This window comes from Lepidochelys kempii, chromosome 7 (genome assembly GCF_965140265.1).
Source record: "Lepidochelys kempii isolate rLepKem1 chromosome 7, rLepKem1.hap2, whole genome shotgun sequence".
NCBI classification, from domain to species: Eukaryota; Metazoa; Chordata; order Testudines; family Cheloniidae; genus Lepidochelys; species Lepidochelys kempii.
The window spans coordinates 64,556,608-65,563,954 of record NC_133262.1 but is presented as its reverse complement, the minus strand read 5'-3'; the positions used below and the strand labels follow the sequence as shown (position 1 = coordinate 65,563,954).

Below are 1,007,347 nucleotides of genomic sequence, written 5' to 3'. Positions count from 1 at the left end.
TTTGTCCCGGAGCAGATAAGCAGCCGGCTGTCAGACATGGAGCTTTGAAAGGGGATAGCCACATGCCTGCCGCCAAGTTCAAAACAATGAGGAGAGTGGCCACTTGACTTCAGGGGATTATGGGACATTTCCACAGGCCAGTCACAGAGCAGCAAGGCAACACGTTGTCCACACTGACACCCGGGCGTTTCAGCCAGGGCGCAGCAAGCTTTATGCTTCTCGTGGAGGTGGATTACCAGGAGTGCTCCAGCTGCAGAGTCCAGGCGCTCTAAGTGCCTTGCCAATGTGGACACCTCAGGAGTTAAGGCGCCCGGGGCTGATTTAATGCACTCTAACTTGCAAGTGTAGCCAAGCCCTTACTAAATCATCATCAATGAATCTAACCAAGTTTTCATGTTCTGCAGTAGGCCGTCACATGTCTACCAAATTAGTGATCCTTACCCAAGCTTGCACAGGATCTGTGTCCCTTCCTACTTGAAGAAAGGAAATTTTGGGGTGGCACATAAACATTCTTCAGCATAGTGAGTGTCCCAGTTCATACATTGGTAATTCTTCAGACATGTATAGCAAGGACAGCAAAACCATTTGGACTAATGTAAGCAAAAACAACAACATGCATCAGTCATCTGGGAATAAACCTAACACCATCCTCCTCGCAACACCTCATGCAAGACTTGGAATTCAGCTACTAGGTATGTTAAGAAATCCATGGAGAACAGGAATTAAGTAGTGTGGCCTGAGTGCAGAAGAAAATCTTCTTGCCTTGTGCATCCAACACATAAAACTTTGTACCTTCAAAGCCAAGTGAAAGGACACAAAGTGAACTTGATCAGCTGAATGAATGCCTTGGTTTTGTCTAGGTCTATTTTTAGCATTGTGCAGGCATCCATTGCGTGCAATGGCTTGGGACAGATTTATAGTGCAATTTTGTGGGACTTCTAGGTAATGCAGTTGACTTGAGGAATAAATTCTGGGTTTGTCCAAAGAAGCACTTTATCAGCATGAAAAATTCAGTACTGGTTCTGTATGGACAAAACTTTTAATTGCACTACAGATCAAGCTAACATTACTGCTATCATGGCTACTTGCCAGAGGGGGAAGTGTGAAAGGATGGCGCATGAGAATGTTCAACATCAGGTTGAGCCCCATCATGCAACTCTGTACCCCAGCTTTTACATTATAGCCAGACACAATCTACTCTGTTCACTGATTTGTCTGGAAGCTAAAAGGGTAGAGATCATATCTGAATATTCCTGCATCAGAAGTCACTTAATTTCTAAATGCCAGGCAGCCAACTTCAGCCTCCCACGCTCAGACTGCATGATGGGTAAGGCAATTCCTATCTGCATCCCTGTACTTTGAATACCTAATTATGACCCCTAGTCAGAATACAGGAATTTACATGATATTGTACAGTTCCTGAGGGGGAAAAAAAGTCCTATTATCAAGCAGGGAATTGTGTACGTGAGAAATAAATGAACTCTTGTGGGTCAGTAGAGCACACTATTCCTGTGCTCTGACTGTCAGAAAACCAAAATGGAAATCTTTGTCAGCTTTTTGGCTTAATTTGAGAGAGTCTTAGTGCCATACACAAAACTCCAAGGCTAGATTTGCCAGTAATTCCAGAAGAAATTATTTTGGCCCAGTGTTTACATAACACACAGGCCTATTTTAAAAACTGCAGTAGTTAGAAAGTGAGTTCTGAAAATCTTATGCCTGAGTGCACAGCTATAGGCCTGCAGTCAATCATACTGCACAGTAGTTTACTTAGTGACCTTTTCAAAATATTACCATATTTCAGACTGTTTTCTTAGCTGTTAGTACGATGTCCTTCTCAGATGGAGTGTACAAACCATTCCTTTTTGCCTTATCTGGTCATTTTTACTACTGCTTCATCATCAAGTTCTGGAAATAACCCTCTGATGCATGAAATGAACATGAATATTTTTGTATGATTTTTTTTAAAGTAAGATATGCAGCCTCTCTGCCCTCAAGTAGTTCGTAAAAATGGGGTTTTGAGTTATAGGCATTGTGCTCTTCATACATAACACTAAGAAAAGCAATTTTTATTTTTAAGAGAAGTGATTATTGTACCTTCACCAGTTTATCATTTTGAACTTGACAGTCTACACTAGAATTGAGAGAGAATTGTACTAAAGTGAATATTCCAAAAGAGTGTTTAAACTTTCACCCAGATTCCAAACTGCAAGTTGGTTTGGCATTGTTCACAACCCTTTGTTACTATGCCATTTGTGAACAAGTTTTTGACTGAGCTAATGTTTTGGGTAAGAACTTTTTCTTCATACAAGTGACCCTATTCACCTGGAGTCAGGAGATTGTTGCATGTGTGAGCAAAAGTATTTAATGTTCATTCTGTGTTCTAAAAATTCCACCCTACCAGAGCACAGAAGTAATCCCAAGTGATATAGTGGATAACCAATCACATTCCATCAACACAGTGACTAGCCAAGTCAAATTGTCTAGCCCATCTGGCAAATAGTTACAAATAACACGTTCACAGAAACTGGGATCAGTTTATCATGATTCATACATCAAAAACAGGGGTCTAAATTCCCCACCAACACTTCAACTAGCCCTTATTATAATTCACAATATAGTCAAGCATGATCTTTCTGATGCAGCTGCATATGGGAAAGAAAATTATGTGTAGTCTAATTCTCCTTAAACAACATCAAGTTTTTCCTAGAAAGGTTATGGATAATTAATTTGCACCATTACAAGTACCATATGCAAGTCTGGGTTGTGTGGACATGAAATTTCTAGGATGCAAATATGCTCTGCCTATACCAGAGTCAGACCTCTATATCTGTCATTTGCCATTGGGTGCAGTTCCTGCAGATGCTAGTGTTACTAGGTAAATGTTTGCAGAACACAGTTTTCTTGTATTAACTGTATACCCAAGTAATTTTACAGTGTATGGTATTTTCTTCTCTTGTTGATGTGATGCATATAGATCCAGCTGTCATAGGTTGTATCGTCTTCTGAGTAAAGACACTTGGACAAGACTTTACCACTAAACATCTGTTCTGCTGGAGTCCCCCCTAGAAAAGTGATGCCAAACAAGCATCAAGAGGCAGAAGGTCCCGACAGAAAGACATTAATTACCTTGCACCCTGGACAGTTTATATTTCTGTACGTGAGGCTCCCAGCTCCTTGCATGCTGGACAGCTATTAGCCATTGGTCCTGTAGAGCTCCTAGGCAAAGTTAATAGTGCTACAAACCAGATTATGTTTCCACACCCATTTCTGCTGACATTTCCTCTATTTTGGAAGAGAGGGAGTCCACCTTGATCAGACCCCTTCTAGTTGCTCCCTAACCAGTTTCCTCTGGAAAGTTGCAAAGTCACATGGAGTCAGTAGCAGAGCTAGGAAAAGAACCAGAATCCGGTGCTTTAATCATCATTCTGTACACACAGATTGGTTTGGGATGTACTGTATTTCATGCTCTTCCTTTCATAATCTTTATTCTCTGGGAATGACCAGTGCATGTTTTACCCTTGATAGGTCTGGGTTTCTTTTGTGGCTTAAAATAATTTCTTTACTTTTGTACTGGGGATGGCAACAAGTGGTACACGCCATTTTTCAAAGCTACTTACAGAAAACAAGGTTGCATTTTTCTTAAAGGGAAATTTATTTTGTTTGAAACATTTTCTAACTTAAAAGCAGCACCTACAATAACTATACCAAAAGTTTGGAGATGAGAAGTATTCCGGTTTTTCCCCTGTTTGTTTTCATGGTGAAGTTGGCAGCTGTTGGAGTTGAGTCAGTTTCTCAGTTCCCCCTTTCACACACAAAACGGTTGAGAAGGAGAACTTTTAAGTGTGATTGTAAAACCACAGAATTTGGTGGGAATCTGGGACAGGAGCAGCACCTGTGAAACTACGTTAAAAACATTGCCCCAAATTGACTAGATTTTAAACTGTCCCTTTCCTAATCCACTATCAATCCATTCACAAAACACTTGCTCCCTTGTACACTGTCCACATTGGCCTCAATTATGTGGCAAGTTCTCAGTGGAATCAAAATTTACTGTCCAGAGTGTCTGCCAGCCCTGCCACCTCAGACGAAGACCTCTTTTTGGTGTCTGGTGAGTGTGGCAGGTATTGTGGTACCATTAAAAGCAACTAAATATCAAGGCCCAAAAATTGAGACACCTCTCAGAATGCAACAGATATATTTCTAATTTTTTTTGTAATGATTCACAAACAAAACTGGACTTTGAATGTAAAAGGTCTTTGAAAACCCATGTTTAAATATGATAAATCTTGACACAAAAGGGTCATCCATGTTTCCATAACTCCCCCTCAAATAGGTTAAGGAGGTATGATCTATACATACTGAATGACACTGAAATATAAAAATGGAAAATTGTTAAATGGTAAGGGTAAAAACTTTGATAGCTATGTTTTATATATATTTATATACCCACATTATAGATAGTGAATGAGTTTAAATGAGGTAAGTTGTTAGGTCCAGGCCTTGCTGGCATAAGTGCGATTTCCCAATTCTTTTACATAGAATTATGATTAGTTTAAAATGATGTTATTGCTGACAGATCAAAGGTAACATGTTGTGCTAGAAGTTAAAGTAAAAACACAACAGCAAGAAGCCCTTTACTGGGAAAAGCCAGGGCCAGAGTGGCACAAAATGACATGACATAGAAACGTCAAACAAAAAATGCAGAAGCTGGGTAAAGTGAATCTTGCACATGTGTAATATACGGCTTACATAAAAAATAAATGGGTAATGTGCTAAAAGCTGAGTGGGCAAAGTTTAAGTAATACAAAATGTGGAAATGTATAAAAATTCAAGTGAACAGGGCCCTGGAGAAATGCTGAATAGAAACTGCAGGATGGGGCTGAAGGACCGGACCAGACCAGACGAGGCAACAACAATCATGGAAGGTGGAAGAACTTTCTGGAATGTGGTAATTTGGGCCCCCTATCAATTCAGTCTTGTCTTGCTATTGTCTGGCATACTTATGGGTTCCGACACTATGTGACAATTCTGACTGAAGGCAAAAATTGATTAAGGCTATATTGCATGGACTTCACTCAATTTCTCACTTTTAACCCCCAACAGCATGCAGTTTGATGTCTATCTCCACAATCCCTCTCAGTAGATGTAGCCAGCTATGCCAACAATTGCCCAAACCAGTCTTGGAGCAAACTTTGCTCGTAGCAGAAGTGAAGTCCCAAACTCCTGTGTATCTAGTCTCTCATGGTGCAAGTACAAGCTTGCAACCTTCCCATAAGAATTACATTTGAGGCTCCATGACAAGTTATAAAATCTACAAACACTATTCAAATCTCAAGGATCATCAACTGACACGTGGCCCTAACGTAGTGGAGATGCCCATGATTGGAAGGTGGGAGTACAGGTTATAATGTCATACAATTAAGGAGGCTGCTGTCAAAATTTAAGTACTTAGCAAGACAGACTTGTTTGTGACAGCTAGTAAAGATCCTCCACCCATAGGCAGAAGTTTAACAATGAAGGGAGTGTCGTTGGTATCTTTCTGCAAATTTCTTCTAGTTTGTGTTAAGAGGTTTGAGGGCGTTTTTTGAATAGCCCACATTTTATTTATGTTCTAAAGGGAATCCCAACCTTCATTCTACATTAAAATTATTTTGTTTAGAAAATGTTTGGGGATCCTTTAGGTGTTATATCAAGATACTGGTGTTGACAGCCAAGTTTTTAATCCTTTAAATGGAGCTGTTTTTCCTGCTGTATTCAAGGAAATTGTGATTATTTCATCAGGCAACTAAATGACTGAATCTGTAGACTATACTCATGTGGATATAAAATAGTTTCTGCTAATACAAGCTAGACACAGAATTATGTGAATCCAGAAAGCGAAGTGGATGGGGGAAATTTTACCGCTTTACTTGAATGAAGTTTGGAGTAACCAAAACAGGTGACTCCCTACGTAACTGAATGAGAATCATTGTCCATTGTGTAATCAGTTAATCACTGGGTCTGATCATACAAACCCTCATAGTAAGTAGGTAGCCCTTACGCAGGTGAGGATCCCACTATTCCATATTATTTAATTTACAAAAGAAATCACCTGCCATTGCCAATTCTGCCCTGAGGCTTCTCCGCTCTAGCAGCTGCTTGTGGGAACTAATCTAGTTTGTGCGGTGCTGAAAACTGCTGGCATGAGCACCCAGCCACATGATAGATCCCAGAATCATTAACATCATCAATGGCAGGACAAAAGATATTTATTTTACTGGGCCTGCTTTCCTGGGTACAGGTTTGTCACTAGTATTTCTATTACGAGACCATTCACTTAACGTAACTGTACATGAAAAATGTACAATGATCTGGGTGAAACATTCACACCATTTTCAGTATTGAAAACCTTTACTGTGGAAATTGGTTGCATTTCAAAAATAAGATGTGCTAGTGTCTTCCAATTTTTTGGTCTGGAAATTAGGGTGAGTGAAAACCTTGATTTTTTTTTTTCCAGTGGAAAAAAATGGACCATTTAAGTTTAAACTACATTTTCCAAAATTTAAAAATGCAAAATTTCAGATAAATCAATTCACACAAAACCCATGGTATTTTACAAGTTTTTTGCCGAAATATAATGAGGGACATCTCTGGGCTGTGAAATAGAATGGAGAACAGTGGCAATTCTTTAGAAATTTTGCACAGTATTATCATCAATCACTTTATATAGTATTTTGTGCCTTAATCTAATGCTGATAAAAATGTAATGAGAAGTGAAATTAACCCATAAATGTTCATGTTCAGAGGGATGCTGTCAATCTGCACCATCTTGAAAAATCTCACTCCTGAGCATTAAAAGGCGCCTACGGAGGATTTTGTAAATTGATTGAACTTGTGCTCCTTTTTGCTTAGACACAAACTAGAAATACGTTAGAGCTGGGGGCACTTTCTCTGCTGGAAAAGAAATATCAAGTATGGCCTTCCCTGTTTCTCCACCCTCCTGCCCCAAAAGAGCTTCTGGATGTTCAGAACGTGTATTGTGAGCTCTTGCACTTTATTGAAGGGACAGGAATGATGATTCTTCTTTGAGTAAAAAGAAAAGGAGGACTTGTGGCACCTTAGAGACTAACCAATTTATTTGAGCATAAACTTTCGTGAGCTACACCTCACTTCATCGGATGCACTTTGAGTAGTGTCCCTATGGGTGCTGCACTGTAGGTGTTCCGTTGAGCCCATGCATGTGCCCTCCCCCCCTCTTTGTCTGCCTCGAGGCTATTTAGCACTGCAGGGGCGAACCCCCCTCACTTCCTTCTCTACTGCCTTTGGCCTCAGACAGAACCAGCAGTTGTTCTTTCCTTATCTGTCATTAGCATAAGTAGTGTTTATTTTGTTACCTTTGTTCTCCTTAAAGTACTCTGTAGTAAAAGACTCCACTCCGAAATCCCAGCCTCCAGTGGTGGGTACTGCTTGAGAGTCACCTACGGTGGAGCACCCACAGGGACACTACTCAAAGAAGAGGAAGTTACTCACCTTGTGCAGTAAAGATGGTTCTTAGAGATGTGTCCCCCTATGGGTGCTCCACAACCCACCCTCCTCCCTTCCACTTCAGAGTTCTCTGTAGGGCTCTGTGGTAAAGGAGGAAGTGAGGGGGGCGGGGGTTGCTGGTGCAGTAATAAATAGTCTCGAGGCAGACCACAAGGGAGGGAGGGCACATGCGCGGGCTCAACAGGACAGTGCTACCAAAAATCTCTGATTAGAGGTGCAGGGGCACACATACACCTACAGCGCAGCACCCATAGGGACACACATCTCAAAGAACCATAGTTACTGCATGTCATAAATATAAAGGGAAGGGTAACCACCTTTCTGTATACAGAACTATAAAATCCCTCCTGGCTGGAGGCAAAACCCTTTCACCTGTAAAGGGTTAAGAAGCTAGGATAAGCTCGCTGGCACCTGATCAAAATGACCAATGAGGAGACCAGTTACTTTCAAAGCTGGGGCGGGGGGAAACAAAGGGTCTGTCTGTGTGATGCCTTTGCCTGGACCAGGTCAGGAATGCTCTTCAGAACTTCTGTTAATTTAGTAAGTAATCTAGCTAGAAATGCGTTAGATTTCCTTTTGTTTAAATGGCTGGTAAATAAGCTGTGCTGAATGGAATGTATATTCCTGTTTGTGTCCTTTTGTAACTTAAGGTTTTGCCTAGAGGGATTCTCTATGTTTTGAATCTGATTACCCTGTAAGATATTTACCATCCTGATTTTACAGAGGTGATTCTTTTACTTTTTCTTTAATTAGAATTCTTTTTAAGATCCTGATTGCTTTTTCATTGTTCTTAAGATCCAAGGGTTTGGGTCTGTGTTCACCTATGCAAACTGGTGAGGATTTTTATCAAGCCTTCCCCAGGAAAGGGGGTGTACACCAAGGGGGGGATATTTTTTGTGGGGGAAGATGACTCCAAGTGGGCTCTTTCCCTGTTCTTTGTTTAACACACTTGGTGGTGGCAGCATATAGGGTTCAAGGACAAGGCAAAGTTTGTACCTTGAGGAAGTTTTTAACCTAAGCTGGTAAGAATAAGCTTAGGGGGTCTTTCATGCAGGTCCCCACATCTGTACCTTAGAGTTCAGAGTGGGGCAGGAACCTTGACACTGCACAAGGTGAGTAACTTCCTCATATTTAACAATGAATTCCCTTCTCAAAAATGTTCTTCACTGAAGTCAAATAGGCATTGAACAAAATAAATAAAATGAAATTACCTGACTAAAAATTCCTTCTCTCAGTTGCTCAACTTTCACTTTGCATGGTCCAGTTTGCTACTTAAGGCATCTGTTGTAGCCAGACAAAACTTGAATTTCTAATGTTTCAAAGAAAACCCCCACAACAGCTTCATGTCACTGACTGTGCTCTTCAGTAAAAGTGGCCACTTTTGCAGCACATCTGCTTATTGCCTTTGCTTCAGGATTTATAACTGAATTATTTTTAACTTGCAAGGGTCTCCTCTGGTCAATTAAAAATCCTTCATCAGCTTCTTATTTACCCTCTTTCTAAATAGAAATGTATGCTCCTCTTAAGTAAAACCAGTTTAGTACCAAGGTTGAATTGCTCAGTTGACATTGAAAAGACAGTCAGGATTTTATGTGGATATGCCATTCTCATTTTCAGTTGGACAAAAGTAGTTTTGAAATGTTTGTTTTTTCTGATTTTACTTTCCATCACCATTTAAACCAAGACACCTTGATTTTTCTAATGCCAGCACCACACATATGGAACACAGAATCCAACACTAAAGTAAATCAATCATGTACTGGTCTTGGGGGGGGCGGGAAGGATACTATCAAGGAATTAAGTTTGATATGAACAACATTCACAGGAAAGCTCCACAACCCCTGTCACACACAACTAGGTACTTTAGAACATTATTTCAAGAGATTATGCTATGGTTTTAAGATAGAAGTTGTAGGTTCATGTCCGAGTCAGTCTTTGTATTTCAGTGCTATGGTCTGAGGTAGCTGGGTCTTGGTTACCACCATATTGGTAGCTAATATGTTTGTGATCCAAGAAGGACTAAGTATACCCACTTAGGAAATTACATTTATGGGTCCTGTTTCCAGGAAGGCGATGGGAGTTGCAAGTTCTCAGCACTTCTTAAGGTCAGTCCTATAGTTAAAAACGTGCATCACTCAAGTTTGGTGTCTTCCACTCTATTTGTCTTTACAGCTTCTCAAGAAGTCACTACAGAACTTTTCTTGCATCTGAATCATGCAGAGAACGCTCATATTTTATACTGACACCTACTGTGACAAAGAATTTGTCTTTAATAGCTGCAATTATGGGTGAGCTGGTAAGATGTGCTATGACTGAGATGCAGTTCAATTATTTATAATTCATTTCTCAGGAGTTGTACGTTTCATTTTGTAGCACTTGCTGATAAGTGATTGTCCTGCGGCTAGAAAGTAATTGCAGTGGAGCTGGTCTAGAATCTGTTTTTCTCTCCCCCCCGCCCCCTTTTGTGGTAGTGTAGTGAGGCGGAGTGGTGCCCCACCATCCTGCAGAGGGAAGAACCTCCCCAGATACCAAAGTGGGCAGAGTCAGTGGATCCTGCACCTGCCCACCAGAGGTCAAGGCACAGGACAGGAAGCATAAGAGCCCAACCCCAGAGCTCACTTGGGTGGCAGCCACCAGAGAGGCCAGACACCTGTGGCCTGGCTCCGGCTTGGGAGACCCTGGCAATCTGCAGCCAACCCGAGAACTGGCCGGACCAGCCAATGCCTAATGCTGACCGGTGCATGGAGGAGATGCCAAGCCTACCCCTCGCCAGCTACCCGGAGGAACCTGGAACCCTCTAAGAAACCATCCTGACCCAGGTACCCTAGGAGGGGGAGTCCGGAAGTAGCCCGGGGGCAGCCGACCCTAGTCTGGCTGCAACACTGCCAGAGCCAATGTCAGTGTGTTGCGGCCAGGATCCCCACTCACACAGCAGCGGGTCTTCTGCCGCTGCCAGGGCCCCAGGCTGGGACGCAGTGGAGTGGGCGGGCCTGCGTCCCCCCTGCCACCCACCTCGCAGGTGGCAGTCTCCCCCTCTCCCTGGTCACTCAAAGCCAGGAGTCTGGGGTTTGCCGTTGAACTATTTGCTCAGTCCCGGCCTGAGGGCCTGAGCTTCTGTTTGCTGCCCCACCCTGACACAGGGCTCGGGCTTATATTGAACTATTAGCTCAGTCCCTGTCTGAGGGCCTGAACCCGTGACTATTTGTTTGCTGCCCGCCCTGACCCAGGGCCTGGGCTTATATTGTACTGTTTGTGGGGCCCTGTCTGAAGGTCTGGGCCATAGACTGGGTATTCCCCAACCAAGCTGAGAGGGTGTAGCGAGGCAGTGTTGTGCCCCACCACCCCGCAGAGGGACGAGCCCCAGCGAGTCCTCCTACAGGTAGCATTTCTGCTCCGGGGCTAGAAGATTCTACCCAATGGCTTTGACCCCTCCCCAGTGCTGACACAGCATACTGGATACCAACAACCCTTACCAGATATTGACACAACTGGGGATGACCTGGATACATCCCCTGCACTGGCACCTGGGAGCAGGGATGACATAGGAGCCACACTGGCAAATCTGTAGCTCCCACTTTACCCTAGTTGCTTAAGCTCAATTCAAGGTTGCTTTGCATCAGAGAGAGAGAGAGAGAGAGAGAGAGAGAGAAACTGCTCTAATGTATTGGAGGATCTGGTCAACCTAACAGCAGTTCTCCAACTGTGGGTTGGGACCGCAAAGGGGGTTAGGACCCCATGTGCCGTCACCAGGGCCAGCATTAGACTTGCTCAGATCCAGGGTTGTGGGGCTCTGGCTCTGTCCCCCCACCTCCCAAGGTCATGTAACTTTTGTCAGAAGAGGGTAGGGTGGCCAAATTCCTAATCAGACAAAACTGAACACCCTAGCCCCGCCTCTTTCACAAGGCCCCTTCCATGAGGGTCCCCCTTCCCCCCCCCACATACAATACATTCCTGCTTCCTCGGTGGCTCGCTCACTCACTTTCACTGGGCTGGGGCAGGGGTGCAGAGGGGGTGAGGGCTCCAGGGTGGAGCAAGAAATGGGTTCAAGGTGTGGGAGGGGGCTCCAAGCTGGGACAGGGAGTTAGGGTGTGAGCTCCAGTTGAGGGTGCAGGCTCTGGGGTGGGGGTGAGAGGTCTGGCATGCAGGAGGGGGTTCCAGGCTGCGGGGTGGGGCCAAGGGATTTGGAGTCCAGGAGTGGGCAGCAGGGTGAGGCAGGGGGTTGGGGTACAGGATGGGGATGAGGGCTCCTGATGGAGATAGGGCCAGGATGAGGGGTTCAGGGTGTGGGAGGGAGCTCTGGGCTGAAGCAGGAGGTTGGCGTACAGGGAGGGATGACTGCTCCAGCTGCGGGTGCAGGCTCTGGGGTGTGATGGGATGAGGAGTTTGTGTGCAGGAGGCGGCTCTAGGTTTGGGGGGCACTGGGGCATGGGGTTGAGGCTTGAGGTTGGGGCACGGGCTTACCTTGGCAGCAGGGCTAAGGCAGACTAGTCCCTGCCTGTCCTAGCTACATGCTGCACCCCAGAAGCAGACAGCAGCAGGTCCAGCTCCTAGGCGGAGGTGGCGTGGGGGTAGGAGGCTCTGCGCACTGCTCTAACCCACAGGCAACCCTCCAGCTCCCATTGGCTGCGGTTCTTTCCCTCCCCCCCCCACCTAGGGGCCGGACCTGCTGGCCACTTCCGGGGTGCAGCGCGGAGCCAGAACAGGTAGGGACAAGTCTACCTTAGCACCACCAACCAGACTTTTAATGGCCCAGTCAGCAGTGCTGACCAGAGCTGCCAGGGTCCCTTTTCGACTGAGCGTTCCAGTTGAAAACCAGACACCTGGCAGCCCTAGAAGGAAGGGGGTCGTGGTGCAATGAAGTTTGAGAACCTAGCAGATTCTTACCAGTCTTCAGGTGCTCCAGCTGGAAGCTTAAAGCAAATTAAGACTCAGTGCCATTGATTCCAAAGCAATTCTAGGATGCAAAGATTTCTGTGGGAACAATTATTGCTGCTGTTTCCGTTACAATCACTACACTACTGGTATGTAGCTCATTGCTTTGCAAGTGCTTTAAGAACCTTTGCTTTGCATGTGAAAACTGTTCTATTTTAATGTATAAACTGTACTATGGGTCTATTGCAGACCTTCCCTCACTCTGATCCCTCTACTCAGCTACCATAGCACTGGTTTCTTCTGTCACATCACAGACACGTCACTATTAGCTTAAGAGCCTTCTTCAAAACAGCCTCTACACTTTAGACTAGCCTTCCTGGATCACGCCAACTCATTGATCTCTGCCTAGTTGTGCGTCTGTACTGGAAGAGATTTTCTTCCTTGCTTATGCAGTCTCATCTCCCCCTCTGCTGTTATTTAACACTAAAGTATTTTGGTCCTGTAGTAAAGATGTTATGCAAACCCAAGGAATATTGTTGATTTTGAAGCCTGAGGGAACCAATATAAATTAATGGTCCAGACATATACCATTGTGGAAGCTATTGTGTGAAATCCATTTTGTTCCATAAAATGGTCCATGTCGAACTGATTTTGATTTTCTATACTTGATATAACATTCACTCAGTCATTTTAGCGACTGATCCGTCTGAACAGCCAGCAGCCTAACAGTTAACTTTGTAAAGTGGACTCGTTTAAAGTGATGCCTTACTGAGTTTGCAGCACTAGCAAAAGAACCCAGCTGATAAACACAACTTAAGAAAATACACCTACCTGCCTCTGAAGGAACATGTGACCTATGCTGACTTTATATAGGCTGCCATGTTTGCATTTAATTTTGTTTTCTGCCTACACTACTCAGCTTACACAGCACCAGTATAGCCATGACTGACTCATTACTGTGACTGAAATTCAGAACTGGCATTTGCCCTGCACTGGAAATATAAGAGCTAGTTAGATTTTTAACCTTGTTTGTCCTGTTTAACCTGTGAACAATGGCTAAACCAGGAGTGTAACAAATCAGTTTGTGCAAGTACAGATGTGGACTGCTGAAGTCATCACAGCTAACCAACTCCCTCAATTCTTGTTTATTTCCCACACTGGTCTGGCATTATGTGCTTTGTATTCACTCTACCCGCTTCTGCATAGCTGGACAGTCTTGAAAACTCGAACAGTCTATGACTTACAGTACTCAAAAGGAAACAGAGTTTAAGCTGTTGATGAAACCTGTCATAAAAATAAAGGGAAGGGTAAACCCCTTTGAAATCCCTCCTGGCCAGGGGAAAGCTCCTCTCACCTGTAAAGGGTTAAGAAGCTAAAGGTAACCTCACTGGCACCTGACCAAAATGACCAATGAGGAGACAAGATACTTTCAAAAGCTGGGAGGAGGGAGAGAAACAAAGGGTCTATGTGTCTGTCTATATGCTGGTTTCTGCCAGGGATAGACCAGGAATGAAGTCTTAGAACTTTTAGTAAGTAATCTAGCTAGGTATGTGTTAGATTATGATTTCTTTAAATGGCTGAGAAAAGAATTGTGCTGAATAGAAAAACTATTTCTGTTTGTGTATCTTTTTTGTAACTTAAGGTTTTGCCTAGAGGGGTTCTCTATGTTTTTGAATCTAATTACCCTGTAAGATATCTACCATCCTGATTTTACAGGGGGGATTTCTTTATTTCTATTTACTTCTATTTTTATGAAAAGTCTTCTTGTAAGAAAACTGAATGCTTTTTCATTGTTCTCAGATCCAAGGGTTTGGGTCTGTGGTCACCTATGCAAATTGGTGAGGCTTTTTATCCAACATTTCCCAGGAAAGGGGGGGTGCAAGTGTTGGGAGGATTGTTCATTGTTCTTAAGATCCAAGGGTCTGGGTCTGTAGTCACCTAGGCAAATTGGTGAGGCTTTTTACCAAACCTTGTCCAGGAAGCGGGGTGCAAGGTTTTGGGAAGTATTTTGGGGGGAAAGACGCGTCCAAACAGCTCTTCCCCAGTAACCAGTATTAGTTTGGTGGTGGTAGCGGCCAATCCAAGGACAACGAGTGGAATATTTTGTACCTTGGGGAAGTTTTGACCTAAGCTGGTAAAGATAAGCTTAGGAGGTTTTTCATGCAGGTCCCCACATCTGTACCCTAGAGTTCAGAGTGGGGGAGGAACCTTGACAAAACCATATCTTAATTGTCAAGAGAGTAGAAATTTCCCATAGTTTATAAGTATTATTTACCCTTGCAGCTGAGTAGGGGAGATGGGAGTGCTGATTTCAGGACATAGAGCACCCCTTCAACTTTTGTTTTATAGTAAGGGAAGTGAAACATAATGTGACAAGAGTACAAAACAATTGCTTTCTCCTAATACTGGAGAAGGAAATCTATTAGAATAGTGAAGTTTCTGTTTACAAAGTATTTACTAGCCCTGCTATAGCCTAATCTTGTGTTTTAAAGATTGAGAGACTGTTTGTTATACTTTCTTTGAAGTCTTAAAGGAGTCCTTTTGTACTGGAGCCAACTTTCAAGTACACCAGAATTAAACTAAACCTGTCATGTAGAGCTCTGTGTAAGCTCGAAAACTCTTATCAACAGAAGTTGGTCCAATAAAATATATTACCTCACCTACTTGTCTCTATGTATTTAATGGTTTTTTGTTCCCCTTCTCCCACTTGTCAAAAACTTAATGTTTAAACAAAAGTTTGTTCCACCATAGTTCATCTGTTCCTCCTGCTTCATGTCATGAATTTGTAGTGTCACATTTATGCTACACTATAAGATCCTTCCACTGAGTCACAGAAGATAGAGATGGACGAGACCTGTTAGATCATAGTCTATCCAATGTGGGATTTCCCCTAGACTATATATTTTTGGGCTTCACCCAGTCTTATTGTAATTGACTCTAGAGATGGGGGTTCCCTGGGAGACTCTTCTACAACACTGCAGACCCCAGTCTTGCATACATAGTACTATGCAGAATACTTACTGGAATTCTCATCTACACACATAGCAAGGGGGAGAAAAGGGACGTGATAGTCAAACTAACCTCCTGATTCTATCAGTGTTCTCTGGTTTTGCAATTACCCTGGTGTTGGAGAGCTCCTCCTCAAGGGTCCAGTTTAAACAACTTAATAAGCAAAACTGTGGTGCTTCATTGCTCAGGGATCCTGCTCTTGGAGAATTTTTAGACACCACTCTTGTGCTCACATAAAGATATAAGGACCAAGAGATAACGAAGGACCAAATTTGATCCCCTCAGGTGAGCACATACAACTCCACTGGAACCATGCATGAATCCAGGGGCAGAATTTGGCTCTGAGTCTCTGGGCCTGATATTCTCCATCATTTATTTTACCCTGGTGTAACGCCACTGAGTTCAGTGGAGCTACTCCAGAGTGAAACTGGTATAACAAAGAAGAGAATCGGGGACCTAACCTTATTCTTCAGACTCTTATGTTGAGGTTTTTCTATGCCAATATTGGAAAGTTACTACTGGAAAGCCTGATCAAGCCACAACGTTCCCTACAAAACATGTCACAGGTTCCTTTAAGGGTGACTGAAGCTCAGCTGACGGTTAAGATACCAAATATCTCCTTCCCTCCCCTTTCCAGCTGAATTTTTGGGAAACAAATTCCTAGCATCTCTGTGGTGTCTTAAAACTGCTGCACTGATCAACAGTGTGAAATCTAAGTGGCTGAAATCTAGACATTCATTTAACCACTGCTAAAAATACCACAGTGGTGGCAACCTTGACTGACTGACATCTTTAACAGATCGCAGTCTTATTTGCTTCTTTTCCCCACAGCGTCTGATCATTCCTTTTGATAAAGGGAGGCAGTGGGAGAGAGACCACACAAATCAGATTGTATTTACTAGTGGCTGGATTTCTGTGTGGGACTATCCTATCTACCCTTCCCTCATTTATCTCCTTTTTTTCGTTCTAATCAGATTCTTCACCATAAATGTTAGAATGTTTCTCAAAAGGGACTAATAGAATTTGTCAAAAATTTTCATTAAAAAGACTCTGAACAAAAAAAAGTCCCTTTTTTCTTAATAGAATTTTTTTTCCAAATTTCAGTTTAACAGAAAGCAAAATTCACTGGAAAAAAATTGGTTTTCATTTTTTCCTCATGGCAAAACTGAAAACTTTTTTGGGGAAAAATGAAAATTTTTTCATCTTTCAATTTTGTGTGTGCGTGCCTGCATGCAGAAAGTGTTTTCCACCCAGGTCTAGTAACCATATTGAGTATCTCAACCTTAAAGGGGTTGGATATTTTGAGGGCAGGTGCTCAGCACTTTCTGAAAAACCCAGGTGTTGCAAGTCAGGTACTCAAATTTTTACAACCACTCGTTTGGCTTTGGTCTCAAGTGCAGACAAAGCTACATGAAAGCAGAGCTAGGGAAAAAATCATTCTGTTGCTGGGGGAGATAAATTTTGATCTTCAGCTTAATGTTAATATAGAAATAAAGGAAGCTGTTTCTGTGCATCAGGATGATATGGGAAACAGATGGGTATCACCCAAAGATTTATTAAGCTACCTTTTAAAATTTGACACTCTTGCCTCCATGCAAATTGATACATCAAATATTTAGTTCTGACATTGCTGTCTATTTCACACAGTTTACGAGGCTTCTCTTACCATCATTTTATGCTGTCTATGCCACTGGCTGTTTTTTCTTGTAGGATTAAGAGCAAAGACTTAAATTGTCATCCTCAAGGTCATAGGTCTGATAGAAAATAGTTCATTTGCTTTTGTAGCACATAAAGTACATAAATAAATGAGAGGCGATCCAGACACAGTCAAACTCAGACCTACTAAGGGAAAAAAGGGGTTAATTTTCTGTGTCAACATCTTTAAGATATAATATACCAGCAAACAAATCTTGGGAACTCTCAACCTCAGTAGAACTTGGGAACTCACAACTCTCACGCTCACAGAACCAATCAGCAAAACTACTGAAACCTCAGATATGTTCATTGCTGTCTATAAAAGCACAGTGCATTTGGGCTGTGGTGATGGTAAATCTAAAGGCCATAAGCATGTATAGAAACTTGAAGCTATCATTTTCTAGCACAGCAAGTCAATACCATACCAGTTATGAGCTTGTTCTGTAACAATGATCCTAAATTGACTAAGAAATAGGTTAAGACAAGCTAAACCTTATATGGCAATGAGCCTTTAGTTGAGACAGACAATAACTATCCAGCCTTTAAAGTATGCAGGAAGCATGAGGGATCACTGAGCTGACTGGCCTGGTGTCAAATTATACTCATAAAAGGTATGACTTTGAAAGGAAAACCTTTGTGGCAGACTCCTCTGACTGACTCAATAGGCACAGGCAACAGAGATTTATAGTCACGTCTCCATGAATACACATGCAGAAGAATTGGCACGGAGGCCCATTCAGCCACAGTAGGGAGTGGACCTGTCCTTTTGTTTAGCCAAATAAATATTTTCAGACATATTTAACTAGTTGTAATTTACGGTTCAACGTATGGTTACCGTACAAAGAACCAGATGATTGGTCTTCATGAGAGTGTTTTTCTCAGAAAATAACTTTGCCATCCTGAGTTTGCCCTCTTTGATTATTAGACCACATTTCCTCCCACGTACAGAGAAGGGACAGGCATACAAGATGTCTTTGGTTCTAAAGCCACCTCTACCACTGACTCAATGCAAAACTGTTCAACCTGCCTAAATATGGATTCTAATGTTAGGTCAAAACCAAAGTGCTCAGCATTTCCTGAAAAATCAGGCCATTTACAGAGGTGATTAAGTATGGATTTTAGACACCCACATTTGATAACTTGGGTTTCACTTCCCAATCCTGGATTCATTGAAGTCAATGGGAGTGTTGCCACTTGTGATAGGAGCAAGATTGGAGCCTTAACCTTTCTCTGGGTACATTACTAGCTACCTGCATAAGACCTTTAGTTAGGCCTGATTTAATGGGTGCATACAGGGGCAGCAGGAATAATAGGCCAGGGGAGGCTCAGCCACTGCCCATGGGTGTATAGCATGTTGAGACGGAAGCTACTTTTATAATAACAGTACTTTGTGGTTAGAACTCTAAAATCCCACTCTAGTCTGATAACAAACAGGCTTTTGCTCTAAGTTTTTAGACTGGATCCTGCTTTAACCTACAATCTATTTTCAACCTGAGACACTCACTTATAAGCATTCCTCCCCACACCCCAAAGTCAAAGTGTACTGCAAACATTATCTTGAAGTTGTATTGAAATGGTCTTTGGGAAAAGTAAACTTCTAATAATCATGAATGTTAAAGTACCAATATTCAGTTATATTGACTTTGTCTGAGAGCTATAAATATTAAAGGTCCAATATTCTGTGATATTGACTTGGTTTTTCTAAGAGTTATAAATAATGTGGCAGAGCTCTGACCTTGTCCCCGTGAGTCCCACGCTTCCAGGCGGTTTATGCTAGCTTCAGAGGCTCACTGCAACCCTCCACATAGCCCTTCTCTCTCTACGGCCAGGGATACAGGCTACTGAGCCTTTTTCACCATAAGCTAGCAAGGAGGTTGGTGAGAGAATTCCCACAGTCTCTGTTGCTCCTACAGCCTTATACCAAAAGGTGTTTAGCCTCCTGTCCTGACAGGGACCTGTTTTCCCCTCCCAGGAGGTATTTCTGTAGTGGCGGGTTGGGGAGGCAACCCAGGCCTGCACTCTACTCTGGGTTCTGGCCCAGGGACCCTAATGGTAGTAGCTGTTGGCAGCCAATCTTTCACTGCCAGAGTTGCTACATTTCCCTGGCCTACTTCCCCACCACTCTCCTGCTTCGCCCTTACCTTAGGGCTCCCTTACTAATGACTTGAGGGTGTCTTCATTAACCAGCCATGTTTCCTCTCCTCTGACTCCCTGGCTTTCATCTCCTTGACTGGAGTGAGCCCTTTTATTCACTTAATGACCTCACCTGACTCTTTGCAGGTTAATTGGAGTTGGTGTTCTTATTAGCCTGGAGCAGCCCCTGCTTTGGTTAGTCAGGGAACAGAAAACTGTTAATCCAGTGGCCAGTACAAGTTGCCTTCTGCTCCTCTGCTGAACCCAACTGGCTGGAGGGAGGAGAGAGACTGCTATTGGGCCTTGGGCTCTTGCTGCTGCTGCTCCCCTGGCTGGACCAGACACCACCCACCCCCCTTCTCTGCTACCTGATTGCTGGCTAGCTGCTGGACCCCCCCACCCTTGGGTGCTGCTACTACTCCAACTGCCGCCCCTTGGGGGAGGGCCTGCTTCCCAGAGGAAGGGAATGAGGGACCCCAGCTCTAGCCATTGCTACTGCTGTGGACACCATCACCACCACCACCTGTGAAGGGTCTTTTCTGCCTGCCTAGCCACCAGACTGCCATCTGGAGCTGCTGCTGCCCTTGCTGCCCAGGAGCTGCTGGACCCTAGAGGAGGAAGACGAAGAGGACTTGCTGCTATTGGGGAAGCGTGCAGAGATTCTACAGACCACAGTGGAGGGGGCCATGAAGAACTGAGTAACTTTCGAACTGTGCTCTTGTGGGGGGGTTTTGACTGTGTTTGTGGGGACACAGGGGGTGTGGTGTGGAGCTGCCCCCCCCCGATCCATCTGTGTCGCTCCCCCCCCCCCACCACCACTGGCTGTTTACCACCTGCCTCAGCTCCTGCCTCTGGACTCAGCTGCTTGCTTGGCTTGCCACGCCCTGTTTCCACCATTTGGGCCAGAAGCAGCAGCAAGCGCACATGGGCGCATGTGCCCTCCCCCCACCCTCGGACTTCCCACCCCACAGCTTTGCCCCTTGCTACCTGCCCATTTTCCCCTTGCAGCCTTTTGCCCTCTCCTTTGCCCTAGCCCCCTAACTAGCTTCGGTTTGTTTGCCTGCCGTGCCCCTTTCCCTGTGCAGCCTTGGTTTGTTTGGCCCGCCCCAGCCTCTGAAGCTAGCCCCTTGGTTTCCCTGTCCTAACTCCAGCCTGCTTATCCCCTCTCTGTGTGCCCATGGCCCCTCCCATGTGCTTGTGCCATTCCCCATTTTAGTTTGAACCCCCTTCATTGAATCCCCCCCAATGCTGTTGTATCTCCCCCCCCCCTCCCCTAGTGCAGCTAGAGGAGCCGGAATCTCACCCTGTGTCGGTGATTGACCCCTAGCCCCTGATTTGCCCCCGCCACTGTCCAGCCCACCCCTTTTGGCGCCCTCCTCCCCTGCCTGCAGCCTAGCGGGGAGGAGCGGTCGACCTGCTTCCCCTTTCCCCTCCTCTCTTTGGTGTTTTTTTCCCCTTCTGTCCAGGCTCATGATGGTGGAGGACAAGGCTGGTGGAACCCTCCGGCAGTCCCTGCCGCCCCTGCTGCCCCATTGCCCCCCTGAGCCTCTACCTCCGCTGTCGCAGCCGAACCACCTGCTACTGCCCCTGCTGGGGCACCGGCAGCGGTGGACACTGGGGTGACGTCTGCTGCTGCCACATCCCTTCCCCCCGCTGACTCCGGGGAAGCCCCCGCAGCTGGCAGAAAGGGCCAGGGTAAAAAGAAGGGGAAGGGCCATGCAAAAAAGATAAAGCCCTCCATGGCAGGGGCTGCCCCCACCGCGGCGTCCTTCCCTGCTGTTCCCCCCCCACCAGCTGCGCAGGTGCCCCTCCCCCAGCCCCCAAGGCGTATGCCTAGGTGGCGGCAGCCCCCTCCCCCGCCGCTACATCATCTCGCCTGCCCACCACCTCCCCAACCATCTGCAGTGGCTGGGCCCCCTTCCTGCCCTCGACCAGGAAGCACAGTGTCCATTGCCTCCTGGTACCCGCCTTGCCCCACGTAGAGAGCTACGTGCGGGCATGGCAAGGGTGGTGGGGCCCATGGCCATTGTAGTGGCCTCCAAAATGTACGGAAAGGTCGTCGTCTTTTTAGCATCAGAGGCCGCTGCCCAGGAGGCGGTGGAGAAGGGCAGTGCGGGGGGGGCGGTGTTCATCCCCCTAGAGCTGCTAGAGGACCTGGGCGTCCATCTGGTCTTGACCTCCATCCCTCCCTTCCTTCCCAATGCCGCCCTATTACCCACTCTCTCTACCCTGGGGAAACCCATCTCCATGGTCAGTCCTCTCCTGTTGGTCTGCAAAGACCCCTCCCTCCATCACGTCCTCTCGTTCCGCCGGGAGGTGCAGCTTCAACTGCCGCCGGTGGCATGTGACAGAGAGGCGCTCGAGGGGTCATTCCTGGTCCCATACCAGGGGGCCCATTACGGGTGCATTACTGTACGGGGGAGGCCTGGTGCTACCTCTGCCGGGCAATGGGGCACGGCCGGAGGGGCTGCCGCCTGGCCCGGCAAGGAGGGCATCCGGGACCCCCGAGTCCCGGCAGGGCACCGGCCCCGTCCTCACTGGCTTGCCTGGCTGCCCAGAGCCCAAAGCCACCCCTCCTCCTTCCCAGCCCACCACTGCTCCCCCTTGGGCCGAAGGGGCACCTCCCGCTCTATGCCCAGACGAGCGGGAGAGCCCCGCCTCTGCTGCATACAATCTGGCAGGGCCTGTGGAGGAGGGTGCAGCAGGGACGTTGCTGGGCATAGAAGAGGGCCTGCCCCAGGGGGAATCTTCCCTTCCTTATGTTGCCCCACCATTACCTCCCCGAGTCCCTAAGCCATCGTCCCTGACCCCTGACCTGATCTCTGTTAACCAGCCCCCAGATGATGCCATGGAAGGCTGGGCCCTAGTACCGGGGAAGCGGGGCAAGTGGGAGGCTTGAGCCCCACTCCTTCCATCAGATGTGGAGGCCCCCCGGAAGACCAGGAAGGGAGGCACCGATGCCAAGCCTTCTGCCTTGCCCACAGGTGCGTTCCATCCACCGGTGCCGACTGGGGAAGACGTGGCAGCACCAGAGGGTCATATTGCCCTCCACAGGAGTCCCTCCTTTCTGAGGCCCCCGATGGAGCCCCTCCTGCCCCGGTACCATCCGAAGCCCCTGTGAGCCCTGAGGCGACTGTCATATCAGGTGCCAGCGGGAAGAACCCTGGGGTGGTGGAAGGTGATCTCCCCTCCATATATGAGGAGATTGAGGCCCTGGGTCTGACCCTGGTCACCCAGGGGGAGGACGACCCTTTACCAGCGGGCCTCGATCTGGGTGACCTCACTCTGGCCCCCTTTTCCCCATGCTCCCTCCCCCTAACCATTGCCTCTGCTCCCGCCTTCGAGGAGCCCCTGGACTTTTTTCCATCAACCTGGCTGCAGAAGGCACCCCGCTGACGGCCGCCGAGCCTGTTGAGGCAACGGCCAGTGCCACATGACCGGGACCCGAGCCACCAGGGGCCCCCCTCGTTGGTGTAGAGCAATTGACTTCCTTCCTGGGTGGGGGCCCTATAGAAAACAGTCCACCTCCTGATGCTGTGGCTGCCAAACCCACCATAGAGCCTGCGCCCAGCATCGCTGAGAGCCTCCTCCCTGCCCCCTCAACCCTTGAGCCTGACCGGAAAGTGCCACCACCCCCAGTTGCTTGACTTCTGGAGCCCAGAATTTCACCTCTGCCCCTGCCGCTGACCCCGTCCCTGCCCCTGCTGCCAACTCTGTCCCTATCCCCTCCACCTCCCGTGATGTTATTGCTGCCCCTGGAGCTGTCTCCTTCCCCTTTCCAGCAGATGACCCCCAGGGAGCGGCCTTTGTGTTTCCCTGTCCTGACCCCCTAAGGGCTGTTATCTTCCCTCCGCCGCCCCCTATTGACCCAGCGTTTGAGGTGGGCCGTGTGGCGCCAGCCCATAGGGCGCCACGTTGGGGGTCCACTTCTTGTCTGTCCGTCTCAGTGGGCCACGGGGCTGTGTCAGGGACCCCACCAGAGGATGGTCAGGAGTCAGTAATCCCACCCCCGCCCGTGCGCTGCGAGAGGAGCTGCGGGAGTTTCTTGAAGACATCCACGGCTCCTGCAACAAGGGACAGCTTGCTCTCCAGCAATGTGGGGGACTTTCATCAGATCCTCCGGGCTGCAAGGGCCCTTAAGGAGGAGGATAAAAGGACTGGGAAGCAGGCCGCCGCAGCCTACCAGCGGGTCTGTGGCTTCCTTGACTCGTTACTCACCTATGGGGTAGGTCACGGTTTGCTGTGAGGCCCAACGGGGGCTGCGAGCGTCCCTGCTGGTGAGGATTCCCCCCCAGCCCTCCTCATGGCACCACTCATCATCGCAATGTTGAACACCCGGGGCTGTAGGATGGGTCTCTGCAGGTCCCACGTGCTCTCCTTCCTTCGGGTGGGGGTGTACTCTGTGGTTTTCCTGCAGGAGACCTATACGGATCCAGCTGTGGAAGACACTTGGCAGCTGAAATGGGGGGACAGGCTCTACTTTAGCTATCTCACAGTTCGTACGGCTGGAGTGGTGACCCTGTTCTCCCCCGACCTACGGCCCGAGGTGCTGGGGATCACCGAGGCTGTGCCGGGCCGTCTGCTGCACCTCCGGGTCTGTATGGAGGTGCTCGTGGTCAATCCTGTTAACATCTATGCCCCAAAATCGGGCCCAGAGTGGCTACGATTCTATCTTCAGGCGTCCGCCTTCCTCGGCACCTTGGATCCTCACGAGTGCCTGGTCCTGGGCAGGGACTTTAACACCACCCTCGAGAAGCAGGACTGCTTAGGGACTGAGCAGTGCCTGGCCACCGTGGACGTCCTCCGGGAGACAGTCGAACACAACTTTCTGGTGGACATCTGGCACGACCACCACCCGGACAACATTTCGACGTTCACCTTTGGCCGGGTGGAGGCCCATCAGTTGCGCCACTCCCGGTTGGACCGCATTTATTTATCACGTTTCCACCTTTCACGTATCGGAGGGTCCACTCCTCCAGCATCCAGCCAGCCCTGTTCTCTGATCATCATCTAGCCACAGTGATGGCCTCTCTCTACGTGGAGAGGCTGGGGCTGGCCTACTGGCATTTCAACAACAGCTTGTTGGAGGATGTGGGCTTCGTGGCACCCATCCGGGAGTTCTGGCTGGCCTGGTGAGGGCAGCGGCATGCCTTTCCCTCAGCACGGCAGTGGTGGGACCTGGGGAAGGTGCAAGCTTGGCTCTTCTGCCGTGACTATACCCGGGGCGCCAGCCGACGGAGGGATGTGGTGGTAGAGCAATTGGAATGGGAGGTCTTAGAGCTGGAGAGGCGTCTGGCCACCAGCCCCGAGGATCCATCCCTCTGCGGAATGTGCTGGGAGAAGTGGGAGGAGCTCTGGACCCTCAAAGATCATCGGGCCCAGGTTGCCTTTGTTCAATCCCGCATCTGTCTCCTTCGGGAGATGAATCACGGCTCCCACTTCTTCTATGCCTGGAGAAAAGGAGGGGGGCCAAGAAGCATGTCACCTGCCTTCTAGCAGAGGATGGCACCCCCCTCACAGATCCAGTGGAGATGTGCCGGAGGGCCAGGGACTTCTACGCAAGTCTTTTCTTCCCGGATCCGACCAATCCTAAGGCTTGCAGAGCGCTCTGGAAGGCGCTCCCTTCGGTCAGTGTGGGCGACCAAGACCGGCTAGAGCTGCCTCTCCCTCTGGCCAAGTTCTCGGAAGCCCTCCACCACATGCCCGCCAATAAATCTCCGGGCATGGACGGGCTGACCGTGGAGTTCTACCGCATTCTGGGATGTCCTCGGCCCAGACCTAGTCACCATCTGGGCCGAGTCTTTGCAGAGTGGGGTCCTCCCTCTTTCATGCAGGCGAGCCGTGCTTGCCTTATTGCTGAAGAAAGGGGACCTCTGCGATTTATGAAATTGGCGTCCCATCTCGCTCCTCAGCATGGACTACAAAGTCGTAGCAAAAGTCATCTCGCTGTGGCTCGGGTCTGTGCTGGTGGACGTGGTCCACTCAGACCAGACCTACACCGTCCCAGGCCGCACCATCCTTGACAACCTGTATCTGGTCCGGGACCTCTTGGAACTTGGGTGTAGGGATGGTCTGTCGTTCACCCTCCTGTCCTTGGATCAGGAGAAGACATTCGACAGGGTGGACCACAGGTAATTCCTGAGCACTCTGCAAGCGTTTGGCTTCGGACCCCAGTTTGTGGGTTCTCTCCGGGTGCTGTATGCCTCCGAAGAGTGTCTGGTCAGGCTCAACTGGACCCTGACCGAACCAGTCGGCTTCAGGCGAGGAGTATGGCGGGGGTGTCCCCTCTTGAGCCAGCTGTATGCTCTGGCGATCGAGCCCTTCCTCTGTCTCCTCCACAGGGGGTTGACGGGTTTGGTGCTGTGGGAGCCGGAGCTGCAGCTGGTCCTGTCGGCGTACGCTGATGACATGCTCCTCATGGTCCAGGACCCGGGTGACTTGGCATGGGTGGAGGCTTGCCGGGCCATCTATTCAGCAGCCTCCTCCGCCCAGGTCAACTGGGTCAAGAGCTCTGGCCTGGTGGCCGGGGATGGCTGGCAAGTGACCTCCCTTCCACCCATGCTTCAGGCCATCCGGTGGAGCGTGGGTCCGCTGCTCTATCTCAGCATTTACCTTTCTGCCACACATCCCTCTCCGCCGGAGAACTGGCACAGTTTAGAGGGCAGGGTGATAGAGCAGCTCCAAAAATGGACAGGACTACTCCGGTGTCTCTCCCTTCGGGGGAGAGCGCTGGAGCTTAATCAACTAGTCCTGTCCATGCTCTGGTACTGGCTCAACACCCTGGTCCCGGCCCCGGGTTTTCTGGTCAACCTCTGGACATCAATTCTGGAGTTCTTTTGGTCGAGGACTGCAGTGGGTCCCTGCAGGGGTTCTCCATCTACCTCTGGAGGAGGTAGGGAAGGGCCTGAAGTGTCTGCACACTCAGGTCCATGTCTTCCGCCTCCAGGGCCCTGCAGAGGCTCCTTTATGGTGCAGGTAGTCCGGCGTGGAGCACTCTGGTGCACGCCTTCCTGCGCTGCTTCCGAGGGCTCCGATACGACCGGCGGCTCCGATACAACCGGCAGCTCCTTTATCTCCATCTGAGAGGTCTTCCGCGAAACCTCTCCGGGCTGCCAGTCTTCTACCAGGACATCCTCCGGACCTGGAAACTGCTTTCAATGAGCAGGTCCACGGCAGCCACCGAGGGGGCAGATCTCCTCGCGGAGCCCCTGCTACACAACCCCCAGCTCCACGTGCAGGTGGCGGAGTTCCCCTCGGTGCGCCAGAGGTTGGTCCTGGCAGAAGTCACCAGAGTCGGAGACCTCCTGGACTACGACTGGGGAGACTGGCTGGATCCCCTGCCCCTCGCTCAGCACATGGGGCTCTCCAGACCTCATGCTCCCTGGTGCGTACTTCAGGAGGTGACGGCCGCTTTGCCGCCCGCTGCTCGGATTTACCTCGACCGGGTCCTACATGAGGGTGCACCCTGCCCACCCCCCACCCCAGGCCCGCCAGACCTTTTCATCGGGCCCCTGCCCCGTGGATCCAACCGACCCACCAGCCCCTTCACCATGAACCAGCTGCACGAGCTGCAGCTGGTCTGCTTCCAGACCATGCCAAGGAAATGTCTATACACGGTCGTGCTCCACACCCTTCACATCCTCACCCTCGCGTCCTGCCCCAATACGAAAGGGCGGGACCTCCTGCCACCTCTGGAGGGTGAGGAGCCCCGGTGGGCCAGCCTATACTCCACCTTGGTCCCGAGGCCCACCAGGGATATCAGTTGGCTGCTCCTTCATGGAGCATGGGCACATACTTGGCGTGGTTCACCCCTATCCCAGACACCTGCCCCTTTTGTGGTGTAAGGGAAACCCTGGCACACATATACTTGGAGTGTGCCAGGCTGCAGCCCCTATCCGGCTCCTCACGAATATTTTGTTGTGCTTTTGGTTACACTTTTCCCCTCAACTTTTTATTCATGCACTCCCTATCCGCAGCCCCACAAAGTCATGGGACCTCCTGGTCAACCTCCTCCTGGCCCTGGCTAAAATGGCCATCTATAAAACCAGGGTGAGGAGGTTGGCCGATGAAGTCTCCTGTGACTGTGGGGCTTATTTCCAGTCCTCTGTCCATTCATGCATCCGGGCAGAGTTCCTCTGGGCAGCGTCCACTGACTCCCTTGACACCTTTGAAGAGCAGTGGACACTGTCCGGGGTTCTCTGCTCAGTGTCCCTGTCTGGTTCCCTTCGTTTGACCCTTTGACCAAACTCCTGTCCCTGTTATTTCATTAGTTGTCCCCCGTAATCATTTGGTGTCCAGGTCCTGGGGATCCCCCTCTTAAGCTGGGGGGGATCCTTTAGCAGTGGGCACTTCCCGGATCCCAATAGGGCTACTCTGCTGTACCCAATTGTCTATCACAATATACATGTACCAATAATCAGAAATACTGACTTCAATTTTAATAAGTTCCTGTCACTTGAGCAAACTACAAACTGGCATCTTCCTTTTGTTTAAGTACCATGAACTTGACCCTTTTGTTCACTATGTCTACATCTGAATGGTGTTGAATTATTCTGTCAGGTATCGCTGCTGTATACACACTGTGCATATGTACCTAAATACATATGGTTAAAAGTTGTTATCCTCAGAGGTTTATTCTTTTGTGATCTATGTTCAGAGCCTCTACCTTGCAGTTATATCATTGATCAGTTGTATCACAGTAGCCCCATTGTGCCAGATGCTGTGGTGTGTTTGGCCTGTCCCCAGCTCTGGCCTCTGCCTAGGAGTTGGTCAAGCACTCCAATCCCTCTCTCTCTGGGTATGTTGGTGGGAATGGAACTGCTGCCCCAGGCCTTTGCTGGCTTAGATGTGCTTAGATTGCCAGTTTCTTGGGAGGAGTGGGGCTATGGCTCTGCTTCCTCTTTATCTCTCAGTGCCCCCGGGGGGGAGGTGGGGAGCACGAGTAACTTGTGCGCTCAGGGCTGCTGGAGGGTGTCCTTCCTGTGCTCTTCCCCCAGACTCAGGACTACTACAATGAGTAGTCCTTGTACATGGTCGTCTCCTTGATCCTTTGCCATTGCACACCAACACTCGGGCCAGGGACATAGAATCATAGAATTGTAGGACTGGAAAAGATCTCGAGAGGTTTTCTGCTCCAGTCCCCTACGTCATGGCTTCTACTGTAAAGCTTATTTACTTTGATTAACAGCTCTTCGGGGCAGGGACAGTTTTTTTGTTGTGTGTTTGTATGGTGCCTGGCACAGTGGGGGTCTGGTTCATGACTGGGGCTCCTACATGTTAGTGCAATGCAAAAAATAAAAGCATACAAGTGACACCTCTGAGGCCTGGGACTCTGTGCTAGCAGATCGGATTGCAAGATCAAGGCCTGACCATGCCTTCTCGGCTCGTTTCATGGCAGGAGGAATGCCCCCTAAACATTTAGTATCAGACAGAAATGTTTTTAGAATGAAAAATTATTAAAATTGACAAATGTGCCTTAAGTTTACACCTTTTCTAAGTATAATAATAATTCCTAGTGTATTCCACAGAGCACGGCATAAAAAGCCAGAGTTTCTTGGTGCTGCTGATTTCAGTGGTTCACTGGCAGCAAATGACTTTGCTCCGGAAAATGCCATCTGAGCATCTCACCCTCTTGTAATTAGCTGTTCTTTAGTTTACACCCCAAATCACTGTGTCTGTTGCCTCTGGACTCTTGTTAAGTGCATCCAGCTTCAAGAGCAACTTCTGCCAGTATCCATGGGCAGGGTCAGATTTACACCTTATGCGCTCTCCGTCACAGCATCTTCAGTGCTCCCCCTGCATACAGCTGACCTTTGTGTTTTCTGTAAAAAAATGAAACTAAAAGGCGGGCTGACTCGGACACTCACCTTACTTCAGCCCCACATGCTGGGTGGCCACCAACCTGCGCCAAGAGCCCAGACACTCATAGGGGAGCTGTATGTATTAACTTTTTAACTTTAAACCCACTTTTAGCTTTTAGGCGCCCCTAGAATGCTGGTTCCCCTACACACGTGCCTACTGTGTCTAATTGGAGATCTGTCCCTATCCCTGAGGATTCTCCTGCAGATTCAGGTCAGTGTACACTCCTACCTTTGTCGTGGTTTAACAGCAAGTAGATCGTCTAGCTTAGAGGAAAGAGCAGCAAAACAAACCGAGGAAAAACCTGGCGGTACATCTCCAGTTGTTTTAATATGTGGAGCTATTTATATGATCAGCTCACAATTCCCATGCTGCTTGAAGCAAGCATGGTTTCTGAGCCAGCCTGAAGATTGCAGTGGTCTGCTGCATAACATTAGAAATTACCATGGACTCCAGTTAGATCTGGAAATTACAACCAGAGAACTCAGCCTTCCTGCAATGAGATGTAGAGATGGGCATGAAAAATCAAGATACAAAGATTGTTTCCTTCTACTCTGCTTTTTCCTGGAGGAGTGCTAACATGGTTAATTAAAGTTCCTGAATGCCTGAGGGCTGGGCTGCATTAGTACCAGCAATACTAGTCATTTATAATCCTTTATGCTTATGTACCACCATTTCACTCAAGAAGGTTTCGAATCATCACAGGAGTGAAATTCTGGAACAGCCTTCCAAGGGAAGCAGTGGGGGCAAAAGACATATCTGGCTTCAAGATTAAACTCGATATGGATCTTTAATCTTATGGAGGAGAAAGTATGAGGGGATAACATGATTTTGGCAATTAATTGATCTTTAACTATTCATGGTAAATAGGCCCAATGGCCTGTGATGGGATGTTAGATGGGGTGGGATCTGAGTTACCTAGGAAAGAATTCTCTGTAGTATCTGGCTTGTGAATCTTGCCTGCATGCTCAGGGTTCAGCTGATCGCCATATTTGGGGTCAGGAAGGAATTTTCCTCCGGGGCAGATTGGAAGAGGCCCTGGGGGGGTTTCGCCTTCCTCTGCAGCATGGGGCACGGGTCACTTGCTGGAGGATTCTCTGCACCTTGAAGTCTTTAAACCATGATTTGAGGACTTCAATAGCTCAGACATCGGTGAGAGGTTTATTGCAGGAGTGGGTGGGTGAGATTCAGTGGCCTGCATTGTGCAGGAGGTCAGACTAGATGATCATAATGGTACCTTCTGACCTTTAATATCTATGAAAGTTCTACCTAAAGCCTCACGTCTATCCCTGTTTCCCAGTGGGGGAAACTGAGGCACAACAATTGATTTTTCAAAAATAGCTGAGCAGCCACAGATTCCCTGACCTTCCATTGGAACTGTAGGTGTTCAGCACCTTTGTGAAAGCAGGCAACATGGGATTTGCCTCAGGTCACAAAATAGTTGACTTGTTAGGAAGGGAGTCCTAATTCCTAGTTCCCTGCTCTAGCTAATAGACCTAAAACAGCCACAAATGAAGGTTTTGGTCCTGCAACAGTCTCTACACCTGAAGACCCCTGCAATCACAATAGGTGGCCAAAGTTTCTAATGAAGGGATGCCAGCAAAGTAGATTTTCCCCATCGCTGTTTTTGTTTCACTCCAGCTAGTCTGTTTTTCTTTAAATTTCTGGAAATTGTTTGATGTAAACCTGTTTGATTTTTTGGCAATGAAAAAAGCAGTCCAACTGGGCCTTTCTGACAAAGGGATCCCTCTCCAGTGTCTTCCCTATATGCATCCCACATCTTCAAAGGCTCCTGAGCAGGTGATGGGGTTACATAGAGTATCAGCTGTCCATCAATAAGCAAGGAAGGTGAATACTCCTCCCAGTCCTATCCCAACACCTGTACAACAACAAAGAATAAAAGATATGTGTGTGCTGGAGATGGGCCTGAGCTGCAGAGCTGGGATCCAAACCTTCAAAAGTGTTTGGAGCCAGGGTTTTTGTTCAGGCCCATCTGTAACATATTCGTGTACAATAAACAAAACTTGAAAGATTTACCAGGCAGCTACTAGCTAGATACTGATCTGACAGAGGGAGAATCCCACTAGTTAGGACCAAATCATTGGGTAGAAACCTAGAGCCACCTGTGGATCCTGCTCAATGGCTCTGTCCTTCATATTGGCTTCTGACGAAAAGGCCCTGACTGATCTGTAGCCCCGCTTCTCACAATTGTTTCTTGCAGCTAGAAGAATTCTCTTTTCCCCCACTCTTCCCTCCCTTGCCCCCACTACTATAATCCTCCTCCTGGGTGATACAAAAGACCTGTCTGCTCACTAATCCACTAGAGTCCTCTTCTCCATTGGATGCTCGGAGTTTAACTAACAGAGGGAAGCTGACATGAGCCTCACTGGTTTTATTCCTGCTGCCAAGGTTTTCAATAATTTAAAGCGAAACCTGAGAAAACTGTGCTTTATTTCCATGTTGCGGCAGCTTTGCACATTTGAGCAGTAGCAGAAGCACTGGAACAGTCTGTCTACAGACTCGGGTACACACCACTGCATTGATTCCCATGTGGTTCATATTCAGAAAAGATTAACTCCATGGCCATATGAGCTAAAACCTTAGCTAAAACTCTTATAAGTGAGAGCTTAGATTTTTCAGATACAAACAACCCTTTCATTTCTAAAGAGATATCTTTGCATAGCAGATTTCATCCTAACAGCCATTAAAACCCAAATAGAAATCACTTCATCTACTACTGAAATGTAGCAAAGCAACAATGTCCATTTATATGTATACTGAGAAAAAGAAGAGATATATTAGGACAAAAATTACAAAGGATATAAACCTTCATGTTTCAGAGCAAGATGGGGTGAAGGAGCCCAGAAAAACTTTTCCCTTACGGCAAGGCTATTTGATAACTACCCATTCTGGAATTCTTGTGCCTTCATCTGAAACTGGCGCCTGCTGAAGATGGCCTTGCTGAATCACTACTGTTATGCAACAGGGAAAGTAATTCCTGTGTTCCTTCACAAACAACTTGGTACAGGAAGTAGTAAAAAATATTGTATCAGTTGGAAGTGGCATTTAGGTAGGCAACTTAGAAGGAGGCCAGGATGCATGTAGTATTTCTCAGTGGGCACCATGGCAGAGTCTCATGAAGGGTTGGAAGAACTAACTCCTTGCTGTACTTGATGGATTCTCTTCATTCACAGATCTGATGCTGAAGTGATGAACTGGAAGCATTTCCCCAACAACTAACAACAGGCCATACTGAACTTGCATTTCAACTTACAACTCGAGGGCGGGGGCGAAGAGAAGAGGGTGTTTTTTAGCAAGAAAACCACCACCAAAGGAAGTAAGATTAAGTGGAAGGGGGCTGTTTTATTTTACACACTCCAAAACCCTCTTTTTGGTTGAAGTCTCCAGCAGGCCCACTCTGACCTGCTTCCTCCCCCTACAGTTGCCTTCAGCAGCTCCATCATGGCCCAGGAGGGGAAAACTGCATCTTGATTGCATTCCCTACACTGCTGGGGGAGGCGACAAGGGAAAGGGCTGCCCAATTCTTCGTCCTCCCACCTTTCCTATGAACTACATGCGCCTTGGTGGATTAGTATGCTCCCCAAAGGGTCATCTACCTGTCCCTGTAATGGGTTCACCCACAGCTGCCTGCTCAGTGAGCACAACAGCACCTCCTAACGTCCAGCTGGAGAAACTGCAGGCTGCTGAGCCCAAATTGCTAAAGGGCAGGCAGCCTTTAAAAATGGCCTAAATCTCCTTGTATATATAATATGGTGAGTGTTAGTAATCCCCTCTTTAGGTCAGGACAAAGCCACTGCCATTGTCATCTTCCGTATATGGGTGTCAGTGACACCTGGACAAAAGCTCAGTGTATTCCAAGGTCAAATGATTTAAATACGTAATCACAGCTGCTTATGCTTACCTATCAATTATTAAAGGTTTAGGTGCTGCATTCCTTGTGCAGATGCTTGCTTTTAATTAAAGGAGATGTGTGTGTGACGAGGACCCAGTGGAAATGGCTCCTGATTTTCATCTTTAACTCAATTTCTTAATGCCTTCCCTTTACACATGAACAGCAGCTCATTAATTTCCCACCCAAATGGGATGTGTGCATTTCCTGAATGTGCTGAACAATGCTCTTCTGCATTTGTACTTAATTAATGTCATTAGAGACTGGCCATGCCAGAGCGCAATGTTAGGCAGCCATCCCTGGCTTATCTTGTTTGCGTGTCTCTATTCAGGCTTTGGTACATATTTTTTCCCCCTTCTAACTTAGTTTTCTTAATGCCTGCCTCTCTCATATTTTAATAAATCTATGCAGCTTAACTCGCCTCATAGCAGGGAATGTGATGCTTGTAAGACTGATTTTCTCTGCCTAAAATAGTCCCCATTTTCATCGACAACCTGCTGTTGAATTCTCGAGCTTCGAAGAACAGCATCTGCACGCTCTCTGCCTGTGTTTTGTCACTGTCCATATTATTTTTTATTTGCTGTGGCATGTGTTTACTGTAGCAGCAACATCATTTCTTGACACAACGTTTTTTATGAGGTTCGTCAACGAGGCATTTGTGAGAAGAGTCTCATTGCATCTCTCTCGGTTTGCATTAATGTGCTGTCTTTCGGCAGCCTCCTTGTAAGATGTGTAAAATGAGACTCCCAGTTGAGAGCAGCTCAGAATAGCTCCTGCTGGCTTGGTCAGAGAGAAACTCACTGGGAAAGCAGATGCCTTTTTATTTTAATTTCATAAGCTTAAAAAAAAAGACTTGTGACGTATATGAAAAAGAACACCTGCAGCCACACTAGCTTCGGCGAAAGAGGACAACGGCTATGCATCCTTCTGCTTTGGGGCATACACTCACTCAAATGTTCTTTCCCATAACTATGCAATTGGCCAGGTGCATTCAGGGAAGGGGTTTTTCACCTTCTTCTGAAGCATTCGGCGAGGCTCACTGCCACAGAGCAGGATACAAGACTGCATGGACCAATGGAGTAGAAGAGAGTTGTTCCTTATCTATGCCTATTGGATGTACGGGGAGCACCCAGTTACCATGGTGCTGGCAGCCACAGAAATGAAGAAGGATGTTCTGATCTGGTGGTTAAGGCCCTGGACTGGGACTCAGGCAATCTGAGCCTTGTTGCTCTATCTCTCTCTGACTTCCAGCGTGACATTGGCTGTTACCTGGCCCAAGATTTTTAAAGGGGCTTAGGTGCTGCTGCGCTCTGTGTTACACCTAACTGATTTAGGAGCCAAAGTCTCATTGTCAAAAGGGATTTCAATAATGTGTTTAGTGAGAATTTTCAAACACTTACGCAATTACTTAACTTTCTCTCTGTGTGTCTACTCAATATTTTGCCTATAGAGAGAAATAGAATAATAGAATCATAGGACTGGAAGGGACCTCAAGAGGTCATCTAGTCCAGTCCCCTGCACTCAAGGCAGGACTAAGTATTATCTAGACAATCCCTGACAGTTGTTTGTCTAACCTGCTCTTAAAAATCCCCAATGATGGAGATGCCACAACCCCCCTAGGCAATTTATTCCAGTGCTTAACCACCCTGCCAGTTAGCAAGTTTTTCCTAATGTCCAACCTAAACCTCCCTTGCAGCAATTTAAGACCACTGCTTCTTGTCCTATCCTCAGAGGTTAAGAAAAACAACTTTTCCCCCTCCTCCTTGTAACAACCTTTTACATACTTGAAAACTATTATCATGTCCCCTCTCAGTCTTCTCTTTTCCAGACTAAACAAATCCAATTTTTTTCAATCTTCCCTCATAGGTCATGTTTTCCAGACCTTTAATCATTTTTGTCACTCTTCTCTGGACTCTCTCCAAATTGTCCAGATCCTGAAATGTGGTGCCCAGAACTGGACACAATACTCCAGATAAGGCCTAATCAGCGTGGAGTAGAGTGAAAGAATTACTTCTTGTGTCTTGCTTACAACACTTCTGCTAATACATCCCAGAATGATGTTCGCTCTTTTTTGCAACAGCATTACACTGTTGACTCATATTTAGCTTGTGGTCTACTATGACCCCCAGAACCCTTTCTGCAGTACTCCTTCCTAGGCAGTCATTTCCCATTTTGTATTTCATTGATTGTAGGGAAAGCATGTGCCATTTCAATCTCCTCCAATAAAGAAATAGAATTTTTCCAGGAGGCACAAAAAAGTTAGTCAGCTGTTAAGGAAAAGGATTACCCAAAGGCTAATATACCCCATCTTGGACATGACATGTTAATCTGACAAACTAAACAGGGTTTGACCAGAGTAGTACTTGGCAGGGGAGGTCTCCTCTAAAGAAAACTGCAGAGAGTAGAGTGGAGGGTTTCAGTAGATAGCACTTCTTCCCAATCATTACTGAACTAATCCACAATCATGGCATTAGTTACAAGTCCTGGGTGCTGGAGGTTCCTCCTTTAAGAGGACTACCTGCATTGATTACAGAGTCTTAGCAGATCTGTAAGAATTATATCGTACCCTGGCTAAATTCTAACTGTGATTACTACAGTCTGCCTAAATTCCCCGTATACTGAGAGACTCTTCGTTTCCTTTCCTAAACTGACCACTGTGCGTTTTCAAGCAATTTCCATATTTCACCCCAAATGTGGTTGTATCGCAGTGTTGAGTGAAGCAATACCTATCTTTACAGCTCATAAAGCACAGTGCAAGGCACTACATGTTGTATGTGTAGGACATTGTATAATAAATACTTAGCCTGTTCAAAACACTTGTGATTTTTAACTTGCCACGTAATAAGAGAACAGTGATTTGTAAAGACAAGCACTAGTGGATAACTTGCTGTAAAAATGCAGATCATTTTTCACAATAATTTAGGACGCTTTTTCTTGGAGTGTCAGAGAAATGCTAGTCTGAGGAGGTTATGGGCTTTTAGGATCAAAGAAAGGGTTGTGAATATGCTGAGTATTTGATGTAGGCTTCCTACATGCTGTAAAAGTTGGTCATTGGGGCAGCAGAATAATGTTATTAGCGCTATAGCAGCTATATGGGTGAAGAGAGCCATAGGACTTCCTTTGGAGCAAGTTTATTTTACTTGCTAGGTAGTATACCAAGATGGACAGTTCAATATCAAGTAAACTGCTGTTTGCTGTAAATTCATTTATTCTGCTCACACCTACTACTTCCTGGGTTAGGTTATTCAAGAATCTACTGACCATCTCCAAGAAAAATTCTCTAATCTCGAGCCTATACCTGACGCTTCTTAAATTCAAATCCTGTCCACAGATTTCCCTCCCCTCCCTTTCTAGGCACTTAGATAACATGGCAATAAGCATACTAGAAAAACCCTGATAATTTCTAGAGTCTGAATAAGATTGTCTATGGGTTCTTGTAAGGGTTTTTCAAGTATTTGTAAATGATGAGAGACCAAGACTTTGATCCAGTACCATAAAGTCCATGTGCTTATGTGACTCTTATCCAAATCGCGTTAGTCTTGAGAAGCAGAAATGGGTCCAAGACACAAAATTCCGATTTGGATTTTGAACTTCCCAGAAGCTGGGAGAGTTTGGATTCAAGATTTTGGTCTGATCTCCTCTCTAATAAGAAAAAATGATTTTGTGTACTACCTGCCTCTGGTTTACTAGAAATATTGCAACAACAGCCTTATTTGTAGTTGTTTAGCATTTCCACTCTCAGACCAGGCTAGAACCAGGCAGTGCATTGGGAAACAAACAATAACAAATTTTTTGGGCAGAGAAGCAAGAGGGAAGGTCAGGAGAAAAGTAAACAAATATTTTGAAATCATAGACTGCAAGGCCAGACTGTCATCATCTAGTCTGACTTTCTGTATAACACAGACCATAGATCTCCCCCAAAATAATTTCTTTTGAATTGATATCTTTCGGAAAAACATCCCATCTTGATTTTTAAATGGCCAGTGATGAGGTTAGCTGACTGAATGGCTGACTGAATGACCCTGGATTATTTAATCCAATGGTTAATTACCCTCACTATTAAAAATTTACATCTTATTTCCATCTAACTTTGTCTAGCTTCAGCTTCCAACCATTTGATCTTGTAAAACCTTTGTCTCCTAGATGGAAGAGCCCATTATTAAATATTTTTATTTCCCATGTAGGTACTTATAGACTATGATCAAGTCACCCAATAACCTTCTCTTTGTTAAGATAAATAGATTGAGCTTCTGGAGGCTATCGCTATAAGGTATGTTTTCTAATTCTGTAATCATTCTCATGACTCTTTTCTGAACCCTCTCCAACTTAACATCCTTCGTGAACTGTGGACACCAGAACTGGACACAGTATTCTAGCAGCAGTCACACCAGTGCCAAATACAGAGGTAAAATAACTTCTCTACTCCTATTTGAAATTCCTCTGTTTATACATCTACAGATTACATTAGCCCCTGTGGCCACAACATCAGATTGGGAACTAGTGTTCAGCTGATTATCTACCACAGCCCTCAAATCTTCTCAGAGTCACTGCTTCCCGGGATAGAGTCCCTGACACAGGGTGCACCAGGGTCAGAGGCTCACTGCTGGAGGCCTCGTGGTCTCACCACGCCCAGCCCAAGGAAAGAAAAGTACAGATGAGTTCTTCAGGCTGCCTAAAGCAGCTGTGAGAACAGCCAATCAAAGGCTCATATAAAAGGAGCTGCTGGACAGAACAGAGCAGTTGTTAGCTGGAGCCAGGGGAGCAAGGACAGTGCTCCTGGCTGGCTGCTGTGCTGGACAGAGCAATTGCTGGCAGGAACTGGGGGAGCAAGGAAGGAGCTCCTGCCTGGCTGCTGGAACTCAAAAAAGACTTTAGCCCTGGGGCAGCGGTGAAGGTACTGGGGCCATGGGGAAGTGGGCCAGAGAACAATAGCAGCAGAACACAGTGAAAAGGGAAGCAGCAAGCAGCTGCTATTTATAAGGTCCCTGGGTTGGGATCCGGAGTAGTGGGCAGGCCCGAGTTTCCCCCCCCATTAGCCACTAGGTAAGTGTCTTAAGCCCTGAGATTGGAGTAGTCCAGGAAAGGGGCTGAAGATGTGCAAGAGGGTCAGCCTTTGTGGGACTTTGATCTCCCCTGGAAGGGGAGAGACTAAAAGGAACTAGTGATTCAGCTGGAAAGCTGCGGTCAGGAAGGCTCGCTACAGAGCAAGAGTCTCCAGGGAGGAGGCCCTGGGGGCACTGCTCCAAACCAGAGCAGGGACTGTTTGAGAGAGAGAGCCCAGAAAGGCCTGAGAGACTGTTAGAAAGTTAGCCCAGGAGGGGCTATAACCCAGATACTGTGATAGGCCCTGTTGGACTGATTAAGGACTGAGCCCGCGGAGAGCTACAGGAAGAGATCAACTAAGGCTACTGTGATAGGCCTTGTTGGACTTGTATCCCGGAAGAGGTCTATTTTGTTTTGTTCACATATGAACTGTGTCTGACTTGGCTGGGGGGCGGAGTCACCAAGGATCCACCAGACGAGGGCGGTAGCTTGTGGAAAGCACCATGGGCAGCGCAAACTTGAAAAAAGAGAGCAGGCACATGCATACCCGATAAAGGGCACTCGTGGGTGCATGGATTTGGGGATACTTGGTACTGGAAGAGCTGGGGTCACCCTGCAAGGAGTAACTAGGTTGGTGGAAGCCAGGGTGAGATGTCACATTATTTTTGAGGGCTGGCTACTGGTGTCAGAGCTCTGAGCCACAGCAGCATAGCATTAGGCCCCCAGGTTACAGGGCAGGCAATGACAAAACCCCTAACTGGTCTGGGTGATTCTTGAAACGTCACTAGTCTCTCTGTGCCTCCATTCCTCATATGTGAAATGGGGACATTAGTAATTACCTACCTCACAGGAGAGTTGTGAGGCTCTGAATGCTGCAGACTACAACCATAATGAAGGCTATGATTTAGTCATGGGTATTTTTAGTAAAAGTCATGGACAGATCACGGGAAATAACCAAAAAGTTGCTGGCTTAGGGGTGGGGTGGGGGGCACTTCCGGGGATGCTTCTGCTCTCGGGGAGGGTTTCCGGGGGACACTGCTGATCCTGAGGGGGCACTCCAGGCCGCACTGCTGCTGGGGTGGGAGGGTAGCCCCGGGCCCCCCTACCACTGCTTCTGGGGAGGGAGTGCCCCCACCAGCACTACTGCTCTGGGTGGGGGACAGCAGCCCAGGGCCTCACTGCTGCTCCCAGATTGCTGCCCCAGGGCAGCACCCGGGACCAGCTGCCTGGGGCCGCCTGAGCAGCGGCCAGTGTGACTGATCCTGGGGCCATCCCGGCTGCTTGGGTGGCCCTGGGGTCAGCTGCACCATCTGCTGCAGAAGTCTCGGAAAGTCATGGAATCCATGACTTCCGGGACCTCCATGAAAGACTTGCAGCCTTAACCATAATATGTATTTATGAGTTAGCTGAAAAGATGTGCTAACATTATTGCAGCATAATCCATCACCTTTTGCTACTCTTTCAACAACTGGAGAGCCATAATATTTCTTCAACAAACTCAGGATCTTTACTTGTGCTTTTTTTCCCTTAAAGTGTCACTCTTTGATTACAGCATTGTAGCTGTGTTGGTGCCAGGATCTGAGAGAGACAAGGTAGGTGAATACTTTTCTCAGACATGAGGAAGAAGAGTTTTGTAGAGCTTGAAAGTTTGTCTGTTTGAGCCACAAAAGTTGGTCCAGTAAAAGCTCCTTTCCTCACCCACTCTTTGATTAGTCTATTGAATTATTATTCTATTGAGTGCAAATGGAAGCCTGAGCTGAAATTTATTTTGGTGTAGGCAAGAGGGCTGAATATACAAGGGAGTAAAGCCAGAGCTCAGGCAGTAAGGAAGGGGGCTTGGTGAGTCTGACATTTTCAGATGTATAGCTTTTTCCCAGCTCTTAGGCATGCCAGCATGGTCCTCTACTGCGGGGAAGGAAGCAAGACTAGAAGAGGGGATGCTGTTCCCAGCCACATCACAAGTATGTTTGTGTTTTTCCTCCTCTTTTGCACTGTGTGGATCCTTTTCAGGGTAGGTCAGCCCAGCTTGAGTATTTTATGGAGCTTTCACCATCACCATTTTATGGAGCCATCACCCCAGGAGATGGAATCTTTTGCCAGCTACCAACATTTAAAGCCATATTTTGAAGGAAACACTCCAAATAAGCCCAGGGCAGAGGAGTTGCTAAGCCCTTCTGCAAACTCATTTTAGGTTATTGTTAGTGATCAGATTCCTGTAGTCCAGCCCATATTTGAAGAGCCCCTTGCTCCATGGCTACTCCACTGACTGGAATGGGACTACCCATGGAGTATGGTCCTATTCTGTCACAATGAGGGTACCAGAATCTGTGTGTAGCACTTGACAGGGTCTCAGAACTGATGAAGCTGTCAACCTCTCTTTAAGGTCTGCTCTCCCACCAGTGGAAAACTTCATCAAAGGCCTTAAGGTTGCTAGGAGTCACACAATAGGTAGTGGTGTATTGTCATGATGATACAAGTTGGAAAAACACCTACAAAACACATCAGCATTACAGCAGATACTGAAACTAGGAATGGGAGAACCCCAAGACTTGGAGGAGCAGCCTAAACCTTAGATGTGCATCCAAAAACAGAGAGGCTCCCTTCTAGTACATAGAGGGGGCAGTAGGACTTCAGATTGATACCAGACAATTATTAGTCAGAGGCCAATTCATAGTAAAGCAGGATCCAGGGGCAGCACCTAGCTAGGTATCTTCCCAATAGGTCTATAGCCAGTCAAGCTCAAGTGCAGAGGCCCTGTGACTATGTGAGGCAGATGCTACAGTTTTTGAAAATCCAGAGGCAAGTTCCTGCATTTTAGAAGATTTTTCAAACATTACAAAACAAAAGAGTGCCAGAAAAACCGAAGGGCAGAGCTGCTACTTAACTGGAAATTTGTGTTAGGATAAACTAAATATGGGAAGTGTGGTTGGGTTGGAACACCAAAAGCCACAAGTCTCGTCTCAGACATTTTCCATCAGATGCATATAGAAACTATACAGATAATCAAAAAGCAAAATCACCACCATAAAACAACAACAAAACCCAGCATAGAAACACAGCAGTGTATTCCTTTCCCTGTATTTAGGAACCCTTTTGCTCTACTTCTCATTCACAGGCAGATCTGCCACCTCTACCCCCATACCCCACACTACCACCACTTTCATCCTAATGCTCCCTGTCTTCTGCCCTCTCAGTGATAGTTACAATCCCATGAAGACTAAGTGCATTGTTTAAATGTTATGGCACCCCCTTTATGAGACAATACAATTAGCTTACTGTCTATCATCACTTTCTTTACTCAGTGTTTCTCCTCCCATCACTACCTCTCTTCCTCCCGATCAACTCTACTTTTCTATCTTTCCCTTCCATCCAACCCTGTTGCTCCTATTCTTTCCTATGTTCATTGCCCCCTTTTCTTCCTTCTACTCACCCAGTACTCTCTCTTTTTCTCTCTATCCTAGGACCCCTCTTTCCTTCTTAGGCCTCCTCTTTCCCCATCCTTTCCTTCCACAGATCTGTCTCTCTTCTGCCTGGCTTTATCCAGAAGGTGGTTCTTCCTACACGGATCTGTTGGTAGTGTAATGTCACATTTAAGCACTGTGGATGGAACTGATCCCTGTTCTGGTGCAGGGATAAAGACCTCTTGAGCCTGATTCTGGAGGTGCTCTAATCCACACCTGGCTGCAGCATTGCAGCAGCCCTGGAATGTACAAATTCAGTAAACAGTGAGCTCACTCTTGACCTTCCATTCACACCAGCTGCTTGATGAGGGACCCAGCTGCCATGCCCAGCTGCCTAATGCCTCCCTCTTCCCTCATGTGCAGCACCCCCATGGAACTTTGGACTCATTCTGTGATGGCGTTTCAGAAGCTGTGGCAGAGCTGCCTGCACTGCATTGTGCTTTATGATTCAGACTAATTCCCTCATCTGCTTATGGAACATTAAACATCATCATGATATTGAAAACGAAGGCATTGCAAATTTGAAGGGGGAATCTGCTTAACTAAAAATAGCACTAAAACAAGTCCTGGCCCTCTGTGCTCAAGGGCTGGCTGGACAGCTTTCTACTGTCTTCAGAATCAGGCATAGAAACAGAAGGGAATGCTGTCCAGTGGTTAGGGCCAAGAGGAATCCGACTCGCCTGAGTATGTTCCCAGCTCTGCTGCTCCTTTGCTATGTGACCTTGGTCCAGTCACTTGGCTTGTCTGAGTCCCAGGTTATCCATCTGTAACATGGGTATAACATTGCTTACACACCTCGCAAGGTGCTGTGGGAAGGAATGAATTTACCTTTGTAAAGCACTTTAAGGTCTTGGCTGACAGTGCTACCCCTGAACAAAGGATTATTAACATAGTATTCAACTCTGTATTTGGAAAAGGGAAACTGAGTTTTCTCAACATCTTAGTGAGAAATAAAGTTCAAATAATTCCCTGTGAAGAATATTTCTGTGCCACGGAATGAAAGGTTAAGGCAGAGAGCTCTAATGCAGTGAGCACCAATAACAACTCACCCTCATTCCGAGTCCCCACCTTCCACATAGCCCTGCTAATGCTCATTTTATAATACTGATACATTCTTTATGGCCCTTGCAAAAAGCGACCCATGTGAGGATGTTTCATCTACTCACCAACATGAGGAACCACCAGTGAGGGTTCTGGTCTCATGTCTACTACCAGACTGGGTGACACTGGGCCATTCGCAGCCAGGTTTCCAAAGCAGTTGTTGATTTTGGATGTCTTCATTTCTCAGTGTACATAATCAATTTGAAAATTTTGGCCTACCAATCGCACATTGCCTTGGCTTCCTTATCTGTAGAAATTAAGATATAAATGCTGCTCAGAAGTGTTTTAAGGGTTAATTAATGTGTAATTAATAGATGCCTGGACAAAAGAGTGACAAGAGAGAAGCGCAAAGTATAGTTATTTATTATTCCATACTCTCTGGCACAATGTCTCTAAAGATACAGGTGAGATGCTCTGTACCTCGGAGGAATACCCTGCACCCCCATCCTTATGATTGTGTGGTATCTAATGCAAATTTTATCATGTTGGGTGTCTGCGGAAGGCTCATGATGCACTGAGCATTGTTGTTATAGTGATGTTATAGTAAAGTTATAGGTTGTAATTTCATGTACATAGTTATGAGGCTGAGAATGTGTCCTCATGGCTTAAAGCAAGCCCAGGCAAAAACTCTCCAAGAGCATAGGGGAAGTTTACACCTCATCAGGACATGTATGGGACAAACCCAGCCCAGCCTCACAGGAACAAAGGACACTGGCCTAGGCAACAACAAAGGATCTGTTGGACTCTCGAGTGAGTCACCCCACTTCCGTTGGTCAGATTGGGACTGCGATGAGGTAATGCTCACCTGATTCTGAAGGGGTGGGCAAAGCCAAGAGGGAAGAAAGAACATGATAAAAGGGACAGATGTTTGCTATCCTCTTCCTCGCTCTTCCACCTCTATCTACAGACATCACAACCAAGCAACTGAATCACTGATCAAGGGGAGAGTCTGGCTGAAGGGCAACCAGCCAGCCTGTGTTGAGAAGCATCTAAGTTTGTAAGGGCATTGAAAGTGTTAAGATCAGCTTAGAATGCATTTTGCTTTTATTTAATTTGACCAAATCTGACTTGTTAATCTTTGACTTATAATCACTTAAAATCTATCTTTCATAGTTAATAAATTTGTTTGTTTAGTCTACCTGAAGCAGTGTGTTTGGTTTGAAGCATTTCAGGGACTCCCTTGGGATAACAAGCCTGGTACATATCAATTTCTTTGTTAAATTGATGAACTCATACAAGCTTGCAGCATCCAGCGGGCGTAACGGGACACTGCAAGACAGAAGTTCCTAGGATTGTGTCTGGGACCAGAGATATTGGCTAGTGTCATTCGGTTGCAAGTAGCTGGGAGCAGTTTACATGCCATAGACTGTGCGTGAACAGCCAGGAGTGGGGGTTCTCCCATCAGAGCAGGGTAAGGCTGGCTCTCAGAGTCAAGGATTGACGTGACCTAGCAGATCACTGGTCCAGATAACACAAGGGGAACGTCACAACAGGTGTGTGGTAAGTGTGGGAACTGCATTGAGTGTTAGTGTTGCCATAGGTTCCAGCCCTGCAAGCCGTTACATGTGAGGAGACCTTGTCTACATTGGGGTTTTGCCCCAAATATAGCCATCGCAATCAGGAGCCAGTTTAGCAGTTCGTGCAAATCCTTGGCATACGTAGGCAAAGCTGCTATTTGCACTCATAGAATTTACCCTTGCTTGAAACCAGGATTAACTGCACAGATGCAAATCATGGCTGACAGCAATTTACCTTATCCACACTAGGGGTTTGCACTGGTACAGATATATCAGACATTGTACTACAGTGGCTGAAAATAAGACAAATCCCCACTGCAAATAAATCCTTTGGTGGCTATACCTCAGCAGAATAGGTCAAAACAAGTCTCAAAACAATATTTCAGAAATAACTGAATGTGTTTCAAAGCCTCCTTTTTATAGAAACTAAGCATGTATCATGATTGGTGGAACTAGAGTCAATGGTCCCAGGTTCCTTGGAGGGACTGTTACTGATGGGAACCAGTGAAACAGGAAACATGGGGATTTAGGCTGGAAGCAACCCAGCTACATGGACAGAGCAGTCCATAGTTCTTAATAAAATTCCACTTGTTTAACTTAACCTGCGTTCAGCTTCATGCTTTTGTGAATGAAACATGGTGGCAGCATCTGAGCGGTGAGTTCTCTGCAAGTACAGCAGCTAGCATCATGAGACATGGAACTTGGTCTTGAAGCCCTGGATTTTGCAGACACAAACCTAGCCCAGTGATGGACCCGGTGGAAGGAGGAGTTTGAGCTGTACTGTGACAAAGTTCCTCCTCTGCCTTTGTGGGTCTTATGCTTTTTTGGCGGATTTGCTTACCTCAGAGGATCATGGCAGCCCTCAGTTTGGCTGCTTCTGCTAGAGGCTCAAACCTGCCATTCAGTCAGCTAACCTCATCACTGGCCAGCATGGGGGAAATGGCAGACAATCTCCACAGTGTCTGTTGTTCCACCTAGTGGGTCGGGGACAGGCCAGATCCCTTTCCAAATTAGACCTTCCCTTCTGGTGTTGCTCTCAAACCAGGTCAACTCCTCCTGTATCCAGTCAGGAGATGAGGGGAACCCAGGCCCACCCTCTACGCTGGGTTCCAGCCCAGGGCCTTGTGGATAGCAGCTGTCTGTCTCCTGTATCAACTGCATGACAGCTACAGCTACAACTCCCTGGGCTACTTCCCCATGGCCTTCCCCCCGCAGCACCTTCTTTCCCCTCACCACAGGATCTTCCTCCTGAAGCCTGATCATGCTTGTATTCCTCAGTCCTCCAGCAGCACACCTTCTCACTCCCTGCTCCTTGCACACTCCCCACTAACTGATGGGAGGTCGTTTTTAAACCAGGTGTCCTGATTAGTCTGCCTGCCATAATTGATTCTAGTATGTTCTTAATTGGCTCCAGGTGTCTTAATTAGCTTGCCTGTCTTAATTGGTTCTAGCAGGTTCCTGATTGCTCTAGCGCAGCCCCTGCTCTGGTCACTCAGGGAACAGAAAACTATTCATCCAGTGGCCAGTATATTTGCCATCTACCAGACTCCTGTACCTCACTGGTCTGGGTCTGTCACAATACACAGACCTGACCATGCAGACAGATGACAACAGCAGGAAAGTAAAACTTTTACTTTACCTTTTTGGGGAACCAGGCAAAGAGATCTGCACAATGCTGATGCTCACCACTGCCTCAAGCCTCACAGGAGCCCCACGGACCTATTGCTCCCCAACACACAACAAATCTGTGGTGTGTCACAGGTTTTCCACTAGAGATCATAGATCCTTATGTTACTGCCTTATGGATTCTGGCTGCTATTTTGGGGACTCAGACTTCCAAATTCGGGACAAGAGAGTCTATGGCACTTGGGATCACCACCTGCTCTGAGAAGACACTCTCACATTAGGCGGAGAGAAAGGAAGAAAGCCCTAAGGGGCACAACGCTGCCATAAGTATATGTAGTGGGACACCAGCAAAGAAGAGCAGTTGCCCAGGGTTCCATTCCCATAGTGAGATTCATTTACTGTGGGAGGCAGCATGAATGGGTAAAGGAGAAGTGGTCCACACTAGGAAAGGCTTGCAAGGAATGTGGCAAGTTAACCCATTTTAGCAGTGTATGAAGGAGCAGTGGAAGGTCCCAGAAAGATTCGGTCAGATTTGAACAAGAGGGGGATGGCACATCAGACAGTGGTGATGACATCTTGACTCTTTCCTTGAGTCCTGGAGCATATCAGGTTCCGGCTGTCTGCACAAGAAGACAACAACGGACAATAGCAACCTCTGTACATTCAAAATGAGGGTTAGTAGGGAATGCTAATAGGAAAATGCCCTGTGTGATTTCAGCTGGATAGTGGGGCTGGGTGGACAGGACTGGAACATACCCATTACAAAAAGCGAGTGCAGTCTAGTCATTTACAATGAGATCATAATGCAGCCTGTATGAAAATGTGACCTCATAGCAACTAACCTGAAAAATAAGAGATGGCACCAACTGAAGTTTGTGCTGATGGATGGTAAGCCCCACAGACCCTTCTTGGGGAATACAGCCATACAAGCCATGGAGCTGATTAGAGTGCAGAATCACAATTTTACAGCTGCAGTGTAAGAAGAAAAAGGGGAGTCCCATGGACAATGGGACACAGTTTTAAAAAGCCTATGGGGATATTTTCAAAGGCAAGCTGCGATTGAAAGTAGGCTCCACAGTGGAACCTGTGTGCTAACCATGAAGGAAAATTCCAGTGGCACTATGTAACCCAGTAAGCAAGGAACTCACAAGTCTTCACCTGTAGGTGACAGTACAGCCTGGGTAAGCAGCGTGGTGGTGGTTAAGAAGCCATCAGGCGAATTACACATCTGCATAGACCCCAAGCCACTGAAAAGAAACCACTCTCCACTGCCCACAATTGATGACATCTTGCCAGAACTTTCCAAAGCCAGAATCATTACAGTTTGTAATGTGAGGAATGGCTTTTGGTGCACAAATCTGGGTAAACAGTTCCATATGCTGTGACAACCTTTGCAACACCATTTGGTCCCTACAGATGGCTGTGCTTGCCAATGGGCATAAGCCCAGCCCCTAAGGTGTTCCAGAGAAGTCTCAACCAAATGCAGGAAGGGGTGCCTGGGGTGAAAAAAATTGGAGATGATATCCTCGTTGTTCACTTTACCTACAATGTACAGCAACTCAGTGAGACCATGACAGACAATTACAATCTTTTCTACAGTGATGCAGAGACAAGAACATAAAACTCAATTTACAAAAAATGTGAGTGAAACAGCATGAGCTCAGCTCACAAAGCACGATGTTGAGTGGAACTGGACAGGTCCCCAACAGCAAGCATTTGATGCGCTGAAACAAATGACAGCTGATGCCCTTGTCCTGAAGTGCTATGAGCCACTAGCACTCCAGTGTGATGGACTGGAGGAAGAATTGAGTGTAGCTCTTTTGTAGCAGCAACTGGTCACTTATGCCAGCAGAGCCCTGTCAGAGACCAAACAGTGTATGTCTAAAGAGAAAAGGAGCTTCTGGTTGCAGCATTTGGAGTGGAGCAATTCTATCAGTATGCATCTGGCCACCCAATAATAGTGTCAAGAGACATTATATACACAGCAGTGTATTTTCGTCCCTTCTCTTTTATCTGTCCACATTTAGAGCTGGAATGGCCTTGTGTAAATGATTGGTTTTCTTTTTGCAATTGTCATTTGCAATGCACTTGCCGTTGCATTTTTATTGCTATAAAATTAAAATAGCTAAGAGGCCATGCTTCATTTTTTATTCCCTTTTGCTACTTGTTCTGTTATAGGTATTTCTAAGACATCTATCAATGCTGGCAAAGCCATAAAATAGAGAGAGAAAGAAAGGGGGAGGCAGACTACAGAAGAAAAATGTTTCCAAACTCAAGGAAATTAGGTTTTTTCCTAGCAGCTGACTAATACAACTCTCTCTCTAATTCACCCCTGATAATGAATCTGGGACTACATATGTACACTATACCACAGCTGTGAGCTGAATTGCACACAGGAAGCAGTGGGGATACAATCCATGATATTCTGCTTCAGAAAAACTGAGTTCTCTACCACTTGAGTTAAAGGAGAATCGCCATTAGCTAAACTAGTTTTAGGGGATATAACCTTTTTGCAGGCCAGCAACTAGAAAGGGAGACGGTACCATCTCTCTGTGTGTGTGCACATGCACACACACATACATGCAGCTCTGACTCCATCTACCAGAGGTTCACATACACAACATGAACTAGAACAGCATGAAAGACATGCACCTGGCCAATCTCAAACTCATTCAGGCAGAGTCCTGGGTAAAAAAAAGCCAGTCCACAGTTCAAACACACTGAAGTTATGGTAGCATGGGCTGAGTTCGCTTGCATGCTTGGGGAGCCACTTAACTTCCTTTGCCATAGCTACGCCCCCATGTCATGTGCCCCGAACAGCCGTTACCTCCCAACTTCAGCAAGACCAAGGGTGGGGGAGTTGGATGAGGCAGACTTTCTAGTTTCTGAAGAAAAGCCAGATTGGTCATTTAAAGTGAGAGTGGTGGAGGGAGAGGAGATATGGAGGTGTTCCCCTTGGATATCCAAATTCATATTAGTAATCTCCAAGTGAACCAGCAGTTCGTCTGCCTTCAACCTCATTTCCAAACTGAATCCTGCAGATGTTTGCACATCTCTAACCACTACCCCATCCTTTGTACACATATAAGTACTGATGAGAATTACACATGCATATAATGGGAAAATAATCCCTAACATGCTTCATTACTATACATAAAATCTATAGTCATCAATGTACTAAAATAATTGCTTGCTGCCTGATGTCAGCAGCCATGTCATTTTGATGATGACGTCAACGCTTTATCCTATTACAACATCAAAATCTTTGTATACTGTATGCAGTCATTAAAAGGCTTGCATTGGTAAAGCTGTGAACATCTTACCTAATGACAATAGCTTTTCTTAAGCGCCTCAGGCTTGTTGAGATTACTTATTCTAGCTGTCTGGGCACAGTGAGCACATACCTTATTAACGAGGTTGAATAAGAATAATGAATCTTTGTGATGTTCATGTTTTACAGCGTCGCTGAGTGTTTTTCCCCTTTTGGTTAATGTTACCTCTTGACATTTAGATAAATGGCATCATTACAAGGGATGGCCCATGTGCAGCGATGCTGTACAATGAAAAAGGACCACACAGGTTTAGCCTTTCATCATTTCCCAGTTATCTCTAAAAAGGATCAGCTCACAGGCCTCTGTGTTGGCCCAGACAATAAAAGAAGCTGAGGTGCAGGCACATGTAGGGTTTTGATGTTTAACACTGGAATCTTAGAATGGGGAAAATGGATTGCTTGGTTTGACAAGAGGGGCTTGACATAACTGGTGTCTTGGCGGGACACTAAAAACTAAAGAGTTCTGGTGGTTCTTGGGTACCAGGGTTATATGAAAGGACAGGTTAAATCACAGATAGTGTGTTCATATGGAGAAGGGAAAGAGGCAGGACAGAGTTTCATAGATTCATAGATACTAAGGTCAGAAGGGACCATTATGATCATCTAGTCTGACCTCCTGCACAACGCAGGCCACAGAATCTCACCCACCCACTCCTGCGGAAAACCTCTTACCTATGTCTGAGCTATTGAAGTCCTCAAATCGTGATTTAAAGACTTCAAGGAGCAGAGAATCCTCCAGCAAGTGACCCATGCCCCATGCTACAGAGGAAGGCGAAAAACCCCCAGGGCCTCTTCCAATCTGCCCCGGAGGAAAATTCCTTCCTGACCCCAAATATGGCGATCAGCTAAACCCTGAGCATATGGGCAAAATTCACCAGTCAGATACTACAGAGAATTCTTTCCTGGGTAACTCAGATCCCACCCCATCTAACATCCCATCACAGGCCATTAGGCCTATTTACCATTGTAGGGAGCCAAGGTGGCTTCCCTCCGAACCAGAGGGTAAAGAGCCACCCTCTCAGCCTGAGTGGGTGGGGCCAGACCAAGTTTACGCCAATCCCCGGAAGGGGAGGGGTGGGACAGGAAGTAGAAAGGGCGGGGCCCTTTGCCCAGTGAGGAGAGCACCAGGGAGGGAGACAGACACAGGCTGCTGGCTGCTCCCTCGCGATCCTGCTGCCAACCCAGGGCAGGCCCTGGGCCTGACCGGGAGGAAGGCCGGTGGCAACTGGGACTGCAAGCCGCGGAGTACCCGGAGAACCTGGAGGGGCCCGGCTGCAGCCCGGGCCAGCGTGAGTCCGACACAGAGGGGGAGCTGGAGCTGCCAGCAGTGGAATACCCGGACGAGCTGGAGGAACCGGAGAGACCCGCTTGAGAGACCGGGTAGGAAGTAGCCCAGGGGCAGAACTGCACTGGGGGGGTGGGGTGTTTGGTCAGTGGGTGTGGATGGCCCCCCGCTGACCGAGCGGCGGGACCTTCGGCTCCCGCCACTGTCAGGGCCCTGGGCTGGAACGCAGTGGAGTTGGGTGGGCCTGCGTTCCCCTACCCCGGCGCTCCCCTGCCTGAGGGGCGCGCTGCAGACTCCGGCCAGCACACCTTTTCCCGCTAATCCCCCCATGCCCGAAAGGTGTGACTAAGGCCCGCTGGTGGGACCATAGCTCTCCAATCGCCCTCTAGGGGCTCGGAGGACCGATTGAAACCTGTCACAACCATGAATATTTAAAGATCAATTAATTACCAAAATCATCTCCTCCATAAACTTATCAAGTTTAATCTTAAAGCCAGATAGATCTTTTGCCCCCACTGCTTCCCTTGGAAGGCTATTCCAAAACTTCACTCCTCTGATGGTTAGAAACCTTCATCTAATTTCAAGTCTAAACTTCCCAATGACCAGTTTATATCCATTTGTTCTTGTGTCCACATTGGTACTGAGCTTAAATAATTCCTCTCCCTCTCCAGTATTTATCCCTCTGATATATTTATAGAGAGCAATCATATTTCCCCTCAACCTTCTTTTTGTTAGGCTAAACAAGCCAAGCTCCTTCAGTCTCCTTTCATAAGACAAGTTTTCCATTCCTCGGATCATCCTAGTAGCCCTTCTCTGTACCTGTTCCAGTTTGAATTCATCCTTCTTAAACATGGGAGACCAGAACTGCACACAGTATTCCAGGTGAGGTCTCACCAGTGCCTTGTATAATGGTACTAAAACCTCCTTATCTCTACTTGAAATACCTCTCCTGATGCGTCCCAAGACCGCATTAGCTTTTTTCATGGCCATATCACATTGGTGGCGCATAGTCATCCTATGATCAACCAATACACCAAGGTCTTTCTCCTCCTCTGTTACTTCTAATTGATGCGTCCCTAGCTTATAACTAAAAAGAAAAGGAGTACTTGTGGCACCTTAGAGACTAACCAATTTATTTGAGCATAAGCTTTCGTGAGCTACAGCTCACTTCATCGGAGTTATTTGTGATATTTGTATTACTTTTTTGTGTTACTACTACAGACTATTTAGCAGTCCTGTAAATTTGTTTAATTGGCGGAGTGGAAAGACTTTGCCACTGAGTTTTGTGCCCCCTGTAACACTTCCATTCTGACCTGTGTTGTCTTGGAGTAGCAAAGCATAGCTGATGCCACAACACTCTGGCCTGTTGAGACTAACCAATTTATTTGAGCATAAGCTTTCGTGAGCTACAGCTCACTTCATCGGAGTGAGCTGTAGCTCACGAAAGCTTATGCTCAAATAAATTGGTTAGTCTCTAAGGTGCCACAAGTACTCCTTTTCTTTTTGCGAATACAGACTAACACGCTGTTACTCTGAAACCTAGCTTATAACTAAAATTCTTGTTGTTAATCCCTAAGTGCATCACCTTATACTTCTCACTATTAAATTTCATCCTATTACTATTACTCCATTTTACAAGGTCATCCAGATCCTCCCGTATGATATCCTGGTCCTTCTCTAAATTGGCAATACCTCCCAGCTTTGTATCATCCGCATACTTTATTAGCACACTCCCACTTTTTGTGCCGAGGTCAGTAATAAAAAGATTAAATAAGATTGGTCCCAAAACTGATCCTTGAGGAACTCCACTGTTTGTGTTTATAAATAAGGAAGGAAGCCATGGATACTACTAACAATTATTCCAGGGAAAAGATAAACAAAGGATGGGTTTTATTTGGTCATGGCCCTAGGTTTTACTAGGCAATAAGTGAAGTAAGATATGCAGGGCCTCAAGCTGAAATTTATGACCTACATAGCACATATGGGGGTGGAAGAATTCCACAAGTGGTTCTGTCAGGGATATTTATATCTCTAGGGCATGCAAAGAGGCTTTAGCAATTGGGAGACAGCAATAAAGGTGTTTTTCCATTGTGGGGAGGGCAGGAGAAAAAGGGGGATCAGAAAGGATTCATCAACTAGAAGGGGGAGAGGAGACGAGGAAGGGTTTTGGCAGTTGGGAAGGGAGTTTCCACTCCCACACTAGATCTTTCAGTGTGTGTGTGTGTGTGTGTGGATGGTAGCAGGGTTGTGATAGGCCTTTGGGTCTGAGAACACTTAACTCCATCTGTTACACTCCCAGGCCAGAGTGTTGTGGAATCAGCTATGCTTTGCTACTCCAGGACAACACAGGTCAGAATGGAAGTGTTACAGGGGGCACAAAACTCAGTGGCAAAGTCTTTCCACTCCGCCAATTAAACAAATTTACAGGACTGCTAAATAGTCTGTAGTAGTAACACAAAAAAGTAATACAAATATCACAAATAATCCATACATGTCTTTGGCACTATCCAGCTGCGGTGACTATAACTAGTTTAAAAACTACTCATTCTTAAGACATTGCATTTGTGTGCAGTAGCTTTTTGCTGAGGCAAAAAAACCTATCATTTTACAAATGCCTGGTGTGGTCTTATCATTTCTATGGTTGGTACTTAAACTATCACAACTCTAAATATAATCATCACAACAATGAAATATTAACAAAACGAGGACTGCAATACCTGCAAAGCAAAAGAAAGCCCAGCAGAGTATGGAAATGTTGCACAAAGCTCATCCCTTTGTTGTCAGACATCACCGGTGTGGTGCTCTGCTCTATCCAATGCTGATAACAGTCAACAGCGTAAGTGTGTTCTCCCGGTGTACTGTCTCAGCTCTGCACAGATAGCTGACACAGCAGATCTCGAGCGAACCGCCCAATGACCACAGACTCCGATAAGGTACGAAGGCACCCAGCCAGGTTTATTGCCAGATGAAACACAGTCTCTTGCTCCCCAGATCAGATGTCTACACTTCTGCTAGTACATATGTGCTCCCTGACAATGGACTGGCTCAGTTAGTGGCAGGATTTACCACTGTCCCCTAGGCCAGACCAAGACAACTCCTCAGGGGTAAATTCTTATACACAGGTACAAACAAGTTACACATCACTCCTGAAGTATTGAGGTGCAACCCCTCTGCCCCATATCTTGTACATGTTGGTTCAAACAAAACAACTCAATCCATCATATTACCTTTCTGCCGTCTTTAGGATGGGTCAGCCTGTTCCTTGTTATCTGTGTGGAATGTGCAAGCATCGGAGTGTTCTGGTACCTTTTAGGTATGTGTATTTTTGCAACATCAGACAGCTTCTGTAAGCAGGGCCTGCCTCTGGCTCACAGTTTAACTTTGCTTTATGTTAACAAAGTATTGACCACTACTTTAGTTCAGGCCTTTGGCCTCATACCAGGCCTCTGATACAAGGGTTTATGTTTCAGGGCCTCATCTTACCACATTCCCCCACTTTTTGTCTTTTTATGGGGTGGATGTTTACCCATCGCCCCGGAAAAGCATAATGAATGGACTAAAGATAACCCAGTGGGCTAAACACTGTTCTGTGGTTCCCTTATTTTACCATCCATACACTGCCCACCTGTCTTTAGTCTGCACATTCCTTCGTACGACTGATTAGATTTTATTATCCAATTATTTTTAGTTCCTTATGGTGAGACTGGGAATGGTAGGCCTGGGACCATGACTGAGGAATATAGTAGTATAATTGAGCCTTAAAGGCACTCCCAAATAATTAATTTATATGAATAATATGGATATGGCATATATATTTGTAGCGTATATGGGCATATATGTATAGTATGTAAGCGACACTACAAATGAGGCCTTTATATATAAATGTCTTGTAATTAGTTACTACACAGTACTGCCCATTTATGTTATAGGTTACAGTCACCTCTGGTAAGCTTTGCTGGGCAGGAAACAGGACCTGCTAGCTTCTCTGTTCCATGGATTGCATTGCTCTGTGATACACCAGTAGTTGGCATAGATCCAGTTGTTTTTTATGGATGCTGTCTTTCAGATAACCCACTGAATGGACACTAACCAATTTATCAAGTATTGCTGTGTTAGGATTTAGTATTGGTATCCAGACACTGATCAAGATTGTTTTGAATAACATGTGCCTCAGTTAGGTTGCAGTGTCACTCACACAAATTATGACTGGTACTAACAGGCAATTTGTTTACCCAATTTGTAGTTACAATGTAGCTTTTTTTTTTCTTACCACTTTGTTTTTTCCTTGCCTTCATGTTGTTTGCTGCCATTCATTTGTTAATTTTTACCTGTGTGGTGGTTAAACAGATTAGCAGTGTTATGTACATTGTAAATGATGTACAGCAATAACACAACAATATAGCACTAATAGAGGTGGTTTTACATAATAGCCAAGTTTAACTTACCAAACAGTGGTTTTTGGCTGATTGCCAACTTAATTGTCCATCTATGGTAGACTGAAGTGTATTTGACCAGTCTCTTATTTATAAAGCACTTTGTTTTTCTTTTCTTGTTGCTTGGGGGTTCCTTCACTGTATAATGGTATCTTCTAGTGTCTTTGTGGTGTGATACCTTCTGGTGTCTTTGGTCTGTGGAATGCAACCTTAAACAGCTTAAGTTAGTTAACATCATAAAGTTTTTGTTTGTTTTTACATTTCTCTTGTTTTTAGTAACCCAAATTTAATACACAGATTAATTTAGTGTGTTTACAATGTAATAGGGACCAAGTCTTTTATAACACAAGCTATACTTTTACAATTGTTGTGTAGACATTCATTTTCACTTGAGGTGCATTACTAATATTTTATACTAAATGTATAACGGCTACTATAGATGCTCACAATCTTCCATGAGAGGGTGTATTGCTTTCCCTTGCTGAACACTTTGTTTTAGAAACGAGTTAGTAACATAATTTTAACAAGCTTTTTAGAGTTAATTTGCTTGTGATACCAATTTCACTTTTGTTTAGAAGCACAAACATTAGCAACCACTTCTTTCCTTTAACATAACTTAAAAGAGAATAAAAATTTAAATTCATTTTGGTTTAAACACAGGATGAAGCAAATAATTTTAAGATATTAAAGTTTTCTGACACTTGGTTGTGTTTGGGAGACAAAGGTGGAAGCGTGCTGAAAAGGTGGAAACCTGTTGAAATTGTTTGGTTAGCTTTATGCATAAATTGTTGTTTAAACATTTTTGCTATGACATTTTTATCACTATATTTAAAAGTGCAAATAAGTTTATAAAAACCCAAACAAGAAATTAATATTTTGTTAATATTACCTTAACGTTAACGTTGAGGTTTTCCATTACATTTTTCTTTCTTTGAATAAAAAATAAAAATAAAAATGAAAAACAAAACTGTGATTAATACAAGGAAATTCTTTTTGTTTGCAATTGCATTATTTGTTGAGGCAGAGATATATGTACATATATTTATAACTGAGACCTTTTTGAACTTTTAAAAAAATGGTTGTAATATGATGGTTATACCCCAACCATAATCTTAAAATAGCGTGGTACCACTTATATAATTGATATAACTGAATTCAAGGGCTTAGTAGGATTTTAAAAGATATTTAGGCATATGTGGCTAATGAAAACATATGCAGTTACATTGGATAGGATAATTTTGTTTTAATAAGGGATATAAACCTTCATGCTCCATGCCATAAACCCTGGTATGTTATGGGCAAGAAAGAAACTCTCTTCTGGGTCCATAACTGTCCACTGGTGGGACTTTGTGCACCTTCATCTAAAGCAGCTAGTACTGTACTAGCCCTTGTCAGAGATTAAATACTTGACAAGAAGGACTGCCAGTCTGATACTGAATGGAAATTCCTATACCACCTCTGGCAGACCTATATAATCTCCATAGTACATTTGAGGGTGAGAGATTTGGCAGCTGGTCCTGTCAGGGCTGCTTTAAGCAGTAATATCTTTTTCAAATTTTCTTACTCCACGCATTTATTGCAAATATTTGCAACATGTGTTATTTTGCTTAACTGTGGTGATTGGATCAGCATGCAAGCATATCTAGTAAGGATGTGCCTTAGTGTCTGTCTACACATAATTTTGCTCATAAGTAACAAAAGATCTGGATTAAACCCAAGGTAGTTCCATGCAAGTCTATGTGTAACCATTGTTATTTTGGAATAAAGGTAGTAATGTTGAGTTAGCTTGTTATTGGCCTTAGCTAAAGATAACGTTACTACTTTTATTCCAAAGTAAGAGTAGTGTCACATCAGTTTCAGATTACACCATCATTATTTTGGTGTAAATCTGTGTATAGGTTAGCCCTTAGAAAGGAGAGAAAACACAACTGAAACCAAAGTGTGTTTATAATGCAGATGCAATCTAGTATAGCTTGCTAGCTGCGTGCATCAGAGGGGGAATCAAGCACTTTAAGAGTCTGGACACTTGCTAACAGCTGTTGATGTAGCAATGGAAAATACTATGGGTTCCAGAGATTACAGGGCTATAATTCAGCCTGCAATGAAAGTAAGCAGAAACGCTCACTAAAAGAGGCCAGATCCTGTTGCCATTGAAGTCAATGGGGATTTTGCCATTAACTATAACAGGAATAACCTTGGGCCTCTAATGCTTTTTGTGATCATTATTGTCTCAACAGTATTTTTTTTTTAAAGTTATATGCTCATAACAGCATATATACTGGCGAGAGTGTCAATATATTTCTTCATCCTGTTAGCATATTATCTAGTGAGTGAGAAATTTCTAATAGCATGTCTTAATTATACTGAGGATATATAAAAATGTTAATTATATTAAATAATATTTTTGTTTTGCAAATCAGTAGAAGCACCTTCTATTCAAAGATGTCGGTGCTTTACAAACTCCCATTAACATGTCCCACTGCTCCTTTGTGTATCGTATGTAAAACTGAGTCTTGTTAAGAGGCAAAAGTTTATTCAGAATGTGCTTAACCTTGCATCCATCAAGGTCCATGGCAAAACTCTCATTTGACTTCACTGCGCAGGATGAGACCCTATAGCTGAAGCATAACCAACAGCAGTAGTTAAGGTTTTCTGAGTTTTTCAAGGTATTTGAAGTCACCTGTAACTTTCTGAAACTTTGTGAAAATGATATTTCTTTAAGTTCAAACCAGTCCAGATGTTTTTGAATATAATAAAATATAATATAATATATATAGTATAGTAATATAATATACTAATATAGTATATAATACTATCATATATAATATAGTAAATATAAAATTTTGAGTTATAAAATCATTGCTGTGGCATTTTTTTGAACATCTCTGCAGACAAAACTGCTGGAGTTGGTCAGTTTTAATTTATCAGGAAACTAGCCCACACCTTTAAGAAGTACCTTTAAGAAGTACCTTTTCTGGGGAAAACAGGGTTGGATTTGGCTCAGTTTGGAGACTTTGAAAGTCAATTCCACACAAGTGTGCAGCAATTTTTTAAACAAAGATAGCCCTGTGTTTAGAAGGCAGGTAGGCTGGTGCATGCTGATTAACATGGCTGTGTATTATACAAGCACATCTCGTTAGATGGCTCCATCACAACCCTAATTCATTCAGTATGTTCTCTTGAGGTACACATTTCAGGAGGCTGTGCTTCGTGCATAATTACACCAGTTCAGAATGTGTTCAATGAGACTTCTCACATGCTTGAAATTAGGCACTTGCATATATACGTTGCGTAAACTGGGCCAATATGCAGGACTCACTTTCACAGCTCCTGTCAAACTGATCTTAATACCTTTTTTAATTCTAACAAGTGGAATCTGAATCACTAAAACAAATACTCAGGCATTAAGTTATTGTTCTGCTGGGGATTGGGTGAAACCTAATTGAGGCTGGTGGGTGTAGCAGCCGCCCTTCATTAAGGATAAATGAAAAAAAACCAATTTAATTCTAAGTTTATGGAAGAGACAGCTGAAACAATAGAAGCCACCACTCAAAACACAGAGAGAGGGGTTTTTACTGGGGTCTGAATGCAAATACAGGGGGCTAGGTATTGGGTGAGGGAGATATGTGTGAGTGACAGAAAGGAGGAGTGAGAAAGAGAGAAACTACAGAAGCACACAAAGAAGGCAGCAAGGAAGCCCCAGAGAAGCACTTATAGCATGACTGTGGGAAAAAAGTGAACAGGGAGCATGTTTGGACAGAGTGCTGGCTGGAAAGAGGCTTGGAACTGTGAGCAAAAAAACTGTCTCCTGCTGTTTGATTCATATTATGTTCAGAGAAACAGGACTATATGTAAATAAACAGGATTGCACCAAAGAAATACCTGGCTTCATTATTCATTATTCCTTCTCATGGAAACAACCTACAAGACTGGCTAACCATTTGGGTCAAAGGATGTAATGCTATTTGAGGCTACGTGTACACGAACAGCTAGGGGTGGAATTCCCCTGCTCATGTACACCTACTCGTGCTATCTCTCATCAAAACAGCCTGAGCATAAATAGCAGTGTAGTCGTGGTACCACTGAGAGCGGTAGAGGAGGCCTGGCTGAGCCATTCCGAGTATGTACCCACAGGTTTCAGATGGGTTTGTACTTGGTATGGCTCAGCCATGTCTCTGCTGATGCTATCCATGCTACCATGGCTACACTGCTGTTTATACCCCTGCTACCTCGGAGAGCAGCAGACTACACCCCTAGTTTGTAGAAGCCATAGGCTGGGGTGACAGCACTACCTATTAGTAAAGTTGCCTGGCACTTCCTATTATAAGATTCTGTTTTCAGTTGCTTATAGCTGATCAGGCTGAAATTTCTCAGGCTCAGTGTCTGCTGCAGGACTACCTTTGTCCATGTTGAAAAATTCTAGTGCCCCATCTGAGAAGCTCAAACATCCCCAGGATTTGGAGCAAGGTCTTGAAATTTGGCAGGGAGTTATAAGGGTTCAAGAGTTTTCATCAGCCCTCCAGTATGGATCCATGAAAAGTTTTTCACCATTGAGGACTGGGATTTGGCTCCACAAAACTACCGACACGTTGGTCCTTTCCTCATCACCCAGTAAATTAACCTGGTCACATTCCACCTCCAGCTTCTCTTCCCGTGAAGTGAGTACACCCTGTGTTCCATGTCTCCCTACTGAAAAAACACACCCCCAGCTCTGCGCTGGGATGAACGCAGGTCCCTTCTCCTCTAGTCATTGTGCAAGGTCAGGCAGCATACCTCGTGAATCAAATCCTCGATTCCAAGATCCTCGGAGGGAAGCTCCGATATCTTGTAGATTTGGAAGGTTATGGTTCAGAGGAGCCCTCATGGGAGCCAGCATGCAACATCTACGCCCCCGACTTGCTCTGTGAGTGTCACCAGTCCCATACCAACAAGTCTGGTCCACGGATGCCTGGGAGGCGCCTTGGAGAGCTAGGGGTGGAATTCCCCTGCTCATGTACACCTAGCGTGCTATCTCTCATCAGGACAGCCTGAGTATAAATAGCAGGTGGGTGGGGAGGTAATGTGAAGCAAATCCACAGCCAAACCAGGGCTGCTCGTTCTGCTACCAAAACAGGGGACCTCCGCTACCTTCAGAATTGGCACCCTGTCTTGCACCTCAGCATGGACTATCCGGCCATAGCAAAGGCCATCTCACTACAGCTGGGGTCCATGCTGGCGGATGTGGTCCATCTCAACCAGACCTATACGATCCTGGGCCATACCATCTTTGGGGGAAAAAAGCAGATGCTCCTTTATGGTGCAGTAGTTCAGCATGGAGTGATTTGGCACACAACCTTCTTCTGCTGCCTCCAAGAGCTCCAATACAACCAGCAACTCTTTTACCTCTATTCAAGGGGTGTTCAGTGAGACCTCTCCTAACTGCACGTCTTCTACCAGGACCTCCGCCAGACCTGGAAGCTGGTCTTGGTAACCAGTTCCATGTCTGGGGGAAGATCTCCTCACAGAGCCCCTGCTACACAACCCATAGCTCGGTGTGCAGGTGGTAGAGGCCCTCTCTGTGCACTGGAGGTTGGTCCTGGCAGGTTCCATAAAGATTGGAGACCTCCAGGACTAAGACTGGATGGACTGGATGAATCCCATGGTGCTTGGCCAGCGTATGGGACTCTCCACCCCCTTGTGTCCTCTAGCATATACTCCAGGGGATGAGGGCAGCCTTGCAGCCCATCTCTTGGGCCTTCCTTAAACAGGTCCTGTTGGAGGTGCTCCCCACTCACCCCGGCCCTCTGGACCTCACCATCAGGCCCCTACCCCACAAGCCCCTCTAGCCATCCGCTTCACAAAACCTGAGCTGGCTGTGCAACCTGCAGCAGTCCATTTCCGAACCACACCTAGGAAATAACAGCTGTACATGCTTGTGCTCCATACCCTTCATTTCCTCACCCCTGTGTCCTGCCACAGCTCCAAGTGGTGGGACCTCTGACCACCTGTGGAGAGTGAGGAGCTCCGGTGGGACAGTCTATATTCCACCTTGGTCCCCGGCCCACTGGGGATATTAGTTGGAGGCTCCTTCATGGCTTCCTGTTGAAGGTTACTTCCCTCCCGAACACTTGTCCCTTCTGTGGTGTGAGGGGGACCTTGGCACAGTTTTTGTGTGTATAATTTTTTTAATAAACTGTGCCTTTAACTCTCAAACTTCACAGCATATTGTGGATAGGATCCCATCAAAAAAAGATAGAACCATTCATTCCAACATTTGAATGGACTCGGAGGCCCAATCTTGCAAATTACTCTTTTCCAGGAAGGTTCATTGGCTCCTGTATGGAGTCCCATTAATCAGTGGGGCTCCAAAGGAGGAGAGCAATTTTCAGGACTGGGGTCTTAATTACTTACTATATGTGGGAAATTCAAGTAGAATGAAGCACGAAAGCCCCACTGCCTTTTTAACCAAAAGACATTATACAAAGAAATCCATGCACTGAATTTATGCGAAGCTGTATTCAATCATGTTTGAGTACCAAACTGTACCTGTCTAAAATGAATGTCACAGGTGTGACCCAGAAGGAAAACATCTGGACTGGAGCTCACTATTGTTCATTCAATAGGTTGCTACACCTCACTGGCAATGGTGTTTAGGTCTTTACTTCTGCTCTTGGAATTGCACCTTACAGCCAATTATTGCTAGCCCAGATGCCAGAAAAACCGTCAGATTTTTATACCACAATGTTAAAGTCCAAGTGGAAAGAAGTCTCCCTGCACCATGTTTTATGGTTTAAAGCTTTCATCTGGAAAGGAGACCAAGAAATGACTACAGAAATTGAGCAATGCTTTAAAATGTGCATATGCTATGGAATCATATAAAGTGAGATCTGTGGCGCTCAAAGACCAGAGACAAGATTCCTACAGGGCGGTGCCACAAAAGGAGGAACCAAGAAAATACCTAGAGAGCTGTTTATGCAATTGGAGCATGGCATCTTAACGTCACATGTTCATTCTAGTGGACTGGCAGATTATAATTGATCAAACCACAGTGCATCAAGTAGTTGTCCATTATTAAAAACCATTATTCTACCCATGACTGTAATGATATTAACACTAATTCATATGATGAAAGGAGTACTCTCAAGGTGATTTTCAGATTATGCTGTTAAGGGCAGAAAGGACCACCGGAGCATCTAGTCTAATTTCCTGTATATCACAGGCCACCAAACACCCATACACCAAACCCAGCCACCAATTTGTTACAGCCCACAGAAGACTAGACTATTATGTATCATAGGGAAGAAAAGAGGAGGGACTGACGTGCACCAATCGCAGGTAATTAAGTGAGATATATCCAGATAATCCTGGCAAGTGACCCACACCTCATGCTGCAGAGAAAGGTGAAAAACCCTCAAGGTCACTGTCAAACTGACTTTGGGGAAAGTCCTTCCCGACCCCACATATGGCAATCGATTATGAATGTTTATATCTGTGTTACACTGTGCTATATGAAAGGTAATCAAAAGATAGGAAAATTATAAACTGATCATTAGAAAGGCTCCACAGACAGCCAGAGAAGGAATGGTTTCATAACCATTTCTTTAAAACAGCTGTTTCTTCTTCTTCTATGTCCTCAGTTGATGCTTATTTTGTATCCTTCATATGAAACAAGATCTGGTGTCAGATCCCTGCAGCTGTCTTAAAGCTCTACAAGACATACACATTCTCTATCTCTCACACCAGCTAAGCATTAAGAAAATGGTTCTGCAATAAAGAAAGTTATGGCTACCAGATTTTCTTTATAAACAGAAATTCCTCCAAGTGGAGCACTGGCTTTCATTAGCAAAGCAAAGGACACAGACACAAGTATTTCTGTCCTGTCGAAACAGCATAGGGCAAAGCAGCACTAGACAGCAGCTCTTTGTTTCCCATGTTCACCCTTCCTGTATCTGCCTGAACCAGAGGTTTAGTACTTCTCAGCCACAGCAAGGATTAAGGCTAAAAATACAGCAAAGTTTTCAGCAGCAAGGCTCAAAGGGAAAGAAAAGGGACTAAAGCAGATGAGGAAGACTTTCATTTTTAAATGTCTTCTGTGCTTATTATCCTGCTATATTTCAGATCTCAAGATCACTCAACCTTCACACAGACATGATCTATCTCTGAGGGTGACATTGCAAATGCTAGTCTTTAGGTGGGATCTTTTGAAAACACATTACTCTAGGTCATAGGTATAGTTTGACTTCTATATTGGGTAGATGGAGGGGTGGCTCCAGTGGGGCTGTGTGTTTGTGTATGTGGGGCGGGGGGGAAGGGGGGGCAAATTCTATGCCTGCCCACAGGGGTGCCATTTCAGATGGGGGTGGGGGAGCCCACAACTTTAACCATGATTCCAGGGGCTACTTAGGCAATTGAAAACTCTAATGTTTTTGCAAATAATAATTGAGACATAGCTGACAGGAGCATTGTATCTAATTCCTATATCAAGAAAGAAAATAAATATTAGACCCACTCAGCTTTAATACTAATGTGTTCTGACATCTTGTGGCAAGTCACTTAAGGGGTGCTGGTTAGGTTTAACATTATAATGTATATTTTTAGATACTCTTATTAAAGTTGGAAGGGACCATCATGATCATCTAGTCTGACCTGCAGAGTGCAGACCACAGAATCTCACCCACTCACTCCTGTATTAGACTCCAACCTCTGGCTGAGTTACTGAAGCCCTCAAATCACCATTTAAAGACTTCAAGTTCCAGAGAATTCACCATTTACACTAGTTTAAACTTGCAAGTGACCCCATGACCCATATTGTAGGAGAAGTCAAAAAGCCCCCAGGGTCTTTGCCAATCTTACCCAGGGGACAATGCCTTCCTGACCCCAGATATGATGATCAGTTAGACTCTGAGCATGTGGGCAAGACCCACCAGTCAGATACCTGGGAAAGAATTCTCTGTAGTAACTCAGAGCCTTCCCACTCTAGTGTCCCATCTCCAGCCATTGGGGAGTTCTGCTACAGGCAGTCGCTGATGGATGACATGCCATTGTAGGTAGTCCTGTCATACCATCCCCTCCGTAAACTTATGAAGCTCAGTCTTGAAGCCAGTTAGGTTTTGGCCCCAACAGCTCCCCTAGGAAGGCTCTTCCAGAACTTCACTCCTCTGATGGTTAGAAAACTTTGACTAATTTCAACTAAACTCGTTGATGGCCAATTTATATGTATTTGTTCTGGGGTCCACATTGATGCTTAACTTAAATAACTCTTCTCCCTCCCTGGTATTTATCCCTTGGCTGTATTTATACAGAGCAATCATATATCCCCTCAAACAAGCCAAGCTCTTTGAGTCTCTTCTCAAAAGATAGGTTTCAGAGTAGAAGCCGTGTTAGTCTGTATTCGCAAAAAGAAAAGGAGTACTTGTGGCACCTTAGAGAATAACCAATTTATTTGAGCATAAGCTTTCGTGAGCTACAGCTCACGTCATCGGATGCATAGAGTGGAAAATGCAGTGAGGATGTTTTATACACACAGACCATGAAAAAATGGGTGTTTATCACTTCAAAAGGTTTTCTTTCCCCCCACCCGACTCTCCTGCTGGTAATAGCTTATCTAAAGTGATCACTCTCCTTACAATGTGTATGATAATCAAGGTGGGCCATTTCCAGCACAAATCCAGGGTTTAACAAGAACGCCTGAGGAACACTGGGGGGGGGGCAGGGAGGGGTAGGAAAATACAAGGGGAAATAGGTTACCTTGCATAATGACTTAGCCACTCCCAGTCTCTATTCAAGTCTAAGTTAATTGTATCCAATTTGCAAATGAATTCCAATTCAGCAGTCTCTCGCTGGAGTCTGGTTTTGAAGTTTTTCTGTTGTAATATCGCAACTTTCATGTCTGTAATCACGTGACCAGAGAGATTAAAGTGTTCTCCGACTGGTTTATGAATGCTATAATTCTTGACATCTGATTTGTGTCCATTTATTCTTTTACGTAGAGACTGTCCAGGTTGACCACTGTACATGGCAGAGGGGCATTGCTTGCACATGATGGCATATATCACATTGGTAGATGTGCAGGTGAACGAGCCTCTGATAGTGTGGCTGATGTTATTAGGCCCTGTGATGGTGTCCCCTGAATAGATATGTGGGCACAGTTGGCAACGGGCTTTGTTGCAAGGATAGGTTCCTGGGTTAGTGGTTCTGTTGTGTGGTATGCGATTGCTGGTGAGTATTTGCTTCAGGTTGGGGGGCTGTCTGTAGGCAAGGACTGGCCTGTCTCCCAAGATTTATGAGAGTGATGGGTCGTCCTTCAGGATAGGTTGTAGATCCTTGATAATGCGTTGGAGAGGTTTTAGTTGGGGCTGAAGGTGACGGCTAGTGGTGTTCTGTTATTTTCTTTGTTAGGCCTGTCTTGTAGTAGGTGACTTCTGGGTACTCTTCTGGCTCCGTCAATCTGTTTCTTCACTTCAGCAGGTGGGTATTGTAGTTGTAAGAATGCTTGATAGAGATCTTGTAGGTGTTTGTCTCTGTCTGAGGGGTTGGAGCAAATGCGGTTGTACCGTAGAGCTTGGCTGTACACAATGGACTGTGTGGCGTGGTCTGGGTGAAAGCTGGAGGCATGTAGGTAGGAATAGCGGTCAGTAGGTTTCCGCTATAGGGTGGTGTTTATGTGACCATTGCTTATTAGCACCGTAGTGTCCAGGAAGTGGATCTCTTGTGTAGACTGGTCCAGGCTGAGGTTGATGGTGGGATGGAAATTGTTGAAATCATGGTGGAATTCCTCAAGGGCTTCTTTGCCATGGGTCCAGATGATGAAGATGTCATCAATATAGCGCAAGTAGAGAAGGGGCATTAGTGGATGAGAGCTGAGGAAGCGTTGTTCTAAGTCAGCCATAAAAATGTTGGCATACTATGGGGCCATGCGGGTACCCATAGCAATGCCGCTATTTGAAGGTGTACATTGTCCCCAAATGTGAAATAGTTATGGGTGAGGACAAAGTCACAAAGTTCAGCCACCAGGTTTACTGTGACATTATCGGGGACAGTGTTCCTGACAGCTTGTAGTCCATCTTTGTGTGGAATGTTGGTGCAGAGGGCGTCTACATCCATAGTGGCCAGCATGGTATTTTCAGGAAGATCACCGATGGAGTGTAGTTTCCTTAGGAAGTCAGTGGTGTCTCAAAGATAGCTGGGAGTGCTGGTAGCGTAAGGCCTTAGGAGGGAGTCTGCATAGCCAGACAATCCTGCTGTCAGGGTGCCAATGCCTGAGATGATGGGGCGCCCAGGATTTCCAGGTTTATGGATCCATCCACAGCCTCAGAAACAACTCTGACATCATAATCAAAAAGGCTGACAAAGGAGGTGCTGTTGTCATCATGAATAGGTCGGAATATGAACAAGAGGCTACTCGGCAGCTCTCCAACACCACTTTCTACAAGCCATTACCCTCTGATCCCACTGAGGGTTACCAAAAGAAACTACAGAATTTGCTCAAGAAACTCCCTGAAAAAGCACAAGATCAAATCCGCACAGACGCACCCCTGGAACCCCGACCTGGGGTATTCTATCTACTACCCAAGATCCATAAACCTGGAATTCCACCATGATTTCAACAATTTCCATCCCACCATCAACCTCAGCCTGGACCAGTCCACACAAGAGATCCACTTCCTAGACACTACGGTGCTAAATAAGTGATGGTCACATAAACACCAACCCATACTGGAAACCTACTGACCGCTATTCCTACCTACATGCCTCCAGCTTTCGCCCAGACCATGCCACACAGTCCATTGTGTACAGCCAAGCTCTACAATACAACCGCATTTGCTCCAACCCCTCAGACAGAGACAAACACCTACAAGATCTCTATCAAGCATTCTTACAACTACAATACCCACCTGCTGAATTGAAGAAACAGATTGATGGAGCCAGAAGAGTACCCAGAAGTCACCTACTACAGGACAGGCCTAAAAAGAAAATAACAGAACGCCACTAGCCGTCACCTTCAGCCCGCAACTAAAACCTCTCCAACGCATTATCAAGGATCTACAACCTATCCTGAAGGACGACCCATCACTCTCACAGATCTTGGGAGACAGGCCAGTCCTTGCCTACAGACAGCCCCCCAACCTGAAGCAAATACTCACCAGCAACTACATACCACACAACAGAGCCACTAACCCAGGAACCTATCCTTGCAACAAAGCCCGTTGCCAACTGTGCCCACATATCTATTCAGGGGACACCATCACAGGGCCTAATAACATCAGCCACACTATCAGAGGCTCGTTCACCTGCACATCTACCAATGTGATATATGCCATCATGTGCAAGCAATGCCCCTCTGCCATGTACAGTGGTCAACCTGGACAGTCTCTACGTAAAAGAATAAATGGACACAAATCAGATGTCAAGAATTATAGCATTCATAAACCAGTCGGAGAACACTTTAATCTCTCTGGTCATGCGATTACAGACATGAAAGTTGCGATATTACAACAGACAAACTTCAAAACCAGACTCCAGCGAGAGACTGCTGAATTGAAATTCATTTGCAAATTGGATACAATTAACTTAGACTTGAATAGAGACTGGGAGTGGCTAAGTCATTATGCAAGGTAACCTATTTCCCCTTGTATTTTCCTACCCCTCCCTGCCCCCCCCCCCCAGTGTTCCTCAGGCGTTCTTGTTAAACCCTGGATTTGTGCTGGAAATGGCCCACCTTGATTATCATACACATTGTAAGGAGAGTGATCACTTTAGATAAGCTATTACCAGCAGGAGAGTGGGGTGGGGGGAGAGAAAACCTTTTGAAGTGATAAACACCCATTTTTTCATGGTCTGTGTGTATAAAACATCCTCACTGCATTTTCCACTTTATGCATCTGATGAAGTGAGCTGTAGCTCATGAAAGCTTATGCTCAAATAAATTGGTTAGTCTCTAAGGTGCCACAAGTACTCCTTTTCTCAAAAGATAGTTTTTCCATTCCTCATATCATCCTATTAGCCCTTCTCTGCACCTGTTCCAGTTTGAATTAATCTTTCTGAAACATTGGCGATCAGAATTGCACACAATACTCCAGATGACATCTCACCAGTGCCTTGTATAATGGCAATAACACTTCCCCATCTCTGTTAGAAATGCCTTGCCTGATGCTTCCTAGGATCACATCAACCTTTTTCACAGGCGCTTCACATTGATGGCTCGTACTGATCCTGTGATCAACCAATATACCCAGCTCTTTCTCCTCCACTGTCACTTCCAATTGGTAAGTCACCAGCATATAGCAAAAATTCATGCTGTTAATCCCAATGCATGACCTTGCACTTTGCACTATTAAATATCATCCTACTTCTATTACTCCAGTTTACAAGGACATCCAGATCTTCTTGTATGGTATTCTGGTTTTCCTCTGCATTGGCAATACTAACTTCGTCATCTGCAAATTTTATTAGCACATGCCCACTTTTTGTGCCAAGGTCAGCAACAAAAATGTTAAATAAGATTGGTCCCAAGACTGATCCCTGAAGATCTCCACTAGTAACCTCCCTCTAGCCTAAGAGTTCACCTTTCAGCATGACCTGTTGTAGTCTTCCCTTTAACCAGTTCCTTATCCACCTTTCAGTTCTCATATTAATCCCCATCTTCTCAAATTTAGCTAATAATTTCTCATGTGGAACTGTATCAAATGCCTTCCTGACATCCAGGTAGATTACATCTACTGCATTTCCTTTGTTTAAAAAATCATTTATCTCAAAGAAAGATATTAGTAACTTTGTTACCATCTCTTGAATACAACAATTATAGAAAAATCTACAATTACTTTCTATCGTTTAGGCTACTTTTACTTTTTGCAGTTAACCAAGCCTGGAACAGATCATTTAACTTTAGGAAACATCCCAGCAGCCCTTGCTTATCTCAATCACCTGTTAATCACTCTGTTTATAGACAAAATTCAGACTCCCTGCTTCAGGAGTGCAAACTGGGAATAGCAGGTCTCCTGTATCCTCTTCAGAACTCATTGCACTCTCAGGCTGCCTGCCTGAAGCTTGGGGGAGGGGTGCAATGCCCTCCTCTCCACCCCCAACCCCAAATTCCGTCTATACTCTAGGTTATGGCAAATATTCAGCATCATTCTACTCCCACCACAAACAAAACACAGCTCTTCTTCAAGCTCATCTCAAATGTTGTCTTTCACAGTGGAATAGACTAAACAGGACCTAACACTCAACTGTACTCAAGAAGACCTATAAAATCCATGTAATCCTAGAATCATAGAATCCTAGGACTGGAAGAGACCTCAAGAGGTCATCTGGTCCAGTCCCCTGCACTCATGGCAGGACTAAGTATTATCTAGACTATCCCTGACAAGTGTTTGTCTAACCTGCTCTTAAAAATCTCCAGTAATGGAGATTCCACAACTTCCCTAGGCAATTTATTCCCGTGCTTAACTATCTTGACAGGAAGCTTTCCTGGTGTCCAACCTGAACATCCCTTGCTGCAATTTAAGCCCATTGCTTCTTGTCCTATCCTCAGAGGTTAATGAGAAAAATTTATTCTCCTTATTATCTCCTAGGAGTTTGCAAATTGATTGCTTAATTATTTGCTCCATTATCTTTCCAAGTGCTAAAGTTAAACTGACTGGTCTGTAGTTCTCAGCCTTGTTCTTATTCCCCTTTTTATAGATTTGCACTATATTTCCCCTTTTCAAGTCCTTTGGAATATTTCCCTCAAATTCCATGACTTTTTGAAGATAATCGCTAGTGGCTCAGCCCCCTCAGTCAGTTCCCTCAGTATTCTAGGATGGATGTATTTCAGCAGGCCCTATCATAGAATCATAGAAATGTAGGTCTGATAGGGACTTCAAGAGGTCACCTATTGCAGTACTTAACAATTCTTATAGTTAGAAAGTTTTTCCTAATAGCTAACCTAAAGCTCCCTTTCTGCAGCTTAAACCCATGACTTTTTGTTCTACCTTCAGTGGACATATAGAACAATTGATCATCATCCTCTTTGTAACAGCCCTTAACATATTTGAAGACTGTTACCAAGTCCCCACTCAGTCTTCTTTTCTCTAGACTAAACATACCCAGGTTTTTTAACCTTTCCTCACAGGTCAGGTTTTCTGTATCTTTTATCATTTTTGCAGCTTTTCTCTGGACTCTCTTCAGTTTGTCCGCATCCTTCTTAAAGAGTGCGGCCCAAAACTAAATACAGCATTCCAGATGAGGTCTCAACAGTGCCTAGGAGAGCCAAACAATTAGTTCCCATGTCTTACATAAGATACACCTGTTAATCCATCTCAGACTATTAGCCTTTTATGCAACTGTAGGTAGCCTCTACGAGATGGGCCTCTGACCTTAATTGGGAGTGTTCCATTTTGGAAGATGCTGAGTTCTGCAGTGCAGCCTTGGAGATTACAACTCCCATGATGCCTTGGGGAAGAGAGAGACTTCCACTTCCAGGGATGCAGAGAGAACATGTGGTGGGATCTTTCTTCCAGGGAAGCGGAGATCCTGGTCAGGGGACAGTGGAGGCTGCTTTGTGGAGCTATGTCCAAGCCAGGAGCTGCTGCTAAACTGCTGGGGCTCTGACCAAGCACGGAGCATCAGAGGTGGTTGGTGGCTTCATTAGAACCAGGCAGACACTGATGCTGTGCCCAGAACTGACTGAGATTGGCCTGCAGTGAAGGTAACGTGAGTAAGCACTACCTTTGTTGTTTGGAAAAGTGCTTGCAAGGAAAGGGGGATAGCGAAGAGACTGTAAGAGCTTGCCTGAATCTGAGAAGAGGCGAAGTGGTCTTATTGTCTAATTAGAATCCAGCGTTACTGACCTCTGGTTAAAACAACTCCAATCTTGAGAGGGGTTGTACAGCTTGGAATGATCCCCAGTTAGAATTGCTCTGCCCCTTGTTGCCTTGGCTGAACTGTTTTACAGGACCAACAGCGTGCTGTCCCCAGCTTCAAGATCGTCAATCGCGCCCACACAAGCACGTGCCTAGAACTCTGAAATTCAGTGGCGTGCACACTCAGGGGAGGGGTAACTGGTGACAGTGTAAATGCAAGTTGGCTAAGTTCCATTTACTTCTGTAGACTGCATTTATTAACTAAAATGTCACAAACACTTAAATAAATCAGTTAATCTTAATCTGTTATATCATGTTTTTTTAAATTGTTAAGTAAAGGTGCATTAACTCTAACTGTAAACTGGTTGTATATTGTTTATAATTGGTATTTTGAGTTAGACCTATTGCATAGATTAGCTGAGGTTTATTCCTGGAGGCTCTCGAGGCACCCAGCAAGTGTGTACTGGGCCCAGCCAGGTGCAGGCACCACCAAGATTAATTTCCTTTACAAGTAAAAGGACTGCAGCAGAAGAGTGGATAGAGGATTCCCCTCTATCCAGCATCACCACTGGGATACTCAGAATCTCCTTTACTGTTGACATCAGGGGCCCAGGCACACAGCTGAGTGTTTGCTCCTGAGTAATACAAGGAGGAAAGTGGGGGGTTACACAACTGCATCACGTTGTTGGTTCATGCTCAATTTGTGATCCACTATAACCTCCAAATTCTTTTCTGCAGTATTGTTGCCGAGCCACTTATTCTCCATTTTGTAGTTGTGCCTTTGATTTTTCCTTCCATGTAGTACTTTGCACTTATCTTTATTGAATTTCATATTATTGATTTCAGACCAATTCTCCAATTTATCAAGGTCCTTTTGAATTCTAATCCTATCCTCCAAAGTGCTTGCAAGCTCTCCCAGCACAATATCATCTGCAAATTTTATAAGCATATTTTCCACTCCGTTATCCAAGTCATTAATGAAAATATTGAACCGTAATGGACCTGGGACAGATCCCCATGGGACCCCACTAGATATGTCCTCCCAGTTTGACAGTGAGCCATAGATAACTACTCTTTGAGTACAATTTTTCAGCTAGTTGTGCACCTACATTATAGTAATTTTCACCTAAACCACATTTCTGTAGTTTGCTTATGAGAATATCATGTGGGACTGCTTCAAGAGCATTACTAAAATTATTAAAAGATAAATCATGTCTACTTCTTCCCCCCCATCCACAAGGTCAGTAACCCTGTCAGAGAAGGAAATTGTGTTGATTTGGCGTGATTTTGTTCTTGGCAAATCCATGTCGGCTATTTCTTATTACCCTATTATCCTTTAGGTGCTTAATATGCATCCTTTCTGACGTCAAATAAGGTTTTCCCACATGCACAAACTTCAACAGAAGGTTGGATGAACTATTGAGACTAGGAAGAACACTTGCTTCAGTCATAGTTCTATGCAATTCAGTAAGACTTTAGTGGCCTGACAAGCAATCCAAATGTTGCCAAAGTGAAAAAATCCCACAGGTATTTGTCAGAGGTGGGTATGATCCACCCTGGATGGGGTACACACCATGTTTAAGGTTTGATTACTTATGTCCAATTGTCATTATTGTACATTCTTGATCTTGTAGCACACATTCCTATACACATAACATACAGAAATATTTAGGAAAAGATAGAAGACTTTTAGAGAGAGGAAGGATGGTCCAGTAGTTAGGGTGCTAGCTAGGAATGTAGGAGATGAGGGATCAATTCCCTGCTCTGTCACAGACATCCTGTCTGACCTTGGGCAAGTCATTTAGTCCCAGTCAGAGATATTAGATGTCTAATGTCTATTGATTTTAATAGAAGTGAAGCACCTAAATACCTTCCGTGGCTCAGTTCCCCATCTGTAAAATGGGAATAGCACTTCCCTACCTCATGGGTGGGTTGTGAGGATAAATACATTAAAGATTGTGAGGTGCTCAAATATTTTGTTAAGGGAGACCATATAAGAACCTAAAATGAACAGATAACTCAAGAAAGATGGAAGTTAACAAGTTTAGCTGAAGCACATATTGTTAACAGAACAGCAGATAATAGTTAGACTTGCCCTTCTGGATGACCCTTCAGGACTTCAGGCTTCTGGAGAAAAACTGTTTTATTAGAAGAACTCTTCCTTGAACTACTCAAGCTTTCGAACCGTCTCTTTTCTCCATGTTCCCTTACACTTTGACTTTGGTCTGCTGAAGTGTTTATCCTAGGAAAGGTTCTTTCTTTATACTGCACTGCAGTACTGTGTGATATATAGCAGAAATGAAAACTTAATACACTTCCTCCCATTGGTGTTGTAGTCCCTACCAGATCTGATGTGAAGCCAAAAGCTAGTTTTTAAAGATCCCAGATGCGTATTGTATGGCTGCTTTAATGGCACAGTGTTGCTTTATCTTAGCTCTACAGGGGAAAAGCAGGGGGAGAATTAAAATAGATTTGAGGGAGATACTGACTTTCACCTTAAGAAAACAAGTCAAGCATTATAAAAGTGCAGGAGGTTTTGGTTCTTTAGCTGAGCGGTTCTGCAAGTTCAATGAAACATCTTTATAAGACAACAGCAATGGAATATAGAGTACTCTATATGCCCCATTGTTTCTGAAGTGTCAGTTAATGGGGCCAAAACAAAAGGCATGAATGTATTAATGCAAGTTTTCCAAAAAATGCTGAGACATAATCACACTTAGAGAGACATTCAGCTCCTAAGTTAAAATTCCCCTTTTGGTTATTTCCAGCTCCCCAAAAGTTCAGTTTGTTTTCTTAAATGTAAATACAGTAAAAGCCGTGTTATCTGGCACTTTATCAACCAGAAAGCTCTATTAACCAGCATTTCTGATATCTCCCAGTACAAATCTTCAATCTAGTAACCAGGATTAGTATACTGCCTGGGAGGTTATGCAATTGCACATTCTGCACTCTACTTTTATGCAAAAGAGGCAGAAGACAAGTAAGCAAGCTGATCTCAGGGATTTATTCAAAAAGGGGGCTTCCAGGGTGTGTCATAGGGTCATTACAGATTCAGCCCAATCTTCTACACTTTCTACATCTACAATGATAATTGATGTTGATAATGATGACCCTGATGCACTGCAAGATCCTGAAGTGCCTTCTGAATCATCAAAGAAAGATTAAATTATGTTCAGTAAAGTTTTAGTGTTAAGTGTATTTTTAGTGATCTGGGTGTCCGCCATGCTCTGCCCATAGTGATATGTAGTATCGTAAGATAATCTACTGTACAGAAAACTTTACCTGTATACACCTAAGTGCTTCAAGAAACCAGCCACTCTGGAGTGCAGTAGTACTACTGGATTGGTATGTACTTGTGTACTATTTTATACTTCATTCATTTTATTGTATTCTAATTCTTTGAAAATTGTTATTCCATTGGTAAGTATAATTCTTGGTTAACCAGAATTTTTGACTGACTGACGCTCGCTGTTCCCCCAACATGCCAGATAACAAAGCTTTTGCTGTATGTAAGGCTATTAACAGCTTGGAAATATGTTGCAAGGTCACGTTTGCAAACTGTTGCAAGCTGGTGGGTCTGCCTTTGTCGCCTCATATCGGTACTTTCTCTTCAGGCTCTAGCTGAAATCAGGAATAATACTTTGCCACTCACATGTAAGGATTTTGAAGTATGCGTTTGAATTTCACAATATACCTCCTAGGTAGGTAAGGAGTATCAGATCCATTTTACAGGTGAGGGAATGGAGGCAAAAGAAAGTTAAGTGACTTCCACACATTTGCATGGCATGGTTCCGGCTCTTGGTTCTTACCACCAAACCGTACTTCTAGCCATGAGAGGTGGCTGGAAATAGAAAGATAAAAAGTCACCGGAACTTAGTTGAGTCTCAATACAGACTCAAATTGGGCAAAAGTTCAGGTCAATTCTAAACCTGTTCTTCTACCTTTAGGGCCAGATTCTGCCATCTTTACTCATATTATCTTATTCAGTATATAAGTTGGGGTGACAGAATCTGGTCCTTAAGTATTAGAAGAAATCCCAAATTCAGGGATACATTTTGGCTTGTCCTGTGCTGCGGCACTAGGGCCGGGTAGTGGAAGAGGGACCTTAGAGCACATAGATGCAGGACTTTAGGAAGCTCGGCAGGATACCAGCGCTAGTACACCCAAGCACAAGTAGAGTCAGCTGGTACACCTGGAGCTACTCCACAGCTCCCAAGGAGGAGTACCAGCCGCAATGGGGGAGTGAATCTTTTCCTATTAGCTGCTGGCAGCAGATATTGGGGAGGGAGCGTGGACGTCACACCTTTCATTAGGGGGTGTAAAAAGTGCTGTGTAGGACACTCCCCCAGTGCTTCCTGAGACTTTGCACCTGTGTCTGCCCTGTACAAATAGAATGCACTTCTGCTTTGTTACTGGTGCCAAGACAACTCCAATACATGCTCACTCTTAGAATTTCCCATTATCAGCATATGTCATAACCATAAGGGTAGCCTAAAATTCCTCCTTACCTGTAAGGGGTTAAGAAGCTCAAATAACCTGGTTGGCACCTGACCAAAGGAACCAGTGGGGACAAAAGATACTTTCAAATCGGGGGGGAGGAGAGGCTTTGTTTTGGGTTCTTTGTTTCCATGTTCGTTCGCTCTTGGGACTAAGAGGGACTGGACATCAATCCATGTCCTCCAGACCATTCTGAACCAGTCTCTCATATTACAGAAATTGTACATACAACCAGGCAAGGCATATTAGTTTATCTTTGTTTTCTCAACTTGTGACTTTTCCTTTTGCCGGAGGGAGGTTTATCCCTGTTTTGTTGTAACTTTGAAACTAAGGCTAGAGGGGGTTCCTCTGTGTTTTGTTCATCTTTTGTTACCCTGTAAAGTTATCTTCCAGCCTGATTTTACAGAGGGGATTTTTACCTTTTCTTTTTTTTTTTAAATAAAATTCTTCTTTTAAGAACTGATTGCTTTTTTTTTTAGTGTCCAAACATCCAGGGATTTGGGTCTGTGTTCACTTTGTAACCAATTGGTTAGGATATTATTCTCAAGCCTCCCCAGGAAAGGGGGTGTAAGGGCTTGGGGGGATATTTTTGGGGAACAGGAACTCCAAGTGGCCCTTTCCGTGATTCTCTGTCTAAATCACTTGGTGGTGGCAGCATACTGTTCAAGGCTAGACCATTGAGCAGCTGGGAGCACAAAAGGTGGAATTTGTGCCTTGGGAAAGTTTTTAACCTAAGTTGGTAAAAATAAGCTTAAGGGGTCTTGCATGCGGGTCCCCACATCTGTACCCCAGAGTTCAGAGTGGGGAAGGAACCCTGACAGCATAAAAGGATTTCCCAGATATAGTGTTCAAGCTGAATTGCTTGCAAAATGAAATATAAAGAGAATTCCCTTGCTGTTTTCCATACGTTATCAATGTAGTTGATATGGGGAAATTATTCCCCAATTACCACCACTGTAGTTCCGTAATAACCATCGCTGTCATGATGCTCATTGCCCTTTGGCTAATATACAAGGAAGAAAATTATGTGTATTTTCTCTGGTGTTTATTGAGTGAAAAAAGTGACAGGGTCTATTTTTGTATGCATACTTTCCATTACAAGAAATGTATATCCTCTAGGTTGCTCAGAAATCCATTATCTCTCTAACTGATTCCTTGGGAGTGACTTCTCTTCATCCAGCACAGTAATATGTTAGCTACCATCTTTGAAAAGTCTTTTAAATGAGCCAGACAAATTAATCAGATTTTGTTATTTTTGTGTTTTGTGTTTACATCATTCTTTCTTGGCACTGCACTTAGGTCACCTCTATGCAGGCAACTGTTACTGACACTGGTTCAAGACCAAAGATGTTAGCAAAGTGATACTCAAACTGAGGTTTGTGATCCACAAGTGGCTCTTCAATATGTCTCCTGTGGCTCTTTGTAGTACATGATATTAAAACACTGTGTGATTTAATTATTAACCAATCAGGATGCTTTTACTATATTATTAACCAATTGTAGTTGATAAAATTATATATATTATCTCACAGCAAAATGACTGACCCAGGGGTGTGTGTGTCTGTGTGTGTAATATATAAATAGTAAATGAAACAATTAATTCATGCTATGTGGCTCTTTCGGGTAATGTTGATCGCTAATTTGACTCCTGAACCCCTGAGGTCTGAGTATCACTGTGTTAGCAACTTTGGGAGCCCTAGTGTAGACAGGCCCCGACTGCTACTGCTACTTTAACCAATGCATCAATTAGCCCTACCCTGGGGGTCCTCTGATTCATTAACTTCTATTTGTTAATGGGTTTTTATGTTTAAAAGATTATTTTTCAATCAAGAAGCAGAAATCCTAGCAAGTGACTGAGTTGACTAATCACACACCATCAACAGTGAATAGCAAATAATCATACCATCCTAATTGTCATTTGCACTGAGCTTCCTGTGTACCACTCTGTAAAGGAGGCTGGAAAGTGGGCATAAACTAGAGGTGGTCAGGAAAAAATATCTTTGAAATTTTCCACTGAATATTGAGTTTTTGGTGAAAAATAAAAAACTGAAATATTTCAGCTGAAAACTGAACTACTTCTATACTGAAATGCCAAAGTGATGCCTCTATGCTTCCATTCTCCTCTATAATCCAGGCTCCTTGCTTAGACTACATCTTCTATGATGCACTGTTACCAGGGATTCTTTCAAGCCGAAGCTCTTGGTAACTTTACTTTGTGCGAGGTGGTGTCAGGAAATAAATCAATAGAGACACGGCTGTCCAACCGATAAGATGGCTAGCCCAAACAAGACAAAAAAAGAGTGCTCTCACTTAAAGCTATACTTTACTTAGTCTCAAACACTTACATGCATCTGCAACAGGTTAGTAACCCCAACCCCTTCCCCCAGATTCATATTTACCCACGGTCTTGAGGCATCTCAAGTGGATAACTGCATGTGTCCAGTGACCAGCCAGCCATCTGAAGGAGAACTTGAGAGGTGTCCAAGCATTCAAGCGTCTACCGAGCTCATATTTATTCCTCTTTTTATATCCAACTTGTTGGTTTTATATCCAACTTATATTACATAGCTTGTTCATTAACAAAACTGCTGAGGAGAAGCTAAGTTAAGGGTGGAGATTTCCAGCCTATCAGTTAGGCAGGGGAACTTTCCATCAATTAATCAGCTGTATAGCAATAGTATACTTTCCATCTTGCAAAACCTCATGCTTTGGAAAAACAACTCAACTCAAGAGGGCAGAGGGTCATGTTTACTCCCTGAGGTCACGCACTGCACCCTCCCCTCGTGGTCTGGTACTTGTGCTAAGGTTTCCGAAAAGCCTCCTTTTAGCTGTGTTCAGCAGTAAGCATGACAATGGGTATTCCAGCTGCTGGCAATGGTTTAAACATGTTACTGGGCTCTGGGCTATCAAAAATCTGCTCCTACAGCACCACAATCTTCCTCTCTTGGTGAAAGCAGGCTGTGCATCGTGGCAGTTGCATGGCCATGGTGTATCATGGGAGATGTAGTCTAGCAGGGATCCTGGTCCATTGAAGGGAACAAGACCATGTGGCACCTTAACTAGAACTCCTGTGAGGCACTAAGGCAGCATTGAAGAATCATAATATTTCAGTTTTCGGGTGTTCGTTTTTTTTGATGAAAAATCAAAATTTCCTGCAGAAAACAGACATTTCCGCCCCACTCAAAAAATTTGTTGAAATGAAACCCAATTTTCTGTCAAAAACAGTTTTGATGGAAAACTTTCAATCCGCCCTAGTGGAAGCCTGTTTACTCAGCCAGAACAGTGTAAAAGGGCCTTCGTGTAAATAAGAATAAGGCCAAAAATGAACATAGGCTAAAATTTGTTTACAAAAACTTTTTGGTGAATGGTAAATATAATAAATGCATTTGTGGCTGTAACTGGGTGGTCTGCCCCTTTAAGGCCAAGGAGGTCTGGGACTAGCCACCTCTGTTCACTTATCAGCTAGGAAGGGACCAAGTGATAATAAAAGCCAGCAAGTGGCTCAGTTGAAGAGAGCTGTAAGAAGGAAATTGGCCCCCCCTAAAGCTGACCTTGAGTGCGGGGGAGAAAGGTACAAGGGAAAAGGCTTCTGGCTCCCTGTGGCCTGTTTGGGACAGGGAAATAGCTTTGTTTTGGTCTACATTTGTGAGCCTTGTTATGTCTGAAGAATGAGACTGTACCCTGAAGGAAGTACCAGAACAAACTTTGGGTGTGATGTCCTTCCTGGCTGGGGAGTCAGGGGATCTGCCTACAGTGGAAAGCAGGATTGGTCTAAGACTGACTCGCAAACACATAAGAAGCCTATGCCTATATTGTCAATACTTTATTTGCAACAAATATTTCTCCCAGTGATTGCAGGGAGTCAAGGGTGGGAAAAAGAGATAAAGAAGCAGGTGGGAGCACAATGTGTCTTTCTACCCAAACCGCTCACCCTTCTTTGGCGATTGAGGTGTTGCAATGACAATTCACACCCTCTTCTTTGTGCCTCTGTAATTTTTACAAAGGCACAAATGGACACCAACATAATTGTCTAGTTTTCCAAATACATTCCCCTCTCAGTAATTTCAGAGGGATAGAAGGATGAAGGGCCATACAGTACAATGGCCAATTGAAGATTCTGCTTTCATATGAGCACAGCTTACACTGAAGTTCTCCTCTCATAGAAAAACCTACAGACATATTTGTGTAAAGTAACCAGCATTTAAGAAAGTTAATAAGAGGATCTTGGCAATAGATCCTGCAAGAATATGTTGTTATCTGTGGAGTTCCATCAGCCTATTTATGTTTCCTTCCAAGAAGAAATTCTTCAAAATTAACATATAGTATTTATAACTCATGCTCAGAGGTGCTATGTCACATGCTCTATAAAGCTCTTCATTTATATCTGATGTGAAATGTTTAAACTTCCATTAGGCTACAAAATGATCCCTTAACTGTGGTGATAAAGCATCACTCACACCCACACAAACTGTATTCAATAAATATGTAAGGGGAGTGTTCTTTTTTGCCAGTGAGTGGGGTGGCTGTAATAAATCTGTGTGTGACCAAAGCTAGACTAAATAGAGTTCTGAGAAGCCACAAGATTTTGCCCCCTCTTTGAACAGTCCCAAGATCTTCCTGGCAAGAAGACATTGATAAGATTTCCTAGATAACCTGTCAAACAGCACTTCCAGTTGCTACCAGCCACCAGGAGCAGATGCTGAACATCAAACTCCAACTGTGTGTGCTAGCTCAGAGAACTATTTGTAGGCAAAAAGAATATTTTTTATTTAAAGCAATTTTTCTCCGAGCTGAGTCCTTTAATTCCTACCGAATAGCTTTCTGGAAAAAGTAAAAGCCAGAGGCTATAGAATTGGCACTGCATGCTGATCTGTATTATTGTGGCTGATGCCTAAAACTAAAGATTAATATAATTACCACTTGTGGATATTATTAACATTTTTCTGTAGTGGTTAGTGTAAATAAAAAGAATTTGAAATCCACCTTTCCTCCTTCCCTCACACACCCTTTACTGACTTTCTCCTTCTTCTGCGTGACAAACAGGAGCTAGTGTAGGGTGACCAGACAGCAAGTATGAAAAATCGGGACAGGGGGTAGGGGGTAATAGGAGCCTATATAAGAGAGAGACCCAAAAATCGGGACTGTCCCTATAAAATTGGGACATCTGGTCACCCTATGCTGGGAAACTGTTAAATTAGAGTTCTGGTGTTTGGGTTTCCATTATTGCATATCACAATCAAATTTGTACATGGAGAGGTACAGGATTGCTTGTTGCACTTCTACTCATTTGTTAACTGGATGACAATTGGTTTAATGGGAAACTAAACATAAGCTTCAGAATTAACCTAAATGACAAAGCCTTTGCTGGATTTCCTGTTCCTGGTATTCTTGAATGCTGCGTGTTAAATGCATGCAAGTGATGCATGCAAGCCTTTTTCCTCCTGTGATAGAGGACTTCCCATGATATTAGCAGGCCCATCCTGCTGCATTTGAAAGGTATTGTAGTGATATATGTGGGACAAATCATGTTGTATTCAGGGAAACAGTCAATGCAGGCTGGAATCCATGGATATCAGCCAGAATCCATGGATATCAGCAGGACTCTCGTGGTATTTATAGTTCTTGTAAAAGCCTCAGCTCTGTACTTCTAGTGATCTTCATTGTAGACTCTTTGTTAGGCAAACAAAAGTGAGGTTTTGGGGAGACAATAAATACCTTGAAATGTGTGGAGGACCTGGGCTCTGGAAGATGTCCTGATGAATTGGTCTTGTCAATTAAGCTTGTCCTAATTAAGGGGGTTCATACTATGATCACTGTTATCAAAGCCTATAATATGTTGTTTTAATTTTACCTGCCAAGAAGGACACATGTTTGAACAGATCCCAACCATTCAGAAAATATCCTTTGTTTATCCTACTTGACCGTTAGTGGCTACTGAAAAGAATTCTCCCAGTTCAATGTAAAATGGTAAATGGTCTTGGTCAGCTCTCCAACCAGCAATTCTGCAATAACTCATTGGCATACACTGGCCTCAGCTGTTAAAAGTTACAAATAACAACTGTGAACTACAATAACCATCATAAAGCATTATGATAGACTTACAGATTGGCACAACGTTTGATTTACTCTGGCCTACCGGCAGACTACAATTCAGGAGTTCTGTATTTCTGTGCAGTACAAGGTAAGGTTCTCAGTTCATTTCTCAGAGAAGTTGTGGGGTTGTGAATTACAACAGCGACTCTTTATCTTGAAACTCCAGGCAAATGAATTAATCCTCAAAGCAGCTGTATTCCAGGGGAGTGGAAGAAAGGAGCATTATCATCGCCTGGTAGCATCACAAGTGGCTGGATGAGTTACCATAAAAATAGGTCATCTCTACTGGGAAAGCCAGAGGAAACCAATAAAAAGGAAAGGGATAAGAAAGTGAGAAATAAGAGCATGCAACTTGGAATGACACATGCCTTTAAGTATGGTAATAGCACTATGATGGGTAATGACATTGTCCTTATCAGATTTGCCCTATTACAAAGCAAGAGAGGATTTTTCTCAACAAACTCAGCCAGAGATTTGAGGACTAAGCTGTGTTCTTCCTGTCTCTTACAGAATAAAGATCTTGCTTGTGAGCTAGCTGACAGTTTGCTGAAGATGTGAGGCAGGCCAGAATCCAGTCTGCACTTGCCCTGCTGCATTGACTTTGAGGTGCTGACAGTAGTAAAACTTCCACTGGCTTCAGAGGTAAATTGCTAGAGTAAAGACCGAGTAAGGCTCTTAGGGTTTAGCCCTATCAGAGGACTCCATTCAACATTGGGCCTGATTCTCCAGCCTATGACACCACTTTTAGAAGCCTCTGGAATTACGAAGAAGACATTTAAGTCAATGCAGTTACACTGGTGTAAACAGAACAGTGAATGAGGCTCATGATGTATAACTAAATGAGATGCTTTGCTAAGTTTTCTTTGAAATGATAGCAGCTCTTTCAGATGTGCTTTGGTAGGACTTGATTGTGCAAGGTGCTGAGTGCCCAGACACCCAGTCAAATGAATGTGAGGGCGCTCACCTGCAGGATCTGCCACTGCATGAAACTTCCAGTTCTCTTCTCCCCTCCTGCAGGGGGCAGCACTGGAACTATGGAGTATTAGGTAATCTGTAGAGCTGCCCAAGTTAGCCATAGATAGTGCACTATGACACCTTTTATTGATCCTACAAATCCCAGGATTTGCTTCATATTGCACTCTGCTACATGTTCCTGAGTGCCATCTACTGGCACCTTTCTAGTAACTAACTAACTACGTATATACAGTGCACATGGAGGGCTACGTCAAACACTGAACTCACATCAGTGGATCATCTCCACAGCCTGAAGAGAAGGATTCCTTAACCTCCCCTTTGTCAACCTGTAGAGGTACCGAGTGGGCTACGCAGGCTGAATGCTGAATCTCTAGATACGGTGTTTAGTGTAAAGAGGCCCTGAGAGTGGTACTAAGTTAATTTTACTTCCTTTCTCTCTGACTTTTCTAACACATTTAATTCTTTTCAATGGGGAGAACGTCTTATTTACCCAGAAACACATCCCTTCTGGTGCCAGTTGTTTCCTAAATACACAACAGAGAGCAGGTCCATGAAAGTCCCTATTTGTAACTTCACTCTGTCTCAGTCAGAACTGGCTTTGTGGAGGGTTTTCTACTAGATATGCAGTAACAAAGATCTGCGTACTCCAACAGATTAGCAAAATGTGATGAATAAATGTTCTTCAACTGACATTGAAAACTCTAACCTGCTTAACCAACCCCAAAAAGACTGCCAGAGAGACAGAGTGCTATAGAGAGGGACAATATGGTCTTGTAGTGAAAGCAGGGTGGCTGAGACAGGACTCCTGGGTTCTATTTCCAGTTCTACCACTGACTTGTTGCATGACCTGATATTTCTGTGCCTTTAAGAATAATAATTGCCTATTTCATAGCTGTGCTTTATGGCTTAATTAATGTTTTTAAAGTGTTTAGAGAGATTTTAAGGGTGATATAAGTCTCTGCTTCCTAGTTTCTACCTATTGCAACATTTTTGTACAAGCAGTTTTCATTCTGCTGCATTTTCTTGCACACAATGTCAGAAAGAATTAAGTAAAATGAAAAATATCACCCAGAGCAGAGAAAAAACCCACGTATCCTATATAGATCAGTGGTTTATGGATTCATAGTACTACAGGGAGTGCTAGATTTTACATGTGGATCTTAAAGCAAAGCAAACGTCACATATAGCCAGACAGCGCCGTATTGACGATACATCTGTGGAGACTCAAGAGCTCTATTTATTACAGTAAGGACATAGAATAAATTATGGTGAAGAAAGTTAGTTGTGGATGGTAGAATATTTAAAGCTTGAGTGTTCAACCAAATCCTCCCCCTTTTGGCCCCACTGCACCTCAGGAGCGGGAAATCAGCAGTCAGAAATGAAACAATGACAGAAATCTACCAGTGAGGACATTCTGCACATTGCAAGGATGTAGGCTCCTCACAGGTATTTTGTTGTCTTCTAGAAAAATCTAGGTCTTCTTGGACAAAAGGTTCTAGTCTGGCAAATATGGTCCTTGCAATGTACAGCTGGAGTCAGACTGAAACAATAGCACTCAGGGTGAAATGCTCATTGAGCTAGACCAAGTCCCCAAGGCTAGAGAAATGGGAACCAAAAGTTTTCTCCATTGAGCCTCTCTCCTACTTTTCACCTGTGCAGAAGGTCTGAGTGGAGACTGAAAGCCTTGTTACAAGGGCAAGGTTACATCCACATCTGAGGGGAGTGAAGAGGCAGAACAATAGTAGCAGCTGCCCACTTTATCTCTTCTCCGCTTAGGTGGGGGAAGGTGTAGCCGAAACAATTGTTACAAAGATTATGTACTGGGCTGCCACATGCGCTTGTCACAGATAAGTTCTTCAGGCAGCTACTTACAATTAACAGAGAAGATGGAATTTAGTGAAACACACAGAGAAAAACTTTATTTAGTACAGACAACTATAAATGAAATCATAGGAAAGGATCAATATACCTAAATATAAGAATAAGATAAACACGGTAAGGTGGTTTCCTACATTGTGCATACTTACAACATATGGAGACTATTGGAAAGAAAGATGGAAGAGAAAGTAAGAGGTCCTAATTCAGTTTACACCATTTTGGGGACCCAATGAATCTGAAGCAATGGGAACTGAGTGTGGTATTTTATACCCTATATTAGTAGTATGGATATATACTATCTTGACCCTTTATCCTGATTATAATAAGGTCAATTCCTGCTCCTATCCATATGTTGCTGTTGGGGTGTCCATAATGAAGCATTAATATTCATGATTTATATCAATTATTTCTTAATTATTCTTATACAAAAATGTGATCTAACTGCTTAGACACTTCATAGCAATCTAATTGCTAAAGCCTCCCAAAACTCCCTTCTTTTGATGTTCTGTGGTGTACTGGACCCATTTGTGGTTATTTGTTTGTATCTCAGAATGAGAGTGCAATATATCTGACCTGAGGTTATGTCCTTAGGCCTATGCTATTCAGCTAAATCCCAGCTTTAGCATAACTACTCCCACAGGGCCTCATACTGATATAACAGGCCTTTAATCAAAGTAAGCCTGATAACCCAGTTACTTGTTCTCATACTTGCTGTTACAGCTCTCATAACTTCAACATGCTCAGCAAAGGAATTATATATTCCCTAAACCTATAAACCTTCCGACATCAGATAAAGGGTCAACAAAGAAGAATGGGAATATGAACAAAAGCTGGTGAGAGACTGTAGACCTGATTTTCAGAGTGGCTGAGCATTCCTGTCTCTCACTGACTCCACTTGTAGTTATAGGTGCCTGGTTCTGTTGAAAAATCAGGCCTTGTGCATCTGTGTAGGACAAAGAGGCTGAAGCTCTGAGGTGGCAGGTTAGACCCTATGGTCAGACCAGGCAAAGAGATGTTGGCCATCAACAAACTTAATGCTGCCCCATCATTTGCCTGAAGTGCAATTTACAGCAAATTCCATAGTACATGTCTCACAGAGATCCATGTGTATGGGATAGCAACACACTAGGTGAGTAAAGAGAACACAACTGGCTCTGGCTCTGCCCCTCTTCTTTCTCAGCATGTCTCCCATGTCCCTCCTTATTCTGAGATGGAAAAGAGTGCAGAGCTCTCAGTGTGGCTGCAAAGGAAGCACAGCATGCAACTGGCAGAAGTAAGCTCCGTGCAATCCTCTCTCTATAGGCTACCCACTATGAGATACAACAGAGGATACCAGCAGTACTGAGAACTGTTTATGCAGCATTCCAATACTAATTAAATATATTTTCGTTACACATAGCTAGAACCTAACCAGCAGTGACATCTCACTTTAGGGAGCTAATAACTTCTAATTGCCGTGTGCCACTTTTCACAGTTAAAATGACCAGTCTGTTTAATAAATCCAGCAAAAAAACAAACAAACAAGTATTATTAGCTCTTTCCCCACCCCCCCCCGATGAGCTAGATATTCTGAGAATTGCTTACTCTCCTTGTTTCATGAGCAATAAGTGATGCGACACACATGGAAGATCTTAATAGAGTATACAGGCAGGCCAATGTGATCAGCTGAGAGGTCTGTGTCTGATACCAGCCTCACATCCATTTTGCATCTCTGTGCTTCGGTGTCACACCAAACTAGGCCCTTCCTGGAAACTGTCTTGCTTTCCCCTAGTCTACTCATCTTCACCACCTACTCCTGTATGCTGGGTCAGGTTTCTATAGCCTCTTCAGCTCTCCCTGTATTTCCTTTACTCAGTACTGAAAAAATAAAATTAATACAAATGTGATGCACCTGGGTGCTGTTCTCCAGCCCCCCACCACCCCAGCCTTCTTAGAGAGTAAACCACCACAGGCATCCCCTTTTCTTAATAAGCCAGTGTTCCCTGGAGCAGGAATTTAGTCTGAAGTGGGACCTGGATTACAAGGTACAGTTTTTCTCCTCCCCCAGCTTAATATTCCCTCTTTAAATTACCACACAGAGTCTCCTTCAGCCTCATTGTATCTGAAATGCAAACTTGACTATGTTTGTCAGCTTCTCTTGAACAGCTGAGTCCCCTTTTCTCAGCCTGCGGGAAGAGTAAGGATTTGCAGGTAGTTGAGGGACTAACTTTGTGAAAAACAATAGGAAGCCATAGAGGGAAGGATGTTGGCTGGCTAGCCAGAGAAAAGTAACAGAAAGCAAAGCTTGAATAGTGAATTGTTTAGAAGCCAGGGTGCCCCTTGCTCCCGGTTTGTCTGGCCAGGCTTTTAGGGGAGGGCTGTAAGAGACTCTCACCCAACGCATACTAGTGTAAACCCCATAAACACAAACAGGGGAAAGGAAAGAAGGAATCCCACTTACCTCTATAGGGTTGTTTAATTGAGGAAAGCCAAAGAAATCTGGGTGTGGCTTAACTCCAAGGCACCAGTGACCCAGAGAGTGAATCTCTCCCTGTTTTGGTTTGCAGTTTGGCTGGGATGGAGAAAGAAATAAGGAATCTCTTGATTTGATCCTCCTCCCAACTTCCTTGTCCCTTATAATGTTGCATCTTAATGTATAGTAAGAGGAGGGACAAGGAGAATAGAAATAAAAAATCTAAAAATAAGTTGGATAGTCCCTGCAGGGTTTGGTCAAAGTTCCCCACAGATTGTTATATATTTTGTTATATTCAGAGATAACCAAACAATGTGATCACTGCTTGAATTCCAGCCTTACAGTTAGGCATTATTAATCTCTTTTACCTTCATGTAGAATAATTATTTTTAAAAATGTAAATCTTGTAAATTATTTCTCTCAATAAGTGAATGAAATGAAATGAAACAAACCTAAGGAGGACCTTAAACTAATGACTCAGGCTTTAAGGCCAGAAGGAGACCTCAACTAGTTTGACCTTCTGCACATCACAGGCCACAGAACCTCACCACCCACTTCTGAAATAGGCCCACAACCTCTGGCAGAGTTACTGAAGTCCTCAAATCTTGATTTAAAGATTTCAAGTTATTGAGAATCTGCCCTTTACGTTAGTTCACACCAGCAAGTGACCTGGGTCCTATGCTGCAGAGGAAAGCAAAAACCCCCTAAGGATCTCTGCTAGTCTGACTGGGGCGGGGGGGAATTCCTCCCTAAATATGGTGATCAGTTAGACCCTGGACAAGACCCACCCGCCAGACATCTGGGAAAAAATTCTCTGTAGTAACTCACAGCCCTGCCCCATAGTGTCCCAGCTCCGATCATAGGAAATATTTGCTAACAGCTATCATGGATATATAGCTCTCTATTAAGAATACAAAACTATTGGGGGTTTTCAATATTTTCCCCAAATACTACACAAATTTATGAATGGCTACGGCTTGTTGTTAGTATCAAAGCAGAGCCTACATGCCTAAACATAGACTGGTGCTTCATTGTGCTGTAGTACAAACACATAGGAAGGGTCTGTCCTTGCACTGAAGGGCTTACAGTCTAAATGGACAAAACAGATAAACATGAGAGGTACAGAGAGCGATAAGGTGGAGGTCCCACACCTAGTCAGAGGCAAGGCCAGGAATAGAACCTGGCTCTCTTGAATCCTATTATGATGCCATATCCTCTAAACTGCACTGTCTCTGTGGGCAGCCGCCATATAGCATGTGTCACTACATGTAACCCCTCTTCCTGCTACACATATTAAATTTCTCTGATCAGGATAGCAGAGTGAAATAATTTGATCTTTCTTAAAATTTTCCTTACAAATTTTATGTGCCTTCAAATCATTCCATTGTGTCCTTGCAGCTCAGTTTCCAAATTTATGACCCACGAATGACTAGTGATCTCTGGGTCACTGGTTGCTATTCCATGGATAGCTGGATGGTCACATGATACAGTACTTGCTCTTCTCTTTGTTTTCAAATGCAATAAAAGACGCTTGTAATGCAGAAATAACTTTCTGGTGTGCATTTTATGTAACCAATTGCCGTAGTTGTTACAGGGATGTTCCATGGTTGTGCATAGCAGGGGAGGTAGTCTGTGCAATTGTGAGTAGGGTTTATTGGAAAATGTCTATTTTCCTTGCAGTGTGAAACTTTAGAAATTTTTTGAGGAACATTTTGGTTTTTCAATGAAAACAAAAACTGGATTTATTTTTTGATTTAATGTAGTTTTTTTTTCTTCTGCTTCTTTCCGTTTGTCTTTTACCCCAGGTTTGCTACTCAAAAAGAAGGAGAAGGACGAGAGAGAGAGAAAAATGGCCATGAGTCTCTCTTGGTGTGGTCCACCCTGTGAGAGACCTACTTTAGCTAGCTTCTTTGTAAAAAGCCATTGTGATTAGGAGTTTCTGTAAAATTAACACTTTTCTACAATGACATAAAACAGCAGACTCTCCAGTAAACTTGATTTAATTATTTTGACATCATGCTTCCAGATTCAGCACATTTTTAAATATCTATTTTGTTTCAAAGGGTGAAGTACAACCTTTCCTTTGTTTTTGTTCTGTTGTTAATGGTGTTCCCATTGTTTGGAGTTTTTCCTAATAGAAACGAAACCTTTCAGTTAATAATAGATCACTCAGTGATTTGAGGCTTGTGAATCCCTTTAAACAGTCTTTCCTCATTCTTATATAAATATATGTAACTTATATATATATATAACTTCATTCTTAACAGTATGGTCTAGCAGGTGTTCCGAGGCTGAGATTTTGTTTTTTAAGATTGTCTGTGAACAGCGTCTGGAGAATCTGAATGATTTCAGCTTGCTCAACTGAAAGGAAAGCTAAGGGTGGTGATGCATCTTGGCATCCTTTGAAGGCTGTGTGTGCATTATGAGAGACATCTCTTCTTTAACATTGATAGGATGTGGCAGGAGATCTATTAAGGTTATCTCTAGCAGTGCAGCTGTACTGAATGAAAGAGTCTAATGAGGCCAAGTCCTCCATGTGATGGGGACCTAGGAATCAAATATCCAGTCTCCCACCCAAACACCCCCTGACATTTCACATAAAACTTGAGTCAGATTTAGAATCGTAGTGGAGGAAATATTAAATTTTAGAAGGGTGGAGAGTGTGCTATATGCCCTTGTAAAGATTAAAGGACACTTTCCTAACAGTGAGGACTATTTAAGAGTCTCCCCTAAGAAAAATGCTGGAATCCATATGCTTTAGGTCATTTAAAACTAGATTGGACAAAGCACTCAAAAGCATACTATAGAGAACAAAAAGAAAAGGAGTATTTGTGGCACCTTAGAGACTAACAAAGTTATCTGAGCATAACCTTTTGTGAGCTACAGCTCACTTCATCGGATGCATTCACTGGAAAATACAGTGGGGAGACATATATATATATATATATATATATACATAGAGAGAGAACATGAAACAATGGGTGTTACCATACACACTGTAACAAGAGTGATCAGGTAAGATGAGCTATTACCAGCAGGAGAGCTGGAAGGAAAAAACCTTTTGTAGTGATAATCAAGGTGGGCCATTTCCAGCTGTTGACAAGACCGTATGAGGAACAGTGGGGCGGCTGGGGGGAATAAACATGGGGAAATAGTTTTACTTTGTGTAATGACACATCCATTCCCAGTCTTTATTCAAGTCTAAGTTAATTGTATCCAGTTTGCAAATTAATTCCAGTTTAGCAGTCTCTCGTTGGAGTCTGTTTTTGAAGGTTTTTTTGTTGAAGAATTGCCACTTTTAGGTCTGTAATCGAATGACCAAAGAGATTGAAGTGTTCTCCGACTGGTTTTTGAATGTTATAATTCTTGACATCTGATTTGTGTCCATTTATTCCTTTATGTAGAGACTGTTTGGTTTGGCCAATGTACATGGCAGAGGGGCATTGCTGGCACATGATGGCATATATCACATTGGTAGATGTGCAGGTGAACAAGCCTCTGATAGTGTGGCTGATGTGATTAGGCCCTATGAGAGTGTCCCCTGAATAGATATGTGGACACAGTTGGCAACAGGCTTTGTTGCAAGGATAGGTTCCTGGGTTAGTATTTTTGTTGTGTGGTGTGTGGTTGCTGGTGAGTATTTGCTTCAGGTTGGGGGACTGTCTGTAAGCAAGGACTGGCCTGTCTCCCAAGATCTGTGAGAGTGATGAGTCGTCCTTCAGGATAGGTTGTAGATCCTTGATGATGCGTTGGAGAGGTTTTAATTGGGGGCTGAAGGTGATGGCTAGTGGCGTTCTGTTATTATCTCTGTTGGGCCTGTCCTCTAGTAGGTAACTTCTGCGTACTCTTCTGGCTCCGTCAATCTGTTTCTTCACTTCTGCAGGTGGGTATTGTAGTTGTAAGAATGCTTGATAGAGATCTTGTAGGTGTTTGCCTCTGAGGGGTTGGAGCAAATGCGGTTGTATTGTAAAGCTTGGCTGTAGACAATGGATCCTGTGGTGTGGTCTGGATGAAAGCTGGAGGCATGTAGGTAGGCATAGCGGCCAGTAGGTTTCTGGTATAGGGTGGTGTTTATGTGACCATCGCTTATTACATCCGCTTCCTGGACGCTACGGTGCTCTTGGGTGGACTGGTCCAGGCTGAGGTTGATGGTGGGATGGAAATTGTTGAAATCATGGTGGAATTCCTCAAGAGCTTCTTTTCCATGGGTCCAGATGATGAAGATGTCATCAATGTAGCGTAAGTGGAGTAGGGGCATTAGGGGATGAGAGCTGAGGAAGCGTTGTTCTAAGTGAGCCATAAAAATGTTGGCGTACTGTGGGGCCATGTGGGTACCCATAGCAGTGCCGCTGATTTGAAGGTATACATTGTCCCCAAATGTGAAATAGTTATGGGTAAGGACAAAGTCACAAAGGTCAGCCACCAGGTTTGCCGTGACATTATCGGGGATACTGTTCCTAATGGCTTGTAGTCCATCTTTCTGTGGAATGTTGGTGTAGAGGGCTTCTACATCCATAGTGGCCAGGATGGTGTTTTCTGGAAGATCATCGATGGATTGTAGTTTCCTCAGGAAGTCAGTGGTGTCTTGAAGATAGCTGGGAGTGCTGGTAGCGTAGGGCCTGAGGAGGGAGTCTACATAGCCAGACAATCCTGCTGTCAGGGTGCCAATGCCTGAGATGTTGGGGCGTCCAGGATTTCCAGGTTTATGGATCTTGGGTAGCAGATAGAATACTCCTGGTCGGGATTCTAGGGGTGTGTCCGTGCAGATTTGTTGTTGTGCTTTTTCAAGGAGTTTCTTGAGCAGATGGTGTAGTTTCTTTTGGTAACCCTCTAATCCCACTGAGGGTTAATGGCTAATAGAAAGTGGTGTTGGAGAGCTGCCTAGCAGCCTCTTGTTCATATTCTGACCTATTCATGATGATGACAGCACCTCCTTTGTCAGCCTTCTTGATTGTGATGTCAGAGTCGTTTCTGAGGCTGTGGATGGCATTGTGTTCTGCACGGCTGAGGTTATGGGGCAAGTGATGCTGCTTTTCCACAATTTCAGCCCATGCACATCGGTGGAAGCACTTTATGTAGAAATCCAGTCTGTTGTTTCGACCTTCAGGAGGAGTCCACCCAGAATCCTTCTTTCTGTAATCTTGGTAGAGAACAAAACTCTGGTGGTGGTGGGTTGAACAAGGTGACCTAACAGGTCTTTTCGAACTTTAATTTTTATGACATAAGCCCTGGAAAGAGAAATTGTTTAAGCTTTAGGGAAGCTGCGCAGTCTCAGAGAGGAAAAAGGTTGTAATTTCCAATCACAGATGATCCACTGATTCTGTGTGTGACCATTAGGAAGTTTTTTGACCTTTTGGCGCTTTAGTCAACCGAAAAGGATAATAGGATAGAAAGCAGAACCATCATGGAAGAATGGATGGTTCATCAGAGCTGAATTTTCCTAGGTTAAATATACTGGTTTTTTAAAAAAAAAAAAAAAAAAAAAAAAAGAGAGAATCCAGACCAGGTAAGTCTGCACACATTTCTGATGGAAACTTTCCAAAGCTACTTTCCTATGCTGTCACCTTGACATGAGTTGTATGTTTCATAGCTTTCTCAGGAAAGTGTAATGCTGGAAGTCTGTGTATATTCTTCGCAATGTTCTCTGTTAAGAAGAACCCATCTCTAATTCCTCTGGAAAGGGAGTGTCAATGAGCGGTCTTCATTCTTTGTTCGTACAGCAGATGGTTCATCTGATAAGCCTGGCATGGATGGCTCAGGGGCTTTGGTAATGGGGGGATGGCACCTGCCACTTCTAAGTCATTAGTTCAAATCTGCTCCACACATTATCATATGAGGTTACTCCTTTTGATTTATTTGTTAACCTTTGAAGGCTGTTTTGTTTGTGCCTTGCGAAATGACATGGTGGTCTTAGTTCATTTCCCAGTGGACAAGTATCTACATCACAATAATTATCAGCACTAATTGGCATCTTTGTTGCCAGTCTCAGAAGCAAGGCCAAGGTTGGAATGGGCTGGTAAACTGAACCACTCTCTTATATGTACAAGTTGTTGTTCCAGAGAGTGGACATCTTGAAATAAGAAAGCTTGTCTATCTGTGCAGTATCTCTCCAGTAGTTAAAGAAGAGATCTCAGCCTTGGCATAGATCAAATAAGTCAGCATGCATGGTGTTTATAATTCACTTTTAAAAATAAACTTGGTTGGAAATTCCATTGTGGATATTATGAGCTAGTACAATTTTTAGCTTGCTAAGGAAAACCAAAATATATTTTTTTAAAAAGTTCACCCCTATAATGCTAATAGATCAGAAGTAATATTAACAATAGCTGCATCCATGGACTGTCTCTAAACTAAACTAGTGAATTTTGGTATATGTGAAATCATCTCTTTTTGTCTCCTCTGTCTCTGGGATCTTTATTAAGTAGAGTGTGACTATCATGCAAGCGGCACAGTACTCTACCAATGAAAAATTCCAGCCCCTGACAACTAAGAGCTGATTATAAAATGGGGGTGTATGTGGTTGTACCAAAATCTTCAAACCTTTCCTGTAAAAGTTATGCAATTTGCTATGCCAAACTGAAGAAGTTCCAACATTATTGGTTCTCATCTATAGTGTGTTCCATAATTTACTGTAATATTCTGTGACCTATGGTGGGAATGCATAGTTTCTGCAAGTGAATGTGAGTGCCTCTGAATTATTAAAATTTGTAAAGTAGCAAACTAGAAATTTCTTTTAAAAAGCAAAATCACTTAAATCGAGAAATCAGAATTGAACTTGGCTCTAGTACATGAAAAGCCAGAGGTTTTAATTCACTCAGCCATCTAACTGTCAGTACCCAAGCTTTCTTATTAAACATGACAGTCATGAACACAGTCATCTCTAATAGATTACAGCTTTATGACTTGCAGCCAGATGCTCACATAAGCACTCAAGAAAAAAGTTTTACAAAGTGCGTTTTTTGATGAGTGAAGTGACACCTTTCTGTTTCCCATCTAGTCACATATTCCATCTTTTTAGGTCTAGTCATATTTTCCTCACTTTTGCTGTCTCAAAACAACTTTTCCTGACAGTCTGTCCTGCAAGTTAAAAAACAATTTGTCTGCCTCCGAGATCATTTCCAGGAATCTATTGCAAAACGAATGGAGGCAAGAGGAGGATTAATTCATACATTTTCTTAAAGAACCTAGGAAATGCTTTTATGCTTATGTTAGGGCTCTGCACTTCTAGTCACTGATTTAAAAAACCCTTTCAGTTTGTATTATAAACTGTCAGTACAAGCAGATACAACCATATTTTGTTTAACAATTTCACAGTGGTGTGCCTTGTCATTAGCTTGAGACTTGTTTTGTTTTGCAGTTCCTATAGTTTATGTTGTGCAACTGAAGACTTGATTAAACTTGGTACAAATTTTTTTCTGAAACTATCATGTTTTGAAGGTGATGCAATCGATATCTGGAAAGAAGTCATGTGGCTTAAATGCAGTACTTGCCTTGCTTAGTAAAGAAATTTGCTCTCTCCTCTTGGTTAGAGGGATGCAGGAAGAAGTAAACAGATTACAAAAGGAGAAAGCTAGAGAAACTTCATCAAAGACCACGTAGCCAGAGGCTAGATCTTACACTGGGAACTTGAGGTAATTCTGGCCAGGCTAAGCCAGAATGGAGCTACTATACAGTTCTATAAAACTTAAATGCTAGAGCTAGATAATCTTCCAAGTGCAGCAGTTGAGGAAAGAATAAATGATTAGGGTATATAAGAAGGCCTGATGCTTCCACTCACAGCCTTGCGAAGGTATATGTCCAGAGAACAAGTGGGGAGCAATGTATCAAAAGTTTCTGTGCTATCCTGGGGTCCTGTTAGTGAACATCAATGCTAATGTTGTGTGTTAACAGCCAATCTATCACACATGTGACACACTAGCACTAATAGTTTAGAAGCTTGAGCCCTAAAACTAGACAGTCTGAACTTTAGTTGTAAGCCAAGTATCATTCATAAAATGTTTGTTCTGTCTTGAGTGTGGAATGAGGCTGACTGATGAATTAGCGTAACACCTTTTTCCCAAAGCTATATGGTGTTAGGCTAGCATGTCTTCAAAGCCAGCAGAGGAATAGGACAGGATTTCCATTCTTATTAAAGAATCAGCATGAGACAAATGAAACCATGAGATACTTACAAGGAGCTGAAAATCGATAGGACAGGATCAGAAAATTATCGGCTAAAGTGGAGAAAAAATGATTTCATCTCTAAATAATTCCCAGTTGGTACAATGGGACTGGGTGCACAAAGCAGGAATCCTCAGGGATTCTGTTCTAGTCTGGGTGTTTTTACCCCTTATACTCTGCTCATTATTGTGCCTGATGGGTATTTCATTTGGTAGAAACTGTTTTTGCTCTGATGCATGGTTGCACAAAGACAATTAAAACTTTTAAGCATGCACAGTATTTTTTAGGGACTCTTCAACCCAAAACTAAATCAGGGTTAAAAGGTTGCAGGGAGGACAGCTTGCCACAGACATTTTTAAAGAGATACAAATGAATGAAGTCAAATTCTGACACCTCCCCACAACAGGGGAACACTGGGAACTGGAGCCCCTGTTCAACTGGCACTCTTTCCCCCTCACTGCAGCCCATCCACAGACAATGCTACCAGGGTTCATAGAATAGAATATCAGGGTTGGAAGGGACCTCAGGAGGTCATCTAGTCCAACCCCCTGCTCAAAGCAGGACCAGTCCCCAATTTTTGCCCCAGATCCCTAAATGGCCCCCTCAAGGATTGAACTCGCAATCCTGGGTTTAGCAGGCCAATGCTCAAACCACTGAGCTATCCCTCCCCTATCCTCAGTCCATAGTGGTGCCAAATCATAAATAGAAAGGCAGCCTGCAGTGTCCTGGTAAGGCTTTTTAGTGATTAGAGCAGACTGAAAGGGGGGGAGCTTTTGTCATACCAGCCATGAAGGCAGGGAAGGTGTCCTGCAGTGCTGCTTTTATAAGCAGGGAGTGTCTCTTTTACTCTCTATGGCAGATGCCTCAAAAGATAGATTTTTAGTGCAGGACTTTTGGTCTCTACCTCTACCCCTCTCTAAACCCTCAGAGATGGAAATCCAAGAGGACTCCCTGTAGAGGAGCCTCTGCAGAAATGGGTAGGTGTAAAAGAGCATTCTGCAGAGGGGTGACTCTCCTCTTTCTCACCCTGCCATCAGCCTGCCCTCTGCTGTTGAATGAGGAGATGAGAAAGGGGCCTTGCTTGTTAGAGAGAGACGGAACCCAAAGAGTGCTGCTTGGAGCAAGGCCTAGTCAACTTGGACAGGATTAGTGATGTTATCATGGGGATCTCCAATATTCATGTGAAGGGACTGAAACTACCAAAATTAAAAAAAAAAAAAATCCTCATGGTTGTTCAGAAAAAGCCAAACATTTATAATGATTTTGGTGAGAACATTCTCATTTTTCCACTCTTCTCTACAAGAAGAGGTGACATTCTTCATTTGGCAGTTCCCAACACAAAAGACCAAAACCTTACAAATACTACATGGTAATTGGAACAAGTGTTCTTGCTGGGGTCCTGCACTGGATCCACTGCCAGATGTCTCTTGGCACCAGGGGAGGAGGAGTTAGGACTTCTCCCTAAGTGAAGAATTTACTCCGGGGCCCAAAGCCTGGTCTGCGTATTCCCTCTAATTGAAAATGTTATTACATTCAAGAGGCAAGGGCACAGATAAATGAAGACGTAGGCCAAGATATTTAAAAGTTATTAGTGATTTTGGGTGCCTCCATTTTTGAGCACCCAACCTGACACTTTTACAACCCCTAATCCTCTTCAAATCATCTCAGTTGACCTCCAAAGACAGCAGGATTTTGATGTTTTAAAGTAGAAATTCTGTAATAATTTGATACAGCCTCTCAACACAATCCTAGAACTAAATGGGGCAACAAAACTTCACCATGTAAAAAATGTTACTGACTACGTCTTGCATTTAGGGTACCAGGCCTGGCAACTACGTCTCCTTCACTTATTATGTATTATGGGCCAAATAAAGATCCACTTGGAGATCCACTGAAACTCTGTTGCCACTATGTTGCCATGTAAGAGCTCTTTGGCATTTCTAAAACAGCAATTCCAAGTATCAGAGTCAAGGCTTGTCTCAGTTTGTCTTCCAGGTCAGTCATCTGGTGTTACAGCTGTCTCTTAAGTATCATAGAATAGAATCTGGAGATGAATCTTCACTATGGGAATTCTCCCCCAAAGTGTTCTGAGGCACTTAGCAGCTCATATGTTCTGAGCAATGCATACCAGGAATGTCACACTTGTAAGAAGCCAAAGAAGTCTTGACGTATGAAGTTGACTTGTTCCTGTAGCTGATGAAGAATAAATTGTCAATATTCCATATATCTAATAATCAGTAAAATATGCTAATGTAACTTATAGGGAGGCACAAAGTCTATTAGGCTAGAGTATGGAAGTGGGAATTGGTATTCCTAGGTATTTATCTTGGCTGTGATGGTGACTCACTCTGTGACTTGGGGCAAGTCACTTACCCTACATCAGTTTTTTCTCCAACCATAAGTGGGGAATAATAACATTTACCATACCTAATTATTGCCACGTTGTGAGGCATAATAAGTTAAGGCCTAATTTTTCAGAGGTGCTAAGTGTTCAGAGCTCCTATTCCATCCTCTCCCTTCTATTGAGTAGCTTCCTTTGCCCCTGCCCCGCCATCCCTACCCCCCCAGGAGCCTCCGATATAGCAACTTTTCTCTGTCATCTTCCTGGGAAGTTTGCTCCATCTTCAGTGAGAATCTTTTGGTCTGTCAGCTGTTCTGACTTCAACCGGAGTTTTGCCTGAAGGACGTGCAAGATCAGTCCCTAAATATGTGACTATTTTGTTTGAGTGAAAAAATTAGCAAATTGTAAAAGAACAAATTGGGTGAGCGAAATGACTGCTTAGCTCTTCTTCAATGACCATACCCAAAGTTCCAGAACTATGTTCTCCTTAAAGTATCCCAATCCAATAATTGTGGGGATGCTTCTTGTGCCTAGAAAACCATTAAAATTCATGGAATGTTAATAATCACAACTGAATTTTTAAGATCCCCAAAGCTGACATGCCTGGGTGCTATATATTTGAAATACAGTAATAATACAATTAAACATAATAAAACTGTATAAAAATCCAATAAAGGCAAAAAAAAGCATCAGCATAAAAATGTTTTCTGAAAAAATATGATCATCCCAATATAGTTCTGTAATCATCATGTGATACAACTTTCAAAATGCAGCAGTCCAATCAAAAGTTTTATTCAGGGAAAGCTTATTGTGAAACTAGTTAGAAAGTGAGATGGATGTTTTCACTATTATCATACAGGCTGAAAATCACCTCTGAGCAGAGGACGTCTAGGCAGCACACAAGACCAATTAAAACTCTGTTTTGGGGGCTTAAGTAGGACATAAGCCCTGTACTGGATCTGCACAGGTGTGAATTTGGGTAACCAGATAGCAAGTGTGAAAAATCGGGATGGGGGTAAGGGTGGCAATAGGGTCCTATATGAGAGACCGCCCTGAAATCTGGACCATGCAGATAGTATCAGATGTCTGGTCATCCTAGGTGAATTTCACTTGCATTGTATGAAAACCCAAACACTCTTATTTCAATGATGCCAACTGCCAGTTATTTATCTGGTGCACGTGTGGACAAATTCTGCGCCCTTCTCTGTGGGAGTGGTGAGCCCTCTCACCATTTAGCGCAAGCAGGCTTTAGGGAGCTTTAGTGGTGCTAACTGCATGGGCGGTGAGTAGCATAGGCAGGGGAAGGCTGTGCCTCCCCAAACAGCCTGGCATGGCCCCACCCATGCTCTGCCCCCAGGCCCCCTCCTTCCTGCTTCCAGTTCCCTTCCCACTCTTCTGTGGCTGAAAGCCTGGGGCCGGCAGGCTGGGGCCGCTGTGCAAAAGGCTTGGGGCTGGGTGGTGCTGGGGCCATGCTGCACCACCTAACTGCCCGGTGCTCGGACCACACTGCCGGTGGGGTCTTGGGCGGGTGGGGGCTAGTCTCCCCCAATGGGGCATTCACCCACTGCCCGTGGTGCTAAGCATGGCTCAGGAAGGGCTCTCTGAGTATTGCAAGGTGGGAGAGTCTGCAAAAGGGGAGACTCAGAGTGCATGAGCTGACATTGCCATTATTACGAAGGTCCTGCAGTCCTCCCTTCATCCACTTGCAGAGGGTTGTTAGGACTGCAGATGCTGCTCCAATCGTTAGGAGCAAAGAATGGCTGCAGAGTAACTCCATGGAATTTGACCAGTCTTCAACCCCCTTACTTGGCCGGGTGCTAGTGCGAGGATTTTGGCCTATCTACTCAGGCTAATTAACTTGGAACTTAATTAGGGCTAATCATCCTGTGAAGCAAGGGAGAGCAAAATAAATATGACATGTACATTTTACCATTTACAGTACAAGACATTTCTCTTGTTTTGGTGACGTCTATGCTATGGTGACTACACCAGCTTACCTATGTCACCATAGCTATGCCAGCATAACCCCATAGCTGCAGCCGACACAGACAGAAGGGGTTTTTCTTTCAGTGACCAAATAATGGTAGCTACATAGCTGCGTCTCTAATGGGAAGTAGGTCAGCAGAGTGACCTTGGTATGGGGTGTGGTTTTTTTTTTTTTCACTTATCTTTTAAGTGTAGACCAAGCCTTGGATTGAATTGTGCAGTTGATCTTATCCAAATGACTGCCACTAGTGCATGTGAATGTTTCTAAAGCCAATCAGTGCCTGAACAGCACAACTTTGAATGGTTATATTGTTACCAAGGATCATTCTTGGGCTCTCTTCCATCTCAGTCAGAAATTTTTCCATCCTTATTAATTAAATGACAACCTTCTCTAGCCAGCAATTGAATTATCCTCCAATAGCTGCTTAAATGGATTAAAATTAACTATTTTTAAATTGCTTCCCTTAGGATTTTGATAATGTAAAATGGAGGATCAGATTAATCAATGATTGTTAGGAAGGGGAAGGATCTACTTTCAATGATGTAACTTTAATTTTAAATGTAACTTTAATCTTAAAATGGATCCAATGAACATTAAAAAATAAATTGTGTGCTGAGCAGCATGAAAAACGGAGTGCCTGACACATGCGCTATAGAATGTATGACCTTAACTATGGCCAAGTTGGATTTGGCTTGGTTACAGGATATGAAAAGAAATGTAACTTGCTTTCAATAACTCTATCCTTGAAAGCTAAGCATTACAACTATGTTTGAAAGATGTCTTTATTACTAACAAGTAATGGGTGACCAAGGCCCAATAAAATAAAGATTGCCCATCCCTTCACTCCAATCTTGAGTAACACCATTTTTTGGCATCTGAAAAGGCAGGATTCACATTTTCCTCCCATATTTTTCGTGCACGTCTGCACTTGCTAGTTTTTTGGATAGAACCAGAAGTAGAAAACCTTTTGCAATACCAAAGAGGGGGTATTTGTGGATAGTTCTAATCTGGATGGAACACAGACTTCTCAAAAGTTTGCAGGAAAGTTTTTGCTCGTGACAATTTTCTAATGACTTCTAGACTAAGTAGGTTTAAATATATTCAGACAAGCATTGAAATGTATCCAGACCTACATGGGAGGAAGGCCTGTCAAAACTTGGGCAAGTCACTTAATTTCTGTGTAGCTCAGGCCTGATCTACACTACAGTTAGGTCAACATAAGCTGCCTTGTATCAACCTGGTTGTGCATGTGTCTGCACTTAAATTTTGTCTCCCACTGATGTAAGTGCCCTCTCCACCCACCCACCCACTTCCTGGAACCCAATAGGATCACTCTCCTGTAGCCATCTGGCCTGACCCTGTCACAGTGGATGCTGTGGACATATAGAGACCAGTGTCAGAAAAGAGACTACTCCAACTACTGCAGCAATGCAGTAACACCACCTTCCTGAGTGGCATTGAGCTACGGTTGATGTACTAAGGTCAACGCAGCACGAGAGTAGACACTGCGTTATTTATGTCAAACCTAACAGTCCGTCAGCAGCTGTCCCACAACGCCTGACACTGACTGCTCTGGTCACAATTGTGAACTCCACCACCCAGAGGTCACAGAGACTGGAAGGACCTCTCCCTTTTAAAGCCCCTCACATTTTTGAAATGTGTTTAGCTGATTGTCCAGCTTGGCGAGCACACCCAGTGGCTCCCCATTGTTATGTGCAACTTCCCAGCTGACCATGTGGGCTAGGTGCTCCAGATGTGGTCTGGCTTGGAGTAGATGGGAGATATTGGATCTCCTGGGCCTGTGGAGAGAAGAAGCTGTGCCACCATAGCTACAGACCAGACGCAGAAACACGGACATCTACAAGCAGATAGGGCATGACAGGGATCAGCAGAAGTGGTTCACGAAAGCAAAGGAACTGCATCAGGCATGTCAGAATGCCAGGGAGGCCAACAGTCAACCTGGTGCCGAGCTGCATGCCGTACTTGGCGGAGATCCATCACCACCCCACACACCACCATGGATGCTTCTGAGAAGCCCAAGTCAATGGCCCCTGGCCTGAATAGTGAGGAGATGGAGGAGGAGGATGGAGAACATGTGACCAAGGGGTCTAGCTATGCTCTGAGCCAGGATCTGTCTGAGACTCCACCACAGTCCAGTCGATCCTGGCTGTTGAGCACGGGCAAGTCCAGTGCAGGGGAAGGAATCTCAGGTATGTGTGTCAATGTCTTTTCCCATTACAATGATATACTGATGGCACCCTCTAACTTAACAGGTCATAGCTGTTCACTTTTCATTAATTTACTCATGCTAAAAGAGGTAGCAGTACAACAAAGAGAAGTAGTATTATCTGCTTTCCTCTCCCCTGTAGACTTAGGCAGAGGGAGCCATGCAGAGCAGTTTGTTTATGTATACAGGGATGTCTCTTGAATCCTCCTGAGAGATTTGGATGAAACTTACATGGAGGTACTCTGCATCCTGCTCTGAAGGCTTCTAGGGATGGCTGCCTTATTTCTTCCTCAGCAGTAGGACATTTTCCCCATGCTAGTCAGCAGTACACAGGCAAACAGCATACGGGCCCAGGTAGCTTTGGGATGCCAGAAACACCTATGCTCTCTGTGCTAGTGTTACCTTCAGGAATGAGAGATCCACTAACATCACCACCACCTGTGCAAAATGGTGCCAGTATTCAGTGCCAGGCCCTATACTCAGTTTCATGCAACTGAGCAATTCCCTCCTAATTTCCCTTACCCCTGGAAGCACATACTCACCATGGCCGGTGCTGTGAGTGGCACTGTGCACAAGCACTCCAAAGCGGAAGTGTCAGTAAGCATGTCTTGTTGAAAACTTTAGGCAAGCAAAGGAACAGAGTTCCGAATCTTAACTTTCACTTTCCATTGTGGCTGTGTTGACAAGGGTACCTCTGTGTATTTTATCTGTAACTGATACCATTGTGGCCTTGAGGGTCTCCCCCTCACACCTATGGAATGCCTGAGCCAGAGTTGAAGAAAGAAGAGGACTCAGAATGATATGTTCAATGAGATCCTGCAAGCTGGTGCTTCTGCATCAGACCATGAGCACAGGGCCTAGAGAGTGAATGTTTCAGACAGCCTAGAGAAGAAAGAGTGGACAGAAGAAAGGCCGAGGAGCCCCAGCAGGAAAAGAAGAGGGAGATGCATCAGGACATAATGGGTTTCTCTGACAGCAAACACAGATTCTGCAGACTCTTGTGGACCTACAGATTCAAAAATCAAGGGGCTTGCTTCCCTTTGCAGTCCCTGGAGAACTCATTACAACACCTCCCTATATGCCCCATCAACATTCCATGTGATATCAGGGGCCACATCCCTAACCCGTGCCACTCCACCCCAGAGGACAGTAAAGATAACCACAGCTTCATGTACACTGACCTGGGAAAGTCATGTTTGCTGTAGGTGTAGGTAAAATGGACATGAATGTTCTTTCCTCTTAAGTTCTGTTATGTTAATCTATTAAGTTTGTAATGTATTTGCTTTTAAATTGCACAGACTTTTCTTTGCACTGTTTTTTTCTGAATAAAATTCTATTTGGAAAATAATTAATCTTTATTAATATTTCAGAGTGCCTAGCAGATCTGAAAGTACCCGCTAACTAGTTACTATACAATGCGACACAGCTAATAGGATCAGAGACAGTGTAATAATCCTAAATGCACTGCAAAATTAATAGGTGCATTTACAGTGTTTATATTCAAAAATATACACCAAGCAACACACAATCGGTACCAGGGCCAAATAGAGCCCAGTACACCACAGTGCATTACTGTGGCTCACCATTAAAGTGCTTTTTCAAAGCCCACCCTGAACTGTATAGCTCCACATTGAGGTCTTCTAATAACCCTTGTATCTGGCTGGTCAAACTCAGCAGACAGCCCCTCCATCCTGGTGGCAACTTTTGTTTCACAGATATTAGGCAGGACACAGCAGGCAGCTGTAATCATTGGGATGTTTTTTCACTGAGATCCAATCTTGTGGGTAAACAACATCAGTGTCTCTTTAGTCTACCAAAAGTACATTTAACTGTCATTCTGCTCCTGCTGAACTGGTAGTTGAATCTTTCCTAGCTGCTGTTGAGGTGGTCGCTGTACAGCTTCATGAGCCAAGGAAACAAGGGGTAGGCTGGGTACTCCGGGATCACTTTTGGCATTTCAGCGTGGCTAATGGTAATCCACTGGTCTGGGGGAAAATGTCCCTGCTTGTAGCATTATGAACAGTCGTGTGGTCTTAAAGATGGGCGCATCATGCACCTTCCCTGACCAACCCACATTGATGTTGGTGAAGCATCCCAGATGATCCCCTGATTCTTGCATAACTATAGAAAAGTAACTCTTTCTGTTGGTGTGGTCTGGTGCCAAAATAGGGATATGTATGCTGCCTGTTGCTCTACAGCTGTTTAGGAGCCCTATTGCTGCTGAGAGTCACAGTCCTGCATAACAAGAGACAATTAATAGACCTTCACACTTGCATGACAACCACCCCCTGCAGTGGATTTTTTCCAACTCTAAAATGATTTCCCACTGACTGATAGCAGACCGGCATCACAAGTTTTCACAGTGCAACACCACTCGTTTCTCCACTGTCAGTGCAGCTCTCAGTTTCCTGTCCCTGTGTTAGAGGGCTGGGGTGAGTTTGGCAAATAAATCCTCACACATCTGAAAATTCTGAGGCCACTGCTCATCATCCCAGTATTGCATTACGATGTAATCTCACCAGTCAGTGCTTGTTTGTCAGTCCCAAAAGAAGTGCTCTGTCATCTGCAGCTGCTCCTTGAACACCACCAACAACTTTGAATTAGTTCTCTCTATGTCCTGCAGTAATCTGTCCGCCAAGAAATCATTGTTCCCCACCGATTTGGTTCAATACTTGTCCTCGCAATGCTTATGACAATAGTGCAGAGCTGGGCAGGCTCCATGCTTCTGTCAGAGATGGCAGATAGAGAGGAGGACTGTGCAGGTTTGTGGGATTTTTAAAAAAAGGCGCAAAAATTATGCGATGTAGATGACCTTATGGGATGGAGACAGTTGCATGCTGGGAAGTTGACCCCTTGCTCCCCGTCACCTGTGCACAACTGGTTTATGTCCTACCATGCAATGACAACGCTTTCCAAAAGACAGCACTCTGGATGGTGGCAAGTCGCATGGGGTGCGGCACAGATACCTACCCATAGTGCACTGCACTGCATTGATGCAAGCATTTCTGGTAAGTACACATGGTGCAGACGCAAGGAGTCAAATGTTCACATGAACAAGTGTGGTACTAATGGCAGTGGCTTTACATCTGCATGACCTGCATTGGCCAAAATTTGTACAATAGACATGGCCTTATTCTCCCACCTGTGAAATGGGTACGAGGATAATACTGCCTTACTTCACCAACATATTATGAGGCTAAAGTCATTGGACCTTAGTTCTCTAATACCCTGCACTTTGTGTCTCAGCACACCCTACCAAGTGAATGTACAATACTACCAAATCAGGATGATAGTAATTTATTTTTTTTTACAAGGCAATGGAGAATCAAGCCATTAATCTTTATGGAAAAACTCAGATATTAATTTTGAGCTCCATAGAGGATACTACAGATAAATAAAATCCTAACTACTGGATGTTTTTCAATTTAATCAGATTATCTGTCATTTATTTATAAAAAGAATAATTGCACTTTGAATACACAAGGACCTCCTAGCAAGAAATGGAGATACAATGTATAACTCTTTGGCATGGTGGCTGTTTCTTATTACATGACTGTATAGCACCCAGTACAGTGAGTCCCAGATCCTGATTAAGACCTCTGGGTGCCACCAGAATACAATTAAGCAGTGATGTGGCTGGAAGGAATGCAAGCCAAGGGGAAAGGAACACAAGCCAAAATAGGCAAATCTGGTTAAAGAATATTTAGATAAATTAGGTGTTCAAGTTGGCAGGGCCTGGTGAAATTCATTCTAAGGCCCCTAAGGAATTAGCTGAAGTAATCTTGGAATGGTTAGCAATTTTCTTCAAGAACGCATGGAGGACAGGTGAGGTCCAAGAGAACTGGAGAAAGAAAAACATAGTATCTATATTTAAAAAGAGGACCCAAGCAATTATAGACCAGTCCACTTTGAAGCTTGGAAAGAGGATAATAGGGTTAAGTGGAATAGCCAGAATGGATTTGTCAAGAATAAATCATGCCAAGTCAACCTAATTTGCTTCTTTGGCAAGGTAGTGCCTTTGTGGATGGGTGGGAGCATTACACTTAATGTGTCTTGATTTAGTAAGGCTTTTGACAAAGTTCCATATGACAGTCTCATTAGTAAACTAGGGAAATGCAGTCTAGATTAAATTACTATAAAATGGGTGCACAACAGGTTTAAAGACCATATTCAACCAGTAGTCATCAATGGTTCACTGTCAGCCTGGGAGGGTATATCTAGTGGGATCCCACAGAGGTCAGTCCTGGATCCAGTACTAGTCAATAATTTCATTAATGACTTGGATAATGAGTGGAGGATTTGCTTACTAAATTTATAGATTACATCAAAATAGAAAGAGTTGCAAGCACTTTGAAGGACAGGATTAGAATTCAAAATTACTGACAAATTGAAGAATTTGTCTGAAATCAACAAAATGAAATTCAGTAAAGACAAGTGCAAAGTACTACACTAGGAAGGAAAAAATCAGATGCACATCTACAAAATTGGAGACCACCTGGCTAGATGGTCATACTTCTGAAGAGGATCTGGGGGCTATAGTGGATCACAAAATGAATGAGTCAACAATTGATGCAGTTGTGAAAAAGGCTAATGTCATTCTGGAGTGTATTAACAGGAGTGTTATATGTAAGACATGGGAAGTAATTGTCCCACTCTACTTGGCACTGCTGAGGTCTTAGCTGGAGTATTATGTTCAGTTTTGGGCACCACACTTTAAGATGTGGACATGCTGGAGAGAGTCCTGAGGAGAGCAACAAAGATGATAAAATGTTTAGAAAACCTGACATACGAGGAAAAGTTAAAAACATATTGAGTGTTGAGAAAAGAAGAGTGAAGGTGGACCTGATAAATCTTCAAATATGTTAAGGGCTGCTATAAACAGGATGATTGTCAATTGTTCTCCATGCCCTTTGAAGCTAGGCCAAGAAGTAATGTGCTTAATCTGCAGCAAGGGAGATTAGGTTAGATGTTAGGAAAAGCTTTCAAACTATACGGGTCTGGAATAGGTGTCCAAAGGAGGTTGTGGACATAGGTGGTGAATGAATCTTCCATTTGGGGAGGTTTAAACGTGAGTGCCGGAAGCTCCCTAAAAATGGTGGTGGTGGGGGGCTACCAGTGCCAGAACTGTGGCCCCACTCCGACTTCACCTCTTCCCTGATGCCTCGCCCTAGCTCCACCTCTTCCTGCCCCTGCTCCCTCCTCCAAGCCCCCACCTGCTCCTCTCTGCCTCTTCCCCTGAGGTCCCTGCCCACCCACCTCTTGCTTGCTCACTCCTCTCTGTTGCTTCCCCTGAGGCCTCTGGAGAGGAGCAAGCAGTGGGTGCAGGAGGCCTCAAGGGAAGAGGTGGAGCAAGGACAGGGCCTCAGGGTGGAGTATGGGTGGGGCTACAGTCTGGGCGCCGGTGGCCCCCTACTTTTAGGGAGCTTTGCTTCTGGCACTCCAAAGGCAGCGTGTCTCCAAAGGGCGGTGACGCGCACCATATCTGTAACATTTGCCCTCCTGCTTGACCAGCCTTTTTTGGGGAGGCTTAACTTCCCCCAGCCTCTTGTACACCCTGCCTATGGTTGTGGAATCTCCGTCACTGGAGGTTTTTAAGAACTGGTTGGACAAAACCCTGTCAGGGATGCATCTGATGCAGTGAGCTGTAGCTCACAAAAGCTTATGCTCAGATGAATTTGTTAGTCTCTAAGGTGCCACAAGTACTCCTTTTCTTTTTGGGGATGATCTAGTTTATTTGGTCTTGCTTCAGCTCAGGGGGCTGGACTAGAGGACTTCTCAAGGTCCTTTTCAATCCTACATTTCTATGATTCTATGTACTACCAATGAATTTTTTAATAAAGAAGCTAACAAAAAATCCCCATCCCCAGATGGTGATTAAACCCCATACACCAGGGGTTCATAGACTTTAAGGTCAAAAGGGACCATCATAATCATCTAATCTGACTTCCTGCACATTGCAGGCCATAGAACCTAATCTACCCACTCCTGTAATAGACCCCTAACCTCTGGCTGAGTTACTGAAGTCCCCAAATCATGGTTTAAAGACTTAAAGTTACAGAGAATTCACCAGTTACACTAGTTTAAACCTGCAAGTGACCCATGCTCCATACTGCAAAGGAAGGCAAACCTACCCCCTCCCCTCCAGAGTCTCAGCAAGGATAATGAAAGATTAAGTAAAGCTTTTTTGAAAACTTTCCTGTTTTAAAGAAAAAAAACAACTTACCACCGTGACCAAGTAGGCAGGCAGCAACCCCATCTGACATGCAAGCTTAAATATATATTGAGTTTACTTGCTGGAAAGATTTAAAAATTTTATTCCTGAAAGCTATACTCAGAGTGTAGCACAGCATTCTTCTTAAGCAATTCTACCTGGAGGTAGATGGGATGAAGGCCAGGGATCCACGCGGGCCCTGGAAGAAAACAAAAATTAAGATCTCCTGTACTTCTTTGTGAATCTGCTCCTCTCCAAACTAAACTAAAATTCCACTTTTATAAGCCTGAGGGATGGTTTAGCAGGATCCAGAGAGAATTTGAGCTCTATTTAGAGAAAGAAATCACCCCAGCTTTTCCTTCAATTTGTTACAAGGGGCTCCCATGAGCTTACTCTGTCCTATCATCGTAAATAGGATAGAAGATATTTAGCAGTCATCTCTTTCAAATAGCCCGGACCCTTCCCAGATGGTTATTCAACAGCAGGCTTTTCAATTCACACTGCTGTCGTGCTGCAAATGATTTACCACACACTTCTTAACCCAGAACTGACATGTTCATATTTCATTGTTTGCGATAAAATATCTGATGCATTTGGAAATTTCTAAATGGTTGAAGGCTGTGTAATGTATACTTGTTTACATGGCATTATAATAATGCATATTTTTATTAAACAAAAAATGCTATTTTAGTTGGAGCAAGCAGCTACAGCATGTGTTGACCTGGAACTAACTGAAAGTTACCTATGTGAATGTATCTTCCTGAGAAGTACTACATGTACGTTTAAATAAGCGTAGTATATTTAAATGATAATAGCTTGGACAACTTGCAAAATAAATAAACCAAATTATTTCTTCTGTGCAGTTTCATATGCACATAACTGGAAAAAACTAGTCCTCCATATAGTGGATTCTAACATTATTAGTTCAGAAACAAAAAGAACTGAGTTGGATAAGACAGCAGGCAAGAAATGGTAAAGGAAATAATCGGTGTGCCTAATACATTTGGAGGAATTGCTCGAGAACATGTTGTCCTTATATACAGATTGCCCCTGTAATGCTGCCAGTGTCAGCAAGACTTTGGGTGCATCTGTCATGCAAGTGACTGAAGATGAGTTAAGCTTTTTTGGAAAGTTCTTGAAACTTTTTTGCTCTTGTGAATTTATTTCCTTTGTTTAACACATCAGATCGTATGGTGATGAGCATCCCAATTCAGGCCCAAAAACAAATGTGGCAGGAAGTTAGTTTTTATTGCTGATTAGTAAAAAAGTGTGGCTCTTCTATCTTCAGATCTGCTAGTATCTTATTGGAAAATAGGATTTCTATGCAAAGTCAGACTTGTCTGAAAAATATCAATATGATTTTTAATAGCATCTTGAAAGGAATAGAGGAAATAGAATGAAAGGGAGAATGAGTATCTGGAGACAGTGAAGTCTTTACTTTAAGCTGGATTAAAGGAGATAATGTAGCTATGACTTCTGCTTAGACTATTATGAAGATAACAGGAGACAAAATAGGAAAAGTAATCATTACTATAGGGAGGTTCATTGTCCAGAACTGAGAGATTAGAGGAAAAGACAGTGTTTCTGGGAGTGAGTTGCTAAATTGTTCAGGTCATAGATGAACAGCTGGAAAGCGGAATTCCATTATTTGATAACATTTTCTGAAATTGTTTCTGAATTAGTTGTGTGTGTTTCATGGCTAGTGTACTAGGGCTTATACTACTTGACAAGGTGTTGGAAGCTTTTGGGCTTATTTCTTATGCAGTCACACAAATAGGTAAGTTACATTTCTCCCTTTTTACTCTTGCTCGCTAACCCTGCTATCCTTCTATTGTTTCCTACACCCATGGCTCCTTGTGAAACACTTGCATGTATATTTCCAGATTTTAATCTCAACTACGTTTCTCACACAAAGCCTTAAATGTTCCTGAAATGAATAAAGAAATGGAAGGATTCTTCTCATTAACCTAACACAAGTGAAGACTACAGATGGTATTACATGTAAATTGCAAATACCCAGCAGAACAGAAATATAGTACCAAGAGAATTTTGGATTAGAAAACTGGACAGAAAATAAAATGTGATTCATATTGGAAAAATATGAGCTAATGTATCTATAGGGAGGAGAATAATCCAAATAACAAAATTAATGGGAGAGGGAAGCAATAATTCTGAATAAGAATTCGAAGTAGTAATAAATGTCAAATGGGATATGAGCTTGCAATATGATGTAAATCAAACACCACTACAGCGCAATACACAAAGGTGTCACATCACAGAGCAAGGAGGTTATAACCCCTTCTCTGTATGGCTTTTGGTGGTGTGGCACCTGAAATAGCATGCTTAGTTGTTGGCACCTCACCACCACAAAGACAAACTGCAGGGAATTCCGAACAGCTACAAAAATGAATGGGGAACTAGAGGAAGAGGTGCTTTATAATTATGTAGAACTTCTCTAAAACCACTATGGGGGGAATGTGGTAAGTCTGCAAATACTTAAAAGATGTAAACTGCAAGGGAGGGAGAGGAATTGAGATTAGTACCTGGGAATATAGCTAGGAGTAATATGAAGAAATTAAGGGTCTGATCTAAAGCCCACTGAAGTCAATGAGAGTCTTTCCTTTGACCTCAGTGGGTTTTGGACCAGGTCAAGTGAGAGGAAAATTTTAAGATGAATTTCAGGAAAGTCTTGCTGGCTATGACATCCTTTGGACTGTGACAGTCTGTTAAAGGAAGAGGTGGAAGCCTATCACTTGGGACATTTACAACCATCCTTGACATAATATTATAAAATATACAGCAGGGAACAACAATTCTGCAGGCAGGGAGATGGACTTGGTGACCTAATGGGTTTTTTTCCAATCCAACCTCTGTGATTTAATTAAAAGAAGATAAATAATCTTTCAGTGCAGTCCTATTTCTCAAACAGACATGCAGCTGCAGAAAAACACCTGGCCTCTTTTTAAGAGAAACTTAGAGCTGGGAAGAGCAACGTGGAAAGTTTTTTGTGATCAATGATATGTCATGAACAGTGTGCCTGGAGTACTAAGTGCTTGTATTCCAAAAGGGAATGGAGGAAAGCAGAGTGGTAAATGGGGGGGAGGGAGAGGGAAAAACCCACTGCAAACCCCCCTTTCCCCCCGCAACTGTAAATATTTCCAAAAAGGAAACTCTGAAACATGTTCTTTTAGAAAGATGGGAGTGTGCAATTCTAATCAGAAGTAAGTGTTGGGTGTGGTTATCCATAAACTTGGCTCCACATGTAACATTCTCTAATTCAGAAGGACTGGAGAGGGAGACTGACTGCTTCTGACCAGCAGACTCCATAGCTTTGGAAGGGTGCAAATAACAGAATCGTAAGTTACATGAACCACACAACCTCCAAGCCAAGTTGGTTCACTTCCAACCTCTGCAAACCTATTGTCCAATAGCAGCCTGGGGTGGGGGTGAAGGAGGGGAGAGAGGAGGAGCCCCTTTATGAACTAAACCATGAAATTTTTACATAGCCCACCTTGCCACAGATTGTGTCATTCAGTAAAACTACTGATATGCTGAATCAGCAGAGGTAGAGAAGAAACTGAATCTAAACATGGAATTAGGAGAATTTCTAACTAATAACTTGGGCTAGCCTCTGAGTCACCATCTCAAGAAGATGGCATATGCCCTTGGTTAGCCCTCTCAGTGACAAGGAACCCTCATATCTGGAACTTTCACCTCAAAAAAGGGAACTTTATTCAAATAGATGTCAGTTATTGAGATTGCTCAGTGCTATATTATCATAGGGTGGCATGTTAGGTCTGGCATTTGGTAAACCGGGACCGCATTCGTCAGTCAATTGACCATCCAGAATAGTCAAACAGGCTATGACTTGGCATTGTTTAAGATAGAGGAGGAAGAGGTTCTCATTTTTTACAACTGAAGATCAGATCCAGTAGGTGTCGAAATGACTTTGTGGATCCAGAGATAATCTTCACGGACTTATCCCAGCATACTGTACAAACTTTTTCCTCTTTCATTTCTTCCCTGCTTCATCTGGACACATAGCACCTGTATCTCTGTGCCTTACTGACTCTCCAACTGTTTTCATAATTTGTGTACAAAGTATATCTTTCTCCTCTGCTCATGGGCCTTAAAGCCTAAAACAGAGGGGAGGAAGGCATTAGGAATGATGCTTTAATTTATTCAGCATACAAAGCCTTTATACAAAGCCTTTCAGCCACTGCCTGTTGCATTTCTTCTCAGGCCAGTTCCCTTCCCTCTAGGGAAGTTTTCCCACTATTTTTGATGGCCCTCTCTCTGGTTCCAGTAAGCAGCCAGATCTTGTTCCACTTGCTTTTGCTGGTGATGCATCTTTAGCTCCACTGATGCCCATCTAGATTCTCTGCTGGTGAATATCATCCAGCTGCAGGGCCAGTACAGATCACTGTGTCAGTTTTTTAAAAAGAGATCTGAGTGTGTGTCTGGTTCTAGCTGGTCTTCCTCTGACTGACCTGTTCACGACATACTAGGCAATATGCTTCCCTCTCAAAATGTTCCCACACTAGAGAAAATCTTCCCCACAGATTAGCCATTATGTAATTTCCCCCCCCCCCTCACCTTACTCTTCTATAAATCCAAATTTAAAAGATGGCTACAAATTGTTGTAACTTTGCATGCCAGAAATGGACTTTTTAATTTTTCCAAATTGCAAAATGGAGGCTGGTGAGTCAGATATGCAAAGATGATGTGAAAATATACTAAACTTAATTAAAGAAACTTCTGTGTCTGCTGTCTGAGAAACATTTTGCCATGTCATTTGTATGAAAGACACTAAACCAAATAAATTTACTTAAAGCTGCATTGTATTTTTTTAAGAACTAAATTTTCCTCTTTCATCTAATCTCCATTGCATTTTCTGTGCTACGTTCTGTACACAGAGCATCCATAGCTCTCAGTGGGAATTCCACACACTGGATAAGGGTGGGAGATGACAATAAAGAACAGTCCTAAAGATAAGAAACTCATTGCAAAGTGGGGAGGAGAAGTTTGGAGTGTGCATAAAGATTCTCTTTTGTCCATCAAACCCAGTCGCAAGGTGGAACCTTTATCATGACGAATTTCCTCTGCATGAAAGTTTGTGTATATTGCTTAGGCTATTTTTAGCATATTGTGCATCTGTTCAGTGAATAGCCAATACAAGTTTATCATGCTAATAATAATTTCTGAAGGATTAGCCCACTTATGTAAAACTGTCATTTGGTACAGAATATTTGTTCTTCGCTGGTGGTCTGCAACAGCAATTTAATTAGTTCTGTATTTACTTGGTCCAAGTTAAACAGCATCTCAGTTTTATCTGTGTTGTATATGTTGACTACTTATAGCCTAATAGTGTCTACCTGCTTGTCCAGGAAAAGTTAAGATTTAGAATGTGCCCATGTCTGTCCTTAAAATACCTATATATTCAGGGCCAAATTGAGATGTTTTACAAGTGGGTGCAATTCCACTGCCTTAATGTTGCCATAGCTCTTTCAGTTAGAAAGTCTACATACTACACAACATTACATGATCAGCAAAGTCATAGTTGTCTAAACTTGAGTGTGAAAATCATTTGAGATAATTTCCTCTTGTAAATCTGTTTTCAGGTGAAACCATCCAAAAAAGGCAGCAGATTAACTATCTTTCCAAGTAATTTTTCTTCTCTAAAATTCAGTTAACTCTTTTTCTCCAGACTCTTTCTTTGCAGTGTACCCTTTCATGTTTGCATCCCAATTGGTATTCACACCCACAGTCTGACTGCAAAAGCTGTATATTCTCCTGGGAAATTTTTCTCCTATTTGTTTTACGTGTTCTGATCCAGCACTGAAAATTTCACTCTTTGATGCCCATTAAAGTCACCCTCTCACCCCAGTTCTGAATCTGTGCTTTATGATCCTGTAGGTATAAGGTATTAAAGTCTCAAACCTCAGCAATGTTCCATGAATTCCCAACTCAATCTTAACACGTACAATTTTAAATCGTGTTCATGTCACATCAGCAAATATCTCTAGGGTGATATTTATAACAGCCCCAGCCAAATTGAAGGTATCTTGTGCTCCAACAATATGTATGGTACTGTATGCAATTTAGGACTGACACTACAGCATCCCTGGAAAAGTCAAGGATTAGCTGATCTTTCCTACAGTGAATTGGGTTTCAGAGCGAGAACACTGCAATTCTGAAGGGCAGCTCCACTTTTGTAATATGTAGAAAAGTTACATCAACAAGTCAGCAACTTCTACATAAAAAGTCATGCAGTTATTCACTTATTGTAAGTCCCTGTTTGTCAACTACATTTTATTATCAAAATGAAAATCTTCAAGAGTTATTCCCCCCCCCCCCCCAAGGATTGAGCCCCTTTGCTATTTGTAGCTCATTATAATGCAATTCAATCTCTCACTGAATGTCACTTTGCTCATGGTTTCAGTGTAACAGAATATAGTGGCTCCCATCATTTCTTAATCTTGTACTGGTATTCAGGCCATTCTGAGAAGGTGACCTAGTATCATTCATCCAGGCATTCAGCTAATATGGTAGCAAAGAACTTTAAAGAGTACCTGCTTTAGGCTGCTTGATGGGAGAAGAACTTCAGCTTTGTAGAAATATGCATCCAGCAAAGGGATTTGTATCTGAGACTTAAACTGGAATGATATGTATATAATAATAAATACTTTGCGCTTCCATAGTGCCTTTCATCTGAGGCTCTTGAAGTGCTTTATAGACGTTAACCCACACAACATCCTTTAGGGAGAACTAAACAAGATGCACATGGTAGTCATGTGATTTGCCCAAGGTTACCAAGCAAAGTTTGTAGCAGACTCCTAGCTCTAGGACCTGCTCTAGTCAGTAGACCACAGTCCCAACCACTCAGAAAATAGAAACAAGGAAAAAACAAGTTTTCAGTCGTTTGTTATGATGGACTGAAAATGAGGCAATAGTTAAGAAAAAAATTACTAGCTGTCTGAGGTACTTGTGATTTCAAATGTGTAAAGTTGAAACTGACTTTAATTTTCTATGACTACTGTAACAAGAGTTAAATGAGATTGAACTTGAATGAATAACAAGCTCTAAATTGAGAAATGGTGTGATGATGTTTTCCAGAGTTCAATTAGCCAGCCATCTCTTACTTTTTTTTTTTTTTCCTGACAGTTACATTGCCTGGCTTAGAAGCGATTCAAGCCAATAATAAACCACTGTCTAATTTTAAAAAATTCATACACATTATACAAAAGATGACAGGCAATTTGAGGACAATAATGTGTATGTTAGGGCATCAGGGCATCTGAGTTTAGTATGAAGATAAATTTTGTATTCAAGCCATTGGAGCTGGACTAAATCTTCTGGATAAAATTTAACCTGCGACTGCACTGTTCTTCTCTCTTATAACTTTTGGTGTTGAGTACCCATGAATATTTCAAACACACCTATGTGGAGAAATTAATCTCTCACTGAACCTATTATCTTGTTAAGCATCTGTTTCCTGTAATTTGATACATTTTGGCTTGGTAAGGTAAAGCCTCTTTATAATTGCCCTCTCTTCCTTTTTAGAAGCACTCCAATGCAATGGCTCCTAATGAATAGTTTTATGGAGGGATTGGTTTGTTTGTTCAGATGAATTCTATACTCTATAGCTTAAGTCAATGAGCTGCACTGTTATGGTGAAGTAGGCTATAAGGTAACAAGCTAGAAGGATTTAACATGATGAGGGATTGGGAATCCTTCATTTTGCCTAGAGTGGGATGATAAAGGAAGGATTTTCTGTGCTGCTGAAGGGTATGTCTGAGCTTGGGATCAGAGAACATAGAAGTGATCAAGTTGGAGTGAGCCCTGCAGTGCAGGACTGATGAGACTATTCACGTAACAATTTTCTCTATCTGGCCTTAAAAGTTAAGAAGGAAATGAAATAAAAGTTTCAGATCAAATTTTATTTCACAAGAAATTCTGGGTTTGGACTTTCTCATCTAAGCTTCTTGGAATACTGAGAAAGTAAAAATTTGTGTCTCAAGATTGCAAATGGCAACTTTGAGGTTTTGGCAAAGGGGAAGAATGCTATTCCAAATTGTTAGAAGAAGGGAAGATGAGCCCCTGGGTGCAGAGTTATTTTTAGGCAATGTTCAGCAGCACTCATCCTAGCATATGGATAGAAAAGACAGCCAGAAACCCCTTTTCTTTAGTACATGCTCCCAACAGGTGCCACCTTGTGTTGGCATGGTAAACAAGTGGGCTAGCAAGACATAACCAAGAGGGAGGCTAGATAACTCAGGAGAGCGCTTATAGGGCAAACTCAATCTAGAACAGTAGTATTCAAAAGGCCCAAGGACTTACATTTGACGCTTTCCATTACAGAACGTCCCAAAGAGAGTTATAGGATACATATTGTGGCACTGAAATGCTACTACCTCTGGACAGGAAGCTTGCAACCAAATGGGGAAATTTTGGCCTAGCTAACCACTACTCTTGTGAAAAGTGCTATGGTATTTTTAATGTCAATGTAGATTACAACCCCATATACTAAATGGCATGAAACCCCTTCATCTGCAGCAGAAGAATGAAAAGCTGAGTAAACCCTATGTTTCCAGGGGGACAAAGGGCCTAATTCTCCTCGCTCACCTGCAGAAGTTTTACACTAGAATGATTCCAGTGGCCTCTATGCAGTTACTCAAACTTACACCAGAAACAGAATCATGTGCAAGGTTTTTCAAATCTGAATTCTACACATCGTGGCTTCTTAGTGGTCCATATGAAATGAGGTGGTTGCACTCTATACCTACTGGTGAGGTGTCCACATCTCTCTCTCTCAGGCACACGCACAGCCAACAGAGTTGACACTAACTGGCAACCGTTTTGGGTCATGGGTCTGAACACCCCTCTAACTCCTAGAAGTGGCCACTCCACATAGCCAAGGTAGTGTGGCAGCATAAGGAAAAATACACAGATGCTTTCCCTGCAGTACCTGTCCTGTGGACAAAGAGTGGACTAGCCTCAAGGGCTCCTAATCAAGCCTGACTTTTTTCCCAGAACAAAAGTTCACTTAACAAAATACTCTACAAGAGACTCTAAGGGTGGGGGGACAAGTGCAATTTCTTGAGAACTGGCCACTTGGTACTGGCCCAAGCAAGAACAATTTTCCTAGTCTTTTTCATTTCCTAACACATTTTGGATTAATAAGAGACTGGGGAAAGTTAGCACAAGAGACGAGCAATGCAACTGAGTCTTTGCAACTACCTTCCCTAGCAAAGATCTAGATATTGCTATTTAACTTACTGTGGTCCCAAGGGATACCAGAGGTAATGAAAAGCTTTGGCTCAGAATAAAATAGTATATTCTTGCTGTATGAATATATGCAGAAGTCTCCCACAGACTCTATATTGGAATCCAGCACTGAGGAATCTGAAAAACGGAGCAGGACTCTGGAGGGGGCAATAACAGAAAATGATGGTCAAAGCTGGATGAATATATGATGAGGGACAGAAGCTATCAAATAAACAGGTCTTCAGATTAATTTTAGGACCCAGCTGCATTCAAACTGAAAGCTTGAATACATTTTACACACAAAATTCCCAACTCAGAGTGATGACATGATAGTGGCTTTATATTATGGTGGCAGTCACCAGGTGGTGCTGTTCAAGTCCTTCAGGTTCTTTTTTCTTGGCATGTGAGTGCTGCTCAGTCTTTGAAGCAGTGCTTGAAGTATTAGTTTTGTTAAGATACATTTTCTTTTGGGGGAGCTGTGGCAAGAAGCAAGGGAGTTTGCTTTCTGCCTTAATCTTTCTAACTAGAGTCTGTGTTGCTCCCTGAGAACTGGGTATTGCAGTTTGGGCTAAGATTCCTAAAACAAGGGACTGCCTGCAGGCTGTTTTTTGACTATCTGTGTTAAAGGATCAGTGTAGATAGTGTACATTTAAAAAGTTGCACTAAAAAAACCCCACATTCCATATTACTGATTTCTTTTTTCTTCCAAAGGGAGGCTGAGTTGCCAGACCCCAACATCTGTTACTGCTTGGCAGATGAGTAACAATGTTCTCACAAGGCATCCTGGCCACTGCTACCTCTCCAACTCTGCCTGCTTACCATAGCCTATGTCATCACTCTGATGATAACTCTCTAACCCTAGTACTGCGTGATGTTGCAATACATAAATCAAATGTATTGAATGGATGGGCCATGTCATGCAGGGTTTAGAAGCATCCGACCTGGCTGACACTGATTTGCATAAAGGGGCACTGGACTGTTGAAGGAATAAACAAATTCCTAAGTAGATAACATTGTGTTGATCTTAATATTACATGGTCCTTGATAGGAGTTTATTGGTCCATATTTGTGATGTAGCATGCATTTAGTAAATATTAAACATGGTAGGGAGTTATTAATGGAACCAAAAGCCAGAATCACGTACCTTGAGCCAAATTCTAATCTGTTCCCTCTGTGTGAATCTGGGTTAATTTAGTTGATTCCTAAAGCTACTCCAGAATTACTTCAGGATAGCTGAAATAGGTGTCTGGCCTGATATTTCTATATGTTAAATCTAGCCATGACTTCAGGTATATCTATGTGGGGATAAAAAAAAACCCTGTGTCTGGCCCAGGTCAGCTGACTCGGGCTTTCGGGACTTGGGGTCTGGAGCTGTGTAGCAGTTCATGTTAGGGCTGAAGCCTGAGCTCTGGAACTCTGCAGGAGTCTACACAGTGATTTTTTTACCCCCACCCTGCAGCCCAAAGCCTGTGAGCCTGAGGCAACTGACCTGGGCCAGCAGTGACTCTGCTGCAAGGCTTTTTATTGCCATGTAGATATACCCTTAAAGACTTACTATTGTTTGAACACTGATTGCGTTTTAAATGTAGATTTATAAATCTTTCCCCAATTCTGCATTTCACTTATCCTCCCAGTCATGAACACACAAACTTGTAGAGTTTCTGCTGTGGAGAACATGTAGAGATGCAGCAACATTTCTGGTTTAAACACTTTTTACTACCAAAAGGCAGTATTCTGACCTACTGCATATATGAAAATTTGGTGTGGGGGGGAAATCTCATGATGTAAAGCTCAGAGATAACCTGTAACAGTAAAATAGAAGAGATATAACTTAATCATGTAAATGTAAATTAATGATGCAACAATTAAAAATATTGTAATACTAAATTTGCTCACTACCATGTGTGTTTAGAATTTCTCTACACTGAAGGAAGATAAACAGTAGTTAATGCCATCTGTATAACAACATAGTTTCTTGCTAAACCAGGAAGCACTGGGGAAATCTGGCATGTGAGATAAGGTAGCAAAAATACCAGATGTTGACGGAGACTTTGAATGAGACTTGAATGATATGATGAGAAGGTGGTAGGTTTGGGATGAGTATCTCCTGTTTTTCATGAAACTTAATATTTCCTTGCCCCAAAACCAAAGTAGAATTACTATTTTTGGAGGAAATTTGCTTACTAGATAGAGCATAGGACTGGGACTCGAGACCTGAGTTCTATTCTGGATTATGCCACTGGACTTCCGGGTGACCTTGGGAAAGTCATGGCCTTTCCTTGTGCCTCAGTTTCCCTTTGACATTGACTGATGAAAAGCTCTATATAAGAGCTAGTATTATAATTATTACTATCATTTTCATACTACCTACAGGATGTCTGTATTAACTTCATTTCATCAGAACATGCAGGAATGATGTCAAGTAATCACTGTCCCTATCATTCTTCCAAAAATCTACCTATTAAAAAAGTACGTCATGATACCAATATGCCACTGGCTAGCAAACTATGATAAAGATACTTATGAAAAATATATCTGCAATCTTTTAATTTTCTTTTTGAATAAAGAACATATAGTTCCAAATAGTAAAGGGTATCCTAAATGATATCAACTGTGGAACTGATTGTTGCCTCTCGGTACTCACTGGCACATAAAGTGTTATGTTGGATCATATTGGATCATAAAGAAGTTCTGTATTAAAATCACAAATGAGTTTGATTCCCCATAGTTTAAATTCCAGGGTATTCCTATTTAAGAGGTCTCTTGGTTTTTGGTCTCTTGTTTTTACGGTTTCTCTCCCTCTCTGTGTGAAACTTGCAAGCTGCTAATTGTGTCAGTACATCCTAAGACAGAATCTGTTCTCAAAGCAATACTTTGTAACAACTACTCACACAGAGACTCCCCACCCTTTTGTTGTATTTATCTCGCTTTGTTAACAATTGTGATTAAAATAGAGAAAGAGGACATGTGTGGATAATAAATGGATGATCAGGGAGGTACCAGCCTAAGAATCCAGTGTCCATCGGCCGAAGAAGGCTTCAAGTAGAAACAACCAGAGGACCCCCGGAGGGCAGACTGGAATCCACCCAACAGCCTCAAGGATGGGAGAACCGAAGAACAACACAGAGCCATCAGGAATATGCCATCTGCTGATTGATTCAGCAACAGCATGATGAAGCAATTCCCATAGACTGGCATAGGAATAAATTCCTATAAAAATGGACTCTAGAAACTGAACTTTGCAGTCTGATTCTGCAAACCCACTTCCAGGAGCGTCAGATGTGCATCAGACAAGGCCCTGCTTCCTCCTCATGTCCAGGCCACCTGGCCAGTGGCTTGGAACGAGCAACTCTAAGGTTGGTAACTATGATAACAACCTTGCGTGTGTGTGTATGAATGAATGTGTGAATACATATGAAATTGAATGGAATGTTATAGCTATAACTAACTGCTTACTATGATTCTTTCTGTATTCACAATAAATGTGGCATTTTGCCTTATTCCCTTTAATAAGATCCTGCTGGTTTTTATTTTATTGGTATAACAAAAGCACGGTGAAAATAAAAAGGTAGTTTGACTACTTGCAAGTCCCATGCTTGGTTTAAGTACAAGTAAAGTAAGCACCCAGTGAAAGCTGCAAATCCTGTGTCTATTCTGCAACTCATGAAGAACTCAGTTGTGGAAGTCCCTAAGCACTCTTCTCCCAGTCCAACAAAGCACTTAACTTTAAACATGTATAGTGCCATTGAAGTCAATGGGTTTACTCATGTGCTTAAAACTAAGCACATGCTTAAGTGCTCTGCTGGATCAGGCCACGAATGCACAGCACCTTGCAGGATTAAGAGCTAACTGGGCCTGAATCTTTTTTGGGAGCACAGTTAGATTTTCCCAGATGTCTATTCAAGCAGTGGGACAAAGGAACTTCTTGTCTCCCTTCTGACAGCGTGGAGCTGAAATGTATTTTTAAGCCACGGAGCAGTAGCTAGATGCAAAAGTTAAAATAGTCCCTCCCTTTATTTAACAAATTTTTAAAAAGTGCACTTGTATCTTTTGTTCCAAGGCTCCCAATTAGTCTTTGCCTGCTCATGTGGTCCAGAGAAGTAATCCAAAATCTTGCCCTTTCTGAAGATATGTTAAGACTAGTCTTCAAAATGAGCTCCAAGATATCTAGGTAGTAATGTATCCCAGGGAGAAAAAAATTATAGGCATCATAGTAAACTGCAAATAAATGGACTTGAAAGCAGATGGTTTCCCCTTTATATTCTGAGTATGTCTGATTGATTATAAAAGCTAAGCAGATTTACACCTGGTGGGTGGGAGAATAGCTGGCATTCCAGGTTTGTTACAATGGATGTTTTTAGTATATGTGTTTGTATGTGTGTGTATATATATATTTTTTTTCACAAGTTGTCATCCTTTTTTTTAAAAGATGTTTTTATAAAAAGCATATATGTAATGGAAGCATTCATATGGGAGACAGAGCTTTGATTCCTACTGCTGTTACTGGGGTTCTCAACTTAATCAGTTAAATTTGTAAATATTCAGTGTACACAACAGACTTTAGGACCCTATAGAATCCTTAGCCTGGCAGCTGACTTCAGAAATGCCTGGCAGTGTCCACTGCAGTGGATTCTGACAGCAGACCCTCTGTGTAATCGACATGCAGTAAAATTGACTGCTGGATTTGAAATGGGATTGACTAACAAACAGGTGTTTCTAAACATGTTGTTTTTGATGAAACTGCTTTTTCCTCCTACAATAAGTTACATTTTAGAAGAGCTGAAAGCCAAAGACAGGCATGCTGAACTGATGGTTTCCTAGAAGAAGGAGTTAGAGGTTATGACTCGACATGGTCTTAGAGTTTCTAGTGCACTGGTTTAAAAAAAAATTAAAAATTCCTGCAACATTTGAACAGATAGGACAATGTAATAATTCTACTCAGCCGTTCATTAACTTGGAACAAGTGATTTATTTTTAGGATCAGTGAGTTAAAAGAACATCAGTATTTTTCTTTATCATCACCATAAGGGTGCGTGAGTGAAGATTTTTGTACCCATTATTATTTGCATTATACTAGTGTCCAGATGCCCCAGTCAGGATTGGGGCCCCGTTGTGCTAGACGACTATACAAAAGACATGTGAAGACAGTTCCCTCCCCAATGTTTGCAAGATGGTTGCACACAGCTGTTTCAAAAAATTTTGTTTTACTCTTTCATGTTCTTTCATGGGCATGTCCACTCAGATATGAAGGAAGGATTAAAGCAGTGGTACATGACCCTGAAGATATCAAGGGTTCCTTCCTAAGGGTATGTCTGCACTATGAAATTAGGTCGATTTTATAGAAGTTGATTTTTAGAAATCGATTTTATACAGTCATTTGTGTATGTCCCCACTAAGCGCATTAAGTCGGTGGAGTGTGTCCTCAATACCATGGCTAGCATCGCCTTACAGAGCGGTGCACTGTGGGTAGCTATCCCCCAGTCTCCACTGCTCATTGGAATTCTGGGTTGAGCTCCCAGTGTCTGATGGGGCAAAAATGTTGTTGAGGGTGGTTTTGGGTACATGTCGACAGTTGCCCTTCCCTCTCTCCATGAAAGCAACGGCAGACAATCATTTTGTGCCTTTTTTCCTGGGTTACCTGTGCAGACGCCATACCACGGCAAGCATGGAGCCCGCTCAGCTCACTGCTGCTGTTGTGAGCATTGTAAACACCTTGCACGTTATCCTGGAGTATGTGCAGAACCGGGCTACGAGACGCCAGCACAAGGATGATTGTGATGAGGACATGGACACAGACGTTCCTGAAAGCACAGGCTGCGCCAATTGGGACATCATGGCGGCAGTGGGGCTGGTTGATACACTGGAACGCCAGTACTGGGCCCGGCAAACGTGCAGTCCCACCAGTCTGTGCTTAGTGTTGCAGGTATGGGATGATTCACAGTGGCAGCGAAACTTTGGCATGCATAAGGCCACTTTTCTTGAACTTTGTGAGTTGCTTTCCCCCACCCTGAAGCGCAGGAATACCAAGATGAGAGCTGCCCTGACAGTTGAGAAACGAGTGGCGATAGCCGCGTGGAAGCTTGCAACGCCTAACTGCTACCCGTCAGTCAGGAATCAATTTGGAGTGGGCAAGTCTACTCCTGGGACTGCTGTGATCCAAGTAGCCAATGCAATCACTGACATTCTGCTATCAAGGGTAGTGACTCTAGGAAATGTGCAGGTCACATTGGATGGCTTTGCTGCAATGGGGTTCCCTTACTGTGGGAACCCTCCTCTGTGTGGTGGGGTGATAGATGGAACACGATAGAGCTCGTTTGGGATTCTGTGCTGCTGAGCTCGCCACGCTGACCAAACAGGAAATTAAATTCAAAATTTTCCTGTGTACCTGGCTAGTGCATTGGAGTTCAAAGCGCTGTCCACAGCGGTCACATTGGAGCACTCTGGGATAACTCCCAGAGGCCAATACCGTCAAATTGCGTCTGCAGTACCCCAAATTCAACCCAGCAAGGTCGATTTTTAGTGCTACTCCCCTTGCCGGGAGGAGTACAGAAGTCAATTTTAAGAGTCCTTTAGGTCGACGAAACGGGGTTGGTTGTGTAGGCGCATTCATTTTAAAATCGACCTAACACTGCTAAATTCAACCTAACACCATAGTGTAGACCAGGGCATAGAGTAGAGTTTCAAAGTAACACAGGCTGAAGTCCTGACGCTGTTGTGTGCAGGTGATACTGTCATCCCATCTTGGTACAGCAGCACAATAAAAGCACCACAAAACAATGCTAGAACATCATACTATGATGATCCGGTGGCTCTTTACAAATGGGATGACATTCTCTCTCTCTCTCTCTCTTTCTCAGTCACTCCTGGGAGAGATGGGTCTGTTTCTCCTCCCTTCCCAGCAGCTGGGTGGGAAGGGTATCCCTTCTAAGTATGAAGGGACAGAATTTCAAAGGTATTTAGATAGGCACCTACTGGGATTTTCAGTACCTGCTTAGGTACTCTTGAATATCCCAGCAAGCATCCCAGCAAGCACCTTTGAAAATATGACCTTCAGGGCCTGCTTCAAAGCCCACTGGAGTTAGTAGAAAAACTGTCACTGCTGGGCTTTGGATCAAGCGACTATACTGTCCTCATTGCTGTAGTTTCTATATTCCTCACTCTCACTGTCTCTTACTGGCTGCAGACAGGAATAATAGCAGTTCCAATCTAATCATATGCAGGTCTTCAGAGGCATAGACAGAGCAAGAAACAAAACAGATCAATGCATGCCATGTGAGTTGCATCAAGGGTCTTGCTGAGCTTCGCACAGCTTTGCAGCCATATGCTGAGCTGCCTGAAGCAATCTATTATTTATTTATTTTATTTAATTTGTATTTCAGTAGCAACTAGAGACCAGATATTGTACAAGCATACCAAAGAAATGCTCCCTGCCCCAAAGGGGTTGCAATCCAAGTAAAAGACTATAGACAACAAACAGATGGGGGTTGGGAGCACAAGGAAACAATGAGACAATGCTAGTCACCATGATGAGCAGTGGTCACGCATGCCAGTTGCCTAATTTATTGATGAGTTTGAAGGTTTTTCTTTTGTTTTTGTGTATAGTCTTTCTGGTTTGTTAAGCTGTGTTGTTTCCTTGTTTAATTGCTTGTGTATTTGGCTTTCTCCCTGTGTTTTTCAATAGTGGCTGTTTTTATTTCTATCTTTGGTGTAATTGTTTACTTGTCTGACTTAAGAAATCATGGGGGCACCCCTAAGAGAGTTTGGGGCCTGTATACCAGTACTTTAGGGCCCTAACCTTCAGTATGCGATTCTTGCTCATATGCACAAGGTTGAACAGATTACCCCGTGTCTCCAAAAAGGGTAATCTTCCCCCAGGGAAAACTAACAGAGGCCTGAGGATTTTTCACCTTCTTTTGAAGCACTTACTAGTGGTCATCTGGTTGGTTTGCCCCATATGCTCTGCTTCCTGGAATGCAAGAATGGAAAATTGATGGACCCCAGCTCTTCCTGTTTTTATTCCCGTATTCTTTCCAGACATAGTGATCTTTCTTTTCCATACCACAGAAGCAGAAAGTCACAGAACTGAGTTGCATGGTAAGAGAGATCTAGCAGAATACCTGTCAGGCCCACAGAAGCCCTTCTACTTTCTTTGTCTGACAGTGGGCTTCCCAGGTCCATGCTGGAATGGAGACTTGCATTCACACTAATGGAAGGACTCTCTTCAGACCTGTGGTAGTTGCTGGACTTCCCAGAATCAGACATGCTTTTCTTAGGTGTGCAGCTTCATATTACTATTTTTTATTAAGTGCACAATATAAGACACCAGTCTGTACAAGGTGGCTAACTTAATGTTGCTGCTAAACCTTAATTTCGGCTGCTCTTGACATTTTCAGATTTTAATTGAATCCTCAATGCTACATCAATGCAGGGTTGTAGTTAGCAAATACTATATACATTTTCCACTGGGTGAGGGCTGATAGTTGTCTCTCACAGGTGAGAATTGGGACTCCTGAGTAATTCCACTGAATTGAACACAGCTAAACTGGTATTTTGTAAGAGGAACTCCAGGGTCTACTTATATCATTGTTAAAGGACACGTACAGTGTGTGATCAATACATGTAAGAAGACCCAATTGAAAAGGAAGGATGTAAGCAGAAGGCCGAGGGAGATACTCCACAGATGCAGACATGAATTTTTATTTAGTCTATATGGGTATTTTCTGGATTGACATGTACAGAGCCAGTTTTTTGTTAGATTGAGCTTGTAGGTTACAGCATCTTTGAAGATAGTTACCATGTGTGGTAGGAAACCTACTCAAACCATTCTGCTGAGATACACTGCTGTCCGGCTAACAAGATCCAGCCAGGGGGAGAACCAACACTTTCTGACAGATTCCAATACTAAAGTGTTGATGATATTCTTGCTTGTAAAGTGGGGATAATACTCACTTATTGTGTTTCACAGGGGTGTGATGAGGCTGAATTCTTTAATATTTGTCAACTCCTTTGATGGCTTTATAGGGAAGGCATTATAGAATTACAGTGTATTACCAGGCTAAATATTTATTTCATTCTCTGAACAGGGATTGGAGAAGTACACAATACAGTGGACTAACTCTTTAGATGATGTCAACTGGTATAGTGCCTCTGCAGTCTATAGAAGGAACTAATACTGGAGATAATTGTTCACTGGTTAAATACACTTTCTTCTTTCTCTCTCTCAAACTAGCTCTGCATACGGAAAAATATACCCCAATCACATAACTAATATTTTACACTTTCAAAGCTCTGAAATCCTCAGCTGGTGTGAAGTAGTGCAGCTCATCAAAGTCAGTGTTACACTGATTTACACCAGCTGAAGATCTGGCCTGTTTAAGAAAGCAAACATTTGACATGTTTAAGAGTTCTATCTGAGAATTATTGGAAGTTAGTTTTTCTGCTTCTGTAGCTGTCTACACTAAGCTTTTTCTTTCTTTCTTTGGAAAAATTTCTCACTGTTATTAACATCCGTGCAGTTCTCTTTGAATCGGGCGTAGGCTTTAAAATGTGGAATCAAGGTTCTGGCACTGGACCTTGTATTGCAATAAAAATCTCACTGAAGTTGATAGAGATTTTGCCTGCATAAAGATTAAAAGGTTGAGTGCTTTTTTGTGCATATCACAAGAACAAAACAGAAAGGTAGGAAGGCCAAAAAAAAATTTGAAGAACAGACAAAGACTCAAAAAGTAATAGCAACATTTTTTTTTAAGTCCATCAGAAGCAGGAAGCCTGCTAAACAACCAGTGGGGCCACTGGACAATCGAGATGCTAAAGGAGCACTCAAGGATGATAAGGCCATTGTGGAGAAACTAAATGAACTATTTGCATCGGTCTTCACAGTTGAGAATGTGAGGGAGATTGCCAAATCTGAGCCATTCTTTTTAGGTGACAAATCTGAGGAACTGTCCCAGATTGAGGTGTCATTAGAGGAGGTTTTGGAACAAATTGATAAACTAAATGGTAATAAGTCACCAGGACCAGATGGTATTCACCCAAGAGTTCTGAAGGAACTCAAATGTGAAATTGCAGAACTACTAACTGTACTCTGTAACCTATCATTTAAATCAGCTTTTGTACCAAATGACTGGAGGATAGCTAAGGTGATGCCAATTTTTAAAAAGGGCTCCAGAGGTGATCCTGGCAATTAGGGGCTGGTAAATCTGACTTCAGTACTGGGCAAACTTGTTGAAACTTGAGTAAAGAACAAAATTGTCAGACAAATAGATTAACATAATTTGTTGGGGAAGAGTCAACATGGTTTTTGTAAAGGGAAATCATGCCTCACCAATCTACTAGAATTATTTGAGAGGGTCAACAAGCATGTGGATAAGGGGAATCCAGTGGATGTAATGTACTTAGACTTTCAGAAAGCCTTTGACAAGGTCCCTTACCAAAGGCTCTTAAGCAAAGTAAGCTGTCATGGGATAAGAGGGAAGGTCCTCTCATGGATTGATAACTAGTTAAAAGATATAAAAAAAGGGTAGGTATAAATGGTCAGTTTTCAGAATGGGGAGACGTAAATAGTGGTGTCCCCGAAGGGTCTGTGCTGGGCTCAGTCCTATTCAACATATTCATAAATGATCTGGAAAAAGGGGTAAACAGTGAGGTGGCAAAATTTGCAGATGATACAAAACTACTCAAGATAGTTAAGTCCCTGGCAGACTGTGAAGAGCTACAAAATGACCTCTCAAAACTGAGCAACAAAATGCCAGATGAAATTCCATGTTAATAAATGCAAAGTAATGCACATTGGAAAACATATTTCCAACTATACATCTAAAATTATGGGGTCTAAATCAACTGTTACCACTCAAGATAGATCTTGGAGTCATTGTGGATAGTTCTCTGAAAACATTCATTCAATGTGCAGCAGCAGTCAAAAAAGCGAACAGAATACTGGGAATCATTAAGAAAGGGATAGATAAGACTGAAAATATGATATTGCCTCTATATAAATCCATGGTATGCCCACATCTTGAATACTGCATGCAGATGTAGATGCCCCATCTCAAAAAAGATATATTGGAATTGGAAAAGGTTCAGAAAAGGGCAACAAAAATGATTAGGGGTATGGAATGGCTGTCATATGAGGAGAGATTAACAAGACTGGGACTTTTCACCTCAGAAAGGAGACGACTAAGGAGGAATATGATAGAGGTCTATAAAATCATGACTGGTGGAGAGAAAGTAAATAAGGAACTGTTATATACTCCTCCTCATAACACAAGAACCAGGTGTCACCAAATGAAATGAATAGGCAGCAGGTTTAAAACAAACAAAAGGAAGTATTTTTTCCACACAATGCACAGTTAACCTGTGGAACTCCTTGCCAAAGGATGTTCTGAAGGCCAAGACTACAACAGGGTTCAAAAAAGAACTAGATAAATTCATGGAGGATGGGTCCATCAAGTGCTATTAGCCAAGATGGGCAGGAATGGTGTCCCTAGCCTCTATTTGCCAGAAGCTGGTAATGTGTGACAGGGGATGGATCGCTTGATGATTACCTGTTCTGTTCATTCCCTCTAGGTCACCTGGCATTGGCCACTGTTGGAAGACAGGATACTAGGCTAGATGGACCTTTGGTCTGACCCAGTATGGCTGTCCTTAAGGTAGCCATCATAGTAAAGGCAAAAAAATAACATTTAAAAATGGCCTCATTTACTAATGCAAGAAAGGGATGAGATTAATATAAAGTTAGCTTAATCACATGGGTGTGCATTTAGAACATGATCTATATCTTTTGAAGTCAAAGGCAAAGTTCACACTGACTGCAATAATAGCAGGTTAGACCTTAACCAGTGATATAGGCCTTTAACCAGTCAATATCATCAATATTCGTATAATTCCTTTCTTTAGTCTTTTGATTTTTGATCAGTTTTGTGTCACACACACAATATAAACCTTCAGCTTGTCCCACAATGACAGCAGAAATTCAAAGTGGGGAATTGGTCACAAATTACTCACTCACATGCGTGAAACCATGACTCGAGGTAAGAAAAGTGTATGCTGTAAGAAATCACACTGATGGTAACCCAACCCTTGCTGCTGCATCTGGACTCTGCATACCTAATGGTTGCATCACTGACATGTTTTATGTTGGAAAAATATTTATTTATAGAGTACCTGAGGTGCTTGGTCACTATTGCTATTGTACCCTTACTCTCATTTTAAATATAACCTTTTGGAAACTTCCATGAAGCAAACAGTTGTGGCATTTGTGGTTTCATAGGATGTCCTAAGAGCCCTTTGGCTTAAAGCACTCTCTTCATCTTCCCTGTGTGTGGTAAAATGAGACTGGTTCTACTCCCCCGCACTCCTGACTTCAAGTAGGCCAAAAGAGAGGCTGGCTGAAAAACAACAATTTCATTTTGTGAAAAATGTTACTGTTCTGACATTTGTTTTGGTCCAATGCATAACGAAAATGAGACCTTTCTAAATGTCGAGAGAGAGAGAGAGAGAGAGACTGCCCCACCCACCCTAGAACAGCCTGGTGGTCAGGATACTCATGTGGGATATCAGAAATCCACATTCAAGTCCCTGCTCTTCCTGATTTGGAGTGGGGTCTTGGCTCTCACTCTCCAGCATCCCAGGTGAGTGCCTGAACCATGGGGCTTTAGAGTCAGTCTCTCTCTAGCCCAGTGAATACTTTTAAAACAAAGTGGAACCTTACCCTTCCCTTGTCCTTTTTTGGCAGGAATCCCTGGGAATTAGCCAGTTTCCAAAGTGTTAAGGTGTGTAGTATTTTCTGTAATATAAACTTCTTTGTATTTACTGTGTTGTTTATTTTGTGTTAAATTATAATTACAGAACATTTTTCTACACTATTCACAATGTCCAGGTATTTTCCTATATGAAGATATAATGCTTTGCAGCTATATAGTACTTATGATATTGAGCATTTTGTGAACACTATTAATTAAGGCTCCCAGCATGTATGAGAGACAAGGAAGTATTATTCCAGTTTTACAGATTGGGAAACTGAAGCAGAGGGCCCCAGATCTATAAAAGGGACTAGACATTATGACACTGAGCAGCATGGCACCTAGACAATCACAGAAACAACGTTGCAATCCACGAAGCCTGAGTCAGGCACTTAGGCTTCCTGTACAATGAATGGGGAGAGATAGGTACCTTCGAATACGATCCACAAAGCCAACATGCTTGGTGGGGAGTTGCTTAAGCCAATGCCTAATGGAAGATGCCAACAAGAGGGCTGTGAACTAATCCCTGCCCTTCTCCTGAAGTTTGGTGATTATCTGTGCTATTGATTTATGAAGCTGGAGAAGAAAGGTGTTTGGCCACCTAAGTCGCATGCAGGACCCAATCCAGAGGCTGCTCACTGCTTCAGGCCCTGCACAAAAGTTCACACAAAATACCTGGGGGGCGGGGAGGAAGAAGGACCTCCCTCATTACCTTTAGCCCAGTGGTGGGAGCCCCTTGATTCAAGTCCCCCTCTGTCTGATGAGGAGAAGGGATTTTGAACAGGGATGTGATGGGGTGTCTACCCTGTCCTGGAAGGAGCAATGGAGGTGAGTCCTCCAAGCAGGTTGTGCTTCAGGCAACCTCTTTGGACTATCAGGGACGAGTTCCAGGGAGCAACCAATCCAGGCCCGGCAGGCTCTGCTAAAAAGGAGCTGCAGGGTACATATAAGAACGACCATTCTGGGTCAGACCAAAGGTCCATCTAGCCCAGTATCCTGTCTTCAATGGCAATGCCAGGTGCCCCAGAGGGAATGAACAGAATAGGTAATCATCAAGAGATCCATCCTGTGTTGCCCATTCCCAGCTTCTGGTAAATAGAGGCTAGGGACACAATCCCTGCCCGTCCTGGCTAATAGCCTTTGATGGACCTATCCTCCATGAATTTATCTAGTTTTTTTGAACCCTGTTATAGCCTTGGCCTTCAGAACATCCTATGGCAAGGAGTTCCACAGGTTAACTGTGCATTGTGTGAAAAAAATACTTCCTTTTGTTTGTTTTTAAACCTGCTGCCTATTAATTTCATTTTAATTCTCTAGTTATGAGAGGGAGACAGTATCTGGGACAGTTCCTCAGATTTGTCACCTAAAAAGAATGGCTCAGATTTGAGAATCTCCCTCACATCCTTAGCTGTGAAGACTGATGCAAGGAATTCATTTAGTTTCTTCACAATGGCCTTATCATCCTTGAGTGCTCCTTTAGCATCTCGATTGTTCAGTGGCCCCAATGGTTGTTTAGCAGGCTTCCTGATTCTGATGTACTTAAAAAAAACTGGGTAGAGTAGGATCAATTGCTGCTGGGAACCCAGGGAGTAAAGACTGTGCCCCTGCAGGGCTGAAAGAACTGTAAGCATCTTGGACATAGCAGGGGCTGACTCCAGGGACTGAGCAGCTAAGTGCCTTGAGGTGAGGATGAAGAAGGTGCTGGAGCCATGGGGAAATGGCCCAGGGATATAGAGCAGCATTGACAGAGGTTACAGAGGAGCAGCAGGAGGCTGCTATTTACAGGGTGTCTAGGTTGGGGTTCAGAATAGGGGTGGGCCTGGGTTCCCCCCACTTGCCACTGGGGAATTGGGGCTGGATTGTTGGACAGAGATTGCCCCTCCCCTCCCCAGGAGGGGGAAACGCAAATGACCTAGCCAGAGTACTCAGTTGGAAATAGGATGCTGTGGTTCTGGGAGCTGAAAGAGGAGCTTTGGTGGGAGTAGAGACAGAGTGCAAGTGTGCAGACCACAGACATGGGTGTTAGCCTTGAGCTAATCCCCAGCATGATTAGGAGGAGGTGCCATTCTGGTGGTGAGGACTGCACCCTGTGACAGGGGACTTGCTACCTCTCAGTGCCCTAACCACTAGGCTCTAGAGTCAGAAACGCTTCCCCAGGCCCAATCAATATTTAACTATTCAAGTATTTATTTACAGTGGAACAACTTTAATAGGAAAGACTGAGGGATACACATGTCAGAATATGCCATTGCCTAGTGGTTAGGGCACTCGCTTGAGAGGTGGCAGATCCCTGTTAAAATCCCTTCTTACCAGGCAAAGGGGAAACTTGAAGCAGGGTCTCTCCCATCCTGAGTTCCTAACTACTGGGCTAAAGGCTGTAAAGGAGGTCCATCCCCAGCCCCAGCTCTTTTGTGTGAACTCACCTGTGGAGCCTGATCTGCTGGGTGGGCTCCTGAGCACACCTACCAGATTGGGACCCACACATGACTTGGGTGCCTGAGCACCTATCTTTCCTAGTCTGTGAATAGCTCTGGAATTTAGGCAGGAGACAGCAAACAGATGCCTAGAGGGAGTCTGCAGTAGGCGTGTTCAGTGGCAGAAACATAGGCTCCTAGGGGACTTTTACTGCAAACATTTAGGCATCTAGTGAATTTAGAAGCCTACAGGATTAGGCAGCAGCCACGTGGGAGTTACATGGACCACAGTGGCTCCTAAAACCAGTATTTAGGTGCTTAAATACCTTTGTGGATCCCACCCAGGGAGACTAAATGACTTGCCTGATGTCATAATGTGGTATAGATGGGAATAGAAACTAGGGGAAGATCCACACTGAACATTTACAATGGTGTGGCTGTGAGAGAGCTCTCCCATCGGCTTAATAATTCCACCTCCGTGAGAGGTGCGAGCTATGCACTGACATAGAGCTGTCTACATGAGGGGTGGGGCATAAGGTTGGTATAACTACATCGCTTAGTGGTGTGGATTTTTCATAACCATGACCGATGTAGTTATATCAAAGTAAGGATGCAATGTAGACCAAGCCTAGGAGTCCTAGCCCCAGCTCCCATACTTCAATCTCTGATTAGGTAAAATTTGGTTCATATTTGGGTGGATAACAAATGTAAAGGGTCACACTTGCTTTCCCATTTACCTATTTCCTTGTTTTTTCCTAAACCTCTCTATATACAGTAAAAATTAAACTGTAGAGAGCAAAATATGACATTTAAAATTACCTTTCCTCTAGGTGTAAAGATTGTCTTCGGCAGGCCGTTGCCTCAATTTTATTATTTTATTTTATTTTAAATAACACCAGGCTTATTTAATCTCTGGCATAACTTCATGGACACCGATGGGAGTTATGCCAGGCATGAATTTGGTCTTTTTGGTATAGGGAGTTCCGCTTGTTCACTCCAGCTCAGTATTTGAGTCTGGGGGTGAGTGAGAAATCCACAGTCACATTCCAAATTCTTGTATCTATCATCTCTATTGTATATTTTTCCCCTTCTTTCTTTTGTTCCCGCCATTGCAATGTGAAAAAGCTTCTTTCCTATAAACATAAGACAAGAATGTTGTAATATATACCTATGCATGGCTACAGTCCTTCAGCTGTTTCTGGCTCTTGCTTGTGTTGATATTTGTTTTTCTAATTAGTTTAATAATTAATGATATATGAAGAAATATTTAAAAGCAATATTTCTACTAAAATAGGCTGGTTTGGTTTCCTCCACTCTTTCTCCTGATCCTATATACTTAAAGCCTAAGAAGAAGAATTGTCCTGTTTGCTGGGAACATCTCTAATTTGGATTTTGGCAGGTTAAAAAAAAAAACAAAACTCTAGCTTTTGAGGAATACTTTAAATACTTTCCATCTGAGATACTGTACACAGAATATCCACAAGAGGGAACTGTTTTACATAAAGAAGACTTGTTTTCTGGCTGCTACATTATTGCTTTCCAAAACCAGACCATCTTGATTTATATCACCCTGTCAGGATCATGTCCCAGATCTTATTACTTGGTAGCCGCAGACAGAGTAAAAAAAATACAGTATTCATTAGAGATGTTTACGTAACTGCTAGTGTTTTTAAACAAGTTTTTCAGGTCATCTTTGTTGAAATACTAAGTAAAGGAACTTATATATGGGTTTATGTTTACTCAGAATAGATGACTCCAGAAAATGTAGCCTTAAATACCTTGTTTGCTTTGAATACAACTTCAAGTGCAGTTGTTAACACAGTCAATTAAGCTTGCAGCTTCTGTACACTTTTTTTTTTCTAAACGGATTATATATTTTTAAATGTTTCAAAAGAAGTGGCTTTTCTTGATCTAAAACTGGACAGTCTGAATAATTCATTACAAATTTTATTTCTATGCATTCACAGATCCGTGAACTAACTGTAAAATTATCTGATTTATTTGTGGTTTGCAATACTCATAAGTTTCTTCATACCTAGTTCTTGTTCACAGATCACTTATGGAGAATTCAAAGCAAATATTCAAAATTAGCCATTTACTCTGTTAACTGATTACCTAAATCAAATCATTTGAAGTCAGCTGATTTACACAGAGGGTGAAGTTTAGCATGTGCATAAGTCTTTGCAGTATTGTGACCATATGTAACTAAACAGCAGGAAGGATTTCAACCTGGATATCAAGTATGAAATTACAACTTACAGTTCCCTATGCACTGTTCTGTTAGTTATGTTATATGAATATTTGACTAGCAGAAGCCTAAAATTAACTTTTCACAAGTATTCACAATGAACTGCGTCCTAGAATATTCATACAAAGAAGTTCAAAGGGAGTGTGAATAGCCTAAGGAAATTAATGTTTAAAAACCAACTTTAATTAGGGTTTAGTGCCTGTTAAGATCTATCCTGATCCCACTCTTTTAAAAAGAGGATTCTTTGTAGGTGTGGGAACTGCTGTTTAGAAAGACCAGGCCAGTCTGCACAGCACATTCCAGTGTTCAGGGACCTTCATTGGTAATCCTCTGACCCGTTTCCAAAGGTGTTGGTGACCTACAGTTTCCACTTACACTTCTGAAAAATCAAGTATGGAGGAGTAGCTGTGCACTGGTACGCAACCATCTCTGCTCTACTCCATAGGTAGTTGCTTTTTCCTGATGTGTATAGGGATTCCTATGTATGTATAACCCCTGTTAAAGGGAGCTCTCTTCTTCATCTCTAACCCAGATGCCTCTGCCAATTGAGTTATTATCACGGTTCTAGTCCTAGTTCAAGGGTGGGATTATCTAATAATTACATCATTGCAGCACCAGCTGTCCCCTCTGTGGTTTTTTAAACATCTGTGAGCAGTCAATAACTGGTAAGAAAGGGGGAAAGCCACTGTCACCACCATAATCTGGGGCTGTGTGTATCAGGGGAGAGCGCGTCACAACCTGACCCACTTTCCAGCCAGAAGAACGCCCCCTCTTCGTCCTTGTCACAGTAATCCTTGCTAATCCTCTAGTTCCCAGGTGTTAAATATCTGTCCATTAGCCAGTTTCCTAAGGGGCCAGGTGAGTAGTACTTCCTAACGACCTCTGAATTTATCGTGACGACCCCTCCTACATACAGAAGAAAGTTATCAGACTACCAGTGAGAAGAAGCCACCTCTCTGGTTGAATATGGGAGATGTACAGGAGCAAACTACAATAATACTTACCCCTCTGGGCCAAATTGCACTATGTATTTTAGTGGTCAGGTAGTGTGTTTTTCAAAAGCAACCCTGTAGAAAAGCTTAATGCAGTCTTCAAATGTGGTTATTTCGATTTTTAAAAAGTCTCCATGATAGATGCAGAAACGGACACCATTACGGTCAGAGGTTAAGTAATGATTATTTTATAATGGTGGCTCTATACACGACCAATAAACAGATCTGCTGGGGAAATGTCATGCATGCACAGACTTCGGTGTTTTAGCCTTGGAGAAATGACAGCAAAATCTGCCTAGCACGTTGTGTAGACAACAGGGTGAGCGGAGCATGTGTCGAAGGGGGATTAAAACCATTTTTTAAACCTTGAATTTCTTTGCAATGGGCAGACGAAAAGCGTCAGGGTCAGAGCAGATTTTGTTGTTTCTTTTCTATGAGTGGCGCTAGATTACATTCATGGAGGCACCTGGGCAATGCAGCCATTTACAATGTTTGTAACGCATGGGAAAGACCTCTCTCTCCCTCTCCCCAGTTTCCCCATGTTCAATTCACTGGGTTTTTTTTTCCAGCGAGCTTTGGAAACAGCAACTCCTCCTCATATCTTCTGGCACCTGCTGCTGCAACTCAACCAGCCCCTGGCGTTTGGAAGATCTGTTTCTCTCCCTTCTCTGCCCCTCCTCCTCACACATAACCCCTTCCGCCCCCCCCCCCAAACACCTCTTAGCTCCGGATTAAGATTCTGATTAGATTAAACAGGGCAGAAATCCTCGCTTCTACCCCCGCGCCCCCTAGCAGGATTAACGCCCCTACTCTCCCTCTTAGTCTTGCTGCGCCTGGTTAATTGCCCTGGCCTCGCTGCTTCCAGGGAGGGAGATGGAGGAATAAACAGGAGGAATGGCAGCTGAGCAAGCTAACAGCAGCTCCGCTGCCCAGTCCCATCTCTCTCTCGGTGTGTGTCTCTCTCTGCCCCCCATTTCGCATTCCAGTCACTACGATCTGCTGTACAGAGAGAGGATGGAAAACATCTGTATTGGAAATATATCGCATTAGCCGAATGGGGGGCGGGCGGGGGGAGCAAGACACAGAGACATGACAGGCACCGTGCGTTAGCCGGTACGTCACGGCAGTCACCAAACCAGCCAAGAGCACATTGGCTTTTAAGCGTGGGGGGGATTTTGTTTGCACCCTCCCCATGCTCCCCCTCCCTCCTTCTCTCCATCCGTCCATCCCCATCTTGGCTCAGGCGATCCGCGCCCCGGAGCTGGGGAGCGGGCAGCAATGGTCTCGGCTCGGCGAGCAGGACTTGTTGGGCGGGCAGGGCTCGGGCTGAGCGTGGCCCCGCCTCGCTGCTACCTGTAAATTGTGTCTCTCTCGCGCCTCATCCAGCCCAGTCGGCGGCTTCACCAAGGCGGGGGCGCCCGGGCCAAGCTGGAGAGCGGAGCGCGCGGGAGAAGGAAGCTCGGAGGGTGGAAAGCGCCGAGCCGCAGCCGCACCGCGACCACGGGGAAGCGGCAGCCGCAGCTCTCCTGAGCTCAGCATCCTCTGCTCCAGCCGCCGCCGAGTCCCGGGCGGGGGAAAGCCCCCCGGGGTCCCCTTCATGCGCTCGTCACCCCGCGGAGCCCGGGCCACACGCGTCGCAGCGGCTGCCGCCGACAGGTAGAAGAGGAGCCGAGAGGGAGGCGCAGACAAACCCGGCCGGGGCAGCGGGGGGCTGGTGCGTGGCCGCGTGCCGGGCGGAGCAGCAGCCGCCGCCTCAGCCCTGGAGGAGGACCCTGAAGGATGGGAGAGGAGGAGGCGGCAGCAGCAGCACGAGCGCAGATGGGCAAGTGGAGGATGAATTAGGATCCCCAGGAGGCTGCTGCCAGGAGAGAGTGGGGAGAGGCGCGGAAGGGGCTGGACTTGGAGGAGGAGGGTGTGTGCGGGGGAGGGGGTTGATTATTAATAATAAACAAGTTCAAGACTGCTACCGATAAACCACCGCCGCGGAGAGCCGAGGCAGAAGCTGGAAGAGACCCACTGGGGGAGGGGGAGTGCGGCTCTGGGTACCTTGGAGAAGGCGCGGGTGGCTCGCAGGCATTAGCCTGGTGGACGTGGGGGTTGCGATTTGGGGGGTGGGGTGGGGGCTGTGTATCTGGGAGGAAGAGGAGGCAGGGGGGCCGGGCATCTCCTCTCCACAGCAGCAGGAGGAGGGGGACATTTGGCATCGGCCCGGGGGCCCAGGGACTGCGCGGCATGGCTGGTGAGGGGTGTTTGGGGGGGCGCTGGCGGCGGGGGGAGCTCTCCGGAGCTCCCGCGCGCCCCGCTCGTTGTTAGCCATGGCAAATGGCAGCGGCGTCGCCAGCAGCAGCGGCAGCAGCGCCTCGGGAGGCAGCGGCGGCGTTAGAATGAGTAACAGCATCAGCGCCGGCAATCTCAACACGGACTCGTCCTCGTCCCCGGTCAGCGTGCCCAAGATGGATGCGCTCATCATCCCGGTGACCATGGAGGTGCCCTGCGATAGCCGCGGCCAGCGCATGTGGTGGGCTTTCCTCGCCTCGTCCATGGTCACGTTCTTTGGCGGGCTCTTTATCATCCTGCTCTGGAGGACCCTCAAGTACCTGTGGACCGTCTGCTGTCACTGCGGGGTCAAAAACAAGGTGAGCCCCCCTCCCCCTGGCGGTGGGGGGAGGGTGCCCCGTCTGTGGGGGCGATTTCAGGGGGTCTCCAAGGCGCTGGGGAGCTGGGAGCGAAGGCGAGGGTTGCTTGGTGTTTATTGTAGGGTTGCGCCCTGAAGCGTTGATCGAATGGCGGTGTTGTTGTAGGGTCGCCTTTTAGACTCCGTGAGAGGAGCAGCGGCTGAGTATTGTAGGGTGGCTCTGTTCCGTGTCACGTTAGGAAATGTTTCCACAGAGACGGCTCCATCTTCAGCGGCTGGTGACAGGAGAATTCCCCCCTGCTGTCTGCCGGCCAGGTCAATGCTGCCTTTTGACATAGCGGGACAGTTCCGCGGAGGTGGCCCCTAAGATGACTCTCCCCTCGACTAGAGAGACCTCTCAGGGGGAACGATAGTTTGGTGGTGCTGGTTGTTCTTTGCTGAATTAAGTTGTTTTCTTCCATGGCACCAAGAAGGAAAAACTTGGTAGAATTCATTTCTCTTGAGGCTAGGTCCATAGCACCAAGTGCCTCTCTTGGGCTTCTCTTTGGTGTGATAAATGTAGATGTATTTTGTGAATTTGTAAGTAACTGCACTGGATCAGATTTTCTTCTATAATTTCGCCAGGATGTAGCACTTAAAGGTGCATTGGAGTCCTGCCACCATTTACACCTTACCAAATGGGAAGTAGTGCAGTGAACACTTCAGCTTCTCTGAGGTCGTCTTCAAAACCCAAACTAGGATCCTGGCTAAACACAGATTATCCTGATCCCCCCCCCCTTTTTTTTTTATTTGAGAGAAATGGGACAGAAAGTGTTAAGGCTTTGAATTTGCTAAAGTGGATTTTGACAGGCAATTTAAGACCCCAAAATAGACTGGCAGCTGGAGTTTCTCCCCTTCCCTTTTCACATTTTTTGGATTACACATGGAATAATATCTGCTTTAGTTATTCCTGGCACACACATACTCACAAGAACACACACACCTTTTAATATATGGTTGCTAACTTGCTTTGACTAGTGTGCTGCCTGCCCTCCCACCCCCCATATGATCTGGCACAACCTGGCTGCACAAGAGGGTTTTTTGTCTTTTACTGGAAATTGGAAAAAATCATAAAGTAAGGTAATCATGTAACATCTTGGGAAATGTGATACAGTTCATTAATATCTTTCTTGGGGTGTTCAGGTAGTTTATGGTAAAGTTGCATAAAGAAGAATCTCTTAATTTCAGTTGGAAATAATTTGGGTTTATAATAATTGTGCTATCAGTGGAAAATGTGGCAATTAAATAGATGGGGTAAAATAAAACTTTTAACTCAGGTCTCACAGAAAAAATACCAGACAGCGGAGATACTTTTATTAAACAAGAAATCTACAAGGTAACTGAAATGTGAGCTTGTGGAAGAAGAGATTTGCCAGATGTGCTCATAGAGCTTAGTTGTATTTTATGACAATAAACATGTGTTTTGGAAAATACCGGTTCCTATGAAAGGAAAAACCAAATTCCCAAGAGAGGGGTATCTAGTTAGATTTGTCTGGAGTTTCCCCTCTATATTTTTAGTCTCCTTCTCTGCTTGTGGTGATGAGCCACAGAAGGCACAAAGGATACAGAAAATCCTAAGAGGTGATTGACTTCTTCACCCATGAGATTCAAAAGCTAGAGCAAGCCACCTTCTAGCAAATTGTTTATTATAGTGCATTCATAAATGTCCTTGAACCGACAATCTGTTTTTTGGAGATGGTCAGTTAAAGCAGCTCATGTATCTCTTAAGGAAAGTTAGGAAAGGCACATCTAAATTGTCTTCTAAACATCCATTTCAAACAGGCCAAATATGTTTATTGAGTTAAATAATTGTCTGTTACCACTGGTCTGAACCTTTTATGTTTGAGTTGTCTCAGGGCTTACTTACTTACTTGTGCAGGACAAATCCTCATCCAGTAGCAAGCCAGGAGCTTACACATCTTGGAGCTAAAATAGCCAGCTCTATGACGATCTGTCTGTGGAAGAGGTTAGGGAGGACAGTAGAGGACTCTGCAGGCAGGGGGAGATGTGCACCTTTTTTAGGATGCACCTATTAAATTTGTGCAGGTTTTCTAGTATTTGGTAAAGAATAATTAGCAGGGCCTCAGTCCTGCATTACTGGCACATTCAGTAGTCCTACTGATTTCATTGAGAGTTCTGAGTGCACAAAGAGTGTGTGATTGTACCGCAAATGCTAGAAAAGGAACCTGCAATAGATACCAACTGAAATGACAAATGAAACCCCCTTAAACTTCTGCACAAGCCATATGCCCCATGGCCACTTGGCAAAGGCTGTTGCAACAGACGTGTGCTTATGCACACATTCACATGTATATTATGTCCTCTACTTTGAACCCCTAGCAGAGGTACTGTTTGGCATGAGAAGCAACTGTGCTGAGACCTTTCCTTCCTAGTATGTCCTCTTTCTTTCTCCTCTGGTGCGGCAGAGTTAAAATATCCTACTCCTTGCATCTACAGAAGGAGTGGTCACAGTGTTCTAATAAATCTTTTTCATCTCTGACTTCTATGACTTATACCAAATAATTTGTTCATGTATTAAAAGTCACAGGGAGCAGAATTACTTTGTCAGCAGCTGATCAGTACATTAAGTTCATGCAGATTCCAGGAATTCCATCACCTGTTATTCCAATAGCAGCAAATGAGTTACCGTATGCTTTTCCTTAGAACCCCAGCTTAAAGCCGTGTACTTAATATTCCTGCAGGACTCTGTCAGATTCACTTTGTGGATCTAGCTCTTTTTAGCAGATGCATTGTATGGAGCTACAGTTCTTTTTCTTGCTTTTTAATTTTTAACTGCATTGTGGTTATACTTGTTTTTGGACTTTAAAAAAATATTGAATGCATTGTATTTAACCCTTTAGGTGATACAAAATGTGTTGCGGCTACATTTTACTTTTCTTAGGGATGGTACAACAAGAGAGAAGGGAATGATAATATCCAGTAGAATGCTTTTCAAAATTCAAAACTGTTGCATAGTAATATGAAATTAATACTCTTAATTTTTGCTAATAACTCGTGAAGTTACAATTTATTTTGGACTGTAACTTATTTTGAAAAATGGCAAAATTTATTTATTTCTTACTTTTTTTTCCAGTCTGCCAGAGAGCATGATGTAAATTCTGATCTGTGTTAATCAGTACTTCAGACAATCTTAAAGTCACTTGCAATTTCTGGCCACTATTTTTGTTTGTTTGTTCTGTATCTAACAAGTTACACATTTTTAATTTTAATTTTGCAACAATGCCTTTAGTCTTGTTTTTAGAGAGTTGTAAAATGCTGTTTGTTTCTCAGTGTCTTGTGTTTAGCGCTCCATCTTAAGTAGTAAGTAGCTGTTTTCTTATTAAGAATTAGGATTGGTTCTTGAGTATGGTTTGCTTTTTCTCTGTCTTCTTTGGCAAACCTGTTCAGTTCCTAAATTAGTATTTAAAATGGGAGAACATGAGATAGGAATAAGGTGGATTGGACTCTGGTCATTTTACTTGCTATTATGTATGGCAATACAATAAAAAGATTCTAATAAGAATTACATTTGTATTGTGTAGTTTACATAATTACATTTGGTGGGATTAAAAAAATAAGGGATATAATCCCTTGTGCTTCATGGCATAAAGTGATCACTACCCATCTGAGGTTAGGATGGAACCACCTCCTCCATGGACATAAGTGTCCATTACAGGTTTTCTTGGAACTTCTTTTGAAGCATCTGGTACTGGTCACTTGATAGATACTGGATTAGATGAACCTGCTACTGGCAATGCCTGTGTTCCTGAATGACACTACTCTACCTTCAGAGTGTTTGGTTATATACTAGTTAACTTACAAACAAGCTAATCAGACAGACTGGCTGGCCCTTGCACAGGTTTGCAATGGAAAGAGAGGACATGTAGAATGTCTTTCCCACAGGGATTGCATGGGTATGCAAGACAGTGAGTGGGCCCAATGGGAGTCCTTTTGTGGAGGTGGCCAGGCGCAGAGTGCCCTCTAGAAGGCTCCTTTTTCTGTGCTCCCTGGATCCCCAGAGGGCATTATTGCCTTAGTTATTATGTCTTCCAGAGCTCCTTCTGGTATGGCCCATCTTTGTGACAGCCGAGTCCTTAGCATTGATAGCTGTTTCTCTAAAAACAGATGTTTTGGGGAATTTGCTCCACCCACATATGACTACTATAAATAGCAAATCGCTGGGGCATCGATTGAAATTATTAACTAACCACTAACTATAAAACACCCCTTTGCAATTAACTTAGGCCACTTATTTCAGTAGATTTTTTAAAAATCACATAGTGTTAGTTTGAAAAAAATTCTGTCAACTGTTTTTGATGGGCAAACTGGATTTTCAGTGAAACTAACATTTTCATGAAGTATCTGTTTTCCTTAAAAATGTTAGAATGTTCATCCACAAACCAAACCTTAAACTGGAAAAAGTTTTCCAATGAAAAGTCAAAAATTTCTCTGGAAGGGGAAGCCCCATTTTTGGATCAGCTCTATGTAACATATAGACAGACATTTTAGCTTTTTAGGTAGTGACGTCTGAATCTGTAGACACCCCTCTAGAAAACCCAAATATCCAGATATATCAGTTGTATACCTTTCTGTCAGATATGCACATATCTGTAAGGTGGGAGCGTCCTTGGTTCAAAGCTGCCTATACAAAGCTTGTCTTGCCTCTCTTTTTAATATGCACTAAACAGAAGCAAATGAACAGAAGAGGATTGGATGGCTCATCAGATTAATAGTGAACTACAGAGCATTTTGCTTTTAGGTCAGAGGTCAAACCTGGCCAAAGTTGGTAGTGACTGAGACATTACCATCTTCTGGTTGACTGTATGAAACTACCTGGTGAGTCTGAGTTCTGTTTCTAGTGGGCAAGTTTCCAGTTGTGATGTGAAGATGTCATCAAAGAGGTCAAGGAGGGAAAGGGACTTGAAGGTAGAACTACCTTCAATCCTTTAGCAGTTCATTCCAGAATAGCAATTAGGCACCTGCATTGAGATGCTTACTGTTGCCCAGGCCATACATCTGCTGTGGAGAAAAATGTGCTTTCAGTCTCCATAGCTCCTAATTCATTACCAAATTCATTTCAATTTTAAAAATGTAAATGATAAAAATAGACACAAATCCAAAATATAAAAGATATGGATAGTGCTTTAAAAGGCAAACAAAAAGCCCTTTAGCGGGCCTTGAGTTAATCACTATTCTGACCGAGCACCATCCACCGGCTTTTGCAACAAATATGTTTGACAAAGAAAAAAATAAAAAGCAAAATCTAAAGTGACGTGCTCTAATATAACACTGGATTACCCCATCACATCACATACATGTAAGTGTTACTATGGAAACCATTAGACATCACACTTTTTCCCAGTGTAGCACAATTGAAGCAACAACTGTGATAAGGAGCTTTGTGCTGTTTAATATTGATCCACATACCCAAGGTTGATGCCTGTGGGATTCCTGCATGCAGTATATAACCCTAAATGTAGATTCCCCGTGAAAATTTAGAGATTTCACTAGGTCTAAACATAACCTCTCTCTAACAGTTGCATGTTGGTCTGCAATAGAGAAGGTGTGTGAGGCACTACTGTTAGTCCTCTTTAAGGACCTTTTAAATCAATCTAGCTTGTAACCTAAATTTTCTGAACAGGAAAGTCCTCTGTGGAATCCTACACTGAAAAACATAGACACTCTTGTAGCCTTTCAGTACAATCACAGGAAAGTGGATTATGAGTTTCTCTCATCAAAGCTCCTTATTTCAGAATATGGAGCACGGGGTGACCAACTTGCTAACTGTGGAACAACAGTCAACATTTAATGTCCTGATCCTGATCCTTGTGTCCCAAATGACTTCAGCGAGGTTCTGTGTGAGTTTAGAGTAACAGCCATGTTAGTCTGTATTCGCAAAAAGAAAAGGAGTACTTGTGGCACCTTAGAGACAAACCAATTTATTTGAGCATAAGCTTTCGTGAGCTACAGCTCACTTCATCGGATGCATACTGTGGAAAGTATAGAGGATCTTTTTGTACACACAAAGCATGAAAAAATACCTACTCCCACCCCACTCTCCTGCTGGTAATAGCTTATCTAAAGTGATCACTCTCCTTACAATGTGTATGATAATCAAGGTCGGCCATTTCCAGCACAAATCCAGGGTATAACAAGAACATCTGAGGAGGGGTAGAGGGGGTAGGAAAAAAACAAGGGGAAATAGGTTACTTTGCATAATGTCTTAGCCACTCCCAGTCTCTATTCAAGCCTAAGTTAATTGTATCCAATTTGCAAATGAATTCCAATTCAACAGTCTCTCGCTGGAGTCTGGTTTTGAAGTTTTTTTGTTGTAATATTGCAACTTTCATGTCTGTGATCGCGTGACCAGAAAGATTGAAGTGTTCTCCGACTGGTTTTTGAATGTTATAATTCTTGACATCTGATTTGTGTCCATTTATTCTTTTACGTATAGACTGTCCAGTTTGACCAATGTACATGGCAGAGCGGCATTGCTGGCACATGATGGCATATATCACATTGGAGGATGTGCAGGTGAACGAGCCTCTGATAGGGTGGCTGATGTTATTAGGCCCTGTGATGGTGTCCCCTGAATAGATATGTGGGCACAGTTGGCAACGGGCTTTGTTGCAAGGATAGGTTCTTGGGTTAGTGGTTCTGTTGTGTGGTATGTGGTTGCTGGTGAGCATTTGCTTCAGGTTGGGGGGCTGTCTGTAGGCAAGGACTGGCCTGTCTCCCAAGATTTGTGAGAGTGTTGGGTCATCCTTCAGGATAGGTTGTAGATCCTTAATAATGCGTTGGAGGGGTTTTAGTGGGGGGCTGAAGGTGACGGCTAGTGGCGTTCTGTTATTTTCTTTGTTAGGCCTGTCCTCTAGTAGGTGACTTCTGGGTACTCTTCTGGCTCTATCAATCTGTTTCTTCACTTCCGCAGGTGGGTATTGTAGTTGTAAGAATGCTTGATAGAGATCTTGTAGGTGTTTATCTCTGTCTGAGGGGTTGGAGCAAATGCGGTTGTATCACAGAGCTTGGCTGTAGACAATGGACTGTGTGGTGTGGTCTGGGTGAAAGCTGGAGGCATGTAGGTAGGAATAGCGGTCAGTAGGATTCCGGTATAGGGTGGTGGTTATGTGACCATCGTTTATTAGCACTGTAGTGTCCAGGAAGTGGATCTCTTGTGTGGACTGGTCCAGGCTGAAGTTGATGGTGGGATGGAAATTGTTGAAATCATGGTGGAATTCCTGAAGGGCTTCTTTTCCATGGGTCCAGATGATGAAGATGTCATCAATATAGCGCAAGTAGAGTAGGGGCGTTAGGGGATGAGAGCTGAGGAAGCGTTGTTCTAAGTCAGCCATAAAAATGTTGGCATACTGTGTTGCCATGCGTGTACCCATAGCAGTGCCGCTGAGTTGAAGGTATACATTGTCCCCAAATGTAAAATAGTTATGGGTAAGGACAAAGTCACGAAGTTCAGCTACCAGGTTAGCCGTGACATTATCGGGGATAGTATTCTTGATGGCTTGTAGTCCATCTTTGTGTGAAACGTTGGTGTAGAGGGCTTCTACATCCATAGTGGCCAGTATGGTGTTATCAGGAAGATCACCGATGGATTGCAGTTTCCGCAGGAAGTCAGTGGTGTCTCGAAGGTAGCTGGGAGTGCTGGTAGCATAGGGCCTGAGGAGGGAGTCTACATAGCCAGACAATCCTGCTGCCAGGGTGCCAATGCCTGAGATGATGGGGCGCCCAGGACTTCCAGGTTTATGGATCTTGGGTAGTAGACAGAATATCCCAGGTCGGGGTTCCAGGGGTGTGTCTGTGCGGATTTGATCTTGTGCTTTTTCAGGGAGTTTCTTGAGCAAATGCTGTAGTTTCTTTTGGTAACCCTCAGTGTGATCAGAGGGTAATGGTTTGTAGAAAGTGGTGTTGGAGAGCTGCCAAGCAGCCTCTTGTTCATATTCCGACCTATTCATGATGACAACAGCACCTTCTTTGTCAGCCTTTTTGATTACGATATCAGAGTTGTTTCTGAGGCTGTGGATGGTATTGTGTTCTGCACATCTGAGGTTGTGGGGCAAGTGATGCTGCTTTTCCACAATTTCAGCCCGTGCACGTCAGCGGAAGCACTTTGTGTAGAAGTCCAGTCTGCTGTCTCGACCTTCAGGAGGAGTCCACCTAGAATCCTTCTTTTTGTAGTGTTGGTAGGGAGGTCTCTGTGGATTAGTATGTTGTTCAGAGGTGTGTTGGAAATATTCCTTGAGTTGGAGATGTCGAAAATAGGATTCTAGGTCACCACAGAACTGTATCATGTTCGTGGGGGTGGAGAGGCCCCGAGATAGGACAGCTGCTTCTGCTGGGCTAAGAGTATAGTTGGATATGTTAACAATATTGCGGGGTGGGTTGAGGGAACCATTGCTGTGGCCCCTTGTGGCATGTAGTAGTTTAGAAAGTTTAGTGTCCTTTTTCTTTTGTAGAGAAGCAAAGTGTGTGTTGTAAATGGCTTGTCTAGTTTTAGTAAAGTCCAGCTATTACCAACAGGAGAGTGGGGTGTGGGGGGGGGAGAAAATCTGGATTTGTGCTAGAAATGGCCCAACTTGATTATCATACACATTGTAAGGAGAGTGATCACTTTAGATAAGCTATTACCAGCAGGAGAGTGGGGTGGGGGGAGAGAAACCTTTTGTAGTGGTAAACACCCATTTTTTCATGCTTTGTGTGTATAAAAAGATCTTCTATACTTTCCACAGTATGCATCCGATGAAGTGAGCTGTAGCTCACGAAAGCTTATGCTCAATAAATTGGTTAGTCTCTCAGGTGCCACAAGTACTCCTTTTCTTTTTGTGTGAGTTTAAGGGTTTGCCTGATCAGGCAGTAAACCAGCAATGATTACATATGCTAGCGTCCGAGGTTGTAGGATGGAAGTCCTAGAACCTACCTAGATCCAGGAATATGACAATATAGAGTATTCCAGCAGGACACTAAGGGCAAGAAGGAGAGGATCCTTTGAGCGTTGATGAAAAGTTGTCTGTCTGGAATTGTATGAAGATCCTGGAATTTCATGAAGCTGAATATTCAGGTTTTCAGATTCCCAATTGAAATTTGTCCAGGGAAAACTTAAAAAGCTGCACTCTGAACATGCATTTGGTGGAGTTTCTAGTCAGAGGAAATATAGTGTGTGTGTGTGTGTGTATTCTCCTGCATATTTGAATTCAGGAACTGAAAGGAAGGTGGGGACAAGAGATAATGTGTTGCAAGTAGAAGGGCATTTACAGAATTGATTGTTTCTCTTTTGAGTTCATACTCTGCTGAAGTATTTGAGATCAATTCTTCACTGCCTCATACCTTTTGTTCTCATTTACTCCAGTGCAATCTGGGTGCAAAACTCTACCGGATCAGAACAGTAACATTTTACACCTATTACGCCTGTCATTTGCACAGGGATAAATGATGACAAAAGGTGTAGGGCACTGGAGAATTGGGCCCTGTATGCTTGTGTGTTTGGGGGGTGGGGGGGGGGGAGGGGAGGGGCTAAACACAGAACCAGCCCAGCTGGTTTTGAGCAAAATGAAGACTGGAGGTACAGCAGAAGCATCAGTTAGTGCTTGTGTTTCTGAAGGGGGAGATTGGATTTGGGTGAATTTAAAAAAAAAATTAAATTTGTCAAATTATTCATGCATATATTAGTCAAATAATTATCCCAGCTCTATACCTGGGTGAATAAATTATATGCACACACATGGAATAATGTATTAATTCACCTTATTTGACCAACTCTAATGGAGTTGTATTGCTATGGAAGGGCCCATTTTGAAGTCTAGATATTAATAGTCCCAGATTATATGCCAGTTTCAGATCAATGAAAGGAACACTTTATTCCCATAGATAGCATATGTGATCCTGTTTGAATGAATGCAATGCTGTAGGGTTCAGTTTGGTTTGGCCATGTTGCTTTTTGATGATCTGTGATATGTATTTGTCAGTTTGGTCACTCCAGAAACTGAGAGCCTTAACCAAAACCTGTTGAATTTTATGGAAACAGTTCCACTGACTTCAGTGGGCTTTGGTCCGGACCCTGGATAAGTATTATGGACTTTAAAACATTTTAAAAGATCTTATCTGTTAACATTTTTGATGATTAAAACTGAATTTTTAAAAAATCGAATCCAGTTTTTATCATTCATGCCATTAATGTACTTTTTGTATTTTACTTATCTTGGACATATGCTAGCTTAGCCCTTTACTGTTATGTTTGGGTTTCTAAAGGAAAAAAGTTAAAAACTTGTGTGTGTGTATGTGGGGGGTGGGTCACATTAAGATTTTTAACTATTTCTTGGCCCCTTTGAAATGAAAATCTAGGTGCTGAAACTGTATTGACAGTACATCTACCATGGTCCATATCCTGCACAGTGATCATCATCGGTAAGCATCTGCGCTTTTGCGGAGCCACACTGAATTCAACGGAGCCATGCATGGACAAAGGTCTCCACTCACATGGATCAGTTTGCAGTACTAGGGCTTATGTTTGCAGCTAGGTCCCAAGCCTGCAAATCCTTGAGCATGCACCTCACTTTACTACTGTAAGCAGTTCTGTTGATTTAACTGGGACTTCTCCCACTAAGTAAGTTAAACTTATGTAAAAGTATTTGCAGGATTGGGGCCTTAGTTTGGTGCATTTGAAATACAGCATTTCACGTATCCTTGCCGATATTTTAATAAACATGGGTACTAGTTGTACATGTCACTTCTCTGTTCCTCAGTTTCTCCATCTGTAAAAACTAGTAATAATAAAACTTTTTTTTTTTTTTGTAAAATGCTTTGAGATTTATGGCTGAAAAGCATTATATAAAAGCTAGTATTGCATTTATTGTGCATAAAGTGGAATCCTTCTTCAGGCTTTTATGTCCTTTAATTGTGTGTATGTAATGGCATAAAATAAATTATACTCTGTCAAGTATACAGTATTCATGGAAAAACTGGAATTTATATGCAGAACTGAATATAAGATACATGGGCAAACAATATGACCTCACTATTAATATATAATGGGATAAACAAATACCCATTAATACCAGGTCATAATGCCACTGAGGAGCTATGGTAAAATTATAAACCAGAAGAATGGAGCTTGAATGGCTTGTCACTAAAACCATCAGATAAAATTCCACCATGTTACACATTTATTGTTTGGTTTATTAATGTACAGAGAAGTAAGTTTAGAATATATATATATTTCTCCTGGCCAAAAAAATGATGGCTAAATATTTGTCTTACCTTTTTCTGTGCACTTTGCCTTTCTACACACTATCTACTATGCATGAAATACTTTAATACTTAGATAACTCTTTGATAGCCGTTTTGTTAAACTCAAAGGGAGACACATTCAAAGGTTGCTATTGATGAGTTAAGAGCATCAGTGATGCTGTAGTTAATTTCCATTCTCTATATAAGGAAATATTATTGTGGTTCAGATACTCTGTAGTAACTATTTGTAAATGGTGGCCATTGTATTTCAAATAAAATGGTTCAAAGTATAGTGCTTTTCCTAAACATCTTAAGATTTTTTTTTATGAAGAGCGATGCTGATAAATTTATTTATTTTTGTGAATTTGCACAAGTATTTCATTGGGCATAAATGATTGAACTGTTTTACCAGTGGCTGGAGAGTTGTCTTATTTGGACTATGTGGGCCATGGGTTAAGATTTTGTCACAGTTATTTTTAGTAAAAGTCCCAGACAGGTTGCGGGCAATAAACAAAATTCATGGAAGCCTGTGACCTGTCTGTGACTTACTAAAAATAAGGAAGGGGGCTGGGTGGGGGTGGGGAGCGGAGAAACTAACAGCTCCAGCCCCTATCACCTGTAGGCGGCGGCTGAGAGGTGAGGTGCCCCCTGCCGCCATGGCACAGGGCTGAAGCTGAATGAGAAAATGTCACAGAAGTCTCTGAAAGTCGCAGAATCTGTGACTTTCATGACCTCTGTGACAAAATCTTATCCTTAGCCATGAGTGATACAAGTCTCTTGTCAGTTGTTCTCAATTGAGTCCATTGTCCACAAGTGATTGAAGTCACTTGAATTACAAAGCCTATTTGCTAATCATAAATATATGCTTCTACTGGGTTGTGGGGTTACAGTTTGTGGGTTATGATCCTGCAAACCTTTCTCATGTATATAATATCATTTAAATCATCTAGACTACTTATTCACAGTCCGTCTCCCCCATTACATAAGTGTCTGGCTCTTAGATTATATGTGATACAGACACTCACCTCCACTCCTTTTGACTAAGTGATGATTTCCTGCATTTCCTTAATTTTTGTATAAGTGAATATTTCTAACATTCTGTTAGATTATGCAATTGCACTAAACTGTTTTTATTATGTGGCACGGCCTTTAATTTTAGATTCTGGTTTCCCTGTATTCCATGTATACTTATATTTGTTAGTGTGCCAATTTGTATCAACAACAGAAACAACAGACTGCTATTAACCTTAGGTTATTTTCACATAATTTGAGGTTCCTTGCTATAATAGATATTTGTTTTTGTTTTGTTTGTTTTTTTTCATTTATAGGACTATAGTCCACACTTATTCTTTAATATTTTTGAGAGAGGTGTGAATTATATGTCCAAGTAGTGAAGTATTCCGGTAGGAATAGTCTGTCTTAAAAAAAAAAAAAAAAAAGACATTCCTAGCTTTGGTGCCTGTTATATTGACTAGATTTTGGGATCTGAAGGAGTCATTGGCTGATCCTAACTCCTGTTGATTCCAAGTGAAGTATGCCAGTGATGAAGTTAGTCCAATGGGCCTAAAATATGCAAAATACTTCAAATGAATGAAATCCTAACAGTTAAATTGTCTGAAAATTTTGTGTAGTGTGCCAGATTCTTAAACATTCCTCTGGGAAAAGTTACTTCATCTGTTAAGTTATAATAAGGCAAAATCCTCTTCCCCTTAATTGTGCAAGTAATGGCATTGGTTTTGTATAAGTAAAGGGAACAGGATGTTTACCCTATGTCTTACCCTCCTGAAAGATCACAAAGAACTTTACAAACTGTCTGCACAGAAATCACTTAGGATCAGATTTTTAAAGGTATTTAGGTTCCTAAAGAACCAGGTAGGTGTTAATTTGGATTTTCAAAAGCCCCATCTATATCTTTAGGTGCCTAAATACCTTTAAAAATCTGACCCTTAGTGCATTGCATGAAGAAGAATGGAACACTTAATTCCCCTGATATTTAAATTAGTAGTTGTAACAGTATTATACTTTGCACTAATATTATAGCACTCTTACATTAATTCTGCTAAAGTATGCATGATTTCTATGGGAAATTGTGCATCATGTACCACATGTGCTATTTTTGTTGACACATGGCACTTAGGCCACGACTTTCAAAAATAGATGCTTGAAGTTAGGCTCTTCAATTCATATTTAGGCACCTAAATAAGTGGTCTGATTTTTCAAAAGTGATGAGCACTCAGCAGCTTCATTTGACTTCAGTGGGAGGTGCTGGGTACTCAGCATTCTGAAAATTTGGTTGCTTATTGAGATACCTGAATATGAATCTAAGACCTGAAGTTTAGGCACCTTCTTTGAAAATGTTGATCTTGCAGTATTCTCTGAATTTCACTGATTTATGCATAAATTCAACATCCTCCCCCTGTCGTGCACACCTCTCTCTCTCTCTCTCTCTCTCTCTCTCTCAGGAGAGCTATGTGCTATTAGCTTATGTACAATTTTACAAATGCTTCAAGGCAATAAGCTCTGGTACATTAGCCTGCAGTATTTATACATGTCTAGCCCTAAATTTCTTCCAGCCTAAGAGGCTGAGGTATGGCTCCCACACAAACAAGGGTTTTGTTTAAAGCCGTTTGCTTTTCAAATAAGTTTAATAGTGTGTTACGTGAGGAACAATGCATTTGTTTGGTATTTTTTGGTACTTTCCATTTTCTTGAATGTGTGGGGATTATTCCAAACAGAATATGACATGGATGGCTACACTTATTCCCTATAGGGGCTGTAGGGGATTATTCATGCACAGGTGCTTTGTGCGTGTGGGTGTATACAGTCTTTCAGTGTTTCCTTTAAAGAAAAGCAATGGCTTAAATATAGAAGACCTACATTCAACTCCTATGCCATAAATAGAGAGGTTTTGTACAAAACTAGAATACATCTCTGGAACTGAATGTATAAAATGCCTGCAGAAATAAAGACACTTCACCATTAATATACGATAGGAAAAGAGACCTGTGTAATACCAGGTTATAAAAACATTGAGAAGTTCTGGTAACATTGTAAACTTCAAAAGTGGAACTTGCGTGGCTTGTTGCTAAAACCACAAGATCAAATTTCATGGGATTGCACGTTTATTATGTTCTTATGGATAAAGGAAAGTAAAATGTTTTATTTTTAAATGGCTAACATTAATTTTTGAAACAGGTCAAGGGTACTGCAAAAAAGTGGCAGACTCTAGTACATTGGGTATAGGAATGCAGGACTCTTGTTCAGTCACCACAGCTTACTTGTTAAAACCCTTCATTAAGATTCAGGGTGATTATTGCTTAATCATGCTAACGGATGGATCACATTATCTCCAGCCAGGACATATAGGGGTGGGAGTGTCCTTTCTGTCTAATGGGAATTAGTGCAGAGGGGTGGCCTATATCGGGCTGATTTTGAGTTAGTAATAAATCCAAACTCCAGGAAGTGTTTGTTAGCTCACATACCCTGAATTAGAATGCTGTGTTGAGGAGGGGTTAGGGACTCAGCCTATTCACAAGCACTAATAATATTTCTGATACTAGTAATGGATTGCCAACCCTCCAGGATTGTCCTGGAGTCTCCAGGAATTAAATGTTATTTTAAATTAAAGATTATGTCATGAGAGGAAATCTCCAGGAATATGTCCAACCAAAACTGGCAACCGTACAGTGTGACAGGGTGTCATGCATGGAGTGCTTCCAGGACTGGGGAGAAATTTCTGCCCATTGAGTGCCTATAGCAAGGGTGGGCAAACTATGGCCCCATGGGTCGGATCCGGCCCCTCGGGGCTTTGGATCCGGCCTGCAGGATTGTCAACCCCATGGTGCCATGGGCTCCACGCCGCTCCAGGATCATGTCCCTGTGGCCCTTGGGGATGGGGGGCAGAGGGCTCCACACTGCACTTGCCTGTGGGAACCTCCCATGAAGCTCCCATTGGCCAGGAACGGGGAACCGCGGCCACTGGGAGCTTTGGGGGAGGTACCCACAGGTGAGGGCAGCATGCGGAGTTCTCTGCCCCCTCTCCCCCAGGGGCTGCAGGGTCGTGGTGCCAGCTGCTTTCCGGTGCGGGGCCGGGGCAGGCAGGGAGCCTGCCCTGGTGTTCGCCACTGCCACCCCAGAGCTATTCCAGGTAAGTGGCGCCGGGCCAGAGCCTGAATCCCTCCTGCACTCTGCACCTCTCCTCCACCCCAACTCCCGGCTGCACCACACACCCTAACCCCCTGCTCTGAGCCCCCTGCTGCCCCCTATGCCGCATAACACGCAATCTATAGCCTATATTTATTAACATGTTCCTGTCCTGTCTAATAAGATATTTTGCACAGTGCTTGTCTAACCCAGAGATCTGGGATCCACTTTTCATGAGACATTCTCACTAGCAGAGAATCAACCCCATAACTGGTAACATCTTGGGCCCTTTCTCCCTCTGTTCCAGGGTCCCAGACATTTTGTCTCCTTTCAAAACCAGGGCATTTCATTAACTTCAGCTCAGCCCTGGAGGTCCTTTGGTTGGAATAGTTTCTTGGGATTCTCTTGTCTTTGTGAATGATTAGACCTGTGCCTGGTCCAGACTGTGAAAACAAGGCTGGGCCGGGTTGAAAGATGTTGAATGTTCTCACTCTTGATTGCGGTAGCCGAGACTCCCTCCACTCATCTCTGACAGTTTCAGAACATAATATTCTACATTTTACATATTACTTAAAATATTTCCTATACAAACAGCTTGTAATAACTAAGATGATCATCTAGTTCCTAGCAGAGAACAGACATGACCCCCTTCAGGGAAGTATCGTGAGGATGGTTGGACACAGGTATAATATACCTGTCTGGATACCTCTGTGTTACGCATATCCAAGTCCACCCAGCAAAGTCGAAATTTGAATGCAGATTCTCTCGCTCAGAGGCCACTGTAATATCAGCTAGACCCCTCTCTATCTGGATGGCAGGTTATTATCTTCATTTTACAAAGAACTACAAAGTGTTAAAATTCACCAGAATGTACATCCAAGCTCCCCTCATTCTCCACCCTGGTGGACTCCTTTCTTTTTACAAAAAACAAATCATCTGAGTGTTTTATATCTTAAAAAATTTATATCTCTAACCCTCCTCAAAATTCTCAGGAGAGCCCTAAGCACATGGGACAGGAGGTGGTTACAATGGAGTAAAAGATTCTGGACACCCAAAAATGCAAATCTAGGCAGAAGCCACGGGAAGTTCAGAGGGTGTAAGTAATGCAGAACTAAGCTGCTAGTGGAGTAACATCACCACCTGTTTGATACCAGCAAGTGCAATGTTGTACTGAAATTAGATACTGCTAATAAACCAAAAAGGCCTATAAAAATGACTAAACCATTAAAATTCCTATTTTTGGCATAAATTCAGGCTTTGGTTGCTGTAGGTTATGAGATTTAATCTATTTACTTACAAGGAGTCATGAGCTCCTCAATAGTTCTGAGTCATCTTTTATTTCATAAGAAGAGATTCTGTGTCACAAAGCCATGCATGTTGTACAGTATTTGCTGTCTATATATGTAAACATTCTTAGGATGTGCTTGGATGAGCACTGCTCTACTGCTGTAATAAAAAGACTATTCATATTGAAGAGAGTTCTTGAGCTGTCTTATATATACAGAGTATCTGCATAAATAGGTCATAACACCATGTAAAAGTATCTAACTTTTTCCCTCAATTGGTAAAGGTATTTTTTTTTCTTATAGAAAGTAAACTCTTTTTTTTCTTTTTCTATTTGTCAGATCTCTCAAAGGAGAGAGTTGATTCCTGTGTTGTGAAAAAGGTTTGATATAACGGTGTATAATATTCATTTCTTAAAGCACATGGACGTTTCCAAAAAAATAATGCTACTTCTAGAACTTGAGGATTTCCAGTTAAACATATGCTTGTTGATTATATTACTTTTAGTTCCTTCGAACAACACATGCTGTTCCCAGATATTACTTGTGAATGTAGTATTCTGTTCTTAAGAGGAAAATATCTCAGTGTCAAGGTTCCCTCTTTGTAACCAAGAAAGGAAATATTCAGGGTGCCTGTCAATGTTCTATTTCTTTGAAAGCCTGGGAGACCAGGCTAGAGATAACAATTAATAATACATGAATTGTATCTAAAATGTACCCATTTGACTTTTGAGCTGATGCTAACAATGATGGGGGAGGAGAACAGGTGAAATGATCTGAGCCAAAATAAACATGAAATACATTGTACACCCGTAATGTCATTGTGTGATATATGGCAGATGATAAACAACCTAGCTCAAAAATCAGTCTGCTTTTGTTCAGAGCAGAATTTATAAAGGCAAATGGACTTCATGTAATATTATGGTTTAACACTTGGCATTATTATTATAGTTTATTTTAAGAAAACTTGGGGAACTGTATCTTGTTTGTAGAATGGATTAAATACATTTAGTGTATTAATGATGCATTGGAAATAACAAAGTATCTTAGATAGTTCATAGCAAGTGTCCATCTGCATAGAATTTGAAAACTTGTTATTCAAGCGCAATCCTTTTGTAGTTTTGAATTGCCCATTTAGATTATTGTAAAAACATTTTCTATTGTTCTTAGGCTTTGTAAAAATAAATAAAAATCCTTTTTCATAATTTCTCTGGGCAAGATTATGGTGTTCTTAAAGAAACAGGCATCCCCAATCCCCAGTGCTTCAAAATTTGCGTTACAAACACTGCGAGGGAAAGAGATTGCTTTTGTCCCTATTGGGAGGGGTGCAAAAATTAAACAGCATACATACTGGAAAGTTGTAAAAAATGGTTATTTGTACCTACATAAAAGAATGGGGGTATTTCCAATACATTCTTTCTAATTTTGATGGTGTCCCGTAATATTTATTCTAGTTTTATTTTTTACAGATCAAAGTGTGGTTCATATATCGTTGCCTATAATATTCAGCATCTGCTAATACCAGGTTTCTTAGATACAAGCCAGCGGGTGATGTTGCTTCCTCATAGTTAGAGTGGGTGACTGGGAGTCAGAGATTTTTTCAAAGATGTTGCGGTAATTGAGCCACACCAGTTCCTGGTAAAATTAACAGGATTAAATTAATAGTGATTAAATCCCCTGATTACCTTGGGAAATGCTGACCCTGGTTTTTACTTCCAACTCTGCCAGTGACCTGTTGCTAAGTCACTTACCTTTTTATTTCAGAGTAGCAGCCGTGTTAGTCTGTATCCGCAAAAAGAAAAGGAGGACTTGTGGTTAGAGACTAACAAATTGTTTTGAGCATAAACTTTCGTGAGCTACAGCTCATTTCATCGGTTGCATCACAAAAAGCTTATGCTCAAATTAATTTGTTAGTCTCTAAGGTGCCACAAGTCCTCCTTTTCTTTTTACCTTTTTGTGTGTCTTTATTTCTCTCTGCCTCATTTTGCCTATCTATAAAATTAGGACAAAAAGAAAAGGAGGACTTGTGGCACCTTAGAGACTAACCAATTTATTTGAGCATAAGCTTTCATGAGCTACAGCTCACTTCATCGGTGCATCACGAAAGCTCATGCTCAAATAAATTGGTTAGTCTCTAATGTGCCACAAGTACTCCTTTTCTTTTTGCGAATACAGACTAACACGGCTGTTACTCTGAAACCATTCTTAACTCGGGTTAGCTTGGGTTAAAATGTCCATGAAGACACAGCAACTCTGCTTCTAACTCTGATTATTGGCTCGAGTTAAATTTTTATTAATCGATAATGTTGATAAAAATTTATTAATCGATAATGTTGATTATGGTGGAGTCTAAGGAGCAGCCAATAATGGAGTCCCAGCATGCTAGGCACTGCACAAAGACAAAGTAGTAGGTGGTCCCTGCCCCAAGGAGCTTGCAATCTAAATGGACAGACAGACCCAGGGTGCGGGAAGGCGTAGAAAACACAAGCAGAGTGAACAATGTGACTGCAGCAAATGTCACATTAGTTCCATGAAGGTTTTTTTTTCCTTTTTCTTTCTTTCTTTTTGGAGTGGGTTTAGTTCAAAGGGGATGAGCTAATGGGAAAGAAAAGTGAAGGGAGACGGGAGAGCGGGACAGAGCAGAGGAGAAGGGGGTGAAAAGGGCAGCTGTGCAGTGAAGGTGAGGTAAAGAGACTGTGGAGGGGTGGGAGCAAACAGCCAATTAGCACAGGGCAGAGAAAGTCCACTCAAAATTGTAGAAAGTTCCCTGAATCTCCAGATAAGAGGTCTCTGCTTTGGCTGCTTCTGCTCCTACTCTCTGGAGCAGTGGTTATCAACCTGTTTACCATTGTGGGATGCATATGCAATTCTCTATGTGTTATGTGGGCTGCATTCACACAATATATATACTACTTGTATGGCTCTGAGGATGTCATATGGGCCACAGCTGTATGCTGATTGGGCTGCAAGCAGGACATGGGTTGAGAACCACTGCTCTGGAGTCTGGCTAGCTCCTCACTGCAGTTTTCTCCCATAGGTTGTGGGAAGGTAAAGCCTAGGGTTGTACTTGAGCTGCTCAACATAGTTGCTGTGTCTTCACTGCTGTTTTAACCAGAGTTAGTTAACCTGAGTTAAGAACATGCTTTTTTTTTTTTCCTTCTTCTTCAGTGTGAACGTACCCTAAGTGACTGCAAAAGCTGAGCTCTGTATTCAGTATGTTGCCTTGGTTTTAATTAACAATCTTTCCATTTTCATAACTTTTAATTCTTTGTCAGGAATTTTCTGTGGCTTATTCGCTGAAGTGGCTGTTCTAGCATATGCATATGTAAGAAATCAGATCATAAGGAACTTAATTTTATTTGTCCAAATAACTTTATGGTTGTCCTAGGAGCTGGACTGTATTTTTATTTTTTGTATTCTGTTTGAAAGACAAAAGTAGTTTCTGTAACACTGCATATTAAATATGAAGGGCAACATGTTAATTGTTTTAGACATTTAAAATGTACCATAACTGCAGAAAAATGTATACTAGAACATTTTAGAACAGAAGCTTTGCAGTAACACCCTTTCTGACTAAGTTGGTTAAATTGGGGCTAATTGAATTGCTATAATACTTTTGACACACTGATAGAATCTGTGGAAAAGAATGAATAAAGAGCTAATGTTTGCTTTTAAAAATATGATTATTGGTGGAAATTGCTATTAGAAATTAACAGCGTAAAAGATATAGTACTTTTCAATTAAAAAAGCAGTGTAACTGAGGTTTGTTTAAAACTGTTCCTTGTGAGCTTGGTTAGAACAAGAAATACTGTATTTTACAAAATTTTACTACAGGTCCCTGATAACACGTGATGAATACAGATCATGAAATGGTAACTTGTCAGCTACCCTGGGTTCAGATGTCACTGTATGGAGTGTGCTTGGATTATGTCATTAGCCAGGAGGCTTTGCAAGCAACCAGGGGCTTTTTTTGCTTTCTAAATAAGAGGGCAATTGTTGTCTTTTATAGTTCTGAGCATGGGGTCAATTTGTGAGGGTGTTTTATTTCTATTAAATACTTTAGTCCGTATTCTGTCATCCATGTGTGGACAACCTCCATTTATGTCAGCCGGAATTATGTGTGAGGAATGTGTATGTACTCATAATTATGCAACTACGAAGAATAGGGAAGGATAGGGAAAAGATAATTTGATGCCAAGGGTCACCAAAAAAGCCCTCAAAATAATATAAAACAACTTCAGCTTCAAAGCAAATACCAATAACTGTAATTACCTTGTAGAAGCCTCCGAGGGGACCGTATTTTATTGGCACCATATGACAATGAGATTGAATGCTTCAGGTCAAAAGGGCAGATGCTCTGGGACACTGTGACAGGGAGATAAATTAATACAGTGAAAACTTCTTCTAGCAAATTCGGATACAGCAAAACTGTTCAGAGTGAAGTAGAATGAAAGTTCCTGTATGCCTCTTTGTGTATGATGTCTTATTTAGATTGCAAGTTCTTTGGGGCAGGGACTGTGTTTTAACATGTCTACTCAGAGTAACATTTTCAAAAGTGCCCAGATGATTTAAGGCTTGTGGTGAACTGGAGTGTAAATATGCCCTGCCATAGCCTGCCACTCATTAAATGTCCCTGTGGATCCCATTGACGTGCATTGAAAGTTCCATAGTGTGCTCTGATCTATTCCTGTTTTGAAATGGGACTAGCTCAAAACGCACAATGGAACTTTCAGCGTGGGCCACAGGATTCACATGGACACTTAGAGTGTGCAGGCTATTGCAGGGTAGATTTATACCACATCTTGCTGTAAACTAAGTGTTCGTGTAGACATAGCCTTGGGCTCCTACATCATTTAGCTTTTGAAAATGTTAACCACAATATCTAGAGAAATCTTGACTGGGGCCTCTTAGCCCTACCAAACAAACAGGACACGCACACCTACTCACCCACCCACCCATCATCGAGATTAATTTAGATATGTTAATATTATTTCATGCCTTTTTTCCCTTGTACTTTCCTCTAAATTATGGTACTATAAAGATCTGATACAGTGTATAAAGGATGCCTTATAAAAATAAATGGTATTGTATTGCTTCTGTATACCCCTCACTAACTGTTTTATTTTTCCTGTCTTAATGGCAAAACAATTCATTCTTTTTCTTAGTCTGATTCATTTTCCAATAAGATACTGATGTCATCCTAGACCTAAAAGCTCTGCAGTTTGTGCAGCCAAGCAGCAATTAGGTTACACATCCATTTCCCCTCATTTTTTCCCTCTTTCTTTTCACTAAGAAGAGCCATTCTTTGGCTTAATGAAAAGACTTGTTCTAGTGGTCCCGTTGTTGTGTGCCTTTTCACTAGGTTATGTTGAACTACCTACACACAAGCCAGAGTCGGTGCATTACAGCAATAATCCACTACAATGTGGCACTTAGGATCAGTTCCTAGATGTCTGAAAGACTCTCTGGGATTCAGCTAACAATGTTGGATTACCTCTCTCCTATCAAAATATTAAAAGGCAAAGGAATTTGCCTCCGTAAAAATGCCTCCGTAAACAAATGCCTAATATTTGTTCCAGTTTTAGTTGGAATTCTAGTGCTTTGAGAGACTAGAACCAAACAAAGGCAAAGCAGCTCAGGGTCAAATAAACATAGCAATGTTAGGAATAGTATGACAGTCTGTGCCTAGTGTAACAAACTGTATGATATACAGAAGACTGTAACATCCTATCTCTCCCTGCTCTCAGACTGAAATTAATTCCTGTGCAGAAGTCTTCAGTGAACCTTAAGTGGTGCACGGGGTCTCAGTGCATCTAAACCTATACATGTATTGCCTGCCTGTTGATGAACTGTACCAAGGCTAAATTTGGCAGTATGGTCCACTTCTGCCAGGTTCTGAGGTCCAATTCTGAGGTCCAATTCTGCCAGGTCCCTCAGCACTTCACAAGGTCTCACCCTTAGTGATTTAACTATACCCTCTGTTATGGTTGTTGGTAGAAATGGCCCAATACTCCAGACTTGGGATCCAGATTAGGAACCAAATTTCGGTTCAGCTCTAATTATTAGTGAGTGTGACTGATCACTGGCCAGAAATATGCCAGTACTCCAGCTCCAAAACCATCCATTGTCAGTGTTGTGTGATACAATGAGCTACCAGCATTTGAAAATCAGGTTTTTAGTTCATTAAGTGTTATGCGTCTCTTGGTAACAGCTGTGTAAGCTGGGGGAGAGGTAAGGAGTTTAATAACAAAGGAAGGCCTGGGACATTATGATTTCCCAAGTATACTGTTTCCATAGATAAGATTATACTTACAGGAAAGTGAATCTCAATTTTGCCACTGAAATTCATACTTAAAAGAAGAAAAAAATCCTAGCCTAGGCACTGAATTATGCCTTGCAGGGACTCGTATATTCTGTAGCACTAGAAATATTGTAACTCAGTGTTTTATTTTTTAGCAGCATAAGGTGCCCTGAGGGCAACAGGGGCATTATATGTTTTTGAATCTTATTTTTTGCTCAGGTTTTCAAATTGAACCCTGTTTGTTTTTATTTTTCCTTATTTGCCTCTAAAGTCATAGAAATGAGAAAATATTTCCCATATATACCAAGGCAAGGCAGCCTGAAAGGTAAGCTCATTTTGTAAAACTTTTTATTTTAGTTTGTACAGATTCCCCTCAACAGGTCTTTAAATTAAGAAGCCATAGAATTGTCACTTTCAAATTTCCCCTCTATGCTGATAATCAAAGGAAAATAATTTCCCCTGGATTTATGAATTTATTAATAATAGGCTACAGTACTTTTTAAATAGTGACTTTTATCCCAGTGGATCCCAGAGCACTCTTCAAATTGAATAATATATATAAACTGAATAATATATATAAACCTATATATAATAGTGAGAATATGATGTAGCAACCGCCAAAAAAGCCAATGGATTACACTGGAAAAGGGAGTTAATAGAAGAGCTGAGCGATAACAGAATTCAGAGAAAAGTAAGTGTGTGTGTGTGTGAAAGAGAAAGAAATTACTTGAATAACATTGAAGCACATCCACCATTGAGGTAGAATGCAGCATCTAATTAGCAGCACATGGAAACAGGTAGACAGGTCAGGTCACCAAAGTTAAAATCCTTACTCATATAATTAAATATAAATTGCACACATACACAGGCTCTCAGATCTTTGATAAACAAGAGATCAGAACCTCAGTTTTACATCTCCATGGAAGGATTTCCCTTGTAGCAGCACAGTGGTCCCTAGCATCACTGTGGGGGATTGATTTTAGTACTGAATCACCAACACCACTTCCTTCAACACTTGTGTGTTTGGAGATGCATCATCCTTGCACACTCTAGAACCAATGTTGCCTAGCTTTTCAGATGCCAATCTGAGATCAGATTACTGCATTCATCTGCTAGCAAATAATACTTTAACATTTAGCTGTGTATGCCCTAAATCCTGTGTATAATTACCCAAGCTAGGCCAGCATGACTTAATAACTGTTCAGAGCAAGAGCACAAGAGTTTCCCACCTGTCGTTCCCCATCATACCTATACTATCCTCTCCAGTACATACAATAAATGAACATTCCTATATACACAGACGTGGATAAGACTTAAAGGCCAGAGACCATGTGGCTAAACCAATGAGTGAAGACAAGGAATATGTAGAAAGCTCCTGACAAAGGAAGCTGGTAGGTGAGGCAGGAACATGACTGGGTTTAGGAGCAGAAAATACTGTCATGTTTACTACTTGGTTGGTGGAGAGACTTAGCAAATGGTGGAAGTGAGATAATTGTTTTTTGAAGGCAAAAGCAAGATTACTTTGTCTCTTAGCTTCCTGGCTGGAGGCTTTATAGGAAAGTGGTAATGCTAGCAGACTGTTGAGAGTGAGGCTGGAATAATAATAATAATAAAAAAATTGCATTTGTGATGGGAATGGGAAGAGCCTCCAAAATTTCACAGTGATGACTGTTTGCTATGCCACTCCTGCATATATCTGGTATCCTGCCTCTCTTCTGCACATCCCATAGGTTTTCCCCATTTAACTCACATTGTTGCTTCCTTTGTCTCCATCTCACACAAACATCTTCATCTTTTCTCATGCTATCCCTATGCCTGCAATATGTTCCCTGTGTCTGATGTAACTTCACAAGAGGAGAGGGACCATAGAAAATCTACCTATGGATAACAGCAAATGCATTGGCATATGCTTTCAAAGTAGAGCAATGACAGGCATCCAGGCAAAGGAAGTGGATGACAGAAGATGAAGGGGTAGATGCATCAGATGTGTAGGTTGTAAGTAATGCATGGAGTAATATCCTACTTTATCCCCATTATGTAGTAACACAAAGTACTGAATGGGCATCACAGAAAACTGCACAAAAATGTTGCGAGGTTTATTTGAACCTGGGAATATTAGGAATAGTATGACAGCCAGTGACCCACAAACTGTATGATATACAGAAGACTGCAACATCCTTTCTGCTTTCTGCAACTAGAAAAGGGCAAATCAAAATTTCAAAGAACAGTGAGAAAAGAATAGCTGCTTTTGAAACCTCATGTGATGGAAATTTTTCCTTGAAGCATTTTGTCCTAAAAGACTAGGAGCAGAGAAGGGGAAAAAACAGCTGGGCCCATATCATACAGTATGATTAACTGTGGCACAGAGGGAGGGGGATACTGGTTGACTGCTGGTAGCTAGTTGCTAAAGAACAGAATGTTTATTGATTTGCTTATTCAAAGTACCCCTTTCATCCAGTGTAAATAGGAAAAGATTGGATCACTATTACTACCAGCATATGGGCCAAATTCTAATTCAGTGGGAGACTTGCATATCTATCCAACAACAGAATTTATCTTGCTGGCATTTGAAAACTCTTTAACCCCTTAAATAAATGTACTGGCAATCTATTAAGGTATCTTGAAGACTAGTGGACTGCAGAAATAGCCTGTGAAAGTGCTTACCTTGATCTTTTTAAATAAAAGTTGAGATTCTCCCATAATCATATAACTTTGGGACCTGAAGAAAACACCAAAGATCATCAGAGTGGATGAAATTGTGAGGAAAGGAGGGGTTTTCGGTTGATGTGCTTGTTTGTTTTAAATCACTGGCTTTCTTAACCAAAAGGCTTGAATTAAACAAATGAACTCTTTTTGTTTCTGAACTTTGGGAAGAGAAGTTTAAGAGTGTAGTGAATTGCATTAGCTGAAGCACAGGAGGAGCCTGTAGAATGCCAGAGCGTAGAGATGTTTCTGGTTGTAGGTCTTTCACTTCTTGCATAGCTTTATTCAAGGTAAGGGAAACAAATAATCTTTATAGCCCACTAGTTGGTATGGTTGTAATCCCACTTTCCTACTTAAATGAAAAAAATATGATTCTCTCAGTGTCTTTTTCTACTGTTAGCCCATAAATGTTTGTGATTAAATTCTCAAATGAAATATCTCTCTTAAGCAGGGCTATCCTAAGAACATAAGAACTCCCTCACAAAACTCCCGTTAGCCGCTCCTGGTTGCTAGCTCCTCTGGTCTCTTAGGACCGGGCTTTTTAAAGCCCTGGTCTTCCTGAGTAGTCCCATCCCTGGTTAAGGGTTGATGAGTGCTAAAAGGTTTAAGGATCAAAGCCTCGTTAAGAAGCTCTCAGCCTTGCCTAGCAGGCTGTTAGGCTCAGAACACGGTCTCCCAAACAAACAGATCACACGGTATATTTCAGTCAAGCAGCAGTTACACCACACACACTGCAGACAACAAACTTACCCCAAAGGTCACATAATCGCTCCTCCTTCACCTGGAGAATTCCCTCGCAAAACTCCCCTGTGAGCTGCTCCTGTCCCACCCAGCCCCTGCACACAGTGCTTGCTGGCACTGACGCAGCCTGCTGAAATCCCTGCTGGACCAGCAGGGTTTGTGGTGCGCAGAGCAGTGCTGCAGCTAGGGAATGGCCGGGCTTCCTCCCTGCCTCAGAGCCACCCCGTTCCCCCGTCCCCAGCCAGCTCACGGGACAAGCTGGGGATGTAGCTGGGGTTTGCTTGCACTGTGATGCTGAGGGCTAAGGATGGGGGTCTGCATTCAGCTGGATGTTAACACGGCTGGTAGTTTACACCTCACCAGAGAAGGGGGGAAATGCTTGTCAAGATTACTAATCCCCAGAAGGCTGAGCAGCAGCAAAGTGACTGGGGCTATTCCCAGCGTGTGATCTTTGCCCACAGTCATGAACCATAGCTTGTCTGTTCTGCTGGGTGATTCAAATAATTTGCCCACTCTTTAGGTAACTGCCACAGAGATTGGCTAGATGATTTAATGTCCTTTCTATCTCAAACTTCTGGGATTCTGTGGTGCAGGTGTAGCATTCAGGAATTAAAATACTAAATAAAATCCCCAATCCTGCAAACACGTGCCCACCTAAGTATTTGCAGGAGCAGGGCCTAAGAGATTAAAAATAAATGATATATTTTAAATGAAACCATCGTGCTATGGATAAATCTTTGCTAAATAAAATGACCATTATACCACCCTCCCTCCTACCCCCAATCCCACTGCAGGGGACTGGTCCATGGTAGTTCTTGGGCTAGGAGGCGGGGACAATTCAAACACTGGAGCTCTAGATGATATGAGGTGTGTGAACCAGTTTGACCCCTTAAGAAAGAAATTTCCCTTCTCTCTGAATCTACCTACTGTGTCACTGGACATAAGACCCAGTTCATTTAGAGCTTTGAACAAGAAAACTAAAACTTTATGATCTTGGAGCTGTAAGTTCTTGGTATCTTTGGACATCAGGTGGTTCAACTCATGTTATTTTACCAGCGGGTGGCTGGTAAACAGAATCCCTATGCCCACCTTCAGCAACAACACATTTCAGCACGGTAACAACCAACTGTGTGATTGAGACCAAAAGCTATACAAATGTGAGCACTCTTAGCATACATAGCTCCAAGTGACAATCTGTTATCATGTGAAGAAAGGGTAGTCATGTGAAAACGCATGGCTCCATCATGTTCTTTCACATAGTACAGCATGTGACCATACAAAGAGAAAGTTAATGGCTGTAGCTTTTAGCAGTGGTATTTGATGATATAATAACGTATTAGATGTAAGAATAAAGATGCAACTGTCATATGTTGCCTGTATTGCACTCAATTTAAAATATACAGAAATTAGTTGCAACACCTATACAGTATACAAAAACTAATTTACACCATGTCACTTACTGAGTTATGGATTTGCCCCTTTGTTTATGCAGAGCAAGAATGTTCTTTTGTGTGATTTGCATAAATATGGGTATAACTGGATCACAGTGTTGTGACCTTGCTACATCAGAGTGGATGACTTGCAGCTTTACTACCCCGAAAGCAGCACTTTCCAGTGGAGGCTAGTGAGAAAGCAGGAAGACAATACAACATGTACAGCTGTGTTTGTTGCCAATATACAGCCAAGAGTAAAGCTCACTCTGCAATGTAACTGCTTCTACTAAGGAGCTTTGATTGGGATCTTCCAAATTTTCACATAAAAACTTGGTTTAAAAAGAAAATTTACAAAAAAGTCTCGCTTGGGGATTAGAGGAGAGACAAGTTGTAATGCAGGTGTAATGTAGCAGGAATGATGGTTCTTTCTAAGTTCCTATCAAAGGGAAGGCAAATACAGTATTATGCTATCAGCAATAGTGACAAATGGTAGAAGGAAGGGGAAAAGGTTTGAGCCAAATGTTGTTTGCATGTGCAAAGCTCTAACTGACTTAAAGAAAGAGGGGGCCCCTTGTTTTCAGCTATTATTTTATTTTAAAAGCAACCTAATATGGCATTGCATGACATAGTGAATGGTTGTGATCGACACTTAAGTCTCTGTCAAGAAGAATTTGCAGTCTAAACCTGCAAAGGGCATCCCTAGTCAGAATTATGCCTTGTAGTCCTCCCCCCATATTCTGTGCAGTAGCAGCAAATCTTTCTGATTTTGAGATAACTTCTTAGTATTAATTTAAATTCCATCAGTTCAACTGTTATGAGAATAGCAAGGGGCATCTTATGCTAAGGGGCAAGAGGGGCAGTTTCCCCCTCCCTCAACTTTCTCATAGCTGTACATGTTCCATGATGTCTTCCACTTTTAGCCCACTTTGTGTCTCCCACCAGACTTTGCAGGTTATAATATAATCACATATATTGTTCTATACACTGACACAACTTTGCCTTCTCTCCCCCCTACCCCCACACACATTTTTCTGAAATGACATCCCTTAGAATAGAATTCAATCTCAACAGAGAGGGGAAGTTTCATCAAAGGAGTAGAATAAATAACACAGCGGGAAAAAGCCAATCCCTTTGGGCTCCAAAGGTGGTCTGTCTGTGGTTAATTCAAGGAGGATGATTAATTAGCTTGTGGCAAACAGAAGTCCCAACTCAAGTTCCAGATGTCTCGTCTCACTGATCTCTCCAGATGTCTCGTGTCACTGATCTCAGTGTCTTTGTTTCAAGAATACAAATGGGATCAGATTCAGTTATACACCAGATTGGTCTAGTTAAATACATGTGTACTTAGAATAACGTATAGAATATGTACATCTACATAATATATGTAATAGTGTTGCCCCATCCCCTGCAACTGAATTATGACCTTTATCTTCTTGGTTTGAGGGAGATTTCATATGATTATACTCTGTTTGTAATGTTATAAACAGGGGATCTCAGCAAGGGCAGGCTGCTGTTTTATCAGGGACCAGCTCAAAGAGACCTGGAGGAGTGGAGAAAAGCTCAACCTTCTATCAGAGGGCCAGAATCTGCTCTCCTGACTCATGTTGAGTAGCACTTTACTCTGTAACTAGTTTCAGTGGGGCCTCCCAAGGAATAAGGGAGTAGAATCAGGCCCATAGTGTGTACGGGGTTGGATATCTCTCCACTTTTGAGAAGGAAGGAGGGAAGCGGAATCTGGCCAGTCCTCTCCCCCTTCTCTCTCCTGTGTTTTAACATGAGTACAGAGGGCTGGGTGCTCATGAGAAAGAAGCCAGGAAGCCATACACAGCTGTACTCAGAGCAAAAGAGCTTTGGGTTAAGTGTCTGGATCGTGTGTGTGTGTTCAAAGCCAATATATAATTATGGTTTCCTCAGAAATGAATCTGCTGTAGGCTGGTGAGCTCACTCAGACCACAGTGTACAGTGACTAATATTCATCATTGCAGGAAATTTCCACATCTTCAGAATCAATCTCTTAGCAATAAGTAATGCTGTCAGGAGAAACTTATTGTTGGATGCTACATTTTAACTTGGCCACATTCCAGCTTGGGTAATAACATTCTGCCTGTCATACCTGCATTGAAGTTGGCATTATAAACTTGCTATCCTAAACTATTAGGGTTGCAGTGCATTGTTATGTTTCTGTTGCATGCACCCCACAGGTGGCTGCACTTCAGCTTGCCAGAATGGTTCCTACAGTTATGGCTGTCCAGTCTGTTGATAAAACACTTTGGAATTCATTTGGATAAAAGTTGTTGCATAAATGGAAGCTCATTGTCCACTTTAATGATTTCACCTGGCCTGGCACGAATAATAGTGAAAATCGCACAGATTAATTCCTGCTTCTTAATATGCCTGGGCCTACACTATTAAAATCTGTTAGCCAATGACCTAAACTCAGCAAAGAGATTGTTTAAGGAACTGGAGAACACTTAAGAACATCTATCACATGTTCCAATAAATCTATTCACTTCTTACACTTAACCAATAAGCCTTTCATAGGTAATTTTGGCTATCAGTGATATTTATGCTCAAACAAAGACATTCTCTTTCAGTCCTCTTGTTCCTTTGTACTTGATCCTGCAATGAAATCATAATGCTGATGCTAAGGAAGAATGGTCTTGTTTTTCAAGCACAAGGCTGGGATTCAGAGTGTCTTGTTCCTTTTTCAAACATCCTGCCTTTGGATGTCTTTCTAAAAGATGTGCTGTAGTTCAGCTACAAGTTATTGGGCATAATGCAGTAATGATTGGCCTATCTCTGGCCTGTGCTATGCAGGTGGTCAGACCACATGATCAAAATGGTCCCTCTGGCCTTAAAATCTATTAATCTAAAGTACCCATTAGTATAGCATCTATATTTGGTGATCTTGGAGCTGTCCAGGCTAGAAGAGATACTGCTCATATCTCCAATTCCTTCTGTTTTAGGAGAAAATCCAAACAAAAGTCATGCAACTACTCAAACAATTACTATGCTTCACTGCTCAATTTCTCTGTCTGGGTCCCCTCAGTTTCCCTTTCTGTGTTTTTATGCTGTTGTGTAACTAGATTAAAAACACTTTAGAGCAGATACCTGGCCTTCTTAATGGTTTTTAAAGTGCATAACTCACTGTGGATGTATCCAAATATTCTCTTTTTACCTTGGCAGGCCTGGCTGCATGGGATGCCTTCTCTCTGGCCCTCCAGGAAGGGGACAAACTTAACCTTATGCAATCAGGGCTTTAAAATATATATTTTTTATACTGAAGGACATCAATTTCTGGTATTTTATTGGTATAGTTTTATTTATGTTTATGTTTAAACAAATTTTTGATTTGTTTAATTGGTGTCTTTATGTAAAGTGCCAAGAATTCCATGGCAGATAGGGGCTTAGTAAATAAAATGTATTATTAGGGTTATTTTTGTGGCTGCTCTTTAGGATGTCATAAACACAGGCTTTCATAAACATAAAGGGAAGGGTAAACACCTTTAAATCCCTCCTGGCCAGAGGAAAAACCCTTTCACCTGTAAAGGGTTAAGAAGCTAAGATAACCTTGCTGGCACCTGACCAAAATGACCAATGAGGAGACAAGATACTTTCAAAGCTGGAGGGTGGGGGGAACAAAGGGTTCTCTCTCTCTCTCTCTGTGATGCTTTTGCCGGGACTAGAGTAGGAATGCAGATCAGAACTCCTATAAAAAGTCAGTAAGCAATCTAGTTAGATATGTGTTAGATTCTGTTTTGTTTAAATGGCTGATAAAATAAGTTGTGCTGAATGGAATGTATATTCCTGTTTTTGTATCTTTTTGTAACTTAAGGTTTTGCCTAGAGGGATTCTCTATGTTTTGAATCTGATTACCCTATAAGGTATTTACCATCCTGATTTTACAGAAGTGATTCTTTTACTTTTTCTTTAATTAAAATTCTTCTTTTAAGAACCTGATTGCTTTTCATTGTTCTTAAGATCCAAGGGTTTGGGTCTGTGCTCACCTATACAAATTGGTGAGGATTTTTATCAAGCCTTCCCCAGGAAAGGGAGTGTAGTGCTTGGGGGGATTTTTTTGGGGGGGCAGACGTTTCCAAGTGGGCACTTCCCCTATTATTATTGTTAGAAACTTTGGTGGTGGCAGCATTTAACCTAAGCTGGTAAGAATAAGCTTAGGGGGTCTTTCATGCAGGTCCCCACATCTGTACCCTAGAGTTCAGAGTGGGGAAGGAACCTTGACACAGGCCTATGACTTTGTCTTCATGAGAAGAGCCAGGAAGAACTTTCTGTGCTTGGATTCCAACACACATTCTGTACCTTCAGTAGCTGGCCATGGGAGCAGAGAGGACTGTGTGGAAAGCTCATTGCCTTTTTAGTATAACAACATCTCTTGTTTTTCATGACTATTCCTAGGTGAAAAATCTCACCTGTCAACAAAATGTTTGAGACTTACAAATGTATCTCTGCTGTTAGAAACAAGATATATTTTTAGCTATTTAAGGATTAGATGAGTGTTTAACTTGTCTAATGAGTTTTGCTTTTTAAATGTGAAATGTTTGGATGGAAATGCAAACTTTCAGGCTCTGCTTCACAAGTTGTGTTGGCTGTTTACATGAGCCATCGGTTCATAGCCTAAAAAAAACATTCTTCCTTAGCATTTGATGTTAATGATTTGTACATGTTTGGAAAGTCACTCTAGCACTGGGAGAGTGCTCATACATTGAATCTTTTCTGAGTTTACTTGAAAAATAGAAGTTATTTCAGAAAGATCAAACACCCCTGTTTTCCTTTCTATTGAGTCACTATGAAAATATTTATAAGCACTCATACTTTTCAGAATTAATGTGCTACGTAGGGGTGATTTGTCTCTAACCTTGTTGAAACTGGGGCATCCAGGCTATGCAGCCCTGTCTACAATGTATCCTACTCAAACTCCATGTAAGGGTTTGTCCTTGCAGATAAATGTTTGCTATATTGTGTGATTTACTTGAGTAAACGGCAAAGGCCCCCCAGGGAAGATCTTTAGATGCATTCAAAATATACTAGGAGAAATGTAATGGATGACCCAGTTTAAGAATTGTTGTATATTCCATCAGAGAGAAACATTTTACATTGCAGCAGATACATATGACTGCAGAGACCTAGTCTACAGGAAAGGTGCATTAAACCATTTATGTTGCCCTGTGGGGCTGAAATTGCACACCGCTTTTCAGGATTGAGCATACTTAATCAGTCCAGTGTAATAATCAATATTGAACAATCAGCTTTGGTACTCTGGATGTCTTGATGGTCACATATTTTATTAAGTAATGTCAGAGGCAAACAAAACTATAAAATACAGCAAACAAGCAAGAGCAGTTTAAACAGTTATACAAATAAAACATAACCCTAATGGCATGCAGAAAAGTGTAGAACTAAATTTACAGTAGACCTAAAACTAAAATGGGATTGGACTTCAGGGAGCCTTCTAATATACTTTAAAAAAACCTTATTCCTGCAACATACAAAAGGGTCTTCACAGTCGTAGAACTCCTGACATTTGGGGGGGAGGGGGTACTAAAACGAAGCCAGCAGGAATAATTTTGACAAATAAATGGAAGTCTTCTCCCTTCCCCAAAGTGGGAACAGCTGATTCCAGGAGGTCTTGACCATCTTTTTAATAGGAAAATTGCAATGAAATTTTCTAATCACTTGGTCTAAGGTAAAATGTGGCTAAATCATTACTACTATATCTGTATAAACATCTGAATATGATATAGTTAAGCAGGAATCAGCCATGTTGTCAGCTAGATGTCTATCAAGAATCCAGGAATATAAGAGCTGCAGGCACAGACGCTGGGAACAGCAGGGTTTTTTGTTTGTTTGTTTTTGACAGACTTTCTCCACTTCTGCCTACTCCCCCACTTGAAATTTTGGTTTGTGTGTACATCTGTGTAGCACTTACACTCCTTCCGAGAGCCAGAACTCTGTGGGGAGTGTGTATCAGATCATCTCTGAAGACTCCTGGGGTGAAATTCTGGGCCTGTTGAAGTCAATCTCAAAACTCCCATAGACTTCACGCTTGCTGTTCTTTTGTTCTGATTCTCCGCTGCCTTGTACCTTATATAGTTATTTACATGGGTAAAGTACTATCAAATCCAAGATTTCCACCTACTGATATATTGGTGGTACCATTTCACATCCACTGTGAGGAGGTGTAAGTGACTACACACGGTACTAGCTATTTCCTGTTGGAATTACTAGGGGAATGGTAACCTCTAGATTTTACACAACGGCCTAGTGAATCAGTGGGAATTTTAAAATGCTGCTCTGAAATTGCCTTGTTTAGCGTATGTAATTATGATGAAGTAAATTTCTCTCTGTAGTCATCTGAAAAGGCAAGATTTAAAAAAAAATCACTGCAGGTTGCATTTTAAAATGATTACATTAGTATAATATGTTCCCCTTTCATAACCTTTGCTTAAAAAGATTTGGGGAATCGCTAGTTTATTTCTCTCTCTCTCCTTTTCTTTGAACTGGTCTGCAGTCCTTGCAAAATCCTTTCCATTCTCCTCGCCCATCGATGGAAATGCAGGATTTCATTCACTTCAGTGATGCACTAGACATGCTATTGGCACTCCCAGAACTCAAAATAAATGCTGTTATTACAGAGCCAGTTTGTGCATCTGGTGCTATAAGTAGCATTGCCAGCTCTTGCAATTTTATTTCAAGACTCACAAATTTTGGTGTGTTCCTTAATGCTGCTGGAGGCAAGTGATTAAGTAAAAAATATCTGTTGTACACTTTTCAAAGAAGGAAATAATGTCTGGAAGGAACTGTGAAGATGACAAACTGGAGAAGGATATGAATGGGACATTCAATGCCAGCAGCTTGGGAAGAGCGGTGGGAGAGAGAGGGAGAAAGGAGTATGGATTGGGGAGGAAGCATTGGGGAGCCATGCAGGGATTTTAAAAGTGGGATGAAGAAGTATGCACTTGTTGTGGAAAGTAAGAGGTAACACACAGGCGGAGGAATCTGAAGGAGGGTGTGAAGTAGTCAGAATGGTGGGAGAGGTAAATGGTTTTAGCATTTTATATAGATGACATGGGTAAGGGAGACTTGAAATGAGGAGGGTGCAGCAGTTGATCCAAAAGAGCTGTCATGGCCCCTGGATTTTAGGGTAAATATTGGTGAGATTTCAGAGGAAGAAGTGATGAGGTGGCTAGAGTTTGGATAAAGGGGAGGGGGAGAGACAGGAATTGAACTTATGGAAGGGATGATGACTCTGTGAACAAGGATGGGAAAGGGAGAGAGGAGAGAGTTTGGCTGCAAAGGTATAAAGGCCAGTTTTAGCCTTGCAGAGTTTACAAAGACAGTGGGACATCTGGGTGCATATACCAGAGAGGCAGCTAAGGATGTAGGGAGGAGAGGTCAGAGCTAGAGGATAGATTAGGCAGTTGTCACAAAAGGAGAGATGGCAGTTAAAGCTGTGTCAGTAAAGGAGTGGGTGTCATAGCCATAGGAAAGTGTGTAAAGAAAGAAGAGGAGGGGACAGCGGGATAGGAGAGGCAGCATCCCATGCTAAAAAGACAAGGGAAAGGAGCCAGATCAAGAGGGAGGAGATGGGACAGAACTACTGTCTGGGTCTCTTCCGACAAAGAACTAAAATCCTTTGGCTCTATTGATATTTGGGCCCTTGTTTTGGTTTTTATACACCAGAGAGAGAAATATTGGTGCTTGCCTGCAGCATTATTTGCTTATTTGTATAATTTTTAAATGCCAGTTGTGGTTTACATTCTTTTCACCTGATGCTGTTAGCTGCTTTTGTGCATGGAACTTCCATAAACTTCAGTGGGAGCGCTGTATGTAGAGTTGCTATGAATTTGATTCCTGAGGTCACAAATACCGTGCAGTGTAGACTGTGCTATGTCACATGTAGGGCATGATATTGCTTCTGCTGAAGGAGAGTCTCCTGTTGAGCAGAATCAGGCCCATAACGTTAGAACTTGGTCACTCAATAGAATTGTGCAATAAAATAAACCGGTCAAAAATTGTAAGCCCTAAATTCAGGAACATTACAACAACACTATGAGCACTTGCCTATAAATCCAGGAGAGCAGAGCTGGTATGTGCAAAGATAAAATGCAGGATGTGTTGGTTTTTGCCTTTGTGCTTCACACAATAGCTATTTCATGTCTTGACCTAGTTACTATGAGTAGCAGATTAAAAAGATATTAATGACCCAATACATGAGTATCTTGACAGTAACTAAATGAAGCCCTATTTAAACTATTCATTGGGTTCACCAAAGGATACAAAATCTGTATCTTGCTTTAAAAGAATGTCTGAATAAATGAATTTTGTTCATTGAAAAAAAAAATTGAAACTGGTGGTCAGAAAACAAATAGTTCTAGCCGTTGCTTTATTTCCATATCCACAGAAAACAGGCACATCAGAATAGAGCAGAGCTTTAGTTTATATACAATAGATTATTATTAGGACTACTCAGCTACTTTTGAATTTTAACAAATGAGAATACCATTAATTCAGAGATTTAATGTCATTAATGTTGTAACAATAATAATAAGGAAGCATATCTTTTAACATTTCAGCTGGGATTACATCAGGTCTAGCAGGCTAAATAAGGTTGTGGACAGTCAATACTTGGATGGGAGACCTCCAAAGGAAGAGCAGCATTGGTAAATCTGTAGGTTGCATTGTCCCCCCGGAGTCCGTACAAAGCCAGGCCAGCGCCAGAATCTATTTGCTTGTAGGGGGAAGTGTGCTTTTAGAGGTGCCATCATTAACATCCGAAATGGAATGGAGGTTCTGATCACTAGTGACCATTTAAAAATCATATGGCACGTCTTCACATGGCAAGTGGTGTGAGCTTCAGTGTTCCAAATTGGGGACTTATGATCTGCTTCAGCTTATCTAATCTGCTCCCTACCTCCCCATCTGCTTTTTTAGTTTCTGTTGGGTACACTATTTTTCTTAGCTTCCTGTTCTAAACTTTTTATAGTGTGTTGTGCCATATACTGAATCACATACTTTAAGTTCATGGTTAAGGCCCATTGAAATCAAAGGGACTTAAACATGTGTTTAAGAATTTTACTGAATCAGGGCCTTAGACACATGTTGTGACACACCCCAGTGGCTTACGTTTCCATGGTGGAAGAAATGATTCCTGTGTACTCTGTATGTAATTTGTAAAGTGCTGTGGGACTAAAAGAGCCATATTACGTTAATTGATTATGATTAAATCTGCATCTCTGTGTCAGTAGGAAGCTGTGGCTAGCTTTCATAATTACACTTTGATTTAAACCTTTTAACCATTCAAAATATTTTCAGGCTTTCTATTGGGAAGACCCTTTTAGACCTGCCTGCTTCCCCACACATACTGAGTGTCCCATCCTCAAAGGTCACACCACATGAGAAATCTGTGTAGGAGGGAGGGCTGTGTCAAACTTCTATTGAACCCCCAGAAACTCTTCTTTACATGCCAGGCGGTGTGGGTCATTTAAGAAGGATTAAAGATGCTCCATGTTCACTTTACAGTCGATCCAAGGAGCTCAAAACACAAGGCCTGAACTAAAGGCCATCCTTATGGGTCCTCTGAGTAAGACTATTTTAATAACAGAAATCCCTGTGAAAATGTTGCACACTTCATATGCTCAGCTTTTCATCCTAACTATAACAAACCCCATTCTGTCTCAACCAAATATTGTTTTTTCCTGCTCATCAGACAACCAATCCCTGACAGTAAGATTCTGTTATTTAGGCTCATATGCATTTTTTTCTAATCAAGTTACAGGCTGGTGAAGTGGGATATTTTAGTTTAACTCATAATGGAAAAAGTTGTTATATATTCAGTTGACAACGTGCTGAAGTTAAAATGAATGGGCACAGACTGGTGAATCACCAAGTACTCCACCAAAAGGCTGTGACTACATAAAAGGGTGTGTGCTGGTGAGTTACCAATTACTCCACCAAAAAACTGTTGTGCTGTTTAACTTCTGTGGAATAATGTGAACTGAATATTGATGGCCAGAGATGTAGCTGTTGTAAATTGATTGAAGTCAATAGATTTACAGGAACTTAGAATCTGGTCCAGTGTTTTTAGCTGTGGTTAAACTGCTCTGTCTAGCTACAGTGAAATATTCTTGCAACTTCAGGTTACTCTTCAGTTCCTAACACTGTTGTGTAGTGTTCCAGTGCAGTTCAAATAATGGCCACATTCCATTATGAAACCATTCCACCCCAGCGTTACTGCATTACAGGGGTGGGTGAAATGATAATATAGTTGAACATTTGTAAAGTAATTTGGGATCCTTTGGTGTGAAAAGTGCTATAGGAAATGTAAGATACTTTTTTGTTCTCCTTTACTTTTAGGCAGCAGCCAATTTTTTGGTTTCACCCAACCTAAGAAAAATTGCTATAGGAATACAGACTAGCATTTTAACAAAGGCTTCTCTTAAACGTGATGAATCCGAATGATGTATTTACTGGAACTATAAAGTAGTATGTTTAGAGACAATGGCAATCCTAGACCCTGCAGAAACCACCTTCACAACCAGGGGTGGTGAGTTATATGGACCTGTGGTGCCAGGGACTCTCCCCCGGCCCTGCCTGCTGCCCCACGTGCCTCCCCTGGAGTGTCCCCCAGCCCCACCTGCCGCCTCCGCACACCTCCCTTGAGCATCTCTGCCTGCCTTGAGCAGTGGGCGGCTGCCCCCTGCAGCTCCGCACTGCACTCCCTTGCCGGCCACTGCCAGCTACAAGGAAGCAGCACCGAGGGCAGGCTGAGGCGGCTGCTCTGCCTGTGGAGGGAGGAGGGGAGGAGGTGCATGGCAGGCCCCCACCGCTCCAGCAAGTGACTCTGTGGGGGGAGGGGCTTATTCTGGCTGGACCCCCTGAGCAGCAGCCTGGAGGGGGGGCTTGGGTGAGTGTGGTGTGTTGGGGGGGGTCGGGCCCTCCCCTGGAGCTCACTGCTGCTGGCGGGGAGAGGGCTGGGTGGAGTCCTCCTCTCTGGCCCCCAGCCCCGGGGCAGCCTGCCTGCTGTACCCCAAACTCCTAATTCCTGGTCCAGTCCCATGCCCTACAGCCCTCCTGCACTCCAACCCTCTGTCCCAGCCCAGAGCCCACACCCAGCACACAAACTCCCTCCCAGAGCCTGCACCCCTCCTGAAACCAAAGTCTCTCCCGGAGCCAGTAGCCCAACCCCCTCCTGCACCGAGCACCTCAAGCCCCCTCTTGGACCCCCTCCTGCATCCCAACCCTGTACCAGCCCAGAGCCTGCACCTAGCACAAAAATCCCTCCCAGAGCCCGCACCCCTCCTGCACCCAAACTCCCTCCTGCACCCAGCACCCCAAGCCCCCTCTCACATTCCCCCCTGCACTCCAACCCTGTCCCAGCCCAGAGCCTGCACCCAAACTCCATTCCAGAGCCTTCATCCTTCCCGCACCCAAACTTCCTCCCAGAGCCTGCACCCCAAATTCCCTCCCAGAGCCTTAAGCAGGTGTGTGTGGGGGGGGGACTTGGACCCCTTCTGGGCACCACCAAAATTATCCGAACTGTCACCCCTGTTCACAACTGGTACTAACTAGCTACATTTTTGATAGTCTCAGCAGACAGTCCAGGGCTTGAATGGGAATTAACTCTTTCTTCATCTTGAGAAGATGGTCTCTCCAGGTCCAGGGGGTGTTATGTTCTTGGCATGCAAACAGAATTTAGATAAAAACATAAAGTACTGTTGCTGAAAGTTTGCAGTATAACACTACTTTATTTCTTAAACTTCAGAATGATAACCCAAAACCAGAGATAGACAAAGCAGGCTGCTCCCTAAGGCAGAGAAAGGCAGAACTCAGCCCACCATTTTCTAGGCCGGATACTTCCAGACTGATCAAATGCTTCCCAATAGAGGTCCCTAGGCTGTAGACAGGACAAGGAAAGCCCCATAAAATTTAAAATGAGGACAATCTTAACAGCTTTCAGTACACCATAGGGTAAGGTACATTGATAGCTAAGTGGAGGGGAAGTTTATAATATCGCTGGCTTTGCCAAACCTGTTCTGTGGGTAGTGGGGAGACATCAGCAGCTTGTCAGTCTGGCACATTTTGCCACTAATTCTAATTATACCTAACAAAATAAAAATGGATTTTTTTATAAATTGCAACCATTGTGATGATACATGCTATAAACTGCAATTTAAATTTAGTAGCTAAAGTAGCTGTTATAAGCAGTGTTTCAAAGCAATTCACTTAATTACCTGTCAGCACAGACTGTACAGCCAGAATTAGATAGTAAAATAAAAAAAAGCTCTGCTATACAAATAATCAAAATCCTTCCCATCATTTCAGAAAACTGTGATATTTAACACTGTCTTTAAGCCTATACATTTACCCTCTGTCCTATGGTACATGTTGAAAACTTTGCAGAGCGGTTACTGAAGGCCTATGGAGGGATTAGGGGAGAGACTGACTTATTGGAGGCCAGGGGTGATGTGTACAAAGAGGCCAAATTTAGTGGGGATGCATAAGAGAGATTTGCTTAGACTCCACTAAGTGTCTAAGCTTCACCATTTTAGACTGTCTTATCAAGAAGAATAATATTAAAGTATGGGGGTGGCCTACTTTAACTTTTGCCAACTGTATCATCATAAGTTGCACAATGTTTGGTATTTTTCTTAAAGCTACCACTCCAGTGAATACGTTAGAAACTTAGTTTTTTAAGTTAAGTTACTTGCTCTCATGGTTATGGAGAAAAGCTTGAAAACATAAAATGCAAAGGCTCAAACCCTCGATAGCATACTTTTTATTATTGTGAAATCTTGTGATTTTTTTAAGCCAATCTTTCATAATTATTTTAGTCCTGACTAATGATTTTTGAATGTTTGGGGTTGGTAGGTTGGCCATAATGCTGTCTCCTGTTTGTCGCTTTCTTTGCTATACTGCTCTCTGCTGGCTTCAGGATGGGTGTTACACCAGTTTATACTCTGTCCGGGAATTGTCATAGAGTTAACAGAAAAGCAATTCTGGGTGTAAATCTGAGAGCCAAATGCACCAGGAGTCTACTGGGATGTGCTGAAATGAAGAGTCCGTCTGTCCCCACTCCAGCTCTCGTGTTGACTAATAAGAGTCTGGTTTTTGGTTGCAGTCTTACTTCATCCCCCATCCCTCTTGCCCTGGCAAGCAGCAGAAGGCGCATTCATGCAGGAGGGATGTAGGTACTTAATTTCATTCCCAAATCTGCATCCTTCTTCATGAGCCTCCCTCTCTTTGAGTCTCACTGTCCTCAAAGGAACAGAAGAAGGGATCCTGCTAACTGGTCCATGGCTAGCAGAGAAGAGCTCAATGGGAAGGGCTAAGACAGCACCTGATAGTGGGAGATTTCCCAGGCCCCAGCAGTAGGGCAGACTGAGGGAGTCAAAGAGTGGAGAATTCCACCTGCCAACCCAGTAGTTGATGCATGCCCCACAGAGAACCTAATGAGAGAAGTTGTGGTGGGAAGGACATGTGGAGACTCACTGAACCTTCCTTCTGGCTCTATTGAGAGAAGCGGCCAAGAGGAAGAGAAACCGGGAAGGTGGTGAGGTAGTTAGCAACTCTCAATCTCCCCTTCCCCACCACCAGACTCAACAAACTCCTGTTTTACAACAGATGCTGAATTCTGGTACTGATTTCCCCCCACCTCCATTTCAACCACAGCTTTGATTCCTTTAGACTCAGTGGGGCAAACGAAAAGTTGATATGTAAGGTGTGATTTACACTGTAGGAAGTGTGTGTATGGAAGGCTAGAAGGAATCTAACTTGGTGTGACCTACATGGTGAAGTGGATTAGAAGAAGGTGCAAGTTACACTAAATTAGACTCCCTCTTGACTCACTTAAACAACTTTTGAATCTGGGCCAATGTGTTCATTGTCAACCTTAGATGCATCAGTATCCTATGCAAAGATGAGTTTCGTGCTCCTCACACAACTCCCACAAACCCCGTATTTGTTTGCCCCTTCTTTCCACCCCACATAACAGCTTCCTAACTGTGTTTCCTCCTAGTCATGTACGGTGGACATCTTTAGTTCCCATATATATATTGCAGAAATCTTTGCACTGGCTTCAATAGTGCCATACAACACACAGGATTTTTGAGTACATCTGAGAGACACAAAGACATTCGCTGCACACAAATGAGCAGGGGATGGCAACACCTCTGCGATGGGCAGAAATTGGATGTCTGGACAGGAGTGGCCTCTTAATGAGTGGCCACAATGACAATGTACCCCTCTCCCTCAGGGGAGCATTCCTGTAGCATGTTAAATAGACAAAACGAGTTAGCTACCTTTAAAACCGAAAGACTGTCCTCTGATACCATAATAACAAAAACAAATTGCTGGGTTTTTCTCTATGGGGGGAAATAGTCTTGGACATATGAAACTTTAAGTATGTCCATTAACCAATGTTAAATTCTAGTGGCCCTCCTCTGGGGCTCTGTCTGCCATCCATATCCATAGAGAGAAATTCATGAGGAAAAGTGATATTACAATAAATTACAAATGTATCTCATGATGAGAAAATTAAATTGTCCCCGCAAAACAAAACAAAAAACTTCCAAACATGAAATATGAAATGAAGGATGAAATATGTTTATTTTTAGCCTAAGTGCTATACAGGAAGGCAAAATTCAGCACAATAACTTTCCTAATTTGGAAAAGCTGTTCGATGAATAAGAAAAAGTGGGCTAGGTCTGGCTTGTGTGTGTTATTTCTAGAGCCAGAATGACCCTGTAACTGGACGGGTAATGAGCTCCGTGTCAGGTAGGAGGGAGCATCTTACTTTGCTCTCAAAGACTGGTGTCCTGGCATGAGAATTCCCACGACACAGGGTCAATAGGGACGAGTAAAGGGGAGAAGGAATGCTATAGGGTTTCCTTTGTGAGTCCACATTCTTCCTCCCCCCCCCCCCCCGCAATCCCATTGTTTTAGTGGAGGGCAAGAGGTGTTGATAAGTGGTTTGTGTTACATTCAAAGAATTCTGACAATCAGGCTAATCCCAGGGGACTGTGTGTGGTAGATTACCATAGCCTACCTCACAGCATGAAAGGCTTTCAGCTGCTGCTGTTTTTAAATGAGAGCTGTCATGAGTGTTTATGTACAAGGCTATGAGAGATACAGCTGTGGGAAAGGAAGAAGATATACACTGAAGGGGTGCTGTATCTTGGCAAAAAAAATGTGGCGCACATGCTACCCCTTCCTCTCTCTCTAGCATAAATGAAGCCTATATCTTGATGATATAGTTGTGTTTCTCTCACATGCACGCTCACTTACCACCACCAAACAAGGCTCTGTGCAGATATATTTATCATTTAGATGAAAGCCTCCTTCAGCCTGGGAGAAACCTGTTTCTGTTCCTACAAATTAGTGCTCCCAGCTCCTACAGCACCTGTGGTCTTGTGTAAACTGATTCTAGTTTCAGACATGAAGCTAAAAAGAATTAGCAGAGAGCTTCTGGATCTTGTCACGTCTGGCAAGTGGATTACGATTTAGGACGCATTGACCTTTCCCTTCTGTCTTGATGTCCACGTGTATCAAAAGGAGGGGGTGGAGAAATGGCAGAATGATGAATATATTTCCTTAAGGTGATTCTTCAAGTACTGAGCTTTTGAACAAGCTGTTCTTAATGCTTGAGTAGTGACCCTTAAATAATTGCTTTTAGATAAAGACTGAGATGCTTAGTTTATTAAAATAATAATAATGTGTGTGGGTATCTCTTTTTAAAAAAACAAAAGGGTTCTCATTAGCATTTTTTCTTTCCTCTGGTTCTCTTCTGCCTCTCCCAACCCCAGTAGAGGATTTTGCTTTTCTTCTGCACTAAACATATATAGGATAGAGATGTAAGTTGTCATAAAATCTTTTTTGGCACAAAAGCCTCTCTTTTGTTTCTTGTCCCACTTTCCAGTAAACACATGTAAATATTAACCAAACCTTTTAAAAAATACTGGAAAAGCCTTTTCCAGTCAGTAGCACAGTAAATCTCCAGCACTTCATTTCATAATAAAGCATAAGTTACTAATGCCATAGGAAATACTTTTGTCTTGATACAGCCTTCTCTCACAGTGGTTTCTGAGGGCCTTAATGGTGTGTATGTTTGGGGGTGGGGGTGGGAAATGTCTTCTTAATAAAATTTCTATTGGAGAGGCAAATAACGGGAATGAAAGGGGTAAGAGTCATCTGTGTAAAACTCCATTGGGGGGCTTTCTGTGGAGCCTTAATCTTGTTCTGAAAAATATCTGCACAAGTAATTTGCAGCAATTTGGGGTTGCAGCATCAAGATTATTGGGCCTGATCCTGTGCCCATTGAAATCAATAGCGACGCTTCCATTGAATTCAGTGGTGCAGTGTCTGTCCCATAATGAGCAGTTGCAGAGTTCAAAGAAAAACTGCAGTTGCAGAAATTGAAGCATATTCCTAAAATACACATCCTAGAGATCAAATGAATGCCTGTTTTAAAGATGCTAATAGAAAGAGGGTAATAGAATCATAGAATATCAGGATTGGAAGGGACCTCAGGAGGTCATCTAGTCCAACCCCCTGCTCAAAGCAGGGCCAATCCCCAATTTTTGCCCCAGATCCCTAAATGGCCCCCTCAAGGATTGAACTCACAACCCTGGGTTTAGCAGGCCAATGCTCAAACCACTGAGCTATCCCATGTGCTTTCAGCAACCTTTGCCACATGATCATGCTTTGATTCCACATTGAAAAGTTCTGTGCAAATTTGAGTTGCTGTGTTGAATCCTCAAAGGAATTCTGCTGTTTCCTTTCCCTTTGTGGTTCTTGACATAGGTGCCAAATTGACAGATCAGGAGACCAGAAGCCCAAAACCACTGAGACAGCCAATTATTGCCTGTTGTGCTGGTCATGTGTACACTGTCCATGTGGGGGGACCACAGCGAAACTATTAATTCATTTCACATAGCCATGAGGCAGCAGATAACGTTCATCATTCACTCGGACTAGATTTGAACTGATGATTTAGTGATTAAAAGTGCTTTATCTTATTCCCTGATATATGAATCCTTGTAACTCTGGATTTTTTTGTAAAATATGAATGATGGGGGAAACCAGGTGGCTTCTTTGAATTTTAAAACAAAGCAAACAAATTGGTTTAAAAGCTCAAACTTAAATATCGACAAAAAAATTCAGACCTTGCTGAAATTCAGACCATACTAAGTTGGTATGACATTGTTTTCCAGTGCCTAAGCTCCATCAGGGTTGGATTTTTTTTTCTTTTCCACCCAGCTGTGTTCAGTTTTCCTGCTTTTAACCCTGGTATTTTAATTTAGCTTCACTCGAAGTGTAACTGTACTAATTATATCTCTGCTATCCTAGTTTAGGATTATATGAATAGGATGTTTGGCACTGGTGCAATTGCCATCTCCATTCTGTTCCACTCCACTAATTTGGCGCTTGAGGCTGCAGTGCAAGTTGGGGAGCAGAAGCTTTTTTATTAACCCTAATTATTTTTGGATTCCTACCTAGCAGTGGGAATTGGATGTACCCAGATTTTATTGGAGGTTCTAGGGCTAATGTTGTGCATTGGAACAGGAGTTAAGACCTTTCATTGTGGTCTGTTCTCCTCTACACAGGCATTAGGGGACATTCTCCTCTCCCTAAAGGAGTTTTTGGTTGCAGGATCTCTTCTCCTCTTGGTGTTGCAGAGCACAGGGTCACTTCTCTCTCTGGTGAGAGCACAGGTGTGGGGAGGAGTCTGTTAGCCCTTAGATGCCCTTGTACAACGGTGTTTGACATGAGTTGAAGTTTGTATATGCACCAAAGGGGAGAACTGCCCTCTGTCTCTCTGTTATGCTGTTGCATTGCTCAGAGTGCTGGTTGGCCTTGTGTTTAAAGCACTGGAGTGAAACTCAGAGATTTGGGCTTTGCTACAAGACTTCTTGTGTGATTTTAGGAAAATCAATCTCTCTGTGCCTCAGTTCCTATTTCTAAAATGGGCACAATAGTACTTTACAAGGGTGTTAAGAGACTAAATTGTTAAAGTTCATGAGGTGCTGAGATACCATGATGACAGGGGGTGGGGTGGGCGATGCTAGTATATAGTTTGAGTTGCTCTGTGGCTTGTATTTATGAGTTTAGGAGGAAGTTAAAAGATAACACCATTGCAGTGGTGGCGGTCACAGGGAATCTAGCCTGTTTCTCCCTCCACTGTGGCAACAAAGATTGCTTGCAGAAATACTTACTCTAAATAACCCTCCAGCATGTGATTTCTCATCAACTTAATAATAAACATTAGCATGGACTATACAGAATGAACGATCAGTGGCTTTACTTAAAAAAAACACCTAAACTCAAATCCTGTTGTCAATTATTTCACTGCTAGACCTATATCTTTGATGTGGGATTTGCCTTCATTAAGAGGGATTTGGGGAACAGCAGAATGGATCAGGTTCACTCAAAGAATGCACATTTGCTGATCATATGTTGTGTGTTCTGAGCATTAAAAAGTTAATCTGGCTGGCTAGCTGGGTTACATGCACTTGCTCCATATCTGTTGCAGTGTAAATTATGTGCTGCAGGTCCTATCCCTACTGTCATGAAGGAAAGTGAGCAAGTTACTGGCAGCCTAATAGACTAAAGTGAAAGACAGCCAGCCAAACACAAAAGTTACACCCAGGTTGCTTGTGAGCTGTGCCCTGCATGAGGAAAAGGTAGTATGTACATCCAAAATGGAGTCATGATCAGGATGCGTGTGATCCTCTCCAAAATCAGCATATAAATTTAAGTAAGAAGCAAGCAACTTAAAGCTGCTCTAGGCAATTATAAATTGATCCTTTTCCCCTCCTCACTTGTGACTGGGACCATTCTGAGGCTGTGGTAGGAGGGCACTGCTTCTGGAATGAGGAAACACTGCATATTTGGAAAATAGATCAGTGTCAAGTTGTGAGTGGATGGGACAGGTTTAGCGCACTTATAGCGTAAGCCGACATTGCTGTAGAGCCATCGATGATGGGCATGTATGCAGTTGGATTTGGTCCAGCTCTGTCACATCCAAATTGATCAGGAGAGGAGGATTGCTAATGGACTGTCATGCCCATCCAACACATTTCATTGTGTTATGAGAGTTAAAACCTCCATCACAATAATTGGTGTTTGCTATAAGAGCACTTTCTTGGAATAACTACCTGCCAGTCAGAGACCTCATTGGTAGCCATTCTCTTCCTTGCTTAGAATCAATTCAGAATGTTAACCGGGGTTATCAATCCACAATACAATGTGTGGGAGGAAAAAGGGATACACAGGTATTGGCCAGGTATTCCATAATGATAAAATTATGGAAATTTAGATATCAGAGAACGCACGGGGAATGGTAATATACCGGGGTGGGCTTATTTTCAACTAGCGCATTATATAACAAAATCAGAGGTATCTGAAGGAATTAGGTGAATCCGTATTGTCTAAAAATCCACCCAGCTTTCATCCAGCTGAAGCCCTGACATAGTAACATCACCTGCGCCACCTACAGCTGGCAATGGGTGAAACTTCCCACCACAAGAATACTTTTTATTCAGTCCTATTCCCTCGTCGTCTTTTTCAAGCCCCACCCATCTCCAACCCAGCCAGCAGGGGATGGGTAGCCAGCTATAATGTCAAATAGCATGTGGAAGCCTAAGTTTCAGGAGACTTTTAATGAGTCTAGAAGCACTAATTATGGCAAAGGCCATCTCAGAGATTATGCCATTATGTATGGTATTATGCATCGTTACTGGTAGAGCTAGGAGATAAGATTACCTTTATGGAAAATGGGAAAAAGGATCTAGAAACAGATATCACTTTGTCAATGGGAAATATCGGGAGGAAGGCCAAAACTATTTTATTTTTGTAATCCATTAAGGAAAATTACTATAACCTGCTTTTATCAATGGTAACTCTCTCCATTTGAGATCAGGATATTATATTAAAATGAAGTAATAAAAGCTGGAGAGGATGTGGAGGAATAAGGACTTTTCTGCATATATAGTGGGAATGCCCTAAGATGATGATTTGGAGGAAAATAACAACTAGAATTTTCAAGATAACTACAGGGAGGTTGTCTACAGAACCCATACTGGTTCTGCTAGATTGGAGTCCAAAGGAGATACCTCCCTTTTAGAAAAGGATGGGTCCCCCAACGTTAGTGCCATGATGGAATACATTTTTCAATGGGGAAAAAATGGCACACAACCTTAAATCAGAATCAGTTAGACCTATAATGTATGGTTACCATTTTAGAACTTTGAACATAACAAATACACAGATAATGGTATGGTGATTGACCAAACACAAATGGGCCTTTTAAAGGTAACAGATACATCTAAACAGCTGATGCTTTTCCATACTGAGAGTGTTGAGAGAGCACTCTGTCTTTTTTAAATGATTAGAAAAATCCTATTGACTCAGAGCAAATAAAACCTAGGCTGGATAAGTGAAATGTGATTGTTTATTGGCTGTTGGCTATGGACCAGCAATGGCATGGTGGTTCTGACCCAAGGCTGAGAATTGAAACCATGCAAATTGTTTGTTTCTTTGTAAATGGTTCTGAATAGCAAAAGAAATGGTGGTTCTCTCCCCTACCTGACTCCAGTGTCGAGCAGCTGCACCCCATACTGAACTCTGGGAAGTGTTTCTAGCTAATGCATATAGGTATTAAAAATACATATTATGACAACTCTATTTTCTTGTCATGCACTAAATCAAACTCTAGATCCTGGTTTTCCTTGGACAGGTCACCTAAAAATAGAATGATACCAGGCTGGCAAAAGACCATCATTTGTACAAAGATTTGAAGGAATAAAAACGCATTATCAGATACTTAGATAAGTGCTTAAACAATAGTGACAGCACTACATATCTGCCTTAACTTTTTATGTAGCACCTGTCTGTGTGCTATCTGTGCTGTGCAAAATTAAAAATAACAGCAACAAAAAGTTGCTTATCAGCCTTAGTTCCTCAGAGGTAGAGGAACATGACACTACGTGTATGTTGACTTCTTTTGGGTATCTTTCATTACAAATCACGATACCTGAACATATGCAAGGAGAGTCAATAGTGAATGTGCATTTGAGCCTGGTGATGGTCAACGTTCCATCCTAGTTTTTCAAGAAATAGCCTCCTCCTCCTCACCAACCCAAAAACCCAACAATCAAAAATATTTAATCACAACGGTGTACTTCAGAGAGTGTTCTTGCCAGTTTCAGCACCCTGCTGACTCTCAGTAAAGGAGCTGGCAGGGAGAGCAGAGCAAACAGCTCAGTGTATGTGCACATATCAAATCAAAGGTAGAATTATTAGTCACCTGGAATGAAGAGCTGGTTTTCCAACATTGTGCCAGCCCTTGTTTTGGCCAGACTGATAGATTTTATGTTTTTGGGGATGCAATATTGTGGAGGGCTGTTCATAATTGCTGGGTCCAAGGGGTGGCTGCATTACAATGGTAGGTGAAATGATTCCTTTGTGAGAGTGTCTCTCTCTAATCTGCCTATGGTATTAAATGTATAGGGTTATGTGTAAAGGTGGGTTAGGATCCTTTAGGATGAAAGGTACTTATAAATGTAAAGTCGTAGCCCTTTAAAACTGTTCCTATCCTGCAGGGAGGGAGTTTCTTCTTTTACTGGTTTTCAGTACTGTATAATGGCACTCACCCTGCAGACAAGAAATCCTCTGCAGAGAGGTGGAATTATTATTTATTTATTTATTTATTTATTTATTATTATTATTATTATTATTATTTTTAAAGGCCAGCACTACAGAAAATTACATTGTGGCTTTAAATAGAAGTCATAGGTAGAGACACAAGGAAAGAATCACAGAAGATTAGGGTTGGAAGAGACTTCAGGAGGTCATCTAGTCCAACCCCCAGTGTTGTAGAGAGTGTTCTTTGGGGTTGCAGGGTCCACTATTGGGTACCAAATCCACAGCTTGAAAGTAATTTTGTTTTCCTTGTGGATTTTGTCCTTTTCTATCTGCTCTCCCCCCCCCCCCTTGTGTTGTGAACTGAAATGAGCAACTGTGACCGCTTATTTACTCTGTAGGGTCTCATCGTGCCACAGCATTTTTTTTTCATACAGCAACATCTTTTGCTGTCAGTCAGCATAGCTCTGGAAATTCAGTAGGGCATTTTAAGGAAATAATCAGTTGCTTGCCAGCAGGGGGGTGAAGGGAGGGGGACACTCAACTTTGTGTTTCTGCAGGTGCTATGGAAATAGTGGTTATTCAGAAATATAAGCCTGTAATAACTCAAAGACTGATTGACTTCTTATGGTCTCAGCCACTGCGTAGGCATTTTGGACAGGGTGAGGAAACAGCATTTTTGCTTTTGGAAAGCTACCTGAGAGGAGTCAGTCCCAGCTCACTTCCTGCTGCTAGGATCCTTCTCCTCTCTCCCAAGCCTGCTTTCCTACTGTGCTCTTCCTTTCTCTGCTGCTGGTGCCTCTTGTGACTTTTCCCTCAGACCTGGGACCATCAGGGAGGAGGCAAGTCACTTTGGATACCAGTGCAGGGAAGAACATGCCTGGAGGCAGCAGTGAAGGAGATGAAAGGCAGGGCTGGTGGTGGAGGTGAGCAGTGTGAGGGTATCATCCTATTGGGTAAGGGATGTTCTGCCATTTGGAGAGGAAGGGTCTTAGTTTGGGGGAGTAGGAAGAAAAAGTAGAGTGGGAAGAGACCAGGAGCAGGGAGGGAAGCAGATAACACTGGGTGGCTTATTAGCATTGGTTTAAAAAAAAGTCAGTTGAAACATTTTCCTCTCAAAATATTTTTGTGGAAATGTTCATTTTCACTGGCATTTTGCAGGTTTTCGTTGAAACCAAAAAGAAAACCTCAGATGTAAATGTTTGGGGGTTTGTCAAGAATACTTCACGTTTTCTATTCAAACTTGAAAAATGTGGATGAAAACAGTTTTGTTTTAATGGAAGCTTTTCCAAGGGGCAGGGAAGGAGAGTAGTTTCCCAACCAGCTCTATTATTTAGTGCTTTAAGACATTCCTCATAGCACAACTCTTTAGGTCACGCCATGCCGCAAAACAGAAATCTCAATGTCTTTTAAAACATTTTTCATATAACTAGCTGCTGTTTTTTTGGAAAGCTTTTGTTGTAATTAAGCAGTCAAAAGATACTACGGGGTCTTTGAAATGCCACCTCCCACAGCCTAGATAGAAAAGGGAAGGTTTTAATCTACTTCTAAACGTTGCCATTTCACTACAACCTCTGTAGAGACATAGAGATGTTTTCCTTTACTCTTCTAACCCAGCTGGGAAAATGCCCTCCCATTACTCATTTAATTAAATTGTTCCTATAAATTAATCAGGATTAATTGTGTTTATATGTGCCAATAATTCCTCAAGGGACCATTAAATGCTGAATGGTTAAAATATATTTATTTAGAAATCAATGGCAGAGATTACAAGTTACCCACCAAGATGGATGTTGATGGCTGCAATACAGCACTTTCGGTCAGATTAATTGCAAATAGTTACAATAAACCAGTGTTGTATTACTAATCTTGTTTACAGTGATTAAAGAATAGCATCCATGTTAGAGGGTTGACAATCTAGCTCAGGCTATTATAAATCTTAGCACTCTGATTCTGAAGATCTCACGAAGTGCGTAAGTATCACATTCCTGCTTTGTAGGGGAGGAAGCTGAAGTTGTTTTATCCAAGATCACACCAGCAAATCAATGTCAGTTGGGATTAAAACACAAATCTTCTAACTCTTGGCTGCAGGCCTTGTCCACTAGACCAAGGCTTGGTCTACGCTACCAACTTCTGTTGGTATAACTACATCGCTCAGGAGTGTGGAAAATCATGCTGACCTAACCCCCATTGTAGACATTGTACACACCCCCATTGTAGACAGCATTCTGTTGATGGGAGGGCTTCTCCTGTCAACATAGCTACCTCCTCTCAGGCAAGTGGAGTACCTAGGCCGAGGGGAGAAGCTCTCTTATTGGCATAGGTAGCATCTTCACTAAGTGCTACAGTGACATAGCTGCAGTGCTGCAGCACTGTAAGTGTAAATCAGCCCCAAGTTGGCTCTGCTGTGCAAGAGCCCTGATTTGTTTTCCTGTTTGTACTTTGGCTTGTTTTGGGTCTTAAGGTAATGTAAGGTAAAAATAAGCGTGTAAGCAGTCACTTATTTTTGCCTTTACCAATTTTCCCTTTAATAACTTGAGGTGCATACCAAATTGATGTGTGGTGGTGGGAGGAGAGGTACAGGGAAGAATAACCCCCTGCTGAGGGGATCCTGGGGAGATTTTAATGATTCATAGATTCCAAGGCCAGAAGGGACCATTCTCATCATCTGGTCTGACCTCCTGTATAACATAGGCCATAGAATTTACCAAAAATATTTCCTAGAGCAGAGCTTTTAGAAAAACATCCAACCTTAATTTAAAAAATTGTCAGTGATAGAGAATTCACTGCAAGCCTTGGAAAATTGTTCCAATGGTTTACTCTAACCACTAAAAATGTATGCCTTATTTCCAGTCTGAATTTGTCTAGCTTCAACTTCCAGCCATTGGCTTATATTATACCTTTCCCTGATAGATTGAAGAGGCCATTATTAAATGTTTGTTCCCCATGTAGGTACTTATAGATTGTAATCAAGTCACCCCTTAACCATCTCTTTGTTAAGATAAATAGATTGAGCTCTTTGAGTCTACCACTATAAGGCATAGCTTCTAACCCTTTTAATCATTCTCATGCCTCTTCTCTGAACCCTCTCCAATTTATCAACATCTTTCTTGAATTGTGGACACCAGAACTAGACACAGTATTCCAGCAGAGGTTACATGAGTGCCAAATGTAGAGACAAAATAACCTCTTTATGGCTACTCGAGATCCCCCTGTTTATGCATCCAAGGATCGCATTAGCTTTTTTGTCCAGAGTTTCACATTGGAAGTTCATGTTCAGCTGATTATCCACCATGACCCCAAATCTTTTTCAGAGTCAGTCTTTGAGCATGTAAGCCTTGGCCACTGGAAACAGAAGTGGGCAAATTTAGTAAGTACTTTGGGTATCTCGTTTAATACCCAGCCTCACCCTAATTTGCATTACTGCTCCATCGTCTGATGATGTCATGAGGTTATGAGTTCTACAGAGTTTACTAGACCCATTCATCCTTTCCCCTCTGCTGATTGGCTTCTTGCTCCAATCTCCACCCATCTCCTTCACACAGACTCTTCACTTTGTGCTCACTCCATCGTCCCTTCCATTCCTCTTTACATCCTTTCCCTCAATGTCCCTCTTCCTTCCTTTGTTCTTTCCTTTAGCTAATCCTGTAGTCCTATAATTCACTCTGCCATTCAGTAAATGAAGTAAAATAAACTAAAACCCACCCAGCATTATTTTTAAAATGATGGAACTGACATGATGTCGCCACTATTCATTCTGCTTGTATTTTATATCCCTTTCTCTAGCCCTATGCCTGTTTCATCTTTTTAGGTTCTGATCTTGTGTCTAGTGAATAAAGCGGAGATCTGGGAGTTGGAATCATGGGTTCTTTTCTTGGCATAACCCTAGACTTCCTGTGTGACCTTGGACAAGATCCTTCTGTCCTTCTGCTTAACCATTTTGAAATGTGAATGTAGTTAATATTGATCTTGCTCACTTGAGTATTGTGAGGTCAGAGGTGAAAGTAAGCCGGTCCGGTCCAGAACGGCTCGCCAGCAAGAGCCAGTACGCCCTGCCGGACTGGACCGGCTTCCCCAGGCTGGCGCTTTAAAGGGCCCCAGGCTTCATGCAGTGGCCGGAGCCCTGGCCCTTTAAAACGCCACCCGAGCCCCACTGCTGGAGCCCCTGGGGTAGCGGTGGCAGGGCTCCAGCTGCGCTTTAAAGGGCCCTGGGCTCCAGCTGCTGCGGGGAGTCCCAGGCCTTTAAAGTGCCCCCCCCCCCCCCGAGCCCCACTGCCAGAGTCCCGGGGTAGCAGCAGCAGGGCTCCGGCCGCACTTTAAAGAGCCCAGGGCTCCGGCTGCTGCGGGGAGCCCCGGGCCCTTTAAAGCACCCCCCGAACCCCGCTGCTGGAGCCCCTGGGGCAGCAGGGCTCCGGCCGTGCTTTAAAGGGCCCGGGGCTCCAGCTGCTGCGGGGAGCTCCGAGCCCTTTAAAGCACCCCTGGGGCTCCCCACAGTGGCCAGAGACCCCGGGCCCTTTAAAGCTCTCCCTGAGCCCCGCTGCTGGAGCCCTGAGGTAGTGGCAGCAGGGCTTCGGAGCTGATTTAAAGGGCCAGGGGCTCTGGCCGCTGTGGGGAGCCCTGCGCCCTTTAAAGCACCCTGCCCCCAAACCCCCGGGGCTCCCCACAGCGGCCAGAGCCCCCGGGCCCTTTAAAGAGCCACCCGAGCCCCGCTGCCGGAGACTCGGGGTAGCAGCGGCAGGGCTCTGGTGGTGATTTAAAGGGCCCAGAGCTCCGTTGCGGTAGTGGCGGCCAGAGTCCGGGGCCCTTTAAATTTCCCCTGAGCCCTGGGATTCCCAGCTGCCTGTGCAGCTGGTAGCTCGGGGGGTGATTTAAATGCCTCAGGACTCCCAGCCGCAGCCGCAGCCCTGGGGCCTTTAAAGCTTGATTTAAAGGGCCCAGGTATTTAAATGCCCCACCTCTTCTGGTTGAGGCCACGCCCCCTGCTCAGGACTCCAGAGTACCTGTAAGTCCTTTAAGTTACTTTCACCTCTGTGTGAGGTTAAAATATATAAAGTATTCCGGGAAAATCAGACACAAGCCTACTATTATTTGGCATCGGGAAGGAATTTTCCTGCTCCTTGAAGTCTCTGCTCCTTGAAGTCTTTAAACCACGATTTGAGGACTTCAGTAGCTCAGACATAGGTGAGAGGTTTTTTGCAGGAGTGGTGGGTGAAATTCTGTGGCCTGCATTGTGCAGGAGGTCAGACTAGATGATCATAATGGTCCCTTCTGACCTAAATATCTATGAATCTATTAAAATAACGTTTTTAGGTAGGTTTAAACCCAAAATTCAGGCTTCATCCACAAAAATAAACATTCAAAAATCTAGTATTAATAAAAATATTTTTGCAACATTAAAAAAAACTGACAAAAACACCTATTGGCTTGGGTCTCACCCTGCAAACGTTTTTTGTTGGGCATATTGCTTAGTGTGTCTGGAATAATTCCAAGGACAGTCAATAGGACTAAATGTTATGCTCATTAGTGTTTGTAGGATTACGATCCTACTGCATGATCCAAAGCCCACTGAAATCAAAGGGAGTCTTTCCATTGACTTAAATGGGTTTTAGATCAGATGGATAGTTTGGATTTAAAGGTCTTCTTGCATTGTTTGCAAGCAGACATTATACTGCTGTATGAGAACTAGAAAATGCAACTGCTTACAAACAGAAGAGAAATGAGTGGTCTATTTTTATTGTTCGGGCTGAATGGTACACAAACCAAGCAAATGGTGACGAGAATTTTAAAAATCTAGTTACCTTAGATTATTAGAACTAAGTAATGAGCTATGAGGGTTTTTTTAAACTACAAGATTTTTAATCTGACTGCCATTTTAAGTACAAACTGTTATTTTAATTACTGTGTTTTATATATTAAAAATTAGAAAAGTTCAGAAAGTAATTAATATAAGAAAATGCTTCAAAGTCAGTGATGATGGTAGTATTTTAATTTACTACTTACCTTTGTCTATTCCCATCTCCCAAATCTTATCTGGAGGACAAAAATCCTATATTTAAGAATATAGTATTTTTTATTACTTATGACATTTCAAACATAAGCTTGATCAGAACAGAAATTGAAAATTAACATGGGGAGTCTGATTCTGATTTTGCTTACACGGGTTTGACACTGATCTAATTCCTTTGACTTCAGTGAGGATACTCCTGATTTTATACCAGTACAAGTGATCTCGGAATTAGGTCCATTTTACTGGAAATTTCTGCATATGTGTCTTTTTCCTTTGCTTATTTGTACTACTAACACACATAGATAAAAATAAAAAAGGATTGGCCCAAGTTAGCCAGACTTCTAAAAACAGCAGAATACATGACTATTGCCACTTCATTAGGCATTAAAACATGAATTAGAGCCGAGCTGTGCCCTCAGATGCACACACGTGGCTCACACTGAAATTGGTGGGAGGCACATGAATATATCTGAGGCCAGAATTTGGCTTTCTGCCCAAGTTTTTAGTAGATCAGTGTGTAGTAGGGTCTGGGAGCTAGAAGATCCATTCTTTATTTACAGTAGATAAATACAAGGAGAGAGTAATGTTTCATTCATGTATTGTCACATAAAACCTTTGGATAGATGAAAATATACAGAACATACAGATTACTGAGCAGTCTTAAAAAATAGAGATATTAAAAGAAAGCTGTGCCGATTTTATAAAGGATTTGAGGATCTTTTTAAGATGTTTTAAAACAGCATGAAAGCAGGATGGCAAGTTGTTTGCACAGTTAGACACTGGACTCCCACTCTATCAATGTCATAAATAGTCACTTTCCTCCAGCAAGATAGATGCTGCCAACACTAGGCTGCTCTAGAAATGCCAATTGTAACCAGAAACTTTATTTTCAAGTTAGATTTCACAGCTTCCTCGTGGTGAGAAGTGCGTCTCACCATGTGAACTTTTCAGATTGCTGGGCGGAGCAGAATGGCTGGCGTTTAACTGTTAGGTGAAATTGACTTAACTGATTTTTGAACAAGAGAGACCTATTCATATCAAATGGTTTAAGAATGCTGGAGTATGTTTTCCAGTCACTGCACATCTGTAACTCCCCTTAATGCGAAGTGGAGCTAGGTTCCCACCTCTAGGGGAGAATATAAACCTCTCTGTGTGGTTCATACATCACCTGGTCAGACACTAAAGATTTTCTTTTTCATCCCGTATATTGAAAAGAGGAGTTTCATTTTTTGTTTTTTTTTCCCAGTGCAGTGGATTTCATCATCCTTTCTCAAGCAACAAGGGAGTGTCACAAACAGAGAGCTGGAATTAAGTTGGGGGGTGAGGGAGGGGAAGAGGAAGGGGGGAAGAAGCACTATTTGCTGTTTTAGCATAGGATTCTCTCAATAACTATTTGTGAAGTCAGATGGTGATCAGTAAATCAAGCCACCAAATCCCTTACTGTTGTGTTGGATTGCCTCCTATTCTTTCTTGGTACAGTTTCTATTTGGATGGGGCCTGTCCTGCATCCTGCCAGGCAGACTTGCAAGGCACTAAAATTGCCTTGAATGACCTCTAGGAGGTGATGGATGCAACATTGCAGCCTGCAACAGCATGACCATGTTAAGATCCAGTGTGGTGGCACTTTGGCCGGTGTGATGGCTGCATCATTACATTTCATGCTGCTGCAGCTGCTGTTGTATTACAACACAATGATGCAGTGTCAGGAAGTGATACCATGCTAAATTAGTTGTACAAGACAGACTTGTATAGGCCACCTACTCCCAGGACTGTGTCTCTGTGGTTGAGTGAAGAGGAACACTGTGCAAGGATGTTAGTCTCATTACGGGCTTCAACAAGAAACAGATTTCATCCTGAATGGCATGAGTCTTCAGAGTTCTTAACTTCAGGAATTTTCCCACACATCTTAGTGCTGGATACAGCAATGCCCTAAAAATTAAAAATAGAAATAACATCTTAAAGACTGTCTGTTCTGTTCATTCCCTCTGGGGCACCTGGCACTGGCCACTGTCGGAAGACAGGATACCGGGCTAGATGGACCTTTGGTCTGACCCAGTAGGGCCATTCTTATGTCTGTCTGTCTGGCAGCAGCATGCATGATTTGTGTGCATGTCAGGGATGGTCTAGATAATACTTAGTCCTACCTTGAGTGCATGGGATAGATCACCTCTTGAGGTCCCTTCCAGTTCTATGATTCTATGTTTGGTGACAACTATTTTAATTCCAGGAGAATAAACCAGATAATAAGAACTATGACTTGGTCTTTCCCCATTATTTAAACATGTCCCTTCCCATTTATTTTTATTATTTCATTGCTCCCAGTATGATTTAATAATTAAATTTAGGTTTGATAGAATATCTGTCTGTGGAGCTGGTGACCTACTAGTCAGCTTCTCTGTAGCAGAACGTTGGCAGACTCTGCTGTTTGACCTCTGGGGAGGTGCCCTCCAACATCCCTGCTTTGACAGGATCCAGAAAATCCCTTTAAATAGTAGTCCCCTTCCATATTATTCTGTCAGCAAGGTGTCTTGGGAATCAAACCACCTGCGGTCATGTTAATTCCCTCACCCCAACTATCCTTTAATTCAACCACAAATAAATAGCGAAGGGGTATTTATCTTAGGTCTCTCATTGGTGGTTTCATCAGCTCTGGCTCAGCATGCTGAACAGAAGTTGCATGCCTGCTAAATGGCGGGGGTGGATTTATTTATTTATTATTTTATTTTGCATTAGAAACTTCATCCGTTCAAGGATTTAATACAGCACACTTTCCTTGTAGGGTTATTTTTAAAAAGTATAGAGCTGCAGAATGTAATTCTGTTCTTAGGAATTTAACCTGTCATTGGATGGGTAGTAAATATGTTTGCATCCTTATAATCAGGAATGTAAAAGTCTGTTCCTTGATAGGATTTACCATTCCTATAATCGCTGATTACTGTTGGACTCCCTACCCCAGAACTCATCTTCAAATGTAGGACTATTGACTGTAATCACATTTTACTGTTCCAGGGTCTCTGTTGCCTGGTACAGAATTCTTGACTGAGGTCATGCTCATGGAGCTGAGATGAACGTATGGATTGGAACAATATCCAAGTTCTTACATATTTATGACTTTAAAGTTCAATCATGATCCTGCTAAAGTAAATGAGAATTTTGCCAGTGATTTCGACTGGACCAGATTTAGTCCTTAATATGATTGTGCAAAAGGGCAACACCAGGAATAAATTCTTCTTAACATTCCTTCTTGATGTGTTAGCAACCTTTGTAGAAAAGTGGGAAACAACAACCTGGAAAGTATGTGAGCCTGTACGTGTGTATGTAAACAGCATATAAAATCTTGTATTATTTATTAATAAGCTTTGAAATGCTAATGTATTTTGTTTATAGTTAGCCAAGAATCAGCATGGGCTTTGCAACCATACCACACTCCTTTTACATTCAGCTCTCACTGGGGTGGAATACAATAGTATGTCAACAGTGTGTATCAACACTATACTGAAGTTTGTGGTGGGGAAGTGGTGAAGAATATCATCTTCAATTGAAGCTTCAGTGGGAATGTAGCCAGGTGGAATCGAACTATCCATATTGAAATTTGGCCAGGCTAGTTGCGAGGACGTTGTCATGTTAATATTTTTTTTTAAATGTTATTTTGTGGAACTAATGACATCTTAGATTTTTAAAACTGAAATTATTTTAAAAATCTGATTTCTTTTCCCTATATGTGTTGTCTATTTTTTTATTTCTTCTATCCCATTTCACTTTCAGGGTCTTATGCAGTAGCATACCACTTCAGCATTCCTTAGCAGAGGAAGAGGTTTTTTTTAATGCAAAAGTTTTCCTTGGAATTTTTTTTTAAAGGCATGGAAATATTTCTGTTGTTGTTAGGTTTTGTATATATTTGTTCTTATACAGAGCCTGCAGTTTGGGCACAAACTGAGCAGGAAGCATTTCTTGGAGATTTCTGCTCTCATAAAAAATGTTATGGAAACTTTAATAACCAAACCGTCTGATCTACATCTTTGCTGATTGAGGTGCAGATAGCAATGCTCCCTTCATGCTTGCAAGGGGAGGAGTGCCACCTACTGAATCTGTAACAATCTCAATGTCTCTGATGCAAGTACCAATCCAACCTAAACCACTTCTCCTAAGAACAAGATGATATAACTGCAGGTCGTGTTTTGTCTTCCTCGAAAGTATCAGGTTTTGGACTGTGGCTGGCAGCAAGATCTAGAACAGGAATTCTAAAGAAAGATACATGGTGAATTGCATGTAACTAGAAGCAACCAATTACCAAAATTAAAAGTTGGATATTGAAAACTATGCTGAAATTATTGTTGAGTGTCTGGAAGATTAGATTATCAGGCAGATGATTAATAAGGACAAGGGTCAGAATTTTATACCTCCATCTGGCACTTGACAGGGTAACACACAAACGGATTTTCTCCCCCACTCACCGCCACATAGGCTACATTTTATTATATCTGTACTAACAAAATATGGTTAAATTTTTAAACCAGATGTTGCCGTTCCTAATCATTTGATTTATTCATGTTCACATCTCTATCAACTTTAAATTTAGACCCCACCTCTTACATGTTGACTTCACTTATTTCTAAAGCAAAAAACAAAACAACCAGAATTCCGCAATTTCCAATGGGAATGTTTTGCATCTGAAGTTAATTTGTGAGAATTTAAACCACCAGCATAAAATGTAACTGTTCCTGATATCATGTTCATTGTATTACAGGAGTAACCAAATAGTTTACATTCAGAGATGGCATTGAATGTGTTAGTCTTACAGTGACTTCAGTTTATGAATGTACGGCATTTCTGTTCAAACAAACTGAGCCTTGTAAAATTGTAGCCTTGTAGCGGCTTTTCCACTTTCTGTCCCATTGATATTTTTACCTCCAACCAGAAAGATCCATCATCTATGATAATTAGGGAGAATTCAGTCTCCCCCTAGTCGATGCACTGTGTTATAGGCAGATCCCTAGAGTATCATTCAAAAGAGTATGTACTTTGTCATTTTCATGGTTATTTGGTCACTGTCTGTGGCTTATGACCCTTTTAATTTGTCTAAGCTCAATAAAATATATCTATTAAAGCATCCTGTCTCCTGCTAGCTGCAGAATAGTTTCCTTTGAGTAGTCTGCATGCTGAGCAGTTGATAAATGAAGTGGTTTAATACCATGGAGCATTGTCCACAACTACATTTATGTCCTCAGGGTTGGTTTAAACCGAGGTATACTGTTTGCTTTAAATTTACTATGGATATGTTTATAAAGTACAGCTGGAGAGGAATTATGCAAAAGTTTGCACGACCATATGATTTTTCAGTCTGCTCAGAGAACATGGTTCATAGCAGAAGCCCTTACTTCTGGAGGTTATGTAATAAGATATGTTAATTAGTAGTGATTCCATTTCCATTGCAGTATGATGGGATTCACCAAGGAAGTAAAGTCCAAAGTTGGTAATGTGTCTTCAGGATCCCAGGCTGAAAATTCAGACAGTTCTGTCACTTGTCCATATACACACATACATTGGTTTGGGATTCAGCAAGTCTAAAATCTCCCTGGATCATGGACCAGCAGTCTAAAAGGAAAGCTATTTACTGGAGTGAATTTGCTGTTATTGATTAATGAATGCCCCACATTTTGTAAGCTGTGTGCACATATGTTCATGTCTTCTGTCTTCAGTTCATGTTGAAAGATGGATGGATGGTATTCGTTTACTAATTGAGGCTTTTTTCCTGCTTCTTTTTATGTTTTAAGATTCTATTAAATGCTTAAGCAAGGCAATGTCCTGACAGCACAGGTGATTGAAGGAGACTGTCCACCAAACAAGTACATCAGTGGCAAATCGAATTTCCCCATGTGACTCTGTCAATTTGCCTCAACCTTTGTCCATGGAGATCACTTCTGTCAGCATGACAGGAGAGTGAAGTCTCCATGCTCATTCAGCCTCTTTTCTGAGGCCATCAGTTAGTTAGCTCTAACATTAAGGTAGACACCAGCTCACTGGCAACTAGACTATCAGGTCACTTCACATAGGTTAGCGAGATGGTAACAAACTTTGTTCCTTGCCGTTGGAGGCCAAATACCTCTCAGTCGTCCCACATTTTGAGGGATGTCCCCTGTTTTATTCCCAAAGTTATTTCCATTCCACACAAATTGGGCTTGATGCTATAAGGAGGTAGTTTTTGTATTTCATGCATGTGTATATTAGATGTGCACCTAGGATATATTTCAGAGTAACAGCCGTGTTAGTCTGTATTCGCAAAAAGAAAAGGAGTACTTGTGGCACCTTAGAGACTAACCAATTTATTTGAGCATAACCTTTCAAGCATAAGCTTATTAAGCATAAGCTTTCGTGAGCTACAGCTCACTTCATCCAATGCTTTTTCATCACGAAAGCTTATGCTCAAATAAATTGGTTAGTCTCAAAGGTGCCACAAGTACTCCTTCACCTAGGATATAGAGTGTTCAAAATGGGTTTTATATGCTCCTGACAAAGCTATTCCCAGTATCGTGCATCCACCCAATCTTCCCTGCTTGTAATGGAAATATTGCTTTCAGAAAATAAAAATTACTGTGGATGAAATTACAGTACTAGAAACTTCATTTCAGGTATATAATTCCTGGACATAGAAGACCACACTTTCAGAAATATGCCTGCATTTTTGCAATCAGTGCACACTAAAGACTTATGCATACAACCCCTGAATTTTGTGTGCATAAATGTATGCACAAGCTCGTGTTAGTGCTTGTACAGTACACTCTTGTATTCATACTTTAAGACCTGGCCTACCATCTACAGGAGTTGTTACTTGCATCTGATGAAGTGAGCTGTAGCTCAAGAAACAAAAGGAGGACTTGTGGCACCTTAGAGACTAACCAATTTATTTGAGCATGAGCTTTCGTGAGCTACAGCTCACTTCATCGGATGCATACTGTGGAAACTGCAGAAGACATTATATACACAGAGACCATGAAACAATACCTCCTCCCACTCAAGAAAGCTGATGCTCAAATAAATTTGTTAGTCTCTAAGGTGCCACAAGTACTCCTGTTCTTTTTACTTCAGGTAGTGACTGTAAGAAACAAGGTAGTGTCCCTGACAGTTAATTGCAAAATTACCAGCCTGCTAATGGGTTGGTGATGATACCTCCTGTTTAAAAGACTCTGACAACATGCTAGAGCAATGAAAAAACTTTCTGAAATAGAAATTCCACAGATGGGCTAGGTCTGTAAGTATGTAATGTACAGTATGTGTAATGCACCATTTCTTTCATCTGAAGGAATCTTTTAGCCAAAGAAGGATTTCCTTAGATAGGAGTTATATACCTACTCATTCACTTCAGCATGATGCCCTCACAGGTTTAATCATAGGACATATTTTGGGCTTGTGTCCAGTTACATTTATACAAAATTCCGGGAAGAGAATAAAAATCCATAATTGTCCAAAATATCTACTCTAAAGAACAGGATTTTCATCCTTTAGGAAAAAAATTAGAAAGCTGAATTTATAAGAATTAAAGATCTTACCTACCTGACATTGTGTGTTGATGATTAGTATAGAATTTCCTGCACAGTTGGATGATTTTGTTTGAGCAGGAAAAGAAGTAAAGGAAAGAAACATTCTTTTTCTCCAAAAAAAAAAAAAAAAAAAAAAAAAAGCCAAGTGGAGGATATTCCTATTTAACAGTGGATAAACCAATAATGTCACGCTAAATCTCCAAATTTAAGTAGCTATGCAATGCACCTTCAAACCTGAAGTTCATCCAGAATTGCTGTGTGTGTTTATTTCCACTAGAAGGCCAACCAACAGCATTCTGTCTTAGCCCAAATCTTCCAGGTCGTGTTTCGATTCTGGATCTGCCACGTGTGGTGATCCTTGTAATGCGGTGGATGAAATGCCAGTAATTACTAAAAGAACAGGAGTACTTTGTGGCACTTTAGAGACTAACAAATTTATTAGAGCATAAGCTTTCATGGGCTACAGCCCACTTCATCGGATGCATAGAATGGAACATATAGTAAGAAGATAGATAGATAGATAGTGGTAAGCCCAGGACAAACAGCTACAAAAGGGGGGTAGTAATTAGTTCCAGGGGTTTAAAAGACCCATCCCTATGCACTGAGGAGAGAGAACCAGGGGGCAAAAAGGTTCAGCTGGAAAAGGGGTTGTTAGGGAACCAATTAGGTTCAGCTGACTCCAACTACTTGGGACCTTTTTAAATCCTCCCCGGGTGGTAGGAGGGGGAGAGTGAGGGAGTGAGAGGAGCAGGGAAGTTGCCAGTAGGCTGTTTGCAGCAAGACACCATGCCTTTCCAGTAGGGAGGCTGCACTCGCTCCCCAGAGGGGAAGGAAAATAAGCATAAGGGACTGACTGAGGAGAGGAGTAGCAGGACCCTGTGCCACCTATAAGGATTCGCCTTGCCCCAAACCTGAGTCTCCAAGGCTAAAAAGGACTGAGCCTACTGAGGTGAACAAGGTATTGCCACACGAGATATATACACATACAGGTAAGTTGGAAGTTGCCATACAAACTGTGAGAGGCTAATTAGTTAAGATGAGCTATTATCAGCAGGAGAAAAAAACTTTTGTAGTGATAATCAAGATGGCCCATTTAGACAGTTGACAAGAAGGTGTGAGGATACTTAACATGGGGAAATAGATTCCATATGTGTAATCACCCAGCCACTTCCAGTGTCTATTCAAACCCAAGTTAATGGTATCTAGTTTGCATATTAATTCAAGCTCAGCAGTTTCTCATTAGAGTCTGTTTTTGAAGCTTTTTGGTGGCAAAATTGCCACCCTTAAATCTTTTACTGAGTGGCCAGGAAGGTTGAAGTGTTCTCGTACCAGTTTTTGAATGTTATGATTCCTGATGTCAGATTTGTGTCCATTTGTTCTTTTGCGTAGAGACTGTCCGGTTTGGCCAATGTACATGGCAGAGGGGCATTGCTGGCACATGATGGCCTATATCACGTTGGTAGATGTGCAGGTGAACGAGCCCCTGATGGCGTGGCAAATGCGATTAGGTCCTATGATGGTGTAACTTGAATAAATACGTGGACAGAGTTGGCATCGGGCTTTGTTGCAAGGATTGTTGTTTGCTTCTCTACAAAGGAAAAAGGATATTAAACTATCTAAACTGCTACATGCCACAAGGGGCCACAACAGTAGTTCCCTTAACCCACCCAACAATATTGTTGATCTTTCCGGCTATACTCTTAGCCTGGCAGAAGAGTCTGTACTATATCAGGGCCTCTCCTTTTGTCCCTCCAGGCCCACGAACATGATACAGTTCTGTGGTGACCTAGAATCCTACTTTCAATGTCTCCGACTCAAAGAATATTTCCAACACACCTCTGAACAACATACTAACCCACAGAATCCTTCCTACCAACACTACAAAAAGAAGGATTCTGCGTGGACTCCTCCTGACGGTCGAAACAACAGACTGGACTTCTACATAGATTGCTTCCATCGACGAGCACGGGCTGAAATTGTGGAAAAGCAGCATCACTTGCCCCATAACCTCAGCTGTGCTGCACACAACGCCATCAACAGCCTCAGGAACAACTCTGACATCATAATCAAAAAGGCTAACAAAGGAGGTGCTGTTGTCATCATGAATAAGTTGGAATATGAACAAGAGGCTACTAGGCAGCTCTCTAACTCCACATTCTACAGGCCATTATCCTCTGATCCCACGGAGGATTACCAAAAGAAACTACACCATTTGCTCAAGAAATTCCTTGAAAAAGCACAGAAACAGATCTCTTCAGTCACATGCCTAGAATACCCTGACCAGGGGTATTCTATCTGCTTCCCAAGATCCATAAACCTGGAAATCCTGGACGCCCCATCATCTCAGGCATTGGCACCCTGACAGCAGGATTGTCTGGCTATGTGGACTCCCTCCTCAGGCCCTACGCTACCAGCACTCCCAGCTTATCTTTGAGACACCACTGACTTCCTGATGAAACTACAGTCCATCGGAGATCTTCCAGAAAACACCATCCTGGCCACTATGGATGTAGAAGCCATTTATACCAACATTCCACACAAAGATGGACTACAAGCTATCAGGAACAGTATCCCCGATAATGTCACGGCAAACCTGGTGGCTGACCTTTGTGACTTTGTCCTCACCCACAACTATTTCACATTTGGGGACAATGTATACCTTTAAATCAGCGGTACTGCTATGGGTACCCGCATGGCCCCACAGTATGCCAACATTTTTATGGCTCACTTAGAACAACGCTTCCTCAGCTCTCATCCCCTAATGCCCCTACTCTACTTGCACTACATTGATGACATCTTCATCATCTGGACCCATGAGGAATTCCACCATGATTTCAACAATTTCCATCCCACCATCAACCTCAGCCTGGACCAGTCCACACAAGAGATCCACTGACCACTGTACTTACCTACATGCTTCCAGCTTCCATCCAGGACACACCACAAGATCCATTGTCTACAGCCAAGCTCTAGGTTACAACCGCATTTGCTCCAATCCCTCAGACAGAGACAAACACCTACAAGATTTCTATCAAGCATTCTTAAAACTACAGTACCCACCTGCTGAAGTGAAAAAACAGATTGACAGAGCCAGAAGAATACCCAGAAGTCACCTACTACAGGACAGGCCCAACAAAGAAAATAACAGAACACAACTAGCTGTCACCTTCAGCCCCCAACTAAAACCTCTTCAGCGCATCATCAAAGATTTACAACCTATCCTGAAAAATGATCCCTCACGCTCACAGATCTTGGGATTCAGACCAGTCCTCGCTTACAGACAGCCCCCCAACCTGAAGCAAATACTCTCCAGCAACCACACACCACACAACAAAAACACTAACCCAGAAACCTATCCTTGCAACAAAGCCCCATGACATATCTATTCAGGGGACATATCTATTCAGGGGACAGCATCATAGGACCTAATCACATTTGCCATGCCATCAGGGGCTCATTCACCTGCACATCTACCAATGTGATATACGCCATCATGTGCCAGCAATGCCCCTCTGCCATGTACATTGGCCAAACCGGACAGTCTCTACACAATCGCATTTGCCAGCCAAAAAGCTTCAAAAACAGACTCCAATGAGAAACTGCTGAGCTTGAATTAATATGCAAACTAGATACCATTAACTTGGGTTTGAATAGACACTGGAGTTGCTGGGTCATTACACAAATGGAATCTATTTCCCTAAGTTAAGTTTCAGAGTAGCAGCCGTGTTAGTCTGTAGTTGCAAAAAGAAAAGGAGTATTTGTGGCACCTTAGAGACTAACAAATTTATTTGAGCATAAGCTTTCGTGAGCTACAGCTCGCTTCATCAGATGCATTCATCCACTGAATGCGTTCGATGAAGTGAGCTGTAGCTCATGAAAGCTTATGCTCAAATAAATTTGTTAGTCTCTAAGGTGGCACAAATACGCCTTTTATTCAACTATGATAATTTTGAAGAATATAAGGTGGTTTATTTAGCTTCCAGGAGTAGTTTAAAGGAGTGGTTGTGTAATGTGACTTTGTGGTTACAGAAGTGGTTCAGAAATGTGGAAAGCGGGGGAAAAAAAGCTTGTACTGGCTTAATGCAGTTTGTCCCTCCAGGTCAGGGCTAAGGCATGTTGTTGCCTTAGCTTGTGCTGCTAGTATCTGTGCTGTACCTGTGAGGTGATTGGTCTCCAAGGCACCTTCCCCTATCTTCTGCAGCACAGTGCTCTACAGACCCCAGGAAAAAGCACAGCCCCTGCTATGAAGAACTCACAGTTTAATGAGACTGAGATGCAGTTGTAGGACAACAGTTCAGAACAGGGGTGGATATGAAGAAATCAACACTAAAGATACTAGTGTCAAAGTGAATCTGAAAAAGTGGGTTTTAATGAAGGCTGTGGGGAGTGTTTAAATGCTTGTTGGCCAAGAAGTGTGATATTGTTTCAAGCACATGGGTGAGCAGAAATGAATTTATTCCTAACTTGTGAATGAACCTTTGTTATCTCTTTTGACCTGTCTCTCATCATTCCGATATATTAATGTACCCAGGTATATAATATATAGTTTCTATATGTGTTTAATGCTGATAGTCAGCAATTTAAATGTTTTTTGAGATTTTTGTAAGGTTAAAGAATTTGAGAAGCTGTGGGTCACTGTCAATGAGACTGTAGTATTGAAGACTTCTCTCTCCAACTCTCTGCAAATTCATCCATGAAGTTTGTTTAGTTTCATTTATCTTTGGAAAAGCCCCCTCCTGTACTTCTCCCTGTTCTACAATTGCATCTCTTTCCTTTCCAAACACAATTATCTTGAGTTATTTATATTAACTTAAAAACATCCCCCTGGGCGGTGGGGAGGGGGAGAGAAACAGACTAAGTACAAGTAACTAGGATTTTAGTTTTTGCAATGGTTGTTTCCCATGTGTGTGTAAGGTCTCTGGAATATGATCTGCGGAGATAAGATATGCTTAATGTATCACTGGCTCTTTGTTACACTGTCAGCCATAACACAGGAACTGACTTTTTGGCCTTGGAAGCTTAGTTGAATAATAATTAACTTTTTTCATACTGCCATATGGTTACCTTTTTGATGTATCTCAGATGGGGGGAGAAATCACTAGTGGCTCTATGCCATTCTAATAAAGGTGGAACAGGAGGAATGGTTGAAATCCACTTAAATGACATAGGTGAGGCATGTACAGATCATAGGAAGGATAGACTAAAAGATAAAATTGCTAATTTGTTTTTTAAAGTTACCGAAGAGCTTTTGGCCGTAGTTTCTCTTCAGAGGTTCTGGAAATGCATCAACGAGATAAAATGTCAACTAGGAATATCTCTAAATCTGCCCTATTTAGATGTCCCTACCCTTAGGAGTCAGTTATTTGTGAATAAGAGGAACTGCTTAGTGGTACGTGTTCAGAACAGGGCATGGGAGATGAATAGACTTCAGTCCTGTGAATAAATGCCAGGATTTGTTAGTGTACCTTCCCTCACACGTGCGATAGGGAATGTTTTGTTAACTATTTCACTGATGCCTCTATAAAACAAGGTTACTTTCTGTATAAGGTACCGCTAACTTACACCCAAAGAGAACAATGATTTCAGAATGTGACAACTCAAAACTAAATGAGACTGTGTTTTAAGGGAATCCTGGCTTGTAAACCCAAGTGAGACACTGTGTGACCTCAGGCAAAGTTATTTGACCTCAATGGGCCTTAGTCGAGCCAGCTGGAAAATTAAAAGTGGGGAGGAATTGTGAACTAGGAATTGTAAACTAGGAAATAGGTCACCTATTGTTAGGGCCATTTGGGATCTGTCTTGTATTAGTGTCTATTTTTCATAGACTTTCTTGTTTCAATAAGTCATTTATGGAGGAAAAATTTTGCAAGGGCTTTTTTTCCACACTGCATTTCCACCATCCAAAAAGTGGAGTAGAGCTGTGAATATGTAGCTTCAAAATCAAAAACATACATACTGTGGAAAGGCTAGGTCTTTTGCAGTTTTGGCCACATGAAGAGTCATTTTAAAGGGCCCTTGGGAAATGCAACAAATGAATAGAAATACTGCAGTAGCTTGTAGGTTATGGTATGGTCTATTGGATGGCATGGCAGATATCCAAGATGTTTCATTTTATTATCCTCTCAGTCTTCACTGATTGGTTCACATCATCTTGGGCATGTGATAATAACCAGATACGCTCTCTGCCCACAGTGTGGGCTGAACTACTATGAGCAGAAGAAATGGAAGCAGAGTTGTTTTTTCCTCTGAGTTATTGGTGGGAGTGTGTGTGAAAATCCCTTCTTGGCCTTTTTAGTTTCAGACATCTTGCAAAGTATGATAGAAACATTTGCAGAATTATGTCAGATCCATGACAATAAACTAAAAAGTTCTATTTGTTTCTTTAAAAAACCCAAAAGCTAATCACAAAATATCTGAAGCCCTGAGATCTTTTGCAAATGAGGAGACAGCAGAACTGGAGCCCAGCTCATAATTTCGTGGAGTTTGTGATTGATTAGGTTGCAGTGGTTCTGCATTCTATCATGCAGTTCACATTACTTTGCAGTTGAGTTTGACCATCTAAGATGTATGCCTTATGGTGCTCTCAATAGGGTGGAAATGAGACTTGCTCATCTTCTGGTTGGTTTGTAATTATGTACTGTTTGAAGTCCTCCAAAAGACTATAAGAATATAAGCGCTCCTATGACTCTTGGAAAATTATCTCAGAGAGTTGATTGGAGCAGAAGGTTTTGTATGTGCTCCATTCCTCACACCCACATGTACAGTTTTATGGTTCACTGATGGTGTCAGTTATTCATCTTGCCACTACTTCAACTGGGTGCAAAGCCAGGAATTTCTCTTCCTATATGCAATAGGTATGGCTGTATAGTTTGGCTGTTTATTTAATGAATGGCTTACAGGGCAGAAAGGGGAAAACAACTATCCATTTTGCTTAGATCAACCATCTGAGAATGGAGCCTTTGATGTTCAAGTTCTCTAGCACATACTATGAAGACATTAGTGTTTGAATATTCGACATGGGTATGTGTCTATCTTGCCCAGATTAATTATTGAAGAATAAGGAAGACATTTTAATTGCTCTACTGTTTGTACTTTCTGGGTTATTCTACCCTTTGGTACATGGATGTGTACTGCCATTTAAACCATCTTTTAGAACCGCTGCTGTGCAAAATAGTTCACTTCAGGGATTTTTTTTTGAATATACTCATCAATACAGCCTTACACATCTTTTAAAGTTCAAGGGTATCATAGCAGACTGCAAAGAATTAAGTCTCATGATTCCCCTGTCAGGTAGGGGTTAGGGTTAGCGTCTCTCAACTCCCTGCTAGGGTAGGGGTTATAACTATACCCATTTACAGATTGACAAACTGAGGCACTAGAATGTAAGTGATCTGTGCAGTTCACGTAAAGATTCTATAGCAAAATTAGAAAAAAACCCAGAGAGTTGTGGCTCACAGTCTTATTCTTCTGGTCATTAGGCCATATTTCAGAGGGCAGGTTTGAATACTCACTTTTCAGATTGCCTCTGAGCTAGACATGTGTTCTCTCAAGAGCTTTATATTGAGTTTTCCTCTGAGGCTATTTTCATGGTCCCTGTGCCATAGAATATGTTTGAAGAAAATAAATTAAAAATGGCATTAGGCATTTCCTAATTTTCCTGATGTAATCATTTCCTAATGATGTAATGTTGTACATCATCATTAAGACAAGGATTGTGCCTAGAACACTGGGTTTTTGATAGTGATCTTAGTGAGAAAGCAAGAGGTAGAAATTGCACAATAGAAAGACAATGTATCCAACATCAACATGTTTTTATAACGATTTTATCTTTAGAAGCAAACTTTATTGCTTTCTGAAGATAAACTCTCAAAGCATTTTGCTAAGACCTGCATTTCATCAGACCCTGCCATAAAGTCCATGGACCCACCAACCCTATTTCTTGAATCCTATTAGCAGCCGGATGGTGGTGATTCCTACCCTGGGGCAAGAATCATACTGAAGTTGTCTCTGATGTTACCTAAGAAGTTATTCAAAGGGCTAGAAATGTGTATAACCCTATTCTACCTAGGTTTTGTTGTAGAGTGAAGGCTGTAAGCATGCATGTAGCTTCCCGTGGTGGAGTTCCTTTCTAAAAGGGCCAGATTAGCTAAACCTGTCATAATGCACGTGTTCAGCCAATGGGCCGTCTTCTGAGTCACAGAAGCAGACAAAAACTGGAACCTCGTGGAAGGGTGACTTTTGCTGGAAAGGGGACCGCAGGCCAGAGGAAGTTTAACATCAGACTGAGTTTGATTTTTTTTCTGGTAACTTTTGGTTTGGGGTTATTATTTTGTTTTGGTTGCTGCTGCTTCATGAGGAAAACAATTTTTTTCTCAGCCTGACTGGTCTGGAATGTCCTTGTTATAAACTAACCTAGCTGCTCCCATCTTCGTGACAGTTCCCCTTTGAAGTGTAGCTGGAGTAACTAGCTTTGTTCCATCTGTGAAGACAGTATGACCTGCTCCCAGGATCCCAAGATTGTACTGTAACTAACCAAAACGAAGCATTTGTAAGGTTTTTTTTTTTTTTTTTTTTGTGTTAATTCTCATGAGCATTTGACTGGGAGGCCTCCAAGGATCTGAGGTATTGCAAGACTTAGTGTTAGTTACTCGGTGGAAAGCATTTTTCCTTCTGTGACAGTACTAAACCTACTCTCTACTATTGTACTTGAGGGCACTATATCAACAGAGATGCAGACTTTAAGGTGAGATGCAAAACTGAAATCTTGACCACTTGCAGTCATTAAAGATCCCATGATGCTTTCCCCAAGAGTGAAGGCATTGAGGGATCCTGGATCTATTCAAGAGAGTACCCTTTCTCTCAAGACGCAGTGTATCATCTTTTGGGGAACCAAATTTGTCCTATAAACATGCTGAAAATGAAGAATAAACTTAGCAACTGAAGCCATCTGCAGGTATAATATGGAAAGGAAAAGTTATAGCTAACTGTAATCAATAACTGTTTGCGTTCCTGGGGTGGAGGTGTGGGGGTAAGGAAGAGGCCAAAGACCTGAAGGTTTTTTAGAATGTTTGTGTGAGCTTTATTTTTTCATTTTCTTTTAGTGCAGTTGCTGATCAGAAATGGATGCAGAGGCCCTGTCCTTGTAGGGAGATCAAAGTCCTCCTGTCTAAACCAGATGTTTGCAAGTTAGTGTTAGACTCTACAATCCGGGTCACTGACCCAGACTCATTCTTTCATTTTTCTTGTTTACAGAAGATTTTTAATGAAACAACTTTGTCAGAAAATGGATGGTGAATAAAAGGGATAGGTGTGACATACAGGGATTGCAGTTCTTTTGAGCACTTTTACTAGTGGAGAGACCCTTACTTTAACAGTCTCCTCTCCAGCACCAGAAAGTTTATTGCATTACTGGAAGACTTAGTTTCACTCCTGGGGACTCATTTCAGTTCAGCATCTGAGGAGGCACAAGGTTACTTACTTATGGATTGGAGTAGGTTTGAAACTGCCACCCCTATCGTATAAATAAGGATTATGAGCCAATTTCTCTCACCCTTAATCACATTGAATGGTAATTTACCCAAGTAGCCTCACTGGGATGGATGACTGCATTCAATGAGACTACTTGGGTACTATTCAGTGTGAGTAAGGAAGGCAGAATCTGGCCCTATATGTACAAGAAACATCTGTATCCAATTCATACCAGCTAGAAGATGGTAGAAATGAAGCACCTGGGTTAGTATTTTGTGGAATATGCTGAACGTGTGCTGGGAAGAAATGAAACATTGAGTGGGCTGCACGCAAAATAGAAATGCAAACAGCCGAGCTGTCGTATGTTAAATGATTATGGTTCCAGTTGTAAGGGATTTTTCCCCAGGCCTCTAAGTGTATTCTGTTTCCTAATCTAGTGTCTGTCTACTGCCAGGGGGAAGTGCTTTCTTTGTGGTAAATAGTACTTGGTTTGACTTCACATTTTTTTCAGAGAAATTCTGTACTCGGAAGAGTCTCCTTCCCAGATCTCTAAGAGAGACAACTGTGAAAATAAACCCATTAGTGTGGGGAATTTCAGAAGTGTTGCAGGAGGAACTGCTGGTGAATAATTCAATGGTAGTACCTCAGTGGACATAAGATGCATTTTATGTACATTATTCTTCAGGAGTTCAATTAACTACACTGTGAAGGCATAGTGTGGTGGATACCAGGTGACATGATTTTGGAAGTGTCACCAACTCCTGTCATTATTTAAAACCTGCAGGTGTGGTCCTGCATACTGTCCAGCCTTCGTAATCTATATTTCATAGTAACTCAGTGTCAAGCATGGTGAATATTACCAAAAATCAGTACTGAAAATAATCTTTTTTTACTGTAAAATCTTCCAGTTTTGTCCTAGAATCAGGACTCTTTTTCCTTATTAAATAATGTGAGCAAGTGGGTGGGGAGGAGGGGAAGTAGGAGACCCTGATTGAAATTAAAGGACAGCACATTTAAAATCAATAAAAAGAAATGCTTCTTTACACAACGTGTATTGGAGTTGTGGAATTCATTGTGATAGTAGGTCATCAAGGCAAACCGTAAAAGGACTACGGTTTGAATAGCTGGTAACAGCATTTATAGCTACGGTATGATATGGGTATTTATAACTCAAGCTACAGGAGGTGTGGATTTTGCCTGCAGGTGTCCAAAAAGAAGTTTTTCTTTTATGTTCAGCATTATGTAGTTGTACTGAGGTATGATGCAGTTGTACTGAGGCATGATGTGGTACTTCCTTATTATTTTTATTTCAGTAGTGCCTAGAGACCCCAATCAGGGTTCCACAATTTTAGGTGCTGTACAAACATATAGAAAGAGGCAATCCCCACCACTAAGAGCTTATAAAATAATTAAGAATGGAATGCAAAAGATGGATGTAATATGGGGGAGAGGGGAAGACCATGGTAACAGCACTCTCACCTTTCTTTGGATCATTGAGTAATTGGCCACGAATGGGGCCAGGATGGCAACTCCAATGTTCTCCCTTGGAGAAGGGTCCACCTGCATTCACTGGGGCTGTGTCTTGACCTATCATTTGTCTCCTTTTCACTTGTTTCCTCAATAAGTGGCCCAACTGCACCTGAACGGTCTTGTCACGAGAAGTGCAGATTTTTGTTTTTTGAGGCCTCCATGCATGCTGCCATGCATCAAATGTCAGCTTTAAAATACCCTGACATTAATGGAAGGTAGAGCAATTGTTAAACATAACATTGCTTCAGTTTACACTCCTTTCTTATTGTAGCTGCCCCTGCTGTAGATTTCCTTGGCCAATCTCTAATGGCATTCCCACTGGCACAAGAGAGTTTAGACTTGGTTCAAAGCTATTGTAATTTAACCTACTGCAGACTAATGACATTACTGCATTTTCCTTAGTGTTCAGGGGCGGCATGTTTGTATAATTTTTGGTGGTGCCCAGAAAGGGTCCAAGTCCTGCCCCCCAAACCCCGCACCCCCCCCCCGCCTTGTAAGCCGGTATATATTTTTTAAAATAATGTAAAAATGGACTGGAAACAGTAAGTGTTTAATAGTTTCCCTATATTGCACAATGTGTGTGCATGCTCTGGCTGTGAGTGAGGGCTTTGGGGTGGGGCCAGGGATGAAGAGTCTGGGGTGCAGGCAGGCTGCCCCAGGGCTGGGGCCAGAGAGGAGGACTCCCCACCGCCCTCTGCCCGCCGGCAGCAGTGAACTGCAGGGGAGGGTCCCCCCTCTCCCCTCCAGCAGCACACTCACCCCGCACCCCTGTCACTGCACGTGCTCCTAGGACCCCTCTCGGGTTCAGGAAGCCCCTTTGCCTCACCTGTGGTGGGTGCCAGGGCAGGCTGCCATCATGTGTGTGCCTCCTCCCTGTGCCGCAGCCTCAGCCTGCTGCCAGTGCCACTTTCTCTTGTAGCCAGCAGCGTCAGTGGCTGGTGAGGGAGTGCAGTGCGGAGCAGCAGGGCAGCCACCTGCTGCTCAGGGCGCAGGCAGGTATTCTCCGGGGGAGACGTGCAGGGGCAGCAGGCGGGGACGGGGAATGCTCCGGGGAGGCGTGCAGGGTGGCAGATGGGGATGGGGGAGAGACATGGCCCAAACATTGGTGGAGCTGGGCCCCAGGGCCCTAAATATTGCTGGAGCACGGGCCCCACGGGCCCATATAGCTCGCTGCCCCTGTTAGTGTTCACTATGCTGGAAGTCTGGAAAGTGCTAGCACTCTAGAGGTTAAATGCAGAAAACATAATGTACTCGATTCATTAAAACTTAGAGTCCCATGTTTGTTTTTGTTTTGATGCCCTATTGTGGCTGGCTAATAGCGTTTCAGCACTCTCAACAGGATGGCTCTGGCTTATGCTAATATTTTATTAGAATTTAGAGTACTCAATCTGACTTCTGGACAGCTGAGACTGCCATCCCTAGAATTGGAAGATTCTATTTCTGAAGGAGAATGGAGCAACATTTAGTGATTATTTCATATTTTCTTTTCAAATGGTTGTCCTGTAGGGAAGGCTGTTTTATTTTTGATGGAAGAACTGTTTAAGATCTCAACTCAGTAACAGAATGGGTGCTGACAAAGATGTAAATGGTGGGATTTTCAAAATCACTTTGCATTTGTCTTTCTTGCATCTCATTGAAGTCCATGGTTAAAATTCCATTGATTTCAACAGAAGCGAGGCCACTTAGGTCAATACCAAGTACCTTCGAAATTCCTACTGTATACTTAAAGTGTGCAACCAAGTATTTACAAATCACTTCCCTCCTTTATTTACTTGCACAGTTCCAAGCTCAGAATCCTTAGTTATTGTTGCAAAGTTAGACTATGTCACAAACTTACTGTAGATCAGAAAACTGCAAAGTACTTTTAGGAGGCAAAATATTTAAAAAAAACTAAAATTGAAGGCATTCTAATAACCTGTTCAGGATCCGACATCTGTCTGTCTTCATGGGAGGTAAGCCCTGACAGCAGCTCTCTGGAGGCTAATAGTACAGTTCCTTATATATTATGTTTTGTGTATGTAATTAAAGACCTTACAAAATTGTTAGGGTTCCCAGTCTCCCTCACTTCTATATATTGTGTTTAAATATACATATTATGGAGGCATCTATATTGGCTCCATGATTAATGATGCATCAGATTCCATCTTTGAAATTATTTAAAAAATTTGAAGGAATGAATTCTAGCAGCTGTATTTGCATGATGGCAATACAAATGCTCACATATTATATCAATCTTGCAGAATGGTCCTGAAAATTTGCTAGCCCATGTACAAAATCCACGTGTCTACTCTTCATGTCATCATGATGATTGATGAAAAAAATGATAATTATTCATCTGTAAAGAAAAAATACTTCCACCTAGGTAAATGGTAAGGTTGAATTCCACACACTGAACATACAACATTTGTTACCTAGGCCTTATACAGCTGATTTCTTACTTCTTCCCAATAAGGCATAATATGTGCATTGTTGGCACCATTTTGGGGTTCAGTGCGGTAGCCAATTGAAAATTTTTGGAAAGGACCTTGTCGTATAATGAAAGGTAGTGAGAAAGAAGAGATAAGGGAAGGGTGTAGTGTTAACAGTGACAAGAACCATTAAGAGAAGAGCCCACAGAATGGTGAGATACTTGTTCAGTCTGTATCAGGTTGGGTCCCTCAGTATATCTGAATGTTGCTGACTAGAGTTCCCATCTGGATTGATAACTTGTTATGTGTATGCCTTAAGACTCGGTGGATAAGAAGGTGCTACAAAACAGGAGGACTGGCCTTGATCGATGCAAATCAGGAGAATTTTGTAGTTAAAACATGAGTAGATGTTGGAATTCTTTAATGAGGAGGTGTGGCCCACAGAAAGACGAGGTTCCAGAATAAGAAGCTCCATGCTGATTAAACCAGAGGCTGTGGTGAAGTTAAGTGAGTGGCCCTAAGTTGCATAAGATCTGTGGTAGAGCTGGGAATTAAACCTACACACGTAGAACTCTCATTATGCCTTAACCAGAAGTAAATTTTTCTTCCTGGACTTTGCATTTCCTATCATCCCAAAGAGGAGACAAGGAAAACAGAAGTGAGAGTTTTTAAATTGCCAACTTGTTTTTGCTGTCCCATTGTATTTGTGGAACACTACAGAACCACTGTTTACACTCTACCAAACCTATATGTTCATCTCAGAATTTACTGCAAGAGCCTGATTTGAATGAGGGGACTTTAAGCAGTGGACTGCTCCCTCATTGGAGTTATTTCAGTAAAATGATTACCTGACCACTCCCCCATTCTCATCTTCACAAATGAAATTTATAAAGACAGCATCACAATGCAACCGTTATTGTCTATTTAAAAGTTTTCCCTAAGAGTTTTAAGTCTTTATTTTAGCAGTCCAAAACACAACAACAACAACAACAAAACAACCCCAAACATACTGATTTCTTATGTTCAAGAGTGTGTGTGCATATGCTATATATACCTACCTGCTTCTTACTGTGCTGTCTATATTCTGATCTTGATTGTTTAGAAGCCAACTTGCAAGGGGCACAGAGGGGGCATCTAGAGGTTACAGGAATCTCCTGAGTCTGGTAGGTATATTCTAGCTCACCAAAGAACGTCAGGCAATGTCTCAAATAAAAGCCGGTGTCACACTGATCAGATCAATGTAATTGTGAAATGTGTGTACGGATGTTGTGTAAGGAATTATGTATTGTGACAAACCAGGGTACAATCCAGACTAATGAGCAGCTCTGTCACCCCTGGGTTCCTTTCAATGCTTTGCGGAAGTAATTACCACCCAGGCCACTCACAAACAGTCTTCCAGCATGCAAGCAAAACCCTGAGTGTCTGTGTGTAACTGTAGCCTGCTAGCCACATTTGGGTTATACTCAGCTCTCATCAGCTTTGTTTATACTTCAGGGTGACCCCCAACACACCCCCAGTCATAGATTTCCCCCAGAAGTGTATGTCCTGTAGTTCCCAGGCCTCTCCTGAACAATACAAGTTATATCAAGTCTGTTATTTCTTTAAAAGAATACTATGCACACCACTTATTACCCCAAATGGAGTTTCCCAGACACTTAAATTAAAACACACTGGGTTAGATAAAACAATAAACAAGTTTATTAACTACGAAGAGATATAGTTTAAATGAGCTCAAGTAATGAGACATAAAAGTCAGAAATGGTTACAAGAAAAATAAAGATAAGATGTTTACTAATATCTAACTTAACAAACTATATCAGATTCAAACAAAGTTTCTCATCACATATTTTCGGCAGTCTTACCGGCCAAACCCTATCGGTCAGGAACCCTTCTCCTACAGTTCAAAGTAGGCTTTCTTTGTTGCTTCAGGTGCAGTGAATGCAATGGGCAGGGAGAGAAAGAGGGGTCTCCTTGGGTGTTAGTTCCTCCTTTTTATAGTGTGAGTCCCTCTGTTGAAGAACATTTCCAACTGGGCACCGGGAGACAAAAAGTCTATATGGAAGGATGTTCCCTGCCTCTTTTTTCTCTCATGTGTTTGAGCTTTCTTTGTTTTTCTCCATGCTTGATGACTGTTAACTGCTTAAATGAAAATCATGCAGAACACACATTCCTTTGTTTAGGACAGACATCTTTGTCAACTTCTGTTTGGGCAGGGCTGTGGGGTTGGGAACATGTGTTAATAACACCATATAGGGGTATCTTATAACTTCACATGCAATTTTGCCACACATATTTTACCAAAACAATAATGACCAGCAAATGATGAGTTTTCTAACGATACCTCACAAGGCAAACTTTGTACAAAAATTATTACAATTGTGTGTAGGGTGTGAATACAGAGGTATATTTTTGTCACGCGTATATACAGTGAAAATATGTTCTTAAAGTCTGTGTCGAGGTAGTGGTCACCAGCAAAGATGAAAAAACAGGTTTTCCGTAAGACAAATATGTTTATCCATCTATCTGTTTATTGTAATTTGAATTCACATATTCTTGTTCACAATGAGTCTTCTATCACTAGTCTGAATTGAATGCAAATGAAGGATAATGAGAACTTCAGAAAGAAACTAACAAAAAGAAAAGAACACTGTGTAGGGAGGAGCTGGGGGAGGGAGGAGAACCTTATCTTGAGGTGTACTTCACAGATTTGCTCCACTGTATTTGGGGGGCAAAGACAATACCCTAACATCCCTCATCTAGGACATAAATGTACAGCTAGTTTGCTTCATTAAAATGGGTTCTCAACCAGGATTGACTGAAAATGATGGAGAGAACTTTGGGTGAGATAAACTTCTTCAGACAGGAGCTTAAACTGTTAGTTTAGTTTCTAAAAAGCATGTTACGAATTTTGTTTTATATGTAACCATTTGTTTCCGGTATTCTTAGTTGCTATCACTTGAATCTCTATTCTTTTAAAATAAACTTATTCGTGTTTTCACTATAAGTAGATCTAAGTGCTGTGGTATTAAGCAAAGTGGTGATCCTGAGTTGAATGTTATAAGCTGGTGTTGCTGTTCCTTTTGGAACAGCAGACCTGGTAATGCTGTGAGTGTTTGCTGCATAAGAGGCTAGACCAGGGGTGGGCAAACTATGCCCTGTGGGCTGGATCCAGCCCACCAGCCATTTTAATCTGGCCCTCGAGCTCCCACTGGGGAGTGGGGTCTGGGGCTTGCCCCTCTCCAGAGCTCCAGCCAGGGAACAGGGTCGGGGGCCGCTCCGCACAACTCCCGGAAGCAGCGGCATGTCCTGCTTCCAGCTCCTATGTGTAGGGGCAGCCAGGGGGCTCTGCTCCAAATGCTGTCACCGCCCCAAGCGCCATCCCCACAGCTCCCATTGGCTGGGAACCATGGCCAATGGGAGCAGCAGGGGCAGCGACTGAGGACTGGGCAGCGTACAGCAGAGCCGCCTGGCCGTGCCTCCATGTAGGAGCCAGAGAGGGGACATGCCGCTGCTTTCAGCAGCCGCTTGAGGTAAGTGCTGCCCGCAGCTTGCACCCCTGAGCCACACCCCAACCCCCTGCCCCAGCCCTGATCCCCCTCCCGCCCTCCGAACCCCTTGGTTGCAGCCCAGAGCACATTCCTACACCCCAAACCCCTCAGCCCCAGCCCCACCCCAGAGCCCGCACCCCCAGGCGGAGCCCTCACCCCCCCCCCTGCACCCCATTCCCTCTACCCCAGTCCGGAGCCTCCGCCCGCACCCTGAATTCCTCATTTCTGGCCCCACCCCAGAGCCCACACCACCAGCCAGAGGCCTCACCCCCTACCACACTCCAACACCAATTTTGTGAGCATACAATCTCTATACTTAAATGTGGCCGTTGGGCTGAAAAGTTTACCCACCCCTGGGCTAGACACTGCAGGTAATGCTCCAAGTATTCTGTGTTTGTTGCGTGCACATCACTACCTGTACAGAGAGAGTGAGGCCCTGTGGAGGCCTGGAAGGCAGTGCTTGTGCTCCCAGATATTGATCGTTTCAGGGAGCTCATCCACGGCAGGTACAGACAAGACTGGTTCATGCCAAGGACAGGTAGGGGTAAGGTGCTTCACAACCCTGGGTATCCCTGGGGTGAGTCACACCTACATATCTGTTTAGTCATAATGTGTCAATCTTAGGGTACCTATCCTGATTACTTTAAACAATTTATGTATCACTTAGAGCAGAATAGGCCTGAATTTGAATTTTGTGTTAAGTCCTACAGCAGCAGATTTAGCACTGAAATGTAGATTTGTCCTGTATTTAATGCTTAGTGCTTCACTGTTACTCATGGATTCATTATTCATACATTTTAAGGACTAAAGGGACCATTTTGATCACCTAATCTACCCTCTGTATAATATACATTATAGAATGTCACTCAATAATTCTTCCACTAACCCCAGTAACCTGTAGTTTTGTGATTTCTGAGATGCTTATTAATTTTACTTATTGAAGGGTTAGCAAATCCAGAAAAAGTTAATGAATTTTACCAGAAAATGTATGGGTTTGCTATTTGTTGTTCACTTTTCATTATTTGTTGTTCTTTTTTAAAAGTTTCAGATAGACAATAAAGAAGTACAAACAACATCATGTGACATAAATGACTAATCACACATCACAAATAAAGAACAGGAAGTAGCCAAAATGCAGTTGTGAACATCCTTCATGCTGACTTACTTTTGTTCCCGTAAGCTGTTTGGTGAATACTTACAAATAACTAATATGTTAATAGAAATTGGGATTGGTTTGTGAACAGTTAATGAATAGGAAAGTATAGGATACCTTCCTGTTGCTAACAGAATTATATGGAGGTCAATGAGGTTGCACAGGTGTAACTAAAACCTTAACTTGGCCCAGTATGTATGTACATACATATGTATATATAGCTCTGTATGTGTGCGTAGTGTTCCTCAGGATGACAGAACAGGATTGACTTTGACACCTACATAGGTTAATACTGTCCCTTTAAGCCCTGCATTTTCTTTATGTAGTTCGTTCATGGCACAGTGCATTACCCTCGTAGCCTTCCTTTCTTCCAGGAGTGCCCTGAAACCATAGGGGTGTTTTATAGTGAGTGCAGATAAAATAAATGCTATGCATCTTCTGATGTGTCATGAAATACACTCATGCTAGTCTGTGAAAATTGATATTTATGATTCAGAGTGGTATTGTTCCAGATTTAATGGGATACTAAACTTAACTGAATGTTCCAGATGGAGGATGGTGTAAAGTAAAATAAAGCCAGTCTTGATCGTTTGGGGCTGGTTAGAGCAGCATGTCAATCTTGAGTAAGAGGCGGAAGGTGGGAGATACTTATCAACCATTTCAGGGGGGGGGGAGTTAAGGGGGAAGCAGGAGTGGAGACAGGTAGGAATTAAAATAGCCTCTCCAAAGAGTTGGGGGTTGTGGTTTAAATAATATATTCTAGTAGCACAGTAACATTTTACTATAATCCCTAATATTTAGGCCTTTATATGGTGGCTGTAAACATTTACTGGGACTTGAATCACATCTCCTTAAGTCCATTCTTAGCTCTGCCATTGATTTTCTATGTGAGCCTCTCTGATCTGTGCATGCCTCATTTTTTCCATCTGTAAAAAGGAGATAATGCTTGCCTGCCTTCAGTCTTTGGATCAAAGATGTAATAGAACAATGTGTTACACAAGCTTAATTTGCATTAAAGTAAAGGAAATTTTAAAGAAATATCCCCTGTAGAATAATTCTTGCATAATTGTCCGTTATGAGGGATTTACAGATATAACAAACACAGCTGAGCCACTCACAGTAGCCACAATATAATTAAGTTCAGCATCCTCAGGAGAAGAATCATATAATAAACTTAGCACTGTGACACTAACATTTAGAAAGGAGAATTTCAGAAAAAGGAAGACACTTGTTTTAAAAAGGCCCTAACTCCAGACGGAAGGAAGGAAGGAAGAAGACGTGCATACCCTTAAACAAAGCAAACAAAGGAAGCAGGAATGCAAAATAAAAACCCAGTGTGGTTACATGACCAGGTCAAGAGTTTGTTAAAGTCAACTAGTTTTTGTTCAGAAAATGGAAATCCAGCTCTCGTGAAGCCACAATAAAATATTTGTTGTTCTTCGAGTGATGATCCCTATCTGGATTCCAGACGTGGGTGCGCATGCACACCATGTGCCAGAGCTGGAACTGTTCAGTTGTGTCCATGGACCTGCACGTGCATCATGCGTCGGACACGTGGTGTGTCCGAGGTTTTAAGAGACTGTGCAGGTTGACACCATTGCTGTTCCCTCTTACTGCTGCATGGCCAGAGTCGGAACCCCTGTTCCTTGAGCCTCTTAGCTTGCTAAGAGACCTCTTGTCCGTTCCTTCTGTAAATATTTTTTCTAGTTATATATGGTAGTCTGCCAGTTTTTGGTCAGTTAGGGCTCCCCTGTTGGACTTTTTTTCCCTTTGCAGGGCACTCCTCCATTCTGGGGACTACTCCCTGAAAAGCTGGCTTCAAAAGCTGTGCTTTGTGCCTGTGCTTCTTCTCTGTAAGCAACAAGCACCAACGCTGTCTCTATTGTCTTGGCGAAGCCCACGTACCTGGCCCCAGACCCACCCCCAATTGTGACCCCAGCCCCTTTACCCTGTCCATGTTCCGCCCTCCCAGAGCATGGCCCCGCACCTGACCCAGGCTCTGGGGGGCAGGGGGGCATGGACAGGGAGAAGCAGGGTGCACAACCTCAAAAGTTTGGGGACCACTGTTTTAGTAGCACAGGCAAGTAGCACTGTAACATTTTCACTACACTCCCTAATATTTAGGCCTTTATATGGTGGCTGTAAGCACTTGCTGGGACTTAGGAAAGTTTTAAGGTTTAGAGGACTGTGAATCATGTCTTCTTGAGTCCGTTCTCAGCTCTGCCATTGATTTTCTGTGTGAACCACTCTGATCTGTTTGTGCCTCACTTTCTCCATCTGTAAAATGGAAATAATGCTTGCCTGACTTCAGTCTTTGGATCAAAGATGTAATAGAACAATGTGTTACACAGCACCAATGCTGTCTCTATAGTCTTAGTAAAGCCCATGTCGTTGCCCGCTGCTCCATCTGCCGCTCGTTCCTGCCTTGAACTTGGGAAACTAGGGAACTTCGCTTCTGCAGACCCCTGATAGAGAAGTCTATGTGCCCACATGTGCAATTGGATCCAGCATGGAAGGATTTGCTGGAGTGACGCCCCATCACCGACGGTGAATGCCTTCCAAACCCTTCCTGTACAGCATCAGAGGAATTGATGCAACACGGGCATGGGCATGGGCATAAGGGAGGCTCGCTGATGGGAAACCACCTCTACACACAGCATTGCTTTCCCAAGCTGCTCTAGGTCGCTCTGACAATGTGCTTATCCTGCTTTCCCTTCCCCTTCCCTCCAAGGACCATAGTCCGTACCAGGACATACTCGAATGCATAGGTGTGGCTCTCAGTCTGCCAGTGGAAGATGTTAAGGACCCACAGAACCAGTTCCTGGACATCTTGTAGCTTCTGGGACTTCCCGCATTTCCCTCCCTATCCACAAAGCCACCTTGCAACCAGCTCAAGCAGTCTGGCACACCCAAGCTTCCTGTGTCCCTACCCTGAAGTGGGTGGAACACCGCTACTTCATGCATCTAACAGTATGGACTACCCATTTACTCCCCTGCTTCCCAACTCATTTGTGGTTCGTGCAGCGACTGAGTGCGCCTGACACCTCAATGTCACCCATCCTGATTGGGTGGCGAAGAAGTTTGATTTGCTGGGGCGCAAGGTCTGTTCCTCTGTGGGCCTCCAGCTCCACACTGCCAAGTACCAGGCCATCCTGGCCAAGTATGGCTTCCTATCTTACTCCACTTCGGCAGAGTTCCAGGCCTTTCTCCTGACAGAGAAACAGCAGGATTTTCAGGCCACACCTTTTTCACTCGCTATGCCATTGCCCCTGCAGCACTGGTGGATGCGTCATACAGACTGTGACTTCTTGAGAGCCCTTTCACCTGTCTCCATGCTGAGCACTGTTCACTACTTTCCCATGTCTAGAATCCATATAGGGAGCATTATTTGAAGAAGAAGAGGTTACTTACTGTAACTGGATGTTTTTGAGATATGTGGTCCCTATTTGGATTCAAGTACCCTCTCTCCATCCCCTCTGTTGCGGGCTCCATTGCTTGCTGGTAAGAGGGACCTGGGATGGTGGTCGACCCATGTAGCCTCTTAAAGCCTCGGACGTACCATGTTGCCGACGCATGACGCATGTGCGGGTCAATGGACACTACTATGAACAGTTCCAGTTCCAGTGCATGGCACGCGTGCGTACCCACATCTGAATCCAATTAGGGACCACACATCTTGAAGAACCTCCAATTACAGTAAGTAACCTCCTCTTTCAAAACTTTCTGCAAGGAAACTGAAGTTTTTAATTGGATTGAGATTTTCCTGTGAAAAATTTTATTTTCAAAAAGTTGTGTTTTTCTGTGGGAAAACTTTCCATTTGAAAAATTTTGACCAGCTCTGCATATCTATTACATTACCTAGTAACAATAATGGAACAGCCCCTTACTCTCTACTACAGAGTTAATGTTGAACTGGAGCTTTATTGTAACTGTAGTATGAAAGAGAACCTACTTCTTGAAATCCAATATATAAATATGTTAATGTAAACTCTAAAGTACACAGATACACCCCCCCGCCCCCGTTTTCTAGGTACAGCTCCCTCACAGTGACAATTTTGAAAGGACTATCTTTGAACAAATTTCAGTTAAATAATCAACTAATTATTTTGAGAACTGCTGTCACTATTGATAATTTTAAAAATATTATGTTTATATTGAAATGCTTTATCTGTCTGCATTTTCAGTATTAAAAAAAAATAATCCCTATGAACTGCACAGGCAGCTACTGAAGTGGATGGGAGTAATAGCAACAGCACCAAGAGGTCTTTGGTGGATATTTCTTGACTCTTTTATCCTTCTTTTGAGCGTTAAGATCCAGAAACCTGCTACTAAATATATCTATATCTATATCTTAGGTGCTGGGAACTGAATGGAACACTGAGAAATAGTTTGGTTTAATGTATCTATTTTAGCCATTTAATTAATTGAAGCCTCACTGAGACTTAACACGCTCTTTTGGGAAATTGCAGGGTTAGCATAAGGAAGTAAACATTATGCCACTTTGTCCCCCCCTCCAGAAATTCCTGTGTGGGAACTCAACATCTTAAAATAAGTCTTGGGAGGTAAATACAAATTTTAAAAATTGGTGATGGTAGATGTGTGACAGAGAATAGAAATGGCTAGAATTTGGTCTAGAAAACTGAATTTGTAGCATCCAGCACAGTAAGGTCCACAAATAATCTTGAATTTATTTCCTGGAAGTATTTTTTTCCAGCCTCCCTAAAAAATAAGATACAGCTATGCTATCTAGCACAAACAAATCTTAAATACTGGCTGTCAAAGCGGCTTTAAATTTTCTTCTGCCTTTTTAATATTCAGTATATTTTAGTTTTTGCTTGTACTTAGGTGGCAGCAGTTGATTCTCTTTTAGAGGCTAGATGAACACTGTATCTGATTGTTCTACATTATAGGCATGTGATTGAAAGCATAATTCTCATCCGTGTGTGTGTTATGTGTTATATTATGTATGGTGTATATTTATCTGTATATACCCTAATGGAAAAAATCTGTACAAAGATAACTTTTCTCTAAGTTTTTAAGCCAGCCTAGAAGATTTAAAATTTTTTAATAGCTGAGCAACAAAATTATATAGGAAGAGTCTTGGTGGGGGGGGAAGAAAGAGAGGATTTCATTCATTTATATTATATAGGCTTCTAGAATAATTTCTACAAAACACTATTCAGTTTCCACAAGATCCTATAGGTCTCACCTGTCACCTTTTCACAAATGGGTTTTGTGTGTGTGTGTGTGTGTATGTAAAATATCTATTATATATAATTTTCTTTTCATCTACATGCACCCACATGGAACATATTCCAGGCTGAGTCTAAGCTGCACGTGGTACAAGAGTAGTCTGCATACCAAAAAGGCTTTAAATTGAGGGGGCTCTGTAGAAAATAAAATAAAATAAAATGGAGCCCCAGGCTGCATTATCCTTTCTGTGGATTCGCTGCCAGTTACATGGGGGGAGGATAAGACATGTATGACAGCCCCCAGCTCTGATCCTTACACTACCACAAAGTCAACATGTCACAAAGGGTTTTCATGGGGTCTCGTGATGGGGGGAGGTCCTGGGGAGTGGGTGTGATAGACTTCCCGCACAGACAGGAGAAAATCCTGCCAAGTGTTAGATATGCCCTGTAGGTACTCCTCCCGAATAGCAGCTTTGCTTCTCCCTGGCAGCCTCTCCTCCACTCTTGTTTTCCCCTACAACCAGTGGAGAATTGGGGGAAGAGAAGAAGATTGGAGTATTAGCTGGTGTAGTGACTCCCAGAGAGGCAGGTCAGAGCTGGAAAACTGTTAGGGTGGGGGCAGGAAATGGAGGGGATGGAAACTGAGGAGAAGGGAATTGGTAACAAACTGTTAGGGCCCTACCAAATTCAAGGCAGTGAAAAACATGTCACGGACCGTGAAATCTGGTCTCCCCCGTGAAATCTGCATAGTATAGGGTAAAAGTACACAAAAGACCAGATTTCACGCGGGAGAGCAGCATTTCTCAAACTGAGGGTCCCAACCATAGGTGCTGGAGCACCCACATCCACGGAGAAAAATTGGTGGGTGCTCTGCACCCACCGGCTTCTTCCCGCACTGCCCCCCTGCCCCAGCTCACCTCCGCCTCCTCCCCGAGCGCACCACATCCCCGCTTCTCCCTTAGCTCCCAGCACTTGGTGCCACCAAACTGCTGTTTCATGGTGGCAAGCGCTGGGAGGGAGGGGGGAGGAGGGGGAACGCAGCATGCTTCGGGAAGAGGCGGGGCCGGGGCGGGGATTTGAGGAAGGAGTCCAATGGGACAGGGAGGGGCGGAGTTGGGGCGGGGACTTTGGGGAAGGGGTTGGAATGGGGGCAGGGCAGGGGTGGAGTCGCGGTGGAGCTGGGGGCAGGCACCCACCAATGCCAGGAAAAGTTGGTGCCTATGGTCCCAACCCAAAAGGTGTCTGCGGGGTGGGGGGTTGCAGTCTTGCCACCTTTACTTCTGCACTGCCTTCAGAGCTGGGCGGCTGGAGAGCGGCGGCTGCTAGCCGAGATCTCAGCTCTGAGGGCAGCAGCACAGAAGTAAGAGTGGCAATACTGTGACACCTTCCCACCATACACACATGCAATAGCCTTCTGACACTCCTGCCCCCGCAACCCCCTTTTGGGTCAGGACTCCTACAGTTACAACACTATTACATTTTAGATTTAAATAGTTGAAATCAATGAAATTTACAATTTTTAAAATCCCATGACCATGAAATTGACCAAAATGGACCATAAATTTGGTAGCCTGTGCAAATTGGGGAGAAAAGCATTTTTGGATAGAGCATGACAAGGTGTGAGAGGGGAATGGTGCGGATTGGAGGGGAACCTTGAGAAAGGGAAAGAAGCAACATAACAATTCGGCCCTTCCCACCAGGAGGCATTCTGCCTTGCCCCTCAGCTCTGAATGAGTCAGAGCAGTGTCACTCCAGGAGATCCTCACAACTTGGCAGTGCACATGAAGTTAATGGAAACAATCGGTGCACAGGTGAAGACTATTTTTGTGAAGTATAATCATTTTGACCTGATGGTGTCCCTTTAAATTGTCTCATGCTCCCTCAGCACTGCACATCAGTTTGCAGAACTTTTTGTTCTTCTGAAGATGCCTCCTACTTTGGAGAGATTGCAATAAATAGAAAGCTATTTATAGTAGAGCTGTAGCAGACTCTCTGTATGTTACTTCAGACAAACTACAGAATTAGTGGGAAAGTAGGGGGGCGGGGAGGTTACCTTTGCAGATAATATATTGCAGTCAGTTCCCACGAGTATGAAAAAACTTTGCAAAGGTCCTTACTTTATGCCATATGGCTCATTGTAGGACTCAGTCCTTGAGGATTACTCAGATCAGTAAGGATCGCTGGATCAAGCTCATAATTTCTGGCTTCCTTTCTGTAGCTTTGTCTTGGTGATCACTACTGAATTATTAGCAATAAGTTAATTATAAGGAATAAGGGCTATTATTTTCAATAGGTCTTTTAAATTTGGTGCAGTAAGTGCCATCTCTATTTGTTGTTTGTCATCTTTTGTGCGTGATGACCACTTTTATTATGGACAACTACCAAAGGTCTATATTTACAGGAAACTAGAAAACTAGTCCAATTATAGTTACCAGCTCCATTTGTTATTTTTAAAGGACCACTTTTTCTTATAAATGAGAAATGCCATTTATTTTGACTCACTCCGCAGTGAATTCATGGGAGAATGGGTCTCTTAGTATGCTAAGCATCTATTATTTATGAAAATTTTTAGTTGGTGGTGAGAAAATCCTAATTTGGATTTGTACCGTGTCTGAACAGCTTTAGTTTACATTGATTTTTTTCCCCCCGAAGACAAAAGGTTATCATTGCAGATGTTGTTGGTGAGACATGATTTACGTGAACAGTATTACAATGGTGCCCTGCAAAATATAAAGGGTTTGGCAAATGCATCCAGTACTCTCTAGTATAAAAACTTGCCTCCCTTTTGCAAAACTAACTCTTGCATCTTTAACCTATCCTACTATTTGAATTCTCTGAGTCTTCTTTTTTTCTTGTTCTATTACCATTTGTTTTGGCTTCAAAGCAACAGTAACACAAAGGTATGCAATTTAGTAAGTAGTTAGGCAGTTAACCTTCAATATATGCTATGCAGATAACAATGTTAGCAGGAAGTAATACACAGGTATTAACAGTCCATTATTTCACTGGTAGTTGGAAGTCAAGCTGGGACTTGGTGAAATAAACCAATTTCTAACCAAGCAGTATGCAGACGTGAAGGCTTAAAATACAAAATATACACAATAATATTGATTTCTTAAGAATGGATTCAATAAAGAATAAGCGATAACTGAGGGCAAAAGAGTAAACATTGAAGTTCATAGGTCAGGGGAACATACACTAGGATGAAATTCAGCTGTGTGAACCGGAGGTATATGGGGGGAATGCGAGGATGGGAGAGAACAGAGCAGCTCTGCACATCTGTGTGGTGTGGAGAGGGTAGAGGTGTTAATGTAAATCCAGTGCCCCCCTTCCCCACCTCCCTATCCTCTGCTGTAACAGCAGGCTCAGAGTTGTAGGGAGCTGCTCAATAACCCCATAGGTTTAGGGTGGATTTGATTTTTTCATCCCCTCCATGCTCCTCCATTACAGAGCCTAGCTACTTGGGCTCTGTGTGGGCAGAGTGGATTTAACTACCAAAAAAGGATCAGCAACCACCAACCATAATCATTATAGGAGTAGGAAAAAAGTCTTTATCACAGACCCATTATTTGTTATGCACTGCAGCTTGCTATGGAAAACTGTATACTATTGCCTGCTGTCTTTCCCAGCACGAAGATCCGTCAAAATGCATGGGAGTTTTGTTGGTCGATAGATAGCAGGATACGGTCCTTTCCTAAGGTCACCCTCAGATCCATAAAAGTGTCCCTCATTGATTTCAGAGGGAGCACCACATGTAAAAAAAGCTGGCCTCTTGCCAGCCTCTCTGTTACAATAATTTTCCTGAATTATGCAGTTCTTTGTCAGTGCTCCCTTCTCAAAGGTTTGTTGTTAATTATTGTCACCAGTAATTATCCTGCAAAGGATTACTCACTGGAGTACTCCTTATTCACCTAAGCAATCTCATTTAATTTAATGGGACTAGAAACACAGGAACTGGAATACTGGTTCAGACCAGTTGTCCATCTAGTCCAGAATCCTGTCACCAACAGTGACTATTAGCAGCTTTGCAGAAGAATTGCAAGAAATCCTGCAGTGCAGTCATGGGGAACATGGCTCCTAGGAAAACTTCTTCTTAACCCCCAATAGCTATAAATTGGCTAAGCCCTGAAATATGAGGACTTTTAATTTTCCCCAAATCTTTTATTTTTAACATTTATTGTTCTAACTCTGGAAATTCTTGTCATCTATATAAAGGTCTAAACTCTTCATTTTATCTTGTGGCAAAGAGTTCCACAGGCTAATTGTGCATTGTGTGAAGAACAAGGACTGTTTGTGTTCATAAGGATAATTCACATTAGTGGGTTTTTAGGATCATGCCTGTAATTAATTATTATTTCTGTTTTAGTTATATTAAATTTAGATTAAAGTACTCTTATATTTTGTTTCCTTTAGGATCTAACCTAATCTTAAACCCCTCTAGGGATGGAGCCTTATCTCTTTCCCTTTAGGCAGATTATTCCATTGCTAAATTGCCTTTGCTATTAAAATTTTATATCTAATGTCTATCCCAAATATTTCCCTTAATTTTTTTAAAGTAACCAGCTATTGTACCTTCTTTTACAGTTCCCAGCCATTGTAATCTTTCCCTTCTCCTGTATATTGTTACCTCTCAAATATTTGTAGGCATGTTTATCAGATCTCCCTCATCTAACTTAAATTAGAAACACAACATCAGAGATACCCAGTTTTCTCGACTGTTTCTTGAGTAAGCTTCTTATTTCCACTTGGAATAGCTGTAAAAGCTGTAAAAAAAGATTCCTGGCAAGCTGGTTTATCATGTACTATTTCTTCCTAGGTTTCAGAGTAACAGCCATGTTAGTCTGTATTCGCAAAAAGAAAAGGAGTACTTGTGGCACCTTAGAGACTAACCAATTTATTTGAGCATAAGCTTTGTGAGCTACAGCTCACTTCATGCTGTAGCTCACGAAAGCTTATGCTCAAATAAATTGGTTAGTCTCTAAGGTGCCACAAGTACTTCTTTTCTTATTTCTTCCTAGTTTTTTTAAGAGCAAAATTCTTTAAGATCCACACAGCAGACCTCTACGCAGGTATTTTACAGTTCTTGTGTGTGAAGTGGAACACTGGGCTACATAGCTTCCATGTTGCTCAGAGACAAGAATTTTGTTCAGAATCTTTCTTTATTCAGGTTTATAGATGTTATTATTCCTTTCAATAGTAGCTCAAACACCGAACCCCATACAAAGCAATGCTTATACATTTAACAATTACACTAGGTACTCATAAGTAAAGTTGACCAGAGTGGTCACTCCACAGTGGTGTTTTGTGGCAACTTACATACTTTCAAAATTTTGTTTTTGTTCCACACTGGAACAAAACCAAAACTGTGTGTGCCTTGCCATCTACTGGGGGTTAGGGCACTGGCTTAGAATGTGGAAGATGCAGGTTGAAGTTCCTGCCTCTGCCTGATTCAGAACAGAGTTTTTCTTCGCAGATCACTCAGAATCAAGCAAAAGCAGGGACTTGAACTTGTGGGCCTTCTACATCTCAAATCAGTACCCTAATCAGTAGTTTATAGAGTGGGAAGGAGACTAGTGCTTTCTCCCCCTCTTCCTTTCTGACAAAAGTGAATGTGCCACATCTCACAAAACATTTTGATTTCCACTGAAATTCACTTAGCAGTGGATTCTTTGGCTTCTCCCCTGCATGTTATCTTGCATGGAGAAGGGAATGCGTAGAGAAGATATGTACCTCACAGGCAACCCTTCCATGCACCTCCAGTAGCCCTCTTCTGATGGCAAGGGTGGTTTTGCTGGCCTTATAGGAGAGTTTGGATTTTGCATCAGTGCAGCGATTCCTAATGAATGCATTTCTGGATCTCTAGACTTTGGAGAGAAAAGTAATTCTCATCAGTAATAGATGCTCAACATTCTGATAGATACAGACCTTGTCTGAAAGCTAGTTACAAGTTTATTATTTAATAAAACACTCACATCTATGGTTAAACAGAGAAAACCACTACAAACAATGTAATTAAAATGTATTAAGTTATACAAGAGCTGTCTAAATGGAGAACATTTTTTAATAGCTGGCTTTTTTGTTGTTAATCATCTAAAAATAACTTAGCACTTTTTCTGTTATTGAGAATAGGTGTTAGTTATGAGCTCTGTGTGAGATTTACAGACAGTGGCCCTGGATAGTAGTGTAATAAATATATCTCCATCTTGTTTGTTATGCCACCACGCTACAGACCTCTTGTTATCAAGTTGCTGCCTCCTTTTCCTTTTCTTGTTGTACCTCCTTTTCTCCCTTTCAGGACAAACTGCTAAATGGATATGCAGTGTGATATACTGTAAACACATCTGTTTTACCTTGTGCAATTAGATCATGGATAAAGGGATTTGAAAGGGGGAGCAAAGGGGAACCTGAGGTCATTGTTTGGCTCATTTGTAACTTTTAGGGTTCTTGACACACAAGCTGTGACATGCATGGTGGTCTGAACTAACATGTGTTGCTCTAATTATGGTGCTTTCCTAGTGGGACCCACAACATAGAATCTTCACTTGTTGTTTCATGTCTTAAGTTAGTGTTCCAAGTTTAACATCAAGGTCATTTTGTGTCTGGTGCTTTTGAAATGCTGTGTAACAAACTTACTGAAGAAAAACCACAAGAGAGCACCAAATAAGTAAATACCTTTTGTCCCATGTGGGTTTTACTAGCAGATTATGATTTACAGCTTGCCTTTGGGAACCCAAGAAAGGTCATGATGGAATCCAGTCGGGAGACTGAATGAAGCAGTAAGAGACTTTTGAGCTGAGGTCTATGAACGTAATGAGCAAGAGTTTCCTTTCCTGTTTGGAGTGAAAAGAACAGGAGTACTTGTGGCACCTTAGAGACTAACAAATTTATTTGAGCATAAGCTTTCGTGGGCTACAACCCACTTCATCGGATGCATGCAGTGGAAAAAACAGTAGGATGATTTTGTATACACAGAGAACATGAAACAATGGGTCTTACCATACACACTATAACGAGAGTGATCGGTTAAGGTGAGCTATTACCAGCAGGAGAGGGGGAAAAAAACACCTTTTGTAGTGATAATCAAGATGGGCCATTTCCAGCAGTTGACAAGAATGTGTGAGGAACAGTAAGGGGGAAAAATAAACCTGGGGAAATAGTTTTACTTTGTGTAATGACTCATCCACTCCCAGTCTTTATTCAAGCCCAATTTAATGGTGTCCAGTTTGCAAATTAATTCCAGTTCTGCAGTCTCTCGTTGTAGTCTGTTTTTGAAGTCTTTTTGTTGTAATATTGTGACTTTTAGGTCTGTAATCGAGTGACCAGAGAGATTGAAGTGTTCTCCGACTGGTTTATGAATGTTATAGTTCTTGACATCTGATTTGTGTCCATTTATTCTTTTACTTAGAGACTGTCCGGTTTGGCCAACGTACATGGCAGAGGGGCATTGCTGGCACATGATGGCATATATCACATTGGTAGATGTGCAGGTGAACGAGCCTCTGATAATGTGGCTGATGTGGTTAGGCCCTATGATGGTGTCCCCTGAATAGATATGTGGACATAGTTGCAATGGGCTTTGTTGCAAGGATAGGTTCTTGGGTTAGTATTTTTGTGGTGTGGTGTGTGGTTGCTGGTGAGTATTTGCTTCAGGTTGGGGGGCTGTCTATCAGCTTGGCCTGTCTCCCAAGATCTGTGAGAGTGATGGGTCATCCTTCAGGATAGGTTGTAGATCCTTGATGATGCGCTGGAGAGGTTTTAGTTGGGGGCTGAAGGTGACGGCTAGTGGTGTTCTGTTACTTTCTTTGTTGGGCCTGTCCTGTAGTAGGTGACTTCTGGGTACTCTTCTGGCTCCGTCAATCTGTGTCTTCACTTCAGCAGGTGGGTATTGTAGTTGTAAGAATGCTTGATAGAGATCTTGTAGGTGTTTGTCTCTGTCTGAGGGGTTGGAGCAAATGCGGTTGTAACCTAGAGCTTGGCTGTAGACAATAGAATGTGTGGTATGGTCTGGATGAAAGCTGGAGGCATGTAGGTAAGTATAGCGGTGAGTAGGTTTCTGGTATAGGGTGGTGTTTATGTGATCATTGCTTATTAGCACTGTAGTGTCCAGGAAGTGGATCTCTTGTGTGGACTGGTCCAGGCTGAGGGTGATGGTGGGATGGAAATTGTTGAAATCATGGTGGAATTCCTCAAGGGCTTCTTTTCCATGGGCCCAGATGATGAAGATGTCATCAATGTAGTGCAAGTAGAGTCGGGGCATTAGGGGACGAGAGCTGTGGAAGCGTTGTTCTAAGTCAGCCATAAAAATGTTGGCATACTGTGGGACCATGCAGGTACCCATGCAGTGCTGCTGATTTGAAGGTGTACATTGTTCCCAAATGTGAAATGGACACAAATCAGATGTCAAGAATTATAACATTCAAAAACCAGTCGGAGAATACTTCAATCTCTCTGGTCACTCAATTACAGACCTAAAAGTCACAATATTACAACAAAAAAACTTCAAAAACCAAGAGACTGCTGAATTGGAATTAATTTCAAACTGGACACCATTAAATTAGGCTTGAATAAAGGCTGGGAGTGGATGTGTCATTACACAAAGTAAAATTATTTCCCCATGTTTATTTTCCCCCCCCACTGTTCCTCACACATTCTTGTCAACTGCTGGAAATGGCCCATCTTGATTATCACTACAAAAGGTGTTTTTTTCCCTCTCTCCTGCTGGTAATAGCTCACCTTAACCGATCACTCTTGTTAATGGTAAGACGCATTGTTTCATGTCCTCTGTGTATATAAAATCATTCTACTGTATTTTCCACTGCATGCATCCGATGAAGTGGGCTTATGCTCAAATAAATTTGTTAGTCTCTAAGGTGCCACAAGTACTCCTGTTCTTTTTGCGGATACAGACTAACATGGCTGCTACTCTGAAACCTGTTTAGAGTGAGTAATTTTGAATTTTTGTGTCTGCAGTGTTGTCTAATCCATTATATTTAAGGGCAAAATACCCTAGAAACATTAAAAAAAACTGGAATATAATATAAAAATGATTCTAGAGTCTGTTCCTGTTCTCTTTGAAATTAACAGGAGCAAGGTCAAGCCCCTACTCTACATCAAATTGCATAGAAGAAAATGTCACTTTTTGAAAAGCGTATTAAATGTAATAAAAAGGGAAAAATAATGAAAATGAAACTGTCTCGACAGTTTCCAGGCATTGGGCAGTTCTGCAACTAGCAAAATTTCCACTGAAATCAATGAGACTTTGACTCACAGCTGGAGATGTGGGGAATGCAGCTTTCAGGCAGAAAACTTTCAAAGCCTTTCTGACATAGTTTCTATTTTTAAAATGTCTAATTTATAATAAATTCAAACCATGAAAATTAACCAACATTTTTTTTTCTAAAAGAGAATAGCGGTCACTTTGTGACTTAGTCTTCTGGTCCAGATTTTCAAAGTGCCTAGTGATTTTTGGATGACTCCATTTTTAGGTGACCAGTTTTGATATAAATTAAGGCAACTAGATTTTCAGAGGGCAGGTGTTCAGTACTTTTAATTAGACATCTTTGAGGTGTCTGAAATCAGGCAGCCAAGATCATAGCCAGTTAAAAATCTTGGTTCCTGCCTTTTTCATGCATTCAGTTACAGAACTGCATTTCCTGCATCTCCAACCACATCAGTAGACTGAATTTGAACTGTAAGAAATATAATAAAATGGCAGCTTTCACTACAAACCGACAACGCTTACATTTATGGTGAGACTGGAAGAGTGACATATACTTTATTTAATTAAAAAAATATAAGGTAAATAAGAACTGGGTTATGTCTGGACATAAACACTCCCTTGCTCACTTTGCTACCTAATAATGCAACACTGAGCTAGCTAGTGTACGAAAACCAGAAAGCAAAATTGTCTGATTCGTCTGTTTCAGTAATACAAGTTGAGTGAAATGCACAATAGCAAACCTAGCATAAATAGTGAAAAGTAAATTGCATTTTGAGATTTAAATGGAGAGCTCGAACAATGGAAGATGTTCTCAGTGATGCAGTTGTACACCACAGGTATTCAGCCCAAAGTTGCCAACTCTCACTGTGGTGTTGTGAATCTCACAATATCTGCTAGTGCTTCTTTTCCTTAAAGCCTCAGCTTCTGTAGTGATGGGATCACATGAAAATCTTTCTTTCTGTCTTTTGTAAATTTCTAGCTCTCATGGTTGTGAAGACGAGCTTGAGCACATGAACCCTAAATACTAAAAAAACCGAAGTTAAATAAATGGAACTCAAACTGTTATTAATATTAAAATCTCATGACTTTGAAGCCAATCTTTTGATTTTTGTGGGGGTTGACTCATGGTTTTTGAATGCTAGGGGCTGGCACTAATGTCTGCCTGTGGTCCACTGAGAGCCAGCTAATCACAGGGTCTTTCCTCTTTATTACCAGCTGCTACATTGCATTAAAAGGCACATTAATTGAATTAAAAAGCTAAAACACATTAGATACCTCCCAAACACTACTTTTCCATGAAGGCAACTGATGCAGTTGCCATAGGGAGGTTCTGCAGTCATGATTTTGAGTGGACAATCTCTGTTAATATGTAGTATGTGCTTTGGAAAATATGAGAACCCTCAGTATACATCTCTTCTAATCCTGCATAGAGACACCAATAACAAGTCCCATAGGAACACATACAGTAACTCCTCACTTAACATTGTAGTTATGTTCCTGAAAAATGCGACTTTAAGTGAAACGATGTTAGGCAAATCCAATTTCTCCGTAAGAATGAATGTAAATGGGGGGGGGGGAGGTTACGTTCCAGGGAAATTTTTTTTTGCCATACAGTACAGTACTATAGTTGAGAGGTGCCCCTGCCTTACCCCACACAGGCACAGCCCACTGGCACTGGAGACAATGAGGCAGGCAAGGAGGCTGAAGATGCTGTAAGCTAGGAGAAGCACATTGCACAGCAGCAGTGGCGGGGGCCTCGGCCCACCCACTCCACCCCTTTCCCCAAGCCCCCACACTTAACCTGCCTCTTCTTCCCCCCCTTTACTCTGCACGCCATGTCCTAGTTCCTCTCCCCTCTTTCCCCTCCCTCCTGCCCGCGGCAATCAGCTGGCTTGTGACGTTCAGGGGGCAGGAGGGTGGGGGGAGGAGCGAGGACTCGGTGTGCAGCCTCCCCCTTCCTTCCCTGCCTCCTGCCTGCAGCAATCAGCTGATTTGCAGTGTTTGGGAGGAAGGGGGAGCCTGTGCGCCGAGTCTTCGCTCCTCCCCCCTCCCTCCTGAATGCCGCAAGCCAGCTGATTGCTGCGGGCAGGCTAGGGGGAGGAGGAGGAAGGCGCTGATCTGCGGGATCTGCTGGTGAGCGGGAGATGCTCTGTGTGTGAGGGGGCGTAGGGGAGCTGATAAGGGGGCTGCCAGCTGTGCACAAAGCAGGCAGCCAAACGGTGTTATAGTGAAGCATTGCACAACTTTAAATGGAGCATGTTCTGTAATTGAGCAGGGACGCAAGATCAAGACAATGTTAAGCGAGAGAACGTTAAGTGGGGAGTTACTGTACTGTCTGAGATCTTATCTGAATTTTGCTACAGAAGCCCTACTTACCATCACTTGTCCATGAGCCTTATTGTAGTCACTGGATGTGTTCATGTTATTTTATTACCTTATTGACAATCCAGATTACATTGTTCAAAATAAGCAACACATTCAAGGAATCAGTATGGTAGTAGGTTTTGAAGGTCCAGCTTGTCAAATCCCTGGCTGGGATCATTTAGTTGGGGTTGGTCTTGCTTTGAGCAGTGGGTTGGACGAGATGACCTCCTGAGATCTTTTCCAACCCTGATCTTTGTGTGATAGTTTCTTACAGGAACATTTGTGTACAAAATAATGCTAAATGAAAATATCTTGTAATTTAGTGAAGCCTAAATACCATCTATTCAAATTATAAGAGAATGCAGAGTAAAAAAAAAAAAATCCAGTCTGCTCTAGACCGTATTTAAAAAAATGCTTGAGGTTCTTCACAGTAATGTAAATATAAGAAAATTGACATACATTTTTTTAACTGCTTTATAAATGATGATTTCTATCTTTACATATTCAATTTTTAGTCAGGATGTGTTGCCAGATTTTTAACCTCCTAATTCTGAACATCAATAACTATTGGAACACAGAAGAGGTGCAAATTGATAGCAGTGGTCATGGTTAGTTGCAGGTGAGTAGATGTAATAAATATTGTCAGTGTTGTGTAACTATTGTAAATCTTAAGGAATCCTTTTCCATTTGTTTCTAGTGGCAATAAGACAATAGTCAGAGTACTGACTCTCAAACTGCTGGTAGAAGAACTTCTTCCCACTTCATTCTCAGAAATGCAGAAAATTTCACTTAGGCCTGGTCTACACTGGGTGCGGGGGTGGGGGGGGGGGAGAATTGATCTAAGTTATGCAACTTCAGCTCTGTGAATAACGTAACTGAAGTTGACATACTTAGATCTACTCACTGCGGTGTCTTCACTTTGGTGAGTTGACTGCTGCCGCTCTCCCGTTGACTCTGCCTGTGCCTCTCACGGTAGTGGAGTACAGGAGTCGACGGGAGAGTGCTTGGGGGTCGATTTATCGTGTCTAGACTAGACTAGACGCAATAAATCGAGCCCCGCTGGATCGATCGCTGCCCGCCGATCAGGTCAATAGTATAGACATACCCTTACTAATGGCACGTCTACATGACGGGTGCTAGTAGCATCCTGCAGTGCTACAAGTGTGCTGCTGTAGGCGCCGACATTAACAGAAGGGATTTTTTCCCAGCTGTGTCCATGCCAGGGGTTAGGTCGGCTTATCTATGACGCTCAGGGGTGTAAATTTTTCATACCGTTGAGTGGTGTAGCTAGATCAGTCTAAATTTTAAATGTAGACCAGGGCTTAGTGATTTTTGGGGTAGAGGTGGGGAGAGGGAGTTTGCAGTCTGCCATTTATGTGGGTTGCTGAAGTAACCTCCAGTCATGCTTTTCTCTCTCCAGACTTAACCTCAGCAGATAAGCAGAGGATGAAGGTTTGGGGTAAATGGGATTAGGAGTCAATGTACTATGCAACTATATTTTGTAAAGATGAAGTGCATACACTTTGTTATCATGCCTTCTTTCCAAGCTGTGAGGCAACCCATTCAAATAATCTTCCTTACATAATCATTTTCATAGCTCAAGGACAGCCACAGTTCAGAACAATCTAATTTCTTCCTTATGCTCTGTATTACATATGATGCTCACTAACTGAGGCCCAGATTTTGGAGTCTTGACTCAGGCAAAGATAACTTTGGCCCAATGTACATAGTTCAGTGAGCTGATGATAGTTGTTGGTGCTGAAGAACAAAGCAGTAAAACACTGCTACAGATACCAAAGTTTATCAGCAGGCTGATGCAACCCAAGTAGTAGCTGAAGATGAACTGGCCCTGTATGAAGGATGGAAAGGAGTCTTTTCAAGCAAACATATTATTAGTTTTCCTTCATGGGAAGTTATGTGCTATTTTTCTGTGCCAAATCACAAATCTAGTGACCTTGCTAAGAACGACTTTAGATCTAAACATACTTTGATTTTCACAAGCAATCGCTTTCTTGGATTTGTATCTGCACTTTGATAATTCTGGATGAGGAACATAGTTACTGTGCTTTGGAAAAGACAGACAACTCAAGAAAATAACAGGCGGGACGACAGTGGTTTAGCTAAACCTGACTTTTTTGCAAGAGCACTGAACAGCTGGCAGCACCTACTAATTTTGTTTGTATTTTGTCAATGAAAACACCTGCATGTGACTATATTTGCTAGTCTTATCCCCTTGTTCCAGGCCACACTTGCACTTGCCAGCACTTAGTTAGATAAAGCCCTTTGTTCTTTGCATATGTCATGTTTTGTGCCGTCTGAAATATTGTGGTAACCTAATTCCTTCTGCTGATCAATACCGTATATCAGGGTTATTCACACTGATCTGGGTTAAGAGACCTAAGATGTTTAGCTGAGTAGGGTAATAGTTTTCAACAAGATTGGAAAGAAATGGAACCTTTTTTTTTTTTAGTTTTCTCTAAGTGCCACATTGAGAGAGAATTATTTTCAGTGGATTCCTTTGGAAACCTACTGTAGATCAAGAAAAGGGAACTTAAATGTGGGTAGTGGAATTATGCAATGTTACATTTAACAGAGTCAGCAAACAGACAAAAATGTTAAAAATGAATGGTGCTATTCCAGCATGATGTAAAATGCTTCTTAAACTTCAATACCTACAATATTTTATAACCTTTAAGCTATAATTGACACATGGATAATTAATTTGCAGTTACCTCTGGCCTGACTTCCAGCACTGGACAGAGTTCCCCATTCATTAGCAAGAACTTTTGTCTGTCTCTGACCAGTCTCTGAACTCCCTCTCTAAGACACAATCCCATATAATATTCATATTTCCCACATTTTCCACACCTATTGTGAGCACATTTCCCTTAGTCAGCTGACTTTCTTCTTATCTGTTAACTCCATAGTCTCCACCATCAGCTGTGCCTTCTGTTCCACACTTGACAATTCCTTATTCTCATGCTTGCACATAACTCCAGGGAAAGCCTAGGGACTGTACAGACTTCCATGCTCCAAAAGGTACCCTTGCTGAAATAGTTACATGATGGAAAACCTGGTGTATGGACTTGGGCTACATTGTGCTCTTTATCCATGCACAAAATTCCCCTTCATATCCATGGGAATTAGCTTGTAGCTCAAGGGGATAAATGACTCTGAATCTGGAGGATTTAAGGAACTTACTGCAATGTCAGGCCATGCATCTGGGGGAGGGGAGAGAGTTTATGGGGAGAGGAGGCAAAAGACTTTTCAGAAAAAAAAGTCAGGCATATACAGATAACCTAATGTCTGTGGCAAAATGGAGTTGAGTTGCTGAAGCAGTGGAGCTCCAGGAGGTGGGTAGTCTGCAGCTAATTGATTTTCCTGCCTGCAGAATGACTAAAGATAGGAATGGATAGAACTCCATTGGCACCATCTGTGATTCACAGCCATTTCAGAGCATGCTTGTTACAAACGTGGGAGTATACTCAAGTTGGCAATTTTGCATGTAAAAGTGGCTGTGATTTGAGGGCTAATGCAATAAATGTGAGTCAGTTCAGCTACATAACAACAAATGGCATACAGTTGCTGGTTTTATCAGAAAAGAGGCCAGAATTACTCTCTTCATTCTCTAATGACTACAGTTTACCAGATTATGCATTTTGTATGTTACTAGTCCAATTGAGACTAGAATAAATTAATTGTAAATACATCTTGTTGTCTCCATAAAGTCTTAGATATTCTAGGATGTTGTTAAGGGATTTTTATCTTAAAACATCCCTCTAGATTTAGCCTGATTCCTGTTGTCCATTTTGCTGGTCTTCAATTCCTGCATTTTTCAATCCTTAGTTTGGAGCAGTGCTCTTGGAATGGTGTAGCACTTCTGGCCCCAAAACTCTGCCAGGGCTGCTATGAGGCTGTAATAGTGCTGACGAGATCAGTTCCGTTAGAGATGCATTGTGGCACGTCCAAATTTCAGTAATTCCCAAAACATCGAATCAGAATATGCCTGGATTTTATTCTCACTAAATCCTACTCAAATATGATGAATAAACTTATCTTTCTGCAGGAAAGATACTAGAGTACTGAACCTTCAAGTTGACAAGAGGGTCATGAGCGTTCAAAACAAGAAGGGATGTAAAGTTCAATTAACTGGTTTGTGTTTATCGTGGATTTAGTGCAGGTGCAATATCCCAGATGGACAGCCCTAGAGAAGAGAGGACTTCTGTGCACACAGAAAAGAAGTAGCGCCAATGCAAAATTCCCAAGATGGTTCCGTCAGTGTTCTTCAGCCATATTCTCAAGCCCTGCTCTTGGTGTGTGAGGGCAATTCATTCTCTGTGCTTAGTCAGCGCTTGGCCTTTCTGCCAAAAAAGGTACCAGTTGTGATGGCGGGTAATTCTGAGTTGTGGTCATGAGTTCATTGTCCACTGTCTTAGTCTGATTAGCCAACAATCCGCACACTTCACTTTGGCCATTGAACAGTAATCAGCTGGTCACTTTGAAATCATGTGGTGCTAGATTTAAACAATGTAATGTTTTTCTGTACAAGATCTTATTAAAATCATTTTATTCTAGCTTTCTAATAAATGGATCATTATCTGCCGAGTAATATATTTAGAAATACTATTTCCATGTTTAGACTTTTCTCAGTTGTGTTTATGTTTTAAACTAAATGTAGAAGCACTGAGTCTATGATCCTCCACTAAAGATTTTTTTGGTCCTTCTGCATTTTGGATATTTAGGAGCAATTTTCCTGTTACCCAAGACAGAATATTCAAGTACTGACCAAAGAGTGGTGAAACTGCACAACCCATGGTTAAACCAGATTATTCTGAATAAACTAAGTGTCTGGCAGCAGCTATGGGTGTTAACTGCAGTGTAGGGGCTACTTAACCTACATAATAATCCAGAGTTATTCCTGTCACAGCTAGCCAGACAGTCATATTTTTCAATAAAACTACTGTAGTTCAGAGAAGTCCTGAAATATACAGAAGAAATGCAGGTGGAAAAATGTATCTATTTTTCACATAGAGGAAAATAAAATAAGACACAAAAAGTAATTAAGATAGTGGAGAAAAAATGTGGAAGGTGGTAGATGCTGCAGTTATTTCATATGTATTATAGTCAGGTAGAGATAAGTTAGTGACTCTATCTTCAGGTTGGGTTCAGTTTTTTATTTAAAGGAAAGACTGTGTTATATGAAGGATACAGCATATCTCCCCCAAATTTATAGCACATAATTTTGGGGTAAAGGTTGAGTTTTCTGAGAATTTTCAAATAAATAAATAACTTTTTGAGTTAAGAATGAATTTTAAAATGGTAGCGTTAAGACATTTTCAGTGTCTTATCCTTTTCTGTGACCTTGTTGCTAACACATGGCTTGTTTGCTATCACTCACACTTTCCCTATAGTTAAAACTCATGGTCCACAATCTTCAAATGTATATTTCAAGAAATGAGCTATTAACTATTATTTTGCTGTCTTTCCCATGACATTCACAATTTTCCTTTACTCAAAGTGGCTGCCAGTGGGACTGAAGCTACTCAGTGGGTTTAAAGCCAGTCATGACCTCAGTAATGCTATATTTACATTTTTTCATATTTATAATAACTGCCATTTCCCATAATTTACAATGTGATTGAAACTACCCATGACTCCATTACCACCTTCCTTCTTTGTTCTACAGTTAAGGGAAGACACTACACGTAACACATTTATCTCCTTAACAGTAATAAACACAAGTCCTAATTATAACCTCATGCTTCACCCCATAAACAATCCTAAATAATCACTGATGTTCCTGAGATTGTAATTAAGGTTTTGCATTATACTGTGAGGGACATTAAATTGTTAAGGGGCAGAGTCCATTACTGTAAAAATGTGCTATGTAGGCATTAGGTTCTGGTTTAGAGGTGTCCCATAGGTTGGCCTTTACATGAAACAGTTTCTCTAAAAAACATTAAAACAACCTTAACTTTTTTTTTTAAAAAGAAAGGTGTTTTTTGTGAAATAGTGTAGGGGCTAGTTTTACCCTGGCCAGTACTTCTGCTACTCTGTGTTGCAGTGATGACTGACCTTAACATTTTTGGATAATCATCCAAAATTCAAGTTTTTATGCAAGCCTCTCAGGTCTGCAAAACGGGTTTGAAAATCTTACTCCAAATCGTGATTACCATGCTTACATGAGAAGTCCAAGTGGGAACAGATTTTCTACCAATATTTTTAGTACTTCCTGCTTCCATGTAGACAACACATACCACTGGAGCAGATGTTTAATTTCAGAACTTCTCCTTCTAGATGAAACCAGGTGACGCAGAAGTATGGAAAAATGAAGGGAAAATAATTCATATCACTTGCTAAATGAGTTAAAACCAACCCCTTTATTATATAGATGAAGATTTAGCTGCAGCATTTATCTTGTTATAGGTTGGGCCTTCCCCCATGATATTGATTCTTATCCTTTTTCCCTCTTTTGTATGGTCCAAATATTGTGAGAAGATTCAGGTCAATTCTTATTTTTATCCAGTCCAATTCTGAACTGGTTTACTCATCCCTCATCAATTTATTCTGAAAGGAACAGTGTTCCTCCCCCATCTCTGCCCAAGTAGACGCGTGAGTACACAATTATATTGGTCTACTGGGTAGCAGAAATGTGCTATAAAGCATAAGGGTCTTTAATCTGGAGCAAAAATGAAAAAAAAGATTTGATAAAGTTAGAAATCCATTTAAAATGCCATTAATTTGCTTTAGTGGCTTGCTCAGTTTAATGACAGTGCCATCATTAAACCTGGGAACATTTAATGGGGAGGGGAGCAAGACCACTTCAAGGATGTTGATAATTGGGGGTGGGGGGAGGAAGAGAAAAAGATCTAGTAAGGGATACAATGTTATCTCAGTGGTTAGTTTTGTAATTCAGTATTGCAGTGACAGAGCTTTTGGGCCTGCTGCCTCTTGAGCAGGGACAATGTAAGCTTCTTGGCAAAATTTAAAGAACAAATTTGGTCCTAAAGTTAGTCTCATAAGCTCCTATTCAGGCACTTAAATATGTTGCCTGATTTTCAAAAGGGGTGGTCACCCTGCATTTCCCTTTAGGTCTGTAGGAATTTTCCAGGATTGCAGGATAGGTCTTGAAGTAACTATTGCTGTAATAAAACCAAGGGTCTCAGTACAGGCTGACATACCAAAGAAGGAACAAGGAGAGGGACTGTGCTTATGGGCCTCCCGCGACCCCACTCCCAGACACTTGAAGTACCCCAGTTCACTGGGGGAATGTGCAGACTTGTTCCCCAGGTGCACCCTGGCTTCTTCTGCTGCCTAGCATGGAGCTCGTGGTTCTGCTTCCTTCCCGCCATTTAGCATGCTTCGGACTCCTGTTGTCTGTGGCCTTGTGTGTGGTGCGGAAGGTAGGGGAAGCTCTTTTAGATAGACACAGCAAGGACCAGTGGAGCAATCTGTCTTTAAGACTGAAGGCACAAGTAACCTACCTTGAAATTAGTTTGACTACATTAATTTCCCTCTGTTTGGATAACACTGTGGTGATTAAGGATGGTTCCCTTCTCTCACCTCTTTCCCCACCCCCATTTTTTATTATACATTGGTGATAAAACTGGCACATTCTGTAAATAGTGAATTATAAGCCAGTCTTGAATATTAAAGATTTTGAAAATGAAAGAGTTTTGACATACTAATTACTTCTTCACAACTGGTCGTGGAACAGCCACTGGGGTAAAGTACATTTAGACCACAGCTCCTTCTGGTGTCTGGCTTCTTTGAGGATGCTGTCAATTCAGGCTTTCAGGAGTGAATGGCTTCAGTGAGCAGTTTAGGCTTTTATTGATGACATTATCATTTTCTATGCATAAGTGGGAAGTTTTAAGTGGGATCATTGTTAGATTTCCTCGCTGGCTCATGACCGGTTGTTGCTAAGAGATATTCACACGTATTAGCTGTGTGAAGGAGTTTATCTCTGCTTCTATGTGGATTTTGATAGCAGAATCCAGCAGAGATAAATATGTGAATGTTTGAGCAGTGCAGAGTGGGGAATGACATGGTACCAGAAAATCCTGCACAGTTCTTTTCTGTCAGTACCTGATTTCTGTCAATACAATGCAATATAAATGTATACTGTACATGAGGCTGTTCTCTTGTATGTGTTTCTTTTCTCCATCCAAACAAGTCTTTTCAAACAGTGGCATCAAAAGGGTCAGGGGGATGGCACATAATATAGAAGCCTTATGTCATCCTGAACTTGTGAGGAACTGAAATCCCAGAAGTCCAGGTGAAATTCCTGGCACTGAGGGTCTTCAGCACAGGTTTGGATCAGGACCTCCATGTTTAGCGTAGTGCCAAGGACTGTAAAAATGTAAACTGTATGGGTTTTGAGAGAAAGGGTCCAGAAGTTGGGTTTGACTAAGCACCCAAAAGTCTGAAATCTGCCACAGACAGCTCCTATCTTAATTCTGATTGGGCCAGAATTTCCACAAAAACAATTTTCCTGCTGGTATTTTGACATTTCTCCTTCTGCTTCCGGCCAGAACCAGGAACTGCAAAGACATGCAAAAATAAAAAGCAAGTTATCCAAACTCTTTTATTGAACCTCAAGAAATGTTTTAGTTCAAGATTTGGAAGAAGGTTCAGGTTAGTTCTTGCTTTATGTGGACCTTGTTCATCCATCCTGATCCAACTCCCATTGACTTCAGTGGGAGTTGGATCAGGCCCTTAATTAATAGGTACCATGCTGGGATCGGACTACATCCATCAGTGGAAGATAAAGAGTGCTGGAAGAAAAAACCCCATAAAATAGAGAACTGATACAAGTTCATGGTAATACTTGAATTGGGAGGTGGATCATACCCACTTCTCTCTCTTGCCAGTTGAAAACAAGTTGAGAAGAAAGTTGAAGCCACCATAATATTTTTAAGGGCATTTCTGGACCATGATTATCTTATCTCGAAGAGGGGTGATTGTATTTAGCTCTTTAGAGCTAATTATAAAATTGTTTGTTTGGACTGGAATGAGTTCCCTGCAGAACATGTCTTTGTAGCAAAAAAGCTAATTAGAGTGAACAGTTGTTTCATTTCCCTTATGACTATTGGGGCACGTAAATGCTGGTGTCAGAAGAATTTAAAGAGAGATGGTCAAGGTTTGTGGGTCCCAAATTAAACCTACCATTACCCTTCCCTCACCCACTGCTTGTGTTTGCTAAGTCTTTGTAATCCGTTTATGTGCTTCTTTTCTTCCTTCATTATAAATGCTTCAGTGCTGTTGTTTATCAGTATAAATAAATTCAATTCCACTAGCCTAATTCTCTGTAACAAACTAGTGTCTTTTTGTGTTTGTTTGAGATAGAGGAAATAACATTTCAGTGAGGAAACTGGTTTCAGTTTCAAGCTTGTAAGAACTTATGAACAGTACCAATATTTTTTTAATTATGAAAAATTACCTTGACAGTGTGTCCTTAATTATTCTCAGGATGTAAGACAGATAATGAACACTTCACTACTGGCACAAAAATAACTTTACATTTCTTTGGGTGACTTTGAAATATTCTGGAAGTACTTTGGTACTTCTGGAAATTGGCCAGTCGTGCTTTGACTACCGATACAAGCAATAGGGGTCACTGATGCCATAGCCAATGAGTGACCCACAATCATTTCAGAGGTAATGGGAAAAACAAGATGAATTATGGACCAAATGATTGATGTTGTTAGGCTAGAATAGAGCTTTAGGCTCTTTTAATGGACAGTCAGTGCTTTAAAAAGGGAAGGGTAATTAGTTCTACAGGACTAAATTAAGATAAAATCTCCAAGCTGAATTAGTTAAATTGTTTTTTTCCTAGTGAGAATTTACTTGTAAAGAGAACCATCCTTTCAGGCTGCTGAAAGGATGGCAGGCTGAGGGATCTTGCTGCTCTCCTGTATATTGTTGATTAATGGAAACTTTCCAATGGAGATACTAAACTCCATGACCCTGGTTCAGGAAAGTACTTAAGCGCATGCTTTTAGCCCCATTGACCTCAATAAGACTTAACACATGCTTAAGTGATATCCTGAATAAGGCTGGTTTCCTGTATCTGGGCATTAAATTGTACAACATAGTATTGCTTCCTGTTAATCTGAAGGACTAGGTTGTTTGGCCCTTGATGTTTGTTGTCTCAGACAAACATGAATATAATAGTGTAATAATTAATATATGAATCTCCTCAGACAGTGTGGCTGAACAGAAGAGCTTGACATTGTTCCCTAAAGATCCATAGGAGAAGTCAGTTTAAGAGTAGAGTGCCCTCCGCTGAAGAAGGGGAAGAGTGGGGGAGATTTTTAAAGGCGCAAATGGTGGTTAGGGGCCCAACAACCATCTGAGTCTTTTAAAATTTCTCCTTACGTTACTACTAGAAAAATCCTGACATCTGCACCTTGGTATATGTAGTAGATGTTGAGGGGAAATTGCCCTGAATATCTCTGTCAGGGTGGGCTGAACTCCAGAAGTGCCATGATGTCCAATTCAAACTCGTCTGTAGTGTCTTACATCACTGGAAAGTTAATATCACTAATAGAGATTGTCAAACAATTCCAAATTTTTAAATTTTTCAAGTGGGGGGCGGGGGAAAGGAAAATTTTTCATGAAAATGTTCACAGTCCTCCCTCCCCCAGTTTTATTAGCTTCTCTTAGTTGGCTTTATTCAACACGCTCTGCCTGTCGTTCATAAGGAACAAAATTGAGGCTGTCACAATGTGGTTTTGTTGCTGCATGGTCAGTGCCTAGCATTGGCTCCTGTTTGAGAGATGCCTGAGGCTTTACATATTTTCATTGTCTAGAAAATGAGTTCCACGAGACAGGTTTTTTCTTCATCTTAAGTTGCAAGTGACACATTTCTTTCTTTAGCTTCCTGCAAGAATTAGTATTGTTCAGCATTCTAGCCAAGGTTTATGAACAGAATTTGATGTCTGAGTAAAGAAAAAGCAAGGGCTGCTAATAATGCATTCTAAGTTGTTCAAGAGATCAAGTCAATTGGATGGGAAAATGTTCACTCTGAGATGCATCTAATTCATAAGAATATAATGCTTGCACATTTTAGCTTCTATCTCTGTCTGTACTCAGTATGGTATCTGCATAGCCTGCAGGACTAATTTAAAAAAAATATTTTAGTAAATGTAAGAAACATCTGATTTAAGGTTGAATGTTCAACCTTAGCTGTTGCATTTCCAAAGGTTTGAGTGCTTGACTAGGCACCCTTAACATAATTTTTGTATTTTATTGTCTATATCAGAAGGAATAAATAAAGTTCCCAGTTGTGTAATTAGAAAGTACTCACTGGTCAAAACCAGCCTGTGCCTGTCCCCATCAACAGTAATCATACATACATACTATACTTAACGGGAATCAGTTAGGCCAAAGTGTGTCTCATTGGTATTGCAGGCCTAATTTGTATCTTTATACCAGGGCTCACATATCTTATAAGTGCACAGTTTAAGAAATAGTTAAGGCAGATATGTACCTCCCAATGCCTTTCCCACCCACCACCGTCAGCCCTTCTGCCTTCCTGCTGTGCTCTCAAATTGTGTTTTTTCTTGTTTTTGTTTTGTCGTCCGTCCCGTCCCCCCACCATTTAAACAAATCTAAAGCATTAAAAGCTGGTTAAGGCTTAGGATAGGTTTAAGCTGTTTTAGCTGCTTCAATGCTGTAGCTAATTTTTTGTACTCCCTGCCACTGCAAAAAACAAAGAACACAATTTTTGGGGTGGACCCCAAGGTTAGCTGGCTAGTGGATGGGAAGCTTAAAGAATGGTCAAACAAAACCAAGTTGCTGATGCTGCTTAAACATATCCTTTCTAAGAAGTGTGTGCATCTATCTTTAACTGTACATTTTCCAGTCTAATGAAAAATATACTGAGTTGCATCCTATTGGCTAAAAATTGTTTTCTTTAATCAATTTTAAGTATGTGATTTAGCCATATCAAAGTGGTATTCCATCTTTTCAACTTTTTTAAAAAATATAATAATTGTAATAGTTTAAAGGAACTAGTAAATGCATACATTGAAAAAATATTCTGTGTTTGCTTAGTATATAATTTGTAAATTCTTCTCCATTTTAAAAGCCAAATAGTTCCCCTGCTCTCCTTCAAATTTCTGAGGGCTGTGTCGACTGGGAGATTGGGGGTAATAATCACAGATGTTTTTGCATGCCGTCCGGGTAATGAAGAACCAGACTTGGAACAGGTGAAGAGAGGGAAGGGGTCAAGATTGTACTAAAATGACAATCACTTGGTACTCTGTCTTGCAGCAAAAACATGAGGCTGTTGTTTTGGCATGTCCCCTATGTGAGGGCCACGATTGTCAGAGTATTCTAGTCTTTAAATTCGAAGCTGTTCTTTACAAGGATCTCTTAAGTTTCCCATGTCAAATCATTATAATGGAATATGACTTCTCTAGAAAATGAACAGATTCTGTGTAAAGCTTCAGAGAGCCCATTGCATTAATGGTGCTAAGCTGTTGCACAGCAGTTAAGCAGAAAAGGGCAGGAGCCAGTAGTGGCTTGGTGAGCTGTAGGGATGATATTTAGATTCTGTTCTACTCAAGAGACAAATCCACTTGAATAAGGTCATAACAGCAATTAACCTTAGGTTCCTGGATCAGATGGAGGACAGAGTCCGTGTACGTGAGGGGTGGAGAAGGATGTGGGGGACAAGGAACTTGTTGCTTAATTTCCCTCCAAGAAATATCAGGATGAAAGGAAGGGACAAGGAGTAAGAAGGCAGAGCTGGCATTTATTTTCAGATCACATGACTGGTATCCTTAAGAAAATGCTGTTTCCTCATTGCACTGTTTTCACCAGTGAACAAATTAAAGAATACTTAGCACTTATCCATTTATATCTTCAGAGCCTCCCATAAATATTGAGCCTGAGTCTGCTCCCAATGAATATTTTGTCACTGGAGTTCAATGGGAGCAGATTGGACTTGTTAACTACTACTAACACTTCTGTGAGGTAGGTGTGATTAATGTAACTATTACATTCTGAGACGTTTGTATTCTGTGTTCTGCACTTTTTAATATTAAGCCTATGCAGAGACGGCAGCCATTTTCTTCAGAGCTAATGTACCCTTATACTGAGGTCATACATGTGCATGTACACCCCTCACTTCCCCCACAGACTTTATTCTTTCATCAGAAATTAAAGTGAGTTTTTGCAAAAAACAAAACAGTAGGCAAATAAGCTGTATTAAACTTTAGTTTACAGTTGGGAAACTGAGGGGCAGAGATTTGCTCAAGGGGAGATAGCGAATTGGTGACTGAGACTGGATTAGAATTCAGGAATTTTTGACTTGTAGTCTCATGCTCATTCCTCCAGCCCACACTGCTTCTCAGATGAAGAGGTACTGCAGAGAAACAAAATATGAATGAGGGGGGGAAACCAGATGTGTCATACTTTTATATAAAGTAGCCATGCAACCTCTGACTCTGTTCTCTTAACCTAGACTGGATCAGTTTCTAAGGTGGAGATGTCATTCCAACAGACCTTTTCTACCTGTGACTAATATTCTAGTTTATAGTTGTTACAATTCTAGATTTTTTTTAAAGCCTCAGAATAAATTGCTTACGGGATTTTGGACTTAATTATCATCAGAGAGAACACAAAGAATGATCTGGTGCTGCAGGAAATGGGACAGTTAATTCTGTAGGTGATACTATTTTCTTTGAGTGAAAATCAACCCCCCTGTATTATATTGTACTCTAGGAGGCACACTGGCCACTTATAATTAAAAATCTCTGGGCATTAAACCCCAGTGTTATGCCTGGGAAATGACATAAGATGTTCTTCACTGTGTACAGTTATAGAGTGCTGCTGTGCTTTGGATAAAGGCTGCCACCTTCCAGCGTTGGAAATGTGTGCACTTCAGTGATGGATAAAATTATTTCTTGGTGGTACTATATACAGTACAGCTTGAAATGTTTGAATGATGTGAGATCCTTGGCTGAATGGTGCTATATAAATATTGCAGTTTTATTGTTTGTTTTTGTAAACAGTCATGTTTGCTTAATCAATTATCTCCATGCATACATAACAGGAGTTCCTGCCTGTGAATCTCTGATAGTTGGAATCACCTCTTCATTGGCATGTTTCTGTTTCTATTAGGTTGTCTCAAAGTTAGAGGGATTCTGCAGAATGTCAGAAATATTCTTTGTGCAAAATCAAAAATGTGCTGATTTGCTACAGTTGAACACCTCCAGTTTGTATTTTTATCATAAACAAATGAAAGACAATGAGACAAGATAAGTGCTTCAGAATATTAATTAAGACCGCTTATAATGTAATGCCTATAAGAATCAGGGACATATAGCAACATGTGTGAATGCTGAAATGTAGTCACTGAACTCTTAGTAAATTACTTTAAATTCTAATTATTACTAGCTCTTGTAGTTTAGTAGCCAATGAGAACTAAAGGTTCAAATAAGTCAACAATATTCATGTTGGTTGCGAAGCCTCCATAAGGGTTTCCATGGCTCCAATCCCATTTAGACTCATTGTAATTTGAAATCCATATGTTTTTGGGTTCTCCCAATAACAAAGTCATACTCAAAGGTTTGGCAGCCTCTCCCTTTTGCTACAGTGGAACATGAAACTACCTCCTACCTCTCCATCCTTTGGATGATGACTGGAGGGCTGATCTTAGACACAAGCAAAACAAATGACCACTTCAGTACCTGCTCTGTTCAGAATCCCTTCATTTTATGGTCCCATGAAATCTCTTCTTCCAGCAATGGTAACAGAGGGGAAGAAAATAACTCCCTTCCAGATTGCTTTCCTATAACAGCAGGACTGGAGGAGGAGGAGCAGCAACTCAGGCCTGATCCTTATCTCTAAAGACATAGGGCCCTCAGAGTGTAAAGCCAGCTTTCTGTGGCCTGCACTATGGCCACCAGTGATTCTGCTGAGCATGCTTAGAGGGAGTAACATGACATCCAGGCAAGAGAGCTTCCTGAGACAGACTAATGACCCCTCCTCTTCTCCCCATAAAGAATTTAATGTGCAAGTGCAGTCAGAGAAGATCTGTGTAAAAATAAGTGACTCTGTGGTGTTTAGGGGCGCCAGTTCTGGTTGGTCAAATTCCTGGAGGTTTCATCACATTACATAATTTTTAATTAAAGATTAATCTTTAATTCCTGGAAACACCAGAACAATCTTGGAGGGTTGGCTTAGTATTCCCCATGCTGCCTCACTGACTTCCTGGTCAAATTTGAAGCCCCACACCAGCTCTGCAAACTCCATCCACATTCTAGAAGTCAGATAAGATTCTTCTTGCCTATTACACACCATTACTACTAATAAAGACACTACAGTTAGGAATCAGCTGGCAATATGCTTGGAACACGAGGCAAAATAGAATCCAGGTTGCTCTCCTATTGCAGTGTTGACACTCTAGAGCTAACAAAAATAAAACAGAAAAGATTGCTTTTTATCTATCAAATAAATAGAACTGGCTTGTAGAAACACAGGGAACTGATGTTGCTAGTTTTCCTTTGGCTCAATCTTTTTTTTTTTTTTCCCTGACCATAATCTCACTTTAAGGAGAATTATAGTTTATGTCTGCCTGAATGCTTCTAAATTAGTATTTACAGACTTATTTTCATGTTAATAGCAGACCATTGTATCTCTTAATATATCTCAAACCATGTAGGGTTTGGACCACTTGGTCTACCCTATGTATTCTCTGCTACAGCTATGCCTACATATCAGAATAGAGCCATAAGCAGAACAAACTGGCATGAGGTCAGTATTCTGCCTTTGTGATACTGGTGATAGCACCACCTGCCAGGCTTCTGAGCACTAAAGGCTAATCTTTACCTGGTTGCTGCCGATCATGGCAAGAACTGCGGACATGAATACAACTGGATTCCCTGTTCAGTGGTTTAACTTGTCTCCTACAGGCCTTTTCTAACTTGCTATTGTCTGCAGGCAGCATTCCCCTGTTATGTGTACTCTGGTGACCCAAGGAATACAGATGGATTTCTTAGACTGTATACTTGCAGATGCCAATCTTGGTGACATCTAAAAGAGCCAATATAATCTACCTGAAAAAATGACCAATGGACTGTGTTTTCCTCACAGTACAGCTATCCTTTCATTCCCACCCAAGAGTGATACTAATGAGTTGTGCCTTTACAGAGAAGGGACCACACACTGAACAGATGGAATGTATACCATTGTGCAAACATTGTGCAAACTTTCCAGATTATGTTGGGCTATCCTCTCGCACTGAGGTTACCTCTCCAGGGCAGGGAACTCCAATCATTAGGAAAAGGCAGGTGTTGTTAGTAATGGGAGATTCAATCATTAGAAACATAGATAGCTGGGTTTGTGATGACCGGGAGAACCATATGGTGACTTGCCTGCCTGGTGCAAAGTTTGCGGCTCTCTCGAGGCATCTAGATAGACTTATGTGTAGTGCTGCGGGGGAGCCAGTGGTTGTGGTACATGTTGGTAGCAATGACGTAGGGAAGGGTAGGAGAGACGTCCTGGAGGCCAAATTTAGGCTGCCAGGAAAGAGACTGAAATCCAGGACCTCTATGGTGGCATTCTCAGAAATGCTTTCAGTTCCACATGCAGGGCCAGGTAGGCAGGCAGAGCTTCAGAGTCTCAATGCTTGGATGAAACGATGGATAGAGAGGAGGGGTTTAGATTTATTAGGAACTTTTGGGATAGGGGGAGCCTATACAGGAAGGATGGGCTCCACCTCAACCAAAGTGGATCTAGACTGCTGGCACTTAACATTAAAAAGGCTGCAGAGCAGTTTTTAAACTAAGAGATGGGGAAATCCGATTGCTGCAGAGGCACACGTGGATCGGACAGAGACTTCTGTTAGAGGAGAGTCTATTGATGGAGATTCGCTAGGTTTTAGTCGGGCGGAGAGGATGGAAGAGGATAAAGTATGGGCCAGATCAGATGAGAAACATTCACATAAAGAAGCTGACACATCAGAAAAGGGCAGACAAATAAACAGTGATAAGTTTTTAAAGTGCTTGTACACAAATGCTAGAAGTCTAAATAATAAGATGGGTGAACTAGAGTTGCCTCGTGTTAAAGGAGGATATTGATATAATAGGAATCACAGAAACCTGGTGGAGTGAGGAAAATCAATGGGACACAATCATTCTGGGGTACAAAATATATCGGAAGGACAGAACAGGTCATGCGGGGGTGGGGGGGAGTGGTATTATATGTGAAAGAAAATGTAGAATCAAATGAAATAAAAATCTTAAGTGAATCCACATGTTCCACTGAATCTCCATGGCTAGTAATTCCATGCTCTAATAAGAATATAACAGTAGGGATCTATTATCGACCACCTGACCAGGACAGTGATAGTGATGATGAAATGCTAAGGGAGATTAGAGAGGCTATCAAAATAAAGAACTCAATAATAGTGGGGGATTTCAATTATCCCCATATTAACTGGGTACATGTCACCTCAGGACGAAATGCAGAGACAAAATGTCTTGATACTTTAAATGACTGCTTCTTGGAGCAGCTGGTACAGGAACCCACAAGGGGAGAGGCAACTCTCAGTCTAGTCCTGAGTGGAGCGCAGAATCTGGTCCAAGAGGTAACTATAACAGGACCTCTTTGAAATAGTGACCATAATATAATAACATTTAACATTCCTGTGGTGGGAAGAATATCTCAACAGCCTAACACTGTGGCATTTAATTTCAGAAAGGGGAACTATGCAAAAATGAAGAGGTTAATTAAGCAGAAATTAAAAGGTACAGTGACTAGAGTGAAATCCCTGCAAGCTGCATGGACACTTTTCAAAGAGACCATAATAGAGGCTCAACTTAAATGTATACCCCAAATTAAAAAACACAGTAAAAGAACTAAAAAAGAGCCACTGTGGCTTGGCTTAACCATGTAAAAGAAGCAGTGAGAGATAAAAAGGCATCTTTTAAAAAGTGGAAGTCAAATCCTAGCGAGGTAAATAGAAAGGAGCATAAACACTGCCAAATTAAATGTAAAAATGTAATAAGAAAATCCAAAAAGGAGTTTGAAGAACAGCTAGCCAAAAACTCAAAAGGTAATAATAAAATGATTTTTAAGTACATCAGAAGCAGGAAGCCTGCTAAACAACCAGTGGGGCCCCTAGACGATCGAGATCCAAAAGGAGCACTTAAAGACGAGAAAGTCATTGCAGAGAAACTAAATGAATTCTTTGCTTCAGTCTTCACGGCTGAGGATGTTAGGGAGATTCCCAAACCTGAGCCGTCTTTTGTAGGTGACAAATCTGAGGAATTGTCACAGATTGAAGTGTCATTAGAGGAGGTTTTGGAATTAATTGAGAAACTTAACAGTAACAAGTCACCAGGACCAGATGGCATTCACCCAAGAGTTCTGAAAGAACTCAAATGTGAAATGGCGGAACTATTAACTGTGGTTTGTAACCTGTTCTTTAAATCAGCTACTGTACCCAATGACTGGAAGATAGCTAATGTAATGCCAATATTTAAGAAGGGCTCTAGAGGTGATCCTGGCAATTACAGACTGGTAAGTCTAATGTCAGTAGCGGGCACATTAGTTGAAACAATAGTAAAGAATAAAATTGTCAGACACCGAGAAGAACATAAATTGTTGCTCAAAAGTCAACATGGTTTCTGTAAAGGGAGATCATGTCTTACTAATCTATTAGAGTTCTTTGAGAGGGTCAACAAACATGTGGACAAGGGGGATCCAGTGGACAGAGTGTACGTAGATTTCCAGAAAGCCTTTGACAAGGTCCCTCACCAAAGGCTCTTACATAAATTAAGTTGTCATGGGATAAGAAGGAAGATCCTTTCATGGATTGAGAACTGGTTAAAAGACAGGGAATAAAGGGTAGGGATAAATGGTAAATTTTTAGAATGGAGAGGGGCAACTAGTGGTGTTCCCCAAGCGTCAGTCCTAGGACCAATCCTATTCAACTTATTCATAAATGATCTGGAGAAAGGGGTAAACAGTGAGGTGGCAAACTTTGCAGATGATACTAAACTGCTGAAGATAGTTAAGACCAAAGCAGACTGTGAAGAACTTCAAAAAGATCTCAAAAAACTAAGCGATTGGGCAACAAAATGACAAATGAAATTTAATGTGGATAAATATAAAGTAATGCACATTGGAAAAAATAACCCCAACTATACATACAATATGATCAGGGCTGGCTCCAGGCACCAGCATTCCAAGCAGGTGCTTGGGATGGCAATCTGCAAGGGGCGCTAGTCCGTGTGCCGTTAGAGTGTTTCCGCGGCAGCGGCAATTCTGCGGCAGCCTCTCTCTTCAGCCGCCCGTGGCGGCAAATCAGTGGCAGCTTCTATCTTGAGCCGCTTGTGGTGGCGGCAATTCGGCGCGCAGCTTGGGGCGGCAAAAATGGTAGAGCTGGCCCTGAATATGATGGAGACTAATTTAGCTACAACTAATCAGGAGAAAGATCTTGGAGTCATCATGAATAGTTCTCTGAAGACATCCACGCAGTGTGCCGCGACAGTCAAAAAAGCAAACCGGATGTTAGGAATCATTAAAAAAGGGATCGAGAATAAGATGGAGAATATCTTATTGCCCTTATATAAATCTATGGTATGCCCGCATCTTGAATACTGCATACAGCTGTGGTCCCCTCGTATCAAAAAAGATATACTGGCATTAGAAAAGGTTCAGAAAAGGGCAACTAAAATGATTAGGGGTTTGGAACGGGTCCCATATGAGGAGAGATTAAAGAGGCTAGGACTTTTCAGCTTGGAAAAAAGGAGACGGGGGGGGGGGTATGATAGAGGTCTATAAAATCATGAGTGTTGTGGAGAAAATGAATAAGAAAAAGTTACTTACTTGTTCCCATAATATCAGAACTAGGGGCCACCAAATGAAATGAATGGGTAGCAGGTTTAAAACAAATAAAAGGAAGTTCTTCTTCACTCAGAACACAGTCAACCTGTGGAACTCCTTGCCTGAGGAGGTTGTGAAGGCTAGGACTATAATAGGGTTTAAAAAAGAACTGGATAAATTCATGGAGGTTAAGTCCATTAATGGCTATTAGCCAGGATGGGTAAGGAATGGTGTCCCTAGCCTCTGTTTGTCAGAGAGTGGAGATGGATGGCAGGAGAGAGATCACTTGATCATTACCTGTTAGGTTCACTCCCTCTGGGGCACCTGGCATTGGCTACTGTCAGTAGACAGGACACTTGGCTGGATGGACCTTTGGTCTGATCCAGTATGGCTATTCTTATGTCTGTTTAACCTGATTATTCTTTAGCACTAAGGGTGAGAATCCAAACATTGTCTGAGTGGGCACTGTGTCCTCCAAACAGGTGAGCATGATACTAGACAATTAGTCATCAGTCCAGTCCTGGCACACACAATTACTTCTCTTTTAAACACTTTGGTATAGTAGCAGGAACTTGGCTGTTGTTGAAAGTGGTCTTGAGGTGGTGGTGGTTGTTGTGTTTTGTTTTTTTTTTCATTTTATCTGAGAGATGGGCCACGCAGCGGTAATTTGTTGCACATACCACCATTTTAGAAGTCAATTTCTCTGGCACATTTGGGAATCTGGTGAGCTGGGCACCTCATAAACACAGCTTGGTACTGTATTCTGGAGGTTTTGAAAGGGAGCTCCTGGCTGAAGCACTGATTTTTAATGCTTTCGTGTGATGACAACCCATTTATCAGATTCCTAAGAGACAGTTCTGCTACAAACATTTTTTTCTCCCATTTCACTTTCTTATTTTCTGTAGCAATTGGTCTGTACCTGGCAGCTTGGTTAGGGCACTGCTTTAAATGGGGACACTCCACCTGGTGGTCCTCCTATGCATGCCAATGACACTTGCAGCAAAAGCAGTTACAGATTTCTATCTGTGAGATACACTTCTACACTGGCTTCTTTATTCCATGGCTCAGTTTCAACCAAGATCCTGCTCCTGTTGGTGCATTTTCAGCATTGTTTACCATGTTGCTTTTTGCTGTTAAGGTGCTGAGAATACTAGGTCTTCTAGCAAGGAAAGCAATAGTGGTCTTACGAAATCACCATTCATTTGAATGAAGATTATCAACGTACCCCCTCCAGAGCCTGATTTCATTGTAACATTACATGAAAAAAATCCTGGAGAGAATTGATTGTACTTCAGCCACTTTTTTTATCTCACAGACCTCTCTCATATGCAGGGCATTAAAAATAACCTGGTGGCTAACAACAGCCTCCAAATAATGGTCAGGAAAGTATTAAGAAAAGATGAAATGGTAACTAAAATTAGATTTCTGGAGTTACTTGTTTATTGCTGATTTCCTTTACCCTCTGGAATGTTTTCTGCTTTATGTTTAGTAATCCATGTACATCGAAGTGTATTAGGTCTATTTTATCCAACTGTAATACAGTATTTATCAGGCTGGGCCTATATTTTTCATAGTGTTATATCTAGCTATCTGCAAAGAGATACTGTAGCTCTGCATTATGTTTATCATGTTGTAAAGTACTTTGGCCAAATTTTTCAAGCATTCCATATATTTTGGATACAGCCTTCAGCACATATCTTGTGGTAATTTGTGAGTGAGTGTCTTATTTCATGATTGTGTTTGCGTGGTAAGCATTTTAAGCTTTTGGTATGATCCAGTTTTATTCAGTGCCGATGCAAAATTGTCCCCAAATAAAATGGAAATCTGGATTGAAAATGGAGCAAACAGACTTTAAATGCTGTTTATTTAATATATTATTTTCCTATAAAGTGTATTTTTGTGTGAAAATATTAACATGAAAACCAAGATATATAAATTATTGGGAAAGTCATTTTATTTGTTGACAGGTACAATATTGACTGGAAAAAATATTTTTTTTTAAAGAAAATGTTATTTACCAAATTACTTAGTGAAATTAGCTTGAAAAATTGCTCTGAAAAAAAGCTAAGCACTATAACATCAGAAAATATTCTTCTATCCAAGAGACAAGACATACCGTACAAGTACTGTGAACACAAGAGAAATAGAGGAGTCTGTGGGAGGAAACACAGTGTTGACTTAAACTCTTATTGTTTCCCACGGTAGTGAAAAATAACCAAGCTTAAAGACATCTTGCAGTAATCACAGAACATACTCAAATGCTATCCAGCCCTTGGATGGAATCAAGATACCCCAGAAGGGAAATGGAGATGCCTTATTTTCCAGTTTCTCCCTCTCACACAGTCTCAGAGGCACCGTAGCAAAGTACATTTGAGGAATTTATTCACCCTGTGTTTTCTATTTACGAAGACCATTCACAGTCGTGGACTAGTGGTGTACAAAAGGCCAATTTACGACAGCTGCCTCTGAAATGGATGTATAGGCACAGAGTTAACTTTGGTAATAACAGAAGATAAGAGATGATACTGTTGTACGTGGTTCTGCATTTCTGTTTCTATATGAGCTAAGACACATTTTCAATAGTACATTTGTTTTCAGACAGCCTCTGATTCTCTAGGTGCACCTGCTGTTCACCTTTCTGATGGCAAAGGAAGTTTCCTGAGCATGGCCATGAGGTTTCTATCTGCAAAAGGAAAGGACAAAGAGAAAATGAGTCTAGTACACCAAAACAAGTACATTGCAAAAACATGTTTGCTCTATGGTGCAAATGACTTCTTGTTTCTGCCTCAAGATCCTTGTCCAGAAAAAGACTGACCTGATCTTAGGACTGTGTAGTAACTGAGTGAAAACCATAACTTTCAATTAATCATGGGACATAAAGAATGAAACTCAGTTAGCAATTTAAATATAATAGTATTTAATAACATGTAGTACAGATGACTTGTTGGTATGTGTAAATCTCAGGATGCTTTATAAAAGTGGGTCAGCATTATTATACCCAGTACATAGAAAGGGTAACTGAAGTCTGGAGAGATTAACTCATGGCTTGTCCAAGGTTATACAGCAAATCAGCTTCATAATCAGAATTAGAAATTAAGTCACCTGCCTATTATGTCATCTCTCTCTCTCTCCCCTAGAGAGACCATTCTGTCTTCATTTTCTCCTTGTCACTATCTGAACTTTATTAATTGTCTGAAAATTAGTGAGAGCTGAACCTCATTAACAAGGTGATGTGCACATATATTTCATGTCTGGGGCATATCATTTAAATCGACATAATGTAGATGTTTCATAGCTTTTTAGGGAAGGGGGGGAGAGGGAGGAGGAAGAATGATAATGATTAGAAAGAAATTTTCAGCAACTTTCTTCCTAGACTTTTCGTGGCTTGATGTTTCAGCGGTGCTGAACACTGAAGTCAGCTGGAACAGAGGGTGCTCAGATCTCTGAAAATGAGGTCATGGTTGTATTAAAGGCAAAAACTTATTGAACTCTGATGCCTTTCAGTTCCACTTGCTACCCTCTGATTTTCCTCATGAGTCACATGGCACCGTTATGCAGACCTGGCATTTAGCTGGCATTTTTGCATTTTGTTCTCAGAGAAGCATAAACTAACATTGTAAAGGGGGTAGAGGTAGAAATGGAGCCTGAATACTTCCTCTGTCAGCAATTGAAAATTGAAATGGACTCCTGGGCCAGGTAGTGGCTGACTATTGTTAGCACCATAACCTCTGCTGACAGTTCCCTTTGACTGTCTTATCTGTTGTGAGGCATTCAGACACCACATCTTTTGTTAGGAAGAAATCTAGAAATGGAATTGTCAACCCTTTTGAGTGATAATGTGATTAGTCTCCACCCATGTAACTCTTCTACTCTGCTTCCTGTCAGACAGCCCAACCATTCGGATTGATTAACAAGACATATGTAGGCAGTTGTTATTGATTGATGGTATCCATTACTTGATAAGTGCAAGCCGGCCCAGTCTACCAAGCTATGTCCATGTAGTACTTATGTTTAGAAAATTAAACATAATGTCATCAAATACCACTTATGCCTGTTGGGTTGCTTTCTGCTTGGTAACATGATGAAATAAATGGTTGCTGGTAGATAGCTTTCTAAAGGACATACTGCTTCCTCTCTAATTTGAAGGCACTTACAACAAGAGCTATTCCTGGTGAAAGGTACCTGACTGTTAGCACTGGAGGTTCATGTCTCCTGTTTAGCCACAACATTTTTATAGCACAGGCAATGGCAGCCACAAGCTGCACCCATAGTACTTTGCCAATGTGTCTCAAGCTATCACTGTAGAGACCTTTTCTGGGAGTGCAAGGTTCATTCAGATTCTGCGCCCATTCAGTACTTCAGCTGAGACTTACCGTAGAAACGTTGAATGTGTTTTTGTTTTTTTTCCCCTGTGGTGAGGACATATCTGCTAGGAAGCAGACTGGGTTTATCAAATATGTTAATAAGCCACCAATGAGCTGACCAATGGTAGCGACTCTAGATGAATACTGATCTGAGCTGGATTGAAACTAGCAACTGAGAGTTGAAAATCTCCATTGCCCAATACCAATTTCCTAAATTATCCAACTTTTCAACATGTCCTTCATCATGCCCTTCACATTGTAACCGTTGTGGAAGATAGCAGGGAATTCTATTCTAAAATTTAAAAAACATTCGAGTATGGAAGTTACTATATCCCCCTTCATTATAACACCAACTATTCTCTAAAGTCCTAGTTTTTAAAATGATATTCAAATCACATATGGCCTCTGTGTTATTTCAGTCTCTAACTTTACAAATCACCTAGCAGATAATATTAGAAGATATATTAGTTAACCTACTTTTCTGTTAACCAGATTGGCTTTTTTTTCTCCCATTTTTAACTGGCTGAGTTTTGAAATATGAAGTGGTACAAGGCTCATAAACTATCTTTCCAACCAAATGTTTCTTTTAATCACAGTTTCCATGAGCAAACTCAACAACCTACATGTAACCATTGCTTCCTGTTTGTAATGGACTGTATTCCATCTGCTTCAAGTCTGGGTTATAGGGAATTTAAATTTTATGAAGTTTCACCCTATGATAAAATCTCCCAGGTCTGGATTTCTTTCATGTTAGCTCAGGGAGTGCAACCATTCTGTTTGCTTTAGCTGCATCATCCCTGGCCCTAAACATGCTATTGATAAATACTGAATAATTAAATGGAATTATTCAATATTCCTGGATCTATTTTGACACTATCAAAGAGCCAGGGGAAAATGGGGATGCAGGTGCAGGGGGAAAGAAAGAAACCCTGTGTAAATATACTACATACCAACACTAGAATTGCCTGAGTGTCTCCTTAAAGTTGCTAAGCTAATAGTGCTCTTGATTTTAAGTTGGAGAGTGCATGTGTATCGCTGTCGGCGGGCAGGATCAAACCTGGGACCTCTGGAGCTTAGTGCGTGAGCCTCTACCACATGAGCTAAAAGCCAACTGGCTGTTAGCTAAGGCTGTAGATCAGACTCATTTTATCTCTCTCTCTAAGTGGTCTCCGTGCCACTAGATGCGACAGAACACCACGCTCAGAAGGTGTGTGGGTTACACATAAATGGAGATAAGATAACTCATCTCTGGCTTGAAAATCATCTTTGTAAAAGTATTAAATGATGCAGCTATAACAGTTACAATGCCTGTAAGTCATGACCTGATTTAAATAGCTTTAATCCCAAACAGGAGTTATAGCATTTTAGCTTAACAAATGAAAACTATGGATATTTTATCTGTGACGACTCCCAGCAAAATGGTCACATAGATACTTAATGTCATCACCTAAGTCTTTTTCTCCCATTGGAGTACTATAAAATACCTGGGCGTGTATGGCACAGCAGTGTCTTTACATTCGAGTGCTTCGTGGAGATTCTACAAAAAGCCAGGCATTTTACGTTCTATGACTTCTTACTATTGAGATTCTCAAGGTCTTAGCAGCCTCACCAATTATCACTCTTCAGGGCAATAATGTGCATCTCACAGGATGGAAATATGCCATCCCCTCACTCCACATCATGTAGCTGGAGTCAGTCACAAGTCAGCCTAATTGGGTATATACATAATTGTAGTTAAATGAATCTTAAAAAATAATGGGAAATATTTTGTTAATCTAAATTAATAATTTAAAGGAACTGCTGTCAAGATAAAGATGATAAATCATTATAAAGTCCTTACCTGTGTAGCTGGAGGACGTGGTTTAAGGGCTTGATATATTTCTGGAACTACAAGATGTTGTGGTGGTTGTTTATTTCTATTACTTAAGCATCTGAAAGCCCCAAACACGGAGTGGGGCCTCCATTATGCTAAGTGCTATACAAACAGAACAAAAAGATGGTCCCTGCCCCAAAGACCTTATAATCTAAGTATAAGACAAGAGGCAACAGATGGATATGGACAGATGGGGAGTATAAGGAAACAATGAGACACCATTGACTAAAAAGCTAAGACAGACACAGGGTGGGGGGAATCATAGAACTATAGGGTTAGGAGGGACCACAAGGGTTATCTAGTCTAACCCCCTGCCAAGATGCTGGATTTGTTGGGTTTAAACCACCCAAGACCGTGAAGGAGCTTCCATAAAAAGGCTAATGATATGTTAGGAATTACTAGGAAAGGGATAGAAAATAAGACAGAAAATATCATAATGCTATTATATAAATCCATGGAGCTCTCCCAAACCTTGAAACTGTGTCCAATTCTGGTTGTGATAGGCTCCCCTCCGCGGTGTCACCTGGAACTGGGGTAATACTGAGCCCTCTGACCCACCAGTCCGGGCTCCCTCTCACCCTGTACTGCTATGACAAGCTGCAAAGCCCTCCAGCCTGCATTTTCACCACCAGCATACATATAGGCAGTGGTGAGCTGGAGCCAGTTCGCTAGAACTGGTTGTTAAATTTAGAAGCCCTTTTAGAACTGGTTGTTCCGCAAGGGACAACCAGTTCTAAAAGGGCTTCTAAATTTAACCGGCCCAAAGTGGCGCCTTAGGTGCCGACTCCATGGGTGCTCCAGCCCTGGAGCACCCAAGGGGAAAATTTGGTGGGTGCAGAGCACCCACCGGTAGCTCCCCACCCCACCCCTGACCCCAGCTCACCTCACCTCCGCTCCGCCTCCTCCCCTGAACGCGCCGTCCCACTCTGCTTCTCCGCCCCACCCAGGCTTCCCGCGAAACAGCTGTTCACGCGGGAAGCCAGGGCAGGCTGAGAAGCAAGCGGCAGCTTCCTGCTCAGGCCCAGGGAGGCAGAGTGGAGGTGAGCTTGGGCGGGGGGGGGAGGCACAAGGAGGGCCGCCCGCGCCGCAGCAGGTAACCCGGGGGGAGGGGGGCGCAGGGGAACCGCTCCCCGCCCCAGCTCACCTCCACCACCCTTGGCCTGAGTGGGAAGCCGCAGCCTGCTTCTCAGCCCTCCCAGGCTTCCTACTGAACAGCTGATTTGTGGGAAGCGGGGGGGGGGTTCGGAGAAGCAGAGCGGGGCGGTGCATTCAGGGGCAGAGGTGGAGAGGAGGTGAGCTGGGGCTGGGTGCAGTGTGGGGAGCTGCTGCTGGTGGATGCTCTGCACCCACCAAATTTTCCCCGTGGGTGCTCCAGCCTCAGAGCACCCAGGGAGTCGGCGCCTAAGACACCACTTTTGATGTGATCAGTGAGGGGAGAGGCCGCTCCCCCTGCTCCCCCCAGCTACGCTCCCCCACCCGTAGGAGCCAGAGGGACCTGCCGGATGCTTCCTGGGAGCTGCCCTAGGTAAGCACTGCCAGGACTCCCCACCTCGCAGGTGCCTCTGGCTCTTAGGGGTAGGGTGGGCACCCACTACGGTGGCCCACGAGACCCTCCTGCCCGGTTCTGGGGGCAGTCAGGGGACAGGGGAGGAGGGTGGATGAGCAAAGGTCCTGGGGGGGGGTGTCAAGGAACGTGGGGGGGTTGGATGGGGCAGGAATCCCGGGGGGGCGGGGATGGGCAACGACCCCCTCGTGGCGTGAGGAGGGAACCCGTCAAGATTTTGGCAGCTCATCACTGCATATAGGTGGGGACACACCCAGATGCAGTTACATGCAGGCCCTCTGACCAGCCCCTGCATGGGAAGGCTACTCCCAGCTCCTCAGGCACGCATACCCTCTGGAGTATAAACCCAGAATTAGACCATCCACAAAACCGTACAGTTTAAGCTCATAAAATCTGCCCCCTCCCTCAATGTGGAGAGGAATATGCAACTACCTTTTGCCCCTGAGTTACGATTCCCACACACTTCACTGCAACTCACTGATTTAGATAAAGCAAAAACAAGTTTGTTAATTACAAGAGAGAGATTTTAAGTGATTATAAGTGATAGCAAACAGATCAAAGCAGATTATCTAGCAAATAAACAAAAATGCAAACGAAGCTTAATATACTCAATAGATTGGATAAGAATAGCAGATTCTCACCCTATGAGAGGACATAAGCAGACTGCAGATTCTTAAAGGGAAGGCTGCACTTCCTTTACAGGTTGGAATTCCCAGGTGTTTCATTCACAGGCTAAAAATCACTTTAGCCTGGATCCAGCACTTCCTTCAGTTCAATCTTTGTTCCTCAGGTGTTTCCAAGAGTCTAGAGACATGTGGTCACATCACATGTCCTTACAGAGCCATAGCAGCCATTACTTGGAAGCTGTCTGTAGCGTTCTCAGGAAGCCTCCCCAGGTGGGAGATAAGCTTCTCCTAAGGTCTATTGTTTTTTTTCCTAATGGCCCATTGCCCTGAATAGGCCTTTCCCCACCCACTATCTAGACTGAAAGCATCTTGTCTAGTGGGTGTTACCCAGATGTAACTACATTTGAAATACAGATACATAATTAATATTCATAACTTCAGATACACAAGGCCATCCCTAGGGAGATGCGGGACCCGGGGCGGAAGTGACGGATTCGTCTTCCGGCTCTGCAGATACAAAAATGATACATGCATACAAATAGGATAATCATATTAAGCAAGTCAAAACTTTTCCAATGACACCTCACATGACTTATCTTGCATAAAATACATTATAATTATGTCATAATCATATTATTTAATATTACTGCAAAGAATATGGGGTGCAGTGTCACACCGGATATAGTGGAACTGGAGGAAGTTCAAAGAAGGGCACCCAAGATGATCAAGAGTATGGAATGGCTTCTGTATGAGGAGACACTATAAGATTATGGTTGCTCATCTTAGAAAAGAGAAGACTAAGGGGGATATGACAGAGATCTATAAATCAGGAATGGTGTGGAAAAAGTGAATAGAAGAGTGTTGCTTACCCTTTTAAGCAATACAAAAACCAGGTATAACTTAATGAAATGAATAAGCAGTAGGTTTAATACAAACAAGAGGAAGAACGTTTTCACTCAATGAATAACTAACCTGTGGAACTCATTGCCATGGGATGTTGTGATCGCCAAGGTATAAGGTTCAAATGTGATCACCAAGGTTCAAAAAAGAACTGGATGATTTCCTGGAAGATAGGTCATTAGTCAGGGATGCTACACTGTGCTTTGGGTGCCACGAATGGAAGATGGGGAGATCACTTAATATTTGCCCTGTTCTGTACACTCCCCCTAAAACTCTGGTCTGGGTCACTGTCAGAGAAAGTATGCTGGGGAAGATGGACCATGGTCTGTGACCCAGTATGGCAGCTCCATTGTTCTTATGTTCTTTAACACTATCCCTCGTTTCTTTTCCCTTTACCTGGAGAGAGTCTAGGAAGGAACTTTAGAAGGAACTCATTAGAAGGAACTCTCCCCCTACCCTCGCTCGACAGTCTCTTAGATGAAATCATAGATGGTAAAATATATCCTTTTTGGGGAAAAGAGAAGAAGTTAGTTGATATGGTCTGGAACTGTGGTTATTGCTGTTGTTAAGGTCTAGTCCTGTTTCCTAAAAGGCAGAACAAGGCAAACATAGGGGAGAGCCAGTAACAGGAAAGATAGAAAATGTAGTTTCCGTCTCTGGTATTGACTCTCACTTATAACCTCATTGCTGGAAAAACGCAGGCACAGGTCATAGTCTTATCAGCCACTTTGAGACCTGTCAAACTTGTACCAGCATTGGGATGTTTAGGACATTGTGTTTTGTTGCCTCTCTGGTCACAGGCTCACAGCAGTGTTGCAAAATATACAGTCTTGGCCAGCTAAGCCATTCTTATTAGACAGAAGGCAAAAAGGAGGCCTGGTCTACACTGGGGGCAAGGCAGGGGGAAAAATTATCTAAGATATGCAACTTCAGCTACGAGAATAGCATAGCTGAAATCGACGTATCTTAGATCGACTTAGAATCACTTACTTCGTGTCCTCGCGGTGTGAGATCGATGGCCGCTGCTCCCCCGTCAACTCCGCTTCTGCCTCTCGCCCGGTGGAGTTCCGGAGTCAACAGCAGAGTGATCAGGGATCGATTTATCGCGTCTACACTCGACGTGATAAATCGATCCTTGATAGATCGATCACTACCTGCTGATCTGGCGGGTAGTGTAGACATGGCCGGAGAGAGATAAGAAAGAAAAGAAATAAGGTTGGGGAAGGAGAAGGACACACCGGGGGGAAGGTGTGCATGAGACAAAGTGGTATTCAGGATTTAGCCACTGCCAATAGAATTCTGGGTTCTTTTCTCTGGCCCAGTCTGGTCAGGGTATCTCTCAGGATCAGGATAATGAAGGCCTGGAGACAGTAGGGGTCAGCCATGGTGTTGAAACTCACTCCATTAGCCAGTTTTTCTCCCAACATCTCTTTCTTTAAGAACCCCAAAAAACAGTATTGGGTGGAATAACCCAACCCCTCGTTGTTTTGTCTAGCAGTTAGGCCTAATTTCTGGCACACCAGTTTTGGTTAATTGATTTCTGGTCTGACACTGGTCTTGTTTACCAAGCATGATCTTAACACAGTCCTTGAGTTATATCAGTTGGCCTTTTAGTTTGGACTAATACAGTCTTGTTTTGCTTTTGCACCTTTTCCCTTCAACATTTGTTGTTATAGGTTATTGTGACATTTTATGAACTCTCATAATCTCTTCCCATAATTGAGCTCACAGTTAGGATAGATTTGTAGGCCCAGTTATTACAGCAGTCTACACTAGGTGCCAGTTAATGTTTAAAACCAGTTCCCATTGTGGAAAAAACTGATGATCTGACCTTCAGTATACACTCACTTTTGGGTAGTTTATTGCAGCCTTACCTAGTGCTGCTGAACCAGTTTTAAAACCAGGTAGTGAGTTTTCTCAGTGTAGACATGCCTCTTGAGGATCCCCTCAGCTTTGTGAGCTTGTGCTGTAAGGCCTATCTGCCTGCTTGGGCTGGAAGGGAAGGGGCAGGGAAGAGGGAGGGGAGTTTTACTAGGAGCAGATTAGATCTTAGTTTTTATTTTGTCGTTTATTTGTATAACTATTGCACAACCCCAACTGAGATCCGGGCCCCATTGTGCTAGGCTCTGTACAAACATATTGAGGAGCGGTCCTTGCCTCTTGTATTTTTATTGTATGTAAAAGGCACCTTTTTTTGTATACATTGGTAGAAAATTCAATAAATAAATGGAGACCATGATTGCATTGTCTTCTTGAAGCATACTGATTACAGTGTCCTCCTCTTGGAGAGGTACTGGAGAAGAAACTCCCCTTTCCCCACCCACCCCAAAAGACTCTACCCTCTCATCAGCAAGAAAAGCACCAAAACAGGAAGCTGAAATGAATTCATAATTAATTGTTGCAAAACGGTGTGGGTTTTAAAGTTGGATAAGCAAAATTTGAATTGTCCCCTCGAAGGGCTTGTTTAATTAGATACCCAATTGGTAGTGTGGATGTTTGACTTATTACTGCCTGGAGAGGACTGAATGATGAATGGAAATCACTTTTAATGTAAATTAGCTTGTAATCTCACTAAATCAGGTTTTAACCAATACAGATGGTGCTTAACTGACTCTATGGATGGCACATGTTCATTTTCATTATAACAAGTCTCATGAGAGTGGTTCAGTAACCTGGGAAAGTTGCTGTAGGCAGGACATTTTTCACACCTTGCTTTCTAATGCCTCTAATCTGCAATAGCAATTATTCATCATGAGGAGCCTAATGACTCTTTTGTGTGTTAAAGTCATGAGATAAAAGATAGATTATGAGATTGGTCAGTGACACATATATAGCATTGATAAATACACATACTGACATGGGGTTAGTGTATTCTCTTTTCACTCTCTTGACTTTGAAAAAATAAACAAACTTTCATCAGAATTAGGCCTTGTATTCATGAAAAAAATTGTGTTCTTACTCAAATTAACAAACACAGGGTAAAATTCTAGTGATGACCAGGTAGTTCGTAGTTTTCACCTGAGTTAGCAGGTCAAACTAAACCCCAGAATGCCCCATTGTCTTTAACTTGACCTGCTAACTCAGGTAAAAACTACAAAGTGCCTTGTCTTCACTAGGATTTCACCTCATGTTCGTTGTCTTGAGTTAGTGGTCTCCAGTTAAGAACACACCCCTTTTCCTAGTGAAGATGCATCTTTAAAGAGAGGCCCAACTCACATCTTTCAGATACAGATCTGAGCTTCCTCAAAGTTTGGAAGTGTTTTGATGTAGGGTTTTGGTGTGGCTCATTATGAGCTCTGAAGTTCATATCGGGGTCTGAATACCCCGAAAATTCGAGGAAGTTCAGATTCATGGATTGGCTTCTTGTCTGTGCCTGGTCACAAGTGAAAATAAGATGGTATCTCAGTGTAGATCAAATCACTGCAGTTTGCTTCATGACTGGGAGTTTCTGCTCAAACTGCAGATCCTACATGAAGGGCGGAGGGGAAACTTGCACATAGAGCTGGTTGGAAATTTTCCAGTGAAACAGAGTTTCATCTGACAATGAAAATGCCAGTTCATCACACCTGAATTGTTTCATGAAAAAAGTCTGGGTTTGATGAATTTTCATTCGCAGAATCTGGTTCCCTGCCAGCTTGCCTGGCAGGCTGCAGGTAACCTCAGATTTCAGGGTCTGCAGCTCTAGGACATCCCTGCTTCATGGACTGCCTGGGGGCTAGAGACCCAGAACTTCCAGGGCTGCTGTGCAGCTAGGAGCCTGGAAGCTCTTGAAGTCCACCTGAAGCCATGGATCTAGTAGGCAAGAAAGCAGACTTAACAGCAGACTTGTTTAACTTAATGCACACTTTCTACAAACATGCACATCACATGTCATTTGAAAGTGTATTATGGCTACTTCAGGATAACATATGCTGTGGAGTGGTCAAGTGGTGCCATTACCACAGAAACAGGGACAAACAATAACACCATCAACATATTAAAATGACCACTTTGAAATATTTGCATTTGTTTGTTAGTTTAATGACTGGGTGTATTATTTCAACACATGAAGTTGGATTTCTTTGTGACCTCAAAACATCACAACAACAATCTAATAATAAATTTGTACAAGAATAATTTAAATGTAATAGCACTGGTGAGATTCCTAATCAACATCATCATTATCATTTTGATCTGTCGAGATTGCTTGGGTTACCGCAGTCTTTATTGCCTTGGTATGTACTCAGTTCAGTGCAGGGAAGATTGTTCTGACTAGAGGTACAGTTGATTGTGCAGTGACCCTTACTGGTACAGGCACAGATAAGGTCTTGTAGAAGGTTAAATGGTCTTGGGTCCTTGAAGAATACAGCAAATGATTTATCATCCCCATTTTTCCATTTATGTTGCAATGGTAATCTAATATCCAGTTTACCAAAGACATCCAAATCTTTGTTTGCCAAGATGCTCTTTTGACATATTCTTCAAAACTGTCCTCACATGATGGGAGTTTGGCCAATGACTTGTCCTTTTTGATGGCTAGATTGAGGCACAAACAATTAAGGTCTCTGTCTCCTTTTCTTTCTCTCTCTGGTCATACAGCACTGCTACCAACTTCCTTACTGCAGAAATTGTGGCTTGTCCCAATTTGGCAAGATCTCTGAAGCAGTAAACAACTTCTTTTAAACAACATTAAACACAGATTTTTTTCTCAATATCGAATAGGGATGACAGCAAGAACTTTGTTATAGAAGTGAGCGCATCTCAAATTGCATGCATAGGTATGAAGTGATGGTTGTCAGTTATGCTGTGCCTATTTCAATCCACAAATTATCTATGTGTTCCAGTTTTTGAAAGTAGTGAACAGCAAGGACCAAAACATCTGTATCAGCAAATGTCACTGGAAATTATAGAAAACTATTATAATCACTTGTGTGTGACTTTGACAATGAAGATTATGTCATGTGAAAATATGACCCTTTTGGAGAATTGCCACGTGTATACGGGTCTAGGCTTCTGGTACTGCAGCAGGAAGCCTGGAAGACTCTTCGGCCAGCTGGCTCCCCAGGCTGCCCAACTTTTGGGGCAGCTCTCTCCTGAAATTGAAGGAGTCAGCAGCCCAGGCATCCAGCTGGCCTGGCAGTTTGGGAGCCTTGACACAGATCATGTCAGTTCACTGAGCTGCTGCCGGAGATCCTGGGGACATATTTTGTTTTGAAAACATCATGTTTCCCTGCTTCCAAAATGAAATTTTTTTTAATGCTCCCTCTAAAGTGGGAACTTTAAAAATGTCAGAATTTCACATGAACCTGAAATGCTGAGTTTTTGGTATCTGCCTGCACTTTTCTTGGCTCAAGCCAGTGCTCTGCCTTTGATCTTTTCTTAAAAAATGAATTCAAAATTTGCTCAGTTTATTTCCTTTAAAAGTGCATCAAAGCTGTTAATATATTTATACCTCACTTACTCTTGTTTAGTGTTTAACATAAATGCTAGATATAGCTACATTGGATTGTACAGATAATTTTTTTCTACAGACGGTGCTGGAGGCCTCATTCATTTGTCTCATTTTGGAGTCTACTTAATAACTTCTTTATTAGTGTTATGGAAAGATAACAGTATAGATGGAGTCCTTTATTTAGGAAAACAAAAGGAGCAGGCACTCAGGTAGCATGTGCCACAGATCAGCAATTCTTACGATCACTAAGTATCACTAGATCCAAGGAGAAAATTCAGGTTTATGGTCTAGACTTATCCCTTGGATTCCCCTGGGTTGCAGGTCCCCAGTGGCAGACAGTCTATGAAGCACAATTTCAGGTAAATGTAAGCTTTATAGAAGCTGCATTTAAAGTGAGATCAAAACTGGAAATGGTTTGTATTTACCTGCTGAGACCTTGGTATCCAACAGCAGAGCTGTGTGAATAACTGAGTTATCAGTTCAGTGGCCAAACCGGCAGGAGTGGGACTTGGAGGGGATAGGGTTTGTTTCAGCTCAACCAAAATAAAAAAGTTTTGAATTTTCTGGTGAGTCAAAAAAGACAAATTTTGTTTTGTTTTGAGTTTAACTTTGTAAAATAAAATTCAAGTAAAAATCAGAACACAAGGTCATTTTGAAATGAAAAATTGACATGTTTTGAAAAATCTCAACAATTTTGAAAACCAAGAATCAAAAAAAACCAGAAAACATAAGACTTTGTTACTTTGCTCTGCAGGTTTGTGAAATAGGATTTTGTTCTTTACCCTCAGAATTTAGAGAGTTACCACTTCTCATGAGACACACCAATAAAAGTTGCAAGGTGGCCCCACTGTTCAGGGCATGGGCTCACCTTGTTATCATGATGCACTGAAGGTATGTAGCTTAGCTATCACACTCCATGCCAAATTTCTGTATTCTATAAATGAAAAAAATACGGATACCACATAGGTATTAAATTCTAGACATATCATTTAATTGGGATGCCCTTAATTAGGATTGCTGAATTATTGCACTGACTCTTAAGAAACCAGTGAATGCTTAATTATTGGGACAGTTTTAATATGAGTGGGGTTTAGCTAGTGCCAAGGGGTTAAGTGGAGCTTAACCAGATGTTAAATATTGTATGAATAATAGATGTGTGACAGTTACAGAGCTAGCTGCACCTTAGTCTCCTTTTCATTCTCTCTGTGTGTACGCCCCAGGTGTTAGGCCTCATGCCTTAACTTACCTTGAGGTGGAATTTGCAACCCTCCTACTCCTAAACCAGCGTCTGGTCTTCAGTATGCTGTGTATCAACCATATTTGCCCTGGAGATCCAACTGAGTTCAGGCACCTGTGGTTCTGTCCTTTGGGAATCTGTGACCACTAGTATGCAGTGGTTAGACAGCCTTCTTAAAAATAAAGTATTGTTTATGTAGCAGAAGGAAGGATCAATGCTTCTGGAGAGAAAAGGGATTTTAAAACAACAAATAGCCTAAACACTTCAATCTCACCTAGAAGCTCCCTGTGCCCTCATGATAATCTATGCAGTACTAATTTAGTCAAACACCACCAGCTGTTCCCTGTGTCTCCTCTGGTTCACCTGAATAACTACTGCCTCTCTCTGAGAGAATGTCCCTTTTCATCCTGCCAGAGTTCTTTTGTCCTTCCCTGTTTATGGGGCTTTTTCTATCCTGGTCCAAGCACGTTTAAGTTTGCTGGAGAGGAGGCAAAACTAGCAAAACTAATGGTTCTAGCATTGTCCCTTAACTGTTTGCTGAAAGGTGGCTGTTGTAAGCCATTCTTTTCCTTCTGGCTGTTTTTCCAGACTCCTGTTGTGTTAAACCAATAGTCATATAGAAAAACTCCTAGTAATCAGGCCAACCTGCAGTATTCATAAAATATGACAGTCCAAATCTCTCACAATGTGAAATTTTGAACCCTGGCTTTTCATAGAGAAGCTAGCAGATAAAGACAAAGACAAAGTTGAATGCATTTATTCTTGCATTTGATTTAGTACAGTATCTTATTTCATGTATACTTTTTTTCTTCAAATTGTTTAAAGGTACCCTGACTTAAGTAGGACGGCTGCTTAATTGGGCTAATAGGCCATCCACCACGGTGTCTCAATTAAGAAACTGTGTCAAGCTTGTAACATAATGGAACAGGTCTATAATGAACTTGGGATATGAGCAAATTCTCTTTATATTAGAGGTGGCTGTGAACCAGGAAATCTGATCCAAGCACTCCAAACTTTCGAAAAGTTTTGATCCATATCTGTGCATCATGACTGAGGCGTATTTCTTGTCTACAGTGAAGGAGTCATACACCTCAGTTCTTCAGTTTCAAATACAGTAATTGTGGAAAAATATGTGACCATGCCATGGGCAAAATTTTCAACTTGAAATCCTCAGTTGTGCATGTAGAATTGTATGTGCCTGTACTTTGCAGATACAAACATCTGTGCAAGTGCACAGAAGGTGTTAGAATCTGCACCTGCAAAATGGATTAGGCACCACTATGTTTTGCAGGCATGAATTCTGTCATGTGCATGTGAATTATTAAAGGCATGCCTAAGTTTGTGGGCACAAATATATGTATGTAAAAGGATGTGCTTGCACAAATGGGGGCTGGATAGGGGGCTGGCTGAAACCATATCCTTATAAAAGACTTCTGTAACTGTTACCTATATGTATTGAATTTTGCTGCTGGCACTGAAAGACACAGAGTAGCAGTATGTTGTATCAAATGGCTCCTGCAGAGGTACATTTTATTCATATAGCACACAGCATGTCATAGTTTTACTGTATTTTTTTAAAATATGAGATGTTATAGTGATGTAGAAATACATCTCTAGTGTAGTCTAGTCAGCATCCTGGGTTGGATTCATCCCTGCGGTAATTATCTCCCTTGAAGTGGGAGAGTTTGGTCAATTCTCTTTTCTGTTTGTAGTCTTTAGAATCATAGGATCCATTGATCCTGGTCCTGAACCTTCACTGGGGATCAGAGCAAAAGAGGGAAACAGACACCTAGCGCGATGAGGATACTGTGAGATACCTGCAGTTTAAATAGGAATTTACCATTAACAGCCCCAAGCCTATGATGAGAGACAGGCTGTCATTTTTCTATCTCTTAGTTGCTGAAATGGGCCCACAAGTTTATGAAGTGAAAAATTGAGTCCAGCTAAAGCCCCTCAGTAACTTAATGACTAATTGAGTCAGAATGAAAAAAGATTGAGTTAACTTGCCTACTAGCCACCCAGCAACGAATGTGTATTACAACTAAAAGAGCGATGAATAAAAAGAAAAGAATTGCGGCGGGGAGAGAGTGGTTTAAAAGACATTTTTGATGCATCATTATCAGTGCATCCAATTAAAAAGAAATTAAAGTGTAAATCTCTGCTGACTGCCTGAATTAAAAAAAGGTTCCTCTTTTGGCCTCTCTAAGCACTTGAGCAAATTAATTAGATATGTGCTGAAAGGGGTACCAGTGAAGTTCACCCATCTGAGAACATCAGACACCTACCTCTTCCTGCTGCCAGATGAATCTATTCTGGGACTGAAATGAATGCCACTTTCAGAGACCAGAAATAAGGCTAAGTCAGGAATTGCTTTAATTTTGGTAATTACATTCATTTCATCATTAGGTTTTAATTTGCACTGATAACATGGTGGATTGCCATATTTGTAGTGGACATAAGGGCTCTACATGTGTGGTTAGTGGAGGCATGGGTGTATGTCTGGGGGAACAGGTAAGAGAATATAACACCTGTAACTGCAATAAGTTGAAATAGAGTAAAAACTTGAGAGGGACATATTCCCCGCTGCCCTTAGTGATTCCACATATGTTATGCAGGAGACCTGGAGTCAGGACTCCTATATACTGATCTTGGCTCTGCCACTGACCTAGGGCAAGTCGGTTAACTGCTCTGTCCATCTGTTTTTTTGGGCAGGTCTACACTATGGGGTTAAGTGGACCAAAGTTACACAACTCCAGCTACATGAATAATGTAGCTAGAGTCGATGTAGTTTAGGTCAACTTATTGCAGTGTTTACACTGCGCTGGGTTGATGGGAGAAACTCTCCAGTTGACTTACCTTATGCTTCTCATTCTGGTGGAGTACCAGAGTTGATGGGAGAGTAATCTGTGGTCGATTTAGTGGGTCTTCACTAGACCCACTAAATCGACCCCTGGTTGATCGATCGCTGCACTATCAATCCATGGTAAGTGTAGACATACCTTAAGTCCACATAATGGGAACAAAAATGCTTCATGAGGTATTATGAAGCTTAACTAATGCTTGTAAAGCAGTTTGAGATGCTTGTCAAAAAGGTGTTACAGAATTTTTGTGTAGGCAGCCATTGTAAGTCCTAGAAAAGCAGCCCTCCTTATTGGACATTTGGGAGTATGTATATATAGTTGCTTGGTTTGCTGCTTTATTCTCATGCTGCTTACTACTCTCAGGTACTCAGCATTTGGAAGTAGCTGAATTTTCCTCTTATTATTTGGGGTTGACCTTTGATTCCAGCTGATAGTGTAGAAATGGGGAAGACACAGGAAGAGCTATTGCAGTTCATTATATTATAAAAAATTAAACCCCGGGTTATCAAATATTTAATTCATTCTGATGAATGGACTGTATAAAATCTATAATGAATTCTTTGCTTTGATTAAATAAAATTGAGGGACTTAAGTATTCATTCCAACACTCTGAAATAAATTGGTTTTGGATTGTCATAATAACCTCAGTGCACACAGTGGTTTTGGCCTAAGTCCACTGGCAGTGAACGTTTTGTGCGTATGCTTTAGACCAGAATTATCTGAATTAGAGCTGAACTGCTGACCCATTCATGGAGGTCATTATTGCTACCATAGTCTTGACTTTATTATTTACTATGGAATAATGTAGTCTACAAGAAATACAGAAAACACTAAACTCTGTTTGCAAAAAATGATATACAATTTATTCACATTATAGTGTTGGAGAATACACTGTTATTTTAATTCCTATTCTAACAAGCAGAGTGGGAAATAAAGGCCCCAATTATGTAGCCATTGGTGAGGATGTGCTTCCTCATGTGGATAGTTCCACTGAGTTAAACGGGACTACTTGCATCACTGTGTCCTCACCAGTAGTTATATGGGATGCATAATGCAGCCCATAAGGGTTAACATTTCTATGTTTAGATAAAGCTTAATGCTGATGAATTACAAACATGCATTGAAAAGATAATAGACCAGGTAATGAAATCAAACAGTTAAACATAGACATTTCAAGGGGATTGTTGTTCTGATATGGTGCCATCAGTCCATTTCCTAGTGCACGAGTTTCCATGTCACAAAACCACCACCACACCCAGCCCTCTTGCTGGCAGTCTCAGCAGAAAGGCTAAGGACTAAACTGGAATGAAATTGAAATATCTTGTCACTGTACCATGTGTTTTCCCCCTACATTAAAACATATTGGAGAGCTGGCAACAGGAAAGCCTGCATGTATCTCCCGGATTATGGGGTAACTTCTGAGGATAACTATAATACTATGACCCGATAGTGCAACACTGAACTCAGTGGGACTTTTGCTATTGATGTACAGGGGAGCAGGATGGAGATCTTGATGTCTCTCTGGCATATTTCACCAGCACTGAAATTCACTGGCATAGGAAAGTGAGAAAACAATCCTAAAAGAGTTCAAGACAGAGTAACATAAAAATAGCCTTCAAAGGAGACCACAAAGGGGCCCTAAGATGATGACCTTTTAAGGGCAGCTAACATAGGCCATTAAAGTGGCAAGTGTATGAACCCAACACTACTTATAACTTTGCCCATTGCCTGATCACAGCATTCTATTATCCTCATGTGAATTTGATCCCCACCGGAGGAACTTAGCTGTTAATTGCAATTGTGCGTTCTTTTCTTTCTTGCAGACTTTTACAAAAGAAAAAAGGGAAAAGAAATGTGGTGTAAGGCTTTATGAGACCATTTCCAATCCCCCCTATTTTGTCGTGTTAATAATGGTCACTAAGGAGTTTTGCAGCCATCCATAGTGTCTGGATGAAAGAAAAAAATCAAAAATTGTTCTTGCTAGACACACACACACACACACCCCTGATGAGATTAAATTATTTTTTGGCTTAGTGAGTTGGCCTCCCTAGGCAGAGACTAACTATTAAATCTCTATTTACTGAACACTGCAGTGTAAATCAATTGATGCTAACTATTTTAGTATCTTGAGTTATCCTTTTTAGCTCTATTATCCGTGCAAGTTTATTCTGTTGTCCAAAGTAGTAAATGATTTTCCCCAGATTGCTTTAGGAAACTGACATGCGGAAGTAATCTCAGTGTTAATATGCTACTGTGCTTGGGGGACAAAAAGGACTTAATCAATAACACATACTCCCGGTTCTCATCAGCGAAGTCTTTCATTTGATGGACTGTGTGACAGAGGGGAAGGCTCCAGGCAAGGACACTCTGACAGCAGAAGCGCTTAAGGCGGGATGTCAGGAAATTTGGAAAGCTCTCACACAAAGGTTCAACCACTACCTGGAAATCCAGAAGATACCATCCAGTTGGAAAGAGTCCAATTCCATCTTGCTGCATAAGAAAGGCGATCGAGAAAATCTAAAGGACTATGGCCCGATCTGCCTGCTTTTGCATATCTATAAGTTGTTTACTAAAAATATAACAAATAGACTGTCACAAAACCTGGATAAACAGCAACCTAGGGAGCAGGCTGGCTTTCGAAGGAATTACAGCATAATAGACCACATCTTCACTCTAAACCAACTACTAGAGAGTGTTCAAGGAAATAAAAGTTCCCTTTGTGCATTGCCTTCGTGGACTACGATAAGGCGTTCAACAGTGTAGAGACTAACGCCATTCTTGAAGCTCTTTCAGAGCAGGGCATCAGCATGAAATATGTCATATTACTAAAGGAAGCAAACTCTGGCTGCAGCATGGACATATTGCTGTTCAATACTCCCCTCCGAATCCCCATTGAGAAAGGTGTGAAACAAGGAGATAAAGTTTTACCAAAAATGACAGTTTGTCTTGAATTGGTTTTTCGACTAGCAGACTTGAAAGGCAGGATTAATATTAACGGTGAGTGGCTAAACCATCTCAGGTTCGCAGATGATATAGTGCCGATAGCCAAAAATACAGCCCAGCTTGAGAGAATGCTTAAGAACTGAACGCAAAAAGTAGTCAAGTCAGATTAAAAAATGAACTCATCTCATGTATTTCATTTTTGACCAGATGTTCTTCCAAGAACCCAAATAACTCTTGCGGGAGAGCAGATCCAAGAGGTTGATAAATATGTTTATTTGGGCCAGGAAGTCAACATGCACCACGATCAGAAAGGTGAACTGTCCCACAGTAAAAAAGCTGGATGGTGTGCATTCAATGACATCAAGAACATCCTCCAAGGAAAGATCAGCAAAACAACTTGTGCAAATCTTAACTCGACTGTGCTTCCAGTGATGTTATATGGCAGCGAAACATGGTCGCTGACAAAGATTGAAGAACAGCAATTGTCTGTCACGCAGAGGGTGATGGAACAAACATTTCTGGGCATTTTGCTCCATGATCACATCCCTAATGAAATAATTAGGCAGCAGTCTGGAGTGCGAGACGTTGTTGTTAAAAGCAGGCTCAGCAAAATGCAGTGGGTGGGACATGTGGCCCGACTCAGCGACAACAGGTGGACTGCAGTTATATCCGAGTGGTATCTGCGAGAACAGAAATGGCCACGCGGTCGGCCTCCAAAGAGGCCAAAAATGATTTCCTAGCCAGGAGATATGGACAAGCATGGCGAAGGATGGCCAGAGCGAGAGAAGATTGGAAGAAGCGTTGTGATCGGCTCAGTCTCAACTGATGGAGGACCACCAGTCTACAGTCTACATGCAAAGAGGAAATGCCAACTCCTGGGAAGTGGCATTGCTGGGGAATGACATGGGTCATATAGATGAATCAAAGAGCCTGGCGTTATTCCGAGGCAAAGGTCTGAACAGTATTATGGAGGAGACAGGAATGGGAAGTCTAATGAGTAAAATGTTCACTGTATGAAAAATGTTGCTGACAACAGCTGAGTTGAAAAATACCAGTTGAGTTGTTTTGGTTTTGAATTTACAATATGTATTACTTTTGTGTCTGCCCTTTTGACATGATATATATTAATAGCCCTTAAATGTATCAAGGGCTTCTAGTGTTTAGAATATAGAATAGCAGGCTCCCAGCAGTCCCTGTGAGGAGGTGTGCTTGACACAGAACAGCTTTTCTTTTGAATTCAGATTGAATTCAATTCTTGAATTCAAATTGAATTCTTTTGAATTCAAAACATTGGTTATAGGTGCTGTGACCTTTCTGGGGAAAGCCAAGACCATACGTCTTTTAAGACTAACATAACAAGAAGTCTCCATGGCTGTGAAATCCAAACATTTTACATAAGAGGAAGAGTTGTATATAGAAAGAGCAAGATCAAAACACAAAGTAGCTGACACAATATTCTGCTCTTTTAGTGATTTTACAGCCTGATCTTGAGATGATCACTGCCTGACCTTGACATCACACCCCCACCCCAACCCCAGCACTTTCCTTCAGAAGGGAGATAAGGTGATTTTTCTGCTTTGGTCCAAGTCCCTCTCCACAACCTTCCCTCTCCTCCCAGTGATCATTCTTCATTTTAGCTCCTTGCCTTTTAAGGACCCCATAATGGGGTTTCTACCCTTCTTTTTCTCTCAGGTAGTTCCAGCCTGACTAGTTTGTTGAAATTGTACAGGTGTCTAGGTTTCTCAGTCAAATGTGCTCAGGAGCACCTTACTATGAAAGAGCATGCACAGGTTAACACAAGTTGGCTGGCCTGAAGGATGGAGGCCTACACAGCCTGATAATAAAAACTACTTAAAGGTGACCTGCAAAGAGAGAGAAAAATGGAGTTTGCACCCCCCCACACTTTTTTTTTGATGCTATATTTTATAAGGTCTGGAAGTCCATGTTTTTTCTTTTCTGTTTTTATTTCTAATTTTTGTGATCTTTGAATTCGTGAATATCCCTTGGTTTGGTACAGGATGTAGAGTTTTTGAGGTCTATGGCTTTTACTTGAATGCTGAGGATATTGAATCTCTAACAAGACATATTTTCTTCCAAATGTTCCTCAAACATTTGAATTAAATGGGTGGGTTGGTTTTAATTTACTTCCTGAGTATTTCTGATGTTATCCTAACAGTTGTCTGGACAGATGTTAGGTTGGTTTCATGATTAGTCTGACTCCAAGAGCAATGTAACTTGACAATAAATATAGAGTTTTGAAAAAGTTAGCATCAGTTTTTATGGTGGAGAAATATCGGCCAACTTCCCTGTTAGCATGTACATTGTAATAGTTCCTATTTGCTAAAATTGATCTGTATGTGAAAGTGATATGGTTTCAGTAGCTACTAGTGGGAACTTTCCTTCCACCATTAAAAAGAAATAAGCACGTCTCTATTCACCCATCTTAAAAATAGGACATGTCGGTGAAAACTCAGGGCATAAATACTAGGACTCAGTGGTACAGCTAGCTAATTCAGTAGTTTCATGAAGATATGTTTTGTAACATGCACACAAGCAGAAGGAATACTGGACAGCGCAAGACAATATAATTTTGGGTTTATACTCCAGAGGGTGTGTGCAGCTGAGTGCTGGGTTATTCCCTAGCTGAAAGCCTTCCCATGCAGCACTGGTTTCAGTATTGGTGTCATTCTGCAGCTGGGTGTGTCCCTACCTCTGTGTATGTGTGTGCGCACGCACACGCACAGCAGGACAGGGTGAGGGAGCCAAGACTGGTGGAATGGGCAGGATCAGTGGAACCCCAGTGCATCACATGGCACCCCAGAAGGGGGGGTCCAACCCATCGCAGTATTAAGTTAATTTTTTAAGAGGGTTGGTTTAGCTTGTGTCTCATCTCTGATTCTGGCCCCACTAATGTTTCCAGCAAAAGTTCTTGTGGTGCGGGAATCTTTTTCCCCCTGCTCTGCCTGATCTATTCTAATTTATTTTAAATAGAGATAATTTACCTTGTTAAAGGATACATTCAAAAGTGAAGGTGACCCAGTTCTGGCGAAGGAAAATCTGAAAGTACCTGCAGGCTTTTAGGAGGGAAAAATCTCATCACTCTATGTAATGGCAGATAGCTAAGTACCAAAGATAGGCGGAAATTATTAATAGAATTTAACAGAGATTTGAGGTGAATTGGAAGCAGGAACTTACCATATGTTGGTTCTTTTCGTAATCTGTGACTTGATAATGTGAAAGAAAACCTGACCAAAGCCCCTTGTGTACTGTATCACCAGACTTTCATCTGGAAATCTCTTTAGAGGAATGCTGGAGCATTTAAAGTAAGATGTTAGCCTCCCCATAGATAGACTTGGGGATATAGCTTTATCTCTCAGGGATTTTTTTCTTTTAATTTAAGCCATTGATAAGAATTATCTGTATTTCTGCAAAGTGGCACTTTCCTGTCCTCCCTTCTTCTCTACCTGGCAGGCAGCTAAAGATAAGATTGGTGAGGAAGATAAAATTCTAACTGAAGGTCAATCAGTAGGATTGCTAGGACTGCCATAAATGAGATTTGAGAAAGGAGTGCCATGTTTTGAGGAGTTTGCTCTGTGTTTTCTGGAACTGGTCACAAGCTAAGCTTTTATCTTTAGAAAGCACTATGTTTCTAATTAACCTGTCACCAATGGAAGTGTGCTAAACAATTCATTTATTTGGCTAGTTTACCCTCTCTGCAAATTTGAATGTATTTGTCTTAAACAAGAGCCAGAAAAGATGTGTATTGGTGAAATTTCCAAGGCCAGATCCTTGCCAGCAGGTGACAACCACTGATCCAGCAGTATATTTTATCGTATTACAACTTACTCTAGAGTATTTTAGGTTAATATTAAAGAGCAAGAAAAAATGTCCTATATCAAAATGTAATGTAGTAAATTGCTTTCTTACTTTAGTACTGGCAGCTGCGGCTATATGGTTGCTATGTATTTTTAAAAAATTCTGCCGTTCTTCATTCAAGGTGTGTTTGAGATAACTGATGAGTTTGAGTAGAGATTTGTTATTACTACTAATGCATGGTTTTAACAAAGTACTTGAGGTCCTGGCTAATCTGGTACTGAGGTGACCCAGTAACTAGATAGGTTTCAGAGTAGCAGCCGTGTTAGTCTGTATTTGCAAAAAGAAAAAGGAGTACTTGTGACACCTTAGAGACTAACCAATTTATTTGAGCATAAGCTTTCGTGAGCTACAGCTCACTTCATCGCTGTAGCTCACAAAAACTTATGCTCAAATAAATTTTAGTTATAGTTAGTCTCTAAGGTGCCACAAGTACTCCTTTTCTTTCTAGTAACTAGATAGTTTCATGAAGTCCCTTTAAAGCAAACGGTGGAACTGCAAATCCAGTGCATTGTTCCAGAAAGCAATGACCAGCTGTATGGTATGTGATCATAAGCAAGAACGGCAATTTAGACAGCAGTAATGTGCATTCTCAGTAATTGGGGACCCTTCCAAAAAAAGTGTAGGGATTTCCAGTTGCTGTCAAAATATAACCACTGTCTGTAGAATATTTTGGTGGGCATATTTCTGCTTTCACCTTCAGTCCCCAACTAAAACCTCTCCAGCACATCAAGGATCTACAACCTATCTTGAAGGACTATCTCTCACTCACAGATTTTGGGAGATGGGCCAGTCCTTGCTTACAGACAGTCCCCCAACCTGAAGCAAATACTCACCAGCAACCACACAACAAAAACACTAACCCAGGAACCTATCCTTGCAACAAAGCCCGTTGCCAACTTGGTCCACATATCTATTCAGAGGACATCATAGGACCTAGTCACATCAGCCACACTATCAGAGGCTCGTTCACCTGCACATCTACCAATGTGATATATGGCATCATGTGCCAGCAATGCCCCTCTGCCATGTACATTGGCCAAACCGGACAGTCTCTATGTAAAAGAATAAATGGACACAAATCAGACGTCTAGATTTATAACATTCAAAAATTTTAACAGAACAGATGTACAGAGTACAACTCAGGCAGATGTAGTGCAAGTTGTTCAGCATTGATCTAGCTGCATACCATCCCTGAGATGGAGGAACAACCTCTCTGGGCTGTAGGGGCATTCAGCCTCTGCCAGTTCAATCATCTGTCTCTCTGTTGAGACAATAAGGAGAGTTCCAATTTGTGCTGACGTAGCTGCGAAGTTACAAGCTAACTGACTGATTGCAAAGCAGTTGTCCACTGGAACTCCCTGAACATGACCCTCATGTGGGACACACGAGCTGTGGATGAACTAAGGAGCTGGAGATGAGTAGCTGGTTACTAGCATGATTCAGGGTACTAGTCTGTGTGGTGTTCTGGGGAATGAAGCAGTATCCCCTTCCCATCCACATGCAAGAAGTATAGGAGCCTTGCAAGAGAGCCTGTTCTCATGAGACTTCTGGCCCAAGTCTGAAGACCCAAGCACTTAATGAAAGATTTGGATGTGTCTTCCCCTTGGGTGCTTATCCCAACCTCTGAGCCTCTTGATATTTACCCCAGCTTGCAATTTGATTTACCTGGTAGATTAAAACATTTAAAGTGTTGGATCTGATACTTTAAATCTCACCAATCGTGTGCAAAAATGTCACCTATGACCTTCTAATAGGATTAGACTGTTTCCAGTTTCAGTTCTTTCCTGGGTAAGGATTACACTGGCTGCCATTTCAGAATGTCAGTTTCCAACATTTTAAATACGTTTAATTAGGAGGAAGGTTCTGAGACACCTGTAAAAGGGAAAGGGCTTTGATCATGTCTCCCTTAAAATATTTATGTGAAAGGAAAACCTTTTTTTAAGAGAGATTGTGAATCACAGAAACCAAGATCTCAGTGGGTTGCCAATTATACCTCTCTTGAACTGCTTTCCTGTTTGCCATTTGGCCTTGTTTATGACAAGATAGACACACATGCTGCTTGGTGAATAAGCAGTGTTATTTTATTTATTGTGCAGCATACATAATTTGTTTTACATTAGAGTTATTGGGAGCAAGATAACCAGCAAATGAAATAGAATACTGTTTTGTGAATACACTGCTGAACTTGGAATACTAATATTCCAAGCCACTAATACTGACAGCAATTTAGACTTGTAGCATGTTGAGAGACTCTATAGTCCTGTGTAAATAACTGTGCTTAGAACTTCTGTAAGGCATTTCACCTGAGCATTGTACATATTTATCTACAGTGCTTTACAGGGGTGTTTGTGAGGCAGTCAGCTGTACAAATTGTCCAAAGATACACTTTTCTGTGGTGTAGTCAAGAATAAATTCAGAAACAAATTCAAAAACACTGTAGTATTTACTCTAATCACTGAGCCAATATGACACTTTCAAGAGCTGAATTAAAGTGTGTCATTTTCAATATAAAGGGTTTCCACCATCCCTTTATTCTGTATCAACACTTTGACCGACCAAAAGTGTTTAGTTAGCAGATAATTTTTTTTCTGGCCAATAAAAATGCATCGCTATCCATCTTTTATATCACTGGATTTACCAGTCTGGATGTTTGCAGACTCCTGCATTTCTCTGAGAGATTTAACGTTGATATTGTATAATGAGTGTTTTTTGGGAGTGCCACTGTGTCTCTCTTAGGTAGTTCATGAACTACTTAGCTGCATATGAAGAAAGGGGGAACCTCCAAGGAAAAAATATACTGGGGATTGCAATCTAGCTTGCTGGATTTGGCTCACCCAAGCCAAATTTCTTGTCATGTTTAGAAAGTCTCTTTGCTGTCCATCATATCTGTCAATTCAGGGTAAGTGCCTTGAGAGCAATTTGGTGAAGGCATAGGGAAAAGCAAGTGAGAAATTTGCTAATACATGATTACCTATATCACCTTTTATAAATTGCTATCCAAAGAAACCCTTCAGATGCCAAATAAAATCATACATCCCTAGAGAGTTGGATGGGGTGATCTAATAGGTCTTTTCCATCTCTGTAATCCTGGAAAAAAAAAAAGCAGGAATATCCCTTGCTCTACATTGCTGTCTGTCTGATCAGGTTTTAAACACCCCAAGAAGTTGGGTTTCCAAATTTTCCTAAGGAGACTGATCCATCACAGCCGATCTCACTGTCAGGAAGTCTGTCTTGATAGCCTACCAATTTTTTCCCCCACTTTCTTAGATTCACCCGATTACTTCTATTTATACCCCCATATGCCACATTAATTTACATCATCTGTCTCTTAGCGTTTACACACTTCAGCGACTGGTAGATTATCCTGCCTCCTTAGTCATCAGCAAAGCTGCACATATTTTGCTGCTTTAATCTTGCCTTAAGCAAATCCCTTCAACCCACTGATCATTTTTATTGTTCTTCTCTGAACTACCTCCATTTTTAATGTAGGGCAGGTGTTTGGCACTTCCTGAAAATCAGGACTTTAAGTGTCTCAGGGCGAGCATTCAAAAAAAAAATGGAGGAACTCAGAATTTCTAGTCACTTTTGAAAATCATGGTCAAAATTCTTGTTATGAAATAAACAAAGCTTACCTCTAAATCCTGAAAACTCTGAGAGTGACCTTCACTAGAAAAAAGGTGTATTCTTACTTTGTGTTAGCGATCATGGTAACTAACACAAGGTAAAACCTTAATGAAGACTGGGCATTTTGTTGTTTTCTAATGCATTAGCAGATTGAGCCTAGGGTTTACCTTGACCTGTGAAATCATATTAAAACTACAACTGCCTTGTCTGCACTAAGCTTTTATCTCATGTTAGTTACCACATGGTAGCTGACATGAGATAAGAACACACCTTTTTTCCTAGTGAAGTCTGGGCCTGGAGGTATCTGATTAACAACCAGGCCTGGAAAACTGTGTTTCAATATTTCAGGTTTTTTTGTGCTTTTTCAGGAGGAGGAAGGTCTGCAGTTTCATCTTCCTTCTCGTGGAGGTTGCCAGATCAGAACAGCAAGTGTTCTCTGCTGACTTCCTTGCAGAGGATTAAGCTCAGTACCTGCTGTATTGATGCTTGCAAGGAGAACTACTGCCAAAAGAAAATGTGTACTAAACTCAGTGGAACTCTGATGAAGTGCACCTTGAGTGCCTTCTTGCCGAAGGAAAAGGTTGTCAGCATATTAACTCATTGTGAAGAATTTTTCAGAAACCAATTTCACTAAGTATTGCAAGACCTACTTAACATGATTAGACTGTAATAAATGAATGCGGCTTTCATTTTGTAATCCATGAATGGTTGGTAACTTACAAATGGTATGTGAAATTATTTAATGGTTTTCCATTAAATATAGCATTTGTTTTATCACCGATTAAAGAAGCAGTAAATACTTTAAACATTGCTTGTGAAATAAGAATGTATAATGCCCTATGGGTCCGGTTCTTTTCAATATCTTAATCAGTGATTTAGATAATGGCAAAGAGAGTACATTTATAAAGTTTGTGGACGATACCAAGCTGGGAGGGGTTGCAAGTGCTTTGGAGGACAGGATTAAAATTCAAAATGATCTGGACGAACTGGAGAAATGGTCTAAAGTAAATAGGATGAAATTCAATAAGGACAAATGCAAAGTACTCCACTTAGGAAGGAAGAATCAGTTGCACACATTCAAAATGAGAAATGACTGCCTAGGAGGGAGTACTACAGAAGGGGATATGTGGGTTATAATAATGAGTTAACAGTGTAACACTGTTGACAAAAAAGCGAATATCATTCTGGGATGTATTAGCAGGAGTGTTGTAAGCAAGATACGAGAAGTAATTCTTCCACTCCACTCCGTGCTGATTAGGCCTCAACTGGAGTATTGTGTTCAATTCTGGGCACCACATTTCAGGAAGGCTGTGGACAAATTGGAGAAAGTCCAGAGAAGAGCAACAAAAATGATTAAAGGTCTAGAAAACATGACCTATGAGGGAAGATTGAAAAAATTGGGTTTGTTTAGTCTGGAAAAGAGAAGCAGGGGTGTGTGTGTGTGGGGGGAAACGAGACATGATAACAGTTTTCAAGTATGTAAAAGGTTGCTACAAGCAGGAGGGAGAAAATTTGTTTTTCTTAACCTCTGAGGATAGGACAAGGAGCAGTGGGCTTAAATTGCAGCATGAGAGACTTAGGCTGGGCATTAGGAAAAACTTCCTAACTGTTAGGGTGGTTAAGTACTGGAATAAATTGCCTAGGGAGGCTGTGGAATCTTGATCATTGGAGATTTTTAGGAGCAGGTAAGACAAACACCTGTCAGGGACAGTCTAGAGGATACTTAGTCCTGCCATGAGTGCAGAAGACTGGACTAGATGACCTCTCAAGGTCCCTTCCAGTCTTATGATTCTGTTTTCAAAAGGAATAGTATTTTTGAATCTGACTGAAGAATAAACACACACCTCTGAAGTGCTTTATAAAGTAAGTTGGACTCAGTTTCTCTGTCTATACTGGTGTTGTAATACCTTAAATTCATCCCATTAATTTCTTCAAAAACTTTCCTTTTCTAGACTTGTGCTGTTACCCGGCATTCTTTCTTATGGCCAAGAAAAGAAACTGTGATGGATGATGCCATCCAGTAATTACTTGAGCCTTTACTTTTATCAAATATAAGGCCAAATCCTGCAGTTTGTACTTGGGGACTGATTCTATAATACCTGCTTGCTTCGACTAGTACATTGTGTGCATATTGCTATTCAAATTGTGTTATACTCAATCTTTATTTCAAACTTTTGGTGAGCGTTTTGACTATCTAAAGACTTCAGAATTTGACTCCTTTGCTGCAGTATTTAATTCCACAAACATAGGAACCAAGGACCTGAATGGCTTGGCCCTGGGAGAGAGAAGGACTTTTGCAGTAACAGAGTTCCCCTGGGGATTGCAGTGAGCGGCCAAAGGGGCGGAGGAGTCTGCAGCTCGACCCTGGCAAAGAAGTGGTGACCTCGAGAAGGGCTGGCACACTAGGGGTTCTCCCTGGAAACTACGGGGAGCTGAGAGCACACAGGCCTGCGAGTCCACAGCAACTTGGGAACAGCAGAGTGATGGCCTATCACCATCTCCTTAAAAAGGACATTGTAACCGTGTGCAAAAAGAGAGGGTTGAGCATTGGAAAGTTCACCAAAGCACAGTTAATCGTGCAGCTGAAGGAGGATGACCGGTCTGAGGAACAGATTCCTGCCCAAATGGGGCTATAGCAGGATCTGGGAGCGGCTGGAGTGGTAGCCAGGCATCCCCAAGACTCCTGTCCCCGACCAGACAGGGGTCTTCATGATTGGGTTCCCCATCCGGGGATTGGAGATGGACGGGATTGGGGCCGAGTCCGAGAGAGCAAGAGGACAGAGAGACAGCAAGAGCCCGAGAAAGAGCTGCAGAAGCAGCAGCAGCATGAACTGGCGATGGTGGAGCGGAGAGGCATAGGGGACCTCCCAGAGGTGAGTGGGGATAGACCCCAGGGTGCCAGTTCCGCAGGGAACCTCAATACTAAATTGCTGCCCCTGGTTAAGGAGCGGGGGGATGTGGATGCCCACCTCACTGCCTTTGAGCAGGCTGGTGATCTGAACCAGGGGGACCCTGCGGAAAAGCCCTGGTGTCTAGCTCCCTTGCTGGGTCCCAAGGCCATAGACTCAGTCAGCCAGATGGGTGGGGAGGTGAACAGGCTCCCACTCCTGACCCCAACCTATATGTCTGCGTGGAGTTTCCTGGGATCAAGCCCCTCGGACCTCCAGTAAAGCTTCAGCTAAAGTCTCCCATTTAATTGTAACACACCATGATTATGTTTTTCTAGCTACTTTTATGCAGTTTTTGTGAGAACTCTAACAACTAAGATTTTTATGTCCCGTCCCCCCCATTCACAAACCTATATTGATCCTGTATATGTTTTTGGTTCTGTAGGGTTTAAATTGACTCATTCTTAAACCAATCATGTAGAGTCTGAAATATCAAACTCCACAGTCCTAATTTATTTTCTGAAGTAATGTTTCCTTGGGCTGAAGCCACTAAAGAATAAAAGCTGAATGGAGAGAGAAAAATGGAATTACATGAATGGAATTACATGACCTGACCTAGTTTTTATAGACTGCAGAGAGCTGAGTGGCTGGGGTAATTGTATTAAAAAGAAATCTCATTCTGATGTGTAGCTTATATTTAATTATTTAGTTTAAATATCTCAAAAAATCATTTAACAACCAGTCTTGTGTTTAGTTTATTTGTTTACTTATGGCCTCTTTAAATGTAGAGGTGATTCCTTTTAATATCCCAGATATACTCCCATGTGTGCTTCAATATAGACCTGGTGTTAAGAGACTATCCCCTTCCTGTGGTCTTTATTTTACTTCTGCATTATGGCCAGAACTGCAAAGCAATTACATTCCCTGAAACCATTGTTAATTTTTTAGTAACCCATCATATTTAAATGAAATAGGAGAGAATGAAATCATCATTTGATTGCTTGGTTGCATTGGAATGGAAAGAATCCCAGTGGGGGAATGAGAGAGAGAGAAAGAGAAAAAAAAATCAATGTATGTGTTATGCTATTATGTCTTATTGATATTGTGAGTTTTTTTTAAAAGAAAGAATGACTGGGATAAGTACAGCCGAGGCCAAAGAGGTTTGTAGGCCTGTCAGAACCAATTTTACCTGCTTGACCTCTTAAAACACGGGAAGTTGTTGCTGCTATCTTGTAGTATTTATATTTTATTTTTATACCTTCTGTAAGTATCCTCATCCTTTCCCCACTGAAACTGGTGCTTCTAGACATTTTATAAAAACCAAAGCTGGAGGAGTTGGAAATTATGGCAAGGTTTTGGTGAATAATTAGGCATTTGGGGGACAGTTCATCTTTGACTGATGGCGGTTGATGCAGAGAGAGAATTGTATTTAAGATGATAATACTTTGCAGTTATATTAATATTCAGAGTGTTGATGGTGCTGCTCATCTGAGGATTTCAAAGTAATTTATGCAAATTAACATGTAACCAGTCTGTGTCAGAGCCAGGAACAGAACCTAGAAGCCTTGACTAATTGTTAGACACATTGCTTCTTTGTGACAAAAGGTGTTTTAGCCATTACACACTTAAACATTCAGTCCAGCTGTCTAAAGGCTTGCTTAGGAAATATAGGGGATCTGCTGTCCAAAGAGAATGCAGGAGTAGTACCTTCTGTTCCACCATCCCAAAGCTCTGTTTGATAAGCAGAATAGAAAGCCAAACAGAGAGAGCCAAACAGCATGGCCTAGTGAATAGGGCAAAGGATTGTGAGTCAAGAGACCTGGATTATGCTCCCAGCTCTGCCACTGATTTACTGTGTGACCTTGGGTAAGTCACTTAAGGTGTATCTACATTGCATGCTTCTTTCGGTGGTGTGTCAAGTACATACATACATAGCCCCCTTATCATAGCTTAAATAACAGTGTAGCAGGTGAGGCATGGCTTAGGTGAGTAAATGCATGCCTAGAATATGTGGGTATGTATGCATGCAGGTACATACCCTAGATACTCTCTGCTAGCCCAAGCCATGCCTCCCCATCTAAACTGCTGTTTCAGCAGTGTTGTGTTCTGCTGCTCCCCCACTGCAGGAAAAGAATGCCTCAGTGGGGAAAGGCTCTGGCAGAGTGAAGGCAGTGGGGAAACTCCCCTTTGCTGGAGCCCTTTCCCATTGCAGGGAAAGACTCTGGCAGACTGGAAAGGCTCCACCAGTTCCCTGGCTTTTCCCTGCTTTCTCTGACATGTGTAGTTACACATCACAGTGTGGATGCAGCAGGTTTTTCACTGCAGCATGTAGCTATGATCACACCACTGGCAGCGGTGTGTGGGGTATAGTGTAGATGTAGCCTTTGTGTAGTAATTGCTGTGCTCTCCCTCAGAGGTGATGGCATATCAGGATTGGGAGAAGTGGTCCCTTACTTATCTCAGGGATGTGGTGAGGAATAAGTTATATTTGTAAGAGCTTTGAGCTCCTCTAATGAAAGCACAGTACAAGGCTACTTTTGTGACAAAAAGAAAAGGAGTACTTGTGGCACCTTAGAGACTAACCAATTTATTAGAGCATAAGCTTTCGTGAGCTACAGCTCACTTCCTCAGATGCATATCGTGGAAACTGCAGCAGGCTTTATATATACACAGAGAATATGAAACAATACCTCCTCCCACCCCACTGTCCTGCTGGTAATAGCTTATCTAAAGTGATCATCAGGTGGGCCATTTCCAGCACAAATCCAGGTTTTCTCACCCTCCACCCCCCCACACAAATTCACTCTCCTGCTGGTGATAGCCCATCCAAAGTGACAACTCTTTACACAATGTGCATGACAATCAAGTTGGGCTATTTCCTGCACAAATCCAGGTTTTCTCACATCCCCCCCACCCCCATACACACACAAACTCACTCTCCTGCTGGTAATAGCTCATCCAAACTAGTTTTAATAAAATCCAGCCACGAGGAAGCTTGTGTGGAAGGTTGGTTTTTTATGAGAGTATCCATTTTTGAGAGCTCATTGTATAAATGTAAGATTTGATAGATAACAATATGCCAGTACAACATTTAAGATGTATTTCCCCCTTTTCTCCACCATTATTTGCTCTTTAGCACTATTAGCAGATGCAGATCCCTGGCTGGTATTTCTAAAGGATTGTGTTCAGACATTCTAAAAAAAAGGTTTCAGAGTAGCAGCCGTGTTAGTCTATATCTGCAAAAGGAAAAGGAGGACTTTGTGGCACAAATAAATTTGTTAGTCTCTAAGGTGTCACAAAGTCATCCTTTTTTTTTTTTTTTTTGAGCCTAGTATCCTCCAGGGCACTTAGTATGCTAGAGGCTAAGCTTGCATTAATTTTTTGCTGGGAGTGTAATTATCTTTTACTTTGTCAAATTAACAAATGTGGTCCCTCAAAGTAAGACACTCCATGTTAACAATGATAATCCACTGTACCATAGCACTTCCTAATAAACCTAAGGGATTTCTTCCCCTCAGACACAAATTCCATTGCAGTATGTGAATTGCTCCTGGCAGTGACAGCCCACATTAAAGACACTGAAGTGAACACTAGTTTCTCCTCTGACTTGTGTTGGTTTTGTTCCAGTGTAAATCCAATGGCTTTCAGTGGAGTTACTCCAGATTTGCACAAAAAGGAAATCTGCAAAAGGGTGGAAACATGGTCAAACTGATAACAGCACAACCATGTAGGGAAAAAGTCAGAAAAGCTAAGGCACAAAATGAGTTACATCTGCAAGGGATATAAAAGGCAAGAAGAGGAGGTTCTTTAAAGACATAAAGAGGAAGAGAAAGATGAAGGAAAGTGTAGGTCCTCTACTTAACCAGGAAGGTGTGCTAATAACTGATGACATCAAGAAAGCTGAGGTGCTGAATGCCTGTTTTGCTTCAGACCTCACGAAAAAGGTTAATGATGACCAGATACTCAACCATGGGGAAGGAATGCAGGCCAAAATAGGGAAAGAACAGGTTAATTAATATTTAGATAAGTGAAATGTATTCAAGTCATCAGGGCCTGATGAAATTCATCCTAGGGTACTTAAGGATCTAGCTGAAGCAATCTCAGAACCATTAGCAATTGTCCTTGAGAACTCCTGGAAGACTGGAGAGGTTGCAGAATACTGGAGAAGGGCAAACATAGTACCTATCTGTAAAAGGGGAACAAAGAGGATCCTGAGAATTATAGACCAGTCAGTCTAACTCCAATACCTGGAAAGATACTGTAAAAATTAACAACCAACCAATTTAAAAGCATCTAGAGAATAATAGGGTGATAAGGAATAGTCAGCATGGATTTGTCAAGGACAAATCATTCCAAACCAACTTAATTTCCTTCTTTGATAGGATTACTGACCTAGTGGATGCGGTGGAAGCAGTAGACGTGATATATCTTGCTTTTAGTAAGGCTTCTGCTACAGTTCTGCTTGACATTCTCATAAACTAGGGAAATGTGGTATAGATGAAATTACTATAAAGTGGGTGCAGAACTGATTTGAAGACCACACTCAGAGTAGTTATCAATGGTTTTCTGTCAAATTGGGAGGGCGTATCTAGTGGGCTCCCACAGGGTCAGTCTTGGGTCTGACTATTCAATATTTCCATTAATAACTTGGATAATGGAGAAGAGAGCATGCAAGTTTTACAAGCAGATGACACCAAGCTGGGAGTGGTTACAAGCACTTTGGAGGACAGGTTTAAAATTCAAAATGACCTTGACAAATTGGAGAATTGTTCTGAGTTCAACATGATGAAATTCAAAAAAGGCAAGTGCAAAGTACTTCACTTAGCAAAGAAAAATCAAATGCACCACTACAAAATTGGGAATAACTATCTAGGTGAGAGTGCTGATGAAAAGGATCTGCAGGTTATAGTGGACCACAAACTGAATATGAATCAGTGTGATGCAGATTCAAAAAAAAAACAACAACCCCAAACAACCCCCCCCCCCCCGACTAATCTAATTCTGGGTTGCATTCACAGGAGTGTTGTACTTAAGACATAGGAGGTAACTGTCTTGCTGTACAAGGCACTGGTGAGGCCTCAGCTGGAGTACTGTGTCCAGTTCTGGGCACCATGATTTAGGAAAGGTGTGGTCACACTGGAGAGAGTCCAGAGAGAGCAACAATGATAAAAGGTTTAGAAAACCTGACCTATGATGAAAAGTTAACCAAAAAAAACTAGGCATGTTTAGTCTTGAGAGAAGAGGCGCCGGGAGGGCTGATAACAGCCTTCCAATATGTTAAGGGCTGTTATAAAGAGGACAGCGATCAATTGTTCTCCATGTCCACAGAAGGTAGGTCAAGAAGTAATGGGCTTAATCTGCAGCAAGGGAGATTTAGATTAGATATTAGAAAATACTTTCTAACTATAAGGGTAGTTAAGCACTGGAATAGGCTTCCAAAGGAAGTTGTGGAGTCCCCATCATTGGAAGCTTTTAATATCTAGTTGGACAAAGACCTGTCAAGCATACTCTAGGTTTACTTGGTCCTGATACAGCACAAGGGGCTGAACCTGATGACTTCTCTAAGTCCCTTCCAGTCCTACATTTCTATGAGTGTAGGCAAGTGCATAAGATGAAAAGGAGGAAAAGGCAAAAAGATTTGAATTTTTTTTTAAAAAAGTACTTTTCTATGCATCCTCTGCAAATCTCAGATTCAGCCCTGACTGAAGCTTTCTTTAGGATAAAACAAAGTTTCCTTGACACTTCTAAGGAAGAAATGTGCAGCCAGAGTATGTGGGAGAGATATGAGTGCCAACTGTCCCATGTTGGCTGGGCCTGGGACTGTCTCACATTTTAAATTCCATCATGTGAGCCTGCTTCTTGACTGCCTTGCATCACAAACAGTAATTTTACACCTGTGCAAAATGGATGAAAACGCTACCAAATCAGAGCACTTTGTTCACTGCCACTGGTGGTCTCATTTTACACCCAATTTGCATGCTGTACACAAAATGCAAGGTAGAAAAGAAGCAGGATTATTAACAATCCTGGGCAGCTGGCTGAGTTTAAATATAACTAAATAAATAAAGCTGGCTTATTGCCATTAGAGTGAGGAAAGGCTTTGATGAGAACCTGTTGAGGTCACTGAGAAAATGACCTCAGCAATGTTGCAATCCATCCTACTATTTGGAGTTTGTTTTAACAGTTAAAATGATGGCAGTGATATCTGGAAAATTGCTGATCACAAAGGTAATTTTTTTAACATCAAGAATCAGTCACAGAAGTGACAAGTAAGATGCAACAAGAAATAAACATGGTTCATTCTTCCATCTTCCTGTAGCTCCTTGTCCTCCACTATTCTCTAGTGAATACTTTTGTTTAAAGAATGCTCTGGGCTTTCCAAGAATCACCCATTAGCTATCACTGTTTTTTAAATATTAAAAGTTGCAAGTATAAAAATCTACCTTGAGTATGTAAATGGAGGTATATTTATAGTATCACTTTAAATCCAGCTTGGATTTGGAACAGACTATGTCTCCATATGTGCCATTTTAATGGCTTTGTCAGAATTTCAAATAAAAGGGCATTCTCAAACATTCAGAGCTTCATGATTCAGGTCTGATAAACTATAACTATACCAGGACTTGTTTAGGCTGATCATTTCTTGCTTCTATGTTATTTTTGAAAGCTACAACCTACGGCTCTAATTTGCTTCGTTTTGCTTTATATCTTTTTAAATAATTCAAAAACTAAATGGCACTACATGGATCTCTCATTCAGATTATGCAATTCATTCTCTAGAATTCAGTTTTGCCAACTGTTACTATTTTATCACAAGTCTTGCAATATTTTCTTGTGATTGCAGGGGACTCAGCTTTAATTTTAAACAAAAGTAAGTTTCTAGCTTTCATGATTGTGGAGCTTGAAAATATGAACACTCAAAGCTCAGCAACAAGAAGGCAAATAAAACAAAACCCTCAAATGTATTGTTTTAAAAATCTCATGATTTTGAAGTCCATCATGGTTTTTTGGGCCTGACTCAATACAAGGTTTAGCTGTAGAATCTCTCTGCTCCTTAGTTTCTTTATCTATACAATGAGACTGTCATAAACATACAGCTAAGGGTAACATAAAATCCCTCGTTTGCCAGTAAAGGGTTAAGAAGCTCAGATAGCCTGATTGGTACCTGACCAAAAGGACCAATAAGGGGAGAGGATACTTTCAAATCTGTGGGGGATGGTTTTTGCTGTGTGCTTTTGTTCTCTCCCGAGACAAAGACACCAAGCAAGTAATCCAGCTCCTACTGAGTAATACATCAAAAATTATAAAAATAGTAAGTAATAGCAAGGAAATTACGTTAGAGTATCTTTTGTTTTAGTTTGTGAATTTTCCCTATGCTAAGAGGAAGGTTTATTCCTGTTTTTTTTTATAAAGTTTTAAAACTTTAAAGTTTTGCCTAGAGGGGAATCCTCTGTGTTTTAAATCTTATTACCCTGTAAAATTATCTTCCATCCTGATTTTACAGAGGTGTTTCTTTTACTTTTCTTTTTTCTTTATAATAAAAGTTCTGTTTTTAAGAATCTAATTGGGGTTTTTAGTATCCTCACCTTGTTTACTCTCAAGCTCACCTTATTTACTCACCTTGTTTACTCTCAAGCCTCCCCAGGAAAGGGGGTGAATGGGCTTGGGGGGATATTTTGGGGAAACAGGAACTCCAAGTGGTCCTTTTCTTAAATCTTTGTCTAACTCATTTGGTGGTGACAGCGATACCGTTCCAAGGACAAGGAAGAATTTGTGCTTTGGGGAAGTTTTTAACCTAAGGTGGTAAAGATAAGCTTAGGGAGTCTTCATGTGGGTCCCCACATCTGTACCCTAAAGTTCAGAGTGGGGAGGGAACCCTGACAGAGACTAATAATACTAAAACTCCCAAAGGAGTTGTCAGGCTGAATTTGTGAATGTTTGTAAAGATGTGTGAGATCCTGAGATGGAAAATAGAAGTACAATGTACTGTAGAAGTACAATATATTGTTAGACCATCACCAAGCTGCCCCAAGCTCCTTTAATATGCATGGCCAACTCTTTCAAGAGCTTATCCCTACCTTGGCAACTTGCAGGGATTTTAGTTACATCCTTCTTGCAAAAATTTATCCAGTCTAGTCTCTTGTAGGCACAAGTAGGTTTCAACATCAGGCAAGCAGGTCTTAATATTCCCACCTGTTTTTTTTTAAATTCAACTCACATTCATTTATAGCTATTTTAAATGAAATTTCAGTGTCTGTTAATATGACTTTTCCTAGCCTCTTATAGATTCCCAGGGTAAATAATTCACATTCCTGTCTTAGTGAACTTCATGTCTGCCATGCAATACAGCAACATGTAATGCTTACTGTTCCTTGTCAACACAATCTCTTTTATGTCCTAGACTATAATACAGTAGCCCACAGAGGCCTCAACAAAGATCTGAGTCCAGTTATGGTAGGCACTATACAGACACTTAGTAAAAGACAAGTTCTTTCCCCACAGAGCTTACAATCTAAATAGACAAGAACTACAAAGTGTGGGAAGGAAAATAGGGACACAGAGATTAAGTGAATTGTCTAAGGTCACACAGCAAGTCAGTTGCAAAACAAGGAATAGAACCTACGTATCCTGAGTTCCACCCTAATTCCCTCTCCACAAAACCACACTGCTTCTCTACCTGCTATTTCAACTTCCATGGGAATCTTTTTTGGACTTGTACTTCTCCTTGCACTTTTCAATATAATCATTTTTCAAATATCTTAAGGCAGAATAAATGCAAAAATCCTTAAAAATAACATCACATTAAATTTGAGATTGTAATTACAAACATTCAGTATTAAGGTTCTTACAGTAACTTTACCCATAACTCTAACTCTCGTATATGTTCATTACAATGGGGTATTTAATGACACAATCATACAACATCCAGAAATGTGACATAGCGTTCAGTGGACAATACAATTTCTAACTAAAAAGAAACATTAAAATGGGATTACATTTGTAAAAATATAATGTGTAAGTTGGTCCTTTGGCACCCCTTAGAGCAGCCCTGGAGTCATGATGCGGCCCATGCCACTGGTAACCCTGGAAAGAGGAATAGCTATGATGTGAAGTGGCATGGGACCTTTGGGGTTAATTCCCCTAGTCCTATCTGCACTTGTGATAATCAAGTGAGCTTATCTAGTTTCAGCTGTAGAGCAGGGGTGAAAGTAACTTAAAGGACTTAACAGTAAACTGGATTCCTGGGCAGAAGGGCGGGGCCTCAACCGGAAGAGGCAGGCCCTTTAAATCGAGATTTAAAGGGCCCGGGGCGCTGGCTGCAGTAGTGGTGACTGGGAGCCCCGGGCCCTTTAAATCACTGCCAGAGCCCCGAGGCTCCCAGCCGACGCTGCTACCCCGGGGCTCTGGCAGTGGGGCTCTACCGGCAATTTAAAGGGCCTGGGGCTCTGGCTGCTTCTGGGAGCCCCAAGCCCCTTTCAATCACTGCCCTGGGGAAGCTGCCCCCTGCCGGTATGGTCGGCTGTGTACCAGTTCTTGCCAGTACACTGTACCGGACTATACCGGCTTGCTTTCACCTCTGGCTCAGAGCCTTAAGAAGTGGCTATGCTCCTTCCAAGGGATAGCCAGTTTGTGTTTTAACTCAAAGCCAGAGTGGGAGAGTGGGGAGCATGAGAGAGTGCGCTGCTGCTTTTTATTTTTGTTGGGTGCTTCTTCCAGCTTTGTTTAGCTTCAATGACAGAAATGTGAATAGAGATGTTGCTGGTTTGGTTGTAGCTGAATTAAAAAAACAACCTCCAAAGTGGGGTTTCTGCCAGCCATATAGAACTCCTGTGGGACTTAACTTCAGCTGTGTTCCCCCTGGCTTTTTTATGTTATTATTTAAGGCAGCTCCTCTGAAGAGAATGTCTGTTTTGTCCAGAAATACACAAAGTTTGCTTGTTAGCTCAAAGTGAAAGCTAAACTTAAACTGCAGAAACAAGAAACCAAATACAGAAATTCACAATGAAGGCTTCCCAAACACTGCTCTGTCCCTAACCAGCCCTTCGTCCTACATATCTTGCATGGCAGATGGCATCAACAAAATGTCTCCCATTTTGAAAACCTGTAGGTTTGGACATCTGAAATTGACTTGGTTTGCATAGGTTTTGCATATCATAGCCTATATATTGTGATAAAGCTCCAAACCTGTATTGGTGGGTCCTGCGCTTCCAGGCAGATTCAGTGGCCTCAGAAGCTCGCTAAGGCCCTCAACATGACCTCCCTTTCCCAGTATGGCAGCAAAGGTAACAGCTTATTAAGCTACTTTCATCACAGGCCAGTATGGGAGGTGGAATACACACAGTCTCTGTTGCTCCTTAGAGCTCAGTGGGCACAGTTTGCTTCCCCTCTCAAGGGGATCTCTGTAGAGCATGGGGGGAAAGGGGGAACCCGGGCCCGCCCTCTACTCTGGGATCCAGCCTAGGGACCCTAATGGTAGCAGCTGTTGGCGGCTTTTCCTTCACCACTGGTGCTACTTTGATTCCCTAGGCCACTTCCCTGTGGTCCCCTTTTCTAAGCTTCACCCTTACCTCAGGATTCCTCTACTCTAGCTCCTTGCACCTGGGCTGCTTTTGAGAGAACTGGAAAGGAGAGCTTTTAAGCAGTATGAATCATAGAATATCAGGGTTGGAAGGGACCTCAGCAGGTCATCTAGTCCAACCCCCTGCTCAAAGCAGGACCAATCCCCAATTTTTGCCCTCATTCCCTAAATGGCCCCCTCAAGGATTGAACTCACAATCCTGGGTTTAGCAGGCCAATACTCAAACCACTGAGCTATCCCTCCCCCAGGGAGGGATGAGTGGGGCCTTAATTAGTTCCAGCTGTCTCCATTAGCCTAACAGCCTTAACTGACCCTTTGTCAGTTAATTGAGGTCAGGTGCCAGCATTAGCCTAACCACCTTAACTGGGTAAATTGGTGTCAGGTGTCTTGATTGGCCTGGCGTTGCCTTTGTTTTGCTATCCAGGGAACAGGGACCTGCTCATTCTGAGGCTGATATACCAGCCTTCTACTGCTCTCTTAGATCCTACTGGTCTGTGTCCATCACAATATATAAGTGTGATCCATAACAAAGAGGACCCTACCAGTCTGTATTTCCCTTAAAAGGTTCACGGCCTCTAATACGGGAGCTACGCACCTATAAAGTCTCAGTATCTTAACAGTGGCAGCCCTATCTGTTTTCAAAGAGGTGTCCAAATGATTGTTCTGAATATGACTCTTAGGCCAGGTCTATACTACAGAGTTAGATCAACATAAGGCAGTTTATGTCTTCGACCTACCTCTGTAAGTGTCTACACTACAGCATTGCTCCTGCCGATGTAAGTTCCCCACTGCACTGAACTAATAACTCCACCTCCACGAGAGGTGTAGTGCTTAGCTTGATGTAATTAGGTTGGTGCAGTGTCTGTGTAGACACTGCATTACATACATTGCCTGTCAGCACTGTGCTGCCTGGTGCTCAGAGCCTGGACTTTCAGCTCTGTGCGGAGCTCCCAGCTGGGAGCCCAGGTACCCTGTACTGCCCACAGAGAGCTGACAGCCCGGGCTCTCATCACTGGGCAGTTGGGCTCCCAGTTAGGAGCTCCATACAGAGCTGACAGCCCCAACTCCCAGCCCTGCAGAGCTAACAGCTCGGGCTGTCAACCCCCCAGCACTGCCCCACTTAAGTTGGTGCAAGTATAGTTTTTCAGCTACTTGTGCACCCACTTTATAGTTATTTCATCAAGACCACATTTGTTTGGTTTGTTTATGAAAATGTCATGGGAGACTGACTGTGTCAAAAGATTTATTAAAATCAAGATCTATCATATCTGCTACTTTCTCCCTATCCACTAGGACATTAACACTGTCAAAGAAGAAAATTAGGTTGGTTTGACAGGATTTGTTCTTGGCAAATCCATATTAGCTATTACTTACCGCCCTTTATGTGTTTACAAATTGGTTGTTTAATAATTTGTTCCAGTATCTTTCCAGCTATTGAAGTTAGGCTGACTGTCCACCACTGCCCAAGTCTTCTTTGTTCCCCTTTTTAAATTTAGGACCCATGTTTGTTCTCTTCCAGGGTGAAACTCAATTGAAAGTGTTAAACATGCCATACAGTAACTGCACCCTGAGAGTCATGAAGGGTATTGTGTGGGCTAAAATTCTTTTGTCTAGCAGTTGAAGCTCCAGTGTTCCTTGATATTGTGGAACAGCTGCATAACAGGAGGAAAGTTCGCCTTTCCAGATCTTATGGTCTCCATGAGCAACCTTGGACTACGGGTTTCCCCGGTGTAAAATTCAGGGACTGGGGACAGAAAGAAGAGACTGGAAAGAGAGTGAAGCCAAGATAGCTGATTCTGGGTCAGGTCAGAACAGGGGCAGATTTAAGGGACAGAGCATGGACAGCAAACATTCACCATGGGACCAACTGAGCATGCCACCTTAGGCATTTTTAAATATAAAAAGTTAAAAATAAAACAAAAATCACAGGCCTACACAAAAGTGAAATCTCACCCAAATTGTGATGGCTTGCATATGTCCAGTGGCTGGAAGGTTGCACCACAGGAACACTTTTCCTCAGCAAATTGTTCTGTGGTGCTGTCCAGCTTCAGCCTCGCTATTGCATCTTTCTCAGTTGCAAGCAGAGAAAGATCACTCAGCTATGTCTGTGATAGTGTTGAAAGCATGTCGTTTTTGACACGTCTTAATTTGTTCATGGTGTGATCAGCACTAGCCACTCCAATTAGAGAGAGAAAAAGTTGACACAGTATTTCTATTTTTGATAAAACATCATCAAAAGAACTTGGCGTTCTGAAACTCAAATAGCTCTAGACTCCAAGTGACTAAATGAATACCACTGTGTTCTTTGTAAAATAATACAACTCAAAAGACATAATCTTGTGAGCCAAGTCTAAAGAAAATTATTAGTATTTTCCCATGAGTTTAAGAACTTTCTTCTTTAGTTCTTTTAAAGTTATATTTTGAAGTTGCCTGGGATGGAGGAAAACAAATAGAGTAGCTACCTCTTGAAATCTCTCATACTGTGATTTTAGTTCCCCAATCATATTGTCTAAAAAGACCATGAAATATTTCCTTTGATGGTTATCCTTTCCGTCTAACACAGAATCATACCTAAATTCATCATCCATGAGATGCAAATGTCCCACTGTGGCTTGGATAGTTTGCATTTTCTAAAACTTATTGCTTCCTATCTGTTCTGAGATTATTTTACAATTTCGTCATACTTTTCTTCATATCTGAATTTGCTGACCTCATTTACTGTGCTCTCAAATGTCTGGCGGACTTGGAACCGGTCAATTTTCTTTGACTGAAGGATTCCAGAGGCTGCAGCCATGATAACTAAGGTCCTATGCTACCATAACTGATTGAGTTAGAACATCCAAGCCATCCAAGAGAGGTTGCTTTTTGCTAGACATGCGTCCTCACTATTCCTTATTTGAGTGACAGTTTCATCTTCTAAGCATTTAATTATACTCTGAAAGTTTCCTATCATTGCCACAATAGCTTTCATTCGACCTGCCCATTTAGTCTTACAGATTGCCTTTAGGTGTAAAGGTCTCCTTCATTCTTCAAAAGCCTGATCAATTTCATCTGCTGCATCAATCCTGTCAACTTTTTCAGGGGCCTGAAATGCATCATCAAGTTTCCTTTCCCTTTACAAAACTATACTTCCTCAAGCAAGAGTTTCAAGATAAAGATCATTTTTAGATTTAATCATTAGCTTTTTCCATTGACAGAGTTTGTGAAAAATGTATATACTTCCTGCAAAGATGCAAAGAAGACCTTCATGACTGGATTGTACTTCCCTTCAACAGCATGCACCAAAGCTAGGTTAATTTGATGTGCTGTACGATGGATGTATGGTTCATACACTTTGTCTCCTTTGCCTGAAAGATATTCTCTCATTTTTACTTGCAATCTCCCACGAGCTCCAGCCATAGAATCATAGGACTGGAAGAGACCTCAAGAGATCTTCTAGTCCAGTCGCCTGCACTCATGGCAGGACTAAGTATTACCTAGATGATCCCTGATAGGTGTTTGTCTAACCTGCTCTTAAAAATCTCCAATGATGGAGATTCCACAACGTCCCAAGGCAATTTATTCCAGTGCTGAACTACCCTGACAGTTAGGAAGCTTTTCCTAATATCCAACCTAAACCGCCCCTGCTGCAACATAAGCCCATTGCTTCTTGTCCTATCCTCAGAGGTTAATGAGAACACATTTTCTCCCTCCTTCTTGTAACAACCTTTTATGTACTTGAAAACTGTTATGTCTCCCCTCAGTCTTCTCGATTAAACAAACCCATTTTTTTCAATCTTTCCTCAGGTCTTCTAGGCCTTTAATAAATTTTGTTGCTCTTCTCTGCATAATCACTGCAGAGTAGAGTGGAAGAATTACTTCTAGTGTCTTGGTTAGACCACTCCTGCTAATACATCACAGAATGTTGTTTTTTGTGTTTTTGTGCGCAACAGTGTGATACTGTTGACTCATATTTAGCTTGTGAGGCACTATGACCCCCAGATTCCTTTCTAGGGATCCCTTTACTCCTTTCTAGACAGTCATTTCCCATTTTGTCTGTGTGTGCAACTGATTGTTCCCTTCCTAAGTGGAGTACATTGCATTTTTCCTTATTTAATTTCATCATATTTACTTCAGACCATTTCTCCAGTTTGTCCAGATCATTTTGAATTTTAATCTTATCCTCCAAAGCACTTGCAACCCCTCCCAGGTTTGGTATCCTCTGCAAACTTTATAAGTTCATAAGGGGTGAGCAAACTTTTTGGCTCAAGGGCTACACTGGGGTGCAAAACTATATGGAGGGCCCAGTAGGGAAGGCTGTGCCTCCCCAAACACCTTGGCCCCCACTCCCTATCTGACTCCTCCCACTTCCCACCCCCTGACTGCCCCCCCCAGAATCCCCTCCTTGTCCCCTGACCGCCTCCTCCTGAGACCCCCGCCCCTAACCGCCTCCCCAGGACCCCACCCCCTATCTAACCTGGACTTTAGGGTTCCATTGACTTGAGAGAAAGGGAAACAAACCATACAGGAGCTCCATGCCTCATTTTTATATAGTCCAGTAATTTAATAGCTATATTGAGCATAGTTTGACTATAAGCCTGTTGAGAACTTTTTGGCTAGGTTCACAACACTGTAAATATCACATTAAACTATCATTAGCATCAGTAAAGCCCTAGGCTATATTAATAGCATCTGTAATTATAACCCTTTAAGCGTGGTTTGCCGTCAGACAGTTGAGATTTATAATACAGTGATACAGGGTACCTTTTATGCTTGATGTCAATAAGGGTGTCTTAAACTTGGACTTCCCCACTCAGCACCCTCCTACCTCCAAAAAACAAAACAAAACGAACCAACCAGCCACCCCAACAGCAAAACACCCAACACCGTCAACATATCTTTAACATTTGGCAATTTTAGCTGTGCAAACTATAGACCATTGCCTGAAACAGCTACAGAAGACTCTGAAAGTAAGGAATGTAACTTGACAAGAGTTAACTCTGTCTGTTCATAGAACTTCATGGTCTGTAGCAGTGAGGTTTGTACTAAAAGATATTTAACAGCTTCCTTTCTCAGCCCCTGTGTCCACTCACTCAGAACTTTCTGGAAACTTGCATCTTTCAAGATGAAATTGTCTGTGCTTGGCCTCTTCCCAAAGATGGTTTTATGTATTTAATTTATTTTTGAAAAGTTCAGCTATTGAACTTTGAGGGGAAAGAGAGAGTATGGGGCCAGGGAGAATTTTAAAAATGTTTGTAATGAAATAGCAATTTGGCAATGAAATAGCCCTCACTGCCAGGCAGTGCTCAGATTAGTTCCATAGGAAACTGGATTTGGCTTACCTACATTTATGGTATGATAAATCTGCATATTGTGTGAGCACAGGAAATATTTTATGCTATTATTAAGTATGCACCTGAAGAGTTTAAGTGTACATGAATCTTCTTAACTGTTGGCAGATTTTAACCCAGATCTTCATACTAAAAACCTGTTTATGCTGCAAACTTTAACCATTATAGCTCCTCTTCTCCCTGGCATCTTCCTGGAACACCCCAGCTTGCCTGGTTTCTTCTTGAATCCACTTGTCTACCACTCTTCATCTTTTAATGACCTTCTTAATTGCACAGAAAAAGAGCTTCCTCCTGTGAGCCTAATTTTCCATTAGGAAAAGAGGGAAAATTTGAAACCATGATATATAGCCATACCAAAAAAAAAAAACCAGTACATAAAACAAAACAATAAGATTGTTCACTTAAGCCCTCTGGAGCGAGGAAATAGAGACCAAAGTTGCACGTGTAACTTTAGCTCTTTCCCTTATTGTATTTTCACATAAGTCTCAAACAATACAATTTAACATGATATTAACCCCCATTTCCAGAATTTTAAATATACTTGTGAAGCATCTTGTGCAATAGTTGCTCCATTCTGAGCATGTCAGACAGTCCTTCAAAGTCCTGTTCTTGAAAATACAGAGTAAACAGTGACAACATACTGCAGATTAAGTGTAACAAAATAGTGAAAATAAGATGGTTCCTAGCTAAGTTATCATCATAGATAATCATCTCCTCTTTTGCACTGGGGCTCAGGAACACTGTACTGCTAAATGAAAATACTTAGTACATAGCTGCTGATTGAGGGCTGGATCCAACACTCAATGAGGTATCAGGGAAAGGGCTTCCACCACCTTTGTAAAGAGACTATTTCACAATCTAGAAAACCATTTGGAAAGGTTTCCTGATATGCAAATTGGTCTTCTCAGTTTTTGGTATAGAAAGGGGTTCGCCTGAATTAGGACCATCAGAATTTGGCCTGTTAAATTTATTTTTGCTCAGATTCATCCCATTTATTCCTGCTCTTATTTTCTCATCTCCCCCCATCCCAACCCTCCAGTTTGGTTTATTCTAATCATGGGATCCAGTAATACTTAGCTAGCCTTGATAGTCAGACAATTTATGTGCCCTCCACTTTCTGCTTTAAATTGGTGGTGTTGGGCATGCTGCTTTGGTATCAGTTTCTCCAAATTATTCAGACAGCAGCCACAGCTGTAATGTTTTCCGGGGTCCTCTCAGGAGTCCAGCACAGCCGTATCTTTATCACAGACAATCTTTAGTGCCAACTCCAAATGAATTGGAATAGCAGCACTTCCTGTTTCCAGTGGGATTCAGAATCTCAGTTTGAATTTATAATCTATGATATGCACTTGCAGTAGCTTTTTTCTGCAGGATTTGTTTATCCCACTGAAGAGAAGAGGGTTGCAATTCTCTTGAAGTTCCATTGGATGTATACTGCAACGTGTCAATCAGGGATTATTTGCAAAAAACAAAAAGACCCCCACCAAATAAACCAAGTATCCCAAAGCCAGTAACAAATATGTAGTGGAATAGTTCGTGCAATGAAAAGGATTAAGCCAGTAAATAAATACATTTTATGGTATATGCAGGGAACAAATGTAAGATTGTTTTGAGCATGATAAGAGGAAGAGCTAAAACAGGTGATGGTTTTAGACCACTTGAAACAGAAATAAGAATTTTGGGGGGTAGAATATCTTGCAAACGAGGTGGAATACATAATTAGCCTACTTGTATAGCGTACCATAGCTTCAGCTGTTGCTATAAAGAAGCAGTATTAGAGCGTGAAATTAGCAGTTAAACACATATGCCATAGCCAAAAGCTAAACAATTAGTTACATGGATCCACAGAGTTTATCTACTGATTCTGTTGCATTTTCAGCTCAAAACTTGTTTTTTTCACTTAATGAATAATAAAGGCAGTAAATAGAATCCATTTGCTGCAAAGTCAAAGTAGTATTTTTTTACCCTACAGCAGCAATAAAGCCCTGTAATTTTCAGTGGATTTTACTATGCTTTTGCATCTGTAGTGAGAGGTAAATACTAGAGAGAGAACATGCAGTGTTTTTGTTTGAGACATAAATACCTTAACTTCTGTTGAAATGAACAGAAATTTTACTTGCATAGAGACTGCAGGGTCAAGTCTCATTTCCAACATGAGCCTCTTAGTTTGTATATGCTTTACAGATGGACACTGATCACAAAATTTGAATCTGGAATTTGAGTCCAGAGTTCAGCATTGACACTTGTTCTATTTTAAACACATTGGAGAAAGAGAGAAAGATCCTAAATTGTTAAATTCTGAGCTCAGTTTAAATACTGCAGTCCTTTCTTGTGCAAAACTTCCATTGGATTCTAGAAAGTATTAAAATTTCTGTCAGTGGAAGCAACCCTTTTTCCTTTCCTAGCTTCTCTGCTGCACCTCCTCCCCCCAAACTTAAACAGTAGAATGAAAAGTAAAGAAAAAGCCGTGAAATCTGACGGAAGTGTTTATTTTGGACTGAAAAGAACTTCTGTTTGTTTTGAGTCATCACACATGTTATACAGAACCACTCACCAAAAATATATAAAATAATTGACTGCCTGTGATAGACAGATTTCCTGACGAGTCACTGTACTGTTCATAGTTTTTGCAAATTTTAAATAATGGGTAGGGAAATACAGTGTGCAAAGGTGTTGCACACAAAATATTTCAGCAAATATCCATTTACATTTTTAAATGAGTCCTCCTCAGCCATGTTTGCACTTCCTTTTGTTCTTGCTTTTCATGATTATTCACACAGCTGAGTTCTACTAGCACAGTTATATAGAGAAAGAAAATACTTGTGGAATAATTTCCATGAGCATCTGCAGCAGAAATTTGGTCCTAAGACTTGCAGTTACTGTCAGGGCACAGAAACAATCTAGTAATCACAGGTTCCTCACTATATGTATTGATCTCATCACAACAACATCCATATGACGATCAAGTCTAGCAATACATTTAGTCCTCGTAAGAGCCAAGTAAAGCTGGTTGGAAATTTTTCATCAACATTTGTGCAAGGAAAAAAAGGGGGAGGGGGGTGAATTTAGATGAAAATGTTCATGAGAAATGTTTCATGTTCTCCAACCAACTGTGAGGCCAAGAGCCCTCCACTAACACTATCTACTACTTCCGTTTGTTTACAGTACTCATGGAGCAGCTTGCTCTTAGTTAAGAGAGCTGACGCTGACCATCAAGGTCACATCTATTTTATTTTCTACAGCGCACCAGAAAAGTGGACTGCCTGCTACACTCTGCATCATGCCATGTTTTGTGTAATCTACACAAGATTATAGAATCATAGAAATATAGGGCTCGAAGGGACTTCAAGAGATCTAGTCCATCTCCTCCCCACCCCCTGCACCCCAACTTTCCCGTACACAGAGGCAGGATCAAGTTTACCTAGGTCATCCCTGTCAGGTGTTTGTCTAATCTGTTCTTAAACCTCCAAGGATGGGGATTCCACAGTCTCCCTTGTCAACCAATTCCAGTATTTAACCATCCTTATAGTTAGAAAGTTTTTCCCAATATCTAACTTAAATGTAGCTAGACATAGTCACCTCCACTAAAACAGATAAACAAACCTGCTCCTTTGTCAAATGGATTGCCATGCAAGAGAGAGTATGCTATAGCCATGTTGGTCTCAGGATATTAGGGAGACAAGGTGATGTCTTTTAGTGGAACAACCTCTCTTGGTGGGAGAGACAAGCTTTTGATTTTACACAACCCTGAGTGATGTAGCTATGCTGACCTAATCTCACTGTAGACAGAGCTATGTTAATGGAAGAATTCTTCTGTCAATCTAGCTACGGACTCTCAGGGAGGTGGATTAACTACAGTAATGGGAGAACCCCTCCCATCGCTGTTGTGAGGATCTCCACTGAAGCAGTACAGCGATGCAGCTCCAACAGTGCAGCTGTACTGCTGTAGCATTTTAAGTGTAGACAGCCCCTCTCATTTTATCTTTCATTTTCCCTTCTCTTTTTTACTCTACTGGTAAGTTAGCTAAGGTATGGCATGTGTTCATTGAGAGTCATTCAGCCAGATGATAATGCAAAATAACTTTGCCCTCGTCTCATTTCATGTTTAAATTAAAAGGTCCTGAAACTTATTTTACAACTAGTAACAGATGCCTTATGAGCAATGAGTCAGAGAGCTTTCTAGTTCTCCCCTCTGACATGGTGAAGCAGCAGCAATGGCTGGTATTCAGTGGCCTTTCTCAACCTTGAGATATTAGCATGATGATAAAGGCAGATGGTGAGAAGCCTGTTGATACAACTGTTTAGTGACTGAATTTCCTCTACTCCAAGAAGTTATTTCCTAAGGGCATATGAGAAGCTATATTGCTAGGTGTAAATTGTTCTTAACTTGCTCTCAACCCTCAGTTCAGATTTCAAGGCTGTGCATGTTTTTCTTCTGAACTCTATCATCAAAACTGCAGTCTGACCACTATGTTCCATGGGATGAGGAATGTATATTTAGGAACTTTGATTTCAGAAAAGAATCCTGTAAGATTTTAAGTTCATATCAACTTGGGTGTGGGGATAGTGAATGGGGAGGTGGTCTAAATGTTTCCGAAGTAGGAGTTATACTACCACATATTCTATTAAGAGATCTGTAGTATAATTGAATTATGGTAATACCAAGAGGCCCCAGCTGAGATCAGAACCCTCCTGTCTTGGCAGTGTGCAAATATAGTGAAAGACAGCTCCTTCCCTGAAGAGCTTACAATCTAAATAGACAAGTCAAACAAAGGGGAGGGAGGAGAAGCAGAAGTGCAGAGTGGTGAATTGACTTGCCAAGGTCACACAGCAGGTCAGTGATTGCAATCAAATCTGAATTGCTACAGTTCCTCTGCTTAGAAATGATCCGAGTTTTAGTTCTCTCAAACAAATTGATTACTGAAAAGATGCTTGGCCTTGCCTATCTATGCACAGTGTGTTGTAGGTCAGATTCTGGGATGGTCTAAATCAGTGCAGTTCTGAGGCCTGCCCAATATTAAAGAAAGCCCTGTGTTTGTAGTTTGAATTCACTTAGTACATGTCAGAGCATTTAGTCTTGGATTTTCCTACGATGAGCCTATAAGAGAGTGGTTGCTTAAAGAAATTGTCCTAGGGAAAAAGTAAGGGTATCCTTCTGGGTACCTGGCCTGCATGACTTGCTTCATGGCTTGAGTCCAGTTCATTTATCCATATTTATAAAAGAAAAAACCCTCTACCACATCTGGTTCTAATTGGCATCCTTGTTGGCAATTTCAGCAGAGAAGCTGGACAAAATTTGCCCTAAGAATAGGCAGAATTGATAAATACATGCACATAGTCTCCTGAAAGTGGTTTAAAATAGTTATAGACTGGATTCTGCCACCTTTCCTGAATAGTACTTTATTCTGAAGGCAGTCCTGATAGATCCCTATGATTTCAATGGGGTTACTTGCATAGTAAGATGCTGTGATGGGTTGGACCCCCGTTCTGGAATGCCACCTGATGTACTGGGATTTCACTGAGCCTCCCCTACTCAATCAGCCTGGGTTCCCTCTCCCTGCTTTGCTGAATTAGGCTCTCCAGCCTCTTGCAGCACACACATACACAGGTGGGGCCACACCCTGCTGCAGACACAGACTGAAGTCAGCTCCGTGTAAGAGGACTCTCCCCAGCACTCATGTGCACACCCCTTTCAGAGAGATAAACCGAAAAATATTGTCTTGAGCTGTATAGAAAAATCTGCACCGTGCAAGCTCATAAAAATCTACCCTCTTCCTCAATGTGAAGAGATGTGCACAGTTCTTGCCCCCCAGTTAGAAATTGCATAAACTGAGTATTATAAACAAGAAATAAGTTTATTTACTACCAACAGTGGATTTTAATTGAATAGAAGAGATGACAGAATAAAGCAGATTGCGAATTTGGTTTCATTTGATTAGTAAACTAAGCTAATTTCACTAAAGAAATTGGTTACAAATAGCATTTCTCACCCTAAATATTGTTGCAGGCAGATTACAGAAAGTCTTCAAAGGCAGCTACATTGGTCTCCCTCTTGAGACCTCAGGTATTACTCACAAGCTAGATGCCCTTCCAGCTTGGGTTCAACCTTTCTCCCCTTAGTTCAGTTTTTGCTTCCAATTTTGTTTTCCAGTGTCTCTTTGGGTGGGGAGGTGGAGGAGAACCATGCTGATGTCACTCCCCTGTCTTATATCGCTCTTGTGCAGTGGTGGGCAAGCGGCCTCTCAGGGTAATCCACTGGTGGGCCGTGAGACAGTGTTTACATTGACCTTCTGCAGGCATGGCCGCCCACAGCTCCCAGTGGCTGCAGTTTGCGGTTCCTGGCCTATGGGAGCTGTGGGAAGGGGCGTGGGCCGCAGGGACATGCTGGCTGCCACTTCCCGCAGCTCCCATGGGCCGGAAACAGTGAACTGCGGCCACTGGGAGCTGTGGGCAACCGTTCCTGCAGACAGTCAGTGTAAATACTGTCTTGCAGCCCACCAGTGGATTACCCTGATGGGCTTCAGGTTGCCCACCACTGCGCTTGTGTAAGTCAGAAACCCTGTGTCTTCTAGTGGAAAATCATTGGCCTTCCAAAAGGGGATGAGGGGTATCTAGTCCAGGGGACTCAGACCCATGTGTCTGCATGGCTGTGGCAGCCATTGCTCATAAGCGGTCTGCAGGGTCCACAGGAAAACTAAGCTCTTTCACAGTCCATTTTCTCTGCTAATGGTCCATTACCCCTGTCTGGCTTTTCCATTGTTGTACCTGAAGTGCTGGTTGGGGGTGACACTTGAAGTAACAAAGTTGAAATACAGATATATAGTTAATATTCCTAACTTCAGATACAGAAATGATACAGGCATACAAATGGGATAATCACATTCAGTAAATCATAACCTTTCCAATGATATCTCGCATAAGCCATCTTGCATAAAGTATATCTCAGTTATGTCAGTCATATCATAAACATCTTTTCATAAAGACAATGGAGTGAAACATCACAGGTGCTACTTAGCATAAGTAAGGGTGACAATTCATCCCTGTGTTAATAAAATAATGATAAGAAAAGTTCTGTATAATAAGGGTCCTCTGAACACAAGACTGAGAACTAGGAAATCCTGAGCTGTAATCTCATTTCCAAGACTAACTCCCTCTGTGACCTGAAGCAAGCCATTTAACTTCTCTGGGCCTCAGTTTCCCCATCTGTAAATGGAGTGTTGTGGTGATAAATTAATGTTTGCAATTAATGCATGTTGAAGGGACAAAGTCCTGTCACGCTGTCTCGAATGGCTCACTATTGTGAGAGACTATCTCACGGCAGACTGTCAGAAAACAAGGGCAGACATCCCAACCTGGTGGTATGTTCTATAATTAGATTTCACCAAGCCAGTAACAAATGTGAACTCCTGGATCAGTATATCAGTTTTACCATGAAGTCAGAGTCAGTCCTGTTAGCCTCTCCAATCTATCTTGCCACCCAGACAAACCAAACTTTGTGATAAACAGTCACTTGAAGCTAAAATCACACCACATCAGGTTTCTCCCAGTCCCAAAAGACCAGTCACTTACCCCAGATCAATTGATACTCCAGATCTTATACTTAAGACAACACTGGCAGCCAATTCTATAGTAAAGAAACTATAGGTTTATTAGCTAAGAAAAAAGAATGAGTTATTGAGAAGTTAAAGCAGATAAAATATATGCACTGGTGAGTTACAGCCTATAATTCCAAATGGTAGCAGTGATATAATAAACTGACAGTTTCCCAAAAGTCTCTCAGGGCTACCCAGAATAACTACCCAGAGCAACTTCTCGGGTCTCCAATTTCTAGTTCAGTTATTCTGCAGTGTTAGGGTATGTCTACACTACGGAATAAGGTTGAATTTATAGAAGTCGTTTTTTAGAAATCGGTTTTATATATTCGAGTGTGTGTGTCCCCACAGAAAATGCTCTAAGTGCATTAAGTGCATTAACTCGGCGGAGCGCTTCCACAGTACCGAGGCTAGAGTCGACTTCCGGAGCGTTGCACTGTGGGTAGCTATCCCACAGTTCCCGCAGTCTCCGCTGCCCATTGGAATTCTGGGTTGAGATCCCAATGACTGATGGGGCTAAAACATTGTTGCGGGTGGTTCTGGGTACATATCATCAGGCCCCCGTTCCCTCCCTCCCTCCGTGAAAGCAAGGGCAGACAATCATTTCGCGCCTTTTTTCCTGAGTTACCTGTGCAGACGCCATACCACTGCAAGCATGGAGCCCGCTCAGGTAACCGTCACCCTATGTCTCCTGGGTGCTGGCAGACGCGGTACGGCATTGCTACACAGTAGCAGCAACCCCTTGCCTTGTGGCAGCAGACGGTACAGTACGACTGGTAGCCGTCATCGTCATGTCCGAGGTGCTCCTGGTCGCCTCTGTGAGGTCGATCAGGAGCGCCTGGGCAGACATGGGCGCAGGGACTAAATTTGGAGTGACTTGACCAGGTCATTCTCTTTAGTCCTGCAGTCAGTCCTATTGAACCGTCTTATGGTGAGCGGGCAGGCGATACGGACTGCTAGCAGTCGTACTGTACCATCTTCTGCCAGGCAGGCAAGAGATGAGGATTGCTAGTAGTCGTATTGTACCATCTTCTGCCAGGCAGGCAAGAGATGAGGATGGCTAGCAGTCGTACTGTACCATCTTCTGCCGAGCAGCCATGAGATGTGGATGGCATGCAGTCCTTCTGAACCGTCTGCTGCCAGCCAAAGATGTAAAAGATAGATGGAGTGGGTCAAAACAAGAAATAGACCAGATTTGTTTTGTACTCATTTGCCTCCTCCCCTGTCTAGGGGACTCATTCCTCTAGGTCACACTGCAGTCACTCACAGAGAAGGTGCAGCGAGGTAAATCTTGCCATGTATCAATCAGAGGCCAGGCTAACCTCCTTGTTCCAATAAGAACGATAACTTAGGTGCACCATTTCTTATTGGAACCCTCCGTGAAGTCCTGCCTGAAATACTCCTTGATGTACAGCCACCCCCTTTGTTGATTTTAGCTCCCTGAAGCCAACCCTGTAAGCCGTGTCGTCAGTCGCCCCTCCCTCCGTCAGAGCAACGGCAGACAATCGTTCCGCGCCTTTTTTCTGTGCGGACGCCATACCAAGGCAAGCATGGAGGCCGCTCAGCTCACTTTGGCAATTAGGAGCACATTAAACACCACATGCATTATCCAGCAGTATATGCAGCACCAGAACCTGGCAAAGCGATACCGGGCGAGGAGGCGACGTCAGCGCAGTCACGTGAGTGATCAGAACATGGACACAGATTTCTCTGAAAGCATGGGCCCTGCCAATGCATGCATCATGGTGCTAATGGGGCAGGTTCATGCTGTGGAACGCCGATTCTGGGCTCGGGAAACAAGCACAGACTGGTGGGACCGCATAGTGTTGCAGGTCTGGGACGATTCCCAGTGGCTGCGAAACTTTTGCATGCGTAAGGGCACTTTCATGGAACTTTGTGACTTGCTTTCCCCTGCCCTGAGGCGCATGAATACCAAGACGAGAGCAGCCCTCACAGTTGAGAAGCGAGTGGCGATAGCTCTGTGGAAGCTTGCAACGCCAGACAGCTACCGGTCAGTTGGGAATCAATTTGGAGTGGGCAAATCTACTGTGGGGGCTGCTGTGATGCAAGTAGCCCACGCAATCAAAGATCTGCTGATATCAAGGGTAGTGACCCTGGGAAATGTGCAGGTCATAGTGGATGGCTTTGCTGCAATGGGATTCCCTAACTGTGGTGGGGCTATAGACGGAACCCATATCCCTATCTTGGCACCGGAGCACCAAGCCGCCGAGTACATAAACCGCAAGGGGTACTTTTCGATAGTGCTGCAAGCTCTGGTGGATCACAAGGGACGTTTCACCAACATCAACGTGGGATGGCCGGGAAAGGTGCATGATGCTCGCATCTTCAGGAACTCTGGTCTGTTTCAAAAGCTGCAGGAAGGGACTTTATTCCCAGACCAGAAAATAACTGTTGGGGATGTTGAAATGCCTATATGTATCCTTGGGGACCCAGCCTACCCCTTAATGCCATGGCTCATGAAGCCGTACACAGGCAGCCTGGACAGTAGTCAGGAGCTGTTCAACTACAGGCTGAGCAAGTGCAGAATGGTGGTAGAATGTGCATTTGGACGTTTACAGGCGCGCTGGCGCAGTTTACTGACTCGCTTAGACCTCAGCGAAACCAATATTCCCACTGTTATTACTGCTTGCTGTGTGCTCCACAATATCTGTGAGAGTAAGGGGGAGACGTTTATGGCGGGGTGGGAGGTTGAGGCAAATCGCCTGGCTGCTGGTTACGCGCAGCCAGACACCAGGGCGGTTAGAAGAGCACAGGAGGGCGCGGTACGCATCAGAGAAGCTTTGAAAACCAGTTTCATGACTGGCCAGGCTACGGTGTGAAAGTTCTGTTTGTTTCTCCTTGATGAAACCCCCCGCCCCTTGGTTCACTCTACTTCCCTGTAAGCTAACCACCCGCCCCTCCTCCCTTCAATCACCGCTTGCAGAGGCAATAAAGTCATTGTTGCTTCACATTCATGCATTCTTTATTCATTCATCACACAAATAGGGGGATGACTACCAAGGTAGCCCAGGAGGGGTGGTGGAGGAGGGAAGGAAAATGCCACACAGCACTTTAAGCACAGCACTTTAAAAGTTTACAACTTTAAAATTTATTGAATGACAGCCTTCTTTTTTTTGGGCAATCCTCTGTGGTGGAGTGGCTGGTTGGCCGGAGGCCCCCCCACCGCGTTCTTGGGCGTCTGGGTGTGGAGGCTATGGAACTTGGGGAGGAGGGCGGTTGGTTACAGAGGGGCAGCAGTGGCAGTCTGTGCTCCAGCTGCCTTTGCTGCAGCTCAACCATACACTGGAGCATACTGGTTTGGTCCTGCAGCAGCCTCAGCATTGAATCCTGCCTCCTCTCATCACACTGCCACCACATTTGAGCTTCAGCCCTGTCTTCAGCCCGCCACTTACTCTCTTCAGCCCGCCACCTCTCCTCCCGGTCATTTTGTGCTTTCCTGCACTCTGACATTATTTGCCTCCACACATTTGTCTGTGCTCTGTCAGTGTGGGAGGACAGCATGAGCTCGGAGAACATTTCATCGCGAGTGCGTTTTTTTTTCTTTCTAAGCTTCACTAGCCTCTGGGAAGGAGAAGATCCTGTGATCATTGAAACACATGCAGCTGGTGGAGAAAAAAAAAGGGACAGCGGTATTTAAAAAGACACATTTTATAAAACAGTGGCTACACTCTTTCAGGGTAAACCTTGCTGTTAACATTACATACATAGCACATGTGCTTTCGTTACAAGGTCGCATTTTGCCTCCTCCCACCGCGTGACTACCCCCTCAACCTTCCCCTCTCCCTGTCGCTAACAGCGGGGAACATTTCTGTTTAGCCACAGGCAAACAGCCCAGCAGGAATGGGCTCCTCTGAGTGTCCCCTGAAGAAAAGCACTCTATTTCAACCAGGTGACCATGAATTATATCTCACTCTCCTGAGGATAACACAGAGAGATAAAGAACGGATGTTGTTTGAATGCCAGCAAACATACACTGCAATGCTTTGTTCTACAATGATTCCCGAGTACGTGTTACTGGCCTGGAGTGGTAAAGTGTCCTACCATGAAGGACGCAATAAGGCTGCCCTCCCCAGAAACCTTTTGCAAAGGCTTTAGGACTACATCTAGGAGAACCGCAAATGCCAGGGCAAAGTAATCCTTTCACATGGTTGCTTTTAAACCATGTATAGTATTTTAAAAGGTACACTCACCAGAGGTCCCTTCTCCACCTGCTGGGTCCAGGAGGCAGCCTTGGGTGGGTTCGGGGGGTACTGGCTCTAGGTCTAGGGTGAGAAACAGTTCCTGGCTGTCGGGAAAACCGGTTTCTCCGCTTGCTTGCTGTGAGCTATCTACAACCTCCTCCTCATCATCATCTTCTTCGTCCCCAAAACCTGCTTCCGTATTGCCTCCATCTCCATTGAAGGAGTCAAACAACACGGCTGGGGTAGTGGTGGCTGAACCCCCTAAAATGGCATGCAGCTCATCATTGTTTGGGGCTCTGACCCAGAGCGGCTGTTCGCCTCTCTGGTTTTCTGGTAGGCTTGCCTCAGCTCCTTCAGTTTCACGCAGCACTGCTTCGGGTCCCTCTTATGGCCTCTGTCCTTCATGCCCTGGGAGATTTTCACAAAGGTTTTGGCATTTCGAAAACTGGAACGGAGTTCTGATAGCACGGATTCCTCTCCCCAAACAGCGATCAGATCCCGTACCTCCCGTTCGGTCCATGCTGGAGCTCTTTTGCGATTCTGGGACTCCATCATGGTCACCTGTGCTGATGAGCTCTGCATGGTCACCTGCAGCTTGCCACGCTGGCCAAACAGGAAATGAGATTCAAAAGTTCGGTTCTTTTCCTGTCTACCTGGCCAGTGCATCTGAGTTGAGAGTGCTGTCCAGAGCGGTCATAATGGAGCACTCTGGGATAGCTCCCGGAGGCCAATACCATCGAATTCTGTCCACAGTACCCCAAATTCGAGCCGGCAACGTCGATTTAAGCGCTAATCCACTTGTCAGGGGTGGAGTAAGGAAATCGATTTTAAGAGCCCTTTAAGTCGAAATAAAGGGCTTCATTGTGTGGACGGGTGCAGGTTTACATCGATTTAACGCTGCTAAATTCGACCTAAAGTCCTAGTGTAGACCCGGGCTAAGTGTACCATCAGTAACACAAATAAGTAACATGTATGTTTACACATACATTCTAATCTTATGGGGGTGATCCTGCCAACTTCTACTCATACAAGTTGTCTTTACTCACACAAATATTCCCATCAAAGTCACTAGGACCAATCGTGTGAGTAAAGACTATTCACATGAGAGTAAGTCTGTAGATCAAACCAATGGCAAAATCTTTTATAGTCACATAGTAACTTTCCTCAATGCTGAAGTTCAGTATAACCTGAAGTGAGATTTGCACATAGCAATTTACTGAAACAATTTGGGACTTTCACTCCAATTTACTGTAAATGGAGTTTTTATATAAAGGAGAAAAGAGGGATATATAATTGAGGGACAGGAATTTATCTTCCTAACAAACACCTTATGAGGCTACTACTCCATTACAGATGGGAAACTGAGGCACAGAGAGGCTAAGGTCCAGATTTTTTAAAGCATTTGGGTGCTCCTATGCTCAGCATTACAACTCCTAACTGATTTAGGAGTCTAAAACTTTTCAAAAAACAGAATTAGGGGCCTAAAGCCCATTGACTTTGAAACAGATTTTGGCTCCTAGGTGCCTAAATCCCTTTTGAAAATGAGATTAAACACCTAAATCAATTAGGCATTGCACTGCTGAGCACTGAAATGACTCAATATCTTTAAATCTGGGTCTAGGTGACTTCTCCAAGAACACAAAAGAAATCTGTGGCAGACCGGGGAATTGAACCCTGGTCCCGAGTGCGCTAATGACTAGACTGCCCTTCCTCTCCTTAGTACAATATAAGCAGGTTCTATTGCACAAGGTATTTATCTTGTGTTCCCACTGACTTCAGTGAGAGTTTGATCAAGCTCTTTGACAGTGTCCTTGTAAAATGACTTCACCGGATTGTGTGTTTGGTCGAGTGTGTATAAAATATATTGGTTTAATAGAAGTCCTGATCCTCTGACAATATACTCTTCTAATTGGTTTCCACTGTGCTATAAAGTGGAGGTTTTTCAGGGCTGTAAATTTAGCCCATGCCCTCATGTTTCCCCACCCCCTTTAAAAGAGAAAAGTTAATTCTAATAATAATGAAGTTAGTTGCTATCCAAGCTTTTTTAGTCTTTTTGTCAGAAGTGGTCTCATCAGAAGAAACCCCGCAGCAAAGTCTCTGCTTATTTAACTGATCACCGATTATTTGATTAATTCCTTCTCCCTACCACCACCAGCCTGATCCTTAAATATAATAAAAATGAAGGCAGACAGGCAGGACAGGAGTCCAGCCAGCAAATTTGTGTAGATCCCTGTTGATTATTCCAAACAGGAGGTTAGCTTTATCTGGCATCCTGCCTATATGTACTTCAGACATTTAGAATTACAAACTGAACTCAGAAACAGTGGGATTAGCCTGCAGGGAGACAGGTAACTAATCGGTTCTTGCCAATTCTTCTCTTTCTCATCTGAGTGCACCTTCTTCCACATGAACAACATCCCTCAGGAGAACAAACTGGAATCTCCAGAGTTATGGAAAATATGTTTCACCTCTTGGAATCTCTGATACAAAGCACTGAAAGGAATGGAAAAAACAAACTCAGCAGAGCGCCTAACTGGCTAAGGTAGAAGAAGGGCTCCCCTTTTGGTTCACCTGTAAGAACTGCTTTCTAGGCTGGTTCAAGCAAATCTGGGGCCGCCCTATGCAAAGTGGCCCAGGTCTGCAAAGCCCAAGACTATGTGTAACTTTCCATCTACTTCCTCCCAAATAACTATGCCATTGGTTGAGAGGGAGATGTGTTCACAGGGAAGTAGATGGAGAGAGTATAAATAATGCATCCAGAACACGTGTACATGTGTGTTCAGGAAGGGTGTTGGAGAATACCAGCTGCTTGTTTTCTATTAAAAAAGAAATATGGAGATCTGAGTTCTACCATGGTCCTGGAGGGGCCGTGGTCAGAAGGGGAGACTTCCTGATTTCCCATGGGGCTCAACTTATCACCCAAGAGCTGTGTCAATACAAAGTGGCTCACATTTCATATCACTAAGTACTAGTGCATGAACAGTGAACATCACAACAGCATAACCCAGATGGGCCCTGACAGCTGCATGTTTGGCAACATAATCTGAACCAGCCCTGACTGTTGTACACTTTCCGATCATAAGGGCCTGCTTTTTGCCTCAGCTGCACTAATATGCAGGAATCAAACACAGCAAGTCCAGCAACCAAATAGGGGATTCCTCCCACTGATTAAGCATAATATAGTGTGTGGTCATCAGGTAACAAATAGAACAATTTGTGTATACACCTAAACAACATAGAAGCAATCATTATTTCAACAACTCTAAGGCCAATGTTTAACTGTGGGAAACCTGGAAACCTACTTTGCCACCTTTAAAGCATACCTCCAGAATTTACAATTAACCAACACTTGGCAGTTGTTTAACAACTACTAAGTTTACCTTAACAAACGAAAGATCTGTGTAGATTTTTGCAAACAGTCCTTTGAGATCTATTCAAATAATATTTAACAATAAGCCTTTTGTCAGGTACATGTTCCTCACAATCAATGGTAGACATCATTGCTCATCATGGTAGCCCTAGTCACAACCCCTCCTCTTTCTCAAAAGAATTAGTAAATCATATCATGGATGAAAGTCACAAGAACTAAAATTTAGGGCTGTCGATTAATCGCAATTAACACACCTGATTAACTCAAAAAAAATTAACCGTGATTATTTACAGTTTTAATCATACTGTTAAACAGAATACCAAATGAAATTTATTACATATTTTTGGACATTTTCCCTACATTTTCAAATGTATTGATTTCAATTACAACACAGTATACAAAATGTGCAGTGCTCACTTTATATTGTTATTTTTATTACAAATATTTGCACTATAAAAATGGCAAACCAAAGAAATAGTATTTTTCAATTTACCTCATATAAGTACTATAGTGCAATCCCTTTACAAATGTATTTTTTTTTTGGTTACATAATGCATACAAAAACAAAACAATGTAAAACTTTAGAGCCTACAAGTCCACTCAGTCCTAATTCTTGATCAGACCATTGCTCAGAAAATAACTTTGTTTATATTTGCAGGAGATAATGCTGCCCACTTCTTGTTTACAAGATCACCTGAAAGTAAGAACAGGTATTGCATGACACTGTTGTAGTTGGCCTCACAAGATATTTATGTGCCAGATGCACTGAAGACTCATATGTCCCTTCATGCTTCAACCACCATTCCAAAGGACATGTGTCCATGCGGATAACAGGCTCTGCTCAATAACCATCCAAAGCAGTGCGGACCAACACATGTTCATTTTCATCATCTGAGTCAGATGCCATCCAGCAGAAAGGTTGATTTTCTTTTTTGGTAGTTCAGGTTCTACAGTCTGCATTGGAACGTCGCTCTTTTAAGACTTCTGAAAGCATGCTCTATACCTCGTCCCTCTCAGATTTTGGAAGGCACTTCAGATTCTTAAACCTTGGTTCGAGTGCTGTAGCTATCTTTAGAAATCTCACATTGGTACCTTCTTTGCATTTTGTTAAAATCTGCAGTGAAAGTGTTCTTAAAAGGAACAACATGTGCTGGGTCATCTGAGGCTGCTTTAACATGACATATATGGCAGAATGCAGATAAAACAGAGTAGGAGACATACAATTCTCCCCCAAGGAGTTCAGCCACAAATTTAATTAATGAATAACTTCTTTTAACGAACATCATCAGCATGGAAGCATGTCCTCTGGAATGGTGGCTGAAGTATGAAGGGGCATACAAATTTTTAGCATATCTGACACGAAAATACCTTGCAATGCTGGCTAAAAAAGTGCCATGCGAACACCTGTTCTCACTTTCAGGTGATGTAAATAAGCTGCCCCCATTATCTCCTGTAAATGTAAACAAACGTGTTTGTCTTAGCAACTGGCTGAACAAGAAGGACTGAGTGAACTTGTAGGCGCTAAAGTTTTACATTGTTTTATTTTTGAATGCAGTTATTTTTTGTACATAATTCTACATTTTTAAGTTCAAATTTCAGGATAAAGAGATTCCACTACAGTACTTGGATTAGGTGAATTTAAAAATACCATTACTTTTGTTTTTTTTACAGTACAAATATTTTAAATAAAAAATAAAGATAGAGTACTGCACTCTTAATATTCTGTGTTGTAACTGAAATCAATATTTTTGAAAATGTAGAAAATATCCAAAACTATTTAAATAAATTATATTCTAGTATTGTCGAACAGTGCAATTAATCACGTTTAATCACTTTTTTTATCTCACGATTAATCACAATTAATTTTAATACTAAAATTATATTCCAAAACTTCCCTGTAAAGAACAGAGATACAAAATAATGTCAGTTGGGGGTTAGATCAGTCTTTATTTATTCTCACATTCAAAGTACAGACTATTTTTTCCAGTGCCTAGATGAAACCAAGAAAAAAAAAATGTAGCCCTGTTAAACAAAACTACATTTGCTGAAGTCTGGTTCCTTGTAAACCCTACAGGTTAGAGGTTCAAAGCTTAGATTTCCTGTTGAAAATTAGGATGAATATTTTTATATTTGTAATGTTTGCACTCTATTAAAAATATGTTATAAGCTAGGATAGCTGGTAAATACACCATTGTTAGAACTCCTTTGATCTGCAAAGGGATGGAATAATCATTCTTGAAAAGTGCCTGCAGAACCTTTTCAGTGCATCTTTAAATGGTGGGGTGAGTGCATTCCTAGGCATTATCGTGCAAAATGGCTCAAGAGACCCCAAGCTTTGGGGAACCCTGCCACATCTTAATGACACAACCCATTAGGGATTCTGCTGTAACTGAAATTTACCGTAGCTTTCTCAAAATACATTTAATGAAATAAGACACGTAGTGGTAGAGAGTACTACTCAGTTACCTGACTTTGCTTGTTTTGGAGTGCTTTGGACTTTACATTAATTAGATATACCTGGAAAGAGTGTTTAGATCATACATAAAAGCATAGAATGAAGATCCTTGTGATAGGGATAAAATTACATTGCCTGAAATTGTTTAAAACTGGTTTAAATGGATGATGATGATAACTGATTCTACAGAGTTTTGAAGCACACCTCTAACAGAAATATAGTTACCTATTAATAAATTCCCTAGAATTTTTTAAAAAAAATAGAACTCTCAATTAAAAAGCATCCAGTTTTTAGAATAATTTCCATAGAAATAAATTCATATCATCCCTATTAAATTCTGCAAAATAACTCATAAAGTGCAGACTAGACCTGATAGTTCCATGTTTAAACAAAGTTAGCACAAATCTGTCTCTAACCAGGCTTAACGCTGGTTCAGGTAACTTGTTTTTTAGATCAAATGGATTAGGAGATAGAAGAAGATTTTTTGAAAGCAGAAAATTATGTACCACCAATCCTCAACAAACTAATTCCTCAAATTCTCTTCTTTCCTCATACATTGAATACTTCAGAATGTGAAACTTCACCTATCCAGTTCTTCTAGAGAATGTTTGGATTTAATGATAAAAATACTCAACATATGACAAAAAATTCTTCACACAGAGGGAACTTAAGAAATCCTTCTTGGATTCCATGAATACCAATATGCAACATACAGAACCTAGAACATGCCCTGTCACCAATGCAAGCATCCAGAAATTAAATCTTGTACATCCTGTCACTCATCAGAAAACTTATGTAGTGTTATCTTGATTACATTCTCCCACTCATTAAGCAAGTCAAATATCAACATATTGGAACCAAACGACACATCTATAAATATCAGAATAAAACAGTTATGTAGTTTCCCAAATTCTGCCCAGCATTTGCCTAAGCGATAAAGCAAGGTGCTAGTTTGCAGAATGTCAAATCCTCCCCCGCTAAGGACTGACTACTTATTTTGAGTTTGCCAGCAGCCACTGTTCTTAAAGTGCTTCAGCTGCTTCCTCTGCATGTATAGCCCCCCGGGAGAACACCGTGAACAGCAGCTTAATGTAATTGTTTCATTTGCCATAAATGACCAGCTAAATCTGAATTGCTACAATAGGAGAAAATCTGAACATAGTTATGCCCCCACTTAAAATGAAAACACATCCATGTGAACAGCTCCTACAATACAGGAATCCACATGTAGTCCCAGGGTTAAGCCAACACAAGCACGCACAAAAAAGCCTGCTGAGTGGACTTGAGCAAACAATTAATTTGCAGTTCAGACAGCAAACCAAATAATCTCGGGAAATATCCAGATTGGTTAAAAAAAAATGTTTGGAGTTTGTCTGTAAATTGAAAGGTTTCAGAGTAACAGCCGTGTTAGTCTGTATTCGCAAAAAGAAAAGGAGTACTTGTGGCACCTTAGAGACTAACCAATTTATTTGAGCATAAGCTTTCGTGAGCTACAGCTCACTTCATCGGATGCATACTGTGGTAAGTGTAGAAGATCTTTTTATACACAAAAAGCATGAAAAAATACCACCCCCCACCCCACTCTCCTGCTGGTAATAGCTTATCTAAAGTGATCACTCTCCTCACAATGTGTATGATAATCAAGGTGGGCCATTTCCAGCACAAATCCAGGGTTTAACAAGAATGTCTGGGGGCAGGGGGGGTAGGAAAAAACAAGAGGAAATAGGTTACCTTGCATAATGACTTAGCCACTCCCAGTCTCTATTCAAGCCTAAGTTAATTGTATCCAATTTGCAAATGAATTCCAATTCAACAGTCTCTCACTGGAGTCTGGTTTTGATGTTTTTTTGTTGTAATATCGCAACTTTCATGTCTGTAATCACGTGACCAGAGAGATTAAAGTGTTCTCCAACTGGTTTATGAATGTTATAATTCTTGACATCTGATTTGTGTCCATTTATTCTTTTACGTAGAGACTGTCCAAGTTGACCAATGTACATGGCAGAGGGGCATTGCTGGCACATGATGGCATATATCACATTAGTGGAGGTGCAGGTGAACGAGACTCTGATAGCGTGGCTGATGTTATTAGGCCCTGTGATGGTGTCCCCTGAATAGATATGTGGGCACCGTTGGCAACGGGCTTTGTTGCAAGGATAGGTTCTTGGGTTAGTGGTTCTGTTGTGTGGTATGTGGTTGCTGGTGAGTATTCGCTTCAGGTTGGGGGGCTGTCTGTAGGCAAGGACTGGCCTGTCTCCCAAGATTTGTGAGAGTGTTGGGTCATCCTTCAGGATAGGTTGTAGATCCTTAATAATGTATTGGAGGGATTTTAGTTGGGGGCTGAAGGTGACGGCTAGTGGCGTTCTGTTATTTTCTTTGTTAGGCCTGTCCTGTAGTTGGTGATTTCTGGGAACTCTTCTGGCTCTATCAGTCTGTTTCTTCACTTCTGCAGGTGGGTACTGTAGTTGTAAGAATGCTTGATAGAGATCTTGTAGGTGTTTGTCTCTGTCTGAGGGGTTGGAGCAAATGTGGTTGTATCGCAGAGCTTGGCTGTAGACGATGGATCGTGTGGTGTGGTCAGGGTGAAAGCTGGAGGCATGTAGGTAGGAATAGCGGTCAGTAGGTTTCCGGTATAGGGTGGTGTTTATGTGACCATCGTTTATTAGCATTGTAGTGTCCAGGAAGTGGATCTCTTGTGTGGACTGGACCAGGCTGAGGTTGATGGTGGGATGGGAATTGTTGAAATCATGGTGGAATTCCTCAAGGGCTTCTTTTCCATGGGTCCAGATGATGAAGATGTCATCAATATAGCGCAAGTAGAGTAGGGACGTTAGGGGACGAGAGCTGAGGAAGCGTTGTTCTAAGTCAGCCATAAAAATGTTGGCATACTGTGGGGCCATGCGGGTACCCATAGCAGTGCCGCTGATTTGAAGGTATACATTGTCCCCAAATGTAAAATAGTTATCAAAACCAGACTCCAGCGAGAGACCGTTGAATTCGAATTCATTTGCAGATTGGATACAATTAACTTAGGCTTGAATAGAGACTGGGAGTGGTTAAGTCATTTTGCAAGGTAACCTATTTCCCCTTGTTTTTTCCTCCCCCCGATGTTCTTGTTAAACCCTGGATTTGTGCTGGAAATGGCCCACCTTGATTATCATACACATTGTGAGGAGAGTGATCACTTTAGATAAGCTATTACCAGCAGGAGAGTGGGGTGGGGGGGAGGTATTTTTTCATGCTTTGTGTGTATAAAACGATCTTCTACACTTTCCACAGCATGCATCCGATGAAGTGAGCTGTAGCTCACAAAAGCTTATGCTCAAATAAATTGGTTAGTCTCTAAGGTGCCACAAGTACTCCTTTTCTTTTTGTAAATTGAAAGACTCCATTTCAGGCCAGCAGAGAGAGAGACATTTTACAAGTCTTTAGCCCAGTGGTTAGGACACATGACTGGCATAGGGGAGGGAGACCCAGGTTTGAATCCCCACTCTGGAGCAGAAACTTGAACCAAGATCTCTCCCCTCCTAGACACCCCCTCCTCCCCCCAAGTTATAAGCTATTCTAGCATGGGTTGCTCTCAGTCTCTCCTGTTGAAGCTGTTTCACTTTTGGCAAGTGAATATTTAAACAGAAAGAGAGAGAGAGAGAGAGAGACTGAAAATGACTCATCTTTTCTCTGCCTGATTCAGAAGAGGGATTTGAGTCTACAGCTCCTACCCCCCAGGTGAATTCCTTAATCACCAAACTGTAGAGACATTCTTACTACCTCTTCTTGGTCCAACAATTACTGTAGTTATACAGCATGGAACAGCTTCAACAGGAGATGCAACCCACCCCACCATAGCCTGGTAGGCAGGGTGCTCACCTGGGAGGCTATAACAGGGTGGACACCCACTCGGGCCCAGAGGGGTTTAAGATAGCCCTGGGAGAGGGCTGGGGCAGGGGAAGAGCTGGGCTGATTGGCAGAGCAGCCGCAGCTGGGGGCCATGCCCCAAACAGACCCAGTGGGCCTTATAAAAGCCAGGGAAGCCAGAAGCAGAAGAGACATTCTCTCTTGCTTCTGAGAGGGAGGTACCTGGCTGTAGGGACCCAAGTAGAGTACCCAGATTGGAGCAGAGCTGGGGAGCTCCAGCCAGGAAAGCCCCAGGCTGTGGCCTAACATTAGGCCTAACCGGTACTGGGGTTGCAGGGGACAGCCCAAGGTTAGACAGAGGTAGCAGGTCCAAACCCAACCTTGCCTGTGATGAGTGGCTCATACTGCAGTCTGCCCCAAGGCACAGGGGCTCGCTGGTGACTGGCAGGAGCCTACGACTGAGGTGAGGTAGAGATAGTGGGTGGGGGGTTCCCCTGGGAGAGGGAGACCCAGAACTGTGGGGTATTGCCAGTGGGCAGTACCCAGTGAAACATTTTACACTCTCCCATGGGAGAGCTGTGTCTTCCCTTCTAGCCTGTACCCACACCTTGCATTTTCAATTAACATGACCACTCTCAGAGAATTGAAGCCAGAAATCTTTTGTGCATCCACAGGGCATAACTCAAACACATTTTCAAAAACCTATGTATTTCTGAAATATTATTTTAGTTGGAGAACTTGAAAGCTGTATTTCACACACATCCAATCCTAGAGGGATGCACCTAGTTTTTGAAGTAGGGGGAAGGATTTATTTTGGTATTACATACATAGTTGTTGGATCATTAATACACCATGTATTTGTTTTCTGACATTTAAAATGACATCAAAATAATTTTCCTTGGAAATTATTACAAGGTCCACTTGCTTTTTTTCTTGAGTGAATATGGGGTCACATGGTCAACTATAAAGGCACAACTCTTGAAATGTGGCCTGGAAATGAAAAGCCAGCAATCGTGATTCAGAAGAATAAATAATCTAAAGCAGTGCTCTCTAAAAAGGGAAAGAGAATGATAAACTGGCTTGTTAATATCATTACATCTGCTGGCTCATAACCACTTGATGATTCTGCGTTATGAAATGTTGCCCCCCTTTGTGTTTATAATAATCATGCATTGCTCTGTATAATCAAGAGCTCTACATACACTGAAAAGGACTTTTTTAAGCCTCAATGAAGCTAGTGCAGATGAGAAATTTCATACATATGTGCAGTTATATTATTTTAAAGATTGTAAATCTTTAAGCACACAAACTTATTTTTATTAGTAAAATAAACTTGAACATAAGGTGCAGATCTACTGAATTAGAAGGTATCATTTTTACTAACTCAGTTTTCTGGCCATTTTCATCCTACAAAGACATACCAAGGCAATGCTCAATACATTCACAATATTTCCTTATTTCCCTGTTGGAAAAGTGGTTTGACCTTGAAAACTTGCAACATCTCTCAAACTGTAATCTTTTCTCTATTCCCTAAAGATCTGTTTTACTTCTAAGTATATAGAGGTTAAAGTAGATGTTTTTGGCAGTAGCTTTAGATTTTTTTATGCAGACAATTGATACAAAGTTCTCAATAGGAAAAGTTAGGATAATATGGATTTTCTTGTATTTGCTCCCCTAAATGCCATGCCCGTCATGGTCACATTGATATGGGTAACTCAGTCATGTGCTGCCAGTCAGAGTGTGCACTTAAGGTTTCATCCTGCACCACTGTAATCAATGGGAGTTTTGTCATTGACTTCAATGGGTACAGGTTTGATCCCTTTTAGGCACTGGAGTCAATTTGTTTGCTTTCTCTTTACCATAACCAAGGAAGGAGGCAGCATCACTTGGAAAACAAAAATTCACTGCAAATATTTACACTCAAACTCAGAAAAATATACTGAGTATATTGATATTAGACAATGGGGATAAGCAGGCAGGAAGACTGGATTTGGGGATCTTGATCGTTTCTTTTTTTGCTATTTTAAAACCAAAACAAATGAACAATTTTAAAATGTTCCTTGTGTTTTTCTGAGACCAACAGGTAAATTATATGTGAAAGGGATGGTTTTGCAGTATCCAGCAGGGATGGTGAATTCCATCAGAGGCAGACAAATTATCCCAGCTCTAGGTTATGCTGAGTGGTTCTACTTTAAAAAGGGTTCCTGTAAGCCGCATTACTGAAACAGCCGTAATACCTTCCAAGGAAGCCAAAAACAAGGCAGGATTGCAAACACATCACTGCAGTTCTCACAGTTTTATCACAGACTTCCTTGTGGTATAGTCAAATATTTGTTCTCGAGCGTATGCCAAGTGCAGACAGCCATGTATGCAGCAGTTGGCACGTGAAGAACTATTTCAGTAAACAAGTTTCATTTTGAAAAGCTACAGCCTATGAAATGCTTTGGGAGGGATTTTTAAAGTGCTCATAATTGAACCTAATGCCGTTCCCATTCAAGCCAATGGGAGTTTTATGCTTGATTTCAGTGGGAGCAGAGTTCTCCCAGAGTTCCTCAAATGCTGAACTGAAAAATCCCACCTTTTTATATTTAAATTGCAACCTAAACTCTTTCTTAAAGGATGTTGAAATTCTAGTCGCAGCCAAAACCATTCCTCTGATAGCAATCAAGTTTATCATTTGTTCATTTAAAAAAAATCCAAAACGTGCCGAGCATGATTGTATTTCAACATGTTGCTGTCTAACTGATGGCAATACAGCTGCAAATGTTTCAAAGCATATTTACTTCAGAAATATCTCAACCTCCTCCAGATACAGAATTCTCAGAAATTGTGTCAAAGAGGACATTGGTTAAAGGTTATAGTAAGAACCCCCATTTCAAATACTATAAGCTCAAATAACTATCACATTTGGGGTCTGAAAGCTTCCTACAACAATATGATACCGTGTGGGCATGTAACCTGACAGTAAACACACAGATACATTTATGAACAAAGAGGTCACTTTGTGTGTGTGTTTATATATTAAAAAAAAAAAGCATGTGTGTTAACAAATACTCCTTTTTTTTCGGTTACAAAGATTTAGTAAAATTAGTAAACGGCAGCAAAACTTGAAAGGCAGAGAAATAAATTCATTAGGCCAAATTATCAAGCACTTCCTTAGTTTTAACTCCCGTCCTCACTCAAGGAAACTCCTATCAAAATGGGAATTTTGCTTGAGTAAAGATCACAAGATTCAAGCCCATAGTTATCCAATTTTATTGATGTAAGATGTTTAGCAAACTAAAATTGGGCAAAAGCTAAGCTAATATAAGTTCTGACATAACTGAATACAAATACATATGTATAAAAGGGCAGATGGGAAGCAATTTCCTATTGTGTCTGAATATTCCCTTGTGGAACTGGTTTATGTAGTTAAAAATATTGATCTGAAAGCCTTAAATATTTCTGTATTACTGAAATAGCTACTGCATCTCTAGAGGCTGTATACAAAGACAAATTGAAATTTCTGTGCTCTCGTGTGGAAAAATTAATGCCTTTGTTCATCGTTGCATGTTATTATAAAATACAAGCTTTAAAAATTACCTTAAATTCCCTGATTTTTAGATTTTTGAATTAATAAGCATCTCACCAATTAACTTTGCCCTAAACTTTATCATAATGTTTGTAAAAAGAACAGGAGTACTTGAGAGTGGTCACTTTGGATGAGCTATTGCCAGCAGGAGAGTGAGTTTGTGTGTGTATGGGGGTGGAGGGGTGAGAAAACCTGGATTTGTGCTGGAAATGGCCCACCTTGATTATCATGCACATTGTAGGGAGAGTGGTCACTTTGGATGAGCTATTACCAGCAGGAGAGTGAGTTTGTGTGTGTATGGGGGTGGGAGGGGTGAGAAAACCTGTATTTGTGCTGGAAATGGCCCACCTTGATTATCATGCACATTGTAGGGAGAGTGGTCGCTTTGGATGAGCTATTACCAGCAGGAGAGTGAGTTTGTGTGTGTGGTTTTTGGAGGGGGGTGGGGGGGGTGAGAAAACCTGTATTTGTGCTGGAAATGGCCCGCCTTGATTATCATACACATTTTAAAGAGAGTGGTCACTTTGGATGGGCTATTACCAGCAGGAGAGTGAGTTGGGGGGGGGAGGGCGGAGGGTGAGAAAACCTGGATTTGTGCTGGAAATGGCCCAACTTGATGATCACTTTAGATAAGCTATTACCAGCAGGAGAGTGGGGTGGGAGGAGGTATTGTTTCATGGTCTCTGTGTATATAATGTCTTCTGCAGTTTCCACAGTATGCATCCGATGAAGTGAGCTGTAGCTCACGAAAGCTCATGCTCAAATAAATTGGTTAGTCTCTAAGGTGCCAAAAGTACTCCTTTTCTTTTTGTGGCACCTTAGAGACTAACCAATTTATTTGAGTATAAGCTTTCGTGAGCTACAGCTCACTTCATCGGATGCATTCAGTGGAAAATACAGTGGGGAGATTTATATACATAAAGAACATGAAACAATGGGTGTTACCATACACACTGTAACAAGAGTGATCAGGTAAGGTGAGCTATTACCAGCAGGAGAGTGGGGGGAGGGGGAAACCTTTTGTAGTTTGTGATACTGACAGATCAGCTCAGGCCAGAGCCATAGGCAAATTTAGTTGTGGGTGAATATCAAAGAATTGTTAAGTATATTAGCATGTATTCAAACTAATTCACTCATATGCTAATAGAGATCTAAAGAGATACTAATGTTATGTTCACTTATCTGTAACTGGTTGTCTGCTATTACATTACAATTACATTGCATATACCCCTGTAATTACATTTACATTATGGGTACCTCGGTAATTAAGTAACACTAGAGTAAAGTGTGTGCGAATATGAGAATGTATTCAGGTGTTCAATTCATGAAAACTAGTGAAATACTTTGTTTGCTATTACAAGCATTTGCATTTGTATATAACCCTCTAACTAAATTACTCATTAAAGAAATCTTGTGAAATGCTAATGAAGGACTTAGGGACTGTAACAGGAAATGATAATTGCAAAGTAAGTGACCATTGTTTGAGCAAAAACACTTATTGGATTGGTGTCTGGAGAAGAAGCTATAAGTACTGATTCAAAGGAAGATCCCCCTCTTCCCCCCATCCCCCGGACTGTTTGGATTCTAAGCCCTGGTCTACACTAGGACGTTAGGTCGAATTTAGCAGCGTTAAATCGATGTAAACCTGCACCCGTCCACACAATGAAGCCCTTTATTTCGACTTAAAGGGCTCTTAAAATCGATTTCCTTACTCCACCCCTGACAAGTGGATTAGCGCTTAAATCGACGTTGCCGGCTCGAATTTGGGGTACTGTGGACAGAATTCGATGGTATTGGCCTCCGGGAGCTATCCCAGAGTGCTCCATTATGACCGCTCTGGACAGCACTCTCAACTCAGATGCACTGGCCAGGTAGACAGGAAAAGAACCGAACTTTTGAATCTCATTTCCTGTTTGGCCAGCGTGGCAAGCTGCAGGTGACCATGCAGAGCTCATCAGCACAGGTGACCATGATGGAGTCCCAGAATCGCAAAAGAGCTCCAGCATGGACTGAACGGGAGGTACGGGATCTGATCGCTGTTTGGGGAGAGGAATCCGTGCTATCAGAACTCCGTTCCAGTTTTCGAAATGCCAAAACCTTTGTGAAAATCTCCCAGGGCATGAAGGACAGAGGCCATAAGAGGGACCCGAAGCAGTGCTGCGTGAAACTGAAGGAGCTGAGGCAAGCCTACCAGAAAACCAGAGAGGCGAACAGCCGCTCTGGGTCAGAGCCCCAAACAATGATGAGCTGCATGCCATTTTAGGGGGTTCAGCCACCACTACCCCAGCCGTGTTGTTTGACTCCTTCAATGGAGATGGAGGCAATACGGAAGCAGGTTTTGGGGACGAAGAAGATGATGATGAGGAGGAGGTTGTAGATAGCTCACAGCAAGCAAGCGGAGAAACCGGTTTTCCCGACAGCCAGGAACTGTTTCTCACCCTAGACCTAGAGCCAGTACCCCCCGAACCCACCCAAGGCTGCCTCCTGGACCCAGCAGGTGGAGAAGGGACCTCTGGTGAGTGTACCTTTTAAAATACTATACATGGTTTAAAAGCAACCATGTGAAAGGATTACTTTGCCCTGGCATTTGCGGTTCTCCTAGATGTAGTCCTAAAGCCTTTGCAAAAGGTTTCTGGGGAGGGCAGCCTTATTGCGTCCTTCATGGTAGGACACTTTACCACTCCAGGCCAGTAACACGTACTCGGGAATCATTGTAGAACAAAGCATTGCAGTGTATGTTTGCTGGCATTCAAACAACATCCGTTCTTTATCTCTCTGTGTTATCCTCAGGAGAGTGAGATATAATTCATGGTCACCTGGTTGAAATAGAGTGCTTTTCTTCAGGGGACACTCAGAGGAGCCCATTCCTGCTGGGCTGTTTGCCTGTGGCTAAACAGAAATGTTCCCCGCTGTTAGCGACAGGGAGAGGGGAAGGTTGAGGGGGTAGTCACGCGGTGGGAGGAGGCAAAATGCGACCTTGTAACGAAAGCACATGTGCTATGTATGTAATGTTAACAGCAAGGTTTACCCTGAAAGAGTGTAGCCACTGTTTTATAAAATGTGTCTTTTTAAATACCGCTGTCCCTTTTTTTTTCTCCACCAGCTGCATGTGTTTCAATGATCACAGGATCTTCTCCTTCCCAGAGGCTAGTGAAGCTTAGAAAGAAAAAAAAACGCACTCGCGATGAAATGTTCTCCGAGCTCATGCTGTCCTCCCACACTGACAGAGCACAGACAAATGTGTGGAGGCAAATAATGTCAGAGTGCAGGAAAGCACAAAATGACCGGGAGGAGAGGTGGCGGGCTGAAGAGAGTAAGTGGCGGGCTGAAGACAGGGCTGAAGCTCAAATGTGGTGGCAGTGTGATGAGAGGAGGCAGGATTCAATGCTGAGGCTGCTGCAGGACCAAACCAGTATGCTCCAGTGTATGGTTGAGCTGCAGCAAAGGCAGCTGGAGCACAGACTGCCACTGCTGCCCCTCTGTAACCAACCGCCCTCCTCCCCAAGTTCCATAGCCTCCACACCCAGACGCCCAAGAACGCGGTGGGGGGGCCTCCGGCCAACCAGCCACTCCACCACAGAGGATTGCCCAAAAAAAAGAAGGCTGTCATTCAATAAATTTTAAAGTTGTAAACTTTTAAAGTGCTGTGCTTAAAGTGCTGTGTGGCATTTTCCTTCCCTCCTCCACCACCCCTCCTGGGCTACCTTGGTAGTCATCCCCCTATTTGTGTGATGAATGAATAAAGAATGCATGAATGTGAAGCAACAATGACTTTATTGCCTCTGCAAGCGGTGATTGAAGGGAGGAGGGGCGGGTGGTTAGCTTACAGGGAAGTAGAGTGAACCAAGGGGCGGGGGGTTTCATCAAGGAGAAACAAACAGAACTTTCACACCGTAGCCTGGCCAGTCATGAAACTGGTTTTCAAAGCTTCTCTGATGCGTACCGCGCCCTCCTGTGCTCTTCTAACCGCCCTGGTGTCTGGCTGCGCGTAACCAGCAGCCAGGCGATTTGCCTCAACCTCCCACCCCGCCATAAACGTCTCCCCCTTACTCTCACAGATATTGTGGAGCACACAGCAAGCAGTAATAACAGTGGGAATATTGGTTTCGCTGAGGTCTAAGCGAGTCAGTAAACTGCGCCAGCGCGCCTGTAAACGTCCAAATGCACATTCTACCACCATTCTGCACTTGCTCAGCCTGTAGTTGAACAGCTCCTGACTACTGTCCAGGCTGCCTGTGTACGGCTTCATGAGCCATGGCATTAAGGGGTAGGCTGGGTCCCCAAGGATACATATAGGCATTTCAACATCCCCAACAGTTATTTTCTGGTCTGGGAATAAAGTCCCTTCCTGCAGCTTTTGAAACAGACCAGAGTTCCTGAAGATGCGAGCATCATGCACCTTTCCCGGCCATCCCACGTTGATGTTGGTGAAACGTCCCTTGTGATCCACCAGAGCTTGCAGCACTATCGAAAAGTACCCCTTGCGGTTTATGTACTCGGCGGCTTGGTGCTCCGGTGCCAAGATAGGGATATGGGTTCCGTCTATAGCCCCACCACAGTTAGGGAATCCCATTGCAGCAAAGCCATCCACTATGACCTGCACATTTCCCAGGGTCACTACCCTTGATATCAGCAGATCTTTGATTGCGTGGGCTACTTGCATCACAGCAGCCCCCACAGTAGATTTGCCCACTCCAAATTGATTCCCAACTGACCGGTAGCTGTCTGGCGTTGCAAGCTTCCACAGAGCTATCGCCACTCGCTTCTCAACTGTGAGGGCTGCTCTCGTCTTGGTATTCATGCGCCTCAGGGCAGGGGAAAGCAAGTCACAAAGTTCCATGAAAGTGCCCTTACGCATGCAAAAGTTTCGCAGCCACTGGGAATCGTCCCAGACCTGCAACACTATGCGGTCCCACCAGTCTGTGCTTGTTTCCCGAGCCCAGAATCGGCGTTCCACAGCATGAACCTGCCCCATTAGCACCATGATGCATGCATTGGCAGGGCCCATGCTTTCAGAGAAATCTGTGTCCATGTTCTGATCACTCACGTGACTGCGCTGACGTCGCCTCCTCGCCCGGTATCGCTTTGCCAGGTTCTGGTGCTGCATATACTGCTGGATAATGCATGTGGTGTTTAATGTGCTCCTAATTGCCAAAGTGAGCTGAGCGGCCTCCATGCTTGCCTTGGTATGGCGTCCGCACAGAAAAAAGGCGCGGAACGATTGTCTGCCGTTGCTCTGACGGAGGGAGGGGCGACTGACGACACGGCTTACAGGGTTGGCTTCAGGGAGCTAAAATCAACAAAGGGGGTGGCTGTACATCAAGGAGTATTTCAGGCAGGACTTCACGGAGGGTTCCAATAAGAAATGGTGCACCTAAGTTATCGTTCTTATTGGAACAAGGAGGTTAGCCTGGCCTCTGATTGATACATGGCAAGATTTACCTCGCTGCACCTTCTCTGTGAGTGACTGCAGTGTGACCTAGAGGAATGAGTCCCCTAGACAGGGGAGGAGGCAAATGAGTACAAAACAAATCTGGTCTATTTCTTGTTTTGACCCACTCCATCTATCTTTTACATCTTTGGCTGGCAGCAGACGGTTCAGAAGGACTGCATGCCATCCACATCTCATGGCTGCTCGGCAGAAGATGGTACAGTACGACTGCTAGCCATCCTCATCTCTTGCCTGCCTGGCAGAAGATGGTACAATACGACTACTAGCAATCCTCATCTCTTGCCTGCCTGGCAGAAGATGGTACAGTACGACTGCTAGCAGTCCGTATCGCCTGCCCGCTCACCATAAGACGGTTCAATAGGACTGACTGCAGGACTAAAGAGAATGACCTGGTCAAGTCACTCCAAATTTAGTCCCTGCGCCCATGTCTGCCCAGGCGCTCCTGATCGACCTCACAGAGGCGACCAGGAGCACCTCGGACATGACGATGACGGCTACCAGTCGTACTGTACCGTCTGCTGCCACAAGGCAAGGGGTTGCTGCTACTGTGTAGCAATGCCGTACCGCGTCTGCCAGCACCCAGGAGACATAGGGTGACGGTTACCTGAGCGGGCTCCATGCTTGCAGTGGTATGGCGTCTGCACAGGTAACTCAGGAAAAAAGGCGCGAAATGATTGTCTGCCCTTGCTTTCACGGAGGGAGGGAGGGAACGGGGGCCTGATGATATGTACCCAGAACCACCCGCAACAATGTTTTAGCCCCATCAGTCATTGGGATCTCAACCCAGAATTCCAATGGGCAGCGGAGACTGCGGGAACTGTGGGATAGCTACCCACAGTGCAACGCTCCGGAAGTCGACTCTAGCCTCGGTACTGTGGAAGCGCTCCGCCGAGTTAATGCACTTAATGCACTTAGAGCATTTTCTGTGGGGACACACACACTCGAATATATAAAACCGATTTCTAAAAAACGACTTCTATAAATTCGACCTTATTCCGTAGTGTAGACATACCCTTAGGATTCTGATCCTGCAAGACATTTCACGTGAGCTGAATCCCACTGATTCAGTGGTCCCTCCTGTTCAAGCATAGAAATCTGCCTATACAGAGCCGTTTGTAGGCCTGGGGTCTACAGTAGTGAAACTGAAATCATTTTTTTAAAGCCTGTTTTCTTCTTTCCATAAGTTATGTTTTTATGATTTGCATGTTGCTCACTATGTATAAGAAAATAACATAGTCAGTTTCATTATCTGTTCATAATCAGTTTCCCTACGCAGTTTTTCTGCATTAGCACCATTCTGTTTGGGTTTCCAGCATGTCACGTAAATGTTTGCACTTAAGAATGAAAATGTATTTTTATCAGAATTTTGTGACTATGTATGTGTATAAAAGTAAATTTAAGACCCAGACTAGTTCTTACTGTCCTTTTAAATATATGCCTTGTACAAAAACTATTCTACTAAAAACACTAGCTTTTTACAGAGAGGAGGGTGCCTTATGTGTTTTTCTCTAATTATATTTTGCATATATATGGCCACTTATGAAAATAAATTCTTGCCAACAGTTTAGTACCATCCTCCCATTCCATGTACTAAAAATAATCTAAAGTTACACGAGGAAATTATTTCTATAGCTTTATTTTGATTTTGATTTTGATTTTCCTGTGCCTCTGTTTGTATAAAAACTGAATAAATTCTATGAGCAGACAGAAAATAGAACAACACAGGATAAAATGAACTGTGGCAATAGGGCAAAGAAATTTGTCCCTACTTCTGTTACATGAATATATTTTCTGTATCCCAAACGCATTGATCCCATTCTTGTTGCTCATGAAACCAGAGGATTCTACTAAAAGATGAGACCTGTTTACCTTCTCAGATTTATGCAAAATATTGTATTACATATCAAAACAGTTTCAGCTTATTGGAAATGCTTTAAAACTCTCAACTTCTTGGCAGCTGCATTTGAATGTGGGTATCCTGAAAACACCACTTGTGTAGGCACTCTGAAATGAGGGCTGTTATTTCTCTATATGAAAGGAGCAAACAGATCCATGAGGACGCAGTATGTGATTCTTCCTGTCGTCAGTAATGAAAGCAAAGGTGGTTCCTGAATTTTGCACACAGAGGGTCTGATCCAAAGCCTGCTAAACCCAATGGAAAGGAGCCCATTGACCATCAATAGGCTGTGCATGGAACCCAAGGAGTATGCTTAGAGTTGAAGGTGCTATATACAAAAAACAAAAGGTTTAATAGCTACATTCACCATGATGGGGACTTCTGTGCTCTGATGTAATTTTCAGCACAAGTTCCTATGCATGCTTACACATTATGTACATTGCAAATCAATCGCAGTTTTCTGATGTTGCATGTTTGTTAATGGGAGCACTGATTTCTAGGTTGATGTGTGAGCATGTGGGAGGCAAAAAGTGGGATATTCCAGGGTCTCAGAACCTTGCTATATAAATTCAGCTTTTTGCTACTTTCCCAATGTTAAATATGATACTATAGTTCTCTGTGCACATTATATGAGGAAGGATCTAAAGCGAGGTGTGTTTTCAGTTTCTTTTTTAGCCTAATTTTCTCATTCTTTCTCGGTCAGATTTACACTAACACAATCTTAAAAATTAGTCATTTTTGACACTCCACTCCCCTTTAAGGGTTCATGGTTGAAGTAACAAACTGACAAACACCTGGGCCTGTCGATGTCTTTGGCAGCTCTTCTGCCATGTGTATCCTGCAGCCCCAGTAACTGGCTCACGGAAGGTTATGTAACCTACTCTACAACCGATCACTGTGTACTGAAAATCTCTTTAGAGTCCAAGGCCAGTACTAACATTGCTGGCTCTTCAATTCATTCTGGCTCCGACAGAAAGATATATCTGAATTTTTGTTTTTTTCTTCCCCCCCCCCCCGCCCCGGATTCTAAATAATTGACTGTAGTTTTCTATATTTCTTATTTCTCAGTCTATCTGCATGTCTTGGGATGTACAATATAACTGAACCCTTTTCTGGATGTCCTGATGTGATTACCAAGAACTGAGTTAATGAAAAATGATGGATCAGCTCAAACTTGCCTTTATAAGAAACAATACTGAAATGTCCTACAATAATTACCCTGAAACACCTGAAAACTATTGTAAGCAACAGTGTCTCTTGATTCATTATTTTAGTATTTTTGTAAAGTCATTTACTTTCAGCTGTGATGAGAATGAGAATTGGACATTAAGGTTTCCAATACAGACTTTTAAAGCTTTGGTTTTATGGGCCTTGGATAGAATGGCATGCCTATCCCTGGATTGCAGTGTTTCCTCAGAGCTAATGCATGCAAATAGCCTAAGATACCTAATTTCTGATATGAGCAGCCACATGTGGAAGTGTGCATCCTAATTTTGACCATTCTGATTCATATTTATACTTTGTATACTTCTTAGTTTTTAATTAGCTTTATTCAAAGAAAAACATACATATCAAAATAATGCTAAATATTGAGCATAAGGCTGATAGCTAATAAGTATGTCATAATGCCTGATTTATTTTATACACAGTACCATATACAGCTGCAATAATTGTGATGGCTACCAATAACACTTTCTAACAGATGCCACGGATATGTTCTGGTACAAAAGAAAGTGCAAGTGGGGAAAAAATGCAGTTAATCATTGTCATATATGAGTCAGCGTTCTGGTCACAGTTCAGTATCATTGGTTTTCTCTTCTTTTTGTCCTTGCATAGAGAGAATAAAACAGAGAGGGAGGTATGAAGATTTTTATGGTAGGTCGATATTTTGGTAACACAAGTGCTAATATAGTGCATATTTATCCATTTTATAATTGTGTATCAGTAGGTCATGTTACAAGACAAGATACATTGAGAAGACAGAGATTTAAACTGTGGTTTTAGTCTGAAAAATGACTTAAAGCAAAAAAAAAAAAAAAGCATTGTGATGTTCCATGTTTGTTTCTCACTGATTCCACATCAGATTTGCTCAGTTCTAAGTAAAGATTCTTTCCTACCTGTCAGCCTTAGAAACATATCTTGGGAACTTAGTCATGCATCGCCCACAAAAATTCTACAATTGAAACAGTCTGTTGGCACACTACCTAGGTTAGAATCCATTCTCTTTCAGAGTTGAATTGGTATGGAGTGCTAACTGAAATACAAAGGAGTAAAAACTTAATTCAGGTCCTGCTTCTGCAAATACTTGTCCTAGGAAGCACTTCTGATTCTCAGAAGGTGGGAGTGGACGACAGGTAATTGTCTATTCTGTTCATTCCCTCTGAAGTACCAGGCATCTGCCACTGTTGGCAGACAGGACACTGGGCTAGATGGACCATTGGTTTGACCCTTCTTAATCTCTTTGATTGAAATACAGTGGATATGAAACTTCTACCAAATTTTACCAAATTTAAATAGGTTAATTTTCCATGTCTTTACACTTACCATGACCAAAAAGAGAGACACATAGAGGAAGGACTGTCACAATTTTAAGCATAACACTGCTAATAACAGCCAGTAACATTTTCAGTGAAGCAAGATAATAGCATTAGTAATAGTTCACTAATTAGCTATTCATAGAGATGTTTTCTTATGTAAAACTGTATGCACAGATGAACTTTTCTAGATTATAATTCACTAGCAACCCTCTATTTTTATCTTCTAAAGGCAGCAATCATTCCCGTACCACCTTATCACCAGAATTGGCTTTTGCACATTGGATCTTTACTTATTGGTATTTATTTAATGATCTACAACTGTTTGAGACCCAAAGATTAATTTCTACCTGTTGTGCGAATTAACAATACACCCAGACATGCTCTAGGAATTTATTTGGGGAAGTTCTATAGCTTTCGTTATATGGGAGGTCAGACTAGATGATCATAAGTGTTCCTTCCGTCCTTAGAATCTATGAATTTGTACAGTAACATGCACAGACTGCCTGTCTTTCATTGTTGTAATGTAGTTGGAAAGTGGAAGGGGAGCACACATCAAAGCAGTCAAGTTGGATGGGGAGTCATGGGGATGGGGAGGGAAGAGGATGCTAATTCCCCAAGCTAGGGAGAAGAAGAGTATTTTTCTTCTGTTTTAGCAGAGGAGAGGAGAGTTGCATTCCTCCCCCATCTCTTTCTTGCTTTGACCCCTCTTGATATCTGTGTTGTACATCTTTATCTCTTAAGGAACATCCATGATGCATTAGCCGTACTGGAAAAATATACAGTAAAATAAAGCTATTCATCCTTTCCCACTCATAAACAGAAGATAATATGCAGGCAGAGAACAATGCTGTTGCTGGGAAATACAGAGCTAGTCATGAAATGTTGTTAGTGAACATGTTGTAATAATTCTAACCTACACTTAGCAGCAAAAACATCATGCAGATCAAAGCTGAAAATTCTTAACATGGTTTGTCTAATAGTCTCATTCAGAAGAAATATTGATGGGGGACTAAGAATGGGGGGGGGAAGACTGCATTAAAATTGTGGTAGAATGAGCAGGCTACTATGGATCAGAAAGTAACCTTGCATGTATTATAATTCCTGCTGTCATCCCAAAATGCATTAGAAATTGACTGCTATCCAAAATATATACAGGGTTCATTTAATCACCACTGAAACTGCAGCCATTTCTGGGATGAAACGCAACCCCACATACCCTGACCTCTTTTTAAGGCCGCGTTCAGCAAAGTACTGAAGCACAAGCCTAACTTGAGTGCATGTGTAGGCCCACTGACTTGAGGTTTAACACAGCAAACAAAATTACATATACATTGCTTCTAAAGTTATATCTACACTACCATTTCTGATGGTAAAACTTATGTCCCTCAGAGCTGTGAACTCTCTCTCCTCCCTCCTCCCCTCCCCCCCCCCAATGATGTAAGTTACACAGACATAAGCATCTATGTGGACAGTGCTATGTTGGAGGGAGAGCTTCTCCCACTGACATAGTTACTGCTGCTCATTGCAGATGGTTTAATTATGTCAACAGGAGAGCTCACTCCTATCGGCATAGAGCAACTACTCAAGAAATCTCACCAATGGCTGTGCTGCTGTAAACTCTCTAGTGTAGACATGGCCTAAATCAGTGAGTGAACACTTCCCTTTTCCTATTGCAATGGCTGAGTGAATATTGGTAGGCAAAATTTCAGAGTTGGAATTGGACCAGAGCACTAGAGCTAACACCCATACACTTGCAAAATCATGGGATCTTTAATAATTACAGAGAGTCAGGATTGATTTTTGTTTCATCTGAAAGACAGAACTCTGCTCAACAGGATTTACACACCATGGTGATGATTGTCTTAGAAATCCTAAGGTAAACAGCCGGTGTCTCTGAATGCCAAATTGCGACCTTGGCTCTGAAGGAGGACTGCTGGATGACCAGTACCAGTACTTGCAGCATCTAGGTATTCATGGGTCTTTCTCATCCCATAATAACCTGACACTTGTTAGCTCAGGAGACCTGGTAGGATTGCAAAACAAGGCATTAGGACTTCAAAAACCTACCCGCAGTATAAGTAAACTATTGCGTAAAGAAAAGGTATATTAAATGAACATTAAAGTTACAAAGCCAAGCACTTAGAAGCTTGGAAGTGCCAAAATTAAAGTTGCCTGTGCCCTTATTCCTGGAAATGACTGATTTTCTGTTTGTTGAAATGTTCCAAATCTAATTCAGCTCAGACAGAGACCTGCTATGGAAAACTGTGGCTCAAACGATTTAAGGGGCAAAGTTATCAGCAAGTGAAAGCACATCTTACAATGGAAAGTAGCAGGCAACCTTAACTATAGGTATCACTACTAGCACTGCTTATAATTGACTATGAACAGAACCAGCTCCACTCTTTCTCAGGGTAGATAATGGACTCCTTCATGAAGGATCTTGCAGCTGTCGCTCCTGTCCTGCAAAGGCGGGCTTCCTTGATTAAGAATAGCACAAAGATCAGCCAATGCTATTTGACTGGTTGTATACAGAACCAGGGCTTCCAACCCAAGTAATAGAAACTGGAAAAATAAACATTTACCCAAGCTTCTGTGAATCAGAACCACCTAGTTTTGCACAATTCTAATTATGGACCGAAACCTGCAAGTCACCCATGCACATGGATCTGAATGGGAATTCTGTAGATGGAAGGCTTGCCAGGCAGGCCAACTATTTCCACTCAAGTCACATGCCATTCTTGGATGTCTTCATAATGCTAAATATAAAGTAATCAAAGTCCTCATGATGTGAGAGGAGGGCTCTCCACCAAGAGTGAGAAATTTCCTCATACTTATTGGGGCCTTTTAAGAGGTCAGTTGCAATCTAAATTCGCAGCATGCAAAAAAGGGATATTGGCTTTTCCAAATTAATTCTCTGTGGGCCCAAACATAGCTAATGAGTAAAAAGTAATTTTGCCTAAGTTTGAACATCTAATTAGATCATGTCCTTAAGGAATCCTTTGAGGGCCAAGGCAGGTCACTGTCTAATAAGACTGTTCTTTTTCTTTTAAATGTTTTTTTAAAAATACTTATTAAAAGTGCTAGATTAACATCCCTGGAGGATGAAGTCCTCAGTTTGTTTCTAGAAGAGGTACTGCATAGACAGTGGCAGTGCTGTCTTTCCTGCTTTGCACTGCGAATTCAGTAGGTTCCAAGACTAACCTAGGAAGCCAGCTTCTTGGGAAAAGAAGACTGACCAGTCTTTGTCCATTCAGCCTCTCTGCTGAAACAGCCCATGGTGACAGTGGGTATAAAGTATAGACAGATGTACAGAGGGAACTGACGTGAAGCAGCTAACTCACTAGTTTTCCATATGCCACTGAGCACCTGTGGGATAGTTAAAACCGTTAGCTACTACTATTGGCTGAGCCAGACTGGAATCAGTAAGATTATTTTGAGCAGTGACAAAAAGTCACATTTGACTGAAAGTGCTTTTTAAAAATTCATAATCAACATTTTTAAATGAATGGCAGTTTTTACTTAATCTCCGACAGAAGCCCCAATTCTGGATAACTCTAAATTTTGGGAGGGTTCAGATTTGAATCCAAACTCTGTGGTCAAGTGTTTATGATGATTTCTGAAGAGCAAACACATTTCAGTAACTAGCTTGCCAAACCCTGTTTTCACAAGGACTCTCTATTTCCAGTCTGAGCACCCTAGCCATTATAAACTAGTATGTCCTAGTGCCACCAATCAGAAATATGTCTTATTTCTTATTGAGGGCAAATGGTAACATTTTTGTGTGTGTAAATACATTTAAATTCCTCTCATGTTCTGTTTCAGTAGTTCCAGACTGTACTTCTCTTGTCCCAGCTATAACAGGTCTTACAGCTGAATACATTTGATACGAAACTTATTATTATTATTATTATTTTATTATTAGGGTACACCCAGGCATGTTGGTGAGCTCAAAGCCTAATTTCCAGGATTTGATGGATTATCTAGGGGGGTCTTACTTGTTTCAGAACAATTCTTTCTCTGTGGCTGCATAAACTGAGTAAAACTTCTTTTTTCTGGCTGTCTTGTATTTTGCAAAGGGAATCTAATAATGTAAAAAACTTGGTAGCAAAGCAGAAAGTTTTCAGAAGATTTTTAGCAGAGAAGGAAAAACTTTTATTCAAATACTCAAGAACTACTTTTTTTTTCTTTCTTTCACTCTTGATATTGTATATCATTGTATAACAAGATAACTAACAAATCTTACACAGCAGTCGATTAGGGGTAATTAGGTGTAAATCTTGTCTCCTCACACTTCCCCATCACAGATGTTGTGCAGAGGGCCTTGCTTGTGGTGGAACCAGTGTGGCTCTGTGGAGTGGGGTAAGATGTGTTTATCAGAATACTTGAAAGCAAACCATATATAGGTTGAATGTCCTCCATGTTCTGTGGAACCCAGCTCTGCAGAGAGTGTTTCCTCAGTGGTGAAGAGGGCTGTTTGGAGGCAAGGTAAGTGGAGCTAGTGGATTTGCAATGACCTGCCTCTATGCTGTTCATCCCGCCCTCAGACCACAGCACAGGAGCTACTGCAAACTCAAGGCTACCCAAGTGGTCATAGAGTGACTCCAGTGTCTCTCCATGACCTTGGAGAATGGTTATTGCCTTTCTTCTGCAATAACCCTCCTGAGTTCAGTCTATTTATTCAGATTCTCCATGTGGGCAGGGTTTGCCTCTTATGGAGATAATTTCTTTTCTCCAGTCTGAAGCTTCCAGTTTGGCTTGGCAGAATTTGAGTTTTACCCTTTTATAATTTTGAGGCATAGTATTGATGTTTAGTTAAAGCATTTTTTCTATTTGCATAGATTTAAATGTTCACAATTGTAGAAAATTATGGGGAGGGGGATCAGGCAATAATTATTTGATGGCAGTAGACTTTGAGATTCAAAGTGTTAAAGCTTTTATAACCATTAAAACACAACCTGACAACGTCATACGTCAAAATGTACAGAGGAAATATTCCTAAATCAAACTCTAATCAATTCCCAAGCATCATTTTTCTTACTCTGCCTAGCTGTAAATTTTGATTATTATCAATGGAAATATTCTTGTTGGTTTGAGTGTGTATGGTGAAATCAACCGTTTACCAACATTTACAATAAAAATCTGATCCTTCCAAGCCTAAGTATGAGCAAGAATTAGCCCACCTCAAGAATTAAGTTTTTTGAAAGGTTTGCAGAAGCCGACCATGTACATTTTTCTACTTCCTAAACCAATAGTGAGCTACCCCCAACCCAATCTCCCCGCTTCCTTAGTTGCCCTACCCATGACCACTTCCTCACTAAAAACTTACCTTTCGTGTCCCCTCCTTAAACCTCCCCTAGGGTCCCTGTGTGATCTGTGTGCAAAAAATGTAAAAGGGTCTCTTCCAGTTCCAGTAGTTATTCATTTTTTATTTTGGCATTGGTGGTGATTCTCCATCCTGTGGAATGGAAATTAATATTGTGAAAGGAATTCCATGGCAGCTAGTGCATTTGGAAGGACATATTTATTTTCCATGGTGTGTTTGGGGGGGATGGAGTGAGCCAGGAGGCCATGAATGCATGCTAAGGAAGGGGAAATAAATGTGTACGCAGAGAAGTAAGGAAGTTGTGGGGCTAATGACACTTGACCCATGTCTTGGGTGCCCCTGCATGGTGTCTATTTTCACCCTTGAGAAATTTGCAAATTAATTGAATGTCACAATGCAAATTGTGTAGGGGTGTGGCATAATTATTAATTCAAGATGCGATGGGTGATTTAAATTTCATGTTTAGATATTACCATTAATTGTGTCAATTAAGAGTGGTTTTGGAGTATATTCAAAATACATAGTAAACTGAGAAATAACAGATGTTGATGAGACACAACATAGGCAAGCAAAATACTTAAGATAATTCATAGAGCCATATGGCAGTCTGTATCACCCTGTCCTGGAGGAAACACATCCTTATACTTATTAGGCCAGATCATTAACTGAGGCAAATCAATATAGTTCTATTGTCTACTTCATTGACTTTGGTCCTTTTCTGTGAACAACAACCCTTTGTTGTGCTAAATGACTGGGGGTGTTACATTGTATTTCCTAGTAATCAGGAGCTGTGCTGATGTCTCTAAGGGCATGTCTACGTTGCATGTTTACGCTGCAATTAGACATGCATGGCTGGCCTGTGCCAGCTGATTTGGGCTCCTGGGGCTCAGGCTGAAGCCTGAATCCAGAACGCACTGCAATGAAACAGCCCCATAGCCTGAGGCCCAAGAGCCCAAGTCAGTGACATGGGCCAGCCACGGGTTTTTATTTGTATTGTGGACATACCCAAAGACCACTTTCCTTAGAACTTCTGGAAGCCATCTGATCACAGTACTACTTTATCCAACCTTAAGGAAAGCAATGCTATTCCACTACGCCACCTGTTTGTTACTGACTCTTCTTCCAACATCTCCTTGTATCAATGACATCGCTGTGCTTGAGCAATGAGCAAGGTTTATGAGGAAGGGAGCCATTCAGAATTCTCCAGAGATGTGTCCAGGTTTTATAGGTGCCACGGGGTTATTTAGAGTTATTGAAGGCAATGTTGTATGCATGTCTGAGTTTATCTGGACAGTTGTTTGGGCACAAATAATAATGAAAGCATGAACAAACTCCTTTTTTGAAAATGATGGCTTTGTCACACCATGGATATTGATATAGCAATAAAGTTTTATTGGTTGCAGTTCTAATTGTCTGTGGGAAGCCTGCAGGGATCTTTATCACAACACAGTCCAGCTCTACTGCCTGGTGGATAAATAATGGGATTGATGACTCATGTTTCCAGAATAGTGGTTCTAAAACTCAAAGAAAATAGCCTGTGCCCAATACAGCTGTGTGCTGTGATCCCCTTAGCTTCCACAGACCAAGCAGGATAGGAGTTGCTATCCTGTCCTCTTGGATGAGAGTGCTTTGCAGAAGGTGCTGCAGCAGGCACTGTCAGTGATTCAGGAGGAATACTTTCTTTCTGAGACATTACAGAACTAGTACCCCATTATGGAGTTAAGGGTCACGTGTTGCCATTCAGAAGAGATGTATAGCTGAGGTCCCTTCCACTTGGGATTTTTAATGGGACTCACATGGCATTCTGTTTAGAACAGGGATGTTTTAATCCAGGTGGTTCAATGGGATGTAATGTTCTGTACGTTTCCCCCACATGTGTGTGCACATACACAGATTTTTCTTTCCTGTCCTAGGTGGCTACGTAGTGTTGCTCAGGCTAACCACAAGGTGGCTGTATTTCAGATGTTGATTAAAGTGATCTCTGAGCATAGTTCATATATCAGACATTTTTTAAATTTGTAAAGCATTTTAGAATTCTTCACAACGGAAGTGGCTGTATGAATGTATGATTAGACATTACTACCAAGGGTTAAAAATGGTTTCTTTTGAGCAACCTTGTTACATATCTGCATGGGACTTTGTTGCAAGTTGCAGCTGATTGTGTGTGTAAAAAAAAAACCCTTACTCTATATTCTAAAGATTCCCTTTATTTTGCAATTCTCTGCTGTTTTGCTCTAGCCACCACTACTGTTCCTTAACTACAGTCTGAGTCTGGCTTCCAAGGGAGCTGACATTCATATAATTGATCTGACTATGTGGATGAAAACATTTTTGTGCAGGAATTCTAGCAGAACCTGTTGATTTCAATGAGTGCAGAGCACAGCGGAAAATCATACATTTTTTAAACTGTGTCCTTTCTAGTGACTGAGCATCTTACTAAATATCATGATTGTAGGTCTGACTTATTAAGCTGTTTTCCTGAAGGTAGTTTTTGGAGTACACCAAGGTGGTGGTGTTATCATCAGGGTTTAGGTTTTCTGATGTCTCTCTAAATATTAGGAGAAACTGACTCCTGCCAGGGTCCTAGTAAGCTCTGAATGAAAAGTAGAAAGATGTATACATCCTCACTAAAACTTTCCCTTTGGATCATTATTGGTTTGTTCTGTGTACAGGCCTGGGAGCCAGAAACTTCAGACTTCTAATCATAGCTCTGACATTTACTCTCTGCATAACCTAGGGTGAGTCACGTAACCTCTCTATTTCAGCTTTTCCATCTGTGAAAAATGAGAATGATGATACTGCTCAGACATATTGTGAGGATTGATTAGTTCTGTCTATCTCGGCCCTTATATGGTCACAGTGTTTGTAGTATCTGAAATCCTAATGAATGTTCTGGTAGTTCTTTTGAAGATGAATGCTAAGTATTATTTTTAATGAAAAAACTATGGTACCTGAATTAACCATTAGGCTGTGCCACAAATTAAGAAGGAGAAACTCTTCCCAGCTAATGATCCAGGTCTGTCTTTAACTGTTGGAGTACAGTTTCTAACATAGTGACATAAATTGCCCCTATGACACATACAACAAGGTGAATGCTTATGGAAAGAATGCACATGATATACAAAAAGTCATTTCCTGGATCTCAGAATGAAGTCTTTATTCATGGGGACATAGTTTAGACACGCATATCTACAACTGCTCCCTTACACCTAAAGATTGCAGAAGAAATAGGGGAGGAGAATCCAAAGAAAGCTCAAACTGACAAGTTCAAATCTGAATCCTAACACGCTACCTTCAGAAACTCATTCTCTCCCACCCCCTCCCCCTTGTCCCTATAAGGTGTGTGTCAGTAAAGTGTGGTGTACCTCATCCCCTACACTCAGATTGTAACACTGAAGCTCAGGAATTTCCCAATGCCCCCACACTTCCAAATTATCAACCAAGGCAATAAAACATTCATATGTCACTAGGCATTTTCAGGTTACTATGTCAAGCAGCTTCTGTCATTCCAACAGCCCAGTTCTAGTAGCTTTGCCAGTCCCACTGAGAGTTCAGGTCCTGCTTAAATGGGACTTCTTTTTGTTGGTTTTGTTCTGGCAATCAGTACCTGTGTGTAACTTTTTGTTACCTAGGCATGTATCCTCCAACAGAGGTCTGGTGTGACTGGCTGTTGGGCCAGGACGTTGTTCCTGCTGTCAGACTTCCTTTCAATTTCTGGGCTCCTGCCCTGTGATAGTATTGGCTCTTAAGAGAGACGAGAAATAACAGAAACATCCGTTATCACCGTAGGAGGGTGGCTGGCTGGCTGCGTTTCAGCCACTAGGATGTGTTGCTGCTGTTGATAGTCGCTTTATCACTCAATGTCTCCACAATCAATGAGAATCACTGCAGAAGCTCAGGAAGACAGTGGGAGCAGTGAAACAAACTTGGAAACAACAAATGACCAAATACAATATTTTATTATATTAAAAAAAAAACCCAAGCAACTGGAAATTTATGCAGAAGAATGGAGAAGCCTTCCCATCTCTTCAGTAAATGTCTTGGAGTGGGAATCTTTCCTCCCTCTCCATTATGAATATCATTTCCCTTTTGCCTTTAGGCTTTTTCCGTTGAGCTGGTCAGAGGCTCATCCTGCACTAAGAATCTTAAAACTGTCAGAGCTGACAGAGCAGGGCAAGCTAGGCTTTCCAAAGGACTCCATTAGCGAGAAGGCTAGGAGATTAGTCCACAGGAAAAAACCATGAGCACTTTTGGTTTCCCTCTGCAAGGTAGCTGAACAGCATAGGATTTCTATAATAGTGCACTTGTAGCCAAAGTGCTATCACTCTTGTTCAGCTTAGTGGCATTAAATGGCTTTTAAATTCTGATCTGCATAACTGAATGTTTCTTCTTCCAGGCTGTGGTCTGTGGACCATTGATGGTATTCACAGTGCTGGCTCTGGCTTTTTTCCTTTGTCCTGTCTGCTGTCTCAAACTAAATAATGGCTAAGGAAACTCTACATACTTTTCTATTTAAACATTTGATGTAGCTGCTGCAGGAATGTGCATTAGGCCCATTCCTCATGGGAAATATGTCCAGAGGCACCTCTGCAGCCAGAGTGGAGGGCTGTGATGGGGTGCTGATAGGCATGAGATTGATCTCCCAGTTATACCCTCCCCTTTCTCTCCGTTCTTCAAGTAAATCTGCTTCCAAGACATTGGTGAGGGAGGGGGAGAAAACTGCTAGGCAGTGTGGCCGCAAAGGGGTCCCTTGAGTCTACAGAACAAGGAGTAGGAGAAGGGGGCACCTGGAGAGGGGAACCCATACAGGATTTTTCTTGGGTGTTGGGAGCACTGAGGCTTTATAGTCTCAGTTGCTCCAGGCAACAGACACAGGGCATCCTTTTCCTCCCCTGAGAATAGGGAGCACTTGAGAGTTGAGGTGGTCTAGAGGTGTTCCTTTACCTCATCTTTAGACTGTGTCCTATCCAGATACAGACTTCGTAGAGGAGTACTGAAGAGAGGTGACAACACCTGGTTCTGGTCAGCTTCCACTGGCAGGCTGCTGTGTGGGAGAAGTGCTGAGGTGCTCTTAACACCAGCCCTGGGATGGGTATTTGGAAGGAGCCAAACACTCAGGACACCATCTCCACTTTCTTCTACCAAGAGGCTGGGAGTTTTTGTTGGTGGAGCCTTCCCTGATTCCTGAGCTTTCTTCTCCTCCCAGTTTGATAATATATTAGGTGGAGGGATCCTCCCTGTCTTGATGAGGCACTAACTGTGTGTCATTGTGAATTGGTGCATGAATGTGACATTAGCAAAAAGGTTTTAGCAGCCAGTCAGAACTTGGCTTTGGACAGTCAGAGTCCCTATCCAGAACCCTAATGGTATTTGGTATCAATTTCTAGCCTTTTTGTTTCCCAATATTGGGACTAAATTCTGTTGCTTGTGCAAGACAGAATACTGCCCATATTAGACCTTGGGACTGAGTAAAGGGAATGTTACTCAGTTGTGGGGTTTTTTTTGTTTTTGTTTTTTTAAGAAAACAGCTCTTTGAAGAATCTCAGATGTTTGGAATGTTAGACATAGTTCTGGTTGAGATGGATTAGTGTCAGAGGACAGGTGAGGTCATCAAAGGGTGCATAAATTTGTCTCCTGGCTCTGCCATTTTAGTTGACTCTCAGATTTACCATCACAAAATATGGCATGTGGCTTGTTTATATATTGTCTGGGTTGTTAACCCTGAAGACTAAATTTATCCATGGAATAAGTTCAACACAGCTAGTGTTTGTGCCTGACTGCCCACCGACCTGGAGAAGCTACTTGTAGAGGTGAAAGGCTGTTCATCATTCATATACACTGAATTTAACTACTCTGCTGAGACTGTCAATAAAAATACCAAGTGTATCTGGACACCACTAGACACTGGATTGGAAACCACCAACCTCATTTCATGCATCCAAGACAGGTACCTTTTGATAATAACTGACAGTTACTACCATCCTAGAAATTTAAATCTCAAAAAAGAATTGGTAACCAGCAACATTCAGTGTGTCTGGCAATCAAGTGAGACATCCTCAGTGCAAAAGAAGGAGTTTTAAGTGATAAATCTGTGATAAACCTGCTGTTCTGTGACTGAAGGTCCTAAAACTCCAGTCTTGTTCTTTTCATTTCGCATGTAAATCGCTCTGAGAGAAGACGCTCCAACACTATAAATACCTGCAAATGTTCAAGTAAATATAAACTCTATTGCTACTGTCAGTCCGTTATGCTTTTCATTACTTCCAAGTTGTGTTTTTATGTGAGCTACATTTGCTTTAGACATTGGCTTCTTTCTCAGATTATTGAGCATCTCCTCATATGCCTTGCTCAAACTATGAGTACACTCTTCATAATTTACTTGTGAACTAGATTCATACGTCTGTCTATGTGAAGCTAAAAATATATACCTTTCTTACCCTCTCTGAGAAAGGGGCTTAAATTTGGACCAAAGGGAGGGAGCAGTGACTGAAAACATTAGTTATTCAGCTGTCCTACATTAATGAGCATTTATAATATATCCAGATGAGGAAGTAATCCTTATTATTAGGGAATGCATTTTAGAAGTTAAATTTAAACTAAGGGAGAATAATAATTTTTTGAAGACTAAAGCCACTGAAATAAAAAAAACATGTGGCACATGGGAGGATTACAGAAATTGCAGGACAATGGAAATTTATTGGGCTGTATTTTTTTAATTTTGAAGAATTAGTCCTTTTGTTGATTTTCTTGTAGGCACTACTTTTTCTCCTCATAATCTAAAACACTGGTTCTCAATCAGGGGTACATGTACCCTGGGGATAAGCAGAGGTCTTCCAGGGGATACATCAACTCATCTACATTTGCCTAGTTTTACAACAGGTTACATAAAAAGTAGGGCTGTCAAGTTATTAAAAAATTAATCGCTATTAATCGTGCTCTTAATAATAATACCATTTATTTAAATATTTTTGGATATTTTCTACTTTTTCAAATATATTGATTTCAATTACTACACAATGCAAAGTGTATGTACAGTGCTCACTTTATATTTTTGATTACAAATATTTGCACTATAAACAAATATTTTTCAATTCACCTCATACAAGTACTGTAGTGCAATTTCTTTATCATGAAAGTTGAAATTAAAACTGTAGAATTATGTACAAAAAAACCTGCATTCAAAAATAAAACGTTAGAGCCTACAAATCCACTCAATCCTACTTCAGCCAATTGCCCAGACAAACAAGTTTGGTTACAATTTGCAGGAGATAATTGTGACAGGTTCAGTCAGAGACCCCTTTGGGACTGTCACCTGATGTGCTGCGACTACCTCTGAGCCCATTTTCTCTGCCAGTTTGGGCCTCCAGAACCCTGCCTTGTTGATCCCTGCTGCAACACAGACCCAGGGTCTGAACCACGCTCCTAAAGCTGTAGACTTAACTTGAAAATGGCTTAGCAAGTGCTCCTGTCTCTAGCACCCAGAGACCCAGCTCCCAATGGGATCCAAACCCCATGTAAATCCGTTTTACTCTGTATAATGCTTACACAGGGTAAACTCATAAGTTTTCCACCCTCTATAACATTGATAGATATCCACAGCTGTTCACTCCCTCAGGTATTAATTACTTACTCTTGGTTAATAAAATCACTTTTGTTTATTTATTAAGTATAAAAAGTAGGATTTAAGTGGTTTCAAGTAATAACAGACAGAACAAAGTAAGTTAGCAAGCAAAATAAAACAAAACACGCAAGTCTAAGCCTAACACATTAAGAAACTGATTACAGGTGAAATCTCACCCTCAGAGATGTTCCAATAAGCTTCTTTCACAGACTAGACTTCTTCCTAGTCTGGGCCCAATCCTTTTCAGACCAACATTGTAGTTTATGGCCTGGGTCCCGCAATCACTCACACCCCTGTAGTTACTGTCCTTTATTTCTGTTTCTTTCAGGCATCTCTTTGGGGTGGAGGGGCCATCTCTTGAGCCAGCTGAAGACAAAATGGAGAGGCTTCCAGGGGCTCTTGTATTCTCTCTTGTGGGCAGAAACTCCTTTGTTCTTCTGTGCAAAATCACAGGAACAAGATGGAGTTTGTAGCCACCTGGGCAAGTCACATGTCCATGAATGATTCAGCTTTTTGCAGGCCAACAGCATTGTTTGTTAGTTTGAACGTTCCCAGAAAGTTCAGATGTGGATTGGCGTCTCCCAAAGTCCATTGTTGAGTGTAGGGATATCTGAAACAGTCCAGAATGAAATAATAATTGTCCTAAACTCAATCACACATCCATTTTCAGATTCAAAAACCTTAATTACCTTTTTAAAAAAAATGCATGTTTGCACTTCCTGGTTTGAGAATCAACACAAGAATGGTTAACAATATTGGCATTTAATTGAACATTATGAATAAATCATTATAGTAATGAGACTACTCAGCTATTGTACATCACTTATTCAGTGGGAAATGTACTGTACCTAGAGTAGGTCACCTAAGAGTCACATAGGAAATATTTGGGTTCAATTGAAAACTTTTCTCCTCTTAACTAATTCCATCTTCACAATCATCAGCACAGTACCGCAAGGTAATCATGATCTTATGATTGTGATGACATCATTGTTTCCATATCAATAGGATATGAATGATTTCATAGCTGCATGATTAAATGTCTGGATTTATCAAAAGATTTCTTACTATAGGCCCTTAGGGTAGATATTTAGTTTAATATAATATAAATTAATTATTAAAAATGGAAACAACATTACAACTAATACTGGATTGAACATTTTTGACAAGTATCCCTGTGTTTCTTCTTGCCAGTTCCCTCCCCTTCCTTCCCCTCCCAAACCCCACACTTCCTTTCCTGGTGAAGATAAAGATTTTCAAGCTTGGAACCAATATTAAAGTCTTTAAGTTCTGTGGTGAGAAATGAGTGCCCTTAAAAAAAATTAATTACTTATTTGCTCACTCAAACAGCTTTTCAAATATTTCTGTTTTTCACACTGGAACTTAATTTCCCAGGTCAACATAGAATCACACATGGATTTATCTGATTTGAAGGTTTGTCTTTAATTCATGATTTCCTTTATTTTTAAATTTTAAACACATAAAAAGATTATGCATTAACCTTGGTTGGAAAATGGAGAATGTGCTTTAAATGACATCATTTTCTTGACTACTTTGGCAGCAGCTGGAGTATCTCCAAAATTGTAATAATTATTGATGACTCCATTTAAAGCTAAGATAAATTAAAGGGACACTATCAAATAGTTTAGGTCCAAAATTTAGATTTGTATGTCTCTTTAAAAAATATTAAAAATACACTTCTAAAATAAAATTCCCACCTTGCCTTCCTCTTCTGTGTTTTCATTAATCTGTGGATATTTCAATACAGATGTCAGTGAAAATGAGAGGCATAGCAAAGAAGGGAAGTTCACTCATATATGTTGCTGCCCTGCCAGATACCCAAATATAGGAACATTGTGCTACTACTGAACGACAAACTGAAAGTGACTAGGCCCATTCTCCCCTATGCCCAAAAAGTCTACGTAAGAGAGAGGAAAAACCTACAAATTCCATCTCCTTGAGTTTCCTAGGAGTTCGTCCTTGGAGGGAGGCTCTTCATCCAGAGGGATGTTGTTTCTCTTGTGGAAGAATCAAGGGTGTTCAGTTCTCAGAATCTGCAGATCTTGGAGGAGCCAGTGGGGGCACAAAACCCTCCTACCTGTGCTTTTGCTCCAGTTCTGTGGTGCCCTTTCCCCCACTCTTCTCTGGCTACCAGGCAGTGCAGCTATTTTGGAACTTCCAGAGAACCACTGGACATAACTGCTCCTGGTTCCCCTTTCCTTTAAAGGCTCAAAGGCTCCATAATGCAAGGGAGCTAGTGAAAGCTAATACAGTTGGAGGGTATACTAAATAGTGCTCTTCTGTACTATAGGTTTTTGGGTGTGTGGCAGAACAATCTGTAGGAAACCAGCTGCCAGCACTTCTACTCATTCTTCCTCTGTGCTCTCTTCTAACTTGACAAGCTGGAACCCAATGTAGCCCTTCTGGAGTGACTTCTGTGGGGTTGAGGAAAAGGGGAGGGGGGGAGCACATTGTGCAGGGTGGAATCTCCACTTTCAGTGGGTGTAGGCTTCCCTCTATGGATGGGAATGAGAGACAGGAACAGGAGGCTTGAAGTGAACTGACCAGTCTGAGTTTGCTGTGCAGGCAAAATGAAGTGCAGAATGTTAAAATAATTAGTGGCAGTGATAGAGATGTTGAGCGTTTTTTCGGCTTTAATAATCTAAGGATCCCATTCAGGAAAGTGTTCCTACAAGGAATATCAGCAAATGCTTATAAGTGCATGCATAAAGTCAGACACACGCTTAAGTGCTTCCCTGAATGGGGCCCTGCAATATTAGAGTTACACAGCAAAGGACATTGTTGTTTGAAACATGATTTTTTATGTTTTAGTGTCCCTAACTTACCCCTGTACATTAGCATTAAATTATTATTGTTGACCAGCATTTTAGTGGAGGATTCCTGGCAAAGAGCAGAGTCCTGCAGGCTGCATTCTTGTTCCTGCATGTAACATCTAATCCCATTACTCCAATATTTTATTATGGTAACCACAGCATATTGATCAAAGGTAAAGGGCTTTATTCCCTCAAAGTCAAGGAATATCTAAGTTGTTTTTCTGTGTCTATCTAAGTTATTTATTCACTCTTTCACAGGGGTGAAAAACACCCAAGTACTGACTGAATAAATAGTGGGGTAGGTTTTGGGAGTCAGGCATGATTCCATGTTAACAAAATGTGTTCAGCATATTATTTTAAGAAACTACCCGTAATCCTCTATGGAATTCCTAACCATTTAAAATAAACGTTAGTGGATGGCTAATTCACTTTTTTTTATGAATTTGGAAATTTGACACTGTTAATACTTCACTACAAATTGCAATAATAAGAATTCATTGTGCAGAGTTATTGTTTTAAGAATAACTTCATTTTGGACTGTGGGTTATATTAATGGCTTATGCTCAAATAAATTGGTTAGTCTCTAAGGTGCCACAAGTACTCCTTTTCTTTTTATTAATGGCTTTGAACATGATAAAATTCATAAAAGGAATAGCCATATCAAACATGTATTTGAGCTGTATCTTGGGCAACTCGCTTCACCTCTTTGTGCCTTGGTTTCCCATCCCACCCTTTGTCTGCTGAGATTGTAAGTTCTTTGGGGCAAGTCCGTGGCAGAGCTGGGAACAGAATGCATGTCCCAGTCTCAAGCCCTATTCACAGAACCACACTGTATCTCACTCTTCCACTTCCCTTGTTTCATAGAGTCAGCTACATTTCTTTCTTGAGCACATTCAATATTTTTTAAAAAAAAAAGCCTCAGGAAATTTGGTGCTTATTGCAAGGTTTCTGCGTGACAGCTCTGAGAGGTTAAGTCCTCTGCTTTCTGCTTTTTTTTTTTAATTTACTGTTAGTATTTCAGTTATTTTAAAAATAAGTCTCTCCCAAACCATAGGTGGAGATGCACGTGGCAACAAATACGGCGTAGTGCAGGCAGCAGCAATGAATGTTTCATTGATGCTGCACTGCCAGCATGACTCACCCTGAGTTAGAGGGAGTACCTCTGCAGATAAGGGAATAGTCTGGCAACCTCTCTGCTGAAACTGCCAGAAAGATTAGTACTAAGTGCCAATTGTCATGCAGGTTTTTGATATTGAAACCAGAGTTTTTGTTAGGAATTAAACTGAGACCACCAGGTAAGCTTGGTTATCTACCTAGTGGTGAAAGAACATTCATTTTCTCTTCATTGCCAAGCGGGGTGGGAAGTGATTTCCCTCTCCTGTGACAATTTTTAATATTTTAGACATTTCCCCCTTCTGTATCAGTACATATCTGAGATTTTTTATTTATTTATTTATTTTGGCCAAAAAGTAGGGAGAAAAGAGATTAATTTAGTCAAAGCAGTGACTTTAACCTGGGTCTCCAACATCACAGAGGAGGGCCCTGACCACCAGACTATGCGGTATTCTGGGGTAGTGTGATGTCTCTGGCTTTGATCTGAAATTCCATCCTGGAACTGAGACATTTTCCCAACAAAAGTTTTTTTGTCTGAAGTGGTAAGTTTCCATGAAAAATTTCAGTTAGAAATCAGTACTTTGACAAAAGTTTAATTGAAGAATTTCCAGCCAACTCTACTTCCCTGAAACTCCTCTTGTATATGTTATACACTCTCTTTATATAAAAAAATTATCCTTCAAATTCTTAGTGTGTTAAGAAGGCTTTTTATAAAGAGTCATATTATATTAGAGGTAATAAGGTGAGGTTATTAAAGACAGAGATTAGCAGTAAGGGGAACTTTCTTTGACACACTGTGTAATCTTAGGCAGGTTACTTTAGATCTGTCTCTGTTTCTCCTACTTTAAAGGGGGTTAATAGTCCCCCCCGCTTTGTAAAGCACTTTGGATAAAAGTGACTGGAATATTGTCTTGATCATTATGTCAACTCCAAGTGTTAAGCATTACTAGGGTAAGTGCAACAATAAAAATATTTCTGACAATTATTTACCTTTATCATAATTTACCTTTATTAAAAGTTCCCCCATACATTCCCCCATATTTGTGATCTAGTATGATCTAGTATCCTCGTCCTGTGTGATATCACTTTAAGGACATTTACCTCTTTGGAAGGGTTGTTTTGCAGTGCAATATTTGAATCATAGAGCAGGTTCTCAAACACTAAACCACTGTCCTATGTAATAATTGTCTTATCTATTTAATGAACCTATTGCCACAGTGCATAGAGACCAAAGAATAATGATAGCATCCCCTTTGATTTAAATTCTGTGTCCCCATTAATCAAATGAAATGCCTGTTTTGCCCTTTTTGCTGCCACTTTATAATTGAATGGGAGCTTTGGGGAATCTCTTAATGTGCTAATGGTTCAGTCAGGAATGCTCGGACTAGTAAGGGAGAAGGATCCACAGATTTCTGTTTTTGGGCCAGAAACCAGACTCAAGATGTGTGAAATGTCTTCAGAGTAACAGCCGTGTTAGTCTGTATTCGCAAAAAGAAAAGGAGTACTTGTGGCACCTTAGAGACTAACCAATTTATTTGAGCATGAGCTTTCGTGAGCTACAGCTCACTTCATCGGATGCATACCGTGGAAACTGCAGCAGACTGTATATATACACAGAGAATATGAAACAATACCTCCTCCCACCCCACTGTCCTGCTGGTAATAGCTTATCTAAAGTGATCATCAGGTGGGCCATTTCCAGCACAAATCCAGGTTTTCTCACCCTCCACCCCCCACACAAATTCACTCTCCTGCTGGTGATAGCCCATCCAAAGTGACAACTCTTTACACAATGTGCATGATAATCAAGTCAGGCTATTTCCTGCACAAATCCAGGTTTTCTCACATCCCCCCCACCCCCATACACAAACTCACTCTCCTGCTGGTAATAGCTCATCCAAACTGACCACTCTCCAAGTTTAAATCCAAGTTAAACCAGAACATCTGGGGGTGGGGGTTGGAAAAAAAAGGGGGAAACAGGCTACCTTGCATAATGACTTAGCCACTCCCAGTCTCTATTTAAGCCTAAATTAATAGTATCCAATTTGCAAATGAATTCCAATTCAGCAGTTTCTTGCTGGAGTCTGGATTTGAAGTTTTTTTGTTTTAAGATAGCGACCTTCATGTCTGTGATTGCGTGACCAGAGAGATTGAAGTGTTCTCCGACTGGTTTATGAATGTTATAATTCTTGACATCTGATTCGTGTCCATTTATTCTTTTACGTAGAGACTGTCCAGTTTGACCAATGTACATGGCAGAGGGGCATTGCTGGCACATGATGGCATATATCACATTGGTGGATGTGCAGGTGAACGAGCCTCTGATAGTGTGGCTGATGTTATTAGGCCCCGTGATGGTGTCCCCTGAATAGATATGTGGGCACAATTGGCAACGGGCTTTGTTGCAAGGATAAGTTCCTGGGTTAGTGGTTCTGTTGTGTGGTATGTGGTTGTTGGTGAGTATTTGCTTCAGGTTGCGGGGCTGTCTGTAGGCAAGGACTGGCCTGTCTCCCAAGACTTGTGAGAGTGTTGGGTCATCCTTTAGGATAGGTTGTAGATCCTTAATAATGCGTTGGAGGGGTTTTAGTTGGGGGCTGAAGGTGACGGCTAGTGGCGTTCTGTTATTTTCTTTGTTAGGCCTGTCCTGTAGTAGGTAACTTCTGGGAACTCTTCTGGCTCTATCAATCTGTTTCTTTACTTCTGCAGGTGGGTATTGTAGTTGTAAGAAAGCTTGACAGAGATCTTGTAGGTGTTTGTCTCTGTCTGAGGGGTAAGCCTTCAGATCAGCGGCACTGCTATGGGTACCCGCATGGCCCCACAGTATGCCAACATTTTTATGGCTGATTTAGAACAACGCTTCCTCAGCTCTCGTCCCCTAAAGCCCCTACTCTACTTGCGCTATATTGATGACATCTTCATCATCTGGACCCATGGAAAAGAAGCCCTTGAGGAATTCCACCATGATTTCAACAATTTCCATCCCACCACCAACCTCAGCCTGGTCCAGTCCACACAAGAGATCCACTTCCTGGACACTACAGTGCTAATAAACAATGGTCACATAAACACCACCCTATACCGGAAACCTACTGACCGCTATTCCTACCTGCATGCCTCCAGCTTTCACCCTGACCACACCACATGATCCATCGTCTACAGCCAAGCTCTGCGATACAACCGCATTTGCTCCAACCCCTCAGACAGAGACAAACACCTACAAGATCTCTGTCAAGCTTTCTTACAACTACAGTACCCACCTGCAGAAGTAAAGAAACAGATTGATAGAGCCAGAAGAGTTCCCAGAAGTTACCTACTACAGGAGAGGCCTAACAAAGAAAATAACAGTCGGAGAACACTTCAATCTCTCTGGTCACGCAATCACAGACATGAAGGTCGCTATCTTAAAACAAAAAAACTTCAAATCCAGACTCCAGCGAGAAACTGCTGAATTGGAATTCATTTGCAAATTGGATTCTATTAATTTAGGCTTAAGTAGAGACTGGGAGTGGCTAAGTCATTATGCAAGGTAGCCTGTTTCCTCTTGTTTTTTCCTACCCCCCCCCCCCGATGTTCTGGTTTAACTTGGATTTAAACTTGGAGAGTGGTCAGTTTGGATGAGCTATTACCAGCAGGAGAGTGAGTTTGTGTATGGGGGTGTATGGGGGTGGGGGGGATGTGAGAAAACCTGGATTTGTGCAGGAAATAGCCCGACTTGATTATCATGCACATTGTGTAAAGAGTTGTCACTTTGGATGGGCTATCACCAGCAGGAGAGTGAATTTGTGTGGGGGGGTGGAGGGTGAGAAAACCTGGATTTGTGCTGGAAATGGCCCACCTGATGATCACTTTAGATAAGCTATTACCAGCAGGACAGTGGGGTGGGAAGAGGTATTTTTTCATATTCTCTGTGTATATATAAAGTCTGCTGCAGTTTCCACGGTATGCATCCGATGAAGTGAGCTGTAGCTCACGAAAGCTCATGCTCAAATAAATTGGTTAGTCTCTAAGGTGCCACAAGTACTCCTTTTCTTTTTGAAATGTCTTCGTAACCTCCACCCTACCCTGCCCATGCAATCCTAGCTTATGCTGGGTTTTGCCACAAACCACAACCTAACTCTAGGTTTGTTGAATGGTTCATTAATTGTTTCTCTCTTTTTAAGCAGACCTGGGCCAATTGATGATTTTATGTGGAAACCACACACAACAGAGTTAACCTGTGTGAATGGAAGGAAAATAATGTTGTTCATGCAGAAACCTGTGAACTGGCATAGCCAAGTTTTGCAGAGCTGTTTTCATAGAATGTTAACAATTAAAATGAGCACACATGTCTCAGGAAGATTCTCGTATCAGTAGCCTTACATACTCAAAGTAACACTCATCACAGAAAAGAATATGGTCATTGTATGATCCCTGCTGCAGGATGACATATATGGGAATGTGTTAGTTTGAACCAGACAGCAATGAGAAACCCCTCTCTGTTTTGTTATGCACTTTTTTTTTTTTTTTTTGGTGCCTAGTTGCCATTGCATAATTTGTGTCTGGAAGCATCATATTCACTTCCTATCCTACATTCTCATTCTTGACGTTTTTTGTTAGTCTCAAGGAGAAGAGAGATTAGACAATCCTGCAGTGTTCTTTTCTCCTCTCCACTATTTCTCTAACTTGGTCAGGCCCTATTTATCCTCAATTTTTAATTCCCCATTAACTTTCTTAGGAAAAATATGCTTTTTCCTTTCACCATTTGCTACAATGCTTGGAAATCCTTTTTGCTCATTACTTTACTTTTCTGTTCCTATAATTGTTTTACTAGGTTTAGCTATTTTGTGTAGTCTCTCTAATCCTCCTTTTCAGCAGATCACTTACACTGTGTCACACTTTATCACTATCCTTCACTTTTATCCTCAAATCTTCAAATCTTTCCTGAAAGCTTACTTCACGTGCCTCGTTTTTTATTGCTGATCAACTGTGACTGGCATTCTCCCATCCTAAAATTACCTAAACAGTATGCTTTAAATTACCATGAACGCTTCAACAGTTTCAAAATAATAATGTACCTTCTTTAGTTTTATCTTAATTCTAGTGCCTTCTTTCCTTATTTAAATCTTATTAAGGATAACAGGAGGTCAATGAAGGGAATCCCTCCAAATTCAGACTTCAGTTCTGCTATGAACTGGCAATATGATGCAAAAGAAATCTGAGAATAAACATGCAAATTAACATTCTACGTTGCTTCAGAATTCCCCTATTTTTACCCAGTCCAGTGGAGAAGCCAAGGAATTAACTACTGCCTGGAGCTGTCAGATGGCCAAAATCACCAACACAGCAAGCAGGACATTTTGTGAGGAGTTCATTCTGGAACTATCTATTTTCATGGTTTGTCACAGAGTACTAGAAAAGCCATAGTAAACAGTCCAGTCCAACACTTTTGGGACTCTTACTACAGTGGTAATAAACATTACACCCATGGCAGTGGTAACTCTAAATCATAGTTGAGGCAGGTAGGATAGGGTAGCTCATGCTGCCCTGTCCACAATTTAACGGTTTTGTGGGTATATAAGACTTCAGTCTCCACATCTGTCAATCCAGCCCTTTTCACCAGCATAAAATCCACTTGAAGGTGGGGTAATGGGGAAGAAAACATTTTTTCTTAATTTGTTTTCATGTAATGCTTTTTAAAAATATTTTTAGTGTATTTTTAAAGTCACTGGATTGATAACATCTATCCAAGGCAATCATCCTGACTTGATGGGAGAAAATCCCCCAATTTTTAGTGAGATATTTACCATTTTCCCAGTCCATCCCACCAAAAAGTTTCCCCATTCCTTTATATTTCACTGGCATTTAAAGAATAAGCCACATTTTTTTTCTCCTCAGATGTCCTTATTTATATTAGATTTCAAATGTTGTCTGCTATGCAGCATAGGAAATTGAAGCTATCTATCCAGCGAATATGTAGAGCATAGTGGTGGTATTAATTTTACTTTCTGTCAGCTATGTCACAGTCACTTATTATTCTATTATCCATGCTCTCTGAAGGGGTACATAATAAATTGGGTGTGTCTGGTTTGGCCCTGGTAGTTTGTGGTCTGTGGGGCCATATGCATAAAATCGTAGATTCCAAGGCCAGAAGGGACCATTATAATCATCTGTATAACACAGGCCATAGCACTTCCCCAAAATAATTCCTAGAGCAGATCTTTTAGAATCTGGGTTCAATTCCAACCTTTGGGAGTTGAAGTGCCCTCAAAAAGGAGGTGATAGGCAGAAGTCTGGGGCTTCATTAATGAATCTGTGTCATACTTTCATAACCAGTTACATCTGTTTCAGGGCAACATAATGGTTTCAGACTGGAGCTGGGCCCATGTATGCTAGAAACATTATCAAACTCAAAGATTTTATATTTGTCCCTCAAAATGGATTAAACTTGTTCAGTGTTTTTTTTTTAAACCCAAAACTGACAGAGGAACTCAGAGCATGAACTAACATAAGCCAGAATTGTTTATATGGTGAGCACTTTGGACCACAACTATGTTTATTATATGGACATACAGCACCTAGCACAATGGAACCCCATGCCTTGATCTGGGTTTGTAGGTGCTATCTTAACATAAATAATAAAAATAACTTCATCTGTGAAAAGATTTACTTGAAATGCTGCGAGCCAAAAGCACAGAATTCCACACAGTGCTGGTCAAAACACCAGGCCCTTTGTGTTATGATACAGATGCTGTACTCTGTGATGTCCATGCTCTGCTTCTTAACCAAGGTGGGAAGGAACAAGGATCTTCTAACATTCACAAATGACCCCTCTATTAAGATTTTTTGGGCTGTGTTCTTAGGCTGTGTTCTCCTCAGACCTTTGGCTGCTATAGACCTATGCCTCTGATATTGTCAGATAATCAGTTTACCTAGAGGCCATGAATGCCCACAGACCCATTCTGCCATAGGGTGGTTATTGGGATCCTCTTTTTCTCTTAACCAATCTTCACTTGCCTCTCAGGTCAACTTCTTAAATTTGTTTGCCTGCTTCTGCCACAGTCAAATCTCATGGCATGAAAGGGTGGTTGGAGGCACATATAATATGGTGGGGATTTTAGGGACATATTAGAGAAGCAAAAATCTGCGACAGTAAGTGGGTATGTGTAAGCTAAGGGAGGGAGCTAGTCGTAGGAGCAGAGAGAGTGGATTGTGCCCTGCACATCTTACTCTGTGTAAACGTAGGGACATTGTTACCTAAAGCTATCCCTTGGCTACAGGCATGGGCTTGATGCTGAGAATGTTAAATTAAGGACTCGGAGGGATCATCAGAATTCTAGCTGGATATAGAAGGAAACAAAGTAGTTAACTCCTAGCTGTATAGCTGAATTGCTCTTGAAATATTAAGACTGAAATCTATTTGGGGCTCAGGTTTTTTTAAGTTATCAAATTTGCAACAACACATTACATAGCTTGTGAATATTTTATAGAGGAAAAGCGTTTGTCTCTCGTCAGCCATGTTTTCCATGAGTCATCCTGTTTCTTTCTTCACTGGAAGGAATGTTTTTCTGTGCATCAATAATTAATGCTTTCAAACTAACTAAACCATAGGTACAGTATGATAGCTGATGTCAATGTAACTCAATAGTGACAGGACAAATTGAAAGAAGTGTGTGGATAGCCCAGTTTGTAGGGCAGCAGGAATACTTCTTAGAAGGCATTTAGTTACTTCAGCCTTTGCTTTCTTTTATCTTTAAGCTAAGGTTGACTCTCTTTTCAAAGTGTTTTGTAAATACCTTCACTGTTGTTTTCCCCCACTGCATCTTCTGCACTGATGCTGGCCATTAACATTTCCAGTCAAATCCATGTGCCTGATAAACTCCGCAGCAGAACAGGTGGTTTGTTTGTTTTTTAACCTGGGTGTACTGGTACCTGGCACATTCAGCAGCACAACAGGTGTTTCACCTGGATTTATCTGATAGAGAACATCTGCTATGCTGATGAATATCTTGCATGTACCTGGCACGTTTGGTAGCATGGCAGGTATTCCCGGTACTTTTGGCAGGTACTTTGTGTCTTGACATAGTTGGTACATTCACTAGCCGTTAAACAATTGTGTCATTTGAAACTAAGAGCTCTGTTCACAGCAATACTATTTAACTGGACCTGTCAATTTGTTGATGGAGTCAACCTTGGACCTCAGAAAGGAACTGCTCAAAAACTCCCAACCCAATATGTTAGCCTTCTGCTCCATTGTAAGAAGAGACAACATAATAAATGCAAGATACTGGCTCATCATTCTGTTTGGGACAGCATCTGATCGTGTTTTCAAGATAAGTCATTGCCTTGTAAGCAATGAAAGGGGGTAAAGAGAACTGCAGATACATCATCCCAGTTTAACAGAATGCAGGGGATGAAGAGACTGCTCTTCTGAAAGATTTTTAAATGAAATAGAAACACAGATGCATAATGAAAAACCCTTCAGAACGTAGAGTTCTCCCTTGGCTGTTAATAGAGACTAGACAAGCCACTTGCTTCGGATTCCAGTACAGTCCTGCCCTAACCTGACAAAAGGATTTGAATGAGCATGTTAAACATGTTAAAAGAGAATAGCGAATGTAAGTTGAAAATAAAAATAGACTGAGTCTGTGTTGCTGTTACATAAGAGAAATGTTGAACACATCTGGATGTGTAACATAGCTGTAGTGGTAGCTGGAGTTAAATTTTGCAAAAGTTTCCTTTCTAAGCTTCTATTTTAGTCACTCATGATTTTCTGGAACTTAGACCTTTCAGACTGAATTTTTCTAGGGCTTCAGTTTGCCAGAGGCTGACTTTTTAAGGTAACTTTAAAATTAGATGTAGTTGATTTTTTGCTTCAACAAAATGAGTTGTTCACTGTTTTTGTTGACTGCAGAGTACTGTATTTTGGGGTGATTACAAATCAAGTGTCTAAAATGCAGTTTGATTTTGTTTATCATGGAGAGAAGAATAGATATAATGGTTAATAAAATTTGCAAACTTCCTTGGTTTTACCTTTTCTTGCCTGATGGACCATCAGGCATGTGTGGGTTTTTTGTTGTTCTGAATTTTAAAAAAAAACAAAACATAAGAACTATCATACTGGGTCAGACCAATGTCCATGTAGCCCAGTATCCTGTCTTCCAACAGTGGCCAATGCCAGGTGCTTCAGAGGGAATGAACATAACTGGTAAACATCAAGTGATCCATCCCCTATCACCCATTCCTAGATTCTGGCATTTGCAGGTGTTTAACTTCTTCTGCTGTAAGTAATTTGGCAGAACCTGTCCGGTCATTCTTGCATAGGGTGCTAGACGGGGAGTCCGGACAGAACATGGTTCCATTCTGGTTCTGACAATGACTTGTCACATGATGTTGGGCTAGCCATTTCACCTCTGTCTCAGTTTGTCATCTGGAAAGTGGAGATAAATGTACTTGCTTTCCTTTGTAAAGCATGTTGTCATTAATTTAGCACTTCTATAGTGGTAGCACCTAAAAGCTGGAACCAGGTTGGGCTTCATTGTGCTAGGTACTGTAGAAACATATAATAAATGACAGTCCCTACCCCAAAGAGCTTACAGTTTGAAAGACGAGGTAGAACAGGTGGAGAAGACAACAAGCATGCTGGGTGGGATAAGGGAAACTGGGTAACATAAATAAAATAGGCTGTGTGCAGTGCTTAACCAATCAGTAGTGGTGATCACAACTTGCCAGCTGCCTAGCCATTGATTGGGTTGTAGTTTACTGTATGCTCTACAGAAGGGGAAATTAATTTAATGGGAATCAAGTTTTTGACGTTTACCAAAGAAAAATGCCAAATGAGAACTAAATATCAGTATGCATCTATTACTATTCTTAGGTCCGATACTACTTACCCCACCTGCAGTATACCAGTACGTCCCCTACTATCCTTAGCTAATGATGACCCAGTGGTGCTGCTGCCCTTCAGCTTTGCACCTGTAGAGTTAATAGATATATCAACTGCTGTTTCAGTATGCTGCTTCACAATATGAATAACTTTATTAAATCAGAGCTGTTCTCTTTTTTTTCAACCCAAGCAAAGGCACTAGCTCTTAATGAGCACTTGGTCCATGTCAAATTTAATCTTTCAAACACCAATCATTTATCTTTCAAATACCCTGACCAAAAATAGCATGGTTAGATTTCTTTTTAATCTTTGAATTGGAAAATGTAGATAGTTTCCACTCTCAATACTCAAAAAATCTGAATGGATTTTTTTGGACAAAACCTTTTCTCTTTTGGGCAGGAACAAAACCTGTGAAATTTCAGCCCAATAGTGGGACGTATCTGAAAGTTATGCGCTGTGACGATAGGGATAGAACATGGAATTCGGAATCGGACGTCCTTGATTCCATCCTCACTGCACTTACTTGAGTAGGTAAAATGAAATGCATGGTTGCACAGGAGCAATTTGTCTACCTCATAGACAGGTTGTTCCTATTAATTAATGTTTGCAAAATGCTCTGTGTCCCTCAGATGAAAGGTGATATATGCAAGTGCAAAACTATAAACAGTTCAGTTACTGTGAACAAACAGACTTGCAGGTCGTCATAGAAACTCTAGGTAAAACCTGCCTTCTGTTCCCATTTTTCCTTTCTAAGCAGACATATTGTACAGAGTTAGAGACATTTTAACATAGCATTGCTTCTTTTTAAAGGCAGCAAAGGTAAATGACATTTCCATCTCTACCTAGAGCTGAGGATTTGTTTAATGAAGTCTTAAATCTCCGGTGCAATGCCCTCTTTTTTTTTTTTTTTCTCCAGGTGGCCATTACTTTCAATCAGACCTCATGTTGTACAGCATACATTAACAAGGCCATTCACATACCTCACTGTGGATATCTGCTGGGTGTTCCAAGGTGCTCCAAGGGTGAAAGTAAATTCTTCCAATTAAACAGAAGCACATGCAGTGTGTGTTAGTTTGTGGGAAAATATTATTCCTAGTTTACATAGATTATCTGTCTGCCTCTGTAGAACACACAACATTTAAGTTTATATGAGATTAATTCCTTAACATTATGCAGTTTTCCTAACTGGGTATGTATATTCATGCTGTGTGACTTTATATGTATTTTAATTATTTTAGTGAAAAATAGGCTTATAACCTTCTTGGCAAGTACTGTAACTATTTTTTCTAAATATCTGTGGGATGGATTTGAGTCTGTGTTGCTATTACATAAGAGATGTCGAACACATCTGGATGTGTAATGCAGCTGTAGTGGTAGCTGGAGTTAAATTTTGCAAGAGTTGCCTTTCTAAGCTTCTATTTTAGTCACTCATAATTTTCTGGAACTTAGACCTTTCAGACTGAAATTTTCTAGGGCTTCAGTTTGGATTATAGGCCACTGAGCGACTTTAGACATGCGGTATTCCCCAGTACAGTAATAGCCATGGTGTCTGTAGAAGCTGGACTCTAGATTGTACCAGACCAGGGGACTGGCCTTTGGGACTCTTCACTTACCTGGCAAGGCAGTAGTGTTCCTATTTGCATGTTTCTCATTATATTCTTATTATATACCTGTTACAACCCATACCAGCACAGTATATTTTCAATCGATTATATTTTCAATCCGTACCAGCACAGTAACAAGAGCTGGTGGACAGGAGGAAATTGTATAACGTGGGTGACACAGCAAAAATCCATCATGAAGACATCACTGTGTGGAATTGTACTGTAGATTTTTCTCTCACATTTTCTTGAGGGATCTCCAGACTTTGCAAGACTAGTGATTATGCTGGCAGTTTGCCAGGAGCCTGCGGGACTGCACCTACTTTTAATATAAATGCATCACAGACTAAATGCACACAACCATAATATTTGTACTTGTATTTAGCGGAAGTGAGATTGCATATTGTTTCAGCATATTGTCAATAAAACCTTGCCTTTGCTTATCTTTCTCCTCTTAAAGGGAAGGAAGTAAATAGTGAGCTACACTTTAGGGCTCCATATGTCACACCTAGTCCTTAAACAGACCATAAGCTCAAGTAAGAGGAACTTTTTCCTAGCTAAAGCACAGGAGACCTGGGTATTTTTGTTCCCAGTTTTGCTACAGGCTCATTGTATGACCTTGGGCAAGTGACTTAGGCCCACGCTTTCCAAAATATTTTGAGTATTCAACGTGAAGCACCTGGGACCCTGATTCTGAGATTTGCTAAGAACCTCACAGTTTACATTGATTCAGCTGGAGTTGAGTGGCTTCTACCTCTGAAAATCAGATATGAGATGTATGAAGTTAAAATTAAAAATCACAGAGATCCCCACATAACAATAATGTGTTTAACCATTTTTATGGTAGGACACTACTCTGTCTTGCAGACGAAAGGAAAAGCCTTCTGGGTTGGCTAATGCACAGCATATTATTTCTGTACCAGTGCCCTGTGTGTACCAATAGAAACTACATCACCCATTCAGAAAAACATCTACAGACATTTTTCTTTCTTTTCCTGTTTTATAATACAAACGTTAACCTTGGCACAGGGCATTTCCTGAGGATTGACTGACCTATCTTGGTGATATCTTGGGTCATCTGTTCCACCTAGTCAGCCTTTAATCCTCAGGGAATGTCTTGTGCCTCAATAGTAATTTATTGCTTGAAACAATGAGCTCATTTCTGTGGGTTGTTTTATGCATTTGGAATTCAGTAATTTTTTTTCAGTGCTGATTGCAATGTCTGATTCATCATATCCATATTGATGAGTGAATGAGGTCCAAGTACTCAAAGGAAAGGAAGGTGACTTTTTTTTATCTTTCCTACAGATGTTTACAAAAATAGCAAGAAAGCAATGAGTACTGTTTTAACCACAATTGATTGATCTTTAGTTAATAACACTATAATTATTTGTCCAGTTACAAGAGACATCCCATAGCACTACTTAGGGCATGGGCAAAACTAAGGGAGCAATCTCCTTGGCTAACTGAGATCCAGAGCTGTGAGAGTCTGAGAGAACAATTGATCAGCTCCACACTACATTGTTAGAATTTCTCTAATACTTTTTGTTCACAAATTCGGTATGATTGTTGTATAAGTGCAATAATGTTCAGTCTCCAGGAAGTGCCTTTGGTTTTATACCTTACTACATGATCAAGGTCTTGCGGTTATCTTACAATTGTATATCTGTTCAGGTGTGGTTTCCTACTCATAACACCCTCATCAATGTCACATATGATCGATATGTTGGGATATTCCAAAAGGAACTGATAGCAGTTGATTTCAAGCATTGCTTGCTAGGCTAGTGTGTCCTATAGGCTTGATCTTGAAAGGTACTGAGCCCTCCTGGTAGGTGCTGAGTGCCTTCAACCCTCTTTGATATCAGTGGGAGTTGAGAGTGCTTAACAGTTTGCAGAATTGAGTTATGCTGTCTCTCCTAAGCATAGCTTGTGCAGCACAGTTCGTTGAATTATCAGGTAGTCATTAGTATTATGTTGGTCTGTCGTCACCCAAGACACACTCATGACCTATTATGATCTGTTGTATATCATATATATTTTTTAAAATAATGCAGTGTAATCCAGGCTGGTTTTGTCTTTCTCTTCCTTGATTCCTCTGTGGACTCCATGACTAGCATGTAGAAGCCAGTTGTAAGAATACAGCATCCTTGCTGCAGCATTTGCCCATGATGGATATGGATTCCAATGAATGTGACTCATCGGTCAGCTTACTTAGTGCTGCGGAGACTCCTTTTTAATGTCTATCTCTTGGCTCTATAATGGCCAGCAATTTACAGATAGAGGAGTTCCTCTGACGTATCAAATAACTCCACTGAAACAATGGCTCACTGACAGCACAGCGGCTCACTGAAGATTCTCAACTGCGTAATTTGTTTCCTTCTCTTGCGATAATGATTGTCTTATTACATTGGACTCCCCATTGTAGACTTACTTAGAAAACTAATTTGAGAGATTGCAAATGAAAATTTTACATAAATTATGCTCACATTTATTAAACATCTATATAAATTAAAAACCTCAGTGTATGCTCTGCATGTGTATGTTTATAATAAATAAATGAATAAGATGGCTGCATAATTACAAAAGTCATAGTTGCCAGTTACTCTGCACACAGTACTAGGGATGGAACTCTGATTCTTTGGTGTCAAAAATGCCTTTAAGACTTGAAGTAAAGGAGAAGCTCTATGAGGTAGTAACTAGTAGTTAGGCTTTTTATAGGGCTGCCACTAGAGAGGGACAGAATCACGACCATCTAACAAGGTAGTGGACAGAGAGCATGCTGTACTAGTTCTGTTCTAGGAACAGGCTTTTGAAGTGTGACTGTTGCCATGATAAACATTCTAAATCTTCTTTTTACTTTACAGGAGGCCCAGAAGATTAATGCTGGTGGGGAAACCCAGGCTGATGGGACCTGTAAACCTACAGATGAGAAAGAGGAGACTGTCGCAGCAGAAGTGGGCTGGATGACTTCTGTGAAAGACTGGGCAGGAGTGATGATATCTGCCCAGACTCTAACTGGCAGAGTCCTTGTGAGTTTTACCCAGTTTGCTCAAATCTTCTTTAAAAAGAGTAATTGTTAATGAGCTCTTCATCTTATTGTCTCAGGAGGGCTTGGTTTTGCTAATCAGCTCTATGCCACACCACTAATTCTCTCCCTTCACAATTTCTCTTGGAAATGAAAAAGGCAGACCTGCTCCCATTGCTGAGACAGTGAGTTATGAAAGTCCTTTTTTGTTGTAGATAGGGACTGATTTTTCTATCTACACCAATATTTTTGCAGGCATAATTTTGCACGCCTCCCCAGGCAATACATGGTTCCCATACTGTGGCAGACCTGGTGAATTTCCTACTAGTTCATTATTAGTGTAAAACTGTGAGCTTATTGACTAGTGAGCACAACGTTACACTTCAAAAGTGGAGGCCAGATTGAAAATCGGGCTCAATGAGAATGGGTTTTTTTAGCTGTTAGTAGGAATGGTAGAATAGTATTTGAATGAGATGTGCAATGTGGATTATCTTGGTTCCCACAAAGCTGTGATGATATATTTTTTTTTTATCTAATCAGAAAATCCAGATAAACAAATGGGGCTGTACATCAGAAATTGAAAAGACATAATTTTGTGGTCAAAAAGTGTACTAGAAAACCAGAAAGTTTTCACTCAGTTAAATCCAGTTAGGTAATTTTGCAGTCCTGTTAACTACTGCTGCATTTCTACTGGCCTGATCTGAAACCCGTTGAGGTCAAGGGAAAATCTTCTCTGTGCTTCAGATTAGGCCCGATGTCAATGGTTTTGTGCTTAATACAGAGAATGGTCATATAGCGTGGGTTGAATTCTGTGTGCCAATCCCAGGGAAACTAAGTGGGCCATCTGTGGTAATATGGATTTAACTGAAAGCAGATTTTTGTCTTTGATTTTTAATTTTGGGAAAAGAGTTTTTATTGCTCATAGGAAGCTTAAGAAAAGATGTTGCTGCTCTTGGGCTGATATTTTCCTTATTGTCTAAGCATCTTCTCTGTGAAATTTATTAGAATTCCTTAACACATGGGGCTTTTCAGGCTTTTAGGCTGACTCACAATGCAATGTTAAGGTGATACAGACTCTATTATTCATATTGTTCTGTATTGCTTTCCACAATAATTTATTTAGATTGTTTTTCTTAATAAAATTCTATTGCTGTCTTACTTTAAGTCCTAGCCCTAGACTATTGACAAATGTCTCTCCTCTTGTTCATGCTATCGATATCTGTGGTATGTTTTGCACTCATTCAACAGAGATCTGATCTGCAGGTGGATCTAAAAAGAAAATTTTATTTGGACTCTCCTCCCCACTTATTTTCTGCTTTCTGGCTTATTAACCTGTGCAGCCCATTTTACCTGACTACCTATTGGGATATTGCTTTTAGATTTAGGGCTTGTCTCCATTTAAAATGCTACAGAGGTGCAGCTGCGCTACTGTAGTGCTTCAGTGTAGACACTGCCTAATCCGATGGGAGAGGGTTTTCCATTGGCGTAGATAATCCACCTCCTCAAGAGATAGTAGCTAGGCTGGTAGAAGAGTTCTTCTGTCCGTCTAGTGGTGTCTACACAGGGACTTAGGTCATCTTAACAACGCTGCTTAGGTGGATTTTTCACACCCATGACCAATGTAGTTAAATAGACTTAATTTTCTAATGTGGACCAGGCCTTAGTTCTGACCTTCTCTGTGTGAGCCTGACATACCAGTCATCTTATGAAGAGTGGTGTACTGGTTTCCACATGATTTCTTGACATCTCCAGCATTAAAAGTGGAAAATCTTAATGATCTGACTCTTTCCTGTAAATGTGCTGATTTCTCATGTGCCGATGTATTCCTTTGCATGTGCTGATTTATTTATCAAGGATGAAATTCACCCCAGGATAGGAATCTTACATAAGCACTTATTCCCCACTTAAACCTTTAAGGGAGTTGTAGGAATTTATGCCTGTTCTCTGAGCTGGGGTGAATTTCACCACAAATTCAAAGTTAAGGGTAAAATCTGAACCATAAAAAATGGAGCAGTTTATCTTACTAGAGTTGCTTCCAGGCATTAAGAGAGCTTTTAAAGTTGTTGTTGTTTTTTTTTTTTTCCAGTTACACTAGTTAATCATTTCATTATTTTTTGTGTTTAAAATACACCATTTCTCCTGAAAGCAATTAGTTTATTCCCAATGTTTTATCTAGAGACAATGGACCTACTTCTGACCCTTGGTAAAATTCACTGTTTCCTTGAGTATTTCAGTTAGGCAGCATATTTGCTAGAATATTTGTGGAAATTGAACACTGCTGAATCTAGATTCGTATTTTTATCTGATTGACTATTTGTTGGAAAATATTTTGAGAGATTCACCCATGAATTCCTAATGAATTAACATAGCCCACTCCGGAAAGCTATTATGTTTTTATCCAAGTACAATGTAGAAATTTCTAAAGGTAATGGCTTTACAGTGTTATTGAGGATCACAATACGGCCAGATAGAGCTGTGGCTGAAGAAATTAAAGTACCTTTTCATACTGTAGGCCAGAGTTTAACTCAAAATCAATCTTTCACATTCACTATTAAATAACCTTTAGGAACTGGTCCCCTGAATGCTGACTTGAGAGAAAAGTTGTAATTGATTTTTAGTGCAGCAGGATTGCACGAAAGCTGTTATGTAACTGCTGTCTGGATTTATTTGCTAAGTGAAGGAGACAAGTTAGCAAAGTGTGGTGTAAACATCAGTTTAAAGTGGAACCTCATTAATGTTTTCTTCTCATCAAAAAAATCTCGCTTAATCATTCTTATCTGGGCAGTCATTTCCTTGGAAGTGACTTGCAGTGGGGTGACAAATTCTGTCTGTGAAACCTAAATTGAATGTTTGCAGGACCAATTTCTACTGAAGCTTCGTGTCAGCTCTAGTCAAGCTTTCAGTTCATCTTTGCAAACCTCATGAAGTGTTTTTCCTAACTTAACAAATTCTTGCACAAGTGCTTAGAGTGGGTGAGTGTGATAGCATACATTTACACTTACTGCAGCTGAGCTATATTTGCCCCTCAATCAGCTTAAACACTGTGCTTTTAGAATGTGCCATGGGTCTACTAAGATGACTACCTATATTTCAAGGAAATAAAGAGTATAGGTATGAAAAGTACAGGGCAAAGCTTATTTTTAAGGGACACCATCCCACAATGATATAAGATCCTACACTTTTGTAACAGTGTATGATCTTTTGCTCAATTATTTACAGAATTGTTGCTTTAAACCAAACATTTAAATTCTTAGATGCCTCTTATGGCATATTGGTCATGGGTCAATAGGCAGAAAATAAGGTTCCCTAAAAATACAGGGCAGAGGGCCTTCCTCAATCTCAGTTCTAGACCTGATCAGGAATTTTTAATGAAATATTTTTTTATCAGAAAATGCTGATTCCTCAAAATATAAGCTGTTGGTTGGGTTTGATAAATTTCTCATTTTGAGGAAAATAAAGAAAAAAAGCTTTTGAAATTGTTGAAATATCCTGTTTTGAGCTTTTGAAAATTTAAAGTTCTATTTTTCAAATTGTTTAAAAAGACAAGCTAATAATTGTAAAACAAACCAAAAAAAAAAAAAGAGATCAAAAATGAAATTAAGTTTTGATTGACCTGAAGTGATTTTTTTTCAGATTGTTGGTTTGTGAAAATTTTCAAGATTTTGACTATTTGTTCTGATTCAGGATGGGAAAACATTTTGAAATCTTGAAGACGTTTCCAACATGGGAAACCTCATTTCCTACCCAGCTCTATGCAGCTTATCTGGAAGAAACTTATATAACCTCTTCTTCTTCTAGCTGCCTGGTTTGCTGCATTTTCCATCAAATTTATCTTCTGTGCATCTTTCTATGTTTTCTTGTGGCCTTGAATGAGAAGATGCAAGTACTCAGCACTACGTAAAATAGAATGTCACCTTTGTTCAAGAGCATAAGCTAAGATACTGCTGTACGAAGCCTGCCATGATCAACAAAAAATGGAAATGTGAATAATTTGATTACCTCAGAAGTTTATCTTGTTCACTGTCACCTTGCTACTGCTGTTTGTATTATTTATTTTTGGTGTCCTCCTTAAAGAGGAGATAGACTTAGATTGTGAAATGTACCAAAACATGTTGGAAAAAATCTTGGATGATCATTAGGGGTGTGATTTTAATTAAAGGTGAATTAATGTGGCTTTGAAAAATAAATAAATTAAACATGTAAAGCTGCTGTAAGACTTAGAGGTGGAGTCTAAGAAACACACCCTGACTAGCTGGAGTACTGGGTGTCTGGTGTCACCCTTTTACCATTTTGTCTCATAAAATGTTACATAAAATGTTATAAAACCAAGGGGTTTATAGAAATAAAACAGACATGTAAAACGAATGGTGCCAAAACATACAGGTATAAATGAGAATGATATCCAAGAAAATTATGTCCCCATTGTAGAATTCTCTTGGGTTGTTTAAAAATTATAGACAAAGAAAATCCATTCCCATTAAATTTAATAGAACTTTTCTTTAAGGCGTACTTGTGGCACCTTAGAGACTAACCAATTTATTTGAGCATAAGCTTTCGTGAGCTACAGCTCAAATAAATTGGTTAGACTCTAAGGTGCCACAAGTACTCCTTTTCTTTTTGCAAATACAGACTAACACGGCTGTTACTCTGGAACTTTTCTTTAAGGGTACTTTTCTTCCCTGCATATAGTAACTTCAATTGTGTTTCATCTTAAAAATAGAATTAACTGTGACTTACACAAACCTGCTGTTGTCCCATGTTTGTTTATTGTCAATTAAATTATTTACATGAAAGATGCTGTTTCAGGAAACCAAGGTTATTTGTGGAAAAGCATGCAGGTTGTCACACTTCCACTTCAGCTGGTCCTTCTTATTTAAGCTCCAGTAGTATCCTTTGAACTGGTTCTCAGATTACTTCCTAGGAAATGCTGAAGGAGTGGTGTGGCAAGTGTTTTATGTGGTGCTCCTGGAAAGTAGCCAAGCAAATCTGTTTTGGCAGAAATGGGAATTAGGGTATTCCACTTGTTACTGCTTGTACCTTTTCCTGATCTAGTTTTCCTACATAATCCGTATGTCTACATTAACATTCAAGAACAGCCTTATACTTCAAAGTGAAATTCTGTTATGGGGATCCCTTGGAGCAGTTTTTATTTTGATTTGATTGTTAAAGCGGAAATTCCCATCTTGCAACTTGAGAAGCAAGAATTAGGCATGTAGTCATCAAATTATTAAATCATTTGGTCACCATTATTTTTATTGCTGTCATTTTACCATCCTCACTGTAATTTCTGTGCTTAGTGGAGGATTATACAATGTTGTGGTGAAAATACCAGAGTATGTGGAAGCCTGGCTTATAGTAGCCTTCCCACCATTACAGCTGCAACATGGTGGGACATTTTAGGGGAAAATAAACCAAGAAAGATAAACATGCAGGACTACATTTAATACGCCCAGGCTTTTAGTTTGTGAGTACAATTTTCAAAAGCAGCTAAATCTGGTTTAAAAATGTGCCTTAGGCACTTGAGAATTTAAGGGATTTTCTAATGGGGGGTTGGGGGTTAATCTGCAGTGAGTTGACACATTTAACTAACAGTACACAATCCACACTAATAGCGTGCTATAGGAGAGCTGTGCCCTCTTTCAGTTTACTTTATTGGATATGCATGGTGGGGGCTTGTTGTGCATTAAGCATATGTATTCTTGGAGGGCATCCCAGGGTCCTTTGCTTTGTTGCTGAGCAGTGTGCATTCTGCCGTTATTGCAGCTTAGTCTAAAATGGAGTTCTGCAATGGGACAAGACTCCTATTAAAAAGGAATAAAATGTTAAAATAACAGAGGAAAGCACAGTGTTACTACACCATACTGATATGCGGTAGTAATGGTGCAGAGTGTTTTTAGCAGAGAAACATCTAAAAGTCGGCCCAAACCTACATCTGTTGAACCAAACTGAAGTTCTGAGTGAAGCTTGAGAACAGCCTTCCAAGGGGAGTAGTGGAGGCAAAAAACCTAATTTGTTTTAAAACTGAGTCTAATAAGTTTATGGAGGGGTTAGTATGATTGCCTACAATGGCATATGTCCTGTCAGCGACTGCTACTTTCAGATTTCTCAAATGACTGGAGATAGGACGCTAGATGGGAAGGGCTCGGAGTTACTACAGATAATTCTTTTTCAGCTTTCAGACTGGTGCGTCTTGCCCACATGCTCAGGATCTAACTGAGTGCCATATTTGGGGTCAGGAAGGAATTGTCCCCCACTTCAGATTGGCAGAGACTTGGGGGGGGGGAAGGGTCACCTTCCTCTTCAGCAGGGGGCACAGTTTGAATTAGAGTAAATGGTGGATTCTCTGTAATTTCAAGTCTTTAAATCAAGACTTGAGGACTTCAGTAGCTCAGCTAGAGGTTATAGAACTATTGCAGGAGTGGGTGTGTGAGGTTCTGTGCAGGAGGTGAGACTAGATGATCATGATGATACTAAACTGGGAGGAGTGGTAGATATGCTGGAGGGGAGGGATAGGATACAGAAGAACCTAGACCAATTGGAGGATTGGGCCAAAAGAAATCTGATGAGGTTCAATAAGGATAAGTGCAGGGTCCTGCACTTAGGACGGAAGAACCCAATGCACAGCTACAGACTAGGGACCGAATGGCTAGGCAGCAGTTCTGCGGAAAAGGGCCTAGGGGTGACAGTGGACGAGAAGCTGGATATGAGTCAGCAGTGTGCCCTTGTTGCCAAGAAGGCCAATGGCATTTTGGGATGTATAAGTAGGGGCATAGCGAGCAGATCGAGGGACGTGATCGTTCCCCTCTATTCGACATTGGTGAGGCCTCATCTGGAGTACTGTGTCCAGTTTTGGGCCCCACACTTCAAGAAGGATGTGGATAAATTGGAGAGAGTCCAGCAAAGGGCAACAAAAATGATTAGGGGACTGGAACACATGAGTTATGAGGAGAGGCTGAGGGAGCTGGGATTGTTTAGCCTGCAGAAGAGAAGAATGAGGGGGGATTTGATAGCTGCTTTCAACTACCTGAAAGGGGGTTCCAAAGAGGATGGCTCTAGACTGTTCTCAATGGTAGCAGATGACAGAACGAGGAGTAATGGTCTCAAGTTGCAGTGGGGGAGGTTTAGATTGGATATTAGGAAAAACTTTTTCACTAAGAGGGTGGTGAAACACTGGAATGCGTTACCTAGGGAGGTGGTAGAATCTCCTTCCTTAGAGGTTTTTAAGGTCAGGCTTGACAAAGCCCTGGCTGGGATGATCTAACTGGGAATTGGTCCTGCTTCGAGCAGGGGGTTGGACTAGATGACCTTCTGGGGTCCCTTCCAACCCTGATATTCTATGATTCTATGATGGTCCCTGCTGGTCTTTAAGTCTATGAATTCATTGTTTTGGTTATGAATCTGCACACTCAGGCACAACTAATTTAGGGGACACAGCCAAGGAGAAGGTATCTTAGATTCTGCTGGAACCTTCTACCCAGGCCTAATATTTTCTTGTTTTTCTCTGCCACTTTTTGTGTCACGTGACGATGTGACACCAAATGTGTTCATGTAGACATCACTAACGGTGTGTCTTTTTTTCTGTCATCTATCTATATGTTGTCATACACAGCAGTATATTTCTGAGCACCTTCCAGGACTCTCATCAGGCTCTGCGAATTCACCCATCCATTTGTATCACACCTCAAACTTACAGCATTAATAGCTCAGCATTCTTTTAATCTCTTACTTGTCCTTCAGTTTTCAAAGGAACCCCTCCAGGTACCACTTCACAGCTCTTATCTATACCAATTTTCATTTGCCTGGAGATGTTGAAATTACAGTTTGGGAGATGGAAGCTAGATACTTATTGTTTGCAGCTAGAAGGGTTAGAAAGCACACAGATCTGTCTATTCACCTCCCTACCCCGCACCCCTACATAAAGAAGGAAGCAGGTGTTCTCACTTGCTTTCCCATGGCCACTTGTCCTCCCCCCCCCTTAACTAGGATATCCACAGTTTTTATGGAAACCGAGAAAAGTCAATTATAGGTTTAGTGAGGTTGTTTTGCTATATATGGCTGCTAATTGCCAGCTTGATTTAAATCCTTAAAAACAGGAAGTAGAGTATAATGGCTTCCTCTCCCTTTAAAGGGTGGTTCTGTCTCTCAACATGCATTTTAACTGATAGGGAACTATTATCTGTCAATGATTTACTAGGATTGTGTAATGGTCTTTTTAATCTTATTGTCCTCAGCTATCAATAGTTGTGTGGCATTTTCATGCAGGCTCTAATAATAATGGCCTGTGGTTTTTTATTATGATTGTTTTTATGGTACTTTGAAATAGAAATAAAATAAAATATAGAATAGAAAAATAAAATAGAAATATAAAAATAGAAAGCACTACATTAGTGATGTAATAACCAATGTTTTTGAATTTTGGATATGTATAATAACAGCTTTTCTTTGTCTTAATACCACATGTCTGTGTAATACCAAGGAGGCTACTTTTCCACTAGCTATTTTCTCAGACTGTTGACTTTTCTTTGAAAACTTGTGTTGAGGATTTGTTCAGAATGAGTGCTACAGGACAGCTAGATTTCACACAACTGGTTCCATTTGTTTGGGAATTGAATGCAATTGAATTTGATCTGCACCTTCCCCTTTACTTGCCCTACTTAATCTCTCAGGAGTTGGAACATCAAATCTGTGAAGAAAGTAGGTTACAGTTTCTTTTTTATTGAGTTTTTGAAGAAAATCCACCAAGAGAACTGTGGTTAGAGATGGATATAGAAATCCGCTGCGCTCCTTCTCACCTCTGCATTGTTCCATGAAGATGCTCCCCTGTATCATATTTATATGTGTTATATGTTGAAAGGAGCATGACACTGTAACAAGGACATAAGTGGCCATGATGGGGCTTAATCCTGTCACCTGTAAGACAAGGGGTTAAGAGCCCATTAGTGTACCTGTGACTGTTTGTTTGGTTTTTTTCCTCCTGGCCTGGTGGGGGGTAGAGTTAAGTAAGGATCATAACATATCTGGGCCTTCTAAGGAAGTTGAAGCAACTCAATATAAGAACATAAAAATGGCCCTACTGGGTCGGACCAAATGTCCATCTAGCCCAGTATCCTGTCTTCGGACAATGGACAGTGCCAGGTACCCCAAAGGGAATGAACAGAACAGGTACTCATCAAGTGATCCGTCCTCTGTCGCGCATTCCCAGCTTCTGGCAAACTGGCTAGGGACACCATTCCTGCCCATCCTGGCTAATAGCCATTGATGAACCTATCCTCCATGAATGTATCTAGTTCTTTTTTGAACCCTGTTATGGTCTTGGCCTTCACAACATCCTTTGGCAAGGAGTTCTACAGGTTGACTGTGCATTGTGTGAAGAAATACTTCCTTTTATTTGTTTTAAATCTGCTGCCTATTAATTTCATTTGGTGACCCCTAGTTCTTGTGTTAGTAAACAACACTTCCTTATCTACTTTCTGTACACCAGTCAGATTTTATACACCTCAATCATATCTCCCCTTAGCCATCTCTTTTCCAAGCTGAAAAGTCCCAATCTTATTAATCTCTCCTCATATGGAAGCTGTTCCATACCCCTAATCATTTTTGTTGCCCTTTTCTTAACCTTTTCAAATTCCAGTATATCTTTTTTGAGATGGGGTGGCCACATCTGCACACAGTGTTCAAGATATGGGCGTACCATGGATTTACACAGAGGCAATCTGATATTTTCTGTCCTGTTATCTATCCCTTTCTTAATTATTCCCAGCATTGTTTGCTTTTTGACTGCCACTGCACATTGAGTGGCTGTTTTCAGAGAACTATCCACAATGACTCCAAGATCTTTCTTGAGTGGTAGCAGCTCATTTAGACACCATTTTATATGTATAGTTGGGATTATGCTTTCCCATGTGCATTATTTTGCATTTATCAACATTAAATTTCATTTGCCATTTTGTTGCCCAATCACCCAGTTTTGAGAGATCATTTTGTAGTTCTTTGTAGTCTGCCTGGGTCTTAACTATCTGTTAGATGGGGTGGGATCTGAGTTACTACAGAGAATTCTTTCTTGGGTATCTGGCTGGTGAATCTTACCCATATGCTCAGGGTTTAGCTGATTGCCATATTTGGGGTTGGGAAGGAATTTTCCTCCAGGGCAGATTGGAAGAGGCCCTGGAGGTTTTTCGCCTTCCTCTGTAGCATAGGGCACGGGTCACTTGCTGGAGGATTCTCTGCTCATTGAAGTCTTTAAAACACAATTTGAGGACTTCAATAGCTCAGACATAGGTGGGAGGTTTTTCGCAGGAGTGGGTGGGTGAGATTCTGTGGCCTGCATTGTGCAGGAGATCAGACTAGATCATAATGGTCCCGTCTGACCTTAATATCTGTGAATCTTTAGTAATTTTGTATTATCTGCAAATTTTGCCAGCTCACTGTTTACCCCTTTTTCCAGATCATTCATGAATATGTTGAATAGGACTGGTCCCAGAACAGACCTCTGGGAGACACCTCTATTTACCTCTCTCCATTCTGAAAACTGACCATTTATATCTACACTTGTTTCCTATCTTTTAACCAGTTACCAATCCATTAGAGCACCTTCCCTCTTATCCTGTGGCAGCTTACTTTGCATAAGAGCTTTGGTGAGAGACCTTGTCAAAAGCTTTCTGAAAATCTAAGTATGCTATATCCACTGGGTCCACATGCTTGTTGATCCCCTCAAAGAATTCTAGTAGGTTGGTGAGGCATGATTTCCCTTTATTAAAACCATGTTGACTTTTCCTCAACAAACTATGTTCATCTATACATCTGAGAATATTGTTCTTTATTATAGTTTCAACCAGTTTGCCCACTACTGAAGTCAGGCTTACGGGCCTGTAATTGCTGGGATCACCTCTGGAGCCCTTTTTAAAAATTGATGTCACATTACCTATCCTCCAATCATCTGGAACAGAAGCTGATTTAAATGATAGGTTACAGACTATAGTTAGTAGTTCTGCAGTTTCTCATTTGAGTTCTTTCAGAACTCTTGGGTGAATACCATCTGGTCCTGGTGACTTATTGCTGTTTAATTTATCCAATTTGTTCCAAAACCTCCTCTAATGATACCTCAATCTGGGACAGTTCCTCAGATTTGTCACCTAAAAACTCAGGTTTGGGAATCTCCCTCACATCCTCAACTGTGAAGGCTGATGCAGAGAATTCATTTAGTTTCTCTGCAATAGCCTTATCATCCTTGAGTGCTCCTTTAGCACCTCAATTGTCCAGTGGCCCCACTGGCTGTTTAGCAGGCTTCCTGCTTCTGATGTACTTAAAAATTTTTTTGCTATTACTTTTTGAGTCTTTGGCTAACGGTTCCTCAAATTCTTTTTTGGCCTTCCTAATTGTATTTTTACACTTCGTTTACCAGTGTTTATGCTCCTTTCTGTTTTCCTCACTGGGATTTAACTTCCACTTTTTAAAGGATGCCTTTTTGGTCTTTCACTGCTTCTTTTATTTTGTTCAGCCATGGTGGTTCTTTTTTTGGTTCTCTTACTATGCTTTTTAATTTGGGGTATACATTTAAGTTGAACCTTTATTATGGTGTCTTTAAAAAGTTTCCATGTGGCTTGCAGAGATTTCGCTTTTGGCACTGTACCCTTTATTTTCTGTATAACTAACCTCCTCATTTTTGTGTAGTTCCCCTTGCTGAAATTAAATGCTACAGTGTTGGGCCGCTGTGGTGTTTTTCCTGCCACAGGGATATTAAATTTAATTATATTATGGTCACTATTACCAAGCAGTTCAGCTATATTCACCTCTTGGACCAGATCCTGTGCTCCACTTAAGACTAAATCAAGAATTGCCTCTCCTCTGGTGGGTACCAGGACCAGCTGCTCCAAGAAGCAGTCATTTAAGGTGTCAAGAAACTTTATCTCTGCATCCCATCCTGAGGTGACCTGTACCCAGACAATATGGGGATAATTGAAATCCCCCATGATTATTACTGAGTTTTTTATTTTAATAGCCTCTCTAATCTCCCTGAGCATTTCAGTCACTATCACCATCCTGGTCAGGTGGTCGGTAATATATCCCTACTGCTATATTCTTATTATGAGAGCATGGAATTTCTATCCATAGAGATTCTGTGGTACAGTTTGATTCATTTACGATTTTTACTTCATTTGATTCTGTGCTTTCTTTCACATATAGTGAGTGCCACTCCCCCACCAGCCCGACCTGTTCTGTCCTTCCGATATATTTTGTACACTGGTATTACTGTAGCCCAGTGATTATCCTCATTCCACCAAGTTTCTGTGATGCCTATTATATCAATATCCTCATTTAATATGAGGCACTCTAGTTCACCTATTTTATTATTTAGACTTCTAGCATTGGTATATAAGCACTTTTAGAACTTGTCTCCTTTTAGCTGTCTACCATTACATGATGTAATTATTGGGATTCTTTTTTATTTGACTGTTTCTGATCAGACCCTGACTGTATTTTATCATTTTCCATCCTCTCGTCCTCACTAGGACATAGATATTCTCTATTAATAGATCCTCCCCTGAGGGATGTCTGAACCATATGCTCCCCTGCACCTGTCAGCTTCCCCCCAGCCCTTAATTTAAAAACTGTTCTATGACCTTTTTAATATGAAGTGCCAGCAACCTGGTTCCATTTTTGGTTTAGGTGGAGAGGGAGATTATATATGTTTGTTTATTAAAAAGGAGACAGGAGTTTCCTGTGGAGAGAAGCCCACAGAAAGCAGGTTGGCCTGAGAGGTGGAAGAGCAGTTAGTTCAGCAGAGAAGGTAGAAGCCAAAGACCTGAGAACCAAAGGGAGGGCATGCTAAGCACAGGGGGCTTAGCATGGCCTGGGGAAACAGCAGGATGTCAGAAGAAGCAGAGCTAGCTGCTTAATACAGGGCCCCTGGAAACCTAGAGTTGAGAGTGGGCCTGCGTTTCCCTACCAGCCTGTGAGAAAGAGGAAGCGGCATACACACACAATGGAAACAATACTGAACCGAGGGTGGGGCTGAAGACTGACCCCAAAGGACAGGCTGAGGAACAGCCCAAGGGGATGGGAGTGAAGGCTTTCTTGAAAGTTCACAAAATTTCCCAACACAAGTTGGACCTTTTTGTTCCACCAAAAAGGGGACTGAACTTCATGTGTTTTGGCCAGAGGGCTGAGCCAAGGGAGAACTGTAGGGAGGCAAATGGCCTGCAGGAGGCAATGTAGACAGAGGCCCCTTGCAACTTTGCAGCTTGACACATGGGGATGTTGCAGGTAGTGAGTACACTGCCTTACAGTGGCATTTCAAAATGCAAAAGCTACAATTCATTCTTTGGGGAAATACTTAGTCTGCCTCTGAATGGTTGTTAAAGTACTGTCTTGGGACTGATTGTTTGTTACTCATAGTCTTGATTACTTATTTTAAATGGTCCTCTGCATTCTTTATACAGGAAACAATCACTATTTCTGCTTTTTTACTCTCTTATTTAGAGCCACTGAGTAAACTTATCGACCTGATTGGTCTTGCCCCAATCTACAGTAGGGCTAAATTTGGTCCCACATTTGTAGCTATAGATAAATCATTAAATCAACCTGTGAATCCATGTGCATGCACATTCTGTTATATGCCCCACACTCTTCGAATCTAATCTATTGATTTCAATGCTGTTGGTATTCAAACAGATAATTTAAAAGAAACAGATACGTTATCGCTGTTGAATAAAGAATCCCCACGCATCTCCAATCTCTCTCATGCTTTCTCTCTCTGTGAAAATGCAAGATGGGAAGAACTGTAGAAAGGTGCCAGTAGCTCAAAGGCTAACAGCAGGAGGCTATTACCTCTGCCATTACCTCTGTTAAGGAGCTGATCTTGCAAGATATGGAGCATCTCAACTCTCACTGAATTCCATGTGAATTGAGAGTACAGAGGGTAGTTAATTTTCTCTAGTGTGGTGAAGATTTGTCATGACTCCCCTCTCCCCACAACAGAAAACTTAGCTCTGATAATAGTTAAAAACCATTAATTCCTGTTAAAGAAGGGTCTGTAACCATATGTATGTGTTCAAATATGTCAGCGCTTTCTTTGATATTAAATTTGCATACCAGTGTATAAAAGTTTCAGTCCCAGCAAAGCAATCTATTGGTATGTTTTTTGCATGTCTGTATATAGTTATATTAGAATATAGCTATTTTACTCTATGTAGCACCACAGTTGGGTGTGAAAAGATCTACCTGAGTTATTTATTCATATTTCTGTTAGAAAAAAACAAAAATCAAACAATAACAGCAACAGCTTTGAAATGTTCTTCTATTAGCATTTCTGGGTGTGCCATTTTCCAAATGGCATTCACCACTGCACTGCTAATTGGATTGGGCGGGGGGAGGGGGTTTCCTTTCCAAATGAGTACTTACTTGGCTACTGGGTAATATACATTGTATTAAGGTAAGGCTCATAAAAATGGTAATAAACACAATGGGAAGACTCTGGAGCCATAGTAAAGGCAAGTGCTATTCATGATTTCCATCTCTTCCCTCACTCCATTTCTCCAGCCTGTTATCCTCACCGTGCAAGGCCTGAGGCAACCTTGGTATCCTAATCAATGGCTGCTGTACAACCTATTCCCCTCACAGGTAGAAGAACAGTAGTACCTTATTACCTTGTACTAATCCATTGCAGCACCTATAACTGGATGAATTTAGTACTATGCTGAAAAATCCAGATATTTCAGCTGAGATTTCTAAAAGATATTTGAAAAAGTTAGGTGCGTAAGTTCCATTGACTTCAGTGGGAGTTGAGTGCCTAACTCTCCTAGGCTTTAGAAAATCTAAGCATTCAGCTTTTCTAGCTTCTGAGGCCCACTAATAGGCTATATACATGCTGTAATGAACTGTAGCTGAATTTACACTACTCTTGCTGAAGCAAGCAAGCTGCCTTCTGTGTAGATCCATGTATCTTCCTAAAATAATATGTTGTATTTGTCTGTCAACATATCATAAGCAGGAGATTTATTAAAAATAATATCAAGTAAAAGCACCCAGGAGAGAAATGAGTGTAGATGAAGCAGTGTCATACAAAATACATTTTGTAGCTTTCTGAGTAAGCTCAGTGCCCTGAGAACTCATGGAGAGTTTGGCAAAAAAAAAAAATGCAAAGTTTAAAAAAAAATCAGTGAAGTATTAAAAATATTGTGTATAATTATAGTGAATTTTCGTGTGAACATTTTAGCGTGGCTGTATATAGTAGGTATTTTTGGTTTCTTCAGATTGTTTTGATTTCTTATTTTGAGTCTCTTGCTGGGCCATTGCTGAATTTTTAAGCTCATGATCTGGAGTTAATAAAAAAGTCCAGAATAAAGTATAGTTATGCAGTACCTATAGTGAAATACAGCAACCTAGAAATTAAGTGGGGCCATTTCCTAGTCCCATTGAAGTCATTGGACTTTGGTCATTGACTTGAATTAAAGCAGTATGTGGCCCTACAGTACAAAAACTTCTCTTCAATTTTGCAGTGGACTTCAAGGGTTGGCACTTATGTCATTTTTTGTCCTGTTGTTGTCAAGGTTGTCCATGTTCCTGCAAGCCTGGCATGCAGGATAGGAGGAGAATTTTCAGGAACAAAGCAACATCATAAGAACCCCAAAGATGGACAAGAAAGTGTCGCAAGTATGGCACTCTAAATCAGTGGCTAATCTCTCATAAATTTTGGCCCTCCTTTCTTGCTCTCTATGGGGAAATATCCCAGCGTAGGCAGCCTGTCAGAACCTTGTATCAGCTAGTTATAAAATGAGCACACAGTCTTTCCCCAATGCATTTGTAACCCACTTGTCAGTGTGCCTTATCCATCTGTACCTGATCCACAAAGGATAGGAGTCTATCACAGCTCTCTGCTAGAGACTCTGTGAGCGGGGGTGGGGGAGGAAGAGTTAACTCAGGTTGTAGAGTCTCATGCTTTTTTAGCTCTTGGGGTTCCCAGTTCAATTGTTGATGATGTCTTCGGAGCCAAGATGGTAGCTGTTGCCCATTGTCTTGGCCAGGGGTGGCCAACCTGTGGCTCCAGAGCCAGATGCGGCTCTTCAGAAGTTAATATGCAGCTCCTTGTATAGGCACCGACTCTGGGGCTGGAGCTACAGGTGCCAACTTTCCAATGTGCCGGGGGAGGGGGGTGCTCACTGCTCAATCTGGCTCTGCTACAGGCCCTACCCCCAAATCCACCCCTTCCCACCCCCTCCCATGAGCCTGTCATGCCCTTGTTCCTCCACCTCCCTGAGCCTCCTGCATGCCAGGAAACGGCTGATCAGGAGGTGGGGGGAGGGAGCTGGAGGCACTGATCGGCGGGACTGCTGGTGGGTGGGAGGTACTAAGGGAGGGGCGGAGGGGGGAGCTGATGAGGGCTGCTGGTGTATTACTGTGGCTCTTTGGCAATGTACACTGGTAAATTCTGGCTCCTTCTCAGGTTCAGTTCGGCCACCCATGGTCTAGGCCTTTTGGGTTTCTGCTGAGTTTAACATAATCTGCAAAATGCTTTGCCTCTTGCGTATTTTAAGAATTTATGGAATTTATCACGTGTATTGGGGCTCTCCACATAACCTAACTCTTTTTTTTAAAAAAAACAAACCAAATCAGATCACTACCAGACTTACTGGATGGCACATCAGCTCTGTATAGTCAATGTACTTTTCATGTGCCAAATGAAAATATATTTAACTGAACAGCAGGGTACTTCATGAATAAACTTGTAATACAAAGTTGAGGGCCAGAACTTTGAGATTGGCCATTGGATGGCTGGTACAGTACAGAGGAGTTCCCTTATGCAAAGGGAATTTTCAGTTGACCAGGTCAGCCTGCTTTAAGTCTGCTGTGCACCATTGGAGTGACAAAGTGCAGAGCTAACTTGGCTAGGGATCTGGTACAGAATGTTGGTGCAATAGTGCTTCACAGTCTACTTCACAGTCTTATCCTTTACAGTTACGGTGACCAGATGGCAAATGTGAAAAATTGGAACAGGGGGTGGGGGGTATTGGTGCCTATATAAGAAAAAGCCCCAAATATCAGGAGTATCCCTATAAAATCGGGACATCTGGTCACCCTAGTTACAGTAAATATTTGCACTCTTTAGAGTATAGCAGTCAAGTGACAATTATCACACAAACTTCATGGGGGGACACTATACATTCTAGAAAGCATATTTTGAAAAATCCAAATATATAATGTAGTTGCTTGGCTAGGCTGATTTGAACAGATAAAGCTCTGTGGGACAAAAATAAATAAATTCCCTCTTAATTTAAGGATCTTTTGAAATGGGCTCACAGTAATATAGTTTGCGGAAGACGTTGAATCTTAGTCACTTTGCCACGGGTTGGATATAGTTTTAGGTATTTTTACATAACTTAAAAGCCCATTTATATGAAAGATAATTTTGTGAACATTAATCAAATACTTTAAGCCACTTGAAGAGTGTTGCCTGCTCTTGTGGTCTGGAAGAAAGCTGAATTTATGATGCATTCTTCTTTGGTAATTATTTCTGCAAAAGCTGAAAAGGAACCAGCCTCTGTTTCAATAAAGACAGGTTTCAGAGTAACAGCCGTGTTAGTCTGTATTCGCAAAAAGAAAAGGAGTACTTGTGGCACCTTAGAGACTAACCAATTTATTTGAGCATGAGCTTTCGTGAGCTACAGCTCACTTCATCGGATGCATACCGTGGAAACACTAACCAATTTATTTGAGCATGAGCTTTCGTGAGCTACAGCTCACTTCATCGGATAAACAACGGAAACATAAATTTTAAAATGATAAACATACCCATAATATAAAGCACAGTGCCATTACTTTTAGGGGAAAAAGTCATAAGTATTATAAAATGTAACTGTATAGGTCACACTTCCCCCCCCCCCCACAAGTCTTAATCTATTCTCTTTTTTGCAGATGTACATAAGCTCCATTAATGTCAATGGAAGTTATGCATGCCATCAGGGTTCCTTCCCCACTCTGAACTCTGGGGTACAGATGTGGGGACCCACATGAAAGACCCCGTAATCTTATTTCTACCAGTTTATGTTAAAAACTTCCCCAAGGCACAAATTCTTCCTTGTACTTGGACGGTATTGCTGCCACCACCAAGTGAGCTAGACAAAGATTCAGGAAAAGGACCACTTGGAGTTCGTGCTTCCCCAATAAGCCTCTTCATCTCCTTTCCTGGGGAGGCTTGAGAATAATATATCAACCAAATAGGTAAACAAGGTGAGCACAGACCAGACCCTTGGGTTTTTAGGACACTAAAAACCCATCACGTTTTAAAAAGCAGAACTTTATTATAAAGAAAACAAAAGTAAAAGAAGCATCTCTGTAAAATCAGGATGGAAGGTAATTTTACAGGGTAATAAGATTTAAAACACAGAGGATTCCCCTCTAGGCAAAACTTCAAAGTTACAAAAAACAGGAATAAACCTTCCTCTTAGCATAGGGAAAATTCACAAGCTAAAACAATAGATAATCTAATGCACTCCTTGCTTTACTTAAAATTTTTGTAATCTTAGATGCTTATTTGAGGAGAGGTTTTTCCTGCCTGGTTCCTCTCTTTGTCCCAAGAGAGCACACACAAACAAAACCTCTTCCCACAGATTTGAAAGGATCTTCTTTCCTTATTGGTCCTTTTGGTCAGGTGCCAACCAGGTTATTTGAGCTTCTTAATCCCTTACAGATAAAGGAGGGATTTTATGCTACCCTTAGCTGTATGGTTATGACACATGTATACAAAGACATGAAACTATATATTTGTCTTTGGCAAGTAAATACATCCAGATTGCATGGCGAACATCAGATTCCACTGCAAGGGTTCATCCTATGTAAGTCTATAGGCACTCTAAAGTGTGGCAACATACATGCTGGGAAGAGAGTGATACAGAAGAAGGTATAAAGCCAACTTAGATTTCTTTTTCGTTGACTTAAGATCACCTTTGAATTTGGCCCAATAACTTGAATTTATCCTAAGTGTCAGAAGCACTTTCTAAGATTTATATAATGTACATCAAGATGAAAGTGATATCCTAGGCTTTAAAATATTGATGACAAACAATAAAAACAAAAAACAAATTGCCTGACTTTGTCAGAGAAAAGGTTTCTTTAATGATTTTTTTAATGATCCACCCCAAGAACACCAGACTGTTCATTCCAGTTTTGAAGCAGCTGGCAGAGCTGCAGCTGACATGGGCATATAATAGTGTTTTGGGGAAAGGGGGATTCCAGGACAAACTTGAAGTGAATTGTGAAGTAGAGGCTTACAGATCACCTCCCTCTGCTAAGCATGATTTGAGCCAGAGCTTTCATGTGTCCAAAAATTCAATTTAAATTTGAATTGGGGGGGAAAAAAACTGACCTTGATATGAAAATAAGGTCTTGGTTTGAAATAAAAGATATTGATTTCTATGATAATAGAAATGAATGATGTCTGGTTTAAAGTCTTTCATACTCAAGAACTTTCATACAGAACTTTACAAATATTAATTTGTCATTGATTCCAATCAGTGGCACACCCTCATCTTTGGATGGTAGAATCTTTTTTACTGTCTAGGTGTTGGTCATAACACCAAGGTTTTTCTTATCTGTTTAAGAAAGTCAGTGGAATCTGTAACTTCCTTCTAGACAGGCAGAAGAACCACAAATTCTCATTTCAGTCATAGCGTTTCCAGTCCTGAAGCTCCCCTCTAGTTCTACACTGCAATATCCATGTTAATTATGAAATCAAGTACTGGTGTTGGATTTGAGTCCATGACACTGTGTCCTAGAGGCACTGGGGGCTAACAGAGCCCAGTTGAACAAAAAAAAAAAAAAACACCCCAAAGCCCTGATGACTGCTTTTGGGAACTGTAGCATGTAGAATTAGGAAGGTTTTTGTGTTTGTTTTATAAAGATGATGTGCTGGACTTTAGGCAAAAGTGCCCAGGAATTATATGCTTCAGATCGAGATTGCTGACATTTTGGAAGTTATTCTACCAAAACATAAAAGGGCATATCTCACAGTGTCTGCAACCCAAATCACTTTGATCTCTGATCTTGACAGGTTTGTCAAGGCTAAAGCAGGTTTGGGCTGGGCAGTACTTGGATGGGTGTCTTCCAGGGTAAATCCTAAGAATCCAACACAAGTTTTATTGCTATGTTCCTTGAGGAAAAAGGCACTCTTCCCTCTGAGTTGGTACCAAACCATTGTCCTAGACTAGGTGCTCTTTATGGATGAGACGTGTAACTGAGGTGTTACTGGACCATCTATTGTCATTAGAATTCCTATGACACTTTAACAGGGGTAATAATTAGAGCTGTGTGTATAATTGATTTTTCAGTTCACTAGCAATTCTGGAAAGAAAATTGTTTTAAGTCAATTTGAAAACAAATTATTGTATATGTTGTTGAATCAAAAAGTCCAAAGAAATTTCATTTCCGGTTAAATGAAACATTTCATTCAGTCCAAAAGCTTTTTGTTTTGATTTAGAGCATTTTTAAAGTTTTGTTTTTCTAATAACTTTTCACTTTGAAATGTCCTTCAATTTTATTTCGAATTGGAATTTTATTTATTTATTTATTTGGAAAATGGCAAAACAAAACATTGACTTTTGAGGAATTTTTTTTTTACACTAACAATTCTGTGAAACCAACATGATTTTATAGATGTAAATGTTGCTGAATCTGCATTTTGTGCAAAAGAAAAGTTTCAAACAAATTTTGTTCAGCTCTAGTAGTAGTAGTAGTAATAATAATAATAATAGTAATTATTCATATTAAGCAATTTGTCTTTCTATAGCTTCTTCCCCCCAATGATCTCAAAGCATTATGCAGACATTGATGCATTAAACTTCACAATACCCTTCTGAAGTAGGAAACTATTTGTATTTTAGGGATGAGGAAACTAAGGAGTTGAATGATATTCTCGATGCACACAAGAGCTAAGTGGTATTTTCAAGGTCACCCAGCAAGTCTGTGACCAAGCCAGGAATAAAACCCCCAAAAGCTACCACATTCCACTAGCTACGTTTCTGTAGTTAAGATGTCAGTGTAGCTTGCTGCGTATATATAAAGAGAGTGAAATCAATCTCATTTATTCAATACTATATCTATGTATCAGAACCTGTGTTTAATATGCTTTTTGGATAGTTTGTGAGGGAAAGTAGTGTGTGTGCATTTTAAATGTTGTTATAATACTGTCTCTTTGTAGAAAACACCCTAAACAACAAGTAATTACACAGTAAGGACTGAGACTAATTCCTGAGTTAGGGCTTTTGTATTTGTAATGCTAACATGCAGAGCTGTTTAGAATGTGTAAAGCATTTTAGTGGGTTATGGTGTAACTCCCCTCTGTGCTGATCTGCGGTATTCCTAGTCTTTTTTTAAAAAAATAATAATCTGTGGAAGTCCTTGGTGGTACTAAGGATTGCACAATGCTGACTCTGACAGGTATATCCTAGATTGGTTTAATCTCCCAGGACAATAGTCTGGGCTATTTCCTAGGTTTCCATAGGGACAGGGACAATGCCTTCTCCACTGGAGTTCATCATCTGCCTGAATGATAATGGCACAGAGTACTGAGGAACTGAGTAAGTCAAGATTGTTTCTATGGTAACTGGAGCTAGCCTAAATTCAGCCTATGCATTTTCCTTTTTCATATTTTATTTCTGACCAACCCAGGTAGCATTTGCAGGGATTCCTTTTTGGATTGAAGACTGTGCTTACGCTTAGAGTACTGAGGGAGAGGAAGTTGCTTCAGCTTAAATAAATGTGTGTTTTAGTATTTTATTATTCTACACTTTGCAATGTCACTTTAGCTGTCACAATCAAATTGCCATTAGACCTGTAGGTGGACACCTGTTCAAATGTAATGAAGCTGGGTATATCTCACACCTTCCCAAGACTATAATTTTAAAAGTTTCAGACTGAATTTAATTCCTTTAAAAAAGGAGCAATAAAAATCCCCGAATCACAATATGACAGTGTCATCATGAAACCGTGTTGCGACATGATGCTGTTCAACTGCATCTAAGTGATGGTATAATGAAAGATTATTTGCCTTTTACTCTCTATGAATTCCATGCTCAAATTTCTTTCAAGATTGGGTTATGTCCTGCTGAAACTCTGAATCTCTGAGTTAAGGAGCACATAATCAGCGAAAAATGTCTTTGGATGAGCATGCAGAAGATTTACATGCCAAAATTGAACAAGAAAAAAGTGAACCATTCCAGGCCAAAGTACACCTCAATTAGCAGCATTTATAACATGTTCCATAATAAAATGGTAGTAGTAACCACCTTGAGACTTGGAGGGTAGCAGAGATGAAAGCATGAGTGTAATCCTTAAAACTGTTTCTTGCTTTTATTTTACATGTTGGGGGGGGGGGGGGGGGGAGGCAGAGGGAGACAGAAAACTGTGTTTGTGTGTGTGTGTGGAATTCATCCCAATGTTATAAACCTTTCCCTGTTCCTTCTCAGCTACCAATGCAACATCTTACTACTTCTATGGCACATGGCTTTCTGGAGAGCAGAGTGCAAAACAACTCTATTCCAAATAGAAAAGGAGGACTTGTGGCACCTTAGAGACTAACCAATTTATTTGAGCATAAGCTTTTGTGAGCTACAGCTCACTTCATCAGATGCATAAACTGGAAAATACAGTGAGGAGATTTATATACACACAGACCATGCAAAAATGGATGTTTACCATACACATTGTAAGGAGAGTGATCACTTAAGATGAGCTATTACCAGCAGAGTGAGGTGGGGGGAGAGAAAACCTTTTGAAGTGATAATCAAGGTGGGCCATTTCCAGCACATTTCCAGGATTTCCATTATGCTCAAATAAATTGGTTAGTCTCTAAGGTGCCACAAGTACTCCTTTTCTTTTTGCGAATACAGACTAACACGGCTGCTACTCTGAAACCTGTCTATTCCAAATACTGACTTAAAGTTTTACCTTTTGGGTGAAATGGCAAACTCTCCAACCCAAACTAATTTGATTCCTGGATTGACTCTCAGAGGACATTGAGAGGCTCATGAGCAGTCTTCCCTGGAGACTAGCTCCATACCACCAATCTGGTGGAGAATGGGTGATTTAGGCAGTGGTTGGGGAGAAATCTGTTGCGGTTCCATCAGTGGGAATGGTGGTAGAAATGCTTACGCTGGATTTATACCAATATGTCACCTAATTCTGCTAGATGATACTGGTAGAAACTGGCAAAACTACTAGTGGAGTTTCACCAGTGGTGATTTTCACCATAAATGCTAGTATAGATACAGTCTTAGTCTCTCTCTTTCTCTCTCTTTCTCTCTCTCTCTCTCTTTCCCCGGGGCTGGCTGTATCACTTCTCTGATACATTTTGAGCTCTCAGGCACTGGAACACAATTTTTCAAGACTTGCATAAGTATAGCAGGTCTAACCACCTATGGTATTTCTACACTGCAATTAAATACCTGTGTCTGGCCCATGTCAGCTGATTCGCGCGTGGGTATGTGCCTTCCCTGGCACTGCAGCTGACTCGCTGCCAAACTGGGCCGTGGTGACCCCACCCTTCCCCGAGACCCCCACCGCCTCCTCCATTCCACCCTCAAAGCTCAGCCTGGCACTGGGAGTGGGGGCATTAGGTCCCAGCGAGGCAGGCTGGGGTGGGCCGGCTGGGACTCCTCCAGTTGGGGGGGCCCTCCTTCAGGGCTTTACCTTTTATGGGGGGAAGGCTCCAGCATGGGGGACCGGAAGGGTCTGGGCCAGCAGGCTAGCCTCCCCAAAGTGTGGGTTCACCTGCTGCCCATGCTCGTAGGGCTTGGGCTAAGGGGCTGTTAATTTCTGGGTGGACATTCAGGCTTAAGCTACAGCCCAAGCTCTAGGACAAGTGGTGAGCGTCCCAGATCTCAGGCTCTAGCCCAAGTCTGAATGTCTGCGCTGCAATTAAACAGTCCCTTAGCCAAAGCCCCAGGAGCCCGAGTCACCTCACATAGGCCAACAGCAGGTTTTTATTTGCAGTGTCAATATGCCCTTAAATAGTGCACTCTAAATACCTAATATGGATGGATAGATTCAGGTCTTCCATCTGATAGACAACTGAGCCAGGGATTTAGATCGAGAATCTACAAACTTAATCTGCAAATTTCAAAAGCAAAAAGAAGTGGTTCTACTCACTGACAGTGGCCTGAATTCTATATGGATAAAGATTTATGAGAAAGGGAAATAAAGAAACCGAGATTTCCCCATAGTACAGAGTATTGCCTTTTAATCTAAAACACCAGTGAGTGTAGGGATTACAGCATCTGATTATCTAGGGTCAGGTACTGTCCCAAGATAACTGTAGAATACGGACAATTCATTTTAAAGTGAAGTTTCACTGTGGCTGGGTTGATAAATGCAGTATGTGTACACTTGAATTAATCACCTGTAAGGAGATCTTTTTAAAGACAAGTGCCTCAGGAGGATGCTCCTGGTAAGCAGTGGAAAATATAAATAAGTAGGAAAGCTTTTGCTTGGTGTTTCCTAAGCATTGGGAATATGTTTTTTAATCTAACTCAGGTATGAGTTTCACAAAAGCACAATTTAATGTGTGATCAATGGCAGTCTTTGCTATTCAGTTCCCTTCTTTCTTCCTTGGAGCCAATAGTCTCTTTTGTCAGGGGATTCACTGAATGAAATGTGTGGGTTTTGACTGTGCCTCTGTGTATGAGGACGGCTGAAAGGTGTCCATTTCTTTTTAAAGTAGGAAAATCTGAGATATAACAGTGGTGATGGCTTCCACTGAATTGTTATGTGCTGCTGAACTCATGAATTCACCATGCATCACTCTCTTCCCAAGCTGAGCACTGGATCAGTAGCTATGGTGATGTGTATTTTAAATGCTACCTGGATTAGATGAGAGAGAGACTGAAGTTTTTGTTTGTAGAGTGATAGCACAGCAGTGTGACAATAGTTAAAAGGGTGTGCAGAGCTCATGGGGGGGGAAAAACATTTGTCCTTTAGTCACAGTGAAGAGGGTACGTAAACAGGACAGCAAACACTTGTGGGTGTCAAGTATCAGGGGGTAGCTGTGTTAGTCTGTATCCACAAAAACAATAAGGAGTCCAGTGGCACTTTAAAGACTAACAAATTTATTTGGGCATAAGCTTTCGCAAACCCACAGAGAAGTGGGTTTTTTACCCACGAAAGCTTATACCCAAATCTGTTAGTCTTTAAGGTGCCACTGGTCTCCTTGTTGTAGTTGTGGGTGTGGGATCTAATGATGGCAATGCATTAGTCCCACAGGCGCACAGAAAGATGTAACATGGAAGTAAAAAGTCTGGGGATGTGTCCTCATCACCTTATCTTCCCCCCCCCCCTTCCTCCCCCCACCCCTCAAAAAAAGTTTAGGTTTGTTCTGAGGCTTAGCCAAAAGTTTGAGTCATTTCTTACTTTATCAAAACCATTGTGACTGTCCCAAAGACACATACTCTGTGTTTAGGATGGTCAGAGGTATTTGAATAGAGTAAGGCCTGCCTCAGACTTTTCCTTAAAACAAACTGGTTCTGCTTTTATTTTCTTTCTGAGAAAGTTTGGTCAAATGTGTGGTCTTGTTTTGGGCTTTTGTTTTGTTTTGTTTTTTGAGGGAGGCTGTTTTAGGGAAGTGGAGAGGCAGGACAGTTTCCAAGTACTTCTGCAATTTCTGTTTTTGGCATGGTGCAGAAGTGGAAAAATCACCATCACAATAGCACATATTCTTATCAGGCTGGCCCTTGCATGGAAAGGAACCTCCTTCTGGGAATCCCTGAGGCAGCGGCTGGATGCAGTTGCAGTCCTGTGCTAGCCTGAGTGCAAAGTCAAGACACACGTAAGCCTGTGATATTTCCAGCCCAGACAAAATCAGAAAGTACTGGAAATCCTGAAAGAATGAGAGTTTGATCTTATACCATTTGTATGCCAAGGAGGTTTGAAGAAACATCTAGATACTTTGAAGTCTAGCCAAATGGAACTTCCAAACTTTGTAAGATTAATTCATACAGGGTCTGGTCCCATTAAATGCAGACTGCTCTCAACTACTAGTGAAATCAGTGGGATTGGAGGACACTAGCATCTTGCAGGCTGTGCTCAGCACTTTGCAGGATAGGGCTCAGAATGCCTCAGTGAAATTCCATTTCTATGTAAGTTGTGTGTACTCCTGCTCCATGGTTTCATCTGAAGTACTTGTACTTCTACAAACACAATAGGAAGAATGATGATTTAATGTGTTCTGCTAAAGCAACATTGTCTCAAAATTTTTACTACTTTTAGAAACTGTACTTATATTTTCATGTGGTTTAAATTGTTCTGTATTTCTTCTCTTCTACATCCTAGAAGCCCTGTGTTAAAGTAAAAATAGGTTGTAATGATGCCAGCTCAGTATGGTAAACATGAGAAATGATAAAAGCTTTAGAAGTACCATAGCTCCTGAAACCTGGATTTGACTTAGCTCAGAGATTGTGGCCTAGACCTACAAGGACAGATTCTTTTCTTGGCTGAGGTTTAATCTGTCCTGTCTGCACTAGTATTAAATAGTGAGGAGGTAGGAGTGATCCTTTCAAGACTCTAATTGCGTGAATAAAAATAAATTAATGATGATCTCAAAACTTGGTGTGGGTTCAATTAATGGTTCACAAATTTTTCCAGTAAAGCTGCAGTCTGTTTTGAACAAACCAGAGCCAATTTGTGCATTCATGTCAAAGCTGTGTAAATCCATGAGCTGAAACCCAAGGAAAGGCATGGTCAAAGCCCTGCAAATTGAAACAGTTCCGTTATCTGACAGCTGTAAGAAACATACTCTATAGATCCCATTAAAATCTTGACGTTTACTTCTCCATGTTATTTACTTCACCCAGTGTACTTGGGGCATTCTATAATTAGAATGATGATTACCACACATACCATGGTGAATTTAAAACTGAGTGCTGGCAACCATGGTTATGCACATATGTAAAAATTCCTCTTTATGGACAAATGAAGACCATGGGGAGTCTTTTTTCTAATTGCTATTTAGAATGTACAGTAAGATAACAAAACTGACTAAGTAAAACTCCATTGTTGTGGGTATGTGGGCGTGGGGGGAGAGGGGGATGGAGAGGAGGAATGTTTGCTGTTTTAGAAGTTGTCTCAGGTCACTGAGAATTATTATGTATAGTATGTCACTAAACAAACGGCAAATACAAGTTGGAAAAATCTCCCCACTACTACATTGCTAAAATTCAGGTAATTATAATGCCCACAAACCCATAAATTTTCCTTTCTAGTGACTTTTTTGCAAAGATAATTTACATTTTACCTGCAGGCCACTGGCAATAATCTCACAGAACAAAAGGTATGGACACAACTGTTGTATCCTGTGTACAAATAAACATGTTTGCAAAGCTCACCAGTGGAGAAAGATGGCTTCCCCTCAAGGCATCTGCAGTACTCTCAAGCACAGGGCTTCTCCATGGTGCAGTTAGTAATACTATTCGTTTAATCTTTGCCTCCCTGCCTTTAGTATATTGTACATGCATTCAAAAACAAAACACTAATGCGATAATGAACACACTTAAAAGTAGTTCTGTTTGCGTCTGGGAAGCAAGCGTCTGTAATATCTGTTACTTATTGCTTTGTGTTGTGTGGTAAGTTGAATTGGCCAATCAGCTCTTCTCTTTAAGAAATCTGCAGCACTGTAAGGAGCAAAAGATTATCAGTTTGGGCCTATGCAAATAGGTGCTCTTTTGACTGTCAGTGGCTAGTGATGTGGACTGTTGGTGACCGAACCATGACAGTGGAAAACTTTCTAATGATAGTCTTACTAGCTGCTATATGTCAGCTCCAGCCATACACAGGATGCTCCATTCCACGTCTGTCTTTCTATGTTGATTTCCTCCTTCTTAAATATTCATTAGTGATGCTTCAAAACCGGCATAATAGCCTTTGCCTTCCCTATTTTGAATTACATACAGTTTTATTTATTTGTATATCTGATGCTGTAAATATAAAACATAGAATCTGAGATAAACTCTGTTCAGTTCTATGGTATAAAGGTTGGATTCTTACTCCAGCGAAAGATTTTTGGCTGTCTGAACAATTGATTTTTTTTATAATGATTTATAACCAGGCATCATATGTCTCCTTTATTAATATCTATCGTGATGGGAATTAGTGACCTAGAAATGCCACTTCTTACAAAGTACCATAAAAATCAAATGATATTCCCCATTGGATTGTAAGATAAAACATCCCTTTGATTGGATGTCAATAATAATTGTTACATAAGTATTTAAATTTACTGTTTCTATTTAAATATTAATTTTAAAACCTTTTACACTGTTTAAAATGGACAATATGAATGGTAAGGTTGTAAATAAACAAATCTACTCTCTGCAGACATGGAGGCAAGTCAGACTTAGAAGAGCATTTTTAAAAGGTGGTATTAACTCTGTCTTGTTTCCATTTAGTAAAATGTTACGGGCCATTTAATTTGAAATAGCTGAATAGTACCTGATACAACTGTGCATGATAGTTTGCTTTCATACTATGAAAGAAGCAAGGCAGATGTTACATATGACCAAACAGTAGGTTCTCACAGGTCAAGCTTTTGTTCCTCTGATCTCTTCACTGTTCTTTGTTTGTTTGTTACCTCTCATCTGTAAGTAATTAGCTCAAGATGAGGGTGTAGCCAGTTTCTTCATGGTCCTGTTGATATGCCCCTCAAAAACTTACCTGTGTGCAGTATCCAGTTCTGTGTGTTGTGATTTGGACCAGTGGTGAAGGCTGGTAATCTCTTGGAGTGGGTTTTGTCTAGGTCAGTGGTTCCCAAACTTTAACAGCCTGTGAAACCCTTTCACTAAATTGTGAAATCTTGTGAAATCCCTCCTAAAAATGAATATTTCCAGGGATTTAAGTTTTAAATTTCCTCCGCACTCTGTGAGACTCCTGCTGCTGGACCCCATTGACCATCCCGGTCAACTGAACTCCACTGAGCTTGGGCTGTAGGTACCACTGACCGCCAGGGCTCGGGCTGTAAGCCCCAACTGTCCGGCCCCACTCTCCCTGGGGCTCGGGCTGTCTGCCCTGCAACCAGGTCCCACCTGCTGCCTCCAATGCCCTGGGTCCTCTGGCCGCTGTGAGTGAAATTTTTCTGGCAAACCCCATGTAACGTTCTGCAAACCCCAGGGGTTTGCAAACCGCAGTTTGGGAACCACTGGTCTAGGGAGGGTTTCTTTATTACTTGTGGTGTTCCACTTTTAGTCTCACTCTAAAGTTTTGTGCAGACCACTGAGAAATATGGCTGGCACTACGTACCTTATCTTGGGTTATCTGGTTTGGATATGTTTCCAGAGAGCCCAAGATGGGGGGTACTGGTGGTGTTGTGTTCTTTATGCCCTGAAAGGAAATCATTATCCACCAGTTTATAAACCTCGAACACAATAAAATGAAACACCACAGGATTCTGTCACTGTGGTGAAGTGCACTAAATGGAACCCTAAAGCAGACAGAAAAATTTTACTTTTGAAAAATATGCAGGAGGAAATAAAATATCACATGAAATGTGACCTAGAAGCTGAAGTCTCATATGACTCTGCCAGATGTTTTTGGAGAGAAATAAATCCACTTTAAGATTATCTCCCTGTAGGGCGAGAGCTGGCGGCTACAGTATTCCCTCAGTTAAAAGGAAGGACAGAGCTCCCAGAAGCATTATGCCTGAGACAGCATCTCCAGGGGAGCATGGCTGTTTGCTACATTCCTTGAAGAAAAAATGCACCATATTTCTCCTCATGACAGGCCAGCACCACTGTTTGGTGCAGAGAAGGGATGGGTCTTTGCTCCCCCCGCCATCCCCTTTGGGGTTTCTAGTATTGTGAGTAGCATTGGAGACCCAGGTCCTTGCACTTTAAGCAACATCATAATTCATGGAATCACAGCCAGCTTTTAGCAGGAGGCATTTAACCAAGAGAACTACAGACACACACAAAGGCTTCCACCCAGCCTGAGATCCAGCTTTGTTTCTTGTTTATCTGGGGCTACATTGTCAGGAACTTGATACAACATACAAAAACGCTTAAGGGCTGAATAATATATGGCCAATATACAAACAATTACATGCAGAGGCATAAGGTGGGGAGGCTTCTTTTGTCTCCATCCATTCCCCCCTTCTGCATCCATACAAAACCAGGTACAATTTTCTGTTGCACATTTTCCCTTTGCCACTGAAATTAACTTTTCTGTGTATGCATCTGTATATGGGAATGGGAGGGAGGGAAATCCTTCCTTCTGAAACAAGGGCTCCAAAGAGTTTCTCCTTGACTTAGATCTTCCAGTCAAGGAAAGGTTTGTTTCCCTTTGCTCATGATCAGCATTACCAAGGAAGAACACCTGCTCCTGCTTTGTAGAAGTGCAACTGGTCATCTCTTGGATGATATGGGAGTGTCTGTGGTCAATGTGAGAGCAATCTGGAGAGCAAATATTCAGCCTAATGAGTAAGTGCATAGTTAGGAGGCCACAGGAAACACCCTATTCTATTAGAACATCTAATACTATTTGCATGTCAGCTGTTGCACGAACCGTCTTGAATAAAACTGCTGAGAACTGGCATTTGGAAAGGTGAGGAGGTGATGTAAACTGAAACTGCAAGCCAAGGGATGGAAAACAGGCATAGCTGTCTCAAACCTTAGGGGTTTTTCATAACAAGTTATGTGCAACACCCCATTACGCTGGACCCAGGACTAACCTTGGAGCTTGCTGCTTACCAACCTCAGCAGCTCTGCTTGGCTGCAGCAGTTCTACCTGGCAGCTTAAATGAGCTTCTGTGCTGCAGCTGCTTCAGCAGAGAGGATCCAAGTCTCCATCACAGTGTGTTGATTCTGCTGCAGTGCAGACAAGTTTGCCATTTACTGCTGAAAGAAAGACATGCCTTTAACCTGCAGGTTTATCTCCACCCTGTTGCTGGGAGAATAAGATATCTGTCATGGTGAAAGAGTCAAAATGTCAGCTGGTAGCATATAAGACTCAGGAATACACTGCCTAAGGAAAGAGCAGTTAGCTGAGAGCAGTGACTGGTATTCCCCCTACTGAATGGTGCTTCAAATTTGAGGCTTATCCTTTTTGCAGTGAGGGTTTGGAAGTATCTTTGCTCATCTTACAGTGATAACACCTAGTTGCCCTTCAAGCAAAAGAACAGACTCTACAGGCAACTGGGATAGCAAAGGGACAACATTGGTAGGCAGGGCATATGGGAGGATAGTGCCTTGAGACCTGCCTTCACCTGGGTTTCCCCTTTAAATTGCGGGTTTTCAGATCGTTCTGCAGGTCTACAATGATAACCCACCAGTGTAGGGGGAAACTTGCCATTCCCCATCTCCTTGGCACAAGACCAGTTGCACGTTGCAAGCAGTGCTCTCCAACAGATGTTTGAGGTTGGGCATGGGAGAAGGAAAAGGGAAACGCCAATACCGCTTTCACAAAAGAGGAGTGGGAAAGAAGGAGTGGAAGTTATCCAGAAGTTCAGAGTGGCTCTGCTCCCTCCTGCCTTTTCCCCTCTCATGAATAATGCATCAACTCCTCTCTGCTCTCCCCCAGCCCATCTTCTTCTCCCTGCAACACAGGCTTCTGGGAAGGAGAGTCAAGAGGCCCATGGTAAAGTTGCCAGGAGGCCACAGGTCTGGGAAGAAAGAGAAGAGTGGGTCGTGAAGAAGACTCTCCGGAGCTGCAGGGGCACCAGCTGGGAGGGGGCCCACCAAATTAATTGAGATTGGGCTGGCAGGATACAGAAGGAATGAATTGGTACTGGTGTGCTTGTGAGAAGCTGGAAGCCGCAGCACTGTTAGGGAACACTTTAATATAAATTTTCTAAATTTATATAAATTTAAAATCTACCATTTGTTTTATTGTCCCAGGAGTGAGCCTGGCTGCTATGCTCTCTCTCTGCATCCTCTCTCCTTCTCTGTCCCCTCAAAAGCCATTTCAGGCACAGCTTGACCCCTGGTATTTAAAAGCATGCTGCTATATGAGGAACACTAAATAAGCAGAACTGTTTTTCACAGATGGAGTATGCTTCACTGAGTGTAAACTGGAGTGAAACTAAAGACATGCACCTTTATCGGGGGGGTCCCTTCTCTCCTTCTGCATATGTGACTCATGTTGCCATAAAAGGGAACTTATCTGTCATGTCAAAGCCTTGCAAAAATGACTTCTTCAGAGGTAAGTCAACTTGAGTAGCCAGCCATTGGATTGCCCTCATACTAAATGTGATACTGTAGTGAACCAGACCACAAGCCAGATAGGAGCACAGTGGTTTACCTAGCTATTCATGGCTTATATTTGTTTGCTATTATCTATGGAAAAAAATGATTCTCTAGGGTCTGCCAGTTCATTTAAGACAGTCTTCTGAATTCTGGAGAGCGTGTCGTCATGCTTTCCCTCCTTCCCCATTTCAAACAGGAATGTTTGAAATATAAGGAAGTTGGAAGTATCTACATGTCTTTGCTAGCCACATGATACAATTTATATCTTTCATCCTTTTTGTTTTTTTAAAGGAAAAAATGCTCGTGTCATTACTGTTCTTTTGAGTCTAGCCAAGTGAAATCCTGTCAAGTAAAACCTTACTAACAGAATTCTGAACTGTATGAATCTGTTAAGCTTTTCCGGGGGAATGTATTCTGCTCTTTTAACAACAGCCTCACAGATGCTGGGCGAGTAAAGTTCTATTAATTGAAAAGATTGCTAACGTGGATGAAAGAAAGAAAGAAACATGTTGGGGGAGATTTAAATGTGCTTGCCACTTTCCAATTACCTTTACCTTAGAGTTGGACTTCAGGAGAAAAAGAGAATTGGGGGTAGCTGGGGGCTGGGAGAGGAAGCTCCTATTTACAGCTTCAAACTACCCGTTTTGATTACAGTTCAGCAACAAGCAGAGCCATCAGGTCAGTAGGGCTATATTTGTTATGGATGTCATTAGCATAGCAGAACATGTCTGAGTATTGCCATTTGTAATCTGTGCTGCAGTTTTAGCAACCACATGTAAACAGAACCTAGAATGGTTAGGTCATAAATATAAAGGGAAGGTTGACCACCTTTAAATCCCTCCTGGCCAGAGGAAAAACCCTTTCACCTGTAAAGGGTTAAGAAGCTAAGATAACCTCACTGGCACCTGACCAAAATGACCAATGAGGAGACAAGATACTTTCAAAGCTGGGTGTGCGGGGGCGGGGGGATGATGGGACAAAGGGTCCTCTCTCTGTCTGTGTGATGCTTTTGCCGGGACCAGAGCAAGAATGCAGGTCAGAACTCCTGTAAAGGGTTAATAAGCAATCTAGTTAGATATGCGTTAGATTCTGTTTTGTTTAAATGGCTGATAAAATAAGTTGTGCTGAATGGAATGTATATTCCTGTTTGTGTCTTTTTGTAACTTAAGGTTTTGCCTAGAGGGATTCTCTATGCTTTGAATCTGATTACCCTGTAAGGTATTTACAATCCTGATTTTTACAGAGGTGATTCTTTTTTACTTTTTTTCTTTAATTAAATTTTTTTGTTTAAGAACCTGATTGCTTTTTCATTGTTCTTAAGATCCAAGGGTTTGGATCTGTGTTCACCTATGCAAATTGGTGATGATCTTTATCAAGCCTTCCCCAGGAAAGGGGGTGTAATGCTTGGAGGGATATTTGGGGAAGGGGACATTTCCAAGTGGGCACTTCCCCTGTTATTTTTGTTACACTTTGGTGGTGGCAGCTTTTAACCTAAGCTGGTAAGAATAAGCTTAGGGGGTCTTTCATGCAGGTCCCCACATCTGTACCCTAGAGTTCAGAGTGGGGAAGGAACCTTGACATGGTGGCAGAGCGGTGGGATCATTTTGAACCAGAAGCAGATTTTAAAAGGATATATTGTTCCCTTTGGGCTGCTTGCAAACAGGTTTTAAGATGAAAGCAGTTAGTTTTTTGTCTCTGCCTGGGGGCCAGAGCAGAGACAAAAGGGAGCTTGCTTTTGTGAGCTGAAGTTTCTCTACCTAAAGGCAGGGTAGTTAACCTCCTGCAGGGAAATTCACAAGTTCTTCACAGACCTGAAGAGGTGGGGTTTCTTTAGTTAAGAGCAACTAGAGGGTTTTTCTGTCTATTTGCCTGGAGACAAAGGTGTTAGTTTTGTTTCTAGCTCACGAAAGCTTATGCTCTAATAAATTTGTTAGTCTCTAAGGTGCCACAAGTACTCCTTTTCTTTTTGCGAATACAGACTAACACGGCTGTTACTCTGAAACGAGTTTTGTTTTGTTTTTTAAAGGATTTTTCTGTAGGCTGACAATCACTATCAGAGAACCTAGGTATCCGGTTACAGCACAACCTATTTTTTTGGCAAGCTAAGTTTTTTTGTTTTTTGTTTTTATTTCTAACTCTCGGTTGTAAAGTTAGTTAAAAACAGAGAGGCAAACGTGACAGAGCCCAAGGCAGAAAAAAACAGAGGCTGCCCATGGGAGAGCTATGGAGGCAAGGGAAAAAGAAATGGAGGAGAAGGAAAAAGAGGAAGCATGAACTGGAGATGGAGAAGGCAAAGGCTGAGCGGAATCTACTGGATAACCCTAACCATCCTTCCCCAACAATCCACAAATGGGAGCGACTATGTCCACAGTATGATGATTCCAGTAATATTGCTGAATATTTTCTCACCTTTTGAGAGACTGTGCACTCTCCATAAAATTCCTGAAACACACAAGATGACCACACTGGTCGCAAAATTGACTGGAAGAGCTCTGGACATATTCAATAAGAAGCCTATTGATGAGGCTTCTGACTATAATAAGTTCAACGATTTGATTTTAAAGCAATTTCAAATTAAATCTGAAGCGTACAGAGTAAAATTTCGAACCCTTAATAGAGGGCCTGGACTAAATAATGTGGCTTATCTAAACCAGATGAAGGATCTGTTAGATAAATGGGCCAAGGAAGGGGTGTCACTAGCTTTGACGGAATGTGTGGTTTGATAGCTCAGGAGCAAGTCCTGAATATGTCCAAGGAGGAAATAAAACAGTGCTTATGGGATAAGGAAATGGACCCAGCAGAAAGTCTTGTTTCTTATGCTGATCGATACGAGCAGTTCCAGACCTCCAGAGAGGCGGGGCAAGCCAGAACAAAACGGGTGGAGGGAGGAGAGAGGAACAACCTTGGTCGCAGTTAGAGCGGATATCAGAAGGGACACCCTCAGACCACATCCTATTACCGAGGGCAGCCCAAGGCCCCAACTACACACCAAGGAATACTCCAGACAACTTATCGTCCTGCCACACCATTCTCCAGCAACCCACCTCGCCCCAGTGACCTGTCAGCTGGACGATATTTTAAATGTAATGAGCCGGGGCATGTAAAAGCCAACTGCCCCAAGAACCCCAACAGATTACAGTTCATTGCACCGGAATCACACCAGAGGTCTTCAGGCCCAGATACCTCCCAGATACCCTTGGAGCGGGGGGAAACTGTGAGTGTGGGCGGGAAGAAGGTCACTGCATGGAGGGACACCGGAGTACAACTGTCGGCTATCCTTGCTTCCTTAGTGGACCCCAGTTTAATCAACCCAGAGATCCAAGTGACAATTCAACCCTTCAAGTCCAACTCTTTTAATTTTCCTGCAGCCAAGTTGCCTGTCCAGTACAAGGGCTGGTCAGGAATGTGGACTTTTGCAGTCTATGATGATTATCCCATCCCCGTGCTGTTGGGGGAAGACTTGGCCAATCATGTGAAGCTAGCCAAGAGGGTGGGAATGGTCACTCACAGCCAGGCTAAGCAAGCTGTCACACCTAGCTCTATTCCAGAAACTTCTACCAGGAACCAGTCAGAGGTGATGGAACCGGACCCCAAGCCAACATCAGCAACAGCAGTAATGGATCCAGTCCCAGAGACCCAGACAGAGCCAGCCTCAGGACCAGCAGAACAACCAGCACCAGACCCATTGCCAGCACTGAATCCATTACTTACAACCCCAACACCAGAGAGCCCCACTGAACCTGAACCAGCAGCAGCTGATAACCCTACACAAGAGGCTCAGTCGGAGCCTGGACCCCAACATAGTGCACCAGCGGAGAGCGGTTCAAAGTCAACAGAAACAGCCCCATCCCCTACATCGCTTCCAGAGGGACCAAGCCTAGGTCCACAATCCCAATGAGGAACTGATGTCTTCAGAATCAAGGGAACAGTTCCAGACCAAACAAGAAGCAGATGAAAGCCTCCAGAGAGCTTGGATGGCAGCATGGAGCAACCCACCACCTCTCAGCTCTTCTAATCTATCCAGGTTTGTTGTAGAAAGGACTTTTTTATACAAGGAAACTTTCTGGTGGACACCAGGAAGACTGTCATCCTCAGAGACAGTTGGTAGTTCCAACTAAGTACTGTTTTTGTGTGGACTACCATAAGTTAAATGCTGTAACTCGCCCAGACAACTATCCAATGCCACGCACAGGTGAACTATTGGAGAAACTGGGACGGGCCCAGTTCATCTCTACCTTGGACTTAACCCCAAGGGGTATTGGGAGGTACCACTAGATGAATCCGCCAAGGAAAGGTGAGCCTTCATCACACATGTCGGGCTGTATGAATTTAATGTATTCCCTTTCGGGTTGCGGAATGCACCCGCAACCTTCCAAAGACTTGTAGATGGTCTCCTAGTGGGATTGGGAGAATATGCAGTCGCCTACCTTGACAATATGGCCGTATTTTTGGATTCCTGCACAGAACACCTGGAACGTCGACAAAAAGTCTTCGAGCGCATAAGGGAGGCAGGACCAACTGTTAAGGCTAAGAAGTGTCAAATAGGCCTAAACAGAGTGACTTACCTTGGACACCAGGTGGATCAAGGAACTATCAACCCCCTACAGGCCAAAGTGGATGCTATCCAAAAGTGGCCTGTCCCAAAGTCAAAGAAGCAGGTCCAATCCTTCTTAGGTTTGGCCGGATATTACAGGCGATTTGTACCGCAATACAGCCAAATCGCCGCCCCACTGACAGACCTAACTAAGAAGAAACAGCCCAATGCCGTTCAGTGGACCGAAGAGTGTCAGAAGGCCTTTAACAAGCTTAAAGAGACACTCATGTCTGACCCTGTGCTAAGGACCCCAGACTTTGACAAGCTGTTCCTAGTAACCACAGATCTGGGCATCCGGAGCATGGTGTGGGAGCAGTTTTAATGCAGGAAGGACCGGATCAAGAATTCCAATCTGTAGTGTTTCTTCGCAAGAAGCTGTCAGAGAGGAAAAGCAACAGGTCAGTCAGTGAAAAAGAATGTTATGTCATTGTTTATGCTCTGGACAAGCTCTGGAAAAGCTATGCCCATACGTTTTGGGGGCAGCGTTTCCACCTGCAAACAGACCATGCTGCGCTACAGTGGCTTCATACCACCACGGGAAATAACAAACTTATTTTGTGGAGTTTAGCTCTCCAGGATTTTGATTTCGACATCTAACACATCTCAGGAGCTTCTAACAAAGTGGCTGATGCACTCTCCCTTGAAAGTTTCCCAGAATCAACTGGTTACAGTAGTCCTTGAGATGTGGAAAATATTGTTAGTCTTTATATACTCGGTAGTATATTTAGAGGTACATGTGTCTTATTAACTCAGTTTTCTCCTAGAGCTCCAGGAAGAAATCACAGCCAGCGTTTCACCCTGTCTGTGATTTGGGGGGCATGTCATAAATATAAAGGGAAGGCTAACCACCTTTAAATTCCTCCTGGCCAGAGGAAAAACCCTTTCACCTGTAAAGGGTTAAGAAGCTAAGATAACCTCGCTGGCACCTGACCAAAATGACCAATGAGGAGACAAGATACTTTCAAAGCTGGAGGGGGGGAGAAACAAAGGGTCCTCTCTCTGTCCGTGTGATGCTTTTGCCAGGACCAGAGCAGGAATGCAGGTCAGAACTCCTGTAAAAAATCAGTAAGCAATCTAGTTAGATATGTGTTTAGATTTTGTTTTGTTTAAATGGCTGATAAAATAAGTTGTGCTGAATAGAATGTATATTCCTTTTTTTGTGTCTTTTTGTTACTTAAGGTTTTGCCTAGCGGGATTCTCTGTTTTGAATCTGATTACTCTGTAAGGTTTTTAGCATCCTGATTTTACAGAGGTGATTCTTTTACTTTTTCATTAATTAAAATTCTTTTAAGAACCTGATTGCTTTTTCATTGTTCTTAAGATCCAAAGGTTTGGGTCTGTGTTCACCTATGCAAATTGGTGATGATTTTTACCAAGCCTTCCCCAGGAAAGGGGGTGTAATGCTTGAGGGGATTATTTTGGGGGAGGGGGGGGAGACGTTTCCAAGTGGGCACTTCCCCTGTTATTTTTGTTAGACACTTTGGTGGTGGCAGCTTTCAACCTAAGCTGGTAAGAATAAGCTTAGGGGGTCTTTCATGCAGGTCCCCACATCTGTACCCTAGAGTTCAGCGTGGGGAAGGAACTTTGAAAGGTTAGTTCTGCTGCTCTAACCAAACTGTCTCCTATAAGTGATGTAGACAACTGAATTTTCAGTTTTTTCTTTTTAAACCAGTTTAATTTAAAAACTTAATCTAAAACAATGATTTGGAGTGCTTGAAAACAAGGAATAGGTACAGTAGGATGAATTCAGCACTAATTTTCTTAATACAATCATTTTGCTTATTTATTTCAAAAGTGCAGATTCAAATCTTTTATGATTCCATTATAGCTGTTGGGAATTTTATCACTGCTTCTCAGAGCCTGGACCTATATTCATTAATGCCATTTAGTTGCTTTATGTCAGAAGCTTGATTTCAAGGCCGGTTCAGCTGTACTTTTGAAAAACATGAAAGCCCCTTGAAGTAACAAACAGATTGTTTAGAGACAAATTGTACTTGCCAGGCTGATTCTTTCTTAAGCTGGAGAACTGTTTGAAAGTGGGATCTAGTGAGATTTCTGGAATACGAAACGGGGTTGTTGATTAATGCACTAACTTGACACCCCATGTGGAGCGTGTTCAAATCCTGCTAAAGGCCCCATGTGACTATGTTGTGAAATCAATCATTTTCATATTATAAAATCATCATGCAAATCAGCAAAAGACATTCTCTCTTTAAGACTGGCCCAGAAGTGGAAAAGTAAAAGGTTTGCACATTTACAGAGAGATGTTTGAGAATCTTGCTGAGCCCTTGTATGTATTCTAGTTGATGCTATCAATCCATCACAACGTATTTGGAGTGGGGAGGAAGCAAGATACATTTTATTGTGAGGCTATGCAAACTCTTTACTTCCTAAACTAACCTCTAGATAATCATTGAATTGTTGAGCAGTTCTCTATGGTTTATTGTTCATATTGACTTTTTTCTTTCGTTCACAGCACTGAACAATTGTTTTAGGTCTGTTGTAATAATGGGGTAGAAGACTGGCTCTTCCTTGAAGTATCAGATAGTGGTCACTTCTCAAGACAGGATACCAAACTGGATGGTCTAATCTTCTATGATCGTTCATGAATCCCTAGCTTTTTTTCCCTCACTATGCTACAACAAATTATTGTATTATGAAATTTTAATTTTATTCCATAAGGAGGCAGTGTGGTACAGTTGTAATGCCACAGGACTGGGAGTCGGAAATGATTTCTCACCCCTGCTACTGACTGTGGTGACCTGAGCAAGTCATTTAACTGTTGTCCCTCATTTCCCATATCTATAAAATAGGAATAAAAGAAATTTCCCTGATCTGTAAAACACTTTGAGATCTCTGAATGAAAAGTGCTATGTGTAATGGGTTCCCCCGGGGTGCCACCGGGACCTGGGGTACCACTGAGCCTTTGACCCACCAGCCTGGGCTCCCTCTCACACTGTACAGCTGTGATAAGTTGCAAAGCCCTCCAGACAACTCCCTATGCACTCACCCCCTCTGGATTATTAATCCAAAATTATACTATCTTCGCTGTACAGTGAACTGTACAGTGTAAGCTCATAAAGTTCGCCCTCTCCCTCAATGTGGAGAGGTATAGGTAACAACCTTTGTCCCTGAGTTATGATTCCCAGACACTTCATTTTAACTTAATGGTTTAGATAAAGCAAAAATGAGTTTAACTACAAAAGATGTATTAAGTGATAGCAAACAGGTCAAAGCAGATTACCTAGCAAATAAACAAAAAATGCAAACTAAACTTAATATATTAAATTGTCACCGTAAGAGATGATACAAGCAGGCTGCAGATTCTTAAGGGGCAAGCTTTACTTGCTTTGCAGCTTGGAATCTCCAAGTGTTTCATCCACTGGCTAAAAATCCCTTTAGCCTGGGTCCAGCACTTTCTCCAGTTCAATCTTTGGTCCTCGGGTGTTTCCAGGAGTCGTCTTATGTGGGAAGTGAAGAACCCCAGGTGATGTCACTCCCTGCCTTATATAGCTTTTGCATATGGTGGGAACCCTTTGTTCCAAAGCTTCGTTTCCCAGACGAGTCTGGAAAAATACTGACATCCCAAGATGGAATCCAGAGACATGTAGTCTGATCACATGTCGTTGTAGAGTCATAGCAGCCATTACTTAGAAGCTATCTGTAGTGTTCTCAGCAAGGCTCCCCAGGTGGGAGATAAGCTTCTCCTGAGGCCTATTGTTCTTTCTAATGGCTCATTGCCCTGAATAGGCCCTTCCCAACCAGCTATCTAGACTGAAAGCATCTTGTCTAGTGGGCGTTACCCAGGTGTAACTACATTTGAAATACAGATACATAGTCAATATTCATAACTTCAGATACAAAAATTATACATGCATACAACAATAACTGTATTCAGCAAATCATAACCTTTTCAATGACATCTCACATGACCCATCTTTCATAAAAGACATCCTATTTATATCGTAATCATATAATAATACCATTATGAATAATATGGGGAGCAGTGTCACACTATGTAAGTACTAAACAATAATACTACTAAAAGAAATCTCTCCACTATCTCATCAGAAATAATTTTTTTTTGGATCATAAAGGATTTGTCATACTCTCAGATTATTACTCAATTCCAATTAGAACTGTAAAATATGTCTAAAACGTTAGAATTATTTAATTTCCAGAACTAAGAATTGCAGAATGCTTGTTTCTATGTTCAAAAAATTCTACCTCTACCTCATTTCAAGCTCCTCTTCCTACTGTTTTTGTTGTGCACTTCTGCTTTTCATCTTCTGTCTGGGGCCAATACACACAGACAGATAAACAATCTGAATTTTTCCTTGCCATTCAATCCATTAGACTAATTTTGTACTCCCTTTTTGGAAAAAGCCTTGGGCATCAACACTAGTTGCTCATGGTGTCTTCATAACTGATGACTTGATATGATAGACCTATTTTTTAATGATGCAGTTCTTTTTCATATCCAAAAACACTTCTGTTCTATTTCCACAAGTGAATAACTCTGAGTGTAAGACTTTCTTTTCTTTCACTCATTTGTCTTGGGGTTTTCTTACAAATCAACTAGCTGAGAGTTACTCACATGAATAGTCCCATTTATAGTAGAATTACTTGAATTAGAATTGTAGATCTGGACCCCGATGTGTAGAAAAAGTGTAAACTTTATAAATTTAGATACTTCATGTGATGAAGATAACAAAACTGACTTGAAATATTGACACCTCATTGGGAAATGATCCAACTTTTTAAATCTTTTGCTAACTTTATAGGCCCAGAATGGGTGACCTAGCCTGAGAAAACAAATCTCCAGTACAACAGAGTTCTTAGAAGCAGTATTTTTCTCAAATCAGAGCTGAATTAAATTTTGGAACTCTCTCAAACTTGGATTTATTATATTGACATTTGATAGTGCAGCAGTAGATTATTCTATTACATTAGAAACCCATCTTTTGAGGGAGGTTAATATCTCATTCATGTCGGACCACATAAGGCATAAACTTGATAAATTGAGATGTCATTTGAAAAACTTTTATAGGTATTTTATGAAAACCTTATTTTTAAGTTCAGTAGCTGTTGATGCATCGAATGTGACAATTTGAGTGTCAGGGTTCAACATCAATAGCACAAGTTAGAAAATTCAAAGTTAAAAGCTTTGTAGCTGCCTCATGCAATTGGTGCTGAAGAGAGGCAGAAACACCCCCCCCCCCCCAGAATTGCCCAACTTTCCAGGTACATAGGATGTTCCATTCTGATTTCAGTGGAATTCTGTCATTCCCAAGGAACACCACCGTTTTCCAGACTAGCACAGAAACTACAGAATAACCGTCCGCAAAGCAGCTAGGTATTGCTCAAGCCCATATGCGGAGTGTTGAATCCAGATCTAGGGGATTTTGGACCCAATCCTGTAAACCAGTGGTTCTTAGCCTCTTCCATAAAATAAACCCCTGTTACAGCAGGAAAAAAAAGTGCTGCCCGGCCCAGCCATAATAAAAGGGAAGGCGGTTGAGAACCTGTGCTGTAACTGCTTCCAAGTGTGTTCTTGACTCAGTGGACTCTTCACTATAAAGCACTATGCTTGAAAGTGTTTGTTTGTAGCATGAAGAACGAGATGTACTTGTGGCACCGTAGAGACAAACACATTTATTTGAGCGTAAGCTTTCATGGGCTAAAGCCCACTTCATCAGATGCATGCAGTGGAAAATACAGTAGGAAGATATATACAAAACACAAAAAAATGGGGGTTGCCATACCAACTCTAGTCTGCCACTGACTTGAAGGTATACACTGTCCCCAAATGTGAAATAGTTATGGGTGAGGACAAAGTCACAAAGGTCAGCCACCACGTTTGCTGTGACATTATCGCGGATACTGTTCCTGATGGCTTGTAGTCCATCTTTGTGTGGAATGTTGGTGTAGAGGGCTTCTACAACCATAGTGGCCAGGATGGTGTTTTCTGGAAGATCACCAATGGATTGTAGTTTTCTCAGGAAATCAGTGGTGTCTCGAAGATAGCTGGGAGTGCTGGTAGCGTAGGTCCTGAGGAGAGAGTCCACATAGCCAGACAATCCTGCTGTAAGGTTGCCAATGCCTGAGATGATGGGGCGTCCAGGATTCCCAGGTTTATGGATCTTGGGTAGCAGATAGAATACCCCAAGTCGGAGTTCTAGGGGTGTATCTGTGCAGATTTGTTCTTGGCATTGTGTTCTGCACAGCTGAGGTTATGGTGCCACCTGGTGGCTGAACTTTATGACTTTGTTCCCACAGTATGCCAACATTTTTATGGCTGACTTAGCACAACGCTTCCTCAGCTCTCGTCTCCTAACGCCCCTACTCTACTTGCGCTACACTGATGACATCTTCATCTGGACCCATGGAAAAGAAGCCCTTGAGGAATTCCACCATGATTTTGACAATCTCCATCCCACCATCAACTTCAGCCTAGACCAGTCCACACAAGAGATCCACTTCCTGGACACTACAGTGCTAATAAGCGATGGTCACATGAACACCACCCTATACCAGAAACTTACTGACTGCTATGCTTACCTACATGCCTTTCATCCAGACCACGCCACACGATCCATTGTCTGCAGCCAAGCTCTACGATACAACCGCATTTGCTCCAACCCCTCAGACAGAGACAAACACCTACAAGATCTCTATCAAGCATTCTTCCAAATACAATATCCACCTGCTGAAGTGAAGAAACAGACTGACAGAGCCAGAAGGGTACCCAGAAGTCACCTACTACAGGACAGGCCCAACAAAGAAAATAACAGAACGCCACTAGCCATCACCTTCAGCTCCCAAATAAAACCTCTCCAGCGCATCATCAAGAATCTACAACCTCTCCTGAAGGACGATCCCTCACCCTCAGAGACCATGGGAGACAGGCCAGTCCTTGCTTACAGACAGCCCCCCAACCTGAAGCAAATACTCACCAGCAACCGTACAACAAAAACACTAACCCAGGAACCTATCCTTGCAACAAAGCCCATTGCCAACTCTGCCCACATATCTATTCAAGGGACACCATCATAGGACCTAATCACACAGCCACACCATCAGAAGCTCGTTCACCTGCACATCTACCAATGTAATATATGCCATCATGTGCCAGCAATGCCCCTCTGCCATGTACATTGGCCAAACCGGACAGTCCCTACGCAAAAGAATAAATGGACACAAATCAGATGTCAAGAATTAACACATTCAAAAACCAGTCTGAGAACACTTCAACCTTCCTGGACACTCAATTATAGACCTAAAAGTGGCAATTCTTCAACAAAAAACTTCAAAAACAGACTCCAGTGAGTAACTGCAGAACTGGAATTAATTTGCAAACTGGACACCATTAAATTAGGCTTGAATAAAGACTGGGAGTGGATGAGTCATTACACAAACTAAAAACTATTTCCCCATGTTAATTTTCCTCCTACTGTTACTCACACCTTCTTGTCAACTGTTTGAAATGGGCCACCCTGATTATCACTACAAAAGGGTTTTTTTTCTTCTTCTGCTAATAGCCCACCTTAATCGATTAGTCTTGTTAGTTGGTATGGCAACCCCCATTTTTTCATGTTCTCTCTCTGTGTGGCCCAACTTGATTATCATGCACATTGTGTAAAGAGTTGTCACTTTGGATGGGCTATCACCAGCAGGAGAGTGAATTTGTGTGGGGGGGGTGGAGGGTGAGAAAACCTGGATTTGTGCTGGAAATGGCCCAACCTGATGATCACTTTAGATAAGCTATTACCAGCAGGACAGTGGGGTGGGAGGAGGTATTGTTTCATATTCTCTGTGTATATATAAAGTCTGCTGCAGTTTCCACGGTATGCATCCGATGAAGTGAGCTGTAGCTCACGAAAGCTCATGCTCAAATAAATTGGTTAGTCTCTAAGGTGCCACAAGTACTCCTTTTCTTTGTGTGTGTGTGTGTGTGTGTATATATCTTCCTACTGTATTTTCCATTGCATGCATCTGATGAAATGGGCTTGAGCCCACAAAAGCTTATGCTCAAATAAATGTATTAGTCTCTAAGGTGACACAAGTACTCCTAGTTCTTTTTGCCGATACAAACTAACGTGGCTACCACTCTGAAACCTTTGTTGCATGAGTGACTGAGGAAGATAGGCTGAGTCAAAGACAGTGTAGCAGCCTGAATTTAATTGTAAGGGAGAGACTTCCACATCCACTAGCCATATAAAGCCCACTGAAGTCAACAGTCATGACATGCTCAAAGAATTGTACTAGATTGTAGAGAGACTACTTTCCTTTCCAGAAGCTGTTCCAGTATGTGTTTCTCATATTATGTTGATCTGGGTGTCTTATACTATAATCTTGAAGTAAGGCTTGCTGATTTGTAACACCTAGACTAACATGTAACGCCTTCAATAAAGTTAGATACACAGTCTCATACTGTCCAGTTCTCCAGTATGCTCTGTTTTTAATAAGATGTCATATTTTTAAAATTCCTGCAGTCCTCCTGACTCTTTGCTCTTGAAAGTGTTATTTTCCCCACCATCTCCTCCTCTTTTAATTGATCAGATCATAATTTTAAATGGAAAATTACAAATGGATCTATATGCACAAAAGTATCTCCCCATACAACAGAAATAAAACCATCCCCCTTCCATCCATTCCTACTCCAATCTTGTCTTTTTGTGGGGAAGGGGGACCTCGTTTGTGACTTTTTTTGAACATCTGGAGTTAACACTGAATCCCTGACATTATTACCACAGTCATTAATGCAGAAAATGTGTATTAAAAATATGTACAGCTTAAGTTGTAAGACACCATTAGGAGTATTTTGGGATTTATTTTAGTTTTGTGCTTCATTACTTTTCCAGCACAACTAAGCTTTAGTAGTCGGTGATTAAGACAGACTTCCTCAACAGCAAAGTTAGAGAGCAGGCTTAGAACTCACAATCCAGTCAGAGTGGTTTGTGGCAATCCTGAATTCATTCCCTTGGACAGGAGGACTAATGCTGCATGATTCACCCACCCACTTACTCCTCCTGTATTTCTGTATTTAGACTGTCACAGGAAGGAGAATAGGAAGTGGCACAGAGATAAATCAACAGCCATTGATCCGTACTGAACGAATGACACCTTCTCCCCATAGAATGTGTCCTAGTGCGGTTTGTATTTGACTACGAGGCAACAGAGCAATCTTAACTTCTTCACTGTTGGTCCTATATGCCAGCAACTGTGGAGCCACATTCTATCCACGTTGACATCACAATGGAAAACTTGAATCAAGCATGGTACAAACATCAGAGCTGGAGGTCCATATGCATTTTCCTCCTCATTTTGCTCATGTGTCTCTGACATACACTAGCAAAGCTTGTAAAGTTACTTACTTCCTGCCTTCAAGACATGCACCCAACTTCTGTTTCTCTCACTTGAGAGTTTTATATGCATAGTGGGGATGGGGCAAGACAGAGGGGGCAGTTAGACTCCTATTAGATGGTTGTGTAATTATCCAACCCTTTTTAATTGGTCTTTGCAGGTCCTTTCCCTGCAGTTCTGTAATGGACAGACATTCCTTGGGATAAAATGCAGCAATCTATTTTACTTATTCACACCTTCAGATTGTTGTGCTGCATTTGCTCTCATTCAGTTCTGATGTGATAGAATGCCCTTCATATGCCAATATAAGTAATGTCCTCCTTTTATACATTCAATGAAACGATAGCCAAGCAGCACACTAGTGGCCAACTGGCCCTCTTTATGGTCTCTCAAATTTAAATTCATTTCCACTCCACTGATTTTAAAAATGTGGATAATCTGGTTTAACATCTCCAGGCATAAATGTTTCCCTATTTTTGTGGGGGTTAGAAACTAATTTTGCCACTGGAACTTTTTAAAGCTGTTCTTGGCAGGTATAAGATTGTCCCTATTAAAGAAAATGTTTATTTTCCTGCAATAATATGAGTGAGGGCTATAAATACAATACAAGACACACACTTAAAAAAAAATCTCATTTGAGAAACCCAGATTATATGTTAACATATAATTAATAGTTCCACTTTTTTGAGGTATCTTGTAATAGGAGCAGAGCACTTTTTCCGTCCATCCATGTTCCTTTGCTTTTCTTTGAGCCTCCCTCACAAAGGTTTCTAAGCTGCCTTCTCAATGGAAGACAAACTTTCTTTTGCCTTCAGGTTCCACTTTGCACCCAAAGAAGATTTTGAAAATATAAAATACACATTATGCTGACCCAAATACAAATTTAACCCCCCCTTTGAAAAAAACCACAACTTTTGATGCTTCTTCATATAATAACTAACATGGCTTGTGCGGTTTTGTGTAAAGTAGTTAACAACGTAAAGAACTCAACAACAACAAAAAGGCAATATGCCTTCTTTTTTGCTTCTTTATAGTGTATATAGAGGGCCTGGGAAGCTTTTAGATCGTTCAGTTTCTACCTTGGAAATAGCAGCAATGTCAAATCTAGTCTTCCATGTTTTTGCTAGATTTCCCCAAGGGTCTTGATAGATTAGTGTAAAAACATCTTTTTTTTCCCTCTGTGGAAAATTTAGCTAACACATTTTAACTAATGTGTTTTAAAATCCTATGTTTTGTCTTTACTGTTTTTAAAAAAAGTGTTACATTGAGATGGCTAATGCAAGGGAGGTATCTTAATCTCTGTGTAAAAAAATTTAGTGGAGACTAGGCACATATAGTCTAACTTTGAGGAAGCTAGTTGAGGTCAACCCTTAAACCCCCCTGAGCTGGGGTTTACCTCCACTAGCTATTGACGCTGGCAAACCAGATGCCAGCTCTTGCCAAGACTGCGCACGTTAGCCAAGAACTATCAAACTCATAGCTGGAGACAAGACAATTTCACATGTATTTTAAGTGAACATACAGGTTAGGTGAACCCCATTTATCCAATCCAACTGGGACCGGAACCAGATGGGAAAATCAAAAATATGGATAATCTGGAGAATTGGAAAGTGCCAGGCTGCAGCGCCATCTAGCAGCCACAGGAGAGATTGCCCGCTTCTGGACTTGGGTGTGCTAGTTGTTCTGGAGAGCCGGTTAATGGAGGGTCAGATAAATGGGGTTCTACTGTATTAGTTTTATAAGAATGTATTTAGTGGGTAAACTCTATGAAATGAATGTAAATTGATGCATGCATTAATCTCATATGTAAGGCAGGATTATGTGGTATAGCGAAATATTTACATTTTGCTTTTCAAACTTTGAAAATTTTTGCTCTGAACTTGTGGGCACAGGAATCAATCCCCACCCATCCAGAAGGACTATCAAAATAAGATGGGCCATTAAGGAATACCATAACACAAAGGATTGGTTAATTGCCCTGTTGCACCTTGGAAGTATTATGTGCAAGGAAGCTTGTCTGTGAACTTGGAAGCTGAATGAAGGAAATAAAAACCATCACAGGAAAAATTTTCGATCTCTCTACTGTTTTGAATTCTAACAAGGACAAAGGCTCTAAAATGAGGCAGATATTTCCAGGGGTTACCCCTGGCTCCGTCCTGAAAGGCATTTTGAATTGACAGATCACTACAACACTGTCACTCTTTATATAACACATTTATGTGTATGTATGTTTGCTTGCTTTAAACTGTAAATAATTCTCTTATTTTTTCCTATTTAGTTTCCTAGTAAGATAGCTATTACAGGACTGGCTACAGGCATTGTGTTTGTTGTAAGATCTAGGGGTACCAATTGATCTGGGATAAGTGATTGGTCTCTTGGGACTGGAAGCAACCTGAATAGTTTGTGATTTTTGGTGTAAGTGACCATTTATCAGTAAGTTCTGTTTGTCCGTGTGGCAAGATAGACTAGAGGGTCTAAGGGGACTGTCTGACTCCATGGTAAGACTGCTATAGTGATCCAGGAGTTCACATTTCCTACCAAATTGGTGTGTTTTATAATTAGATTTTGCCACCATTTTGGGGTGTCTGCCCTGTTTTAGACAGCCTGCCCTCAAGCAGGTACTCATAGTCATGAGCCACTCCAGACAACATGACAATTTACCTCAACTAGCTATATCATAGTAAACTACAGAGCCTTGTCTTTGCTAGGGCTATGAATCACTGTGTAAAAAGTGAAGACATAGATGGAGTATAGTGTATTTCAACATGCCTGTAGAATTCACCCCAGGCAGCTAACATGTTAAAATGTAATTTGCCCGATTTACCCTAGAGTTAAATATGTTCATTAAAATATACTGTTCATCCTAGTCTAGGCAGGCCCAGGTGTTTTGGAGATATGTACTGTGAGTTCTGACATCTTAACTAAAGAGGAGAAGGTGTTTGACTGTTTAAGAAAGGGTTCCTCTGTTGAAAATGTTAATCAAATTGAAATTAAATAGGCTGAATAACAATCCCTTCTCTCAGTTGCTCAACTTTCACTCTCTTAAATCTTGCAATGTCATTATTTCATTAGTTCTCCACTTATTATAGTCTTCCAGCCCTCATAGAATCTAGATTTCCAGTGTAAAAAAAGTAACCGGAAAGTTTAAAAACAAAAAAATATTCTTTGATGTTTATATATTCCTATCATAAAGAAGCCAAAAAAGGTAATGAACCTTTATTTTCTGTTTTGTAGGTCACTATTAAAGATTTTAAATATCCTTCAATTTAGAAGATTTTTTTCCTTGTCGTATAAATGCCGTCTGACTTGCTCCAAGTTTGCCTTTCAAGGCTGTGTCTTAAAGTTCGTGCTATAAATTGCGATCTCTAGAGGAAAAAATGTCATCCCTATGAGATCTCTTCTGTGAGTGACAAATCTCATCAACAGGATCTGAATAGTTGAGCATCATTTTCTCTCTGTATTCATCTATTTATTTTGTCTTCATGGATTTGGTAGAGAAAACCACATGAGAAACTGTCTCTTTCTTGATGACAAAAGAGGATACAAAATAGATTTTAGGAAGTGTCGAAAAGGCTATCACAAGAGGTGTGACTCTAACCATTGAAAATAAATTATGCCATAGGATTAATTTAGGCCTTGTCTAAATAAGGAAATTGACCAGTATAGCTATTGCAGAATAGCTGTTCCAGAAAAGCTCCCTATGTGGACAAACTATTTTGGAATGAGTCACTTTTTTCCTGGAACAGTGTTTACATGCAGAACTATTGCAGAATAGCTATTCTGGTCAATTTCCCCAAGTAGACAGGGTCTTAGAACAGCGGTTAGCAAAAAAGCTGCATGTCAATCTGGCAATTAAATACCCCCAAATTGTTGGGTAAGGCTACATATTTATATTAGCCTATTGGCCCTCATCAGGACATCTTAAAAACATTCAAATTGACAGACTTTTTCTGTTCTAACATTAACTGAATAGAGGACCAATGGAGTAGCTAGAATATTTCTCGCAAGAGATATATAGATTGTAAATGATAGTTATAGTTAGCAGGATTCAAAATTTACTGGAAGTTTTATGAGGTTGAGAAAGCTTGTCAAGTTCTCTGAGAGACAAGTAATATGTAAATGATAAGGACATTTATAGTTTTTTCCCCAAGGTTAACACAGTCCAGGGAGGGAGCTGAGGAACACAAGCAAAGGAAAGCCATGTAAGGCTAAGAATAAGCAAGTGGGATCAGTTGCTTTTACTCTGACTTCTTACTCGCTTGTAAACTAATTTATTTCCACACATCTGCGACTGAAGTCACAGTGGTGTTTAGGGAATCTGATTAAAACACTCCACCAGAGCGGGAAACCAACATGACTGTTCTGTGAATAAACCTAATGCACTTCATGCCATCCTGAATTTGTTAAACTATCATCACCAAAATCCAACATCATCTTGGTGTTTTCATAAAAATTCAATTAATTATGTTCCTATTCATATTTAAGGTCATTCCTAAAGAAGGAAAATGCTTTCCCTTGTTGTTATTGATGTGCAGGATTGCTGCTCAGATATTTCCAGGTCTGTTCAGATTTTAATAATGCAATCACATATTGTGTGATATTAATGGTAGTGTAATGAATTGAGGTGGGATCTGGGGTGGATTTCTGCCCAATATGGATGTGTTCTGATGCTGCAAAGCAGCATGGTGGTGATGTGTCAAGTAAGTGTCATTTATATTGTGACATCTTGATACTACATTGTGCATTGCTGCCCTGTTTTGTGCAGCTCACTGTGTAACATTTAATGTGAATTTTATGGGCTGATTTGCATATATGCAAATTATGTGCAGATAATCATAAACTTCTGTTGAAATCCTTTTGTGGTGAAAACTGAGGTCTTGAGAGCCCTGCTGAGTTAAGCCTGTTTATCTACAGGGCAGTAGCAGAGCTACTTTCCTGCATTGCTTTTTACCTTCCACAGAGCAAAATTCCACATTGCCTTCCCACATTGCCTCACACTTGATGTTGGAGGGCAAATTTCTCTAGGAGTAAAAGTAATAATTCAAACTGAGTTACTGAACTATCAGCGACTGAGAATCTGCTTGTGACTATTTGTGACTATCTTCTTTTGCACTGATAGTCTATTTCAGTTGTGTCATGCACAAACCTAGCTAGACTGACAGACAGCTCATCTCTACATCAGCTGTGAGGGATTCCCTTCCCTTTCCCTATACTGTATTATGAACTCCGAGTTGGGTTTCTCTTATGTTGTCCGCTGCTTAATAAAGGCAACGGGCATAGTTTCAGGGTAAGCACAACAAAAGATATGCTCTTTAACCTAAACAATGAGAACTTATAGGGAAGGTTCTGATTCTCTTCTCTTTACCCCTCATCTAAGTGCCGGCTAGGTGGGCCTACATCATGCTACTTTGCAGTGTAAACATGACTTTAAGCATGTTCCTCTGAAATTTGCTAAAGCCACAGACATGTCAAATTAAATTATGTTGTACCCAGGTTAACTGCCATGGTTGTAATTCTAATGTAGGTCAGACATTACAGATAAGATGCCACCATTTAAGGAGGTGGAATTAATTAGAGCCTCCTCCATTCAGAAGAAAAAATTCCTAATTATTTACGAGTAGGGAAAAATAAAGGTGAACATTTATGTTCCCTAAGGCTATGGTGTACAATATCCATACATGAACTGCTTCTGAGCTTGAGTATTTAGTCAAAGATTGCTGTGCTAAATTTTGTGAATGCTCATGTTAGCCTTAACTTGGCTTTCTTATTTGGATGGAGTTTGCACTTCTTCCCTATTTACAGTTGCTCCCTAAATACTCTGTTTTTAGACAGATAACATTATGATGTATTTGCCTGATGATAGCTGTAGGAATATGAATGGGTCAACATGACCTGTTTAAAATGCCACTGAAAATAAAGGCAACTTCCAAGCAAATGGGAAGTCAGGGAGTCTGAAATGGAAAAAAGTAGGTTTGCAACATTCCTTACGTTTTTAGGTCCAGCTATTCTATATACTTCTAACTTAGGATGTTTCATCCATTGCTGTCATCAAAACTCCATCTGTTTACAAGATGCCAGTTTACAAGATGCCAGTTTGTTTTTACAGGCCCACACAATATATACAAAATCTTTGGGGTTTGTTTGTTTTTTATATTTTTTACCTAAAACCCATTGATCATGGTTACATGACCAAAGTTAGGCAAAATTATTGCTGTGGAAGTGGATAAAGGGAATTTGGATGCAGGCCTCTGAAATGAGCAGGAGTCAGGCTAACTCTAGCTTTAATGATGCGAGATTTGTAGAAGCGGGGACAGTGCGAAGCGAGTGGAAAAGAACTGTGAAAGAGGCTGTTGTGACCTTGTATGAGAAGAATAGAATGTAGACTATAAGAGAAATTGGTGAGGAAAATAAGATATCATGAAGGAATATGTATAAACAATATGCAGCTGTTGCTTATTATTCTCTGTAATAAAGGTTTAAAAGCTTGCTCTAATTGTTTATCTTTAGAGAGACCTGCCTAGGTGCAGGAAACCCTGTGTCCTAGTGCACACTCTCCCTCTGTGCAATTGCTTGAGATAATAAAGTGTATCTGACGTGCTGCACCCAACCTGAGAGTGAGAACTGTGTTTTTCTCCGACATTGCCTTCAGGTTGGACAGTAGAAAATACAATAGAGGACCTCCAGAATAATGACTGACATCTGATGCAAACACCTGGCAGAATCCAGCACTTGCACTCATAAAAAACCCTGTCCTGGACAACTAATGGCTGTCTTCAAACACACTGGACTTAAAATATTAATAAGTGCTATGGTAATACAAATAATATGTAATAATAAATTACACACTGGTTGCTTGAAAAAAGCAACAGCAGTTTTAAAGAGATGAAAAAAAGCCTTCAAGTGAAAAAAAAAAATTCTTTAGTTGATCATATTTCCCTGAGCCTCTGTTATGGGGCAATATGCCACAACTAATTTCCCCCCTTAGGCAATATTTTATTGCTGTTGTCTTTAGATCCAAGACTTTATTGTGCCTGAAAATATACTCGTAATTGTATTTTGTACAGTAGTAATCCTCACTATGTGTTGCAGTTGCAACAATGGTATTTATTGCACCACCAGCACTGTTTCTAGTTGGAATTTCTGGACTAAGTTCTCCACCTTAGGCAAATTGACTTCAGTGTGTTTGACAGGTTGTAACCGAGAGTAGAATTTGGCTCACTGCTTTGTATAGTTAATTACTTCAAACATTATTTTGCAATTGTTGGGCCAGATCCTGCCCTCAATGTGTAGATCAGGTGATTCCATTGAAGGCAGTGCAGTTATTTAAATTTACACTGGTTTTAATAAGAAGGAATTTGGCCTGTTGTTAATTTGGAAAACTTTCTTCCTCTTAGAGGGCCAAAAAATAGACTTGTCTTCTCACCAGCAGTTAAACAGCGAATGCCTGCACATTCATATTATTAAGCTAAAGATAAAGATGGGCTGTTTCTAAAACAAATAAATAAGATTACTGAGCTCTGGATACATAACAAAAATGCTTGTATGCTATAGTCCTATAAGGAATTCCCTGCATTGAAGGCCAAATTCCATTGAATAACTTTGAGTTTCATGTCAAACAGGCCCTTCCTCGCTCCAAGACTGGGGTGTTTTAAGAATTCCAGACCATATGTGTGGATGACATTTTTCTCCTGTTTCACTAACAGTTCCATCTCAGTAATGGTCCCATTTTCAACAACAAATTAGGTGATGAGAGTTGCCTCTTATGTATTTTAGGACAGTATATGTCTCATAGAATCATAGCAATGTAGGGCTGGAAGGAACCTTGAGAAGTCATCAAGTCCATCCCCCTGTGCTGGGGGAGATAGGAAATTAGGCAGTAAACCAAGACCATCCCTAACAGATGTTTGTCCAGTCTGTTCTTAAAAACCTCCAATGATGGGTACTCCACAACCTCCTTTGGAAGCCTATTCCAAAACTACCCTTATGGTTAGAAAGTTTTACCTAATATCTAACCTAAATCTCCCTTGCTGCAGATTAAGCCCATTCCTACTTGTCCTACATTCATTGGACATGGAGAACAATTTATTACAGTCCTCTTTATAACCTGCCCTTAACATATTTGAAGACTTTCTTCAGGTCCCCCTTCAGTTTTCTTTTCTCAAGTCTAAACATGCCCCTTTTTTTTTAAACCATTCCTCACAGATCAGGTTTTCTAAACTTCTTATAATTTTTGTTGCTCTCCCCTGGACTCTCTCCAATTTATCTACATCTTTCCTGAAGTGTGGTGCTCAGAATTGGACAAATTACTCCAGCTGAGGCCTCATTAAGGCAAAGGAGACAATTAACTCCTGTGTCTTACATACAGCTCTCCTAGAATACTAGTCTTTTAAAGCACTGTATCACATTGTTGACTCGTATTCAGTATGTAGTCCATTATGACCCCCCGATCCCTTTCAGGAGTACTACCACATAGCCAATTATTCCTCATTTTGAAATTGTGCATTTTACTATTCCTCTCGAAGTCTAGTACTTTGTACTTGTCTTCATTGAATTTCATCTTGTTGATTTCAAACTAATTCTCTAATTTGTCAAGGTCATCTTGAATTTTAATCCTGTCCTCCAAACTGCTTGCAGTCCCTCCCATCTTGGTGTCATCTATAAATTTATTATATTGCTTGTGCTATTATTTTGTACTCCTTAGTTGTTTGTCCATGTTTCCACTTTTTATAGGATTCCCCTTTTGATTTTCAGGCCATTAAAGAACTCCTCATGGGGCCATATTGGCCTCTTATTATTCTTATAATTCAAACTAATTGAATGGAACTTACTGTGTGTGCTGCAATCACAAGACAGAAAAGAGATGCTGGACGTCACAGTAGGAAATTTAAAGCAAATCCCCCAATTCTTTTTTTAGGTACGTTACTTCAGACACATCAGAGGACAGACCTTGTACCGCTCACTCCCCAGTTTTAATTATAAACTATGTTGGAAGCCATTTTAGTTTGTATCAAAATCCCTGAGGGAGGCATAGAATTGACTCTTTTCCAGGTTTCAGTAAGAATTCAGTGTAAGCCAATAAATAACAGTCAGAGAAGATTGTTTTGCATGACCTTAAAACACAGTTTTCCTGCTGTCTTTGGCTCCACTGTTGTATTAAAATCGTGTCTACATATATACTATATAGACACCAACATTGAAACTAGTAGATCAGTGTGAAAGATATTCTCAGAGACTCCAGGGTTCATGATAACTTCAGTAACAGTTACATTATAAAAAAAAAATAGAAGTGAACCCTGGTTTGGGGCCCAGTCTGTCTTCCATTGACTTCATGAGAGCAGGATTGAGTCCTAAAATTCAAAACCTGTAAAATATGTCGGCAGACTTAAAAGCTTAAATGTTAAGGGACAGTGCAGTGACTACTCCTGAAAGAGTGCTTACTCACCACAACCCCCCTAACTTTTATCTATAGCAAGGCATAGCTGGCTGGTGACTAGAGCACATCACTGAGTCTGTTGACCTGGTTTCTTTCCTCCACTCAAGCTCTGACTTCATGTGAGACCTTAGCAATTTCCTTCCATGCTTCCATCCCCTCAACTGTAATATGGAGGCTATGATACCTGCTCATTTCTGTAAAACACTCTCATGTTTGAGTTAAATATGCTATGTAAGTGTTAAGTATGAACAATAAAATATTGAACAACATATGGCTAAACATCCATTGGTGCATAGAGATTTATTTAGTTTTCTATGTAATGGGGTGCTCACATACAAAAATTTGCTGGCAAAATTGTAAGCATCATCACATTTTAAAACAAGGAGTTCCTCCTTAATTTAATCCAGGAGATCAAGGCAGTTTTGTTTTTCTGCTGGAGCTGTTGAAAACACCTAAAATCTGCCCAAGAACAGGTTTTTGGGTAGTTGTGATTATTCAAACTTACACTTAATGTATATGTCGCACAGTATATTTAAAACTGATAAGGGAAAATTTGAAGGGATAACATTCTTTTAGTTATTTTTCTGCTGTTTCACACATTTCCTTGTATCTCCACATTGAGTACTTCCTTGTAGTGGATAAATAGTAAATAGGTATGTTTTTTACTCTTGAAATTTGAAAGACAAGAGAGATTGTTATGTTTTTAGCCCTGTGACAAAACTAGCCCTGTCTTAGAAGTGCTGGAAAACTGGGATTTTTTAAATGCAATAACTTTGTCTCACGGCTAAACTCAGGACTTTAAGATGTGCCAGTTTAAACTGATTGATATTACCTGTTTTCCCAGTAATCCTCGTTGTTTGACACAACCATATAGAGGCATTTATACTACTCTCTAATAGTACAAAGCCAACTGCAGACTCTAATGGAAATTTAAACTTTGTTATTTCTTTCTTTTCTTCTTCCAAAGCATTCTTTTTAATGGTTTCAGTGGCAGGAGGTTTGAGAGTTGTTTAATGAAACATATTTTTTAGTATGATCATAACTGCAGTGAAGTCCCATAGTGCTCCACTATAAAGAGAAATCAACTAGAAATGCAAAGGCTTCTCTGAACTGAAAGCATACTTCATTAGTGGAAGCTGGCAAAACTGAACAAACTATGTTTTCACTGTTCATGGTCTTTGCTGGGTCATGTTCCACCAAATTTAACTAAGTTGGATTGCAGTCCTAGGGGGAAAAAATTATGGGAGGAAACATCTTTTATACCAATGGGGAAAAAATCCTTTACTAGCAATAGATTTGGTATTCTATTAATTAGAACAGTAAATTGGAAATGATTCCTTTGGAGATGAATTTTGGAATTGTAACATAAAAGGTCTATCAATCCACTGTTAATATTATGAAACCTCTTGACAGCATAATGATTTCAATTAACTGTGGATTGGAGATTCCAAAGTTATCATACTGTAAAATACCATCCAGCAGAGAGGGAGTAGCATAACTTAACTTTCTGAAAGGCGTATATGAACAGTATCACTTCTACTTTATGTACATCAGTCACAATCTTGAAAAAATAACTTCTAGGTGGAATCAACAGCAGTTATGTCCTTTCAAGTCCACATGCATTTACAATGTTCAATGTAACTAGTTCTTTGTGGAGGCCCATACAGTATTGAGCCATCAGCTGAGACAAAGCTTCATCACTGAACATCCAAGACCCTAGTACACAAAGTGTAGTGTGTTATGTAAGGCTAGATTTGCTCACTTTAAAGCACAGAAACAAGCTTGGATGGGAAAGTGAATTGTGTTCTCAGTAAAGTGGACAATGGCTTCTCTGTTTCAGAATTCAAGGTGGCTTTGTGCTACATAGTTACAGTTATCCCTCTAAGAACATGAGACTGGCCAAACGCTGAGTCTGAACTCCACATTCTCTTTAAATCATAAGTGAGAAAGATTGGATTTAAATCTCCAGATCCAAACCTACCCCTGCATTTTTGCGGCCGGGGAAGATTTGAAACTGGAGAGAACTTATTACTGGGTTTTGGTGTGGATGTGGCCCAACTCTCATTAAAAACAGCAAGATTTTAGCATGGTTTAAATTAATCTTGTCTATACTAATGCTTAAGTCGATGTAACTTACATCGCTCAGGGGTGTGAAAAAGCCACGCCTTTAGGTGACACAAGTAACATCGATCTAAGTGCTGTCCACACCAGCGCTAAATCGGCAGGAGATGCTCTCTCCCCAACCTAGCTTCCGCCTCTCATTGAAATGGAGTAATTATGCCAATGGGAGAGCACTCTCCTGTTGGCATAGTGAGTCTTCACCAGATGCGCTACAACAGTGCAGCTAGCCCTTAAACTTCATTTGCACTCACACCTGAATCCTCAACAAATCTAATCCAGATTAATATCAGAAAATTGTCTCCTTGCTCCATCTTTTCTGAAAATTGGGAAAAGGGGCAGTAGCACTACCTTTGTGTGCTCCTGAGTTCATTGAGTTAGTAGCAGCATGGTTAATTAAATTACTTCTTTAGTTCCAACTTTGGGCCCAGTAGTTCCCAGAATATCTGAGAAAGTTTTGCTCCAAATTCAGTGGCAACATATAGGTTTGATTTTTCTTTGGAGAAGGGTAAACTCTTTAAAATTTAATAATAATTAATAATAAAAATTCAAAATAATTTCTGTCTTTTCCCTGAAAGATGGAGATGGCTATTTAAGTATCATAGAATCATAGGGTTAGAAGGGACCACAAGGGTCATCTAGTCAATCCCCCTGCCAAGATACAGGATTTGATGTGTGTAAACCATCCAAGACAGATGGCTATCCAGTCTCCTTTTGAAAACCTCCATGAAGGTGCTTCCATGACTTCCGGAGGCACAGGAGAGTGGCTCATATATTTTTTTGGTTTTATACAAGGCAGAAAGGTCAGGCCAAAAAAAAATCTCTTTGGTTTGTTTAGCTGCCTAGTAAAACCTTTTTTACATAGCTCTAGTTTTGTATGTGCTCTGAATGGAATAGCTTATTTGGTGTAATAGCCTATTTCTGATGGGAAATGAATTCCTTTCTGGATTTATTGATCCATGTAGCCATGTTGAAGTCTGATGGTATTGTTAGGGAAAAAGGGTTCCCCTCCCGTCTAGGGTTAGGAGGGTAGCCTTCCCTGGACTTCTGTATTAGCCAAACAAAACACAGAGTCTTGGCTCTTTGATAAAGTGAGGCACTTTATTGCTAGCGAATACGACAGCTGAAGGGCTCACCAATTCCTTTTCAGAGGAAAATGGTGAAGCCCCGAACAAAGAACAGGGATGAGCTTTTATAGCTTGGTTCAACATACATTGTGATATCTCTTCCAGTTCGAACCGGTTAACCCAGTCTGTTTGAAGTTCTGGGGTAGGTAAGAGCATGGAGGCTTATCTGTATAAGGAATTCTCTCCCCAAAAGCAGGGAGTGCAGGTTACACACAGTTCGTATTCTTTCTATCCATAAACAAAGTAGAAAGGACAGATAAGCATAGAAAAAAGACAGCAGCGTAGCTTTACATGATTATAGGGTCGCTTTCTGGGTTTTTTTCCTATCAGTTCCCCCCTTTGAGCCTGAAGATAATTATCTTACATGGCTCATTATTCATTGTTTAACATGTTCATGTGTTTCTCATCTTGGTTAACACCACCCTTCTTTACATATAGTATCTTTGCTGGGCTCATGGTTTTGGTACATACCCGGTGGAAGAGAGCACAACAACTGGACGCACAGCAAAACAGCAGACCCACAATCATAAGGAATCCCACTCCATACACAAACAAGGTTTTTAGCCATCCAAAGTTAGGCAACCAGCTGGTGAGCCAGCCCCACAAGTCAAAGCCCACACTGGGAGAAATAGAGGCCTGCTTATGAAAGAAGGCTGACACGTTTGCAATTATGTTAGTATCTGTGACTATGCGTCCGCTTTGATTTACATAAAGGCAGCATGTGGCATTGAGAAATGTGCACACCCCTCCCTGTGCACTTAAAAGCTGATCCAGGGCCAACCTGTTTTGCATACTGTAGCGAGCTAGTGAGCTTATTTCTTCTTGCAAAGCTTGGATTGCATCTCGAGTGGCGTTAGTAAATATTTCCATTTCGGCTGACATATTTTTTAGCGCGTATTCAAGTTGGCCCACCCCCACCCACGGAAACAGAATACGGAAGGCGCGCATACCTGTACTGCCTTCCTCGACAATAGGATTATAACTGGTATCTCGACGGGTTCGTCGGGTTGTGTCTCTGATTTCTATTAAGTCTCTACGATGCATCCCTCCTGGCCAGGCAAAGGCCACCGTGCATCTTCCCAACCACCTTGGGGGCAAGGTCTTTCCTGCCCAAGTGCCACATACCCACCATAAGTGATGATCTCCTAATACTATGCTATAGTTGCCTTTATTGCCCCCTGAGTTCTGAGATACTTCCTGCAATCGTCCCACCAGGGATGCAGCATCATCAGGATTGGGTCCTATTCCCCCCCATTTCCATAATGTAAGGCCGGCAAATTGAGTCGCATTTTCTCTGAGAATGTACCCCACATAGCCTCCAGCACGGGCATAGTTGGCTACCTCAGTACCATTGGGATACAGCAAAAGAGTAGTACTTGCATTGTTTCCCAAAATTAGAATTTTCTCACAGTGGGTTTTCGGGTATTTTCCCAGAGTAGTTTTGCCTCGGGTGCGTAGCGACCTCTTTTCTATGCACAAGGGGGCCTTAACGAGCAAGTCTGGGCGATGGTTCGGGATCCAGGTCCTAAAATCTATGGGTCCCCTTCCCCTTTTTCCCTTTTGGCCGTACCACGCCAAACCATTTTGCCAAGAATTGAGGAGCGCTGGAACCGGCAAAATGGGGAACCCTTGCAGTGAATGGGAAGAGAAGTGGGAACACACCCAACAGTCACTAACATTCCATGCGTTGGTTAAATTTTGGGCTAATTGTAGAAACGTATTTTTATCCCAACCCCCCAGGGCAGAGGTCCAGGTTAACGCCCATAGCCATACATACATTATAAACACTACCAGCTACTAACAACTCTAAAAAAAAATAATATTAATACAATATTTGTAACAGTATACTAATACTCCAGAGTTCTGTAACTGCTTCTGATTCCGCTGATTGACCGGTACCCAGTTCATGTAGAAGCGGCGGTCGTGATGGGAGTCGTTGGGGATGTTGGAGCAGGAACCTTTTTACAGTGGCTGCAGTGCACCCATCTATCGATGCCCTCGACCTTCACTGCAGTTGGAGTAGTCAGAAGGACTTGGGCCGGGGCCGACCACCTTGGTTCCAGGCAATGCTTCCTTCGATGGATTTTAACACAGACAAAGTCTCCTGGAAAAAGAGAGTGCGCACAAGTATCAAGCGGTAAAGGTTGGGCATCTTTTACTCTGGCCCATGCATCACTCAAGGCATCTTGCAACATGCGACAATAACCCGCCAACTTATCTTGCCCAGCCATTAATGAAGTTTTTGCTGGGGCAAACCCGTCTACACTGGTTAGAGGAATCGGCAAGGGTCGGCCAAATAGAATTTCGAACGGTGTCAACGAATGCTTCCTATGGGGTGTATTACGAAGATTGGTTAACACTATGGGTAACACTTCAGGCCACTTTAATCCAGTCTGCTCGCATAGCTTTGCCAATTGGGTTTTTATCAGCCCATTCACCCTTTCTACTTTTCCTGAACTTTGTGGATGATAGGGGGTATGCAAGGCTTGTTTTATGCCGAGGGCCTTTGCTAAGTGTTGAATAATTTGGGAAGTGAAATGGGGGCCTTGGTCACTTTCCAAACGAGTCATTATCCCGAAGCGGGGCACTATCTCCTTGAGGAGACACTTCGCTACGGATACTGCATCTGCCCTTCGAGTGGGGAAAGCCTCAACCCACCCTGAAAAAAGATCAACCAGGACAAGCAAGTGTTTTAGTCCTGTCACTGGTGGTAAGTCCATGAAGTCCATCTGGACCACAGCAAATGGGTACTCAGGCAGTTTGCAATGTCCCATAGCTTGTGGTTTGACTGCTCCTTGGTGATTGTACCGTTGACACAATTCACACTGTGCAGTGACGGTCTTCGCAGCTGCATGGACCCCCGGAGCAAAAAACAACTTCTCCATTTGAGCCACTAATCCCCCCTTTCCCAGGTGCGAGGCCAGGTGGAGTGCCTGGGAAACCTGAGGGAGGAGTTGTCTTGGGAGAACCGGACGACCGTCCGGGCTGACGTAGAGGTTGTCCTCATTTAGGTGGCATCCAATGGATTTCCAACGGCGAACTTCGGCCGGGGGCGTCGTCTGCTGGGCAGAGAGCAAAACGGCTGGCGTCACTGGTTGCAGTAGCAGGGGTGCCAAAAAAGGAAAAGGGGCTGGAGCCCCACAGAGGGCAGCATGACGGGCCGCCGAATCGGCTGCAGCATTTCCCTTGGAAACCTCGTCCGAGGCGCGGGAGTGGCCCTTACAGTGTGTAACCGAAACAGCTGCAGGAAGTTGAATAGCCTCTAACAAGGCAGAAATCAAGGCAACATGGGAGATCTGAGAGCCGCTGGAGGTAAGGAACCCACGATGCTTCCAAAGTTGTCCAGTAGAGTGGCATACCGAAAAGGCATATTTGGAGTCAGTATAGATGGCCACAGTTTTGTTTTCAGCTAATTGACAGGCCCTAACAAGCGCCACAAGTTCTGCTGCTTGCGCTGACTTTTGTGTAGGTAAGGCATGCGCTTCAAGCGTTGCCATCAGGGTAACAATTGCATAGCCAACTCGCAAGGCCCCAAACTCGTCCCGACAGGCGGAACCATCACAAAATAATTGGAGGTCAGGATTCTGCAATGGAATATCAGAGAGGTCAGGACGAGGCGTGGAGATCAAATCCACCACGTGGAGGCAATTATGGGGTTCCCCATCCTCAGGCAGAGGCAAAAGGGTTGCAGGATTCAGGACTTCGCAGCGGCATAGGGTAACAGCCTGATTGGCGAGCAAGGCCAATTCGTACCTGGTCAGTCTGGCTGCTGTGAGGTGCTGCGTGGATCCACGATTAAGAAGTGCTGCAACGGCATGAGGCACTTGAACTAGAAGAGGGTGGCCCAAGGTAAGCCCCGAAGCTTTCTCGACCAACACGGCGGCAGCCGCAACAGCGCGGAGACAGGGCGGAAGACCCTGAGCCACTGGGTCAAGAAGGACCGAAAAATAAGCCACCGGTCGCTGGCCAGGCCCAAAGGGCTGAGTTAGCACACCAGACGCCGTGCCAGATTGTTCATGGCAAAATAAGGTGAAAGGCTTTGCGTAATCCGGTCTGCCCAGGGCTGGTGCAGAAGTTAATGCTTGTTTGAGGGCGGTAAGGGCGTTATTGTGTAGAGTCGTCCATGGTAAGGGTTCGGGAACGGAATCCAGCAGCAAATCGGTGAGGGGGTGCACTAACTCCGCATAAGCCGGAATCCAGGCTCTACAATAGCCACTTGCTCCCAGTAACTGGCGGAGTTGCTTTTTAGTGGTAGGCCTTGGCATACTCAGAACGCTTTCAATACTGTCCTGAGTAAGTGCAGTAGAACCATATGAAATACGATGCCCCAAATATTCCACCTCGGGTTGGGCAAACTGTAGCTTGGAGAGTGCCACCTTGTGACCTTTTTCGGCCAATGCAAAAAGAAGGATTCGAGTGTCCTGTACACAGGCAGCCTTGGCTGTAGAGCACAATAACAGATCATCAACGTATTGAATCAAAGAAGAACCCATAGTCAACGAAATAGAGTCCAGATCTCGCTTTAAATACTGGCTGAAGATGGTAGGGCTCTCCCTGTAGCCCTGAGGGAGGCGGGTCCATACGTATTGACATCCGTCAAAGGTAAAGGCAAATAGGAACTGTGAGTCTGGGTGCACAGGGATGCTGAAAAATGCTGAAGACAGATCAATCACAGTAAAATAAGTAGCCCCTGGGGGAATAGCAGTTAAAATAGTTGCTGGATTGGGAACAACCGGAGCTCTCGGGATCACAATAGCATTAATCAGTCGGAGGTCATGCACGAAACGGTAAACCGGTTTGCCATCGGGGCCAGGCTTGGGTTTCTTAACAGGAAGAATAGGTGTATTGCAAGGGCTGGTAGCCTCCTTAATGATTCCTTGAGTTAAAAGCTGTTGTAGGACTGGCCGAATGCCCTCTATGGCCTCTTTAGGCAATGGATATTGCATTTTTCGGGGCAGAGGGACATCTGTACGGTAATTGATATACACCGGTTCTGCTGACTTTAAAAGTCCAGTTTCAGTGGACGCCGAGGCCCACAATGCTTCAGGAATATCAGATAACTCAGCAGGGACAAAGGGGGCGGTGGGTGTAGTGGCTAACAATGCCATTACCGTAGCTTCAGGGACCGAAGTAGGGACTGAGAGATATAGCCCCTCCGGGCTGCAAGTTATAGTTGCTCGTAGTTTACATAACAGATCTCTACCTAATAAATTTGCAGGACAGGAAGTTGCAATTAAAAAGCTATGATCCTCTGATAACGGGCCAAGCTGGACCGTTTGCTCCGCAGTTAGAGGAAGGGCGCACACGGTGCCACCAACGCCTATAGCTTTTACGGTTGCAGAAGTGGTAGGAAGGGTGGGGTCCTGTAGAGTACTTCTATCTGCCCCGGTGTCGATTAACATTGAATAAGTTTTTCCTCCCACCACAACTGGAAGCTCCGGGTGGTTTGCATCCAACTGCACTGTCCAAGAAGCGGAGGGGGTTCCTGGCGAGGGGGACGAAGCATTGTGGGTGGCTAGCTTTCAATCAGTACTTCCTTTTTCTCCCCCCCTTTCCTGTACCCTCTGGTAGGCTTGCATAAGAGGGTCAGCTGGCTGGAGGGGGTAATTTGGGCACTGGGCAGCCCAGTGTCCTTTTTGTCGGCACCGCCGGCACTCATCTGGCCCTGCCCTCCCGGGCCGTGGCTGGAAGCTCTGACCTTGTGATCCCCATCCCTGGGTAGAGCTGCCTCCTCTTCCGCCTCGTCCCCGAAAGCCTCCCCTCCTGCGGCTTGCATCCCGTCCCCGAGAGCCGTCTTGGAAACCTTGCAACTGCAGATTAAGGAGCTTTTCGGACCTCCTAGTGTCTAATTCCTTCCTATTCCTCCAGGCATGGGCTGCTAACCCCACCACCTCCTCCAGCGTTTTGTTTTCATAAGCTGGTTGACTACACACATACTTCCGAGCGAATGGTAATAAATTTTTTACATACTGGCCGATCACTTGTGTTTTCGCTACAGGGGAGGTTGGATCTAAGCCGCCGTGGTTTTTCAAAACCTTACAAAGGCGGTGGAAGAATTCCCCTGGGTGCTCATCGTGCTTTTGAACACATGCATCTACTTTTCCCCAATCATACACAGGCTTAGACATATCCTCTAATGCTTCTAAGATTCGCTTTCTCATTTTATCCCACTCTTGAACGGTCTCTGGAACATCCCAATCCATTTCAGGTTTCTCTTGCGGATAAGCCGCCCTGCCTTGCACCGTCTCTCTAGCTTTCTTATACACCGTTTCCTTCTCACCCTCGCTTAGCACTTGATTTAAAATCATTTCCACATCGTCATAATTACAATTATACATTGTGAAAATACCCTTTAACTTTTTAATAAATTCTTCCGGACACTGTCGAAATGAGGGAAAAGTAGATGACCAATTCATTAGATCCGTGCTGGTAAAAGGGACATACACCATCTGTGTCCCGCCCCTACCGCTCGGCAGTTGTCGCATAGGCATTTGGACTGCACTAGCTATTGCAGCTCCAAGAACTTTTGCCTTAGGGGTGCCTAGAGAACCATGAGACCGGGTCTTTGCAGGGGTTGCATCACTGGGGTGTCGCGGATCAGGACGTGTCAACCCCCTGGTAGAGGTGCCAGCCTCCGGATCGCCCCCCCGCTCTGCGTTAATTGTGGGGGTATCGGTAGCTAGTGGGAGAGTGGGACCGCTCCTTTCCCCGGTTGGGGGAATGGGTGCATCAGGGTCAGGCTGCGGTACCCCACCCCATAGCCAGCTACATTCTTCCAATGGTATAGGATCCCCCGCTTCTTTCAATGGGAGTTGGGGATAAATAGACTTTGACGTTTTTAGCTTCTGGTCAGCATGACTAGATTCTGGATTGTATGGTGGGGGCCGCATGGCTTTAAGTTTTTCTACCTCAGCACGTAAACTAGTAGTTACACTGGCACTTTTGCGCCGTTCGGCCTCCCTTATCCATACATCAGAATACTTAAGTTGCCGCGGTTGTAAATCATACAATACTTTTCGTAATTGAACAATGTTATGTAACTCAAATGTTCCTTCCCCCGGCCAGCGATTTCCTGGTTCCGGGTCGTCTTGCGTCATTCCCACCCAGGGACCTTGACACAAAAATATAAACTTATACAAAGCTTTGTTGCCATCCGATTGTAAGGCCTTGATATCCCTATCATAATGTTTTAACATATAGCCCAGAGGCGTAGAAGGATCAACAGTTCTACTGGACCCCCCCCCATCTTTTCCCAAAGACGGGACCCCCGGCTGTTGTCTAGACAATCACAAAGGAAAAATTCAGAACTCACCAAGTTCCCACCGGCCGGTGTTCACCAATAGGTCCGGACCCTAGTGCCTTCGGGATGCCTTATTTCGCCGAAGCGGCGGGTGGAAGCGAGACGGGAAGCCTTCAGTGTTAAAGCAACCCGGGTGCCGGCAAGAAGGATTCAGAGTCCCGACCGTCCACCGGTCCGGAGAAGAGGCGATCCCGGACGAGCCCCCAAATTGTTAGGGAAAAAGGGTTCCCCTCCCGTCTAGGGTTAGGAGGGTAGCCTTCCCTGGACTTCTGTATTAGCCAAACAAAACACAGAGTCTTGGCTCTTTGATAAAGTGAGGCACTTTATTGCTAGCGAATACGACAGCTGAAGGGCTCACCAATTCCTTTTCAGAGGAAAATGGTGAAGCCCCGAACAAAGAACAGGGATGAGCTTTTATAGCTTGGTTCAACATACATTGTGATATCTCTTCCAGTTCGAACCGGTTAACCCAGTCTGTTTGAAGTTCTGGGGTAGGTAAGAGCATGGAGGCTTATCTGTATAAGGAATTCTCTCCCCAAAAGCAGGGAGTGCAGGTTACACACAGTTCGCATTCTTTCTATCCATAAACAAAGTAGAAAGGACAGATAAGCATAGGAAAAAGACAGCAGCGTAGCTTTACATGATTATAGGGTCGCTTTCTGGGTTTTTTTCCTATCAGTATGAGATTGTAGCAAATGGCGGATGTGGGTTCCAATTCTAATATTGAAGTAGAAAGCTTCATATGCAGGCTGGCGGCGGGGGGGACGACAAAATGTTAATTACATTAAGTCAACAGATTTAAACAAACATTTCATTAGTTTCTGAAATAGATGTAAGAAAGTGTTGTGTATTATTTGTATTACAGTATCCCTTAGAAGTTCCAACCTTAATTGGGATCCTGGTGTGCTAGGCATTGTGTATGTACATTGTTAGAAAGTCCCTGTCCCAAAGAGTTTTGAGAATCTAAATAGAAAAGAGGTGAAAGTGTAGTTCAGAGAGGTGAAGTGACTTGCTCAAGGTCACACAGCAAGTCAGTGCCAGGGCTGGAAATAAAACTCAGGCTTCCTGGTTCCCAGTCCAGTGCCTTATTCACTAGGCCAGGTTAAATTCTATGTATCTTTCTAGGTTCTTATGCCGTGCCCATCACATGGTATCTGAGCACCCAAAGACTCTGCCATTGACTCTAGTAGTAAGAGTCAGTTGATGTGAAAACTGCTCCAGGGAGCTGTGCTCTCAGTATGTAGGCCCTCACCATTTGGAAGAACTCTGTGCTCTCAGTGCTGGTGATTTCTGGTCTTTGAAGATAAAGTAGAGCAGTCCTGAAGGCATTCAGTTGGGTCATTGTAACAGGGTCGCATTCACCTCTTGCAAGCGCCCTCTGGCTGAGTGTGCGTGCCTGCACACTCTCTGTTTGTGGTGGGTCTTCAGTGACTCAGCCCTCTGGCCAAGTCATACTCAGTCTGTCTGTGAGATAAAAGCAAAGCAAACTCCTTTTGGGGTACAAGTCCAACAGGGGCCTCTCTCAGTGATGTCTCTGTTTGTCCCTGCTCCGGACTAGAGCAGTGCCCCAGAGCTCCTTGCCTGGAGGCAATGTCTTCACCCTCTCAGGGCCTTTCTAGTCCCAGCTCTTTAGCTGGACCACTACAGTTCAGGGTGCCTCAAAGTCTAGGCCACTTTCCCAGTAGCTGGGGGAAGGGGGAAACCTGTGCCCACCTTCTACTCTAGGACCCAGCCCAGGGACCCTGTAGATAGCAGCCATTCACAATGTCCCTTTAAATAAACTGTGTTGCTACTCTAATTCCCTGGGCCATTTTGCGGTTGCTCCGGAACATTCTTCAACCTTATCTCAGGGCCTTGTCCTGGTGGATTCCCAGCAGCTAACTCAGAGTATCATATATTCTCTTCCATCTTGAGCAAGGAACTTGAACTCTTCTTATACTGACCTGCTGGGCCCTGATTGGCTGCTTCCCACACAGCTGCTCTAGGCAGCTTGATGGACCTCTCTACTGCCCTTATCTGGGGTGGGGTGTGGCAGGGTCACAAGGCTCCCAGCAGGGTGCCTGAGGGCCTAGTCCACCCTATCACAGTCACGTTTCCCAAACTTTTGAAAATTGAGCCCCCACTTCAGGAAAATGAAACCAGTGAAGCCCTCTTCAACCTTGCCATGTTAGCAGAACAGCACAGGGAAAAATTGCAATGCCACTGTTCTTGCCCCCTCTGGCTGCACCCCACATGGCACTGATTCCTGAGCTGGTGAAAGCTTGGCAGGAGCAAGAGGCTGGCCACACTATTGTAACATTCTTTTTTCCTAGCCGAATTAAGAAGAGGTAAGGTGAGATATATGACAGTATGTGGTTATTTTTTGTTCTTGGTGGAACAAATCAATATGCAGACTTATTGAACTGAAATTTAAGTACTTATAACAGTTTTTTCTGCTGTGAAATGTAACCTTGAACTAGGACTGTGCATCTCTGAGTCCTCTTTCTAAAATAAATAAATAAATAAGTAAATAAAATAAAAATGCTGTAGAAAATAAGAGGTGTTGAAGCAATTAGATAGGAATATACTTCACAGGTGTCTCTTCTGCATCATCTTTCACTATGCTTTAAGAATTTCATTAGTTTCCATTCTCATCCAATGCTTGTTTACACAACAGCATGAAGTGAAATTATCTCTCTATGTAAATAATGTAACTATTTGAGGATTTTACATACTTGTCATTGTGACCTTTGGGAGGAGAAATTCCAAGGTCATCTTTAAAGCTCCTCAAAGCTATCATCTCAGAATTAAATATTTTAGTGGTGCCTCCTAAAAAACCAAGTACATGACAGGCAGGAGTTTTATATGGTGAATTTAGGTCCAGTGGTATGTTGATGCAAGTATGTGGAAGGGAGAATGAGGGATATATTATATTGTCTGTGCTTTGCAGAATGCTCTTTGCTGTCTCACTGGCTTTCATTATGCAGAAGTAGTTCTTTCTTTGACTTCTGTGGCTTTTCACTCAGCTAACTTTAATCCTAAATTAATCTGCATTGTAAAAGTGAAGAGAGAGCTGTCCCACATGTTCTATCAGGTATATATGGATATAATCAACTTGTGGAATTTGAATTCCAATTTGGAGCTGGAACTCTTCTTGCCCAGAGTACCAGAGGGGGACAGGATTTTGGATTAGATTTTCGAGTTTGATTTTACTGTAGAGAAAGGCCAAAGATACAATGTTCATGTATAGAACAGGATCACAACTATCAATCCCCCAACACTGAATATCTTGTGTTATGGTGTGGACCCATCTGTAGTACAGGTTGTACAGCCTTTTGAGGTGGAGGACAGTTGCATGCATAGTGTGGCTGACTATACAAGACACAAGTGCTTTTCCTATCACTTTGGATTTTCAGTCTTCATTACTGTTTCCACCTGGAGCCATGGTTTCTGGTTACAATGGGTTATTCAGCATACATGCTTCATTACAGAGGTATCAGCATTTGTGTGTCTCCTACTCCCCCAAGGAGGTGGTTACTAGGGAACTGTTACTAAATGAGATCAGGGTGACCGGGCCAGCTGCCACCCAAGCACACCCTCATGGCCAGGGGCACACCTCTCCTGTGCCCTGCCACTGTTTTCCCCTTCACGAGAGCTCCTTCAACAAACTCCACAGTCTCTTTCAGTCACAGCCCTTCTTACAGTTTGAGATTTTTATTAAATTAACAAAGTTCTCAAACAAGCACAAAAATAGTCTTCCACCCAGGCTTAAACTGGGCACAGCCCTCCGAGGGGGTGTCCCTTCCTCAGGAACCACTGTAGAAGACCCTTTTCCCCTGCAGCTTTACTCTATAATTCTCTCACTGCAGGAACCCCCTCCCTGCAGCTTCCTGCTGCCTTTTATCCTGGGATCACAGGATTCAACCCAGGTTTGACTTGCCCTGTAATCAGGGCTGGCTTAGCCCCAGGTGCTCCAGCCCATGAGCAAGCCATCCTGTTACTTCAGACTGAATCTAAAGCAGCAAACATCTTTGTAGTATTTCTAGATTCCAGGATAAATTAAGAATTTTATAGCCATTTGGATGCTTTCAATTATATCTTACGTAATGATTGGATTTTCTCATATATGCCTCCATCACCTCAATACTTTTCATGAACAAATTAAAACAACAACAAAAAAGGGTCCATTCTGAAATATGTGAAGTATGAATATTAACATTCTGAATATATTGATTTTTAAATTCTCCCACCCAATGTATTCCTATAATGATACAGAGCTCCCAGGTACCTCAAATATAACACTGGGTTATGGATACACACCTGAGCCTTTAACAATGAAGTGACATTCAGCTTGCATATCATATCCAAAGTGACGGTAGGAAGAAAAAAAATCATAATAAAGGGAAATGTATTTTGACAAAATTGTAGTTGAGATTAAAGCAGGGCATTGGGCATCAAGACCTAGAAGTTGCATTTCTTATGGTCTCACAGACATTCTACCCTCCTTACCGGGTCTCAGAGCTTGAGCTCCAGCCTGAGTGGGAACATCTACACTGCTATTTTTAGCCCTGGAGCACAAGCTTGAGTCTGTTGATCTGGGCTCTGAGACTCGCTGCTGTGGGTTTGGGTTTTTTTTGGCAGTGTAGATGTACCCTGTGCCCTTCAGCAACTCACTTAACTTTTTTGTCCCTCTGTTTACTTAACTGTGAAAGAATGATTTGAGACATAATGCATTAAATTGCTTTGAGAAAAGAACTATTTAAGTGATATTCATCACATATTAATATCCATTGTGCAAATTATTGTGTTTCATTTCAACATTCACGCATGAGACTTGTTTTTTTTCTGCAGCTTTTGTACGTCTGTTCTCTACACTTCTATCCATGCAGTTTGTAAAGGGTTAACAGGTCCTGCCTCTCACCGGGCTGTGAGGGTTGAAACATAAAAGGAAGGGAAGTTGGGACAAAGGAGAAGCTAACGTGAAGGGTGATTCCTCTCCCCTCCTCGCTGGTTAAAGCAGGAAAAAGACTATAAGAATAACCACCCAGTGTTTCAGTCGATTTGCTTATTTTTTTGTGGAAAAATAAGGGCCTTAAAAACTAATGCTCAAATCTGTTTTCGTTCCCTGGCTGGTGATGCTGCCCAACAAATTACTGTAATGTTTATGTATTATCCTTGTTCTCTAAATAACTCTGAATTTGAAAGTGGAATCCCTTCACTGCTTTTCTAACGTCTTTAGATATAGAACATTTGACATCTTAGTTTATACAGAATTGTTTTTTCATCTGTAATATTTGAGGGGACAATGGGGTGTTTCATGAAAAATATGGATGACAGTGTCTTAATTATTCCCCTGGAAGAAATCTGTGCCTTCTTGGAATCAGTTTCATGATAAATGATCTGCTTAGTAAATTTCTTCAATTAGTGTCTTTCCGCTTACCACTGAGAGAGCCTTTGTAGTGAATTCATTGTTAAAAGAAAATAAATTTGTTACTCTCTAAGGTGCCACAAGTATTCCTTTTCTTTTTATGGATACAGACTAACACGGCTGCTACTCTGAAACCGTTCATTGTTAAACTGGAGAGCTAAATGGTTTTGTTTAACAGTTTGTATTGTAGCAGAACACCGTTGTTTGGATGTATAATGCTTCATTTGTATCTTGATATGGCTTTAACCTCATGCAAGCTTCCAGCTTCTTGGTGTTTGCCACAGAGGGACTATGCTGTGCAAATTTAATTCTGCCAAGGAATTGTTAAACTTCCCTTCTGTGCATAAAAAAAACCCATTATTCTATAGGTATAGTTTTTACTTTTGAGAGCCTGTTATATCAATCTTATAGGAATACAGAGAATGTACAAAATTTAGTGGTGCACAAATTAATCAGAGAACCACACAAGTGAGACATGGGGGGTGGGGAATTCAGGTAATTTAGTTTATTCATCTGCCAGTGCTGATTTGTTCCCTACAATCTAGTGTTTTGTCTAGTCCAGTTTCAAATGACCCGTAAGATAGGACTTCCACCGCTTCCCCTGGGAAGTGATTCCATAGTTTTTAGAGAACTTTGTGGAGCACAGATCCTCTTGGCTAACTAAGAAATACTTTAATTATTTTAAGCCTCTTATTGTTATTTTTATTGTATTAATTTCGTAGGAGCACACAAATGAAGCATTTGTAATATGTGATATGCTGAACAGGTAGCAACACCTTTAGTTAAAGTTGCCTGATATTTTCCATTGCAACCATTTGATTATAACTTCATCAAACTTTAACTCTTTAGGGCTGAAATTTTCTGTGCTGGATGTCTGCCTGATTCACTATATATCTTCCAACTTTGGCAAAAAATGAGGCATGGATCCTACAAACAACAACCTTCTTCACTGCACAACCCTGATTCATCCCTGGAGCACCACCCATCCTATGAGCTGAATGAGGCAGGGAAAAATAGTATGTGATCATGTCCTATGCACAAGAGGGGCTCATTAAGGTTGCATAAGCAATCGTAATTCTGAAATTTCTTAACTTCTGAGTCCTTAACATTCTTTTACAATCTTAACATTCTTTTAATGTAGTTTTCTGGCTGTGATATAAATATTTATAGTACATTGTAGCTTTTTGGAAGGTGTAGGAAGAGCCAGGTTGATTTGTCACCTGAAGAAATCTTTAATAAGGTGTCTATTTTAAATAAGAAACAGCAGTCAGAAACGTCAAAGAAACTTGTCATTCTTGTCTTCATCCTGCATCAGTCTGCTGAGATCTCTTGAAGAAACCTGGCAAGCTCATTTAGAATTACCTGAAGAAACAGTGGGAACTCTTGTAATTTTAGGATAGAGTGAGGTCATGAAGTTCTTCAATATCCATCCTTTCACTTGCATCGATAACTGTACCTCACAATAGTTCTTTCCTCAAATATATTGGTGATGTGAGTATGTTTAGGCTTCCACCCATTGAGTCAGACTTCCATTGGTACATGCCCCACTAGCAGAAAATCTCCAACACCTGAAAAATTTTCATTTAAAAAAAACACCCCCACCTTTAGGTCATTTACAAAATGCAGTGAATTCATTCAACAAAGATAACATTCTAAAAATAATCAAATTAATTTACAGGCAAGTGTAACAGATGCCATACATCCTTCAGCACTAAGGCACAATACAGCATCCAATTAATTACTGTAGTTAGACTCTATACTAAGCCTAGGCAGAAGGGAGGGGAGATCCTTCCCTGCATACAGGCCATCAGACTGACCACACCCCTTCTCAGTGCCAGAACTGCCAATCCTGGAGACATGTACCCACAGCTGGGACCAACAAAGAAAATAAACCCAGCTATAAAATTGCAGAGAATAGAAAGGGAAAAGGAAGCAGAAATGTCTGGGATAGCCGAAGCTAAACAGCCCCATGCCAGGCTGCTTCTAAGAAATTGACAGAGACACAAAAGGAGACTGCAAGCCCTGGAGTTCAATGACTGATTGACTCAATTTAAGTTAAGTGGTTATAGACTGGTCTAATTGTAGATGAATTGAAGGAATCCAGTGAGGAGAAAGCTGGAACCCTCAGCGAGACTGCACCAAGAGCAGGTGACAGGATCTAATTCAGCATGTGCTTAATTTCAAGCATTTGAGACCATCCCTGTTCGGCAAAACACTTAAGCACACACTTAAGTCCAACCAAAGTAAAGGTAAAGTTAAGCATATGCTTAAATGCTTTATTAATGAGAGGGATGGACTTCACACTTAAGTTTAAGGATGAACGTCTGCCTAAGTGCTGTGCTTTGAACTAGGGTCATAATGTGTGTCATTTTTATGGGGCTTGGAGAAGACAGATTTCTCCTTGTTTTTCATGACATTTTGTAACCCCTGTGTATCTGCAGGATTGTGCTGTTGTCGCAGTGTTCGAATTAGCAAAATGTCCATTGAAATTAATGGAACCAAAGAGTATCTGCATAGTAAATCCTTTGCAATAGACAAGGAATTAATGGATGTGGCTAGTTCATTTGGCAGTATTAAATGGTTACTTCTTTACAATACATGCATTTAAGTGTGTTTCAGTAAACAGCAGTTACAGATAACTTAACTAGCAGCACAGTGATAAGAACTTGCATGGAAGCACCAGGTTATGTATATTAGTGCTGGAAAAGACTTTCTGAGTCATCTAGTCCTACCTCCTACATCAGCGCAACGCTGTCCTCTACACTAATCTATTTAATCTTCTCTCAAGTGTCTCCAGTGACAGTGCCTCGGTGACCCCCCTTGGCAGTTTTTTCCAGTATCTAATTGACCTTACTGTTAGAAATCTAATTTAAGTCTTCCACATTTTTAGTTTCAGGCTGTTCTTACTTGTTGTTTGCCCATTAAATGATTCATCACCCCTTCTTTACGTTATAGATCATAATCATATTCAGCCCTGCATCACCTTTTCTCCAAGCTGCATGCCTTAAGTTCCCAAATGCTTTTCCTGTAATAGGACATGTCTTTGAAGTCTTTCATCATTTCTGTTGCCTATTTGTTTTTATTCTCTAATGTATTTTTTTTGTTAATTACTGTTGCAGCAGGGAGCCTCTGAATTGTAATATGATGTGTGAAACTGCGTGCCTTAAAATCATATTGTGTGAACCCAAAATGCCCATTTTTATGCTAGAGAAGGACGCTCATGAAGGATTTTTCAGCCACTGGAGATAGGGCAGGCTGTAGAAATGATGTCCCTTATGTCCTGGAAGGATGGGGGCAAGAAGGAGGTGGAAAATGTTTTGCTCACATGAACAAAACATGTCTGAAAATGGAGTCACATTGCTAGGGTTACACATTGCTACAAGAATCATAGAAATGTAGGGCTGGAAGGGACCTCTGTAGGTCATCTAGTCCAGTCTCCTGCACTCAAGGCAGGACTAAGTAATAACTAGACCATTCCTGAAAGGTGTTTGTCTAACCTTTTCTTAAAAATCTCCAGTGATGGAGATTCCACAACCTCCCTAGCCAATTTGTCCAGTTCTTAACCACCCTGACAGTTAGGAATATTTTCCTAATGTCCAGGCAAAACCTCCATTGTTGCAATTTAAACCCATTGCTGCTTGTCCTATCCCCCCTGGTTAACAAGAACAATTTCTCACCCTCCTTCTTGTAACAACCTTTTATGTACTTCAAAACTGCTATGCCCCTCCCTCAGTTTTCTCTTCTCCAGACTAAAGAAACTCAATTTTTAAAATCTTTCCTCAGAAGTGATGTTTTCTAAACCTTTAATCATTTTTATTGCTCTCCTCTGGACTTTCTCCAATTTGTCCACATCTTTCCTGAAATTTGGCACCAGAGCTGGACACAATACTCCAGTTGAGGCCTTTTCAGCATGGAGTAAAGTAGAAGAATTACTTCTCATGTCTTAGCCCACGAAAGCTTATGCCCAAATAAATTTGTTAGTCTCTAAGGTGCCACAAGTACTCCTTGTTGTTTTTGCTGATACAGTACTCCTTGTTGTTTTTGCTAACATGGCTACCACTCTGAAACGCTCCTGCTGGTGCATCCCAGAACAATGTTTGGTTTTTTTGCTAGAGTGTTACACTGTTGATGCTTATTTAGCTTGTGATCCTCTATAACCCCCAGATCCATTTCCACATTACTCCTTCCTAGGCAGTCATTTCCCATTTCGTATGCAATTAATTGTTCCTTCCTAAATGGAGTACTTTGCATTTGTCCTTATTGAATTTCATCCTGTGTTTTTCAGACCACTTTCTCTAGTTCTCTGGTTGCAGAATAGGCTACATGCCCTGCTCAAAACCCCTGCAGATCTCAAAGGATCTGCTGGAGGCACTGGGCAAACTGCACAGTGGAAAATGGATTTATGAAGGTTTGGGGCTTGCTAGAAGAACATAAATGGGTGCAATTCTGTTCTGCTTGCACGCAAGTTGACTCTGTCAGAGCTAGGGTGTCTTGGAATCCTTAGTTTGCAGCTGCCCCTGAAATCCTCTAAGGGGGTTTCTCCTGTAAAACTAATTCAACTTCAGATATTGTGGGGAAAGGTAATTTTCAACATGCTTCACCCTCCACTCATTTGGCCCTTCATGAGGTCTGGTCTGGGTGGGAAAGATGTTGCTAATGCTCTCCGAGGAATCCTCTGCGGGAGAACGGAAGCCTGCCTGAAGAGAACCCTTCCCATTACTCTTATTGGGACTAAATTGAGGCTGTAAACAGTCTGTGATAGTCTTTTTTTATGCATCTGGGCTACTTTTTGAATGCCACATTCACACCATTCCTATTCTGTAAGCCGTTATGAATAACATGAAAATCTTTGATGAAATCAATACAAACACTTTTTTATTGTACATTAAGAGGAATATGCTTCCTGGGCATGAGGACATTGATAACAAATTTGGCATTTAGTTAGCTAATTTAATCATAATATAGAGTCTCTTTTCAAAATGATCCACGTTTACAAGGATACTTCTTTATTTTGCTGTGAAAATGCTCTCTTCTCTGTGCATTATGTCTATATGCTCAGTTCCCTGATGCCTGTTCACTGATGGCTCTCAGAGAGAACTCCCATTAAACAATCCTGTGATCACTCCAGAGCAGAAAACAGCTGAAGTGTTTCTCTCTAGCTGAAAGAACTAACCAAAGACCATGTAATCGAGCTGCTTTGGACTATGTCTCTGAGCCAAGCAAACTTGGAAGTTCTTGGTCCGGTTTGGTTTTGATTGTGACATCCCACTCCTCAGTTAATTCTGAAAAGTGCCTCTGAGTGGAGTTCCATATTTTTACTAAAGGTATAAACCAGGGTTGTACAGGTATCCTCAGTGCTGGAAGTCACTAACCGCAGTGCCATCTGAATAGAACATTTTAAAATAAATATAGTATTTCTTCTTTCACTTTTGAAGACTGCTCAATTGATAATATAAAAAGGGGAAAACCTCGTTTTTCATCTTGTCTTATTATGCACAGTGCTGCTTTTCCTGGCTGCCTCCTCTTCATCTTCTAGAAACACAGAACTGTTGTAAGACCGTGAACATAAAAACAAGATGATGATGATAAAAATGCACTATTTGGAGTCTTTGAAGTCTTGGTGTGTCTGTTTACCTTACTACAGATTTGGTTCAGTTAATACAACAGAATTGGAAACTTAAAATAATTCAGAGTTCCCAGGGGACTTGATTATAATATTAAAAATAAAAAGTAGGAGTTTGTTCTTCTGTAGAAAGCTGTGAGGCAAACGGCTGCAATCTCTGTTGGGAGTAAGTTTCATAGAAGAGCCTTTTAACAAGCAAAACTCTATAAGGTCACTCTTAGTGGGATGAAAGAGGGACACAGAGGGTTGGTTTTCAGATAAGAACTGAGAATATGGTTTATTTGAAGAGGTTTTTAAGTTGTTATAATTGCTGTGGTTGCTTAAATTCACATCATGGTCTAAATGGAATGTATTACTGAAGAATGCTCTAATACTAAGGTAAGCAATAAAACAAAGTAATGAGGCAATTGGTAACGCTCAGATGGTAACATTTCCTACATGTAGGTCATCTGTACTGTATTTAGAGAAAGCAGTTTTTTAATACGAAGGCATCAGTCTATGGAGAGTTGAAAACCTGCTCTTGCTCCCACTTAAATAAATATAAATCAGGATTGACCCCACTGATGTCAATGGAGCTACACTAGTATGAAACCAGGCTGATATCAGAATCTGTCTGTAAATATAAAGAATCAAAAACACATTGGTGGAGGCAGGTTGGATGTATAACACTAGAAGTATCTAATCTAACCTACGTGGCTGTATTTTTGATACAGGATTTGAACCAGGAGGTGAAGCTGTAAACAGACCTGGCAATGAGATTTGGAGGATGTGATGATTCCACTTTTGCTGATTCACATTTCCCTTTTTTTGCTTTAAGCCTTTTCCAAAGAAAGTAAATCAACAGGTTGAATTATAGTAGTCCTGACATATGAGGATGTGGTGCAGAAGCAGACTCCCTACAGTGGTATAATTTGAACACCAGGTGCTCAGTAGGTGACATGGTCAGCTCTCATCATGGACAGATGTGCAGAATTGCTCATAGAGTACCCTTATCAGCCAGTTTTGAGAGGAAAAAATTGCCAGAAATGTTGAAAGTTTCTCTTCACTTTGTAACCTGTTTGGAGTACTAGCACTAACGAGAATGAAGGTGTGAAGGATAACAATGCCATCCACAGTCTAGTGAAAAACCTACAACACAAGAATTCTTAGTCCTGACCTCATGTGCCCATATAATCTAGGAAGAGGATACTGGATTCTAATACACCTTGCAAATCCATACAAGAGATGAGACCACCCCTCCTGGCAGGACAAAGGGAGAGAAACTGTGCAAAGGGATTGCATCCTCCACAATGGTCACCGATAGTTTTAGAGAAACACGGCACTTTTTTCTTTACATCTCCTGCAGAAAGTGGAAGTACTATTTTAAACTGGCCAAAATAAAGGAGCATCCTAATCTTAATAAGCATGTTTGAGTGTGGTGTATTAACTAAAACCTGCACAGTTTCAGATAGACAGAAAACCGTAGGTCTGTGCTGGTGTATCTGAAAAGACTGCACTCCGGATAAGGAAGTGTGTGAGTGCAGTGGCCTCAGGATGCAGCTTTCTAGCCTTTCCATGGTCCTTGGAAAACATCACACCCTGTCCCACTCTGGCAGCTGGTGAATCGGGAAATGAATCAGACAGGGCAGCACTTCTCCCTGTGCTTTCAACACAGGAAGAAGTTTTATTGCTTTTTCGCAGGTCAGTGTTTGTTGCTTTTTTGCAGCCTGACTTTTTCAGGGAGCCTCAAAAAATGACCACTATGAGCTTTCTCAACTTTTCTAATGAAAGTTTGACTTGAGCATGATATACTTGCATGATAAATGCTCCTGTCTGTTAAACTGATACTGGAATACAAAATTCCCCACTGCTTCTTACATTTACAGGGTTTAATCCTAACACTTGAAATAGATTTTTGTAAGGCAAGTAAAAGATACTGTATTAATTTGTGGTAAATGTCGATTCCCCATCCCCTGTTAGAGAGATAAGAATAGATACAATGTGATGAATACAAAAGGTTTTTTGGATCCATTTAAGCTCTTAAACATCTTTCAGGGGTGCAACTGATATTTAAGAGTAACTAGATATATGCACAGTAAAAATACTTAAATTCTTTGCATCTATTTTCATCTCTGCACCTGTATAACGAGGGAAAGGGCATTGGCTGGGCATTATCAAAGACTGGAAGAGTGGTGATAGAAAAAGTGTATTTGTGGAATAATGGTATCTCCCAAGAAAGCAAATATTTTAACACCAACTATATTTTTGTAACCTGAAAATGAAGTACACACATTTAAACTGTATTATTGCCTAATTGCCTATTGAGTGTGATGCAATCCTTCCAGGGTTCAACATTGGAATTCCACTCCACTTCAGATGGATCAGAAAATCTCTGTAGAATTTTTGTTGAACACTTTGTGTAAGTCTGCAGAGGTTTTTTTGACAGGATGCTTTATGGACACAGAATCCCTTGGTCCCATAACATTGCCCCGAAGCAGTGACTCATGAGATGAGATGTTAGGTAATTCATGTTAACAGGCAGAATGGAGAGTAAGAGAACCAAGGTAGGAACAGCTGAAAGTATTAGACTTTTCAGTTTGTTCTTCTACTTGTGCTTTCTAGACCTTTATAACTGTTCAGGATGTAATTTATAAGAGGTATGTTACTGATACACATTAAGGCCCCAAGCCTGCAAAAGCATATGCACCTGCTTAACTTTATGCTATTGGACTACTCACATGTATAAAGTTAAGCACATGTTTAACCTTTTGGGATTGAGATCTAAATTTAAAGATAGTGATGACTGGAGAACGCCTACAGAACTAACCTTGTTAAAGAAAACTAATTTAAGTCTGTGTAAAGGAATCATTCCTTCTGCTTTAGAAGGGAATTTTTAAGCTGCTTAGTACTGTTTCCAGTAGCTCTGCTTCCCAATCTGGGAAAAGTTTATTGTCCCATAGTCGCTCCCAATCCAAGGTATATTAACATTCAGGCAATCAACACCATCCAATAAACTCATGAAAGTTTTCCCAAGTTAGCAGTTATGAGATACTGATGGAGTGGTATACCTGGGGTGGGTAGCTGGGTGAGTGAGGTGCTTGGGAGAGGGGGGCTTATATTGGAAAATGCTAGGGCAGCTAGATTCATGATGGGAAGGACATCTCAGGCACTGGGTAGCACCCATAGAAATTGTATCACTTCCTTATTGTATGTGTTATGTGCCCAGCTTTTGTTTCTCTTTGCCATTTTCCATAGATTAACAATAGATTTTTCTTTAAATATATAAAAATTGAGAGGTTAACTAATCCCCCCACCCCTTTTTAGGACCCTATTTTGCAAGGTGCTGAATTTAGTTTGTCAGTTATTTACTATTGTACATAGAACCATCAACTTTTTTTTGCTACCTATGCTTTTGCTCTGGGTTTTGTTTCCAGGACATTACTGGTAACTGGGGGGACAGATCCACTAGCTAGGGAAGGTGAAATCATGCACCAAATAATTGCACAGTTCCAGTTTCTTTGCCCAGGGCTTTTCTTTATTAACATACCAACAAAGATTCAAAGCAACACCAAGGTAACCCAAAACAGTCTCGCTTGTCCTTGGGGTCTTGTCTTCAGGGCTTTCTAGTCTGCCCCACCTCAGGCATTTCTGCAACCAGCTTCTGATCCCTACAAGTGTCTTTCTCAGGCCAGAAGGCCTGACTGGAGCAAAGAGCCCTCTTCCGTGTCCTTCCCTTATTCTGAGTTTCTCCTGTGTGCTCCCCTGACTAAGACGCAGCAAGCCTTATATATGATTTCCTGTTGGGCAAGTAACTAGGAGCAGCAAGTATCTTACCATTGCAGCTCCCAGTTTTAAAAGGCCCATGGCCATAATAAGAGCATTGGAATGCACATGTGCGCCCCAAGGCCCTGATACAATGACATTCACCCCTTCGTGAGCACCTGCAGAAAACAGCTGGAACTATTTTAGAGAAATGAACAATTAAAATGCTACTTACGTTGTTGTTTTTAAAAAGGGGTTTTATCTTTGTAAATTTTTCTGGATTTTTATACTATACCCATCACCATGAAATGGTATGAGAGTCCTCCTTAGGCTAACATTGATCTACCTTTGATAATGGTGTCTATTAGCATATCTTTTGGGTTCTGATCAAATTTTTCCACTGAATGTGGAAAAATACCTTTCATATGAAAGGGAGTATGACCGGACTCTTCACAAGCACCTTGTATTCCTTATTAGTTATAGCTAGTGCTGCGTCCTTGGCTGCAGATCTCTAGGATCTTTGCAAATTACCCATAAAACTCTCTTTTCTAATCAATGACCGGCTTGGAGTAGGAATTAGGAAAAGCGTTTTTAGATACATGAAAGTGTTCAAAAATAATTAAATACAATGAAAAGCAAGAATAGGCTTTGTTATAGATGGGAACTTTAATGGGCTAGAATTTGTGTGCTCTTTTTTGTGGGACTTTTTCTTCAGAAAATTTTATACCATAACCATCTAATCAAAAAGCTCTTTGTGACCAATATCAAATATTTGTAGAGGCTTTTCCCTCAATATAAATCCATGCAGAACTATGTATTATTTTTAAAGCCACTTATTGCAAGAGAATAGATTTCAGAAACAATTTGATTCTCCATTTATTATTATTTTGTGGGAAAGGGGGAACTGAGTTTAAAGGCATGCCAACAGTGTGATGCCCTTCAGTAGAAACTAAGGCCCTTATCTTGCAAGATTCTGAGTGCTTTCATGCCTGTTGACTTCAGCCTGGGGTTGTAAGCACTCATCACCTTGCGTAATTGGGTACTAGGTTGGCAGCAAACCATACTGATGCCTTCTGGCACATTAGGGGATATGAACCTTGCTTGTGCTCTGTCAGTCCCTCTGGTCCTCACTGAAGCGTACAAAGGAGGCAGTCCTGTTTCATATATACATAGAGTTGTCTTTTGTAAGAATTGTGTATGATTAGGAGAAGTAAATCTAAGTCTTGGTGTCAGTTTTCCCAGAAAATAAATACAACACTGCTTTAAGCTTTGCGTATAACTACATAGATCTGACCCTTTTAGAGATTTAGAAGCCAAAGGAACTATAGATAATTTTTAACTCTTTCTCTCTTTATGTTGAAGACAGGCTGTGAGATTAAGGGGATTGTGGCTGTTTGCAGGTCCCTCCCCAGCCCATCCTCAGGAACAAGACGTTTCATGTCAAGCAATGCTTTGTGGTGAAGTGGCTGAAAAGAGCTGAAGCACTGTACTCTGGAGCTAGGCCTTAAATTCTTTTTTTCCAACAACAGAATTTAGTCCAGGTAGGGTAAAGCACCAAAGAACACATGAGAATCCTCGGGGCAGGAGGAAAGACCCTGGTTCTTATCTGATCTCAAGTTTTGCTGTTTACCATCATCAATGTTAGCATTACATTGCTGGAGAAAATAAAGGGAGCTGATAGGCTGACCCTGGATTCAGAGGCACCGACTTTCTGGTTTCCCTAGGCATGCTTTACCTCCGTTCTGCCCCCACCTCGCCTCTTCTTGCCACTTTCCATCCCCTCCCCCAAGCATGCCCTGCCCCTGTTCCTCTCCCTGTTCACCAGTGGGAAGGAGGCACTGGGGGGTGAAGGGGAGGAGCTGATTGGCAGAGCCCACTGGCAGGCAGGAGGTGCTGGGGGTGGAGGGGAGGAACTGATTGGCAGGGTTGCAACTATTTTCTTCCCATGGTGCTCCAGCCCTGGAGCCCTCACAGAATCAGTACCTATGCTTGGATTCCTCCTGTCTTGCTTAAACCAGGAGCACCTGAAACTACCTAGAAGTGGGGAGGCCACTGACACCCAAACCACTTTTAAAAGTGATGGGGCCATGGCTCCTGGCCCTCCCGTGTGTTCTGGTGCCCCTGGCTTAGACCTTAATGCTCTAATTGGAACTCATTAGGATGTCCCTTTGGTAATTTGGGAGGACCAAAAAAAAATTAAAATAGCTGAGCAGTTATCAATGTAGATAATCAGCTATTCCCTTTCCAATCACATTCTTTTAATGGGAAGGTTTTATTTCTGATTTTGGTTTTCTGACATATGCTGTTTGGAGCCTGTCTGACAAGGTATGAACAGACCATGTCCAGAGACTGGCGATGAATGAGTTAAATCCTCTCCCTGAGTAGAAGGACCACTGTGTAAGAGTTTTCAGGTTAGTAGGGCTGGACCAGTGTGTGCTCATGCCCCACAAGCAATGCTCTGTGGTGAACTGGGGAGTACACACAAAGGGTTTGTGCTGTAGTGAGTTGGTTTCTGTGCTTCACACTGAGAGTCAGGGAGGAAGGAGCTCTGGGGAATGGGCTGGCGCTAAGAGGATGATGGGGGTGACTTGCTTTTTCCTCTCTGGAAGTTGGCTGACGTGAGCCACACTTTCAAACTTTAATTTGGACTTGACTAAGCTCTGTTTTTAGTCTCATAAGCATATTAATTTTTTTATAAATCCTCAGCTCCTGGAGTCATGTGATTACATGACTCTCAGCTTTCCACTTAGAAAGTAAGTTTCTCACCCTTGAGATTGTGAAGAATAGCTTGAAAGCATGAACCCAAGAGGCTCCAATACCAGAAGGCAAATAAAAAGAATCCCAAATATATTAGTTTTAAAATATTGACAGTTTTAAGCCAATGTAATCATTTTGGGGACCTTGCTAATTATTTTTGTGTTTGGTGTTGTATTAGTGATTTATGGGTGTTTGACATATAAATATGCAAGCTGTACTTTTATGCACTGCCCTGTTATACAGTAGAGCCCAGCACAAAAGGTTTTAAACTCCATTTCTGGGTATAGCATCCTTCTCTGCTTTGAGCAGCTTGTCAGAGCATGTGATTAAATAAAGATAAATATTTTTCAATGTGGATATCTGTATTATTATGAGGGCCCACTCCTTATGATGGATTAACTCAATTGCCTACCAGTTTGCTAAGCACTGAAATAATCTGTTAAACTTTCTCAAATTAAAAGTAGTCTGTCAATAATTACTCTTCCAGCAGCTCTCATTATATTTCCAGTGACTTTTTTTTCCTTTGCTGGCAGGACTACAATAAAAAGGAAATAGAACCACAAAAATACTCTCACTTAAAATATTAAGGGGCGTGCAAGCCCTTCGGTTCATAAATGAAGTTGCAAGCCAGCACTCTGCTGTTTGGTTGCAGGGGTGGGAGCCAGGGGGTATTTGCAGGGTGGGACATTCAAGTTCAGTGATGCCCTACAGCTGCTTCTCATACCCTATTACTTTAGATGTCATCAGGGGCTCCTGGGGCTGATAGAGAGGAGTGGTTGTCAGAAGATTCCAGGTTTCCCCACTATTGGAACGCTGTCTGCATGTCTGTCTGTTTCTCTCTTGCTGACGTCTTTTTCTCCGTCACTTTTTTTTCCTTGTTACTTTCTGGCAAATGGGAAAGATCACAATTGCATGCTGGCCACGTGCCTGAATTATCATTAATCCATTTCTTCAGCTGACTGGTGGTAAAAGATGTTCTCCCAGTCTAGTAGTTTCATTTTCCAGGTAATCCCTGTGGATGACCCTGCATGCTGATTGCAGGGGGTACGTGCACATGAACACACAAATTGAGACAGGCCAAGGAAAACAATAAGCTACTGAGCCTTATTTTTGAAAGAGTAGAAGCCTGATTGAGAAATGCTGATTGTAATCAACTTTCAGATGTAAAGGAAATAGTTGAAATAGGACATTAAGGAAAAGTTTATCTGTGTATGCTTAGGTAATTGGAATGCTTCTGTTTCTGCGACATATAAACACAACTGGTTTTGCATGAGTGAGCTTTAAATTGCTCAGAATGGCACAAACCAAACTGTGCTTTCATTGTGAAGTCCCTTACTGCAGAAAGTGTCCATTACCACCATCATTTCAAGGCTTTGTTGGCTCATATTAAGGATTGCTGTGGTTTCATGTCATATTTAATTCATTTTGATAAGTTAAAGCTGTAGCATTCTTTAGGTCCCTCATAGTCTTCCAATTGCTTTTTCTGTGCTAGAAAAGTATCTAACTTAATTGGCTGAAGTGGTGGTGCCTCTTAATGCCTGAGGAACTCCAGGCTTCTATTTTGAAGTATTTTGTAATGATTCAGTGAGATCCATCACACTTTTTAGATACAGCATTAAAGTATGACACACAGGGAAGCCAGAAGCCATGCTGATCTTTCATTAACAGCGCTCCACTATTTTAAAACAGACTGAGTTTTCTATCATTGCATATTAGTAGCAATGCCGTTTTTCAAGCATCACATTATTAGTCCTCTGGTAGTGATACTGACCCTGATGAACTAACCAAAGTGCTTATGAGATTGCTACACATCCTTTAACAGGACAGTTGAAAGTAGACACACGCAAGTTTTATTCCTTGTGCAATGTGTGCATTTTCACCTGTAAGTTATGTGACTTTGCAGTACAAGTCATATGCTTTTGCTTGTATTTTTAAAAGTTACAAAATCATTAACATTATTATTGTGTGTGGTTCCAACAGTATGCTAAACACTTTACAACAAGGGGTATTCAGGTCCATTGCCACGGCACGGTATATGTTCAGGCAGGCAGTGAAAGCAGCTGAACCCAGGATGAGATTCTCCCTATTAAAAAAAAAAAAAAAAAGGGCTAGGTGATCCTGGTACTGCTGCTCTCCCTAGGGGATTTAGCTGATAGAAGATTTTAAATTTTTATGAACACTGCTATGGAGGAGTCTTGCTAGGAGGTGATGCCCATTTTGGGCCTATGCTGGACAGCTCTAGGCACGCTGCTGGAGCAAGATTTGTGGGCACCTTGCACCACCACAGCCCACTCCCTCCATATGTTCATTCTGGTGGGCATTCTTCCACAGCTCTCTCCAGTGGTAGAAGTTAGTGTGGACCTTAGAAGACCAAGGCACTTGCACTGAAGAACTAACAATCCTAAATAGACCAGGGACAGATGGATGCAACAAAAAAGTGAAGTGAAGGTGAGACATGAAATTTAACACCCATTTTGTTAATTCAGCAGTTTTGTGCACATTTATTCACAATGAGCTGTACTCAAGTCACATACACCATTTTACTTACACCTGTGGAATGAACAAACCTCACATGAAAAATATGATCTCCACTGAGAGCAGTGAAGACCATGTGAACATCTGAAATGCACATGATCCCTGATGAGGATACGTAGAGTGCATCTACCTGGATACCTTGGTAAGTGAGAGCCTATGACAAAGGGGTGGGCTCCACCATAAGCAAACTGAAGCCAAGCAACTTTATGCCCTGACCTTGAATTCCATGTTCACCTATCAAAACCTCCTCTCAAAAGAGACATACCAGAAATAAGGGTCTGAAGATGGGAAACAAAAATGATTAGAGGCATGAGAAGACATCCTCAGTAGTATGAAATATTATCTGTTATGCTTCAGGACATTGTATACCACCTTGCACCATGGGGCCCTGGTTTGTGAGTAGGTCCTTTAGGCACTACGATAATGCAAATAATAAATTGACTGCTAACTGCCTAAAGTCAGGAAGAAACTTCTCCTAAGGGGAAGTTATTCCACAATTGTTCATTACAGGAATTCTCAGAACTTTCTCCAAACCATCTGGTACTGGCTATTTTTGGAGACAAGATAAAAGGACTAGATGGACCCCTGATATGATCCAGTTATGGGGATACCTATTTTCCTATCTGAAAGAGCTGTGGCTCTACTGGTCAGATAAATGAAAGAAACGTGCATTTGAATTAAATGAAGCATATGTAAAATTACAGAAGTGCTGTAAGAAAAATGGCCATGAAGACTTAACTATGATAGATTCTTATTGTAAATTTATGTGAACAAAAAATCAGCATGAGTAGGAAGACCACCATTTTGGGTAGAAGGTCATTGTCCTATTAATAGGGAATGAATTGGTTTTTCAAATGAATGGGTCTTATTTTCAAGTTGATGAGAGGTGAGGGTACCAGGGGAAGGAACTGAGGTTGAAAGGAAATTTAATCGCAGTATCAAGAACCTTTGTCACTGAAAACACAGTGAATAGATTAATTCATTTGCAAGCTGTAATGAATCCCTATTGAAAAATAATTACCTTGAAACTTAACTCTTAAACTGAAAACATATTTGAATCTAAGAATCAATCTTCCTTTTTTGTTACCATTCCAAAACAGATTCCTTTTTGGATTTTAGTACAGTAAGATGGAAGTTTGTCTTACCATTGTTCTCCAAAGTTCTCATATTTTTGACATACATAGAGTACAAGGATAATTTTCAAGATATTTAAACATCCTTGTGTGGAAACCTACCTAGGAAATTCTAGTGGGAGATTTTAGTGAAGTCAAGAGGGATGATTGACCAGAATTTTGCACTCTCTCTATATGTAAGTAAAATAGTGAATTAGGTGAGGGAGAAGCACAAAGGTTAGTTTCCCAAATGATTTGTAATGAAGTGTAAGAAACAGCACACATGTTAACCAACAACTCCATTGAATGAATTGAAGTCACAGAGTGATATGCCATAGTTTCTCATAATATATATGTGGTGTACCACATACATAACTTGAATGTTGTCTTTTTGGTCACTACTGTAAAAGGTATATAAGTATGGGTAACAAGCTCTGAGCTTTTTCTCTTGTGCCCTAGGCCTAGAAATGTTCTTGTTGGCCTTGCAAATATTATCTAAATCCAAGAAATGGCTCCGAATGAAATCCCCAAATCCAAACAGCCCTAAACTAGATCCAAAATTTGTTACTTAGTTCTATAATAGGCTGCATCAGAACCTACTTCTGAGCACCCTTAGCTTTGGTGAAGTTTGAATCTAGATTGTGATGGGAAATGTGGTGTTCCATCTCATTTATGTATACAGGTCAATAGACCCACAATTACACCTAGCAGTGACCTGTGATGTTAAACCATTGTCATGCCTCATGATCTGAGGTTCATCTTTAAAAACAAACCAAACATTTTATTTTTAAGTGAATTTAGTGCTTGCTGTCAGGTGCTGGGTTAATAACCTTGGAGATTTAAACCCTTCATTTATGCAGAGAACAAGTACACCCTGAGTGGATAGTGGGAGTGCAAACTTCTGACATTGTTCCATTAATTTGCCTCTTCCATCAATTGGAGGGACTATCTCCAGGGGTGAGAAAGTAGTAGTTCCCCTTGCCCATATAATTGACAGTTTCTCTGCTTGAGATTGCTAGCAAGAGTATCAGTTAGGGCCAGCATCCATATTTCTCTTGTGCAATAAGAGATCAGCCAGGATCATCAACTTATTTCACATTAGCCACCAACCAGGCATAGGTGCTAAAATTTTCCAGAAATTGCCAGTGTGTGGTGTCACGTGTTCAACCCACTTGGCTGTTAGTAGTGGTTCTGCATGGTAATATACTAATGAATTTTGTAAGTGATTTTTTTAAACCTATGAGATAAGGGGGTCCGGTGGGAATCTATCACTAAAACTCCAGTTAGGCTAAGCATTGAGGTGAGATGAATATATGGAAGGAAAAGAGCCAATGAGCGGATAACTCCAGGCTTAATGTGTTTCTCAGTAAATGGCACAGGAATGCTGAATCTGTGGAATTGTCCAACTCGGTGTAACCATTTCAACTGCTAGCTGATCATCCTCCACAGAACTTACTTTACATCTCATTAAATCTGTGAATGAGATGTGAAATTAATTCCTCTGTGCTCTCAGAATGTGAGTGAGGACTGGGTAGATTAACTTCCATTTAAAGTGAGGGAGGGGAGTTATAGGTAATGGAGCAGCTCGACTCTGAGAACCTTCAATTACGGCCCTCAAAAGATCTCTCTGAAAAACATATCCCATACTGAGAGAGAGACAAGAGAAAGGGAGAGGGGGATACTAAAGTGAAGGCAGGAAAAATTATGGTGGGAGGCATGCATGAAGTGTTTGGGGTGGAGGAGAATTCATAAAAGGAGGGAAGGCAGAGACTGGTCATGAGAAAAATATGTAGAGGGATAAACTTAATTGGCAGGGAAAGGACTGTTGCATGAATAGATTTACTTTTTAAAAGAATTCTTTAAATACAAGATTTAACTTTGGTAACTGAAGAGGTACATTATGCACTTGGATAAGACAATAAAATGTGCCTCTTACCTGGAATTTCTTATTTCCTGGCTCACAGGCTTGATCTGAAAGGTTAACTCAGCCTTCCTCTTAGAATGAGTCTGGCACCCCTGTTCTAACTTTCTTGTGGAATGCAAGGAAAGAGCTGCTGTTGTCAAGGTCTCAAGGAAATAACCTACTCACTTGGAAAAACAAACACTGACCATAATTTATTCTGATGAGTTCAGTTCATTCTTGACAAGAGGTCTCACAAAGGGCCTGGTACATCACCTTACTGTGAACTTCTACAGCTGCAGCTCATTTCAGGTCTAGTGGAAAACTGAGCAAGGCCTTGTAAAGGGATTGAAATAACCCTGTGTGACCACTTTAGATGTCTTGTCAAGATATTATACTGCAGGATTCGTCACTTGACAATATTATGTAAGTTAAAATATATGACCTTACCATCCAAAATGGGAAGGGGATCAGAGAGCCAACAGTTTTCAAATGTTTTCAGGCAGAAAACCAGAAACCACACTGTAGGCAGGTTTTTCTAAATAGAATAGTCTCCAAACATTTCCATTAGACATCAGCAGGTCTTTAAGAAATGAACCTTTATCATGTTGCTGTTCTAAGGCTGATGCCACTCAAGATGCTATGTATTTCACTAGGTCCACTAACAAACCCGCGGGATATTAGACAACTCCAACCTGCATTTTTGCATCCTTGATATGTTGAATTTATGTTGGCATTTTAGTGCTAAAAATATTACCACTTTCTTGGGCAATGACTGGAGAGTGAGGAGAGAAGAGCCTTTCATACCCAGTGCCTAAATAAATTACAGCAGTGGTATTCTCATGGGAAGAAGGGGCTGAGGTAATTTTGCTATTTAAATGTGAACTTGCCTCTTGCAGCTACCTACTCAAAGCTAGCAGTGAATAGTTGTAACTAGACTTTCAATCTATAACACCTACATCCAATGTACTTCTCCTCTGTGTCTCATCAGGGATTGAAAAATGTGGTAGGTCTGAAAACAGTTCAGGGGGGAGAGGGGCTTGTTAAATGAAAAGAAAGACCTGTGGACCATGTAGTGCTTGAATTTGTCAAGGTAACCCTACTTCTCTCCTTTCCATCCTACTTCCTTTTGTATGTTTCGCTTTGGTTATACATGGGTAAACTCCACTCAAGGAGCTGTTAGAAAATATCTGTAGATGCTTGTGGTTAAACAAGGATGAAATCACCTAATCAGAGAAAAATTTCCTTTAACTCTGAGCAGAAAGAAAAGTAGAGCAAGAAGCTGCTTATTTTCTTGTTTTGAAAATGTCATTTTGATCAAGAGACCACATCCACAGAGACAACTAAAATAGAATTAAATGAAAACATCCAATAACACTGGCCTTGTGATTTGATTATTCCCAAAAATTGGGAAATTGCAGGCTTGAAGCAAAGTTGAAGGCAATTAACCTGAACTTTTGGGTGTTTTCAAATGACACATCCCTCTGGAAGGTTTCTTCTGCTTGTAGAGCACTTCTAACCTGTGGGGAGGGAAGATATCACAGCAGTATAGTTCTGGTGACAAAGTGCCACAGGACTAACTCGCTGGCACTCATTGCGGAATCAAATCAGTGTGGTTATGGATTTGTTAGGAGATGGTGAGTGACTTTTTGGAAGTTGCCCTGGTGGAAGTATCTTGTGGCATGTATGCAGCAGTGCCTGATAAGTCATATACAATATAAGGGAGGCTGAATCTCACTAGTAAGACTCATTCATATACTGCAGCTGATTTAGGTTACAGAGGTATCATATTTTCACAGATGTACTTTATTTTTTATTTGAAGAAAACTATCAGCAGGGCCGGCCCACAACATTTTGGCACCTGAGGCAGGGAGCTCAAATGATGCCCCCAGGCCTCCTCGCTTGGGCCAAAACTTTGAAAGGTCTCAGTTCTACCTTCTTCCTGTTCTACACCTCTCATGGTACTGCTCTGCTACCTACCCCAATAAAGGAGAACTAACAACTTACAATGCCTTGTGCAAAAAATTTAAGTAACACATTTGCTGTTCAGGAGTTTGAAAGTTAACTTTTCTTGTCTGCATAGTAGACACTGGCATTTTTATCTGTTTGAATAATCAAAGTGGTGCTTTCCGTGCCTTCTTGGTTGCAAAGAGCTGAACTGCTTCCTGCTGAAGGTCCACAGTCTGGACCAGCTCATGCTCTACTGAGATCGTTGCAAGGCTGATCAGCCTCTCCTGTGTCATTGTGGAGCATAGATGTGTTTTTATTAACTTCAGCTTGGAGAAGCTGCGTTCTCTACTGGCAACTGTTACAGGAAGTGTTAGAAGTATGCGCAGAGCAACAAAAGCATTTGGAAAGAGGGTGGTCATCTTATTTGTGCACATATATTCCAGAACAGCCTTTGGAGTTGATTCTGCTGAAATGTATCTTGAAAGGGCTTTCAGTTCATCACCTAAATTACTTGCATCAATATCACACATGTCATCATGTGTCACTGTCTCTGGTGCCCTGCATTGCTGTTGTAAGTCTTCTTCAGGTATAGTGAGGAGTTTTGGAATATCATACAACATCCCAAATATACTCCTGTGTTTCTTGAGCTGCTTGAAACATTCTTCAGCTGACTGTATTGCACAATCTAGCACCTGGTTAAAGAATTCAACTTTGAATTGTTGTTTGGGGTTTCTTATGGGATTATCCCGGGCCTCGTAATCAAAATGTCGTGTTCTTTTGTGACTCTTGTATTCTTGAATGGGTGGGAAAATAGCTTCAGTGTGAAGTTCCTCTGCCAACTTCTGTGCACTCCTCAGAACGTTTTTGAAATCCCTCATCTGACCGGTAAGACTGTAGGTATGACTTTGCTTTGTCCAGTTGTCCATTGCTCCAGATATATCCAGGTCAACACCTTGGAGTCTCTTGCTTACAACATTTATTTCAAACAATATGTCATGCCACAACACTAAGCCACACAGAAATTTGAAGTTATGTATGTTTTTGGTGATTCCATTTCCCTCTGCCACTGTTCTCCCACGAACAGTTCCTGTCATAGCATTCTCCTCCATAATGGCAACTATGGCATCATCTATCTTCCCAATTTGGTGTTTGATAGGCTTTATCGCCTCCACCTGACTTTCCCATCATGTGGTTTCAGTGTCAGAGAGGATGTTCCTAGATGTTGCCTCAAAATTTGCCATTGATGAGTTGATGCAGAGAAAATTACAAAGATGCTTTGAATTACATTAAAAAATTCAGCAGCCTCACTAGAAGCTGATGCTACATCACTGACCACCAAGTTCAACGAATGAGAACTGCATGGGACACAAAAAGCTTGAGGGTTTAACTCTTGGATCTGTGTCTGCACTCCTCTGTTCTTTCCTTTCATGTTGGCACCATTATCTTAGCCCCGACATCCCATGTCAGCTAGCGCAATTCCCGTATCTTCCAGCTTTTTAAGAAGCACATTTGTCATACCAGCTCCTATAGTATCATCAATGTCAATAAAGTCTAGAAAATGCTCTCTGACAGTCACCATTGCAGGGACATTTTCACTGGGTTCTGTTGTTACGAAACGCACCATTAAAGTCATTTGTTTCGTGTGGTTGATGTCAAATGTGCAGTCCAGAATATGAGAGTAATATCTTGCTGACTTCAGATCTGCCACAATCTTCTTTGACTTTTGTTGCTGGTAACTGTGTGATCTCATTTTGAACGGTTTTTCCAAGGTAGTGGTTTGTGTACGTTTCTGGGTGGTGACTCTTAGATGCTCCTGGAGTACAGCATCAAACTCAGCCATCAGCTCCACAATTTTAAGGAAGCTTCCATTGTTTGGCACGTACAGCTGATCTGAAGTGCCATGCAGTGTTAGGTTTTGGGTACCAAGCATTCTCACAATGGCCATGAGCCTTTTCAGAACATTTTGCCAGTAAAGAGACTCTGTGCAATCTTCTCTTGATGCTGATAGTCTATGGTGGCCTTTAACCCTAGTCTCATCTCAAGCTCTTTTCACCTATGGAATGCTCTCTGGTGATTTGCTGCCTTCTCATGGCATGCCAGATTTCTAGCCAGATTTTTCCAGTCCTTTGTTCCTGTAGAACCCAATGTGGCTGGAACATTAGACTGGAAGAGTTTGCAACAAGAACTGTATGCCGTAATCCGGGTTTTTGAGTACATAAGCCATGGCATCTCCACTTTGTCACATTGGGGATTTCACGCGAGTAATGTGTTGGATGGAAACTTCTATTTTCATTGTTTTTGGGGAACATGAAGCTTTTCACTTACTGTGGCTCACGCAGTACAAGGAAGTCCCTCAGGCTACTGCTCAAGTGGGTCCACAATCCTGGATCATCTAGACTTAAGGAACTGAACTCAGCAGCAGCTGTTTCTTGCGCATCCACCACACTCTTCTCTGATATACACTTTTCTTCAGGAACGTGTATGGTTACATCCATTTGAGATGGAGATATGGATGCTGCAGTAGCTGCCAGGTCACCTGCACTCTGACTAACGGGAAGATCAGGCATCTCCTCACCACTCATATCCTCACTGGGGCCGAAAGGCTTACCGTGAACATTTGTGTCTATGTATCTCAGGAGAGCTCCTTCCTGCTTAGATAGAAAAGCTTCCTTTGCTTACTTTCTTTCTTTTTCTGAATGCTGCCCCAGTGGGGCATTTTCTTCTTTCACTCATGACTGCTGTTCTGTGCCAGCTATAGTGGCTCTCAACACTCAATTCAAGGAGACAAATAAGCAGGCTGGTATCAGGGCCTGAGTGAGGAAAGATATCGGCATCTTAAGCGCCTAACTGGCTCCTACTACTTCAGTTGACTGCCTGTTCTCCTCAAGTGCATTCAGGGAAGCAGCAGAAAACAGGAAGCTCCCTGAGAAGCTGGTGTTAATCAGTCCAGGCTCCTGGGGGTGCTAGAGAGGTACATAAGAGGCTCCTCCTCCTCCTCTCTCCCTGCAGCCCCTGATGCTTTCTGTTATTCCCTCTTACCTTTTCTCCTGCCTGCCTGTTATGACTCTTGTGCCCTCCTTCCACCATCACAGCACTCCACCTTCTCTGTGCATCTCAATCAGGGAGAATATATATGCACCAGTGGCTACCCCACAGATGCAATTTTCTACACTCTGGGTCCTAGTGGTGCCCCCCTGCCCCCCCCAGTCTGGCACCTGAAGCGGCTGCCTCAGTTCGCCTCATGGTAAGGCTAGCTCTGACCATCAGATTTGAGAGGAAACACATGACCTGCATAAAGCAGATTAAAAAAAGGTCTAAAATTACTTCAGAAATGTTTCTGCTTGTACTTGGATATCTCTGTGCTCACCTGACCTCCAAAGTCTGTTGCTGGTACACATTTGAGGTGTTTGGCCTTAGGCATAGTTGAAAACTCATGAGCCACATTACATTTTATATTTCTGAATTATAACTGGAAAGGATAAGGGTATTCATTTGGTAGAGCTGCCAAAAATTACCTCCAAATCTGGTTCTGTATTTTTGTGAACAAATAAGTTGTAATCAAGGAAGAAGAAAATACCTGGAGAGAATCACAGGAAGGTTTTAAAATGTTTGTTTATTTTGTATAAGCAAATAAGCATAACTTATTTGCATATTTGACTGTTTATTCCATTTTTATTCTTGCTATAGTATAGCAAGTATAGCATTATATGCTATCTATGTGTATATGTACTATATATATATTCTCTGTACATATATAGCATATAATGCTATACTTGTAATAGTAGAAACTCACTACTGATTCAGATTAAAACACCCTAAAAAGATTTCTAAACGTGCATATATGCGCATGATGCCAGAAGGCTGTACAAGGGTAAATTTAATGTCCTCCCATCCACCTCTCACACCCAAATTAGGATGAATAGGAAGAGGAAAATCGTATGTAAAATAAGCCTTTAGATTTTCAATCAATGGATTTCTATGCTCAAGTCCCATTGACTTTAATGGAAATATGTTCCCATGGCAGCTTTGAAAATCTCAGCGTTAAAGATTAAACTTAAACAAAACAACCCCCCACATCCTTCCCCTCCAAAAACCCCACCACCCTGCTTTTAATCTCTCCTCTAAACCTCACCTCTGCTGGAAGCTATCTGTAAATTATTTCATGATGAGCGGGCAGAGAGGGTGCCTGCTACACCAAATTAAATAATTTCACACTGCTCTTTGTCTCCACCCTGTTTCTTTCTGACTTCCTATTGTCAGAAATTTAGATTTTAATGTATATTGTATTTTATATATGTACAGTGCCCAGCAAAAAAGGGTCCGAATTCCTGATTGAGGTATCTAGGTGCTACCGTATTACAGACAACAATAAACCTTGAACTACTATATCTGTCGCCCAGCATGTCCTGGTATCTGGTGATACATACACATAAAGAGAGCAAGGGAGAGAGACCAGTTACTTCTCAGACTTGCCAAAGAAAATGTAAACTGCAGTTTAAAACCTAACACAATTTAATTCTATTTGATTATCAAAAGTACTAGAAACGGTTCTAAGGCCCAGTGTTTCTGTATTTGAAATGGACAATCTTTGGGGAAATTAGTGAATGTTTTAATGTAACTCTGATATACAAGTGTTTGCGCGCACTCCATCTCCAAACATTCAAAAATCATGACTTGCCCCCTGCCCCAATCACTACATTGACTTCAGAAAATTAAGGTTTTTTTGTTTTGTTATTTAATAATAAAAATAGTGCGTTTTCTGCTTTTCTTTTTGGTCCCTGAGCCTTGTGGTACACTTCCTGAACATGTTCAAGGTCTTCTCCACAACCATGAGCGCTAGAAACATAATTTAAAAACCTCAAACAGGTTCTCATGGAATCTCTTGATTCCAGCAACTGGGGCCTTAAGAAATACCAGCTATTGTGATAGCTGTGCTAAACATTGTGAAAACTGGCAACACTGATATGATATGTCAGCTTTGTAGAATTACGCTTTTTTTCTTTTAAATACAGTACCAGAAGAGAAGCCATGGCATTTGAGAATGTGTTTTTGTAGAATTTATTGGTTCAGTAAGTGTTCAGTATACTATAGTAGTGGCTGCTGCAATTGAAGGTTTAAAGGGCATTGCATTCTAATCCCCGCTTTTAGATGCTTAAATTGTGTGGTGGCTATTTTTTAATTTAACTCGAGAATGAAAATGTTCATGCTTTGATGTCAAATGGGTGAAAACACATTTTGCTCTAATATAGTTGTATAGATCTTTTCCGATTATGTTGTTGGGGAAATTAAACAGCCCTTTTCCACAAAGTTGAGTGACCTTATAAATACAGTGTAAAGTTATTCAGGTAGTGGCAATCTACCTGTTAATCAGCTGGGATTATATCTTCCTGGTGTAAAACTAGAATCTCAGGGCAGTCCTGGCATGCTATGTTGATGTCAGCTGGCATTTTATTGTTTCCTAAAACTTATAACTGGAGGGCTGATAGCAGCATTCACATTTCCATAAAAGATGATATTTTGTGGAAAGTGAAGCAGGAATGTGGATATAACGTTATTTTCAAATATTGAAGTACATAATCTAAAATGTGAGTGTCAAATCTGTGAGTGTGTGGTGTGTGTGTGTGTGGAGAGAGAGAGAGTCGGTGTGTATATTAAGGCTGTCAAGCGATAAAAAAATTAATTGTGATTAATTGTGTGATTAATCTAGCTGTTAAACAACAATAGAATACCATTTATTATTTTTGGATGTTTATTACATTTCAAATATATTAATTTCAATTACAACACAATTCAAAGTGAACAGTGCTCTCTATTTTTTTATTAGAAATATTTGCACTATAAAAAACAAATTGTATTTTTCAATTCACTTCATACAACTACTGTAGTGCAATCTCTTTATCATGAAAGTTGAACTTACAAATGTAGAATTATGTACAAAAAAACTGCACTCAAAAATAAAGTAAAGTAATCTAATACTTTAGAGCAGGGGTGAGCAACCTGAGCCTGAGAAGGAGCCAGAATTTACCAATGTACATTGCCAAAGAGCCACAGTAATACATCAGCAGCCCCCTCATCAGGTCCCACCACCCAAATTCCAGAGCCTCCCACCCACCGGCAGCCCCCCTAATCAGCCCCTCCTCCCTTCCCACACCTCCCAATCAGCTGTTTCATGAAATGCAGGAGGCTCTTGGGTGAAGGGGAGAGGAGCGAGGGCACTGCAGGCTCAGGGGATGGGGCAGGAAGGGCCTGTGGCAGAGCTAGGGGTTGAGCAGTGAGCACCCCATGGCACACAGGAAAGTTGGCGCCTGTAGCTCCACCCCTGGAGTCGGTGCCTATACAAGGAGCCACATATTTAACTTCTCAAGAACCACATGTGGCTCCGGATCCACAGGTTGGCCACCCCTGCTTTAGAACTTACAAGTCCACTCAGTCCTACTTCTTGGTCAGCCAATCAATCAGACAAACAAGGTTGGTAACAATTTGCAAGAGATAATGCTTCCTGCTTCTTGTTTACAGTGTCATATGAAAGCGAGAACAGGCATTTGCATGACACGGTTGTAGCTAGCATTGCAAGATATTTACATGCCAGATGCGCTAAAGATTCATATGTCCCTGTGTGCTTCAACCACCATTTCAGAGGACATGCTTCCATGCTGATGATGCTTGTTAAAAAAAATAATGCATCAATTAAATTTGTGACTATACTCCTTGGGGGGAGAACTGTATGTCTCCTGCTCTGTTTTACCCACATTTTGCCATGTATTTCATGTTATAGCAGTCTCGGAATATGACCCAGAACATGTTCGTTTTCAGAACACTTTCACAGCAGATTTGACAAAATGCATAGAAGGTACTGATGTGAGATTTCTAAAAAATAGCTACAGCACTCAACCCAAGGTTTAAGAATCTGAGGTGCCTTCCAAAATCTGAGAGGGATGAGGTGTGGAACATGCTTTCAGAAGTCTTAAAAGAGCAACACTCTGATGCAGAAACTACAGAACCCAAACCACCAAAAAAGTAAATCAACTTTCTGCTGGTGGCATCTGACTCAGATGATGAAAATGAACATGCGTCAGTCCACACTGCTTTGGATCTTTATCAAGCAGAACCCATCATCAGCATGTCCTCTTGAATGGTGGTTGAAGCATGAAAGGATGTATGAATCTTTAGTGCATCTGGCAGGTAAATATCTTGCAATGCCAGCTACAAAAGTTCCATGTGAAAGCCTGTTCTCACTTTCAGGTGACATTGTAAACAAGAAGCAGACAGCAGTATCTCCCGTCAATGTAAACAAACTTGTTTGTCTTAGCGATTGGCAGAATAAGAAGTAGGACTGAGTAGACTTGTAGGCTCTAAAATTTCACATTGTTTTGGTTTTGAGTGCAGTTATGTAACCAAAAAAAATCTGCATTTGTAGTTACACTTTCACATTAAAAAGATTGCACTTCACTACTTGTATGAGGTGAATTGAAAAATACTATTGCTTTTGTTTATCATTTTTACAATGCATATATTTGTAATAAAAATAATATAAAGTGAGCACTGTGCATTCTGGATTCTTTGTTGACATTGAAATCAACATTGAAAATGTAGAAAAACATCCAAAAATATTTAATAAATTTCAACTGGTATTCTATTGTTTATAAGTGTGATTAATCGCGATTAATCTTTTTAATCATGATTAATTTTTTGAGTTAATTGCGTGAGTTAACTGTGATGAATTGACAGCCCTTGTGTGTGGGGAGAGAGAGAGATTGAGATTTGCAAGAAGCACAACACTCAGTAGTGAGATTCTCTGGGTATCAACAAGTTGTGAAGAGAAACAGGCTGCCTTGAGGTGAAGACCTCAACTTCTTTTGTGATAAAGATAATAATAGAGCAAATTTTGTTCACCTTGATTGAGTGGGTATACTTGAGCTTTTGCTTAGGAATGATCAGTCTAAACATGGTCAGACTGTCCTACCAATGTGCATTGTCCACTGCACATTTAGATTCATTAAAAGGAAAACCCAAAGCCTAAATTTTCAAAAATAATGAGATTTTAGGTTTCAGAGTGGTAGCTGTATTAGTTTGTATCAGCAAAAACAATGAGGAATCCTTGTGGCACCTTAGAGACTCTCAAATTTATTTGGGCATAAGCTTTAGTGGGCTAAAACTATCATCAGATGCATGGAGTGAAAAATACAGTAAGGGGTAGAGGTGTGTGTGTGTGTGTGTGTGTGTGTACACACACATACATATTATATATATATATATATATATATATATAAAAACAGCACATGAAAAGATGGGAGTTGCCTTACCAAGTCGGGAGTCAGTGGTAACAAGGCCAATTCAATTAATTCACCTTAATTGATGCAGCCCCCCAAAATTAGACTATTTTCAGATTTTGTCCCAGACTCCTCCCTAATTTGAATCTCTACCCTGGAAACCTAACATGATTATTTTAAGGCTTCTATTGTCCATCTTGATCAAAGGATACCCTTGAGTGGCATCAAATGATTAAGTTATTAAGAAGCAAACAGAATTTATGAAGCCTGTCCAATAAGAGAGTTTACATATATTTTTAGGAGGATCACTTCTTTTCTTGCCCACTCATTAATCTCTCCCCCACCACCCCACCCCATACATTTCTGGCAGCAGAGCTATAAAGAAGGGAAATTATAGTTGCAATTGCTCTGAAGTCTGTGTAATCTGTCAAATGCCTTAAAATTGGTTGAGCTTAAAAATGACAGCTCTCTGAAATTTAGTAGAATTCCACGTTATTAAAATAGCATTCTAAATTTTAATCTTGTGCGTAGACTTCTTAATAGCTTCAACTTTCTCTGCAAATTGTGGGTAGTGCTCACAGAGATTCAATTTAAATACTGTCAAGCAAGACTGATTTCCAGTATTGCATGCAAGCTATTTTTCCCCAATAAGTAGAGAGTTAATTTTTTCAATACTTCAAATTTTAACAGGATTTTATAGGAAGCTAGATAGGAATTTCACTCCCTGCTGCTGTTTGTCCAGTTTCTTTTCTTCCATTTGTACAGAGGGCATTTAGTTTTTAGTACAACAATATAGCCCAGAAATTAATTTACTTTGTTTGGATATCTTTCATTCCTTTAGATGTAAGCTGCCATTCAGACTCTCTTCTAAACCATGCTGAGAAAAGATAATTCAGACATCACGATCATAAAAATGAGTTGTCTAATCATATCTCTGGTAAATGCCTAAAATGCTGTGTGGCATTTTGTTGTTACTCATAGTAATCAAAGTTAACTGACTTAGTGTTGCAATAGGCTTAAGAAAAAGCAGATTTTTTTTTTAATTTGAGTTAAAGCATACAGTTGTGTTTTGTGGAACTGGATGGCTCAGGCAGTTGGTAATGTGTGTTTTTCACCTCTAGGTCACCAGTTCACTGGCAGTCATTACGTATCTGATGGCTGTTTGGGTCCCTGTGAAATGAATTGGTAGCTTCAATTCAGTTTCCAAAGCACAGGTGTCCACATTAAGCAAATTACCATTACAATTTGTGTTACTTGGCAATCTTAGTCCTGAGGCTGGTGTTTGAAGGTGCATGAAGACTTGTCCCTGCATTCACCCATTGGCTCTATGCAGCTCGAGACTGAGGCATTTTACAGGATGCTTGCACATCTTGCATTTTCTGTCATGAGAGGCCTTCAGCACCTTCCTAAGCACTACATTCAGTTTTAAGGAGTCTCATGGTGAAACCCATTTTGGGTCTGAGGTAAGACAGAAATCCTAGCTTCTCTGTGATTGATTGTTGAATCACTGAGCTCTCCTAAAGGGAATAGACACTGGCTGCACACTACACATGTATGTGGGCCCAACACAGCCCACTGTTGTAGGGCCCCACCCCAGAGCAAGCCCCATGTATGCAGAAATGACTTACCAACCAATGTGCCCTTGTGGCTGGGTGTGGGGTTACTGGACCTTTCCCTGGCTTGCCTCCTTTTAGTCACTTCCATCTGGGTCTTTCGTGGCCTGGCCCTCTGGCCGTATCTCTTAAAAGTTCAATCCCCTTCTGTGGTATCTAGGTCCAGCTATGACTCCTCCAGCCCCAAGCTGGCTTTTCCCAGGTGCCTCTTCAGATTCCTTGTGCTTGTCTCCCCATTAGGTCAGTAGCATACCCCATCACACCCCCGATAAGTGGCATGGTCTGATACAAAGGGGTCTTTTTAAACTCTGACACCACCTAGTTCGGATCCTCCAGTGCTGACAGTGGCTGGAATAAAGACCAAGACAAGTGCAAAAGATACTGCACTCTTGTGATTGAAATATCTGATGGCACAGCTAAAAAGCTATGTGACAGAGTGTTACCAGCATGATCAACAACAGTGCTGCAGCCTGGAGAAAGCTTTGCCCAGCTGAGGGCAATTATACACATTCTGATGCAGGATTGTGAGCACCTGTGTAACAATCACTGGGTTAACAATGCAGTGGGGAGAAAATAGGAAGCAAAGTCAGCTCAGGAGGGCACTCAGAGTGAGCTTGGGTAGGGGAGCAAGGACTGTGGGGAAGCTTATCCTTGCTATAAGCCTGTGTTGCCTATTACTGTGATGTAAAAGGGAAACAGCCTGGTGTGTGTTTGTGACTGCAAGATCCTCTGAACTGGCCAGGTAATGAGCTTCACCAGATAGCATCAGAGATGCCCTGTGACAAGCTACAAGAGACATGATTATTTGCATACAGGTATAATTCTGCCCTCATACGTTTCATGTGATTTAAAAGGAAAATATGATGATGTTCTAGCCAATGCTGAGATATCATGGAGATAGATACAATAATCAAAATTATAAATATTGTTGACTATGCAGTTGGGATCCTTTTTTGAAATTGTATTGTGATGCTTAAACAGAACGTTTTTCTTTTTGTTACTATTTGAGAGAGCTATGCAGTACCCTAATAGAGCACATATATTATGCCACTGGAATGGTATATATTGTAAATATTTCACTATTGTGTGTGTAAGAGCAAAAAGGAAATAGGTTGAATGACTTTTCAATTGTTCCTTTGGTTTTTCATTGAAAGTTTCTGAACAGCTATACACCTGGATGTAAAACTGGGGGGAGGCAGTGAGAATTACTAGCAAAACAATTTGTTGCAAAACTTTTTCCAATTTTTTTGTTTGAAATTTCAATCATTCAAAATTATCCTTTCATCTCTAATGTGTAATGTTAAGTGTGGGTAGGCTTTTAAAGTATTTACTCTAGTGTAGGTAAAAAGGATGTTGGGGTTACAATGGAATTCATCTACCTTTATCTGACCCCAAATGTACTGTGCTCTGAAATTTAGTGTGCCTCATGGGGCTGTGGGGTTCTATTAGTGATCCAAATTTGGGGGCATTTGACCTAGGGATTCTTGAGATACAGCCACCCCCTCAAAAAAGGATTTCTTAAAGCTGAGAGATGTTTGGCAACCTTTTTTGTGTTCAGCTCATAGATAGAGATAAAACCAGGGTTCAGCTCATCACAGCAGGCCTTCAGTGCTTGAGGGTTACCCCAACAGAGGGTATGGACTGCCCAGAAGTGCATGAGCTCTGCTCCCTGCCCTTGTGTATGTTCCAGGATCTGGGAGCCTCTGCCCTTCTGTCGGGGTGTGATCCCCATCTCACATCAGGTTCTGGGGGAGCTTGCTTTTCTGGTGTAGTCAGAGCCCCACTCCCTACCTTCCTGTTGGTGGGGATATGGGGCTCTCTTGCGTGCCCCCCACACAAGTGATATCCCTGCCCTGTCATGATCTGGGACCTCATCCCATCTGCAACATGATGACTCTCTCCATCCCTCATATCAGCCAGGTTCTGGGGATTGTCTACTCTTCCTTGGTGGGATGGGATCTGAGCCCCTTTTGCTACCCACCTCTGTTTGCATGTGCTGGGATCTGGGAAGCCCTGCCTCTCTGGGTGGGGAGTTTAAAAGATCTAGAACAGGCATGTTGGGACCATGCACCAAGATTAAGAACACATTGCTGAGGCTTTGTGTACACTACACAGCTTTTAGTGACATGGCCGTGTCAACATAGCCGTGTTGCTAAAAGTCGGGCAGTGTAGCCGCTGTTTGTTGTCACTTTTGCCAACGAAATACTTCCACCCCCAATGAGCGGCATTCGCGTTGTTGACAGGAGAGCTGACATTTGCTATGGAAAAACTTTTTTCTTTTGGGGCGGGGTGGTGGGGGTTAGGACCTCTGAATGACAAAACTTTTGTCACTCAATTGCCAGCGTAGACATAGCCTACGACTGGAGTGAGAAGCTGAGAATGGGTAGGCTTGACACACCTCAAAATGTCTTCAGCTTTGTCTACATTCACAAGTGAAAGACAAAACTTTTGTCCTTCAGAGATGTTAAAAGAACACCCTCCCCCACCACCAAAAGACAAAACTTTTGTTGATGATGAGAGCTGGTGTGAACAGCACTTTATCAGCTGGAGCACTTTTTTGCCGACAATGCTAATGCCACTTGTTGGGGGTGGAAGTTTTTTGTCAGCAGGAGAGCTTGGACATGAGTATAGGACGGATTTCCTGTGCATCATAGTGGCTGCTGCACCTTTTCCTTTTTTCTTATTGGTATGTTTGTTAGGTACTTGTTGTTCCCTCAGCTTTGCTAAGATTCATATGTCTGACAGTTTAAAGGGACACTGCTGAGGATAACAAGCTGATACATGGAGATATAGGATCTTTTTTTGTTATACCTGTCTGCAAAGAATATGGGAATCTTCAAATTTTTCATAACAAACATTCTGTCTTACTAAATTTAGTGCAAAGAAGGGCACCAGAAATCCAGAATCCTGGAATGAACCTGTACTCAGAAACTATCTGCACACAACAGAGGAAGCAAATTCTGTAATGAAATAAAAGGAATAATTATATTTTGCACCTATACAGCAAATGTAAGTGACCTGCAAGGTCACACAGCCAGGCAGTGATATAACCAGGAATAGGATCTAGGAGTCCTAGTCCTTGTTCTATTCACCAGATTCTTCATACCTTTTTTAAAGTTAATATTTCCTCTCGTTTTAAGATGACATTAAAATTTTAAACTCTCCCACAACAGAAATTAGATGTAGGCCAGAAATAGAAACCCTGGCTGCCTGATTCCTGTGCTGGTGTTCTAACCACTTGACAACATTGCCTCCCTGTGTATGCCAATGTACTTTTCTGTATGGTAAGGGAGTTCAGTTTCAAATGTTCAGGTAGGTTATAATGACAATTGTGTTTAGAAATCAACTACATTTATGAAACAGGCTCCTCCATTGCCAGTTGTCAAACTCTTCTTACAATTACCAGTTGACAAATACAGTGCACAGGACAGAACATCTCTATTAGTGTATCACTGAGATTAATTGTTAATCTGGATACAGTCACTTGCCATTCTTGAAAACTGGTCTGCTTGTGCTTTGTAAGTGACATGATGGCCAAATAGGCTTTGTTGTCTTAAACCATTGCAAGCCTAACTGCTCTGGGACCCCATCTGTTGTGAGGCCCTTTCATTCATTGCTTCTAATCCTTAGTGCTTTGCACTACTTCTTTTTTTTTTTTTTTTTTTTTTTTTGCTATAAACCACTCCATCTGAGCTCTACCAGAGTCTGGGGCCACTGTGATTTGATTTTGCATCTGCCAGAACCCAAATCAACTTTCGATTTTGGGGCAAAGAACTTGAAGTCAAAGGGATTGAGACCTTGAGCAGTAAATTTTCTCTGCCACTATGTACAGTTTAATAAGCATCTACAGCACAGATTATTTTATTGAAGCAACATCTATTGCAAATACACTTCTCAGAGAATGGATGATGGCCCCATTGTGCAGACAACTAAGTTCTTAAAAATAGAAGATATTTATGTTTCCCCAAGGATCAGTGTTTTATTGACTTAAGTTCTTGCAATATACAATTGCATATTGTTTGCTTGATATGAATATTATGGGGGTAAAAGGTTTGTTTTCATTCCCAACTTTAGGTGCGTTATGCTACTTTAGCTAACTGTTGTCTCCAGTGTGACTGAGTGGCTGGGGAAGACCACACTGACAATGCCACACTCAGAGCAGATTGCAAGATATAGGGACAATACCCAAAAGTGGTGACTTTATAATTAGATTAATCAAACCACTAACAAAAGAGCTTCTGCAGTACCACACAGTTAACCAGAAGCCAAACACACTCCCCTTTAGGCACTCCAGCCCTTGGGTCGTATCCAGGCAACCCAGTTGAATAGAGTGAGTGGTTATTGAGAACCCATTTCACCATATTCTTTCCTGAAGGATCAGACACATACTGCCAGGTCAGTATAAATCTTAGATCTTACCCAAATATCATGCTGTCAACCAATCCTTAGTAAACTAATTAAAGGTTTATTAATAAAAGAAGAGTTATAAATGATTAATAGATCATATACATACCTAGTTGGCAGCCGGTGTCAAGTGGAGTGCCCCAGGGGTTGGTCCTGGGGCCGGTTTTGTTCAATATCTTCATAAATGATCTGGAGGATGGTGTGGATTGCACTCTCAGCAAATTTGCGGATGATACTAAACTGGGAGGAGTGGTAGATACGCTGGAGGGCAGGGATAGGATACAGAGGGACCTAGACAAATTGGAGGATTGGGCCAAAAGAAATCTGATGCGGTTCAATAAGGATAAGTGCAGGGTCCTGCACTTAGGACGGAAGAACCCAATGCACAGCTACAGACTAGGGACCGAATGGCTAGGCAGCAGTTCTGCGGAAAAGGACCTAGGGGTGACAGTGGACGAGAAGCTGGATATGAGCCAGCAGTGTGCCCTTGTTGCCAAGAAGGCCAATGGCATTTTGGGATGTATAAGTAGGGGCATAGCGAGCAGATCGAGGGACGTGATCGTCCCCCTCTATTCGACATTGGTGAGGCCTCATCTGGAGTACTGTGTCCAGTTTTGGGCCCCACACTACAAGAATGATACGGATAAATTGGAGAGAGCCCAGCGAAGGGCAACAAAAATGATTAGGGGTCTGGAACACATGAGTTATGAGGAGAGGCTGAGGGAACCGGGATTGTTTAGTCTGCAGAAGAGAAGAATGAGGGGGGATTTGATAGCTGCTTTCAACTACCTGAGAGGTAGTTCCAGAGAGGATGGTTCTAGACTATTCTCAGTGGTGGAAGAGGACAGAACGAGGAGTAATGGTCTCAAGTTGCAGTGGGAGAGGTTTAGGTTGGATATTAGGAAAAACTTTTTCACTAGGAGGGTGGTGAAACACTGGAATGCGTTGCCTAGGGAGGTGGTGGAATCTCCTTCCTTAGAAGTTTTTAAGGTCAGGCTTGACAAAGCCCTGGCTGGGATGATTTAATTGGGTATGGGTCCTGCTTTTGAGCAGGGGGTTGGACTAGATGACCTCCTGAGGTCCCTTCCAACCCTGATATTCTATGATTCTATGAAATGATTGCAAAATCAGGTTTGTAGCAGTGAGGGAATAGACTGCTGGTTGTAAAGTCTCTCTGGTAACTTCCATAAAATTGAAAGGTCCAGGCCATAGTGCAAGATGCACTATGTATGTGGAAAGTTACTGGGCCAAGATGGAGTCCAGGATCACATGAGCATATCTTATGCCGTTGCCTGTTTTGCTGAATGACAGAGGGTGGCCATTGACTCCTTGCTGTCTAAGGCATCCTCAGGAAGAGTTATCTGGACAGGAGTAGTTTCTTTAATTGTGAGAGTGGAGTGTCCTTTATTCTATAGGCCATCCACACATAGCTGTCTAGCCCTAAGGTAAATTCTATCTGGGGGGTGTCACCTAGGAATATAACCAGGTTTTAAGATACAAGTACACAGCCAGTATTCATAACCTCAGATACAAAGATAATACATGCATATGAACAGGATAATTCTACTTAGAAACATCATAACTTTTCCATTGGCACCTTCCATGACATGCTTTCTACAAGATTTGCTACAATTGTATAACTGTGGTAGCAATAATGATACAACTGGTCATCTTTAATCATACAGCATCACACTCAGTTTTCCTCATAGGCTTGATTCACCCCATGTAAACATTTGTACCCCATTGCATCCATGGTGTATTGGAAACTGTGTTGCAATGTGAAGTGATAGCTAAGACTACGTTTTAGTCATGGGTATTTTTAGTAAAAGTCATGGACAGGTCACGGACAGTAAACTAAAATTCATAGCTCGTGGCCTGTCCATGTCTTTTACTATATACCCCTAACTAAAACTTGGGCGGGGGACCCCAGGTGTGTGGGGTGAGGGGAGAGCGGAGGCGGCTGTCCGGGGGCTCCATAGGAGCTGGGGGAGGTGGCCTGGGACCCTGCTGGTGCTGAGGTGGGCAGCAGCACATGGCCTGGAACCCGCACTGGTGCTTGGGGGCAGGGAAGTGGGCAGCAGTGGGCAGCCCAAGATCCCCGCTGGGGGGAGGGGCAGGCAGGCCATAGCACGTGGCCTGGGGCCGGGACCCCTACTGGTGGTTGGGGGTCGCGGGTTGGGGGTCACAGTCTCCCTATTTGGCTCCGCGTGTCCCTGCAACTCCTAGGCAGCGGAGAGGCCAGGAGGCGCCACGCACTGCTCCCACCACAAACACAGGCTGTGAAGCTCCCATTGGCCAGGAACCACAACCAATGGGAGCTGCAGGGATAGGGCCTGTGAGTGCAGGCAGCATGCAGAGCCCTGTGGCTCCTCCACAGCCTAGGAGCCACAGAGCCGTGCCAGGGGGAGCCAGGGAGCTCCCCTACTCTGAGGTCAGAGTCCATCCCCAACCCTCTGCCCCTAGCCCTGAGCCCCCTCCCACACACCCAAACTACTGCTGCTGCAGAAGTCACAGAGGACCCAGAAAGTCACAGAATCCATGACTTCCATGACAGACTCACAGCCTTAGTGATAGCTTGTCATTTTAAATGGTTTCCAGGTCCTGCTTGTGGGCTAGGTGGGTCTGACAGAAGCCACATGATCTGGGTCCTCTGTGTGCAGTCGGCAAAGAACCAGCCTTGAGCAAGTTGGGTTGAGTTGTGGCTCTCTGCCTTAGGTAGCAGCCTGCTCTGTCTCTCTTCTGTGTTAGGGTTCTAGAATCTAAGAAATACAGTAGTGTTATACTGGACTTCCAGAAAGGGGGAAAAACCCTATAAAATACTCGTGTGTGTGTGCGCTGTTAACATAACCAGCACCCAAGTAGGGATTCACCACTAGAGGGTGTGGAGGAGGGGTAGGCAGCAATTTTGCTATCACACTTAGTAGGAGATGCAGCTTTGAATTCTAACTGGGGTTCCATATGAGTCCCATGGATAGAGGCTCGCTGGGGCATGCACTTCTAGCAGATTTTCTCTTGCTGGGGCAACCACACTCTAGCACCTCGTCTTTATTTTCCCCACTGAGTCTCTGTCTCACCAGCCATATTACTTTCTCAGCTCTGTCACTATGTGCTGCTATTCTTAATTCATTTTCTCTTTGGTCACCACTGTGTTTGTTTCAGTTTGCTGCTCATTCTAACATAGCTGATTTCAAGCTCTCCAGGAATACCAGTTGACCCCAATGGTAACTTCTGTCTATTGACTAATATAAACATCTAGTTTTGTCTTTCCATGTGCTGTGGCGTCCACTCTTATCTTCTCCTTGCTTAGCCAGAATGGTGTGTCATAAGTCTGCTTCTCTGAGTTTCACTCATGGAGGCAGACTTTGTGGGTGTCCTGAAAGACGTTTACTTAGCAAAAAAGTGAATATCTTCAGTGGATTGCAACAAGTTGCTGTGCAGTGAAAACTCTTGTTGCCTCCTGTTTTTTTTGTTTTTTGTCAGTGATGTTTTGATTCAAAACTCTGTTGGTTTGTGGTTAGATAAATGCATATCTTGAAGGCAAAGCATTGGCACCTCTATATAATTTAATATTCTTATGATTCAATGAATGTATTGGTATTGCAGCTGACCCTGAAGCCCCAGTATGCTAAGCCCTGTACAAACATATAGTGAGAGACAGTACTTGCCCCCAACAAGTTTACTGTCTAAATAGAGGAGACAGAGTGGGAGAGGAGACAGAAGGCAAAAGTGCTTTGCCAGACGACGTCAGATCAATGGCAGAATTGGGAATAGAAGGCTGGTCTGACTCCTAGTCCAGTGCCTTAGCCCTCTGACCACACGGTGCTCTGTATTATTGCTTGCCTTTCTCAACGTTCCAGTGTTCAGGGAAAGGTGAAAGGAGAAGTCTTCTGCAATGTTCCAGTCTCTGTTATCACTACAGGAAAATTCATAATGAATCAGTTTTGGTCTGTTGAGCCATCTGACTTCACTGGGCAAGTCAATGCTCTGTTTGGAGAAAATGCATATCTTTTCTCAAAGAGGAGCATAGTCCATTTCATCGCTTTGTTTAATCTCTAATGGGTCTCTGATTTGGCTAATTTCAGAAATATATATTTTATCATCTGGTGGCTTCATGGTAACGTATGTATAAGGCTACGTTTTTTTTCACGGAGGTTGCGGGAGTCACAGAATCTGTGACTTCCAGTGACCTCTGTGAATTCAGCCCTGTCACCTGGGAGCTCCAGGGTCTGCCTGCTGCAGACCACACAGCTCCCCATGGCCACGGGTCTCAGCCCCTCTTGGCCCCCCTCCCTCCCTCGAGAATTCGCAGCCGCCGCGTGTGGCGGGGCCTCAGCTCTGGGCCACTGCAGGCAGCAGGTGCCCTGCAGCTGTTAGCTGGGGAGATCCTGGAGCTCCAAGCCTTCACAGGTGATGGGGGTGGGGGGGGCCACAGAGCTTGGAATGGCCCCTGGAGCTGCCCAACCAATGCAGGCAGTGTGGGAACCCAACAGCTGGGCTCCCCATTTTATCAGGGATATTTTTAGTAAAAGTCACAGACAGGTCACAGGCAATGAAGAAAAATTCACAGAAGCCTGTGACCTGTCTGTGACTTTTACTAAAAATATCCCTGTCAAAATCGTAGGTTTATTATGTAATGACCCACTCAGTCTAAACTTCCTAGTGAGGTCACAACTCTCCCAGCTAACCTTGTTACCCATGAAAAAATCCCAGGTGATTCCCAGAGAATGAAGTACTGTCTAATGCAATAGAGGTGGGCCATAAGAGACTTTCCTTTCAATGGGAATATCACTAATGGGTGGTGATGACTCTTGCTTGTAAGGATAGGCTGGATTAACTTCCTTGTAATTGCATGTTAACCAGGAGTGTTACAGTGAGGGATACAAATGCTCTCCTCTGTGTGTCACTCCTCTCATTACCTGGGGTTAGAACTCTTTGGCTTTAAAATGAAGGGGCATATTTGAAGAGAGGGTAGAGCCAGAAAGCAGCTGCTGTTCGCATTATACTTCCTGGGCCAACCACAGATATCCGAGACAGAATCTCTTCTTCAGGGTAGTGTTCATTGATCACTTCTTCAGCAGAGAGGAAAGGTGGTCCAGTGGTTTGGGGTGCTAGTGGGATATGGAGGACTCCAGTTCAGGTCTCTACTTTGCCACAGACTCTGTGTGACCTCAGCAAAGGACACTAGTCTCTGTGCCTCCGTTCCCCATCTGTAAAATGATAATTGCACTGCCCTACCTCACAGGGGTGTTTTGTGAGGATAAATATGTTTAAGATTGTGAGCAACTCAGATACCATGGTAGTAGGGGCCAGATAAGTACCTAAGGGATCTAGGTAGGTAGAGACTGCTGCTTAGACCAACTGTAGAGGGAGGCAGTCAATGGTAATATGGACTTTAGGAGCCAGACTTTCAGGGAGAAGGGGAGGTTGGGTAGCTGAACGGTGAGGAGTATGTTGCATGGATGATGTGACCTCCAAGTCCCCTCCAATCTGCTTCTCTCAAGAGCCACAACCCATACCCCATCTGTCAAATTCCTGACCCAATTTAAACTCCAGATTTCTCTGCTGATTTTTTTTTTTAAATCCCTCTTTACCCATTGGCCCATGTTTAGGAAGCAGTCCACAAATACATGCATATTTCTAATGCTAAGATTATTATCCTCTGTTTTTTATATCATTCTAGACTTGTTTATCTCTCCATCATTACTTCCTCCTTCTGAAGGCTGCGAAGGTTACCTGTGTTATGATTACCTTGCCATAAAAGTATCCTAACACTAAATTAACTCATTCATTTTAAGATCTACTTCGTGTCTAGTCTGTGGTGTCAGATTTTACGTTCTGGTGCTTCTCTCTAGTATATTACTCTATTGAAGCATGTAGACTTGTGTGCTTTAAAAGAAGAAAAAGACCAGAACTTGGCATTCTATCATTTGTTAGTTTCATATTAATAACACCACCTCTGTAATACTGCTAATGTATCTGCTACACCAAATATGCAGGCACTTATTTATCTACAGGCTGAGGGAAAGGAAGATTGGTGCCACTTTAAAGATGTATAGAGTTGTAATTACTTGATGTATATTGGTTAGTTACTCATGTGGAGTAGGAATGCTGCAGAGGGTTAGCAGTCTTAATTGATGAGACTGCTTAGAGTTAGAATCTAATCAGCATTTTTATGTTGAGGTTAGTTTTACATAGTACTTACGGCATTTACTGATTAATGGACATTGGGCCCAATTTTGTAATTCTTACCCATAGCCTATGTTACCACAGGTTATTGAGCATGATGCAAGAAAAACTGGATGAAATTCCATGACTCCATGAAATTCCATGCAGCAGGTCAGTCTAGATGATCATAATAGTTTTTTGGCCTTAAAATCTATGAACATATGAAAAAGTAGTCTCTTTGACACTACAAGCTCCCATAAAGGTTGCAGGATAAGGTCTAATACTACTGTTTTGAACCCCCCTTTCCAAGCACCAATTTCACTCAGTGTCAGGAAAGCAATTAATTGTAAGCTAAATGAGGTGAATGAGAAGACCCTCTCATATTCTCTGTGTATATATAAAGTCTGCTGCAGTTTCCACGATATGCATCTGATGAAGTGAGCTGTAGCTCACGAAAGCTTATGCTCTAATAAATTGGTTAGTCTCTAAGGTGCCACAAGTACTCCTTTTCTTTTTGAGAAGACCCTGGTTTGTCCAAAATGTTAGCCCCATGGAGCTATACAGATTAACACTGCTGAGGATCTAGCCCATTGTCCCTGTCCTATGGAGCTTATGTGTAGTGCACTGTTAGATAAGAACAGTGTTTCTCAGAGGAATGAATTATACACAGTACCTATTGTGGAATGATAGTAGACACACAATGATGGTTGGATCTCTTTGCTTTGGAACACCAGTTTTGTATACAGCCAGCAGTATTTGAATCCATGTCATCTATTGGAATTGTATTAATTGGACGAAGCTTTTTGGCAAATATGCCTGGAATGTCCTCTACTCTTTTTCAAATAATGTTGTGCTACCATAATATACTAATGGATATCTGCAGGCGCTACTGGGTGCGTGGCAAAAGTTCATTAAGTCAGCACTTACGGTGCCCATAATGATCATGGAACCAAGTCCAAGACTGAAAACTGATAACCACCTCTAGGTCTAAGTGGTAAAAAAAAAAAATACCACCTTGCTGACTCACAAAATGCAGTTTTAAGTAGTTCTACTCATTTTCCTAAGCCTATCCTGTTGCAATGATAGCACCACCAAATGTCAAAGTATTTGTAAATCTTTATTATAATGCTACAGACTCTTCTGTACTGCTGAGAACTAGTTCTAAGGGTAAAGGATTAACCATCCCCCTTGCACATGACAGAGGATTTTGGCTGCATAAGGCTAATTAATAATGTATTGCTCTGTAAGCAACATTCATAAATGTTAATACTGTCAAATGTCATGGGATATTTCCTTTACTTGGGAAGGAGGGAGGAACATGCTTACTAGATTTTTTTTGCCTGTGCAATATTCAGAAATAACTCCAAGCTCACCTTGGTATGTACAGAATAGCTAAAAGGGCTTGATGTATTAAACAAATCAAAACACTAATCCTGACAATGTTACATATGCAGGCAAAAAGAGCAGGGTGTTTCTTCTTTTATTATTTTTACAATTTTGTTTCATTAGATGCTACAATGATGGGCACTACAGAAAACCCTAAGGGAAGTAGGCATGTTCCAGAATATAGATCAGGATCTGAACTGTTTCAATATCTGTCAAGCAGGTGGAGAAGAAATCTATCCAATACTACTGTATTTCACTTTCCACTCTTCTATTAGATGTGTGACTGTCATGCTGTGTGGAGTGGCTCATGACTGAGTGCCTACCTCAGGGCAAACTGTCAGAAAACACCTCGAACAGGTGGTATGTTCTATAACTAGATTTCACCAAGCCAATAAAAGTGAACTCCTGGATCGCTGTACCATTCTTATCATGGAATCACAGACCATCCCCTTGGTCATTCCAATCTATCTGGCCACCCAAACAAATGACTTTGTGATAAAAGGTCACTTAAACCCCAAATCATACCACATAAGGCTTTTCCCGGTCCCAAGAGACCAGTCACTTACCCCAGATCAATTGCTACTCTAGATCTTACACCAAAGACAATGCTGGCAGCCAATTCTGTAGTAAACTAAGTAAAGATTTATTAGCTTTAAAAAAGAATCAGAATTATTGAGAGGTTAAAGCAGGTAAAATATATGTGCAGGTGAATCACAGTTTGTAATTCCAAATGGTGACAGGCAGTGATGTAATAAACTGCCTGTTTCCCAAAAGCCTTTTCAAGATACCCAGATTGTCTCTGGAGATCACCGCTTTATATCTGGTGCACTTCCCTGTAAAAGTCCAAACAGTTCAGAGTTAAAGTATCTTTCCATGAATTCAATTCATAGCTTCTTCTCACAGAAACCAAGCTGACAGCATCATTGCCCACATGCACTTTTCCTTTGAGGATGAGTGAGGAATGCACTTAGTCTTTTGACCTCTGACCATCATACATCATAGCCACTTGCTTTGAAATTAGCATTTCTGTTAGTCTTTCATTAGCTAAAAGACTTTAACAGCAATGCTACATGATACTAAACTGCTCAAGATAGTTAAGACTAAAGCAGACTGTGAAGAATTTCAAAAAGATCTCACAAAACTAAGTGATTGGGCAACAAAATGGCAAATGAAATTTCATGTGGATAAATGTAAAGTAATGCACATTGGAAAAAATAACCCCAACTATACATATAATATGATGGGGGGCTAATTTAGCTACAACTAATCAGGAGAAAGATCTTGGAGTCATTGTGGATAGTTCTCTGAAGACATCCGCGCAGTGTGCAGCAGCAGTCAAAAAAGCAAACGGGATGTTAGGAATCCTTAAAGGGATAGAGAATAAGATGGAGAATAGCTTGTTGCCCTTATATAAATTCATGGTATGCCCACATCTTCAATACTGCATACAGATGTGGTCCCTTCATATCAAAAGATATACTGGCATTTGAAAAGGGCAACTAAAATTATTAAGGGTTTGGAACGGTCCCGTATGAGGAGAGATTAAAGAGGCTAGGACTTTTCAGCTCGGAAAAGAGGAAACTAAGGGGGATATGATAGAGGTATATAAAATCATGAATGGTGTGGAGAAAGTGAATAAGGAACAGTTGTTTATTTGTTCCCATAATATGAGAACTAGGGGCCACTAAATGAAATTAATGGGCAGCAGGTTTAAAACAAATAAAAGGAAGTTCTTCACTCAGTGCACAGTCAACCTGTGGAACTCCTTGCCTGAGGAGGTTGTGAAGGCTAGGACTATAATAGGGTTTAAAAGAGAACTGGATAAATTCATGGAGGTTAAGTCCATTAATGGCTATTAGCCAGGATGGGCAAGAAATGGTGTCCCTAACCTCTGTTTGTCAGAGGGTGGAGATGGATGACAGGAGAGAGATCACTAGATCATTACCTGTTAGGTTCACTCCCTCAGGGGCACCTGGCATTGGCCACTGTTGGTAGACAGGGTACTGGGCTGGATGGACCTTTGGTCTGACCCAGTATGGCCATTCTTACGTTCTCGCATTTCACAATATTTCTTTGTGTATACCACGATAACTAAGGGTAGGTCTACATTGCCCACATTACAGCACAGCCACAGCTGCGCTGTGACACAGGCAGTGTAGACATGCTTTATCGCCGGGGGAGAGCTCTCCCAGCGATAAAAAAAATAACCATCCCAAATGAGGGGTGGTAACTTTATTGCCGGCACCCATGCCTCCGTCAATAAAGTGCTGTCTATGCTGAAAAGCACCAGTACTAAAACTTTTGTCACTCAGGGGTAGGTTGTTTTTTTTCCTCACACCCTTTAGTTGTTCAAGTTTTAGTGCTGAAAGTGGCAGTGTAGACACAGCCTGAATAGGAAACTTTTATATTGTTGGGTTATTTCGGCTGTGTCTGTTCATGAACAGATAAGCAAAAACAATACAAGTAACCTTCCACTAGTTTTCATGAAGTTTAAACACCTGAATACACTCTTACATTTACATTCATTTTGATCTATACTAATATACAAGCGGCAAAGAGTCCTGTGGCACCTTATAGACTAACAGACATATTGGAGCATGAGCTTCTGTGGGTGCATACATGCATCCGACGAAGTGGGTATTCACCCACGAAAGCTTATGCTCCAATACGTCTGTTAGTCTATAAGGTGCTACAGGACTCTTTGCCACTTTTACAGATCCAGACTAACACGGCTACCTCTCTGATACTTGACTAATATACAAGTGAAACTAAACAGTTTAATTTAACTAAAACTGTGAAACCCTGTGCTTTCAATGCACTGTTCATTGGAATGGACTTACATATATTCACTCCCACCTTACCCCGGGCTCACTGAGTTCTGCTTTCAATTTCAAATGGCATATATTAGAATAACTGGAAGCAAGACCAGCTGAATTATTTTATTTTGTTTGATCTTTCATCTTGTCCTTCTTCAAACTCTTTGGTATCCACACAACTTTGTAAGAGTGATCCTCTGAGCCACTGCTCTGGTTCTCAAAAGATTTAATTCTTTGGAACACCAAGAAAGCTCTCTTCAGATCACAGTTTGAGAACATCTGATCTAAATAATCTATCTAAATACCTTTAGCTATTGTAGGTGTTCATTCCTCTTTGATCCTCAAAGTATCTCAGCCCTCTTTTCAGTTTTCAATCAAAATCATGGCTGTGGATTTCAACATTTAAAAAATCAGTGATGAAAATCCCATAATAAATTTAAACATGTTAAATTATTTTGCCTTTGTTGTATTTTTGTGCAGGGGGTTTGGGAGTTTGTGCAAATACGATCTGGATATTCACTTCTTCCTAAATTCAGAAAGTTGATCATATTTTTCTTTTTTTATTTTTAATGTTATGTATTTAAACTTGCTTCCAAAGTTGCATTGGCAGGCAGTCATTACAATCAAATGTCTGTTCTGCAAGCAGTGCTGAAAAAAAACCAAGATAATATAGCACAGTGCTCAACATCTTAAAACTCTGTTACAGCCCCCGTAAAACAGTTAAGTGAATTCACTAGACTGAAAGGTATTAGCCCACTTCCTACACATGTGCTGTGGTTTCACTTTAAACCAAAGTGTGGTTTAATAGCAGTCTTATTGCTTATTTGATGCTTCACTTGGTTTGGAATTGAATATGACTTAGTGGCTTCTAAATGCTAATCACCCTAACAGACTTGAGCATCACTCTCTGGAAGATGACAGAACTGGTTTTAGAGCATTTTTTTGTTGGAAACGCATCATATTCTTTTAATAAAATTATCCTTTTACATCTAGAGATACATTTTAAACTTTTTACTGTTTATCAGAAAACTCCTGACAATAAGTAGTAGATAGCAAAAGAATATATTAACATAATGTTTTCTAAAGAATTATTAGCTTGTGTTGCCATTTGACTGTATTGTCATTTAATTATATAGTATTTGTATACTCACTAACAGTCTAATTACTGGAAAAACCTCATGGACTTCCATCTTCCTAATCATAATAAAAATTCCATTTATATAACATCTTTCCCCTATCCCTTAGTCCACTGCTGACATGCAGCCACCTCTGGCAGCTGTTTAACTCCACACAACAACACTACAGAGCTGTCCAGGACAGGAAGAGAAGAATGCAATTACTCAAACTGGATTTTGTTAGGACATCACTGTTAACACCCCAACTTACATGGAAAAAATTCCATTAGATCCTTTGTGACCACAAGCAATCAGGATCATAGTTTTAATGTCCTATTCAATAGCTTCTACAACACAATAGTGCCTCCTTATGCCATGCTATGGGGTTGATTCAGTACAGGCTCACAGGTAAGAGTGCTACCTACTGAATCACTACCACAATATTAGATTTATTGCATCTTCTGATTTGCATCAGCAGCATTTATCAGGTTTTAATTGTATACGGCTGCATGCCTTGAAACATTTTATAGGCAATCAGCAATATGTTCTAGGAATATACAATTTACAAGTTACTGCTATGGCAGAACTCCAGACTTGCTCTAATGACCAATTCTTGGTACTTCAGAAGAAGGGGTGGGGAGAACTCAAAGACCAGAAATAAACACACACAACCCTATAATACATCTAATCCTGCCTTTTCTAGTGTCACAACAGAGAAAGGTAGTTTTGCTTTTTCTGTAATATATTTCAGAATAGGGAAACACAAGTTGCTCTCTTAATATAATAATGCACAAGATTGTTAACCTCAGTTTTAGGATTAGAATTTCTTTGTTCTTTGTATATCTGTTAAACAGATTGGGATGCTCGCATGAAATCCTAGTTCATGAGAGGCTGCAGTTTCCATTGATTGATAGGAACTGTGAACAATAGGATTCAAATATTTTTATGCAGAAAGGTTTCTTTTTAATAATGGGCAAACCTCAAAAGGTTCTAAAGTTCCATATGGATAAGTGTTCAAATGTGCGTATGCTTATGACAACCTCTTGGGTCTGCAAAATTGGGCTGAAAATCTTACAAAAACAGGCTTCAAGGAGATTTACTGTAACTCCTGTTTCTAATTAAACTGGAAAAATTTGTAAGAACAAACTTTTTCTGCTTCATTTCTGCATTTAGGCCCAGTCCTGCAAGTTGTTCTGTATGAGCAGACCCCTGCGCTTGCATGGAGCCCCAGTGACTTCATGTGGGCACAGAGGTTTGCCCTGCATGGATCTAGTTACAGAATCAGAGCCAGAGTCATAGCCTGAAATTGAGAGGTCTGCAAAATTTGAAAATGGGATGTGAAAGCAGCATCAATTGTTTTTTTTTTTTTTTTTCTTCCTTTCAGTTTCAATTTCTGGATTGGATCTTATCTCACTGAATCTGTTAATCTATTCCTAATTTTTGTTTTGTTCTCCCTTTCCCGTTAAGGATATTCAGGAGTAATATTAGAAAAAAAATGGGGGTGGGGGTTAGACCTGACCTCCCTTTGTATAGGTTCAATTTGCACCTGCATTTTTTGCTCTCATAAAAAGAATTGCAGGTGCCACTCAGGGTACTTGTACATCTAACAACCTGATTTGCAGCTGCAATCAACTGCAGATGAAAAAAGGAAAAGTGTAAATTTTGTAGGGACACATTACCTCCAGAAAGAAGGCTGCCCACTCGAAATCATGGCTGTTCACAACAATTGTCAGATAAATCAAATATAGGTGTGAACAGGTTGAACAGTATGTCTGTAAAAGCTTGCATCACTGTGCATTGAAGGAATAATTGCTCTAAGTAGAAGAACTGTGGTAATACTGATATCAGTGAGCATGGTACATTTCTTCTTCAAACTCATTGATAAATTTTCACATATTAATTGTTGTCAGTAGGAGATTGACTCCATGCTGCACAATCAGGACAGTTGAGGGACATTCCCGATTCTCTAACAGAGGCAACCGAAAAGATCAGCTGTGGGGGAAAAAAACAAATCTCTGAGTTGTCTTGTTTTCCACAGAGATGAGGAGAGAAAGATTGGTTTATGACACAAATGGCTGCAGCGTATGACTTTTAAAACTAATTTTTGTGAGATTGTCAGTCAGATCTCTGCTGTTCTCTTCGTGTTGGTACCTGCCAAAAGATAAATCTTGTAGATGAATGTCATAGTTGTTTTTTGGCTAGCAACTATTCTTACCATGGATGGGATGTTCCTGATTTGCATACTTTGTTCTGAAATTTACACTCTGACAGTTAAAAACAATAAAATGCTTATGAATGGAAATGTTTGTCTTTTAGCCGTCTAATGTCTTTGCAAAGATTTATGGTTTGTTTATTTTATTTAATAACACTTGGAAGCTCAATGGTGTGTTTCCTCAGAATATCAAGGCAAATTTACAAGCATTACTTAAGCCTCACAAACACCCCATTGAATATGTAATCACATATTCATTTAAAAGATGGATAAACTAAGGCACAGAGAGGTTAAATGACATGCCAAAGGTCTCATAATCACTCGCATAGGCAAAGACAGAACCCAGGAGTTCTGATTTACAGTGGGGATTGCAACCATTAGTCCTTAGCACCAGGAACTACCAGACATTTTAGCCGCTTTTCAATTTTGGGGTCAGAGTCTGCTCTCAGTAAGCTATTGTAAATCAACAAAAAGAAAAGGAGTACTTGTGGCACCTTAGAGACTAACCAATTTATTTGAGCATGAGCTTTCGTGAGCTACAGCTCACTTCATCGGATGCATGCCGTGGAAACTGCAGCAGACTTTATTTATACACAGAGAATATGAAAAAATACAATTTTAACGTTTTCAGCTTACTTCAGAGTCGCCGGTAAAGTATCAGCACCATCAGGAATGTCAGGATGGACACTACCCACATAATTTGGAAGAATAGCACCCAGATCCATCCCCAGGGGATCTCGTCACCTGAGATAGCATTGCCCATTGATTTAACCTCCACTGCCAGATTCTGTGCCTCAGAGTACTTAACACCGGCCATATCTATGGTCTCCCCTATCTGAGTGTACCTCAGACGGCCTTCCCCAGTGTGTCTCTGGGCCTCGGCCACCAACTCCTCGATCTTCGCCTGCAGGGCCTGTAGACCCTCCTCTAGATATTTGCTGCCATAGTGCCATTCCGGATCCCATGTTAGGTTACCCGTCATTGGCGGAGTACGGTGGAGCCCTGTCCCGTCAACAGTCAGGGTTGCCCTTCAGGGGATTGTCATGCACACAGATGGATGTGTCAAGGGGCAGGGCTTTCCATTTAACTCGATGGAGTGGTTCTGGGCAGTCACACATCAGTAGGTACCATTCATCTGGACCAGCTCCCTGTGCACCTGTTTCTCAGTGACAGGCACCTCGAACCTTGCATAATGACTTAGCCACTCCCAGTCTCTATTTAAGCCTAAATTAATAGTATCCAATTTGCAAATGAATTCCAATTCAGCAGTTTCTCGCTGGAGTCTGGATTTGAAGTTTTTTTGTTTTAAGATAGCGACCTTCATGTCTGTGATTGCGTGACCAGAGAGATTGAAGTGTTCTCCGACTGGTTTATGAATGTTATAATTCTTGACATCTGATTTGTGTCCATTTATTCTTTTACGTAGAGACTGTCCAGTTTGACCAATGTACATGGCAGAGGGGCATTGCTGGCACATGATGGCATAGATCACATTGGTGGATGTGCAGGTGAACGAGCCTCTGATAGTGTGGCTGATGTTATTAGGCCCTGTGATGGTGTCCCCTATACCGTAAACCTACTGACCGCTATTCCTACCTGCATGCCTCCAGCTTTCACCCTGACCACACCACACGATCCATCGTCTACAGCCAAGCTCTGCGATACAACCGCATTTGCTCCAACCCCTCAGACAGAGACAAACACCTACAAGATCTCTGTCAAGCTTTCTTACAACTACAATACCCACCTGCAGAAGTAAAGAAACAGATTGATAGAGCCAGAAGAGTTCCCAGAAGTTACCTACTACAGGACAGGCCTAACAAAGAAAATAACAGAACGCCACTAGCCGTCACCTTCAGCCCCCAACTAAAACCCCTCCAACGCATTATTAAGGATCTACAACCTATCCTAAAGGATGACCCAACACTCTCACAAGTCTTGGGAGACAGGCCAGTCCTTGCCTACAGACAGCCCCGCAACCTGAAGCAAATACTCACCAACAACCACATACCACACAACAGAACCACTAACCCAGGAACTTATCCTTGCAACAAAGCCCGTTGCCAATTGTGCCCACATATCTATTCAGGGGACACCATCACAGGGCCTAATAACATCAGCCACACTATCAGAGGCTCGTTCACCTGCACATCCACCAATGTGATCTATGCCATCATGTGCCAGCAATGCCCCTCTGCCATGTACATTGGTCAAACTGGACAGTCTCTACGTAAAAGAATAAATGGACACAAATCAGATGTCAAGAATTATAACATTCATAAACCAGTCGGAGAACACTTCAATCTCTCTGGTCACGCAATCACAGACATGAAGGTCGCTATCTTAAAACAAAAAAACTTCAAATCCAGACTCCAGCGAGAAACTGCTGAATTGGAATTCATTTGCAAATTGGATACTATTAATTTAGGCTTAAATAGAGACTGGGAGTGGCTAAGTCATTATGCAAGGTTCGAGGTGCCTGTCACTGAGAAACAGGTGCACAGGGAGCTGGTCCAGATGAATGGTACCTACTGATGTGTGACTGCCCAGAACCACTCCATCGAGTTAAATGGAAAGCCCTGCCCCTTGACACATCCATCTGTGTGCATGACAATCCCCTGAAGGGCAACCCTGACTGTTGACGGGACAGGGCTCCACCGTACTCCGCCAATGACGGGTAACCTAACATGGGATCCGGAATGGCACTATGGCAGCAAATATCTAGAGGAGGGTCTACAGGCCCTGCAGGCGAAGATCGAGGAGTTGGTGGCCGAGGCCCAGAGACACACTGGGGAAGGCCGTCTGAGGTACACTCAGATAGGGGAGACCATAGATATGGCCGGTGTTAAGTACTCTGAGGCACAGAATCTGGCAGTGGAGGTTAAATCAATGGGCAATGCTATCTCAGGTGACGAGATCCCCTGGGGATGGATCTGGGTGCTATTCTTCCAAATTATGTGGGTAGTGTCCATCCTGACATTCCTGATGGTGCTGATACTTTACCGGCGACTCTGAAGTAAGCTGAAAACGTTAAAATTGTATTTTTTCATATTCTCTGTGTATAAATAAAGTCTGCTGCAGTTTCCACGGCATGCATCCGATGAAGTGAGCTGTAGCTCACGAAAGCTCATGCTCAAATAAATTGGTTAGTCTCTAAGGTGCCACAAGTACTCCTTTTCTTTTTGCGAATACAGACTAACACGGCTGTTCCTCTGAAACCTGTAAATCAACAGTAACTCTATTGACTTCACAGTGAAGTGATGAACACTAGTGTACAACTAACAGACAATGGCTCAATATCACCTTTACTGGACATAAACTTGGCATGGCATGGACTGTCTTGTTGCACCTGAAATATGAATAAACAAATGAGATGATGAGCCCTCATGGAAGCTAAGCAACTTGCTGATTAAATTTGGATTACCAGATTTGTTAATTTAAGATTGTAGAAGTGGTGTGGTCCAGTGGATAGTACTCTGGAATATGACTTTGCCCCAAACCTGCTTAATGACCTTGGGTCACCCACTTCGACTGTCTGTGTCCCTGTCTTCCCTCCCATCGTTTGTTTATCTGAGCTGTTTTGATCGACAGCTGCTTAGGGCAGGGAACAAGGGGCAGTATTTTGCTCCCTGTTTGTACAATAGCGCAATGGGTTCCTGATCTCAGCTGGGACCTTTAGATGCTGTTGTAATACAAACAATAAATAATAGCCTTATTGAATAATTACTATTATCTCAGTCTGGTCTCGGAACAGGACAGGTCCTATCTTAGACTTACTGAGAGGGGGGTTCATGCTATTTTGCCATTGTGTTTCGCTCCCCTATGTATCAGTGCTTTTTATTCTTCTTGTGTTTTCTGCTGTAATAAGTAATCCTTGCAAAGTAATTAATAACAAACCGTGTGGGGTTTGTTCACAAAGGCAGTAATCTGTGTTTGATGTCCATGGGAAAACCAAAGAGTTGCCTTGTGTGTTCATGAGTGTATCTCCTCATGGAGGAGAATGACTCTGAAAGCTAGCTCCTGGAAGGTCAAAGGGAGTATGACATCTTCTATACTTAGGAGCCACAGCTTAAACAGCTCTGCTCGTAAGGGGGCAGCAAGGGACCTGTAGGTACCCTGCTCCTAAAACAGGATTAAAAGCAGCCCTGGAGAGGGCTGTGGTGGGATGGCTGATTGGGGAAGCAGCCGGGCCACACCCCAATCAGGCCCCCATCTGGCCTGTATAAAAAGGCTGTGAGCCAGAGGCCCAAAGAGTCTCTCTCCAGGCTGGGAGAGAGCAGGGCCTGGCTGCCTGCCTGAAAGAGCACTGAGGGTGGTGCAGTGCTGGGAAAGGAGCAGGCTGAGTGGGGGCGCTCCAGGCTGGCAACTCCCTAGGCTGTAAGGCCTGGTCCAGGGCCCATAGAGGTACTAGGAGGCAAAGGAAGTCAACAGGTCCAAACCCCCTTGCCTATGATGAGTGACCTTTATACTGCAGTCTGCCCCAGGGAGCGGGGGCTTGGTGATGACTGGCAGTAGCCCAGACTGAGGCAAGTTGGGGATAGTGGGTTGGGGATTCCACAGAAAGGGGGGAGATCCAGAGGCAAAGTATGAGGGGTATTGCCAGGGGGCAGAACCCCAGAGAAGGGGGCACCGGTTTCTGTGAGGGACACGGGGGCCAGAGCTGTGCGGATCACCAGCCTGCAGAGGGCTCTCCAGGCTGGAAAAGAGCTAATTCCCAATCACCAGCAGGAAGCGCCTCGGGTGAGTTGCCGCTCCTTTACAGGACCATAAAGTGATCAATGCTACTCATTGTGTTAGGCCTGGACAGTCCAAGTGCTCACCTTGCTGCAAAGACTATGGTTATGCCTAGCTTTTGAATAGGAGCACAAGGGGAAGGAAGGGTAGGAAATGCCTCATCACTTCTCCTTTGTGCAGGACCTGGATGCAGTATAGCCCTCGTGATTTTGCCTTGCTTTGCAGTCACTGGTGTAACTCCCTCAGATTTGATACACACACACACACGCAATTACACTGTTTATTTCCTTTTTATATCTGAGCCTGATTTTCTTTTCAGTTCTATGACACTTGTGTGATCTGTTGGGTTTACTTTACAAAGAGAGTTGGGTTATAGGTTTGTGTTATATTTTTGGAGAAGAGTTTTATACAAATACCCATACAAGTATCTATTCTTTATATATTGTACCTAATCTAAAAAGGTTATTCACACCCATGGTAACATGCCATGATTAACAATTATAATGTCCATCACATTTGGACTCCACCAAGTCTTCTAAACAAGATTTGTTGGGTCTGTATTGGAATTTGAATGGTACCCATCATCTGTACACAGGATTGGAAAGAATGCTAGTAAATAAGATTGGGACTAGTTTGCTTGCCAGCAGATTTGACATGCAAAGTGTGTGAGAAAATCCATCCTGTCACTCTGTTGTTCGGCAGTTTGATTATTCAGTTTCTTTACTGCAAAGAAAAAAGTCAGTGGGAAGGTTCAGGAAGTTTATAGTGTCCTTTTGAGTAAGAGAAGCCTCTTTCAAGTGCACCTGACTGAATCTGACTGTACTGGCAATATAGTGATTTACTGAGCTCCAGCTAACCAAAACTTGCAGTCAAGCAAAGGTCAGTTTTGTCCTGCAGGACTGTACTGATGAAACTTGTACTTATGTGGAATCCCAAACACTACAGATGCAAAGTCTCCTCAATGCTGAGACATGGAACTTTGAAGCTCAATATGATAGGGGTGTTGATGGGAGACAGAGATGGTTTAACGAGACTTAACTGTATATCTTATGTGGGGGAAATTACTGTTGACCTGACCCCTTCCCATTCTGCGGCACAATCCATGCACTATATGCAACACATGCAAGAGCTGTAACACAAGAGGCCTACAGGCCTGTATCCTGTAAGACTTGGCCTAGCTAAAAGCATTTACATATGCTGGGCTGTGGCACTTGACCCAGATAAGGGACTAGGCCAATCTCTAACTAGAAAAGAACCAAAGGGCCTCCGGAAAAGTCCCTAGTCAAAATGCTGCCACAGCAAACCTCAGATCTTGATAATAATAAGGTGTGTCAGCACAGTGCTAATTATGAAACTGTCTTTCCATAATCTCCTTATAAGGCTTTATTAATAATGCTTGAGTGGTGAAAAATAACTAATAAGGAAATCTATCATTTGGCTTGGATTTGGACCTATATAAGACTGGTATTATAGGGGCAGGGCAGAGAGACCAGGGTGGCACCTGCGTGTGACCATCTCTGGCTCCCTCTCCCTGCATGCTTGTATTCAATAAAGGCCTCAGACTGTTTGTTTGAACCAAACGGATGGCATGACGCATTTTCCACAACAATTATAACTGGTTGGGGGGGAAATGTGCAAGAAATTTGAAGTTGTTTCCATTTCACAGGGTCCGTGATGGGCCCATTTTTCCTTTTATTCCCCCCCCAAAAAAATTATTCACCATTTTAATAAATGGTTTTTATCAAAAATGTATTGAACATGTCAATACCTATTTTAGATGGAAAGTGTAGTGGGGGAAAAGTATAATTTTGGAAAAAGTGGTAGTTTTGCATGAAATATTTTGTTTTTGGAAATTCATTTTTTACTAAAAAATTGTCATTCAAAAATATTCTGCTCTAGCCTCGATCCACTGATTTAATAGCAGAAAAAATATTTTATACACAAATCTGAGCTGAGAAGCCTTTGTTAAGCCATGTATTTTCTGGAATAAGTGAGAAGATTTAATTACCCAAACAAATGTTTGTCATTCACTATCATTTCAGTAAAATGGGAATTGCCCTGTATGTGCTGTAAGACATTTCCATATCATTACTTTAAAAAGTCTAACGTAAGAATTCATATGTGAGAGTGACGTGACTGTGGAATTAGAGAGACAAGATGGGTGAGGTGCAATGTTTCCTCTAATTTTTGACAGGCCGTGTGCGCAAAAAAAAATCTTCTGTGCAAATTTTTGTGCGTGCAGTGTTTAGGATCTGTGTGCGCGTGCACAGCTTAAAGGGAACAGCGCCTGAGGTGATATTTTTTTATTGAACCAACTTCTGTTGGTGAAAGAGAATCTTTCGAGCTTGTACAGAGCTCTTCTTCAGGTCTGGGAAAGATAACCAGAAGGCCCCAGCTCAACACAAGGCGAAACAGATTGTTTAGCATAAGTAGTTAATATATACTGTAAGAGACCATTCCAAGTGAAGTGGCCAGTTAACACCTCTGCCTGCCCTCCAATGACCCCCCCCCCCAAAAAAAAGGTAGTGGGTTACAGATTATTGTATTAAACTATAAATCCGGACTTAATATTAAGTCCATAATTTTTAGATTCTAGCAAAATTATTAATTTAAGCTGTGAGGCTCATCTCTTGAAGGTGTTGTGTGGGTTTCCTTTGGGGATGAGTACTGAGAGGTCAGATATAGTGTGATCATTTTGTGAAAAGTGCTTTCCCATGGGTGATACAGTGTTTTTGTTTTCTACAATTTTTCAGTGTGAGTTCATTCAAGAGTGTAATGATTGTCTCATTTCACTCACATAGTTGTTACTGGGGCATTTATTACACCACATGTTATGATATGCATGTGTAGGACCCATGGATCCTGAAAGGTGTGCTGTGGGGGTATTTATCTGAAAATAAAGGTGTACTTACAGGTTTTGCACATGTTGTTATGGCATGACTTGGTGCAGCTTTGAGTTGATGTGTCCTGGTCTGTTGGTGGCTTGGCTCTGATGAGGAATTTGGTGAGATGGAGGGTTGTCTGACAGCCAGAAGAGGGGTTCAAGAAAGATTTCTTTCAGAATGTGGTCCCCATCAAGTATGGGTGTATTGTTTAATGGTACCCTATATAGGTACCAGTTTGATCTCTCTGGGTGTTTGGATAGTCTCTTCCATAAGATCTACTTCTCTTATGGAGAGTCCTTGTTTGGTGAAGGTGGTTTTAAGTGTATTAAGGTGTGTATCCCAGATTTTTCTCATCAGAGCATATTCTGTGGTGTCTCTGTTCCTGGCTATAGATAACAGATTTCTTGGTGTGTTTGGGATGGTTACTGGATCTGTGAAGATAAATGTGGTGGTGTTGGTAGGTTTCTATTGCTGAAGTTGATTGTGGTGCTCAGGATGTTGAGCACGCCCAATACCAGCATCTAGAGAGAGTTGGAAGGATGGTTGGTGGTTGAATTTGTGGTGGAAATCTATGAGGGTGTTTAGACTGTCTGTCTAGAACATGAAAGAGCATCTTATGTCTGTCATTGGTTTCATGGTGCATTTGTCCAGAAATTCTTCCTCAAGGTTGCTCATGAAGAGGTTGGCATATTTGGGGAGCCATTCTAGTACCCATGGCTGTTCCCAGGGTTTGGACAAAGTGTTTGTCATTGAATGTAAAATTGTTATGGGTGAGGATGAAATGGATGAATTTTGCAATGTGTTTGTGGTGGATAACAGAGTTTGCTCCATAAAGACATTGGTTTTATGGTTTATTTCAACAATCTTTAACCCACTAACCTCTTTTGTTTTTTGTTCTATGGCTGCAGAGATGTTAACTAGTCACTTTATCTCAAATGGTCTCTGATAATATGTGTTATGCTAAACAATTTGTTCCACCTTGTATTTAGCTGTGACATGGACTATCTTTCCTAGATCTGAAGAAGAGCTTTGTGTAAGCCTGAAATCTTGTCTCTCTCACCAATAAAAGTTGGTCCTATTAAAATATATTACCTCACCCACCTTGTTTTTCTAATATCCTGGAACCAACATGGCTATAACACCACTGTGAGCCGTGTAGTGTAACCGGTTCTTGAGTGGGGCAGAGTAACTATCCAATTAAGGTGAGCTATTATCCTGCTGATAATAACTCATCTTAATTGATCACTCTCATTATAGTGTGAATGGCAACACCCATTTTTTCATGGTGTGTGTGTGTGTGCGTGTGTGTGCGTGTGTATATATATATAATATATATATATAAATATCTTCCTACTGTATTTTCCACTGCATGCATCCGATGAAGTGGGTTTTAGCCCACGAAAGCTTATGCTCAGACAAATTTGTTAGTCTTTAAGGTGCCACAAGTCTCCTTGTTCTTTTTGCTGATACAGACTAATATGGCTACAACTCTGAAACCTGTATCCATAGGGGTTATTTGCAAATGTCTCCAAGATTGTTAGCACCTTGATTTTGATTTATAGCTTCATAAAGTTAGATAGAAGAGACCTACTGAGTCCATCCCCATGATTATGAAAGGAAATTATCTGCACTATATTCTGCAGTGCTTTATTCAACATAGTTATAAACTCCAATGAGGAGGTTTCCAACATTTCCTTTGCAAGACTTCTGTAGTGTACTAGAGCTCACTGGTCGGGATACATTCCTCAGAGTTAATTGACCTTATTTTCTCTTTACTCAATTTTATCCCATTATTACTGTAAGGGTTCTAATTCCCTGGACTATCTACCTAAGAAAACGAGGAATTGCTTATGCTTAAACCCTGTAGGTGTTGATTATCCTATCTCCCAGTGTAGACAGCAGTGAGATATTTTGGCATTGCACTGAGTTTGGTGGATGGCTGATAACATGACTGAATTAGTAGCCATCTTATAATTTAAACTCTCTTCTCCCAGGGTTTTAGGACAGTGGCTTTTTAATACAGGGTAAATATGTGTTAAAAAAGTTTCTGCAGGGGTCATTTTCCTTGGATTTTAATGGGAGTATTTATTGCAAAGCTAGGATATTTCTTCAGAATTGTTAAAATCTTTTCCTTCCACCCAGTTGTTTATATCATCTTGGGATTTTGGAAATAGAGATCTTTTTATTGATCTTTTTACCACCAACTTTAACATTAGCCCTTGAAGTAGCTATTTTATTTCTTTCTTTTTCCATTGCCACATTTGGATTTGTAAAGATTCACTCTCACAAATGAGCCAGGTCCTTTCATCACTTTTTATTTGTGTCAAAAAAAAGAGTTAATCTGTTGGGAAATGAAAGGCTGCATAAAAAGAAAACACATTTCAACTTTGCATTTATTGAATTTTATATGAGAAGTGCTTTAAATGTTTAATGTTTCAAATTACGTTTGGCATCACCTTTCCCTTGGCTTTAGGCAGATGAACTTTGCCAGTGTGTTTAACTGGCTCTGTAATTAGAGCAAGGATGTCAAACTTATTTTTTTTCCCCTCAAAGTTGAACTTTAATTTGGGTGGGGTTGATATAACAAGTGATGGTCATCTAACTTCCATAGTGTGCCATTAGCAAGGCATTTAGAAAGCTTAGAAAACTACCCAAGCAACATCTAGTGGGCTTGTATTTGTATCCTGTTTCTTGTTCTGCTCAGAGAATGATACCACAGCTTTTATAGTAGGAAAAAGGGAAGCTGTGTAGGATCTGCTAAATTATAAAGCATGTGGTTGTGGCCAGATACATTACTTTGTAAAACTGATACTTCCAGAGTTCAGTATTTAGACTACTACATGCTGAAGTTTTTCCTAATTGCTTGAGTTTCAATCTGTGAAGCTCACTGTCAAATTCCAAGCTGTACTCCTCATTGACTTAACCTAGAGCATCTTTATTTTCTTCAGTACACTAAATAGATCATGTGACTTTTCTAGTAAGTGAGAAAGTATGGACATTAAGACATTATTTATACATTTTTTTTCAACTTTCCTAGCCATGTTTTAGTAAAAAATCCTATTTAGACAGCACCATCATACTCTTCTGTTGATTTTATAGTACAGTTTTGTCTGGAAATATACTTTGGCGTAAACATACATTGTCTGGAAGTATTGATTTTATTTAAATGTGAATGTCAGGCTTAAAAGAACTATTTCTTAAAACTGAAAGAGTAACCATACCATCCATTACAAGTTTTTATAGGTCTTCCAAATGAATACCTCCAGCTGAATTTAGCTGCAGGATGAAAATGTCTTTATTTATCAATTTGATTGTTGTGCACCAGTTTGTCATCAAAATTCATTATGATGAATCTAATTATTTTCATCCTGGTGCAACTACTGCAAAGGAATGCAACATTATGATGGCACCTGTCCATCTACCAGGCAATTTACTGTTAAGTCAGATGTCGATTGAATAGAGATGTCCTGAGCTCTTTCTGTAATGAGTAGGCAAATATTTACAAAGTACGCTGGTTAAGATTTCTGTATTATTTGTGTGAGAGAGAGGGAGATCATTTTTATTATTGTTATGGTTATTAATAATCACAAAATGTCCTAGGCTTTCATCTGCTAAATTAGAGCAGAGTGACTAATGAAAAATTATTAGTAAATAATATATTTGAAAAAGATCATGAATTCCAAATTATTTCAGTATCAACCAGCCGTATTGAAAGTGGTTTACAAACTCGTAAGTAAGCCGTACAACAGCTGTCTACAATAGTTGCCCAATCCTATGAATTGCTGAGCACCCTTAACTCTCATTAATGGGTCATTAAGTGTGCAGGATTGGGTCCTACACAATTAATAATATCCCCATTTCAGAGATGGATAAATTGTGAGAAGATAAGGCCTTAATTTTATAACATCTGCAAATGCTGGGTGCCTACGTTTTTTGGGCTTCCCATTCCTAATACCCAAGGCCTGATTTTCAGAGGTGCCAAGTGCCCAGAACTCCCAGTTAACAAGCCTGAAATTTTCTTCTGTGATAGCTAATGGAAACAGTATAAAATACTGTCTTGCTAGATGTTAGTGCAGAAAAGCACTGGCATTTGCATAGCACATTTACAAACTTTTTAAAGTGCAAAAAATAAGCTAATTAAATGTACAAGCAATGTCTAATCCATCTGCTAGCTGTTTGGTTGGGTTACATTTACAGAGTATCTGGGCATTTTAATTTTAATATGATGCTACCCCTTTTATTTATCTAAAAATGAACAAGACAGTAAAGGTAGGTCTACAAATATTAGAGTAGAGAAGCAGGACTGCCTATAAAGGTGGCTGTTCTCTTCCTCCATCCTGAAATTCTAACTGAGGGAAAACTCTGTTCGACTGAGTAACTTGCTATGGATCAGGCCCCTAGCGCATAGACATCTCAAAGCGCTCAACAAATATTAATGAAGCCGCACAACACCCCTTTTTATAGATAGGGCAGCGGAGGCATGGAGAGACTAAGACTGTGTGTCTATATGGGCAGTGCTGTAGCTGTGCTGCTGTACCGACACAGCTGCATCACGGCAGCACATCTGGTGAAGACGCTGTATGCTGACGGGAGAGAGCTCTCCCATCGGCATAAAAAAAGCACCCCACTGACATAGCGCTGTGCGCACTAACGCTTATGTCAGGGTAACTTACGCACCTCAGAGAGGTGGGATATTCACACCCCTGAACGACATAAGTTTTGCTGACGTAGACAGTAGTGTAGATGTAGCCTTAGTGACTTGTCTAAGCTGAAATAGCTCGTAAGTGGAAGATTGTGGAATGGAACCCAAGAATCCCTACTAACTAGACTACATTTCTCCATGCTAGATGAGTGTTAAGCACAGGTCCTTGATAGGGAGTGAAGCAAAGTGATTTAGAATTTGTGGGTACTTCTGAAAGCATGGTTCTAATAGCACTAATCCTAGCCATGTAGGCAATAGCCATGTCAATTCACCACAGTGTTAACATGTTCTGGCAGTGTAAGTATGTGACTACATCCCAGTGGGGCTGGTCATGTAGTGCATTGAGGGGAAGGGAGCACAAGTATATGGAGAAATGTCCACTAGTGATCATTTGGTCTGAAGATGCTGATCTGACCGGGAAATGCTAAATGTTGAATTGATTCCAAGGCGTTTTAATCTCTTTGAGTTAGTGGAAGGGGTTGGACATTTCATTCAAATGAATGACAACATACCGAGAAGGAGCTGCAATCCAAACAGGCACATGGAGCCTCACAGTAGGAACAACACAGACAAAAGTTTACTGTTGAAGAAGTGAAGGAGGTTGACAGGGCTGCTGTTACAGGAAATTCCTGGCTTCTTGGTTTGACAGCCATATCCCTAGGCTCCCACTGAGACAGCAAAAATTCCCGATATAGTTGAGCCCTGTCAATTCAAATACAGCATCAGAATGTTTTGTGTCCTCCTGCAGCATCCAGACATAGCAGCTGACATCATGCATTTGGTTATGTAGGTCTGATGTTCAGTGCATCGTGGTACAGGGCCTTAATGAGACACTTGGTATTCAAAGCTCATGAATAAATCTGGGGCTCTTTTTTTTTCTTGCTCTTTGTGTGCGCAAAGCCAAAAAGACAGAGCTTGAGCATCTGATTATAACCAATGGCAGAGGAAATCTTTACAGATATTTGTCTCTGTCAATAAGCCTATGTGTTTACAAATACCTTAAACTTTGTGTGTATAGTACATATAAAGAGCTGATGATGGGGAAACAACAGTCAGCCATTTTTACTAGGTTCCAACTTTTTTTATTTGTAAGTGAATTTAACACTGGTGAAGAGTGTGTGATTAGTAGCTAAGATGACTGAAAACCCCAACCCAGGTATAATACTGAAACTGGCAGTACGTATTTCCCCATGATGTCATGCCACTGTGCTTCCACCCAGATCTAGCTAAGTTTTCAGGGCACTCAAGGTCCTTGGCACCTAGAATGCACCTTGTGGTATTGATACTTCTTCTCTCTTAGGAATTATAGGTGACCAAAAAGCCTTCAGATAACCGGTTCTCAGAGGTGAATTTGAACTTCAAATCTGGGATCCTAGTTGGAACTTTTCCAAAGTTTTGTGTGTTGGATCTGGGGTTTTCTCTAGCCACTACCAATCTGGGATGCATTTGAATCAATGGCCTATAGGTGAAAGACTTGCATCCAGTTCCCAATTTCACTAAGTTATACCTCGCACCTAATTTTAATTGTCTCTAAAGTGCAAATCCCTGCTCCCTCCTATACCTTGAGAGTCAGGGGAAGAGTGTTTTTAAAACAAAAAAGTAGGGATGAGCTTGAGGTGCTAGATTTGGCTCTGGATGTAAACTTCTTCCAGGTTCAGGGTAGTTAACTCTGGAAGTTTGGTTCAGGGCCTTCTCTGAAAATAGAACAAGAGAAATAGTATAAAGGAAGTGTGCAAGAAACTGTATCTTTGTGACCAGCTCTTTTGCCATGTGATCCCTTTATTGATAAAAAGTGGATATGAGTACAGTAAAACCCCTATTTCGTGAACTAATTGGGGATCTAGAAGTTCAGAAAATCAAAACATTTCTGGAATTGAGTGTCTCAGTGACAATAGATATGGGGCACAAGTTGCACTATGGTGCACTACGTCACTTTCTTCTTGTCCTTCCAATCACTGCAAACCAATTTCCAATTCACTGAAGGCATTAGAATGTGACTTGTTCTTCATTAACCTCACTTTTGTTATGTGATTTATTTTTTCCCCATTTGGAAAAAAATGGTTTGAAAAACTGCTTGTTCATAAGATTGGTGTCCATAAAATTGAGGTTCTACTGAACTTGTTCCTAGTGCAGCCTGTGAAAACGAGCAGGTGTTTGTTGCTGAAACTTCTGCAGTGCAAATATAGACTAGGAATATGACATCTTCCTAACTTGTTGGTGATCCTTCCAGGCTTTTCTAATTGAACCATTGAATATATCCGCATCTAAAACCACACTGCAATAAACGTTTCCCAAAAAATAACAGTAACCAAGCCTGAATGTGATAAGAAATTCAAACCTGTACAGTCTTAGTCTTCTAAATTGACTTATTTAGAAGGGCCAGTGGCTTTACTGACTCAATTTTACCTTAGTGCCAATTTCAAATTCCAGTTTTTGCTGGAGATAAAGCAGAATTTTTCAAATGACCTAACTGCAGTAGTTCCAGGTTTTCCCCCACACTTTGACATTTTATTTGACTTTGAATCCATCTGCTGTGTTCTATCAGTATGTTGTTTACACTCAAGTTGTTGACAATGCAGACACCTCTTAATATGATGGGAAACATAAAAGTATTCAATAAACTATAAACCTTGATGGTAGGCAGATGACTATAACAAGTCATATAATAAATTAAACTGCTTAGTATCAAGATGCAGGAACGTGGAGAAAATAAACTTTAGTGATCAGATACATTCTATGCAGTAGTATCAAATTAGAATTTAAAGAGAGATCAGGCACCCATTAATGCAAGTAACTTGAATTATCCATGGACAGCTTTTAAAGCCTCCACTAATTCATTATCTGCACATCAGAGTATGCAATGCACTTAATCATATGAAATGCTTGAACAATCACTGTCCCGATAATGTCCCTTTTTGTTGCAATATGCTGAATGTAGGAAATTTTCCTCCATTGTTTCACTATCACATTGTTAAACATTGAAATTAGGTGTTAGGAGTTCATGGAACTTTGCAGAATAAAGACAAACCCAGCTTCTTGAGTACTCTTAGCATTTGCCCAGAATTCTTTAAAGTGCAAAGCACTGTCCAAGACCATGTTAATTTTATGTGGGAGACTGATTTTTGTTTTCCTCCAAAGCAAACAAGATATATTGGGACTGAAGTTTAGAAATCAGAGAATGCTCCAGAGGTAAGTCTCCGGTCAGAGGGAATTCTGCACATTCTGATCCAGGGAGATTCATGCCAGTAGAGTAGGATTGTTACTATGAATAATTTCTTGGGTTCAGAGCTGTTTATCCTGGATTTATGCTGATTACATATGGGCAGAGCAGGTGGTTGCCTGAGGCACCAAAGTGTTTATTGGACTATTTATCATGCCAGTGATATTTGGATGGGATAGAAAGGGGTATTTCAGTTTGCCATGAGCAATAAAAATACTTGAGCTGGCAATGGTGGTGTTGTCACTAGTGGGAAGAGAGTCTGTTAATAAGTTGTAGATAAAACCAAGAGAAAATCCTATTTAAAATCTTTTCACATTATAAATCTAATCAAGGAACCTTTCCTCCCCCCACCCCCCAAACAGTATAAATATAAGTGAAGTGCTTCAGTCATCTCTTATCCAAGTATAAGATTAACATCACCACATCCTCAGCCACTCTTCAGATAGTACTACTGCTATCTGCCAGAATGATTTCATCAGTTACTTTTTAAGAATTCCATGTGGCAAACTGATCCCTCTTCCTTCCTTTTTTCTCCATAGACTTTGCTCAGAGGCATAATCCTAGGTGTAGATAATCTAATTAAAACAGTTTCTCTTCATGCTGACTTCTTTGAAGCAGACTTGTAGCACAGAGGAGTAGCTCTCCTGCTGAAAATTTGAGACATTTTCAGGTATTTCCCCCTAAATATATTGCCATTAAATACTCATTTGTTGTTTTTGGAAAGACATTAAAAGGTAATACAAAAAGGCTTTTTCTGTTAAATAAAATAGATTGTTATATAATTGAATTTTATCGAAGACCTGAATAAATTAAAGTTTATACATACCTTTGAAGTAGTTCTTTAAAATCTCTTTGTTTGCAGAATCACAGTTTTGGGATCACACACTCCAAAGAGTGATATGGTGATCAAAGGAATGGCAAAAAGAAAAGGAGTACTTGTGGCACCTTAGAGACTAACAAATTTATTTGAGCATAAGCTTTCATGAGCTCAAATAAATTTGTTAGTCTCTAAGGTGCCACAAGTACTCCTTTTCTTTTTGCGAATACAGACTAACACGGCTGCTACTCTGAAAGGAATGGCAGACTATGTACAAACATTACTAAAAAATATGAATTGGCCCTTATTCAAGACTAGTTTTGAATTGAAAGTTTCTCTGTTCCAACTCTACAAGTCCATCCAAAAGCCTGCGTGCTGGATTAAAAAAAGGATGAGAGGATTTTTCTTTTTTAAACAGGAAGCTGAGGAATACAGCTTTTCTTAAACACTCCCCATTGTCCCTGTACTCCGATCCACACCTATCTTCCCTACCTTGCTCAGTTCTGTTCTTGCATAATGTGTTATACATAGATGCATTGGAAATAACTTTGAGAAAGTAACAGTAACTGGACTCATCTGTCAGACATTGCTGATGATTCCTGGTCTGAGGCAGAGAACATGTCTCATTCAAGTTACTCTCTCATCAGCATTGTCATGCTTAGCACATCCATTCTGGTTGCACACACAGTTGTGATTTGAAGATTTTCCACCCCCCCTCTAGTAACCATGAGGGCCTTATAATCCCTAATTGAACTTAATTGAGAGGAAGTTCAGGGCTTGGCCTTACTTTCAATTCTTTTTGCTGCATTGAATGAATACACATTTAGAAAAGTGTGACTGTTATTAGAATCTGCAAAACACTGTTTAGATACATCTTTAAAGTGCATTGTAAGTTTGGATATGTGTACATTGGCAGAGTTACTTCGCCAGCAGTTACATCGCCACTCAGAGAGCGCTAAAGGGAAACAGCTGTTGTGTGTTCACGCTGTCAGCTGCCTGTACAATAGCATGTTCACACTTGCGGCACTTGCATCGGTATTCGGAGAGGTGCACTCTGGGCAGCTATCCCAAAGAACATAGTTTCCTCTTCTGCTGCTAAGAGTTGTGGGAAGGTGGAGGGGCTCGTGGGGCATCCTGGGTTCTGTCCCAATGCGCCCTGATGCATTGACGCCATCTTTCAACGTTTCATGTAATGTGTGCTCTGCCTCTTCGGTCTGCAGGAATGGATCCCACACTGTTGACCAATATGCTGCTCAATTTCACTAACAAGTCACGAGTGGCAGTGGAGTTATTCCTTAAACTACAAAGGCAAGAGGAGTTCGACATTGATCTCACCACACATAGTAGCTATGACACGACATTGCTTGTTGCATTCATGGAGGTACTGACCGCAGTGGAACGCCGCTTTTGGGTTTGGGGAAACAAGCACTGAATGGTAGGATCACATCATCCTGCAAGTCTGGGATGACAAGCAGTGGCTGCAGAACTTTTGGATGAGGAAAGCCACATTCATGGGACTGTGTGATGAGCTCGCCCCAGCCCTGCAGCACAAGGACATGAGAATGAGAGCTGCCCTGCCGTTGGAGAAGCACGTGGCAATTGCACTGTGCAAACTGGCTACTCCAGACTGCTACCGATCGGTCGCTAACCAGTTCGGAGTGGGAAAGGCTATCATTGGACTTGTGTTGACAGAAGTGTTCAAGGCCATTAATTGCATCTTGTTCCAAAAGACCGTGACTCTGGGCAATGTGTGTAACATTGTGGATGGCTTTGCACAAATGGGCTTCTCTAACTGTGGAGGTGCGATAGATGGTATGCGCATTCCAATTCTGGCTCCAGACCACCTAGCCACCAAGCACATTAATTGGAAGGGGTATTTCTCCAGGCGCTTCTGCATCACCGTGGGCATTTTCACAGACATTAACGAAGGTTGGTCTGGAAAGGTGCATGACACTCATCTTTCAGAACACTGGCTTGTTCAGGAAGCTGCAAGCAGGGACTTTCTTCCTGGACCAGAAGATCACCATAGGGGAAGTTGAAATGCCAATTGTGATTCTGGGAGACCCTGCCTACCCCTTAATGCCATGGGTTATGAAGCCATACATGGGGAACCTTGACAGCAGCAAGAGGTGTTTGCAACACAGAGACTACTGATTCAGTGATTTTAAAACACAGCCACTGTTCACATACCTGTCACTAACTGACTGACCTCAGGCAAGCACACATGAGCAACAAGACCCCCCCAAATGGTGAGTAACAGTAGGGGCAGGAGAAATCAGTGTTCCAGGGCTGTACTATACACTGGGGACATGGCTCTTGGGGAGAGCCAGCACTGTAGCGTGGGCCTTATAATCATTACTGTCCCCACATTTTCCACAGGCTGTGTTCATTATGGAAGATCTCACTGCTGAGGGTGAGCAGGGAATCAAGGGAGGGTCTTCTCCAAGTCTGCAGCTTCTGCCCTAGCCCTTGTGCGGCTTGCCTGCAGGCAGCAATGCCCCCACCCCCGAGAGATGGCAGAGTGGCCGGGAAAATTCCCTTAATGGGGCAAAGAAAGAAAGCAGCTCTGCCAAACAAACTGTGGCAGTGGATTGCCCATGAGAGTTTCCTGGATATCTCTGAGGCAGATTCCCATGAAGTGGGGGAGTCAGTCAACACTCTCCCACCCCTCAGACTAGGCATGCACTGGTATGCGCATCTGTCAGGGTTCCTTCCCCACTCCTTGGCATACCTCACAAGATCGGACATAGGCAGAAACATCCTTGCCTATTCCCTCCCAGTGAAATGACCTTCCCAAATGGTCTTTGGTCCTGTTCACCCCAGCATGGCCCCTAGGATGATCATGGGCTAAGCTCAAGAGCTTTCCCCAGTACTTAGTTGGAACTACCAACTGTCTCTGAGGATGCCAGTTTTCCCGGTGCCCACCAGAAAGTTTCCTTGTATAAAACTCCTCTTTCTACAACAAAGTGGGATTGATTAGAAGAGTTGAGAGGCCGTGGGTTGCTCTGTACCTCCATTCAAGCTCTCTGGAGGCTTTCATCTGCTTCCTGTTTGGCTTGGAACGGTTCTCTTGATGCTGGAGACATCAGTTCCTCACTGGTTGTGGACCTGGGCTTGGTCCCTCTGGAAGCAATGCAGGTGATAGGGCTGTTTCCATTGATGGTGAACCGCTCTCTGCTGGTGCACTATAGGGTATTTCAGGCTCTGGCTGAGCCTCTTCTGTAGGGTCATCTGCTGCTGCTGCCAGTGGAGGCTCGGTGGTGCCCTCTGGTGTTGGAGCTGTAGATGGGGTTGCAAGCACTGGACTCAGTGCTGGCAGCGGTTCTGGTGCTGGTTGCTTCGCCAGTTTCGGATCAGGGACTGGCTTTGGCTGGGTCTCTGGGACTGGATCCACTACGGTAGTTGCAGTTGTTGGCAGGGGATCCGTTTCCTCCATCTGGGTCTCTGGTAACACAGACAGGGCCCTGGTGGAAGGCTCAGGAACAGGGATAGGTGTGGAACTAACATTCTGGACTTTGTAACCAACCTACAAAACACCCTCCGAACCTCTTTAGTCCTTGATAAAGAAAACCTAAAAGATGCTCAAAAAGAGCAAAAAGCCTGGTATGATAAACATGCCAGAGAGCATTCCTTCAAAGTAGGGGACCAGGTCATGGTCTTAAAGGCGCTCCAGGCCCATAAAATGGAAGCATCGTAGGAAGGGCCATTCACGGTCCAGGAGCGCCTGGGAGCTGTTAATTATCTCATAGCATTCCCCACCTCCAACCGAAAGCCTAAGGTGTACCATATTAATTCTCTAAAGCCCTTTTATTCCAGAGAATTAAAGGTTTGTCAGTTTACAGCCCAGGGAGGAGACGACGTTCAGTGGCCCGAAGGTGTCTACTACGAAGGGAAATGTGGTGGTGGTGGTGTGGAAGAGGTGAACATCTCCATGACCCTTGGGCGTATGCAGCGACGGCAGATCCAGGAGCTGTGCACTAGCTATGCACCAACGTTCTCAGCCACCCCAGGACTGACTGAACGGGCATACCACTCCATTGACACAGTGTTTCTCAGCAAAAAACTGTCTGAGAGGGAAAGCAGAACCTCTCCATGACCCTTGGGTGTATGCAGTGACAGCAGATCAAGGAGCTGTGCATTAGCTACGTGCCAATGTTCTCAGCCACCCCAGGACTGACTGAATAGGCATACCACTCCATTGACACAAGTAATGCTCACCCAATTAGAGCCCAACCTTACCGGGTGCCTCCTCAAGCTAAAACTGCTATAGAACGGGAGATCCAGGATATGCTACAGATGGGTGTAATCTGCCCCTCCTGCAGTGCATGGGCATCTCCAGTGGTTCTAGTTCCCAAGCCAGATGGGGAGATATGTTTTTGCGTGGACTACCATAAGCTAAATGCTGTAACTCACCCAGACAACTATCCAATGCCACGCACAGGTGAACTACTGGAGAAACTGGGACAGGCCCAGTTCATCTCTACCTTGGACTTAACCAAGGGGTACTGGCAGGTACCGCTAGATGAATCCACCAAGGAAAGGTCAGCCTTCATCACCCATGTTGGGCTGCATGAATTTAATATGCTCCCTTTCGTGCTGCGGAATACACCCGCCACCTTCCAAAAACTTGTAGATGGTCTTCTAGCAGGATTGGGAGAATATGCAGTCGCCTACCTTGACGATGTGGCCATATTTTCGGATTCCTGGGCAGAACACCTGGAACATCTCCAAAAAGTCTTCGAGTGCATAAGGGAGGCAGGACCAACTGTTAAGGCTAAGAAGTGTCAAATAGGCCTAAACAGAGTGACTTACCTTGGACATCAGGTGGGTCAAGGAACTATGAACCCCCTACAGGCCAAAGTGGATGCTATCCAAAAGTGGCCTGTTCCAGAGTCAAAGAAACAAGTCCAATCCTTCTTAGACTTGGCCGGATATTACAGGCGATTTGTACCATAATACAGCTAAATCGCCACCCTGCTGACAGACCTAACCAAAAAGAAACAGCCAAATGTAGTTCAGTGGACGGAAGAGCATCAGAAGGCCTTTAACCAGCTTAAAATGACACTTATGTCTGACCCTGTACTAAGGGCCCCAGACTTTGACAAGCCGTTCCTAGTAACCACAGATGCGTCCGAGCGTAGTGTTGGAGCAGTCTTAATGCAGGAAGGACCGAATCAAGAGTTCTGTCCTGTTGTGTTTCTCGGCAAAAAGCTGTCTGAGAGGGAAAGCTGTCTGAGAGGGAAAGCCATTGGTCAATCAGTGAAAAGGAATGTTACGCCATTGTCTATGCTCTGGAAAAGCTACACCCATATGTTTGGGGACGGCATTTCCACCTGCAAACCAACCATGCTGCGCTACAGTGGCTTCATACCACCAAGGGAAATAACAAAAAGCTTATTCGGTGGAGTTTAGCTCTCCAAGATTTTGATTTTGACATACAACACATTTCAGGAGCTTCTAACAAAGTGGCTGATGCACTCTCCCGTGAAAGTTTCCCAGAATCAACTGGTCCAAATTGTCCTTAAGATCTGGGAAATATTGTTAGTCTTTATACAGTTAGTAGTATATTTAGAAATGCATGTGTCTTATTTACTCTTTTATCCTAGAGCTCCAGGAAGAAATCACAGCCAGTGTTTCACCCTATCTGTGATTTTTGGGGGGCATGTCATAAATATAAAGGGAAGGGTAACCACCTTTCTGTATACAGTGCTATAAAATTCCTCCTGGCCAGAGGCTACATCCTGTTACCTGTAAAGGGTTAAGAAGCTCCGCTAACCTGGCTGGTACCTGACCCAAAGGACCAATAAGGGAAAAAGATACTTTCAAATCTGGGGGGGAAGGCTTTTGTTTGTGCTCTTTGTTTGTGTGTGTTCTCTCTTGGGACTGAGAGAGGCCAGACAGAAATCCATCCTCTCCAACCCATCCTAATCCAAGTCTCCAATATTGCAACCAGTATAGGTAAGCCAGGCAAGGCGGATTAGTTTCTTTTGTTTTACGTGAATTTTCCCTGTGTTAAGAGGGAGGTTTATTCCTGTTTTCTGTAACTTTAAGGTTTTGCTCAGAGGGGGATCCCCTGTGTTTTGAAACTGAATACCCTGTAAAGTATTTTCCATCCTGATTTTACAGAGGTGATTCTCTTACATTTTCTTTAATTAAAATTCTTCTTTTAAGAATCTGATTTTTCTTTGTTCTTAAGATCCAAGGGTTTGGGTCTGTTCACCTGTACAAATTGGTGAGGATTATTATCCAGGCTTCCCCAGGAAAGGGGGTGTAGGGCTTGGGGGGGGATATTTTGGGGAATGACATCTCCAATTGGTCTCTTTCCCTGTTCTTTGTTTAAAACGCTTGGTGCTAGCAGCATACTGTTCAAGACCAAGGCAAAGTTTTGCACCTTGGGGAAGTTTTTAACCTAAGCTGGTAAGAATAAGCTTAGGGGGTCTTTCATGAGGGTCCCCACCTCTGCACCCTAGAGTTCAGAGTGGGGAAGGAACCCTGACAGCATCATACAGATAGAAGTCTGCTTTCTGCAACTCTCTTGCCCCCAACAACTTGCTTCCCAAAATCAGAGCCACTTACCAGGGGCCTCCTCTCCTGGTTGCACTTTGCCAAGCTCCGACCACTGTGACTGGCTAGTCTCCTTCGGCATAGAGAAGGGCTCCTGGCTGCATGCATCTCTGACCTTTGAGTCATCCTCTACCTCTGGGTCCCCCTCCCCCCTCCACATCCTTGTCAAAGATTTCTTCCTCCTGGCTCGGTCCACTCTCGACTGGCATGCAAGCCACTGAAGTGGCCTGTGGAGTTGGTGTTGCCACTGAGTATCACGTCCAGCTCTTTGTAGGACTGGCAGGTTGTGAGGGCAGCACTGGAGTGGTAGTTAGCCTCCTGCGCTTTATGGTAGGCATTCCGCAGCCGCTTCACTTTAATCCTGCACTGCAGTGTTTCCCGGTCATGGCCCCTTTCTGTCATGGATTGTGAAATCTGTCCAAAGGATCATAATTTCAATGGCTGGAGTGCAGCAGGGACTGGACAGCCTCCTCTCCCCAAATGCTGATAAAGTCCAGCAGCACTTCATTGCTCCAAATGGGGGATCGCCTGGTGCATAGAGCAGGCATACCACCTGGAAAGAAGTGCTGAGACAACTGCATGCATCACTGAGCAAATAGGAAGGGAACTTTCAAAATTCCCAAAGAATTTAAGGGGTGGGGCTCATGGTTAGTCACCTGAGGGCAGGGCAGTAGAGTTCAAACTGATGACCAGAGAGGTGAGAACAGGCATTGTGGGACACATCTTGAAGGCCAATCGCAGCGCTGTAATCAACTGGGGTGTCTACACTGGCACCACAGCGCTGTAGCCCCGGCGCAGAAAGCTCTACGCCTCTCGTTGGGGTGGTTTTTTTACAATGCTGCAACTGTTCAGTTTCTGCGCACTAAGTGGCTTGGCAGCGTGTACACCTCGGGAGTTACACTGCAGAAAGCTGCTTTACTGTGCAAAAACTTGTCCGTGTAGACAAGGCCTTTGTTGAGTTCCCCTGCAGTGTTGGAAATGTAAATATTGCAGCACTGTGCTAATGCATGAGAACCTGGAAGATGCTATTGACTAGAAACGGAAACAGTCTAGTTTCATTGTCTTTACTGAATAAAGTGCAAGGCAGAGTCTAAATAATAAAGTAAATTTAGAGTTTTTTTACATTTTTGCTGTTGTTAATTGGTGCTCTTAATAACATTAGTAACATAATTTTTAACCTGAATGTTGCTCTTGAGTGCTCATCTTTCCCCCCTCTTTCCTAGAATAGGATCCCTTCCAAGAACACTTAAAACACTTAGGTCTTAGGCCAGTTCAACATTTTCAGGCACATAGATGACCCCTCAGCCCTCTGAATAACAGATTGTTTAGTGGTTTAATTTACTGCTGACACATGGCAGTGTCCCCATGTGGCTTCTGCATGTCGTCCTGAACCACAGGAGATCTGCTCGGTCTTTAAAAGGACCCTCTCTCTTCCTTAATGAGTTGAATGTAGAGTATAATGACCACATGCCTACTCAAAAGAAATATCACTGCTGTGCTTTTGTTACCTCTAATTTGTATAGAGGTTGAGGACCTGTTCCGGTTCTGGGTCTGATCCTGCTTCCATTTACATGGCCAGCTTTGTGAAGTGCTGAGTGCCTCATGGACACTGAGTGCTTTCAGCTCCCTTTGCCGCAAGGGAGAGTAGAATCAAACCCTAAACAGGGATAGTGATAGGAGACTTGTTAAAGAGAAATAAGGGCTTTTGTATCCTCCTTTATAACCTTTCTCTCCTGTTTTTCCCAATGATACCTCCCATTCTGCAGTACAGCTAACCAGAAAGAAGGGATGACAGGATAGATCACTCAATAATTGCCCTGTTCTGTTCATGCCACCTGAAGCATCTGGCATTGGTCACGGTTGGAAGACAGGATACTGGGCTAGATGGACAATTAGTCTGACCCAGTATGGCTGCTCTTTTGTTTCTTAGAGTGAATTGTCTGTCTTCTAAGCCTCCTTCAATGACTATTTAATGAACCCAATCAGCTGTGGAAGGGAAAATGAGAGTATGTTGGCAGCAGTACATTTCCAGGAGGCCAGACTTATTAGTTCTGTAATGACTGCAGCTCCTCCTGGACCTGGTGTCTCTGCATGGCTATATTTCTTTTGCTATGCTAGCTCATGCACCAGAATAACTTATTGAGATGTTTTCTTTCCTGATTGCGTTGGGAGTCTTGAAGGGAACAGTGATGAGCTTACACAGAGCCTGAAGTGGTGAGCACTCCATAGGTTTCCCCCACCCCATTTTAATTGCTTATGATTTATTGAAATCTCCAGGATCACGGAGTTGCTTTCTCATAGTTTAAACTGTTTTAGATGTTCCCATTACTGTGGTTTTAAAAACATCTTCTAATTCCTAGTGTGTTTTCAGTGTGGATTGCCCTTTTCTTCCGGAATTAAACATTTAATAGCAGATAAAATATTTCTAGTAGGAATACATCTTAAAGATACATTTTTCCCCAGAGAGTCAATTACTGTACAGTTGGATTCAGTGTTTTCATATTCTCCAAAGGAGAGATGATACTTTGTTGTCAGTATAGCAACTTTTCTGGGAAGGAAGGGAGGAAACAAACTCACTCAAATTAATAGGCAAAAATAACAAGGGTAAAAAAAAAAGTGCTGTGAAAGAAGGAAACTTCTTCAGTCCATCAAAGGAAAGTAAATAAATGAAGAGGCACAAGAATGGACCATGTTGCCATATTAAAATGTTTACTTAAAAATGGAAGTATACATAATTTTCTTTTAACATGAATGAAACGGATACAAAATTGTATCCAGTATTGTTGTATCTCAAAGGATAATGGTGCTGACAGACATCTGCCAGGATGGACCAGGTGTTAGTAGGACTGGACATGTCGCCCTTTTGCAAACTGGCTGATTGTAGACTTGAAGATCTTAACTGAGTTCAAAACTGTTAATTTCCAAATAACAAATTGCAAGCGAAGCATCAGTGGTGCTCTAATTAGAGCTAGTTGACTGATTGCCCTGTGCTAAATCAAGGTGTGCATCAGCTTCCTATGCACTGAAAACAAACAAACAAAATGGATTTCATCTGTAATGCCAGAACACTCCCTCCTTGAGCACAGGGTTTCATTGATAGGACTATATCATAGTTAGTTCTTCTGTTCATGAAGGGCTCTCTGAGCCTCAATAACTAGGACAGAGCCAAGTGGAGTGGGGGAAGAACAAACAAGCAGGGAGGCAACAGAGTTAAGGGCTTCTGTCACTTCAGGCTGGTAGACATTAGTGGAAAGACTTCCACTGAGTTCAGTGGGCTTTGAATCTCGCCTTTAATTCCCAAATGTATCCAGTATATGAGACAATCCACGTGTTTGAGTAATCAGGGGAGATACATAGAGGGAAGAAGTACTCTCTGCTGTGTTTCTGATTTTCATCTTTCACTGCATTTCAAAAACATAAACTTAGGGCTACTCTACAATAGAAGTAACAGAAGCTCTCCTACTGACACAGCACTTTTCACACTGGTGATTAGGTTGGTGTAACCCCCGTTGCTCAGGGGGGGTGGCTTATTTGTACCCCAGAGCAACGTAAGTTGTACTGAAGTAAATGGTAGTGTAGACCTGACCTAAGTCTTTACAGGTGCTCTGAGAAGCATAGAGTCTAAGGAGATAAGATAAACACAAGACAAAGCATGGGAAATGGGCTCAGGGAAGGAACAGTGAGGAGACTGGAATGAAGTATTCCTAGTATTTTAAGGGAGCTGTTCCAGCAGGAGAGAACAGGCTTGCTGGAAGCATAGAATATAGCATAAGAAGAAGACACAAAGATAAGAACAGCCATACTAGGTCAGACCAAAGGTCCATCTAGCCCAGTGTCCTGTCTTCCAACAGTGGGCAATGCCAGGTGCCCCAGAATAAATGAACAGAACAAGTAATCAAGTGATCCATCCCCTGTCACACATTACCAGCTTCTTTGAAACAAAGGCTAGGGACACCATCCCTGCCCATCCTGGCTAATAGCCACTGATGGACCTATCCTCTATGAATTTATCTAGTTCTTTTTTGAACCCTGTTATAGTCTTGGCCTTCACAACATCCTGTAGCAAGGAGTTCCACAGGTTGACTGTGCATTTTATGAAAAATACTTCCTTTTGTTTGTTTTCAAACCTGCTGCCTATTAATTTAATTTGATGCCTAGTTTTTGTGTTATGAGAAAAATAAGGAAGTGTTATTTACTCTAATTTCTCCACACCAGTCATGATTTTATAGGCCTCTATCATGTCCCCCCTTAGTTGTCTCTTTTCCAAGGTGAAAATTCCCAGTCTTATAAATCTGTCCTCTTATGGAAGCCATTCCATATCCCTAATTATTCTTTTCTGATTCCAATATATCTTTTTTTTTTTTTGAGATGGGACGACCACATCCATATGTAGTATTCAAGAAGTGGGTGTAACATGGATTTGTAAAAGACATTATGATATTTTCTGTCTTCTTATCTATCCCTTTCTTAAAGATTCCCAACTTTCAGTTTGCTTTTTTTGATTGCTGCTGCACATTGAGTGGATGTTTTCAGAGAATTATCCACAATGACTCCAAGATCTTTCTTGAGTGATAACAGCTAATTTAGACCCCATCATTTTATATGTATAGTTGGAATTATGTTTTCCAATATGTATTACTTTGCATTTATCAACACTGAATTTCATCTATCATTTTGTTGCTCAGTCACCCAGTTTTGAGAGATCCTTTAGTAGCTCTTTGCAGTCTGCCTGGGACTTAACTATCTTGAGTAGTTTTGTATCATCTGCAAATCTTGCCACCTCACTGTTTATCCCTTTTCCCATATCATTTATGAATGTTGAATAGGACCTATCCCAGTACAGACCCCTGGGGGACACCACTATTTACCTCTCTCCATTCTGAAAACTGACCATTTTATTCCTACCCTTTGTTTCCTATGTTTTAACTCATTACCAATCCATTAGAGGACCTTCCCTCTTATCCTATGACAGCTTACTTTCCTTAAGAGCCTTTGGTGAGGCTGTGATGGGTTCAGTCACAGAGACCCCCTTGGGATTGTTACCTGACATGCTGGAATTACCCCGAACACATTTTCCACTGACAGCTTGGGACTCCAGAACCCTGCCTTGTTGAGCTAGAGACGCTAGCCTGTTGCAACACAGACCCAGGTCTGGTCCATGCCCCCAAAGCTGCAGACTTTAACCAAAAACTGCTCAGCAAGTCGCCTATCTCTAGCACCCAGACACCCGGTTCCCAATGGGATCCAAACCCCAAATAAATCCATTTTTAGTCTGTATAAAGCTTATACAGGGTAAAATCATAAATTGTCCACCCTCTGATACACTGATAGAGAGAGAGATGCACAGCTGTTTGCTTCCCCAGGTATTAATCACTTACTGTGGGTTTACTGATAAACAAAAGTGATTTTATTGAGTATAAAAAGTAGTATTTAAGTGGTTTCAAGTAATAACAGAAAAAGACAGAACGAAGTAAATTACCAAGCAAAATAAAACAAAACACGGAAGCCTAAGCCTAATACATTAAGAAACTGAATACAGGTAAATCTCACCCTCAGATGTTCCAATAAGCTTCTTTTACAGACTAGACTCTCTTTCCTAGTCTGGGCCCAATCCTTTTCCCAGTACAGTTCTTGTTGGTTCCAGCTCGGGTAGTAACTCAGGGATTCCTCATGACTGGCAGCCCCCTTTGTTCTATTCCACCCCCTTTTATATCTTTGGAACAAGGCAGGAATCCTTTGTCTTTCTGGGTTCCCACCGCTCCTTTTAAATGGAAAAGCACCAGGTTTAAGATGGATACCAGTATCATGTGACATGTTCACATGTCCTGTGAGACTTCATTATGTCACTGTCTGGCACCCAGATATACAGGAAGGCTTACAAGTAAACAGAGACATTTAGAACCAATTGTCCTAGAGCCATCGAGATTTCAAGCCACCATTAATGGCCCACACTTTGCATAATTACAGTAGGACCTCAGAGTAATAATTCATATTTCTAGTTTTAGATACAAGAATGATACATTCATACAAATAGGATGAACACACTCCGATTATAAGCTTTGTAATGATACCTTACAAAAGAGCTTTTGCATAAAGCATGTTTTAGTTACATTATATTCACACTCATAAGCATAATTCCATAAACCTATGGAGTGCAATGTCACAGAGGGACCTTGTCCAAGGCTTTCTGAAAATCTAAGTTAGGGTGACCAGATGTTCCCATTTTTATAGGGACAGTCCCAATATTTGGGGCTTTGTTTATATAGGTGCCTATAACCCCCCTCCTCCCCCCCCCCATCCCAATTTTTCATACTTGCTGTCTGGTCACCCTAATCTAAGTACACTATATCCACTGGATCCCCCTTGTCCACAATTTTTTGACCCCCTCAAAGAATTCTAGTAGATTGGTGAGCATTAGAGAAAAAAGGTTTTGATTCTGGGCCTAATGAACTCTCTGGCAAAACTCTCATTGACTTCAATAGTGCAGAATCAGGTATGGGGAGAAGCAAACCATAAATTTCCAAGGAGTTTCACCAGATCAGCTTCCCTTCTTTTGCTTTTCCTTTGCTTTTTTTGGTGTATTGGAAAGAAAGAGAGATTAAAATGAGAACAATAGCTGTGATGGAGAATGTAAAACCTCTGTAAATGTATATGTCACCAGTATTGATGGAAAAAGTTAGAAAAACAAGCAAAATGCAGTTAGAGGAATACATTTGCTGCACTGCCATCTCTGAAGACTGAGAGGCTCTATTAATAACAAAATGTATTTTAGATGAAGAATAAATAAACTTGTTCAATGAATAAATTAGTTCTGCATGATTCTATGTTGGTGTTATGTACATGAAGCTGCTTGCTAATGGAGACCAGTTAAATGATTGAATTAACTATAACTGAGTGTGCTGCATTTTTAATAAATCTAGGTGTAGGCAAGTGTGTCCTGTGCCTTATATATAATGCATGGATTTTCAGTTTAATGCAACAGAGAGACCTTTTGGAATAAAGTAGGTCCAGAGACATCCTGTGTGTAAATACTCCTAGTGTACACCGTTTAGAGGTGGCCTGTGGAGCTTTTTAAAAAGAAACAGACATATTCTGTTTATGAATTTATTTGTGAATGGGGTCCAATGGGATTGCACAGATTTGTGTGTCAGGGCAGCGTGTGGCCAACAAATGCAAAAGTCTCTAAGATACCAAATCACCGGTTGGTATGTACAAAGACACCCAGTGATCAGTCCTCCATGAGTATGTCTGGACTAGAGTTTAACTCTGGTAAATTGCTTGCCAATTAACTCAAGTTAACTAACATTGTACATGCTGATCAAGGCACATCATAAGTATTTGTCCCAAAGCACATGTTGATGATGTACCGTAGTGGTATGTTCAGAATAGGATAAGAGGTATTTGCGGGGTTCTTAAACACAAACACAGAAAAGAAAAAAAAACGAACACCACTAAACGTATATTGGCTACCACACTTAAACTAACAAGTTTTAAAAGTGGTTTCCAGTAATAACAGAAAAAGACAGAACAAAACAAGTTACCAAGCAAAATAAAACAAAACACGCAAGTCTAAGTGTGTATACAAGCCAAGCTGTATTTTAAATAGGATTCATCTCAACCATCTAACACATATTAAAATACAACTTGCCCTATATTCACCAGAGTTTTAAAATATGTTGGATAACAAGTTTAAAACAAATTCCTTTTATACTACCTCAGCCTAGAGTAAAGCACAAACGGTTTGTGGAATGTGTAGATGAGCATTTTCAATAATGTTTGCTAACTTGAGTCGATTACCACCCAATTAACTTGTGTTAAATAAGACCACAATTTTCTAATTTGAAGCAATGCCTACACAGGACCACTCAGGAAAGCAAAGGCAAATCAACCAAAGTAATTATGTCAATGTGCATAAATTGAAGCGCGTTAAATACCCATGTGGATGCTCTCATTCAGGAGTATAACATGCTTTAACTTGTACGTATTGATATCACGCCTTTTGTTGATTTGCGTCAACTTTTTTGGGTGTCCCCATCTCAATAAGCTGCAGGTATACCCCGTGTGGCCACCTTCTGCTCCCCACATGTGAACGTTTCCTGCCCACTGGGATCCCCATAATCTCAGAGGGTTGGAAGCAATTTACACAAAACCTCTCCAATCTGGGTTATTTTCTGAAAATTCCACAGGGTCTTCTACTCCCTTCTCCCACAGATGCTTTAACACTTCTGTATGTGTGGGGAAGAAATGCCCTTTTATATATGAAACAGTGGATGTGACAGCCTGCATTTAGTGTCGTGTTTGAGATGCAAGACCTGAAAGTTGAAAGCAGAGGAGGCTGCTTGCATCTGAAAGGAGGAAAGCAAAATTGACATGTAAAGACACATTTCAAGCTCATTTACAGCAGCAGGTATAGATCATACTGTGTTGGAGTCAAAATAGGGTAGCCAATGCTTGCCCTTAGTTCACTGAGTGCAGCTGTATGCAAAATATTATCTGGAGCTTCTTCTGCTGGAACACACATTGATGGGGCTGAGTGTGCTATTTTTAAAAAAATTGGTAGGCTGGTAGACCAAGATGAGCAAGGCACGGCTCCCTTCTGTCCTGAAACGACAGCGTCGCCAATGTAAGGACACGTTACACGTCAAGCAACTTCCTAGGTCGCTATCCATTTAATGGTGTGTTTTTTAAGAAAAGAAAATGGACCCGTATAGTAATACTGTTTTCTATAGACCATGCCCATCTGCTTTTCAGGGTTCCTATAGGCATTACCTCTCCATCACAAGATAATATCTAGTCAATTGCTGGTCTCCTTTACACCAGCCTAAACCCAGAGTAACTCCAGGAAGGAAGGAAACAAATAAGCAGATGTGAATGCCAGATCACATAAATAAGAGTGGAATTTTTAAATTTAGTGGAAGGTGTTAAACAATGAACATAAATGGACAGAAGAAAAAAATCTAAGTGGCTAATTATCCATAGTAATAGTTTTCCCAGATGAAATTCTTTTTTTTTTTTTTTTTTAAATTTCATCTGTTGATTTACAATGTAGGCTATTCACACAGGTTTTTAAGCTCTCTAATACACTTGTCGACCTCTTTCCTCTTGGTCTATTCTTTGCATTCCATTAGTTCTGGACAGTAAAGTTGAGCAGCTGATTTTCACTTGGGTACTAGACATTTTTACTTACCTTTTCTCCTGCACTAACACAATGCTTTTGTGATTGGTTTCTCAACAGTGTAAGAGAATTATATAAATCCGATTTATGTTCAGATGGGCACTGTCTGCATACAATGAGATAATTGCACGGGTGTATTTCCTTGTTGTTTTTGCTATATAAAAGCAAAACATAACACCACTAGGTTGATACATGTCTTTAAAGTACACTGGGAAAATAGATTTTAAAAAATATTATGAAATTTCAAAAACATTATTTAAAGGGCATTTCTTCCCAATATATATTTTTACACACACGTACATTTGTGTGTGTGTGTAATTTTAAGTGATATATTTTCAATTCCTGTTAGTTTTTGTAGAATTTAAGATTACATAGCCTACTTTTTGACACTATCTGGACTGCTTGTCAATACAATACAATTACAATAACATTAAATATCCTGTCTTAAAGAAATTGGGATTTGACTGTATTGCACTGTTTTAAAGCTCAAGATGTTCTACAGCAGTTTGCAAAGTGTAGAGTAAGGTGCTGGTTGTGCAAGGGCTGCATAGACAAATAGGCAGATGTTGTTGGCCTGATTCTGTGGAGATCAGACTCTCGCCAGTCTTCCTGTAGTGGGAATGGCTCCTGTGGAGAGGGCAAGGGGGTTGGTGGCACCAGGGATAGTACATCCCCCTCCCTCCAGCCTCTCAAAGCTCAATTAAAAATAAACCTGGTACTATATTACCTACCTCTTGACCCTTCATGTTGGGGATCTCCATTTAATGGGATCTCCATGGTGGGGAGGGCACAATAGCTCAGAGCCAGAATGGAAATGTGATCTCTGCACAGATGACTCTGGTCTCGTGTAGATCCCTGGGGATCCTATGCAGTTTATTCTGCAGGTCCTGAAGAAGTGACCCCTTCTTATGGATTTTACCTTCTTGTAGGTCTGGCTCCCTACAAGGTGCTGAACCACCCACACCTTCTACTGTGGTCAGTGAGGCTGTGTGTGCTGAAGAATCATTCACCCACAGATTTGGATAGTGGCACTCTAATTACTGTTAGAAGTCGTTACAGCAGGGAGATTTTCAAAGCTGTCTAAGGGATTTGATGTCCAATTCCTGTTAACTTTAATGAAAATTAAAGTGCTCCCAGGGCATCCCTTCTCATTTTGAAAAATGTCATGGGGTTTTCATTTTCGCCTGTAAAGTCACTGGCAATGGACAGTACAATCTCTGGTTTAGGCTGGAATTTTCAAAGGAACCAATTGATATTCAGTGGGAGCTGGGTGTCTAACTCCCTTAGGCTTTGTTGACATCTGTCTCATGGCTGATTGATTGTTTAATGACAATTTTTTTTTCAAATGGGGGGAAAAAAACCTTGATACTTTAAGACTGGGTGTTTTTTCTTGAGACTGGGCATTTTTAAAAAAGATATGCTCTAGTTCAAATGGGAATTAATTAAACAAAGTTATATGGCCTGAGTTATGCAGGAGGCCAGACTAGATGATCACAGTGAATTTGTGTTCACTTTTTCAGCTCAAACACTATGGAGTAATATGTATTTTTAAAAGAAAGAAAAAGAGAGAGGGAAGTGGATTTCCAAATATTTATGGTGATTTTTTTGTGAGTCTGTGAAAACTCTCTAATATCCTGTCCCCATCCATTAGAGTAGTAGTTGACTGATGGCACACACTTTATGGAGATTACCCTCCTAGTGTGAAAGCACAGACATTATTTCCAGGTCAGTGGTGCTTTTCTGGATGAGCTGCTGGTTTTCTTTGCCACTGACTTAACAGTCTAGCTGTGAAATATTTCACTACTATCTCCAATACGTTTACAGTTTATGTGTGGCAAAGCTGGGCCATGTTCCTCCCCTTTGATTTTTCCCACAGAAATCTGGTCTTTGGTTTAGTTTTGGGAGGATGAGCTAAATGGAAAGGAGAACAAAGGGGACAGGGCAGGGGAGAAGAGGATATGAGGGAGTGGTGTACAGTAAAGTGAAACTGAGGGCATGGGAGGATTGGAGCGAAGAGCCAATCAATACAGGGCAGGGAAAGATCAGTCAAGACTGTAGAAAGTTCTCCAAATGTCCAAAGTTACCTGCTTTGTCTGCTTCTGCAGCTGCTCCTATTAGATGGCGTGCACTATCCACTTGTTTTCCATGGAAAATTATATTTCCCAGGGGCTAAAATATTAAAGCCCTGTCTCCAAAGGGAGAAGTAATGGAACGCCTACCAGAGACATTTAAAATCAGATTGAACAATATTTTATATCAGTGATCTGTGGTGCCCATATCAGGTGGTGGGTGTGCAAGTAGTGACCAAGAGTGGAGGCAGCAAGGAACATGTTCAAAAAACCCAATACTCTGTCCCATGGCACTAAATAGGAGTAGCCCCATCAAAGTCTTTGTATTCCTTGCTCTGCATCTCCTCCTTCAGTTGCCGGCAGCCTTTCAGTTGGGCGAAGTGTAAGAGGTACTACCTCCTGCAGTACATCAACCACACAAAATAGTGGTGACACAATAGGTCATTAGCTCCTAATGATGTTTTACTATAGCGAACAATTCTGCACTGACAGATGGATGCATTGAATGAACCAATAGGCAGAGCCCTGATAAATCCATATAATTTGTTACAAAATCGGTCACTGATCATGGAATTTTGCAGCAGAATCTAAAATTTATTTTGCTTACTGTTGACTTGCTCTGGATTTACACTGGTGTAACTGAGAGCAGAATTGCTCTTCTTTCCCCCAGAGCAAATTCTCTGCTCCCTGTATACATCAACGAATAGAACATTGTACATACTGAGTGTATATTTTTTAGTTTTAGGTCCTAAGGTGCTGTAGGATGGATATGATTACTGGATAGTGTACAGTGTTTTTTAATACCTGGCCTATTGCTAATGGTCTTTAAACTCATCAGAAATTGGAGGTTCACCAAAAGGGTTTGCTTCCTTTAGGAAACAACTCTTGGCATTTCACGCAAAGATAATGTTCAGTCCAGCTGCATTTCTAATGGAATGACAATAAAAAGTGTCTTATTAGAATTTGTGTTACCATATGGTTAATATGTATGATGATGATTTATTTATTTTATCGTTAACATCTTGAAACCCCAGCCATTGATTGGGACCCTGTTGTGGTAGGTGCTGTACCAACACAGAACAAAATGACAGTCTTTGCTCCAAGGAGCTATTGAGTGGTCACTTAAAATTTCAATAAGAAGGGACTAAGAGTTTTAGGTGTAAGGTATTTTGATATAAATAATTGAGACACACAATATCAGTTACCTATTTAAGAATCTGGGTGGATATTTTAACTAGCTTTTATGTAGACATCTACCTGATTCAAAAGGTCCCAGAGCAGCATATGAGTTATGTCAGTAATAATGATAATCTTCCAAAGATTGATTTATAAAATTATTGCTTTGACAACTCTGTTTGGCTGTGAAAAAATAACTAGAATTAGCTATATTTGTAGGACAGAATTGAAGTGTAATACTCCCCTGTGCTGAATCTGGATTTGAAATACACAAGCAAGTTTTTGTGTGTGTGTGTGTTATAATTTCCTCAAAATTCCTCAGAAACAAGTTGTGAAAGAGTGTCAGGTGCCAGGAACCTGCACAGAAGTGAGCTATTCTGCTGGTTTACTCTCACAGCCATGACAGGTGGGTCCTATTAACTGAAGTGTAGGAGAAAAAAGAATGTACATGTCTCTTTGAAATAGGGATTTAGGGACAGTGACAACAAGGAGAAATAGGGGCCTTAGAAAAGAAAAACAAGAGGAGGAGGATGCTTAGGCTGAGGTTTATGATTTTGTTGTTTAAGGCCAAGAGCTTCTTCAAAAGTTAAGCTCATACATCCATATTTAGAAACCTAGGGTGGAATGTTCAAGGGAGACTGAGAGTTAGATGAAGTTAAGCACCTTCAAAAATCATAAAGTCCCAATTAAGTGGAATGAAGTTCAAAAGTGCTGAGCTCCCACTAACTTCAGTGAGAGGTTGCTGGGTGCTCAGTGCTCTTGAAAATCAGCCTTCTTATTTAGGAGCCTGGATCGGAACTTCGGTGCCTAACTCAAGCCTCCAATTTTTGAAAATCTTAACCCAAATTAATAATAATGCTGAACTCTGTGAAAGGTACATTTTGACCAAGGGAACTGGGGTGTTAGTATTAGGGTCAAAATACGATCTGTTTATGTAGATTATTTAAATCCTTTTCAGAACACACAATCTTAGCCAGCAACTCAGTTGCTAAGAAATGCTTAAAATAATCTCTGGTAAAAGTTAAGAGATACTACAGTTTAAATAATCTGCTTTATCACCGCTGGTGACATGCTGGCCTTTCCTGAAGAAGCAGTTTGAAGATCTGGAATTGCTTATTAGTCCAATAACACTATCAATTTAAATTATTCTCACTTGAATAGCAATGGCCTTTAATGCATATTACAGCATGCTTACAAGAAATTATACTCTCTATCATTTACTCTAACTGGAATTCACTCTTCTGTGATTTTACATCCAACCTGAACATTTTCTGGAATATTTAGTGCCCAATTATGCAATCCTTTCTCGGGCAAAAACCCACACTGACTTCAGAAGGAGTTGGGACGTAAGATTAGGCCATTTGTTATTTTGCACTGTGAATTGTTGTTTTGCGGGGATGTTAACTTTACAAAGTGATCACAGTTCATTTCTGTGCGATTGACAAACTGACAGAAGGGAAACAGGCTGAGCAAAATAATTTAGCCCAAGATTTTCAAGAGTGACCAGGGATTTTGGGTGCTTCAATTTTTGAATGCTCAACTTGATTGAAAAATATCAAGCACCCACAACTTCCGTTGATGATAATGGGAGCTGCTGCAGACACTCAGCACCTCTGAAAATCAGATTCTAGGAGTCAAAAGACAGGTATCCAAGAGTAGAGATTTCACAAGTAACATTAATTGCCATTGGTCCATGCCATCCTAATAGTGCTGAGTGCGTGCTACTTTGTGTCCAATTTCATTCCATTGGGAGGATGAATCCAGATATTGCCAGCAAACCATGTTTTCCATATCAAAATTGGCTCTGGATTTCCAGCAGCAGTACAGTAGAACCTCTGAGTTACGAACACCTCGGGAATGTTCATAACTCTGAAATGTTTATAACTCTGAACAAACGTTATGGTTGTTCTTTCAAAAGTCTACAACTGAACAGTGACTTAATACAGCTTTGAAACTTTACTGTGTAGAAGAAAAATGCTGCTTTCCCTTTTATTTTTTTAGTAGTTTGTTTAGTTTGTAGTACTACACTGTATTTGCCCTTTTGCCCTTTCTTGTCTCTGCTGCTGCCTGACTGTGTACTTCTGGTTCCAATTGAGGTGAGTGGTTGACCGGTTAGTTCGTAACTCTGAGGTTCTATTGTATTTTAGTGTAGCTCAAAGGACAGTCTTGGTTTTAATCTCTCTTAAACCACTTAACCTTGCCTTTGATTTTAAAACACTGTGACAGGGTTGGGCCAGATGGCTACAGGAGAGTAATAGAAGGCAGATATATTAGCCCCAGGCTAAGCAGGTCCCTTTTCCCTGGGTAAGGTAACACGGAAGGTTCCAGAACAATCAGGAACCTTCTGGAGACCATTAAGACAGACAGGCTGATTAGAACACCTGCAGCCAATCAAGAAGCTGCTAGAATCAATTAAGGCAGGCTAATCAGGGCACCTGGGTTTTAAAAAAGAGCTCACTTCAGTTTGTGGTGTGTGAGGAGCTGGGAGCAAGAGGCACTAGGAGCTGAGAATGAGAATGTGGACTGTTGGAGGACTGAGGTGTACAAGCATTATCAGACACCAGGAGGAAGGTCCTATGGTGAGGATAAAGAAGATGTTGGGAGGAGGCCATGGGGAAGTAGCCCAGGGAGTTGTAGCTGTCGCACAGCTGTTCCAGGTGGCACTCTAGACAGCTGCATTACCCAGGGCCCTGGGCTGGAATCCAGAGTAGAGGATGGGTCCAGGTTCCCCCCAAATCCTCCCAACTCCTGGTCAGACACAGGAGGAGTTGCCCTGGACTGTGGGTTCAGAAAAACGGCCAACCTGAGGGCTGCTGTGAAGCTCCAAGGCGAGCAAATCCACCAATAAGCGCAAGACCCACCAAGGTAGAGGAGGAACTTTGTCACAACACTAACAGGTGAATAGTTTGATGGATTTACAGACTTTAGATGAGTGTCATCAGATTATTTCACAGGACAGATACAGTGTAGGCTGCCCTGGAAAAGTGGGTTTCTCCCCCGCCCTCCCCCATTTATTTCTTTTCCCTGACTGCTACATTAGCCATTAGACATTACCATTACACTTTATTCTCCCCATTAAGCAGGTTGGCAATTGGGGCTTCACATCTATTTCTTGTCTATTGCCGTGTCACATAGTTGACAAATCACCTCATGAATGATGGAGCAGAAGTGCCATTTCATTAAATGGGTTGTAACAAGCCTAGATTCAGTGGGAGGATGGGGAATCTGAGGAATGGTTGTAAAAACAAAATAAAAGCAGCATTTCATAATAGACCTAGTTTTTCAGAAAAAATTCTGGGCTCAGAGTCCCACAATACAGTTGTTGCTGTCTTGCAATTAGCCCAAACACCACTCACATAATGACATCACAACACGCAATCCATTGAGATAAAAATGGTAGGATATGAGCCAAATTTTACCACTTTAACCATGTTTGCTATTTGGGAAGATAGTTGAATGAACTAGGTGTCATCACAAGTAATTCTGCTTATAGTCTAAATATCAAGATTTTCAAAAATTGTTTTCCCTGTAAGAGCATTTGGTACATGTGAACTCTCATACAGCTATCATTTTATCCACTGATTGACCTCACTGTAAACAGAATTGCACTTTGCAATGCACAGAAACAATTCAGAACTTTTATCTTGCACTCCACAGTACTGCTTTGTAGTTTGCCTCTATGCAAATTCACTATTCTGTAATTGGGTTCACCTCTATTTTACTTAAAACGTTTTATGCAATCTCTTAAACAGAAGAATTTGGAATACCACAGGTTGGTTAATCTGAATGCAAATTGAATAATTATGTGATTTCTTCCATAAGGCAAAGTATATCCTGCAAGTGCCAAAACTTGATATTCATGCCATGTGGGATCGTGAGAGAAAACAGATAACACAATACAGCTGTAATGCAGAATTCAGTGTTTTGAGTTATAATGTTCTAAGATACCTGGTTGGAAGGTGAAGCATGAACCAGCATAGCTAGTTCTATGTAACTGGGCAGAGCACAGCCAGTATGTCATCAGGCAAGGAAGACATTAACAATAAGAAAATCTTTCAGAATAAGATTTTATGCACACATGAACCAAGTCTGGTTTCCAGAGGTGTTGAGCACCCAGCACTTCTGGAATTCGGGTCCAAAGCAAATACAGTTTTTCTTTGAGTGATCTCTACACATTCACCACTCATGAGCTGGGTTGATGGTGGTGCACCACCTGCACATCCAATGAAAGGGGAATGTACAGAGAACATCTAAAAAGAACTCCAGTTACAGGAGAGTAACAGTCATTTCCCTGCATGATTGTTTTGCCAAATTGGAACTGTTTCCCAACAGAGAGATTTAAAAAACTCCAGTGATTTTGTTCAGCATTCTCCTCCTGTGAATGTGGAAGAACAAATGGCCTAACAGAACATTGTTTCTGAGCAAAGTTTTGCATTGCTCTGACATCTGGAACCACAAATACTGGAGAATAGGGTGGTTACTGACTAGTAAAATCTTGATAACCAGAAGGATATAGGGAGGAAAATGACCTTCAGTCTGTAAACAGCGCCACAGAATATTATGGTAAGTGTCCTATTGAACTGGATTTTGTGTCTTCCAAAACTAGTGATGGGCCCTGTAGAGTATGATGTTTGTATTAGTTACTGTTTTCTATGTACTGCATCTTTAAATAAAGGGAAGACCCTCTCCCAGCTGCCATTTTGTATTCATAAGCTGCCTGCTCCAAGGTAAACATGTATACTATGTGCTCTTCCTTGAAGCCCATTCTGTTGCTCTTTCTTAGTTTTGGTGGCTATTCTGGCTAAAGCAAATGATTGCCCTTTTTATAGATAACATATGGGTAACCTCATCCACAAATATGAATTCAGATATCACCTCTATTGTAATGACTCTCAGATCTACCTCTACTCAAGATTTTTCTCCTTCTGTCCAAACTAAAATCTTGGCCTGTCTTTCTGATGTCTATCACTCGGCTTAAGCTCAATATGGCTAAAATATAACTCCTAGCTTTCCCCGGCAAGCTCTCCGCACTATCTTCTTTCTTGATCAATGTGGACATCACCAATCCTGCCTGTCGTTCAGCCCCATAACCTGGGCATCATCTTTGACACAACCTAAATGTGAGGATCTAGAGAGTGGTCTATGTTTAAATCTTGTCACTTCTTTGTGCCTAATCTCTCCAAGATATCCCTTTCCTATATATCCACACAGCTAAAACTTTCATCCAGATCCTCCTCATTTCCTGTCTTGAGTATTGCAACAGCTTTTTCTCTGACCTGGACAAAAGTTATCTTTTTCCCACTCATACCTATTCAGAATGCTGCTGCAACGATGACACCCTTCTCTTTTCATTCCTCTACTTGCTCCTCTTTCTCTATGGCTATGTCTGTACTATGAGCAAGGGGTGTACACCTACTTGCTCTAGCTCTCATCGAGCTAGTGCAAGTTAGAGCCCTGCACAGGATTAGTATAGAGCACTGGAGCAGGAGTGGGATCATGTGGGTCCTACAGGACCTGCTACCATAATAGTAGGAGCAGATGGGAGTGGATATTGCAGGGTGGGATTGAGATCCTGTGGGTCACACAGGACCTGCTGTCATAATAGCATGAGTGGGTATTGCAGGGTGGGATTAAAAATAGTCCCACAAAGGGCTCTAGTGCAAATGTAAATATCTATGCAGTTGCAGTAGCACTGATAGCAGTAGAGGAGGTACATCTGAGCCATGCCTGGTACAAACTTGCCTGAAACTGGTGCTACCATGGCTACTCCGCTATTTATGCTCGCTCCATATTTATGCTTATAAGAGCTAGCAAAAGTATGTGTACTCAAGCAGGGGCTCACAGCCTTAGGGTATGTTTACGCTATGCGATACCTCATCCAACACAAGCTACTTGTTTTCACTTTCAGTGTCCTTCATGGCCTATCCCTACTTATCATCTCTCATTCACTATAGAGAGGTCGGCTCTTGCCTCTTGGCCCATGACGACAGCCTCCATTCCCCATTTGTTGCATTTTCAAACTAGCATCTTTGTGCTTTCTCCTGGGCTTTCCTGCATGGCTTGGGAGGAGCTCCCTGTAAATACCTGCAAACCTCACTGTCTACTTTCAAATCCCTCGTTAAAACTCTCCTTTGCTGTGATGCTTACAAAAAACTTGACAATGGTTAGAATGCTGGTGTACTGAGACCACTGCCTTTCATGCTGGCAGTATTGTCTCATTTGTTCCTTATACCTCCCCATCTCTCTGTCTGCATCTGTTTCTTGTCTTTTATTAAGCTGTAAGCTCTGTGGGACAAGAGCCATCCTTTTGTTCTGTGTTGGTACAGCTTCTAGCAAAATGGTCCCTGACTAGTGCTTCCAGGTGCTACAGTAATTACAAATAATAAAATAAGGCAAAATCCCTGGATCAAACACCTTTGAACTTTGAAGAAATGTGGATACACGTGTAAACTTTGTGACTGAGGCTCATCTCTTTTAAAAATAGTGACATTCCCCATATTAAAAATCTTCATCCTAGATCTCTTGTTTTAATGCAATCAGATTCTAAAAGTAGGCATTGCTCTGTATTCTCTTTCTTTTCCCCCAGGACAATTACCATAATTGAAGCTTTTTACTTAATGAATATGTTCCAAAGCAGCCATCATTCTGAGATTGATGATATAAGGCTTCTCTGATTCTTCACCAGTCTGGCTGGGATAGTATGAGTTTGGGGAAAAGTACGGTGAGGAGCAGGATGAATGTGAGGCATTCAGCTTTACAGTTTTAAAACCCTTATGTTTTTGTTCTTCAGCCAGAAAGCAGAAGGGTCTGAGCATCACTTATAGTTTAGTGGTTGAAACAACACCCGCACTGGGCTTTTTATGAAAGATTGTACAATGTACAAAGGAGATGTTTTGGTCTTCCACCTGAAATGAAGACACAATTTCACCTTTTTATTATCCATGATGCAATACTTTAAAAAAATGTAATGACACACACAAGTTATTTTGCTAACGATATTTTAAATTCAGCCATTCCATAGGAAGTTCCCCTGTAAAGAAAAGATACATGATGATATATCCAAGACCAAATGAAAGCAAAATGACTCATCAATCAAAGTCTAGTGGGGTTGTGGCCTTTTAACAGCAGATATGTGCCCATGTATGTATTAAAATAAAGAAGAGAGTACCTCCTAACAGTGAGGTCTATTAGACAGTGGAGTAATTTCCTAAGCAACATGGTAGGTGCTTTTTGCTGTAGTCATTTAGTACTAGACAGGACAAAACACTGAAGAATATTCTGTAGAGAATAATCACGAACAGCAGAGTGATTGACCAGATGACCCACTAGACTTGTCCACATCTGATTCCTGTGATTCTTAAATTGACTCTTCAGGCTCTCAGCTATTTGATAGAGCCTTCCATCTGGAGCTGTCTATCACAGTGGTCTCCAAAGTGTGGTGCGCGCACCCCAGGAGGTGTGCCAGAGGATCCCAGGGGGTGCGCAGCAGGAGGAGTGCCACCAGACGGCATTCCGCCATTTTTTTTTCTTCGGCAGCAGCTCTGCACGCTGTCCCTCCTTCTTTCTTCTGCGGCAGGTCTTCCCGTCTTCTATCTTCAGCGGCATGCCTGCGGCAGGTCTTCCCCTCTCCTTTCTTCGGCAGCACTGTGGGGGTGCGCGATCAAAAAACTTTGGAGACCACTGGTCTATCACCCCTACTGGCAGGGGAAGTAATGACTTGTTGATATATTTTGAGACTTTTTCTTAATTGGGTTTATATTCCTGCTGGGCCCAAGTAAATACATTAAACTATGCTGGCACACTGCTTCTTTGCTCAATTTACAGTTGATCTAAAAAGTAACAAGTTATAATTTCTTGAAACTTTATTGGATAATGTAGCAAGGGAAAATGAATGTAAATGATTTATCATTAGCAGGAAGCAGGCAGCAGTACTGAAGGGAATGTGGGGGTATTTGAATGTGACCAGAGTTATTGTTTGTGAAAGAGATTTGATGCTTCATTAGAGGGGGAAAAAAAACTGTACCAAAAATTCTTAATAACATTCTTATTAAAAGGAGCAAACCATTTAAATGCAAGATTAGCAAATGAATTTAGAGTTTGATAGACGAATACTGGGTAGCTAGATACCTGATTCTATATTTAAGACACCACTATAATTTTTATGAAATTCAAAATCTGTTCTAGGTGGGAGGCTGGGAGTAAAGGTATTTGAATAACACTGAAAGAAAATAAGCATGGGATATATGCTGTAATTTACCAGAAGAGATGTGTTAACCTGATTGAGATCTTCAACAGGCGTTTCTAGAACAGGGGATGCCTTAGGGATGGAGAAGAGGGAATGTTCAAATATTATGGCTATGGGGCCCATAGAAGTATTATATAGCCATACCTAGTCTATACTATTTCCATTCCCTACACTGATGGCAAGTGTTTGAGCAGAACCTCTGGCTTGGGGCAAGGTGTTCATGTTGTTTCCTTAAATCTACAGCTGAAAGTATGGATCTAATCACAGGAGACTTAGAAGAGCCAGAAGGAAGTGTGTGACCACCCTTTTCTAGAAGACAATTAAATATATTTCCTCTGGACCTTTGAAAAATAGTCCTTTTGCCTTCCTCCCATGCCTTTGCATCCTAGGAAGTCAAAAGACTGTGATGGGGTTGATTAGGCCCAAAGGCCCCCTGCTGGAGGCCTCAGGGTTCTGCCACATACATCCCAGGAAAGGAGCAGTGGAGAGGTCCTCCAAATGGCCTAGAGTGGCTGCGAGGAAGCAACCAATCAGAGGGGCTACTGGAATGACCAGTCAGGGGCCAGGAGGGCCCTATAAAAGGAGAACAGAGCAGTCGTTAGTTGCTGCTTGGAGCTGGAGAAGAAAGGACTGCGTGCCTAGCTGATAGAGCAGCAGGACCAAAGACAGTTTGCTGGCAGGGCCGGGGGAGCGAGAGGCTCCTGGCTGGCTTCTAGGCTGAGCCAAAGACAGTTTACTGGCAGAGACCAGGGGAGCAATGATGTAGCTCCTGGCTGGCTGCTGGGACTGAGTAGAGATTGAGCCTGGGGAGGGCCACAGGAAGATAGTGTCTCCAGGGAGGAAGCCCTGGGTATATGACCCAATACCAGGGCCAGGACTACTTACTGAAAGAACACAGACACACCCAACCAGAGGGGGGGCCTTGTGAGAGATGGATGCCGACCCCGTTAGAAGCACTTAATAAAATAAGCCAAATAACACTCCTGTGTTCTCATACCTGAGGTGCAGATGATTAAGCTGAGGCAAAGAGAAGTGAAGTGACTTGTCTGAGGTCCCACCACCATGTGTGTGTTGCAGAGACAGGAAGGGAACCCAGGAGATCTGACTCCCAAATCCTCAGCTGTAAACATCAGATACACACACCACAAAGATGGGAGCATAACTTGACAGTTCACTGTATGTGAAATTCTCTTGTATAGAGATGGCAGGAGGTTAGAGTCAGCACCTCAGGACATACCCAAGAACACTTATCAAGAAAGTAAACACCAACCTAGATTCATGGTACTCTCTCACATTTATATAAGCACCCTTCATCTCTGAGTGCCCTGAAGTGCTTTACAAACTATTCATATAAATTGCTTTAGCCATTGTTTATATGCAGCCATAGCTCAATATAGCAGCTGTTTGACAGTGAACCGCAGTGCTGCACAACAACAGAGGCAGACAGCACACCCCCTTGAAATAAGAGGGGGAATTTAAGTGGATAATTTTGGGGGACTTCTAGTAGTTGGACAGTTGGTTACTTTACCTCTGGGTCATCCTTTATTTGTTCAGGTATTGAAACAGTCACTTCTGATCTGGGAAATGGAATGCTATTTAGAGGTACTGTAAATTGTGAGCGCCAAATCCCCATTGATGTCAATGGGGAGTTTTGCTGTTGTCTTCACTGTTTCCAGGATTTCACAATGAGCCAGGATCTCCCATGTGTTGTAGTGCACTCACTCATGCTAGCCACACCAACTGGTTTCCTACATTTTTGTTGAAACTGAAGTGGGGAACTCCCACTGAGATGTTCCATGGCTGTGTATTTTACTATTTTCTCTTCATTTTCAAAGGTAGTATAGAAACAATCACATTATTTCCCTAAATGCCATACTAAAGAGAGCATTTTTGACTTTCCTAACATAACCCAGAGATTATAATACTTAATCCTGCCTTGAGTGCAGGGGACTGGACTAGATGACCTCTCAAGGCCCCTTCCAGTTCTATGATTCTATGAATATGGTCCTTCACAATTTATTTTGTAATTAACACGTTAGTAATGAAGAAACAGAAGTCATAGCAAAGGAGATTCTGTTCCTGAATAATAATATATAACCTTTTGTTTTTGTCAGCTAACCTGGAAAATGTATTACTATATTGCAGCCTTCACACTTTTTGCTTTCAGTTTTAGAAAAGAAATACATCCGACTACGCTGATGTGTACTTGCAATATATTGAGAGTGTTCTTCTTGCTTGGATTATATCTTTACTGTAGGGTCCCTGGAGTTTTGAGTGGAAGATGAACCTGCTGCAGCAGTTTTTGCAATTTAATGGTTAGAATTGGCTGGTGATTTATCAAAATGTTATAATACTTTACTTTTCATTATAGGAAATCCCTAAAGCTTTGGAGTCCTAGGCCCAGCTAAGCACTGTGAAACCAAGCACAAAGTAACTTAAGTCAATGGAGATGCAACTGATTACACCAGCAATGAGTTTGGCACATAGATTCCCATTTACTCTGGTAATTTACTAGAAGCGTGGAACTTCAATGAAGGCTTTTACAAGCAGCAAAGGCATTTTGAATGCAACAGAGGTCTCGAAGCAGTTTGAAGTGATCTTCTTAGTGTAACATACCTCAGGTGGCACATGACCCGGATTCATCACCAAATTTGGTCCACTGTTTGAATCATTAGTTTGCCCGGGCCGGGTACTGAAGGGGAGTGTAACGTGAACGCTGATCCATGCCCTCAGGATCATAAAGAGTTATGAATGAGCAGCAAGTATTTTTTTTAAAAATGTACCAAATTGTTGACCTTCCTGAAAAGTCTTGTATGATCTGATTATGCTTTATGTATGCTGGGAGGCCTAACTAGACCTCGTTCCACAGCAGCAACCCCCCACAATTCCGTAGCAACATTAATTTGTTCTGTTGCCATGTAATACCATGATTCATTCATCCATGATTATTTTAATGGATGGACTTTTCATTATACTCTCCAGGGACCCCAGCTCCACTCTTTCTGCCCAACTCCCATAATGAGGACCCAGCAACCCAGCTCAGAAGCAAATTCCCCCAAGTGTGTAAAAGAAGTGGGGGAGCTTGTAGCTAGCTTCAGCAGCTCATTCTGCCTGAGCTGCTGCACTGTTCTCCAGGAAACTAAGTTGGTAGGCCTATATATCTGGCTCAATGACCCCCTGCAGCCAGGCTGCAAGGAGCAATGCAGGAAGCATGTATGGTAATACAATTAATTCTTCCTTTTTGGGAAGAATGATGGGAACTAGAGGGTGGACATGGAGACAGAAAAAAATTTCAGGCATCTGGCTACAGCACAGTGGGGAATTCTGTGGCATCTTGGAAAAATGCCAAATACCATTGCCAGAGATTGGCAGAATCCATTCTGCCCTGATTGAGAGCTCAGAACTGTTGCATCAGGTAGCCTGCATCCTTGGGCATGTGACCCTGCATCAGTTTTCACTTGGTTCCCAAGGTTATCCGCAATGATAAGAGCTAAAAACATACCTTAAAAAAAATCTAAGCTCAGGTTCTGGAACACAATTCTGCAGCAAGAGATAGTTCCAGGGAGTCAAGGAATGCAAAGTGCCTTGATTGTAGAGGATGAAATTGCAAGGGATTCCAATCTAATGGTGCCATTAGGGCAAACTTGGACTCTAAGTTAAACCCAGAAATGTTAATTTAGTCTCCTCTGGAACAGCTCTAGCAATGATCCAACAAGCTTCCTCTTCCAAAGTATTTCATTGTCTAAAATTGATCTCATTATGATAATATGGGGCCAGATCATAGAGCTACTCTGATTTACAATGGCTAAGGATCTGCACCATTGTTTGCTGATGTTTAACCTAAAACTATGGTATAGACACAAATACCTGTTAGAACTGCAGCTGTGTGCTGATGGAGCCCTATGACCATCATGAAAATTCAAGGTTGATATGCAGTGTGAGGTAGTGGGTTTTTTTTGTTTTTTTGTTTGTAGTGCTGGGTAACCAGGGAAATTATTGCCTGGCTAAAGCTTAAATAACTTCCCAACCAGAAAATATATTGTAGTATCATTTATTTACCTTGGTCTAAATCTTCAAATACTTTATGTAGTTTGTCTACATTTTTACCACCAGAAAAAAAAAAGAGTTGTGATTTGAGAAGAGAGGTTGATACTAAACCCAACACTCTATTGGGACTTATAAGTGTCTATTTCCATGGAACATTGGTGATATTTAAAATGATTCAACTGACATATGGGTGAATGGCATGCGATTTTATTTTTCCTCCTCCATTAACTGGGGTTAATTTGGAAGCAAAAAAAAAAGGGGGGGGGTAAATAACTACCTTGCACTTAAATCCTTCCTCTCTCCTCCCTGGAGTAAACCATAGTAGCCACTCCCCTCACTGTAAATAAAAAAAGCAGCAGTTGGTAAATAAACATAAAACCCTCAAAATGTGTAGATCCGGAGGTTGTTTTCCTCTGTGTGGGCTTTATTAAGCATTCCTTACTGAAGCAAAAGTACCATTGGCATGAGTAGGTCTAAGTAAGGAGTGTTGAATAGGATCAGTGAGTGCAATTAAGTTGCACCATCAGTCGCAGGAATTACATGTGCAGTAAAAAAAAGAATATACCCCTAAATGTATCTGTCTAGCTTGCCATGTGCTGGATTAGAGCAGTGCAAATATTGAAGCTACTTAAAGTTGGCTTCCATTAAATATGCTACTTACTGAATGAGCTCAAAAATGCTGAGCAGCATGTTTTGTAGAGAACTTGTTGAGACCGTTGCTGTTTACTTTGTACAGATACCTTTCCTAAGTGTATGTGGCATTTGTATTAGATGGAGGTTGTAGCTTAGAATGAAACGTGATTACTCGTCTAATTCTCCACAGGTAATGCTTTTAACTGTAGTTCTTTAAGTGGCTTGCCTACTCTCATGATATTTAGGTCAAGCTTTAGAGTTGCCACTAAGACATTGGGACTTCCAGTTGAAAAAGCTATTCACAACTGAAGTGAGAGATCATTAATGATAGCAGTAAATTTGATTTTAAAGGAACACCATCAAGATCAGCATTATCATACACTTCAATAATATAAGTCATCACTGTCTGTCTTTTTAAAGATGAAAGACATTATAAAATAAATAAGTTTTTACTTCTTGTAATTCATCTGTAGGACAGTGGAAGTAGGCTGTTCATTTTCCACCTTCTTTCTCTTCAATTTTAGTTGTTTCTTATGTTTTAAACATTATACTTTTGTGTTCAGGTTTCAAGCAAATGTGGTAAAGTGTAATTACATTTTTTTTATTGAAATGAAAAAAACCACAATTATGTCTTATCATACCAAGGTTTGAAAATGCTCAGTCTCCTGTTGCTTAAATTTTTGTTTAAAAATGACTAACTCCTTTTAAAAATTTTGCATTTAACTGATGACTAACCTGTGTGAACCAATTGAATGTATCATTTGTTTTGATTTTTCTGGCCACTTTGGGAGGGAAGCTGATAGTTTGATAGTTTTCACCTTTGTGTACCTCATAGAAGAGAGAGAGAGAGACCTACTGAAATCTGGAATGAGATCCTTCAGCATTAAATTGATGCCCAATTTAGTTATGATCTCTGAACTCTTTGTAATACTTAAATCAAAATTCACCAGAAACACTCTGTTGTAACTTATACAAAATATTTGTGCTTGTGTAATTTCTCCATAGCTGTCATTCATGTAATGTTTGAGGTTTGGGGGGGGGGAGCCTTTCTTCAGTAAATTTATCCTTTGAAGATTTAGGTGGTAATGGGCTTTGTAATTTTGATGCCAGAATCCGTTCATTTTTAAAATCCACCAATAGATTCATACTTTGTGTTGAGCGCTTTAAGATGGTAGAGTGAGAGACCCTATGTTAAGTGTGTGATGATATTATAATCTCTTCTCCCTTTGTCCAAGACCTCTCCAATGGTTGGGACTGCTTTGGAGTTTATTAAATGAGTCATACACCTTGTCTAATGGTTGCAAATTAAGACCATCCTATTTTGGCCTCTATTTTTCTAAATATTCTTCTTCAAGGATTAAAAATAAATAGAACTATCAACCAGAAAGTATTGCAATATCAATGAAATTTAAATGACTTTTTGTGAAATTCAGTACCGGTTCAGTGGGGGTTTATGTTGAGCATCCCTCTTGGCATTTTGCATTTGTCACTTAATTTTACAGCGAATAGAAAATTAACACTTTGTAAAAAGTGGGAAATATTATTGCTGCACTTCCTCTGGTACGCAGTATGATCATACTAATCATGATATTTTTGTAGACACTTAGACTATATGGGAATTCCAACAGCACTTAATATTACTTTACACTATAATAGGCTATATACCGAGTTAATTAGTCACATGAAAAATCTAACTCGTTTTGTGATTCTTTAGCAGCAGAAGTGTTTACATGATGTTTGGTTTTGTTTTAATATGTTAGGGATAAGTTAATTTATTTTGCCTAGTTTTGAATCCACTCAAATGTTATGGGTTCAGAAGTCTGCCTCAAACATTAATATCTTAGAATTCTATTTGGGAGGTGCTGGAATGGGGATTTGAGGTAGAGAGAAAAGTTCTGTGAAAAATATAGTAGAGAGCAGGCAGAACAGAAAACAAATACAAGACTGTGACCAAAAGAACAGAGAAGGGAAGAGAGATTCCAATTAAAAATGAATACGGTGTATACACTATATATTGTCTAGACCAGGGGTGGGCAAACTTTTTAGCCCGAGGGCCACATCAGGGTGGGGAAATTGCTTTCAGGGCCATGAATGCAGGGCTGGGGAAGGGGGTTGGGGTGCAGGAGGGAATGTGGTGTGTGGGATGGGGTGCCGTGTGCAGGAAGGGGCTCAGGGCAAGAGGTTGGGCCAGAGGAGGGGTGTGGTGTGTATGAGGGGGCTCAGGGCAGGGAGTTGCAAGAGGGGTTCGGGCTCCAGCCCGGTGCTACTTACCTGGAGCGGCTCCAGGGTGGCAGCGGCACGCACTGGAGCCATGCCATTCCGGGAAGCGGCAGGCACCACATCCCTGTGGCCCCTGGGGGAGGGGGGCAGAGAGCTCTGCACGCTGCCCTTGCCTGTGGGTACCTTTCCCGAACCTCCCACTGGCTGCAGTTCCCAATTCCCGGCCCCAGCCACTGGGAGCTTCGGGGGAGGTACCCACAGGCAACGACAGCATGCAGAGCTCTTTGCCATCACCCCCCCCCCCGCCCAATCAGGAGCCACAGGAATGTGGTGCCCACCACTTCCTGGAATGGCACGGGGCCCGCAGCCCAACAGGGGTGGCAATCCCACGGTCCAGATCCAAAGCCCTGAAGGGCCGGGTGCGGCCCGTGGGCTGTAGTTTGCCCACCCCTGGTCTAGACATTAGAGGGAACCAGTTGTACTAATTACATTACAAGGATTCTTTCCCTTCCACAAGCTTTCCATAAGATAGAAAAATATAGTTTTAATTGAATCACCCAGAACAAAACTGCAAAAAACACGGTTGTTAGTTACAAGGGGGGGAAAAGACTTGTGCACATAGAAAACAGTTTGAGATTAGATCTAGGTATTCAGTGTGGATTTAAAATTTTTGCTTAAAATAAAAGTAAATTTCTGGATAAGAGAAGGGATTTTTGTTTTATTTTTTGAGGGAGGGCTGTTTACATTTATTTTTCTAACGTGTTTGTGAATGGGGATAGATTAGAGCTCTGGGAGCTGAGCAAAGAACATAGAAAGTATAACACTGCCAGCTTCTCCACACAGCTGCTGCCAGAATATAGGAGAGACTACCTCTAATAGTGAAAGGTTACTTCAACCTCCATACTCCTACAGAACTTGGCTTCTCTGCCAAGTATGCTAGCAATGGGAGAAGGAATTTAGTGCCAGTTATGGTGTAAATTGTGATGATGGACATGAGTCCATTAGGAAATGCATTTGCACATCAACCACCAAACAGCCTTTGAATGGTAATGGCTTTTGTTCACCAGTGACCTTAGTTAGATTCAGACTTGTCACCTGCAAGTTAACGACTACAAATTTCATCACTAATTCCATTAGCTGTCCAGTCTCCCAGTAAAGAACAATGCAATCAGATTCAGAAATATACCCTTCCTTGTGCCATGCAATATATGTGCATTACAACACTTGAAACATTTTTAGTCAAAGTACTTTATAAACGTTAATAAAGTCTCACAACAACCCTGTGAGAGACAGTGGGAGGAAGGGGCTCAGGGCAAGGGGTTGGACCAGAGGAGGGGTGTGGTGTGTATGAGGGGACTGTAAGTAGTAATTTTCTATTTTACAGATGGGGTTGTGTGTGTGTGGGGGGGGGGAGAGACAGATTAAAGACCACCCGAGTAAATCAGCAATGGCATAGTCAGGTCTAGAATCCAAATCTCCAATTTTCCAGTCCACAATTCATTAGATTACAGTTAATCCAAATGTGCCCAGCTCCCCCAAAATGCAATAAAAGTATGTGAAAGCAAAGCTCTTAAATTAGAGGTTAGTCAAACTAGTCCAGGGACCTTGTGAATATTTATCCGTTATATGTGCCAGATTCTTGTAGCCATGTTTCTCATGTTACTCCTGGAAGCAGAGAGAAAGTTTCACTTCTTGGAATAAGACAGCAGTGCTGGAGGCAAGTGTTTGGCCCTGTGATTAGAACTGGGACTTTTGCAGACAAATTGCCATTAGATTGCCTGGGCGTACTTAAATATGTGAGCAGTAGCTTATATGCCAGAAGCTCCTATTTTCTAGCTGGCACATGCCCAATTTAAGTCTTTGGAACCTGGGGCATATATATTTTTCTAAAGCTTAATATTATTGTATCTCTCGCTATCATATATATTTTATTATTAAATATTTGTCCACATCTTTCTGGAAATGTCGCCCAGAACTGGACATAATACTCGAGTTGAGGCCTAATCAGTGTGGAGTAGAGCAGAAGAATTACTTCTTGTCTTGCTTACAATACTCCTGCTAAAACATCCCAGAATGATGTTTACTTTTTTTGAAACAGCGTTACACTGTTGACTCATATTTAGCTTGTGATCCACTATGACCCCCAGATCCCTTTCTGCAGTACTCCTTCCTAGACAGTCACTTCCCATTTTGTATGTGTGCAACTGATTGTTCCTTCCTAAGTGGAGTACTTAGCATTTGTCCTTATTGAATTTCATCCTGTTTACTTCAGACCATTTCTCCAGTTTGTCCAGATCATTCTGAATTTTAATCCTATCCTCGAAAGCACTTGCAATCCCTCACAGCTTGGTATCGTCCGGAAACTTTATAAGTATTCTCCCTATGCCATTATCTCAATCACTGATGACGATATTGAACAGAACTGGACCCAGAACAGATCCCTGCAGGACCCCACTTGTTATGCCCTTCCACCATGACTGTGAACCACTGATAACTACTCTCTGGAAATGATTTTCCAACCAGTTATGCACCCACCTTATAGTAGCTCCATCTAGGTTGAATTTCCCTAGTTTGTTTATGAGAAGGTCATGCGAGACCGTATCAAAAGCTTTACTAAAGTCAAGCTATACCACATCTACCCCTCCCCCCATCCCCATCCACAAAGCTTTCTTTGGCAGGGTAACAAGCCATCAGGTTGGTTTGACACGATTTGTTCTTGACAAATCCATGCTGACTGTTATTTATCACCTTATTATCTTCTAGGTGTTTGCAAATTGCTTAATTATTTGCTTCATTATCTTTCTGGGTATCCCTGGGTTGTCCTTATTTCCCTTTTTATATATGGGCACTATATTTGCCCTATTCCAGTCTTGTGGGATGTCTCCCATCTTTCATGACTTTTCAAAGATAATTGCTAATGGCTCAGATATCTTCTCAGTCAGCTCCTTGAGTATTCTAGGATGCATTTCATCAGGCCCTGGTGATTTGAAGACATCTAACTTGTCTAAGTAATTTTTGACGTGTTCTTTCGCTATTTTAGACTCTGATCCTACCTCATTTTTACTGGCATTCACTATGTTAGAGGTCCAATTGCCACCAACCTAAAGATGCTAATTTTCTGAGAGAACATAAAACAGGTAGGCACACATGGACATATGTATCCCTGACCATCTTGGCTAATAGCCAGTGATAAATTACATAATGAGTGTGTCTTCCATGAATTTATCTAATTCTTTTTTGAAACCAATTATATTTTTGGCCTTCACAACATCTGGCAATGAGTTCCACAGGTTGACAGTGTTTTTGTGTGAAGTAGTTCCTGATGTTTTGTTTTAAATTTGCTACATTGGGTGATCCATGGTTCATGTGTTATGTAAAGGGATAAAGAATACTTTTTCTCCAGACCATTCATGATTCTATAAACCTCTATCCTATCTCCCCTTAGTTATCTCTTTTTTAGGATGAACAGTCCTGTCTATTCAATCTCTTCTCATAAGGAAGCTATTTCACACTCCTCATCTTTTTGTTGCCCTTCTTTGGTCAAGGTGTGGGTGTATCATGCATTTATATAATGGCATTATGATATTTTATGTCTTACTATCTATTCCTTTCTGAATGGTTCCTAACATTTTGCTAGCATTTTGACTGCAGCCGCACATTAAGCAGACGTTTTCAGAGAACTATCCACAGTGACTTCAAGATCTATTTCATGAGTGGTAACATGAAATAATTTAGATTTCTAATTTAGACCCCATCATTGTGTACGTATAGTTGGGATTATGTATTCCAATGTGCATTACTATTTATTTAGCAAGACTGAATTACATTGGTCATTTTCTTGCCCAATCACCCAGTTTTGTGAGATCCCTTTGTAACTCTTTGCAGTCTGCTTTGGACGTAACTATCCTAAGTAATTTTGTATTGTCGGCAAACTTTCCCATCTCACTGTTTACCCACTTTTCCTGATAATTTATAAATATGTTGAACAGCATTGGTCCCAATACAGATCCTTAGGGGACCCCACTATTTACGTCTCTCCATCATGTAAACTGACTATTTATTCCAGCTTTTGTTTCCTATCTTTTAACCAGTTACTGATCCACGAGAGGACCTTCCCTCTTATCCCATGACTGCTTACTTTGCTTAAGAGCCTTTGGTGAGGAACTTTGTCAAAGACTTTCTGAAAGCCCAAGTATACTAGGTACACTAGATCACCCTTGTCCACATGCTTGTTGATCCACTCAGAGAATTCTAATAGATTGAAGGATGATTTTCCCTTTAAAAAAGCACTATTGACTCTTCCCCAACAAATTGTGTTCATCTATATATCTGCCAATTGTATTCTTTACTATAGTTTCTACCAATTTGCCTGGCAATGAATTTAGGCGTACTGGCCTGTGATTGCCAGGATCGTATCTGGAATCTTTTAAATTTTTTTGTCACATTTAGCTATCCTTCAGTCATCTGGTACAGAGGCTGATTTAAGTGATAGGTTACATATCACAATTAGAAGTTCTGCAATTTCATATTTCAGTTCCTTCCTAACTCTTGAGTGAATACAATCTGGTCTTGGTGACTTATTATGGTTTAATGTATCAATTTGTTCCAAAACCTTCTCTGCTGGGACAGTTCCTCACATTTTGTCACCTAAAAAGAATGGCTCAGATGTGGGAATCCCTCTCACATTCTCTGCAGTGAAAATTGAGGCAAAGAATTCATTTAGCTTCTTTGCAAAGGCCTTGTCTTCCTTGAGTGGTTGTTTAGCCCCTTGATCATCTGGTTTGGCCAGCTTCCTGCTTCTGATGTACTTAAAAAATTAACAGATTTGTTTTTTCGTCTTTTGCTAGTTGGTCTTTGAATTCTTTTTTGGCCTGCCTGATTATACTTTTGCACTTGACTTGCAAGAGTCTATGTTGCTTTCTATTTTCCTTCATAGGATTTGACTTCCAATTTTTAAAAGATCTCTCTTTCTCTCTAACTGTCTCTTTTGCTTTGTTGTTTAGACATGGTATCTTTTTTTGGTGCCCTTACTGTTTTTTGTATTTGTGGTCCACATTTACTTTGTGCCTCTATTATGGTGTTTTAATAAAGGTTTCCATGGCGCTTGCAGCCATTTCATTCTTGTGATCGTGCCTTTTTAATTTCATATAATTTATAATTACATTATAGTCACTATTACCAAGCGGTTCTGCTATATTCACCTTTTGGACCAGATCCTATGCTCCACTAAGCAAGAATTGCCCCTCTCCTTGAGGGCTCCAGGACTAGCTTCTCCACAAAGCAGTCATTGATGGTGTCTAAAAATTTTATCTCTGCATCCCATTCTGTAGTGACATGTTCCCAATAAATATGGGGATAGTTGAAATCCCCCATTATTATTATTACTGGGATTCTGTTTTTGTAGCCTTTCTGATCTCCCTGAGTGAGTGTTTCCCAACCACCGTTACCATCCTGATCATTTGGTCGGTAGTATATTCCTACTGCTATAGTCTTATTATTCAAGCATGGAATTTCAAAAGGATTGTGAAGTGACGAGAAGCAATTCTGATTCGTCCTGTTTGAAAGTGCAACAATATTACTGTATGAAAGAATTCCTTATTGAGTGCACATGCTTATCAATATATTAAATTTTCAGAGTTTTTAAAAGATATTTTGTTTTACAGAAAATTACATTTAAAAACTAATAAAATAAGCTCTCCTCCCTCGTTAGTAAACAGTAACATATTACTGTCTATTATTACTGCTGCATCTGGCCACACACACACACACACACACACACGTCACTGGAATGTTCATCTGGTTGGTGGAACATTTGAAGGTACAGACAATACCGTTGTTTTCATCAGTCAAATATGCAAATTGAGGTACAAGGAATCTCAATGAGGTCTAGACATCCTCTGTGATAGTAGATGAAGCCAGAAGTCAGTCCAGCTTTTGTTTGTCTGCAACCATTATAATGAAATTGTGTTATTTTGTGCCACAGTGAAACATAATATTCACCCAGTTAAATTATAAGGGAGTTCCAATGTATAACAGCATGAAATAGCAGCTCATTGAGTAGGGTTACCAGATAGCCACTGTGGGAAAAAATGGGATGGGGGGTGGGGTGTAATAGGCACCTATATAAGAAAAAGTCCCCAAAAATGGGACAGTCCCTTTAAAAACAGGACATCTGGTCACCCTATTACTGAGCCATATTCTATTGACCCAATCCTGTCATTTTAAAGACGTTTAAAACTTTCCATTGAAGCCAATGTATTATTTCACATTATTTGTCAGTGGAGACTTTGTTTGCACGGACTGCAGGATCGGGCCTTAAGTCTGCTGCTTCTGGTGCCAGTATCTATGTATTTTTTTTCTTCCAAGTCTAGTGACATTGTTGCCATGTATCAGGAGCCAGTTGAGATCAAAGCCATCCAGAGAGGGATATCTGTTCGTTTAAACTGGCAGGGAATGACTGACTGACATCTGGCTATCATTTTTTTTCTGCTGTTAAACAGGTTTACTCACTGGTTTTATGGTAAATGCTTGTCAGACCTGCTATACGGGACATACCTTTGTGGGATATGCCAGAATAGTAGTTGACCATGCCAGACGTTATTAGGAATATGCCTCTCCATGTGTTTTCTGCAAACCTAGAGTCCTGTACAAATTAATACAGTTATCCATGAGAGGGATAGAGCATATACAATAAACTGCTTGGTTAAAAATAATAGTTTTGTCTCAGAAGTGTAAATTCAGCATGGTCTGAAATGCCTTGTGAAACCAGTATTTGTCTTCAAAGGCCTTTGGATCAGGCCTTCATTACAACCGTTAACTTTAAGAATGGGATATTTTTGACAATTTTGGGGGTGGTGGGGTGGGGTGGAATTTTGGGGGTGAGTATTAACATCTGTATTAAATCAAAGCAGAACTCCTGAAATGATAGTGTACAATGTACAATTCAGATCACCCACACGCTCCCATCCCTTTGTTCTTCATTCATGACTCCACTGTTTTTAGTTCATATGCTTGCTTGGGCTGTCGGTTCTGTAACTAGTTCAGCTGTCCCCCCTCTCTGCTGAGTAGGTATGAGCTAGATGTGTTACCTCTTGTCAGCGAATGACAAGGAAGCACTGCCTCTGAAAGAAGAAAAGGAGTCCTTGTGGCACCTTAGAGACTAACCAATTTATTTGAGCATAAGCTTTCGTGAGCTACAGCTCACTTCATCGGATTGGTTAGTCTCTAAGGTGCCACAAGTAACTACTTTTCTTTTTGCGAATACAGACTAACACGGCTGCTACTCTGAAACCTGCCTCTGAAAGGTCATTTTGACATAGTTGGTGAGGGATGGACCAGTGGCTAGGAACTGGCAGCTGGAATTTGTGACTTTTAGAATCATCTAAAACTCTTAGAGGGAAAGGGGTTTTATGTGTATGAGCACGAGTTGGTGTAGAATGTAGGCCTGGAGAAAGAGAATGAAAGAAAAGACGACCAAATGGTGACAGAAAAGGGGTCAATGGAAGAGGAAATGAATGACATGCTCCCCTCCCTCTTCCTAGTTTATGAGGGCAAAATTTAAGCCCCTGAGTGTTAACCATATCTGTTGTTAAATGCTGGAGAGGGCCATTATGTGCAAAATATATCAAAGGATGGCATTTTCCAGCTTAGAGCAAAAATCTGTACAACTCCTTGCTTCTAAGGTTTAGTGAGGGACCATATGAGGAAGTTCGTGTGTTGCATAACTTTAGATGCCAGTTGTGAGGCACTTTATCATGTAGACAATGTATTTGAGTAACAGATGAAATTTTCTCAGATAATTCCTCTAGATAAAAAGGTGGCAGATCAGTCAGTGAATTTGTCAGACAGCTGAACAACACACACACGGCCTGGATGCAATTTCATTCACATAATGGAAAGTGATCATTTCACTGCATTATGCAATAATTGCCTTGCTATACTGTGGTACCATATCTGAGTTCAGGACAAGGAGCACAATTTGCTAATGTGCTCCCTGGTTTGTTACCTGTTAGTGACAATGTTTGGAGGGTTTTTTATTCCCCATCCCCAACAGTGTCTTCCAAGTGTTTTCTTTTGGAACAAAGAAGTAAACCTTTTAAAAAGGTGATTCTTAATAAGCCCCTTTGCGAAATGGGGCAAAAGTTTTAGCAAAGGCTTTTTGAATGCAGGCATTTAAAATTTGCCTTTGCTGTGAGGGTTAATTAATCAGATGTACAAAGTACTTTGAGATGGCTAGGTGAGAGCTAAAGGGCATTTTTATCATCCTCAGCGTTTTGGCTGGCTTTACTCTCTTTGATTTGAAAGCAGACATTTCTTTTTAGATACTCTTTTATATAGTATCCATGGAGCATGTGTAATGGCCTAGAAAGAGCCAGTATTACCAATATTGCACATTTAATCCCATTTTGTAAAATGACGAATGCTCACTGAATACTGCTTTCAGTGATTGACTGGAATTCTTCCCCTCTTCAGAAATCCCACATGGTTCCTTTTCCCCCACCATATATGGTGCTACATGAAACAAACTTTATTTTAAAAAAGCCTAACCCCAATCACACAAGCCTCACAATTGGCCAAGTAATATGATTTTTACCACTTTTTAATAAAAGAGACAACTATTTATCTAGTGCATCATGCTGAAACTGTTGCTGTCTTCTTTTTAATTTACTACGTAGCAAATGGAGTTGAGTTAAGCAGCCTGCCTTTTGATGTGTAATGCATTGCACTATTTTTTGGCAGTTTTGCTGCCATTTGCATCAATAAAATAGAGTCCCATATAATTTGCTAGCCTCAGCACACTGCCAGTGCTTATGTTTTATTTGGCAATAAATTAATACAGTTCATTGCCAAAAAATAGATAAATGAATAGATGTGACAGCTATGAATAAGGGAGATGACTGTTTCTTATAAACATGTTTTACATGATATTCCAATAGTTACTGGCTGGTCTTTATCATCTAACTTCATGTCAAATCAAGTGCCTTTAGGCCAAGGTCATAGTTCACTTAGAGAATCACTTCCAGTGCTTCTGGCACTGAAGGTTCTCAGCACCCAAACACTACAATCTAATGTGCTTTGTTAGTACCTAGCTTCAGTCCTCTGCACTGATGAGCCCGTTTTTTAACCTGAGCATGTAACATCAGAGAGCCTGAATCCCTGTACCAGTCCAGCCCCTGTGCACCACTCCAGTGATGTAAAGGAACCAGAAGTGGATTTGTCCAGGTGGGAATTCCCTTGTTATAAGAGAAATCCCCAGCTGGTGCAGAATTCCAAACAATGGCTTTCACCACCCCTTCATGCAGTCTGAGTATAGGATATGGCTGCGGGAAGGGAGCAGGACCAGAGCTCTTGCGGCGATGGGCAGCTCAGTGTAAGTAAGACCCATAAGACCTGTAACTTATGCCAGGGCCCAAACCTACCAACAGTTAGAGCAAGAATCTGGGGTCTGTAAAGGGTATAAGGGCCATTTTCTCTCCCACCTCAGGTCTTGCTTGGTCAGACTCGAGAACCAGGTTCAATATTTCTAGGGAGTTTTTTCCCATATAGAGAAGCTTGTTATACCAATAAAATAAAAACCAGCAGGATCTTATTAAAGAGGAAAAGGCAAAATACCAAATTTATTGTGAATACAGAAAGAATCATAGTAAGCAGTTAGTTATAGCAATAACATTCCATTCAATCTCATATTGGTTCACACATTCATTCATACAAACGCGCACACAGGTTGCTATCATAGTTACCAGCCTTAGAGTTGCTCATGCCAAGGTGCTGGCCAGGTGACCTGGACATGAGGAGGGAGCAGGGCCTTGTCAGATGCTAATCTGATGCTCCTGGAAGTTGGTTTGCAGAATGAGACCCCAAAGTTCTCACTTTCTAGAGTCCATTTTTATAGGAATTTCTTCCTCTGCCAGTCTATGGGAATTGCTTCATTATGCTGTTGCTGAATCAATCAGCAGATGGTACATTCCTGATGGCTCCCTGCTGCTAGATGTTATCTTGATCTTTGGTTCTCCCATTCTTGAGGCTGTTGGGTGGATTCCTGTCTGCCCGCTGGGGGTCCTCTGGTTATTTCCACTTGATGCCTTCTTCAGCTGATGGACACTGGATTCTTAGGCTGGAACCTCCCTGATCATTCAGTTATTATCCACACCAAGCATCCATCCACATACATCCTCTATCTCTATTTTAATCACAATTGTTAATACAACAAAAGGGCGGGGAGTCTCTGGGTGCTGTTTCTTTTGTTACAGAGTATTGCTTTGAGTGTCTCTCTGTGAATTGCTTTGAGAACAGACTCTGTCTTAGAATGTACTAACGCAATTAGCATATTGCAAGTTTCACACATAGAGGGAGAGAAACAGTACCAAAAACCAAGAGACCTCTTAATTCGTAATACCCTGGAATTTAAACTATGGGGAATCAAACTCATTTGTGATTTTAATACAGAACTTCTTTAATATGGTCCAACAAGCTCACTCTGTACTCCCAATATTGTAGGGAATGCATGCTTCTCTTGACTGTTCATTCTTCTTGGAGCCTAGACTCTAATTGTGGAGTGTTCTTTCACGTAACTAGTATCAAACTTGACATGCACCAGCAGTGAGAAACATCTATTCGAGAAGGTAGGATTTTCTATGGTGGATCAGACTTTAACATCTGAAAAAACCAAGTTCCACATCGAAACATTGCAGATTAATTTGGCTTGATCTGAAGTTTTGTAACAGAAGAAACTGTACAGAGTTGAATTCTCCTCTTTCATTCTCAGCTGTAACTTTCTATTGACTTCAGTGGGAGCTATGCCTGTGCATCTAGAAGTAGAATAGGTCTGATTATCATTGAGGCACCGCAACGTTTTTAATCCAGTATAAAGCAAATTAATTTTGCCAGTTTAGAAAATTACCACAGGAACATAAGACAACTCATGCTTTTGTACCTGTAGTAAAAAGACAGGGGACTGCAGCATAAGGCCCAATGTAGCTTAATTGGCACAAAATTGTTCTAATCAACTGTGTGAGGCCGGGAAGCAGGCATCCCCAATTAAGGTCAGGCAGGTGCTCCATTCTAGGCCAAAAATGCAAATTATTTGAATTAAGCTGAAATCGTGCACATGCTCACAATGTATAGTCCTCAGATGACTCCCTGTCTACAGCTACCTCTTAATTAAATATTCAACCAGACCAGCCTGCTGGTGCTGAGCTTACCTGGCAAAGAGGTACCTGCTTGCTCCCCATAGGCCTCAGGAAGAGATCTTATAAAAGTCAGCTTCATAGTAGCTTTCAACACGTGCCAAGTGAAAAAGGCGCCTTGCTAAATGGTGATAAATGGTAAGCTGCAGATGCAGTACTGAATGAAACATAGAAATAAAAATTATGAATCTATTCTTTTCAGATTTGACATGTATTGAATCTTCCCTGCTTGTCGTCATCTATCCTGTCAAGGGTAGAACAATTTTTTTTTAATTGCTGTCTGACCAATTTATCTTGGAAATTTTTTTTTTAAAATCCATACCCTTTTTTGTGTGTGTGGTAATCTACTTGTTTCATTGTTTTTCTTTAACCTTTAATGAAAGCATGGTATTGTCAGTTGTACAGAGTACATAATATGAAGAAATGTGCATTGGGAGAACGACGTGTTTTAGATTTTGTTTCCTGAAAAGGTCAACAGTACGGTAGACTTTACAGCTTTCATAATTCTCTTGTCCCTCATTATATATAGCTATCCTTGGTTGAAGATTTACAAAAACTACTTCTATTTGCCAAGAATTTACTTTATTGGAAAGACTCATTTTGGCTAGAAATACATTTACGATGACAAGTGTCACTTTAAATTTAGTGTACTGTATACCTGGTAATAAATGTTAACTATGACTCGAGGCTTTTTGAGACTCTTCCATACAATTAAAATAAAATCATCTGAATGATATCACATTTTGAATGCTAAGATACTTTTAAATCTTCATTCTTCAGTTAAAATAATTGCATGGAGCGCAGTAGGAGCTCAAACACCGCAGTGTTAAAGTAAGTTATGGTGTCTTGGACCATCATTATAGATGACTGTAATACTTCTATATAAGCAATATTGCCAGCCCCAAATGTTCAAAAGTCATACGTCAGGCCCTAAAAAAATCATGAGATTGGCTTAAAACTAAAGAAATTTGAAATAAATAAATTTTGGGTTCTTTTTATTTGCCTTGATGCTTTTGAGCTTTAGCATTCATGCTGATCATATGTTCCAGCTTTTCTCCATAACCACACGGACTTGAAAGTTACTTTAAAAAAATGAAAACTTGGATTCTCACATGCATCCAGAATCTGGGGGGTTATTTCTAACCCCCCCCCCCAATTATTGGAAGAGTTTGCAACACTGTAACAGAGTAATACAAATTGCAAGGGAGACAGAAAACTCCAATCTGGATGCCCTTTCCACTTCTCTAAAATAAAAGTTGAGTAATCTATTTATTTAAACTGAACATTATTTATTATGCTGCTATTGGCAAAAACAAATATCCAACTCCTAGATAATTATGAAGAAAGAAGCTGTTTTTGCAAACTCACCAAATGGCTTGATGAGAAATTAGCTCAGGTACCACTAATCTGCACTTAATCCTCTCTCAAGCAGAGATGTAAAAGTACTAACTCCAAGATATGTATTCATGGATAATTGACTATCTCAAAAATAATAGCATGTGACTGTTCATCTGATTTTTAAAAGAGCTAGAAATGCCTCTTCAGGAGACAGTAGACATTGACATGAAGAAGTCACTTTCCCAAGCTAAGATCATTTGACATTATATAATCTAAAATAGTCTTTGAACCTTGATTACATAGAACCTCTGTGTTTTTTAGCAGACCTTCACAAATACAGGATTTTAATAAAATAATAAAGGAAAAAACAGATGAACATTTAATCAATCAAATCCTCTCCTTTTTAGATGGCTACTGAAGTAGTTTATGCACAAATTTCATAATGAAATTTTAAAGTGGAATTGGAATTAAAATATTTACATAATATAAAATAAATTTAAAGGTGTCTCTTTATTCCCTGAATTTCTAAATGTAAGCATTCCTTGGAAACTCAAACAGCAGTGTTGTCCTAATGCAAGAAAACCCAGGAGTAAATAGTGATAGAAAACATGTACCAGTACTATAAAAACAATCTAGTTTTACCATATAGTGTTAGTGAACTGCAAAAATTTCAGCAAACTGTATAAAAGCTGAAACATAAACTAGATATTTAATTTTTTTTTCAGTTTTAGCAATCAAAGATGTTTAACATTTTAGGAATATTTTTAAAAAATTGGTCTACATTTTCAAAGGTAATGAGTGAATTTGGGGCTTTCATTTTGGGGTATCCAAGTTCAAATACCCTACAGGGTGTCTTGTTAACCTCAAGCGTGTGTTTGAGAGAGCAGGAGCTCAGGACTTTTTTGAGGGGCATATTGTCCGCAAATGTGAAATAGTTGTCCTCACCCACAACTAGTCACAAAAGTCAGCCACAAGGTTTGCCGTGACTTTATCGGGGATACTGCTCCTGATAGCTTGTAGTCCATCTTTTTGTGGAATGTTGGTGTAGAGGGCTTCTACATCCATAGTGATATGTGCCAGCAATGCCCCTCAGCCATGTACATAGGCCAAACCGGACAGTCTCTACGCAAAAGAATAAGTGGACACAAATCTGACATCAGGAATCCTAACAATGAAAAACCAGTAGGAGAACACTTCAACCTCTCTGGTCACTCAGTAACTGACTTAAAGGTGGCAATTTTGCAACAGAAAAGCTTCAAAAACAGACTCCAATGAGAAACTGCTGAGCTTGAATTAATATGCAAACTAGATACCATTAACTTGGGTTTGAATAGAGATTAGGAGTGGCTAGGTCATTACACATATTGAATCTATTTTGCCATGTTAAGTATTGTCACACCTTCTTGTCAACTGTCTAAATGGGCCATCTTGATTATCACTACAAAAGTTTTTTTTCTCCTGCTGATAATAGCTCATCTTAATTAATAAGCCTCTTACAGTTGGTATGGCTACTCCCACCTTTTCATGTTCTCTCTCTGTGTGTGTTTGTGTATGTGTGTATATATATAATCTTCTTACTATATGTTCTATGCATCCGATGAAATGAGCTGTAGCTCACAAAAGCTTATGCTCAAATAAATTTGTTAGTCTCTAAGGTGCCACAAGTACTCCTGTTCTTTTTGCAGATACAGACTAACACGGCTGCTATTCTGAAACTTATTTTACAGGGTCCTTCTCTTTCCTTTCTGAAGAACGTGTGTTGTGTTCTTCTAGAATGTATTAGTCTGACTGTATTCCAAACTACCCAATGCTCTTAGCAAGCTGAGTGATTTGACCTTCATTTTACCTTCATTTTTGCTTTGCTCGAATTGCATTTCCCTGGATACAGCGGAAAGGGGAAAAAAAAAAAAAAAGCTCAATACCTTTTGTTTTTTCATATATTAACCAACAATCACATTGTTCTTCCCTATATGTCAGCTTTGGGTAAGGAGTAGTTCTCGCATCTAATTTTGAGAGCAGCAGCACCTCTAAAACTGTTAAATTTTTTTGGCTTAAAATGTATTATGGCTAATGACAACACACAAATGAAGAACCTTGGACTGGATCAACCCCTCCCATGGTATAACCTACAATGGTACTCTGAGCAGGAGAGAAAATTTCTGTGAGGCTCCCTGGAGGAGTTCTTCCAGCATTCCACCAGGGCAATTGGTTTACCTCTCTGTGGAACAGGCTGCATTGTCCGATCTTAAACCTTGAAATGAAGTAGGCCAGGCCTTCCTTGTGGCCCTTATGCCTCCACAATGCTCTGGCCCCGGCACTCTGTGGAGGGGTAATAATGTGCATCCCCCTGGTCCTGTCCCTTCCTGGCTTACCCACTCCTGACCCCAGCCTGCCTCATCCCCACAACACAGGACCCACAGAGCCCCCTCCATGTGGTCTGGGAAACAGTGACTGGCCACCTTCTGCATCAGGATGGGAGATGCCACAATGCCTGGGGATATGAGGGTCCTCTTGCCCAGCCATGCATTTCAGCCCTGTCCTGAATAATGCTTAATGTAAAGGTAAAAAAGCTTCATTCAGTTTTATCTTTAAAACTAACCATGTGAAGAGTAGAGAGGTGGCTTCTTTTATTATCTTAGGGGCTAGGGCAATTAAGTCAGGAGTCATTTTGGCTGCAGTGCAAATATTCTAATGATACGGTAACACCCAGTATGGCTTACAGAATCAGGTGCTCATTCACCGGGGTCCCAACTTTGCAAACTTACTCATGTTTGTGAGCACTTCCCAATAGTTGTCTGAAGCCGGCCTCCTTCAGAACTGTGTTTCAGATTTTTACATTTAAACTTTAATCTCATTGGAAGTAGCAAATTTATATATAATCTATCCTGCCTCTTTTTTTTTTTTTTTTTGGCATCAGTATGTGAATGTGTGTGGTTTACTTAGATGTTTACGTGAGTATATGCTCTTCTATTATTGGCCTGATTCATTCTCTGATGAATGAATCAGAGTCCACTGTTTAAGGACATCAGTTTCCACCCCTATCCCTGTAGTTGTTTATTATTATGTACCAAACACAGAATTGTGACATCAATTGTCACTAAGTGAATCAATGTAGCTGGAGTAGGCTAATTTAGAAGAAATGTGCTGACATAGTTATGATTTTAACCAGCAAAGATGAAAGAGAAACTTCTTTAGAAATAAATTAATTAAATTTTAAATCTTTAAATTTTGCTTCAATATAATAGTAGCTTTTTAACATATATCGTCTTTTGGTGGTAACTGGATGTCTAGGTTATGACCTTAAACATCTTTGTTTTTTAGTACATAGTCCAATGTTACTGTTCATGACTTAATCAGACAAATCAGTGTTTGAAGGTCATGTTTGTAAAGCTTATTTTCTTAGGTAAGTTCCTGGCATCGTACTGTCCTTCAGTTACTTAGCAAAAAATTGATAGTTTTAACTGATGGTTGAAGGCAAACCTCTTTCATATTGGGCCACTCTTTGAAGGCTGCAATGTGGCTTTTTTGATGATTAGGAATGAATCTAAATAAACTTAACCTTACAAGTGTATCTGATGCAGCAATGCACTGAAAGTGCTTCCCTGCAGTTTATTTTTCTGACTTTCTTTCCTGTAAATGTCTCTGCCTCTCACATTCAGCACTGTTTGGTTTATTTTGTTAATAAATTATCAAAATTACCAAAAACAGCAGTGGTTTTATGCATTTTAAAATAAGAATATATATGAAAACAAAGTAATTCCTTCCCTTGAATAATTGTAAGGGTTGCGCTGAAAAAGCCAGCACTGGCCAATATATTCCACACAGTTACTATTACGTCCAGTTCTAAATTGTAGTAGTTTAGATTCAGCTGTGTGGTAGGTCTTGGCAAATGCTGATTTGTAATGGCAAACATCAGGTCTGTGTGGTTTGCTTTTTTTTTGGTTTGAATCCAATAGCCTGACCATGAACCATTGCAATTACATGATTTTTCTAATGCTATTTCCTGGATAGCCTTGGAGCCAGATCTGGTTGGTTTTTTTTGTTTTTTTTTTTAAAAGTTCTTTCCAATGGTCGCTACACAGGAGTGCAGCTGAAGGAGTGGTGTGCATGGGTAAGGGCTGCTTGTGCAAGTGTTGCAGGGTGAAGTTCTTGATTACCTCCCCATCTTGATAATTTGCTCTTTCCTTAGGTAAGACAAGGTAATCTAAAGAATTCAGGATCTTACGTGAGGACATATACTGCACTACTTCCACACACGAGAGGTATGCGGTCCTGTGTGTCATAAACACACATGATGCTGTTTGCTAGAATAACTGCTGTAGGTTACAACTGAGGGGTTGATATGATACAAGGAGACTTTCAGAGGCTCAGTGCTGGCATTGTAATTGAGAACAGGCAGCTATCATCCTGAGCACAAGGCGTTTCTATTTAATTGCACATTGTACCTGGTAGGTAGATCATGCCGTGGAGCTGTTGGTTTTTTGCATCTGAGTGGTTTTGCACTGTTGAGCTAGTTCACCTTTTCAGTTTTTGGTTGCACATTTTGAAATTGCTAAAAAAGGCCTTTTGGGTATGTCTCTAAATTGAATCATACTGGACTCATTGCTAGTTGTGGGCTACAGCCATCCTGAAGGTGTGAGGGGGGGAAATAAAAGGGATAACTGTAGAAAGAATAGCTTATAGATACAGTTTTCAACATATATTTTTCTGGAGTCATAGTTTAATGGTAGAAGGGACCACCGGATCATCTAGTCTGACCCCCTGTATATCACAAGTCACCAACACCACCCATCCAGCAACCACACACCAAACTCACTATGAACCCTGGACCCAGTCCTGCTTCCAGTGGAAGTCTATGGGAGTTTCACCATTGACTTCACTGATAACAGCAATGGCATTTTTGTGATTGCTTTTAATGGGAGCACATCTAGAGCCCCGACTACTTTTTGTAATCAGAAGAAAGGACTTTTATACACATGTCAAAGTTTATATATATATTTATATGCACACCATCCACTCAGCATTTAGCAGTAGAAAATTACACATTTTGATCTGAAAGTAGTGCTTTTTTTTTAGGCTAATTAAATTAAAAACTGTTTTGGCAAAGATACATGCACTTCAATTGGTCACACTGCCAGGCATTCTCCCAACAAACCTAATTAACTTCAAACTGTGGAGCACCATTAACAGATGGGACGTTTTTCTTTGGGATTTTTCACTAATTAGTATTTTAAAAATTAGGAATCGAACAGCAGATTTTATCTTACTTGCCAATAAATCTGCATTTTTTTTCCTTAATGGTTTTTGTGTCAGTGGAAAAGTTAGGAAAAAAGAAACCATTTATGTAAAGAAAGGAAAATATAATTGAAATGCTAGTAAAGATTAGAGGCTGTGATGGGTTGGGTCACAGAGACCCCCTTGGGACTGTCACCTGAAGTGCTGAGATTACCTCTGAGCCTGTTTTCTCTGCCAGTGTGGGACTCCAGAACCCTGTCTTGTTGAGTCAGACACGCTAATCTGCTGCAACGCAGACCCGGGGTCTGAACCATGCTGCCAAACCTGCAGACTTAACTGAAAATGGCTTAGCAAGTTTTCCTGTCTCCAGCACCCAGACACCCAACTCCCAGTGGGGTCCAAACCACAAATAAATCCATTTTATTTTGTATAAAGCTTATACAGGGTAAACTCATAAATTGTTCACCCTCTATAACACTGATAGGGAGAGCTGCACAGCTATTTGCTCCCCCAGGTATTAATTGCTTACTCTGGGTTAATTAATAAGCAAAAATGATGTTAAATATAAAAGTAGGATTTCAGTGGTTCCAAGTAATAGACCGAACAAAATAAGTTAGCAAGCAAAATAAAACAAAACACTGAAGTCTAAGCCTAATACAGTAGAAGACTGAATACAGGTAGATCTCACCCTCAGAGATGTTCCAATAAGCTTCTTTCATGGACTAGACTCCTTTCTAGTCTGGGCCCAATCCTTTTCAGTCCAATGTTGTAGGTTATGCCCTGGGTCTAGCAATCACTCACCCCTGTAGTTACTTTCCTTTGTTCCAGTTTCTCTCAGGCATCTCCTTGGGGTGGAAAGACCATCTCTTGAGCCAGCTGAAGACAAAATGGGGGGCTTCCAAGGCCTTTTATATTCTCTCTCTCTTGTGGACGGAAACTCCTTTGTTCTCCTATGCAAAATCACAGCAACAAGATGGAGTTTGTAGCCACCTGAGCAAGTCACATGTCAATGAATGATTCAGCTTTTTGCAGGCCGATGCTATCATTTACATGTTAGTTTGAATGTTCCCAGGAAAGCTCAGATGTGGATTGGCATCTCCCAAAGTCCATTGTCAGTTAAGTATTTCTTGATTGGTCACTTACTGAGAACAGTCCTTTCTCAAGAAGCTGACCAAATGCTTCACTGAGGCTACTTAGAATCAAACGCATTGAGATACAAGTACATAGCCAATATTCATAACTTCAAATACAAAAATGATACACACATACAGACAGCATAATCATAACCAGCAAATTACAACCTTTCTATAGACACATTACTTGACCTCCTTTGTACAAGATTTGGTGCAACTATAGGACTTTGGTTGCAACAATGATCTATCCAGTCACAGTTCATGTCAATAACATCAGAGAGGCTTTTAAGGGACAGAACTTTTCAGAGATTTTCTTCTTTTTTTTGTTTTTTTTTTTTTTTATCCTTCTCAAATAATGGTCATTGTTTAAGCCATTTTTTGGTTTTGTTTGATACACATCTTGGTTATAATTTTCATACAAAATCATAATTAAACAGATGGGATTTTCTAGGTTTGATACCTATTCTAACACTGCCCTAATCCTGTACCTTCAGTATGCAAACTTCTTATTGAATTCAAGACAAATTCCTCAAGCTGTGCAGAAGGTCTGCTGAAGAGCTCATGTGCAACTCTACAATAACAAACCTGGGGTGAGGTCTCATATACCTATACTGGTGGGGGAGGAAAGGGAAGGAGGGAGTGTGAGTGTGAGATTTGACTTGCCAGGTGTCTTGTGAGCTAGGTTGTATTAAGAGAACACCAGTCCTAGCCTTGGTGACTTATTATGTTATATAGAAATTACAACATATTAGCTAAGTGAGCACATTCACTCACAGTGATCTAGGGTCTTGTTCTGCAAAGTGCATAGCCCCATCTCTGATGTTGTGAGTCCCAAACACTGTCTGTTATATATTTCTTAGTTCTACACCAGAGTGGTAGATGTCTATCTGTGGGAACTGAGAATGCTCAGTATTTTCTTTAATGTTTTTACTTTTTAAATTTCTGTCTTCCTGTTAAAAGAAAAGGAGTACTTGTGGCACCTTAGAGACTAACCAATTTATTTGAACATAAGCTTTTGTGAGCTACAGCTCACTTCATCGGATGAAGTGAGCTGTAGCTCACGAAAGCTTATGCTCAAATAAATTGGTTAGTCTCTAAGGTGCCACAAGTCCTCCTTTTCTTTTTGTGAATACAGACTAACACGGCTGCTACTCTGAAACCTGTCTTCGTGTTATTACTTCATATGCTGTTGAACTCTGATAGCTCACAAACTCTTTTGTTTATACATTTCTTATTTATCTTGGGAATAAAAAGAGAAATACATAAATACAGACTCATACCACAAATAGGCATTTGTTCAACACAGTTGTACTGTGTTTGTGCAGAGCTGCTTATAGAGTACAAATCATTATAGCACCAGTAATAGCACAAATAATGTAAAATCCAATTACACTTGTTTGTTTATTTATTAACACAGTAGAGCCCAGAGATCCCAGCTGACACTGGGGCTCCATTGTGCTAGGTTCTGTACAGACACATAGTGAGAGACCGTTGCTGTGGCTGCCCCAAAGAGTTTATAGTCCAACTAGAGAAGAAAGACAAAGGATGGGATGGAAAACAGAAACCTGGAGAAATGAAGTGCCTCATCTAAACTCGCACAGCAGGTGAACAGGAGAACTTTGGAAATAGAACCTATGTCTCATGCCTCCATTGCCTTATCCAATTATTATTGCCTTATCCATGCTATTACTATCCTCGCTCAATTGCATGTGAGTGTTAATTTTAAAAGGGATTGTTAACTTTCAGGGCAGCTTGACTTAGTATCTCTTGTTTTATTTGATAGATACAACTCTCTCTTAATGTTCAGATACATTTTAACTCTAAAAAGAACAGGATTACTTGTGACACCTTAGAGACTAACACATTTATTTGAGCATAAGCTTTCGTGAGCTACAGCTGATGCTCAAATAAATTGGTTAGTCTCTAAGGTGCCACAAGTACTCCTGTTCTTTTTGCAGATACAGACTAACACGGCTGCTACTCTGAAACCTGTCATTTTAACTGTAGTATCTCTGTCCAGATAGATACTCTGTCATCTTGGCCATTGAATCTCTCTGGAACAGCAAAAGACCAAATGTGTAGCCCATAAAGTCTTAAAAGGCAAGCCAAAGCTGCCCTTGCTCTGTAACTGCAGGGAGATGAACACACTGATTAACTGTAGGTTTTTGTTGCTAATTCATATAAACAAACAATTTCTAGTCATCAAGGAACATGAAAGACAGGAACAGATGATATGGTTGAGCACATTTATTTTTGAGAAAGTTGTTATCTTGCATGCGAACTTGGCATGACCTGCAGATTCCTGAGAAGTTGGCAACACGGCCTTTGAGGTCGAGAGAGTGCTTTTGGCTACTCGCTTTACTGTTTTTTGCAGAACTGACTCAGATCTAAGGCCAGAGGGTCAATAAGGGCTGAACCTGACTTCACAGAGAGTTGAGGGTACTCTGGACTTCACTACAGATGCTTAGCATCTGGTCCTGGCATGCAAGAAAGGGAAGGAATTGTGCATCCAAAAGGGCAGGATTTCTGCATGGTGCTCAATAGAGTACCTGGTTAACACACCAGTCAGCAGGCATGTCCCTAAAGAGGCATGCTAGCTAATGTCTATGCTGTAGCCAGCAGTGGGTACTAGCTGTGGAGTTTGTACTTTTCTCATGCTCCCAGGATCAACTATGCCCTGGTCTACACTAGGACTTTAGGTCAAATTTAGCAGTGTTAAACGATGTAAACCTGCAGCCATCCACACGATGAAGCCCTTTATTTCGCCTTAAAGGGCTCTTAAAATCGATTTCCTTACTCCACCCCTGACAAGTGGATTAGCGCTTAAATAGACGTTGCCGGCTCGAATTTGGGGTACTGTGGACACAATTCGACGGTACTGGCCTCCGGGAGCTATCCCAGAGTGCTCCATTGTGACCGCTCTGGACAGCACTCTCAACACAGATGCACTGGCTAGGTAGACAGGAAAAGAACCATGAACTTTTGAATCTCATTTCCTGTTTGGCCAGTGTGGCAAGCTGCAGGTGACCATGGCTCATCAGCAGAGGTGACCATGATTGAGTCCCAGAATCGCAAAAGAGCTCCAGCATGGACCGAACGGGAGGTACGGGATCTGATCGCTGTTTGGGGAGAGGAATCCGTGCTATCAGAACTCCGTTCCAGTTTTCGAAATGCCAAAAACTTTGTCAAAATCTCCCAGGGCATGAAGGACAGAGGCCATAACACGGACCCGAAGTAGTGCTGCGTGAAACTTAAGGAGCTGAGGCAAGCCTACCAGAAAACCAGAGAGGCAAACGGCGGCTCCAGGTCAGAGCCCCAAACATGCCGCTTCTATGATGAGCTGCATGCCATTTTAGGGGGTTCAGCCACCACTACCCCAGCTGTGTTGTTTGACTCCTTCAATGGAGATGGAGGCAACACGGAACCGGTTTAGGGCACGAAGAAGATGATAATGATGATAGCTCACAGCAAGCAAGCGGAGAAACCAGTTTTCCCAACAGCCAGGAACTGTTTCTCACCCTGGACCTGGAGCCAGTACCCCCTGAACTCACCCAAGGCTGCTTCCTGGACCCGGCAGGTGGAGAAGGGACCTCCGGTGAGTGTACCTTTTAAAATACTGTACATGGTTTAAAAGCAAGCATGTGAAAGGATTACTTTGCCCTGGCATTCGCGGCTCTGCTGGATGTACTCCCAAAGCCTTTGCAAAAGGTTTCTGGGGAGGGCAGCCTTATTGCGTCCTTCATGGTAGGACACTTTACCACTCCAGGCCAGTAACGAATACTCGGGAATCATTGTACAACAAAGCATTGCAGTGTATGTTTGCTGGCATTCAAACAACATCCGTTCTTTATCTCTCTGTGTTATCCTCAGGAGAGTGAGATATAATTCATGGTCACCTGGTTGAAATAGAGTGCTTTTCTTCAGGGGACACTCAGAGGAGCCCGTTCCTGCTGGGCTGTTTGCCTGTGGCTAAACAGAAATGTTCCCCACTGTTAGCCACAGGGAGGGTTGAGGGGGTAGCCATGCGGTGGGGGGAGGCAAAATGCGACCTTGTAACGAAAGCACATGTGCTATGTATGTAATGTTAACAGCAAGGTTTACCCTGAAAGAGTGTAGCCACTGTTTTATAAAATGTGTCTTTTTTAAATACTGCTGTCCCTTTTTTTTCTCCACCAGCTGCATGTGTTTCAGTGATCACAGGATCTTCTCCTTCCCAGAGGCTAGTGAAGATTAGAAAGAAAAAAAACCGCACTCGAGATGAAATGTTCTCCGAGCTCATGCTGTCCTCCCGCACTGACAGAGCACAGACGAATGCGTGGAGGCAAATAATGTCAGAGTGCAGGAAAGCACAAAATGACCGGGAGGAGAGGTGGCGGGCTGAAGAGAGGGCTGAAGCTCAAATGTGGTGGCAGCATGATGAGAGGAGGCAGGATTCAATGCTGAGGCTGCTGGAGGACCAAACCAGTATGCTCCAGTGTATGGTTGAGCTGCAGCAAAGGCAGCTGGAGCACAGACTGCCACTACAGCCCCGTGTAACCAACCGTCCTCCTCCCCAAGTCCATAGCCTCCACACCCAGACGCCCAAGAACGCGGTGGGGGGTCCACCGGCCAACCAGCCACTCTGCACAGAGGATTGCCCAAAAAAAAGAAGGCTGTCATTCAATAAATTTTAAAGTTGTAAACTTTTAAAGTGCTGTGCTTAAAGTGCTGTGTGGCATTTTCCTTCCCTCCTCCACCACCCCTCCTGGGCTACCTTGGTAGTCATCCCCTATTTGTGTGATGAATGAATAAAGAATGCATGAATGTGAAGCAACAATGACTTCATTGCCTGTGCAAGCGGTGATCGAAGGGAGGAGGGGAGGTTGGTTAGCTTACAGGGAAGTAGAGTCAACCAAGGGACGGGGGGTTTCATCAAGGAGAAACAAACAGAACTTTCACACCGTAGCCTGGCCAGTCATGAAAGTGGTTTTCAAAGCTTCTCTGATGCGTACCGCACCCTCCTGTGCTCTTCTAACCGCCCTTGTGTCTGGCTGCGTGTAACCAGCAGCCAGGCGATTTGCCTCAACCTCCCACCCCACCATAAACGTCTCCCCTTACTCTCTCAGATATTGTGGAGCACACAGCAAGCAGTAATAACAGTGGGAATATTGGTTTCGCTGAGGTCTAAGCGAGTCAGTAAACTGCGCCAGCATGCCTTTAAACGTCCAAATGCACATTCTACCACCATTCTGCACTTACTCAGCCTGTAGTTGAACAGCTCCTGACTACTGTCCAGGCTGCCTGTGTACGGCTTCATGAGCCATGGCATTAAGGGGTAGGCTGGGTCCCCAAGGATACATATAGGCATTTCAACATCCCCAACAGTTATTTTCTGGTCTGGGAATAAAGTCCCTTCCTGCAGCTTTTGAAACAGACCAGAGTTCCTGAAGATGCGAGCGTCATGTACCCTTCCTGGCTATCCCACGTTGATGTTGGTGAAACGTCCCTTGTGATCCACCAGAGCTTGCAGCGCTATTGAAAAGTACCCCTTGCGGTTTATGTACTCGGCGGCTTGGTGCTCCGGTACCAAGATAGGGATATGGTTCCGTCTATGGCCCCACCACAGTTAGGGAATCCCATTGCAGCAAAGCCATCCACTATGACCTGCACATTTCCCAGGGTCACTACCCTTGATATCAGCAGATCTTTGATTGCGTGGGCTACTTGCATCACAGCAGCCCCCACAGTAGATTTGCCCGCTCCAAATTGATTCCCAACTGACCGGTAGCTGTCTGGCGTTGCAAGCTTCCACAGGGCTATCGCCACTCGCTTCTCAACTGTGAGGGCTGCTCTCATCTTGGTATTCTTGCGCTTCAGGGCAGGGGAAAGCAAGTCACAAAGTTCCATGAAAGTGCCCTTATGCATGCGAAAGTTTCGCAGCCACTGGGAATCGTCCCAGACCCACAACACTATGCGGTCCCACCAGTCTGTGCTTGTTTCCCGAGCCTGGAATCGGCGTTCCACAGCATGAACCTGCCCCATTAGCACCATGATGCTTGCATTGGCAGGGCCCATGCTTTCAGAGAAATCTGTGTCCATGTTCTGATCACTCACGTGACCGCGCTGACGTCGCCTCCTCGCCCGGTATCGTTTCGCCAGGTTCTGGTGCTGCATATACTGCTGGATAATGTGTGTGATGTTTAATGTGCTCCTAATTGCCAAAGTGAGCTGAGCGGCCTCCATGCTTGCCTTGGTATGGCGTCCGCACAGGAAAAAGGCGCAGAACGATTGTCTGCCGTTGCTCTGACGGAGGGAGGGGCGACTGACGACATGGCTTACAGGGTTGGCTTCAGGGAGCTAAAATCAACAAAGGGGGTGGCTTTACATCAAGGAGTATTTCAGGCAGGACTTCACGGAGGGTTCCAATAAGAAATGGTGCACCTAAGTTATTGTTCTTATTAGAACAAGGAGGTTAGCCTGGCCTCTGATACATGGCTAGATTTACCTCGCTGCACCTTCCCTGTGAGTGACTGCAGTGTGACCTAGAGGAATGAGTCCCCTAGACAGGGGAGGAGGCAAATGAGTACAAAACAAATCTGGTCTCTTTCTTGTTTTGATCCACTCCATCTATCTTTTACATCTTTGGTTGGCAGCAGACGGTGCAGAAGGACTGCATGCCATCCACATCTCGTGGCTGCTCGGCAGAAGATGGTGCAATAGGACTGCTAGCAATCCGTATCGCCTGCCTGCTCACCATAAGAAGGTTCAATAGGACTGACTGCAGGACTAAAGAGAATGACCTGGTCAAGTCACTCCAAATTTAGTCCCTGCGCCCATGTCTGCCCAGGCGCTCGTGGCCGACGTGGCCAGGAGCACCTCGGACATGACGATGACGGCTACCAGTCGTACTGTACCGTCTGCTGCCAGAAGGCAACGGGTTGCTGCTACTGTATAGCAATGTAGTACCGCGTCTACCAGCACCCAGGAGACATAGGGTGACGGTTACCTGAGCGGGCTCCATGCTTGCCGTGGTATGGCGTCTGCACAGGTAACTCAGGAAAAAAGGCGCGAAACGATTGTCTGCCCTTGCTTTCACGGAGGGAGGGAGGGAATGGGGGCCTGACGATATGTACCCAGAACCACCCGCGACAATGTTTTAGCCTCATCAGGCACTGGGATCTCAACCCAGAATTCCAATGGGCAACGGAGACTGTGGGAACTGTGGGATAGCTACCCACAGTGCAACGCTCTGGAAGTCGGCTCTAGCCTCGGTACTGTGGAAGCACTCCGCCGAGTTAATGCACTTAATGCACTTAGAGCATTTTCTGTGGGGACACACACACTCGAATATATAAAACCGATTTCTAAAAAAACGACTTCTGTAAATTGGAGCTTATTCCGTAGTGTAGACATACCCTATGTGTAGTACTGTGTGTCTCTCAAAGCCTACTATAAGGTATGTTTCCAGGCCTCACGGTTTCTGTGGCAGAGAAAGCATGGGATGCAGCATCTCTGCTCCCCATATTGGTCATTAAATGGAAAATGACAAGATATTCTTCAGTTTCTTAAAATCCTCATTTATCAGCTTGCTATTTTTTTATCATTAATTTCTTGGAAGCTGGAGATAGAAACCTGTTTTATTAGCAGGTTTAGGTTTCCTGCCCCGCCCCCCCTCGCATATTCAGTTTGTTAGTGCTGGCAGCACTACTAACTTTTTTCCTTAAAGATAAGCTAACATGTAAAGCAGTTGTTCTGAAAGCTATAAACACATATTGAACCCCGAATAACTGACTCTGCAAGCTGAAAGGAGACAAAAGGCTCTCTTTAGATCTTCTCAGGTGTTGATTAACCAGCAGGAGGGAAAGAAAGAGAGCATTATTCACAATGTCCCTTGCTTTCATCCTCTTCTCAGCTCTTTCCTTTGTCTGTCTTAGTGCACTGGCCAGGAGGGATCACAGGAGGGAAAGGGTATATGGAGCTGTCTTTAACGCCAAAGAAAAGACTGTAGATAAACTGCACACAGGCCATGACATTTCCTACCTCTTTGTCTTGCTGATGGATTTGGGAAATGAGCTCTGACCCACTTTGTTACTGGGAATGTGGTTTAATTTTAAAAACAGTGAATCTTATCACAGGTTCCTTTTTGTTTGCCAAAAAATTGTATTTTACTTTATCAGTTTTAACACATCAGACCGACGTGTATCTTGTCGGCATGCATCATTACGCTTTGCATAATTTAACATGATACAGCGGATGCAGCTCAGTGTAGTATGTCACAGTGTGATGTGTCCTTGGGACAATTAATAAGCTTCCTTTAAACAAAACAAAACAAAAAAAAGGGGTAGGGGGGCGAAACAAACCAGCAGTAAAATGAGTGGAAGCAACTTCAATTTTCAGTGTGTCTATATTTCTGTATAGCAAATAGCTCTTCTTCAACCATATCTTCCTGTGGACTTACCAAGTGGGTTCACACCCATGATAATGAATAAGGGTAAGATTTTGTCATGGTTATTTTTAATAAAAGTAATGGACAGGTCATGGAAAATAAACAAAAGTTCACAGGAGCCATGACCTATCCTTGATTTTTTATTAAAATTAATGGGGACAAGGGAGGTTGGAGGGGAAGGAATGACAGCTGGAGCCCCATGGGGTGGACTGAGACCGTGACCCCCACTGCCAGGGGTCGGGGAGATTGACAGACCCAGCCTGTCCTCTACAGGGAGTGCAGGGCAGAGCCATGGCTCCAGCCCCTGCTGCAGCTATGGGACGGGGTGGGGGAGCGGGGAAGCACGGACCCGGCTCTGGCCCCAGCCCCACTGCTGACTGCTGAAGTCAAAGAGGTTCAGTAAAGTCATGGAATCCATGACCTCTCTGACTAAATTGTATCCTTAATAATGGGTACTTTCCAGCTACCTATGGCTTTGCTTTTCTGGAGTTCTTTGTGGAAACTTCCCACTGTTACAATACCCCCAGCACAGCTCCAAACATGATAGCAGCAATGAGCGCACCAGCGTACACCATCAGTATTTTCACCACCATGTTGTTTAGACTTACTCAGAGTTCCCATTCTTGTTACCACTGCTGTAGCTGTACCAGATGCAAAGATAGATAATTTAAAAATCTGTAAGTTAAAGCAAGGATGTCCACCAAGTAATTCATATAGTCCTAAAATACATCCCACGACCACGCTCTCGTTCAAGTCAAATGGTATTAAATGCAGGTTTTCATTGCTAACAAATTCAGGAAACCAGCAATTTCTATTTACCTATCAAGGGAATACAACTACCATCCATTATTTTTGTTGAAGTTGGAACATAAGAATGACCATATGGGTCAGACCAATGGTCCATCTAGCTCAGTGTCCTGTTTTGTGACAGTGTCCAATGCCAGTTACTTTCATTCCCTTTGAAGCAACAGGGAAATTATCAACTAATCCATCCCTTGTTGTCTAGTCCCAGTTTCTGGCAGTCAGATCCTTAGGGACACACAGATCATGGGACCCTCATCATCTTGGCTAATAGCCATCAATGGACCTATCTTTTATGAATTTTTCTAATTCTTTTTTGAACCCAGTTATACTTTTGGCCTTCCTAACATTCTCTGGCAATGAGTTCCATAAGTTGATTATGCATTGTATGAAGAAATATTTCATTATCCTTGTTTTTGCTGTATATTTATTGAATTGTGTGACCCTGGGTTCTTGAAGGGGTAAATAGCACTTCCTCATTCACTTTCTCCATACCATTCATAATTTTATAGACCTCTATCATATCCTCCCTTAGTCATCTCTTTTGCAAGCTCCACGGTCCCGGTCTTTTTAATCTTTCCTCATACAGAAGCTGTTCCATACCTCTTAAAAATTTGTTGCCCTTCTTTGTACCTTTTCCAGTTCTAATATATCTTTTTTGAGATGGGTCAACCAGAACGTCACAGAGCATTTGAGGTGTGGGCGTACTATGGATTTATATAGTGGCATTAGGATATTTTCTGTCTTCTAATCTATCTGTTTCCTCATGGTTCCTAACATTCTGTTAGCTTTTCGACTGCTGCTGCACATTGAGCAGATGTTTTCAGAGAATTGTCCACGATGACGCCAAGATCTTTCTTGAATGGTAACAACTAATTTAGACACCAACGCTTTGGAAAAATATAACCCTACTATATATAGGCTATGTGCATTACTTTGCACATTGACATTTTCAATAGTGATATTTAAAATAATGGAAATTTATTTTCAAATTAGTTGGAAGCGTCAGGCTGCTGGCAAGTTCCTAATGCTGCCATTGGTGTCACTAAATTAGTGGACGCTGGACTTAATGTGAGATGTAGATTTACTATAGTAAGAAATAATTTGTGTTCTTCTTAAGTAATTCAAAATACAAAGGCTAATAAAGACAGCTTTATCTTTAAGTATTGAAAAAGAAAACTGCAGCGTTTTATTAGCAACTAAGTGTATTCATAAGGAAATTAAAGTTGTGACATTTAAAAAATATTAATAATGGACAGTCTAATATATTCCAACCAATGCAATAGGGCTTATGGTTTAGCACTGACAATGAAGACTGACACTGTAACCTTACAATAAGCAGAGTTTCAGACACAGATGTCTAAAATAATATTTCAAAGCAAGTCCACACCAGTTCAGGAATGTATCATACAGGGAATTTTTCCAGTCTTCCTAATTCCATAAAAGAATTTTTTAGATTTCCTTTCTTTTTCTATTTTCCCCAACTTTAACAGTATTAAGAACCCATTACTCTCAGATAATTTGCTTACACCTTCCTAAACTGAATGATTAAAGGAATGAATGTCTCCCGCAATATTGCTATCCTCCTCAATAGGAATTATATACACCCATCTCAGAACAGAATAAACTGTCTCAGATGCAGTAAGAATGGAGTGTGAGATATCTAATTTAAACTAGTAACTTTAGCTGGATCTGCCACTGGGATAGAGGAAAATGGGCCACATTATATCCAGTACCTGCAAGGATCAGGCAAATGGGTGGAAAAGGACAGAAGCAGGTTCTCCTTTCCCTTTGCGTCTGATGTGGGGGCTGAGCTTAATTGAAGTCTTGTCTTCATCCCCAATAGAGTTAACCATCCCAAAGGCTGTGTGGAGAAGGTTGGTTCATGGGCCCCAAAGATACCTTCAAAACTGGTGGTGCAGTGGGTCTGTTCCCTGGGAATTCTTAGGGTGGGATTAAAAAAAACACACAGGGATTAAAAAAACCCACGGCTGCTCTGTCTCAGCTGACTGAGTTTTGTGGAGCTCTGGCTCTGGGGTTGAAAAATTGCTGTGTAGATAGGCTGGAGCCCAAGCTCTGGGACACTGTATGGGTGGAGGGTCCTTGAGCGTCCTAGAGCTTGGGCCCTAGCCTGAGCCTGAATGTCTACACAATAATTTTTAGCCCCATGAGCCAGCATCAGCTGACCCATGCCAGCTGTGGCTGGGCAGCACAGCTCTAATCCCTTGGAGTCAACACTTGCCTGCTGAAATTCCTTCTCGTCACAATTTCGACGCCCAAGGGGAGAACAACTTGTTTTAATTACAATCAAACATTTGGGAGACCTGTTGTTTTCTTCAAAGGTAGCAAATTCAACAAAAATAGTTTGTTTATACATTATATCTCTCTTTAAAAGTTCATTCAAAAATGTCATGATGTAATATTATGTCATGTTGAAAAGGAAAGACTTAATCTGATTTATTGTCATGCTCCCACAAGTTTTTAGAAAACTTGACTGAGTTTCTAGGAACTACCAAGAAAGAAGAAGAAACCAGGAGAGAAACTGGGGACAAGGAGACAGAACACGACTTTTCACACCTTTGACTTAGGGCATGCCTACACTATAAAATTAAATCAACCTAACTCATATTGGCATACAGCCACTGCAGTAATCACATCACACGTGTGTTTACACTTCACTCTGTGTCTGCAGTGCACGTCCTTACCGGGAATGCTTGCACCGATTGAACTGTCAGTGTGGGACATTGTGGTATGGCTTCTGAAAGCCAGCAACAGTCTATGTAAGAAATGTAGCATCTACACTGACACTGTATTGACCTAACTACATTGACACTGACTCTACACCCTTCGTGGTATAAGTCTGTGTAGCAGGTGAGTTACATTGGCGGGAGTGAAATTTCAGCGTAGACACACAGTTAGGTCAAGATAAGTTGCCTGGTGTCAGCTTAGGTCTGTAGTGTAGACCATGGCCTAGACTTTCTTAAAATGTCTTTAGCCACCACTTCGATGCATAAACCTCTGGAGTAGTTCATAACAAGTGCTTAACAGCATTACCACCAGTGAAAAACAGTGAACTCTGGGGATATGCACATAAGCATATTGTAATCAAACTAGGATCTGGCCAGGACAAGAAATGCCATGGACTGACAGGGAATCTGTAATGACTTCAGGTTTTATACCTCATCCCAAAGCACTCATTTCTGATATTTCTATTCATGGGAAATATAATGCTTTACTCCACAAGATGTTCCATTGATTTCAAAGGGTGTCAGAATCTTGCCCAAAGAGAACACGTTCAGTAGCAGAACTCTCACTTAGAGGCATATAAATTGCTATGCTGGAACAGGTTAGTGGTCTTTCTTTTCCAGTATGCTGTTTCTGACCATGACCAATATCAGCTGCTTCACAGGAATGTTCAATAAACCAATCAGAAGATTGTTATTGAACTACCTGCCCATGAGGAATTTTCTCTTACCTCCCATTAGTGAGAGGTTGACATATGCCTTGAAGCATGTTACTTCTGAAACTTTGTTCTTTTTAAAAATCTTTATTATTATAACCCTTGATATTTTTACTATCCATATAAATGTCCATTCCTTTTTTGATTCCTGCTAAGTTCTTAGTCTCTCATATTTTGTGGTGGTGAGCTTCACAAGCTAATTGTATATTGTATGAAAAAGAATTTTTTTTATCATTTTAAAATTTGCTACTTTCATTTTCATTGACTGTCCCATGATGCTTGTATTATGAGAGGGTGAATAAGAAGTTCCTGATATACTTTCTCAATGCCAGTGATTCTTTTTTTCTCTTTTAATGTCCCCACTTATTCATCTACTCACTTTTGTAACCAGTCCCAATCTTTTCAGTCTCTGTCCATATATGCATTGCCCAATGTGTGTCTAATCTTGCCAAGGCATTGCTTCAGTACTGACTTAGGATAACCAGTGCTACCTACTGGGTTATCAGAACCATTTCATGCAGGCTCCTGGTTTTCCATGGAGGTCTCTTACCCTTATGCTCACTGGGCTTGCTCCTGAGACAAGTCATGGTCATACCCTGAAGTATTATGGCATCATTTAAACAGTGTTTTCTAAATATTCACACTTCTCCCTTTTCTGTTGCTTCATTACATCCTTTATGAAAATCTTGATTGATGCAAAGCCCTTATTACTGTCTTAACTGTGCATGTGGATACATAAACTGTCATCTCAAGAAACACAACCTAGCCAAAGCTCCTCCAAAATTGCTTAATGTTAGAAGAAAACGGATTTGTCTATAGTTCATTCACACATTAATTTTCTATTCTTTCTGCCTCAAAATATCTTTGTGCCATTTTATTGAACTCCGGGTGGTTTTATTTTAAGGAGGAATTGGAGATTGTGCAGCAGCTATTTATTTTTTTCTTCCATCAAGTTGGTGTTTATTTTTTATTCAGAAATAAGTGCTTAGTCAATGTAGCTGCTGCTGAATAATTCCACCTCCCCCATGCTTAAACAAACAGTAAGTTACTACAAGTAACAGATTCCTTCCGGATAAAAATAGCAACTATAATAAATATGTAGAAGTAGCAATATGGTGCCAAATGCATTGGAATAATAAACAGATCCAGAAAGTTTTTTGTTCCAGGTCTACTTAACAAGCACGGCAAAGCTTCCCTTGCACATCTGCTCTTTCCCACCCTTGCTTCTGGTGGCTGTGAATTCAAGAGGACCCACTCAAACTGTAGCCTTTCACCATCCCTACTAAGAAAGCAAAAGTATCCAAAAAGTAGACCTGAGACAGAATGAAGACCTTGCCAGGGACACAGAATCTAAACCTGGATCCAAACTCCACAACTGGCTCACCAGTTTATAATCAGCTCAACTAAAATCCTGGATTCAAACATCCATGAATTTAGGGATGCTTGAAATGTGGATCCAGATCCAAATTTTGTAACTTGGGCCCATTTTTACTGAACTGATTAATCTGATTTAGGGGATTTTTTGGCAGGGTCAGTTATAAGCTCAACTCTATTGAGCATCTGCCAGGCAATCTTGGCAAGTTAGAGCCCAGACTCATTTCCTGTTCTGTTAAGAGGAGGAAAAGCTCTGCCAGCAGGAGCAGAGGGGAGCACAAGTCTGATTCCTCTCTCCCTTCAACCCTTTCTGGGGTCTTGAGGCAGTGTGAATTCTAAGGCTAGCATTGTGTCTCAGTACAATGGGAGTGGGCAAAAAAGGCCTCATCTGAGTGTTTTGTTTATTTTAGGATGATAACAGGAAAAAGGCTTACAGATTTGGGATTATTAACCATGTTATTATGGTGAAGTTTAAAGTTTTAGAGTTGTCAGGATTTGGTTTAATAGAAAATGTGAATTTTATTGGAAGATTCATAGATTCATAGATATTTAGGTCAGAAGGGACCATTATGATCATCTAGTCTGACCTCCTGCACAATGCAGGCCACAGAATTTCACCCACCACTCCTAAAAAAGACCTCACACCTATATCTGTGCTATTGAAGTCCTCAAATTGTAGTTTGAAGACCTCAAGGAGCAGAGAATCCTCCAGCAAGTGACCCGTGCCCCATGCTACAGAGGAAGGCGAAAAACCTCCAGGGCCTTCCAATCTGCCCTGGAGGAAAATTCCTTCCCGACCCCAAATATGGTGATCAGCTAAACCCTGAGCATATGGGCAAGATTCATCAGCCAGATACTACAGAAAATTCTTTCCCGGGTAACTTGGATCTTACCCCATCTAAAAACCCATCACAGGCCATTGGGCCTATTTACCATGAATATTTAATTACCAAAACCATGTTATCCCATCATACCATCTCCTCCATAAACTTATCGAGTTTAATCTTAAAGCAAGATAGATCTTTTGCCCCCACTACTTCCCTTGGAAGGCTATTCCAAAACTTCACTCCTCTGATGGTTAGAAACCTTCGTCTAATTTCTAATCTAAATTTCCTAGTGGCCAGTTTATATCCATTTGTTCTTGTGTCCACATTGGTACTGAGCTTAACTAATTCCTCTCCCTCTCTGGTATTTATCCCTCTGATATATTTATAGAGAGCAATCATATCTCCCCTCAACCTTCTTTTAGTTAGGCTAAACAAGCCAAGCTCCCTGAGTCTCCTTTCATAAGACAAGTTTTCCATTCCTCGGATCATCCTAGTAGCCCTTCTCTGTACCTGTTCCAGTTTGAATTCATCCTTCTTAAACATGGGAGACCAGAACTGCACACAGTATTCCAGGTGAGGTCTCACCAGTGCCTTATATAACGGTACTAAAACCTCATTATCCCTACTGGAAATACCTCTCCTGATGCATCCCAAGACGACATTAGCTTTTTTCACAGCCATATCACATTGGCAGCTCATAGTCATCCTATGATCAACCAATACTCCAAGGTCCTTTTCCTCCTCCGTTACTTCTAGTTGATGCGTCCCTAGCTTATAACTAAAATTCTTGTTATTAATCCCTAAATGCATGACCTTACACTTCTCACTATTAAATTTCATCCTATTCCTATTACTCCAGTTTACAAGGTCATCCAGATCCTCCTGTAGGGTATCCTTGTCCTTCTCTAAATTAGCAATACCTCCCAGCTTTGTATCATCTGCAAACTTTATTAGCACACTCCCACTTTTTGTGCCCAGGTCAGTAATAAAAAGATTAAATAAGATTGGTCCCAAAACTGATCCTTGAGGAACTCCACTGGTAATCTCCCTCCAACTTGACAGTTCACCTTTCAGTAGGACCCGTTGTAGTCTCCCCTTTAACCAATTCCCTATCCACCTTTCAATTTTCCTATTGATGCCCATCTTATCCAATTTAACTAATAATTCCCCATGTGGCACAGTATCAAACGCCTTACTAAAATCTAAGTAAATTAGATCCACTGCGTTTCCTTTATCTAAAAAATCTGTTACTCTCTCAAAGAAGGAGATCAGGTTGGTTTGGCACGATCTACCTTTTGTAAAACCATGTTGTATTTTGTCCCATTTACCATTGACTTCAATGTCCTTAACTACCTAGATGGGTAGTTTAGATGGGTGTCTAAATCCCCTAGACAGCTTTGTAGATCTCAACCACCATTCTGTAGAACATAGTTCAAGTACTGTAATGAGTCTTTGCAAAGACTATGCATAAACAAAATACAGCCACATCCCTGTGCTGTAATACCATTTGTTCCAAAGTATACTGTTGGTTAGTAGTCACTGCGGGATATTATGCCACAAAACATGATGTTTTTTATAGGACATACAGAACTCAAGTCCAGATCCACTTGTAGTCCTTAGAGATACCATACATACTTGGAAGATTTTAGAGGAATTAGTCATGGAGATCTGGACAGATTTCTATTTGAGCATTTATATAGATTCCGAAGCCAGAAGGGACCGTTGTGATCATCTAATCCGACGTCCTGCATAGCATAGTTCATAGAACTGCTCTCAAAATAATTCCTAGAGCAGATCTTTTAGAAAACATTCAATCTTGCTTTAAAAATGGTCCGTGATGGAGACTCCACCATGACACTATCAGCCCCAAATTCCACCACCAGTATCAGTTGCATAATTCTTCTTTAAAATTATTGGGTAATGTTGATATAAAGTGACCTCAGTTTTTTCACCCAAGATATGGCTGCCTTTTAGTACTGGGTTGAGATCTTGTGGTCTTATAACAGTGGCTGAGTGATTCCCATGGATTCAGGCTTTAAAGTTATTATTTGTTATAACAAGAAACATGTCATTCTTTAGATACTATATTCAGTCCCCACTTTGTTTTATAGGCTGCAGGACTGAATTTTCAATGGTGGTTCACATAGGAATAACATGAATTTCCCCCAGTGGTTGAGACAAACTTTTTCTTGAAGTTTGTGTAGTTTTGGTTCACTTTGTGTGTCCTGTGTTTACTTTAAAATAATTGGTTAGTGCCTGTGCACTTAATGGTATTATTGATGACTCATAGATGAAGAGACAAAACGCTGGATCTGAATCCTTAAACCAGTGCGAGACAAAAAAATAATTGACGAGATCCAAATTTCATGGTCAAAGTGTAGTTCAGACTCCAGAGAAAATAATAAAAAATAACTGTAAATACATAAAAAAAAAAAAGATTTTGGGGTCAATTCAAAAGCGTCTGGTGGTCCAGATTTGGCCCATGGTCTTCCTATTGACCAGCTCTGCCCTAAATTTTGGAGAGGTTCACCTATATGGATCCAAGCTTTGCACCTATTCCCAATCCCTCCAACACAAAACACTGTACATTTTTTTTAATTGACTTTGGGAAATAAGGGACTATCTCTAACCAAATGTCAAGCTGACTTCTAAGTAACAGTCAAAGACTTTATTTGGTATACAAGTTCCTTATAAAAACCCTCAGATTCCAGACTTTAACCCCTTGGCACAGACTTATTAGCTTCCTTTACTTTCACAATAGGGGCCTGCTCTTTTTTCCATCGAAATCAACAGCAAAGTTCTGAGCTCAGTAGGAGCATTGAGCCCTAGTTTTCTGCACTGCATAAGGGTTAAATAGTAATACCTCTAGTATTATTGTAGCATTAAGGGTCTGATCCAGCACTCATTGAAGTCTACGACAAAGCCCCAAGACTTCAGTGGTGCAAGATGAGGCCCTGTGTCTGTGTGTTCCCAAAGTATGAAAGATTTTGTCAACAAAAAATATTGAGACGAGTTATCTCTGAAAAGTGAAACAAATCTCCAAAGAAGGTTGGGTTGATCAACCATTTGGATTTCTCAGATATGTACCCAAATAACTTTTACCCAACTCTATTTGTGACATAGCATCAGGAAATTAAAAGTTATTTAGTCTCACTGGACAAATACAAAATGATACCAGTCCTAGTCACTGTTCCTGTGGATTGTGGCCCTGCAAAGCTTCAGTGTATCCTACATAATGACAATTACACTGCTTCAGAAAGTGCCATTATGTTGCTGAGTGATGGCTAAAAGAACAGGGGTTTCCAGTCCTTTCTTTTGTTATCTCCTCCTAGAACTGACACATTGCACATTGTTCTCTGTATTGCCTATAGTAAGGCTGTCAGGTTCTTTTCTAATACTATAGCTTCAGAGATATCTTATAATAAATGTTAAGCTTTTTTTATTGTATAGACTGTGAAGTCTGGCTCTTTTAGCAAAAATGTATTTTGCTAAAAGGAAGGAAAAAGCCCTCTCCATTGGAATCCAAATGAAAAATAACCCCAGAACCTTCCAGAGTTGGTTGGATTTAATTTGCAAAGCTATTTAAGAAGTCATCTGAGAAAGAACAACCAAAAACAAAACAAAAGCCAGGTTGTCATGGCTACATCATGGGCAGCCGCACCTAATGGTGAGAGCCAGAGTCCACAATCACAAAACTGGAGTCATGAGTCAGCTGGGTTTGGATACTGGAGATCAGAAGCAGGAGATCAACTTGATTCTAGAATCAGTCAGGCCAGATCAGGAGACCAGGGAGTTAAAGGCAGAAGACAGCCTGGAGGTTAGGAACAACATGTGAGATGCCAGGAGTCAAGCTGGGCTGCGATTCCAGTAAGTTAAATTGGGAGGGGAACAGGAGCCCAGTTATTCAGACAGCTTCTTGTTCTTGCTGCTGGCTTAAGTAGGGGCAATGGGCCAATCAGCTGCTCTAGGACTCCACCAATAGGATCTCAAGGGTGGAGCCTAAACTGGGGCTGGCTTCATGGGTCCTAGGTAAGGTGGTGGTAGCGGGCTGCCAGGTCGATGGTTGGAGTGAGGCTGCACCTGTGAACTCTGCAGACCTGGGTTTGAGATCCATGAGTTGTGACCTAGTCTTTCAGCATTTTGAGATGAACAAAGGTTTTGGAGTTTGTGGAATAATAATGAACTCTGTAGCTGGAGTAAACATTGAAGAGTTACAGTGAATTGTTTCTTAAGGGGTGCAAAAAGTTAATTGTGGATTTGAGTAATAGATTGCAGAGTGATAGCCCTCCAGAGCAAATTCCGCTGTTTATGAAGCAAATACAGTGTGGTCATTAGCAGTGCAAGCTTCTCCACATCACCATATCCACCAGCCTGATCCCTGTACTAGAGGAACCATTCAGTACTTGACCTCTCAACTAAAATGGCCAACAATAGTGGAAAGTGTGGTATTTATTTGGGTGTGTACATCTAGCCACTCAGAACCGGATTGATTAAGACTATTAGTTCACTTCACATATGCCATTGTTCAGATGAAGTGTTGAGTTTTGTTCACTACTGACCTAGGTTGTATTTTAATTGGCAATCTAGAAGTCAAAGGCTGCATGTCCTATTACCAGTGCCCTGAACGGTTCAGCCCTGCGTCATCAGCTCCTTGATTTTTTTTTTTAAATGACATTGTTTCTTAAACAGTGTCTGCCAGAAGCATTAAAGGAGACTTTGTTTAGATTCTATAGCCCAGCAACTAAGTTAGTTACAAGAGAGATGATTTGCCATCTGTTTCCAATTCTTAGTGCAGCACACAGGACTTGTCTTGTTTCTCCCAGAGAGAAGTTCTTGGATATGAAGAAAGTTGTCCATTATTACTGAGTCAGTTTATGCTTTCCATTTCCAAGTCATCCAATAGATAGAATTGTTCAGAGTGCCAATAAACAGTTAGACAGCCAGGGCAAGGGATATAATCAATCTTGCTCACAATAAAAGGCCATTGCTGTGTTTATAGAGCCATTCTACAAAAAAAGACAGTGCAAGAATTGCAGTCAAAAGGGAACTAACTCATATTTATGTATTGCCGTGATGGTGTACTGTGTGGATGTCGCAAAACTGTACCGTGCAGTAGAGTACTGATTATCTGAATAACTTGGGAAACATCTAATGTGCGATAATTTGGGAGCTAATAGTATCCCACTGCTGCTACAACGCTTTTGGACTATAAGGTGGATAGAAAGTTGGCTAGATTGTCAGGCTGAACGGGTAGTGATCAATGGCTCCATGTCTAGTTGGCAGCCGGTATCAAGTGGAGTGCCCCAAGGGTCGGTCCTTGGGCTGGTTTTGTTCAATATCTCTTCATAAATGATCTGGAGGATGGTGTGGATTGCACTCTCAGCAAGTTTGCAGATGACACTAAACTGGGAGGAGAGGTAGATACGCTGGAGGGTAGGGATAGGATACAGAGGGCCCTAAACAAATTAGAGGATTGGGCCAAAAGAAATCTGATGAGGTTCAACAAGGATAAGTGCAGGGTCCTGCACTTAGGACGGAAGAATCCAGTGCACCGCTACAGACTAGGGACCGCATGGCTAGGCAGCAGTTCTGCGGAAAAGGACCTAGGGGTGACAGTGGACGAGAAGCTGGATATGAGTCAACAGTGTGCCCTTGTTGCCAAGAAGGCCAGTGGCATTTTGGGATGTATATGTAGGGGCATTGCAAGCAGATCGAGGGACATGATCGTTCCCCTCTATTCGACATTGGTGAGGCCTCATCTGGAGTGCCGTGTCCAGTTTTGGGCCCCACGCTACAAGAAGGATGTGGATAAATTGGAGAGAGTCCAGCGGAGGGCAACAAAAATGATTAGGGGTCTGGAACACATGACTTATGAGGAGAGGCTGAGGGAACTGGAATTGTTTAGTCTGCAGAAGAGAAGAATGAGGGGGGATTTGATAGCTGCTTTCAACTATCTGAAAGGGGGTTCCAAAGAGGATGGCTCTAGACTGTTCTCAGTGGTAGCAGATGACAGAACGAGGAGTAATGGTCTCAAGTTGCAGTGGGGGAGGTTTAGGTTGGATATTAGGAAAAACTTTTTCGCTAGGAGGGTGGTGAAACACTGGAATGTGTTACCTAGGGAGGTGGTGGAATCTCCTTCCTTAGAAGTTTTTAAGGTCAGGCTTGACAAAGCCCTGGCTGGGATGATTTAGTTGGGGATTGGTCCTGCTTTGAGCAGGGGGTTGGACTAGATGACCTCCTGAGGTCCCTTCCAACCCTGATATTCTATGAATTCTGCAGACTAAACAAACCCAGTTCCCTCAGCCTCTCCTCGTAGGTCGTGTGCCCTAGCCCCCTGATCATTTTTGTTGCCCTCAACTGGACTCTTTCCAATTTGTTCACATCCTTTGGGGGGGGTGCAAAACTGGATGCAATACTCCAGATGTGGCCTCACCACTGCTGAATAGAGGGAATAATCACTTCACTCAAGCTGCTGGCAATGCTCCTGCTAATGCAGCCCAATATGCCATTAGCCTTCTTGGCAACAAGGGCACACGATTGACTCATATCCAGCTTCTCATCCACTGTAATCCCCAGGTCCTTTTCTGCAGAACTGTTGCTTAGGCAGTCAGTCCCCAGCCTGTGGCAGTGCATGGGATTCTTCCGTCCTAAGTGCAGGACTCGGCACTTGTCCTTGTTGAACCTCATCAGATTTCTTTTGGCCCAATCCTCCAATTTGTCTAGGTCACTCTGGACCCTATTGCTACCCTCCAGCGTATCTACCTCTCCTCCCAGTTTAGTGTCACCTGCGAATTTACTGAGGGTGCTAACTATCCCATCATCCAGATCATTAATAAAGATGTTGAACAAAACCGGCCCCATGACCGACCCCCTGGGGCCCTCCACTTGATACCGGCTGCCAACTAGACATCCAGCTGTTGATCCCTTTTAATTAAGTGCACATTAATTAAGTAGGAGGAATATGTTCTCTTATAGTCCATTCATCCAATCCATACTTTTTTAACTTGCTGGCAAGAATACTGTGGGAGACCGTATCAAAAGCTTCGCTAAAGTCAAGATATAATATGTCCACTGCTTTCCCCATATCCACAGACCCAGTTATCTCATCATAGAAGGCAATCAGGTTGGTCAGGCATGACTTGCCCTTGGTGAATCCATGTTTACTATTCCTGATCATCTTCCTCTCCTCCCAGTGCTTCAGAATGGTTTCCTTGAGAACTTGCTCCATGATTTTTCCAGGGACTGAGGTGAGGCTGACCGGTCTGTAGTTCCCCGGGTTCTCCTCCTTCCCCTTTTTTTGAAGATGGGCACTATATTTTCCTTTTTCCAATCATCCGGGACCTCCCCCGATCACCATGAGTTTTCAAAGATAATGGCCAATGGCTCTGCAATCACATCAGCCAATTCCCTCAGCACCCTCGGATGCATTAGATCTGGACCCATGGACTTGTACATGTCCAGCTTTTCTAAATAGTCCTTAACCTGTTCTTTCACCACTGAGGGCTGCTCACCACCTCCCCATACTGTGTTGCCCAGGACAGTAGTGTGGGAGCTGACGTTGTCTGTGAAGACCAAAGCAAAAAAAAGCATTGAATACTTCATCTTTTTCCACATCATCTGTGTCTAGGTTGCTTCCCCCATTCATTAAGGATCCCACACTTTCCATGACATTTTCTTGTTGCTAACATACCTGTAGAAACCCTTCCTGTTACCGTTCACCTCCCTTGCTAGCTGCAACTCCAGTTACCACCTAAATAACATATGCACAAACCCCTTAAGACCCCAAAAATCCAATCCTGTTCTTAAAAAAGATAGAAAATACATCTGGAACTTAGGCTTTTGCTAGATTTAAAACACCCACTTACAAAATTTAAACGTCAAGAATAACCTTCTTGAGGTCCAGCTTAAAGGTTACAAGCAAAACAAAAGCATTTGGGGTTAGCATCGAGGAGTCCACAAGCTTTACAAAATAAAAGAAATAAACCTAATCGCATCTTTCTAGACATTTCTGATCTATTTACATATCTTGGTTTCAGATAAGTAGGTTTGAGGTATGAATTGATGCTTTTTCATGTCTGGTTTTAAAGCTGCTTACAGCATTGCTGCTCTGTGTCTCCTCTTTCCGGAGAACAACACCACACAGACAAAGGAAATCTTTTAAAAATTCTAGCCCTCTCATTGGCTCTTTTGGTCAGATGTCCACTCCTTTCCTTTTACCTGTGGGCTTGTTAACCCTTTACAGGTAAAGCAAGTAGAGAACTGCTACTAAGAGGAATTTTATACTTAACTGACTGTCTGGGTGTCCATAAAAGGGAGCTATTCCTCCCCCTCCCCCCCCCACTTCATTTTCACAGAGGGACTCAAACTTCTGTGTTAGCCTGAATAACATATCCTACCGTGTCACTAAGGACTTGATCCTGCACCCGCTGAAGTTAATCGCTTCAGTAGATCTTAAGGGTGCAAGAAATTGGAGCAAGGAATCACTATTTTATTCCCCACAGGGCAAGGCAAGCTACAAATAATATTTTCTTTGCTCAGTCAATAAAGAAAATAGAAAATGTTTGAGTCAGTAGCTATGATTTGGATTAGTAATTATCTAAATCAAAATAATTTGCCAAGTAAAGTGGAAGGTTTCATTTCAAATTTACTGAGTGTATTGTTAATTCTTTAAAAACAAAATACTTTTTGCATTGGTTTATCATGTCTTGTTAAAAAGGATTTGTCAAAATAGCATGAAAATTCACGTATCCTTTTCAGTATGCATTTCTGTGGCCTGGTGCTTTCCTTAAAATTTATCCCCTGTACATCTACCTGCTCAAACATTATTGGATTTTTGTCAATGTAGCATGTGAACTTTCTAAGTTTGGCAAGCTTCCAGGCACGGTAGAGGAATTAATATTTAAACTATCCTAATTTTTAAAAATATATATTGTGTGTGTTTAACTATGGAGAATACATGACAGCACAAAGTGACGGGTAGAATAAAGGTTTTATTGGTGTATATTAGAGATAGTTGCATTAGTAGCAAAGCCATGAATGATTACCCAAATCACCCTAATAAAACATTTTATATCACATCACCCATATTCTGTATTCATTATACCATATAATTTACAGGAAAAAAGTTTTAAAAATCTTTCAGAAACCTGTTTTTATTTATCTTGTTTGTATCCCTTTGCCTATAAAGCTAGGGTCCTTGGTACAATCAGTTCAAAGGTGTCGGGCTCAAGGAGAGAATGATTTATCTTTTGAAAAATTATCTTTTGAAAAATCTGAAATAAATACAAAAGATCTGATATTTCACAACCTACTAAGCTGAAATTAAAGACCTTTAAAGTTTTAAAAAGTGGGTTCCGAGATTCTTTTCAATGGTCAAATGTACCCATTTCTAGCCTTCATAGTTTGCAAGGTATTGGATTTTAACATTGGGCTAGTGAGAGGTTTGAGTGTTGCCTGCCCGTTTCCTATAATATTAGATGAAATGGCATAGCTATGTGAAAAGAAGGAACTTATCTGCTGGAATGTTGAAAAGAGAAATCAATTATTTGAAGCTGCCTGAAGGTTTGGCATGTAAGAAACAATTCTGGTAGAGATGAGAGTATTAGTGAGTAGTGGACTGGTAAGATGATCAAAGGTGCATGGTAAAATCAAATGATCACATAGCTCTACAATTTATCACATGGATTTCACTATCACACATGTAATATTAATGTATATGCAATCTAATCTGTCTTCTCTATTGGTTACCTACAAGGTATGAGACATTTTTGCTGGAAAGCTGAAGGATAGCTCTGATAAAGCTACAATATGACTTGAATACCGTTCAAGTGGGGGAAGCCTGTCATTTAAAATTAATCAATCCACTTTGGCAAAAGTTAGGATACAGGAGCCATTTCCCTGGGATGGAAGTCAGCCTTTCTCTCCCTCTGCCCCCCAGTGAAATATATTGTTTGAAAATGTGAGCAGGGGTTAATTTTTAAAACAAATGACAGCCAAAGATAAACTGAATGATGTTTTACATATTATTTTCTTTCTCAAGTGTGAAACAATCAATGTTTCGGTCATACACTGTTGAGTGATTGTATTTTTCTTTTTGTTTTTTGCAGGTTGTCTTAGTCTTTGCTCTTAGTATTGGTGCTCTTGTAATATACTTCATAGATTCGTCAAAGTGAGTATTCTAATACATTTCCATTCCCCTCTTTTGCAAAAGCAAGTATGTGCTTTAAATTGCTTCATTCATCTACTTAAATTCAACATTTTTATACTCATCTCCTGAATGCAAAGAACTTTATAATAGTGCATAGTCTTCCAGGCTAGTTTTAGGGATGAGGGAAAGATCTTTTGTAAACTATACTGGTCTTGGTTACATTTGGTGCTAGAGAAGGAAAGGATAGAAAATAACATTTCTCTTAGTTTAGAGTATGCATACTTCAGGGAAAAAAAATTCTTCCAGTTAATTGAGACTTTAATTATCCTTCAAGGACAAAAGTAGAATAGAGGATGTAGGGAAGGGAGTTGGACTTGAGAAGTCATAGGCTTACAGGACAAATAATGTGTGTATTTAATGAGAATTCCAGGAATTCCTTTGAAAACTCATCAAAAGACTCTATGTAGTACATACCATAATTATATCTAGCATTGTTACCGATTCAGATTACCAAATTCTGAGTCTGATGGATTTGTCCCAGGCCATGCAAACTGAATTTGTAGGATATGAGTAACATTTCAAAATTTTTTGGGGGATGAACAAAATGTGGTCAAGTAGTGATGTTTCAACTGGGAGAGGTCAAGGTTTCATCATGACCCTGCATCATCATGACATATCAATGTAAACTTAACAGTCATGATGTCTTGACACAGGTTAACGTAACCTAACTTTATATCCTTCCCTTTGATACATGTCAGCAGTTCTTTGTGTAGCAAGGACAACATACGTGTGGGGCTGGTGCAAGATTACCTAGATCAATGGCCTTGCATGAGCCACAACCCTGGTAAGAAGGCAATTGCAAGGGAGTTAATAGAATGTTATTCAGTGGAACATCCATTAGGGAGCGTATTCCACTAGGGCATCAGTGGTATTTTAAGGCACTAAAACTATGTCAACAGTTTACCACCTATCTTTGGGCTTGTTTTTCCTGCAACAGTTAGCACACTTGAGTTACTCCACTTGAATTAGCTTAGCAAAAGTGAGAGCAACCACACTGCAGAATAACGCTTCAGCTACACAGAGTGATTTGATGAGCAGCACAGCGTGATTGGATTATTAGTTGTTGTTGTTGTTGTTTGTTGGATTATTAGTTGTTGTAATTCAAGATGCAGCATCCTTAGTGCATTATTAACTGGAACATCAGCAACCCTTGAGCTTGAGACATCATTCGCCCTCCACATCCCCGTTCCTCACAGGCCAGCTAACTCATGTTTAAAGTACCACTTGACTTGAATGAGGGATTTTTGTGTGTAGACAGGAGTTGGGTGAAGGATAACACTCAAGTTATACCTGGAGCTAACAGTGTGGTGAAGGCAAGCCCTTGAATGTTTGACAATTCAACTAGAGTTTTTATGAGCTTCTCAACCTCGCTAAATTCTCCTTATTGTGTCACCCTGTAAGCTGTGGCTCGTCTGAAAGTAAAAGTGAAGTATCCTTGTATATACAAACTTTACTGAAAAGCCCTGGCAATACTTATATGCACCATATAATGCTTCATTGAAATGGTCAAATTAAACAAGAATGACATGGGTAGATGAAACTGTTACTCCTGTTTTTTAATTTCAGCCCAATTAAATTCTGACTGCAATGGCTGTGCCCCTCCTGGAGCCCCTCGTCTGTTGTGAAGAAGTACAATACTATAGTATTTCTTGAGTCTTGTCTGCTGAGTTAATTCTAGGCAATGGGCCTCTATAAGTCTGTCTGTTTGGTTTTTTTTTCCCTCCAGCAGAGAGAAACTCTGACTTAATGGGGAGATTTGTAGGCGTGTTTATTTAGGCTACCTAATCTGTGTAGTATTAGTTTTATTGCCATTTCTCACCTACTGAGGATAGCAGAGCAGTTGAGCTGCAGGTTGTCTCATCAATTAACTCAGCTAATATTAAACTCAGAATTGCAGTTTTCAGCTAACTCAAACCAACAGGCTTTCTATTACTGCATTATTTAAAGGGGGTTTCTTCTTTCTCTTCCTGAGGAAAGTAACCCCTACTAGCTGAATTCAGATCTAGGAACTCCACAGTCAGCATCCTGCAGTGAAAAGGTCTGAATTAACTTGTTGCATTAAGAAGTTGATATGGTGTCCATTACAGCAATGTGGCACCACAGGGCGTGAAATATCAGTCTATTAAGACACCTAAATGCAGATCTCCAGTACTGTGTGTAGTGAAAGTAATTCAGAGTTTACATTGTGAAAACTCTACTTCTGTTCAAATAGTGAAAAGCACCAGTAACACACTAGAAATGTGCATTTGAATCAATGGTTGATATAAAAACTCTAGGGGGACTGTAAAAAAGGCAACCCAAATGGGGATACTCTGTTAACTTGCACAAGGCTAATCTTCATTTTGTGTTTGTTACACTTCTGCTCCTGTGAATAATGATCAGACGAGTCAATCAGCAGCTAAATGAGGTTGCAAACTTTTAATAAAATATGGTGTTAAACTCATTGTGCCTTTCCATTGCCTTGAACCATTTGCCCCAGCCAAAAACTTATTCAGATTTGTTAGCACATTTCATCTGCTTCACACTGACTTTGCACTGGTAGAAATGGTACAGGGCAGCAGAAAATCAGATACATCTCCTGGTTTCCAAATGACTCAGAAACTACTGCACTTTTTTTTTTTTTAACTAACTCTAAACATCTGTAGGCCTGTTACAGAAACTCAAGGTCATATTGGAGTAAATGCTATAACCAAATGTTACAAAAGGCTGGCTAAATTTGACCATTGATATCGTAACATGAGGGAAAGTAAACCTCATGCTTCAGGGTGTCAACTGTGGGAGGGTATGATGCTTCCCAAGGATACCCCAGGCTGTGAGGCATCTCACTATCACTTGTCCTTAGTGTGAGAAAGCCTTGTCTGTGTCTGCCATGGGTGAGCTGCCCACCTCCACCACCCCTGGCAACACAAGCACTCCCCTTCGAGGCCACGTAGGCCCTGCTGTCACTCTGAAGATTAGCAATTGGCATGCTCCAACCCTGGATCCTCACTTTTTCTACAATCAGCAATGTATAAGTACGTGGACTGTCATGCCTTGTGTGAGTCACTTCACCTGTTTGTGTTGCATTTTTTCCCATCTGCAGTACAGGCATGACTGTCTCCAAAGAGTGTCCAGCCCCTAGTCTGCTGACTAGCACAGTACTCTCAGATTTTCTGCATCTGAAAAAACACTACACCCCAGCTTACCAGTTCCTCCTCCGATCACTGCTCCACACAGCACTTACATAAGTTTATGGTGAAATTGAGCATTTTTATTGAACATAGCACAAATATTTAAATCATAGCAAGTAAATGCATTGAAAACAATGGTTATGTACAAAATTAAATCATCACATGCATTCTAGACCCTAGGCTTAATTAACAAGATACTCTCATGTTTTGTCGAGTATTGCTCATCCACATTCTTGCAGCGCTTTACAGCTAGAGTCCTGTGTGGACACAACATTTGGATCCACATCCATCCATGATCTGCAAACATGCTCCATGGATATAAAGTGGCTATCCATAGATTTGCAGGACTCTGTTTACAGCCAGGCTGGCTGTAACCCTCTTTTCATGAGACATGCATGCTGTCATAGGTGAAACATCCAGTATGTTGCTTTGCACTCCAAGATATCCCAGCACTATCCTTTGTCTTCATTAGTAAACAAGACATCCCTTGCTGTTTGTTTATTACTGTGAATTTCTTCTCTTATAGATTTTGCAATTTCTCAGTATGTGAACAGACACACCTAGCTCTCTGTCTGGCCACTTTTGAATTGTATGCTTCGCTATGCATGCCTGTTTACCTACTCCCTGAAAGGAACGTTTCTTAGGTATGTCACCTCCTGGTGGCCTTCCTTAACTCCAAGACCTTAAGAATGTAATTTTCAATATAGATATATAATTCCTTAAATATTATCCATATATTTTGCAATGGGTATGACAACCAGTGGACTACTGGCTCTCGGAAGAGACTTCATATGTCACCCTTCTGTGAACCGTTATGCAGATATCCAACCCAGGGGATCCCTGTAAATCCCTATGTATCCCTGTTCCCTCTTCCAGTTGGCACCAAGGGGTCCTGGCCTACACCAGGTGATACTGAATGGTTTAAAACAATACACATTGGCTGGGTGTTTTATAGGATGGTGGAAATGTCCACTGTCAGACTCATTTTGATTTATTTAATTTTAAGAGCACCTGTTGCCCTAGCAGCAAAGTGCTTTTTAAAAGATTTAAATACATCTCTCATAAGACTCCAGACAGTAAGCACCATTAAAGAACCATTGCTACAAAAATATTTGTTATAAAACCAATAAAAACACAAATCAACTAAAAGAATAGTAAACCAAGCATATCTTTCCTGCATCATGTCCTGGAGCTGTGATTGACGCAGGTTCTGGTAAATTTTGAGGAGCAGGAAATTCTAGAGGAAAGAACCTTCAGCTCAGGAAGTAATTTCTGGATTTTGTCAGCAAGTGTCTCCTAACTCACCTTGAAGTGATGGATGGTCAGAAAAGGGACTTTCAAAATGACACCTTCTCACTCAGCTGACCTGCTTCTGGGCATATTAAGAAAGCAAATATGATTCTGTTCTGACAAAATATAAGCTTTTTTTTCTATATTTTTTATATTTGTTAGAACTTCATATCCCACATTGCACTGGGAGAGTGAGCTTGATTATATTCTGACTCCAGCATTACCGATCAGTTATAGACCCTTAAACTTCAGTCAGGGGGAGACAAAGGGATGGAGTAATATTGTAAGAGCCTCAAGGAGTTCTTGAGATCTCCTGTCCAGCCTACTAGGACTATGACTTGCTTCTGCTCTTTGGTCAGGAGAAGTACTGGATCCAACAGGCTGCAAGTCATTTTGGTGAAAAGCAGTCACACCTTAGATGCGCAATCCCTGTGCTTTCCTTTGCTAACAAATACCACAAGTTCTACAGGTTGAGTCAAGGGTCAGTGAGCTTTCATCCAGACCACTGTTTCTGTCAGACACAGGATGAGAAACAAGACTATGGAATCTGGCTTCTCTGAGCTGGAGGTGAAGAACTAACTATTATCAGTATGTCAATGACATGGTGGCCTAGAAAAGTTTCTTTGTCTCTATTAGTTAGTGGTTTCACAAACACTGTGAACTGATGTGTTAATGACAGAATGTTGTGATACAGGAGGGCCAGGAAGCAGTGGTAGAGTGCAAGAGGGGAAATATATAAGGCCAAGGCTAATTAAGGCGTGGTTCCCTGTAGACTAGGGAGGGTGGCTACAGATTAATTGGGGCACCTACAGTCAATTAAGGCCCTGTCAGGAAACTAATAAAACCCTATGCTTCAGGCAGTCAGGGGAAAGGAGGAAGGAGAGAGGATTGGAGCTTGGAGGTGTGCTATGAGAGTTGAAAGATCAGAGAACTGAAGTAAGGGAGACCCTGCCCCAGCAGGGGAGGGAGATGCCCTCCCTCAGCGTCTAAGGACTGAAGATACCCCACCCAAGGGGGAAGAGGGTAAGAACCTGCAGGGGTTGAGAGGGGCTGGGGTTCAGAGTGAGGAGCAAACCCAGACCCCTCCCCCGCTTCCCTCCTCTATCACCTTTCTGGGCCACTAGTAGTGACCTTGGCGGCCCAAGAGCAGGGGCAAAGGGTGCCATCTTAGGCCCCCTGCCAAGAAAAGCACAGGACCCACCATACTAGCATCAGTCATCTTGTCACACACTACATGTGAGGTGAGGTCTTAAGAACCAAGAGCAGTTGCCCAGTATGACCCTCTTGGACCTTTTTGAGGGGAAGAAGGGAGGGCCAGTCCAATCAGTCTTGCCAGATTTTTTGTCCTGGTCAGTTAAGAGTACTCATAGCTCTAAGAAAACTGGCATGAACACTTTAGCCATTGCCCACTCTGTCACAATCATGCTTTTTGGAAAACGTGCGATTGGGAAAGGAGATTTTCTGCAGAATGAGTGATGCTACTGTCTAGAAGGGAGGCAACTGTAACTGCACCATGCAATTGTGATCAGTCAGGTGTTTGTGCCCAGAGCTGAGTCATTGATTCCCTTTCCTGAGCGGATAGCAGCTGCTCCATTCACTCTATATAAAAAAGGCTCTGTACAAAAAGAATCACAAGACACTTCATTCTTGCTTGAAGTGGCTGGAACATTATTCTGTACTCTACTCAGTGCTTCCTCTTCCCACCTGCTTATTGTCCCACAAAACCAGAGTGTGTGTAGGACCATATTCTTCTTTGCAATAAATGTGTGTAACTCCTATTGATGCCAGTGATGCATACTTTTAACTAAGGGCAGAATTTGGTCCATACACTGAGAAAACAGTAAATAGGAAAATGGCTTGACTGGGATCCTTACTAATCAAATTTAGTCTCATCCAAAAGCTCTCATGTCAGATGATCATGGTTCCACACACCCCTCTCCCCCAGTTTGCTGAATTGCATAGGTAAGACTCTGTTAATCTGGACATCAGAACTTTTAAACACTCTAAACTCAATTTAAATGTGTAAATCCTTTATCTTTGAAGTAACGTGTTCCTAAAGGACGTGCTAAAAATGTAACCAGCACAGTTATTTTAATCTTCTGGTATAATCCTAAAAATGCAAAATTTTTACTTAGAAAAATTAGCTGAGTTTCACGTCCTTTTGACGTTGTATTTTTAAATTGTGTAAAACCAGAGCTTTAAATTACAAAGGAAAAGGGGTCAAATACAATCTGCTTTAGTATAAAATAACTTAATGTGTTCTAATGCTGGTTCTTTTCCCATTCATTTCCCTTTAAAATTGTTTATGCTTAGTTCTTCAAGGTAAGATATTTAATGAAATAATTGTTTACTGTTAGGTGAACGTAGGTTCTCTTCCTATGTCCCTTAGCTGGTTCTGTAGAGTCTGCTGAACAGACTCTAATAGAATAGAGAGCACTCATGCCAAACATTTGGCAGTTTTTGTGTTTAGTCCATGCTTTTTGTATGTAGTTCCCTCTCCCTGCTAGCCTGTATTTGTCTTTCAAATAGTACTAGTATGTTGTTAGTTAAGCCGTCTTCTCAACATTTTTGCATGCAACATAGCATATTCTGTGTTTTGTTGGTCCCAAAATTAATGGTGAGTTTCTTATTTAATTTCTTATTTTCCCTTTCCACCTTCACCTACCCAACCCTTACTATTTACAGTGAGTGCACTACCAACAGTGTACAGTAGATGTTACAGTAGATGTATGAAACACTACCCAGTATAACAAACAAGCTTCCACAAAGGTGGAAATAGCATCTTAGAGCCAGAGTCAGCCAGAGTTGCAAACAAGAAAAGTACTTGCTGAAGACTGCGCAGTCCTCCATGGATTTTGTAACTTGTGGGCTCCTGTCAAGTCTGAATCCGCACTCTGTCACTCTGAGTGCAGGAAGTAGGGGCCTGCAAATTAATACTTGCCACTCCAGGCTTGTATTAAACTCTCAAGGTTACCGCTTCTCTCTGACCTTGGCTTGGTAAACTCTGCCACCACCCAAATGCAAAAACAAAAAGCAAAAACCCACACCCTTTAAACCCAGAAGGAATTCCTGAAAGTTAAGTGGGAATTCCTCACTGTGGGGTACCCTCAAGCCCTTTCACGTCCCCTCCAGGGAAGAGCTGAGAAAGAAAACAAAGGAAATTAGCTGTGGCTATCAGCTAATCAACCTACATGCACAAACCTTTTAGGACACCAAAAATCCAGACCTGTTCTTAAAACAGGTAAATTTTATTAAAAACAAAAAGGAAAAAATACATCTGGAACGTAGGCTTTTTGCTAGATCTTAAAAGGAACCATTACAAAAATTAAGCCCCCAAAACAGCTTTCTTGGGGCTTAAAGGTTACAAGCAACAAAAGCATCTGGGGTTAGCACAGAGGTGATCCACAAGCCAAAATAAGAAATAAACCTGATCATGTCTAGCTAAACATTCTGATCTACTTACACATTTGAAGTTCAGATAAGTAGTTCTAGGCAAGATCTGATGATATGTGATCATACCTGGCTTAAGCTTTACACAGCATTTCTGCTGCCTTCTGTTCCACTTTTCCTTGGAGACCAATAGATAAAGGTATGCAGAGTGTCTTACTGACCTAGATCAACCCTTGTCCCAAGGAGCTTACATTCTAAAGGCCTGTTCCTGCAGCCATTTTCTCATGAGAGCAACCTCTTTAATGGAGTCCCTTTGCTACAAGATCAAGTCCCCAGTTAGACTTTCAAAGTATGATCAATGACAGGACAGAAATAGGAGAGAGGATGTGACAGACGAATCATTTAATTCGCTTTGTATGTTCTGCCACACATTGCGGTGGTTTATTTTGATGCTGTTTTTTAAATTGAAAGACAATATTGCAAGTCTTGCTAAATGGCTATATTTTCACATTATCATGCACTTCCTTAATTAGAATCATATATAAAAGTGTCATTTGGCAATGAGGGCAAAACAGCTGGATCTAAGAATAGCAGTGACATCATGAATGGTGAAATTTATATACATGTACATATAAGGAGGGCCGGCCCACAACACTTTGGCATCTGAAAAGTGTAGCTCAAATGACGCCCCCATACCCCCTCGCTTGGGCCAAAACTTTGAAAGGTCTCAATTCTGCCTTCTTCCTGTTCTACTCCTCTCATGGTACTGCTCTGCTACCTACCCCAAAAAAGGAGATCTAACAACTTAAAATGCCTTGTTCAAAAATTTTAAGTAACACTTAACTTTCAAATGCCTGAAGAAGCAAATGTAGCTTTTCTTGTCTGCATAGTAAACAATGGCATTTTATCTGTTTGAATAATCAAAGTGGTGCTTTTCGTGCTGCCTTGGTTGCAAAGATTTGAACTGCTTCCTGCTGAAAGTCCACAGTCTGGGCCAGCTTATGCTCTACTGAGATGGTTGCAAGGCCGAGCAGCCTCTCCTGTGTCATTGTGGAGCGTAGATGTGTTTTTATTAACTTCAGCTTGGAGAAGCTGCGTTCTCCACTGGCAACTGTTACAGGAAGTGTTAGAAGTATGCGCAGAGCAACAAAAGCATTTGGAAAGAAAGTGGTCATCTTATGTGTACATATATATTCCAGAACAGCCTTTGGAGTTGATCCTGCTGAAATGTATCTTGAAAGGGCTTTCAGGTCATCACCTAAATCACTCGCATCAATATCGCACATGTCATCATGTGTCAACACTGTCTGTAGTGCCTTGCATTGCTGGTGTAGGTCTTCTTCAGGAATAGTGATGAGTTTAGGAATATCATACAACATTCCAAATATACTGCTGTGTTCCTTGAGCTGCATGAAGCGTTCTTCAACTGACTGTTTTGCACAGTCTAGCACCTGGTTAAAGAATTCAACTTTGAATTGTTGTTTGGGGTTTCTTATGGGATTATCCCATGCCTCTTAATCAAAATGTCGTGTTCTTTGGTGACTCTTGTATTCTTGAATGGGTGGGAAAATAGCTTCAGTGTGACGTTCCTCTGCCAACTTCTGTGAATTCCTCAGAACATTTTTGAAATCCCTCATCTGACCGGTAAGACTGTAGGTATGACTTTGCTTTCTCCAGTTGTTCCATTGCTCCAGATATATCCAGGTCAACACCTTGGAGTCTCTTGCTTACAACATTTATTTCAAACAGTATGTCATGCCACAACACAAAGCCACACAGAAATTTGAAGTTATGTAGGTTTTTGGTGATTCCATTTCCCCCTGCCACTCTTCTCCCATGAACAGCTCCTGTCATAGCATTATCCTCCATAATGGCAACTATGGCATCTTCTATCTTCTCAATTTGGTGTTTGATAGGCTTTATCGCCTCCACTTGACTTTCCCATCAGTTGTGGCACTCAGTGGTTTCAGTGTCAGAGAGGATGTTCCCAGATGTTGCTTCAAAATTTGCCATCGATGAGTTCATGCAGAGAAAATTACAAAGATGCTTTGAATTACATTAAAAAATTCAGAGTAGCAGCCGTGTTAGTCTGTATTTGCAAAAAAGAGTGCATTCATCGGATGCATTCGATGAAGTGAGCTGTAGCTCACGAAAGCTTATGCTCAAATAAATTTGTTAGTCTCTAAGGTGCCACAAGTACTCCTTTTCTTTTTATTAAAAAATTCAGCAGCCTCACTAGAAGCTGATGCTGCATCACTGACCACCAAATTCAATGAATGAGAACTGCATGGGACAAAAGAAGTTTGAGGGTTTAACTCTCAGATCCTTGTCTGCACTCCTCTGTTCTTTCCTCTCATGTTGGCACCATGATCATAGCCCTGACCTCTCATGTCAGCTATCGAATTCCCGTGTTGTCCAGCTTTTTAAGAAGCATATTTGTCATACCAGCTCCTGTAGTATCATCAAGGTCAATAAATTCTAGAAAATGTTCTGACAGTCACCATTGCAGTGATATTTCACTGGGTTCTGTTGTTACAAAATGCATCATTAAAGTCATTTGTTCCGTATGGCTGATGTCAGGTGTGCAGTCCAGAATAACAGAGTAATATCTTGCTGACTTCAGATCTGCCACAATCTTCTGTTTGATTTTTGTTGCCAGTGACTGTATGATCTCATTTTGAATTGTTTTTCCAAGGTAGTGGTGTGTGTACATTTCTTGGGTGGTGACTCTTCTTAGATGCTCCTGGAGTATAGCATCAAACTCAGCCATCAGCTCCACAATTTTAAGGTAGCTTCCATTGTTCGGCACGTACAGCTGATCTGAAGTGCCATGCAGTGCTAGGTTTTGGGTAGCAAGCATTCTCACAATGGCCATGAGCCTTTTCAGAACATTTTGCCAGTAAAGAGACTCTGGTGCAATCTTCTCTTGATGCTGATCATCTATGGTGGCCTTTAACCCTAGTCTCATCTCAAGCTCTTTTCACCTATGGAATGCTGTCTGGTGATTTGCTGCCTTCTCATGGCATGCCAGATTTCTAGCCAGATTTTTCCAGTCCTTTGTTCCTGTAGAACCCAATGTGGCTGAAACATTAGACTGGAAGAGTTTCCAACAAAAACAGTATGCAGCATTCTGGGTTTTTGAGTACATAAGCCAGGGCCTCTCCACTTTGTCACCATTGGGGATTTCACGCGAGTAATGTGTTGGATGGAAACTTCTATTTTCATTGTCTTTGGGAAACATGAAGTTTTTCACTTACTGTGGCCCATGCAGTACAAGTTTTAGCCATTGTAAATACCACCTTTGTTGGTGCTGATCACCTACAACTGCTACTAAAGTCAATGGGAGTTGAGGTGCTGGTGCTCAGCACCTGTCAGGGTTTGATGCTGTATTAATTATGAATGCACGTTTTGAATCATATGAGAATTCAATTTAAAACACTTTTTGTAACTTGCTGGGTTCATTATTCTTGGAGTTCTGTATTTTCTGGGACATGGTTACTGCAGATAATGGTAAAGAATCACAAAAGTTGCATTCTTCTTACACAGATCAAGGAATTTGATTAGAAAAAATAAACCAGCATTAATCCTCAAGCTACTTTCTTATCCTGTGCTTCACTGCAGAGCTGCCTAGAAACTTCCCCAGCCACCTCTTGTCCGGCTTCTCTGTAACACATTTAAGTGAAAACTGTACACATCTATCTAGCTGTTGCTGGGATAAGTTCAGTCTGAGGAACACACTAGTTCTTCATCTTTGGAATTCACTGTCTTGAGGTCCATTAGAGCCTGAGTCTGGTGGCTTCATGACAGTTGTTTGGCTTTTTGTTTATTTAAAGTAAAGCAAACCTTTGTTTCTTGTTTAGTAGTAATAAGAACTGGAAACCAAGCTTCCATGGGTACTAAGAGCTTTTTTAGAATGTACTTTGTGAAAGAGCAAGTGAGAGTGAAGGACTGAAAGGGAGCTGCCATGCTAGAGACTTGAAGCCTGGAGCAGGCCTGCTAAATGAGCCAACCAGAGGCACCTGACAAGAGGAGGGAACCATTAGAAGCTGATTGCTTATAAAAGGGCCGGGGGGGGGGGAGAAGGGGACTAACCTTGAGAAGCTGCAAAGGAGTAGGCTTTGGGAGGGCAGCAGCAAGCTAATAAGAGAGGTTCTGTGAAGGAACCCTTTTTGCTCATCCAGTCTGAGGTAAGAGCCATATCCTCAGACAGATTTTTGGGACTCTGAGTGATTGGGGTATTTTCCTGTTTAAGAGTAGCAGCTGTGTTAGTCTGTATTCGCAAAAAGAAAAGGAGTACTTGTGGCACCTTAGAGACTAACCAATTTATTTGAGCATGAACTTTCGTGAGCTACAGTTCGCTTCATCGGATCCGATGAAGTGAGCTGTAGCTCACGAAAGCTTATGCTCAAATAAATTTGTTTGTCTCTAAGGTGCCACAAGTACTCCTTTTCTTTTTCCTGTTTAAGTTTGTTGTGGGGACCCCCCTCCCATGAACGAGTCCAAATATCAATGAGACAAACTTATATTAAAGTTTCTTGGACTCTTATTAAAGAAAACTGCCTCACCAGATCCTCCGTGAGGGGGAGTAGTGAAACTAAAAAAAGAAACAGGTCACCCCTCCTTTGCTCTCCTACACACTGCAATGTGCAATTTTAAACACCAAAGAAGAATCTGGCTTCTTGTTGAATTCTGAGGATTCACATGGTTATTTGTTGTTAGGCACTAAATTAGAATCCAATGAGACTAGCCAAGAGATTCCACTCAAGGAATATCCTGTGTGACTGTCCCAGAAGAGAAGTATCATTAATGAGGCCAGCTCATTCTTTTGGAATAATTCATTAGCAAATGCTTTTAATCTGTGTCATTGCAGGCAATGTCCATGGACTCATTTATTCCCCTGGCTACTGTGGATGTAAAGAGATCTTTTGCATCTTATGTGACTTGCTGTAGTAACTGCTACATATTAAGACAGTTGTTATGCCAGAGAATTTACAGTCTAAATAGACAAGATACACAAAGGGCAGGAGAGAGGACTTTTATCCCCATTTTAGAGATGGAAAATGAGCCATGGATTTTAACTGAATTGCCCAGGAATTAAGTGGCAGCGCCAAAAAATGAAACCAGATTTTCTGACTCTGAGTCTAGTGTTTGTAACCACAAGAACTTTCTGCCTTTATACATCACCTTTCTTCACAGCCCAAAACCTGTTGGTGAACCTTGCCCAATTTACAGCTTTGATAAACAGAAAAACAAAATAAAACACCACACTATATGAAAGTTTGATCCTAAATCAGGTGAAACTTGGCAGTTTCATCTGAATTTTGCTTTGAGTTTTTTTTTTTTTTTTCAAATCCAAAACTCAAACCCAATATCAGACAATGTGAATCCCCATGAAAGTATTATAAAATTATGCACTGAAACACTATAGCTTTACAGTAGTTGCAATGCAGTGTTATGAACACAGGAGCATAGAATACCCTAATATTTTTTTTATTATTTTTATATTTTTATTATTAGCAAGCTTCACACAATTCTACTTTGGATTCATTTTGTTATTTTTTTAGGAAGATGAATATTCTGGTGCATTTTATATAATGGTTTTGGGCTAATTCTTCCATTCTGTGCGGCAGTTTCTTTTCCACTCTGGTGCCCATCCTTGTATCTACCTGTCACCATTTTGTCTGCCCATAGCCATCTACTATGTCTGGATTCCCTTCTGTGGATGGGATGATATTTACCTGTAGGCAGATAGCCCACACAAATACTATACCAATTAAATCCTATTTTGAGGATTTAAGTGGGATTTAAGTGGTGCATAGGCATTGTGCTTCCCAGTCACCCCTATGAAGAGTACCTTTATCTGTAATAAAATTATTCTTTGCCTGATTGCAGTTTTGGACCTACACCAAGTGCGCTCTGGCCCATTTTTTTTTTTTCGTTTTGAGACCTGGTTGAATATTATGCTATATTTTTTCATAGTTGCAAGATTAGATATAGCAAGGATGTATTAAAATGCTGACATCTGGCCCTCTAATGTGTTTCAACAAATTATGTTATAGTTGCTCAAAATAGCTGTGACAGTGGCTGTCATTAAAACTTTTGTAAGATTTTCCTTGCTAAGTAGATACAAACATCTTGGTATTCCCTATGCTGAGATTGTGATTATATAGGAAATATCTCAGTAATATTAATTGCAAAGATAAGAACAGCCATAGTGGGTCAGACCAAAGGTCCATCTAGCCCAGTATCCTGTCTTCTGACAGTGGGCAATGCCAGGTGCCCCAGAGGGAATGAACAGAACAGATAATCAAGTGATCTATTCCCTGTCGCCCCTTCCCAGCTTCTGACAAAGAGAGGCTAGGGACACCATCCCTATTCATCCTGGCTAATAGCCATTGATGGTCCTATCCTCGATGAATATATCTAGTTCTTTTTTGATATATTATATACTGAACATGTGCATCAAAGAAATGTTTGCACCACGCTCCATGCTTGAAGGAGACTCCATCTCCTTCATATTCCTCCTTAATTCACATCCTACTCCTAGAAGTACAACGTTGATAGTCTTCCCTCTGAAACTGCCCCAACTTTCACACTTGTACTTGAATCCAGTTACATTGTGTCTGTCGATATGAGACACTTCCCTCCCAGTTCCAAGGTAGTTACAATCCCTTCACATGTTTGTAGAACACTATTTATACCTATCACACTACAAAAATTAATAATAATTTATTTATATGAAAACCATTCCATGCAAATGGTACAGGCTGAATCACTCCACCCATCCTGTCCAGATTCGCCACAGTCCCCTGAATTCAGTCTCCTTGTATTATTACCTTTGTCAATTCTAGTAGCTCGGTTAGTGCTGCAATGCCTTTTGTCTGTGACACTCTTGCCACAAATAATTGCACCTTTGAGTTGATGAATGTTGTCCATTGCTGAGCAAATTCAGTTGGATTGCTCACCATAAAGTTAATTCCTAGCATAAGCCTACAATCTCACTAACTGTACAGTAGTTCATTTGAGATACAGTAAGTGTAATTTGTCATATTCAGTGTATAGAAACTTTTAGGTTGTATGTAAATGAATCCTTGCTGATTCAGTACTTTCAAATTACTTTAAAAAAACTTTACATTCATTTTACGTTGATCCCCATAAACGTGACACACTGTTCCCACCCCAATCCTTGGACAATGACTAAGTGTATAACTTTAAAGGACTGAATCATCTTTTATATTGATTCTGCACCAAATAAGGATTTTGCAATCCTTTATCAGGCCAGATGAAGCCAATTTGATTTTCCCTGTATTTGTATTAGTTACTGCAGTGCACCCACTTGCTTGTTTAGACAAGAAGTAATGTTCTGAAAAAGGTGCCTGGTCACTCCATAGCTATAATTGTTAATTTTCTGCAGTGCGGCAAGTTTTGAACACACTGTCCATAACCAAGGCTCAGTGGTAACTACTACTGTTATAATTCAGGTCCACTGTTCATGCCAGAAGAGTACATGGTGCAATATGCAGCCTTTGCAGGTAATTAAATGCCAAAGAGAAGCAGAGCCATTTGTTAAGCATAAAAGATGTTTATTGTGAGTGAACTTCAATATCATGAAATTGTTTCTACTATATGGTAAAAGGCAAGAGAATCAACAATCCACAGCATAGAAAAAATGGAATGCAAAACTCCTTCTCTTCAATTTTTAGTGCAGTAGCAGCTAGGAGTTTGTCATAGACCAGGACCCAACTGTGCTAGGCGCTGTACAAACACAAAATAAAAAAGATATTCATGAAGTTTTGGACGTTTTTGGAAGCAGTCACTCTTCAGAGTTTCCATTTGATATGAATTGTGTGTATGGTGAAATCAACGTTTACAGACACTTATAGACAAAAATCTAATCCTTCAAAGTCTACAAATAGCTGCACACCAGACTGATGTTGAATAGTCCACATAGAATTTAGAATTATGCATGTTGGGTGTTTGTCCCCTATGTTTTCGTAGTTTACAAACTGACCCTTTGCACAATTCCTGACAACGTTCATTCCCACCTTATCTGTTTTGTAGTATTGTTGGGCAATCATGATAAATATAAGGACATATGATTAACAATTATCCTGATAACTGTAATTATTATAAGAAATAATAATTGTTGACTAAGGTCTGGTCTACACTGTGGGGGTAAGTCGGCTTAAGTTATGCAACTCCAGCTATGTGAATAACGTAGCTGGAGTTGATGTAGCTTTGGTTAACTTAATGCCATGTCTACACCACACTGGGTCAATGGGAGAAACTCTCCCATCGACTTACCTTACACTTCTCAGAGTAACAGCCGTGTTAGTCTGTATTCGCAAAAAGAAAAGGAGTACTTGTGGCACCTTAGAGACTAACCAATTTATTTGAGCATGAGCTTTCGTGAGCTACAGCTCACTTCATCGGATGCATACCGTGGAAACTGCAGCAGACTTTATATACACACAGAGATCATGAAGCAATACCTCCTCCCACCCCACTGTCCTGCTGGTAATAGCCTATCTAAAGTGATCATCAAGTTGGGCCATTTCCAGCACAAATCCAGGTTTTCTCACCCTCCACCCCCCCCACACACAAACTCACTCTCCTGCAGGTGGAGGGTGAGAAAACCTGGATTTGTGCTGGAAATGGCCCAACTTGATGATCACTTTAGATAAACTATTACCAGCAGGACAGTGGGGTGGGAGGAGGTATTGCTTCATGATCTCTGTGTGTATATAAAGTCTGCTGCAGTTTCCACGGTATGCATCCGATGAAGTGAGCTGTAGCTCACGAAAGCTCATGCTCAAATAAATTGGTTAGTCTTTAAGGTGCCACAAGTACTCCTTTTCTTCTTACACTTCTCATTTCAGTGGAGTACTGGAGAGTACTCTAAATACGCTAAATCAACCCTGGTGTATCAATCACCACAGCGTCAATCCCCGATAAGAGTAGACATACCCTAAGACTTGCTACCACTTTTGAAGAAGAGTAACAGCAATTCAAAAGCCTCTGCCAATGAGGAAAATAAACAAATATTTTGTAAGTTAGTTGGTTAAATAAGGATCTAAGTCCATATTTAGGCAGCAAATAAATGACTTGATTTTTTTTCAGAGATTTCTGAGCATTTACAACTCTCATTTGATGCAACAACTTAGCTCAGAACTTAGAGTTCAAGAAAAGATATGGATGCTTAGCACTGCTGAAATGTGGGCCACTTATTGGGGTGCCAACACATGCACTTAGATATTTTATTTAAACAGCCTAGTATGGAAATGTTGGATTTATGAAACGGCAGTTCACCTGACAAAAATAATGATCTTTAAATCCCATCGTCCAAATCACTTGCATTGTATCTTTCTAGCACCAAGGTGGGCATTATTGGTGGTGCTTCACTAGAAAGAGCAGAATGACCCAATTCTGGAAAGAAAAGTTATTTTTAAAATATAATTAATATATACCTTTAAAAAAAGAGAAGAAAATAATATACAATTGACCATTAACACAGGTAAATTGTGGCTGCCAGGTGCAAAAAGAAGAGCTAGGAGTATGGTGGCTTTATTTTCTAAAATGTTAGAATCCACCAATTACTTGCAAATAAGACTAAAGTCTGTGAAAGGTGATCTCAAGATGGATCTGTGCAAGTCCACATTTTCACCCTTTTTTACAAGATTATGATACATTTTGTATAAAGTATGCCTTGTGAGGTATCACTTAAAAACTCATAATTTGCTGGAGATGCTCCTCAAAGGGAAAAGAGAACCATAAGGAAGGGGGACAAATGCCCCCCCAAATATTCCTCCCTTTCTCTCTGCCCACGGCATCCACAATGCCTGAAGGACAAGGAAAGGAGGAGCGGTCCTGGATGAAAGCCATCCAACCAGTAAGACTGCAAAATCATGTGGTGAGAGAAATCTTAGCTTTGAATTCATTTAGCTTGTTAAGTTAGATGTTAGTTGCATTTTTACTTTTTATTTCTTTGTAGCCAATTCTGACTTTTATGCCTCATTACTTGTAATCACTTAAAATCTTTCTGTAGTTAATAAACTTGTTTTATTGTTTTATCAAAACCAGTGTGTTTAGATTGAAGTGTTTGGGAACCTCCATTTGAGATAACAGGATTTGTGCATATCATTTTCTATTAATAAAATGAAGGACTTTTCATAAACTTGTATTGTCCAGAAGGAGAGAGCTGGGCAGTACGAGATACACATTTCTGGGGAAAAGTCTGGGACTGGGAATTTGCTGTTGTTGCTCTGCAATTTAATTCAGGAGTGGCTGGCTATAGCACTCATATAATTAATCTTTGACTAATTTACATGCTAGAGGCTATGTGTGAACAGACCAGGAGTGGTTGCTGTCACAGTGAAGCAGTGTAAAAGGCACCCCAGGTTGGAGAATTGAGAGGACACAGCTGCTCAACAGTCCAGATTGTACCTTGGGCAATGTCACAGGACCTTTCAAAGAAGAAATAATCTTAAACAAGAGGAAAAACACGTTACGAACTTGTGGTTATACATCTTTGAGAAATGTGCACGACTGGTTTCTGTTTGCTTTGCAATGTTTCATGAATGGACTGTATTTCATCAGGTGACACCACGTCAGTTGTTGTGATGCAGCAAGATGCAAACTAAGCAATTATAGTAACTATAATTTATAATTTGAAGTTTAATTTTTCTCTCTCTCTCTCTCTCTCTCTCTCTCACACACACACATACACACACACACACACACACACAGTTTGTAAATATACCATTTGAGTTACTGGAGTTTTATATTGGAAATAACAAAAGGCTAAGGGTTTCATCTTCAACTGTAATTTGAATATCATGCCTGATTTCTTTAAGGGATAGGTGGTGCATGGATATTGCTATTGGGATGTGACTCTTTTTGTCTCTAGTTCTTTCTTACATATTATTCCCAGGTTAGTAGAGAATGACCAAAAATCCAGTTGTGATATGGACAAGAGTCAACATCACAAACACAATAGCACCAACTGCCATGCTCTTGGAAGTCTCAGCAGGAAAGCCAAGAAACGAATGAGCATGGGTAATGAACTTCCCTTTCACCCAAAGAGTGGTACCTCTCAGATCAGGGTGGAGGCATGTTGGCAGGATGAGGCTTTCATTGTTGCTTGCCCACATTTTACCTTTTCTATAGATAAATGGAAGAATCCAGTTTCTAGTGTTCTCAGTTTTGACATCTTGAACCCAATTTACATACAAATATTTTCTCTTTCAAATTACTTTGGTTAGCAAGGCTTATATTAAAATGTCTCTGGTGCGTGATTTCTTTTGGGGAGGAGGACTATTAAAAGCGGAGGTGCTAAGGGACAACAGGAAATCTCCATCATGTCATGAAGGGGTCAAAAACTTTCTTGAACACTCAGTATGAGTGACAAGAATATAGTGACCTTTAACTGTTAGTTCCAGAATTTCAAGAGAAAGCATAATGCTGTACTGAGCCATAGACTGGTTCAGGATCTTCTATGTTTGCATATTTGTACAGTGTCTTTCTGGGATCCAGTGATATATGTGAGTGGGATGTATTTATTCTTTTGATTAATGTTTAAACTCAGCTACTTCTAGTGCTTCAGTGATGTGGATTATTAATGTTTAATGTTGGCTCTCCTTAAACTGAGGGTCAAGTTGAGGTGACTGTCCTTTATAAAGAATAGCCTCTCTAAAAGGGGGATGGTTAGTTCTTCCTATGTACAGGTGAAAGGATAAGAGCTATAGTATTGTCAGTGATAAAGAATTTCTCTGTCCTGATCTGGCCTTCCCCTTCTGAGAATCTGCTTGGATGTGACAGATGCTCACTCGGCCTAATTTTCCTGTGGGTTCTGTCTCTGGCCGGTATTATTTAGTATGATTGTTTCTTTTAAACTGACTATTTTCAGAAAACATTAAGTGTTTGATCGGGCACCCTTTAAGTATCATAGGCAGACTTTAAAAAAAAACGAAATGTTTCTCTAAAAATGTATGGATGTTTGTGTGCACTGCTGATGTTTGTCGGCTCTTCCCTTTATGGGGGCATCCAAACCATGCCACGGGTGTTTGGATTAGGCTTCAATGCACTGTATATTGGCAGCACATAACTACAACTAAATCGAAGTGACACCAAATCCAGTCTGTTGTTTCGACCTTCAGGAGTCCACCCAGAATCCTTCTTTTTGTAGTGTTGGTAGGAAGGTCTCTCTGGATTAGTATGTTGTTCAGAGGTGTGTTGGAAATATTCCTTGAGTCGGAGACGTCGAAAACAGGATTTTAGGAACTGTATCATGTTCGTGGAGGTGGAGGGGCAGAAGAAGAGGCCCCGAGATAGGACAGATTCTTCTCCTGGGCTAAGAGTATAGTTGGATAGATTTACAATATTGCTGGGTGGGTTAAGGGAACCACTGTTGTGGCCCCTTGTGGCATGTAGTAGTTTAGATAGTTTAGTGTCCTTTTTCTTTTGTAGAGAAACAAAGTGTGCGTTGTAAATGGCTTGTCTAGTTTTTGTAAAGTCCAGCCATGAGGAAGTTTGTGTGGAAGGTTGGTTTTTTATGAGAGTATCCAGTTTTGAGAGCTCATTCTTAATCTTTCCCTGTTTGCTCTGGAGGATGTTGATCAGGTGGTTCCGCAGGTTCTTTGAGAGCGTGTGGCACAAGCTGTCAGCATAGTCTGTGTGGTATGTAGATTGTAATGGATTTTTTTTTTACCTTCAGTCCTTTTGGTATGATGTCCATCTGTTTGCATTTGGAGAGGAAGATGATATCTGTCTGTATCTGTATGAGTTTTTTCCTGAAGTTGATAGATTTCCACTCCATACGGCTAAATGCAGTGCCTTGCATAATGACAGGTTTCAGAGTAGCAGCCGTGTTAGTCTGTATTTGCGAAAAGAAAAGGAGTACTTGTGGCACCTTAGAGACTAACCAATTTATTTGAGCATAAGCTTTCGTGAGCTACAGCTCACTTCATCGGATGCATTCAGTGGAAAATACAGTGGGGAGATTTATATACACAGAGAACATGAAACAATGCATCCGATGAAGTGAGCTGTAGCTTATGCTCAAATAAATTTGTTAGTCTCTAAGGTGCCACAAGTACTCCTTTTCTTTTTGCGAATACAGACTAACGCGGCTGCTACTCTGAAATCTGCAAAGACTGAATTCCTTGTTCTTTTCCCATGTGGTCAGATTAGTTATGTACAGTGAATTAGCAACATTCCTCCTTACCACTGGATGGTTTCAGAGTAACAGCCTTGTTAGTCTGTATTTGCAAAAAGAAAAGGAGTACTTGTGGCACCTTAGAGACTAACCAATTTATTTGAGCATAAGCTTTCATGAGCTACAGCTCACTTCATCGGAGAAGATTATAAATCTGTCTAATGTAAACAGTGAGACAATTCAGATCAGTTTTTAAAAGATCGGGTACCACTTGCAAAGAAACATTATACAACAAAGCAGTTATCAACACATGAGGACTAGTAGGGATCACCACCCTTCTGTGTGGTCTAGCACAGGCAATCACAGACTCATTATCGGCTTTTGAAACATGAATAGAGATGTGACCTTTCTCTCTCCCTTGCCCCCTTCTTCTTTCCCTTCCTCCTGTCAGCTTGACAAATTGCAGCTTTTGGGAGACCCCAGTAGTTGATGAGTCATTTGTGGTTAAAAATAGAATTCCTTGCAGCAAGGACACCCATTCCACTTTTGACGCATATGTCACTACTGACAGAGTCATGGGGCCAAGTGTGCCATGTTAATTAAGTAAGTGGAAAAAACTCTTTCTCTAGAGAATGCCAGAATTGGAATTGGGGCAACTCTGAAAGAAATAGCTTGGCATCTAACCATCTATGTAAACATCAGTGACTGCATTTAAGGCAATACATAAAAATATGGATTGGCTTTTAAATAAAGTATTAGCCTGACTGGTCATTTTATATGAAAATGAATGTATTCATCTAGGTGTATATTGACTTATAAATTTAGTTGTAATATTCATTTTTAAATTCACACATTTATAAATCTCTGTGTGTACCTTTTATAAAGCTGACTTACTTTCAAAACTCACTGTGTGGTGAAAAGGCTCAGTGAATGGGTCCTTTGTGGCTTTGGTCTGTGTGTGGAACAATTATTTGTGATTGCACAAATGTGACACAAGAACTGTGTCCGGAATAAAACAACATCTCTAGCTGCTGGCCTATCATAGTTACTTGGTTGGGCACTCTGGGTTTGCAGTGACAGAGAATGAAGGTGGTGGCCGTGTAAAGATGGTATACTAAGGCCTCCCAAGAGTGGTGTCAACAATTGGTTTATATCACATTTGAAAGTTATTGCATATATTTATTTAAATGGTCATTTTTTTTTGTTATGGAAGGAGTATTGCACCTACTGGTTAGAGAAGAGAACTCAGCGGTTGGACTTAATGTTTCTGTTTCTGAGCCACTCAGTGACTTTGGGCTAGTCAGTGAGCCTCACTGCACCTCAACTTACCTATCTGTAAACTGGACATAGCAATATTGCTTCACAAAGAGCACCATGAAGCCTCATTAATTAAAGTCTGCAAAGTGCACAGATAAAAGGCTACAAAGTATTATTATTTGATTTTTTTTAAAGTTGTAAGGCACTTGAAATGTGTGGAGGAATGGAATAAAAACGAAGAACAAGAATAATACAGAGCAGTGTTCAAACATTCAGCTGCATTCAGAACAAGATTCAAGCATCAGAAGAGATCCTTACTAAGAAATAGAATAGATATGTGACTACTAGAAATGTGACCACTAAATGTGGGTTAAAAAAATAAAAGGCACCACCTTGCTTAATGCTTCTGTTCTTTTGATGTCTTCATGTTAGACCTGTTTACTGTAATAACCCAAAACAATTTTTACCCCAGTTAGCTCTGCAGACCCAGTCCAGCTCTAGGAGAAAGAGAGAGCCAGATTCTATTCTGGGCTTTCCATCATCAATAACATCTGCTATAGAATTGTTATATTACTGTTGACAGGAATTGGGTTCAGAATATGAGGGTCAAGCATTTGTGTTGTACTGTTTGAGACATAAGAATGGAGTGAAAGCATAGCATTTTTACAGAATTACTCCTGGTGCCTGTACTTTTAGAAGCATTCACAAATAAACATTTGGTACTGTGCAGTGTGGTTTATTTGTGACACCCATTAAAAGATTAATTTGTAAAACCCAGAAGCTTGCCAAAACTGCAAGAAACAGTGTGATACTCTTAGGGTTTATCGGACAATGAGAGTCTGATCTGCTGATGATAATGATCCTCAGTGGTATTTCACTAGTTGATTATCTTGTTGTTTGTTACCCTTCTGGTCCTGTAAAAAAGACAGAATTCTCTTTCTACCTCATGTAATTCATTTCAGTCCTTACTAATCTTTCCTTAGGCTTTGTCTACACTGGCAAGTGAAAGACAACTTTTGTCATTCAGAAGTGTTAACACACTCCCCCCAAGACACAAGTTTTGTCAACGACAAGCACTGGTGTGAACAGTGCTTTGTTGGCAGCAGTGCTCTCCCGCTGACCATGCTAACGCCACTGGTTGGGGGTGGATGTTTTTTGTGGGCACGAGTGCCGACAAACAGCACAGCCGTGTCACTAAAAGCTGCGTAGTGTAGACATAGCCTTAATCTCCATTAAAATGACCATTTGTCAAGAGATCACACAGTTTGAGTGAGTGTGTGTGTGTGGGGGGGGTGATAGTGATGTGTGTATATATAGAAGTGCCTGGTATTTTCCCTTAAAATAAAATGAGACAATTTAAAGGAATAAAGATCCCATTATTATAATCAAACTCAAAGAATTAGTCATGAATAGTGACATTAGTCAAAACACTTTTGGTTGATATATATTAAAAAAAATCTTTGAAAAGATAGAATTGAAGTCAACAATTATTAGAATTATCTAAGGCAAATACAGGAAATTAACTCTGTGGCATAAAGGCAGTATGTCAAGGTTCCTCCCCCACTCTGAACTCTAGGGTACAGATGTGGGGACCTGCATGAAAAACCTCCTAAGCTTATCTTTACCAGCTTAGGTCAAAACTTCCCCAAGGTACAAAATATTCCACCCTTTGTCCTTGGATTGGCCGCTACCACCACCAAACTAATACTGGTTACTGGGGAAGAGCTGTTTGGATGCATCTTTCCCCCCAAAATACTTCCCAAAACCTTGCACCCCACTTCCTGGACAAGGTTTGGTAAAAAGCCTCACCAATTTGCCTAGGTGACTACAGACCCAGACCCTTGGTTCTTAAGAACGATGAACAATCCTCCCAACACTTGCACCCCCCGTTTCCTGGGAAATGTTGGCTAAAAAGCCTCACCAATTTGCATAGGTGACCACAGACCCAAACCCTTGGATCTGAGAACAATGAAAAAGTATTCAGTTTTCTTACAAGAAGACTTTTTATAAAAATAGAAGTAAATAGAAATAAAGAAATCCCCCCTGTAAAATCAGGATGGTAGATACCTTACAGGGTAATTAGATTCAAAACATAGAGAACCCCTCTAGGCAAAACCTTAAGTTACAAAAAAGATACACAGACAGAAATAGTTATTCTATTCAGCACAATTCTTTTCTCAGCCATTTAAAGAAATCATAATCTAACACATACCTAGCTAGATTACTTACTAAAAGTTCTAAGACTCCATTCCTGCTCTATCCCCGGCAGAAACCAGCATAAGTCAGACACACAGACCCTTTGTTTCTCTCCCTCCTCCCAGCTTTTGAAAGTATCTTGTCTCCTCATTGGTCATTTTGGTCAGGTGCCAGCGAGGTTACCTTTAGCTTCTTAACCCTTTACAGGTGAGAGGAGCTTTCCCCTGGCCAGGAGGGATTTCAAAGGGATTTCCCCTTCCCTTTATATTTATATTTATATAACACTCCCCCCCCCAAATCTCAGCTAGGGTGAAACACTGGCTGGGATTTCTTCCTGGAGCTCTAGGAAAAACAGAGTTAATAAGACACATGCATCTCTAAATATACTACCAAGTACATAAAGACTAACAATATTTTCCACATCTCAAGGACGATTTTAACCAGTTGATTCTGGGAAACTTTCACGGGAGAGTGCATCAGCCACTTTGTTAGAAGCTCCTGAGATGTGTTGAATGTCGAAATCAAAATCTTGGAGAGCTAAACTCCACCGAAGAAGTTTTTTGTTAGTTTCCTTGATGGTGTGAAGCCACTTCAGTGCAGCATGGTCGGTTTGCAGGTGGAAACGCCGTCCCCAAACATAGCGTAGCTTTTCCAGAGCGTAGACAATGGCGTAACATTCTTTTTCAGTGACTGACCAGTTGCTTTCCCTCTCAGACAGTTTTTTGCTGAGAAACACTGTGTCAATGGAGTGGTATGCCCGTTCAGTCAGTCCTGGGGTGGCTGAGAACGTTGGTGCATAGCTCCTGGATCTGCTGTCGCTGCATATGCCCAAGGGTCATGGAGAGGTTCACCTCTTCCACACCACTACCACATTTCCCTTCGTAGTAGACACCTTCGGGCCACTGAACGTCGTCTCCTCCCTGGGCTGTAAACTGACAAACCTTTAATTCTCTGGAATAAAAGGGCTTTAGAGAATTAATATGGTACACCTTAGGCTTTCGGTTGGAGGTGGGGAATGCTATGAGATAATTAACAGCTCCCAGGCGCTCCTGGACCGTGAATGGCCCTTCCCACGATGCTTCCATTTTATGGGCCTGGAGCGCCTTTAAGACCATGACCTGGTCCCCTACTTTGAAGGAATGCTCTCTGGCATGTTTATCATACCAGGCTTTTTGCTCTTTTTGAGCATCCTGTAAGTTTTCTTTAGCAAGGGCAAAAGAGGTTCAGAGGGTGTTTTGTAGGTTGGTTACAAAGTCCAGAATGTTAGTTCCTGGAGAAGGTGTAAATCCCTCCCGTTGCTGCTTCACCAACTGCAATGGCCCCTTAACCTCATGGCCATATACAAGTTCAAATGGGGAAAACCCTAAACTGGGATGTGGTACAGCTCTGTAGGCAAAGAGCAACTGCTGCAACACTAGGTCCCAATCATTGGAGTGCTCATTTACGAATTTACGTATCATGGCCCCCAAAGTTCCATTAAACTTCTCCACCATGCCATTTGTTTGATGGTGGTAAGGAGTGGCAACCAAATGATTTACCCCATGAGCTTCCCAAAGGTTTTCCATAGTTCCTGCCAGGAAATTAGTCCCTGCATCTGTGAGGATGTCGGAGGGCCAACCTACCCTGGCAAAAATGTCTGCTAGTGCCTGGCACACACTTTTAGTCCTGGTGTTGCTTAGAGCTACTGCTTCCGGACATCAGGTGGCAAAATCCATGAAAGTCAGTATGTACTGCTTTCCTCTGGCTGTCTTTTTCGGAAAAGGACCCAGAATATCCACAGCTACTCGCTGAAATGGAACTTCAATGATGGGGAGTGGCTGGAGAGGGGCTTTGACCTGGTCTTGGTGTTTTCCCACTCTTTGGCACACCTCACAAGACTGGACATAGGTAGAAACATCCTTGCCCATTCCCTCCCAGTGGAATGACCCCCCCAAACGGTCTTTGGTCCTGTTCACCCCAGCATGGCCACTAGGGTGAACATGGGCTAAGCTCAAGAGCTTGGCCTGGTATTTAGTTGGAACTACCAACTGTCTCTGAGGATGCCCGTCTTCCTGGTGTCCCCCCAGAAAGAGTTTCCTTGTAAAAAAGTCCTCTTTCTACAACAAACCTGGATCGATTAGAAGAGCTGAAAGGCGGTGGGTTGCTCCGTGCCGCCGTCCAAGCTCTCTGGAGGCTTTCATCTGCTTCTTGTTTGGTCTGGAACTGTTCCCTTGATTCTGAAGACATCAGTTCCTCATGGGATTGTGGACCTAGGCTTGGTCCCTCTGGAAGCGATATAGGGGATGGAGCTGTTTCTGTTGACTGTGAACCGCTCTCCGCTGGTGCACTATATTGGGATTCAGGCTCCGGCTGAGCCTCTTGTGTAGGGTTATCGGCTGCTGCCAGTTCAGGTTCGGTGGGGCCCTCTGGTGTTGAGATTGCAAGTACTGGATTCAGTGCTGACACGGGGTCTGGTGTTGGTTGTTCGGCTGGTTCCGGTTCTGGGACTGGTTCCGTCTGGGTCTCTGGGACTGGATCCACTACTGCTGTTGCAGACATTGGCCTGGGGTCCGGGTCCATCACCTCTAACCGGGTCATGATAGAAGTTTCCGGAATAGAGCTAGGCCTCACGGCTTGTTTAGCCTGGCTGTGGGTGACCGTTCCCACCCTCTTGGCCTGCTTCACATGATTGGCCAAGTCTTCCCCCAACAGCATGGGGATGGAATAATCATCCTAGACTGCAAAAGTCCACATTCCTGACCAGCCCTTGTACTGGACAGGCAACTTGGCTGTAGGCAAATTGAAAGAGTTGGACTTGAAGGGTTGAATCGTCACTTGGATCTCTGGGTTCATTAAATTGGGGTCCACTAAGGAAGCATGGATAGCTGACACTTGTGCTCCGGTGTCCCTCCACGCGGTGACCTTCTTCCCGCCCACACTCACAGTTTCCCTCCGCTCCAAGGGTTTCTGGGAGGTATCTGGGCCTGTGGACCTCTGGTGTGATTCTGGTGCAATGAACTGTAATCTGTTGGGGTTCTTGGGGCAGTTGGCCTTTACATGCCCCAGCTCATTACATTTAAAACATCGTCCAGCTGACGGGTCACTGGGGCGAGGAGGGTTGCTGGAGAACGGGGTGGTGGGACGATAAGGGGTCTGGAAGGTTCTTTGGGAGATAGGTGGGGCTTTGGGCTGCCCCCGGTAATAGGGTGGGGTCTGGGGTTGTCCCTTCTGGTCTCCGCTCTAACTGCGACCAGTTTTCTTCTTCTCTGCCACCTCCACCCATCTGGCTCCAATCTCTCCTGCCTCGATTACAGTTTTGGGCTTCCCATCTAGGATGTATCTTTCTATTTCCTCAGGAACACCCTCTAAGAATTTTCCATTTGCATTAGGAAGGGCACATCTACTGGAGATTCAACACTTGCTCCTGATATCCAGGCATCCCAATGTTTCACAATGTGGTAGGCATGTCGGGTAAATGACACGTCTGGTTTCCACCTTAGGGCTCTGAACCTCCGACGAGAATGCTCGGGTGTTATCCCCATTCTGACTCTCGCCCTGGATTTAAACAGTTCATACTCGTTCATGTGTTCTCTAGGCTTTTCAGCTGCCACCTCAGCTAAGGGTCCACTGAGCTGTGGCCTCAGCTCTACCATGTATTGGTCGGTAGAGATGCTGTACCCAAGGCAGGCCCTTTCGAAGTTTTCTAAGAAGGCCTCAGTATCATCACCTGCCTTGTAGGTGGGGAACTTTCTGGGATGGGAAGTGGTACCTGGAGAAGGATTGGTAGGGTTTGTTGGTGTATTCTGCTGAGCCTTTATCTTCTCCACCTCCTCCATATGCTTCCTCTCTTTTTCCTTCTCCTCCTCCACATGCTTCCTTGCCTCCATTTCCCTCTTGTGGGCAGCCTCCTGTACCTCCTTCTCCAGCCGCATGAGTTCTATCTGTCTTTCATGTTCCCTTTGTTTTTCCTTAGCCTGAAATTTGGCTAATTCCAGCTGTAGTCTAGCCGCGGATTTTGTCATTCTAACCTCTCTGTTTTTAACTAACTTTACACCCGAGGTTTAGAAATAAACAAACAAAACTTGGCTGTAAAATTTTGCTGTGCTGGAATAGAATACCTATTCTCTGATAGTGATTGTCAGCCTACAGAAAAAGACAATTCCCTTGTCTCTGCTCTGGGCCCAAATCAAAGCAAAAAACCTCCAACTACTTGGAAACCTGCTTACCCAGCCCAAAGAAAAAGCAAATGGGTAGATACACAGACAGAAATAGTTATTCTATTCAGCACAATTCTTTTCTCAGCCATTTAAAGAAATCATAATCTGACACATACCGAGCTAGATTACTTACTAAAAGTTCTAAGACTCCATTCCTGCTCTATCCCCGGCAGAAACCAGCATAAGACAGACACACAGACCCTTTGTTTCTCTCCCTCCTCCCAGCTTTTGAAAGTATCTCGTCTCCTCATTGGTCATTTTGGTCAGGTGCCAGCGAGGTTACCTTTAGTTTCTTAACCCTTTACAGGTGAGAGGAGCTTTCCCCTGGCCAGGAGGAATTTCAAAGGGGTTTACCCTTCCCTTTATATTTATGACACAGTATAAGGCATACAATTTCTTTTCGGCAAGCAAAGTAACTAAATGCATAAATACCATAAGGGATTGGTTCTCAAAGTGTGGCCCATGGAGCACTTGCTGGTGATTCTTCTTATTTCTATTGGTTAACTCACATTAAACATATAAATAATTGCCACAGTCGCCACAGGGACATTATGGATTCATGAACAGGAGAGGAAGCTGGTGGTTTTAATCACGAATAAGAGGGGAGGTGCTCCATTAGAATCTCTCTACTGAGATGTGGCCCCTACTTTGAGAATACCTCCTCTAAAGCAAACATTTTCTAATGAAGCTATTAATACACCAAACAATATCAATTGTGTGAAATGTTCAAAGGCAATTTTGTTTCTACATTAGGCCCATTTTCTCTAAAGAATATAAAAGTATTTCATTCAGCAACCCTTTGCTTGTAAAAGTCCTGTGATACTTTTCAGGTTAGCTTGGCTTTTCTCCTTTGGGTTCAGTTTTGGAGTTAGATAATCTGTGATATGCATCATTGGTACAAAATCTCACCATTTTAGAATTTAGATTTAGAAATAACTTCCATACAAAAACTCTCAATAAACTCCTACCAAGAATTCATATAACTTTCTCGCTTTGATAACTTATCAAAGTACATGATGAATATAGAATCCCAGAGTTTACTGATAATAAAATTGTGCCATATTACACTTTTATATTGCATTTCTTACTGATACCACAGTATCACTTGGTGTGTATCTTGGATAAAGGTTGTGTGGTAATTGTTGTCAACCGTTAACTTTTTTTTAATATATACCATTTTAGCTTGGGTGTTTAGGTGCCCAAACTACATTGATTGTAATAGCTTTTAAGGACAGAAGGGCCCATTATGATCATGTAGTCTGACTTCTGCATGATAATTACTTGGTGAGGTCCTATGTTAGCTACTATATCAAGTCCATAACTTCTATTTTAGAAAAACATCCAGTCTTGATTTAAAGACTTCAACTGATGGAGAATCTGTCATGTCCCTAGGTAAATCCCCTAAATTGTTCCAGTGGATAATTGCCCTCACTTAAAATTTACACCTTATTTCTAGTCTGAATATGTCTAGCTTCAACTTCTGGCCATTGGATCTTACTCTTCCCTTTTTCTGCTATGTAAAAGAACCTTCTACCATGAGAAATTGCTTCCCCCGTAGGTACTTATAGATTGTGATCCGGTGACCTCTTAACCTTTTCTCAGATAAATTAGATTTGACCAAGCTTTTTAAGCCTTTTTAGGATATATGGTATGTTTTTCAGACCTCAGATAATTCTTTTAGCTTTTTTCTGAACCCCTTCCAATTTTTCAACAACCATTTTGAAGTATGAATACAAGAACTGGACACAATGGTCTCTCTCATATTGTGTATTTCACTGAGACATATGCATCTAACTCACTTTAGACTCCTTTGAAAATCCCAGCTTCAGTCATTTTTCTAACTACTCTCTGAAAGTAGCACACCAGTGCGAAAGATAATGTAATGTGATAGGCAGAATTCAAGGATAGGTGTTCACAGACTTTAATAAGACAATCAATGAATGAAACTGTATAGATTTCAGATATTTATGTTTCTCATTCGCCTTTATGGTTTTGCTGCTGTGCCTTTAATTTATATCTGTCTGTGAAGGACTCCCAGGAGAACTATAGTGAGGAAGAAATAAGCGAACAAAATGGTAGCACGAAATGATCTTTAGATGTTCAATTAGAAAGTAAGGGATCATTCTTTTCAAGTATAGATTTTCTTCTGTTTAGTATGTTAATTAGAATGTTTCTAAAACAGTGTATTTGACTTGACTCAGTTGGTCATAGACTTGCAATAGAAGCAGCAAGTTACTAATACCATACTGATTAAAAAATTACTCTAAGTTTTGATGTTATTTAAAAGCAGATTTTGTTGTTGAAGTAAACTAGTCCCACAGTACAAAGGACAATACCTGAATCCTTTGGGTTAATAGTCTACCAGCTAGTATCCCTTGGAATATATTTTAGCGTTCATACTAGTGATGGTCATACCTCTGAACCGTTTAATAGTTACCTGATGCTTGTTGTTAATTAACCAGAATAATTTGGTTAATAAATTGTGGTTTTCTGTAGTGTCTATTACAATAGTGTCTAAAACCTAACTGCATATGTGCACATTAAATATATAATGTTTTGAATACTGGCTGGATGTATGTATATGCATATAATCATAGCTAGTCAATACAACCAGTTTGTCGTTTCAAACTAATGGTCTAATGCTACTTAATACAAAAGCTATATTACTGTGTATTCTGTAAATAAATAATTTTTTACTTAACTCCCATAAGGTGCATATCTTTTCCTACTAGTCATCACTGAAGGGAACGTGGTATGGAGTCTAATGAATATAAACAGTATTGTTTAGAATATAAAAGCCTGTTTAAACACTGTGTTGCTAAGTTGCAGGATGTATTTTCCAGGACATAAATGGAAGCAAGACTATATCCCACTTAAACTGCTAAATTCCTTATTAAGAAAAAAAGATTTTGTCTGGCTACTGCCAACCTGATATTTTGGACTCAAGCAGAGACATACAGGACAAACTTTTAAGATGAGGTTTTAGGTTCATTTTATACAGTAGTGCTATTTTAAAGTAGGTATTGTTGTATGGGGATGGATCATGAATTTCTTGGTTTATTTTTATTGTCTGTAAGTCAGGGGGAGTTTTGCCAGAACAAGAACTAAATGAATGAAAACTGAGCAATGTCTTCAAAAGTTACCCCCAAATTATTCTCACTTAGAAAGAAATTTTATGTTACAGTTGGTGATAGGTGAACCTCAAAAGATTTGGAGGTTGAATGTGCCGATAAGATGTTTATCTGAATTTCTTAAGTCCCTGCAAAAAGGAGGAAGCATGGGTCCTGCTGGCTAAGGCAGATTTGGAGAAGCTGAGGTCTATTCCCTCTTCCTCTGATGACTTGCTGTGTGCCCCTTGGCAGTTAACTTTGCCTCAGTTTCCCGATCTACTAATGCAGGGATTCTCAAACTTCATTGCACCATGACCACCTCCTGAGAACAAAAATTAATATACAACCCCAGGAAGGGGGACTGAAGCCTGAGCCCACCAGAGCCCTGCTGCCCCAGGCAGAAGGTGGGGCGCAAAGTCCAAGCCCAAGGGCTTCAGCCCCAGGTTGGGGGCCTATAAACTGAGTCCTCCTGCCCAGGGCTGAAGCCAAAACTCGAGCCCCACTCCCCATGGCTGAAGTCTTTGGGCTTCAGCCCTTTGGGGTGTGTGGCTCAGGCTTCGACTTCAGCCTCAGGAAGCAGAGATTGGGGGGGTCACAACCCACTTGGAGGTCCCAACCCACAGTTTGAGAACTGCTGTACTAATGTATAATAATAGTTGGCTTTGTCACATAGTGCTTTGAAACTTAATTAATTTAGGTTTGTAAACTGAGATCTTTGGGTGGCGGTCACTAGAAAAGTGCAACGTTTCAGTGACTGTGATTTGAGTGGTTCTGTCCACCCAGTAGTCAGAGTAGGAGTTGATAGTCAGGAATCAGAGCCAGAGTCAAAGGCCAAGCACCAGAGCCAAATGGTTAGAGCAGAAGTCAGGAACTGGAGATCAAAAGTTATTTGGAGTGAGGCAAGGCTGGTACAGCGCAGGGTCCAAGGCAAGAGCAGGACTGGAAACAAGCATGCATAGGATCCATTACATCCACGGACAAATGCTTTGAGCAGCAGCTGAATAGCTGCTGGTGTTAGGCTTAAGGGCCAGTCTGTTTACTCTTCCAACCCATCAGGCAGCATACTACAGGCCAACTGAGCTTGTTAGGTTGCTTAGAAACTGGCTCCGCTGAAGGCCCTGCCACCAGGTACAGGAGCCTTCCCTCAACTCACCCAGAGTAGAGGGTTAAGTGGATCAAGTACTCATTTTGTCTGTGGGCAGTTATAGGTGGTGAGTTGGAGCGGTGGTGAGTTGGAGCAGTTTGGGTAAAAGTAAGATGTGAAAGATGGGGTGGGTCCTCAAGGACTCTGTTAGTTGTAATCTGAAAGCCACTAGGTTCACCTGTTCTATAATCCTGAAGGGACTGAGGAACTGATAGTCTAGTTTGGAAGATAGGCAGCTCAATTTATGGTTCTGGGCAGAGAACCACACCTTATTCCCTACAGCCAGAGTGGGAACAGCTTGATAGTCTTCCTCCACATGGTGTTCATAGGCTTCTTTGACAGACTGCAAGTGTTCCTTGAGCTCTCAGTGCACCTGGTGAAGGTGGGAGGCTAAGTCTGTGGTGGTAAGTACTGGGGAACTCACGGGTAAGTCTGGGTGGAAGTAGGGGTGAACACCATAGTTTGCAAAGAATGCACTATGTTGGGTCAAGGTGTGGGTTGCATTACTGTAAGCAAATTTGGCGTAGCACAGTAGGGGAAACCAGTCATCCTGGTGGTAACTCAAAAATGAAAGTGAAAATGCTGCTCCAAGATTTGATTGACAGTCGGTTAGGCCATTAATCAGCAGGGAATAGGCAGTGAGGTGAGGCGCTCAATGCTAGGGAGGCTGAGAAATTCCTTCCAGAATCAGAAGATGAACTGGGGTCTCAGGTCTAATACAATGCCTGTTGGCAACCTGTGGTAGCGGGAGACTTTTTCAGGAAGAGCTGAGCTTTCTTCCATGCTATAGCAACAGTATGGCATGGGATGAAGTGCGCCATCTTTGTCAGGAGGTTGACAAAAACCAAGATTACTGAGTGTCCCTGGAAGTGTGGTAGTTTTACAATGAAGTCCATCAACACAGTAGACCAAGACTGTGGAGGTGTGGGCTGAGACTGGAGGAGACTTAAGGGTTTTGATCATGGGTTCTTGTTATGGGCGCAGAGGCCATGGGATCTTATATAATCCTTCAGGTAAGCTTGTAGGCCTGTCCACTAGAAGCGCCTTGAGACCAGATTCCAGGTGTTGAATTGACCAAAATGGCTCATAAGTGGCAAATTGTGGCAAAGTTTCAATATCTGAAACCTAGGCTTCCTCATTACAGCATTGCAATAAAGGAGGCTTTTCTGTAGCTGGAATTTGGGCTCGGGTACCTGCATCGTTCAGGGTCTGGAAGATCCGTGTTGTGAACTGGTCATCAGAGAGCAGATGGAGGATGTCAGATTGCTGTCAATAATCCTTTTGACAAAGTTGGATGCCTTGAGCATGGTGGAAAAGGGCTTATCACCAGGTTAGAGAGATTAATCTTTGTGGGATAGGGCATCAGGCTTCGTGTTTCTCGTTCCTGAGTGATACGTCATAACAAAGTCAAAGTGAGTGAATAAGAGGGACCAGCGGATCTGGTATTGGCTAAGGTGTCTAACAGTCCATAGATACTCCAGATTCTTGTGGTCCATCAGGAATTGGACTGCAAATCAGGCTTCTTCTAGGACGTGGAGCCACTCCTCAAAAGCGGCCTTGATAAACAAATATTTTTTCCCCATCAGTTAGTTTCAGAGATTAAAGAGCATAGGGGCAGAGTAAATTGCATGGTCTCGCATGTTGAGATAATACTGCACATATGGCAAAGTTTAAGTGGGATGTGAGTGAATTCTGATGGATGCTGAGCTTAATTCCCCTTTTCAGTTGCTCAAAGCCAACTGAGCCTCCAAAGACCTAGCAAACTGGGCCCCATTTTTGGAGGTGTGCTGTTATGGATGCAACCAAGCTAAAAAAAATCCTTTAATAAATTGCCTGTAGAAATTCTTAAACCCCATGAATTGCTGCACCCCATGTGTGTACTAGGGTGCAGTCCTGTCGGATATTGTTGCTACCTTATGAGTCCATGGTGAGTCCTTCAGGTAGTGTAATATATCCCAAGTCCTTATCAAACTCGCACTTCTGGAGCATTGTTTAGAAGTGGTTTTGGTGGAGTGTCTCCAAGCCCTGGTCTACACTAGGACTTTAGGTTAAATTTAGCAGCTTTAAATCGATGTAAACCTGCACCTGTCCACATGATGAAGCCCTTTATTTCGACTTAAAGGGCTCTTAAAATCGATTTCCTTACTCCACCCCTGACAAGCGGATTAGAGCTTAAATCGGCCTTGTCAGGTCAAATTTGGGGTACTGTGGACACAATTCGACAGTATTGGCCTCCGGGAGCTATCCCAGAGTGCTCCATTGTGACTGCTCTGGACAGCACTCTCAACTCAGATGCACGATTGTTTGCCGTTGCTCTGACGCAGGGAGGGGTGACTGACGACATGGCTTACAGGGTTGGCTTACAGGGAGTTAAAATCAACAAAGGGGGTGGCCAGGAGCACCTCGGACATGACGATGATGGCTACCAGGCCTATTGCACCGTCTGTTGCCACAAGGCAATGGGTTGCTGCTGCTGTGTAGCAATGCAGTACCACGTCTGCCAGCACCCAGGAGACATACGGTGACAATGAGCTGAGCGGGCTCCATGCTTGCTGTGGTATGGTGTCTGCACAGGTAACTCAGGAAAAAAGGCGCGAAACGATTGTCTGCCCTTGCTTTCACGGAGGGAGGGAGAGAGGGAGGGAACGGGGGTCTGACGATATGTACCCAGAACCACCCGCGACAATGTTTTAGCCCCATCAGGCATTGGAATCTCAACCCAGAATTCCAATGGGCAGCGGAGACTGCGGGAACTGTGGGATAGCTATCCACAGTGCAACGCTCCGGAAGTCGACTCTAGCCTCGGTACTGTGGAAGCACTCTGCCGAGTTAATGCACTTAATGCACTTAGAGCATTTTCTGTGGGGACACACACACTCGAATATATAAAACCGATTTCTAAAAAACTGACTTCTATAAATTTGACCTTATTCCGTAGTGTAGACATACCCTTAGATATACAGCACTAAAAGGGCCTGAATAACAGCAGTGGAAGAGAGCACTGAGAAAATGGGAGGTAAGGGAAAAGGAGAAAATTGACTTGCCCAAGGTTGTATAACAAATCAGTGACAGTGCTGGAAAGTAGAACCCAGGAGTCATTGACTGCTCTACCCAAAAGACAAAGTAGAATAATAAGAAAAGGTAAAATAATTCCCTCCAAAATGGAGCTAGAGAGAGAGCATTTTATAGTTTATTTCCTCCCCCTTGGAATTTCCTTGAAACTACAGAGATTACCAGTAGGAGTAAGTAGTTCTCTATGCAACTCTCATTAAAGTGCAGTTATAATCTGAAAACTTGAGGTAAAGTTGACGCTGTGGGGTTCCGTATTAGAACTGCTCAGTTTAGCAGTCAGAAGATGTGCTGAGGTGTTGTAGTCAGTGATGAGCTTCCAAACTCTTAACAATGGGTTCCCGCCTCACCCCACGAGGGGGCCGTTGCCCACCCCCATCCCCCGGGACTCCTGCCCCATCTACCCGCCTCCCCTGTCCCCTGACTGCCCCCAGAACCAGGCAGGAGGGTCTCGTGGGTCACCGTAATGGGTGCCCACCCCACCCCTAAGAGCCAGAGGCTCCTGCCAGGGGGCGAGGTAGGGAGTCCTGGTGGTGCTTACCTGGGGCAGCTCCCAGGAAGCATCCGGCAGGTCCCTCTGGCTCCTAGGGGCGGGGAAGCGAAGCTAGGGGGGGAGCAGGGGGAGCTCCCCCACTGATCACATCAAAAGTGGTGCCTTAGGTGCCGACTCCCTGGGTGCTTCAGGGCTGGAGCACCCATGGGGAAAATTTGGTGGGTGCGTAGCTCCCCGTGCCCGGCCTCAGCTCACCTCCGCTCCGCCTCCTCCCCTGAACGCACCACCCGCTCTGCTTCTCCGCGTCTCCTCCACCCCTCCACCCCTGGCTTCTCGTGAATCAGCTGTTCGGCGGGAAGCCGGTGAGGGCAGAGAAGCAGGCCACGCCTTTCCATTCAGGCCAAGGGTGGTGGAGGTAAGCTGGGATGGGGAGCGGTTCCCCTGCAGCGCCCCCCCCGGGTTACCTGCTGCAGTGCAGGCGGCCCTCCTCGCCCACCCCCTCCCCCCCCGGCCCCAGCTCACCTCTGCCTCCCTGGGCCTGAGCGGGAAGCCGCCATTTGCTTCTCAGCCTGCCTCGGTTTCCCGCGCGAACAGCTGATTTATGGGAAGCCGGGGGAGGGGTGGAGGGGAGGCGGAGAAGCAGAGCAGGGCGGCGAGTTCAGGAGAGGAGGTGGAGGCGGAGCGGAGGTGAGCTGGGGCTGGGGCAGGGAGCTGCCGGTGGGTGCTTTGCACCCACTAAATTTTCCCCCTGGGTACTCCAGGGCTGGAGCACCCATGGAGTCGGCGCCTAAGGTGCCACTTTTGGCCAGTTAAATTGAGAAGCCCTTTTAGAACTGGTTGTCCCTCGCGGAACAACCGGTTCTAAAAGGGCTTCTAAATTTAACAACCAGTTCTAGTGAGGGGGGGGAGGGATAGCTCGGTGGTTTGAGCATTGGCCTGCTAAACCCAGGGTTGTGAGTTCAATCCTTGAGGGGGCCATTTAGGGATTTGGGGCAAAAATTGGGGATTGGTCCTGCTTTGAGCAGGGGTTGGACTAGATGACCTCCTGAAGTCCCTTCCAACCTTGATATTCTATGATTCTATGAACCAGTGCGAACCGGCTCCAGCTCACCACTGGTTGTAGTCCATAAATTAAAGGAGACTCAGGAAGAAAGCACATGGAGCAGGCATCTTAAGAGCTGCCGTTTTTATGTAGATACCTTTCTGACAGTAACTGCTAATTAATATGATCTTTATTTTCCAGTATTGCATTTGTCATCAGCCAAGTTATTAGTATCTCTGGGTAGATTCAATCATGGTGTAACTCCATTAAAATCAATAGATGAATATAAACCAGGGATGAATTTGGCTTTGATTTTTTTTTTCTTTTCAGTTTACGGTAGTTCAGAAAAGGAGTTGTGCTCAGCTTTTTAATGACTTTGAAGAAAATAAAATGTCCCTTTTTTACTTTCTGGCTTGTTATAGTCCCTCAATTTCTTGAATCAGTGAGTTGGGGAACATCTGCACAGGGAAAGGCAGAGAATGCAGGTCCTCGTCGTCCTCCTCCATGGGCTCTTCTTTTCATCATCTGTCTTGGAGCCAGAAGAGTGTGACCTCTTAATTGGCACAGGATAGCAAGGGCAATGGCTAAGCATGCTAAGGGTTAGTGGTATTTCAGAACAAGCAGGGATCTTAAGAGACAGTGGGCTTGATTCTCCTCTCACACCAGTGTAAATCCAGAGTAAGTTCACTGAAGTCCAGGGAATTGCTCAGTGTAAAACCAGAATAAGTGAGTGGTGAACTGGACACTAAGGGTTGCCATTTTTAGCGCTGCTGGTCAGATTGAGAAATCACTTGTGTGGTCAATGAGTTAAATAAGAACAGGGACAATACTAAGTGAGGATGAAGAGCTTTCATACCCCTTGTGCTGCATGGAGCAATGCTGGCAAGGTGGCTCCAGAGAGGCTATTTATACTTACACCTTCACTATGGTTATCCCTGGTTGTTAGTGTGATGAAAAACAAGTGCAGTGTAATTAAACTTTTATGAGTTAAATGGAACCATAGGATTAAAGGGTACATATGAAGAGAAACAACTTCACAAAAAGCAGCACTGAAACCATGTGGCATCTGGACTCATGCATGGTCTCAACATGAAATAAAAAAAATCCTTCACTTGAAATTAGAAGCAGCTTTACTGGAAAGGTTCATACCCTTTGGGAAATTTTTCTGCAAAAACCTGGGCTAAGTTATGAGTTTGAAGCAAAAGTTTAAAGCCTACCCGGATTTTCCATGATTAGTGAGTTCTCTCAGCTGTGTCTTTTGTGGCCCTGTTTCTGTACTGCTGTTGAACAGTGTTTCAGAGCAGCTAAATACAATACAACTGGTTACTGTGATTTTTATATATGCACAAGATGGGGCATCTGGGTAATATTTCTGGCTCTGTCACAGACTTTTTATGTAGTATTGGGCAAGTCACTTACGGCCTGATTTTGACAGGAACTGAGTACCTGGAGCTCCCATTTACTTTTTATTTGGAGATGCAGGTGCTCAACAGTTCTGGAACACTTGCTCTTTTGTCTCTCTAATTTTTCCCTCCGGTAAAATGAAGATAAGATCATCCAAGTCCTGTAAAGTGGAATTGGGAGGTAGCATCAAAGGATGAGACTTGGAACAGGGTTTCAGGATGCTTACGTTATATTCCCAATCCCGTTGCCACCTTGCTGAGTGACCTTACAGTTGAACAAATCACTTAACTTCTGTGCCTCAGTTTCCTTTACCGTAGAACTGTTGTGAGGGTCAGTGCATTATTGTACTTTGAGGAAAGGTGCAGTATGGTAGATGCGCACAAAATGTCATTGTAATTATGAACATCTATCAGTGTAGGTATAGAAATAATTTTTTAAATTATCAAATTTAGAAATGGGAACACAAGCAAAGCAAGCAATATTGCATGGTATACCTAGATCCAAATCAGTGAGAGAAGAGTACATATCCTTCCCATGACTCATGGAGCAAGGAACAGAGGTCGGGGCTTCCCAAAGAGTCTAAGGGAGTTGGGTGCCAATTGTGATTAAAAATATATAAGGAAGTTTAAGATCTATGCAAACACTCTGCCTGGCTGATATTCTTGACTCTACATGGTCAGTTACAGTAAGTCTGCTATTGCCCTCCAGAGGAATGACAGGCATGCAGGGGGGATTATTTTGAGATTCCTTAGGGTCCTGCCAAAAGACTGTCTGCCTCCTGCCAAGCAAAAACTACAATTTAGATAACACCACTGTAATGCAGGAGCCTGCACAGCTCTTGGGAAGTGTGGAAGACTTGTTGTGCTTTGCAAGACCCTGCATTGTCTACGTAATGCTTGCACCCCACATACACAAGTAATATGGCTGCATTTTGGATCCCCTCCATAAAAGGAAGACTCAAGGCATAACTTCTAGAATTTCCCCCCTCCCGCCCCCAACTGGTTTTTTAAAATTATTCTCATTACACTTTAATCTTGATTATCCAAAACATCTTGGCCTCTGTTCTAGAAAACATGGAAAAGTCCCTTTATTATTCCTACTATTCTTATGCTGTAGATTAACTGTAGTCTTAAACTTCCGGTGCTTGTCAATTTCTGGCAAGCTTCACCTAGGACTGAATTCACTCAATCAAAACCAAAACTCAGTAACAGGCGAACTACGGCAGAGTGACTTTCTGTGCAGATTTACAATTTGTATGGCTGAGGTACATCACTGATTAGAGTGAGACACAGAATCTCTTCAGGAATTTATGTATCTCAAACATGTCCATCAACTATAATTAACTCCCAACTGTATTTACATGTAGCATCGCTATAGAAGCTTTTCTTGCCTTATTTACAGATATACTGGTTAATATAAACAATAATATTATTGAAAACTGTTCTTCTAACAGACTGCTGAAGAATGCTAATGTCAGAACAGACTAGCTTGTCAATCTACGCATATGAAAATTAGAGTTATTTACAGCTATTCTCTTGGGGCACTGTATCTGTGATAATAAAAGAATTCTTAGTGGGAAATTAAGGAAGTAATCAGTTTGCTAATTGAAGTTACCCAGGTCACATTAAACAGAGGCAAATTAAACTGTCTTCTTGCAAAGCAAGAAGCAACATCTGTTACACAAAGTCAAGGGCAACTCTGCCGCATTGGATCTTCTTTTGCAGAGATGTGGAACTTTATTTCCCTGTGGTTTCAACCTGGAAGACAATGCAGCTATTAAACATTTGCTGTGTTTTAGAAAGTCAGAAGTAGTAAATAGGTGAAAACAAACAAACCCAAATATGCTTTTTACAGTGCTCTCTGTGTGTGGGCGTGTGTATAAATCTATTGCAAAATATTATCTGTGTACATGTATGTCTAAGAGACTGCATAGATTTTAAATAATGGGGAGATATAACAGAGATGTATAGGTGTGGTAAGATAAGATTGTTTGTTCTTCTTGGAACTCTCAGCAAGTAAACCAAGCAATAAACTGTCACTGAGACTGAACAGGATAATCGCCCCAAATAGACAGAAAATTGGCTTGATTCACTCTCCCTGTCTCAGGTGCAAATTTCGGTCCTCTGGCCCTGGCAGGGGCAAGTGCAACTCCGAGTGGGGGTGGATGATGTTTACAGATCTGCCTTTCCTCAGAGGGTCTGCTGGGACAGTGCGAGGATCTGCTGGGAGAGTGCATTTTAACTTGTAGCAGAAGAACCCCCCTGGCATTGGCTGACAATGCTGAGCACCCCTGGTTAGCCTCCCTGTCTGGCCAGTGCTGTGTCCATTGTGGCTGCACGCTGGCTAGAGCCAGGTTTCCTGGCAGAGCAGACGTGTGCACCTCGTGTCACTATAAGCTCTGCTGGATGTAACCCAGGGTTGAACAGAGCCGAGTGACGGCACTTTGTCACAATGCCAAGCTGGGAGGGGTTGCAAGTGCTGTGGAATATAAGATTATAATTCAAAAGGATCTGGACAGACTGCAGAAATGGTCTGAAGTAAATAGGATGAAGTACTCCACTTAGGAAGGAACAATCAGTTGCACACATACAAAATGGGAAAGGACTGCCTAGGAAGGAGCACCACGGAAAGGGATCTGGGGGTCATAGTGGACCATAAGCGAAATGAGTCAACAGGGTAACACTGTTGCAAAAAAAGCGAACATCATTCTGGGGTGCATGAGCAGGAGTGTTGTGAACAAAACGCGAGAAGTAATTCTTCCGCTCTACTCTGCGCTGATTAGGCCTCAACTGGAGTACTGTGTCCTGTTCTGGGCACCACATTTCAGGAAAGATGTGGAGAAATTGGAGAAAGTCCAGAGAAGAGGAACAAAAATGATTAAAGGTCTAGAAAACGTGACCTATGAGGGAAGAATGAAAAAAATTGGGTTTGTTTAGTCTGCAAAAGAGAAGACTGAGAGGGAACATAACAATTTTCAAGTACATAAAAAGTTGTTACAAGGAGGAGGGAGAATAATTGTTGTTCTTAACCTCTGAGGATAGGACAAGAAGCAATGGGCTTAACTTGCAGCAAGGGAAGTTTAGGTTGGACATTAGGAAAAACTTCTAACTGTTAGGGTGGTTAAGCACTGGAATAAATTGCGTAAGGAGGTTGTGGAATCTCCATCACTGGAGATTTTTTAAGAGAAGGTCAGACAAACACCTGTCAGGGATGGTCTAGATAGTACTTAGTCGTGCCATGAGTGCAGGAAGAAGAACCCCACTGGCTAGAACAGAACTGGACTAGATGACCTCTCGAGGTTCCTTCCAGTTCTATGATTCTATGATCTAAAGTTAGACATCTCAGATTCTGTTGGAGATAGAAGCAGATGCAGGATCCCATAGGGAAACTGGGAATCTTTGTTTTTGCCAGTGTGTTAAATCTCTCATTTCTAGCCCTGTAGGTTGGGAAATATTGGACTTTAAAGTCATGGGGAATGGCAGGAAAATTTTATTTTGTGTGACTGCCCCTGGATGCTGTGCCGAGTAGCAGGGGCTCTGATGGGGATTCTGGACTGCTGAGAGCTGCATCCTGTGGGTCAGTGGAGATAGAGGTGGTTAGGGACTATTTAGAAAAGCTGGACGTGCACAAGTCCATGGGGCCGGACGAGTTGCATCCGAGAGTGTTGAAGGAATTGGCGGCTGTGATTGCAGAGCCATTGGCCATTAACTTTGAAAACTCGTGGCGAACCGGGGAAGTCCCGGATGACTGGAAAAAGGCTAATGTAGTGCCAATCTTTAAAAAAGGGAAGAAGGAGGATCCTGGGAACTACAGGCCAGTCAGCCTCACCTCAGTCCCTGGAAAAATCATGGAGCAGGTCCTCAAAGAATCAATCCTGAAGCACTTGCATGAGAGGAAAGTGATCAGGAACAGCCAGCATGGATTCACCAAGGGAAGGTCATGCCTGACTAATCTAATCGCCTTTTATGATGAGATTACTGGTTCTGTGGATGAAGGGAAAGCAGTGGATGTATTGTTTCTTGACTTTAGCAAAGCTTTTGACACGGTCTCCCACAGTATTCTTGTCAGCAAGTTAAGGAAGTATGGGCTGGATGAATGCACTATAAGGTGGGTAGAAAGCTGGCTAGATTGTTGGGCTCAATGGGTAGTGATCAATGGCTCCATGTCTAGTTGGCAGCCGGTATCAAGTGGAGTACCCCAGGGGTCGGTCCTGGGGCCGGTTTTATTCAATATCTTCATAAATGATCTGGAGGATGGTGTGGATTGCACTCTCAGCAAATTTGCGGATGATACTAAACTAGGAGGAGTGGTAGATATGGTGGAGGGCAGGGATAGGATACAGAAGGACCTAGACAAATTGGAGGATTGGGCCAAAAGAAATCTGATGAGGTTCAATAAGGATAAGTGCAGGGTCCTGCACTTAGGACGGAAGAACCCAATGCACAGCTACAGACTAGGGACCGAATGGCTAGGCAGCAGTTCTGCGGAAAAGGACCTAGCGGTGACAGTGGACGAGAAGCTGGATATGAGTCAGCAGTGTGCCCTTGTTGCCAAGAAGGCCAATGGCATTTTGGGATGTATAAGTAGGGGCATAGCGAGCAGATCGAGGGACGTGATCGTTCCCCTCTATTCGACATTGGTGAGGCCTCATCTGGAGTACTGTGTCCAGTTTTGGGCCCCACACTTCAAGAAGGATGTGGATAAATTGGAGAGAGTCCAGCGAAGGGCAACAAAAATGATTAGGGGACTGGAACACATGAGTTATGAGGAGAGGCTGAGGGAGCTGGGATTGTTTAGCCTGCAGAAGAGAAGAATGAGGGGGGATTTGATAGCTGCTTTCAACTACCTGAAAGGGGGTTCCAAAGAGGATGGCTCTAGACTGTTCTCAATGGTAGCAGATGACAGAACGAGGAGTAATGATCTCAAGTTGCAGTGGGGGAGGTTTAGATTGGATATTAGGAAAAACTTTTTCACTATGAGGGTGGTGAAACACTGGAATGCGTTACCTAGGGAGGTGGTAGAATCTCCTTCCTTAGAGGTTTTTAAGGTCAGGCTTGACAAAGCCCTGGCTGGGATGATTTAACTGGGAATTGGTCCTGCTTTGAGCAGGGGGTTGGACTAGATGACCTTCTGGGGTCCCTTCCAACCCTGATATTCTATGATTCTATGATACTCCCATTTTATGGAAACTGAGCCGTTAAGTGACTTGCACAACCAAATGTTATGTTTGGTCTCTACTGATTCCCAGAGCAGCTCAAAATCATGGGGGCACAAGATGGATGAAAGCCATTTTAACTCTGCTTCCCTCTGAATTGTACTTTCTGTGCTGCATTTCCTGGGGGCACAGCACAGAACTCCACCCATGGTATTTCTAGGTCACTGAATCATGCCATTGTGGGCCTTGAGAAGGTGCAGTGTATTCCAGGAAACTCCATATTGAAAGAAGGAAAGAATCTTTCCCTGGCAGGTTGATGGAAAAAAATAAAATTAAGGCAGCTGCATAAGGCTGCTCAAGGCATTTGAAGTGTGAGAATGCATCGCAGGGAGGTGCATTAATCACAAAAGGTGAATGATAAAGTTAATGGGTCAAATCCTCAGTTGGCATAAATGAAGCGGTGCTGATTGACACCAGCTGAACACCTAGCCCATGTATCGATACCCTCGTTCAGCAGTTTGTCATATGGATACCACCCTTCACTCCTGCCATACTGTACTGGGCTGTACAACTGTTAGTCCAATTACCTTCTTATTCATAAGTGATTGTACAAAAAAGTGAGTCACACAGGTCTTCCCAAAACAATGACAAGTACAAGCTCTGTAACAGACCACGTCATCACACAGCGGACCAGATTTATCACTGATCTAATTACACAGAGCTCAGTGGTGTCATCCCATGGAAGAGTTTGGAACATTTTGTTCATGCTGCTTATTTGTCTTATTTTGTTTGCTTTGTGTGACTTTTCCTTTTTTTAGTGTCCTGTTTTTTTTCTTTCAGTTACTATGGAAACAGTGTACTGGGTGACTCTGTCATAGCAATAGACACAGAGTAGTTAATTATACAATGATTTGTGAGATGATTATGGCAGCGTACATAAGGGGGTGGGAGATGTGTGCATGAAAGCAGGGTGGGCATTGACAGTTGGCATCTGAAGCTGAAGGTTTCCCAAGTGTGTTGTTATGACTCCTGTTTCATTCGCTTGTAACTTTACAAAACGTTCACTTTTTGTGCTGAAACATTTGCCACCACCCTTGATTGAGACCACTAGATCCCAGGTGCCCAAAGGATGTGGGAGGAAGATGCTCCTTAGAAGATCCTAGGCATCCTATAATGTTTGAAAAATGTGATTAGACCAGTTCAAAGCACTTCAGTTGTCTAGTGCTCACCTAACAAGATACTTGTCTGCATTTAATTAGATATACAGTGGAATTCTGTATAGCATGAAGTAAAATTTTTCATGTAACAATTTCACTCTAATATACAGATAAGTCTGTATCCAAACTTCCCCCAGACTTGTGGCTTGGCCCATTTTTTTTTCTTTTTTAAGCACAGTTTGCTTAAATAGGAATTGCAATTTGGAAAAATCTGGGACTTTTATTATACTTTGGGTTTAAAAAAAATGAATAAGCTTTTTATATCACACTTCCCCCAGGTGTGTTCCACTTCTTATGGTATGTACCGTCAGAAGTATCATCATATAGTGAGATTGTTTAATTTGTACTGGTTCTTGGTTCAGATGGTATTCAGATATTTCAAGCTGTCAAAAATGTACATTCCCAGAGTATGAAGCAGTTTTAGGCTGAGATTTTCAAAAGGGCCTTAGGAAATTGGGTGCCTAAGTCTCTTAGGCCCTGGCTACATGACAAAGTTTTCCTAATGTACGTTGCCCTGGCATACATCTTCCACAGTTAGTATATCGCTTATATGCATCTTGGTGCTGGGCATAGTCATCAGGAGTGCTTATGTCAATGCACAGTGCAGTGCACCCTGGGTAGGTATCCTAGTGTGCAACCCGCCACCATTCAGTGCATTGTCTTTTGGGATGTTTCAGCAATGCATGGTGGGGCAGAAACAAGTCCTGCAAGACAGGAATCAAAGGGTCAACTTCCATCATGCAAATTTATCCATCCCATAATATTAGATCCCATAATTTTTACACTTATTTTCAGTATCCCACGAACCCATGTGGGACTAGTCACTGTCTGCCATCTCTAACAGAAGCATAGAGCCTGCACAGCTCTGCACTATGGTCATGAGCATATGTCAAGGCTGACTCCCCACTCTGGCACTTTGAGTGCAGAAGGTGGGGGCCCGCAAGGACTCTAAAAATTAATACTGGCCACTCCAGGCTGGTATTAAACTCCCAAGATTACAGCTTTTCTCTGACCTTGGAAGGGTAGATGCTGCCACCACCCAAGTGAAACCTTTCCCCCTTTTGAGAACCCAGGAAGGAGCACTTGGGAATGCCTTCCTGTGGGGTACCTTCAAGCCCTCTCACCCCCACTCCAGGGAAGAGCTGAGAAAGAAAACAAAGGAAATGGAGGAGCTGCAAATGGTAGAGAGTCTCTTCTGGACCTGAGAAATGAGCAGGTTTGGGATGACAAGCAGAACTTTCAGATGCGCACGACCATGTTCCTGGATCTGTGTGCTGAGCTTGCCCCAGCCCTCCAGTGCAGAGATGGCAAACTGAGAGCTGCACAGTCAGTGGAGAAGTGAGTGGCAATTGCACTGTAGAAACTAGCAATACCAGATTGCTGCCGATCAGGGGAAGTCATTTTATAGTGAGGAAAATCCACTGTGGGGGCTGTTGTCATATAAGTGCAGGGCCATTAATTGCCTCCTGCTATGCAGGACTGTTTCTCTCGGAAATGTGCAGGATAAAATGGATGCCTTGCAGCTATGGGGTTCTGGAACTGAGGTGGAGCAATATATGCCATGTATAGCCCTATTTTGTCCCTAGAGCACCTTGTCACAGAGTACATCAACAGAAAGGGCTACTTTTCCATGGTTATGCAAGCACTGGTGGATCACTGGGGATGCTTCACTGACATCAAAGTTGGCTGGTCAGGGAAGGTGCATGATGCTCACATCCCTAAGAACACAGAACTGTTCACAAAGGTACAAGCAGAGACCTCCTTATCCAAACAGTGGCTTACCATTGGTAATGTTGAAATGCCAGTAGTGATCCTGGGAGACCCAGCCTCCCCCTTACTCCCCTGGCTCATGAAGCCATACACCAGCCACTACAACAGCACCAAGGAAAGATTGAACTACAGACTTAGCAGATGCAGAATGACCCTTGAATGCGCTTTTGGTAGATTAAAAGAGTGCTGGTAGATTTATTCACCAGATTGAATCTCAGTGCGAAAAATATCCCAATGGTTATAGCTGCCTGCTGTGTCCTGCATAATATTTGAGAAGCAAAGGGGAAACAGCTGCTGCATGAATGGATGGTGGAAGTGGAGCGGCTTTCTGAGTTTCAGCAGCCAGACACAAGGGTTAACAGACTAGCTCAACAAGGAGCTTTAGGGAGGCTTTGAAAGAGCACTTTAATAGCAAGCCAGACTAATGTGCTGTTGTGGAATGTGCTATGCCTGGTGCTGCAGTTTGTGGACCTCTTAGGAATTGTGTGGTGCTTGCTGCACAACTGCATTTATCCCTGAAAGTGAAGCTAATAATATTGGGGTGCTTGCTGTACATTTATGGTGACTACACTATTTGGCACTGATCCTATGGACTGTGAGTCTACAAGACCACCATTTTCACTGCCAGCAGGCATTATACACCATGAGCTGTAAACTAATCAAGATGAATGACTTGCAGAACAAAAATTTAATTTTGTAATTTTTTTTCAATTACAAAAACAGCTCCAAACAAAATATCCAACCTTAAAAGTAAATACATTCTAACTTAAAAAAAATTGGGAACCTTAATACATAAACAAGAGGAAGGAACACTGATGTCCATTGTGACTACACATACATGCACTGACCTATGAGAGCCACAGCTGATGTGAAGCTGTGGCAGTCCATGCTTTCCCCTAGTGTGGAGTGGTAGGGGTATGCATGTGAGCCCTGAGGTGATGTGGGATGCTGGGATGGGGGAATGTTGAGGGAGGTGCTATGAGGCACTTCTCCACCAACTGCAATGGCAGTTGAGCTGGGAGTCCACAAGAGTCTCCAGCACCTGTGTTTGCTGGCGGAGGAGCTCCATTATGTCTTGGTGCGTCTCCCTCTCCTTTTTATGTCCCTTTCTCCTGTTCGCCCTTTCCTTCTCCGTACAGTCTGCAGTATTCACCCTCCAGCCCTCTGTTCAAGGTCTGATGCAGCACTGGCTTGCAGAATCTTGCAGAACATGTCCTCCTACATCCCCTTTTTTCTTCACCTTTTCTGGGTTAGTCATTCCACTGGTGTACTTCTCAAGGACACAATGGCTGCAGCTACAGAAAGAACACACAATTACCATTGTCAGTATAGTAGGAATGGAAAGTGAAACTTTAGATTCAGAACTCCCCTTTTCTCATGCTCTCCTGAAGTGCTAAACAAGACATGCTCACTGGCACTTTTTTTCTTTTGAATTTTTGTTCTCAGCACCACTCAGCATCGGCCATGGTGAGTATGAGCCGCCAGGGATGCGGGAAACCAGGAGGAAATTGCTCGGTTGCATGAAACTATGAGTATAGGACACTGGATCTGACTACCAGTACCATTTTCCACAGGTGATATCTGACTCCTGAGGGTAACGAAGAGAGAGAGAGCACAGTTGTTGCTGGCATCCCAAAGCTGCCTGGGCCCGTATGTCACTAGCCTGTTAATTTTGGCACGCACCATTGCCATAATCGCCACATGGCATTGGAAAGTGTGGGACTGCAGTGTAACTCCATGAAAGTTTCACTGGGATCTTTCCGCAGGATTCAGGGACATCCTTGTTTACATAAACAAACTGTTCCACGTTGTCCCCTCTGATTAACTCGAGAGGGGAATGAAAAGCAGATAGCAACTCTACCTTTCTTTGTTGGACCTGCTACCTCTTGTACTACAAGTAAATGAAGGAAAATTCAATATCTGTGTCCTTAAAAATTGGGGCACCATCACTGTAATGGAAAATTTATTTACACACTTACCCGACTTTCCTTCCTCTGCTTCAAGCTCACCTATGCTTGACTGCAGGGACTGGCTGGATTGTGGTGGAATCAAAAACAGGTCTTGGCTTGTGGCACAACTCAACCTCCACAGTTACTTGTCCCCCATCCTCTTCTTCCTCATCCACCTCCTCCTCCTCTTCGCTGTTCACCACAGTGGCCTGTGACTAGGACTCCTTGGAGGTATCTGTGGTGGTGTGCAGAGTGGTGGGGTCTCCACCAAGTATGGTGTGTAGCTTTTTGTAAAAGTGGCCGGTCTGAGGCTTGGCATCGGTCAATTGTTGGTCTTCCTGGACTTCTGGTACACCTGCTGCAGCTCTTTGGCTTTCACGCAGCACTGCTACTGATTCCTGTTGTACCTCTTCTCCTGCATCCCCCAAGCAACCTGCTTGTAGATGTTGATGTTGCTCTGTCTGGTTCGGAGCTGTGCCTGCATAGCCTTTTCTCCCCATAGGCCCAAGGGATCCAACATCACCTGTCTACTCTAGGCAGAAGTGCATCTGGAGCATGTAGCTAGCATGGGTGGCTGTGCAGTCGTGCTGCATCAACCTCCATACATCAACCGTGACTCAGTGCGGCTTGGGAAGCTGGTGTTACTGTGGCCATGTCTACACTTACCGGGGATCAATGCTGTTGTGATCGATGCAGAGGGGGTCGATTTAGCGGGTCTGACCTGCTAAATTGACCACAGAGCGCTCTCTGGTCGACCCTGGTACTCCACCGGAACAAGAGGAGTAAGGTAAGTCAATGGGAGAGCGTCTCCCATTGACCCAGCAAGGTGTAGACAACACAGTAAATCGACCTAAGCTACGTCAACTCCAGCTACATTATTCACATAGCTGGCGAAGCATAACTTAGGTCAACTTAAGTTGGGGTTCAGGTTGTGGGAGGGGGATCTGGGCTGGGGCAAAGGTTGGGGTACAGGGGAGGTGAGGGCTATGGGCTGAGGATGCGAGTTCTGGGGTGGGGCCGGGGATGAAGGTTTTGGGGTACAGGAGGGGGCTCCATGCTGGAGGGGGTCGGGGCTTGGGTTTGGGGTGTAAGCTTACCTCGGGCGGCTCCCAGTCCACGGCACAGTGTGGGGGCTAAGGCAGGCTGCCTGTCCTGGCTGGCACCATGCTACGCATGGTCCAAAAGCAGCCAGCAGGTCCGAGTCCTAGGCGGGGGGGCCAGGAAGCTCCACGCGCTGCTCTCACCCACAGTCACGGCCACCTCAGCTGGCCAATGGGATTGTGGAGCTGGTGCTCGGGACTGGGGCAGCACGCGGAGCTCTGTGGCCTACCCCACCTAGGACCCGGACCTGCTGGCTTCTTCCAGGGTGTGCGCAGCATGGTGCCAGCCAGGACAAGTAGAGACTAGCCTGCCTTAGCGCTGCAGCACTGCCGACTGGACCTTTAGTGGCCCGGAGGAGGTTCCAGGGTACCTTTTCGTCTGGGTGTTCTGGTCAAAAAAACAATTTCAGGCCTCAGACTTTAAAAATCCCAGCCTTACTATCTCTTGCATCTCTGAAATATCAAGAGGGTTGCTTCCCAGTTAAAAAAAAGATGCTCAAATGTTTTTCTGGGTCAAATACATACAATTAGTGAAAGGTTATAGCACTGACTGTATCTGCAGTCCTTCTCTGTTTTAAACACAAGTGGCATAGGTGTTAATTAGTCATGCAGTTTAATTTTATGGGGGTGCTACTGTATTTACATTAAGTATGGTTAGATATCATTACTTAAAGAATAAGTGTTGTGGAGGCATTCACTGCTAGCAGTAGGAAAGGAGTCTAGATAGCTGGGATAATTTTTTCTGCTACTGCTCCTGTCACAAACAGAAGACACTTGGGTGATTTTTTTCTTCTTCTTCTTCTGCAGAGCTTGAGTTCTTTCCAAAAGCAAGTAACCTGTTTTGGCTGCTAAACTGAGTAAATCGACTTAATTGACTACATTGGGTATTTCTTTTAAAAAAATGAAGGAGACCGGGAGGTGTGACAGAGAGAGAGAGAGATCCTTCCCAGTAAACAGTATTCATATTGGTATCTGGGTGAACTGCTGTACCAGCTTCCTCCTCTTTTGGCAAAGGGAAAAAAATATACCTTGCCAAGCTTGGTGAGTAGTCAAAGCTCCCATATGCCAACCAAACCCAACTCTGCTGCAAACATCATTTTGGGGGTGGGGGTGGGGAGGCTGAGTCATAAAGCTGTGATTCAGTTGTAGCTTTTAAAATTGCTGTATGGGGTGGATATAGTTTTTAGTAGGTTGTTTATTAGATATGTACTGTAGTTCTTAAGGTTGAAACAATAATCAGCTTGCTAGGATAACCTGCAAGCACTATGATATTGATATAGAACTTTTTTGTATCTATCTATTCTCTTCACACACAGCTCTCCATTAATACTCATTGCAGTTTTGTACCTACAGTGAAGGGAGAATGTACTCCTAAAAGAGCATGAGTGGGAACTAATTTGTCTGGGAGCAAGGAGACAAAATATAAAGAGCATAGAATGGAAATTTGATCTTCTTTAAATATGTGCCACTCTTTGTCATTTTCTAGGATTCAGAAATTTACAGTAACTAAAAAATCAGATTCCAATCATGGGGCTGTGAGCTGGGTTAAATCTTGTTTGTGTTGAGTTCATTGAAACTGATGAGTGTGAATGCACCACCCTTCATTTAAGATAGTTGTAAGAACAGTTAAGGAGTCCCACCTAAAGCAAAGTAGATTGCCCAGAAATTAGCCCCTTGTATGGAAGGGTTCCCCTGGGTATTGTTTTGTTGTGTGTGCCTGTGGGCATGGAAAAGACTAGCTTGGGGGGATGGATAGAGGGAGACAAGAAATAGAGAAAGAGAGCAAGAGATCCAAGGATCAGCCAGTTGTAAGCATGGTGTGGCCCTGGGACAAGCCTAGAGGGAGGTTTGGTGTTGGAGTGGGCCAGGCTGAGAGAAACTTGGACCCATAAGCAATCCAAAATCCTTTGGATTTTGGTTCCCCTTGCATTCACAGAAGCAGTTCATTGTACATTTCTTGTAAACAAACAAAATTGCATCAAAGAAAATAGTAGACTTATCAATTTCTACCCCCAACTGGAACAACCAACAAGGCACTGAACTTTATTAGCCATTTGTGTCGAAAACAGGGAAAAGGTGCACAATGCACAGGTGCGAGGTTTTTTCAAAGGGGTACATGCATCAGCTACATGTCTAATAGCCTGCTTGTATGCACAAATGTGGTAACTGTTGATGCAAATAGGTACAGGTCAAAATTAGTAGTTCCTTATTTAAACATATGGCCTTGTGATCAGATATTTCACCTGCTTAATGAGTACAAATCCTTAGTATGTATAATGAGTACAAAATACTGACTTTAGATGAAACAGGGCTGCCCTTTGAGGTTTGCTTGTAATAAAATGCTTGCCATCTATATCTTCCCTTGCTTTCTGCCAACCCCCCATCCTGTTCATACAATGAAAGCCTCCTTTCCCACAGTACTATGACCTCTAGAAGGTACTTTCTCAATGAAATGCAATTTTCACATGCAAAAAAAATAATAATTTCCCTAGGGTCAGATGTTGATAACTTTGCTCCAGTTTAGTGCTTTATTCCAGGATTAGTCCTATTGAAATCTGTTGGTCTATCTATGGAATAAGGTGCTCACATTGAGTAGTCAGGGTAAGTATGTAATTACTTGTTGATTCTGCTATCTGAATAAGACTATGGACAATTGATTTATATTTATTAAATTGTCATTTTAAAAAAGAGTTCTGAGCGTTAAAGCTTTTGCTTGTCAGGACCTCAGTTCAGAATTGTATATTTCTAATCCCTGTCACAGAAAAGATCCCCTTTTCCTTTCACGCTTAGTGCCATTGTCAGCAGCTGTAGGAAAGCACACACAGCTGTGAGCTTTTTAAAGACTTAGCAGTCCTGTGAAGGATGAAATAATTTCTGATTACAGTATTGTCAAATGTGTTTGTCATTTTTAATACTAAAGCACATATGAAGGTAGAAGAAACATGGAGTAAAATGTCTAGCCCTGCTGAAGTTTTGCTATTGTTATCAGTGGAGCCCAGATTTTAACCATGACTAGTGGTTAGACCAAGAGCCTGGGAGTTGGAATTCCTGGTTTCTATTCTTGGCTCTGCCACTGACTCATTCTGTGACCTTGAGTGAGTCACTAAAGCTATCTGTGCCTCAATTTGCCCATTTATAATTGGATTGGTAATGCAATAGGTATTGTCTCTCATAAGGATGTTATGACAATGAATTCGTAAAGACAGATAAAAGAGGGTATATAAGTGCAAAGAAATATTGTGTCTGTTTTTATTTTACCATATTCTGTGAATGTTTTGGGATCATGAACTTTTTTGCAGTTTTTTAAATTTTAAAGCTATAGTTAAATTCTTAAATCAATAGTTACAGTAGAGTACCTATTTTTTAAAAAAAATATGCTTTCTCTTTATAAGGTAAATTTGGGTTTAAATTTTTGGTCCATTTTCTTTTATTGGTTGTTCCCCCTCTCCCTCCCCCCCCGCCGCAAAAAACCCCACAAAAAACTATTATTCTGTACAGTGCCAGGGTAGTTTTGATTTATTTACCTTCACAGTCTGAAGAGTGATACAGAAAGTTGCCTAACACAGGATGAAAAGAGATGTAGAGTGACCATTTGAAATAAACCTTGTCTGTTTCTTGCTTTTCATAATCCAAGTAAGCACACTACAAATTTCTAGTTTATCACATTAAAAGCATAGGGAAGCACTAGCAAAACAAGTCTTTGTATAGCATCTAGCACAATGGGATCCTGATCCATGACTAGGACTCCTTGGTACTATGGTAATATAAATAAAAATGAGAACTTTGCACTTTCCTTAATACTGCTTTAATTATTCCTTCAGATGATGGGACATAATGGTTAGTGACAACTGTAGCAACCAATGATCTTTTGTCCATATGTCAGCCTAAATGAGAGTTAATAGTTCCACCTTGTTAAAAATAAATGAAATTCATTAAAATATGCTTTATTATTCTTTTCCACATAACGCACCAAATCCTGCACTGCCCTGGCATGTTTGTGAAAGATGAATGACCCCCAGTGGTCATGTTGTAGATTACCTGCTGTCAGTTGTCGCTTTTTCTTTTCCCCTGTTAAAGAGTCAGAAATGGAATTATTTCAGACAGACTAACTTTGATAAATGATTTTGACTGAAAAAAATTGCTTTCAGTCTGAAATCTCAGCAAATCTGTCCTGACAAGTATTTTTCACTTGCTAAGGTTTTCTGATCACTGTCACACATATTGAAGGCAGTGAAAAATCTGAAAATATCACATAACCAGAATTGTTCACATTAGGATTCACCTGGATGAAGACAAGAGATGCAATCAGTTTTGTTCTAGTATTTCATAGACGTGCTTCTTTTTGCAAAATGTGAAGGGAGACTAACCGACTAACAAGAGACCCTAAGTGCAAAGTGGAATGGCATCAGAAGAATCTTTATAATAATAAGTAAATGACCTTGACATCTGCCCCTCACAATGGAATGTATATATATATTTTTATTACAAAATATTATTCCCTTAGCTAGATAGAGAGATTCACACACACATAAAAAAGCAAACAGCCCAAAAGCTCCAGGGAAATACTGTCTCAGATAATTTTCAGGAAAGACTTTATGGGTCTGATCTCATTCAAGTCAATGAGAATTCAGAACATTCAGCACTTTGCAGGAGCAGGCTCTCTATATTGCATAGATCTTTGCTTTAGTAGCCACCTTGTTTTGTATGCAATAAGTTCATGTAACGTTTCTGTAATATACATATCAGCACTGTTTTATATACAATTATAATATACCCCATATATTATCAATGTCTGAAGTACATAGTGCAATGCACAAATATGTTGCTTCTACTAAACAAATGCATTGCTTTAAAACAAGTGGCAAGAAAATAAAGATCTACAGTATACATCTATAGTACAGTCCAGGCTGTATCTCTCTGTCACTATGTGTATGTTTTGCCTGGGATCTTCGAAAGATCCTGAGTAAGTTAGACATCCAACTCCCATTGACTTGCAATAGGATTAGGGTGCCCAACTCCCATATATTCCTTTGAAAATCCCAGCCATAAACATATGAATGTGATGTCACTCCGAATCCACCTGTCTTGCAAGGGCAACACACAGTTAGAAATCTAAATGGCATCAGATGCAGCCAGACACAAAAAAGAGAATTCATGTTGTGGCCCGTTAAATTTTAGGTGCAACTCTCTCTGTTTATGTATATATAGATGGGAATAGAGCTATGTAAATGCGTGTAGATGTATATTGTTTTATGTTTGTATCTTTAAAAACTCTAGTCTTAATTTTCAGAAAGTGGAAACTCATATCCGAAACTGTTGTCAATGAAAGAAAAAAAGAAAAATTAAAATTCTTTATGCTGGTGCCTTGCCTTGCTTTTTCAGATAATAATGAGCCATGTGCATTGAATTTCAATTCACTTTGATACTGGAAGCAACAATAAGGAAGACTTGCAGGTAGAAATATAATTTTAAGCAGCAGATCAGGTTCTTTAACAATCCCAGGCTCAGCTTCAGATAAAAAATGGAAGTGTCATTCATTGCTGCATTTTGCACACTGGCCTTAGGCTGCTCACTCCCGCTCATGCCAGCTGCCAAGGTCTTTTCCAGCCCACACCTAGGTTTGATGTCAGTTTCCCCATTAAAAGCTGATAGAATGGAAAGTACTGTAATGCAGACCCATACCTGACACAGTGAGGCTCTGCGGCCTATTCCCACAATACACAGGGAGACTCTGCTTCGCTCCCATGTTGGCTACAGGGGATGCTCTGCAATAGATCCAGTCAGACACATGGGAGACTGAGAGATCCCCATCAAATCTAGGGAACTCCCTGATGCAGTCTTTGTCATCTGCAGGGGAAACTAATGTAGAGCCTCACTGGAGACAGAGGGAAGTTCCCCTGTAAATCCCTTGGAGTATGGAGGAAGGCACCAGGGGGAAGGGATGAAGATTGAGCTGCTCCAGATTACACATTAGATGCAACAGGGTTAAAATGAGCTCTACTACACTCCATCAGAGCTATAAAAGCAGACATAGATATCCATCAGACACAGGGAAAGCTAATGTAGGACCCAAAAAGAGACTTCAACCTATTGTCAATTCAGTATCAGATTTAGAAGAATAAAGTTGGGGATTATAGAATACAGACTCCTAACAGAGAAAAGGCTCCAGTAGACAAGGTGTGTGTCAGTGTAAGGTGTGCTTATGATATCAGTTCCACAGTTAATGGAAACTAAGATGGGCTGTAATGTAGAGTTGCAGAATCAGTTAATTGCCAGTACTTTAATAAGGGGTTCCCACACACACAAAAAACCCACCACCACCACCTAGCCTGCGAACCACTCCTGGGCACCAGGAATGGACGTACTCAAAGAGGGGAGAGTTGTCATTTTGTTTTCATTATTACAACTGTGGAGGGAAGGCAGCATTCTTTAGGGCAGCGTTTCCCAAACTTTTTTGGCCCTGGAATGCTTTTTAGCCTATTACAGAACACTTATAATATTATTTTGTAGTCACTTGGTTTTCAGATAAAAAATTGCGTTATTTATGCTCAACTATATTTTATAAAACAAAGCAAAAAACAAATGTAAAATAACTTGAACTAACAATTTCTAATGGAAAGCACGTACAAAGTAGAAAAAAATAAAGTGCAAGAGTCAAAATTAAAAACAGTGTTCCACTTTAAAAAAAACCCTGTTTTTATATATGCACAAACAGCAAACGAATTAGATTTTTACTAGGAAAATCTGTTTTTATAAACAGAAATACAAATGTGGGTTTAATGGGATTGGTGTTTCTGCGTTTTTCTATTACAAATTCACTTAATATTAGGAATAATGCCAGAAAAAGAGTTTTATGTTAGATTATACTCATTCAAAAAGAGTTGTAAACTATGCTTCAAATATGCCAAATTTAAAATTAAAAATATTTAAAGACCTTTTTTTTCATTATGATTCTTTCACGGAACACCTATTCACATTGTGCGGAACACCAGTGTTCCGCGGAACACAGTTTGGGAAACACTGATTTAGGGACTAAACCTGTAAAGTGAAATTCACTGGAAACTTTGTTTCCGAAAAATATCGCCACTCTTTGTCACCCTTATTGGCAGTTTCAGCAGAGATCCCTCCAGTTCAGATCTCATGCACATTGGTGGGGAGCAGTGTGAGAAAGCTTATGCTGACTTTGCTTGTGCTGTACTTATTCTGTGGGTTAATCCAGTAGAGGATTTAATTTCTCAGCCTAAGAACACAATACCCCTCACAAACACTAAATTCATTAAAAAATGTGTAATGCTTCCCAGAGGTACCCAGGGCTTTGAGGCACCTCCCTACAGCCTGCTCTTAGAGTGAGAAAGTCTCGTCCATGCTGCTCTGGATCAGCTCCCTAACTCCACTAGCCTCTGGCAACACAAGCACTGCCCGCCTGGCCTCACTCTCTGTGTGCAGGTTAGCAATAGGCACACACCAACCCCTGACTTCTCTGAGGGTCCCTCTGGAGTACCCAGCTCTTGTGCCACTGAATACCCAGGGCACTCTCAGATTTGCTACTTCCAAAGCAATCATACACACCAGCTTAAGAGTCAACTCAGCCCCTATACTTAACACACAGCACTTGGATATAGTGAAAACCAAAGTAAGTTTATTATCACAGAACAGAGATTCAAGTGATTTGAAAATAAGTGTATTGGAAACAAATGGTTACATATAAAACAAAATCAGAACACAGTCTAGATCTTAACCTTAACTCAAAAGACATTCCTCTTCCTTATACAAGATCGCTTACCCCAAACCTTTTTCCAAGATTGGGGAATGCCAGAGTGGGGCTCTGCACCCTCAGCTACACCAGACCAGACCTTTGATGTTCACCTGAAAACATAGTCCCTCTCCGCTCCCTGCTGTTTACCTCTTCCTGTTGGTTTTTTTTGTTTTGTTTTTTGAAGTCTCTGCAAGCTCTTCATTAGCATTTGACTCACTATGCTAATAACTTCTCCTGTAAGACAAAATGGTCCACCAGGGAGATAAGGGACTCCCATTTTCCTTCTGGAGAAATTTGTCTCAAAGGCACGCTACCTTGAGTGATCTGCCGTTAACTACAAGGCCTAGAGAACCTAATTTTCAGCATATATACTTAAGTCCACACATTTTCTATAACATCTTGCAGTGGCTGTGATGATCAGTGTGACACACACTTTCTTTAGAGACCTTATATGACATGCTTTTGGTGAACCTAGGGGACACCTGTGTCCCTTGCACCCATGATGTCTGCCACTTGGCATCCAGAGGTCCCTGGGTCACACAATGCAAGTAAGAAAGAGAGAAAACACACTAACCCAAGCACACTAATACTAACAGGAGCCTCAGCTTCCAGAGAGATTAGTATATGAGAGTTACCTCCATGGAAAATCAGGCGCCCTACCTTTAACAGAGGATACTCCCAGAGTGGTAGTGAATGAGGACATAAAATGGTGTTATTGACTCTCCCAGTTCTGCTACCCACTTAAGCACGTACATTTGTGAATCAGGGCCTATATTAGCATTGTTTCAGAGTAACAGCCGTGTTAGTCTGTATTTGCAAAAAGAAAAGGAGTACTTGTGGCACCTTAGAGACTAACCAATTTATTTGAGCATGAGCTTTCGTGAGCTACAGCTCACTTCATCGGATGCATACCGTGGAAACTGCAGCAGACTTTATATACACACAGAGATCATGAAACAATACCTCCTCCCACCCCACTGTCCTGCTGGTAATAGCTTATCTAAAGTGATCATCAAGTTGGGCCATTTCCAGTACAAATCCAGGTTTTCTCACCCTCCACCCCCCCACACACAAACTCACTCTCCTGCTGGTAATAGCCCATCCAAAGTGACAACTCTCTACACAGTGTGCATGATAATCAAGGTGGGCCATTTCCTGCACAAATCCAGGTTCTCTCACCCCCTCACCCCCCTCCAAAAACCACACACACAAACTCACTATCCTGCTGGTAATAGCTCATCCAAAGTGACCACTCTCCCTACAATGTGCATGATAATCAAGGTGGGCCATTTCCAGCACAAATCCAGGTTTTCTCACACCCCCCACCCCATACACACACAAACTCACTCTCCTGCTGGTAATAGCTCATCCAAAGTGACCACTCTCCCTACAATGTGCATGGTAATCAAGGTGGGCCATGTCCAGCACAAATCCAGGCTTTCTCACCCCCCCCCCCTTTTTCCCGGGGACACACACACAAACTCACTCTCCTGCTGGCAATAGCTCATCCAAACTCACCACTCTCCAAGTTTAAATCCAAGTTTAACCAGAACGTCGGGGGGGGACGGGACAAGGGGAAATAGGCTACCTTGCATAATGACTTAACCACTCCCAGTCTCTATTTAAGCCTAAATTAATAGTATCCAATTTGCAAATGAATTCCAATTCAGCAGTTTCTCGCTGGAGTCTGGATTTGAAGTTTTTTTGTTTTAAGATAGCGACCTTCATGTCTGTGATTGCGTGACCAGAGAGATTGAAGTGTTCTCCAACTGGTTTATGAATGTTATAATTCTTGACATCTGATTTGTGTCCATTTATTCTTTTACGTAAAGACTGTCCAGTTTGACCAATGTAAATGGCAGAGGGGCATTGCTGGCACATGATGGCATATATCACATTGGTGGATGTGCAGGTGAACGAGCCTCTGATAGTGTGGCTGATGTTATTAGGCCCTGTGATGGTGTCCCCTGAATAGATATGTGGGCACAGTTGGCAACGGGCTTTGTTGCAAGGATAAGTTCCTGGGTTAGTGGTTCTGTTGTGTGGTATGTGGTTGTTGATGAGTATTTGCTTCAGGTTGCGGGGCTGTCTGTAGGCAAGGACTGGCCTGTCTCCCAAGATTTGTGAGAGTGTTGGGTCATCCTTTAGGATAGGTTGTAGATCCTTAATAATGCGTTGGAGGGGTTTTAGTTGGGGGCTGAAGGTGACGGCTAGTGGCGTTCTGTTATTTTCTTTGTTAGGTCTGTCCTGTAGTAGGTAACTTCTGGGAACTCTTCTGGCTCTATCAATTTGTTTCTTCACTTCCGCAGGTGGGTATTGTAGTTGTAAGAAAACTTGACAGAGATCTTGTAGGTGTTTGTCTCTGTCTGAGGGGTTGGAGCAAATGCGGTTGTATCGCAGAGCTTGGCTGTAGACGATGGATCGTGTGGTGTGGTCAGGGTGAAAGCTGGAAGCATGTAGGTAGGAATAGCGGTCAGTAGGTTTCTGGTTTAGGGTGGTGTTTATGTGACCATTCTTTATTAGCACTGTAGTGTCCAGGAAGTGGATCTCTTGTGTGGATTGGACCAGGCTGAGGTTGATGGTGGGATGGAAGTTGTTGAAATTGTGGTGGAATTCCTCAAGGGCTTCTTTTCCGTGGGTCCAGATGATGAAGATGTCATCAATATAGCGCAAGTAGAGTAGGGACTTTAGGGGATGAGAGCTGAGGAAGCGTTGTTCTAAATCAGCCATAAAAATGTCGGCATACTGTGGGGCCATGCGGGTACCCATAGCAGTACCGCTGATCTGCAGGTATACATTGTCCCCAAATGTAAAATAGTTATGGGTAAGGACAAAGTCACAAAGTTCAGCCACCAAGTTAGCCGTGACATTATCGGGGATAGTGTTCTTGACGGCTTGTAGTACATCTTTGTGTGGAATGTTGGTGTAGAGGGCTTCTACATCCTTACCTGTCCCTTTCCTAGTGTGTGCATTTGAAAGAATGTGCTGTTGGAATGCTGACCAGAGCCCAAATCTATCTCACATCATTCTTGCATTTTCATTAGACACTGGGGAAGATGTGGATCGATTTGAAGATTGTCTAGCTTTGTGCAGTTTTTCCTTGACCACATTGAGAAGCCCTTTATAACCGGTAATCCCCTGGAGTCACCTTTTGCTCCATTTTTCATAGCTTTCAGGAGAGTAGTTATGTCGTACACTATTTAGGAGTTTGGTGTCTTGTTTAATTTGCAGTGTCGTCCATTACCTACATAGCTAACTGCTGATCCTCACAGATGACTTGTGTGCAAATAAAATCTAAAAATAATCAAGTCTTTTAATCAAGTCACTTTGTATTATTATCTTTGATGTTAACTTCCTATTTAACTTTATAATGAATTTACAGTACTGTAAAATTGTGCAGAAGTGGGTTATGTTAGAGCACCAGAAGACAAACCGTTCACTCTCGCAGTATTAGTGCATGTATTTAAGCTTTCATGGGCACTTTTTTTGGCACTTTCCTTCCACTACGTAGAGCTGCCACCTTTAAGAGGTGCCACCTTTAAGACTCCTTTGGTACCAATTTGTGCATCACAATCTGGTGTTGTGATGCAAGCCCTAACAATTATTTGCACAGATGGAGTCAAGCTGCACATTTCATCTCTGGATTTCTATCCAAGCTCTCCCAGAATTTGGTGGATATTCAAATCCAGAGTTTTGGTGTGGACCCACCTCTAGTTATTTTAGCAATCTAGCCAGACTTACAGAGCATAAAACCAGAGAAACTGAGATGGGTGTCAGGGGGAAAGGATCATGTTGTGAGGTTACTGAAAGAAAAGGAGACTGATTTGCACTTATTATAAGTCAAAGGTATTCAAACCCCAAGGGATCTCATGCACTTCTCAGGGACATTGTATTCCATGTTTAAATAGGATTGTAGTTTTGTCTTTCAAGTGGTACATGAGATGACTCAGAGACTTACAAAATTCAGAGATTTCTTCCTTCAATATATATCTTGCAAAGGCGGAATATTAGCCACAGTCTCTGAAGAATAGCTGTTATAATCTGTGTTGCTGAATGTTTTAGTTAATTGGTCTTATTGTTTTTGAAAGGCTCTGGGACATTTACACAAAGATGGTTGAGAAAGCAGAAGAATTTGATTGTTAGCTCAGTAGTTTGTAGTCTGCATAATAATGAGGTCAGACCTTTTTAGAAACAGGCTGTAGGAATGAATTAACTAAGAAGTTGTACAGACAGTGGGGAGAGTCATTAAAAAGGAGGATTTTGGTCCATTCTTACATGAGATTGATAGTGCTTAGCCTTCGATTTCCTTTGAGGCTGTACATCAAAAAAATAAAAATAAAAATTGAAGTTTTCTTTTCAATTGTCAGGCTGATATAAGAATTTGAGTATTTTTTGCTATTGCCTGTCCTGAAACCTTCAAATTACTCTACTGCATGCACATTTCAATAAACCTGACCTGGTTCTGATGTAAAGCAGCTCCTCTCTCTTTTTTTGCAGTAGGCCTTGTCGTGTTCAACAAAGCATGCCAAGAAATGTATGCTGCTGCTTTTCTTTTTTTAAATAGTAAAAGAATAACTATTAAGAGGTGAAGAAAAAAGTATTCTAGAAGGTCATTATTTTACTATTTGGTTTACAGCCTTCTAGCTATATAGGTAGCTGCTGGTTAAAAGCAGGAAAGACTGCAAGACTGCACAAAGGCAGCACTGTAAATGTAAATGTCAAATAATTGTGCTGAAAGTTTCTGAGGTTGAATACAATAAATGCATGAGGCACTTCCAGATATTAGTCATACGTCTATTAACTGGTTCACACATATATTTACGCTCAGTGGGCCAAATTCCCATCTCTATTATACCAGCATAACTCTGTGGATTTTAATTTTTGTAAACAAATATATTAAGTAGTTGACTGATCAGAACTTTGTAACATGCACGTTTGAGTCTGTTAAGAATCAAGTTCTGCAGCACTCACTAGTTTTAATAAACTTGGTGATGGCCAAACTGCAAAATTTTTGCTTTGCATCAAATAAGCACACACCAGTTCAGACATTTAAACAAATGGCTTGCAATGTAGGTAGAGATTTTGTGGGATCAGGCATCTCTGTGAGACTTCCAATGGTTCCTGCTCTCAAATAGCCCAGAAATAATGTCTCAATCTGTTTAGGCACTTCTTGCAAAGCTGTATAGCAAATAACAGAAGCAAAAATTAACCAAACTCTTTGAACTCCAAAAGGGGTTGAAGCTAAAATGAGTAGAACAAACAAAACAATCGTAATAATGATATTTGCCCATTACTAAATGGATATGGTAGAATTATCAATGATAAGGCAGAAGTATTCAATAAATATTTCTATTCTGTACTTCGGGGGTAAAACACTATTTCCATTTAAAAAGTATCTCAGGAGGATGTTAAATAGCAGCTACTAAACTTAGATACTTTTAAATAAACATGGATAACTTGCATCCAAGAGTTTTAAATGAGTTGGCTGGTTTAATGAGGAGGTTGCTTGGCCATTAATGCTGATTTTCAATAAGTCTTAGAACACCAGGAAAATTCCAAGAGACTGGAAAATAGCTAACATTGTGCCAATCTTTAAAAATGGTAAATGGATGTTGGGTAACTATAGGCCTGTCAGTCATAGAATCATAGAATATCAGGGTTGGAAGGGACCTGAGGAGGTCATCTAGTCCAATCCCCTGCTCAAAGCAGGACCAATCCCCAAATAATCATCCCAGACAGGGCTTTGTCAAGCCTGACCTTAAAAACTTCTAAGGAAGGAGATTCCACCACCTCCCTAGGTAACACATTCCAGTGTTTCACCACCCTCCTAGTGAAAAAGTTTTTCCTAATATCCAACCTAAACCTCCCCCACTGCCACTTGAGACCATTACGCCTTGTTCTGTCATCTGCTCCCACTGAGAACAGTCTAGAGCCATCCTCTTTGGAACCCCCTTTCAGGTAGTTGAAAGCAGCTATCAAATCCCCCCTCATTTTTCTCTTCTGCAGACTAAACAATCCCAGTTCCCTCAGCCTCTCCTCATAAGTCATGTGTTCCTGTCCCCTAATCATTTGTGTTGCCCTCTGTCGGACATTTTCCGGAAAATTTTTCCACATCCTTGTAGTGTGGGGCCCAAAACTGGACACAGTACTCCAGATGAGGTCTCACCAATGTCGAATAGAGGGGAACGATCACGTCCCTCGATCTGCTGGCAATGCCCCTACTTATACATCCCAAAATGCCATTTGGCCTTCTTGGCAACAAGGGCACACTGTTGACTCATATCCAGCTTCTCGTCCACTGTAGTCCCTAGGTCCTTTTCTGCAGAACTGCTGCTGAGCCATTCGGTCCCTAGTCTGTAGCGGTGCATGGGATTCTTCTATCCTAAGTGCAGGACTCTACACTTGTCCTTGTTGAACCTCATCAGATTTCTTTTGGCCCAATCCTCTAATTTGTCTAGGGCCCTCTGTATCCTATCCCTACCCTTCAGCATATCTACCTCTCCTCCCAATTTAGTGTCATCTGCAAACTTGCTGAGAGTGCAATCCACACCATCCTCCAGATCATTTATGAAGATATTGAACAAAACCAGCCCAAGGACCGACCCTTGGGGCACTCCACTTGATACTTGCCCAAGGGGTGGTGTAATTGTGAAACTTGGGGGTACACAAGACAAATTGGACTCCTGAAAAGGGTACAATGGTCTGAAAAGATTGAGAACCACTGGGCTAGATGATCACAGTGGTCCCATCTATCCTTGAAATTTATGAATCTATTGGTGAGGGTTAGGATCTGTTTTTTATCCGTCCCTTCCTAATCTGAGCAAAATAAAGGAATATCTGAGAACCAAGCATATGTTCTATTTAGGTGCATTTTACAGAGCGTTTTATAAGAGACTTCAAAGTGAGGAGGTGAACTATAGTTGGTTTATAATGGACAGATTCATAAAGAGGGAGCATGGTATTATGAATCTGATCACCATGTAAAGCCATTACACAAGATAAGACTCCTTTTTTTTTTTCCTCCCCCCAAGTGTTCTGTTGTTTGAATCAGTTCTTTCTGGTTCTTTTCCATGTTAAACGTAGAGATGAGCCAGATCCAAGTCTCCTTCTTAGAGCCCACAAATGCCCTGGAACTTTCAGGATGTTCAAAATTGGAATTGGCATCCAAATTTTCCAAAAGGTCTCGGTTTTTTACAGTACTCCAAGCCAAAACACTTGGGGTGGGACACGGGTGGCCTTGAAATACAGATTCAGATGCTTTATTTTGAGCTCATATCTACTAGCAGGTATCTTTATCTCATAGGTGATAGAGATGACACCAAGATCATTGGCATTCTTTTTGTTTTCATTGAGGGCCTTATTGCAATTATGTTCACTTTCTAATCCCAGATAGTGCTTTTGGGGATAATGCAGGGTACAGGAAATTGCAATGAGTTTTAACCCAACACAAATACTCAGTGTCTTATATGAGTATTATACCTGTGAATTTAATGAATGAATTAATATAATATGTAGGCACTTTCTATTTTACATACATCCCATTTAGGTTCCCTACAGAGTAACTTCTGTTTGTAAGTGTAACCCTTGGATTTATGTCCAAGTGTTCCCAGTAATGCAGAATCTAACTTCATCATTGCCCTGTTCTTTTTAAGATACGATTTATATTTAAGCTGCAGTGACAGTTCTGCAGAATTTCATCACTCCAAAAAGTGGTTTTGAAATATTTTCCCTTTTGTATGGTAATACAGGTTTGTAGCGCTACAAAGATGTAAAACAATCATTTTACATGTGAAGTACCTAAGAATGCTCAAGCAGATTATTGTGCTTTAAAAATCACCCAAAATAGAACACCCCCGCCCCAAAAAAAACACCCCAACACTTTTAATGGATTGGTAAAGCTACAGCATAAATAACCTAAGACCTGCCGCTGCTTCTCAGCTTGTCTCAGTCCTTATTCACTTAGTTGTTTGGCACAAAGCCAAAGCTTTTGGAGTAGAGGCTCTCTCATCCACCATAATTCTCATATGTTAGCTTGTGCTGGCTCATAGTTTTGAGCTGCCCATTCTTCTAAACTTCTTTCATTTCTCTTTCACTGTCATGATTTCCTTCAGTAAAACAATATAGGTGGAGCTACCATAACATGCACCACAGTGCTGCTCTGTGGCTGATCTTATGCCTGTAGCCTTGTCACCTTGTGCTCTAATCACATCAGATTTTATAAACTAAGTCATGATGGGCCTGGCCAGCACTTAGATGGGAGACTGCTAAGGAAAATCCAAGATGCTGCAGGAAATGGTGGTGATGATTCAGTAGGTTCTATTATTGACTCCAAGTCCGTACACTATTGATAGTGTTGTCCTTTGGATATGCTCACACTTTGAATTCCTCCTGCAGTTTTAGTGCTTGTCTACCTGGCACGGTAAAGGGATGTGATTTGTAGAGCATTCTAATATGCTGCGCTCTAAACTGCCCTGTGCAGACTTGCTGATGTGAACAAACAGTTCCCCTTAGCGTCTACAAGCCACACACCTCTAATGTGCTTTACAGCACCATGTAGCCAAGCTCTTAACCAAATAACTTATTTTTCATCTCTTGTCCTTCACTGTCATACAGTGTTACTATGTGTTGTTAAAGAACGTTTCTACCCAGCAAGCTGTATGCTTTAGTGATAGGCAAACTGATTTGAACATGGAGTTTGTAAAGCAACTTGGGATGCGTAAGATAATTCTGGTCATTGCAAAAGTAACCTACCTCCAGTGATGGCCAGCACTTGAAAATAAGAATTCTTAAATTTACCTCTTATTGTAAGTGTTCTTTATGATCTGCATACCATTGTTTATTGCCTACTAAGCTATTGTTCCAGCTCATTCTTCTCTATCTTGCTCTGAAAGCAAGTGACAGCATTAGTTATAGATTGTGAGTGCAATGAGATTGGCAGATGAGCACTTGCATTTATTGATCTTACAGAAGAGGCTCAAAGGAGGCATCATTGGAATAGTAAGCTTCCTTTGAGTAAACTGAAATATCACATTAGACATATAAATGTATACTGATTGCAAAATGCATTTCAACTTTATTTTGACAGCAATCAGGGGAAACCAGTACGCTTCTGAATAGCCTAAGCATTTCCTTTGCATTGTATAGAAATAAACCCATGTATAGGATTTATGAAGCCTACTGTCTGAAGTACCTCTTCCATAAAATGGATGACAGCAATAATTAGCCTGAATTTGAAAAATTGTAGAGCCTGATTCACAGGCCCACTCTTGCACTTGGTTACCACTTCAGTGGTGCATATAAATCGGTCATATTGGGTCATAACAACCCAGTTTAAGAGGATTTTCCAAGTTGTGCAGAGCTTCCAGAATGGCTCTACTCTGCTCCTGGGCTACAACTGAGGGAGAATGGCCAGAGTGGTACTGTGCTATTCCACAGCTAATATCCAGCTATTCTTAGCTGCCAGATAGTTCACTGAGGCCATTGCAGCTGACCATAGTTTAAAGCATCCCTGAAAGCATGATCTTGAGGCCAATGGGAACTGCTGAGTGGCAGCACTTCTGAAAAATCCTGGTCACTTACACAGATGCCTGGCTTTGGGTACTCAATTTGAAAGTTTTGGAATCAGTTCTGAGAGTAGGTGTATATGTATGTTTGTGTATAATATAATATGAAGTGTGCGTGCACACGTGCATATTTTTAGCAAGGCATGGGGGGGCATGGTGACAATTGAGGATGGGTAGAAAGAAAACACCAATATTTCGTGTTATAAAAGCTGAGTGAATATTTTTTTCTCTGAAGTCAGACCCTAACTTTGTTAGGATGCATGCTAAAATTATCATCCCTATGGAAATTACATATATGCTGCTACGCCTTGAATATTAGGCAGGTTTTATACAGACTTTGACAGAGTGTGCTTCTCAGAATGGTATTGTGCTGCTCACAATTTGAGAGCCATTGCATTATGGGGATTGTCTTCTATCATGTGCGCTCGCTCTCTCTCTGAGATATCTGCAGTCATATTTTAAATTTTAATCATACAAAATATTTAAATAACTTTTAGTCACCTGTGAAAAATGCCATGATGAATTTAATACCTGCACATCTACCAATGTGATATATGTCATCATGTGCCAGCAATGCCCCTCTGCCATGTACATTGGCTAAACTGGACAGTCTCTCCGTAAAAGAATAAATGGACACAAATCAGACGTCAAGAATGATAACATTCAAATTTCAGTCAGAGAACACTTCAATCTCTTTGGTCACTCGATTACAGACCTAAAAGTGGCAATTCTTCAACAAAAAAAGTTCAAAAACAGACTCCAACTAGAGACTGCTGAATTGGAATTAATTTGCAAACTGGATACAATTAACTTAGGCTTGAATAGAGACTGGGAGTGGAAGGATCATTACACAAAGTAAAACTATTTCCCCATGTTTATTTCCCCCCCCCCCAACCCGTTCCTCAGACGTTCTTGTCAACTGCTGGAAATGGCCCACCTTGATTATCGCTACAAAATGCCCCCCCCCCCCGCTCTCCTGCTGGTAATAGCTCACCTTGCCTGATCACTCTCGTTGCAGTGTGTATGGTAACACCCATTGTTTCATGTTCTCTGTGTATATAAATCTCTCCACTGTATTTTTCACTGAATGCATCCGATGAAGTGAGCTGTAGCCCATGAAAGCTTATGCTCAAATAAATTTGTTAATCTCTAAGGTGCCACAATTACTCCTTTTCTTTTTACGGATACAGACTAACACAGCTGCTATGCTGAAACCTGTTAATACCTTCAGTTCATTACACATCCTAGGACGCCCAGGCAGCACTACCCATGAGTAATGCTGACTTGAAGCACTATCTCTAGGGCTGAGATGATCGCTCTGTCTCCATGAACCCTTCAGTCTGACTTCTTTGCTGAGGCTGCCAACAAGAGGTATTTTTCTGATGTTTTGGGGGTCCTTTTAAAATGTGAGCAACACCAGCTAAGAACTAAACGGAGATTCCACAATTAATTTCACATAGATCACCAAGCCCCCTTTATATAGTAACAATGTTTGGTTAAATACAGATCTGCGCTATATTTTGATCAATGCATATTCTTCCATTGTTTCTCTGTAGCTGCAGCTCTCCTCCACATCTGAGATATGGTGATATACTGGGATGCTATCATTCTCTTACCCTAGGGCCTTACACTTTGTACCATTAGAAGTTAATCACTACCTGGGAATCAGTGGAGCTATGCTGATTGACACATCTAAGGATCTGACCCAACATTTCCAATAAACTCTATTTTCTTGGTTCAATGCTTTTAGCAATGCTGGTGGTAAAATGAATCCTCTGAACCATATATTTATACCAGGAATCATTGTTTAAGGTGGAAATCATTCCCATCTGTCCTATTATTTGTATGTAATGCTGTCCCATTATTTATATTTAATATGACATACACATGTATGGCATGATACAAGCAATATTAATAGTATTATCAGCAATAATAAAAAATAGCATGGGTTAATCATGCCACAATTAGAATTTAGTTCTATGAGTATTTGGCAAAAAGCTTCTTTGTAGACTGAGTGATCCATTTGAACTTACTCATTTTACATTATTTCTGATGAATCAAAGCTAAACTATTTGGCAAACAGTTAATGAAAATGTCTTTCAGCCTTTTGGTTGTTCATGTTGGTTATTTCCTATATTTTGTCATGATATGTGATTAGTGAGATGGTATTGTCTGCTCTGTAATTGGATGACTGAAACATTTTAAAGAGAATAACAAGTATACTTGTTCCTGCATCTTGAAGATGGGTATTGGTACAAAGAACAGCTATTCTCAGACTTATTTTGACCAGGTTTAGAACAGATACCCAGCTGAGCTGCCAAGGACTGTGGGACACTAAGGATAGATGGCGAGGGAGCGGGGAGATTTCATTTAGTTTAAAGAACAAACAAATAAAATAAGCCAAAGTTGCAGTACCTTATATTTGAAAAATGAGAGTTGAACTTGTGTGAATTGCGAAAGCTGAATGCCCAAAGTACTAATCTGGGAAAGAAGGGTTTTCCCTATTTAAAATATGTCAATTAAGGTTCCGGGTGGAAGTCAGTTTTGACAGCATTTATTGGGGAAGACAGATTAAGAAAGCAATCTCAGATAGCACTTTTCAGTTTTTACTTACAAGTAAATGCAGTGATTTGTATTCCAGCAAATCCCAGAAGTACTGCTATAGCTGAGATTTTGTTAATACTTCCATTATAAAAATTCCTATGTGTGTAGGTTTGTATCTCAGCCATTAAACTTTGGCCCTGGGCTACATCTTAGTATAAAAGGTCATAGCCTGGAGGCAAATTTCATTCTTTCTTTCCTTCCCAGAAATAATTTTAAAAGTAAATTTTTCCAATATCTTACAGTGGCAAAAAAGTACTTCTGAATTTTTGGACAATGTATACACTCCAATAGTTGACCAAAACTTTGTTCCTAAAACCCAATTTTGTAAGTAGTCAGGGCCCAGTTCTTCTGTCAGTTATAGCCCATTGAGTTTGTTGGATTTACACCAGGGTTAATGAGTGGAGAATTTAACTCTTAGGCTATAATAATTTAGGCTTTTGGTATTCAAAAATGTATTTGAAATTGCCAGTGTTTTTAACTTACAGGGAGCCTGTCAAGATGAAAATTATATATTTAAAGAAGTGTACTTACTTTGGCTACTGTTACTATGGGTCTACATTTTCAAAAGTGATTAGTGATTTAGGTGCCTCAGTCTTTCATGCCCTGTCTGATGGGGCTTGATTTTCAGAAAGCTTCCAGTACACTTTGAAAATCAGGCCCTTTCAAGGTGTCTCAAGTTGGGCACCCAATAAACTAAATGAGGCCAGCAGCTTAAATCAGTGGGAAATGGTGGGAGCTAAGTAAAACATTAGAAATTATATAGTATGGAACAGTCCTGAACTGGCAACAGAGAGTGAACTGAATTCTCCACCTGTCTTTTATTATTAATAATAATATGGTAATAATGCCTAGCTCTGATATAGCACATTTCATCCATAGATCTCAAAGCACTTTACAATGGAGGGCGGTTTCCTTATCCCCATTTTACTGATGGAGAAACTGAAGCACAAAGTGGGCTATCCAGTAGGCCTCACTTCCCTCTCCATTTTCCATCTGTAATTTTTTTTTATTCGGTCATAACTTTGTTTAAGTTGTGTGTTTCACATACATAGTGAACTAGACTGATCAGTTTAATTTTGTATATAGTGAATTTCTGGTCCATGTAGTGTTAGCAGAGAGACCCAAGACTCACAAATGCTATTGCAAAGAGCTAGAGAATGACCTCTTACTCAATAGTCCTGACATTTATGAAGTTCCTCCTACAACATATCCTAGAGCTCTCTGGTAATTGGAGGACCAAGAACTCTACAACTTCAACTCAGCTGCACAGTCCATTTCACTTTCAGGGATTCATGGAATAGCATAGTGCTCTTGTATTTGCCTATAACAAGTCTCAGGGAATATTTAAATGAAAATAATTACAAAGCTGTTTTCACTAGAACAACAAGCAGTTTTCTGTTAAGTTTTGCATATTTCACCCCCCATCTTTGCCTTCCCAACCCCTCTTTTAAACAAGAATTTAAGGGTACATTTACACAGCAAAGAAAAACCCATTGCCAGCCTGTGCCAGCTGACTCAGGCTCATGGGCTCCAGTGATCCTCGTGGGACCCTCCCACCTTGCAGGGTTCTAGAGCCTGAGCTCCAGCCCACACCCGAAAGTCTACACAACATGGAACAGCCCCGCAGCCTGAGTCAGCTGTCATGGGTCAGCCTCAGGAATCTAGTTGCTGTGTAGACATACCCTAAGTTTTAGGACAAGTGCAAAGCTACTTGACAGTGTCCTTGTAAAATATTGGCTACTGGCCAGACACCCTCGATTTTTTTTTTTTGTCTCTCAAATATTCATAATTATTTTTACACATTACACATCAAAATGGTATCATTATATGTCATAATGTAATTTTAGGCAATTATTGTCATGCTTTCTAACTGTTTAATAACTCAGACTTTTACCAATTATATAATTAGATTTAATGCAGTTACATTAATTGCACAAATAAATGGTAGTCTGCTACAAATGGCTTGAAAAACCAAGACTTTACTTATACTATAAAAGCTGGAGTTTGCAAAGCAAACTCAGGAAATCACAGACCTATCCTGCTGGCCTCCATGTTGTTACCACAACTTTTCCTATAGCGTCTGGAAGGTATTAAACAGTTTTGTTTGTGCGTGTATTACAGTAGCAACTCGAGGCCCATTATCCTAAGTGCTGTACAAACACACAGTAAAAAAACAGGCTCTGCCCTGAACAGGACAAGACAGACAAAGGGTAAGAGCAAGGAAGTTGTCATTTTGTATTTGGAGAACTGAGGCACAAAGAGAGTGATTTACCCAGGGTTATAAAGGAAGACTTTCCCATCGTCAGTATTCTTTTAGTATAGTTTAGTGCTGATAGTGAAATGTGTTGCAATTCTGCTTGTTTAACTTGGTTTATAATATAGTTACATTCTTGTTAAATATGTTAGTTGGTCAGATTGCTGCTTCATGATTAAAAATGTGATTACAAATGGGAGTGTGCATGTCAGAGAGAGATTATTTAGTGTTGTGAAAGATCCTTGATTGTTAGCCCTGAAAACAGTCTTCTTTATAAGGAGATGGTACTGCACAGCTACGAAAGTGCCAGGTCATTTGCCTCTAATCTGATCTGGGGGACCAGTGTCTATTGTAGATGAAAGCTCACTCTCGATGTCCATCCAACCCTTGTTGCTGTGCGAGGGCTACCAACAACAACAAAGATGGGGGTGTCAGTTGTGATGGCAGATTCTGTGCTGTAATTATTGTTTGTATTATGTAGCATCTATAAACGTCAGTTAAAGATCAGGACTGTACCATGTTAAGTGCTGTTCAGAAAAACAAAAACGAGGGCTGTCCCTGCCCTCACAGACCCCAGATGTCAAATAGAATGTGACAAGTGGGCAAAACAGACAAACGAGGCTGGGTGAGGGTCTGAAGTAACAAGATGAAAAGAAAACAAAGCAGAGAAATGAGTCTCTGCTCTCCCTTTACCTAAGTGAGGTGGGCACTTTGTCCCCTGAGAAATCGACTGCGACCTCCAAGACTATTTCATGTAGGAGAATGTGCCATGTCTTCTGAAAATGTGGGCTCTGACTTAGTGTGTAATGATTTGTTGTGTTACTTCTGGGGTTGCCAGCTCTCAGAAAAATATTTGGGACTGTCACAACTTTCTGTCATTTTTGGCAGCTGTCTCTTGAACAGCTGCTGTCAGCTCAGGAGTTTCTGGCTGATTTCCTTGTGGGGCTGCTGTTGCCGCTACAGCTGGTGACTGGGCTGCAGTCCCACCTACTGCCAAGACTAGCTGTTTGGTTGTTTTACAGCCTCACATTCATCTTCCTTCACTGGGTTCAGAATGGGGAAGCAGAGGGGATTTGGCCACAGGGAGCCCTAGGGAGGAGCATCAGCAGAAGCAAGAGCCACCCTTGAGGAGCCCCAGGCAGCCCAACCTATCTCCTCTGGCACTGAAGTTAAGTTTGGTGTTTTACAGAGTAAGTGGGCAATGGGAGAAGGGGTGGCTCCCTGCTTACCTAGTTATCCTCTTCTCCTACAGCTGCTAGGCAGAGGGGGAGAATGACAGGGGAACAGGCCAGCAAGGTTGTGCAATGGCAGGGCAGGTAGACAGCAAAGAAACAGGTAAAGGAGCTGGAGATCATGGTAGTAGGAGAGTTCTGGAGTGTCCCCATGAGCCAAGAGTACATGTAAATAGGTTTACAAACAAGGATGGGTGCGCTGGTTGAGAAATCCGAAGGAAGACTAAAAAGATCAGTTGTCCTAGATGCATAGATCCCAAGGCCAGAAGGGACCCGTTGTAATCATCTAGTCTGACCTGTAAAGACAGGCCATGAAACTTCCCCAAAATAATTCTGAGAGCAGATCTTTTGAAAAACGTCCAATCTTGATTTAAAAATGGTCAGTGATGGAGAATACACCATGATCCTTAGTAGATTGTTCCAATGGCTAATTACCCTTGCTGTTAAAAATTTATGCCTCATCATCTGATGAGGTAGGGGATGGGTTATCTCCTAACCCATCAGGGTATTAGAACAACAGTGCATCAAAACCATCCTGCCCAGAACAACTTTTTAGCTGTCTGATTCTTGTCTCTTTAGCTTCTTGTTAATCTCCTAGATAGCTTACAAGTAGAAGTCGCAGGCAATTTGAATCTAAAGATATTGTGACAATTAAGTACAGCTATTGCCATGCAACAGATGCATTCCAGGAGATCCTATTTTGGCAACAGGCTTAGAATCCCGTAGATGCAAGTGTGATTGAGGGTGGGGAGGTCAGGGTACACACTTGCAGAGACAGCACAGTTATACTATCAGTTAGCTGTGGTGTGCCTTTGTCTAACTAATTATTAGTACAGCACCAGCCTTCACTGTAAGTTTTAAGAGATGTCAATAGTGGCTATTGATGAATGAGAGGGAGAAAATATGATGTGGGTTTAACAAATGGAGAGCAGAAGTGTGAAAACTAGGTGTGATTAGAGTCAGCAGTACACACTCTGCTCTCATGGATTTTGATAGGGTTGTTCAAGTGTAACAAAGGGCAGAATTGAGCTCTATATATTTAAATTATTCACTAAATAGGACTGCTGTTGTAGAGGCATCAGGTAGGAATTGCAAGAGCCTGTTGTTGGAGAGATTTATTATCTGGTTTTGGGAAGCAAAGTCTGTTTATCTCAGTATTAAACCCATAATACATGGAGATCCAGCTCATAAATACACATATGCAATGAGAAACCCAGGAATTTCTTCCCAAGTTGCTCATATATCATATGAGCAGGACAATTTACAGAGCTATGACTAATAAGCATGCCATTCTGGAACTTGGCACCGTAGGCTGGACTTTCTCTGACAAGAGCAAGCATTGTCACGGCTGCTTTAGTGCCTAATTAAAACAATCGTCTGGAAATATTTTGGGAGAGGAGTAGGGTAGTGGGGATGGAAACATGAACACATTTGGCAGCAGACTGGTCAGAAGTCTTCCCCTGCAAAATATATAATTATATTGTAAATGTGCTTAAATGGCATCTATGGTACCATTTAAAGAAAATTACAAACTGTACTTGGCTTGACACCGCCAAACTGCTAAACTATAGACCTTCCCTGTAGCCATTGTGGAACCATTGAGGTTCCAAATGAAGATTGCTTAAAGTGTAAATATATTGGTTATGGTGTTTGACACATTTGAGACCTGGGAAGAGTAAGGAATTCAGATGACACTGAAGCGTGCCAGACATACATGGACTTTTGGGACAAGAAGTGTTAAGTGGGTTTCCTGGGGAATCCCTGGGGAGTGGTTAATGCAAGTTATACAATCCCAGTTATGCAAAAACCTAGCCTTTTGGCTCCTCTTTTGCCATGAAGAGAGGATCACTGACTGGTGATTTACCTGTTAGCAGAGAGTGTAGATCAAAGGCCTCAGCTGTGTAAAGAAACAGCTGAACTGTCCACTGAGAGTCTGGTTCCTGCTCTAAAAACAGGCATGATCTTGTAACCAAGAAGCTAATCCAGTTGAGGGGTGTGAAGGATTGAAACCTACCAGAGTCCTATGTTGGAGGTGGGGGTGATCTCTGGAAAGCTTTTAGCATGCATTTAGGTTCTTTCATTGCTTTTGTGTATGTTATCTCTGTAATGTGTTTACCCTAAGAATAAATGCAGTTTGCTTTGAGAAGGCAATTCAATAACTCTTATACGTTATTGGAGCCCCTGGAAGAAGAGTTAACCATAGATGCTGGTCCCCTGTCAGACCTGCTGGAAAATCGCGGTGAACTGCAGAGGGTCTGCACCTAAACCTCAGTCTGAAGGGAGGGAGATGCAGGCCTCTGCCCCAGGAGAAGTAATGGTTTGGGAATGAAAACCTTAAGTGGATGTCCGGAAGATCATATGGGGGAGAGAGGTCCAAGGTACAATTAACCCTGAAACTGTGGCAGTGTTTGGTTACAGTGTGTGTCAAAGGAAGATATTCTGGTTATACACCAGAGGATTTTTTCAGTTTATTTGGCTGGGCTTTAAAGGTGCTTTAAGATCTCAGTGAACCTCCAGATCTGTAATAGTACAGCAAGCCAAATAGATATCTTTTCTTTAACAAGAGTGTTCTGAATTGATCTTCCTTTATTATTTATTTGTCTAGAAAAATTCTCCCAGAACCAGCCAAAATAGGCTGAGGTCTAAATTATTAAAGCAATCATTTCCATTTGTGTCTTGGTATCTTTCAGAGGTGGTTGTTCTTGACTGATGCACAGGAGGTTTATGCACATGATTCCTATTGATATTCACAAGAGTTACTTGCATAAATCTCTTACTAAGTGGAAGACTAATAGAACCCTAGGGCCTCCTCCTACCTCATTGAAGTCAATGGGAATTTTGCCATTGACCTCAGTGGGAACAGGATCAAGCCTTCAGTGAGGTTGAATGCTGACAGTTAGCATAGAAGGACAAATAAAATTCCTTATGAAAAACGTTGTATTGCTTAACATCACCTCATCAAATTGGCAGAAAGTCAATTTTCTTTAGCTTTGTGTCAAATGCACTTCTCTGATGTGCATGAGAAAATAGGGGGAGATTTTCAGAGGCACGTAGGCAGTCCCCTTTGTGCCTTTGGAAATCTCCCAAAGTCACTAAAGCCAACCATTGAAATGTGCAGGGTCCCACTGACATGCTCTGGTAGAATGCCTAGACACAAGTTGGGTTTAAGAGTAATTTAGCTGCTCGGGTTAATCCTGTCTCCTCAGTATTTGTTTTTACAAATCATTGTTGATTACTACGTTTTCTAATGAAACACACTGTCTCATTTTAGATAAACAGACTGGGTCCATTAACTCCCAAATCTATCCCCAAAAGCTGATGACAACAGAACGTTTGCATGGAATACTGCTACCTTGTGGTGCAGCAATGAATAAGATCCTGAAAATGTTTCTGCAAATTACAGTTTTTCACCACAGATAAGGGATGGCTAGTGTGTGAGGGAGTTGAATTTGAACTCCAGCAGAGGTTTGTCATGTCCCAGGTTGGGTACAAAGGTGGCATTGTGACGGGATCCCCAGGATTCAGCCTGGGACCGCTGTGCCCTCTGAACTCTTTCCAGCCTGGGCTGTTTGAAGTTGGAATGGAAATCTAGGAACCAGCTTCCTTTTAGTACTTCCTTTATTTCCCGCTCCAGGTCAGAGTGGTGGTATTTGAACATTCTTTGCTTCTAGTCTTGGTTGGAACCCAGAAGTGTATGAAAATGAAAATCAATAGCAGGGAAAAGATAAGCAAACTTTTTTGAGCCCCACAAAAGATTTGGTTTGTCTGAAGATTTAGATTTTTTTTTTCATATAACCCGAGAAGCTTCACCTATGTCTGACAAGAACTGGGAAGATTATATTTTTGTTTTGTATAGGAAAACTACTAAGGCATGCTCATCTATTTATTATAATGTTGTCCTCTTCAAAGCAACGCAGAGACTCCAAACTAATCCTTACAGCGTTGCAGTGAGGCAGGTAAGCCTGATGTTATTTTCCCCCCATTTTACAGATGGGGAAACTAAAGTTAATAACTTGATCAAAGTCACATATAGAGGCAAGGTGGGTGAGGTAATATCTTTTATTGGACCAACTTCTGTTGATGAGAGAGATAAGCGTTTGAGCTACCCAAAATTCATCCTGGAACCAACATGCCTACAACAACACTTTGTACATCAAGATCGCATAGTGAGGCAGAGATTAAAATTCAGTTTTGTTTCTCATCCTCATGCTTGTTTCCCTAGACTAGGCCAAACGTCTATTCCACCATATCTTTTCCAGTATTTTTATACTTTTAATTAAATAACATATATTTTGTCGGGACTCCAAAAATATTGGGGAAACATAGAAGAAATAGATCTTTTTGATTGACTAGATTATTGCTACAATAATTCAGCATAATTTATCATTTAACTGGTATTTTACCTAAATAGCAAGAGAACAGATGTCAAATGTTCAAGGACAATTTTTATGTCCTTAATATGAATTTGAATAGATTCTTTCCCATCCATTAAGAACTGCTTTGTCAGCCTTCAGCAATTTGTCAAACTAAAAGGTGAAGCAAGCTGAAAACCAGAAGTGGTTGTACAAGCAGTCAAGACAGGCTCTGATAATTCTGTAGCCATGCCATTTTGGGTTTTGATTTTCTTAGTTCCCACAAGCCAAGAAAACTTAGACCTGTTCAGAAATAAGAAATAAACCAACAGGTGCTACAAGTAGTGGTGTGGAAGATCGAATAGATGGCACTCTTTACATATGAGACAGAATAGAAGAAGTGCATGTTGTCAGGCCCTCTGATGACAGTGTTCTATCTTTTAGATGAGATGTAAAATGAAGGTCCTGATTTCTTGGTATTTAGAGATTCCATGACACTTTTTGGCAAGAACGTATATAGTGTTAACATGTGACGCCAGCCAAATTCCAGGTTGAGGAAAAAATAGTTCATTCACCTAAATTATCCTCTTGCTTTTCTTGTACAAGGTGTCCTTTACTACTTTAACATAAAATTGTTGTGCATTGTTTCTGGTTGGTTATGAATTTTAGGTTATTTCCTTCTTAAATGAGAGAAAAAAGTAGATAAAAATCTTCCGCCACTCTGCAGAATGCACATGAAGTCCTCCAGTGGCCACCGGACCATTGGCTGACTTGAAAAGTAATGTCTTGAAAATGTTTCCCTCTCTCCCTACCTCATGGTTTCCCTCTTGTTGCATAGTGTCCCTCCCCCATCTCCATCTTGCTCTGGTGAACTCAGTGCTCCATGCACTGTACTGCCTCCTAGTAGGATACCAAGGAAGTTCAAGGTCTCACTGTTAATCTTCAAGGACCTCAGTAGAACTGACCAAAATCCCTCCGAATATGCCTCTTTTTTAGTGTCAACAACCTTCCCTGGCAGTTCTATTCCTCAAGGAATGACGTAGCTCTAAATTTCACGGATGTAAGATTGTCAGAGCTGGACTCTTTCAGCAACAGGGCCAAGCCGTTGGAACATCTTACTGGAGAAAATGAGTATTACTACAGATCTGCAATGTGCAAAGCTCACTTCTTAAGTTTAGTGTTCACTCAGAACAGCTAAGCAAAGGGAAGGAAGACACAGAAGTGGGGGCAAGAATGAATAAAGGGGAAAGAAATAAATTAAAATCAGAAACAAACTCCCTTAAGTAAAGAGGAGATTTAGACAATGAGACCATTGACCAATTGTAACTTGGGTTACTGTCTCTTTGGAGCCACTTACAGGCCATAGCGATGGGCTCCACTGTAAGAACTTAGCCAGTTACATGAATATGCCTTTCAGCTCTGCATTCTGCTGATATGGGCACAGATCTATAGGCAGTGATGTAACTCTGGTAAAGCTGGGAGCAGCTGAGAAACAGCAGGCAGAAAGCACTAACAGACTGCCTGCCACACAATCCTTGTATGTTGGCTAGGCCAGCAGTTTCACAAGATAACTTTTCAATACCCAGGACTGTTCTGGCTCAACCAGGGCTACTGGCAGTTATGCTGCTGGCTTCCCTTCCCTGCCATTACCCACCACTAACCAGAGTTACCCATGCAGGGGGAAAGGGAGACAGGATCACATGGTGCCTCTGTGCTATCTTGGGACCAGGATACAGAGTGGGTGGAAGGTTGTTTGAGAGAACATGGAGAGAAGACAGGCTGCCTAAAAGGAGCCACCAGGGAAACAGCCTTGACTCCAGATGACTCTAGGATCAGGGGTATTTATGCTATGGAATCAGTTGCCCAAAGTGAAGCCCTGTTGCCCACGAATTATTCCTTTGTCAACAGAAAACCAACATAGGCCACAACATTAAAGATATAAATTATAATGGGGAGAAGGGGGAATTATTAGTCTTCCATGGTTTGCTATTATTGCTTCTAACACACACAGAAAATACATCAGGCTTTCAAATGTTTCTTGTTGCAGCACAGAGATGATTAACAACAACCTGCATATATATTTGAGAGTTCATATCATATGGGTATTATTTGCCTGTAAGCTTAGATTCAACTCCAAACTGAAAACACTGCAGCTAAGCCCATGGAATTGAGGACTAAAATAGAATGTGCTCTATTCTGCCATTAAAGTGCTAGTCAGACTCCCACAGAGAACTTTCTTACACTTCCAAAAGGAAAAGAAAATGCCAGCTGCATGTAGCAGCTGAAGTACTGTATGCAATTTTTCATTTATACTTTGGTGTAGAAAAGAATAGTTGATGAGAAATTTAGATAATGAGGAATGGAAAAAGATAAGGACCTTTGCTTGGGTCAAACAATATACTTACAGTTATATCATTTCTAACATGAAAGGAAGAACTGAAAGGAACAGTTTGAATCTAATTTGTGCCCCAGGGATTGGAGTGGGTCTGCCAGGCAAGCTGCTTGTCTGTACAAGGGTTTTATTGTATGCAGTTTTCTGTCAAATGTGAAGCTGTCGTGACATAGGGCACAATTATATTTGATAATTGAATGTCTGACTTTTCACTCTTTGTACCTTTTAAAAAAAACAAAACAAAAACTGCAGTCCTACTCTTGCTTATATAGGTGTCTGGAAGTTTTTTGACTTGAAATGTATGTTTGAGAATCTTCAGCAACATTTTGTAAAATTTTCAGCCTCTAGAGTTGTATCAATAATCTGTACTCCATATCAAGAACATGCCATGATGCATGCACTCATATAACACCTTTTATATTAGAGTCTTAAAGTGATTTGTAGACCTAAATGGCCTGAGCTTCACAGCACTTTCTGGGTATTATCCCCATTTTGTGGAAGGGTAAACTGGTGAACAGAGAGGGTAAAATCATGCAGGGTAGCCAAAGGATACATTGGCTCATTTAGTCCTGCCTGTTTTCTTTTAGTTTGGCTCAAAGATTGTCTTCAGTTTGTAGTTCAGATTAATTCAGTATAAAATTTTTAAATGTATACATCAATTTTATCGTTTATTATTTCTTTAAATTTATGTATAGACTCTGTTTGTAACAGGCTGTAGGTGCTTTCAGAAGTATTTTTAAATATACATAAATCATTTGTTAAAATATACAAACTGCCTATACAAACCAACACAGACCAAGAAATATACTCATCAATAAAAACTGCAATCACCCATTGCATGTCCCTAATCCACCCCCAGTGTAAAACAAATTAGCTCTGCCTTGTAGCATGTCCTCAAGGCTGACATATCCAGGATCCCTCAAGTTGAGGGGAGGAATAAATTTCAGATCCCCCACAGAAGAACATAGGCCAGCAGCCCCCTTTCAGCTTGCACAGTAATATATAGCAAGAGAGAGAGTCCCTGAGGTAACCAGCTCCCAAACCCATTTATGGCTTGTAGCTCCTCTGAAATGTCTTCAACTGCTCCTGAAAACCAATTGGAATCCAGTGCAGCTTACAGAGCACCTATGTTATGTTCCCTTTGGGTATATCTACACTACCCACCGGATCGGCGGGCAGCAGTCGATCCAGTGGGGTCGATTTATCGCGTCTAGTCTAGACATGATAACTTGACCCCCGAACGCTCTCCCGTCGACTCCTGTACTCCACCATCGTGAGAGGCGCAGGAGTCGTCGACAGGGGAGCGGCAGCAGTCGACTCACCGCAGTGAAGACACCACGATAAGTCGAGCTAAGTATGTCGACTTCAGCTACGTTAGTCACATAGCTGAAGATGCGTAACTTAGATCGATTCAACCCCCCCGCCCAGTGTAGACCAGGCCTTTGTGTGTAACACCATTTAAAGAATATTGTCAACTTGAAACCTAGTCAATTTTAAAGACTTGACTAGAAAAATGAGTTAAAGGTAATTTTAAGGACTACCAACTTTTTAGTGGTTTTCAGATTTCATACTTGTATTTTTCAAATTGGTTTTCTCTCATTTGTTGCTGCATGAAAAGCCCATATCAGCTGTGGACTGACTACATGGAAACCATGTAACTGAAAATGCACAAAAGGACACATTTCTACAGGTATTTAGGTGCAATAAGATTCAGTTAAGCACCTAGTGGGATTTCCATAAGCAGCTAGGCATTTGTGTCTTCACAAATCTGGCCCAAAGTGCAAAAACTAACTAGACTGAAGAAATAGAGAGGCATATTGCCTATAATTTCTTTCAGTTAGTCATTTTCAGTGTCATTTGCAACAACAGTTGGTAAAATATTTTCAGGCAGAAGGGTGGTTTTTACATTGTCATTGGCCATCTAAGTAAATGTGAAGCTGTGTTCTGTGCCAACTTTGTGGTGTATATAGCTATGAAGTTATTTTCTGTGTACTGTGCCTTTAATGTAAGAAGTCTGCCTCTGTCACCTCGGGGGCAGTGATGAAAGGTTTAAATATGAAAGTCATTATATATTGAGAGACACTCTAGTTTTTTTTTTCCCCATGGAAATACTATATTTGTTTTTTTCTTTTTACTTAATCTAGGATAAAAGTAATGGAGACTGAGAAATACATATCTATGGAAAACATAGTTTTGATTCTGAATTGTTATAAGATGTACCCACACCCCTTTTATAACATAATCCACTTGTCTAATCTTTAGGGGACAAAGGCATAGTTAATTATAGCAAAGTCTTTATCCAAAAGGTCCATCCTATCGCAGATGAAAAGAGTGCTGATACTTTACAGATGCAGTTATTGAAGAGATTGTATGAATTGTGCTCATATTTGAATATCTGTTATCCTATAACTATTCATTTCCATGGTAGTAAATACTTAGGATATTTTAGCTGTAACATTCCTTGGTATGCATATGTAGCCATAGATCTGTTATGAAAATCATCAAAATGCTTTTCAGCAATTGGAGGATGGTGATGGACATTTTCACTATGCTTTTCTTTCTTGACTAGCTCGATGTTAAAGATTTTTGTGTGTCAATATGAAAGACAAAGATGTGCCTACGTTAGAACCAGAACACCTTACATTTCAGAAATGTAGATGACCTCTAACTTTGATATGCTAATATGAAAATAGGAGTTGTTCAGTGTTGTATTTTATTGTCTGGTTGAAGTTCAGCAATGTCACAATTAATAGAGAGGATGTGTCTCAAGTCTTGTTTCTCAAGGCCACAATTCACTCCCACAATGAGTGTGTGCACAAAATCAATGCTGTGGGTGACGTTGCAAGAATTTATAATCTTCAGTATGTTACTACCATTGTGTGTGATAAATATAGCTAATCTTAAGGCCTCAGGGAGTATGCAGGCTTCCAGAAGAGGCTGAATGAATCACAGAATGTTGTTTCTAGTAGTATGCATTATATTTAAACAAGCAGCTAGCTGTAAGGAAGGTAAGCTCTGTATTGACCTATGGGGGCAGGGGGGCAGCTTTATTATTCGTACTGGGACAGGACAAAGAACTACTATACTGATGGATTGATGAGTCAGTGGTTAATGAGGCTTGAGGTTGATTTGCTGTAGTGTTTGGATTTTTAATTCTTCCATTAGCTCTTTGAAATCACTCTCGTTTTGTGGGATGTGATGGGGAGATATCTGAGAAGCTACATAAGTAGTAATAGAATAACAATACCACAGATACTTAGCACTACATGAACCAGATGTGTGGAGTTAGCGGATAGACATATAAGAATGCACCTTCCTTCCTTTTGGTGTCATTTGCCGCAAGATTAATTAAATGAACATGCAAAAAGTTTCCTACTGCTGTCCTGGTTCTTCATTTGCGCTGATACCCAAAGATGTTTTGCCTACTCTGAGGACCCTGATAAAATGAAGCAGAACATTGGATATAAACCCCAGAAGCCTTTACAGGAAGGTTTAAAGAAAAAATGCTAGGATAAGTTATAATGCATTAGACAGCTAAATGGATATTTCCTAGCAAGAAATTTCAAACTTGGGTGTCTAAAGTTAATCACCTAAATTCATATTTAGTAGTAAGTGGCCTGATTTTCAGAGGTGCTGAACACTCACAACTCCCATTGAATTCACTGGGAATTGTGAGTACTGAGCACTTCTGAAAACCAAGCCACTATCGATTTAGGTGCCTAATGTTTGATGCCCAAGATTGAAAATTTTAGCCTTAGTTGAACTAGTCAAAAGGTATCCTATTTAAATTGTGCTTTTCTTGTTTGGCTTTTTTTTTTTTTGGTTTGGTTTCTTTTTATGAAAACATGGGAAAAAATTCATAAAGCTTTTCTTGATTTCCCCCATCCCTTCAGCTTTTCATCCAGCTCTAGATTCCAGGGCCAGCCATGTGACACCTTTGAGAATCATCGTGTGGCAGAGTTATCATGAAAATAGATCCACTCCCTCAATTTTTTGCAAAGCAGTTGTACACGTAGATCAGAGCAGATGCAGGATTTTGCCGTGGGGAGGGGAAGGTGGGTGGGCTAGTATAAAATAAAACTGTACAAATGAATGCTATGCACATCAGCTGTGTCTTAGTTAAAGACAGTGACTTGCATAATATCTAATGCTTTGCACAAGAAGTAATCTTCAAGATCCCTGGTTGTTTTGTAAAGCAATCAGTTGTATTTACTATCCGTTTTAGATTCTTAGATGGACTCTTGATGAACATACATCGTAGATACTCCATTCTAATAGTCCTAAGTTGTTGTAATACACTGACAGTTTCTCTGGTAAGCAAGAGAAGAAAAGGAGTGTTTTCCCAATAGCTATAGTCACAGGAAAAATTGTAAATAGTTTGATCAATATATGAATATTGGGTCCCCAGCTGGAGCCTGTTTTCTGCTACTGCAGCCTGCTCCTCCTGGGATCCCTAAAGTCTGCTCCTTCTTCGTTCTATAACCAACCCTGCCTTACTCACCACTACTTTTTGTGTTTAGACAACCCTCTGGAGGTTCAAGGTGTTCTCAACATTCAAGGAATGCGCTGTATGAAATTCCAAGACAAGTCTAAAAATCACAGGAAGTTTAGTAAATCAAGGGTTTAATATAAATTTTGTGTCATTGCAGGGGATAAGCTGTAGCTTACATTTCTCATCTGCTTGTTTTTTTGTTCTTCTTTCACCCTTTGGCAGGGCAATGTGTCAGAGATCGAGCCTCTGGGGTCAGATGTATCTCTTGTCCTCCTTTCCTCTCTGGTGTGTCCCTCGGTTATGCCTTTCATACTGTTTTGATCTCTTTTCTGCCATCTCCCCGGCCAGGGTGTTTGAACAGATGTGCTCTCTGAGGAGGATATGAAATATATGTTACATGTTTCTCAAATCCATTCCAGGCTGTATTTGTTGCTTTGGCTAAACGGTGGTGTGGTTCTGTCATGAAATAAATTGGTCCCAGTTCTAAAATGAAATATCTGTTGTTGTCTGTCTCCAGAAATCTCTTGTGTGGAACCATTCTGTATTTTGTATCTCATAGAATCAAATATTGTTAGCTTTTGGCACAGTAAAAGCAGTTACTGTTACAAGCATGGCTTGTTTTAACTTTCCCAGTAAATTTCTCAGTGGTAACCAGTTAAAGGATATGAAAGAGAAGAGATCAAAAATAGTATCCTAGGGTAGAAGTTCTGTTGGCTTTAGTAATGCAGATGCCTAGATTGTGTGATGATGGAGACCATATAAATACCTTTGTGTTTAGGTAGACTTGAATCCACTATTCATTGTGTTTTAAATGTAAAAGAATAAGAAATTAGTAAGGAAGCTTTGAGGCAAAACAAAAAAAGAAACGGAGTTCTGAAGGACTGTATTATTAAGGTGGAAGTTGTTTCTCCATTAAACTTGTCTGATCTAATGGCACATTAATTTAAACTGCTGAACAGTATTTTCTGAATAATTCATGAAAGAGACAGAGAGAGGAAAAGGCCCATATTTTGAACTGAATCTAAAGTTTTCTTATCTGATAAATTTGCAGTCAAGGCTTTCCCTGACTAGCCACTTATAGGAGAAACCAGTTTTAAAAAGTCCATGATTTCCAGGGCAAATAGTGCAGTGGCTGCTATAGAAAATCTATTTTGAGTTAATAGCAGGAAACCTTACCAGCATCTTGAGGTCCTTCTCTGAAGCTGACAAGGAGAAAAGCTAAGTATCTTAGCATGAATCTGGTCAGTTCATTACGGCACAAAGCCTCAGTATTCTGTGCATTGCTGAGGTCTGTGAGGGTCAAAGAGAGAAGGAATTTTCATTCACCCCAGGGATGCAGAGTGGCAGCAGAACTATCTCACAACCATGACTGCAGTCTCAGCTCTGCAGTAGCCTCTTCAACTCTGGGGTAAGGGGAAAAAGGCAGTGAATCCATGGAATGAAGGATCCACCAGCTCTGCCCATTCCTGGTCTCCCTTTGTACTGACACATTCTCTTTATGATGGCATAATAGGAGACCCTGCAGAGCTGTGCTCCACTGTGTGCAGTGTGGAGGCCCCTTCCATTGGTTCCTTCAACACCACCTCAGCCCAAGTTGTGCAATTGCAAAATTTTAGCGGCACCTTGCCTGTCCTCCTTGCCTGTAGAGGGTAGGGTAGGGTAGGATTTGCCTCTAAATTTAGGTATGTAATCTTTTTAAGGTTAAATCTTGCCAACTTTATTCTCAGACGTATTTTATCATTGTTTTTGCACTAAATTTACGGTTGCTAGTCTTCCAGGATTGTCCAGGAGCCTCCATGAATTAAACATTAATCTTTAATTAAAGATTGTCATGTGATGAAACCTCCAGGAATATGTCCAACGAAAATTGGCAACCCTAATTAAACTCCAATGCTCACAGATCTCAAAACAAATTCCATGCATGGAAAGGAGCGAGGATGTGATTTCAAGGGGAGTGTTGTCCGAGTGAACATTGAGTAAAGACTGCAGGGTTAAGGTAATAGTTTAGAAGAACTGGATTTTTTTGTGTGTGGCTAAGAATGAATTGTCTATCAAACCTCACGTATAGTCCCAGTGTCATACCTACTTGACACAAATTCTTTCACAATTTTTGGCCCTTGATTTTCACCATATCCTTCCTTTGTCGTCATTTAGATGGGTAAGCCTAAGTAGCTATTTTAACATTCCTCATAAATTGAATTTCCTCCTGCTTGTCAACATTGCTCTGTTACTGAGGTGCTCAGAATTGAATTGTGCTCAGTATTCTCACCCATGATTGATCTGTGACTTGATGTCCTTGCATATGCAGCCAGATGTGACATTGGCTTACTTTCTTTCCTTTATTTTTTTCTTCTGCTGCTGAACTGTACTGCAAGTTCATATCCAATGTACAGTTAACTATTTTTTTTAATAAATTGTCAGTTCTTTTAAGTTTTTTGGCCAGCTATATGAGCTAGGGGCAAATTCTGTCCTGAATTACATTCTTTGCAACACACTAGCTTCCATAGAGTTAAATAGGGTATAAGTCAAGTAAAACTTAGATCTTAATGATTTGGAGTCACAACTCCTTTTTGTTTTAAACTGCATTCAATATTGTTTTGTAAAAGCTTTTCAGTTTACTATTAAACAATTAAAATCATATGATGTATTTTAATGTGGTACATTCTAATTAAAAGGCAACATCAGTAGAATATAATAGTTATAAGATAATGGTCTTCTCCTGCTTACATAAATATCAAACTGAAGCCAAGATATTTACTTTTCAAAGCAAGAAATCCTGTGACAGCAATTTATTACAAAGACTTTATTTCTATTATACCAAATGGTATAATGGACATTTGATAATTTTGGCTGATGAATGTTTTTACGTTAGAGTAAAGGTTGCTCGATGTACCATTAGTACAAATCTCCATTTTAATTGTCAGGCTTCTGTGCTTCAGCCAATCAGCAAAGAGGTTATTCATAATCTACAATTTTCTGCAAGTATCATTTTTGAGTAAGCAGGTTTCTGCTTTCATGAGAATTATTGAACAATTGCAGTCTGTAAGAAAGGTTTCAGAGTAGCAGCCGTGTTAGTCTGTATCCGTCTCTCTTGTCAACTGCTGGAAATGGCCCACCTTGATTATCACTACAAAAGGTTTCATACACACACACACACACCCACTCTCCTGCTGGTAATAGCTCACCTTACCTGATCACTCTCCTTACAGTGTGTATGGTAACACCCATTGTTTCATGTTCTCTGTGTATATAAATCTCCCCACTGTATTTTCCACTGAATGCATCTGATGAAGTGAGCTGTAGCTCACAAAAGCTTATGCTCAAATAAATTTGTTAGTCTCTAAGGTGCCACAAGTCCTTCTTTTCTTTTTAGTCTGTAAGAAAGTTTCTCCATCTATTTTATCTAATGATCTATGCATTTTATTATTGGAGATGTGAATTTTATCAGATTACTTATTGAAATTCTGCTGCTATGTGCAATACTTTAGATAAAAAGTATTTATCAAGCTTACAGCTGTAAATTCTTAATTCTGTTAAGCAAAATGAGCTGTGATAATCAGTCTCTGTTCCTTTTAAGATTAACAAAATGATTTACCTTGTTGTGTCCATAGCAGGACTGTGAACTTTAATGAATTCTTTTAATGAATTCTCGATGATTTTGTTGTGGAGGGGCAGTCTGTCTTAAACAGCATTTCTGACTAGGAACAAGGAGCTGTGTTTGTTGAATGTCAGTATATTGTGTATAGAAAAATGTATTGAATGGAAACATTAATACACATTTCCTAGCTGTGAGCCCTATTAAATTGTGAAATAGTCTTTAAAGGCTGTGGTGGGAGTCTTAACGCTTGAGATATTTAATTATAAGTGATAGGGTAAAAAAATTTTTAAAGCACTCAAGTCACATTTCAAAAGAGACTTAGGCTCCTATGTGCCGACATCACTTTTGAATATGGGACTTCGGCTCCTATATCAATTAGATACTTTCAAAAAATTTACCCTAATTTTAGCAATTTTATCTGCAGCATGAAAGAGACAGAGTCATGTTGGGTGCAATTTTTTTTTAGATTATAGAAGCAGAGACTGTTTGAAAGTTGTTTACATGCCAGAAAGTTAAGAGGATGTTTGTTTTTCTGCTTTGCCAATAAGCCAGATAGCAACCTGCAATTGGTCACATATTACAGGGGATGGTTTCTTAGGCTCTGTTCCCAAAAATACCTGGCACATTCTTAACTACACATGAGTAATACCATTGAAATCAATGAGGCTGTGCATGTGCATAAGTGTTTGCATGATTGGGGCCAAAATTTGGACTATCTGTATGTTGGATGGTGTAATGGGGCAGGACTCACCACCGTGGCACATCCTGCTGGCCATCCTGGAATTAACTCTGGTTTCGCCAGAGCACCCTTGTCCAGTGCTGTCTCGCCCATCATCACTCTCGCCTCCACCTCTAGAACCCACATTGCTCCCCGGACTGTGATGTCCTCTTCTGGACACAGCCCCCCAGCTGTGCCCCACTCAGTTCTCTTCCCCCCCTTACAGGGGACCCAACAGTCCAGCCAGTTGCCTCAGTGGCAAACTGCAGCCTCTGGTCTAGCCACTCAACTCAGTGGCAAACTGCAGTCCATGCACTGGCCATGCCCCTTGGTGGCAAATGGGGGGACACAGGAGGGAGGGGGAAACTGGGCCTGCCCACTACTGCGGGACCTGGCCCTAACACCTTCTCCGCCCTTGTATCAGGGCCTCAGTCTCGCAGTCATCAGGATGGAGCTCCCTCTTGCTTCCCTGACCCTGCCCAACACTGCTCTTTCCGTGGTACTGTCTCTCTCAACCCTCCTACAGGGCAGCCAGTCCACCCCCTCCCATGGCCTCCAGGGAGAGACTGCCTCTGTTCTGCTCAGCAGCCCTTCTTATATGGGCCAGGCTGGCCCTGATTGGCTGCTCCCCTAAGCCTTCTCCCTATTGGCTGGCTCAATAAACCATCTTCTAATTGGCTGGGTTCTGCACAACCTCCCCAAGGCCACTTTAACCATTCCTCTGCCTGTGTGGGGCAGCCACCCCACCACAGATGGGTTACACAGAGCTGTATGGCATTTAGAGAAAACTTAGATACTTGCATACACTTGAAGCTGATGTTATAGTTCTGTCAGTGTCATTCACTTTGGAGCTAGTAGTAGTTCTTGGAGTGATTGCACACCTCCATTCCACTGGAGATGAGCGTGCACCGCGCACACGGTTGTTGGAGATTTTTTCCCCTCATTGTGGCTTTATTGTCCTTGGTGACTGCATGCAGGTTTAAAGGATGGAGCCTCCCCCGTCCTCTCCTCAGTTCCTTCTTACCACCCATGGTGGTGGTTGGCACAATTGCAGCCTTGCTACTGTAAGTTCTTCCCACATGGCTTATAAAATATACTCATTTTTACTTAGCGTAGACTCATAGTTAGAGTTTTAGATCGTCTGTATTTAAGGTAGTGGCTAGTTAATTATCTGTTTCAATTTTAAGGTCTTAGACCGACTGGTCCAGGTTTTGGTACTTGTACTAGTGTTGGAACTATGCCTCGATCTCTGGGGTTTAAATAATGTGGCTCTTCCACCAAACCAATGCCGGTGACTGACCCTCACCCGAGCTGCCTTACGTGCTTGGGGGCGTCCTATGTGAGTGATAAATAGCACACTTGTAAAGGATTTAAGTCTTGTTCAGAAAAGAACAGGCTTAACTTTACTCTTATGACAGGTTTCAGAGTATTTCCCCTTGTGTTTTCCTCCCCCCCCCCTTCCTCAGACGTTCTTGTTAAACCCTGGATTTGTGCTGGAAATGGCCCACCTTGATTATCATACACATTGTAAGGAGAGTGATCACTTTAGATAAGCTATTACCAGCAGGAGAGTGGGGTGGGGGGAGAGAAAACCTTTTGAAGTGATAAACACCCATTTTTTCATGGTCTGTGTGTATAAAACATCCTCACTGCATTTTCCACTTTATGCATCCGATGAAGTACTCAATGCTTTTTTTGCCTCTGTTTTCACTAACAAGGTCAGCTCCCAGACTGCTGCGCTGGGCATCACAAAATGCGGAAGAGATGGCCAGCCCTCTGTGGAGATAGAGGCGGTTAGGGACTATTTAGAAAAGCTGGACGTGCACAAGTCCATGGGGCCGGACGAGTTGCATCCGAGAGTGCTGAAGGAATTGGCGGCTGTGATTGCAGAGCCACTGGCCATTATCTTTGAAAACTCGTGGCGAACCGGGGAAGTCCCGGATGACTGGAAAAAGGCTAATGTAGTGCCAATCTTTAAAAAAGGGAAGAAGGAAGATCCTGGGAACTACAGGCCAGTCAGCCTCACCTCAGTCCCTGGAAAAATCATGGAGCAGGTCCTCAAAGAATCAATCCTGAAGCACTTGCATGAGAGGAAAGTGATCAGGAACAGCCAGCATGGATTCACCAAGGGAAGGTCATGCCTGACTAATCTAATCGCCTTTTATGATGAGATTACTGGTTCTGTGGATGAAGGGAAAGCAGTGGATGTATTGTTTCTTGACTTTAGCAAAGCTTTTGACACGGTCTCCCATAGTATTCTTGTCAGCAAGTTAAGGAAGTATGGGCTGGATGAATGCACTATAAGGTGGGTAGAAAGCTGGCTAGATTGTCGGGCTCAACGGGTAGTGATCAATGGCTTCATGTCTAGTTGGCAGCCGGTATCAAGTGGAGTGCCCCAAGGGTCGGTCCTGGGGCCGGTTTTATTCAATATCTTCATAAATGATCTGGAGGATGGTGTGGATTGCACTCTCAGCAAATTTGCGGATGATACTAAACTGGGAGGAGTGGTAGATACGCTGGAGGGGAGGGATAGGATACAGAAGGACCTAGACCAATTGGAAGATTGGGCCAAAAGGAATCTGATGAGGTTCAATAAGGATAAGTGCAGGGTCCTGCACTTAGGACGGAAGAACCCAATGCACAGCTACAGACTAGGGACCGAATGGCGAGGCAGCAGTTCTGCGGAAAAGGACCTAGGGGTGACAGTGGACGAGAAGCTGGATATGAGTCAGCAGTGTGCCCTTGTTGCCAAGAAGGCCAATGGCATTTTGGGATGTATAAGTAGGGGCATAGCGAGCAGATCGAGGGACGTGATCGTTCCCCTCTATTCGACATTGGTGAGGCCTCATCTAGAGTCCTGTGTCCAGTTTTGGGCCCCACACTTCAAGAAGGATGTGGATAAATTGGAGAGAGTCCAGCGAAGGGCAACAAAAATGATTAGGGGACTGGAACACATGAGTTATGAGGAGAGGCTGAGGGAGCTGGGATTGTTTAGCCTGCAGAAGAGAAGAATGAGGGGGGATTTGATAGCTGCTTTCAACTACCTGAAAGGGGGTTCCAAAGAGGATGACTCTAGACTGTTCTCAATGGTAGCAGATGACAGAACGAGGAGTAATGGTCTCAAGTTGCAGTGGGGGAGGTTTAGATTGGATATTAGGAAAAACTTTTTCACTAAGAGGGTGGTGAAACACTGGAATGCGTTACCTAGGGAGGTGGTAGAATCTCCTTCCTTAGAGGTTTTTAAGGTCAGGCTTGACAAAGCCCTGGCTGGGATGATTTAACTGGGAATTGGTCCTGCTTTGAGCAGGGGGTTGGACTAGATGACCTTCTGGGGTCCCTTCCAATCCTGATATTCTATGATTCTATGATTCTAAGTGAGCTGTAGCTCACAAAAGCTTATGCTCAAATAAATTGGTTAGTCTCTAAGGTGCCACAAGTACTCCTTTTCTTTTTACTCTTATGGAGGCAGTGCTCTGTCCTTCCTCTGAGCTGTCCAGTTCGGAGCAGGCACTGGGTATGTCAGCTCCCTCATTATTGGAAGACTCAGATTCTTAGTCCTCTTCAGAGTTGGAGGTTGTGTCCTATGTGTCCCAGCCTAGGCAGGATGTGAATACTCTGTCAGGGACTTAAACCACATGGTTACTACGTCAGCAGTGACCAGAAGACAAGGGGCAGTGGTTTGTTTGGTCAAGGGTGAGTCCCAGGACCCTGTCAATGGTCTTTCTGAACCTTATGGGGTTTTCCCCCCAGCTTCCAGGTTATCCCCTCATCTACCCCAATTTGTCTTCTTGGGTGCATGTTGGGAGCATCGGCGCCGAAGACAACATCTTCCTGTGTTCAGTGCCTAGCAGGTGGAAGCCATCCCAGCTGTTCCTCCAGCAGAGGAGATAGAGCAAACTCCACTTCAGCTTCCCTGTACTGTTGCTTCCTCATCACCAGATGAGGTGGGTAGAGGCAATGAGCTACTCTTCTCCACCAGATGTTTATATAGCTCACCAGGGATTTGTGTAGCCACAGTCTTGGATATCCAAGTGGAGGAGGCCTGAGAGAAATCCCACAAGCTGGTGGATATGTTGGCTTCTGGGAGACCCACCCGGGTGGCTCCCCTGATCAGTGAGGCTGTTGTGGAGCTGTTCCAGGCATTGTGGCAGACCTAGTCTTCCCTACCCCCACAGCAGAAAGGGCAGAGAGCAGATACCATGTTCCCTCTAAGGAATTTGAACACCTATCCACACATCCTCCACTAGGCTTCTTAATAGTTGCTGCAGCTAATGAGCGGGAGAGGCAGGGACATCATTTTGACACCAAAAGGAAAGATTTCAAAGAATCCGGACTTTTTGGCTGTAAACTTTATTCTACAGGAGGCTGCAGTTTAGGATTGCAAATCAGCAGGCTCTCCTCAATCGATATAACTTCACCTTGTGTGATAACATTTTGAAGTTCAGGGACAGGTTACCTAATAACTGTGGAAAGGAATTCATTTTGATGGTGGAAGAGGGTAATCTGGTGGCCAGAACAGCTCTTTAGGCCTGCTTGGATGCAGCTGACAAGCAGCTCGGATCATGGTATCTGCCATAACCATGACAAGGTGTTCATGGCTGCAGTTATCCCATCTCTCTCCAGAGGTACAGCAGACCATCTAAGACCTACCATTTGAAGGTCCTTCACTTTTTTAGACAAGACAGAAGATAGGCTTCATAGCTTAAAGGGATTCTAGAGCGATGCTGACGTCGCTTGGAATTTATATGCTGGTGACAAAAAGGAAGCAGTTCCCGCTGGAGCTGACCTACAGATATCTGGGATTTATGCCTTAGTTCCAACACCTGTTGAGAAAAAAGGGACAGAAATTATAGGACGTGACCACCACCACCACAGAGTGCTATCTGCTCTTACCCCTCTTTTTGCCAATCATTTATCTCACTTCCTATGTATTTGGAACTGCCTGACCTTAGATCTGTGGGTCTTAAGCATGGTGAATTTGGGATACACCTTCCAGTTTCTTTCTGTTCCCCTTTCTGCCCCCCTTCCCCGTCCCTTTTCAAGGACACACTCACAAGACTGTCCTTCTGCAGGAGGTCCAGTTGCTCTTCAAGCAGTGGCCATAGAGGAAGTTCTTCTGTTTCTCAGTGGGAAGGGGTTTTATTCCTGCTGCTACTTTATTCCGAAAGTGAAATGTGGTCTCAGGCATATCCTAGATCTAAAAGAGTTAAACAAATTCCAGAAGAAAATAAAATTCTGCTTTGAAAATAAATTAAAATAAAATAAACTTGAAAATAAAATTCTCCCATTATTCTTTCCTTGGAGCAAGAGGACTAGTATACTGCCCTTTACTTAAAAGGTGCTTATTTCCATGTGGCAATCCACCTGAACCACAGGAAGTTTCTCAGGTTCATGGTAAATGGGATTCACAATCAATTTACAGTGCTTCCATTTGGACTTAGTCGCTCCTCACATTTTCATGAAGTAGCAGTGTTCCTTCAAAAGTCAGAGGTCCAAATGTTCCTTTACCTGGATGACTGGCTGGTGAGAGGCAGGTCTCAGGTACTGTCCAGTGTAGCCATTATCCAGTCTACTTTTGCCATGCTGGAGCTCCTGATCAATGTGGATAATCAATCCTGAAACCAGTACAGGAGAATAGAATTTATTGGAATGGTCCTGGGCTCTACAAAAAACAAAGCTTTTCTACCACAATCAAGTTTCGAAACACTGCGGGGCTTAGTTCTGGAACTAAAAGCACATCTGGTCACCACAGTATGCAGCTGCCTCAGACTCCTAGAACACATGGTGGTGTGTACCTACGTAGTGCCGCACACCTGACTGCACCTCAAAGAGCTTCAAGGATGGCTAGCTTCTTGTGTATTCCCTGAGCCATCATTGTCTAGATACGGCAGTTTGACTACCAATGCTAATCCTGTCCTCTCTGGACTGGTTGACAGACCCTCTGAAAGTTCGTAGGGGGGGCCTCTTTTTCCCACAACTAGCTCTCACTTTAGTCACAGATATGTTGGCCTTTGGTTAGGGAAAGAAATTAGGGGAACTGCAGACTCGGGGTCTTTGGTCTTCTCAAGATTTGAAAGCTCATATAAACATAAGGGAATTGTGAGCTGTTTGTCCAATTTGTTCACCCTTCCTTCCATGTATCAAGGGGGGAAAAGAACTGCTAGTGTTAACAGACAACACAGCAACTATGTTTTGTATGAATAGACAGGGAAGAACTTGAGTCACTTGATTGTGCTGGGGAGTGATTCTCCTTTGGGAGTTCAACATAGCCAGCTCTGTTCACCTCAGATCTGTTTACCTTCCAGGGGTGCAGAATATATTGGCAGATCAGTTGAGCAGCTCCTTTACTGATCACTACCAGTGGCTGTGACCTGGGTGCCTAGGGCAGCCCTCACTGGAAATGCCAAGGTCAGGGTAGGCTGCAAAAGGGAGGGCAGACACTCCCAAAACTGGTGGTTAACACTAAAGTTAAACTCTTCAACTAGTCACAAACTGTGCTCCTGATCCCACACATTGGTTATCAAGAGCAAAAAAGGAAATCACACAGCCCCCTTTATTGCATCCCAGTTCTCTGGCTCCCAATCAGCACCTAGGTGCAGGTAGGTGAGGAGTTATTTTAAAACTCTGCTCACTAGACAAAATGTTCTTCTGACCCCAAAAGGCCAGCCACATTGCCAGGTCAGTATTAGGTTGGATCTTACCCAAAATACCACACTGCTAGCCAATTCTTTAGCATCTAAAACTAAAGATTTATTACAAAGAAAAAAGAAAACAGAAGAGACTTGTTAAATGGTAAAGCAATCACATACATACAAAGACTTCAAAGTTCATAGATTAGGTTCTTAGTAGTATTAGTGAGTTTGCTGGCTCAAAAGTCTCCCTGGAACACATCCACAGCTTGGATGGGTCATTCTGTCCTTTGTTCAGATCTTCAGTTTGTAGCAAAGTTCCTCCAGACTGGTAAGAAGCAGGATTGAAGACAAAATGGAGAAGATGCACATTTCCTTTATAGTCCTTTTGCCATGTGTCTGGTACTTCCTTTGTTCCAAACACAAGATTCACAGCATGGAAATGCTTTAGAGTTCTGTGTCCATAGGCATACCACATGCCTTGCTGATTTGACTCATCAGGTGTAGTTCCTGGTCTTTCAATGGGGTTCATTGTACAGCTGATGTCCCTTGATGGGCCATCCAGTAGGCTTAATGCTGATGCCGGTCTGTCTGTGGGGGTCACCCAGAAATACAGCACAAGTTTGAAAATATAGATATACCCTACATATCTATAACTCATAACACAAAGGTAATACAAACATATAAATAAGATTATCATACTTTGCAAATCATAACATTTTCACTGGTACCTTTCATGGCATATCTGGTCAGATTCCTTGCAATTTTACAATATTGGTATCACTAATATTATAATGGGCTCCCATATTCCATACAGGATCACCATACACCCTTTATACTTGTACACAGTGGCATGCAGCAGCAGAGGTCACTCCAGCCTCCCTGACGGGCACCACTGAGGGGAAAACATCTCTGACAATCATGCATTGGGCGTGCACTGAGCTACAGCAGAATGGGCATGTGCAACATATCTCAGAGAGCAACAGTTATGTTCTTATATTGTGCATTAAGGAGATTACCTTCTCAACAGTGTGAAGAAGCTGCACCCCAGATATAGGGCAGCACCCCCCCCCCCAATGAATTAAGGAAAACTATATAGTGTTAATTTAATTTAAATGTACAATATCCAAAATTATGATAATTTTCATTTAGTGGGGTCTTGTTTAGACTATATTAAATCTAAATGGCTCCTGGCTGCACCAGAACCAAAAAGCTTTTGATCCCAATGCTTTTTCTGTCATTTGAGTTTGGGAGGGGATTAATGAGTCTTTCATTTTCCTCCCAAGGAATGTAGTACAGCTCACCTAGAGTGAGGCTGGCAAACAGCAACCAGCTGAAAGCTGCACAGCCATCTGTTACTAGGAATAAGATTTACTGCTCCCTTTCATTGTGGGACCTGGGTTCAAGACATCCAGTGATCCTACCTTAAATCTGTGCTTGTCTTGTTTAGACCAATTAAATATGCCATGTATATTTGTATAGAGTATGGGAAAAATCATACTGAACTGTTTTTAAGGTACTTTGTAGGTATCAGATGATACTTTGGGTCCTATTTTTGTCAAGTAAAAGAAGCATAGAAAAGAAGAGAGCATTTTGGCTAGATTAAGACAGAAAAACTTCAAGTGAGAATAGCTTAGTTAAGGGCAAAATCCACAAGATGCAGAAAAAGATGCCCCAATCCCTCCCCCAACTCTCTGCAGGAAACCCACAATAATTACTCCTTTAGGGAGACGGTTTAGTAGTTACATGGAGGTGTAGGGGCATGAGTTCTCAGCTACAAGAAACCCTGATGATCTGTGGATATTGACATCAAACCCTGTGGATTCAGTGGCATCCATGCTGTGTATCTTCCCGTCCAGATTTCTCCCAGCAGCCAACCCATTTTATCAATTTGAGGTGTATAGTACAACCCCTGGCCCCACTGGCGTGCTCCTACTCTGAGGGAAGAAGGAGGCATGGAGAGGCATTCAAACTAGAGTGTTCTTCCAAATATGTGAGTTCCTTCATGGAGCATATTATGGAGAGCTGCACCCATGCTTCCACTTGAAAATGTTCCCCAGTATCCAACAAATCTTCAGTCATTCTTTGATCATGTGGAAGGTTTCCACAAGTTTGGGGAAATATAGTACCCTAGATACTACTCCCCTCTATTTATATTCTTGCTCCTTTGCTCTCTCCTGCCCTTTTTTGCCCTTCATGCGGCCCAAAAAGTTACACAAGCCATAGTACTTTAGGGTATAGCTGACATTAAGATGTAGAATCCATGTTGTCCTCTTGGACCCTGTTTGATTTCCTGGTAGTAGTCATTAATAGCCAATGATGTTATTGTGCTCGTGCTGATAGACTATTATTGGGGACCGTGCTGAAGTTATAAACTGTAATATCAGAGCATTCAGAGGTGCTGGCACTTGAAGCTCCTGTTGACATCAGATGGCTTTTGTAACTACTCAGCACCTCTGGAAATCTGGCCCTGACATTTTCTTACTCAGACTGCCAGGATAGGAAATCCAGGCAAGTTGCCTGGATTACAAAACTCTTGCGACATTTCTATAATGTCTAGATGAAAACAGTAATTGTTAACTGTGCCTGATTTTTACCATGGATGTAATTTTTGTGAATAAAATCCATTTTCTTAGCTGGATCAACATTTGTCAAGTAGAAAAGGAAAGAGATATGAGAGATCTATTTTCAGACCTGTAAGACAGTATCACCTGGAATGCAAAATGTTACATATATAATATGTATATATAGTTTACATCATTTGTATAGTGTATATTATGTATGTTGTAATTTATATTATGGATATATAGAATGAACCTCAACTATATGGCTGACATTCCTTATAAGTTCACAAGTTTTATCGCCCCTCAGCTGTTTGCCTTGCACAACTTAAAAGGGCTGCTAGTTTTGGTAGCAGAGCTTATAAATTTATTTAATCAACAGGTGCCCACGTAATTAGCTGTGTGTGCATGTGCAGTGCCTATATGTGTAAGTGTGCATCTGTATGCCTAAGAAAATGTTCTTCTCGCTCCCAGTCCATAATTTTGAACAGCTATATCTTTGTTAAATTAAAACCAATATTTTCCAAACCAAAAAAAAGATACTAGTGATAGTTACAGACTCTGTGTCAAGTTTCAGGTTTGAACTTTTAAGATGGAAACGTCATTCACATTTTCCTTGTCTAAATGTAATATGGTTAGAGTTTTTAATCACCCTTGCCAACCTCAGAAGTTGCTGACTGGGAGTTTGTTCAAACCTTTTGAAAGAATTCAGCAGTTTGTAGAAGTCAGAGGTTAAATTCTGCTCTCAGTTAAACTAGTTTCAGTTGTCTTTAGAATTTGGCCACAAGTATGGAAAAGAGAAGTCCAAACCAAATACTTGAGAAAGTTCTGAGGATGTGAAATTAGAGACTTCAAAGACAATTGTTTTGCAACATGAACTAGAATGAGTTCTACCAGGTACTGTAAATGTATGAGATGTTAGGTTTGTGTATCAGTGAAACTGTTTTTGATGTTCTCTCAAATGCTCATTTATGCTATTAGGTAATATGTTTGGGAATTACAGTGATCACACCTACTGTGGTCACCTAAATTTTAAGGAAGTAAAGGACAGTTGCTTGAAAACTAATTGACAACTAATAAAAATTATGGGACAAAGCTTATTTGTAATAAAGCAGCATCACACAATATTTCATTCTTGGTACAAAATCGTACATTTTTGTAACACAGTATGATCCTTTGCATGAGTATTACTTGAAACAAACTGTATCTGATCAAATGAATTGTAATGGCAGCTAGTTGCATTTGGGCTGTGAGATATTGGGTGCCAAATATTGGCTGTCCCTTAAAAAATAGGATAGGTGCCACCCTATTTTCCAGGATGTAGTTTTATATTCATAACAGCCATGAAGGTGAATAAAACTAAAGGCTATTCAGAGTTAGTGCTGTTTATGCAATGTAGTATCTTGTTCAGAGAAAATGATGTGGCTTACCATTTAAGGAGCAGAATGATTGCTGAATAAACTCTTCACACCTAATAGTTTCCTTACATTATCAATATTCATGCAATGCAATACATTATGCATTTAGTTCAGTGGAAGTTGTGTGATTTAAATCCTGTGTGCCTCTTTGAAAATTCACTGCTGCTATATGTTTGTGTATTTACTAGCTCCAATTATTCCCCAATTACTGAATCTTGTAGGCATTTTGAAATTACAGTGTATATCATTATTAATCTGTGCCTTGTTTTTTCTGAATTTTCAAAACATCTTGAAATTAAGTTTTGGTTTGAAAGCTCTAATAACGTTACTTTTTTAAACAACATACCAAAATGCATAGAAAAACATAGATTGGATTTCAAGCTCATTAATCTTTCTCCTTCAGAGAGCTTCCTTTTCTAGTGTGTAAAGCTGGTGCTATGTACAGTATTTTTGTTTATAGTAGTATAAACATTTTCAGCCTGTGTCTTCATTGCTGAAATAACCCACCTCTTTCATATCAACTCTTACCTAGGAGCCGCACTGCAGACTCATTGATGTAGGTTTTTTCTGCATGGCAGCCAAGGCTAAATTGTGATTTCATTGCATGATGCAACTTCACCTTTTTGGTTGTCTATGGGATTAATTATATTTTATTCTTGTACTGCCTGTGCATGTCAACGTGCTTATCCTAATGGCCTATACACTGAATGCAGTCTAAGCATTAAATGCATGAACCAGAATTTTAAAAAAAGGAACTTTGAACAAATATAAAGTATGGTGATCAGTATCTGGAGTTACTCTTTTTTACAGAACTAAATTAGTCACAATATATATCAGGTCTGTCAATTTAAAATGTCTGGCATCATATGGTAGCTAACCGAATGGATAAGTGCTAACAGAGGGGTTGGGACGGCAGGAGAGAGTGAGAAAAACATACTACCTACTTGCTATTATTCTTAGATGAGGGCTGAGTGAATGCTAAAAGCATTCAAAAGTCAGGTAAGCCTCCCATTGATCACAAAGCCTCTTCACAGTAGGCTATGCTGGCAATAGTTAGGATTAAAACACCAATTCTTATCAAATATAAAGCTTTGGGAAGAAACTGAAAGTACTATCATCTACTGTGTTTAACCTGCAAAATAATTTAAAATTAATTCTGGTAACAAATACCACCAAAAGTATTAACTGAGATTTGACATGAAGAATCACAGTCCTGTTCTAAACTCCTTTTGCAAACTGTTTGGACCGTCTAAAATAGCACTTCATTAATATTTGTTCTTAGATGTGTTGACAGAAAGCTTTAATATAAAGTGGCAAGAGATGTGTGATTAGTACTAATTCTAAAGGTTGGGTGTCGATGGAATAATGACATATCACCACTGGGAAACTTACTACCAAAATATACGGTATTTTGAGCATCTTCTCTAAACTCAGTTTGGTGGTATTATTGATTAGCAGATGTAATCACGCGAATCTTGTGATCAGTATGTGTCCAAATGTTATGCACTATATGTTTTCCTTTCAGGATTGATTAAATATTCTCTAGCAATCTGTGATGAATGGAGCCTATGCATTGCCCACTCCCCCACCTATAGACCCACACTTTGCATTAGTATTCATTTTAATGGTATTTTAAGCATGAAAAATTGTAGATAAATGGAATTGTAAACGTGAAAAAATACTTTAAAAATTGCTTTTAAAGAATCCAGTGAATACAGACAAATATATTCAGAATGGAACAGAAATAATGGACATTGCTTAAAGAACATCATTTTACAACAGCTGTAGTATGACGTCCAGTAATGTCTTGCAGCTCCGAGGATTCTCTACTATTTTTCGCCTTTATTTTTTTACATACTCAGGATCCCATATAATACCAGTTACCCTTCTGCTGAAGAGAGACAGAGGATCTTGCCAGTGCTGTTTCTGAATTCACCAGAAGTGTCTTTGTAGAGTAAAGGAGGTACTTCCTTCCAGTGTGGAAGCGGTGTGAGCAGGGTTCCGTTTCTGACTCTGACACTGTGTGTGTGGTATTGAGCAAGGCACTTAACCTTGCTATTCATCAGTTTTCCCCATCAACTTGGATAAAAATACTTCCCTCCCTCAGTTATAAGGCTTAACAAATGTTTGTAAAGCATTTTGATATATTGTCAGATAAAAGCTGTAAATATTTTATTCTATCAATATAATTCCTCATATTGTCTCCCACCTTCGGCATGAAGTGGTTCTGCATCCTCCCAATTCTGCAAATGATGGAGCTCAAGTCTCACCCTTGGAGCCCTTTTGTGATAGCTTGTTACATTACTGCAAGCTGCCAGCCCTTAACCCCATTTTGAAAAGGGAGATAAAGTGACTGGTTAAAAGCAAATGTGGTAGGGTTAATCTACTTCAGGGTTCTCAAACTGGGGATTTTGACCCCTCAGGGGGTCACGAGATTATTATTATATGGGGGGTCATGAGCTGTCAGCCTCCACCCCCAAACCCAGTGTTGCCTCCAGCATTTATAATAGTGTTAAATACAAAAAAAGTGTTTTTAATTTATAAGGGGGGGGTTGCACTCATAGGTTTGCTGTGTGAAAGGGGTCATCAATACAAAAGTTTGAGAAACATTGATCTACTTTTGCAAACCAGGCTTTGGCTTTAACAGATCACCAGGCATTAGTATTTGTCATTCGGATTTAAAACAACTTTCTTGTCAGAAAAGTTGAAGTAGGACTATTAAGTTATATGCTTCTAAAATTACTTCTCTATTTTATTTCTGTTTGCCATGTTGTATTTTCAGGAGCTCATAGTATTCAATAGCTATAGACAACAAAAATGTAACTTCCCTTACATTGTTATTCATTACATTTAAACAAATAGGACAGTCTCTCAGGCAAGGTAAATGTGACTTCTGTGAATGTTTGACAGGACTGGCATTTTGTTACTGTATCTTGTCATAACAGACGAGTGTCACATTCTAATAGGATGTAATCTGGTCCCCAATTGGAGCAGTTCTGATGTCAAGACTTCCAGGAAGAAAGGTTTACTACTGTGCTTGAAATATGCATAGGGAAAGAGGGTCACATAAGATGAGTACAGGGATTTAGTGTGGGGGAAATGGGGGATGCTAAAAGTGACAAAGACTAACTGGACTCAAAGGGAAGAGCCAGGGAAACAGGAGTCAGTAAAGATGAGACAATCACAAATGTTTATATGATCTGGGGGTAAATGCTGCCTGGATTTCCTAGCCCAGATTCAGTGTAGAAAGTTTATGCTATGCTGCGATGCCCAGGAGATTGCCAGAGTGCCCGATGATGACCCTTGAGAGTAGGGAGGATGTTGCATCAGGATAAGTAGTCAGGGAACTTATCTCTGTACGTGTGTCAGTGAAGCAGATGAGAATAAACCAGCAGGGCTCCCCAGGGCGATTTATAAAAAACACTAGCCTGGTACTAGCTAGGGCTTGTAGTAGCTGAATCACACAGACAGCGTTCCCAAAAATTTCTAGGAAGAGCTAGGACACTAGTTTAAAGAAGGGACCACCAGATCATCTAGTCTGACCTCCAGCATAGCACAGGCCACCAACACCACCCAGCACACACACAAAGTCCAATCACAAAAATTAAACCAAAGTTTTACAGCCCATTGGAGCCTAAACAATTATGTGTCACAGGAAGAAAATAGGAGGAACTGGGCTGTACCAACGCCCAAAGCTCCTGCAGTGGCAGGGAATTAATTAAATGGGATATACCCCATAAACGATCTGGAGGATGGTGTGGATTGCACTCTCAGCAAATTTGCGGATGATACTAAACTGGGAGGAGTGGTAGATATGCTGGAGGGTAGGGATAGGATACAGAAGGACCTAGACAAATTGGAGGATTGGGCCAAAAGAAATCTGATGAGGTTCAATAAGGATAAGTGCAGGGTCCTGCACTTAGGACGGAAGAACCCAATGCACAGCTACAGACTAGGGACCGAATGGCTAGGCAGCAGTTCTGCGGAAAAGGACCTAGGGGTGACAGTGGACGAGAAGCTGGATATGAGCCAGCAGTGTGCCCTTGTTGCCAAGAAGGCCAATGGCATTTTGGGATGTATAAGTAGGGGCATAGCAAGCAGATCGAGGGACGTGATAGTCCCCCTCTATTCGACATTGATGAGGCCTCATCTGGAGTACTGTGTCCAGTTTTGGGCCCCACATTACAGAATGATGTGGATAAATTGGAGAGAGTCCAGCGAAGGGCAACAAAAATGATTATGGGTCTGGAACACATGAGTTATGAGGAGAGGCTGAGGGAGCTGGGATTGTTTAGTCTGCAGAAGAGAAGAAAGAGGTGGGAATTTGATAGCTGCTTTCAACTACCCGAGAGGTAGTTCCAGAGAGGATGGTTCTAGACTATTCTCAGTGGTGGAAGAGGACAGGACAAGGAGTAATGGTCTCAAGTTGCAGTGGGGGAGGTTTAGGTTGGATATTAGGAAAAACTTTTTCACTAGGAGGGTGGTGAAACACTGGAATGCGTTGCCTAGGGAGGTGGTGGAATCTCCTTCCTTAGAAGTTTTTAAGGTCAGGCTTGACAAAGCCCTGGCTGGGATGATTTAATTGGGTATGGGTCCTGCTTTTGAGCAGGGGGTTGGACTAGATGACCTCCTGAGGTCCCTTCCAACCCTGATATTCTATGATTCTATGATACCTGGATAATACCAACAAGTGATGCACATGCTGCAGAGGTGAAAACCCCCAAGGTCATTGCCAATCTTACCAGCAGGAATTCCTTCCTAACCCCGCATATGCTGCTCAGTTAGACACTGGGCATGCTGACCAAGAACCAGCCACCCAAGCACCTGAGAGAGAGAATGTTTGATGCCCCCTGAGAACACTGGCCTACCCTGTCCAATGTCCCATGTCTGAAGCTTTAGAGGAAGAAGACAAAAAATCCCAGAATACATTGTGGGGGGGAGAGGAAGCCATTCTTTATCCCTGCAGGTGACCAGCTGAAGCCCTGAAGCATGAGCTTTGGAATCGTAAGATCAGTAGGGGCCTCCAGGGCTGCTGAGCCCTCCTGCGCACCATCAAAGCAACCCCATCATACAATCTCACTCCTAAATTTGTCCAGCTCTCTCATAAGATTAAGTTGTTTGTCCCCACAACTCGTATTTTGAAACTGTTCCAGAATCTCACTCCTCAGATGATTAAGAATAAAACACTGGGTGCTGGAAGACCCGTGACATTGGTGAGCACAGAGCAACATGGTTTCCTACAAGGAATGAGAGTGATAGGACCATGATTGTTGAAGATTGTTTGTGTGTAGTGTGCTTTATAGTTTCATACAGAGTCATTTCCTAGTTTAAAGTATGAGACTGCATCATCTCAGGAGTGACTACTTATTCACTATTGGAGTTGTTTTCAGAAGGTATAATTAATGCAATATGAATAGTTTGGGTTTCTGTAGATAGTAAAAAGCCTGGAGCTATGACACCAGGACACCACAGCTGGGGTTAATGCAAGGCTGTCTTTATTTTCTGCTTACACAGATTCTTACCACCTTACAATATTTCCCCAGTTGACATCCTGAGTAGTGGCTGTAAATGTTAACCATATAGCAAAAGAAAATGGCAGGATGTCTGGTCTGGTGGTGTAACTACCCATTCCTACCACTCAGTTAGTCATTTAGCTTTCATAGCTCACTTGCATTTTCTTCTGCACTCGACAGAATTACTTTACTTTAGGCTCTGATTTATTACTACTTTGTACAAATTAGTTACATTAAGCAGATGTCTCCCTTATGACCTGTGACACAATATTATCTAATAGGATAATTCAGAAAAGACATACAACAGAATGAGGTGGAAATCTTTAACTTTCCCACTCTGTCATTTTCCTGTGTGATAGATCTAAGTTAGGTTGTAAGCACCATAGGGCAGAAACCTGGATTTTTATTTGTTATATAAACAATTATATGTTGATGGGCAACAATTTGATCATTGGCAAACTTCTTTCAAAGAAAACCATATGGTAAGAGACAGCAAGATGGACAGCTTGTAGATGTTATGGAAGTGTTCCCATTCCAGAAATGTAAGGTATTTTGAGGAAAATTGACAGTACAGTGGATTGTCTACTTAGGGTGAGGCAGGGCAGTTACTTATCCATATGTCAAGGCAAGGCAAAGAGGGAAAGAGGTCTTGAAGCAGCTTAGGGAAGTGGAAACAGAATCCATGGTGGAGAAAAGTCAAAGACGGAGCATTGGATGACCAAAAGGAAAAGGCAATATTCAATAATAAGGGTATAAAAGAGAATATTCTTTTGGTAAATCTATGAATAATTGTCAGTTCATTAGATGGTACATGAACATTCGCCACTGCCTGTTAACTATGGTTTGTTTTTACATGTGCAAATTAATGATTCTCACAATGAAAAATGAAAGTTAGATTTCTGCAGATCAGCTAAAATTTCCACATTTTGGATGTTCTGACTTTTCTAAGATGTGGTAAAAAGTCCAGTGCCAGGCTAGGGTGGGAGGGATAGCTCAGTGGTTTGAGCATTGGTCTGCTAAATCCAGGGTTGTGAGTTCAATCCTTGAGGGGGCCATTTAGGGATGTGGGGCAAAAATTGGGGATTGGTCCTGCTTTGAGCAGGGGGTTGGACTAGATGACCTCCTGAGGTTCCTTCCAACCCTGATATTCTATGATACAGAACATTTATAGGATGAAAGACAAATCATTGTAAGACAGAGAGAGAATGTACTTATCCTTGCAGTGCAAGCCATTGAGATCTATATCCTTTCTAAGGTAATTCTATTTGAAGGGCTTTGTTGAGAATCTGACTGCCTCATTTCTGAGCGTGAGAAATATACTGTTTAACCTTGCCAAGGATTTTCTGCTTGCTGTCATAATGCAGTTTCATGTCTTTTTGTGGTGGCCTGTAGGCTGCGGACAAGTGGCATTAAATTATTATTTTAAAATAATCTGAGTGATGGCAATACAATTTTAGAAGAATGATGCTACGATAACCCTCAGAGATATGGCATTTTTACGGCATAATTCTCTCCTGTAAAATCATTGCCATGTGAAATTACTCTTTAATTTCATATTACTGCAATTAGTACTATATAGTCTCTTCTTTCTGTGTGACAAACACTGAATATTAATCCACACTAGTTATAATTATTTTGGCACCTTACATTAAATTTGCTATTCTTCAAAGTGATGTCCCTATTTATTAATTTAAGCAATTGTTATTTTGCATTTTTTTAAATTGCCAGGTATTTGCAAATGTAGTACTGAGTCCAGAAGAGATGTTGCATGTTTATCAGAATTGTATACATTGAATAATTCTGTGTGCTTGGAGGGAGACACATAATTTGGTGGTTTGGGATTTTGTTTGCAGCAGCATTGTAGCTTTTGTTTGGCTTTTCAGAAGGATGGTGTTACGGGAAGTTTATCCCCTCCTAAGAATACTTACAACTCAAGGAAAACTTGTATTAGGGGAGGACGAGGGCTTGACTCCCTCATATTGGGGAAAAGTTTCCAATAAAAAAAGATGTATCAAGTGGGGTCACAGAGTATCATGGACATAGTAAGCCAAATGCATGCATGAGTTTTACACTGGTGTAACTCATCCGACTTCAGTTGTTGTTCCTGACTTACACCATTTTTAGTGACAGAACAATCAGTGTGTAGCTGTGTAAATTACACTATCACATCACTGCTGAGTTTAGCCAAATTGCACTGGTTTAGCTAGGCAAAGTTAGCAGCTAGCACCTGACTGTTAGGTCACTAAAAATGGTATAAATCAGGAATAACCCAGTTAAAGTCCTAGTAGTTACACCCAGTGAGGCTGGAACAGTTTTTGGTATGGGGGTGCTGAAAGCCATTGAACTGAACTGTAAACCCTGTATATGATGGAAACTACTTCAAGCCAGGGGGTGCTGCTCTTCTTATCCTGGTCTGCACCCCTCACCGCCCCCTAGAGGCTAGAGCTGGGGCCAGGAGCAGGACCATGGCTCCGGGAGGTGGGGACATGTGCAGGGGTAAGTTGGCAGAGGCTGGGGCCACAGGTAGAGGCAGGTGTGGAGCCCCCAGCGTGGGGACAGTTGCTAGGACGCTGGGACAGCTGCCGGGATGCCGGGACAGCAGCCTGGACCCTGCATGTGGGACCGGCGGCCAGGAGCCTGGGATTGGCAGCTGGGACCCTGGGCTGGCAGCAGAGCCCCCGGGTGTGGGGCCAGCAGTCGGGCAGGCCCTCGGGCAGCAGTGAGGCCAGCGACTGGGACCTGGGACCAGAGGCCGGAACGCCAGGCGCAAAACCTGGGGGTGCTGTAGCACCCACTGCACCCCTACTTCCCATGTCTATGGTTACACCAATGTAAAACTTGTGCATGTGAGAGGAGAATCAGGCACCTAGTATAAGATAGTTAGAAAATAGGTATAAGTGACTATGTACTGTATTGTATGTTACACGGAAAACACACCAACTTAATTTGGCTGTGTGGATTTTGGTGCAACTTAAAGTTTGGGAGCCTGTTTTTTCACACTGGAGCCACTTCATCCCCCTTGATGTGTAATCTGCATTAATGTCACCCACTTCCAGAATGATGAATCGGTCTGAGTTACACCACTTTGCCACTTGTATCTGTTTTCTGACACCCAACATGCAGCTTGCATGACATTGTCACCACGGAATTTGGCCAAGAGAATCCCGTGGCTTGGAACTAGTGGAGTGCAATGGGGTTCTTCTTGTTTTACATGTGGGAGAGGGCTACAGTAACAGGAATAACCTTTCAAAGACCATAAGCACAGGAATGACTATTAACATACCCACCCTGCGGGATAAGAGCAACTCTTATCAAAATACTAACCATGGTGAATATATATATATGGTAGAGGACCTGAATAATGCCCCCACACTCACAAGCCCTGTAATAGATCTGCACTTTTGTGGGAGAGAGAGAATTGTGGGGAGAGCAACTGGACAGGTGCAGGGAGTCTCTACATCCCTTGCCCCACCATGCCCTTTGCCAGCCTCATAAATGTCAGCTTTGGTTTGGGTGGGGTGTGCTTCTGAATCTATGCTTGTGTAGATTTAGTAGCTCAAAACAGGATGTGCAGCGCAGCTGTCTTTTGAATAGGTTCCCAATTTCCATCCTCCCCAGTACAACTGAATTCTCTTCTCAGTTCCCCGGGCTGTGTGCATTTCACCGTTGTGTGTGAAAACTTGGGAATCGTTCATCTAAAATGTGTCCCATCACCATTAATGTATTTGGAGATTGTGGTAGGATATTAGTCACAGGGTGCTGCTAGTATGCGTTCTTGTTTATCCACAGTGTTACCTAAAGGATCCCATCATTATTTCGTTACAGCATTTGATATTCATTAGTATTCCTGGGTGTTCCACGTTGCACACACACAGAACAAGATGTGGCCCCTGCCTCAGCAAGATGACAATTGAATAGATAGTGGCCCCTGGTAGGGAACGCTGATTGCTGCATTGTATCTGCCCTCTCCAAAAAAGGGAGAAAGGAAAAGAGTCTGTCTGCAGCCTCTTCTCCTCTACTGCACCCACATTGGAGTCATAATTTTCCCATTCATGTTTTGATTTATTTTCCAATTCGACTCTCATTTACTCAACTCAGCTGAAGTAAATTTATAATGGGCAGAATTTAACCACTAAAACCTAAAAACTGATGGTTTTGTTAGTCTGTTTGCTGATAAAAATGCAGCTTTGTTATAGATACTCAAGTCCAAAGATAAATGAATTCTATACATACTGGTTTAGCATAAAAGTGGCCTCTTTGAGTGATATGGGTGAAAGAACATGAAACAAAGATGTGTGGTTTTGGCCTTGATTTCATGAAGACCAGTTCATTTATGCCATAGGAGATACACTCAGTAATATGGATTTATTTATTAACGATCATATTTTGTTTTTTTCCTAATAGCATTATTGTTTTCTGTACCTTTATTTGTTATAGTAAGGTGAAAACACAATGTTTGTTTTACCTAGAAGAAATTGCCACAAGTCAATCAAGCTTTCCCAGTTCCCTGAGAACTTGGTAACATATTGTAATAGTTCTTCATGGGGAATAGCATCTGCAGAGATGAGTCGAGATGCATTTTTTAATCAGGTTAGACCTAGAAGGTTATTTTTCTAGTGCCAGTTTGTACTGTGCCAGACCATAAATGGTAGAAGGGGATGTTATGTTAGGAAAGGGAAATAAAGACAAGATCTTGCTTTGTTTTCTTGGGGAGCGGGGGAGAGAGGAGCTGTCTCAAGAAGCTTGCAATTTACATGAAGTCAATTGTACATGTATCAAAAACACACTGGAGACCCAGAAGATATTTGTTGTTGGTTTTGTTTTTTAATTGGGTGAGTAAAGGCATCACATGATGGTGTAATGCTGAAGTGTGGATTAGTGTCCTGGCATTAATGGATTTTCAAGAGGAATTTGAATCACGCGAGGGAGGAATGAGATTCCAGCTGTGGGGAAGTAGGCTGGGGAAGATGTTGGTATGGGGCAGTACTGTGTAGTCTTTAAGGTGGGGAGGAGAAACTTAAACTTTATTTCATTAGGCAATGAGGAGCCAGTGGAGAGTTTTGAAGAGGAGAGTGAGAAGGTCCAAGAGGTGGGCATGAAATTTGATTTCAGCTGAAACACTCTGAAAGAACTGGAGTGGAGAGAGATGGGAAATATCTTCCTCCAAAGAGGAGGAAGCTGCATAACCCAGGTGGGAGAGAGACATTGAGGGCATGGCCAGTGTCTTAGCTGTGGCGACAAAAATATGTTGTGTAAAAAAAGAAACAACAGGGTTTGGCAATAGCAAGAAACAGAATGGGGAGAATTCAAACATGTAGTCTAGGGATTCGAGCCTGTGGGAAATGAGAATGTTAGTGTCAGCATCCGTAGCAAGGGATGAAGGAAGGATAAGGAGCGTGGGTGTCAAAGCACCCATAGAATTCAGTGGGACCATAATTGGGGCCTCTTCTACTAACTGGGTTAAACTATAGCTCCCTGCATTGAATCATATTTTAGAAAATACTGTAACCATAGAAATAAACACATCCCTTTACCAGAGTCCTAAATGTGCTTCTGTTCAACCCAGGGCCAGATTCTGCTGTCTTCTAGAACAGCGTGGAGAATGGAGTTCTTCCATTATCTTTAGTGGACTTACTCCAGATTTACACCGGAATGAATGAGATCAGAATCTGACCCTGATTTTGTAAATTAAAAACAGCAGTAATTGGGTCTTAGGATAAAAGATTGTGTCACAGCAAGAGTGTGTGTCATTTATGCTTAATCTCAGAGGATGAACAAGAGGAAGATAATACTTGTAAATGTAGAGCCCTGAGCTTTTTATCATGTGAACATTTTGTTCAATGGATCCCAGTCCTAGGGGCTGCTACGTTGCTCTTAGATACGAGTATGTATCATTTGTGCTATGGTGGGTCCTCTCTTTCCTCTGTTTAAAATATTGTTCTGATCCAAATGGCAAGTGTTCCTTTTGACAGAAAACAGCCCCTTCCTACATATCCTTTGTAGTGGTACCTAAAAGCACCATCAATGAGGAGACTTCCCAGTTATTTGGCCATATAATGTTGGTCCATCAGAGAAATAATTAAAAGCCTTGGGGCGCTGGAGAAATTATTGAGTCAGGCTTTAAAGTGAGGCCTTCCAAACTTAGCCACTTAACTAACTGGCTTGCATTTAGAACAGATCAATTAATATATGTGTTGCAGGAAAGCAATGTTTGCTTTTCAATTAAGGAAATTTGCTTGGTCCAGAAAACATGGTTAATAAATGAAAGGCACTTGAATTAAAGAAAAAAGAAAAGAAAAAGAAAATCTGTCATGTCCCTTATGGCTGTCCAACACTTTAGATTCTTACTGAGAGTCTCATTCTGATTTATTTTAATTATGATATTTACTTCACCAGGATGTAAAATTTGCTTGCTAAGAGTCCATTTTTATAACTGCACAGCGGGTTCTTGTCTTTCATTATTTGCTTGTCTTTGCTAAGTAGTTATTCTTGGTGTACCTGACCAGGGTATGTGATGCTATCCAGGGTAAGAGTAAGCAAAGACACACTTCTTCAGATGAACTTCTGCCCTCATAAATGATAATTCTCGTCTTTGGCAAGTTTCATGTTAATATTGTGTCACTGAAACATAGTAAAAACAAACAAACAAAAAATGAACCCAAACCTTTAAACCAATCACCTTAACCTTAACTCAGTCTCCCTCAAAATGTATAAATGGATTTAAGGGGACATTGCCAGGTCAGACTTCCTCCAAATGTATGTGGTGCTTAAAGTCTTGCAGAATCATGCCTATGTTTTGTAATGGGAATTGGGGGAGTTCAGCACCTCTGTGAAATGGTCCTCATAATACCAATATAATCTTTTTAATGTAAATTTCATAAGCAAATAAATATTTCTTGCAGCCCTGTGCTAGTGTTTTCCTTCCAAGCCAAACCTGTCATGTGGATTCTAGGTAGGTTTTAGTTACAATATGCAATGCCTTTCCTCCATCTTTCCCCCTATTGCAGCAAGCTCCAGTAGCTATATTTAACATCCTAAGACACAGAATTTGAAATACTGTACTACATTACAATAATGATCAATGGTCACATTACAATAACTGGGATCAGTTTGTATCCTATACTTAGAATAGTAAATAACTATATCAGTGGGCAGAGGTAATAGAATCATAGAACTGGAAGGGACCTCGAGAGGCCATCTAGTCCAGTCCCCGGCACTCATTCCAGGACTAAGCATTATCTAGACCAACCCTGACCAGTGTTTGTGGAGTCACCATCACTGGAGATTTTTAAGACAATCTCCTTAGCAATTTATTCCAGTGCTCAACCACCCTGACAGTTAGAAGTTTTTCCAAGTGTCCAACCTAAATCGCCCTGCAATTTAAGCCCATTGCTTGTTGTTCTATCTTCAGAGGTTAAGGAGAACAATTTTTCTCTTTCCTCCTTCTAGCAACCTTTTATGTACTTGAAAATTGTTATGTCCCCTCTCAGTTTTCTCCAGAGTAAATAACCCTATTTTTTTCAATCTTCCCTCATAGATCATGTTTTCTAGACCTTTAATCATTTTTGTTGCTCTTCTCTAGATTTTCTCCAATTTCTTCACATCTTTCCTGGAATGTGGCACCCAGAACTAGACACAATACTCCCGTTGAGGCCTAATCAGCATGGAGTAGAGCGGAAGAATTACTTCTTGTTTCTAGCTTACAACACTCCTGCTGATACATCCCAGAATGATGTTTCCTTTTTTTGCAACAGTGTTACACTGTTCACTCAGTTATATTTATTAGTTAAGTATGCCTTGAAAGCTAAAAAACTTTAGTACTTTTATTTTATTTGTATTTTTTCTAAAGTTCACTATTTCTTTCTGTATTCTTTGAACTTATACAAAAATAAAAACGGGCACCTATCTAGGTGCCTATGCCACAAATTACAACAATAAAAATAAAATGTAACTAGCAGTTTCACCTGACAGCTGGTGGAATTAATCCCTCTAAAAAGACCCAAAAAACTCCCCTGGCCCCAGACACAGATATAACAGAGATTTAGTAATGAGATATAGAACACCAGTTTCAATTTGGCCTGGGTTGAGGTGATCAACTGCTACTGTCATTCGTTAGGTATCTACCTCACAATAACTCCCCCCAAAAAGTCAGCATGATTGGCTGGCTCCGCAAAGAGATAAGGATTGAATGGGCCAATTGAGACTGAATTTTCCTCTTCCCACTATATATGGTCTTCCTAGGTCATGGCTAAGCAACAGTGCTGTAGCATCATGATGGAGCATGCTCTGATCATGCCCATATTTTACCCATCCTGTGGATAAACACATGGGCTCCATGGCTTTCAATCAAGCACTGAAATACTGTGAAAACGGATATTCTTGTGGTATTTTCAACCTGGCTTGAACCAGACAATACTATACATTTCACATGAAAACCTGTTCTCATGAGGCTTCTTCTTTATACACAGCTTGCAGGCCCCCTTCCTACCCAAAAAGCCTTTAACATTAGAATGTTTTACCCCTTCCCCTCCATCCCAAAAGGGAAATGAGTGATCTAAGAACAGGCACAGAGTAATAGTCTCTTGTCAGGGCTCCCCAAATCAGAGGAAAGTGAATATGAGAAGTAAAATTAAGGAAATCCCTGATTCTTGTTGTGGAAGTAAGTAAAAGAAAACCCAGATTTAGTCTTTTATTCTTCCATTTAACCAAGGTATGCCACATTCCACCCCGAACTTTGTGATAAGCATTGCATTGCCAGGGATTTGGGGGGCTCCTGGGAACCCCTTGTTAAAATTCTGCCATCAGTTGAAGTTAGGTTCAGGGTAGTGGTTTGGTCTCTGGTGTAGATGCCTTATTTGTGGGACTTGTAAACATATATCTGCAGGCATAACATCAATACCTTGGTAGAACAAAAAATGTTGGTCAGATTGAACCAAATAGGAAGGGGTTGGGGGTGTGTGTGTGTGTGAGAGAGAGAGAGAGAGAGAGAGAGAGACTCCAAGCCTGTCAAACCAGATATTTGCCACTTCAAGTTATTCAAGGTGGACACTGCTACTTCTCCACATACTCAGCCTAGCACTTATTTCTGGTAACACAGTTCAAACAATTCCAGCAATGTGCAATTTAATATGAACATTCACTTTTTTGGATAGATCCACCAGTCTTACAATTCTCTTGTCTGTAGCATGTGCATTTTTTGTACACTAGTTTTTACAGGCAAATGGGATGGGAAGCAATTGGGGCCTATCAGAGGCTGCCTGGCCCTTTCAGAGGAGTTGTGCCCTGCCTTGCTATGTAGCAATCATCTCCCAGCTGATGCAGATCAGGGGATCTACTTACAACCAGTGGTCCCAGTTGTGAATGGGTCAGGGAGGACTACATAGTATGGGAAAAGAGCTCAGTGAAGGCGGAGACCCAGGGAAGAAGAACAAGGTAAGTGTCGTCTTGAGAAGGGCCTGCTGAAGGCAGGATATGGAGAACCACAGGGAACAGGTCAAGCTCCTGTGGGAGGCTGTGGGGTAGGGTCTGTTAGGAATAGGGAGGTTCCTGAGAGAAGCTGCCAGAGCCCCTGGGGAGGAGAGGGGAAGCAATGGGAAAACCTGCTAGGAGGAAAGGCCTTCAGGGAGTAAGCCCTGGGAGGCAGTGCTTTGCCAAAGGAGCAAAATACAACTCTCCAATGCCTGGGAGTCAGGAACTGCAAAGCAGGGATTTTCAGTGTAGCACAAGAGGAGCAGAAGGATATTCTGTTTGGATGTTGGTGTGGATTCTTCTGTTACTGCAGAAGGGGACGGAGCTGGAATGAGGTGGCCTGGCCACAGGGCTGGCCTATGGAAGATGTAATCAAAGACAGGCCATTATAGGGCCAAAGGAGTTGTTAATAGGAGTCACTAGAGAAGAAGACCCTGCAATGCCATGCTCTGACACCAGTGGGTGCTACGGCAGTGAGTGCAACTGCTTACAGAGCCCCTTGGTAAATTGTCAGGAGCATGTCCGTGTGTAATATGAAACAGGTGCTGTGTGTGTCTGTTCTGAAGAGGCAATGAGCCATAGCTGCTTCTGCTGTTGCTGGCTTCTTGGAACCATCTTCAGATCAGCATAATAGAGCCAGGCTTTTGGGGAGCAGATAAATGTTGCAATTAGAATGACAAAATTAGTTCAGATTTGATGGGGTTAGATGTTCTGCCATTGAGCCTGAATCTCAAGTCTGAATCTCAGTATTAGAGTTATATAACTCCATCCACTGCAGTGGAGTTTCTCTTGATTTACACCTGTGTCAGTGAGTAGAAAATTAAGTATGCCATCGTTCAATTCCACTAAATTAAAATATTCTGTATGTTTTTTATATTCCTAAAAATAACTCCAGTGTAAAAGAAATAATTCTAACATGATCTCATGCCTCCTGGAAATATGAATCCTGCCCAGGTACAGAGGGGAGAATGGAGCCTTTAGTATGAGCTGACCAAATTGTTTTGTTTCTAAACAAAATGCAACAGTAACTCTGGGACTACATTTTCCACTTGGAGTACAGGGAGATAAGCACAGCTCCCATATTGTTACTGGGAGTTTCAAGTCTGATACTTTCTTCATATTACACTGAAAAGATGCCCCTTAATGTTTTATTGGCTGAAGAGAAACGGAAAGAGTGCTTATCCCTGGTTCCTTTAAGATCTCCATGCATAGCTGTTGGACATGTTCTCCTAGGCTGACCCTTTGCAGGATGTCATGGTGAATTCTTTTGTACAGTTTTTTTCTTTTTCATGGACTATATACTGTTTGTAGACTTGAGGGAGAAAAAAGGAACCTGTGGTAACATTGTATTTTCTATAGCACGGGGGAGGAAAATGGTTACAGTTAGGAGTGGTATCATCAGCAACCTAGCAAAGTGTCATGGCCCAAAGGTAAGGCACCATGGATGACAAAGACTGAACCCTACATCATTCATTCGGGAAAGTCAAATTACTGTGGAATTCATATTTTTGGAGTAAATAGCTTTCTTTCCTTTCCATGATCCTGCATTTCTGATACAAATGATTTTCAACAATAAAAGTGAAAGGACACCACATTTGTGTACAATGGAAGTAATTTTGGGACTAAAAATGAAGGACTTGAAATAAGGGACACTTGAGAGGTATGAGTAATAGTGGTGGTATTTATATTTTGATAACACCCAGAGTTCTGAATTTTGCTAAGTGCTGCAGAAACACGAGAAGCCATGGTTAGCATTAGCTAACCTGTACAAATCTTATGGATTTCTGGAAAGGACAGTGGTACAGAGATGCAGGCATTAACTGCAACCCTGGCTGACTTCTTCCAACAGCAAGCACTCTGAACACTACGTGGCAGGGGAGGGGAAGACAATAGGCCTGATTATTTTTGTCTGGTGTTACACCTGTGTAATTCCATTGATTTCAGTGGAGTTACTGCTGATTTTGCAATGGTGTAACTGAGAGCTAGAGGTCCTCAGACCCTGTGTTGGTGCAGCATAATTTGTCCTGTTTCTATTGTACTTCCTTTGGGTTTTGTTGCTATGGTACATAGTGACTCAAATATATATCCTGCCTTGTTATAACAAGATCCTTTACTCTCAAAAATGCCCTCACACAAGGTGCACTTACTGGTTCTTTGCTTACATCCTCCCCTTCTTTGTAACTAAATCTGTATGAGTAGAGTGTCAGATGCAAATTTCAATACCATAAATTAATTTTTGGCTGTTTTTTTCTTTCTCCCTGCTTTTGTAAATCAGTTTTTTCAGCTATAATATAGGTAGTATGTTTCATAATGTTCACATCTTAGCAAAACAGTCTTTCTTTATAAACATTTTGAATACAGTTTCCTACAGCACTGAGGTTTCTTAAAACACTAGGCTACTGTATGTCAGGGAGACTTTTGCCATATTTTTATGCATCTAAAGTCAAGAGAGGGCATGCCATACTTAACTTGTTTGACCTGTAGTGTATACAAGAAATGGAGAGAACTTGACTGCATGCTAAAATGACCTGGTAGCCTAGCTAATTTCTTTTATGCCTTAAATTAGGTTACTGACATTCATAATGCCTAGAACCTTGCTTGTTGAGCAATTCAGCATCATATTTGCAGAGGTACAACTATACTAACTGGTATTACACTCAGTGATTTATTTGCACTGGGGAAGCCAAGAAAATTCTGCATCTCTATCTTAAAAGTGTGTTTTCCAAGGTTCTAAATGATCGAGAACTTTCCAGCTAGGAAGTATATTTTCCCCTTCCTCTTTATATAACTATGATGATTAAATGATCATTTGCTATACATATTGGGACATGCTGTTTACCTTGGTCTGCAACTTGAAGACCTTTCTGTGGCTTCCCTAATCTGATCTAGGAATTTCAAAAATAAATCACTTAATTATATACATAGAAAAGATCTCCTTCCTTACCTCTCTGAGCCTGTAGATCTAAGTATGTCATAAAGTACCAGTTTGTATAGAGTATGCTTTGGAGTTGGACCTACCTTACTCTTAATATAATATGCTAGAATGTGCAATGTCTGCTTGCACACACAAAGGTAATTAATTAACCTGCATGCAAAAATTAACCCTTAGAGTACTGCTTCAAATTCCACAATTTTGTTGTTGTTTAATTTTACTAGTGGGCTATACTGCTTTCCTACTCAGGTCATAGTACTGTACATAAAGTATGTAACTAGCCATGTTAAAAAAAATCTTTATGAAAACAAGGAATCCTATCAACACAAACTCCCCCAGGTTGCTAATGGGTGATGTATTCATAAGCAACTAGAGTTTTTAAGGTTTTGACATTAATTTGAAATGTTTAATGTTTCAGTGTAATTGTGTGCCTGCTAGATTTAGTTCCTAAACTACTGTAGTTGTTAAATAAAAAGAAGTCAGTTCTTTAAGGGTTAATGTGGAGTTAGGGGATCCCAAGGTATTCTCCTGCTTGTCTTTCCTTAAGATGTCTGCATGTTTCTTTTCAGGTAGTTACCTGAACATGTGAGCACTGGGAATGAATGAGTGACTAACTGAATGAATTAAATGTTCTTTTTGGAAATGCCTGCTTGTACTTTACAGGGGGATGGGAAAACAAAATGGTAGCTCCTACATTCAGGCCTTTCTCAAAACAAAGCAGGGGGGAAAAGAAAAAAAAATAGTTTTTGACATTTTCCACACACTCTGATGCCACTAGTTTATTCAATTTCTTTTTCTTTCAAATAGCCCAATAGAATCCTGCCAGAATTTCTACAAAGATTTCACGTTACAGATAGACATGGCTTTCAACGTATTCTTCCTACTCTACTTCGGCTTGCGTGTAAGTACCTTGAATTATGTTGAGTGGTTCAGGGTAGGGAATGCAATGATTGTACTTGGAGATTATTTGACAGCTGCCTAACTCTTCATTGACAATTGATGCAAGAAATTAACGTGGTTTCTGAGACCTGTAAGTAAAGATTTTGGTTGAGGGCTGAGAGCCTCTAAGTAACAGCGGTGAGGAGACTGGGTAAGGGGATTGCAATTGACAATGTAGACTACTGCCAATTCACTATCATCTGATACTGCACAGTGGCCAGTGTGGAATTTGATCTCAGTCTAGTTCCCAATGCACTGATGTCTACATCACCAAAACTGCCCAACAACTGGCATTAAACACCCATCCTTCTTGGCAATCTCAGGCTGAGTGATTGAACTACCCTTGTGGTCCTCAGTGTGTTTGCTCCAGTTTAAGTTTCAGGTTGGTGAGGTAGCATGGGGAAGTTCACTGCTGCATCCTGTTTCTGCAAGGCTGTCAATCTAGCACCTGTCCGAAGTGCTAGGTTCTTAGAGAACATTTGATTTTGAAAATGTATCATTGGTCGCTTTCTTAAAACCCGGTCTCTTTAATGGGAATCAAGTTGGGCATCCAAAAATCAAAGTACCTAAAATCACTAGTCATTTACAAAAAATATTTGGGCCAATTGTACCCATAATGCATGCTGGGGTTTTTGGCTAAATTCAGGGGAATGGGCTTTGCACTAGAAATTAACATTACTTGTTGCTAGCTGTGAGAGCAGAAGCAGTGGAAGTTTTCCAGGACTGCATGGCTACTAATGCTGATGGGAGAACCTGAAAAGATTTGAAGGTCTGCAAAATTGGGCTGGAAATCTTTTAAACATGCTGTGATGAGCTTTCCTCTGTATCCTGTTTGTGGTTCACACAGTGTTTTTTTTTATTTTGGCATGTCTGCTTTTGTTTCTTCTCAGAACCTGGAAGTGCAGCAGTGTTTGAGAATAAAAAGTTAAGAAAAAGTTTACCAATGTTTTAGGAACCAGTAAAAAATTTGGTTTGTGATTTGAACAAAAGGTCTGGGTTGGTTGTTATTTTATCTGTTCAGTTTGACCTGGGCTAGATACAGTCATTAGCCCTTTGATAAATAGATTAGAAAATATTGCAAATACTGAAATGATCTATACTTCCCACATTCTGCATCACAAATACATAATGGAATGTATGCCAAATACTAAGATATGATTATTTAAGGTTTTTAAAGGTGACCACTATACCATCAAGATATTCTGACTCCTTGTCAGAATAGATTCAATACACAGTACCTGTAAATTGCCAGCAACTACAAATTCAGAGGCGTCCTAATCTCTTCTTAGGTCTGTGACACATTTTGCACACAGAGAATCATTTATGCATGTATTACCCATGCTGATTTACGCTGAGTATGGAATAAGTTTTTACTCAACTTGAGTAAGGTGGCAGAACTGGCTTACTAGTGAATTTGCTAGATATATAAAAATTATTTCCTACTTGAAGTTCTTTCAGTATAGTCTGACAGACTAAAGTGCTTTTGTGAAGACTTACTGGCAAGTTAAGTTATTTGAAGAAACATTATTTAATGGTACCCTTCTCCATCTCTTCCCTCTGAAATAATGAAATGCAACTCACAATCGTATAAATATTCCTATATCTACAGCTCTAGAAGATGAGTCCAAACACATGCATGCATCCTATGTAAATTCTTAGTCAGCCGGCATCCAAGTTTGCTGCAACGGAGAAATAATGAAGACAAAACACAAATTTAAATGAATTACCAGATAGTCAGGCAATAAGGCATGATAGAGCTATGGTTTTCAAGAGCTAATCATGGCTTTGGGAGGCACAAAATATTGCCAAGTACCTCACTGACGGCATGCAAACACTTGAAGCATGATAAGGATTATCCCAGGAGTTTATCCTGCTGCATTTATGGAATTTGTTTGAGAGCTATTAATTATTTAAATGAATTACCTTCACCATACTTTCACAGCATTTCTATTCAATACCATTATAGTAAAACCAGGGTATTTTGCAAACAGCAAACTCCATTTGAATGAAGTCTCATTTACAGTTTGACTTAACGCCCCCGCCCCACTGCCCCTGTGACTTTTTATAAAAAAAAGATTACCTGAAATAATCTTGCTAAATGCTAAAAGAATGATTTGTTGAATCTGTCTCCTCGCAACAAGTCTGAGAACTCAATGCATAAATGTTCTTCATTTCCCTACTTGATATATGGCCTCCCTTTGTTAATTTAGTTTTGCCAGGTAATGTTGTCAGGTAATAGTTTTATCCTCCAGATAAAACCACGGTCTAGTTGTGATTGATCTGAGGACACTAAATGTTGCTCCACTAACTCCTAAAGTAAAACTGGAACTTAATCTTTAGAAAGGAGAATATTGCACACAGATCGATCCACATGCTTATAAATTGATTCTTTCTCCCTTTTCTTTTTCTAGTTCATTGCAGCCAATGACAAGCTGTGGTTTTGGCTGGAAGTTAACTCGGTAGTAGATTTCTTCACAGTCCCTCCAGTGTTTGTGTCAGTGTATTTAAACAGAAGTTGGCTTGGTAAGTAAATGGCTTTTTCATTTTAATCGCTGATATCAAAACACACACACCAGGCCCAGTTTGACAGAGCAGTTCTTCGTCCTGCACCCCAAGTAAGTGAAGGAATGTAACAGATGTTGTCTTTGCAAGCTGTCCATTTCAGCAGACAGGTGGGTTATATTGCATGGGACATTTACCAGGCCCATTTTGCTCTTTATACATAAGTTCAATTCCCTAAGAGAGGTTGTGAGAGATATCGTGTGACATTTGCATGGCAGTGAACACCAGCTTGAAAGGAGAAGCGTCTGAGATTAGGCTGCTTTTTTAAAAGGTAAGTTTGATTTAATTGTCACTGCTCACAACCTGGGCAGACAATCCAAAGCATTCATTTATAGACCTTCATTGCCATAAATAATCATTGACCTATACAATAATGAAATCAAAAACAGTTAAAACTTGAACTAATCTGGCCCAACTCACTTGAACAATGGGAAAGATTCTGATGTTGTTGGTCTCATCTTTTGCTTAGGAAAGACGGTTAAGGGTGTGGAGAGAACAATAAGGTGTTGAGTAAAAATAGAGGGCACAAAATGAAGCTGAGCAGTCAGGGTTAAAAAGAAATATAGAGAAAGAATGGGGGAAAAAGCAGAGATGGCAAGAGAAATATTAATGGAATTAATGTGTGCCAGCCTACTATTTGGAAGCTCTTCCATCCTTAATACAAAACACAGGCTTCCCCTTTAGTTCAAATCCTGAAGTACTTTTTCAGGCAAAGCTCCCAGTGAAATTAATGCAGTGATGGTTACCATTATTTTTAACAAAGGGACCCCCCCACACAAATAATTCCCACTTTGCTCTGTGATAAACCACATGCATCAGGAGTGCATGTGTTTATAGAGAAGCTGAGTGACATGTACCCCATTGTTTTGGGTCATGGACGAGAACAAGATGGTTGTTTGATGGTTGTTGTCCACCAGTTGTTCGCCGTCTGCATCTGGCTCTGAGTAACCCCAGTGAGTGTGGTGGCTGTTGAATTCATCCACATACACAGCTGGGTGAGTGAGAGTGGGTAAGACTGGCTCTTCCCAGTTCGCACTTGGTGGTTATTTGCAACCTGGAAGTCAGCAACCTGAATGGCGTCACAGTAGTTGGTCAATGACAGTGGGGCAGCATCAGAGATGTCTGAGAGAATATATGTTGCTCGAATGTATTTAGCATGTGCAGTGTGACAGAGCCGATCAAATTAATTGATGACCTCTTTTTATATATATATTTGGGGTCTCTTGTAAATAGACAATGTCAACGCTGTGACGATGAGTGATTTAGCTGATTATATTGTGCTTGGATGCCAATGTTTAGTTGGAGAACTCTTAAAGCTGGATCAATGACTAGAAAGCCTGGGGATGGCACCACATTCAGGGTGATGGCTGGAAAATGATCAGAATTCAGTGAATCCATAGAATTTGGTCTGCTAGGTTGTATCATTAGCTTCCCAAGGGTTAGCCAGGTACTGACGGGGAATGCAACATGAATGATGAGCCAATGCCCCCCACTACAAAGGGATGATTGTTTTCACTATATGTTCTTGGGGGCAAGGAGAGCTTGATTTACTTGGGGTGGTACCACAATCTAAATAATAAATAGTTATATTAGAGAACTCATGCACTTTCTACAGTTTTTAGAAACTAGTTTTGCTAAAGCAGACATCATTTTATAGGAAAAGTAAGTTAAATACTGTATGAGACTCCTTCCCATTAGGTAGGGAGAATCGTCCCTGATCCAGGCAAAAGCATTTGCCCCCTGATTGTTTTTTGCAGTCTCACTTTTGCCTGTTGCCTGGCTACATCTTTTTGAAGGCTCTCCTTCCCTGTTCAGTGACCGAACTTGTCTGTGAAGTCAGCCTAAGGTTTGTGTATAATGTTCAATACTCTAATCCTTCACTAGGTCTTCTTGTGTCTTTTTTTTTATTTTAGAGCAGAAGGGTCCTTAATGAAAGAATTCACTCTGATTCATCAAAGTTTCCTGCCAGATCTATCATTTACAACCATAACCTCAGCTCCTTAAATGTTGTTCCTAGATGCTGTGTTAAACAAATAATGTGCAAATCCAGCAATATGTGTTAATGATGAATTTTTGTTACCTTCCATCCTTTAGATCGGGGTGGGCAAACTTTTTGGCCAGAGGGCCACACTGGGGTTGCAAAACTCTATGGAGGGCCAGGTAGGGAAGGCTGTGCCTCCCCAAACAGCCTGGCCCCCGCCCCCTATCCGCCCCCTCACACTTTCTGCCCCCTGACTGCCCCCCTCAGAACCTTGACCCATCCAACCCCCCCTGCTCCTTGTCCCCAACCGACCTCTCCCGCCCCCCCAACCAACCCCTGGGATCCCACCCCCTATCCAACCCCCCTGCTCCCAGTCCCCTGACTGCCCTGACCCCATTCACCTGTCCGCCCCCGACAGGCCCCCCAGGACCCTACACCTATCCAACCACCCTTGTTACCCATCCCCTGACCGCCCCCTCCCCCCCGCAAACCTTTACCCCATCCAACCGCTCCCTGTCCCCTGAGACCCCATGCCCCTTATCCAACCCCCCCGGCACCGGTCCCCTTACCATTCCACTCATAGCAGCATGTCTGGCAGCTGTGCTGCCCGGCTGGAGCTAGACACGCTGCCACTCCACTTGGCAGGAGCATGCAACCCTGCCGCCCAGAGCACTGCCCGCGTGGGGGCATGGCTGCAGGGGAGGGGCTGGGGGCTAGCCTCCCCAGCCAGGAGCTCAAGGGCCGGGCAGAACAGTCCCGCTGGCCGAATGTGGCCCACGGGCCGTAGTTTGCCCACTTTTGCTTTAGATAGTTGGTTCTGCCTAAGGAACCCAATTATGGTACAAACATTTTTTTTTCCTTTTGCCACAACAAAGCACTATTCCAATAGCCCTTTGCAACTCCCTGGCAGTGTAAAGGGACTATGATGCTGACATAAGCAGGCAGTGGAAGGATTCCCCCAGCACAGGAGAATTCCCAAGCCCTAGGTATAAAGGGTAGGATGTGGTAGAAGGGGAAGTATCCAGAATGCACTGTACACCAGTGTTTCCTGAACTGATCCCTGGCTTCCTTCAGGTTTGAATGCATAAAGGAAGGCTTCAAGCCACCTTTGCCCTTCTTCATTTTACTCCAGCTGTACTGAGTGGACCTCTGGCACAGCAAAGGATATTAGTTACCAGGTTAACAGATAAACTCAATGACCCACTAGGGAATATCTCTATTATTTAAAAGTTAATCCAGGTTATACAAATGGAATGACGTTCAGCATTTTATCACACCCTGATGTTCATCCCAACAATCCAAACGTGTTTTTTCCTCAGAGTGATGTTTCCATGGGCTGTAGGATTTTCAGATACAGATTAACAGGATTCCCTTATGTATAGGAGGTATACGGAAGGGCACATTAATGTGGTCTGTTTCATTATTAATACATCAGGTATTTCCAGTTGATTGCACTGCACTTTCGTGTCATTCAGCTGAGGTGAGTTCACCTAAGGTAAAGATACTGCTGGGATCAGATATGACTTCCTGCAAATTTATGGTGCCATCTCCTTAATATCACTAGAACTGAATAACGTAGCTGAATAACGTAGCTGAAGTTGATGTACTTAGATCGATTTACCGTGGTGTCTTTACCGCAGTGAGTCGATTGCTGCCGCTCCCCCATCGACTCTGCCTGCGCCTCTCGCAGCACTGGGGTATAGGAGTCAACAGGAGAGCGCTTGGAGGTCGATTTATCGCATCTAGACTAGATGCAATAAATCGATCCCTGCTGGATCAGTCACTGCCCGCCAATATGGTGGGTAGTGAAGATATACCCTAAGTCTCTGTGAATGAGGCAAAGGGAAATAGACAGATGGACAGTATAATCCAATTAAAACAAAACAATAGAAACCAAACCCCTCTTAACTCAGGATTAAACTCTGTCTCCAGAGAAGTAAACATTCATAGCAAGAACTGAAATATAGCCCCTTACATCATGCATTGCCACAGTCATCAAGATTAAAAAAAAGGACTCACATGATCTTAACGATCCATAGCTTATTGTTCAGTTATAGTGGGAAGCCAGTTAGTTTCTTTCCTCCCCTCCAGTGGTCTAGAAATGCCACATTAATGGAGAAGCAGCATCAATAAAGGCTTTACTTTTTTAAAAACAATCTCTGGAAAACATTTCTAAAATAGTTTTACTATGGATGTGGCATCGTCTATGGAAAATACTTGCTGGTGTGGGTTAGTGCACAAAATATTTATCAGCCCTCATTTGGAATGAACTGCATGACTCATGCATTTGTCATTTGTGAGCACTGGTATCCCAAACGTATATCGATAAAACCTTTATCCTCACCACATCATCATGGATTCCTTCTCACTCTCTTCACCTCTAGTTCTCTTTCTGTCTGTCTTTCGTGCTAGTTTATTTGCATTTCATTTCCTGATTGTTATTTTTGAAAGGAAAGTTGGAGTAAGGTGAAACACAGTGAAGAAAAAAGTTTTATCATATCTGGAGCCAATCAGTTTGAACAGTGTATAGGTTGGGTTTACTTTGTCAGTCAGTGGAGTTGTACCAGTTTTTTCTAGGGGTTGATTTAACGATAATAAGATCACAAATATTCCTGTGTTTTCTTTAGGGAGGTTCACTTCTAGTTTTCATCTTAGAAAAGGAGACTCCCTTGCCATTTCTTCCATCCACAGTTTTAGAAGCAGTCATACCCGTGCTAGCACCTTCATGTGAACTGAGGTCATGCTTCATAAAATCCTCAATATTTCTAGCATAACATTATACCAAAAAAATGATGATGGTAATAAAAGGGAAATTCTCCAGTCTAAGCAAACACTTCTGTGGAGAGGAGAGTCTTCCCAAGGAAACAATGCCAACAAAAAGAACAGTTTGGGGTTTAAAAAAATCATTTTACAGATTATTTCAACCAAATGACTACAGTGCATTGTAATGTGTGTAGACTGTATTTCCAGTTGTAGTGAAGCTAGGTTGAGAATGAAATTGTTCTGTGAAAACAGTGACATCAGTCTTAGAGGGCTGATTCTTCTTTAATAATTTACTCTCATTTTGTAACACACAAGAGTTGTGCTTTATCCAACACAGCTAAATTTTCAACCCTGAAATCCTCATTGCTTTGGGTGGGCTTACAATATGCTGAATTAAATAGCATTGTAAAAAAATGAATACATTCCAGTAATATGTTGAGCAGTGGTTTACAAAAATACCACACAGTATTTAATACTTCTACTTCATCCTCTGTGATAGGAAAACCACGTTAAATGTCTGAAATTGCCTTTCAATCATAAAGCTATAGATGTTAGGAAAAAAGGAAGGTATTGATTCTAGTTGGAGCTTTGTGTCAGAGTTAATTGCTCAGACAGGATAGTATTGATGGAGGTGGAGTAAGCAGATAAAAAGGAATCTAGCACCAGCTGTGGCAGTATCCGTGTTTGAAGAACAGCCACAGTGAGACACCATTAGGACTGCCATCATTTTAAATAAAGCCTAAGCATTTTATTGCTTTGATTTCTTCTCTGGTATTCTAGAATCATAGAAGTTAGAGATGGGAAGAGCCATTAAATCATCCACTCCTTTTGCCTCCCAGTGTGGGAGTGTTTTCTATAATGTCCCTTCTGGTAGTAAAAGTTCCAAGTGGTGAAGACTATTTCTTATATATATTCTATTATAATTCTAATATATTCTACTATTTTTCTTCATAGTCAACCTAAATTTCCCTTTCCCTAACTTTTAATTAAATTATTCCAAGCTATGTACAGTACCCCTTTGGCCCAGCCATTGAATTGTCTTTCCTCCTTTGGTGTTTAGACACCCTTCAGACATTCACAGATTGTTGTTATTGTCCCCCTTAGCAGTAGTTTGTCTTAGTTTTTTAAATCTTTTTTAATAAATCTAATCAATCACTTGCTGCTGTTGACTGAATTCACCCAGAATTCAATACAGCCAATTTTTCTGCTGTTGTAAATTAAAACTCCACTGAAGAAAATGTCTCAAGTGGAGCATTGTCAGTTGTTTGCAGGTATACCAGAGCTGTATGGAGGGACTGTAACTTCCTTACTTCAAGAAGGGATACATTTGCCTGTGTAGCTCAAAATTGCATTTTTGCTGCCATATTGAATGGGAAAATCTGTATCTGGAACTTGGCGAACAATTTTCAATGAACAATTTAAGTAGCAGATTTACCCCTTTTCTGTTCATAAATTATCCACGAACAGACTTCAGTTGTTACTAATTTGTCCATTAGTTGCAGTTATGGAATATGTTTCATGCAAACAAATTTCAGCCTGTGGCTCGCTCACAGATTATTGGCTGTGAACTATTCCTTTGAGTATTTGCAATTTGTGCCACTTAAGTGGTCACAAAAGTCATGTGGTTTTGCCTTTGATCCTTGACTGCATCACTGAACCAAATATAAACAGTAGGAGGCTTTGGATAAATCACTTCTGACTGTTTGTGTGATCACAAAAGTGAGATGATTTGTAAAACTTCTTTCTGTCAAAAAAAAAATCGCTTCTGTGACTATGGCAGAAAGAGATCAAGAGTGCATGCAAAGCAAGCATTAACAGGAAGATGTAAGATAAAGGGCGAAACTGTGAGCAGACTTTGCTCAGTGGAGGCATGCAAGAAGCCTCTTTTTCACCTGTGCCAGGGCTGACCACAATAATAGTTCCTGCAAGCAGTTCCTCCAGTGAACAAGTTGCCATATCCCTGGACCAGCTCACAGAGCATCCGGGGTAGTAGCTTGCATTAGAAAACTCCAGGGGAGATTATGCTGACGGGAGGGGACTACATACTTCCTACATAAGACTGTATGTAATTTGCACCATTTATCCTAAAATGACTATGTATCAGGTGATCTGCAACAGGTGTGAGCAGACTATGGTAAAGATAGTGACTTGGTGACTTGTAAATAAAATAACTTCTTGAAGAATGGCTTTTCAGACCATTGATGCAGTAGGTTTGAAGGAGAGGTTACATTGTATGTACACAGCCACCTTTGAAAAATGAAGTAACTGTTGTTTTGTTTTTCCTGAATACCAAAAGTTATTTTACATTAGGGACTTGTTTGCCTGCAACATTTCAATTAAAATAAATAAAACAAACATGAACTTGTTTTTGAGTTAGCAACGGGGAGAAAAAAAGCAGTAAGAATAATTGTTCTGGGTGGGTTTTTGTGTGTGTGCGTTTTTTTGTTTGTTTTTTTTTGGAGAGGGGAGTGGTTTAGTTTTTGTGTAAACCATAGTACTATCATCTGTGGTGTTGTTTTTTTTTTAATTAACTAAATTTCTAAATGAAATGCTGTTTTGAAACAATAGTTTTGAAAATATCAAAACAAAATTTTTAGACTTTTTCTAAAATAATAATAATAATAATAATAATAATTTTTTTCCACAAAACATTCACTGAATTAAACCCAAATTCACAAATTGTTTCAGTTGTCATGAAACTGCATTTTTGACAAACTATTAGTCAAAAAAATTTCACTCACCTCGATGCATGTTTGTTTCTGTGTAAATTTTGCAAAGCAACAAGAGCCCATCCATGTTTTATATTTCTTTCCTGAGCACATTTTTATAAATCTCAGAAAATATTCTTTTAGATGGGATTGTGACAGCACCTAAAATATTAGTGGCCAAATAAAATCGCAAGGATAATACGTGAAGAACTGTGAGCTCCAAAATGTTTATTTTTGATCTGATGGCCTAATAATCAGTTTCCTCCAGCTCCTGTTTCTGTAGCCTTACAAAAACTCACTTTCTTTTCATCATAAATTTGCTCTCATTTTTTAGTGCTTTTGTTGGTTAAGTATTGTGCATTTCTGCCATCTAGTGACCAAGAGGAGGATTGAAAACACTTCTGAAAACCACTGGTTTATGTTTTCTAAATAGATTCTACAACATTTGTAACAAGTAACTCTAGAGAGCAGTTGTAATGTATCCAGTTTATTTGTTTATATTTTTAAAAGCATACTGCCAAGATATTTGGAGTCTCAAATTTAATTTCCTTAAGGGAAGTCCCATGTATTAGCCTTGGAGGACCATACATCATATCTATGTACTGTACCTTTCTCTCTTATATAGGCACAGCTGTTTGTGTACCTCAGACAGTTTCAAATAGCTACTGAAACTTTTATTTAAAGTCTTTCTGAATGCCCTCCATATGCTGCAACTTGGAAATAATATGGCATTGAAAGGAGTCTAATATCTCCATATTATATTGCAGACCATATTTTTCAGCTTTCCTCATATTTTTTTAATAGAAAAAGATAATTATGTTCCTTTAGGAAATATTTGAATGTGACTAGACAAACATAGCTCCAAACTAGAAATACAGATGCTTTCAGTTCTCTACCACTTTAGCTTGTCTTAAAAGAACAAATGCTCTACTTAAAAATATGCTAGTGCCCAAATTCTTACATGTGCAATAAGAAAAAAAATCTAACAAGGCTTTAACTGAATTTCTAAAATTGAAATTGCAATTATAGATCTAAATATGCAAATCATATTAAAATACTATATTGTGATTGTCAGAAAGTGATTGGAAAGAGGAGACTTGAGGAAATGAAGCGGGCAGTATGTATTGCAAAGTAGTTCAACAGCATCTTTCATGTTTGTTTCTTTTTATGTCTTGTATATCTTTACATTCTGTGTGGTTTTAAGATGGAAGATATTTTGACATAATTAAAGTTTGAACTGATTTTTGGCATCTAACATAAAATTAAGTGAAACAGGTGTTTGAATACAATAATTGTCCAGATTTGAGCTGGAAGTGAAGCATCAATAATTAACTCTACTTTTGTGCCAAAATCTGTTATGCAATAAAGGAGCAGGCATATGAAATGCAACCGAAGGATTTAAATCATGAAGTTGCTCTTTATTAGCCTTGTAAGTATTGTTGTTTTCCCCATGTCTCCAGGGAAATAAGTTAGCATATTATTATGAATCTGTAAGCCCAAAAGACAAGTGTTACTATATGTCATAATGCTTTTAAGGAACACTTTAAAATTCTTCACAAAAGCAGAATAATAAGACCAAAACATTTTCTGCCTGTAAATACTGGTGCATATTATTGTTGTCTTGTAATGTCTTTCTCCTCCTCATTCTCAAGTCTCTGTCTCTTGGGTGCATATTCTAGTGGTTACAGAAGGAGACTGGAAGAAGGGACTCCTAGGTTCTGTTTTCCTAGAACTAAAATTGAATCCCTTTGGGAATTTTTGCAAGTAATTTAATTGCTTACTCCTCGGTTTCTGCATTTGTAGAATAATGCTATACGATTGGCAGGACCAGATTCTGTTCCTTCACTCACATTGAATAGTACCTTACTCAGGAGTATTTCCAATGAAATCAAAAGGACTTCTCTAGTACCGCTTGAAATAAGTAACAGTAAAAGCAGATATTAAAGGCCAGATTCTTAATCAACTGGTTCCTGATCCTCAGATGAAAAGTGTTTTGTGCCTTCTGTCTCTTCTCAAGTGTCTCTCTGTCTCTCTCATTGCAGTCTCACATCTACAAAGCACTTACACAGTACAATGCAGCTGGCTAATACAGATACACAGGTTGATAAGGATCTTGGGTCAAACCCTGGAAAATAGAGCACAGCCAAAGTAAATTGGCTTTGACCAAGAAAAATGCACTGGAATATCACAGGACTAGGAAGCTGAATCTACAAGTAGTATGTCCACTTATCGGGAGTCTGCTAGTGTCTCTATACAGGATTTTGGTTCTTATTAGCCCTTCTGTGTGCAAAAACACAGGTGTCACACTACTGCTACACAACCTGACCAATATTTAGTCATACACAGACTTGTATGAAGAGCTGCCACATATTGCTGAACTGTAGATACAAGGGAATGTGGAGTCTATTTATGCAATTGCTCTGCTACTTTGTCTGCCAGTGCAGTAGCAACATAAGTCTCTTGCAGCGTTTTGCCTTTATGTACTTACTCGAGTGTGTTCCAGGTAGAGCTATATTTGCAGGCTTTAAAACTCATTGCAGAGAAGTTTTTAATTATTATTACAATATTAATGGCAAAACATTAATATTACCGTGAAAGCTAGTTTGCTTTAGCTCTTAAGAGCATCAAACTTTTGGTACACACAAAACATACTTGCTTAGATTTTTCCATCTGGCTTGGGAGTGTTTTGGATGCAAAATTTTGCCACAATAATCTTTACTCAAACTTGTAAAATGAGTGTATTTAGCTACAAGAATGATGGCTTTATCCTGGCTCTTGCCATAACGTCTGAGCATGGGAATGATTTATTTCAGAATAGTTACAAGGAAAGAAGTCTAGAGAATTCAGAATTCATTAAAATACCTGCAAATATTTATGACTCACATCATATTTAATCCCAATTTGCCAAAACATGGAATTCCTCCCAAACCTTCAGGATACAGCGTAATTGTTTGCCAAAAAGAAAAAAAATGGAAGCATTGATTTTTGCCAGTAACAGCAAATTCAAAAAGCCTAGCTTGCTATATATTTATATTGCTTCACTTCTGCACCATGGACATCTGGGCTTTTTTCAGTTTAGAGTGAGGGAAACAACAAATATGTGTGCTGCAGACACTATTATGAGTGGTTTGGGGGGCTAGAATCCTGGTTCTAGAACTCCTACAGCTACTGGGAGAGCAGGTATAGTAGCTTAAGTGACCCACTACTGATATTAGCAGGTCCATTCTCCACTCTGTGGATCAGCTACACAAGAGCATAATCATTCATTCATACACCCAAAGCCAGTACACTACATGGGACAAAGACACTAAGGAAGCATTTATAAAAGGGGAACTATGGATGGAACGATCTAAGGGAGGGAAGGGGTGAAGACAATAATTACGTGGTTCTGCTGCCTGAGTTTGTAGCATCCAGCTCCTTGTGAGTGTGAGAAGGACTAGGAACAGTGCCAAGTTGATGTTGAGACTGAGGAAGTTGTCATTGTTTTAATTATAAGCTGATGTTTACAATGATGCAGCACTGTCTGTTTTTTAACCTTGAAGGCACAATAATAATGACCAGTTTTAACCAAAAAACATATGTCTTTAGGCCTTAAAAATCTGACAGCTTATGCTTCAATAATTTTTACACGTGGAAATGACTTTCAGCTGCCATTTGAACTCATCAGCCTTAGCTCTTTACATACTTTGCAGTGTGTAACTTCACAGCATAGAGATCCTCCTCCTCACTTCTAAGCCCTGGAACAAATGCTTGCTGACGTAAGTGGATCTCTCATTAATTCAGCAGCAGTTACCTATGGAATTCTCAAGAGTGCTTTGTGTTGTAGGGTTTGGTTTATGTGGCATTAGAAGGGATGCAGAATGCAGCTGAGTCATTTAAAAATATTTTTTGTAATTTTCTGAGAACGAATTAATCATAAAGCAATCCCTGGTGAGACTTAAAAGGCTATAAAAACATGCACAGAGAGCTTGGCATTGCCTAGAGAGGAGCTTTAGTAGATCCCGGTATTCCTGAGAGGAGGCTTAGTAAGATTGCACCTAGAGGAGATTGCTGAGTAAACCTCAGAGGGATCTGAGCTTGTATTTAACTAAGCTCTGATGCTTATAGCAACCCAGTTACTCCTTTCTCTCAGTGTGACCTTTTGGCACTTCCTCATTTCAGCCCTTTCTAGACACAAGCTTCCAAATGCAACAGGCTCTTGCTGCCCTATGCCCAGAACAAATTCCTGTACTCCTTCTCTCCCTTCTCACGTGCGCACACCTGGCAATCTACCAGCACTCATATGACACTCTCTTCCTAGTGAGTAGGTTCCACAATCACTCCTTTTCTTCATCCTGGCTCTGTGACCCCACCTGACAGGCTCCTTCCAGCTCTCCCTATCTCTGCAATAAAGAGATTATTTCCTAGCATCCCAGAGCCCTCCTTCCCATACCCCTAAACAGGATCCCTACAATCCTCTCTGCCTTACTTCGGTCACCACTTCCCCTTGAAACCCAACATCAGGCTTTCAGGTTTACATGAAACTCTTGCTCACTGCCCTATACATACACACCCATAAGCATTGATTCTTCCTCTTAAATGGTTAATAAAGTTTCTTTTGCCATGAATTGTGGTAGCCTTTCTACTGGAGATTGACAAGTACATTTAAATTTTGCATACTCTAGAGTTTCCTCAGTGAGCATTAGAGTCTCAAAGGGCATGTTGTGGTAATTGGACCTTCAAATTTACCCAAATTCTGAGCTCAACTGTAAAAAGTACATGAAGGTTCATAACCTATAATAACAGATGTTGATGGCAAAAGGCAGTGATGCGCTGCCAAAATCTTAACAACGGGTTCCCTCCTCACCCCACGAGGGAGTCATTGCCCGCCCCCGCCCCATCCGCCCCCCCTCCCCTGTCCCCTGACTGCCCCCAGAACAGAGCAGGAGGGTCTCGTGGGCCACCGTAGTGGGTGCCCACCCCACCCCTAAGAGCCAGAGGCACCTGCTGGGGGGCGAGGTGGGGAGTCCCAGCGGTGCTTACCTGGGGCAGCTCCCAGGAAGCATCCAGCAGGTCCCTCTGGCTCCTAGGGGCGGGGGAGCGTAGCTGTGGGGGGGGGGAACAGGGGGAGCAGTCGCTCCCCCACTGATCACATCAAAAGTGGTGCCTTAGGCGCTGACTCCCTTGGTGCTCCGGGGCTGGAGCACCAATGGGAAAATTTGGTGGGTGCAGAGCACCCACCAGCAGCTCCGCGCCCAGCCCCAGCTCACCTCCGTTCCGCCTCCGCCTCCTCCCCTGAACGCACCGCCCAGCTCTGCTTCTCCGCACCCCCCCTCCCTTGCTTCCCGCAAATCAGCTGTTTGGCGGGAAGCCAGGGACGACTGAGAAGCAGGCCGCGGCTTCCCACTCAGGCCGAGGGTGGCGGAGCTGAGCTGGGGCAGGAAGCAGTTCCCCTGTGCGCGCTCTTCCCCCCCCCCCCCGGGGTTACCTGCTGCAGCACAGGCGGCCCAGCTCACACCCCCCGCCGCCCAAGCTCACCTCCGCCCTGCCTCCCTGGGCCTGAGCGGGAAGCCGCTGCTCGCTTCTCAGCCTGCCCCGGCTTCCCATCGAACAGCTGATTCACAGGAAGCCTGGGGTGGGGGGCGGAGAAGCAGAGTGGGGCAGTGCGTTCAGGGGAGGAGTTGGAGCGGAGGTGAGGTGAGCTGGGGCCATGGGTGGGGCAGAGAGCTGCCGGTAGGTGCTCTGCACCCACCACATTTTCCCCTTGGGTGCTCCATGGTTGGAGCACCCGTGGAGTCGGCACCTAAGGCGCCACTTTTGGCCGGTTAAATTTAGAAGCCCTTTTAGAACCGGTTGTCCCTCATGGAACAACCGGTTCTAAAAGGGCTTCTAAATTTAACAACTGGTTCTAGCGAACCGGCTCCAGCTCACCACTAGCAAAAGGTATAAAAGGGAGACACTGAATTAGTCCAAACTAAAAGGTCTACTGATGTGACTCAAGGACTATGTTAAAATCATTCTCAGTCAGCAAGAAAAGTGTGGAACCAGAAAGTAGGAGGAAAGATAGGAAGTATGCCAAGAGACCACCCTGGCTTGATAAGGAGATCTTCAATGATCTGAAACTCAGAAAAGAGTCCTAGAAAAAGTGGAAACTAGGTCAAATTAGAGAGGATGCATATAAACAAATAACACAAGTATGTAGGGACATAAGACCAAGGACAGGGTAGGCCCCTTACTCCATGAGGGGGGAAAAACTAACAGAAAATGTGGAAATGGCAGAGGTGCTTAATGACTTCTTTGTTTCAGTTTTCACCAAGAAGGTTGGTAGTGATTGGACATCTAACATAGTGAATGCCAGTGTAAATGGGTAGGATAAGAGACTAAAATAGGGAAAGAACAAATTAAAAATGACTTAGACAAGTTACAGAGGGGTACCCATGTTAGTCTGTATCAGTAAAAACAATGAGGAATCCTTGTGGCACCCTAGAGACTAACAAATGTATTTGGGCATAAGGTTTTGTGGGATATACCCACTTCATCAGATGCATGGAGTGGAAAATACAGTAAGCAGGTATAAATATACAGCACATGAAAAAAAGAAACAGATTGACAGAGCCAGAAGGGTACCCAGAAGTCACCTATTACAGGACAGGCCCAACAAAAAAAGTAACAGAATGCCACTAGCCATCACCTACAGCCTCCAACTAAAACCTTTCTAGCACATCATCAAGGGTATACAACCTATCCTGAAAGACGATCCCTCACTCTCACAGACCTTGGGAGACAGGCCAGTCCTTGCTTAAAGATAGCCCCCCAATCTGAAGCAAATACTCATCAGCAACCACACACCACACAACAGAAACACTAACCCAGGAACCAACCCCTGCAACAAACCCTGTTGCCAACTCTGTCCACATATCTACTCAAGGGACACCATCACAGGACTCAACCACATCAGCCACACCATCAAGGGCTCGTTCACCTGCACATCTACCAATCTGATATATTCTACTGTGTGCCAGCAGTGCCCGTTTGCCATGTACATTGGACAAACCAGACAGTCTCTACGCAAAAGAATAAATGGACACAAATCAGACATCAAGAACTGTAACATTCAAAAACCAGTAGGAGAGCACTTGAATCTCCCTGGACGCTCAATAACAGACTTAAAAGTGGCCATTCTTCAGCAAAAAAAAACCTTCAAGAACAGACTTCAACAAGAAACTGCAGAACTGGAATTAATTTGCAAACTTGACACCATCAAATTAGGCCTGAATTAAGATTGGAAGTGGCTGGGTCACTACAAAAAATAATTTTTCCTTTGTTGGTATTCACCCCTTCTTATCAACTGTTGGGAATGGGCCACTTCCACCCTAATTGAATTGGCCTCATTAGCACTGCCCCCACACTTGGTAAGGCAACTCCCATGTTTTCATGTGCTATTTATTTACACAGGGACTCCTCGTTGTTTAGACAAGTTAGATGTCTTCAAGTCACCAGGGCCTGATGGCCTGCATCCTAGAATACTCGAGGAGCTGACTGAGTAGATATCTGAGCCATTAGCGATTTATCTCTGAAAAGTCATGGAAGACGGGAGAGATTCTAGAAGACTGGAAAAGGGAAAATATAGTGCCAATCTATAAAAAGGGAAATAAGGACAACCCAGGGAATTATAGATCAGTCAGCTTAACTTCTGTACTCAGAAAGATAATGGAGCAAATAATTAAGCAATCAGTTTGCAAACATCTAGAAGATAATAAGGTGATAAGTAACAGTCAGCATAGATTTGTCAAGAGCAAATCATGTCAGACCAACCTCTTCTACTGGAAAATTGTTTTAACGGGCATGTGTCTAAATCTGGAATAGTTTAGCAGTTCGACTGCATCCATGTGCCTTTTTATTTGCTATTCATGACCAGCTGTGAAGTTTGTAGTGTTTAGTTTTTGGTTTTTCATGTGACTATGGAGAGTGGATGTACTTCATGACAACCCCCATTTTCACATGGGCACATATGTGTGAACAAGAATATTTGCTATTCTTTCTTCTTCTTTGTGCATCATTCATCACTTTCTTGCTTAAACATTTTCTGTCAGCCATTGAGCGTAAACAAAGCAATGTGACTTTGGTGACTAAACATGCACCACAAATAGCTCACAACAACCCAGAGGTTGAAAATTGTTTGCCTAATGTATTCAGTGCATACTTAGGAATTACATTCATAGAAATCATATTTGATTCACGAAGAGAAAAGGGGCTACCTTTACATAATACATTCAAAATGAATAATTCAGCCAGCTCTCCTCCTGATGAAGGCATTACTAGACTTTCAGTCCTTATATGAGGGTGTTCCTTGCACACTGTTCTAAGTGTACTATTCTTGAGGGGTTTGGGAAGTGGTATATGGGAATGGCACAACTCTCTGTGTCTGCTGGAACCGTTGGAGTTAGTGGTTTCAGTTGAGTTAAGTCTTTAAACTGTCTTAGAGAAGGGCCCAGTATACAGTTCTGTTCTACCCTCATTGGATCTTGAAGATTTCACCAAATTGTTTGGTGCTCTGTGTACAGAGAGGGTTTTTTCACATAGAAGAGGGGATTCATTATTATTTCTGTGAACCATTTATATCACTGGCCTTGGGAGATTATTAATAGAAATAAATATGAGACAAGATTAGAGAGTATTAAGTGAATTTTATTTTTTTAAATGTTATGTAATGATATAAGCCATTAAAGTGAAGGCAATAGATACATATTGTTATGAAACAGATGAACATATGAATCCTTTTGGTGAGTCTTTAATAAAAAGCTTCTTTTTCAATTTTTTCTTAAAGTATAGCTCAAACATATGGCTTTGGCAGAAGTCCAAAAGCAAAACACAACTACGAGTCCACAGCTTCGGTGCCTCAGGATATTTTGGGGTGCCATCAAGAGCATGAATTGCCTGGTAATAGGAGTGGGGCAGAATATATATTTCTGTAGAAGTTCTGACCATATTTTATTTGAAAATAAATAAGAAATAAAGTAGACAAGTCAGCATTTAACAGCAAGTGTAAAAGGTTACGTAGGGGCTTCTGGCAACATCAGAATTCACTGGCGCTTTGCTCAAATGGTTTATGATGGCACCAGAAATCTTTTGATGGAATTATAGCCCTGTAATTCAGTTGTGTTACATTTATTCTGCAGAACCGTATAATTTTATGTATCAAGCCAATCAGTTTAAAAAAGCAATTTTTTTTAAAGCAGAAGGGCTGTAAAAGTGTATGGCTTTTTGAAAATCTCATCCCTGGTAATATATTCAGAAAGAGGCCCAGCTGGGTGAAGGCCTGGCCAAAAGAAGATGAATGTGGGGAGAGATTCTAGTTTGGATTACTCGATAGAATTGTTGCCTGTGACTCAAGGGGAATATCGGTTTGAGATTGTCACTCACATGACCAGTCCGAACTGAAAACAGGATAATTTACTAATACATTTAGTTAGCTCCAGTGTTTAGCTATCCACTTGCTGGCCAACAATCCCATCAGGGTTGGGTGAACAAGGACGATTTCTCTTATTTCTGTCAACTCAGATGTCGGTCTGAGCAAAAACTTGACCCTTCCTATGCAGCTGTGAAGCATGCCAGAAGCAGCAAGAATGGTACAATGCTTTAGTGGGGATGAGATACAGGATTTCTGGAGCCTATCAGGCTGTAACCCCTTGCCTGTAGGTTTGGAGGTGGTGCAGAGGTGGGATTGGAAAGGAATTGTGGTGCTGGTTAGTACTATGTAGATCTGCTGGTCATTGCCTTCTATGAAACAAGGGCACAGCTGTCGTGAGGCTTATTGCAATAGTGATTATACAGCAACTCTGATGCTGCTCCATTTCTGGGGAATGCCTTCCTGCTCTTTCCTGTGAATCAAGCCTGGCTTGGGGTAGGACTTGGGCCTTCTGCACTAATGAATTCTTTAAAATGTCTGGGCCCAATAAAATACCCTTTGTTTCTAGCTTGTGTTTTCCAGCACTTCCCCCACCATTTTTGTTCATGATCTATGATAATTGTTTGAAATAATGGTGTCTCCTTCATCCTCTCAATCTTGCAGCGAGGACATATCGCTGAGTTTGTAACATCTCACGTCTTGCTGTCAAGAACAGCCTGTGACGCCACAGACTTAGAATGATGATCTGCCCTTTAGAGAAGCAAAGTGCCTAGTGGAGAGGTCTCATTCCAACTAAAGTCTCTCAAAACTGAACAGGGAATCCAGGCAGTTACCAACAAAGTCACTCTTGAATAAACATGATTTATTCACTTTTGCCCCAGTATGGCAATTGCTTCTAAAAAGTGATGATCACATAACAGCAAATACCAATGTATCACCTTCTGGGATGCAATCCAGACTAGTGAGGGGCTGAGTCACCACCAGCCCTGCAACCTTGGGTGTCTCACGATGCCTAGCTGATGTAGGTTCCAACCTGGACTGCTCACAAACAGTCAAAGAGGATGCAGATCACTCCCTGAGTGTCTGTGTATAGCTGCAGCCTGTCAGCAATACACCAGTCAACACTCTGGCTTCCACCAGCTTTGGTGACCACTTGCAGGGTGACCCCAACATACTCCCAGACCTGGACTTTTCCCACCAAGTGTGGTCTGCACTGTCCAGCCCTCTCCTGGACAGTTCAGATATTATAGGTCCATTGCCCCTGTACTGGGTCAATATGCAACAGTTCGCTACATTAATGAGAGTTACCAAACAATTCAGTTTAACCACAACACTGGATTAGTTTTGATTAAAGTTTATTTAACTACAAAGAGATTTTAAGTGAGTACAAGTGCAAAATATTAAAGTCAGAAATGGTTACAAGAGAAATAAAGATAAAAACCTTTCTAGTAGCTAAAATTAACAAACTAGACTTGGTTCAAGGTAAAATCCTTACCTCGTGTTCCCATCAATATTGCTGACCAAATTCTCAAGTCAGGATCTGCCCCAAAATCCAAAGCACGGTTTCCTTTGTTTTTTTAGGTGAAAGAGATAAAGATTGACTGAGATTTTTGCCCCTCACTTTTAGAGTCCAGTCCACCTTTGAAGTGGATTCTTCTGAGGATTACTCCTCAAAGCAAAGTTTATTCAATCAGTAAAGATGGCAATATGGAGTCTAGGGGTGAAGGTGTTGCCATATGCTTTCTTCTACGCTGTGTATGCTGAAATGCAGATTTGCCTTGTCTCCCTCTGACTGTCTCAAGGACCTTGTTTACTACTTATATGCAAATTGAGGTAAATGCACATTCCTTTGTTTAAGATACACCTGCTTAACCTCTCCTGCCTGATAAGGGCTACATTTCATCATGATGATATCGACCAGTGAGTTACTAGTTTTCAAATGATAAGTCACAAGACATATTTTGTACAAAAATTATTACAATAATGTATAGGGAGTGAATACAGGAGTGCATTCAGTCACACAACTTTACTGTGACTTACAGATGCAAAGCCCCTCTCAGGATCAGACCCTGAGACTGTGTATTCTCCTTCTGGGAAACCCTCTTTCTCCACCAAATAATGATTTATTCATAGCTCTTTCAGCTGACTCAAGAAATAGTTTTTGTTTTCTCCTTATATGATCTGCCACTTGTTTCACCTTGAGTTCTCTGAGTTGCCTAGGACTTAAAGTACTCTTCTTTTAAAATATCCAGATTCAGTCTCATTATGCAGGGTTGATACTCCTGACTGAAAGCTGGCCTCTGGGCATGCAGCATTCATTAATCCTGGCATCACCTTCAGTTCAGCGTCTGGTTTAATACTGTCTGAAGTTTCAAATAATAAAACAAAAACACATTGGAGAAACAATGTATGTCAAATCCACAAATGAGAGGACAGTTCTCTGCTTCACCAAGGCTTCCTTGAAGTTATTGGCTTTTTGGAAACAGTTTGTACTGCACCTGACTGGTTGCCAGGAAGCCACTACCATTAAAGCTAATAATGCTTAGAGGGCAGTGTTTGCTTTCTCTTTACATCTCCATGCTCTTGGATCTTCCCACTGCCTTCCTGTCTTTGCAAGCCTCTTCTGTGAAGGGAGCTTTTTAATATGGAGCTCTGTTAAATCAGCTGCAGTGAAGTTTCAGAATTCATTCTTTTCAGTCATGTGTTTGATGCTTTCTTTTGATCAAGTCAGTGCAGTTTCTTAGCAGATTCTAAGTAAAAATACATTAATTAAGTGAATGCTTTCCATTCTGTAAGTCTCTTTGACCTGCTGGTTATGCAGGGGTGAAAATAAAAAGTTTTGGCATTCATGGTGAGTTCAGATTCAAACTCTCCAAACCTGTCTTGTCTGCACAATTGGACAGGAAATTGCTCACAAATAGGCTTCCTAATGAAATCTCTCTAGCTTCCACTACATGTCAGGCTAGAAATATTGCAAGGGCAGCCTCCTTAACTATCTCAGCTGCTCCATCTATTGCCAGCCAGAATGTAGAAGTCACTAGGGGCTGGTCAAAATGGATTGACACTGCTAATAATAAGTTAACTAAACATTTCAAGAATGCTTGTTTCTAAATGAGCAAAAATTTCAGCGGGCTTGGTTTTTATTTTTCTAATCCACTTTGCCTTCTCTGGCAGCTGGTCTTTCATATTGTGTTGCTCTCAGCTGTCTTAGAGTGTCTTTGTAAACCAATTAAGAGAAGCAAATCGCAAATGGAAATATTTGCGTACAGGTTTGACATTCCAAACAGTAGAGGGCAGTTTGTGCAATGTTTGCCTCCAAAAGGCAACGGTACTGTTGGTAGTAATATTTCAGCACTACTCTATCAGTCTGTCTTACGCCATGTCCTGGGTTTCTGTATTCATGAAGGTGGTACTTCCAAAAATTATGATCTGCATACTCAAGAATATAGGGATGCCCCTCACAAACAAATAGTGTGGGGAGCAATTCATTTGCTGTGCTATAGTTTGAATCCAGGAGATACTGAAATCTTCCAGCAGTTACATCTGACATCTGGATTGACCTCCCAATTATGTTGTTGCTTGGCATACTTAGCATCATGGAGGCAGATTATCTCATTGTCTTCCTAATTGCTGGTGGTGTTTTTCTGATCTGCTCCTGGAGACTGCCTAGAACGTTTCCCATCAAAGCCTTGTGTGCATACGTACACATATGTGTATGTGTGCTCCAATTCAGATATGTTCCAGTTCCTCTTCTTTTGATGTGCTGCTGATAGCCCCTGTCATGTCTCCCACCTATCATCACTGCAGGCCAACACAAAATCATGGTGGTGTGACATTGTGTCATGTGCTTGAAGGTGCAACGGCATCTTGTGCTGCTGAGCGACACATACACTTTTGCCACAACGCAGTGGGAAAGGCCTTTTTATCGCTACAAGTTAGTCATAATTCCAGGTGACTGAACCAGGCATTTACACTGAGTACTGCGGTCAGAGTGAATATTATTTTCATTTTAGATCAGTTTTACCTAATTCTGAGGCTGGGATGCTTTTATATAATATCTTCTCTGGGATAAGTCAGGTTTTTCAGTGACATTCAGGGATTTAATGTTTCTGCTGCATTATTATGAGAAATAATCACAATATATTTGAATGGATTTTCATGTTTCCTCCTTATGCAACCTTCATGTTAATTCTTCCTCTTTCTGAATCTAGTCTTTGTAACCCTTTCATGGTGAGGTTCCAGCTCCCATAGCAGCTGTTTCAATTCTGAATTCTCTTGGTATGTTTGGAAATGAAATGGAGTTGCTGTAGGTAAATAATGTTAGCAAGAAGTTTTATGCTAATGATGACCCTTAAAAAGCTTTGGATTGGAAAGGTTACATTGGCTTGGAATGGTATATTGACAGTCACATTTCAGTGATGAAGAGTAACAAATGAGGATCATTTAGTTGAATCACCATGCGTAAGAAAATAAAAAGTCAAAAGTGGATAATTTGTGAATGGAATGACACTGTTCCAGTTCTTATTTCTTCTTTGCTGTTATCACTGAGTTCAAATTCTGCTGCATGGTCTCTCCTTCCTTCCTACCCTATGGAAGCCCCACTCCAAGTATGCTGCAGGGCATGGGCTCCTCAAAAGTGAAGAGAGTTAAGAGGATGAAAGGGAGTCAGCCAGGCTCTTCTGGATTCTCTCCCACTTATCTCGGCTTTTGGAAACCCCTTTACTTGGAATGGTAGTGGAGAGGACATGGAAAATGGCAGAGTTGTGCTGCCAGGGGCTGGCAGGCAAGACAAAAGGAAAGGACATCTTCCCTTTTGCAGATACACACAAATTAGGGGTGGAGCATCTGTGGATAGACATATACTGTCTTAAGGACCTAGCTAGTGATCCATCTGGGTGGCAGTTGATATGCAAAGAGGCTATGTCCCTTGGGATTTGTGATGATGATGATGATGATGATGTGAGTTAAAGGCAACTAATAATGGGAAACACCTTTTCTCTTAAGACACTGGTTCAAATCCGGCCAAGTAATGAGTGGAGGTCATTGCCATCAATTAAATGTTTGGTGGTTTAACTGAAATAAACTGATAGTCTAGTCTAGTATCTAATAGCTATATATGTCCACATCACAAAACCCACAACATCTTTGTGGAAGTCTCAGCAAGAGGTGGATGGTTCCTCCAAAACAGGGCAGAGACATGGAACCTTGCACTGATGCTCCCTATGCTGGAATTATTCTAAATTGGGGGGGGGCAGTGTTAAGTGCTGGATTGGCTCCCTCCAAATCATAAATCCTTTAATGATAAATTTAAGTATGTAACAAAATCCAGGCAAAGGGGGAGATTTGTGTGTGTTTGCTGGCTTGTAGAAGACTAGGAAGAGCTTATGATTACATGGTGCCCAGGTTCACTTTTTACAAACATTTGTGTCACAGTATGCAGTGAAAACAGTATGTTTTATTGCCTTCTTTGGAGAGTATGGCCTGGATCTGTCCTTGATCTGACACTTGGCATGAGATATTCTGTCTCATGTGACACTAAGATTTTATACCATGAAACATGGATCATTCCGTGTGGTGAATGAATGTGCATCCCTTCTTGGTGACAAATCATTTCTAAAGTGTTTGGCACATGTTTGTTCAGAATACTATAAATTCTTATTGCTCTTGCTAGATATCTCATGTGCCATCTTACAGCAGATCAGTTTTTATCACCCACGCTATACAAATCTATATCAACCATCTTGAATATCTCTTTGAAACAGCTACTTATAGGCATTTCAGAACTGAACTGAAGTTCTTGGCCAGCATATATAACCTTTTACAAACTGAAAACAATGGAATTATTTTGACTCCTTTTCGCTTCTTATTTTATAGCATATCCATCTCTCTCTTGGCACTTGTGATCCATGCCCTGTGAGTCACAAGAGCAAAGAAAACGCCACTGTGGATCTTCTTTAAAACAGCACCCTGCAGCATGAGTCAGGCTTTGAGTCTGGTCTTTGTCCTTCTTTTGCCTTTGTCCTTGTCATTCTGTCCTGCCCCATGGTTACAACCTTTCTGAATAGTATAGTCCTGTATTAGGGTAATTTGTTCCTGGTGAATGCCAAGGAAAATTACAAAACATGCTGACTTGTGACTTCTCTGTGAAGTTAAATTACATCATAATGCGTTGTAATGAGTACATTTTAAAAAAACAAAACCTCCTCACCCCCACCTCTCTACAAGGTTAGCTTACTGAAATGTAACGTCTACTTTCAAGTGCCAGCTTGATCATAGTAGGATCATTAAGAAACTGTGCATCTTAAGTTTATTGCTCTGGAAGAAAAGCATTTAATGGGATTTTGTTTAGTCAGGACTACAGCATCAAAAGAGGACCACAAAACTGTAAAATAAACCAAATTACAAGGAATCACCCACTCAATCAATACATCCCCTTTTCCTCCACTATGTTCCTCTTTCAATGGGGTGCATATCTCAACTTTTTTTCTTTGTCAAGCTTTCTCTCTCCTCATCTGAAAGATGGCACTTGCTTTTACCTAATGGGGTTAGAGTGCTTTAATTCTGACTCCAGGGAAGTGTGCTACTTACAAAACTTCCATCCAAACAGTGACCTGCTCTAAGTCTGCCTCTAAGATAGGGTACAATCATAGCTTGTAGCACAGCTGTAACCAGCTGTATGTTTAGGGATACTTCACAAAGTAGCAGAAGGCTCTGTTTACATGTTAAGTACCTAATTTGCATGGTGAGGTTTCCTGGGTGCGATCTAACATAAGACTTTTTGCCTGAGGTTGTGAGATAATAAATAAATACACAACTCTGTTCATTTCTTAAGGAACTCAGTTTGTATTGTCCATGTTAGCTTCGCCTTTTTCACTGTGTAATGGGATGGCTGTCTTTTTGTAAGGACTTGACAAGATTCTCACTATAGAGAGAGGTTTGCAACATAAGCCTCACAAAGAAAGGGCCCAAGAAAAAATACACATGGGGCTGGAGAATATGTTTTTTGAATATTCAGTACTTTTTTTTCTGTGCGTAATATTTTACGGTGTTTGGATGAGGATCAATAACAATAAGAGGGATAAATACGAGCTATGCTGCATATTCAGTAACACCACCCTGAGATGGTATAAGTAATATTGCAATCTGTTAAAAATGTTAAAGGGGAAAGAGCACCATAGATAGTACTTTGTGCTGCCTTAGTACAAAATCAGTCAATAAAATCTATTCTGTCAAACTGTAAAGAAATCGTGCCAATGTGATTCTCCCTGCATAGCAGTGTTCTTGCTGGATTTAGTTGTTTTCCAAGTGTGGGCTAAATCATGCATTTAAGCACTGCCCTGAGCCAGAAATCAGGCCATAAGCTGCCTGCCCCAGGGGGAGCGGAATCAGTCACTTCACCAAGGCACAATTCCCTCCCTGCTTCCCCCTTGCTCTAGGAGGGATAATGTTGGTTTATACGAGATTCTGGCCAGCGTGTTGGATGGCAGTGCCAAATTTCCACCCAGGCCTTGCCCCTCCTCCTGTCTTTTCCCCAAGAGGGGATAGGAAGTGCACCACAGTCACTTATTGCTGCAGACCCAGAGCCAAGTTTAGGCCTTTCTGCTGAGAAAGCTCTCTTTTTCTCTTCCACAAACTTGGCCGTTTATGGCTCCACACTTCCAGAGGAACATAGCTTTGAAGGGAAGTCATCCTTGCAAAAAGAGAGGTGCTCTCTGAGGCATCTTGACCTATTTCCATGTAGGGCCTTGAAGGTTAGGGTTTGACCTTGATTTTGACAAGATATCCTATTTGAAGCTATTGCAGTGAGTGGGACACTTGGGTGATATGCTGTCAGTAGATGCTGTTGTTGAGGAGAGAGGCTGATGCATTCTGGGCTAACTGAAGAGTTTTTAATGTTGGTATGTTCATGCTTAGACACAGTGAGTTGCAATAATTCAACCTGGAGATCACAAAAGCCTGGATTGATGTCGTCAGGTGTATGTTAGGTAGGACGGGAGGCAGTCTTCTGAATAGTCATAGGTTGGAGGAAAGCATTCTTTGTGGTCATCTCTATCTGTGTATCCAGCAGCATCAAGAATGGCAGGAGCCCAAGGCTCTGCACCAGTTCAGCAGTCTGTGAGTGCTTTCTCCTTCAGTGGTGCTTGGGATAACAGTGACTTCTAGAGTTTCAATGTCTTTCTTTTCATCTTCCTGAGAGCATTGCTGCTATGTGCTGAGTTTAGCTTCAGACAGCTGCCTTTTGGTCAAGTGCTTATCTCAGCCAAATAATGAGAGAGCTTAAAAATGATGCTGTTTGCATTAGAGGTAAAGAAGCTGTTTAGATTCTGGAGCACAAACAGTCAGGACCTCTATTTTACATCTAATTTGAAAGGCAGGGCACCCATCAACACAGTGGCTGCTAAAACCATGCTGGAGAGTTGGTCAGTACTCAGTAGAGGCTCAGAGGGAAGAGCAACACCAACAGAATCACTGGCACCACTTCCAGCAGCACTTTGGGTAGCCTTTGGTGGTCTCCCATCCAAGGACTGACTAGGTGTTATGCTGCTTAATTCTGAGAATTTGGGAAGATCGGCATCTAGGTCTGTGTGCATGTCCAGATACTGATCGATATACCATGTTTCACCACCAGGCCATCCCTTCGCTCTTTTGGGCTCTGGCTTGTGACATATTTGATTTTTTTCTTTCCAAACATGACGATATACTGTTACGTATAGGTCAGACTATCTGAACAGGGGACAATGATAACCAGCAGCTACAGGTGTTAAAACAAACGGTGTCTGAACTTTACTGCAGTACAAGTAGAAATAATGCAAGCCCTATAAAACTTGTTAGATGGTGTGCTCCCACTTCTGAGAGCGGAGTCAGCTGCAGCAAGGCCAGGCATGTAGATACCATGGTGATGAGCAAAATAATGGACCCTGAATGCCCTAGAGTAGAATAGAAGGAAAGTCCAATTAGACTTAACTCTGCCCCTTCCAGCAGCCGAGATAAACCACATTATAAAATATGCTTCTATGACAGAGGGATACCTACATAGTGACAGATAGAAATTGTTAGAAATAAACATTATCGAAGCTGATGCCCTTCTTGTTGAAGTTTTTTGTTGTTGTTTTTACTCTAATATATTGTTCATGCTGCTCACAAATTCATATCCCTGAGATCAAGGATTATTGTTTAAGTGTTATCTACCTTCCTCTGAGGAGATAATATACTGTAAGGCTTTTCAAGACTGTATACAGTGCAGAATGTATAAATAAAAGCTAGTAATTTGATTTACCATCTATAGTGCTGGGTGTTGCAATGTGTTGGTTCATTGCTTTGTTGTTTGAAAGTTATTTTGTTTTATATATTTAAATACATTTTTCTCCGATGTCTTTCATGTTTCAGAATAGTGGCAGTCTGTAGGATTTAGGAAGATTTGGCATGATTAGTAAGACTTTCACTTTTATGCTTTTTCTCTGCCTGGAGGATATTTTATAAATATCTTTGTAGTACTAAGACAAAAATTGTATGATCATGTCTTAACTTGCATATTCTTTCCTCCATGCCTGTAACAGTATTTAGCACTTAGATGGTACTTTACATCTTCAAAGTATTATACAAACATTAAATAATCCTCATGACAAAGCTGTCACTTGGAGAAATAAGTATTAGCTCCATCTTACGGATGGGAAACCAAGAGAGAGAATATGGTCTTGTCTTCACTTCATAACTGTCTCACAATAGAACTGTAATAGGTCACTGTAAAGAAGGACAAGTCAATGTTCAATGATGTGTCAGCTACTCGTGATTAAACCGTGCTAGTGTTCAGGTTCACTATGACTATCTGACAGGATGCTGAACACATCTTGTCCTTGTTCTAACACTGTAAAATTCTGTTATGAAGACAAGGCCTAAGTGATTTGCTCATGATCACACAGCAAGTCGGTTTAAGAGTGGAGATTGGAATTCAGGAACCTCTTGACTCTGAGCCTAGTATGCCATCTCCTAGACCAACCTACCTCTCTGCATTGACAAAATTCATACTGACAGTCAATTCAATGCTAAGGCATTTTTCTTCCCAGTAACCTGTAACATCATATTGTGGGATTGGCCCATTGCTGAATCAGAGGGAACGGGGTCCTCTGCTGAATCCCCAGCATACACACAATGTTTTTAAAGTGCTGATCCCAAAGGGAAGTAATAAGATTTGTTCCATGACATCTTCTTAAGCCAACCCTCATTTACTTCACTGGTTTCAAATAGATGATCATCCTGTGAGGTAAACAATATTGTTCCTCAGTGCACTTTTTAGTATTGCTTTAACTAAAGCAGTTTTAAATGAGTTGTTCAATTTAACCTGGGGGATATCAGCTTCAGTGCCCAGTATTCGGAAGAGTCTTTGAAGGCAGTGAAGAAGATAACAGCAATTTTCTACCTTCACACTAAACAGTAACCTGCCTTACATAAGACTGAAAAGCAAAGCACTACTAATTGTCCCTATGGAAAATAGGGATCCCATCGCAAAGAGACTGAAAGTAGTACAGATAACTTCTCCTGACACGTTCAACTGGCACTGAATGTTGGAATCCAACACCATATGTCACCATCCTGCCAACACAGTAGTTCAAATTCAAGATATTACCATGTGGAGCAGGCCTTTTGGGGGGAGTGGGGGGGGGGATTATTTCCTATTTTCATGACTTAATTCATGTTTTCGGCTTTTGCTCTACAAGTAAGATTTAGCAGACGGGGGAGGGAGGGGGGAAGAGATGAGTACAGATCTGAGTATAATCAGTCCCTCCAGCTTGTACCATAAAACTGAGGAAATTAAAGGGACACTGTCAAATTATGAAGGGCCAAATGGTAGATTCTGTAATTTAAATAAGAAACTTGTTTGTTGCTATTACTTAAGTACAGACTGTGCTCAGAGCTTTGTATGGCTCGGAAGACACATGGGCTCTACCTCCAAAATGTTATGATCTAAACGCAATATAAAGTCCAATAATAATAGGTTTATGTTTCATACCAGACTAATTTTGTTCCCCAAGTTGATTGAAATGCAAACAGAAAATAAAAAATGGTATAAATGGTGTAAATGGTATAAAGTTCTTGCATTTTGACTTATGCTAGGTGCAATCAGTAACACTGTTAAAGATTGCCTTTTGTAAAATCCTTCCAGTTCTGAATGGGATTGTTCCAATTGCCCACATATCTGAATATATTTAAAGGGCCCAGTCTGTTCCCATTGATGTCAATGGAGCTTTGCCATTGTCTCCAGTGGGAACATGACTTAGCCATGTACAGTAGCATTGTGTAGAGGTTAGACCGTCTGGGAATCAGAACTATTGGTTTTCCCACTGGCTCACTGTGTAACCTTGTGCAGGTCTCTTAATATCTCGGTGCTCCATTTTCCCTGTTTATAAAATTGGGACAGTGGTTCTTTACCAACATGTTTCTGATGTGCTTCAAGATCTTCAGATTGGAAATGCTATATACTGCATTGTAAATGCATAGTATTGGGTATTATTATGCATATATCAGTCCTTATGGCATACAAGCATATAGTTCTTTATAGCACATAGGTATTTATGGCATCTTTTGCATGCAAAGAATTTGAAATACAACTATGCACATTCTTCTGGACAAAGACGAAGTATTTCTATATGTCACCATGAAAAGGGAGTTTAAGAAAGCGCACTTTCTGATATCAGTGGTTTGTGAAAGTCACTTCAGCTTGAAGGAATTTATGGAAAATTGTTGGATTCCACAAGGAAGTAAGATCACAAATTAGTAATATTTTAAAGAGCATTTTTTAAGCTAAGCCATTAGGTGGGAACCAAGTTGAACAAAAACCCCTTTTGTGACTATCCACAACAAGTCTGCCTGAGAGAGCTAATGCTGCCAGTTTCCAGTACTCTTGCTTTACAGCTAAAGACAATTTTTTTATTCAGTACTATAGTTGTCATTAACTCAGGATTAGTTGAAGGTCGGGGTTTTTTTCCATTTCATTGGAACAAAATCCTATAAGAGTTGGCTGATTTATGTGACCCTTGGCTTCAGTATACAAGCTTTAACCAGAAGACGAGACATGTACTTCAGTCAAAGGAACAATTGGAATAACAATCGATGCATCTCAGGCATGTGGTACAAATGTCTCCGTTCTTCTACCAGGGTAAACTGTTCTTTCCCACTGGGAAGCAGCAGCCTTGTGGATTTCAGTGTGAGGGGTTTCTCCATTTATTCTTCCTTGGTGTGTCTGAAAGAAGCTTATGTGGTAATATCCAGATAGAAGATGGCTTTTAAGCTCTGATACATCACAAATCGGATGAGCTTCTGCACTGCCTGCCTGCCTGCCTGCCACTCTGATTTGGCTTTGCACTTGATGATGTTTCCTGTTTATTTTTAGGGGGTGTGTGAATTTGAGTGGGGTAGGGATTCATTCTGTTCGTTTCATGTGAGCAAAGATGCATCTCAGTGACATGTTGAGTTGCTTTTTGATGACAACGTGCAAAGGAGAATCTTGCATTGTCTTCTGACCAACAAAACTGATCTGCTTCTTGAGAGAAGTGGTATTAAAGAAAGAACTTTTCTCATCAGTCTCTCCCATTTGGTACTGAATTAGAAAAAGGAAGGGTAAAGATATACTTATCTTTGCTATTAGGGCATGCAGTGAATGGAGAGTGGAATACAGTTTTGACTACGCTCAGCCTTTACTGACTCTGAAGCTCCTTAGTCATGATACCCAGCAAGATATTAGTCTACCACAACCCCACGGGGGGCACTCAGACTGAGACTTTCAGAACAACCAGGCGGCGTAAAAAATCTCTAGGAGAACTGTTCCAAAATGGATACCGGGTCAAAGGTGGACATAGTGTCCCTGAAAAGGATGAACACCACACTTTTCGGCACTCCTTGGTGTCTTGCTATAGGGTCGGCACCTACTGGGGTAAGGTCTAGCTTTCTGCTTGAAAACTCTAGTCTGGATGATTTTTCTGTGATCCTGCACATGGTGCTAATATAATCCTTCCCTAAGGAGAAGCTTTTTATAATAATTTTTCAACTTCAAGTAGTGAATTTGCAAGGCTACAGATTTTAGTTAGCTTCCAGCAGAAATACCCTTCTTAAAGGCCCATTATGCAATATGCATTTCTGCATGAGATGTAAAATGCTGCCTGTAAAGGGGTTAAGTGTTCATCTGAAAATGACTTTTAATGCACTCCAAAACTGTTTAGAGACAGGATGTAATATTCTGCAATAAGGGAGTTATTTGGCAATTATTCTGGTTATTATTAAAATTGCCCTTATTGTTTTAATGGGCATGAGTGTAGGGAAAGAAGACTTCAGATGTGTGCATCAGAGAGCTTTAATAAAGAATTTTGTGTTGCACTGTCTGAAAAACACTGATGTACAACCTTTGCAGATTTAGGACTATCTAATGCTCTTGATTCAATATTTCCGCTGTGGGTCGTAAGCAGTAGATTTTCCATGTATAGGCAAAATATTTTGGGTCTGTCTTTTTATTGCTTTTGTTGTTGTTAGTTCCATCTTTGCTCCCATGGAAGAGCAGACCCTGGGTGTACCTACCCCCACTCTATTGTTCCTTTTTCTCCATATCACAGTTCTTTGTTCTCTTTTTGACCCCCAACCTCCAGGGAGGATCCTGTGTGATTCTGCAGAGCCAGGTGGGAGATTCAGGATTTGGGGAACCTATCTAGAGGCTTTGCATCCTGGAAAAGCTCAATACCCAGAGGGAGGCTAGTCTCTGAGGTTCACGGTCATTGTGTTATATAATATTCAGACCAGATTATATCTGGTTCTCCAGAGAGGAGTTCTTGAGTTTTGAGTGTTGAATAAAATATCTATATCTAGTATTGGTCATATACTGGATAGAATTAGTTATTGGTTAATATATTTGATGATTAATTAATTTCATTGAAAATATTATTCAGCTTATTCTAGAGCTGGTCAAATATTGGAAAAAATATGTAATTCTTTTGATGAATAAGAGCATACCTGGATATTTAGTATTTGACCAGTGTCAGAAATAAAATGGCAAACCTTGTGAGAACACTAATAACCATATAGTTAAAAAACCACAAACATGAAAACTTCTGGAGGAAGCTTAGATTATACTGAAGGCACAACTCAGTTGTGAAACTCCTCAAAGTGTGAGAAGCAGGAAATGGAAGTGTTATGCCACGGTCTTGATGCTGTGGACTGAAGTAAATAGTGTGTCCCAATATATTTGGAAAACGATAATGCAAACTACAAAAAAAAAATACATGCATGAGAAAGGGAAAATGCAATACCTTGATAGAAAAATTATTTCATGACTGAGCTTGCAGTCTACATACAAACAAAATCTCATTGAAATAAATGGGTACCTGCAGAACATGGGAACGTCAGGGGGAGTTCGGCACCCCGCTCCCAATTGTGGCTTTTTCAAATCCCCTGACTAGTTTTTTATGCCAATGAATAGTTTATCTGTGGGGATTTCCCTGTGTTCTCCTTCGCAAATTACATTGATGCTGAAGAGGAGTTCCCTTTGTTGGGATTTGTAACCTTTGAGTAATCCTGATTGATATTGCTTACTAATCCTCTTGAAATCATTAATTTTGTAGAGCAGATTGCATCAGTGCTTGAATGACATGCAGAGAACGTTACATATACTGCATCTTTTAGAAATGTAATGGAGACTAAGACTTAAATTTATGCTGTTTGTTTTGCAAGAAAACTTTCTGGGGCAAATGTCTTTTTCTTTGCTAGTGAAACCACTTTGTATAACAGCCATGCATTTTCTATTTTAAAGTATCTGCCTTCCAGCTCTCAAGCCTAGATGCAGAGATCAAGGGGGTGTTGAGTACTCACATCTCACAGGAAGGGGCCCTTATGAGGTCTGGTATATCATCCACTGAAATCAATTGACAGACTCCCATTGGCTTCAATGGACTTTGAAGCAGTCCCTTTGTGATGCAGCAATTCGGTTTCCAAGCACACTGGACATATCACTGACGAAAACTTGAGTGCCTGGGACTTCACTGAAATGAATGGCTTATTTGGGACCAAAGCTCAGCCTCTAAGCAAATAGGTGAAGTGTGTATCTCCTATCAGAAAAAAGAGAATTCTCCCATGTCAGTTCTGGAGATTGAAAACTTTACTTATGGCCAGTTTTTTTTATTAAAGGCCTGTAATTTTGTGCAAATCTAACAATTGGATGTCTGCCTTCCATCCCTTACACCTGCTATTGGTGGCTTCTGTACAATTAGAGACTGTTTCAGGTTCCTTTGGAAATTTGGCCTCCAATGATTACTTTCCAAATGTGTATTTTAGTAATCAGTTTGAGAGATTAGTGGCCTGAATATTAAGGTGACTAGTGATTTTGTTGCTTCAGTTTTTGGGTTCCCAACTTCAGATAATTGGAAGGGCCCTGATTTTCAGAGAGGGGGAGAAAAGCACCTGCCCTCTAAAAATCAGGCTCCTTTTAAGGTTTCCTGAATTAGGGAATCAAAATCAATGGGCACTTTTGAAAATGTAGGCCAGGATAGCTGCATCTCTTATTACTTAGAATATTTAATTTATAATTGATTTTTATTCACTTCATTGTATTAAAAGCAGTCTAACTCCTGAACAACCTTTATAAAAACATGTAACATGCAAATATCTAATTTATCCAAACTAAAATATAGTCTTTCCCTCAATCCCATTAACCTACAACACACACTGTGTAAATACATACCCATCCAGTAAAAATAATAGAATGTAGCACTCACATAGTGCTTTAATCCTTCAAAGCTCTCTGCAAACAGCTGGTTAATCCTCACAACCACTCAGTTAGGTAGGCAAGTATCACTGCAGTCTACAGTAAGAAGGTATTCATGTGATTACTAGGTGCCCCAAGTGAGGAATTAGTACAGCTGAATCCAGATATTATTGGACTTGATGCAGGAACTACTGAAAGTCTGGCTTGATTATCACAATGGTTCCTTCTTCCCTAAAAACATATGAATCTGTGAACTTTGTCCTGGACATACCTCCAACTGGGAGAAGCCTGCAAAAACACCACAGTAGTCCACTTTACAGTTGGTGTCCCTGGTAGCCTAATCCTGCAGCCATTGCCTGTTTTAGAACTTTCAGTGAAGTATACAGTAGCTGCAGGACTGAAAGGCTCTTGGGTAAAACACTACCCAGGGGGTACAAATCCCTCATCCAAGAGAAGGATTTTTATTATTATATGTCTTTTGTGTCTTGAAGTGTGGTTCTCTTTGTAAAGTGGCATTGTGGAGTTCCATGTTTATTGCAGATCAGTGATTTCTGTGCTCAATTTACAACTCAAACAATGTTTATTTCTGGCCTTAGCCCTGCACGTTCATCCTGAGATCTGCAAGTCAGCTGGGTTCTTTCCATCTAGCACATCATCACCGTCATTCTATTGTAAAAGTTCTGACGGCCAAAATATGCCCCGAGTTGATGTATGTACAACCCCTCTTGTGATCAGTAATTTGGTGCACGTGGAATTGCTTGGAGTATAGGGCTTGTCTGTATTAGAAATTGCACTGATTGATCATTATCCATTGATCGAATTAAACCTATGCAAATGTACACATACTTAAACTGGTTTAACCCTTGTTTAAATCAAGTTAGCTTATGTCAGTAAATTATCAATTTAAACAAAGCAGTTGAAGTGAGGATTATACCAGTTTAAATGTGTCAGTATTAGGAGCTTGCACAGTTTTAACTAGATGGATTTAAATTCAGTTTAGTTGAGCAATGCAGTTTTTCTAATGTAAAGAATCCTCTTAATGGTACACTAGAAGGAATAGAATCCAGTTCATACAATCTCTTGTGTTGGATCTGCAGGGTTGGGTGTTGTGAAAATCCTAAAGACTTAGTTTAATCAATAAAGTAAGCAGAGATCACTATGATTACACATAGAGAACAGATTTGTTGAGTAAGAAAATGCCAGTTTAACAGAGTCACTTTCTGGAGTAGATCTAGACCATCAGACCATAGGCTTTATGCATTGTGTCCTCTAGATAAGAGAGGTATTTTCAGATTTTTTTTTTAAAAAAGGGTAGGGAAAGATTAATCACAAATTATATTGCAGTAGATACCCTGTGTTTCTGCTCAAGTCAGCTCACATGTAGAAGACTCCAGCATAAAATTCAGCACTTGAATGAGGGAGAATGAATTGAAAGAAAAGCATTTGGACTACTCTTCTGGGTGATTTGAATCATTAGCTTCACCAGGCAGGATCAGGATCCAAATTAAATATCTGACACACAGAATCAATCTGAAATCAGAATGGCGTTTACTAAAATAAATAGTGATTTGACCTAAACAGAATATATAGAGATTATTCATCATACAAACAAGGCAATTTAGCAGTTATTCCATATTATGAAGTAATAAAATAACGCATCACTACACAGACAGAATAATTTCCCAGATAGTTTTTGTTAGGTAGGGCTACAAAAATTCCTGTTGTTATATGCAGAGCTGATACGGTTGTGGGGTAGCAAACTAGATTCCTTTCTGCTTGTTACATCTTTAGAAGTATTGTTAGCAATAAGTCCCTATTACAGAATCTTCATTACTGTTGATGTACAAGTCATAAAGAACACGGCTTGAATTTCAGATCCTTGGTGCATTTGTAGGGCTGACAGAGAAATCCTCTTTTTAACTATCGACTGAGAGAATTTGACATGGGATCAGCAAGACACAATAAATAGGAAGCATCATGTTACTGGTTTAATGCAGTTACTTTTCAGAGCTGAGTGGCACTTCATGGAGTTTTTGTATGCACCTGTTGCTGTGACTTAAATTAGACTTGTCATCAAATTAAAGCAAATGTAAGCAGAACAGGTTGTGCTGGGCCTGGACTGATCATAAGCTGATTTTTTTATTAAGGCACTGAGTAATTCAGCTCATTTTGTTTCTGACAACAGTCTCGGTACTATGGAATACTGATCAATGTGAGTAAAGGATTACTGTGTCCTCTCTCAAATGAGCATCTTTGATTGTGAGCACGCTTTTGGCATGTCATTAATACAGCACCAGTATGAAGTGGTCTATGGTCTCTCCCTTGAGGGCATACTCAGTTCATCATCTCCTTGCTAAACACAAGATGATGGTGACAATCATCTACTCAGGGCAAACTCATTTAATCTGAGTCTGCCTCTTAAAGTTCATTTCCAGCAGCTGCTGTTTGAAGTCTATTTGAAGAAAGGATTGAAACCTCTGAATTACTTCAGTCTTTCCAGATGCATGTAATTTAATGCACAGGCTAGAGCAGTTAATGCTCAAATGCTTTACATCCCCAAACACATTTACACACATACACCCCTTTCAACAGTAGTCATTTAAGAATGGGATTTCCCCTTTTTCTTTAGTCTCAGTTCAACTAGTTAATTCTACTATCAAGGGGTGCAATTCACTCTAATGCAGAGGAGCCAGGGATGGTCCTCCAGTCCATTTCAGCCCCATGATGAGTTATTTGCACACCCTCTGCATGTTGGCATTGGGCACTGGGATCCAGTGTAACCACCCCCACTGCAGGGAGTCGTTTTGAGTGCTGGGGTATGCAAGATCCGTCTGTGTTTGGTTCTGCACGCTCTGAGGCAAGTGCTGTCGGTGTTCTCAGCACTAGGTCCTTCAGACTGTACGCTTTGGTACATCCCCATAAACACTCAGAGTCTGATGAATGACAAATGGTTGTTTTATTAAAAGCTACCAGAAATAAATGTTGCTGTTACCGTAGACTTCAAGGTACAAACACAAGATGCACCAACAGTTCCTAACTCAGCATCTCATGGGAGTGGGCAGGTGGGGCTCCCCGAGCCTACTGTCAGGATTGCTGACTCCAGGCCACCCCTCTCCCAGAGGCAATCATTCATGGGCCTGAAGATGTCCCTGCCAGAGTTCAGTCCTTTTGTCCATCTTCTTCAGACTGGTCTGCACAGCCCTTCTTGTTTACAGGCCATTCCTGAGTACTCATCTGTTGTGACTGCTGCTGGCCCTTTTACCAGAAAAAGGCTGCTTCCCAGCCCAGCTGTCAGCCCTTCAGTCCCAGCTCCCAAACTGTCCAGTCTTCTCACCATAGTCAGCTGCCAGGATGCTGCCTCCAGCCTTCTGCTCCTGCTCCCTCCTGAACCAGGGCCTACTGACTCTGGCAGTCCTTCCTTTTCCTATTCTGGAAGGATTATAGAGCATTCAACTGGTTGGATGTTCACTGAAGAATTAATGAAGTGTCCAGAGGTGAGCCAACAGGTTCATTAGAAATGATTCCATGGATCTAGCAGCCCTAACACTCAATGCAAGTGAAGCAGATGAACACAGCAAGTGAAGCAGATTTCAGTCACTCTTCTAGCACATAGGCTATAGTTGTGACCATTGGTGTGGGGACTGTGATACATTTGGGGTCAAAATCCACAAGTCACTAATAAGAGGTTCTTTTACTCAGGTGTCTACTTGAATGTTTGGTGCAGGATATAAGATTGGTGAATCATAAAATTCTGGGATTGGAAGGGACCTAGAGAGGTCATCTACTCCAGTCCCCTGTACTCATGTGTAGTGTTTAGATGCTGCTTGTAATTATTAGAACTGGGAGTATTGGCTATTGAGAGTCTGAAAGGACAGGAAACAGGAAGGAAGGGGGAGGAGTTGAGGAGGTTGAGTGAGAGCTACCAAGGGTGCAGCAGCAGCTTGGTAAAGAGGTTTCCACTTTAAAACTAAAGTCCTGTTGAAGTTTGTTAGTACCTTGCCTGGTTGCTACAACATTCTGGTGATGAGGATGGATCTTCTGCCTCTGAACCCACCTGTACCCTTTCTGCAAAGCCCAAGTGAACCTCCAATTGTTTTTACTGCCTGGATCCATATGTTTGAGATTTATCTGCTTGCAATCAGTGCTACAGAGATTTCTGAAGTAAGAAAGCATGCTCTGCTAATCCACTGCCTTGGAGCAGAAGGGCAGCATATATTTTACAGTTTTCCCCTTGCAGATGATAAATATGAGACTGCACTCACTGCACCAAAGAACTTTTTTGTGCCAAAAGTGAATGTAGTAGCTAATCGCTACAGATTTTGCCAGTGTGAGCAGAAACCAGGGGAGACTATAATGCAGTGTATTGCTTTCTGAGGAGTTTGATTGTAACTTGTGACTTTGGGAATATGGCAGATGAGATGATTAGAGACCAGCTGTCAAGGTTCCTCCCCCACTCTGAACTCTAGGGTACAGATGTGGGGACCTGCATGAAAACCTCCTAAGTTTACTTTTACCAGCTTAGGTTAAAACTTCCCCAAGGTAGAAATTAATTTTATCCTTTGTCCTTGGAATATCCACTGCCACCACCAAACTCTAACTGGGTTTACTGGGAAACGTAGTTTGGACACGTCTTTCCCCCCAAAATCCTCCCAACCCTTGCACCGCACTTACTGGGAAAGGTTTGGTAAAAATCCTCACCAATTTGCATAGGTGACCACAGACCCAAACCCTTGGATCTGAGAACAATGAAAAAGCATTCAGTTTTCTTACAAGAAGACTTTTAATAGAAATAGAAGTAAATAGAAGTAAAGGAATCACCCCTGTAAAATCAGGATGGTAGATACCTTACATGTAGAATAGAGAATCTCTCTAGGCAAAACCTTAAGTTACAAAAAAGACACACAGACAGAAATAGTCATTCTATTCAGCACAATTCTTTTCTCAGCCATTTAAAGAAATCATAATCTAACACATACCTAGCTAGATTACTTACTAAAAGTTCTAAGACTCCATTCCTGGGCTATCCCCAGCAAAAGCAGTGTACCGACAGACACAGACCCTTTGTTTCTCTCCCTCCTCCCAGCTTTTGAAAGTATCTTGTCTCCTCATTGGTCATTTTGGTCAGGTGCCAGCGAGGTTACCTTTAGCTTCTTAACCCTTTACAGGTGAGAAGATTTTTCCCCTGGCCAGGAGGGATTTTAAAGGGGTTTACCCTTCCCTTTATATTTATGACACTAGCTCATTGAGAAAACAACCATGCTTCGTGTAAGAGAACGCTTACTTCTAGAACCACAACTTACACTAGAAAAAGCAATAACCATTGCTACTCAGATTGAGTCAGCTACAGCTGAAGCCAAAATAATGAACATGGATACAGGAGGCACAGTCCAGGCTGTGACTCCTTTGCAGAAAAGTTCACTTTTTGCTGCAGACAAACAATTACAAGAGGAAAACTAATAAAAAAACCCACCAAATCAGCAAATTCAAAATACAGTAAAAGCATGCTTTTGCTGTAGATCTCCACAACACCTTGCAAGCTACACAGGATGTCTGGCAAAAGTAGCTCAGTGCAATCATTACAAAAAGATTGGGCATTTTGTTAAAGTATGTTGCAGCAGCCAGTTCACTCAGCAGGTGCATGCAGTTACAATATCAGATGTTACTGTGTTGAGCATGGACAAAACCACTACTGCACATATTCCAGAACAAATAAAGTGCACTGTAAACATTTCCGCCATACCCTTGGGCAAATTGCACTCTATTCAGCTAATCCTAGAATATCAGGGTTGGAAGGGACCTCAGGAGGTCATCTAGTCCAACCTCCTGCTCAAAGGAGGACCAATCCCCAATTTTTGCCCCAGATCCCTAAATGGCCCACTCAAGGATTGAACTCACAACCCTGGGTTTAGCAGGCCAATGCTCAAACCACTGAGCTATCCCTCCGTCTTTGATTAGTAACTGGAGAAGTGCTGTAAGTGGGAGCGACAATAAGGTTTCCACTGTCCTGTCATCCTGATGTCCCAACTAAGGACTGGCCATACAACTCTTCTATACACCTTTCCCTTATACCCACACATGTTTGAGACCATATCTAATTAAATCTTAGTCTCCTTTCCATGTTTGGTATTCCGGGAGACCAATGTTGGGATTCCGGCTTGTATGGCCAGTTTATGTCAATGCATTTCACAATGTTTTTGACATGTAAACATGGGTTTGTTCCATGGATATATATTCCAAAAGCCCATACAACTCTGTCATTTTAAATTTAGTCTGTTATGTAGCCTTTGATTGATTGATTAAATTAATTTAGATTAATTAATTTAGAGTGCAGGAGGTTTGTTTACTTAAGTGGTTATGCAAATGTATTCTAGAAGATGAGATTGGTGAATCACACACAGACATAAGGACTTTATTTAGTACTTAAATACATGCAAGTAAAACAGAAATGCAATATAAGTTTAGGGAAACGATCATTATCCATACTCAGAAGCATCAGAGAAGGGAAAGATGTTAGGAAAAGTAAGTGGGAATGATGTTCCAGGTTTCCACCATCCTGTCATCCTAGTGTCCCAACCAGAGGCTGGTCTGACTGTATTTTTGTATCCCTTTTCCTTACTTCCCCCACACATTCAAGACCATATTTGTTTTAGGTCTCAGCCTCCTGCCCATGTTTGTCATTCCAGGGAACCATAATTAAAGTTCTGTTTTCTAGCATAAGATTCTTGCATCACAGATTTCCCAATATTTCCAACACATTAATACATTTAACAAAAATCCATTATTTCGAGCGTAAAATCCCCTTCTGTGGTTTTCTTGTTTATCACAAAATCTTATAACCTTTGGACAAGCACTGTAGGCTAAGAACAACAGTATCTAGGTCTCATACTTTCGTAAAGCCTATAACCGTAATTTTACATTTTTTTCCCTACTTGCATTACAGCCTTAATTATTTTTATTATCAACATCTGGAAGCATTTTCACTTTCCCTAATATTTGGATTATAGTTTGATTTTAAGCTTAAGCCTTCCAAGATATGTCTGGGGTCACAAGTCAATAGTTCCTTTGTTGTTGATTTGTTTATCACAAGATACATATTGTTAAATCTTATAATTCTAGGTCAAGCACTTATGTGAAAAATTTAGGCCTTCTGCTAACTTGCTAGCCTCTATTAGGCCTCAGATTTATTGCAAAGTCTATTTCCACTATTTATACATTTTGTTTTTTTACTTCTTATGTTAGAGCTTTAATATTAGCAATTTTAAGCATGTTAGGTTTTCCTAACATATACATTTTAGTTTAAACATCAGCGTAAACCTTCCAAGATCAGGAATCAAGGATCAACAGGGGTGTTTCACTATAGGCCCATGGTCTGGCTCCATTTTGGAGGATGTATTTATCCTCCCTAAATTGTTCTCATTAAGTGTGCTTCATGTAGGGGAATTTTATCTAAGGAAAATGATGATGTCCCAACTCAGTTTGAATGGTGAATCCCAAACTTTCAGCAGATGTGCAGGGTTTCAGAAGACGGCAATTTTTTATATAATTCAAAAATATTTTTGAATATTTATAACGTGTTTTTTCTCCTAAAATATCAGCAATTAATTTTTGTAAAAATCAAAATAAACAAACAGTTTAATTGGGAGCACTACTAGTAATACAGGTAGAAAGCTTTGGGTTCCATTCAGAAAGGCACTGAAAAGACTGGGTTTTCCCGTGCTTGTCCTTAATACCTGTACCTATTAATTCCAGAAATAATTAGCTGGAAATGTCGTCAGAGCAGGTTGCTTTAAAATTCCCTCCGTGCTTCCAGTCAGGGTAGTAATATATGTAGGATAGTCTGCCTTTTTATTATGATGGCACTTCCTGTCCTGGCTTCCGTTTGGAAGTGTAGCGATGCATGAAAAATAAACGTTGGCTGAGGAACCTAAACAGGTATTTCAGGACCTTTCTGAAAAGTTTGTTTTAGGGTTTTAGATTCAGGTCCACAGATGAGGAAATATCAGATGCCATGATGATAGTGTTATTTTTACCACATTATTAGCTGATACTAAATTTAAAATGTCAGTAAGGAAGATGCATAAGTTGACATTGCCCTAGGCCCAACCCTAGTGGTCAAACTTCCATATTAAGCAATTTTTATGTAACTCTTGCCCTACTGTGCAGTAAAAAAAAAAAAAAAAATCCTCAAAAGCCTTCCATTTAACTTTATAAGCTGTATATATAAAATACACAATGTACCTTTACTCATATGCCAAAGATCTTCAGCAAAATTGTTTACTACCAGCTTAAGACTCTCAGTAATTTAAGCCCTTAATCTTTTATGGTATTTTCTCTTGCACTCTCTCACTCTCTGTCTGGTTCTGCAGCTGTCTGAGAACTAAATTGCTGTTCAAGCAACCTGATTTCAACAACTCAATGCTATCTCTTTATAAATATTGTTACTTTTCTAAGAACCAAAGTTCAGTTATTTACTGTAATTGTAACCTGCTTGAAGGCAAATGCAGTAGTTTTACCTTTTTTTAAGCCACAGTAACTACATAACCCTGGCTGAAGTTTTAGAGTTTGGGGTGGGGATATGGAGCATTATAACCTAATAAAAGATTTTACGTCATTAAGAATTACCAATTTAATCAGGCCTACTAATGTCTAGGTTTTTGTTTTGTTTTTTTCCCCCAAAAATCAGGTTATCAGATCTCTTGCCCATAATCTCTTAGTTTTTTGCAAAGCACTGGGGGAGTTGTGAGCTTTCAGCAGTTGTATATCTATATTTGCAATAGTAAGTCATTCTAGAAGAGAGGAATATGGGCACTAAGACTACCAACTAACCACTAAGTAAGGTTTTTTCTCCTTAGCTCTACTTAGCTCTGAGGTAATCATAGCTGTTTAAATTTCCCACACTGTAACTTAGTACTTGAAGTATGCATTTCTGGTAGGGTATAGTAACAGATCTAAATTCAACTGAAAAAAGCTGGTCAAGATCTTGGGACTATTAAATATGGAAGAACACTTCAGAGGTATTTGACATTCAGTATGCTACATACCATTGATTTCATTGATTGTTACCATCGTAAGTCTGATGTTATAACAGTATGGGTCACTGTGCACTGGAGTTATGTCTGATTCTCTTTTTATGCAGGTTTAAGATTTTTAAGAGCCCTTAGACTGATACAGTTTTCAGAAATTTTGCAGTTTCTGAATATCCTAAAAACAAGGTAAGACTTTAATGCATACTTAACTTGTCTGTAGTCTGTCTTCTCCAGTTTATAGTCATAGTCACAGGTAATTTCTCCTTTCATAATGCCATTGGAATGAATGGAAGTTATGGTTTGAAGTTATGGTTTGAATAGCACAGACTGAAACTCAATTTTTTTATGTATGTGTACACATGCACATCTTTATATATAAATAAAATACCTTTTTGATTTTCTTTCTGTGATGTAATTTTCATTAAAGATACTAGACTCTAAGGCATGTTCATGAGTCAAGTCATGTTTGAGCCTCATCCACGCAGCTATCCATCTTTTAGTAAATGTGATTATTAGTTTAACTGGTGACTAGTTTCATTGGTGAACCTGCTGCATTGGTGAACTAAGTGCCTCCTAATATATGGTCTTATTTCTCATACAAATATAGGCATCTCTTGTTTTCTAAATTTCCATTGCATCCTGTATTTCTAATGAATGGTTTATCAATTTCAATGTCTCTTTTATATCATCTGTTGATATTTCACTTGATACATTTTTATACCTGTAATATACAAGGGACTGAGCAATTATAAATGTAAAGGCAGATCTACACATTGATTAAATAATCCACCCTTTCACATTCTGAATCCCTACTTTATTGCCTCATTAAATTAGAAATAACTTGCCCATCAAAACACCCAACAGGGAGATGCCAGTTTAGAGATGATCATTATGGTTCTTCATCATTATGAAAATCTTTGATTTCAAAAACATTTTTTACATTGATTTTTCCACTCTGGATATCTCATTCAGTTCATTGTCATAAATGTTCCTTTAGAAGGATGTTTAAAATACTTCAATTAACTAAAACATTGTTCTTATTTTAACTGCTTTTGTGTGGCTGAACATACTTGGTAAGGTAGGCAGAATGCACATTAGCTGCTACTATGCCCATTAGTTAATCACCTTGAAGCACCATGTGCCATGTTTCACAGCAGCAAAGGGATTAACTTTTTAACATGCATTAAAATACACCAGCTAAAGTATTGGTCTAATGTTCTAGTAATTATTTTTAAATGCTAGAAGTTCAGTTCCACATTAAAATCCCCCTTCTCTTTCCCTATTCATTCATCATCCTATATTTGAGGGTGTGTCACTCAGTTGAAGTTTATTACCCTTAATGAGCAATGAACCCATGTAAATCACCATACTGTTGGTGAGTAAATAGAACCTTCATGTGTACACACGTTCATGACAACCAGCATGCTCTGCAGCCCTTTAAACCTTAAAACTGTTCTCATTAGTCAGCCTTTCATATTGAAAGAGATCCTAAATGACCTAAAGAGATCTGCCTGGAACTGTGTGAGAGTATAGCAAATGTAGTTTTTCTTAAAATAATGAAACTAGTTTAATAAACATACAGAGAAACTACAGTCCTGTAGCCTTAAAATGCCACTGGTCCCGCAGGGAGAAAGTGTAATTGTTACAGAAACTCAGTGCTTCAAAATCTCCTTGCAAAACACAAAGGGTCTTATCCAAAGCCCACTGAAGTCAGTAGAAAGACTCGCACTGACTTCAGTAGGCTTTGGATAAAGGTTCAAATCCCCTTCAGGAGTGGTGGAATTTTAAGGCTCCAGAACAGTAAGTGAAGGGGAGATGCATTAATTAAATGTGTTCCATTTAAAGCTGGCTTAGGACTTGACCCCTTTGTTCATAATAACATTTGTCTGGTGCCAAACTTTACTCCCAAATTAGGTGCTCATCATCTTTGTAATTATTTACATGAATATGCAGACATTCGTAAATCTCCTGATTACTATAAAGCCCTTCAAATCCAGCTTACTTATGTGGCTGCCTTTGTTTTACTCAGTTGATTAACCCAAACTGGTTTATCACTAAACAATTCATTTAATTTAAAAATCATCAAAGGCCTCAAAATAAATTGTTTCATGTGTCCTGCCTTATTCTTGAGCATACAGTAATCAGGCACATCTGATATCTCATAAATATCTGATAAACCCAAAGACAATTTAATAGTATAAAATACTACTGGTGTCCAAAAAGTATCATTTTATAAAATTTGTGGGCCAAACTGGAATAAATGGGTATTATTTTATTGACTTCAATGCAGTTGCCTTCAGTTATACTAGACCTGAAATTAGACCTGGAAGCTTTAGTGGTGGTGGTGATGGTGGATAGAATGTGCAAAATTAACCCCAAAACCTAAAAACAAAAGAAGAAAGAGGGAGGAAAATGTATTTGATAAGCATTATGAATAATAATGGAACAAAATTTACTCACCATGCACTTAAGTATAACTTGTAACCAGACACATCTAGCATAAAAGCCCATTGTGATAGGCCACACATCTGTTGTCATAATAGCAGAAAAAAAAATTGTGTGGAATTCTAGCCAGCACCAACAAATGCTATTTCCATCAGCGATGCTCATAGGTGCTATATATCAAAATTATTATGTAAATAAAATCAAATGTGGAAAAAGAAAGATTTTCATAATATTTTTTCGTCTTTCAGATGAGATGTAAAACCAAGGTGCTGACCACTTGTGGTTACTAATATCCTTTAGCACTTTTTCAAGAGTTAGAACAGTTAACTCACTGAATTCCTGTTTTGATTAAATACATTCTGCCTACATAAGTTTTAATAGAAGTTTGTTATATACAGAGGTGTTCCTCACTTTCTGCCCTAAGCTGTGATTTAGAACTGTATGCTGTAAAACAGCTGCTGCATTCTGTCATGCAGATGACTTCACTTCAGCCACAGGTGAAGTGTTTCCTGGATAGAGAGCTGTAAAATATTGTAGGATCCTGTATTATGCTTCTGTAGACATTTTAAAGTATTGTTGTTCATCTCTGAATATGAAGGCCAAATATTGTTGAAGCCAGTGAGAAATGCATGCACACGTAGCAGCTGATTTGCAAAATAAGCCAAATATCAAAAGTCTCAGGATAGAGCCTGAAATGTTCAGCTGCAATAATAAATACAATTTATCATTATCAACACTGAAATAATTGTATTTTAAACATTAACTTTTTGGATTATTTAAACAATTCTGAATGTATTATTTCATATTCCTCTCTTAAAAGTGATCCATGCTTGTGTGAAGAATGCTGTAAACAAATAACATAAGGGGCCATTTTAGTATGTTGTGTGTTGAGTAGCAACATCTATTGACAAATATGGTGTAATACTGATGGGTTATGCAGCACATCCCTTCTTCTCTATCTCATGTGCAAAGACAGTGCCTGTAATATTTGGTCTTGCTGGGGAGGAAGAGAATTCTCCTCCCTTGGACAATATGATTGACTTTAACCCCTAAATTAAAATTACTGCCTGCAAGGTTTTATTTTCTAAATACAAAGTCAGAGAGAGACGCTGAGTGAATGTAGCAATTGAAGGACTAGGATTAAAGGAACAAATCTCATTCATACCGTCAGCAGAAGGGCCATTCATAATACTGTGATCCACAGAGAGCACTTTACAAATGGAAAGGGAGTATATTAAACAGGTAGTTGCTGGGTGTTGTGTAAGTATACGAACATTTAAAAAATGCCTAACTGTTCTTTAGCAGACCCTCTATGGATGCAGAAAGAGTTTACAGCCGACTAGTGTAAACTGAACCTCTAGGAGGCTAACCATGTCCCATATTAATTTAAAGTTTATGTATTTACCTATGAAATGTAATATATCTTTTTCAGAATTGTTAATTTTTTTCTCCCATGTTTTAGAAGATTGAATATAGTTAGGTTTTTCCCTTCACCTTTTTATACAAGGTTGCAATAGAACTACAGGGCTTTAGGCAAGCCTCACAATAAGGGATTTTGCACAGATGTTGGAAAGAGCTTAAAGAGCAGGAAAATGTTTGTGACTAATCTTTCATCTATATTTAGTCTCTGACAGAAAGACAAGGGTATTTCATAAAGGACAGACAAGGTACAATTATGAATAAACATGCAAAAAAATAAAATAGACCTAAAGAAGAATCAAAGCAATTCTTCAATACCAGTTGTTGTTGTTGTTTGTTGTTTTATTTATTTATTTTATTTATTTGTATAAAGATAGCACCTGGAGGCAGGTTGACATATTATTGCATTATTGAGAAGCTTTCCCTCTCCCTAAAATTCATGGATAAGCAATATTCAGACTTTGATAATGAAGCACTGCATCCTTATGAAAGATGCCTTTTGGTTAAATTTAAGGACACAGAGATTTGAATCCTATGTTATGATCAAACATAACCACCGATAGGATAGGATGTGATATGATATAATGTGATATGATATAATATAATATATTAACCATCTACCTACTCCAGTTGGACAACTCATGTACTTAAAGTTATCCGCATGCTGGATTGGGGTGTCAATCTATTTCAGAGTATGTATTGCTCAAAGACGTTCAGACAGCTGAATATGAAGGTACTTGGCAAACTGAGTGACAAGCATTTGACCGATCAGTAAATCACATTGTTGAATACATTATCTTCTACCAGTGTGGAAGTTACTCTTAAAATAAAAAACACTAACAGTACTTTCACCCTCTTTTCTTTAAAAAGAGTTTTGAATTTAATTATAAAACAAAAAACAGATGTATAAAATATATTTACAAATAAGTGTAAAAACCAAACCTTACACCAGAGGTTCTCAACCTGTTTACCATTGTGAGCTGCATATGTTCTATGTGTTATGCAGGCCACATCCACACAATATATATACTACTAGGGTGACCAGATGTCCCGATTTTATAGGGACAGTCCCGATATTTGGGGCTTTGTCTTATATAGGTGCCTATTACCCCCCACTCCCTGTCCTGATTTTTCACACTTGCTGTCTGGTCACCCTGTATACTAACTGTAGGGCCCTGAGGATGGCACATGGGCCAAAGCCAGTGGTGAGCTGGAGCCGGTTCACTGGAACCGGTTGTTAAATTTAGAAGCCCTTTTAGAACCGGTTGTCCCACAAAGGTCTCATGGGCCTCATCCCACGAGGGACAACCAGTTCTAAAAGGGCTTATAAAATTAACAACCGGCCAAAAGTGGCACCTTAGGCACCACGTCTATGGGTGCTCCGGGGCTGGAGCGCCCACCGGCAGCTCCTCACCCAGCCCCAGCTCACCTCACCTCCGCTCCGCCTCTGCTTCCTCCCCTGAACTCATGACTCCTTTCCTCCACCCCTGCCCCCCCACCCCGGCTTCCCACGAATCAGGAAGGGGGGCCCTCAGGGGGAGCGCGAGGAGGGCCGCCTATGCCGCAGCAGGTAACCTGGGGGGGTGCACTCAGGGGAACTGCTCCTCGCCCCAGCTCACCTCTGCCTCCCTGGGCCTGAGCGCGAAGCCGCTGCTTGCTTCTCAGCCCTCCCCGGCTTCCCACGTGAACAGCTGATTCGCGGGAAACCAGAGGGGAGCCGGGCGGCACGTTCAGGGGAGGAGGTTCCGCAGGTGGTGTCGGAGAGAAGGCTTTGGATTCTTTGACCATGGGATGTTGTTCCATGAAGGAGGAGTGCTGGGCAGAGATGGGCTCCACCTAACGAAGAGAGGGAAGAGCATGTTTGCGAGCAGGCTGGCTAACCTAGTGAGGAGGGCTTTAAACTAGGTTTACCGGGGGAAGGAGACCAAAGCCCTGAGGTAAGTGGGCAAGCAGGATACCGGGAGGAAGCACAGGCCGGAATGTCTGTGAGGGGAGGGCTCCTACCTCATACTGAGAATGAGGGGCGATCACCAGGTTATCTCAAGTGCCTATATACAAATGCACAAAGCCTTGGAAACAAGCAGGGAGAACTGGAGGTCCTGGTGAAGGCAAGGAATTATGACATGATTGGAATAACAGAGACTTGGTGGGATAACTCACATGACTGGAGTACTGTCATGGATGGTTATAAACTGTTCAGGAAGGACAGGCAGGGCAGAAAAGGTGGGGGAGTAGCACTGTATGTAAGGGAGCAGTATGACTGCTCAGAGCTCCGGTATGAAACTGCAGAAAAATCTGAGTGTCTCTGGATTAAGTTTAGAAGTGTGAGCAACAAGAGTGATGTCGTGGTGGGAGTCTGCTATAGACCACCGGACCAGGGGGATGAGGTGGATGAGGCTTTCTTCCGATAGCTCGCAGAAGCTACTAGATCGCACGACCTGGTTCTCATGGGCGACTTTAATCATCCTGATATCTGCTGGGAGAGCACTACAGCGGTGCACAGACAATCCAGGAAGTTTTTGGAAAATGTAGGGGACAATTTCCTGGTGCAAGTGCTAGAAGAGCCAACTAGGGGGAGAGCTTTTCTTGACCTGCTGCTCACAATCCAGGAAGAATTAGTAGGGGAAGCAAAAGGGGATGGGAATCTGGGAGGCAATGACCATGAGTTGGTCGAGTTCAGGATCCTAACACAGGGAAGAAAGGTAAGCAGCAGAATATGGACCCTGGACTTCAGGAAAGCAGACTTCGACTCCCTCAGGGAACTGATGGGTGGGATCCCCTGGGGGAATAACATGAGGGGGAAAGGAGTCCAGGAGAGCTGGCTGTATTTCAAAGAATCCCTATTGAGGTTACAGGGACAAACCATCCCGATGTGTTGAAAGAATAGTAAATATGGCAGGCGACCAGCTTGGCTTAACAGTGAAATCCTTGAGGATCTTAAACATAAAAAAGAAGCTTACAAGTGGAAAATTGGACAAATGACCAGGGAAGAGTATAAAAATGTTGCTCGGGCATGTAGGAATGAAATCAGGAGGGCCAGATCGCACCTGGAGCTGCAGCTAGCAAGAGATGTTAAGAGTAACAAGAAGGGTTTCTTCAGGTATGTTGTGCAACAAGAAGAAAGCCAAGGAAAGTGTGGGCCCCTTACTGAATGAGGGAGGCAACCTAGTGACAGAGGATGTGGAAAAAGCTAATGTACTCAATGCTTTTTTTGCCTCTGTCTTCACGAACAAGGTCAGCTCCCAGACTGCTGCGCTGGGCAACACAGCATGGGAAGTAGGTGGCTAGCCCCTGTGGAGAAAGAAGTGGTTAGGGACTATTTAGAAAAGCTGGACGTGCACAAGTCTATGGGGCCGGATGCATTGCATCCGAGAGTGCTAAAGAAGCTGGCGGCTGTGATTGCAGAGCCATTGGCCATTATCTTTGAAAACTCATGGCGATCGGGGGAAGTCCCGGACGACTGGAAAAAGGTTAATGTGGTGCCCATCTTTAAAAAAGGGAAGGAGGAGGATCCTGGGAACTACAGGTCAGTCAGCCTCACCTCAGTCCCCGGAAAAATCATGGAGCAGGTCCTCAAGGAATCAATCCTGAAGCACTTACACGAGAGGAAAGTGATCAGAAACAGCATGGATTCACCAAGGGAAGGTCATGCCTGACTAATCTAATTGCCTTCTATGATGAGGTTACTGGTTCTGTGGATGAAGGGAAAGCAGTGGATGTATTGTTTCTTGACTTTAGCAAAGCTTTTGACACCATCTCCCACAGTATTCTTGTCAGCAAGTTAAAGAATTATGGGCTGGATGAATGCACTATAAGGTGGGTAGAAAGTTGGCTAGATTGTCGGGCTCAACGAGTAGTGATCAATGGCTCCATATCTAGATGGCAGCCGGTATCAAGTGGAGTGCCCCAAGGGTCGGTCCTGGGGGCGGTTTTGTTCAATATCTTCATAAATGATCTGGAGGATGGTGTGGATTGCACTCTCAGCAAATCTGCGGATGATACTAAACTAGGAGGAGTGGTAGATACGGTGGCAGGTAGGGATAGGTTGCAGAGAGACCTAGACAGATTGGAGGATTGGGCCAAAAGAAATCTGATGAGGTTCATCAAGGATAAGTGCAGGGTCCTGCACTTAGGACGGAAGAATCCAATGCACCGCTACAGACTAGGGACCAAATGGCTAGGCAGCAGTTCTGCAGAAAAGGATCTAGGGGTGACAGTGGACGAGAAGCTGGATATGAGTCAACAGTGTGCCCTTGTTGCCAAGAAGGCCAATGGCATTTTGGGATGTATAAGTAGGGGCATAGCCAGCAGATCGAGGGACGTGATCGTTCCCCTCTATTCGACATTGGTGAGGCCTCATCTGGAGTACTGTGTCCAGTTTTGGGCCCCACACTACAAGAAGGATGTGGAAAAATTGGAGAGAGTCCAGCGAAGGGCAACAAAAATGATTAGGGGTCTGGAACACATGACTTATGAGGAGAGGCTGAGGGAACTGGGATTGTTTAGTCTGCAGAAGAGAAGAATGAGGGGGGATTTGATAGCTGCTTTCAACTACCTGAGAGGTGGTTCCAAAGAGGATGGTTCTAGACTATTCTCAGTGGTATCAGATGACAGGACAAGGAGTAATGGTCTCAAGTTGCAGTGGGGGAGGTTTAGGTTGGATATTAGGAAAAGCATTTTCACTAGGAGGGTGGTGAAACACTGGAATGCGTTACCTAGGGAGGTGGTAGAATCTCCTTCCTTAGACGTTTTTAAGGTCAGGCTTCACAAAGCCCTGGCTGGGATGATTTAATTGGGGATTGGTCCTGCTTATAGCAGGGGGTTGGACTAGATGACCTCCTGAGGTCCCTTCCAACCCTGATATTCTATGATTCTATGATAGGTGGAGTGGAGGTGAGCTGGGGCTGGGCGAGGAGCTGCTGCTGGGTGCTCTGCACCCACCAAATTTTCCCCGTGGGGGCTCCAGCCCCAGAGCACCCGGGGAGTTGGTGCCTAAGGCGCCACTTTCGATGTGATCGGTGGGGGGAGCGGCTGCTCCCCCGCCTAGCTATGCTACCTTGCCCCTAGGAGTCAGAGGACCTGCCGGATGCTTCCTGGGAGCGACCCCAGGTAAGCATCGCCGGGACTCCCCACCTCGCCCCCCGGCAGGTCCCTCTGGCTCTTAGGGGTGAGGCACGGTGAGCACCCAGTACAGTGGCCCATGAGACCCTCCTGCACAGTTCTGGGGGCAGTCAGGGGACAGGGGAGGGGTGTTGCTGGGGCAGGGGTTCCAGGGGGGCATCAAGGAACGTGGGGGGTTGGATAGGGCAGGAGTCCCGGGGGACAGGGGCGGGCCACGACCCCCTCGTGGGGTGAGGAGGGAACCGGTTGTCAAGATTTTGGCAGCTCATCACTGGCCAAAGCTGAATTCCCATTTGAACTAAAGAATATCTTTTAGAAGAAAACATCCAATCTTCATGGGGCAAAGTAGCTTGACTCCAGTGGGGCTGCAGAGGTTCATCTGTACAGAGTAATTTTGAAAATGGGGCCTTATGTATGAACTGTAAATGTAAATGTAAACATTATTTAATTTGGAAGCCGAATCTTTACCACATCTGGCCACTTTAGCACATTGCCGCATCCACAACTCCTTTTTCCCCTAATGCAGCTGTACCTTCAATAGCTACAGTTTAGCCACAAATTATATATGATTGGACAATTAAAAAACACCATGTTATTCTCCTTGTCTACCTTCTATCCCTCAAGACCCAGTATAGCTACAGACTTGGGTTCTGATCCTATAAACACTCAGAGACTTGCAAATACACATCCGGAGGGGACTGAAGGGTCAGGCCATGATGTATCAGTCTGTAAAAGCTTTAGGAAAAAATAGTTCCTACACAAGAACATCTTCCAACTTAGATTACTGCAGCCACTAATAAAGTTTTCCAAAACACTCCAAGAGTATGTAAAATTAAAGCATTAAAATTAGGCTTCCTTATTAGCTGGGGGGATTGTTATTAGCTGAAAATGAGATTGAATTACAGCACCATGGACTCCTAAATCTCTAGTTTATCTATGGATTCATAACATTTTTGTGTGTTTATAAAAAGGAAAAGTATCTTATCTGATACTTTGTGTAAAGTTTTAGCTTGATGTTCGCGGAACTATTAATATCAAGAATAGAGGTGGTCAAATCATTTATAATATAATAAATAATATTCATTGCTATTTAACCCTTTCTCCTATTTGCATATTGTTCTCTAACTGATCCTATCTAGTCATGTATTTGATACTTGCAAACATTAGTCAAATAATTGTAAGAAAGTTTTTGCCATGCGTTCACATCAGCTAGTCCTTATTCAGAACATGCAATCCATCATCCGAGTCACGTGGTATTGTTATACTCTCTGTCTGGATTATTTAAACTTTTTAAATAGGAAAATAATCAACAATGCATTTTCTGGTACGAATTTTGGGACAAACCATGCACAAAAATAGGTGGAACTTCCAGGATTAACAAATATGTTCGCACATACCTACTGACCATTTGAATGCTCAAGAATAATGAATAAAATAATCTCACAAAAGATAGCAAATTGACCTTCTTGCTTTTATTTCTTCATACAAGGAAGTGTTTTCACCATCAATGTGTTGCAAAATCATAGCTTATATGGGGAAAACTGACAGAAGCACCAGAACACTGCAAATTTCATCATCCTCTTGCAGAAGGAGAATTCCTCCCCTCTTCCCACAAAGGGGGTGGGACGGTCACATGGAGACCTAACATCCTTACATTATCCTAATTCCCATGACAGCATAGCTCCAAATTTACGAGTGAGAATATGGCAACTGCAGATTAATGCAATAATCTGTTCATTGATTATTTTCCATACGTGCAGAATAAAACCTCAATCCTGCAACAATTTACATAGGTGTTTAACTTTATACGCAATGAGCTATTCCACTGAACTCAGTAAATGCATTTTTCATGAATGGGGCTGCTCACAGTATATAAGGTCTCAGCAGGGATGGAGCTAAAAGCAAAAAGCATACTAAAGAAACACACCAGGCAGAAAAAATGAAACCAATTGGAAAAAAAGCAGAGATGTACAAATAAATGTTACAAGTTTAAAAGGTCTGTTTCCAAGCTGATGTAAATTGATGTAGCTCCCCTGACTTCGTTAGATCTACACTAATTTGCACCAGCTGAAAATACGGCCCAAAGTATTTACACTGAAATAATTGCTATTCAGAATCCAGGTAGAAATAAGCAGAGGAAAAAAGGGGGAAAGAGGAATAAAGAAAAGAAAATAGGAATGTGGAAATAGGGAAAGAATGGATGTTTTAGGCCTGTGGTGTCTCCTATTTGATCATGATCAAATCTCCTAGAACTTTTCTAAAATATCATTCATTCCATTTAATAGCTTCACAAAAGCTGCATGTAAAGCTGTATAAAATCGGTGAAAGCAGATATTGCAAGCTATGTAATAAAATTTTTTGCATATAGTTTTTTCAGTATTTGTTAAATTCCCAGACAGTGCCTGCTCCTGTTCCCACTAAAATCAATATGAGGAACTTCAGGTCTAACGTATATACACAGCAAACTCTTTCTGTGTACAGATACTCATTAAAAAGTGTGTTTATATAACTTGTGTTCCTGTTACAACTTACCTGTAAAATATAATATATATTTGTTTGTTTGTGCAGTAATTCCATCAAACTGGTGAATCTGTGCTCTATATTCATCAGCACATGGCTGACAGCAGCTGGGTTCATACATTTGGTAAGTTAACTTGAAAATACTTCATCAGGTTTATTTCATGGATTACCTCCTCTGAGCTACTTTATTACCTGAAATTACCTTGCTTGGGATAATCCCTTGACACTGTTACAGAGTACAGTAAAGAAAGGCATCACAGCTGGCTGACTTTCCAGCCTTGTACCCAAAACTAATTCTGAACAGTAAGTAATATTCACTTCACTAACCTCCGTGTTTAGGTTCAGAAATAGTTACATAAGTCTGGGACTTGGATTTTAATAGAACTCTTTTAATAATCACATCCTACCACTAGGTGGCAATATTGCCTTAATAATTACCAAGAGTACTTGTCAGAAAAGGCTGGTACAGCATAAATGGTAATGCATCCGATGAAGTGAGCTGCAGCTTACGAAAGCTTATGCTCTAATAAATTTGTTAGTCTCCAAGGTGCCACAAGTCCTCCTTTTCTTTTTTACGGATACAGACTAACACGGCTGCTACTCTGAAACCTGTCATAAATGGTAATGACATCCTGGAAAACACATGGCTTCGCCAAAAAAGCAGTTTTGTATTTTCAGAAGAATTAATCTGATTTACTAACATTTTAGAGTAGGGTTCTTAGAGATTAGTTCTCTGCCTTATTCAGTTTTTTTTCAAAAAATCATATCACTTTCAGCCCCTGACAAAAATATTATCTACGTTTGATGGTTTACGCTCTTATTCAGTATTGATTAGCTGTATGTTTTAAACACTTCTATAACTAAAAAGATCTCAGTTATAAAATAATGGCATTAATATGCATTTTAAAAGTTAAAAAAGCAATAACAGTTTTGAAATGAATTGTTTACTGTCAATTATATTTTGTAAATACAATTTAATATGACTTTAGATGTACATTGTGTAGCAGATAATTTTGCCCAGCTCAGGGTCAGTAAGATATCAGGTTGTTAGCAGCAGCAATCTATGCAACAACAGATTTTGGGCCAGATTCTGATTTCAGTTACATCGGTGTAAGTCTGGAGTAACTTCATTGACTTCAATTGAATTATTCTGAATTTACATTAGTGTACATGTGGTTAAAATTAGACCCATGATCTTTTAATTATGGAAGGTAGTCGTTTGTCCAAATGTCTGTTTTCCACTCTAAGAAAATATTCATATCTTACCTACCATTTCAAAATTTGAATGCCCTATAATGTCCTTATTTCTGTGGATGACTACGTTTCTGACACCTATATCACACAGGAAAATGATAAAAGACAAAAACATCCTGGCACCTGCGGGTGAACCACCTTTCAAAAAGTGATTGCTCTGTATCTGACCTATCAGACCTCATCCTCAAAGGAAATCTGCACAACGCTTTCAAAAGATGAGCTGGGAGCTTAAATTCATTACTCTGCTAGACACCAAAAATCATGGACTGAACAGAGACACTGGATTTATAGCTTATTATAACAATCTGTAAGCCACTAGCCCCTTCTTTTGTCTTTTGACTGCAGAGGCGTTAACAGGCTATTCTACCTTGAATAGTCCCTTACAATATGTGATAAGTACTTATGCTAAAGAATCTGTTCCACCTTCCATTTAGCTGTGATGTGGGCGTTCCTTTCCGAGACTTTAAAAAGAGCTCTTGGTGGCTTGAATGCTTGTTTCTCTCGCCATAGGCGCTGACTCCATGGATGCTTCGGGGCTGGAGCATCCATGGAACAAAAAATTGTGGGTGCTCAGCTCCCACCAGCTACAGCTGTTCAGCAATGCCCTCAATCAGCTAATCTGGGGCATCCCTGATCAGCTGATCGGCAGTGCCACCAAACAGATGATCGGCAGCTGAGGGAGGGCCTTGGGTTAGGATGGAGATTAGCGAGCAGTGGGAGGGTGGGGACCTCCGGGAAGGGGTGGAGTGGGAAGAGGCGGGACGAGGGCTGGGACTCAGGGCTAGTGGTGGGAAGAAATGAAGGGAGGGCGGAACCTTGGGGGAAGGGGCAAAGTGGGGGTGGGTCCTTAGGGTGAAGTAGTGATAGAGCACCTCCGGGGAAAAATAAAAGTCAACACCTATGTGTCTCACCAACAGAAGTTGGTCCAATGAAATATATTATCTCACCCACCTTGTCTCTCTCATATCACAAATCCTCCTCTGTGACTTTTGTGATACAAGCGTCATCATCAGCCTGCATTTAGTGGCTCAAAAGACCAGACTCAGGGTAGGTCTACACTACCGCCTAAGTCAATCTAACTTATGTTGCTCAGGGGTATGAAAAAAACACCCTGAGGGACGCAAGTTACAGCGACCCAAGCACTGTCCACACCGGTGCTATGCCGGCGGGAGATGTTATGTTGGCCGGAGATGGACAAAACATGTGATAATTGTGCCATGCATTGTTGTTAATTATTTATTAATAGTTCAGGTATTATTTTTCTAGGTTTGAGGAGAAGCAGGTTTTTAAAAGTTTAATAAGTTGTTAAAAAAGTTTAATTTTAAAAGTTCAATAAGTTTTACAAGTTTAATAAGTTGTTGATTTTCTGTTTCAGTGTTTCTCACACTTTCTTTTCATGCTTTTCAGTACAGGTGGTCTAATTCTACTGCAGGGTTTCTCAAATGTGTAATATCATAATGTGGACCACATCTTATGAGCTGTAGCTCACGAAAGCTCATGCTCAAATAAATTGGTTAGTCTCTAAGGTGCCACAAGTACTCCTTTTCTTTTTGCGAATACAGACTAACACGGCTGTTACTCTGAAACCTGATCTTATGGAAAGATTATCATATGGATAGTTTCCTTCCCAATCATAATCGCGTATCATCCCTGTGGTAACTGCAATAGCTGGCTACATGGGAAAATAAAATTTGGAAATTACTTACTGTATTTTAGCTGCTTTTTAATAAAATTTCTGAACTGGAAAATAAGAGGGGGAGCCAGACCCTTGGAACCAGCCAGTTCTCCTAGGACTACCAGCAAGTGATCCACAGATCACAGTTTGGGAACCTCTGCTCTATAGTAATTTTAAACACAGATCTCTGTTACCTTGTTTGGAATTTGAAACCATTTTATTTACTGTTAGGAAACAAGATAAAGTCACTCTGGTTTGCTTCCCATTCTCGTAGCCTGAGGTGCTCAGGAAGCTTGGGAGGAATGGTTAAAAATGGCAAGCTTTTTTTTTTTTTAATTGGTTTGTTTATTTCCATATTCAGAAGTTTAAGAGACAACTTTTCAATTCTGTGCCTTTTAAATTGTGCCCAAATATTTTCAAGTGCTTCTATTTGTTGGCATGTACTTATGCATGAATTGAATAACGGAGACTATCACTTGAGCATGCACAGAATTCTCCCAGAGTTTTGATTGCATACATCAATGCACTTACTAGCATTGCAGGTTCACTTCAAGGATCCTTTAGAAAATTTGCTCCTTGATGAATTTCAGACTGGAACCAGTCTTTGTAGTCAACCTAAGTTGTTATTGGTCATGGTCAGAGAAAGAATGCCAAACTAGATAGACCTCGTGTCTGATCTAGCATGGCAATTCTAGCCTTCTTATAGATGCATGAAAACAGGGGGTTATAAAAGAACTCTAGCTTACAAGATCTCAACCAATTCATTGGTCAGGCCATAACTCTTGATATGTGTAGCAGTTCTTTCTGCTGGGTATAGTGAGATCTGCTCAACTGTTTAGTCATCTATAATTATCTTTCCTTCTGATGGTTGGGCATAAATCATGCTACTGCCGATAGCTAGTAAAAACTTGAGTTTTGATTGTAGAAGCTTGTGATTGGGGAACTAAAAGCTATGAGTTTTTGTAACCAGAGATCTGTTTCTCATGATGTATACATGTGGTTAACTAACAACCATTACTATGTACATGACATCATTGGCCATGCGTTATTTTAGAAGGAAAAGGAAGGTGAGATTATCTGGATTCCATTATAAACTAGATACTTTAGTAACGACTGGTGACAGCGTTTTCCACAAGTAACATAAGCAAGAGGACCCTGTATGGTAGCAATGGAATTGTACAACTGTAATTAAGGCAGAATTTGGCCCTTGATTAGTAAAATGTTTCCAGCATTATATGCATGCCAATTAGACAAAAGTAAATAATTACAACTAGTATTAATCTGTTACTGCCCTATTAAATCATTCTATTTGTCCTTTTATGTTGTAGGTGGAGAACTCAGGGGATCCATGGGAAAATTTCCAAAATAACCAACCACTTACATATTGGGAATGTGTTTATTTACTAATGGTTACAATGTCCACTGTTGGCTATGGAGATGTTTATGCAAAAACAACCCTTGGTCGCCTTTTCATGGTCTTCTTCATCCTCGGGGGATTGGTAAAATGTCTTTATTGCTACTACTACTTTAATACCAGCTCTTTTATATCCCCTAAAGTTTATTAAGCAGCAACCTGAACTGTAGTGTCTGATTTAGTAAGTTAAAGACGTAAGAATTTTAAACAATTCAGCCACATACCTTTTTCTTTTTATAAGACAAGTATTTTGTTAAGTGAGATCATCATATTTTTGAAGATTGTCATTAATCTACAGTAAGAATAACTCTAATATATTTACGATAATAGTGCATGTAAATACATGAAATGCCTTAGCAATTCTATTTACAGTCCATTACTTTTCAGTGACACTAACTGTTGTGCATTGTTTGATGATGGTCATTGATATTTTGAAGGAAGTTTGCGGTTTCAAGAGCCCTCCCCCACCCTCTGTGTTCCTTCCCAGAATTCCAACAAACACTGTGGCTTAGTACTGCCTTAAAGAGCAGCATGCCTGATACAGACATTAGCAAACCCTGTTCTCTTTAATTTCAAACATGCAACCATGTCATAATGTTCACTCACAGTAGACTACGTTTAGTATAAACACAACAAATTTCCTTTAACTCCATTTAACAAATCGTATCGCTCCTTTTCCTGTTCAAATAAGTATGTACACAGCACTAAAATTACTAATTGTTCTATGTCAAATTACCCTTTTTTATCATTGCTAGTACCACTACAGCAACTGCTGCATTTTGTCTTTTAAAAGAGCAGTTTATGTTAAGATTTATGCTCTGTAAGGTAAGTGTGAATTAAAATTCAGTCACAATATATGTATTGTACGTTTACGTGCACATGTGTATTGTTGTTATACACATATATTTATTGTACATACGCATACGTCTCTCTGTAGGAGGTTTTTGTATAACAGATACATTATCAATGCAAAATGTATAATATATATGCACTTACATACAAAAGACGCACATATTTGCATATGGATAAAGAGACCAAGTTGACTGGCAGCAGCTCTTAGAAGTATCCAGCCACAAGCAAGATGTTTGTTGGACAAAACATGGCAGATCATTTTTTTTCTCCTCACTACCTTTTTCTGTCACATGTTCTTTCAAACCTTTTGAAAACAAAACTTTTGAAAAAGGTTGGTTTTGTTTTGTTTTTTTGAGGGGGAGTTGACACCATTTTGATTCTTGAGAGCAGGCAAACGCCTGGCACCATATTGTTTTTGTCTTCTTTTGAATCTTCATTGAAAAAGTCCGCCTATCTCTCCGCCTGCGCCCCCCCCCAAAAGTAACAATCGTAATATCCACTTTTGTTTTTTGCAGCATGAATAGTCTTCCCTCCTCCCCCCCCCACCCCGCTTCAGGAAGAATTAGACACAGCCAGTATTTTACAATTCGATGCCAATTTGACTTTATTTTGTTCTTCTTTTGTTTTGTGTGCTTTTTTCCCTCTTTTGACCATTACTTTAGTTTATCAAGTATACATCTTCAAGACCAACTTTTACATTGAACCCTCTTATTTTGTTTTATAATTTGCTTTTTTTTTCATTTTAAAAATACTTTTATAGGTCTAATTCTTTTGCATTTTCAGATTTTAAAAGATATATATCTTCTGAAAATATTCATCATCCCCCTTTCTTTGGCCTCTCTTTTTAGTCTTTTCTTCTGTCTCCTATCTTCTTCTTAGGCCATGTTTGCCAGCTACGTCCCTGAAATCATAGAGTTAATAGGAAACCGCAAGAAATATGGTGGTTCCTATAGTGCGGTTAGTGGAAGAAAGTAAGTATTCCAAGAGGCTCTGCTGCCTCTGCTGCAGTAGAACACTCTCTGCATGCCATTTTCTTTTTTTGTTTTTTTGTTTCATGCATGTAGGCAATGTTTGCTCGCTACGTGCCAGAAATTGCTGCTCTCATCCTTAATCGGAAGAAATACGGCGGGACTTTTAACTCAACCCGAGGCAGAAAGTAAGTCAAAGAAGACCAGGTGTGGTGGTGACACGCTAAAGAACCCCTGGGTGTGGTGACATCTGACTCATGGACATACACTAATATGCTTGTGCTCTGTGACATCAAATGTCACCACCAGAGAGTTGTCACACTATGTTATTAGAGACGTGGGCCATGCTAAGGTACAAGTCGCAATATTTTGCCCCTTTTTCTAGAGAATATCTGGATACCACTAGAACTAAATTGATACATTCTGGAAGGAACCCTGCTATTGCTTCTGCAGTTAGCTTGTGGAACAAGGTCACATCACACTTTTCTAAGCACCAACCAGCTAGACATCACTTGATTGTCTCTTGAGCAAGTAATTATACTGGTCATCATTTGAAATTACTCTGTCCATGAGAAAATTGGGTATGGCAGAATATGACATGGGCGCTTTATGTTGTCCGGGTTATTTCATTATGATGGCCACACTGGAGGATGATATTGCTACTTTTCATTCATCAAATCCTAAGAGATGCTAACTACATGCAACTTCAGTTGACTTAATTTGGCGTTTGCAGGTGCTCGGCACTTCTCAAGATTTGGAACAGTCTTTTTAAAACCATTATATGCCCTAGCCTGAAAAGCATGCATCCGATGAAGTGAGCTGTAGCTCACGAAAGCTTATGCTCAAATAAATTTGTTAGTCTCTAAGGTGCCACAAGTACTCCTTTTCTTTTTGCACATAAGAATAATTCTTTTTGGCTGGTAGCAACACTTATGCTTAAATAGGCCACATAAACCTTCAAAAATTAACTGCTTTACATTTCCATTGATTGCCTGTTTTTCATCTTGACCATGTTACAACCAAGTCTATCTGAAAGCCATGATAGATCTGTTGAGAAATAGCCTCAAATAAGGTCTATATACTCAGAGAATAATATTCTCTTTTCTGTTCCACTCTACGAGTATTTCCATCTTCTCTTGAGTTCAGCTCATCCTTCTGCCATTCCAGTGCAGAAATGGAGAAAACTGGCCTCAAGACTTTTCACATACACTTTTCCACAAAACATAGTAGAGGACACTCTGAATAATCCTTTTTAGTGGAATCTAATTGTTTGTCCCTCCCCTCATCTTTGAGAATTAAGCATTTCAATTTAGTCCCTTTGAAACCATCACTTTACACACGATGTTCATGTGACATGAATATGGTAAAATCAAGTTATTTCTCTTCCTTGTTGAGTTGAGAGACTCTAAAGACCTGTAACCATTTACTAGCTAATTCCTGAGCACTGGTTTACACCATGTGATCCACAAGTAAAAGCTTTTCCTTCACTGATTTGTTACATCATTGAGCATTACAATGTGTCCCAGTTAAGCAGAGGATCCTTAATCACTCTTTTTTCCTTGGTTTTTTTTTTTAAAAAAAAGATACTCTCAAATGCCTAAAATACATAATTACTACCAGTACCAGAATCTGCTAGTACAGTTCACCCAGACCGGTTGGGTCTATAATCCTCAAGATTAACAAAAGCATCTTCATTGGCATTTGCCTTCTCTGACCATCAAAGAGAGAGGGAGATCACTAGTTTCTCCAAAATGTTTAGTTTTAATATCTGTCTACTCAGTTTCCTACATGTAGTCTTAAGTCTAGAAGCTTTTCAAACATAAAGCCACAGAATTAGCTGGTATAACTCTTATTGGAGTTTCATCAGCAGAGAATATGACCCAGTAAATACAGTTATAAAAATACAGTTTCAATCCCCCTAGTCTAGTCTTTTTTGTCACTGGTACCCAGCATTGCTCTGTTGTCTCTAAACTTGGACCTGATCTTCAGTCAAACTCCAACACCGTGAAGGCCTCAACTCCCAGATCACAGGCTTCCCGCTAGCTTTGGGCCTTGCTTCATCTTATTTTATCACAGCTTTTTCTTTTTGCTTTATTTATATGTGCTCTGTTTGTTTTTAGCTCTTTCTCTGTTGGTCTCTGCTGTCCATATTGCTTGTCAATTGTACTCACTCTGTCATCGGCACACAGACTATTCAATTTACTTTACGCATTGTTTCCTGGTTCAAAAGCTAATTACTAAGTACTTTAAAGAAGTCCTTTGCTCACGTGGATCTATCATCAGAGAATATAAGCTTGGGAACTGCTCAGTAAAAAGCCATTAGCACCCCTTGTTTGATGTTGCTTTTGCCGTCAGTAGAACAAGATTGATGAAATGTTATGCTTGGCCAAAATTTGAGTTTTCATTTGGAATTCAGTGTTGAGAGAATGGGCTGTCAGAACCAATATGTTTTCCTTCACTTGGGATATGGGCATATGGAAGTAATTAGCAATGTAAGGTCTTCAGTTGAGCAGGCAAGCATAGATTCTGGCAGAAAACATAATGAGAAACTACAGTTGTTCTATTTCTAATGTCAAAAAGTTTCCAGATAAAATTAAAAGTGTCTACAAAATGAAAGCAGCTAAACTTTGTTGAAAGATGTTGTTCAGACTCTTAAAATAGCATGTGTGTTTGATTTTCTCTCTGAGAGAAACACATAAAATGTGTGTGGTGTGTGTGTGTGTGTGCACAGATGTACACAAATCACAAATATTGTATATATAAAATAAGATGTCTATCCAAATTACAGTATTACACATAGTAGGATGTTAAAAAAAAGATTTCTCAGTTCTTGTGTCAAAAACAATAGAAAATTGCATTATCCAATTTCAAGCCCAAGGATGTATTTTGGGAGAAGTATGCTGTAAACTTATACCTATTGAAGTAGCTGGAACCTATGCATATAAAATATTCCCAATACCTTCAGTCATTCAAGAAAAAAACATTAATTTTGACCATGTTTACACAGTGCCTTTCAACCAAAAAGATCCCAAAACATTTTACAAACTATAGGAATCATTTTGCTTATTACAGAAACACATTCACCCTGGGGTGAGATGCGTAGATAGCTTGGGAATAGAAGGAGCTCTATGTCGCAAAATGTCCTGTGAGTTTTTTTAATTACATCAAATGTGTAGGACCTCAACTTTGCAACCTGTTCCAATAATGAGATCTCTAAGAGTACAGTCGATAGAATACCATGCAAGAGAATTTGTTCAACACTGACTTTGAGCAAAGTGTCATTTACGGATAACCAACACTGTTTATTTAATATTTCATTTGTCACAATATAGCACACTGAGGTATCCCATATAAATATTGACCTTGTTCACCTCATGATACCTGATACAGTTGCAACCCACTGTACTATGGCTGCAGCACACAAACGAGTAAAAAAAATCCTCAATCCATAATTATCTTTGAGTTTACAATTCTTCTCTATGGAGAATGACAGCCATGTTTAATAACTGGAATGGAATGACCATAGATCATTTAATGAGAATGCTGTAATCTGCATATTGTGGGAAGAGGACAATTTAAGCTAAAAATAAAAAATAAAGTTCATTCAGTGGGACAATCATAAAGGGAAACATATCTACTTTTCTAATGTTACTAATGGGAGTAATGATAAAAATATTATTATTCACTATATTTTTCTACTTTCATTGTGAGTATATAAGGAACCTGTTTGTTCTGTCCCATAAACTATAGCAAGCACCTATTCTCCCTCCTTTCCATTAATTTCTAGTGACTAGATTTTGTATGCTAAACTGTTTTGCCCTTTTTTGCAAATATTTTTTAAAAGATCATTTAAGGTGGATAGATGCAAAGAAAGTACTATATATGACATTGTCTGTGACTTGTGGCATTCCCATTGATGTCTGTGGGAGTTTGGTTCTCAAATTGAGAACTTTGGTTCTAATTTCTGTATTGCACTATCAGTCTGTAAAGTAAAGAATGGTCTAGTGGTTAGGAATCTGAATGCCTTGGTCCTGTTTTTAGCTCTGCCACAGATTCCTTATTTGACTTTAGGTAATATTGTAATTTCTCTGTGACTCAGATGACCTATTATTATAATTAATAGACTAATACTTTCCTCAGAGGGATGTTGTGAGGATTAATTGATTCATGTTTATGCTTTCTGCAGATGAAAGGTGCTTTCTAAGTGTGAAGCAGAGAGAAGTTTAAAGTCATATTATAGTCTGCTATGTGCAGTATTATACACAGTTTATTTCACTATAGACAACACAAGTACTGTACAAGAGCTGTGTTTTATGTATTTAAGCAATTTCATAGGTGGATTTTAAATATAAAGTATATTTAGCAGACAATGTGGTATTGTACTGCTGAATACTGTATTATGTTACCAATGGCAGTGGTAACATATGATCCATTATAATATCTGGACATCAGGCACTTAGTGATATATTGCATGCTGCAAAGGATGAGGGTGTGGAAGTAATTGTTAACTAAATTAGTAGCATGCTAGGATCATGAAGAACAGGCATAGTAGTTTGCAATGATTAATACTGGACAAAAACAGATGGAGAGAAAAAAGTTAGATATAACATGAAGTGAGGAGGGAGAAAAAGCAATGTGATCTGGGAAGTGCAATATAATAGAGGATCTGTAGATCAGGGAACAAAACAAGAAAGATTATAAATGCAAGAAAGCAGGCAGTCATTTTTTACCATGGGTATCACCAGTTACCAGGTGATGATTTATATCTTGAATATTGTGATGTCATTATTTCCCCTCGGTGATTGCGCTCTTCTGAGGAGTTCTGAAATTACCCTATGTATAGTCCTTCTCATTTTAAAACTTTCAGCTCAACAGAAACTACAAGGGGCTTCTTTTGGAGCCTGTCAGCAAGCACTCCTGGATTAGCCTACAGGGGACATTTTAGAGCACAGCATAGCTGACCATATATGGATGAACAGGACACCACCAAGTCCAATGTCTGCTGGCTGGTAGGGAAATAGACCAGGGACTCTAGATCAGTGTTTCTCAACCTTTCCAGACTACTGTACCCCTTTCAGGAGTCCGATTTGTCTTGCATACCCCAAGATTCAACTCACTTAAAAGCTACTTGCTTACAAAACCAGACATAAAAATACAAAAGTGTCACAGCACACTGTTACTGAAAAATTGCTTACTTTTACATTTTTACTGTATAATTATAAAATAAATTGGACTATAAATATTGTTCTTACATTTCAATGTATAGTATATAGAACAGTATAAACAAGTCACTTTATGAAATTTTAGTTTGTACTGAGTTCGCTATTGCTTTTTATGTAGCCTGTTGTAAAATGAGCCAAATATCTAGATGAGTTGATGGTACCCTCTTGGAGGACCTCTGTGTACCCCCAGGAGTATGCATGCCCCTGGTTGAGAACCACTGCTCTAGAGTGCAGCCACTAGACTTCAAAGTCAGTCCATTCGTGCCAACCTCTGAAAGACTGGGAGAGTCTCTTTGACAACTTAGTGTTTGGATGCTCTTCTGAACTTTTCCAACCAACTTTTTTATTATGAAATTCGGGCTGGTGTTCTCATGAGATCAGTTTTTCTCATTAGATTTTCAGTGATTCTTGGTTTTGTCTACACAAAATTCTGCAAATGTATTCTTCCTTGTGTTATTTTGGAACTTCCCTTTCTAGTCCAAGCCAAAGTACAAATTATAGAGGTATCTGAATCTTAAAAAAAAAGCCCAAAAGCCAGATTAATGTTTCTGAAATTGTTAGTGCCAAGTTCAGTTTGAGTTTTGGATGAAGATCGAAATCAGTTCTTAATTGCTCCTTCCTAAATTAACATGTTATTTTACATTTATGATGTTCTCATAGGACGGCCCTTTCTTAATTGTTTTCTGTATGCATGCACATGCTTTGCAGCTCACATGATCAGGATTGATTCAAACACTGAAGAATAGTCTCCCAAAGAACGTTAGTGGGCAATTTAAAATGGGACTGGACAAAATACTAGAAAAAATACTGTAAGGAATAATCCTGCAGTGGAGAGAGAGAGATTTTTTTTTCATCTCTGATTTCTATTTTATTATTAGTCTATAGTTCTTAGGGCCAAATGCTGCTTGCCTTACTCATACTAACTCCTATTGACTGCTATGGTTGTTTATGAAAAAGGTGAGCTAAATGTGACTCTATATAAATACATATTATACATAAATCCCTTGATAGTAAAGATTAATGAAAGATACTATTTTAAATTTTCAAATCAGAAACATTTTAATCATCTTGAGATATTGTTCTAGTTAAGACGTGCTTAAGATGTTTATTTTAATCAAACCGCAGTGCTGTATAAGCTATTAAAATCTCTTGTTTCTCCTCTCTTATGATCTGCTATGCTTCTCAGAGATTTCTTCAGATTTCTTACATTTATAAGCTATATATTAGCAAATCATCAACATATCATCAAGAGGGATCATCTGTTAGTGATTCCTTCCAGAAGGAAACGTGGGACTCAATAACTGAACTTCACAGAGATTTAAAAAAGAACTGTGGACAGACAGATACAGTAAACAGACAGACAAACAGATAATTTAAGTTGACAGGCCATCTTGGACTCATTAGACATACTGGTTTGATTAGGAATTAGAATGACTTTTTTTTAACTTAGCTGAATACCTTGGCAAACATACCTTTGATTTTTTTTTTTAGCTTTAATAATAAGTGGCATAGCTCCAAAGAAAGTGACATTAGATTATTATATTAAATAATTTGATACAATATGTACGATTATTTTCCACTAGGATGTAAATGGTAATAAGAGAATGTGACATGGGTTGTTCTATGGACTTAGGGGTGTGTATCATTTTCTGCTAAGTATTCTTCTAAGCCCCCAATTTCAAATGAAGACCCACTTAGAATTACAGAAAATGTGATGTGTGAAATAGTTCTTGTGTCCTCGTACTGCTTCCTGCCACATCTATTCACATGTGATTGCCCAACCGTTGTACTCTGCCAGAAGAGCATTCCCATTCAAGCAGCTGGTATGGAAAGAGATGTTTCATATTTTGAGGCTCTGTGTTGAGTCACAGGTATTGGGGACAGTGATGTAACCCCACTTGTTAAATAGATTAACAGATAGAACAAATAGGTCAGAGGACAGAGTCTTTCTTCAACTTTTCTTGTCTCCATTTTTTTCTGCATGCTCGTTTAAAATCTATTCATTGTTATGAAAGCAAAAATGGAAATGTAGGCAGAGATATGTAACAATGTTTATGAGCCTCCCTAAAATCTTGTAGTCTGGGTCTCATAACTCATGCCCACTTCTTAGCACAATAAATTTACATTTCTAGGTACAAATCTAAAAATGCCATCTTTTCCCTTCCCGTCCCTATTTTTTAAAAGTCTTTACTGTTCTGTTTTAGCACAAAAGTGGAAGCTGTTACTGTCCAAATTCTTGCCCAAGAAAATGAGTCTGATCAGTGAGGTATTCAAATTGCAGTGACTTCCCATGTTCCACAGAATATACAGGCTGTGATTTACTAAGCAAACATTCCACATGGAGTAACGTGAGATGGCAGAAGTGCTGAAAAAAATCAGTGAGCTTTGGTAAATTATGACCTTTTATTTCCACATAAGCTCTTTTGTGGAAAATTAGTCATGAAATTTTGGGGGTGATTTCACTTGCGAGAAATGCATTGTTTTCAATCATACATAAAATGCTTTAAGTCTTAAAGCCTTGATAACTTAATGCCATGCAAACTGCACAAAAGTTGTCTTTTGACAGATGGAGCATTTTAAAAAAAGGTTTAAAACAATTAAGTGAAAGAGCACCTTAAATGATGGAAGTGGGCTGGGAGCCTTTTATGTTCCATACTGAACAATATATATACTGAATATACAAGAGCAAATAATTTCAGTTGATTGCAAAAGTAATAGCAGGGTATATTCTGCATGGTAGCTCAAAAAAATGTTGGGATTTGGAAGGATTAGAGCAGTAGATGGAAGTCTGGTTGATTCTGAAATGCTGATGCTAGAGTTGTGGTTTACTCGTTTGATGTCTTGTAAACCTTCTAGCATGCTCTCCTTTTGCATGTCACAGCACTCCACAGTTTTTACTAGTTTTGCTAATCCTTTAATTTATTCGTTGTTATTATGCACGTGTGTTTTGTGTTTCAGTATATGATGTGAAAGCAAGAATATTCTAGTAGTAGACAATATTAGTGTGGTACCTAAGTAAGAAAGCAAGTATTCATCCCCTGCTTTGAGATGAGGTAGAATCTGCTTAACTAACTCAGACCCTGGTGGAAACAGAGGCATGTCAGTTATACACATTTTTCATTATCAGAGTTTCAGAGGTATACATCATGCTGGGGGATATTAATTTATGCTTCATGACTTGTTTTAAATATAAGCCATGTACAAATCTTCAAGTTATTAAAAAAAGGTAGAATTAACTCATGGGAGCCAAAATTGAACAAGGAAGCTGTCTGAAGTGAATAAGAGGACTCACAGTGGATCATTCATGCTAGCATACTATTGTGAGTAGGCTTGCAAACAGCATCAGATATGCTGTTTAAACAGACTAAATGTATCATTTATCCAAGGTTACAGTCACTGAAATGTATTCCTCTGCATCTGTTCCCTGGCAATAATCCCAGTTAGGTGGGCATAATAACAGCGATTTCTCCTGCATTGTAGAAATGTTCCAGGTGGTGCTAGAGTGCATTGTTACATTTTTAGAAAGTTCTCTGAGGGGGAAAAAATACCATGTCCCACTTCTGCCAATCTTTATTCAGAGTACTCTGGGAAAGAAAGAGGATTTCCTGTTTACACATAGGACATGTTTGATGTATTCCAGTAAAATCCCTCAATCAGACAGATCACTGTACTTCTCGTAGGATACAGCTGATCCAGTGTACATGGACTCTCACAGCTAGAAATTAAGCCTAATTAAAGCCCTATACTGCCTATTCAGCATATACTATCTATTAATCAAATTTAAGATACCCTTTAAAAGAGCTAGAAGCAGCTGAAGACGCACTTATACTACATCTTTTACTAGCACAGCTATGTGTCAGGCAGGGATGGGTTGTGGGCAGCCTGTGGGCATAAAGTGAACTGCTCAATACTGGGGCCAGAGGTCAAAGATCAGTCCAGTGGGCAGGCTAGGTCAAAACTGTAAAGTCAGAGTCCATTACCAAATAGAGAGCATGAGGCAAGAATCAGGGTTGGGTAAGGCCATGGTCTTTCTTTGGGGTCAGCAGTGGTCTGAAGCCAAAGACAGTAAACCAGGATCAGTGCTGGGGTCCAAGCCTAGATCGAGAGCCAGAACTCTAGAATCAAGGCAAGTTGCAGCGAGGACTGGTGAGAGCAGGTCTAAGGCAGAAGCACACTGGAGGACTGTGTTGCTCAGACAACTCCCAGAAATGGCTTTCTGGTTTATACAGGAAGTGCCAGCCAATCAGGAAATCTCAAAGAGCTGTTGCAAGGCAGGATTTCCTGCAGGGCTTAGCTTCTCAGTACCTAATGGTGGCAGCTTTGCGGGCCCCTGGTGGTAACAAAGAAGCAGCACCTGCCTCAAACCCCACCGACCCCACTGCTAGGTCTGTCGTTCTTACACTATGTCAGTAAAAAAAAAATCATATCGCTAACCGATATTATTATTAGACAACCATGCCTAGTAGGCTGGTTGGACCTTAAAACGACAGTGATAAACAATTAGGGCCAGCACATTTTAACAAGTCTTTTAAGCATATTTATAAGAAATAAGTACATAAAATTAATCCCTGATGAATGTCAACATTTCTGTCTGGGATGTGTGGTATGATGTAGCTGAATATACTTCTCGTAAGGGCAACAGGAGATGAAATAATCAGTACTGTCCAGGAGGTGCTGAGCTCCTAGCAAGATTGGTCCCTTGCAGCCTGATCCTGCTGTCACTGAAATCAGTGACAAAACATGTTGACTTCAATGTGAGCAGGATTGAGGCCTTGATAGGTACATTAATATGCTATAATGGTCTAGCTAAGGAGATATTCACAAGTCTCAAGTAGCATATCAAGTATCATATATATGACCATATATTTCTCTTATGCATCAACATTTTGCAGTTCACTTTTCAAATATATTTTTATGCCAGAAGAATAAAGGAATGTCTAACATATTGGCAAAATAGATATCAGTGGAAGTTCCCAGTTTCTAAATGTATTCAGGAGTGGAAAATGGTAAATGCACAGAAATAACGCATAAAATAATGCTTATCACAGTCTAAAAAAGAATGGAAGTCCTGCATTTCTGCATAGATAGTATAGCAATATGGACTAAGAAAACCCACCTACCTATTCAAGTACTGCTTTTATAATGAGGAAAAGGAAGAGTTTGAGATTACTCTTTCTTGGTTCTTAATTCTGCATTGATTTATTGGCCACAGAAATAAGTAAAATCCTGTATCAGAGGTAATATTTAATGTTGGTACCTGATATTTATGATCTTGCTTTTTATTTTATTTTAATCTGGCACATGACCCATTGCTTGATAATAATACACTGAATGTACTGTCTTATAGCACTTTTCACTTTCAGAGTGCTTCACAAATATTAATTAATTCCCAAATCACGCCAGTTGCTTTTCTAAGAACAAGAGATGATCTTAAAAATCTGTACCAGTTTGAAAGATCATATAGTTTCAGCAGGATTCATGATTACAGAGACAACAAACAGCACTGGAAAGAGGAAAAGCTTCCAAGATGTTTGCCCACATATAATTAGTATATATGTATGACTGATGGAAGAACTCTGACACCAAAAGTTAAGATTTACATTTCCAAATCTAGACTCTTCATTTCGGCACCTAAGTAAAAGTGGGCAGATGTTCAAAGATGCTGCTCACTTGCAGCTCCCAGTGATTTCAGTGGAGTCTATGGGTGCTTAGTACCTCTGAAAATCAGGTCACTTATATTTAGGTGCCTAAATATGAATTTAGGACCTGAACTCTAAGCACCAGAGTTCAATTTTTTTGCCCAAGTAACTAGTCCGGGCAAATGGTGAGTTATTGAAAATCCCACTAGATACTTCTCTGCCTCTGTAGATGCCTAAATACCTTTAAAAATGTAACTGAGTCACTTTTGAAAATGAGCTCCGAAGAAACTTCACTTTTGTACATTTTACTCTTTATTCATTAGAGCATATTGTCTTTCTATGCACAGTGTTAGTGAAAAGGTTAGAGGGGCTCTGATGATGTTCACAAGTGTATGAATCCTTAGTGTTAATTCATGTTTTGAGTTGAAGCATTATACATAGTACAACTTTCCTGGAGTTAGTTTCAGAAACATTGAATTTCCTCAATTTTCTCCCTAATTAATTAGGGCCTTCAAAAAAATTTGGTTTTACTGGAAAAACGTCAATAGCTCAATTCCTAAATACTCCATAGACGCACTGCACACATGCTTCCCCTCCTCCCACATTACTTCAGTGAGAAAAGAAGGGAGGAAATCTGTAGCCTCACATCCATGTTTAACAGATAAAGGGGCAGAATATCACTTGAAATACTCACTTGAAAGCCTTTGTGGCACATGAGCAATTGCCCAATAGTACAATCTGGAATATCTCTGACAAAATAATCCACTCAAACACAGTTCTATATATCCCTTCCAGTTTCTTGTGGAGATATCAACTTGTCCACAGGAACATCATTGTCAATGATATTAAATACTGTTGACTGACATAGAAGAATCAGCATGAACACCTGCCCTTTGTGAAACCACAGGTGGAAATTAATGACCATCTTATTCTCCAAGCCATAACCAGATTTGAAATAAGACCAACCGACACAGGTGTGCTTCCAACGGGGGTCCACAGGGATCGGTTCTTGGCCTCACAGTATTTAACACATTTTTTTTTAATGACCTGGATAAAATATAAAATCATCACTGATAAAGTTTACAGATGACAGAAATTCAGGGAGTGCTAAATAATGAAGACAACAGGTCAATGATAAAGAGCTATCTCTGTTGCTTGGTAAACTGGGAGTAAGCAAACTATATGTATTGTTATATGGCTAACTGTATACATCCAGTAACAAAGAATACACGTCACAATGGGAGACACTTTCCTGGGAGGCAGTGACTCTGAAAAAGATTTAGGGATCGTGGTGGAGAATCACTAAACATGATCTCCCAGTTCAATGCTGCGGCCAACTGGTCTAACGCAATTCTAGCATGATGGACCTCTATCTATTTTGTTTAACAAAGAGAATGTGAAGGGGTGACTTGATGACAATCTATGATTTCTCTGTGGGGAACAAGTATTATAATGGGCTCTTCAATCTAGCAGAGAAAGGTATAACACAAACCAATGGCTGGAAATTGAAGCTAGACAAATTTTTAATAAGTGAGAGTAATTAAGCATTTGAAAAACTTAGCAAGCGTCATGGTAAATTCTTTGTCACTGACCATTTTAAATCAAGATTGGATGTTTTTCTAAAAGATCTGCTCTAGGAATTATTTTGGGAAGTTCTATGGCCTGTGTTGTACAGGAGGTCAGACTACATGATCATAATGGCCCCTTCCGGCCTTGGAATCTGTGAACCATGAAAGGGCTCAGAAAAATCTAAGAACTCCAGACAGTGCCACAGCAGCTCCAATACAACCTTCTCAGCAGCTGTTTCTAAATGGAAGATTAGAGGGTGATGAGACTGTTAGCGTCATTGGACAGTTAACTGGGTACAGGCCTATAAATTACTCATTTGAGGGAAGCTGATCTATTGCGTTCCTGAAAGGGGACATTGGACAGTCTCTCCAATAAGGGACCCAATATCCCTTCATTACAATGACTGTTGTTGTAAGTCACAAGCTGAAGCTTACACAGTCTAGAACCACAGAGAGCAAGACATGCTGAAATTCAAGTGCAGATGATGTTACCTTAGTACCTCCCCCCACCAAATAAATATCTGCTGCCAAGGATATAGCCAATCCAGTCAGCATCCAATCAATTTTGTGTACTACTAAGTAGACTGAAGACTACTTGTTGTGGGAAATACTCACCTCTGCTTCCAAGTAAAGACAGCCCAAGTTCACCAAACTCTCTGCCATTTCAAAAAATAAAAAAAATAAGGTTGGCTAGATTTTATTATGATACACTATTTACCATTACATAAGATTTTATGACTGGTCTGGCATGAAATGCTGTAGATTCTGTCAGTGATCAAGCACAGGGGAGATGTGATGCTAGGACTTCAATGCTTGTAAAGAGGGAACATTCCTGCTGAAGGAATAACACTTGCAGAGTTCTTCAGGCTGACCATGTAAAGCCTACTATTACCTGGTAGGCTGAAGGCCATTTTAACAATGGGCATGAATGCAGGCATCCAAGTGACTATATCTGAAGCATAGGTGATAAAAGCTAAGCACACATGAAAAAGCTGTCCCCCTTGATCCTCTGTACATTTATGGTAAAACTTTAGATTTAGGCAGATATACGTAGTGAGCGTTCTTCAGTCTTGAGAGACATATATCATTACTAAAGACCATCTGAACAGGATTAATTTTAAAATGAGACGCACTTTCCATAACCACATGAATAGAGATATTTCAACCTGCCTAATAAGGGTATACTTACAGGTCAGGAGACTGGGCAGTGCTACAGAGAGGTTTTATAATGAAAATCTATTTCATAACAAATAGCTGAAGGAGAACAGAGGCAGGTAAAAATAGTAGCTGTAATTCCACATGCTTGCAATAAAAATCAGTTAAGCAGGAACTTAAAAGCATCAGTGCATAATATTTTTAAGAAATACTATTCAAGCTTTGACTGTCACAAGATATGATACAGTATACCAGCAGCATCTCTGCCAAAAATGAATTAGTGAGTGGTTCAGCAATAGCTAAGTTGTTATAATGTCTGATAAAGGTATATTTCCTGGTTAGCTCTTATTGCTTTGCCATGTAATGTGGAACCCTGATCTGAAAGTCCTGATGCAGACAAAAATAGAGATTTTTGCCTGTGTCAGGACTATAGTTTTAGGTTCAAAGTAGTGTCACACAAACTGCATTTTGTGGTATATTCTTGTGTTTTTCCATTATCCCTTTCTGAGGATAGGAGTTCTTGGGCCTGATCTTGGCATCAGACATTTAGCAGCATATTACACATTACAAAGGTTTAGGAGATGCAAGTCATTTTTGAAATTAAAATACCATGCTCTGATTTGGTAGCATTTTACATCCTCATTTCACAGGTGTCAATGGCTACATCAGATGCAAGACAGTGGAGAGTCATGTCATTTGTTTCTTGTATCCTCTGCAGTATTAAAAATAAATAAAAGGACAAGCTCTGCTCTCTTAATCTATGTACGTGGTTCTCCTTTGTCCAATAATAATCAAAATTATCAGGCTGAGAGAGAATGCAATGGTGGCTTTTCACAACCTATTGCCCTGCTCTCCTACCTCAGAGAGCGGGGTATAATCAAATTAAGGACATGCTTAAGTGAATAGGGATGGACTTAAGTACATGCATAAAGGCTTTGCTGAATCAGAACCTGTAAAGTCTTGAGTGATATTACATAAGTCATAAAAAGCAAAAGTGCATCACATTGTAGTTTACTCTAGTTTATTTAGGGAGCATGTTCAGCTAATCTGGTATATAAAAAAAACCTAGTATATCCAGTCTCTGATGAGAATCATAGATAGTTTTTACTGGAACAGAGTGATCCTGATATGTTTGAATAGGGAAAGTATAAACATTTGGTACTATGAAACTCCCTTCACCTTACAATGATAGAATACAGGTAGGCTCATCAAGTACCCACCCCACTGTGTTTCATTTCCAACTATATCGTCCTGCTACTATTGTGGTCAGTAGACAAAGGCATGACTAGAAGACCTAAGCAGGAAGTTAGAAAAGAGATTAAAACATATGTATTTGATATAAATATTATAGTTTTAAAGAGACATCTAGATCAATATCTGCCATATTTCATTAACTTGAGAAAGTGAACACAATATATTCAGAGAATATCGAATGGAATTTTCAGTTCATTCTCTCTGATTTATTATGACAGAATAGGTAGGGTGATTTTTCCCCCCGTCCAAGTGCTTTATATTTCTGCCAATAAAAATGGATATAACTTCTCCACAAATAAACAGCTGAGACATTTGTATTTCATATTGGCTTCTCCGGAGGAGGCACAAGTAAAGAGAAAGGAGATCTGTTTTGCAGAATCTTCTTCTGGATGGAGCCGTTTTCATTTATAGTGCAGTTTACATGGATTAACTGTGTGTTCTTAATTATCTTACTTCAGGAATCTGGATGTTTTAGTTATTCTTTTTCTTTGCTTTAACCCACTGTACATTTGGTGGTAATGGTATTGGTTTAAGGACCTTTTATCAGAATTTTAACTTATGTTGTAAGGAACTAGTGCCTCTCTAAAAGATAATATAAGCAAGTGAACAAATATACACAAGTGAACAAATTCCATCCCTGATCACGCAAAGGGATTCACCCATGAAGAGCCCTATAGTTCTGTAATGTATACTATCTTTATAATGCTAATAGTAATTTTGAGATTAGAAATTCTGAGGAAATGAGAGGTGGTGAATTGGGCTATGTCCTTGTGAAAACAATGGACTCCCAGAGGCACAGAGAATCTGTGTAAAGAGTCTATAGCTCTAGCTGCTTGGCTCCTTCAGCCTCCAAGTAAGCCTTTGCTCTTTCCGCTGCTTCCGCCCCCAGAAGACTACCAAAACTGCTTCATCCAAGTTTGAACTCCCACAGGCAGAACCTGTAAGAAGTGCTCTAAAATAATTAGGTCCATGGCTTTCCCCAGAGAGTTTGTCTCCAGAGTCCGCCACCGATCAGCCAGGTCCTGCAACCTCTGGGCTACCACACAGGGTTGTGGTCCCCATAGAAATGGCTCATTGTGGAACTTACACCAGTATGCTTCTGGTGAAAGTCCTAATCTAACATGGCTGCTTTCAATTTGGGGTACAAGTTTGACTGTGGGCCACTCAGAGCTCTATAACCAGCTTGAGCCTCCTCAGTGAGAAATGGTGTTATGCCGACTGTGCGAGTGGAATCTTCCCAGTCTGCCACACAGGCGGCCCACTCAAAGATTCAGAGAAAGGCCTCAGCATTGTTCTCAGGCCCAACTTTCCCAACACCAGGACGGGCCTGCCCTGTCCTAGTACTGGAAATTTCTCGAGTTGCTGTAAAAACTGCTCTGGTTGTTGATGTTGAGACTCCTGATACTGCTGCTGGGTGGCAAACTATACCTCAGACTGCTTTTGTTGACTTTTCTAAAGTTGCAGGAGGAGCGTCTGAGACTTGCTGCCTTCTGCGAATAAGCGGACAATGTCCTCCTTCTCTATTTACTGTTACTCTTTCAGTTTCCATTTCCCTCCTAGGTGGGCAGAGATCACAAATCCTGCCAAGTACACCAGTTGCAGAGGAGCTGCCTCCTGCTGAGTGCCCTTTTGTGGCCAGGAGTCGGTTTGCAGGCACCCTTCCCCAGTTATCGGCCTCTTGTGGGGCCCATAAGAACTCCATGCAGTCTCTCTTGTGGCTAACAGTGCCTCCACCTGGGGCTGGTTTAATAACAGGAGTGGTTCAAACAATCCTCAGAGTCCCAAAATAAAGCCCATGACCATAGCACAAATTTTCATCCTTAGCCCTGGTTCTTCTGTCACGCACAGACTTCTTCTGTCCCAGTCTGCTCCACCCAAAGCCACCAGTCCCAGCCCTCTAGGCCTGACTTCCTTCTCCTGTCAGCTCCATCCTGCAGCTTCCTGCTGCCTCCATATAAGGAGGCCCCTCATGCAACCCAGGATTGGCTAGCCTCAGCCTTCCAGTCCTTAGGGGGTGAGCCACCTTGTTACAGATACTTTTGCAGGACAAGTACCTCACATGCTATGAAATTGCATTGATTTATTAGAACGGTTTCATCATTGGTGTAATTCCACTGAAGACACTGATATTACAGAAATAGGATGACTTTAGTCTTCATGAACAATTAATAATACAGATATCTGAAATACTCAACCCACCTTTGTTTCTTTTTCAAAAATGTAAAGAATCAAATTAATTAGTTAAATTAATATTATGAGAAATGATATCAAAGCTTTAATTCAACTTTTAATTCAGGTTAAAAATCATGGCCCAAATTCTGGGATGCATCCAAGTCATTGCAAGGAAAGTTGTAATCTGACTGTAATATTTCTTTACTTGTGTTACTAATTGTTTTGTTTTTAAAATCTAAATTACTTTGACCCATTTATGGTGGTGTTTTACATTTCCGTGTTACTCAAAGAAATGTCATTGCTCCATTTATATAGCCAGGTTCAGTGTCTTGTTCTAATGCACTAGCCACTGCTCTCCTTTTATAATCGGATTCACTCAGACACACATGGTATCCCTGGGAAGTCAATTAAACTCTGCATGAGTGCTAGCATCTACCTGTGTAGATGAAATTGCAGGATCAGGACCTATAACCTAGTGCTGTAGTGCTTGAGTTTTCCGCACTGCAAGGTGAATTTTTAAATTGGAAAAAGAACCTGTCAATTGAAACTTGAAAGTATAATACAACAAAGTAATTTTGATTAATACTGTGTTAGATTTTGGCACTTTTTAAAAACCAAAACCTATATTTCAGACTAAATTTCTTGGTAATGCCTCTTAAAGTATACTCCCATCAAAGCAAGTCTGTTAGCCCAGATTCTGAATTACTACAACGTTATTTTACTATCAATCAATTCTAACTGAATTCAAAACACTTTCAATATGTTGGCTTTTTTAAAATGTTTACTGTATGGAAAAAAAATGGGTGTTGCAGGGAAAGGGAATGATTATAGGCACAGAAAGGGGAAGCTATAAATCTTCAAATCAGATACAGGACAGATTGGAACAATATGGGTTTTTCCAATGTTTCTAAGATAATGTACCTAATAACTCTCCTTGGGCAAGAAGGCAATCTGTTTTCAATCAATCTCTCTCCTATGCAAAAATATCACTTATGTTAAAGGGAGAATTTTATTTATTTATTTATTCTGAACCCAGAAGATTCCCTATCTCAATTACTCTGATTTGTATCTGACAACTAGTACAATATAAGAAAAAGCAAAGATGCAGAGGACAGATAATGAACTTGTGTGTATAAGGAATACATATTTCCAATGCATTCTGCCACTTTCATATGATCCCAGTCCTTCTGCTAACGTACAAGAAATCTATGTTCCTGTTTCTCCACTGTCTTGAGCCTTATGTAGTACTATCCACTAAGGTAAAGTGGGTGTAAAATGCTACTGAATCAGAATTATGACACTTTATGCATGACTAAATGACTGACCAAACTGCAAAGCAATTGAGAATCTAACCTGAGTTTCTGCTGTAGTAGTCCACCTCCATATTGCAATCAAGTTAGCTGATGGCTTTACAGTCAGTATTTGGTCTTCACTTTGCTCTTATAAAATGTGGAAGCTATTTAAAAACATAAAAAAGTTATTGTTGTCTGAGTTAAAGTATGTCTTCAGTCCCACCTTGCATCCAGGATGGAAATGTCTTTTTTGTGCAAGAAATCAATATTGTTCTATGGACTTGCCCCTGGAAGTCTTTGCAGAGCAAGTGGAATCTGAAGTCTTAAGAACTGTAAAAAGCAATAATAAAATGCCGTTACCTAAACAAAGAAATTTTCCTGTTGCCATAAATATTATACCAATTAAACAAGATAAAAAATGCAACTTCTAAATAGGGATGGCAAATAAGTCCCACTTACTATGATTCTTAGGATCAAAATTGCTTATTTTTTGCTATTATTTTTCATTTTCTTGTGCCTTTGCAATTCCGGGTGCTTTTGGGGAACAGATGCAGGAAGAGTGCCTGAATACCCCAAGAAAACTACTACTTCCAAAGCTGTTACTTCAATTTGGCAGACTCAGGAGGTTCAGAATTTACATTTAATGTTCTCTTAAGCATAAAGAATGAGTGTATTCGAACACAACCTCTGAAACTTTTGAGGTTTGCTCATCACTAATTTGTAAGTTTTTAACTAATGAACTAGGTTCATCCAGATATTACGTGGTGATTTGTGAGGCATAATTCATCTATGACTCTTGCAAAGCTAATTTATGCAACCTCAAAAGTGGCTAGGAAATGGGTCTGGCTAAGGCAACCATGGATTGCTATTTAAACCTGTCCTTCACTGGCAGAACCCCCCAAGGAAGATCAGCAGTACAAACACCACATGGCAAATTTTGGAACAAAACCTTTGTGACAAACTGTAGTGGGATTTACAAAACTGAGCATAGACAGAATGGAGAGGTGCATCTTCCCCATTTACAGGTATCCAGGCTGATCACATCCCCAGCATTGCTGCCAGAACTGCCAATCATGGGATCTTGCAAACATAGATGGGACCAATAAGAAAATCAAGCCCAACTATTAAGGAAGGAGAACAGAGAGAGATAGGGAGGCAGAACGGCCTGGGAGAGGGGCGGGGCTACAGTCCCATTCCATGCTGCCTCTAAATAATCTGACAGAGATTGCAAACCCTGAATTTAGGGGCTTATAGACTCATTTTAGGTTAAGCTGATAGAAACCAGTTAGATAAACTGGGAGGGAGATATGATTGTTCTCTATGTATGCATTAGAGCAGCGGTTCTCAGCTCAGGGTCCCTGTTCCCCTGGTTGTCTGCGAGTCCTTTCATGGGGCCCATGGAGCCCTGCAGCTGAAACCCAGTGCCCCGAGTCCCAGCACTGAAGACAGGAGCAGCACAGGGCTGAAGCCGGCTGACCCCTTGCAACGCCTCGAAGCCGGGAGCAGCGCAGGGCTGAAGCTGGCCTACCCACCCCCCCTCTCCCCCCGAAGCCGGGAGTGGCTGGCGGTTGAAGCCGGCCGACCCCTGCCCAAAGCCAGGAATAGCAGGGGGCTGAAGTTGGGAGCCCCAGCACCCCACCCCTGCTGAAGCTGGGAGCCCCCCTCCGCCTGTACACAGCCTCCAGCTACCCCCTGCTTGCACCCTAAGCTACTCCCCTGCCTGTACACAGCCCCTAGCTACCCCCTCCCTGCACCGTGAGCAATTTTCAAACTTTTTAAACTAAGTCCCCCCTTTGAGTTATATTTTTGTTTGCATCCCTCCACAGTCTAGACAGGTTGGGTGACCTCCTGAGTGAGTCGGAGTGGAGGTGCACTGTGCCCCGCCAGCCCTTGCCCACCCAAAATGGAAGTAAAACTATGCCTACGCCCAAGGGTCATCCTCCCCCTCAGCCCTGAGCTCCCTCCACCTCTGCTGGGCTCTGGCATTTTTATGGCGTGTTGAGGGGGGCCTCAGCAAGAAAAAGGTTGAGAACCCCTGCATTAGAGGGCTAAATACGAGGGAGGGAGAGGAGTTATTTAAGTGCCCATGTGGACACAAGAACAAATGGATATAAACTAGACATCAACAAGTTTAGGCTTGAAATTAGACAAGGGTATCTAACCATCAGAAGAGTGACATTCTGGAACAGCCTCCAAAGAGGAGCAATGGGGGCAAAAAACCCAGACTGAGCGTGATACGTTTGTGTGATGAGACTGCCTATAATGGCATGGAGCCAGTCTGCGACTGCTAGCAGCAAATATCTCCAATGATTGGTGAGGAATACTAGATGGGGAGGGCTCTGAGTTACTACAGAGAATTCTTTCCCAGGTATCTGGCTGGTGGGTCTTGCCCACATGCTCAGGGTCTAACTGATTCCCATATTTGGGGCCAGGAAGGAATTTTCCCCTGGGTCAGATTGGCAGAGACCCTGGGAGGTTTTCACCTTCCTCTGCAGCATGGGGCACAGGTCTCTTGCAGGTTTAAACTAGTGTAAATAGTGAATTCTCTGTAACTTTAAGTCTTTAAACCATGATTTTAGGACTTCAGTGAGAGATTAGGGGTCTATGACAGAAGTAGATGGGTGAGGTTCTGTGGCCTGCAATGTTCACGAGGTCAGACTAGGTGATCATGATGGTCCCTTCTGGCCTTAAAGTCTATGAGTCTGACTGCCCCAAGAGAATTGACAACATGGTACCAGAAGTGGAGTTGACTTTAACTGTAAAAAAGAGAAGCCCTCCGCCGCAACAAACTACACATTTTTTTTTCTGGTATATATGTAAGAGAATTATGGAGGCGAATCAGCTTCTACAATGACTGGTTGATTTAGAAGCACAGGAACAACATAGGCAGCAACAACTGTTTAAACAGATGGCATTGAACCAACAACTGTTGTTACAGCAAATGGTGTACCTGATGCTGGCTACTACTCCTGATGGTGTTGTTACTACAGGGAATGCATGTTCTGTACTTCAGGGGACTGTGACATTTCCCCAGATGATGACCTGGAATCATTCTTGGTAATTTTTAAAAGGTTTTCACAGTCTCTCATGGCCCTCAGCCCAGTGGGCAATCCGGCTTGCTCCACTCCTCATTGCGGAAGCCCAGGCAACATACTGGGGACTTGGCACCGCGGCCTAAGACTATGAACAGGTGAAGTCCATACTGGACTGTGAAGAAACCTACTGTCAGCAGTTCCATCATGAGCAGTATCACACCCTACCTCCTCAAAAACATGGCCACGGATGATCGCCCAAAGGCTAAAGGACTTCTGCTGGTGTTGGTTAAAGCCAGAGTCTCAAATGGAATCCTAGATAGCAGAACTCTTAGTTATGGAGCAGTTTGTACAGATTCCTCCACTGGCGGAGGAAGATTGTGTTTGCAGTCAGCGACCAGTAACCCTAGCAGATGCCTCCCATAGGCCCTCTTGTAGAGGACTACATGGCTGCTCGCACCATCCAGTGGCCCTCTGCTGCAGAAGTACCCACACTGAAGAAAGAAACTGAGTAACCAAAGGTGGGGGTGGCCCATATTGGGTAAACCCAAGGAAATCCAAAAAGCTGGCTGGTTGTTGGGCAGCCTTGGTAACCGGCACTCCTCTCGGGGTCCATGGGTAAGTTTCCCCTGAGACAGCAGGGTCTATGACTTTAAATGCCCTTCCCAGCCCCCTGCCCCACACCAATACAGGAACAAGGGCCAAGAGAAATTCAGAAAGAGGACAAAGTCACTAGAAAGACAAGGGACAGACTTGGTAGTTTTTTACTCCTGTGGAGAACAGGCACATAGGTTTTGTAACTGCCACTAGATGAAGTGTAATTTTGGGCATGTCTGGACAGGAGACAATAGGGCCCAGAAAAAAGCCCCATGGAAACTCACAATATCAGAGGTGAATGGCCAAGAAACATTGGCCCTTGTAGACTTGGGGTGTGACCATACATTTGTATGGGAGTGGAAACTGGGAACAGTAGGGAAGCTGGCAAAGGGGGAAATCCCCATTAAATGCACCCATGGAGATATTCTTGGGTATCCTAGCATGACAGTAAAATTGACTGTTGATGGGAACAAAGGTGAGATGAAGGTATGTGTGTCTCTGGATCTCCTACCCAGTGATATTAGACCAAGACTGGACATATTTCCCTGAACTATTACAGAAGCTTCCCTTAGCATAGGAGCCTGAGGATGACATTCCAAAAGAAATGTTAGGGGTCCTGTTCCATTTAAGGACTCTGACCTACTTTCCTCCCAGCCTAGAAGGAAAAAGTTCTGAAGAGAGAAGTGGATAGAAAGGAAAGAGCAGAGAGAGGTGGCCCCCCTCCACAGACATAATGGAGTGGTCTCCACAGACATAATGGAGACCACAAACTATAGTGGATCCAGGCAATGCAGAAGATTCCAAGGCAGGGCCTTCCATGGCCCTAAATGAGACACCCCCTCAGCAACTGGACTCAGAGAAGCTAACAGACTTCTCAGATTTCCATGTGGAGCAAAAACACCACTAAGACTTTGAAATGGGCCTTCAAACAAGTAGCAGTGATAGATGATGAAGAGGTGGACCCCCCTGAAGGCTGAATAGTACCCTTATTTTGCTATTAAGATAAACTTGTTCTATTGCATAGACCAGGACAGGCAGACACAAGAGATACAGATGCAGTTACTAGTGCCCCAGTATATCATTGCAAGATCCTGCATTTTGCACACCCAATTCCATGTTCAGGACATCTTGGGAAAAATAAGACACTGTCTAGGATCCTAGCCTGATGCTTTTGGCCAGAGGTCCTTAAACAAGCCAAGAATTTCTGTGCATCATGTCCCAAATGCCAATTAATGGCCCCCAAGAGAGTTCCATGGGCTTCATTAATATCCTTTCTCTGGGCAGAGACCCACTTTGAATTAATAGGAATCAACTTTATAGGCCCCCTAGAAAAGAGTGCCTCCAGACATGACATGATAACAAGTACATTCTGTACATGACCTGATACTCGAAAGCCATATCACTGTCTTTGTGTGGGTAGGGAGTCCCAAAGACATCCTGACAGACCAGGGAACAAATTTCATGATGAGATATGTCTGTGGCCTGCTGAAAATCAAAGTATTATGCACATCAGTATGCCATCCACAGATGAATGGTCTAGTGGAAAGATTTAATGATATGCTAAAGAGAATGCTCAAGAAATTCATTACCCCAGACCCTCAACGCTGAAACCAAGTACTTCCAGCCCTACTCTTCACCAAAATATGTTGGGGAAGAATAAACATGGCTTTTGTAAAGGGAAATCATGCCTCACCAATCTATTAGAATTCGTTGAGGGTGTCAACAAATGTGAGGACAATGGTGATCTAATGGATGTAGTGTACTTGCACTTTCAGAAAACCTTTGGCAAGGTCTGTCACCAAAGGCTGTTAAACTAAATAAGGAATCCAGGGGTAAGAGGGAAGGTCCTCTCATGGATCAGTAATGGGTTAAAAGCTAGGAAACAAAGGATCTGAATAAATAGTCAGTTTTTACAGTGGAGAGAGGTAAATAGTGAGATTCCCCCAAGGTTCTGTGCTGGAGCCAATGTTGTTCAATGTATTCATAAATGATCTGAAAAAAAGGGGTAAACAGTGAAGAGACTGGGCAGCAAAATGACAGATGAAATTCAGTGTTGATAAGGGCAAAGTATTGTACATTGAAAAACATAATCCCAACTATACACACAAAATGATGGGGTCTAAATTAAACTCTTACCACTCAATAAAGAGATATTGGAGTCACCATGGATAGTTCTCTGAAAACATCTGCTCAATGTGCAGTGGCAGTCAGAAAAGCTAACCAAATGTTAGGAAACATTAGGAAAGGGATAGTTAATATGACAGAAAATATCATAATATCTCTATATAAATCTATGGTATGCCCATGCCTTGAATATTCTGTGCAGTCTTGATCACCCCATCTCAAAAAAGATATATTAGAATTGGAAAAAGTACAGAGAAGGGTAACAAAAATGATTAGGCATATGGAACTGCTACCATAAGAGGAGAGATTAAAAAGTCTGGGACTGTTCAGTTTACAAAAGAAATGACCAAGGGGGGATATGATAGAGGTCTGTAAAATCATGAATAGGAAGTGAATAAGGAAGTGCTATTTACACCTTCACATAAGACATGAACCACAGTCACCAATGAAATTAATAGTCAGCAGGTTTTAAACAAAAGGAAGTACTTCTTCACAGAACACAACTTGTGGAACTCATTGCCAGGGAATGCTGGTAAGGTCAAAAGTATAAAAGCGTTCAAAAAAAGAATCAGATAAGTTCATGGAGGATAGATTCATCAATGACTATTAGCCAAAATGGTCAGGAATGCAACCCCTTACTCGGGTGTCCCTAAATCTCTGACTGCCAGAAGTTAGAGCTGGATTACATGGGCTGGATAACTCAATATTTTCCCTCTTCTGTTCATTCCCTCTGAAGCATTAGGCACCAGCCATGGTCAGAAGACAGGATATTGGGCAAGATGGAACATTGGTCTGACCCAATATGGCCATTCTTATTTTCTTAAGAAGCTCACAGAGAGAAAAAGGAAGACTGCAAGCCTTGGAATTTAAGGGCAGGTTGACTCATTTTGGGTTAAGTTGATGGACTGGGCTAATTTGAGATGAATAGAAGGGGAGCAGTTAGGAGAAAGCTGGGGTCTCTAGAGAGAACTGTTCCAAGAGCAGTTGACACAAGCCTTTCTGCTTTCAGAGCAGCCTTTTACTGAGACCCTTCTTTGCTGCTCTGTATAAAAGCCAGAGATGGTGAGAAGAGTTAGCAAAAAGTCTGTGCAATCGCGAAAAGTTTTGCTTACAAGTAACTTATTGACTTCATGCTACTGTGACCATGTTTTGTGTCCCTCAAAGGAAATATTGACTACTGTGAATGCTAGCACTTAACTCTGTGTTCAGTCATTCTTGTTGTTTGCCTCAACCAAGATCATTGATTACCTAAGTCTGACTACTCCCCCAAGAAATAACATGGAGATATCTGTTCTGCTGTGCTTACGTTCACAAAGAGAGAGCCTACAGGATGAAACAGCCATGGGGACCTAGCCCTTAAAGTCATATTTGTACTCTCCATTCATTTACATTGAGTAATGAGTTTGCTACACTTTATGAGCTGATGCAATATCTGATTTTAGTGTTCTGTTACATGAGAGAGACACAGACTCTTCTCTGAGCTGATTAGGTCTTAACTGGAGTATTGTGCCCAGTTCTGGGTGCCACATTTCAGGAAAGATGTGGACAAACTGGAGAAAGTCTTGAGAACAGCAACACAAATGATTAAAGGTCCAGAACACATGACCTACGAGGGAAGATTGGAAAAAAAAAACGAGTTTGATTAGTCTGGAAAAGAGAAGACTGAGAGGGGACATAATAGTTTCCAAGTACATAAAAGGTTTTTAGAAGGAGGAGGGAGAAAAAATGTTCTTAACCGCTGAGAATAGGACAAGAAGCAATGAGCTTAAATTGGACATTAGGAAACATTTCCTAATTGTCATGGTGGTTAAGCACTGGAATAAATTGCCTAGGGAAGTTGTGGAATCTCCATCACTGGAGATTTTTAAGAGCAGGTTAGACAAACACCTGTCAGGGATGGTCTAGATGATACTTAGTCCTGCCATGAGTGCAGGGGACTGGACTAGATGACCTCTCAAGGTCCCTTCCAGTCCTATGATTCTATGATCATTGCAGTCAGCTGAACCCTCAGCTGCACCCAGCGAACACTGGGCACAGCTGAAGGATGCTCCAGCCAAGAAGTAGTTTGCAGCTCCCCAAACTAGTGACAATTTCTACACCAGCCCTGGCTCCAGCACAGAGGCTGCTATGAACTGCCAGATTGTGAAGGCCCTACAGGGCAGCTCTCAAGTCTCTTTTTGCCTGAAAAATGGGTCAGATATTTGGTTTATTGTATTTGTTACTTATTGCATGCTGATGCAGTGCTTGGTAACCTATGTAATAGGGGAGGAAGTTTTTGTTTCCTGCTTTGAGGAGTTCACCATCTGTGGGTCCAGGTCTTCATGCAATTCTACCAAACATATAGCTTATGATGTCGTTGAAGCTATAGCAGTCACTCATGGTAGCAAGCACTGCACTTGGCAAATACGTATTTGTAGGACCAGGTCCTAATTAGACATAGTATAGCCTAAATATAATTTTATATAGACCATTACAAATTGAAGGAAAAAAACAGTCTGTGATTTTTGTTGTTTGTTTTTACAAATACATTAGCACAAGACTTTAGATCTGAATTTAGGAAGACAATTATCTCAAACACTTCTTATATGGCCTTTCAGTGACAACCCACCAAGCCATGAGCACATGGAGTATTAGAAAATAAAGCGGTAATAGTAAAGCAGTCCCCTATAGTGTGCTGGATTAGTATAATACTTCATTGTGCTTTGCTTTCCTAGTCACTACCAGCACCACTGCGAACGTAGTAGTACATGATGGTGATATTATTAACTGCATCATGCATATTACTGATTTATTTTTTGTTCTGCATCATTATCCTTTCACCAGTGAGTTCATTGCATTATTTTCATATACTTAGTCAAGCACCAAATTATGAAGCAAGTACAGGCTCCCATAATAGTCCCTTATGGTACATTACATAAGCGATTATTGCTGCTACCTATTATTTGTTGCTTCCAGCCAATGAGGTTTCTACATTAATGGAATGCGCACAGAACAATTATGAAATAGGTAAGACTTGGGCAGTTTAAATTTTGCCCTTGAAATTATTTTGCTTCATTTTGGCCACCTGCTGGCAGCTCAGATGTCAGCCAACAAATAAATTGTGCCTTTGTTGCAATCAGCATATAGGCTCAATCAGCTGTAATGAGGTCAGATTACTGAATGACTCTCTGCTACCTTAATAATTAAATTGAATCCACACTTCTACTGCCCTCTCTTTCCCTGACAGCTGTAAGAAATGTGGCAAGCAACAGCAGTAGCAATGGAAGTACTGTAAATACCAGCACCTCTCATGAACTCATCTGACTAATGAAAGCCATGCTTTTGTCTGTGTTGTGGTAGAAACACTGAGCCACTGTAGAGCATGCTGGAGCACAAGTACTTGGACAACACTTTATAATAAGTGGCTTAACAATCCATTAAGCAAGGAAGCAAAGAAAGGACAGAACTGTAGACATTTCACTCAGCGTGTAAGAAATCAATCTATAGAAGTGGACACTGTTTCTGTGTTGTATATTTGGGTTCTCCCCTTTGACACTGCTGGAAATTGCATGGAGCATAAGTGTGATAGCACTCTGTACAGATTCTGGTTCTGTGAGGGTGTTCCATTGCATTGCAGAATTAAAAAATGTCCACTTATTGTAAAGTGCTCCCACTGTAGGACTTACAGTAGAAAATGCAAGATTTCTCTTTTTATTGCTTATGGCCCATAATATGTCAAGCTTCTCACTGGCTTCACTGATATAACTGGGAAAATAAGTAGAATCGTTTCAGGGAGATTTGTTGTCTCATTACATGATAAACTCTATGTTTCTGAACAAAAAATTTAATAGTAAATCTTAGAAGAGGAGGTGGAAGGAGAAATATGACTCTGAGAGGGACTGGATAATACAGCATATAAGTGTATACATAAATAATAATATTTATTGCTAAATGTTTAAAACCACTTGGCCAAATGGTTTTGCTTGTAATAGTCTTTTGCAGCATCAGGTGAGATCCCATATATAGTTTCAATGTCAAAGTACCTTCTAATATTGATGGTTTCCTTTGATGACTTCAGGGAGTGGGATCGGGAAGAATGCTTCCTTTTTCAGCCAACAGTTTATTTTACCCTTTTTGTTTGCATGCTTGTTTGTTAGTTTTCCCTGCAAAAGTAACTGTACATTTTCTGTCACAGGCACATAGTTGTCTGTGGTCACATAACACTTGAAAGTGTGTCCAACTTCCTGAAGGACTTCCTGCACAAGGACAGGGATGATGTGAACGTGGAAATCGTCTTTCTGCATAAGTGAGTAATCTTTCCAACCAAAACCTTTCTTGCTAATCAAAAAGGTCTGAAAATGTCCTAAAGTCTCCTTGGAGTCAGTATTGGTTTGAGGGTAGAGCAGGGGACAATGAGACTGTTAGGGTCAAACTTATTCAGTGAAGTTAGACCAGAGATGTCTTTAACCTGTGTGGTGAAATCCTGATCCCTTTGAAATCAATGGCCAAATTCCTGTTGACTTTAATAGGACTAGGATTTGACCCAGGATGTCAATTTGTGACTCTTCCACTAGCTTTTTATAAGTCTAAGGTTGGGATTTAAGGAGTCTTACTCCTATTGAATTTCAGTGGGATTTAGGTGCCTGACTCCCATAAACTCTTTTTGATATTACCAGCCAAAATCTCTTTGAGCCTTGCTTTTCACATGTGTGAAATGTTAAAATACTTACCTAACATACAGCACAAACCAAACATGTATATAGGTGTGAACTACTATCTCTCCCGTTTATCATGATGACACAAAGGCCAAGATTGCATTATGAAGTCATACATTGCTGTTACAGTTTAAAAAGCCTTATTTCATTTTCCAGTGAAGCTTTTTTAAGTGTGTAGTGTCAATCCATGAATACTTCCCAGTCTTGCTGTCAGTTGCTATTCTTCATTGGTTGCACGTTATCTGGTAGTTCCCTGCAAAATATTTTGTTAAATTACTGAGGCCTAAAAATCAGTTTCTAAATATTTGTATCCATTATTAATCTTAATCAGTGTCTTTCCTAGGGGAAGCTCAATATCTTTCTATAAGAAAGTCTCAAGAACATCCAGGCAGTTGCACAGAAATTTTTCATTTCTTTTCTGGGCCCAAATTCTGCCATCAGGTGCATGGAAGATCTCACATTGACTTCATTTAGAGCCGTACGCATCAAAGGGGGATATCTGGCCCTAACTGATTTTAGCTAAGCCACAACAAAGACTGAATTGGTCTGGTATACAGTTGGTACATTGTTCAATAGGTGTTTGTGTTGTTCTGCATCCAACAGCAAGTGGAAACAAATCATCACGGAAGAAAAAAGGAACAGATTGACCCAGCCTAGTTAGTTAAAACTTGACACTTAAAAAAAAAATGCTTCCTACCATTCTCAAAATAATGCCTCTGCAAAAGAGGAGGCCTGACCAAGGATATTTTATACATGTCATTAATAAATTAAGGAAGCAAATGCTGTACAAAGAATGAGAAGCCTTGATCTAATAGGCTGTACAAGAGAGAAATACCACTACATGCATCCGACGAAGTGGGTATTCACCCATGAAAGCTTATGCTCCAATACAGGTGTTAGTCTATAAGGTGCCACAGGACTCTTTGCTGCTTTTAAGAGAGAAATAGTTTAAATAAATTTCAAATTAATTAAATAATTAGTGAATGATAATTAATGAAGAATAATGAATTAAATACATATATCTGAATTTTTGAAGAAATAAATACTATGATAGATCAGATCATCTGTGGTTATCCTGATTTGAACAGCATATTTGCCAACATTGCGAAACTAATGGAATGTTGAGAATGAAATCTTGTTTTCCTATTTCAGAGTAACAGCCGTGTTAGTCTGTATTCGCAAAAAGAAAAGGAGTTCTTGTGGCACCTTAGAGACTAACCAATTTATTTGAGCATAAGCTATTTCCTATCGGTTACCACAATTGTTCCCACCTACTAGCATACTTAATAGTACCGGTACTTGAAGCCACTGGACTTCAGACTCATGCTTCTTATAGTAAAGAAACACTCAACTGTATGTCACTAGTTTTATAGATAAGTATATTTTAAAGAGTGCATGACACTCAGAAATAAGAAATAATATTCAACACATATTAATAACTACTGCAGAAGTTTTCTTTGGCCCTGGATAGTTCTAAATTTAGTTTATGGAGATTATATCATGCAATCTATGATGCAGATTGAGAACTCATGTTAGGAATGCCCATTCATAGGTATCTATTTCCATCTTCAACTTTTATGCCTCATCTGTCTAACAGTTGCAAGCTAAATTGCAGAAAAGCTGTGTTTTCTGATTCTAACCATATATTTTAAATATATGCTGAAACTTACTTAAAGATGTGCATAACTGGCTGCTTTTCCAAACACAAACATCACAAAAGAGATTCTGCTGCATTTAATCTTCTCTTCGGGAGATTACGAACCTGTAGAAGATGAGTACATCTTATGTAAATTAACAGAAATATCCCATTCCGATGACTTTGTTAAAAGATAGTTGGATTGTAAAATTTTGAAAAATGACTGGTATCATCCTGTAACAAGAAGTGCTCCATGGTACACTGCTGCTGCTTTTAGCTGCTCATAGAGTCTGAACAGTTTGGAGAAGTCCAGGATGCACTCTGAATTGTAAAAATGAATGAGATGATGAGCACTGAATGATACAATCCACGTAGATCTATGAAATTGGTTCAGTCACCCCCAGGTATTGGGGCTGTCTGGTTTTACTCTATTAAACTGTGACTGCTAGCAAAACAGCAGTACTACAAAAACAAGATGCTGTTGCACAGGCATAGTGATGCTGCAGACAGATAGAAATAGCAATTGCTTTAAATTATTTAAAACTATATGTTATCTGGTAATATTAGTGATCATGTTTAGGTCAGGTATTTCCTGTCAGTTAACGACTGACTGGGCCACAACTTCTCCAGCCAGTCATTAGTTGCTTGGAATGCCCTTCCCGTCAGCAATTTTGCTTAAAGGTAGTTGCTGTTTGTCACTAGCATCCCGTTACACACAATTCAACATCAAATTGGCATGTCTTAGGGAGAGTCTGTTAGAAATAGCTATTTGCTTGAGAGAAATATGGTGTTAACTGTCTTTTCCTATCAAGAGCAGCATGCATTTCTAAGTGCCATGAGCTGTTTTTGAATGAGTGATATTAATACACTTAACAGCAAGCAATCCACTTTCCTTCTTGTCAAACAAAATGATTAAAAGGTTAAGAATTATTTGTGATGATTGGATAACGGAAGTTGAAAATGCATAGAGTTGCTACCTGGCTGATTTTATAAGATTGCCATTAAATTGGAATAATGGATACAGTTGATATCCCCTGGTAACTGCTCGTATTTTATTAGGATAGGAGGGAAGTTTCCCTCTACATGACCACATGGAACTTAATTTCCAAAGGTTCCGGCACAAAAAAAGGTGTGACAAACTTGCACCCACAATTGCATATGCACTTTAAACAATAGTTTATAGAACTCTGATAACTGCCCGTACGCAGGATGGGTGACTAAGCAGTTACTACTCATTTGCATGTGCATTTGCAGTAAAGGCACACACAACTGCAAGTAAACATTTTTTTTATTTAATTGACGCTGTTTACCTGGCAAGTAAATGCTTTCTTTGTTACTAAGAGAGCTAGATAGGTATGTGCCATATTTTTATTATGAATTACTTTTCATTTGACTACTTGCTTATGTGAAAATGACCACTGGTCAAAAATGACATGACAAAATTATAACGAATGCACTTAGTAACAGTTAATACAATCTAGAGGTATTATCAGGTCCTCTTGGTGGCTGTTAACCTACTGTATGAATTATACAGTCTGACTGTATGACTGGAATTGCATCAAAGTGCAGGTAGATAACTGTGTGGTGTGGTCTGAGTGAGCAGCCCATACACTAGGCAGATTTTCCTTTCACTCAACAAAGCCGAGGAGTTTCTAGGGCTCAGTGTTGTTCTTGTATGTATGAATTGATATTGCTAAGAGCACATCTTTGATGGATAAATTTGTTCCTATTTTCTAGGTTTGTTTGTGTTTCTTAATTAACCTGGGAGCTGTAGAGTTGATAAATAATGCTAGCTGCCAATGTGAACCTTTTCTGTGCTGTTGTGTATGATTCCTAGATCTCAGCTGTGCCAAGCAGTATGGATACTGCATCTATCTCAATGAGACAGAATAGTTACACATCAAATATAATAGTTACACGCACCTCACTGTGTTTGAATTGATGAGAGCTACTGTCATGGTTCCATGACTAGCTGCACCTCTGTCCCCTTTTCTGGTCTCTCTCAGTGCACTCCCTTCAGACGTTAGGCCACATGTCTTCCTCTGTTCTGGGTGGAGTTCTCTGAGTCTTCCTCTCTTACCCTACATGCCAACTGTGATTACTCAACAGGCTCGACCGGGGTAGGCATCTGCAAGTCTTTCCTTTGGGAGCTTCTGACGAGTGGCTAATGCAGGCCACTGGACAGCTTTCTCAGACCAAAGTATTGTTTACTCTTAAAAGCAGGAGCAAAGCACAAGATAAGAGAAAACAGCTAACCCTGTAACCGTCACAGCTGCTACATTCAGGGAAGCTGGTCTTACCTCCATTTGGTAGGCCACATTCACATGTAAGTGGGGACATATGTAGTGAAAGGAATGGAGCTGTGCTAACAGTAGGTGAGGCCCACTGTTTTCACCCCACAAGAAGAGTATCAATGGAATTTCAAACAGTTTAAAAATTAATACAAGAACAGGACAGATATGTTGTGCAAACTTCTTGTTTGTTTTTTCTCCCAATGCAGTATCTCCCCTAACCTTGAGCTGGAAGCTCTTTTTAAACGACACTTCACTCAGGTGGAATTTTATCAGGGTTCAGTTCTCAATCCGCATGACCTGGCGAGAGTAAAGGTAATGATTCTGTTGATTCTTTATTTCTACTAGTTGTCGTCTCTTAAATAAGCAGATTCTACCTCCAATCCAACATCCACTGAAGTTAATGGGAGTCTTTTAGTTGACTTTAATAGGAGAGGTCCTATGGTTGTTAATATTAATGTTTAACATTTTAAAACTTGATGTTATAAACACTATTGGCATGTTTGCATAGGGGCAATTAGAAAACATTTTTTCACCCTTTTTCTATTGTCTGGTGTCCTGAAAAAGTAAATACAATTTGAGATATTTGCTAACTATAATAAAATGGCTGTATTGGTTCAAGTATTCTATGCTAAATTATTTTATCCTCTTAAAGCAAACCCTGAAGTTCAGAAGAGTAAAAGATACCAAACTTATATACAGCATTACCCCATTTCATGTCTTTCTAATGGGACGTGAACAAGCTTCTTAAATCGTAAAGATCTTTGCCTAATGTTAAGCTGTTCTAGTGAGCAGAAATTAGGATTTTTGCCTGTGCTGGCTACAAAAGCTGTTTGGTCCATTTTTATACAACATATGCTGAGCTGAGCTCCAATCAGCAGCATAAAATGATGTCCTTGTAATGGCTATACAATTCAGTCTGGTTATCTTCTCTCTTCCATTCCCTGCTTTACTGTGTGGTATTTGCCCAAATGTACTGAAAAAAAGGTAATTTTGTTATATTTTAAATCTGCTACTTTATGCTAACCAGACCAGAGGTTGATGATTGTAAGTTTTGCCACTAGATTAACTTTGCCCCTAAAATCAGTGATCTTCTGTTATTTTTATGATGTTATTGCCCAAGGACCCAAACAGCTCTGACCCCGTTGTAATAGTCACTGTACAAACAACAGAAAGACAGTCTCTGTCCCTATGGGTTTAGGAGCCTGACCTGCAACATGGAATTTTAAAACTTTGGCATGTAACCTGTTGGTACTTCGTTTTCGGTATCTCTGAAGGAACATTAGTAACTGGTAGTAGTAATAACTAAAGTCCTTACCTACCATGAGCACTATAATGTTTGGAAAGTGTTTTGAAAAGTTACAGTGATCAGTTCCATGTAAGTATTGGCACTGATATCATAAGGAGTCAAATCTACAGCTTACCCTAAGCTTTATACTCAGCAAAAACTATAAACTGTTGTTCTTGCTCCTGGAGGAAGAAGCTGATTTCTTAGAAGCCGGTGGCTGTGAGAAGAAGTTGGAAACAAAGATTTATATTTATGTTTGCTTTTTTTTTTTCCCCCGGTGTCTCAGATAGAGTCAGCAGATGCATGCCTAATCCTTGCCAATAAATACTGCGCTGACCCAGATGCTGAAGATGCCTCCAATATTATGAGGTAACCCGAAGAGGTTTTAAATATGGTTGTCATTCTCATTTCTGACCAGCAAATTGCTGGTGTCTAGGTGGACCATACCCACATCGGTTACAGTTGAAAACTTCTCACTAATTGCTTCCAGAGAGAGGGAGTTAAATTGGGGGAGTGCACGGGATGGCCTCGATAGTGTGGAGAAGTCCAGTGTGCCTAGAGTGTGGGATGCCTGTGGAAGGAGCAGGGTTTAATTATGCTCATTTCATTTTCCATAACCACATTTGGGATGTGATGGGAAAAACCCTGGTTTGATTTTAATTGCAATACATAGAATAAAGAGTATTCCAGATGCAGATTAGTGTGTTCTTAAACGGATTCAGTATATTTTAATATAATAAAATGCAGAAGTGTTATTGGGAATAGAATTATCTTCTGTGTTCTCACAATAAATGAGTTTGATTCAATAAAACTGGATTAATTAAACACTTCAGTGGGTAATGGGAAATTAATAGTGGGAGGGGAGCATCACACTCTTCTCTTTGCTCTTCAAATCTCCTCCCTACAAAAAGAGATTCAAACAACTTTATTGGACAAATTTATTCTCTGATCTTGGGAATAAGTCAGCAATGTAAGTTTTCCCCATATGCCTGCAATGCAACTTCTGGCAGCACGCTACTGTAATAAGCTGTTGCTCTCAGAAGGTATGTGTACTCTGAACACTAAACCTGGGCTCTGTCTCAGGTTGGAGCCCAACTCCCCCTTTCATCCACACACAAATCAGTCTGACTTGGGTCAGCAAACATTGAGGACTCAGGTTCTTAGAACCCTGATGGGAGGGTTGGATTAGAGCCCAAGTCCAGCTGTGGTATGGGTCCAAGCCCTGTCATTTTGCAATGTGGACGCTGGTCAAGCCGTAGGCCTGTGTCAGAAGGTCTATCTAGTGCCGTGTGTAGTGTAGTGTTAGCATGGCTGTGAGACCCAGGTCCAGAAATTGTAAACCCAGGTTTACAGTGCAGTGTGGATGTTCAAGCAAAGGCTCAGAAACACCAGGTCCACAAGCTAGGACTATAGGAAGAATGGTAGAATGTCGAAGATGTTAATTTTTTCTTTCTTTTCTTTTTAAGAGTAATTTCTATAAAGAATTACCATCCGAAGATAAGAATTATCACTCAGATGCTGCAGTATCATAACAAGGTAATGAGAAGACCAAGGGATCTCGCTCTTCAGAGCTACCACAGTATCCCACATCCACTTATTTTAGCTGCCTAAATGGAAAGCATTTTCCTTTCTCAGTAGGAACATGTGAATACAAGTTGTCATGGAATCCACTAAAGAGTTAATTCTGTTGTATTTACATATGCCAGGGACCTTATCAAAACCCTAGGATGTTTGTTACCCTGGGGTGCTGAGCTTCCACAGCTCCCATTGATTTCAGTTGGGCTTGTAAGCACACATCTCCTGTGAAATAAGGCCCAGCTTGATTCACTAAACCATGTATGATGCTGGTATTACCTATACAGATAGGAGAGTGTTTGGGATTACTATAGAACAGTGGTTTTCAACCTGCAGTCTGTGGAACCCTGGAGTCTGCAGACTATTCCTAAGATTTCCAAAGGGGTCCGCACCTTCATTTCACTTTGAATGGTCTCGTGAAACATACGTTAACTTCTATGCTAAACAATCTGTTCTGTTGTACTTAGCTGTTACACTCTGATTAAGTTTCCCAGACCTGAAGAAGAGCTCTGTGTGGCTCAAAATCTTGTCTCTCTCACCAACAGAAGTTAGTACAGTAAAAGATATTACATCACCTACCTTGCCTTTTTATAACTGTAGCTAAAGAAGTTTAGGCCTGCTCAGGATCCACCTGGTTTTACACAGTGTGATTTCTATTGCCTGAGTTAACTGCACATACATGAGTGGAGGGCAGCTAACATACAGAATTTGGTCGTCCTCCTTTTGTGGAACAGAATCATGCTATTTCTGTATTTTAAACGCCCTCAACAGGAAGCATGTTGTATTAAAAACATGTTTTCTCTTTATATTTCTAATGAAAATGAATGAGGAAATGAAGAAAAAATGATGAATGGTGATAATCCGATTATCAGGAGGAGGAAAGCATGAAGGACTCAGTGTTTGTGTTCATGTGCAGCATATGTGTGTCTGTGATAGAAGGATGAAAGTGACCACTAGAGTTTTGCATTTCACAAAAACCTCTAGAATGTTCTGTAAAATTTTTAATTTGGCAAAACATATTTTTCTAATGCTTTTTCCCAAGGAAAAATTGATATGAAAACAATTATATATGGAAGTACCCATTATAACATACTATACTGAATAGTATTAAAAACAATATACATAACTTGTTGAGCAGAGTCAACACTGGATGATTGTTTTTATCCACTATTTCACTGTGCACTAGTCCCATAATCAAAAGCCGGAGAAAAGAGACTCCTTACACCAGGCTCTGTGCTTATTTGATTCTGGGGGTGGGAGAAACCAAAAAAGTACAGGTTATATCATATTGTTTGAGGGCTGGGCTCGTGGACATGTGATTGGGGTATTGTATTTCCACATTAGATAAGATTAAAAACCTGTGTTTGATTTCTGGGGTCTATGTGTGTTTCTTATTTGTCAGGGAGTAACTGAGGTTGCTGTAAGAGGGAGTATACACGGACCTAGGTGCAATGAAAACTTCATAGCACTATGTAACAACTTCAGCTCTGTTGATGGGCCTTACAAAGCCTCCCATCCAGTTTTCCATGGTTGACAGAAGGTCACCATAATATGAGATCTTGAGGGATGCTGGGAGATTTGAACTGAAAGGTGTAAAAGTGGAGAAGTTCCTGATACAAAAACTCTACCGGAAATATTTTGGTTTGAAGGAATATTGATTTAAACCCCCTAGTCCAGTGATGCTCAGACTGAGGCTTGGAAGCTGCAGGTGGCTCTTTAATGTGTCTCTCATGGCTTTTTGCAGCACATTGATATTAAAACACTTTGTGCTTTTACTATGTTATTAACCAATTGTAGAATACTTGGTCAGTCATTTTCCTGTGAGAATAATGTTTATAAACAATTAATTCACATTACTGTAACTCTTTTTGGTAATGTTGATCGCTGAGGTATGAGTATCACTGCCCTAATCATATTTTTACCTTCTACAGGAAAAGGAAGTCCAGCATTAAAGGAAAAGATTAGTTGTCACTTGCTTGGATATTTCCTGTGTTAGCAGAATGCAGGGAAAATATTTGGAGTCCTTTACCTTTGTTTCTTCCTTCAGGCCCATCTGCTAAATATCCCAAGCTGGAATTGGAAAGAAGGGGATGACGCAATCTGTCTTGCTGAACTCAAGCTGGGTTTCATAGCCCAGAGCTGCCTGGCACCGGGCCTCTCGACAATGCTAGCCAACCTCTTCTCTATGAGGTCATTCATAAAGGTAACGTCTTGTCTCATTAGAGTGTGTTAGCCTGGGATTCAATTTGGCATGGGGTTGAGTAGAGAGCACAGCTTAAATTCAAAACAGATAGGGACACATTAACCAGTTTGGTAAAACACACACATACATATACACACACAAATTCTGTTATAAATTGGGCAGTGGGCCAGGTTCTTAAAAAATTGTGTTTTTATTTTTATTTGGCACATCTATGGCCATTAAATGATTGTTCAAAGCACAATCCATTTCAATTCTTTTTTTTAGATAAACCACATGTTTATCAAGAAAGCCTCTGCTGTTAAAATAAAAATATGATTTATATACATCTCATATGGCAACAAAGCGCCTAGAGAAAAAGAATGATCATTTTGCTCTTTTACATCAAGTGGCTAGTGGACCTCTCACTGTGAGAATAAATGTGGACCATGTGTTTGTACTTAAGCCCAAACCTCCTACAACATAATTCCTTTATTTATTTCTCCTCAGTCAAAGAGACCCTTAGGGCTTTATTTGCAAAAACTTGTAGTGCTGTTATTCCCACCCTTTTGGGGCAACAGTACCATCTCACTAGACTAAGACCTCACCTGAGTTAGGCCACGTCTACATTACCACGTTTGTCGGTAAAACTTTTGTCGGTCAGCGATGTGCAAAAACACACTCCTTCATGACATAAATTCACTGACAAAAGCGCCGGTGTGGACAGCACTATGTCGGTGGGAGACACTCTCCTGCTGACGTAGCTACTGCTGCTCATTGGGGGTGGTTTAATTATGCCGGCGGGAGAGCTCTCTCCCATCGGCATAGAGTGGCTAACTTGGAGACCTTACAGCGGCATGGCTGCAGTGGTACAGCTGTGCCACTGTAAGGTCTGTAGTGTAGACATAGCCTTAGTCAGTGTTCCTTTCCTCTTATTCTGTTTTCGGGCATTCTTGCTAGATGTAGAGGTTGGCCAGTTTCCAGTCCTGTGCTTGTGATCAGGGGCCAGGACAAGATGGAATGTGAGGTGGGCCATGGCTCCTGAAGTTCATCATGAAAGTGGGCAGGGGTTTCCTAGAGTACTAGGTGGGGAAGCTAGGAGGACTGCCAGTTTGGGTGCACATTCCAGTGGTTGGGAGCCTTTGGTGCAGTGCCGTCTGATATTTATTCTCTTGGCATGAGGTAGAAGCAGGGGTTTCTGAGGCTGCTGTGAGAAACTTCTAGGTGAGAAACCTAGAAAGTCATCACAGATCCTCAGGGGCTGCAGACTCTAGTGCAAGAAGCCATCTTAGGTAAGTATATGTGGTCAGAAGAATTCAGCTTTTCAATATGGCAGTCAAATTATATGAAAGCAAACGTGGGCTCCTCACTTTAACATGTGCAATTAGACCCTTTGCTTCTTTTATCAAACCATTAACTTTAACTCCTCTGTCTTCACAAGCTCAGCTTTGCTGAACTCTCTCTAGTTCATTGACATGCTGCATCTCTGAAGTTAACCACTCTCCTCCTTTTATCCCAAAAAGAAAGTGTAGCAAACATGAAGCAGGTGCTTGTCTCTTCCTTTAATTACATTCTTTAGGGCTGCTGTTCACTTGAGGGTCACTGTGTTGTCCCTTGCTCTGCTGCTAATATTTGTAACCAGAATCTGGCACACTCAAGGGTGTTGAGCTTCTCTGCACCCACATTGGCGTATACCAGCTTTCTTGTGGCACCTTTTTAGGGACAGGCCCTTCTGTGCCTTTGCTTTTGACCCCTTGTATAGGCCATCACCTCTGTTCAGTTTCTGCATTCCTCAGGGCCAGAAGTGAGTCAGCCTCTCTCAGGAAGGACATGTGTGTATCCTCAGTAACCACTACCCCAATGCAGGTTACTTTAAATTTAAACAGATTTCACTGAGAAAATTGGGGACAGCATCAACAAGTAAAAATCATGGCTTGGGAGGAAACTGTACCACCTAGATCTTGTAGATCTTTCGATTAAGCAAGATTAAAAATTGTGCATCTTGATTTTAATTTGTCCCTCTTGCCATCGGCGTGTGTCTCTTTCAAGGCTCAGTGGGACACCAGCAACCTGTTCTGCCAGTCTCTTGTTCCTCTTTAAGCCACCCATTCTGTATTTCCTCCATTTCATAATGTATTTCCTCCATTCATTCACTCCTTTTCAGCAGTGTAATGAGATGGGACTGACTGATCAACACTGGGTTATCCTTTATGATTTCTACTACAACCTACAGGCCCATTCTGCAAGGCTCTGAGGACTTTCACTGAGGGTTTACAGCATTCTGAACTTCCATTGAAGTCAGATGGAGTCTTGCTGATTCTGAACAGGTGTTTCTAGTTGTATAGTATAATCATGGGAAGATTGCCTAATTTGGTTTATACCAAGGCAACAATGTTGCTAGTTCTTGTTGTATCTGGCACTTAGATACTATTGTGCTGTGCATAGTGCAATGCGTGGATAGATCATAATTTCTGTTGTTCAGTTTCTGGGAGGCCAACAGGCAAAGAGAACATGTCTGTGCTCTTATGAGCAGGCTATTCAGATACTGCATCAGCAGTGTTTTAGGATTAAAACAAAAATATATAGTTTTATCAATGTTTTGAGAGAAAACAGTTAATATTGGTTAACATCAATTTCTGCTATCACTACTCAGGAACGATGGATTATTCATGCGGGTAACTGGGTGTAGATATTATCAGGGAGTTCAGATTTCTGAGTTTGTTAATATCTGGAACAAAACAAACACATGAGAATTGATGCATATTAACTAAAACCAAAATCCTCACTCTATCAATGCCAAGACGACGTTGACTGTTTTTAATTGAAATAACATTCTCCCCCAACACACACAAAAATTTGTTTGATCTCAGTAACCATTAATTGATGGAAATTGTGAACCAATACAACACTCAGAGCCTTTGCAACTGCAAGTGGACTATGTTGATATGGATTGTCAGGAAGGGCTGTATAGGAAAGGGAGAAATACGTTCATAAACTGCTAACTGGGAGTCCCTTTCCTTCCATTGCAAAGTAGCACTCTTTCTAGAACATTTAAGAACTGTCAGACCTTTACAAATTCTTTAGGCAAACATCAGTCGTGGTGTTTTGTACACATCTTAGAACATTGCCAAAAAATCTTACTGAAACTTCTGTATTAAAAAAAAAGTTGGAGGTGTGTTCCCCCTTCTTCCTAACCTGATTAGAAAGTTATTTAATGTGTTGTATATGTTTGGTCAGTCAAAGACAAATGAACTTCATCGGTGGTGATCCCACACACATTTCACTTGTTATACCTTAATCTTCAGCCAAATGATTTGTGTAAACTGTCTGCCCAACATTAAAGGCAAAATAAATTTATAAACCTCAAAATGTTATATTTAAATCTAATATTTTCCTTTTGGTTTTATAGCTGTAGTCTCATATGGAATCTTTTAGTTTGCTCTTGGCACTAAATTAAACCAAGGGAAAATCAGTTCAAAAATGTTGCATAACATGCAGTTGTAACAGAAATAGTTCTGTAAATACTTAAAAGGAAGAAGGAAAAATTGTGCAATAAAAAGATTTAAGAGAAAACAAATCAAAACCATACAGAAAGGTATATTTTAATAGGTCCATTATTTTTATTATGTTGAATATTCTCTGAGTTATATAAAAAAATGAAATGATATGCCTGTTCATTGCATACATGATCTCAGCACTAGATTGAAATATTGCTCTATACAGCAATTAGAGCAATTACTGTTTATGGTTTGGATTAACAAACATTTGTTTACCATTGTAAAAATATTTTTTAAAGTAAGTAAATAAAGCATGGGATTATGGAGGGCCAAATTTTGCCCTTGGATACAAGCGTGCAACCCCACTGAGGTCACATGATTCTTTTTTTTTTTTTTTTTTACAGAGTAGAGTTTGGCTGCAGATTTCAATAGGAGTCTGTAAATTATGAACCATCTTTGTAGCTCCCTGATGCTTGAGTCACTGGGCATCATTTTGGTCATGAGGAACAATTTAGAACAGCCTCATGGCTCTGCTAAGTTATATTGACAGCAAGAGCTTCCTAGAGGCTCCTTTGACAGCTAGCATTGGTGATGCCCAGCCATGCCTCCCAGCCTAGTCAGGTTTATGCCACCCAGGCACTCACCTGCTTCAGAGGAAACCCCAAGCTGGCTTTCAGGTTACTGTTTGACCCCAGAGCAGCACAAAGCAGTCTTGGTGTGGAGGTGGGGGTCTGGCCCTAAAACTTCATTTATCACCAGGAGATCATCAATCAACACCACCAGTGCAGCCTCAATTACTATACCGAGGCATAAACCCAAACTGAGTGGGACTAGGGAGATGATGCTGGAGTATTTTCACCAGAAATTTCTTGGGAAAAATTGAGACAGGTTAACAGACGCTTTATTTATTTATTTATTTATTTATTTATTTTAGAAAAAATTGCACATAGTAAAAACATTCCCTGTTGTTTTTACTAGACATCTAGTTTGTAAACAGAGGTTCCACCTTTTGGGTACTTATTCGGCTCATAGGAGGTTCATGCACCTCAGCAGTATCCCACACATTTGGTCATTTATATTGAACAACTACATTATGCCAAAGGGACCAAACTTGCTGATTCTAATGGCTCAAAAATATAAATATTTACAAGTTATTTTGAAGCTACAATAATCTGAATCAATCGTATTTATTTTCCATGTTTAATATAGTTAAAATGTTTAGCATCTTGGTATATCATTTTTTCCCCTTGTGAAATAGGGTTGTCTGTTAATATGTGTTCATGGCAAATGTATGACAAAGCATGAGAGACAATTTTTCCTCTTCAAAATGGTTGAATTGATTCTCAACAGTGTTAGTGAGGTTTGTTCTTTTCTGCATCATGGTGGCCTGGACATTACAGCTTGCCCTGTAGCTATAAAAGAATTTCAGATTGTTGCTTCCTTAATCTTTATGAGAGGCTTATTTTTTGATTAAATACAAAATATAACACAATATCCCAAATCAAACCAACTCCATCCTCAGTCTCTTCCCTGCTGTTGGTTCCTATTCCTTGACAGCACTGAAGATATTAGATAGGATCATTAAGTTCAGGTATAGTTGATCTCTTTGATGTAACTATTTATTTCATTATGTCGAGAAGTAAGTGCTATGAACAAGATAGATCGGTTGAAACTGCAGAGCTGCTGATAATTACACTCCACAATGTGGGGCTAGGTGGCTTTTTTAACAATATTAATGGTCATACTTGTGATACTTGCATCCTTTTTTCATCCCACTGTCACTATTTATCACTGGTAAGTGACAGCACTATGTAAATATGTTTGATGATATCAAGATTGTATCTATATATGGATAGAGAAGAAGGTAGCAACATTGCCATTTATTTTAAAAAATGATTCAGAGGAAAATTAAATTTCTTCTCTTGGGGCATACTATGTCACTTTCCAGCTATTCTTCAGATGGGCAATTGAATCGATGGATAAGGTGTATTACTATTATCCAGGAGACCAGTGCAGTAAAGTAATAGAGAAGAGGAAAGATGGGTTTGTAGTTAAGGCACTTAATTAGAACTCAGGAGATCTGGGTTCAAATCTCGGTTATGCAACCGTCTTCCTCTGTGACTGTAGGAAAGTCACATAATCTCTTCTCTTCTCAGTTCCCCATCTGTAAAATGATGGTATTTCCTTTTTATCGCCTTTTACTTATTTTTTTCTATTTAGATTGTAATCTCTTTGAGGCAGAGACTGCTTCTTACTGTATGTAGGTACAAAGCACAGCACAGTGGGGCACCAATCTCAGTTGGGGCATGTAGGCACTACCATAATGCAAATAATAAAGAAGAAAATGTGTATCACTGAATCTGAAGTTTGGTCACTATTTGGGGAGAGTTATAGATGATTCCTTGTTGGTTCAAATTAGTTAACGACTTTTATCAGAAATGGTTAATTGTGTGCATCCTCTTTTTGTGTCTCTAGGATCTTATATTACATACATCTTTGTAGTATCTGTCTGAAATGTCTTATACTTGCTTAGCTGCAGTGATAAAAATGACAGGGTGACCTCTGAATGCCTTTTCTTGGGCTCATTTGGGGCAGGCTCTTTCAAGCCATGATACTCATTCTGCATAGGAACAGGGCAATGCAGTGCATTCTGTCATCATCCCTAGATATGACAGTGCATAAATGAGTAAAGGAGGAAGTACACATTCAAAAAGGGAAAAGGTATGATGAAACCCCTCCTTGACACCCTTATGTAACTATTAATGTTGCTTGTAATACCATCGTTAGCCCTGGTTAGAAATGGAAAGATTGAGCATTTGTAGCTTCAGCACAACAAAAACACATCAGTTGGGAAGGATACTTTTTCTTTTGGATGTAAATTACTCTTTTACATAAATTGCTTTGTCACAAGTACCAGTAGAATATCTTTAAAAGGTAATAAGCCAGGCTTCTCCTAATTTATCCATCTCATGAGGTCTCCTTCAGGTTGCATCTGTGGCTAAGCTAATGAATCATCCTTGTTGGTTGCACCATGTTGGCCTTACTTACATGACTAGGTGCCCAATAAACACTGGACATGCTATGGAAGGGTATAACATGTCATCACTGTGGGGTAAAAGAGATTCTCTGTTGCTAGACATTGTGGAAGTGTACAACTCTCATTGATTTCCGGGGAGCATTTGCACCCGCAGATCTGTGAGGCTGGGCCTTTAACTGTGCCTAGAGGACTCAAGTCAGGATAACCTTTATCATGTGACTAGCCAAATCAATCTGCAGCATTCAAAGGGATAAACAGTTTTTTGTGTGTGTGACTGGAAAGGAAGAAATTAGACTATTCAAGCTTTTGTCCATTGAATGTGCCGAGTTTTTTCTCGTTTTGTATCTCAGAGCAGCTAGCAACTTGTTGGGGGAAAAGGTCCTGTTTAATTCTTAGGCTATCAGATTCTTCAGTAATGAGTAAATATGCTGGTGTGGTCTCTTGAGTCTCTCTAACAAAAAAGTAAAACATAAAATTAAAAAACAGCTTTATTTCCAGTGCAGATTCCCCACCCAGCTTCCTAACTAATCTTTCTTTCTGAACACTTAAGAAAGGCCAAATTAGCTCATCTGAAAATGCATGCAAGAACAAACTACATCTGTTTGGCTCAATCTAAAACCAGGCAGTTAATGACAATTGGAACTAATTCTATCAATTAGCAAATGTCCCCTAAATCAAATACCTGCTTTTTTCCCCTTGGGCAACACAGTTAAGAGGGGGTGACATGAATGGGGTTCTATTTAGAAATGACTCTAAAAATACGTAGAGCTTGATTACACAATCAGCATAAAGCTCTTGTTGTGGAAGAGTGGGAAGCTGCCTCACTCCTGGAGAAACAGCAGGATAGATTTTGCCTTGGGGTACAATCTCTTCTGAGCTGCTCAAGTGTGCACTGGGGATGTACATTCAGCACTGGCTTTTAGGGCAGTGAAGATAAATAGTCTTACCTGAGGACTGGTCAAAGAGGGGATTGGGGCCATAATAAATATTCCCCTCCATTCTTTCCTAGCTCAATGTTGGGTCATTTGTTTCCTGAGGGTGGCAAAAAGCAAACAGGTCCTACTCACAAGGACTGCTATTGTTACAGGACCCCACTGTGCAATGTGCTGTACAAACACAACAGAAAGCCAGTCCCTGCCCCAAAGGGCTTGCAATCTAAGTAGAAGACAATACACAACACATTGAGACAGATGGGAGAATACATGGAAACACTGAGATACTGTTGGTCCATGCAGTGGGCAGTGGTACCAGTGGCCTAACCATTGTGAAGATTTTTATAAGCATCATGACAAAGGAGAAATTTAAGGAGTTTTTGCAGGATCTTGACTGACTTTGCTGATGTGGACATTCTTTTATTATCATTCATATGAATTAGTGGACGTATAAAGTTATTAATATGTCTACATACAGATGCACAATTCTGAAATGACAGATACCCAATCCTGGGGAGTGTTCAAAATCAAAGCCCAGATCTAGAATTTGCAAATGATCCCAGTATTTTAACAGGCTAAACTAAAACCCTGGATTGAAATACTCCTACACTTTGGATTATTTGAAATCCTGTTCTAAATTCTGGATAGTTTGAAATTAATTTCTGAATTTTTTGTCTATAGCCTGCCTCTAGCTATATATTTTCTTCACTTTCTCTTGGTACAGAATGGGTCAGATCCTCAACTGGGCAAATGTGCAGAGCTTCACTGAAGTCAATGGTGCTATACCAGTTTAAACCAACTGAGGATCTGGCACAATATGTTACTCTGATTTCAGAACTTCTTTCATTCTTATATGCAGACAGATTGAAAACAAAGAGTCAGAAGTGTTCATTCTGTAACAAGAAAAGTACAGGTGTGGAGGGGGTGTTTTTGTGTTTATGATGATTATTAAATAGGCAAGGTAAAAACAACTAGATATTAAAATAGGGAAGATAAATGAGAATCAACCAGAGATAAAGTGTGTCCAGTATCCATCTTGGGTTTATAAACATGCCCGTGGGATCTCCTTATAATGATTGTCACTTGTATTTGAGTATGACTGTGCCTGGAAATCAGTTTCCACATGTAGGGTTCAGGAAATGTGCTGAGGCAAGTTGGTGTCTACGTTCCTTCCTGCTGTCGGCCAAACTGGGACAATGGTATTCTACTGCACATTCTGCTTCCTTCGTAGCAGAGTGCCAGGCTCACCTGCATGGGCTGTATCCTCTCAGATAATTAAGTTGAGCCCGGCAGACTGTATGTGCCGCTTGATGCAATCCTTGTAGTGGAGTTTGAGATGGCCAACCTTCTTATTGCTTTTTTCAAAGAACTCTCTTAGGCAGTCTACTGTTATTCATATGTGTGACATGGCTGACCCAAGTAATTTGCCTCCACACTTAGCTTAGCTTAGCATGGCTGCCAGCCGTAGTAGCTCACAATGAAGTACTATGGAAGGGATCTATATGTGTAACATATAAGTCCTAATTGTACCTCATTTGGCCATTGAACTATCTAGCCTTTCCAGAATTGTTTTTTAATGTACCTACCACCTTTTTGTATGGCTAAAAGGTTATTTTTGTGTATTTCAGTGTTTGGTACTGGAATAAGACTAAGGACCACAGGGCTATAACTATTTTCTAAATGTTTTGGCCACTGAAACCAGGTACAAGAGAAATTTGAATGTTCTGAAGCTTTACACATTGATTTGGATCAATTAGCCAATGTGTCAATGGACAGTATTTTAACTTTTGTTGTGTAAATATAATACATTTTAAAACTTTTGTTGAATTCATTTCAGTTGCTAACAAATTTGGACCTTTGAAAATATATTTATGTAATCTTAAATATACGTGTACATAAAGCCATTAGGTAGGTAGGTTTGAAAATTTGGATCAATAATTAGCAGACACTTTACTGATTATACTTTTGTTTTAGAAGCAGTGTTTAGCATAGAATAATGTGGCATATAGTTAATGTAAGATCAATATAATGGTATTCATGAAAGTAACATTTAGGATTAATATCCAGGAAAAATACTGAATTGCAAGTGTTAAACTGAGAAAAGTTGTGGAAAGCCCATTTCTTGGAACATTACAAACTTGACTGGAAAAAAATGTTTGCAGTATATGGGGATGGACTCGATGACCTTAAGCTTTTCTACCTCCAACTTGTTTGACTTTTTGACTTTACAATGAGAGACTTAATTAAAGCCCTGCATTTTGTTCAAGAAGCTCTTGCTTTAATGCTCTTCTAAAACAGCTGTAGTTTGACATGACAGGCAGAGATATATTGTTGCCTTGGGATGCTTTTCTTCTTTTGATTGATCACTGAATGGCTGAAAAATTAATTTTGGCATCTTTCCCTGAATCACTTGATGTGCATTAATTTAGTTGCTTGAATTCATATTATGATAAGGAATATATATTCAAGACAGAAATGTATGCCACAGCTTAAAAATACCAAAACTCTTAAATATACTGTAGTGCTTTTTACATTAAAGATATACAATCCTCTACCACCTCCTGGTGTAAAGCTTTACACATGGTCTCAAAACAGTTGGCTTGATTCTAGTCAAGCCATTTGATATGGTGGACCAGTATTTCAATCACATCTTTTACAGCAGTGATAAGTTGTTTATCTTGTTGGGTATCTTATTGAAACTAGCTCAAATATAGCTGGTTGAAGTGGTATAAATGCCTTTTATGTCCACCAGCCATGCCACCTCCAGCAGAAGTGGGAGAAAAGAGAAGGCATGGCAGAGCCAAGTTCCACAAACCTGAATCCTCTGTTGGCTAAGGGAGCTTATTCTAGCAGTGCCAGCAACGAAGATTAGAGTAGAACCCCTCCTATTATAATTTACACTGGGGCTGGGCATCCCTGAATCTGGAAGCCACAACCAGCTCTCTGCAACTGCCCTCTCAGTTGTGCATGAGCAGCTTAGTGTAGCGAAGAATCAGGTTATTGTTCTTTGCAGACATGCGTAATGAACCCCCCCCCCAAATAACATTTTATGAACCAGTACTAAGATTTTGAAAGCTATCTAAGGGATTTAGATATCCCAGTCCTACTAAAATCAATCAGAACTTGCCATCCAAATTCCCTAGGTGGCATTGAAAATCTCAGCCAAAGAGCTTCACAAAAGTGCCTTCTGCTTCATCTTATATCAAAGCTTTTCTGTACCCATTGGCCGTTAATCTGAAAATCTCTCTGTTCTCATAGTCTCTGCTGTGTGATGCATATCAGAATAGGGATGCTTATAAGAATGGAGTTAGGTGTTCATATTTGCTTATTAATGTTTCATTGCAACATGACCAGAATTTTCTTGCAGCACAGGCTCAGTTTAAAAGAAGAATTTCCAGATCTATAAATATGTATGTTGGATCAGCAGTTTTAAATCCACCCTTTCTCAAAAGGCATGATACTGCTACTTTCTGTTTCATTGTGTATTGAACAATTGCATATCCTCTGGTTAGTGACCGTAACTTGCAGTGATGTAAAAAAAAAATGTTTCGTATATCATTTCCCCTACTCTGGTGTAGCTGGCAAGTTCTTTTGGTTACTCTTGTGTCACAGTTTATTAATCTCACCCCCAAGGAGCATATGTTCTCTCTGTTCATCATTATTACTGTTTTGATGCTGTCATATGTATTTGCAATTATGAAAGGCTCTGTTTCTGATAACACAATTCACTAATATTCAAAGGACTAATTATATGAAGGGATGTCCTATTGTAACTGAAACTTTTAACTATTTTAATGAAAAGTGATACACGAACTATGCAAATAGACATTTTGGTAGTGCCTATGATCTACATACACAGATATGAGGAGGTGGCATACCAGGTGCAAAAAAAAGACTGAAGTTATCTGATTCACTTCTCTGGTCTATATGGACTTGAATTTTAGAGGCTCTGAGTGCCTGCAACTCCCACTGAAGGCATGCAATTTTGGCCAAAGGCTGCAGGACCATTTTTGGGTAACCATATCTATAGCTTCTTTTCTCAGTTTCTGTGGGCAAATCTCAGTTTGAAGGACAGGCCATTTTCAACAAACTTTATATATGCGATCAGACTGTGGGTTCTGCTACTGATATTTCATCAGGGATAGAGAGTTTGAAGGGAAGCTCTACCACCACCAGAGAATACCTTTGTATTTGGACCCCAAAATCCTAAAAATATTCCTGAAGGCATACCCTTCTAAGAGCTCCTTATGAGACCCTGCTGTTGGGCACAGCCCATAGCACCTCTCCTTATCTTTATTATTGAACTGTCCAAGTGTAAAAGTGTTTGTAATGTTGTTGTGTGATCCCAGAATATTAAAGAGACAAGGTGGGTGATATCTTTTATTGGAACAACTTTCATTGGTTAAAGAGAGACGTTTTCAAGCTACACAGGGTTCTTCTTCAGGTCTGGGACAGGGAACCGGAATGTCACAGCTAAATACAAGGTGGAATAGATTGTTTATGCTAAATCTGTTCCACCTTGTATTTAGCTGAGACACTGAGTACCTTTCCCAGACTGAAAGAAGAGCTCTGTGTAGCTCAAATGCTTGTCTCTCTCACTAACAGAAATTGGTCCAATAAAAGACATTACCTCATCCACTCTTGTCTCTCAAGAGTAAAAGATCTTTTGTGCAGTATCAAAGTTTCTCTCACACTGCAGTACCAAAACAATGGAGACACTTTTAAAAATTCTATTGATCTAGTTGTTCAGACAGTTCATGATGCAGCAGCAAGATGGGGTTTGGGGAAAGAAAAACATTAGAAATGATGGTGATGATTGATAAATATTGGCCAAGTGCTAAAAAGTTGTGAAAACAAGTGACTCTTTACACAAGCATGGTCAAATGATAAAATTATTCCACATATTCACAGAATTTTCACAAAACAAAATCAGGAACTTTTTTGACTAGCTCTTTCCACAACTTTAATTCAGCCACTATTACAATATACCTGCACAAAATCCCAAAGAAATCCAAGTAGAGCAGTACTTAATTTTACTTTGCATTGTTTATTGGTGTTCAGTGGAACTCTGCTAACCAAGTATTATTAATTGTCAAAAAAACAAACAAAAACAAACTGGGCTACCAAATTCAACTAACTAAAAATTGATTCATGTTAAATCCACTGGTTATATTTTTGCAGAAAGCATTTTTTATTCACGATGCTACATCTGTGTTTCTTTTTCTTAGATTGAGGAGGATACGTGGCAGAAATACTATCTAGAAGGAGTCTCAAATGAAATGTATACAGAATATCTATCTAGTGCCTTTGTCGGTCTGTCTTTCCCTGCAGTTTGTGAGTAAGTAGATATATATTAATTGTCATAAATTCCTTGCCTGCTCTCAAGTGAAATCAAAGGTTTCCACAGGAGACATTTCCACTCTGTTACAATCCCAATAGCATTGCCTCATCAGAAGGGATCCAGTAAAATAAACATTAAAGCAATCACTGTATGGAAGTACTCCAAACATTTTAATGTCTTTTTCCAGAAGAGACTTAGAACTAAGTGAACATAAATGAAAGACTAAATGCCAAGTGTGTTCAAAAAAATGAATCCGCAATCTGTTTAAATGGAATTATTTATTCATAACTGGTGTCTGATTGTTTCTTCTAATAGTTCCCATTCTTTGGATGGTTCTTGTCAGCGTCACCCTCTTGATTCTTGCCCAATCTCAAGAAAAGTATTCATTAATCTGAGCAGCTGCAAAGGAGTTGTATATACCATAGGGAGATAGTCATTTAACACATCATAGAACTGCCTGAAAAGTGCTTTGAACAAACATAACTTCTGCCAGCAAAAATAGATCCTTCTGACAAGGAGAGGGGAACATGTGGGGCATGGACTGAATATCCATGCATAGTCCATAGGATACTGTTATGCCTTACTCCTACTGGGGACTGAGTAAGCTTTTATCTATCCAGGAAGTGCTCTTTCAGAAAGAAGTGAAAGTGCACTAGGCCAAAATGATAGAAATATCCACTCCAAACACTTTCAGAATAGTGTAGGCCCATCAGGTTTCTATTATTGATTATTATTATTATTATTTTATTTTCTATTCGAGTCACACCAAGAGGTCCCACTGTGTTAGGCACTGTACAAACACACAGTCCTTGCCCTGAAGAGTTTACAGTCTAACTAGACAAGACAGACAGGGTGGGAGGGGAGATAGAGTCACAGAGAAGTGAAGTGACTTGGCCCAAGGTTACATAACAGATCAGCATCAACAGATCCTTTGGGTATCTGAGTCCCAGTCCAGTCTGGCCTTATCCAGTAGACTATGATGACTCTCAGACCTAAATCTCATGATGACTCCATTCTTGAGTTGAGACCAGGAGAGAGTGGGAATGGGAGGGGCCAGGTTTCCGAGGAGTTGCTTGCTCTTCTCCTCTGTAAGTTAGAGTGACATTCTTTTTACATCCTTGCTTCTTTTCACATGGTGTAATATCACCATAGTTTACAATATAACCTCTGAGTGAGAGAAGAACATGATAAACAAGTGATGGAGTTTTGGTCATAAATAATTTCTGAGTTATGTAGATTTAAACTGATCCAGACCATAAGTCAATGGGGATTTGTGTAAGGAAGGGGTTCACGATCCAGCCCTTCACTTCCAGGGCTTGTGACTGGCTTATTAATAGGTAGTGTTTGTTTACCCTGAAAATTGTATCAGAAAATGTCTTCCCCTATGTCAAATGCATTAAACAAAAAATCACAAAAGATACCATTCTACATGGTATTGAGCGAAGCCTAATGTGCACTGTCCACATGAATCAAGTTACAGGAACAAAATCCCCAAGCAAAATCCTTTGTCAAACCCAGTCGAGTTTCCATATGGTTCCTAGAAAAAGGTAACAGAGAATGTATTCAGCATAGAGCTATCATTCATTCAAAACACTGATATAGCTGAGGTAGAATAATCAATAAAGAAAGGCTATTTAATGAGATTTAGGAACATCCCAAAACATTGGCGCTCTCCTCAGGCATTTGATTATCTAGAGGCTTAATTATCTGTGTTTTCTAGTTTAAATTAAAGAAAAAGATATAACTCAAATGTACCAGCAGTATAATGATAACACTATTCAATTCAGGTTAATTAAAGCATAGTGGTAATTAGAGTGTAGTGTTGTATATCACTGTGCTTGGCACATAAGTATTTTCATTACAGTAAAAAGTGTCTACTCAATTTCAGATGACACCTAGGACACTAAAATGTGCTTAAAACTGGTTTGTGAAAAGGAAAAAGAATTGGTGGACAATTCTATCTGCAAAATATAGAGACATTTAGAGCAATTTTTCTCATCATGCAGGGATCTTAAAGAGCATGCAGCCAATGACATTTTAAAACACTGAAGCTGGATGTAATGTGCTGTCCTTGTGGGCTCTTGGTATTCATTACTAGCCTGGTGGATTTTCAGCAAACCAGAAACATGAGTGCTTGGTCGGTGGTGTGACAGGGGGCTATCAGCAGCACCCTGATCACTGACATTGCTACAGCCTGGAGAAGCCTGCAGGCCCAGTTGAGGGCAATTCCACACTTTCTGGTGGGGATTGTGAGCACCTGGGTAACAATCACAGGGCTAATAACATAATGGGGGAGACTATAAGGAGAGGAAACAGAAAGCAAGGGGCAGCTCCAGAGGAGCTCAGAGAGTGAGCCTGGGCTGGGGAGTGAGGGCTGTAGGGAAGCCTGTCTTTGCTCTAAACCTGTTGCATGGTATTGTTATGTCAGAGAGAAATAAATGCACACCCTGGTGAAAGACAAACAGCCAAGTGTGCCTTTGCGACTGAAAAACCATCCAACCTGGTTAGGCGGTGAGGTTCACCAGGTAGCAACAGAGGTGCCCAGTGACAAAAGGGCTGCCACTCAGTTCAGACAACTGGACGCAAAAGGGTGCAGAATTAGTAGTAGTTTCAAAGGAGATAGGACATTAAACATTTTAGAAGCATTGCCAGTTTTTTTCACTACTGTAGATGGACCCTCCAAGTCAGAAGGGGAGGGTATTCATAACTCATTGTAGTGGCTTTACCTGTTAAAAGATGGTGGCCAGATGCTACTGCATAAGTTTTGTTCAATCTAGAGACAACGCAAGACTTGAACAAACAGAGATTCTTAGCTGTAGGATTCTCCAACAGTTTGCTCTTCAGTAGATTTCTTAATGCATCTTCTCTTCTTGTTTGCCATGAGGGTCCTGTGAGTTCTCACTTCTCTCACAAGATTGGAGGCTATACATAGACACTTCCATTAAAAAGTCAGCATTTTCCAGTACTTGCTGCACCAGAGTATGTGACATTTGGTGGTATGTCCGTATATTTAGGGTCTTAATTATCTTAACTGCAGTGTCTCAGATACTGTGGAGTAAGAAACACTGACCAAATGCTGTGCTGTTAATGGCAGCCCTGCACATACCGTACAAACAGCTCCCATGTCCCTGACCTGTTGCTTATTCAACCTTAGTTTGATAGTGCCTGTTCCTGTATCACCAGCACAGTCACTATGGGTATGTCTTCACTGAAGCTGGGACTGTGCCTCCCATCTGGAATAGACAGACTCTTGCTAGCTCAGTTCAAGCTCAGACCCACCCAAATCCTTTGATCTGAGCTTGGAAGACTATCCTGAGCCCCGGTCTGTGCTACAACATCCACATGGCTATTTTTAATGTGCTGTCTCAAGCCAAGGTAGCGTGAGTCTGTCTACCCGGGCTGAGAGGCATGCTCTCAGCTTGCAGTGTAGACATACCCTAAGTGCCTAACTCTTCCCAGTAGGTGGAGTCATAGAGCTGTGCCTTCTCCCAGCAGCTGTACCCTGAGCCAAAATACTCCACTCCTACTTGCTTTAATTGGCGCTAGAAAGAATTGTGCAACAACAGCCCCATAAATCAATTTGAGAATATGTAGAGGTCTTGGAAGACAGATATTCAATACATGGAACTCCCCCTTTTTGAATATATTACATCTGTTTGTGAAGCCTATTCCTTTACCTAAATATGAATGAGAGGGGGACTAGGTTCCCCCACATTTCCCTTCATTTTTAGCCCCAAACATACCAACCACATTTGCAGGGAAATGGTTAGCTAAGATTGTAAATTCTTTGGGACAGGGACTGTCATTTATTATTTGTTGCTCCTTTTTAACCACAGTGCCTATTCAAAATTTTGGTTCCCAGGTGTGTTCCAGTAGGAAGTAGAAATTGGTGACAGCCAAGTATTTTTTTTAATATGATTTTGTTTATTTACAAGGAATCTGTGAAGTCCTGTGTCTCTGAACACAGAAGGAATCAAAAAGCCAGAAACTGCTTTTTCTTACAGCACCAAGAGAACAGTTTTCAGCTTGCACACTGTGATGGGGTGCGACTCACTACTGTGACACCCCCTGCTGGATGTCCTGGGGATCCGCTCTGCTAGCTGGTGCACCCTCTTCTGGTGGTGTCTTACCACTGTCACTTTTGCTCCAGGGACCCATGTCACTCCCAGGACCGCGGCATCCTCTTCATGACACAGCCCTCTGGCTGTGCTGCACTCTGTGCTCCCCACTTCTGGGGGACAGTATCACAGTCCCTTGGTCCAGCCACTTCCTCAGTGGTGAGTGGAGGCCGGGGGGCATTCCAGACCTGCCTACTACTCCGGGTCCTGGCCCAGGGACCCGTAGATGGCCACTGCTTGTAGTGCCTCCTCCAAATCCTAAGTAGATTTCACTGGTTACTTCCCCATGGCCCCAGCATCCTCTTTGCCCTTGCCTCAGAGCTTCAGCCTGCCAGGAGTTGCCTTTGGCTCCCCAGATATCTGTCTGCAGCACTGCTCTGTCCAGGGTGCTCACTGTCTTCAGCCTGCAAGGCAGCCAGTTTATCTCCCTCCTCAAGCTCCAGGGAGTGACTGAAGCTGCTCTGCTCTGCAGCCCTTCTTATGTGGGCCAGCCCATCCCTGATTGGCTGCTTCTCCCAGCCCCTCTCTGATTGGTCACAGCCTCGCAAGGGCTCGATTAACTCCTTAGAGCCCAGTGTGGGGCAGGCGCCCCATCACACACCCCAACCCAAAACCTTTCTCCAGGGTCAGCCACTGTCCATTCAGCTACTCCTTAAGGCTGTCTCTCTCCCTCAGTCTGTTTGTGTCTGACCTCAGGCCAGTTCTACACTACACGCTTACTTCGGTATTACTGCTCAGGAATTTGAAAAATCCACACCCCAAGTGATGTAGTTATACCAACCTTAATCCTCCCCCAGTGTAGTGAGCGCTATGTCATGGGAGAGCTTCTCCTGCCAACCTAGCTACCACCTCTGGCAGAGGTGGAGTTATTAAGCTGGCAGCAGAGTTCTCTCCCGTCGGCTTAAGGCGTCTTCACCAGAAGCGTTTCAGTAGCACAGCTGCATCAGCACAGCCAATGCAAGTTTGTAGTATAGACCTGTCCTCACTTTCTGTGTCATCTTCTCCCTGCCCATCCATACCAACCCAAAACAATACACAGCAAAAGCTCCTGCATGGGTTCACACACACCTTTTGTTTTAGGTGTGGGTTTATGTTTACAGTTATGCTAATTGGAGGGTGAGTTCACACCTACCAATCTCAATGGGGTTTTAACTCAACCCATAGCAAGGTTTCACCCAGTCATAACCATATGTTTCTATAATGCTTAGCACAATGGAGCTCAGCCTGGTTGTGGCCTACAGCAATTACTGCAATATATAAACATTATTAATAAAATTAATACAATAAATTTTATAGATAATAATATACTACACTGTCATTGCCTGCCAGTGGTTAAAGCTGTGTGAAACTCAGTGATTTCACATCACAAAGGTGCATGCAAATATTTTTCTGAAATTTCAATTTTCATGGATTTGCACCCTGCCTCCCCTTTTAATTTCCTTATGAGCTTGAAAGAACTCAACCATCTCCACCCCACATAAAAAGAGAAACTCATTCAAAGCTACCAAATTTTAACTGATTTTGTGGGTGTGAAACCACATAAAATTGCACAAAATTGATGGAAGGGTGTGTTGGGTTTTTTTCTGTCTCATGCACCAGCAAATCTGTCAGCTAAATTTGGACTGCAGAACCATCATTGTTGCAGATGGTGCAAAAAGGCCAAATGAATACAGTTTGATTTTCATTGCAGAGCTGGTGGATAGAAAAAATAATCTTTTGACTTGTAAACTGAAATAATATTTGATCTGGAAATTATGGAGAGAAAATGAATATGAAACCCTACGATGTCATTTTTTTAGATTCCCTTTTCTGACTAATAGCACTGACAGATAAGACACCAAATATGCTTACTGTTAAGGCATCATTCTTATCACCCACCAAATGACAGCCTTTTCTCAGATTCATGACTGCTGGCAGCAAATGTCTCAACTCACCTACTCGTGCCCTTGCCAACCACCACTGATTTAATTGAAACTGTTAAAATATATATTTATGATGACTTGTGGAACCCCCTTGAATATGGCCATAGATTTGGGTTGTCTTGAAAATGTGATTCTCCACCCTTATTTGTGTAGCGTTAATGAAAGTGGACTCAGATTTACATCTGGGTGTGCAAGGTCACTTCCACAGCCACCCACTTTTCTCATCACCATGGAACAATCCCACATTTACCTTTAATATCTTTAAATGGCGACCCTTTCTGGCCATGAACCCTTTCCACTCTCCATGATTTAAAGAGGCTAGTTATTGGCTCATTGGGGCCACATTCTGTGGATCACTTACCACCACTATTGTAAAATGGTTTTATATGGGGATGGAATTTGATCCAAACCTCCCTGATGCCAACGAAAAGACTTTCATTGATTTTTATTGGGTTCTGGATCAGGCCCACAGAATGTGGGCCTCCTGCTCTATCATTGAAACTAACAGCTGAACGACTGTTTCTCCTGCCAGATGCTAACTATGTGAAGAACAGGACCTGATAGGTGCTCTGTGATCCCCAGAGTGCAAGCTGATCCCTGGTTACAAATCAGTCCCACGGGAACCCATCAGTGCTTCCCTTGTAAACATGCCTTCTCAGTCACTGCACACCATCCTGCTGATAGCTGTTTCCTGCTCCCACTGCATGATTAGAACTAGGTTATGTTGTATATGTCCCTGAGCCAGAAGACCCTTTTAAGAGTCGGGGACAGTGGCCTCTTCCAGGTGGTCCCTACAGTGAGCCTGCAGGGATGAAGCTACTTAGCATTATCATGAGTTTTAGCAATAATGCCCTGAAAGGAATGAGAATTTATGTATTATCTCCCAAGACATCAGGGAAAGTATTAACTGAAGGGCTAAATTACGTTAAAAATGTTGCTGTGCGAAACCATTCGACTTTGTTTGTAGTAAAATATTTTGACCAATTTCAGATAATTTATCTCCAAATCATCTATTGGATTCACGCTGTGGAAATTAAAAGTTGCATACTTCTATGCTTTGGCTGTGAACATTAACAACATTTTCCATGCACTGACTCTGTCAATGGGTATTTTTTTTCAATCAGCCGTTCATCACTTGCAAAATATAAAAGCTAATTGTGTTTCATTTTATTGGTCAGAAGGGATTAGGACAGAAGACGTGCCTTGAAAATATGGCATCTCTGTGTCTCTCACAGCTGAGACTGTAGTTAAAATTCTAATTTGACATGGAACTGTTAATGCCCCATTAACTAAGGTCTGTATAATAGATTATATTGAACTCCCCAGTAGACTGATTCACCTCTCATTTACCTTGGTGTAACTCCAGTGGCACTGCTACTGATTTACACTGGTGTAAAATGCATGGGAATCAGGTCTTAGGACTTCTGTATGACTACCGGTCAATACGGATAGGCTTAAATATTTCTTGATCCACCTCATGGTATGTCCTTTGTTTGGATTTTTTTGTTTTCCCCTCACCTCTTGTCAGGATACATGGAAATTTCTGTTTTGCCTCTTATAATTCTCAGTTTAACCACTTTTCCCATTTAGACTTCAGTAATGTATGTTTGTGAACAAATTTGTGACAATGTGATGATTGATTATTAAAAATTATTGAGGTAATGGAATTCCTCTCTTGTCCCCCTTACCTCTTATCCCCCTCCACCCCACCCAAAAAAAGGTTAGCGGCAAAACAACAGTGGAGCTGCTCCATGGCCATTATTGTAACCTCAATGATGCAGTAGTGTTTGTGTCCCTGCACTGCCTTGGCATTGTGGATTTTGACAAGTGGCTCCACATAGTCATTCATTGGCCATGCCCCTGCCTCACTCCACCTGCAAAATTTCCCTTCTCATTGCCATAGATGAGAAACTGAGTTCCCCTGTCGCAGGGCCTCTTCATTTCCTGCTCTCTTGCAGCAGAACTTAGGGAGGTTCTGCTGTTTATGACCCTTCCCACTCACAAGTGGAAGGGAGGGCATATAATTTGGCTTGATATTAATAAAAATGATATAGTTAATTATATACTGCACAGTATCTCTCACATATTGAAACATAGAAATCTAGAAATCTACCACCCTCTGCATTTACTGGAAATATATGGGATGTGCTCACATAGATCTGTTTTCACAGTGCTGGGAACTCTGGTGTGAGCCAATAAATTACCTAAGCAAGTACTTACCTTTAAGCATATGATTAGTTCCATGAAGTCAATGGATCTACTTACATGCTTGAAGTACCTGCTTAAGTACCTTGCTGGATCTAGCTAGAATGCGCTACACCGTACAGGTTTGAGCCCCTAATCGGAATGTCTGATCTCAGTCCATTGCTTCAGAGGAGGAAGGCAGAAAAGTCCCATATTCCCTGTCAGTATAAAGTAGTGGGCTGCTGACCCTGCATTTAATAAGCTGTTCGTGGTATTTTTTTCATGGATTGTATGCAATGTGGTAATTTCCACTCCACTATACGAGCCTTGCTGAACTCACAATATTTTCAGACAATGTCTTTATCCAGCAGGAAAGAAGCATTTGAAATTTCTGTTTATCAGACTCTTAAAGGACACAAAGTATTTGGAAATGCCTGTGTTAAGTGATAAAAGGGAAAGCAGCAGTGATTAGACCTACTTTAACATCCAGAATTATCCACACGGAGTACAATCAATTTCAAACAACAAAAAATAATATATATACAAAATAATTCCAGCATTTCTAAATGCTTTATTTAATTTAAGAGACTACAGTCAATCTGTTTATCAATTGGAATTTTATTCATGTGTTATTAATATTAGACAAGAAAATAAAATCTCAATGCACATATTTTTGATAACTGCAACAGGATTTTTGGAAAAAAAGGTAAATGGGAGATGCTCTCATTTTTTCTGAGGGTAGGATCTGGTTCTTAGTCAAAAGTAGTTTGTAGAAAATGTAAATGGCCAGAGCTGGCTTTGAGAAAAACGATATACCAAAAGAAAAACCCTTTCCCACCCAATAGCTTGTTATATAAAATACCTTTTATATGTTAATGCTCTGTGTATATTAATAGCTCACAAAGATTACATCTTTGTGCTCCACTGCTCAGATACCGTGGTGGTAGGTGCCTTAGAAATAGGAGATATCTGTACATACACTCATACCCGTATATATCCCAATACTTTAATATACAAAGAGTACAGCAGGTTTCCATGTCTAATTTATGCCAATTACTAGCCTTACCAGTCAAAAGGGCTGATTTAGTGGCAAGAACAATTTATTTCCCTCTGGGTAGGTAGAAACAGTTGGACTCAGCTTCTTAAGAGCCTTTGTTCATGAACATCTGTGTTCAAACTCCTGTAGTTAACAGATGATGCTCACAGTAAAGAAAGGAGATTAAGGCTTCCTGTAATGTCATTGTCAAATTTTGTGGACCTCTATGTAATCGTTATTGGGAGGGAAAGTGATCTAACTTCTTGTTACAGTACTTTATGCTACTCTAAGATCTTTGTGTGACAAATGGCATTTTTCTGTTTCTGACATTATTTTGCAGCCAGCAACATACTTTATGTTAGTCTTATCAGTTTCCAGAAGTGGTCAGGCAGTAAGATTTGCCTGGGCAGTTGTTGAATTGCACAAGCAAGTACATGTAACAAAATATTTATTGTTACAGCTTAAAAACACTTTTAGCCATGCAAGTTAATTTGAATATTCAGTACTGTAAATGTGAATTGTATACTGATGCTACTACACTATGCCACTTTCCAGCTGACAGGGAGCTAATTGTAGCTCTCTCAGACTCAACTATCTAGCCCCTGTATAAGTTAAAGCTTGTGGGCTGGGGTGAGGTCCGATCACAGTTTTAATTTACACCAGTGGAGAATTGGGCACAGCTTTGCTCTTGAATGGCTTCTCCGGCATGCTCTCCGACCTCAACACACACGTTCCCTTCACTTACAATGGGAGAAGTGGGATGTTCCAGCATAGGAAGCTGCAGAGCCACCTCTACCAGCTTTGTGCTGGTCAGAAATTCTCTCTATATAAGGGGAACTCACAACTGCAATTTTCTTTCTGCTTGTGGTTCACTTTATGCAGCTTAAGCAGTACGGACAGGAAACCCTGGCTCTGTAATGTAGTGTCTAGAAGCCTCCCCTCATGTTGCATCTTTCTGCTTGGAGGTTTGATTTGTGGGAATCTAAAGAACTCTGTTCTTTTACGATTATGTACTTAGCACCTTGTCCACTTAGTTTACTTCGTATACTGTCCATGTTTTCGACATTTACTGTACAAGAATAGTGTACTAGGTACATTCATTGTACACAGTCCTAAGTACATAATTGTAAAAGGGTAAAGTTCTTTAAACTGTATAAACCCATAAAAGAAACACTCCAAGAAAAATATGTGAATCTCATTCCACAAGTTAATAGCATAAGGACGCATGTAACTTAGTATTCATTTAAATTTGAGAGATGAAAATGAGATACTTCCTAGCTAAGAATTTTAGTTGGTTTTCCATATGTTTTATTTTATAATTCTGATACTGCATTTAGGAAGATAGTTGATTGGGTGTTGGACTAGGTGGGGACACACTGGTGTAAAGGTGGTGCTTCCTGGAATGTATTAATAAATAACGGCTTTTCACAATTATAGTGGTGTTTGTTAAAAAGTCAGTATTTGCCTTTCCACACATTTCCCTCTACATTTAAAATAGGAGATACTTTTGCTAACTGAGGTAATAATTGGCAAATATTGACTTTAGTATATCCGTCTGTGTTTAGGGTTTTAATACTGGAAAGTACATTATCTAATGAATGTGCAGTACTGGCAACAGGAGTCCTATAGCTAAATTCCAACACAGATTTTAAAACTTGGCCCTAGATATCCACAATACAAAACAAGCACATGTTTGGTTTTGAGTATTGTGCCCTTTACTAGTTAATTAAAAGTGATGCTGGTGCTGTCAACTTGCTAGAGTGATATATGAATGAGGGTGACTATTGTTAACCTTCACAATGGAAAGGTCTTGATAAGTGCTATATCTATAGCCAGTTGAGAAATTTTGTACGTTTTTAGCAAAAAGTCTCATGAAAGTCTTTTCGTCACAAAGTGTAGAATTTTGAAATGTTGGACCAATACTAGATATAGGATGATAATCATGAAGAAGTACTGAATCTTGACTTCTTTTCTTCCTGCAGACTGGTGTTTGCAAAGCTAAAGCTCTTAATGATAGCCATAGAATACAAGTCAGAAAAACGGGAAAGCAGGTACGTTAATGACTACAAAATTTAACAGCTTTTCAGTATGCACCATGGACAATTGGGTCTTTTCATTTTTTTTTTCTGAATGAACATAGCTCTTTTTATGCACATGAAAGCATTTCAAAGCATAATTAACGTGGCATCACTTTACACCAGTTCACATAATACTGGCAGGCTCTGCCTCTCTCCCTCTCTTCACCTGAATTAACGTTATATCAAATACTTTGTTGGAAGAAAGGCTGGTAGTTTTATTTACAACTTACTTCAATAAGTGTCACTTGGTATCAGTGAAACAAATGGCTTCCACCTTTTTTTTGCCCTGGCTGACCGCACAAGGGAGCCAATCTGCTCTAATCAGAAAAGCAGCTTATTTTACTGGACCGTCAGGAATAAAAGATTGCAACAATGTCATGATAATATGCGCTGTATTATGTACTGCATGCATTTCTCTGCATCACAGTTTTAAATGAATGAGATGAGAAAGCTACTCTTAGAATAAACATGGAAGGTTTGGACAGTATACATACAATCGACAGCTATAGATATGTATCATATTTGTGTGTGAGAGTGTATAAATAATATGATTGAGCTGGGAAGGATTTGTTTTAGTTAGAAAATCCAAATATGCTAATTTTACCCTCCATCCAAAAATTGAAGGAAAAAATCTGTATAGCCAATAACAAAAATTTACAGACAGAAAAAGAGTTGTTTTGTTTTGTGTATGAGAGCTAAAAAGAGTCCCAGCTTAATGTGCATTGGTGTCAAAATTCTTTCTAATTTATCAATACCTCCATCTGTGCATTCACACCACATTCATTGTTACTTGAGATGGTGGTAAAACCTCCTGGTCTGTTACCAGTGTGCTCTAAAAGGGCATGATTCAAAGTAATTGTGGACTTACAAACTGTATTAATTATTTCTGAAATATGTTATCAACATACTGTAGACAAATCCATTACAACATTCTGTAGTAAAACTGTTAACATACGTAGAAGTCTGTCATCATGTCTTTTTGGTAACTGATCACCGAAACCTAAGATGGAGGTGATGTTGAGTTTATACAGCTTTAGACCATGTCTACGCTACCACTTCTGTCGGCAAAACGTATGTTGCGCAAGGGTGTGAAAAAACACACCCTTGTGCGACATACGTTTCGCCAGCATAGGTGGTAGTGTGCACAGCATTATGATGGCAGGAGAGCTTCTCCCACCAACATAGTTACCACCGTTTGTTGCGGGTGGTTTAATTATGTCAACGGGCAAGCTCTCTCCTATCGGCGTAGAGCGACTACACAAAAGATCTTACAGTGGCACAGCTGCATCGGTACAGTGTAGATATAGCCTTAATCTTCACCTGAACAACCAGTTCACTTCTTAAACCATGTATCACAACTTTGGACATGTTTTTATATTTTTTAATTATTTGTTTAAAGAATGTTTAATCATCCCTAAATATCCATTTTTCTTATTAAAAAGAATCTATTAAAAAAGTCATGGGGCATCCAAGACAGTCTGAATGTTTCCACTTGTTATGTGGATAGTTGAAATATAGCTCCCATTGAATGTTTGATTTTACAGTCCTCTGACAAGTAATATGTGAAATGGTGTATGTGATGCTGGATTTTCTTTTTGTCTAATACCACTGCAGATTAAGGGGACCCTTCTTTTAAGTCAGAATTTTGAAATGTTTTCAACTCCTATTGGCTTATCTTAAAATAGATACCTTCCAATGAATAGCCTCATTCTGCATTAGCAGGTGTAAAGCGAACAGTTTATTGTTTTTATGTTTGATCAGTTTCATCCATTACTAGAAAGGACAATACAATAGAAACATTATTGGTAACTATTTACATGAAGTTCTTGGTTTATACTGCTTCTCAATAAGAATTCATACCCAAATCTTTGCTGTCATTGCTTCCATTCTCATTCTGTGACATAAGTGTTGATATTGTAGTTTTTCTTCAATAATTTTGGAGAGCATCCATCTCCCATGTAGGTCAATGGGAGCCTTTCCACCAACTTCAATGGGAGTTGGAATGGTCCTTATTCACAAGATGGTATAGAAAAGTCAAATAAAGTAACACAGCATGAAAGAGCATCCACTTATATATATATATATATATATATTCATTACCTAATGTCACAAAAGTTCATAGTAAAGAAATATGGTAGAAAGTGAGGACAATAGAATTTGTAGGAAAAAATAAAATACTAATGAAGATGAGTGAACAGTTTTGAGACTGTGAGAGCACAGTATTTGTTGTAAACGTCCAACAGTAGAGAAATCCACTAGTTGGAGGGCCAGCTTTTGCTCTGCTAAAGTAGTGCCAAAATAGTGCTGTTGGTCTGATGAACTGTTTTAAGAATAATTACCTTGTGAACCACCATAACTAGAATATTTTCATTTCATTAGAAAGCTTGGAATAACCACTTCCCAATGACAAGTAACCTTAATTTATAGTTCTGCTTGTTCATGTGATCCTGGACCTCAGTGTCACATATTTCTGATGCCGTCCTGCATTTCTACCATATACTTTGGCCCCAGTTAACCAGAGTATTTAAGAATGTGCTTAAAAATACCAGTAAATAATGAATGTAATAAATTAAATGAAAGCTATGCTTTAAAACCAGGTGAAGTCCTATTGACTTTAATGGGATCTCAAAGTTAGCATGTGTTTAAGAGCATTGCTGAAGTGGAACATATTAGTCTAACCAGAAATGTAATCGTAGAAACCATTCATTTCTTACTTTTTAGAGTTTCTTGAGAATATTGGCTCCTAGAGTCATGCCCAAACTGAAGCAGAGAGATGAGAAAGCAAGACAGTGATCAGAATAACCGGATTTTAAGCATGGGGAGTCAGTATTGCATTCATTATTCACCAGTATTTTTTGTTGCTATTGATTGTGGTGAAAATATCAGACCTTTTCCTCCAATTCTAATGTCTTCAGCATTTAACTGGTCCTTAATTGGTAGTTTCTCTTCAGTGTGAATAGGGAAGCTGCCTATACCATGGAACCTGAAGCCAGCTTCTCACAGTTCTTGGGCAAGGGGTCCACAGTGGAGGTGTACAAATTAACTTTCCTCCTTGTTTTGTGAAACTTTTAAGAAGTTCTCCATAGTTCACATTCAATGGCAACAAAAATGTTCAGAGAAAAAAATCTTTAACTAGATGCCCTTGCTTCGACAACCAGTATAGCATGATGTTCCTGAGTCTGGAAACATTTTGAAGCTCCAGTACCAATTTTTTCAGGGCCAGTGAAAGGTTACTTCTTTGAGTAGTGTCCCTGTGGGTGCTCCACTTCAGGTGTGCATGTACCCCTGAAATTTTATCAGAAATTTTTGGTAGCAGCGCCTGTTCAGCCCATGCATACATCCTACACACACTTGTGCCCCATACCGAGGCTATATAAGGCTTCGCAGGCAAACCACACTCTGTTTCTTTTGAAGCTCCTTCAGCCAGAGGCAGAATTTAGTGTGCACCTGTTTCCTGTTTTATTAGTATTCTTAGCATTAATAGTTCTTAGTAGTAGTAGGTTTAGTATCTTATAGATGTTGGAACGCTTGTTCCCATTTGTTTTTCTCTTTTCTTTAAAAAAATATATATATACATATTTTTGTTTGTTTGTTTTTCCCCTCTATTGAGGGGCCCTAAAATTTTTTCTTGTGTCTGGGGTGCTGGTCTCCCTGGGGTTTAAAAGGTGCCTCTCTTGTCAAGAAGTAATCCCCATCAGTGACGGGTACTCCCAGTGCATTTATTGTTTGAGAGATGCTCATATTCCCAGCACGTACAAGATCTACACTTCTTTTAAGGAAAGGTCACAAAAAACAGGGAAATAAAGTATAGGCTCTTAATAATGGAGCTAACTTTAAGACTGGCTTCTGACCAGATACAGAAAACCCACCTGTACAAGCTGTTAGTGCCCTGTCGACATTGAGATTACAGTCACTGAGAGCTTCCAAGGTGAAGATGGCATCAAAACCCTGGTCTCTGACAAGCTCTATGAGCGAGGTACCAACAACTGCGCTGGTGGTACCAAGAGTTTCCCACTCTAACATGAAGGAGGGGATAAGAGGAGAACAACAGCAAGTTCCTCCTTGAAGAAGATTCAGTCACTGGAGGCCCTGAGATGGCTGCTTGTGAGGCTCTGAGCACTTCAGGTACCATGAAGCACTTCAACTAAGTCCCATACTACTACTACTACTACTACTACTTTACTGCGGTAAAGGCCACAGCACCAAAGACTACTATTACCAAGAAAGTGGCGTCAGTGGAATGCACCATCCCCTTGGTACTCACATCAATGCCTTGGACAATGGCATCTAGAATGTCATCAGTGCCTATATCAAGTTCTGTTGTGCTCCTGGTATCACAGACATTCTGGTACCTGAATGAGCCTGAGTCTCCACTCCTTGTGACTTCTGGACACCTCTCCGTACTGAGGTCTGCTGAGTCACTGACTGTTCATGTTTCTGTGAGACCTACATCTTTCCTAACTTCTACTATCCATGAAGAGGGGTTGCCACCTCTCATACAATATGTGGAGGAGCATTCTGACTCAGACTCTGAACTTTCAGTTCAGGGCTCTCCACTTTATTTCAGAAGACATTATTCCCTGATGCAGATGCAACAAAGCAGGATATCAGACCCCTGCCTACAAATATTTGGGATCACCATTGTTGGATACCTTCCCCCACCATGGCTTTGGGTTCCCTCACTGGCCTTCCTGAGTAGCAGACTGTCTAAAGTGGTTCACGACCATAAGTGCCAACCCATGGAGAGACTGTCAGAAACAGGGCAGATACCCCAAACTGTTCGTATGTTCTATAATTCAATATTCCCAACCCAGTAACAAATGTGAACTGAAGCGCTATAATAGTCCTATCATAGAATCACAAACAGACTGAAATGCCCAGGAGGACTATCTTGCAACTGAGGCAAGCTAGACTTTGTAATAGTTGGTTGCTATATACCAAAGATCACTAAAGATTCAGGTGGCTTCCATTCCCGAGAGAACAGTCACTTACCTCAAATCAATTTGTACCTCAGATCTGACATCAGACAATGCTTGTAGCCAATCCTATAGTAAACTAACTAACGATTTATTAATTAGGAAAAAGAAATACAGGTTAAAGCAGACAAACAAATATACACGAATGAGTTACAGTCTGTGGTTCGAAAAGCTTACAGAATTGTAGCAATCTGTCAGCACTGAATGTCTTTTAGGGCTAACCCAGGTTCACTCTGGGGGTCTCTGCTTCTGTTTCATAGCTCCAGCCCTGTCAAAGTTCAAAAAGCAAAAGAGATGAAAAATTTTCTTGTTCACTATCTTTATGTCCTCCTTCCAGAATCAAAGCTGATGGGATGAGCCTTTTTCCATGTAGACCTCTACATGGGTGTGAAGGGGCAATTAACAAAGTCTTTGTATCGTGATGTCCCACAATGGCCCATTTTGTTTTGATGGCCTTTTTAATCAGCAGGAGACAATCTCATCTGACAGATCGATGGTTTTAGGGCAACCATTTTTTACAGTTATAAAGCAAAAACTTAAATCATGTGTTAAAGATATTATAAATGAGATTAATGCATGCAGCAATTTACAAGCATTTCATAAAATCTAAACACTAAACATATTGTTATAAGTTCAGTATCTATACTGACACACAGGCGAAAAGAGTGGTTTACAGCAATGAATTTCAGTCCTTGACAAGAGCTGGCACCTGGTTTGCCAGTGTCACACTGGGATCCTCGGGCAATGTACCACCAGCGATTTCAAGGGACCATGATTCCCAGGAACACAGAATCCCTTGTTCCTGGATACTACCCATCCATCCTCTCCACTCTGAGCCAAAGGAGACCTTGAAGGAGCAAGAGGCAAGGACAGAGAAGGAGTTCCCCCCGGCCCCTTAAAATATTTCTTTGTCATCACCTGATGAGGCAGTAATGCCACAACTTCATTAGCCAAAAGACTTCAGGCAATTCCAGGACCTGATGAAAACAGGTTGCTGACACCCTGCAAATTCCCCTGGAAGAAGTCCAGGGTTCCCAGCACAGGCTTTTGGACATATAGCACAGTTCTACCACAGCACAGGCATCACTGCCAATTAATGAAGCCCTTTTTGAGCCAGCCAAAACTCCAGCAATGCCCCCCACCCATGCAAGTGGGCTGATTAAAAAAAAATACTACTTTCTGACCAGGGATTCTGAGTTTTTATTTTCTTGCCCAGTACCAAATTCTCTGGTAGTGGACACAGTCAATGAAAGGGGCAGACAACATACCACTTGTTATGATAGGGCCAGAAATGTCTAGACCTTTTTGGTTGTAAAAGCTACTTATCAGCAACCTCACAGTTCAGGCTACTGAACCACCAGGTGCTGAGGTCAAAATATGACCTACCTGGCCATTTGCCACAGGAACACTGAGAACAGTTTGAGCAGCATGATAAAGGATGTGTCCGCTCTTTGCAAAAATATCACTGCAGGCTTCACTCGATACAATGGACCCTACAGCTGGATCTATTTTCACAGCAGTAGTGATAAGACAAGCTTCCTGGTTTCAGTTGTCTAGATTCCTGTGGGAAGTACAATCTATAGTGGAAGGTTTACCTTTCAATGGCCACAAGCTCTTTGCAGACTCCACAGATGACTCGCTTCATACCTAAAGGACTTTAGGGCCACACTTTAGGTCTTTGGGGATATACACACCTGAAAATAAGAGAAAATTTAGCAGATCTCAGTCAGCACAGAGACCTCACACTGTTCGATTTTTTCCACCTTCCATAGGCCACCATAACCACTAGCTAAGAGATTGATATTTTCAAAGACGCAGCCTACAACTACATTGACTGTTTAATCCCAACCATCAACATCATCCATATGCCAATTTTGGTGGTTTGGTCAAGAGTCTAAGCCACCCACTGACCAGAATTTCTCAGGTGCTCTGCCTCTCTCTACTCTATTGACTATGAGAGGCTATAACGATGGACAAATGGGTATTGGAGGCCATTACATTGGGTTATACTATCCAATTTACCTTAATCCCGCCTCCCACCCCCCTTCCCTGTCCCTCTTCATGGACCCCTCTTACGATCAATTACTGACACAGGAGATCTCATTGCTCCTAAGTCTAGGAGACATAGAACCAGTTCCACTTCAACACAGGATAAAAGGTTTCATTCAATGTATTTTCTGATACCTAAGAAAAACAGGGATTGGAGGCTGATACTAGATCTCAGACCATTGAACAAGCATGTCAGACATCTGAAATTCAGAACGGTGTGTCCCTAGTAGCTATAATTCCCTCCCTGGAATTTGGGGACTGATTTGTGACCCTCAACTTCAAAGACTCTTATTTCCACATAACGATTAATCCCACTCAAAAAAGATTTCTTCATTTCACAGTCACAATTATTACAAGTATTGGGCCCTACCCTTTGGCCTGTCTTCCACCCCAAAGGGTGTTCTCAAAGATCACGGTGGTCATAGCTGCCTACCTCCATCATCTAGGAATAAGTCTTTCCCTACCTCAAGAACTGGCTCCTCAAGGGACAATGATATCAGGAGGCTTGGTTGACAGTTCAAACAACTTTACTATTCCAAAGTCTAGGCCTGCAGATAAATCTTGAGACATCGATTTTGACCTTACACAGCAAATTCTCTTTATAGGATAATTTTTAGATTTGATAATGGGCAGAATTTATCTCCCTCTCGACAGGTTCCTTGCTCTAAAGGACCTTATCTAAAGAGTGCAGCTGAGCCCTCAAGTTTCAGCAAGGCCATATCTGCAACTGCTGGGACACATTGCAGCTTGCATTTTTATGACACAGGTTGCATCCTTGATGTCTCCTGGAGAGGCATAGAACACTTTATGTACCCAACAAACACAGTCTGAACAAACAAATATCTGTATCCAGCTGGCTCCTTCAGTCAGACACCTGGTGGCAGAATCCTTCTAAGGTTTGTGCAGGAATCCTGTTCAACCAGAATCCTCCTATCATTGTGTTAACATCAGATGCTTCCTTCTTGGGATGGGGAGCACATTTAGGTCCTTACATAGACCAATGGAAATGGTCATGACAGGAACAATGCTTACTCATCAATATATTGGAGTTAAAAGTGGTCAGAACTGCTTGCCTTCACTTTCTTCCCCTACTCAAAAACAAGTCCATGAAGATCATGACAGACAATGTAGCTTTCATGTATTATATCAGTCATCAGCGGGGTGTGCGCTCCCCCGACACTGAACTGAAGCGATAAAGCTGGAACTGGTGCATAGCCAATCAGATAATCATCTCGGCTTCGTACCTTCCGGAAACACAAAACAACATGGCAAAGGACCTTAGCAGACATTTCTCCCTAAATTGCAAATGGGAGTTGGATTCTTGAGTCTTCAAAAAAAATTCCTAGCTTGAGAATGTCCACAGGTTGACCTTTTTGTCATGGCAGCCAACACACAGTACAGGAAATTCTGTTGCAGAGGGGGACTTGATCCCCAATCTCTAGGAGACATTCTCCTTATTACATGGACAAAAAGCCTTTTTTATGCATATCCTCCAACTCCATTGCCATTAAAGGTCCTCATCAAGATCAAGTAGGACCAAGCCAAGATCATTTTGATTGTGCAAACTTGGCAAAGACAAGTTTGGTTTCTTACTTCATTAAACTCACCTCTTGCCCTGCATGGTGGCTCCCAATCAAACCTCGACTATTGTCTCAGGATGCAGGTCAGACGCTTCATCCCAATCTGAACATTCTGCAACTACAAACATGGTTCCTCAGTGGTTTTCCACTAGAGGCCACCTGTTCATCGGAAGTACAAAATGTACTTTTAAATAGCAGAAAGGGGTTTACCAGACTCACTTATCTTCAGAAATGGAGAAGATATAATCTTTGGTGCATCTGGTGCCATCTTTCACCTATCTAGTCATCTTGTTCCACAATCTTGAATTACCTGTTGGAATTGAAAATTTGAGGCCTTTCTGTGGTTCCATCCAAATTCATTTAGTGGCAATAACAGCTTTCCATGTGCCAGTAGTCGGTTTCTTAATATTTGGTCAGCTGAGCAGAGCAAGATTCCTGAAAGTCTTTGAGTCTTTTTCTGCAGATTACAGCCCCGACACTGCTTTGGGATCTCAACCTGGTTCTTAACCATCTCATGAAACAGCCCTTTGAGCCACTGGCTATGTGCTCACTATTACATCTGTCTATGGAGATGGCCTTTTTGGTGGCCATCACTTCTGCTTGAAGGTTTGCAGAGATGGGGGCTTTAATTGCAGGCCCTCCGTTTACTGTGTTCTCCAGGGGGAAGCTATCATTAGGACTCCATCCAAAGTTTTACCTAAGGTTTCTGCTGAGTTTCACATTAACCAAACTAGTCACCTTTTGTTTTGTTTTGTTTTTTCTCGAAGCCACATTGGCCTACCCAGGAGTCTATCTTCCATACATTAGATGTTAAGAGGGCATTAGCCTTTTACTTCAACAGAACTACGCCATTCAAGAAGACCCATAGACTCTTTGTTTCTATTGCAGATGGGTCAAGGGGGAGCCTCTGTTTCCACTCATTGACTTTCTATATGGATTTCTATATGCATTATTGCCTCTTATTGTTTTGCTGAGGTTCTGCCTCCCCTACAAGAGACTGTGTGCTCTACTAGATCATAGTCTATGTTGGCAGCCCACTCAAAGACATTCCAGTTGCTGAAATCTGCAAGGCTGCAATGTGGTCATTGATGCATATGTTTTCTGTCCATTGTGTCTTGGTTCACACTGCAAGATCAGATGCTGCAGTAGGTCACGCAATTCCTTCTTCACCGATGGACTCTGTTCCAAAACTCCCACCTCCTTAAGGGGTTACTCCTAGGGCAGGGGTGGCCAACCTGAGCCTGAGAAGGAGTCAGAATTTACCAATGTACATTGTCAAAGTGCCACAGTAATACGTCAGCAGCCCCCCATCAGCTCCCACCCCCTTCCCCGCTTCCAGCACTTCTCACCCACTGGCAGCCCCGCTGATTTTAGTGCCTCCCCCTCCCTCCCACTCCCTCCCCGCACCTCCCAATCAGTTGTTTCATTGCGTGCAGGAGGCTCTGGGAGGGAGGGGAAAGGAGCGAGGGCACGGCAGGCTCAGGGGAAGGGGTGGAGTGGGGGCAGGGCCTGTAGCAGAGCCAGGGTTGAGCAGTGGGCACCTCCTGGCACATTGGAAAGTTGGCGCCTATAGCTCCAGCCCTGGAGTCGATGCCTACACAAGGAGACGCATATTAACTTCTGAAGAGCCGGATGTGGCTCCGGAGCCATAGGTTGGCCACCCCTGTGCTAGGGAGTCACCTGCAGTGGAGCACTCACAGGCATGCTACTTGAAGGAGAAGAAGAATTTACACAGCTTGTGTAGTAATGCGAGTTCTTTGCGATTTGTGTCCCTGTGGCTGCTCCACTACCCACCCTCCTTCCCCTCTGCTTCGGAGCTACCTCTGTGGGACTTTGCGGTAGAGAAGGAAATGAGGGCAGTTCACTCAGGCGGCCTTATATAGCCTCGTTACGGGGTACAAGGATGTGCGGGGCTCATATGCAGGCCAAACGGGTACTGCTACCAAAAATCTCTGTTTAAAGGTGCACGGGCGCATGCACACCTGAAGTGGAGCACACACAGGGAGCCATGTCAAAGAATTACTCACTCTGTGCAGTGACTGGAAGCTCTCTTTGTGTACTAGTCTGGCACAACAAACCAGATGACAACATTTTTTGTCCCTGATTTCCATTATTATTTTTAATAATACATGTTATTTATCTGCTTTTATAAGCAAATTATACACCTGTTCCTATGGTGGCACAGAAAAACTCCCTTTGAAGTCAGTGATAGTTTTCCTGTGCAAGAACCATAGGATGAGACATACTACTGTACGCAGTTTTAAGAGACACATAGTGAAATCCTGGCCCCACTGTAATCAACAGCAAAGCTCCCATTGACTTCAGTACAGCCACAATTTCAGCCATAGTGTAAACATCCATTTCCCTAAGCAATCATTTGCTGTGTACATATTTCATGATCCTTTTTTACCTTTGTTTCTTATTTTTTCACACTGAAATTTAAAGATGTATTTTATTTCATGAAGAATATGATTAAATTCTCTTTTTTAAATGAAGATCTTTAAAAAGGCTTTTCTTAAAAAAAAAAAAAAAAAAGAAACCCAATAGTTTATGCAAATCCAACTATAAATAATATAGCCATATACACATGGTGAATATAAAATATAATTTATGAAACAAAATGGTGAAACTATATAGACCATATTTTATGCTTCTTACAAATTCTTCATAATAAATCTAATGCATAATTATATTTTACCTTATGGAATTTGAAAAGTCACATAAAAACTGAACCTAACTGTAATATATTAAGAGATTGCTCAATTTAAAAATTTGATCCTGATTTGAAATCCGCTACCATAGATCCGTGCACCTGTGCAGAATCTTACTTAAGTAAATGGAATTCCCTAGAGGTGCACTCTAGCTGATTCCACTGTCAGATCAAAATCTGAGTTAGCTGCTAGTGTATTTGAAATAACATATTCTACTCTTGGGCTAATAATCCTGGATATGTTTGGTGTTAACATGCTTGAGAAACACTTCTTTAGATTTACTGTTGTTTCTATGATGTAGCCCCAAAGTTTATTTCTGAAATACTATTTCTTAAACCAGTTGCAGAAAGGCATCATCTCATGTGTTAAAAAAAAAATGAGTCCAAAGGGGCATGTAGAGAATCTGTCTGAGATCACGACAGAAAAAAAAGTTATTGAATATTCACAAACCACATCAGTGCAAATTGCAAAGACACACACAGAATCCCCATCCTAATCTCTCAATGCCATTTGGAGTTTTCCATTCCCCCCCCCCTTTTTTTTTCTTCCTGCAAGAGTAAGCAAGAATGAAGGCCTAACCAACATTCTTCCCTCATGCACCCTATGTTTTACTCCTCTGTTAAATATTCTCTTTGTCTCTCCATTTATTTGTCCTCATTCTCAGCAGAAAAACCTTTTTTTAATGTTATGGTCATTGAAGAATTTTCAATAAAGGGTTTTTTTGCTTTTGTTTTCTTGTCAGTTGATTTCTTATCGAAGTGTTTGATTTGCAATTTTTTTCTTGTCGTTTGCAGAAGCCGAAAGCGGTATGCCCTCTTCGTTACCTTTCCTTCCAACCTCAACCCTACCTTCACTCCTTCTAACTTCAGGACTAATTCCTTGCCAAGAACTCAGGAAGATAACACCTTTGTCTATCTTTCTCTCTATATATGTATATATATATATATATATATATATATATATATATATATATATATATATATATATATATAGTCATGTGTCTATGTGTGTGTGTATATATATATATACATATTTATATATGAGCCCCCAATTTCAAAGAGGAGAGAAATAGAATCATTTTGTTTCTTTATTGGTTCTTGTGACTCATGCACTAACTTCTTTGCAGGAATTATAAAATTAAATATAAGCATTAGACTTTTATTTTGTCGTGGAACCATTGATGTATCCAATTATTACATTTGGAAATCAAACTCGGTCTGCTGTTCACCGTCCTTTTTTTCTCTTTTTGTTAATTTATTTTGTATTGTGACATGTCCTCTGTGTCTACCAGTCTGTGTGCTGCCATTTTATCTCCATATTTACAACCTTATTAATAGCCTCTCTTCCCACAGAGTCTTTCTGTAAAATACAAGTTTTTACAATACAATACTTTGTGCTCTTGTAGTTTTGCCTCCCGTTAACAATGACCAAATGCCTGATTTTTTTGCATTGCTGATCCAGATTAATTCTAATACAGTACTCATTAAAGTTACCGTACTGTTCCAGTGAAGTACCTAGAGGTAGTTTATGCTGTATGTTCCTATTCATTTTATTACACGAGCTTTTATTGAAACAACTCAAATGAAAGAGTTTGCTTTGTTTGTTTTTTCTTTGTGTTGGCATGTTTTGCATATTCCTTTAATAACCACGTTACAGGCCTCATCTCTAGCCTACATTCCATTTTGTTGTTTTTGGTTTGAATGAAATAAACAGGGCGGGTCCTACCACATCCCTATTTTTTAACAACTTATCATAGTCTGACTCTTTGTGGTGTGCTTTGGAGACTTCTCATTGTCAAGACATATTTCAGTTTCCTACTTAATCACATACTCCAGCCTTAATTTCCACATTTGTTCTGTTGTGTGTATTCTGTGTGTTGTGCTTATTTTCTTTATAGTCAAACACTACTGGGCTTTTTGAGTCGATGTGTGAAAAGAGAGGTGGCTTCCTGTCAGTTTGGCATATTGATATGATCCAACTGCAGAGAAGTTACTGCAACACAGCATCTTCAAGGATCTGCAGTTGTTGCACCTCTACTTGGTTTCTTGATTTTGAGTGTATTTACCTTGTGGTGAAGGCATGCTGATTCTGGCATGTTGAGCAGTGTGAAAAAGTGTGGTACGAAGTGCAGCTGCTTGCTCCCAGAATAAAATGCATTATGCTGCGGAATTCATTTATTTCCATTGTATTCCTAGTTGATTCACATCTTAAACCAAAAACACTAATTGAACTATTTTACAGTGTATTAATTTCAGTGCAATTATTGAACTAGTTCGTGCTAGCACATCCCTGGTAAAGTACCTTATGCACGCATGGCACACTTAGTAGTCATTAAGAACTTCATTCCTGGGAGCAACACTTTGTGATTCTGTTTGCTTGTAGTAGCTAAGCTTTCATATACTGTAGCATGTAATGTTGCAATGTGTCTTTTGCCTTGTATCCTTTTTAGTGTCATAATAGAATTTTCTATGTATAGCTATATGGAATTTGTACTCATGTCAGTCATAGAGCCCAGAAGAAAGAAGCAATGCCTATGAGTTACAAGCGGTGTGCAGCTGGTATTCACACAGATCCCACACGCTGGTTTGTGCACCTACCCTCACACGTGCTTTCAAAATATATTCTGAAAAGCCATAATGGTTCAAATTAAATCTATAATTTATAGTTGTTTTCATGACATGGCACAATTAAGGAGGCCATTGCACTAATATTGTGCATTTCATCTGGGCACAGCATGAACCAGTATAAAATGGTAGCTGTGTTTATATGTGTGATAGCTATAGTCAATAACATCCCATTATCTCGTTTCAGTTAATATGAGTATTATAATATGACTATTATAATATGTGACTGATTAATATATTAGAGTTACTATTTTAGTTGCATGGGGAATGGTACAGTACATCTACCCCAAGGTTTAAACCAGAGTTGTCATGGCCTTTTGTCATTGATTTAGTTCAAAGTTTGCCATTTTTGCTTCATTGAGTTAAAAAATGGACCCGTATTTTTAGACTGGGATCAATGGCAGTTAGGAGTGTATCTGAAAAATATGAAGAGGAATATCGCTGGGTCAGAACAGGTCCCTTGGCATGGATCTCCACAAGTGTTGTGTTATTTATTTATGTGTACATATTACATGTTACACTGTGAGGTTAGATATTAGCAATTAGGGATTAAATTTTCAGAAGTGCCTAAGTCACTTAGAAGAATAAATCCCATTTTCCAAAGCTTCTAAGTTACTTAGTGCTTTTGCAAATTTATCCTAATGAAAGTAAAACATAAAGTGCTAATAACACTGTAGAATGAGACATAGTTTGGCTCATGCTGTGGGAGTTTCCCAACAAAGCTCTACCAATACACCTCCATCCTGACCTACATCATCCCTTTGTCTTCCAGTCTTGGGGCTCCACACAAGGTTCCTGTAAAGGTGCCTTGCCTTGATCTGCTGTCCTCTCTGCTATTTCCATCCTGGTTTCCATCTTCCAATGCATCTTAAACTAATTCCTGTCCTGTGTCATCCCTGGTAATGGAGTTTGAGGTCTTTCCTGAACAAATCTGACAGTCACACCAGACTTGGAGGTAGCTTTGTGATATGGAACCATTGCCCAGTGTAGGGACTCAAACTTGTGTTCATTTGTGATCTGAGCAGAGGCTTCACTTGGGCAAAAGGCCAACAAATGAATGCACTATGACACGTTCTTTTTCATAAATTCATTTTCAATAACTATGTGCAAACTAATATATAGAACTCAATAGAAATGCAGACAACAAATCTTATGGTTCACTTTTTCTATGAGTGAGACTGAAGATAGCTGGACAGTATGGGAAGATAGAAAAAGTTTTCTCTTCCTTCTCAAATGTGTGAAAGAGGGTTTTTCAATATATATTCTAATAGCATAACAAAAAATTATCTCATAGTAAGCTTTCTACCAAGTCAAGTAATTGAAAGAAACTATTCTCACCAAAAAGTGGCTGGTCACTTTTTCACAATGATAATTTGTAAACTGAAATTCAGGCCATCCCATGCCTGGCGTAGACATCAGACAATGTGACAGTAGTAAAGATGAGCACCCGAAGAAAGTCTCACAGGTATTTATAAAAGCAGTACTAGATTTTGATACCTGTAGAGAAGGCATTTATACAAGAAACAATATAATGCACACATACTGTATTTAATATTTTATGCAAATCACTGTATTGATACACTGTGTAACCAGTCCTATCCACATAAAGTGAGAGGTAATATATGCATGGCTTATGGTCTGTTACTGTGACTGTGAGCTATTAGGATATTTTCTGGTGAGTTTCTACTTAGATACCGGCAGTGGATGGTTTGTACATTTAAAACACCAAAACAGAAACTATGTGGTTCTCAATATAACACCCCAGAAGCTACTCTCGGATATCTCCTTCTCATGTAGGTACTTGTAGACCACAACCAAGTCATGTCTTAACCTTCTCTTGGAAAAACTAAATAGACTGAACAGTACACAGAATTCCAGTAATATTCTCATTACCCTATCCATTTCCCCCCTTGATAGTCTCCTGCTTGTACATCCAAGGATTGTTCTAGCCCTCTTAACTACTGCATCACACTGGGAGTTCCTGTCCACTTGTTACCTGCCATGACTCTAAATCCTTTAGAGAGTCACTGCATTCAAGGATATGCTTCCTCATCTTGTAAATGTGACCTACATTCTCTGTTGCTAGATTTATGACCTTGCATTTGGCTGTATTAAAATGCAGGTTATTCAAATTAGCCCACTTTACCAAGTGACCCAGATTATACTAGAGTAAAAGTTTTCAAACTATGGTCTGTGGGCTACAGAGAAATTGCTTGTGGTCCATGGAGAATTGACTGGTCACATGATACTGCCTCCTTCTCCCTATTTTCGACTGCTAAATTGCATTAAACCGCAGCTAAAAATATATTAAATATTTTTCTAATATTTGTTTTCTATGTAAAGATCCAACAACAGCTGCCACATGACCCACACATTTATGAATGGTAGGGCAGGTTGTTCATGAGAGAATCTTTGTATTGAGATGTGGTCCATGTTGTGAAAAAAATTGAGATTCCCTATGCCAGAGGAATATACTCCTGAAAGTGAGGTCTGCCAAAGAAGCTACATATCAGAAGTGTTCTAGCTAGTTGCTTCTTCATTAGAGCCGAAGCTAACCTAACCTGGAAATATAATAAAATAGGGAAATTCGATTCTCTCTTTAAAAGTTCAAAATTATATAACGTTCCTTGTCTGATTTAATAGGTTGGTATTAGATTAAAAAATGATCAAATGACTTTGCGATATCAGTGTATATTTGGAAAAATCAGGAGATGTTCATTTTTCCTAGCATTGTTCCAGTGCATGGCATATAATGCATTTCATAGTTTGTTCCATTCACTGCTATTCACTCTGTGTAAAAGACTAGGGATACCGAAGGGAGATGTTGAGACTAGATGAAGTTCTGGTAGAAGTCTTCCTCTTCTACAGCCCCAAGATTACTATACCACACATCTTCTCCTCTGTTGAGACACACAGTAATTCAAAAAGTTGGTATTATCATGGGCTTGTTATTCAGATACATGTCACTGTGATGATGATGAAGTTATTGTGAAGTTCCCAGTTCTTTTTTTCCCAAGTCTCTCAAAAATCTTTTACTCCTTACCTACTTGAATCAATCCTTAGCATCACTAGCCTGAGCTATGTTTTGATAGCTTTTTGAAGATAGCAGTCCCATCAGAAATACCTTCTTTTAGTTGCTTTTATAAGTCATGCAAACTGGGTAGAACTTGCTTGTGAGTAGCTGATGCTTGTATTGCCTGTACGTCAGAGTGTGAGAATAAAATCAAATCTGCATGAGCCTCTGCTGTTATTTATTGTTAATAACACTGATAAGACAGATTTCTTCTTATTCCCATCACATACACAGTCACAAATCCTTATTTTGTGGTTATGACCCAGTGCAGTACAAGATCTTCTGTCAGATATGAAATCAATTTGTGTGAGTTAGTATTACACATATATATTAAAGGTGAAACTGGCCACCTAAAGTAAGTTTGCCTGGAACTTCCCGTTAGAAGACCCTGTTTGCAGGTGCTTGTCACCTTGATAAATTTTTACTGTTTGGGAGAAAATTTTCTATACTGGGTGTCTGCCTCAGGCTCATCAATTTCCAAGAATGAGATTAAGGAAAAAATACGTTCTTTTGCTCATTAAAAACATTTTTACAGCCATTTCATCTAGCATCGCCATGCTTTGGAACAAGGGCTTGATATTTGTTATAGGGTTTACTGATGTTTCAGGGGTATACCTTTCACTCTTTCTTTGAAAAAACACACAGATTTATTAACATTTGAAAAATCCATTTGCACATGGTCAGTAGAAATTTGTTACCATTTGGCAGCTGAATTCTGAGATTATTCCATCTGAGCATGCTCCATCCCAGGACTGTCAGGGCTATGTAGGACTTTCTCTGAATTGCTTCTTTTAGCTTCTGTGGCTTCTTTGACACTGGATACCAGTATTGAGAGCAGACAAAATGTCACTCTTGTGTTCTTATTGTCCCCACTTCCCCTCTCCCACTGCTGGCATCCTGGCAGTATGGAGGAGTAAGCAACCTGACTCAAATGCAGAGGGCCCAAGAACTTGATGTTGCAGGGAGGAGAGTCGTTTAGGATAAGGAACCTCGGGTGGGAAGGCTGGGAGTGGGGAAGAACGAGTGGGGCTGGCTGGGCAAGCAGACTGTGACTGAGATGAAGAGTGTGGGAGTTGGAGACTGGGACCGGCTAGGATGAGGAATTAAGGGCAAAACTAAGACGAGCTGTGAGGAAGAGATAGGACAGGGACAGGCTTGAGAGGGTGGGCAGAATGGGTCAGGTTTGGGTGGGACAGGAGAAGAAAGGTCTGTGACCACAAGGGAACACTCCCCTCCAGAATCTGGAATAGAACCCATGATTCCTGAGTCTCCATATTTTTTGTGTTAGCAAATATCTGTGAAACCCAGCCATTGGCAAAGTGTGTGTCTCATCCACCTCTAGTGGATGACAACTTATGTTTGCTGTCAGTTTCTCTGTTAGCTTGAGTAGCAGAGGTCTGTGCAGTAGTTCTAAAGGTTCCAGCCTTGCAGGTGTCAATATGATTCCATGTGATGGAATTTCTGATTTTTTCAGTTTGCCTTTTTAAAACCTAGAAAATTGTATTAACCCCTCGGACCTCCCAAGTTAAAAAAAACATTGAAGTTGCTAAGTCAAGCTCTCAGCAATGAGGAAATGTCAGATTTAAGGTTGCTTGTGCATCTTTAATTCAGTCCCCTTGTGCATATGTATTATGATACAGTCTTTAATTACCTACTTTTTTCAGGACCTCTTGCCTCTTTCATTGCAGAGGATGGACTGTATTTTAGCAACAAATTGGGGTTGTGTAGTGATGGAGGCTATTGTCTGTAGGATCCGAGCCTTGTTTGTTGCAGAAGTAGGAGCTGTGTCGTTAATGAGGCAAAGGCGACTTTGTACATATAAAGTGCTATAAAATGCTAAGTATTCTGAAAAACCAGGCTGTTTAGGAAGTACTCAGATACTGTAGTGCTGAAAAACCCATGAGCCAATGAATAACTCTGTATATAGAGCAGGGTTTCCTGCACAGGGCCACAGGTCGAGCAATAAGGATAAAACAAACTATTGAATAGCTTTTTGTTCACTGAGCATCATCCATCCTATGCAGCGAATGAGGGAGGGGTCCTGAGCTACAAATAATATATGATCGTGACAATGAGGACAATGTATCATAAAACATATTCCCAAGGGGCTGAATTAAGGTTGCACAGGCAGCCTTAAATCTGACATTACCTAACTTCTAAATGCTGATTTTGCAAGCTTAATATTCTTGTCACATAGGACTTTTAACGTGTAGAGATATATGTGTGTGTGTGTATAAGTATATGTGCAGATGCACCCGCACAAGTACATACACATTCAGTATATAAAGTACAGTATATGAAAATGTTCTGCATTTGACGAAAACATTCTATACTTACCAGCATTATCCAACTCAACAATTTATCAGTAACTAAGAGTATCTAAACATTTGATCCTATATTTTTCCCCAAATAATAAGGCTACAAATCTTTAGCATTGCATGTACTTGCAATGTTAGCACCTGATGTCCATTCATATATACATCTTCTCTCTTGCTACTTTGGCATCTTTCCTAAAAGTCAGTGTCTGATAAGCCTGAAAACATCATAGTTTCTTTTAGTCCTTGTGTACTGTAAGGCATATGTACTCTTATTACTCTTTAACTTACAAAGATTAAACTTGACCGAAAAACAAAAAAAAAGTGAAACATTTGACAAGCTTTAGTAAGTGTTTTGTCAAGTTAAGAGCTTAGTTATATTACACTTCAAAGTAAAACAAGATGAAGAATAATTATATCTACCTGGTACCTTATAATATTGCCTGAACCAAAAATACTCTGGTGCTAAATCTTTGACAATACAGCAGATATGTTACACATAAGCAGAGATCAACACACACCATGTTAACTTACAATTTCCTCCATCAAACTGACTTGCAGTCACTCTGTTAGGGTGGCTCGATTATTTTATTACCAGGGGCTGCATAGCAATGTTTTTTTAAAAATGTTATATTAATTTTATGTTTTCCTTAGTAATAATGACTGGTTGTCTTGTACCATTCCCTTTGAGTGTATGTGTGTATTTATTATATTATGTATAATAATATAATATATACAGATAGGGGTCCCATTATTTCTCATTTCAAAAGAAATTGGCACAAAGATGTTTAAAATGGTTTAATTTGACAAATGACTCTTTGTACTGGTATCAAGTGGTGGTTTCCTTGGAGGATCTCTTCCCTTTTCACCATATCATGAACTTTTCCATCAGCCTGAATAATAGCGTAAGAAAGCTAAACTGCTCCGCTTCACATATGGTTTTTCTGAGATGCTTTTTTTGCTTTGTTTTGGTAAAAGATGCTAATTATTTGATGGCTAGAACAGTAGTGACTTAAGAGCTGAAATGGTGATATGATTTTAAGGGAAGATACATGGTAGTTACAAATTTAAGTTCTGTAATGATACCCATTGTTGATGTTTAAGCGGTGATCTGATTGGAAATGTCAAAGAAGAAAATGACTTTAAATTTCCTTATAGCCTTTCCTGACTAGTGGGTCCCCTAGAATAAAACAAAAATAGAGCATTTTGGAGCACTTAATTAAAAGTGATATAAACTCATAGCTTTGTCTTTTTGTTTGTTTGTGTTTTATTGAGCAGTATATTAATCAATCCTGGAAACCATGTCAAGATTCAAGAAGGTACTTTAGGATTCTTCATTGCAAGTGATGCCAAAGAAGTGAAAAGGTAATTTGTTTATTGCATCTCTTTAATTAAAAAATGCAGCCTCTTCCTTGTTTTATTCTTTACATTTAGAGCTTCGCCCCAACTCCCATAGAAGTGAGCAAAAGGATTCACATTTCTTCAGTGGGGGTTGAATTGGACCAAATTCTGCCTTCAGTATGTACATGCCTCTCTTTTTGGACTCTTTCCCATGGCGAAAAAACTTTAACTGAAATAAAATGACATAATAATTTTGCAGAACCTATGAAAAAGAACCAAAGAGAGAAAAGTTAAGTTAGCAGGGTTTTTAACCTCAAAAAGCCCACTTTGGCTATGGGCCAGTTTATCTACTGTTGTAATGTAATTGACCCTAATGGAGTTAGTTGAGCAGATAATGGGGTCCCTAGTTTTGGCCTAAGATTTAGGTGTTCAGAGAAATTCTTTTATATAGGGTCAGTTTCATCAACCGCAACAAATATTTGTTGTGGGCAAACTCAGCAGTGTTCATTCAGCATTACATTGATGGTATGACATCCCCTTGTTACTATTCTTGATGAGAACTATATACTATGTAGGCACATAATAATGAATCAAACTAAAACAGACCAGTACTTCCCATCCAATGTGGGCTACTTTACCTGTTTAGCAGACTAAGAACTTGGCTGTATCAGTGAGATTAGGGTTTGGATTAATTCAAGCTACAGTTATACAAGAAAACTTTGGTCTCATGCCTAGCAGCCCACCAAGGGGTGTCATTATTAGACCCCAGTGCACACCCAGTGTCTCGTGATTATGAAGTCTTTAGAAAGATAAAGCGATGTCAGAAAATAATTTCTAAGATAAAGAAATAACTTTTAAAAACATTTGGAAGATAAATACATTTTAAAAAAGCTAAAAAAGTAATTTGTTGCCTGGTCATCCCTCCCAAACGTGTGTTACTCCAAAATGAAAAAGAAGACACTCCAATGTGCAAGAAATAGAGTTGGCTGCAATTATTATTTTTTAAATCATGTTGAACTTGAGATCAAGAATCAGATTGTTATCTCAGAACTAGCCACCTTCTCCCTCCATAACCATTCCATCTTTTAGGCCATAAAGACTTTCTTCCAAGGTGCAGCTGTGCCCATCCAAACAGTAGGAAGCTGTCTCCCAGAACCATCATCCCCTCTTCAGCCATATTGTGTTAGTCAATCCACAAGGGCAGGTCCCATATCTGTAAACAGTACAGAGGTCTAACCACCTCCTCCTCCTCCTGCTTTTACCACAGATTCCTGGGTTCTTGCAGATATACCTGCTCTGATTCTGGCTCATAGATATCAGGCCAGTGAACACCTGTTAAACTCCAGGGCCCCTTCCATCCAGCTGCAACATGTCAGAATTATTATAAACATTCCAACCTCCAGCTGCCTGCAAACAAAAACCCAGTTCTGCCAAATGATACGTGTGGGTTCCATCAATGTCAAATGGCACAGAAGTGATGCACTGAGAGAGGTGAAAATCATCCCTTAACTAAGCCTACTCTGCCAAAGAAGGAACATTTTTTTCCAACTCCAAAGCTAGCAGTCTCTGCGAGCCAGGGAATACCACATACCCCCAGCAAATTTGCTCCTTCCCAAATTAACATTCCCCAACAGCCAAGCCAACCACAGAGGGAGAAGGGGCAGCTCCTCTGGTCTCCCTCCCCTTGTAGCTGGCCTCTAATGGAATGTCTCCTAATTTGCACAGGTGCCAGTGAGAGTAGAATTAGGCCCTTTGTGTCTCCTTCCTGATCTGTAAAATGGACAGAATAATACTGAGGTATCTCAAAGGGATGACATGCAGATTGTTCAGTGCTATACTAGTGCTGCATATCCCAAGAGCTAAATTATTGATTTAAGCCCCAGCCCTGCAAGATGCATGACTCCAACAGATGCTCACAGTTTCCTCATCTCCCTTACACCAATTTTAGACTGAGGTAAGCATGTCGACGTCAGTCTTGTTACTCCTCAAAAGGGCACTACGTGCATTCTTGCCGGTGTAACGTGGTGGCCTGCCCTTGGGCTGGAGAGCCTGGGGCTAAGCCATGCCTGATCACACCTGAGGGGAATCAAGCAGTCCCAGGCTAAAAGATAGCAGGAAGCTGCAGTAGGAGGGGGCTGAGAGAATAACTGAGCCTGACATTAAGCAGAAGAAAGCTGTCCAGACAGTGGTCCTGGGAAACACCATGCCCAAGAAGCAGGGCGGAGTCTGACAGACAGACCCTTTGGGAGCAAGGGGCTGTGCCAAGCTGAAACTGGGATAAAGACAAGTATGAGTTGTTCTGTTTTTCAAAGACTTAGCATTATTTTGGCCTGCTGGGTGAGCGATGGACTGGGGCTGCGGCCTGTGTGCACTTAGAAGTCTAAATAAGTGAGACCCCTTTTGGGTATTGTTTGAACTTTTTGAACTGGAAGAGTTCTTAAAGGGTCCTGAAGAGGTGGAAACACAGGCAGGGTGCTGCTGAGCAATCTCTGGCCCAAAGAGAGAGACAGGAGGTAGCTGCTCTTGCTACAGCTGGGCCCTGCTGTTTCTCATCTCCAGCACCACCTTTGTGAAAGCTATTACTGTGGGCAGGAGCTCCAGCAGCCTCTGAGCCCAGCAGGAAGTTCTTGTTTTCTCTCTTGTCTCTTTCCCTTTCCATGTGCACAAGGCTATTCACATGGTAGCACCAAGACACTAACCTGTGTATTTACAAAGTGTTGTAGCCATGCAGTTCCCCAGGGAAATTAATGGAGACCGCACCAAGAGAAACCTGGCATGGTATTTTTGAAATGACAGAAGTTGAATAGTGAAGATATATTTAGAGTAAATTTACTCAGCGCTTTTAAATCAATTTCCATCCATGACAACAGCAAGTTGAAGCAGAAGCTCTGACTTGCCTTTTCCAGAAGTGTTAGGCTAGAAGTATGCATGGTTGCTGCCTCTCTTCACATATTCCCTAGCCATTCTGTACAAAGCAGATCTTGATCAGATGTGCTTCAGCTAATGCAGCCATTTATGAATATTGTCAATTTCACCTTTGTAACTTGATGAATCAGAGTCAGAAAAAATTTTCCAAAATTGAGAGAAACTTAATCCCCCTCTGTGAATTATATGCCTTTGTTTTCAAACAAGTGGTGGATGGTTTAATGGGATCTGAATGGCAATAAAAAAGATTCTAGGAGAGTAAAAAACAGGATTTTTACCTAAGTGCAATAAAACACAAGTAAACATATGTGTTATACTTGTCGCTCAAATTAAATGTTTTTGTTTATGTTTTACGTGCTTTTAGAGATGCTGGCAAGTCTTTTAGGTTAGATCTATACCATATTGCAATGCATATTTAACACTGTTTATGCACCATAATTTGTAGTAGAGTAATTTTGTATATTGCTAAAACTATGATTTTTTATGTTTTTTTTAACAATAGGTACATATTACACACCTTATGTTAAGGGTTTACTGAAGAGAATAGCTGTATATAAAATGTTGAGTGCTAATAATGTGTCATAGATACAATATGAGTGATGTCTCTATCATTCTTTATCCACTTACATTTTATTATGCAGTATGGAAATCCATTTGTTTTTTAATTCTTTTATCAATATGGTAATTTCATTTTTAAAAGTGTCTGCGTCACCTATTCTTGGTCTTGCACCTAGGGTATGCTTGCACTGCAATCTGCAGTGTGACTGGAGCATGTGTAGACATACCTAAGATAGCTTTCCTCATGCTAGCACAGCTAAAAATAGCAGTATAGGGGCCACGGGCTTCAGGGTCCCTGGCATGCTTATACAGCCCCGGCTAAGGCTCATACCTCTGTATCTACATTGCTGTTTTTAGCCATCCAGTGTGGGTATGTCTATGGAAACATCAATCACACCTCGTATTGCAATGTAGACAGACCCAGAGAGTATCATGCATAGCAAATACTAAGGCCCTCATTCTGCATTGGGATCTGGCAGTGTGGCTCCCACACCTGTGCAGTGTTTGTCTAAACTTGTAGGGATTTGGGGAAGGGTCTGTGATAAAAGATCCTGCTTCAGAAGTTGGATCTAGAGCTGCACTAAGTGTCTGAAGGGGGAACTGCAAAAACTGGAGAGGAAATTTTGGCCAACAGAAAGAGGAGGAAAATCCAACAGTTAGGAGAGGGGTGACTCCCTGGAGTCCACATGGTCCATAGAAGAGTAGAGACTGCCACTCCTGAGTCCCAGTCCTATCTCTGACAGTGACTGGCTTGAATAGATTATTTAGCTAGTCCACATAGCGGGTTTACAACTCAAGTCTCCTGATGGATAGTGCCATACTGACCTGCTTCCTGGCAGGTTACTTAAACTCCCTGGACCAAATTCAGATATTTGAATTAAATTAGTTTCAATTGTTTTGTGTAGATTAAATTCACAATTGTTTGAATTAGACCCTCTTATACTAGCTTGAATCCATGTACCTTCCCATTAAACTAATTACACCAGCTGTATAGATAGAAAAAGGAGTCTACAGACATGTCTGCACTACAAGTTAAGTGGGGAGCCAGGAGCCCAGACTGCAGCCTGGCTTGGAGCGGGGAGCCCGGGCAGTAGCCTGTCTCAGAGCCGGAAGTGGGAACACTAACTCTGTAGTGTAGACCAGGCCTACATGGATATCAAGCAGCAAGAAGAGAGGGGACTACTTGTAGCTCTGATATAACTGCAAAATATTTTTGTGATTAAAATTTAAAAGCCCACTGAACTTTTACTCATTACTCAAAATGAACAAAACAGTTTCATTTCTCTTTCACTGTATTTTTATCTCAGCTTCGTCTGTGCTTGGGGTTCCAATCTAAAGCATTTAAATGTTCTCAACAGACTGTTAGCAGGAAGTAGCAGATGTGGCTTTCTGACAAGGCTTCCTGCCTAGTTTTGTAGACACAAGAGGTTTGGATGGTCTACAGAGAAGTATCGAGATATTGAGGCTGATATCTGAACCACATCTTTAGATACTGTCAGGTTCCCCATTCCTAATTAAAAACACCAGCCATAGGTCAAACTTGGAAAATATCCATTGACTCCACGTAGCCTGGCAGTTAAATCACAAGCCTGAGAGCTTGGACACATGTGACAAACTGGCTCTTTGACCTTGGGCAAGTCTCTTGATTTCTCTAGCTCCAGTTCCCCCTTTTGTACAGAGGGGATCGTAACACCCTCCTTAGGTAATGTTCTGTGACGGAGTACAGGAAAACACCCAGAAATAACTCTGCAGGCCTTGTCACCCCTGCACATAGTACTAGTCACTTCCTCTTTACTTGTGCTTCTGGGATCTGGAAGATGGATTATGTTTTTTCCTTACACCAGGAAAGTACCATGCTCCCTGTGCCCTCTCCCTTTCTGTAACATTCCTGCACTGTGTGAAACATTCATAAACCCTTGATATTTTTGTCTAAATGAATTAATAGCCCTTTCATTTACACTGGAACCAAGAATATATTCGTCCATGTCCCTGTGTATTTGTTGCTTATTTTTCTTTCCAGTACCCAAGGACTGTAGGTTCTTCTGTTCCCATGGCCTCTTCTATTTCTGGAACCTACAAGCCACCTCAAGTGCAGGAGCAGTATTACCTGCAAGACCTATGGTGTGGCCTCAAGTCACCCCTCATTTCCATCAGCCTGAATTTGTAGAGAGGAGTCTGGGTCAGAGGAGGCAGGCGATGCGGGAAATTTGGCAGATGCTGAAGTGCAGGATGGCCCAGTTGTCATGCCAGCAAAAATAGGTGTATATTATAGCAGCCCAGACTGGCTCAGTTAGAGGCTAGCTGTGTGATCTTCATGAAATAGACATGTGTCACAGCAATCGTGTGTGACATACTGACTTGACAGGCTTGTGAAATCTCCTGTGGGCAGTTTGATGTATGTTTGTTAAAACATAATTTTATGTTAATGATATGTAAAGTTTTATTGCACACTTACCCTTCGTCACTTACCCTACATTCTGCACACTTCACCTATCAGTCAGCTCTTTGCTACGCAGTAACAGGCCATGTATAAAAGCCTAAATAGACAGAGAGTTAGGTAGGTCATCTTGTGAATTACGTATTTTTGTTTGCTTAGGGATTTTTGCTGAGGGTTTATAATGCAGTCAAAACTAGTGTGGTCCTTCTCTAATTGAACCCTGATGGCAAATGAAAAGAAGTCTGAATCAAGAGGACAGTAGTCCCCATGTTTATTCACTGCTTTTTAAGAACCTGATTTTCAGACACTGGCTTCCATTTTTACAGGTGCAAATAATAGCATGTATGATATTATTGACCACAATTTAGGTCACAATGACATTGACATTGCTGATTGCACTCACCAGTATGGAGGTCCGGTGGAGGGTAGACTGCAAATTTGGCCTTAAAAACTTAGCTGTCCTTCTCAGAAATCATGTGGCTCTGAATTTGTGACTTTCATGTCAAGAACAGTGAACTCATTTCATATGTGCCTTGACGATAAGACTTATTCTTCCAAAGATGAAAGGCAGATGATCTGATCCACTGTGTCATATTTATCAACCCGTCTCCTAATTATTTTTCAAATGAAAGTTTATTAAAAGAAACACTAACTTGAATCATAGTCCTGTGTTTGAAATTAATGGTCTTGCAGCAAACATTTCCTCCTTTAAATGTCTAAACCTTTCCAAAGATTAAAGGAAATTAGTGCTGGCATGTTTCATTAATTTGGCAATGTAGCAGGAGGAAATGTGGGACTAATTTCATTTGTGTGGATTAAGAAATGTGTCAGTTTTTCCGTTCTGTCTCTCCAGGGCATTTTTTTACTGCAAGGCCTGTCATGATGACATCACGGATCCCAAAAGGATAAAAAAATGTGGCTGCAAACGGCGTAAGTAATATTTCTTCTCCCTCCCTTTTCCTCCCCCCTCCCCCTCAGGACCTGCTCAGCCTTAAGGAATCTCTTTAAATGTATTTATGTGTTTTACACAGTGGTGCAGAAAGGGTAGGAAATAAATACATGGCAATGCAGTTAAATGTCATTTGTAATTCTGATGTGAATATTTTTAAAATTAAATTTCACACCACTCACTCACACCTGCAGCTTCATTAAAATGCCTGTTTGTGTCCAAAGTTAACAAAGTTCAGATAATTAAATCAAGATGAATCTGTGCCCACGGCATTTATTTGTGGGCAGTGGGAGGTTCTGAATCTGAGTAGATAAACAAACTTATTCACATGGGGCCAAATTCTGCCCTGACTTACGCCCTGTAAAAACCCATTACTTGCAATGGGCTTCCGTGAGGCGTAAGGGCAGAATTTGGGCCTTGTATAATATAATGTAACAAGTAAAGTAAGCTAAGAAACAATACTGAGTGATGTAGTAATGCTGAAATAAAATATTATGATGAGACCCATAGGCTCCATCCTGCTGTCATTCTGCAGAGGAAGTCCCAAAGTCGATGACAGTTCTGTGATCAGAAGAAATGCAGGACTGGTTCCTTTAAATAGGACAAAATTCTGCTTTCAGAGGTGTTCAGCAGACTTCAGTGTTTATCACCTGCTTTACCCAGATTAATAGAACTGTGGTTGATGTCAGCAGGAGATATGTGAGTGCAGGGAGAGCAGAACATTGGAGTGGAGACCTGGTTTTGTTTTTGTTTTTTCTTTATATTTATGCAGGAATATATCTGGCTCTTTAATTTTGGTGGACTTTATACAGTCAGGTTACCCAAACCAAATGCCCACACAGTGGATTTGACCAATTAAATATTTGCAGTATAGATTTCAAATGTAGGCATAGGGATTCCTTCTCTTAATGGATATTTGAATATCATGTGTACACTTTACATGGTTTAGATATTCTGCCATTAAAAAGCACATGACCCTGTTTAGAGTCACAAGAAAGGTGGGTTGGACTGTCTCAGCAGAGTCTGCCCGTGCTTCTGCTCCTGCTACTTTTATGATTCCCAAAACACTGTGGCCTACTGATTGCTGTTGTCTCACTACAGTCTTGGCATTTGGAAGAAAGGGCTAGACTTGGACCTTCACACACACCAGAAAAAGGGTACTCTACTTGAACCATACCAGAAGATGAAATTCTTTGTAGAGAAAAACAGTACTATTAGAGTCCTTAAGGACAGCCTTCCTCTTCTCTCCCAAAAAAAGACACGATCAAGGAGAACAAGGTTTCGACATTGTTTCCTTAAGGTAGCGTAATAGAGACAGAGGAGCTGAGACTTTAGTGGAGAATGATAGCCACAATAGCCACAGTGAATGCAAAATTCATGGAAATCAAAGATACCTGATGTGGAAGGAACGCATGCATTTGCCTAACATATTGAAAAAAATTGTTCAAGAACAGCTTATCCATGTGAGAGTGTGACCCTGGAACTGCTGCCAAGGTCAGTGATTCTGCTGAGTAAGTTCTGGTCAGGCAAGTGAAAACTACCTGTGGCTTCCTGTAACTCACAAAGCTAATTTTTTCCCAAGATTTCCCAAAATACTAGGGAAGGGGAAATATGTAACCAACACAGTGGGGGCTGTTGTTGCCTCCCTGCCCTTTATGTATTTTTATTTTCCCCTACCCCACTTTTTGTACCTGTAATACCATGCTGTGCTAATGTATGCAGACTTCTATCAAATTCTCTAAGAGAGTTGGTGTCATTTGGATTCGAGACCTACATAGTTGTGCTACATTTAACTCAAATATATTGTAACATATGAACAAGCAACTACAATATAAAGGGCAGAAGCATGAAACGGAATAAAATGTTCAATTTTGGGAAGCCGGGGAAAAGAAAAATTCTTGGAAAGAGACCAACCAACACAGTATAAAACAGCAGTAAGGCCGTGTCAGGGCTAGGATGACAGCCTCTGCATGAAGCACTAGGAAATGCTCCAAACGACATGGTCACACACATCAGTCTAATGCATTAAAGGGTGTTGGACAGATGTGGAATGAAATGATGGAGTTAGTGAGGTTGAAGAAGGAGCCTGTCAGAGCCACCATACTGAGCACTGAACACCAAGGGGATAATCTTCCGAGTCAGGTGGAGGGAAAAAAGGCAATGATGGCAAAGTCTAATATGTACTCAGAATATTTTCTTGGTTTGGTTTCTCTCTCTCTGTCTCTCTCTCACACATACACACACTTTTCAGAACAGCTGATAACAGCCGCATGTTCATAACTATTAACAATAATTCAATAGCTTTGTTTTTAAAGTCCTGTCAATCAGTGAATGATATAAATCAAGATTTTTAAAGGTAACGTGATTTTTGGTCAGTCGATTTTTGGATGCTCATCTCTGAGACACCTTAAAAGGGTCTGATTTTTAGAGGGCAGATGCTCAATAGTGTCTGCAAATCAGGTCCCTTTAAGGTGTCACAACTTTGGCCCTCAAAATCACTAGTCACTTTTGAATATCTTAGCCATCATCTCCACATATATGGTGCCTGAATTGTTTGTCTTAAAAACACAATCTAGCTAAAACAAAGCAGAAATTACAACAAAACATTTCCTTCTAAATTGTGGGGCTTGGCTGTCAACTTAATTTACAATGATATTGTGAACAGTTCAGATATTTTTTTTTAATTAATGAGCAACATAATCAAAATTAGAGACAGTGGGGTGCAGATGACATCTAAGATGAAATGAAGGGATGAAGATAAAACTATCCGCATGTACAGGTGAATGAAATGTGAAAGAATATCATCTTTACATGGAAATCTTAATTATTATGGCATTAATTACATGCAGCTTCCTGGGACAGTTGAAAGCCATGTTCTTTAATAATGCATCTGAGGTTTCATGTCCCTTTAGATATTGTCTGAATATTAACTGTGGTATTGTCAGGGTCTATAAGTGAGCCTGACCTACATAGCCATTTGTCCAAACCTCTTAGGCCTAGTATTAATAATTCAAGTAAGAACTATGCATCTCCACGAGGCTAGGGATAATTAAAGTAACTATGCTTTCTTTTCACAGTTTTCAGCCATCCGTCCTTCTCCCTCCTCTCCTTACTGCCTGAATAATCTGTAAATATTCATATTACATTGTCCAGAGAGAAATATAGAAATTCTATTCACAAACCATTGATAATTTTGTGGTATATTTAGCTTATGTTTTCAATTTCTTTCTTATTTAATTTCATTATATCTTTTCAGCAAAGGGCCAAATGTATATACATATATATTAAATGCAGCCACGCTGGGATGGAATCTCTGAGCTGGATGATTCACGCTTTCTGTTTCTTTCATTCTGTATAACAACACTTGTCTAATTCTCTATACATTTTTTCCAGCCACTTTCTTGCTGCAGAGGGTGGGGGTTGAACCCCGGAGGGACAGATCGTGTGTACGTTGATGTTTTTAAAGGAATGTGTTGTAACCTGTGAAAATTGACAAATTTTTGATTTATTTTTCCTCTTGCTGCCTTGGAACACGCTCCCTACTATATTTTAACTGCACACTGATAGTGATCTATTGTGAGTAAAAACGGGTTCCCTGTAGCCCAGAGTACAGTCCAGCCTGTCTTTCTCTAGCAGAGAGTTTTTTTGTTTTGTTTTGTTTAGTAGTTTGGTTCTTTTCTTTAATATTTATGTTGCATGTAGCAGTGACGTCATACTCCCACCTTTCTCATCCTTTACACCCACACGGATCAGGGCGACGTTGAAGAAAATACAGCAGTTTCCTCCACCTCCCTCTTTCCTCCCCATTTTCTCCCCAATCTTATTTTTTATCTCCAATGGAAAATGAAGCCTTTACAATGGCATTTCCTTTAAATGACTTTGGACTTCTCATTACTTTTTAGGGACGCCAGTTAGGCTGGAGTAATTACCACTATAGCACTGTTTGCCTGGTTAAGTGGAATTCATTGTCGGGCTTGTATTCAAGGTCTTGGGCTTGTATCCTCTGCAGCTCAGCTTCATTTCATGACAGAAAAGGCATACAGCAATTCCCCACTGTCCCTTCCCTCCATCCCCAGCACCAAAAAAAAAATAAGCCAGGCAATGAATTAATTGTGTGATCAACTTCTGATGCATAAACCTAAACCTATTCTTAACTGGAGACAAGTGACTCCACAGTGGTAATTATTTTCCCCAGTCTATGAAATTTCCGTTGCTGTAAAATTAATGATACATGTGTATGGCCCAATTACGCATAACTCTGAGGCTTATTACAGACCCAGTATGAACTTTATAGACCACTCTGTCTGAATCTGAGCCGCAGCATTGTTAATTCTACAGTATCTATGGAGGCCCTCAGTCATCAACCATTTCTTAGTGCACACATGGTCCTGGTAGTTAAAATAAATACAGCATTTGGGAAGTGGAGAATAGTTTACATTTGCACTGATTTGTTGTACAGGCACTCCAAAGAAAATACATTGGGGAGGGGTGGGGTGCTGCTACCATACTTACAGGACTATTCAGAGCGTCTCAGTATGACTAAACTGTTCCCCAACAGCTTCAGGGACCAGGATTAGATAGATCAAGGGTATAATGAGCCAAAGTGGTACCACTGGGAGCCCACTAACCACTCACTTTAGCCATGGCTACTCCAAACCTGTGAGGTTACCATGTTTGGGTTTTTTTTACCATTTCCCCATATGTTACTGTTGTTAATTTGTTTTATGGTAACAAAAGCTTCTGGCCTTCTTGTGCTAGGTGCTGTACAGTCACATAGGAACACAAGGACCTAAAGCATCCAGGAAAGGCAGTACTTCTGGGAATAACATCACAGTGTTAGCCAATCAGCATATCCAAATGCTGCATTGCCATTTATTGTTGGGAGGTACATTGAGGGAATGGGAATCTACCACTCCACATAAGGTGCTGAACACCACAGTTGAAAGCATTAACTAGCTCAGGAGCCAAGTTCACCAACCTGCCTATTTGAGACCATTAGTGATGGCAGAATTGACCACTTGCATATTAACTATTTACAGTTCAGCCAGATAAAAGCTGTGTTCTTGGACATAGATTTATAAGTGATTTTTACATGCACACCGCTTCAGTAATTAAGACCCAGAAATTTAGTACTCTGAATGAGAATTTTATTGTTGACATGAGTAACTCTAGGACCTAACCCAGCATCCTCAGGGTCTTGCCCTGATGTCAGCTAAAGGCAGTGATCCGATAGGCCTGCATGGTTCCCCAGTCTCTGTTTTGGTTTTAATTTCAGTTCCTATCCTCAGTAAATCAGCATTTGAAAACAAATGTCCAGTTCCTACTGCAATAATCTTTGGTCCCATAGAGATCAATTAGCAGTATCAGGACTATTAAGACAAAAATAAATAGGTTTAAAAGTGAGATTATAATCAGAAGAGTGAGACTATAAAAATGACAAAATGGGGGATTTGTTTATTATTTCTCAATTATTTTCATTTCAAATTTGTCCTTATTTTACAAGATGAGACTATTTTTCTTTCTTTTCACCTTGCAAATGCCATATAGGATCTAGGATTCAATCTGTGTTCTTTCTGTAGTGTACATCATCACCACTAATAAAGATTCTGCAGTCAGAACTTAGGTGACTGTTTAGCTAATGATGCAAAAGACACAATACGATTCTTCATTTTTGCAATTGCAAATTATTTTGATTGCCATCAAACTACTAATATTACTGCCCACAATTCATACTGGGCATAATTATTCGCAGACACAAAATTGTTCTGAGAAAAAGAGGGCTAGGTTGAGTCCGGGTTGGAAGACCAAAGCCACAGAGAACAGAGATATTGAAGAATCCATTTTTACATAGCCAGTTTTCTGAGTATAATTCATCTCAAGCTGAAAGAGAAGATTTAAACAAGAATATATTTTTTTAAAATAAATACGCAGCTTTGTCTTAGTTCTTCTAGTAGTTTCAGCCCCCTTAGAAATGAATGGAGGAAGAACACATTGGCTGAGTGTCCCCCAAAATATAATGTAGGAAGGGTCGTGAAGACGTATGAAAATAAAAATGAATTGGTCTATAAACAGTCATTAATTAAAAACATGCAAGTCTTTTCTAAAGTTACTGATATACAGTAGAATGTGCAGATTGTCCACTCACTTCACCTGCTGCTCCTGCGGTTTTGGCTGAAGAACAAGAACACCCTGTGAATTTCAGGAAACAGCTAACAAATTGCCTATGACTGACATCACTTAAAGTTAGAAATTTGCAAAACTTGCAAAATAGCTTGCAGGCTGCATTTGGTGATCTTGAAATTACCCTGGAACACAGTGAAATAATGGAGAGCTAGCCTTGCCTGTTGTGTTAAGAGAAAATCAATTGTCACCAGTTTGACATGCTGCTGTATTTTTAAGAAAACTGAAATTGTGCTGTGGGAAGCCCTTTCAATTTTTTAGACTGATGATGTTAACCAACGTCGCCAAAAGGCAATCAAATCAATATGGTCTTCCTTTAATGCTGCTAGTTGCTTTATAACATAATTTCTTTGTAAAGTTCCCCTTTGTTGTCATTTTACTTGCTGTGGATCATGAGAACTTGATGACTTGAAATGACATCATATCCATTTCAATTCTTAATGGTAGTTGGGCACTTTTTTACTCACTGCCAATCAAGTGACCTCCAGTCCAGATTCTATTCTATTTCAGTAGCTGTTGTTTGATAGAGATCCACTAGATGTCCTCATAGATCTATTTTTTGTTACCATTTTGGTCCATGAGTAAAGCTGCTGTTAGTGACGGGTGGAGCAATGAGATCAGGAAGACTGTATGGTAACATAAAACATACAAACAAAAAAAAGCAATCAGCAGAGAAGAAGGGGTGCTTTGTCCTGCTTGCTCTAGACAAGGAACTGTTATTTGACAACTTATTTAAAGAACAATCGGCAATTTCCCTTGCTTTCTTTTGTGCCTGAAAATATTCCCCATTACTCTTTGTGAATTTTAAATGACACCTCACTCAGACAATCTTAGGTACTTTCTTCTAGACATTTTGACAGAGCTTGGGGGACTTTGTGATCAGAAAATGAGGTGTTGCCAGAGTGCTAAACACTCAGCTTTCTCCTCCAAAGTAAAAATGAAGAATGTCGGTCTGTTTTAAAAACTGCAGCAAAAACATTTGTGCCAATTTTAAAATTATAAAACAAATGAAAACTGAGATTTGAAGTCTAAAATGTTGATGTTTTGGAAACATTTTTTTCCAAATAGCTTAAAAATCTTGCCTCAGTGTGCTGCTCTGATCAAATAGTTTGTGCCAGTGGAACAGCAGCATTTTGATGAATTAAAACCAAATTTCACTGGCTCAATTTCAGATACATAGGAAAGTCCTTTGTTTGTTTTTTGTTTTATTTTGGGGGCGGGGGGTGGTTATACCAAGAAGAGAGAGCTGCCATTCCCTTCTATCCATTTGTTTTTCAAGAACCTAAAATAGAAAATTAAGTTGTTTTATGTTCTGTTTTTATTTTCACCAGAACTGCAAATAACAGTTCCATTCTGCATCCTGATAATTTCTACAAGGGTATGGTAGAGAATGATTGGATTTTTATGCAGCTGCTACAGGTATCATATGAATTTAGCATCCATACAAAAGGCTGTACAAAAAGAGCCCCTTATCCCCTGCTGATTACCATTTTTTATTAATATTTATGGAGGTTTAACAGGAAACAGTATGTGTGTGGCTGAACCATCTTTAATCATTTCTGTCTTGTCTTTGATCTTCTCACTAATCATCCTTACTAATATTCCATGTTTTAATTTAAATTTATTTCAATATTGTATTTGGTATGAATGTAAAATGACTGTGTAACAGGAATGAAGAATTACAGCATGTTTTCTTTACAAAATGTATTGCTTTAATATGTGATTGCTTATATACTGGTTTAAACCCTTATAGCAAGTCTTTTTTGTTACATTTATTGCCAGGTTAAAGCCTGTTTCTTGCATGTTAACAATGTGAAATATCAAAAAATTATGCATGGTCTCCAGAACAACCAATAATAATAGTTAAAAACAGTCCCTGAAAGGTGTGGGTTTTAAGATGTACCTGATAAACTTTCCCTTATTGAATAGAAGGATTTAAATTGTCCATATCGTTGGTTTAAGTCTGATTAAAATGGTTCCAAAAGTTTTCCTTCCCATCTTTCCCTGCCCTTAACAATGATTTTTTTTATTTTAATAAATGTCATAGTTTATTATTTTCTGTTGACAAAATATGGCTATAAGTAATTGAAAACCAGGGACTGTTACTAACCAACAACATAGTATTACAGAATTGTCAGATACTGTGTTTTGCTACAGCATTTGATTAGAAAAAATCCTTCAAAACAGCTGTATTTTAAACCCAAAACGAGTCTTCCTTTTTTCCTCACCTAGTATTAGTGTGTTTCTGACAAGTACCCTTTATCTTTTTTCTATGGAACTCCACATGTTGTTAGAGTGAAAAACAAAATAATAAAATAAAAAGTGGTGTAACAGAAACATCTAATCAGATTATGAACAAATGTCTCCCCTCCTTTGTCCCCAACTTTTAGTTTTAAAGGTACATGCTGGGGAGAATTAGGAGAGGGAAATATGGATGAACCAAATGCTGTTTTGAATTTTCTGTATTGTCTAAATTTGTATGGATCAAAAGCTGCAGTGGAACCCTTTATACTAAAAGCCAAGCTCTGAGGAATGATGTACCATGCGCTGAACGGGCCTGATGCTGCATGATGACTTTCTGAACAGCTGCAAGATAACTTGACTAAGATGCTAAAAGAACATGTAACTAGAAATACAATTAACGTTTTAGAGGAATGGAGTCACTGCTGAAGAGATCACTCATTCATCTCCCTCAATGCCTGTTTTCCACAATCATAACGTTACCCTTGCTTGACAAATGTACTGTATGGCAAGTCACAAAGGTCTTAGAACAGGACTTGACCCATTTGAGAGAGATAAATCCCTCTTTCCTGGTGACTGTAGCATTCAAAAATGACAAAACTGAGGGGAAATAATTTAAATAACACCACCATTGTCACATAAAAAAGACTTCCTAATGGGAGGTACAGGCCAAAGAAACTATACCTTTTTGACTACTTTTATATTTGAAGGTTTTGCTTTTGGCTGTCAATGTTCTGTTTAAGTGGCAGTATTACTAAGCTAGTTCATGCTAAGGCATTACCAACAATGACTGTTCAATGCAACATCTGAAACTATTTTCAAATGGCATTTATTTTCATCTTCAGATCCAAAGTGTGAATAAGGTAAAATTGGGCATTGATACTTTTGAGTAATTTTTAAATTAAACATGTTACGTTTATAGCAAATACATCACAAAGATAGTATCACTCTTTTGGGTCCGTTGCCCTGCTTAAAAGATACAAATGGATTTTGCTGCTGCTAGCACATCTTTTTGAGTTGGTTTCTAAGTAAGCATTTATTTATTTGCTTTCTGGCTTGATATCTGAAGACAGTTGTGATGTTCAATCACAGTTCTACTTGGAGCAGAAAATATGCCGATGATTGGTTCAGCATGTTCCAATGGACCAATGTTCTGTGTGCTTTTGGTGATGCCTTATTTGTGAATTGACTTTAATGTCAAGCACATTTGCCAGTATTAGCTGAATCTTTCATGTGGACAAATTTTGATATTCTGTCGAGAGTCAATTTCAGTTCCTGAAAGCATAATGTAAAGTCACTAAATCTTTCAGGAAGTTTTGTGAAGACATCTTGTAACTCTCCAACAACATGTAATTTAACGCAATGAAGAAACTTCTCAGGCACTGTTTAATACTGAGAAATTATTAGCACTTTTGAGAGCCTCTCTGTCTGTTTTTTAAAAATAACTTTGATGTTTGCCACAAGCAATGTAGGTCCAAATTATATGATTGATTAACATCTTTAAATTTTTCTCTCTCTTTTTGGCCCAGCAGTGTTAATTGTGCCAGAGGAAAAAAATGTTCTTAGGATTTTCTGTTTTTACTTTTGTTCTTTTTTTAATCCAAAAATCTGATTGTAATTAGCAATTCTTCCTTATGTCTATGGTCACCCTATAAGACTTAGGGAGAATATAAAGAGTAATTGATCTTTTCCCTACTTTTGATGTGCAGCCAAACTGTTATCAATAATCACGTTGCATTTTTTTCCTGGGTCAAGACTGTTAAACATAAACTAAGGCCTGTACTAAATCCCTTAAGTTACCTTCCAGCTGCCTTGTTATATATATATAACCTTGCCATTAACCTGCTGCTCTTCCTCTCCTCCCATCCAACATATGGTTATAGCCAAGATGTCCATCTACAAGAGAATGAAACTGGCATGTTGTTTTGATTGCGGACGCTCTGAGCGTGACTGCTCTTGCATGTCAGGCAGTGTACATAGTAACATGGACACCCTTGAGAGAGCCTTCCCACTTTCTTCTGTCTCTGTTAATGATTGCTCCACCAGTTTACGTGCCTGTAAGTTTTAACACCAACACGTGCTGTTCCATGTCTGTGGTGTCTGTGGTACCATCCCTGTCTTGTGTCGTACATTGTAGTTCTGTGAGTTTTACGGGGCTGATGCTTTTTTCAGAATTAGTTTTAATATAGCTCTATATTTATGTATGATGGGGTTTGGGGTTTTTTAATAGCAACATTTAATTTATTCATTAATTTGCTTAATGTGCTTCTTAAATAGTGCGTCTTTGCGGCAGCATGTGGGACCTTAATTGTGCAGCTTGGTGATGTTTTTGTTTTTATTTCATGCATACAGTATAAACTGTCATTAATTAAACAGTAAAGTAAATGCCTTATTAATGGTTCGGGGGTGGGGGGGGAGAGTCTGTCTAAATCTATGACTACAAACTGGTAAAAAAAACCAAACTATTAATTCAGAGGGCAGTTATGATAGCAGTGTGGTTGAATGGCATACAGTAGGCAGTGGAAGCCTCCTACAGAGGATACAATTTGTAGCTGAAGTTGGGGTGGTTGTTGTTTTTCTTTTTTCCATTAGCCTTGCTCTTTGTAACCCTTCATTTGCTGTAAGGAAGGAAGTCCTCATTCAAGTCGGACACCCCAGAAGGCTTAGTAGAGTTGAATGTACCCAGTGTAGAGCTATTTCATCATCAGCTGCTCTTTAATGTGTCTACCCTGATGCAAGCTCCTGTGATGTAGTCCATCGCAAAGTACCCCTGAAAAGAGGAGGAGCGTGTCACTGTTTAAAAATGTACCTCTAGCAGGTGACAGTGATTAGCACCTGTCATGAACAAACCAAAAATGCTCTTCTGAAGACACAGAGCAGAGAAGGAGGAGCAATGCAAGTGACTGTTAACTACATTATTGGGAGCCCAAGCATACCTGTTCCTTCAGTGATTGTCAGCGGTTGAGGAAGATTATTAATGACAATAACTGCCACCCTGTTCAAGTATCCATAATAGGCAAAACTATGTCTCAGGCAGGGATTGTTTTCCTTCTCCCTGTCAAAATGGATGGGCAAAATCAGAGTGATCTGGTAGGAAAGATATAGTTTTGATTAGGAAGAGCAATCACCTGATATGTATGGCATGGCACACAGGAACTCCACCAAGTGCTGAGTACAATGGGATTAGTGGATGTTGCATCCAGTAGCTTTTTGATACAACATAAATACAGTGTTTAGTCACACCTGTGGAATGCCTTGGATCCAGCTATTTTGGTCTGTGATCCATTGATCCAGAGACACAGATTCCTGGCACAGAAACATAAAAGCCTTGTCATTTGAAGCTTTATCTAGTGGGGTTTCTTGGTGATGCAAACCCTCTCTGTGTACCAGTGAGGTACACTCTGAGGCTATGTCTATACTGCACACCGCTGGCAGCCATATGTCGGCTACATGCCACAGTGAAACAGAGGCTGTGTCCACACTGCAGTGTGTGGCTAGACATGTCAGTGAAAGGCTCTGGCAGGGGAGAGGCAGCAGAGAAAGGCTCTCTCCACTGCTGGAGTCTTTCCCTGCAATGGGGAAAGACTTGGGCAATAGGGAGGCAGCGGGACACTACACTGCTCAAATAGCAGTATAGACTGGGGAGGTGCTGCTTGGGCATGTAGAAAGCTGTGTAGACTGTATACCCTAAGGCTTTAGGCGTGTCTTTACCCAACTCGCCCAAGCAGTGTCTCACCATCTATATTGCTATTTATACCCATGCTGGGGGATGTGACCTGTATGTACTATACATACTGCCATAAGGCGTATGCAGCATAGCTGTTGTCTTTCTTTTCCAGTTAGTCATCTCTAATGCATCATGTCCAATGGGTGACAATTTCCACTAGTAACTCCTTTGCTCTATATTAAGAGGTTGCACCCTTTATTGAGCCCTGTGTCACTATGGTGTACAGTAAAACTAACTTCCCTGTGCTTAGAACAGTGAATGAGAATCTTCCAGTACTGAGAGTTACTGCAGACACATTTACTTATATAATCTCCTAGTCTCTGCAACACAGCCCACAATATTTTTTACATTAATGCAGTCTCATGAAAAGAGATTATGTGGTTGAGTCCTGGTACTGCTGTTAACAGCAAACAGACAGCACTAAATGAATATGTCCCCTACAAATGGGTGACATTTCTACCATTAGTATCATCTGGCAAGCAAAGAGAAACCCTAATTTGAAGAGTTAGTGTAGCTTTTCACTTCACTTAAGGCTGTAGAGGGGAAAAACCCTGGTTTTGATTTCATTGCCTATTCAACCAAAAACATCCTGTGTATGAAATCATTGCCCTCAGTAACACTTTTGGAAACATGTTAGACCCATGTTGCATTCTGAATCTAAGGGATATTGACAGCTCTAGGGATTTTTAGCATCCTCTGTTTCATCGGCCTTTCCCCCTGCCCCGTCGTCACTCCGTCAAATCAAGAGATCTCATTCTTCCCCATGTGAGACCACTCACCTTTGACCATTAATAATAAGTAAGAAAAATCAATATCAATTCAGGCCCTTAACAAACCAGCATAGGCCTATATATATATATATATACACACACACACTCTCTCACACACACTAAATTCCACTGGCAGGGCTTCAATAGAAATCACCATGTTTTCTTTGCTTTGCAGAGGGGTCGGATGATGCCCATCTTGACAGAGCTAGTTAACTCAAAGAATGGTGGTGAGAGTCGGCTTTTCATTAAATATGAGCAGATGTGAAATTTAGAGTGTTTGACAATTAGAAATGGCAGCAGCAGGGCCCTGGAATCAAAGTGAGGTCAGATTGGTAGATCAGATTACCTCTCTTACATTCTTTAGTTGTTCAGAAAATCATTTTGAATTAGTGTCAGTGGAGCCATGATGAGTTTTGCCCTTTGTCTTTTATGCTAGAACTGTATTGTTTCCCAAGACACTCATTAAAGGTCATTATACTATTACAGGGCTTGCTTTGGTCATGGTTTCCCCAGTTGAGCTGGTGTGCTTCTAAGATTGCTTAATGTGTTTTTCATTTTTATTTTTATTTTATTTTATTTGTATTTTATTATAAAAGCAGGCTTTCCATTTTCAAGGTAAATAGAATCAGAGACCATTGTCTGTCGTGTCTTCAAACAGTGAATAACGATTATAAGAATTAACGGTGTTTATAGGGATCTGGTGCTAAGTAGAAGCTTATGGCTGTATCAAGTTACATATTCATTGATGTACATGGGATTTTTGTGTGCTAATTGTATGCCCTTGTAGAGGAAGTGGAGTTTACAGTATATGTTGCACTGTAAGTGAAAGAGATTATTTCTCTGTTTATTTACTAGATTGAATTTTACTGAACTTTCAGTTTATGAAAATCACATTTTCACATACACCGACATCTCTTTTGGCATTGGTGGCAACCGTCCAAAAGAAAAGAGGTGTTTTTTGCAAATGTAGGGCGATATAAGGTGAGCAGCAGTTTTTTGTTTTTGTGTTTTAACTGCATTTTGTAGGTAGACACAATACACAGCAATTCAGTGTTGCTTCCAAGTCTTGCTTTGGAGATGCACCAACACTGAGGTGAAGAGTGGTACCTGGAAACCTGGGCTAATTCAAAAGGAAGAAACCACTTCTTTGATGGAACAAGACCACATGAGACCTGTGCTTAACAGACTGTGGCAACTGCATGGTGATGTTCACAGAATTAGTTAATATGTAGAAAGTCCTAAATGGAAGAGGCACAGGTTAACTTAAGAACCACCTCACTACCTCCAAATCACAGTATGACTGATATTCCTCAGAAATTGATGGTCCAAGAGTAAAGGTTTACTGCTCTGCTCTAATCTATGTAGATTACTTTACCATGCCCATCTTCATGGTATCTAGGCTTGCAGGTGCTCAAGGAAGGGCATTCATGGAAGTGGGTCGATATCTGTGTAATTCCCTTCCTCAGGAAATACACTTCAGCATGCACCTGGCTATGTTTAGAAATATTTATGTGATGGCGGCAATCTTGGCCACCATCATGGATTGGGGATCTACAGAGAAAAGCATGGGTCTCGGCATCTTGAACTAAAGAGCCAGGCTCTGTAACTGGGGTTGTAACAGATTAACATCTTCTGTGGATCAGGCACAAAGAGGAACACTTATTGACCAGAGGGTTATAGTTAGAAGATGCATGTCTTTGTCTAGGTTTACCAAACTGATTAAACTTTGAAATCCTGGGTTCCTAACTGACTGGTTAGATTAAAAGCTGCGGGCATAGTTTTTAGATTAAAAGCTGCGGGCATAGAGGAGGCATAGTTTTTTGTTTCTCTTATTTGGAATGTTAATGATTCAGTGACTTCTAAATGAGTGCACATATCATTGCATGGGAGCAGCTGCTGTCTGCTTTCCATGTTAAAAGGTGGGACTTGATGCCTAAAATCCACAGTTCCTTGTCTGCTGCCATTTCACCCATAAAACAGCTTAAGGACAGAAATACCTGCTCTCGTGGAGGGCTAGGAGCCATGCTGGCCTGTGCTTGCTGTGACATGGAGCGTGCTACAGAGGTAGCATGGTTATTTCATTCTATATTGGCAATGGATTCCCTTGCTAGATACTAATGTACACCCCCTCTGTAGCATGGAAAAACTATGGTTTGAGGAGTTAGTGCTGCTCAAGGTAGCCGTAACTTGTGTTATTGTTACCCCATAGACACCTTTCCCCTCCACATGGCCCAGTGACCCCCTCTTTGCTCAGGCTGTCTCCTCTCTGTGTTGCACAAAAAGCAGACTGTATGCCATCAGTGTATTGGGAAAGGAGAGGTTGAGGGGGAAAATCGATGGGATCTGTTGAGGGAGGAAAGATGGATTTGGTTTAGATCCCCCAGGATATGCTTGTTAGGTGTTAAGTAAGTGATTATGATAAGATGGGTATGTTTTTCTAACTCAGTTTTATGAAATGACCCAACCTCTCTGTAGTGTTGGAGAATGTTAGTGTTAGCCTGTTCTATCCTGACATTCCTTTAATGAGACTAATATAAAAGGACAATTAAAATGAGGGCATAGTGACACAATAAAAAGCTTATTAATTCAAACCCAGAGAGAAGACAAATCATGCAGTGTTTGTCATGAACATCCAGCATTTGTGAAGTAACCCAGTGAACCACTCTGTGGGGAGGAAATTGACTTACATAAAGCTATTTCCAAAAAAAATTATTCCTTCCTCCAGTGGGACAAATTTTTCCTTCAGTTACTATTGAAATTGACAGATCTATCTATTTTGGATCTATTCTTGTGTAACTGAGGGCCAAAATGTGTGTGATGTTTCTCCTAGATAAATCTACAGGATTGTATACATCTTCTTCAAAAATCCTAGAAATAATTTTAAAACATACTTATGTATGTTATAATAAGCATTCAATTTTACCAAGGAAATAATCAATATTAAATAACATAGATATGCTAGAAAGTCCAGCACAATAAAAATCAAGGCACCATACAGAACAGCATCTTAAATGTAATCTTTAGTGCTACTGGATAATAAAACCAATTTATTTTCATTAGCTCTATGCACAGACTAAGCTACTGTCAACAAAGCTGATGTCACCTAAATGCCCTTTTAAGTATTACAAAACAAGACAATGGAAAGAAATGACACACAGGGAAAATAATTATGTAGGTCCCAGGGCTGTTCTGTTCTATGTAGGTTCTTATACTATGCTCCTCACTGTGGCATCTGAGTTGGTAGGTGCTGGAGGCAGGGCATTCTTGATAGTAGTCCCAGGCCCCTGGAGTTCTCTCAAACCACAGAACCAGTTTCCATGAGATGTATTTTTCAGACAAAGAAGACCCCCATAATTACTCCTTGGTTTTATGCTTAAGCTTATTTGTTGTTGTTGTTGTTTTGGGGGTTGGGGGGGAGTGATTTGTATATTTTTGTATGCTGTCATGCAGTACTGCCTGCAGCTTCCCTGATTGATAGAGTTTTAACCATCATTCCAGAGCTGAATGTTGGAACAATGATTTCTCTGAACCAGTTCTCAGCCGAGTTGTCTGCACCTCTGTCAGATGCTAGACATTTGCACTTACTGCTGATGAGTAATCCTCTCACCACTGCCTCAGTATATTTCCTCCCTCACTAACTTCCTAATATATAGCTAGAGGTACATACAGACATTGAAATGTTTTCTTTCTGGTCACTGGTCCAGTGCTTGGAATGGTATACTGTTCCTGAAAGTGTATCTAACTCTGCAATGATGACGAGGCTTTGAACTTTAGAATCATATCTATCAGTCTGCCATCTTCTGTACCTCTTCATTCACAAGATTTTAGTGGCACTGAAAACAAAAGCTGAAGCTAAAATCTTGAAACTACATAGTCTGAAACGTTTTGGAGATATGAGATGTTCAATACAAAAGTCATACCAGAATTAAAGTAGGAAGTAAAAGCAGGATGGTGCTCAGAATGAAGTGATTATGTAGGGCCTGCTTTCTCAAGGTTAGGAATGTTTAGGCAGAGCAGTGTGAATGCTTTCAGACAAAACCAGTGGTTGTAAAGAATTATTTAGTATCAGTGATCAGAAGGGAAAATAATTCCAGCCCTGTATACTCTATATTGTGTGGATTTGTTTATAAGAGAGAGTGAGTGCAAAAGGGACAAGACACTGCTGCTCTGAAGTTTTTGTTCCTCTTTTAAGAGCAAATAGTTTCTGTCCATATGTGTGCATGTTTGAAAGAGGGATGTGAAAGAGTGCATGTGAGCGAGTCTGTTGATGCACATGTACAAGAAGTTCAGCATTTGTGTGGCCTAGAGTGTTCATTTCTAGCTCATGGGCTAGCTGACCTTAAAATTATCATTGATCCCTCAGTCTAGCAGTGTTTTTTCATCCCTGGACCAATCTTGGATATATACTGTATGAACTAAACCTTGGACCAGTGTGATCTTTGGTCCTTGCACACTATGTGCAGTGTGTGTGTGTGTGTGTGTGTGTGCACGCAGTGCATATGTTCAGATAAATAAGAATTAGAAGTTTAAAATCATATGGCGTGCTGTCTCTCAAGTTTAGCAACAGAGTTTAGCTCTCTCACCACACTTTGCTCTCATCCATCTCTGTGTAAAGGATATTATCCAACAGTTTAAATATTACTTGTTACTTTAGACTAATTACAATAGAAAAAAGTAAGATGAAACAATATTTTTCAAATATCTGACTTCCAGTGCACAGTCAGTCTTGGATTCTCATAAAGATGGAAAATGAATGCTTTTTATAGGTACATATTTAAATTTAAACCTGTGCAATGCTAAATGATTTGGCTTTCCGTTCATTTGGGGATAATATGAGGATATAGATTAATAGTGATTTATAGAAATGCAGGAGCAGAAAAAAACAACAACCCAGCTGTTCCTTGTCAACCAGTAGAATGGTAAAAGCAAGACAACCTGACTAGTTGTTCTACATGACCAGAATATATGAATAATGAAGCAGATGCCTTTTCAAATGAGTTTTGTGGTGAAGTGTTTACCAGTGGGCTGGTGTGAGGGTGCTCTGCCTGACTCGTGATGTCTGTGCAGCAAAAAAATACATACAGTAGCTTCAACACAAGACTCAGGCACTGCTAAGTTTAGCAGCAAATCTTTTTTTGAAGACTTGAGAGGGGGAAAAAGAGACCAAGAAGTCTTTTTAAATTCCTTTAGGCCTTTCCATTGGGTAGTGTTTCTTCCCAGGGTCACAGAGAAGTGACTAGTGAGGGGCTTGCCTTGATGGGGACAAGCTAGGAAAGATGCTGTCTGCATCCTGTGGAGTGAGTTTAGCAGAGGACCTTATGCAAGGTGACATGGAAATTATGTTTGCATTTTTATTTCCTGAGTGTGGCTGGTTGTCATGAAACTCACCCTGACAGTTTCTTACCACCAGGCAGCAGATTCTTCCTGTTACCTCCTTGGTGTAGGACAGATGCTAGCCAGTTAGCTCTCCGTCTCTCCTGCTTCTGAGCTATCTCAAGCGACAGATGCCAGGGCCAGCTTGGTTTCCACTTGAGCATTTCTGTCATAGCCCTGCCTTGAGCCCAAAATCTGACCTTTACTATATGAAATAAAGTACTTATGAACAAGCAGAGGCTTGATCCAGAGCAGGCTTAGAGCAAATGTCAAGTCAGTCTTCTGCCTCCTTGTTCCACCTGCATTAGGAACCTAGCTTAGACCCTAGACTAGAGCGTTGAATGCCTTAGGCTTTATGGGTCTAAAGAGACATAACTTATTAACAAAGAGTTATTAAATTTTTATCAGTTTTACAACACAATGTAAATGTCTCATCTGAATCCACACTGTATTCATTATCATTTAAAACGTTAATTAAGTCAAAGTTGCATTTAATTTAGTTCTAAATGTGCCTTTGGGAGGAAGCTTTTAGAAACAGCTGCAGGATTGAGAAGCACATCAATGCTGGGAAGTTCTTAGTTCCACTTTCAGGATAGGCGCCCAATTTGATTACCATTTTGTGTCTGAAACTAATTTGTTGTGATGTGATTGGGCATGGTCTTACGTTAATATTGGACCAAAATCAGTGGAAAACTATTCCATAAAACCTTGCGCTGGTCACAGAGACACTTTATAGTCTGTTCTTGCCCTCCTTTCAAATTGTCTTCAAATCCAATTGAACATTTAATCTATAATGACTGCATTCCTAATATATTATAATACTTTGCCACATGATGCAGCTGTCATTGGTTGAGTATTTTCCTACTCTTAGGAAAGATTTAAATAATGTATTTGCATAGATTCAGAATGTTTTCAATCAAATATATAGGAAAACACATCTCTTGGCCCTGAGTCTTCCAAATTGTGCTTGAAGTACAATGCATTGTGGTCAAAATCCAGTACAGAATGGAATATGGTGCAGTATAACAAACTATAAGGAAAGCCATCTAAATCAGAATAATAAACAAACATGCATGTATTTGCTAATGTATTTAGTATTGATAATGCAAAATGCCTCTTTGTATCATACTGACTGTGTCAAACGCATATCAACACTGGAATTAAAAGTATAGATCTCTGAAGAAAATAGTTAAAAAATCATCTGTAGTTTTTAGTCCCTTTTGAACTCTAATTGAAATACAGAACATCTTTCCTGTGAAAGAACTCCCACCAGAAATCTTAGAAAACCTTATAGCTTTTCTGAGCTTTGTCATGCAATTTCCTTTGTTTGTTCTTGTCCAGAAGATTTTGTTTGCATTAAATGTATCACCATTTGCATTGCAATGTGCGTGGCATTATCTTTATTCTCTAAACTCCAGTGGTGATGTGTGTTGTCTAACATAGTTGGTACAATATGGAGAGGCATTTTGCATTACGGTAGCTATGCTACTAGAGAAAACAATGGCAACTAGAAGCGAAAGTTATCTCCTGTTAATGTACCACGAGATCATTGGTCTTGCACTGTTTTTAGCAAACCATTTACAGAACAGATTAGCATTTGTCATTTATTTCTGCTCTCAGTTCTTTTTATAATTAGCCTCTTCCTTAAATAGTATGTATTTGAGGAGACATCTTCCTCAGACTTTTGATAACGATAGTAGCTGTGACGTGAATCACAACTTAGAAATCAAGTAAAATATTAGCTTAGCTGGTAAATCCTTATGGGCTACTAAAACTAAGATTCTTCTATCAAAGAATAAATGCACTGCTACATTAAAAGGGATGGTTCCCTCCTATCTGTAAGTAACATTCAGATTCACTCCCACAAACCTATACCTTACTGGTAAATTTATTTCTCCCCTAATTGTTTTTATTGACACTGGTGTAATACCATGGGAACGATTCCTGATGTTCTCATGTGTGAGTGAGACAGAGTTCATGCTCCTTCGATGTGCATTGGTGAGGATATTGGTGGAAGGGGTAAAAAGTGTCAATTGCTCTCGTTTGGCATACAAAGAATAAACCGACATGCTCAGAGGGCAGAACGGTGGGGTGAGATGCACATCAGTGCAGAGCAGGCTGTACTTTGTTGGCTTCCACATCCAGTTAGTATTTTGAAATGTGTGAAATAATTCCCAGAATCTTCAAAGGGCCTTGTAATAACTGTGGAGTTTACACAAGCTAGTGGAATTGGTGTTGTATCCATTCTTCCATCAATTTTTCTTAGTAAAAACTATCCAACCAAAATCTCTGAACAAAAGAAGGTATATCCCTGCCCTGAAAAGCTTACAATTAAGGAACTGACTATTAACAATGTTTTACAGGAACTTATGTACTGTGTACACATTTACTTTAATATCTGCTAGCAAAATACCTTCTGTATTATAAAATCCAAAGATTGCCTCTTTGGTATCAAATGCTATCTTTGTCTGGCCCTGCTCTCAATGTCTTCTCGCTTTGACTGTGAACAAAGAGCGAATCAACAAGTTTTCCACTATTTGGGAAAGAGCAGACTTGAGCTAAATCCACATTTTATTTGATTTTATATTTTTGGGTGCAGGATGTTTTTGAGTATTCCACACAGAATTGTTTATCCTATTATGTGATTTCAAATGATTTGTTATTTAAACTGACTAGTTACTGTTGCACTGAAACATGAATTTTTGCTTGATTTTTTTATGCAAAAGCCAGCTCTGCGCAAATGTGAACCTATTTTTGCTTTTTAAAAGGTCTGATTTTGCTCAAAAACTGGCCCTTGAAAAAGCAAAAATAGGTTCACATTTGTGCAGAGCTGGCTTTTGCATAAAAAAATCAAGCAAGAAAAAGTTTCTTTGAAAATATGTAATCTTTAAATTTTAGGCATTTAATTACAAATACTTTGCACAACTCTAGTCAGTAGTACTTCTAGCTCTGGTAACAGGGTATGCCTTATTGTTTCCTTCATTCAATTGTAAGTAGTATCTCTCTCTGGAGATAGGATGAGGAACAAACCACATGTGACTTATTAGTCACTTTGCTAAATGCCCCCACTGAAAGGTTGCTCAGATACAAAGGTGATAAGTGCAATATAAGAACGTACATAGAATAGAATAGTCTAATCACATCTACTCTGCAATATCCTTCCTGGCAATTCACCATTGCCCTGCACTTTGTGTGGCAAACCACTTACACTGCTTTGAACTGGTGTAAATGACGACAAAACTTGGAGGGCAAAGGTGAATCAAGCCCAAGGTCTAAAAGGGATTTGCTCGGTCGTCTTATATGATTCCATATTTCTTTACCTGCTATCACTGTGACATTCTATATGATGAAATACTGTTATTCTTATGACTAACTGGCACTGGCCTCTTCAGCATGTTTTTCATGTGTTTATCAGTCCGGTGCATCCATGATTTACTGTTCCTGATCCAAAATACACCTGCAATCCTTAGTACTCCCTTAGCTGGGCTAAACAAAAATGTGTTGCTTTCCTTAAAAAGGAAATATCATTTTAATTCTTGCATAAGAGCTCCCTCCCCGACCCCATGGTCTTTACTGCAGTTTCTTCTTTGGTACTCAATTCTTTTTACTCCTTGAGTGCTTCCAGTTATCACCAGCCCATACTGCCCTCTTCTTCTCCCCCTGTGTTTTAGCTTTCCTGTCCAGCAGAACCATCACTGAAGAGATGAAGCATACCTATTTCTATCCTGGATAGCATGGTGACAAATTGTCACCTTTGCTATGGTTGCGGATCCCTGCCTGTGGTGTAGATAATCAGCATATCGAGTCATTCTCTCATTATAGTGGTATTATACCTTCAGATTTGTCTTGCTAGGTGGTACTATCATGACTTTTCCGGTTGTAATCCCAAACACATTCTCTTCCAATGGCGTGAAGATTAAATGTTCAGTCTTTGGATTCTGGATTTCTAGTGTTTCCATCTCTAGGACCAGATCAAGATCTGAAGCTTATTTTGATTGATGGCTTGATTCCTTTTGATACTGCAGTTCACTCATCCACGGTTGTAGTGAGCACTCTCCTCCTCCCAAATAGGTCAGCAGCTGGTTTTGAGTCAATACATCTCTAGTCATAGGCATTTCTTGAGGAAATGCATAAGCAGAAGCTTTAGGCTTACGCAGCCTGCTCCAAGGTCCCACATATCCCTTACAGAATATTGATATCCTTAAGGTTCTGCCCACAAGGAATTATAAAGCCTATACGTCTACAAAGTAGTTTTTATCCATCTTTGGCACATGATTCTTTGGTCTTCCCTCTTCCACCTCATCTAACAGGAGCAAATAAATACCTCAGAGCTAGAACGCCAAGCAACTTGCTCTTGGAAGATGTCTTCCTTGACAGCTGTCAGTGTCCCTTGAGAGTTGGATTTCTGGATGCTTTTGGAATCTCACTCTCAAAAAATCAGGCAGCAACACTCTAAATCTATTGGCATCCTATGGTGTTTGCATTTGCTATAGTTTACTTTTAGGGAGAAAACCTACCCACAAATCTCATTAAAGCTAGCATAGTCCCTGTCTTTGTGTTGGAAACAGCTACTGCTTCTCCCTCTTGACTCTGTTGGCCTCCTGATCCCACTGAAACCAGTAGGAAAATTCCCATTCACTTCAGTGGGAGCAAGATCAGGACCTATGTAATGGCCAAAGATCTTATCGGGTTTCCTCATAGACTTCTGTTGTGTTGTTTTGGTCAGTCGTCTTTTCCCCATCTTGTGCTGCCTGCTCTGAAAATGAGTGTTTCTAATTTTGAATACTCAGATACCTAACTCTCAGTGCTTACAGACCATATGGGCCTTTTCTAGAAGCTGTAATACTGAGAACTGAAGTGTTCTCTTAGGCTCTGTCTAGACAGTCTGAGCTGCTAATTCAGTTCCATGGCAATCCTGAGCCCTGCCACAGTTCCACCCCCCACCCCCACTCCAAGCCCTTTTCCTCTTCCGTTCTTTCAGTGTCTTGTTTTCAGCTTGGCCATACTACCACCTTGTCTCCTTCACTTCCTGATGCTCTTGGCCAAACTCTCACCCCAACCTGATGAACGAAAACAAACTCTGTTCCATGTAACACACATCTTTAATGAACTTTCCTTCCTGAATCTGCTCCTTTTGAAGAGATGTGACTTGGCCAGATAGTCCCACTCATGCCCATGGCCAGTGTCAAATAAGCAGGTTTGAGTTCCTTGCATAACTGCAATAACAAAAGAAAAATAATAATCCATTCTAATATTGTAATATTGTATTGTTTTTTGCTGTTTGCCATATAGAGATATGATCTCCATATTATAAAATTATAGTTAGCTTCCCATTAGATATATGTGAAATGACATCTATTTCCTTCATGTACCAACACTAAGTAGTCTGGTCTACCCTCTGAAGGTACTAGAGTGTTACCGGTGTAATATTTTTGTTAGAGATCTAATCAGTGGGAATGTATAACAGTAATTTGTTATTTCACAGAGGCATCTTGATTCTATTTTGTTTTTGTACGAAAAATATGATCCCTGCTACATCCATCCATCCTTTAGAGTACTTTTTCTGTTAGAGATCAAATCACCGTTGTAAGTAATGTTGTCATTCGTTATCACCACTAGATTTCTTAGCTTACACTTTATTTTCCACTTTTAAGAAATTGTGAGCCTTTGCTCCCCCGCAACAATCAATTGTAGCCGAACTACTGTATGTTTTGGCAGATGTTTTAGCATTAATTCTTTGTGCAGTTGCTTTTGCAGCTATAATCGGAGTTAGCTAGCACATATCCATTTCTTATTATTATTGTGTTACTTTGCCTCCTCTCTTTTGCCATCGTTTACCTAAAAATGACATACAGAACTTCTCTAATACTCCATATCAGTGAATTATGTTCCAGCTCTACTTTGTTGATTGCCATTTTTTACTATGATTTTATAGATTTAATCTTAGTTATGTGTTTCTTGGGTGTTCATTATATTAGTAAATTTACTAAATGACGCTTCTATTTTAAGTGTGTTTGTTTAGAAGACAACATAATTTCATAATGCTGAGATCTGTAAAATATATCACTGGAATCACTAATAAAGAGAGTGCTCTTTCTTAGGGGTATATTTTACTGATTTCTTCATGTCGTCAACTGTATTTAACTTTATTTCTATAAGCAATCAAGTCAACATATATAATAGGCTATTGATGCAACATGATCATTCCTTTTGATTTATTTGGATGTTTACTCAATGACTTATGGTGTTTTACATATTAGAATTGGTCTGTCAACAATTAACATTCACTGCTTATGAAAGCCATACTTCAGGTAATGGAGTATCATTAAACTGCAACCAATGTGCTAGAAATCTGTCTTCTGATAATAAAATTTCTATGTATAACAGCGGCTGAGAAGTACCGCTATATATTTATGCATAGATCCCAGGATAGCTGGGGAGTAAAACCACAGAGGGGCTTGAAACTCAGTACAACCAGCAGATGGGGCTGCTAGCTTACAAATAAAACAGCAACTGAGAAGGACCCAAGATCCTGTAAGTTTTTTTTTTAAAAATTGTTTGAGAAAAACAATTTCTAATATTTAAGATGCTACTTGGCAATTGTATAAAAGTATGCACCAGTTAAATATATATTCAATATATGTATATGTACATAAAACAACAAGCCTATATGTATTATATAAACATGTGTACAGAAGCTTACACTTGGCTAATATATGTTTATGAAAAACACATATTATCCACACATGATTAAGAAAAAAATTATTAAGTCCTACATCCCAAAAGAGTGTTGCAGCTCAGCCTGAGAGAGCCCTGGGGTCATTGAGTTTGATCTTGCCCTATTCCACTCAAAGGGAGTTTTTCCATTGACTTGAATAAGAACAGGATCCTAATGAGAAAGTCAGAGTGAAGTGTCAGGAAGCGTTCCTTAGCTCTTGTTGCTGATATGAACCATAGCGTGGGAGTCTCTGTAAGATGTATACATTTATCTGCCCTTTAGTATGGCAACAAGGAGCTGCAGAAGGGGAAGGAAAAATTTGGGGTGGGAAACAAGCTAAAGGCAAAATCAGAGAATCAGAAAGGGGCACTGGGAAACATTGAGGCAAGAACCTAGGCAGGGTTCTCTAAATAGAGATGTTTGAAAACAGACTAGACAAAGCCCGAGAAATAGAGAAATTTTCATAAGTGCCTAAGGGACATAGGAGCACAAACCCATAATTCCCTTAAGTTCTCTTGAAACTTCCCATATTGAATGGTCTTGTACTGGCAAGAAGATGGTAAGATGGTTTAATAGGACTTATCCATTAAATTTGTTAAGGAAAACCCCCTCAGCACAAACATGTTAAAGCATGCTTTAAATGAGGACTGAAATAATTGGAGTAAAGAAAAGGTTATTTCCTCAGTTTATAAATTCCAGAAGATATTGATTGGAATTTTACTGGAAATGTATATTTTAAAAAATAGATAAAAATTGGCACTTGGCACCGGAAAACAAAGTAATGACTCTAATTAGGTTTCTCTAGGGTGAAATCTATACTTCCCATTGCTCTTAGAAAGGAAACAATTTCATCCAGCGTCTAGATTAGATTTATAGGACTCTGCTATGAAGAAGTAAGATGTGAATATTGCAGAATCCCTTGCCTATGCACTACATAACCTTCTTTCCTGTCAAATGTGCTATACACAATAAACACAAGATTTCTCAATCCAGAGGAGGAAAGCAACCACCAAGGGCCCTGTTCTCATTTTTAGTATAGTACTCAGCATACAAGTACATTATATTTTTCCCACTGAACTTTAATGCAGCTGTAAGCATGCACACAGTTAACTACACCACAGGCTCTGTTGTGGGTGTGGCTTAGGAGACTCATTTTAAATATAGGCTACTCTTTGTTTGGTTTTTGACCATGTACGAACTGCACTGTTCTTAACGGTGATTGATCACTCTGCAGTGTATTCAGCCACACAGGGGCAACCTCCATTAGTGTGTAATTCACAAAAACAACAGGACAGATTCCTAGTACAGTTTGACAAAATGACATAATTGTAGTCTATTCTTTCTACTGCTGCTACTTCTTCCTCCATGTTCTCTGTAACTGGTGTCAAAACCCTCTCTCAGGCAGCAGGTCAAAGACTGCTATGCTTTGGCTTACAACATATTAAGACAAGGACAATCTATACCAATTCATCGAGCCCAGAACTATGGGTGTGGAAAAGCTTAACGCTACAATTTGCACTGTGACACTACTCTTAAGAAGGGACCCAAAAAAGACATGGCTTTTGGCTTAATATGTTTCACCTTAAAGGAACTGTCGGAGGACCACTCAAAAAGGAATGGCAATTTCCTTTCTAGATACTGTATGTTTATTCAAGAAGAAAAGCACAGAAGTAAAAAATCATATTTATATTGTTTTATATTAAGAAGAAACCTCTGTTTATCCAGTACATCAAAGAAATTGACCAGTATCAACTTATCCTTATCACACATTCTTTTCAAGTGCATTTCATCTCAAGGTACTTCACAAAGAGGGGTATTAATATGACTATATATAGGGAAATTGAGGTACAGAGAAATTACTTACTTCCGTGGGAGATGTGAGTGCTCAGCACAACTGAACATCAGGGCATATGGGACCTGATCAAGTTCTCATAATAAATCAGTGTTATAGTTGCCACTAAAACCCCAGATCTCTCAACTTCCGATCACCAACTTGTAACCATTAGACCATCAAACATCCCATATCGAAAGGGTAACCCATGATGCTGTCCAGGTCAGGCTGTGAGCGATCCACTTGCAGATTTCTCTCTCTCACTTTTGCTCCTTCCTATCATTTAAGGTACCAGGATAAGACGACCCTATACAACACCAGTGTGTAAAATCTACTTGAGCGGATACTTACTCCCAACATATCTGATTGGAGAATTTGTGTTTCTGCATTATCTAGCTGCAGTGCCTTCTGTGCTTCTCTTCATTGTACTAGTCCTCTCAAAGGAGGTAGACCTGGAACAGAATAACTGTGGGCGTTGAGGGAGTTCTATTCTAAATCTTGGAACTTTGGCCCTTGTCTAATCCTTCTTTCCCCATCCCTATCTTAAAAGTCTTGGAATAAAAGCTCCTTTTTCAGACCCCAGTGATACTTCATATAGCCGGGATGTGTGGAGAGGTCAAGTGGACTGTTAAATCGAAAGAGGAAAATATCGTCTGGTGGGGTTTTTTTTAACTTTTCATTCAGCAGTTTGCCAGTAACTGTTTAATGGCTTGAATAAAAAGAGCGAATAGTAAATTGAGACAGCAATGTGGAATGGGGATCTGAAAAACAGAGCTAAATGAATGGGAGAGGACTAAAATCTGAACCACAAATATGTACAAGGTTCAGGAGAACCATAAATAAACCTGACTATAAATTAAAATTTGATTATGGATTTCACAAATTAGCTCTTACTTTTCACTGTGTGGGAGCACAGTGATGTACAACATGGCGCTCCTGTATGCAGTAACCGTGTCAGAACATACCATTTGCCATACCAGGCCCAGCAAATCTGGTGTCCTTCCTCTGGCATTGTCCTATATCCGAAGTCTATATAGGCACCTAAGTAGTTGTGCAATGCTGTGCATGTAGGTAAAGCTTTCTTCCTGTCCCGTTTCATCAGCTCGCTCCTTGAAGCATGAAATATGAACAGCTTAATGCTCCAGATCTAAAGCCCACTAAGGTCAATAAAAAAATTTTCTGTGATTTACATGGGCTTTAATATGAACAGCCTTAACCTAGTTCCTCACTTTGCTTTGCTGACATTATGGTCATAGAGAGTAGGAGTGATAACAACAGGTATCTGTGGGAAAGCACTGATAACATGCTGCCCTTGGATTAAACTGGAAAAGCAAGGAAAAATCAAAGTTCTACAGTTCCCTCAGAGGGTTACTGTACCCCTAAAGAAATATCTTAAAGGCTGTATGCAGTGTAAAATCTCAGCCTGGCCTTCTTTTTAGCAAAAGACTAAGGTTAAACCAAGTGTCTTTGCAGCATATCCTTCATTGTGCCAAAGTATGTACCTGCCTTACCCTAAAAGCCCATATATTTTAACTTTATCTTGGTTTAATAGAAGATCAGAGCCGCCATCTATAATACAGAACAGGATTCCACCGACCAGCATTTCGCACCTTGTGTTACCTGCTTATATAGAGCATTCAAGAAAAAAAAAAGAAAAACAAAAGAAGAAAGAAATCTAGCTCTCGTAAAATCACTTTAATGCTGTGAGAATTAGAAGAGGCAAGACCACTGTAGTGTTAATACAAAATTTAAACAACAGATGCCTGCTTAAAAAAAAAAATTGGAGTGATTCATTCGGAGGTCAATCAATTTTATATACTTTTAGTCAAAAGATAAAAGCCTCCAAAAAACCCCCGAATGACTGGCTCCTTGGGTCTTGTTGTTTCATAGAGAATACCTTATACAAAGGTTCAAAGTGCATTCAGTATTTCCAGCCATTTGTAAAACATAGAGAACCCTTATGTGCCTGACATTCTTGGATCTTTATGTTTTCTTATCTTCTTGCACATGGCACAAACTGAAACTGACTGCCACTGAGCCTCACCTGCTTTTATATTGGCAGCAATATGCGTGATATCAGTTTCCTTTTACACAAACAAACAAAAAATTAAATGCATCTCCTTGAATTTTGAAGGCACGTAGGCAACAAGTCTGCAATCCTTTCCTTTCATTCAGAATTACCATTTCAGACACCAAACAAATACTGCTCTGCAGTTTTCTGAAATTAATATTCTTGTATCTAGTCAGGCACCATTGCCTTGTAGTCTAGTCAATGATTTCATTGCATATGCTACTGAAAAAAATCAAGCCATAATTATAAATTCATAAAATAAATAATTCATTGGTATAAAATGATTTTTAAAGGGATTTAATAAGATTTATTTTCCAGACAAATAACACAAATGTTCTGATTAAACCATGTTTCAGTGTATGTTAAACTCCAACCCAAACTGATTGGGTACATTTTCTTTTTTGAAACTACCTTTGATAAGAAATACATTACAAACTCATCAGTTTAGCTTACTGTTAACAAAGAGACAGCAGCCGTCTGGATTATTCTAGATCCGCCGTGAAACTGCCACACTACGTATGCTCAAACTAAAGCTGTGCAAGTTTGACAAGGGGCAGATGAATCCAGGAGTTATTGTGCAGGGGTTTAAGTCTATGCGGCAGCTGACGGTTGAAATAATCATCTATACATTGCTCTGAGCTAGCTGGGGAAAGGTTGAAGCTGTATATTTTCAACATATCTAGTCTAATGGTTAATCTGTTGTCTTGTACAGGGGGTGCTGGGTGGAATCACAGCAATAGCTGACAGTTTGGAGAAATTGCAGTGGGTACCGTCGGTTGCCTGATTCACAAAGTGGTAGGTAGAAATATAAACAGGCTTGCAATTGAAAGAGGGAAGTCTTGTTCACTGTCACTCAGACCAAAAGAATTTTGGTACGCAGAAGCTCAATCAAAATATTGATTATTTGCATTCAGCAATAGGGAGTTCCATGTCATTGTATTCTACCACCCCAGGAGTTTGAGGTACATAAAGCAGGTACATCAAGCATGCCAGATTACAGAAGAACAGTGATTGCTGTGATTGGTGATAAACGGAGAAGTTGCTTAACAGAAAGAGAAAAGGAAAGTTGAAGGGGGGAAAAATCAACTAGTTATTCAAACCAAGGATTGGTAGACTGCTAAAAACTCCTTGTACTTCAAGTGCTGATGTGGTTTCTCTGTTGAGTGATGTAGTATCACCCTTTTCAGAGATTAAGAGGATGTAGTATGCGTTAGAATGAAACCAAAAATGAGGTATCTGCAAGGTATCTGATAGCTGTGAGAGAAAATGCTATGTTAGATTCTGATGAAGCAATGGTATTGAAAGCCTAACAATTCCAATTGATCGTTTTATTTTATTTTTTTGGTATTGTTCTGGTTTGTCGTCGTCCTCTTCTTTTAAACGCATCTTTATCTCCCCTTCCAGGCAAATCACACTGAAGCCAGATCCAGCCATTTCTCTGAAAGAACTGTACTGGTATTCTGCCTTGTTACATTTAAATTAAAGCTAAGAATAAAACAGAAAGTGCCATGGGCATGGAATTAAGCACATGGGTTGTTTTTTTTTAAAATGTTCAGTATTTGCTGGTTATTGTTCAAATTAATTTGGTTATAACAAATATAATGTATAGAAATAGAACAAGTAAATCTGCAGATATGATTTGATAATATAGTCTTTAGGCAAAACCTTGTATTTTCTTCCCAGGGTGCAGCTTGGCTGAGACCTTTTGTGGGGCTGCATGTTACTATCTTGAAAATAAACCTCTGTATAAATCAGTTTTGATCCCTTGACATTTGATAGGCATTATTACCATTTAAGATAATGCTAATAGGATTTCTGGCCAAGAGACATACAGTGGTTTTCATTAAATAGACATTTGCCTACAGTTACCACACAGAGGTATTAGAGATGCTAGTTTCTTATGCTTAGATTAGGAAATATCACACTATCTAATCCTGAGTGTGGTAAAGGTTGACTGACTTGTGGTGACCACTCTGTATATCCCAGTTTTATCTTCCCATTTTCTCTCATCCACTGCCCCTTTGACTGCAACCCTCAATAATCCATTGATCTTCTCTACAAAAGACTGATTTATGGATCCATGGCAAAGGCCCTGTGCTCTAATAATTAACAATACAGATGCGGTGGTCATTATCAGAGATGGAGATTTGACTTTTAGCACTAAAATCACAGGGCTCTACAATTTGAGCTAATTTGGCTGTGAGTGCAAGGGAGTTGTTCTTTAATTCAAATGGTAGAGTCATTGGGGCTAACCACAAAATAAAGACTGGATCGCATATACACTACACTGGATGATGTTAGCTTGAAAATTATGCAATGTTTCAGAGAAGAAAATGCCCCAACACAAATAGGTTGGGTGCCAAGCCTGCTGAAGTGCAGAAGGTCTGTAATGACATATTTAGCTCTATATCATTAACAGTGATATTTTCCCCATATGTGTGTCACATCAAAATCAGTATCACATCCATGCAATAGGTCAAACACCCTAGCCAGATAAAAAATGAAGCATGTAAATAAGCTTTTATTGTACAGTAGGGCACATTTTAAAACATATGTGCTTAATTCATGCACATAGAAGTATTTTATGTGCATACGGAGGTACTTACATGTGCAAACTATGGAATTGCACATGTAAAACTTAATTATGTGTGCAGCTGTAATTAGCCATGAGGCTCAAATATATACTTTGTGCACAAAATTGCTTCTTTATGCTTGTACATGTATTTCAATATGTAAATTAGGTACCCCATTTTTTGAAAATTTGGCCCCATTTTGCCATGCTATCTAGACTAAAATACCAAATCTGAATATCTCCCAGATGGACTTCTGGTCTGGTAATTTATGTGTTTCTAGAAGAATTAAATTAAAAATGGGAACTCTTTCACATCACCCTAATTACTAAGTTTGTAATATTTATTTTGATGGTATAGTGGGTAATCACGGTATATGAGGTAGAGCTAGAAGTCATAAAGTGAATTTGAGCCAAGGAAAATCTAGGCTGAATATCAGGAGATAAATCCCTAATGATAAGATCTATGTGGGCATTTATACTACCCAGTAACATGGTATCTGAGCACCCAAGGCCTACTATGCCCTGCAATTGTCTCCCAAAAAAACCTGGGCTGGTCCTCACATGAGTTGATTGGAAGGGTTTGAGAAGCCTATTGGTAGATTTTTCCCTCTCTCCTTTTTACTTCAAGTATTTTGATCCAAAATGGTGGCTTTTTATGGATTATTTTCACCATTATTGACTGTGGACAAACGTTGAAATGAGATTGTTGTGTTTCAGAAATTGTTCAAATAAGCGCATGGCTCACTGGACCTGTGTAGAGAAGTAGGCTATGCGGATAGTTTTTATTATATGAAAATTTGTCACTGGAGAAATTCCAGAATTAGAAGCATAAGGTTTGACAAACAGCACAATCTGTCCAATGCAAGGCTGATGATTCCCTGAGAATTTATTCATTCAGTGTGGTACACAACATTTCGTGATTTTAGTTAATCGAGGTCATGCATTGTCTTCCAGTAATTTAGGATCACTTTGAAATCTAATCTATTAGTACTTTACCATATTTTATTAGTAGTAGCAAACAGTAGAAAAACACTGCAAGTTAGATTCTGATCCAGCTTTCATTGATATAAATATTTTCATCCATATCAAAGGGAGTTGGATCAAGCCGTTAATGTAGAGATCCTTCTCTGACTAATAGGTACTTCATTCAATTCACTGTGGTTGAACCTTGATAATCAGTGCATACTCAGTCTGTCATAGGTCATATATGATAAGCTTTTTTGAATCAAGACAGAGTCCTTATTTCTTGGAAACAATTGGCAGGTATCTGAGTGCCTCATATTTATCCCATTTCCAGTTGATGGTAAACTGAGCAAAGAGGTCAAAAACATGTTGGCCTCTGAAACCGCCTTTGAGCTGCTGCCTATTCACTTTAACTGGAGAATGTTGTAAACCGGTAGAAATAGGTGGAAATAGTGCTGCAAGATGAGCCCATATATTCCTCCCTCCAGACCTCCTTCACCTATGACAATGTAACAATGCAACATAGACCTTTACCAGCTCAAGGGTATACTCACCTACTTTTCTATGATGTATGCAGTGTTCTTGTAGCAGTGTTGATCCCAGGATATTAGAGAGACAAGGTGAGTGAGGTCATATCTTTTATTGGACCAACTTCTGTTGGGGAGAGAGAGATGTTTTCGAGCTTACACAGAACTCTTCTTCAGGAAGCTCTGTGCAAGCTTGAAAGCTTGTCTCTCTCCAACAGAAGCTGGTCCAATATAAGATATTACCTCACCCCCATCTTGTGTCTCTACTTTTGTATCAGACTGAATCCAGCAATACGAGATCATAGCTGCATAATTTTATTGCAAGACTGAAGCATGTTTTACCCTGTCCTTCACAGAAGGTTACATTCATTAAAGATTTTATTTAATGTGTTGGTTTTTGTTAAGTTACCTTCTGCTCCTTAGAAGAGGAAAGATTAAGCCTGACAATTTCAAACTGAAACCACATTCGGGCACTTAAATTGGTTGGTCTTGTTTTTAGAGATGCTGTACATTGACCTTTGTGAAATTTGCTACTGCTGAGCTCCTTTGAAAATCAGGCCGCTTTTATTTAGGTGCCTAAATATGGATTTAAGTCCATAACTATAGGCACACAAGTTTGAAAATGTTGAGCTTGCCTCTTTTCTGATTCCTTCTATACTTTAATAGCAACAGAGTACTGTACCTTCCCTGACACTTTCAGCAGGTTCAAGGGAATAAACATCATCTACAAGCTAATAAATCTTGAGATCTTTATCAACTTTTGGGAAATAGGTTTGGCTTCAAACACACTTACTCTAGGGTAGGATTACTGCTTAAAGATGATAATATTATGGAATAATCCTTTTATAAGGGTTGATTTTTTTAAACATATATATAGAGAGAGAGACATTTTTTAAAAATGTTAATAAGGCTGCAGATATAAACCTATACTTCAGCTACAGAAACTGATAGTTTAAGCTTTAAAGCTATAATTCCACATAATATTAAAATAGATTTATCCTGTGGTTTGAATCCTTTTTTAGTACACAAAACATTAATTTACATTTTTTCTTATCATTTAGAAGTAAAGAATGAAGCTAGATCAAGTTATCCAAAATGTTCATTTCAGTTCAAGAATGCAACTACTAATGCACTCGTTGGTGCCAAGCCCACTGAAGGAATCCCGGAACCTGTTCCACTTGTTAATAACCGTAAAGGGAGCCTCTTTCTACCCAACAGTCCCTCGCTGCTGCACCTTAACTTGTTGAGATCTGTTGAGCATGGAAAATCTACCTACTGTAGATTGCAAAGGACACTCAGTTTGCCTGTAAAATACTGCTATCACCCTCAAAATGCTGGGTTGAACCAAGATCTCCGTAGGTAGCCCCTTAGCTGGATGCATAAGGCAGTACAGATTGGTTTGTGCATGGTTTTACAGTTTGAGTGTTTTCAATGTGAAAATGACATTACTAATGCTCTGTTAAGTGCTTACAGATGTGGGTTTCGTGAGATGTGGTGATTAATAACTTAAACAAGATAGTTAGTAACTAATGGTTCTGGGTGGTTGATGTTTTATCTTTCTTATGTTTTATTTGCTTTGAAACACTTACATTCTAGGCAATGAGTTTACTAGGTGTTCCATTTCATGTAGTATTTGGTAGCTGAAAGGTTGTTAGATAATCCAGCTCATTTTGGGGGTCCACAAAAGGGAAGCACCCATAAACTATATTGTTAGTAACCTTGCAGAGGCAATGAAAGAGACAGATGTATTTAAAAAAATAGTAACAAAATAATAAAAGAAATGTTATGAACTTGTCCAATGTTTCTGGAAGACATTTTCTTTATTTGGCTTAAAAACTAAATGAGGATAAAAGTCAAGTAATATGTTGTTACAGATGTTCGCCTCTGCATTAAGGCTGTTAAAATTACCAGCACATCTTAAATCAATTCATGGAACATTGTCTGGGGGTTATGTCATTGAAATAATGAATCCTTTTTACTCAAGAATAAGCAAACATGTTAAAACATCAGCGTAACTCCAAATTAAACTCCAGCATAAACCAGAGTATCTGAAGCCTCATTAGACTTGCCTGACATTTTTCTAGCTCTGAGTCTTTCTGAACTGTAAAACTGTTAGATTCTGTGCCTATTAGACAAGCAAGCACTGGGTTGTTACAACAGTACATTAAGTGTTATACTTAGGGATGTGCAAAAACAAGTTTTTGAATTTTATGAGAACTCAAAGGCTGGATTGAGTTCACATTCTATAAAATTCCATGTTGAATTCCTGAACTTGTCTGTACTTTCATGAAAGCTGGTAAAGAAGGTCTGCATAACATAGTATGACTGTATTGTAATACAACTCCCATAGCATTAAATGAATTGAAAATATTAAAAATAGGGGCATATTCTCATTAACGGAAGCAGTAGGTCAAATGTACAACATTAGTGTTCAGTTGTCGTATATCACAGCCAGTTACTCAAATACAGTTGTCTTTCATGAAAGTGAGTAAATTTAAGATTCCCTTTCATTTAAATTTTTAATCCTCTCATGCAGAAAAAGGAACCATGAAATGAAAATATTTTATAGCTTAACTACAAGTTTTGCTAGATCTACTTTCTTTAAATATACAGGAAATTAATAGAATATATTAAAGATAATAATTAAATATGGTTTATATCCTACTTATGACTAAGAACCCACCTGTGAGTTAGCATTATAACACTTTTGGGAACCAAGCCATAGGTAATGATCTCCATTACATACCATTTGTATATTTCAGCTTCAGACAATTCTCCCCTCTTCCCCCTCCTCCCCCCGCAATCCCTACCCACACACATACACATTTAGGGAATAAAACTGCATTTCCAAACTGCAGATACACTATAAACTCTTTGCATACAAATTTCATTTAAAAACAAAATCCTGATTCATCCTGTGACATGTTTAAAATAGGTGATCTTTCATTGCAACAGTGAAAATAAATGGCTCCTTTGCTTGAGCAAGGCACGGCTTTAGTACAGAAATGAGGTGTCTCTGAGGGCTTTGCTAATAGGTATTAACTTATGAGCCATGTTACCCTAGAACATTGCAGGTAAACACAGACAGTAATACGGCATAAAGATGATGGGCACTTAATGAAGAAAAGAGCTTGTTTATTGTAACACTAAAAGACACTGTACGCTTTGTCAGGAAATCCAGCTGTGGAGACCATCATTCTGGAAAGTGGTACTAATAAGGCCTAGTTTCACAATTGGCCAGTATGATAGTAACGTCTGGTAAGATTGGAAAAAGCAGATGCTAGACCATGTAAGATGAAAGATCTTCATTGGACTTACCTTTTACATTTGAATCAGCAAGCATAACTCATTTTAACCAACTGAAGGGTTGGAAAAATTTTTTTATAGCATTTTGCACTAATAGAAATATTTCTGTATATGATATCATTACAGCTGGTCTGTATCAAAATAAGACTTTACAAATGCTCCTACTGGGTACAGAGCTTCCTTATTACTAGTGAAAGAGGTACAAAAATGCATTCCACTTGTACTATGTTACTGAATTTCTTATAAACGTTTTCTAGCCCCATGGGGGCAGATTAATTTAGATGAACTTTGAGCTTTTATTTACTGGCAAAGAAAAACATATCATTTGTAGGTGATTTCTGCAAGCAACATTGTGCATGGTTATTTCCTTTAATCTCTTAAGTGGTGTGTCCATATGATTTGGACTGACTATTTATATCCAATAAAGAACAAGAGAGTCCTGTGTATGCATTAAAAGCAAATTATTGCCTGTGTAGAATAGCTTGTGAATAACTGTTTTTGACAGACAAGTTTAAAACAAGATTACACCATTTTCCAGAGAATGACTTGCCAGAGATTGTTATGGAACGAATAAAGAACCACACTTTATTATAAGTAGAGCTGGGCAGATACCGCTAAAAAAAATTTCGGACAGTTTACAAACAGCCAAATATTGAAGTGATTAAGGTTTATTGAAACCAACTCTCCCAGAAAGTGGGTTTTAAATGTGCACATTTGAGTATTCGTTGAGGAAATATTTATACTCTCAGCCAATCAAAGAACAGTAATGGCGCTATGTGATTTAGCTAACGAATCACAAGTAGGCAGCACAGCCAGAAATGTGCATGTCAAATATATAACAAATTTCACGATTATGCTATGGATTTCTAAAACAAAAAATGAAATAGTTAAATATTGAGGAAATTTCATATTCTTTATGGATGGTCTCTAAGCAGAAAAGAAGACTGCATTAGTCCAATAAATTATTTGTTGTAAGTTGATCATTGCTCAGTTCTAATTACATCTCCTTTTACATCACTGTTTTGAGGCTTTAAAAAAAAAATCCAGGATTTGTTAGGCAAAGCCAGGTCCTTTAAGAAAACAGCAATGTTGCCTTTCCAGTGTCCAGTTCTGTAATCTTGATGAAGGCAAAATGAAGTTCCATAACATACTCTGGAAAACAGACAGACATGACAAGCTAGAATGTGGACTGTAAGAAAATAGTATCAGAAGAGGATTGTAGCAGGAGGATATTGCTTAATTCATTCTCAGATAAATCTAGAGCAGGTGACATATGTCCAGGTCTGCTTTTTCTTCCTATATAGTTCATTGCAAATAGATTTTTTTTCCAGCTGATGCTTGTGCACTGCTAATGTGTATTAAGCTCCTTTAATGTAGCTGCTACTACTAATCTCTTTCTTTTTATCTTTAAGGTAACAGCTACGTAGGCCTCAGTTACATTGTCTTCTAGCGTGTTTTTCAATTAACTATAGGATGGAAATGAGACTATTTTTCATTCTTAATATTACAGCATTAATCTGAACTTGAGAAACCACCATTCACAGATGATTCCCTTTGATAGCAAACATAATACTTGTGTGCTAATTATCAAGTACACTAGTTGTCCTTTAAACAGTAATGATGAAGGTTAATATTAAAACATAACTTATTAGAAAACTGTGCTTCTTTAAAGCAAATAGTATTATGTTATAGGTAATCCAGTGATGTACACTTTATAGTAATCTTAAGTTATTTTACATTTGGAAAATGATCTTTCATTTAAAATGAACTCTATCCTCATTAAAAGATCCTGTGCTGTAACACATCCTCTGTTATACAGGTACTATCCCCCCACTTCCATTCAACCATACTCTGCTCATTCCTGTTATAACAGCTCCCCTTTGTGAGAAAGGTGGAGTGATGAGGTCTGAGTTGTGCTGGAGATCTGTGCACAATTGCAGGCAATGTTCACAATCCTGACTAACTGAAACATTAAACATCAAGGCATTGAATATTTTACCTCTCTTCATGAAGATTCTGTTGTCTGGCATGTGAGAAGCAAGAACCAATTTGTATCTGGTTCATTAGCAAAAGCAGGCTGGCAGCTATTATGTTGGTATTTCAAATAGCACTTTATCTTTCTGTGTATTTAGCAGAACACTAACTCTACTCTTCAGTAGCACAGATTAATTGAAAATAACTCAGAGAATAACATAAATGCTGTTCCCCGAACCAGTATGAAACCAATTTGAACTTCTGTGTTCAAAACCCTGGTTTTCTTCCCTTCTCCAGCTCCTCCTCCTCCTCCAAACCAATCTCTTTGACTAACCCATTTGATTTTTTTTTTTTTTACTGTTGGGCCTAAAAAGTTAGTAATGAAGTATCAGTGCGTGAATGGACATTGAGTGTGTGTTCTTTGCTATGTCATTTGTATTTCATATAGCGCTCAGAGTGGTCCTTAATCTCATGAGTTGCCTCTATTTCTAGTTGAAGATGAACATCCGTCGACACTGTCACCCAAAAAAAAGCAGCGAAATGGAGGCATGAGAAATTCACCCAACTCCTCGCCCAAACTGATGAGGTAAGACTGTAAGAAACTCATATCTTTATCTTCTTTCGTTCCTCTACACCTCCCCCTCCTCAAAAAAGGGGGAGGGGGGTTGAAGAAAAAGATTGTTAGATGGTTTCTGAAAGGCTGAAGTATTTATTCTGTCAGCTTGTCAGCAGTTAATGATAGAGCTGAAAAAAATTCTGTCATGAAAAACAGTTTGAAAAGCTGTTTGAAAAATACATAGGCTTTAAAGTCTTAGCTGTCACCCTGTCCTGTCCATGTGTAGTTCTTAAACAGCAGTGGCACTAATGATAGCACTAACCAATCAGAGGAACTCATGTGGTTAGTTTGCCTCAGGCAATTCTCTTTTTGTTGGAATCCCTCTGAGTACTGTTTTCTGTACTTAAGGCCATATGTGAGATGTATCATCACAATCAAAAATGAACCTGAATATTACCTTCCTTTTATCCTGTCGATTGAAATCAAATTTCTGTTAATTGATTTTGACTGATTAAAAAAAGTCTAATAATCTATGTACTTACCAAAGCAAAGTTCAAAACTAATGCAATTTTACTCAGGCTAAAAGCAATATCAATTATGAAATACAAGGATTTTTTTTAAGAATAGTACCTACTCTGAAAGTGGATGATAAAAATAGCTTCTGATTGTTAATGAAATTTTCCCACTGTTGTTGGATATATAGTATTTTACAATAAGGAAACCCTTAGATATTTGAGTCATTTCTTTCCATAGGACAATTTCCCTTTAAGCAGAGGTTTTCTGTAATTGGAATTGCAATTGGGACATTGTACTACATTGAAGCAATATAGCACTTTCATTCTACTTCTTTCTCTGCCTTACCCTTCTCCTGTTGTAGTCAGTGGGCGCAGGATCAGGCATGCTAAATGCAGTTGTATTACATCTGAGTTCTCTACAAGCAGCTTGTTCTATTCTGTTTTTGTGTATATATAATAAGAAAGGGGCCAGGCTGGAACTCCTGCTCATGTTTGGATCCAGATCTGAACATCACAGCTCAGACCCATCTCTTGTGTATGTGGCTGTATACATGTAGAGAGACAGGCATGCATGCATGCTTTTGTGTATATATGTAACATACATACATCACTTAGCACCTTTCTCTGCTTCCTGGCAGCAGCCATGTTCCTCTAACGGTTATGGATATAGCCAGATGATTTCCCCCTCTCTACTTCAATCAGTGCAGTGGGAATTTCCTTAGCCAATTCAATAAGCATCTTTTTCTGTTTATCGTTCCTGCAATCTAGGGCATATTCAAGGGCATAACTTCTTTAAGTCGTCTTCATTTGTGTTTAGACTGCAGGACCAAAAGTGAGATTGATTCACTGAAGAAAATGCACCCAGCTGTGTCTTTTTTTTCCCCCCATTGACCATCTATTTCTGTTAAATGTATCGTTAAAAGTTCTCTGCCTTCCTGGTAGCTCAGCCTTGCCTGTGTGACACTGATTTACATGCTTGTTTACAGTTTCTGAGGAAGAATAAAATGAGCATACTGCCAAGCTTCTCATTTTTATGACGCCAGTTGTCATGCTAGCATCATTTTCAATTTACTCACCTTTGGGTAATCTTCTTATCAGGCACTAATAGTTTTATCTGTTTAAAGTTTGAAAAATGTGGGAGCTTCCCCCTTCAACCCCTAAATTCGGGGAAGTAAAACATTTTTTTTTTTAAAAAAGAGAGCTGAAACATTTGTAGCTGAGTGCACTGTCCCTGTTTGCTATGTAAAGTATGCCTCATTTCTTTGATCTTGAGTAATAATAATTCTGGGGAGCTATACTGTTTTCATATGCTTCAAAGCTGTGTCAAAGTTTTGCTGCTTAAGGGTACTTCTTTATTCTACTGGCTCTTGGGTACTGAGATGACAGGTCCTCTGTACTAGGTGCAGGCTTTTTCAAGTCATAGCCTTCAGCAAAACATCAAATTACCAAATACAGGGTAACATACTTCTACACAAATGCCTTTCCTGTAGATATATTATACCATATATATTAAATACTTTAGTGTTACACCGTGCATTTTATGTGCAATAGAAAGTGATGGTTTGAGGTAGCCTTAGGGGTACTTTTTTTCCACAAGCAGAAAAAGCTAGTGTATACCGTATCAAGTATGGTTTTTACAGGACTTTCTGCCCGAAGGCCTTTGTAAATAAGTAATGATCAACAGATTGGCTGTGGGTTTTTGAAAAGCATGCCTGTGTCAGTTTGCATGATGGGGGGAAATTTTCAAAGTGGAGCCTGCTTTCATTGCCTGCTGAAGAGGGACTGAGGGAGAGTAGTCATCCCAAGCTCGAGCTGTCTGCTCAGTAGCACATCAGAATTGCTAAACGTGGGTCGAGCAATGAGTGGAGAACTTACCAAGCCTCTGAATCCAGACTTTGTTTTCTTTCTCCTCTGTCTTGCTGCTGAATTTACTTACCCACCCTATGCCCCCACCCTCACCCCTTTCCCATACCCCATATCCTCTCTGCCTTATATGTCAGGAACATAGTGGCAGACTGAATTGTAGCTCAGAGCTCTTAAACCCGAGAAAATGGAATAAATATCTATTTTCCGTGCAAGCTGTGCAGTGGTCAGATCCTCCTCTATGCACAGCAAGTTAGGCTCCATTGCCTATTTTTTTTACTACTTTAGTGACTGAAATTGAAATTTCTTGACCACCCCCCACAGAAGCCCTTGGTTAATATCAGTTAGAAGTATACAGTGTTTCCTCCTAGGTAAAAGCACTGAGATGTCCAAAGCTGATACTTTTAAAATATTTTTCTCCTACGTTTGAATGAAAAGTACTGTGACAGGGCAGATAGGACCCACACTAGCAAAAAGGGGGTTGAAGAGAGCCTGTGGGCCCCTGCCTGGCTAACCCTGCAGCCAGTGTCACTCATGGAGAAGTGAGTTAAAGGGAGGAGACCCAGCCCAGGACTGACCAGGAGGGAGAGCAGAGTTGTGCTACTTCCTCAGTGAGGGAAGCCTGGTTCCAGCCAAGAGCTTAAGATGGCTTGCTACCTAGATGAGCCATTTTGTGAATAGGACAAGTAGGCCCAGGAAGATGGACAAGAAGGGACTAGCCACATGTAGACAACCCTGGAGCAGAAGAGCATGCTCCGACCGCTGAATCCCCAGCCAACCCAGATTTTTAATTCTCTCTTTCCTTTTGGTTTTGGACCCTTAACACCCTGGACAGTGTAGGACTCCAGTGTACCTTGACCAGACTGTGGCTGTGGTCCTATGAGTGGTTACATCCAACTGTCAGGGACCCACAGCAGGAAAGTCATGTCCTTAAGTCCACAAGCGGGAGGGTGGAGGCACTTAGATCACCCAGTTACATTGCATAAGCCAGGTCTTTTTCAGTTAACAGACTAGACCGTAAGATTCAGTCCTGCTGTACTGGGGATGAATGGTTGGAAGGAGTGAGCATATGGAGTGGGAAGAGCATGCACAAAATTCCATCAGAGAATTTAATCATAGCTCTATAGAGTCACTTCCTGCTCAGCCTTACAGGTAACATAGAATTCTACAGCAATACTGCATTTCTACTGTACAGAGGGCAAACCAGTGGAAGCTCATGCAAGGAAGAGGTCGCTGTGCTTCCCTGTGTGCTGTGGGCAAAACACCCATGACAACTCTTTCCACTGGAACGCAAAGGATAAGGAGGGATGTGTTGTGAGCATGGCCAGCAGGTGCATGAGCAGAGAACTTTGGACAGGTCAACTAATTCTTAATTTGAAGTGAACCTAAGCTCAAATATTTTTGAGATTCACCCAGCACTATACAAATCCATATTACCTAATATGATGCAGAACACAAAGACTCTAAAACTCTATTTTTACAGTGCAAGAGGCAAATTAAATTACTAGCTGAAGTAAATAGTTGTGAAATTTGCAAATGACCTGTAGACGCTAGAAATGATTTATATACCGAGATTCAAGAAACTGAATATTAGGCCAGTATTATGCTCGTGCACATCCAGTGAAAGTCAGTGGAGTCACACTGATATAAAACTGGAGGTATGTGGTGGTGAATCAGGGACAGAATAGCTGTATTATAACACTGGGCATATATACTAGGTAAACATTTAGAGAATACAATGAAAAATACATATTGAGCCAGATTCTAAGCTGCTGTAAATTGGCATAGCCCTCTTGATCTCAGTGGAGCTACACCAGTTTAAAACAAAACAAAAACACCACAAGAACAAACTCTAAAAGGGAAGAGAGCAGGCTTCTTATAGAGACTTACCCTAGACATGGTAAAACCTCCTGTGAGGCTGCCTCACAAAATGAAAAGGAAGAATGAGGGGGAGGAAAAGGAAAGGAAGGAAACAATACATAGCAGAATAACAGTCACATAAGGCATATCAGGTTTTCCTTTTCATGAGACATTTGCAGAAAGGAAATGTGGAAACATTTGGTTCCCCCAGATCATTAAGAGACATAAATTCACTTGCTCATCATCTCAGGGTCTCTTTTTTTTGTTGCATGTCACTGATGAATGACATGTTAAATGTGACTAACCCAGTGTATGTGGTAGCCAAGCTGGTCAAAAAGTAGCCCCCCTGGATTCAAGGGTGATCAGTAAACATTTTGAAAAGTCCTGGACCCAAACCAACAAGCCACTTAAACTGTTGACAGGGTCCAAGTCCTCACTTAATGATTTGGTAACTGCTGCTGCATGAGTGGAATGCACTGAGTAGCAAAAAATGTCAACCCAGCTGAGTCAAGCTATTAATGTAAGAACAAATGGCATGTGACAGGGCCCAAGGGGCCTGAAAAGCAAACAAATAGTTTGTCCCTGTCCACTCTGAACTGACATAGGCCTCTAGACAAGTAGCATACTCAGCAAAGGGTCATTATCCTTAATGTCCCTGATCACATAAGAATCAGAGGCAATAGGAAGCTGAGTTTTCAGTTGGTTGCCAAGGAGAATTTCATAAGCCTTGAGGATTTTTCTTGATCCAAGATCCAGAAAAATACCCAGCCAAACAGCAAACTTGTTCAGAGACTGTCAAGGTCCAGCAAAGTGACATGGAAAAAGTCAACTTTTCTGCTGGACTTCCAGAAACCCAGTGGGCTTGTTTATCTAATACAAATAAATAGGAAAACATCTACAGTCTCTTTTAATGATAAAACATATGTTAATCTAGGCATAGTATGGGCAGCGGCTGTACAACATCCCCATCGCCGCTCCCCGCCCTCTGCCCCCCGGCCCACCCGGCTATGGGGACACAGCAAGCCAGGGATGTGATTCCCCTGCTTACATGCACATACCTGTATGTGTGCCAGCTCTCATCGGGCTGGTGCACAGACACATAGCAGTGTAGCCACAGTAACACGGGTCGTGGCGGCGGCAACACGGCTTAGCTGGGTGAGTATGGTCTCCAGAGGGCGAAGCTGAGCCTCCAGTGCTACGTATATGTGCGCTCACTCGATGAGAGCCAGAACGAGTATGTGTGCGCGAGCAGGGGCATTGCACCCACCGCTCGCTGTGTAGACGTAACCTCTCACGCGCGCACACACTGTTCTACCAGGGCTAGTCAGGGTTGACCCGCATTATCCCTGCCATTCCAGCTGAGATGCTTAGTTATTCATGTCTGTACCAAATAAAGCGGTAGTGGGGTTTTATGGAGAAACCTGTCAATTAAGAACTAGGAAAATGAGGTTACTCGTCTTTACCTCGTGACTTAAGTCAGATATGAATACCAGGTCTGCAGAGGTGAAAGCTTACTGTGTTAACCAGAGTAATGGCTTACATTTGTATAGTACCTTTCATCTTTAAGAATCCCAAAGCACTTTGTAAACTTTGCAACTACTCTAGTGTATGTACAAGAATCACTTGACACTGCACTAATATGCAAGCCATCTCTGAGGTGCTACTCAGCAGTTGTTTAATAGCATCAACTCCATGCAACCATTTAGGAATCCATTATATTAAGAGGTAGCAACAGTAGTAGTGTAGGTTTTAGGCTGGCCATTGACATTAAAACCTCCATGTTGTCTAGACCTGCTCTTAGCAAAGTTAAATGACAGTGGTTTAAATGGTTGGGAACAGTCTATTCTAGACCTCCAACTTTTGCTACAATTGGGGAACCTGCATTCGTGATGTTTACAAACCATGGGAATAATAAAGTGTCAGATTTTACCCAGAGTTTTCTGAAACCTTGCACAAATTTATCTGAGTTTAGAGAAGGGCTTTCAGGAAGAATTAGGAGAGTCTGCCCGCAGAGAAAACAAGCAACTTCTTCTATAATGACAGGTTTCAGAGTAGCAGCCGTGTTAGTCTGTATTCGCAAAAAGAAAAGGAGTACTAGTGGCACCTTAGAGACTAACCAATTTATTTGAGCATAAGCTTTCGTGAGCTACAGCTCACTTCATCGGATGCATTCAGTGGAAAATACAGTGAGGAGATTTATATACACACAGAACATGAAAAAATGGGTGTTATCATACACACTGTAAGGAGAGTGATCACTTAAGATGAGCTATTACCAGCAGGAGAGCAGGGGGGAGAAAACCTTTTGTAGTGATAATCAAGGTGGGCCATTTCCAGCAGTTAACAGGAACGTCCGAGGAGCAGTGGGGGGTGGGGGAAATAAACATGGGGAAATAGTTTTACTTTGTGTAATGACACATCCACTCCCAGTCTCTATTCAAGCCTAAGTTAATTGTATCCAGTTTGCAAATTAATTCCAATTCAGCAGTCTCTCATTGGAGTCTGTTTTTGAAGTCTTTTTGTTGTAATATTGCGACCTTTAGGTCTGAAATCGAGTGACCAGAGAGATTGAAGTGTTCTCCGACTGATTTATGAATGTTATAATTCTTGACATCTGATTCCTGTCCATTTATTCTTTTACGTAGAGACTGTCCAGTTTGACCAATATACATGGCGGAGGGGCATTGTTGGCACATGATGGCATATATCACCATGGTAGTAAAATAACCGTGCCTAATAGGGTACAGAATGTGAGTGAGGCCAAACAGCAAAAATTAAGTTGTTTGTACACTAATGCAAGGAGCCTAGGTAACAAAATGGAGGAACTAGAGTTACTGGTGCAGGAAGTGAAACCAGATATTATAGGTATAACAGAGACCTGGTGGAATAGTAGTCATGACTGGGCTACAGGTATTGAAGGGTATGTGCTGTTTAGGAAAGACCGAAATAAAGGTAAAGGTGGTGGAGTAGCACTGTATATCAATGATGAGATAGAATGTAAAGAAATAAGAAGCGATGAAATGGATATGACTGAGTCTGTCTGGGCAATAATTAAATTGGGGAAGAAAACTATTGGAGCCTCCCCTAGGATAGTGCTTGGGGTGTGTTATAGACCACCGGGATCTAATTTGGATATGGATAGAGCCCTTTTTAATGTTTTTAATAAAGTAAATACTAATGGAAACTGTGTGATCATGGGAGACTTTAACTTCCCAGATATAGACTGGAGGATGAGTGCTAGTAATAATAATAGGGCTCAGATTTTCCTAGATGCGATAGCTGATGGATTCCTTCAACAAGTAGTTGCTGAACCGACTAGAGGGGATGCCATTTTAGATCTGGTCTTGGCGAGTAATGAGGATCTCATAGAGGAAATGGTTGTAGGGGATAATCTTGGCTCAAGTGATCATGAGCTAATTCAGTTCAAACTGAATGGAAGGATTAACAAAAATAAATCTGCAACTAGGGTTTTTGATTTCAAAAGGGCTGACTTTCAAAAATTAAGGAAATTAGTTAGGGAAGTGGATTGGACTGAAGAATTTATGGGTTTAAAGGTAGAGGGGGCCTGGGATTATTTTAAATTAAAGCTGCAGAAGCTATCGGAAGCCTGCATCCCAAGAAAGGGGAAAAAATTCATAGGCAGGAGTTGTAGACCAAGCTGGATGAGCAAGCATCTTAGAGAGGTAATTAAGAAAAAGCAGAAAGCATATAGGGAGTGGAAGAAGGGAGGGATCAGTAAGGAAAGCTACCTTATTGAGGTCAGAATATGTAGGGATAAAGTGAGACAGGCTAAAAGTCAAGTAGAGTTGGACCTTGCAAAGGGAATTAAAACCAATAGTAAAAGGTTCTATAGTCATATAAATAGGAAAAAAACAAAGAAAGAAGAAGTGGGACCGCTAAAAACTGAGGATGGAGTGGAGGTCAAGGATAATCTAGGCATGGCCCAATATCTAAACAAATACTTTGCCTCAGTCTTTAATAAGACTAAAGAGGATCTTAGGGATAATGGTAGCATGATAAATGGGAATGAGGATATGGAGGTAGACATCACCATATCTGAGGTAGAAGCGAAACTCAAACAGCTTAATGGGGCTAAATCGGGGGGCCCAGATAATCTTCATCCAAGAATATTAAAAGAATTGGCACAAGAAATTGCAAGCCCATTAGCAAGAATTTTTAATGAATCTGTAAATTCAGGGGTTGTACCATATGATTGGAGAATTGCTAACATAGTTCCTATTTTTAAGAAAGGGAAAAAAAGTGATCCAAGTAATTATAGGCCTGTTAGTTTGACATCTGTAGTATGCAAGGTCTTGGAAAAAATTTTGAAGGAGAAGGTAGTTAAGGACATTGAAGTCAATGGTAAATGGGACAAAATACAACATGGTTTTACAAAAGGTAGATCGTGCCAAACCAACCTGATTTCCTTCTTTGAGAGAGTAACAGATTTTTTAGATAAAGGAAACGCAGTGGATCTAATTTATTTAGATTTTAGTAAGGCGTTTGATACTGTGCCACATGGGGAATTATTAGTTAAATTGGATAAGATGGGCATCAATAGGAAAATTGAAAGGTGGATAGGGAATTGGTTAAAGGGGAGACTACAACGGGTCCTACTGAAAGGTGAACTGTCAAGTTGGAGGGAGGTTACCAGTGGAGTTCCTCAAGGATCAGTTTTGGGACCAATCTTATTTAATCTTTTTATTACTGACCTGGGCACAAAAAGTGGGAGTGTGCTAATAAAGTTTGCAGATGATACAAAGCTGGGAGGTATTGCTAATTTAGAGAAGGACAGGGATACCCTACAGGAGGATCTGGATGACCTTGTAAACTGGAGTAATAGGAATAGGATGAAATTTAATAGTGAGAAGTGTAAGGTCATGCATTTAGGGATTAATAACAAGAATTTTAGTTATAAGCTAGGGACGCATCAACTAGAAGTAACGGAGGAGGAAAAGGACCTTGGAGTATTGGTTGATCATAGGTTGACTATGAGCTGCCAATGTGATATGGCTGTGAAAAAAGCTAATGTCGTCTTGGGATGCATCAGGAGAGGTATTTCCAGTAGGGATAAGGAGGTTTTAGTACCGTTATATAAGGCACTGGTGAGACCTCACCTGGAATACTGTGTGCAGTTCTGGTCTCCCATGTTTAAGAAGGATGAATTCAAACTGGAACAGGTACAGAGAAGGGCTACTAGGATGATCCGAGGAATGGAAAACTTGTCTTATGAAAGGAGACTCAGGGAGCTTGGCTTGTTTAGCCTAACTAAAAGAAGGTTGAGGGGAGATATGATTGCTCTCTATAAATATATCAGAGGGATAAATACCAGAGAGGGAGAGGAATTATTTAAACTCAATACCAATGTGGACACAAGAACAAATGGATATAAACTGGCCACTAGGAAATTTAGATTAGAAATTAGACGAAGGTTTCTAACCATCAGAGGAGTGAAGTTTTGGAATAGCCTTCCGAGGGAAGTAGTGGGGGCAAAAGATCTATCTTGCTTTAAGATTAAACTCGATAAGTTTATGGAGGAGATGGTATGATGGGATAACATGGTTTTGGTAATTAAATATTCATGGTAAATAGGCCCAATGGCCTGTGATGGGTTTTTAGATGGGGTAAGATCCAAGTTACCCGGGAAAGAATTTTCTGTAGTATCTGGCTGATGAATCTTGCCCATATGCTCAGGGTTTAGCTGATCGCCATATTTGGGGTCGGGAAGGAATTTTCCTCCAGGGCAGATTGGAAGGCCCTGGAGGTTTTTCGCCTTCCTCTGTAGCATGGGGCACGGGTCACTTGCTGGAGGATTCTCTGCTCCTTGAGGTCTTCAAACTACAATTTGAGGACTTCAATAGCACAGATATAGGTGTGAGGTCTTTTTTAGGAGTGGTGGGTGAAATTCTGTGGCCTGCATTGTGCAGGAGGTCGGACTAGATGATCATAATGGTCCCTTCTGACCTAAATATCTATGAATCTATGAATCTATGAATCACATTGGTAGATGTGCAGGTGAACGAGCCTCTGATAGTGAGGCTGATGTGATTAGGCCCTATGATGGTGTCCCCTGAATAGATATGTGGACACAGTTGGCAACGGGCTTTGTTGCAAGGATAGGTTCCTGGGTTAGTGGTTCTGTTGTGTGGTGTGTGGTTGCTGGTGAGTATTTGCTTCAGGTTGGGGGCTATCTGTAGGCAAGGACTGGCCTGTCTCCCAAGCTTTGTGAGAGCGATGGGTCGTCCTTCAAGATAGGTTGTAGATCCTTGATGATGCGTTGGAGAGGATTTAGTTGGGGGCTGAAGGTGATGGCTAGTGGCGTTCTGTTGTTATCTTTGTTGGGCCTGTCTCGTAATAGGTGACATCTGGGTACTCTTCTGGCTCTATCAATTTGTTTCTTCATGTCAGCAGGTGGGTACTGTAGTTGTAAGAATGCTTGATAGAGATCTTGTAGGTGTTTGTCTCTGTCTGAGGGGCTGGAGCAAATGCGGTTGTATTGTAGAGCTTGGCTGTAGACGATGGATCGTGTGGTGTGGTCAGGGTGAAAGCTGGAGGCATGTAGGTAGGAATAGCAGTCAGTAGGTTTCCAGTATAGGGTGGTGTTTATGTTACCATCATTTATTAGCACCGTAGTGTCCAGGAAGTGGATCTCTTGTGTGGACTGGTCCAGGCTGAGGTTGATGTTGGGATGGAAATTGTTGAAATCATGGTGGAAGTCCTCAAGGGCTTCTTTTCCATGGATCCAGATGATGAAGATGTCATCAATGTAGCGCAAGTAGAGTAGGGGCATTAGGGGACAAGAGCTGAGGAAGCGTTGTTCTAAGTCAGTCATAAAAATGTTGGCATACTGTGGGGCCATGCAGGTACCCATAGCAGTGCCGCTGATTTGAAGGTATACATTGTCCCCAAATGTGAAATAGTTATGGGTGAGGACAAAGTCACAAAGTTCAGCCACCAGGTTTGCCATGACATTATCAGGGATACTGTTCCTGACGGCTTGTGTCCATCTTTTTGTGGAATGTTGGTGTAGAGGGCTTCTACATCCATAATGGCCAATTTCCCCCCTCCTCACCCTCCACTGCTCCTCGGACGTTCCTGTTAACTGCTGGAAATGGCCCACCTTGATTATTCCCGCCCCCACCCCGCCTGCTCTCCTGCTGGTAATAGCTCCTCTTAAGGGATCACTCTCCTTACAGTGTGTATGATAACACCCATTGTTTCATGTTCTCTGTGTATATAAATCTCCTCACTGTATTTTCCACTGAATGCATCCGATGAAGTGAGCTGTAGCTCACAAAAGCTTATGCTCAAATAAATTGTTAGTCTCTAAGGTGCCACTAGTATTCCTTTTCTTTCTTCTATAATCTAACCCTGAATACATTAAGGTCAAGGCAAAAGATGTTGGAAGGAAAAGGGTAAAATCTTTAAACCAGGTGAGCAGAAGAGAATATTTCCTCTCACTAATGACTTAGAGAAAAATAAGTCTCTAAAAGTTGTGACTTTTACCTTAAGGTGTAAAACGTATAATTTATTTAGGTGGAAAAGACTACCTCATCGTCGTCTTTTTCTTAGCTGCTGGTTTATTTTCCATAGGTTGCTTTTGTCAGGTAATTTCCCACATCCCCAATTCCCCCCCCCCGCCCTCAAATTCTTAAATCCTAGGCATGCAGCTTGATAGAATCTAAATGAGAAATGCTAAAAACTAACTACACACTTTCTGGCCCCCACACTCTCTTCTTTGATTTGCTTATATGCAAGAATGAGAACAAGTGACCATTTCAGAACTCTTCTGTGTGGGAATTTGAGGAGTATACTTTGAGCAGCTCTTGACATACCCAAGGTGTTCCAATTGGAAAATATGTTTACTCAGCAGATTCCTAAAAGAAGATAATCTACGTTTACACCAGGTTCCTTAGTAGTCATGATAAATTAACCCTTTGGAAAGGCTTCTTAAAGTAGAATATTGTGACATTAGGCAACAAAGATGCTATCAATATTTTAAATGGAGATGGAGGAAATTCTTACTAGCTCCCAGAAGTAAACCTCAGCCAGAACATATATTACATGATCAACTACTTGTCCAAAGGCGATAACAAGACATTGGCTACCACTGGCTGTATTAGTTAAGTTCTGGCCATAGTAGTTTCAGGAGGATAGTGCAAGAAGAGTGGGACTTTAGACTCCATTAGCAATGATTTTGAGTATGACAAGAAAGAGATTCATTGAAAATATAGGTTTTCTTTCTGTTACTGTGCCATTTTTTCCCTATAAAGCTTCTTTCATCTGTGCAGTAAATCTGTAGAAATTTCATTGCTGATTAGCTGACCTTTTCTTTCACAAGTTAAAGAGTGTCATTAGTGTAACACACACATTGGCAACAAATTCTCATTACAACTTAATGCCATCCACACAGACTGCAGAGGGTCATAGGGAATGGCTAATGGTAGCCGACAAATGTTGGGTGTATTAGTCACAAAACATTTGCTGAATTCCACCAGAGCGGCGTGACAACCTTCACAGCTAGTCCCAGCGAGCTGCAGAAGTCAGTGGAGTTTGCCTGTGACAAGCCGTCACTCTATCTTGGTAGAGCTTTATAGCACCAGTCAAAGCAGTCAGGGAAGATTGAAGTGACAGAGGCCCACTGAGTAAATAGTGAAACATGCAGCACATCATGAAATATTCAACCTGGGTGTAAAAGCTCTAAATGCTTTTTCAATTATTAGCACCTGCACTGGCTGCATACATCTAACACTAACAGCATGTTAATTGCCACCATTTGTAAGGGTGGTTGTAAAAGATATTTGAAAGGCAAGAGACATTTTGCAGTGCATCTTTAGTTGGCATCTTATCCTTCGCAAACCCTTCCCTTCTCCCTTTAAAAGAAAAAAAGGACATTCATGTATGAAGACTGAAAACCACTGGCAAAGGGCACAAAGTGATTTCCAAACCTTTCAGTCTCTAGGGGGGACTGCCATTCATGTCATCTTACCAAAATACAGGGTACCCAGGGAAAGGTGTATTTCCAGACTTAAGCATGCCTACTGAGGCTAAAAGGTCTACTGCTGTTTGGGGAGTTTTGCCATTGATTCAGTATGGGTAGGATTGTTCTCTAGGTGAGAACAAAAAGGAGGCAAAGATTTACACAGCACAGCTTCACTCTCAAGCGCTGTGATGGCCACCATAGGGTGTATATTGCCCTTATTCCCTCTGCTTGGCTGCTGTGGGAGATCCAGCATGGATCCATGGGAGTATATAGCCCTGCTATAAAGAAGCATATGACAGATAGCAAGAGGTTTGACATGAAGGTGAGGAAATCCAAGGAAATACTAATGTTAATTAAAGAGACAGCAATTTTCAGCCTTCTTTTTCTTTTTTAAAATTATTTTTATTCCATTTCCACATTTGTTCCAACGTTGAAAACACCAACTGAATATGTTTGGAGTGGTTATAAATGTCTACAACGATAACAGTGCTCTTTAAAATATAATGCTGGCTCCCTCGCAGCAGGTTTGCTGGAAAAGGGATTTGTGGTTTTGCTTTAGGCTGTTGTCTTCAAGGCAGGCTTTTTTGGTTTGCTGCTGTAGCATGGCATTTAGTGTCATTCCCAAGTTTAATTGATGATAAGTTGCATTATATGCTCCGCAAAACCTTGAAAAGACTGTGTTTATTCTTCATTTTAAGTCATGCACACATAATTTTTGCCATAAGAACTAGAGAAGCTATTTATAAACTGGAGAATATAGATGTGAGAAACTTGACTTGGTTGCTTTTCTAACACGTGTACTGTAGGTGCCTGTATTCTCATTGCAGGACTGATCAAATCTCTTTGGTCATTGCTGGCATTAAAAGGCCAAATTCTTTGGACATCCAATTTAAAACAGACCCTTTTAAATTGATAGATGATTTTCTCCCCCAGGTAATGGGAATTTGTTAGTGCCTTTGTAACCTGCTGACTTCACAGACTTGGACAGCGCAATGGCCACAGCACTCATGCAAGGTTCTCCACACTAATCCTATTTTGTGACTCCAAGCTTACCTTGACACAGTCATGTTTAAGGGTGACAGGATGGAAGTCTCCAAGAACACTCAATGTTTGACCTAGTAGCTAAGAACAACGATTGCACTGTTTTTGTAATGTGGATTGTAATGGGAATTGGGTATTCAAACGCCGCAAGTAGTATTGAAAATCTCAGCTTCTGTGAGTCTGTCTGTAAAATGTCTTAATTAATTAATATTTGTAAAGCAGGATGAGATCCCCAGCTTAAAGGAGCTGTATACATCCAAAGAAATAGTAGTAGTATTTTATTAATACACTATTTCATAAAGTTGTCATGGTCCAAAGAAAAATTAGTCCATATATCTAAATAGTTGGAACCCTATTCTATCCTTAAATGCATGTGATCATGTACAAGGGCAGAGTTCGACCTGAGTTCTAAACAATTCTTGAACTACTATATACATCTTCAGAGAATGCTTTATTTAGGACAAAGAGACAAATTATAAGAGACAAGAAAATGGCAGTACACACAGTTCGATACAGATTTCCAAATAGTAGGTATATCGGAAGCCATTGTTGTTAGAGTTTACCAAGGTAACTTTTACTTTCTGCCAATTTCTGTTCTCTGATGATCACATACAAGTCCCATGAGAGTTGTACAATGGTATTGGCTGGCATATGTTAGCCATTTGTTAATAAATGGTAATATTAGACTTTAAGACAATTACTCTCCATTTATTATATCCTGTCATTATTTTTCCTATTGGGCCTCTCATTATCACAGCTTGAAAAGGTTAAATTAGAGAAACAAAGTACTGAGCACGGTGTAAATAAGTGCATTTGTAGTTACAGAATTATAAACTGACCAAAAGCTTCATTAACACAGAGTTAAGGTTGACCAGAATTGCCTTATACCTCTCAGAATATTGAATGTACTTGTACTTAAACCAGTGAAAACCAGAAAACAGCAAGTTAAGATGCACACCAGCCCCACCCCACAACCCTAACTCTGCCCCATGGAGCTGGCAAGATCTACAGGAGATATACTGTAAGTATGTTTCAGCCAGGACAGCCCTAAAATAAAGCAGACATGAGGAATGGCTGAGTAAATGGGCCATTTTATATGACAGGTTGTGGGCCACAGAATCATATTCATTCATTTGTCTGCATGAGTTCCAATTGCCCTTCACTGTGTTAGGGGTAGCAGTATTGACCTGGTGAAAGGATTACTAGGAGCTGGTCACCACAGTTCACATCACCAGATGAGGAGAGGTACAGGTGCACCCAGAAGTCATGGACCCCTTGTGGCTGGGCTGAATTATGAGAGTTGTGCACATGAAGGAGCATGACGGTCTGTTCTTGACGTGGGGATTTGTAGCAGTCTGATAGCAATCATGATAGTGCACTGGAGATCAGAGGAAGTGCAGCTGATGTTCCTGAGAGAATCCTTAGGACAAAGGCCATAAAGTGGTAATATCTAGCAGCTCTGGATTGATTTGTACATAGTAGGTGAAGTGGTTGAATACAGGCCAGGTATAGCCAGGTGAAGTATGCCCTAAATGCAATTTTTGCCATAGAACACAGTGTGACGGGTTCTCCTATTGTAATCACATGCTGTGTCCCTGCACTATCCCATATCATCTGGAAGGATAGAATGCTACAGTGTTTGTCACAGGTGGGCTGGGATATCATTCAAAGAGAGGAGAGTTAAGGTTGCGGGATGATGCTGGTATATACTTTAACTCTATATATCCTGGTTTTAAGAGGTCTGAGAATAGGTGCATTTGATGTTCTGGAAGCAGGAACTGGTGGTCAACTTCAGCTCTGCAGTAACCAAGTTTTTGGGTTACGAATTTCCCTTGTTTTTTGAGGAGGTGGTTGTAGTCAAGGGGCACCTATGGAGGGGCACGTGGAGGCTTCCTGGGAACACCTCACTGACACTCAACTACTAGCTTTTCCTTTCTCCTAACTCCTCCAGGCCCTCAGTATGGGAGGGAGGCTCCTTACTCCATTTCAGGGGCTAGGGTAGGGGAAGGAGCTCTGCACAACCTTCCACATCATGAGAGATTTGCAAAGGAATTAAGTGGTTCATTTGTCTCCATGGGTTGTTCTCAAATGAATCAGAACACCCTGTGAAGATTAATTCAACCTGACACAATCAGTCTGCGAGTTGTGAACTGACCCATTCATCTCAATGGGTGTTCTTTCCCCTGTTGTGGATTACTAGTTTTCAAGACAATTTCACTATGCACATGGCTTTTAGAGCAATTTGAATATTAGAAGCAGCTCCTTGTTTAGGGAGAGGGCTGTATCTGGTTACAAGGAAGGGGTCCTTCACCACGGCTAGGGCCCCCTAAGTGCTACAGTAATACGAACAATAAATAATGGTGTAATACCCAATCAGAGAGCAAAAACAAAACCACATGCCTTAATTGCCCAGTTAGACACCACAAATAGCAAAAGACCTATTCTAAGTCAACAGCCTATTTGCTGAATTATATATTTACATAAGGTTTTAATCAAACAATTATCAATAACAGATAAATCCATTAAAATCCAAGTCTGTTCGCACATAATTCACAAACAGAAAAAAGGGCTACATTCCTCAATTAAATTATTTACCATGAGTAATTCATTAAGCTCTAGTCGTAAGTTTCTATCACCAACTCACATGGATGCTCTTGTATGAGGCAAGGCCCTAGCTCAGCAAAGCACTTAAGTAAGCACTGAACTGAGAGCACCTGCTTAAGTGGTTTACTGAATCAAGGCTGAAAACAGTTAAACCACAGAACAAACTTTTATCATGCAGTCACCTGATTTTATTAAAGGATTCCTCCTGACTTCGGGCATTGCTGCGAATGAGGCAGGGACAGACCTACAAATGTTGAATAAAAGCTGAAGAGGGCTATCTCGCCCCAGACCTGAAAGCAAACAAGAAAAATTAATTGGAAAATAAAATGGAGTAATTTTTAGCAACCATTTTACTCTTGTTTCTTAGTGAGTATGAAGGGAAATTTATACATCACATCATTAATGTACCTAATTATTTGAAAGAAACCATATTAAGTGGGGGCTAGAAGGAGATTGGATTAGTGACTTCTGCTTTCAGGTCAGTGATGTGCTAGAAAGGGCTCATGGGGAATCACTTGTTAAAATTCCACAATGAATGTGAAGAAAGGCTTTGGAGATTTCCTAACCGATGATAACATCTTTCCCACTATGGACACTGTTAAACCCTCTGCAATAGAGATGACTTATCATTGGAATTCATAAAAATACCTCTGAAGACCCAATCCTTTGCCTTTGCAAAGGACCCAGTGGAACCAAATGTCAGGTATTAAAAAATTCTTTGCCAAGCAGGGTGCTCCCTGGGTTGGTATTCACCCCACTCACCCTCTTACCAATTGCACAAGTGCTGGGGCTTTCAATATATTTAGTATTTCCATCTACAAAATCTCAGGATTGTTGTGCTCCTCTTGGACAAAATGCAGATTACAAAGCCTGGAATGAGGTGCAAGATGGCTGGAGACAAAGCACCATCAATTGAAGGGCTCTAGCTGTGGTACAAATTTCCAGAAGAGATTAGATGAATCCACAGTCTGACCACCTTTAGGAAATTCTGCACAACATTCCTACTTGATACAGCTTTTATGCCATAATAAGAATGGCACTCTCAGCATCAACCACCCTTTTCTAATCCCACATTCCTCCTCTCTCCCCTATCCCAAGAGTGAGACCCTACCCGAAGCAGAGCTTTCTATAACCTGAAAGGGAGCAGAGCCAGTATCCATAAAGATCAGTAGGGACATCCCTGCTGCCAATTTGATTAACATGGAAAGCACTCCTCAGATATTACGGTGCTGAGTACAAAACCATACACGTGATTAATAATTTTTTCAGGAGAGGTTCACTAACTACACGTGTATTTGTCACATGTTAAACTACTTCCCTCCTTGGGAGAGAGCATGGAAGTACTTTGTTTTAAATGGGGTAACCAAATGAATAGATTCTTCAGTCCCGCTCACACACTCTGTGGGTTTGTGCCTGTGAAGTGAATAGGAATATTGCAATGGACTTCAGAGGGAGCATGATCAGGCACTGTAAGCATTATGTGTTATCCCTGTTATGTTGGACGGATAGCTGCCAAAGTGGGCAAGTTTTATAGAAGCCATCTTCAGGCACCTATTTGTGAGCATGTTTAGCATAGTATCACATTATGCTGATTGTGCAATTCAGGGAGAGTTAACCTGTGCATATGCAGAGGCAGAATTTTGCCAGTATAGACTATTCTAGAGGCAGAGCCTTACTGTATTCTGTTGGTTCAAAGAAATTAAAAACTGGGTTAAATTTTCAAATATGGTCTCCTATGTAGAAGCTGCCAAATAATAATAATGTGTGTGTATCCGTGTCCTGCACAAAACACGCAGTCATGTGCATGGAACAATATTTCTGAGCACATTTAGCTCATTTCCTTGGCATGTCAGTGCAGGCTTTGTGTGTACAACAAATATGCAAGCCCCACCTTTTTTTTTCCCGAAGGGCACAGCTTGGACAACTACATTTGAATATCATGCCTTTGAGTAGGTGTCTTTTTTCACATTACAAATTTATTCCTCTGTGAAATGAAAACTCATTCCTGGAGCTTCATGACAGAAAGTTCTGTGCAAAATTGTGTGGAACGTGGGGGCTTTGTCAGACAAAACTCTGTCCCCTGTTTGGTTTTATGTTCAGTTCCCCCTGCATCTTGTAGTGGCTATTCTGATTCTAATGATGCCATATCATGCTATGACTAAGACTTCTTTTATTTAGCATCTTGTTGTGTCTTTGCTAGCTCACTTACCCTCGTCCCTCAATAATTGTTTTTCAGCTAATAAATTAATGAAGTGTGTGTTTGTGTATATTTGAGTATGCAAGTGCATACACAATTATATTTGTCGGAGGGCAGTTAATTAAAATGTCTCTTATTTGTGTCTCCTTTGAGAAGCCCTGGGTTTTAAAATCCTGCTGCAGAAACACTTAGAAGGTTACCACAGATACAGTTGTCACAGAAAATGGACACTGTTGTTTAGTATTAAAATCATGTATTCCAGATGTGGGCATTTGTTAGTCAGTCTACTCTAAAATGACATACTGCTGAATCTTTAAAGGGCTTCAGTTTGGGAAAGCAAAATATGATTGGGCAAATTGCTAAAATATTTAAAGTGCAGCCTGTTAAAGCTTTTACTGTGAAGAGCATCACGTCAGAAGTTGTATGTGGTAAAAGCAAGTAATTGGCTTTCCATACTTCTGCCAGTCAGTCAGCATGGGGCTCTATTCCGATCCCTTCTATTTCATTGCAGATGCTAATAGCAACTCTTTTGATATTATTTTTTGGAGGGATGGGAATGGGAAGAAAGAATATTTATGGACATGAATGTGACAGACCTTTTTAAAATCAACTGAAAAGCTTACTGAAAATCTTCCAGGTCCCAACCCAACATTTAAAAACTTTTTTTCTTATATTATTAGCTTTTTTTCCCTAAGGCAGGTGTGTTGAAAACATCTGTTTAAATGTAAATAAATTTCATTTTTGACTTTTATCCCTGTTTGGATATAGCTCTTGGGATATTTTCCCATCCATAATTCATAACGTTTTCCATTTACATTATCTGTGACTTGTTTTTTTTTTCCCCCAGGCATGACCCCTTGTTAATTCCCGGCAATGAGCAGATTGACAACATGGATGCCAGTGTGAAAAAATATGACTCCACGGGGATGTTTCATTGGTGTCCAGGAAAGGACATTGAAAAGGTCATTTTGGTGGGTGCTTTAAAAGAATGTCCAACAAAGTTCTATCCAAAGAGAGCCCATTTAGACAATAGGAATGTCAGATGTTTAATGGGTTACCATAGTTATCTATATCGTTTTAAAAACCATTGTACTGAAATCAGAAATGCAATATGGATGGATTTTGAGCCAACATTCTGGCAAACGCTGGTGGGTATACAAGCCTATAACACTTCACTGAAAATTGGCCCCAAATCCTGAGACTACATTTTCATATGGGTTAATGGGACTACTCAGAAGCTTAAAATTATACATGTACTTCAGATCTTTGTAGGATCAGAGCTATGGTGAACATTCACCATGTACCATTCATCTCTTTGAAACAAGGTGCTAATGCGTTATTCCTTATTAGTCAATGAGAATTTTGCCCTATTTAAATTTATTGCTTGGTTCTCAACATGTTAAAGCACTCAAACAAGCTTGAGTAAATGGTACTGCTATTCTATGCCTCTACCGTAGTGATTTGGGTCTAGTGTGTATTCATTTCATTTGTTAAAGTGGGAGGGCCATCAAACTGACTCAAGTAATTAAAAATAATTAGAAGGCCTATCACAATCTGTTACATTCAGTGAAAGTTTGTGCTGTCTGTGTTCATGTACTCATACCTAAGAGTAACAAGTAACTCACTCCAGATCTCAAACACAAAACTGATGATCTATGAAATGAGCTCCCTGGTGGATCTTCACTTTGTCGCAGTTTATAAAGCTTTTCTTGAGATCTCTGTCTTCGTTTTCCCTATGCTATTGCATGGTGTAACCAATAATGGTGACAGCCCTGGTTTATTCTAACGATCGGGGCGTAAAAGGTTGTTTCCCGTGCTCCTCCGGGGCTATAATAACCGTGACATTGTTTGGAACTGCAATCTTGGCATTTAAACAATCAATAAACTAGTCAATTCCAGTGACTAAATTGTTAGCCAGAGTTTGGTCTGAACATTTAAAATTAATATTCATTCCAGGGTGTTCAGTAGGCCATGAGGAGGCAACCTTACTGTCCATTACTTCATAACAGAGAGGGATCACTATACATTGCTTTATAACAGAGGGAGACAGAGATCAGCTGTAATATTTTAAATATTTTTTAACAGGTCAGTCAGGAATGACCTTAACATGTTCTTCTACTGTGAAAAGTGTTTCTATAAAATGGCATTGTGGGGTTTCCTCATTTATTATCTCTTCTCGACGCCATATCAATTTTTCTCCGCTTGCAAGTAAATAGATGTGGGGTTTTTTCCTCTTAACTGTCTGCTTGGTAAACTCAACCTAGGATCTACAAGTTTGGCTGAGTTATTTCTTGTTCCTTGCATCATCACCAGTGGTAAAGATCCTGCGAGCAAAAGGCTGCCCTCACTTACACCTGCCACAAATTATGTCTATACGCACATCAGTGCAATCTTACTGCATGAGTGCAAGTGAGGGCATAATCTGAAGAAGATGGGGTTGTTTTGAGTGTCCTATAATTGGAAGTTGTTTAAACAATTGTGCAGATGATGCCTGAACCAGAAAAGAACTCACTTCTCTGCCCCAGAGCTGTGTTGGCTATGCAGGGCTGACAGCAGTATAAGGCAGTGTGTCCCTCAAGAAAGCAGACAGGACTTTGAATCTACATAGGGATTAGGTTTGTCAAGTGGAAAGGTGCCATTTTTACATACTTACCTTTCAGACAAGAACCATGGTTTGGGTTCAGTCTTGTAAGGGCCTGATTCGGCAAAGCACTTAAGCACATGCATGGGACTACTCATGTTCTTCAAGTTAAGTGCATGCTTAAATGTTTTGCAGTATCAAAGCCAAGGTGCTCAGCATCTTGCAGGATCGAATCCTTCAATATTTTTAATGTGAAAGCTTCATTCTGCTCTCAGTTACATGAAAATTAATGGAGTTGCAGCAGTGTAACTGAAAGCAGAAAATGGGTTTTTTTTAAACTGACGAGAAACCTTTTGGCCAAAACTGCTCCATAGGGAGTTCCTCTGCAGCATATTCGACATTTGCATTCCATGTAGTCTGTGAAAAGAATAAACAGCAGAGAGCCACAGCTTAGTGAAAACCTTTACTCTGTAGGTTAACAAAAATAAAAAATTACTATGTGCTGGCTTCAATAAATGTGCTACTTTGAACATAAGAACAACCATACTGAGTCAGATTCATGGTCTATCTAGTCCATCCTATCTTCCGACAGTGGACAGTATCGGAGGCTTCAGAGGGAAAAAACAGAACACACCAGAACAGTTTGAGTGATCCATCCCCTGTTGTCCAGTCCCAGCTTCTGACAGTCAGAGGTTTAAGGACACCCAGAGCATGGGGTTGCATCCCTGACCATCTTGGCTAATAACCATTGACTGGCCAATACTCCATTAAATGTTTTTATTCATCGATTCTTCACCCTGTTCTCTGTTTTATTCATCGATTCTTCAAAACCCGTAGCTAAGTTTTGTTGAATATCCACCTCACTGGCATCATAATTTTGATGCACATAGGATGATTTCCATTAGTGGAATGCAACAGCACCAAGACTGGATCCAGATGTAAAAGTCATCATCAACTAATGACTTTACTTAATGTTCATCTCAGTGTGTGAGCTGCCTTCAAAACTGACTGGGATTACAGCACAAATTTAACCACTGTCATTGAGATAAGCAGATAATTCTGAACACCATTTAGATGTACTTCTTTGGATTCTTCCTTTCATCCCCTCAGCTGCTCTTGTCAACGAAAAGTCACCATTAGTCAAGTTCTTGCATCATGACTATTTCTCACTTCCAGAAGAACCCTCTGGGGCTTTTGGTATCCGGTAATTTAGGTAAATCTGGTATCCAGTTTTGGTAAACTAAAACAGCACAGAGGTTTCTCCAATTTACACTACGGATGGTGCTGGTGGCAGCTTGTCCAAGGACATAGGCGAGGTCTTTGAGTCCTCCCCTGAGCTGCACCAAGCACGGCTCAGTCACAGTCTCAGATCCTGGACTACAGTCTTAAAACATTTACACACACACAAAAAATCTATAAATCTACAAGAACAGCTCAAAACATTTGTGGCCTGAGTCTCATTTACACGAAGGCTCCTTACATTGCTGGGTAAAAGGATGTGTAAAAGGCTGAAAATTCCATTAGCTCAGACCCACCAACACTGCTATGAAATGGCAGTGAGCTGGAAAAGCATTCTGGGTTCTGACATTCTCATTTTGCTACAGAAGCTTTAGAACCAGTCCTGGCAGTCCAAGAAAAACACTCCGGACCAGAGAATATTTTACTTATGCCAGCTATAAGCTTTGGAAGCAAACCGAAAACTCTGGGTGTGGACATATAGAATCCTTTTCTATATGCTTTTGTAGCCAGAGTTGTTGGAAGTGTTTCCCCACATCTAGGGGCATCTGATCCTGCTCTCACACCAGTGTCCGTCAGGAGTTACTACATTAAAGTCAGTGGAGTCAGAGTGATGTAAGTATAACCAATGAGAGAGGAGACTCAGACCTTTAGCCTCCAGACCTTATTGTGTTTGAGTTCCAGAGTAACAGCCGTGTTAGTCTGTATTCACAAAAAGAAAAGGAGTACTTGTGGCACCTTAGAGACTAACCAATTTATTTGAGCATAAGCTTTCGTGAGCTACAGCTCACTTCATCGGATGCATACTGTGGAAACTGCAGAAGACATTATATACACAGAGACCATGAAACAATACCTCCTCCCACCCTACTCTCCTGCTGGTAATAGCTTATCTAAAGTGATCACTCTCCTTACAATGTATATGATAATCAAGTTGGGCCATTTCCAGCACAAATCCAGGTTTTCTCTTCCCCCCCACCCCAACTCACTCTCCTGCTGGTAATAGCCCATCCAAAGTGACCACTCTCTTTACAATGTGTATGATAATCAAGGTGGGCCATTTCCAGCACAAATCCAGGTTTTCTCACCCCCCCACCTTTTTTCCAAAAACCACACACACAAACTCACTCTCCTGCTGGTAATAGCTTATCCAAAGTGACCACTCTCCTTACAATGTGTATGAAAATCATGCACATTGTAGGGAGAGTGGTCACTTTGGATGAACTATTACCAGCAGGAGAGTGAGTTGGTGTGTGTGGTTTTCGGGAAAAAATGGGGGGGTGAGAAAACCTGGATTTGTGCTGGAAATGGCCTACCTTGATTATCATGCACATTGTAAGGAGAGTGGTCACTTTGGATGGGCTATTACCAGCAGGAGAGTGAGTTTGTGTGGGGGGGGTGCGGAGGGTGAGAAAACCTGTCTTCTGCAGTTTCCACAGTATGCAGCCGATGAAGTGAGCTGTAGCTCACGAAAGCTTATGCTCAAATAAATTGGTTAGTCTCTAAAGTGCCACAAGTACTCCTTTTCTTTTTGTGTTTGAGTTGTGGTTTGTTTCCCACACTCCCTCCATTTATACCCTCATTCTACAGTTGGGGACACATTATCCCGAGCATCGTCACTTTATTCTTTTTCAGGTAGACCACTTTTTGCTTCTTAACTAGTTGTATTTTACAATTCACAACTATTCTTTTTACTCCTCGTACTGGAACATAAAGCTTTGCTGTGCTAAAGCAGTGCAGATTTGAATACCAAAGTTAAGCCATCTGTATCCCGAACAAGTCCCTTTGCACCAAAATGAGAGTGGCAGAAAGATACATTCTTCCATGCTTCTCATTAGGTTAGAACCTCCCTCATCTCCCCCTCCCCCGTCTGCCTTTTCTCTTAGTTTTTAATCACTAGTTCACCATACAGTGTAGTGCCCTGAACTCTTTGAAATAAATCCATCATCAAATGCATGATGGGGGAAATTCAGCCCTCAGTTAAATCCAGAGTAAATCCTGAGTGACTCCAAGTAGTAGAGTGTTACAGGTTTATTCCAACGTATTTGCCCAGAATTTGGTCATATATGTCTGCATTATACTGTCTGGGCTTGTCTACCCTTAAAATGCTACAGCAGCATAGCTGTAGTGTAAGCACTGTCTATGCCAATTGGAGAGGTTCTCTCGTTGGCGTAGGTAATCCACTTCTGTGAGCGGCAGTAGCTAGGTTGATGGAAGAATTCTTCCATTGACCTAGTGCTTTTTACATGGGGACTTAGGTAAGCTTAACTATGCCGCTCAGGGCTGTGGCATAGTTTACATTGGCATAGTACATCTTTGACCGATGTAGTTAAACCAACCTAATTTTCAAGTGTAGACCAGACCTCTGCCTCTGAACTGCAAGCTTCTGGTGGCAAGGACCATGTCTCCCTCTGTCTATACAGCACTGACCACACTCCACGCTAAATAAATAATAAATATAATATTGAATTACTAATGTCATCCTGCTTCACTGTACATGAATGAAAGTACTTTTTTTTTTTGCTTTCGAATTCAGTTTATGATTTATGCTTCTTTTTGCTTTATCTCCCCCTTCCCTTATTGTTTTTCTTCCAGACCCGGAGTGAAGCAGCGATGACAGTTTTAAGTGGTCATGTGGTCGTTTGCATATTTGGGGATGCTAAGTCTGCATTGATTGGAGTAAGAAATCTAGTGATGCCATTACGAGCCAGCAACTTTCACTACCATGAACTCAAGCACATTGTGTTTGTGGGTTCACTTGAATATCTGAAAAGGGAATGGGAGACGCTGCATAACTTCCCCAAGGTTTCAATCTTGCCTGTAAGTCCAAAGCCAAAATATTCATACTTTTTTTTTTTTTTTTTACTGAAAGTCACCAACTGGACAGATTCATATTGACTTTAATCATAGGCTTTTACTTTTGTCTGTTTATAGGCCTCAGGACTTAGCCCTTCCCCTTTACTATATCTATGAAAACTGAGCCCTGAGAGACCTTATTAGAAGAAATTTGCAGCAGTGTTCAGTCCCTTGTCAAGGATTAATTTCAGCTGCTATCAAATGTATTAGCTGCGTTATCTATTGAACATTCACTCTAGTGCCCTGCGTGTAGCCTGTTCTGATGTTGTGATTTTTCTGACAGAATGACAGTACTTACTTATGACATTATTTATGCCTGAAAAACCTTTGAAAACAATTTTTATTATTTGTATGTCTATCTATAACTGTAAAAGCTTGATACATGCTGGCCTGCTAGCTCTCTTGTATATAAGAGAATGATCATAGCATTTTCATTAAGAGCCCTTCCTTTTAAAAGGGTTCACAGTTTGGTTGTAAGCATTTACTAAACACAGTGGGTGAAATCCTGGTCCCTTTAATAATAATAATAGCAAAACAGCCATTGACTTCAGTGGTGTCAAGATTTCATCCTCTGAGTCCAAAATTCAAAGGGTCTGATTCTCCACTCTCTCATATCATCATTCACACTTGTGCAGTGAGTGCAGAATGCTACCTCCAGTGTAAGTGAATGATTGATTCCAGTTTGGTATGGCTTTATACCCATGGGTGTAATTTACTTCACAAAGTACAAGTAGTGGAGGCTCAGGCCCTTGGTCAGATAGCAGAAGTGATGCTCTGTGCTTTACAAAAGTTCAGTAAAGCAAGCTTGGCTGTTCTATTGTTTCAGCTTTTGGAATTCTTTAATCCTTACTTACCAGAATAGAAAAGTAGAATAGAAGTTTAGCATTTCTTAGCATTTTTTTTTAACTAACAAAAATGCAAAGCCCAGAAGCTCAGAGAGACCAGTGATAAATTTAGCCTAATGTGTGCAGGGATGACAGCATTTATTGAATGGAAGGGCAGCTTTGTCCAATATATGCTGCAGTTCGTGGTTACTCCAAAGCTAAGATTTGTTGTTAATCTTTGTTTCTGTTCTGCAATTGCTGTACAGTGACATGGCATAGTTCTGTATTTAGTGCCTCACAAATGGCTTCAAGATCAAATTTTTCCCGTGAAAGATTTTTTTGCCAGCCCTGCAAATTCAGCCTGACATCTGAAAGTCAAGCCTCTTACCAGTAATAAAGATTCAGCAATCAGAACTTAGATGATAATATTCTTGATGATGTGTGAGAGAGCAGAATCCAGCTGTTGCTACAGACCTATCCAATGTGAAATGTTATTTTTGTTAATAAAATAAGGAGATATTGTAAGGTTTTGGTCCTTAGATCAAAAGGCTCAAATTTGACTCCCTTGCACATATGCTTTATGATTCAGTTTTCAATTACGTGATTACACACTACTTTTTTTCTATGGGTCCACTGCCTCATTTAGTATGAAGGATGGACACACCTTGGGCAGAATTAACGTTGCAGGAAAACTTTAAATCTGGCATTTCCTAACTTTTGAGTGCCTGACTTTGCAACCTAAATAATGTTCTTTCAATGTATGTGCGGGAGGGGAAGTATGTGGTATGAATAAAGGGCTGCAGCATTAGGCCCATGTTCTTGTGTGAAAGCTCAAATAGTTGGCTTTGTGCCTGAAACTAGTATAGACACAAATATTGAATTGGTTTTACTTTACAAGCTACCTGGAGTTGTGCACTGGGCTGTGCCTTGGGCTCTGCAAACTAGGGCACCATGCTTTCCACCAGGCTTAAAATTCAGTCATCTTGGTTCTCTTAGAAGACGCTGTAGCTATAATCTGCAGCAGGTTGCTGCTGATCAGCCTGCCTTGGAGAACCACCTCCCTTTGGGGGATGTTGGTGAGGGATTTGGGAGGAGATTTTCAAGGGCACAAACAGGAGTTGGGTTCCTAAGTCCTATTGATTTTGAATGGAGTTGGGGCTCCTAACTGCCCTTTGTTCCATTCAAAATCTTCTTTTTGAAAATGCTTCATTCTCAGCAGCTATCATTCTTCCTGATTGTTCGCCGTGAATGAACATGAGGTGAGGGGTTGGGGTCTTGTCACTCAGTGTTTAAGGAAGTTGGGGCTGGGCTCTGGATACCCAGGGACACAACTCAGACAAAGGGAATATTTAGTGTCTCCATCAGCATTAGGGTCTGTGAGTACGGGTCTGTGGAAGCTGACTGACTGAGCTGTCTCCGGCACACATATAAACCCACTATTTATTGCACAGGGTTCTGAGTACTGCCCCTGGTACCTAAACATAATATATTTTGCCTTAAATAGTCCATATCTTAAGTTTCAGAGTAAATATTGTCTTGTGTATAATATGTAGCAGGTTAAGTGTTGTATCTTGGTTGCCTTAGTTATGAAAAAAAAAAAAAACCCACTAACTACCACAACATTTCATTTTAAATACTGCATTCTCTGAAGGTAATTGTAGCTCCAGGAAATATTATATGAATTGTGCCCATTTACTTAACATCCTGTTTCTGTTTCAAAGGGTTTAATCACATAAGTTTAAATATCAGTGTGTTTTGTTGGTAGAGGCACCAAAAACATATACTGGAAAGGATTAACCTTTCTTGTGTATTGCTCCAGGTAGTAAGCATTTTAGAAAAATAGCTTCATCTTGATTGCAGTTAGAATGTGTAGGACACACAAGGCTTTCCTGTTTAAATTGTTATTTTTTTGCCCAAGACCTGTATGACCTGGTATTAGATAAACAGACATTTAGAACACACCCCTTGTTATGTTCAGAAAGCCAGAGGTTGCCACATGACAGTGACTTAAATCAAGACAATTTCAAGTCACAGATGAGATGCAGAATGCTGGCATTATTCCTATTTCTTGTTTGTTAGTAATAGCTTGACTGAGTATTGAGACTGAACCTAAAATGCTGCCATCAGCACCAACTACCCTTTAGATTAGCACACATCTCCTATTCCCTGGCACATAGTTAGACCAGCTTAATGTCAGAGCATAAAAAAGATACTTGTTAAATAATTTCCCAAAGCTCCTTCTCAATCTTTAATTTGTTTTTCTTTTTCCCCCCTCTCTCTCCTCCACCCTCTTTTTTTTTTTCACGATGCCGAAGGGTACGCCATTAAGTCGGGCTGATTTAAGGGCTGTCAACATCAACCTCTGCGACATGTGCGTTATCCTGTCAGCCAATCAGAATAATATTGATGATGCTTCGCTGCAGGACAAGGAATGCATCTTGGCGTCACTCAACATCAAATCTATGCAGTTTGATGACAGCATTGGGGTCTTGCAGGCTAATTCCCAAGGTAAGGACTGCCCTATAATACTTCTCTGCCATGCCTACAGGGGACAGGACCTGGCAGGAAGAATATCCCTCACTCAGTAATTCAAAGAACCTTACATCAGCTTGCTTGACAGTTAAACCTGCTGATTGGTATGATGGCTTTTAAAGGGACAGTCACATAGTTTCCCTGCTGTATCACAAAGGAAATCTGGAGCAGTGGGGAATGAATGAACCAAGATTTTAATTTTTAAATGTGTTGCTCTTTCCTTTTTTTCCCCTTTAATCGTTGATTGCTAAATCCACATGATTCTGTGTGTTCTAGTTACACCAAATAAAGTTGCATTTTTACACATGACATAGCCAGAGATGGCTTATCTTCACGCTGGATGCAAAGTGGCATGACGGTAAATGCTGGCCCACAGGTTTTTCGCTGTGTACGCCAGACGGCAGCCAAAAAATAGCCAAATGCCACGCAACAAAAAAGAAAAGGAAAAGAAAGATCATTTAAACAGAGGTTTCTTTACATTTTCTGTGCTTTCTTGCTCAAAAAGCCCCCCAGAATTAACTCAGAACTGATTTCTGCCCTTGGATTGGCAAGCACAGCTCCTATAAAGGCATGGAACAAATCCTACAGTCTTCACTGAAGTCTACAGGCCTGATTCATAAGTACCCCCAGGTCATTTTACACCAACTATGCTTGTAAGCAGCCCTAAGACACCCTATCTAATACCATCAGTGTAGATCCAGCCATCTTTAGTCCCTGCAGAAGTGCAGGCAAGAGTGGCCTCCGGTAAGCCTTTTAAAACGATGCAGTGTGTTATCCCTCCAGAACTAGCCCGACTGTACTGGCTGGGGCAGAAGGGTGGTGCTACGGCCCATGCTCTCCTTCCCTCCTGTAAGCATCAACCTTGTGCAGTACTTACCCTCGAGGTACACGAGAACTGAGATTAAGACTCGTTCGTGCATAGAGAGCGTGGCTGGAAGGAAGGCCTCTTGTGACCTTTCCTTGCTGCTCTGTACAGTTTAGCACAAAATCCGTACTTGGGTTGAACTGTCACTGAAGTTAATGCAGTTAAGCCTGAGCAAGGAATGCAGGATTAGGCCCTGTAGGAGTTCCCCTCAAGGGCCAAATGACAGAATGAAAACCTAAAGCGCATTGGTAAATGGATAGATTTAGAATCATAATCTCAAATGGTGGGATTGTGAATGCTGGCACAAGAACCACTTGCTCACCTCAAATATGATCAGCAGCAGTGGAGGGAGGAGTTCTGAATCAGATCCAAACCTTTGTAACTCCTTGTACATGGGCTAGCAAATATACCTTGTGTGAAAATGTAATTAGACTGTAGATCTCATTGCCACAGGATATCACAGAGGCCAAGAATTTAGCAAGATTCAGAGGGATTAGATATTTATATGGGTGACAAGCAGGGAGATAAAATTTCATGCTCCAGAGTTTATGCCAATCTCTAATTATTAGTCATTAGGATAAGACCTCCCTAGTGGGGCTGCCTGCTGTGGGGTTTTTTACACCTTCATCTGAAACATCTGCTGCTGGCAGGGATATTGGACTAGCAAAACCATGGGTGTGATCTGGTATGGCAGTTCCTTCCAGAAGGTGTGCAAATGGTAATGGAGGGGACCAGTGTTTGTTTTGATTTATTTGTTTGTTTGTTAATGGTCATAGAGCAGATAGTTTTCGCCCCAGTGATCTGGTCTCCTTCCGTAGGCTGGTGCAGAAGGGAACATTTTGGTTATAACAGATGGCCCTCCCCAACAATGTGCTGACCAGGAGCAAGCAGGGGAAATTTCTTCCCAGCCTTGTGCATGAGACTGGGGGTTCACAATCTGGGACTGAAAGGTGTGTGCCAGTTTAGAGCTATGATAAGCTTTCATTGAGTCTACCCTTTAATGTTCCCTGGATCACATAGCTCCTGAGTGGCAGGATCCAAAGGAACACAAAGTATCTGATCAGTCTGGTTCAGTCACAGACTCATAATGTCACATGACACCAAGACGGGAAAAGGATATCCAGAGGGAGAATCTGGGCAAGAGGGGCGAGATAAACTAGGAAAAACAATGTTCACCAAAGGCAAATCAACTGAGGATAGCTGCAGAGGAGAAATCAAACAGCCACAGCTTTCTCAAATTTCCATCACTGCAAGCACAACCAACTTCCAATCAGTTAATAACATCACAGTAACTCACTGCCACTCACAGTGCCAGCTTTCCAGAAATAATCCATGCCACCCAGTGAAAACAGTAGAAAAGTGGCATACCAGTAACATGGAATAAAGGACTATGCCCTGCCAAGAATTCCTTGCAGGCAGTAGAAGACTACAAAGGTCCAAGGACCCCAAACATCACTGTTACCCAGCCTTTATCATTCTACAGCCCTTTAAACTTGTCCATGAATCTGTCATTACCAACATCTGAGCATGACGCTGCCATTGTAGCATTACTTTTCAGGATCTGGGGCTGTCGGCGAAGGCTTGCTTTCCTATCCCACTAAATGTTTGGGTTTTTTTTCATTTGTGGCTCATAGAGATTATTTGGACATGTGGAAGCTCCATTTTTAAAATCAGGCCTCCTCTCTGTTTGCACCCTCAATCTAAATACTTGTGTTTCATGCATGTCAACTTAGCTCTATGTTGGTGTGCTTATTGTGCTTATGTGTATATTATTACATAAGCTAAGCAAGCTCATATCCTTATCCTTCTCTAATCATGCTTGGGTTTGTTTTATTTTTATTTTAAATTCTATCTCCCTCCCTGCTGTAAGAGATCCCCTCCGTTTTGGCTAGCCCTATTTAGGATGGCTAAAGAGCAAAAGCCTCCCCCTTGTGCCCCAGCACTGAGGTTAGCAACAATCCCAGTACTTGTATTCTTTGCATGGAAAAACTCTGCCAATGCAGAGAGGAATTTTCCCTCCCAGCAGCATACAGGGACTGCAAAAGCCCCAAATAAGGGGATACAAAGTTGGCTTTTGCAGAAGAGAATTTCAGCCGCAGTGCCATGACCACGAGTCAAAAATGGTTGAGTGGGGTCACAGTCTAACCCTCATTGGCACCATTTGGTGGAGGAGGAGTGGATTGTGCTACCTTTTATAAAAGGCTTGGGGGAGTCCCCAGTGCCCCTGGACACATTCTTCAGGCAAAGATCAATGTGCATTTTAAACATGTGGAGGGTTATACAACCTTTTCATGGAAGCAGACATTTCCATGTCTGCTGACTGCAGAATTTGGCCAATGGCTTATTCCACTGGCAACAATCTTTTAGGAAGGGTGGAAGGGGGTATTTTAAAAGCAAACTACTGGGTTGGAAAACAGTTACCGTCTCAGTGGGTTGCACCATTTACGTATCTACAACTTCTGAATTGGTTACATTGCTTTCAACACAGGAGGTTTTCTTGAAAGATCTTGAATACTATGGCTAGCTTGTCAGACACAATTAGATCAATAGGTGGCATAAACTTTGCAGGCAATTGTATCCAATGTGACATTTTGTCTATGAGATGCAGTTTTAATGTAGAGTAGGCACAACTATGGTGACAATTATATGAAGCAGGTGATCTAGCTTCTGCTGGTCAGCAAATAGCATAACAGAACCACTTTGCGGCTCCTTGTTGGCAACAAAGTGCCTTTATTTACAGTGAGTTGTCACTAGCTTTGCTTAAACATTTGTGTATTATTTATCACACTCATTTATCCAGGAAAACATTTCAATTCACATCAGCCTGTACAGTCTCTCACCATTGCCAAACTGGGCTTTTCTAGTTCTGAATATATGGTGTTTGAATTCCTACCCAAATAAAGATGGCCTTTGATACGGTATTGAAGAGGGAAGAGAAAGCTGCATATGGATTAGGCTTCCCAATTTTTGACCAGGGAATTTACTTCTTAGTTTTTTCAATGCTCTTTAAATAGCATCTGGGGGGTTGTCATGTAATCAGTACAATTCTGTGGTTAATGGTAAATGCAATCTCACATGCAAAGATGATGTATAATTTATGCTTGTCCCATCTAAAAAGAAAACAATGTAGCAATAATTTCATTGATAGGTTTTTCTATGAGCAAGGAATGCCACCCGTTTGTTCATGTGAGGTTTTCCCACCACCTCTGACCCCTATCTCTCCCCCTTCACACACGACCTTTTCTTTTTAAGTATTTGGCCTCCCGGAGATTTATTGGAGCAAATATGTTCTGTCTAGGGTGAAGGAGCTTTTGTGACCTAGAAAGAGAACTGAATGTGGTATGCATGTATCTATCATGTCTTCAGTACATTATTTAAGACATATTTGAATGCAAATACTGCTCAAGTTTAGTGTGGTGTGAATGCTGAGGTACCCACTACCATTTTTCTGACAGCAGGTGTCACTAGAATAAATGTTCATGAGTGGACTTCTGATTTTTTCTTTAGTTGACAAAGCTTACAGTTAAATGTTCCCAGGCTTTGAATGTAACCAGGAAGTCTTTAAACAGCGGGACTAAAAAAATCAGCTTAAAAAGGGGGCAGAGGATATTTAATAATTGTTTGTGCATGTAACATGTATAAATAAATGTAAACACACACTCTGTAATCTAAATATTATATATGTGATGGTCCTTGGTCCTAAAATTCAGTTCTGGACTCAGGCACAAACTTCCCAAAGTTTCTGGGTATATTGGATCCAGAGTTTATATTTGGGCTTAACTTTTGTAGCACCATCGATAAGTAAGGTTGCCCAACTCTTCTCATTACAAAGACCCTGTTCTGAGCTGCTTATAAATTTGACAAACTTTAATCATTTGGGCAGAAATTACCAGTGCCAGGTGTCTGCCTGAGGCTGAACTGCTTTGGAAAGTTTCAGCGAAAACTATTTAACTGCTTCTGAGAACAAGGTGAGGGAAAACATATGCTGATGACATTTTCTCTGAGCTCTAGCACCTTCATGCTTTGAAGCAAGAATATAAAAATTGGTAGGGCATGGATGTGTGCTGATCTTGTGAAAATCTGCCCAAATTTGGCCAGGTTATAAGCCTTTTAGAACTGGCAGTTTACACATGCTCAATAGAGACTTCTTAGAGTTTAGCAGCTAAAATATCCAAAGATTCCATCCTGACTGAGCATGCTGCAACCCTTCACAGTTCCTACATGTGCTACGCTCACTGAAGATTCCATCCTCACGGCCAGACTGCACATGTGCTATCCCCACAGAGTGACTGAGCATGCTCAATTCCCTTCACCTCTCCTATGTGTGACAGCATTGCATATGCACCATACCCACACAATGACTGAGTACCCTTCAAATCAAGTACCCTCTTGGCCAAGCCAGGCTTCTCCTATAATCACTGCTTCTGGTTGCTTGGGACAGGGGTGCTGGGAGCCTGTTTCTCCTGTGGTCTCAATTTCTGGGTGCACCCCCACAAAGAGGCCTATGAAACAGGTGTTGCAGAGCCAGCTACGATAGCCCTGTGCCAGCCAGGGATTCCCCCACAGTGAGACAGCTCCTGAACTAGCTACTATTTAAGCCAACATTACAGTCACCCTTCAATGCTCTTTAAAATGCTGAGGTGCATTCAACTAAACCAAAGGCAGACCACATAAGACCTGTCTTTTTATAAATGGGGCTTCAGCTACAAAGGGATTATATGTTTGATATACATCCAGAAGTGAAAGTAAGCCGGTATGCCCCGGTACGGTGTACCGGTAAGAGCCGGTGCGCCGTACCCGGACCGGCTTTCCCAGAGGGCAATTTAAAGCCCTGGGGTAGCGGCGGCAAGGATTTAAAGGGCCCCAGAGCTCCAGCCGCTGCTACCCCCCCAGGGCCCTTTAAATCCCGGCCTGAGCCCTGCTACCCGAGGCCTGGGGTAGCGGCGGCGGGGCTCTGACAGGGATTTAAAGGGACCCGGAGCTCCAGCCGCCGCTACCACCCCGGCCCTTTAAATCGCCACCGGAGCCCTGCTGCCGAAGCCCTGGGCCCTTTAAATCCCCGATGGAGCCCGACCACCGTCACCCCAGGGCTCGGGCAGCAGGGCTCAGGTGGGGATTTAAAGGGCTCAGGGCTCCAGTAGCTGCTACCACAGCGGAGCCCCGGGCCCTTTAAAGCTCTGCCAGAGCCCAGAGCCCCGGGGTAGCGGTGGCAGCCGGGAGTCCCCAGGGCTCCTCAGTGTTTTAAAGGGCCTGTGGCTCCGCTGTGGCAGCGGCAGCTGGAGCCCTGGGCCCTTTAAATTGCTCCCGAGCCCTGGGGCTCCCAGTCGCCTCTGCAGCTGGTAGCTCGGGGGTGATTTAAAAGACCCCGGGCTCCCAGCTGCCACTACCACAGCTGGAGCCCTGGCTCTTTAAATCAAGATTTAAAAGGCCCGGGGATTTAAGGCCTCTTCCGATTGAGGCCATGCCCCCTGCTCAGGATTCCAGCATACCGGTAAGTCCTCTAACTTACTTTCACCCCTGTATACATCTTATCTGAAGCCTCATGTATCCAATAAAGCTCTATGTGACCTGTTTGGTTTAGCTAAATGGCATTCTAATGTATGCTACAATTTGCATTGCAAAGGTTCAAGTGATTCCTATGGATACTTGCACACGTATTTAGTGTCATTTTTCCATAGCAGCTTATCTAAGAATGTGGTGGTTCTCCATCACTTAAAGTCTTCAAGCTAGATCTTTGTTTTTTGGGGGGAGAAAGAGGGGTTATAAATAGATGGTTTCAGTAGAGGCCATGAAGGCCTGCTCAGGTAATTGAAGATTCCATTCTTCCCCTGATTCAGTGCTTAATTTGTGTCAGGGCTTGACAGACCGGAGCCCCAGCACCTCTAGGCTTGGCAATTCATAGCCCTGGCACCTCTAGGCTTGCTGCATCAGTTATGAATGTAAAAAAATTGTTTGAACCATGGCATCTAATTGATTGAGCTCCGGCACCTCTTTCATTAGAAATGAAGCACTGCTCTGATTTGCCTGACTGGTCCTTGTCTGCCTCCTTAAAGAGTCTGACCACATGCCATTGGGCTTCCCCTGTGGTTTGAGTTCCTAGTGTGCTTATTTCAGTGTTCTTTTGCCCAGTTCTCACTGCTATAGATGCTGGGGCAATGTAGCCCACTTGTGTATATTGGTTTTTATTGCAGGACTACCCTCAAAAACCAAAGATGTTTGTGAGCTTCCTAGGACTTCCTCTTAAACAGAGGCAGACTGAAATTCATCATTCCCACAAAGGGTTTGGTCCATCTCAGAGATGGTCTTTTGAACTCTGATGGGGGGAAGAAGAGGGTAAGATAATGGAGGAGGTTCCGGGGGCATCATCTCCTCGCTCGCTTCTTCCTCCTCTCCTCTGTGTAACAGCTGTGAAAGTGCAATTGACTGCTGCTGTATATTGGCCCATCACTTTGATATTTAGGGCTCTAGCCAATTTTGGGCTGCTGCATACTTATCCTCCTACTTATCTTCCTGTGACATTGAGTGCTCTAAATCTGGCTTTACCAGATTGCATGCTCCTTCTGAGCAACTGAAAGATTGTCCTTTGCTTTTCCTTGTACCCAGTGCAGCATTTTAAATTACCATTTCCTCAGTGAGGCAAGTAAGTGATCTCCAAGCCCTGTTTGTAGATTTGTCTCCTAGGTTATTTCACAAAGCTAATATTGTGCTACACCCAGATCCTAAATCCCGAATGTGCTATTGGATTTACAGCTAATCCAGTCTACATCATTGCCAGTTTTCCTCTAAGCCTCACATTATGCCAGAGGAGGCTACACTGCATTGTATGACTGTCAAAGATGCCCTCCCCTACTATTTGAATATCCTTTTAAGAAATCACCATGGCTGTTTCTGGCTCTTTAGGAAAAGCCCAAGGGAAAAGTGATCTCTGGTTATCCACATGCTAATCCAAATGGCCCAGAAATGTTCCAGATGGCCCAAAATCTAAATGCAAACCTGTTATAAATGAGCCCAAATGCCAAGGCCAGGAGGGCTTAAAGTATATCCCACTAGAGGAGCAGCTGCCTCTATGGCTTCCTTTCAAAATGTCTCAATTGCTAAAATGAATAAAACTATGAGTTCAATCCACACGTTTAGAAAGCATTATTCTCTCAGCACACAAACTCATCCTATGCCTGATTTGGGGCAGCAGTGGCCATCATTATCTGACTAACTCCTCCTGTTGGCTGCTTGCTAGTCTCCATAAATGGAGCTATGCAGAGGTACTTCCATGATGGAGAAAGAAGTTCCTCATATATACTGCTTTCGAAGATCCCTGCTGACTCTCTCTCCATCCTCCTTTATTCACAGTGTCTTTAATTTATAGATAAATATTTTGTAGAAAAGACCATGAAAAATTTGATGCATGATGAATGTGCATGCACCCCAAATAATCATACTGCTTCCAAACCTCCAGGGTGCAAGTGTGGATCTGCATTGGCAATGTATTGCAATAACTTCAGTAACTCTTGTTTCTCCTCCCTCTGTTCCCCACTCTTCCCCCCTCCCCCCAGGAATATTTATCAAGTGCTCCCACACAGCATTTCACTTTCACAATATTTTCCTTTTGAAATTTCACATGTTGGGAATTTCACTTGTTGTTTTACCCACCAGACAAACCAAGCTCAACACAAAATATTTGTCTTCGGTTGTAACTAAAACTGTTATTTTGCTTCCTTCCCAAAAACCAGGAAGACAATTATACTTAACTGTTTAGAGATTTATAAATGCCTCTGGGTAGTAATTTTAGATACTTGGCCCAATGATTTTCTTTTATTGGTTAATGATTTAGGTCTTATTTTGACTCCTATATAATAGGAGCAGCACATTTCATCAAAACCGCTTTCTAAACAATAAAGAAAAGCCATCTTATGGCTCCAAGCAGGTCTAAAGTACTGAAGGGAAGGCTGTACAATAGCATTTCTTCCATGGATATTACAAGACAGATAACTGTAGCAGTGCAGATGTATTTCAGCATAGCAATCATTGCAGCTGTTTTCTGAATGACTTCAACTTATGAGAATTTTCCCTAGTAACAGTATTTCACCACATGAGAGATCTTTGTAAGACCATTTATAATCCTGGTAATGGATCTTCAAACAAAAAAAAAATCAAGGGAAAAAAAATAAAGTAAAGAGGAGGGAACTCCTGAGTAATATGTTTCTCATTCATCATGGAAAGGGTCTTGGGGGGAAAATCATATGAAATCAAGTAAATATATTCAAAAAGTTTGCACACGCTTTACAATGTAGCAGATTACACAGGTTAAAATAACTTTGAATCGGAAAAGCTTACGGTTTTGATCTAGTTCTTTTTGAAGTTAGTGCTGTTTTCACCATCAATTTCCATGGAAGCAGGAACAGGATCTGATTGAGAGGACAGAAATACACCTTGGAGTTGTTTGTTAGTCACTGAGTTAGGTTTCATTAGATTTGTTTCACAATGAGAAGATACAGTAGTTGTAAAATGACTGCACCCTTCTGGAGCCCAATCTTGCACCCTGTATGCAGGAAAAGTCCCATTAAAACGAACATCAGGTTTAAGTTATATCCCATTGGTAATTAGTGTTTTCTTTTTTCTACTACACATCAATGATTGTTGATCTTTTTTCATCCCAGAATTGTTAAATGAAAATCATCTACACTATTACCAGGATAAGTATTAGAAGTGAGAAAATATCTTTACTTATCCCTTCAATGTTGTCTAAAAATACTTGGTCAGTAAAGGTTCTCTCTCAGTTCCAAGCATTGCAATGGTGAATATGTAACACTTGCATGCAATGTTGAATTGCAATATGTTGGATATGTTTCTAACAAGTTCAAAAAAAGAAGTGGTTGGGAATTAATTGTATCATCAATATTTATAGAAGATGCTTTTTGCTGCATGTTGAATATTACTACTTTCTTGTATTGTGTCTTAGTTTAATGTTGTGAAGTACAGAATAGTCAAACACATAAGACAAACACAAGACATTCTTCAGAATCCATAACATTGATAATCAGCATATCAGGTTTGCCATGAGAACTTTGTATATAACAACCAAATTCCATTCCCCACACAAAGCAAGGGGGACCTGCGCAACTAATCGGGGAATGGAATTTCCCTCTTAACCAATAGCCAGTGTATACAGCAGCAGAATTTTATCTATAATAGAAGCTGCAGCCCTCTATGGACCTTGCTTGTTCACGTATCCACCAGCCATATCCACTCACCAGCATGCCCCAAAGACAGACATACCCACCTTATGGTGCTCTGCAGAGAGCAACTATGAAGCAGAGCAAGTGCTTCAGGGCATGCAGGAATGTGGATTAACTCTAGATAGCCTCTCTGTGGCTTCCACATACAATCAAAGGTGAAAGGTTAAAAAAAAAAACGCTGAGAACATGACATCTGATCAGCCCTGAGAATCTATTTTTAAATACCTGGGTTTCAGTGTTAATAAAGCAATTTATTACTCAATTGCAAAAATGAGAAAAAGGCATCTCTGGCCAGTTTTCAAAATAATTCTGTAATTTTTGCCAGGGATTGCTGGATACAGCTGGTTCTTATAATGTCTGTTGAGTAGAATCTGCAGTCATAAACATGATGAAGTTAGTGTGAAAGTTCATGATATAAAAAGATCAATGATGTTTATTTTGCAGAAGTACCGTAAACCACTGGCTACAAATCTGATCCATCCTAAACCTAGAATTGACCTTTACTTTGGGGTGAGGGAAATGGTTACTCGTAGAAGGGCTTGCGATTTCCTACTGGGCAAAGTTATTTTAATTTCTAAGACTTTAGATATCTATCATCCTTTCCTATGTCTAATAACAATAGAAATGTGGATAAGGGGTGTGCATAAATGAATGTCTCTTTTGGATGGCACATATACTAATACATCTAAAATGTAACAGCGGAATATTCAAAAGTGCTCATCTCTAGCCCAACTATGTTCCCATTCAAGCCAACGGGAGTTGTACCATTGACTTCAGTGGGAGAAGAGGTAGGCCAAAGCTGAACACTTCTGAATCTCACATTAAAATGTCAACTATTTATTATGTATTCAGATTTATACCACATTATAGAAAAGTGCACTTATCCCAGGTAGATGGAATATTAAAAACAAATGAATAAAGTAGCCAAACACAAATTCTTGGGATCAATTTTCAAAAGGGCCTAAGTGAGTTAGGAACCTCAGTCCCATTTTCAAAAGTGACTTAAGCACTTAAGAGCTTGGTCTCATTGAAAGTCATAATGCTCAAGTCTCTTGAAAAATGGGAATTAGGCTCCTAAATCACTCAGATCATTTGGAAAATTATATCCATAACCAAAACCAGAATGCCCCTATAGCCTTACTAGCAAAAATGCTAGGATCACACATGAACGATGCTAGGAGCTTTAATTCGAGGATCACGCCTAGTTAAGAACACTCTTGGATTGCATCTTTCATGGGTGATCCTGGAACTTTTACTGTCATGGATGTCTTCCCTTTTCCTTAAGGTATCCCAAAACACTCCGATAGGGATCTCCTGCTGAGTTTACTGATTAATCCCGCACTGGCCAGCTGAACTTGGGCAGAGGTTGTGTTTTTTTCAGTAGTCAATTTGCAGTTCTTTTTTGCAATAAACATATCAAAAGTCGTGAGCTGGGCATCCTCAGTGAAATAAAATGTTAGGGATGCTCAAAATTTCTCAGCACCTGCCCCACTTCAGCACTTTGCTCACATATAATACTATTCAGGTTCCAGGTCTTCTAAATAGCAATAAAATAACAGAGCATTAACTGCCTACAAGACAAATGTAAAAATAAGCCCAGACAGTTTTGGCATCATCCTTATTCTAGATGTTGGGTTGGTTGGCTATTATAATTTTATTTATTTATAGTAGAGACTACAGCTGGGATCAGGGCCTCATTGTGCTAGGCACTGTACACACGTACACACACATAGTACAGCCCTGAAGCATTTACAGTCTAAGGCCCCAGTCCTACCAAGACTTAAGTGTGTAAGTACATTGACTTCAGTGGAACTAGTCAAATGTGTGCAAGTCTTTGCAAGATTTGGGGCCTAAACAGATAAGACAGACAAAGGGTGGAAGGAGGCAATACATTCAGCCGGGCTAACTTCTTGCTTTATACCCATTATAGCCATTTTCTTTTTTCAAACAGAATGTCCTGGTCCTCCAGCCTTTACAAGAAACCCCAGGGAGGAGGGAAGTTTCCACCCAGGACCCTTATCCTTTCTTTGTACTTTCCCCGCAGCTTGCACGCTAGTATACTGGGTAGATTCTCTGGTGCCTGAACTCAGGTACCCTGAGCACTTTCATGCCTTCTGTAAATATCTCCTTGGAGAGCGAGGGGAAAAAAAAACATAGGTCAGGAAGTTTTCGGTCCTGCTGCTGTGTTGGGAGAAGGAGGGAGGGATATGTTATATTGACCCCCTTTCATTGCCTGTATTTGAGGGATGCAGCTAAATCCTGGCCCAAATGCCTTCTAAGTTTCACAGCCACTACATCTCTCCCCCTAGCTTCAGACTCCTCCTCCTGGGTCTATAGGAAGATAAAACTGGACAAAGGAAGGAAACAACATGGTACATCAGATGCGATTTCACACTTAAACTATAAATGCGACTAATAGTCCCAGGACCATTATAAATCCACTGTGCCTCATTTACAATTATTATTTTTTGTTCAAAGTCTCCAAAGCAAGCCCATATTATGCAGCGATAGGTGTGTCTGCGTGCTTGCGCAGGCGCATTACTGATGCTGAGAAATAAAAAAGTGAAAATAAAAACCTCTCTTTTTATGAGCATTAATTATACACCAGGCAAGGAAGCAATTGCCTCTATGTTATGAAATATTAAATCAAAACGCTTCCTGCTCCCAGATGTCCTAGAGATAAATACAGCAGTATTTTGAAGCCCCACTTGGAGCTGTTTTGCCTGCAAATTTATAGTTTTGTGTCCATTTTCAGAAAACCCTGTTTTATGTGAAGTATAGCACTCTTGGTAGTTTTTAAGGAGCGAACTCCTCTGGAGTTGCCTATGTAGGCAACAACTCTTATGTAGATTGCACACAAGGGATCTGAAGTTGTAAGTCTCCTTTAAGATGACAAATGGGTTGAAAGTGTTATTGTCTTTGATTGCATGCTTTACATCATCTGTATGTAGGAATAAGAGGGCTATACTTTATCTTTAGCCATTTTATAAATATTTAAGTCCTTATAGTTGCCTAAAGATATTAAAGCATATTTTAGAGTAGCTGGAATATAAATATTATATATAGCACAAGATACCAAAGTAGTTTAATGAATTCATAATTTTCTGTTCACTTTTATTGGAATGTGTTTTATGTTCTAAAAGTTCCATTTAAAGAATAAGATACCATTCTGCTCCTGGACAACATATGAACTAACAGTAATTCTCATTGTGGCTGCTTTAAATGAAGATTATGAGGCTTCAATTAGCAGGAAGAAAGGGAGTATTGGCATTAGGGTGTATTTGCTTTCCCCATATTTCAACAAAAAATAAATATATTTTTTGAATAAACAATTTTGTAGTTTAAATTTTAAATAGTTTCAAAACTGGAAGTTTTGTATTAGGTAGTTTTTTTGCACTGTCCCTATATTTGTAAAAGCTGCTTATGTCAGGGGAAGAGACATATTTAGCTCCAATTATGTAGGAGCATTTCTGTTTAAACTGGCAATTAACTTTCCAAAATAGTCCTGTATCACCAATCTTTTTGGTGACATTAAAACCCTTTAAAGGTAGTATTGTTCAGCTCTATAAATACAAAGGTATGCTCTGGGCATACCTGTGAATATTTTCAATTTCCAGTGAAATATAAAGAGTTTCCTTTAATATTTCACAAAGTTTCTCTAGTTCCCAGTGGGAGTCCTTGCTGGGTAATGCTTGCTAATTGCCAACAACAAAACTAGACATACAAAGCTGGTAAATTACCTGACCCCTTACATTTTAATGAGACAACAAGGATTTCATGAAGTGATGTTGTTTCAGTGGTTAATGGTGTCAGCAATGTTGTAATTGTAGGTTGAGACACATTAGCTGAACAACCACATGTAGGAAGGGTTTCTCTTGACAGGCCCTTTGGAGAATAGAATGTTATTATCATTAAGCCTATGTCATTTGCATGCTGCTAATCACTTACTTTATTATCCTGTGTATCCATTGTCTTTCTTTAATTGCTCTTTAAATTTAAATTAAAAATAGTTCCAATGCCCACGATAGTAGTGATAACATCTTGATTATGAAGATAACTTCAAGAAAATGAAACATATAGATAATATATTACAAGATTACGAGATAGTTATGTGCAGTACCTCATGAGCCTCATAAGCATAATTTTGGTATCTTCCCTTACTTTGGCACATATTGTTTGTTTAATAAATGGTTATTTATATCCATTGGAGCAATTGTTTTAGGAAAGTACAGTGTCACTGTTATACTTGTCTTTAGTTTGGAAGGCTTAAGAGAGACTAACTTGGTTAGTGCAACATCAAGAACAGTCTATCCAATCCATTAAATATCCATAGGCGATCAAAATACTTTAATCCAGGCATCTGTCCTTTTAATTCTTTGGTCTGTTATCCAGTGCTGGGAGTGAATCATAATACCTGCTATTTGGCTGTAGAACTGCCATTGAGCCTTAATAAGTTCAGTGCAAACCCTTTGAAAGAGGTGAAATTTTTGTCCAAAGGCCTTATTTGAATTAACCAAGTTTCCAATGATCCAATGTCACTCGGAACCAGAGACAAGGTTTGGCTTGCAAGAACCAGAATTTGAACTAATGGCAATATTGGAAAAAGCCATGTGATTTGACCATACTGATTTGTACAGCAAAATATGGTTTGAATCTAAATTTCACTGGGGAGCAGCTACCTCAAAATGTACAGCTAATGTTCATTTTAAAAAACCCCAATCTTTGAGGAACAAATCACAGATGCAAAAAAAACAAAACAAAAAACAAAAACAAAGAAAGAAAGAAAGAAAGAAAGAGCCACTGCAGATTTGTGTATGCAGACTGAACTCAAACCAAAGATCAACCTGCATTTGCAAATCAACTTCTTTTGTGCTTTGAATCAAGCATTTTCCAGAGCTCAGTATTCTTACAAACCAAAACTGAAATAAATTCCTACACCTTTATAAAACAGCTTCTTTAAAGCAGTAGGAGGATGGAGTGTGCTGTTGAGTCGTATTTCTGGGTATCTGATTATTCTTATTTGACTTGATCTGGTATTATTGCCATTAATGGAAATTTTGCTTTTGAATTCAGTGGGTCCAGAATTTGTCTAATTGTTTTTATATGTAATTTATACAGTGCCATAGGTATACCTGAACCTTTACAGGCATACTACCTGGCTCTGAAAAGCTTACACTTTGATTTAGACCTTACACAAGTACAAAGTAGAGATGGATTGTTTCATTTAGGCATTCTGCTTGTTGATTCTAGGTTTGGCTGTTTTGATTTGTTGTTTTTAATTTTTTATGTAACATTAAATAATTCAGTGTTTTCTGGTATCAGCAGGGGAGCATGACTGGAGGTTAGTGATGAAAGGCAAGACAGTAGACATGTGTTTGACAGACAAAATTTACCAGCATGTATTTTCTTTACATTTTATTTTTGGTGAGCCCCTACCCACAAACAGTAGCAGAGAGCATCAACTACAGCATGCCCTTCTTACATGGGTTGATGCGCCCATAGGGGTTGACTGACTCCATTATGTTTGAGCAGCAGTGTGTGCTAATAGGGCTTGGAAGAATTACAGGGCTCACAGAGAAAATGTGTTGAAGTAAAAATACCACTAGATGATCAACACACCTAAAAGAAAATAAGCAACTTCAAGAGAGACAATCAGATATACAGAAATGAAAGGTTTCAGAGTAACAGCCGTGTTAGTCTGTATTCGCAAAAAGAAAAGGAGTACTTGTGGCACCTTAGAGACTAACCAATTTATTTGAGCATAAGCTTTCATGAGCTACAGCTCACTTCATCGGATGCATACTGTGGAAAGTGTAGAAGATCTTTTATACACACAAAGCATGAAAAAATATACCTCCCCCCACCCCACTCTCCTGCTGGCCATAGCTTATCTAAAGTGATCACTCTCCTTACCATGTGTATGATAATCAAGGTGGGCCATTTCCAGCACAAATCCAGGTTTTCTCACACACACCCCCCCACACACACACACAAACCCACTCTCCTGCTGGTAATAGTTTATCTAAAGTGACCACTCTCCTTACAATGTGTATGTGTATGTGTGGGGAGGGGGGTGAGAAAACCTGGATTTGTGCTGGAAATGGCCCACCTTGATTATCATACACATGGTAAGGAGAGTGGTCACTTTAGATAAGCTATTGCCAGCAGGAGAGTGGGGTGGGGGGGTATATTTTTTCATGCTTCGTGTGTATAAAAGATCTTCTACACTTTCCACAGTATACATCCGATGAAGTGAGCTGTAGCTCACGAAAGCTTATGCTCAAATAAATTGGTTAGTCTCTAAGGTGCCACAAGTACTCCTTTTCTTTTTACATAAATGAAAGAAAGACAAAATCCACTGGTATTTTGGCTAGGAAGTCTTTCTCAAGCATTTGAGATGGGAATGGAGGTTTTCTTTAATTAATTAATTTTTTTGCATCCAACAGCTTAGGCAGATAAGCCATCAAGGAATAAACTTTCAAAAGAGAGGTGCAGTCTGAGTACAATATTGGGAGTCAGGAACTCCTTGGTTGTATTACCAACTCTTACCATGACTTTCTCTGTGGCCTAGAGCAAATCACAAACTGCAGGCAAAGGTAGCCAGGAAACTTTAAAAAGAAAAAGTCATGGGGGAAAAAATTGATCGAAATCTGTCAATTTGATCAATGTAATTAGGGTTTCATCAGATATTCTTTGTAACAAATATTGTATGCATTCAGAAAATGATTGTAAAATGACCCTATACTAGAACCATCTGAAATTTTGAATCATAAGCTAAGTATTAAAAAAAACTATCCACATTGGAAGAGGCCAGAGATTTTTGAAGTGCTCCTGTTCCTGTTTCCTACTAAAAAGAGGTCCTTCTGTAAAGAGTAACTTTGGCCTGGTCAGAAGTAACTCTGACTATGTCAAAATCGTTGTTGAATTGATATATCTAATTTTTCCTCATTTTGAAATCAATTCTTAACAGGGCCTTTAAACTAAAGCTGCTTTAAACTTTAAACTGCTCTGCTTCTTAGAGGAAGAATTCAATCGGACATTTCTGTGATATGTGACTATAATTTACCAAATTGCCTATTTTGAAATGTGTGTAGGGAAGTAGATAAACCTCAGATACTCCATTAAAACGCTATTTTGTTTCCCTGTTTACACCCTCATTGCACAGACATGCGTACACACACACACTCTCTTTAAATTCCACAAAACTCTCATCAGCTTCAACACTTGTTCAGATTTTGTGGTAAAATTGTACCTAAAGATTCCAGAATTATGACATTATTTGTAATTATACCATGGCTAAAAATTGAGCTTTAACAGTCCTAAAGACAGTTCTGAAGTTTTCATTTTTCAGTATTTTTGTAGCAGAAAATGAGAAAGACTGAGAGAGAGAGAGAGCGCCTTACTGGATCCCCCTTACTTATTTCTTCTGACCAGAACTGAAACTTGTTTGATTAAAGACTAATTTTAAAAGTTATGCATTTTTAAATTTGTAACAGCACTATCGAATGTAGGCATAGTAGGCTCTAGTGAGCTTCGTATAGGACCAAGTTCTGCTGGAAACCTAAAATTTAATTAAAGAAAAACATGTCTCTAGCCATTTTCTTTGTGCAAATAGATCTCACAATGTAACTTGATTGTAAGGTGACATGCGAATAAGGAAGAAGAGAATTGCCACCCAAAGGATCACGTGGGGGATGTGTAGAATAAACCTCCTGAGGTTCACTGGGGGTTCTCTCCCACAGACCTGAGAGTGGCGGCAGGAGGGGAAGGGAAGGGGTGCCTTTCTCAACTTCTCCTCCAAGCCCAGTTCTCACCTAGTCCCTTGTCCGTGCAGAGCTCCTGAAACCTCAAGTTTTTGTGTGAAATGGAATTCTTATTTTCTGGCCAGCCCTACTCCTGACGTCCTGTTATGAGCCACAAGAGGATAACTTCCCTCTGACAAACCACAGGAAGTTTGTCTGGTGGAAAAGGCAAGGAAGCACCAGTGCTTCTCTTGTGATTGTTTCACACTCTAACTGTTCCTGAGTGCTCCCCCTCTCTACCTGGATGCCGCTGAATACAACAGCTTGCCTGCCCCCAACCAAGACACTTGCTCTCTCCCCATTACTCAATAGGGCTGCTGCCCTCCCTGTCCCATTGCCTGTCCCACCAATGACCTGGGTAAACCACAGGTGGTTCTTTTGGGGAAAACAAGGAGAAATGCTAGTGCATACCCCTCAGCCTTTTGCTCCTGCAACCCAAACTGGCTCCTGGGTGCGTCCCTCTGCTCTTGACGGCCCCCTATGAAATCTTTGGGTCTCTGGTGGGGGAAGTAATAATGGGAGCAAGTTTATGAAGAAGGGATGTGGAGATATGAGGACTTCCAGGGGAACAGGCCTCTATCTGAGAGTTGTGAGAGGATAGGCACTCCGAAGCTACCATTGGTGCAGCAGGAGAAGGAAAAGGGGAAGGTCTAACATTTGCCAAACTTCTCCACCCAAGACACCACTTGTGCTTCATCACAAGGGACTTTCACTGGAGTCTACCACAGAAAGTTCATCTGCTTTGGAAGTCAAGGAAGCACTGCTTCTCTCCACCTTCTGTGCAGCACTGAGCTGCTTCTCAACCCCCCATTCCTCTCCCCCACACATTTACCCTATCAGCTCCTACATACCCCCTCCCAATATCCTGGGGCTAGCATGGGAACCCAAGCTTAAAGATCTATAAGGACAAGGGGGTTGGAGGTCTCCTACAAACCAAATGATTGGAGAGATTGTAGAATACCTGACAAGTCTCTCAGCATTAAGCAGGGGGTTGATAAAGATGTGCATTTGCAAGCCTTTCCTCCCACACATGTCAGAAGGGAGGAGAAGGCTCCATGTCCATCCCTTGCCAAGCTTCCTTCACTCCCTAGTCCCAAGGGAATGCCAACACCAAAGAATTCCATTAAGGAGCAGTTAAAGTTGCACGCAGAGATAATTAATTTGAGTGCTTAACATTTGAGTTTAAAACAGCAGCCTCGCCAGGGAAAGCAAGTTAAAATTGCACTTTTCAAACAAGGCTCCCAAAATACCCTTTTCTCTACCCCCAGAGTGAAGCAGTTCAAAAATCAGAAATTCTCACTCCCTTATCTGGCCAAGACCAAATTTGATGTGATCAGTGAACGCAAAACCCAGAATGCCTTAATTCTTATCATAGAGTGTTTGTGCCATTTTATGGCCTTCTTCACACCCAGGGATTGGGTTAGAATAGCTATGGCGCTGAGGGGGTATGAATTTTTCACACCTCTGAGCGCTGTAGCTATGTCAGCCTAATTTTTAAGCATAGACCAGGCCTAAGTTTCACAAGACACAGAGTTCGTACGTCTCCAAACCGCATGTGCCCAGATCACAGAATTGCTGCACTTAAGGAAAGGAACAAATGTTAATGTGGTGACTAAGCAACACGTTTGGTATTGGAGCTATGAACACCATGTATGAAACAAATGTTTTAATCTATCTTGTGGTGCACATTTCCCAATACTCTATGGAGGAACCATAAAGGTTTATGTATCTCTGAAGGTAGAGTTTAAAGCGGTTTGGCTGGCTTCTTTGAGCAGTACAGCCTTAACGCTGAATTCCCCAGCTTTCTAATATGTAAGGACTCTTTTCTTGTTTTGTTTTGTTTTTTTTAAACTCCCCAATTCTTGAAAGGTAATATGCCCTCAAAGCATTGATATGTGCCTGCAGCCTTTGCATGTAGGATGGATGATTAGCTAGTTACGGGTTAAGTAGCTTAAATTTGGGATTTACTTTTTTTTTTCAGCTATGTTTGAGTTATGCCACTAACATGCTGTACAAGTGTTGGATTTTGTTTTATATTTTCACCCTCCAAAAATTCAAAAATGGCTGGAGGAGTTTTCTCAAACTTAAAGATTGAGAGAGAGAGAGAGAGAGAGAGAGAGAGAGAGAGAGAAATTTGTGAGCTGTGATTGAAGGATGGTTGGTTTTGCTTGTTTGTTTAAGTGAAAAATGTAAAAAAATAGTTACAATGAAATCTTAGTGTAATCTTAATTATAACTTTCTATATAGATACATACACACAACTATGTATAATTATCTAATTTGACACTCTGGGCACATGTACTCATCTTACATAATTAAAATAGCTATTTACAGCTGTGTATCTTATACACACCAACACACTTATATGTGTGTATAATTATTTGTATAGAGGCAACAATAAGCATGGTGTGAAGACAAAGAGTGAAATCCTAACCCCCTAACTGCCCTGGTCCAGTCAACTCTGAAACTCCAGGGTGGGAATGCAAATGGTTAGAGCTATAATCAAGATGCTGGAGCAATCTTATTCCTTCAGGCATCAGATAATAATTCTACAGTTGCCCTAGCAAAAATCCAATTCCATTCAGCCAGACTAACTTCATGATGCCTTTTACATTCCTGGGCTACTAGTTACAGTTACCTTTACAAGTAATTAGGCTTTGAAATGAAAGAATAAATTATAGAAAAACAGAAAAATCTGCAGGAAAACAATGTCTACATTTATTTTTATGGCCTCCGTCATCCATCCAACCTAGAATTCCAGAACTAATGTGGGTTTTATGGCAGCCATCCTTGACATTTGATTTCTGGTGGTAACTTACATATTAGTACAGTATGACCTAGACTAAGCATGAGCCAAAATCCCAGTGCAGAGCTTTGGTTTCTAATTTTACACTGCGCCGTCTTTCTCAAACAGGCCACTCCAAATCCAAGCAGTCCTGAAATTTCTTCTAACATGTAAAAATCCACATTTGGATCTGAATTTTGCAGATCCATCCCACCTCTAAATTTTATCCTTATAGTTGTATCAAATAATGGGAATATGGACAATGAAATTCAGAAACATTAGAAATCCCTACTTTAAAAGACAGATGTCTCACCTGCATTTGTCATTACTGTAAGTAAAACAAGCAAGCTAACACACATTTAGCTATCCATTTTCCTCTCCAGTTAACACATTAGGTGCTATAAATAATAATAGATGAATATGTGTAGTTTAAAGCTTTACAGAGATTATGCTGGTGTACATTTTTAAACTCTATTTAGATGCATAAGTGATAGCCTATACTTTTACAATAAATTCAAAAATTGCTTGTTGGGAAAGTGTTTTCAATATGATGTTATTGTACTTGATACCTTGGCAAATATTTTATTCCTGTCAGTTAATTTTCACTACATTAAGACTATACTATGGCTTTTTTTGTTATTATCATTTACCAGTTTGGTTTCTACTACATTGGTTATTGACCACCCTACACTTTTAAGTGGGGGGGGAGGGGGCGAATTCTGGTGATGGGGTTCCACGTAAAGCTTTGGAGCCCATTTGTTTTGGCCAATATAAAAGGGGGACAGTAAAAGATGTCTGGGAACCTGACTGGGTTTAGGGAGGAGGCAGCCAAGCTAATTGCTGACGCCTCCTTGTGGTGGATGTCCAGTGCAGGTATTTCATAGGAAAGGTATATAGTGACTGAATAAATGGCTTGGAAAAGGACTTTAAAAGGCTTTAAAAAGGACTTAAAGGAACAAACAGGGTGTGGTTGGGGACTCCTATGATTGGTACAGCAGGGAGCCAACCCCCCATTCTTATAGCCCACGTTAACCCTTCTACAAGGGGGTGGATGGTAAGGTGCCAGCAATCAATTTGCTGGAGAGACCTGGATGGAAAAAGAGGGGGAGCTGGTAAAAGCCCCCTGGATAATTACGGAATAAACATGGGGTTACCTGCACTGTACACTTTTATCTGCTGGGTAGTCCCAGATATCTGATAATAAAGATGTGGCCTAATTAAACCCATGGCAAATGTCTCCTGTCCTTCTTTTGGTATAGCCAGACAATGGATCCCAAATAAGCGAAACAACTGGGGATCTGATGCAGAGATGTTTTTGCATGCACTTTTTAAATGTAAAAAGTCATTTGAACTGCATGACAGATGCTAAGAAACCCAACCCATAAGGATATTAGGAAATTCTTTATAATGTAAAGGTAGGTATCATTTCAGTCACTCTATTGTTTTAAGGAGCTACATGAATTTCTGTGATTAATATTCAATGAAGTTGGGAAACATTAGCATAATGGGAACCAAAATAGTGTGAATTTTGCAATATGAGGTCTCCTGTTACTTTATTAGTAGACATTATATTACAGGCTTAAGTGTCATGTTTTTCTCTTTGTCTTGGTATAACTGAGCAAATTTTGCATTCATTTACACTGGTGCAACTCCATTGATATGTGTAATGGAAACCAGAATTTGGCCCAGTATATAGCACCTGTCATTTACTCCATGTGTGATCAAGCATAAAGTTGAAAGTTTTAACTGCTGAATTAGATTTAATTATAAAGTTATGGTTATACTCAGAAAAGTTACTTTGCAAAAGTGATATGTTCTTAGCAGACATATTGGTTCCCAATGTATCTTCAAGCCATGTCATCTCAATATATTGACAGAAATGAGTTTTGACAACTGTTAGCACTTGCAGAGATAATACATATATGGATGAGTGAGCTTGAACAATTTTACTAGAGCAGTTCATTGTCGTCACTGCACCAAATAATTGATGATGAACCATCATCTACAAAGTACAATACAAGAAATTACACTTGCTCAATAATAGCTATTATTCTTCATCACAGTAGATCCATCACAAGACCACATATATCCGTATTCCAAATAATATGTCTACGTAAAAGGCATGCCTTTGATTGGAAGCAAATGTCACAAATGTCCTAGGAGAGAATTTATGTAGTGCATTTTTTTTCAATCCACTTATAAAACAGAGCTGAAAATTTGTTGTCATGACCACGGTTATGCTCTGTACCTTGAAATTTCCAATTTAACATTGAGATGTCAGGAATTTATTATAAAACAAACAAGTTCCAACAGTAGTCTAGGTAAACTAGTGTGTTATCATAGGGCAAACATCACTGAGATATGGGTATAGCCTGGGTATGAAATGATAGACTCTCCTGGCTTTCACCCTGACATCAGTCCCACAACTGCAGCATCTCAATAGTGGGAGGAGTAAATCTCAGCTAAATCTGTCTGCTATCAGAAGCATAGGGCCAGAATTCCAGTTGGGGCCTTTGGGGGCTATCATAATATAAATAATTACGAACATAGTAATAATTCTTGCTGCCTTTAATACTGAATTCACTTCTGATTTTACATCATCAGCAAAATTGTAGCTATGCTGTGGTTGTAGGACACAGAAAGAACAGTGCTTAATTTTCAGATTTAGTGTGGAGTTTGCAACACGAGCTGTTAGAAACATTGGGCCCGATTCTTGGATGCTTTGAGCCTCTGAATGAGGGAAACAGATGTTAAAGCCAGCAAATAATGCCATCTGTGAATACTATTCTATGGTGTGGCTGCTCCTTGGAGAGAGCACCCTTCTTACTCCCTGATTCTAGGGCCAGTGTAGATTAGATCACCCTTAAGGCTACTCTAGTGTATGCCCGTCTTCCCACAGAGGGCATAATTGTATAATCTTCATAGTCACGTTTTAGACTATAAGCTTTAAAAATAAAAACGGCATTGTGTGCTACTTGTATGTTGCAGTCAGTAATAATCAACAGTTACTGTAGCTAACATCAATTTTAATATTTGGTATTGAGACTGGAGTTTTCCAGAACCGTGGAATATGATCCAATGTACAGAGATAATATATTGGGCTGAACAATACAGGACAAGGTTAGAGCAAATATGAGGTTTAGCCAGAAGTGTGCACTTCTGCAGTAGAGGATGGGCATAATTTCTTTTCATGGAGATCACTTCTTGTCTGTATACTGTTATATTATCTTTGACAGAGAAAGCTTTTATACATGGAGGTTATAAAAATAATTCGGAAGTGCAAATATCTTTGCCTTTGGAATGCACCTTGTGTCAGATATTGCGAAAATATTTCCTGACTCTCCAACAAGGTCTCATTACATTCATTCCAAATTGTGTAAGTTGGGTGCTCTTCCATGACCAAATTAAAGTTTTCACAAGAGCACTCATTTTCCATGTGGTGGTGCCTCCTGCAATGGTTCCTCAGGGAGTTCAAGGCTATGAGTCAACTTGTTACCCCCTGCCTTAGCGAGACAGAGAGACGTGCTGGAGCTAATCTCTGATCCCCAGTGCCCCTGTCTGTTAGCTCCTGAAAACCTCTACTAGCCTTCACTCTGCTTTGCAGGTTAACTTCAGATGCTGTCCAATCCCCAAACCTTCTTGAAAAGGGTTCCCCTGCAGTACACAGCCCCTGTGTGGACACGCACAGAAATTGCCAGATCCGCTGCCTCCACAGAGACAGAATACACTGTCATACAACCTATTAGATCAGCTGAGGATTCACACTTTAATAAACGTATTCTTGGTTTTACCATAAGTTCTTCCAAGTGCAATACATTAAACAGAACAGAGATTTAAGTGATAATAAGCAAAGATAGTAGAAACAGAAAGTGGTTACAAATAAAAACAAAACTATAACATGCTTTCTAGTGACCACAACTTAACAGACTACAATCCCTATCTAATGCAGTTTCTCAACTAAAGTCACCAACCCACACGGCTGGGTATCCTCCATTCATGTTTACAAAAGGCGCTGCTGATCTCTTTGTTCTATCAGTGATGGATAACCACAATGTCTTCCGCACACCCCCTTCTTATAGTCCAGTAACTCTTCAAAAAGTGTTCTTGTTGTTTGTTCCCCAGAGTGCTGGAGCCAAGTCCCCTTTTCTCATCCTCTTATGAATTTTATTTTATTGTTGATTTCAGATGCAAATGTAATTTCCATTGTCTTTGGCCTATCCTGCTCCATTTACATTTGAGACCTAAGCAGACAGGCAAATCAACATTCCTTTGGCTGGGGCAAACTTGTTTACCAGCCCTACCTGGTTTCATGGTTTGGGCATATTTTTAGTATGTGCCTACAACTTTTTAATTGTTACCCGTATAGACATCTCATGGTGATTAGGATGACTGTATAAGGTATCATATGAAAATTCACAGCCATGTTCTTTACCGCTGATAAAAACCATGACAGCATTGTTAAGTGTAGTGAGTTTCTTAGGCCTAGTAGGAGTTGCTGTTCTGATTCCAGTGGGCAATGCGGAGCTCTTAGAGTCAAACCTCCATTCTTGAGCAAGAAGTTTTAAGTTTAAAGAGGATGACAAATAAATTCCCCTGTCCTTTCTCGTTCCTGTCTGCAGTACATCCACCTGATTTATCATAGGCTACGTGAAAATATTCCGTGATAGCATTATGTTAAAGTATTGGGATTGTATCATTGACATAGCTCAGAAAGCCTTAGCATTAGTTTTTAAGTGAATAATATAATGCTAAATGCCCTAGTCAGCACAGATGTTCTGAAGCCTTTGTGTTATGTAAGCCAGTATCTGAGTGGAAAAGGCCATGGGATGTATTTCTCTAAACTATGACAGCAGGTCTGTAGGAATTCTGGCTTTGTGCAAAATCTTGGTGTTAGTCCAACCGAAAAGCTAAAAGTGATGGGGATACACTGAAAGCTAAAGTGATGGGGATAAATACTGCATCATTGTGCCTTTCTTCACAACTGCTCCCACAAAAAAGCTAATCCTTTTTGTATAATCATTTAGCTTTAGGGAACAATATTTGGGTGTTTCAAGCTGGGCCTTTTATCTCATTGTCCAAAAATTCTTGACTGGCACTTGACTATGCACTTCCATGATATCTGGACTACCAAAACTGGTCACAGTGTTTGGCTGAGACATAGGTACAAAGCAAAGAACAATTTAAACGATGGGCCAATCTCTAACAGAACAGAAATATTGGTGCTATCCATTGTTTGGTCGGCAACGTTTGCTAGCAGTTGAGTTTTATAATACTGCTGCAGGTTGGAGAAAAGTTTTGGACCCCTGTATACAGATTATAGTAAGTGTGCCTGGAAGCCTATGGAGAATAGCTGGTGTACGTATTAGAAGTTATCTTGCTCTGAATCCAAACTGTCCCAAACTCTGAGCAGGCTTGGATCTGGGATTTTGGTTCCGACCCATCAAATATGGCACATAATAGGGTTTTACTCTAGGATTCCAGCTCAGGTCTGCCTCTAGTAATTTACAAGTCTGCTATTTCACCCATGCAGACCAGGAAGTCAACCATAAATAAGCCCAAATTGATGGAAAAACAATATTGCTGGCATAAAGTGACAGATGTTGATGTTCACAAAATGTCTGTTTAAGCACTTTGCAAGAATCCATTTCCCAATTACATACACCTGAACTTTTTGCAGAAGTTACGAAGTAATTGTACTCAGAGACGTGGAGTTTTCTTAGTTTCATCTGCTAAGGAAATTGTCAGAATACATGTTGCAAAAAATGACTGCTGTGGTTATTACTGTTGCTGCTCAGGGGAGCTATTCAGATTCCTCATTTATCAGAGCTTAATAGATTAAAAGTCCAAATTTGAGTCTCATGGTATAAACCCAATCAAATGCTAATCTGCATAATTTTCCCATAAGCAGCTATGGGAAATTTGTATAATTTATGTTTCAGCAGTTGCCAATCATGAGTGAAACAGCATTGTTACATATATTTATCAAAATATTTTTATTGATCTTTGCTTGCTATCACATCTGGCTTTGCTCCTCTTTTTCACTAAGGAGACACTTACTTTCTCTGGTACATAATGTAATGTACGATGTTTCCCGAACATATATTTATAGGTCATTTTAAACTGGAAGCTTTCTATTTTACAACTTCTTATTGAATACCTGTCTCTGCAAACCTGCTGATATGGCTTAATTTATTTACTAGTTTAACATAGCACACTGGTTTCCAACACCAAGGCTAACTGTGACAGGATCACTCATGTGAGTAAAGCAGGGCGGATTTGGTCCATAAGCAATATAGCTTCAAATCTCTGCACTTAAAGAAATGCTTCTAACTTTAAACCCAGTCAAAAGTTAAATAACAGTGTTACAGCCCACATGCAATGGACCCCAATCTCTAGAAACCCAATATATGTTAAAAGGGGAGTAAGAGGAACAACTACAGATCGAACATTAAGGTTGAGAATTTAAATAGGAAAAAAGTTAGGGATTCCGATTTCCCACAGAAATGTTAAATCAACAGCCACATGGCATATATAGCATTCTGAATTACTGCATTTGCTACTGGTCCAAGGAAAGCTTGAATGGCCGGGGTAGTGGCTCTCCTTGTTTCCAGCTACTTCTCCAGCTCTTGGGGTTCTTCATGGCAAAAAAGAACCTGGATATGTGTAAAAACAGCTGGTTCCAATCCAGCTGTTGCTGGCACATGGGTGGTGAGGAAATAGGAGCTGTCCACTCAGAATGCATCCACCAGAGAGAAGACCCCAACAAGAGAGAGAAAAGGCCAGGAGGAGAAAGGGGGCACAGTGTTAAAGAAGCAGGTACAGGGGAGTAGAAAGGGGAACAGAACAGACTGGAAAGGAATTAAATGAAAAGACAGCAGTGCAATTAACTTTCTTAAAAAGTGTAAAATCCATAGTGCATTTAAGACTGTGCAACTACGTAAATACTATGCTTTTTCCATGAAGGCAACAGCTGTAGTTTGCAGAGGGATATTACCTCATTGTGAATTGGAAGCGGATCATGGGATTGCAAATGGGAGAGGGAAAATAGCCAGAAGCCAGTCTTACGATTAAGATGTGATCCAGACTGTGCTATAATTTGGAAATGCCCTGGTCTTTCATCATTCTTGTGGTTACTTGCACCAGCAATCTTACAATCTTCCAACTCTGCATTATGAAAATACTTTGCATTTCTGTGGTGCCTTACGTTAGAGGTACTCAGTGCACTTTACAAATAACTTCGCCTCACAAAATGAGTCTCCTATTCTGTCTGCAGATCTCCATAAGAGATTTGCTGTACTTGTAAAAGACATGGTAGGGAGGCAGCTATGTGACGGAGGTTTACTAACAATCTAATCATCATGCCTCTCCTTATGACTTCATGGGTTCCTGCCGTTTTGCTCTTCATGCAATGCAGGGAATGTTTAAAACAACTGTATTTCCAGGTTTTATTATGCAAAAGTAATAAAACCGGGAAATACAGTTGTTTTGCTTATTACCTTAGACATTAGACACTGAATAAGATGACTCCCGAAGTACATTTTGTATGCCAATCCACATCAAGTAAGAATGCTGTATTGTGTACTTGGAGTTATCAAGTACAAAAAAAAAAACATTCTAGGGCAAAGAAATTCAGTGACCTAGACAAAACTGTGATCAGATCCTTTCAAAAATTGGAAACTGTAGCACTGAAAAATCTGGATGAGAAAGTCAACAAGTGAACTTTCACTTGGTTTCCTTTTTACCAAAAGGAATTGTAATTTCAGTAAAATTGTGCTTGCCGCCACAGAGTGTGGAAAGTTCATCTGGGGGAACATTGGTCGTGTTTGCCATTTCCAGGAATAATAATCCCATCCTAGCAGACATCAGAGGACTGCATCTCATTTTAGTTAAATTAGTGTGTGGGGAAGGGAGCAGTAGAGAGCAGACAGAGAGCTCCAAAACGGAGCTCTGCAAATCTAAACCCTTCCTGTGGTTTTACATTTTGTGTAAACTTGTGGTAAACGTGTCCTGCTCTATGGCTCCAAGTGGATATTATGGGTGGTTTTGCATGGTTTTGAGCCAAAAATCAGACAAAACTTGGACAGTTTCAGATGGGTTTTGCTCTGCATTTTTGTGTTTGAATCTGAAACTCAAAGTGAAACTCATGAAGGACAATGTTATGTAAATGTAAACTGAGAAAAGACTTCCTAGGAGCCTATGAACTTAACAGCCAGATGTGACGCTGTTCTGTCCCATAGTAAAAACCTAACGTAAAACTTCTGTGTTTGTAGTTTCTACCACTTCAAGTAGAGATGGCCTGACCCATAACCCTGGACTGAGTGACTTCCAGATTTCAGAGGTGTTGAAATCCCAGCCCAGATCCTGATCTTTGTTTTATAGCTGAACCCTGACTAAATACGAAGCTACACCAAAACTGTTTAGATTAGAACTCGAGATTTCCCAGCGCTGTGCTCAAACCAAAACTCTGTCTCCGGCCCCAGGGGACTCTGCAGCTAGAATTGTTTCTAAATTGAATGGTTGTAACATATTCCCATGAATGTCAGCAGCTCTTTAGCTGCATGACTGCTGCTGAACTTTTCAGCTATGCCCAAATGGCTATAGTTTGGAGAATAAGAGGTAAAGTCTATCATTCCATTGAATTCAATGGAATATTACTGTGCAATGTCAGCAAACAGTGGCAAAAGGTGAGGTCCCTTTGTAAGACAATTCTGTCTGTTTGTCTCTGGTTAATGGCTCTCGCTCTATTTTCTCACATAACCTGCATGGTATCTTGTCCATCCACTGCTTAGAAGCTCACCACTTGCATGCTGATTATCAATATTCAAAATATGATTGTTGTTTCTTGCTTCTCAAATAGTTCTCAGTAGTTATAACTTTTTTTTAATTACGTTTCTGCAGTCTTTAATCTGACTATTACCTCATAAATCCCAAGCACCTTTCCTAGAGTATTATTTTTTATAGAGCACCATAGGTATGCCTGGCATTTTAATGACAAGCAAGAGTATAGCCTTTAGCCCTAGCAATCTGGTTAAATTTCAGTTTGGAAAACTGAATCCTGCTTACCTGCAGTTGCAGGTAAATAAATATTCATCTTTTCATCTTCTCTTAAAAACCATGTTCCGTTACTGTGTGCTGTTAAACACTTGCTGCATTCCACCCTAGAGTACCTCAGTTCTGGATTAAATGATTACTTGCCTAGAGAGTTAGTAAAATCAATTTGTAGGGCACTAGGTGATCCTTCTGAATGGAAAGCATGTTATAAATTAAAAGGGGCAAATTGTGCCTCTGGACATGCGCTCACCCCAATGAAGTCAGTGGAAGCCTTGCAGTGTACATCCGAGGGCCAAATTTGTTACTGAATTCAAATTCTGGCAAACCTTCTGCAAGCAGTTCTATAAATCCAACATGTTTATTGCCCCACGGGGAAGGACCCTCCTCTAAGTCGCTCACTGGCCAATCTGTCTCCAGGAATATGTAGTAATGGATTGTGGGAAGACTGAGGAGTAGCTAGAATACAGCCACTGGATCATCTATTGTTGATTCAGTGGCCCCAAGCCCTGCATAAACTAGGCAGGCTATGATGATTGCTACTGCTGGTTCATAGTTAGGTGTAGAAGCTGCCATGAACTAGTTGCAAAATAGCACCCTACCTCCTAGTTGTGGGGAGAGATTTTATCTTTCTCCATCTGCCATTACGTTATCTCACACAGATTTCATGTACTCATGGGCAATGTGAATTTCACCCTATCCTGCAATTGTAGCTCAGGTCCCTGATGTTGTTTGTAGAACAAGTATGGCACTGCAGTTAGGAAAATCACTATAACCACCTGCCCTGGTTTACTGGGTTTATGAATGTTAATGGAACACGATTTGGAGAACTGAAGGAGAAAATGCAATATGAAAAGGAAAGTGAAAAAGGGCTCTGAGGAAAGCATGAAGGCTCTGTGCAAAGAAATTGAATCTTTTCACAGCCAAAAATGGATCTTGTTTCTGGTTCTGTAATGAAATAGTTTTCCTAATACTGTGTGACCTGAATTTCTCCCTGCTTTCTGGGTGCTATTCCTTGATGTACAACCTGTATTTTCTCAAGTCAGCATTTGATGATGGATGTCAAAATACAGGCCATGTATTATGCATATAGCATTACCGATTTAAGGTGTTTACTTGTCAAATTGGAGAAATTCAAAAATGTCACATTCACTGAATCTGCACAGCTGTCACTTGTAGTTTTCCATGCCTTTAAATGAAAGTTCTGATAAAACAGTTTAGTTTTCCTTCGCCTTTTTTTGGTGGAAGACAATAAACAGCATCTAAAATTTATGCTGTGGGTGGGGAGGCAGGCTGCAAACAGGTTGGAATAAGGTTGGAATAAGGACTTTGTGGGTGGTGGATAGACAGATACAGACCCCAGATCCCTACATTTTCTGATTTTTCTTTTGCTAAAAATATTCCAGATTTTTAGTTGTTTAAATAGCCAATTCAAATTAAGCACTGTCAGGGAAATGAAGTTGTGGACATTTCTCACATCTTCCAAAACCATAGAGGAAAAAATATTACAGCTCAGGATTATTTTTCATTTGTGGAGAAAACAAAATCCCTTTAACATGTGTCCCGCATTTCATACAGAATGCACTGTGTGTGCAATGTGCAATCACAGAGCTCCTGACAGTCTGTGCCTAACAGAAATGCCACCTTTACGTCAATCTCCTAACACCATCCTAAGACGACAAATATTTGAGGGATTAGAGAGAGGTGGCTACAAATAGCCTTCTAGGGAAGAGTGGAGGGAGTCATGCATTTAGAGGCATGTTACACTGAGTCTTTACATTTTCCTCTGAGCTGGCAGGACGCTACCGACTAGTTCTACAATCTGAAGGGCCTGATTCATTGAAAAATGTGTAGTGGACACCGTGTCGGACTGGGAAGAAAAGCCTCTAGGGAAAGGAGAAAAGAGAGGCCTCTGATGATGGTCTGGACAGTGGTGTCTCATGCTAACACTGTCCACCACCAATGCCTCAAGGGCTTGTGGGGAGAAGGTTAGCCTTTTCTACCCTCAAATCAGTGTGAAGTTGGAAGGCTTGGTGCCAGTCACGCTGAGCTGTGATTCTCCAGTGGCCCCAGCTGCATTGGTGCACATACAGAGCTCTCTCAGTGTCTGTTGCCACTTGTGTTTTGAAGAGCTGGTGTGTTGCATCATGCCCCCTACTGCATAACATGGAAGTATACAAAACACTAACAGAGGAGTCAACAACAGAAGGCAGCTCAATTCTAGCGTCCACGTCTCCAGAAGTACCACTCCTGCCCCTTGCAAAGTGCAGAGCCAGGACTCTCAATCCATAATTAATCTGCCTGCTCTTTTGAGTCTTGGGAGGGCTCCTGGAAAAATTCTGGGTAGGCCAGTGTGAGTCAGAGCATGGCATAGATCTGTGATGCAACAGGGAGTGGGTGAGGTAGCATGTTAATAAAAGTTCTTGAATGGCTGTCACTCATTCGTGGGATTTGGCCATGATAGAGACTATCATACAGAAATCAACTGGGCATGCAATCTGCTTTTTTCCATGCTGGCACAGTAGAACTGATTTCAATACAGTGAGTAAGGAATACATTGAGTGAAACTAAACACTCTGACATACCCAGCACTTCCACCTGCCTTGAAGAAATCTGTTTGTTATCTGAATCACCATTGTTGACTGGAATTGTATTGCTGTGCTTAAATTCCCCCGTGGGAATTTGTGCCTTTCAAATCTGTGGAAGGCATTGAGACAACTTGTCCTCCCCTCCCCATCACCATTCAGAGCCCCTCTCCACAGTTTTCCTTCCCTTTTACATAGCCCATCCTCACAGGCCTTGTGCTGCTGGGAGCTTTCTTCCAGATGGCAGGGTACAGTTCATGCTGGAGTATCCTAGAGGATCGCAAGAGTTAGAGGTGGAGAAGGCCCACCATAACAAATTCATCTCCCTGCAGGGGTAGGATGATCTCTCAGCAATATTTGTTGCATCAGAGTGTGTGTCAAATTGACACCACACTTGATCTTAGACATAAGGCCAGAGTAGCTTCAGAACAAAACAGAGTTCTATCCCCCTTCCCAGAAAGGCGAACCCAGTAATTCCTACAGCTCTCCCAAGCCCTGCTAACTCAGAAGCACAGAGCTGAACTGGAGACCCATTCCATGTGCTCCCATGTGCCAAACTGGTGTTAGACAATTGAGGGGCCAAAATTAGTGCACTTAATATTTTAAAATATTTAAAGCTAGTTTGATAGTGGTGATTATTACTATCAAGAAAGGGGCAAAAATCCAGGTAAGGGACTGACATCGCATTTTGAAGTGATATACATTTATGTAAGGATTCTCTGATGTCTTATTAATTCTGCCAAAATTGAGGACAGGGGCAGAGGGAAATACAGTATCAACTCATTTTGGAGTCAGTAGCAGATGAACGTATGAATGACTTCAGCTGAGTGGACCAATTTGCATGCTGTGAGAAGGCAATGGAGTTACAGCAGGAATGAGTTTGACTCTTAGTGATTGGGAGGGGTGGGGGTTGGTGGCATTTGGATGAATCAAGTCTAGTCCAGGTGAGTAATGACAGAAGGTCAAAAATCTGTTTGTGGATCTGAGACATAAAGTCAGAGTCTGGGCAGAATTTGCCCAAAGTCTAATGGCTGTTCAAAATTTATAATGCAAAATTCGTTTGGCCTCATGGCTAGACAAATAGTTGCTTAAAAAATACTGCCATCGCAAGGGGGAAATGGAGTCCTTGAGCCTAACTCTTGCACTGCAACAACGGTGATATTAAATACATGTTTCCATTCTTCCTACTTTTTTTGAAGCAGGGAGACTTAAGTATATATCGTAACAGTGAATTTCCAGGCCAACTTTTTGTTAGAGTTTTTTGGTTTACTTAAATCATTGACAGATTCAGCACTTACATCGTAACTCCAGCTTAGCAAAATAACATGCCTGGGTATTACCTTTTTATGTTTATGAATTGTTCAGTGGCAGGTGTTCCTGCAGAGCTTGCAGGGACTCAGGTGGAACATGCAAGTTGCATAAGGAGGCTCTTGCTCCACCCCAGACCATCCCTTCACCTCCCATGTAGCTCTTCCCCACTGTCTCTCTATGCCATCCTCTCTCCCAGTGTGTGCACCTCTCTCCTGTTTATCTCCAGATGTCCTTCCCCTCTCCCCCACCCACCTGCCATATGTCAGTCTCTCTCCCCGGTTCCTCATTCCTTTCAGATTAGTGCTTCCTGCTCTTTCTGACTCATGGAAGCCATGAGGATTCTGCAAGATCAGAATGGAAATTAAGAATTCTGTGGGCTTCATAATGCTTTTGGAAACATCTTAAAGTAACTAAATCCTTCAGAGGTCTTTGCAGCTCCACCCTAAATCTTCTGAATCAGACCCATCAGCTCCTGAAAGCTGCAAACATGGTGGTTTAACAAGCCTTAGAATGCGGTGAGAGGCTTAAGTAAGGATGCTTATTACTAGTGTTCTTTGAAATACTGATCACAAGAAAAAACCCCTCAAATATTAATGGCTTTGGATTTTGTTTCCAGTTTTTTTTTAACAATGATCACATTTTGCACTGAAAGTTTTAGCATGTTTTGATGTAAAAACTGCTGTTTCACAAGTTTAGCAGAAGTGCGTTGTCTTTAATTGTTGCCAGCTGTCTTATACCATAAACTGCCTGTAATATCGATAGGCTTGAGGGGCTGTATTTCAGCAATACTGAATGTTAAGTAAAACAGCTTATTGTTCAGAGAGCTACAGGTAGAAATCTGCTATAAACTATCACAGGAGATACGTGCAATGTTAACATCTCGCGGCATCATTTGCATCAGTCTGAAATGACTTGTTACATTCTTTTCTGTTTGCCTTGCAACTTAAAGTTCAACCTGTAACTGTCTGACATTCCTTCCTTAGGGTTTACACCACCAGGAATGGATAGGTCATCTCCAGACAACAGTCCAGTCCATGGTCTGTTACGTCAACCCTCAATCACAACAGGAGCCAACATACCTATTATAACAGAGCTAGGTAAGGAAAACAAAAACACGCCTTTCATGTCCATTCCCATATATTTTTCCATCTCCTTTTACAGGCGTCAGGAGAGTTACCTATTTCATAGCCAATGACACCATGTTCACACTTCAGTTAACTGTTTTGATTTACTCTTGCTGAGGAAACATTAGGGGAAACTATTTCTACTTGGATTAAACAACTAAATTAGTTCTTCCCTATGTGTTTTCACCTTGTGTGTTCGTAAACGCACACTACATTAGGCAAGAGGTTGTTCTTAGTGTATTGTACCAAGTAGGCAGGGTTCTTTGGGACAATCTCTTTTTAAAAAAAAAATGTTATGTAAGATGCCAGCAGACTTCCCTTCTGCATTTGAAAGGCTACTTGGTTAACCCTTCATGCTCCAAAACTTGTTTAATATTGCATAGTCACTGCATAGTGACATGACACTTGTCACCCTTGAGAATGGAGCAACTGGTTACCTGGGTATGATTTCCACTCTAGCTATAGATATTCGTCTTGTCAAGTTGTTGTGATGTGAAGTGCAGAAGCTTTCATGGCAAATACAAACTTGTTTTGTGGTCCTTTGTCCTTTTTATTTTTCAGGTTTTTTTTTTAGAGCCTTACCTGTCTTACTCCCTTATTTTATTCTCTTTCTGTACTTTCTTTCCCCCCTAAATACTTTACTTATTAGCTAAGCCTGGCAAACTTCTGCCTTTGGTTTCAATCAGTCAGGAAAAAAACAGTGGAACCCACATACTAATGATAACTGAACTGGGTAAGAAGTGCCTTTTTCCTTCACATCACTGTCTTCTTTTTTGTTGTTGGTGGTGTTGTTTCTACCATCATCAGCTTTTTCTTTATTTATCTGGCTGTATCAGAGGGGCTACCCTCATGGCACTGCTTTGAATGTGTTTTATTTGTGGTTCTAGTAGAAATTGACTGTCTTGTTCTGGCCTTTCTTAATGATTTCTTTTTCACGCAGCATCAGTAAACCTTTGATCACACTCGTCTGACCTGCGGCTGTTTCCATAGCATCTTCTCACCAATTCATTTTCTTTGGCCTGGGTGCCTCTCTCTCTCTCTCTCTCTCTTTATTTCAGTCTATTGTCAATTTGACTGACATGTCTTAGCTCTCACAGGAAGTAAAAAAAGAAATAAAACATTTTGAAGAAGAAACCCGGGTATCATACCTTCCCTTAAGCAGTTTGTTTGTTTTGTTTTTTGTGGGTAGACCTTTTCTCGGGCTCTGAAGCTAAGGGGCTTAGCTTCTATGCTGCACTCTCTCAATAAAATGAGATTTCACAAGGGGCTCCGAGCAGTGTTTGATTAGCATTTCCTGTGGTGCAGTGCTGTGCTCTTAAACCTACCCCCATCTAGCCAGGAGATCTTTCATAAAAATCATAGTAGGCTAATTTGCATCAGGAAGATAAAGATATAGTCAGGCTTAAACTGCACTTGTAGAATTCACAGAAGATTTGGTGTAAGTTGGAAACTGACACTCCGTACTGTTAGAAAGTCTGTGTCAAAGTCAGGTATTAGTCTTACAAGTCTGCCAGATAGAAGTGGAAAAAGAGTACTGCTGTTCATAGTTCCTCTCCTCAGCTAGCAAATTAAACAAAGGCACAGTCTTTTCAAAAAGTATATTTTGAAACGGTACAACAGGCTGTCAGTGGTATTTTGCTTAGGAGCCCAAGAATAAATTGACAGACACTGGGCAAGATATAGTGTAGATGGAGCTATTTACCAGATGACATTCATCTGCATCATATAATGTAACCAGTGACTGTATATAGCTCTGAGAGATGTTACTTTTTAGTTGCTATGGCAAGGGATGTATGTTCTCTTGCCAACTCTGCTACTGACTCCGTTTGACCTTGGTTATGTCACAACCAATTGGTGTCTTAATTTACCCATCTGTAAAATGGGGATAACAATGCTTATCTTCTTCACAGGGCTGTTATATTTTAGGCATTGTTCATACTTGCAGAGCTCTTTGAGGACCTTGCATGACAGTGCAATACTATACTAGTGGAAGATAGCTGTTGAATAATGGGTAGTTTGATCAAATAAAAGTAACTGTCTCAAGACGATAGTTCAGAATGGCAGGCCTATTTCTAGATAGAGAGTGATCCAGTTGAAGTCAATGGTACTAGGATTTGGCTTTTTAGGAACATTCTTGTCTACTAAAAAAAAATACAGGGAATTTCCAATAACAACGAGACAAGAAAAGTATTCAAGATCCACACTATCAGATGCTGCAAAACTGATAATTTCTCAGACCTGAATGGGAATTGAAATTAATTTGTCATTTATTTTTTAATAATTTCAAAAGCATCTTTGGTGACACAAGTGATCAGTCTGCACTTTTATGACTGAGGAGTCCTACTGTGGAAAAGACATGACTTCATCAAATATCATCTGCTTAATAAGATTTCTATCAAGCTGTGTGTAGTGGCATGGGTCAGGAGTGGGGAGATGAACTCTGGCAACTCGATGAGAATCTAAATGTCAAATGTTTCTTTTCTGAAAAGCAACCTGATGTGGATACTTCCTCACATTGAATGGAATAGAATTCATGGCTCGGGTGGTGAGGCTGTGGCTGAAACCATTTGAAACCACACTGTAGTATAGTATAGAATTGCAGTGTATTGCTTTTTTATGACAAGCTTGAGGCAAGCTGAATGGGGAGCTTCTCTCTTTGGAGCTGCAATTGCATTACCACAGTTCCATCAGAAAAGAAGCACAGTAGCAGATGTCTTTGGGTTGAACCAATGTTTTCGTGGACAAGGTTTATGTCACAAAGTGGATCTGACATTAAGAGTTCACTGCATATCCGCACAACCCGACTCATTGTATCTTGCCTGTACGGAGGGAAAATGTATGTCAGCACCATGGCAAGTGAGCAGGTGCTGCCAAGAAAGTCGTTTTTATGGCACAGGGATATTCACCTTTCATACAAGCAAAATAAGGATTAACAGATTTTCTTAAGTGCATATTTTCACATCCACTTTGATTTCATTTTAAGTAATGTCAAAGACACGAGTCTGTGTTTCCAGACACATGCCATTGCTTTTTCTTTCGGATTGTGTCATATGTAAGGTCACATGCTGCAGGCTCAGAAGCATATTATGATATTTTTATATTATTATTTTCAGTAAACGATTCAAACGTTCAGTTTTTGGACCAAGATGATGACGACGACCCAGACACAGAATTGTATCTTACACAGCCATTTGCATGTGGAACTGCATTCGCCGTCAGTGTATTGGACTCCCTCATGAGCGCTGTAAGCAAATCAAAACTTTCTCCCCCTTCCCCATCAGACAGACCATAGGAGGCTGATGCTGTGTAGCAGCTCCATTGCCACCATGCAGCCGGACGGACAAGATACCTTCCCCTACCTAGACCTTCATACGCTATGATTACTTTGGATGTGGACTGAGCCCCAGTTCCCCTCAAAGGTATTTAAGCACATAACTCCTATTGTCCGTTGCAGTTATGCACTGAAAGACCTTTGAGGAGCTGGATCTGAGACTCTGTAACAACTAATCTCTCAGATCTTAGGGTATGTATATTGGCCTGAGACTTCAAAAGCAACTGGTGATTTTGGATGCACACTATTTTCAGAAACAGTTGAAAGTCTGATGGCTTGCAGCAGGGTGTCTCAAATTGGCCTTCCAAAAATGGAAGCACTCAAAATCACTAGTCACCATTGGAAATTTAGGGTATTATCTCTAAAATATGAAAATTGTCTTCTTGCAGAACATAACTACCTTGACAGTTCAGTATTTTACACGTTTTACAGCTTCTAATTATTTTTTGTACTCCATCAATAAAGTGATAGTTCATAGTGACGGGTAACAAACAAAAGCTTTAGATTAGATCAGGTCAGCGGACAAAAGCTTGAATGCTTCTGCAAAGCTTAATTCAACCAGTTGACCCTCGTGGGTCTGCAAAAGTGGGCTAGAAATCAATGGAAATGGGATTTCTTGAAAGAGTGGCTACGTCACAGTTCTGGGTCTGAATTTGCATGAGCGTGCTGTCAGGTTATTCTGATATTCCTGCTTGTATCTGGGACCAAGAATGCAAAAATATAAAAAAATTGACGTGGGTGTTTCAAAGTTTGAAATTGGTTAAAAACCAAACAGGATTGTATAAGGTTTATTTTGAGTTTCAGTGGAGTTCAAAGTAAGCAGCTATTTTGCCTAAACCAGTTTTTGGCCATCCGTAGCAAATAAATAGTCTTCCTCTTTTATTTTAAAATCAGACAGAGAATACTCTCTCAATACAGACAGGGTATCAGTCTCTACTTTAACCTAGAGCGGGTCCATTTTTAACTGGTTTAGGCACTCGCTTAAAGAACTTCCATTTAAAAAACTTTGTACACTTTATGTGCCAGCAGATTAATGTTGGAGCAGCTTTTTGCAAATGGACCAAATGGAAAGCAAGCAGTCTAAGGGTTTTTTATAGAAACACTGGGAAACTAACACTAGCAATTACCAGATTGATACTTTTCAATGGAACTAGACCTCTCGGGGTAGATGACTAAGATGCAAGAGGGATGTAATTAATGGAGGAGAATATGAAATGTTGTTTATGATAAGCTCCATTAAGCAGGCCTGTTATACTATACCTCTGATTTTAAAGTGTTCAAATGAGTATCCCTTTGGAGACCATGTTTACTCCTGATTATCCTAACTACAGCTGTTTCAGAAGACTCTTTTGTTGCAGTATCAGCTGTTATAATATGATTACTTCGTAAATTATGTTTTTTAATAATGTCTTTCGTGATCCTGATCAGGGTCTGTTGAAAAAAGTTAGTTTCCAGCTTTGATTTAAAAATAGAATTTAAATAAATCAAACTCATTAAAGGCCTCCTGGTTTACATGTGCTAAAGACAGTTTGTCCATGTGAAAGGCAGTTGTGCATATAAACTGATATTTGCCTGTGCGACCAATATGCTGTTTGTGCACATAAAATCTGTTTTGTGGGTAAAAATGACTGTGCATGCCTAAAGCTGTAGATGCAAACTTAGGGGCTGGTTGAGAGTCCTTTGTAAAGTTGAACCTAAACTTTCAGAATATCCTATTGAATTTAGTTTCATGATCAGTTGGCTTAAGCCCCAAATAATACGGGAGGTGGGCAAAGCAATATTTTTTTTTATAAGAGCCAACTCTAACCTTCACCTAAAAGTGAAACCAAACTTTTGATGGTTCAAAAAAGTTCAGTTAACCTTTTTTTTTTTTTTAACTTAAGTGGGCTATAGCCCACAAAAGCTTATGCTCTAATAAATTAGTTAGTCTCTAAGGTGCCACAGGTCCTCCTGTTCTTCTTACTACACTTCTGTCCATTCCAGCCGCAGCTTGAGATAGATGTCATGAGGTAATCTATTTTCATGGTATTTCATTCCAATAAGGAGCATGAAGTAACAGTAATCTTATGAGATACCTTGTTCTTGTGAGTCAGTCATCAGCCAAATTTTGAAGACTTGACACATTGAGAAAGTCCACATAAGTATCCAACCAAACTCTAACTCTAAATTTTCACGAATAAAAGTTGTATGGGTAAAAGGTTTAGCATTTCCATGTAATACCTTGGAGCTCTTAAATATGAAGGTCCCAAACGGGAATTTTGAAAGCTGTTCACCTTACCAGACTAAGAAGATTCCTGAATGAAACTGAGTTTTAGTATTAGGAGGACACTGAGGAACTCTAATGATAAATTGATTTATCAAAAGCAGCTAATGAAAATATGATTGAGAGCTTTCTAGACAATGGAAGCCAAAATATCAACCTTCCAAGTCAACATTTAAACATCAGGTCCATTTAGATTTCACTGATTTCTTTTCTTCTGTAGCTCCCTTCCCAAAATTTCCATTTAATCAGGTGTCTAAGCATCCCCATCCAAAGACTGTCTCATAATTCAACCCCTGCTGTTTGTTGCTTCACTTATTGAAAGGCTAATCCTTTTATTTATTACAGGCATTCCCAGAGTAACAGATAGCAATGTTGCAGACACCACACCATCGCTTTATTGTGCAACCACTAGAAAGATAAATTAGAAGAGAGAATAATTGTGTTTATGCTTAGATAACTCACAATGGAGAATTACAATTTAGAAACATTTCCTTTGAGCACAGTCAGTTTATTCTTCACAAAGTAAATGTGATTATTTTCCCCTCTAAATATCTAGCTACCGATGACATATCTGTTCATGAACTCTTTCTTCTGCAAAAATTCTTTGTCAAACTTCATTCATTCTTAAGTGGTTAAGATGGGGCACCACCATCTGAAGTCAGGGAAATGACTGTGATGCCAGAAATAGAGAATTCTGACTTAAGGGAAAGAAACAGAAGAAATACTAATCAGAGTGAATCCCTATCAGAATGATTTGCCAGTCTTCATTTGCTATACCAATGCTGTCTCCTCTTCCTACTGCTTTGCTGATGTGGGCAGGGTCACTCTCTCCTCCACTCCTGGAAGAGTTTCTGCTGTCTAAGCTATAGGGTGCAAAAGGAACTCTCCCTGCTCGTCTAGCTCTCAGATGGGTGAGATGTCCATCCTTCCTTTTCTCCTGTGCCTCTATTGGGAAGAGGAGGTGCTCCACATTTTTTTCTCTACCCAAAAACAGGCATCCTGTCATTTCCCACACATTTCCCACATTTTCCCACACACTTTCCCACTACCTGATCCACTGGCTTTGTAGTATCCACTTTGCCTGACAGTTTGCTTTTTGTGACCCAACCTCTACTTCTACTGCCTGAATTCAAGCATTGATCCCAAAATATTTTACAGGACTGTGGGACCAGCCTGAGTCATACTTTCACTACACTAGCTCCACAGCAATTCTCTAAGTCATTTGTCACGTGCCAGCGCACTTTGAGGCTTGAGTAGGGTCTTCAAGATGACATCAACTATATTGATTTCATTACTAAATTGACTGCAACTAAGTCGATGGGGAAAACCCATCAAGCTAGTAGGACTGTAATTGGTGTTTGTTGTATTGCATGGTTGGGCAAAAGCTATATTAGCAGGGGAAAGGCTGGGATTAGCAGAGGAATAGTAAAGGGGGGGTTGCAGGAGGTACATATTGTTTTCTCCCACTGTGCCCTCTGCTGTGAAGTTTTTCATTGTGAAAGGGGGAAGTAGTGCACCTTCTTTTTAGTTGCTTTTTAGAATTAAATTTTACCCCTTGATCTCTACAGAATGTAATTAAATTCTTAGTAATGCAAACCCACTGCACTGGACGCAACACACGTATGTGAACTGCTCACATTCTCCTCTCACTTACTCAGTGGAAGTCCGGCATATGATGATAATGCCAGTGTAAAACAGGGATAAAGTAAGAGAATAATAAGGCCCATCCATCTGTGTTTCTTTCTTATCTTTAGCAACGATGGAACTATGCACAAGACAACTTCATTTACAGATTAAACCTTCCTCTGCAGGTTTCTTAGCATCTTCAGGAAACACTGGGCATGCAGACAAGAATGGTTTAGTTACTGATAATGAGGAAGTACTTTTTACTTTACTGAACATTTCACCTGGTACAGATTTTAAGTATGACAAAAGCTATTCTTAAACAGGGCTGCCTAACCTTTGCTATGTCTCTGGAATAGACATAGGCCTCTGCTAGAGTTTTTCATTATATTTTGTTCTAAGTATTTGATTTGCCTTACACATCTACAACCAAATGCAAATGCATGGAAAGCTATATACATATACTGCTCTTCTTGTAGTGGGGCTGCCCCTGTTAACCAAATCATGTTCTCACAATACACTTGTTTACAGCAAAATGTAAGTTGGTTAGAAAGCCCAGGTTACAAATAACCTTCTCTCAGACACAGTGCATTTGTGGATGAGGTATACGTGCTAAGATTTTCAAAAATCATGAGACTTAAGATATCTTGAAGGAGTCTGAAAATCAGGCTCCATTTAGTGCCACCCTCTCAAAATCAGGCCAACTCTAAGCTGTGCTAAGTTGAGCGCCCAAAATCACTAGTGACTTTTGAAAGTCTTGGCCATTGTCTGTAGCTATAGAAGGCAAAATAAAGTGCAGGATGCAAAAATGCCACTTGTCCCAATAAGCATCTTTTATCGCTGTGAAGTGGTTCCCAGACACCTTGATTCTGTCTGGCATTCATTTTGGTAATGATGCTACAAAAAATACTCCCATACAGAGCTTCAGCATTATTTCTATACATACCACTGGTAGCAGGATTGGTGTAGCTTCAGGGAATGTCATCAGTACAAAAGCATCTATTCAGAGCCAGATCATGAGACTTAACTTTGAATTTCCTGGCATCTATTGGTCTCTGTTAGAACCTTACTTTTTTAAAAAAATGTATTCTATTATCGTCCCCTTTTCCCTTATACAAACAGAAATTTCACATGGGGACGGGGAGGGGTGAAGAGTTAAAGGCAACTTTGCAGTAGAACCCCCAAGGTCCTTTACAATCTCATTTATTCAGAAAAGGAAATGTTTTAACTTATGAGATGGACATTTTGAAACATAAGACTTTTCTATTTTTGTATCCTGCTGTTCAGAAGGATTAGCAGGTAATAAAACATCCCCTTTACCCAGAGGATTCACAATATCCCTTAATAGTCTGGGAGGTATTTTTAAAATGTAATACAATATAAAAGATTGTTCTTTCACCTTTGCTTTGGACCTCTCCCCAGGCCTGTTCAGGATTTGGTTAATGAGTTTAGCTCTGTAATTCCCCATATCTGGATATGTATTCACTTGAAACAAATGCATCCTGTAAGGAAAAACAAGCAAGTTAAAATATCTGCCTGAAATGGAGGCGAAATAACTATTGTATTTTTTCCTTTAAAGTAGCAAACATAAAAAAATGGCAGCTATGACATGGAAAATGACAATTTTAGAGTAGCTATAAACGAAAGGCAAAATGTCATTAAAATTAAAGCAATGTTATTAAAAGATGTGTTAATTTTCAGTTAAATTTTCTGTAAAAGACCAATTAGTTTAAAAGGCTTGACAGCATTAACTGTGAAACATAAGCTTTGGTAATGATGCTTTCCAGTTTGTTCAACCATTTTTAAAGCAGTCTCAGAACACTTACACTCAAAACCAGCTGCAACAGAATTCAGTCACATGGGCTAGGTGGCACTGCTAGCTCAGATATCCAGTTGCCTGTCAATTACCCTACGGTGTGGCGTCTATAATGCAGTCCCATTACTCAGCACTGTAGCCAATGCATGTATAATACTGGTATAATAATGTTATCACGACATCCAATGCGGGGTACAGGTAGTAACAGCAGCAGAGAAGTGTTTTTCAGTGATGATTATACAATTAACAAAAGGAATTTGCATTTGTTACTGAAAAGTAGCTTGTTAGTTTTAATGCTACAGCACTCATTCAACACATTGTTCCCGCACAAGTACTGGCATATCCAGGCCTTGTATCCACCTGCAGAGTGAGCACATCACTCTCACGTTATGTGTATTATTATTTCAAAGGAAATGGAAATCAGCCGGGTCAGATTTTTTTTTTTAACCTTTTAGAGCCTGATCCTATGAGGTGCAGCAGGCGCCCCATCTCCATAGTGGAAAGATTTGAAGGAGGGCCTGAGTCTCATGGGAGTTGAGAGCATGCAGGCTTAGGCAGTGTTAACAATCTCTAACCATCCAGAAGGCATGCTAGACTCCTGTTCACCTAGGATGTTTTCTGCTTGCAGGACAGGCGTCCATTCTCAAAATTAGAATATTTTTATTCAGCGACGGCAGCACGAACAAAAACTGCACTCATCTATCAAATTAAATGATAATATCCACATCAGTCATGGTGTGAAACCCAAAGTAAACTATTGTTCCAAGATAAATGTTGTCTGCTTTCCAAATAAATGTCTTTAGCTTTGCCTTGACATTTGTCTAGCAGTGGGAGACCATTCTCCTGTGACAGCGGGCCGAATTCCCCTCTGAACTGGATCAATTTTACATCACTGTAAATCCATTGAGTCCCATTGGCTTGCTCCTGGGATCAGAATAAGGCCTATTATCTCTTACTTGGAAACATTTGTGACAGGTGCAAGACTTAATGTATTCTTTTGCCATTGCTTCACAGTTTAACATGAGTTCTTTAGTGAAGTGAGTGTTGTATTCTCAGCCTAATGTTATCAGTTCCTCCTCCCCCACAGTCTTCCTGTCTCAAAATTAAATATGCCCAGTTAATCCTTTCCTCAAAAGTCCAGCTTTCTAGCCCTTGTATCTTTCCTGTAGCTATCCTCTGGACGCTCTCCAATTTGCCTCCCCCCTTTCTTAAAGTGTGGTGTCTAGAACTGGACACAATACTGGACACCAGTGCCAAGTAGAGTGGAACTAATACCTCCCGTGTCTTACGTGTGACTCTCCTAGAACTATATTACTCTTTTTGGGAGTTGCATCACATTGTTGGATCATAGTCGATTTGTGATCCACTATAACCCCCCAGATCCTTTTCAGCAGTACTACCACAGGCAATTATTCCCCATTTTGTAGTTGTGCATTTGATTTTTCCTTCCTAAGTTTAGGACTCGTCTGACCGTCATCTTGTTGATTTCAGACAAAGTCTCCAATTTGTCAAGGTCATTTTTGACTTCTAATCCTGTCCTCCAAATTGCTTGCAACTCCTTCCAGCTTGGTGTCATCTGCAGATTTTATCAGTATAATGACCACTTTATTATCCAAGTAATTCATGAAAATATTGACTAGTACCACATCCAGGACAGACCCCCCCACACACTCGATACAACTTCCCCACCTCCCAATTTGACAGCAAACCCTTGATAACTACTCTTGGTCTTTGAACCAGTTCTGCACCCACCTTATAGAAATTTAATCTAGACCGCATTTGCGAGTGTTATGTTGGATCGTGGCAAAGGCCTTAATAAAATCAAGAGCTATCATGTCAACTGCTTCCCTGCCTTCACTAGCCCAGTAACCCTGTCAAAGAAAATTGATTGGTTTGGCATGTTTTGTTCTTAACAAAGTCATGCTGGCTATGCCTTATAACCCTATTATCCTCTAGGTGCTTACAAACTGATTGTGCTCCAATATCTTTCCAGGTATCAGAGTTAGGCTGACTGGTCTATAATTCCACCAGTCCCTTTTTTAAAAGATAGATTGCTAATGGTTCCGAGATTACCTCAGCTAGTTTTATAAGTACCCTAGGGTGAATTTAATCAGGGTTTGCCAATTTAAATGTTCTTTAACCTGCTCTTTCCCTATTTTGGATTGTGAGTCTTCCTCCTTGCTGTTAAGGTCACCATTACACTTTATAGTAATGATTGAAGCAAAATAAGCATTAAACATCTCAGTCTTTAGTTGTTAGTGCTCCTTAAGTAGTGGACCTACACTTTTCTTGGTCTTTGTATTGCTTTTTATGTCCCTTGGTAGATGTAATTCATTTTAGCCTTTCTGATTTTGTCCCTACATGCTTGTGCTATTCTTTTGTAACCAGCCTTAGCAAATTGTCCATATTTACACTTTTTGTAGGATTCCTTTTTAGATCATGATAGAGATCCTGATGGAGATATGTTGGTCTCTTCCTTCGCACCTGGAGCATTTGCCATTAATAAAAACTGCCCGCTCTCCTCAATTCCTTTTTCTCTTACATTTTCTTCCCTTGGGACCTTAGCTAGCAGTTAGTCCGAAGGCCGTTGTCCTTATGCTGTTGCTCTAATGCCATCATTTTCTGGTCACTTTCACCCAAACTGTCTTCAACTTTGCAACCAGCTTCTTCCTACTCAGAGTCAAGTCTAAAGTGGCTGCCCACTTGGTTACTTCTGAAGCAAGAAGTTGTCCCCAGCACATTCCAAAAACTTACTGGCATCTTACTTTTCCAACAGATGTCTGGGTAGTTAAAGTCCTCCATTACTACCCGGTCTCATGTGTTGGAAATTTCTGTTGTTTGTTCTAGAAATGCCTCATCCACCTCCTGTGCTATCGTAGGCCCTTGTCGAGCTTGTTTTCCCCCACACACTTTGGTCTGCCTCTCACCTCCTTCTGGACATCAGAACAAGTGAATGCATCCTTGATGTATAATGCAGCACCTCTTCCCTTACTTTCCTTCCTGAACAAGCTGTACCCTCTAATTATCCCACCAATTCTGTCATAATGTATCAAATACTATCACTGTAATCCTATCATTCAGGATTTCCCACCCAATATTCTCCTTTGCTTCTGATTACTCGTAATCATACCCCCTTGGAAGTGATCATAAAATGTACTTTTCCTCCTTCATTGCTTCCAATTTTTAAACATTTAATTACATGCCCCACTTCCCCTTAGATTATCATATTTAGGGGCAATTCTGATCAATCAGGTAAATACATGCATACAGTAGGCATAACACAGTAATAACTGTCTAGGAGTATATAAACGGACAATTCTGGTTATTTTGTTCCACTAAATACACTGTATTTATCTAGACTGGATTTTTTTTTTTTTTTTTTTTGTAATTTAGACATGTCTGTGTATAAAACAGCAGAGGCCTGAAGTCATGAAAATGAAGTTTTCATAGCAATCACAACTCACTATTGAGATGAAAAAAATGTCATGGTGGTCACATCTGAACAATAAAACTGAGATTATGAGAGTCCAATGCTGAAGGTAATGAGGTTAAAGCATTGGTCTAGAAGCTAGCTCTACTCTCTGACCTGCTGTGTGATCTAAGACAAGTCACTTCACCTCTATATGTTTCTGTTTCCCCGTCAGTGAAATGTAAATAGTGATGCTTCCCTGTCTTTGTAGTGAGCACTGAGATCTGTGGATGAAAAGTACAATTTGAGGACTAAGTATTAATAGTCATCTGGTCTAACTTCCGCAGTAGGCAATAAGGCAAGTCCTTTGCCCCCAAGAGATTTATATGAATCTTTTTCTCCTTATCTGCTTCATGATGCGCAAGTCTTCTAAAAACACTACATATCAGTAGGATTGGAAGTAATAGGGGCTGATTTTTGGTGGTGGTCGTTTTTTGAGTATTATGTTTTTAAACAGTGCATATTGTCAGCACACATTGTATAGTGTAGATATTTAACTGAGTATCTTTGAACTAAACCAGTATACTTTTAAATGAACTTGAAAGTCATTCATCTGGCATTAAATTAATATTTAAAATGTCCATTGTTTGCCTGACAGACAATGCTACAGATGCTGGCAAAATGTCAGTGTGGAGTAAATCTTCCCTAATAAACCACACTTACCCTATACCCTAGAGTTTTTTAAAAGGACCACCAGGATCCCAAACTCATCATACATTTATCTGGAATGAACTCAAAATGTTTAATTGATACATGCTTATGTCTGAACACTGTCAAGTCTCGTAATAAGATGTTTAGTGCAATATATCGGTTAGACTGCGAGAGTCCAGCCACAGTAATAAGTAATGACATTTGCAGCACAAAGGCAGCTCCCCAACGAATTGGTGACAAGTATAAAAAGGCAGTCTAGCCCGTGTAAGCTTTAAATGTGGTCTGAATTTTACAATTACATGTCCTAAAGCCTGTTATTAGACATGAAGGCAATGAGAAAGAAAGGAGTCATTGCATCACTACTAACACCAATTATAGGAAACATAAATCATTCAAATTTTTGTTCTTTAATAAAAATCAGCCTGAATTGGTGTTTAAAAGGCAGGATCTAGTGTAGGAGCCTAATGGGATAGAAGAAAATAGAGTAATTGGAGGCTGCTGTCTTTTCATTTTCTATGTAAAATTATTTGAAGAGACAGCCAAGAACTTTAAACAGCAGAAACCCAGAAAAGTTGTAATTTGGATGTCTTCAGTTGTGACTTTAATGGTGTTTGCTTAAAGAGCTTTCTTTTATCTCTGCAGACATACTTCAATGACAATATCCTCACACTGATACGGACGTTGGTAACAGGAGGAGCCACACCAGAGCTGGAAGCGCTGATTGCTGAGGAGAATGCACTGAGAGGAGGCTACAGCACGCCCCAGACACTTGCAAACAGAGACAGGTGTCGAGTTGCTCAGTTGGCTTTGTATGATGGGCCATTTGCAGACCTAGGGGTAAGATCATGAAAGAAAAGTAATATCAAGACAGCCGTTCCGTAACTGTTTCATCATCTGCTGAATTTTTAAAAAAACGTTTCCATAACAATGAACATGGTGTTCCTCTTTTTTAATTTCTCCCCTGAAAGCCATGGAGTCCACTTGAAATTTTGGGCAGATCTGGTGATACGTTGCTGCTCTCAATACCAAACTGCCCCTACCCTGATTAAGAAGCGGCTCTATAGGCTATGCAGGCTGAAACCAGAAACAACAATATACAAGAAATAATTTCTGTAAGGAGTTCCTCAGGTCCCTTCAGTTGCTGGATCCTCCATATCCACTCTGCTAATTTTTTTCAGAAAGACACTAACATTGCTTCATAGAGCTAGTCCCATTAAAAAAAACAAACCTGTAGTTCTTCACAGTGTCCAAAGGGATGGGTGAGACCGTTTGGATAAAATCAGGGCTGACCCCAAACCCTATTTCTAAAGATGAGCTCAACCTGAAACTTTGTGGTGATTTGATAGGCTTTTTTTAATTTGTGTGCCCCTGAACTTCCCGGTTTTGCTAAGATCATAAACATCAGCTTGAATATTCAGCAAGGAAGATTGTATTTTGTTGTTTCCAACCTATCTGAAATCCATACGTGCTAAAAATCATGTGAGAAACTCTTTTTCTGATTTTCCCATCCCAGTACCCAAAATGTAAAAAGCATCTAGACATATAGAGACATTTATTTGAACCAAACCAAATTGCAATACCTTGTAAATCTTGCTCATGCTTTTCCAAAGCATCCATTTCACCATTCATGGTGTTATAGGGTTGACCTTCATTGTAAATTAATCAAATTTTCTGTGATTTTCATGGAACACAGAACTCTCTTCTCCATGAACAGAACTGGTAAATGCAATCTTAAATCAATGGACAGGCTACAAAATTACACACACACAGCCAATCACCCATCTTTTACTGCAGAAGTCAGAGGAGGATGAAAAAAAGATTTTTAAACTCAAATCATCTCGATAGGATTAACAGATCCTTAATTTGAATGCTCAGATTAACAGTTAGGCAAGTAAAACAGCATTTGCCTGCCAAAGTGTTGATACTTGGGTAGTTAATTTCAGCCTACCTTGAATACCCATAAAATAACAATTAAAGTTATGTCTGCAATTTCCCTTATACAAATTCTGGAGTTGCTGCCATAAAAATGGCTGTTGTGTTCCACCTCTGAGCTGACTACATTTCACTGTTGAGTGAATAAGCCCCACTAGTATGTGGGTCATAGTCATACTGTTGCATTGGCCAACTGTCTGAAACTTTCATTCAGTTGGTCAAAGTAATAATTCTTCTTGAACATTTAATAAAATAACTAGAGCTACTAGGCAAAGGAAAGATGTGATCAAAGTCCAGAGAAGAGCAACAAAAAAGACTTAAGGTCTAGAAAACATGACCTATAAAGGAAGATTGAAAACATTAGGTTCTTTTAGTCTGGAGAAAAGAAGACTGGGGGGGACGGGACATGATAACAGTTTTTAAGTACATAAAAGGGTGTTACAATCAGGAGGCAGAAAATTTGTTCTCTTTAACCTGTGAGGCTATGACATGAAGTAAATGCAGCAAGGGCAGTTTATGTTGGACATTAGGAAAAACTTTCTGTCAGGGTAGTTAAGCACGGGGAAAAATTGCCTAGGGAGGTTGTGGAATCTCTTTCATTGGAGATTTTTTTAAGAGCAGGTTAGACTAACACCTGTCAGGGATGTTCTAGATAATACTTATTCCTGCTTTAAATGCAGGGAACTGGACTAGAAGACCTCTTGAGGTCTCTTCCACTCCTATGATTTAATGATCAAATGTTTGAAAGTGGGGATCAAGCCTTCAACCAAATGCTGCAACATTCAGCTAAGTTGGCCATTAAATTAAGTAACCTAAACGTATTTTATTTTCAAATACTAGAGAACATCTTTCAATCAGTAACTACAAATATTGTTGCAGCTCCAGCTCTACATTAAGTTAACATCCCCAGGAAGGTTACATTAGATAATATTAAGATTACTTTTTAGAAAGGATATAAACACTTACATTTCAGGGCATAAAACAGACACTAATTGATGGATTAGGAACTTTTGCTATTGTCAAGTTATTCTATCACTATCCACCATTCACCTCCCTTGGAAGTGCTCAAGATCGGCTATTGGACAAGACAGACCACTGGTCTGACGCAGTATGTCAATTGATACGTTGTTGTTCTATTCTGAGAGTTCCAAGACACTGGGATCCATGGCTATTTGACAAAACTGAATGAATTTGACATCATAACTGTACTGTAATTTTACTAAATACACATCCCATGCAAGAGTTATAATATGAATATTTTAGCGGTAGTCAATAGTGTGTCATGTGATGCAACAGAATTCTGGATTGTCTAAGTCACTGTACACTATTATAAACAGAGTCTTTATTCACAGGAGTTCTGTTCCAAGCTCTGCCACTGTCTTCAACAATCAGTGAACTTATCTGCAGAATGGGTATACTAATTACTTAAACTCACCCTACCTGTATTAGAAGTGCAATTAGAATTCTAATGCAAGATACCAGGACAACACCGAGTTAGGTCTTTGGAGGCTCTGTTGTTTATCCTGCCTCCATATAACTGCCCTTAACTAGCACCCTTCACTCATAGCTCTCAAAGTGTAGACAAGCAAACTGCAAAGAATTAATACCAATTCTCAATATGGTACTGAGCTTGAACTTCAGCTGGAGTGCATCAGTGGAGCTAAGCCAATTTACAGTATCTGAAATCTGCCCCATCCATGTCTAAGAGCCAATGAATTATATCGACCCAAATGAAGCTTAATTGTTAACTCATGATAATCCAATGGATTACTTAAAGGGCAACTATTTTATTAGAGTCAATTAATTCAGTATTTCAAAGCAGAACTTGTGGGAAAATTTCCCCCTTCATCTCCATCATCTACAAATTATGCTTTTTGCAAGGTTCTAAAGCAGCACCACTTTGCTCTCCATACTGATTTTCTTTCACAACATGCATACTCCCAAAATTGGAGCAAAAAACACCACACATTCTTAATAATTATTTTGTTGAGACCATGTTTCTCTCAAATGATAGAACATCTATTTTCTGTCCCCAAACCTTATTCTTCTAGTTAAAATCAGAGTCACTCACTGATCGCAAGTTCCCATCAAATAAAATCACTGGGCAATAATATCCTATACATACACAGTTTTGCAATTCAACATTTAGATTAGGGATTTTCTTGACTAATTGTTTCTCATCTGTGACAGGTAAACAACAGATTGTGATTCTGTGCCAAAGTGTGAAACAGACTGAAAATACTCCCCCCCCCCCACACACACGCTTTGTTTTGTCTCCTAGGATGGTGGTTGTTATGGAGATCTGTTTTGTAAAGCACTGAAAACATACAATATGCTTTGTTTTGGAATTTACCGATTGAGAGATGCACATCTAAGCACACCTAGCCAATGCACTAAACGGTATGTCTAGACTTTTACTTCTCTTGCTGATTATGCTTCATTCTTCCTGCTGTGGACAATCCAGATGCCTTGTACAGGGCACAAATAATGTTTAAACAATTTTCTCCATTCCCCAACCACTTTCTATATCACTGTGACATGAATACCTCTTCCAATTCTTTGGTGAGCCTTAGTGGAACTCTAACCAATTCAAGCCATACCACAGAATATTGTTTTATTTGTCTTTTTTAAGTTGACAAAAATGAAGTGGCAATGTAGCCATGGTGGTTACACAGACAAGGTGGGTGAGGAATATCTTTTATTGGCCCAACTTCTGTTGGTGAAAGATACATGCTTTTGAACTCTTCTAATGACGTGGCAATTTAAATGCTCAGACAGCACCATATCTTTAATTGTATCCTTACTTAGTCTCATTTATGATAACCCAACATATTCTACTCACAATTGCGGGAGGTGGGGGAGGACTTTACTGTTTGCTACATTTAATCAGCAGTAAATTAGTGTCATTAATATAGTCCTGACGATGTTCTAACCTGCTTTATTACATAAATTTAACCTCTTCTGTACTTAGATAGTGGCCACAGTTTTCTCTGTGATGGGGCTCAGACTGTGAGAAGCACTGTTCTCGGAGCAATATCATATTGCATAACTGACATCCTCAGTAAAACTTTCCCATCGGTTTCCTATTTCGGATAGTTGCATTTTCTCATCATTTCCTTCAGTTAATGGATCAAGACTTGGGGATCTATATGGTTTTCGTTGCACAGAAGCCATCTTAATGCAATATTCTGATTGCACAAAGACAACATTTCCATGGGTTTCAGTGGGAGCAGGATCTGGGCCAATGTATGCATCAAAGAGGACCATATTCACTTTGGCCATCAGTTTGCTAAGCTTCTATGAGTAGAGGGTTTTACTTTACTAAACAATAACCACATCATACAAACCCCACTGTAACTGGCCCTAATCTGCACATTCACAAATGCTGCAGAAAGACTCACCACTGAATGGGTAAGGCAAACAAGCAACCCTATCACCCTCTGAGGTGGTTCCTCCTACTTTAGACTTGGGACATCTTGGATAGAGCAGGGCAGTGAAACTTTGATTGTCACTTTACTGATTGCTAGCTCTTCTGTGGATAAGCAAAATACTTCAGTCTCCAAGACTGCCAAGCCAGATCTTTCAAAAGCACTAAATTCACTTGGAGAAAAAAAAATTGGTAGGGCCAAATTGTGGCATTCTTGATCAGTTTTTAATGATTTAAGCAAAAAATTCCCATTTACTTACATAAAATGCTTACTGAATAGTTGTGGACTGAGTAAGGCGTCAGTCTACAATTATCAGTCACGTAAAAGAAAAAAAACATAATTCTGCTCTTGGATACAGCTTGGGGCCTGCCTTGTGAAGTCAGTGAGCACCATGTGCATGCAGAATTTCACTGAGAGAGTTTGTAAGCTACCCTTGCCTTGCACAGAGTTGTTTGACGTTGTGAAGCTTCAGGTTAATTGGCAGTTTTTGTTTGCATCTGCAAATGTAGGTGTTGATTTTCTTGCATTTATAAATACACCTAAAGATCATGGAGACAATGTTTAGCCTTACTGCAGTGTTTATTAATTTATTTTTCTATACACATTCATTGCAAAAGAACATTTTTTTTTTCCTCTAGTGCTCCTTGACAGTACTTAAATAGACCACCATGGACCACACATGTAATGCCCTCACTTCAGCAATTATTTAAATGTTTTTGCTAGTGCATTACTGCTGGTTCTTGAGGACGTTAACTCCCCCACCAATGTATCAGCAAGGTGGTAGAATGAGTTCCAAAGGTGAGAATATTTGGTTCAGAAGCCGCCACTGATTGTGGCAGCCTGACACGGGTGGTCTGTGAGTAGATTGCCAGGTTGTTATACAAACTAAATATGTATTACAACTAAGGAGGTAGAAGTGCAAAATTTCAGATAAATGTTTCTAGAGGAGATTTTAATGCAAATCTAAAGCCACTTTCTTTTTTGCTTTTCTAGCTATGTTATCACAAACCCACCCTATGAGTTTGAGCTTGTGCCCACAGACTTGATCTTCTGTTTGATGCAATTTGACCACAATGCTGGCCAGTCCCGGGCCAGTCTCTCTCATTCCTCCCATTCTTCGTACTCCTCCAGCAAAAAGAGCTCATCGGTTCACTCTATCCCATCGACAGCAAACCGACAGAACCGCACCAAGACTCGGGACTCCCGGGAAAAACAGAAGTATGTGCAAGAAGATAGACTTTGATATGTGTACCCACCCCTACCGTGTGTGAAACTTGCATCTGCCACCCTTTCCCCCCAGTTGGCGTTTCCCTGTTTTCCTATGGAGTTCTTCTCCCTCCTTTTTTGTACTCATATTTTACATATCTATGACAGTGTGCATGTGATTATCATTTTTATTTCACCACCATAAAACCCTTAAGCACAACAGCAACAAAGCAGACGGACCAAAAGTTATTTATGATGCTAAGGGGGGAAAAAACCTAAACCCATAGGCATGCCAAAAACATAAATAACTCACCGTAGCACCTACTCTACATATCAGAAGATAGAATGTGTTTAGCATGAACACTTGATGTCAGAGTTACACAAAGTTAGTTATTTAATGCAGAAGTGTTGCTGTATTGGGGTTTTTGTTAAAACACACACAAGAAGTTAGTACCTTTATTTGAAGCTTGGAAGGCTTACCCACTGAAAAAACCAAACTACTGATTGTTTCGCTGAAATAGCATAAGGCTTTCACCCTTTGTAGAGATTATTAAGCACCTGCTCTATACCAAAGTAACAGCATCAGAGACTTGTATAAGGACGTTATACTGTCCTTTTAGAGAGAACATCTCCTCCCTTTAACGCTGAAATTTTCTGGGCAAGGAGTTGTAAAACTCTAAGTTTAAAAAAAAGTGTCTAATAGCATGTTAAATTATTATTCTTTCTATTTATACTGCCATATGAGTAGCTACATTTTCGTTCACTTTTGACATTTGGGATGAAAAGCCATATGTTTCTTGGATGTAAGTCATTAAAAACTGCTTTCCCAGTACTTTTACATCTTTGAAAGGTAACTAATTCACCTTATGTACAGAGAAGAGAAAGTATTTTTCAGTATCATCCCCTAAGCATCAGTCTTCAGGGGACTTTACCTCCTGATGGTAGTTTAACTTTGTCAAGTTTGGTATAGACCCTTCATTAAATGTCCTAATTAATAGGAAGAAATCCTGGACTGTGTTCTGGTTTGTGAAGGGTGCATGCCAGCAATGCCCCACACATTAACCTATATGTATTCCCAAACCCAGTAGTGGCTACTCATGGACTAGAGTGGAGCAGAAGGAAAGATGCTGTGTGCTAGGTTGCTCCTAACCACAATATTGGAGGAGTACTATAATATTTGCAGTGCAGCCGCTGTACTTGCCAGAATTTGGATTGCTTACCAGTTATTCAGTTAGCTAAGCTAAAGTTGTGGCAGAAAATTAAGATAGAAAGCCACAAAAATGTATTTTTCAAACCTGTTTTAAATGCTCTGGGGAAAAGGATGCCATGAAATCATATCACCTACTTCATTTGTGCCTGGCTGCCCAGCACAGAAGGTGTATCTCTAGGAAACATATGCAAGAGGAGGAGTCGCATGGTAGCTGCCAAACAGCAAGAGGTGTTTTTATGGTTAGTGCTGTTTTTTCCCCTCTCTTCTCCCCAAGCATGGTAATTTTGGAGCTTTGCTTGCTGTGTGAATCAACAATGAAGTCAAGCACTTTTACTGACAAAACCTGGTATGGTACAACTGGGGCTACCCACAGTGCAGCATTAAGAATAATGATTGGAATGAGAAATGTATGTGTGTGTGTGTGTGTAATCAAATGCAGCTGCAAGTCTGATCAGGCGAAGGTATTTCAAATTATGTTTGTCCCTCATCCCAAAAATCCTTGTATATGAAGACAAATTCAGGTATTCTTTGAAAACAGTTATGAAGGTTTGCCCTAAGAACACTCATAACTACAAGGCTGTGCCAGTTAAAGTGCTCAACAGGAAATTTGACAGTTTAAAAGCATTGTAAAACTTACATAGCTTACTTCTCTTTCTAAAGTGCAACAAGGATGAATAGAATGGGCCAAGGTATGACAATTAATGGTTCTGCATGACCTAGCAACTGCTGTGGGTTTCCTTCTATAACCTTGTCCTTGTGAAAACTTGTGGAATTAAAAAAAAAATGAGAAACTTTATTCAGTTATTGGTTTATTTTTTTAATTCTTTTGCTTTTTTTCCCCTAAATCAAAAGTAAAACTGGCTGCTGCTGCTGTTGCTCAACCCTATTTTATTTTTATCCTCTCACCTGCTTGCCTTTTAATTGCACGTGTCCACTACTAAACATCTAACCACCTGCAGAGTAAAAATGTTTACCTATTGCAGACATCATTTTAACTTGCCAAATCCTCATTTCCATTCCACTTTTCTCCCACACCCTTTAACCAAGTTCATGAACATTTTATTTGTTAGCAGCTTTCACATGCTTTTCTGTTACCATTTCATCTCTTTGACTAGGGAGTTAATATGGAATCGGTTGTCACAGACTTCTATGCATGCACAATTATGCAAGTACTGTTTTTCAAATATGATCATTTCTGTCTTAGACAGAAAGCGATAGACAATTAGAGAACCAATTTGTCCACTTTGGGAACAGAGCAGAAAATGAAACACTAAATATGAGATCCTCCATGGCCTTACTAAGGACTAATTCTCCATGGGAATTTTGCCTCAGGCAGAAGGAGTGAAAAAGGACTTGAGGACTGGGCCAAATACATTTTTATTGCTGTCAATATACAGCATGTTGAATCATATATAGGAAACTATGAGGATTTTTTTTTACAGTGGTCTACAGAGACTATTGTCCTTTGTATATGACAAATACTGGAGTGTTTAAACCAGATTGGGGCTCTCTAGCCTCAAAAATATTTTATAACATTTTCAATGACACTATGGAAATTTTCTATCACCCCAGAGATCTAGAGCTACCCAAAGTCAAGAATTGCTGTCACCCTCGATTTCTAACTGCTACTCCTGGTAAACGCATTGTTTTCTTTTACAAATATAAGGACCACATTAACTATTGGTGTAAGACGGCATAACTCCATTGATTTAAGCTGAGTTATGGCAACATTAAATGAATTTGTCCCAGAATATATACATAAAAATGTTTGGTTTAAAGTACTCTGCTCCACCCCAAAGGTGAAAAATTGTATAAAAGGTAGAAGATTGCAATGTTGTGTGTCTTGTATTTGAAACTCTGGTTAAAGAATACTCCTGTAAAGGAAAAGCCAGAGGGAGTTGTATTCCTACAGGAACAATTACGTGAAACTCTCAGGTTTCTATGGTAACAGGCCTTTCCATGGTTCAGATATTGAGCTTGTTTAGGTGCTTTCTGTAAATTTCGTAGTATTTGCTGTACTCTCTCTTTCCCCCATAGCAAGTTAGGCACATAAGCCCACCAAATATGAAAGTGCCCCATCCATTATACCCAGGGGTGAAAGTAAGGCGGTACGGGCCAGTACGGCGTACCGGTAAAAAGTGGCCGCCTGTACCAGCCCGTACCACTGACTTTAAAGCACTGCCGGGGTTGCTACCGGCAGGGCCGCCGCCAGGGGATGGGGTGGGGTGCGGGGCACAAAAGGGGCAGTGACGTTAAAGTGCTGCCGCGGCAAAAAGACCTACTTAAAGTGCTGCCTGCCCCTTTTGCCACGCCCCCACCCTCCCCCGGCTGCCAACAGTGGGGCGGGGGGGCAAAAGGAGCAGCTATCCTGGGCCCTTTACGTCACCGCTGGTGGCACGGGTGGGCTGGCTGGGGGACACTGCCCCCCCAGCCCAGCCCCTTCCGGGAGCGGGGGTAAAGCTGCCCCTTCCCCAGTACCGGTAAGAGAGAAATTTTACTTTCACCCCTGATTATACCACTACCTTGCAAAAACTGAGATTTCCTTCCTATTCTGCATTGCCAACTGGAGTCCGAATAACTTGTATCATGCTATAAAAAAGTAATTATTAGGTACCAATGTGCATCCATTAGGCTGACAGACAAAGGGCCAAGATCCTGACACTGGCTGAGCAGGCCTCCACTGCCCCTGAAGTCAGCAGGCCCAACCTTCCCTGCCCTGTAAAGGCAAAGCTGCCATTAACACCAGAGGGAATTAAACACATCTGCTCCCCAACACATCATTTTTTTACAAATGTGTGTGTGTGCAAGTTTGTATCATCTATTCAACCATTAGCGGAGTCCTTCAAACCTTGTAGTATATTTGCAAGGAGAGCTGTATTAGAACCAGTCAAAAAAATTCACAACTAATGAGAGCAGTTTCACCAAGCTGCAAATTGATTATCATAAAATACTCCCCTGCCAAACTAACAATACTGGGTGGGTGGGGAAACTTCTAGTATTTCCTAGTTAGGAAGCAACTGCATGCAAGATTGTCTAACACCACAATATAATTTTAAGTAGGCTGCCTATATTGTTACCTTTTTGTTATGCTCTTAGCTGTTTTTTTTCTGTATCAGCCGCGAAAATATTTTGCTTTAACACATTAGCTCCAAACCACAGCTTGCAACAAGAGTATGCTCTGAATTACCCCCTATGGCTGTACAGTATCTTCCTTGCCTCACCTCTGGGGATGGAGTCTTCTGAAGGCATACTCATGGATTTAGGGTTTAGCACTTTCACAACTAAAAGTGAACACGCCAACATAACCACAATCATCATTGCCAGTCCCTCACACCATATGCTAACTAAATATGGGTGAACCCTGAATGGGTCCATTCATGTAACACACTTGAATCACATTTTTCAGGGTCAATTTGAAGCAGATGGCATCAACCCCAGGCTCATTTGGGGGAATCCACTGATCTCAAGCCTCCTAAGAAACCTAATGCCCAGACACCACTCCCCCGCCCCACTTCCCTTCCACCTACCTTTGTAGTCTTCCAGAGGGTCTGCTTCCCCTAGCCCCTGGCCCGGGGGTGGTGGTGGTCTCCAGGAAGTATCACTTTTCCATGGCAGGTGATGTTTTTTAAAGGGCCTGTAGCAAAGGAAGCAGGAAGTGCCCCCAAGTTAGAACATTGGACATGCCCTTGCAGCGCCACAATAATAAGAATTCTGAGGTATTCCATGTTTGCCAGCTACTGTGCTGGGGATTCTGGGACATCTACCTCCCTGGCCCAGCTGCCAGAGCAGTAGCGTGTTCCCCACTATACTACAAGGGGTGGGGGGGGAGTGAGACACACCTATCTGAAGCGTATTTGGATTTGGCTTGGCCGGGGGGGTAGCCGCTTAAGCAGCCACCAAGCTGTAGAACCTGCTGTGAGCTAAGGGGCTATTCTGCACTCCCTGGAGACTGAAAAGTGGGTCAGCAGGCATTGTTAAGGAACATAAAGGGGTAAGACCACTCTACCCTTGACAGCGTCAACACTCAAATATCAGCGTCTGCAGTGTATTTTATTGGAGGTGGCATCAGGGGCTGTTTCTAACTAGCTCCCCAGTTGACGCCCCCTCTCCCCCCCGCCTTCAAGCTACTGATGTAGTGAGATTGCACACGCTCCTCTCCCCACACACAACATATTCTGTAAGACTGGCTATGGGCCAGGATGCTCAGCTGCTGTGTGCTACAGCATTTTCTTTTATATGACTCCCAGAAACATTAGGGAAAACTTTTATCATTGAAAATTCCTTTTACACAGGTACATACATCTTGCAGGTGAGTGTGGTGTTCAGTGTCTTTAATAAAACCCATGTCCCAGCCAAAGGACACTCAGGAACAACAATAAAAGTTAGTCTCTGGGTGAATGGTGTGAGGCAACAGACCTAATCTGAACACCAATCCGTAACCAAAATCAAAAAGTGGTTTTGGTTTGCGAAAGTAATTGTATTATTTTTCTTCAAAATTAAAAAGGCCATAGTTGCTCATGTTTCTATAGCAAGCTGATCACTAGTTAGGGGCAAGAAGAAATCCGCCCCAAACTATTATGTGTATTAGGGAACTTTAGGCCTCCCTGCGAAACGCTCACTACTATAGGCCATTGGACTTGGTTTTGTATGGCAACTGTTATTAAATCTGAGGTGCTTAGATAAAGGGCCATATACACAGATGTCTAGCTAGATTTAAGACTCAGCACACACCTGAAGAACATCCCCATGTGGAACTGTGAGACAGGGAAGAATAATTGACTTGCCCAAGGTTACACAAGAAGTCTATGGTGAGAACTGAACTCAGATCCCCCAGGTCCTGTACTTTAACCACTAACCTAGCCTTCCTCCCCACTTTTGTTAGCCTTACACTATTATAAATGTTCTTCAGGCCAATGCCAGAGGCACGAATGGAAAAATACCATGAGAAAGCCTGGTCTTATGAAATTGCCAGCCCACCTGAGCAGAGCCAAAGGGTTCTGATAGCTTTGGATGAGACCTGTAGGTGCTTTATCTGAACCAAATGTGAGGGCTGTCACCAGTTCTATGCTACAGCTAAAAGTAAAGCTACCTTCAGTCTTTTGTCACAATAAAATGGTCTCCCTTAAAGAGGCAGCATTTGCTCTGAGTAGCCATGCAGTGGGTATTAGTCTCAGACCCCACTGTGCAGCAACTGTGGGAAATGTTTAATGGAAGCCAATGTGTTTTATGTAGCTAGATTTCATTATTAATAAAAGAAATTTGTATTTTAAGCACTAGACTCCAGAAATAGCTGTTTCGATAGAGCAAGGTCCTTGGGAACATGAAAATAGCCCTTTTGCCTTCACTGGGATTACTCACAGACTTAGAGCTATAACCTTGCTGAACTGAGGGTTTGCAACACATTTCTGACTCCTAATTTTCTTATTGCCCTTTTCTGCATATTACATAGACCCTTTCTAAGTGGCTGTTTCCTTTACGGGTGCTGGTAGCCCTTTAAAAAAAAACCCTAGCATTTCATAGCAGAGGTAAATCCTTTCTGTGCCATGCCACAAGACAGTGCTGTTTTGGCCTGAGTTCATAGAGCATACAGGGTTCTTTAAACAGGACCTACAAAATCATTCCCCTGCCGCCCCAAGGCTCTCACTTAGACAAATGTGACACATGGACAAATGTTCAAGTGCCAAGAAGTGCCACATCATTAGTGGAGAACTCAATATATGAAGACTTCTGAAAGGAGAGGATATTATGGATGGATTTAAGGAAAGGCAAGGTGTGTCATTTACGGAGAGCAGGAGGCTGTTCCAAGCACAAAGTGATTGTGAAGCCAAAACTGAGAGAAATCAAAGAAAAAATATAACGACTGAGAGAGGGTGTAGGATGAGATGAGAGCAGAATAGTACAGAGGCCTGAAGATAAGTCTGAGCAGAGCTTGAACCAGTTCTGAAGGAGAGAGAAAGTGGCTTTCAAGGCAGTCCGGCCATAATTTGGTCAGAGAAGGAAGATGATCTGAGCAGCAAAGACATAAAAGGTAAGGAGCTGATGAGTCCCAGGACCTGAAACGAGAGGACCATGCAAGGGTCAGAGTTTCAGCATTAAGGAGTGATGGAATTAAAAAGCAAAAAAAAGGAACGTACAAGTAGTTTTCTATATTTTATATACAGAATGAATGCAAAAGGGAATTGACAGTGTCTGTACTTTTAAAGGTCAGCATGAATTGTACCGTGAAGACTAATATATTAGCAATTACCTAGTGTAGCTGTTGCAAATTTCAGGGAAAGCTGGGTAGATGGAAAAGCTTTTCATCTGCTGCTGGAAGGAGAGGGGACACAGTTCATCCTCGTCCTTCGCACCACCACCATTTCCTCCTTCTGACACCAGGCGATTGAAATAACTTTCACCAAGTTCTCTTTGTAAACAAAGTGTGTGAGCGGTATGCAAAAAAGTCAGATAAAAGTACACAGTGCTTAACTTGCCTCAAAATCATTTAAAACACAAACCATTTGAAAACTGTTAGTTTGAAATTGTTTGTGAGATCTTGCAAGGCTTTTAAAACATGATAACCATCACACTTTACACCTCTCTGAAAGGTTAGTTTAATCGTAGATCACACAAAATTGGTTTCCACAAATGCATAATGGTTCATGTGTCACACTTGAACTAAATGGTTTTTTAAATGGAGCTGAAATTATTTTGATGTGTACACATTCCCAGATTTTTTCCCCTACACCCTTTCGTAAACCAGCCCACATCAGGCTTTTCCTTAAAGTCTCATTAATAATTCAAATGTTCTGATGACTTTAAAAGATCTATGGAATTGAAGCTTTTTTTAAAAAAAAATACTGCTTGACAAAAAGATAAATGAATGTAGAAAGAAGCAGTAGGAGTCTGGCAAGCTGTAGATCATTTCAGAACAGATTGTAACTTTATCATTCTGTCAGGAAGAATAATTTAAAGCACTTAATCAGTTAGCTTCACTGTGCAGGATGTAACATTAGGAATTCCTATCGTTCAATCTGTTCAAATCAAAGGGAGCTTAATTATAATAGGTAAGGGGGGGGGGGACTGAACATTGTTCAGACTCAGACAACTTTACTGGGGAAGGGAATAAGCACCCTGACCTGCAATGAGTATGACTTTTTAAAAGGATCTAAGATGACAGGAGAAAACAATGTATTAGCCTTGACTTGCCTTCAATGGCAAGGCATTAATAACTGCTCTTATAATCGCTTAAGGTTTTAATTAAAAGCTCTAAAAGAATACACAAGCATCGAATCCACTAGAAAAAAATTTCAGACATGGATGGATGTCTACTGATAGGTACCCAAAAGCTGTAACCATTGCGTGCTCGGCACTTCTGAAAGTCTGCCCACCTATTTAGGCACCTAAAGTTAGGCATCCATGTTTGAAAATGTTGTCCTTATTTCCTGCTGTTCCATCTGAATAGCATCATCTCTGCTTCCTCTCCTGAACTCTTTAGTGTTCCTGTGCTTTTTTTTTTTTTTTTTAAAACAGCCACCACATTCCAGTCCAGGCTGCATTTCCATGATGAGCAAAGTGTTAGTTTGTATAATACACTCTGGCAGTGAAGTCTGGGAGAATCCCCTTTGGGAGGAAAGGGCCACATAAATGTAAGCCCACCATCAACATAAGAAACAAGAATACATAAACACCACCCACATATGCTGTAATTAAATTCCATCCCTAGGGCCAATCCCCTCATTTATTTCAGGGGAAAACAAAAGAGTGGGGAAAGGAGAGGTATCACACAAAAATGCTTCCCTGTAATTAAGAAGTGACTTTAGCAGCTCTGCTCTATAAACAATTTAAGGAAAAAGTCTAGTTATATTTAGGATTTTCTCATACAGGACTTTTAACAAGTTTTATTCACAGCTGAGCAGTGCAAGGGGTGCATCTACCACAGCGGAGACATCAAAGTCTTATGCAAGTAAACAGCAAACTGCACTTTTTTGGTCTCTCAATATTCCCCCACTCCCTCAAATTTCAACTCTAAAATTGTTACTATATTCATGCAAATGGATACTGAACACAGAGAAAGGAAAAGCCTCCCCATTTCTCTTCCCATTCTTTGCCTGTTGGTCCCCCCGCTTCATCTCCCATGCTTCCATTCACCATTCATTCATTCCATTTAGACTAATGTAATATTGGGGCTGGCACCTGGCCCAGTCATCTGAACCATCTGTATCTGTATACAATGGGATAGTTCAGCAGCACTCAAGCAGCCAGGTTGACAATATCAAAACATTGGCCATGACATCCAGGAACATACCCAGTCCCCACTTTGAACCTCTTTGTATTCTAGTGCCAAACCCCGAGGAAGGATCTGAAATATTTCCCACATCACTAACATGGTTTTTCAGATTCATCCAGAAATTACTGAATTTCTAGTAAGGGCTGGAAGCAGAAGTGCGAGAAATCATGGGCTTGTATGTGCCAGTTGTGCAGACCCATGAGGTTCAAATGGTTCAGAGAAATCTGAATTTTCAGGTACGTCCGTGAACCAAACAAACCTCCCAAACATTAGGAGAGTATCCCAGCACTAACCACATTATGCTCCCAGCTTCTAATTTCATCCTTTTTATTTCTGATAATAGCTTAGCATACTTTAAAAATCTCGTACATTCAAACAACCCAGCAAGCTGCCAGTTTTCTTTAACCCTTTACTACCAACCCTGTAAACATCATCTTCTCCTTTTATAATATGTGTTCTCAGGTGTATTAATCTACCACACTCTGCTGCTAGCAATTATTCAATGTTACCCTCTATTGATTGCCTTTCGTCTATGAACTTTACTGACTGCTTTTTGCACTGCACTAATTAAACTTCTCATTTTCCCTCCTTGTTCTGTCTCTATCCATTTTGCTCTTTAGCAGAAAAGAAATGGTTTACAGATGAGCCGGATAATGCATATCCCAGAAACATTCAAATCAAGCCCATGAGCACTCACATGGCCAATCAGATCAATCAGTATAAATCTACAAGCAGCTTGATACCACCAATCAGAGAAGTTGAAGATGAATGTTGACTCACAGGAGGCCAGAACTATTTTTTTAAAAGCCTGACAAACTTCATGAATGGTGATGTGACATTTATTCCTCTTACATGCCGACCCACTCGTGGAAAAGTTATGAAGGGCGAGTGTTATGGAAAACTAAAGTAGACAGATCTTTGTTTGTCTGCCTTTAATATTGCTTCCATGTATTTTGGAAACTATTTCATTTATAAATGAACATAATCAAAAATAGTCATGTATAGCCTCTAGCATTTTAAATTATTTTTATTTATTAGAAAGAAAATATATTTTTCTTTTTTTCATCGTCAGGTTTTTTTCCCCCCCTTAAAACAGCTGCATATGTGGCCAGACTCCTAAAAAATTTTTTTTTTAAATCTGCTCTTGCTATCTCTCATCTTTGAGGAGAAAGATGGTCACAATTATGAGGAAATGTAACCAAGGGAGATAAATAATATATTAAAAAATACAAGATCCAACTTGTATTTTAATAAATCAAAAAAAGAACAGTTCACCAACATGTTTCTTTACTGGAGACTATGTATTTTGTTCAGCATTGACACCAGCTCTTAATAAACTGAAACATATTTATTTTCAAAGCTGAAAGTCATATTTTTGTAGAATTAACATTCTTTCTGAACTATTCATCGTTTTATTATCATATACAGCGAAGACCTTCCTAACGATCATCTTAAGTACCGGTAAATTTAAGGTCAAAAACAACCAAAACCATGCATTGGTAACTTTCTATGACAATAGGGTAGTGAACATTAGTGTAAAACAAAGGGCATGCAGATAAGAATCTCATAGTGGCACTTTCTTATAGGTTGCAAAATGTGCAATTCTGCTTTGCTTCATGTTGCATATTATCAATCAGCATTTGCCGACTCATGGAGTTCAACCTTGGAAAATCCTCTTCTTTTGCCAGGTTTCTGAGTATTTTAATGCAGGGTGTCTAAACAGTACATCAGATCATGATATTCTAAACTCACTCATCTACTATATTAAACTGAGTTCTTGTTTAAAACGACTGGAGTTGGGCCTGAACCAAACTTTATCTGAGCCAAACACTCCTTGAAATGTGGCAAAGTTTGGGTCCATAGCACACTTTTGCTGATGGCCCATGTTTCAGCAACAGATAGAATCAAATGCCCAGCTCTGAGCACACCTGCACGATAGGTGAGTTCAGATCAGGGTACAAACTCTGCAGCTCAGGCTCATGTCTACAGTGTCTCAACTTGTTGTTGCCAGTTCATTTCTATAAAAATCTTTTCAATATTATTGTTTGCTTATTTCTTTAAGTTGCTGGGACTCCACTCATAAAGGTACAGTGATAACCAAAACAAAACAATAGCAATGAATGTATTTAATATGATAACTTACAAAAAGCCGTTGAAAAGCTGCCTACAGTGAAATCAATTGTATCAGCAGTTTCACAAAGTGGCCAACAAGCTTTATAGCCATCAGACAAAATTGTGATGTTTCATATCTGTGCTGCAGTATGTATTCACCCAGGCATTTGATGTTCTAAGCGATTTAGCAACTCTCTCAATTTCAAATTAACATTTGATACAACTGGATGAAAGAATGAGCTACTGAAGATAAAAAAGGCCCCACAGGAAAAGAAAGGTAGGGTCCCATTGCGCAAGTTAATTTTAGGCTTTGTACTTTTGCAGAGTTGTAAAAAACCAAGATAAAACATACTGTGGCACTATTATCATTAGAGAAATATCAGTGAGTCAGACACATACAGAGCAGATGAATTTACTGTGGAAAAAACCGTCCACTATATAATCCAACATTTAAGCTAAACTATCTCAGCTTCAATGTTTGTTCACTGGCTGCAGTACAAATGTAACCATAATGCCACCTAAACAGGCTTTATTCTGGAGTGACTTTTTGGACTGTGACTACTTTGTTGTTACATTTTGTAGATTAGTAATTTTAAAAAAAAATTAACAAGAATTGTGAATATAATGTATGTAAAATTGGATTGTTTAAAAATATTTATAATCACTATCCTATGAAGAAACAAAATAACTTGAGCAGTTTTTATTAATATTTAACCCATTTTGCAATACCCAAAATAAAGGAAGAATCTGGTGGTTTTGATTTGTTACCACTTTAGCTAATGGCAGGCTATAATTTGCATTCTGGTTTTGCATTGGGTCACTTTAAACCTTTCCTTTAAAGTCAGTACTCCTTTTTCATTCATGAACTGCAATAATTTTATTACCAGAGTAAAAAGTTGGCCTCAATCCCAATAAAATTGTTGAAATTTGTGTCAATCTTAGCCAAATACATTTGATTTTTATAGGTCACTTGTTTTATGGCAGGCATAGGAAATTATTTCTGTAACATTCAACTTAAGAGTACTTAAAATTATTGTGCACAGTGCCATTTCTTAGCATCCTTCCTTTCAATAAAAACTTTATCATATACATGAGAATAAAAAAAAAAACCCACCAACATTGCCAAAGCCTGTATGTCTGTGTCTGCTGTTGAACTAATACCCAGTGTGGCTGCCACTATAATGAAGTCTTGGCCAACACAAGACTCAGATCTATTAATACAGCTAATGGCCATAGCATCCATGTATACAAACAGATCTGGGGGGCTGTAAATAATTAACAACAAACATTTCCTACTCTTTCCTTTGATTACTAAAGAGTTTTTGAGGCAAAGGTCTGGATTTGGTGAGTTTTTGACAGACGTAGAACACCTGGGTCACAGGTGAACTATCATACATATATAGTATACTGTATTCAGTAGAACCATGTATAGTTAATTATATGGAGGACAGGAAAGTTCCAGTTTTTAGATCTTTTGCAATTCAAAACAATGGTCAAATGGAGGCAATGTGTGTGCATCTGAAAGCTCTGTCCTCTATACCCATCCTGGGTCTGTCCTGTCATTTATTCAGTACAGTAATTAGAGTTGGGACAGGTCTATTAAATCTATCCCTCTGCCATGACAAGCTGTAGTCCCCCTGATATAGGACGTATCAAATACTAAACTGATAATTCATTGGTCAAAAGGCCATGAAGCTGCAATACAATCTGTGTACCTGTGCATGCGTACATGTGTGTGTCAGTCATCAGGGCCTCTCAAGCAAAGTGACTACTGGAATGTCACAGGGCCTAATTCTCATTTGAGATAGACACGCCCAACTCGTGCTTTCTTGAAGGGGAGCCCAGTGCACCTGGCTAAGGGCAGAGAGAGAGATCGGAATCACTGAAGGTGTTGTTTACCCAGCTGCAGAGGGCGAGCAAAAAAGCTCTCAGAACTACTTAAGCCCTGCACCAGGGGAGCAGCTGCATCTCTACATTAGCAGGGACATCAGGAGAAGGCCACATGATCTGCAGTAATGAGGACCCAGAGCAAACCTACCAAGCCACACAAGTTGCATGGAGGAGCTGATGTCTCTATTCCAGCACTGAGGCTGGAGAAGCAGCTGCAGGTGGGTAGGCGGACTGCACCAGCCCACGTTGAAGGTGAGGGTGAATTTTGCCTTATCCCAACTGACAGTATAGTCAGCCAAATAAAGCCCTATGACTCAGGCTTTATGCATGTGACACCAGGTGACAAGAATTTTTCACCCTTAAGGAAACAGATGACTGGATAAATGAGGCATGCTGGTTTATAAGGGAGACACCTTTTCCTCTCCACACACATCTTGGTAATGTGCAATGATGCGGAAGGAAGTACAGAAAAATATATTTTAAATGAAGTTTTGATAAAATATTACATTTCTAAAAAATTGCCAGATGACAACTTGGGTCCTTTAAGCATCTGAAGTATATAGAGAAAAAACAAATGAAACAAGCAAACTCTATTTGTGAAATAGCCCTTAGGAATTTTGCAATAATCGGATGCATAAATTACTGCACAACAAGAGCAATAACTTACAAATAGTAATTATGCATGTTTTCACTGCCTGTTTGCATACTATACAATCCATAGCTATGTTAGCTATGGCCCCATTATAGATATCCCAGTCTCAAAGTTACTGTACAAAGCCATACCTCCTTAACTGGAATCACATTGAGAACGGCTTCAAGAAGCCAACGAGTTTTGAAATAAACTTGTATTCAATGTTCTAGCAAGTATTACTGCACATTCCCCTACCCTGATATAAGTTAATGTCCCTGCTTTGTTTTTATTTTTTTTAAATTATGTTCTGAAAGCAAAACAAATAAAGGGAAGGGAGGGTGAGTGCAAAGGCTTTTAGAGTGTCTTTGCATGGCTCACATAGCTTTCAGTGGTTTGGGCAGGAAACTCTTATCAATGTCACTGAGAGCTGTATGGGAAAATCTAGGGAAGAGTGTGTTTCTTATGGTTCACAGTTTGCTAGCTCTCTTCCACAGCACCAGTCTGTAAAATTTTGATGCTGCTTTTAAATCAAGTACTAAGATAGGAGCCCAACTGGTACATAAAAATCCTGATAACTAAGGCCCTGATACAGCAAAGCATTTAAATGAGTAGATAGTTCCACTGTATTAGCCACATTCAAGTAAATGAGACTATGCACTTGCTTAAAGTTAAGCACATGCTTCGAGTCCTTTGCTGGATCTGGGCGAAACTGAAGACATCTTCAACCAGGTTTTTTATAGGGCCTGTTATAATTTATTTTGTGTGTTTTCAGATCTTCAACAGAAAAAAATGTTTTTACTTTAAATATGACCCACTGCAAGTCATGGGTACGAACACAATGTTCACAAAGGTATAACATAAATAAAATACTAGCATAATTCAGGTGTGTTCAGTATGAGTGAAATTCTCCACTGTGCAGAGTTGTCAACACAAGGCCCATGGTACAGCTTACGTTTTGAGATGTTAAGTGCCTTGTGTTTCTCCAGGGGGGAGAAGTTCATCCTAAATCATAGAATCATAGACTATCAGGGTTGGAAGGGACCCCTGAAGGTCATCTAGTCCAACCCCCTGCTCAAAGCAGGACCAATTCCCAGTTAAATCATCCCAGCCAGGGCTTTGTCAAGCCTGACCTTAAAAACCTCTAAGGAAGGAGATTCTACCACCTCCCTAGGTAACGCATTCCAGTGTTTCACCACCCTCTTAGTGAAAAAGTTTTTCCTAATATCCAATCTAAACCTCCCCCACTGCAACTTGAGACCATTACTCCTCGTTCTGTCATCTGCTACCATTGAGAACAGTCTAGAGCCATCCTCTTTGGAACCCCCTTTCAGGTAGTTGAAAGCAGCTATCAAATCCCCCCTCATTCTTCTCTTCTGCAGGCTAAACAATCCCAGCTCCCTCAGCCTCTCCTCATAAGTAAGGTACCTAAATGAGACAGGATATTATACTAAAATCCAGAAATTAGCAAGTTTGTACCTTTGCAGATATGTCATATGGTTATATGCTTTAAAAACCTTTGGCCACAGAGATTTGAGACCAATCTCAATCTTTGCTTTCACAAGAAGTAACATTTACACCTACTTTTATTTTGTACAGTGGGATAGTTTTTTTCATCTCTTATTTTCCTTCAATGTGTGTTTACTATCCCAGTTTTTAGGTCTTTTTCTGTTCAACATATGTAAGCTTCTTTTCCAGGTTCTCTGATATTTAGCAGGCATATTCATTTGCAGTTTTTTCTAATTAACAGCATTATGCATACTCACACATCTTGCACAGAAATCTAGCGATATGGCACATAAAACCAAATAAAAACTAGCTATTGAATAATCTATAAACTGCAGTAGTCTATATATCCAAATAAACTCTAGTGGATTATATACCAAAAGGATAAGGACCTATCCACCTAACCTATTTTTGAACTACTAAAAAATATGTTTAGAGTCAGCCTTAGCAAAAAATTAGAATAAACCTCTTTTATTACTTTGTTCCTCATTACAGGAGTATGATAAATATCCATACAATACTGCCCCATTCATATGTCTAATCCAGAACCCGTTGAAGTTGACAGAAGACTCCCATTGATTCAATGAACTTCAGAGGAGGCCTGCATGAACAAAAGAATGTAGGCACTCAGGGGCACAAGAATAAATGGAGAAATTTCTGCAATTTTTATTGAATTTATTTATTTATTATTTGAGATTGAAAAGTGGGTATGGGAAGTTTTCTGGTAACCAGAAGATGAGTTTAGGGAATCTCACCAACATGCCAGCTGAAAAGAATCCTGTCCTACATTTTTTTTAAGCAGCACTTAAAAATCGCCCCCTCCCCCCGATATTGTTTGAGATACATATGTCCAGCAACTGCAACATCTAAAATATCTGCCTCAAAAATAGTGGAATTAAAATTCTAAATTCTTGTGAAATTCAAAGTTGGCCTCTTTTCTACCCGTACCCCACAGAAAACACATACAGTACATATATATAATGTATGAAAGCATTTGTCATTATAACCATTCCTTGAAAACAATTCCTTTAAACTACCTATGGTGTTAAAGCTTACAGTTCAGAAAGAAAAAGGAGCATGACTTCATCATTTTTCTTTTTACCAAGGATCGGTGAGAGAGAAAAAATGCTGGTGCTCAGAAATGATCTACCTGACTTTGTCATATGTAATATCCAGTGATAAATATATTGTCTTGTAAAAAGGGTTTGTACATAACTTGTACATGGTTTCATTTTGTATTTTTCTCAGATTAAAATTTATGTATTTGTGTTCTAAAACAAGGAGTGAGCGCTGCGTTTTTGTCATAGGAATGGATATCTCACAAAGTATTATGCAACATTATATATCAAACCTACCAATAACAGTGCAACCTGACAGGTAATAATACTATTTTGTATTTACATAGCAGCTTTAACCTTGGAATCACAAAAGGCACTACCAAACTAGGAACTAACCAAACTACCTTCTCATACCAGTCGTCCAACTAGCATGGCACCCTGTGTCCACTAGTGGTCAGTAGCAGATACTTTGGAGGAAGATGTGAAAACCCTATGGACAAATTCACAAAACCATGCCTATGAGATAAATTTCCTTCCAATCCCAGTATATATGAGAGATTTATATCCTGGAGTAATTTAGCTAAACTAACCATAGAAGACACTCTCTTCTCTCATTTTTAATAGTTCTGATAGTTAAGTGAATGCTAGGTTTGCACACATGGTGATGAATTTGAAGGATGTCAAATCTCTCCTTGCACCAGTGGTTAAAATTCACAGATACACTGTAGAGTGTGCTTATCTCTTTGTATAGCTATCAGAAGAGGAATCAAAATTTGGCCCCAATCCTGAAAGCACCTACATAGGTGCTTAACTTAAAAAAGGTAAATAGCCCCTTTGAAGTCAACAGAACTACTCATAGGCTTCAAGATAAGCACAGTTTCCAGGATGGGGCTCTGGAATTTTAAAAATAGCTTAATGACTATATAAGAAGTTACACCTTGGATGGACATCATACCAGTCCCAGATGCGTAATTAAGAACAATCCAGTATTATCTTGTTTGATATTGAAATGCAGTCAATTCACTAAAGAAAAAGACTCACACAGCTCAGCATGAAAGAAATTCACCTCAGTGACAAAGACCTGCAAAAGCTCATCTGCACTGAACATTTACCGCAGGGTTTAAATGGTTTGAAGGACCTGGTATGGGACCTCAGCATTGTGTTGAATTTCACCCTATATTGATAAGTGATTACAGTAAAGAATAGATGGATGGTCTGGAGGGACTAAGCAACAAAATGGTTCAGTGCACTAGCTTCTAGAGCCACATTCAAATCAAGATGGCCTCTCATTTTAGCTCCTAATGGATGTTGGTCCATGTCACAAAAGCTCAACATTATTTGGCAAGATTGGCAGCCTGTATCCAGAACTGGAATAGCATGAATGCGGAAGGGAAGAACTGAAGTCTATGAGCAAAGCTGTGCGGAGAAATTTACAGAATTTATCTACCTGCCTATTGCCAAAGACTCCAGCCAATGACAACGAATCCATCACTTTCAAGGTATCAGATTCCACCCACCAAGCTTTTCCTTTTAGTAAGCATTTGTCTTGCACAGGAATAGTAGTACATGGATCATAGGAAGGATGTTGAGAGAACCAGCTTAAAATAGGATGTTCAGCTAATAACAATAGTTAAAAAGTCTATAGAAATGATGGGAGGAAGAAAGAAAAGCATTTACTTTTGAAGGTCAAAATCCAAACTGATGGGGCACACATCTACTCTCAGTTACACATGTAAATGGCAAATCTGGAGTAATTCCACACACAACCTGGATGCTGCAACTAATCAACTGAGAGTGAGGAGTCTGAGTGGAAGCAACTAAGAACAAATTCCCCAAGGATTTTTTTTTTTAAATGTCAAATGAAATTTCTGGGATTTTAGATGATTTCAGGTATTCTGAAACAAAAATGAAGTGTAAAGAAAGAAACAAATTCATTATATTTATTTTGAATTCTGGATTAGAATAATCTACCAGTGACAAATTGTGTTCAGTTAAAATATTGAACTAACATCACACACCAAAACCTGTGCCAAAAGCTGGTACACATTTCCTATCAGATACATACAAAATGGGAAATGACTGCCTAGGAAGGAGTTCTGCGGAAAGGGATTTGGGGGTCATAGTGGATCACAAATTAAATATGAGTCAACAGTATAACACTGTTGCAAAAAAAGCAAACATCATTCTGGAATGTATTAGCAGGAGTATTGTAAGCAAGACACGAGAAGTAATTCTTTCACTCTACTCCATGCTGATTAGGCCTCAACTGGAGTATTGTCTCCAGTTCTGGGCTTCACATTTCAGAAAAGATATGGACAAATGGAAGAAAGTCCAGAGAAGAGCAACAAAAATTATTAAAATTCTAGAAAACATGACCTGTGCGGGAAGATTGAAAAAATTGGGTTTGTTTAGTCTGGAGAAGAGAAGACTGAGAGGGGACATGATAACAGTTTTTAAGTACATAAAAGGTTGGTACCAGGAGGAGGGAGAAAAATTGTTCTTCTTAACCTCTGAGGATAGGACAAGAAGCAATGGGCTTAAATTGCAGCAAGGGAAGTTTTGGTTGAACATTAGGAAAAACTTCCTAACTATCAGAGTGGTTAAGCACTGGAATAAATTGCTGAGGGAGGTTGTGGAATCTCCATCATTGTGGATTTTTGTGGACAGGTTGGACAAACACCTGTCAGGGATGGTCTAGATAATACTTAGTCCTTCGCTGAGTGCAGAGGACTGGACAAGATGACCTCTCGAGGTCCCTTCCAGTTCTATGATTCTATGAACACATTTACATATAATATTCAAATAAGAAACACACAAACATCAAAAGGCAAGCTATGTCTTCTTACACATGAAGAATATAAGGTTCACCAGCCCACCTCCTGTCTACAACCATCTCTCCAAAGCCCCATTGCTTCTATACAGTTACGTTTCCTAGGACAGGTTCTAGGATTTGAGGAGCTCATCTTCAAGGAGTGAGTTTGAGGCCCTGACAAAGCATTAACATTATAATGATATAACACACAAAAAGCCTGCAAATATATATAATAAAATTACAGCAAGTTGGCATAATCAGCAATGCAAAAATACGTAGCCCTCCTGACACACACACACAGTTTTTCTAATCAATTAAATTTCCTAACTAAAGCCTGATCCTGCAAACACTTAAATACATGGGTATCGTTAGTCACATAGTTAAGCATATGCAAGATCAAGGCTTTTGGACAAGTTATTCCCTGTTAAGCACTGTCAACCCCACCTTTCAAAAACCATGACGCAGGCCTCAAAAATCAGGAGCTTTAAAAAAACACTATTTTGGGGGGGGGGGCTCTGCTTGCTAAGCTTTTAGGGTACATTTGGATTAAATGTTCAGGCTTTTCTCCACAACCGGGGGAGCTAGAAACTTGCTATTTTTTTAATGAAAACTGAGATTCTCATATATTCACTTGTCTCCAGGGGCTAGAGTTTTAAGAAAAACCTCACATATCATGAGAACTGGCAACACGGCCTAGTCTCCATCCTTAAACAGGTGGCCCCATCACAAAGCTCTAAGGACATGAAACAGAAATGTGATACTTACTCCACTCTGTTATAAAAGTGCCACTCATTCTCCACTCCTACATAAGGCTCAAGCCAACAAAAAATTGTGCATCCAAGTAAGTTAAATTCAATGGGACTACTCACATGCACATGTCTTGGCAGGTTTGAGAGCTAAAATTGCTAGGACTCACATTTTGTAGAATGCTTCAAATAGCTGTACTAACTAATCAATGGTGCTTAAGGCATTATTGAATCTAACACACCTATTCACACAAAAGGAAAGGAAAGAAAGAAAGCATCCAACTTGAAATAAAAATAAAGATAGATACATACCAGTGGGCTAGTTTGTTTTTAGCTCCTTGCACTATAGCCCCAAGGTTAGCCCAGCTTTAAATCACTGCAAATAGGAAAAGACCCTGGCTCATGAACTACTATGAAAAGCCACCTAGTGTCTTGTGTTTGAGAACTCCCCCCTCTCCTGCCTAATCTCTGCCCTGCAACAAAGCGTCCGTGTACCTCGGAACATGAAGACTCTCCAGCAGATGGCCCTTTCAGGAATGTGTTTCCAGACTGCAAGATCAGGTGTCAGGTCTTGTGGATAGGAACAGGACATATAGCAGATGCTAAACATTTGTTCCCGTTGGTTGAATTTCTTCTTGTCCTTATGCTCCAGGCCAATGCATTTAATCTTGATTTATACCAGTGTAAATGACAACAGAATTTGGTCCTTTGTTTCTAGGGTGATAAAAGAACTGGTAAGCCAAGGACCTGGATCACTATTCCTCCACCACAAAGATGCTGGATTAGGACTATTATTCTGTGTTGATGTTTTCAGAAACCTGAAACAGTAGTCATACTAGCCATCACTAACAGATGGCTTTGCATGAGCTAGGGCAGAATGTGTGGACAAGCTACAAAGCCCACAGAGGGGATACTGAGTCAGACTCTGGGCCTCCCCAACCCACCCCCACAGCTACTTTGTGCAGGAACAGAAAGCAGCTAGAAAGCAATTGGACTGGGCCACTCAAGGATCCCCTGGCAAACGGGAATCTTCAAGTGGCATAGGACTGTGGAATAACTCTCATCCCACTTTCCCTTCCAGGGTACTAGAGTAGGGCGAATGTGTGGGACAAAGTCGATGTGGCTAAGGCATTTTTTAAGGGTGATCGCCAGCTAACAGAATGGCACTTAGAGGCCATTGGCAGCCCGAACCACCATAGAAATCCTAAGGATGGTCTAGTTTCTATCAGATGTCAAATGGCCCCAGAGTGGGCGCACATAAAGGTGGCTTAATGGCACCTGCTCCTCCCTCTCCCCTGTACTGTGCTGAGCCCAGGGGCTGTGACATCTACGTTTGGTGGCCTACATGCAGAGTCTAGTAAAATACGAAGAGGCTATTGCACCTCTTTCTTTAAATAAGCAACTTCTGTTAGTACAGTCAGTTTCCTATGCAGAAAAATGAACAACAGAAAGAGCGGAGACTGGTACTATACAGAGGATGCTCAAACATTCCAGTCCAAAACAAAGCCTCCATTTAACTTTCAATTTTGCCAGTCTCATACTAAGCAAAGAGAGAAGTTTATAAGTGTCACTGAAAGCACAGCTACGGGAAATATGGCTTCGGGTTCCATGCCTGTACCTGTGATTGATTATGTTAATCACAGGTACAAAACTCCCACCAGTTGCAAAATAAGCAGAACCTGGCCTGAAACTGTTTACGCCTAATCAGCAATTGGCTTAACAGAACTGACAGACAGCTTACACCCTTATGGCCTGTGTGTCACACTGTAATTACTCAATGACTTGCCATTTCCAATATTTGCTGACCAAATACAAATTTTGCTATTGAATTTAATTGTAGACCATATAGTCTATGGCAGGTAGACAGATTAGATGGCAAAACTTGCTCCATGGACAGGCAAGACATAAAGAAGTAAGTATTTTAAGAGGGCTGATACTGACAGGTAGAATAAGTAAATTAAGACCCTAATCTGCAACACACATGAGAAGTTCCACTTATGTTAATTGACTACTCATGAGTGTAACATTAAGCACAGGCCTAAATCTTTGAAGGATGAGGGCGTTAGGTTGTTGGTTATAACATCATAAGCACAAAGTACCATAAATGTGCTAAGTATTTTTCCTTTTAGTGATTTTTTTTAAAATGGATTTGTATTGAATTTCCTTATGCCAAAAGTGAAAGTAAAGCATTTAAAAAGTCAACGTTCAATGTATAGTATGGTGTATTTTGCCCAACAAAGTTGATTAGAAGCAACAAAATAGATTGTGCCCTCTATATGGAGATGGGCATGAAACGGGACTGTGATGCAGTTATGGATTCTGAAGACAAAAACAGACCTGCCCAAAGTTCAGGTCCAGGGGTTTGAGTCAAGCCGTTATAGAGAAAAGGGTCTAGCTGCAAAATTCGGATCCACACCTGCATTTTGAATCTCACATCCCTTCCCATCCCAAACTTCAGGGATGCTCAAGCCTATTTCTAATTTGATGATAAGAAATAAGTGAAATCAAACAGCATGTTAACAGATTCCATAAGCTATTCATGAATATGGTGCATTGCAATAGTCTCATCTTTAATTGTCACAAATCCATGAGGCTTAACAGTAATGGTAAAAGAGCCTTTCAGTTAGTTAATGGCTGCAGTTTAAATATAAACTACTGTACACCAATGTATTGCATGCAATAATTACAACATTATATTTCCAGTGTGTGTAAGAATTGTGATTCATAACTACCCCCTATATTCCACTCTCGTGGGGAATGGATCAGTGTTCACATCACACTCCCCATCAGCGTCCGGGCCAGGGAAGCTAATGATCCAACCATTGGACCAAATTCAGTGATGAACCCTGGGCACATGCCACCTGAGGCATGTTGTACATACACTAAGAAGAACTCTACTCTCAAGGGCTAGAGATCATACTTTCCACAGGATCCATACAATGCTTGTCCTAATGTAAGGGGACTGTTGCCCCCTTAATAACATTCAGTGGGGGTGTTTTGGTTGGCTAGCTCCCAGTACTAAAAAGGGGGATGGGTCGATGGGGAATCAGGACCCTGAGACGGACAGTCCCCAGGAACAATGGGGAGAGGCCAATGCTCCAGGTCACCCTGAATGACAGGGCGGGCAGGCTAATCAGGGAGTCAGGCCAGGGAGGTCTCGACCTCCGTGTGAGCTGGATTTGCCTGGGTCAGACACAGTGGGGCCGAGCTAAGGGGAAAGCAGGGGCCCAAGCTAAGCTGGGGAGCAGAGCTGTGCCAGATCCAGAGGGACCAGAAAAGCAGCCCAGAGAGAGCAGACCCTGTCCTGGGAGCAGAGCTGCAGCTCCAAAACCAGAGGCACAACCCAGAGAGAGCAGACTTGCCCTGGGAGCAGAGCTGCAGCAACCAGAGGGGCCAGAGAAGCAGCCCAGGGAGCTGGAGGCAGAGCAGCAGTGCAGAGACAGAGTGGTGGGGCTGGAGCAGTCTGGAGCTGGGGAGACTGAGGGGGACCCCTCAGCCAAGAGGCTCTGCAGGCCAGACTTGGGTCGGGGGGCGACACTGGGAAGACGGGTCCTACCACTGAGAGCGTGTGCCCACCACCAGAGCAAGTGTCCATCCCTGCAGCACAGCCAGGGCCTGAGAAGGCAGCCTGGGACTTACAAGGAACAGACTGTGAACTGCCCGGACATTCCAGATACACTGTTTGTATGATGGTCCCAACCACAGAGCGGGTTGATGTGTTTCCTTTAACCTTTCCCATTTTTCCTTATTCTTTTTAAAATTAATTGTTGATTAAATAACTTGCATTTGCTTTAACTTGTATGTAATGGTCAGTGGGTCAGAGAAGTGCCCAGTGCAGAGAGAGTACCCCGGAGGGGGGGGGCACCCTAGCCCCTGTCCTAGGTGACCACAGCAGGGTTGGGGGTCGAGCCCCCCAGGAATCCTGGGGTCCAGCCTTGTCGGGATTACGAGGACTCGGCCAGACAGGAGAGTGGAAGGGGAGTCCTCAAGGGCAGGGATGTTGGGGACACTGGGGCATGGCCACTAGGTAACTCAAGGGGATGGAAGACCACGAGTGTCGATGAAGCCCCCTCGCACTAGGCCCAGGTGTCCTTGCCCCCCCCCCACCTGGAGGCACTCGCAGCAGCTCTGCGTACTAAGCCCAAGTGTCCTTGGCCCCCCCACCGGCCTGGAGGCACACACAGCCATTATGCTGAGGATCTGCAACAATATGTTGCAGAGTCAGACTGCCTGAAACTAAACAAGGCCAAACAGGGCAGATATGGAAGAAAAATGCTGAATAAAGTAGCTTTATGTATAGTTTAACAAATGATTAAAAAAAACAAGGGAACTAGCTGGTAACTGGATTGGCTGGCTATATGGATACTTAGGGCAGCTTGCTATTGGATAAGTATGCTAAAGAAAGGATGTATAAAAGCCTGTGTAACTTCCTGCTTTGTGTGCAGGATCTGAAATTCTATTCTCCCTGTACCTTTTTGAAGCTTCAAATAAACCTTTCTGCTTCTCCACCCCGTTGTGATTATTGGGTGAAGCACAACAGGTAGCGAACCAACCCCTGCTGTTGTTTTGCCTCTCGGCACTGAGTGCCGGCAACAGGGAGGCCACTGGGTAAAGGAAGTGAAGCGAGGACTCAGAGCCTTTTGCTAGCCCACTTCACCAGGGTAGTGCAGAAGCCAGGAAAGTTCCCCACGATATTCTCCTGCTTACACTAAAAATACCATCTGCCCCATTCCTTCCAGGAAGTGATAAACTCGTGTCAAAGAATTGTTCATATGCAGCTTATTGCTAGTATGACAATTCAGGGAGTGTACTCAGTGGACTCATGTATTTACCATGCTGCAGTCTTGAAGACAGAAACCTACATCGCCCTTGCATGGCCTTGCAGCAGTGGTGAGCAACCTGTGGCCCACGAGCCGCAGACGGCCTGTGCAAATGTAAACAAACTGTCTGGCCACCCGCCAGCGGATTATCCTGACAGGCCGCGTGCAGCCTGCCAGCCGTAGGTTGCCCACCACTGCCTTGCAGGCTCTGGCTTTATCAATATCTAAACTGTGTCAGTTACATACTGTAGTTGTCCCATATGTTGATCACTTCGCACAAGCAGCCTACATCAGATCACAGGTCTAACAGACTTTTTTTTTTCTATTTTAATATTCATAGTCAAGGGGCTGAAATGGTGCAAATTTAGGCTTGGCAAAATTGGATTTTTTAATCATTTCAACAAATATTTGTTTATTTTAAGCTTGTTTCTATTTGTAATTTTTTAAAATTTTCACAGATGTGCAAAATTATGTATTTTAAGCAAGTCTTTTGGCTTATCAATTTAAATTTTTACAGTTGTGGGACCTTATGGGGGAGGGTGGCTCAAATGCTAAATATTTAGTGACACTAGATGTTGAGCTTCAAAGAGTTAAAGCATTATAATTATTAAAACATAGATTGTCATCATCACATGTCAAAATATACCAAGTAAATATCCTTAAATCAAACACTTGTTCTTACTTTGCCTAGCTGTAAACTTTGATTATCAATGGAAATTTTCTTTGTGTGGGTATGCTGAACTTGATGTCTACCAACATTTATTGATAAAAAATCCTTCCAAATCTAGGTATATTACTGAGGGGGCCTGTAGAGTACATGAACTTTCAATACCAACTTTTCACCTTGGTGTGAATTTTGGATGTGCAGAGAACGGCACTGTTGGGATACATATTTGTGTGCGTGTGTGTGTGTCTCTCTCTCTCTCTCTATATATATATATCTATATGCTAGATGGTGTGAATGATAATGGGCTACTGAATCTTTCACTTCTAGGTAATTAAGTTGGAATCCAGCCCAAGCCAGCAATGACCAAGAGTCATTACAATCAGATAGCTGTTTTGTGACCTGTCTGAAATGAGCTTTAATCTATAAATCAACACATAATCAGCAGAAAGGTCAATGGCTAAATGGACAGGACATCTGCATTATCCCCACCCCAATTAGTATTTATTATGTATTACAACAGTGCCTAGATGCCCCAACCACAATGGGGACCCCACTGTGCTAGTCATTATACAAACTCAAACAGTATGAGCCTGTCTCTGCTTGAAAGCGCTGGATGTAAACAAAGTGTGGGAGGGGAAAGAGAGAGGTGAAGTGCCTTGCTGAGTGAGAAGGGCGTTACTGAGGGTCTGACTCTTCTTTGGGGAGAATGAAAGTGCTGAGCGATAGGGATGGTGATCCTCTCTCTCCCAGACACAAAAAGTGGAGATGCGAGTGTGTGTTTATAGAATATCTTTGTGAATAAGTCTATAGTAAAGCAGGCAGACAGTCCTCAACCATCCTGAAGTATCTGCACCACTTTGCCTGAAAAGCCATACACAGAATAGCACCACAAATAGAGCACGAATGTGACACGCTCCCTGCTACTCATTAGGAAAGGGGTGGTGACAGAGTCTTGCAGGGACTAAATATGCTGCCTCTACTGCTTTTATGTCAGTAAACTGGTCAGAGAACAGTCAAGTGGGACATAAACCAAACACAACCCCTACTGAAATGAAAAGGATGGTTTCATTGTGACATTCTGCAGCTGCTGTATAATGAAACTTCAGTCTGAGATGTCATCTCTCATGTTAGGATCTATCCAAGTCTTCATGAGATGCTCTTTTAATGTTACCTGTATTTCTTTATTAATTGGGTTGTACTAGATGAGGTGTGTGCAATTACCGTATCCTCTAGAAGGATCCCTGGAATGCTTTGGAGTCTATTTGCTTTTCAGAGAAGCAGTCTGTCTCCGATATACCAGGTGATGTGAACCCAAAATGATGACGTGTTTCAAGTACCTGGCCTGAAGGAATTTTAAAGGCTGCACCTTTTTGTGTGTGTGTGTGTGTGTGTGTGTATATACTGTATCTAATTTCCATGCATGTTATTTCATGATCAATAGGCAGGGAGAGGAGTGACAATTCCTTTTCATTCGCAATCGTTTTTAAGGACTGGTGATATATGTGCCTCATGAGGCAGACAGTTTTCAAGATGTTTGTTTGAAAAGCAGGTCCTACAGCTTCATTGTGCTCACAGCAGAGAATTAAATCTTTTACCACAGGTGCAAGTGGATGCCAACACACTGGGACTTCAGCGTGCTGTTAAAAGCAGCATGGTTCTTCCAAGTATATGAGAGAAACACAAATATATATATATATAAATTTTTCCTCAGTGTTTCAGGAGCAATCTTCTGAGAATTTAGGAACCCCGGGCTGCTCTTTATAACCTCGCATGTGGCTCTAATGAGGGCAACAGGTCTGGATGGAGGCTCCTAACATACTTGTTTTCTCCCAAGCAAATCCATCAACTCAGAAATTGTTACCATGCTGCTGGCCACGTGTAAGTCTGTGCTGGGGAGTACTGAAGAAATGAACAGCAGTCAGTAGGTTCCTTCCCTATTCTTTACAGTAATTAGGAAAGAGATGAGGGAAGGGAAGGGAGACAGATTATACAAAACAATCATAGCACAAGGCATCCTAACATTGTGTTGCTAGGTGGTTGTTTTGTTTCTCTATCATGTTGCATCAATATGTGATTTGAAATAATATGACACGACACAATATCACTTTTTTTATTTTGTGGCTCTGGATTATATTCAGAGATAAAGTGGCTTCCCCAGGTTGACCAAAGGGAAAAAAGGAGGTAAACATTTTTTCATCCTGTTTTTCAACCACCATGCACCAATGCATCAGAAGGCAAGGGGAGGTGGTTGTCTATATATCTAAGTATATTATTTGCCCTTAATTTATTAAGGCTTGCAACACATCTTAGAAGTACTCCATTACCTCCATGTTACTGATAACTGAGGCACCAGTTATAATGTCTTGTGGAAGGGTAAGCCGAGGCATACCCACTGGTACAAGTTTAATATGATTTTATTGGGAGAATGAAGGCAGTGAGCAGCCTGTGCACTTCTAAACCTCTGCACTCCACTCCCAGATGGTTGTAATTCAAGTTACAATATCTAGAGGTCCTTAACAAGGCACACTATTACACACAGGAAGCTTAAGTGACTTGACCAAGGGTAAATAGGATGTCAATAACAGAGCCAGGAATAGAACCAAGAAGTGTGATCTCTCAATCTTGTACTCTAACCATTAGGAACATTGGTTCAATAAAGAGAAAATCCATAAGAGAAACAATCAGTAATAATACAGCAATAAACAATCAGAGTCTACAAATAAAGAAATAAATAATAATTTGTTACACCCTAGTAAGAACGAATGTACACCAGTCTGATACAAATGACTAACCTCATAATAGTGTTTGTAGTGGTTGGATATGATGCTCTGAGTTCAGCTCACAGAAACATTTCATTTAAGACTGAGTGAGACACGCCAATAAGTAAGGATTCATTTCCTTTAAGTGCACTTCATTATCCATTCTCAGGGCCCATCATGGATGGAGAACCATCCATTTTGTCTGATGCTATCTTTTTTTTAAAGCCAAAACAAAGATCACAAAAATACTCTGTGCCTAGTGTGTCATCAGTTCAGGTTTGTCTCAGTTGGGGTAACACATAGAGTGCTCTGCACGAGGCCACTGAATCGCTGACAAAGATGCACACTGGGGCAATATCAGTCATGTCAGCTGATTCATCAACAGCCAGTGTATGGCAGCTCACGTTTCACTTCACTGACAAGCTTGTCTGCCACTACTGATGCCAATAACTCAGTCCTTCAAACAGTCAACATGCATGACAAAGGAATCCTTTTAAATTCACTGAGTACTTCAGCATTCATCTCTCCCTCTAACATTGGATCAATTGCTGCAAGGATACATTCCTTCATCATTTCAGAGTCTACAGATGCTTTCTTGTGCTTGGCGTCTATCCAAGGGATGCATGGGGAGGCTCCTATGGCACTCTGTCAAGTAATGAAACTCCTCACAACCCTCTGATTCAATCTGCTGTAGTTGGACTCCCTTGAAACGATTTTATCCATGTGCAGTGGAAGGCCTGGAGGGTGTTTGGCAGTGAAAATCAGCAGGGTTGGCTTCATAACACTGCTTTACATTTCCAGTTTCAATGAAAAGCAACTACTGTACCCGCAAAGAAATCCACCATGACTGGGTTGCAGCAGACCTCTGAATGAAAGAGCATTGTCTCTCCTTTCTTGCTTGTAGTCCCTATTCAAGTCATTATCATCTTCCACTCATTGATTTGCTCTCCCAAGCTGCTAGTAAAAAATATTCTTATCAGAAACAAAAAAATCTACATTCATTATAAATTACTTTTGTTCATCTGATTTCATTACAAGTTTCCAAGATCTGTACAAAGTTTTCTCAGACAGTCTTTCAAAAAGAATTCCATAGAAAGGAGCACTTGTATGAAGCATCTTGCTCTCTAGTCACTACTCTAACACAAAACAATACTAACAAACAGCAAAAGATTTTTGATGTTGTGGATAGCAACCATCACATAAAAGCACTTGCTTGTAAATAGGATGGACTCAACTGGCTAGTTTATATGTGCACCATAGGCCTCCACTGGATTAGATCACAATGGAGAGTCTCCCAGATCTCAAGTAATACGATGCTGGATTTTTGGAACAGAAGATTCCAAATTCTCTCCCCATTGCTGCTATGAAGTTGCGAGTGATCTTGGCGTGCTGTACAGTGACAGCTGAGAATTACTGCATGATGTGTGTTACAAGAAGAAACACACAATCATACAAGACAGACATATCTGAAGAACCATAATGGTGACATTTAGCCAAAATGTTTGGTTACAGTTTGTTTTTCCTATGAATTCAATGCTGCTGGAAGATGCTAAGTTGACAAAGTTCTCAGGACAAGAAATGATACTCAACAAGCGTCTTTACACTGACCCACCATCATGCCTAAACAGTGACCTAAATCTTTGGCCTTTTTGCCATGTCTGCCAATAAGGTGAGGATTATAGTGTTTTGGATGCATGCCCCATAAGGAACTTGATTGAAACCACCAATTTCATTTCATTTCAATAAAGAATTGGGCTTGCTTTCAGATTTGAGTGAAGATTCACTTCTCTCATACAAATCAGATTGTGCTTACTAAATTCATTGATTAAAGAGGGAAAACTTTACAGGCAACAATAAGAACTCAAATACCTATGAGACAAAGTCATTGAATATTACGGTGAAGTTACTGTCACTTTAAAGTTCCAGCTACAATACTCGGCCACTTGGGATGAGAGTAATAGTGTTTCGGAGAGCACAGAAAGAGAAGGCAGGGTGTCTTGGTGTGCTCCTTCGGAGGGTCGCTGCTGCCCTCTCTGGGACCCCCTTGGTTTGCTCCTGGAAATGGCAGTTCTTTGACTATGATCTTTGAGTCTGCAAGCATGCCTCAATCTCTCAGCTGTGCTCAGGGAGGCAGCTTGGGCAGGGGGTGTTACCTCTCTGCTGTTCCAAGCCTTTCTGCCTCCCACTCCTTCTCTGCACTCCTTCCTTTATAGTATGCCTTGTCTCCTCTATTGGGTGCAACTGTGAGTGCCTGCCTTCATGATTGGCAGACAGAAGAGTCTCCCCTCCCCCTCCTGCCTAAGCTCAGTATGGGGTTTGTAGACCCCATTACACAGGGTTACCAGTCAGAAGAGACCCGTTTCCCTTTGTAGGCACATCTGTGCACTGTCCCAAAATGCTAAGAACGTGAGAGTCACATTCGTTGTGTACTGAACGCCACTTGGATTTCCTTTACACAATGCTTAGCTTTTAGCAAACAAAGATTGCCATTCAGATAAAAACAGCAGCCTTACCAGCTTCCAAAACGTTCTCCCTGCTATGGCTTCCGCAGATAAAAACCAGATTCTGATATATAAAGCACAGTTCAGGCTGAAATTGATTTCAAACATTCTTCTTTCAATGACTCCAGACACTTCTGTGCACGTATAGGGCCTGGTCTTGTGCCAGGGACTTTCATAGATTCCCAGGTCTGAAGGGACCATTATGATCATCTACTTTGACCTCCTGTATAACATAGGCCATAGAACTTTCCCAAAATAATTCCTAGAGCAGATCTTTTAGAAAAACATCCATCTGTATTTTAAAATGGTCAGGGATGAAGAATCCACCATGGCCCTTGGTAAATTGTTCCAGTGGTAAATTGTCCTCACTGTTAAAAATGTATATAATATATCCATTCTTAATTTTTCTAGCCTCAACTTCCAGCCACTGGACTGTGTTATGCCTTTCTCTGCTAGTTTGAAGAGCCCATTATTAAATATTTGTTCCCTATGTAGACACTTACAGACTAAACAAGTCACCCTTAACCTTTTCTTTGTTAGGACAAACATATTGAGTTTGTTGAGTCTATTATAATAAGGCATGTTTTCTTGTCCTTTAATCATTCTCATGGCTCTTCTCTGAACCCTCTCCAATTTATCAACATTATTCTTGAATTG

General features: G+C 41.3%; 2 protein-coding genes across 30 annotated transcripts in view; one reads left to right on the top strand and one right to left on the bottom strand.

The window, feature by feature from the left end:
• The first annotated feature begins 137,324 nt into the window (after positions 1 to 137,324).
• KCNMA1 (potassium calcium-activated channel subfamily M alpha 1) lies at positions 137,325 to 992,590 on the top strand. 26 transcript variants are annotated; one of them, XM_073353195.1, is made up of 33 exons: positions 137,325 to 137,737; positions 369,787 to 369,951; positions 583,474 to 583,535; positions 701,969 to 702,062; positions 704,512 to 704,623; positions 746,381 to 746,456; positions 757,824 to 757,899; positions 762,033 to 762,203; positions 763,850 to 763,941; positions 792,168 to 792,278; positions 796,824 to 796,929; positions 798,189 to 798,271; positions 799,369 to 799,438; positions 801,525 to 801,680; positions 814,351 to 814,460; positions 825,706 to 825,774; positions 837,912 to 837,923; positions 846,408 to 846,494; positions 853,244 to 853,320; positions 863,644 to 863,817; positions 892,085 to 892,178; positions 912,059 to 912,182; positions 917,624 to 917,848; positions 921,024 to 921,216; positions 955,853 to 955,966; positions 956,643 to 956,726; positions 959,107 to 959,237; positions 969,789 to 969,983; positions 973,360 to 973,478; positions 975,500 to 975,724; positions 977,081 to 977,161; positions 977,583 to 977,611; positions 985,815 to 992,590. In XM_073353195.1, exons 1-33 carry the CDS (start codon positions 137,417 to 137,419, stop codon positions 985,964 to 985,966), a joined length of 3,990 nt encoding a protein of 1,329 aa, XP_073209296.1. In that variant the 5' UTR covers positions 137,325 to 137,416; the 3' UTR covers positions 985,967 to 992,590. The 26 variants fall into 26 exon arrangements, with proteins under 26 accessions (XP_073209296.1, XP_073209295.1, XP_073209307.1 ...); XM_073353194.1 differs by having other exon boundaries at positions 985,812 to 992,590; XM_073353206.1 differs by having other exon boundaries at positions 977,086 to 977,161; positions 985,815 to 985,902.
• A 10,980-nt stretch (positions 992,591 to 1,003,570) lies between these two features.
• The window catches only part of LRMDA (leucine rich melanocyte differentiation associated), a 1,127,716-nt gene continuing 1,123,939 nt past the window's right edge, over positions 1,003,571 to 1,007,347 (bottom strand). For 3 of the 4 annotated variants that reach the window (XR_012159955.1, XR_012159954.1, XR_012159956.1), the window contains one exon: positions 1,003,571 to 1,005,143. The gene's annotated coding sequence lies outside the window, so the exon portion shown is untranslated. Of the gene's footprint in view, positions 1,005,147 to 1,007,347 lie in introns of all 4 variants that reach the window. The other variant, XR_012159957.1, reaches the window with a different exon arrangement.

Coding starts and splice junctions, on each gene's coding strand:
- KCNMA1 (XM_073353194.1), top strand. CDS start 137,417: ATGGCAAATGGCAGCGGCGTCGCCAGCAGCAGCGGCAGCAGCGCCTCG. Junction 137,738..369,786: donor ACTGCGGGGTCAAAAACAAG/GTGAGCCCCCCT, acceptor TTTACTTTACAG/GAGGCCCAGAAGATTAATGC. Junction 917,849..921,023: donor CCAAGGTTTCAATCTTGCCT/GTAAGTCCAAAG, acceptor ACGATGCCGAAG/GGTACGCCATTAAGTCGGGC.